The 1,107,144-nt window shown below is 38.0% G+C and overlaps 5 protein-coding genes and 1 pseudogene across 6 annotated transcripts; 2 read left to right on the top strand and 4 right to left on the bottom strand.

The window, feature by feature from the left end:
* Positions 1 to 76,419: 76,419 nt before the first annotated feature.
* LOC136126983 (xaa-Pro aminopeptidase 3 pseudogene) lies at positions 76,420 to 78,693 on the bottom strand (annotated as a pseudogene).
* A 142,325-nt stretch (positions 78,694 to 221,018) lies between these two features.
* On the bottom strand, positions 221,019 to 295,247 carry BBOX1 (gamma-butyrobetaine hydroxylase 1). The gene is made up of 8 exons (XM_065882174.1): positions 295,064 to 295,247; positions 288,519 to 288,772; positions 287,190 to 287,304; positions 269,986 to 270,184; positions 246,188 to 246,293; positions 241,012 to 241,208; positions 223,239 to 223,405; positions 221,019 to 221,500 (listed from the first exon to the last, which is right to left on the bottom strand). The coding sequence occupies exons 2-8, from the start codon at positions 288,735 to 288,737 to the stop codon at positions 221,340 to 221,342; spliced, it is 1,164 nt and encodes a 387-aa protein (XP_065738246.1). The 5' UTR covers positions 288,738 to 288,772; positions 295,064 to 295,247; the 3' UTR covers positions 221,019 to 221,339.
* A 34,922-nt stretch (positions 295,248 to 330,169) lies between these two features.
* On the bottom strand, positions 330,170 to 332,208 carry FIBIN (fin bud initiation factor homolog). Its single transcript, XM_065882608.1, has one exon. It carries the CDS (start codon positions 331,780 to 331,782, stop codon positions 331,147 to 331,149), a length of 636 nt encoding a protein of 211 aa, XP_065738680.1. The 5' UTR covers positions 331,783 to 332,208; the 3' UTR covers positions 330,170 to 331,146.
* Positions 332,209 to 602,773: 270,565 nt separating this feature from the next.
* On the top strand, positions 602,774 to 651,527 carry SLC5A12 (solute carrier family 5 member 12). Its single transcript, XM_065882178.1, has 15 exons — positions 602,774 to 603,112; positions 614,126 to 614,191; positions 615,453 to 615,504; positions 617,912 to 617,979; positions 622,100 to 622,254; positions 622,372 to 622,512; positions 627,200 to 627,329; positions 628,730 to 628,818; positions 632,870 to 632,982; positions 637,564 to 637,631; positions 642,406 to 642,492; positions 645,189 to 645,355; positions 646,215 to 646,318; positions 649,259 to 649,386; positions 651,375 to 651,527. Exons 1-15 carry the CDS (start codon positions 602,774 to 602,776, stop codon positions 651,525 to 651,527), a joined length of 1,860 nt encoding a protein of 619 aa, XP_065738250.1.
* Positions 651,528 to 662,580: 11,053 nt separating this feature from the next.
* ANO3 (anoctamin 3) lies at positions 662,581 to 1,085,999 on the bottom strand. The gene is given in 29 exon segments (XM_065883040.1): positions 662,581 to 662,763; positions 667,747 to 667,852; positions 668,024 to 668,104; positions 672,161 to 672,308; positions 673,153 to 673,305; positions 674,410 to 674,543; positions 677,726 to 677,823; positions 683,802 to 683,859; positions 684,739 to 684,850; positions 689,216 to 689,252; positions 698,004 to 698,168; positions 698,699 to 698,839; positions 699,475 to 699,557; positions 729,543 to 729,603; positions 736,007 to 736,103; positions 743,867 to 744,001; positions 748,386 to 748,507; positions 759,236 to 759,291; positions 761,489 to 761,595; positions 762,313 to 762,444; positions 767,365 to 767,409; positions 779,092 to 779,192; positions 790,062 to 790,220; positions 833,235 to 833,353; positions 863,358 to 863,429; positions 864,318 to 864,512; positions 965,938 to 965,956; positions 965,958 to 966,012; positions 1,085,845 to 1,085,999. Coding segments are annotated over 29 exon segments (3,129 nt in total).
* On the top strand, positions 716,840 to 728,591 carry MUC15 (mucin 15, cell surface associated). Of its 2 annotated transcripts, XM_065882851.1 has the most exons (5): positions 716,840 to 716,860; positions 716,996 to 717,061; positions 723,175 to 723,896; positions 725,845 to 725,994; positions 728,081 to 728,591. In XM_065882851.1, the coding sequence occupies exons 3-5, from the start codon at positions 723,212 to 723,214 to the stop codon at positions 728,239 to 728,241; spliced, it is 996 nt and encodes a 331-aa protein (XP_065738923.1). In that variant the 5' UTR covers positions 716,840 to 716,860; positions 716,996 to 717,061; positions 723,175 to 723,211; the 3' UTR covers positions 728,242 to 728,591. The 2 variants fall into 2 exon arrangements, with proteins under 2 accessions (XP_065738923.1, XP_065738924.1); XM_065882852.1 differs by lacking the exons at positions 716,840 to 716,860; positions 716,996 to 717,061; positions 725,845 to 725,994 and having other exon boundaries at positions 723,197 to 723,896; positions 728,081 to 728,241.
* Positions 1,086,000 to 1,107,144: the final 21,145 nt, after the last annotated feature.

Genomic DNA, 1,107,144 nt, shown 5'->3' with positions numbered 1-1,107,144 from the left:
AGGAAAATTTAAAAACACTGTTTTGGACTCAGTCTTAGATTGGTATGTAGTAATCTTGAGACACTAATATTTTGCTATACTTTGTACAAATAGTTATAATTAGTTACGTTGTTAATTTTAAAATTAGAAATATCAATGCATTATTTTTTAATGTTAAATGTTGAGTGATATTTTACTGAAGTTGAAATCAAAAATCTTAATAAATACACGTTAAGGATAGTATATCAACAGATTACTAAAGTAGCACTCAACGCTTTTTATTAAGTTTTAAAAGTCTGTATCTTTTCTTAGTGGGCTATCAAGAAATGAAAATCTGTTGGGGCAATATAAAGTTCAGTAAATTCATTTAAAAGTGATTCCTATTTAGACTGTATTTCATGTTTCTGCTAGGTTAGTCAGTTGTCAAGTTTCTAGTGATTAACCTGCAATGGTGTTGATCAACTGCAGGAAACAGCAATGGGATCTTTGAAGAATATTCATATTGTCAGAAATCTAGAAAAACTCTTTTTTTTTTTCCTGCTCATGGGGGTCTGTGAGCCCCATAAGGACTGAGCACTCAATTCAGGCATCTTCATTTGGTTTTATTTTATTTTTTCACTTCTAAGCAGAGAACAGTTTGGGAGGAGTCAGAGTTTGTTGGGTCAAAATATTGGTGAGATTTTGTGGCCTGACCATCCTTCTTGGAACCTGTTAGATGTGGCGAAACTTAACAGGTGATCATTCTACACGAGCAAATTCTATGTAGAGAGAATGTAGAATTTGCCAGGGTAGCAATAAACTTGTGTGTAAAAAACAGCATATATAGGCTTGTGTTCCTGGGCGTTTTAGATATAGTTGTTATATCTAGAAAATCTTCAGTTTTACACAGATTAAGTCATTTAGGCAACTTTTAGCTATAACCATAATCCTAATAAAACTTTTCATTCAATCAGTAATTAATTAGTTTGACCAATGTTAGTTGAACATTTGCTCTGTGAGAAATGTTTTGCATATTGATTTAGGAATTTGAATGATATATTTCTTTAATTCAGTAAACATTTACAGCCTAGCCAGGAAAACATAGAATAAATGCTGTAATACATTATACTTAAAATCATGCTCAGAGTTCATCTGAGAACATAGATAAGAGATAGCTCAGCCTGAGAAGGGATTAAGAAAGGTTACAAAGAGGAGGAGACATTTGAGTTGGTGAAAGATAAGCAGGAATTTTCTAGATGGTTATGAGGCTGACCTTAACCATCATGAACATGTGGTGAGAAGTAGCTGGGAGAGAAGCAGGGGTTGGAGTAAAAAGGTTCTGTATACTGCAGAATTTGGACTTGATCCTGTGGGCTCGAGATACCCTGTTTTACTACCCCAATGGTGCATTTTTTAAAAGATTTTGACCACCAAACATTTATTACTAAAATTCCATTTTTGTTCATCAAAGACTTCTTCAAACCAATCAATACACCTGTTACTAGGAGATTAGTGTTTTTAGCCTGAATCAATTTTTCTTAAAGTCAAGATACTTGGTATTCTAGGCATTGTAAACTATATTAACTGTTTGAAATTTCTATTGAGGTTTTTAAAATATCTCTTTGACCATACTGCTACTTGATTGGAACTGCTCTAAAATATCTAGGCAACCTATAATGTCAACAAATTCATGACCTGAAAGAAAGAACACAGGTATTATAGACCTAGTTTTACATCTACTTATCTGGAAGGTGCCTCATTTTTTTCAATGTTCAATACCTTATCTAATTTAGAAACTTATTGTGGGGATGTAAAATAATACATGGAAGTACCAAAAAATGCAAGTTTGTTTCTTTTTTGTATGATGATAATTCTGATAAGATGTACCAATATTCTTTCTTTAGTGATAATTGATTTACATAATAACTGACTGTTTAACATACCAATCTTGACTGGTGATATATCAAAATTAACTTGCAGTACTTGGAGTGGATCTTCATTTACCCCTGTGCTAAGGGCAAAAAGTGAATACTGTTGTTTTCATTTTCTTCAAATTGAATCAATGTTTACTGAATACCTACTATGTGCGAGTGAGTATTCTAGATGCTGGAGATTCATCTGTGAATAAGAGAGGGTCCCTGCTGCCCACATGGGATCTTACATGACAGTGATAGGAAACAGATACTAAACATATAAACAAATAATTTATGTGGCTCTAGGTGCTATAAAGAAAATAAAACAGGGCACTATTGGGATAAATAGTGACTGGGTGGAGGAGTGGGTCCACTCTTTTAGGTGGATGGGCATCTCTGAAGTGGTAACATGCTGCTGAGCTAGCCTTGCCTTGCTAAAATCTGCAGAAAGAGATATCCTGTCAGAGGAAACAGCCAGTGCACAGGCCCCAATGCAGAAATGAATCTGATGTGTTTGAAGAAAGGTTGGTGTGGCTGGAGTGGAGAAAGCAATGGGGAAAATAGTAGGAGTGAAGGTAGGAGAGTCAGGCAGGGCCAGATCATATATAATCCTGAGTTCAGTAGTTCAGATTTTACCATAATTGTATTGGGAAGCCCTTGAAAGTTTTTAAGCAGGGAATTGATGTGATCTGTTTTATACTTTGAGATTGCTCTGGCTGTGTGAGGAAACTGGCTTGCTGGGGACCAAGAATCAAAGCAGGGAGACTCATTGGGAGGATTTGCAGTATCCAGGAAAGAAATTGTGATAGTCTGTATTAACGTGGCAGCAGTGACATGATAAGAAGTAGAGGTGGATTTGGGATGTATTTTGGAGGTGAGGCAAACAGGACTGCTAACATTTGGGTGTCTGGTTGAGGGAAGGAGGAAAACTCAGATATGACTTCTAGTTTTTAGGCCTGATCCACTGGGTGAATGATGATAACTATCACAGAATTAGAAAGTGATAGGAGCAGATGTATAGGCTGAGAATGGAAAGAGGGGAGTCCTTCAGAATTCTGTCCTAGGTCTGTTAGATTCGTGGTACAACTTAATATCCTGGTAGAAATGTCAGTTAGATACTTGTCTGATGCTCAGGGGAGAGCCAGGATTGGAGATACAAATTTAAGCAACATCAGTATGTAGGTGGTATTTAAAAGCATGGGACTGGATCAGGTTACCTAGGAAGAGTTTAGATAGTCAAAAGAAGGCTGAGTATTCAGATATTCAGAAATTGAGCAGCTAGCAAGGATGCTGAGAAGGAGCAGCCATGAAGTAGAAGGAGACCCAGTAGAGTATGATGTCACAGAAGCCATGAGTAGAAGTGTTAGAAGCAGGGAATTGTGCAGTCTGTCCAGTGCTACCTGACAGACGAGGAAAAGCAGGAAAGAGCCTTCCTTGTTGCATATGGTAAGATGAAGGAAGGCCACTGTTGACCTCAATAGCAAACACGTATTGAATACTTTCTATATGCCTGGCAGTATTCTGTGTGCTTTTATATGTGCTAACTCATTAAGCCTCACAACAACCCTATGAGATACTTTTATTATCCCCATCTTATAGTTGAAACTGAGGCACCGAGAAGCTATGCTGCTTTTATACAAAAAAGTGAGTCACAGAATAGGAATAAGAACTAAGTTCAAAGTCCAAGCTTAACAACCATGTTCTATGTCCCTCCTGTGTAATATATATATGATATGAAAAACTAGTATGAAAGTGCAAAGTAAGTTGAGAGAATGGGAGGTAACAAAGTGGAGACCATATCTGAAGACAACTCTCGGGAGAAGTTTTAGAGTGACGAGAAGATAAGTGAGGTGGGAGCTGGAAGAGGGCATAGGTCAAGGACATTTTCTGTTTGTTTTGCTTACAATAGGTGATAATAAACAGGTGTCCCTGCTGATGTTGATGATCTAGGTGAAGGAGGGTACTTGAAGATTTAGGGGAGATCAAGGATGGTTTTAGCAGTGCAGTTCTTAAATAGCAAAAAAAGAAAAAATAAATGATGGCATATGTGGGAGCAAGGAAATTTCTTCCATTTTTTCAGGAGAGAATGCATAGTACATAGGCTCAGGTGTAGCTCGAGTTAATAGCATTGATGGTAGGAGGAGGATACGGACAGTTCTTGTCTGATAGCTTCTGGTTTTTCAATGAGGCCTGAAAGGGAGGCAAGGCTGTCAGCCAAGGGATGGCATTTGTTGTTGCAAGTAGGAAGGGGAAAAGGTTACAGAGAAGTGAGCATTTTGGAGAGCGGAGGACAAATTTACCAGGGAAATCAGTGGGACTGACCGATGGGCAATGTTATTTGCCGTTTGATAATTTTGGTCCAAAAAGGGAGCAATTAGCAGGATTCTGTCATGTTTTTCTCCATTTCTGGAGGAAAGTTTAGCTACTTGGGTTTAGGAGCAGAGTAAGGCTTAATTAGGGTTGGACAAGCAGGGCAAGTAGGATGGAGAGAGAAAGGAGCAAAATGATTTCAAGGGAGTGATCATAGCACTGAAACATGGTATTTAACAAGGGCTGAGTGATGGGTGGTGAGGAAGAATTTTCAGTTGATGAGCGTTTCCAGTGCTATTGGAGAATGTTGGGTCAGGGATGCTTGAGGGAAACTGGAGAGGAAGGAGCTTGTAGTTAGAAGGTGGAGACAGCAAGATCCAGAGTATGACCACAGCAGTGGTGACCCAAATGGAGTATATTCAATGAAGTTGAGGAAATTTAAAAAGTAAGAGGCCAGAGTATTGGAAGGATTTTTTTTAAAATATGGATGTTGAAATTGTCAAGGATTATGATAGAAGTAGTGGTAGAAAGAAAGCTGGTGAGCCGGCTGCTAGAATTTCAGTGAACCAATGTAACTTACTAGCCAGGTAACAGTCAAAAAGAGCAACATTGGCTAGTATGGTCAGATGAAATATTCTTCAGAAGAACTTGGAGTTTTGAAGAAGGTAGGGAGGTTTAGGAGTGGCCGTGGTGAATAAGGTAGGTAGGGACAGTACCTACCTACCAACTCTAAGCCTCAAAGTTTATGTATCCCAGAGGTAGGGGACTGCAAAAGAAGAGCATTGTCGGCAGTCCATTGCAGGCAAGAAAAGCTTTTAAAAGTATTTCAAAAAAAAAAAAAAGGGGGGGACTTCCCTGGTGGTCCAGTGGTTAAGTCTCCACACTTCCAATGTAAGGGGTATGGGTTCAATCCCTGGTCAGGGAACTAAGATCCCACATGCCGTGTAGCCATAAGAAAGCATTTCAATAGCAGGATGGGGGCAGTGCAGGGAGGTAGAGGCCAAAAACAGAGCTAGCAGTAATGATATTGTGGAACTATTCCAGGGAGAGGTGACAGGATCAGGTGAGGACAGTAGAGATAGAGAAGAGATGTGTGAAAAATCTGTCCAGAGTAGAACTTGTTTTAGAGCTGACTGGTGATGATAACATTAGCAGAGAAAGGGAATACAGAAAAGAAGGACAGATTTGGGGGTAAGAAACTGAGGGGTTTTTTTGTTTGTTTTCTTGTAAATTGTTTGTCATGGTAGTAAATGCACACAGTGTAAAAATAAAAAAGTAATAAAAGCTTTGCCTCACTTCTCGCTACCTCACAGTCCTGCTTCCAGGGGGATATTTACTTGTATCACTTCTTTGATAATTTCCTCCCCACAGAATTCTCTGTTGTCTTTTTCTGTGATTTGTTTAGGCAATTATTGTCTTCCTGAATCAATTCTCTAATTATTTTTTTAAAGTGTTTTTTCCCCTCTAATCTTACCTTTCTTTTTTCTTTTCCCTGGTAAGAGGGACTACTTTTTGTGACATTTCTTTGATGTTATCTTCTAATTTTTGAATAATTTTTTATGGCTATCTTATTTTAAATCCCAAGCACTCTTTGTTTTTTCTGTTTATTCCCTTTTTCATAACATCCTGTACTTATTTTTTTGTTGTAATATCTTTTCTCATCTCTAAGTACATCAATTGCCATTTTTTTTCTTCATACTTAACCAGCTCTGTTTCTTCCGGGTGCCTTTTCTCCCCCTTCATTTTCTCTTTTTCAGTTCTCAAATGTTTGTTAATCCCCGTCTGACATTTATGTTCACGATGTGAATTTCTGTTTGTTCATACTTAAGAATGGGGCATTAAAAAGCTGAATGGAAGCTATGTTGGCATAAGCAGGGCTTGTTGATGGTGGATTTTGTTGTTGAGGGAACCTCCAGATACCTGGAAGCCTTCCCCTTAGGCTATTTAATTTCTCAGAGAACATTCTTCTAATCTTCCTGGTGAATATAAACCAGCTGCAGTTTTCCTGAGTAGCATCTGAGAAGGTGGCTCTGTATATCACATTTCATTATGAAACACTGTCACTTTACCTGTGTTTCAGTTCAGATAGTGCATAAGCTCTGTTCTCCGTGGTACCTGGGGTCTCCATATACTGAGCCCTTCCAGGGTTCTGTAGGCTGAATCAGCTTTCTTTCCCCCCTTCACACCCTGCCCTCACCCAGTATCTGTTTTATCATTTAGAAACCTTTAAAAGGAAAAGAGAAACAGAAGGGGAAAAAAGGCACCTGGAGGAAACAGCCAATTTAAAAAGCAGGAAAAAATTGTAACTTATTAATATTCTTAGTGATGAGATAATACACCACATCCCCACTGTCCTAACCCCCGCTACTCTCCTAACTCAGTTATTTTCACCTCTGTCCATTTTCCACCTTCCAGAAATTTGTTGAAATCTTTAGTTAACTGTTCTCTTCTGTCCTCTTTACCCTTGTGGATTTGTACATTTTTTTCCCCTTTCTTTCTTAAAGAAATTCCTTTGCCATCCTTTTAGCAGAGATTGGGGAAGGAAAAGAGATAATTGTATATGATTATTCTGTTGTATTTAATTGGAAATCTTTAGTTGTAAACATATTGACATGGGGTACTTGTGGAGATGCAAGTTTATTGCCCAGGTGAGAAATACAGTTTAGGGATAGATATTTAGACCTCATCAGTTTGACTTACTTATTGAAGCTATGGGGATGGATCACATTTCCCAGGAGAAGTTTGAAGCATGATATTCATTCATTCATTCAACACATATTCATCAAATGCCTACCGTGTGCTGACAGGGAGAAGATGGACTAGGCTGGAATATAGAGAAAGGACATAAAGAACATAGGGATAGGGAGAGAGGGGCCAAGATACTGGAGTAGAAAGACCTTGAGCACACCTCCCCTCATGAGCACACCAAAATCACAATTGTCTGCAGAACAGCTATCTGTGAAACAGACCAGAATCTAACAGGAAAGATTTTCTACAACTGAAGACATAAAGAAGGAACCACCACAAGTTGGGCAGGAATGATGGACTTGTGATATCAAGTCCTATACCTTTGGGTGGGTGACCCACAAACTGGAGAATAATTATATTGCAGAGGTTTTCCCACAGGACTGAGAGTTCTGAGCACCACGTCAGGCTCCCCAGCCTGGGGGTCCTGTACCAGGAAGATGAGCCCCTAGAGCATTTGGCTTTGAAGCGCAGCAGGGCTTATTTTGGGAGTCCCACAGGAGTGGGAAATAGAGACTTCACTCTTAAAGGGTGCACACAAAATCTCATGTACACTGGGACCCAGGGCAAAAGCAGTAATTTGATAGGAGCCTGGACCAGACCTACCTACTGGTCTTGGAGAGTCTCTTGGAGAGGTGGGGGCAGGGGGCCCCTGCAACTCGCCCTTGGGACATAAACACTGGTGCCAGCCATATTTGGGAGCTTTCTACCACATGGGTACATCTGCTGGTGGCTGCTATTGTGGGATCCTCCCTCTAGCTCATTAGCACCAAGATCTGGCCCCACCCAACAGCCTGCAAGCACCAGTACTGGGACACGTCAGGCCAAACAACTAACTGGGCAGGGACGCAGCCTCACCCATCAGCAGACAGGCTGCCTAAAGACCTCCCAAGCCAACAGTCACCTCTAGACACAGTCCTAGACACACCTCTGCCCACCAGAGGGCCAAGACCCAGCTCCACCCACCAGTGGGCAGGCACTGCCAATAGCCTCCAGGAAGCCTGCACAAGCCTCTAGACCAGCCTCACCCACCATGGGGCAGACACAAGACTTAAGAAAACCACAATCCTTAGCCTGCAGACCCAGCCCACCCACAACAAGCCAGACCCTATCCTGGGAAGAGTTGGACCCTTGTCTTGCTGATCAGCAGGTAAAAACAAGTTTCAGGACACTCTACGCCTCATATCCAACTGTGTCAGGAGCCAGTCCCCCCTCCACCAGTTATCTGACCAGCTCTGGGAACCCTGGGCCCTGCAGCCACACTCCAGGACCTGGCTATGCCTGCTAAAAGTCTGGTACTAACTCCAGGACCTGGCTTCACCCACCAGTTAAGGGGCAACACCCTCGGAGTCTTCTAGACCCTGACTCTGCCCAACAGAGAGCCAGCACTAGACCTGGAGCCCACTGGGGTTCTGCAGGTAGCTGCCTTGTGGCCAGGCCCCACTAACCAGCAGCCAGCAGCATCTGCACAAGGCAGGGCCTGGAAACTAACTAGGCTAGGGACCAACCAAGCCTACCAGACTGCCCACATAGCCTGACACAATAGAAGGAAACATGCAGCCCTCTTAGGGGAAACACTTAGAGCATATAGCTTGGGTGACGAAATGGGAGTGTGCTTGCTGGGATGCATAGGATGTCTCCTACAGAAGGCCACATCTCCAAGGTTGAGAAACGTAATTAATCTACCACATCCATAAAAGTACAGATACCAACTTAGACAAAATTAAGCAGCAGAGGAGCATGTTCAAGAAGAAGGAACAGTGGGAATTCCCTGGTGGTTTGGACTCTGTGCTTTTACTACCAAGGGTGTGGGTTCAATCCCTGGTCGGGGAACTAAGATCCCAAAAACCGTGCAGCCTAGGCAAAAAAAAAAAGAGGAACAAGATAAAACCCAAGAAGAACTAAGTGAAGTGGAGACAGGCACTCTACCAGAGAAAAAGTTCAGAGTAATGATCATAAAGATGATGAAAGAACTTGGGAGGAGAATGGATGAAGAGTGAGAAGTTAGAAGTTTTTAACAAAGAGTTTGAAAATACAAAGAACAAGCAAAGAGAGATGAACAATACAATAACTGAAATGAAAAATACACTAGTAGGAATCAATAGTAGACTAAATGAGGCAGAAGAACGATCAGTGAGCTGGAAGACAAAGTAGTGGAAGTCATTGCCACTGAACAGAAAAAAGAATGAGAAGAAATGAGGACAGTTCAAGAGACATCTGGGACAACATCAAGTGCACTAATATTCACATTATAGGGGTCCCAAAAGGAGAACAGAGAGAAACGGTCTGAGAAAATATTTGAAGACATAAGAGCTGAAAACTTCCCTAACCTGGGAAAGGAAAAAGTCACCTAAGGCCAGGAAGTACAGAGAGTCCCATACAGGATGAACCCAAAGAGGAACACATCAAGACACATTGTAATCACAATGACAAACATTACAGATAAAGAGAGAATATTAAAAGCAGCAAGGGAAAAGCAACAAATAACATACAAGGGAACTCCCATAAGGCTATCAGCTGAGTTTTCAGCAGAAACTCTGCAGACCAGAAGGGAGTGACACAGTATATTTAAAGTGATGGAAGGGAAAAACCTACAAACAATAATATTATATCCAGTGAGGCTCTCATTCAGATTTGATGGAGAAATCAAAAGCTTTTCAGACAAGCAAAAGCTAAAAGAGTTAAGCACCAACAAACCAGCTTCACAACACATGTTAAAGGAATTTCTCTAGGTGCAAAAGAAAAGGCCACAACTAGAAACAAGAAAGTTATGAAATGAAAAATCTCACCGGTAAAGACAAACATACAGTAAAGGTAGTAAATCAGCCATACACAAAAGTAGTAGGGTGGTTAAAAGACAAAACTACTAAAATCATCTGTATACACAATAAGCAGTTAAGGGATAACAAAACAGTTAGATGTGAAATATAATCTCAAAAACAGTAATAGTGAGGGGAGGAAAGTACAAATGCAAGGTTTTTAAAATGTATTTGAAATTAAGAGATCAGCAACATAAAACAATCATATGTATAATTAATATATATTAAATATATAATTTATATTAAACAATATATAATTTATATATATTAATATATATTATATATGTACATATGTGTGTATGTATATATACATATATATATACTGTTATACAAAAACCTCAGGGTAACTGCAAATCAAAAATCCACAATAGATATACACACAAGAAAGAAAAAGGAACCCAAACAAAACACTAAAGATAGTCATCAAATCACAAGAGAACAGAAGAGAAAACAAAAGACCTACAAAAGCAAAAACAAAACAATTAACAAAGTGGCAGTAAGAACAGACATATCAAATACTACCTTAAATGTAAATGGACTAAATGCTCCAACCAAAAGACAGAGTGGCTGAATGGATAAAAAAACACGACCTGTATATATGCTGCCTACAAGAGACTCACATCAGATCTACTGCCACACAGATACTGAAAGTGAGGGGATGGAAAATCTATTCCATTCAAATTGAAATTTAAAAAAAAATCCAGAGTAGCAATACTTATATATGAAAAAATAGACTTTAAAATATGGCTGTTACAAGAGACAAAGAATGATATTACATCATGGTTAAGGACACAATCCAAGAAATAAGATATATATATAAAACAATTGTGTATATGTACATAGATATGCACCCAACATAGGAGCAGCATAATGTATAAGGCAGATATTAACAGAAATAAAAGGAGAAATTGACAGTAACACAATAATAGTAGGGGACTTTAAAACCTTACTTACACCAAGGGACAGATCATTCAGACAGAAAATCAATAAACATAGACCATAAATAACACATTAGACCAGATGCACTTAATTGGTAGCATTCCATCCCAAAGCAGCAAATTCACATTCATTTCAAGTGCACATGGAACATTCTCCAGGATAGATCACATGCTAGGCCACAAAACCAGCCTTGGTAAATTTAAGAAAACTGAAATCATATCAAGCATTTTTTCCTACCAGAATGCCATGAGACTAGATATCAGCCACAAGAAAAAAAGTGCAAAAATCACAAACACGTGGAGGCTAAACCATATGCTACTAATCAACAGATGGATCATTGAAGAAATCAAAGAGGAAATTAAAACATGCCTAGAGGAAATGAAAACCAAAAGATGATGATACAAAACCCATGGGATGCAGCAAAAGAAGTTCTAAGAGGGAACTTTATAGCAATACAAGCTTACTTCAGGAAATAAGAAAAATCTCAAATAAACAACCTAATCTTACACTTAAATAAATTAGAGAAAGAACAAACAAAAGCCAAAATTAGTAGATGGCAAGATATCATAAAGATCAGAGCAGAAATAAATGAAATAGACACAAAAACAGAAAAGAGCAATGTAACTAAAAGCTGGTTCTTTGGAAAGATAAACAAAACTGATAAACCCGTAGCCAGATTTGCCAAGGAAAAATTGGAGAGGAACCAAATCAATAAAATTAGAAATGAAAAAGGAGAAGTTACAACCAACATCACAGAAATACAAAGGATCATAAGAGACTACAATGAAAAACTATACACCAATAAAATGGACAACCTAGAAGAAATGGACAAATTCTTAGAGAGGTACAATATCACAAGACTGTACTAGGAAGAAATAGAAAATACGAACAGACCAATTTCCAGTAATGAAATTAATCAGTACTTTAAAAACTTCCAACAAAAGCCCAGGACCAGATGACTTCACAGGTGAATTCTACCAAACATTTAGATACGAGTTAATACCTATCCTTCTCAAATTTCTGCAATTAACTTCAGAGGAAGGAACACTTCTGGACTCATTCTCTGAGGTCAGCATCAACCTGATACCAAAACCAGACAAAGACATCCAAAAACAGAGAGAGAGAGAGAAATTAGAGCCCAATATAACTGATTAACATAAATGCTAAAATCCTCAACAAAATATTACCAAACCAAATCCAACAATATATTAAAAGGATCATACACCATGATCACGTGGGATTTATTCCAAAGATCCAAGGATTTTTTCAGTGTCCACAAATCAATCAAAGTGATACACCACATTAACAAATTGAAAAAGAAAAACCATATGAACATCTCAATAGATACAGAAAAAAGCTTTTGATAAAATTCAACATCCATTTACACTAAAAAGTCCCCAGAAAGTGGGCATAGAGGGAAAATACCTCAACATAATAAAGGCCATATATGACAAACCCACTGCTAACATCATACTCAATGGAGAAAAGCTGAAAGCATTTCCTCTGAGATGAGGAACAAGACAAAGATGCCCACTCTCGCCACTTTTATTCAACATAGTTTTGGAAGTCATAGCCACAGCAATCAGAGAAGAAAAAGAAATAAAAGGAGTCCAAATTGGAAAAGAAGAAGTAAAACTGTCACTGTTTGTAGATGGCATGATATACAGAAAATCCTAAAGAGGCCACCAGAAAATTACTAGAGCTTATCAATGAATTCAGTGAAGTTGCAGGATACAAAATTAATATACAGAAATCCGTTCCATTTCTCTATACTAACAATGAACTATCAGAAAAATGAAACAATCCCATTAAAAAATAGAACACTCTTTGACCTAAATCACAGCAATATTTTTTATGCTATCACTTAAAAGGAAGGAAATAAAAATAGACAAATGAGACCTAATTAAAACTAAAAGCTTTCACACAGCTAAGGAAACCATCAACAAGACGAAAAGAAAATTACTGAATGGGAGAAAATATTTGCAAACCATATGAACAATAAGGGGTTGATATCCAACATATAAAAACAGCTCAAAAACTTCACATCAAAAAGCAAGCAACCCGATTAAAAAATGGGCAGAAGCACTAAATAGACATTTCTCCAAAGAAGACATATAGATGGCCAGAAAGCACATGAAAAGATGCTCAACCTCATTCATCATCAGAGAAATGTAGATCAAAACCACAATGAAATATCACCTCACATCTGTCAGAATGGTTATTAACAAAAAGAATCGCAAATAAACATTGGAGAAAAGAGAACCCTTGTACATTGTGGAATGTAAACTGGTGCAGCCACTGTGGAAAACAGTATGGAGGTTTCTCAAAAAACTAAAACAGAACTACAATGAGACCAGCAATTACACTCCTGTGTATATATGTATATTAAAAAAATTAGTTGGAAAAGATACATGCACGCCAATGTTCATAGCAGTGTTATTTACAAGTGGCAAGATATGGAGGAAACCTAAGTGTATATCAAGCAATGAATAGATAAAGATGTGGTATATATATTCAATGGAATACACATACCTCATGGTAACTGCAAACAAAAATCTACAAAAGATACACACACACAAAAAGAAAAAACAATCCAAACACAACACTAAAGATAGTCATCAAATCACAAGAGAATAGAACAAAAGAAGGGAATGAAAAGACCAACAGAAAAAAAGCCAAAACAATTAACAAAGTGGCAATAAGAATAGACATATCAATAATTACCTTAAATGTAAATGGATTAAATGCTCCAACCAAAAGACATTGACTGGCTGAATGCGTACAAAAACAAGACCCGTATATATGCTGTCTACAAGACACCCACTTCAGATCTAGAGCCACAAACAGACTGAAAGTGAGGGGATGGAAAAATATATTCCATGAGAATGGAAATTAAGATGGAGGGCTTCCCTGGTGGTGCAGTGGTTGAGAGTCCGCCTGCCGATACAGGGGACGTGGGTTTGTGCCCCGGTCTTGGAAGATCCCACATGCCACGGAGCGGCTAGGCCTGTGAGCCATGGCTGCTGAGCCTGCGCGTCCAGAGCCTGTGCTCCACAGCAGGAGAGGCCACAACAGTGAGAGGCCCGCATACCGCAAAAAAAAAAAAAAAAAAAAGATGGAGTAGTAATACACATATCAGACAAAATAGACTTTCAAATAAAGACTGTTACAAGAGACAAGGACACTACAGCCCTCCCATCAGGATGCTTGCACAGGCCGCTTACATAGCCTCATCCACCAGAGGGCAGACAGCAGAAGCAAGAAGAACTACAATCCTGCATCCTGTAGAACGAAAACCACATTCAAAGAAAGATAGACAAAGTGAAAAGGCAGAGGACTATGTACCAAATGAAGGAACAAGATAAAACCCCAGAAAAACAACTAAATGAAGTGGAGTTAGGCAACATTCCAGAAAAAGAAATCAGAATAATGATAGTGAAGATGATCCAGGACCTCAGAAAAAGGATAGAAGCAAACTCAAGAAGATGCAAGAAATGTTAACAAAGACCTAGAAGAAATACAGAACAAACACATAGAAGAATTAAAGAACAAACAGAGATGAAAAATACAAAAACTGAAACGAAAAACACACTAGAAGGAATGAATAGCAAAATAACTGAGGCAGAAGAATGGATAAGTGACCTGGAAGACAGAATGGTGGAATTCAATGCTGCAGAGCACAATAAAGAAAAAAGAATGAAAATAAATGAAGACAGCCTAAGAGACCTCTGTGACATTAAACGCAACAACATTCACATTATAGGGGTCCCAGAAGAAGAGGTAGAAAAAGGACACAAGAAAATATTTCAAGAGATTATAGTTGAATACTTCCCTAACATGGGAAATGAAATAGCCGCCCAAGTGCAGAAAGCACAGAGTCCCAAGCAGGATAAACCCAAGGAGAAACACATCAAGACACAGTAATCAAATTGACAAGATTTATAGACAAAGAAAAATTTTTGAAAGCAACAAGGGAGAAATGACAAATAACATACAAGGGAACTCCAATAAGGTTAACAGCTGATTTCTCAGCAGAAAGGAGTGCCACGATATATTTAAAGTGATGAATAACCTACAACCAGGATTACTCTGCCCACCAAGGATCACATTCAGATTCGACGGAGAAATCAAAAGTTCACAGACAAGCAAAAGCTAAGAGAATTCAGCACCACCAAACCAGCTCTACAACAAATGCTAAAGGAAACATAAAAGAAGAAAAGGACACACAAAAAAAACCCCAAAACAATTAAGAAAATAGCAATAGGAACACACATATCGATAAATACCTTAAAAGTGAATGCATTAAATGCTACAACCAAAAGACAAACACTGGCTGAATGGATACAAAAAGAAGACCCAGGGTGCTTCCCTGATGGCACAGTGGTGGAGAGTCTGCCTGCCGATGCAGGGGACACGGGTTTGTGCCCCCGTCCGGGAAGATCCGGCATGCCACGGAGCGTCTGGACCCTTGAGCCATGGCCACTGGGCCTGCATGTCTGGAGCCTGTGCTCCACAACGGGAGAGGCCACAACAGTGAGAGGCCCGCGTACCACAAAAAAAAAAAAAAAAAACCAAGACCCATATATATGCTGTTTCAAAGAGACCCACTTCAGACCTAGGGGCACATACAATTTGAAAGTGAGGGGATGGAAAATGATATTTCATGCAAATGGAAACCAAAAGAAAGCAAGAGTAGCAATATGCATATCAGATAAAATAGACTGTAAAATAAAGAATGTTACAAGAGACAAGGAATATAATGATCAAGGGATCAATTCAAGAAGAAGATATAACAATTATAAATATATATGCACCCAACATAGGAGCACCTCAATAGATAAGGCAACTGCTACCAGCTATAAAAGAGGAAATTGACAGTAACACAATAATAGTGGGGGACTTTAACACCTCACTTACACCAATGGACAGATCATCCAGACAGAAAATTAATAAGGAAACACAAGCTTTAAATGACACAACAGACCAGGTAAATTTAATTGATATTTATAGGACATTCCATCTGAAAACAGCAAATTACACTTTCTTCACAAGTGCACATGGAACATTCTCCAGGATAGATCACATCTTGGGTCACAAAGCTTCAGTAAATTTAAGAAAATTGAAATCATATCAAGCATCTTTTCCGACCACAATGCTATGAGATTAGAAATCAGTTACAGGGATAAAAACGTAAGAAACACAAACACATGGAGGCTAAGCAATATGTTACTAAATAACCAAGAGATCACTGAGGAAATCAAGACATACCTAGAGACAAATGACAATGAAAACACAATGATCCAAAACCTATGGGATGCAGCAAAAGCAGTTCTAAGAGGGAAGTTTATAGCAACACAATCCTACATCAAGAAACAAAAAACTCAGACAATTTAACCTTACACTGAAAGTAACTAGAGAAGAAGAACGAACAAAAACCAAAGTTAGTAGAAGGAAAGAAATCATAAAGATCAGAGCAGAAATAAATGACATAGAAAAAAAGGAAACAATAGCAAAGATCAATAAAACTAAAGGCTGGTTCTTTGAGAAGATAAACAAAATTGAGAAACCCTTAGCCGGACTCATCAAGAGGGAGAGGACTCAAATCAATAAAATTAGAAATGAAAAAGGAGAAGTTACAGTGGACACCTCAGAAATACAAAACATCATAAGAGACTACTACAAGCAACTCTATGCTAATAAAATGGACAACCTGGAAGAAATGGATAAATTCTTAGAAACGTATAACGTTCCAAGACTGACTGGGAAGAATAGAAAATAGGCACAGACCAATCACAAGTAAGGAAATTGAAACTGTGATGAAAAATCTTCCAACAAGCAAAAGCCCAGGGCCAGATGGCTTCACAGGCGAATTCTATCAAACATTGAGAGAAGAGCTAACACCCATCCTTCTCAAACTCTTCCTAAAAATTTCAGAGGAAAGAACACTCCCAAACTCATTCTACGAGGCCACCATCACCCTGATACCAAAACCAGACAAAGATACTACAAAAAAAACTTACACAGCAATATCACTGGTGAATATAGATGCAAAAATCTTCAACAACAAACTAGCAAACAGAATCCAACAACACATTAAAAGGATCATACATCATGATCAAGTGGGATTTATCCCAGGGATGCAGGGAATCTTCAATATATGAAAAACAATCAATGTGATACACCATATTAACAAATAGAAGAATAAAAACCATAAGATCATCTCAATAGATGCAGAAAAGGCTTTTGACAAAATTTAACACCAATTTATTATAAAAACTCTCCAGAAAATGGGGATACAGGGAACCTGCCTCAACATAATAAAGGCCATATATGACAAACCCACAGCAAACATCATTCTCAATGGTGAAAAACTGAAAGCATTTCCTCTAAGATCAGGAGCAAGACAAGGATGTCCACTCTTGCCACTATTATTTAACATAGTTTTCGAATTCCTTGCATGGCAATCAGAGAAGAAATAAAAGGAATACAAATTGGAATAGAAGAAGTAAAACTGACTGTTTGCAGATGACATGATACTATACATAGAGAATCCTAAACATGCCACCAGAAAACTACTAGAGCTCATCAATGAAGTTGGTAAAATTGCAGGATACAAAATTAATGCACAGAAATCTCTTGCATTCCAATACACTAACAACGAAGATCAGAAAGAGAAATTAAGGAAACAGTCCCATTCACCACTGCAAGAGAAAGAATAAAATATCTAGGAATAAACCTACTTAAGGAGGCAAAAGACCTGTACTCTGAAAACTATAAGACACTGATGAAAGAATTCAAAGATAACACAAACAGATGGAGAGATATACCATGTTCTTGGATTGGAAGAATCAATCATGAGAAGATGGCTATACTACCCAATGCAATCTACAGATTCAATGCAATCCCTATCAAATTACCAATGGCATTTTTTACGGACCTTAAACAAAAAATCTTAAAATTTGTATGGAGACACAAAAGACCCTGAATAGCCAAAGCAGTCTTAAGGGAAAAAAACGGAGCTGGAGGAATCAGGCTCCTTGACTTCAGACTATACTGCAAAGCTACAGTAATCAAGACAATATGGTACTGGCACAAAAACAGACATATAGATCAATGGAACAAGATAGAAAGCCCAGAGATAAACCCAGGCACCTATGGTCAACTAATCTATGACAAAGGAGGCAAGGATATACAATGGAGTAAAGGCCATCTCTTCAATAAATGGTGCTGGGAAAATTGGAGAGCTCATGTAAAAGAATGAAATTAGAACACTTCCTAACACCATACACAAAAATAAACTCAAAATGGATTAAAGACCTAAATGTAATACCAGGTACTATAAATCTCAGAGGAAAACATAGGAAGACCACCCTTTGACATAAATCGGCAGTGGTATATTTTAGGATATGCCTTCTACAGTAATGAAAATAAAAACAAAAATAAACAAATGGGACCCAATTAAACATAAAAGCTTTTGCACACAAAGGAAACCGCAAAAAAACTAAAAGACAACCCACAGAATGGGAGAACATATTTGCAAATGAAATGACCAACAAGGGATAAATCTCCAAAATATACAAACAGGTCATGCAGCTCTGTTTGAAAAAAACCCGAAAAACAAAACCCCAATCAAAAAATGGGCAGGGTGGGGGCCCTGAACCAAGATGGCAGAGTAGAAGGACGTGCTCTCACTCTCCCTTGTGAGAACACCAGAATCACAACTAGCTGCTGGACATCATTGACAGGAAGACACTGGAACTCACCAAAAAAGATACCCCACATCCAAAGACAAAGGAGAAACCACAATGAGATAGTAGGAGGGGTACAATCACAGTAAAATCAAATCCCATAACTGCTAGGTGGGTGACTCACAGAATGGAAAACACTTATGCCACAGAAGTCCACCCACTGGAGTGAAGGTTCTGAGCACCACATCAGGCTTCACAACCTGGGGGTCAGGCAACGGGAGGAAGAATTCCTAGAGAATCAGACTTTGAAGGCTAGTGGGATTTGATTGCAGGACTTTGACAGGACAGGGGGAAAGAGAGACTCCTCTGGGAGGACACACACAAAGTAGTGTGTGCATCAGGACCCAGGGGAAGGAGCAGTGACCCCAGGGGAGGCTGAACCAGACCTACCTGCTAGTGTTGGAGGGTCTCCTGCAGAGGTGGGGGGTGGCTGTGTCTCACCATGGGGACAAGGACACTGGCAGCAGAAGTTCTGGGAAGTACTCCTTGGCGTGAGCCCTCCCAGAGTCTGCCATTAGCCCCACCAAAGAGCCCAGGTAAGCTCCAGTGTTGGGTTGCCTCAGGCCAAACAACCAACAGGGAGGGAACCCAGCCCAACCCATCAAGAGTTAAGCGGATTAATGTTTAACTGAGCCCTGCCCATCAGAGCAACAATCAGCTCTACCCACCACCAGTCCCTCCCCTCAGGAAACTTGCACAAGCCATTTAGATAGCCTCATCCACCAGAGGGCAGACAGCAGAAGCAAGAAGAACTACAATCCTGCAGCTTGTGGGAACAAAAACCACATTCACAGAAAGACAAGATGAAAAGGCAGAGGGCTATGTACTAGATAAAGGAACAAGATAAAACCTTAGAAAAACAACTCAATGAAGTGGAGACAGGCAACCTTCCAGAAAAAGAATTCAGAATAATTATAGTGAAGATGATCCAGGACCTCGGAAAAATAATGGAGGCAAAGATTGAGAAGATGCAAGAAATGTTTAACAAAGACCTAAAAGAATTAAAGAACAAACAAACAGAGATGAACAATACAATAACTGAAATGAAAAATACACTAGAAGGAATCAATAGCAGAATAACTGAGGCAGAAGAATGGATAAGTGACCTGGAAGACGGAATGGTGGAGCCCACTGCTGCAGAACAGAATAAAGAAAAAACAATGGAAAGAAATGAAGACAGCCTAAGAGACCTCTGTGACATTAAACACAACAACATTCACATTATAGGGGTCCCAGAAGGAGAAGAGGTAGAAAAAGGACATGAGAAAATATTTCAAGAGATTATAGTTGAATACTTCCCTAACATGGGAAAGGAAATAGCCACCCAAGTGCAGAAAGCACAGAGAGTCCCAAGCAGGATAAACCCAAGGAGAAACACATCAAGACACAGTAATCAAATTGACAAGATTTATAGACAAAGAAAAATTATTGAAAGCAACAAGGGAAAAATGACAAATAACATACAAGGGAACTCCCATGAGGCTAACAGCTGATTTCTCAACAGAAACTCTCCAAGCCAGAAGGGAGTGGCATGATATACTTAAAGTGATGAAAGGGAAGAACCTACAACCAAGATTACTCTACCTGGCAAGGATCTCAATCAGATTGGATGGAGAAATCAAAAGCTTTACAGACAAGCAAAAGCTAAGAGAATTCAGCACCACAAAAACAGCTCTACAACAAACGCTAAAGGAACTTCTCTAAGTGGGAAACACAAGAGAAGAAAAGAACCTACAAAAACAAACCCAAAACAATTAAGAAAATGGTCATGGAACATACCTATCGATAATTACCGTAAACGTGAATGGATTAAACACTCCAACCAAAAGACACAGGCTTGCTGAATGGATACAAAAACAAGACCCATATATATGCTGTCTAAAAGAGACCCACTTCAGACCTAGGGACGCATACAGACTGAACGTGAGGGGGTGGAAAAAAATATTCCATGCAAATGGAAATCAAAAGAAAGCTGGAGTAGCAATACTCATATCAGATAAAATAGATTTTAAAATAAAGTATGTTACAAGAGACAAGGAAGGACACTACGTAATGATCAAGGGATCAACCCAAGAAGAAGATATAACAGTTATAAATATATATGCACCCAACATAGGAGCAGCTCAATACATAAGGCAACTGCTACCAGCTATAAAAGAGGGAATCGACAGTAACACAATAATAGTGGGGGACTTTAACACCTCACTTACACCAATGGACAGATCATCAAAAATGAAAATAAATAAGGAAAAAGAAGCTTTACATGACACAATAGACCAGATAGATTTAGTTGATATTTATAGGACATTCCATCCAAAAGCAGCAGATTACACTTTCTTCTCAAGTACGCATGGAACATTCTCCAGGATAGATCACATCTTGGGTCACAAATCAAGCCTCAGTAAATTTAAGAAAATTGAAATCATATCAAGCATCTTTTCTGACCACAAGACTATGAGAGTAGAAATGAATTACTGGGGAAAAAAACGTAAAAAACACAAACAAATGGAGGCTAAACAATACGTTACTAAATAACCAAGAGATCACTGAAGAAATCAAAGAGGAAATAAAAAAAATACCTAGAGACAAATCACAATGAAAACACAATGATCCAAAACCTATGGGATGCAGCAAAAGCAGTTCTAAGAAGGAAGTTTATAACTCTACAAGCCTACCTCAAGAAACAGGAAAAATCTCAAACAATCTAACCTTACACCTAAAGGAACAAGAGAAAGAAGAAACAAAACCCAAGGTGAGCAGAAGGATGGAAATCATAAAGATCAGAACAGAAATAAATGAAATAGAAACAAAGAATACAATAACAAAGATCAATAAAACTAAAAGCTGGTTCCTTGAGAAGATAAACAAAATTGATAAACCATTAGCCAGACTTGTCAAGAAAAAGAGGGAGAGGACTCAAATCAATAAAATTAGAAATGAAAAAGGAGAAGTTACAAGAGACATTGCAGAAATACAAAGCATCCTAAGAGACTTCTACAAGCAACTCTATGCCAATAAAATGGACAACCTGGCAGAAATGGACAAATTCTTAGAAACGTATAACCTTCCAAGACTGAACCAGGAAGAACTAGAAAATATGAACAGACCAATCACAAGTAATGAAATTGAAACTGTGATTAAAAATCTTCCAACAAACAAAAGTTCAGGACCAGATGGCTTCACAGGTGAATTCTATCAAACATTTAGAGAAGAGCTAACACCCATCCTTCTCAAACTCTTCCAAAAAATTGCAGAGGATGGAACACTCCCAGACTTGTTCTATGAGGCCACCATCACCCTGATACCAAAACCAGACAAAGATACTACAAAAAAAGAGTTATAGACCAGTATCACTGATGAATATAGATGCAAAAATCCTCAACAACATACTAGCAAACAGAATCCAACAACATATTAAAAGGATCATACACCATGATCAAGTGGGATTTAACTCAGGGATGCAAGGATTCTTCAATATATGCAAATCAATCAATGTGATATACCATATTAACAAATTGAAGAATAAAAACCATATGATCATCTCAATAGATGCAGAAAAAGCTTTTGACAAAATTCAACACCTATTTATGATAAAAACTCTCCAGAAAGTGGGCATAGAGGGAACCTACCTCAACATAATAAAGGCCATATATGACAAACCCACAGCAAACATCATTCTCAATGGTGAAAAACTGAAAGCATTTCCTCTAAGATAAGGAGCAAGACAAGGATGCCCACTCTCTCCACTATTATCCAACATAGTTTTGGAAGTCCTAGCCACAGCAATCAGAGAGGAAAAAGAAATAAAAGGAATGCAAATTGGAAAAGAAGAAGTAAAACTGTCACTGTTTGCAGATGCCATGATACTATACGTAGAGAATGCTAAAGATGCTACCAGAAAAATACTAGAGCTAATCAATGAATTTGGTAAAGTTGTAGGATACAAAATTAATGCATAGAAATCTCTTGCATTCCTATACACTAATGATGAAAAATCTGAAAGAGAAATTAAGGAAACACTCCCACTTACCATTGCAACAAAAAGAATAAAACATGTAGGAATAAGCCTACCTCGGGAGATCGAAGACCTGTATGCAGAAAACTATAGGACACTGATGAAAGAAATTAAAGATGATACCAACAGATGGAGAGATATACCATGTTCTTGCATTGGAAGAATCAATATTGTGAAAATGACTATACTACCCAAAGCAATCTACAGATTCAATGCATTCCCTATCAAATTACCAATGGCATTATTTATGGAACTCGAACAAAAAATCCTAAAATTTGTATGGAGACACAAAAGATCCTGAATAGTCAAAGCAGTCTTGAGGGAAAAAAATGGAGCTGGAGGAATCAGACTCCCTGACTTCAGACTATACTACAAAGCTACAGTAATCAAGACAATATGGTACTGGCACAAACTCAGAAACACAGATCAATGGAACAAAATAGAAAGCCCAGAGGTAAACCCACGCACCTATGGTCAACTAATCTATGACAAAGGAGGCAAGGATATACAATGGAGAAAAGACAGTCTCTTCAATAAGTGGTGCTGGGAAAACTGGACAGCTACACGTAAAGGAATGAAATTAGAACACTCCCCAGCAGCATACACAAAAATAAAACTCAAAATGGATTAGAGACCTAATCATAAGAGCAGACACTATAAAACTCTTAGAGGAAAACATAGGAACAACACTCTTTGACATAAATCACAGCAAGATCTTTGATCCACCTCCTAGAGTAATGGAAATAAAAACAAAAATAAACAAATGGCCCCTAATGAAACTTAAAAGGTTTTGTACAGCAAAGGAAACCATAAACAAGAAGAAAAGACAACCATCAGAATGGGAGAAAATATTTGCAAATGAATCAATGGACAAAGGATTAATCTCCAAAATATATAAACAACTCATGCAGCTCAATATTAAAAAAAAAACAATGCAATCAAAAAATGGGTGCAAAACATAAATAGACATTTCTCCAAAGAACATATACAGATGGCCAGGAAGCACATGAAAAGGTGCTCAACATCACTAATTATTAGAGAAATGCAAATCAAAACTGCAATGAGGTATCACCTCACACCAGTTAGAATGGTCATCATCAGAAAATCTACAGACAGCAAATACTGGAGAGGGTATGGAGAAAAGGGAACCCTCTTGCACTGTTGGTGGGAATGTAAATTGATACAGCCACTATGGAGAACGGTATGGAGGTTCCTTTAAAAACTAAAAATAGGATTACCATATGATCTAGCAATCCCACTACTGGGCATATACCCAGAGAAAACCATAATTCAAAAAGACACATGCATCCCATTGTTCATTGCAGCACTGTTTACAATAGCCAGGTCATGGAAGCAACCTAAATGCCCATCGACAGATGAATGGAAAAAGAAGATGTGGTACATATATGCAATGGAATATTACTCAGCCATAAAAAGGAATGAAATTGGGTCATTTGTTGAGACATGGATGTATCTAGAGACTGTCATTCAGAGTGAAGTAAGTCAGGAAGAGAAAAACAAATATCATATATTAATGAACATATGTGGAACCTAGAAAAATGGTAGAGATGAACCGGTTTGCAGGGCAGAAATTGAGACACAGATGTAGAGAACAAACATATGGACACCAACCAAAGGGGGAAAGCAGGGGTGGTGGTGGTGGTGTGATGAATTGGGCAATTGGGATTGACATGTATACACTGATGTGTATAAAACTGATGACTAATAAGAACCTGTATAAAAAAATAAAATAAAATTCAAAAATTAAAAGACAAAAAATGGGCAGAAGAACTAAATATACATTTCTTCAAAGAAGACATACAGTTGTGCAAAAAGCACATGAAAAGATGTTCAATGTCACAAATTATCAGAGAAATGCAAATGGTCTTCATGAAAAAGTCTACAAACTACAAATGCTGGAGAGGGTGTGGAGAAAAGGGAACCCTCCTACACTGTTGGTGGGAATGTAAATTGGTAAAACCACTATGGAGAACATTATGGAGCTTCCTTAGAAAACTAAAAATAGAAATACCACATGACCCAGCAATCCTACTCCTAGGCATATACCTGGAGAAAAACATAATTCGAAAAGATATATGCACCACAATGTTCATTGCAGCACTATTAACAATACTAAAAACATGGAAGCCACGTAAATGTCCATCAACAGAGGAAGAAGATGTGGTTCCTATATATAATGGAATATTACTGAGCCATAAAAAAGAGCAAAATAATGCCATGTGCAGCAACATGGATGGACCTAGAGATTGTCATACTAAGTGAAGTAAGTCAGACAGAGAAAGACATATATCATATGATATCATTCCTATGTGGAATAAAATTTTAAAAAAATAATACAAATGAACTTATTTACAAAACAGAAACAGACTTACAGATAATGGAAACAAACTTGTGGTTACCAAAGGTGAAATCTGGGGGAGGGGGAAGGATAAGTCAGGAGCTTGGGATTAATATATACACACTACTGTATATAATATAGATAATCAACAAGGACCTACTGTATAGCACAGGGAACTCTATTCAGTATTCTGTAATAACCTATATGGGAAAAGAATCTGAAAAAGAATGAATATATGTATATGTATAACTGAATCTCTTTGCTGTACACCTGAAACTAACACAGTATTGTAAATCAACTATACTCCAATATAAAATAAAAATTAAATTAAAAAAGGAAATATGCATTCAATGTAAAAAAAAAATGGACAGAAGAATGGAATAGACATTTTTCCCAAGAGGAAATGTGGACAGCTAACATGCACAAGAAAAGATGCTCAACATCATTCATCATCAGGGAAACATCAGGGATCAAAACCACAATGAAATAGCACCTCTCATCAATCAGAATGGCTGTTATCAAAAAGAACACAAATAACAAACATTGGCAAGGATGTGGAGAAAAGGGAACCCTAGTACACTGTTTGTGGGAATGTAAATTGGTGCAGCCACTGTGGAAGACACTATGGAGGTTTCTCAAAAAACTAAAAATAGAACTATATGAGCCAGAAATTCTACTCCTGGGTATATATTTTTAAAAAAACTCCACTAATTCGAAGAGATACATGCACCTCAATGTTCATAACAGCATTATTTCCAATTGCCAAGATATGGAAGCAACCTAAGTGTCCATCAAGCAATGAATGGGTAAAGTCGTGCTATATATGTACAATGGAATAGTACTTAACCATAAAAAAATGAATGGAATTTTGCCATTTGTAGCAACATGGACGGAATTAGGGGGCATTATGCTAAGTGAAATAAGTCAGACAAAGAAAGACACGTACTGTATGATATCACTTATGTGTGGAATCTAAAATATACAACAAACTAGTGACTATAACAAAAAAGAAGCAGACTCAGATATGGAGAACAAATTAGTGGTTACCAGTAGGAAGAGGGAAGGGGGCAAGGACAACTTAGTGGGAGGGGAGCAAGAGGTACAAACTATTAGGTATAAAATAAGCTACAAGGATAAATTGTACAGAATGGGGAATATATTTTATAATAACTGTAAATGGAATATAACCTTTAAAAATTATGAATCACTGTACTGTACACCTGTAATTTAAATAACATTATGCATCAACTATACTTCAATTTAAAAATGTAGGGATAAGGATATAAAGAGGGAGAGAAGCTACTGGAAAAGCAATGTGGAAGGTGGGAAGAGGGTGCAAGAGGTGCTCTCGCTGTGAGACAGGGAAGTTTGAAGGGGGAGTTGATGGTTCTATAATATCAAATGTTGTATAAAGTTTCGTATAGAATGAGGGAAGCCTTCTATTTGCTTATTCCACTGATACTTATTGCATTTCTAGCACTATGCTATATTCTGGGGGTGCAGTGGTCAACAACACTGACCTAATCTTGAACCTGTTAGAGCTTACATTCTAGCGGAGATGACCATTAAACCAGTCCTTACACCAAAGCACAAGTTATGAGGCCACCTTAGGAGGAAGCTAACCTTTGTTGGGGTCAGAAAAAGCTTCCAGGAGGAAGTGATTAAGCTGAGACTCAGTTTTGACCTGCAGCCTCAAATAAATGACCCGAATAAACAAAGCTTAGCATGTAATCATTTTGGTGGCTGAAGAGTAAAGAAAGGGCTTAGAACAGTGCTGATTCCATGTGCAACCTTTCTTTCCAAGACCAAGGATAGGTAATATGACAGCTCTTGAACATCAACGTGACTTTCAGACTGCTGGTATACAAGGACACACTGCTACAAAGTTACAAGGGAAATTTCTAAAATCGTAGTCATTTCTAAAGAAAATCTTTAGACTTCCATGGGAAAGTACACCTTGAAGTTTGATGATAAAAATAGACCATCTGTGGCCTCAGCATCTGAATACAGATGGGGCTATTTATTTAAAGAATAAATTGCTGGCAATCTCATTAGCAATTCAAAGGCTGGACTTTCAGACTTTCTTCTTATGCTACCCATGGCCCAGGTGGATAACAAAACTTTGAGTAGTTTATGCTCCCAAATTATACTTTATGATTTAAACTAAAAATTTTTCTTTATCCAAAAAAGAAAACACAGCAAATAATATTCAAGTATTTACTGTGTCCATTAATATTGTAAATTAAATTCATATGTTGGCTTGAGAAAAAAATAAAACGTACAAAGTAGCTTTATAGTGAATATTTACATACTACTGTTGATAATGGCAGCCTGCCTGAGAGAGAAAATTTTTCAGAAAGGGAAGTGGTATCTTGAATTTCCTCTTAAAAATGGAAGGGGTTAGGAACACTGGAGAAGGGAAAATATCCAATTATCTGTCAGTAGGGAGAAGGCTGTACCTTACAGGACAATAAAGTTGGGAAGGAACACAGTCCTTTTCTTTCCCAGAACCACAGAGCCACTTCCCTTGCCTTTCTCACTCCTATTCTCTAAGCTGATAGAACTAGCATAGGAACCTGGCAAAAAGGAGGAGCTGGTCCCTTGCCACCAACTTCAGGGTCCTGGGAACCATCTGAGGGCCAGAGGGAAATGGGAGCGATCTTTGTTTCTCTTTGGTGGCCACTGCACAGGGTAGCGTGGGAGCGGAATGTTTTCTTAGTTTGAATAAATTTACCAAAACAACCACCCAGCGCCTACCTCTTTTTAACTCCTGCTCCCTCGGCCAAGGGCTTTCCTCTCTCGGTGTAGGCTGAGATGCAAAGTACCCACATAGGTAAATCTAAAAGGTGTCTGTCTCTCAATAAACTAGAAGAAATTCTCACCAAATTCTTTAGCTGTGCAATGTTAGACTAGATATCTTGAAGGCTCCTTTCTGCTCTAAGCTTCTAATATTCTGTGTGGTTCATTTTTGTATTTTTAGGATGTGGACTTAGGTCACTGCTTATTCCCTAGTAAGGATAGTGAGGGCAATGTCCCCTTCCTCTTAGAGCGTGACATAAAAACATCTGACTTCAGGAAGCCTTCTGATGGACTATGCCCAGTTTTGCCAGAAGGCAGCCTGCCTCAGGGGGAGCAGTAGAAATTCACCTGAGTTTGAATATGTACTCTGCGACCTAGGCTGTGGGAACTAGACACGTCACCACTTCTCTAAGCCTCAGTTTATATTCTTCTAAAACATGGACTTAATAATCTTTTCTCCATAAGATGGTTGCAAAATTAGTATACCATGTAAAGTACCTCATACAATGTTTGACCCATGGAAGATGCTTCATTTATTATTTTGTATATTTATTTATTGATGCAAGTAACATTATACTTCCTGGCAGTAGATTGTATGAGGCTACAAATTTCCCAACAAGTTGTATAATTAAGGGGAATTCCTCATGGTTGCCACTGTGATGTTTTCTGCATTGTGGTGCCATTTTTTTGTAATTGTTTTATGAAACATTTGGTCTTTGAAAGTTACAGAGGCACTTTTGATACATTAATGCTTTATGCGATGTCAGTCTTTTCAAGATGTAGAGCCTTTAATGTAATTGGTTTCTTTGTTAAGACTTTGCAGAAATGTCCATGTGAATTTGATGAGGGAAAATCCTGGCATATTTTGGCTTTTCTCTGGCTAGGTTGGTTTGCCTAATTAAATTTGAAGCTTTGTCAGTGTGCACCTTGGAAACATTTAAGTTGTCTTCGGCTGAAATGATGGAGAGTTGTTTCTCATAATTCATAAGAATCAAAGAGAAAGATTAAAATTTAAGAAAGTTAAAACCTTATGTTAGTTTGTATTCTCTGAGAAACAGACACCAAGACATAATTAGTCATGCAAGAGATTATTTGAGTAATAGCCTATGAGGGAAAACAGGGAGGGAGCCAGAGGAGGCCAGGAGGCCCATCAGCCCATGATGTAGGTCTGACCCCTGTGGAGGAGAAAGGGAAGGAAGGAGGTTGGGGAGGAAGAAACTTAGGTTGCCGTGCAGTTCTAAGAAAATTTCAGCGAGGCTAGTGAGTCCCTCACTCCAAGCTGCCCACCAGAGGAGTCCACATCTGCAGTAACTGATCTGCTGTAGAGCCCCCGCTGTGCTCAGTCAGTAGCAGCCAGCATGTGGGAAGAGTGGCCTCAGCGGTGGTTTTCCTCAAGTATCAGTGTCACAGCATATTCGAAAAGGAACAGAGATTGCTGCATTGAGACACACTTGACAATATTCTAAAAGGCTAGGGTAGGGATCAGGCCTCTGTCCTGTTCTATCAGCTCTGCCAAGTGTCCAGGGCTAGAAACCTGGGCTTAGCCATGCCTCTCCCACATTCTCAACTCCATCTAATCAGTCACTGATTGCCGCTGATTTTATTCCCTAAATCAGTGATTCTCTCCACGTGTCTGCACATTAGAATCATCTGGGGATCTTTTAAAAATTCCAAAGGCCAGGCCACATCCCAGATCAATGGAATCACAAGCTCTTTTTGAAGCTCCCCCAGTGATTCCAATGTGCAGACAAGTTTGGAAACCACTGTCTTAAATATTTTTCAAATCTGACTTCTTTCCATCCCTATTCCCATGGCCCCAGTCACTTCTCACTTGGATGACTGCACCCACCAGCTCCCTACCTAGTCATGGTGCTTCTAATCTTATCCCTTCCTGTTTATCCTGTCCACAGTGACCGTTGACCTCCCAGAAATGCAAATCTGACCATGTCACCACTCTGCTTCCAGCCCTCCCATGGTCCCCACACCTCCAGCATTGCTTCTCACCTCTTCCCCCCACCACCTCCACAGTGTTCACCAGCATGACACATATCCTTCAGTGAGCATTATACGTGGTGATCGTCAACCTATTTGGACGTGTTCCTCCTGCGAGAAGAGTGTCAGGATACTGGAAAAGGACTCAGCCTGGGCAATTTGAAAAATACTTTCTCCCCACCACTGCTTTTTCTCTCCGCCCACTTCCCCCATTCTGATGTGTGCTCTCCAACCAAGGGGCTTAACCCTTAATACAGAATACGGGACCGCCTTTTCATCTGGCCCTATATCCCTAATCTCATCTTTCACCTTCTTACTTTTACTCCTTATACTCCCAACTTTTGAAAGTTCCCAGTGTAAACCATATTATTCCCATCTTTTATGCCTTTGCGTATTTCTGTCCCCTTTTTCTAGAATGCCTCACCTTTTAGTTTCTCCTGCAATGCTGTCCTGTCCCTTAAACTAACTTGAAGTTTTGAAAGCAGCCATTAAGTCTCAACTCTACATCAGCAAAGCCTCCTCTGACCCCCTATTCTGGCCGGGTTGGGACCCTTCTTTCATCATCAAGGACCCTGTGTACTTGTCTCATTAATCTCGCAATGCTGTGCTGTCATTAGGTGTTTTAAGGGGTCTCGATTCACTGTTCTCTACGTTTTCTAGATTTCAAATTCTTATAATACTTTGATGTCATTCGCTCAGATTTTGAACCCAAGTCATTTGGAGTAGGGCATTATGATTACCAGAAGCTAGGATCATAAAATATCTGTATTGGGAGAGACTTTTAAAGGTAATTTTATTCAATCACAAAAGATTTTTTTGTATTTTTACATTTAGTGAATTTGAGAAAGGTGTGATGTATCTAAATGGAAACATCCCAGCATGTTTTGGAAATGCAAAATTATAGCACATGCTGGAGAATTTGACAGAAAAGGATAAAGCCTCCAAGGGAAAGAGTGTAGAAAGAAAACAAAGGACAGACAACACATCACTAGACAACATAAGCCTTCAGGAAACATGAGGTGATTAAGATGTGCCAATTCAGGAGACAGAACGTTTGTAGAAGGAGTGTTATAAAAATCAGAGCCAGAAGTGTTTTAAGAAGCAGGGAGTGACCGTGGGGCCAGTACTCCAGGGAGGCTCAAACAGCAGTGGTCCTGTGATGTTCCTCCCAGGTGGGACACCTGCTCCTGGGAAGCAGCAACCCAGGAGGAATCAGATTGGACACATTTATGGAGACGCTGACCCCTCCAGCCAGAACCTAAATCCATGTAGTTCTTGATCTTTTTATACAACTCAGAAACTTTTGATAATCTGTTGAAATCTATTGATTCTGCCCTCAGAAAAATGTGCATAGGCACACAGGCACATACAATTTTACATACAATTTCTCCTAGTTCACTCTACCACCTCCCACACCCATCCCCATTCAAGCCTCTACATGAACCCCCAGATTAGCATGCATAGTTCCACTGTCAGTTACCAAAGCTGGCTTGGGTGACAAGGACAGGTGATATACTTGAGGATTAAGAGCTCTTCCTCCCTGTTCAAATCTTAGCTGGTTTAAGATTTCTAGTAGAAATCTTCTACTTTATTTTACCCTTCTAAGGAGAAATAGGCTGGGACTTCCCTGACGGTCCAGTGATTAAGACTCTCAGCTTCCACTGCAGGGGGCACGGGTTTGATCCCTGGTTGGGGAACTAAGATCCCACATGCTGCGTGGTAAGGCCAAAAAATTAAAAAAAAAAAAAAAAAAAAAGGAGCAATAGGCTGAGTAGAGGTATTCCTTGGTGCTTTCAATTTGCCCAGTCTAAAAAATTGAATGTTTTCTGGATCCCTGTCTGTTGACTAACCAAGTCACTAATTTAGGCCTGCTGGCCACTCTGTTTCTCTGTGCCTTGGCTTCTGAAGAGGCCTCCTTCAGAATTTTAACCAGGAACCATGACTTAACCTCATTTCCACCTGTCTGGCTTCTGACTTCTACTTCTGTTACATGACTCACCCTCATTTATTCCTTTTTCAAATTAAAGAATTTAGGAAAGCAATGAAAATATTCTGACTTTCAGAAATAGATAAATGGTTGTTAAATTTTTATGGGAAAAGGGAGCAAAGTTATAGTCAACTTTTGCCAATCTCAGCCCAAAAGAAGAGCAGCAACATGGAAACTTCAAATTCAAAGCATTGGAGAATTAAAAAAGAAATACTGTATTTGTAATTTATAAAGTTATTTTTGTACTTATTTTTCTGATTTTCTTTGGCTTACTGTGGAAATGTTTTTGCTATGACTGTATGGAGAATGGACCAGGCATATTGGGAAATGGGCTTGGGCTACAGAATGTGCTTTGGTTGATCCATACATGTCATTAGTAATTGAGACTTGATATCTCTTCAAGAGAGAATTTTAGAGTTTGATAAATAATGGAGATTTCTTAAAGTATAACATGAACTTTGAAAAACAAGTAAAAAAAATAGTGTGAAATAATATTAGTCTAGAAATGACTATTTTAGTCAATTGCATATTTGATTTTTAAACATGTATGAGTCTAAATAAAGAATTCAAAATGCTGTCCCCACAGCACAACAGGATTTTTAGGATGATGGGCCTGGTCTGTATGGTACTATGGTGTTGGGTTATATAATTCTGTGAATTTTTCAAAACTCATAGTTTTGAACTCAAAACTCATACACCACAAGAATAACTTTTACTGCATGCAAAAAACCAAAAAACAAACAAACAAACAAAAAAAAACCCCAAAACAAAAAACTCAGGATGCCAGGGGAATCCAGGATGGAATGCAGACTGTGACAAATGAATCTAACTATATTACAAATACAGGGCAGAGTCTCTCTGAAGGGGAGGGGAAAGAAAGGAGTTTACCTAAATAATTATGGAAAACAGTGTTTTGCCTAGATCCTGTAAGGATAAAGACAAAAAGAACTGTACAAAAACACTAGTAAAATTTTTTTCTCTCAAGGGGTACAGTTTAGCAATTCTGACACTTTACGTATTTGCCAGGGTTGGACCAATAAGTAAATATATTGTAGATAATGGGAGCCAGGTGCCACATTTTTCACCATCAGAGAAAGAAGTGACAAATAAGTGGAATGAAGGTGGGAATTATGGTTTACTATACAAACAGGTAGGTACAGATATAAATGTAGATAGGTGTGTTTACAATGGTTAGTATGATACATGTAATTTCCAGCGCTGTTCCTTGAGAGGACGGAGAAGCACTGGCACCTAGTAGTGATGAACACACCCAAGATCTTGGTTTCTAAATGCCATTTAACAATAAAAGGAGCCAGAATTCCTTGGAGAAATGGCTGTTTGATTCAAGGGTTGGGGCAGGAAAAATACAAGATAAGCCTGGAACACCATATAGTATCAGAAAGTAAGGGAGTGAGGAGGAGATGAGAGCATATCAAAAGGACACAGGGGCCAACCTAAAAGAGCTGCTGATAGCCAAGACTGGAACAATGTGAATGACAAAATAAATAAAAATTACATTGGATTATGATCTAAAGAATAAAATAAATATCCATGGATTCATATACATAACAGATTAAATTACTAAGTAAATAAATACATGTGCAGGGTGGGGAGGGACAAATCTTCCTTATAAAAGAATTTCAGTTACAAATAAGTATTAACAGACATAAAGGAGAAATTGAAAGTAACACAATAATAGTAGGGCACTTTAACACCCCACTTACACCAATGGACTGATCATCCAGACAGAAAATCAATAAGGAAACACTGGCCTTAAATGACACGTTAGGTCAGATAGACTTAATTGATATATAATAGAGCATTCTATCCAAGAGCAGCAGATTACACATTCTTTTCCAGTACACATGGAACATTCTCCAGGAGAGGTCACATGCTAGGCCATAAAACAAGCCTCTGTAAACTTAAGAAAACTGAAACCATATCAAGCATCATTTCCAACCACAATGCTATGAGACGAGATATAAACTACAAGAAAATAACTTTAAGAAGACACCAGCACATGAAGGCTAAACAATATGTTACTAAACAACAAATGGATCACTGAAGAAATCAAAGAGGAAGTAAAAAAAATACCTAAGGACAAATGAAAACAAAAACACAATGATCCAAAACCTATGGGATGCAGCAAAAGCAGTTCTAAGAGGGAAGATTATGGCAATAAAAGCTTAGCTCAGGAAACAAGAAAATCTCAAATAAACAACCTAAACTTACACCTGAAGGAACTAGAGAAAGAACAAACAAAACCCAAAGTTAGTAAAGGAAAGAAACCATAAAGATCAGAGCAGAAATAAATGAAAGAGGTTAAAAAAAAAACCCAGAAGAGATCAAAGAAACTAAAAGCCAGTTCTTTGAAAAGATAAAGAAAATTGATAAACCTTTAGCCATAATCATCACGAAAAAATGGGAGAGAGCCCAAATCAATAAAATCAGAAATGAAAAAGGAGAAGTTACAACCACCTCAGAAATACAAAGGATTGCAAGAGACTACTATGAACAATTATAAGCCAATAATCTGGATAACCCAGAAGAAATGGACAAATTCTTAGAAAGGTACAATATTCTAAGACTGTACCAGGAAGAAATAGGAAATATGAACAGACAAATTACCAGTAATGAAATTGAATCAGTACTTTAAAGACTCCCAACAAACAAAAGTCTAGGACCAGATGGCTTCACAGGTGAATTCTACAAAACAATTAGAGAAGAGTTAAAATCTATCCTTCTCAAACTATTCCAAAAACTGCAGAGAAAGAAACACTTCTGAGAATATTCTGTGAGGCCTGTATCACACTGATAGCAAAACCAGTCAAAGATATCAAAAAAAAAAAAAAAGAGAAAATTACAGGCCAATATATCTGATTAACACAAATGCTGAAATCCTTAACAAAATATTAGCAAATCAAATCCAACAATACATTAGGAGGATCACACACCATGATCAAGTGGGATTTATCCCAGGGATCCAAGGATTTTTCAATGTCTGCAAATCAATCAATGTGACACACCACATTAACAAATTGAAGAATAAAAACCATATGATCATCTCAATAGATGCAGAAAAAGCTTTTGACAAAATTCAACATCCATTTATGACAAAAACTCCAGAAAGTGGGCATGGAGGGAACACACCTCAACATAATAAAGGCCATATACAACAAACCCACAGCAAACATCATTCTCAATGGTGAAAAGCTGAAAGCATTCCCTCTAAGATCAGGAACAAGACAAAGATGCCCACTCTCGCCACTTTAATTCAACATAGTTTTGGAAGTCCTAGTCACAGCAATCAGACAAGAGAAAGAAATGAGGAATCCAAACTGGAAAGGAAGAAGCAAAATTGTCACTCTTTGTAGGTGGCGTGATACTATACGTAGAAAATCTTAAAGAGGCCACCAGAAAACTACTAGAGCTCATCAATGAATTCAGTAAAGTTTGCTGAGGAAATAATCCCATTTACCATCACATCAAAAAGAATAAAATACCTAGGAACAAGCCTACCTAAGGAGGTAAAAGTCCTGTGCCCAGAAAAGTATAAGATGCTGATGGAAGAAATTGAAGGTGACACAGACATATGGAAAGCTATACCATGTTCTTGGATTAGAAGAATTAATATTGTTAAAATAACCATACTACCCATGGCAATCTACAGATTCAATGCAATCCCTATCAAAATAACAATGGCATTTTCCACAGAACTAGAACAAACAATTTAAAAATTTGTATGGAAACACAAAGGCCCCAAATAGTCAAACCCATCTTGAGAAAGAAGAACAGAGCTGGAGGAATAAGTTCCCTGGCTTCAGACTATACTACAAAGCTACAGTAACCAAAACGGTGTGGTACTGGCACAAAAACAGACACATAGATCAATGGAACAGAATAGAGAGCTCAGAAATATATCCACACACTTATGGTAAATTAATCTATGACAAAGGAGGCAAGAATATACAATGGAGAAAACACAGTCTCTTCAATAAGTGGTGCTGGGAAAACTGGACAGCTACATGTAGAAGAATGAAATTAGAACGTTCTTTAACACTATTTACAAAAATAAACTCAAATGGATTAAAGACCTAAGTGTAAGACTGGAAACCATAAAACTCTTAGAGGAAAACATAGGAAGAACACACTTTGACATAAGCTGTAGCAATATTTTTTGGGGTCCATCTCCTAAAACAAATGAAACAAAAGCAAAAATAAACAAATGGGACCTAACTAAACTTCAAAGCTTTTGCACGGCAAAGAAAACCATCAACAAAATGAAAAGACAACCTACCAAATGGGAGAAAATATCTGCAAAGATATGACCAATAAGGGGTTAATATCCAACATATGTAAACAGCTCATACAACTCAACATCAAAAAACAAACAACCTGATTTAAAAATGAGCAGAACTGAATAAACATTTATGTAGATGAAAAAATGCTCAACATCACTCATCATCAGGGAAATGCAAATCAAAACCACAATGAGATATCACCTCACACCTGTCTGAATAGCCATCCTCAAAAGAACACAACTAACAAACGTTGGTGAGGATATGGAGAAAAGGGAACCCTCGTACACTGTTTGTGTGAATGTAAATTAGTGCAGCCGCTGTGGAAAACAGTATGGAGGTTTCTCAAAAAACTAAAAATAGGACTACCATATGACCCAGAAGTTCCACTCCTGTGTATATATCAGAAAAAAACAAAAACACGAATTTGAAAATATATATGCACCCCAATGTTCACAGCAGCATTATTTATAATTGCCAAGATATGGAAGCAACCTAAGTGTCCATGGATAGATTTGGAAAGCATTATGCTAAGTGAAATAAGTCAGACAAAGACAAATACTGTATGATATCACTTATATGTGGAATCTAAAAAATACAACAAATTAGTGAATATAACAAAAAAGAAGCAGACTCACAGATATAGAGAACAAACTAGTGGTTCCTAGTGGGGAGAGGGAAACTGGGAGAGCAATATAAGGGTAGAGGATTAAGAGGTACAAACTGTCAGGTATAAAATAAGCTACAAGGATAAAACATGGGGACAACACAGGGAATATAGCAAATCTTTTATAATAACTATAAATGGAGTATAACCTTTAAAAATTGTGATCACTATATTCCACACCTATAACATATAATATTTATGTGTCAAATACACTTTAGTTAAAAAAAAAGTGCTAGTAAAAGATAAAAGAATGCCAGTTGATAAATGTAGAAGGAATGAGGGAAACAGAAAATCCCCCTTAGAACACCACAGTAGTAATTGCTGCAGGCAAGATCTACTGCTGAGTTCTAATGTCAGCAGATGAAACTTTAAGGAGGAACAGGATATTTGCATAGTTTCACACTATCTCCTCCCAAACCGTTATTCATTACTGTAGTGGTTTCACATAGTTATAAATGTTTTGATACTCTTCCCTCCAGGAAGTGGAGCTTAATTCCTCTCCCACTGAGTGTGGGCTGGACTTAGTGTCTTACTTTTGAGGAAAAGAATATAAAGACATCTGACAGATAGCACCTTAACCAAGTGATCAAGGTTAATATCACCAATAATAACACGGTTTGACAACATGGACTGCCTGGTATGATGCAACTGGGAGGGCACTTCACCTCTGTGGGATTCTCCCCCCAACCCATAACTGCAGTCTATTCATGATAAAACATCAGACAAACCTTCATGGAGGGATATGGTACAAAAACCTGACCACTTCTCAAAACAGTCAAAGTTATAAAAGACAAGGAAAGACAGAGAAACCATCACAGACTGAGGAGACTAAGGAAAAAACTAAATGCAATGCAGTATCATGGATTGGATCCTGGAACAGAAATCTGAATAAAATCTATAGTTGAGTTCATGGTATTGTACCAATGTTAATATTTTAGTTTTGGTAAATGTACCATGGCTATATAAATGTTTAAAATGGTTGGATAAATATACCATGATTATATCTAAGGAAAAGATGGGTGAAGGGTATACGGAAATGCTCAATGCTATGTTTTCAACTCTTTTGTCAACCTGAAATTGTTTTAACATAAAAAGTTAAAATATATGCTGCCCCCAAATTCATACTTATAAATTCAGAGCTTCTGAGTTTTTTGGTTTATTCTTATAAATACTGCATGATTTGCTATTCTTCTATTGTAACATGATAACTTGTCATTGGTTAGGAGAGGATTTAAACATAGTTATAAGTATCTGGAATTTATTTAATATAAGGGCTTTACTCCACTTTATTTGTAGGTCTTAAACAGAACTAAGATCAAATTGAATAATGATCAAGGCTAAGGAAGTAAGTTTAAGAGTGCACATGGATGGTTGCATTTCATTCAACATAATGCTTTTGCTGAGCAGAGAAGAACTTGTGTTTGGAATAATTCCAACAGAATATCATCCACAGAGGAAAAAAATGCATAATTTCAGATTAAATACATGAAAGGGAACTGTCATTTCATGGTGTCATGGGGGAAAAAAACAGCCTTTTTTATGTCATAGTGTCTTCTTTCAAAAAAGTCCATGTATATTTATATGTGTATTCAGGAAACCAAATTGTTTTTTAAATTAATCCATCTCCAATAATTTAAATCATGAAACAATACAGTGAGTTTATACACTACTAAAAATATCCTGACTTAAATTGGGGTGGGCAATGCCAGAATTTACAAATTGATGGTCCACGGACTGCATTTAGCCCTGGGGTATGTTTTCATTGGCCGGCACAGTTTAAATTTTTTGAATTAGCTGCCAATATCTAAAATAGTGAGTTTTTATATAAAAATCTGAGTTTCCATTCTCTTTCAAACAGTAAGGTGTGACAGCACCAAGCAGACCTTGTGGAGGCATGGCAGCTCTTGGCAAGGACTGGAAGGTGGATGCCTATTGTGAGGTAGGCCACAGTACCTAGCTGGTTGTCATGGTTGTATACAAACCTTTGAAAATTGAGATGAAATTCACATGACAGAATTAACCATTTCAAAGTGAACAAGTCAGTGGCATTTAATACATTCGCAATGTGCCAAATTCATAATGGTGTGCAACCACCACCTCTGTTTCCAGAAAACATCATCACCCCAAAGTAAAACTGTTCCAGTTAAGCAGTCACTCTCCATTCTCCCCTTCCCTCAGCCCCCAGCATCTGCCAATCTGCCTTCTGTCTCCTTGGATTTACCTATTCTGGATATTTCCTATAAATGGAATCATATGATATATGGCCTTTTATGTCTGGCTTCTTTCATGTTGCATAATTTTTCAAGGTTCCTCAATGTTGTAGCATGCATCAGTGCTTCTTTCCTTCTTCTGGCTGAATAATATTCCATTGTATGGGCATACCACATTTTGTTTATCCATTCATAGGTTGTTGTAGACATTTGCCTATTTCTAACCTTTTGGCTATTATGAATAGTGCTGCCATGAACCTTTGTGTACAGGGATTTTTTGAATGAATATTATATTTTTGATATTTTCTATGGACATTAGTGTTGTTTCAGTCACAGGTCTTAACACTGCCTGTTACCTCCCACCCTGGCCTGCTTCACGCATTTGCTTTCTCACGCTGCCCCCAATGACTTTTGTATTTATCTTTTCTGGTCTATGCCCTGGGGGTGGGCATATGTCTCCCCTCCATTTTTGCCCTCTGTTCCAGCATGATACTTGAATAAAAACCTCTCTTCATTTTTCTTAAAAAGGTGCCTCTACACTAGACTTCCTGGCCTTTTCTTCCTCAATTTTGTTCATTCTCTGATAAATATTGATTATGGATGAGGGTTGTTTTCATTTTCTTCAATTTTTGACATTAAAAAATTGGACAGTTGGAGAAAATTTAAAATTGGGGCTAGAGCTTTGCCCCTTTTACAGTAAGCAGTGACTTGATATACGCATCTGGGTTTAATTATGGTTGGCATCTCTGAACTCTGAAGCAAAATACATACTGCTGAGATGTCATGTGTTTCTGGCAGTGCAAGAGTATAATTACTCAATGTATAGTCACTCCTCTGACTTTTTTTTTAAGATTTTTTTTTTGATGTGGACCATTTTTAAAGTCTTTATTGAATTTGTTACAATATTGCTTCTGTTTTATGTTTTGATTTTTTTGGTTGCGAGGCATGGGGGTTCTTAGCTCCCTGACCAGGGATCGAACCTGCACCCCCTGCATTGGAAGGGGGAATCTCAACCACTGGACTGCTAGGGAAGTCCCCCTCTGACTTTTCTTTAACCTCAAGGTCTGTGTTACCTCCCTCTCTCTGCCCCTGCACTCATGGGAAGGCCTTTTTTTCACTTCAATCCCTATCAGTGCCCCTCTGATTTCCCCTTATTTGCCGTTTAATCATTCACTTTAAGTAACTTAACTTCTTTATGGTTGTATCTTGCCTCCCTAACTAGATTTTAAAGCCCTGCTGAATGGAATCTAGTTTTTTTTATTTTTTATATGCTTCAGTGCAGAGCATATGTAATAAGCGTGCAGTAAATATTTGAAGTAGTGACTCACACACACACAAAAAAATGCCCCTTTAAGTATAGCTAACTTCTATTATTAAGTTGAACAAGTTTAAACGTGTTTAAGTTCATTTTTCAGTATAATGCTTATCCTTAGGATTAATAGACAAGCAAGTCAAAAAAGTTTTGTGGTATAGTTATGGCAACTAAATTCCTTTTCACATTTAATCAATGTATTAGTATAAGTTGGTGATTCTAAAAATGTGTGTTGCAAATCGTCTGAACGAGAATTGACTATGGTGTTGGTTAAAAACAGAGACCCTTGATCCCCACCCCTGAATTTATATACTAATACAGTCTGATGGATGAGCCCAGGAATCCGCATTTTAAAAAACCCTCCTGGAGTGTTATGTACTCTAAATTTTGAGAACTACTGGGATCGTTTGAGAAGAAGCTAATACCTTCATTTGGAATAATTCAAGCTGATTTGGAAGTTCAACCTAAGTTGAACACAGGGACAATACACGGTGAAATCACATCATTAATGAATGATCATTTCAATTTTAATATTTGGGGAGTTAATTTTTTTGGCATGAGTCTACAAATGAATATTACAGATGCTGTATAGTTTTAATAGTATGGAATGAAAATCCTTGAAGTGTAACAAATTCCGACTAACCTGAGAATTACTGAGGTGAAACAGAATAAAATCATGCAAAAACACCACTATGATTAACACTTACATTACTCCTAGGACATAATTAGATAATGAAATGCAACTTTCTCTTCCAAAAGCAGAATATGCAGTTGAACAATTACTGCATGACACCCTCCAATTTATAGTTAGTGTTTACGGATATTTTAAAAACCCTGCATCATTTATTGCTATTGTGAAGAAGTTCTAGGATGGGTTGGGCAGAGGTATTGTATTCAGATAATGCAGACATTTGTGTCCTGGGAGTTAAATAAACAAACCATTAATAAGTAATCCAGCAGTATAATGAAACGATCACCAAACAAAAGTGACACAGTACATTGCTTGCCTTGCCGGTAGCAAGTAATTAAAATGAAACAAGTTTGTTATATTTTGGGTAATAAAAGGGAATAATTGCAAGCAACTGAGAGAGGGCTTTTTGTTAGAAAAATCAGGAGTTTTCTGGCTGTGTTTTCTATCTGCATTACAATGTTTTCTTCCTTCTTGACCTTTTGACATTTGCACTTTTTAAATGTATCACTTTTAAATGTTTCACTTGGGTAGTGGAGCAATGCTGTTTTTCATTTATTCTGCAAAGATGTTTACAATATATTTTTCCTGTAGGATTGTATTTAATTCTTCTCTTACAGATTGATAATTCACCATGTGATTTGGCAGCAGTAAAGCTTCCTCAACCTGAAGCTAATAAAACGGAGCTGTCATTTATACAGAACTAAATATGTACCAAGGACAAGGCTGAGGGCTTTGTCCCAGCATTGCTTTTAACCGTCATTAGACTCAGCTCGTGCAGGAAGGAAAATGAGGGTACAGAGTGCAGTAACCCATTTAAGATCATCCAGTACCTGTTTTTCTCTTATTTCATGCATCATGTGGTCCTCCTCTTGGCACTAGAAAGTAGGCTTTTCTACTTCCAAACACTGTTTTCTCTTTCACTTAATGAAAGATATAAGCCACAAATATTGCAGGCTGAAAAAGAGAAAGTCGGTAGTCTGGCAAAGAAGTCTTAACTCCTGGTAGAACTGAAAGCAGAGCTGGGAACAAGTTCAAGGTCAAGAATCTGGATGGCTTTTCCTGGTTCTCTGAGTCAAACAGTGTGGCCTCCTTATTTTGTTTCTATTTCTAATCCCAAGAACTCCAGATATACCCAAGATCAAATGTAAATACCAAAAGAAAAAACAAAAAACAAAACCAAACCAAAAAAAACCACCACCACATTCCAAAACCAGATAAATGATTTTTGGATTTTTGGATTATCTGGGTCACTGGTCCCCACCACTAACATGTATAATCAAGAGCTGATGATGCCACATATGATAAGCAATTCTTTGATGAAAAATTTGATACTTAATTTCTCATAGGAGTTTAGTTTTTGTTTTTACAAGTTTTAGTTCTGACTAGCCTATTTTTTGAAAAATGCCCTGTTCGGTCCCCTGGGTTTTAGAATGTCATTTGAAATACTTTTAGCCATTTAAGAAAAAGGAAGACCACGTCATGTTTCAGGGGAAAAAAAAAAAAATCCAACCAAAGTAACAACTTAAGCCAGACTAGACAGCAGAAAGTGTTAACTATGGCTGTTGAAATAACAAGTTAGCAATCATAAACTAGACTCCTTTCAGAACGAAACCCTCACTCTTTCCTTGGTCACCCACTTCACTCTTTTCTCTTTCATACAACTTTCATAATGCCCTTGTCAGGCCAGTCGTTAAATTCACATTTGTATGCGGACCATGAGGAGTGTTTGGGCTTCCAAGTTGGTCAAGATGAAGTGCTTTGAAGCTAGTAATCTGCTGAATTAGTGGACTTCTTTCATGGTATTCCAGAACAAACAGATCCCCTTTAAAAAAAATCCCTCCTTTTGTTATTTCAGGTGGTTTGAGTCTGTTATTCTTACATAAAGATGTTAGGGTTCTTCCAAGAGAGGTTCAAAGAGAAATTTAGGAATAAAATGTTAAACAGATTAAAGGGACCTTTAGTAATGATCATGTCACTGAGTGAAAGATGAGGCTAAAATTGGCCACCGCTTTACTATGTAACCAGTTATGTGTTTTTCCTTAACTTGTGTAGAAAGTCTCAAGGTAGCCCTAGGTTTTAGAAAGGAATGTCATCACTAGGACAAACACTGGTATAACAATGTTTATCGAGGGTTTACTTTAACAACCGTGGGAAGTAGGTACCATTATATCCCCTATTTTACAGATGAGGAAACGGAGGCACAGAGGGGTTAAGACCATATGCCCAAGGGAAGAATAAAAAGTTAGACTGAGGAGGCAAGGTAGCAAAATGTGGAGCGTGGGTTTCAAAAGCATGCAGAAATGGGTTCACATTCCAGCTCTGAGGCTTATTAGCTGAGAAACTTTGAGCACACTTGTTAGCTTCTGAGTCACAATGTCCTTATCTGTAAAATGGGATTATAATTTCTGCTTCAAAAGGTGGTTTTGAGGATTAATTTAAATAGTAAATAATAATAGTGATGAACATGTATTGAGTGTTTACCATGTACCAGGCATTTTTCTAAGCACTTTATGTTAATTTTTACAACTCCATTATGTAGGTACTTTCATTATCTCCAATTTTATGCTCAAGAAAACATTAGTGTAGGGAAGCTAACTTACTAGTTAATAGGTGAGCTGGGTTTCAAAATACCTAGCATAACACCTGATATAAAATAGGCATTGATATTATTAGGATGTTGGTACCTAGAGAAAGGGAAATGTTGGCAATAAATCAGAATATCAGTAATGTTTGCCATTTATCATGATGCCTTTACTAATAAATGTTGGAGAAGGACAAGAGTTAAAAAATGCCAGGTTCATGGGGCCTATTTAGGGTAACCTAAACCTAAGCAGCAAAGTGAAATAAAATAGGAGTAAAAACTAATTTAGAGCAAATTCTATTTTAACTCTGTTCCATACGGTACATCAAAACAATCGTTGCTACTTTTTCCTTATCGGGGCCAATCAAATGGACGTACCTAGGCAAAGTATGGAGAACAGACAATCAGACCTAGACATGTATCCACATGTTTGTGTGTGATCAGGTTTTGTTGTCACCTAAATAAATTTAGTAAGTACGAATCTTAAAATTATGTTCTGTGACTGTTTTTCTTTTGCACGTTTTTTTTTTTGGCCGTACCGTGCAGCATGTGGGATCTTTCTTCCCCGATCAGGGAGGATTGAACCCGAGCCCCCTGCACTGGGAGCACAGAGTCTTAACCACTGGACCGCCAGGGAAGTCCCTCTTTCGCACGTTTTTTAATCTATCTTTTTTTTTTTTTGACTATGAATGATTGCCGTATGAGTTGACTTTTAAAATATAGTCAGCCCTCCAAGCCCCATTTTCTCTTTTCCTCTTCTGTCTCCTCAGCCCTATCTGTGGCTCTAACACACACACACACACACACACACACACACACACACACACAGAGTTATACAAAATATAGCTTTTAAAACTCCATCATTAAGCATAAAAAGGCCAAGGAATGTTAGGAACTGGTATGCTGGAGCCAGAAAGGTTATCACGTTCAAAAAAAGAACCTTTGGCATTAATGGAGAAACCAGAACCAATTGTAAAGCATAATTACTGCACAAACATGCAGTATGTGTGAAGCTATGATCATTTCTTTAATCTCTCATACCAGAGAAAACCTAGACAATGTGTCCGTTGTTTAAATTCCCTCTCACACTCCTCCCATATCCTGCTAAAGCATTGCTTTGTTTATACGTACATTTATATAAAGCGCAATCAAACACCCAAGCTCAACTTCTTGGAGGTATGGTTTGAGTTCTTAAAGTCGGTTCAGAGTTCTGGCTCCTCATGCAGATTGAAAAACAAAAGCGATCACATAACTAGTTTTAGGGCTTCGATTTCAACAACCAAACGATCTCATGCAAATAGATGGCTACTTTCTATTCCCAAGCAATAGCTACTACTTCAAGAAGTTATGTAGTATACTCTCTGGAGGAAGGAAAGCCCCTATTTTTGACATTTGTGACACTGATTTCCCAACAGAGTCATAAAGGTGTCTTAGATATCTTCCTACCCTATGAAGATTTCTCTAACATTCATAATATTTTTTGGTGCTCTATGACAGAATTACACGTTAATAATAATCCCAATCATGATAGCTCAAGCTAGTGGGAGCTTACTGTGTTCCAAGCACGATGCTAAGTCCTTTATGAACACAGCTGACAGAATTCGTTCAACACTTCTAGGTAGATGCTTTTATTACACTCATCTTACTGGAGATTTTTGTTTGTATCAAATTCATTAAAACACCATGACCCACCTCTTTAGCTTTTAGAGAAAACATCTTTTCTTGAGAGTTACCATAATTATTATTTGCTTATCAATTTCTGCTAATTTTCATAAAACACTTTCATTATTTCAGTACATAGTTTTTGACCAATGTTACGAGCTAAGAATTTCACTATACTGTTTGCTGGGCATACAGAGGTCAGTGGGGTATTTTCCCCATCTTCAGAACTCATTGCATCGGAGGGAAGGTAAAAACATAAACAAAAAATTATTGCATAATAAATACAGTGACAGAGATATGTGCAGGATACAGAGATGGCAGGAGGAAATGTGGAAGAGGGATGCAGGACATCAAACAAGAGGGGCTGAATGAGCTTATATACCAATTGGGAAATAAAAGACAAAAAGAAATAGATGAGGAAAAGGGGAAAGGCATCCCATATGTATAATGTGAACAAAGGCATAAAGGCATGGAACCACTCGGTATGTTTAATATATAAGAATCCATCATATATGTCAGCAGTAACGTTTGAAGTGGAAGAGAAGGAAAAGAAGGTAGGTGTCTGACTGTGAAGGGCCAAGAAGAAATGCTAAGGGGTTTAGAGTTTATTCCGAAGATAATGAACTTGTGTAGGTTTTAAAATGGTTCAGAGACAAGATGGGCTTATGTTTTAGAAAACTTACTTCAATAGTCACTGTGTTTGTCTAAGCAAAAATCATTGAGGCCTTGAAGTTAGACTTGGGTAGTCTAAAATGAAAGGTGAGGGAAGATTTGGGTCAAAATCAGCAGAATTTGTTTGATGTGAAAGGCAAGAAAAGAATTTCGGATAACTGAGGTTTCAGAGTTGGCAGATGTATTACTTAGGCCTAGATGTGCTGTTTGTAACACTCCCCCTGTCCTCCAGAATAATGGAGGATTGAACACAGAGATTTACTTCTCTCTCATAAAAGGAGTCGAGAGATGGATGGTTTAGGCTGATAGGGCTCCATGGGTCAGTAGGGACCTATGCACCTATCTTTCTGCTCTGTTCTCTTACTGCGTAGCTTCCAACGTCAAAGTCACCTCTTGTTCCAAGATGGATGCTGGAGCCATCGTTATGGACAACGCAGGACAGCGTACTAGAGGGGAGAGCTGCACAGAAAGAGGACTCTGGAGATGTGCAGAGAGTCCTCCTAAAGTTAGAATTAAATAATTCTAAAAGTTTCTACAGCTAAGTACTGATCAGTGCATACCTGTGAGGAAACTATCTGATACTGGGGAAAAAGCTATCTACAGTGATTAGAGGATACAATCCCCAAGGCTCATGCATTGACGGTAATATTTCCTGCTTCCACTAGACAGAGTTCAAGCCTCATAAGCCTAGTTATCCGGGAGAGTACTCAGAAGAGTTTTGCCTCAGTAGTGAGACACAATTAGTCCAAGAATGAATGCTTCTGTAGTCTCACATAGCAAAGCTTAAGAGCAAGACCAACAGAATCAAATAGTTCTCAAGTAACTTAATTGCACCCCAGAAGAAGGCTAAAGGTTATTTAGTAGCCAAGACCTGGAAATGACTCAATGTCCGTCACTGTATAATAAATAAATGTGGTATATCATACGATGGAACATTACTCAGTAATAAAAAAAAGAACGTACTCTAGACATACACCATGGATGAATCACGACATAATTATACTGAGTTAAAGGAGCCAGACCAAAAAGGATACACACTGTACCATTTTGTTTATGTAAACTTCTAGGAAATGCAAGCTAATCATTACTGACAAAAAGCAGTGGTTGCTTGGAGACAGGGGTGTCAGGATTGGCAGGGAAGTTTTGAGGGAGGATTTATAAATATCCAAGAGAAAATCTGAGGAGTGGAAGGTCAGCACCCAAGCCCCTGTGTCGTTCAAGGGTCAACTGTACATATGTCAAAATTTATCAAATTGTACATCTTAAATATGGGCAGTTTATAGGATGTCAACTATACTTCAATAGTGTCTTACATTAAAAACACACACACAAGGAAAAAATGAACTACAAGTAAGAATTATGAGAAATGAAATAATAACTCTTACTACAGAAATAAACTTCATTTGATGAAGGCAACTACAAAAACATAAAGCGAATACATCTTATGATGAAATGTTAGAAGTATTTCCTTTAAGATTAGGAAGAAAACAGAGAGGTTGGCTAGCACCTGAATCCACTGCATATTTAGGCCAGTAGAGTAAAATAAGAAATAAAAATGATAAAGACTAGAAAGAAAAAAGATCATCATTGATTTTAAATAATTCTAAAAGTTTCTACAGATAAATCATTTTACTTAATGAGAGAGTTAGGCAAAGTGGTTGAATACAGTATCAATGTAGGAAAGTCAGATGCATTTCCACTTACTAGCAGTGATCAGTTAGTTGCCTTTTTATAACGTCGACATAAAGTATAAATTTCTAAGGAATGTAAACCCTTTCGTGGAGGAAATGATAAAACATTACTGAACACCATTAAAGGCAGCTTAAATGAAGGGAGAGATATACTATAATCTTGAATAGAAAAACTCAGTGCAGTAAAGATGCCAGGTTATCTCCAGATTTATTGATAGATTCAATGTAATTCCAATCAAAATCCAAACAGGTTTTATGAGAAACTTGAAAAGGTGACTCTAAAATGATGTGGAAGAGAAACAAGTCCCAAAACAGACCAGAAACTTAGGAAGAACAAGATGTGGAGAGGCTTGCTTTACTCAGATTTAGGACTAAAGCTATGATGATCAAGACATTGTATAAATAGATCCGTGGATCCGAATAGAGAGTGTAGAAACAAACCAATCACGCATTCAAGCTTGATTCATGATGGAGTCATTGCAGACCACTGAAGAAAAGATCAACCATTCAGTACATGCTGCTGGCATGATCATGTAGATTAAAAAAATACAGTGTGTTCCCTACCTGGTACCATACTGAAAGTCGGCTTTTAGTGGATGAAAGACAGATTGTGAAAGCATAAGCATAGAACTTTTAGAAGACTATGTAGTTTAATACAATTTCCTGATACAGGAGATCTTAAGACATTAAACAATAAAATGCAAATCATAGAGGAAAAGATTGCTCAATTCAACTATATTACATAACTTCGGTTCATCAAAAAACACATTAAAGAAAGTCAAAAGACAAGCTATGGAGTGGGAGATGATATTTGTAACTCATTTCCAACAAATGATCAGCACCTCAAAAATAAAAAGGACTTTTATAAATATATAAGGTGTAGGTATCCTAATAGAAAAATGGCCAAATATATAAACAGGCATTTCATGGAAGAGGAAACACAAATTGTCCATTAGTATAGGGAATATGCTCATTAGTAACCTTGGAAATGCAAATTAAAACCACAGTGAGCTACCACAGAATGTCAACAAATTAGAAAGCATTTTAAAAGTTCATTTGTCACCAAGTTAGCAAGGCCAGGGAGCACTGTAACTTACACATCCTATTGGTCTATAAATTGAGAGAGAGTGGTTTATCATTATGTAGGAAAGTTAAAACATGTATGTGCTTTGCAACCCAGCAATGTTACTCCAAGGCATGTGTCATAAGGCAGTTAAATTTTTCTTGATCGAGGTCAGACCACATTGGTGGGTGAATGAGTATTTTTTTTGCGGGGGGGTGAAGTAGAAGAGCATAGCTTTATTGCTTTGCCAGGCAAAGGGGGACACACCAGGCTTCTGCCTCGAAAAACTATGTCTCTCAATCCCAGAGGATTTGATGTGAACCAGTCTTTTTTAAAACAAACAAACTGCAGAATATGATAGACTTAAACAGAACAGAATAGAAATAATCAGAATGCATTGCTGATAGTAAGATTATGGATTGTTTAATTTTTTTGGATAGCTAATAGTAAGGTTTTGCATTCTGTTAATCATTTTGGGTTGTGTTGTAAAAGGTATTTTTTTTTTTTTTAACATCTTTGCTGGAGTATAATTTCTTTACAATGGTGTGTTAGTTTCTGCTTTATAACAAAGTGAATCAGTTATACATATACGTATATCCCCATATCTCCTCCCTCTTGCGTCTCCCTCCCATCCTCCCTATCCCACCCCTCTAGGTGGTCACAAAGCCCCGAGCTGATCTCCCTGTGCTACGTGGCTGCTTCCCACTAGCTATCTATTTTACATGTAAGATGTATGAGTTGTATTAAATGGTTTGAAAGCCACTGCCCTAAAAATAAATCCTTAATATGCAATAGGACACAATTGCAAGAATGTCTAAATAGTATCACTTATAATAAGAAAAAGCTGAAAACAGCTCAGATATCCAACAACAGTAACATGATAAATAAATTGTGGATTAGTCATGTAATGGAATATTCTACAGAAATAAAACAAAATGAAGGAAGCTTGCAGGTTAGTCATGAAATGAAATACACAACAGAAGTAAAAATAAAGAGCTAGCGCTATGCACACAAAAATGGGTAAATCTCAAAACATAATATTGAATACAAGAAGTGAGTCACAGAATATGTCAGTATGATTGTATTACATAAGACTTAAAACTAAGCAAAACTAAATATGTTGTGTAAGTCTGCGTGCATAGGCATTAAAACCATAAAGAAAGGCCAGAGCTTATTCCTGAGTAGGAGATATGATAGAGATACAGAGCATGTTTGAAGGTACTAATAGTAGTGCTCTATTAACCTGAGTGATGGGCACACACACGCTTGTATTTTTATTACTATTTAATCTGAACAGATATACTTATGTGCTTTTGTATGCATGATATATTTCCAAATTAAAATAATTTAGACATAAGCAAAAGAGGAGTTAATTGTTGGGATAAGATCCTTGAGGCAATGCATCGGGATGGGCTTCAGCACACAAGTGAGCAGACATTTCTTAAATAGAAAGAAGGGCAACTCCTCATCTGGGAGCAAAGCAGGAAGAAGGATGGATGAGAGCGCATGCAGGTGTGATTTCAGGGGTGTGTATGGAGTGGGAAGGTATGGGGAGATGCTTGATGGAATTCAGATCTGATGGACTCTTTTTAAGAATGTAGGAGGTGGGGGAGCCTCCTGGGAGTGAAGGCGTAGGTCTGGATAGAAGGCCTGGGGAGGGTAGTGAAGGCTTCGGAAAGTATTTCACAAAGTGGAACAGCTACGCCACTGATGATACTCGAAGGCGATTTTGGGTACGCCTGTGGGTACGTAGTCAAAGTCATTTTTAAGATTGTAGTAGTTATGAGTTTATTTTAATGCAAAGGTTTTTAAAAATTTTAATAGTTTTGCTTTTGTTTTAACGCATATTAATAAAAAACAAACCTAATATTTTATGGATATTACTTATAAAGCAAAAGTGCTGCTTAAAAATTCAGTTAATTGGAAGGAAGGGATTCAGTAAATATTAGCTTAGGTGTTAACTTTGATATGGCAAAAACCCTGAAGGTGGTGCTCAAAAATTTGGGAAACTTTGATTTAAATAAGATAGCTAATAGGGCACCCGGGAAAAGAAGAGCACTGTGGGTAAAAAGACTGGTGAGTGGTACTAAGACCCCAGCCACCTGAAATCCCAGCTTTTAGCTGTGGCTCAGACCATAATTCTTCACTGAGAAGCCCCTATGCTTTCATGGGGTTGTTACCAGTAACCGCTGAAAAAATAAGATTTGCCAGAATCAAGATAAGAAACAAACTGGAGAGTAAAACAGTCCGTTCTTTTGGGGTTTTTTTTTTCAGTTTAAAACACAGACTTATTATTTTACAGTTCTGGAGGTCATCAGAAGTCTGACGTGGATCTCACTGAGCTAAAATCAAGGTGCTGGCAGGGCAAACCTTTTCTGAAAACTCTAGGGGAGGATCTATTTCTTCGCATTTTCAGCTTCTAGAGGTCACCTACATTTCTTGGCCCGTGGCCCCTTCCATCTTCAAAGCCAGCAACGCCAGCTGAGTCCTTCTGTTGCCATTTCTCTGACTCTCTCTTGCCTCCTTATTCCCCTACTCCATTTTTTTTTTTTTGCTGCATCGCATGGCTTGCGGGATCTTAGTTCCCTGACCAGGGATGAAACCCGGGCTCCCAACAGTGGAAACGCAGAGTCCTAATCACTGGACTGCCAGGCAATTCCCACCCCTAGTCCATTCTTGAATTCAGCAACTCCTGCCCTTCTTGTTGGGCTTAATGCATATGAGAGAGGAGGGGATATATATAATTATGATCACAGCACTGTCGTAAAGGTAGGAACTTTGCTATGGAAACAGGTGAGAGTTGCTAACCAGGAGAGGTGGGGAAGACACCTTTTTTTTAATTACATTTTTTAAACTTTTTATTTTATATTGGAGTATAGCCGATTAACAATGCTGTGATAGTTTCAGGCGCACAGCAAAGCGACTCAGCCGTACATATACATGTATCCATTCTCCCCCAGATTCCCCTCCCATCCAAGCTGCCGCATGACACAGAGCAGAGTTCCTTGTGCTATACAGTAGGTCGTTTGTTATCTTTTTTAAATATAGCAGTGTGTACATGTCAATCCCAAACTCCCTAACTATCCCTTCCCTCCACCCTTCCCCCCACAACCCCAGTAACCATAAGTTCATTGGAGAAGACACTTCTGAGGTGACATTTCACCAGGTGGGCAGGGTGGACCAGAAGCTGAGGGAAGTTACATGATAAAAGCTCAGAGGAGTGGGGTATGTATGAGATGATCCAAAAGGCCTTCCTAATTCAGATGAACTCTTACTAGCCTTGATGGCTGAATTTTCTTCTAGCCACTAGAGCACTGCATTTTCACTCAAATTTTTTTTTTTTTTTTTTTTTTTTTGCAGTATGTGGGCCTCTCACTGTTGTGGCCTCTCCCATTGCGGAGCACAGGCTCCGGACGCACAGGCCCAGCGGCCATGGCTCACGGGCCCAGCCGCTCCGCGGCATGTGGGATCTTCCCGGACCGGGGCACGAACCCGCGTCCCCTGCATCGGCAGGCGGACTCTCAACAGCTGCGCCACCAGGGAAGCCCCACTCAAATTTTAATACATCCCTTCAAAACTGTGATACCCTTTCTAGGAGGGCAAAGGCAGGAAGCTGTTATCATTGCTTAGGCTTGCTCGTAGCCCAATCTAGCCTGTGGGTGTGGGTCCCAGAATAGAGAACAGAACTTTTCATAAGAGCAGCCAAGTATCTGGAATCTGAGGTTGCCTGTGTGGAGTGTTCTAGTGAATGTCCCAGAAAACCAGAGGCCTGGAAATCAGGAAACTGATTCATTAGGGAGGGAAATGAGCAGTTTCCCAGAGGGGCTGTGACTCAATGAGGACCACTCACATATTCATTCATTAACTATTTGTTGAGGGTATACTAGAACTGGGGACCATGTTGTATGCTGAGAATATGACTGATTCTCAGAGAAGAGAATGGTCCCCACCCTTATGGAGCTTAACTGGAAGAGACTTAGGTGAGCTAGCAAAGCCATTGGAAATGCCAGGATGAAAAGAGCTAAAAATTTGCAGGCACTACTGGTTTGTGTTCACAGAAGAAACTCTTTGTATATTTACTGTGTTGCTTCTTTAGGCTCTCCACAGAGCCAGCCAGTGAGACTGTGGTATGCTCTTACATTTGAAAAAGTGCTTTCAAATTGCTACTTTCCTAGAAACATCTCAGTTTGCCACTAATCCCAGGCACACCTGTGGGAATGCTAGAATGCGTTGATGGCAACATCCACAGGCTTTTCCTTAAATGTTAGCAAATATATACTAATTTTTTTCAATACTTTTAAATACTCTGAACAATGCTGAAGAGATAAGTGGATGAGCATGGAAAACATCATAATGAAGGGAAAGAGACAAGAACTTAAAAGTGCGTATGCCTTGAGTTCTTGATATCTCAAGATTATATCCAAGAGATGTCGATGGCTTTTTAATGGGATCCTTGGCGTCCTAGAGGGTCAGGGGATACCCTTCCGGGTGGTCCAAAGATCTCCTGATGTTGTACGGAAAAATGTAGGTTTGGGCCCATAGCTCTCATAAGATTCTCAAAGGGACCCCGGAAAGTCAAGAATACTTCTATAAATCCTTTGAAAATACTTCCATGAGTGCTTTCTATGAGAATATTCATGGATTTTAAGTTCACACAATTGTTCCAGAATGTGAGGAGTGCAGAACCCCAGGGAAATGGAATTGGAGGCCAGGTCCCCTTATTACCAGCCATGTGACCTTGCACAACTCTCGGCCCCATTTGAGCCTCAGTTTGCTTATCCGTTAAGTGGGGAAAAGAACACGTTTACTTCTTACTTCCTACAGTTTTTGTGGCAAATGATCAGACGTATGTGAATAATGCTGTAGAAACCTCCAGGTACTATATCTAAGAGTGAGAGGCTTTAGAAAATGTTTACTCTCTGCACCTGTAGGCGGTGTTATATTGTTGGTCACTAGAGGGAGCTTTAGGATTCAGGGGAAAGAAGAGCCAGTGATGTAGCTCCTGGAAAGCCTTGAGGCCTCTAGGAGGAATTCTTCAGAAAGCTTTTGCCTTTTATAAATAGCCACTTAGATTTTTCCTTCTTTCTTTTCTTTTTTAAAATTCAGATAAATGCCTATAAAAGCAAACATGACCTCGTTTTCTGGTGACACAGATTTTTCTACTCTTAACATTTAGGATTCTTCCTTCTGACTTCTTCTCTGGTAAATTTAGTTTCTACATAAACATAAGAGTTTTCCACAATCAATTTAAAAGTGAAAAAAAAAAAGGCAGAAAACAACTTTCGAGAGGGCCATAGGAAGAAAGTGCTCTTCCCTTAGTGAAAGATGATTCATTGCTCATTCCGTGACATGTGGCAATGGTGAGCAGGATAGGGAAATGCATTGTCTAACTACTTTGGCGCGCATTAAGACCTCTGACTTTGGATTTTCTGGTGGCACTCCCTGCTGTCTTTTGGTTTTTTTTTTTTTTTTTTTTTTTTCAGTACGCGGGCCTCTCACTGTTGTGGCCTCTCCCATTGCGGAGCACAGGCTCCGGACGTGCAGGCTCAGCGGCCATGGCTCACGGGCCCAGCCGCTCCGCGGCATGTGGGATCTTCTCAGACCAGGGCACGAACCCTTGTCCCCTGAATCGGCAGGCGGACTCTCAACCACTGTGCCACCAGGGAAGCCCCCCCTGCCCCCCTGACCCCCTGCTGTTTTTAATTGGTGTGCATTTCTCAGGCTAGGGCTAGAGAGAGAGGACTCTTACTCATTTAAAGAGGCTTGACGGTTACACCAGAAAACCTAGGATAATTTGAAGGAGGAGGTACGTACGATAGAGTGAAAGACACTGACTTTGCATGTTAGGGAATCAGAATGTCATGGACTCACTATGTATTTGCGGGACAATTTTTGTCCCCTTTTAGGACCGCAGTTTCTCTCTCTGCTTCTGACCATCCCCCCAGCACCACACATACACACCCATGGTTGGATGGTCTGTCTTCATCAAGAATGGATCATTAGGTGACCAGACTCAGGCCCCAGGTCAGGAAAGGCAAAGTTTTGCAGGAGCACAAAACTGAGACTTACCTGATTTTCAATCCAAATTTCTTTGGAGAAAGGAGTCTTGATATTTCTCTTCCTTGCAGTTCTTTGGGTTGTATTTCAGTTCCACAGCAAAATAGATGCCTGTAGAGAACAGTGAACAGTGTATTTTCATATACATTTTCAGGGACCCATGTAGAGACTGAAGTGCTAATATCCATCAGCAAACCCGGGCAATGAAGCTGTCAAGCACTGGTCTGCCAAGTTCTCTGGACTCTAAGACGTGTCCCCACAATGCTGCCTTCCTCAATTTCACATTTTAAAAATGGAGGCATGTCTGTGACTTATACAGGCAAGTCTTGATAATCCCTCCTGAAAAGCTCCTGTTAGGCCTAAGGCATTTCTGCAATCAGTGGCCTTTTAGAATTGAGGAAGGAGTCTAGGAAATCCTTTTTTGGTTTGTGTATTTCTCTTACCTGGAAGCTCAGAAAGCTCCCCTCCACTGGCACATCTGTGCTCTCCTTGCAACTCTTGGCACCTCAGAAGTAACCTCGCGGGAAGGGGTTGCCTCTCTGACGACAGACAGGCAAGAGACTGCAGGTTATAAAGGGTGAAGCCTTATTATAGGCTCATTCATTGTAGTTTATGAGAAACAGCTGCATTTCCTTGTCAAGGCACTTGTGGAAGGCTTTTCTCTCCTTTCCACTGAAGTCTAATCACTAACCGAGACTAATTAGCTGATTTGGGTCAGAACAAGCCAGTGTCTCTGCCATTCCGCTTTAAGCATGACTGTATCCCGTTAGTGATAGAAAATTTGCTGAAACAATGCAAACGGCTTGATCAGTGATTCCATTAATGATTACAATCGGAGTCATTTTCTCCCCTTTTTGTTTTCCAGAGGCTGTTTTTTCTTCTCCAAGCTTTCAGATGGTGAAGGGCAGAAGGTTGGCAACAGAATCACTGTTCCCTAGTTGAGGGCTTCTCAGATTTTCAGGGCAATACAAATCACCTGGACCGTGTTACAACACAGATTCTGATTCAGCAGATCTGGAGGCTGGGGTGAGGCGAGGAGAAGCTGACGATACCAAGGCTGCTGGTCTGTGGACCACGCTGAGTAACAAGGCCCTAGTTAATTTTTATCTCTAGCTCCTGTTTCACGCTGATGAAGGATGCTTTTTCTACTTCTCAGACACTGTCAGAAATAAAGAATGAATAAGTAATGATTTCAAAGCCCAAGGGAAATCGTGAGGTCACAGATTCCATCTCCTGAATTAACAATTGTTTGGAAAGCCATGACTTTGAATTCTAATTTCTTGCAAAGCAAAATATTGAGAATAGACCCATAGCGTGCACAAACACAGAAAACAGAATCCAAGCGATCTGATTTTTCCCATGAGATGGCAAAGCAACTGTTTATTTGAGGTTATTGTTTTTTCATTGGCAAGCATTATGCTCTGTACTTCATTCACGTAGGAATCTGGTGGGCACTGCCTAAGAGTTTGTGAACTAATTTCTCTGGCTCTAAATCATATGTGTACTTCATCTTTATCCTCACTACCAGGAGCCCAGTCTAATTATTGCTTATGCAAAGGGATGACTCTTCTTCAGGTGTGAAGGAATTTCAGGTTTGTCTTGAATATTCTCAGGAGAGCTGCTTTTAGGAATTGCTGTCCTGAGTTTTTAGACCTTCAGTTTGGCTTATTGCGTATTGCTTTGGATCTGTTATAATTTCCACAGTTTCTGTCTTCTTGGTTAAATGGTAAGTTTCTTATAATTGGAGGCCATACCTTCTATTTTATAGGGCTGGGAAATTGGAAGGGAACTTTAAATTCGTTGAGTCCCTGAATTTCTACAAGCCAGCCTCTGCTTGAAACACATTTGATGATGGGGATCTTACTACTTTATAGTCTACCCTTAGAACATTGCTGACCATTAGGATGCCTTTCCTGATATTGGGTCAAGTCATCTCACAGTGGCTTTTGCCCACTAGCCCAGTTTTACTCATTGTGGATAATTTCTTTGTCTTGAACAGAATATGAACACAATACATATTGCTGGGCAACTGACTTGTTAAGGCCTGGGACTTGGGGGCTCTCTGTGCCTTCAGTAGTTCTTCCTGCATAAGAGTAGCCTCCAACTCCTTACTTGAGGAGTAAACTTGGGGCGAGGTCCGGAGCTGCACCGCCAGAGATTGGATGGGCTGTGGTAAAGCAGGGCAGTCACTGCTTATAAGGACTTCAGCCCACTTCATTACAGGGGCTTAAGATTTCCTGCATTTCTTTCTCAAATGCAGCCTGACTTAAGCCTGAAATGAAACGCAGGATGAGGCTTCATGATTACTCATGAATTTTTACACAATCAGATCATTCAACAGGAATCTTAGAAATGGCTCTGATTTCCAAAATATTTATCTTTTCTATAGTTCTCACCTAAAGCAAGGTTTTTAAACTGGCAAAGATGGACTCCAGTCTTCTCTCCCATTCCCCCCTTTCAGCACCATTCTACCCTTTTAATTTTATGCTCCATGGGTGACCTGATCCCCAAGTTTCCCCTATGCAGTAGTGTTCTAGGCCTTGGGCCATTGATTACTTTTTTCTGGCCCTTTTCCCTCATGGAACCTTACCGGTCCTCTGTCTGGGTCTCTCAGCAGCTGGTTTTCTCCGGTGCAACCCTGGCCGTTTAACGGGTTTTGGTCCCCTTAACAAATCCTTGATAATGTGTAAGATAGCTCTTGCTTTCTCCGCCTGCCTTGGTATCATAATTTCTTAATGCAGTCAAAGACATGTCTCCAAAAGGCCCTTAGGTGGTGGCTTTTTAGTGGAGAGGGACAGGAATCATGATAAGATCATGGATGAGAAACTGTTTTGGTCTGTGGACTCCCTAGCACAACTTCACATCATCCATCGCCTCACTATGTGGGAGTAGCTCTGTTTTCCATAAACAATAATAACAATAGCTCTTATTGCATGGGATGACTAATTATAGTTACTTACTATGTTCCAGGCACTGTGCCTACGGTTTAACAGATTTCTCATTTAATGTTCATAACAACCTTGTGGTGTAGGAAGAATTATTTTCATTCTATTGATGAGCAAACTGAAGTTCAGAGGGGTTAGGCGATTTGCCTAGCATCACACAGCTACTGCATGGCAGAGATAGGGTTCAAACCGAGGTCTGTCTGACTGAGGCCCATGCTCTTAACCATGCAGCTTCCTTTTTTCTGATCAACCAACAGAGAAGAAGCCTAAGATCAGTGAGTTTCCTCAGACAAGCCCTGCTGTGCTCACCTCGACTGTAGCCTTTCTACTTCACCTAAGTGCGAAAAAACTACCGCTTTGCTCATCTCTTATCTTCTCGGCTCTCACTCCTCACTTTCCTATGCTGAGAAAAGCTTCTCCTGGCTCCTGCGTGCCAAGAGTAATGAGTATTTGATATTTAATTACAAGGATTTATTATGGAACGAAAGGAGGGATACTAACACATCCCATCTGGGGCCAATTAAAAAGAACTGTGTTCCTGAGTATATGTGGTTTTTCTTTTTTCAGACGAGGAACAGTTCCAGTCAAGCTTTGGCACGTGAAGCTTGGCATGGTTTAATAAGAGTCGGGTGACTGAGACATCTAATGCTATTTCGGAGAAAGCAAGATGGTGCATCACCTTTAATGAGTGGGAAATGAAGTTGCCTACAGGGTCAGCCATGGGCAGTTGAATTGATACCTGTGCCTGCGTTTGTTACATTTGTTAAAGAAGCGCATCCACGTGAAAGTCGCATTTTGGAACGAAGAGAATAGAAAGTTGCCAAAATGCTGCTTTCAGGATAAGTGCATCAGTCTGCGAAAACTCCCAGGGTTTCCGAGAGTGGCCACCCACAGAGGAAGCACCATCTGGTTGTCATGCTGTCACAACAGGGGAGAGCAATGCTTGGGCACAGGGCAAAACAGAACCTTCCTCAGAACTGGACAGAAGGCTCGTAGTTAGACTGAAGCCAGGGGGCAGCAGACCTCCCCAGGCCCAGCACAACACTGCGCTGAGAAAGGTCATAGACCCTAGGTGCATCCATACTTGTTCTGTGACACCTTAGCGATTTCGAAACAGACTTAACATATAAATCAGAAAAATATGCGTCTCTAGAGAAATTGTTGCATGTTTTCAGGACATGAGGAGAATAAATTTTTTAAGAATAATAAAGAAACATCTACATCCTTGGAAATATATTTAGCTGAGGTCCTGATTTCCATGAAAAACACTTTCCAGTCATTCATTCATTCATTCATTCACTCATCAAATGTTTACCAAGTGTCTCCTACGTGCCAGGACCTGTGCTACGTGCTTGGGATACAGAAAGGAACAGGAGACTGTCTTGACAATCAGGAAGCTCAGAGACCAGTAGGAGAGACTCATAGAATGAAATAACTGTGGTTCAGCGTGCTTACAGGAACCCTGGGAGGGTCACTGAACTACCCTGCAGGCGACCACGGACACCTCCTGGGGGAGGCATCACCTGAGCTGGGTCTTACTGCACAGTCAGGAGTTATCCTCCAGAAATCTATATTTGAATAATATTCCTTTGCCATTCTAACATGAGAAGGGATGAAAAGGCTAAGTAGATGTTGTGTTGGGGGAAGAAGATGAAGGGGTGTTAAGTAAAGAATAGCAATTTCAACATTCAAATTGGAACGTTGGAGAGAGAGTGCAGGCCTTTGCAGGCTCTAGCTTCGGATGACTGAGGTTGGGATCTCAACCACTTCCTAGGTGTGGGGACCTGAGCTTAGCATCCTAAGGTCCTGTTGCTCGTAGGGTTTCCAGGTTTCAATGAGAGAACATGTGTAAAGCATTTGCTCAGGTCTGGCTTATTTAAATGTTAATAAATGTCAATTCATTGTTAATTCTGTTATAATCATCAGCGGTGTTCTTTCACTGATTACCCTTCTAAGCTCCCTGAATCTCCTATTCCTGATATTGCCTCCAGGGAAAAATACAGGGACAGGGAAACATAAAACAAAGAGAAAAAAATTAGGGTGTGAGAGTAATTCTCATCCTCTTGTTGGTAAAATAAAAAATCCTCCAAAGAACAGGAACATTATGCTCTTTCTCCATCCTGTCACAAATCTTGCTTTCAGCCCACTGACCTTCGAGAGGCAAAAGTGTTAGTGACGCACAGTTATAAAATATAATTAAGACAACATCTAGTGCTGCTGGTACTAGATAACCTAAAATCCTCCCAATGGAAAACTCCTTTTAAAAGTGCTAGTTGCAGTAAATAAAGTCCCCAGGGGCAAAAAAAAAAAAAAAAAAAAGGTGGGGGGTGGCTATGAAAACCAAAGGAGAAAGATTATGGGCTGATGCTACGGCTACATATAGGGATGGGAGATTGGGCTGTGGTGGACCTGCCTGAGCTGAAGAGGTAGAACTTATCCCCCTTCCTAAAGATGGAACTGTTGGAGAGTTATACCATCACTAACGGGAGACTAGAAAAAAATCTACCCTCAGTACAGCAAGATGACAAGGAAGAGAGGCCTATCTCACATGGGGTTAGAACTTCAATTTATCAATGTGTGTGATCCTAGAATAGCCTGCCACACCTGCCCAGCTTAGAAATCATTATAAAAAGTACCCTCAACCCAATGATATCCCAGGCAGGGATAACTTCAGAGCCCTTGGCAGAAGCAGCCATTCTGACAAGTAGATTTTAAGACAAAATGCATTATGAGAGATAAAGAAGTTCATTTCATAATCAAACAAAAACAGTTCACCCCTTGTAGGTACTTAATAATACGGCCTCAAATATATCTAATGCACAAATCAATTGACTTATAAAGAAACATTTGAAAATCTGTATGTAGTAGGTTTTTAAAAACATCTTTTAGTGATTGATAGATGAAAGAGTCAAAAATTAGTAAAGAGATTGAAGGTTTGAATAACCCAATTAATTAGCTTAATCTAGTCTACACATATATGACTCAATAACTGCTTGCTAGCCCACAAAGGAAATCTCATCAAATACTAAAGACTTAGTAATATATAGGATATATTCCCTGACCATTCTCCAATAAAATATAAACTTGAAAACAATACCTGGAACTACTCTATACAGTTGAAGATTAGAAATAGAGAAGGAAAAGCATTTCTACAGACTATGGTAGATGCAACAGTCAGGTTAGTGTAAATTATGCTGCAATAGTGCACAGACCTAGAATGTCTCAAGATCTTAAAGCAATGGAGGTTTATTTCCCATATATGGTGCACTTCTAGTGTAAGCCAGTTGGGAGCTCCATTCCCGGTTTTCCTCCCTCTGAGATCCAAGCTGATGCAGCTTCTGCAACTTGGCAACTAGTTGCAGTGGTGGAGGGAAGAGTACGTGGCTTTTAAAGTTTTCTGCCCTCAACTTACACACATCACTTCCACTCATCTTAGGTTGGCCAAGGCATATCTATTGCCATGGCTGACTTTGGGACCGGGACCTGACCAAAAGAGGAGAACTGGATGTGTCAGTGGCCAGCACTAATGATTATCACAAAGAGGAAATAAGCATGAAAAGGAGGAGACATTTACACCTAAAAAATAATGAAAATGCAACATATGAAAACTTGTGGGAGGTAGCTAAAGCAGTACTTACCGTAAAATTTATAGCCTTAAGTGATAATATTAGAAAAAGGAGACTAACAATGAAGGAGTTAACCATCCATTCAAGAAAGTAAGTTATACCAAAATTTACAGAAAAAAGAAAATAATAAAGATGAAATGCATTAATGAAAGTCACAGAAAACAAAACACAATATAGAGAATTGAAAAAAATAAAACTGCTGTCTTATTGTGTGCCTCCAAAGCAAACTTGGAGATGAAGATGAGTGTGTCCTCGATCTACTACGGAAATGCAACTAGAGAAGCATATGAGGGGGTAGTGAAGGCCAGTTGGCAAAAAGAAGCTAAGCAAGGTACAATCTCAGGCCAGGTCCCACAGAAAAGAGCTTCAGCCTGATCCCACAGTGGGCTTCTGAAGTATGTATTATACTTCAGAGCTGTTCCTCTTGGTTGTAGAAGGAGGGGTTCCATATCCCCACAGCTGTCAGTTATTGGCTAAGGGTTAATTGAAGTGGATGTGAATTCCCAGACATTTTTGTCGTTCTGCATAGGTGGGCAAAGTGGCTCCAATAGCCTGAGGACAGTCCTCTGAAAAAGAGTTTTAAGCTAGCCATCGGAAGTAAAACCACTCTGAATCTGGAAAAGAAGTGACAGGACCCTAGCGAATCTGGGTGGAGCACAGTGTCCACTCCAACTGATGCTTTGAAATAAAACTAATTTATCAAAACTTTAAAAAAAGAAAGACAGCATTCACAAACAATATTAGAAATGAAAAAGGAGTTATAACTACAGACATCATAAAGATAAAAAGAAGATATTAGGCCCATAAATTTGAAAAGACAGAAATGATCCCCATCTTAAAAAAATATGACATCAACACTCTCTCAAGAAGAAACGGAAACAAGAGTATGAACTTCACCACTAGAGAAACGGAATCAGCTGTTAAAAGTTAACCCCCTAACCCTCCATAGGACCAGATGGGTTTGGTTAATCACTCAAGGAACAGATAACTGCATGCTGATGACAATTTTATCAAAGAATAGAAGGGAAGGGAACATTTTCCAACTCAGATAAAGAGAGTATAAGAAAGGAAGATTATAAACCAGCCATATTTATAAATACATGTGCCTAAGTAAGCAAAATACTAGAATATTAATGGACATATTAAAATAAAGTTGGATTTATCATAGGAATGCAAAGATGAGTTGACATTAAAAAGATGAAAGGAGAAAAACGTGATTGTCTCAACAGAGTTTGATAAAATTCAATACCTATTCATGATTAAAAATGGTCAGCCAACTATTAGTAAAATAGGAATAGAAGGCAACTTGCTCCATTAATGAGGGCATCTACTAAAAACCTACATAAAATATTTTTAAGGATGACATGTTAAAATCTTTTTCTTTAAAATCAGGGATAAGACAAAGACTCTTTCTGTCAATAGAAAAAAAAAAAGGCAACAGAATGGAGAAACATACCATGTTCATTGACGGAAGGACAGTATCAAGAAGATACCAATTCTCCCAAATTAACTTGCAAATTACAGCAAAAACCTCAACAGAGTTTTTCCTGAAACTTAATCAAGTGTTCCTAAAATTGAAAGAAAAGGGCAAAGTTCAGTATCAAAAAAGAATAGACAAATGGGTGGGGAGGGTGTTGGAATTCTTCTGCCAGATATAAACTTACTATAAAGCTGTAGTAATTAAGATTGTGTGGTGTCATGACAGGAATAGACAGAACGAAGCCCAGAAGCTAACCCACACAAGATATGTAAACTTGACATATGAGGAATGTGACATTACTGATGTGGAAAGGATGGTGGTACTGGGAATAAGTGATACTAGGAAAATTGGTTATCCATTTGGAAGAAAATATGTTTGATTCCTACCGCACATCTTCATCCAAAATAAATTCCTGATAGGGGACTTCCGTGGTGGCATGGTGGTTAAGTATCCGCCTGCCAATGCAGGGGACACGGGTTCAAGCCCTGTTCCGGGAAGATCCCACATGCCATGGAGCAACTAAGCCCGTGCGCCACAACTACTGAGTCAGTGTGCCACAACTACTGAAGCCTGTGCACCTAGAGGCCGTGCTCTGCAACAAGAGAAGCCACCACGATGAGGAGCCCACACACTGCAACCAAGAGTAGCCTCCACTCACCGCAACTACAGAAAACCTGCCGCAGCAACAAAGACCCAATGCAGCCAAAAATAAATAAATAAATAAAAATTTAAAATCCCAATAAATTATAAACCTAAATATGACATTTGAATATTGGAACTTTGTAGAAGAAAATACAGGATAAATATTTTTATGATTTGGGGGATTTTTTAATTCTTAAACAATGTTTTGACTTTTTGATCCCTAAAACAAGAGAAAGAATAGATGATAAGATTGATAAATATAACTCCATTAAAATAAAAATAGAACTTCTGGTGATCACTGTTTGTGAGGATTAAATATATCAATAAGAAAAGTAGTTAAGTTTTACCGTGTACCTGAACACATAGTAAGCACTGCAAATTATTTGTAGTATTACTTGTTTTATAGGGTATTTCCCCTCACAATAATTAGAATAGAGCTAGTTTTACCATGTATTTTTCTTTCTCTTTAAGACACACATCTTCTGGATATGCAGCAAATGATGTAACTAAAGGAAGAGAATATTACCCGAAAAACTATATGAGAATGTGTATTTCATTCTTAGGCAAGCTTGGCGATTGTTATTATTTTTTGTTTGTTTTTTGCGGTACGCGGGCCTCTCACCGTCGCGGCCCCTCCCGCTGCGGAACACAGGCTCCAGACGCGCAGGCTCAGCGGCCATGGCTCAAGGGACCAGCCGCTCCGCGGCATGAGCCCGTGTCCCCTGCATCGGCAGGCGGACTCGCAACCACTGCGCCACCAGGGAAGCCCTTGCCGATTGTTTTAATCTCTTCCATGGGAACCAGTCTTTATTTGCGTGAACTCTGTAACTTGTGGTCTTTTCTTGGTAATGTTAATGTCCAGCAAATTCCTCCCAGTAACTTGTTTTGTGTGCCCAGAATACAGCTACTGGGAATGTAAGTATTGGCAGCCCCCTAGCAGGCCTTACTACTGGGGCCCGAACTGGTTAGTGTGGAATTCAGGAGCCTTCTGTGTATTCACTTTTGACCCTGAGTCATCGTTTTACTTTTCCATCTGGGCGCTTCCACATTTATCTCTTGCAGGCTGCTGAAATCAACAAGTGAACTTGCATTCCTGCTTCTACGTTAGCCTGCACCAAAATATTGCTATCATCAGAAGAGAAACATTTGTAGAAGCTCTAGGAGTCTTAGATATTAATCATTTGACAGATAAAAATCAGGAGATTCTGGGCTTATGTTGATTACAGAGGTGAAGTGGTCTTCTTTTAAAAAAAAAAGTCATTCCTCAAAATGATATTATTTCTGGCCCCTTGGCTGAGTCCAAGTTTCAAAAGGCAATCTCTCTAAATCCAAGTTCTTTCGCACTACAAATAAACTAGTATTACCACGCACCCCGTAAGCAGCAGCAAGAGCTGTTTTTGCTTCAACCCATAGCACAGTTCAGAAGGTCAGACGTGACCACAGTATCTCCTGTTATTTCAGGGCTCACATGTGTTTGCCTTGGCACCATTTCCCTGGCATTTGGTTTCTGTTATTTTTCCATGGGTTTGGCTTGCAGGAATCAAAGAAGCATATTTTTGACAATAAGCGAAGTCCGGACAGATGAAGTATTCTGAACTGGTGGTGACTGGACCCAGTGGGAGGCAATACATGCCTCTGCCACTTACATCCAGTAGCGTGGCCCTGACTCTGCATATGGTGAATGCGAGTGATGGAGAAGGTGGAGGGCTGCCCCACTCTGCAGGGCTGGCCAGAGCCTCATCCTTGCTCCCCAGCCAGACTCCAGTGATGCTCAGCTGTCTCCATTCAGGGTACCTATTGAGGCCAAAGCTAAACACTCAGCAGAGTGGAGGGCCTCCCTCGATGAACCGTTGTCCATTTTAGCCTCAGTGACAGCTGACTGTTGTCAGTGGGAAGATACTCAGATTGGCCCATTGCTGTGGCTTGGTTTAGTTGCTGCTGGGAGCTCTCTGCAGAACGTGTGTCTGGGAAATAGGCAATCGCGCTGTATAAAACACAGTTAAGATCACCGCCATGGGGTTAAACTAACAGCGGAACCCTCAGGGCCAGATTTTATCCGCCTGTAGGTGCCATAGAGTAGAAGAGGAAGTACGTGGGGTGGGAAGGGTTGGAGCGTAGTACAGTGGTTCCCAAGCTTGTCTGCACAGGGAGGGTCACCTGGGGAGTTTCAAAAACTATCCATACCTGTGTTCCACCTCAAGAGGTTGTGATTCAATTGGTCTGCAGAGGCATCTGGACTCTGGCAATTTTAAAAGGGCCTCAGGTGGCGAAGATCTCAAATTTTGAAGTTGCACAGCCCTGGTTTGTGTCCCAACTCCAACATTTAAGGGCTGTGTGACTTTGACCAAGCCATAAAACCTTCTGGATCTCAGCTTTCTCATTTTCAATATGGAGGTGATCTTTTCTCCCTTATGTGGTTGTTATGGAGAGTGAGTATAAACATGTTATGTTTTTAATACTAAAAATGTTGCATCAGTAGAGCCATCAAGCTCTGTCATTTCCTAGGCTATATGGTGGAGTTGTTAATAGTTTGGACTTTGAGTCATACTGGCCTGGGTTTGAATCCTGGCTCCACTGTTTGACCTTGGGCAAATGTCTTTTTTTTTTTTTAATTTATCCTTTGGCTGCACCGCAGGGTATGTGGGATCTTAGTTCCCAGACCAGGGATTGAACCCGTGCCCTGTGAGTTGACAGCGCGGAGTCTTAACCACTGGACTGCCAGGGAATTCCTGGGCGAATGTTTTTATCCCTAAATCTTCACTCCCCTGTTGATAAAATGGGGATTTGTTCTTACCTTATAGAGTTGATATGAGGATTAATGACAGATACACTTAGCATTTACATAGGACAATATGAAATTACTATTTTGTAGCTTTAAAGAGGTAGAATATCAGCATTTTCATGTGTTTAACCTAATATTGAGTTTTCAGAAATGTTAGTATTATTACAATTAATCAATATGACCTGGAGGGAATTACTTTACTTCAGAGTGTCTCAGTTTCCTCATCCATAAAATGGACACGTTAAGATTTTGCCTTCTTCATAGAATTGCTATAAGTTTTCAGTGAGATGACGTTTGTGAAATCACTTTGAAGGTTATAAAATATGAGGAAATCATGATAACAAAAACATTCTTAGAAACTGGGCATCTCATGTATATAATGACAAATATTTATTCTGGGAAAGTTAGAGGGGTATGTCTGCACAATATGAAACTTGGGAAGGGAATTGAGTCACATAGAGAAACCTTGTTCTTTGGGATTCAGACAGAAAATTACTTTTTAAAGCCTACTCCAAGTTCACTACCACTCCAGCATCATGGAGAACAGAGAACAGTGAATCCCATGGCTCCCACCACAGGCAAACTTGTGTTATTGTTGAGGAGATGTGTCTCACTATCTGTGTAGCAATAACTAATACTTACATGATACCTACCACAAGCCAGACTCTGCTAAAGTTCCTTACACGCATGCTCTCATTGCATTCTTGGCGAGATCCCTATTTTTCACAGGGGTGGAAATGGAGGCACAGAGAGATTAAATAACATGTCCAAAGTCACACAGACATAATAATAAAAGACGTTCGAGAAATGGTGACTGTGAGAAACATTTGTGGTGATGAATACGTTCAAAATCATAACAGATTATAACAAATAACAAAATATTTTATCTACAGCTCTTTTGTGCTTTTCTACCCCTCACTTTTAATATAGACCTTTTAACGAGGGCCTAAACATTCCTTGCAGAAAATGTCTCATGGTTTATGCTGAGGACAGTTTGCCCATGGTTTTTGGTTCTTGACCTCATTTTCATCCCTGCCACTTTGGGTGGCCTTGGGTGGGAAAAACAACTTCCCCATGTCTGTAGTTTCTCCACCTATAACATGGGTCTAATAATGCCTCCCTTGAAAGCATGTTGTGGAGACTAATTATCATAATGTCGTTTTTTTTGTGTGCAGACTGGAAACCCAAAGGGCCACCCAGACTTCAGCCCTGTGGTAAAATCTTGGCTTCTCTTGGACAGAGACAAGAGTATTGCTTCTTGGTGGGCTTCCAAACCCTCCTGCTGTCTTCTCTTTGTGAAGGGCAGTGCCCAGTCTTCTTAACACACAGCATTACTTGCAGTAAGTTGCCATCCATACCCTGTGGTCAAGGGGTAAGTGTTACCGTTTATTACAAAGTTATGTGAGAGACATTTCCCACTAGTGTGGGTCACAAAGGCCGTGACAATGTCACTTGATGTGATTGGGACCCAGTGGGGAGAATCCTGTTCCACAGAGCAAACACGCAGGATTGACTTTCTTTTAGGGCAGAAACACTGGCTCCTGTGGTGCACAGTCTAGGAGCATAGGTGTCACTTGGGAGCTTGTCAGACGTGCAGAATCTCAGGCCTGACTCCAAGACTACTGCCTTGGATTCTGCATTCTAACAAAATTCACAGGTGTTTGGAAGGCTCATTAAAGCTTGAGAAGCATATCTCCTCTTGGAACTGTAACAGCGATGACGCGCTTTGTGGTGGAGCTGGAAATCCATGCAGTCAAGGTTTATCAGGCTCCAAAGCCTGTGTTCTATCCTCTCCTCTGCTCTGCTTCCTCTCAAGGGATGCAGATAGGGTTTGATTTCTTGCTGAAATGCCTTTGGACCTTCCAGGAAAACATCTGACCGTGGCTACTACAGTGCAGTACATACTCCTCAGTTCGGGAAACTCCTGGATGAAAGCAGCTTTTACCACAGTGTTTATAATTTTGTTATATTTGTGATTGGCTGTCTCTTTTTTTAAAAAAAGAAAAAAGCTCAAGATATTTCCTTGCCTGAGAAAAAAAGTGAGAAATCAAGGTTGGTGGAGGAGGGAGGTGGGAAGTAGAGAAAGAAAAGAGAGAAGAAAAAAAGAGGAGAAAGGAAAGAAAAAGTAAGCATTTGAGGAAACCCAATGTTTCAGGCTACAGTTATCCATCCTGGCTGTGGGGGTGAATACATTGTTTGTTAACCTTTAAGGGCTGATGTTTTAATTAGAAAAAATTAAAAAAAAAAATAAGGATCTTTTTTTAAATAACTGATCAGTATCAGTGAAAGAGTATGCCAAAACACTTTATTCCTTTTTTTCCACTCCCCTTTGAACTTACTTTTAGACTATTAAAATGATCAAACCAGCATGAAGTACCTAATAAATCTTCATATAATTATAACTTGATTTTGATTGCCATTCTCATGAAGCTGTACATAACTGTGACATTTATTCCTTTTTTTAAGATAACTTATGCTATAGCCAGAATGATCTTTGAAAAGTGCAGATTTGAACTCCTGATGAATTACTTTATCTAGATATTTGATCATCAATGACTGTTATTATAAAAAGACAAACAACCAGGAATTATATCCTTTCCACTGGAAGTACACAGCACCACCCAAGAAATATTCTTACCAAAAGACAGGAGCTGAATTTCATCAAGATTCTGTATCTAATTACCAAGGTACAGGTAATACAGAGGTCATATAACTGTCACCTGGGCATTTTGGAATGCTTACTCTTGGGTCAGTCTGTCTTGGAATCCAGCTGCCATGCGTTGAGAAGCTCCAGTCACATGGAAAATCTACTCATAGTCACTTTGGTTGACAGCCCCAGCTGAGCTCCCAGCTGGTAGCTGTCATTAGCTGTCAACATGTGAACGTCCAGACATCTTGGACATCCAGTTGACACATGACTACAACTGCATGAGAGACCCCCAATGTGGACTACTCAACAGATCCATGTTAACCCAGAGAACCAAGAGAATTCATAATAACTGCTTTGAGGCACTAAGTTTTGGAATGATTTGTTAAGTAGTATTAGGGACTGAATGTCCCCCCCTGCCCAAATTCATATGTTGAAGCCCTAACCTCCAATGTGATGGTATTAGGAGGTGGGGCCTTTGAGCTATAATTAGGTTGAGATGAGGTCATGAAAGTGTGGTCTCCATGAAGGAACTGGTGTTCTCATAAGAAGGAGAAGAGAAACAAGGTCCTACTGTACAGCACAGGGAACTATATTCAATATCCTGTGATAAGCCATAATGGAAAAAAATACTAAAAAAAATTATATATATATATATATATATAATCTGAATCACTTTGCTGTACAGCAGAAATTAACACAACATTGTAAATCAACTATGTTTCAATTAATAAAAAAAAGAAGAGGAAGAGAGAGTAGAGCTCCTTCTCTCTCTCTGCCATGTGAAGACACAGCAAGAAGGTGGCTGCACAAGCCAGAAGGTAGGTTCTCACCAGGAACCGAATTTGCTGATACCTTGATCTTGGCCTTCCCAGCCTCCAGAATTTTGAGAAATAAATGTCTTCTTTAACATCTAGCCTACGGTACTTTGTTATAGCAGCCCAAGCTGATTAAGGCAAATACCAACAATAAGATCAGTAAGCAGTGCTCCATTGGCTGTGGAAGATGAGACAAAGTGAAGAAGCTAAGATCATCCAAAGTTTTGGTTTTAAGAGAGTGTGTGCTAGTTCTGTGAAAATGCCAGTGGTAGTTCGATGGGGATTGCATTTAATCTGTAGATTGCTTTGGGTAGTAGAGTCATTTTCACAATGTTGATTCCTCCAATCCAAGAACATGGCATATCTCTCCATCTGTTTGTATCATCTTTAATTTCTTTCATCAGTGTTTTATAATTTTCTGCATATAGGTCTTTTGTCTCCTTAGGTAGGTTTATTCCTAGGTATTTTATTCTTTTTGTTGCAATGGTAAATAGGAGTGTTTTCTTAATTTCACTTTCAGATTTTTCATCATTAGCGTATAGGAATGCAAGAGATTTCTGTGCATTAATTTTGTATCCTGCTACATTACCAAATTCATTGATTAGCGCTAGTAGTCTCTGGTAGCATCTTTAGGATTCTCTATGTATAGTATCATGTCATCTGCAAACAGTGACAGCTTTACTTCTTTTCTGATTTGGATTCTGTTTATTTCTTTTTCTTCTCTGATTGCTGTGGCTAAAACTTCCAAAACTATGTTGAATAAGAGTGGTGAGAGTGGGCAACCTTGTCTTGTTCCTGATCTTAGTGGAAATGGTTTCAGTTTTTCACCACTGAGGATGATGTTTGCTGTAGGTCTGTCATATATGGCCTTTATTATGTTGAGGTAAGTTCCCTGTATGCCTACTTTCTGGAGTGTTTTTAATCATAAATGGGTGTTGAATTTTGTCAAAAGCTTTCTCTCCATCTATTGAGATGATCATATGGTTTTTCTCCTTCAGTTTGTTAATATGGTATATCACATTGATTGATTTGCGTTTACTGAAGAATCCTTGCAAAAAATTTCACAATTTGTATGGAAACACAAAAGACCCCAAATAGCCGAAGCGGTCTTGAGAAAGAAAAGTGGAGCTGGAGGAATCAGGCTCCTGGACTTCAGACTGTACTACAAAGCTACAGTAATCAAGACAGTATGGTACTGGCATAAAAACAGAAATACAGATCAATGGAACAGGATAGAAAGTCCAGAGATAAACCCACGCACGTACAGTCACCTTATCTTTGATAAAGGAGGCAGGAATGTACAGTGGAGAAAGGACAGCCTCTTCAATAAGTGGTGCTGGGAAAACTGGACAGCTACATATAAAAGAATGAAATTAGAACACTCCCTAACACCATACACAAAAATAAACTCAAAATGGATTAAAGACCTAAATGTAAGGCCAGAAACTATCAAACTCTTAGAGGAAAACATAGGCAGAACACTCTATGACATAAATCACAGCAAGATCCTTTTTGACCCACCTCCTAGAGAAACGGAAATAAAACCAAAAATAAACAAATGGGACCTAACAAAACTTAAAAACTTTTGCACAGCAAAGGAAACCATAAACAAGAAGAAAAGACAACCCTCAGAATGGGAGAAAATATTTGCAAATGAAGCGACTGACAAAGGATTAATCTCCAAAATTTATAAGCAGCCCATGCAGCTCAATATCAAAAAAACAAATAACCCAATCCATAAATGGGCAGAAGACCTAAATAGACATTTCTCCAAAGAAGATATACAGATTGCCAACAAACACATAAAAGAATGCTCAACATCATTAATCATTAGAGAAATGCAAATCAAAACTACAATGCAATATCACCTCACACCAGTCAGAATGGCCATCATCAAAAAAATCTAGAAACAATAAATGCTGGAAAGGGTGTGGAGAAAAGGGAACCCTCATACACTGTTAGTGGAAATGTAAATTGATACAGTCACTGTGGAGAACAGCATGGAGGTTCCTTAAAAAATGAAAAATAGAACTACCATATGACCCAGCAATCCCACTACTGGGCATATACCCTGAGAAAACCATAATTAAAAAAGAGTCATGTACCAAAATGTTCATTGCAGCTCTATTTACAGTAGCCAGGACATGGAAGCAATCTAAGTGTCCATTGACAGATGAATGGTTAAAGAAGACGTGGCACATATATATGATGGAATATTACTCAGCCATGAAAAGAAACGAAATTGAGTTATTTGTAGTGAGGTGGATGGACCTGGAGTCTGTCATACAAAGTGAAGTAAGTCTGAAAGAGAAAAACAAATACCGTATGCTAACACATATATATGGAATCTAAAAAAAAAAAAAAATGATCACGAAGGACCTAGGGGCAAGATGGGAATAAAGACACAGACCTACTAGAGAATGGACTTGAGGACACGGGGAGGGGGAAGGGTAAGCTGGGATGAAGTGAGAGAGTGGCATGGACATATATACACTACCAAATGTAAAATAGCTAGTGGGAAGCAGCCGCATAGCACAGGGAGATCAACTCGGTGCTTTGAGACCAGCTAGAGGGGTGGGATAGGGAGGGTAGGAGGGAGGGCTAGGCAAGAGGGAAGAGATATGGGGACATATGTATATGAATAACTGATTCACTTTGTTATACAGCAGAAACTAACACACCATTGTAAAGCAATTATACTCCAATAAAAATGTTAAAAAAAATTAAAAAAAAAAAATAAAGAGCGTGTGTGGCCCATGGTCCTGCCCACCGAACTGGGAAGACTAGGAGGAGGGGCAGGAGGAAATAAATGTTTTTCATGATTATCCTAATATTATATATTAATTTTATAATTAATAGATAATAAAAATCACTTGAATACTACCACATAGACATAACCACTCCCTTTATTTATTGTAGTCCCCTTTAGCATAGTTTGTTCTTTGTTTCTTACAGAATTGCCAGAACAATTTTCCCCCAACTATCCTAAAACATACCAATCTGGCGACCTTTTTGGAGAGGATTTATTCAACTCAAGATCTTGGACAGAAAAAATCTAACATGATCCTCTACCGGTAACTCTGGCTTCCTTCTGTAAAATTTCAAATAAAAATAAATGAAATAAATGTTGCTGTTGGGAAAAACAGCTTACTGTTTCCACCAGGGCTAAGTCTTCAGGGAAATCCTGGACATTCATCCCTGTGACAGAATTCCTGGCCCGTGACTCAAGGGGCAGATGAGGTTATGCTTTCAATGCTTACAAGAAACTAAATTCACTGGGTAATTACTTGTCTACACAGTCCAAATGGAAAGAGTTAAATGCACTTGGAGACCTTCAGGGAAGTGGTATGAATCTCTGGTGTGTTATGGTCTATTTATTCCTTCATTTATTATTTTATTCTTCAGGAAATATTTATTTTATTTATTTTTTTACATTGTTTTATAGTTTATTTTTAAAATGACAGTAACAAATGGCCTTCCCTTGTTGGGGAATGACATATCTACTTTCAGTCAATAGGGCCTTAAAAAGTAACAGCATTTTGTCCAAATTGAACTTACATAATTGCACAAAAGTCATACAAAGCATTAAGAAATGCTCACAAAGACTGCAGTTCTCTCAGCTTCTCCTGAAGCACACCCCAACAGGCCTTGGTTTCAGTGGGGACCCCTGATCTGCATAATACTGATGCTAACCCCAAGTTCCCCAGTGACACATAGGCAGAGGTGAGAGGAGCCAGGAAGACACATGTGCTTTGGGACAGTGGAATTCTGCCCTACAATTAGGGTTTAATGATGTATTCACCTTCTCATATTAGGATTAGTAAACAATTCAGCTAGAAGTGTATTTGTCCAGGCTTAAAACTTAACCCTATCAGCTTAAGTTTTGGGATACAGATCCCACTTCAGGAAACTAAAATTAAAAAAAAAAAACAAAACTAAACAAAAAACACACTGTAAAAACCTCTTCCAAGCAAGAGGTTGCTTGGAAACCTCTTGGGCCACCATCCTGGGCCCTCACTTAGTTTCTAACATACACACACAAAGAAGTTACCTTATCATTGATCATACGCCAGTTGAGGGTTGGTAGACAGAGTCTCACTCAAATCCCAACTCTTGTTTTATGGACAGCAGTTACTGGAAACCCGTGTTACAAAGGACTCTGAGGTCACAGCTGGAACTGGTGGGACAGCCACTATGCTGTACTTACGTGACATGGACACAGGACAGGGAGAGGCACTCATGCATCATATTTGCAATCTTTCTATTATTAAGAAAGCTAAGGAGGATGTTGGTTATGTATGTTTTGAAAAACATAACAAAGCCCAATTTTTCTATTTTAATGAGTTGCAATGTCTTTATCTGGGGATTTAACTTATTTTATGGATCTTAAACCCAATTAAGATATAATGTCTATAGTAAGAGTTTTCCTTTTCTGACCTTACAAAAATTAATAAAAATGATAACAATATTTTGAAAGAAGACACACAAAGAGGACTTTAAGTCACCATGAGAAGTACCTTCCTAACTTGGGTATGACTATGGGAAGAGAAGAGTTATTATTCTACTTCTACTGCTGTGTTTCAAATAAAAAACCCAGTCCCAGTTTAATTATAGAGAAAAATAACAATTCCTGAAGTAAAAGCATAAAAGTATGTGGCAGAGGCCATCTAGATATACTTCTTTCCTTTAGATTATTGTTAATATTATTGTTAATATTTCAGCTGTATCTCTTCAATTCAGGGAGAAAAATTCCAATGTAACATTTGAAGCATTTTTTTAAAAATTAAGGTTTTCATTAGAAGAGCTTGGTGTATATATGAAGTATTTATTATACTGAAACATGGAGGGAAATGTGCAGCATGTCTGTGGTAAGGCTAAGAATGAACAAGATTCCAGCACTGTGCTCAATTATCTGCTCAACCAATCCTGAATAGATCAGACAGTCCCTAAACCACTGCTCTGAGACGCTCACTGTGTCGTTTTTTTTTTTTTTTTTTTTCGGTACGCGGGCCTCTCACTGTTGCGGCCTCTCCCGTTGCGGAGCACAGGCTCCGGATGCGCAGGCTCAGCGGCCATGGCTCATGGGCCCAGCCGCTCTGCGGCATGTGGGATCTTCCCGGACTGGGGCACGAACCTGTGTCCCCTGCATCGGCAGGCGGACTCTCAACCACTGCGCCACCAGGGAAGCCCACTGTGTCATTTCTTGAAGGTCCTAATCGTCTGATGCAAATGTTAGCTGCTGTGGTTAATCGGGGACTCAAAGGACAATATGTCTGGGTCAGGGACTATAAATCACCAGAAAAATTCCGCAACAGTCATTCTACGTGTGACTTGCAACACCTGTAGAACTCGCCAGGAATCCAGCCAGAAGTCTGTTTCATGTCCAAGCAGGCTGCTATTCATAAGAGCCACCTAAGCTTTTAGCTAGAAAGTTGAGGACTACAGAAAATGACTTATAGGAAGAAAAGGAAATTCCTTATTCCAGGATTGTAAGTGAACAAAGGAAACCCAATTTCAGAAAAAGGTTGTTGAGGCCACAGAGGTGGAGGGAATGAGAAGCCAGAGTTGTGGGTTTCTTTTCAGTCCCCTCTTAGAAGTAACAAGCACAGGACTGAAAAGTTGGAGGTGGGTGAGGAGAGCAGGCGCAGGGGTGAAGACTCCAGCTGTGCAGCCATGCATTCCCACAGCTGCTGAGCAAAGCCAAGCATTTGCGGGTGAGCACTGTCAGGACACAATTTGTATCACTTTGCTTGCTAACATTATCTTTGTCTCCTGATGAAGTCACTGCCTGTCTGCTTTGGGCTCTGTACCTTAGGTTTCTCCGACAAGACGGGCAAACCTCTAGCACTGCAAGAAGTGTTAATCTCCTAGCCCGTTCTTCCCTAAAGCAAATATTTTCTTAAAAATTTTCGAATTTAGGGCTTCCCTGGTGGCGCAGTGGTTGAGAGTCCGCCTGCTGATGCAGGGGACATGGGTTTGTGCCCCGGTCTGGGAGGATCCCGCATGTCGCGGAGTGGCTGGGCCCGTAAGCCATGGCCGCTGGGCCTGCGCATCCGGAGCCTGTGCTCCGCAATGGGAGAGGGCACAACAGTGAGAGGCCCGCGTACCGCAAAAAAAAAAAAAAATTTTTTCGAATTTATGTTCTAACAATCAGCATGTTTTATACATCTTAGGCTCACATTCAGGTTTAAAGGAGGTGAACACACTAGTTCTTAAAGCTTCCCCTTATGACAGAAGCTCCCAAATAACCTATTTGCAGTAGTCTAGCCCTGTTCACTTTGTAAAGTGAGTTTTATGTAATTGCATCCAGTGCTGTGTTGAGGGAAACATGAGTCTTTACCATTGTCCTTCCAGGGCTAACGTCCAAGGAAGGAAAGGATCACAGGGTGTTTACAGGTACTGGGTGGGTTGAATATTTTGTTTTTATCGGCACTAGAGGAAATCACAGAATGATAACCGGGGTGTCTGTCTGAATACTGGGTGCCATTCCTCTGACTTTAATAGGGTAAGTAGAGGATCTGCCCTTGGCCAGGGAAGCAGCTTCAAGGGTGTGCTCTCAGGGTCAGTGCATTAAGAATCTATAAAGAAAGCATGGATGTCTGGGAAAGGAATCATCTTTAGATTGAGAACAGACGGATGGAGGTCTGGATCTATAGCAGACACAGATATACTTTTCTTTCTTTCATTTCCTTCCTTATCAAGAATCTAAACACCTTCCAGGTCCCAGGCAACCAAATACTAAGAAAGGCTCAAAAATGTTTTGTCCAATAGCTAGTGTTGCTGGAATCTGGACTGTGGCTGAATGGTATGACTGTAGGACACCAGTGCCCTGAAGGCTCACGTGGCTCCGGTAGATACGTGGGCTCCTGGATAGGTAGGCAGGTGTTACGGAAGGTACATACTGGCCACCCACAATCACTGATGGGTGGTTTTCAGTGTAGGCAAAGACCTTGGTGATTGGCTCAAAATATATAAGCATTACCCCAAAATCTTATGATATTAGGTGGATCTCAGGAAAAGTGCAGAAGGGGAAGAGGACCTGGAGAGAAGGAGAGAATTTATCCATGTGTTAACAGGAATGCATGGACATATGTAACCAAGATCTTTCTTTACATCTTAAAACTAAACTTGTCTGATTCATTAATTCTACAGAATTAATGTTACTAAAGTTACAGTAATATACCATCCAAAAAATCATTTTCCCAGATTTCTAGCTACATAAAACAAAAAAGACAACATATACAATGACACACACTCATATAGCTGCTGCACTCCCCAGTGAAACACGTATATAAATGTCCACACAGAGACCCCCAGAAAGCACACGTGCACAGAGGCCAACGTCCTCCTGAGCCTGAGATGCATGTGGGTCGCAATGAAGGTCAAGGCCCTACTGCATATCTGTTCGATGTCATTCATCTCTTTGGGACAATCTGCAGAAAGGATGAGAGGTGAGTCCTCAGTTACCACTACATCATCCTCAATCCGTACACCAAGACCACGGAACTTCTCAGGGTCATCTTTGTCATCCTCCGGAATATAAATACCTGGCTCCACTGTGATTACCATACCAGGCTGCAGAGGGAGGGAGCAGGGCATGTCTGGGGTGCTGTGGACCTCCATCCCGAGGTAATGGCCAACATGATGCGGGCAGTATTTTCGAACAGCCTTGAAGGCATTATTTTCCTTAATGTTCTTCATGATCCCCAGCTCTTTAAGCTTCTGTCCTATCCGTGTTAGCATCATGCTGTAGACGTTATCCAAGCTTGTTCCAGGGGAGCAGAGAGTCAGACAATCTCTCTGGACTTCTGCAACAGCTTCATAGAGTTCTGCCTGAGGTGCCGTGAACCTGCCATTGACAGGCCAGGTACGAGTGATGTCCCTCACGTAGCAAGAAGGCTCACAACCTCCATCCAGCAGCACCATTTCCCCATCCTCGATGCGTTGATTGTTCTTCACATAGTGCAGAGTGTTTGACCCATTACCTCCAGCAACCACAGGTGGGTAAGCTAAGACGTCTGCGCCACGGGCCCGGCATTCAAATTCAAACTTAGCATAAAGAAGCCTTCCTCTACAGGGGCTTTACTGGCAAACATGGTCTCTATGAAAGCCTGTGATGTCAGCTTCCCAGTAGTCTGCATTTGTTCAATTTCTGCAGGAGATTGTTTTGGGGGGGCATTCATATATATATATATATATATATATATATATATATTTAACATCTTTATTGGAGTATAATTGCTTTACAATGGTGTGTTAGTTTCTGCTGTATAACAAAGTGAATCAGCTATACATAAACATATGTCCCCATATCTCCTCCCTCTTGCGTCTCCCTCCCACCCTCCCTATCCCACCCCTCTATGTGGTCACAAAGCACCGAGCTGATCTCCCTGTGCTATGTGGCTGCTTCCCACTAGCTATCTGTTTTACATTTGGTACTGTATATATGTCCATGCCGCTCTCTCACTTCATCCCAGCTTACCCCTCCCCCTCGCCGTATCCTCAAGTCCATGCTCTTGCAGGAGGTTTGATCAGCCTGAGACGCTGTACCAGCTGCTGCACAGCCCGAACCTTGTTCTTGCTCCTGGCTTTGACCTCTGCCAACTGCTTCATGTAGTCACAGTGGAGCTGTGTGAGCCGGCCTCATCCAGTCATACCACAGTGTACGTGTCTCAGCTTTCAGTTTCGGTCCAACATGTTGAAATTCTTCCAGCGTATTGGCTTCGTCCCCTCCAGTTAGAGCTGTTGCTCCATCAGTACCAGATCGGGGGCCATCCCAAAGTTCTTGATTGGGATCTCCCTGAGGCACAAAAAGCATGGCCTTGTGTGCTGGTAACTGCTTGCCGGGGAGGCTTTGAAGGACCAGAATGCTATCAGGCTCTTGGAATTCACACAGGTACAGGAAATTGTTGTCTTGGTGGAAAGTATAGGGGATTTCATCGCTCATATAGTATGTAGGGTTGGACAGCAGTACCACTGTGTGGTCTGTACCACTCTTCCCTTGTGCTTCCTTGTAGATCAGAGATATTAGTTTGTGTCTATGAAGTGCATATTCCACCTGGAATAGTCTTGGCGTCACCTCCCCTGGTCTGAGGAGGTGTGGGTGTGTAAAGGGCCTGGGCTGGCCTCAGTATCGGTTTGGAATCCTCCTCTCTCAGATGGGCTGCAGGGAGTACCTTCTCTGTGAACATGACATGCATCTGGAGAGGCTGCGGGAGCTTGCTACTGCGGGAACAAGCTTAGTTGCTGAGAGTAGTCAAGGCATTACTGCCATGCTTGCGCTTCAGGAAGGAAACGTGGAAAACTCAGGAAATATTTATTGAGCACCTACCATATACCAGGTCCCAAGGTAAGTGCCAGGGATCCAATGGTAAGAAAAATGGTCATTAATTCCCCAATTTGTTCAGTGAGGGGGGCAAATCATTAAGCAAATCGTTTCACAAATACATATATAAATGCCATGACAAAAAGTCCATCAATGAGTAGCTATTAAATGCTTACTATATATTCATCCTTGTGCTTAGTGCTGTGGGAACTACCAAGAGGGCTTAGATGACATTCATCCTCAACATCATTACCATCCAACTGGAGAAGCTTGTGCTCTCTGAAGTGATAAAGGACCACAAGTACTCACCTGTGTAGTACAGATGTGGTATGACGGGAGATCAGCAAAAGAAGAAGCCAATGTCGGAGCACATTGTTTTTACTTTGGAAAAGTAATAAATAATAGGGATATATGTATATGTATAGCTGATTCCCTTTGTTATAGAGCAGAAACTAACACACCATTGTAAAGCAATTATACTCTAATAAAGATGTTAAAGAAATAAAAAAATAAATATATAACATGTAAAACACATTCAAATCGTACACTAATAGTGCCTCTTTCCTACCACCAACCTGTTGGCTCAACAGGTGTTAACAGTTTCTCGTGCATTCTTCTAGGAATTTTTCACACATTCTTGAGACTATATATACTCCATAAATATTATCCTTGTTTTAAATTCCAATTTTAATACATAATTTCTATTGCTTATGTTAACTCCAGAAGAACTTATAAACTACAAAGCTAAGATTTATGCATATTTAGAAAATGCAAATGATATAAAAATTTATTCAGTGAAAGTCTCTTCTCAGAAGTAACTGTTGTTGTTTATTGTGTTTCTTTCTTGAAAAAACTGTATCCACATGCCATCATAGAAATAGAAAAAAAGAAAAGACTTGGTTCATCAACTCATGCATTCAAGAAATAAGACTTTCTTAGTTTCTGCTCACTAATCGAACTTTTTCTGGGCCATCACTTAGCATAGGGAGTAGAAACAAAATCTCAGCCAATGTGGGGACCTGCCACTTTCTTCAACATTGTACTTAAATTCTGAGTGAGCTTACAAAGTACCAAGGCACTGGGACCTACATCATCTGGTGCCATTTGGCTGGTTTTCCATGCACCTTGACTATCGTTGAGACATTCTTTTTCCTATCTGCCTTGCCCTTTTGGGTCAGTGCTATTTTCCACCTTTTGCACACATCTCTGGGCCACAGGCAAGTCTAGAAGGGGTCCTCCTGCCTTCACACACCTTGTTGTAATTCTGTCGTGGGATATTCCTGTCTCCTTCCAAAGTGTCTAGAGTTTGGATGCCTCCTTGAGACCCTACACAGGAAAGATGAGAGAGACCCTTCCACTGGACACTTCCTATATCATTAACCCTTTCTTGTATCTCATCCCTCTACCTCACCCTCACCTGGGATATCTTTTTCATGACTTGTGGCTGGTGGTTGGGAGATCTCTCTTCAAATACAGTTATCCTTTCTGGCTAAACTCTAAATCTTCTCTTACTGGCTTAAGTTTTTAGATACTAAAGCCAAGAAGAGACCTAAAGATGGTTTCTACTTTTCTGTACTATCTCATCCCTTCTAGAAGACAATGATTATGGAGATTACTCTTACTTAGGTAGTGAGGCCTGGGGATAATGAAGCATAAAATAAAAAGAGAAACTGTTAATATAAAAAGATCTTATCCTAACACATAGCCTAAATCTCAGCTTGCTAACTTGCCTTGAAATCCATTTCTGGAGTTTGTGTCGTCAAGTGCACCCAGTCAAGACGCAGTGGCTGTGAAACAGATGGAAAGTGAGGTTGGAGCTGGGTCCCAGTCTCCACCTTGCTCACAACCAACCCTATGACCTTAGGCAAGTGTCTCCCTCTATCAGACTGCAGTTTGATCAATTGAAAAATGAATAGGTTAGAGTATGACATTGAATTGAATAGGAAATATCCTTTTGCTAATATTAATGGTAAGTATTATTCTGTAAGGTATTTGTAGAATGAGTGTGTGTGTGTGTGTGTGTGTGGTGAGTCACAGCGTAAAGTGTATTTCTCAGGGGACCCTTGATCAGAAAGTTTGGAAGTCACTGGACTAGAGGACACTATCCTATAGGTGTGTAAGTAATTGGCCAACAATTGTGAAAATAAAAGATTCTGAGATTTTTATAGCTGTGGCCTGCTGGTGCTATAGGCTATGAGGATCGAGCTGCTTCTTCCCACTTATGCCAAAGCAACCCACTTAACCCTCAGTTATTTCTTCTTCTCTAGCCTAACTTAATTTTGTATATTTTTATTCTCTTCTTTTTTCTCTCTTCTGTTTCCCTCTTCCCTCTCTTCCTTCCTTCTTTCTCCCTCCATTTCTCCTCTGTTCTCCCCCTTTCCTTCCACCGTGTTGCCTTGTGGGTACAGATTTCATTGACCTGCTTTCCCTCACGTCAGCACTAAAGACATCTAAGATATAGTTAAGCCTTTACAATAAATGCTGCAGACCTTTTCTACTCAGTGTGGGCCATTGGACAGCTTCCTCAGCATCACCTGGGAGCCTGTTAGAAGGCAGTATCTCAGGTCCTGCCTCAGACTTCCTGCAACAGAATGTGCATTTTCACAAAACACTGTGAGTCTTATGAACATTCAAGTATGAGAAACACTGCTATAGCACTGACCACCTTCTTAAACTAAACGAACATCAGAAAATCGGTCATCAAATCCTTAAACCCAATTATCCACAGATGCTTCCCATCATCATGGTCACGGAAGGTGTTCCACTCCCTTGGAAAATAGATGGGTTTAGGGGTGGGGCAGGTGTGGAGAAATGGGGGTTTGGATGTCTACATAGGGGAGGTGGTGGCTTTCCCTGGGCCTCTGGACAAAGGATGTTTACGTATGGAGGCAAACGTCTGGCTGTCTTGATAAATATCAAGTCTTTTCTTGTTTGTCAAGGCATAGTGGGTGGTGTGGTTTGTGATTTCACGACCTGTTGTATGTTAGACACCAGCTTGAGCACATGGTAGTTGGTTTCATTTGGCTCAGAAAGGGGTATCATTCTACTTGTTTTCCTTCCCTGGGAAACATGGAACAACTTGGAGGTCATCCACTGAGGAGGCATCTGTTACAAGGAGGGTGGCAAGTCCTTGATTTCTTGGGACAGTCCCAGGTTGACACCCACTTCCCAGAAAAAAATTATTAATAGTGGCCACTTTTATGTTCAAATGTGCCTCCAATAAATTGTGGTCACACCAGTTATAACAGATTCCAGAAGGAAGCAGACCTCTCTAAGGGACAGGGTAAAAATGAATCTAACAAATGGGAGAGAGAAACACCCCTGATTCTATTGGTTGCCAAGGCCCAAGGCCAGAAAAAAGATTTCCCTTCAGTCAATGGCACTGATAGCAGATATTTGAGGGCGTTTTGGTTAGCTGGAGTGTTTTGGGCAATTCCCAGATTAATGCTACTTCTAAGATTTTGCTTTACCATCTTGGTCTAACTTCTGACTTCTCCAGGTTTGGTTGTCTTTCTGGCTTGGCTGCCTCCACCTAGGACGAGACCATATTTTTGACTCCCTTGAACTTCTGTTGCCACCACAGCGAAGAACGCATTTCTGTGAATCTTAGATGGCTTCTTTGGTCTTTGTGTCTCCCGATTCACACTTACAATAGATGAGAGAGTGCTCCAAAGAGCTGAAATGCTTTACACTCTAGATTGGGAATCAAAAGCTAATTTATAAGTGCTAGCAAGGAGGCACAACATGTTTAGACCAATTTATGGCACTGAAATTCTGAAACCGAAACTAGATTTGACACCAGATGGTCATGAGCGGTAAGATGGAGAGCCCTCAAGACACAATCTTCCCAGCGTATTCATTTTTGATTCTTCCTGATGCATTTGAAGGGCCATAAAGCAGATCACATGATCCAGCGCTCTAGGCTCTGAAGCTCCTCCTTGCACTTGGCTCCTGCCTAGTTAAGGTGGGGCTCAGAAAATACTTTTTCCCTTCCTGTCCCACCCAGAAGCCACTAGGCGAACATTCTGGTGGTGCTAATGGAACTTCAGAACTGAGTTTTGTTTCTCAATCCTGGGACAGGCCCCGGCAGATCTGAGATGAGGAAGCACAAACAGGTGGGCTCTGAGGGATGTCTACTCCTGGCTGGAACACATTGTGATGCTGTCTCGGGGAGTTGGTATTTATTTTTCCAGTCATGCTTAGTGCTGGGAGGTGTTAGATTTCATTAAAGCCTTCATGACTCATGACCCCAGGAGAGCTTGGATTTCATTTCCCCACCTCCTCAACCCCATTTGCCTTGCTCTTCAAAATGAAAATAGCAGAATCTCTTAGAGTGGGCACTTGTTGAAAGGGACGTCTCTTGATCAATTAGAGGGAAGCCCTTTACAAACTCAAAAGCACCACCTTGTTGGGAGGTGGGATTGTCATTCTGACGAATTTGTTTGTGGAGGTTGATTTTCCACAAATGTTTTTGAATAACCAAACTAAACTTATCTTTCAAAACAGTCCCATTGGAGGCTTGTCTCCTTTCTCAACATTTGCTGCAAGTGCAAGGGCTCAGAGAGTATTTGGAATTACCTTTAGAGCCAGTTTTGGAGACACATGAGAGATTTGGTTCCCATTAAGTTTTACCTCATTTTTGACCTAAACACCCCTGTCTGGCTTGGTCTTCACGCTCATTCATCAGACTTGGTACAAGATGTCAGTTGGCTTTTCCAGAAATCAAAACTTCCCTCCATAGGTTGGAGTCTTGCCATTATTGAGGATATTTAATAGAGTATTACTAAGACTTTTCAGGCAAGTTCCAAAGGGGAGTTTTAGAAATTCACTGAATTTTAAGCTATGTCTCTGGGACAAGGGTCCAGCTTTAAGAGATGACCAGTGTGGAAGTCAATACTTATTTGGAAAACACACACACACACACACACACACACACACACACACACACACACACTCACAGACCAATAAATATATTACAGAGATCTTAATCATGTCACCTCTTACCATTACCCTAGTGTATTAACATACAATTTTTTGTTATTTGTCTTGTTTGGTTTTGTTTGGGCAAGAGTAGCCAGAAAGTAATCAGTAATTTGTTCATTAACTCATTTATTATTTATTCATTGATTCAGTCAGTCAGTCAAAATCTGCTTGGCATTTGACTTTCAATAGCACAAAAAGACATGGTCACTGACCTGATTGCAATAGGAGAGATAGTTGAACATTAACTAAAGAATCACTCAAATAAATGTAAATAAAATAAGACCCACTGTGATAAGTGCTGTGGAGGAGAGGAACATACATGGAGCTAAAGATAGTCTAAAGGAGAACGTGCCTGGACAGGAAGGATCTGAAGGAGGAGGGGCAGGGATTTGGTGAAGGGGAGGGGAGTGTAGGCGCTTTCCAGGTAGAGGACAGCTTATGTAAACCTCCTACAGCTGGAGAGATGATGGAGCATTGGAAGAACCGAAAGAAGCACAGTGTGGTGGCTGCTCAGAGCATGGCAGGAAATGAGGATGGAGACACCAGCAATGGAGAGACCACATGGGACCTTACAGGTATGGGGACCCCAGGATTTCTTGTCTAGACCAAAACACCTGTGAACGTAAGATGAAGGGCTATTGATAATGACCCGAATAGGCATAAATTCCAACTATTCTGGGCAAACCAGGACATATGCTCCTCTTACTTAAAGACCATGCTAGGGATTTTGGTCTTCATCTCAAAAGCAGTGTTGAACAGAGTTTAAGTTTGGGGATGAGAATGAGGGCAGGATCGCATTTCGAAAAGATCTTCCAGGTTACACGGTCAGGACAGCACTGGTGGTCATTTCCTTAACTACCAAGAGCCCTGGTTTGATTTGGATAAATCTTTATGCTCCAACCTCCCTTCTCTGCTCTCATCCCAGTGCCCAGCACACATCTGTGCAGCAGCTGCACAGCTGGGATTCCAGAGGCTCCGCCTAATTTGTAGAATGATGGGGACGGTGCCTGGCAATGGAGTGCTTCCATTAGAGCTGCTCATGTTGACGTTGTAAGCTTGATGCCTTCCACATGCTCCTGTTTTATTCTGACCCTCCTGGGGTCAGGCCAGTAATTAACTCTTTGGAGGAATTTGGTCCAGCCTACTGTCTTTCATGGCTAAAAGTTTCAGAAAAATGGGGCCTGGGCATGTAAATCAATGGGAACAATGTCTTGAACCCACAAGGGGCTTTATTCACATGCCTACGTCTCTTCTTGAATTTCTTCTCTGTTTTTTTTTTTTTTTTTTCCTGCACTAGACTTTATCTTTTCTTTTCTTTTTTTTTTTAGAGTATAATTGCTTTACAATGGTGTGTTAGTTTCTGATTTATAACAAAGTGAATCAGTTATACATATACATATGTTCCCATGTCTCTTCCCTCTTGCGTCTCCCTCCCTCCCACCCTCCCTATCCCACCCCTCCGGGCTGTCACAAAGCACTGAGCTGATCTCCCTGTGCTATGCGGCTGCTTCCCACTAGCTATCCACTTTACGTTTGGTAGTGTATATATGTCCATGCCTCTCTCTCGCTTTATCACAGCTTACCCTTCCCCCTCCTACTAGAGAATCGTCTTCTCTGTCTTTTATAGAGTGGCAGAATTAAAGGGGGATTTAAGAGATATGAATTCCTTCTTAGGCCCACTAGGGCCTGAGCTCTTCTGGGGACCTGGAGCGTGTCCCCTCCTAGGATGCTGTCCTGGCTTTGCTCACTCCCCTCTCTCTCTCCATTTCCACCCTTCCAGCCTGAGCCACCATCTTCTCTCACCTGGACCACTGCAGTGGCCTCTACTGGTCTCCCAGCTTCTGCTGCAGCCTCTCTCCTATCTATTCTCCACACCGTGGCCAGAGGGCTCTTTTAAAAACAAAAATCAGTCAGGTTGGTCCCTGTTTAAGCCTCTTAACATCTTCTCATTGCCTTCTGATTAAAATCTACTCTTCTTATTCTCCCCACAAAGCTCTGCTTTCTACCTATGTCTCCAAACTTCTCTCTCATTGTTATTCCCCTCACACACTGTGTTCCAGCCCCAATGCCTTCTTTCGTGTTTTCAGACACACAAACTCGTTTCCTTGCCCCAGAGCTGTTGCCTGGAACACTCTTTCCATGACTATGAAACTGGCGCCTCACTCCTTAGGCCTCCACGAAACGGCACCTACATGGAAAGGTTTGTCCTGACTGTTTGCTTATAGCGCATCCCTCTTACTCACCTTTGTCCTTTTATTGTTTATGACATACAAACTTGTATTTTTTTGTTAGTTTCATTGTTTGTTTTGCTTCAGCCTATCTCTGAGGGTAGGGACCATGACTGTCCTGTTCACAGCTGTATCCTCAGTACCCAGCACAGCGCTAGCATGTAGTGGGTGTGCTCAATAAATATTTGTGGAATAAATGAACAAATGACAGTGGATTATTTTTTGTTTAACAGCTCCATGTGCTATGAAGTAACTTCTTTCTTTTTAAAAAATGAAGTAGGGCTTCCCTGGTGGCGCAGTGGTTGAGAGTCTGCCTGACAATGCAGGGGATACGGGTTCGAGCCCTGGTCTGGGAAGATCCCACATGCCGCGGAGCAACGGGGCCCGTGAGCCACAACTACTGAGCCTGAGCGTCTGGAGCCTGTGCTCCGCAACAAGAGAGGCCACGATAGTGAGAGGCCCACGCACCGCGATGAAGAGTGGCTCCCGGGCTTCCCTGGTGGCGCAGTGGTTGAGAGTCCGTCTGCTGATGCAGGGGACACGGGTTCATGCCCCCGTCCGGGAAGATCCCACATGCCGTGGAGCGGCTGGGTCCCTGAGCCATGGCCGCTGAGCCTGTGTGTCTGGAGCCTGTGCTCCGCAACGGGAGAGGAAAATGAGTGGCCCCCGCTTGCCACAACTAGAGAAAGCCCTCGCACAGAAACGAAGACCCAACACAGCCAAAAATAAATAAATAAATAAATTTATAAAAAACGAAGTAATTTCTTATTAGAACCTTATATTCATGGTTATCTTTGATTACAGTTCTCTTTAGAATTCCCTTTTCATAATGAAGCCCCTTCCTGCCCCCATATTTGAAGACCATTACCTTGTCCATTCTGAGGTTTCTTTTCTCTCTTCAGAAAATCCCAGATCTGAAGTTACCATACGATCCAGCAATCTTACTCCTGGGCATATATCTGGAAAAAGACAAAAGATCTAATTCAAAAAGATACAGGCGCCCCAATGTTCACAGCACCACTATTCACAATAGCCAAGACATGGAAGTAACCTAAGTGTTCATCAAAAGATGAATGGATAAAGAAGATGTCGTACATATATACAATGCCATATTACTCAGCCATAAAAAAGAATGAAATAATGCCATTTGCAGCAACATGGATGGACCTAGAGATTATCACACTAAGTGAAGTAAGTCAGACAAAGACAATTATATGATATCACTTATATGTGAAATCTAAAAAAGAGTACGAATGAACTTATTTACAAAACAGAAATAGACTCACAGACATAGAAAACAAACTTATGGTTACCAAAGGGGAAGGTGGGGAGGGATAAATTGAGGATAAGGGATTAACAGATACACACTACCATAAAAAAAAAAAATCCCTAGTTCTTTCAACCCTTACCCTATAATGTGCTATCTTCTTTGATGCATCTTATTGTTCTTTCAGCCTATCAAATTCTTTTTGGATTCAGAACCTGTCATCTGCCATAGTGGCTACGCTTCCCACCTCCTGGGCCATTCACACACTTGATAAATATGCTAGCTAAGAAAGTATGTTGACTGTCCTTAGGGAGAGTCCTTTCTTCAGGCATTAATAACTTAATGAGCCCATGGAAAAAATTAGAGACCTTTCCATCAAATAGAAAGCCAAGAGTTAAATGCTTCAGCTAAGAAACCAAATCTGTCTATAGCTGTCTAGGTAACATTTCCAATTGGACGCATCGCCTACTTCACACACTGAATATATTTGAAAGGAAAGTTATAAATTATGATACACAATAGTAGGTGGTCATTTAAATAGTGGTTTTGCAGAATATGTCTCAACATAGAATAATGATTCTGCTATGTGATATATGGTAAATGGCAAGAGCACAATGCAAAATTATGTTATGAGCAAATTTTCTTCTCTATCTTGAAATATGTGGCCTTCTCATTTATAATGAAAAACATACATTCATACAAAGGCTTTACTTACATTCCTGTCATAAAATTCAGTGCTTTATATTAAAGAACCCGGCTTTCTCACAGAAATAGGGATTAGGAGATGTTCTGTACATACAACTGGGAGAATCAAACCCCTTCTATCTTATCACTCAGAGGGCTTAAAAATATGTTTGCGTCTAGTTTTCTAAGTCTGTGGTTTCTTTCTTTTAAATGGTTCTGACACTGTTTTTCTACGCAGCTTATTTTTAGGAAAAAGATGTGAAACAGGTAAAGTTTTTTTTTTTTAATTCCCCTTTTCCTTTGACCTTTTCTCTGGCCTCCGGTAATGACGTCACACTGTCCCTACCAGAGCCACTGATTTCATTTGCAGACCTCCTCTTCCTTCTCCTGACCTGTACCAAAGCTTACCTGTCCTGAGTGCCCTTTCCTCATAGCATCTACCTCTGTCTCATTATGCATATTTCCTCAACGCCAAAAGATTATTGATCATTATAAAAATCTATAAGGTTCAGAAAAATATAAAGAAGGAAAACATCACTCGTTGCTCAATCACCCAGAAAGCGTCCCTCTATTAAAAAGTACACACACACACACACACACACACACACACACATCAGAAATCATTTGGTGTAAGGAGTTTATGGATGGTAATGACTTAGTCTCTCTTTCCCCTGTGGTAACTCTTTCTTATTCCAAATCAATAGTGGTCTTTAAATTCCTGATACTGGTGGTCGCTCTACTCACTGTAATAGGGCGGCCAGAGCATTTTCTTAGGAAGAAAGGCTGTTAGCCTTCTTCAGATGAAACTGGAAAGGCAGCCACTTACTCCATCTTCTTGGAAGTACATCCCTTCTCCTCAAGACCCCATGTGGGGAAGATGCAACTTAATACTCTTCCCCTATTTGTTCATTCAATTACGCATCTCAGTCTTCACTTCCCACTCCGAGGCAGCCCTCCAACTCCCAATGATGTTTATTCGGGACAGGCCACCCAGCTAGTCTAAGTTTTCTCTGGATTCCTACTATACTTTATTGTCTCTTTTGATTGCCTTTTTCCAGCCTTACATTTTCTTTGAGTTGTTTCTTGTAAAGAAGACCGGCTTTTCATCTAGACATGACTCCAAGGGCCAAATCTGTGCCTTACCCAGGAAAATCTCATTTAATCCAAATTCTTGAGGCCATAGGGCTGGTGCATTTTACTGTAAATGTACACTCAAAACAAATTGAAATTCCCCACCACCACCCCCAGAATGTACCAAGATAACATTCTTCTTTCATGCCTTCATAATAAAGACTAAAAAATATCACGAAATTTTCCATATTTTTAAAGTACTTGCAGTTTCAGCATTCTGGAAAATGTTCTTATTGCCTAAATTTGACAGTTGAAGCAAGAGTATAGGATCCAAGTCTGCATCATTTCTCTTATTCTTTATCCCCAAGACTTGACCTTTAGTCATCGACAGCACTTAACATGTCCAAGTCGATGATGAAAATGACGACGAAAGATGATGTCAGTAGAGCAACAGCATCTCAAAGTCACGCAGGACCTACTCCTGTCCAGGAGGGTTAGGAGGGCAGCAGCCGCAGATCAGGGAGGTAGATGCAATGAGCTTCCAAGGAAGAGTGTAAGTCACATGCAACCTTTCATGCACCACAGGTGGGGTGCTGCACTGTGGTGCTGCGTCCCAGAGACTCAACTCTTGACTAAGGGCAGAAACTCATTTCACTGTAGGTTTTTTTCCCCCCAACATCTATTCATTCATTCTCTTTTGAACTCCTCTGGGCATATGATTGAGAAGCTACTGTTGAACATGGAATAGGTGATAATATAGAATAGAGATTCAGTTTGGCATATAGAAAGTGTTCAGTAAATGGTGGCTGGATAAATTAGTACACACATTTGAACCCTTTCTTTGCCTCTAATTTCTTGAGCGACATTGGAAAGCTATTTAACCTCTCTAAGCCCAAGTTTTCTGATCTGTAAAATGGGAATGTGAGTACCGTTCTTGCTGTGAGGATTAAATGAACAAATGCATGTAAAAATCACAGAAAACAGTGATTTTTATAAAGTAAAATAGTAACAATAGTAGCAGTAATCCTTGTAATAATTGTTATTATTGTTTTTGGTATGTAATACCAATAAGATAAGATGCCTTCTAGTTATATTTTGGTATATTGAAGTTTTTATTGTACTTCTCCTCTATTGTCACAATCTAGTTGCCCAGTACATGTCTGAGTACACTGAAGGGTATCAATCAATGTTTGTTGCTGGGCCCTTCCAAAGACAAAATTAAAATCTCTTCCTTTCATTCTTTGTCTAGCCCTTCAAACCATACAGCCTCTCTCATTATTCACTGGATTATCGCAGGGAATGTGATTAATGGTGGCAAACTGTTTCATGTATGGTGAACAACAGATAACTCCTATAATGCTGAAATTGTCATTTATGTCATGGGTATATCTCTCAGAAGGAAATGCTTAATGATTGCAAGAGGTTGATCTGCCCCAGCTGGAAGCAGTGACCTCCAGTGGTGTGATGAAATCTGGACAACAAAGGAAACAGGTTCTTTGAGGGAAAATGATCAAGCTCTCTAGAAACATCTTAATCTACAAAGTCCTGTATCCATTTTGTACTTATTGGTCTTACAATGGGGTACTTGTCCTGATATTCTTGCTCTTCTGTTGTCCCCATCCCCCCACCTTGATTCTGGGCTTGGCCAAGTGACTTGCTTTGGCCGATGGGACATTAATAAATGTGATGCAAGCAGAGGCTTGATAAACACTTGCACATGGGAACGTGTCCTCTAGAAACACTTCCTCTTAGCATCCAGGCTCCAGGCTGCAAACAAGCTCCGGATCGACCACACTGAGTGATGAGAGGCCAATGGAAAGATGCTGAAGTATGAGAGCCAAATTAGACATTCCTGCCTCAGCTGAGCTCACAGCTGAAGGCAGCACTTGAATGACTGCTACACTCTACCCTCTAAGGAGCAGATAAACCTCCCAGCTGAGCCCAGTCAACCCACAGACTTGTGGAATAAAATCATACACTGTTATTTTAAGCCATCAAATTTGGGGTAGCTTTCTTTGTAACAACAGATAGTGGCTACTCAGTCTCTTCCCTCCCTTCCTCTGGAACCCATGGGCAGACCAAATGGAAGCATCCCTCATATATGTCCAAAAAATACCTTGGTGTTCACAGTAGTCAGCCCATGTCTAGCCTGGGAAGAGATTAGTCATTTCCTCAGATACCTTCATTTTACAAATGCAAATCCTGAGGCTCAGAGAGAAGAAGTAACTTGTCCAAAATCACTTGTCTAGGTCTCCTGATCTAGCAGCCGATGTTCCTTCCCTGAAGAGCCTTCAGAATATCCTTGGTTTCAACGGGAATTTCAAGCCAAAATTCCGTCATAATGTCCAATTTGTATATAACAGTTTTTATCTACTCACACAACGATCTCTGTTGGCTGGACACGATTCTTTTCTAATTTGAGAAAGAATAATCTAATTACATCATGAGAATCATGTTGTCCGTGGAAACAAATAGCTAATTTAACACAGGCAATAAAGTGCTGGCAAAAATACAAATGCGTACCTCAAGAAGAAAGAGAAACGTTAATAATTCACATTGATTCTTGTTAAAGTTACACTAGGCCTTTAAGAGTACATGTTATGCCTTACGTACTTCTGCAAACACACTCATTCAGCACCACTCTTTTGGGCATTTCCCTTGTGCCAGGCACCATGGTGGACGCTGAATATACAGTGACTGAGATAGTCTTAGGCCTTGAGAGCATTTGAGACGAAAGTGACTTTTTCGAGCTCACAGAGCTAGTTAGTGTTAGACCGGGGGCTATACCTGAGGGCTGGGTACCATAGTGCCTGCCAACCAAACGCACGATGGCTGTCTGGAGATGTCTCTCTGGAGTCATCACTCATGCTTAATTTTAGTAAGTATGGCCTTAACAGGGGACATTCTCCTCAGGCCTCTATCTTCTTTTCAGATTATGGTAGTGATTTCTGAGGGCTATGTCATAGTTTACTCTAAGACTTCTTTTTTGTGTCAAGAAAACTTTCTTGGAGATTAGACTCAGCTCTTCCCTCTCTCATTCACTAAGGCAGGGGTATGATCTGTGCTATAGTGTTACGGTTGCATTCCTAAGAAGCCTTTTTAGTACAAAAAATAATCTTAAAAATCATTTTTTCAAAGACAAAGTGTGGGATTTGGGGCTGGAGCATTCAGACTCACAACAATAGGGTAATTTTGCCCACAGGCATTTCAATAATACTGGTGTTTTTATAGCTTTAAGTCTATAGTTATAAAGCTAGATATCCCTAGGTAAATCCAGCCTTCATTACATCTAGCTTTTGATCAAGAGGAATGGCCTTTGTTTTTCAATCCTCGTCAAGACCATCATTGGCACAAAGCTTCTTAGCCATTTTTATCACATTTTTCACCCATTGTTGGATAAACATATCTCAAAGTCACTCAAACAAAGCAGCTGACAGCAAGTTTTTTTCCTCTTTGTCTGTTATAATGTTAGGTCTAGCATTACAACCATGTGCATAATGGAAATCATGTGTCCCATTATTTATTTGACAAATATTTTTTGATGCCTACGTAGTCAGGCACTGGGCCAGGCACCGGGGATATAGTGGTAAGCAAGCTAGACAAGTCCCTGTTGTCACGGAGCTTGCATTCCAATAGAGGAGATGGTCCATAAACAGAAAATACACAATATAATGTCACATGGTGTAAGTGGTAGGGAGAAAAATAAAATAAAGCAGAGAGGGACCAGAGACGGGATCAGGCTGAATCTTGGGAATCATTGAATGGACTTTGGGTTTTCTTCTGAGTGTGATGGAAGCCGTTAGAAGTATTTGAGCAAGGGAATGACCTGGTATGATTGATATTTTAGAAGACATCTCTGGCTGCTTGAGAACAGATGACAGAAGGTTCAAAGAGATAGCTGGGGAGAGTTAGGAGGCTGTTACAGCCTGGGTTCCTCCACAAAGCTGAGCCCGAAGCAAAGGCTTGTGTGTAGCTAGTTTGTTTTGGGAAGTGATCCAAGGAACAGAAGTGGAGGACTAGGGAGTATTAGACAAGAAAGAAGGCAAAGTCAATCCAGTGGTGTGGAAGATGCTGATAAACTCTGTAGACACCTGGGCCTATATCCCACTGGGGACCTCTAAGGCCAGGTGGGGATACACTTCTGAACTCTTTAGCTCCTGCCTCCATTGGTCCAGGGTCGTTCCTGCGGGGGTTAACTCCCTTGCAGTGGCAGGTTTGGGCATAAGGCAGGATGACTGAGTGGTTCCCACGAGCATCCCACATTCCAAGCAGCAGAAACAGAGCAGGAGTCTGGGGAACAGTTGGTACAGTGAGGGCAGGCTGTATTCAAGAGGCATTTGATACAGAAGCTAGTGCAGCGAGAGGTGATGGGGCCTCAGGATGAGGTCGTGAGGTATGGACAGAGCCATGGGTTTTATCCAAATTACTTAGTGAAAACTTGCATTGGAATAGAAGTATCTGTATTTTCGCAGTGAAACAGACCACCTTGCGTCTGTGATGTTATCTCCACATTCTAGGCATGCTCTCATTCCCACTCACACAGCTACCCATTTTGTAGGTGTCAAAGTTTACTATTTAAAGCAAGGAAATGGACGAAGATTTAATAACCTGCAAACAAGTCTCTTTCACCTTATATGTCTTCTGTGTTTAAAATATTTGATAGATTGTAGAGGCGAATGTAGGCAATGTCATGGGAATACACTCAAACTCGCCATATATTTGGACAGGAAAGTGCACTTTGGTTTAGACGAATGTATGAAAGGGTAGAAGACTTACAGACAATTTCAAAAATGTCTGTTAAAAGTTAAAAAACAAAAGATTATCCCTCCATTGGTCATGGTTGTTCAAGTTTCTTATATCATACTAACCCAAGGCCAGGAATACAAATTTCATGGCATGAAACTCAACATTTGGAAAAATAATATGCATTAGGGCATTTCTCAGGAAAAGAAAAACATCTGTAACTTGTTAAAAAAAATCCCCTTTTGGATGAAGGTGCCTAGGAGAGTGATTCTGGAGAAGAGCAGTCCCCGTATTGAAGGGGTGGAGTTGAAACACATTATGGCTTCAGAGGTTGCTGTGTGCCCTCTGGGAAGGGTTTCAGGATACTCTCAGGGAAACATGGTCTCCCTTGCCTAGAACTTGGCTCTTCTGCATTTTCATCATTGTCTACAGTCACTGTACGCTTTCTGTGTCACCTTACTTGGGCAACGTGACAGTACTATTACTACTGCGTCTGCTGCTACTCATTCTCATGTAATGAGACCTCTTCTGTGCAAGCACTATGTCAAGCTCTATGCACACATATGCATTGATAAAAAACACATGTTTTCTTAGTAGATGGTGTGAGAATTCTTTGTGAAGAGGGACATCTTTTGCAGAAAAGTTTCTTCAACCCACCTAGCTGTGGAAGGAAACCTCTAGGAACTGGGGGAGGATAGTGTCAGGATATTTCCAGGTTTAAAAATAAGGAGAGCTCTTGTGTTTGCAAGTAAGATAAAAGGGACATGATAAAGGATCCAAGAACTGCCGAATGTACAGGGTGAGGGGCAAGGAGGCACCCCGTGGCTAGAACCAGTAGGAGTGACTTGCGGATAAAACCTGTCTAATGGGAACACTTTCAAGTGAACCATTTGTGCTCCTTGTGCTGTGAGCCCTCCTGATGACATATCTTTATTAAAATTATGAGTCACGATTTTCAGTGAATGTTTGGTTTCAAGGTGGACTTGGAGATGACACACTCGGGCTTCACAGACATGGAGGAGAAAAGCTAACAACTGGTTTACGCTCAAGAATCAAGAGTGAGCAGGTACAAACAGGGATTTGAATCCTAGCTCTAAAACCATGTTTTAATTTTTCTCCACTTGCCCTTCCCGGTCCATCCTCAGCCAGCTCCATGCCCCGCAAGGCTGATCTCTATGTTCTATGTCACCTGGGCTCCCCTGACCTCTAACTTGCAGTTGGGTTTGATCAATGAGATGGTAGGTGCTGACAGAGGATTAGAAAATGGGAGAAAAGATCAGGATGTTCATCCCCTCTCTCCTTTCCTGCCATGCTGTGGTTTTGGCAGTGGCTGGGTTTCTGTCTCTGTGGCCATCTCTCCTCTGTGTACATCTCTCACCTGGTTTCAGCTACTCTTCTCTTCTCGTATCCCTTCAGGCCTAGAGGTGATAATGACCTTTTGTTGGGTAGTCCCTGGATCCATCACTTATACTTGTTCCCTTAATTCTGCCCACAACTTTTGTAAACATTCTATTTCCCCTTTGAACATCTGTACCTCTTTGATTACAGAGAGCGACCCTGTGCAAGTTACTTAACTATTTTGTGCCTCTGTTTTCACATTTGCAAAGTGGGGTTGGTATTAGTGTGTATCACATGGGATTGATTGTATATGTTAATTTGTCTAAGTCCCTAACAAAGTACTTTGCATGTAATAATATAGTAATTATATTCTTTATTACGGTAACAATAAGTAAATAACGTTTCTCATTTAATCCTTAAAATAACTCTATAATGTAGGTATTATTTTCCTTATTTTACATGTAGAGAAACTAAGACCTAGTGGAGTTTAGAGAACATAGCTGTGTCTCAAAAACCAGGTCAGATTCAGAAGCTATTTTTCACCTCATTGCATAAAATGAGGTTTCCTGCTTAGTTAAGGAAGAGAGGATAAATGGTAAGATTAATAGCTTGGAAAAAACATACTGAAATACCCTGGTGATGATGGACTATTCAGCAGATTTGTTTTTAAAGAAACCAATCTCCTAGAAGTGACTTTGGATAGTAGAAAGAACATTTATCAATGTCATGTCAATCATGTCTTAAAATATGGCTTTCCCACTCCCCCCAAAAGAGCTTGTCACTTATAGTTTTATTTCTTTAATCCAATTGTTTCTTTTTCCTTTGGTTTATGGACCTTTCCTTTTAAGTACGCTTTTATGTCTTTGAGCCTTGATTCTGGTAAAGGACTATTTCCATCTTCCTTATTGCCCACTGAAAAGATCTGAAGTCCTGTGACTAATGAACACTTCTCACTCTCATTTTCCAAGGTAGCGCTTTTGTACCAATGGAAAAGTGAAACTGGAAGGGCTCAGTTTCACATTAAACCTTCATTGAAAAACCTGACTGTTGTGTGAGGGGAGACAAGGAGACAATGAATGTAATCAAACTGGATTTGTCTAAGCCAGTGATATAGCATCTCCTGAAACTTCTTTTGAAGGAAATAAATTCCTTTTGGCTTCTACAGCTTGGGGGAGGTATTATCTTGCAGACCGAAAACAAAATGATGGGCCCAGACAAAGATAACCTGGTAAAATGTGTGTGCCAAGTTCTAGTCAACAGTATCCTCTGCAGCCACTGGACCAGAAAGAGGAAGTACAGGGTGGCTGTGTCAGAAAGGAGATTGGCCAGAGGTACCAAGAATGATGGTTCTAGACATCAGCAAGATAGCCAAGCAAGATGTCCTTCGTTCATATTCCCCCCTCAACAACAACAATTTGGCATCCATCCACAAACAAAAGTGCCTTTATGGGGGCTGTGGGATCCAGCACCATGTGCCAAGGGACTCAGGCAAAGTATCACTCACCTGTGCATTAGGTAATAGTCATACGGACCTCAGTCTCAATTGTAGACCCTATAGTGGCCTGTGAACCAGCTCCAGTCCCTCCTGGACATTGTCTGGGAGCCCTGGAGAATCAGGGCTGTCTTAGACAATCCCTCATGGATGAGAGAGTCTTTGTGGATGCTCAGGAGTCCAGCAGAAAAGTTCCAGCACACCAATGGAGCAAAAACGAGCAAGAAAGCAAGCAAGAAAGCAAACAAACGAGTCTGGATGCTTTGGAGAGGGTAAGAGGGCCAGTTTGACTTTACTTGTCAACCCTCCCCCAAGGCAGCACAGCTCAGTGCCAAGAGAGCCCTTCTCAGCTGTGATTTGTCCTGGGGTAGGTGAGGGGGAAAGAATTTGAGTGAGCACCCAGCTCCCCAGTTGTGCAAGATTCTGCCAAAGAGGCCCACTTCTATCTCATCCCACCCAGAAGAATTAATATTGTTAAAATGTCCATACTACCCCAAATCAACTATAGATTCAGTACAATCCCTGTATGGTATTCATCATAGAATCAGAAAAAACAACCTTAAAATTCATATGGGACCACAACAGACCTCGAATGGCCAAAGCAATCTTGGGAAAGAAGAACAAAGCTGGAGGCATCACACTTACTGATTTCAAACTATATTGCAAAGCTATAGTAATCAAAACAGTATGGAACTGACATAAAAACAGACACATAGATCAATGGAACAGAATTGAGAGCCTAGTAATAAACCCCTGAAGATACAGTGAACTAATATTTGACAAGGGAGCAAAGAATACTCAATGGGGAAGGGATAGTCTCTTTAATAAATGGTGTTGGGAAAGTAGAGGAATGAAAGTAGATCGCTATTTTACACCACTCAAAAAAATTAACTTGAAATGGACTAAAGACCTAAATGTAAGACCTGAAACTATAAAACTCCTAGAAGGAAGCATAGGGAGAAAGCTCCTTGACATTGGTCTTGGCAACAATGTTTTAGATATGACACCAAAAGCACAAGCAACAAAAGCAAAAATAAATGAGACTATATCAAAATAAAAAAACTTCTACACAGCAAGAGAAATGATAAACAAAATGAAAATGCAATCAATTGAATGGGAGAAAATATTTGCAAACCATCGATCTGATAAGAGGTTAATATTCAAAATATATAAGAAACTCATACAACTCAATAGCAAAAAACACAAACAATCTGACTAAGAAATGGAAAGAGGAACTAAATAGACATCTTTTACAAAGAAGACATCCAAATTGCCAACAGTACATAAAGGGATGCTCAACATCACTAATAATCAGGGAAATGCGAATCAAAACCACAATGAGATATCACCTCCCATCTGCTAGAATGGCTCTATTTTAAATAGAGATAATAAGTGCTAGAGAGGATGAAGAGACAAGGGAACCCTTGTACACTGTTGGTGGGAATGTAAATTGGTACAACCACTATGGAAACGAGATGGAGATTTCTCAAAAAATTAAAATAGAAGTACCATATGATCTAGCAATCCCACTTCTGGGTATATATTCAAGAAAATGAAACCAGGATCTTGAACATATATCTATACTCCCATGCTCATTGTAGCATTATTTACAGTAGCCAAGATATGGGAACAATCTAAGTGTCCATTAATGGATGAATAGATAAAAATGAGGTTATATAATAATATTCCATTGTATGTATGTGTGTGTACACATTTGAGAAAGAAGGAAATCTTGCCATTTGAACAATATGGATGGACCTTGAGGGCGTTATGCTAATGCTAATGCCTTGAGGGCATTTTGTGGTGAAATAAATCTGACAGAGAAAGACATACTGTGTGATATCACTTATATATGAAATCTAAAAAAGCCAAACTCATAGAAACAGTGGAATGGTGGTTGCCAGGGGCTGAAGGGTTGGGAAAATGGGGAGACATTGGTCAAAGTTCTAACAAACTTGAATTTAGAAGATGAATAATTTCTGGGGATCTAAAGTACATCATGGTGTCTGTAGTGAACAGTGCTATATTACATATTTGAAAGTTGCTAAGAAAGTAGATCTTAAACGTTCTCACCTCAAATAAGAAAGAGTAATTATGTGAGGTGTTGTTAACCCTACTGTGGTAATAATTTTGCAATATGTGCATGTCAGAATGATTTTGTACACCACAAATTTACACAATGTTAAACATCAGTTATATCTCAATAAAGGTTAAAAAAAAAGATTCTGTCCTAAAAGGGTATTGAGGGTAGAAAATTAGAAATTAATTAAATGTGAATTGGGAGAAGGTATACACACACCCATACACACACACACACACACACACACACACACACACACACACATATAAAATCTCCCACGGAGAAAAATTATCCACTTGAATCCTAACGGGGAAAGATTAGATAGCATGAGAGAAAAGCCAAGCATAGTACATTTGACTTGACAAGGCTTTGGACAGAGGTCATTATTCACTTGTCTCTTTGTATAAATTCATACCTAATTCACCAACCTCCTTCCTTTCAATATCCCCACTAAACTTGGCTGGTATGGGGTGGTGCCTGCATTACCACATGCCAGGGGCATTTTGATAAGAAACAATCTTCACATCTCAGTGACAAGTACAGTAAAGTTTATTTCATGTTCGCTTCATGGTCCAAGGAAGATCAGTAGAACAGATTTGCAAGATCTATTTCCTTTTGTCTTAAAAACTGTTTAACCAGTCCTTTTCCCCCTCCCCTAAACTATAGGAGCTGTATAACCAGGAAGAGTCATCGCCAGTGTGGTTGTTGGCTCCATCATCACCAACACCACCGCCACCAACAGGGGAACAAGAGCAACTACCGTTCACTGAGTGCTACTGTATATCAGTTACCACGGCAAACATCGCACATAGTTTATCTCATTGATCCTTTACAAGGAATGAAGGAATGATCATTAGAAGCAATGTATTATTTATTCCCATTTAATAGGTTAGGAAACCGAGGCTTAGAATCACATAGTAAAGTGGAGCTGGAATTCAGACCCATATCTATTTAAGTCCTAAGTTTTATATTCTTTACCACTTCTTATGTATACTTTACCATAGCATGTGATGTCATGCTATGTCTTAAATATAGAGAAGAAAATTGAAAAAGGTAAAAGGAGACCGTTAATTCAATTCACTTTGCCTTTAGAAGTGGAGAAAGCACTGGAAGATTTAGTTAATTCTTAGGAACTGAATTCATTGTCACCCTGGTCCCTAACTCCTGCAGTCTGAGTTTGCTAGCACAAAAGCTATCTCTTTTCCTCACCTACCCAGCAGTGAAACTCAAGCCTTTCCTGGATTTGCATGGAAGCCTCACTCACACAAAGCCATGTATGTATTTACTAGATTTTACTGAAACTCTGAGACATGGTTGAGACATAGAAGAACAGTTTATGTTGTCAAAAAGCAAAGAACTTCAAACTGAACATCAGGTATCCCTGTGCCCTGACACCGCTCCCCCAGGCCCCGGGACCTTGCACTGGGTGCTTCTCCCTAGCTTCAGGCCACCTTCTCTCCCGGCCCCTTTCACCTTCTGTCCTGGATTGCTCCCCAAAGTGCACATTTTTCTTATTCTGTTAGGTAGAGCCATTCTGTTTTCTCCAGCTTCAAATTCACCTTCACGTTCACCTTTGTGAATCCAAACCATCAAGGTACTCAATAGAGCAAAAGTGCTTTTTCCATATAACAAATTCTACCTTGCCTCGAAGACAGATGGTAAAATTTCCTGTCCTACCCTCTCTAGAGCCACCACCCTGGGGAGACTGGGCTCATTCCTGCCAGCACCTGGCAGAGGCTTGGATCAAGGCTAGCAGGCACCCTGGCATCCCACCCCTCTCCTGACAGCCTGAATCAAGCGGATCCCCTGGAGACTAATTTGACTGGGTCTGGCTCTCTGCCTCCTGCTACTTCTGGGCTGGGCTGAGGTTTCTGGAACCCAGGGGACTGCTTTGGGTTTCTGGGCTCCTTAAAGGGCATTTATCACCCTATGAAAACTGCTTATTGAAGGAAACGGTAGGACAGCTTCCCCTTTAAGAGTCTAGCCATGGGAAGTTTGATCCACCTGGAGAGTTTGGATGCGGAAGCCTGTAGACTTTGAGATGGTGGGTCCAGCCTGGTTGGCAAGGCAGTAACAAGGCCAGAGGGAAGATGTAGCCCCTCAAACTCTGAGAACAAGTTCCTGGTGCTCAGGAGAGCCCAAGTAGGGCTCTGTAAAAAATAATGACAGCAGTTAAGCCATTCAGAGGTCCAGTTTTGAGTTGAAATTCCAGATTTTGCTTTTTTTTTTTTTTTCACTCTTGAGGTTTGGCTCACCGCTTTTTCCCCTCTCCTGGGGTCCTGTTGACACATGAGTGTTGTTAAGGCTTCCTGGGGGTTGGGTGAAGGGTGACCATGTCAAAAAGGAAGGCTAATTGGTTGGAACTCCCCCTCCACCCAATCCAGCTGGCCTGAATCTCTTCATAAAGGGTCTTGGCTTTGGTAGCCTGCCTCTCTTTTCAAAATAATTAAAACCAAAGGAATTCAAATTAGGTCTTTTCTTGCTGTCAGTGCTGTTTTGCCCTAGTTTGTGAGGTAGACAGGAGCAGGGTGCCATTGGGGCATTTTGCTCCCTACCTGGACCTGGAGCCCAGTGAAGTCCTCCTACAGAGTAATTCTAGGTGGTGACATCCCTAAAGCAGGAATGGCAAAGTCTGGGCACATGTGAGGCTCTTCCCACTCTCACACTTGTGACAGAAATTACTAATGGACCATGGCATTTTTTTTCCCCCCAGCTGGGCAGAATTTCATGAGACCTCTTATCACATCTGTCGCAGCAGCTACTATTAGTAATCGAGGTCAGCATAGTTGTCCTAACCCTAAATTGCTCTGAGGCCCAGAGGCATTGTCTTCTTGGTAGGGGATTGGCCAAAGGCAAGGTTAATTGGATAAATTATAGGTTTGCTTCTGAATCTACCCTAGGCCTTCAGGGCTTCTCCTACATTCCTTTTTCTCTCCCTCATTTACCTCCACACCTCGTCTCCTTCGAAATACCCCCTAGTTTCCCAGGGAAGGTTCTCTGATTTCCAAGGTACCAGCTGTCAGTGAGGAAAGGACCCATCTCATCCAACTGAGACTCCCTCAGCCAGAAATTTATACCACTTACGGAGAATCTTTTGGGTTAGGCCCGCAGTTAAAATGAAAAATATGTTATCTAGAAGAAACTGAGCTGTCTAGAGTTTCTGGAATGTTGAGTGGGTGACAGCAGAGTGGTTAAGACTCAGGGTGCTGGGGCAGATAGAGCAGGACTCAAATTGCAGCTGGACCACTTGCTGGGTGACCTTTGAGAAGTTATTTGAACCTCTTAACATCCACTTTCTCTGCAGTAAAATAATAAGTCCTTATCTTCTGTTGTATTGTGAGGATAAAATGAGTTCACGCCTGTAAGGTACTTGGCATAGTTTGGCAAATTCTGGGCACACATGTGAGTCACATCCCAACATGTGGTAGATGTTATTAACAGACCAAGGTACTCAATAAATTTGGGCTGATTTTAGCCTCTGCTTGTTATCCACTTGACAAAAAAGGCGACGTTAGTTATCCAAGGTCACACAGCTAATAAGGAACAGAACTGGGCTTTGATGCTTCCTAGTTTACCTTAGAACAGCTATGCTGCTCTTCAGTTTCCTGGAGGGAGAAGTAGTTTTCCTCACTTATAAAATGGACATAATATAATTTATCTCATGTGTTATTATTGTAAGGATTAAATGAGCCAGTGCTTGTAGCACCTATCATAACAGATCAAGGCTTGTGCTATCACAAATTTTTATCATCATTGTTACGTTTTTTCTGAATCTGCTCTCTCCTCTCCAGCACCTAGCACTGTAGTTGGCACATCCCAGGCGTTCTGTATGTGTCCATAGCTCTGTTGGGGCAACATATGGTATCGTTACTCTAGTAAGGGTGGAGGAACAGAGGACTGTTGGGACCGAGAACTCTGGCTGACCTTCTGGTAACCTCATAAACAATTCCAGGAAACCTCTTTCTAGCTACCTTGGGAAAAACTTGGACAAGTAGCTCAGCCAAGCAAGGATCAGAAGCTTTTCCTCATCCCTGCAGGATCTCAGCCATTTGTGGCTATCCTGTAGGGGCTGGTCTTCTAAAGGGTCAGTGAGATAAGACCTGTTCTTCTTACGTACATGAGGGAATAGCTCCTAGGCCTCCTGTGTATGAAATAGGCAGATGATTGAATCCTGTAGGAAAGATTTCATTAACTATTGCGTCTCTACTATTAACACCCAATGCCTGGAATAGAAGTCTTCTGTTGAGATTGTGAGGAGAGGTATGTTTTCTCACTGAGAGTTCCAAGAAAAGTAGAATACCCTGAGCTTTGGTCTGAACAGTACTCAGACAAACGTTAATACGATTTATTATCCAGATGATTATACTTCCCCATCCGTGGGAGGGAAATCACTGTGATTTGGGTAGCTTTCCTTAAGCTCTTAGTGTTCATTTCCTTCTTAAAAACATTTTAGCTCCAGTGATGGCAACTTTATATCTCTATTGGCCAAAGGAAAGCAGTATGCCTTGCTTCTGGTCTGCACGTATCTGTTATTCTTCACGGTTCACCTATTTTTTATTTTTTTTAAGAAGTTAAGCTTTTAATTCCCAAGTAATGGCAGATTTACAGAAAACTTGTAAAGATAGTGCAGTTTCCATATACCTTCATCCAACTTTCCCTAACATCTTACTTAATCATGGTACATTTGTCAAAACTAAGAAATTAGCATTTGTACCATGCTATTAACTAAGCTACGGACTTGAAAAAAAAATTTTTTTTTTTACTGGTTTTTCCACAATTGTGCTCTTTTGCTGCATGATCCAATCCAGGGTTTCACATCGTTTTAAATTATCATGTTTCTTCAGTCTCCTCTGATCTATGACAGTTTGGGTTTTCCTTTGTTTTTTCAATGACATTAACAGTTTTTTGCAGACCATATTTCTATTTTGGTTTGTCCGATGCACCTATTTAAGTAAACTTTAAAATTTTACTGTATCTATTTTAGAGTTACAAAAATTGCAAAGATAGGACAGAGTTTTTCTTATTAGTAACATGTTACATTATTATGGTTTGTCACAATTAATGAACCAATATTAACATAGTGTTATTAACTCTGTAGTTTATTCAGATTTCCTTAGTTTTTACCTATTGTCCTTTTTCTGTTCCAGGATCCCATCCAGGAAACTACATTACATTTAGTTGTTATGTCTCCTTAGGCTCCTCTGGTCTGTGACAGTTTCTTTGACTTTCCTTGTTCTTACCGATCTTGATAGTTTTGAAGAGTACTGGTTAGGTAGTTTGTAGAATGTCCCTTAGCTGGGATTTGTCTGACATTTTTATCATAATTAGACTGTCCCCCACCCCCCAAAGGAAAACTATAGAGGTAAAGTGCCATTCTTATCTCATCTATAAAAGGTACATACTGTCAGCATAATTGATCACTGTTGGTGTTGACCTTGATGCCTTGGCTGAGGTGGTATTGGTCAGGTTTCTTCACTGTAAAGTTACTCCTCTCCTCCCTCTCCCACCCCACCTTTCCATACTTTTTATAAGAACGTCACTGTGCACAGACCACATTTAAAGAATGGGGAGTTATGCTGCCCTTCCTTGAGGGCCGAGTGACACACACATTATTTGGAATTCTACTCCATGTAGGATTCAGCTTATCTCTTCAGTTTTTTGTTTATTTAAACAGTACGGACTCATTGATATTTATTTTATACCTTTGGTTATGATCCAGTATTATGTTACTTATTTTGCTCGAATTCTTCCAACTTTGGTCATTGGAAGCTCTATCACTTGGCTCCTATATAGTTCCATCATTTTCTTTTATTTAGTTTTTGGAGTACTCTTTACTTTCCAGCATTACTAGATGCTTCAGGCTCATCTTATATAATTCTTGTCCCAGTTCTAAAATCAGTCATTTCTCCAAGAAGCCCTGGTTCCTTTTATTGGAAAATGGTACTAGAAACCAAGATCTGGGTGCTAGGTAAGCTCATTGTTACTGAGGTGCTGTTGCTTTGAGGCCTTCTTGTCTGCCTGAGCAAGGAAATCTATGTGTATAGTAAGCATTTTACTCTTAATATGTCCACGTATAACTATATCTATTATGAAGCCAAATATGAATTCATATTTATGTCTCCAATTCTAATCCAACCTTGTCTCTTTGCTTATAAACTCTCCAACAGTAAGAAACCTGGATTCTACCATTTGTTATTTATTTATTTGATTGTAAATTCCAGTATATATGTACAGTGGTTAGAGATTTGTTAACCTATATCCCAGTGGGAAACAACTTTATCAGCTAGGGTAAAGTACTATGTGCAGTTTCTTTTTCCCTTAGTCTTATACTCTCCACTCATTTTCAAAGTTATTTAGGTCAGCAACTTTCCCCCATCCCCTTCACTGATTTTCTTTCATGCATTTGCAGTTCAGTTGGATTTTTTGGTCACATTCTGCATTCCACCTGAGATTTCCCTGATAATTCCTTCTAATTTATTTCTAATTTGCACATATTAAAAAGTTTACTTTTTATGCTGCAAAACTCTATGAACTTTAATACAAAGTGTTTCCCATTTATTTTTTCTACTTGCCATTATGGTAAAATGTTAAGGAATTTTAAAAATTACTTTCACACAAACATAGGGTGTGTCAGAGAGTCTGGGCCAAGATGGAAGAGTAGAGAGACCCTGAGCTCACCTCCTCTCACAAGCACACCAAAATCACAACTATCTTCAGAACCACCATTGATGAAAAAGGCTGGAACCTACCAGAAAAGATCTTCTACAAATAAAGACATAAAGAGGGAACCACAATGAGATGGGTAAGAAGGGCGGACTCATTATATAATTAAATCCCATACTCCCAAGATGGGTGACCCCCAAACTGGAAAATAATTATATTGCAGAGGTTTTCCTACAAGAATGAGAGTTCTGAGCCCCATGTCAGGCCACCTGGCCTGGGGGTCCAGCACCGGGAGAACGAGCCCCCAGAGCATTTAGATTTGAAGGCCGGGAGGCTTAATCGTAGGAACCCCACAGGACTGAGGGAAATAGAGACTTCACTCCTAAAGGGCGCACACAAAAATCTCACACACTGAGACTCAGGACAAAGGGAATAATTTGATAGGAGCCTGGGCCAGAAATACCTGCTGGTCTTGGAGGGTCTCCTGGAGACGGGGGCGGGGGGGCAGCTCCAGTACACTCTAGAGACATAGACACTGGTGGTAGACATTGGGAACATTCAGCTATGTGAACACTGCTGTTGGTGGCTGCCATATTGGCTCATTAGTGCCAAGACCTGGTCCCACCTAACAAACTGTAGGCTCCAGTGCTGGGATGCCTCAGGCCAAAAACTAACTTGGTGGAGATCCAGCCCCGCCCATCAGCAGACAGGCTGCCTAAAGACCTCCTGAACCCACAGCTACCTCTGGACACTCTCCTAGACCAGCCCTCCTACACTGTTGGTGGGATGTAAATTGGTGCAGCCACTATGGAGAATAGTATGGAGGTTCCCTAAAAAACTAAAAATTGAGTTACCATATGATTCAGCAATTCTACTCCCTAGCATATATCCGGAAAAGACAAAAACTCTAATTTGAAAAGATACATGCACCCCAATGTTCACTGCAGCACTATTTACAATAGCCAAGATATGGAAACAACCTAAATGTCCATCAACAGATGAATGGATAAAGAAGATGTGGTCCATATATACAATGGAATATCACTCAGCCATAAAACAGAATGAAATATTGCCATTTGCAGCAACATGGGTGAACCTAGAGATTATCATACTAAGCGAAGTAAGTCAGAAAGACAAATATCGTATGATATCACTTATATGTGGAAGCTAAAAAAATGATACAAATAAACTTATTTACAAAACAGAAGCAGACTCACAAACACAGAAGACAAACTTATGATTACCAAAGGTGAAAGGGGGCAGGAGAGAAAAGTTAGTAGTTTGGGATTAACAGACACACACTACTATATATAAAATAGATAAACAAGGACATACTATATGGCACAGGGAACTATATTCTATATCTTTTAATAACCTATAATGGAAAAAGAAAAGAATCTGAAAAAGAATAGAGATATATATATATATATATATGTATAACTGAATCACTTTGCTGAAACTAATACAACATTGTAAATCAACTATACTTCACTTAAAAAAAGAAGATGTATCAGAGATTGCATTTAACTCATTAATTACTAAAGGAAAATGTAAGATGTTTAAATTACTCCAAAGAATCTAAGTATCCCATATTAGATTAAGTGTGCTAAACTATATATAAAACTGGTTATCTATATATCCAGTAGGTCCATAAGTCCTAAATTCTGAGATTATCTGTTCCATGGAAAAGAAATTATTTTCATCTCAACCATACAAAAATATACAAGCTAACTTCTGCCCCAACAGAGCTGTAAAATACCTCAGGCAATAGATTGTTAAGAAGAGCACTGCACTGGGAGAACATCCAGGAACTGTTTTTTCAAGTTTTAGATAGCTTTTCAGATACTGAGTTGGTGAAAAAATGAATCTGAGGTGTCTAACAAAACCATCGAAATGGAAATGGGACAAAAATTAGGAATGAGATAAATTTAAGAGAGAAAAGTAAGGATAGAGTGAATCCAGGGGTAAAGCTACACTTAGAAATTTATACCTGAAAAATGTATATAACTCCTAAGGAAGGATGGCAAATTCTACTACAAGGTTTCTGGCTCTCAAAGCAAAGAGGCAGCTAGGGAACTCCGAAGATTTTTATGTTTATAGATGGTTCTGAAATACAGACTTTGGGTCTGATTTTTCATTAGGATAATAAAAGAGAAACTGTTGTTTAAATTGTTGGCAGAAATGTCTGTAGCTTCAGAAGCGGAAACTTATGGAGCTAAAGAAGACCTCAGAACCTAAGTGTTCTTAGGCTTTTCTGTCAAACTCCACTCTCTCTTGGGTCCTTCTAGCCAGAGCCCTTTATTAATTAGACCAAGGCCATGGGTCCAAATCTGCTGTAAGCCAGACAGAGCAGAGATGACTCTCTGATGTTGCCCACTACAATGTGTCTGGCTAGGTTAACTTTCTATAGATATCACCTGAAGACGTGATAAGGTTGTGTTAACGGTGATAAAATATTAAATCCCCACCAAACTGCCTATTACTATAGCTGGTGTTCCCAATCTCCTGAGAGTCCTATCTAAGGGGTGGGAGACTAAGAATTGACAAGAAAGCTCTTTAGGCAAGGAACAGGGCTCAGAACAGAACAGAATAAAAGGTCAACCATGGAAGAATCAGAAGCCTGTTCTTTGCCTAGTGTTGCTTCTAGATTGTTTTGACATTTTCCTGTTTAATCTCCCTATTGTCTCTACATTTTAGCTATAGGTCCTTTTGAAACGTCCAGCCTTTGTTCCTTTGTCTGCATTTAGGATGTACAGATGGGACATACTGAGTCTCTAAAGGTGGCATCCAAATTAGGAGAGAAATCTTAGAGGGAAGAAAAAAAATATCAGGGGGCAAACATGGAGGTTACCTGTGTGTCTGCACCTTCCCCAGAGCTGCACTTCCCAGGAGCACATCTCTGCTCTGGTTTTAGAAGGAAAACTTTATAATTGGTTCTTTTAAGGGTGATTCCCTTACTGTGTCCTTATGTAGAGCTGGAGTTGAGATCCTTTTTGCCTGAATCATCATCTCTCAGTCTAGAAGCGCTGTGGGATTTCTTCCCTGTACAGGATGAACAGAAAATGGCTTTTCTCTTTGAAAGGGTGTTGGAAATACAATCCCTTCACTGGTCTCGAATTCAGGCAGATCATTTCCAAGATAAGTATTTTCGTCTTCCCAGTGAGGTCACCACTCTGTTTCCCAGGGAGGCCTCCCACAGGGGAACATCACACCATCCCGCTCAGCCCTGGAGATCCTATCTGACTGTCCTGGCACGTGTCCCGAGCCTGAGACATTGTGAGAGCATATACTGCTCTTCCTCTTCTCACCCACAGAGATGTGAATCTCAGCACTTTGGGTAACAGTTTTGTGGTTTACAGATGGTGAGAAGTACTCATGGAATCGAAGGAGCAATCGTTTTAGCTGAGGGTGATGTTTAAACCCCAAATGTTGGGTTTAAGGCTGCAAAAACTCAGAGGAATTTTCCATTTTCATCGGTATTTCTATATGATAAATTACTGTAACAATTAGTTCCTGGAACATTCTGAAGGCCAAGGTAACCATGCCTTTCATAGGAGAAAATTCTAAACATCACAAAAATCTAGTCACATATATGCCCAGGTACATTTTTTTCATTATTTACACTACCACCACCACAAAAAACAATAAAACAAAACCTTACAGCTGCCTAAAAATGTCTCCATATTTCCTGGGATTTTACTTACAAAAGATATTTCTAAGTTAAGAAACCTTCTCTCTAACATTATAGATTATCCTCTATATGAGATAGCAAACATTCACACTTTGCTGTTGTTTAGTCATACAACTTTTTTTCCGCCTAACATCCTTTGGATCAGCCCCTAAGGAAATGAGTTTTATTGGAATGAGTGGGAGTCAGGGTGGGAAGAACTTTAAGTGAGGACACTGGATCATATCTAAGGATCTCTTCAGCCTTAAGACTTTGCCCTTGAGATATTCTTTCCTTAAAATAAAGTGCATGTTCTGTATTTAAGCCAATCTGGAGTATAATATGTGGCTATATTAATTCACACCTGAGGATAGTCACCTAATAGAAACAGTCAGGGTCTCCAGTTCAATTTAGGGAGCAACAAGACAGCAGTTAAAGGAGGGAGAGGTAGCCACTGTTATTTTCAAGAAAAGGGATGAGGAAGTCCTGGACAGACAAGAGGAATAAGATCTTCATTTTCAGCAAGGAAGTCTTGGTCTGATGGAGTCTAGCCAGCAACAGTGTCAGGCAAGGGACAGTGTGGTCACTGCTACTGGAAGGGCCAGAGATGACTTTGAGAGCCCAGTGGAAGGACATCTAACTCAGACTCATTCCAGGAAAAGATTCTTGGCAGAGACAACACTGGAACTGAGCTCTGTGAGCTTAAATAATGAGCCAGGTAAAGAAGCAGGAGTGGCAAGCAGCACTGAGGTCCTTCTGGGTACTTGGAGTGGCATGATTGAAAACCTAGAGTGAGAGTTCTAGGCCAAATTGGCCAAATTAAAAATTTAAAAATGGGAAAGCAGTGTACGGTTAGGCCATTCAAGATGGCTGTTCTCTTGGTCTCTGTACATCCCCTGCTCGACCAGTCCCAGCATCACTCACGTGACTATCTAATCCTCTTAATTATAGGGCTTCATTGGTCCCTGGTAACTGATGAGCCCACCTGACATCAATTCCCCCTATAAGTGGTAGCCTCCGTCTCCCCTGAGTAGTGTTAGGCCAAATTCATATTATGCTTACGCCTGTGTGGCACAACTTCTTACAAAAAGAAAAAAAAAGAAATCCTTATTTAAAAAAAAAAGATTCCACCAGTTTATTGTTTTATTTCCCTCTGTTAAAGAAAGCCTTGTGCGCTTGCTAAGGAATGTGTATTTTCTCCTACAAGCAACGGGGAGCTATTGCAGGCATTTGAGCAAGGGGGCAGTTGTGCTCAGACTTGTGTCTCAAAAAAGTTGTTCTGGCAGGAAGTGGAAGGAAGATAGCAAGGGGCAAGAAAGGAGGCGGGGAGATCAAATAGGAAGTTATTGATGTTTTCTAAATAAGAAGTAATGGCTTGGGCTTCCCTGGTGGCTCAGTGGTTGAGAGTCCACCTGCTGATGCAGGGGACGCGGGTTCGTGCCCCGGTCCGGGAAGATCCCACATGCCGCGGAGCGGCTGGGCCCGTGAGCCATGGCCGCCGAGCCAGCGTGTCCAGAGCACAGGCTGGGGAACGGGAGACGCCACAACAGTGAGAGGCCCGTGTAACGCAAAAAAAAAAGTAATGGCTTCAACTAAAGGGAGTGGGATGAGGAAATGGTGAGGATGGGATGGATCTTTTTATAATATTGTCAAAGGATATAGGAAGACACCAGTTGCTTCTATCTTTAACACTATGGTCCCTTAGAGCAGAGCCATAATTTAAAAGGCCTTTGTTTCTGGTAACAGATCTTCCTTTTTGTCAAATAAGACACCTTTTCTGGAGAAACTGGTGTTAAGCTAAAGTCTACATGATGCTGACACACACACACACACACACACACACACAAACCCTCCTTACTCTTGTTTGGAAAAATAAACAGCTCTCCTTGGACCCACTCAACTTGCCAGAGAGCTAAAGCAGTTTCCACGCCCGCTTAGAGTCATGGTCTGAGACAGAGGGCCGGCAAAGGCCAGCCCCGAACTAGAACCAGATGGGAGAGGATTCTTGCCAGAGACCATCATCCGAACTTCTTGCTTTTCAGTGATCAGAGAGAGGTTGGACGTTCAGAGAAAGTATATCTAATGCCTTAGTCACAACTCAATCAAATGAAATGACAATTCAAGGAGTGTCTGCCTTGTGAGGGATGAAAGGAGCAGCTTCCAAGAGCTCCATACCAGCCTTGCACGGAGGGGAGGCCCTGAGGGAGGGATGCGGTCCTTGCTCAAAAGGGTTTGGACAGAAAGCAAAGCAAAAAGACTGAGTTAAGACTGAGTTGAAGTTTCCTCCTTTAGTATCACACAGTAGGCTTGGAGAATAGATGGAGATCTCTAGGATTTGCATGAACTGGGAGGCTAAAGAAAAAATATGAATTTATAGTAGAGAGAAGAGCATTTTTAAAAATAAATTTATTTATTTTAGGCTGTGTTGGGCTTTCGTTGCTGGGTGCAGGCTTTCTCTAGTTGTGGTGAGCAGGGGCTACTCTTTGTTGCGGTACGCAGTATTCTCATTGTGGTGGCTTCTCTTGTTGTGGAGCACGGGCTCTAGAACACACGGGCTTGGTTACTCTGCGGCATGAGGGATCTTCCCGGACCAGGGCTCTAACCCGTGTCACCTGCTTTGGTAGACGGATTCTTAACCACTGCACCACTAGGGAAGCCTGAGAAGTGCGTTTTTGTTAGCTAGGACTTAAACTTGATATTCAACAAGTATCAGTAATTCGCTTAGTATGCTGCGTGTTTTTTATAAGCATAAGATGTCACAGCAGAGTAAATGACTCTGGTGGGGAAGCCCAGACATTTACATGGAAAAATGCTGACATTAATGCAAGGAATAAAGGCTAATAGCAAACAGAACCTATTGGTGTTGGTGAAGGGAGCAGGTGCTTAAGGAAGACAGTCTGGCAGTGAAAGCCAATTTTCGACTTGTTCTTATCTCCAAATGATACCATTGAATCACAGAGCTTCACTGACATGACTGGAAGAAGACTTTGTACATCATAGAGGTTTACAGTTTGGTTTCCTTACCAGGCCACATTGCCTACATGAGGTATGATCAACGCATTATTTGTTTTTTTATAAATATTGAAACTATATTGTCAATTGCATTTTTGTTGTGTTGTGGCTTTGCATGTATATGAACATCTGTTAAACAAAACATTTCAAGTTGGTGACATGTTTGATAATCCTGTTTGTTGGGCTGCATCCTGCAGGCCTGCAAACCTTGTAGTTGCCCAGCCTTGAGAACAAAGAAAGAGCCTGGAGGCAGCGACAAAGGCATCAGTGGCTTCCTCGACAGGGAATCTTACCAGTCTGAAGGAAAACGTCCTGGAGTGACACCCCACTGTGCGCAGCAGATGGGCGAGCAGGACCGAGCAGGAATCTTCACTACTCAGGGGAGACGGAGGCTACCATTTATAGGGGCAATTGATGTCAGGTGGGCTGATCAGTTACCAGGGACCAATGAAGCCCTATAATTAAGAGGATTAGATAGTCATGTGAGTGATGCTGGGACTGGTCGAGCAGGGGATGTACAGAGACCAAGAGAACAGCCATCTTGAATGGCCTAACCATACACTGCTTTTCCAGTTTTAAATTTTAACTTAATTTTTGTACTAAACTAGGCAGCTGCAGACAGTGGACGTGAATCTGTCATCTCTTGACAGTCGAGAGCTCCAGATCGCAATGCAGGAAATGTTAGGGCTGATTAATTACCAAATAATAGTAATTACTCTTTATTGAAGACCTATTATGAACCAGTTACTTTACCCATATTCTTTAAAATTAAAAAAAATGTAAAGAAAATGCACTTATAGAAGAAACTACAGAGAAATCAGATGAGGAAGAAAATAAAGTTACTGTAACACTGCAGAAAATCCCATCACTGGAGACCCCTGTTGGAAGGCAACCGTATGATCTCAGAATCATGATACCACAACATTGGACGAGGCACCCACACAGCTTTGCTCTGGTCCATGGGGCGGAGGGCACGGGAGAAAGATGAGGAAGATGTTGTTTAAGGAGATGAAGCTGAGAGAGGTGTCTGCAGTACCGGGCACTGATCACTGCCAAGGGAGTGTAATTCTGAGGTACCAGCAAGGACAAGGGCCTCCCAGAAGTGGGGAGGAAGGCAGGGTGACTTTTGTCTCAAGCTGGCTGATCTTTAGAAAGTGCCCCCAGTCTTTCCTTTCAAATGTTCACTTTTCCTGGTGAGATGCCCCGGGCTCTTACTCACACCTAATAATGAGGACCTGGACTGAGAGCCTGCTATCCCCTCCTGCCCGGGAGGCAGAGGCAGGGCCAGCTGTGCTTTTGCTCAGAGACCCACACCACAGAGCTTGTCTCTCCTTCCCCTCTGATTTTGTTCCTCTGCTGATGGTTTATTGTATTTTCATTATGTGATTCTCTTTCCCAGTCCTACCAAAGTCAGGGAAAATATTTCTCCTGGTGAAGACATCTTCTTTTACTGAAGTGTTTCCAGGAGAGGTATAGTTTAAAGGCAACAGGACACTGGGTTTAAAGCAGGACTTTTGTGAGCCCTACATTTGCTGACTTTCGGAGGCCACATCACACAATATATCAAACACAACAGCTGCATCCATACCCCACATAAAGCATACTTTTTAAAGAACTTTTGTCAAGATTTTTATACTTGTGTTTTAGAAATTACTTGGCACTACATTACTCATTTATGAGTAAGTGAGTTCCTGATAATTACTGGGCATGCTTAGGGGGATTTGTGAAGTGAGAAAATTGAACTTGTAAGTTGTATTTGATGGAATGAAATCATTATGAATACTAAATTTAACAGTGAATGAAGCTGGCATGTTGGCACATTTTGTAGACATTTAATTAAACGTTTATTAATTTTTACATTTACTGTTTTCATTTTGTAGATTTGGAGCCTTCTATCTGGGTCTCATACATTTTTCTAGGTCTCTGAAATGCTCTTACCTCCAGGATCTCATTGCAATGGGGAAGGCTCTGATATAATAGTGGTTCTCAAACATTTTGGCTTCAGAACACTTTTGCACTCTTAAAAATGATTGAGGGTCCCAGAGAGCTTTTATATTTTAAAATGTGGGTTATATCTACTAATATTTACCATACTAGAAATTACAACTGAGAAATTTAAAAATCATTTATCTACTAATTTATTTAAATGGAACAATCATGAACTAATTACAGTGTTATATAATTAACATTTTTATGATAAATAACCACATTTTCCAAAACAAGTTACTGAGAAGAGCGGCATTTTTGCAAATCTTTTTAATATGGGACTTAATAGCCAGATTCTCATATTCCCATAATTCTGTATTCACTGTGTTGCCATATATGGTTTTGCCTGCAATATAAGAAAAAAATTTAGCCTCATGTTGATATGTAGTTGGAAAAGGGAAATGTACACAGTATCAAAAATGGCTGTTTGCTACTGCAAGACTTTACTGTCAGGTTCTTTAAAAGTTGTAATCTGAAATCTGAAAACATATTAGTGAAATTTTCATACTATGTTACCTTAAAATCCATGGGCTATTTTACACTTTGAATCAATGTTTTACCTGTGCATGATTTTGTAACATGATGCTTTGGACATTTAAGAAATATTGGTTCCCTGAATTATGCAGATCAGGAAATTATTGAATGTGAATTATTGACAAATTTTTTAGATAACATCAAAATACCACATTCATTAATGTCACCACAGATCTCATCAGAAAAGTCTGTAAGGATTGGGAAGCTGGCAAGTTAAAAATGACATGTGTTTTCCAAAGTTCTAGTTTTCACTCAAAAGCTTGACTGTTACCATTGGCAACAAACACTGTCAGTTGTTTGCCTTTACGTAACAGGTTCACTTAATTAATTTTTGAGACCATGTCTGCCAGTTATCCATGTCTGAATGCTTATAGCTTTTCAGTTGTTCTTCCAAGTACGAACGGTAATCCATGAAGAAAGAGTTTATACCAGATTGCAACTCAGTTGTTTGTGCCAGTGTCTTTCCTTGAGACAAACAAGGAACTTGGACATGTGTAGAAGTGAACGATGTCATCGTCCCATGTCCTCATGCAGAATCTAAAAAGATATGTGCTCAAGCCTTGAGCTTTAACAAAGGTAATGATTATTCTGCTTCATCAAAGACATGATGAAGTGAAATGACATTCTTTTTTCCACTGGAAGAATGCAGGGATCACGGGTGCTGTTTGGTGCACTGTCCTGATTTGCGCTATGGCACCAGCAGGTTTTTCCACTTTTTCTTTTGCACCATAAGTGCAAACGTCAATACACTGGCAGAGGAAAACAAATATTTTAGTGTTATTATGAATATTGCTTTGACCTTGCAGATCCCCTATCAGGGGATACACAGCCTCATTTTTTTTTTTTTTTTTTTGCGATACGCGGGCCTCTCACTGTTGTGGCCTCTCCCGTTGCGGAGCACAGGCTCCAGAAGCGCAGGCTCAGCGGCCATGGCTCACGGGACCAGCCGCTCCGCGGCATGTGGGATCTTCCCGAACCAGGGCACGAACCCGTGTCCCCTGCATCGGCAGGCGGACTCTCAACCACTGCGCCACCAGGGAAGCCCTCACAGCCTCATTTTGAGACGTAGCCCAATATAAGCATCTAAGATGGTGCCAGGCACGTAATAAATGTTCAGTCAATTGTAGCTAAAACCGTGTTTTCTTTGGCTTTGTAAGCATCATTTTTCCCTTTTAAAAGTTGGGGTTGAGGCTTCCCTGGTGGCGCAGTGGTTGAGAGTCTGCCTGCCGATGCAGGGGACACGGGTTCGTGTCCCGGTCCGGGAAGATCCCACATGCTGCGGAGCGGCTGGGCCCGTGAGCCATGGCTGCTGAGCCTGCGCGTCCGGAGCCTGTGCTCCGCAATGGGAGAGGCCACAACAGTGAGAGGCCCGCGTACTGCAAAAAACAAACAAACAAACAAAAAATGAAAAGTTAGGGTTGGAGGGGACCTTCAAGATGACGGAGGAGTAAGATGTGGAGATCACCTTCCTCCCCACAAATACATCAAAAATACATCTACATGTGGAACAGCTCCTACAGAACACATACTGAACGCTGGCAGAAGACCTCAGACCTCCCAAAAGGCAAGAAACTCCCCACGTACCTGCGTAGGGCAAAAGAAAAAAGAAAAAACAGAGACAAAAGAATAGAGATGGGACCTGCACCTCTGGGAGGAAGCTGTGAAGGAGGAAAAGTTTCTACACACTAGGAAGTCCCTTCACTGGCGGAGATGGGAGGTGGGTGGGAGGGAAGCTTCAGAGCCACAGAGGAGAGCGCAGCAACAGGGGTTCAGAGGGCAAAGCCAAGAGATTCCCGCACAGAGGATCGGTGCTGACCAGCACTCACCAGCCCGAGAGGCTTGTCTGCTCACCTGCCTGGGTGGGGGCTGGAAACTGCCCCCTGGTGGGGGCTGGAAGCTGAGGCTCGGGCTTCGGAGGTCAGATCCCAGGGAGAGGACCGGGGTTGGCGGCGTGAACACAGCCTGTAGGGGGCTAGTGCACCACAGCTAGCCGGGAGGGAGTCCGGGAAAATGTCTGGACCTGCCTAAGAGGCAAGAGACCATTGTTTTGGGGTGCACGAGGAGAGGGGATTCCTTCCCTGTGTGCCTACAGAAGGCAGAGCACCGCCTAAGCAAGCTCCAGAGACGGGCGTGAGCCGTGGCTATCAGCTCGGACCCCAGAGACGGGCATGAAACGCTAATGCTGCTGCCATTGCCACCAAGAAGCCTGTGAGCAAGCACAGGTCACCACCCCCCACCCCCACTCCAGGAGCCTGTGCAGCCCGCCACTGCCAGTGTCCCATGACCAAGGGACAACTTCCCTGCGAGGACACAGGGCATGCCTCAGGCTGTTTCAATGTCATGCTGGTCTCTGCCACAGCAGGCTCACCCCGCATTCCAATTAGGACTACCTTACCCCTCCCTCTCCCCAGCCTGAGAGAGCAAGAAAGCACTAATCAGCTGCTGCTTTAACTCCCTCCTGTCTGGGGGTGGGGAACAGATGCCTGAGGGTGACCTACATGAAGAGGTGGGGCCCAAATCAAAGCTGAATCCCAGGAGCTGTGTGAACGAAGAAGAGAAAGGCTCCATGCAGCCTCAGGAGCAGTGGATTAAATCTCCACAATCAACTTGATGAACCCTGCATCTGTGGAATACCTGAATAGACAACAAACGTTCCCAAAATTGAGGCAGTGGACTTTAGGAGCAACTGTAGACATGGGGTTGGCTGTCGGAGACTGATTTATTTCTGATTTTTATGTTTATCTTAGTTTAGTTTTTAGTGCTTGTTATCATTGGTGGATTTGATTATTGGTTTGGTTGCTCCCTTTTGTTTTTATTTTATTATGTTTTAATTTTATTTTTTTAAGTATTAAAAAATTATTTTTTATTTTATTTCTTATTCTTCCTTTTCTTCTGAACCATGTGGCTGATAGGGTCTTGGTGCTCGAGCTGGGGGTCAGGCCTGAGCCTCTGAGGTGGGAGAGCCAAGTCCAGGACATTCGACCACCAGATTCCTTCCAGCCCCATGTAATATCAATGTGTGAGAACTCTCCCAGAGATCTCCATCTCAATGCTAAGACCCAGCTCCACCCATGGCCAGCAAGCTCCAGTGCTGGATGCCCCATGCAAAACAACTAGTAAGACAGGAACACAACCCCACCCATTAGGAGAGAGGCTAACTAAAAACATACTAAGTTCACAAGACCCCAAAACATATCACTGGATGTGGCCCTGCCCACCAGAAAGACAAGATCCAGCCTTATCCATCAGAACACAGGCAACAGTCCCCTCTACCAGGAAGCCTACAGAAGCCACTGAACCAAACTCACCCACTGGGGGCAGACACTGAAAACAATGGGAACTATGAACATGCAGGCTGTGAAAAGGAGACCCCAAACACAGTAAGTTAAACAAAATGAGAAGACAGAGAAATATGCATCAGTTGAAGGAGCAAAGTAAAAATCCAACAGACCAAACAAATGAAGAGGAAATAGGCAATCTACCTGAAAAAGAATTCAGAGTAATGATAGTAAAGATGATCCAAAATCTTGGAAATAGAATGGAGAAAATACAAGAAACGTTTAACAAGGACCTAGAAGAACAAAGAGCAAACAAACAATGATGAACAACAAAATAAATGAAATTAAAAATTCTCTAGAAGGAATCAATACCAGAATAACTGAGGCTAAGGATAAGTGACCTGGAAGATAAAAGAGTGGAAATAACTACCACAGAGCAGAATAAAGAAAAAAGAATGAAAATAATTGAGGACAATGTCAGAGACCTCTGGGACAACATTAAATGCACCAACATTTGAATAATAGGTGTCGCAGAATAAGAAAAAAAGAAAGGGTCTGAGAAAATATTTGAAGAGATTGTAGTTGAAAACTTCCCTAACATGGGAAATGAAATAGTCAATCAAGGCCAGGAAGCACAGAGAATCACACAGAGGATAAATCCAAGGAGAAACACACCAAGACACATAATAATCAAACTATCAAAAATTAAGTAGAAAGAAAAATATTAAAAGCAGCAAGGGAAAAACAACAAATAACATACAGGGAATCCCCATAAGGTTAACAGCTGATCTTTCAGCAGAAACTCTGCAAGCCAGAGGGAGTGGAAGGACATATTTAAAGTGATGAAAGGGAAAAACCTACAACAAAGATTACTCTACCCAGCAAGGATCTCATTCAGATTTGACAGAGAAATTAAAACTTTTACAGGCAAGCAAAAGCTAAGGAATTCAGCACCACCACCCAGCTTTACAACAAATGCTAAAGGAACTTCTCTAGGCAAGAAACACAGAGAAGGAAAAACCCTACAAAAACAAACCCAAAACAATTAAGGAAATGGTAATAGGAACATACATATCGATAATTACCTTAAATGTAAATGGATAAAATGCTCCAACCAAAAGACACAGACTGGCTGAATGGATACAAAAACAAGACCCATACATATGCTGTCTACAAGAGACCAACTTCAGACCTAGGGACACATACAGACTGAAAGTGAGGGGATGGAAAAAGATATTGCATGCAAATGGAAATCAAATGAAAGCTGGAGTAGCAATTCTCATATCAGGAAAAATAGACTTGAAAATAAGGACTATTACAAGAGACAGAGAAGGACACTACCTAATGATCAAGGGATCAATCCAAGAAGAAGATATAACAACTGTAAATATTTATGCATCCCACATAGGAGCACCTCAATACATAAGGCAATTGTTAACATCCATAAAAGGGGAAATCAACAGTAACACAATAATAGTAGGGGACTTTAACTGCCCGCTTTCACCAATGGACAGATCATCCAAAATGAAAAAAATAAGGAAACACAAGTTTTAAATGACACATTAGACAAGATGGACTTAGTTGCTATTTATAGAACATTCCATAGAAAAACAACAGAATACACTATCTTTTCAAGTGCTTATGGAACATTCTCCAAGATAGATCATATCTTGGGTCACAGACCAAGCCTCAGTAAATTTAAGAAAACTGAAATCGTATCATGTATCTTTTCTGACCACAATGCTATGAGACTACATATCAATTACAGGAAAAAAAAAAAACTGTAAAAAATATAAACATATGGAGGCCAAATAATACCCTACTTAATAACCAAGAGATCACTGAAGAAATCAAAAAAATACCTAGAAACAAATGACAATGAAAATGTGATGACCCAAAACCTATGGGATACAGCAAAAGCAGTTCTAAGGGGAAGTTTATAGCAATACAATCCTACCTCAAGAAACAAGAAACATCTCAAATAAACAACCTAACCTTACACCTAAGGCAATTAGAGAAAGAAGAACAAAAAAACCCCAAAGTTAGCAGAAGGAAAGAGATCATAAAGATCAGATCAGAAATAAATGAAAAAGAAATGAAGAAAATAATAGCAAAGATCAATAAAACTAAAAGATTGTTCTTTGAGAAGATAAACAAAATTGATAAACCATTAGCCAGACTCATCAAAAAAAAAAAAAAAAGGAGAAGACTCAAATCAACAGAATTAGAAGTGAAAAAGGAGAAGTAACAACTGACATTGCAGAAATACAGAGGATCATGAGAGATTACTCCAAGCAAATATGTGCCAATAAAATGGACAACCTCAGAGAAATGGACAAATTCTTAGAAAAGCACAACCTCCTGAGACTGAACCAGGAAGAAGCAGAAAAAAGGAACAGACCAATCACAAGGACTGAAATTGAGACTGTGATTAAAAGTCCTCCAGCAAACAAAATGCAGGACTGGATGGCTTCACAGGTGAATTCTATCAAACATTTAGAGAAGAGCTAACACCTATCCTTCTCAAACTCTTCCAAAATATAGCAGAAGGAGGAACACTTGCAAACTCATTCTATGAGGCCACCATCACTCTGATACCAAAACCAGACAAGGATGTCACAAAGAAAGAAAACTACAGGCCAATATCACTGATGAACATAGATGCAAATATCCTCAACAAAATATTAGCAAACAGAATCCAACAGCACATTAACAGGATCATACACCATGATCAAGTGGGGTTTATCCCAGGAATGCCAGAATTCTTCAGTATATGCAAATCAATCAATGAAACAAACCGAAGGATAAAAACCATATGATCATCTCAATTGATCCAGAAAAACTTTTGACAGAATTCAACACCCATTTATGATAAAAACTGTCCAGAAAGTAGGCATTGAGGGAACCTACCTCAACATAATAAAGCCCATATATTACAAACCCACAGCCAACATCATTCTCAGTGGTGAAAAACTGAAAGCATTTCCTCTAACATCAGGAACAAGACAAGGTTGTCCACTCTCACCACTATTATTCAACACAGTTTTGGAAGTTTTAGCCATGGAAATCAGAGAAGAAAAAGAAATAAAAGGTATCCAAATTGGAAAAGGAGAAGTAAAGATGTCACTGTTTGCAGATGACATGATATTATACATAGAGAATCCTAAAGGTGCTACCAGAAAATTACTAGATCTAATCAGTGAATTTGGTAAAGTAGTAAGATACAAAATTAATGTACAGAAATCTCTTGCATTCCTATACTTTAACAACTAAAAATCTGAAAGAGAAATTAAGGAAACACTCCCATTTACTACTGTAACAAAAAGAATAAAATGCCTAGGAATAAACCTACCTAAGGAGACAAAAGACCTGTGTGCACAAAACTATAAGACACTGATGAAAGAAACTAAAGATGATACCAACAGATGGAGAGATATACCATGTTCTTGGATTGGAAGATTAAACATTGTGAAAATGGCTATACTACCCGAAGCAATCTACAGATTAAACTCAATCTCTATCAAACTACCAATGGCATTTTTCACGGAAATAGAACAAAAAATTTCACAATTTGCATGGAAACACAAAAGACCCCGAATAGCCAAAGCAATCTTGAGAAAGAAAAACGGAGCTGGAGGAATCAGACTCCCTGACTTCAGACTATATTACAAAGCTATAGTAATCAAGACAGTATGGTACTGGCACAAAAACAGAAATATAGATCAATGGAACAGGATAGAAAGCCCAGAGATTAACCCACGCACATACAGTCACCTTATCTTTGATAAAGGAGGCAAGAATATACAATGGAGAAAAGACAGCCTCTTCAGTAAGTGGTGCTGGGAAAACTGGACAGCTACCTGTAAAAGAAGGAAATTAGAACACTTCCTAACACCATACACAAAAATAAACTCAAAATGGATTAAAGACCTAAATGTAAGGCCAGACACTATAAAACTCTTAGTGGAATACATAGGCAGAACACTCTATGACATAAATCACAGCAAGATCCTTTTTGACCCACCTCTTAGAGTAATGGAAATAAAAACAAAAATAAACAAATGGGACCTAATGAAACTTAAAACTTTTGCACAGCAAAGGAAACCATAAACACAACGAAAAGACAACCCTCAGAATGGGAGAAAACATTTGCCAACGAAACAACTGACAAAGGATTAATCTCCAAAATATACAAGCAGCTCATGCAGCTCAATATGGAAAAAACAAACAACCCAATCCAAAAATGGGCGGAAGACCTAAATCGACATTTCTCCAAAGAAGATATACAGATTGCCAACAAACACATGAAAAGATGCCCAGCATCACTAACCATTAGAGAAATGCAAATCAAAACCACAATGAGGTATCACCTTACACCAGTCAGAATGGTCACCATCAAAAAACCTACAAACAATAAATGCTGGAGAATGTGTGGAGAAAAGGGAACTGTCTTGCACTGTTGGTGGGAATGCAAATTGATACATCCATTATGGAGAACAATATGGAGGTTCCTTAAAAAACTAAAAATAGAACTACCATATGACCCAGCAATCCCACTAGTGGGCATATACCCTGAGAAAACCATAATTCCAAAAGAGACATATACCACAATGTTCATTGCTGCACTACTCACAATAGCCAGGACATGGAAGCAACCTACGTGTCCATCGACAGATGAATGGATAAAGAAGATGTGGCACATATATACAATGGAATATTACTCAGCCATAAAAAGAAACGAAATCGAGTTATTTGTAGTGAGGTGGATGGACCTAGAGTCTGTCCTACAGAGTGAAGTAAATCAGAAAGAGAAAAACAAGTACCGTATGCTAACACATATATATGGAATCTTAAAAAAAATTGGTTGGTTCTGAAGAACCTAGGGTCAGGACAGGAATAAAGACATAGAGAATGGACTTGAGGACACGGGAAGGGGGAAGGGTAAGCTGGAACGAAGTGAGAGAGTGGCATGGACATATATACACTACCAAACGTAAAATAGATAGCTAGTGGGAAGCAGCCACATAGCACAGGGAGATCAGCTCCGTGCTTTGCGACCACCTAGAGGGGTGGGATAGGGAGGGTGGGAGGGAGACGCAAGAGGGAGTAGATACTGGGATATATGTATGTGTATAGCTGATTCACTTTGTTATACAGCAGAAACTAACGCACCATTGTAAAGCAATTATGCTCCAGTAAAGATGTTAAAAAAAACATAGGGTTAATATTACTCACTTCATAGGGTGGTTGTGGAGATTAAATGCGGCAAAATATGTAAGATGCTCAGCACAGTGTCTCACACATAAGGCATGTGTGATAAATATGAGATCTTACTAACATCGCTGATAATAAGTCATATAAGTGCTTCCGGGAAAGCATGGGCAGGATCCCTCCCTATTCCTACTGTCAGAGCAGGACTGGACTCCCCTTCCTATTGATCTCTTAAATGAGTCTTTTCCCTTTTTATCTTCATCCCTCAGGCAGAGGCTTCTGCTGCTTCTGGGGATTTGCTCTTCTGTACTCTGGGAAGGGCGCCTCTGCCAGGAATTCCCACTTGTTCGAGGGCCACAGAAAGCAGCAGTCATTTTTCTTTTTCTCAGCTCTCACAGTCTTGTCTAGACAATCTGAGGAGGTGAAGGATACAATTACAGCTTGAAACCCCTTACACGCACCAGCAACTCTGCTCCTCCTGCACGTGTGTGACTCAAGCCCCAAGAGACCAGTAAAACCTGATGGCCAGATACGCTGGAAGTGAAACCCTAGAGGTCCAGGGTCCAGTTGCCTTTAGCACACAGCACGCTTTACTCAGAATCAATTTCTACATTTGGCTCAGTTCAATTCAAAGCAGCAAATGTGTCTTGTACATTTTCTAGACGTATGCCCTCTGTGTACCACGCTGCGCTTGCCGTGGCACTGGTTACCCACTGTGAGCTGGTGAACTCTCATTCCTGCTTTCCACTGCCCTGCTCTGTGCCTGTATGGTTGACCTTGATTGATGGCATCACCAGGCTCTTTTGCCCTCTGGCCTCCAGTTGGATTCATCTACGGCAGGAGCTGGCAGGACAGAGTTTGGAAGACTAGAGGAGAAACAGGTTGGCCCTCCTCACTCATAGCTGGTTCTCCTTTGGCTACATCTTCTGTGGGGTGACTTCTCATTATAATCTAGTAATACCATCTTTGCCCCTTGTTCCTTCCAGGGTGGTAGCGCTCTCCCTCTGTGGCTAGTCCCTGGCATGTCACTACCTCCTGCCATTCCCTAGTCCTGCCTGCTCACGTCTCTTTAAATACCACCTTCCTTACGCTCTTTTTATAAGGCTTTCAGCGTGCCATCTGTTCCTTGGCTGGACCCTAACTGACTCGGATAGGATCCTGCTTCTGAGAAGTTCATGGTCTGATTGGACTGGTTACTCCAAAATCAGTCAGGTGCATGCTACCTCACAGCTGCTCTAAGAACCAGTTCTATTATGCACCAAATATTTCTGCTTCACTTGCCCGACTTTTTTTTTAATCATATATTAATTCAGGTTCAGAAACAGACGTTTTATCACCAGCTAAATAGAAAAAGACTATACTTGACAAAATAGAAGACAAGGGTAAAACCAAAACAGTATTGTTAAACTCTACGTTAGTAGTGTGGTTAAGAGCACACACTCTGGATACACTGCCTAGGTTGGAATCCTGGTTTGCCCACTTTCCAGCTGTGTGACCATGAGTGAGTCACATAACCTCTCTGTGCCTGTTTCTTCATCTGTAAATTGGGAATCATGATTCTATCTACTTCATAGGGTTGTGAGGATTAACTGAATTAATTAATGTAAATATATGTAAAGCCCTTAGAACACTGCCAGGCACACAGAAAGCACTATGAGTTTCAGCTGCCATTGTTTTGATGGTGATGAGGATGATGATGGAATTACCTGACTCAGCCTCTGAGCTGGAGAGTTAACAGCAAGGAGGTGAAATAGATCAGCTCCAAGCTTTTTCCTTGATGTAATCAGAGTTTGGAAAGAACTGAAAACAATTCAAGTTCATTGAATTTGGTTCAGTGTTGTTTGTTTCTGTGTACCATCTAAAATGATTGATGTACCACAAAAATTGGCCCCAGGTAGCACCAGTGGAACACCTTCTACACCTTAGAAAATACACACAGGGAAACATATAACTGTTACGTAGAGCAAACAAACCAGCAAAATGTAAAACGTAGCACAGGGAAATGAATGACTCAGGGGTGGAGAGTCAGAGGGAAGCTGCTGGCCAGGTTTATCAGAGTCTGAATTGGGGCTGGAAAACTGGCAGATAAAAGAGCTCTTGGGGGTAGAGCAACTAGCCTGTTCAAAGGCAGGTGGATAGCTTAGTGTGGTATGTTCAGGAAAGGACAATATTCACAAAGAAATAGCAACTCCCTAACCACCATCTCCACCCCCGCCCCCCGCCCTGAAAAAAAGAGGCAGCAATGGTTTATGAAGAGCTGTCTATAGAAGCAGTTCTCAAAGTGTGTTTCCCAGAACTGTGGCATCAGCAAGATTTAGGAACTTGTTAGAAATGCAAATTACAGGCTCTCAGACCTACTGAATCAGGAACTCTGGAGGTAGGTCTCTCCCAGCAATCTGGGGTTTAACCAGCCCGCCAGGTGGGTCTTGTGCATGCTAGAATTTGAGACCACTGGCCTAGAGGGCCAGTGGTCTCAGGTGGGAAGTATTAGCAATAACCGAGGGCAAGATTTTTGCACACGGTAATAGTAAGAGCCATTTATTGAACACTTTCTATGTGCCACGTATTGTGCTAATCAGTCTACTAGTTCTAGCACCTGTAATCCTCACAACAGGTAGATATACTATGGATACTATGCTCATTTTGCAAATGAGTAAATTGAGGCTTGGGTTGATAACCATATGTTCCCAAGGCAATAGAGCTTAGAATAATGAGGCCATTGGGTGGTGGAAAGAAAGCCAGAGGATGGATTTGAACCGACTGTCAGAAGACTGTCTACAGCACCGCTGTCCAGTAGAACCTTCTATGGTGGTAGCAGTGCTCTGCATTGGCATGGTCTGATACGATAGCCATTAGTCACAGGTAGTTACTGAGTTGACTAGTGACCATCAGTGTGATGAGTATGACAGAGGAACTGAATTTAAAACTTTATTTAATTTTAATGAATTTCATTATAAATAGCTACATGGGGCTAGTGGCTATCTTAGTGCAAAACTAAAGTCATTACAGCAAGTAAGTTCAGAGGCAGAACTTGACCTTAGGTCCATCTGACTCCTGCAGCCATGGGTTTGCCCACTAGCAGTCTTGCCCAGTGTCTGAGAAGAACTCGGATCACTTCTGGTCAAGTCCCTGAGGAATTACCTCTCCGACCCAGGATGGCAGTCTCAGCCTCATGTCCTTAGCTGATCGGTGTTTGCTCAGTGGCTGGAGGAAGGCACAGGAAGGGGTCACAATAAGCTAGTCCCCAAACGTTCACAATGGTGTGGTGGAGAGCTTTCAGAGCAAAGAGATTGCATGCTGACCGCATCCTTTCTGAGCCCTTACTGAGCCCCTGCTGGCCCTGACATCGACACTGACATGACCGGAGACTCCAGGAGGTTTCCTGGAAAAGATGTTTTTTAAACCAAGCTCCAGAGCTTGAGCACATTTTATTTTTTTCGTTGCTCAATTCTCCATGGAGCTGATGGAACATTGAAAACTCCTGCTCCCAGGAATTCTTGGCCTCATCAGCCCTATAAACTGCTCAATTTCACCCCCTGCCTTTCTTTCCACCATCCAATGACCTCATTATTCTAGGCCAGGGGTTGGCAAACTTTTTTCCAAAACGAGCCAGGTAGTAAATAGTTTCGCCTTTGTGAGCCATGGAAGGTCTCTGTTTCATATTCTTCTTTGTATGAGTATTTTTTTTAGACAATGCTTTAAAAATGTAACAACCGTTCTGAACTCTCAGGCAGGATTTGACTCACCAGCCACAGTTCGCTCTCTGTTCTAGGCTCCCTTGCCTTGGGAATAAAAGTTTAATGAACTTCGATGGGTACAAGGATGTTCTGGGTGAGCTTGTTGAAACCAGAGATTCCTGTGTTTCTTGGAGATTAAGATTTAGTGGGGTTGGGCTAGGGCGTAGGAACTGCACGTTTTAACAAATATTCTAAGTGACTTTTTTAATGCAGATGATCTGTGGACCACCTTTTGAGAAACACTGTTGGAGGTGGAAGGGCTCTGAGAGCTCATTCAGTGACCAGCCCCATCATTGGACTAATGGGCAATTGAAGTCCAGGGGAGGGAAGGGATCCATCCTGAGAGTATCTGAGTTAGGGCCACAGGGGAAGGGAGCTGTAGCAGGAGGAGGACGCTGCCAAAGGCAGAGCAAAGGAGATGGAGAGAAACTGGATCTTTGGTGACTTAATTTAGCCGCTGGGAACAGACATCCTCTGAAGGTGGCCAGACCGTTGCACTTTCCACAAAATCCCCTTTATGACTTAAGCCGGTTTGAGTCAGATGCTGTGCTGCTGGCAGCTGAAAGCACCCTAACTGATACAGACCCCTCTTTCCACCAGCCTTCTTTGATCCACCTCTTTTGAGAGAACTGTCTTTTAAGGAATACTCCCAAGGCATCATCCAAATGTTTAATCCTTTAAATGTCGAGGCCTTTGTAATAAGCTGGGTAGGTCACACACACCTCCCTGCACCTGAGGGCAGGGTGTGACGCTGAAAGTGGGCCAGGTCCGGAACTGGGAAATTTGGCTTCTAATCTTGTTTCTATCATCGTATAACTGCTTGAAACGGGTGAATTACTTAACTTTCTGGGTCTAGTGTTCTCATCCGAAAAATGAGGTAGAAAGAGCCATTTTTTAGGCCCTTTTTGTTCTAGATATCACCACTGCATTCTAAGTCTTAACACTACTCACCCCGATTTTCTTAACTCACTTCTTTCCCTCCCCATTCTTCTCCTTCCCTCTGTCCCTCTGTCCTTCCCTCCCTTCCTTCTTTCTTTCTCACCTACCTCTCTCCTCTTTTTCTTTCTTTCCAGAGAAGAAACCCAAAACATGAGAGCTTTGACTTTTGCCCACTCTATTCTTCCTGGCAGAAATTATATCCCCGTGGGGCTCATATGTCTTTGCATTTGAATCAACAGCCCTTAAAGGTTTCTCTAGGGAACATGAACATTTCCTTCTGGGTTTGAAGAATGGAGCTAATTGACACAACATGAATTTTGATCAGGTGGAAACATTTTTTTTTTCCATTTGGTAAAAAACAATCAGGCTAGTCAGTTGAACAGAGACAATGATTAAAAAAAAAACGCGCTCACCTTTCAGATTGGTGGTGCGGGTGGAATGAGTTACCTGTGCCCGATACCCTTGGGAGAGCAGACACTCCAACTTGGCAGGTTCTCCTCTTCATTGAGGGAGGACATGACCCAATCCTGTCTTCAGCAGGTGTGGCAGGAGCCAGGGAGGCCCAGGTGGTTAGCGCACACTCAAGTGAAATCATTCTTGCTTGACTTTTCATAACATTTGTTCTTTTTTGTTTTTAAATCCCCAAGCATTACGTGTTCAAAGCAGAAAATGCTGTAAAACAGAAAACACACAAAGGAAAGAAGCAGCAACACATCACCAGTAATCCTCCAACCCAGGATGACCACATGCCGTGTTCTGTTTCGTCTCAACCACTTCTTTTCTAATCACCAAAGTGATAGATGCTCAATGCTCAAGCAAACACACAAAAATAGAAATTAAGCACTGCTAATCCCACAGCTGAGGAGAGTCACTGGAAGGCTTTGAATGCCCACCCCGCCGGCCCCGGCCTGCTTGCTGCCTTTCCTAACTGTTGTGTTGTCCCCACGTACCAGGATTTCACGTTCTGTGCTCTGAAGCCATCAGGTCTGGCAGAAAGGCACAGCGTATTGGCTTTAGTGTTTTGGAACGATGCTTCCCTGAGGGCTGGACCCCAGGGAGGATCTGTGCACGGGGGGAAAAAACACCCAGTCCCCATGACTCCTCATCAGAATTGATGCAGTGTGTCTGGACCGCTCCCACAAGGGGGTTTGCAAACTAGTTTGAATGCCTGCTGTACTCCCAGGTGGCGATATAGTCTAAAACAGTGTTGTTTTATGTGCAAGTTAGCTTCTAATGCCATAATGTAATTGACCATCTTTCTCCCCAAACCAGTTCCCCTTTTTTGTCTTTCTCACTTCTGCCAGAAATACCATCACTCTCCCTAAAGCTCAGGCTCCACTTTTGTTGACCTTGTCTTTTCTCCTTAGAAAAAGTCCCAAATATTTTCTTACCAGGTATGTGATAAAGAGTGGTGGGATAAACATTCCATTTGCTCTGGAGCGAGGTTGACTTGGATTTACATTCTGCTCCTGCCACTTACCAGCGTGTGAGCATGGATATGCTAATTAACCTCCTTGAATCTCTGTTTCAGTCTCTGTAAAAGGTGATAGCAGCCATGATGTATTGAGTGTTTACTACGTGCATAACACTCTTCTTACTGCTTTCAATCCTCATGAACACCTTATGGGTATCATTATTTTCATTTTACTGGACAAAGAAATTGGCCCAGAGAGGTTAAGCCACTGGTCCCAGGTCACACAGCTAAGTGGCCAAGTCAAAGTTCAGATTCAGATAGTCTGTTCCCAACCATTCCTCTACTTACCCTCCAGTGGGGGAAGTGTTTACTCCAAAGGGCAACATGAGGGTTGAATGGGAATTTATGTATTGTGTCTAGAGCTGAGCCTGACCAATTTGCATGTTTTTCTTTTAAAAAATTCTTAGAAAATTGTCCTTTCTAAATTTTATTATCCTTGTCCTTTTTTTTTTGGGCAGGGGATAGGAGTTGCAAAAATTGGAATTTTAGGAATGCATATGGTCTATAAATTTTTAATGGCCAGGTCATAAAAATACAATCGTATACTGTGCATTTACTATGTTCCAAATACTCTGCTAAATATTTTAAATGAATGATCTTATGGAGTCCTCACCGTAGCCCAGTGAGAGGTACAATGTCGGGTCCTCATCATGTGGATGACAAGATTCTGCTTGGTGTGGTTAGGTAACCTGGCCTAACACGTAAGTCTCACACACAAGTGACAAAGTCAAGATTCAAACTCACGCTGCTTTACTTCAGAGCCTGAAGTCTTCCTCACTTTTGCTAAAAGAGCTCATTCTTTGTGGTATTAATGCCTTTTTGGGGGTGGGAGGTAGCTTTGGGAGGAAATAGATGAAAAAGAATTTCTTTGAAAGAATGTGAAATGGTCATCCAAAGAGGGACATTGGTAAAAGTTGCTCTGACATCGGTGGGTGGGGGACATCACTGCAGAGCCCCGAGTCACGGAGACATCAGATCTGGAGCAAAAGCAAGGGCATGTGGGCTGAAAGCATTTACAGGACTTGACATCCTGGGTCAGTACTGCGCACCCCTGTCTGCCTTCTCCTTGCATACACTTAAGAGCTACGCTGATAGACATGGGGGAGGAGAGGACTTCAGACATTTCTTTTAGCACAGGAACAAGAGTGTAGGGATTTAGGGCTTAAGCAATGAGATTAGGAAATGAAGGTGGAATCACAGTAAATCTTGAGGGGAGTGGGGTTTGGGTTGCAAGGTTGTTTTCTTCTTTTCTTTTCTTCATTTTCCCTCCCTCCCTCCCTCCATTTCTCCCTCCTTCCTTCCTTCTTTCATTAATATCTCCTTTGCCTGTTATGAGAAGGGGGAAAGAATTAAATTTATAGACTTCCTATTATGTGTCAGATGCTTTCTACTGACATTATTTATTTTGAGCCTTGTAACACCTTTTCAAGGTAGATCATACTAGCCCCATTTTGTAGATGGGAAAACTAAGGCTCAGGAAGAGTAAGTGACTTGTTCAGGATCTCTAAGAAATAAAATGGCTGAGCTGGGACTTGAAATCAGATCCTGTGACTCCAAAGCCCACTGTCTCTCTGGGGCCCAGGAATGAAAGACACGATGTGACTGGAGGCCACAGGTACCAGGTGAGGTCTAGGTGTGTTGCAGTCCAATGAGTTAATACTCGGTGGCCAGTGAAGCCCAAAACACACATTATGGAATCAAGGCGAGTCCTCCCGTGGGTAAGAAATGGAATTCTGCCCATGTCCACACTGGTTGCGGAAGTGGTCTTGTCCCAGAAATTACTGCTCGTTTGTTTGTCTGACATTTCAGTTGTCAGAGTGAAGAAGGCTCTAAATGAATTAGAAATTGTTTTGGGAGAGGGAAACAGTTGGTGCGGTGAGGTAAACATGGGGGTAGTGAGTGACCTCCCAGAAAGGCATTCCTACTGGAAGCTTCTTGGTTCAAACTCTGCCAGCTTCTGGATGGTTCCATCCGCAGCTCCCCGACAGTCTCGCGGGATACCTTTGCTCTGCCTGGGAGGAATCGCGTCTCTGCTCCTCTCTGCAGTCAGCTGGGGCAGCACAGTCCAGGGTATTAGTGGGATTTGTGCCTGGCCAGCGAGCTCTGCCCTGGAATGCAGGTCAGCAACTTCTGAATGACCCACGACCCTGATACAAACGGCCACCAGCTCCCTCAGCTGTTTCCTACAGATTCTTGGTTTACTTAGTTTTGCAGGGAGAGGGAGGAGAGGAAAGAGGCGCCACTTTCAAGTTCTCCCGGGGAGAAGGAACTCTGGGCCATATAGTCCTTTCACCACAGGCAACCGTCCTTGGAATTTTTCCTGATGTCTGTGTGGTTCTCAAGTTTCCCAACCTGTTCACCCCAGTGCTTGGAGTTGGCTTTTCAGCTCAGAGAAAACACTCAGAGCTGCCAGGCCACCAGTTTAGCCTTCGGGCTGGGACTAAATAAATAATGGGGACCCCTCCCCCTGCCGGCTTAGTTTATCTTCAAGGACAGGGCTTTCTGCAGATGCGTCTGAGAAGCTGGCAGGAAGGCCCCTCTGGGCAGCGGGCATGGGCTCCCCTGACCCGTGTAAGTCCCACTGTGATGGATGATTGGAATGGAAAAAAGGCCACTGCAGATGGACAGGCATCTGGATAAGTGAAAAACAACAGTGCCTTTTCCTGGCATCCATCCCTGCTTGAGGGTGGGGGAGGCGCTGTAAGTAGTCGGATGATGAGAAGCATGGGTCTTGAAGTCAGACAAGTGAGTTCAGATCCCATCACTCACTGGCACGGTGACTTTGGGTGAATTTGTATCACGGTTCTGAGTCTCACTTTCCTGAAAGGGGAAGGGGACAGTAATATCTGTCTCTTAGGGTTGTTCTGAGGATTACATGAGACAATACTGGGGAAAGTACTTATAGCAGAGCCTGGCAAAGAGCTGCGATTAGTTTGTGATTATGTAAAGATACTCAGCCCAGTACCCGGCCCTGAGGAAATGCTTGATAAATGGCAGGTGTTTCATGGAATCTTGGAATGTCAGCGTTGGGAGGGATCTCGTCTGAAGCCAGGTTAATTTTATCTCCTCTTACAGGTGAGGATTCTGAAGCCCAGAGAGGGCCACTGGCTGGTCCAGGGCCACACTCCTAGCTCGTGGCAGAGAGGGCTGACCACGTCACACTTCCTGCCTTCTCTCCCTTTGAAGAACACTCTGCTTTGCTCATCAAATGTAGATTGGGGTTTTCAAAGCTGGGTTTGCTAGGGGAAATCTATTTTGCAGTGTCACTCTGAAAGGGTCCTGGTTGCCAGTTCCATTTGGCTTGGGAGTCAGTGTCATGACAGGAGAAAACACTAGACTTGACAGCTGCAGACATGGGTTCAAATTTTGCCTGCAAATCATTCATTCTGTGGTTTTGGGCCAGCAACTAAACTCTCTGAGATTCAGGTTCCACAGCCCTTCCCAAGGTCTGTCTGACTACTTTTGGATGCACAGGTGGGCTAGAGTACTCCTGAGTCCCTTGGTGTGTGGTTCTGAGCCTCACAAATCCACAAAGCACTTTTGTTTACGGATGGATGTATAATTAGTTGTTTAAAAAGGGGGAGGGAGAGGAAGAATGGCTTAAGTTGCCGTGATGCTGATGTCACTTCCCCGAGACTCAGTTTCTCCTTTGGTAACATGGGGGTATAAAGAGTACCCACTTCAGAACGTGTTGATGAAGATTAATGAGTTAATATAAAGATCTCAGAACAGTGCTAGGCACATAGTACTCAATAAACTTTGATGTTATTATTATTAGTAAAGGTCAGGTTGCAGGGACTATGTACTTGGAAACTTTCCCTGCCCCGGGCCAATGTCATACCTTGGCGGTTGGGTTGGTGGCCTTGATCACGAGACAAGGGGGTGGCCAAGCTGCTGCCAGGTGGAGCAGTGGCACAAGAGTTACCCGGGATTCATGGGAACACGAGGGCATTGATTTACGATCCTGGCATGGATTTGGGGCTGAGATCTGGAAGCCTAGACCTTCTCCGTGGCTGGTGGCTGTGAGGGACACATATTGCATCATTCTTGTTATTTTTTGTGGCTGGAGCAGAGCAGAAGCTTTTCTTGGTTCAAACAGGACTCATGGGCAAGGCCAAGCAGAGAAGCAGGGCAGCTGTCAGGAGAATTCAGGCTGGAGTGGGCTCAGTGCCCGGGCTGGCAGCCTGTGATAGGGAGGCACACTGCCCACCCATGACCCCACCCACCTGCCCTTGTCCAGCTGCTTGGGAGGAGGAAGGAAACTAGCATTTTCCCACTGCCATTGTGTACCTGACAGGTTCATCAATCTTAGCTCAGCTCATTCTCTTAACCTCTCGAGCTGGTTGAGAGGTTCTTTGTTTATAGAAGAGAAAGAGGAGAGGAGAAGGGTCCCAGGGCACAGGGAGGGGCAGAGCCAGCATACAAGCCTGGAGCCTCGACTCCAAAGCCCACCTTCCTTTCATGGCACTGGATAGATCTCACTGGCCCAGCTGTGACACCACCGACAGCATCTGGCCTACCTTTAATCAACACGTGCATGGCCAGCATGGACAGAAATTCACCTAGAGGCAGCCAGCTCCTGACACTGATGGCCTGAAGAAAGGAGAAGCTTAAGCCCAAGAATCCTTCCTGGTTTGAGTATCCCTCGCTGGCTGACCCCATCTTTCACCTTCTGTCCCCCAGGGACCTGGAGAGACCCTTGGCCTGGAGGGGGCAGCCTGTCCCAGTGCCAGCCCAGCGGGTTTGGCCCTTGCAACAATAGCTGGAAGGGCCTTTTGGAGCAAGTACTTCCTGAAGTGCCCAGAACAGCCGCCGTCCTGGGGCTCGGGAACAATTACAGCTCACGCCAGCTTCCGTGCTCTCAGGAGCCCCTGGCCTGTTTCAGGCTCTGAGCTCTGGGAGGGACAGGCAGACCAGAAGAACAGGGCTCAGACTACTCAGAGGCCTGGACAGTCTAGGACAGACCTCAGGTTTTCTTTTGTTTTGTTTCTGTTTGTTTTCCTTTCACACTGAAGCTGGAGGGAAAATCCTAGATTCTCACTTTTCTATACCCCCCTGTAAACCAACTGCCTCATCCTTGATCTTTGTACTTCTGTCATCTTGTAAACAAGGAGGGGGAAAAGGAAAAAAAAAAAAAAATAGCAGCCAAGGGACTCCCCTGGTGGTGCAGTGGTTAAGAATCCGCCTGCCAATGCAGGGGACACGGGTTCGATCCCTGGCCTGGGAAGATCCCACATGCTGCAGAGCAACTAAGCCTGCATGCCACAGCTACTGAGCCCACGTGCTGCAACTACTGAAGCCGGTGCCTAGAACCCGTGCTCCGCAACAAGAGAAGCCACCACAATGAGAAGCCCGTGCACTGCAATGAAGAGTAGCCCTCGCTCGCTGCAACTAGAGAAAGCCCATGCACAGCAATGAAGACCCAATGCAGCCAAAAAAAAAAGCCAAAAGGAAGAAATAAATTCTGGAATCAGACGATACACTTAGTTATTCATTCAGCAACATTGAATGAAGCCTGCTACATGCAAAACACAATGGGGAACCATCCAGTAATACTGGATTACTCAGTATTTGCTCATTTACATACTTATCTGCTCATTTCATACAAATGACATAGCCCTGCTCAGTGCCAGGTGTTGTGGATGTGGCGATGCCTGGGTGGCTTGGGCGCTGCCCAGTGTGGAAGGCAGACAAGTGAAACAGCAGTTGAAATACCTGGTTTATGTGGCGAGTTCTGAGAGGGGTGTATACTGTGGCTACAACCTCTTAGTGGCCCCCTGTTGCTCTCCCATAAAGATGTGCTTTTTCACGGGCTTCGTCCCCTGTCTTCAACTTCCTGCTTGCTCTCTACTTCATCTATCCTGTTTACATTTACACTGCCTGGAAGGTTCCATTTCCAAACCTTCGGATCACAGGTGAAACATCATTTACCAGGGGAAGTATTCCCTGACTGCAGACGTGGTCAAGTTCATGTCCCGCTGCTACACACTCTCTGGTACCCTTTATTTTGATTAGTGTCGGTCATCCCATTTAGACTATAAGCTCCATGAAGCCAGAGGTCATATCTATTTTCCTTATTATTATACCTCTGGCACTAAGTATAGTCCCCAGGTTAAGAAGCCAATAAATATTTACCAAATGAATGAATAAACAAAAATGCAGCACAAGATTAAACTCTTAGACAGGGAGAAGCTACCCCTCTGTGTTCTCTAAGTCAAAACAGCAGACCCGAGACCCCGTTCCTTTGCTTGGACAGCAGTGTAATCCAGGGGTCCCCCAACCCCTGGGCTGCAGACCGTTACTGGTCCGCGGCCTGTTAGGAACCGGCTGCACAGCAGGAGGTGAGCGGCGGGCGAGCGAGCAATGCCTCATCTGCCGCTCCCCATGGCTCCCCATGGCTCCCCATCGCTCGCATTACAGCCTGAACCATTCCCCCCGCCCCGTGTAAAAACTGTCTTCCACGAAACCGGTCCCTGGTGCCATAAAGGTTGGGGACCATTGGTGTAATCCATCCATCCTGCTGTAATGAACTGGAGGGCTGATTAAGAGCTTATGTAAATGTCGAAACCCTTGGCAGCCTTCATTTCCCTCCGTTTTTGCCATGACTCAAAGCACGGGAATTTGTCAGAAGAGAGGGCTTTCAGAGAATACCCACACCCAACGGTGGAAACCTTAGAAGAATGGAGTGCAGGGAAACATCCCTTGGTGAGGGATTGGGGGGGCTCTGGACAGGTTTTCAGAGGCATATGGAGACAAGACGTCAGTGTGAGCTTGTTTCTCTGACAGAATCTGAAATGCTTTTAACCAGCAAGCTTCCAAGAGGCTTTTAAGTGAAGAGGTTAATGTTGTAAGTTTATAAATAAATGGATGTTTGTGGTGACTTCACTGTGGTTCATGAGACAGGGTAAACTGTGGGAGAGGAGATGACACCTTGCATCAACAGCCTAATTGCTTCTTCTGCCTCTTGGTTCAGTGAGCAGGAGGGGAGAGAGCCCTGAATGAGGAATCGGGAGACCTTTCTTTCTCATCCTAGCCTTGCCTCTGATGAGCTGTGTGGCCATGGGCAACTTCATAACAGTTCTCTGCCTCCATTCCTTCATTTGCTCGATGAAAAAAAAAAAAAAAAAAACCCTCATCAAAGTGTAAAATTAACTTGTAATAAGAGTCTCTAGAACTTATTGAGTCCTTACTATGTGTCAGCACTTGTATAAACTCCGTTGATCTTTACAGTGGCCTACAAGACAGATTTTACTATTATTGCCCCCATTTTACAGATGAGGACACTGAGATACAGAAAAGCTAAACATCCTACCTTACCCAAGGTCACACAGCTGAATAGTGGTGGAGCCAGGATTTGAACCCAGGCCGCCTGGCTCTGGAATCAGTTTTAAGGACTGTGCTATACTATATACTGTCTTTCTAGGTAGGGGGTGCGTGGCTTGGGAAGGGCTTTAAGAAGAAGAAGACCAGATGCTTCCTGGCTGGCCAGGATCTCAACAGAGTCCTCAGTGGGAAGGAGAAGCAGGGAGTGGCGGCTGAGGAGAGATATTATTTCTCTATGGTAACTGCCCCCTCTGGAAGGTGAGCTTTCCATTTTTATGGCTAGTATTGGGGAATAAGAGTGCTGAGACTCTGGGTTGTGAGACAGATATGGACTTGAGTTCAGGCTTGGCCACTTGATATGTGACTGTTAGGGTGAATTACTAATCTGAGTTTCAAAGCTCACCTGAAAAATGGGACTGTCAAATGGACCTAGAGATTATCATACTAAGTGAAGTAAGTCAGATAAAGACAAATGTCATGTGATACCACTTATACGTGGAATATGAAAAAAATGATACAAATGAACTTCTAAAACAGAAACAGACTCACAGACATAGAAAAGAAACTTATGGTTACCAAAGGGGAGAAGTCGGGGGAGGGATAAACTGGGAATTTGGAATAGATACACACTACTATATATAAAATAGGTAAATAACAAGGACCTACTGTACAGCACAGGGAACTACACGCAGTATCTTGTAATAACCTATAATGGAAAAGAATTTGAAAAAGAATACATACATATATATATATATATATATAACTGAATCACTTTGCTGTATACCTGAAACATTGTAAATCAACTACATTTCAATTTACAAATTGGACTGTCAAGGTTATAGGGCGTTGTACGGATTACATGAGAAAATGGCTGGCACATAGTGGGTGTTCAATGAGTTTCTTCCCTCACCTTTTACTCATAGCCCCAAGAAGATGAATTTATTTAGTGTCGGTCACACCTTGAAACTGGTTTGGGATATGTTTACTCTCTGGGTTCTTCAGAGAAGCTGCATTTGTCTATGAAAGAGCAATTTCCTTGTCCTTTGGTATAAGACAGGTGACCATGTCCTGTGAGGTTTTAGCCTTATTAGGGGTAGGGTCTGAGCCCCATTCCAGTGATGAAGTGGAAATGGACATGAAACCATTGGATTCCATATACTTTTACTGAGCACCATTTCCGGGCTAGGTGTCTGAACCCAGGAATTTTGTTGTTCAATTAGGAAGCCAAGTGGCTGATTGGCTGTGCCCTTGGGTGTGAGACTTGAGGACCAGGGTAAAGCTTCATATTAAGGAAGCAGGAAGCCAGGATCACTGGCAGATAAACCCATACACGATGGCGGCTTGGAGTCATTTGCCAGAGGGTCCAGATGCAGGGTCCAGATGCAGGGTCCAGTGAGGTTAGGAGGACTAGGGATTATACATAAAAATTTAAAAGCTGGGTTGGATCTGGAGAAGGTCAAGGTCTAACCGGGGAAGGTTCTAGATAAGGCCAAGTGGATATATGTAACCCGAATTTGTGGAAAAGAGGTACATGGCCTGTGAGTGCCAGGTGCTAGTTTAAAGACAGAGGGCGGGGATGGGGCTCAGGTGGTGTGTTCAGCATTGGAAGATAGTCAGATAAAACCTGAAATTCCCTGGCCACAGCAGCTGGGGGTAGGGAGGCAAACATTCAGGTGGGGGGATCACATTGGAACAGGAAGGAAAACTGACTTTGGTTCTGTCCCTACCTAAGTGGTGATAATAATATTTGCATGTATTGAACATTTACTGTGGGCCAGGGCCTGTGACCATGCAATCTCCTTTAATATCCACAGCAAGCCTGCAACATTAAGACCTATTTTCTACATCTTATAGACAAAGAACTTCTGGAGTTCAGGAATATAAGATGACTAAGTGTTGGTCAAATATTTAGAAAACAGGAGGGCTGGACCAGTGATTTCTGACTCCTTGGCTTCCTCTCTTGGCATGTTTTCTGGGCTCCTGTGCTTCCTCTATCCATATCCCCTTCTTTTCCCCTGGCCAGGTCCTAGAAGTCCCTTGTGGTTTAATTAGTAACCAGACAATTTGCTGGCTGTTGCCATTTCTCCCACTTGGAGGTTCTTAACAAAGAGCTGGTGTGCCTTTTCTCCCTCTACCAACTTGGCTACCTGATCTGAGGACAGCTTCCCCTACTCGTGTTAGGATTTTAAGGGGGTGCAAATTTCCTATGCTTAGGATAGAGCAGGGGTCACCAACCCCAGGGCCATGGATCAGTACTGGTCCATGGCCTGTTAGGAACTGGGCCGCACAGCGGGAGGTGAGCCGCAGGTGAGCGAGCAAAGCTTCATCTGTATTTACAGCCACTTCCCATCGCTCCCGTTACTGCCTGAGCTCCACTTCCTGTCAGATCAGTGGTGGCATTAGATTCTCATAGGAGCTCAAACCCTACTGTGAACTTCGCAGGCAAAGGATCTAGGTTGTGCGATCCTTATGAGAGTCTAATGCCTGATGATCTGGGGTGGAGCTGAGGCGGTGATGCCAGCACTGGGGAGCGGCTGCAAATACAGATTATCGTTAGCAGAGAGGTTTGACTGCACAGAGACCATAATAAATCGATCGCTCGCAGACTCATATCAAAACCCTATCAGTGGGCTTCCCTGAGGCGCAGTGGTTGAGAGTCCGCCTGCCGATGCAGGGGACACGGGTTCGTGCCCCGGCCCGGGAGGATCCCACATGCCGCGGAGCGGCTGGGCCCGTGAGCCATGGCCGCTGAGCCTGTGCGTCCGGAGCCTGTGCTCTGCAACGGGAGCGGCCACAACAGTGAGAGGCCCGCGTACCGCAAAACGAAACAAAACAAAACAAAATCCTATCAGTGAGTGGCAAGTGAAAACAAGCTCAGGGCTCCCACTGATCCTGCATTATGGTGAGTTGTAGAATTATTTCATTATATATTACAATGTAATAATAATAGAAATAAAGTGCACGATAAATGTAATGCGCTTGAATCATCCCCAAACCATCTTCCCCCTCCCCCCAGTCCATGGAAAAATTGTCTTCCATGAAACCGGTCCCTGGTGCCAAAAAGGCTTGGGACCGCTGGGTTAGAGGACCCTTGAGTAGCACCATATAGGGTCCCTTATGAGCATGACCAGTCAGCTGACAATTAATGGCATTTCAGGACAAAACCTTGAGACATGTTCTTCTTCTAATGAATGAAGTCCTTGTCCACTGGGAAGTCATCCCCATTGATGCCTGTTTACCTATGTTCTGCAGCATTCATCCCAGGGCTCTGGAGGAAGCCTGTCTATCCCAGTGTCCTTGCAACATTTTACTCAAGGTCTTCTGGGTTATGCAAACAGAACACCTCAGGCAATGTTCTAATGGCCACTTAGAGGTGGGAGGGAAGATTAGACTCCCTTATTATTGGGCAGAAAAGTGTAACACTTGGTCCATGTCCTCAAGATGTTGATACTGTCATAGACACAGGTGGATAGAACATCAGAAACAGCCATGTGGTCAGTCTTGTCCCCCATCTTCTCTTCTAAGTGTAGGCCCTGAAGGCTAGTTTTGGTATCTGCCTGATTGTTGAAGATGGTTCCTTCCCTCTACCTCATTCACTCAATATGTATTACTTGAGGTGCCTAATATGTGTCAGGGAATGTTCTAGATGGTAGTGATATGAGATAGACCCTGCTTTCACAGACCTTGCAGTTCCATGGGGGTGACCGATATGAGAATAGGCAGTTGCCAGTATGATAAGCACTCTCATCAGGGAGTAGAAGGTGTTATAGGGACTCAGAAATGGAGTACCACTTAATGAAATCAGGGAAGACTTCCTGAAAGAAGTGACAACTAAACTATGCCCACACTTGTGAGGAGTTGGTAAGGAGTGAAATTTCCATGAATTGTGTCATTAAGGCTTGAACATTTTCTTACTCCAAAGGGGATAGTCATACTAACTGTATAAGTTGAGATTGAGCAGAAGTTTGAAACAAAGATGAAAAATTCTAATTAAAGACTCATGTAAAATTTTTTTTTTTTTGTGGTACGCAGGCCTCTCACTGTTGTGGTCTCTCCTGTCGCGGAGCACAGGCTCCAGACGCGCAGGCTCAGCAGCCATGGCTCACGGGCCCAGCTGCTCTGCGGCATGTGGGATCTTCCCGGACCGGGGCACTAACCCGTGTCCCCTGCATCGGCAGGCAGACTCTCAACCACCGCACCACCAGGGAAGCCCCAGACTCATGTAAAATTTTTAAAAATGGTCAAAGTTTCTCTCTTCCATCTCCCTCACCCTTAGGGCTGGGAAGACCCACCTGGGTATGGTTAAATTTTCTGAATCCTGATTGACACTGACAAACAAGAGGATGTTTAAAACAGGGGGTCTCCAAGAGGTGGAGAGACTTGAACCTTGGTCATACAAGGATAGGATGGTATTTCAAAGGTGATACAGTAAGGCAGAGGCACAGCCACGAGAAACCTCACATTTTGCCCGGGACAGAGTAGACCTCCATCCTCCTCCTATGCTTTACACACACATACACTCCAGATGGAATGCCCTATACGATGACTCAGAGTCATTAATAACATGACCACTTGTGCAGCTCCAAGATTAGACAGCCAAAATCCAAGAGTCTGTTGTTCTGAAGTGGTGCTGGGTGGGAAGCACTCTCTCCAGAGACTGGGGCAGGGTATGACTTGCCGGAGGAGGGCTCATAGAATGTTTAGACTGTGACTCATGAAGGTCGTAGATGAATAAATAGCTCTCTTTCTGCTGTGACTGTTGACGGGGCTGGTGACAGCTTACCTTTGCAGTTGCCAAAAAAAAAAAAAAATCTGACTCTGATTTTTGACAAGTTCAACTTTCCTAACCAGCCAGACCCTTCAGAGGGACCACCTTGAACAAAGACCTGGCCAAATGCAAATGACAATGAAGCAATGGGTGATCTTTAAAGGCATGAAATGAGAAAAGCAGACATCTCCTCCCAGCCAAAGAAGAGTCATCATTGGGAAGGGAGGATTGGAGGAAGAAAGTCTGCTCCTTCCAGGACTGGCGGATGGTTATCTTGTTTCCTCGTGTGGCTAGTTGGCCATAGACTACCAGTGAGAAGAAAAGTGGTCCTTTTTTGGGGAAACAACTATATGGTTTAAGATATATTTGGCTACTAGTAACAAAAAATCTGGCTGATAGTGGCCTAAGCCTAAGATGTTTGACTATGTCATGTAACAGGAAGACCGGAGGTAAGTAGTCTAAAGTTAGAACTGCAGCACAATTGTGTCATCAAGATGCCGGGAGCCTTTCCATCCTCCATACATACATAGGTCACTGATTTTTCTGGTTGCCCCATGGCTGCGAGATGGCTACCATATCCCCAGACATCACAACAATATTCAAAGATAGAAAGGTGGTAGGGGGTAGGGCTGTGGAGAGGCAAAGGATCCTTCTCCTGGAATGACTATGCCATTTTATCAATGAAGGAACAAAGTTATCTCAGAAGGCCTCCCAGCTGACTTACACTTATATCTAACTGATCAGAACATTATTAATCAGAGCTGGGTCACACGTCCATCCTTAGCTGCAAGGGAGACTGGCAAAGTGAAAATGTTAATGGAACAGCCATGAATGACTTAGACCTATTATTATGATTCAACCCCTCAGGTCTGGACACTTTGCTCTCTTGAATAAAACTGATGCTCTGTTGGCAAGGAAGAAATTTATTGGAGGCAGGGAATAGTATCTACCACATACCGTTAGAAAGCTACTTAAACATTATACTATGAAGGCACATCATTAGTATAAAATTTAAAAGAACAGGGATAGAGGTGTGAAAAAGTAGAATTTTCAAGGCAGGACGGTCTACAGGAATGTGATGGATCCCAAAGACTGTTAGCGGGTGCTCATAGAAGATTGCAGAGAAAAACAACAAGTCACCTAAGGTGCCCTTTACTATACTCATCCTCTGTGAACCTTCCCATCCCCTCCAGGCAGAGCCCCAGTCCCTCCTCCCTGCTCCTGTTGCACTTTGCACCCAAGTTGATCACACCCATCAACAGGAAGTTATTGTGTCCTTACTCTGTCCTGGTGCTATGCTTGGTATCTTTCTGTATCAGTTCTGGGAGACTTTCCATGGCTTTCTATTGTCATCAGATAGTGGGCATTCATGGAAGGTAATGCAGGTGAACTTGTAACTTAGCTCACAAGGCCCTTTGTGCTCACTCCAGGGTATGTACTTAACTTCTCCAATCTCATGGCACCCCACCCCCTTCTCTTTGAATCCTGCATTCATACAGGCTCAACTCACAGAAGCCGCCCCCTCTTCTCTCGACACCTTTGCACTGCAATCCTTCTGCACAGAACACTCTTCTAGAACACTCTTCTTTCCGTTCTGTGCCTCACCAACCTCCACTCACCCTTCTGGCCTCAGCTTAGGTGTCACTTCCTCTGGAAAGCCTTTCCCCGCCCAGCTTTGCTCTGTGCTCTTTCACACTCTGTGTATCTCATTAGCATTACTCTGGGTTTCCCAGTGGTGGGACTGGGTTACTTTCACCCCTTCATTGCCAATGCCAAGTACAGTGCCCGATCCATCCTGGCTGAATGGCTGGGTCACAAAAGTTATTTTATCAAACATTTTGTGTCAGATCAGTTAGCAGAACCCACAGTTGCAGCCCTGGTCAGGAGGAGGTCGCTGAGCACTAGAGCTGTAGTGGAATAAACCCTGGGCCAGTTGCCCTGTCACTGTGTGACCCCGGACAAAGCATGTCTTCTCTCTGGGCACCAAGATTTTTCTTCTCAGAGTGAGAGAGAGAGAGCGAGAGAGAGAGAGCAAGAGAGAGAGAGCGAGGGAGAGGTGGTGGTGGTGGGCAGGAATTTGTTTTTTTAAAGCAGGAAATGTCCCCTTTGTTTTATTTCCCAAAAGAAATATCACACTGAAGTCTGATTTCAAAAACCTAATAGTGGAGAGGCTCTGGCTGAAACAGATGCACACGAAGTTTTTGTTGCTGTCATAACAAATCACCACAAAGTTAGTGGCTTAAAACAACGTGAACTGAGTATCTTACAGTTCTGTGGGTTAGCAGTCAGAGGGGTCTCACTGGGCGAAAATCAAGGTGTTGGCAGGGCTACGTTCCTTTCTGGAAGCTCCAGGGGACCATCCATCTCCTTGTCTTTTCCAGCTTTGAGAGGTGATAGGTCTAGGCTCGTGGTCCTTCCTCCATCTTCAAAGCTAGCAACGTGGTCTCCCTCTGACCATCCTTCCATAACCACAGCTCCCTCTGACCACAGCTGGGAAAGATTCTTCACTTTCAAGGCCCTGTGTGATTAGACTGGGCTCATGTGAATAATCCTGGGTAATCTCCCCATCTCAAGGTCCTTAACTTAATCATACCTGTAAACTCCCTTTTGCCAATATAAATCAACATATTCCCAGGTTCTGGGGCTTAGAACATTGACATTGTTGGGGGTGCCATTATTCTGCCGACCACAAGTCAGGGGCAGAAAAGTGGAGGGGCGGGTAGGAGCCTTTCTCTCTGGCTTTCCCTTCTTGAGCAGCCCTTGCCCACACAGTGTCCCCTGGTGCCCTAGAGCAGAGTTAAGGATACCAATGGTCTCTCATTTCTCCAAAGAAGACATACAGATAGCCAATAGACACATGAAAAGATGCTCAACAGTGCTAACTATTAGAGAACTGCCAATCAAAACTATAATGAGGTATCACCTCATACCATTGAGAGTGTCCATCATTAAAAAGTCTACAAATACTAAATGCCGGAGAAGGTGTGGAGAAAAGGGAAACTTCCTACAATGTTGGCGGGAATGTAAATCGGTATAGCCACTATGGAGAACAGTATGGAAGTTCCTTAAAAAACTAAAAATAGAGCTACCATGTGATCCAGCAATCCCACCTCTGGGCATATACCCAGACAAAACTAGAACTCAAAAAGATACATGCACCCTATGTTCATAGCAGCACTATTTACGATAGCCAAGATATGGAAGCAACCTAAATGTTTATCGACAGATGAATAGATAAAGAAGATGTGGTACATATATATACACAATGGAATATTACTCAGCCATAAAAAAGAATGAAATAATGCCATTTGCAGCAACATGGATGGACCTAGAGATTATCATACTAAGTGAAGTAAGCCAGACAGAGAAATACAAATACCATATGAGGAATCTAAAAAATGATACAAATGAACTTATTTATAAAACAAAAACAGACTCACAGACACAGAAAACAAACTTACGGTTACCAAAGGGGAAAGGAGTGGGGGAGGGATAAATTAGGAGTTTCGGAGTAGCAGATACAAACTACTATAAATAAAATAGATAAACAACAAGGTCCTACTATATAGCACAGGGAATGATATTCAATATCCTGTGATAAGCCATAATGGAGATACATATCTATCTGAATCACTTTGCTGTACACCAGAAACTAACACAACATTGTAAATCAACTATACTCCAATAAAAAATGAAACAAAAGATCTCAATGGTCTCTAAGATCTCTTCTGGCTTGAACGACTGGGCTGAATAGCTCTATGACCTCGGAAAGTTATTACCTCTCTGTCCCTCCATTTTCCCAAATGCAAAATGTGAACACTAAGTCTGTCTTCCCAACAGGGTTGTGCTGAAGTTAAAGGAAACAATCTATGCAAAGCACTTAGCTCAGTGCTGGCACACAGTCAATGTTCAGTAAACGTTAGCTAGTTTCGTTATTAGGTGCCTAAAGGTCCTTTTCCATTCCAATATCTGGCTCCATCACCCCAATTCAAAATGTACCTGCAGCAGATGGGATGAAAAACTGGTTTTCCTGGGTCATTTAGCCACCACACTGAAAATTTTAAAATGTTTCAGTTATTTGACCTCAAAAACAAAGTATATTTTTGTGTCTCTGGGGTTAGAGATATTTCTTCTTTTGAGCATCTGGGGAAAATGGGAAATATGGTGGGTACCAAGGAGAATGGGAAGGCTGGGAGATAGCAGGGGTCTGCTCACACCAGAAGGCTGTGTGCAGGTCCTGGTGTCTACTTAGGAACATATAAAAAGGGCTGAGGCTATGGCCGTGAGACAGCTTATGAAACACAAACACCAGGGAAGTTTACCAAATAGCGGGCTCGAATTTTATAGCTTCTGGAAGAATCACTACATTCCAGATGACAATAAAAATCTGGTCTTCTAAAGGTACACAGCCCCTCGGTTTGAAGAAATGAACCCACAGGAATGTTCAAGGGAGGGATCATTCCTTCTCAAAAGATACATCTCCCTTCTCTTGTCTCCAAAGCCTCACAGTGGCATCTTGAGCTAGAACCGCTGGGCGTCCAGTGGCAGTGACCTTAAGTGGACTCATCTTCTCTGATTCGGTCATATCACTTGGAGGATTCTACCCCCTAAACTAAAATGTGGGAAAATTTTATGCACAAAGATGCTAATTTCTGTATATACAACAGTCCTAAATGGAAAGCATCTCAAATTGGCTGTATTAGGAGAAGGACTTAGAAAATTACAGCACATCCAGATAATGGAATATAAGGGAGCCAGCGCTCACAAGAAGCTTTGCATAACCTAAGGAACTGCTTAGAGCATGTTAACTGAAAAAAACAAAGAAGCAGGATACATATTTGTATATATAATCTAATCCCTGTGTTTTTAGGAAATATATCAAAAATTTTCTTTGTGCTTGTTCCCAGCTGTCCAAAGTATGGAAAAGGGATTCCTCCTTCTTATTACTGTTTTCCTCTATTTTCCATCTTTTACAGCCCGATGAATAGCATAGTGTTTAAATACATTGCGTATGAAGGCAGACTGCCTACTGACCTGCCTCTTAACCTCTCTGAATCTCAGTTTTTATTTCTGTCATGTGGGAATAATAATCATCCCTAGTTTGTAGGATGGTTCTGAGCATTAAAGAGATAATCCAGGTGAAGGGCTTTGTACCCTTTTGAAGGGCTTTGACACAGCAATTTGTACATAGTCAGTGCTCAAGGGATGTCAGCTGGTGTTTCTATTTTCAGATTACAGAAGCATCTCCAACAAAACTCAAAACGGTAAAAAAAGGAATATATAGTTTGCTTTCCTGCCTTTAGTTCAGTCAAAGACTTACCCCAAAGGGTTATTTAACAAACATTCTTTTTTCTGGTCCTTAATTACCTATGATATTTGGGGAAGCAGCTAAATAGCAACTGAAAGCCTTTTGAATGAGAATACTCAGCTCTTCTCTTTGGAGAAAAATCTAAGACCCTGGCTTTTCCTCATCTGCCAACAACCCCTGCTCTTCTACTTTCTCTAAGAGTCAACTCCTGTCCCTCAGTACTTTTGGGAGGTCTCCCTAGGTGCTCATCTGTGTATCTTCCAACTGTATCAGTTTGGTTGCACATAACAGAAAGCTGATAGGAGAAGTGTAAAGGAGTGTATTAGTGACTTACTGCTGCATAACGATGTGTCACAAACTTAGTGGTCTAAACAACACGCATTTATTAACTCACGGTTTCTGTGGATCAAGAGTCTGGCATGGCTTGGCTGAATCCTCTGTTCAGGGTCTCACCAGGCTGCAGTGAAGGTGTCAGCTGGGCTGCATTCTCAGGGGCTTGTCTGGGGAAGAATCTACTTCCAAGCTCACTCAGGTTGTTGACAGAATATATTTTCTTACAGCTGTAGGACTGAGGGTCCTGACTTCTTGCTGTCTGGAGGACATACTTAGCTCCTAAAGTTCACTCACAGTTCCTAGAAGTCTCCCATAGTTAATAGAGGTTTTCTGTAGCTCCTAGAAGCCACCCATAGTTTCTGGCCATGTGGGCTTCTCCAACATGGCTGTTGACTTCATTAAGTTATCAAGGAGAGTATCTATAGCAAGTCCACTAACAGGGTGAAGTCTTTATATAACCTAATGTAATCACAGAGGGACATCCCATCACCTTTGTCCTATTCTAGTGGTTAGAAGCAAGTCATAGGTCCCACCTGTGTTCAAGTGGAGTAGATGGGAACCCCAGGACCACTCGCAAGTCTGTCACCGCCACAAGGAAGGGGACTATTTTCTCATGGTAACAAGAAGTCTTACACAGGGAGATGGGGGTCGAGGAAGCATCTCCATTTCGCCGTTCACACCCAGACTCTCCTTCTTTCTGTTTTACCATCGTTTATCCTTTTTTTTTTTTTTTTTGCGGTACTCGGGCCTCTCACTGTTGCGGCCTCTCCCGTTGCGGAGCACAGGCTCCGGACGCGCAGGCTCAGCGGCCATGGCTCACGGGCCCAGCCGCTCCGCGGCATGTGGGATCCTCCCGGACCGGGGCACGAACCTGTGTCCCCTGCATCGGCAGGCGGACTCTCAACCACTGCGCCACCAGGGAAGCCTCATCGTTTATCCTTCTGATCATAAGATGGGTGCTGCTCCTCTAAGCTTCACATCCTCAGGAGGCATGAAAAAGGACAACACACACGTGCCCACTAAGTACGAGTCTATCAGTAAAACAACAGATTCCCAGAAACCCCACCCACACGCATGTGCATTGCCTCTCATTGACCTCATCAGTATCACCGGGTTGTGTCTACCGCACAGGCCATCGGAAAATAGATACATTTTAATGAGCCGTATCCATGGGACCCCAACAAAATGAGCAGTATCCGCCACAGACATTTTCAATATGTGGCCACATGGGTTAAAGCGTCCAGGGAGGGCTAGCCTATGAAAAAGTGATAAAGCTTGGATAAGAGAATTCATGAAAAAGTCTTTGCCCAGTGCCTGGCACATAACAGCATCAGACAACGTTGCCTCTTTCCTCCCTTCTCCCCTTTGTCTTCTCTGTTGCCCCCACTTCTGGGTTTGAGCGCTCCAAGCACAGCAGCACCTTCAGAGTTAAGCACCCTGACATGCAGGCCAGGCGTGTCTGCCTTCGGAGCCTCAGAGGAAAGCTGATGAGGGAGGAATGTAATAGCTGCAGCTGGAGCCCTGCCAGGGGACCAGCAACTGCAACGCCCTTATTTGCTCTGGGGAGGAGCAGCTTGGAAACTTTTTATGAGATTCCAGAAGCAGCAAGGTCATCAGTTTTATGGCCATCCCGCTTCGTTTGTAAATACAGCCTTTGAATGAGAATGTTTGGGTCCCTTGACAAGAACTAGGCTGATGACCAGGGGACCATCAAATAAATAAAAGATATTCTGTTGCCCATGACCCCGAGGCATCCTGAGTAACCTTAGATCCCTGACAAACTACAAAAACAAACCAGCTGTACCTTCAGAGAACTTGATTTCGCAGTCAAGCCCCTGTGTGGGTCTGAGGCAGGTGATCTGATTTGTCTGGTCACAGGCGTGGCAACACATGTTTACCATCACGCTCGTTTTCCAGCCAGCTGCAAGTGTCTGGCTGAAAGCTCGTGGTCAGGAGTGTTTGCTGTGATAAAGTCAAGGCCAAGGAGGAGGGCTGTGTCCTAGGCAGCCTCCGTGTGTTCTTGTCAATAGGAACCAGTGCCTCCAGGGACACCTGGGCCTCTTTCTCTAATTGCTCACTGGACCGTGGCTTTTCCTGCAGCTGAGTATTTACTAGACTGGGCCCAGGAAACACTCAGCCTTCACTGTCTGGCCAGCTGCCAGGGTGGCCTCCGATTGCAGATGGCTATGGTGGCAGGGTCACCCTCTCTTTGGGCTTCTTTTCTTCGGGCCACGAGGTGGAGGCAGGAAGTGGTAGGATGGCAGGACGATATTTTTCATGAATGGACGAAATTCTCCTTTATAGGCACAATTCCTGGCCCCTGGTACATTTTTTTTTTTTTTTAATTTAAGGTCATGCTTACTTTATTTATTTTTATTTTTTCAAATTAATGTTTATTGGAGTATGGTTGATGTACAATGTTGTTAATTTCTGCTGTACATCAAAATGAATCAGTTATACGTGTATATATATCCAGTCTTTTTTAGATTCTTTTCCCATATAGGCTATTACAGAGTCCTGAGTAGAGTTCCCTGTGCTATACAGTAGGTTCTTACTAGTTATCTATTTTATATATAGTGGTGTGTATGTGTCAATCCCAATCTCCCAAGATATCCCCCCATCCCTTTCCCCCTGGTAACCATAAGTTTGTTTTCTACATCTGTGACTCTATTTCTGTTTTGTAAGTAAGTTCATTTGTACCATTTTTTTAGATTTCACATACAAGTAATATCATATGATGTTTGTCTTCTCTGTCTTAGTATGACAATCTCTAGGTCCCTCCATGTTGTTGCAAATGGCATTATTTCATTCTTTTTTATGGCTGAAGCCTGATACACTTTTTTTTTTTTTTTTGCGGTACGCGGGCCTCTCACTGTTGTGGCCTCTCCCATTGCGGAGCACAGGCTCCGGACGCGCAGGCTCAGTGGCCATGGCTCACTCTCCGCGGCATGTGGGATCTTCCTGGACCGGGGCACGAACCCGTGTCCCCTGCATCGGCAGGTGGACTCTCAACCACTGCGCCACCAGGGAAGCCCCCTGATACACTTTTAATGAATATTTGTTGAATGGCTATTTGTTGAAGAAATGAGTGATTTTAGTTATTTAATATTTATTGAATGCCTATTATTTGCCAGGGGCCTAAAATCTGATGACACAATGCAAAAGTTGACAGGATGTGAACTCTCTTGGAACTTGAATTATGGTGAGGGGAAAATAGCAATAACAAATAAGTGAGCAAGATAATTAGAGTGATAAATGCCCTATGAAGACCAGAAGGCAGGATGATGAGGGAGAGGAGGTCGGGGATGGAGGGTTATTTTATTTATTTATAAAGATTTTTTTGATGTGAACCATCTTTTTAGTGATGAATTTTTATTACTTTTCTGTATTACTTTTATTTTTTTGATTTATTTATTTAATTAATTTATTTTTGGCTGTGTTGGGTCTTTGTTGCTGCGTGCGGGCTTTCTCTAGTTGTGGCAAGTGGCGGCTTCTCTTCGTTGTGGTGTGCAAGCTTCTCACTGCAGTGGCTTCTCTTTTTGCGGAGCACGGGCTCTAGGCGAGAGGGCTTCAGTAGTTGTGGCGCACGGGCTTAGTTGCTCCGCGGCATGTGGGATCTTCCTGGACCGGGGCTCGAACCCGTGTGTGGCAGGTGGCTTCTTAACCACTGCGCCACCAGGAAAGCCCGATGTGAAGCATTTTTAAAGTCCTTATCGAAGTTTTTACAATATTGCTTCTGTTTCATGTTTTGGTTTTTTGGCCATGTGGCATGTGGGATCTTAGCTCCCTGACCAGGGGTTGAACCCACACCCCCTGCCTTGGAAGGCGAAGTCTTAAGCACTGGACCACCAGAGAAGTCCCTGGAGGGCTACTTTAGTTGGGGTGGGGGGGGCGGGGGAGGGCTTCCTTCCTAAGGAGATGATATTTGAGCTAAGACCTGAAAGGTGAGAAGGCACTTGTCATGAGATATCTGGGAATGTGTATTCCTGGTGAGATGGAACACACTTCTAGAAGGTGGAAGGCAGACTGACCACAGGAGAGTGAGGAAACTGTAGTCCAGACATCTCAGCTGAGGAGGGGGCTCATCTTTCTTCTAGCGCCTGGGCAAAGATGAGGAAGGAAAAAAAGTATCAGGAGCAGGGGTAAGAGGTGGTGTTGAAAACAAGGCATTTAACAGGAAGTTTACCTGTGTTCAGAATAGGTGGCTGGCCACGCTTGCCTAAGGACTCCTGGCAGCTAAGCTCTGTGCCCAAGGCAAGCAAATTGAAGTGTGGTGCTCTGAAGACATTGGAGAGCCCTAGAGAAATGACTGCCCTGCTGAGGAATTTGGGGCATCCCCCAGTGTGATGGTAGCTTCCTGCCTGATCACCCTAAGGGGAAGCCTGCTGGTTGGTTCCAGACTCACCAAGGTACTCAAAGCAGCTATTGATTGCCTTCATTGTAAATATGAATAATTTTAATCTTTACTCGACTTGTGGACAACACTTGCAACATAAATGAATGAATGATATTGCCACTTATTAAATTCCTGGGCTGTAAAAGCCTTGCTTAGAGCCTGTCAGAGTTGGGGGACATCCTTGGGAGACAGAGAGGTCATTTGGCCTTACAGAGTCTGAAAGCCTTCAAACTTGTTTTTTGTTTGTTTGTTTGTTTTTCCATTACCTAGAAATGCACAGATAGGATTGCAAGAGGAAGACGTTTAGTATACATCTTTAAACTTATGTCCCGTTACTGAACCACAATGCCTGAAATAGAGTATGAATTAACACACGACATAAATCCTGCAATTAGCATAATTATAGTGCATTGTATTTTTGAGTGTTAAAAGTGTAACATTCTTAATATAGACATAACGTAATTTTAAAAACTGTTTTTTTTTTTTTTTTTTTTGCGGTACGCGGGCCTCTCACTGCCGTGGCCTGTCCCGTTGCAGAGCACAGGCTCCTGACGCGCAGGCTCAGCGGCCATGGCTCACGGGCCCAGCCGCTCCGTGGCATGTGGGATCTTCCCGGACCGGGGCACGAACCCGTGTCTCCTGCATCGGCAGGCGGACTCTCAACCACTGCGCCACCAGGGAAGCCCTTAAAAACTATTTTAACAATTTTTAATTTGCTATGAGCCTCAAGAAATGGAAATGTCTTGGACACCTGAATCATCTGGATCAGAGTTTGAAGGTACCCCAAAACATCATTATATATTTGCTGCAGTTTCTTGGGTGATTCTCTCTCACTTATGGCTAGTTCCACTTGCGTTGAATTTTACTAGTTTACCACTCAGAAGAAGTCCTTGTATCTGTGGTCATGGAAAATCCTCATTGTTGGATAGAGCTAATAATTTGGACAATATTACCAGCCGTCTGGAAAGCATTGGGCATCCTCAGTATTCTCTTGGAGCACTTGCTATGTGGTAAGAGTAGTCCTAGGTAATAAAGATGTGGAATTAAAACTGTATTAAAATGTAGGAAATGAGAAGTCTAGGAGGATCAGAAGGGTGAAGGGTGGAAGACTATTGCATGCCCATAGAAGCCCTGACCTTTTCCTGAATCTCAATGACAGTTTTATGCTGAATGCCTTCTGTAAAGACTTCCAAATGGACTTTTGCTGGCTTCCCCATCATTACTGCCAGTAAGTTAAAATCCTACCCATTTGTCAAGGTCCATCTAAATGCTCCATTTTCTTTGAAGCTCTGTTTGAATGCCCAGATGGAAGCAATCACTCCTTTCTCCATGCTCTCATGGTGCCCTTAATTCATTCTTTCAATCTCTCTCTCTCTCCCTCTCTCCCCACTCTGGTGGGCACTAGTATTTGTACCACACTTTGTACACAAAGTAATTGCCTGTGCATTTTCTCATTTAATTCTCAGCAACTCTGTGATACTAAGTATAGGGATACAGAGGCCCAAACACTGGAGGTTGTTAGTGTTTGGCTTCATACATTATGATTACTAGTCAGGCAAAATCATCTGAGATATCTAAAATTCAGTAGCCCAAGAATGCAGGATTCGTTTTAAGAGTTAGACAAAAAAAGACATTCACATAGCTTTAGATTCTATGACATTAAGACATCTATAACATTAGATGGAAGAGACCTGCAGAGATCTTAGGAGCCAAAGAAAGTTTGTAATCTAATCAAGAGATCCGGCTAAGTTGGAGTTTCAGACATTTGTGAGTAGACATTTGTGAGGCAGGATCAGGGTTGTGTATAACTTGAGTCCCAAGATGTGACCATGCCCCTTTTGAAGTTATAGATTCATTGACATAACCTCTAAAAATAGAGTTCAGGATGTCATACCAAGGTTACCAAAATCTCTGATCACAAGCAATCCCAAGAATGCTGAGGTGGCAACTCCCATACTTCTTGGGATGATTTAATAGTTTTAATAGTTTTCTTAGTTTTTGTGAAAAGCACCACCCAGGGAGCTCAATCTTCTGTCCAGCCAAATAGCTCTGTGCAAGGCAATTTCAGTTAACAGGGGTACAATTGCCTTTCTTACTGGGCAAACGTCTTTCATTCCCTGGAAGTTTTAGATTACACATATACATGTTTAAAATAATCAAAACTAGAGTATAAATATTTTTGTATTAAGAAAGAGGCCACATTTGGTATTCCTATATACTTATAATGTTTAAGAAAATTTGGCATATTAAAATGATATTCTTGTAATTCTAATTTAAAAAGTATAATTGACAAATTACTGAGACATCTTTAAGTGGAAATTCATGTCAATCACATTTATAAGCATAATTTATTAGATTGACTATTTGGGAATATTTGTTGGTCAGACAACTGATATTCTTAAAATGAAAAATTGAATTTATAAATGCAGTTTCAACTGTTTGAAGGAATTCCATTACCTAAGTTTGCAAATGTAACCAATCATTGGTGAAAGGCTCGTTAAAAGTGACTAAGAAAAGTGATGCTTAAAATTTGCTCCACTTATAAATAGAAAAACAAGATTTGTAAGTAGAACATAAAACCCAAGGAGAGGGCTTCCCTGGTGGCACAGTGGTTGGGAATCTGCCTGCCAGTGCAGGGGACGCAGGTTCGAGCCCTGGTCCAGGAAGATCCCACATGCCACAGAGCAACTGGGCACGTGCGCCACAACTACTGAGCCTGTGTGCTGCAACTACTGAAGCCCACGTGCTGAGAGCCCGTGCTCCACAGCAAGAGAAGCCACTGCAATGAGAAGCCCGTGCACCTCAACAAAGAGCAGCCCTGCTCAACGCAACTGGAGAAAGCCCGTGTGTAGCAGCGAAGACCCAATGCAGCCAAAAATAAATAAATAAAATAAACAAATTAAAAGAAAAACAACCCAAGGAGAAAAAATATTTTTAAATGTGTAACTTTAATAAACTGACCATTAACTTAAAAATACAAGATAGACTTAGTAGTCTTTTCAGTACATAGAACTCACTCTCAGGGCATCTGAGTAACCAAGATTCACAGAGGTGACCTGTCTAAGGTCATGTGGCTAGTAAGTGGCACAGTCACAACTTCAACTTAGTGTCTAGATCCTGTATCTTTCAGTTGAACTCTGCTCTCCTTCTTGGCTGCTTTTTCAGCTCCTCTTTTATAGCCCCTGTGATACTTTGCCTTGCATTTGGGTTATTTATCTGTCTTATTTTGACTACTTGCCTCTCCCCAGCTGCCCACACAGGGTCAGGCATGGGGTAGAAGTGGGGGGAACTCAATAAATGTATTGGATTCAAATTGTTATCGGCCATAGACAGCCTCTGAGAAAGGGTGGCTGGGGTGGGGGAGGCATATAGAATGTTATCTCTCTGTGACACTGTTTAGCTTTAAGGGGGTCTGAGTCTACAGCCCTGGACTCTAGAGGCCCAAGCTCTGATGAAGTGGATATAAATTAATTCCATGCTGTTTGCCTTCTTTTTTTCTTTTTTTGTGGTACGTGGGCCTCCCACTGTCGTGGCCTTTCCCGTTGCAGAGCACAGGCTCTGGAAGCGCAGGTTCGACGGCCATGGCTCACGGGCCTAGCCGCTCCGTGGCATGTGGGATCTTCCCAGACCGAGACACGAATCCGTGTCCCCTGCATCGGCAGGCGGACTCCCAACCACTGTGCCACCAGGGAAGCCTCCTGTTTGCCTTCTTTTAAGATTAATTCCATGGACATCCTTCAGTGTCTTCCCACTGCTCCGGGTAAAAACCAAAAAGCCTTTTTAAGCTTAATGAGACCAGTATGGTCCAGTCCAAGCCCACCTCTCTAGACTTTTGCTCCACTTGCTCTGAGGACACAACCTTCATTTAGTTCCCTGGACAAACCAAGGTCTTCCCCAGATGAAGTCAGGTTTCTAGTTAAACACTTACAGCTTTCTGAACCTCTCCTTCACAGTACTTCTTGGAGGTTGTAATGATATATTTCTGTTTGCAGCTATTTAATTGATATCTGTGGAAGGCCTTTAGTTCTGGGCACCTTGCCTCTTTTCTCCACCATTTTGCTTGTTGCATAACAGGGGCTTAACAAATGTAGGCTTTTATTATTGTTATTATTAGCATTTAATAATGTCTGTTTTCACAAACAGATGGAGAGACATACTATGTTCTTGGATTGGAAGAATCAATATTGTGAAAATGACTATACTACCCAAAGCAATCTACAGATTCAATGCAATCCCTGTCAAATTACCAGTGACATTTTTTTTTTTTTTTACAGAATTAGAACCAAAAATCTTAAAATTTGTATGGAGACACAGAAGACCCTGAATAGTCAAAGTAGTCTTGAGGGAAAAAAACAGAGCTGGAGGAATCAGGCTCCTTGACTTCAGACTATACTACAAAGCTACAGTAATCAAGACAATATGGTACTGGCACAAAAGCAGAAATATAGATCAATGGAACAGGACAGAAAGCCCAGAGACAAACCCACACACCTATGGTCAACTAATCTATGACAAAGGGGGCAAGGATATACAATGGAGAAAAGACAGTCTCTTCAATAAGTGGTGCTGGGAAAATTGGACAGCTACATGTAAAAGAATGAAGTTAGAACACTCCCTAACACCATACACAAAAATAAACTCAACATGGATTAGAGACCTAAATGTAAGACCGGACACTATAAAACTCTTAGAGGAAAACATAGGAAGAACACTCTTTGACATAAATCACAGCAAGATTTTTTTTGATCCACCTCCTAGAGTAATGGAAATAAAAACAAAAATAAACAAATGGCCCCTAATGAAACTTAGAAGTTTTGCAAAGCAAAGGAAACTACAAACAAGATGAAAAGACAACCCTCAGAATGGGAGAAAACATTTGCAAATGAACCAATGGACAAAGGATTGATCTCCAGAATATATAAACAGCTCATGCAGCTCAATATTAAAAAAACAAACAACCCAATCCAAAAATGGGCAGAAGACCTAAATAGACATTTCTCCAAAAAAGACATACAGATGGCCAAGAAGCACATGAAAAGCTGCTCAACATCACTAATTATTAGAGAAATGCAAATCAAAACTACAATGAGGTATCACCTCACACCAGTTAGAATGGGCATTATCAGAAAATCTACAAACAACAAATGCTGGAGAGGGTGTGGAGAAAAGGAACCCTCTTGTGCTGTTGGTGAGAATGTAAATTGATACAGCCACTATGGAGAACAGTATGGAGGTTCCTTAAAAAACTAAAAATAGGGCTTCCCTGGTGGTGCAGTGGTTGAGAGGCCGTCTGCCGATGCAGCGGACACGGGTTCGTGCCCCAGTCCAGGAAGATCCCACATGCCACGGAGCGGCTGGGCCCGTGAGCCATGGCCGCTGAGCCTGCGCGTCCGGAGCCTGTGCTCTGCAACGGGAGAGGCCACAGCAGTGAGAGGCCCGTGTACCACAAAAAAAAAAAAACACAAAAAAATAAAAATAGAATTACCATATGATCCAGCAATCCCAGTACTGGGCATATATCCAGAGTAAACCATAATTCAAAAAGACACATGCACCCTAATGTTCATTGCAGCACTATTTACAATAGCCAGGAAATGGAAGCAACCTAAATGCCCATCAACAGATGAATGGATAAAGAAGATGTGGTACGTATATGCAATGGAATATTACTCACTCATAAAAAGAAATGAAATCGGGTCGTTTGTAGAGACATGGATGGATCTAGAGACTGTCATACAGAGTGAAGTAAGTCAGAAAGAGAAAAACAAATATCGTATATTAATTCATATATGTGGAACCTAGAAAAATGGTACACATGAACCAGTTTCCAGGGCAGAAACTGAGACACAGATGTAGAGAACCAATGTATGGACACCAAGGGGGGAAAGCGGCAGGGGGTTGTGGATGGTGGTGTGATGAATTGGGAGATTGGGATTGACATATATACACTAATATGTATAAAATGGATAACTAATAAGAACCTGCTGTATAAAAAAATAAATAAAATAAAATTCAAAAATATATGTGTCCATTTTGGGGACAAATGAATGAATGAATCAATAAAAAAGGAAGGATCGATTTTGTGGTGATCATTTAGACTGGCCTGATCTCCACTCAGCTGGAAAGGATTTTAGATGAAATCTTATCAGACAGATAGGGGACATGATGTCTGCGATCCTTCCAGGCCAATGAGCCTTTTGCTCCAGAAACGCTGTTTGTCACTTTGCTTTAGCCATTGCTTTTATCATTCTCATGGGGAACTCTGTGTGTGTGTGTGTGTGTGTGTGTGTGACAGAGAGAGAGACGTAAGATAGAGACAGAGAGACACACAAAAAGACAGAGAGAGACTGAGATAGAGACAGAGAGACAGAGAGAGAGAGAAAGAGATTGTGCTGGCATGCAAGGTGATGGGAAATGACGCAGAAAGGCCCCTGGAAACGACCGTGGTCTCCCTTCTTGCCTCATTCAAGCGAGTGAGAGCTCATAGCTCCTTTGGCAGGGAGTAGGCCAGCTGAAAAATGTCAGGCCCCCTAACATCAATGAATTTTGCATTTCCAAATAATGGGTTTATGATTAAACTCCACTAACTCAAATGCACACTCTGTGAAGAATTCCAGTCTCAGCTGGTAATTCTTGTTCTCTTGAATCCCTTCCTCCCCTTTATTTGTTGAATCTATGCCTCAAAATCCCTCCGATTCCAGCCATAAGTGGGGAGTTGATGCAATTTTCTAATGACAGGGAGACATGTCCCCATGATAGTGAAGCCGTCCTGAAAACTGTAGGAAAAAACACTAAAGAGCATGAGGCTGGAAAGGCAGACGGATTCGCTAAAAATAGGCTGTAGGATCCGTGCTTTCTTCCTCTGGGAGACTGGTGTAACACTGACCTCTAGCTGGATGGAGAGAGTGAATTCAGCTGGTGCCTTCTACTCCGGTTGTTGGATGTTTGGCTGATCTGAAGTGAAAAGAGAATATTTGGAAATTATCTCTTCCTTAAGAATGTTTCCTGTATTCTGCCTGGCTTCTCTTCTCCTCAAATAACAATATCACCGTTTGTATAGTATTCTCAACGTGCTAGGCCTTGTGAGTTTCCATATTAGCTCTAATTATTCCCAATGACCCTGTGAGGTAGGTGTTATTGCATCCATTTTCCTGGCAGGAAAACTGAGGCTCAGAGAGTTTTATAACTTGCCCCACACATACTCTTATGAGCTGGCTGAATCCGTATTCTAAATCAGGTTTGTCAACTCCAAAGCCTGCCCTCCTTCTCCTGACTCTGAGTCTGGCAGAAGCCCCAGGGAGGGTTTGGGTGTCTGTTCCACTTCTCGGGGCCTGTTCTTTGGGAAAGGTCTCTCAGTCACTGTGCTTATTTATTCTGCTTCTACCTGACTAATTCCTGTTTATATTCAGAAGCCCGGCTGAGCCTCCTTCCATATACGTCAGTCCCTGTAAAAGCAACCATCTGTCTCCCAGGCCCTTGACTTTCTTGGTGATAACATCTTCATTTTCGCAGACTGAGAGCTCTGTTTTAAGCCATCGGATGACTGGTTAGTAGTGAATCAATAAAGCTACCCAATCATGGCCTCACATGGAATTTGAAAACCCACTGGGGGTTGAAATGTCCAAGAAAGTGTAATTCTGTTTATATTTCTCTGTGTGTTTTTAAGATGTTCTGGTTGCGATTTTTCTGGTTGATGGATGGGTTTCAAGCTAACTGTTAAAATGGGATTGGGGGTAAAATGCTGGAAAAGTGTTTCATTCTCACCTTGATGAAATGATTCAGCTGAGCATGTGGGTGGTGAGATGGGTACAGAAAGAGGAGTTCTGAAATAAAAATTTTGTTTCTTTTAAAAAAAGTATTAGCTGATGTAAAGACTACTATTGCTTATGTAATGAAGTGTTTCAACTTTCCATGGTGGGGAGTCCCTTAGCACATATCTGGGTTATCCCACTAATGTGGTTAAGACTTTTCAGTGGCTTGCAAGCTAATGGCCTTTGTCTGGGTTGCTTTGTTCCTGTGAAGGCTTGCCTATGGCAGTCTGACATGTTCCTATTAGGGTACAGTGTTTACCTGACTTCACAGTATCTTACTAAAGATTTTAGTTGCCCAACTACTTAAAAATAATCACGAGTGCTTTTCGACATTTTCTATAAATAAAATGCATTACTTTTGTTAAAAAATGCGATTATAATATGCAGACTACATTTTTTATTTATTAACATAACACTGCCATCTTTTTTTGCAAGGCTGCAAATACTTTTGTTTATTTCACTTACCTTTCATTGTCCCACATGGATTGAGTACACACGCGCTCTGATGCTGGGCTACAGGCTAGATGCCATGCCATTCCATTGTATGACTGAGCCATCCTTTAGTTCATGAATCTCTCACTGTTGGGAATTTTGATTTTTTTAAATAACATTTGGATATTATAAACATTGCTGTGATAAACTTCCTTGTCTCTATACAGGATTATTCATTAGAATAAATTTTCAGAAGTGTAGTTGCTGAACCAGGAGTGACAACTCCACTTCTGAAAATACATGGTCAAATGCCTCTTCTGTGAAGTAAGTCAGACAGAGAAAGACAAATATCATATGATATCACTTACATATGGAATCTAAAAAAAAGATACAAATGAACTTTTCTTTTTTTAGGTATGAAGTAAATTTATTGAGAGATACACACTTTGTAGAAAGAGTGTGGGCCATCTCAGAAAGTGAGAGGCCGAAATGAACTTGTTTACAAAACAGAAACAGACTCACAGAAAACAAACTTATGGTTACTAAAAGGGAAAGTTAGTGGGGAGGGATAAATGAGGAGGTCGGGATTAACATATACACACTACTATATAAAATAATCAACAAGGACTCTACTCAAAATTCTGTAATAACCTATAAGGGAAAAGAACCTGAAAAGGAATAGATATATGTATATGTATAACTGAATCACTTTGCTGTACACCTGAAACTAATACAACACTGTATATCAACTATACTCCAATATAAAATACAAATTTTAAAAATTCCTCTTCTGGAAGGTTACACTAATTTGCATTTTATCCACGCACATGACTTCTTAACCCACTGATAAGCAGTGTAAAAATGCTAACAAAGTTGGAGACTTCAAATACTGCCCGGTAATCTCAACTCAGCAAACACCCATAGACAATAAGTAAGACTGAGCATTCTGCAAGCTGGCCTGAGAGGACAAATACTATGAAGACCAGTCATGGTCTGTAAGAAACCTATGAAGAGTAGGGGAATTGGAAAGGACAGAATGTGTCTGGAGAGGCACTGACAGATGGCAGATGGTGTGGCTGGAACGAAGAGGATGATGGGAGGGGAGACAGAAAGGCTAGGTTAGGGTGCTTGAATTTTTCTCTACAGGGTGGGCTGGTCTGTTGGCTGGGAGTCAACACGAAGGCTTTTGAGAAGGGGCATATTAGGAGTAGATCTGATGTTTTGAAAACCACTCTGGTTCCATCTCATCTTCATCCTTCTTCCCTTTATCATCCTTCTGCTCCTGCTTTCTATGGGAAGTAAGAAGAGACTGTTGAGAAAGTACATGGTTGGTTGTGTCTACATCAGTATTTACTCCTTAAAATTTAAAGTAGGGGGCGGGGAGGGTTTTCCTTGTTGTGTTGGCATTTATGTGGAAGCCTAGGGGAACTTAAGAATAAAACAGAGGAGCAACCAGAAGCGCTGATGACCTCATAATGCAAAATGAACTGCATATGCCTTTTTTGTTTGTTTGTTTTTTGCTCTGGGACAAAAAGTATGGAGACTGATTCTGGAAAAAAAAATTACTAATTTAGTTTTTCTTTTTTTTTTTAAAAAAAGACAGTTTTCAATTTGCATTTCAAATTCATCAGTTTAAAAAATGTTGAATCAGTAATAATAGTCTGACCTTATGTTTCAGGGGATTCCATGTCATGCATTGTATTCCGGTTAAAGATAAATGAACACTACAGTCCAGTTCTGGAAAAGATGTTCTATTTGAAAATCTAACAAGTTAGAGATGTATTAATGAAGAAAGGGCAAATCAGAGGAAGTTGAGATGGGTAGGAAGTGAACCAAGAAAGAAGAGAAATTGAAAGCTTCAGCATAATTTTTCAAGTCCTTGTTTCTGAAGCAGACTCCTTTGAGAAATTTTTTTCACCTCTCTGCGTAAGATGTTAGAAACAAAATGACTATTAGAACATTTTCATACTTACCTTAAATTCTGGAGTCTGGATCTTTGTATCCCCTTCTTGAGGATCACGTAGAAGGCAACTCAAGAGCCATAAAACTCTGGCCTCCAGCATGATGTGTGACCAGAGTGGATGTCCATCCAAAACCCAGAGCCTCCCTCTTTATCTCTCAGTTCACAGACAGGCAGGTCTCCTCCTGGACCCGGGAGAGGAAATGGCATAAGATAACAGGCATGGAAGTGATCTGGAAGGTTAAAAAATAATTTCTTACAGACACAGCCCTTTAAAAATAATTACTGTTCTCTTTTAGATTAATATAGCATAACACATCGAGACACACACAGACTCTGATGACAGAAATCTCCTGGTGACATATCACATCTCTTTCACATTGTCACTAGTACAGAATGAACCCCCAAACAGTATGTGTTACACCAATGTTGCCACGCAGTTGACAACTGGTTTTCCTTAAATATCTCTGTTTCCAATTCTTCTAAAGCTACAGACCATACTTGTTTTGCTTCATATGTGTGCGTTTTCCCCTTTTAATAACTGAAACCAGGTTTACCCTTGACTCTTTTGGTGTAGATAATTTTTGCTAATTGGTCTTCTAATGTCTTACACGTTGACCAGGAGTTTTATTGACTCTTTTGTTTATAAGTGAATACTAATAAAAACAAGATTGACATAATCATCATATTCAAGGATTTCTGATATGGTTAGCTTTTGGACAATGACCTATAATTTGCTAGTATAAATCTCTCACTTGTAGAAATGGAAGAGTCATTCTTTGCATTCTGTTGTTTCATAACTCATTCGTTTATACAAATTTGCAGTATAAGTTAATTATGGGAACTTAAAGGAATAACCATGTGATTGTCTTCTCTGGGCTTCTGCTTTAGACATCTGAATCTCTGTACCATCACTCCTTAAAAAGGTTCAATAAATTTTCCCAAAGAAAGCTACCTCTCCCCTGCATTTTTATCTCCCATAGAGTAAAGATGTTTTCTATGTACAGCTGGAAACTCCCCAACGTTCTTTAAATCTTGCTGGCTTTAGATGGGCCCGTGATGTTCTATTTGAGGCTAACCTAGTAAGGGGAAGAATGTTAAATGATCTGGGGCCATTGACTCAGCTTCCAACAGAGTGATCATAGGTCTTGGTTAAGATGAAGGGAATTGATGCTCCTGTCCTGGCTGGAGTTATTGATGGAGGACCCGAGTTGCCCAAGCTGACCCTTTGGCCTTCAAATCTGGTGTAACATGGAAAACCCCTCCCAGCATCATCCTTCTTCACGGCAGTGTCGGGAACCTTTTGTTTGAATATCTGACTTGTCTGGAGCCCTACAAGGGAGACGGGGCACATTCTGAGAGAGATGATGTTTACCATGAGCAGGAAAGGAGACTGATGGAAAGTCCCAGCTTATCTAAAACCCAGGGGCCAGACCTTGAGATAACAGCACTCTGTTTTAAAAGTGTTTATGTCCAGAAAGAGGAATTTTGCAAGGGCTCAAAACATGGCCACTGTGGCACAAATAGGGTCTCCCTAACCACTGCCCAACCCTAGAATGTCTGTTTTGGAGAGTACAAAGATGTCGTTGGGAAAAGCAAATTATATAGTACTTATGAGCCTAAATTTTTAACAGTTGGTAACAGCAAAGTGAGATAATCTTGGTTTGGGAGAAAGTGAGGTAAAATATAGAGGAAGATTTATTTATGCATCTTCCCTCCCCACTTGCTGTAAATAACTACCAATTTAAGGGCTTAGTGTCCTAAATGCTTCATATAGACTTGTGACAACCTTGATTTTTATCATCCTTTCTCACAACTGAGAGAACTGAGGGTCACAAAACTTAAATAACTTTCCCATGACACAGAGCTGCATACGCAAATACACATACATACACAGATGAGAGCTGTCTTGACTAAGTGGGATTGATGAGCCATGTGTGTTGACGATTAAGAAGCTCTCTCCATATTCCACTGTTAAGAGCAAGAGGACAGTGAACAGACAGCTACATAAGTAGCTTAGTTCTCCTAAAAAAATAGCAAAAGTCAATCCCGGTGGATTTTGTGAAAACTGTAAAGATTCATTCCGATGACTTTTTCATCTTTACCCACTACCCTGAACAGTAACTGGTATAGTCGTTACTGGTGAAAAATGGTGCCAAAGCCCTGTCAAATTTTCAGTTTACAAAGAACACTACTGTCATTTTTTGCTGACTTTGACTTCCAGAACAGCACGGAGGGTTCCTACTTTCTGGAAAGACTTTCAACCCCAAAGAGTGGAAACACAAAATCTGTTTTGCTTATCCCTCTGTCACCCCGAGCATTCCAGCTCATTAAGGTTTCTGTGTATTGATTTGGTACATGGTGGCTGGGCAGGGTGGGTGCCAGGAGAGTGGCAGATGAGGCTGGAGAGGTGGATGATAAGATCATAGCGTGCTTTGTGGGCCCTGGGAAGGATCTGGGGTTTTATTACAGTGAAGAGAGAAGCCATTAAAGAGATTGGTGCCGGCGCGTGACGTGATCTGAGGTACAATTTTAAAGGATCATCCCGGCTGCTTTGTGTCGTTGATGTTTGTGTACTTATGCTTTGGAAGGGGACAGCCAGGTCATGGCATCTTAGACTTGGGGAGTGGCAATTATGATAGGAAAGAGGGGATGGATTTGAGATGCATTTTGGAAATAGGAATTATAGGATTTGGTGATGGATTGAATGTGAGAAGATGAGGGTGGGGGAGAAGGAAGAATTTAGGATGACTCAAGTTTTCCTGGCTTGGGCAAATGGGTAGATAAAGGTGACATTTGTTGAGATGGAGAAGACTGCCAGAATAAAAGGCTTAACAGAGATAATCAAGAGTTCAATTATAGAAATGTTAAGCAGATATCAGGCACAAGCATGCAATAAACAGTTGCAAGCATTGACTAAGGTCAAGGAGCTATCTGGAATAGAGAGATAAATACGGGAATCACTGACATATGGATGGTCTTTAAAGTTTCGGGAAATGAGTAAGAACCCTTGTGGTAAACATGTCAAGTGAGAAGAAAAAGGGCTCAGCCCTGTGCTTTGAGGACTTCAATTTTTAGCAGAGACGGTGGAGCCAATAAAGGAAACTGAGAGAATGGAAACCAGAGGAAGAATATTTCAAAAAGGAAGGAACAGTCAGTTATATTAGCTGGGATCAAGTGAGACGAGGATTGCACTGCAAGGTTAAATATACATTTACCAGGGAAAATTATATGCCATGGGTGGTCTCAAAATTAGAGATTTGCAAAGACCTCAGGACATATGTTGGGCAAATAATAGAAGTTTACTGTTAGCTTGTAGAGCATAAAAGCTGTGTTAAATCACTTTTCAACTTAGCTAGATTATTAGTATCATGGGGGTAGGGCTTGGGGCAAAGTCAGGACTCCTTATCTAGTTAAAATCTCCTAATGGACAACTCACACAGAACACCAAGTTCTTAGCAATATATATCATAATTAAGGAAGGGAGAGAATTCAGGGAGCAAAACCAAAAGCTGTGTAGACAGGGCAGGGTATATCATCTTTATGGTCACAGCAGAGTTATTAGGCATTTATTTTCATCTTCATTTAACATATTCCTTTGAGAGCAGATCCAACAGGCAGATCTTGAGAAAACCAAAGTTTATATTAAGCTTTAAAGGCCAGATCTTGCTTTTGGGGTCTAGAACAGGCTCTGGGGTTCTCTTTAAAAGAAAGGGGAGAAAGGTGTCCTCTTTTTATGTGATTGATACCAAGATTTCCCTTCAGGTAAATTTGAAAATAAACTGACCAAACCGACTTTGCCCAATTTAGGCTTCTTTTGAGATTGAGAAAAAACTGCAAGACTAAAATAGAACAGGAGATTATATCCAAAGGAGATTAAGAGACTTTTGGCAATTGCTGCAGAGAATCAGAGAGACATACATGCACAGCTGGAGACAGAGAGAGAGAATAGGACACAGATCACACAGATAGAAACTCACAGCACTGGAGTGGGAGGCTGGGAAGTTGTTGGGAAGAGATCAAATGTTGGAACTTTCCCTGTAGAGGAGCTGTATTATGGAGGACCTCTTTCTCTGATCAGGTCCCAGACCTTTTTCCAGTATCCTGCAAATCAGAAAAATAATGCACATTGGAAGGAAAAGAGTTAAGGACATGGGTGGTTTTATTTGTACTGTAGAGCATTTGAGTTTCTTTGCACTTCTGAAGTCAATTCAGGGTGAAGTGAAATCTCCCTTAGAGGATAGGAGTATAAGTACCAAGCAGAGCCCTCCCACTGGAAGATGAGGACAGTAAGAGAATGTAGCTTTTATGAACATCCAAGACAGGTCTGGTTGGATCCTGGTGCCACCATCTACGACCAAACATTCAACAACGTTAAATTCATTCATTTGTGTGACGAATATTCGTTGATCGTCTACCACGTGCCAGGCTTTACGCAGGATGTTGAAGGCACAGATTAAAGCCAAGCAGACAGGGTCCCTGACCCGGTGGTGCTTACATCCTAGGGGAAAGCACAGAAAATAAACAAGTGAACAACAAAATCATATGATTTCAGTTAAGGATAGGAGTGGGAAGAAAACAAAACAGAGTGCTGTGATAGAGAATGCCTTGGGGTGGGGGGCGGAATGGGTGGAATTTTACTGAGTGATCAAGGAAGACCTCTCTGAGATGATTTTTGTACTGAGGTAAGAAGGAGACAGCCATATACGGAAGGTGCCAGGCTCACAAAACTGCAATGGCTAAGACGTTAGCAAGTTTGAGGAAGGAAAAGAGTCTATGTGGCTGGAGCTTCACGATGGGGAGGAGAATGGGAGATGATATATTTGGGGAAATAGGCTGCAGATAGGCTGACTAGGGGCGTGAGGGCCAATGGCTCATTTTAAGCTGCAGAGGTGACGTCACTGAACATGCAGTCGGGGCAAGGTGAGCGCAGTTGGCTCTTAGGAGCCTGTGCTACTGGCTCCAGCACACCACTGAGCACCTCCCTCACTGCCTTCTCTGCCTTCGGCTACTGACTGGGGCTGAGAATTGGGCAGCTGGAGCCACAGGCTCAGCCACAAGATGTGTGGAGAGCTGGGCCCCCCTCCTCACAAGTTGGCAGCCGCCTCCTGTTCTTTCTGGAGTGGTTCTGGGTAGACCCTACGTAAACATCCCCCAGTGCCTCCAATGCCTGGAGTTCTGCCATGTATAAATCGTTTCCTCCTTCTCTTCCTGGAGCCTATGCATTTTAGGTTGTTTATCAGCATTCTAGCCCCTACCCATTAGCCAGTAGCAGTTTTCTGCCCCCTGCTTTCTCCACCCCATCCCCCGAGTTGTGACAACAACACATGTATCCAGACGTTGCCAAAAGTCCCGTGAGAGGCGAAATTGCCCTGATTGAGAACTACTGCTCTAGAGAAATGTTGCCTGTGTGTACCAGGAAACACATAACAAAATTGTTCACAGTAGAATTATCCTTAACAATTAAAAGAAAAAAACACCCTGGAAAGCATTCAAATATTTATCAACAATAGAATAGGTAAATACATTGTGATATATTCACACAATAGAATACTATACAGTAATAATGATGAATGAACTACAACCTTGGAAATTTTTGAAATATTATTTTGAGTGAAAAATCAAGCTGCAGAAGAATGCAAACTCCATGATTCCATTGCACAACATTTAAAAGCAAATGAAACAAACAAGAAGTGCAATGTCTAAGGATATATACTTATGTAGCAAATCTTGAAAGAGAAACTAAGGGAATGAAGAAAAAAAGCTAAACTTAAGATAGTGGATACCTCTTGGCGGGAGGTAAAGAGATTGGATGAGGGAGGAGCACAAGAATAGCTTCTATTTCTTAAATTAAGGGGTAGATCACAGGGGGTAGAATTAAGGGGTAGAATACATAAAATGTATTACACTTTATGCTTTATTATTTATGTGTGTGACATGCATTCTTTTATAAGTAGCAACAACTGCGTAAGAAAAAATGAAAAAGAAAGAAGAAATTATGGGTTTTTTCAGAAGAAGAAACAAATCAGTCCAAAGTGTGCCAGGAATGACTAAGTGAGGTGGGGAGAACCATCCAGGGCTTTCAGAACAGTAAAAACACCCTCCTCTAATCCTGGATTGATCTGCCTAGGGTTATAATGCTTTGAACACTTATCCATTGACACTTAACTGAAAGACCTTGACCAGGTTCCTTTCCTTTTCTTGGGCCTTAGCTTCCACAACTGAAAAAAAAATAAATGTGGGGTCTGGATTGGAAATCAGGGTTGGTAAATCCATGCATATCTTAGCTTCATTCTGTGCCCATGGCAGGCATGAGTAATTGATCACAGCACTCATTCTCTCCAAATTGGAAAGACACCTCCCAATCATTTCCAACATAGAACTTCAATTGATCACACGTAGCAAGAGAGAAGTCTATATTCCTAACACTTGATTCCTAAAGTTCCTTCAAGACTTGTCATTTTGTGTCCTTTCCCTCCCATTCTCTATTTAATCACCTTAATTAGTTTGGGAGCTCTTTAAAGGGTAGGACCCATTCCTTGCACTTAGTGGACACTAGAGTTTCAGTAAAAACTGGCTGCCTGGAAAGCATCATTTCTTCCACCTTTTGCACCATTCATATCCCAGATAAAGAATGGAGCAAATCTTCTATAGCCCAGTAAGTGGACTTTGGCTGTCTATGAATAAACCCATTCCACCCACTAGGCCATATTCAAGAGGACCAGGATCTAGTTTCTGCTGGAGATTTGTGAAAAAGACAAGGCAACTTCGAGAAGCCACGTGCAGGAGAGAGGAGCAGAAGACGTTCGCTCATAACTGGGTTAAGAGAGGATGTGGCCTGGAGGTCTGTATGGGGCTACTATTAAGGGGAAATAAAGGTAGTCGAAATGGCACCAGGCAGATTAAGCAGACTTTTCTCTCTGTTGACTTTACCAACTCACATAGTCTCTTGGGGCTACACCTCATCCGTTAACTGTCAAATGCGGGAGGTGGTTTCTTTGATGCTCTGATTCCAATTCGATGGACTGAAATTGAAACTGTGAGTAAATCAGCGAAAGCCCAGAGGGATAGTTTACAACCAAGCACCACACGCCCTCCAGTGGCAGAAAACCAGTAACTCAGGTGAAAATGAACTCTCAATTATTGCCTAAACTAGATTTTGGAAGTAGTATAATTTTCTTTTGCTCTCATGTGGATACTTAGGATACTATACAGATTTTTTTTAATGGTGGAATGAAGCCCAGGAGTGTTATGTAATGTTATCGATACATACAGACATGTATACAGAATGTCACAACTGAAGGTAATCACAAAAATAACTTATTCCATTTTTCATTACCCCTGATAAATGAAAGTTCAGACAGGTAGAGGGGGCTACTTCTGGCTCCAAGTTCAGTGCTTACTTCACTCTTCATTCTTGCCTTCTCTATAGCAGTTATTTTTGAACATTTGCCATGGGCATGGCACAGCCCTGGGCATCCTTGGGGAACAGTGATAACAATTATCAATGACTGAGTCTTACTCTGGGCAGAGTGCTGTTCTAAGCACTGAGGCTCAGAGTGACATTAAGGGAGTTACTAAAATAAAAGAAGTATATGATACATCCTTAACCCCGAAGCCATCTACAGCCTAATTGGAAAGATAGGCTTGTTTATCTCTGCTGGGGGGATACATCTGTAATTAACTGTGGCTAATTTGTCTAGGACACAGAGTTTTGGCGCCAGGACATTAAGGCCTGAGAAAGGAAGTGGGTTTTCTAAGTGGATTCTTTGCAATGTCGATGGATGGGACTTGCCTCCGCACTGTAGGTCAAGGTGACCAGTAGGTTTCATCTCACGTAATCTTCCCTATTGAGCATCACTTGCCCTTGATTGCACTCTATCTGGTGGTCCTAATCTGGGCTTAGGAAGAAAATGTGTTTGACCAATTAGTGATCTCTGCTATGGGTAAGCGATGCGGACGTTTAGCATGACAGCACCTATATATATTTGCTGCAATTGTTCTACATGTACTAAATTCTACAAAGCCTACACATTCTACAGTGTTATCTATAGGTGCAGAAGCATCACTTGGGAACTTTATAGAAATGCAAAAACTCAGGCCCCATTCCAGACCCACCGAATGAGCATCTTCATTGTAACTAAAGACCGAAGTGAATTCTGTGCCCATTAATGTTGGAAAGTGCTGTGGTAAAGCTTGTTTACAAATACAGCTGTGACATTTCAGAGGACAAGGCCTGTGTTCTCCTACATATGATCCAGTGACGTGATTATTTTTTCTCTTTTCCCCCTTTTATTTTTAAACAATCATACAATAAAATTGATTTATTTTTGGTGTACAGTTCTATGAGTTTTAATATAGGTGTAGATTTGTAAACCACAATCTGAGTCAGGATGCAATACAGTTCAGTCACCCCCAAAAACTCTCATGCTATCCCTCTCTGGGCTCACCCACCCCCAACCTGAACCCCTGGTGACCGCTGATCTATTCCCTGTCACTATAGTTTTGTACTTTTAAGAATGTCACATAAGTGGAACAATACTGTATGTAGCTTTCTGAGTTTTGCTTCTTTCAAGCAGCATAACGCCATCCATAACTGGGTTTTGAGAACATTTTTCTTTTTTTGTTTCCCAGCTGTAAAGAAAATACGGTATAGTAAAATTCTGTGACTCCAGAGAAAAACAGCGATTTCTCACATGAATGTTGAGAGTCTAACTTATTCCAGGAACATATCAATGTATTTGTCTGTACGTTCTTTCAAGTGTGACACCGTGTACTGAGTTTAGTTCCCAGACACACTCCATCTGATGTCTTGAGTTAAACTGTCACTTAGTATTTGTTCTACTTTATAAAATGTTTATTCATATTTCCTTTATTAGGCTAATATTTCCTTTTTTTCTTCTTTTCAAGCAATATTTTTAAAGGGTGGTATTCCTTAACTGTCTTTGTAAATTATGTTTCAGAGACAACTCATAAGTATATCCCTGCCTCGTGCCACCAAACATTCCAAAATGGAACAAACTTTAAAAAATATATTTTGAAACAAAGAGCTTGTAAAAGCTCTTTGTAAGGAGCAAAACGACGACAACAACAACAATAACAACAGCAGCAGCAGCAAAACATTAAAACACTCTACCCCGGAATATAATCGTCATCATCATATCCCTCCTGCACGTTTGCCAATCAGTTTCCTATCCATCCTCTGTTACGAACCAACGGCCCTGGGAAATGCAGGAACCAAGCCAGGTGTTGTTACTGTCACTTTGCAGACGAGGAAAGCGATGACATACGGGGAGGGGAGCAGTTAAGGGTCACACAGCTGGCTGGTGATAGAGCCAGAATTATGATGGAAAACCTGAGTTCAATTATGCTTACTAGGCACCTGGTATTGCAGGGTTTTTTTTTTTTTTTTTTTCTATTAGATAATCACAAAGACTCTTAGATCTATTGCATTCTAAAAGACAGGGATAATTTCTTTATCTATGAAAACTAAGTTTTTTCTATTCATGGCGATCTTCTAAAACATGAGTATTTTGATAGCAAGTCTGTTCTGTCATGTTATTTATGCTTGACTCTAGTCACACAGAACAACCTGGTTTGAGGATATAATTCATTTGCCATTACAATCACACAAATAGACATTTTTGTCTCTAGAGTAAAACTCTAAAAACCGAGGCCATTTTCTAGTTCAATTTCTCTTGCTTCCATTTTTTTATTTTCTAATTTTTTAGAAGTAATTTAATATTTTATTTATTTTTGGCTGCGTTGGGTCTTCTTTGCGGCACGTGGGCTTTCTCTAGTTGCGGCGAGCAGGGGCTACTCTTCGTGGTGGTGTGCGGGCTTCTCACTGCGGTGGCTTCTCTTGTTGCAGAGCATGGGCTCTAGGCACACGGGCTTCAGTAGTTGCAGCACGTGAGCTCTAGAGCCAGCTCAGGAGTTGTGGCACACAGGCTTAGTTGCTCCACAGCATGTGGGATCTTCCTGGACAAGGGATCGAACCCATGTTCTCTGCATTGGCAGGTGGATTCTTAACCACTGCGCCACCAGGGGAGTCCCCCTGCTTGCTTCCATTTTAGAGCTTTCCAAGGTTGGGGTCTCTGTTGAGGCAGGGCTTTTGAGAAAATGAGACAGACTCCCTTTCTCCCTTGGAATTGCCATGGGACCTGGTAGCTGCTTCTTTACACCCTCTGATGAGATTTATTGGCACATCTTACAATCCAGGGAATAATCGATCATTTCAGTGGAAGTGGTTATAATTTTTAGTTCACAACTTCAGGGACACTTTGTATGACATGTGATCTGAAATGTGCTGTACTTTTGTAAATTGGGAGCCAGTTTTCAAAGTTGTGGAAACTGAAGCTGAGAGCCTCTGTGAATTTTATTAGGATGGTTGACCTTTGTGCATCAGGCTTGCGTTCTATTGTCTCAGCCATTTTTTACCCATCCCCACGCATGTCCTGCACTGCCTCCAATTAAGACCAGTGCCCAGATGCTGTCTCCTGCAGGGATGACCTGCCACCATCCTATGCTGCAGAAGTCTATTCAGGGTGAGCAACAGGCCCAGAATCCGTTAATTAACAAGGGTGATGGGAAGTTGTAAACACAGCTGTCGGCTGCTGGCGCACAGACCTGCCTGCATGTGGCAAGTGAAGAAATGTTGGGTGGTAACATAGTCTCATTGTCCAGGGCCTCTCAAATGAACTTGAAAGCAGATCTCTGGCAGGGGAGCCAACAGCAATGCGCTAGTCTCTCCAGAGGTACCCAGAGGCAGGCCCCCTTTTTGTCTGGCGTTTCTATCTTCAGAGCCAACCCATCAACAGATGGGAGAGTTTTAAGGAAGAATGGGGAGAAAGCAGCAGCCTATTCGCAAAAGAGCATATTTTCCAGTCACTAAGCACTTGTATTTTTTGTGAGTCCTTGGAGGAGACTTAGTATCTGACCTTTCATTCCCACTGTCTTTTAGTAGTAATTATTTATCCTTCACCCCAAACTGGGCCTTTGCTATTTCCTTTCTAGGAAAGATACATTCATCCCTTTAGCAGACAAAGCTGTTTGACATAAGAGAATGATAGTATCTTATTTTCCAGAGAACCAGAGTCTACAAAATATTTCTATACTTGCCTTTCCATAAGAACTCATTTAAATCTCATTGGTCTTAGTTTATAGATGAAGAAACAGAGATTCAGAGAGGTTAAGCAACTTGCACGAGGCCATATAAGAAGCCAGTGACAGGGGGACTTCCCTGGTGGCACAGTGGATAGGAATCCGCCTGCCAATGCAGGGGACATGGGTTCGATCCCTGGTCCCAGAAGATCCCACATGCCACGGGGCAACTAAGCCCATGAGCCACAACTACTGAGCCTGCACTCTAGAGCCCGCGAGCCACAACTACTGAGGTCCACGCACCTAGAGCCCGTGTTCTGCAACAAGAGAAGCCACCACGAGGAGAAGCCCAAGCACTGCAACCAAGAGTAGCACCCACTCGCCACAACAAGAGAAAGCCTGTGTGCAGCAACGAAGACCCAGTGTAGCCAAAAATAAAATAAAATTAAATCTTTAGAAAAAAAGAAAAGAAAATAAGCCAGTGACGGGGTTGAAACTTGAATGGAATCTTCAGTCTCCACACCCTGTGCTCTTCCCAGTACCTCCCAGAAGCGCCACCTGACCTTCTGAGGGAAGCAGGAGCTCATCATGAAGCCTGACTGTTGGCCCAGCGTGTTGGAATCCCTCTGCGTGCCCCAGGAAACAAGGCCCAGCCTTGATGACTAGCACTTCCTGCATCAGTGTTTAGACCAACGCTCAAAGCTGACAGCAGGTTCCAGTAGCAAAAAAAGGAAACATGTGAGGCAGCTTGTTTGTAAATTAAAATGAGAAAAAAACCCTGGGAAAACAAGTGGACTCATAGGCGGGCCAAAGATGATGGTTGCTTTGATGAGTTCCTTCCTGCTTCTGACAAAGTGCTTTCCATTCATGCTTCAGGAGGCCCAAAAGTGTCCAGTGACCCTGGAATTTCTAATACTGTGTTCTTTAACAATTCAACCTGATATATATATATATATATATATACACATATATATGTATGTATGTATATATATATGTGTATGTATATATATATAATTTTTATTTATTTATTCTTCTGTAAGTATAAATATAAAAATATAAAATATAAGTATCTATCAGTATTTACCTATTTATAATTGTTCTTTGCAAACTACAGATGAGTTCTATATATTATGATATTAATTATATATTATACTATGTATAATTCTTCTGATCAGGTTTATTGGGACATTATTTGGCTCTCAAATCACAATATATTTTTGTGCATCTGTGCTTTGCAAAGCCCAATGGTAGAAGCTGAAGGGTATCAGAAGTGATTAACCAGGCTCCCTGCTTTTGTGTTGCTTCCATTCTTGAGGCAAAGACTGACCTGTAGAAAATAACTTTTTAAAACATGAGACCAAATGAAGTAAATACTATAGCTGAATGAAAAAGTACGTGCTATGTGAACCAGAAGAGGGAGACCTCATTCCGATAGGGCTCATGGAAGACTTCAGGTAGGTGAGGGATTTGTGGTGGGAAAGACATGCTGGGCTCAGGGTCCAGAGGAGCACAGGCTGGAGTGTCTGCAATGTTCTGTTTAACCAGGGGGTGGCTGTAGGGTGAGGGACCTGTGAATGGCTGGGAGCAGAGGAAAGGGGACATTGTTAAAGTAGGTCACAGAGGTGCTAGGAATTGAAGTGGGATTATTAATGGTTTTAAATGTCCAGGGGCCTGGGAAGGCTAATTATACCCCATCAGCCACTTCTCCCAGTTGATTTCCCTGTTGAAATAAAGTCAGAAATAGCAGCTAACTAGGACTTTAATTAGCCCTGGGAGTACCCAATAACCCTCACTGTCGAGTTCTGGACAAAATGCTGACTTTAGCTTGAAGACGAGGTTGGGCTTAAAGTCTTAAAAACTTAAATCTGAATCCTTCTGACTAGCTGAATTATATGCAGAGGCAAAGGCCAGCATGCTCAGGCATGCATATGGAGATATGGTGGGCCTGCCTGACTGTCTACTTCTAGTCACGTGGAGAAGGTAAAGGGATAGATAGGATTGTACTTTTAACACACAGGATTATGACTCCAAAGAAAATGTGACATGAAAAATGATCTAGAATTTTGATCAAGCAGATTAATAACTCTTCCTCTCTTGAAAAGTTAGGGAGGGAGCTAGAAAGCAATGGCAAAATCTTGCATGATGTAAGGAGAGGGGAGGAAGCATTCCCTCTCCTACAGGCAGCCGTGGGTGGTGGGTGTGAAGTGAGTGAGAGTCCATGAGCAAGGAGAGCACAGATTCTGGTTGGCAGAACAAAATGGGAGACCTCAGGTCCTAGTAACACTCAGGAAGTGGTCAAGTTGATGGAGCTCATGAGTCAGAAAAAGGTGGATGGTCAAAGGACCAAGAGGAAATTAGGAGCAGAGCAAGGCAAGTAGGAGAAGAAACAAGTGGCACTGACAAGGCAAATGGAAGCGTTGCTGCCCACCTGTCCTCTTAATTCATTGAGACGAAGTCCCTGGTGACTCTCAGGCAATGGTGACTGCAGGCAGCCAACTTGGTAGTTAATGCAGTGGCGGGGTGTGGAGAGACATTTGTCTGTGGTGGTGGGAAGTAGCGATGGGCGGAAGGCACTTTAGCTTCCCTCCTCCAACTCTAACAAGGGCACCTCTGCTGTGTTATATACACGTGAGCTATGTAAAATATTGTTCTCTTAAAGAGGTATTTCGACGCTCTGAAATGTTTGGAAACTATTGGTATGGCAGAAAATATTGGATTGGAATTTAGCAAACAAGTGTTTTAGTCCTGATTCTGCTATTTCAACTCTGTGACCTTGAACAATAATAAACACTATAATAATGACCACGATGAACACTCACTGATAGTGTGTTAAGCTGTGTGTTAGACAGTGTACGTAATAAGTACCCTCCACGTACTACTTCATTTAATCCTCACAATAACTCTATGAAATAGGTATATTATTTCCATTTCACAGATGAGGAAAATGAGATGCAGAAAGGTAACTTGATCAATGAGATACAGAGCTGATATCAGATCCAGGTCTCAAATGGAGGTCTGTCTGATATCAAAGACTATGATCTTATGACTTTCACTCCTACCTCTAATAGGTGAATAAATATCCTTGCCTATGAAAAATGCCATTGGTATTTTGATAGGAATTGCACTGAATCTGTAGCTTGCGTTGGATAGTACGGTCATTTTAACAACAATGCAAGAACATGGTGTATCTTTCCATGTAAGTCAGACAGAGAAAGATAAACAGTGTACGATATCACTTATATGTGGAACCTAAAAAGTACAACAAACTAGTGAATATAACAAAAAAGAAAGAGTCACAGATATAGAGAGCAAACTAATGGTTACCAGTGGGGAGAGGGAAGAGGGGAGGGGCAATATATAGGAATAGGGAAGTAAGAGGTACAAACTACTGTGTATAAAATAAGTTACAAAAGGGGCTTCCCTCGTGGCGCAGTGGTTGAGAGTCCGCCTGCCGATGCAAGGGGACACGGGTTCGTGCCCTGGTCCGGGAAGATCCCACATGCTGCGGAGCGGCTGGGCCCGTTAGCCACGGCCGCTGAGCCTGCGCGTCGGAACCTGTGCTCCGCAACGGGAGAGGCCACAGCAGTGAGAGGCCCGCGTACCACAAAAAGTTACAAAGATATGTTGTACAACACAGAAAATATAGCCAATATTTTATAACAACTATAAATGGAGTATAACCTTTAAAAATTGTGAATCACTATATTGTACACTTTAACTTATATAATACTGTACATCAACTATACTTAATCAAAAAATCCTTGTCTATTCTCACAGAGTATGTTGGGGTGTCAAATGAATAAATGTTTGTAATAAAAACATTGTAAGCTAAAAGCACTTTAAAAAGGAAGCAGTTATTATCCTACACAAAGTCTGATGCTTTTAAATGTTTGTTGAATGAATACATACTTAATTGGAAATGCAATTTATCTATCTCTCTATACATTTATCTATTAACTTTTCTTTTTTTGTTTTGGTCCTACTTATGTGAAGAAGAATAGTTGTAAGTCACCAAAAAACAATCTTCTAGAAAATATTTTAGTAGGAGGGCTTCTTTCCCAAGTTTGGTTGGTTTTAGAGGATTAAAAAAATGATTGACCTTTGGGTACACTTCATGAAAGGAATCATAAAAGTGCTCCCTCTATTAAGCACACTGTACATTGGGGTACTTTTTAATCTCATTTAATTCTCAAGTGTGGGCATCATTATTTTCATTTTACAGGTGAGGAAACTTAACCTTTGAGAGCTTGAGAAATTCATCCAAATTTATCTAGCTCTAGCACGAAGCCTGAAAATAATGGATGCCTTGGAATAAGAATCTGGCTTTGGAGGCAAAGCTGGGGGATGACTTATTATGACTGTTCACTTCTTACCAAGCCAAGACAGAAAAGGGACTATTTGAAAAGCATTCCCCAAAGGACTGGATGAATATGAATAGTTTCAGCAGCCCTGTGACACTGAGGAGGGAGGGCCGGTTACTCTCTGGAGCCCTGGTAAGTGTCTCCAGCTCTTCCCAGTAGCTTTGGCTCCAACACCCATCTGGCGAGAATCTTGTTTTCCTCCTCAGCATAGCTGGGCTGGAGTTTCTGATAGTGTTTGACTTCAACAAGTTTCCACACGAGCCTCTGATCTAGTGTTGGAACAAAGCAACAGCGGAGGGAGGCCCAGCTCGGAATGAGTCAGGTGGAGACTGATGCCTTGTTTCTTGTTAAACACTGTTCCCCCTCCAGGTATGTACTTTGCCCCAACAGTCAAACTCTGTCAACACAAGTCTGGACTTCCCTCTCTCCACTAAGGCAAACACTGTTAATAGCAGAAAGGGAAAAAAAAGTCCATGGCTGAAATATGAAAACCTGTGCTTTCAGGTGCAGGATCAAGAGCCCTTCACCTTGCCAAACATTATTTGAATTCTGTAGAGCAAACACTGGAGTTTAAGTTACATCCTCGAATTCAATAGTTGGCAAAGGATAATAATCACTGTTGATCTCTCCCACTTGATACAACTGTTAATTGCTTTGAGATAAAGTGACAGACCCCATCAGAAGATTGTGAGTTCGTTTGCATTACCCCACTGTTTTTTTTTAAGTAGAGAAGAAACTGAGTTTCAGAGAAGTTAAGTGATTCACTCAGGCTTATATAGCCACTTGATGAGTGGGCTGTGTAGAAAGAACTGAGGGCTCCTAACTTGTATTAAAGTGACTTTCCAACCATGCTAGACTTAATTCTGTTTTGGTTGGTATCAATATCCACTGAGATAAAAAGATTTGTCTTGGCTGAGCTTGAAAACATGTTCTTAAGAAGCCACCTGCTAGTAACTAACAGTATTTACTATAACTAAATATTCTGACCCAGTTTACCAGGCTCTCTAATGTTGTGATTGAGAGTAGAACTTTGGGAGTCTTCCTTGGTTTGTGTCTCAGCGGCACTAATTATTAGCTCTGTTATCTTACGAAATTTTACCTCTTTGCACCCTGATTTCCCTTTGCATAAAATGGGATATATGAATAACATCACCTAACCCTGAGTGATTATGAGAATTAAGTGAAATTATACATACACAGAGGTCAGAACTCTGCCAGGCACACAGTAAATACCTAATAAATGTCGGGGATCCCTGCTATTATGTGGAAGTTTAAGACGTTTTAGTTTTGTCTCTATCATTAACTTGCCTCTTACTCGCTGTGCCTCAGTTTCCTCATTGCTCCCCATTAAACATTGATTGAGTTTATATGCTATGCAACGGAGACACTTATTCATTTGATAATTTATTCTTTGCTGAATGAATTTTTCTTGAGTGCCAGCTGTGCGGGGTACCCTGTGAACAAGACAGAGGAGTTCCCTGTTTTCAAGGAGTTTACAGTCTGTGGGGGGCACAGAAAATCATACAAGCAGTTAGAGGATGATTATGAGTTATGAGAGCAGAGTATGGGGTGCTGTGGAGGCATACAGCAGGGGTACTCACATATTTTGTGGGTGGAGATAGGGAAGTTAAGGAAGACTTCTTGGAAGCGATAATTAAGCTGAAACCCAGAGGATGGGTAGGAGTAACCGGCAAAGAGAGAGAAAAGTGTTCTAGGAAAGAAGAGAGGAACACACGTGAAAGCCCAGCGACTGGAGAAAGCAAGAGAATCAGGTGGCTCTACCGTATTTCATCTACTTTGAGACACTATTCATTTTTAAGATGTGCCCTTATTTTATATACCCTTAAGAGAGAAAAAACATTGTCAGTTGAACTATGGCATAAAGTTTTATCATTTAGGGTTTTAATACTTTTTGAAAGAGTGTATTAAATTCTTTACTGGACATACATTTTATCATACAGTGCTCTATCAAATACAGGCAAATAAAAATATATGTGAAGTAATTTGCTTTCAGTATTCTTGAAACTTACTTTTAGAGTTAGATTCTTCTGAAAGGCATTTTTGATTCAGAGGCATCGATGTTGAGCTTTTCCACACAATATGGTCAAGAGCCTCGGTGATAGAATTCATGGCTGAGCTGAACTGCCATTGGGGCTGGGCTCTTCAGCTGGGTTTGTGAGTACATGAAATTAGCTGTCTTTTGAGTCCCACTTGGGAAATGTTGCTAAACGCCTCTGATTCACCACCTCCCACAACATTTGGTGCAGAGAGGTGAAGAGGTGGCCCACTGTTGTTTCTGGGATTTTCTTCCAAGCTAACACCTATTCTGACAGTTTTGAAGCTGCTGCCTTTCATGTTTGTGCATGCAAGACCAAACCAATTAGTTAACAACTGTTGTCTGTTCTAGAATGATTTTTAAATGCATCCTAATCTCAGGAGGCGGGTGTTATGATGTGAAAAAAAAATGTGCATCTCCAAGGGTGATAAAATATGGCTAAAGCAGAGAGGGTGTATGTGTGTATGTGTGTGTGTGTGTGTGTGTGTGTGTGTGTGTTACAGGGAGCAGAGTGAGATGGGCAAGTGGTAGCCTGTGGTCAGACCAAATGTCTTAAGGCATTTCAACTGTATCCTAAGAGTGTCACGCTAACAAGGATATCAAACAGGAGAATGACAATCCTTCCGCCAAGTGTGGATAGGATTGGATGGGAACAAGATGAAATTTGGTAGATCGAGGGAAGAGGCAGGCTCCAGAGGATTCCTGCTTTGTAGGTTATTCTAATAAAAAGAGGAGGAATGATCATCATCTCAGAGCTCTTAGTGGGGGCTTCAGCCACCAAGATTGCTAGTCTGGGGTGGCCATCTCTCCCCCAATTACCAGGAAAATGTGGTGTCCCAGGGAGAGGATCAACAAAGAAAGACACCTAGCTTTTCACCTTGAAGGAGTATCCCAGATAACTGAAACATCCCTTTAAGAACTAAATTCTCTTTTGGATGAAAGTCTCTTTCAATTCAATACAGATTTAGCTACCTTCTCACACTGGGGCCTGTTAGGTATAATACAACCCTTTTGTAAACTGAGACCATCACAAGAATATAATTATTCTTTAAGTGAACACCAACAACCAAAAAGAGCCTCAATATTAATTAGTGAATGGGCTAACAATATGAGTTGTATAAAACAATTTGCTCCCACTATTTTTTTAAAGATAATACCTGATACTTGTTCCTCATGATATGGTTTTCAAAGGATGTTTGCCTCCATGATCTCATCTGATCCTCCCAACACCCTGTGTGTCAAGTCAGGGCCTCCTGGAAGCAGAGGCTAAGATGAAATGAAAAGTGCAAGAGATTTATTGAGGGAAATGTCTGTGAAAGGGCTTGGGTAGGAAGAGCCTCAGACTGCGGTGTAACTCTGAGTAGGTCTCTATGGGCTGACGGGGACCTCCACGGAGGGATCCTGTGACAAGCAGAAATGGTCTGGCTCTAGTTCACTGCCATACTCAGTCACTAGCTAGAAGCAGCCTGGGGAGGGTGTGGCCCTGGCATGAATACTATCAAGACGCTCAAGGTGCAGCCGCTGGAAGTTGCTGGCTAATTGTACTCCTCCTGGAAGTTTTTCTTCTTTAAGAAAGATCTTAGCAGCAGTGCTCCATGGCTGCCACACCCTGTGAAGTAGGCAGAGCAGGTACTACTAGCCCTATTTTAAAAAGGTTTCAGATAATTAAAGACGTTCAGTGTGATAATGGCAGATTCCCAGGTTTCATGGTTGTCTTGTTAAGCAGATTTTTAAAGTATTTTTCAAAACCCTGTTGTGATAGATGGTCTTCAAAGATGGCCACCATCTATTACTTCCATTGCTGTAGGTCAATCAGCTCCTTGCATCCAGCTCCTCTCCTTGAATCTGGGATGGCTCTATGCCTTGTTTTGAATGCAGCGAAGTGTTGCTTGGCAGGTTTTAAGAGGACAGGCAGCTTCTCTCTTCCCTTTTAGAAGCCAGATATCATGTATGTAGTTTGACGGTAACCTCATTCAATTATGAGGAAACATCAGATAAAACCAAATTGAGGGACGTTCTACAAAATAACTGACTAGTACTTGTCAAAACTGTGTGAAGGGCATGAAAGACAAGGCTGATGCACTGTTACAGGTTGGAAGAGACTAAGGAGAAATAATAATTAAATATAACATGGGATCCTGGATAGGATTCTGGGATAGAAAAAGATCGTTAGTAGGTCAACTGACCAAGTTTAATAGTGTCTGTAGTTTAGTCAGTAGCATTGTACCACATTAGCTTAGCTGTGGTCATGTATTAAGGTTAGGGGAACCTGGGTGATGGGTGTGTAGGAACCCTCTATACTATTTTTGTAACAGTGTCAGAGGGATCTGTAATGTATCAGTAGATACCTGAAACACCAGAACAGAGGCAGCAGCTCAGATCACTCCAGCAGGGTTCTTCTTGAGTTGCAGATCTTGGAAAAAAAGTACTGAACTCAAGATTGGGTAGTTGGTGGCTTTTCTGTAATGTCCTCTGAGGGGGCCAAATGGCATTTGGTTTACACATAACCTCCTCACTGGTCTATTTTGAAGCTGAAATTCCTATTCTTCTGGTAACCCACTAATTTAAGGCAAGTATCATAAAAGGCATCTTGTGTGACATCAATTCTTGGAGATTCATCACAAAAGAAAAATGTTTGGTTAAATGTTTGGAAAATAATTGAACAGTTTACTACTTCTTGAAGATTATCTATGAATATTAGTATGTGAAAGGCTCTGAGAAATTCTGCAGTAAAGAAATCTATGTAACTATTTAACTTAGCAGTTATTCTCCAAATGTAACCAACCACGGGATCCTAAATGTGTATATTCAAAAATTTTCTTATGGAAGACATTTTAGGGAATGCCAGATGAAAGCATTGTGTACTGCGAAGGATTTCAAGCAGCAAAAGTCAATCCCCTTTTCCTAGAAGGAATAAAAAGGAGGCTGAATGTCAAGATTACTCTAAAAAGTTCTCTCACATTAAGAGATAGTTCAAATTTAGTAACCTATAAATATTCTTTCCCACTTCAAAAGTCTGTCAGTCAGTGGAAGCATGTGCATTAGTCAAGAATCTTAGTAATAAATAGCAGAATCCACTCTGGGAATGGGATTTGTTATAGGACATTAATAAGTTTATTACATTTACATGAGGGCCAGGAAACTTGTTTTAATGTTACACAGCTGGAAGAACATAGCAAGGAGAAACTCCCAGCTGCAAAATGAAGTTATCTAGAAGAAATTCCATTGCCAGTGATGTCTGGCTCTTATCATCTGAGATGCCAGAACCTTAATTATAGCTACCCAGAAGGACCAAGTACCCCAGATATGGTCTCATGGAGTGTGATGACTACACAATGTTACTCTACCTTGTGTCGCTTCTGCTTTCCAAGGACTGAGTGGGTGTATTTCTTCATAGACTATGTCATATGAGTACCCTAGCTGCAAAGAATTCTGGGAAATGTAGTTTCCTCCACTTTCTGCAGTTATCGTACAGCAAGGCATATGGGAAAGGTTTTTGAACACGTATTGGGTAAGCCAACTTGCAGCACGCTAGATTTACTCATTCTTCATTTGGCATATGCAAACATGAGATTGGTTTCATACCGTGATTGTCATTATTTTCCATTTCTACTCAGGCCATAAAACTATTAATAAATTCACAGATATAGAGAACAGACTTGTGGTTGCCAAGGAAGAGGAGGGTGGGGAAGGGAAGGATTGGGAGTCTGGGATTAGCAGATGCAAACTACTATATAGAGGATGGATAAACAACAAGGTCCTACTGTATAGCACAGGGAACTATATTCAATATCCTGCGATAAACCATAATGGAAAAGAATATGAAAAAGAATATATATATGTATAACTCAATCACTTTGCTGTATAGCAGAAATTAACACATTGTAAATCAACTATATTTCAATAAAATTTTAAAAAACTATTACTAAAACATGAAACATGGTAGCAATAATAAAGTCTAGAACTGTAAAAATGATAATTATTGTCATAAAACTAAAATAATAGTACTAAAATAATACATATAATATAGTATTAATAACAAGGCGAGTATTGTACTAAAATTCAAAACTATGGTAATAAAACTCAATGCTAATAAAATTTATTACTAGAGTAAAATAAAATTCAGTATTGTAATGGCAATAAAACTTAATATTCTTAATAGACTAAATAATATGGATTAAACCTCAGTATTTGAACCTTGTTTTTTTCCTCTTAGTGATTAAGAACTTGGATTCTGGAAACACAGTACCTGGCTCTTCCCTGACTTTCTGACATTAGGTTAGTTAGGTAAGCAATTTCGTTCTTAGTTTCTCATTATGAATCGGAGGTAAGGAGAATTGAATGAGAAAAAGCAGGAAAGTATCCTGCCCACAGTAAGCACTCAATAAAAGTGTTAGGTTATAGTCAGGGGAGAACTCGAGGATATGCAAATGAAACTCATTCACTACTTCTCCAGAGACAGGAAACCTGCCTCTGTAATCTAGCCGTCTATGATTCCCTGATAATCTCCCAATTGACTATCTCCTGCTGAGTTACCCACCATAATTTAAGAGGATGTTATCATCTACTACACAGTTGTGGATTGACCCTTACTTTCAAACATGGAGTTTGGGGCTGCATTTGGTCACAGAGCCACGAGGTCCTTTCTGGGGCTTTGTCTTTAGGAATTAGCCTTTCCTCAAGCTTGGGGGTCTGCCTATACCTTTAACTACCCTTCCTTGGTTGTGGTTTTACAAAGAGAAACAAAGGCTTTGGAGTCACTCTTGGTTGGATTCAAATACTATCTTCATCTCTTTTTAGCTGTGTCACCTTAGGCAAATTATTATTATTTTTTTATAGAATCTAATTTGTTTTATTGATAGATAGGTATGCTTCTAAAATAAGTTTTGCTGCCTGGTAAAGGAAGCAGCCCCATTGCTCTTAACAGAATTGTGCCACCACTGGGTGTTTTTCTGTCTAGTTTTGCCACGTTTCGTGCTCACTGTGAAATGTGCTTCTGACTCTTCCTTCCACATAGTGTGAGCAGAAACTGTTAGAGTTTGGAATTTTCAAATCATGGATGTTCATGGGGGGTAGGTGGTGTGATAAGAGAATTATTTCTTCAAAAAAAACCTAAACTCAAACTTCTACAAGTAAGAAGGGAAGAGCTTTAAGAAGGAATCACTGAAAGAGGAAGGACAATTTTCCAAGGGGGTTTTGCCTTTGATGAACACATCCCACTTTTAATCCTGAAGACAAATTATTTTACCTCTCTGAACCTTGGGTTCACATGTAAAATGGTGTTAATAAAACTCTTCTCAAAAGGTTGTTATGAGAAACAATAAAGGACGCTGGATGATATCTGGCACAGTTCTTAGCACAAAGCAGGTACTTTGTAGCCAGCCTCCCACCCCTCTCCAAGTCCTGCTCTCTGCACCACAGAGCCATTATTCTTTGTTCTACTACAGTAATATGCATGCGGTGGGAGGGGCTGGAGGCCGGACCTTGACTTTGTTCTGGCCCCGGAACACCTCTGGAGGTTGTTGTGATTGTTGTTTCAGTTCAAGAGAAAAAAAGTCAGATAGTTCCCTGTGTGTTTCTCCTCCAAGAGGTGGAACTCAGCTAAAATTCTGGGAACAGAGCGTTCAGGTTAACGGGGTTCTGCTTGAGAGGTTTCGCTGTGTTTCTACATTGAGTGGGTTGTTCCGGGTCCCTTGCTTGGGCAGGTATTTACTGTCTCTTTACTTAACAGGTTATTAACAACATTTTCCTCAGGGCCCTAGAGACTTCATAGAACTTCTGAGACTCTCCATTGCAGCTTAGTAAAATTGTATCATCGTCATATAATCTCAATATAATTATTATCGCGGTGTTGGCATTTACTATTTTGGTTGTATGGCAGAGAACTCAAGAGATTGCATTTTGTTGTTAGACAGAGACATCTAGGTTTAAGTCCTAGGCCGATATTGAAAAAATTATATCAGAGCCACTTGGTATGACTTGAAAGGGTACACTAATGCCCCCAGCTCTTGGGTGGCTGGATGGCCTAAGGTGCCAGGACCCAGGGATGGTTTCTTATGGCTGCCAGTACCTACAATGTGCGGTACTAATTGTATCCTTTTCTATTTGTTCATTGATGTGACGAACCTTGGGTTCCTCATCTGTAAAAATGATGATAATAATATCTACCTGACAGGATGCTGTAAGGATTAACACAATTAATATTTAAAAGTGTTTAAGGACAGGATCTGCCACATAGTAAGTAATATATGTAAGCAATTATTGTTATTAATAACAATGTAGTTATAATATAGTTATGTAACTGTTATCTATAAGAGGGGTATGCATGAATACGTATTTTGTACTTCGGGTAATAATCTAATACTATGTTATTTTGATGAAATTGTTCCAGCTTTGGCCATTGCAAGCTCTTTCAGTTTGACTTCTGTTTTTTTTTAAATTAAAAAAAAATTTTTTTAATTGAAGTATAGTTAATTTACAATGTTTCAAGTGTACAGCAAAGTGATTCAGTTATACACACACACACACACACACACACACACACACACACACATATATATTCTTTTTCAGATTCTTTTCCCTTATAGGTTATCACAAGATATTGAGTAGAGTTCCCTGTGCTATACAGGAGGTCCTTGTTTATCTATTTTATATATAGTAGTGTGTATCTGTTAATCCCAAACTCCTAAATTTTGACATGCCTCCCCCCACCCCCACCCCTTTTAGGTTTTTTTTTTTGAGCGCTTATTTACTTTCTGTCACTGCAAGATTCTCCAGACCCACTTTGTATTTCCCCTGCCCCACCTCTGGAATCCGCCATTCCACCGAGTAGCCCTTGTTCTTTTACTGAAGAAAGGTATTCGAAACCAAGGTGTGAGGGCTGGAGGAGCCACTAGATTTTGATGCAAATACTTCTGTTCTCACGTTAATGTCTGTTAAATGAAACACTAAGTTGAGTTGGTCTGAGAGGCCCTGTATGGCAGGGTATAAGATAATAATATCAAGCCGGGGTCCAAGAAAGAGTATATACTGGAGCTTGAGTATCTTCCAAAGCGAACACTGCTGAGGGGAGTCTGTGGAAGAAATTGAACATGTTTTTGTAGCCAGTGTGAGGCATGATGGTTGTGTAGCAGTGACTACCTTCTAATGATTCCTCACTTGTTCAGTATTGGTCTACGTCTTTCATTCTGTTCCAACCACCTGCTGCTGTACAGTAAATTACTCCAAAATTTAGTGGTTTAAAAACAACGATTATTTTATTATCTCTCTTGGTTTCTGTGGGTTAATGATTTGGGGGAAAGGCTCTGTTGGATGGTTCTGGAGCCTTTCCTTAGGTTTCAGTCACTTGGCAGCTGCCGCTGGAACAGGGGCCTGAAGCAGCTGAGTACCACTCAGGTATCTCTCGTCCTTGTATCCCTCCTTCTTGAGAAGTCCCGGGGCTTCTCCATGTGGTCTCTTCACATGAACTAGTTTGGCTTCCTAACAGCATGGCAGCTTCAGAACAGTTGGGCTGTTTGCACACTGACTAACAGCCCCAGTGCAGGTATTTCAGTGGACAAGGCAGAGGGAACCTCACCTTTTCTGAGCCAGCTTTGGATTTACTATCATTGCATCCTATTGGTTCTGAGTCACAGATGACACAGATTCAAGGGCAGGGAATGTAGACCCACCTTTCACTGGGTGAAGTCACATTTTAAGAAGAGTCTGTGGAATGACATGGTTTTGGTCATCTTTGCAAAAAAAAATTCTGCCACACATTCACCTCAGCTATGCTGCCAAAAACTCTAGCATTTGTAAATGTGCCATAAACTCACAAAAGCTGAAAGCTGCTGCCCTAAAATCGATGGGTTTTTATCTGATGCCTTTCTGTATTTCTCTCCCTCTATTTTCACACCTTCATGGCTTCTTAGAACTCCTTCCATACCTATCATTCATCTTCTTTCCCATGTCGTGTTTTCTGATTCTCCCTTAGTGAGCATAAAGATTTCCTTTAAAAACACTTCTGCTTTCCGTGTGGCTAAAAGGAGGCATGTCAAATAAAGGAAGCACATAAATGGAGGGGAAAGACACAAATGAATAATGGGAAACACAAGTAGAAACAATGATGGGGAAAACAGAGTCAGTGGTGTTGCATGATATGTGAGAGCACACGAAGAAGACACCGAAAAACACTGAAGGGTGGAAGTAAGGAAATACTAAAGAACAGGGAAAACGGCACCAGTGCTAAGAATTGTCACAGGCATGTTATTTACAGAAGAGTGAACCTAGAGATCTGGGATGGTTTGAGGGGGAATCCTGAAACCATCAAAATTGTGTACCAAATTTTATACACACACACACACACACACACACACATACACATAGAAGAAGAGGGTCCATAACACTTGGAACTGCAAAGTGGTATGTGGCCAAAGAATCTTTGAAATACACTGATAGAATGTCAGAAGCTCAGTCAGAGAAGGACGTGATCACAGTCACATGCAGGTAGGAGGGGGGCGGCTCTGGAAACCTGAGGTCACTTGCTCAGGGCTATGAATCACATGCGGCCAATATGGTCGCATTTCGGCCACACTCTGCTTCTCAGTCCTGCGAGGCACCATGTTGTCCCTACCCTGAGTGTTTGCGTATCTACTTGTATCTCATTGCCCATTCATTCATTCTCATTCATTCCTTCTCCTGTCTTCCTTATGGATCTGTATCCTACATCCCCGCCTTTAGCAATTGCCATAGCCCACTCTGTTCCACAACTGAGCTCGTCCTCGGCACACTCCAACCCAACACATACACACACACACACACACACACTACAAACACAATATACACTCGCACAGCTTTGCTCCTCTAGGTCTTTAGAAATCACTTTTCTTCTATGTGCAAAGAGGTAAACTGGATGACATCGCTATGAATGGACAGGGTATGACAAAATCGAGAGGTTAAGAAATCTTCAGTTCTTGGGGATGGAGGGACAGGGTCCAGTGGGTTCAAGGGGAACCCTGCCAGGCAACAAGAGAGAAATCTATTTTTCTATTTTCAACAAGTTTGTGCAAGGAAATTGTTTGTGTGTGTGTGAGATCAAGGCTGTGGGACAATTTCCAGGACAAACCACTAGATGGAGGTCCTACCTAAAGAACACACTCGAAGGCCCAGGCACTGCAATCTGCAAGCTTCCTCCTCTAGATGGAAACGTGAGTTGGGGGCACCGGGTGAAACCCTAATCTACCCAAAGGGCCCTGTGATCTTGTTTCATCGTGGAACACACTTCCTCTCAATCTGCTTCAGCAAGTCTCCATTTTCTTACTCAGAAATTGCTCCAAATATGGGTCATTTGGTGCTACATGGTTCATTACACTTAGACAACCATAAGAATGTTTACCTTTTCCATGCTTTATTCCTTTGAATGTCAGAATGGTCAGTTTTGTCTTTTATTCTCCATTTTATGAGCTTTAAGTGCCGCCTGTGTAGCGTTCTTCGTTCCTTGAAAGGAAACCTTGCAAACGGAGGTAATTCTCTCGATATGAGAATTTTGAGTGCAAGCAAGGCAGTAAATGAACTCAGATAAATCTGAAGGTAGCTAACCTCTCTTTCTGGGGGTTGAGTTGAGTTTTCATGACTGACGCCAATTACCGCATAGCTAAGGAACTTGGGACAGACTTTATTTTTATTGCGAGGATTACTAGAAGCAAGTGCACATTTATTCTGCAAATAAAACTCCATGAATTTAAACATACTATAGATCGATTTAATGAGCTATAAATTCAGAAATATTTGACACTTTTTCCAATAAAAAGCTTCACACTTGAGATTTATGAGTGAACTGACAATTCACAGGGTCTGCCTGTTTCCCTTTTGTGTGTCAGAAGGTGACAACTTTGCACTTGACAAAGAGTGATTTGTTTTCTTGCTTAGCCTGATGGAGAATTAGGCTACATTAATGTTAGCCTGGGGAAATATTAGACCAAATGGCCTCTGAATTCCCTCCTTGCTGGGCTGACCAAGGTCAAGGTGGCTGAAAGACAACTGCGGGCTAAGATGTTTCTTTCCAATGTCCTCGGTGCTCAGGTAGGGTCCCTGCCACTGTTTTGTCTCTCTTTATCTCGTTACTTCCTGCAGGTCAGCAGCAGGGGACATGGTTGTCAGTTGCGTGCTCACCCCATTCCCTGTCCGAGACTGGGAAGAGGGCAGCAGTATCCTACCATCCCAGCCAACTAGACCAGGGCAATACCACCAGGATCTACCAGGATAACTTAAGCTACTCTGAGTTCATATTTAAAACATAGGAAACAATGCAGGTAATTGGTTACACAGTGATGAAAGAGCTATGATGCCTAAGAGGCCAGTAAGGCAACCCAGAGATCAACAATAACAAGAAGTCATTACTATCCCCAGGCTGGAAGGGACAAAGAGAGAAGGTGGTACCCGAGCCCAAGGGCTAGGATCACCATTCAGAACCTGGAGCCAGAGAAGGCTGACAACAGGAGCCTGAGCCGTGGGGAAGAGGCATTACCCCATCTGAGATGATACCCGAGGCAGAGCAGGATGGAGAAATACCCTGGCTCTTTCCTTCATTGGCTCTTCAGTCTCCCAGTAATGCCTCCCATTGGCTGAACTCACCATACACCAGAAGCTGGCAAACATTTTCTGTAAAGATCTGATAGTAAACATTTTTGGCTTTGTGGGTCTTATATCTGTACAGAGGTCTTCTACCCCTTAAGCTCGTAGGGTTAATTTATTTGCTTCTTTAGATATTTTCTCTCCTCCCCTCACCCTCCGCCCCCAAAAAGATTTGCATCACCTGTGACAAGGAAATATGTGTCTGCTATGCTACATAGTTGCAAGCTTTCGGAGGACATGGCATCTGTGACAGGGCTCGTTTTCTGGCCCCTCCATCTGTCCACTGACTCTGCCTCTGGACCTAGTCTCACTGAGGATTTGATATTCTATAAACACTTATGGCTCCTGGCATGACCCTGAATATTAGTGTTTCCTTGAGTTCTCTACTAGGTCACCTTCTTTTTCTCTTCCCCATCTCCTGACACAGGGTCAGTGTTCAGTAATACTTGTAGAATAAAGAGGAGACAATAGGATCCTCTTGTTTTTAGAACCTGAAATTCTTGTTGCCTTCCTAAAGGTGAGCAGCTATGGGGTCATGGAAATAGTCTTGGACCTGGAGGCTGGAGATCCAAGTTTTTATTCCCATTCTACTGCTTATCAGCTGTGTGATCTAGGCAAGTAGTTATATCATTTTGGATCTCAAGTTCCTCATCTGTTGTAGGGGGTTGATAACTGGAGTTGTTGTGAGGACTAGTTGAGGGACTGCTCTTAGCATAGTGGCAGCTGACCTTGAAAAGACTCTTCTCTTTTCAAGAGTCCTGCTCTTCTGTTAAAAAAGCCTCAGTGTTACTTGAACAGGCCTCATGCTGTCATGGGGCCTCTAGAAGTCTCAGTGCTCAGACCCATACACCTAAGCTGTAATAGGATATACTCCTCCAGTACTGTGTGCTTTCCTGTCTCATCACCTGTGCTTAAGCATTTCCCTTGTCTTCAATCTCTGCTGATCAGAAATGCATGCCTTTATCCCAGATCTAAGTCCATTTCTTTTAGGCTCTGTTGGGTTTGCTTACAACAGACCAACTCCCTACAGAAAAATACTAGAAAGGGTGGAAGATGTTTTAAAAATCTGTTTTAAGGGGGCTTCCCTGGTGGCACAGTGGTTGAGAGTCCGCCTGCCGATGCAGGGGACACAGGTTCATGACCCGGTCCAGGAAGATCCCACATGCAGCGGAGTGACTGGGCCCGTGAGCCATGGCCGCTGAGCCTGCGCGTCCGGAGCCTGTGCTCCGCAACGGCAGAGGCCACAGCAGTGAGAGGCCCGCGTACCACCAAAAAATAAAAAATAAATAAATAAAAATAAAGATCTGTTTTAAGGGATCAGATTGTTACTAAAGCAGTCAGGACTCAAGGAGCCAAGATCCCAGAGAGAAGGGAAGCCCATGGAGGTGGTGAAGCATTCTAAATTGCCTTTCCCCTGGAGGTCTTCACTGATTTCTAAGTGGCCAGATAGAGAGGCAGAGAAGGCAAGAGAAACATGCATCTAAGGGGTGAGGGGAGAAGCAACAGCTGTTGGCAATCTCACGGTGCTGGTGCTGGGGAGATAAAAATTAGAAACAGAGTTTGCCATGGACTAAATGCTCCAAATAAAAGACAAAATCATAGGAGAAACTGAACGGTGCTTGGTAATATCTTGACTTTGGGAAGAATATTTTTGAAGGAGATTCTAAATTTTAATGGGGTATGTTTGTATTCTGTTCCAGAATGGAGTAAAAACAAGAAGGCCTATAAGTTTGTAGAATCTAAATTTGGTGACACATTCAAAAGAATCAGAGACAAGCTTTTTGATAACGGTTGCCTTATAATAAAATATTTATCAAATGAAGATGATTTAGATAGAGGCAAAACTAAAGTGCCTTTTGTCACATGTGGGCTGAACTTTTATACATTTAATAAAAAATAAAATGTTGACGTTCTCTGTTTAGTAGATTTTGCCCTGAGTTTTCTAAGAACCTTAGCACCTGTAGAAAAAAAGTATTTTCGAATTAAATATATAACGACCTCCTGAGAAGAGTCAGTTAAAGCTGTTATCAATTTAATAACCATAAAATGCTACTTTGAAGTTTTCAGACAATTTCATGAAAAAATTCAAACTAAGATTATGCAAAACAAAGTGTTCAGTAGCATGTTGTGTCCACAGGATTAGGCCCAGGTGCATATTCTTAGACTATTCTGTTCATTTTTTTAAGTTTCACATTATCAGTTTAAAGATTGAACAATTGTTGCACGCACACAGACGAATGTCATGTTAACTTTTTTAAATGAATTTAAATATAGTTTTAAAATTAATCTATCTTATAGATCCAGTCATGCAATAAAACCAATTTGTTGATCAATCAATAAGTATTAAAAAATAATCGGACTCACTTTTCCCAAGAAGGCCTTTGTGGCAGTCAGGCGAAGTGCACTTTGTTGACTCTGAGCTCCCGACAGCACCCGCAGGGGAAGGTCATAGCCTCTCATCTCATTGTCCCCTTAATTCTAACCACTTACGGACAGTTAATCTCCACAGGAAGGGGATTCAAGCTCCTGGTTCTCAGAGAGAGACTCTATTGCACTTTGTTTTAGTTTTCCACACTGAGAGCAGACAGCTAGTAATTCTTACTAACATCTCAGAAATTACCCACAGAACAAATTGGTAGGTCCCTGGAGGAGAAAATATATTCCACTTTTCTTCTTGGACTATGGGTTATTCCTGCAGATGTTAGCCTTATGCTTTCTAATTATGTAACTTAGAAAACCAGAAAGGATAAAACACAAAATAAGTTGACTAGAAAACCAAAAAGAATACATTAAAATTATGATGAAAACAGACAGGAGAAAAGAATAAAATAACATTGAATCATGATAAGGTCTTAGAAAGAATGAAGATAAGGAAGCAGTGTAAATAATAATAAAAACACAGGGCTTCCCTGGTGGCACAGTGGTTGAGAGTCCACCTGCCGATGCAGGGGACACGGGTTCGTGCCCCGGTCTCGGAGGATCCCACAGGCCGCGGAGCTGCTAGGCCCATGAGCCATGGCCGCTGAGCCTGTGCGTCTGGAGCTTGTGCTCCGCAACGGGAGAGGCCACAACAGTGAGAGGTCCGCGTACCGCAAAAAAAAAACAAAAACAAAAAACAAAACACAAAGTAGACCAAGGACAATGGAAATACAGTAAAGAGTTAAAATGAAAGGAATAAATGATTCAAAGACTAAAGCAAGCTAAGCAGAGATAAAAGCAAGGACAGGTTTAGGTTTATAAAAAAGAAATCAATTAAGATTAGATATGGACTTGGCACCATAAAAGTTCTTTGTCTAGCCCTGTCACGTGAAAACAACCTTGGCCTTACTGGCTAAGCCAGACCTGTTAACTCGAGAGGCCTTGAAGGACCCCTTGGAAAGAACTCTAGAGCAGAGGACCCTCAGGGCTGTGAGGTGGATGCTGGAATGCAGCTTCAGTCTACTAAGGAAACCCTTCTCTTAAAACCTAATTGACTGTGTAGGTCACAGATCATGGTGTGATCTAAGAAAACACATCTAGTCCAATCACCTGTCTATAGAGTTGTGAACTAAGGCCTATATTGAAGAAAGAGGTATAATTCCAGTGATGGGGCTGAATAGGTGGAGGCGTAGGGAACAGTTTTTGGCCACACCATGTGGTTACAAGACCTGTCCAACTAAAGATCGTACTCTCAGCACCTTCCTAAATGATCCTTTTCCTTGTACCTGAAATTTAGGAATTGACAGAAGCTTGTTTGATGTGCCTGGTGGATTGGCTGTAGCGAGCTGAGCTGCAGAGCTGAGACGGGTCCAAGAACAGGATTTTCTCATCAAGGACAAAGGAAGCCCTGCTGGCCTGGTGTGAGTCAAGGCTGATGGGGAGGTGAGGAGTGGGAAGGATAGTCCTGCAGAAGCCTTGGCTGGGCTGGGTTTGCTGGAGCAGATGGAGAATGCTCCCAAAGGGGAAGAAGGATGCAGAACACAGCACGATCCTGGGCTGGCCCCCGCTTCGCCCAGCCTTTCTGGTGGTGCCTGGGCATCTCTGCATAGCTGCTTCTGGAGCAGGGGCCACAAGCACAGAGCTGGCATGGTGGGTCCGGTCATCTACGGTAAGACCCAAAGGACCTGCAGGCGTCTTCAGAGTTGTGCTAGCTCTGGCGTGAGGGACCGTATTCATTTCCTATTACTGCTATAACACATTGCCACAGGCTTAAAACAACACAGATTTATTATTTCACAGGTCTGAAGGTCAGAAGTCTGAAATGAGTCTTACGGGGCTAAGATCAAGGTGTAGGGAGGGTGAGTTTCCTCTGGAGGTTCTAGGGGAGAGTAACTTCTTTGCCTTTTCTAGCTTCTAGGGACTATCTGTTCTCCTTGGCTCCTGGCCCCTTACTCCATCTTCAAGGCCAACAACATAGCATCTTCAAATCTCCCTCCTGACCTTTCACCCCCTCCCCTTTTCTCTCTCCTACCTCTGCTCCTTACTTTGACCCTCTGGAACTCCTCTTAGAAAGGCCCTTATGATTAGATTGGGCCCACTTGGATCATCCAGGATAATCTCCCCATCTCAAAATCCTTCATTTAATCACATCTGCAAAGTTCACAGGTTCAGGGGATTAAGACATGGATAAATTTGGGGGTCTTTATCCAGCTTACCATAAAAGCATTTATCCCTTATTTCAGCAGGTGGCACAGTGTTCTGGAGAATCACTCACACTGAGGATGGCTGTCCTCCAGCCCCCGGTCCTCACGACCCTCTTGGTGGGGGCTGAAGGCTGGTACTGCCTTGTGGCTTCATTAAATGATGAGTGATTGAGCCAGCTGCTTTAGGGCCAGCTTGGGGATCCACTTCCTGTTAGAATTCTCAGCAGCTTAGGCCCCTGGTTGCTTAGGGATAGGGGCACTGAGGGTCAAGTGTAAACTTCCTGGTACCAAACGTGTTCATTGCATAAAAGTATTCTCAGTCCTTATGGGTACTGAATGCTAGGCCAGGAAGCTGAACCTCACTGGTCAACAAGACTGATTGCTCTCAGATTTTATTGATTTTTGCTTACTTACTCTCTCCCCATGTGCTAGAATCTAGGCTGCATTAGAGCACAGATTTTATCTTAGTCACTACGAAACCCCGATGCTCAGCTTTTCAGGGATATTGATGGTAAATTCTCAATAAATTTTTGCTGAATTAGAAAAAGATACCATCTTTGACTTCAGTGAACTAATAGTTTAATATGCTGAACTGGGCGGGGGCTAGGTGTGGGGGGGGGGCGTGGAAAAATCTGGCCCTGGGCCAAACCTGGCTCACCACTTTGGCTCGTAAGTAAAGTTCTGTTGGAACAGGGTTACACCCATTATTTATTTATATTGTCTTTGGCTGTTTCATGCAACGTTAGTAGAGTTGAGTGGCTGCAACAGACTGCATAGATTGTGATTTGGGGCTAAAATATTTACTATTCGGCGCCTTACAAAGAAAGGTTGCCATCCACTGGGCTGACAAAGAGTAACTGCATTGAGAGTAAAAACAGTGAAAGGAAATATACTGTAGGATGCCTTAGGAGGGCATAAGAGAGGCAACACTTTACATATTCTTGAAGCATCCCATGTTTGCAGGGTCATGCTATTAGTGAGGCCTCTTAGGGTGTCGGTCATCTGTCCACAGTGGTTGTCATGGAGAACCCATTGCTTCAGCCTTCATGGTTCCTGCGCGTATACTGCTTTCCCGTCACCCAGGAGAATCTTTGTTGAGGTGGGAACTCTAGTGTCTAGGATCCGGATTCCCAGATTAAGCCGTTCTGCTTTCCTTCTCAAGGTCTTTCCACTTTCTTGCTTTACTGTTGAGGTGTAGGGCTTGGATCCCTACTGTTCATAGACTTCTCTCCTTCTCCCTAGTGTCCTCCAATTGTTTCCTGTGACTTTATCACTTCTCTCTTCCCCTAACCTTCCAGGCAGCCTAACATAATCTAATTTCTTTAAAAGGTTTAGACATTTACAAAACACTTCAGCTTCTAATTTTCTTCCTTGGGAATTCCCAAAGCAAGAAATTACAAAGCTTGGTTACCTATTTGGAACAAGCATTAGGTGGAAGTGGCAATAACAAACAAAAAATTGATATTTTAGGAAATTATCTTGCCTTATTTGTATTGCTAAGCAGTTTGTACTATATCCTGAAGGCAATAAATCTTAGATAAGAGAATGGTTTTAAGGAAGAGAGTGATAGGCTTATCAATCAGGCTGATATTCAGTATTTAACAACTGGTAAAATGCAATGACCACTCAGTCTTAAAGAACCGTTATGGCAATACGGCTACATAATAGCTAAGGATGAGCTGGATTTGTGTGTTGTAAGTTGACCTAGCTGTTAAGGGCAGAATAGATGGGAGGCATCCTTACAAGATTCAAGGGAGGCTGGGGAGGAGAGTATTAGACTAGGAAAGAGATGATGGAACCTCTACTTGGGAAGTGACAAGGGGAATGTAGGAGAGTGTGCAGAGTTAAACTCCATTTTAAATGTAGAATCAAAGGGGTTTAGGTGAGTGATTGGATGCTGAGATTGAGGGAGAGGGAGAGCCATGGATTGATCGCTCCTAGGGCTTGGGCAATGGGATGGATGATGGAGTTCTTCACTGAGTTAGGAGACAGGGTAAAGAAGCAGGTATGAAGTATGCAGGGAAGATGTAGAATTAACTTGGCTGGGGTATTAGACCATCTGGCAACCTCTGGGGGTCTTTCCTTTAATGGCTTAGTGAATAACTTAGGTACTCAAGGAAAGGGAAAAACCCTTATGCAGGAATGGAAAAGATCTCTGCATCAAGGGTACCATTTTGTGCAAGCCCAACCTAGGGGGCTTGTAATTGTGTCTACTGTGATGGGGACATAACTGTTGACTAAGTCCCTTTTTGCTAGCCCGCCAGCACTTCTGTATGTAGGTTTTGTTTTATTAAATTTGGAGCCCTCTAGTCTAATCTCTTTCTCCTTTGTATTAGGTCCAGATAGTTCTTAGGTGGCATTTAAGATCACTTAAAAAAAAACTTTTCCATTATGATTCTATTAAGAGTTATGTTTTCTTTAAATTTTTCCTTCAAAATAAGTTTTTGTAAACCCTATTAAATACAACATATGCTGGTTTCATTTGCTGTGATTCTAGATAGAGATTTCTTGACAGTACAACACAGATAAGGTACCTGGCAAAATTGAAATTTGACCTATATTTTTTCTAAACCCAAATATTATGAAAAAGCCTGGTAAGGACCTGACAATAGTAAAACGGTTATTTTTAGGCTATCAAATTATAATCTGTTGTAGAAGCCGAGGGCAAAGTTATAAAAAGAGAGTACTTAAAACTACATTTTCCTTCTTTCTCTCCTTCCCTCCCTTCCCCACCCCGGCCTTCTCTTCCTCCCCGTCTTCTTTCTTCCTATATCAGTAGGCACTGATGACCATACAGTAGCCTAAACACCTGCTCTACCTAGAATTTCCCAAATAGAAAATCAGGGAGTGGTTAAGGGATGCATTTATAAAGAGTCAAATGATGGAAACTGTTCAAAACTTTTCCAAATAAAATTTAGTTTCTGATTCAGTCCAGATTCTTCTTCATTTAAGTGGTTGGATCAAAGTTAGGACCTCTTTAAATAAAATATTAAAAAGCAAAATCTTGGGAATTTAACAATACTAGAGCCTGCTGTTTTTGTATTTCCATTAGACCCATAGCTAGAGGAGGACAGATGTATTGAACATGTAAATGTGCTTTTAGAGTTTATGTTTATTTATTATTTTTTAAATTAGTAAACAATTTTTAAGAGTTCTAAGTTCACAGCACAATGGAGTGGAAAGGACAGATCATTCCTCCTCACACACAGCCTCCTGCACCGCAGGGTGCACTTGTAGTAATTGATGAACTAACATGGACTTGTCATTGTCACCCAAAGCCCATAGTTTACATTAGGGTTCACTCTTGGTGTTTTACATTCTATGGGTTTTGACAAACATATAATGACATGTATCCACCCCTATAGTATCATACAGAAAACTTCCACTGTTCTAAAAATTCCAGAAACACTTTCACAGACTCACTCAGGGATACTGTCTTACCAGTTACCTGACATTTCATAGCCCAGTCAAGTTGACACAAAAAATTAAGTATCACAAGAATATTTGCCTTAAGTATTTATATGTATTTGGAGGACATTAAGAAAGAAAACTTGGATTTTATTTTACTCAGTTTTTACTATTTTGGATGCTTTTTGCTCATTCTTAAAGAACTGTGTTTTCCTATGCTATCACATCTGTTTAGTTATTGTAGTACCTCTTTCACTGTAGATTTGTGAGCAATCAGTTCTCTTAGTTAATGTTATTAAAAAGTGGCCTTTTTTCACTTTCATTCTTGAAAAATGTGTTCATTAGCTATAGAATTCTAGATTGACAGTTTTATTTCAGCAATTTAAAGATGTTGTTCTACTAGTTACTGGTCCCCATAATTTTTGATAAGGAGTTCATGGTTATTTGCCTCCTTGTTTCCTCTTATGAAATATATTTTTCTCTGGTTGCTTTCGATTTTTTCTCTATATCTTTGGCTTCAGGTGTTTGACTATTATATGCCTAGATGTGATTTTATTCATACTTATCCTGTTTAGTGTTTGCTGAGGTTCTTGAAACTGTGGTTTCAGTACATATATCCTCAACTATGTTTGGGAATTTTTCAGTATTTTTTCTTCAAATAGGTTTTTCTTCTCCATTCTCTCTTTTCTTCATTTGGATTAAAATTATCCACATGCTAGGACATTTTGAGTTTTTCCTACAAGTTCCTAAAGCTCTGTGCATTTTTTGCCAATCTTTTTTTCCTCTCTTCTTCAGCTGGGATAATTTCTATTAATTTATCTTTAAGTTTACTGAGTATTTTCTTTGTTATTACCATTATGATCATAAGCACATTCAGCTAATTTTATTTCAGATGTTGTATATTTTGGTTCTAAAATTTCAGTCTAGTTCACTTAAAATTTTTCTATTTCTCTGATGAGATTTCCTCTTTTTCTTTTTTTTGCAAGAGTAAAGTGTTTTTTTACTGAAGTAAAGAAGTATAGTTGCTGTACACTATTATATATTATACAATATAGTGATTCAAAAATTTTATAGGTTATACTTCATTTCTAGTTATTATAAAATATTGGCTCTATTCCCCATGTTGTATAATATATCCTTGTAGCTTATTTTATACTTAGTAGTTTGTACCTCTTACTCCCCTACCCCTATATTTCCCCTCCCCCCTTCCCTCTTTCCCCTGGTAACCATTAGTTTGTTCTCTATATCTGTGACTCTTTGTTTTTTCTTATATTCAGTAGTTTGTTGTAGTTTTTAGATTCCACATATAAGTGACATGATACAGTATTTGTCTTTCTCTGTCTGACTTATTTCACTCAGTGTAATGACCTCCAAGTCCATCCATGTTGCTGCAAATGGCAAAATTTCTTCTTTTTTATGGTTGAGAAGTATTCCATTGCATGTATATACCACATCTTCTTTATCCATTCATCTATTGATGGACACAGGTAGGGTCCATATCTTGAGATTTCCTCATTTTTGATTTATTAAGGCATATTTTCTTTTATCTCTTGAGCATAGTCATAATCGCTTTTTGAAAATGATTGTTTGATAATCCCTGAATCTAGGTCATTTTGGGGTTGACTTTTTTTCTTACAATTTTATTGAGATATAGTTGACAAACAGCACTGTATAAGTTTAAGGTGTACAGCATAATGATTTGACTTATATTCATCATGAAATGATTACCACAATAAGGTTAATAAACATCCATCATCTCATATAGACATAAAGTAAAAGAAAAAAATTTCCTTGTGATGAGAACTCTTAGGATTTACTCTCTTAACAACTTTCATATACAACACACAGTAATGTTAATTATATTTATCATGTTGTACATTATATCCCTAGTACTTACGAAAGTATTTACTAAATCATGTAGCAAGTTCTGGGAACACCAAGAGGTACAAGGCCAAGGAGTTGAAATCTGGACTTTAGAGTAGAAAGACTGGGTTTCTCTAGCAACTCTCCACCTGAGTCACCCGACGACCATGGGCAAGCTATTTAGCATCTGTTTCCTTACCTGTTAAGGATAATTTAAAAACATAATGTGGAATGCTAAGCAGTGTTTTTCACATTAGATGTACTCAGTATATGCTCGTTTCTCTCACTTTGTATGGCTCCACCAATAAGGGGGATTACATATATGAGGTAAAATGAAATAGATTTTAACAAAGGGTTATACAGAGGAGCCATGAAGAAGGACTATCTCCCACAGTATGGACAGAAATGGGAGCACTTCTTGGAGAAGATATGTCCAAGCTGAGGCTTAGAGGATGAGAAGGAACGACAGACTCAAAAGCACAGAGGTTCCAAAGCATATGACATATCTGGGAGATTGGAAATTGTTATACGTAGAGTATAGGGGTCATAGGTGGTAGGGGAAGGAATAGAAAATGTGGCTTGGATGTTTATTCAGGATTTTAGACTTCATCTTGAATGTAATGAAAAATCAGAAAATTTTAAAATAGGGAGTTGACATAACTGTTATTTTGGAAAGGAAATTTTGTCATAGTGGGACTAGATGGTGGTGAGATTAGAGGTAGGGTGGTCAGTTAGGAATTTCTTATAGTAACAATAGCTACCGTATACTGAGCGTTAAGTATGGTATATTAATATAAGTATTAAGTATTTGTACTATCATAAGTATTCAGTGTTAAACATTTATATTAAGCATAAGGATTGAGACACTGGGCTAATTTTCAAACATAATGTCATATGTTTCTTGCATAACATCTAATCTGCACAATAATATATAGAGGTAAATATAACAATATTAACCTCAGTTTACAAGTGAGGAAATTTAGGCTCAGAAAAGCTAAGTAACTTGCCCAATATCACACATCCAATAAGAAACCAGGGTAAAGAACTGAGTCAAGTTCTGACTGATTCCAGCAGTTCAGGTGAGAAATGATGAGGGCATGAGTTAGGATGGAATCTTTCCTTCTTTGTTATTTGAATAAGATATGGTTTTGTTAGCCTCAGAATCATTCTTCCTTCTTTCTTTCAATTCATTATGCCACAGAATTAAACTGCTGCTATTTAGTAACAATTGCTTAAGAACCACTGTTGAAAGAGATGTACCATTTATGAGAATTCCCACCTTCCCACTTCCTTCTCCAGAGGAAACCTCTGGCAACAATTTAGTTGTATCTTTTTAGTATATGTATATATTCATACACATATAATACATATATTGTTTATATATATGTATACAATGGTTACTAAGCATAACTCATAGATAATCATAGGGCAATTTTATTTGTATTCCCACTGGTCCTTATCTGGGGAGCTAGTTCTTCCCCTGCCCTGGATGAGAGCACATTTAGGTCTTGTGCCTTCTCTAGTCAATTCAAGTCACAAAATACCATCTCAGTGCACTAATTACCATGTTAAATTCCAAGTAATAATACAAAAATCTGGCTTTGATTTAAAGTTGAGGCTTCATCCCTATTTCATCTTAGCCTTGCTTCAGGAAAGGAGGCGTGGTTATTTTTATTCATCTTTCCTCATCTAGAACTTCTGCTTGTCCTCCCACATCTCACCAGCCTTGTCTTTCTGACTCCTTTGGGTAAGAGTATCCTTTTCCTCACTTCTGGCTCATTATTTGATATTAGTCTTTTAAAAATATTCTGCCAATCTGATAGATACAAATATCTCACTGTTGTTTAATTTATAATTTCTCAATTACTAGTGAGATAGAGTATCGTTTATATATTTATTGGCCAATCACATTTCTTCTTCTGTGAGCTGCTTGTTCATATCTTTTTACCATTTCCTTATTAGTAATTTTTAAGAAATGATTTGTGATTTTTAATATTTTCCCTATAATGTCATTTGTTAAATATTTTGCAAATATTTGCTTTCAGTCCATCATCTGATTTTTGTCTTTGTGTATGATGATGTTTCTTGTATAGAAGTTTTACATTTTGGGGAGGTCCAATCTTTTCCTTTATTTTCCAGGTTTTGTGTCTTGTCAAGGAAGGTCTTTCCTCCTCCATGGTTATAAAATATTCTCCTATAGTTCTTATTATATGTTCATATTTTGTGCATTTATCTTAACCCCATAATGTATCTGGCGTTTAGTTTTGTATATAGAGTGAGGTGGGGGGGTGTCTAAATTTAATGCTTTCAAAGTGGATGGCCAATAGTTTTTGATGCTACTTATTGAAAAGAACATATTTTCCCCATTGATATGAAATGTCACCTTTATCACAAATAAAATTATAGATATGTTTCTGGAATCTATCTTATACCATGAAAGAGACTTCTTTTCTTGTGTCAATACCATTGTTTTTGTCACTACAACACAGTTTGCTTTGACATCTGGTAGGGAAGAATCCTCTTTCCTCCCCTTATACTATTTTTAATCTTCTTGGCTATACTTACACATTTTATCTTTACATAAATTTTAGAATTAACTTGTCACAATTTATAGATGATCCAGTTGGAATTATGGTTATAATTGCATTTTATTATGAATTTATTAACTGGAACAGAACTGACATTTTTATAATATTGAACTTTTATATCCAGGACCATGGTATCTCTACAGTGTTCAGGTCTTTAAAGCACTTTAGTGAAGTTAACATTGCTTTTTATCTAAATCTTTCATGTTTGTTGCTAGATATATTTATTCCTATATAGTCTAGTTTCCTTTTAAATTGTCTTCTCTAAATGGTACTGCCAGTCTTGTTTCAGCAAGATTTTACTCACCTCAGAGGAACTAATTTGTTTGAGTTATATAATATTCTGTCATGCTGAACAATATGGTAACATTAATTCTAAGTAGAAGAAAACATGCTAGATTTAGAGTCATGAAACATGAGATTGCACCCACCATTTATTATATGTAAATCATTTACATATAATATGTAATCATAAGGTTTTTTTTGGTTAGATTCTTATCTGTAAAATGGGAGCAATAATTTTAACTACACACAGGGTCATTATGAGTATCCAGTGAGATGGTATTTGGGAATATGCATTATATAAATGTAAAGGACTGCCAGTAGAAATCTTTTCACTAAAACATTTGGGAAAATGGTGAGTGAGTACACATTTTTATGGACTTAATAAGCTCTGGAAGATTCCTATAACTCAAATATCCCTGTATGTTATAATATCCTTTTAAGTTAAAGAGAAGTAAAACTTGTCAGAAACCTTTTTCAAAAGTCCATTAGAACCACTGCATAGGTATATTATGAGAGCTTCAGGCTGTAAAATAGCTGTCATTTATTGATCATCTTCTAGATTCTAGTCACAGCACAAAGCACTTTACACATATTACTTAAATCTACAAGGTAGATATTATTATTTTCATTTCAAAGATTCCTTCCTTCTTTCCTTTCTCCTTTCAAATTTACTGAAAAGTTGCAAGAATAGTAAAAAGGAAATCTGTATGAAGTTTATAGCAATACAATCTTACCTCAAGGAACAAGAAAAATCTCAAATAAACAATCTAACACTACACCTAAAGGAACTAGAGAAAGAAGAACAAACGAAACCCAACGTTAGTAGAAGTAAAGAAATCATTAAGATCAGAGCAGAGATAAATGAAATAGAAACAAAGAAAACAACAGCAAAGATCAATAAAACTAAAAGCTGGTTCCTTGAGAAGATAAACAAAGTTGAGAAACCTTTAGCCAGACTCATCAAGAAAAAGAGGGAGAGGACTCAAATCAATAAAATTAGAAATGAAAAAGGAGAAGTTATAACGGACACCACAGAAATACAAAGCATCATTAAGAGACTACTACAAGCAACTCTATGCCAATAAAATGGACAACCTAGAAGAATGGACAAATTCTTAGAAAGGCATGACCTTCCAAGACTGAACCAGAAAGAAATAGAAAATAGGATCAGACCATCACAAGTAATGAAATTGAAAATGTGATTACAAATCTTCCAACATGGGGCTTTCCTGGTGGCGCAGTGGTTGAGAGTCTGCCTGCCGATGCAGGGGACACGTGTTCATGCCCCGGTCCGGGAAGGTCCCACATGCCACAGAGCAGCTGGGCCCATGAGCCATGGCCACTGAGCTTGCATGTCCGGAGCCTGTGCTCGGCAATGGGAGAGGCCACAACAGTGAGAGGCCTGCGTACCGCAAAAAAAAAAAAAATCTTCCAACATGGAGAAGGGTAAGATGGGATGAAGTGAGAGAGTGGCTCACTTATGGGCTTACATATACTACTAAATGTATGTACTTTAGTATGGGATGAAGTGAGAGAGTGGCTCACTTATGGATTTATATATGGACGTATATATGGACTTATATATACTAGTAAATGTAAAATAGATAGCTAGTGGGAAGCAGCTGCATAGCACAGGGAGATCAGCTTGGTGCTTTGTGACCACCTAGAGTGGTGGGATTGGGAGGGTGGGAAGGAGATGCAAGAGGGAGGAGACATGGAGATATATGTATATGTATAGCTGATTCACTTTGTTATAAAGCAGAAACTAACACACCATTGTAAAGCAATTATACTCCAATAAAGATGTTAAAAAATAAAAAATCCAACAAACAAAACCCTGGACCAGATGGCTTCACAAGTGAATTCTATCAAACATTTAGAGAAGAGCTAACGCCCATGCTTCTCAAGCTCTTCCAAAAAATTGCAGGGGAAGGAACACTCCCAAATTCATTCTATGAGGCCACCATCACCCTGATACCAAAGCCAGGCAAAGATACTACAAAAAAAGAAAACTACAGATCAATATGACTGATGAACATATATGCAAAAATCCTCAACAAAATACTAGCAAACAAAGTCCAACAACACATTAAAAGGATCATATACCATGACCAAGTGGGATTTATCCCAGGGATGAAAGGATTCTTCAATATACACAAATCAATCAATGTGATACACCATATTAACAACTTGAAGAATAAAAACCATATGATCATCTCAATAGATGCAGAAAAAGCTTTTGACAAAATCCAATACCCATTTATGTTAAAAACTCTCCAGAAAGTGTCCATAGAGAGAACCTGCCTCAACATAATAAAGGTCATATATGACAAACCCACAGCAAACATCTTTCTCAATGGTGAAAAACTGAAAGCATTTCCTCTAAGATCAGGAACAAGACAAGGATGTCCACTCTTGTCACTTTATTCAACATAGTTTTGGAAGTCCAAGCCCTAGCAATCAGAGAAGAAAAAGAAATAAAAGTAATACAAATTGGAAAAGAAGAAGTAAAAGTGTCACTGTTTGCAGGTGACATGATACTATACATAGGTAATCCTAAAGATGCCAGCAGAAAACTATTAGAGCTAATCAATGAAACTGGTAAAGTTGCAGGATACAAACTTAATGCACAGAAATCTCTTGCATTCCTATACACTAACAATGAAAGATCAGAAAGAGAAATTAAGGAAACAATAAATTACCTAGTAATAAACCTACCTATGAAGGTAATAAAAGACCTGTACTCAGAAAACTGTAAGACACTGATGAACGAAATCAAAGATGACACAAACTGATGGAGAGATATACCATGTTCTTGGATTGGAAAAATCAATATTGTGAAATGACTATACTACCCAAAGCAATCTACAGACTCAATGCAATCCCTATCAAATTACCAACGGCATTTTTTACTGAACTAGAACAAAAAATCTTAAAATTTGTATAGAGACACAAAAGACCCCAAAAGGCCAAAGCAGTCTTTAGGGAAATAAACGGAGCTGGAGGAATCAGACTCCTTGACTTCAGACTACACTACAAAGCTACAGTAATTAAGACAATATGGTACTGGCACAAAAAGGGAAATATTGATCAATGGAACAAGATAGAAAGCTCAGAGATAAACCTACTCACCTATGGTCTACTAATCTATGACAAAGGAGGCAAGGATATACAATGGAGAAAAGAAAGTCTCTTCAATAGGTGGTGCTAGGAAAAATGGACAGATACATGTAAAAGAATGACATTGGAACACTCCCTAACACCATACACAGAAATAAACTCAAAATGTATTAGAGACCTAAATGTAAGACTGGACACTATAAAACTCTTAGAGAGAAACATAAGGAGAACACACTTTTACATAAATCACAGCAAGATCTTTTTTGACCCACCCACTAGAGTAATGGAAATTAAAAAAACCAAACAAATGGGACCTAATGAAACTGAAAAGATTTTGAACAGCAAAGGAAACTGTAAACACGATGAAAAGACAATGCTCAGAATGGGAAAAATATTTGCAAACGCATCAATGGACAAAGGATTAATCTCCTAAATATGTAAACAGTGCATACAGCTCAATATTAATAAAACAACCCAATCAAAAAATGGGCAGAAGACCTAAATAAACATTTCTTCAAAGAAGACGTACAGATGGCCAAGAGGCACTTGAAAAGCTGCTCAACATCACTAATTATTAGAGAAATGCAAATCAAAAGTACAGTGAGGTAGTACCTCACACCAGTTAGAATGGGCATCATCAGAAAATCTACAAACAACAAATGTTGTAGAGGGTGTGGAGAAAAGGGAAGCCTGTTGCACTGTTGGTGGGAATGTAAATTTGCACAGCCACTATGGAGAGCAGAATGGAGGTTCTTTATAAAACTAAAAATAGAATTACCATATGACCCAGAAATCCCACTACTGGGCATATACCCTGAGAAAACCATAATTCAAAGAGATACATGCACCCAAATGTTCATTGCAGCACTATTTACAATAGCCAGCTCATGAAAACAATCTAAATGTCCATCGACAAATGAATGGATAAAGAAGTTGTGGTACATATACACAATGGAATATTACTCAGCCATAAAAGAACAAAATTAGGTCATTTGTAGAGATGTTGGTGGACCTAGAGACTGTCATACAGAGTGAAATAAGTCAGAAAGATAAAATCAAATATTGTGTATTAACGCATATATGTGTAACCTAGAAAAATGGTACAGATGTACCAGTTTGCAAGGCAGAAATGAAACACAGATGTAGAGAACAAATGTATAGAAACCAAGAGGGGAAAGTGGGGTGGTGGGGTGGTGGTGGTGGTGGGATGAATTGGGAGATTGGGATTGACATGTATACACTAATATGTATAAAATAGGTAACTAACAAGAACCTGCTTTATAAAATAATAAAATAAAATTCAAAAATTTAAATTAAAAAAAATTCCTATTTGATAGTCCCTTTCTTTTAATTTGTGAGCTTAATCCATTTTTGTTTATTCTAATTGCAATTAAATTGGGACTGATTTTTGTCATTCTATTTCATTTAAAATTTTTACTATATTGTCTTTTTATTTCTATTTAATTGAATTGTCCTAATGATGAATTCCCTAGTTTATTTTTTTTTTTTTTTTTTTTTTTTTTTTTTGCGGCATGCGGGCCTCTCACTGTTGTAGCCTCTCCCGTTGCGGAGCACAGGCTCCGGATGCGCAGGCTCAGCGGCCATGGCTCACGGGCCCAGCTGCTCCGCGGCATGTGGGATCTTCCCGGACCGGGGCACGAACCCGTGTCCCCTGCATCGCCAGGCGGACTCTCAACAACTGCGCCACCAGGGAAGCCCTCCCTAGTTTATTTTTAACTGAATTCATCCTGCTGTTTGTCTCATATATTATGCTCTCAATTTTAAGTACTGTGTTTATTCATATCTGTTATTTTTCTTAATATCTTTTTATGAATATTATTATTACTCATATTACTACTATCTTTCCTTATCTCCCTAAATATATATTTTCATGTTTATTTTAAATTATTAGCCATTTGTTCTGGCTGTTTCTTTAGTGCTGCCTTTCTTTTATAATGGCCATATCTTCATGTGACTTATTATTTTATCTTGTGAGATCACATTGACCTAGGGGTAACAATTACACTGGAAATGAATATTAATGAAGGGCCACCAGTGGGGCCCTAGTCTGTGTCCACCTCAGTGAGTTTGAGGAGAGGGGAAGAAAGAGGCTTACAACATAGCACCATAAGATCGTTCTTGTTTAGTGCCATTCTACCAGGTAACTTCTATTTTAACTCTTAGGAAAAAATAGCATGGTGAGGATGTCAACACTGTAGGTGGTAATATTGCCAATCCTGGGGTTTTTAGAGTAGAAGGATAGAATCTGGCAACTGTACCCATTTTCAATGATTCTTCATCTCATTACGGCTACTGAGCTGCCATAAAATCAAGATTTTACCTAGCTGACCCCTGTGGTTGTGCTACTGCTGTAGATTTGGGTGTTGAAGGGACAGGCCATGATTTTTTCAAAGTAACAGCCTGAGAACAAAAGAGAACTTTAAAGATTTTCTCCAATTTATCTTCTCACTTCTTTTCAGACCATCTTTGGCCCCAGGCTGCATTGATCTGTTTCTTATACAATAGGGTCAAGACAGTCATCATGCTCTCCAGGGTTTCTCACATTTTCTTGATGATTCTGGGAATCCATATTTCCTTCTTATGTCTATGGTTCTATCAAGTTTGACATTTGGCAAGAAGCCAGCAACAACACCTGCTGGTTTTCTATTCAGACAAAAAACTTGTAAAAACTTTTCTACATAGTCAAATGGCTATAATTTCTATTTTATGACTTCTGGGTTTTCAATGCAGATTGTACATGCAGTTTCCTAGGTTTATTTTCAAGATTTTATTCTTTTTAAAAAATTAAAGTCATTAATCCATCTATAATTTATTTTTGTGGATGATGTAAGATTAGGATAAGGATGTCTGTATTTTATTTTTCCAGAAAGACAGTCAGTTGTTTTATCATCACTTAATAAGGTACTCATCCTTTTATTTCTGTTTGGCTATTTCAGTAGCAATACCATAATAAATAAAGTGGCTTTGTTATTAAGCTCTTGAATCAGTAGTAAATTAGCTGCAGTTACTCTCAGGACAGTCCTATCACCAAGGATGGGACTCATATCCAGCATCACTAATGCTGGCTATGTCTCCCTATTTTAATTGGATATACTTACTGAATCATTTTTTGTATGCCAAAATATTTAAAATAAAATTTGCCAAAAATTAGCTTTTGATGTAAGGGTCATCTAGTTTGGTTGACTTATTGATAAGCAAATCATACCTTTTTCTGTTTTTCTTTTTAAATACCACATTGTTTTTTAAAGTTAATTTTAAAAGCTACATTATTAGTGGTTGCTGCTAAGGGAAAGCAAATGGTATCTTAGATTGTCTTATTTAAGAGGCTTTCCAGTTTGATCCTGGTTCTTCAGCAGATAATCCCAGTGGCGAACACCTTGGTGATGGCTTCAGATGTGGGCTTTGTAAACTTGGTATCAGGTGTTCCTTTGGTTCCTGGGAAAGAAGGTACATTATTTATCACCACCAATAGTTTCAGTGGTATCTAAGAAAGAGTTCAGGACTTTCCAGAAATCATTAAATGATAGCTTTCACAAGGGTTTCATTTTCATGCTGGTTGAATCCCACATTTCAAAGACACTGCCTAAAATTTGAAAGCAAATTGTATGGGGGAAAAACAGAAACCACTAAATACGGTTTCTTTTCATGTGCATATTTATATTCATTGCATCCTGTTTCCATCTAACCCTGACTCACCACCGGTCCAAGAATTAAGTCTCTCTATGTATGTGTTAACTCAAAACAACTAGGACTGCAATTTTGCCCAAGCGTATTAAAAAGGAAATGCTTGATTTATGTCTTAAAATGAAAACATATCTATATGAATTGCATCTTCTGTACCCTGCTTCCTCACTACCTAGCTCCTTACGATGATTTAGGTTTCTCTGAATATGACTTAACCTAGAAAATCTCAGGTGGTAAGATCTTTAATTTTGCATAAATGTATTAAAAGGGAAACCTTGTGATTTGTATTTTTAAATACATAATGAACACTAAGCAGCTGGGTCAGCACACTGCTATTTCCTGGAGAGAAACCATAGCAATATTTGGGCTCATCAAGCGTCATAGACAGTGATATTTTCCATATGGTCTCCAGGGAATGTAAAGCTTAGCTAAGTGCCACTGCTTACATCATACATAAACAAGCCAAAACACCATTTTTGCATGCATGGTAAATGTTTTTTCATTATATTGATTTCAACAATTTGAGAACATTTATAACCAGTATCTTCCAGGTCATATCACAGTATGACATTTGGAAATGTCACTTTCTCCAAAAATAAAAGGAAGGGAAAATTTTCCTCTCTTCCACCTACAAAGTGTGAAATTTGGATCATTTTCAAAAGTTTGTATCCCAAAGTGTTACTCTGCTTGTTTATTCGGCAACCCTTCATTGAGTGTCTCCTGAGTGCCATGTATACTCTGTATTATGAGTGTAACAATGTCCAGGGAGAAAAATAAACCCAAATAATTAGTTATTCAGAAAACCTTTGTATTGCAGCTATGGTAAATGCTTCCAAGGAAATGTTCAGTTTATAAAGAAAATGTGTGGTAGACAAGAGGCTGAGGAAGAAATACGACTTCTTGGGGCTGACAGATGTAGTTGCTGACCTCTACTAACATAGAATAGGGTAAGGAGACCCTCTCTGTGACACTTCTTTTGCTACTGGTATACCAAAGGAAAATAAGGGAAATCTTTGAGAGAGGACAGTGAAACAAGTGCAGACAATGTGGGGCTATTAAAAGTCCCAGAGGCCTTTTCAGTCAGGGTTGCAATGCTTCCTTTGGGCCATGTGTTCAGAACAGTGTTTCTTAAAGTGTGATCCATGGACCACCTACAGTCCTGGTATGCTTGTTAAATATCAAGACTCTAAGACCTAGGTCTACTGAATCCAAATGGGGGTGTATCTGGAGTCAGCATTTTACACAAGCTTCCCAGTGATTTTTATGTACTCCATAATTTGAGAATTTTGCACTGATTTAGATTCTCATGTTTATTAGACCCTCAAATGACCTTTGTGCCCTTTCACTTTTGTCTCTGAATCAATTCTGGGATTACTTCACAGGGAAAGTAAAGTGAAGCCACTGGTCAGAAATCTGGAAGAAGCAAGGAGCCAGCCTAATTCCACGTGAAACTGAAATCCTCACAATGTGAAAAAGAAAGAAACCTGAACGGGAAACCAAAATATGTGTTTGAATTCTGGCTCTGTCACTCACTATGTATAACCATGGAAAGTAATTTCTCCTCTCTCTTTCTGTTTGTTTGTTCATAAGATGATCCACATTTTCCCAACTTCAGTCAGTGGAGTATCACCTTGAAAATAGTATCACCTGTGCTATTAGAAATATTTTTCTTGGGCTTTCCTGGTGGCACAGTGGTTAAAAATCCACCTGCAAATGCAGGGGCCATGGGTTCGAGCCCTGGTCTGGGAAGATCCCACATGCCGCAGAGCAACTAAGCCCGTGAGCCACAACTACTGAGCCTGCGTGCCACAACTACTGAAACCCACACGCCTAGAGCCTGTGCTCTGCAACAAGAGAAGCTACTGCAATGAGAAGCCTGTGTACCACAATGAAGAGTAGCCCCTGCTTGCTGCAACCAGAGAAAAGCCTGCATGCAGGAACGAAGATGCAATGCAGCCAAAAATAACATAAATAAAATTTATAAAAAGAAAACACAAAAAAACAAAATCCCAATCCCAGCAACTTAAAAAAAAAGAAAAGAAATATTTTTCTTTTAATTGTTACTTAAGTTTAATTTGAAAAAGGAACTTCATATCATTACCATAAATGGAAAACCAATCATCACAATAATTAGAAAGTCATAAGTATAAAATATATAACAACTAAAAATTTAAAAAGTCTATCCCTGAAGTGCTAAAATAATCAAATCTACTTTTAATATTATTATTACCATACTTGGGGAAACAGCTAATTAAATGGTATTTAAGACCATTTTCTGTTTTATAAATCTAAGGACTTATTGGAGTGTCATGCAAATTATTTAATTATTTCTGGGAGGAAAAAAAAGTTTAAACTTGAGAAACAGTTTCTGAAAAATCAACCTTGGGTGATTATCAGGAAAAAGTATCATAACAAAAGCTATGAAAAAAATGACTTTTTTCCCTCAAAATAAATGGCATTTAATGTTACTCTAATATTTAATTAAATGCTTATATTAAGTATACAGTATTTAAGCAAGAAATATTTTTCTTAATAACATCTTTTAACTGCATCTGTTTCTTTTTTCAAATGATTAAAACTAGAACAGAATTAGAAAAAAAATTACAGTTTTAGCATAAATGAAATTTGAAATCTGTGCACAGTATACATATTGTGCATCATTTTTTCAGCTTTATTGAGATATAATGGACATATTGTGTAAGTTTGAGGTGTACAACATATTGATTTGATACACTTATATATTGCAATATGATTACACCATAGTGTTATCTAATGCTTCCATCACATCACATAATTAACATTTCTTTTTGTAATGAGAACATCTATGATCTAATCTTTTAACAACTTTCAAGTAAATATTAATAATACAGTATTGTTATCTATAATCACAATGCTGTGCATTAGATGTGGTCTCTCTCTCTATATATAGACCACATCTTTTTTATCCATTCATCTGTTGATGGACACTTAGGATGCTTCCATATCTTGGCTATTACAAATAATGTTGCTATGAACTTTGGGGTGCATTTATCTTTTCAAATTAGTGTTTTCATTTTCTTCAGATATATATCCAGGAGTGGAATTGCTGGGTCATATGGTAGTTCTACTTTTAGTTTTTTGAGGAACCTTCATAACGTTTTCCACAGTGGATGCACCAATTTACAACCCACCTATAGGGTATAGGGTTACCTTTTCTCCACATCTTCCCCAACATTTGTTATTTGTGGTCTTTTTGATGATAGCCATTCTGAGAGGTGTGAGGTGACATCTTATTGTTGTTTTGATTTGCATTTCTCTAATAATTAGCAATGTTGAGTATCTTTCCATGTGCCTATTAGCCATTTGTATGTCTTCTTTGGAAAAATGCCTATTTTTTGATTGGGTTGTTTATTTTTTTGATATTGAGTTGTATGAGCTGTTTATATATTTTGGATATTAACACCTTATTTGTTAGATCATTTGCAAATGCTTTCTCCCATTCAATAACTTGCCTTTTTGTTTTGTCGATAGTTTTCTTTGCTGTGCAAAAGCTTTGAAGTTTAGTTAGGTGTTTATTCTTGCTTTTGTTTCCTTTGCCTTAGGAGACAGATCCCAAAAAATTGCTATAATATATGTCAAAGAGTTCTGCCTATGTTTTTTTCTAGGAGTTTTATGGTTTCAGGTTTTACATTTAAGTATTTTATCCATTTTGATTTTATTTTTGTATATGGTATGAGAAAATTTATTCTTTTACATGTAGCTGTCCAGTTTGAAGAGACTATCTTTTCTCCATTGTATATTCTTGCCTCCTTTGTCATAGACTAATTGAGCATAAGTGTGTGAGTTTATTTCTGGGCTCTGTACTGTTCCATTGATCTATGTGTCTGTTTTTGTGCCAGTACCATAATGTTTTGATTACTATAGATTTGTAGTACAGTCTGAAGTCAGGGAGCATGATCCCTCCAGCTTCATTCTTCTTTCTCAAGATTGTTTTGGCTACTCAGAGTCTTTTGTGTTTCCATACAGATTTTAAAATTATTTGTTCTAGTTCTGTGAAAAATGCCATTGGTATTGTGATAGGGATTGCACTGACTCTGTAGATTGCTTTGGGTAATATGGTCATTTTAACAATATTAATTCTTTCAGTCCAAGAACATGGTATATCATTCCATCTGTTTGTGTTGTGTTCAGTTTCTTTCATCAGAGTCTTATAGTTTTCCGAGTATAGGTCTTTTATATCCTTCATCAAAGGAATTCATTTTGGTTTTGTAATAACAAAACAATAACATAATAATTGGTTTCTTTAGTAAAAATAAAAAGGATAGTCAAAACTACCTATGGTAAAGACTAACAACTCTCTATGGGACTGATTTTTTTTCTGTTAACTCATAGTATTGAAAAAGTAAAGATGAACACAAACTCATCTCATTTGGATGTAGTGTTCTACTAAATAAGATGAGAAGGCTGTATTATCTACTGGGAAAAAGGTAGAACAGTTTCTGCCTTTTTCAGAGAGCTGTTGAGGGGATAAGATAAGAGATTGAAAGTGTTTTCAAAAGTTGTAAAAGACTAATAGCCTAAGAGATTATATATTTTTTTCTTATAAGGACATAATGAGAATTTATAAGAATAGTTTCTTAATTTTTACAAGAGATCTAAGTGATCTATGAAAATCTGATAAAATTATGATTCTTTGACTCAGAAAAATGTGCGCACATACTACACACATAAATACACCCAGACTTTTACATATACTTTCAGGGTATTCATATAATTCTCAAAGTCAAATCACTGGACCTAGAAGTCCATGAAAGAGATAGTAAGATTCTTTGGTTTTACAATATAATGACTAGAGTCTGATATCAACAGGCTAATACTATAGCCCTGTATCAACATTATCAATATGGAAAGCACTCAGTGCTATCTACTTATATTAGATTCAAGAAAAATGTTTTGTGAGAAGATGATTGGATCAAATTGTTTCAGGTCCTGACTAAAAGAATCTAGTAAAAAGTGGACTCTCATCAGAGACAGAGGCTGAGGGATTACTTTAACCAAATACTTGAGGACCTACCTGTTGCTTCAGGTGCTGGAATATTTTATTTGACCTTCACTTATCCATTCTCCAATGCTCTTCCTTTATTTCTGTAGAGCTGAGTGTCTGACATATCATTCTCCTTCTCTCTGGAGAACTTCTTAACATTCCTTGCAAGGCAGACTACTTGCAGCAAATCCCCTCAAATTTTGTTTGTCTGAGAAAGTCTTTATTTCTCCTTAATTTTTGAAAGAAATTTTGCATTCTGTAGAATTTTAGTGTTTTTTTTCTTTTCAACCCCTTAAATATTTCACCCTAATCTCTTGCTTTCATGGGTTCTAAGGAGTAGTTACATGTAATTCTTATCCTTACTGTTCTATACATAAGTTGTTTCCTTCCTCTGGCTTCTTTCAAGATTTTTTCTTTTTCTTTGATTTTCTGAAGTTTGAATATGATATGACTGTGTGTAGTTTTTTGATATTTATCCTGCTTGGTGTTCTTTGAGCTTCCTGGATTTGTGGTTTGATGTCCGACATTAATTTGGGAAAAATTCTTAGTCATTATTGCTTTAAATATTGTTTCTATTCCTTTCTCTCTTTCTTCTCCTATTTCCATTACATATATGTTATATCTTTTGTAGTTGTATCACAGTTTTGGGATATTCTGTTCTCTTTTTATTCATTCCTTTTATTCTTTGATTAATACTCTTGGAAATTTCTATTTTCATATCCTCAAGCTCAGAGATTCTTTCCTCAGCTGTGGCCCCTCTACTAATGAGCCCATCAAACATATTATTCATTTCCATTATAGTGTTTTTTATCTCTAGTATTTATTTTTTATTGTTTCTTAGAATTTCCATCTCTGTGCTTATATTATTCATCTGTTCTTGCAAGTTTTCTCCTTTTTTCATTAAAGGCCTTAGCATATTAATCATAACTTTAAAAAATTCCTGGTCTGATAATTCCAACTGCCATATCTGACTCTGGTTCTGATACTTAATCAGTCCCTTAAAACTGTGTTTTTGTCTTTTAGTATGCCTTGTAACTTTCTGTTGAAAAGTGGTCATGATACACTAGGTAAAAGAAACTAGTAACTAGGCCTTTAATAATGTAGTGGTAAGATGGTGAGTGAGGAAAGGGTTCCTTAGTCTTATGATTAGGTCTCTGTCTTTTGGTGAACTTATGCCCCTGGACTGTGAACTTCACCAGTACATCTCAGTTTCACTTTCTTAGGTGAGACAGGATGGCTGGAGGGGTCTGGAGCTCTGTGTTTCCCTTCCCTCAGGTAGGTTAGGCTCTGATATAACACCAACAGATTAGGCTCTGGTAACATAGTTTCCCCTGAGGGAAGGCGTTGTTAAGAACAGAATGATCTGGCACATTTTAAAATGGTTCCTTTTCCCTCCCCCTGCTGGAAGAGCAGGGGATTTTTCTCTGATATTCACTATGAGAACTTGTAGAGATCCTGAAGATAAAACTCACAAAACTGTGAAGGCCTCCCTCCCTATGACTGGGGTCCCCTAGAGATTTTCCCTCTTAGATATGTCTACTCTGAGTCTCCAGCAATTTGTCAATTATAAATTAGGGTTTCCTACCCTGGTACTGGTCCTGTGGAAGTTTCTGCTCTGATAAGTTGTGATTTTCTGTACTTGCTTTTTTGTCTGTAGAGTTTGTCACAGCAGTTTACCCTGTGACCTCACTTGTTTGATGGATCTAGGAAGTGTTGTTGATTTTTCAGTTTAATTTACTTTTTACTTGTTGTAAAGAGAGCAAGGGCTTTGAAGCTCCTTGCATGCTGGTCTGAAAACTGAAAGTTCCCTGCTGGGTTGTTTTAAATTGGTGAATGGACTGATCCTGGTAGAGAATGAAAAACTTCTGAGGCTAAAATTGGGTATGTGCATAGATAAAATGTGTTATACAAGTGGAAGAGGGAAAAGAAATGAGGTCCCACCTGACACAAAAGCTGAGGTTTTTCTAGATGACTGAGGTTCTGGGGTTGTGACCTAGGATGTAAAATGGAGAGTACTAGTATGCCCTAGCTTCAATCATTTATTCCACATACTTAGGCACTGGGGATATACTAATGAAAATATCTCTATCTAAAGAGTGTATAATCTATTGGACACTGTTGGTTGGCTACTCAGCTTCTAGACTCATGGCGTTCATGTATTTCTTCAGAGGTACCATATTGCCTTCCATAGCAGAGCACTTACTCTTTTTGGTCTGCCTGCTATGCTCTCCTTGCCTGCTTTTCTCCTTCACCTAGACAAGTCTCTCCTATCTAGAGCAGACACTGGTGGTTGCCTGCACATCATCTAACCTTAATCTTCATCCTGATGTTTTAGTTATTTGCTCTTCTCCACACAACCACCTGCACCAGTGATAGAGACTACCTCCCCTGTCCAAGGGCAGATCTTGATTCATCTAAGTTAAACATGGAAATCTCATTTTCTTTTTCAGTCACTAGCTTAGGAGAGTGTATTTGACACAATTGTGGTTGAGAAGGCATGAGAGGAAGCCTGTAGGAGGGGTTCTAGGAAAAGTTTCTCTGCTTCCAAGAAAGAGAGCTTTCTAGGAATGTTTCTCTGCTTCCAAGAAAAATATCAGACTTTTTATTCCTTTTCACACAGCCGTGTCTTGATGTGATGCCTGGAACTTCTGTAGCCATTTTACCAACTTGAGGATGATGCACACATATGAAGTAAGGCAGAAGCAAGAGAGATACAGAGGAGTGGGACTGACGAAATGTGATGTGGGGAGACTGCCTCATTCCTGGACTTCAAGTTTTGTGAGATAAAAAATTTCTTTATTGTTAGATTAAGAGTTTCTGTTGATGTCAAAAGTACCATTATATATATCATTCTTCGTCAAACAACTCAAAAGTCAATTCCTCAAGGAAGGCTGAGCCCCACTCCCTTCAAATTAGTCCTATTCTCTTATTTTATGCTTTTGTAACTTCTTAGACTTTTCATCTATAGCAGTTACCACAATTTGTAATTAATTATTTCTGTGATTACTTGATCAATGCCTGATATTACCACTAGACCATTAGCTCTACGAGGGCCCTTATGTCTGTCTTGCTCACCACTGTGTTACCAATGCCTTGAATAGTGTCTGGCACATAGTAGGTGCTCATGAATATTAATAGAATAAATAGATGAATATACAAACATTTATTTAAAGCTCACTGGGAGCCAGAGGAAAGGGTGCTTAAGCCTGACTTGGAGAATCAGGGAAGGATTCACAAGAGAAGTGAAAGGAGGAAGACGAGTTTTCCTGGCATAAAAGGTGGTAGGGAAGAATAGTCCAGACAGTTGGAAAAGTATGTGCAGAGACACAGAGGTATATTCTAAGCCATTTAGTCTGAACAGATCACATTTTCATTGCAAGAACTTTTGGTTCAAATCTATCCTCAAAATGATATTTAACATAAAAGGGTATTTTTGTTCATAAAGTGTCTCCTGTTTCTTAGCTTAAATTCTGAACAGAGAAATTACCCTCAGTGTCACTCAGCTTTTCCATGGATTTCCTTCTTTTGCATAAATTCCTTCTAATGAAACTCATTTATTTACCTTTTAATGGTCCATTAGGGGGAGAAATAGAGAACAACAAAGATACCTTGTGACATGTCATTCTGGTGACCTGTGAAGTTATTCTGATTAACCAGCCAAGAAGCTAATATTCTGCAATTCAAATCGGAGAAATAGAACAGACAGTAAGAGTCCGCGCTGCCAAATATGGGTAAATTCTAATCCAAGTTGCATCAGATCTATTATGAGTTTGGAGGAAAGTCAAATCTTTAGACTATTATATCCAGGAAACCTAATCATCTTCAGTCAGCACCAGCTGCCGTAGCCCATAATATGTCATGTCCTATATAATACTTCAGAAATTGTTGCAATGGCATCCAATCCTTTTGTCCCTTCTTTCCAGGGCAGAAATAATTTTTTAGCAGAGAAGGAAGCAGCCAGTCCACGGGGCGCTGGTTTGGAATGTTGTAATCTAGTGACTAAATACGAAATGTAAGAGGTCTAGCTGATTTTGAATGTAAGCCACCGCTGATATGTTCAGGGTGTAACTGATTCCACAAACTAGGCCAATATCATTAGTTTATCATCATATCATGAGGCTTGTAATCTTGGTCATGATCACTAAATGTCTCCAGGAAAACAAGTAATGATTTCTTCCATCATTTATATACTTTCCACATGCAGATCTCCAATCCAGGTCTCTGTCCTGAGCTGTATGTATATATAGAGCCAACTGCCAAATGGACTAGTCCAAGGACAATTCAAGTTCAGTCTGTTCAAAATTGGATTCGTTGTCTTGCCCACAAGCTTTCTTCTGCTCTTGTGGCTTCTCTTCCTAAGCATGGAATCACTGTTAATCCATTTTTCTTAACTAGAAATACAGCAGGCATCCTGGACATCTCATTCATTCTCTACATGCTGAGAGGCACCAAGTTCTCTAGATTCAGCCTTCTAAGTATCTCTCTATTCCCTCTCCCAGCATTCTGATTCAATCTTTCTTAACCTCTCATCTGGCTTCCTACAGTAAGTAGATTTATAACCTCATAAGTGGATGTACAGCTTCTAGCCTTGCTCATTTACAATTTCCTCCACAATGTAGCCAGGCAGATCTTTAAAAAAAATGAATATCTGACCAAGGCACTTTATTGTTTAAAAACCTTTAAATGGCTCCTCATTGCTTTCAAGATAACATGTCAGCTCTTTAGTGCAACATACATTTTGACATTTCATGACTTGGTCCCTTATCTCCGTCTCCGGCATCATATATCTCTTTCCATCCTTATCTACCCTTTCCCTCTACAACCTCTGTTATTATAACTAATTATAGTTAACATCTATTGAGTGCTTACCCTCAGCTAGGAGCCATGCTAAGTACTTTACATTAATATTTTCCAAACTTCTCTGCTGATGCCTATCACCTGGGATCTTTGCTCAAAATACAGTTCCTAGTTCTTAGCCCAGATCTACTGAGTCTTAGTCTTCAGGGACCGAGTCTGGGAAGTTGTATTAAACACACATACACACATACACACACACACGACTCTTATCTGAGAAGTTTGGGAAAACACTGCTCTACATGAACTTTTACTTAATCCACATAAAAATATAATGAGATAAGAACTATTTTTAGTCTCATTTATAGACAGAAATCTGAGGCTTAAGGGAAGACGTTATTTGTCCAAAGACACATAGTTAACTGATTATCATTATTACAATTTGAACCTAGGCATCCAATCCCAGGATTTACAGCTCTGCTATGCTCTACTCTCTCAGTGCCTGCACTGTGATCACTTTCAATTCTCTGTGCTTCCTCTGCCCTTTGACTTGGAAAGTCATTTTCCCATCTTTGCCAGGAAAACCACTGTTAACACTCATTCAATTTACACTGAACCTTTCATTAACCTCCCCAGTATTGGTTGCCTTCCTATGAACCGTTCTGTTAACATAACACATCGTCATCTACATCCTTATCTGTTCCTCTACCAGACTATAAGCAGGCACATCCCAAGTCCTTCTATGTCCTTAGTCTATCACTGTGCCTGATATATACCAGGTATGTGATTAAATATCTGTCAAATGAATAAAAGTCTAACAAGTCACTTTAGTGTTGCAAGTGCTTGTGGTTTAGATGCTGTAAATGGATGGAGCTAGGGTTAGTCCAGAAACTTATTTGTTTTCAGGTATTGAATGCAGCCTCTTCAAATCAAGCCATGCCCCCATTGAACTTACCTGTTTTCATTCTAGGAGTCTCTTAGGAGAGGTGAGACTGAGAACCCAACCCATTTCATTTGAAGTATAGAGGAATCAAACATGTGTGGTGTACTACAGTAGCCCCAGGCAAGACCAGATAATGGGAAAGGACAAAGAAGGCCCCAGAAAGGGGCAGTGTTCCAAGAGAAAGAGGAGCCTGGGCAGGCGATGTGGACTTACTACCAGAGTTCAGAAAATAGAGGGGTGTGCTGACATAGGCCTAAGACACTTTTGATCCAGACTCCCAGTGTCATGGGCACACTATGAGTGTGAAACAAAAGTTAAAGCACGGATGGAAGTAGTGTTTTCACTCGGTCTTAAGGTGACAGGTAGAGCTCTACAGCGGTGGCAGTGATTAAGACTTTTGAAATAGGAGGCTTGGTTAGGTCCCAAAGTGTACGGACTAAAAATCTATGTACTACCAGGATTTCAGCAAATGGAAGTGCTGAGACTCCCCTTTTCGGCAGAGGTAGGGAAGGGACTGGGCACAACCAGAGTGGAACTTTCATGGCTGGTGGTGACACCTGTGTTCCATCACTGGAAGCAAGGCAGTGGCCATATAAGAAGCCAAGACCAGCAAGTCAAGCTGTCCAGAGGTTAACAAACATCATGTCCACTTATGAGTGTTGCATGCATCTTGGTTCTACCTTTTCTAGTTATTAGTTGAAGGCAAGGAGTGAGGAGAACTGATCCACGGACAGGGGTAAGCTATGCTGGCAGTCCTTGGGAGTATATATTTGGGGCAAGAGCAACTTGGTGGGGGATGGAACTAGATTTTCTTTTCATTTGGCATATTCTTGGGTTTGGTATCATAATTTAGGTATTAAAAGAAATGCTGAGATCACCAGGTTGGTGAGGTCTGGAAATTGGGGTCATGTAATTCTGTAATAAGAGTAAACAAAAGAGATCTTTGAAAATATGAAGCCTCTTCCCACGCATGCTAAAGACAGTCATATGCAGTCACGAAAAATGAGACCCTCCAGGCAACAGAGCAGAAACATGTTTTGAGATGTTTTATTTGAAACGCAACCTTTATTTGAAACAAAAGCTTTATTTAAAAGAAGCCTTACTTGAAGAAAGACTTTGATACAATACTATTTGAAGGCATTCTGGAGACTTTCACAGATGGGCAAAAGAAATTACATCATACATGCAATTGGACAGAAGAGATGCTTTATTTGAAAAAGAGAGAGCATGGCTACAACATCTAAAAAGTTGGCAGTGTATATGACTACAAAAGAGAACTCTTGTGTTAAAGAAGTTAATGTGTTACAGACATGGCTCATGGCCTGTGAAGACAAATAACCTTGCCATATCTTATAAAATACACTCACTGGAATCTTATCGACAGGAGATTCAGTTTCTATTCCGGACACTCTGCCTTAAGATACGAAGCCTTGACATGACCACATCCCAGTCGGCATAAGCTCCTTCTAGATGGCGGGATATCTCAGTTCCTGCTTCATAGCTCCGTCGGCCATGAAGTAAGCGCCAGTTATCAAAGGTAATCACATCACCTAGACAAAAGATTTTGTTCAATATGAATATAATTCTATGTGTAAATGATTTGCTGAGCTAGAAAATGTAAACTGCAAAACAGCATTGCTACTTGGTTCACATCAAGACGCAATATGTTTATTTCTTTACATGAAACTGCGCATTTGCTTTTTCATACAAATCAGGCCCACTGAATGGAGACTGCTTTAGAACTTTTGACATTTGAACTACATAGCTTGGGGGGCCCTTGTAGACACTTTTATAATTCTTACTTAAAGTATTATCTCTGTATAAAACCTTTGAATTGTTCTTCCTGATGGTTACTTATCTCTTACTCAGAAGTGTTTTTTTTTAAATTGAAGTATAGTTGATTTATAATATTGTGTTAATTTCTGCTGTACAGCAAAGTGATTCAGTTATATATACACTCTTTTTTATATTCTTTTCCATTATGGTTTATTACAGGATATTGAATATAATTCCCTGTGATATATAGTAGGACCTTATTGTTCATCCATTCTATATATAATAGGTTTCATCTGCTAACCCCAAATGTCCAATCCATCCCTTTCCCCAACCTTCTCCCCATTTACAACCACAAGTCTGTTCTCTATGTCTGTGAGTCTGTTTCATTTGTGTCATAATTTAGATTCCACATATAAGTGGTATCATATGGTATTTGTTTTTCTCCTCCTGACTTAAGAAGTATTTATTTCTACTTTAACAGCTTCAAACAATTATAAGGGTAGTGACATTCTTGGTTTGTCTTTCATGTTCCTAGTATTTTATGTACATAATTTCTATGCCTCATAAAAATCTTGAAAGGAGAGTATTATCTCATATTTTCATACATGAGAAAACTGAAGCTCTGAGCAGTTGAGGCACTTGCCAGGAGATACACTGCCATTGAATGCTGAAGCTTGAATTCCAACTCCTATTTTGGGGGTATTTTTCTCTCACGGTATTTCCATTTTACATGTTGCTGCTCTTAAACTCAACTTGGTGTTGACTTCATAGCAGCTGATTTATGGAGATTTCTAGTATTACCTTATTATACCAAAGATCAATTCAAAAAATAATCACACATGAAAAGTATCTTCCACTTGACCCAATCAGCAGGAGGGAGAAATTATGCTTTTTATTTTAGATATCAAAAGCCTCAAGTTTGATGTCACTTTATTGAGTAGAGATGGTCCAGACAAACCATAGTGCTTTCTGCTCCTTTATCCAAGTGGCTGGAATACTTCAAGTACTACTTTATTTCAGGTAGCACCATGTTTGCCAGATCAGATAAGCGTAATGAGTAAACCCTACTCATGTACTTTAGAGTGAGGCTCATGGAGATAATTTTATTTATTTACCAAGATAGAAAAATTAAGTACAGGTTTCAGTTTGTGTTGATTGGCTATCAAAATAGAAAATATAAGTCATCAGTCTTCATATCAGACATGAGATTTTATTTGGTCTGTAGCTTGTCTTTCAATATTTATTCTTTAGGTTAGAGGTTATTAAATTTTGGTGTGCTTAAGGATTACCTAGGGACTTAGTAAAATGAGTATTTTAAAGTCTGGAGAGTCAATTTAGAGGAAGGGTAGGGGCCAGGAGTCTGCTATTTAAGCAAGCTGGCTGCTCACCAAGACTCTGTTGTTAGTGTTCCACATGCCATGTTTGAGAAACACTGCTCTAGATATTGTGCTAAATGGTTAAGGTTGAAGAAAATCCATTCTTTCAGTTGTCTGAGAAAATGTGTTCACTGACCTGGATTCATCTTGAAAGTAAACTTGAATTCTTTACAATTCATGAGGTCAACAAACTCCTTCAGAGCAGCATAAAAAGGCTGAACTTTTTCAACAGGTACGTCAAATATTGTGTCTCTAGTTGCATTATTGAAGTTGATGCGAACCACTTGGCCTTTATCGTCTAATCTATTTTTCAAAGAGCAAAAGTTAAAATATAGAAGTCATGAAGTATCTATTTACATTTGTAAGGGTCACTTTATCTTGGAAGATATTTCTGAAATACAATATTAAAGAATCCAAACACATGTACAGAAGATATTAAGGTTATCTGTGGTACAATGTACTCATTTGTTTTTTTCACATATTCATTTAGCAAGAATTTTTTGAAATCTTACTACATAAGTGCCAGAATTGATTCAAATTAATTTAAAATAAATGTTTCTGAGAAATTCCAGTTAAAATTTGTTTAGGAAAATAAAGTCATTCTTTATTCTTTAAAACAGCAGCTTTTACATATTAAACTATTTTTCTGTTACAGTTCATAGGTCAATCACTTTATATGTTTCATCTATGGAAGTTTTAAATATGATTTTACTGGAACAATATTGGGAAGAAAAATTGTTTTTTAAAAATTGGAAATACTCTGTTCTATTTCAATCCCTAGTTTATAGATGGGGAAACTGAGGCACAGAGAAAGAAGAGTCTAACCTGAGGCACATTCTTTGGATCTTTCCATCTATACTATGTATCTTAGTATATAGGCTTCTAGAAGACTAATACTGAATATCATTTAACGTTGTATTCCCAGCAATTAACATAGATCCTGGATATAACAGGCAGTTATTAAATATTTGTTGCATATGTAACTTTGTATATATTTTTTCAGTACATTTAGAGAGTACCAAGGTCTTTTTTTTTTTTTTTTGTGGTACGCGGGCCTCTCACAGTTGTGGCCTCTCCCTTTGAGGAGCACAGGCTCCGGACGCGCAGGCCCAGCGGCCATGGCTCACGGGCCCAGCCGCTCCACGGCATGTGGGATCCTCCCGGACCGGGGCACGAACTCGTGTCCCCTGCATTGGCAGGCGGACTCTCAACCACTGTGCCACCAGGGAAGCCCCCAAGGTCTTTTTAGTACCTTGGGAGATCCTAATATTGTGATCGCTATATTCTTTCTTAGAATATAAATCATGATCATGACAATGTAACATAATACTGTTTTCAATGTAACAAATGATAACATTATTTCTAAATTTAAGTTTGCTGGTTATAATTAGCAACGCATGACCATTTAGACACAGAGACAAAAGGAAGAGACAAATTTTTTTTTAAGCTTATTCGGAAGGTGAACTTTTCTCCAGTTCTAAAACATCAACCAACTTTACCTTTTCTTTAGGTACAGGAGTGATGGATAAAAACTGAAGGTGGGCAAGGATGGTGACAAAGTGCCAAGAATTACTCCTGGGCCAGCTTAGGAGGTGGTAATGTGAACCAACAGCTGACTGATGGGTCAAACCGAACAGAATGTCACATGTTCCAGGGGTTGGTGACACTGATTTGGGGTCTAGATTACACTTAGCTGGCTGCTCACACAGAGTGAACCATTATCAACAAGATAGGTTATGGGAGGAAGGATGCAATGGCCTGTGGTATACAAAGTATGGCTATCTGGGTCCCTGTGCTTTGTGCCTCAGATTAATAGTCAATCCTCTGAACCAATGGCAAGTGTAATGATAAACTCTAAGAAATAGTGACTAGCAGCAACTCTTTGCATATTGAATAGTGACTGAAAACTACCTATTGAACCATATAGGGAAAGAATGTAAGAAAGGAACAGGTTTTCAAAAAAGGCTCTTAGAACTTGAATTTATATATATTGATAAAATACAAATATGACTGAATAGGCAGTGAAGGGCCCTTCCCTGTTGCCCCATCTTCTCCACATAGATAAAGGATGCTCTGTGGCCTGCAGGTTGTGGCTTTATGAACAAAGAATCAAGGAAGAGGTCAGTCAGCAGAGGAGACTGTGGCCCTCTGGGTTTGAGGGGTACAAAGGACAGTGCTTGGCCTTTCAATTGCCCCATTAGTGTTCATACTGCTGGTTTCAGACCCCTTTCACAGTTTCTGAGGGCATTTTGCCTTTTCATCTTATCTTTAAAATACTAGCCTGACTGCTCCTGACCCACATTCCCTCCTCTCCCCCTGCATTATTTTCCGTACATATACCAATGACACCCTTTGTGTCATCCTCCATGATACTGACAAGTATGTCACATCTTTGAAACTTCTTGGGGTCTTCCATGCCAGCCACTCTGGTGATGTTTTTTTTTTTCCACTAACACCGTAATTCTTGCATGGGAATGGTTATGCTAGTTATGAGCTCTCTCTTTTGGAGTCCATGTATGTATCCTCACATATCTTTGAAAGGAACTTCGTGATTCATTAATCTCATGAAATCAGAATTGTGTGTCCCATGGTACATTGTATTAAGTTTTCATTTCCCAGAGTTCACACATGTGGGCAAAAAGAAGCAATTTCTCTGTGTGTGTACGTGTGTGTAACACAGCTTCTGTCTCTTTTCACCTGGTATCTACTTTCTGTATGAGAAAATAAGAAACAAATTTGTTATTTAGCATTCTCAGTAATGACCTGAGGAGAAATAGAAAGTAAATTTAGTTATGAGGTCTAGAGAAGATGTTATCCTCAGGATTGAAGAATGTTAGAGGAGATGAGTGGCTGGCATCTTGAAGATCAACCTAAAATGCAAAATTGAATCTTAGTAAGCAGGATATTCTGTGTGCAAAAACAGAATGAAAGGAAGGTCTTGATGCAGGATTATATGCTGAGGAAGGGTAAAAAGCCCCCAAAGATGAGGAATAACCAGCTATGTATTAGCTATGCATAAAGGACAAGCATTTAAACAGAAACAAGCAACGTGGTGACTGCAAATTAGTAAAAGCAAAACATCATCAGTGATGCCAATAAAAGAACCCAAGGGAAAGACTGTAGAATCATCTCCTACAATCCAGGTGGATGCTGTGGATACGCCTCGTTAGTTAAAATATTATTTCTCATTGAGAGATGTGATGTGAATTTGTTGTGAGAATATCACTATGGTCTTGCCCACCACATCACATTTTATGCAAGAAACATTTATTTCAGATTTTAAAAGCATCTCAAATCTTGAAAATGGATTATGTTCCCTCCTTGCTTTGGTCTTTAGAAACTCAGAGCGGAAATTAAAATCTATCACCAGTAAATGTGTTGGATTATGAAAATTATGGCTAGCTAAAATTTATTCTGCCCTTTCTGATCCAGACACTTTGACAGGGCTGTCTGTATATTATCTCTATAATTCCCACTACAATTGTTATGTGGTTAAGTATTAATATCACTTTTTTTTTTTTTTTTTACTGAGAATTACTCCTTTTCGTGGCTTAGCAAGAATAAATCACTTGACCAACAACTCACAGATAACAAGAAGAATTGTGTTCATGTGACTGAATTTGTAACCAGTAGGATGCAACACTATAGCTTAATCTCACTATTATTTTTGTCCTAGTTACTTTGTTTTTTATTGTATTGCATGATATTTAACTTTCTCAGCAGCCTCCAAGATCTTTTTGTATTAGATAGGACATAAGCATCTCAAAAGATTTAAAAGATTTAACCACCAGGAAAATTAACCCAAACACTCAGGGGACCAAGGCCCCTGATTAACTGAAAACTCTGTTTCATCTCCTGTTGTTAAAAATACATTTTAAGTGAATTAATGTTAACCACTTGATATTCTCTATGGATATCCCTGAGACCTTGATAACGGCCAAATTCTAGAATGTTATTGCAAAAAATAACAAAAGCAAATTATGATGATAGATATTGTTAATCTCACTCAAGGAGACCTTCAAGATGGTGGAAGAGTAAGACGCAGAGATCACCTTCCTCCACACAGATACATCAGAAATACATCTACTCATGGAACAACTCCTACAGAACACCTGCTGAACACTGGCAGAAGACCTCAGACCTCCCAAAAGGCAAGAAACTCCCCACGTACCTGGGTAGGGCAAAAGAAAAAAGGAAGAACAGAGACAAAAGAATAGGGACGTGCACCAGTGGGAGGGAGCCGTGAAGGAGGAAAGGTTTCCACACACTAGGAAGCCCCTTCGCGGGCGGAGACTGCAGGTGGCTGAGGGGGAAGCTTTGGAGCCGTGGAGGAGAGCATAGCAACAGCGGTGTGGAGGGCAAAGCCAAGAGATTCCCGCACAGAGGATCAGGGCCGACCGGCACTCACCAGCCGGAGAGGCTTGTCTGCTCACCCGCCGCGGCGGGCGGCGTTGGGAGCTGAGGCTCGGGCTTCGGTCGGAGCGCAGGGATAGGACTGGGGTTGGCGGCGTGAACACAGCCTGCAGGGGGTTAGTGCACCATGGCTAGCCGGGAGGGAGTCCGGGGAGTCTGGGGAAAAGTCTGGGAAGAAGACTTTTTCTTTCCTCTTTGTTTCCCGGTGCGCGAGGAGAGGGGATTCAGAGCGCTGCTTAAAGGAGCTCCAGAGACGCGCGCAAGCCGCGGCTGAAAGCATGGACCCCAGAGACGGGCATGAGACGCTAAGGCTGCTGCTGCCACCACCAAGAAGCCTGTGTGCAAGCACAGGTCACTATCCACACCACCCATTCCGGGAGCCTGTGCAGCCCACCACTGCCAGGGTCCCGTGATCCAGGGACAGCTTCCCCGGGAGAACGCACGGCACGCCTCAGGCTGGTGCAACGTCACTCTGGCCTGTGCCGCCGCAGACTCGCCCAGCACTCCGTGCCCCTCCCTCCCTCCGGCCTGAGTGAGCCAGAGCCCCTGAATCAGCAACTCCTTTAACCCCGTCCTATCCGAGCAAAGAACAGACGCCCTCAGGCGACCTACAGGCAGAGGTGGGTCCAAATCCAAAGCTGAACCCCGGGAGCTGTGCAAACAAAGAAGAGAAAGGGAAATCTCTCCCATCAGCCTGAGGAGCAGCGGATTAAATATCCACAATCAACTTGATGTACCCTGCATCTGTGGAATACCTGAATACACAACGAATCATCCCAAATTGAGGCAGTGGACTTTGGGAGCAACAATATATATATATTTTTTTCCTTTTTCTCTTTTTGTGAGTGTGTATGTGTATGCGTCTGTGTGTGATTTTGTCTTATAGCTTTGATTTGACCATTTGTCCTAGGCTTCTGTCTGTCCATTTTTTTTTTTTAGTATAGTTTCTAGCACTTGTTATCATTGGTATATTTGTTTTTTCATTTGGTTGCTCTCTTTCCTTTTTTTTCTTTTTTATTACTTTTTAATTATTTTATTTTAAATAATTATTTCTTAGTTATTTTATTTTATTTATTTTATTCCTATGTTTCTTTCTTTTTTTCTTCCTTTTCTTCTGAGCTGAGAAGGTGGGAGAGCTGAGGTCAGGACATTGGTCCACTAGAGACCTCCTGGCTCCACGTAATATCAAACGGCAAAAGCTCTCCCAGAGATCTCCATCTCAACACTAAGACCCAGCTCCACTCAATAAACAGCAAGCTACAGTGCTGAACATCCTATGCCAAAAAAATAGAAAGACAGGAACACAACCTCATCCGTTATCAGTGAGGCTGCCTAAAATCATAATAAGGTCACAGACACCCCAAAACACACCACTGGGTGTGGACTTGCCCACCAGAAAGACAAATCCAGCCTCAACCACCAGAACACAGGCACTAGTCCCTTCCACCAGGAAGCCTACAGAACCCACTGAACCAACCTTAGCCACTGGGGGCAGACACCACAAACAATAGGAGCTATGAACCTGCAGCCTGCAAAAAGGAGACCACAAACACAGTAAGTTAAGCAAAATGAGAAGACAAAGAAACAGACAACAGATGAAGGAGCAAGGTAAAAAGCCACCAGACCAAATAAATGAAGAGGAAATAGGCAGTCTACCTGAAAAAGAATTCAGAGTATTGATAATAAACATGACCCAAAATCTTGGAAATAGAATGGAAAAATACAAGAAACGTTTAACAAGGACCTAGAAGAACTAAAGAGCAAACAATGATGAACAACACAATAAATGAAATTAAAAATTCTCTAGAAAGAAAGAGTAGCAGAATAACTGAGGCAGAAAAATGGATAACTGACCTGGAAGATAAAATAGGGGAAATAACTACTGCAGAGCAGAATAAAGACAAAAGAATAAAAACAATTGAGAACAGTCTCAGAGACCTCTGGGACAACATTAAACTCACTAACATTCGAATTATAGGGGTCCCAGAAGAAGAAGAGAAAAGGAAAAGGATTGAGAAAATATTTGAAGAGATTATAGTTGAAAACTACCCTAATATGGGAAAGGAAATAGTTAAGTCTGGAAATCACAGAGAGTCAAATAAAGGATAAATCCAAGTAGAAACACACCAAGACACATACTAATCAAACTGTCAAAAATTAAATACAAAGAAAAAATACTAAAAGCAGCAAGGGTAAAACAACAAATAAACTACAAGGGAATCCCCATCAGGTTAACAGCTGATCCTTCAGCAGAAACTCTGCAAGCCTGAAGGGAGTGGCAGGACATATTTAAAGTGATGAAAGGGAAAACGTACAACCAAGGTTACTCCACCTGGCAAGGATCTCATTCAGATTTGACAGAGAAATTAATACATTTACAGACAAGCAAAAGCTAAGCGAATTCAGCACCACCAAACCAGCTTTACAACAAATGCTAAAGGAACTTCTCTAGGAAGGAAACACAAGAGAAGGAAAAGACCTACAATAACAAACCCAAAACAATTAAGAAAATGGTACTAGGAACATACATATTGATAATTACCTTAAATGTAAATGGATTAAATGCTGCAACCAAAAGACATAGACTGGCTGAATGGATACAAAAACAAGGCCTCTATATATGCTGTCTACAGGAGACCCACTTCAGACCTAGGAACACATACAGACTGAAAGTGAGGGGATGAGAAAAGATATTCCATGCAAATGGAAATTAAAAGAAAGCTGGAGTAGCAATTCTCATATCAGACAAAATAGACTTTAAAATAAAGACTATTGCAAGAGACAAAGAAGGACACTACATAATGATCAAGGGATCAATCCAAGAAGAAGATATAACAATTGTAAATATTTATGCACCCAATATAGGAGCACCTCAATATATAAGGCAAATGCTAATAGCCACAAAAGGGGAAATTGACAGTAACAGAATCATAGTAGGGGACTTTAACACCCCACATTTACAAATGGACAGATCATCTAAAATGAAAATAAATAAGGAAACCAGCTTTAAATGATACATTAAACAAGATGCACTTAATTGACATTTATAAGACATTCCATCCCAAAATAACAGCATACACTTTCTTTTCAAGTGCTCAAGGACCATTCTCCAGGATACATCATAACTTGGGTCACAAATCAAGCCTTGGTAAATTTAAGAAAATTGAAATCATATCAAGTATCATTTCCGACCACAACATTATGAGACTAGATATCAATTACAGGGAAAAAAATCTGTAAAATATACAAATACATGGAGACTAAACAGTACACTACTAAATAACCAAGAGATCACTGAAGAAGTCAAAGAGGAAATCAAAAAATACCTAGAAACAAATGACAATGAAAACATGACGACCCAAAACCCATGGGATGCAGCAAAAGCAGTTCTAAGAGGGAAGTTTATAGCAATACAATCCTACCACAAGAAACAAGAAACATCTCAAATTAACAACCTAATCTTACATCTAAAGCAATTAGAGAAAGAAGAACAAAAAAACCCCCAAAGTTAGCAGAAGGAAAGAAATTATAAAAATCAGATCAGAAATAAATGAAAAAGAAATGAAGAAAACAGTAGCAAAGTTCAATAAAAACTAAAAGCTGGTTCTTTGAGACGATAAACAAAATTGATAAACCATTAGGCAGACTCACCAAGAAAAAAAGGGAGAAGACTCAAATCAATAGAATTAGAAATGAAAAAGGAGTAGTAATAACTGACACTGCAGAAAAACAAAGGATCATGAGAGATTAGTACAAGCAATTGTATGCCAGTAAAATGGACAGCCTGGAAGAAATGGACAAATTCTTAGAAAAGCACAACTTTCAGGGACTGAACCAGGAAGAAATAGAAAATATAAACAGACCAATCACAAGCAGTGAAATTGAGACTGTGATTAAAAATCTTGCAACACACAAAGCCAAGGACCAGATGGCTTCACAGGCGAATTCTATCAAACATTTAGAGACGAGCTAACAACTATTCTTCTCAAACTCTTCCAAAATATAGCAGAGGGAGGAACACTCCCACACTCATTCTATGAGGCCACCATCACCCTGATACCAACACCAGACAAAGATGTCAAAAAGAAAGAAAACTACAGGCCAATATCCCTGATGAACATAGATGCAAAAATTCTCAACAAAATACTAGCAAACAGAATCCAACAGCACATTAAAAGGATCATACACCATGATCAAGTGGGGTTTATCCCAGGAATGCAAGGATTCTTCAATATATGTAAATCAATCAATGTGATAAACCATATTAACAAACTGACGGAGAAAAACCATATGATCATCTCAATAGAGGGAGAAAAATCTTTCAACAAAATTCAATACCTATTTATGATAAAACCCCTCCAGCAAGTAGGCATAGAGGAACTTACCTCAACATAATAAAGGCCATATATGACAAACTCACAGCCAACATCATTCTCAATGGTGAAAAACTGAAACCATTTCCACTAAGATCAGGAACAAGACAAGGTTTCCCACTCTCACCATTATTATTCAACATAGGTTTGGAAGTTTTAGTGACAGCAATCAGAGAAGAAAAAGAAATAAAAGGAATCTAAACTGGAAAAGAAGAAGTAAAGTTGTCACTGTTTGTTTGCAGATGACATGATACCATACATAGAAAATCCTAAAGATGGTACCAGAAAACTAGTAGAGGTAATCAATGAATTTGGTAAAATAGCAGGATACAAAATTAATGCACAGAAATCTCTTGCATTCCTATATACTAATGATGAAAAATCTGAAAGAGAAATTAAGGAAACATTCCCATTTACCATTGCAACCAAAAGAATAAAATAACTGGAATAAACCTACCTAAGGAGACAAAAGACCTGTATGCAGAAAACTATAAGACACTGATGAAAGAAATTAAAGATGGTACAAACAGATGGAGAGATATACCATATTCTTGGATTGGAAGAATCAAAGTTGTGAAAATGACTATACTACCCAAAGCAATCTACAGATTCAATACAATCCCTATCAAACTACCAACAGCATTTTTCACAGAGCTAGAATAAAAAATTTCACAATTTGTATGGAAACACAAAAGACCCTGAATAGACAAAGCAATATTGAAAAAGAAAAGCAGAGCTGGAGGAATCAGGCTTCCTGACTTCAGACTATAGTACAAAGCTACAGTCATCATGACAGTATGGTACTGGCACAAAAACAGAAATATAGATCAATGGAACAGGATAGAAAGCCCAGAGATAAACCCATGCACATACAGTCACCTTATTTTTGATAAAGCAGGCAAGAATATACAATGGAGAAAAGACAGCCTCTTTAATAAATGGTGCTGGGAAAACTGGACAGCCACATGTAAAAGAATGAAATTAGAACATTTCCTACAGCGTACAGAAAAATACACTCAAAATGGATGAAAGACCTAAATTTAAGGCTAGACACTGTAAAACTGTTAGAGGAAAACATAGGCAGAACACTCTATGACATAAATCACAGCAAGATCCTTTTGGAACCAGCTCCTAGAGAAATGGGAATGAAAACAAAATTAAACAAATGGGACCTAATGAAACTTCAAAGCTTTTGCACAGCAAAGGAAACCATAAACAAGATGAAAAGACAGCCGTCAGAATGGGAGAAAATATTTGCAAATGAAGCAACTGACAAAAGATTAATCTCCAATATATACAAGAAGCTCAGGCAGCTCAATATCAAAAAAACAAACAACCCAATCCACAAATGGGTGGAAGACCTAAATAGACTTTTCTCCAAAGAAGATATACGGATTGCCCACAAACATATGAGAGGATGCTCAACATCACAAATCATTAGAGAAATGCAAATCAAAACTACAATGAGGTATCACCTCACACCAGTCAGAATGGCCATCATCAAAAAATCTGCAAACAATAAATGCTGGAGCAGGTGTGGAGAAAAGGGAACCCTCTTGCGCTGTTGGTGGGAATGTAAATTGATACAGCCACTATGGAGAACGGTATGGAGTTTCCTTAGAAAACTAAAACTAGAACTACCATACGACCCAGCAATCTCACTACTGGGCATATACCCTGAGAAAACCATATTTCAAAAAGAGTCATGTACCACAATGTTCATTGCAGCTCTATTTACAATAGCCAGGACATGGAAGCAACCTAAGTGTCCACTGACAGATGAATGGATAAAGAAGATGTGGCACATATATACAATGGAATATTACTTGGCCATAAAAAGAAACGAAATTGAGCTATTTGTAATGAGGTGGATAGACCTAGAGTCTGTCATACAGAGTGAAGTAAGTCAGAAAGAGAAAAACAAATACCGTATGCTAACACATATATATGGAATCTAAAAAAAAAAAAGTTTCTGAGAAACCTAGGATCAGGACAGGAATAAAGATGCAGACATAGACAATGGACTTGAGGACAGGAGAAGGGGGAAGGGTAAGCTGGTATGAAATGAGAGAGTGGCACGGACTTATATATACTACCAAATGTAAAATAGATAGCTAGTGGAAAGCAGCTGCATAGTTACAGGTAGATAAGCTCGGTGCTTTGTGACCATATAGAGGGGTGGGATTGGGAGGGAGGGAGGGAGACACAAGTGGGAGGAGATACGGGGATATATGTATATGTATAGCTGATTCACTTTGTAATAAAACAGAAACTAATACACCATTGTAATGCAATTATACTCCAGTAAAGCTGTTAAAAAAAAAAATCACTCAATAGCTAAGTGTTTTTTTCTTTTCGTTTTTGTTTTTTTGCCTCTGTTCTCTAGCCCTGAAGAGTCTGCACCCATATTGTGTCACAACAAAATGGTAATTTGTCATAGGGTTTTAAGGTAACTTTTTTTTTAATTGTTGTATTCAGCCCATTTATATTTAATGTCATTATTGATAAGGTCATGTTTAAATCTACAATCTTACCATTCATTTTCTCTTTTTTCTTGAATTTTATTATATTTTATTTTTTATAAAGCAGGTTCTTATTAGTTATCCATCTTATACATATTAGTGTATGTATGTCAATCCCAAACCCCAATTCATCCCACCACCACCACCCACCCCCCTGCTTTTCCCTCTTTTTGTCCATACGTTTGTTCTCTACATCTGTGTCTCATTTCTGCATTTCAAACTGGCTCAGCTGTACCATTTATCTAGATTCCACATATATGCTTTAATATATGATATTTGTTTTTCTCTTTCTGACTTACTTCACTCTGTGCAAAAGCTTTTAAGTTTCATTTGTTCCCATTTGTTTATTTTTGTTTTTATTTCCATTACTCCAGTGGGTGGGTCAGAAAAGAACTTGCTGTGATTTATGTCAAAGAGTGTTCTTCCTATGTTTTCCTCTAAGAGTTTTATAGTGTTCGGTCTTACATTTTGGTCTTTAATCCATTTTGAGCTTATTTTTGTTTATGGTGTTAGGGAGTGTTCCAATTTCATTCTTTTACATGTAGCTGTCCAGTTTTCCCAGCACCACTTATTGAAGAGACTCTCTTTTCTCCATTATATTTCCTTGCCTCCTTTGTCATAGTTTAGTTGAGCATAGGTGCGTGGGTTTATCTCTTGGGTCACTATCCTGTTCCATGGATCCATGTTTCTGTTTTTGTGCCAGTACCATACTGTCTTGATTACTGCAGCTTTGTAGTAAAGTCTGAAGTCAGGGAGTCTGATTCCTCCAGCTCCGTTTATTTCCCTAAAAACTGCTTTGGCTATTCCGGTCATTTGTGTCTCCATACAAATTTTAAGATTTTTTGTATGAATTCTGTAAAAAAATGCCATTGGTAATTTGATAGGGATTGCATTGGATCTGTAGATTGCTTTGGGTAGTATAATCATTTTCACAATATTGTTTTTTCCAATCCAAGAACGTGGTATATCTCTCCATTGGTTTGTATCATCTTTGATTTCTTTCATCAGTGTCTTATAGTTTTCTGAGTACAGGTCTTTTACCTTAATAGGTAAGTTTATTCCTAGGTATTTTATTCTTTTTTTGCAATGGTGAATGGGATTGTTTCCTTAATTTCTCCCTCTGATCTTTCATTGTTAGTGTATAGGATTGCAAGAGATTTCTGTGCATTAATTTTGTATCCTGCAAATTTACCAAATTCATTGATTAGCTGTAGTGGTTTTCTGGTGGCACCTTTAGGATTATCGATGTGTAGTATCATGTCACCTGCAACAATGACAGTTTTACTTCTTCTTTTCCAATTTGTATCCTTTTATTTCTTTTTTTTTCTCTGATTGCCATGGCTAGAACTTCCAAAACTCTGTTGATTAATAGTGACAAGAGTGAACATCCTTGTCTTGTTCCTGATCTAGAGAAATGCTTTCAGTTTTTCACAATTGAGAACGATGTTTGCTGTGGGTTTGTCAAATATGGCCTTTATTCTGTTGAGGCAGGTTCCCACGGTTTACCCACTTTCTGGAGAGTTTTTATCATAAATGGGTGTTGAATTTTGTCAAAAGCTTTTATTGCATCTATTGAGATGATCATATGGTTTTTATTCTTCAAGTTGTTAATATGGTGTATCACATTGATTGATTTGCGTATATTGAAGAATCCTTGCATCCATGGGATAAATTCCACTTGGTCATGGTGTATGATTCTTTTAATGTGTTGTTGGATTCTGTTTGCTAGTATTTTGTTGAGGATTTTTGCATGTATATTTATAAGTGATACTGGTCTGTAATTTTCTTTTTTTGTAGTATCTTTGTCTGGTTTTGGTATCAGGGTGATGGTGGCCTCATAGAATGAGTTTCGGAGTGTTCCTTCCTCGGCAATTTTTTGGAAGAGTTTGAGAAGGATTGGTGTTAGCTCTTTTCTAAATGTGTGATAGAATTCTCCTGTGAAGCTGTCTGGTCTGGGGCTTTTGTTTGTTGGAAGATTTTTAATCACAGTTTCAATTTCATTACTTGTGATTGGTGTGCTCCTATTTTCTCTTTCTTCCTGTTTCAGTCTTGTAAGCTTATACCTTTCTAAGAATTTGTCCAGTTCTTCCAGGTTGTCCATTTTATTGGCATAGAGTTGATTGTAGTAGTCTCTTAGGATGCTTTGTATTTCTGTGGTGTCCGTTGTAACTTCTCCTTTTTCATTCCTAATTTTATTGATTTGAGTCCTCTCCCTCTTTTTTTTGTGGTACGCGGGCCTCTCACTGCTGTGGCCTCTCCCGTTGTGGAGCACAGGCTCTGGACATGCAGGCTCAGCGGCCATGGCTCAGGGGCCCATCCGCTCCATGGCATGTGGGATCTTCCCACACCGGGGCACGTACCTGTGTCCCCTGCATCGGCAGGCGGACTCTCAACCACTGCACCACCAGGGAAGCCCAGTCCACACCCTCTTTTTCTTGATGAGTCTGGCTAATGTTTTATCAATTTTGTTTATCTTCTCAAAGAACCAGCTTTTAGTTTTATTGATCTTTTCCATTGTTTTCTTTGTTTCTATTTCATTGATTTCTGCTCTGATCTTTATGATTTCTTTCCTTCTACTAACTTTGGGTTTTGTTTGTTCTTCTTTCTCTAGTTCCTTTAGATGTATTGCTAGATTGTTTATTTGAAGTTTTTCTTGTTTCTTGAGGTAGGATTGTATTGCTATAAACTTCCCTGTTAGAACTGCTTTTGATGCATCCCAGAGGTTTTGAATCTTCATATTTTCATTGTCATTTGTCTCTAGGTATTTTTTGATTTTCTCTTTGATTTTTTCACTGATCTCTTTGTTATTTAGTAACGTGTTGTTTAGCCTCCATGTGTTTGTGTTTTTAACGTTTTTTCCCTGTAATTGATTTCTAATCTCATAGTGTCATTGTCAGAAAATATGCTTGATATGATGTCAATTTTCTTAAATTTACCAAGGTTTGATTTGTGACCCAAGAAGTGACCCATACTGGAGAATGTGCCATGTGCAATTGCGAAGAAAGTGTAATCTGCTGTTTTTGGATGGAATGTCCCATAAATATCAATTAAATATATCTGTTCTATTGTGTCATTTAAAGCTTGTGTTTCCTTATTAATTTTCTGTCTGGATCATCTGGCCATTGGTGTAAGTGAGGTGTTAAAAGTCCCCCAATATTATTGTGTTACTGTTGATTTCCTCTTTTATAGCTGTTAACATTTGCCTTATGTAGTGAGGTGCTCCTATGTTGGGTGCATATATACTTAGAATTGTTATATCTTCTTCTTGGATTGATCTGTTGACATTATGTAATGTCCTTCCTTGTCTCATGTAACATTCTTTATTTTAAAGTCTATTTTAACTGATATGAGTATTGCTATTCCAGCTTTCTTTTGATTTCCATTTGCATTGAATATCTTTTTCCACCCCCTCACTTTCAGTGTGTATGTGTCTCTAGATCTGAAGTGGGTCTCTTGTAGACAGCATATATATGGGTCTTGTTTTCATATCCAGTCAGCCAGTCTGTGTCTTTTGGTTGGAGCTTTTAATGCATTCACATTTAAGGTAATTATTGATATCTCTGTTCCTATTACCATTTTCTTAATTGTTTTGTTTTTGTTTTTGTAGGTCCTTTTCTTATCTTGTGTTTCCCAGTTAGAAAAGTTCCTTTAGCATTTGTTGTAGAGCTGGTTTGGTGGTGCTGAATTCTCTTAGCTTTTGCTTGTCTGTAAAGCTTTTGATTTCTCCATCGAATCTGAATGAGTTCCTTGATGGATAGAGTAATGTTTGTTGTACGTTCTTTCCTTTCATCACTTTAAATATATCGTGCCACTCCCTTCTGGCTTGTAGAGTTTCTGCTGAAAAATTAGCTGTTAACCTTATGGGAGTTCCCTTGTATGTTATTTTTCCCTTTTTGCATTTAATAATTTTTCTTTGTCTTTAATTTTTGTCAATTTGTTTACTATGTATCTCAGCGTGTTTCTCCTTGGGTTTTCCTGCCTGGGACTCTGCGCTTCCTGGAGTTGGGTGGCTATTTCCTTTCCCATGTTAGGGAAGTCATTGACTACAATCTCTTCAAATATTTTCTCAGGTCCTTTCTCTCTCTGTTCTCCTTCTGAAACCCCTATAATGTGAATGTTGGTGTGTTTAATGTTGTCCTAGAGGTCCCTTATGGTGTCTTCATTTCTTTTCATTCTTTTTTTTTTTTTTTCTGTTTTGCAACAGTGGATTCCATAATTCTGTCTTCCAGGTCACTTATCTGTTGTTCTGCCTCAGTTATTCTGCTATTGATTCCTTCTAGTGTATTTTTCATTGCAGTTATTTTATTGTTCATCTCTGTTTGTTTGTTCTTTAATTTTTCTAGGTCTTTGTTCTTTAATTCTTGTAGGTCTTTGTTAAACATTTCTTGCACCTTCTCGATCTTTGCCTTCATTCTTTTTCCGAGGTCCTGGATCATCTTCACTATCATTATTCTGAATTCTTCTTCTGGAAGTTCGCCTATCTCCACTTACTTTAGTTGTTTTTCTGGGGTTTTACCTTGTTCCTTCATCTGGTACATAATCGTCTGCCTTTTCATTTGGTCTATCCTGTGAATGTGGTTTTTGTTTCACAGGCTGCAGGACAGTAGTTCTTGCTTCTGCTGTTTGCCCTCTAAGTTAACTTTTAAACAGTGAAAGCTGTCCTGTTAAAACTGGGAATCTCAGGAGCTATTTTCTTTTTCCCACCTCAATGACCTACTTCTCAGGGTATGTTATTATGAACTAGGATTTATTTTTGACATGTGTCTTTCTCTCACACCATCATTCAATCTGTCATGAAAATATGCTGTTTCGATATGCAAAATATATCCCCAAGCAGACCCTTCTCCATACTGCTGCTATCGCCACCTGGACCACTCATGTTCAAGTTACCCTCATTTCTGACCTCTGATAGTGTAGGAGCTTCCAAGCTGGTCTTCCTGCTGCTGCCCTTGCTCTTGTACACTATATTCAGCACAGCAACCATGGTGATCCACTTAAAATGTAAATGACTTTATATAAATATAGATGCCTCTCTTTTGGTCAAAATCTTCCAGCAAGCCCTTTTTTCACTAAGAATTAAAGCTAATGTTATTACAATGACTAGTAAGACTCTATATAAACTTACACCCACCTGGCCTCCTTTTGTAATACTATCCCCCCATTGGCCTCATTGCTGTCCCTTGAACACACCCAGCATCTTCTTAGGGTTATCCTAGGAACTTTTCTCTAGCTGCTCATCTTCTGGAAAAACTCCCTCACTCCTTTAAATTTTTGCTGAAATATCGCCTACTCAGTAAAGCTTATCCTTGACACACTATTTAATGATACAAATTTTATCCTCCCTAAGTCTTTGGCTCTACAGATTCCCCTATCCTGCCTTACTTTTCCTGTTTTCTTAAGCATTTAAAATGTTTTAATAGTCATTGCAATTTAATCATATATTTTAAAATTCCTGATTCTCCCCTCCCCTATTAGAAAGTAAGCTACATGAAGGCAGGAATCTTTGTTTTGTCCACTGATGTATCCCAAGCACCTAGAAGAGTGACTGGCTTCAGTAAATATTTGTTGAATGAATAAATGAAGATCATATGTGTATATAAGAAAGCTGAGTTAGTATACTGAGGATTTGATTATTTATTAAATGAGTTTATTTTCATATTATTTGGTTATTTCTCCTAAAAGAAGAATACAAACTCATTTATAAAATTGGAAAACACCCCAGCATTCATTAACTGAGGTTGGATTAAATAAAACATGTCCTATAAACACAATGTAGGATAATTCTCATATAAGAGAATACATGTGTGGTCCTTGTAGATACTTTAAAAATTATTGTGAAATAATGTTAAATGAAAAAAGCACACAAAACATTCTGTGTAGGGAATATATGAGTTTTTGGCATCAGTCTGGGGAGATGTCACTGTTTCATTCTCAGCCCTTGTAGTTTGGGTGAGCCTGACCTTACTCCAGAGGTGAACATGTGATCCAGGGACAGCCAGTCAAAATTCTCTGACTTCCTAGCCGTGGTGATTGCTTCCAGTATAGACTTGAACACATGTTGAGCAGCGAATCTACATCTTTGTGTTAGCTATTGGGAAGTAAGTGTTTTCTGTGTGCTGTGATTACCAGCTCTAATAACAATGAAAACTTGGAGCTTCTATTGATTATCTTTGAAAATGAAGCCAACACAGAGGATATGTTGGCTAAGAGGTGAAGGAAAAAAAGAGATCAATATCAGATGACATTTTAAAACTCCTGGACCTACCTAATTTGAGTTATATTTTTTTCACTTCTGAAAGGGTCCTGATTAACGTACAATCACACTGATTATAACTCTGTAGAACTTATATTTTTAAAATGAAGTATACATGAAGTCTTAGTTACTCTTCTTATATTGATTAAGAACAGGGAATTTGATAAAGAATTTTTTTAATGGTGATAGTGTTATTTTTTCCTCTTTCATTCAAGAACTGGAGTAAACAGTTAATAAAAACTAAAGTTCATGAGTTAACTGAATTTTTCTGTTGTTTAAGCTTTAGGTTAATGAAGCATTTGCTGTCAACAGTTTTACTGCTCTGACAAATTTAGAAACAGTACTTACTCTATAATTTTGTGTTTGGATTGTACGGAGAAATCGCAGTAATCCACTCCAATGTCTGTAAAGTCCACAAAGGTGGAGGACAGAATCTGGAATGCCCAAGGATTTTTTTCCTTGAGCTTTTGGCATACGTTAAATCCATCTACAATTTCTGAATCACCCCCAGTGACTGTTTGCTTTATGCAGTGCAGAAGCTGAACCTATGAAAAGAAACAGAGAACTATGTTTTAAAATGGTATGCACTTAACATTTTTGACATTTTTAAGGAAAGATTCATAAAGGTAATTGAATTAAAATCAGCAAACCTTTTATATCTGTCTCTTTGGTGACAACAGAGAAAGAGGTTAGGGAGAAAAAGTTGCTTGTAATCAATAATTTATAGTTCAAACATTGTTACAGTTGAAGACAAGGGCACAGGCATATAATGTTCATTAGTAAACAAAAGGCACAGATCATAAGAGCAGTGATCTTTTGAGTAAGCACTCTGTGTTGACTTTACAGAGGTAGGATTTAACATGGGCAAAGGAGGATGGATAAAATTTTGGATACACAGAACGGAATGGCAAGAGCTAATCAGGTGGTAGTGTTGATGGGTATGCAAAAATGCATACTTCACTGGGTCTCAAAAAGTTTGGCTATGGTAGAGGGTCACAACTGGGAATAGTAGATCCAGCTGGAAAGGTAATCTAGGATTTCATCAGGAGAGTCTGGAATGTCAGATGAAAGATATTGGACTTTCTTGTGCACAGAGGGGAATTGTTAAAGTCTTTTGAATATGGAAGTAATGTAGTCAAGACTGAGTTGGAAATTATTAGTCTAGTGGTGTTGACAAGAGATACATTTTTTAAGGGGGGAAACTAGTGAGAGAGTAACTACTTGAGAATCTAATGCAGTAGTTCAAGCATAATGATAAGGGAATGAGGAAGGATGTGGCTATGAGGATGAATAAGCCCAAGGTACACTGGGAATGAGAAACCAAAAGGAATGTTAGTTACTTTTACTAAGAGTTAGGGGAAAATGTTTAACATTATTTCATTTTGAAAAACTAAATGTAGTAATATTTTAACAATATTCTTCTGAATGGAGCTGATTTGTTTTCCTCGGTTATATGATTCTTTTTGGTAAGTCAGCATGGGTGGGTGATTTTGAATACCTAAATTTTTTTTTTTTTTTTTTGCGGTACGTGGGCCTCTCACTGTTGTGGCCTCTCCCCTTGCAGAGCACAGGCTCCGGACATGCAGACTTAGTGGCCATGGCTCACGGGCCCAGCCGCTCCGCGGCATGTGGGATCTTCACAGACCGTGGCACGAACTTTTGTCCCCTGCATCGGCAGGCGGACTCTCAACCACTGCGCCACCAGGGAAGCCCTGAATACCTAAATTTTTAATACCTAAATTTAGACAGTAATTTTTCTGTTTAAAGAAATTAACACTATTTAGCTTAAAGAAACTAATACTATAAACTAAAACTTCCTCTTTACTGAATAAAATAAAAATAAAAGGCAGTGTCTGACAGTTCTTGTAGAAAGGAAGAGGCAAATATGATCAAATACTCGGACTAGGGGGATATCAGTATAAGGGGGGAAAATATCTATTTGGCTTGGTTATCTCTGTAGATGGCTAGGGCAGTGCTGCTCATTAGAACTTTCTGTGTTGATGGAAATGTTCTTCTGTGCTGCCCAATATAGTAGTCCCTAGTCCTATACAACTACTGTGCACTTGAAATGTGGTTAGTGTGACTTAATTAGCTTAAATTACAATGTAAACAATCACAGATGACTAGTGACTACTACATTGGATAGTGCAGATCTAGAACACAAATTCTGCCTCCTCCCAAGTCCACACAAAATTTCTCAATATTTAAAATTTTATACATACTTGATCTTAAATTATGATGTTATAATGCATATTTATTAATTACTCACAACAGTCCTTAGAATTCGATAATTTCATCTCCATTATATAGATGAAGAAACTGAGAGTCAGGTGTAAACACTGGCCAGCTGGTAAGAACTCTGCTAATACATGGCAAAGCTAATGTTCAAACCTCAGCCTATTTGCTTCAAAGTCCTCATACAGCAAGTTCCTTTCCTGTAATAGGAGAAGTCCCTTTATAGTACTCTTACTAATTTGGTATTATGTGGTGTGTGTGTTTATGTGTTTTGTAAACTTAACGTTCCATTACAGGTTGATAATACCTTATTTTCTGCTATTAGGAGATAACTGATCTAAATGAATAATGGTTCAGTCCTTAAACTTATGCCATTTTTTTTAAGCTTGAAAAAATATGTGTATAAGCTGACCAAGTCATTGTAGAGAATTATCTCATCGCCAGGGTAATGAGGGGTGAAACAGCATGATTAAAAAGAAGATGAAATGGAAATATCAAACTCAAGCCTTCCAAACTCCAAGAAGGCAAAGCAATAGCATAACTTTGTCTTTGGGAGAATCTGAGTGTTCTTTAAATCCTTTTATACTCTGCCATAATGAAGTCACAGAATATTGCAAATACCAATCTTAAAAAAAAAGGTCAGCTGATGTCTTTTACATGTGGCAAGGCCAACTAATAATCTTCTTTTGTACATTTACATTTTAATGCCATCTTATGAAAGAAAAAAAAGATGGAGCCAGACAATACTTTCATCATGAATTCAAAAGGTAAATACACACCTGATGTGTATAAAACCAAATTTGATGTCATGTAAGTCATTCAGAACCAAAAATATTTTCTTTTTAAATGTTACTTTATGGCAGCATGTGACTTTTGGCCCAGACAAAGACAGTGAAGGAAGCAACATCTGTGTTTCATTAAAGATGTCTCCTTATCCTCCCCCACGTGATTGAAATTGATCAAACTGAACTCTTAACAGGTAACTCATTATCCAGATCATTTCATCTGTACTGAAAAGAGCATTGATTTATTTTATTTGTTATAAAAGAGCTCAAACTTTGGTTTAATCCCTGAATAATTCAAAATGGAAATTTAAACAATAGCACAAGCAGGTGGCTACATTTTATTCATTATTTTACCAGAATCTAGACATTTCAGGAATCATTTTTTATTTAAAAATCTCCTATCAGATCACTTAGATTTGGATATTGCACTTGCTGTTAGAGATTGGTACAATTTTGTGGCATTTTTAAACCTCTTTTTGGCATATTTATTAAGTCTCTATTACATGCAAGGTGCTGGGTTAAGTCTTGAAATTTATGGAAGTATGATTCAATTCCTGTATTTCAAGAGTTTGTAATATATGACAATGTCTATAAATAAACAACATTTTATAGAAGTTATGGTAATTAGAAAGTCCAACTCAAGATCCCTATGGTGTGGTGAAAAAACTTGATGGAGGCCTGGTTTCAAGTTCAAGTTCCCTATTAATCAGATGTCACCCTGTGAAAGTATTTAACCATGCTGGGTACCATTTCATCATTTACCATAAAAAGACATGATGTCTCCTGTCTACCTTAAAGGAATTCTAAGAGGCATCAAATAAAGCAATATAAGTAAAAATGCTTTGAAAGAATATAAAATGCAGAAAAAAATATAAAATGCTATGAAAATGTCAAGCGTTATACTTCAGGGACATTTATGAAGTCATTTAATCCCTTTTCCATAGGCTTTTAATTTTAACCCAGAAACAAACATAAACTCATAAAAAGCAGATAATTTAAAAATTCAAATAGAATCTAGTTTTCTAGTCTAATTTTTAAAACTTTATTCCATTTAACTTCTCCAACCTGTCTTTGGCAGATGAACTGAGCTGATTAGTTTGGCTTTTAACCCTCAGGGTTTTAGAAAATTTCTGGACCACATTTAAAACAAATCACATTGTGTGCCTTCCCCTCAATCCCTACCCAAAAAGGTGACTATTGTGGGTCATTTCACTGTCATCATTTAGTTCAGAGAAATCATGTGGTGTTTTACAATCAACAAAATAAAATATGTGAAGGCAAATACTAGACTAGCTTAGTTAATACTGATGAGGACAATGGGTAACAAAGACACAGGGAAAATGTGTCCAGTCAATATGATGAAAAACACAGGAATTTTGATTTTCCCTCATTTCACCTTCATTAGCTAGAGAACTGCCCCAAATTTCCATTTACTGTTGAAGATATAAATTTCTGTGTGGCTATTTCATTTAGTCTCATTTAGCTCTAAAAATAGGAATAAAATATCTTTTCAAAGGTAGTTTCCTGACCATTTATTTCTTGGTTTAACAAAATGATGCTTTTGTAAAAATGTAGCTGGTTTAGTAAAATGGTAATTTTGTAACAATGTAGTGGAAGAGGAGGCTTCCAGAAAATCTGGAGGATTTGTGGTTCCATGGTGAACATCTTCTTGCTCAGTGAAGTATCTGATAGCTGGGAGAGTAGATGATTTCCACAACCAGACAGGGTTATTCTGCTTCTTGTATTCATACTCCTTTGTAGTACATCTTTGCAGCTTCTCCCATAAAAGGTGGCCTCTATTTCCTCACCCCTTGAATCTGGGCTAAACTTATGACCTGCTTTGACCAATAAAACATGGCAGAGATGACATTCTGCTGATTGAGGGGAGAGGATGACAGCTCAAATGGAGCAGGGGCAAGTCATCTCAGCTACCACCTAGGTCAACCAGTCCCTAGCAGACTCAGCAACTGCAGAACTACCCAGCTGAACATAGCCCAAATTGTAAAGACATGAGCTAAGTAAATGGCTGTCCTTTTAAGCTGTGAAGTTATGGAGTGGGGTTTTTTTTTTGCAGCAATAGCTAACTGATATGAATGGTGGCCATGTGACTTTGTGGGAAAAACTCTACATTGTGTTCCCTGGTTTTATTTTCTCTTTTAACTCTCTTGGGAATGGTAAATATTCAAAAAGACCTCAAGATATACCACTGTGGTAAAATGTCTTGGCAAAGCAACAAATGCCAATAGTTATTTCCAGGGAGAAATGAAGAAATGTTAAAACAAAACAAAACAAAACAAAACAAAAACATGAAAATCTTCTATTCCTTGGGAATATGAGGCTATTCAGGATTTAAGTACAGAGATTTTCTGAGTTTGGATTGTGTTTGGAGAAAGATCTACATAAGACAAATTAGCTAGTGAAACATATAATCTTCTAGGCTCAAAATGTAGGAGGATATTAGTCCTTGGCCTGCCTTGTGGAAAATATGTTGAGTCTCACCTTACCCCAGGTGGATGATGGAGGGCTGGATAATCAGTGTGAAAGCTTAGCTTCCCAGTTGTGTAAGCCACATTGTTTGCGTCAATTTTGTCTTGCACTTGCCAAGTGTGTCTGTAAAATACAAGAAACGTGTTTAAACAGGCTGTCACTAAGTCAGAGGAAATATGTTAGAATGAACTTGAGACATGGGGCAAATGGAAACTTCACTTTATGAAATAATTACCATAATGACTATGAGTCAGGAAAAGAGTCTGACCTTTCTTTGTCCAAAGTAACCGTTTCAGAATCAGCATCTCCTCATTTCTCTTCTCCTCTCCAAAAAAGAGTGCAGAATTTATAAAGAGGTGTATATGGGTGTAGGTTATGTATTTTAGTAGCTTAGTGCAGTTGAAAAAATGATTCATTGAGGCAGAATTTATAGAACATAAAATGAACCACTTTAAAGTGAACACTTCAGAAGCATTTAGAACATTTACAATGTTGGTAACCAACACCTCTTTCTATCTAGTTTCCAAACACTTCCATCACTCCAAACTAAAACCTCTTACCCATTAAGCAGTTTCTTCCCATTCTGTCCTCTTTCCAGTCTCTGGCAAACAACAATCTGCTTTCTATCTCTATGGATTTACCTCTTTTGGCTATTTAATGTAAATAGAATCATACAATATGTGACTTCTTGTGTCTGGCTTCTTTGACTTAACATAATATTTTTGAGATTCATCCATGTTGTAGCATGTATCAGTACTTCATTCTCTTTTATGGTTGAATAATGTCCTATTGTATGGATATACCACAATGTTTCTATCCATTCATCATTTGATGGACATTTGCGCTGTTGCCACTCTTTGGTTATTGTGAATATTGCTGGTTTGAACAAGTGAACATGTTCAAGAACATGCATTTATTTGAATAACTGTTCTCAAATTTTTTTGGGGGTAATACTTAGGAGTGGAATTATGGAATTATGTCATAATTATATCTTTAACTTTTTGAGGAAACACCAAATTGTTTGCCACAACAGCTGAGCCATTTTACATTCTCACCAGCAATGTGTGAGGGTTCCAATTTCTCCACATCCTCACTACACTTGTTGTCTGTTGTTTGTTTTTTTAAAATTATTTATAGCCATCTTAGTCGGTGTGAAGTGGTAGCTTGTGGGTTTGATTTGTGATATCCTAATGACTAAAGATGTTGAGCATTTGTGCTTGTTGGGCATTTGTATATCTACTTTAAAGAAATGTATTCAAGTATTTTTCCCATTTTAAAATTGTCTCTCTTTTTTTTGTTAAGTTGTAAGAGTTCTTTATATATCTGAGATACTAGATCCTTAGATACATGATTTGCAAATATCTTTGCCTCTTCTGTAGGTTGTCTTTTCATTTTCTTGGAATGTCCTTTGATGTTCAAAGTTTTTAATTTTGATGAAGTCCTATTAATTTATATTTTTTGCTGTTTTTGGTGTTATATGTATGAATCCACTGCCTAATTCAAGGTCATGAATATTTACCCCTATGTTTTCTCTTAAGAATTTAATGATTTTAGCTCTTTAATTGATCCACTTGGAATTATTTTTTTATAAGTGGTGTAAGAGGTCCCAGTTCATTCTTTTGCATGTGGGTATACAGTTGTCCTAGTACCATTTGTTGAAGAGAGTATTCTTTCCCCATTGAATGGTTTCAGCACCCTTGTTAAAAATCAATCAACTATAGATGTACGGGTTTATTTCTGCACTTTCACTTATATTCCATTAGTCTACATGTCTATCCTTATCCCAGTACCACAATATTTTGATTACTGTTGATTTGTAGTAAGTTTTAAAATCAGGAAGGGTAAGTCCTCCAACTTTATTCTTTTCAATATTGCTTTGGCTACTCAGAACCCCTTGCAATTTCCTATCAATTTGAGGATTGAGTTTTCCATTTATGCCAAAAGGCCGTTGGAATTTTGGCAAGGAGTGCATTGACTCTGTAGCCCACTTTGGTTAGTATTGATATCTTTAATTATATTATGTCTTATAATTCATGAATATAGGATGTCCTTCCATTTATTAGATCTTTAATTTCATTCAGCAACATTTTGTAGTTTTCATTTTACAAGTCTTTCACTTCCTTGGTTAAATTTATTCATAGGTATTTTATTCTTCTAGATGTTATTGTAAATGGAATTGTTTTCTTAATTTCCTTTTCAGACTGTTCGTTGCTGATATACATAAAACAACTGACTTTTCTGCATGGATCTTGTATCCTCAAACTTTGTTGCATTCATTTATTAGCTTCAGTAACTTTTTTGTGCATTCTTTTGGGTTTTTTACATACAGGATCATGCCATCTGGAAAGAGAGATAGATTTACTTCTTCCTTTATCATTTGGATGCCTTTATTTCTATTTTTTGCCTAATTGCTCTTGTCGAAACTTCTAGTACAATGTTGAATATAAGTGGTAAAAAACAGCATTCTGTCTTATTCCTGATCTTAGGGAGAACTTAATGAAGTTTTAATTACACTCTTGTAACTTCACTCAGATCAAGAAACAGAACTTTAAGTTCAAACATATGCCCTGTCCCAGTCACCATCCTTTCTCTCTTCTCTAGAATAACCATGACTGTGACTTCTATATTTATCATTTCTTTGCATTTCTTTACATTTTTATTCCCTGAACATGTATCCTAAGACACTATGTTTAATCTTGCCCATTAAAAACAATTGTTATGTCTTTTAAGTCTCTTAATCTATATGTTTCTCTTCCAGCCTATACTTCTTACAATTTATTATTTGAAGAAGGTAGTGAATTTGCCCTATAGAGTTCCTCACAGCCTGGACTTTGCAGATTTTATACTCATGGTGTAGTTCAACATGTTCCCTGTCCTCTGTGTTTCTCGAAAATTGGCAGCTAAACGCAGAGGCTTGGGTAGACTCTCTCTTCTCTATTTGACAAAACTGTAGATGTGATTGTGTTCTTTTATTACAAGGCACAGAATATCTAGATGTCTTTCTTTTTGTGATATTTGTTACTCATGCTCAATAGCTAGACCCACTAATTCACTGGGGATTCCAAATAGTGAAATACCAAATTAATAATTTCCTTTTTATTTATCAGTTGGAATACTTTTAAAAAGATTTGTTTTCCCTCATCTACTATTTGTTTACCCCATATAATAGCTTAAATAGGGATGATGAGATAAATGCTTGATTCTTTCCTTTATTTACCATTTTGCTATGTAATGGGTTAGTTTTCTACCACTCCAAGATGAATAATAAGTTTTTTAAAAAGTAACATCATTGATGAAAATAGATTAAAATTAAATAGAGGTAATGGTTTCACAACATTGCCAATGTACTGAATGACAGAGAAATGCACATGTTAAATTGGTTAGTTTTATGTTATGTCAATTTTACCTCTATTACCAAAGAATAGCTTGACTTAAACGTTATAAAAAGTTAATTAAAAAAATAACTAGAGATTACTTGCAATTCTGTGGCAAGAGAAGCAACCGTTATTCAGATTTTGTAAGGCTTTTCCTTGGAAGATTGAAACAATCGGTAATTGGAAGGAAGCTGTGTCTCAAAATAAACCAAAGCTGATTTGAAAATATGTCACTATACATGCATGCCATTTTATTGCTGTTATAATGTCTATTTGTTAATTTATGTTCATATTAAGTCATTTTCAATAAATATATATTGAAAAAACTTATTCTATTCCAGGTATTGTTTTAGCATTAGTTCATATAGTAGGGAACAAAAAGGACAAACAAGTAATCACCAAATCTAATATCAGATTGAGATAAGTGCTATAAAGAAAATAAAGCAAGGCAAGGAGATAAGGTTTGGGGCCAGGAGAACATCATGGTGGAAATGATGCTTTGGGAAGTACTCTAGAAAGAGCTGAAATTTTTCATAGAAACCTGAATTAAATAAGGGAAGGAGAAATGTGAATATCTGAGAGATGTATTTGAGGCAGAGGAATCTGAAATGAAAAGGTTGGGCTTCTTCCCCATTCTCTGGGACTGAGAATGAAACTAGCTATTTTGCTCTGTATTTTTTTTTTCTCATTTAAATTTAAGGTGGAAAGCCTGGTATAACTTTCATTAAAATTAAAGAGCCATCCATATGTGGGCATGAACTGGAAAGAGACCTAGTGAAAGGAGAAAAGGGTATGTATAGCCTGCTGCAACTCAAGTATGAGTCAGGCAATCCATTATATTGTTGTGACTATAGCCAAGAAATACATGTTCGCTATGAAGTTCATGTCACTCCATGGTCCATATATAATACAGATTCAGACTATTGTCAACGTCAGCATTCCAAGAATAATCTACATATAGGAAGGGATTTAGGATACAAAAAGAGTAATTTCATCAAATTATAAAATATATAATGTCTTCTAAGAAGATGATGCTGTTGACACTGTCAGGAGGAAATGACTTTATTTAGATTTTCTGTCAAGAGTGATGATGGTTTTGCTTTGATCCATCTACATTCTCTTTCCTGGTTCCTCCTACGATCAAGGGTAAATGAACTGAGTTTTGCTGTGGCCAAGAGCTGGCTGAGATTCAAGGTGCAAGCTTTAGGCAGGGAACAGATCTTTTCTTTGACACTAACTGCTTTCTACAGGGATGGGGCTTGTGACTTGGCTTCTTCAAAGCGGTTCTCCAGCCCTCTGAGCTAACTGGCAGGGGATGGTAAACATTTTATAGCCCTAAAGTGTCTTAGGCACGGTATGGGATGTATAGCCTAAAAGTCTATGCTCACACGTAATGATAAATCCCAGGAAAGGAGTTTGCCAGTTCCAATCATAAAACCTTCTCTTAATAGTTATAGCATAAGTCTGGAAAAATCTTAGAAATGTCATTTGATTTACCTTTCTACCTCCTTATAGAAATGAGTCATGCCAGGAAGGCTTCTATGACTCTAAGCTTTCACTTATCCTTCTCAAATCCAAATCTCCAATGAAACATAGCAGAAATAAATGCAAGCATGATCCATTGGCCTGTGTAGAAAGAATTTTTTAAAAGTCCGCTTGTGGAGCCTTAGTGAGATTAGGGTGTACTTACATGCACCTTTTATTAGTGACATATTCTTAGGTTGTTCTAAGAAAGGAAACAACTCAAGCAGATTATCAGGAGCTGTCATGCAATAGAGGTGCAGGAGCAGATTGTTCTAAAGTGGAAGAAGCAGGCTCAGTATAGCATCTAAATCTGATGGTGTAGACTTGCTTGTAATTGTACTTGGGGCAGGTAATTGTCACTGTACAAATAATACTGCTTTTGCCAAAGATGTTATTAAACAAGCCTAAGTATTTTCACTGAGCTATTCATGTCATTCTCAACATTTAATTAGAACTTTCCCTATTTTTCCTCATCTATTCAAGAATTTTGTCAAAATCTTCTGTACATTAAAATCATGATGTTAAGGTAGCACTGTGTTTCATGGAATTGGTTTGAATGCTAATTTACTAGATTCACCCTAATCTAGACGGCCAGTCATAGATACCATGGCATTTCATGATATTAATAGTGTTTTGTGACAAATTTGAATCCTTCAGTATTTATGGAATGCTGAAATTTTGTTTTCACTAGATTTTTTCTTTATAACCTGGGTGATAGATTTTATACTCTTTTGGTTAGTGGCACACACTTGGAAAATCATGCTGAATTTATTTGTAATCTTTTTCTTTTTTGAAGTACTATTTATATGAAAAGATGTTCTAAACCTGCAACCTGGATTTATTGTCCCCAGCAGCTACAACCTCCAATGTTGACCTGCTGCAAACTCTTATTGTCAGATATAAGAAAGAATGCCTTTTTTGAACATCATTACTTATCCCATTGTATCAAAAACATAATGTTCATATCTTATTTTTATTTTTTAAGTTTTAACATGGAAAACGCTCTCCTAGCTAAAATAAACCAAAAAAATTTATAGTTAACCATCTAAAGGAACACATATTGCTTATTATTTCTAACTATAGTTGTGATGCTTCCACATGTGACTTGCTAGATGCCGTCACTCATCAGACATCCAGATATTTATTTTTCCATTATCATTTATTAGACACATACAACAGGCCAGGAACTGAGGATGCAGAAGTGAATAGAATAGTCACGGTACTTGCACTTCATGGAGGTTACAGTCTATGCAGAAGACATATTAGTGTGATTTATCTTCCAAAGCTAACGTACAAGGTGTTATGAGAGTAAAGAAGTGACAGTCATGTGGGGACCTGAAGATTGAGTAGGATTTACTTAGAAGGCTAAAGGACATTGCAGGCAGAAAAAAATAGCTTGTGAGAAGGCCTAGTGGAGGGAAAGAATATGATCTATCAGAGGATGTGAGAGATGAGCAAGGAAGATTTGCTCAATGGCTATTCTTGGCTTCTCTTCAAATTTCTGCTTCCCTATAGTCCTGTAAAGTCTTACAAAAAAAAAAAATCTCATTACAGCAGGGAACTGAACAGCTCCATAAAACATAAAGATATGAAGTAAACAAGGAGGATTCTGGAATGTTGGTGGTGACAAAGTTTTTAATCTCTCTGAATTCTCTCTGCAAGACATCTAGAGTACAAACCCCAAAACTCAGTGACAATATCTAATCAAAATTAGGTGACAAGATATTTCCATGAACCCCCAAAATGAGTGAGTATAGAGATGGGCCTTCCAAAGCAACTGTGTAGGAAGAAGCAGAGGGAAGCAACTAGATATCTGATGGACCTGAAAAATTCCCAAATTACTGACAGATATTCACTGGAAAGTGCAGTAGGGCAACTTGAGAATGGTAATTAAAGCTGGGAGGGGATTTTGACATTCCACTATAGCTGAATACAAGAGGTCTATAATAAGGAGTTGGAATAGTCTGAGCACCATGAACTCTAAAATCTTACCAAATTCCCTTCCATGATAAAGCTTCCTTCTGAGAAAAAGATCCTATGTTGAGCATTACAGGGACAAAGGAAAAAGGTCTAGATGAAAGTAAAGGAGAAGGACTGGGAGGTCTTAGAACGTTATTGCCCATAATTTTGAAATATAGCTTAAAACCATAACTTATAAAAGGTTTCTGAATCACATCTCCCTTTAATAGTTAAGAAAACACATTTTATATAAAGATAAGCAACATATAAATGATTAAGGTTTAGTCTCATAGTTAATTTATAAAAGAGAAAGAAAAAATAGTGAAATAGCACACCTACAGAAAATACATCATTGATAGAAGGATATGCCCCTAAAAGGTGAAAAATATATTTTTTTCTGTTTCTAACTTCTATTTTCTACTTATAGCTACTTCTAATGAATCCAGAAGACGTTGGTACAATGTATGAAAGAATAACTTACATAAGAAGCAGAAACTCAAAAATGGGATGACATACTCAGAAAAGAAAAAAAATTAAAAATAATTAGAAAATGAAGACTAAATTAGAAGAAATACAAGATCAAATAAGCATAACAAATAATGCCTTTGGATGACTACAGGATGAAAGGGAGGAAAATTTAAATGTCAAAAAAAAAAAAAAAGAAAGAGATAGGGGACCCACAAGGTGGCCTGAGGAGTAAGATGTGATCACCTTACCCTCCAAAAATACATCAAAAATACATCTACATGTGGAACAGCTCCTACAGAACACCTACTGAACGCTGGCAGAAGACCTCAGACTTCCCCAAAGGCAAGAAACTCCCCACATACCTGGGTGGGGCAAAAGAAAAAACAGACACAAAAGAATAGGGACGGGACCTGCACATCTGGGAGGGAGCTATGAAGGAAGAAAAGTTTCTACACACTAGGAAGCCCCTTCACTGGCAGAGACGGGGTGGGTGGGAGGGAAGCTTCAGAGCCATGGAGGAGAGCACAGCAACGGGGGTGTAGAGGGCAAAGCGGAGAGATTCCTGCACAGAGGATCGGTGCTGACCAGCACTCACCAGCCCGAAAGGCTTGTCTGCTCACCCGCCGGGGTGGGCAGGGGCTGGGAGCTGAGGTTCGGGCTTTGGAGGTCAGATCCCAGGGAGAGGACTGGGGTTGGCTGCGTGAACACAGCCTGAAGGGGGCTCGTGCGCCACAGCTAGCTGGGAGGGCGTCCGAGAAAACGTCTGGAACCGCCTAAGGGTCAAGAGACCATTGTTTTGGGGTGTGTGATGTGAGGGCATTCCTTCCCCGAGTGCCCACAGAAGGCAGAGCACTGCCTAAACGAGCTCCAGGGATGGGTGCGAGATGCTGCTATCAGCGCGGACACCAGAGACAGGCATGAAACGCGAAGGTTGCTACTGCAGCCACCAAGAATCCTGTGTGCAAGCACAGGTCACTACGCACACCTCCCCACCTGGGAGCCTGTGCAGCCCACCACTGCCAGGGTCCCATGATTCAGGGACAACTTCCCCAGGAGAACACACAGCGCGCCTCACGCTGTTGCAATATCATGTTGGCCTCTGCTGCTGCAGGCTTGCCCCACATTCTGTACCCTTCCTTCCCCACTGGCCTGAGTAAGCCAGAGCCCCCAAATCAGGTGTTCCTTTAACCTCCTCCTGTCTGGGCGAAGAAGAGATGCCAGAGGGTGACCTACATGCAGAGAGGCAGGGCCAAATCCAAAGCTGAACTTCCAGAGCTGTGCGAACAAAGAAGAGAGAGGGAAATCTCTCCCAGCAGCCTCAGAAGCAGGGGATTAAATCTCTACAGTCAACTTGAGGTATCCTGCATCTGTGGAATACCTGAACAGACAACAAATCATCCCAAAATTGAGGTGGTGGACTTTGGGAGCAACTGTAGACTTGGGGTTTGCTTTCTGCATCTAATTTGTTTCTGGTTTTATGTTTATCTTAGTTTAGTATTTAGAGCTTATTAACATGGGTAGATTTATTTATTGATTTGGTTGCTCTCTTCCTTTTATATATTTATATATATATATATATATATGTATATATTTTTCCTTTTTCTCTTTTTGTGAATGTGTATCTGTATGCTTCTTTGTGTGATTTTGTCTGTGTAGGTTTGCTTTTACCATTTGTCCTAAGGTTATGTCTGTCTGTTTCTTTTAGTATAGTTTCTAGCACTTGTTATCATTGGTGGATTTGTTTATTGGTTTGGTTGCTCTCTTTTTAAACTTACTTTTTCATTTTTAATTATATAATTTTAAATTTTAATAACTTTATTTATTTTATTATTTTTTCTTTCTTTTTTTCCCTCACTTTTGTTCTGAGCCCTGTGGCTGAGAGGGTCTTGGTGCTCCAGCCAGGTGTCAGGTCTGAACCTCTGAGGTGGAAGAGCAGACTCCAGGACATTGGACCACCAGATACCTCCCAGCCCCATGTAATATCAATCGGCAAGAGCTCTCCCAGAGATCTCTGTCTCGACGCTAAGACCCAGCTCCAATCAACCATCAGCAAGCTACAGTGCTGGACACCCCATGCCAAACAATTAGCAAGACAGGAACACAACCTGACCCATTAGCAGAGAGGCTGCCTAAAATCATACTAAGTTCACAGACACCACAAAACACACCACCGGGCACAGTCCTGCCCACCAGAAAGACAAGATCCAGCCTCATTCACCAGAACACAGGCACTAACTAGTCCCCTCCACCAGGAAGCCTACACAACCCACTGAACCAACCTTACCCACTGAGGGCAGACACCAAAAACAATGGGAACTACAAACCTGCAACCTGCCAAAAGTAGACCCCAAACACAGTAAGTTAAGCAAAATGAGAAGACAGAGAAACAAATAGCAGATGAAGGAGCAAGGTAAAAACCCACCAGACCAAACAAATGAAGAGGAAATAGGCAGTCTACCTGAAAAGAAAGAGTATTACAAGAGACAAAGAAGGACACTACATAATGATCAAGGGATCAATTCAAGAAGAAGATATAACAATTGTAAATATTTATGCACCCAACATAGGAGCACCTCACTACATAAGGCAAATGTTAACAGCCATAAAAGGGGAAATCTACAGTAACACAATAAGAGTAGGGGACTTTAACACCCCACGTTCACCAATGGACAGATCATTCAAAATGAAAATAAATAAGAAAACACAAGCTTTAAATGACACATTAAACAAGATGCACTTAATTGATATTTATAAGACATTCCATCCCAAAACAACAGAATAAACTTTCTTCTCAAGTGCTCATGAAACATTCTCCAGGATAGATCATATCTTGGGTCACAAATCAAGCCTTGGTAAACTTAAGAAAATTGAAATCGTATCAAGTGTCTTTTCTGACCACAACACTATAAGATTAGCTATCAATTAGAGGAAAAAATACACACACAGAAGCTAAAAAATACGTTACTAAATAACCAAGAGATCACTGAAGAAATCAAAAAGGAAATCAAAAAATACCTAGAAACAAATGACAATGAAAACATGATGACACAAAATCCACGGGATGCTGCAAAAGCAGTCTAAGAGGGAAGTTTATAGGAATAAAATCTTACCTAAAGAAAGAAGAAACACCTCAAATAAACAACCTAAACTTACACCTAAAGCAATTAGAGAAAGAAGAACAGAAAAAATCCAAAGTAGCAGAAGGAAAGAAATCATAAAGATCAGATCGAAATAAATGAAAAAGAAATGGAGAAAACCATACTAAAGATCAATAAAACTAAAAGCTAGTTCTTTAAGAAGATAAATGAAATTGATAAACCATTAGCCAGACTTATCAACAAAAAAGGGAGAAGACTCAAATCAATAGAATTAGATATGAAAAAGGTGAAACAACAACTGACACTGCAGAAATACAAAGAATCATGAGAGATTACTACAAGCAATGATATGCCAATAAAATGGACAGCCTGGAAGAAATGGACAAATTCTCAGAAAAACACAACCTTCTGAGACTGAACCCAGAAGAAATAGAAAATATAAACAGACGAATCACAAGCACTGAAATTGAAACTGATTAAAAATCTTCCAACAAACAAAAGCCCAGGACCAGAGGCTGCACAGGCAAATTCTATCAAACATTTAGAGAAGAGCTAACACCTATCCTTCTCAAACTCTTCCAAAATATAGCAGAGGGAGGAACACTCCCAAACTCATTCTACGAGGCCACAATCACCCCGATACCAAAACCAGACAAAGATGTCACAAGAAAAGAAAACTACAGATCAATATCACTGATGAATATAGATGCTAAAATCCTCCACAAAATACTAGCAAAGAGAATCCAACAGCCCATTAAAAGGATCATACAGCATAATCAAGTGGGGTGTATCCCAGGAATGAACTAGGATGAAGTGAGAGTGACATGGACATATATACACTGGAAAATATAAAATAGATAGTTAGTGGGGAGCAGCAGCATAACAGTGGGAGATTAGCTTGGTGCTTTGTGACCACCTAGAGGGTGGGATAGGGAGGGTGGGACGCAGATGCAAGTGGGAGGGGATATGGGAGTATATGTATATATATATAGCTGATTCACTTTGTTATACAGTAGAAACTAACACACCATTTTAAAGTAATTATACTCCAATAGAGATGTTAAAAAAAAGAGAGATCTGTATCAAATTACCCATTATATTTTTCACAGAACTAGAATAAATTATCCTAAAATTTATATGGAACTATAAAAGACCCAGAATTGCCAAAGCAATCCTAAGGAAAAATATAACAAAGCAGGAGGCAAAACCCTCCTACACTCAGACAATACTACAAAGCTACAGTAATCAAAACAATGTGGTATTGTCACAGAAACATACATATGGATAAATTTTACAGAACAGAGAGCCCCGAAATAAACCCACACTCCTATGGTCAATTAACCTTCAACAAACGAGGGAAGAATATAAAATGGGAGAAAGACAGTCTCTTCGGCAAGTGAGCTGGGGAAGTTGAACAGGAGTATGTAAATCAATGAAGTTACAATACATCCTCACACCATACACAAAAATAAACTCAAAATGGCATAAGATATGACACCATAAAACTCCTAGAAGAGATCATAGGCAAAACATTCCCTGACATAAATCATATCAATGTTTTCTTAGGTCAGTCTTCCAAGGCAATAGAAATAAAAACAAAAATAAAGAAATGGGACCTAATCAAACTTACAAGCTTTTGCATAACAAAGGAAACCATAAATGAAACAAAAAGGCAACCTATGGAATGGGAAATAATATTTTCAAATCATGTGACCCACAAGGGCTTAATTTCCAAATTATACAAATGACTCACACAATTCAACAACAAAAAAGCAAACAACCCAATCAGAAAGTGGGCAGAGACCTAAATAGACATTTCTCCAAAGAAGATGTACAGATGGCCAAGAGGCACATGAAAAGCTGCTGAACACCCTTAATTATTAGAGAAATGCAAATCAAAACTACAATGAGGTATCACCTCATGCCAGTCAGAATGGGCATCATCAGAAAATCTACAAACAACAAATGCTGGAGAGGGTGTGGAGAAAAGGGAGCCCTCCTACACTGTTGGTGGGAATGTACACTGGTGCAGCCACTATGGAAAACAGTATGGAGGTTTCTTAGAAAACTAAAAATAGAATTACCATATGATCCAGCAATCCCACTCCTGGGCATATATCTGGACCAAACTATAATTCAAAAAGATACATGCCCCCTTATGTTCATGTTGGCACTGTTCACAATAGCCAAGACATGGAAACAACCTTAATGTCCACTGACAGATGAATGGATAAAGAAGATGTGGTACATATATACAATGGAATACTACTCAGCCATAAAAAAGAACAAAATAATGCCATTTGCAGCAACGTGGATGCAACTAGAGATTATCATACTAAGTAAAGTAAGTCAGAAAGAGAAAGACAAATACCGTATGATATCACTTATATGTGGATTCTGAAATATGGCAGAAATGAACTTATATATGAAACAGAAACAGAGTCACAGACATAGAGAACAGACTTGTATAATTACCTGGCAGGGAAGATATCATGATCACGAGAACAGGCTTGTGGCTGCCAAGGGGGAGGGGGTTGGAGGAAGGATGGATTGGAAGTTTGGGGTAAGGAGATGCAAACTATTACATATAGAATGGATTAACAATGAGGTCCTACTGTATAGGACAGGGAACTATATTCAATATCCTGGGATAAACCATAATGGAAAAGAATATAAAAATGTATACATGTGTATTACTGAGTCACTTTGCTGTATAGCAGAAATTAACACAACATTCTAAATCAGCTATACTTCAATTCAAAAAATTTTTAAAAAAGGTAAGAACATTTGAGAGAAAGTAACAAATTAAGAGGATAGGCAAAGATGATTTAATATATACATAATAGGTGTCCTCAAGAGAAGAAACTCAAAGTAAAGAACACAACAAATACTAAAATCTACAACTCAAAAAAATTCTTGAAATTAAAAAAATGAGATTCAAAACTGCACACTGAAAGATCAACCCATATACTCCCTGAAAAAGTTACCCCAGAGCAACCAACATGAAGAAATAGTCTATAAAACTACTGGTCTTTAAAGAAAATAAAAATTTTTGAGAATCTAGGTAAAAATATCAAATTATTTATAAGGAAAAGAAAATTAGATTACCAATAAAACCATACTGACATCTTAGAGATGCTGTGAGCCAAGAATTTGATATTTAGCCAAGCTGATTTTCAAGTATAAAGGTCTTCAGAGTATTGTTCCCATGAGTTCTTCCTGAGGAATTTATGAGAGAATGGGCTTCAGGCAAGCGAAGTGAATAGAAATACATTGACATAGCACTGGTGCTGATTAATAAATTTATGTTTACAAATAGAACTGATTGTAGGTAAGGAACAAAGATATCAGAAAACTAAAAAGATGGGAAACCAAACTGTAGTGCTAAGGAAGTCACACTTGGGTGCTAATACTTTAAACTAGAAAACCATGTAAGTGAATATGATAGTGAATACCTTAAAGTTCAGGGGCGCTATTACATGTGGGGAGAAAAGAGAGGTTTGTGATTGGTTAGGACTTGTGGATGGGCTGTAGAGTGGCTGGCAATGTTCCATTTCTTGACCTGGATGGTATTTAAGGGTGTTTGCCTTAGTAATTCATTAAGCTATACATTTGTTTTATGTGATTTTTCTGTATCTATATTCTACCATGAGAAGTATTTTTTGAAAATTTATTTTTAAAGGTTAATAATACTCCCAACAATAAAAATGAAGACAGGTAATGATAGAAAGATGGCAGCTGCCTCTAAAAACATAAAGAAAAATGTTACAGCAATTTGCTCCAAAATTCCAAAGGCCTTCATGAGGAAAAACTTAGAATGTAGTACATTGCAAAAAAAAAAAAAAACTATAAAATTTCCACATTTAGCATATTTAATAGTTTTTTGGGGAGTGAAAGGAAAACTGTGCTTAATTTATTTCATCAGAACAAGAATTGGATGCTAGTTTAGATTATTAATGTGAAACATTAAAATATAAACTTTAGAAGCAAGAAAAACTACAATCCTGCAGCCTGTGGAATCAAAACTATAATGAGGTATCACCTCACACTAGTTAGAATGGGCATCATCAGAAAATCTACAAATAACAAATGCTGGAGAGGGTGTGGAGAAGAGGAAACCCTCTTGCACTGTTGGTGGGAATGTAAATTGATACAGCCACTATGGAGAACAGTATGGAGTTTCCTTAAAAAACTAAAAATAGAACTACCATATGACCCAGCAATCCCACTACTGGGCATATACCCAGAGAAAACCATAATTCAAAAAGACACGTGCACCCCAATGTTCATTGCAGCACTGTTTACAATGGCCAGGTCATGGAAGCAACCTAAATGCCCACTGACAGACGAATGGATAAAGAAGATGTGGTACATATATACAATGGAATATTAGTCAGCCATAAAAAGGAACGAAATTGGGTCATTTGTTGAGACGTGGGTGGATCTAGAGACTGTCATACAGCGTGAAGCAAGTCAGAAAGAGAAAAACAAATATTTTAACGCCTATATGTGGAACCTAGAAAAATGGTACAGATGAACCGGTTTGCAGGGCAGAAATTGAGACACAGATCTAGAGAACAAACATATGGACACTGAGGGGAGAAAGTGGCGGGGTGGTGGTGGTGGTGGTGTGATATATTGGGTGATTGGGATTGACATGTATACACTGATGTATATAAAATTGATGACTAAAATTAATAAGAATGTGCTATATAAAAAAATAAATAAAATAAAATTTTAAAAAAGAAAAATAAATACAAACTTTATCTTCTCTTGTGACAAGTTATCTGTTTGTCAACTGTCATTTTCCCTTTGCATAAACAGTTGGCTATAATTTGAATTTAATAGAGGGGAAGGGAATGAATAGCCTGGTACTGTCATTATGGTTTAGTTTGAGAACTTTCCACATAATCCTGTCAAATTATACCCTTGCATCTGGGCTAGCAGTATGAGTTGAAGACACATTTGATAGTCAACAATTATTATGGCATTAGGGATTATGGGAAAATGTTAATATCAACAAACCACCGTAGCGGTGTGTTGCAAAGGAAAGATTACAGACTGTTGAGTCAAGTAAACCACGGTTTGCAGCTGATTCTTCTGCCTCAGTTTCTTTACTTTTAAAATGGGAATAATGATTCTTATCAAAATTGTCAAGATTCAAGATCATGATGGTAAAGCATGGAGCTCAATACTTAGCACATAAAAAGTGCTTAATAGAAAATTATTTTCTCCCATCTCAATAACAGCAGCTGCCTGTCTTGGCTGCATAGAGTATAACCAAAGAGGTAATGGGGATCAGAGGGCTTGTGGAAAAGCAACTGCCTTAGTAGGGTAGCCTATAAATTTCCTCAAGTGATTTCTAGAGGAGCATGAGATACAGAAATTATTTTTCCTTTCATTCATGAGATGACCTCATACTCAAGTGGTTTTGTTGGCAGCTACTTTGCCGTGAAACCTAAGATAACAAAGGGAACTCCAGAGACTGGCTCTTGGCTGATAACATAAACTGGGATTCACAATGGCCGAAAGAACACAGCTTGTTACTCTGCTTGGGAAACCCTAATACTCAGAAGAATACACATTTTAAAGCTCCCCCAACCCAATCCTCAAATACTGTGATCAGTACTAAATCTAAAACAGCTCATTAAGAAATTTCAGTGTAGATTTTTCACAAAGTAGGATGAAATTACAACTCAATTCAGAACTCAGACAAGTTTTCTTTGTTTTCTTCCCAAGTCTGAATTGCTTCTAGGTTAGTTTTTATTTTATAGCCATTTTTATTCAAGAAGGGCTGTGTGGTTTTCTCAAGCAATTGCTTAGCTAGAAACCTCAGCAAAATGGGTAAACTTGTTTTTTCTTCCCCTCTTCAGTCCCCACACTTCACAGATGTTTTCTAGTAACATGTATATCAAGCAAGTAGCTGTTTCAAAGTCAGATTTGGAGGAAGTACTAATGGTAGGAGCAATTTCTAAGGGGCCAGATGCCAAAGAATAATCATATTTTTCACTCATACGTCCTCAGTCTCTAATACAAGCTAATGTGTGAAGTGCTGCTGGGCTGGCTTACAGAAATGCTAGCAGAAATCCAGTGAATGCTGGAAAGGAGATATGTTTGTTCTCCCCAGAGGCTATTTCAATAATGTTAATTTTTAACTGGCTTGGCTGGTGCATTTGACAAACAGCCCAATAGAAACATTTGCTGTTTGACATTATTTTATTCATCTCGTGAAGCCTGCATGCAAGGTACTCATACAGATGCAAAACTCAGCAGTAATAGTAGCATTTTTAGATTTTTTCCAGCAAATTTTCATCCAAAGGCCTCAAAGGACATGATAGGTATTAAAACACTCCTTTAGAAAGAGAAACAAGGCCTCAGTAGAGGAGAATCATAGAACTCTGGGAAACTAAAAGAAAAGTTTAGACCAACTTCTCACCTGCAAATAGCTGGTGGTGAAGCCATGATTAAGCTCTGCTTCCCTACTGGCCCCATGGGCAGCTCTCTGGGTAGTAAGGCAATACAGATGCTCTGGGGCATTGGGTCCTCAATTCTTCCCTAAACTTTATGGAAGGAAGTGTTTCAAAGTATTTATTTATTTTCCACTACAGTTTGTGGCCTTATAAGTTTTATTTAGCATTTACATATCTTTCATGCTGTCTCCACAAGATAAAATTTGACTACCACCAAGATTCATAAATTTCTTTGCTTTTACACCTATTCCTCATTGTCTCTCATCATCTTTATTCCTGATGTTAGTGTTTCAGAAAAATATATTTTTTAATTTTCACCTGATTATTCTTCTTAGTCTAATCCTTGTTACATGTGTTACTGCATCTTGCTTGTGCTAGAAAATAAAATATTCTTAGAAAGAAGAAAGAAGAAGAAAGAACTGAACTTCTGGGCTCTGATCTGGAAAAGAGGAGTTTTGCTAGCTAAGGTTGAAATTTGTATTTTTCTTCCTCTTGACTTTCTGATGAGTTGTTCATGAGGTTAATTTTCTAAGGACTGATAAATGTCGACAATGCTAAGAAAGAATTTTTGACGTCTTGATCAAATGGAATTTCTCAATATCGTAGCATACATTCCCTTTCATTAACGTTTCCTGAGAGATAAGTGTGTGTGAGACACCAAGCTAGCATTGAGCAGGCCACTGTTTCTGCCTGCAAAGAGCTCAATATGATGGTGGCAATGGCAATGAGATACACATGCCTTATTTTCAAATGTTATCCTGGCTAGTAGTCACAAGAAAGGTAACTAGTTAATACACAATATTAATGGTAAACATTAAAAAATACGATGTCGAACCCTCCTCTCCCACCCCATATCTGTGTCACACACACACACACACACACACACACACACACACACACACACACACAAGTATATATAAATAGTAATACCCTGACCACACCAGTTAATTTAGTTGTCCAACTAATTAGAGAAGAAATTCTCAGGTTATGCTTTTGCCTTTTTAGGGAAGAGCATGTGAACTTCTCATTGTTGTCTTAATTACAGTCTCAAAATATGATGACTAGCAAATATTAGTACAACCCAGCAAACTAACAGTAGTGATATCTTACAACACAGTAGTTTATTTTCTTTCACACTGCATGCATTATCCCTAAAAGTGGAATCCTCCACAAGAAACAGAAATTGCCTAACTAGATATTAGGAATATATGGAGAGAAGGGAATTTCCACCCCTCTTTCTAGCTAAGCCAGAATGCAAAACTGGCTCCTAGGATGAGTAGTAAAGTACTTATTTTGTTTTCTTGTAATGCCTGGGCATAGAGATGTGGCGCTGGTAGTGATCTCACAGAGCTGAGGCTGGGAGAGGGGTTCTCTCCCTTAAAACTGCAGAGGCTACCAGATCAAGGGAGGATGTAGCAGGGATGGTGGTTGGAACACAGGAGGACAAAGATTAATAGGTCATGCAACTAGGGCACGAAAGGCCAAAAAGCAGCCAAAATCAGAGGAGGACTTGGAACAGGTTGTTTGTAGACAGGATAAAGGAGATGGAAAAGCGAGGGAGATGCATGCAAGAAAGAAGGTGTTAAGTTGGAAGGGAGGAAAGCAATCTGAGCAACGTGAGAAAGGAGCTATGGCTGTAGTTGTTCCCCACCAACTCTCTTTGGTGGATAAAATGGTCTGCATCCAGGGCTTCCCTGGTGGCGCAGTGGTTGAGAGTCCGCCTGCCGATGCAGGGGACACGGGTTCGTGCCCCGGTCCGGGAAGATCCCACATGCCGTGGAGCAGCTGGGCCCGTGAGCCATGGCCGCTGAGCCTGCGCATCCGGAACCTGTGCTCCGCAACAGGAGAGGCCACAACGGTGAGAGGCCCGCGTACCGCAAAAAAAAAAAAAAAAAAAAAAAAAAAAATGGTTTGCATCTAAGTTGGGCTAGCTTGAGATGGGGAGGAGCTGTATGGAATTATATAGTCATAATTAAATATGTATGTAGCAATGTCACACCTACTTATACAGTGGTAGCCTGTGTAAGTTTGAGGAGTCTGGCTTCATTCTCTCTAGCTGCCATATTGATAGCTGAATATCACCCCATCTTCACCTTGCTTTCACCAGGCTGGGAGAGTATCACCCTTCAGCTATGTGCTACCTTTTAATTACTGTTGGCATGTATTGACTATCTTGTTCCCTCATTCGTAATGCCAAAAGTCCAGGGGTACTTTACAGTTTGTTCCTTGGTTTTATGGAATATTTATTGTTCCATATTATCTAGATGAAGTCAACTCAACTCTTTATATTCACCCATATACAGCAATCACCAAAGATAGTTTTCCATAAAGTAGAAACCCAGATCTAGTTCAGAACAAAATGCCTGGCATGGTGCCTTGCATGTGGTAAAGTATTCAAGGAATGGTTGTTGTATGGATGAGTAAGACGACAATACCACCGACCAGGACATTCTCTTTCATCGACAGTGACTGTACTTTCTTGAAGATTTACTCTGTGGGATGCATTGTCGAATGCATTATTCTAACTTGCATTCAGTCACTGAAGATGGCAGTGGAGTGTAGTTTACAATGACTATTTCCCATTGGGTTAAATTATGTCATAAAATTCAGATATTTTGTTCAAAAAAGAAAGAAATGATCCAGAAAGCTATTTTCATTCCTTTTGTGGGGGTGGGGTGTGGTCAGGGACAGGGGATGAGGCTTTTGGCCTCATTCTGTAAAAACTACATTGTTCCAAGTCAAAGGTTTAAATCCTCCTGAAAAGGTCATCTTTTTACATCCTGCTCCACATGTATATGTATTTGACAAAATTGACAATGGGGGTTTCTTTACCAACTCTTATTCTTTTCTCCCAGGAAAGATTTCATCATTAAGGCAGTAAGGTTACTGAACATTTCAAATGGCTGCCTGAAAAAATATTGCCTAGATGATGCACTGTCAAAAAATGACAAGTATCTGAGAAAATACAGCTGTGGAAAATGATGTAAACATATATCCTCAAAGCTATTGCCATTTTGATAGGTGAACATAATTTTATAACATGAAATGCTCTAATAATTATTGCATTCGTCAGCTGCTTTATAGTCTTTTAAAAACTCGGTGTGAATTTATTCATTATACATTTATTCCTTGCCTACCATATGCTAAAAATACAGAAAGTTCTGGAATCTGCTGTTTTTGTTTATCCAACCAACAATCTAACAATGTAGATGGCAGCCAAAACCCCAAAATAGACATTATAATTCTCACTTTAGAGGCACACAGTTTAAATTCTCTAAACTAGTAACCCTATTTGAATGGAAATGTACTAGGTTAGTTTCCCAAGGCAAGCACGTGTGAAGTAGCATCAAGTTATTATTGTTTTTGGCAGCTAAGCAAGAGCAGAAACCAGGCTCCTTGAAAAATCTACCCGGAAAGCAAAGTTTACCTTTAACATTCCCCACTTTCCTTTCTCTGTCTCTCTCCTATTTCTGGCATTATTATTATTGCCTTCATTATTTATTGCCTTCATTTATTCTTTCTGTTCACTTAATCACCAACCAGTTATTTTTCAAACAAGAGTAAGGACAGGGCTTCCCTGGTGGCGCAGTGGTTGAGAATCTGCCTGCCAATGCAGGGGACACGGGTTCGAGCCCTGGTCTGGGAAGATCCCACATGCGCGGAGCAAATGGGCCCGTGAGCCACAACTACTCAGCCTGTGCGTCTGGAGCCTGTGTTCCACAACAAGAGAGGCCGTGACAGTGAGAGGCCCACGCACCGCGATGAAGAGTGGCCCCCACTTGCCGCAACTAGAGAAAGCCCTCGCACAGAAACGAAGACCCAACACAGCCATAAATAAATAAATAAATAAATAAATAAGAGTAAGGCCAGTGGAGAAACAAAGATATGAAAGGGAGAGACCCTGTCTAAGGCAGCTACTGATTCTGTTCTAAAGTCACATCCAGGCATTACCACAGTACAAAGAAGAACATGACAAGTGCCATTTAGTCTACATAATTGTGAGAGTTCAGAGGATGTAAAGAAACCAAGCTCCACACCACCTGTGACCTGCCTTCTCTTGAACTACCGTTCCTCTCAAGCAGAGTCTTATGACCTTTGCTGCAAATGAGTATCTCCTGAAGTGTTTCTAAAATTCCTGATACCCAGGCCAAATCCAAGTCCTGTTCAAAAAAAAGTTTCTGGAGATGGGACCCAGATGTCAGTATTTTTAAAATTGGTTATTCCAGTGCAGCCCAGGTTGAGAAACATTGTCCTAAATATCTCCCTTTTTAAAAAAGTCTCATGTTACCCTAACTTCAGTATAGAAAAGGCAAGTAACCTCGGGGAAAATATTCACTTTTCTCATTCTGTTGACAAAATCCCCCCAAACAAGTAAGCAAACAAACAAAATCAAAGCTACAACAACAACAACAAAACTGTTCTCTTCGTTAAGTTCTTGAGGTAGGGAATTAGAAATTGCCCCCCCACACACACAAAATTCAAAATTAAAAAAAGAGATCTTGGCAATCATTGGTGGAAGAAGCAGTAAGGTGGAAAGAAAGGCATTTTCTGGAGTGTGGTATAGTTTGAGAGATTTAGGGAAGAAATGTGATCAACTGCTGAAGGTGAAATTGTGTAGGTATACTCTGTGGTCAGATGCAAAGATCTGGGACAAAGGGAATGGAAGAGTAGTAGGAAGTCTGATTTGTTTTGACAACAAACCTTTAGTATTCATTCCAACAAATTTCACAATATTAGATCAGTGGCCAAATTATTAAGACTTTTTTAGGATTTGTAACAACAAAACAAAATAAAACACAAGTTATAAATCAGGACTAAGAATCTGACCCTTAATGTGATAGATGGGGGTGGAAATTAGGGAGCCATAACAAAGAGCCCCAAATTTGGCCACTGTAATGAAACTGTGAAATGTGTTGGCATCAGTGCAAAAAGTCTGTTGTCAGCAAATAAAAATGAAGTAAAAAGAACTTAGAAGATATTTGAAGTGTTCTGTTTACCTCCAGTGCCCTAAGGCATCTTTTCAATGTGCTTCCTTCGTACTATGATTGATAGTGAGGTATATTAGAAAGCCCAGGGATGGGACAGTCACAGATTCCAACTCTGGTTCCTTGTTTACTATCTGTGGAAACTCGGGTTTATACTTTAATTCTCTGGGCTTCAGCTTCCTCATTAGTGAACTCAGGGATAATATCTATTCCAGAAAGTTGTGAAAAATAGAGAGAAAATAATACAGTTGGGGCTCTTAATAATTTCAAGACTCTTCCTCTTTCCTTTGTCTGTTGTTGCTGCTGTAATCTGTTAAGGCAGCTTAAATTCTTACAGATGTAGGGGAGATAAAAATTTTGTATGACACAAACTCGCTAATGGTAAAAGTTTGTTCTTGGGATGGGGGTGGGGACTGGGTCATCCAAGCCTAAACATGATAGAGTCTTCTACCATGAATAAACATGCTCAAATCATTGAAGGCAAGTGACTGAATATTTTTGACCTTCTGTTTACCTACAGACGAGGTCTTGCTCTAGATTAGCAAACCTAAGGGCAAAGTCAAAGGCTAGCAGGGCTCTTGCAGGTCTGAGGTGGGAGTTGGGGGCAGAATTCGTGAAATTGGAGAGTGAGAATATGCTCTCTTCAGGGCTCAGCCTTTTCTTACCTCCAGCAGGTTGCTGGCAAGCAGGGGTTTAAGCTCAGTTGTTGCTACATTTGATTTTTCAAGAAAAGTCAGCTCCATATTTAATGTAAAATCTCCCAGTTTTTAAGTGTTGATTCCATTTGTTTTCAACATCATGTGAGCCAAACAAAACACATCTGAATACTGCCCGTGTGCTACCAGTTTGCAAACTTTGCATTTTGAGCCCAAGAATAAGTGTCTCCATCGCAAATGACAGGCTCACCCTAAAGATTAGAAATACAGTCACACCCCCACTTCCAGGTAGTGTTTCCTGTTGCTAGTGTTTTCTTTATCCATAATTAATGTTACCTCCCAGGCAATTCTTATGCAAACAGCCTCTTGTTCCAAAGTTAAAATCAATTGTATTTCCTGTTACTTGTTAAAGTGCGTAGACTTAATTTTCTGCATGTTAGCTTTATTTAAAACATCTGGTGGCTGGTTTCATTTCCCCAGGGCCCAACCTAATTTTGTGCCAACTCTTGGGAGGTAAAACTTTAATAAACGTTCACATTTGTAAAGCTGAATATTTTTAAAAAGCCTTAGAGAAACAGTCTTCTATCCCACTTGGTATGGACTGAATTGTGTCTCCCCAAATTCATAAGATGAAACACTAACCTTCAATGTGACTACATTCGGAGAAAGGGCCTTTAAGGAGGTGATTAGGGTTAAATGAAATCTTTTTTTTTTTTTTTTTTTTTTTGACCAGGGATTGAACCCAGGCCCTCTCTAGTGAGAGCGTGGAGTCCTAACCACTAGACTGCCAGGGAATTCCCGATTACATGAAATCTTAAGGGTGGGGCCCTAATCCAATAGGACTCGTGTCCTTATAAGAAAAAGAAGAGATACCAGGAGTGCAGGTACCCTGAGGAAAGGCCATGTGAAGATACAGTGAGGAAGTGGCCAACTGCAAGTCAGGAAGGGAGCGCTCACCAAGAACCAACCCTGCCAGCACCTTGATCTTGGACTTCTGGCCTTCAGAACTGTGAGGAAATAAACTTTTATTGTTTAAGCCACCCAGTCTACGGTATTCTGTTGTGCGGCCCTAGCAAACTAATCCTCGACCTTTAACTATCCTGTCTTTGGCGTCTGACGTCATTCCAGTCATTCTCAGAGAAATCCCACTTTTAGATTCGCATCTGACTTCCTGTCAAGACATTGTGGAAATCTCTATATCATCAATCAAAAGAGTCCCTGTCTGGAAAGTATATCAAACCCTATATATGATGGCAGAACACCAACGATTGGGCGACTCACCCATAAAATGTGAGATAAAGGAAACCAATCCTTTTCCCAAGTTTTAAAACTTCTCCTCGTTTGTCAGATGCTCCTGTGAGTCGCACTATGCCGACTTTCTTGAGCCTGGAGAGCCACCTGTATGCATGCTCGTCATCTTTTAAAACATCTTCAAAATCCAGAGTAGGTAGCTGGAACTCTGAGCCCCAGTACTGACATTCTGTGAATTAAGAAAAAGAAGAAACCAGATGGGATTGCACTGTTTTTAACACACAATGAGAACCTCAGAGAAGGGACTACTTCATGGAAGCTGACCTTTGTTCTATCACGGAATTGATTAAATTTCAGTCATATTAGAAATGCCCAAGTTACCAGCTCTTCTTCCCTGGACCCAAGCCAGTCTACTCTATGCTGTCTGCCTACAACTGTGGAAGACCCATGACGGGTATTCACCATAGCACATTTGTCAAGAGAATGTTGTTTAGCTTGTGATGGCTCTTGATACATAGGTCCTTAGGGCTTCTCTGCCTGGACATTGCTTAGAAATAGCCTTGAAATATTGTGTATTTTAACAGCCAAGTTATATTGCTCAATTCCAAATAGAGATAAAATCAGAATCAAGTGCTAGAACAGCGTGTGCCTCTCCCTGGGGGTCGGGGTGAGAAGTGTTTGCCATGGTAGGAACTGCTCCTTCTTCCTCTTGTTTTACCTGATAAGAAGCTTTCTCTAGGGTCAGCTTGTTCACAGGAGCCAGCAAAAGCTGTCCATGGGGAGGAAAAGATGAAAGTTGTGCTCATGGCACGCACAAACACTTTGGTGACAATGCCACATGAGATAAAGTCAAATGCCTTTCTTTGTTTTCTGATGCCTCATGATTTATGGCTCATAAAAATGTTTACTTGAAAAAACAGAAAGGAAGACAAATGTAGAAAATAATTTGCTTACAAACCAGGCTCTCTCAAAGGAAGTAGAACACAGAGGAAACATAATTTTGCCAAGGAAAATAACTCAGATATTAACAATTGCATTCAGCAAAGACCACTCTAGCTAATCCACTTGCTTTCTTCATTTTGGGGGAAAGAATTTACCTTAGGAAGGCAAGTTTTCTTAACAAGTGACAGAATGAGGTCTTATGACCTCAAAATCATCCTGTGCAATGCCTCCCTTTTCTAACTGGGAAATATATGTCATGTTACAGAAAACAACCCCAGAGCCTCCAGTTTAAGACAAAAGATTGGGTCAGTGTTCCCTTGTAGTAGTTGTAGATTGGGAATCATTTCTTCTTTGATGTCAGCATGGCTGTTTCTGCAGAACCAAGGATTTCTCAGGAGTCAGATGTTGGTTTAGAAGTAGCAAAGATACTTACAGGTGCAGGAAGCCACTTCCTGATCTCCCATCAGCGAGTTACATGAGGACATTCACAGAGATGAGCAGGTGTGTGTCGGGGCGGGGAGAGGGGGGGAGAACTAATCAGATTATAAACACATATATTGCCAAAGTTTGCATAATATTGCATAATGCATAATGAGGCAGAATTTTCAGGGCCTAAATTGCAAACTCTAAATGAGTCCTCCCTAGTGGCCGCATTCATTATTTTGGACAATGTTAATATTCTTCAGTATTGAATACATTCCAGGTGACTTACTGTATCTTCTCAGGAAGTCAAGTTTATATTCAGCCACTGGTTCCTAATTTTTGTTTTAACTCTTCTCTTTGTGGGACTAACCGTAACTGAAAGAACTATAGCCGTTCCTGTTCCTTTTTTTTTCAGTGTTTCTTATCAAGTGCTTTTAGAGAAAAACCTTAGAATTCACTATTAAACCAAGTCAGCTTGGCAAAGAGAAGCAGCTCAGCACATGGGCCAGAGCAAGTTGGCTAAAGCGATAACAATGGGGTGTGAAGGGTTTGGGATATAATCTCAATTGTTTTTGGAGGGTGGATGGTGTAAAATACATATTTTACCATGTCGTGAGACACTGTGGTAGGCAGTAGGTTTTCAGGAACTCATAGTCTATGGGAGACTTGGACACGGAAACTGACAATTAAAACATAATATGGTAGATGCTATAGTTGAAGTACGTTCAGGATACCATGGAGATATCAGATCTTCTGATCCCTTACCTAATGCCCCTTCTACGATGCCAGCTGCTCTTTCATATGCATGAAGTTCCTCAGGTCTGTCCCTCATGCCTCAACTATTTCTTCTGAAATCAAAGTTGGTTTTATGGGCCCAGCGCGGTTCTCCTGCACCACTCTGCTCTCTAACAAGAGTTGGCTTTATATGAGAGAGCTTTTGTTCAAAGAGGCCATCTATTTGACTTTGTTTTGAATATTGGATTATATGGTTGTTTGCTTTGCCACTCCCATTTGCCCTTCGCATTTACAGTCTCCAGATTGTAATATCTGATACTAATCAAAAAGGTCTGTGAAAAGAAGGTGATAAATATCATAAATATTACTTATTGGCTACCAAGCTAGAAAAGTCATTTGGCTTCCAGTTGAGAGAAAAATTTCCTGGGCAAAATATCAGTGTCAATGACATAATAAATCACTATCTCCTCTTTCCAAAGCTTACACCTAAGTAGACTACACCCAGAAACTTAAAAAAATATCGAGAACAGCTTTAAGCTTGTTGAGCCCCAAATGAAAGTTATAGGTCCATTGAGTGTTGGAGGTAGATGAGAGGTGGAGACTCATCTTGCATTTTCACATTGGCTTTAGGATTTCCCATCACCATGGGTTCTCATTATTGAATAAAAAGATCACCTAGACTACAGCTGAGGATCCTCCTAGTTCTTGGGCACTGTGATGATCTGGCCAAGGGCAAATTTCTCATTCCTGTGTAGACTGTTAGATGGATTAGCTACGGTCTACATGGCCATCTATAGCAATGCGTTGTCTTTATTACAAAGGGTTAAGTAATTAATTGATGAGCCTTTGTTATAATATTTAAAAGAGAAAATGTGTTGTCCTATTGAGAGCAAACCAGCCTGGAGAGATAGTATGGTCTAGACTGCGATATTGTCAAATAGAACAGATGAAGGAAATATTCTCTATCTGTACCATCCAGTATCATAGCTACTAATAACACGTGGCTATCGAGACTTGGCATGTGGCTAGTGGAACGAAGGAACTAAATTTTTTCCTTCATTTAATTCAAACTGATTTAAATTTAAACTTAAGTAGCCACATATCACTGATACTATATGAAACAGGACATGAGTAGAATAAAGAACATGGAGCTAAAGAGGCCTGGGTTTGAGTCATTGTCTTGCTTCTTACCAGCTTGTTTCCTTATCTTTTCGCTGATCCTCCAGAACTTAATTTATAAAATAACCGTACTTATATTTACTTGCAGGTCATATGTTGACCATGCAATGAGATTATGCAAGGAGCTTGGTACAGTGCCTGGCACATAGTAGACTAATAATAATAGTTAATATTTGCTGAATACTTTCTAGGTGTCAGGCACAGTGCTAGGTGCTCTCCATGCCTTATTTCTTTTAATGTCCGTAATAAATATATGTGATAGATGCTTTCAGTATTCCCATGTTACAGAGAAGGGAACAGAGATCCAAGTCTTTCAGCTAATGATTTGCAGAGCTACTTAGGCAAATTCAGGTGACTAATTCCAAAGTCTGTCATTTCAACAACTACACAGAAAATAAACATTTAATGCCTTGAAATACTGTTGTTACATGTATTCTTAAGTCCTATGTCTGAATATCCACAGCTTATTCTATCTCTTACAAAGGAAATCTACTTTCTAGATGAAAAAAAAAGCAGGGCAAGTTACATTTAGGAACACTCTGTCTGGACATGTTCAAGCATGAGTGTTTAAAGATAAATCTTGGCTCCCAGTCAGGATTTTAAATGCAGAAAAGGCTTTATGACTAGGCACAACTCTTTGACGGCATTGCTATTCCTTGCTTTTGTGAAATGAACCAAGGCTTAAAAATCAGCTAGCTTCGTTTTTAAAATTTATGCCAGTATATGTCAGTGATCCATGCCAATCTGGTTTTACTTAAGGCCTTTATCACTTTCCAGAGAGTTTTGGTGACTGTGTAGCAGGGAAATGTAATAAATAGAGATGGAAAAAACACTTTCACAAGATGTAAATATTTTCAAAACTTTTGTGTTTTGAGCATTTTGTGGATTCAAGAAGGCTCTGCTAAGGGCACACACTATATACATCTCTATATAATTATAGCATATTTTGATGAATTTTTGTTTCTACATGAGTCATTTTCCCATTATAGAATAACACACACACAAACACATGCTCTCAAACACACACGCACATACACACACGATATTCTTTGTTTTAAAATTACAAAATGAGTTAGATTCTTTGAAGAAATTTGTTACTCTTTACATGTGTAAAATTAACCATATTCACACAAAGACTCAGTATAAAACTCAGTATGAGGCTGTTCATATCATACATAGCATAGTCTGTACTGTACATAATTTCAAATTCATAGGATCTTACAATCAGGGGTTGGTCACAATACCTTTTAAGTTCTACAGAGTTTACAGTTTTCCAACTGTAGCTCCTATTTTGGTGTGCCTTGGCAGGAGCTTTGAAAAAGTCAGTGACCAAGGGCCACAACCCATCACAGGATCTGTTTCCTAATACGAGCCATTCACAGACTCAGTTATGCCAATTGTGACTTTCAGAGACAGCACTATGACTAGCCAGTTTCCGAACTCATCACAACATCCCCGATATAAAATACTCCAATCTTCTGGGAGAAATAAACTACATCTTCTTAATAAATCCACCAGTAAGATCATTCTATGATTTCTGTACAGAAACTTTGACATTGAAAAAGTTATTTAGAAGCATTTTCCCTGTCTCCCCCCAACTGCAAAACACCACCACTGGGGACCATAAGAAAACATGCTGGCCTAGAGTAAATCGTTTGTTAGGTGAATACATTAAAAGAAAATTTAAATTTCACACTTGGGTCTGGAAACATAAACAGTGTGGAAAATGACGGAATATTTAAGGCATGAACCACCCTTTCTAATTTAACTTATGGACTTACTAATAAATGCTTCCTTGAACATGTGCTTCACACATCATAAAATTTATGAACAGGCTACATGCTGGCTTTCAAGACACCATTCCTTTTCAGGATTAAGTCTCACATTCCTGGATCCTGAGTTGTATTTCAAAAAAGGAAAAGACACAAAGAAGCTCTTCAGTTAAAGATTCATGAGTACAGCGTGCAGGGTTGCAATGTGTTATTTCAAGAGTTTAGGACCTTCTGTCTACCTGCACAGAACTGTGCTCTTGGCTCTGAAACAGCTCATCTCATGTGCTGATGATCAGCTGATTGCTTACTGTCTTTTCCTATAAATATCTTGCAGGGGCCCAGCCATAATCAAAATCTGACCCCCAGATTTTGGGACTTTGATTCTCTTCTCTGCACTAAGGAAATCCTGCCCTCTTTGGAAATTCTTTTACCTCTTGTCTAGTGAACTCGACACGCCTTTCAAGATTCTGGTCACTTGTCCTTTTTTAGATTGAGATCTTCCAGAAGCTGACCTTGAGATGAGGATTTGAATGCAAGCAATTTACTAAGGAGGTCTCCCTGGAGGCACCAATAGGAGGTGGGGAAGTGAGAAAGGGAAGGGGGCCTCTGGAAGGTGTTTTAATGAATGGGTTACTTCTTTTGCAGCTGGGGCTCAGCACTGCTGGACCTCATGGCAACACTGTAGACTGTACTCAGTTAGAGTTGTCCCACCCAGGGGCAAGGAAGCTGAGATGCAGAGGCCACCCACACCTACCCCTTATTGGTTGAGAGCTGCTTCTGGGCATTCACTCCTTGGTCTTTCTGGCCTTCCCTGTGTGTTGGCCAAGCCTGCTCCCTCAGGCAGAGAGAACCCTCCAGGAGCTTGGCAATCTCGCAATAGCAAGCTGTTGGCAAGTATGGGAAGAGTGCTGAGGAGGTCTGACGGGGCAGTGACAGCCTCTGCAATGCCCACTTTCAGGATCTCCAAGACTGGGTTAGATGGCTATCTTCTGTGATCCCCAGCACCAATACACACCTCAGCCCCTGTGCTCACCACCTTACTCTGAAAGGATCTTTCACTTACTCCACACATATTTGCCGAAAGTCTGGCTATGCGAAAGAGGTTGCATTGGTGAATAAAAATAGATGTGGGGCTTCCCTGGTGGCGCAGTGGTTGAGAGTCTGCCTGCCGATGCAGGGGACACGGGTTCGTGCCCCGGTCCGGGAAGATCCCACATGCCGCGGAGCGGCTGGGCCCGTGAGCCATGGCCATTGAGCCTGCGCGTCCGGAGCCTGTGCTCCGCAGCGGGAGAGGCCACAACAGGGAGAGGCCCGCGTGCCGCCAAAAAAAAAAAAAAAAAAAAAAAAGATGTGATTGTTGCCTTTGGGATGGAAAAAGTGAATAAACAACCAAGCAAACAAATAAATACATAAAAATAAACGTTGTAGTAAGTGCTGTGGGCGTAACGAATGACAAATAATCATTGGGAGTGGGACGGAGAACTTATTTGCTTAGACATGGCAGATAAGAAAGGTGTAACTGAAAAGAAGCTTTTTAAGCCACATCCTGAGAGGTGAGAGAAGCCAATCTCGCAAAGGGCAGGGAAAGTGTCTAAAAAGGAAAGACAGTAGGAAGAGGGGTGATCTCTTAGCTTGTTGGAGGAACTCAAAGTCACTGAAGCTAGGACCCATGAGACAAAGAGGTGGGTGTCGCAGATGAAGGGAAAAAATAAGCAAGTGTGGGTCCCAGCCTATCCTGGTCCCAGACGGCTCCAATCAACACAATCTTCTTCCTTATGCAGAGAAACATCTACGTCTGTCACCTTCCTTTAGGCACTAATTCTGTGCTCCAGAATCACGCAGAATATGGCAGTCTTGGAGATGTGTATAAAGACAGGCCCTGAGCTAAGTTTTTCTTGCCAAGGCTAAATAGTCTCTTTCTCTCCCATATTTTTCATGTTTTATGGCTCCCAAGCCCTGCACTACCCTCTCTGCTCTCCTCTGGATGAGGCGTTCAAGTTTGCTGATGTCCCACAGCAGCCTGGGCGTCTCAGATCAGACATAATACTACAGGCGTGCCGGCACGGTGGGCTCGCTACTACATTTTTATTCAGGCCGCCTAAATCTAATTAACTTTGTTTTGGCAGTCTCAAGTCTGTTGACGCATACTAACTTTTCAGTCAATCAGAATGTGTACGAATTCCTCCTCAGCCAAGTTTCCGAAGCTAGTTCACTGAGAACATATTAAGCACATATAGAGTTGAGAATGCAGGTCCGATTTGATAGGGACTTTGTGTCAAAATTCATCACTCAAGGTTTGAAGGTGACAGATGTGGATTCAAATCTGAATTCTGATACTTCCGTCTACGTGACCTCCAGAAAGTGATGCATTCTCTCAGTTCAATTTCTTCATCTGGAAAATACAGAGTTAAACAACCTGCAGGGTTGTTGGGAAATTTAAATGAGATGATACCTAGAAAGAACTTGACATTGTATACTTAATTAAATCTGCACTTGACCCAGAGCAGCTGAACATGGCCGGAGGAAAACATACCATGATGAGTGATTTTACAGCACATCCATTAATCTACAGTTAACTCTATCGCGTGCTCCCCTAGCTGACTGTTTCTCACGTTCCCTGTCCTCAAACTTCCCACACTTCTCCTCCTATTCATGCTCAGCTGATAACTTTGCTTCCTATTTCAGTAAAAAATTAGAAGGACTCAGAAGAGACTTCCATACACCCCATCGCCACATCGACCAACCTGCCTGTGTCCAAGTCCTTATGGCCACTTGATGTAATGTAGATAAACTTGTAAATTTCGCGATCTCTTTCTCTACCAAAATGTAAACTCCTTACAGTTAAAGTCTACCTCTGTTTTGTTCATCAGTGCATCCCCAGTACCTAGAACAGCGGCTGGTACATAGCTGACACTCATTAAGTACTTGCTGAATAAATACAATGCATGGAAGATGTTCAATAAATGGTACCTGTTATTAATATTAGCTATTTCGTTGGATTCCAATTGTCTAGTGGGGATGACAGTCAAATACACCGACATTAACCCTTCAGTGCAATAATTGCAGCGACACAAAAAGAGTAGCCGGCACCAATTGCTGTAAGCACAGAGAAGAGGTGGATGACAGAAAGGCATTCAATAAAGCAGATGTTCTTCAGTGAAATCTTGGCTCTGTTGCTTCTTTGCCTCTTTGATTTTGGACTAGTTACTTACTTTTATCAGCCTTATTTTCCTCATGTGTAAAGTGGTTACAGTGATGTTGCCTTTGTAAAGTTGTTGCTAGGATTAAATAGAGTAATACATATCAAGCATTGAGCTCTGTGCCTGGCAGATAGCAATGCTTTAAAAATATGAAGAAGGAAGACTGGCAAAGGAGTAGGGGAAGAGGAAGGGGAGGAAGAGGGCGTATGCTCTCGGTAGTTCAGATGGAGGGTTGGTGGTGGAGGTAGCGAGATGTGGATGGATGGATTCTGGATTGTTTTGGTAATAGGGCTAGTGGATTTTCTCGACACATTGGGTGTGTAGTATAAGGGATAATGAGGAGTGTAGGGTGGTCCTGCTGCCTGAGAGATGGAGTTGCCATCAAATGAGATGGGAAAGACTGTGTGTGAAACAGGATTACCTAAGACCATCTGCTCCCATCAGAGGATTCACCTTTTCTCTGGTTTTCTTCATTTTTTCTTATCGCTCCAAGTAAAGCACTTTATAAATCTCCTTTTTGGTTGTCCAAAATTGACCAATGCTTGACCAGTTTATTCTGGGCTAGAAACTTCCATCACGTCTCAGTGAAGTTAGAGTTGAGAGACTCTGCTTCCTCCTTGCATGAGCACATTGTTCTCTTTAGATACCTTTCCTCTATCTTCCTTATTCGTATTATCTGTTTTCTATATGGTGATGAGACTGTATCTAGATGGGTCTGGAATTTTTTCATCCAAGTATCTAGGTTTGTACATGAAATATATCTACTGAGTGCTGGTATTTTCATCTGTAGTGATCCTTGACTAACTAGTAGATAACTCACCACTTTTCCCCAAGTTTGCTGATCATCCCAGCTTCAGTAAACATTTTTACAACACTGATTGGAATTAGGGTCATAGCTGACCAGTCTTTTCATTGCCTTCCTTAGTATTATTTAAAGGAAACTATCTGTCAGGTAGGCAAAAATTTGGCCCAGACTTCAAACCAATGTCTGAATAACTAAAATCCTTTTCGTGGCAATAATTCACCTCTGAGTCACTCTCAAGTGTTTAATCGGATTATAACATGATTATTCGTCAAGTAAGGGGAACTCACACATAAGAGGTGATCATGCCACTGTTGTTTCTCTCTCCTGCCCTTACCTGAATGCTCTTTACTATGCCTCTGCTATGTTCATGGCTCTCTAAGTAGAAGGAGAAGGGGAGGGAAAGGACCTAACAAGGTTTGAGCATCCACAGTGTGGCAGGCAAAGCACTTACATTTTTCCATTTATTCTTCACATCCTGGAGCTGAGAGGCATTGCCTCTTTTACATATGGAAAAAGTGAGAGTCAGATCATTTATGACACTAGGTCAAGTTCACAGAGCAGAAAGTCAAAGCCCCTCTGCTGACTCCAAAGCTGTTCTCCTTTCAAAACGCTGTGTTGTTTCACGGGGGGAAGCTCTTTCCTAGCAGACCAAATTCTTTCACTTCTTCTTCTAACAAATTCTAACAAAATTCTTTTAGAAAAATATATATGCTTCCATTGTTACATTATAGCTTTGCATTTTAGTGTTACCAGTGAAATTATGTCCATTTCCTGGGCTTGCTTTCTTTCTGGTCTCTATTTTGCAGTTTGACTTGGGGATAAATATAAATATAAATATAAATATAGGGTAGGTTGGTAAAGGGCTTCTTTGGGATGTGAGTTACACCTTGCAGGATGGAAAGGTGAAGTTTGGCCAGACAGAAAGAATAGAATAAGTGATCTGAGAAACTAGGAGTTTGGACAAAAGTAAGAATCCACATGCTTGCTGAGGGGGCACTACATTGTGGGATGATTAGAAAGTCCCAGGGAAGACTTTGGACTTTATTGTGCTGCAGTGAAACACCAGAGCCAGGGGGGAAGAAAGAAGATGGTGGGCATCGGGAAGCTTACCCTGCAGAGTTGTGCAAGCTGGGAGTGAACACAGAGGATTCAAGTGGGAGATAATAAAAGGCTTCCACTAAGTTGTTGGCAAGAAGGACAACCTATACGACCTTTTCCCCCTAAAACATTTTGAATGTCAGTCTTCTCTGGGCAAACAGGCGATGTGCATGGAAGCTTGACAGCTAATGGAAAAAAGGAGAAAGAATTTTACTAATAGGATGCTACATTTTTTCGTTTCATATGTTTCATTGAACAGTAAACATATACTGTTCAAGAAGCCTCTCAAGGCTGTTCTCTGTAGTTATTTACAACTGCTTTCAAGGGCAACTTGTGAAGATGAAGTGAGTTAATATGTAAAGTGAGATGTTGTTTTTCTCTCAACATGGTGCTACTCAAGGCGATAAGTAGGTACCATCATGCAGTTAAAGATTTAGGGGCATAGACAGGTTAAGTACATTGCTCAAGTTCACAGACCTAGAAAGACCTAAGTTCAAGAGCACTTTTAATTTCAGTGCTACACTGCTCCTTTGATTAAGAGCAAAGTTACAGATTGAGAATTATACAGAATTTTGAGGAAAAGAACAAAGAGAATTCATTCAATGGAGCAGTGATTAAAGATTATTTACCTAATTTGCTCAGCTAGATATTAGGCAAATACACAGATTGGGTAAATAGCAACATCAAAATTCTTTTTTAAAATCAATTTTTTCCTACAGGGATAGAAAACTTTAAAAAGAAATTAAAAATCATTTTTTTCCATGGGCATATTTGAAAGTTTGGGACTGGAATCTTAAGGAAGAAATTTAAGTAAGATGAAGATATCTACTATCCCAAAACTATAGTTGTTCTGCTGTGTTCTGTCATCTTGAAGAACAAAGTAGAACCAGAAGTGAGAATAATTGTTTATAACTTATGTGTAAGTTTGGTAAAAGTGAAGCTAGCATATAAAGCAATCCAACTTTGCTTCTTGAAATTGCCACACTTTGGAATTTTCTAAATTTATAAATTCTAAATTTGCAGTCCAATTGCCAATGTTATAAAACTTATTCCTGAGCTGCAAGAAGAAGTAAGTCTTGTCTGTGAGAAATGGAAGTTCTTCACTCACTGAACAAAGCCCACTCTACCCTGTTTGAAAAGAAAAAGGAAGGAAAAGAAATAAATTTACTTTAGTGTAACTCTAGAAAATTACTTTTCCAAGAATAAAAAAGTTAGTATATTTTTCTTAATTTTTGATGTGGTAAGTATACTGAAAAAATGTGAAAAGGGAATACAACGTAATAATTCTTCCTTAAAATAGATTTGTTTTAGATTCTCAAAAACATCCTCAAACTTTTTCAAGTCTTTTAAAGATATCAGCTTTTGAAGACACCAGCTTTTCAAAATACTATTTCGCACTAACATTGGATGATGACACGATTCTTTGTTTTATGAAGTTGTTAAGTAATAAAAAATGATTTTTTAAAAAGAATATAATGTTTATTACCTAAAAATTTAAAAAGGTAATAGACGTAGTACACAGGCCTTTTTTCCCCCAGTATTTCTGTAACGTATCTAGTTGTAAAATAGATATCTTTAATATTGGGTTGGACAAAAATTTCGTTCGGGTTTTCCATAACATCTTATGAAAACCCGAACAAACTTTTTGGTCAACCCAATACTTATCTCTGAGTATGTGGTCATGTATTTTCTAATTGGAGGTATGGATGGAGATGAGAAAAGGCAAAAGAAAAAGGATCTGACCTAGAGTCTACAAGTGGAATCAAAAACTAGGCAGATGGCTGTGGGAACAACCCGCAGATTCGGGGCCTCTGCTGGGTACACAGCACTGCAGGGTACTTCCCAGTCTGTGAATCTCCCATCTTGGACTCACTGACTCACAGCCCATGGAGGGATATTAGACCCTTTACATATTACGCCCACGTTTACCAAGTACAATGCAGAAACTGAGTGGGATAAATGATATGTAATTCAGAAAAGAACAAGACACATGGGAAGACATCACTATGGCACAGAGAAAAAGTGAAGCAAAATATGCATTTGTAAACTCACAAGCATTTAAGATACCTGTATTCATTTCATCAAAACCCCAAAGACATTTCTCTGAAGGTCAATAGGTTCATTTCACATATGGTAGGCAAAGTAGAATAGAGACTGGCTTCTTAAACTTACAAAGACTTTGAACCATTCTCCCACCTGTGCATCAGACAATGTGAGCCTGGATAACCTCAGGGGAGGAATTTTTATAAGGTCTTTCTTGGGAAGGGAAAGTATTTTGGTACATGACATGGTGAATTGATTGCTCTAATGCAGCTGATTTAACAGAGCTCTTCTGAAGCCATTCTGACCTGGCCGTTCTGATACAGTTGGAACACTCTAAGGCAGCTTGAAACAAACAAACTCCCAGTCCTTTTTATAATTACCAAGTAATACGTGAAACAAATGCCCTCACCCATCCCCGACATGCACTGCAGATTCCCATCTCTAGGGGTTTAAGAAAGGGAGAAGGATGGGGCAAAGCTTAGGGACATGGGTGAAATATTACATGGGAGTTAGGCATGTTTATTGTGTACATTACTTGTTAATTTTTTAAAAAGATAGTGATTTTTTCTCTTTTGGAAAATTTCTGTAAAAGTAGCCTGGGTACCAAACCAATTCTGTTCTTTGCACTATAATAGAAAGCTTCATCTTCAAGGAAACACATGCCCTCTGTAAGAAAGGGGGAGCTGTTTTTTGGTTTGTTTTTTTCACCATGTGCAAGGCACAGAGATCTTAGAGGGACCTTATATCTCCTTGAGATTTTTCACTCCTCTTGTGGCATATTCGTTTTGAAACAAAGGAGGGAGTCATAGCTATGTACCAAAGGGTTGTAGTCTGATAAAGTACACAGGTGAAGACTTGCTCTGCTAAAGTGGGGCATATTGAAACAAGGGGAAATATCCTTTTCTGACCGTGCAATGTACTCACTCCCTGCACTGCTGAGAAAACTGAGCAGACTGCTTCCATAGAACAAAAGATTTTCTTCAAATTACCACATTTTAAATTTCAATTTGCAATGACAAATACTACTGATGTCAGAGAATAATATACAAACATTTCAGTACCAGTTCAAGGAGATAGATAGGAAAACAAGCATTCATTCTGCCTCTGAGGGTTAATAAGAACAGATATTTAGGTTCATATATGTATAAGATCATGCTATGTATTGATTTTTTTCCCTATTTTAGTCTTATCAATTTTATTTTGGGAAGTTTGCATCATGAAGTTAGTCACAAAAAATGAGCGTATAATTATGTCAATTTCACATGGAGGCTAAAAAACAATTACATTAAAAAATCTTCATATTTCCAATGTTTTATTAAAGTCTTCCATTTCATCCACCTATCTGGAAACACTCACATGCAAGGCTTCAACAATCTGGTTTTAAATTGGTAGAGATTAGAGGGCCAGCAACCTCCTGTCCTCCAGGTCAATGATATGTTTCTCTTGAGTACAAATTCTACCCCCATCCTCTCTGCTACTTCCCTAGTTTAAGTTCTTAATGGCTCTTAAAGGACAATTTCTAGGCCATGCTATGGTTACCTTGCTCCCAGGCACTACCCACGCCAATCCATCCAGCACAGATGACCATGCTCAAGACCTTTCTACAACACAGAACTGATCACTTCACTGTCTTTAGTAAGATAAGTACAAACCAAGAACCAAAGGGGTACACTGGAGGGGGAGAGAATGCATCAAGAGAAAAAGGAAGCTAAGAAGACATTCACAGCCTTGTAGGCATTTATGAAATTATATGCATTTGGTAAAAATCAGAAAGATACAACTCTGAAAATATAAAATGCATCCTAAAGAAAATAAGTAAAGCAATCTTCTTAAACTTATAAAGACCTTAAGCTCATTTCTCTGGAATTTTGGGAAGAGAATCAGCCTGGGAAACTAATGGAAGGAAACATACTTGACCCCTGTGCTGGGCAAACTTCCTTGCCTAAGGGTTTAGGGCTGAGCTTCTTAGTAGGGTACTTAAGCCACTTCCTTCCTTGTTGCCTAACAATTTTAACTTCACCTATATTTTAAACTAATTGCAGTTTCCCGCACCTACCCTGCCCTTTTATGCTTCTCTGATTTTCTACATGCCCTTTTCTCTGTTGAGAATTTCCTTTCCTTCCATCTTTGTCTGACGGATCCTTCAAAACCCAGCGCAAGTATTAGCTCTTATCTGAGTTCCATTTCCTTGTTTCTTCAGAGTCCTTCTACATTCTAATTAACCTTCTATGCACACTTTCATGTACTTAAAATGATGTACTATACTTATTTGTTTCCATGCCTAGTGTCCCCTCCTAGACTGGATAAATCCTCTAGGGCAGAATCCATGTCTTTTTAAAACCTGGTATTTCCTTACAGCTTCCCACACGAGATAGGTGCGCGATATACATGCAGTTGAATAGAAATTTATGACGGAATGGTCGTGACCCATGCCTTCTTTCCAGCTGTGGCTGTCCCATGACAAGAGTTTTTTCTGGCTGATGTTTTTTTCATTTTTGAGTTCAACATCTAGTGCCAAGCAAAGATCAAGGAAAAGTGATCTGCATCTTGACGCCAGATTTTAAAAGCGTTTCCTCACTCTAAGGAAAGAGCAGTAGAGGAAACATTGCCACTGAGGACTAAAAACAAAATTCTTTGACAAATGTAACTGAGTTTGTTTACTTGTTCTGAGTATGAATGTTTGAAAATATGCAATGGCAGGGAAATAAGGTGTCAAATTCTACAGGCAAAAAGCCATAGAAGCAATATTTCAAAAATGGTCCGTTAATTTCTTCTTTCACCTACCAATTGCACAGCTTGAGAATATATTTTCAAAATCTGATCTTGTTTTAAACCATTAAAATAGTTTCCGTTGTCTAAATAGCAGCCAGTCCTCCTTATATTATTCATGATTGCAGCCTGTCAGTGTGACTAGTTTTTTCCACTGTTTAACTGAATGTAGTATCATTTCCATCCTGCTACTGCCTGATAGTACTGAGAAATGCAAGCTATAAAACTGAACCCGTCAAGAAATATTAATGGAGGGGGTGGCCATATACTTTTACAATGCTTAAAAGCATAAGCTGTAATAATAAAAAGTTGGCTTTTATTCCCTGAAAATAATCAAAAGAAGAACTCGAAGGAAATTAGAGTAAAATCCAACGGGATTACAAAATTAGGGCAGAGTTAAGGAAAAATATTTTGAGTACCAGAAGAAATCTAAAATAAATAAAAAATAATAATATACTTGTGATATTGCTATTTGACCCAGACAGTTGCCACTCAGTTTTGTAATTGAAGACTCTTTGAAGAATCTAGCAAAGCACTCACTGGGGGGAAGGCAGGAAAAACATCTTTCCCTTGATATCCATCTGGATTCCACCAGCTGGCTGGACTAGATAAAAAGGAAAATGGATTCCTGGTGGTTTAGACAGAAAGCACTAGAGCAAAACATTGTCAGGTGTCAGAGTGTTGAGATTAAGAGAATGGAGGAAGCTAGCTCTTGATAAAACTGGACTATGCTTGAACAGGAAGGGGACCATGTCATACCCTATTGATAACCATGGGACAAGGTGAAGCTGTGGGGTTCAAGTTGGCTATTTAGTAACATCTCCACACCCAGTAAACTGTTGTAAGTCTAACATTGAAAACCATGCAGTTACCACACATGTTTGAGAATCTGAAATTCGAAAGGAGTAAGGTAAAATCTCTATCTTGGTGTATGACCCAGAAATCCCAGAAGAGATGTGCATAAAATCCAACAAGGCTGGTCAGTTACCCAAAGGGACAGTGGTCCAATATATCCGGTAAACAGCGGAAAAGAATGTTCAGGGAAAGTTGGCTTGTTAGTGTGTTTGTAGAAGTCGAGGTTCTAGTAAATACATATGAATCAGCATGTTTTCAGAATTTGAAGACATGAATTTGTGGGCCTTTGACCCACATCATCTTATGACACAAATCTTCAAAATACACAGAGAGTAAAGTATTAATACTTCCCACTTCTCCCCAGCACCTCTGTTTGAGCTGTATTACTGTGTATCTCCAAAAATCGTATTTAAAAAATAACTTTTTATCTATATTAAGTATTTACTTTATCTATATTAAGTATTTACTTTGTCTCTCAGATCAAAAATTAAGTCTTCTTCATAGAGAACAGACTCATAGTTGCCAAAGGGGAAGTGGAGGAAGGATGGAGTGAGTTTGGGGTTAGCAGATGCAAACTATTATATATAGGATGGATAAGCAACAAGGCCCTTCTGTATAGCACAGGGAACTATATTCAATATCCTGTGATAAACCATAATGGAAAAGAATATAAAAAAGAATGTATATATATATATGTATAACTGAATCACTTTGCTGTACAGCAGAAATTAACACAACATTGTAAATCAACTATACTTCAATAAAAAAAAGAAAAAAACTGAAAGCAAATTTTAAAAAAAAACAACAAAGAATGAAGTCTCCCTTTTCGACCGAATCTGTTTACTGGAGATTTTCTGAATGTTTCTGTGTTCACAGATTCCCTTGGGATTCATATAAACTCTCCCCAAGCAATTTGCTGTGCACAAGCCTGACACACATACACACACACACACACACGCTCACATGCACACTCAGTGTTGTCAATGTTGTGTATATCATTTCATGAGGTTCATAGATCACATAGTTTTATCTGATGCCAGGTTAGGAATTTCTGCCTTGTTGATTCTGTGTGGTTCTGGCCTTAGATAAAATTCTTAAGGGCAAGTCTGCCTCTGGTTCATCCTGCTGCTTTGCAGGGAACACTTATGGAGTATCTACGGTGTGCCAGCTTTTGTGTTAGATGACAAGGATAAATATTTGCTGCATTTCTTTTCTTTCTGTCTCTTTAGAATGTCTAGAGCTGCTCTATGTTTCTTTCCATCTCTACCTACATGATCTGTGTTGGTAAATCATTAAACGTTCCACGTAAATTACAATAATATTTTAACCAAAGCACAAGGGTTTTAATTTGCTTCTGAGCAAATTTCTTACCAGACAAGTTTTAAAGGACATTGAAGACCATAGCAAGGTTACCTGGCAAAAACAATTCTCTCTGGAGCTTTTCTCTGGCCTGCTGTGAAAAGCATCTTTTCTTCAGCCAATCAGCTTCATATTCACTGTAGTGGTCGTTTGGCCATGTGATATGAACCTTATAATACAGAAAGCAAATATCACGTAAACGTTTATTATGCTTCTACGTACTTTGGTTCTCCACTCTTGCTGTTTCTGAATGTTATTTAAGGTTATCAGGAAATCGAATGAGCCCTTGCTCTTTTTTCTTTCTGTTTTTTAACTTATATACTCACAGGCATAGAATAAGCTTTTGGGAAACAAGGAAACTGAAAGCCAAGGGGATACAGCTGAGATCTGAGGCCCTTTAAATATCACAAAGAAATAAAACCTGGCTAGATCTGAGTTCTTGTTCTATATTCTGAAAACCTGTGGTCCCTAAACTTTCTGTGATGGTTAGAGATCAATTAATATTCCTGCCAAGAGTGTCAGAAATAGTAGTGATGATGATGAGGCAGATAATAATAGTAAGAATAACACCATTTTGAGTGTATACTGTACAATGAGCGCTATAAATATAACCCACTTAGTCCTCATACAACTTGAGGGAGAAGCAATAACTAATACTCACATTTTTCAGGTGAGCAAAGTAAGAGAAATAACACGTCTAAGGTCCCACAGCTAGCAAGCACTGAACCCTGGGGGTAAAGTCCTTAATTCGAGATGGAGACAAGAGTGGGAGAGGATGACCTTGCTGGTCACACTTGCTCTTCTGATAACTATCTTAGCAAATTTGGAAGAGAGAAACACAGGGTGAGGCCACATCTAGTTTGTGGTTTTGAGAGCTATGCTTTCAGGAATCCCATACAAAGCCTTACACATTTACTCACGAATTTGACTAAAAATATTCATCAATACAAGTTTTTGAGCGCTCACCATATGCCAGCCACATGCTAAGATTTTTACTCATATTAGCTCATTGAATCTTCACATCATCCCTAGGAACAAATTTTGTTAGTATCCCTCATTTCTAGATGAGTAAACTGAAGCCCAGGGGCATTCCTTTTATTAGAGACATAGTTTGATTGTGTCTTCAAGGCTGCCACTCACTGAAGGAATAATGAGCAACACTGTACATTTTATTAGAATAATAGCAGCAGTAATAAAAACAGTAATAATAATAGCAGAAGCTTCCATTTAGTAAGCATGTGGACCTCGCACCAAGGACTATGCAATCACGGCTTTATGTATAAAATATGATCTAATAAAATATAATTCATTATGTAAATCATTGGAGACTAGTTCCTTTACTTAAGTTGAGAGAGAAGGCAGAGATAATTTAGAGATAGTTACCTTTTTCCTGTCAAACGTCAAGCCTTTGATACCGATGTTCACATCAAGAGCTTCGATGAGAAGTTTCCGTGCTTTTGCAGAATCCAGGTAGCAGTCGGGACACTGACAGTTGTCCCTCAGCCACACAGCGGGGTAGACAGACTCTACACCATCCTGCCAGAGGATTCGCATCAAATGAGCCCCATCCAGCGCTTCTGCCTTTTGGATGGCACAGTGCATGTTTCTGGTCCTTGAGGGTAAATCTTGTCAGCTACCTGCTATGACAAATCAGTGTTAAAAGGACTCTCAGGAAGATCGGCTCTGAACTTGACTTCAATTTAAATGGACTCTGGCTTCTGCTATTTGCTTGAGTTTGTGGTTTCACTTATCAATGCTAGGACCTTTGCTCTGATGAGAGTATTTCATGAGCTGTAAACAGAAACACAGTGACTGAAAGTAAACAAGATAAACGTGCTGAGTCAGGATCCAGTTGAAAAGAATTCCTTGTTTTTCTCACAGTAATTTTAGATAATACATTCAGAACCAATGACACAGGCACTTTTATGTTTGCATAAAAGCTCTGGAAAATTTTTAAGGGAGAAAAATACTCCACAAATTGAAAGTGTAATAATCATACCTGTGCTATTTTAACTGATGCCCAAGTACACGAGCTCCAGCCAAATTAAATATTTTCTATCGTTCAACCTCCATACTTTCAAATCTCAGTTCCTCAGCTCATTCTGCCCCTATTGCTTGGGATGACCTTTCACAAACTTTTCTTTTCATGAGCCAACCTATCTGTATCCAGATGATCTGACAAACAGAGGCTTAAATGAGCAAGGAGTTTATTTTTCTTGCGTGAAAAGAAGTCCTAACATGACTGTCCAGTAATGGTAACGTGATTTCACAGAACCATGGGAAGCCCAGGCTACTGGTAGATTTTCTCCTTCTACTTCTTGCCTCATGTTTGCAAAATGACTGCTGCATCACCAATACCACATCTACATTCCAGAGAGGAAGAAGGGAAAAGGGAAAAGATCATGTGGCAGCTAAGTCTACCTCATTTTTAAACATTTCCCCATCTAGCAACTTCCAAGTATATTTCACTGACCAGAATTATGTCACAATCTAACGTTAGCTACAAGGGAAGCTGGGAAACATAGCTGTTTACTAGTCACATGCTTGCTCTGCAGAAATCAGTGTTTTATTAGTGAGGAAGGAGAATAAGATAGAGTTAATATGCATTCAGCAACATTGATCACACCCTTTAAGACTTACTCATATAGACATCTTTTTTTTTTTTTTTATATAGACATCTTTAAGGAGGCGTTTTGGAGCCTTTCAGACAACTATCAATGCCATTTGTGCCCAGTCTTCCTTATTTTTTGTTTACTTTCATAATTATCTCACTTTTTTTTTGAGGTCTGAAACTTCATGGTGATCTTTGTATCCTCTAGTGCAGCAGACACATAGAAGATATTTAATATATATTTGAATGATAACTCTAGCTTTACATATGAGGAGGAAAAATAGAACTCTTCTGTATTTAAGTAAGATTGTATCTACTGAAGTAAAAGCATGACTTACATAACTTGATCAAGGACAGGCAAAATACTGCCTGTGGGCCAGAAGTTTTTGTACAGGCCACGAGGTAAGAATAGTTTTTACATTCTTATAACATTCGAAAAAATAAAACAAGAACATGTGACAGGGAATGTATACAACCTGCAGAGCCAAAAAATATAATATTTGCCCTTTTACAGAAAATATTTGCCAACCTCTGAGCTAGAGAAAAGTTTACTATGTTTACTCTTTTTGTTCTTATGTGTTGTATGCTATTTAAGGGTCTGGTTATATTATCCCAAATTAACTGGAAACATCCCTGCCCAGTGAAAAATCTATGGCAATTACCCAAGTAAACAGCAGGAGAAAGAGGTTGGGGAATACCAGAATACAGATGATACCATCTTAAGTTCTCCCAAGGAGTAAGACAATTAAGGAAAAACATCCTTCTTATTTTTATCATTAAACTTCCATGTGTATCAGTGTATATTCTAAGCTTAACTCATTGTCAATAGAGTGTTTATTAATGAGCTTGAAAATGTCTTGGTAGAAAGGATTTTTATAAATTTCACACATTGAATTTTTTTAAACATTTTTATTGGGGTATAATTGCTCTACAATGGTGTGTTAGTTTCTGCTTTATAAAAAGTGAATCAGCTGTACATATACATATATCCCCATACCCCCTCCCTCTTGCATCTCCCTCCCACCCTCCCTATCCCACCCCTCTAGGTGGTCACAAAGCACCGAGCTGATCTCCCTGTGCTATGCGGCTGCTTCCCACTAGCTATCTATTTTATATTTGTTAGTGTATATATGTCCATGCCACTCTCTCACTTCATCCTAGCTTACCCTTCCCCCTCCCCTTGTCCTCAAGTCCATTCTCTACGTCTGTTTTTTAATTCCTGTCCTGCCCCTAGGTTCTTCAGAACCATTTTTATTTTTTTTAAATTCCATATATATGTGTTAGCATACGATATTTCTTTTTCTCTTTCTGACTTACTTCACTCTGTATGACAGACTCTAGGTCCATCCACCTCACTACAAATAACTCAATTTGGTTTCTTTTTATGGCTGAGTAATATTCCATTGTATACGTGTGCCACATCTTCTTTATCCATTCATCTGTCGATGGACACTTAGGTTGCTTCCATGTCCTGGCCATTGTAAATAGTGCTGCAATGAACATTGTGGTACCTGACTCTTTTTGAATTATGGTTTTCTCAGGGTATATGCCCAGTAGTGGGATTGCTGGGTCATAACACATTGAATTCTTAATGGATACATTGTTTGAAGGGTGCATCTCCTACCACAATAAATACTGTTCTGTACTTAACTTGGCACTGTGCCAAGTCACACTAACTGTTGAACTGATCACACCGATAGATGTACCTGCACTAACAGACACTAATTACAATCCAACCTTCCTTTTTAGGCTTTCTCTCTCTTTTTTCTTTATTTTTCTTCTTCTGCTTAGCAAATTTGAACTGGAGAGGGAAAGTGCATTTCCAGGTATTAGGGGAACCTGAGGCTCTTCCCCCCAGCCCTCCTGAAATGGATGTTCTGAGGAGGGTATTTCGAGAGCAGTGGCCACATCAGGAGGGTGGTTGATGGAGGCTGCCTGAGGCACCTGGGAGAGGGTGGAAGAACTGGAAAGGCCTGGGTGTTGCTGAAGTTAAATTGTTTGGGTATCTATGAAGGAACTTGGTGGGTTACTTCTACACTTCACAATTCCTTTCTCAACTTCATGACAAATGTGAATGGTCATCCAAACAAAAGCAGGGAGCAATGGGAAAACAGTTTCCCTCTTCAATTTTTCTTGATTTATTTAAAGCTGTATTGGGGCAAATGGGCTGAAAATTTAAACAGGAAGAAACCATCAAGGATCATCAGAACTTGAAAACAGATTCTTCATTAAAATGAATAGGCTTGTACGTGTGTGTGATTTGTTGAAATCTGTTTTTCAATTTGACTTGTTAAAATTGAGCCCTGTTATCGAGATCAGCTCAGAGCTTTGTGACCACCTAGATGGGTGGGGTAGGGAGGGTGAGAGGGAGATGCAAGAGGGAGGGGATATGGGGATATAGGTATAAATATAGCTGATTCACTTTGTTATACAGCAGAAACGAACACAACATTGTAAAGCAATTATACTCCAATAAAGATGTTAAAAAAAACCTGAGCCCTGTTGAAGCATAATGACCATTTAGTTATTTGATAAACTATTGTGTTTCTCTGAAGAAAAGAGAAAAAAAGAAAAAGTTTGATGCTCCTAGATATGTATGTATATATATCTATATCTGTATCTCTCTCTCTTTATATCTATCTCAGTGTGACCTTTTTGCTGAATTAAAGAGGTCCTATAAAATGAAAATGTTTAATTATTTTATACTTAACTATTCTGCTTCTTATTATTCACAAGTATAATTTAGTTTATGAAATATCAGCTTGACTTTTGTGGGAGGAAGTAGTTTTACCTGTCCTGGAAAATAGATCTTGGATTAGGGTCAGGGGGGATTACTATCTGATGGGACAGATTTCTTTTAATTTCATCCCATCACTTGATGTGTATGTGTTGTTGTTTTTGTTGTTTTCCTTCCTAACTCACTTACCATATTTTTCCCCTTCAGAGTTATGGAAGTGTGTTTGGCACTCCTGTTTTGCACAACTAAATTGTTTTAGAGATTATCTTACTTAAGCCATGGGTGTGATTTTTGTCATCTTTAAAATTTTATAAACTCAAATTTTGTCAGCTGGTTTGGAAAATCAAGAAAGTAGCTCTGAAAGTTATCTTATGTATTGATCTTGGAAATAAAAGAAACTTAGAACTAGAAATCTCAGAGCTGGAAAGAAACAATCTTCAATATCACTGGGTTAAGTGGCCTCTATTTTTATGCAAGGAAAGTGGAAGCTCAGAGATGTTGGGTATGATTTGTCCAAGCACATACTGCTGGCTAGAGGGAGAGGTTGCCCCAAACCTGGATCTGCCAGTCCAGTACACACATAGAAAGTGAACAACTTCTGGTTCTATACAAGAGAGTGCAAAAATTCCTCAAATGCGAATTACAACTAATTTGAATCAGAGGTTTTAGTTAGGATTCTCAGGAAGTTGATGTAGAAACTACATAGTTACTATATATAAAATTAAAATTGCTAGAGATTAATAACATGCACCTGAGAAGGCTGATTCATCTGCTAGATTACTCACCCTCCAAAATAAAAGGCCGTCATTTTTGGACTGATTTTTATGATGGAAGACCAGATAGAGTGGACTCATGTTATCAAATGTCAGGATCTGTTAATATCTATTTTCTCTTCCTCTGGTAAGTCATCAGACTTGCTGTCATAGAACAGGATTCTCTGTGTTTGACCTCCTGCTTTTAGGTATTAGGATCAAAAAAATGATCAAAATGCAAGAAACATGCAAATCATATGGGTAGGTGTGCGAGGTGTATCACAAAACCATGTATTTAGCACTTTTTATGTTCTAGCTGCTCTAATGATGCTTTCGATTGCATAAACCTTATTTAATCCTCCAGAAAACACTGTGAGATCTGTTCCATCACTTCCCTTTTACAGATGATCTTAAGCTTCAAGAGGTAAAGAAACTGATTTGAAGGCAGAGGAAATAGAAATTGTGACCAATACACAGGACTACCTCATGGAGAATCTGTGGCTGAATTATTTTCCAGGCAATAACTTCAATTTACCAAAAAGGTACTATTAAAATAGTAGCTAACTCTCATGATTATTGGTTGTTGGTTGACCTCACCATCCGACATTTCATCATTGAAAGGAGAGGACAGGAAGAAGTTTTCAGACATTACACCATAAAGGCTTAAAAATATTATTATTCCTTTATACACAACCTTTAAATCATAAAACTCAGTTTCCACTTGGTAAGGTAGAAGTTGACCAAACTGCATTTGTAGTGTGTGAACTTTAATATGGTTTGAATACATACATACTCTACTCATTACATTTGCTACCTAAGTCCTTTTAACTTTTAGAAGTTATTGCTTTTTTTTTCTCTACCTTGATTTAATAAGTGGCTGAGTTACTTAATAATTCATGAATATACTCTCATGGGAATAATGAATTCTATGAAGCCATTAGTAAAACTGGACCATTCTCTTGAGTAGGTTTACCCTTCTGACTGCTCCCTTATTTAAAGTACCACATTTTTTTTTAAGGTATCACATTTTATGCAAACACTTCCTTCCTAAATTATAAAAAGGAAAATTTTAGCTTCAGTCTGGTGGCATTACTACATTCAGATTGAAACTCAAATTATCAATTCATTTGTTTACCAAGGTAAAGCAGAGTACTGGGTCTAGATTTTAAGGTTTCTAAATCTTTGCAACAGAACATATATTCATTATGAGAAATTCTATGTTTTCAAATAAGATCAATTCAAAATACCTGTCATATGTCTTCTTGAGCTATATTCAGGAAGCAAAATAATTGAAAGAGGTCACAATAGCCTTAATTGACCAATATTCTAAAAAAGCATGTTACATTCAGTTTGGGGGCTTAACAAAGGGCCAAGGTGTAATATACAGTCACTTTCTTTGGGCTGGATGGTGGATTAGTTAGTGAACATTTCCAGTTTCCAGCCAGAACCCCCCTCCCCCTTCACCCAGTCTACTTTTTAGACAGTATCCTCTCTGTGCCCTCTGTGTGCTTCCTGGATCAGCTTAGGGACTGCAAAGTAATTTGACTACTAGACTAAGCCAAACATAATTGCGAAAAGGAAGCTGCCAAGAAGCAATCAGATCCACTGCATTCCAAAATCAAGCCTATTCCTAATGCCTGATGGACCATCCCCATCTCAGCCCACATGGCTGTGAGATGTATGTGACTGGATTTCCAATTGGATACTCCCCCCACCCCACCCCCAATCCGTAGACCCGAATCCACAAGCCCTTCAAAATAAGGGAAAGTTGAGCTCAATTATACCTGTTCTCAGATGTGCGTTGTGTGCCAAGTCATGCAAAATTTACCAAGGAAAGAAAACATCAGCTTTGATCTTCAGTGTCCTTTGGGCAGGTAGCCTCCTGATGCCCGTCACCTTCCAGATGTATCTGCCCCCAGTTTCCCTACATCTGATGTAGTGCTCTGACTTGGAAGCCTTTCTTCCTGTTCCTGGCAGTGCCACTGCTGCCCTGCCCCCAGACACAGCTGAGGTTTGCTAATGAGGAAGGATGTCCCAATCTGAAGGTGTAGCAACTCCTGACGGGAGGTTGGAGATTAAAAAAAAAAAAAAAAAGTGAAGAGCTTTTATGGCCTAGAGGAGAAGGAGTTAGAAAGAGAAAATACTTTAACTTCTACTAGTGCCTAAAACCACAAAACCCCAGGACTCACTGCAGTGCATTGCCGTAGTTAGAATCTTTCCTGGTAAAAGGAGAACAGTTCTCACCTGTCTTATCTCCTGCCCCTGAGCCAGCAGCAGCAAGTGAAGGAACTCCTTTACTCCTGTCCCACCTGTTCGCGGCAACAGCTTTATTGTTGAAAAACGCACTTGGAGAAAAGACATTGAGATGCACATTTAACAGGGAGGAGCTACCAGCTCCCACCTGAGCAGAGATGAGGTGGTACCTCCGTGCCCATAGAATATTCCATATGAGTCTCTTTGGAGGGAGCTTGACTAGTTCTCAGAGGCTAGTAGGAAGGCTGGGATGGTCCCCCCTGAGCCCGATGCCCTCCTTTCTCTGCCGCTTTGGCTGGAGTGAACAGTAGCGGCCAGAGAGCATAGAGCTTTTCTGAAGGCACCTGGTTGCCAAGTGACTTGACTCCCAACACACAGCCCTTAGGGCAACAAAAGGGAAAGACCAGGGTGGGCAGCCTGCCAGGGACCCAGAGCCTGGCTGCCGGGCCTTCAGTAGGTGCGTACCCCGTGCAGGGGGAGGGCTGGTGGGCTGCTGGGCCTTCAGTAGGTGCGTGCCCGGTGCAGGGGGAGGGCTGGTGGGCAAGTCTCAGGTCCTAGTTCTTAACGGGGGTCCAGATTCCGTTAAAAGAAAGTCTGCAGGTGGCAACTGAAGTCCAGGAAAGTGACCTATGAGCCCTCTGCTCTCCTCTCACCAAACACCACCCTTCCCAGGAAGACACCCAAACAGCCTCAGCCTACAACTTGTTGATTCTTGCCTGAAGGACTCCACAGCTGTGAGACTCAGACAGGCAGCCGCAAAAGAGCTAATGAGAGAGAGAAGGAGAGAGGGAGAGAGGGAGAGAGGGAGAGAGGGAGAGAGGGAGAGAGGGAGAGAGAGAGAGAGGGGGGGGGAGGGAGGGAGAGGGAGGGAGGGAGGGAGAGGGAGACAGAGAGAGAGAGAGAGAGACAGAGAGAGAGAGAGAGAGAGAGAGAGAGAGAGAGAGAATGCAGATCCACTCTCTGTGGCCTCTTCTAAGGTCTCCTGCCCAGGACAACTCCCCCCTTCCAGAACTGCAGCGTCCCCTCCATTAATGATGCCCTGTTGGCTCTTTCACAGTAAAATTTAAACTGTGTCCTTTCATCAGTGGTCTCCTCCTCCATCTTCCTTCTTCCCTCCCCCAAGTCTCCAGGTCAAAAGACTGACACGCGGGAATCCAGTGAAAATCAGGCAGGTTTTGTTTCCCACATATGGGAGGAGAAGGTGTGTGGACATGGGGGTCCTCCATCAGTGTTGCCAGCACTTTAAACCCACAGTAACTGAGGTGATAGGTATGCCAGAAGCAATCAGTTAATTATATTTTAAACATTCAGATGACATAATATTGTAGAAATGCACTCCACTGACTTTTTAAAATTTAACTTAATTTATTTTTTTATACAGCAGGTTCTTATTAGTGACCCATTGTATACACATCAGTTTATACATGTCAATCCTAATCTCCCAGTTCATCACACCACCACTGCCGCCCCCTGCCGCTTTCCCCCCTTGGTGTCCATACACTCCACTGACTTTTATTTCACACTTTGTGCTTTAGTAACAATTACTGGAATAAATTAGGTAAATTCTGTTCCAGCTTTCAGAACATCATTGAAAAACTGGGTTGCACGAACACGGTTTCTAACAGAAGAGTGAAAGAAAACAAAACGACAGCAATAAACAAACCTGTTAAGGTTAAAGTTTAAACACCTGCACATAAAGAATTAATTCCCACATTGAAAGCAAACAGACAAATCCTACTCTTGACTGTGAGAAGCCTCTTTAAGATTGAAAAAAAAAAAAAAATAAGCGTTTCCCTGAGGCCTCTCTTCTATCTGTATTAACCCTTTACAGTTTTCAGCTTGCTTTCATATATGGTCTCTCAGTGTACTATCCTGGCAGTGGCAAACAATGTTAAAATTCTGGGTTTCAGATAGAGAAAATGAGACTGTAGAGGTTCATGGACTACAGAAGGTCACAAAACACGCAAGAGGTGACATCCGTATCACAGCCAGAAATTTTGATATTTTGCCCATGTGTTTCTTTTAGGTTTAGGCTGAAGAAAAATTTATTTTAAAAGTTAATTCCATGTTAAGTACAGCTAATTGAACTTAAGTACAGCCAATGAGTTAGACATTAGAAACACATTGTAACTGTTTTTATTTTAAACAGAAATAGAATGAATGATGCCCTCATTTCAGTGAACATGCACAAATGAAAGATGGTCTTGATTACTTGAAAGGCTTCTTTGGTGTTGTCCAAGTGGCAGAATTTGATGAGACAGAGCAAGATGTCACTCGCAGATTTGAAGGTGGGTGGTGTTTCTAGAGGAGGAAAGCCATTGGAGCCTGGAGACTCCAGTGGCAACATACCTGTATCACATGTAGCATCTGGTGACGCTAAAGAGGGTGACTTGGGCTTAAGAAAACATTGTTAACTGGCAGGACTCTTTAGTTTCAGTGAAATCTAGTGCCTGTGGAAAGATTCTGCTGCCTACATCATTTCCACTTTTGAAGGAGGAAAAACTAACAGGATTTGCACATGTTACTTCCTATACAGTCAATAGATAGTAGCATTCTTTCTGTTTAAATTTTAGTCATTTCATAAAGGTTGAAAACGCACACACAAAAATTAATGATATTAAAAAGACTATCATTTATACATACTTCTCTATAAAGAAGAAAACCAAAATGGCCCATAATCCCACTGACCTCATATTATTATTAAGAAAAATATGGAAATACAATCAATGAAAAGCCTTCCTTCTCTTTCTTTTGAATTACTTTTCCCAAAAGTAATAGCTGTTAGTATATTTTTTTAGTCTACACTGAAGTATTTACCATACATATGTATAACCCAGTGGTATGCTGGTAAGCACGGAAAAACCAGCTCTCTGTGCCCACAAGTTTCTAATTTTCAGGTAAATAACAAAAATACTTTCATTATCTAGGGTGATGGGACCCATGAGCAAGGAGCAAGCCCAGCCCAGAATCTGCAAAAGGACTCATTCAGGTAGGTAGAAGGAACATTTATATTGAGTGGGAAGCTGTCCTGAGTCCTTCTCAGACATCATAACAAATACTGTGATGAAAAGTAAATATTGGTAATCATTTTGTGAACTAAGATCAATAGCCAAGCTCTGAACTTTCAGTCATTCAGTCTGCATGTGTGTGTGGTGTACAGATAGATGAGCTTACATGTGTTTTCTGGAGTGTCCACATGATCTTCCTCCCAGTGAAGGGTGAAACTTGAGATTGATGAGAAGTAGACAGAGCTGTGGCCTCAGGTTGCAGGCTGAGGGCTAGAGTCTACAGGCTGGCTCTCCCTTCCCTGTCAAAATCTGGTGCAGGACAACAGGAATCTGGGAATTATAAATTCAAACTTGGCCTCCTAGATTATTTTGAAGGTACATTTTTCAAGGTTGGGAGACAGAACATATTTTATTCAACAGTTAGGTTGTCACAAGCAGTGGTATGCTAGTAAATGTTTAACAAGAGGCTCTCTGAAAAAACAGCAGCAACAACAACAATGAACCAATTTGTAGTGTTTTCCATTTGCCAAGGTGTAAATTCTCCCACCACGGCCAAATTCAAACTGCCAATGCAACATTACCGAATGTGAATTTGGGAGGAGATGCGTACAGCTGGCTGTATGCAGGAACCACCCATTCTTCTTGCACGGCCCTGCAATAAATCTTTCTCTGCTCCAAACTCTGATGTTTCAGTTTGTTTGGCCTCATCGTGCATAGGTAACATTTATATTTTAAATATTTAGCTTTGTAGTATAGGAGCCTCAATTTGTACTCCCATTCTTGGAACCCCCCCCCCCACAGCCAAATGTTAATGATGCACCCTAGTGCATAGAAAAGTGCTGGAATATAGTAAACCTTAATAAATATCTTTATAGGCTTTATAGGTGCATGACTTTAGGTAAGCCATTCAGCTATAAATTCATCTGTACTTTATAGAGCTCTTGACCAGATGATATGGTTCATGTGAAAACATCTAGCACAGTTCTTGGCACCTTATATACAATCAATAAATGTTGTTGAAAGAATGAATAATAGACTTTCAATAAATTTTCATATGTTTTTTATTATCATATTTGGGAAAAATTCAAGTTTTTAGTTTAAACTGTTCTTAGGTTTTTGTAATTTTCTGCAGTTGTCTATAGGTCAAGACAAATGCCCATTTCTTTGAGGGTTTTTCTTGGAGAATCCTTTGTGATAGACATCTCATTTTCATACAGTTCCCAAGGGAACAGTGCTCACACAATGTTACTCATTTTAGAAAGTTTGGTAAAATTCCATTTGGCTACAAGTCTGTTATTCGAGCTTAGGGGAGGAAAGGCTGTGTTTTATGCTCTAACTTTGTTCTCAGCTGTATTTTGTATCCTGGGATAGTGAAGAGAAAAAGGGCTTTGAATTAGTAGTTGAGATTTAGTCATTCCATATACTATCCTCAGTGAGGAATTCAAGATGAACATGTGAGAAATAAGGAAGATTCAGCAGAGGCATTCTCCCTCTCATTTGCTTGGCTAACTGAATAAATCTTAATGATGAGTAATCAATTCTGCTGAGAGAGTTGTTACCTGTGAAACATAGTCCATTGACTGGTTATTGATACACTTAGTTTAAGCGTTGCTTTTTCTCAATCATTCCTAATAGCAGATATTTTACTTTTCATGAGGGTGTTTTCTTCCTCCCAAGGTATTTCAGTATTTCTCCCATGCGCTCAATGAACCATTTTTTCCCTCCTCAATATTTTTTAGCCGATAGCCATGTTTTCTTTCTTTTTTTTTTAGGTGTAATTTTTCTTCCTTTCCTTTTTTTTTTTTTTTTTTAGCCATGTTTTCTTTTCATAGTGTCACCAATAGCTTTTTGTTTTACCTCCCAATTTCTATGAAAAAAGTTGAGTGAGCTCTGTTTCTATTATCTCAAAACCCTGGGAAAGAAATCTCTTGTAAATAGCAAAAATATGTCTGGGAATCTTCCTTTACACTATCAAAAAAACAACACACTCCTTTCTCCAAAAGATCTCCAAATAAGAATATCCTAGGATCAGCACTTTCACAACACTTTCACAAAAGTGTTGAAAACTCATCTGAACAGGCTGCTGAATGGAAACACAAAAGGATCCATATGCACATGAACCTAAAGGCAGCACTTAGGAAAATCATCAGTAAATGTAGAAGTACAATTGAAGTTGGGAAGAACCTTAGACATCTTCTGATCTAAAATCTTAATTTATAGATGGTGAATCTGGACTACTTCTGCAGGAAAGAAAAATCAGATAACATCAAGAGTGATATCATCTAGGTGTCCACTCTAGAGATTTTCATTTCTATGTTAGTGAAGATGGCTTGGATTATGGTGCATAAATAAATAACTGCAAAAGCTGAATGGCTTAAAGCAACTGTGAGGTATTTCTCACACACATGACATGCCCATCATGTGTGGGCAGTGGGATCTTCTCCATGAACTTGGAAATCAAGACTGATGAAGTCTCTACTACCTGGCATATCACCAGATGCTGTAGCAGAAGGACAGTAAGCATGGCTAATTATGCCTGGAATTTAAAGACTCCCATCTGTAAGTGTCACATACCACTTTCACTCATTTTATTAGTTAAGCAAGTCAATCATCACACATCCCTTCAAGGAGGTAAAGAACTGCAATCCAACCGTGTTATTGGGAGGACGAAAATGGAATATTTTTGAACTGTCCCAATGTCTGCAAATCCTTATTACTCCTACAGTCACTGACAATTTTCAAATGTGTGAACTCACAGACATAGATTGTAAACATAATATATACTAAGGCATAATAAGACCCTAATAATAAGATGTTTTGAGAATACAATTATAGAAAATTAATTCTAGGAAATTAGCATAGAACTGAGTGGCTGAAACATTTCTTCCAACTCTCAGCTGTCTGAATTAGTAAGACCCAAGCAGTTGCAAGATAAGTGATATTAAGATTATCTAAGGAAAGTGACAATTGAAGGTGAGGAAACATTAAAAACCAGGAGTTAGAAGAAGAAAGCTGATAGCACCCCTCCAGCACCACCAAAGGATTTGGCAGTGCAGTGGATGCATTAGTGTCTGACAGCATATATCCAGTAATGTTTGAGACCCACAAATAGTTCTCCTTGCCCACTAACATATTTTTATATCAAAATTTGGCTTTCACAGATTTTTTTTTTCATAGAGGGGGGAAATGGACAGCTTAGGCTAATAGGAATATTTTCCATCTCAAAGTTAAGAGTTCTTGTTCTAATTCAACAAGTTGGTCTCTAGTTTATATGCTTCAGTGTGGACATTGCAAGGCAGTCTCACTTAGTGTTATCAACTCCGAGAAACTGACATTTTCTGGGTCTGCAAGGCCAATACTTGATTAAGATAAACTCACCCAGGAAACGCTGCTGGATAAGACCTTCTCCTCACCAATATCTGACCTCCCGTCTCACCCTCTGAAAAATAGCTCTTCCTTCTCCATTGGAAACACTGTCTTCAAACTATGATGTGCAGGGTGCTAGCTAACTTCCTTTCTTAACATGATCTCTTTTCTGCCAAAAGAAACTACACTAGTAATAGGCGTCCCATTGATTGAAAGGCAGGCATCTTCTCATTAAGATTTAGTCTCTTCCTGAGATCTTTTCAAATGCAAATATCCTTTGAGAGAAGCACTACTTTGTCACTAATGTTTACTGAGCATTTCTTGTGGAGCAGACACTTTAATCAGTGTTTTATGCTCTATTTTGTTCAACCTTCACAAAACCCAATGAGGTAGACACTATTATTCTTACTTTACAGGTGAGTAAACTGGAGCTCAGAGAAGGTTGTTAACTTGCAAGTTTATTCAGCTGGTAATTATCAAGGCTGGAATTCAAATACAGTTCTGACTTCAAAACCAGAGCTCCCCATCACTATGTAGCAATGAAGAGACTAAAAGTAATTGCAATATTCATTTACTCATTTCTTCAGCAAGCATGTTTAAGAGCCCACCATAAACACTTCGAGCTGCTCCTCAGGGAGCTATTATTCCACTGAGGAACATAGACAATAAGGAGGAAATAAATTAATGAGATAATTTCATAATGAGATAATTTCACCAGTTAGTGGTAAGTGCTGTAAAAAATACTAAACAGGGAAATGAGGTGGAGAGAAATTTGAGTGAAAATATACTAGTTGTGGTGGTCAGGGAAAGCTTTTTTTTTAAATGCAGAAAATGCTCAAGCTGAGAAGTGAATGATGAGAGAGCCAGCCTTTGGGAGAGGATGAAAAACATTGCAGGCAGGGAGAACCGAGGACAGGAGAGTATAAGAACATTCCAGGCAGGGAGAAGAGCAATGGAAAATGGTTTGAGAGAAGGGTCAGTCTGGTGCCCTTGAGGAAAAGACGGGCCACTGCAGATGCACATGGTCATAAGGGGAAGAACTGGAGGAGATGAGGCTAGACAGATGAGCAGGAATCATTTAGGGCAGAAGATGGGAGGCAGGGAGCAGCATCTGCTCTTGGATGAGAGTAAAAGAAACAAGAGGGAAAAATTGAGGAGTCTTGGAAGACAGAGGTTTAAAAAAATATTTCTTTCAAGGGACCAATCTTACTCCCAGAGATTCTTACTTTGTACCCACCCTGCCAAGACCTAGTGACATGTACTACAGATTTGGATTTAGCTATGCAAACCATTGCATTCCTTCAAGCACCTGTTGAACACAAGACACAAGATTGTCTATAACATTGAGCACAGTTAGGTCAAGCATGCATTGTTACAAAAACAGCTGTTTGTAATTAAGACTTTTACATTTAGAAAGATGTGTAACACGCTGATGGTGGTTGAGGTTAACACAAATAGCTGGAAATGGGACTAAATAAATGACACCCATGGATTTGAGGACATAAACTGATAAACATGCCTTCCTAAGATTATCAAATGGTTCCCAAATCAACACTGTAACATGGGTCTGAATCCTATAGGTTCACCTTGAAATTAGGGGATTTCTAAGGCAAAGGTTCAAGTGATCTCAAAGATGGAACATGTTTCTTATTCTGTGGCTAAATTCTAGGAGACCCAGGGGGATCCAAGGGAACTTTCCTTGTTGTTTTCTTGTGAGTGTATCTCCTGCATAAACCTTTTTCTGCAAGCCAGCAATCAAACTCAACAAAGTAACAGATAGTTCTGTTTTCTGATTTGTTGTTTAACAAATGAAGTGCTCTCCAGCCTGTTTGGATACCTCAACAAAAGACTTAAACATATGTGTGGGTAAATGGATTTAGGGTTTGATAATATATTGTGGAAGATGAATTTAGAATGTGACTGGAAGAAAATATATACTACACTGAAATGTCTTAAAGAACCTGGTCCAGTGTGTGCAATTTGTGGGCAGACTTGCACTTGAGAAAGTATATTAAGTGTCTTTTGTTCCCTTAACACTAGATCCTAAATCTCACATTCCTTTCTTATCCAGATGTATTTACAATACTTTAAATTTTTTCTTAGCTTTGTAGGGTTCTATAACATTCTTTGTTTTTCTTTCATGATCATTTTTCCAATTAGCTCACAAGGCTCTGATGGCATTTTTGGCAGAAAGAGGGTAACTCCTCACTCACTACATGATTTGAACAGTGGGAAATGAGAGTTAACACACCATTTATATAAAACATTTGGGAAACAATGATTTGTGGGTTCATTATTTATCTAGCCAAATTTCAATTTCTCAAAATACTCTATTTTTTTCCTACTTCAGAGAATGTCATCTTGAGTATAAAGAGCCACTAAAAAATGCTTCATCCAGACATGTGTCCTTGATTTGCAAACGTAGGAGTGAGTTTTAACTTTGAGATGTTTTTAGACAGATAGACTAGAGCTATAAAAACATCTCAATGGAAAGGCTTTACTCTTCTAATAAATTACTTAAAAGGGTTGGGCTGGCCCATTAATGGCTTTTAAAAAATTAATAAACACAGAGCTCTGAGACTGAAATACAAATGGAAATCTGGAATTCATTTGTTTTATAGTACACTAACATTCCAAATATTTTTATTATAACTTACCATATTTGATATATTACTAAGTTAAATAACATTAATGATAAATACCAGGCACAAAAGAATTGTGACATGTCATATGAGTATACTAATTTATTGATTTCTTAGTGAGTTTGGAAATAAAAGAAATCATTAATGGAGATTATGGCTGTATAATTTTGGATATGAAGATCTTTGTTTTATATTTAAGGAAATATTTTTATCTGTTTCACTTTCTTTTCTTATAAAATCTTACATGGTCATAAAATTTAAACAACATGAAACTGTATAAAGTACATGACTGAAGTTCTCTCCTTACCCTCTTGTCCCCAAATTAATTTGCCAGAGAGAATCATGGTAACAGTTTGGAGAATACCTTTCCAGATTTTTAATGTTTATATAGATTTACATAAAGGTATGCCTACATACACAGTTACATACATACATACATTTATACAAGAGACATGTATAAGTTCATACATGTATATAAGAAATGAGATTATACTATATACATAGTTCTACAACTTGCTTTTTCACTTGGATTGTGGAAAACTTTCCCTATGAGCACATGGAGTAATGCCTTACTATCTTCAACCATTGATATTGAAAAAATGAGATTTTGTTTTTTCCTCTCGGCTTGGTAAAATTGGAAAAGATTGTTAAGGCCTGTCTTTAGGAAGGCATGGAGAAACAGGCCCTCCTAGGTCCAGTGAGTGGGAATGTAAATAGTGATGATATGAAGAGCTCTAACAGCTTTCCAGGGAATTTAAGCAGTATGTAACAAAGTTTTAGTGTGCAATGTCTTTGGCTCAGAAATTCCTCTTTAGTTTTCTAGCATATAGAAATAATTTTCATATGTACAATGATATATTCAAAGAGATATTTATTGCAGCACTCTCTGAATTTAAAAAATTTGAGAAGGTAAACTACCTAATGCCTATAAATATGGTGGAATGGCTACATTAACTCATATCCATCCTTTTTTTTTTTTTTTTTGCAATGGGTGGTTCTCTCACTGTTGTGGCCTCTCACTGTTGTAGCCTCTCCCGTTGCGGAGCACAGGCTCCGGACGTGCAGGCTCAGTGGCCATGGCTCATGGGCCCAGCCCCTCCGCGGCATGTGGGATCTTCCCGGACTGGGGCACAAACCCGTGTCCCCTGCATCGGCAGGCGGACTCTCAACCACTGCGCCACCAGGAAAGCCCATATCCATCCTTTTATTTCTCACATTGTGCCAGTTGGTTGGGCTACAGCAGTTCTAGACTGGGCTTGGCTGGAGTTCATGAGTTGAGTTCATGTCCTCTCCATGGGTCTCCCATCCTCTTTGGACCAGTGACTACCTGAGACATGTTCTTCTCATGGAAAAAAGCAGAAGTGCAAAAGGGCCAGCCAATCCATATAGTGCTATTTGAGCTCTTGCCAACAATCCGTATGCCAAAGCAGGTGCCATAGCTGAGCCCAACATGAATGCAGGATTCATGCCATTATCTTCCAGTCTATGGAGGAGGTCAAGGGGGAGGGAGTGACCATTTGCAAACAATCTAATGAAATCGAATAATCTAAGCAATTTTAAACAGATCCCACAGGTTTCCAATAAATTTTAGGTACAAAGAAGTCCAATCCAGTCTAGTTGAATTTAAAGCTTCAATGTCATATTCAATTTACTGCTTATGTTCTACTCTTCTACATCCAACGTCAGCTTGATTTAGGGCTGGGGCACCTGTTAGATCTCTCTCTTCTTTATCTTCCTTTTCTTGTTCTCTCTAGTATGGAAAAAGACGTAATAGTACAAGCATCGCTAACTGAGCAGGTCTCAGCAATTCTCCATGTCTCTGGGCAATCTCTGAGTCGCTGGCTAAGATGGACTGGCTGCTGATGCCCCTGTAAGGCAAACATGCCGACTCTATTGTGGGGTTCAAGAGGCCCCTTTGAGCTTCCCCTACTGCCTAGTTTTTTATTATGAGATTCTTTCTAGCTTAACTGTTTTGAACCCATGCAGCGTGTGCTCCTGGCAGTTTATCCCACAGCTTCTTGATGCTCTTGATATCTCACTGGGTGCCCAGCCCTCTTGCGTGTGTTACCAGCAAGATATTTCCTGTTCAACCACCTTTTGACATGCCCACTTAACCTTGAAAATTTCACACACCTTTGCCAAATCTCACCGTTGAAGTCCCTCTCTCCATGCTGCCATCTCTCCCCAGTCCCTTTGCCTTGCTCAAATAGGTAGATTAGCATGATTATTGCCAAAGCAAAGGTCCAACCAGGGCATGAGATAGCAATTTCATGTTGCTGTGGACATCCTCAGGCTCTCAGATTGTCTTCTATGTGCCCTCCTCATTAGCTTTGGGGTGGGTAAAGTTAGGAGGCATCTTTTCTTTCTCCAAAAGAAGCTGGAGTTGGGGAGTCAATGACTCTCTACTCCCACACACCGCTAGCTCTCTGTCTTTTTATTTAGGCTGGTTGTTGTGGCAGGGAAGAGAGGAAGATGACTCAGGTAGCTGAGATATGGTTGGGTTTGGAAGAGCCAGATCTACTGCTTCTAAATAAGCCTTGGAGAGAATTTGGCTCACCTTTGTTTTTTGCTCTTTTTAAAATGTGGGGTACTTGTCACTTCTTTGTCATCAGCAGAGGCTCCCAAGAGTCAATTCTAAGGAAATGGGAAAAGTTCATTCAATTTCATATTACTTAGTATATGTGAAACTGGGATTTCCTGTCAAGAGCAGCCATGCTACTAGCGAAATTATTATACCTGCAGGATATAATTTCAGTGCCCTGGAAATATCCTGTCTTGGATAAAAATACTCCATCTTAAAATTCTTAGTTGGTGGGATCCTAGGGATAAGCATTGCTTCCAAAATGACTAAACCAAGAGAACATCTTAATCTCTTCTATCCTCAGTTCAGTTGTCTGGCACCCTATGTCTGAGTGGGTCAGAATTGGGTGGCTAATTGGAACCATCCTGAGAGGCAAGATGCAAGGATATCACTTAAACTTACCATATATAGTACCAGCTGTAGCCTTCCCAGTAGAAACACTCTAATCAAAATAAGGAAATCATCATTCTTTTTGACACCTTGTGAATAACATTATTGACTCTGAGCTGGTCTTCTGGCTACTGATCATGATGGGGTAGAAGAAGGGTGTTGGAATCAGAGAGATCTACATTCTAATTCTGATCTACTCCTTCCTAGCTGTGTGACCTTAAGCAGTTAAACCAAGTTCAGTGTCTTCATCTGAAAACTGGGAATCCTAACAACGACTTGATAGCATTATTGTAGTTAAATGATCTAATGTATATAAAGCTATTAGCACACAGTATGTGCTTAATAAATGGTTACTCTTATTTAGAAAAGCATGAAAGCAGATAACTGATTGAGTTAGTATGACATATACATGCTTACTTAGAGAATATCTGCTACTGCCCTCTAATAACTTAGGCACACTCTATAGAAATTTTTAATTTTGTTTGAAAAACTCTCTCTTTTTTACAAGTCCTAATTCTGAAGAACCTATAAATAACATTGGTAATTCTTTAATATATCAGTCTCTAATGGACTAGCCAAAATTAAAAACAAATTTAAAATATGTTATATTTTATGAAGTAAAGCCCCCAAAAATGGTCTTGGATGACAACCAACATATACTGATTTTCAACATTATGATTGTTTACATTTTTCATTACTTCCTTGTATTCATGCCAATGCACACATACCCACTACATTAGTCAATGCAGTTTCTCTCCTATAGTTACCAACTGAAGGATGGCCAACTCTATGTATAATGCAGTTGTTTAATATGCATCCATGGATTTAAGCATAAAGAGGAAGCACCTCACACAGCTTCGCTTGGGATATGTTTCTTTTATACTCTAGTAAAATGAATACATTTGTTCAGGGAGCACATGTGCCCTAGCATCACGGAACTTGTGGCTCATGGCCTGCCATTGTCTTCGAGGGAAGCAATCTGTTACATTGGAAAGATTGGAAAGAGCATGAGATCTGGAGCCTGTGGTGGAAGTTGCCATCTGTCCACCCAAATTCACTCTTCCCACATTTTCCAGCCCCCTCACAGTTAAGTGTGCTCATGTGACTTCATTTTTGCTAACACAGTTTGAATAGGAATAATGAGTATCCTTCTAAAGCTGGCCTATACGACTTCCCCAATCTGTTCTTTCATGTTCTTTCCTGTACACGATGATGAAGATTTAAAGGGTTATAGAGCCACAAGACAGAGAGGTTTAGTCCATTGATGACCACATAAAGGAAAGCTGCCCCACTGACTCAAATGATGCTCCTGGGACACTTATGTGAAGGGGAGGCTTCTATTGTGTTAAGCCACTGAAAGTTTGGGGGCTAGTATCACTGTAGCTTAATCAAACTAATACATAATCAGGTAGACTTAAGTCCAAATCTGATACTTACCTTTTATTAGATATTTGGTGTTGGGCTCTTCACTTATCCTCTCTGATCCTCTCACTTTGTATGAAATATGTATACAAAAATAGCTACATTACAAATTCTTATTAAGATTTTAGAGAAAGTAGGTAAACCATCTAAGTTAAAGCTTTAAAACCATTTTTTCCTTCTATTTTAGACCCAGGAGCACAGGATTGGATTAATTATAGTCTTTAGCTATGAAGCACTCTCATCACTGGCTCATGAATGGTTACATTTGTTTTGTTGTTTGTTTATAATTATTCATTTATTTTCAATAATACAATAAACAGTTGAGGACTCACCATTCAATATAAGAACTAGAATACTGCTTGAAGCTACCCTTTGCTCACCCATTACGGGATAGATTACAGTTCTTTGGCATAACCAGATGTTGGACTATAGAAGACCCTGGTTCTTGGGTTGTGGGGCTTTTAATCTCTATGGTTAAGGGTGCTCCAGCTCCTCTGCCAAGGTGATCAGATTCCAGAATCAAATAGCAAAGTAATATAGCAAAACTTTTAGTCCAGCCCTATCTTGCTAGCTGAGTCTTCTCAGTAGAGGGTACCATTAGCCTTTCCCTTGCAGTGATCAGGAGGTCAGGGTCCCAATCTATCAGTTGCAGCTGTATGATGATGTGTGAATGGAAGAATTTGTCACCTGGCAAGAGTATTCATGTTCACAGAAGCACCAGTCCATCATGGGGCATCATCAGTGTGCTGGGGTCTAAGCCTTGAGATTAACTGGGATTGACGTCACCTTAAGTATTTGACCAATGCTGGTTTCTATGAAGTTCTGCAGGAAGTCATCTCTTTTTCTGGGAGATCAGCCTGCAGTGGATTGGTCTCAGAGGGTTAATATGTACCTCTCAAACTTATTATCTAAATTCTTTTCAACACCTGACACTTGTCAAAAATTATTACCACTATTGTTATTTTGCCAATCAAAAGGGTCTAAAATGGCATCTTATGCTGTAATTTCCAGATATCTGATGATACTAGATCTTTCTCTGTGTGTATATTGGCAACACGCATTTCCTTAACCTCGAGGTGTGTGCTCATGCCTTTGACTATTTGTTAGTGTGTTACTTGTCCTTTCCTTATGATTTCCAAAAGTTTTTTATATGTTGTTATCAATTTTTTATTGGTTATACATGTTGAAAATATCTTCTTCCAGTTCATAACATGTATTTTCACTTTCTTTAATGTGTCTTCTGATTAGCAAGTGGCCTTAATTTTAATATAGTTAAATTCATCCATTTTTTTCACTTACATCAGCACATTTTGTATTTTAAGAAATCCTATCTACATTGAGGTCAGAAAGAAATTCACTTATATTTCCCACTAAAATCTTTACTTTTGACATTTAGTTCTCTAATCCATCTGGAATTGATTTTTATGGGGCAGGCAGAAATCCAATTTTATTTTTCGCTGTATGGATAACCAATTTGCAATGGTCTTTCTATTACATCATTTGTACTTCAGGGATTTGAGTTTGACATTCTACCTGGGTTAACATCATGCATGATATAGAATGAGCCTCATTATTTCTTCCCTTAGACAAATTCTCCCCATCATAACTGAGTGAGAAAAGGTTCTGTCCTCACCAAGGCTAATTTTTTATTTTTTAGTGAAGCTGATTAAACTGTTTTTTTATATTTTTCTTAGTGGCAAAATTATTTGATTTGATTTGCTCTAAACCATTTCTCTTAAGTTCTTCCAACTGGGCCATATTATTGCCTCCAAATCCTCCCTCCCTGATCACAATCAGTGATGAAAAATGAAGCATGTGTGCCTTGAGTGTCTGGTCTCCTTCGGTAGAGGTTTCATCCAGGGTATTCAAGGATCACTTTGAAGAAAGTATAGGTTTGAGTGTTCTGAAAAGCTGGGGAAAGACACACTGGTTCAAAAGTGAAAAACTGTTGAGATGGTATGTTCTGCATGGCATATATGCACCCAGTACAAGTGTGTGGTGGTGTTTAGTGAGTTCCGTGGCCTCATTGATGAAATCCAGATCTCTGTGGTTAGCAAGATCTGGTGGTTTCCAATGATGGTTCTCTCCAGGGAGAGAGGTTCATTTTCAGGAAAAAGTAAAAATACTGGTTGACAAAGTTAGCATATAGTCTTGTTTTGGTAAACTTTTGAGCCACATAAATATGGACCACTTTTTTAAAAAAATCAAAGTCTATTCTTATTATTTTAAAAAGTGTCTTATTGAATAGGTTGCTTAAGAAGAAGTGTTTCCCATGAGCATAACTTTGATCTCTCATTTTTCTTTAACAATCTTTTGCACAACTGCCAAATAGCATTGATCTAACGCTGGATAAGGGATGTACTATAGAAACCCAGTAACAGAGAGAAAACAATAGAAACCCAGTAACAGAGAGAGAAAACAATAGAAACCCAGTAACAGAGAGAGAAAACAATAGAAACCCAGTAACAGAGAGAGAGAACATTTTTTTTTTCTGAGCTTCAGGAGGAAAAAACCCAATCCATGTGCTGTTATATGCAATTCCTATTCAGCATACATTACTCCATCTGATTCTGCAAACCAGTGTTGCCATTGAGTCAGAGTCTGTGGTTAAACCAGAGCCCCAAACTACACTGCAGTCTGTTATGGCCACTTCACGATGACACACCACCTACAAACACAGGTAGTTGCTTTGGAAAAACATTTTACTTGGAAATCCTTGCCAGAAATCCTAGTAATGTAGTGCGACACATAATTGGTCTGAGAAGTGTTTAAATAAGGGGTTCCTGAAATCTTATCTGTCAAGATTCCTGTGAGCACAATTTTCTGAATGGTGGTCAAATAATCTAGTTTTATAGTTACTGTGGGTCTGAGAAAAATCCTGTCCATTCATTTCAATTTGATTTGATTCATGGCAATTCAATTCAGTTCAACTATAGTTGCTGAATAACACACAATAGTTCAATTATGCGGACTTTATTGAGAACCTATTATATACAAGGCAGTGTGCTGGGGGAGGTGAAGAGAAACCATTTTGCTGTATTCATTTTACACGGGGAGACTAAAATCTCCTTGATAGCAAGCAGTACAAATCCCTCTGTCTACTTTAAGCAAAAGGATTTAGTGGAAGTGTTCAGGGGTCATAGAACACAGAATTATTATATCTGGCCATTTACAGCACTCATATAAACAAATAGCCATATAAGCAAAATTCATATGACCACGGATGACTTAAATGTACACTTACCATTGTACATTTGTCCTTATCTCCAGATATTCATTTTTGTGAGATATACAACAAAATAAACATCAAAAGTTTATTAAAATGGCTCTGACTATACAGATCCTTGTTTATGACTTTTAGAATTTAGATTAAAATTTTTGAGAAAACACGGGTAGTGATGCATAAATGTTATTATCCTTGAAACATTTTTTTTTTGTGGTACGCGGGCCTCTCACTGTTGTGGCCTCTCCCGTTGCGGAGCACAGGCTCTGGATGCGCAGGCTCAGTGGCCATGGCTCACAGGCCCAGCCGCTCCGTGGCATGTGGGATCTTCCCAGACCGGGGCACGAACCTCTGTCCCGTGCATCGGCAGGCGGACTCTCAACCACCGAGCCACCAGGGAAGCCCCTTGAAACAATTTAAATACTATTACTGAAGGACTAATGAATAGGGGGCATGTAGAAAGTTAGTCTTTTATTGTTTTCTTCTATGTATTAAGAATTTCATTGGTTTGTCTTGTAGCTAATGAGATAGTTCAATATGAAAAACTGAGTACAATATTGAAATAGTCAACATGCTTGAGCTTGTGGTTTTGATTAATCCCACAGCTGGCCATGGTGTTATGTCAGAGAAACCTGACTTCTCATGCAAAGGGATTACCTAGCCAAGACCTAAAGATTTTTATTGAAACTCAAGATTTTTATTGAAAATGTCCTTAAATGCAATAAAATGGTAGTAAGTAGACTAGGCTCAGGTACAATAGGAATCAATGTATAATATAAAATAATATATAAGTGTATTATGTAATAATATGTTATATATTATATACTGTATACATTATATAAAATATGTTTATAATATATTTATCAATCCAGAGGCCAAAATAAATGCAGGAAGATTGGACCATTTAACAACTATCTCCAGCAAGACCAAGAGTCTTGCATGCTGGTGATGTTGTAGTCATTGCCACTTCATCCTCCCCGTGATAAGAATAATTGCCCCTCAAAGTTCCCAAATCATCTGATTAGTTGAGATTTGGTCACAGACCTATCATGGCTGAACCAGAGTCTGATCCATAATTGGAGATGTGCATTTGCAAGCCAGGAATTACCCTTCTATCAACTTCAAAAACAATGGGGGGAAGCTAATTCCTCCCAAAGAAGCTGGGTACTGTAGAGAAAAGGGCTGATGCTGGGAAATTCCTAGTGCAGGCAAGGTGAACTTTGTCACATTGCTTAGAGAGGAGGGAGAAGGAAGACGGAGAAGGAGGACCAAAAAGGGGCCATTTCGTTTGAAGGTGTATTAGAAGGTCATTATTGTTGGTGATAAATGGGGCAACAATGAAGTGCCCTCTAAAAACACACACAAAATGAAATAAGATGGCCACATGAGAATTAAACTATAACATGAACACTTAAGGTTTGAGTCATCAGAGATGGTCAAAGCTACACAAAGAAGAAAGAGTGCCTTTCAGGCCAGTAAGACAGGACTGAAACTTGATTGAAGGAGTTACCTTATCTAAGGAAAGAATGTGTCATTTCAGAAGGGATTTTGACCAGCAAAGAGAAGCAGAGAGACACAAGCCAGAGGGGAGAGTGCTCTGATTAGATGGTATAAACATCCATTTCTCACAGGCAGATGCATCCTTATCCTGGAAGCAGACATGCTGGTGTCATTAAACATTCCAGTCACCAGAGTTGACTGCAAGGCAGCCAGTTCTTGGCTGATCAAGGTACCTCCTGATAAACTGGCTTCACATGGCTTTTCTACAGGGAGAGAATGTACAACAGAAAGAGAGTGTCCAACTGTTCTATTTCTTTTTTAACACATACCCTGGTTTAGATATCCAAATCAGTACAAGTTGTCATCCCAAATATAATTAACTCTGAAGGACTGCTAAAGCCAACTTTATGGGTAATTTTTGAGAAATGAATTTCAATAAAGAGATGGTTAGATGAAACCAGACTGCAGGGGATTAGAGCATGAAAGTGTCTTAATAATAACACTTCTCTATATTTGTGTAGTGTCTTGTAGTTTTCAGAGCACTTTCCCTTATATTATCTCATTTGATTATTTTGTGAGGGAAGCAAAGATTTCAAAACCTACTTGAAAGTAAGAATGCTAGTATTTAGAGATGAAGTGATTCACAGGTGAGAGCTGGCAGAGAGAGAACTATTTCTCCTACCAGTCCAGTGTTTTCCCATTGGTCTACGCTTTCTATCATTTCTTCAGCATTGTGCTACTCACCATGGACTTGGAAAAGGTAAGTGAGACACTGTCTGGCTTTCAAAGAACAGGCAGTGCTGCAAAGCTACACACTTACATAATGTATTTTGTATTTAAGCTTTAAGAGGTATCAATTCAGTCATTCATTAATCCAATCTAAGCATTAGAACTATGGTGAACAATAGGCAACTATGATCTTTGCTCCCATCAACCTTTCAAATCTGAAAGATATTGGTTGTCTACTTTCTGTTTGCTTCAAGGCCCAGGGGCTTGGAACTCCAAATTATTGAATGTCTATGATGTGACAAGCACGATCCTGGAAACCTTGTAAGTATTATTTTACAAAATCCTCTCAACTACATTATAAGGGAAGTTTTCTTAAAGATTTTTGAGGAGATTCCCAGATCATTTATAATTTACTTTCCAGATGTCTCTTTCTCTGGTTAAAATCTAAACTCCATGAGGGCAACAGCTAGCTCTCTTGCTCCCTGCTGTAGTGTCAGAACCTAGCATAGAATGTTCTTCAAGCATAGAATATTTCTTGAACTGAATAGAAAGAACTTGCCCTTTATTTACTTATTTTTTTCCTGGCATTAAAATTTTATATTATAGACATTTCAAACATATACTCAAGTAAGGAGAATAGAACAAAAAAGTCATCTATATCCAGTTTCAAAGACTGCTAACTCATGGCCAATTTTATTTCACTTCTACCCACATCCCCTCCCACCTCATGACCTTTCCTATTAGATTATTTTAAACCCAGTCTCAGACATCATATTATTTCATGCATAAGTACCTCAAAACATTGAAAGAACCTGTCCTTTAGAGATAAAATGTTAAGTAGTGCTCTCAGTTTCTAGAGATTGTAAGTGGTGGATCAAAGATTCAGACAATGGTCCAAATAAAGCCAGAGTCTCTGTTTACCTGTTGATCTGGATCTTGTTGTCTTTCTGTGTACTGAATTGATAGTATTTTTCTTTTCAAACTAATCTCAGGGTCTTATAACCATGAATTTCTCTTCCTTTCATGCTGTTTGTCTTTTTCCATTAAAACAACCCAAACCAAGCTTTAAACAAAGATCAAAACAATAATTATAAAAATTTAAAAACAGATAGAAACTCAAGATACATGTATATATTTATAGATATGCATGCATGTATGTATGTGTGTGTATAAAACTAACATTTATAAAATACATACAACTATAAGGAAGAAAATAGGTTTAATTCTACCACACACTCCATATATATTTTACACACATAGCAAAATTGCTATCAGCTCCATCATTTCCTAACTGTTTTCATTTTTATCCTTTTCTCTTTCTGATCTTTTCTTATCTTCATCTTTCGGCTTTGAAGGAAGGGTCTCAGCTGCTTACTCACCAACTCACTCACAGCCCTGAAACTATGTGTCTCCAGCATTCTGGTTTTTGGTTCATGCAACTCCAGAGTTCTTCTGATTTCTCATTTCCCAGCAAGGAAACATTTTCTAGGAAGAAGGAGAAAAAAGATCTTTCCATGTTTCTCTCTCACTGACTCTCTTCTTTAAGAACTCTTTCTTTCTTCCTGTAAAGTTTCTCAAATGGACTCTACACTTAGGAAACACAAAATATACCTCAAAATTTCCTCACATTTAGAAAGAGGTACTTTCTCAAATTGAGGAAGAAGAATTTTCCCTTTCATTCAGATTTCTAGCAGAGGACTAGAGCAGATTCCACATCTTTTCTTGAGCAGTTTTTGTAAAATTAAATTTTTTATATAATTCAGGAGATTACTTACCTACTTAATATCTGGATCCTCAGAAGGTTGTTCTAAAAATATTTTGAAAAAATTTCTATGCTCTACCACCATGGGAAGTTTAAAGTGATAATGTCACTTATAAGAGAATGATTAATTGAACAGTAACTAGAAAGAGAATAGCTCCTCTCCCACTCTCCCCCTGAACAAATCATGTGAAGGTTTTATCAGACCAAATCTCCTCATCCTTGACTTCCCTGTCCAGGTCTAATTCCCTTATTATAAACTGTTTTAGCAACATCTACTTCTCAGTTATCTCATCTATCATAGTTACAACTGTCCCTCTATTCATTTAATCTACAATGCTTACTGAACATTCTGCTCTGTGTCAGGCATTGTTTTAGGCACAGAAGTTATCACAGAAAACAGTATAGACAAGGTCCCTGCTCTCACAGTTTTCTCTTGCTGGGGGAGACAGACAGCAGAAACCTAAATGGAATAATTTTAGGCAGTGATAAGAGCTATAAAGAAAACAGGGTAATGTGATAGAAAAAGAATGTGGTGGAGGTCTATCTCAGATATGATGTGTTTTAGCTAGCTATTGCTGCATAACAAATGACCTCCATGTTTCTTGGCTTAAAATGATGACAATTTAAATTTTGTGCAATTCTTTTGGTTGACTGTGTTCAGCTGGGTGGTTTTTCTATTCCATATTCTGTGATGAGGTCATTCACGTGGCTGCATTCAGTTGGGGGCTCAGTTGGCCCTGTCATGTCCATCATGGCCTCTCACCTTCCCTGGTCTCTCTCCATGTGAGCTCCTTCATGCAGTAGTCTAGCCCAATGTTCTTCACACCTTTGTGGCTAGATTCCAGGGGGAAAGAGTGGAAGCTGCTCTTGGCCTTTAAAAGTTTGGGCCCCAAACTGGCACAGTGTCGCTTACACCACATTCTATTAGTCAAAGCAAGTCACATGGCCATCCAGATTCAAGGGGAGGAACGTAAAATGCCACCTCCTGATGAAGGAAGCAGCAAAGAATTGGGACTGTCTCTAATTCATCAGAAGGTAAATGATTATTTGATTAGTGATTCTTTCCACTAGACTTTAAGCTCTGAGAATGCAGGGATAATATCTACTGTTGCTCACTATTGTTGTATTAATGTCTATAATGGGTACCAAAATGAATGATAATGTCAGTAAATGTCAGGAAAGGATGAGGAAAGAAAATACTTGATTTACATATTACCTCCTCCCCATCTTGTAATTTTAAAAGGTGCTGTTAATAGATCATAGAATTCTTTCTCCTTATATTGATAAGACTTTAATATCCTACCTGACACAGTGATCCAGGTAGTCTTTATTAATCACAGTTGTTATGCATTATATCACCATCGACAGGAACCCTAGAGAAGGCTTTAGGGAGGTAGTATGAGCTGGGCTTGGAAAGATATGTAAGAACTGGAAAAGCAGGAAAAAGGGACCACGTTCTTCACTGGTTTATATTGTTCCTTTAGATGAATTAGAACAAGGGGTCACCTCTTGGTAGATGAATAAAAAAGCAACTAAAAAGCAAACAAAAATACAGTGTTCCCCTTCTGAGTGGATGCATTCACTTGAGTTTGTGAGCAGACAGTAACTTGTGCATGAAGAAAAAGGAGCCCTGTTATCCAGGCAGATATATTCCTTGTCCAGGGAACATGGCTTGATCTAATGCTTTGGTGGATTACACAAACTTCCCAGGAGTACATTGAGAGTGTATTTGGATATGAGCAATCACAGGGTGACATAAATGAAGGTTATGCTTGAGTTCTTCCTTTTCAACTCTAGAGCTCCTCTTTCTTATAAGCAATGGTCTTTCAGGTTGAAGATTCATACCTACAATTCTTTATTTTAGGACCGGTTGAGTACCCTGCCATCAGCTAGGTTTACAATGATGACTAGCCAACATCCAACAATGATTATGTTTCCTCCATATCAAAACCACCAAGTGCAAAATGAAAGTGCCAATCAACCAGATGTTTTGTCTACATCATGCCAAACTATTATTTAGAAAAATCAACATCCCTCATCCCTTTTAATTGTCTTGCCAGAGTGTAGAGGAAGCCCTAATCAATGGAAGGGCCAGAAATCCAGTTGTCTTTTGAAACCAAGGAGATAAAATTAGCCTCTTGATAGATGCTTTCACTTTTCAGCCAGATGTTGGGGCATTATAACCATGATACTATATAAAATATGTGAATTTGCATCAGGATGCCTGAAAGTCTCTAGTATCTCTGAGTGCTAAAATGTTAGACAAACCTTTGTAATACAAATCTTCTGAAATTTGTACTTTCTTTGTGCCTTGAATTCTATAATACACCCATTACATCTGGGAAGAATTTTAACCTGATATTCAAGATCCTCAATCTAACTATCACATCCCTATTGTCTCCCTGCTCCCTTATGTCTTACATATTATAGACCAGGGTTTCTCGACCTTGGCACTGCTGACACTGCAGGCCAGATAATTCTTTGTCGTGGGGGTTGTCCCGTGCACTGTAGGATGCAGATCAGCATCCCTGGCCTCTATCCCTTTCCTTTCATGTCACACTCTATCCCCCTAATGCATGTGGTTCTTCCTCCTTCAAAATGTTTTTGTTGGGAAATGGGGTGGATCATGTGTCAGTGTGGTTTTTTCCTTTTGCCAAGAGCCAGGAAGGAGATAGGAGGAGAGGAGGGGCTAAACAGGTAAGGGACAGGAAAAAGAGTGTGGACTCTACCTTTATTACACAGCAGAAACGAACACAACATTGTAAGGCAATTATACTCCAATAAAGATGTTAAAAAAAAAAGAGTGTGGACTCTAGGTGTTAATCATTTTGATCCCATCGTATTCATGGGACGAAGACTGCTTGCTCTTTGTCCTTTTACACTTAATGAAATAGTGTAACATACATGCCAGACCATATACCAAGCTGGAGTCTCTCATTTGGTTCTCTTCAAAATACTAGGAGATAAGGACCATAATATCCATTTATAGAGAAGAAAACAGGCCCAAGGGGTGTAGTCATTCGCCACAGATAACCCAGATGACAAAGGAAGAGCTGTGATTCAATGCAAGGCAGTCTGTGCCCAAGAGCCCCTTCTTAACACTATGTTGAAGTTTATATGCTTTAAAAGATATTATCCTTGGGCTTCCCTGGTGGCGCAGTGGTTGAGAGTCCGCCTGCCGATGCAGGGGACACAGGTTCGTGCCCCGGTCTGGGAAGATCTCACATGCCGCGGAGCGGCTGGGCCCGTGAGCCATGGCCGCTGAGCCTGTGCGTCCGGAGCCTGTGATCTGCAACGGGAGAGGCCACAACAGTGAGAGGCCCGCATACCGCACACACAAAAAAGATATTATCCTTGAGACAGTTTGCTTTGGTTTCATCTTCCTGTTACTGAGAGATGGATCACCTGGGAGAAAAAGCCAACTGAATTCCCATCTTCCTTGTGTATTTCTATTCCAGGGCTTTCATTTGCCTTTAATGACTTTCTCAGGTCTTTCTCTTGAGAGTGAGATCTTCCAGGGCTGAGCTCAGCCCAAACATGAAAGTTTTGGGAAAGAGTTAGGAAAGTCTGTTCAGCTGTCTTTGTAGCTGGTAAGGGAGTGGGGAGGGATAAGATAGAAAGTACCTTTTCTCCAATTCCCAAAATAACTTAGTGTTTGGACTTTCAAATTAGCATGTGGTCAGACGTTTATGAGAAAGTCCAGAATCTGTTGAAAAAGATTTGAATTTAAGGCTCCTCTTGTCCCCTTACTGAGCACAGCCATGAGCATGAACTACACGGCTTATCACATGGTTGGTGAACTTGTGACAGAAGGGCTGAGGATGTCCTGCACGGAAAGCTCACCAGTCGTAAGCCGTGGCAGCTTTGGGGTAATCATTCGGGCCTCTCCCCTTCATTCCTCCTTTGGCCTTCTCCCCAACAGGGTCTTCCCCAGATTTGCAATTCTTTCTATACAGCTCCCTTAACAATGCTGAATTTATACAAAGACCCAACCTAGGGTTTGTTCATTCATCCATTCAGATCTATTTGTTGAATTCTTACGAAGTGCTAGGTGTAGTGCTTGGAATTTTATTCATGTTATTTCATTTATTCACCCCAACAATCCTATGTTGTGGGTATCATCATCACCAGTTCACGTAAAAGAACCCAGGTTATGGTCAGAATAAATAAACTGCCCTTGGATGTTTGTGTTGTAAATGTAAAACTGAGATTCAACCCAGAGGTTTGTCGGTTTGCAAAGCCCATGCTTTTAACCACTGTAAATCATTGCTTGCTGGTAATAAAGTAGAGCAAGGAGACCTTGGTTATTATGCTGCAGAAGGAAAGGTTGGAGGCTATGGAGCCTGGCCAAAGGAGCTGTCAGGTCGTTGATTAAATTGTTATGGAAAAGAGATAAATGAGGCTGTGGGTCCCTGAATGGTGGAAGCTCCATGAGGAGAGATTTAAGTTCAAACTACAGAAGAACTTTCTAAGAGTTGGAACTCTCTGACAATTGAATGCACTCCTCCAGAGACAAAGGATTGCACCACAATTTGAGGAGTGCAAGCATGTGGGCTGTATTATCACTTGGCAGGGCTGCCATATTATAATATAAGAAATTCAGGCAGCTGACGACTGACCAGGTAAATGGGATGAACTTGGCCCCTTGGGTTGTGATTCTGTGACATCCTGGCCTTAATATCATGAGTTTATATGACCTGGAATAAATTTCTTCAGTTGTTTGGACCTCAGATTCTCCATTTGTGAAGGTTATTTCTAGCTCTGATGTTCTCAGACTGTGTAGCTCTCAGGGCCAAAACTGTATCTAGGGATGTAATTACAAGTACCGTTCTATTTCTATTTTAGCCTGACAGAGGTTAACATAATGTTGAAATCTTGGGTTTCATGATCAGGTTGGCTGGCTCAATCCTGAAAACTTGAGCTTGGGGTCAAGGTCTTCTCCTGCTAACTTTCTTTCTCTAACATTTCTTTCTCAGATAATCTAAAGTTTGTTTTATTTAACTCCCTGGATCACTGAGGAAGAACTTTCTCCAAATATTCCTGAACTCCTGATTTAAAGACTGCTCGATCCTCCCAGAATTAGCATTCCATTAGAAGGTAGGAGGGGTCATATCAGGAGAGGCTGGTAGCCAGAGAGGGGACTCTGGCAAGGCTGGGGATCAGGGAAGAGGCAAGAAGAGGGGTTGGCATTGGCATTGGTGACATTCTAGAAAGGTTGTTGAGCAATTTACAAGCAAACCTTCTGAAGGGTTATTGCAAGGTTTACCTGTGTTAAATAAATGTGATATGCTCAAAATAGTGTGCCGGGCACATAGTAAGGAGTGTAAATCATTGTCTATTGTTTTATTTTTATTATTATCATTATTATTACAAGTATTATGCTCTGAATCTAGTAAAGTAATTGCACATAGTAGGTATTCAATAAATATTTGTTGAATGAACAGAAAAATGAATGAATAGCCCCTCTGAAAAATAGTTTTTTTTTTTTTTTTTTTTTTTGCGATACTCGGGCCTCTCACTGCTGTGGCCTCTCCCGCCGCGGAGCACAGGCTCCGGACGCGCAGGCCCAGCGGCCATGGCTCACGGGCCCAGCCACTCCGCGGCATGTGGGATCTTCCCGGACCGGGGCATGAACCCGTGTCCCCTGCGTCGGCAGGCGGACTCTCAACCACTGCGCCACCAGGGAAGCCCAAAATAGTTGTTTAACAATGAATGAAAGGCAAAGTGGTGGCTTTGGTAATGGTCAAAGTTTTACAGAATAAATGGGAGAGCCCTGTAAACCCTGACATCCTGGTAATATTACATCATTATTGCGAACTGGCAGTCCAGATTTTTCATTGCAATTCTTTTTATGACAAAACTCTTGGAAATTAGAGGGGCTATGGAAAATGTGATTATGGGATAAGTATTTATCATTAGTGTGGCCTTTGCCAATTTCTGAGCCTGAATGAGTTTTTGTTTGAGCCAAACAGTTAAAAATTGTTCTATTTCTGAAGTTTCCCAAGTGAACAGAATGCTTCTAGAATTAGAAAAGAAATGTTGCCTATTTATTCCTTAGATTTACTGCTAAATATATGCACAGATTAGTGTTCACTGGGCCACACTGTCTGCTTTTATACTGAAGAGGATGTAGATCCAAGTCTTCTCTGAGTGTATTTGCAGGGATCACCATGCCCTATCCTGAGTCGTTGTTCAACTGACCCAGGGCCTCTTCCATTGCAGCGCAGGTAGAGAGTGCATGGGGGAGAAGCAGGCAAGCTAGAGAATTACTAACTTCAGAAATTCTCACTTCAGGAAGTCTGCAAGCTGCATGCAAATGTCCCTGGGTCCTCTTAGTGAAGACCCCATATGTCCGAGCTGAAACAGGGTTTAGATCAGTACAATCTACCAGCCCTAGCAAGCTCATATCCTGGAGGCTATAAAGTAGGGGTCCCTAAGCCCTCTTAAGAACTGGGCCACACTGCAGGAGGTGAGCGGTGGGTGGGAGAGCGAGCGAAGCATCCCCTGCCGATCCCCTTCGCTCACATTACGGCTTGAACCATCCCGCCTTCCCCCGCCCCACCAGTGGAAAAATTGTCTTCCACGAAACCGGGCCCTGGTGCCAAAGAAGTTGGGGACCGCTGCGATAGAGGACTACCAGGCAGTTAAGGCCAGCAAATCCCACAGCAAGAGTGTGGGTTTACATAAAGAAAATCGTGCTCTCACCCTAATGCTTTCCATATTGAGATCACCACAAATGGGCTCTGGTTTTAGTCTGACAGGCCTGAAACTGGACTTGTCCAGGGTACCCAGGACCAAATATGTAGTTAGTGCTCAGTAAATATTAGGAATTAATATTCTTATTCTCTCTCACTTGGTAGCCCTGTTGCCAAGATTTGCGAGTTCTCTCACTGTAGCTGCCCAAGTACTGCAGTTCCCGAGTTTCTTTCATGTGCATCATCCCTGTGCTCAAGGCAAGAAGCAAAGGCACTGTTAACATTTGGAAAGGAAAGGTAAGCAAGTTTGCTAAGTGTTATTTCCTGCAATAGCATTCATTCTCTTGGCCTAGATAGGGAGGAATGTTTGAGGTATACACACATACATGCAAAGGAGCGTCTCTTACGTGAATGGGAACAAACACGTCTTTGGCTTCTGAGATGCCTGCCTAGAATGGGGAGGTTAATACAGGTTCATGACACATACATACAATGTCTAAGGCTTATTTGAAATACGTCTTTTTCATTTTACCCTAAGAACACATAAGGTGTCCCTTCTTAAAGGAGGGTCTTCAATGAGCTACCCATGGCCAGACAGCATGGTTATAATGGCACGCACTTGGGCTCACTATTATAGTAAGTCCTCTTCATACAATGGCATATCAAATCCTCACAAGAACCCTGCAAACTATGTGTCATGATTCCCACTGTACAGAGGAGGAAACGGAGGCTCTGAGAGGTTAAACGATTTGCTTAGTTTCTGCAGCTAATAAATTGCAGTCATGATGTGAATCCGAATTCTGCCTCTACTTCCCATGCTCCTAAGAGCAAAAGGAGAGGGAGAGATGGAGAGCAAAGGAGGAAACAGGAGAGAAAGAGCTTTGCTAAGGCAAGGGGGAGGGGAAACCAGGGCAGGAGAAAACAGACACTTGAAGGGTAGGCAAAAATGTACCTCAGAGCGAGCGAACCCACTAGATTTTCTGCTCTTTATAATTTAATCTGTAGTCGAATCATGTGGAAAATGTTAGTGGTTGACTCAGTGGGACTGCCAGCAAAGCATACATTTTGAAAGTTGAGCGGAGTGCCTGCATTTAGAGTCGGGCAAAGATCAAAGCAAGAAAAGACATTCAGGAAACACATTTCCTTAACTCCTGCAGGAGGAAACTTTTCACAACTGGAAAATGCAAGCCATTACTGCCAATCCCAAAGCATGGAGGCTCTCCCTCATTAATCATAGCTGTCAGGTTCTGCTCTGTAAACAGCAAGCTATTGACACACAAAATGTCTTCTGTTTTTCGTGGAAAGGCAAAAATGAGACATGGTGAAATGTACAAGCCATACGAGTAAACACTGTGAGAGTCAAAATAGGATGCTCTGTGCCTTTATCGAGTACGAGGCAATGACAAATTCTGAAGTCATTTGAAAGCCTCAGAAGAAAAGTTATGTATTTAGATATAGCTTATCCATCTTAAAACTCCTGTGAAGAAAAATGCAGAATAAATAGAGATGCAGTGGTGATGCCTGAGATCATTAGTAAAGGGGAGATGTCTAAACTTTAGTGAGATCACAGTTATCTTTGTGTAATAGGCAGTCATGTGAGTCATGCCTGTGGTTTGAATGCAAATCTCCACCTTTACAGGTCTGTCCATTCCAGCCTAAAAATTAGGGTAGACAGGGCTTGGGCTGGTGGGCCAGAGTTGGAGCTTTGAGTGGGAGGGGTCAGCTGGGGTCCATATATTGCCTGAGGTAGTCATTTATACATATCCAGCCACTTTTTGGTAGGGGAAGGTGGTCAAGAATCTGAGGGAGCCAATGCTAGAGTCACATCCAAAAGGGGAGGAAGAGAAGTGGAACCAAGAGTTGGGAAATTGGATCAATGCAGAAGAAGGTTGGGAATAATGACACACACTCTTCTGTGGCAAAAGCAATAATGAGACATATTGGTAGAGGATCAAGGCCAGTTCCTGCTGTTCCATTAGCACCTTAGCCCAAGCCTTCGTCATCTCTCATCAGCATGACCTTGTAGCCACCTATCCAAGTGGCTTTCCTGCTTTCACTCTTGCTGCCCCACATATAATCTCCTCCCAACCTGGTCTTTTTAGTGTAAATCAGATCATACTACTCCTCACCTTAGATCTCCAAGTGCATTGAAATTTGAATAATATCCAAAAGGAAATTAGATCATTGAAATTTGAATAATACCCAAATATTATCCAATATTACATATATTGTATTAATTAATATCTAAATAGATGCTCTCCTTAGACTTCAAGTGCATTGAAATTAGAATAATATCCAAATTTCTTATGATAACCATCTAGTTCCTATACTACCTAGTCTCAGTTCTCCTCTCTGACCCCAAGCTCTTTCTTTCTCTGATTTACTCTGCTACCAGAGTAACAGAGTAAATGTTCCAGAGTAAAAGTAACAGAGTAAATGTTATGATAGAAAGTGATAATACATGTGAAAGTGATTGGAAAAATGTCATATTTAGCGAGAAACCAGTTGTTCTTAGGCAAAGAATCACAGAGTGACACAGTTATAAGGGGATACTTGGCCCAACGTAAAATCAAGCAGAGAAAAAAGTTCTTTGAGAGAAATTGGGTTTAACTTTTTCGGTTAAGGTAATCATATAAAGAAAATGTTCATTTCACAGGCCACATGTCATAGATCCTGGAATAGGCAGAGAGTTAAGAAATCATGTGTCCAATCTCCTGCTTCCAGAAAGGAAAAGCATCATTAGTGGTTATGAGGGCAATAGAGAAGTCAGATTGCCTGCTTTTGAATCTTGACTCCACTCGTGTTTAGCTGCGAGACCTTAACCTCTTTGTGTCTCAGTGTCATTATACAAAAAGTTCAGAAACTATAACATCTACCTGAAATATGACCCTGTGAGGATTTTATAAGGTAATGTATGGAAAACACTTTGAGCTGTGCCTGTTCAGTAAATATTAGCTATTATTATCTTCATTTTGCAAGCAAAGTGACTGAATTTCAGAACATTGAAGGGACTTCTTCAGAGTTGCATAGCTAACACGTGTTGGGCCAGGATCTGAATCCAGAACTTCCACCTCCTGAAGCATGGTGGATAGATTTAAGCATTTTTAAAAGATTTATGCAATTGAGCATATTTAACACTTAAACTTCACATTGGCTATAAAACAATGCATTATTAAAATATCATTTTTTCTAAAAAAAAATACAATACATAGATATGTGTGTAAAGCGCTACAAGAATGCACACTGAAATGCAAATAGTGAGTGTATGGCAGGGAGAGTTTGAGAATATGAATGATTTTGTTTTCTTTATGTTCTGCTGTTTGCCACGTTATTAGAATTCAGCAGGTATGGCTTATATAACTAGAAAAAAAGTTATTTAAAAAGCAAAACAACAACAATAATAACAGCAACAATGAAACTCCTTTATCCCTTGAATATGTGGTTATACAAAATCCTTATTTTATTTACACTGTTTTACATTGTCCAGACAATTCTAGTTTAGACTCTTGCTGGACCTTGTACATACAAATCCACAGTGTGCCAAGCTCAAATCCGTTTATAGGTGTCAGTTTCCCCACATGCCTGAACACAGTTGTCCCTCTGTATCTGAAGTTGATTGGTTCCAGGACCCCCGTAGATATCCAAATTCAGGGATGCTCAAGTCCCTTATAAAAAGTGGCTTAGTATTTGCATATAATATACTCACATCCTCCCATATACTTTAAATCATCTCTATATTACTAATACCTAATGTAACATAAATGCTATGTAAATAGTTGCCAGTGCACTATTTTTGCTTTTTGTTTTGCTTCTTGGAACTTTCTGGAATATTTTTTCTTTCTAATATTTTCTATCCGAGGTTGGTTGAATCCAGGGATGCGGAACCCGCAGATACAGAGAGCCGACTGTACTATTTCTATCCAAGTTACCTCATATGATGGCACTTAAAAAATGTCTGATAGGGCTTCCCTGGTGGCGCAGTGGTTGAGAGTCCGCCTGCCAATGCAGGGGACACGGGTTCATGCCCCGGTCCAGGAAGATCCCACACGCCGCAGAGCGGCTGGGTCTGTGAGCTATGGCCGCTGAGCCTGCGCGTCCGGAGCCTGTGCTCTGCAACGGGAGAGGCCACAACAGTGAGAGGCCCGCGTACCGCAAAAAAAAAAAAAAAAAAAAAAAAGAAAAGTCTGATAAATAACATATCCTTGGGGATTCTGACTCTGGAAATAGTATTCCTAAGGACCACCCTGATTCCAAAATTACTAACATGATTTGCAGAATCTCATTCTCTATACTGGTGAATGATTGTTATGTATTTCTGTATTCTATTCCTAACCAAGATCTTTATGTCTCCAGTTGTCTTTCCTTTTATATTAAAACATTTATAAACCACATTTACCATTCATATTTCACACCCTAGTATTATTCTTTATTAAGAAGATTTTAATAATCATACTCTGAAAAATGTCCCAAGGAAATTTGACCATACCCTTTAGGGAGATTTCATATCTTTAGTAGTTTTCATGGATGCTTTTATTACTTGTTAAACGGTTTATAATTGAAGTTTCAAGGCTTGTCTAAGAAAGTTTTGTGTCTGTTTCCTTAGCAGAATTGTAAGTGAGAGTTTAAAAGACAATGAATGTATATAAACTGTGGAACAGCCTCTCCGTGCTGCCATGCATAACACACCCACACCTGCCAGCTTCTCCGAGTGTGGCTTTGGCTTTTGCAGAGGCTAATGTGGCCTGGTGTCTTTTATCGGCAGACTATAGATGGACAGATATCTATGGAATTCTTCAAAGTAGGTATAGGGCAGTTTTCACATGGTCAGGTTGAGAGTGTGAGGATACTGCGTGATGCATCACTTGGAGAAAGTATCAGTGAGGAATTCTGTTACCAGTGGAGCCCCTCAGCTTCTGACTGACAGCTCTCAGGCATCTGAACTGCTGTAGGCTGTAGGCTGCCTGGCCTAGAAGGGGCAATGTTTGGAGTGGACAGCTGGCAGCTCCACTGGACCCTGACCCTCCACATTCTTCTTTTATTTGATCATATATCCCACTAGATAATCATCAGCTTAAAAAGTGAGAGAATAGTGAAGCAAATAAGACATCACTGTTTTAACCTTGGGAAGATTACCTAGGCTTTCTGGGCCTCAGTTATAAAAATGATGATAATAATAAACACAGTAAAGCAACAACTAACATTTATTGAGGGTTCACTCTGTGTCCGGTACTATTCTAAGCCCTTGGCATATGTTAATTCCTTTTATATAATCCTTTCCTCACACAGTTTGTTGTTAGAATTAAGGGAAATACCCTGGCAAAGTTCTTAGCACGGGCTCTAACCAATAATGCTGAGCTGAGTTCTCAAAAAAGTTGGATATTTTGTTGTTGTTGATAACGATAATAACAATGACAATAATAATAATAATAATAAATGTCTCCTACTCCAAATTAAACAAAGCCCTAAGAGGCTTTTTAGAACTTTCAGTTAGTTGGTGTCCCAACACTTTGTAATATCTCAGAATTACCCACAACCTAACCTAGTGCCTGACACATATTGAGTGAGTGATCGACAAGTATTTATTAAAGAAAGACTATCCTACATTGAATGTTCTTGTAAGTAGATTTCTCAGGGAAGAAAGTATATAGTTTTCTTCAGATTCTTAAAATATTTCATGGTCTAAAAAATAAAGAACCACTACTTAAAAAAAAGAATTTGTCACTGTGTGAGTAATAAAGTTTTAGTAAGAATAATAAGGAAGCAGAGAGGAAAGACCTGCCTGGGGCTGGCTCCCCGTCATAAGAGGATTTGGAAACTCCTTGTGATACTAGCCTCTGGGTTGATAGTCCAGGATGGCTTGCTCTCCCCACCTGGGAATTCCAGTTTGCCCTCTGGGGCCATTTACATAAGACTCTGTGAGATTACTGGCATTACATCTAGCCTTGAATGGATGATTCAATGTCAGATAATTTCATTCTGGTTTTGTAGGAATCATAGAACGTCAGCACTGGAAAGAACCTCAGACATTATCTATTTTTGGGTTTCCAAATTTGTAGCAGATGTGTCACCACTCGCCTTCCTGCACGCATGGAAGATATCTCTAATTGGGTACAGCAATCTTTACATCTGTGTCATTTAAATCCTTTTTGATGTACTACTATATGTAGCCATTCCCAACTGATTGAAATTAGCATCAAGAGGAAATCAGTTTTCCATCGTATCATGAGTCTAATATCCTCTTATTACAACTGGGAAGATTAAGGAGATGACATTGAATACGTCTGTGGATTAGATGTGGTCACTGTTAAGTGAGTGATATGAAAGTTTTGAGATAGGAAAGGTTGTGACTACAAACTACAATCATTTAGGTACCAAATATCATCTCCTTTGCCTCTGCTGTTACTTTTTTCCTCATCTTTCATGGAATAAAGATAGAAACCCTCTTAAAAGATCTTTACCTTTTTCCCACACACCAGTCTTCTCCCCATACACTAGAGGCGGCTAAAAGAAATGACAAATGATTATTTGAAGTATTATTCCATATTTTGTTCCTTTTTATTTTAAACAGTGAAAGAGTTATGCAAAGCCTCAGGCCTCAAGCCACTCCCTCTCATCTCTCAGCATCTTTGAAAAGAGCAGTGTGGGAAAGTCCCATACTTAAATCTAGGAGACTTGGTGCTGTTAGAACTAACTGAGGATCAGTCATTTTCTGGGCCTCAGTTTCCCCTATTGTCATAGGAGGATATTGGACACTTCAGAGGAATAGAAAACTGGATTCCTCGTGCATGGGAGAGAAAAAGTGGCTCCCTGTTGAATAATAAATTATGAACACTTATTTCCCAGTGTGTGTGTGTGTGTGTGTGTGTGTGTGTACATATGTATGAAAGGAAAGCATATTTAAGGGAAGGGTGAGGATTGGCTGGGAAAAGGTATGAAATGAAGTGCATTTCCATTTTAAAAATCATTAATGAAATAACGTAGACTTGTCTTCAAAGTTATTAAACATCACTGTGATTCTTACAGCTTAGAATGGAGCCTTCCCTCTGCATTCTGAGGGCATATAAGCTCTGAGCCTTGCCGTAAACTTTTCCAATTAATTCTAGGGGAAAACCAGAGAAAATTGGAGTTTTTAGGTAGACCAGCAGAGATCAAGTTTTGGCACAGCCTAGATTTTATTTTTTCCTTTTGAGGATGGTAAGGGTGGCCAGGGAAGGGAGGATTGCCAAATACGTAGCGGTCCCTCTGTCTTCTTTATCATATACTCTAAGTAAACTGGCTTCAATCCCAGCCTTCTCTTCCCTTTTGCACTGGCTCCTCTTTACAGTATGAAAGTTATGAATATAAATTAGAAAATAAGCAGGTATTATATGAGAACATATTTATTGGCTGAATAATAAAACTTAGTTAAGGAGTTATGAGAATTAAAATTCCCTCTACTTGAAGTACAGGTTTTCAATAAGCAAACAGAAGCAAAACCCTTAAATGAGAAAGAATACACTGGTAACCTAAATCACAGGCATTTGGGGGGGTGTCAAGGCAATCTACCTACTTCTTTGTAGTGGACTGCAGTGCTGATGACACAGACACACAATAAGAGACACAGCAAATCAGCATATCACAGGAGTGCATAATCACCACAAACCTTAGGCTTCTTGAATGTGACCCCTTTAACTTACACAAACCCACAGAGGCACAGCAGACATCTCCCTGCAAAAGGTGATTTGCATATAGTTTCTAGCCAATACTTAAGAAAAAAACAACCCAAAAAACCCAAATCCAAAACCAAAAAGAAAACAACTAAAGACCATGGTTAATAAATAAGAAGGAAAAGGAGAAGAAACCGGCAACTTCCATCCTCTGCCAGGCATGCTGAGCAGCACCTCTGACCTCATCTGAAAAACAGGCGACTTTGACAGCTTTCGGAGCCCAGGAGAGAAGGCTGAAGGCAGAAAGGAGCTGTGGACATGCTCCCTGGATATTTTCACATAATCTTCAGGATGAGGAGGCTTAAACAGTCCCTACTGCATAAACTGTGTCCTTTCAGAGGTGGCTGAAACAGGTGTCTCTGCAGAGATATAAAGCCCTTCTAGGAAAGGCAGGAGACATGGTTTTAAATTCTTCTTTCCAGGTGACAAATCAATAGCAATCACATAAATAGTGTACAAAACTAAAACCACTCAATTCTCACTTCTTTCTTGTTAAGATCACATCAGATCACTCTCCAAGTGCAAATCTGGTTATAAAAAGTAATAAGTATATGGGAAAAAGCCCCGTCTCTGTCCCCCACCTTCCACCACGGGTCTGATGTGATTCCCTCTCCCTGGAAGTTTGCCCTTCCACCTACACTTTAAGATAATCGTTTTTCAGCCGACCTAGCCGGGTCCCGTGGCTCCTGATGGTGAGGGCCAGCAGCTCGTATTTGTCCCTGAGCCCCACGGAGATGTCGAGCGTTTCCTTCAGCAGGGACCTGGTGTGGACCAGCATCCCCAAGAAGTCCTCGTTGAGCCTGCTCTCTTGCCGGCTGTCCTGTTCCTGGCCCTGCTTGAACTTGCTTTCCAGCTCAGTGAGAGACTTGTCCGAGTTGGAGTAGGCATCCCCGATCTGGTGGGACTCCCGCCGCAGATACTTGCCGTAGCTCTGCTCCCCGTCTAGGTCGTAGGAGATGCTCTTACTGATGCCCTCCAGCACGCGTCCCGCGTCCTCCACCTGGCGGCCCAGCACGGTGAATTCCTCCCGCAGGGTGAGGCTGAGCAGACTGCTGGCTGGGCTCCCCTCCCCTTGAGAGCAGCGCCGTTGGTCACTCACCCTGAAGAGCAGCTGGCACTTCTCGGGGTCATCGTTCTCCTCGTAATCCCCGTCGGGCACAAAGTAGTGGTGCAGAGACCCATTGGACATCTCTGGATAGAGAGGGCCATCGAAATAGCCCTGACACAGGTGGCACAGAAAACCCATCCAGAGGAACTTCATGAACACCATCCTGGATATTCAGGATGACGGGGGACCCCTGGAGAAGACTTTTCGCCCAGGCGCGAGGAAGGGGGTCCCCTAGGGAGTCAGCGCCTCCCTGAGACGGCGTCAGCCTCAGTCCCAGTAGCCTCGCTGCACCCTGGCACCCCCTCCCCAACTGGCTTCATGTGGCTGCGGCACCAGAGCCTGGGTAGCAGCCGCCGCAGCCCGCAGCCAAGGATGCACCCTCGCTCTGAGCCCCTGCGCTCGCTCGGGTGGCTGGAACTCAGCCGGCTCCTTCCCGGCGGGATCCCGGCACGGGTAGGGAACCCCTGCTGCAGCTCTCTGGCTGGACGCTGGCTGGCTCCGTTGCCCTACTCTGGCTCTCTGAGTTACCCCTCGCTCCTTGGGAAATGGAGCCTGTAGCTGGAGAGAAAGGTTCTTGCCCTCTGATACTATTTCAACTCCTGGACTGGGTGGGAATGCGGAGCTTTTCCTTTGGCTAATGATATCCTGAGGATCTCTTTGCTCTCAAATTACAGCTGGTTTCGTCACTTGGAAGCCAGGGAACAAGTTTGGAAAGAAACCTCTCGCCAGGTCTGTGCTATTAAAGGTACAGGGTCTCTTTTTGAGGATTGGTAAGGAGACCCCGGAAAATAGAATTTAGCTTGAAGGAGAAAATGGGAAGAGGATAAATAGAATTCCCATAACAGACAGACTGTTTTGCTATTAACGAATCGGGAGGAAGGGTAATTACCCTGGAGAAATGCCATTTCACTATTTAAAATTGTTTCCAAAACAATCAAATAAATGTCAGTTAGATTGCATTCTGTGGGTATGTCTATTTTTAGCATTAAAAAGTTTATGGCTTTAAAGGAAAATTTGAAGTGTATGAAATTGCAGTTTTGTTTGGAAATGGTTAATTGAAGTTACAATAACTTTAATACTTTGGTATAAATAGGAATATAGAAAACTGATTAACGTATGGTTGCTAGTATGTCTAGGAACAAAAGCTGATAAATGGAATTTTGCCAGTTTAATAAGTCAATGGGCAACTGAGATAGTTGTTTAATTTCATGAAAGCCCATCCTTGCTAAGCTCCTCCATTACATCTTTAACCTAACACCTTTACAGCGATTGCCTCTTTTGGGACACTTAAAAGTTTTTGAAGAATATGGGACTGGCACTGTTATCTCCAGTTTTCTGGGTGGAGAACCCAAGGGATAGAAAGTTAAACAAATTATTTGTTATCACAAAGATTGCAGTTCAGCCAGCCAGTACTCATTAAGTCACTGCGTCTTTTAATTTAATTTAGAAAAAAAGTAATTTTTCACCAGGTCATCTTAGTTTTTGATTTATGAACTGCTTAGTGTATTGCCATCCTTCAGGCCATCTCATTTGTTCATCAAATGTTTATTGAGCATTTACCATTCGCCAGAGTCTATTTTGTTCACAGAAAGAGCAGTGAACAAAAATAGAGAGAAATCCTTGCCTTCCTGGAGCTCACATTCTGGGACATGGAAAGAAAATTAATATAAATAAATAAGAGATGCTGTATGTCGAATAGGGGAGTGGAGGAGAAGACAGGGAAGGAGTGGGAAAACAGAGGCAGCGTCCCTATTTCTATGGTTATTTCCTCTTTCTGCCCTGAAATGTACCTGAAACACTCATGTGATTTGCCTGTGTTTATGCTTATCTCCCTCCCAGAATCATAAGGCGCTGGTGTCATTTAGAGCCACAGTGCCATACTTGCTGCCATCACTTTCAATGACATAAACAACCCTGGCTAGACAGTGAGAAGTCCAGTTAAGTAATTGGATATTTGTTGATGTGGTGCCACATGCATAGATTTTGAGGAGCGTGTTGACCACGCATTTTAATTTTTATCCAGAGACTTGGCATCGTGAAAACGTAGGTCACATGAGTTTTCTTAGTGTTTATGCTAACTAAAGACTATGACATTTTCACTGTGTTTCAGCAGAAAACTCCAACTTTCTCCATTTGAGAGACAGGACTCTTGGACTCAAGAACAATATTGCTTCATCCCTTTTCCCCTGGCACCTTGACAAATGACAACAGATGGATTCAAATTGGCCAGTCAGCCAAGAAAAGCAAGCGGAATTTACTCTGATTCACTCTACTTCTTGCACAATCCCTTCTCTGACTTGCTAACCAATTCAACTAAACAAGCCTATTTTAAGCACTTACTACTACTTGCCCCCTACTATGTGCAGGGCACAGTGTTAAGTTAGCTACAGATACAAAGGTGTGCAATAAAAAGTTACAGCCTCCAAAGAGCTTGCTCTTTCGTTGAAGAGTCAGACGTGTATATACACACAGTATTTGCTTTTCCCTGCAGTTACCTCCTTTAAAAGACAAACCGCATGTCACGAAGCTGGAAGGAATCATTCTGGTGCAAGTAACTGAAGTTCCAATTTAATCAGACTAAAGGCAAAGGAAATTCCTTGACTTACAGAAAGTCTAAGATTAGATTGTTTTCAACCCAAACCTGTCCAGAATCTAGTTTTTCTCTTACCATTTTTTGATTCTACTTCTTCAGTTTATATTCATTCTTGGGCAGTCTCTTTCATTTGTGGTTCCAAGGTGGCTACCAGTGTCTTCTGGGGTTACAGACTTCTTTGTTCATGTCTAGCAGGAATGGCAGGTTAGATTTCCTGGTAGCTCAAATACAGGTCCTTCAGATCAGCTCAGTGGCCACAGTTGGACTGATTTAGAAGATGAACCCGTCCTTGAACCAGGCTGATCATAGTCAGAAGTTTGGGATAGCCACTGGGCTTAAGACAATAAGAACCCAGTTCTGCAGCCGAATGCAAGTTACCATGCAAACTATATAGTTGGGAAACAGGAACCTGCTTAACAAGGGGACAGCGTGAGAATAGATTCTGGGGAAGTAACTGCAAATATTCCCCCTTCCCCATGCTTTTGTCTTCAGTACCCACTTTTGAAAGACATTGGCACCCTATTGCAGTGCTGTGCTGGTAAGCATTCAACAGTAGGCTTGAGGGGAGGAAAGAACCCCCTTTCTAGCATTTGCTGATTTCCGTGGGGTAAATACTCTCACCATGGCTGATGCCATTGAGTGCAGAGTTAGAATGACATGGGCAACGACACATCATTATATAGCATTCCTATCATACAGATACATTAGACACAGATGACCACTAAAGCATAGAATATAGTAAAATGTAGTAAAATAATTAAGAACTGATGAGTTTTACTTATGCATTCCCTTTAATTTGTATAATTTATTTAATTGTAAGTTTAGATAACTTAATTTTTAATAATGGTGATCGATGTTTAACAACTGACTTGCAAAATTCCTGAAAACGTAACAACTGGCTCTCATGAGCCAGTGCCAGCCAGCTCCAGCCCACTGTAGCCTTTTGCATTAAACGCTTCATTTCGTTCACTTTTTATAAACATTTGTTCATACATTCTTCGTATATGCCCAATTCCATCTTGGGCTGTTCTACCAGGATCAGAGTTAAGGTGGGCTTCTGAGGATTGGTCTAAAACAAATGGAGCCAGAGGAAACATCTAAACACAGACAAGTCACATAGAGGACTTTGAAGAGTGAAATCAAGAAGCACTATCTGCTGAAAGGGACAGCAGTTGAGTTTAGGGCTGAAGATTAGAGACAAAGTTAAGGGACAGGAACTAGGTGAATTCAAGAATAAAGGAGGACCTCGGGGGCAGGGGCCAGAGTCATATAGATGTCATGTAGATGAACACCGTTGCCCAGTACCAGCTTTTTATATGCAATCCTTGCTATGCAGTACCAGCAGGTTTGGCTAGCTTAAAACTTGCTTATCCCTTATCCTTTTCAGTGCACTTTAAAATCTTGCTCCTTTGGTCCAGTTACCGTTGCAGAGAAGGAAGGAGGAATTCAGGTTGGCACCCTGAGCCTAAAGACCTGTAAGATTTCTTAAGCTCTGTGACTTACCCCTGACAGGTTTTTTGTGATCCTCTGACTGTTTCTGATTATGGTAATGGTAGAACTTTTATAGAAAAGGGCCCTGTATGCATTAAGTATAAGAAAGGTTAGGGAGATTAGGTTCCACTGTATAGTCTTTTAGACTATATTTGGTTTCTAACCCGAAAGGAGCCTCTGGGAAGTGGAGGCTCCCAAAATCCCCCCAAAACTGTCAGGCTGAATTCACCCCTGGGCCATGTCAAAGAAGTTAAATGAACAAAGGGAATTAGCCTGGGCCAGAATAGGGGTCCTGGGGTGGGAGAAGAGGGGGAAAATAAAGGGGGGAAGATGAGGACACAATATTTAGCACTTTGGGGATTATGTGATCAATTAACATGTCAGTAGCTTTTATTGAGCAGCCATTATTTACAGAGGGTGGGAAGGAGAGAGGAATAGAAATGGATGAGAAAGAAAGAAAACAGAAAAGTAGGGAATGAGGAAGGTAGCAAGGAAAGAAGGAAGAAAAGACAGAAGGAAGAAAATAAGGAAGAGAGTGGAATGCATTTTGATTTTCTAGTCAACTATTTGTCACATTAACTCAGTGAAATGGTCATTATTATTTACTTTAAGAGCATTGGTTAGGGGCAGAGGAGAGTTAATTAACAAGAACAGTCACACAAAGTTCCCATCAAAATTAGGCAATAGGGCTTCCCTGGTGGGGCAGTGGCTAAGAAGCCGCCTGTCAGTGCAGGGGACACGGGTTTGAGCCCTGGTCTGGGAAGATCCCACATGCTGTGGAGAAACTAAGCCCGTGCACCACAACTACTGAGCCTGCACTCTAGAGCCCACATGCCACAACTACTGAAGCCCACATGCCTAGAGCCCAGGCTCCGCAAAAAGAGAAGCCACCGCAATGAGAAGCCTGCGCACCACGATGAAGAGTAGCCCCCACTTGCCGCAACTAGAGAAAGCCTGTGCGCAGCAACAAAGACCCAATGTGGCCAAAAATAAATAATAAAATAAAATAAATAAATTTATTAAAAAATAGGCAACAAACTCACCTATGAAATCATAATTAGAATGGTTACAAGGAAATAAGTATAATGTGTGAAGAGAGTGATTAGTTCTCCCATCTTTCTCTATTAGTCAGAATAGGCATGATATGCTGTGGTAACAAACATCACTAAATGTTAGCACCAAATTCAAGTCTTCTGCAGCTCAAGGTGACTCAGTAACTCTCCTCTATGTGGCAACTCTACCTGACCATTTACAACATGAGACCTCCCTGGTTAACATGGCAGAGGAAGAGGGCTCCAGAGAGACACGTGCTGTGTTGCACTTAAATGCATTGGCTCAGAAGTGACACGTGCCACTTTGCACACTGCCTATTGGCCAGTGACATGACCCTGCCTTGGTGCAAAGGGAAGGGGAGTCTAATTCTTTCATGTGCCCAGAAGGAGAGGAAAACCAAATGTGGAAGAACACTAGGTATCTCTACCACACTTTCCAGAAAAAAAGGCTGTTAGAAATATTGTAGAACTGCGAAACAGGAAATGAGGATGTAGGTTGTGAAATAGATTCTACAATAATGCAAATATTTCTTATTTGCAGCTAGGTTAGAAAATACTCTCAAAGAAAAGACTATAAGCACTTCTCTTATTGTCACTACCAGATTCAAGGAATCTGTGATCCTATCCACCCATTTCACCCATCAACACAGTCTATGCTAATCATAGAGGAAAGAGCTAGGGAGAGTCAGAGAGGTGGAGTAGGAGAGTCTGAAGGAAGGGAGGTCAAGAGTATGAGGAGGGTTTCCAGGAAGGTACAGGGGGAAAGCATGGTATCAGGTAGAGGACCACCCTTAGCTGAAGGGGATTCTGAGGACACAGGTACAAGAAATAATGCATATGGTGGTCAATAATGCATAGGAAGGTCAAGAGTATGAGGAGGGTTTCCAGGAAGGTACAGGGGGAAAGCATGGTATCAGGTAGAGGACCACCCTTAGCTGAAGGGGATTCTGAGGACACAGGTACAAGAAATAATGCATATGGTGGTGGGGAAGGGAGGGGATGGAGGGGGGCAGTTAAATTCTCAGAGAGGAGACGCATCACTGAAAATAAGAGCTAGGGGGTCCAGAGGAGAGAAGGAGAGTGCTACTAAGAGGCTTGATTGAGCCAGGGATCAAATAGTGTCTGTCTGTGCAGCACCATGCCATGTAAGCTAAGCACATTATAAGGATTCAGAGTCATTTGGGAGGGATTTTATCCACCACTGTAGATGCCTCAATGGCATCCCACTGCACTTTGACTGAAATTCAGCTTCCTTAGTTAGCCTACCAGGTCTTGCTCAGTCTGGTCCCAGCTTCTCAATTTCCACCTTCTGCAACGCCCCACTTTGTTCACTATGCTTAAGCCATATGGGATTCTTGTTCAAATTTGTTCTCATCTCAAAGTCTTTACTCATTCTGTTTTCCCTGCCTAGAACCCTCTTACCCAACTCCTGTCCTGGTTCATGCCTACTCTCTCATGTCTTAACTGTAATGCCATTTCCTCTAAAAGTCTCTCCTTGATTTCCAGATTTTACTTAGTTCTCTTGAGCATTCCCTATCATACCACCCTGTTCTTTTCCTCATGGCATTTTCCACTATTTATAATTGTACTTTATGTATTTATTTGTTCTAGGTTTGTCAGTCCAGCTCAACTTACAGCATATGAAGATAGGAGCTATGTTCACTCTCTCCCCAGTGCCTGGTACAGTGCCTGAATCATAGGAGGTGCTTAATGAGTTTTCATCAGCAAACCCTAGGTTAAGTTGATCACTTCCTATTTAGTGTTTGACAAAATGTTTTTGTAGTATTTCAGAGGTACTTTTTCTTTGTTTTTTTGTAGTGTGTATTGCATTGCATTGGGTTTCTGTTAAACTGGTCTATCTCCCCTACTTAACTGTGAGTTCCCAAGTGTAAGGATGTGTTTTATTTACCTTCATTTTCTCTGTGATTAGCACAGAGCCAAGCATATAGCAAGGACCAAATATTTGTTAGTTGTTATGATAGCTAAACTGTAGAATTTAAGGAATTCTATTATTTAATGATGGTCAGATAATCCATCTTATTTGAGCACATGTTTTATCCAGCCAACAGTCAGCCAGTGATGTCTCACACTTAATCTAGATGATCCTGGCAGGAGAGAAGGGAAGAGCCCTATGCATTCCAATATTCAGAACATTCAGAAGGGAGTATCACTCAGAAGGGTGACTTTTGACCCACTCTAAGTAAACTATGCAGCAGTCTGTACATGTGATCCTAGTGTTCTGGTCTATAAGCTTCAGAAGCGTCAGACCACCCTGCAGGGTAGTTTGTTATTTGCCTGGTAAAGATTTTCTCTTTTCTGCTGTTGAAAGCACATGCCTGGGTTGTGATTGAACCGGGTTGGAGAAGAATCTGGCCTTGTTTATTTCCCCTCTTTAAGCAATGTTTTTATTTTTCCTTATTTTAATTCTCAGGTCCGGTAGAATCGGGGGAGATGAGAAAAGGTAGAGACAGCGTATGAGAGAGTAAATTTATTGGTCTCACTTCAACTCTGCAGGCACTTTGTTCAGCAGCTCACATGGGGAAATAGGAGGAGTAGATGCAGGTCTACAATCTGTGGAGGTTGTGGGAAACATGGATACAAAGAGTCCGCAAATTGAAGTGTACAGTGAGGATCACAAGAGGGTCCCACAAAGACTGTGATGATTTTAGGGAGTTGAATCTCACATCTGATTGGGAACAGGACAAGTGTCATGGAATTTTTAAGCCAAGAGCCACTGACTGAGGTTACCGAGGAACAAAGGGGCTGAGTCAGTCCCCTTATTTAAGGCGTTCTGCTGTTTCTCTCAATAAAACTTACAAAGGAGCCCATGAAATGGCCAAAGAGGTGCCCCTCAGAAATCAGCCTGGGCAGGAAATGGAGGGTTGTGGCAGGGTTAGTATTCACATTTTTCTTTCTTTTCTTTGTTAGAAAAGAGGAATATCTTCCACACTTGCGTTTCTTTGTTCTTGGCTGCCTTTTCTTTTTCAAGATCTTGAGGACTTTTAAAATGTCCTGCAGTGAACAAGTCCTTGATTATGCTTTGAATCCAAATTCAAATCTAATTTTTCATTCTAAAGAAATGCAGTTGGAAGAGGATGATAGAGGCTATTTTGAAGGTGAGTCAAAAACGGGCTTGTCATGATTGCCTTTAGGAGAAGAAGTCTGAATAGACTTCACAAAGCTTATTTCCAGACTCTAGCTCCAGGCTGGACATGATTTACTCCACTTCCTGTTTTGCAGCTTTGTTTATGCCACCTAATGACCCACACTTTGCTTCTCATTTTTTTCACCTACTCCTCATTGAGCCCTTATCGCTAATGACCCCAAATGTCAAACAGATGGAGGGAGAAGAGCCAGCTCATCTAGATGTTTGTCATATAACAAGTCACTTAAATATGCCTGTTAGGTATTGAATCTTAATTTAGGGCATGTGCTTGTTTGAAACTGGGGTGCTCTTCAATCTGACCATGTTCAGAGTAGGTGCCCAGCAAATATTTGTTGATAGAAGTATTAAACAAATGATCATGAGATAAGTGAGCCTACCAATTTAATAATGACCATATGTTTTGAGCTATGGCTGTAAGAGGACTCAATGGTATAGATTTGAGACATGATTCATTAGTGTGGTTAAGACTCTTCAACAGAATTTACATAACATGTAGCTAAAGATGATTTAGACTGGGCAAACATTCTCATTTACTGATGAACTTTTTCTGAAAAATTTTGTTTACAACAAAAAACTTTTGATTTGTTGGGAGTGAGTCTGAGTCACAGCTTATCTTATCTTTAGCATGCTATTGCAGCTCTGTGATGATCAGCAAATAAAACAATGTAAGGAGCTATAAAAGGAAAGTATGATATATTTGGTTACATAAAAAACTGTACGTAAAAATTATTATATAGTTGATAAGGGGCTAATATCCAAAACATATAAAGAACACATAACAACTCAATAGCAAAAAAGTAAACAACCTGATTAAAAAATGGACAGATCTAAATAGACATTGTTCTAAAGAAGACATATAAAATGGTCAACAGGTACATGAAAAGATACTCTACATCCTTAATCATCAGAAAAATGTGAATCAAAACCATAATGAGATATCATCTCACACCTGTTGGAATGGCTATCATCAAGAAGACTAGAAATAGCAAGTGTTGGGCAAAGATGTGGAGAAAGGAGAAAACTTGTGGGTTGTTGGTAGGAATGTAAAGTGGTGTAGTCACTGTGGAAAACAGTATGGAGATTCCTCAAAAAATTAAAAATAGGACTCCCATATGATCCAGCAATTCCACTTCTGGGTATTTACCCAAAGAAAGCAAAAACACTAATTTGAAAAGATATATGCACCCACATATTCATTGCAGCAGTATTTACAACAGCCAAGATATGGAGACTAAGAGTCCATCAATGGATAAATGAATAAAGAAATTGTGATATGCACATACAATGGAATATTATTCAGCCACAAAAAGAATGAAATTTTGCCACTTACAGCAACATGGATGGACCTCGAGGGCATTATACTAAGTGGAATAAGTCAGAGAAAAATATGCTCTCTCTTATATGTGGAATCTAAAAAAAATTTTTTTTAATTTAAACAACAAAGCTCATAGAATAGATTGGTGGTTGCCAGAGGCAGAGGATGGTGGGTGGAAGAAATGAACGAACTGCTGTTGTTGTTTTTAGTTTAAATAAATTGAATTAAAATTTATTATAGTTGTAATTAAATAAATTGGGACAATATTTACAACACATTTTGATAAGAAATGCTTAATATTCTTCGTGTGTATTGTGTTCATAGAACTCGGTAAGAAAAACACTGTCACACAAGAAGATAAATGAGCAAGTGACATGAATAGGCAGTTTTCAGTAGAGAAAATTATAGACCTGTTTAACATATAAAGTATGCAACCTTGCAAGTAATGAAAAGCCAAAAATTAAAATAACAATGAAATAATGTTTGTCTTAATACCTTAGCATAAAATAATTATAGTTCTTAATGCTTTAATGTCACAGAAAAACAAGTATACTCACATACTGAAAGTGGGATATTAACGGGTTTGACTTTTCTGTAAATAAATATGGTTATTTGTATCAGGAGATTCAAAAGTTTTCATATCCTTGGACCTAGTAATTTTGTTCTTAGAATATATATCAGCAACATAAACAGAAATGCACAGAGAGATTTATGAGCAAAGATGTTCATCACTGCATTGTGTCCAACAATAGACACCTAGAAACAAGCAAGACATCCAAAGAGAGAAAAAGTTAAATACATGGTACATCATATGTTGGAACTATTTTGCCTTTTCTGAAAAGTAAATTTAAAGATTTTTTAATAAAATGGGAAACAATCATGATACCATACTCTATTTATATAGAGTATGGTATCATGATTATTTCCCATTTTATCAAAATGTTTAATAAAGAAAACAACAACAAAAGAAACAACACAAAGTCAAATGGTGATATGACGAAAGGTGGCATGTTTATTTCTATGGAGGGATTGTAGGCAATGTTATGTTCTTCTTTAATTTGGTGTGCTTTCTTCACATTTTCTACAATAGGAGATAGTATGAATTTTGGGAAGAAAAAGAGAAACAAAGAAAGGAAAATAGAATATAGAGGTAGAAAAACTTGAGCTGCATTCTGAAAGCACTTGCCTCCTGGAGCTTCTGACTTCTCATTCTTTAGGCAGAAGGCTTCCCTGACATCCTCATCCTGGGTCTGCAGCCTGCAGACTCTCCCATGCATTTGACTCCTAAACCACTTGGCTCTGGAGCCAGATACCCAAGCCCTGTGGATTCGGGAGCCTCTGATAGATTCATTCCACTGTCAAAATAAAACACAGCATGTTCCATTACTGTAGACTTTGAGGTTAAATTCCTAAATTTTCATGGATTGGAATTTTTGTTGGGCTGGAGGGCAAGGTGAGGGATGATGCAATTCCTATGTGTTGTAGAGTATTATTTTATGATAAAGCCTCTCTACGCTAGGCTAGATGAAGAGCTTCTAACCACAAATCTTAAAATCCAGTAGTAATTAGAGTCAAGATAAATAATCCAAGAACTGGATTTTCTTTTCTTTCTCACTTTCTGGTCTTTTGCATATTTATTAAGACTGCTGCTTTCCAGATTTTTCCTTACACCATTACCTAAATGGAAGGGATTTCTGTTAGGTAGCTTCATAGCCTAATTTGTATCCTGTAATGTACATGAGAAAATGTTAAAATCCGTAACGTTATATACCATATATTTTTTCTCTTTCATTTCTTTTGATATAAATGAAGGTTTCTTTCAGGAATGTTTAAGCCAATTTTGAAGATGTGTAGCTGTCTAGAAAATGTGGTGTTGTAAAGAAAATGGGGGAAAAGTTATAATTTCTCATTTTCAAATATGAAAAATAAAGAGAACATGTTTTAATGAAATTTAACAGCAAAATTTGTCTTGGTTTTAACACTAATTATGGAAAGTACCCTTTGAAGCTTTTCGTTTTTCAATGTTGTGAAATAAAAAAAGAAAGTTTGGATTTTAAGAAAGTTTAAAAATAAAGTGTGTACTGCCAGGGAGGTCTGTCAAGTATCCAAGTAACTGATGATGTTTAGAAAGACTCTTAACAGTATAAAAAGATAGAGCATCCTTTTTCCTTTCCCCTAAGTAGACTAGTGTCTGGTACAAACTGACAGCTAAGTATAATTTATGAATAGTGGAAAGACTTGTGACTTATAATAACCCTGTTGTGACAGCACAGTGATATAATAGGGCTGATGATGTTTAATACAGAGAGAACACAAAATGAAAACGTTCTCAGGGCTTCCCTGGTGGGGCAGTGGTTGGGAATCTGCCTACTAATGCAGGGGACATGGGTTCGAGCCTTGGTCTGGGAGGATCCCACATGCTGCGGAGCAGCTGAGCCCGTGCACCACAACTACTGAGCCTGCACTCTAGAGCCAGTGCTCCGCACTCTAGAGCCCGTGCTCAGGAGAGGCCACCGCAATGAGAGGCCCGGGCACCACAATGAAGAGTGGCCCCTCTCACTGCAGCTGGAGGAAGCCCGAGCGCAGCAACAAAGACCCAACTCAGCCAATAAATAAATAAATAAATAAAATGTTCTCATTGCTTTCTTAGAGATTTTTATTAGCATTAAGGATACTGAGCCACTTCACTATGGGGTATGTCACTGGAGTGCATGTATGTTTGGGTAAGATGAGAAAGAGGCTTTCTGCCTAGGAAAAGCCATCTTCCTTTTTTCTCCTCCCAAGTGGTTTATTGATAATGGCTTTATCTCAAAAGCAGGAGCCAAGGAAAAGGACAAAATGATCCCCAGAGAAGAAAAATATTCCTGTTAGGAACTACAGAAACAAGTTTAAAAATAACTAAAAGTGATTTGTCATTAAAAATTTGCTTTCCACTTGTAGGATGATTTTTAAAATTTTCAATTAGAGGAAAATATTTCTTATTTTTAACCTCTCGGGCCCTCCTTGGCTCAGGTATGACTGCATTCCAAAGCTGCTTGAAGAGAAGGGATTAGCTTTGGAACGGCGAATTCACTGTGGTTTGTATCTGTGGATGTGGAGGTCCAACAGCTGACAGGAAAGAGAAAAAGTAAGCACTCAAATGTTAAGCCTATATGAAACCAAACATTAGGCTATTGGATACATTTAGATTTTGGATGTTTGGTAATATGTAGGCAAAATACTTCTGTGTTTTGCTCTTACTCTAGATATTTCAATATATTGGGAATCTGGACTTAGAATCCTAAACACATAGAGATTTATAGATATTTTAATTTGAGGAAGAAAGACTGTTGATTGAAAAATGCCATCTCAAATAACCAAAACCATAATATGATCAGACTATGTAAACTCAAATATTATAGGGAAATTTAACACACTAAAAAAATATCACATTGATCTGTACTTCTGGCCAAGTTGGTGTAAAAGAGTTTGAATGTATCCTCCAACTTGAAAATAACTAAAACACCAGACATAATACATGAAATAACGGTTTTCAAGACATGGGGCATTGGGCAATGGAGGAGAGTGACCCCTGAGAGAGAGGAAACCAAACATGAGTAGGGAGGGAAACCAAGGTGGGTCTTGAAGTCCAGGGAGGCTAGGTTGGCTAGAGTTCACAGAGTAGAGTCATGGTGAAGATAGAACTGTATGCAGTAGGAGCACCAGAAATACGTAGAGGATCTCCTTGGAGTCTTCAGTGGAGTGTTAATAAGCACAGGCATGTGAGAAAACTACCAGAAGTGGAGAAAGAACCATCCAAAAGAATTAGAGGGCATAATCTCTACAGCTCACACAGGGCTGGAAAGAGGTCCGGTTCCATCCAGGCAGAGTAGAACATTTCATAATTCACTGAGTGTTGGGTAGATTACTCAAGAGAATTTTGCCTCAGTAGTGGGGAAATGTTAGTCATATCCTAAATGCTGCTCTGTAGGCTAAGAAAGCTCACAAACCAAACCTCTAAAGATCAAAACTGTTTCCAGGTAACACACCCAATACCAGAACAAAACTCAAGAATATTCATAAGAACATAAAGACAGCCAACACCCAACAAGGTAAAACCACTCATGTCTAGCGTTAATTAAAAATTACTGGGGGGGGCTTCCCTGGTGGCGCAGTGGTTGAGAGTCCGCCTGCCGATGCAGGGGACACGGGTTCGTGCCCCGGTTCGGGAAGATCCCACATGCCGCGGAGCGGCTGGGTCCGTGAGCCGTGGCCGCTGAGCCTGCGCGTCCGGAGCCTGTGCCTGTGCTCCGCAACGGGAGAGGCCACAACAGTGAGAGGCCCGCGTACCGCAAAAAAAAAAAAAAAAAAAAAAAAGATTACTGGGGGGCTTCCCTGGTGGCGCAGTGGTTGAGAGTCCGCCTGCTGATGCAGGGGACACAGGTTCGTGCCCTGGTCCGGGAGTTTCCCACATGCCGCGGAGTGGCTGGGCCCGTGACCCATGGCCGCTGAGCCTGCGCGTCCGGAGCCTGTGCTCCGCAACGGGAGAGGCCGCAACAGTGGGAGCCCCACGTACCGCAAAAAAAAAAAAAAAAAAATTACTGGGTATACAAACTTACCAGGCACTCCTCATCTAGGGAAACAGAACCCATAATGAGGAGGAAAATCAATCACAACTGACCCAGAAATGGCACCAATAATTGAATTAGTAGACAAGGACATGAAAACAGGTATATAACTGCTTTCCATTTATTCAAAAAGCTAGAGGAAAGGCTGATGGTATTAAGGAGAGATGTAGAAAGTATAAAAAAGAACCAAATCACTTATAGATATGAAAATTAAAACATCTGACGTGTAAAAAAACAGAGTGGATTAAGGTAGATAACACATGCAGGAAAAAAGATTAGCAAGCTTGAAGACATAAAAAATCCAAAATATAAGTGTATTTATATATTTATAAAAATATATAAATATAAAACAGAAATACAAAAGATCAAAAAAGTATGAAGACAGCATCAGTGAGCTGTGGGATGCCTTGGATCAGACTTATGCGTATGTAATTGCAGTTCCTGCAGGAGAAGAGGGGGAATAAATGAAAGAGTATTTGAAGATATAATGGCCAATATTTTTCCAAATTTGCTGAAAACTATAAACCCACAGATCCAAAAAGCTCAAGTAAGCCAATAAAAGAATCATGAACCAAACTGCTTAAAACTAGTGATAAAGACAAAATGTAAAAATCAGCTAGAGAAAAAAGGACAAATTTTGAACAGAGGAACAAAGATGTGGATAGCAACAAATTTCCCTTGTAAATAATGCAACCTAGAAGACAGTAGAGCAACATCTTTAAAGTACTGAAAACAAAACAAAAAAACCAAACCAAAAAAAAAAAAAAAAAAACTCCAAACCTGTCAACAAAGAATTCTTATCCAGCACAAATATGTTTCAAAATAAAGCCATGGAAGAGGCAGCGTGGACATAGGATCACTCTTGCTAAGATGGTATAAGTCATCGGACTTACAAATATACCACATGGTAAATCCGGCAGTAGGATGTTGCTAGAGTGAGATGCCAGACATGGTAAGGACACTAGAAGCTGTCGTCAGCATAAGGTTGACCATTTGCCTAAGCATCCTTACTCTCTCTTTGTATGCTACAGTAGCATGAAAAATTCTGAGGGTCTTTCTGTCCTCCAGTACCTCCAGATGCAACTACCATACCTAGCACCATATCTACTACAGCTCTTTGCAAGTGTGGGATATTTCCATAAGATGCTTATCATTTTTCTGGGCTGCACCCAAGAAAAAATATTCAGGAATTTTCTACTTTGGGGTTTATGTTTTCATTAGCAGTTCTATTGTTTTCCCCTATTCCCATCCCAGGGCTCTATTCTTGGAGTGGAAAAGGTGTAGGCATACCACATTCTGCCTAACTCTTTCACTTTCTTTGAAAAATTTCTGTCTATCTCCTCCAGCCCTTAGAAGTTCTATATGTTCTCTCTGCAGTAGGAAATTCTGGCTAGCTAATTATGCCTGCAAATCTTTTGTTTATGTCAGGATTCAAACTGCTAGGAGCTTAAATTCACGAATTAAATTCTTTATGTGTATTAGCATCTCTCCCATTGCAACCCTTCACAGATAGAGTCTAGGGGACAAATACCTCATGCACTCAAGTTATCAACCCATTAGTTTTGCCAATATTTTCTCCTGTCATATTGCTTATGTTTAACTTTCTGTTACTCTGTTATTAGCCAGCTGAGAGTCTGAATGCTACTGTGTATGTGTGTATGTGTGTGTGTGTGTGTTGTGCATGGGTGCACACCTACAATGAGTAACTGAAGGGGAAGGAGGGTAACACTCAAGACAAATTTATATGATGGGCAATCTTTCTCAAGGGCTGTCCCTGGTTATGACCTTCAGAGCCCTCTCTAGTGCTTTCCATGGTCTAGAGACTATTATTCATGTTGGGTGATCACAGTCCTGGCAGGAAGTTCACTGGGGAAATATCTATTGAATCACTTTTTGGACTAAACAGACAAATCAGTCAAAACTGTTAACCTAAGTGTTAACAGCATGCATTTGAGGCTAGCAGAAGTATTACCAAAAGCTCCCCAGGAGAAAAGTCACAGATTACCAGACAGTACTTGAGATGAAAAAAATAAGTAAATGGCTGAATTTTTAATACAGTTTTTATTTATGTTGTCATGAGGCTCTTTGTTGTTGTTGTGGCTGCGTGGCATATGGGAGCTTAGTTCCTTAGCTCCCCGACCAGGGATCGAACCGGTACCCCCTGTACTGGAAGCACAGAGTCCTAACCACTGGAGCGCCAGGGAAGTCTCTGAATTTTTAATTTTGTCTAATTGCTTGGTCATTGTTTTACATATTGTAAATTGGACCCTGATAGGTATAGTGCAACATTGAAAGTGTAAAGTGGCTATTTTTCTATCAATAAATATTTTTGAGAGAAATCTTGCTAACATTATGGAGATATAGCTATACTGTAGTAGCTAATCCTTTCCATATTTCATCCATTCCAAGATGTTATCAACTTTGAGATGCCTTATTGTTTTGTGTACCAAAAGAAAAAAATGCTATTACACTATAGCATAATGCTATTGTAGAATTTTTTTTTTTTTTTTTTTGCAGTATGTGGGCCTCTCACTGTTGTGGCCTCTGCCGTTGCGGAGCACAGGCTCCGGACGCGCAGGCTCAGCGGCCATGGCTCACGGGCCCAGCCACTCCACGGCATGTGGGATCTTCCCGGACCGGGGCACGAACCCATGTCCCCTGCATCGGCAGGTGGACTCTCAACCACTGCGCCACCAGGGAAGCCCAATTTTAGAATTTTTAAAAAAATTTTTATTGAAATAGCCCTTTTAGACCTTAATCATTTATCACTTTTGGGCATACATTAAAAGGAAAATATAAGAGAAATTAATTTGTCCTTCCTCCCTCCCTCTTCCTTTTTTTCCCTTTCTTCTTTTTGTCTTCATTGATCATATATCTCTGGAATTTAAATTCAAAGTTAGAAGGAAATTTTTCATGAATTCTTGTTTAATACCTTATCACTTGTCCTGTGTAAAATAAGAATTGGTCTTATCAGCCTCTCATTTCTTTAAGATTCCTTTATCTCTTTCAGATATCAATTTCTCCTGTCTTTAGTTCTGTTGGTTGTTGTGTGATAGACAATCTTTTTGTAGATATGCAGGCAAGAAAATGTTAACAGCTTCATTTACTTGTGGGTATTTTACCTTCTTAGGTAAACACTTGATTGTTGCTTTGCAAGAAAATATGGAATTTTGGTGATTTCTCAACAATGATATTTGTGTACCTAATATATCAATACTCAAATATCTCAATGTCCCAAACGTCTCAATACTCTTTTCCTGTGATCTTGAAGATACATAATAACTTTTGTTTCAACATGGAATCATAGCATAATCTTTTAAAAGACATTTAAAATGCCAATTACACTTAGCACATATGGAAACAGCTATGCACATACAATTGTGCATAATTGTGCACAACTGCAACAATTGTGCAAAAGTGACAAAGATGTACTCATCTGTTATTGAAATCATGCAAGCACAGAGAATGACACTTACCTCATGAATTCTACCTGGCCAACAGTGATTATAAACTATCTTGTTTGGGAATGGTCTCTGCCTATCCATAATGATACTATGGTTACAGGAATAGGGCCTCTTTCAGGGCCTGAGAGTTTGCTCTTGTCTAACCCTCGGTAATGAACTGTCCAAGGAGACACATGCGGTGACAGAGCAAAAGACTTTATTGGGAAGGGGGGCCCTGGCAGAGAGCAGCAGGGTAAGGGAACCCAGGAGAACTGCTCTGCCACATGGCTCACAGTCTCAGGTTTTAAGGTCATGGGGTTAGATTTCCGGGTTGTCTCTGGCCAGTCGTCTTGCTTGTGTCATATTTGGTCAGACTCAGGTCCCTCCTGGTGGAGCATGCATCTCTCTGCCAAGATTCTAGTGCAAGAGCTTCTGGGAGGTTGGCCCATACTATGGGCTGGCATCTCCTCCCTCCTTTCAACCCCTCATGAATTCTCTCATGGCGCCAACACTGTGTTCCTTATGGGACCTCCTGTTGTGAGGCAACTCATACAAACCGCTGTTATCGTGTCTGGCCAAAGCGGGAGGTTTTGATCAATGGTTCCCTAATGCTATCAGCTAAAAATGCCTGGGAATACACACCTACCATAACAGACTACTTGTGGTGAGGCTCCACAGACATTTCACCAACCAGACCCAGTGTATGGTTGGCCTGATCCTTGTGATTCTTATTATGATTGCAAGACACACCTTAACAACATCCATCAGGGAACTTTGAACAAAACAAGGTTTATTACTCACAAGTCCTAGAGGGTACATGGTACACCCAGGACCACACAGAAAGGTAGGTGAGGGGGGCAGAGAGAGAGTGACAGAGAGAGTGAGAGAGAGGAACTGTGGCTCTGCCTTTATTGGGATCAAGGGTGGTGTGCTTAGGGTTTTGAGGTTTCACTCTTTATTGTTGAATTTAAAACATAAGAGTGGGAATTAAAGCACAAGAAGGGAAAGCAGGGTCAGTCAGTCAGTTATCTAGGTCAACTAGGGCTTTCTAAAAGGGAAACTTCATGGGTGGAGCCGCCTGGCACTTTATCCAGTTGTGTAGCTGGCAATGTGTTTATTATAGATGGATGTCTTTGAAATGGATGCCTTGCAATTAAAAGCTTAATGTCAGGCACTTACATTACAATCAAGAAAAGCAATTGTCAGACACTTACACTACACATCTATTAGAAAACACTTCCTAATTTCAGAGATGTTAAAATGCTACAAAAAAAGTGCATCTTAGAACCAAAAAAGTGCAACATTGATAGCATATATCATTGGCTAAGGGCTTTACATACTTTACTTAATCCTTACAATGGGCATAGGAAGTCAGGATTATTATTTTTCATCTCTACCTTTCAGGTGAGGAAATTGAGGCTCATAAAGGTAAACAACTTGCCCAGGGTCATATAACTAGTAAATTGAGGAGCTGAGATTTTCACACAAATCTGTCTGATACAAGTACCAACACTCTTTACCATTATTCTAACTTTCCTTTGGGGGCTGGAATGAGTGAGTCCAAAGCAGCCTAAATTTGTGTGGCTCTCCAAAACCACTTTGACATTATCTTTGTTCTAAATTATCTGCTTGCTCTCAAAGTAAATTTTCTTATGTAGTTTAGAATAGGTGTGTTCACTATACATTTATAGAATGTATGAGAGCTATTTTAATCTGTTATGAGTATGGAATGTCCATAATATGCCAAAATTATGTAATAGGAAAAAATAACTTTTTGAGAAAAGACTTGTAATGGGAACTTATTTTTATGAAGGATGCATGGAAAAATCCAGGTATTTCTGATACCCTGGGTGTCCAATGGTGTTGTCCATTATCGTTATATTAAAATATATCAAATGCTGCTTAAAAGCTACTACTTAACAGTCAACAAGTATAGACTGTTTTGTAATCAATCTTACCTTGAATATAATTTTTCTGTCTGTCCGTTATATTAAAGGCAATGAACATAGATTCCCATGCTCAAAAGAGAGTGAATTAGGCAAAGGAGAAGGGCTGAGTGAAAAGGAAAGACATATTTGGACCTCTGGTTCCTTATTGTGAAGATACTAATACAGTAGTAGGTACATAAGGACTCTTGAGAGGATGAAATAAGAAAATATTTATAAAGCATTTAGCATTGCAATTAGCACATGGTAAGCTCTCAATAATTTTGGCTATTATTATTACCCTAAATTCTAATAACAAGAATTTTTCTCTATTAAATTCAGTAAAGCTACTGGAATTTTGAAGAAAAAAAGTGGCCCATAAACAGTTTTATTTTTCTTAAATTATCCCTTGTGCCAAAATGTTGCTCACTAATGGTCAAGCATTGTCATCACCTAGTAATTGTTACAGATACAGAATTTCAGAACCCTCCCTAGACTCACTGAAGTAGAATGTGCATTTTATCAAGGTCCTTGGTAATTGGGATACACACTGGCTTTGGAGAAGCTTAAACTCGGTGGAGGGGTCATGACAGGTGCTTATGACCGAACAGATTTATTTTCATTCTTATTCATGCTTCAGGTTTTGGCATATTATCGAATTTGCTATCCTATTCAACTTCTCAGTTTTCCATAATTAATTTTCAGAAAAAAAGAGAACAAAACAGAGTAGCAGAATCTAGAATGGACTAAGTTGTCATCCATTTCATTGTGTCAAGTTCCAACCATGTATCATCCATATGTGTGCTTTGTCTCATTAAATCTATTTAATCCATATAACAACTATCCAAGGTAGGAATTATTATCTTCATATCACAGGAAATAAAACTGTCTCCCTGAAATGACAAATGTTTTAAAAGGACACTGAGCCAATAGATGGAAGAGCTGGATTTGAACCCAGGGTTTTTTGTGGTTTTTTTCGAAATTATATGATATTTTTTCCCTGATGCATCAGTGTGTCATTACTCAGTTGCATTACATTTCTGCTCTGTAGTTAAGTAACCAAAGAGGTGGCTTTTCCTCTTTTCCAATAGATTGGAAACACAGTATTTCTATCTCCTCAAGAGTATTTATGCTGACACATTAGTCCCCTCCCCCTCTTTTTTATTGGGTCTTAAAATGGTGCACATTTTGCAATTGAGAATTATTGAGCCAACATATGGTTTCAGTTGAACAATTCCAATATATCATTGTGAAAAAAAGAGGGAAAAATAAAACACAAACTAACCTTTGTACTTTTGCAAATGTGTTTTAATAAAAATCTATAAAGTGAAAGCTCTAGAGTTAAGTAGAGACCCATTTATATTTGTTTATTTTTACCTTCCGTGTCGATCACACCTAACAAGCAGAGAGCTTTAGGACACAGCTTTCATTCAGCTGCTTTTATGATTTCCCCGAAGTTTGGGGCACCATTTACCAGAATTTCAGACTATAGCTTACTGTGTCTGCCTATGGCCATGTGGTGGCTTAGGAGTTGCCAGCTTGAGTTGGATCTTTGTTCCAGAAAAGATCGTAAGGATTTCACACACTAGTCTGATTTTAATGAAAGAGAGATTCATATCCCTGAGTCGTTCTTGCCTCTGAAATGCTTCAGATTAGGAATCACTGAATTTCAATTAAATCGTTGTTATCTGCACCCAAACCAGTTTGGTGAAACCTGCTGTGTTAATTTGGAGGCAATGGTTGGGGTAGGTTATGGGAGAATTCTAACTCTTCAGAAAGATTTGGCACAAAGTAGAGGAGTCTCTGCATGTGACTACAATGAAAACAATTACTGTCATAATTTATGTAGGGATCCCAGTATATTCATATACACTATGTCGTTTCATCTTCATTATGGATCATTTCAGATAAATATAATATATTAATATAGAGGTGTGGGCAGTTCATTTCAGGGAAGTTGTGACTTGCCTTAGTCATGGTTGGTAACTGATGCTATAGATCATATATGACACTCTTTTCGAGGCTTTGCTTGGCTTTTGTGACATCAAAGTCTCCTTGTTCTTTTCCTCTTCGACCTGTCACACTCAATGACCTTCTCATATTCATTTTCCTCTTGTGGACTGGACCTCCATAAATTGAGGTACCTAAGGTATGTTCCTCTAGTGATTTTTCCCTCTCTATTTTCTTTGTAGAAGATCTCATTTCTTCATATGTCATTAAATATCATCCGTATTCTGATGACTCTCAAATTTGAGCAGAAGGGATTTGTCACTTCCATTCCACAGTAGATAAAACAGTTGTGAATTCTTCATAGTCTCTCTCTCTCTCTCATACACAGGTTTGAAAATAAAGAACTCCAAAATGATAGCGTTGCAAGATGGAAGAAGCCTGGATTCCTGAGTCACCACTGGAAGAGAGCACAAGGAGACTTGTGGGACCCATGTTAGACTGAGCCATGAAGAGCAAGTAAACCCCTATTGTGTTAAGTCCTTGATATTTCAGGGTTCATTGCTACTACAACATAGTTTATCTTGACTAGGGATTGGCAAACTTTTTCTGTAAAGAGTCAGATAGTAAATATTGATACTTTAGACTTTGTTGGTCAAGAGGCCAAATTAAAGATATTGTAGGTACTTATAACAATAGAGGAGACAAATTTCCCTAAATTTTTATTGAGGAAATAAAAAATGTAATAATATTATTATTATATTAGAACTAATATACTCTTTTTTGTAATATGGATCCACTAATGAGATAAATGGAATTCTATTTTGAGGGAGATAATATTTTGCCTAATTGAATTTCAAAGGTAGTCTTTGCTATTAACAAAATCAATTGCAAATTTTCTTTCATTAATGTTGAGTTGTAATATCATGTATAAAAGTACATCTCATCTTTGAAAATGTCTTTTCACAAAGATAGATACTACCAAATACTGATATCAATCCATGTGTCTATGATTTTAGTTGAGCATATTCATTACTTGGAAGGTATTGATAGGATTCCATTAGATTCTTCTCCTGATAGTTGCTTTTGAGCATGTGAAAACATTGCAAGTTAATCACTTTAAATTGAAGCTTAGGTGGACTCTCTTGGATAACACAGTTAAATGGATTTTGAAGTTTGAACATCTCTTTTGTACTTGCATTGAAATACGATAAAGGCTCTTGGAACTCTACTTTGAACATAGAAAATATAGCTATTGCAAATTTGTGTCAGAATGGAGATCTCAGTTTTTGTTTTGACAGCACAGGAAGTATGTAAAGCAGATTGACATTACTATAATTTAAACATTATTGCCATTGAAATAACTACTACAAGTATCTTGAATAAACATTGTTTTGCCTCATAATTTTAGGTTGAACTCATAAATAAACATTGTCAAGTCCACAGCAAAAAGTAATTTTCAAAGTTGTTCAGTGTCTGATAATAGTGTTTGGGGTTCATTTTGTTCAGAAAAAATCCAATCTTGGTTGTGAGCTCCAAAAAATAGCAATAAAATGTTACTAGTGCTAAGTCACTAAACTGCTGTGTGGTGGACTAAGTCATAACATTCAGCTGCAATTCACAGCTTCGATTCATAAATTCCCAGAATTGGCAATGATTAAGTCCATGAGAGCAAGCAAAGTTCACCATTGACGCTACTGGAATAATATCACATGATAACTAAAAATTTTCTGCAAATATCTGCTGATGAATAATACAGCAAATAACCATAGGCTATAAAAACTATACTTCTCACAAGCTTTGTAAATTTGCTCAGCTGTGATTTTCTGCTCCATCCACATTTTTACCGTTATTAGTTGTAACACATCTTAGAAGATTCCACTTCATGTTATATTGAATTATGTTTTCTCAACTTTGAAACTATTCCTGCCTGTAGTTATTCCACACAGATCACTCAGGCTGATTCTTCAGTCACTTCAAACTCAGCATTAACTCCTTGAATAAACAACAGCTGAGCAGTATTGGTAACATCTGTTGAATCATTAAGACCCATGGAAACACTCACAATTATTTGTTTTGTTTTAAATTGACTATTGATATTGCCCCTAACGTTCTCAACTCTTTGAGAAACTGTTTTATCTGAAAGGCTAATAGTCTTAAGCAAGTTTTGTCTGAACACATTTCTTTGGCTGCTGCAATCACGCATGATTTATTTAACTCACCAACTACTGTTTGGCTGGGTAACAAATGAGCCACTTAGAAATTTACTTTGGTTGTAACCTTACTTTTATTTATGTTTGTGTGAAGAAATTCTGCTGTGATGAGATATTCAGTTTTAAACTTTCTAGTCATTTTTCAGACTCTTGCTTTCCTGTGAATTGGGAATATTGTGATAAAGGCTTAATCTGGTAATGTCATCACATATTGTATTCTATAGCTATAGTGTCATTGCATGATGAACACAATGCTGTGCTATCTAATTCAATAACAAAATCATCTACACTTCACCGTGCCTTAAAAACATGCCATTCAAAGTCCACTTTTTCTCTTTTACTGACATGATGGGATGCACTAGCAAGAGAAGTTACATAAAATAGAATTGTATGACAATGTGTGTAACACTTGACATACTGTTGAATAGTAACTATGAACTGTGATTTATAGTGCACCAAGAACAGTGTGAAGAAATCAGTGCCACATATGGTTTCTGTCACAATTGCTCAACCTTGTTACTGTAGTGCAAAAGCAACCACAAACAATGTGTAAATGAATGAGTGCAGCTGTGCTCCAATAAGCTTTATTTATGGACACTGAAACTTAAATTTTATATAATGTTTGCATTTCACAAAATATTCTCTCTTTTATTATTTTCAGCCATTTATAAATGTAGAAACTATTTTTAGCTCACAGGCTATACAGAAATAGGAAGCCAGCTGGATTGGCCCAAAGCCCATAGGTTAATAACTTTTGATCTTGGCTAATACAGTGTCTATAACTAAATTATTGTTTGTACTTTCCAAACCTATTATTTTTCTAACCTCTCCACCTTTACGTATAGTATCACTACCCAAATTTCTCAAGGCAAAACTTTATTTCAATCCTTAACTTCTCTCTTTTTTCAACCTAGAAATATTGACTGTATTTTGTCTTTTACTTTTAATCTGGTTATATTTTTATATTTAAAGTTGATTTCTTGAAAATAAAAGTTATTTTTTCTTTTCAGTCTTACAAGCTCTGCCTCTTAACTGAAGTGATTAGAACATTTACATTTTATGAAATTCGTGATTTGATTGAACATAAATCTGTTATCTTCCAACTTGTTCTCTATCTCATTTGCTTTTTATTTCTGTTCCTTTTTTACCCCTTTTCATAAAATTGAGTATTTTATGATTTAATTTTATTTCCATATATTTTCATTATGTCTCTCTTTAAGTGTTTGCCCTAGGGTTCCCAGTATATATCTTTAACTTATAATGATCTACCTTTAAATAATATTATACCACTACATATTTAGAATAAGAACTTTAACACATACCATCTAATTCTTTCTTCTTATCCTTTGTGTTATTGTTGGCATACATTTTACTTCTACATATTTTATCTACCCCCAAATCTATTGCTACTAATTTTCACTTGGCCATCAATTATCTTTTAAAGCAATTAAAATTAAGAAAATGGTGTTTTAATATTTACTCTCTTTTTGAAATTTCTGGCACTCTTCATTTCTTTGTAAATCCAAATGTTCCTCTGGTGTCTTAATTCTTCTGTTTGAAGAACTTTCTTTAACATTTCTTGCAGTGCAGTTGTACTGGCAGTAAATGCTCTAAGCTTTTGTTTGTCTGAAAGACATTTTTGTTTGATGTAAAATTCTGGCTTGGCTAATTTTGTTTAAGTCCTTGAAAGATGTTATTCATTTTCCTCTGGATGCATATCTGCTATAAATTTTTTTGACCTATAAGTAATATTTTTTTCTAACCACCCTCAGCATTTTCTCTTTCTCTTTTTTATCTCTTTAGCTCTGATGTATGCATGGGTGTGTGCATGTGTGTGTAATTATCTTGCTTACAGTTCTCTGAGTTTCTTGGGTCTGTGGATTGCTGACTTTCATTATTTTTTGGAAATTATCAGCCATATCTCTTCATATATTTCTTTGACTTTCATTTCTTCTGGGATTCCAATTACACTCATATTAGGTGGATATAATCCTACAGTTTGGATACTCTGTTCTGTTTGTTTCTCTTTTCATCTGTTCTTTTCCCTTCTCTTTCTTCCTTCTTCTCTACCCTCTTCATTCTTCTTCCTCTTCTGCTTCTTCCTCTCCCTCCTTTTTATGTTTCAACTTCAGTAATTTATAATAAATTTCGTATCCACTGATTCCTTTCTCAACTGTGTCCTGTCTTTTGATAAACCTGTCAAAATAATTTTTGATATCTATTATTGTGATTCTTATTTCTATCATTTTAATTTGACTCTCTTTTATAATTTCTTCTAAAATTCCCCATCTGTTGGTGCATTTTGTACACCTCCACTATATCTTAAAAAAATTGGTCATGGTTGTCTAATATTTCTGTTTGATAGTTTCCACACCTCTTCTGTCAGGCTGTTAATGTGGAGGATTGAGTCAACTTGGTCAGAGGTTGAGCTCAGTTTAGATTTTATTGTTGCTAGAGTCACCTTCAATGAAGAAAATGCTTCAATTTACTTCAACTGTGGGATCTTGTTATTTTGTGCTTATTTTATGTCTTACAAATTTATTGTAAAGAAAAACAATGGAATAATAAACACAGGATTTAGGATGGTGATTACCTTATTTAGGGGAGGTAGAAAATGACTTGAGGTGGGAATAAATGGTTGATGTAGGGTACATAATTGTTTGAGGTTTTGGATAGTAGATTCTCTAAAATACCTAAATAACTATATAGACAGACAGACAAACAAACATAAATAAGTGGGCCACATATGACCTGATGATGAGAGGGTATTGTAAACAAGGCTATGTTTAATCCAATCCAGTGCACCTGAGTTAAAAAAAAATAATTGTGATAAAAGATAGATATCTATGCAAATAACCTAAATTTACTTCAATTTATGAATAAAGAAAATGTGATATAAGTAATATATATTTAATATATATTTAATATATAATACATATGACATAAAAATATATGTATACACACACTATATATAATGAATGTAAATAATAATGTATGTCTACTTTCACTATTCAGATGCACTTGTTCTTCAGAACTAACAGACTGGAGCATTCTATATTGTTCCATTAAGAGTTGGTATAGATTCACATTTAGGAACTTTTGTTCTGCAATTAGAGAAAGCTAATCCTGAACGTTGGCTCTGTTTTCTGTGAGTGTGAGACTTTGGTCACATTCATAAGCTGGGACAAAGTGAGAGAGTGGCATGGACATATATACACTACCAAATGTAAAATAGATAGCTAGTGGGAAGCAACCACATAGCACAGGGAGATCAGCTCAGTGCTTTGTGACCACCTAGAGGGGTGGGATAGGGAGGGTGGGAGGGAGATGCAAGAGGGAAGAGATATGGGGATATATGTATATGTATAACTGATTCACTTTGTTATAAAGCAGAAACTAAGACACCATTGTAAAGCAATTATACTCCAATAAAGATGTTTAAAAAAAAAAGAGAATTTCTAATTCAAGGATTGCTTTGGGTGTCTTGAGAGAATGTATGTAACTAATTAAGTATGGTACTTAGCACAATCACAGAATAAGTGCACATTATTATTACTCCACTCTGTCTTTTTAAATGTTGTTTCTTTTCACTTGACAGTCTTCATCCCACCCTTTTTAGCAACCTGCCCCAAATCTGGGTGACTTTTTTTTCTGTGCCACATACAGAATAATCTCGTTTATCTATTGTATAATGAGAATAAAGCTTCAGGTCATCAAAATTAGCCAAAGAGTTTCTCACACTTTTAATTTCTCTATTAAATACAACAATCAAACATTATTAGATACAGCCCTCATTGCTTTTAGCCTTTCTTACGTGCGAGATTGTACTCTCTCCTGGTGCTCTTTGCCCCAGAGTAAGCGTTCATAAGAGTGAATGAACACAGAGGAGTTTTTGGACTTTATACTGGAGACTCTGCAGGCTTCTGGCCTTCTCTCCATCACCTGCCTCTTCCCAACCCTTTGGAAAAGGTGGAGTTTGTGGCCTCTCAAGGCTAGGTCACAATGGACATTCTATAGGCAATTGTGTTACACCTTAACAAAGAAACAAGCTTCTTCCCAAATGCATTTGATAGAGTGAGCAAGCAAGGCTAGCATGTTGAATTATGCAGTTCGTAAATGTTAGGTATTTTTTTTCAGTGCAAATACACAGATATTCTACATAAAACTGTGTGGCTCGCTTTGGTGCCACTTGTTTAACAAATATGGTCAATGATATTAATATTTTATGATATCCCACATAAAAAATCATACACATGATTTGTACCAGGAAATTTCAAAGGGTTATTTTTCCTGTGACTATAATGCACCTACAGTTTTCTACTGTTTACCTACACAACTGATATGGCATAATTTATGTTACCTCTAGTATTATGTAATTTTAATGTATTTAGGAAGATTGAATCACTCTTCTATTTGTTCCTTAAATGTACCATATCTGTTAGTGTGTATAAATAGATAACATATTTCATCTTTGTGATTCTAGCACATAGAACAGACAATGCCATATAGTTGACAAATTCCCATCTGTCCAGAGAGAGAATCAATGCTGGAAATCTGAGGCTTGCAAGCAGTTCAGTTTAGAAGCTACCCTGTCCTCTCTGTGCAAAGTTGATTTTACATCTTGGGCCCCTGGATCTGGTGCTTTTTGGGTCTGCATATATTTAAACTGAATCCAGAGGGTGACCTCTTCCATGTATTCTCACTAGCCATTGAGTAGTTCCCAGAGAGAACAGGAAATCTGGCACTGCCAGATTTGATGACACATTAATGACATGATGTCTGGTTTCTATTAAAAATAGAAAAGCAAAAGATTTGATGCCAGAGACAAAAGTATAGACAATGTCATATATAAAATTAGTATATTGCTTAATATATGAGACAACCAGACTTGAGGACCCCACTGGACTATGATATAAAAGGCCTAGTCAAGGGTGGAATAGGCAAATACCACAGGAAACCACAGCCTTCTTCCATTATTGCTTTTTTGGATTTTCTGTAAAATAGTCCCAGTGAAGTTAGCTAGAAAGGTGGTAACCACCCAGTTCAACACAAAGTAATTTCCCAGTAGAGTGTCACATATCTCTTGAATTCAGAGTTTTGAAATAAAATAGATCCATTTGCTTAAATTTTGCACACATGTATAATGCATCCAAATTTGCCACATGTAAGAGGTGTAGCTTGGCCCCATACAGACTCAGGACTTAGTTGTATTTGTGTTTTGATCTGAACTATGTCCCAAGGGTTCCTATATCTAAAAAATAAATAAATGAGTATATTATCTAACAAGTGCTAGGCTCTGTATGAGGTTCTGGAAAAAACATAAATAAATAAGATTAGTGTTTGGCTGTCAAGGAGAGACAGACATGTGACTTGCAAACGCAATTCAGTATAAGAAGAGCTATGATTGGGGATGTACAATGACAAGACACCTAACAAACTGGGGAAAGAGTCACAGGCATTTTCAGGAAGAGATGATGGTGGTCAGAATCCAGGTGTTCATCATTAGTTCATTCATTTTCTCATGGCCCAGGAAGTGGAGATGTTTAAGATGAAATATACCATGTGGGCAGGTGTTATGGACTGAAGTTTTGTGTCCTCCCTGCAAAGTACATATGTTGAAATCCTAGTACCAAAATGATAGTATAAGAGGTGGGGTTTTCGGGAGGTAATTAAGTCATGAGCGTGGAGCCATCATGAGTGGGATTAGTGCCCATATTAGAGACCCCACAGAGCTCTCTAGCCCTGTTTCAGCCATGTGAGGATGCAGCGAGATGATGGTCATCTATGAACCAGGAAGAGTGCCCTCATCAGATACTGAAACTTCCAGTGCTTGATCTTAGACATCCCCACTTACAGAACAGTGAGAAAAAAATATTTGTGGTTTAAGCCAGCAAGTCTATGGTATTAGATTAAAGCAGCCTGAACTAAGATAGCAGGGTGAACTACTGATGTCACAAGAGAGAGCAGAAGTACCATGAGGTCACACAGATAGGAGAGGTTTTTTTTTTTTTTTGCCAAGAGAAAAGGAGGAATATTAATATTTATACATTAATATCTAACACTTAGTCTTACTATGTCTCAGGAAATGTTCTAAGGATTTTACATGTACCATCTCATTTAATCCTCTAACAATCCTATAAGCTAAGTATTATCTTGAGAATGAAAACCTTCTGGAGAAAGAGAGGAAAAAAGTTGTAGACCAAGGCAAGTGCTCCATTGTAGAAGACAGAGTAAGGGGTAAAAATCGGAAGAATTCTAGAGGAATCATCTAAGAGAGTGTCCCACCCAGTGCACGTATTTCTTGGACTAGAATCTGAGGCAGCATAAAGATACTGAATGTCTTAAATGGGCTGGATGGAAGGGATGATGGGCACAGAGGGGCCAAGCGTGTAATTAACTTTTTCTGAAAGTCTGTTTCAAAATCTGGCCCTTACCAGTTTGATAAGTCATCTATTCTCAGATTTTTACTTTATGAGGAAAATAACTTTCTCTTTCTTTCCTATGGATGGAAACAGAAAAAAAAAAAAATAGTAATTGGTAATTCTTTTAGAGAGTTTACTATGTGCCAGGAACTGTTTCAAGCACTTATCTTGCATGATTTCATCTAACTCAAGTAAAAACTGTATGAAGGATGAACTATAATTGCTCCCATTTTACAGAAGAGAAAACTGATATAGGGCAGTTAAGTAACTTATCCAAGGTTCACATCTCTTAGTAAGTGATTGAGCCAACATTACAAGTCCAGCAGGCTGATTCCAGAGCCCACACTGTTCATTCCAAACCAAGGAAAGTGTTAGATTCTAATGTAAGACAAAACAGTTCAGCTATGGTGGAAAAATCAAAGAAGTAAATTGTAGCAAGATGTGTCCTTTCGAAATTAAAATATGATTTAAGTATTTAAAGATTTTTTTTGCTGTGAGGCATTACAGACATCTGATAAATGTGCACCCTTTCAGGCAGAGATTGGAAGCAATATGGCGAAAGCTTTGAGTGCTCCTCTGTGGTTTCCTGCAGCTGTGATTTTCCATGGATGCAGTTTGGGGTTATCTTGTCACTAGCTTCTTGGTGCCAGAGCCATCTGAATGCTGACGTTCCTCTCCATTTTTCTCTTTATTTCCTGAAGACTTGACTATCCCCGAATCATCTAAAGTTATGACTGGTGGTGTGCCCTTTGTTTTGCTAAAATCTTGCTCCTGAGGCTATTTTCCCTTGTTTCAATTGCCTCCTTCACTTTTCAAAGTAATTTTCATCCTGAGAGGAAAAAAAAAGGGGGGTCTATTTTATGATGATCTCGTTGATTTTTCATTGGAAGAAATCTGCAAAAAGCTTTTCAAAACCTTTGCAGTGGCAGCAAACAGTCTGGGAGGTGTTTAAATACAATGGAAAAATAAGGGATTCATGAGGAAGGGGTTTTCAGGGAATTTGCACAGAAAAAAAATGTTCAAACTGTTGAAAAGGCAGCTTTGTCCACCACAGTGACTATTCTGGTCTAGTTACACATGACTCTTCTTTCCCAGGAGCTCAGGCTCCAAAGGTTTTGAGTTGCTGACAGCAGACAAATGCAGAATAATCAAGGCAGCAGAGTAGAGCAAGCAGGGACGTGGGCAAGCAGATCTGAGGCAAGTTTCTGAGCTTTACCTCAGCCAGTCTGTTTTCTCATCTGTAAATTGGGGATAATGATGATAATTATCTCAGAGTTGCAGTGAACATTAAATGATATGTATAAAGCTATTTGCAAAATGTTTGGTACCTATTAAGAGCCGAATACCAGTAGATGTTATTATTGTTATATCTTTTCTTCTACTGCACTGACATTAATGAGACAACAGTAAAAATATCTGGGTGTTGGGATTGACTCTTCATTCAAAGGAACCCTCGAAGACTTCAACCTTCATCTGATCCAGCCGCTACCAGACCAGAGAACCCTGCCTCCTTCTCCTAGAGGCAGCAACAACGTGTTCATTCCTGCATTATTCATCATTCATGAACGCCTCAGTCTTTTGCGCGGTAGCTCGCTGTATTGTTGGAAAACAAGCTCAGACTCTCAGAAATTCCCTGTTCTAAGTACTGCTGTCCAGTAATTTCTACCTCTTGGCCTCAGTTCAGCTCCCTAGGGCCACCTGGAATGGGTCTAGTCCCTTTTCCTTATGACGGGTCCCTAAATACAGGAGGACACATGGAGGAGTTACTTAACCACTCTGGGTCTCAGTTTACGCCTATGTAAAATGGAGATAGTTTCACCCTCAAGGGAATTTCCTGAGGATTAAAAATGTGTGTGTTTGGGGGGCTTCCCTGGTGGCGCAGTGGTTAAGAGTCAGCCTGCCGATGCAGGGGACACGGGTTCGTGCCCCGGTCTGGGAAGATCCCACATGCCACAGAGCGGCTGGGCCCGTGAGCCATGGCCGCTGAGCCTGCGCATCCAGAGCCTGTGCTCTGCAACAGGAGAGGCCACAACAGTGAGAGGCTCGCGTACCGCAAAAAAAATAAATTAATGTGTGTGTTTGAAAAGAGCTCGTCCTACAGTAGGTGCTCAGTAAGTTGTGATGTGCCAAACCCAGGTTAATTGCCTCCCCAGACACCATGCGTTTCTGGTCTATGTGACTGATGACTCAAGGAAAATTGTCTGGCATCAGCTGCTTTCCTGCAAGCCACAGAGGAGGAGGTTTTGGTCTTCACTAAGCTACAAGGCAGCCCTTGGTCGTGAGGGCTGTGTCTTCTAGGCTCTCCCTCTGATGGTCAGCCAGGCCTGTTGTGATGACTTTTCTTGGTCCCTAGTGTCACTGGTAGTCATGCCCTGGCAGTGCCTTGCCTCACCTCTTACCTCTGCTCCGGAGCCTCCCTGTCCCCCTGGGGCTCAGCAGACCTCAGGGCTCACTTTGTGCCCAAGTGTGTGCTTTGGTCTACTTGGCCAGGCCAGTGAGGCTGCTGGTACAGGATGCAGAGATGAGGCTCACAGCCACCGACAGGCTGGCCCCCATGCCATGGTTTGTACTGCCAGTGTCACTACTGCTGTTTGGGGTTCTAGCTTCCACAAGCCAGATGGACGATCCTGAGGTGTGGCGGAGTCGATGTCCCACGGAGCACACTTTGATGAATAGGAGGCAGGATCCATTTCCTTTTCAATCTCTGACAGACAGTTTTGGGGAGAAGTGGTTCCAGGCAGCTCTCTAGAGATGCCCCAGGAGACTGAGCCTTCGATGTGTTTGATACAAACATGCTATTAAAATTATTCTCCTTCCTTCCCTGCCCGACTCCTCTCTTGCTTTCACACCCGTTTTCTGGGATTGTGATCTCAATACTTTTTGGGGAGTTAGCATATAAACTTTTGTCTCAGTCTCTGTATTCTTGGGAACCCTGGCAAAGATAGGCAAAGTTATTATCACTACCCCACCTCTTGTTCAGATTAATTTGATTATAGCTGATTATCAGCTCTCCACTCTCCTACTTGCAAAAGGAAGCTTACTTCTGCGATTTATGAGTCAACAACTTCAGCCTAGATTCTTCTCTCTCTTTTCATTCCCGCCAGAGAGTTACTCCCTGAATTCTCATTCCCTGCTTTCAAACCTCATAGGGTGATTCGATCTAAGGCACTCTTATTGAATGCCTCCAATGAGCCAGAGTCTTGGCTAGGGGTTTCCATATGATATAACACTCATTACTTTTAGCCATATTATTATTATTCTTATTATTCCATTTTTTGGGATAAGATGAGTAAACTGAGACTTAGAGATAAATGAATTGTCTTTTCATAAAAAGCAGTGTCAAGGTTCAAAAACAGGCCCCCTCTAACCTGAGGGCCTATATTAAAGTGCTCTAATTAAGCACCTACTATGCACAAAGGTCTGTACTTCTAGCTACATAAAATACAGTAGTGAATAAGACAGTTCCATTTCAGTCAGAACCAAAATAAAATAGCAGCAAAATAAAATAAGACATTCTCTGATGTCCCAAGAGAAGCACAAAGAACTAAAGGAGTTTAAAGGAGGTGCATACCAGGCAAGTGGGAAGCAGGAAAGCCCTACTGAGAGGGTGGCAATTAAGTTGAGATTTGAAGAACAAATATGATTTTGAAGGGTAGAGATAAGGAAGAAGGTTAGTTCAAGCAGAGGAAGAAAGTGCAAGGGAGTCTAGAACAGGAAGGAATAGTGACTGTCGAGGAGGTGCAGACCATCAAAGTCAAGCCTTGCTTACTTCATAATTTGGCCAAATGCTTTGCTCAGCCCTACGCTTAAAGGCCCCCTCTGAGTCTAGCTCTGGCCTGGCCCTGGCTATTACTGGAATGAAGTCAACTTTGTCTAATCTTTTCTTGCATGGGTGTCTCATTGAGTACTCAGGATGGAGAAATAGAATTTTGATCAATAGGAATAAAAGGGCACAGAATCGGAGCTAATGGATCAGAGTCTGTGTAGTTACTGGCAGAAGGGAATTCAGAAAATAGCACAGGTAGGACCACCGCTAGAGAGTCAGAACATCTGATAAAAGAACAGGAAGTCCAAGGCTCATTATTTTCATGTCTTTTACCCTCCCTAGGTCGTGAGGTCTACAAAGCAGGTACCCTGTCTCTCCCCTTCAACGTGCTATCCTCTGCATTTAGCACGTCATCTTGCACATTGTATGTGCTCAATAATATTTGCCAATAGGTTGATTGAATGAATGATTGAACTCAGCCAGTTTCTCCTCCCAGTTGGAAAGGTAGAGCCCAAATCTTGTAGTAACTTGCCCTAGGCTTTCTCAGTGGGAACTACTTCTCCCATAGAAGGATTCCTATAATCCACTGGTGCTTCCCATGTACTTCTCCCAGTCTGTGAAGGCTCAGAGCCAGGGGGAAGAGCTCAAACCACCTAGTGAAACCAAGACTCTTGCATCAGTCACAGAGAGAGGGAGATTTTCCAAGTCCTTGTTGCTGTGTTGAGATGAAGTCAAACCATTAAAAGGTCAGCAGTACTCTTAACACTGCCTTTGTATTGTCTTCATACAAATATTTTTACTGGGACTTTTTTTTGGCAACCAAGTCTAGCTCCATAGACTGTGGAGAGAAGGGAAGGTTTGCTAGCCACATGTCAATGGTATGCACTTGAGTCAACTTAGGGCCAGGGTGATTTGATATCAAGTCCTTTTTCGCTTTTGTCTTGATGGTTTCCCACTGACTCAGTGTCTATCATTTATCCTCTCTTCAAATGGGAAACAGCTGGGCTAACGTCAAGTCCATGTCCAAATTCTCTACCCACTTCCCTTTCAACATTCACACCCCCTTCTCTGGCCAAGAAAGCAGCAGCTATTTCTGAGACACTAATCCTGTTACAGATGTTTCGCTAATTACCAAAAAGCTCAATTCGGCAGCTTGTTCGTGGAGCAGCTAAATCAGATTCACACATTTCAACATTTTCTGCTACTCACCTAGTGAAGTTCTGTTTAAGGGTTGTTATATAATTTGGAGTAGGTCTGAGAGGGTGCCTTTTTACTGAGGTAGATGAGTTTCTTTAAGAAGATTCAAACAATAACCTCTTGATCCTTTTACAGGAAGTGTGGTTGATTCCTTCCTCTCTGTGTCCCTCCCGCTTGCGCAATGCCTGATCCATAATGGTGTTAATGATGGTTGGAGGAGTAAATGAATGAGTTCAGAATTATATGTTTCATTCTTCTCTTTGTTGTTTTGTCCACAATGCATTGGACCCGTTTCCTTGCACTAAGGTGTAAACTGAAATAGTATTTGGCAATAAGATCTTGTGATAATAAAAATACCTTACATATATAAAGAGCTTTGCAGTTTTTAGGTACTTTCTTATCCATAATCTTAGTTCATTTTTACTATCCCACAGGGTAAACAAAATGCATTATTTTTATTTCTTGGTTGTTTCTCTCCCTAATCCCTGTATCCAATAAAATCCAGCCCATCGACTCTACCTATGCAAAGATTCCTGAGTCAGTCCTTATACTACCCTATAGTGTTACCAGCTTAACCCAGACTACCATTTTTCTCCATATAGTCCCTTGTAATTTTATCCTGGCTAGTCTCCTTAACTTCTGATTTTACCATCACAATATTATCATGATATTTCCAAAGCACGGGGTTGATCTTGCCACTTCTCTTTTTTAAAGTAGCCAATAACTCTCTACTGCCTACTAGGCCAAGTCCAAACCCAATAGTGTGATGCATAAGATTCTTGTTTAAGTCCTTGCCCACCTCTGCTTAGTTTCCAAACGACTTGTGCTTGCTAAAACATCTCACACCCCTTCATATCTCTGTGTCTTTTCCCATGTGGTAACGTTTATCCAGAATGCCCTGGTCTACTCTGTATTTTTGCAAAGCTCCTATTCATATTTTAAGACTCACCAAAACACTCACCTCATCTGTGCACGTTGCCATGACTCAGGAAGAGCCAAGTGCCTCTTTATGTAGCAGTTTAGAAAAACCTTTTCTGGCATTCATCAATCTGTAAGAAAATTGTTTGCATAATTGGTTCCTCCATTAGGCCATTGGCTTGTCTTTGTACTACCACTGACTATAGCCTAATACCTGTCACATAGCAGTTACTCAACAAATACTTGTTTAATAAGTGGATTTTATAAATAAGGAAAGAAACTGTGAAAGAGTAGCAGGGAATGGAACTTTGGAGACATGTTCTAATCCTAGGTCTTCCATTAACTCATTGTAACCTCTCTGGATCTCTGTTTTCTCATCTATAAAATAAGGGCACTTGATTGGACTATCTGTATGATATATTCCAGTGCTGAGGATTTAACACTATAAGAAACTCTAATGAGTTTTCTCATTTTCTTAGTTAACAAAGCCACGGCCCAATTCAACATCTCCTGACTTGAGGTCTATGTATATTTAATATGCTTTATTATTTCAAAACAAAGACTGAAATGAAATAAGAAGCTATAGTGAGAAAAAAGAAATTATTGATCTTATCTTACATCAGCTGTGTGACCTTGGATGAAGATTGTCCCTCTGGTCCGTTTTCCATTAGCCTAATGAGGACATTGGCCTTGATTGCAGCTACGTGGCACTCCTTATACTACTTATTACTATTATGCTCAAGGCAGACATTGCTAGTCAACTACTAAACTCATTCTCATCGAACCTATATGCAAGATCTATAGACCATAGATCTATGGTGGACTTTTGGTGTGTTTGGATTTAGGTTTCTAACCTCTGAACATTACAACGAGGAGAAGACCACACCCAGATCCCTGGGATGGGTGGCTTTTTGAGGATGAATCCATACCTAATCACCATCCTGTGAGTTATCAGCAGGCTTTTATTTCAAGCCTAAAGCCATTGACTTGATCTCATAAGCCAACAATGGTTTCCACATTGAAAGCATCTGAGCAGAGAGAAATACCATCATAACAGGGACAGATGTGGATGTACTATTCTCACGTATTTTTTGTCTTCTCAGTGGACTTCTGCAAAGAAAGTGTTAACTGATTTTGTCATTCTCATCTGCTTTCCAGAGGCTTGTTCAAGAAAGAATTTGAGCACTTTCAGAATTCTTGATGTTTTTGGAAAGTAGGTTACATCAAAACATTCTCTGAGTCTTAATTAAATTAATTTCCCTTTTTGTTCCTCACACATAATAAGTGTAAAAATAAATATTTGTGAAATGAACAAATTCTTAGATTTCTCTCTAGACAGCAATTCAACTGCCAAGTGCCAAGTTCTCTCTGAAATGATCACTGACTCACTCTAGCATTATGTAGCATCTCCCTTCTGTGGGCTGTCTCAGAGCCCCTGACTTTGGAAACAGCTGACTCTGGGGTGTAATGAGACACATTTGAAAACATGTGTCTCCAGCTAGCCTCTAAGCCCCTCAGGCAGGCCAGCATCTTATTTCTCTTTGTTTCTATTGCAGGGACCATTTCAGAGTCAGCATTTAGTAACTACTTAGCAGTAAACTATAATCCACAGCCATGGCAAGATAGTCTCTAAAATGAGAGTACCAAGGCAAGCGAGGGGGTTTTATTATAGTATGGGGTATTGTGGTCTTAAGCCGTGTAAACAGAATCATGATCTCAAGACTACAGGGTGAGGCAGTCACCTGGACTGGTGAGATAATGTGTTATATTTAGTTCTAGTCACTACTGTCTTCAAAGAAATAGGGATAAGATAGAGCACATTCAGAGGAGAGGGAAAAGGTTGATCACTGGCTGGAAAGCATATGATGTAAAGACTGGTTCGATGCCCTGAAAACATTCACTCAAGAAAGAAATGGATTAGAGCTGGAATGAGAGTTTTCTAAAAATATTTGAAGGGCTTCTATGTAGCAGCAAGAGTTAGCTTATTGTATGCATTTTCATGGGGCAAAACTGAGATTGGTGGGTAGAAAATATAGGCAAGTGTGGAAATCGGAACCTCCCTCAATATGCTCCATAGAATAGCTCGCACTCATCTCTTAGGGGTATATGTCTAAAAATCATGAAATTCCCAAACGGTGGTATGTTTACCAGGATCAAGGGTGTGTATTTATCGCACAGGACTCAACATTCCTTCTTGGGTGAGATACAGAATGAAGTATTGCTGAATGGGGACAAATACTTGGTGCCTATCTCCTACTTGGAAATCTTCAGCCAGAAAATGAATCTGAGAGAGGAAGCATGTCACTTAGCAAACAAACCTAAATAATTCTATAAACTCTAAACTATAAGACATATGTCCTCAAATCCAGCAGATCTATGGTAACACCCTTGTGAAGCCTCTGAAGTATTTTAGTAACCAGAGCATCAGATATATTCCAAGTTTGAAAACCATCTTCACTTATTTCTAACAGAGACAATGGCAGTGGGCTCTTGAGGTCATGGAAAGAGCCTGAACCTCCCTGATTTGCCAGTGGGCCTAAGGCTGGTCTTGTTATAATCTCCTCTTGGGAGATTTCTGTTTAATAAAAGGGATATCTTTCTAGAAGCTGGAATTGCCAGGTGATATCTACTGCCTCGGTACATGATAAGCTTTCCAGAGTACAATCAGCTTGGACTAAAGAAACAGCCTTCTGGCATACTACAGAGAGTAGAATAGTTAAGTGTATGGACTTTCCAGAGTTTCCATTCTACCTATGCCACTCAGCCACTTGTGAGCCCCAAACACAGCCATAGGCAAACTCCTGCCAATTTCCATCTTTGCTCTCATCTACTTTTCTTAACCAATTCCTTCTACCTGCTTCCATTTGACTTCTCTCTTTCCAACAATGAATTTTATTGTAATCCTCTTAAAGCCATCCCTTTCTCATCCCTAAGACTTGATGGTTTGTCCTATAACACTGATCCACACTTTGCCTTCTCTTTAACCCAGTTATGCTGCCTCTGAGTGCCTAGGATTAGCCCAGCTCTTAGTTCTCTTGGTCTGGGACCCTTCTCTCCTGAGATCTGTTTCCCCTGGTCTCCTTTCTGCTGGTTGCCTCATCTTTCATGAACAGATAGAGAAGCAACCTAGAGATTCCTCAATTCTCTGAATCCTTTCTTAATGGAGTCAGCTGGTTCTCTAGGTTGTAGAGATATGCACCTATGAAGGAAGGAGATGTCCTCTCCTTTTACCCAACCACTTGGAAGGCTGAGTTCTTACAGCTGGCAAAATTCTATGATTTCCAAACACAGAACAGAGATGTTGTTAAAGAATCAATAAACTTGGGTGTGCTTCTCTGCCCCAACATCTGTGTTTCCCTCAATGAATCATGCCTTGTACCACACAGCCTAATTAAAACACTTTTACACACTACAACATTCTAGATTTAATATCTTCTCAAGGAAGAAGCAAAACTGAGCAATAAAGGAAAATGAGCTGTGTCAACAAAAAGCATCTGAGTTATTTTGCAATTTTTAAAATTTAGGCTCACTTGTTGGTAAAACAATGTAGTCTTAAATTTTCTTCACTAGTTTGCCTTAAAAACCCATGCTAATAATGACTGTTTGGATATAATTTTTTTTTAACCTTCCATCTGCTCACTTCATGTGACAATCTGGATTTTCCATGCCTCTTCTCCTCCCCAGAAAGCTGGTCTTAGATGTATCAGTGTAATTAACAGAGATGTTCCAGCTCAGAAATGCTTTTGAGGATATTTCTTCATAATTAAATATGAACTAGCAGAGCATTTTTAAAATAATGTATTTCCCTTTGCATAGTAACCAGAGCAACCACAAGTTATCTGGAGCCTGGAGCATGACTGTGAAGCTGACATGTAAAAATGTAAGTGGAGACTGGTGCTGTGAACCAACAATGGGGCCAAAGGGTATGTCTCTACACATTCATCTGAGCCAGACCTTTAGATAGAAGAGAATGAGCAGCTCAAACAACCCCCTGGTTTCTTTCATTCAACTGACATTGCTTAGACCAGTGGTTCTTAACTTTTTGGGGTCACAGGCTTCTCTGAGAATTTGATGAAAGCTTAGAAAAAGTCCGTGGATTTTTAGAAAAAAGTCTCATTCTCCTTAGAAAAAGTCTCATTCTCACATGGGTAATTTTAATCATATGGAGATCGAACAACAGCTTCAGGCAAGGAGGTTAAAGGGTTAGAAGCTCAAAGTAAACTTAAGGTCTAATTTGCAACTCGAAACCCAAGTAGCACTATTTTTCACATGAATTACTGTCTCTGGTTCCAGAGTTTCAGACCCATATTTTCACAATCTGCTAAACATCTCTACTGAATATCCATCCGTATGTGTCATTAGTAATTCAAATTCAACCTACCTCAAATTTAACATCCAAGCTCAAAATCTAAGTCATTTTGATTTCTTCTTCTGTATTCCTCTCGGCAGTCAGGCAACAAGTTCACCCATTCCCGGTACCTCCCTCCCTAGGATCTCTTACATCTGCTTCCTCCATGCTGCTTCCTTTCCTAGTCAGGTCCGAATTACCTCTAAGGTGTTTTGGCAGTAGATTTCTTTTTTTTTTAATTTAATTTAATTTTTTTTAATGTCTTTATTGGAGTTAATTGCTTTACAATGGTGTGTTAGTTTCCACTTTATAACAAAGTGAATCAGCTATACATATACATATATCCCCATATCGCTTCCCTCTTGTGTCTCCCATCTTCCTACCCTCCCTATCCCACTACTCTAGGTGGTCAAAAAGCACCGAGCTGATCTCCCTGTGCTATGTGGCTGCTTCCCACTAGCTATCTATTTTACATTTGGTAGTGTATATATGTCCATGCCACTCTCTCCCTTTGTCCCAGCTTACCCTACCTCTCCCCGTGTCCTCAAGTCCATTCTCTACTAGGTCTGCTTCTTTATTGCCGTCCTGCCTCTCGTTCTTTTTTCTTTTTTTTTTTTTAGATTCCATATGCATGTGTTAGCATACAGTATTTGTTTTTCTCTTTCTGACTTACTTCACCCTGTATGACAGACTCTAGGTCCATCCACCTCACTACAAATAACTCAATTTCGTTTCTTTTTATGGCTAAGTAATATTCCATTGTATATATGTGCCACATCTTCTTTATCCATTCATCCGATGATGGACACTTAGGTTGCTTCCATGTCCTGTCTGTTGTAAACAGAGCTGCAATGAATATTGTGGTACATGACTCTTTTTGAATTATGGTTTTCAGGGTATATGCCCAGTAGTGGGATTGCTGGGTTGTATGGTAGTTCTATTTTTAGTTTTTTTAAGGAAACTCCATACTATTCTCCATAGTGGCTGTATCAATTTACATTCCCACCAACAGTGCAAAACGGTTCCCTTTTCTCCACACCCTCTCCAGCATTTATTGTTTCTAGATTTTTTGATGATGGCCATTCTGTCTGACTGGTGTGAGATGATATCTCATTGTAGTTTTGATTTGCATTCCTCTAATGATTAATGATGTTGACCATTCTTTCATGTGTTTGTTGGCAATCTGTATATCTTCTTAGGGAAAATGTCTATTCAGGTCTTCTGCCCATTTTTGGATTGCATTGTTGGTTTGTTTGATATTGAGCTGCATGAGCTGCTTGTAAATTTGGAGATTAATCCTTTGTCAGTTGCTTCATTTGCAAATATTTTCTCCCATTCTGAGGGTTGTCTTTCTGTCTTGTTTATGGTTTCCTTTGTTGTGTAAAACTTTTAAGTTTCATTAGGTCCCCTTTGTTTATTTTTGTTTTTATTTCCATTTCTCCAGGAGGTGGGTCAAAAAGGAACTTGCTGTGATTTATGTCATAGAGTGTTCTGCCTATGTTTTCCTCTAAGAGATTGATAGTGTCTGGCCTTACATTTAGGTCTTTAATCCATTTTGAGTTTATTTTTGTGTATGGTGTTAGGGAGTGTTTTAATTACATTCTTTTACATGTAGCTGTCCAATTTTCCCAGCACCACTTATTGAAGAGGCTGTCTTTTCTCCATTGTATATTCTTTCCTCCTTTATCAAAAATAAGGTAACCATAGGTGTGTAGGTTTACCTATGGGGTTTCTATTCTGTTCCATTCTACATTTCTGTTTTTGTGCTAGTACCATACTGTCTTGATTACTGTAGCTTTGAAGTATAGTCTGAAGTCAGGGAACCTGATTCCTCCAGCTCTGTTTTTCTTTCTCAAGATTGCTTTGGCTATTTGGGATCTTTTTTGTTTCCATACAAATTGTGAAATTTTTGTTCTAGTTCTGTGAAAAATGTCAGTGGTAGTTTGATAAGGATTGCATTGAATCTGTATATTGCTTTGGGTAGTATAATCATTTGCACAATGTTGATTCTAATCATTTTAACAATGTTGATTCTTCCAATCCAAAAACATGGTATATCTCTCCATCTATTTGTATCATCTTTAATTTCTTTCATCAGTGTCTTATTGTTTTCTGCATACAGGTCTTTTGTGTCCTTAGGTAGGTTTATTCCTAGGTATTTTATTCTTTATGTTGCAATGGAAATGGTAGTGTTTCCTTAATTTCTCTTTCAGATTTTTCTTCATTAGTGTATAGGAATGCAAGAGATTTCTGTGCATTAATTTTGCATCCTGCTACTTTACCAAATTCATTGATTAGCTCTAGTAGTTTTCTGGTAGCATCCACAGGATTCTCTATGTATAATATCATGTCATCTGCAAACAGTGACAGCTTTACTTCTTCTTTTCTGATTTGGATTCATTTTATTTCCTTTTCTTCTCTGATTGCTGTCACTAAAACTTCCAAAACAGTGTTGAATAATAGTGGTGAGAGTGGGCAACCTTGTCTTGTTCCTGATCTTAGGGGAAATGGTTTCACTATTTCACCATTGAGGATGATGTTGGCTGTGAGTTTGTCATATATGGCCTTTATTATGTTGAGGTAAGTGCCATCTTTGCCTACTTTCTGGAAGGCTTTTATCATAAATGGGTGTTGAATTTTGTTGAAAGCTTTTTCTGTCTCTATTGAGATGATCATATTGTTTTTATTCCTCAGTGTGTTAATATGGTGTATCACATTGATTGATTTGCACATATTGAAGAATCCTTGCATTCCTGGGATAAACCCCACTTGATCATGGTGTACGATCCTTTTAATGTGCTGTTGGATTCTGTTTGCTAGTATTTTGTTGAGAATTTTTGTATCTATGTTCATCAGTGATAGTGGCCTGTAGTTTTCTTTCTTTGTGACGTATTTGTCTGGTTTTGGTATCAGGGTGATGGTGGCCCCGTAGAATGTGTTTGGGAGTGTTCCTCCCTCTGCTATATTTTGGAAGAGTTTGAGAAGGATAGGCGTTAGTTCTTCTCTACATGTTTGATGGAATTCACCTGTGAAGCCATCTGGCCCTGTGCTTTGATTGTTGGAAGATTTTTAATCACAGTTTCAATTTTAGTGCTTGTGATTGGTCTCTTTATATTTTCTATTTCTTCCTGGTTCAGTCTCAGAAGGTTGTGCTTTTCTAAGAATTTGTCCATTTCTTCCAGGTTGTCCACTTTATTGGCATATAGTTGCTTGTTGTAACCTCTCATGATCCTTTTTATTTCTGTAGTGTCAGTTGTTTCTTCTTTTTCATTTCTAATTCTATTGATTGGAGTCTTCTCCCTTTTTTTTCTTGATGAGTCTGGCTAATGGTTTATCAATTTTATTTATCTTCTCAAAGAATCAGATTTTAGTTTTACTGATATTTGCTATTTTTTCCTTCATTTCTTTTTCATTTATTTCTAATCTGATCTTTATGATTTCTTTCCTTCGCTAACTTTGGGGTTGTTTTGTTCTTATTTCTCTATTTGCTTTAGGTATAAGTTTAGGTTGTTTAGTTGAGATGTTGCTTGTTTCTTAGGGTAGAATTGTATTGCTATAAACTTCCCTCTTAGAACTGCTTTTGCTGCATCCCATAGGTTTTGGGTCATCGTGTTTTCATTGTCACTTTTTTCTAGGTAATTTTTTATTTCCTCTTTGATTTCCTCAGTGATCTCTTGGTTATTAAGTAGTGTATCATTTAGCCTCAATATGTTTGTATTTTTTACAATTTTTTTCCTGTAATTGATATCTAGTCTCATAGCACTGTGGTTGGAAAAGATACTTGATATGATTTCAATTATCCTCAATCTACCAAGGCTTGATTTGTGACCCAAGATATGATCTATCCAGGAGAATATTCCATGAGCACTTGAGAAGAAAATGTATTGTGTTGTTTTTGGATGGGATGTCATATAAATATCAATTAAGTCCATCTTATTTAATTTATCATTTAAAGCTTGTGTTTCCTTATTTATTTTCATTTTGGATGATCTGTCCATTGGAGAGAGTGGGGTGCTAAAATCCCCTACTATGATTGTGTTACTGTCAATTTCCCCTTTTATGGCTGTTAGTGTTTGCTTTATGTATTGAGATTCTCTTATGTTGGGTGCATAAATATTTACAATTGTTATATATTCTTCTTGGATTGATCACTTGATCATTAAGTAGTGTCTTTCTTTGTCTCTTGTAATAGTCTTTGTTTTAAAGTCTATTTTGTCTGAAATGAGAATTGCTATCCAAGCTTTCTTTTGATTTCCATTTGCATGGAATATCTTTTTCCATCCCCTCACTTTCTGTCTGTATGTGTCCATATGTCTGAAGTGGGTCTCTTGTAGACAGCATATGTACGGGTCTTGTTTTTGTATTCATTCAGCCAGTCTTTGTCTTTTGGTGGGAGCATTTAATCCATTTACATTTAAGGTAATTATCTACATGTATGTTCCTATTACCATTTTTTATATTGTTTTGGGTTTGTTATGGTAGGTCTTTTCCCTGTCTTGTGTTTCCTGCCTAGAGAAGTTCCTTTAACATTTTTTATAAAGCTGGTTTGGTGCTGCTGAATTCCTTACCTTTTGCTTGTCTTTAAAGGTGTTAATTTCTCTGTCAAATCTGAATGAGATCTTTGCTGGGTAGAGTAATCTTGGTTGTAGGTTTTTCCCTTTCATCACTTTAAATATGTCCTGCTACTCCTTTCTGGCTTGCAGAGTTTCTGCTGAAAGATCAGCTGTTAACCTTATGGGGATTCTCTTGTATGTTATTTGTTCTTTTTCCCTTGCTCCTTTTATATTTTTTCTTTGTATTTAATTTTTGACAGTTTGATTAATGTATGACTTGGCATGTTTCTCCTTGATTTATCCTGTATGGGACTCTCTGTGCTTCCTGGACTTGATTAACTATTTCCTTTCCCATATTAGGAAAGTTTTCAACTATAATCTCTTCAAATATTTTCTCAGTCCCTTTCTTTTTCTTTTCTTCTTCTGAGACCCCTATAATTTGAATGTTGGTGTGTTTAATGTTGTCCCAGAGGTCTCTGAGACTGTCCTCAATTCTTTTCATTCTTTTTTCTCTATTCTGTTCTGCAGTAGTTATTTCCACTATTTCATCTTCCAGATCACTCATCCGTTCTTCTTCCTCTGTTATTTTGCTATTGATTCTTTCTAGAGAATTTTCAATTTCATTTATTGTGTTGTTCATCATTGTTTGCTTGGTCTTTAGTTCTTCTAGGTCCTTTTTAAACGTTTCTTGTATGTTCTACATTCTATTTCCAAGATTTTGGATCATATTTACTATCATTATTCTGAATTCTTTTTCATGTAGACTGCCTGTTTCCTCTTCATTTGTTAGGTCTGGTGGGTTTTTACCTTGCTCCTTCATCTGTCTTCTCATTTTACTTAACTTACTGTGTTTGGGGTCTCCTTCCCACAGGCTGCAAGGCTATAGTTCCCATTGTTTTTGTGTCTGCCCCCAGTGGCTAAGGTTGGTTCAGTGTGTTGTGTAGGCTTCCTGCTGGAGGGGACTAGTGCCTGTGTTCTGGTGGTTGAGGTTGGATATTGTCTTTCTGGTGGCAGGTCCACATCTGGTGTTGTTTTTTGGAGTGTCTGTGACCTTATTATTATTTTAGGCAGCCTCTCTGCTAATGGGTGGGGTTGTGTTTCTGTCTTGCTAGTTGTTTGGCATAGGGTGTCCAGCACTGTAGCTTGCTGGTCATTGAGTGGAGCTGGGTCTTGGCGTTGTGATGGAGATCTCTGGGAGATTTTTGCCATTTGATATTACATGGAACTGGGAGGTCTCTTGCGGACCAGTGTCTGGAAGTTGGCTCTCCCACCTCAGAGGCACAGCCCTGACACCCAGCCAGAGCACAATGACCCTGTCAGCCACACAACTCAGAATAAAAGGGTGAAAGAAGGAAGGAAGGAAAGAAAGAAAGAAAGAAAGAAAGAAAGAAAGAAAGAAAGAAAGAAAGAAAATAAAGTTATTAAAATAAAAAATAAAATATAATTATCAAAAGTAAAAAAAAAATTTTAAGTAATAAAAAAAGAAAGAAAGAAAGATGAAAGCAGCCAAACCAAAAATCAAATCCACCAATGATAACAAGAGCTAAAGCACTATACTAAACAAACAAACAAACAAATAAAACAGACAGACAGAACCCTAGGACAAATGGTAAAAGCAAAGCTATACAGACAAAATCATACACAGAAGCATACACATACACACTAACATAAAGAGAAAAAGGGAAATTATATATATCGTTGTTCCCAAAGTCCACCTCCTCAATTTGGGATGATTCATTGTCTATTCAAGTATTCCACAGATGCAGGGTACATCAAGTTGATTGTGGAGATTTAATCTGCTGCTCCTGAGGCTGCTTCCTTTCTCTTCTTTGTTTGCACAGCTCCTGGGGTTCAGCTTTAGATTTAGCCCCACCTCTACATGTAGGTCACCTGTTCCTGCCCAGACAGGACTGGGTTAAAGGAGCAGCTGATTCGGGGGCTCTGGCTCACTCAGACTGGGAGGAGGGAGGGGTATGGATGTGGGGCAAGCCTGCGGCAGCAGAAGCCAACGGGACATTGCACCATCCTGAGGTGCCATGTGTTTCCCAGGGAAGTTGTCCCTGAATCACAGGACCATGGCTGTGGCGGGCTGCACAGGCTCCCGGGAGGGGAGGTGTGGATAGTGACCCATGCTCGCACAGGCTTCCTGGTGGCGGCAGCAGCAGCCTTAGTGTCTCATGCTCATCTCTGGGGTCCGCGCTTTTAGCCGCAGCTCGCGCCCATCTCTGGAGCTCATTTAAGCAGCACTCTTAATCCCCCCTCCTCGTGCACCCCAAAACAAAGAGGGAAGAAAAAGTCTCTTGCCTCTTCGGCAGCTCCAGACTTTTTCCCGGACTCCCTCCCGGCTAGCCGTGGTGCACTAACCCCTTCAGGCTGTGTTGACGCTGCCAACCCCAGTCCTCTCCCTGCGCTCCGACTGAAGCCCACGCCTCAGCTCCCAGCCCTGCCCTCCCCGGTGGGTGAGCAGACAAGACTCTTGGGCTGGTGAGTGCTGGTCGGCACCGATCCTCTGTGTGGGAATCTCTCCGCTTTGCCTTCCACATCCCTGTTTCTGTGCTCTCCTCCGTGGCTCGGAAGCTTCCCCTCTCCACCACCTGCAGTCTCCACCAGTGAAGGGGCTTCCTAGTGTGTGGAAACCTTTCCTCCTTCATGGCTCCCTCCCCCTGGTGCAGGTCCCATCCCTATCCTTTTGTCTCTGTTTATTCTTTTGCCCTACCCAGGTATGTGGGGAGTTTCTTGCCTTTTGGGAGGTCTGAGGTCTTCTGCCAGTGTTCAGTGGGTGTTCTGTAGGGGTTGTTCCACTTGTAGATGTATTTCTGGTGTATCTGTGGGGAAGAAGGTGATCTCCACATCTTACTCTTCTGCCATCTTGAAGCTCCTCTCTTGGCAGTAGATTTCTAACTGGTCTTCTTGTCTCCGTCAACAAAGCACAGCCTCAGTTTTTTTTTGTTTGTTTGTTTTTGTTGTTTTTTTATTTTACTTTTGGCTCAGAAGTATTTAATTTTTTCACTGTCTTATTGATTACATCTGAAATCTCTAGATGATATTCAAGACTCACTACCCCAAACTTTGATTCCTGCTTTGATGAAAATGCCTCCCTTTACCTGGTGACTTCATATAACTCTGACCCTTCTTAAGAATCTCTTGACAACTCCCTCACCTGCTTTTACCTGCCCTGTCCTTCTCCTTTTTCAAGAAGATACCTTTTTTCTCTGAACTTCATATCATTAAACCTACATTTCTTTTCAAGCCTGAATTATGTATACATATATGGCTTCATTGAGGTATAATTTACTTACCAGAAACTTCACCCATTTTAAAAGTGCAATCCCAGGATTTTTAGTAAATAGACAGAGTTGTGCAATCATCTCCACATTACAGTTCTGTATTTTAACTTAATAATAATGTCTACAGTTCAGGTATCATGATCAGCATATTACTTTCATAAATACAGCCATTCTGAAGGTAGTAATTATTTCTAGTTTATGAATTAATAACTTGAGGCTTAGAGATGTTAAATAATTGTCTGAAGTCACACAACTGTTAGGAGGTGACGTCAGGATTGGAGTCCAGGCCTGCATGACTGCTAGTACCCTATTTTTAGGCAATATGACCTAAGGTTTTTCAAATAAGAAAAACAAATCCTACTTTAAGTCTGTAATTTACTAAATAAAAAGTGAGTTGGTTTTCATCCATGGTAGTATCCAAATGCTAGCACACATATAAGCAAGCAGTAAACATCTGCTAAGTGACTCGAGAATCCAAACCTGTGTTACATGATGGAGTTATTTTAGAATTACTCCCCTGTTATTTTTGTTCAAATTATAGGCCATTGGTTATCTTAACTGTTGGTATAATTTGTGTGACTATGACTTGGGGTAGGTGGGGAGAGGGCTTGTTAATCCGCCACATGAGGGCGGGTGAGTAGGGTCACTAACTATGCCACCTTTGAGCTAAATAATCGATTCATCAGAGTTTTAGTTTTGTTTTTAAAAATTATTTTTATTATTTTGTTTTTAAATTTATTATTTTTTATTGTGTATATTTTATTAATATTAGTCTTTAAAATTTTTATTGGAGTATAGTTGATTTAAAATGTGTTCGTTTCTGCTGTATACAACAAATAAATCAGTTATACATCTATAACAATATTCTATGTATTAGTAATATACTATGTACTCACCTTGAAGAATGATTATAGTGAAAAAATGTGAGAATTAAGGTGGGAAAAAATAAAGGAAGACTAAAGGAAACCTACTAGCTACACTTAGTGGGACATATACAACTTCTTTCTTTCTTACTCATGTCTCAGTGGCATATCTATCTTTTTCCTCCTTGCAAAATGTAAAGAATAGATACTCTCATAATTCTCTTTTGATTGTCCTGAAATTCTATAATTTTTCTGGTTAATATGGATCTAGTATCATCACAATCAAATAAAACATTGTCTGCGGCTGGCTTTAACTTCATTTTACAAACAATTAAACTTTACCAAATATGAGGAAAGGAAAGAAGGGAAGAAGTAAATAAAGAAAAGGAAAATAATTTGAGGGAAGCAACTGATGACAGGGAAAGAAGAAAGGAATGAAGCATCTAGAAGGAGAAAGTAACGGAAGGAAGAAAAGAGAAAGTGGGTAAAGAGGCAGGAAGAAAGCAGAGACAAACAGGAGAGAGAAGAGAGAAGAAAATAAAAATGAGAGTGGGACAAGAGGCATGTAGAAATGTTAGAAGGGCAGAGAAGAAAGCAACTCAGTTCGAATGATTTCAGCCAGGTCTGTGCATTTTGAAGCAATACTTTCTGAATCCAGGCTTTAACTACAAGCTTTGAAATGCAGTTTGAACTGGAAACAGTCTCCAGCCTGACATTTCTCCAAATGTTTTCCTGCTGAAAAGACTGTCTAATGCATGGGATCCTTTTGCATCCCAGTCCCTGTTTGAAAGCAAACCTGGAAACCTCGTTTTTCTATTTCCATAAGGAGCAAAGGGTTCTGGCCTTGAGTTAGCCAGACATGGAAAGGCTCAATTCACAAAGGCACGCTGGCCAAGGGAGCGGAACATGAGTTGTACATTGCTGCAGGAGAGCCGGCTGGCTCAAGTCTTTCTTGGTTCTGCTCCAGTGTGATCTCACACATCATGACAGGGGTTCCATCTCACTCTGGTGAAAGTGGTCCTCATTAAGTGAAACCTAGAAGACTTGACAAGGCAGAATAAAGACAGCCTTGGCCTGTCCTGGGGACTCAGCAAAAGGAAAGGATGCTGGACTTTCTATTGAAATGTTTAAGTCTAATTCTCAAGATAATCCATCAATCGTGCAAACCTCTGAATCTGCTTCACAAATAGTGCATTCTGTTTATCTGGAAAAATGAACATATCCATTCTGCCCAACTGCTTTGTTTTTAAAGGTAATGATTTGCTGTCTGCTTTATACTGAGGCAAAATGATAGAACACATTCATAGGTCTGAGAGAAGTTGTTTATACTGTCAGTATTTCTACCGTATCCTTCATCAGTGTACTGGAGACATTGATTGGGTCATTCATATTTATTAAAACTTAATTTTTTGCTAAATGAAGTTAAAGCAGACCACAGAAAATGTTTTATTTAATTATGATCATACTCATTCCATATTAACTAGAAATTTCTAGTATTTCAGAGCACTCTACAGGGAATCATTATGGGTGTTGTATATATGTTATTGACTGCAAGTTTTGTGTCCCCACAAAATTCATATCTTGAAGCCCTAACCCTCAGTGTGATGGTATTTGGAGATGAGGCCCCCTAAAAACATAATTAAGGTTAAATGAGGTCATAAGGGTGGGGTCCTGATCTGAGAGAATCAGTGTCTTTATAAAAAGAGATATCAGACAGCAGATGTGTTCCTCCCTCCCCGCCCCCCTCTCTCTGTCCTTCCAAGCACACTGAGGACATTGCATGTGTGGATGTAGCAAGAAAGTGGCCCATTTGCAAGCCAGGAAGAGGGTCTTCACTAGGAACTGAATCCACTGGCACCTTGATCTTGGACTTCCCAGCCTTCAGAACTGTGAGAAATAAATTTCTGTTGTTTAAGCCACCCAGTCTGTGTTATTTTGTTATGGCAGCCCAAGGGGACTAAGACAGATTTGGGTACTAAGAATAGGGTTCTCCTGTAACAAATACCTAAATATGTGGAAATGGCTTTGGAACTGGGTAATGGGTAGAGACTGGGGGAGATTTGAGACGTATGCTGGAAAAAGCCTTGCCATGAAATTAGAAATAAGGATGTTAAAGGTGATTCTGATGAGGGCTCAGAAAAAAAATAAAAGATGTTAGCTGGAGAGAAAGCTTCTATCTTCTTAAAGAATGTATAATTGATCCTGAACAGAATGTTGGTAGAAATATGAACATAAAAGGCCTCAGATGGAAAAAGGTAAGGTCTCAGATAGAAAAGAGGAACAAGTTATTGGAAACTGGAAGAAAGGCAATCCTTGTTATAAAGTGGCAAAGAACTTGGCTGAATTGTGTTCTAGTTTTTTGTGGAAGATAGAACTTTTAAGTGATGAAATTGGATATATAACAGAGGAGATTTCTAAGCCAAATGTTGAAGGTATGGCTTGGGCCCTCTTGACTGCTTATACTATTGATATAATGTGAGAGGAGAGATGAATGGAAGAAAGGATTTTTAAGCAGAAAGGAACCAGAACTTAAGGAATTGGAAATTTTTCAGTCTATTCATACTGCAAAATATGAAAAAGCACGTTCTAAAGAGAATACCAAGAGTGTAACTGGACTATCATTTGATGAAGAGATTATGGGATTATAGAAGCAGAAATACCACCAGTTTGAACTGAGTGGGATAAAGGTGAGATGAAATGAAGAAAGGCAGTTGGACTTAGATTGTGTAGGATAGGATAATAGAGTTATTCAGTTGCAAATGTGCATTGTTCTTCAAGAATAAGGAACGATGACTCTGAAGTTGATTCAGAGATCATCAGAGCTGTCTCCTTGATTTCAAAGTGGGGGGTGCCACCCTTGTTTCAACAGGCTAGATAGCCCATGCCCAAATCCTTGGCTGTGGGACCTCCACATGGCAGAGACATGGGGGTGTGGGTCTTGCCCCAGTGGGTCCAGAAGCTGGGAACATTGCCCTAAGTAGATCTGGAAGGTGGGGCCACTGCCCTAGTGGGTCCAGAGGCAGAGCATCAAGCCAAAGAGGATTATTCTCAAGGCTTAAGATCTAATAGAATTTACCTTGCTAGGTTTTCGATTTGTTTGGGACCCATCACCCCATTCTTTCCTATTTCTCCCTTTTGGAATGGAAATGTCTATCCTGTGACTTTTTCACCATTGTATTTGGAAACACATACTTGTCTGAATTCATAGGCTCGTAGCTGTAGAGGAATTTTATCTTAGGATGTATTGTACCTTTAGTCTTACTCGTAACTGATTTACATGATATTTAGATGAAACTTTGGACTTTAGACTTGATGCTGGAAGAAGTTAAGAGTTTTGGGGCTGTTGGGATGGAATGAATGTATTCTACATGTGAGAAGGACATGGATTTTGGGGGGCCCAGGGGCAGAATGTTATAAACTGAATATGTGTGTCTCCTCCAAAATTTATATGCTGAAACTCTAACCCCCAGTGTGGTTATATTTGGAGCTGTGGCCTCTAAGGAGGTAATTAAGGTTAAATGAAGTCATAAGGGTAGAACCCTGATCTGATAGAATTAGTGTCCTTATTATAAGAGGCACCAGAGAACTTGTGCTCTTTTTCTCTCTCTCCCTCCTCCAGCACAGGCACTGGGAAAAGGTCATGTGTGAACAAAACAAGGTAATGGCTTCCTACAAGCCAAGAGAAGAGACCTCAGAATGAAACGTGCCTTGCTAGCACCTTGATCTTGAACTTTCCAGCCTCTAGGACTGTAAGAAATAAATTTCTGCTGTTTTAGCCACCCAGCCAGGGATATTTTCAGGCAGCCTGAGCAGATACTCTACTTTTTGCAAGGTGGAAGTGGGATTGATATGCAATCAAGACATGACCAAGAAAAACATTGACCGTGTTCCCTTAACTGTAGTCTGTGACTTCTCCTTATTTCTGAACCCAACGCTTTCATTCTCTTAAAATATCTTGGGTTAAGTAAATATTCCCAGAACATTTTGACACTAATCTACTGATTCCACAGTCATATATAAATGTGTAAAATGAAATATTCCAGATATCATGTTTTTAATCTCAGAGACAGTAGTAGCCTTACACTGAATGACTGTTTTTAGAAAAGAAAAGAAAATTCTATGGGAAGGGAATTTTTCATGTTCTCTTCAGCCCATAGATTCAATTTACCCATTTACAGAAACTCCTATAGTCAGATGACTGTGATATTTACTAACTATTTCAGACTCAATTTGTTAATATTTTCAATAGAACTTTTAGACACGAAGCCCTAGGACCTTTAAACAGACTCTCCCTTTAAAGGAATTTATGATCTAAGCCGGGAGGCCTGCATCTGCTCCCAAGAGATGGCTTTCATTAAGGGCCTTCCTCCTACCCAACTGCCTCTCCCCCAGTCCCTCCTCCATTCACACACATGTTCCCATTGTCCTAAAAATAATGAGTGCTGAGGGCTCCAGACTCACTCTGGTCTCTTATTTACTGTCTGGAGAGTGTTTCTTTACTGGGATAATCCTATTTATCCATTGTATCTATTGAATTAACACTTAGTGAGAGATTAATATTGGACAGATGTGTTCTACAGAGATGTTGACTCATTTAGTCTTCACCATACTCTTATTTCCCCAATTTGAATAGTTATCACTGAGATGGAAGTTAAATAACTTGTCCACCTATGCCTCTGGTATATAATACTGGGATGTGAACCCAGTATTCAGAACTTCAGAACTTCTGTCTGTGCTCGTAATGGTACACTATGCTCTTACTAAATCACCCCACAGATGTCACTTTCCCTGAGAAGCCTTCCCTCTAAGGCTGTGTTTATTGGTATGTTTTGTTTTTCTCTGTGCTCTGACAGCTCCTTGCGTTCACTATCATTGTACTTATCACTGTGCTATAATCTTTGCTTTCTTTCTTTCCACAAATATATGGGGAGCTACTTGAGAGAAGGCACTGTTCCTTTTGTATATATTTTTCTCCTTCTTTATTTGGCTCTCAGAAAATGTTGAAAGAACAGTCATGCAGGTGAAGCCTTATATAATCATCAAGAATTTATAAAGAATCTATAATTTACCAGTTACTGTTCTAGGTACTGGGGATATATCGGCATCTGTGAACAAGACAAATATTCCTGTTCTCAAGAACTTTATATTCTTGTTTTAAGCCACAGGTTAGATTCCCTGGGATGGAGTTTAGGGACCAAGATGTTTATTATGAGGTACTCTTGGTATCAAGATCTGTTGAAGGAAAGGAAAAGAAGCAGGATAAGAAAGAGGGAAAGTTGAATGGCAATGCAGGCTCAGCGACAGTCTTGGTTACCCCATGGGGAGATTTAGAGTTAAACTTGCCATCAGAGTTATCCCCACTGAAATGGCTGGGTCTTTATCCCCTACCTTGACTAATGGTTGTATCTGAGCTCTCTCAGGAAGGGAATGACTTTGGACAAATTCCTTTCTGTGGCTGAGACAGTATATGAAAGGGCAGACAGCTGAAGGCTCTCTGATGAGCAGGAAGGATGTTATCATGTCCACAGCCTCATATGTTACATGCTACACATCATATAGTTCCAATATAGGTCTACTAAAAATATGTGAGCCTAAATCCCATATCCATAATTTTTTTGGTTTGTTTTTGGCAACAGATTATTTTTTTAAAAAATAGAAGCAGTTGATAGAATGTATATGCTTTGGGAAATAAGAGAACATTATAATGTTAATTATTATACAAGGGACAGCAAACAGTATAGAAAGGTGATGACCCCAATTCCATATAATTGCATTATTTGTAATACATGCAATTTTAAAAAATAAACAGGTACTTTAAACTATTTTTATGGAAGTGGCATGGAAAAAATATATATGTGTTTATATACATACATAAAAGAGAATGCTTAATGTCATTCAACGTTTATAACCTTCTAGACTTCAAAAAAATTAATTCACCAAGAAGAGCAAAAGTTGTTGTCAAAATTCCTGTACCAAACTTTGGTTTAGAAAATATAGTCACTGTGCCATTTGGGTTCCCTCCAATGTTTGGGGATGAGTAAGCTGATGAAGATGATGTGACCCATGAAAGAAAGACCTCTTCTTACGGGTTCTCCAATCTCTGATTATGCATTTGTCTTGTGCCTTAAGCGCTGATAAGCAATGGCTTTCTGTCCTGACCTATGGCAAAGTAGACCTCTCACAATGGACTGGGATGGCTATCCCATTGAATGAAATGGCCCTGTCAGCACAAAGCATGGTCGGGCAGGAAAAATGATCCTTATGCCTAGAACCCAAGGTAGAGTCATGAGTACATAGTCTACAGCAGAACCTCGGGCCCCTCTTGGACACAGCTCTCAAGAAACAGCAAGGTGCTCTGTCAAGTTAGGAGACTTCATGCAGTAAGTGGAGAAATAAAGAGAAACACATGCACACGCGCGCACACACACACACACACACACACACACACACACACACACAGATTCTCTCTGTGTTTTACAGATAACTCCAGAATTTCCTGGGCAGATAATTGTCTCTTACTCTAGAACCAATGACTTCTTCTCCCCTACCTGGTAGAATTTAGTCTCTTATGAGTGGGGTTAGCAAATCCATCTTCCAGAACCCAGTCATACTTGAGTGAACTGTTAAAAATCTAGTTTCTGAACAAGTAAAATGAATCCCATAAACTGTATCTGTGAGTGGATGCAACAGAGCAGAAAGGCAGTGCCCTTGATGTTAGAAGACCAGGGTTAGGGTCTTAGTTTTACTATTGAGTGACGGTCTTTGGCAAGTCATTTGTTAAATTCTCTGCTTTCAATTTTCCCCTTTCTTTACTAACGGGATGATAATGACAATTTCACACCTGTAGTTGAAGAATGCTCAGTAGATACATGGTATTATCATGATACACTGAAATCATTATCCCCTGAATGGAAGGCATTTGAGCGATTGTTTCTTTGAAACCCTACCTTTAGAAAAATGAATGTCTGAGTCAGTGCCAAGAGAACCCCTGGTTGGTTTAATTTCAGCTCAAAGCAAGAAAACTTTGCATGTGGGGAAAATATGGCTTTTCAGCTGTCATAACTGTCTCTCCATAAATACTCGTCCAAGTGAATTAGGTTGGAAACATTTTATGTGTAGCTGATGTTAAAACTTCAAGTATGCAAAAACTATCTTATTTTTTCTATAATTGGTCTTTCTCTCCTTGCCCTCTATTCTGCTTACTGCAGATTGCTTGATCTACTCGCTTCCAGATGATTTCAGTCAATTCAGATGGAAAGCTCAGGCCCATTCAGAATTTTTTTCTTGTTCTCCAGTTTTCCCTAGTCCCTGCCACTGGGGTCTTTACAAGGTCCTCAGCACTGTGTCTTCTGGGAGGTACAGTTGTCTAGTCTGTTCTTTAATCGTCTGCTGAAGAGACTGAACCTTCCTGATATCTGCATCTCTTGAAAGGTCTGTGTCCCTACTTGGCTTCCATGGTCCACAGTCTATGCCGCCTTCTTCATCCCTTTGCATACTTCTTCCTCCACTTCCTCATATCCCTCTTACCTTCTTCCCCTTTTTCTCTTCTTCATGTGTTTCTTTGTTTCTCTCTCTCATGCCCTGACCACCCAGCTCCCTGACACACACTCACCATTTATTGTGCGCATAGTAAGCGTCAGCTCTACAAAAACTACTAAGATGTTGTCCTTGGCCTTAAGGAGCTCTCAAATAAAGGAGCCTGCATCATCAAGGTGAGGCCAAAAACTTCAGCCTTAAAAAAGCCTAAATCTCTCAAAAGAACTTTTTCATTAAGGTAGCCAAATCCCCAAGCACCAAAGAAACCGTATCCTGAAACTTGTCTCTGAATCATTTAAGACCAAACCCTACCCATCACCTGGCTCAGTGCCAGAAATAAGAGTGTTGCAGGGAGACCAGAGGCTTCCTTTACTTTGAGGGTAAGAAGGGGGGTGTCATCTTCATCATCCTTGCTAATCATCTGCACTTTCACTGGGGTTACTGATGAGGTACCTTCTCTCAGCAGGCTGAGGCAATATTTTCCAAAGGAAAACAAGCTTTGTTTTGCATTTGTTCTTCTTCCTCATCATCACAAGCCATGCTAAGGTTCCCAGCCTGGATCTGCCCACAAGTGACCATCTGGCTTACAGCTGCTCTGTCCAAGTGGAAACACTCCGGAGTGAGTAGTCCAAGGGCTCTGTTTACTTCTTGTAAATGACAATGTCTGCATTGTAGGTCACCCTCATCCTTTGCACTGGAAAGGCAACAACTGCCATTTTCTTTCCTTCTTCTTTTCATGTGCAGTTGTTTACCCTGGAAGCACATATGTCTGGCATATGGCAGGGGACTAGTTGGCTTAAACTGGTAAGCATGACCAGTTGCATTTCATCAACTCTGTGAGTACAGCTGTCTAGGAGAAGCTTAGAAACTGAAGTTGTAAGATTCGAGTTGTGGAATCCAGCCAAATGCATGTTCATTTTGTTGGGAGAGCCTGCTGGCTGAGGTCTAACAGTGGTCTCAGCACCAGAGAATAACCTATTCCCTCCCCTTTGCTTGCCTTGATCAAGCCCAGTGATGTGGTTAGGAATACCAATAGTTAATATTTATAACATGCTTATTTTGTGCCTGGCACTGTGCTGAGTGCTTTACATGCATTATCCTATTAAATACTCTCAACTACCTTGTGGCGTGGTTCTAAATATTACCTAACTTTAACATTTTGAAATCCGCAGGTGAGTCATTTGTCCAAGGTCACATAGCTTGTCTGCTTACTTCCCTGCTGTTGAACAGGATTCTTGTAAGCTCCTTGGGGGCAGGAATCATGAATTGTCCAGCTCTGAGTCCTCAATACACAATGTCTCACTCACAGAAGATGCTAAAAACAAAAATGAAAACAACAACAAATGAAAAACCTCAAATTCCCCCAAACCCAACACTTGTGGAATGAGTAGATGTCAAATGAATGAAGAACAAGTTTATGCCTTTACAGTAGAAGGATGTTTGTTTTCTTCCCTAAAAACCATGACTCTCCAACCAACTTTACTGGAAGTCATCTACACTCAGGGATATGGTAGAGAAAAATGTCACTGTTACACTGACCTCTCCAAGGACTGCTCTCACACCCACATAGCCTGGCAGCTGGCCCCTCTTACCTGAAAATAGATTACAATTAATGTCTCATTTATCTTGGCTTGCAGCTTTCCCTTTAGTCATGCTGTTTGCTTCATTAACATACTCTTTTTCTTCAATTGGTTCAATCCTGTCCCCTTTCAGTTTTAGTTCAGACCCCCTCTCCTCCCGAACGCCTCTCCCAGAATTCCTTGATCTCTATTGGCTCCTACAGTGATTACAACACTTTAACACCAATTACAAGGTAGTGATTGCCAGGAACCCCAACAGATTATCTTTAGAGGCTGAGGGTTTAGGTCCATTGGGTAAAGAGGGCTTTAGGCATATATAGTCCTGTGTCCTGGACTGTTCCTGGTATGGTGGTTAATAACGGCTTCATGATCCAGCTTGTGTGGCCAGACTTTTGGTTTTGTGTCCTTCATGGCTAACACATCCATCTTTCCTCAGCTTCTTTATATCTGTAGGGTTCAAACTGTACCTACTAATAGATACAACCTTATAATGAGAGTATTTCTTCATATTGAGATTTTAGACAATATTCAAATTGATATTTAAGTGTCTACTCTGTGCCTTGCAGTTTACCTACATCAGCATGAATCAGTGCTCAAAGAGCAGGGCCAATCTAAACTGAAATAAAATATGCAAGTTTCCAGGGCTAGGATTTCAGGAGGGTTATGGAGGTCTTGTGGATTCCTTCTTTCTGAATCTTCTTTCTTACTTCTTGCTCCTTACCCATGTTCCATTCTTATAATTTTATTCTCTTGGTTGGTCTTATCAAGAGGCAACCATTTGGGTTTTGATGACCATAATATTATGCCTTGAACAGCTTTGCTTGGACAGGCTGACCATCCAGAGATTCCAACTGTCAGGGTGGCTGTGAGTTTTGCTTTTTTCTCTTACAAGACACTTCCGTGTGTTAGAACTAGGGTCAGAAAAACCTCATAACAGATATTTTCTCTGAGTATCATAGTTGCAAAGTGTTTTCAGAGGACCTCTTCTGAGCCTTAAATTTCCCTATAAGGGATAAGAAGATTCTTATCCTCATTTTGCAAATGAAGAAACCAAGACTTAAAGAGACTGAGATTCCTATCCAGGGTCTCACAGCCAGTAAATCAAGGACGCGTGTGTCCCATTCTCAGCTTTTTTCACCCTACCATGTTTCCCATTCTTAACATTCCCTCAGACAGTGCTAAACACATTAGAACAACCAGGGGAGACAAAAGACCTGTATGCAGAAAACTATAAGACACTGATGAAAGAAATTAAAGATGATACAAACAGATGGAGAGATATACCATGTTCTTGGATTGGAAAAATCAACATTGTGAAAATGACTATACTACCCAAAGCAATCTACAGATTCAATGCAATCTCTATCAAACTACCAATGGCATTTTCCACAGAATTAGAACAAAAAATTTCACAATATGTATGGAAACACAAAAGGTCCTGAACAGCCAAAGCAGTCTTGAGAAAGAAAAATGGAGCTGGAGGAATCAGGCTCCCTGACTTCAGACTATACTACAAAGCTACAGTAATCAAGACAGTATGGTACTGGCACCAAAACAGAAATACAGATCAATGGAACAGGATAGAAAGCCCAGAGATAAACCCATGCACCTATGGTCAACTAATCTATGATAAAGGAGGCAAAGATATACAATGGAGAAAAGACAGTCCCTTCAATAAGTGATGCTGGGAAAACTGGACAGCTACATGTAAAAGAATGAAATTAGAACACTCTCTAACACCATACACAAAAATAAACTCAAAATGGATTAAAGACCTAAATGTAAGGCCAGACACTATCAAACTCTTAGAGGAAAACATAGGCAGAACATTCTATGACATAAATCACAGCAAGATCCTTTTTGACCCACCTCCTAGAGAAATGGAAATAAAAACAAAACAAAAAAAATGGGACGTAATGAAACTAAAAAGCTTTTGCACAGCAAAAGAAAATATAAACAAGACGAAAAGACAACCCTCAGAATGGGAGAAAATATTTGCAAATGAAGTAACTGACAAAGGCTTAATCTCCAAAATTTACAAGCAGCTCATGCAGGTCAATATCAAAAAAACAAACAACTCAATCCAAAAATGGGCAGAAAACCTAAATAGACATTTCTCCAAAGAAGATATACAGATTTTCAACAAGCACATGAAAGGATGCCCAACATCACTAATTGTTAGAGAAATGAAAATCAAAACTACAAAGAGATATCACCTCACACCAGTCAGAATGGCCATCATCAAAAAATCTACAAATAATATATGCTAGAGAGGGTGTGGAGAAAAGGGAACCCTGCTGCACTGTTGGTGGGAATGTAAATTGATACAGCCACCAAGGAGAACAGTATGGAAGTTCCTTAATAAACTAAAACTAGAACTACCATACTACCCAGCAATCCCACTACTGGGCATATACCCTGAGAAAACCATAATTCAAAAAGAGTTATGTACCACAATGTTCATTGCAGCTCTATTTACAATAGCCAGGGCATGGAAGCAACCTAAGTGTCCATCGACAAATGAATGGATAAAGAAGATGTGGTATATACGTACAGTAGAATATTACTCTGCCATAAAAAGAAACGAAATTGAGCTATTTGTAATGAGGTGGATGGACCTAGAGTCTGTCATACAAAGTGAAGTAAGTCAGAAAGAGAAAAACAAATACTGTATGCTAACACATATATATGGAATCTTAAAAAAAAAAAACGTTCTGGAAAACCTAGGGGCAGGACAGGAATAAAGACACAGACGTAGAGAATGGACTTGAGGACACGGGGAGGGGGAAGCATAAGCTGGGGCAAAGTGAGAGAGTGACATGGACATATATACACTACCAAATGTAAAATAGATAGCTAGTGGGAAGCAGCTACATAGCATAGGGAGATCAGCTCGGTGCTTTATAACCATGTAGAGGGGTGGGATAGGGAGGGTGGGAGGGAGACACAAGAAGTGGGGAGATATGGGGATATATGTATATGTATAGCTGATTCACTTTGTTATAAACCATTGTAAAGCAATTATACTCCAATAAAGATGTTTAAAAAATGCTAACGCCAAAGCCCTATCCCAAATGATTTGAATTTGATTCGTATAATTGGATCCTGGACATCAGTATTTTTTTCATGTGCCCTATATCTAATGAACAGTCTTTATTTCCATGACACTTGGTGGATTGCAAAGGATTCTACAATCTGAAAGCAGTATAAATTTCAGTGTTTTCATCTCTGCATTGGTTACCAAAAGCCAGGCTCTGTTAAACTATTGAATCCCTGGACAAGTAAATTTTTTATTGATACATGAGCTTCAAAATCCTACTCTTCTGTCATTCTAGAAGACAGTTTTCAGCTCCGGACTGCATGCTGCTCCAAGCAAAAGAAAAAAAAAAAAAAAAAAAAAAGGCAGAGGTTATCTCCTTCAACTGTCCAGCTGTTGATATTTATAAAGCTGTTCCTGCTCTTAGAATTGTTCTGCCACAGACATCATATTTACTTACAAAACTATCACCAGCCGACTTTTATATCTGACCAGCTGTCCAGAGAAAAAATGTTAACTATTTACAGTTAATACTTTCTCAGAAGTTTTATGGTAAAAGCACATTCTCCAATAAGTACATTCCTATTTCTCTGGGTTTCAAGCATAGCACTTCAGATGTGATCAGTGGCTTGAGCCTGGAAGCACAGTTGGCTACTCCTGGTCAGTGAGGACAGTGTGCTGAGCAGCAGCAGGCCAGTGGCAGAGCCATGTTGAGTGCTGGGTCCTCCAGGCTCATGTGGAATAGATATCCACTGCATTCTCAGGGGTCCTCATTTTGAGTAAAGGGCAGGGTCAGTTCTTTCTGTTTCCTGCGGAAAGTGGGTCCGATGTGTTGGGAAAATTACAGAGAAAAGTGAAGAGAGTTAAAGTGGAGAGAGATTTTTGTCTTCTGAGTAATTAAAACCCAGCTAATCAGAAACTTCAATTAATCAGAACCCCCTTCCATTTCAGTAAGAAGAGATAAACCCTAACCAGACACATTTATTGTAAAAGCAATGAGAAAAAAAAGACAACCTTCATGACTATGTTCTAGGTTCTATTAGAGTATAAGAATTTGAGGGCTTCCCTGGTGGCACAGTGGTTGAGAATCCGCCTGCCAGTGCAGGGGACACGGGTTTGAGCCCTGGTCCGGGAAGATCCCACATGCCGCGGAGCAACTAAGCCCGCAAGCCACAACTGCTGAGTCTGCGCTCTAGAGCCTGTGAGCCACAGCTACTGAGCCCACATGCCATAACTGCTGAAGCCTGAGCACCTAGAGCCTGTGCTCTGCAACAAGAGAAGCCACTGCAGTGAGAACCCCGTGCACCACAACGAAGAGTAACCCCCGCTCGCCGCAACTAAATGAAGCCCACGCGCAGCAGCGAACACCCAACACAGCCAAAAATAAATAAATCAAAAAAAAAAAAAAATTTGAAATCGGACATGGTCTTTATTCATCTTTGTATCCTTCTCACCTAATACAGTGCTTAAGTATCTTTGTACTTAATGTACTTGTTTTCAAATTCATTTTTACTTTCATCAAACAAACATATGCTCACAGTTTTTAAAAAAGCCAAAATACTTTCAAGTCTTATAATGAAAAACAGCAGCCTCTTGATTTTTCCCATTATACCCTAGTTCCATCCTCTAACAACTTTAAAATATTTGATTATTTTCTGACATTTTCCTTCTTATTTCTAAATGATACATTAATGCTGACTTCTTGATTTATGAATTTTAAAAAGTATTTATTAATCTGCTATCAACTTTAAAAATTATCTGTTGACTTACGATGGTAGATGAGTATTTAGTTGTGTTACCCTCCATATCCTTTAACTTCCCTATTCCTACCCTCCCTTTGAGCATAATTATGTCACAATTTTGTTAAGTACTCATTTACGTTACTTTGTCCATGTAAACATTATTTGCTGCTGAGCCAAGTAGTATACTATGATTCTATTTCCTTTCTTGAAAGTTTTGTTTTCTTTCTCAAGTTAATTGCCTGCTTTTATGTTTATTTCTTTTCCTTTACTGAAATTGTCTATACATTTTTTCAATAATTCCTTCTTAATGCAACACAATTCCAATATGCTTCTCAGCACTATTTTTCACATGTATTGATATATTGTATATCAATGTATACAATATATATATACAATGTATAACATGTATCAAATAATCTCTTAGTTCCATTTTGATATTTTCCCTTGGAGACATCTTTCTCTAATTTTGATGGGCTGTTCTATAGAACTGCTGAACAGCTGTCATCCTTTCTGTAGTCAGAAGCCTCTAAGATGGCCTCTAGAGATCCTATCTCCTGGTATTCATGCTCTTGCATAATCTTCTCCCCTTGAGTGGGGGTGGGAATTATTTACTCACTTCTAACAAACAGACTATGGGATGTCACATTATGAAAAGAAAAGGTCATGGCTTCTATATTGGAAACACTTTCTTAGGCATATGGGTTCTCCCTCTCTCTTCTACCTGGCACTTCCTTTTGATTTCATGGATACAGTATCTTCTCTTAACTCTTTGAGTTCGCTCCAGTTAGTCATTTCAGGTATGGTGGTAGAGTAGAATCTGTAAATAAACACTGAGCCCAGACTGTGTACACACTATAAAGCTAGGGGCATTTTGTGGACAGCATGGAGATCAGATGACTTAAGTCATGTGTAGTCCTTAGCAATCTAAGAGTCATATATATATAACACATATAATATGTGTAGTTCTTATGTGCTAAGAACACTTAGCACATACATCTTCAAAAAATATTAGAAGAAAAGGGGAGAATGAGGAATAGTTTTTAATAGTTCTGATAAGAGATGGTCTTGATTTGAACTAAGCTGTAGCATTGGATATAAAATAAAAGAAAGGATCAGAGACCTCTTACAATAGGTGGAAAACCATGCTGTGTGATCAGTCTGGCTATTGTTCTTTGATTACCTGTTAACACAGTCTACTTAATTGGATTGATAGCTTCTTAAAGGCAGAGAGGAGTCCTCATATAAGTTGATTATCTGAAGTTTTCAAGTTAAAGCTGTGCATAAGTTGGATGTGATCAGTATTTGTTGCCTTTCACGCATCACCCACCGACCCTCTTCTCTCCTGACCTTCTTGTCCAGGTCCTTGCAATTCTGCCAGATGACCAGGCTCACTAAAACTCAATCATTTCCACTTTAGCCTTGCATAAGAGGTATTCAGTCTATGCCATTTTTCTTTGGTTACTTAGATTATTGAAAACAGAATACCATTTATGGAACAGGCCTTATAGAGAGGGGAAGAGCAGAAATGACAGGCTGGTAAAATATTTCCACTGTTAGCATCCCAGTAAACCTCACCGCTTCTTCAAAAATAATCATTCATTCCTCTCTCTGAAAAGAAGGAATTTATCTAAAGCCAGAAACATAACAAGAAGACTAAGTTTCTACAAATGAAACTTATATTAATTCTATAACATCTAAGCAGTCCATGGGAATCTATGAAAAAATATTTTCTTTACCGCCTCTTGCAGGGATCTGTATTCATTGCAGTTAGACACAGAACATAGATTTGCCTTTGCCATTCATATATGCAGTGTATATAGCTCATACTATTTAGCTAAAAGAAATTTTGGACAGATGCCCAGGATACCTACACAGGCATTAGACAAAGAAGGAACAGATAGTAACATTGTGCTCTCATCACCAGCATTATATTGATACTTCAATCTAACACCTCTAGAATATTTATGGTCTAATTTTCTACTGGGTAAATGGGTATAGAAAAAATATATTTATGGTTTTAGGATGGATAATTATTGATAAAAATAAGATGCACAGTTTCCTCCCTCCTTCCTTTCCTTCCTCCCTTTCCTCCTTCCTTTCTTCTTTCAGTCTCCTCTTCAAGCCTACCTCTCTCTCTTCCTTAATTAATTAACTATTATGTTCCATCCACTGGGTAAGGCACAGTTAGGAAGATAAAGCCTCTGCTATATTAACTGCAGACCTGGGAATCATTTCTACCATTGACCAGGCTTTAGGTACTGTATATAAAAGCAATCCCTCTCACAATCTAAAATAGAGTTCTGCATGGGGCCCTGCTCTCTTCCATGCATTCTGTTCCTCAGTTCCTTACTCCTCTGTCTGATTGCCAGAAATATTATTCTTCACGTTGCAGGGGCTCCATAAAGATTGTTAAAATAGATATTCTGAACAAACAAAACACATTACCAGAGAGGGACAGAGAGATTGCTGTGGGAGTTTGAAGAGGAAATGTCACAAAGCAACAAAGTGCAAAATCAAGGAATGAATATGTAGAACCCTGGAATGGGTGAACTGGAAACATGATTTTAAAGTCTGTTCCCTCTGGGGACTCTGAGAATATTACCTACCCTCTTTGAACATTGCACCTTGCTCTAAGAGAAATAAGCATAATAATATCTTTCTCTACCTCCCTGGACTGCAGGAGTCCAGAATAACATGTGTAAAAGCAATCTGAACTCCTTGGAAGGCAGGAATGACAGACCCAAGGCATGGTATTATGATTTTCTTCCTGAAATTTGGCATTTAAAACAGTAACTTAAATAACATTATTCGAAGTTAAAAGAATGAATATATTTCATTTATGATGATCTTTTAATTGCAAGAACTTAAAGGCATATAAAACATTGGTTCAGATTTTTAAACTTTAAAATAGTTGCCTTACTTTATCAGTCAGGAGAGGCTAGGCTTACACTGTGGTAACAAACAACCCCGAAATCTCAGTGGTTTAACACCTCAAGTTATTTCTGACTAATGCAAAATCTGTTGGAAGTCCAGTCAACTGCCCAGGACAGCTGCCAGGGCAGGGATTCAGCAGTCCACACTGCTTCGGTCTGGAGCTCCCTCATCTCAATGTGAGACTTTCTCCGTGACTGCTGGGACAGAGGGAAGGGAGATTAGAGAGACATACAGAGTTTTTCACTGACTCAGCCTGGAATAGGCACATCCTATTCTCACTTATATTAGTCAGAACTAGACACAAGCTCCTCCCTCTCCCTGAAATACTAGGCAGTGTAGTCTCCTCTACACTGGACTCCAGTCCTAATTCCATGCGTAATAAGACATGACAGTGATAAAGATGATAAAGGCAATCCAGAACTAACAACTCATTGTAGAGATACAGACACTAAGGGTTTATGCCCTAGGCTATGAGGGCAGTAATGAGGAGTCAGGACTAGAACCCAGATCTCCTAACTTCCGGTCCAGAACTCCTTCTGCTCTAACAGTCTTCCCCAAGTGCCTTTTCTGGAGGTTAATATGGTATCTCTGTCTCACACACAAAAGTGATTCTGCGGTCAAATTAATTCACAAAGACAGGGTTAAACACTAGGATAAATGAGGCTAAATAGATTTATTTGCAGAAGAGCTTCTCAAAGCCTTTAGCATAATAAAACACCTTGTGAATCCTAAGTTAGCAGAGTATTCAGAACTTACTGACCATTTTTGAACACAGGATCCATCCCCTCCCCCCAGTATTTATTTTCTTCAAAGTACCTTGTAAGTGAAGATCACACTTTAGGAAATGCTACATTATCACATCATTCTTGCAAAATTGTTGTTCTTTGGAAGTTAGCCTCATCAATATTGGTTAATAAATAGATATTTTTTCACCCTACCCCTCCTTAGGCACCCGTTTCTTTCATATTCTGATTTTGAGGGCCTTATCCCACTGATGTATATCATTATTCTTGCATTCATACATATCTTCACTCATATAATAAATATTTAGTGAGCATACACTCTATGCCAGGTCTGATATTGATGTTGGACCCTTAAAGATGAACAAGATGTAACCTCTGTTTTTAATAGACTAAAATGAGAGACAGCTTCCAAATAAACCATAAAACAAAATGTTCTAAGTGCTATTATAGACATAAGAATGATATCCTATGAGTGCAAAAATAGATGTGACCAAATTCTGCTCTTTCTAGTGAATTAAAACTCCTAGGGGATTTTCACAGGAACTGTTATTGTGTCTCCCACCCTTTATTTGAATAAGTGATATTCTGGATCTCAGTGCTGGGCTTTATACTCTATACCACTCACACTGTATCTTATCCATTTTGGCCCACTGGGGTAACTAGACAATGTCTTTTGGAAACCTGGCTTAGTAACTCATGCAGTAGCTCTCCTTTCCTGCTCCTGCCATTTGCAGATTTGATAGACTTCCCTGTACATTTTCATCCAAATCCTTAATAACAACTTTGCTCAAGGCAGGGCCAATGACCCATATCAAGAACTACTCCTATTATTAGAAAATTTCATGCTACTAGAAAATTATCTGCTGCCCTTAAACCAATTTCAGTTTAAGTGAAAGTTCTGAAAAAAACAGAAAACATTTAAATTGTTCCAAATGGGCCACTGCTTTCCAAATATCCTTCTTATAGAAATTTGCATCAAGAAGAGAGACCTTTTAGTTGTTTCTAATCCTTACTTTCTTCTCTACATCTCCTTTTTCAAATGTTAATTGAGGTCCTCCTAGTATCCCAGACATGGTGGTAAGCATCCTAGGGACACTGAACTCAAACTCTATATAGTGACCTTCCACCTCCTGTTACACATACAGACATTGAGAGAACGAGAATTTACCTGCCTTGCCCAGAGATACACATGCCAATAGATAGATGAGCTGAAACTAAATCTGGGTTTGTCAAATTCCCAGATCTAAAAAGTTTTTATTTATAATATGCCATGCCTTATCCTGAGGTTTCACGAGTCTCTGAATGCAAATATATCAACCCTTTTATTGACCCTTGAATTCTCTTGCCTTCTTACCTGCCAGGTCTCTTCCAATTATCTTTGGGAGACCACAGGGATATCTTACATATATTCTGCTCCAGTGGTTCCTAAATCCATCCATCATTAGAATGATCTGGGAAGATTTAAAAAATCACATTCCTGGGTCCCACATTTAAAGAATTTTGATTCTACAGGTCTAGAGTAAGGCCTAGGAAACGATATTTTTAACAAAGTATCCAAGTGATCTGATGACCAGCCAGGTTTTGTAACTTTTTTTTCACGTGTCATCATATGCTGGGATTGCAGATTGAGGTCCAGCTGGAGAATAAATGATCAGCAAAGCTTCCTGTGACAATAAAGTTTAGAAAATTAAATAAAACTCTTAGTCCTTTCTCAGTGGTCCCTTTTCCATCTTCCCTCCTGGGAAGTACAGTCCAGGAATCAAAGAACTAGACTTTGATCCTTTCTCCTTCCTTATCTACTAAAGAAGACTGACAAATGATAAAGGACTGTGGGGACTATATGACCACAATACTTTTGGAATATGAACACACCACCCCACCTCACTCCCAGCATAGCCTAAGCCACCAGCTTTCTCTGTGGGGCTACAGCAATAGCCTCCTAACTTGTTCTCCCTGCTTCTATTCTTACCCTTTTGCTCTAGCCACACTGACCTTCTTGCTCTCTTTCGAACAAGCCAAACTTATTTAAGCCTCATAATTTCTATGCTTGTAGTCTCTGTGTGGAATAATTATGGAATAATCTATGTGTGCTTGTTTTCTCCATATTTTTCAATTTTCTCCTTATCCACCTTACTTCTCTCACTTCAAGTAGGTAATCAATCTTCGTAATGTCTTGCTTCAGGTATCCTCAGAGGGTAGAAAAGACAGTTTTAAGGTTATAGCTTTTCTAGTTTTGTAGAAGGCGAAAGGCATTGAAGAAGTTATGCAAGGTGTTTGGGAGGCAGAGGGAAAAGTGCAATCATATATGATGGACATCATATCAAAGAAGAGATATTGCTCCATTGGGAAGGTCAGAGACATTGGTGGGACTCAAGAGGCAAGCCTCTGAGTAGATGGTTGGCAGGTACTACATGGTAGCAGAGATGCCATATTTAAAGAAAATATCACAAGCTATGTCAGTGGCTTTGTATGTTGTGACCATGGTAGATTGGAGATTAAAATACTTCATCTCCCACTTTTGGGATATTTACCCTATAAATATCCAAGATCCTACATACCTTGGGAGGGGAAGAGTTTCCCAAAATGATAGATAAAGAAGTACACAGCCCTGTGGGATATGAGTGCGGCATATTGACAATGGATATTGATAACGGGGAAGGGTTGAATTTAGAACTAATTTAATTTTTAGAAAATAAAGTTACTGTTTCTTGCACACGTTGAGTTTGCCACCAATGGTATGTGCCATAGGAGAGAGATGGGCATATTGATGAAGGGCATCCAACTTAGCACCCAGAGTCAGGTTGGTTGTTACCAAAGACATCCTGGGGAAATGACCCAGAGTCATTCATATGCAATGCTATTCTGTCTGTCAATATGTCTGTAAGACACTCCATAATTTTAGGCAAATTGTTTTATTGACAATAGTGCAAGCCAGGAGTAAATTCCTGATCATGTGCTACTTCTGATTTTAAATATTGTTGGAAAGGCTTTATCTGATAATGTTTTATTTGAGCTATATTCACAATAACAGTCTTGAATACAATAAGCTGTTCTACTAAATCAGTGAAAATACATTTCATGTTTTCTCATCTTCAGCAGGAGATTGTGACCTCCTTGAGTGTAAGTCTCTAGAGTTTAAAATTTTAACTTACTTATTTTTGCGTTGCAAAGAACAGTGCCTAACACTAGTGGGTGATTGACAAAACCACAAAAGGAGAAGAAGAGCAATCAATATTAATAGAGCAATCAATATTAAGAGGAGGAGAGAGATAGAAGAAAGAGCTGCAGGTGATGGAAAAGGGTGATAGTAGAGAAAGAAAGGGAGAAGAAGGTCGAGGTAGGAGGCAAGAAGAAAAAGAAGAGGAAGGAAGTTGAGAAAAGAAATGCGAGGATTTGCCAGGGAGAAGGGAACAGGCCAAAGTGGTTAGTCAATTTCTCCCATTTCCCTATCAGATCAGAATAGGTTGTGGCTTCCAGGACCCTTCAATATACACACAAGGACACTTCCGTTTTTCTTGGAAAGAGCGACCCTACTTAGTGAGCAATTTCGTAAAGCTTGGCCATCCAACGGTTTTTCTTCACTGACAAGTTTGGAGCCTTTAGTGTAGAGTACACGAGATTTCGAGGAATGTTCTTATTTCCCCTCTGGTTGTTTTAATATTGGACAAGGCCGTGTTGTGTTCAAGCGGGGAGAAGTACTTAAGCTTTTGTGCTTCTTGCACAGAGCTGAGCCCAGGTGTTCCAACTGGAAGCATCTTCCAATGATATCATGGTTATCATTGAAGTGGATTAAAAATATGGCAGGTTTTCTCCTCCTGGAAGTGTGAAAGTAAGCTTTTCTTGTTGCTTCCTGGAAGAATCTTTTTCACTAAACACATTAGTGGTTTTTCTCTGTTTCTCCAACATAAACTCAAACAATTGTATCTTGTTTACTTTTCTCTTTTCATTGTCATCATTCGTGCCAGCAGGAAATCTCAACAAATTGTGCTGCTCAAGCGGCTGCCACCAGGCTAACAGACATCACCATCACCAGGCACTGGCAAAGTCATTATGGAAACAAAAGAGGAGAAAAGATAGGTATTTACTGGAAGAATGCAGAGGAGTAGCCAGAAACTGCCATTGGCCAGATGTGCTGAATAGTGTCTTGGAGATGAAATATGTACCACTTTACAGCTCCTGCGTGTTAGTGCAGTGTTTCCTTAGAAAGGAACAGCAGTGCTTTTTAGGTTAGGCACCTTTACAAAAGCTTCTTTTCTGTATAAATGATTTTTCTCAGAGTTAAAATTGTTCATTTCAAGCCCAGGACTGAAAAATGTTAAGTCTTGGTATCCAAATATGTATTCTCTACCCTTTGCCATCTTACACAGGGAATACTGAACTTGTAACAATTTTTCTAATCCACAAGGATCAGTCCTCTGGGCCTACACTCCTGTATTTGATGGTGATTAAAGCTTGTGTTGCACTGCAGTTTTCTGTCTTCTTCTTCTACGTTAAATAATAAACAGTCATTTTCAAATGTCTCTCCCTTTTTTTTTCTCTCTCTCTCTGAATCTCTCTCTCCTTCTCTCTGTCTCAGACTTTTCTACTGTTAGGCTTATTCTATAAGCCTTTCAAGGTGTATGGCTATGGTGCTTGAGTTTTCTGATGGCTATTTCATGAGGTAAAGGGAGCATTTTTTGCTTAATTTAAAGGCGTATTTGGAGGATTGAATTTGCTAGAAATATGGCCTGAGGAAAATGGAACATTGTTCTATCAAAATTCACACATTCCTTCTTAACCACTGCAAGAAACTCTCCAAATAGTCATTTGTTACTTTTAATCACACAGGGTCTTTATAGTGTGAACTACTCATCCAACCACTTTTTAAACTTTCTGCCAAATTACTGTTTTGTGCCGATGAACAAACCGTTCATCCTAGAAAAGCACACTGGTCAAGTCCTGAGTGACTGTGTGTGTGTGCGTGTGTGTGTGTGAGAGAGAGAGATGGGAGTTTGTCCCTCAATCTATTCTACTCTTTTTAATAAAAGACAAGTTTTGCACAAATAAATTGAAGTCATTAGGATGTTTTTGACTTAAACTTATTTTTTTAAGGCCACCATTTAGAAATAACAGGGAATAGAACAAATTTTGCTTTTGTATTAAGTATAGAATGAATGCCTTCTATATACCAGTTACAGACATTCTGTCAACCAAGGCTGACGCTTAGCAGGAAGAGATTGGAATTACATCCATTGCAAGCTGAATTTCTGTCATTCATCATTGGTCATCCATGACTTTATCCTGAGACTCAGTTGATTCTGTCCCATGAACACAAGTAATTATAGCTATAGAATTCATAGGGTTACCATACTCACAGTCTCTTAACGTCAGCTTTTTAATATATTGACTATGACTAAACAGTAGCTTAAAAAAATATCTTCGTGTGTTACAAATGTCTCACATGACATTCCCTACGCAGCCATGTTGCCGCAGAACACGATACTCAGCTGCCATGTGAGTTTCCAGCATAAGGCCACTGTACCTTGGCTCCAATTTGACCAAATTCAGCTGCTTCCAGGACACCCTATGACAACTTGGAGAGAGTCTATAATCAGCAAAAGATTTTTGTGGCTTGCAAATGCACCCCAAATTGCCAATAATGAATATTCCATAAGCAAGAAGGCTTTTTTTTTACTTCCAAATGCTATTAGGGAAGCAAAGATTTCTGTCAAAAAATACTTATTTTGCTAAATACTTTTGAACTTAGCAAATGACTTTAGATATGAAGCAGAAAGACTCCAAGCATGAGTGCTATTTACATCCAAAGTGGGATTTTCATGTACAAGCTGACTTCAGATGAAACCCTCAAAATCATACTCATCTTCCAAAGGAGATGAGAAATGCGATCATATTTTCCAAAGGCTCAATCTCTAGGTGTAATCAATTTTGCTTATATTACTGGAAGATTCTATTTATAAAAGATTGGAAACGTTCCTGCCAGTGACTAGGAAATAAATTGTTCACTGTTTGGAAGACGATTGACTTTCTCAGGTGGTTAGATGATTTTGTATGCTTTGGGGTTTTGCTGAAAAAGTAGAACTGCATTATACAATTTGATTTCAAACAGATATGTTTGGAACATTTTAGAGCTGAATAGACCTTTGAGAGTATCTAGTTAAGAGGCATGACTTTAAAGATGAGAAAACCAAAGCCTAGACATGAAAAAAATGTATCCAGATTTATGTTATAAATTAGGTTGATCTAACTCTTCTGAGTTTCAGTCCCTCAAGTATTCCATCACATTAACGTATCATCATTTTTTCCACATTTTTAATCAGTTAGTTATTTAGGACATGCTGTATAGTTAATTATTTAGGACATGCTGTATACCAGGCGCTATGGAAGGTTCTGGAGATACAAAGATGTATAAAAGAATTTCTGTATTCAGGGAGCTAAATGATGCAGTGAGGGCAAAAGAACAACTACAAAACCAATAGCGTATTTTAAAAAGTTGTTATATTCAATGTACTATGAGAACATGGAGTAAAGGATGAATACTTTGATAGGGGAGGTAAGAGGGGTTAATAAAGGCCAAGAAGGGGGTTCAAGAAATAAGTCTAAAAGCCTCATTAGGATAGAAGAGAGAGGAGAGCAGGTGCTGAGAATATGGTACATTTGAAGGACAGCAAGAAGTTTAGCGTACAATGGGATCAAAAGGAGGTGAAGCTGATGTGATAGACAGAGGTCAAATAGTGAAAGGCTATGTATATTATACAATGGTTTGAACTCCACCACTAGCTTACAGGAAGATACTGAAAGGTTAAAGTCAGGGCATTATGTGATACTATTTGCAATTTAGAATCACAGAGATATCAGGGTAGAGATTATATCGGAGAATAAAAAGACCAGAGACAAGGAGAACATATCGGAAGCAAGAGCAGCAGGGGGGCAAGAAGCAGTGATGGTATGAACATCATGAGAGTGACAATAAAGAGGAGAGAAATGCAGGGATGGATCTGACAGGTCTTCATAATTGATTGGATATGGGGAGCCAAGTTGGAAGAATTGGGGATAATGCTTAGATTTCTGTCTCAGGCTCCAGGTGGATTAGTATCTTTTATCACGACGGGAACTCCAGAAGGAGAAACAGGTTTGTGATGGGAATTTAGGGCATGTTGCATTTGAGATGCTACAGTGTACCCTGATGGAGTCATCCAGTGCATCTATGGCTCTAGAGGTCTATTGGGGCTAGAGTTAAAGATTTAGGAGTGATTAATTCTCCCAACCATAATAGCTACACAAGGAGTTCTGCCATAATAGAATTTGACAGACTTAGCAAGTATATCCCACCTAAGTTATCAAGAAAACTTCATGGGCCTCACTGTTCTTTCTTATTCTTTTCCTTCTTCCATTTATTTTTTTCTTTAAAAAATTACTTTGACTCTGGAGCCATAAGCTTGAATTTTAGGCAACAGCTCTTCCAATGTTCCAGCCTCGTAATTCTGTTCAAGTTCTATACGGCTTGAGAAAATCAGGTTTCTCTTCAGTAAAAAGTCAATGATCTTCCACAGGGTTGAAGCAACTCTAAAATGAAGTAATGAATGTGAAGGGATTTTGAAATGAAATGTAGTATGGAAGGTTTTGTATAATTTTGATGATGAAAAAGCCATGGTTCCAATGAGATTTCATAACCTGAGGCTATAAAAGTGCATCTGCGTGTAGACTTGTGCTCACACAGATACACACAAACACACACTGTGTATTGCTGTCTTTTCGCTGTGTCGGGCACTCCCCTTGTTAAGGTCTTTACTGTCTTGCATTTGGATTGCTAGTTTCCCATTCTTTCTTCTTCCCGTTTGTGATTCTCTCTCCTAGTGTCCTATGTGCTGCAATGATTTCAAGACTTCTTTTAGTATTTTCAGCTTACTACTTAGTAACCTGGATCTTAGTCAAGTCACTTTAACTCTTGGAACCACAGTTCATTCTTCTTTAAAATGTGGTTAATAACACTTAACCCCACAGAGATGTAAGAAGTGAAGATCACGTATATGGGAGACCTTCACAAAATACAAATCATCATATATTTATATATTTTATTCTTAAATATTCTATCATGTCATTTCCATAAAATTAAAAACAACTTTTCTACAGCATCAAGGTTCAACTCATCTCTTGAGTTTTTAAGAGCCAGTCTTCTGATTCCAGAAGAGCTTCCTGATGCTGTATTCATGATCCTCTCTGATTCAGTGCATCTGCTCGCTGTGCTCTGGTCCTTTTGAAGCCTGTACCCGTATTGCTGTGGTAATGCTAAGCTTAAAAAATACTCCCCATTCTTCTTTAGCTACCTCCCCCTTCCTTTGCTTGCTTTCAGAGCATAACTCCTCAGGTATCTCTATTAGCTCTCTAACCTTTTTTGCCTTCTACACTTTCCACAGCATTTGACGTGGTTACTCACTTGTTCCTTCCTGAGACACCTTTCTTGCTTGAAATCTATGAATCTAGAATCCTTCTAATCTCCTGGTTGTGTAAACATTGGAGTGTCTCAGAGCTCAATGTTTGAATGTCTTCCTTACCTCATGCACTCCCCAGGTGAGCTCATTCTGTTCCATGACATTAATTACCACTTATATGCTAATAAATCAAACATTTACCTCCAGCCCCAACGTGTCCTTTAAACTCAAGACTCACCTATTCACTCTCCGTCTAAACATACACATTTAGACGTCTGATAGTGATCTCAAACTTAACATGTTTAGCCTAAGTTTTGATTTTTGTCTCCTCCAAACCTGTTCCTTTCTCAGTTGTCCCCATCTCAGAAACACCATCCCTTCACTTCATCAGGTCAAAATTGCTTAAAGTTATACTAAATCTCTCTTATCTTTTTTTTTTTTTTTTTTTTTTTTTTTTTTTTTGCAGTACGCGGGCCTCTCACCGCTGTGGCCTCTCCCGCTGTGGAGCACAGGCTCCGGACGCGCAGGCTCAGCGGCCATGGCTCACGGGCCCAGCTGCTCCACTGCATGTGGGATCTTCCCCGACCGGGGCATGAACCTGTGTCCCTGCATTGGCAGGCGGACTCTCAACCACTGTGCCACCAGGGAAACCCTGATCTCTCTCATCTTTTATATACCACATCAAGTCTGTGTTAGTTTCATGAGGCTGCTGTTAACAGAATACCTCAAACTTAGTACCTGAAGACAACAGAAATTTATTCTTTCACAGTTCTGGAGACCAGAATTCCAAAATCTGTTTCAGTGAGCCCAAATCAAGATTTCAGAGGCTCTAGGCTAGATCGAATCTGTTCCTTGCCTCTTCCAACATCTGGTGGCTCCTGGCACTCCTTGACTTGTGGCTGCATCCCTCTGGTCTCTGCCTCCATGGTCACATTTCCTCCTCTTCATTTTTGTACCTATTGCAGGTCCTTCTATCTCTCATCACACTTATAATTGCACTTAGGCCCACCTGGATAATCCAGGATTATTACCTTAGATCAAAGTCTTTAACGTAATTATACCTGCAAAGACCCTTTTTCCAAATAAGGTAACATTTCCAGGTTCCAGAAATTAGGACCTGAAATTTTGGTGTGGCCATTATTCAGCCTACTGCAATATCCATCAACAAATCCTAACAGTTCCGTTTTCAAAATATATCCAGAATTTAACCATTTCTCACCACTTCCACAGCCACTACCCAAGTCCATCACCTCTCACCTGGATTATCACCTAACTGGTCTTCCTGCTACAGAGTTTATCTTCTTCGGTTAATTGTCAAAGCAGCAGCCAGGAAAATCCTTTAAAAACTTCAGTCAGATCGTGTCACTGTTTCTGCTCACAACATTCCAAGAATTTCCACTTCCTCAGAATAAGATTCAAAGTTTTAACTGGGCTTTACCAGGCTCTCTTTAATTTGGTCTCCTACCACCTCTCTGACTCATCTTTTATTACTAATTATTTTCTAGGTTACTCAGTGAAAAACATGCTAGTCTCCTTGAAATCATCAGGTGTGTTCCCACCTCAGGCATATTACCCTGCCAGGAAGGCTCCTCCTTAAATTATCTCCATGATTTCCTCTGTCGGTTTATTCAAGTTCTTACTCAAGTACCATATTTTCATAGTGACTTTCCCTGACCACTTAGTACGGAAAGCAACCTTTTCCCCGTATCACTTTCAATTCCTACATGTGCTTTATTTTTTCTCTTTGAAATGCTTATCACGTGTAACACACATATCATATGTTTATTTATATACTGTCATTTTCCCACAATACAATGTAAGGTTCCTCAACTGGAATATAGTGAGCACTCAAATTTTTTAAAAGGGGCTGGAAGACACTATGATATAATTGCAGTGTATAAAATGAGATACTTAAGTATACCCTGCTGATAATGAAGAACAGCATTTATTTCCTTTTTAATCTATACCAGGGGATAAGCTATGCATATTTAACAGAATGCTGTCATGAGATTCTTTTGCTTTAGTATTGACTGATACCCCAAAGTCTGAGAACAGTACAAGAAGTTCTAAGTGTCCTCACATTCCTGAGTGAGGTGTTGATCACCTACGCAGATTAGCAAAGGTCATAGCTGAGAATCAGTTTTGTGATTCTCAGTTCAACAAATTTCTCAATAATACTTCAAATGTTGGAAGGTGGGAGAGGCCCTTTTTAGAACTAATTTCTATGGAGAAAGTTGTTGGACCTGAGTAATGTTCTACTTTGCCCAACCTAATCCCATACCTCCCACATGAAGTTGAATGTGGTGGGCTGTTTATCTTTCATTTCAAGCCAAGTGAGAATGGCTTCAAAAGAACCATGCAAGGAGTTTGACTTGTATCCTGGAGTTTGTGGGGTACGGAGACTACTGGCCAGCCTGGTGCCCTGAACACTCTAAAGGTAATAGATTATAGCTTTCTAGTATCTTAGAATAGCTGTATTGCATAGTAACTTTACTTACACCCATAGTAAATCCAAGATATATGTATTTTATTTTATTTTTTTGGCCATGCCATGCAGCATGCAGGATCTTAGTTCCCCGACCAGGGATCAAACTCGTGCCCTGTGCTCTGGGAGCACAGAGTCTTAACCACTGGATCGCCAAGGAAGTCCCAGGATGTATATTTTATTGACGATGATTCTACAGATGGAGCCAACTTGGAGTCATTTTGAATTCTTCTCCAAGCAAAGACTAGAGGGGAAACAGGACCCCTATCCCTGCCTAAGCTGAAAAAAAACCCCACACCCCTCGCTTCTGTTTTATTTTTTGGGCTTCCACAAGAGTTTATGGAATAATTTTGTACGGCTCGAAACACCAGCTTGAAATCCACTGATCTTTTGGTGCAGAAAAACAAAAATAATCACTGCACAGTGTGATAAATGTTATACATTCTGTTTTAGAAGGTGTGAACACCGACAAAGAAGTGGAAACAATGAACTCTTCCTGAAGAGGACTGGCAGGGTGTTTTTAAAGAAGTAAGCTTTGAACTGAGTTTTGAAGAAAGAGAGAGGCAGAGAGAGGAGAGAGGCATTCTGAGTAGAAGAAACACTGTGTATAAAGGCTCAGAGGAAAGACAGATGTAAAATTCACAGAAGAGTCAGAAGTGTAAGATGTATGGGTGTGGGTTTGAGAGAGTGGTAAGAGATGAGGTTAAGAAGAAGCTCCCTGGAAAAGGTTACAGATGAACATGCCATAAATCGAATTTTTCTCATAGTTAAGCTCTGGAGTATATTCACTGGTACTATTGCATTAGCCTTCTAAAGTGTCTCCCCTCATTTACTCCTAATGCTTTCTAATCCATCTATGCAAATACGATAAATGACATCTTTTTGCTTAAATCAAGCTTGTTATAATCCTCAGGATGAAGTAGTAAAATCCTTAACATGGTTTACAATGTCCTGCTTGGTCTCACTTCTGCCCACTTCTCCAACCTCATGCATCCCATGCTGCTCTCCATTCCCCGCACTCCTCTCACAGTGAAACCTTCATTCATTTCCTTTAATGTGTCATGCCACAGGGCTTATAGTGTTCCTTGCACCTGGAATGCACTTTCTTTGGCTCCTTCTTCCTCCTTGACCCTTGACACCTAAAGTGACTGCTGCATTCTGTCTCTTACCAGCATCATTGCCTCTTCACAATGGCACCTCCAGAAAAAATCAAATGCCCAGAACGTATAGTCTCACTACATCATGTACATTTCTCATAGTTGCCCTTGTGCATTATCTGTGCAATTTCTGTAAACTCCCCCAGGGAAATTAACATGTGTTTTCCTGCTTGCCATTGCATCTTTAGTGCCCAATGCTCAGGCTCTAGGACACTTACACATAGTAGGTATTTGATAAATATCTCTTGAATTAATTAGGTATTCAATTATGTAGAAGATAAACATGGATAATGGTTTTTGACTCTTTAAAACAAAAAATATGAAGTGATAACTATTGATTAATCTAATATGTACTCCCAAATCTAGCTCTAGCATTTAGTATCTACATTTAAAATTTTTCTATTCTCCTTATGCATGAGGAAAAATAAGAAACTGTCTCTGAAGTAATTTTTATGAATCAGAATTGAATGCATTGCAAAATATATAACAGAGATGATCTGCTGTGACAATAAAAATAAATACTTCCACTGTGACTTTGAGCAATTCCAGATGTTTTGGTGTGGCATTTTAATAAAACTATCTTCTAAATTACCACTGTCAAAAAAATTTGCTTTATATAAAGCTCTGGTATATATTATATGTGAAGCATACAAAAGAAAACTGCATGGTTTACAATGGCAAAATTTCTAAATAAAATATCACATATGGTTTGAGTAATTGAATCAGAGTTTTTATTTCAAAACCTGAACATAATGCTAAGAGTCAAGCCATCTTCTCTAAATGAGGGAAACTGCCATCACTTAGTGATAATTTTTATTATTTTGTGGAATTTAAATATGTGACTGTTTTAGTTCCATAATGGTTTTAGTTCCAACAGCATAACATCTATTTGTAGTCTCTTCTCCAGACCTATAAAGGATCCATCAAGGGAAAAATAGAACAAACTGAGGCAAAGTGAGACTTTGTTTTATGATTCTTTATTCATGTAGTCAACAAGCACAATAAAATTCCTTTAATCAGATTAGTCTAAAGAGTAAACAATTGAGATTCCGCCATCTAATTAACTGGCATTCCCTCTTCCCATCTCCAGTGTAGGCAGGAGCAGTGCCTCTGGAAACATATCTTGCATACTAATGAGCATGGACTCTTGTTAAAATGCAGATTAGGCTTCAGTTAGTCTGCAGAGATGCCAAAACTACTGCATTTCTAACAAGCTCCTAGGTGGCTTAAATGCTGCTAGTCCTGAGACCACAATTTGAATAGTTAAGAGCCGGAGTCCTGAGACCACAGGGTCACAGAAGACTAGAGTGCTAGCTTTTTACTGGAGCTCTGACTTCTGCTGGATGGGCTGTCTGGCACTAAGTGTTTGTGTTGGAGAGGTGAGATCACCTTGTAGCATGTTGTTTTCTGTTCTTTCAAACTTGAACTTACCACTGGCTGATAGCCCTGATTTTATTAATGGTACCATCATTCTCCCAGTTATAAATGCTTGAGAGTTGTAATTTATCTCTGACTGTTCCTTCAGCCTTTTTCTCCATCTCCAAGATTCAATCATATGGGAGAGCAGATTGCTAACCCAGCCCTGTGCCTGCCCCTCCTGTCACCTGTCCTCATTGTTCATCTTCATCAACATTTACTGAGAACTTGCAATATGGGCATTACATGCATGATGCATTTTAAACCTTAAAACAACCATCAGTCAGGTATTTTAAAAATTTTAAATACATTAGGAAACTGAGGCTGAAAGCACAATTTGTCAATTCACATTAGTAATAAGGAGTGAAGCAGAGATGTCAATCCGGTCTGTCTGATTACAGATGTTGCTCCTAACCAGTGCTTTCCCACTCATCTCTCTTCCTTTGAGTCTACATTAATTTTTACTAGGATCTCAGCAGATTTATTACTGCTTACCATAACCTTAACTAGTATGTTACAGGTACATGACCTTAAAGATATTATAAGCATTTAAGTCATTGAATCTATTATACACTCTAGTGCCAGTTTTTTTCCCAGTGCTCATTTCTGATGATGTCTTTATTGCCTCCCAAATGTCTCAGCTGCATTTGAGCTCCCACACCATATGGTCACACTGTACTCTCCTTCACTAAATTTCCACCTTTGCCCAATTTAGATACATCCAAACCTCAATGTCTTTTACCAGGACTGTCCTTCCGCATCTCAATATATTAAACATATCATAGAGTCAGGGCTAAGATATTAAATACCATCTTCTTTATGAAGTATTTTTTGGCTTTTGAACTAAAAACATTCTTTAACTTCGGTGGTATATGTAGCACTTTATACTTACTTTTGGCTCTTATTACATAAGAGGCAATGAGAGGGTCATGATTTAACTTCTAGTTAATAACCTGAATTCAAGTCAGAATACTATTAAACCAAAGCAACTCTTAGGGCGACTGTATTCAACTGTGTTGATGAGGAAGAGAGTAGGTGCTAAATCCAGTCTAAATCCGAGTCCAGCAATCTTTCTCATTTGGAGTTCCATGAAAAAATCAAGTTCTATGCTCTAAGACATCCGTTGTATGCAATAAACTAACGTACCTGCTATGCATCTAGAATGGTACCATGCATGTACCATTCTCAGGAGAACTGAGAAAAGAGTCACTGAAATCATTTTTATTGTTTTGTTGTTCAGATGAGGAACTCTGAGACAGGTTGGGAGGAAGAGAGACACTTTTGTAATGTATACACCTGGAAGGGGCACTTTTTTGTAATTTGCATAAGGGTACTTGTAGGTGCTAGCGAAGGACTTGGATACTAGAACAATTCATAAGCTTACCTACTGTAAAAACTCAACAGATTATTATTATTGGTATTTCCTCTGGTAAAATGTAAGTTCCTTGAGACAGAGGCCATGTTGTTCCCATTTTGATATGTGCCTTGCCATCACTCCCTCTGTCCCTTTATTTGTATTCAAATACCTCATTCATACCCAATCCTTCATAACAAGTCTTTTGCAATTTCCTCTGGTTTAAAGAAGTTTGGTCTTGCTACATCTGTGTCTTTTCCTTAAGGGATTATAAATTCTTTTTTTAATTTTAATTTATTTATTTTTGGCTGTGTTGGGCTTTCGTTGCTGCATGCGGACTTTCTCTAGTTGCGGCGAGCGGGGGCTACTCTTCGTTGCGGTGTGCGGGCTTCTCATTGCGGTGGCTTCTCTTGTTGCAGAGCACGGGCTCTAGGCATGCGGGCTTCAGTAGTTGTGGTACGCAGGCTTAGTTCCACCATGGCATGTGGGATCTTCCTGGACCAGGGCTCGAACCCGTGTCCTCTGCATTGGCAGGTGGATTCTTAACCACTGCGACAGCAGGGAAGTCCCTGGGGATTATAAATTCTTTTTGAAATTAGATAGGACAGAAGGAAAAGAAGAGGAAAGGTAGGCAGGAAACATACTGATTGAAAAAATATTGCTGTCTGTGTTTAATTTCTACTGTAGGCTTCCCCTGCAAAAGGGATTGGAGGGCACTGCCCTATGGCACTTGGACACTAAGCTTTAGGAGCTTTGAGCAGCTTCTCATGTTTCTCCTCATGGAGTAATGGGACTGTTGCAGAGCTCCCCACTTTCACATGGGTACTGGGATTTATAAAGAATTATTAATAGGTGTGATCCCAGTGGACTTAGAATTAGCTTTTTTCTTCTTTTTCTGGGACTCAATGCTGAATATTCTTATACCACACTGGGCATGGGGGAGGATGATTCTTAACAATAACATTTTTTTTTGCTAATCTTGTTGATGAGTATCAATCTGGATTTAATTTAAAAATAAAAAATTGGGACTTTCTTATGTTGACCTGAAACAAACAGACTGTCATATATTTCTCCGGCAAAGATGGGTTTATGCAGGATCAGCAGAGAATTGTAATTCGAGGTCTGCAATCACAGTGAGCCACACACACATCCCACAGGGCAAGGGAAGGAGAACTCTTTTATAGAGGGGGAAAAGAAGTTGGAAATAAACAGTCTGGCTTTTCATTGGCTGAGTTGTTGCCAGGATGGGAGTCTTTCCCCTTCTTTTTGGGCTCCGCTATCGTCTCAGGGCATGAGAGCTCTTCCTTCTGGTCTCCCGACTCTATTTAATTGAGGTTTCTGTTTATTAATTTTTAATTCCATATATTTTGGAATAATTTATACATATTTTGCAGGAAAAAAGGAAGGGAGCAGGCAAAGGAGGCTGAGTTGCTTTTATATCTCTTGTAATGCCTCAAATTGGTTGCAAAATAAATAACAAATTAATTGGTTCATCATTTTACAAGCCCCTGTAGATCTCTTGTTCTAGGTTTACTCCCTTCGTTTGGACAAAAAAGCCAAAGACAACACTACTACCTGACTCATTGTCCAGAAATGCTGTAATTGCTCACGTAGCTGCACACAGAAAAAGCCTCACTTAGAAAACCAGTAGTGCTTCGTTCTGCTCTCTCTCTACTCTGAATCTACTCTTTCTTGCTCACTCCTTGGCTGGCTCTTCTCTCCACTGCTGCCCCCAGTTTTGTCTGCTTCTGATCCCATGATTTTGAAAACCCATTCAAAATTCACTCTCCAGTGCAGGTTCCTAATTAGGACTGATATCTGTATTCATCCTAACTCTGCTATTTTCTGCATCCGTGTAAGTTTTGGGTAAAAGACTCTACCAGCCTTTGCTCCTCAGGACCCCACAACAGGATTGGTCTATGGTTAGAGGAAAGGTATTTATTTAACAACTGTAGTGTTTCTTATTTTCCTCCAGATTGTTTTTCTTGGTACAGATACCCAGCCCAATGTTAACATATCTGTATTTTTGAAAACTAGCAGTATAGAGAAGAAACATTTGGGTAGCCGACTGAAAGTTTGCTCTCAACCAGGAAGCTTAGGAATCATCTATCATAAATTATACTTTTAAGGGAACACTCTCTCTCCCCCAATTTTTTCATCAACTCTAATATTAAAATGTCCTATACCAGAATTTCCTCTGCTGTGATTCTCTGAGAGCCTAACAGTAATTTCTAGTTGAAACCATTTGCTAATATCACTATTTTTTATGATAGTCCATCATTCTTTGTTGATAAGCCAAATTGCCATAAGAATCACCTTCATTCAGAATCTGAACTTCTGTCACTTTTACCCACTGAGTCTAGTTCTATATTCCGAAGCAATTTCTTCTTTCCTATGGTATCGCTTCAGATGGTTGAAGAAAGTTATAGTTCTTCACCTTACGTTATCCAGAATACAATGTTTCAGTCCTTTCTACTGTTCCTTATACAACTGTTTTTTCAGATTTGAGACTAAAATTATTGTCTTCCAATTACAGGCTCTAGAAGTGGTCTTACTTGGGTTGGATCCCAGCTCTGGTATCTACTATCTGTGTAATCTCAGGCAAGTTGTTCAACGTTCTAGTGTCTGTTTCTTCATCTGTAAAATGGGACTAGAGATAATACTACCTAATAGATTTCATGGGAATTAATTGAGAATGTATGTAAAATGTTTGCACCTGTTAAAAAATCAGTGCAATGTGTGAGGTATAGTTAAGACAAGTTCAGGAATAAAAATGGAAATATCACTTCTTCTCTTGTAGAAATTTTATTTCTATCCAAGAAATAAAGACTCCATTGCCTAATTTAGGTATTTCATTATATTATTAGATTATATTTTTCTTGTACTAAACTGTCCTACAAAGAACTCCTTTGGGATCTAAAGACTCCCTCAAACTATAGTTGAACAATGAACATTTAGAACCAAACTGCATGACTTTACATCGATTCTTACTACAGTTGACATTTTTTTGGTCCAATGTTTCAGAGTTTTGAAACCTAAAATATTTACTATCTTTCTTGATTACAGCTAGCCACGTAACTAATACTAGCTCATGGTTTTGCTTAATGTGTTCCTTTAATGTTCCTTAACTATAAATTGAGCCACCAGAAACTTTTAAAAGGAGGGTTCCCCCTGCCCCGCCTTGGAGGCCCTGAGAAGGCTTATCACTGTAGAACTTATGCATAGCAAGTTTATTGGCTGTTGAATTTCCCCTATTACAAAGCATTTTTTAAAAGTATGAGTAACTGTGCTTTCTAATCAACAAGAAGTAGTATTTTTCCAAATGGTGATGCTATTTGAAATCATTAGTCATTTTCAACTGGTCAAAACATCTGTGTTCTACAACTGCTGAAGTCAACCTGACTGATGTCCCACAGCTTTACATTAGAGTCCACTGCAGGTATTACTGTTAGCAGTTTTTAAATAGGGAGTTATAAAAGCAATGACCTGATTTCTGATATCTAGATGTTCTTTCCCACATGACTCCATCAAGGAAGGCTGAGATTCAGGCTGTCCCAACCTGCATAATTTATTTACTTGAGGCCTATTTTCACTGTCGAGAAGCCAAATCCCTCAGGCAGCCTTGCCAAAGAACTGTTCCACTCATTCTTTCTCATCCCCAAGGACTTCATTCTAACATTGGCTTCCCTCAGTAACAAAAAGCTCTTATTTGTGAGATAGCCTTTTCCATTAACAGAAGTTGAATCCTCAAAGAGAACTGTCCCTTTTCATGTTGTTCGCTTTCTGTTTATATCTTCAGTGCGCATGACTTGATATTTGAATTAAGCCTTCAAACATCTTTGTTGGGTTCAAACGACTATATGGATTGTGTTCCTGAGAAAATGACATCTTTCTTCTCAGTCAAATGTTTCTAAATGTCAATAAATATTGAAGATCAGAAGGGTACTTTTCTGTCTCATTACTTCTATACTAGCCTTTTGGAGAGAGGAAGAAGGGAGCTGGGAGTCAGATTCCTAAGTCCTAATTTTAAAAAATTATAAGATTATAATGAAAAATTATTTTATATAACAGATCATATGCTAACTCATATTTTTTCCATTATAACAAGGCAAGAAGGTAATAGAAGAAGAAACTGGGTGAAAGTTAGAAGACCCAGGGTGTAGTGCTGGCTAAAGTATGGTTTTGTGACCTTGATCTAATGAATTTTCCACTCCAGACTACAAATTCCTCATAGAAGGAAGAGGAATCTGGACTCAGATAAACTCTATAGGTCTTCCCAGCTTCGATGCTTTAGAATATATAGGCTGAGGCCTCACTTTGCATGAGTACAGTATACCAAGTATAGTGACTGAGAAAAGAAGAAACAGGAAATAAATTGGGGGTCATGGAAATGTTTCTAGAGCCTGAAGATCAGGAATGGAGGAGCAAAAGAAAGAAGTAGGTTGTGTAAAAGCACAGTTCAGTTTTGCCTGAGGCATCTATTTTCATATAACAAAAGAGAGAAGTTTTAGGTTTAGAGACACGGGGAGAGGGTATGTCACCAAACTTGCCCTCCTACCTTTCTATTTTATCTTATTTTCCACCCATGGAAACTGTGATTTCTGTACTTGAACAGTAAGACATATCCAGAGAATCAGGGACTAAAATATAATATAGGTGTAATTCTGGAGGTGTAGTGAGTGCTCTATGGTGCACTTGATTTCGAGCACTGCAAAGACCATGGAATGGGCTGGTACTAGTTGTCCCATAGTTTAAGGGGCCATATGGATAATTCAGAGGCATCATGTTTTTACTGCCAAGAGAAGCCCTGCTAAATGTCTTTCTTATGCCACATGGTATAAAAGAAATGATGGACTAGGGTGGCTTGAGAAATCTTAGGAAATGTTCACATACCAGTTTTATGGTGGAAGGCAGAGAAATGTAGCACATTTAGTTTGAAGGTTTTTTTTTAATTAAAATTTTCTTTTTATTTAGTTGCTATTTATATCCAAATTTCTTCTAACTTGTCCCTCTCCAATCACCAAAGCAATCCAAATCCTACGAAAAATAATGATTGGGGCGTTATCAGGAGAGATGGGAAGAGTGAAGACTAAAAATGTGTCTTCTTTTAGGCTTTATCTGGTACTATATCATCCTTGTGTGGGCTCTTGTCATCCTGCGACATTTTGCACCTGTCTATGAAAACTACAAAAGGCTCCAGTTCTAGCATACCTAACATCCTCTTACTAAATACATGACTTACATTTAAATGTATTCAAATAAGTTTCCTTCATTCTGTCCTTCATTGGATGAAAGATATTAGATTATTTAACATCTACATAGCAAAAAGGATCCTGATTTGACTTTTTAAAATATCTTAAAACAAAAGGAATTAAAGTGCATCATTAAATGGCCCTTTCCATGGAGAAGAAAAAACAGAACCATGGAGAGCTTTATAATGTCTGACTATAAGATTGAAGGAAGGAGGAACTTTGTGAATGTGTTTTGGGAAGTTCCATTGATTTTTAGAACTTTGACCCTTTGTGTGCTTTTCAGCTCAATTTCAATTCCATAAGATTCTTTAAGCCTATTAAAATTATACTTGTTTATATTTGAAGGCAATCATTGATGAAAATTTGAGTTGGGTTCATTATTTCAGGAATAATGACAAAGTTTTATTAAGTTGGCTTCCTAAGAATTTGTTCATTCCAAAAAATCTATAAGATATTATAAATCCCATAATCCTACAGACATTGGAAAGCATTACTACAATTGTGAATCTCAAATTATCTGTGGAACATGATGATTTGATAATCCTGGGGCTCACTGAGTATACTATATGTTACACTAATTGTACGCTATTTCCTTAGTCACCATTTTAGGCAGATTGGGTTCAACTGTGACCAGTGTATGTATATGTGCTGGGGCATAATACAAAACTCGAATCAATCCAATCTGATTGGTAGGAGTAATTGTCAAACATGTTAAGGATCATTGAGCTTCACTAACCAGCTCCTGTTCTCAAGTTTTTACTTTTCAATTCGCTGCTTCTCCAAGGACCATGTTTTGAGCATCAAGAGCTTTGGCAAAATCCAACAGGTGGCTTTGATCTCCCCTTCACCTGAAGCTGGGCAGGTGCCAGCTGCAATCTGTCAGCTCTTGGCAGCCTGGTAGCTTGGGAGATGGTAAAGCAGAGAGGGCTCCTTCTGATGGCATTTGTGTGGCCCAGGTCACATGTGTAGCGACTTCTGTGCTTCTTGCCAATGAAAAGGCTGATGCCACTTAGGGCACCTGAACAGTTCTACCTGAGATTCACTGATCAGGCAAATAAAGTCAGCAAACAGAGAGAGAAAGAACAAACAAGACACAGAACAGGTGGCTCCCAGAGGAATGATACTGCAAGAGAAGTTAGACAACTTTTTTTTTTATGTAAAAGATCACATATAAGGAGTCAAATACAAAAAAAATCCTTAATCTTTTTATATTTATAAACATGACTTGGGAACTAAAAAGCATCTAGTCAAGTAGAAGAAAAGGGGGGTCATAGCTGAGACCTTAGTTAGGGCTTGGAATAAATACAGGTACCCCCCCTTTTTCTGAAAGTTCATGTTACCACCACTTTGCTTTTACAAAAGATCTACGTTAGTACCTGTTTTCTCTAACCAAAAGAAATTCAAAGAGAATATTCACTTTTATGAAAATAGCTGTTATTATACTAATGTAGGTCTTTCAAAGAAACAAAGTGCCATAAAGTGAACTTTCGGAAAGTGGGGGGATACTCTTCATTTCATGCCATGTCTGCCTATGAAAGATTTCACAGGAACTTTCTACTTTCTATAAAAACATAGCATGAGATGGACATTATTAAGGAAAGGAGTTTTGGAGAATGGAGCCAGGATATCCAGCATGCTAAAATAATCAGTTTTCCAAAGGAGGAAACAAAATAATTGGAGAAAAACAACAAATAAATCAACAATTTGTTATGAAAATGGAAAAGTACCCACTGAATTTTAGATAGTGGTGATGAGAGAAGAGAGAAAAAATCAAATCAGCATCTGATTCTCGTATGAAACACTGGAAGCTAGAAACTGGTGGAGTAGCAGGTACAGAATAGTTAGTTAGAAAAGAGGACAGCAACCCAAGTACAACATTTAATTGTATGGATAAGAAAAAAATATGTCAATATATTCAAGATATCAGAGAATACTTACCACTCATCTATCCCACTTGAAGGAATATTTATATAGGAACCCCAAACAAAAAGCAAATAAATCAGAATTGAGACTTCGAGACAGTGGAATATGAGTTGAAAATAGAACAAGGGTGATACGTTTTGCAATCATTTTAGTCAAAATCTACGTGGATAATCAGAGTGACTGGGAATGTGGAATTTAAGCAGAGTAAAACTTATTGAACTAGAAGAGATAGATGGCAGAGGAAGTCCTAATTTTGTCTCAAGCTAAAAGTACTAAAAGAACAGCAAGTTCAACAGTTTAGGAGGCAAATGAAGGGAGATAAGTAAGTGCCTCTTACAGATTTCAGGGAGTGGGCGAATGTGGGGAAGGAAACACCGTAAATGGTCTAGCTGTGCTGGAGAAAGAGACAACTCATGGATGAAAGAGAATATCTTGATCAAGGGAATAGCCTCCCTCATTTAAAAAAACTAAATATGTGTCTGGTTGTTGTATTGAGAAAAAGAAGTTAACTATAAATCAAAGTGAGAGTTCACTGGAAATCCCAAATTACAGGAAGAGATGAGTAGCCATTTGACTTAACCAGTAAAAATAAGATAAACAAGAGTACAAAGATGAATAAAACAAGCGAAAAGAAACAAAACTAGAAATAGATTGATTTACCTAGAAGTAGTGATCATGGGTCTAACTTATCATGGTAATAGTAGAATCTAGTACATAGTATACGCTCAAGAAATATTTATTACTTGAGTAATCAAATGATATGTGTGAGATCCTCCTTCTTGGTCAGATTAGTAACATTACAGGTTGACAGCATTTTATTTTATTTATTTATTTATTTATTTATTTATTTAATTTTGGCTATGTTGGGTCTTCATTGCTGTGCGAGGGCTTTCTCTAGCTGCAGTGAACGGGGGCTACTCTTCGTTGTGGTGCGCGGGCTTCTCATTGTGGTTGCAGAGCGTGGGCTTTAGGTGTGCAGGCTTCAGTAGTTGTGGCTTGTGGGCTCTAGAGCACAAGCTCAGTAGTTGCGGTGCACAGGCTTAGTTGTTTCGTGGCATGTGGGATCTTCCCAGACCAGGACTCGAACCCGTGTCCCCTGCATTGGCAGGTGGATTCCTAACCACTGCACCACCAGGTAAGTCCCTTGACAGCATTTTAAATAAAAAAGGCTAAATGAAAAATGTGATTATTCAGTGGAATCTATTTCCACTGGCCACCCTTTCCTGTGGTCTCCATGCTTAGCACTAAATAACATCTGTGAAATTGCTATAAAAAAATGTGTTGGAACAGGAATTCCAGATTCCCAAACTGGGTGGAGTTGCAACACTTCATATTTTGCATTCTGATGCTGGTATTCCATCGCCCCAAATTTTCTAAATGGGCATCAGAGGCCTTGGACTTGAATAGATTCGACTTCAAATTAGCACAGGGATTCTTTCCTAGTTGGGTAGTCTTGAGCAAGTCAGTTAACCTCTTTGGGCCTCAATTTGATTGTAATAGTTATGACAATGATGAAGGCGATGATGATAATTTTTTAAAAGTCTATAAGTTATTGGTCATGTTGTGACATGCCCTGTGCCAAACACCCCCAGTTACTTGCTTCCTTATACAGCCTGACTTCTTTCAGCTGTGTTTCCTCATAATATCAATACATAGCAGTTATCAAGTATCAACCATACCTGGCAGATACTCTCCAGGCATGGACCAGTTCTGAATCACTCTAATCCACTCACTACTGCTCTTATTCAACTCAGTTGACATAAATTTTGCTCTTTTTTCTCTATTTTCCAGTTTGATTTGCCATAGGAATTCTGTGTTCTTTTGTCTTCTGGCTGCAATATTCTAAATATTAATTTTAAATTAAAAAATAAAAGGTTGAATTTTTTTCCAGAAAAACAGAAATGAAGGTAAAGATATTCTTAACATCAGAATTTTTACATATCAAAATATTATTAATATTTTATATCCTTAACTTTTACGCTGCATTATCATTTTTAATGATTGTCCAGTTTTCCATTTATGAATCAATCATTATTTATTTTATCAGTCTTATATTAGAAGCTATATCCGATTTTTGCTCTTTTAACAATCCTACGCTGTTGTGGCTCTAGAGCTTTCTGTCCATCAACAGTTATTGCCTTGGGAAAAATCACTGAGATGATGAAGGCTTGGATAGATAATTCCAAAATAAACTTAGAAAGATATTAATTTCTTCTTCCACTAGCAGAATACAAGATTTCATCTTTATCCACATCCTACTAAGGCTGGATATTTATATTTTAAAACATCTGCCAATATTATGGATGAAAATGGCATTTAATAATGACATTTATTTGAGATGAAGTATTTTAATATATTTATTATTCATTTATATTTCTTCTCCTGTGATTTATCTGTGGTTACATTGAATCATTTATCTATTGTGGTATTGAATATGGATATGAAACAGTTTTTTGGAAGTATAGTTGATGTACAGTAATATTATGTAAGTTACAGGTGTACAATATTGTGATTCACAATTTTGAAAGGTTAAACTACATTTATAGTTATTATTAAATATTGCCTATATTCCCCGTGTTGTACAATACTTTTTTTTTTTTTTTTGCGGTATGTGGGCCTGTCACTGTTGTGCCCTCTCCTGTTGTGGAGCACAGGCTCCAGACACGCAGGCTCAGCGGCCATGGCTCATGGGCCCAGCCGCTCCACGGCGTGTGGGATCTTCCCAGACTGGGGCACGAACCCATGTCCCCTGCATTGGCACATGAGCTCTCAACCACTGTGCCACCAGGGAAGCCCCTACAATACATTTTTGAGTCTATCTTACATCTTACACCCAACAGATTGTACCTTCCACTCCCCTACCCCAAAATTGTCCCTCCCCACATTCCCCCTGATAACCACTAGTTTGTTTTCTATATCTATTAGTCTGCTTCTTTTGGGTTATATTCCCTAGTTTGTTGTATTTTTTAGATTCCACGTATAAGTGACATCGTACAGTATTTGTCTTTCTTTGTTTGACTTATTTCATTTAGCATAAGGCCCTCCAAGTCCATCCATGTTGCTGCAAATGGCAAAATTTCATCCTTTTTAATGGCTGAGTAGTATTCCTTTGTGTGTATATACTACATCTCTCTTCTTTAACATCTTTATTGGAGTATAATTGCTTTACATTGTTGTGTTAGTTTCTGCTGTGTAACAAAGTGAATCAGTTTTTGTATACATATATCCCCATATCCCATCCCTCTTGAGTCTCCGTCCCACCCTCCCTATCCCACCCCTCTAGGTGGTTACAAAGCACCAAGCTGACCTCCCTGTGCTATGCAGTTGCTTCCCACTAGCTATCTATTTTACATTTGGTAATGTATATATATACATGCCACTCTCTCACTTTGTTTCAGCTTACCCTTCCCCCTACTGTGTCCTCAAGTCTTTTCTCTATGTCTGTGTCTTTATTCCTGTCCTGCCCCTAAGTTCTTCAGAAACTTTTTTTTAAATTCTATATATATGTGTTAGCATATGGTATTTGTTTTTCTCTTTCTGACTTACTTCACTCAGTATGACAGACTCTAGGTCCACCAATCTCACTACAAATAACTCATTTCATTTCTTTTTATGGCTGAGTAATATTCCATTGTATATATGTGCCACATCTTCTTTATCCATTCATCTGTGTTGATGGATATGTAGGTTGCTTCCATGTCCTGGCTATTGTAAATAGTTCTGCAATGAACATTGTGGTGCATGACACTTTTTGAATTATGGTTTTCTCAGGGTATTTAACCAGTAGTGGGATTGCTGGGTTGTATGGTAGTTCTATTTTTAGTTTTTGAAGGAAGCTCCATACTCTTCTCCATAGTGGCTATATCAATTTAAATTCCCACCAACAGTGCAAGAGGGTTCCCTTTTCTCCACACGCTCTCCAGCATTTATTGTTTGTAGATTATTTAATGATGGCCATTCTGGCCAGTGTGAGGTGATAACACATTGTAGTTTTGATTTGCATTTCTGTAATGATTAGTGATTTTGAGCATCCTTTCATGCGTTTCTGGCAATCTGTATATCTTCTTTGGAGAAAAGTCTACTTAGGTCTTCTGCCCATTTTTGGATTAGGAAGTTCCTTTTTTTGATATTGAGCTGCATTAACTGTTTATATATTTTAGAGATTAATCCTTTGTCAGTTGCTTCGTTTGCAAATATTTACTCCCATTCTCAGCATTGTCCTTTCATCTTGTTTATGTTTTCCTTTGCTGTGCAAAATCTTTTAAGTTTCATTAGGCCCCATTTCTTTATTTTTATTTCCATTTCTCTAGGAAGTGGGTCAAAAAGGATATTGCTGTGATTTATGTCATAGAGTGTTCTGCCTACATTTTCCTCTAAGAGTTTCATAGTGTCTGGCCTTACACTTAGGTCTTTAATGTATTTTGAGTTTATTTTTGTGTATGGTGCTAGGGAGTGTTCTAATTTCATTCTTTTACATGTAGCTGTCCAGTTTTCCCAGCACCACTTATTGAAGAGGCTATCTTTTCTTCATTGTATATTCTTGCATACTTTATCAAAAATAATGTGACCATATGTGTGTAGGTTTTTCTCCAGTTTTGTATCCTGTTCCATTGACCTATATTTCTGTTTTTGTGCCAGTGCCATACTGTCTTGATTACTGTAACTTTGTAGTATTACTTAAGTCTGGGAGCCTGATTTCTCCATCTATGTTTTTCCTTCTCAAGATTGCTTTGGCTATTCCGGGTCTTTTGTGTTTCCATACAGATTGTGAAATTTTTTGTTCTAATTCTGTGAAAAATGCCATTAGTCGTTTGATAGGGATTGTACTGAACCTGTAGATTGCTTTGGGTATTATAGTCATTTTCTGAATGTTGATTCCCAATCCAAGAACATGGTATATCTCTCAGTCTGTTTGTATCATATTTAATTTCTTTCATCAGTGTCTTATAGTTTTCTGCCTGCACGTCTTTTGTCTCCTTAGGTAGGTTTATTCCTAGGTATTTTATTCTTTTTGTTGCAATGGTAAATAGGAGTGTTTCCTTAATATCTCTTTCAGATTTTTCATCATTAGTGTATAGGTATGCAAGAGATTTCTGTGCATTAATTTTGCATCAGGCTACTTTACCAAATTCATTGATTAGCTCTAGTAGTTTTCTTGTAGCATCTTTAGGAGCGTCTATGTATAGTATCATGTCACCTGCAAACACTGACGGCTTTACTTCTTCTTTTCCAATTTGGATTCTTTTATTTCTTTTACTTCTCTGATTGCTGTGGCTAAAACTTCCAAAACTATTTTGAATAATAGTGGTGAGAGTGGACAAACTTGTCTTGTTCCTAATCTTAGAGGAAATGGTTTCAGTCTTTCACCACTGAGAATGATGTTGGCTGTGGGTTTGTCATATGTGGCCTTTATTATGTTGAGGTAAGTTCCCACTTTGCCTACTTTCTGGAGTGTTTTTATCATAAATGGGTGTAGAATTTTGTCGAAAACCTTTTCTGCATCTGTTGAGATGATCATATTGTTTTTCTTCTTCAATTTGTTAATATGTTTTATCACATCGATTGATTTGTGAATATTGAAGAATCCTTGCATTCCTGGGGTAAACCGCACTAGATCATGATGTATCATACTTTTTTTTTTTTTTTTTTTTGCGGTACGCGGGCCTCTCACTGTTGTGGCCTCTCCCGTTGCAGAGCACAAGCTCTGGAAGCGCAGGCTCAGCCTCCATGGCTAATGGGCCCAGCTGCTCTGTGGCATGTGGGATCTTCCCGGACCAGGGCATGAACCCGTGTCCCCTGCATTGGCAGGCGGACTCTCAACCACTGCACCACCAGGGAAGCCCTGTATTATACTTTTAATGTGCTGTTGGATTCTGTTTGCTAGTATTTTGTTGAGGATCTTTGCATCTATGTTCATCAGTGATATTGGCCTGTAGTTTTCTTTCTTTGTGACATATTTGTCTGCTTTTGGTATCAGGGTGATGGTGGCCTCGTAGAATGAGTTTGGGAGGGTTCCTCCCTCTCCTATATTTTGGAAGAGTTTGAGAAGGATAGGTGTTAGCTGTTATCTAACTGTTTGATAGAAATTGCCTGTGAAGCCATCTGGTCCTGGGCTTTTGTTTGTTGGAAGATTTTTGAATCACAGCCTCAATTTCAGTGCTTGTGATTGGTCCGTTTATATTTCTTCCTGGTTCAGTCTCGGAAGGTTGTGCTTTTCTAAGAATTTGTCCATTTCTTCCAGGTTGTCCATTTTATTGGCATGTAGTTGCTTGTAGTAATCTCTCATGATCCTTTGTATTTCTGCAGTGTCAGTTGTTACTTCTCCTTTTTCATTTCTAATTCTGTTGATTTGAGTCTTCTTCCTTTTTTACTTGATGAGTGTGGCTAATGGCTTATTAATTTTGTTTATCTTCTCAAAGAACAAGTGTTTAGTTTTATTGATTTTTGTTATTATTTCCTTCATTTCATTTTCATTTATTTCTGATCTGATCTTTATGATTTCTCTTCTTCTGCTAACTTTAGGGTTTTTTTCTTCTTCTTTCTCTAATTGCTTGACGTGTAAGATTAGGTTGTTTATTTGTGATGTTTCTTGTTTCTTGAGGTAAGATTGTATTGCTGTAAACCTTCCTCTTATAGCTGCTTTTGCTACATCCCATAGGTTTGGGTCCTCTGTTTTCATTGTCATTCATTTCTGGTATTTTTTGATTTCCTCTTTGATATCCTCAGTGATCTCTTCGTTATTTAATAGTGTACTGTTTAACCTGCATGTGTTTGTATTTTTTACAGATTTTTTCCTATAATTGATATCTAGTCTCATAGCCTTGTGGTCAGAAAAGATACTTGACACAATTTCAATTTTCTAAAATTTACCAAGGCTTGATTTGTGACCCAAGATATGATCTATCCTGAAGAATGTTCCATAAGCACTTGAGAAGAAAGTGTATTCTGTTGTTTTTGGATGGAATGTCCTATAAATATCAATTAAGTCCATCTTGTTTAATGTGTCATTTAAAGCTTGTGTTTCCTTATTTATTTTCATTTTGGATGATCTGTCCATTGGTGAAACTGGGGTGTTAAAGTCCCCTACTATGAATGTGTTACTGTTGATTTCCCCTTTTATGTCTCTTAGTATTTGCCTTATGTATTGAGGTGCTCCTATGTTAGGTGCATAAATATTTACAATTGTTATATCTTCTTCTTAGATTAATTCCTTGATCTTTATGTAGTGTCCTTCTTTGTCTCTTGTAATAGTCTTTATTTTAAAGTCTATTTTGTCTGAAATGAGAATTTCTACTCCATCTTTCTTTTGTTTTCCATTTGCATGGAATATCTTTTTCCATCCCCTCACTTTCAGTTTGTATGTGTCCCTAGGTTGAAGTGGGTCTCTTGTAGACAGCATATATATGGGTCTTGTTTTTGTATCCATTCAGCCAGTCTAAGTTTTTTGGCTGGAGCATTCAATCCATTTACATTTAAGGTAATTATGGATTTGTATGTTTCTATTCCCATTTTCTTAATTGTTTTGGGTTTGTTATTGTAAGCCTTTTCCTTTTCTTGTGTTTCCTGCCTAGAGAAGTTCCTTTAGCATTTGTTGTAAAGCTGGTTTTGTGGTGCTAAATTCTCTTTGCTTTGCTGGTCTGTAAAACTTTTAATTTAATTTCATTTAATTCCATCGTCTCTGAATGAGATCCTTGCTGTGTAGAGTAAGCTTGGTTGTAGGTTTTTCCCTTTCATCACTTTAAATATATCCTGCCACTCCCTTCTGGCTTGCAGAGTTTCTGCTGAAAGTTCAGCTATTAACCTTATGGGGATTCCCTTGTATGTTATTTATTGTTTTTCCCTTGGTGTTTTTAATATTTTTTCTTTGTATCTAATTTTTGATAATTTGATTAGTATGTGTCTTGGTGTGTTTCTCCTTGGATTTATCCTGTATGGGACTCTCTGCGCTTCCTGGACTTGACTATTTCCTTTCCCATATTTGGGAAGTTTTCAACTATAATCTCTTCAAATGTTTTCTCAGTCCCTTTCTTTTTCTCCTCTTCTTCTGGGACCCCTATAATTTGAATGTTGTGTTTAATGTTGTCTCAGAATTCTCTGAGTGTCCTCAATTCTTTTCATTCTTTTTTGTTTATTCTGCTCTGTGGTACTTATTTTCACTATTTTATCTTCCAGGTCACTTATCCATTCTTCTGCCTCAGTTATTCTGCTATTGATTCCTTCTAGAGAATTTTCAATTTCATTTATTGTGTTGTTCATCATTGTTTGTTTGCTCTTTAGTTCTTGTAGTTCTTTGTTAAACATTTCTTGTGTTTTCTCCATTCTGTTTCCAAGATTTTGGGTCATCTTTACTATCATTACTCTTAATTATTTTTCAGGTAGACTGCTTATTTCCTCTTCATTTGTTTGGCCTGGTGGGTTTTTACCTTGCTCCTTCATCTGCTGTGTGTTTCTTTGTCTTCTCTTTTTGCTTAACTTAATGGGTTTGGGGTCTCCTTTTCATAAGCTTCAGTTTTGTAGTTCCTGTTGTTTTTGTTGTCTGCCCCTAGTGGGTAAGCTTGGTTCAGTGGGTTGTGTAGACTTCCTGTGGAGGGGACTGGTGCCTGTATTCTGGTGGATGAGCCTGGATCTCATCTTTCTGGTGGACAGGACCATGTTTGGTGTTGTGTTTTGGGGTGTCTGTGACCTTATTGTGATTTTAGGCAGCCTCTCTGGTAATGGGTGGAATTGTGTTCCTGTCTTTCTAGTTGTTCGGCATGGGGTATCCAGCACTGAAGCTTGCTGGTCACTGAGTGGAGCTGGGTCTTTGCATTGAGATGGAGATCTCTGGGAGAACTCTTGCCAATTGATATTACATGGGGCTGGGAAGTCTCTGGTGATCCGATGTCCTGAACTCGGCCCTCCCACCTCAGAGGCTCAGGCCTAACACCTGGCTGGAGCACCAAGACCTTGTCAGCCACACCACATTTGCTCACAAACCAGAAGGGAAGATTCTTTTGAACAGGGATTATCCTTGTTTATCTAGTACCTATTACAATGCCTGGTCCATTGCAGAAACTCAGTGTGTAATTGGGAAGGAAAAATCTGACTCCATACTGGATCAGTTTCTTTTACTTTTCTATATTATATCTCTTTATCTATTTATCTGATGATGGACACTTAGGTTGTAAAGGAGATCTTTATACGTTAAAGATACTAGTCTCTCATGACTCATTTAAAAATAATTTTCATACTTTGTCATTTGATTTTAATGTTTTTCTCCCCACTTTTTCTGTTATGTTAAGTTGAGATTTATAGAGTAGTTGCAAAAATAATACAGAGAACTCCCATATACCCTGTATAAGCTTCCCCTTTGTTATTTTAATAACCACAGAACAGTAATCAAAACCAAGAACTTAACTTTGGTACAATTCCATTAAAGTACACAATTTTTTTGGATTTTATCCACTTTCAGTTAGTGTCATTTTTCATTCCGGGATTCCACATTGCACTTTGTTAGCATATCTCTGTGGTCCCTTCCTGTCTGTGGCAGTCCCCGTGTCATGCCTTGTCTTTCACAACCTTTACACTTTTGAAGATTATGCCTTTAACTTTTAAATGTTATTTATAGATATTCTTAAGTTTTTATAAATGTTTAAGTTAAAACATTAATATCCCTCTTTGTGGTTTCCACATTTAGTGCCAGATATAAAACACTTGGAAAGTCATGCCCTGCCACAAGATACAAATATTTAATAACATCTTATAGCACTTTTATTGCTTCATTAAAAATACATTTAATTTTATTCTTCCTGGAATTTGTTTTGTTATAAACCATGAGGTAGCAATATAATCTGCTCAGTTGTCTCCAGGTATCCAGACATTTGTCCCAATGTTATGTATTTAAAAATCCATCTCTTATATAAAATTTTAATGTGTCTTTGTGATTGGTCTATTTTTCTTTTCCTTTACCATTCCCAGACTGTTTTAATTTGTATACTTAATACCATATTTTAATACTGTTACGTTCTATTGAAAAATGTACTGTACTGTCTATTTTGCTTACTTTTTACTTCTAGATCAATTTCAGATCTTATCAAGTTCTAAATATTTCCTATTGATGTTTTTGTTATGACTTTCTAAAATGTATAGCTTTATAGAGGACTTTACATTTATTCCATATCTTGAAGTCTGTTTTCAGTTATGTATAAATCTTTGTAATTGTTCAAATCTGGAATTTTTCTCTTACTTTTTATTGTTTTCATTTTAGTGATAATTTTTAAAAGCATTTATTAACTTCTATACCTACTACACACATAGAATTAGAATGAAGACTCACTGGTCAATCCTAAACAACTTCAAACTGCCAATCAATTTAGTAAAATAAATAAATAAATAAAATAAACATGTACAATACTCTACAGACAAAAAAATAAAAATAAAAAGCCTTTGGTGGTAGATATTAATTCATTCTGTTGGGATATTTTTAGTTGATATTTTATTTCACATAAAAAGTTGTGTTGAAAATTGTTAGCAAAAAAACACCAAAAACATCACCTGCTTTGTGATATACATAAATTTTGTCAAAACTATGTTGTGCTCTTACCATATAATTTTATACAGTCATGACAATTATGTTTCAAAAAAGTTAATAGCCATGGAAACAACACTTATGACATAACATTGTATGTCTTAGTAGTTGATAAGAAAGAAAAATTGCAATTCCAGTGAAATAATTGAGAAACACCTTTGGATTTAGCTGAACAGGACCCACTCAGAAGCAGCAGTTGCAAAAAAGGCTTTCATCTAATGTATAAAAATATCAAGATACTGAAAACAAATATTTGTAAGGTAGAACTTTACTAGGCTATACTCTGAAGTAATAATTATAATAAAATGTGGGCACCTCCTCTGCCCACACACACAGATTAAAAGCTGTAAGGTTGGTTAGAGGTGATAATCCTAACAGACTGTATAATGCACAAAATCAAAAGGCAGGACCAACTTATTCGGATAATATGTGCAGGTAGAATCTTTTTGGTAGACACACCCAAGACTTGTTCTCCACTTCTAAATCTTCACTCATCATCTTCTGCCCCAAATCAAACCCTCTCTTTAGGTCGGCGAAATAAAATCGTAGTTCTTGGAAGAATAAGAAATCAGAATAAGAAAAAAAGATAGTAGAAAAATAGACATTCACTATGTTTAGCACTTTTAAATTGTTTTAATATAAGTGTATTGTTGGCTTTATGATTATAATAATGTGAGGATCTTGTCTGAGGGAAAAGATGATTAAAATATTTAGAATGATCTAATATATTTAATTTGTATATTTTGTGACTAGGAGAGTTGATTGGATTTGTAGTCAAGGGATAAGTATTGGAAAAGCCTAATGTGTTAAATGAATATTATTGGTTGGCAAGTGGTATGTATATATTTAGTAAAATGTTTATTTTTATTAATTAATACATTGGATGTTAACAAAGGTCATATAATACTGGATTGCTTTCTATTCATATAAACCATTCAGGTGCCAAAGGATTCATTAATACACTATAATTTGCTTTCAACTAATTTTTTTAAATGTAGAGGGAAAAAATTTTTTGTATAGGAAATTACTGAACGTACACTGAAATGTTTATAGCAGATATTTATGGCAAATAGGAGTAATTGTTATTTTAAAATATGTTTTGTAACTTCTAAAAGTTCTACAAGAATTGTATTTATCAGTCAGTTTGAGCTGGATTATGCTATAATAAAAAACAACCATAATGGTTAATTTTACCTGTCAACTTGGCTACGTTATGGTGCCCAGCTGTTTGGTCAAATACCACTCCAGATGTTGCTATGAAGATATTTTGTAGATGCAATTAATATTTGCAATCAGTTGAATATAAGTAAAGCAGATTATCCTCCATAATGTGACAGATCTCATCCAATCAATTGAAGCTTCCTGGAGAAGCAAAAACTGAGGTTTCCTGGAGAATATGGAATTCTACCTCACCACTCATATAGAAATCCTGCCTGAGTTTCCACCCTGCTGGCCTGCCATATAGATTTTGACCCAAGACTCTAATATCAACTCTTACCTGAATCTCCAACCTACAAGCCTGCACTTCAGATTTTGGACTTGCAAGACTCCACAACTGTATGAGTCAATTCCTTAAAATAGATTTTTTCCATATACATCCTACTGGCTCTGTTTCTTTGGAGAACCCTGACTTATACAGCAACCACAAAATCCAAGTGGTGTAAAACCACAAGAATTTATTTCTGCATTCTGCTCCCTGATCACTGTGGGCTATCTATCTAGGAACGCTGCTTCTACGTTGTTGTCATGCTTCTCTGGTAGGTAGGCTGACAAAACAGCTAATACCTATAATTTTCCCAGGCTCTGTGGCAGAGGGAAAACATGGTGTGGCCAAGATCTGCTAGCCCCTTAGAGCTTCAGCCTTAGTAGGTATCACTTCAACTCATATTTCACTGGCAAAAGGAAGTCATCTGCCCACATCCAAGGCCCATAGGAGGAAAGTGCCCTCCAGCCCTTGCCCCAAATTGTGAACAGCCCTAATATCTACCACAATGTGTTAATAAAATCAGAAAATTTCTTATACAAGTACATTTGACAAAATTGCCAAATTTGATTGAACCAGTGATTTTGTGGAATATGAAGATATTTGAAACTGTATCCCTTAACTACCACTGTGTCTAGTTGTAGGATCCCAAGTGGTTTGACATCAAAATCTTTTGGAAGAATCTTCTTTCCAATACTTCCTTTTTTCCTCTAGGGTTCCCTCAGCAACAGATAGCTAAAGAGAAGGGAGGCTTCTTTGGCCTTCCAGCCTTCTAGAACAAAAGGAAGAAGATTTTTTCCATGTCCTCTCTCTTACTATAAGGAAAAGCAGAAGATATAAGAAGAAATAATATAAATGTTGAAACACACCTTATGCTGCAAAGCTAGGATAGGGCCAGAAGGAGTGCTAGGTTGTGCTTCAGGAATGTGTTTTGATTTTCTTCTCCAGGTGTCCTAGGGATGTTCTAGGGAATGAAAAGAGTAAAAATGCACATTCTCAGAAAGAATTGATGTTCCTGTGGATAAATCAAGGCCATGCAATAATTTAAAGAGGAAAAGGAATGGATACAAATATTAAAAACGAAGCAGAGTCAGGGATTGAGAGGCAGTGTTATGGCCTCCAAACAAGGGCACAAAAGAAGCAAAGGGGATCTGATTTGAGCTGATTAGCGCGATTAAAAACCCAGTGTCTGTGGCTTGTTTTTCTCATTCCTAGCTATATGGTATAATGGGTGCTTGAAGTTGGATTAAACTTTTGAGTCTAGTGTGGCTTTGTCAATTAATTTCTAAGGTGCTTCCTTTCAAGGTGCTTCTATCCTTGGGCACAGAATTAGCCAAAACTCTTGTTTGCAAGTTGGAAAAATAATTCCCTCAAACTGGGACTTGATTGCTTCACATAACCAAAAGGTCCAGGGCTATGCCAACTTCTAGTATGGCTGGAAATAGGGCATGATTTGAGGCTTCGATGGATATTTTTTCCCCCTTTTTGATCTGCTTTCCTCTGTGCTGACTTAATTTTCAGCTAGCCTGTTCCTTGAATGTGGAATGACAGCAGTTCCAGACTCGCACCCTAATATCACACAAATTCCAGTGGAAAGAGAGCATACCTTTTCTAACAGTTCTAGAAAAAAGGCCTAGAATGGCATCTCAGCTCAACATTAACAGCGATGGGTCACATGCCACTTTAGAATGTAAGCTCTGTGAGAGTAGGGAACTTGCCTGGACATCTCATAGGTGTTCAATAAAGATCATCGAGTTAGTTTATTTGATGGTGCCAATCCCTGGAACTAAGGGTGGGATAGCCCAATTCAAACCCCATTAACTGAAAGGAGGGACCTAATGGACTCCTTCATTTCTCATCTTGGGTGTACCCATCAATGGCACTATTCTGGTGTCTATCAGTGCAGAAGAGTTTTCCTTGTTTTTGTAATTCATATGAGTGAAATAATACAGTATAAATATTCTTTCAGTCTGATTTCTTTCTTTCAACATTTGTCTCTGAGATTCACCTGTGCATATATATGTACATATATGATAACACAAATATAAAATGATATAATATGATACAATACAAATGTGAATATGTATGTGTGATTTTATTGCTGTGTAGTATTTCATTATATGAATATTACACCATGATCCTTTATTCATTTTACTGTTGATGTGTTTGGGATGGTTTCAGTTTCTGGTGATTATGACTAAAGCTGCTGTGAATATTCTTGTTGATGTCTTTTGGTGGATATAAAACTACATTTTTTTAGGTATATTCAGGAGAAAAATTGTAGGACCTCCATAGAGCATAGAGAGGTTTAGTTTTAGAAGCTACTGACAAATGTTCTCAAGTGGTTGTACCAATTTATATTCCGGCCTTCAGTGTGTGTGTGTGTGTGTGTGTGTGTGTGTGTGTGTGTGTTCTAGTTGGTCCACATCCTTCCCCAAATCTGGTATTGTCAACCTTTTAAATTTTAGCCATTCTGGAAGGTATGTAGTGCTATCTCTTCATGATTTTAACTTGCTTTTCCTGAGCATCTTTTTATATGTTTATTGACTATTTGGATATCCTCTTTTATAAAGTGCCTGTATAAGCTGTCTTCATTATTTATTTATTTTTTAATTTAATAGATTTATTTATTTATTTATGGCTGTGTTGCATCTTCGTTGCTGCGCATGGGCTTTTCTTTTTAGTTGCAGCGATTGGGGGCTACTCTTCGTTGAGGTGTGCTGGACTCTCCTTAAGGTGGCTTCTCTTGTTGCGGAGCATGGGCTCTAGGTGCATGGGCTTCAGTAGCTGTGGCACAGACTCAATTGCTCCGCAGCACGTGGGATCTTCCGGACCTGGACTCAAACCCGTGTCCCCTGCATTGGCAGATGGATTCTTAACCACTGCGCCACCAGGGAAACCCTGTCTTCACGTTTTAAATTTGGATTTATCTGTCTTTTTCTTATTAATTTGTAGAAATTTGTTGTATACCCTAGGATATGAGTCTGTTTCAGTTATTTTTTGCTATCTGAAAAACTACCCTAAATCTCAGTGACTTAAAACAAAGTGTTTTTTTGCTCACAATTCTGTGGATGAGGTATTTTATAATCACTTATCTGGGAAGTCTGTACCTGATCCCCAGCTGTGGTGTCTGGGGATGGAGTATTTACTTCCAAGACGGCTTCTTTACTCATTCATCTGAAACCTCTGTCTTCTGATTTTTCCCAGATGGTGATCTGAGGCTGGTGCACTTCTTACATTGCTGCTGTCTTCCTAGAGACAGAAAGCAGAGCTGCCAGATGTGTTAAGAGCTTTTACAGAAAGAGCTTTTACAAAAACTTGTGCACAGAACCAGTTCTGCCTTATTCTATTGCTCAAAGAGTCACAGGGTTGGGTCAGATTCAGGGAGGTTGGCCAAACAGATTCTGACTCTTTACAGAGCAGCAAGGTCATGTGTCAGATGAGCATGTATGACAGGAGATATTGTGGACATCTTTGGAAAATACAAGTCTTTTCAGGGAAGGCTTTTTGAATAAAGATTAAAACGTGTCTTATTGCATGTGACCAAATCAGCAAATTGTTTGACTATATATCATTATAATACTTGAAAGTTACATATATTGAACCTAATCACTCATACTTGGTCCTCACTGGCTATTTCCTTTCTTCTTCCTTTCATTCTCCCCTCCCTTCCTCCCTCCCTTCCTTCCTCCCTCCCTCCCTTCCTTCCTTCTTTCCCTCCTTCCTCTGTTCTGGCTGCTATAACAGAACACCATAGTCTGAGTAGTTTATAAATAATAAAAATTTATGTCTCAGTTCAGAAGCTGAAAAGTCCAAGATCAAGGTGTCAGAAGATTCAGTGTCTGGTAAGGGCCTGCTTCTTGGTTTATAGACAGCTGTATTTTTGCTTTGTCCTCACATGGAAGAAAAGGTGAGGGTGCTCTCAGGGCTCTCTTTGATAAGGACACTAGCCCCATTCATTGGGGCTCCATCCCTCACCTTGATGACCTAATCGTCTTTCAAAGGCTCCACCTCCCAATACCATCACATTGAGGGTTAGGATTGCAACATATGAATGTTGGTGGGACATAAATATTCAGTACACTGCTTTTTCTTTTCTTTCTTTGCTTGTTTCCACTGTCCAACTTCTAAAACTCTTACGTACAATTTTTGATAAACTTTCTTGGGAAAGTCCAGAAGCCTAGGGCTAATTGAAAATAAGCATTGCCTCATCATCATTCCCAACCTCAAGCAGCACACTTTTTTCTCAAAAAAAGAAACAGAGAAAGGCTCATTGCCTACATATTTTTAAAGGAATTTTAATCTTTCTTATTCATCTGAGTCATTGCACTACTCCCTTGTTAATTTTGAAATTTTCATGGTTCATTTGGAGGCTAGAAGGTACAAGTAGCTATATAGTCATGGTCTAATTCCAAACTTAAGACTTTTCGGTTGTTATTTACTTTTGAAACTAATACTAAATGCTACCATATGTATTAGAAAAAATGATTTCAATATCAATATTCATAATTTAGAATAATGGATGGAGGGGAAAATGTCAAGATTTGTATTAGTTTTTAAAGTTTTTCAAATGTACTTTATCTCATTAAATGTCATAAAAACCCCATGAGGTTGACATTATTATTATTCTCTTTCATATAAGGAAACAGAATGAATGAGGGTCACTAACTGGATTCAAGTCACACAGCTAGTAGATGACTATTTAGGAAAACAGCATTTCCAACCCCTTGCCTTTTTCACTACACTAAATATTCTGCATTAAAATACAATATGAAACTGCCACTACGATGACAGGAAACTCCATTCTTTTCAGTAAAAATGTATGATGGAAATTCACATTTGATGACAAAAATGATAATAAAACATTGGGTTCTCTAACAAATTCAGTAAGAATTATAATTCAAAGTGTTAATTCTGCAACCCTGAATGTTCCTCAGTCATCAAATAAATATTTAATTATTACCTGATTAAACCAGAAGCCTTAATTGAAAATTACAATGTGTTAAGTCCTATGATCGGCCCTATGAGAACTCAAACGCATCAACCACATTGTCCCTGCCTTCAAAACACATAAATCTAATTGGGGAGACTAGAATATCTGATCAAAACGATTAAATAATATTTACGTGGCTTCGGTTGAGTGGGAACATGAGGTCAACCATTTTGCAGATCATCAAAATGTGGACAATAGTGAGACTCAGGTTAAGAAATGTCTTATCAGTGCTGGACCCATAAATGTTCAAATGTGTCTATGAAAACAATTAATAGTATTGATAATCTTCCAAGACTGAGCTGAGTGCCCACTTGGCCACTAAATGGGTATAACCGATTTGATGTCTAGAAGAAGACACAAATTGGAAAGAAGGCCAGTCCTTCCTTTTTAGAGACTGAGAAGTAGAGACATTCTTTATGAAAGGGTGGTGATAAGCATGTTTTCAGGAAAACCTGGGTTAAGGGAAAACCTGGGTTTGATAGGGCATTGAGTTTGCAATGAGTAAAAGCTTCATTTAGAGTAAAAAGAGTATTTTCTCCTTCTCCATGGAATTGGGTGGGGGGTGGTTTCTCTAGGATATGCTCCTCAAACCCATAAGTGAATGAAATGCTGCTGGAGATCTTGTTTAAAGAAAGGTTCAGATTCAGTAGATTTGGCATGGGACCTGAGATTTTGAACTGTTAAAAATTTCCGGTTGCTGTTGGTCCATTCACCACACTTTGAGGAGCAAGACCCTAGGGCACAAAACAGAAACATATGAGGGAAAAGGTTCAGGAAATTCAGGTGAGGAAACAGGTGTAGGTTGTTTTGGAAAGCGGGCACAGAGAGACACATAGCTGTGCAAGTTTCATGTGGAATGAAGCATCCAGATGGGAGGTAGGATAGAGAGTATAGGGAAGAGCAGAGGTGGATTGGCTGTGAATCTAATGACGTTCAGCTTTGGGGACTCTCACTTGGTAAAGCTGACATAGTAAGACATTTTTAAGCATCATCACTTAAGGCTGCTGTCTCTTTCCATTCTCATGTCTACTCTCTTTCTTGTCTGGTGGTGCCAGTGTGACTCTGGGTATTTTGGGGATCTAACTAAAGGGAAATTCAGTCAAGGATACATTTAGTGGCTTGCAGTCCCCTCTGTGTATACTTAAGTTATTGCTTGCCATCTCAGTGTAGCAGTGACTTGAAGGAATAATCCTAACTCCCAGGATGCCATCTCACGCAGTGGTGAGGCTAAATGGTGCAGGGGCCATGTGATGATACGAACTTTCCTAACACCTGGGCGATGGAAGAATGGAGGTAGCAGAGGAGAAACAAGCTTAGAAATGAATGGAACCAGAATCTAGTCTGAGGAAATTTTTTAAATTGTCAACTATGATATTTAATGCTGCCTAGTCAGCTCTTAATAACATCTAATTCAAGTGAATTTCTCTCCTATTGGGAATGTTTTCAATAATGTAGCATATAAAATTATGAATGCCTCATACAGTGAAATTATTTTTCATAGTGTACTGTATGCAATCAATAGAAATTATCCTGATACTGAAAAGTATATTGTGACAATTTTTTCTCATTACATTTAAAGCAGTAATTTATTAAGAAGAGATACATTTTGAATATAAGTAATGAATAGGCTATAATTTTGATAAATAATTAAATTAACAAAGTGGAATGAATCATATGAATTCATTAGAAAAAGAAGTGGATACCCATTATTTTGAAATGAAATACTAACATGGACAAAAGCAACATAAAGCTTATACTACAATGGTACAGTGGAAACATCTAGAACAAACTGGTTAAAGATTATCATTAATTAAAAAGTTTTAATGCCATTTACTGACTAAGAAAATTTGAACTTCCACAAAATTTGAGAGTGCACGTGTGAAAAAATGTTTTTTTCCAAACTTGACCGTCATCTTAAACATTTACATGAAATTAGCAATAACTGTTTAGAAACTGAAAGAAACTTCTCTAAAATATCAATAATAATAAAAAAACACACAGACAAGTTTTGATCCACAATGAGAGAAGAAAGTTTGGCTTATCTTTCTATTCTCTCTCCAGAAAATTATATACAAAATTATCAATTATTTGTCATATTATTATTATTTTATTATTGTCATATGAAGAGGCATTCAAAGCGTATGCAGGCCAAGAACTACAAGACAAATATAAAGATACGTCAGGCAGGTAACAAAAATCTTATAGTTCTGGAGTTTTTGATGTTTATGATATACACCAGCTTTGTAATTTATTTTGATTTCTTTTCTCATCTAAATAAATAATCTGGTCCTCAGTTGGGGAGAGAGACCAGAGGCGCTGTGGGATTCTTTCACATGTAACAGTGGGGAGAGATAAAATATGGAAGGACAGATCCTCTGACAAGAAAAGCAGGGGTGAGCAGGGCTATGCTCCCATAGTGATGCTTGGATACACACAGAGGCACATATGCTCCCACAGGCACACTAAACCTCAAGGTTCTAAATGAAATATCTACAGGTAGTGCTCAGATTCTCTCTTCTTGAGTTTTAATGCTTTGGGAGATAATAACTGAACAGTTCAGAACTTACCTTTTGGGTGATAGTTGTGGGATCCTAATTGAGTTCTTACATGCATTGGCTATGGGCCCTCGGACAAACTGATTAGCTTTGTAAGGTATCATTTTCCATATTGGTAAAATAGGGATCATAGGGTGGTTTTCATGTCTTCTTGGCTCTCATCGTATTATCTGGGATGCTTGGTAATCACTCAGTTGTCTCCCATGGGAAAAGAAACAGAGGAAGTCCTGGGAGAAGTATGAAAGTTCAAAGGCAAGTAGTCTATCTTAGTAATATCTTAGGAAGATTTGTAGTAGGCAGACTTGAAAAAGCAAAAAAACCAAAGAAGTATGTTTGTGTTAAAATTAAATACAGACCCAAGGCTATCAGGTTGAAAACTAGGGGTAACTTTTGAAAAAATAACTCAAAATAATGTAAAATTTTGGGACACTAGCACTAATTATAAATCAGCCATAAATTTACTAGGTAGAATGTAAAAATTAATTATTATATGATTTTTTTTGTCTTTTGAACATGTATTATCTCTATCTATATAGATAGTTTGGACTTTGATTTAAGGTAGGCTTGATCTTGAATTTTAACTCTATTACTCCTAGGCTTCTGTGGTTGATAGGTGATGCACAGATATGCTTCCCATTTTCTAGAAGCTGGCAGTGGTATCAATATCTCTAAGTGAACACTTACTGTCCCAGGCACTGTGCTAAGCGCTTGTGATATTATCTCATTTAATAATTATAATAACCCTATTTGGTTGACTCTGCTATTACCACTATTTTATAGATAAGGCATTTAAGGCACAGAAAATCCAGAAGCTTGCCCAAGGTTAAAAAATAACTAGCAGGTGAAAGTTAGGATTTGACTGCAGAATTTCTGATTCCAGAGCACATACTATAGATCATCTAAAATGGTCACCATTTTAGACTTGGAGGGAAAGAAAGAATATAAAGAATACAATGTAAGAAAAACAAGAAGGCATATTATTCAGCACCACTTTGTGGCCTCATCCTTAAAACTCTTCACTTGTTGCAAAGGCAGAAAAGACCACTGAAGCCTGGTCTGAACTGGGAACGGCTTCATGAAGGAAGTGACTCAAACTGATGGCTGCAGGAAGAACCAGCATTTAGGTAACCAATTAAAACAATGGATAACATGATGTGTTACCACTTGTGGAGGCAGACCTCAGTGGTGAAAAGAAACAAAATCTTGCCCTAGCAAATATTTTGACCCAAGTTAGAGAAAGTCAGTAGAAGTAAGCTCAAACAAGACACTGAAGTTTCCTCCTGCCTTAAAAGAAATGGAATGTCCTGATTCAAGTCATAAATCTTGCTAGTGAAGGTCTCAAGGGTATTAGCAATAATTATTGCATGTGCGTATTTAAGGGACAAATGACTATTTCTCCCCTCAATGGAAAGTCATTTCAAAATCATACAGTAAACAACAGAAGAATCTGAGTCAGTTTGTGCCAAATCAAACTTCAAGGACTGTCTCTGCAAAGTTTACCTGGATTTTCCCTGGCAGAAAATCTGTTATTGAAATACGTGGGCCTGGTTGTAGAAGAAGGAGTTAGACCAGTTCTGGGGAAATCATGACTCATTGTAATTCAGTCCCCATGCGATCTTGGCAGAGATCAAGAACGACTTTACAACAGCTGGGAAATCTGCAGGGGATACCTCTGTGAATGGTCGAGGATGAACGGCCTATGGGACCATGGGGCTTTGATTTAGTTGAAAGGGTTCTAACTGACATAGTATACCTGTGAGTATGGCTCTGTATTTTGGGGAATAGCAACAAATGTTTTTCATTCTTTGGTCCCAGAACATCTAGTTATATTTATTGAGTGGATAACTGAAACAAGATGACCCTGGCATCTCAAAGCATTGTTGAATTTTTGAGATTTTTTTTTTTTTTTTCAAATCACAGGGCCAAACCATCACTTCGTTTTGAACTCCAAATGAGCTGAGGATAATATTTAGCCTGACATTGATCTTTAATTATAAAAGCTTAAATTATCTGGGTTCATGTTAACCCTGCAGTCATGCCAAGTGCTGCCACCTCCTTGAGATGCCTTAGGCTCCAATGAGGAGTAATTTCTGTAGCACAGTGGCACTAGTGCTTTTTAACTACATGATTGGGCGCCTAAGACTAGAATTTAGAATATAGAATTGTTATTTGTATATGTCTGCCTAGTGATAGCTTCATAAAGGTGTGGTCCTTGACTCACAGAATTTTGGGACCTTAGAATTTCAAGTCCAATTTTTTCCATTGCTATTTCTCTCTACGTAGGGTGATAGTTGAAATATTTAACAGCTAGGATGGCTAGACACTGACCAATGAGAAACAAAAAAGCATTTGTTTGTTGAATGACAACACTATTTATTTCATAAAGATAAGAGCAGATTAAATGAGGAAGCATTTGCAGTATCTAGATGATAGTAGGTACTTAATATATACACAATACATGTTTATTAATTTATTTGATTTCATCACGTCACTGTATTCTTTCTCAATGTGTATTCCTATCTATTGCTGAATTTTCAGTAAATTCTCTCTCTGCCTCTGTCTCTCTCTCTTTGGGGGGATTTCAATAAACTGGTTTATGGTTTCAATAAACTGACATCCAGGGCCTTCCTTGGTGGCACAGTGGTTAAGAATCCACCTGCCAATGCAGGGGACATGGGTTCGAGCCCTGGTCTGGGAAGATCTCACATGCTGTGGAGCAACTAAGCCCATGTGCCACAACTACTGAGCCTGCAAGCCACAACTACTGAAGCCTGCACACTCTAGGGCCTGTGCTCTGCAACAAGAGAAGCCACTGCAATGAGAAGCCCGCGCAACACAACGAACAGTAGCCCCCACTAGCTGCAACTAGGGAAAGCCCTTGTGAAGCAACAAAGACACAATGCAGCCAAAAATAAAAATAAATAAAATAAATAATTAAAAAGAAAAACTGACATCCATTCTTTTAAGCTGCTACTTGTAAATACCTATAGCATAGATTTTATCAGTCAACTAACTTTAAATTCTTACTCTTTGCTCTAGCATTTTCTAGACTTTGTGAAAAATAAAATAATTAGGTATAGTGATGTCCAAAGTAAAACGTACATGTATAGTTGGTGTAACACTTTCTAAACTATGTACTGCAGAATATTAGTGGGTTTTCAAGGTGTTCATGGGCCAATAAATTGAAGATACTCTGGTTAAACATTTTTTTTTAATTATAGGACTTCACTGACCTTTTAATATCTCATGACTGCTGTGAAAATTTAAAGGCAACCTTAAAATTATATCATGCAGTGTTTCTCAAACTGATGTGACCTTGAGACACTTATTTTTATTAGAATACTTACTCACATTTATTAGGACACTAGTATTCCACAGAACTGATTCTGCGAAATGATTTAAGGGCTGAGAATCAAAAACACCTGGGAACTCATCATTTATCTGCCACCAAGTAACTATATGAAATTAGGCAAGTTGCTTAAACTTTTCTGTGCTTCTATTTTCCCAACTTTTAAATGGTAGTAATAAGACCAATACTACCATCATCTAACTACCATATAGAAAAGGAAGTAGGAAGACAAATGTGAAAGTAATTTTGAAAAGTCTCATTGGTATACAATTGCATACCCTTGTAAGTCAACTAGAAGAAAATAATGAAAGACAATTTATAGAATCATATTGGAAACTATTTAATTGTGTGATACTGTTGGATCATTTCCTGTGATGACCATGAAAATCTTACAAACGCTTTTCATTAAAAATTGAAAACAATAGCTATAAATTGTCAATCAAGGATAATAATGATTCTAAATTTATCAAAGTCTGAATACAAATGGCTCTGTTTTCTGCACTATTACTCTAGTGACTTGATAGAAAGCCTTCGGAAGCAGATGGCTCATAGTTGCCAAATAGTTTCACATGAGATTGTACTCATGAAGAAACAAGCAGCATGATGTAATTTTTGGACTGTCTTCATAAAACAAAGTTAATGTGTTTCATTTAATTCCCAATACATGTTCAATTATAGGATTTTTTTCTATCAAAAGATATGTAATAATTTAAAAAATTCTTTTTAGAATCATCAAATAAGACCAAAATAATTATGCATCAGTCCTTTGATATGTATGTGGAAACATGTATTGGACGAACAGTTTCAGAACAGAAATTTCTCTTTTAGTATGTCACAGGGAAAGTGGTTATTTTTGTTATCATGGGTTGAATGATTCCCAAAGACATTACTGGTGTTTTGACTTGGGTTTTTAATTGTCTTTGTGGCTTTCATAGAATGCTGTCACAGCCAACAAGGAAAACCAGTATAAAGATGGGGTACTGTCCCCCAAAAAGTGCAAAAAAGGAAAGGACACAAAGAAGGTTAATGGGAAGGGTCAGGGATGCTCAGTGACTAAAATGAATGTGATGAGAGTTGGCAATTCAGCCTTGTCCTTCTTCTGTGCTACAAAAGGCAATGCTAGTCTGTGAGAAGAAGTTGGAATGCTGCATTCAGGTTTAAGATGTGTTAGATAAGAATCTTTGCTTTCTCACTTTCAAGCTGTATGATTTGGGGGCAAGTTACATGGTGCTTAAACCCTAGTTTTCTCTCCTGTATTATGGGGATATTATTATTTACCTCAGAGGTTGAAAGAAGTGTTCAATAAAAAAACAAATCTATAACAGTGACTGGTATATAGTAGGCACTCAATATGCATTTCAGAACATGAGTTGTGAAGAGAAACCCTTTCACCAATTGATGGTAGCAATATTCCCATTATTTCTAACAGTCACTTTATATGTACCATTTTAATGAGAAACCAGCCCCTTTGAAGTCCCTGGGAACAACAGAAAAAGAATACAGGAGAGCAGTGCTTACTATGGATACTCTAAACACTTCCCTTGCACATGTGGGACCTTCAGATTGGATCTGGAAACTCTCTATGAGGGTTCTTCTACCTTTGAAGACCACCCAGAAGCTCCAGCTGGAGAACACTGTGGCTCATTTTCCCTGGATTAGGAGCCAAGAAGAACCTATTACACATCTGCTCTGCTCTCTGGCCTGAATACCCAGTCTCTTTATAGTATAGTTCTAAGAAATGGACCCAAAGTCTGAGCCACATGTTTTGAAGATTATCTTTGTGAGCTTTCTCCTGACTCTAGGCAGGGATTCCTGGCCCTCTTAAATGTATCTGAATCACTTTCTTAAATTCTGTTTACAAGCAATGTCTCCTGAAATATTTTTCATTAAATTGACCAACCCAGAGATTAATATGTGCTTTCATAGTGTGAAAAGAATTCCCCAAATCTTTGCTATTTGACACATTAAAGATTCTACCCTTTGACACAGGTTTGTATTCTGTAAACTGCTATTCCACTGGTTTACTGAAGACAGTAACACCTCAGAGATAATAGTCAGATGGCAGTCTCATGCAATAATTCACATTCAGACGACTATGAAGTGCTACAGATCTGAGTTCGAATTGCAGATTCACTAGTTACTATTTCTATGATCCTGAACAAGACACTTGACTTCTCTCAGTGTCACTTTTTTTTTTTTTTAAGTTTTTGGCTGCACCCCATGGCATGTGGGATCTTAGTTCCCTAACCAGGGATTGAACCCATGCCTCCTGCATCAGAAGGCAGAGTCTTAACCACTGCACCATCGGGGAAGTCCCAGTGTCACTTTCCTAATCAGTAACATGAAGATAATAGTGTCTGTCATAGGACTGTTGTGAAATTTAAATGAGAAAATACATAGAGAGTGTAAAGCATAATGCTTTGGTCATAGTAAGTCTTCAATCCTTGTTACCTATTCTTATAATAATTATATTTTAATTTGCCTGTCATATCAGTAAAACAAAGGATGTTGCAGCCACCAGGCCATCACATTACAGCCGCCCAAACAGTGAACCCTGAAAGAACTCAGGATAGAGACAAACAAGCTGCTCACTGACAAGCCTTCAGCCACTGAAGTCACTCCCAACTGTGCACCCTGAGGGGATTCAGATATGGCCCCAGAGAGCTGAGGTGCATTTCAAAGGAATGATTTCAGTGAACCCAGTCTCTTGCATCTTCCCACACATAGAAAAGCACTAAATTCCTTAACTTGAGATATCTGGTTTTCTTTAATTAACAGTAACTTTTTGATGTTCAGACTACCTGGTCTTTGTTGCAAAAACCCCTATATTTCCTGGATCCCCTGCGCCCGCCACCTTGCCTCTTTGGAGCAGTCTCTCAGAGTTATCTGAGATGCTATGTCCCAGGCTTGAAGTCCTCAGAATGTCTGCCAAATAAAACATAATTCTGAAAAAAAAATTATATTTTTATTAAAAATAAGAATAAAACATAGGGAGATAGTCAAATATAAAGATGCTTTTTGATAAATTGAATTAGGGAAAGAAGAAGGTGCAGTGTAAACTAGAAAGCAACTAATGAAGAATTTATTTTGGGAAAATAGATTCAGTTTTGGAAAAGAATTCAGAAGATGCAAATTAGTATATAATGGGAAGTAGCCAGCTATTTCCCCAAAGAGTTTTCTACTTTTCCTTTGTATCACCAATACATGAAAAAAAAAAAAAAACATTTCTAAGTAGAGGATAGTTCTTTAACTCAGCTATTAGATGTATTTTGCTAACCAAATTATATCAAAAGTAGTGTAGATTTGCATTTTGTTGTACTTTTTAGGTTAAGAATAACTTCAGTGACTTTTTAGAATCCTTTTTTCTTGCATTTATGTACAAGATTTCAAAAAAATTCTTTGTTATTTCTCATGACTAAAGAAAATTATACTTTCTACTGTTGAAATGTGGGAAGTGAAATGAGGTGGCTATTTTACTTTTTCTAGATTTATTGAATTTGCTAACATAATCAGAAAATCTTTAATTCAGTTTCTTATTTAGTAGATTTCTTTCAAAATATGAGGAGTCTGAAGTTAAATTTTGGTCTAGTGCTAAACTGAAAATACCTGTTAGTGCAGCTGAAATGCCACTTTTATAAACTTTGTTCTTTATCGCAACTGAAAATGACAAATTCAATAAAACTTGTTAGATTTTCTCATAGTTTCTTTCTTCAAACCCCACCATTATTTAATTAAATGTAAAAGTTCATAAATAACAATATAATACTTTCAAGTTTTCCATGGTTAAGCTACGCTGTAGATACATGATCCCATAATCACAATTCATGAATCTCTAATTATATAATGCCTATGGTTAGTGGAATGGAGACTAAAACAATTTTTTACAATACAGTTTAGAAATAGAATGATTTCATAGACATTTAGTGTTGCAATATATCCAAGGATAAAGAAAGCTATTTGGATATTATGTACTGAAAATACGACCTTACCTAATATATTTGGATTACTGGAATTAACTTTTCTGTACCTAATTTGCTTTAATCTTCCAGTTTGCTGTATTTAGATAGAGCTACAATTAAGTTTCTAATTTTGCTGAAACTGCTCTTGTGTGACAATCACAGTCACCTCAGACCAACTTAGACCAATGTTAAATCCATAGGCTTTAGTTTAGCTTTGTTTTAATTAATTTATTTATTTTTGTCTACATCGGGTCTTCATTGCTGTGCACGGTCTTTCTCTAGTTGTGGCGAGCAGGGGCTATTCTTCATTGCAGTGCGTGGGTTTTTCATTGTGGTGGCCTCTCTTGTTGTGGAGCATGGGCTCTAGGCCACACGAGCTTCAGTAGTTGTGGCATGTGGGCTCAGTAGTTGTGGCTTGCCAGCTCTAGAGAACATTCTCAGTAGTTGTGGCATGCGAGCTCAGTTGCTCCGTGGCATGTGGGATCTTCCCGGACCAGGGATTGAACCCATGTCCCCTGCTTTGGCAGGCAGTTTCTTTCTTTCTTTCTTTTTTTTTTTTTGCGGTATGCGGGCCCCTCACTGTTGTGGCCTCTCCCGTTGCGGAGCACAGTCCCCAGACGCGCAGGCCCAGTGGCCATGGCTCACGGGCGCAGCCGCTCCGCGGCATGTGGGATCTTCCCGGACCGGGGCACGAACCCGCGTTCCCTGCATCGGCAGGCGGACTCTCAACCACTGCGCCACCAGGGAAGCCCCTGGCAGGCAGTTTCTTAAACACTTCACCACCAGGGAAGTCCCAACAAGCTTTAGTTTTAATTCTATATTTTGTGAAAAATATAACACCTAATCTGGATGTATAGTAAAGGTGTCCTTCCCTTTTTGCCCTGCTTTCTTCACCATACTCATATCCAATGTGAAGAGAACTTTGGGAATTCAAGATTAAAAAGATAAGACCTTCTTTATGTCTAATTTCATAGGTTTATTTATAGAAAATAATCAGTGGGTCATGTAGTCCTATATATAATGCTATCCCTGTAATAGAAAGTGTTTAAATTATAATCGATGTCATTTTAAAGAGTTCTAAGGGTAGTTTACCTTATTATCAATTGGCACAACCTCTTTTAAAAGCAATTTGACCTATGTATTAGGAGTCACAAAACTGCATCTTATGGGACAACAGTTTTTTAGTCTTCTAGAAATGTATACCCTATATAAGAGGACATGATACTTGCTCCAATATATCTATTGTGGCATTATCTACATTAAAAAAACTTGAAAAACAATAAAATTTTGAACTGTAGAGTGATTTAGGTGACCTATGTTCTTCAATTTGATGAACTATAAAGTCACTAAACATGTAATCACAGAAATTATTACAATACCTGTATCTATGACAAAATGTTTAATGTTTGATATGTAATCAAAAAGGTATTTATTCATGTTCATAACTATGAAACTATTCATAAAAAGAGTACAATAAGAAAGTTGAAGACAGTTATAGTTCAAGGTATGAATTATAAGTAGTTTTCCTTCCTTCCTTCCTTCCTTCCTTCCTTCCTTCCTTCCTTCCTTCCTTCCTTCCTTCCTTCCTTCCTTTCTTCCTTTTCTTCCTTCATTATTTCCTTTTGTACTATTAAATGTTATTTGTAAAATACGTAATAATTAGGAGAAAAAAGAATGTATTGTACTATCTCTCCTCAAAATATCTGTATTAGCAAAAAGAAAAACTTTCCTTTATATCTACACATGAAGTGGATAATTGATTCACTTTATAATATCAGACAGTAGCAATCTTTCACCTAAAATATTGAATATTGATCTAAACATACAAATATATTTGTTTAAATTATTCATATATTTGCATGCATTTTTCATGCCAGTATCTCTGGATAAAACAAGAAAGCAATTAGGCAACTGTATACTATTCTGAATAAGCAATTGATCAGGCAAACATTCTAAATTAACTGTTTCAAAGTCTACATAAAACCCAGTTAAACTGAATAATACAGTAAATCTAATTAACAAATTTGTCTCAGGGAAGATAATCATATGTAAAATAGATATGTATTTTCCAGACCATTCAGAATGTTTTCCATCTAAGGACTATTGAAAAATATTTTGAAGGCTAGTTTCCAAACATCTGTAACATGTTTTTTGTTAAAATCTCCTAATTCTCTATGGCTATTCTCTATATTTTATAATCTTGTAAGAAATCCCTAATTTAGCAGCAGGATATTACTGGAGGTCTTTTATTTTAGGGGAGCCAAAGACCTGCATTTTAAACCCAGTCTGGCACACGCTCTCTCATTGACCCTGGGCAATATGACAAGTCTCTCTGGAACTTGGGTTCTTCAACCATGAAATTAAAGACATAGTCTATAATCTCCCTTTTTAGGGTATCAGTATTCATTAATAGGGCTCCAAAAATAAAGGCCTTATTTGGATCTGTTTTTTTCCCATGGTTGAAATAAATGATTAGCTATTTAGTTCACAGAAAGGACTCTGGGACAAACAGTATTTCTCCTTATAGTCTTAGGGACTAAAAGTTCCTTAAGGACATCAGCTGATGAAAGCATATCATTTTCTGAAAGGATTCATTAGTTAATTAGAATTTTAGCAGGTATGAGTTCTCTGATTAAGCTATCTCCTCTCTTTGTCCCCTAGGATGTGTTTGGGACCCTGAAGTCTCCGATATATTTTGATGGTAAATAAAGACCCAGGATATGAGGCATTGACAGGCTGGTGACAGGCCTAGTGATGTTTGGGGAAATGGAATTTAATAAGAAATGTTATTGAAAAGAAGTGGAAATGGCAAGATAATCCAGTTCTTTCAAAATTTTGCATGCTACTAACTCTTTTCCAGTCTAGGAGAAAAGTCAGCAAGGGTGCCTGGTACTTTTGAGGGAAAGCCTTTGAGGAGATCAGATTAAGAAAAGTGAACTAGGAATTTTGCAAACACTAAACTCATCTCAGCGACCTTCAAAGCAAGAAAGTTACACTTACCTTAATTAGATAAATTGTCTCCAAAATAAAGTCACATCATTCTGTCCCTATTTTTTATTTTCAGCCCAAGTTAATATATCTCTTTGAACTCTCTTGAATACATTTTATTTTCAAATTGCATGAAATTGTGTTGAAGAAACTTCCCACTACATGCTTTCTTCCAACTGGCTTCCTTGTAAAGCAAACAGCCTATTTTACCTTAAATGACTGTAATAGTAAATGCCTGGTTGACTTTGAAGTCTAGCCAGCTTGTATGAGAAGGTAGCAATTATCCTCAAACTGAAAAGGGGGTCTTACTGTTTTCTTTTCTTAACCCTCCATGGATAAAGTATTTATGAACAATTGATAGAAATCTTAGATTATTTTCAATCTTTCTTGCTTTCAAACATATTCACATTATAGTATTAACCAGGCATTCTGGAATCAGGGAACTCATTAATCTTTTAGGATTTAATTCTCTCCATTTATGTTTTCATTTCCTATCCATCATCTACGACTAATTTCTAAATTCACCTATAAACCAGACAGGAAAGCAAACTGAACACTGGAGTTTCTGTTCACTGGAAAAGTTTTCCCAAGAAAATATGACTTGCCTTTAATTACTTCAGCATTGCTATTATTTAACTTTTATTGGGGAAAAAAAATCTCAGTAAGGTAAAATCCCATCACCCAAAAGCTGTTTTACTTAAATACAAGTGTCAAGGTTAAATTGGTCTATTATAGTTTATTGGCTTTCCATAATGGTTGATTTGAGTAATTCAGCAAGGATTTTTTTCCCCTAAATTACATTATATATGAAGTTTCTAAAATTTACCAGTTGGTTATATCCTAAGTTTCTTTTTATACGTACAACCAACTCAACTAATAATTTACACTGGAGAAAATGAATAGTAATGGACTGTTAAAGCTAAGAATAACATGCAACTGTTTAAAGGATAAAATTTTATAGAAAGCAATTTATATTAAGTTTATAAAGGGCAATTTCAAAACTCTATTATAAAATAATTCCATTTTTGTAAATAACATACGTACAAAACATTTGAATAGTAAGATTAAAGTGGTTTTAATTTTGGTTTTGTATTCTAAAATGTCCACGTTACAAATGCATCTGTTTTGTAATAAAATAATTTAAATTTTCTTTTAAAAGCTAAGTAAGGTCATTACAATGGTTGTGAATTTTTTCAGCTATTTTATATTTCGTTATATATAGTATAGTCTTACTTTTTTTTTTTTTTTTTTTTTTTTTTTTTTTTTTTTTTGCGGTACGCGGGCCTCTCACTGTTGTGGCCTCTCCCGTTGCAGAGCACAGGCTCCAGACGCGCAGGCTCAGCGGCCATGGCTCACGGGCCCCACTGCTCCGCGGCATGTGGGATCTTCCCGGACCAGGGCACGAACCCGTGTCCCCTGCATTGGCAGGCGGACTCTCAACCACTGTGCCACCAGGGAAGCCCTATAGTATAGTCTTAAATAAATTAAGCAAATAGATCAAGGAGCGAAAATAGTAATTTTTATATATAAACCAAAATAGTATTTATTATTTCTGTAACTTCCTAGAATGCACCTTTGCATTTATTTCTCTATATTTTTTCTTACACTTTAAACATTTCAAATTCTTCACATGTATGTTTGACATCAATACCTTTATCACCACCAGGAAAGGCTAAATGATCAACAGTGCTGGTCTTTTGACTATGTGAATGATGTTTCCCCTTAGACTTTTATTTAAATGAATTAAGTTGTAGCTCTACATAAGTTTGGCCAAATGTTTTCCCCACTGATCAAGATGGCTATCCCCACAGGTACGTGTCTTAGGGAAACAATCTTCTCAGAACAGATCTTTCTTCTACTGATGAAGCTTTAATCAAGTCATTGTCATTTCATGTACTCCTATCTCACGAAATTCTTGTGTCAACTAACTTGGGTTTCATACTTCTTTTCAAATGAGTGTTGCATTTGAATTTCAATGAAAATTTATTCCTTTTTAAAAAAAACATGTTTTATTTGGAAATAATTTCAAACTTGTAGAAATGTTTCAAGAATAAAAATAGTACCTTGAATATCCAAATGCCCTTTACCTAAATTCACCTATGTTAACATTTTGTCCCATTTGCTTTATCATTTTCTCTCTCTTTTCCCCCATATGAGCCTAGGTTGCATATGTCATGTCCATTTACTCTTACATACTTTAGTGTATGTTTCATAAGGATAAAAATAATCCCTTACATAGCCACAGAATAGTTATCAACTTCAGTAAATTTAACTTTGATATACTGCTTTTTTATCTAAAGTATGAATTTCAATTTTGTTAATTAGCTCAAAAATGATCTTCATATACACTGATTTGTGGTATCTCAGTGTTAGGACATTGACCCTCATTCACTGAGGAAAATTATCATAAATACAATCAGATGAAACTTTCCATGATATCTACAATGAAGATGTTGTCCACTGTATTTTAAGGTGTTTCCTTTATGAGGATCCATAGCAGAAACTTGAGTCGAGTCTTACCACCAGAAATAGATGTGTGCCTCTTGAATACCTGTGGTCATTGAGCATGCTTTCATGTTTACTTTGGATATTAAGAAATCTAAAGCCAGAATTAGGTGGCAATTCTTCAAGAATGCATGGTGGGGGGGCAGAGTCAAGATGGCATACTAGGAGTACGCGGATTTCGCATCTCCTCACGACTATGTCACCTGCCAGGCACCGGTGGGAGACCACGGACACCTAAGGGGATGGGAAGAACCCCCAGTGACTGGGTAGAATGTGGGGCATAGAGGGAGTGATGGAGGAGGAGAAGTGGAGGCGGGAAGGGACTGGCGCCCCTGAGGGGCGGCTGAGGGAGGGGAAAGGATCCCACGCCCGAAGGGGGAAATCAGGGAACCATTGGGAGGGCAGAGAATCAAAAGAGAGTGTGGCCAGGTTTCCCCTGCCCACTTGGACCCCCAGTACCTGTTGAGATCCCAGGCCTGACCCTCTGCCCACCTAGGCCCCTCCAGCTGCGTGGGCCCTGAGGGAGTGGGAGGGAGGGAAGGGGGAGCAAAAGTAAAGTCCAGACCACCAGGACAGGCACCCCTGAGGGGTGGCTAAGGGAGGGAAGGAGTTCCTACACTCAGCGGGACACACCCACAGTTAGGGGGTCCAATGGCAACGGGGGAGATCCTGGGGGAGATGGTGGGGGAGGGGCGGGAAGGAACGGAAGGGAACAGGACCAGTGCTTTCCCTGTCCACTTAGGCACCGGGGAGACTGCTGGGCTCCTGGGCCTAACCTTCTGCCCTTGGAGCCTCCATCCTGTTGTGCAGAGCCCAAGCCCCGCCGCTATACCCCACCCAGAGCACTACCTCTACATTCGGAGACCTGCTCTGTGACCCCCCTCCAATAAAATAGGCCTAAACCCCACCCACACACCCTCACTCAGGGCCCTACCTCCAATCTCTGGAACTCCACATTCCAGAGGCCCTCCTTTCGATGTGCTGCCTCTCCCCTTCCACACAGGTCCTAAGCAGAGGCTGCGCCCCATGATCAAATGTCGGCCCCCACCCAAATAGCCAAAACAATCTTGAGAATGAAAAACGGACTGGAGGAATCAGGCTCCTGGACTTCAGACTATACTAAAAAACTACAGTAATCAAGACAGTATGATACTGGCACTAAAACAGAAATATAGATCAGTGGAACAGGATTGAAAGCCCAGAGATAGACCCACAAACACAAGGTCACCTTATCTTTGATAAAGGAGGCAAGAATATACAATGGAGAAAAGACAGCCTCTTCAATAAGTGGTGCTGGGAAAACTGGACATCTACATGTAAAAGAATGAAATTAGAACACTCCCCAACACCATACACAAAAATAAACTCAAAATGGATTAAAGACCTAAATGTAAGGCCAGACACCATCAAACTCTTAGAGGAAAACATAGGCAGAACACTCTATGACATAATCACAACAAGATCTTTTTTGACCCACCTCCTAGAGAAATGAAAAAAAAAAAAACAAATGGGACCTAATGAAACTTAACAGCTTTTGCACAGCAAAGGAAACCATAAACAAGATGAAAAGACAACCCTCCTAATGGGAGAAAATATTTGCAAATGAAGCAACTGACAAAGGCTTAATCTCCAAAATTTACAAGCAGCTCATGCAGGTCAATATCAAAAAAACAAACAATGCAATCCAAAATTGGGCAGAAGACCTAAATAGATATTTCTCCAAAGAAGATATACAGATTGCCAACAAACACATGAAAGGATGATCAACATCACTAATCATTAGAGAAATGCAAATCAAAACTACAATGAGTTATCACTTCACACCAGTCAGAATGGCCATCATCAAAATATCTACAAACAATGAATGCTGGAGAGGGTGTGGAGAAAAGGGAACCCTCCTGCACTATTGGTGGGAATGTAAATTGATTCAGCCACTATGGAGAACAGTATGGAGGTGCCTTAAAAAACTAAAAATAGAACTACCAAACGATCCAGCAATCCCATTACTGGGCATATACACTGAGAAAACCATAATTCAAAAAGAGTCACATGCCACAATGTTCACTGCAGCTCTATTTGCATTAGCCAGGACATGGAAGCAACCTAAGTGTCCATTGACAGATGAATGGATAAAGAAGATATGGCACATATATACAATAGAATATTAGCCATAAAAAGAGATGGAATTGAATTATTTGTAGTGAGGTGGATAGACCTAGAGACCGTCATACAGAATGAAGTAAGTCAAAAAGAGAAAAACAAATACCATGTGCTGACACATATATATGGAATCTAAAAAAAAACCCAAAATGGTTCTGATGAACCTAGGGGCAGGACAGGAATAAAGATGCAGACGTAGAAAATGGACTTGAGGATATGGAGAGGGGGAAGAATAAGCTGGGACGAAGTAAGAAAGTGGCATGGACATATATACACTACCAAATGTAAAATAGATAGCTAGTGGGAAGCAGCTGCATAGCACAGGGAAATCAGCTTGGTGTTTTGTGCCCATCTAGAGGGGTGGAATAGGGAGGGTAGGACGGGGACACAGAGGGAGGAGATATGGAGGTATATGTATATGTTTAGTTGATTCACTTTGTTATACAGCGACAACTAACACACCATTGTAAAGCAATTATTTTCCAATAAAGATGTTAAAAAGAAAAGAAAAGAAAAAAGTAAAAGAAAAGAAAGAAAAAGAAAGGTTGCTTTAATTCCTTCCAGATCAAAGACCACGTATAAATAAACCAATAAATTGAATGAATACATATATACATTCATACATACATCCATAATGGACAAAAAAAATCATATATATCTATATAGATATAGATATATAATGTTGTAATTAAAAACAAATAAAAAGCCTCCAACCATATGTCTGTGGGTAGCGTCTCCTCACATGCCCCTTTTCTTACCCAGCTTCTTATATTTTCAGCAGAGAATCAGACACTGAAATCACATCCTCTCAGAAGGCTATCCCTCTGATCCTCTTACCAATCTCAGAATTCCTAGCATCTTTGCAGAGACTAATCATGGCAGAGCATGACAGATCATGGCCAACTTCACCAAGACACGTACAGGTGACACTTAGAAGTAAAGGCATATCAAATCCCCTGGATAGCTTGATAGTAAAGAAGGTTTTGTAGCTTTCATGCTGCTGGATTTAATCCATTTTCATATTCCAGACCCCTTTTGGTTCCTGGCCTCATTCATATCCTAAGCTGCTCCAGGAAGGCTGAAGTCACACATGTGAGCCAACTTCAGGAACAGGAGAAGGCTTTCAGTCTTCCATAACAATGGCTTTTTTTCTCCTTTTTTATTTTGAAAACCTTTTTGGTCAAAACCCTAAATGGAGCTGATTCAATTCAGAACACTTTGGCAGTAAAAAACCAGAGACTGCTGGGTCAGATATAAAAATGTAATATTTAGAGAACATTTTCTTGAGATTTCTTTTTTTAAAAACTCATCTTATTACAAGTCAGGGTGTTGTTTCATGTGTGGGAAGCCCCATGCCAACCTATACCGAGTTGTCTCTACTGGGCAGCACAGGGACTTTGAATGGTTTCATTGATCCCTCACTTGGAAAAGTATTTGTTAGTTTAGAAAATACAGCTACACACATGACCTTGCCTGATCTTCACAGTAACCCAGTGAGATAATAACAACATGGATTATGATGTTTATTTTATAGATGAGGAAATTGTGGCCCAGTGAGTTTAAAGCTGTCCAAGATCAGAAAATATCTGCCTGCGTTCTATTTGTTCTATTGCAAACCCCAAACCAAACTTACCACTTACCCTTTTCACTGGTGGCATATCCATGCTTTCAGTCTTCCAGGATAAATAGCTTAGATTAATCTTCAATTTTTCCTTCTCTGGAACTTTCTACACTCTGTGAAGAAGCCAAGCTCTGTTGTCTTTGGTCCGAAATGTCCCTGCCATCTGTTCCTTCCTTCTGTCACCCTCTGACTGCTATTGCTATGTTACCGTGGACCTAAATTCTAATAACCATTTTCCAACTGGTCAGCCTGCTACCAGCTTCTTTCTGATGCTATACAAATCTGTTACCAGAGTGCCCTGTCTCTCTAACATATATAAACAATCATGATCCTTCCTGCTTTAGAATCTACAGTAGATTTAGACTGCAAGTGAAAAGTTCAGATTGCTCAAGCTGTGAAGCAGAGCTCTCAACGGTATTACCAACTTCATTTATAATTTTATTTTCTACTACAATATGCACTCCCAACCTGTAACTTGTATTACAGCTGTCGACTGAAAAAAAATGCACAGCCTAAAAGTTGAGAATTATGTTTTATTCAGTGGACATCCTGAGGACTTAAGCCTGGGACACAGCCTCTTAGATAGCTTTGAGGGACTGTTACTATGAGGTAAGGGAGGGGCCAGAATATGTAGTTTTTTGCACAATAAACAAACAAACAAACAAAAAACCTGAGGTAGTTGGAACATCAAAACATTACTGTTAATTAAAGAAAACCAGACATCTCAAGTTAATGAATTTAGCCCTTTTCTGTGTATGGAAAGATGCAAGAATCTAGACTTACTGAAATCATTCCTTTGATATGCACCTTAACTATCTAGGGACAATATCCTGTTTTTCTCCATCCTGAATCCCCACAGGATGCTTAGCTGGGGGTGGCTGCAGTGGCTGGTGGCTTGATGGCCACAACATCCTTTGTTCAATGATATGGTAAGTGGCTTTCTTTATACGCACAGCCACCATGTTCTACTTGCTATTCTCCAAAAGCACTATTCATTCTTCAGCTTCTGGGTCTTTACTCAAGCTACTCACGCCATTCTCAAAACTCATCCTTAAGAATTTAGCTCAAACATTCCTCCTGCAAGGAAAGCTCTTTTACTTCTCCAGCTGGAATTCATCTCCTTCTTCCACATACTCCCATGACTTTTGGTTCAACTTCTATTCTAACATACTGGAATCCAATCTTTTAATACTTATTTCTGTGTGTCTGTCTTCTATACCAGACTCTAAATTCTGCAAGGGCAAGGGTCAATTCTTTTCTCTTTGTCATTCCCTACATCTATTTCATTAGATTTCTATTTCATCTATTACATTAGTAAGCATCCAATCAATGTTTGCCAAGTTAAATTACTTGAGGGCCTCAGGACTTTGGGTTAAGGTATTATCTCCATTTTTATTAAAATGAGGATGTCACCTGAATGTAGCAACACATTGACCAAGTACATCCATTTTTCTCTAACTATGGTTAAGTTATCAGAACAACAAAAGGCAGAGCAATGTTCTTTTTTTATTGAGGTATAGTTGACTTAAAAATATAATATTAGTTTCAGGCATACAACAAAATGATTTGATATTTTTATATATTATACTCCATATAAAGTTATTATAAAACATTGCCTATATTCCTTGTGCTGTATATTACATCCTTATAACTTATTTATTTTATACTTAGTTGTTTGTACCTCTTAATCCCTTTCACCTACCTTGCCCCTCCCTCCACCCCTCTCTCCACCAGTAACCGCTCATTTGTTCTCAATGTTCTGAGAAGCTGGGAGAGGAAAGAGGTAAATTAGAAATAGGAAGGTTTTGTACCCATAGTATTTTTGCATACGTCAGTATGAAGGAAGATGGCTACTAAGGGGATACACAAGCTTACAGGGAAAACCTGATGGGCAGTAAAAGTGTAGAAGGTAAGGAAAGAAGGAAGCTAGAATTTTAGTAAGTGCCAGTCCTGCACCCAGAGACTTCAGCATAGGTTTATCTTTAACCCTCCCTCACACTAGCCACACAAAAAATCTTCTTATGCCAACTATTAACTTATTTAAAAATACACAGATTGAGACTCAAAGAGGTTTAGTGAATTCAAACCCACATACATCTGATTCAAAAGCCTATTGTGTTCTCTGCCATGTTGACTTGGATAAGATGGATGTTTGGGGGGTATAGAGGGGATTAATAGAGGTGCTAAAAAAGATACAAATGGGGGATGAATGATCAGATGTTAATGGGAAATTTCTTTTTTATGATTTTGCCTCTGGTTTTTTTTTTTGAAGAACAAAGGGAAATATATTCTGGCAGGAAAAACAGACTTCAAATCAGATTTCAAGCTCATGTCTCATTTAGTTTCTGCCCTTCTCATTTCCAGTTGTACATTCTGCAGCTTGTCCTGCATCTGGGGAAAAAGCAGGGAGATGGACATGGGGAGAGAGCTGGCTTTTTATATAATCTCTTTTATTGAATGAAGTATGGTATGAAAGCTGCTCTTGCATCTTTTAGACCATAAATCAGAGAGGGGCATGCTGTCTTGGCAAAAACCGGTAGCAATGTGCTAAGTGTTTATTGCCAAAAGCGATAGCATCATGACAGCAGATAATTATGAACAGTAAGTACCAGTGAGCAGTACTGGGAAGAGATAGCTCAGAGAAGAAGGGAGCGGAGGCTCTGACTGAAACCAGTCTGATTCCCAAACCCTTGCTTCCGATCCACACTTAAGCTCAATACACTTTTTTTCCTTAAAGAGCAAGAGGTTTGTCTGGAGTGAAAGAAACCCTTGAGAACCATCTGGAACCAGGAATGAAATGATGATCAAGGGTGATCAGGAGGGTTTATTGTTGTTGTTGTTTTTTAATGCTAAGCCCAAAGCACCTTTATGCCCCCAAACCTGTAAAAAGTGTTTGTATTCCAGTATGGGTTCCTGAATACCCTGTTATTTAGGATCTTTCACCCAATTTTCGCTCGTGATTTTCAGTGGACACATTTTATGAGGTGCGATAGCTGGATCTTTCTGTCACTTTCTCTTGGTCTGGAGTCGACTTATGAATGAGGGCAATTCAACCTCCACAGCATGGTTGGGAGGAAAAAAATAAATCTAATGAATTCAGGCTGTGAGGGAAAAACCTGCTCTGGGTCTGTCTTTCATGGGGAAGGAAGAAGAAAGGAGGCAGTCAGGCTGTTACCTGGCAGTGTCTGGAAGCAGGGTGTCGTCTGGACGTAGGGTTTCCTGCTGGAATTAAAAAGGCCCTCTGTTACATAAGCCCTGGCTGGCCTTGCTCTGTAGGCAAAGACACTGTCTGAAGGCCACACCACAGTCCTGCTTTGAGGAGCCTTTGCCCTGGCACTTCAAGACTTTGTTCATCTCAACAAAACACTCCTATTTATAAGGCTTTGTTTTATCTGAACCTGTGCACTGCTGTGAGCAAATTTCTCCAAGAGTTAATGAGGCATAGCTACTATAAGAATATTGTGTTGACCTAGCCTCATCAGGGGTTTCACTCTTCTAGCAAGTGAACGGTCTGAACAAATCATGACTAACCACTTGATCTTCAGGAAAAAAAAATGATTCAGGGAGGATCAAGATCTTTCTTTAGAAGCAATACCTATTTCCTTCTTATTACACTTTTGACTGTAACACTACACTTTCCTTGATGACCTGAGATCATAATTAAATGTATTGATTTATTGATTTATTGCATTTATTGCATGGTGTGATATGATTTGTTTAGGCAGAGGTGGGAGGCAAAATATTTAACAGTGGTACATAGTGGAACTAACCAATTAGAATAGGTGCTGGCCATGAGTAACCCATGTGGTCTAATTAGTGAGCCCTTGGAGATGATCACCCCTGTTCTTAGGGGGTCAGTGCCCTCAAACTAAGTACCCCTAGCCAACTGGCTTTTATCAAGTATCTACTTTACTTTTTTTTTTTTTTTTGGCTAATTTAATCCTCAAATGACATGATATAGGTAAAATCGTTTACATTTTACTTAGGAAAAAGGGTTCAGAAAGGCCAAGCAACTTTCTTAATGTCACACCACAAGTAAGAGGCAAAGCCAGCATTTGAATACTGCTTATTTGTCTGACACCAATGTCATCTACAACAGACCATCTCATTCATTCCTCTTGTCCCTAATTGTCTTACTCATGCCTCTTGTCTGCTATAGAGAAACTAGACAGTCAAGCTTATTAAATTTCTAGTCTCAGCTGAGCACTGCATAGTCCTCTCTCCTCTGTTATTTCAGTAAACAATTTATTGAATGCCTACAATGTGCCAAGTACAGCAAAATCAAGTGGTCCATGCAATGAACAAGCGATGCCAAATATGAGCCGAATGTGAGTGATGCAGCCTCTCCTACAAAGCAGAATTGTTGTCCTTCAGCCGAAAGGAGACCCTTTAGATTTTATTTCCAGTTTTGTGTTTAGTGGATGAGAGAGTTGGAAAGCTAACTTTGGATAAACAGGTTATTGATTCCTGCCCACCTGCCTGATTCCCTTCAACCTAAAACACTCAGTTAAGTAGAATGTGCTGGACTTCCTTTGTGGTGCAGTGGTTAAGAATATGCCTGCCAATGCAGGGGAAACGGGTTTGAGCCCTGGTCCGGGAAGATCCCACATGCCATGGAGCAACAAAGCCCGCAAGCCACAACTACTGGGTCTGCACTCTAGAGCCCGCAAGCCACAACTACTGAAGCCTGTGTGCCACAACTTCTGAAGCCTGTGCGCCTAGAGCCTGTGCTCTGCAACAAGAGAAGCCACCGCAATGAGAAGCCCTCACACCACAACGAAGTATAGCCTCCACTCGTCGCAACTAGAGAAAGCCCACACACAGCAACGGAAGACCCAAAGCAGCCAAAAATAAATAAATAAATTTGTTTAAAAAAAAGGAAAAGAATAATGTGCTGAGCAATCCATATCCATTGGTAGCAGTACAAGTGAGAGGAAAATCTCTCTCTTGGTCTTATTTCATTTCATGTATATTTATTGAGTGCCTACTATGCGTCAGACCCTCTTATGGGAACCAGTCTTAATGTTTGTTTCGGGTTTAACCATGTTACTCAATCACTGTTCTATTTGAAGCAGCACTTGTACTTTTGTATTTCATATTCCTGCTTGAAGCCTTTTCCCCAGTCATAGCCAAGAGCAACATGAAGTCTCTGAAGCAGAGTTTACAGCATTGTTTTTCTATTACTAATATAGAATGCTGTTCTCATCATAGGTCTGATTTGAATATTGACATGGTGACACTTTGGAATGTTTTCTGAGTGCCATCAGTGAAAAGGAAGCAACAATGACAAAAAACACAAAGTGTTCAGAACAAGTAGATTCTTTCCAGAAGAGCCTACATAAAGGAATTCACTTCCTTCAGTGCTCTAAAAACCAAGTATTTGGCATCATAGAACAGGGCTGGGTATTTTCTGAAAAAAAAAAAAATTATTGGGGAAACCTGGGAAGAATGTGAGGCTGACCCCTTACCCCTCCTCTTAACTCTTCAATGGGCCCTCAGCATCTTTTTTTGGGTAGACACAATCTCCTTAGCATGGCATACAAGGCCTTTACAATTCAGTAACTCTTCTTTCAGAGTCAGTTCAAGAATCACGTCTTCTGAGAAAATTTTCTGGATATCCCTGTCTTAATAAAACTTGCTGGTCCTTCTTTGTCTTCTTACTTTATTATTCAATAACATGTATCATGCTGAATTTCAGTATTGATTCAGCATTTAGGCTCCACAGTCAGATTGTCTGGGATTGAAACCTGACTTCTGCACCTAATTGCCTGACTTTCAGCAAATTTCTTTACATCTTTGAATGTTTGGCTGAAAGATATTAAGAGATTTCTCTATTCTTATGCAGTTTCCTTATTAGTAGAATGGAATAATAATAATAATAATAATAGTATCTTTCTAACAGGTTTATTATGAGGATTAAATGAAATAATAGGGATAAAGTGGCTAGCATAGTACTTGACATATAGATCACAACAAATCTTATACCTTACTATTATTGCATGCCTATTTTTCATACTAGACAGTGAACTCAAGTGCAAAATCTGTGTCATTTATATTTAGTGTCTGATGATGTTTTTATTTAATTCATGGATAAAAGCTTCATAGGATAGGGTATGATTCATTATGGGCTATGTTAGAAAAACACTAAACAATAACAAAATAAGAAAAAACAATACAAGTTCATATCTTGGTTCTGTAAAATTTCAAACACATCTGTCTGATCATCAGGTATCTCTCCTCAAAACCATAATACAGAAACCCAGGATGCTTCCATCATGTGGCTCTCCCATCTACAACACATGGCTTCCAATATCTTTATGTCCATCTGCTTCAAATAGCAGAAGGGGAAAAAGGCAGGAGAAAGCACACTTTCTTCTTGATCACCTTGCCCCAGAAATAAAATACCTCACTTCTGCTGACATTCCACTATAAAAACCATTCTTGGTCCCACAACTTTATGCCATGAGATAGGTGGGCAATTAGCCATTTCTAATAGGTCTTAAAGGGTATTTAAGAATTTGATGGGTAAAATATGACAGAGATGTTCCAGAGTAAAGATGAGTGATGAAGGAAGGAAAGTTTAGGATTAGAGAAACAACATTTCACGTTTCAACAGCAATACAGGACACCTGCTAGAGAGTGCAAGAGATAGGAGTGGGAGGTTGGACTCAGTATGCACGCTTCATTATGAATGTTTCCTTGGCATCACCCTCAGCCTGGGACTCCATATTCCAAAACGTGGCTTCCCATACTGACTTCAACTCCAATGTGAAATTAGAAAGTGTGAAAATGCCTGAGCTAACTGTGACCATTTTAAGCAGGGTTGCCAGATTTTGCAAATAAAAGTATAGGACACCCAATGAAATTTGAATTTCAGATTTTAAAAATCCCTGTTTTAAAAGTATAAGTAAGGGGGCTTCCCTGGTGGCACGGTGGTTGAGAGTCCGCCTGCCGATGCAGGGGACACGGGCTCGTGCCCCTGTCCGGGAAGATCCCACATGCCGTGGAGCGGCTGGGCCCGTGAGCCATGGCCACTGAGCCTGCGCATCTCGAGCCTGTGCTCCGCAACGAGAGAGGCCACAACAGTGAGAGGCCCGCGTACCGCTAAAAAACAACAACAAAAAAAAAGTATAAGTAAGTCTCATAAAATATTTGGGGCATGTTTATACTAAAGATATTTGCCGCTTATCTAAAATTCAAATTTAACTGGGCATCCAGTATGTTATCTGACAACTCTAAGTTTAAGGACAAGAAAAGATGTCTAAAATATTTTCCTCTTGGTTGGAATTATAATTCTCTGTACTTTAGAAAAATATTTTAGGGATTTTCCCTTTCCCAGTCATACTTTATCTTTCTTGTTCTTTACCAAAAAGTCATCTTCTGCGAACAATCACTCTTTCAAGTTGCCTTGAAAAGTAAGAAAGAGAGATGCAATATGAGGAATCATTGTTGATTCTAAGGGTAATCAGCCCATTAAATAAGACTGAAAATAGGGACTACAAATTCTATGGACGGTTATTTTCTATAGCATCTGCACTTTTAAGAGCTGAGGCTGAATGCTGGTCACAACGCTATAGTTCATTGGCTAGATCATCACCACAGCTATAGTCCATCAAATAGATCAATTTTTTAATGATGCAAACAATTTTCCTGGGAAGGTTCTGATTTTCTCCCAGACCAGGCTGTACCTCGAATACAAGTCAGTTATCTTGTAAATATAAAGTGATAGTAAAACAGTAGTACAGTAAGAGTAGCTAACAGTAGTAGCATCTTTACTGATCACTTGCTATAAGACAGCCTCTTACACAATTATTTCATATGAATTATCTCATTTCATCTGAATAAGATAAACTTTGTAACAGAGAGGTTAACTAACTTACCTAAGTCTAAACAACTAGTAAATGAAAAAGCCTGGGTCAGGGGTTAAGGACTGATGTTAGCTAGCAGGTAGTTGTATCTCCCCACTGGAACAATGACTAGAGCATCAACTCTTCCATATTGAAGCACAGTCTTAGAGTGAGCCAATTGACTCAGGTTTAAATATTGCCTTGTCACTGCCTAATTGGTAGTTTGGTAGCCTGTTTAATTTTTTAGTACTTTAGTTTGACCTATAAAAGGAAATTAGGATAGCTACTTTTTAGGGTTATAGTTTAAAAGAGAGTTATTTTTATGCAAATAACTTGACATAACATAGACTCTCAATAAGTGGTAATCGATATTGTTATTATGAATATATACTTTCATCCAAACTAGTTTGCACAGATTTTTCTTATCTTATAGAAGTAAGGTCCTGATGTTCACATGTAGATAAAATAGAAAAAAAACTCTCTATGATTTCTCTCTTATTCTTCTATTACTGCAATAGATTGTATGTGTTTTAAACAAATATAGATTTATAGCAGCAGATATCACTGTGAAAACTAAGAAATAAAGGAAACAAAGAGCTAAGAACTTTTCAATGCTTGTTTGTTCAAAAACGTCATTATAGCCTTTAATTTTGTTTTCTAATGGAACGGCATTGTCTATTTTCCCTCATAATGATTTAGGTACATTTTACTACCAAATAAATTAAAATAGGAATGCCATTTTTGATGAAAAATATGTGAATATTGATTGGAAAAGAAAACACCGAATGCTGATATCACACTCAAAAGATTACTTGGTGTCTACTCTTTGTTCTGGGAATGCACTGTGTACAGACTCATCTGCATTCCTTTGGTTCTGCTATTCTCCTTGCCTCTCCTCTTTTCTGCATATCTACACTTTATTCTAGTTTCTGCTTCAAGCTCCATCTCACAGGTCTACAGAAAAAAAAAAATGCTGGCTATCTCTGAGTGCCCAGTCTTTTCTGACCAATCCCCATTCCAAACTCATGTAAGACTTATAGTCTTTCCAATAATTTGTTTCAGCAACACATTATTTTGTAAAATTCATACAAATAAAGCTGATTGGTGGGAAAAGCATGAGGTTTTTAAATTCGAGTCCCTGTTTTTCCACTTCTAGAGAATTAAACACAGTCTTATTTATCTTCCCCACAACAATTTCAGTGTTGATACATGAGAAATTTAGTAAATGTTTGCTCAGTTAATGGTTATCATAACTAGATAATTCATATATGGCATTTATTTCCCATTTTTCCATAACCATTATACATACATGACCGTGCAAGCTCATGGATCCCTTATTGGGAGTTGAACTGGACTCTGTATAAGATTAGATTGTTCCTGCATTTCCAAAACTGAATATCTAAACCTCTACTTCCAACTGATTCAACAATCCTTAGTCAACCAATTGGCTCTGATGTTGGATATTAAAAAGCAGCCATCATGAGTAGGATATTGTTGATATATTTTCAGGGATAGAGCTCCTGGAGCATATGGAAGATTATATTTTCATAGATGACCATCCCATATACCTGTTTTACAATGCGACACTGATAGACCTCCAAGAAGGAGCAGGGTTTATGCCCTCCCCTGACCCTGTGAAACTGAATGAACCATTGTAAGTGCCTCAGCCAATAGTACATACCAGAAGTGACATTATGTCCTTCCCGCCTGGTTCTGTCTCTCTTTGGACATGCACCTTCAGAACATTGTCAACATGTAAAAAGTCCAGCTACCCTCAAGCCCCCATACTCGAGAGAGCATGTGAAGAGGCCACCTAGAAAGGTGCCCAAGGAGCCCCAGCTGCGCTAGCCTCCAATCCTCCCAGGTCAGGTAACAAAACATGTGAGTGAAGAAGCCCTCAGTCTGATCCCAGTCCTGGGATTACACACTCATTAGGGTCCCCCAAGTCAGGAGGCACATATGGGCTGCTTCTGGATCCCTGACCCACAAAATTGTGAGAAGTAATAAATAATTATTATTGTTTTAAAACACTAAGTTTTAGGGTGATTTGTCATGCAACCATAGTAACAGGAGCAGGACAATTAGGAAAAAAATTTCTTCAGCCAGTTCAATCCAAACCGTCTGACAGATGAGCCATGTCTTAGAACATTCCATCCCTTAATCGAAGTGACCACTGCGATGGGTGGGTAAGGGACGTTGTCCAATTTGTGAGGTTTCCATTGCTTCCTGGGGTTGCAGCAACTGAAGAGGTCTAAGACAGTTCTGTCCTGAAAAACTCATGGTTCTGGAAGAATAAAATATATTTTCTTCTTAAGAGCTTTTCCAGTATTTAAAGTTTTATTTCCACATCCTTTTTAGTAAGTGTAAAAATACATTCTAAATCACTCTTTCCCTCAAAGTGGGAAAAGGAGAGGGAAAGGCAGAGGCCATAGGTCTCCAAATAAATGTAATTACTGTCTCTGCGTTTACCAAGTTCACGCACCTATACTGTGGTGGGCATAGGATGGTACAGGGAGATTTTCACATCTGGATTGCATCAAATCATATTGGTTGCAGCTTGCAGGCTGCAATTTCTTGCCAATTTTCTTGTTATTAATCCCTTGGTACCGTGAAGAAAAAAATACCGTTCTAAACTCTTTATAAACTAGAATTGGGCAATAGCCATGGTGCATAATAGGCAACCCGGACTTGTTACACATTAACAGAGCTCCCCCCTCACTACCATAAGGTGAAAAAAAATGTGAGGTCTACACAGATGAAGAGGTAAGCAGGATGGTTTTGCTTCTGGCCAGGCGTGAAGTGAATGAAAACAAAATATGCAAATCCTAAAGGGTGAGACAACAAGAAGCCCAGCACATTCCACCTGTGGAAAAGGTATGGAACAATTACTGGGTCCATTTGGAAGTGTCCAGAGGGAATGGTTTCTTGAGGTTTTGGTCTGGCAGGGTGGACCCAGTATTGCTGATAGATGATTGTCAGACCTAGAAGTAAGGAGAAGAATTGAGGAAGGTTCATGGGGGCAAGTTCTTTTTCCATGTGTTTTACTGGCTGGTAAATAGAGTCAAAAAAAGAGAAATGATTCTCAAACACAGTTTGGGCTCTTACATCAAGAGCTGGCATGAACTCTTACAAAACTAAGGATGGAATTGGAGTGAGGGAGAAATAAAAACTAGGTTGTTCTCTCTACCTCTTGGCTCCGGTGAATAAGCACCTTTGGTTTATAGTTGATGTTTACAAGCCTTTAAAATAACTTTTACCCTAAATTATTTCTGGACTATACGAGCAAGTATTTTTGAACAAGTTATTACCTGATGCTCCAAATTAGGTTTTTCAGTATTATCCTTTATTCTTAATTTAGAGTCATGGTTAAGAGGATGGATCTTGGGCTTATACTCAGATCATCATTCCTTGACTGCTTGGACAGCCTTCTTAATTTCTCTGTGCCTCAATTTCCCCATATTTAAAGCTGGGGCAATGTGTGCCTACCCCAGAGTATTTTGTGAGGATTAATTATAACAAAACATGTAAAAGCCTTAGAGTATTTCCTGGAACTTAGTGTGCAGTAACTTTTAGTTATTGTTCTTATATTTTATTACACTTGTCTGACCCATCTATACCTACACACAATTTTCTACGCTGGCATTTAGTCTGTTTTCTTACTTTCCTACCTATGGTGTAGTGAATTGACTGTTGTCACTTGTGGCATTTGCTGTCACAAGTCATAGGTAACAACAAACTTTCTCCTGCTTTTCACTTAGCTTGAGATAATTTGCCTGCAGTTAAAAAGGTTTTCTTTTTCACATTCAATCTTACTAATAGCATTTAAGAAAAACCGTTCTTTAAAAAACCAACCAGGGGCTTCCCTGGTGGCGCAGTGGTTGAGAGTCCGCCTGCCGATGCAGGGGACACGGGTTCGTGCCTCGGTCCGGGAAGATCCCACATGCCGCGGAGCGGCTCGGCCCGTGAGCCATGGCCGCTGAGCCTACGTGTCCGGAGCCTGTGCTCCGCAACGGGAGAGGTCACAACAGTGAGAGGCCCGTGTACTGCATAAAAAAAAAAAAAAAAAAAACAACCAGCTAACCACCAACATCTGGATATGACTGAAGAGATAATTGTTTGTTCATAAGATCCAGGAGGCCAAGGACCAAGTCTGTTTCATTCACTATTTTAGCGTACATATAAACTAGCAACGACAGTTTTATTTTTAATGTTGTTTGCTATGACTAATTCCAGAATAGTCTGGCTCTCTACATTCAGTGTTCCATCAGGAAATAGATGGCTAACTCAAAGTAGGTAATTTGAGGAGACATTAATAAATGCACTAATTTGAAAAGTGTAGGCAGGCTTTAGGAAGCCCAACAAGGTCTAGTGCATTCACTTGGACAATAAGCCCAACAAGGTCTAGTGCATTCAGCTGGACAATAAGAGCTGGGGCTACCCATTGACCTGGAGAGACCAGGACAGAAAAGAGTTAAGCCAGAGGGAGGGTAGCTGTATGGAGGGAAAGCCCTGGCAGGAGCTGTGGCCTTGGTAGAGGGACACAAGCAACCTGTGGAACACTGGCAGGGAACCAGCCAAGGAGATGACTCTCCTACCTCACTGTCTCCCTGTCTCTGGGCTCCCGCCAGTGCCTCCTATTGGCAGAGCAGAACAGGGAGCTAGAGGTTAAGGAACATAGGCTATAGTCCCTTAGGTTTAGGCTGCTGGAGCACACAGTGAGGATGGAGAAGTACAGAGACTGGATCTGGGGGGGGGGGGGGTGGAAATTGAAGACTTCCAGCACTTGATTGAATCTGGCCATCTGCCACTGCTATGCTGTGTTTCTTCAAACCCTCTAACCCTAACTTCAGGCACTCAATATCCTTGGTCTGTCCTCCAAGAACTATTCAGTGATCAGGAAGTTACAGCTTCAGTTAGTTCAGCAAATACTCACGGAACAAAGGCAAGCAAAATAAGTAATAGCTCTTGTCCTCAGGAACCTCTCACATACCTGGGGAGGAGACAGGCATGCCAGCAAATAATTGCAATTCAACGTAATAGGTACCAGGAAGGATAGAGAGGGTAGTGAGTACTATGGGAAATAAAGAGAGAATGACTTGCTTTCCCTTTTGTCATGAGAGGCAGGGAAGTTCAAGAAAAGTTTTATAGATTAGGTAACAATGTGCACCTTGGAGAACAATTAAGCACCATGGTTACTCTTCCCAGGGACCTTATTTTAAGATTTATTTCTCTTATTTTACAAGCTCCCTCTCTTTTTGTGGTAAGCAGATTCTAAGATGGTTTCCAATAATTCTTGCCTACCAGTATTCCTTTGCTTGCATAATCCCTGTCCTTGAGTGTAGGCTGGACCTAGTGGCTTGCCTCTGATGAACAGAATATGGCAAAAGTTATGGGAGGTCACTTCTGTGATTAGATTACAAAAGGACCCTGGTTTCCAGTTTGCTTGGCCTCTCTTTCTCTCTGCCTCACTTTCCATGAGGGAAGCCAGCTTCCATGCTGTAAACGACTCTATGGAAATGCCCACATGGCAAGGAACTAATGTCTGCCAAGACCGAGCACCACTGAAAACCCAAGGCGTGACAAAGAGCCACGAGTGAGTGCAGAAGTGAATACGCCCCTATTGAGTCTTGAGAGGTGACTGCCACCTCAACTGATACCTGAGTGTAGCCTTGTGAGAGACCTTGAGCCAGTGCCCCAGTTAAGCTAAGCCTGGGTTCCTGAGCCCCAGAAACCAGCGGATGGTAAATATATGCTCTTTTAAGCTGCCAAATTTCTGAGTAACTTATGATGCAGCAATAGATAAGTAAGAGACTTCTGGATGACATTTCAGACATCATTCATTAAGCAGAAAATGGAAATGCAAAGCAGAACGTTCCTGAACCTCCGGGATCCATCACACTGGATCCAAGCATTTCCTACTCTGTCAGTACCTGAGACCAAACCTGACTGGGCTCCATCTTATCACAGCATGGTAGTTTTTGATCTTTTTATATGTATTTATAAATTTTTAAGATTAAGACTATTTCTTAGAGCAGTTTAAGATGCACAGCATAATTGAAGGGGAGGATTGCATATGCATCCTGTCCCTACCTTTGCATAACCTCCCCCATTATCAACATCCCCCACTAAGGTGGTACGTTTGTTAAGATGGATGAACCTACACTGACACATCATAATCACCCAAAGCCCATAGTTTACATTACAGTTCATTCTATCCTTCTACCAGCTGCAATGGTCTTTGCCTGTGTCTTGCAGGTGACAGAGTTCTCTTTCTCCTTCAGAGACTTCATATGAGAAAAAGTTCTGGGGGAAAAGATGGGGTTTCTTAACTCTCCTACTAGCAGAGTAGCTGCTCTCCTACTTAGCAGTAGCTGATTACTTGTCGTAGGTCTGCATTACCAAAGGGGCTTCAATCTTTTGCCTGTGCTGCCGTTAATCTTTCTCATTAGTAGGAGTTTATGGAAAAGAGCCTGAGAGTAAATGTCAATTCCCCCTGTGTCTGGGGCCCCAGCTATTTTAGATTGACGCAGGTCACATTTGTCCTTCAAAAATGTGGTAACATTTTAGCTGATTTTTTCTTGGTCACTTATATGGCAAGCACCACATTTACCCTGTGTTCTGCTACAATTTGCATGTATCATCTCTTGTTGGAGGAGCTTGGTGGTCTTTGACATTCAGATTATTTGACAGTATTTTACAACCTCAACTCTGTAGTGAGCTCAAGAAAAGTCATGTGGATATAGTTTATTTGAATACTTCTCATTTTGAATTTGGAAGTGATTCTCTTTCTTAGGTAGATAGAGCTTTGTCTTAAGAGGAAGCAGAAATTGAACAATGCTTTCTTTTTTCTTTTTTCAGCATCATGAAGGCAAGCTGCCATTTATTTTATTTTGCTTTATGACATATATTCAGAACACTGAGGGAGAACTGATCTTCTGATAAATTAGGAAAGCTTTCTATATATCTCAGCCCAAGTTTAAAGAATACAGCTTTCAAAAAGCTATTGATATTGAACAAATGTTATTATTTTTTAATTTAATTTTTATTTTACATTGGAGCATAGTTGATTTACAGTGTTGTGTTAGTTTCAGGTGTACAGCAAAGTGATTCAGTTATACATATGCATATATCCATTTTTTTTAGATTCTTTTCCCATATCGTTTATTACAGAGTATTGAATAGAGTTCTCAGTGCTATACAGTACAGCCTTGTTGATTATTTTACATATAGTAGTGTGTATATGTTAATCCCAAACTCCTCCCAGAACAATGCTTTCTTGAGGGTCCCCATGTGCATATCAACATCCTTTCTGATTTGGGAAGATACAAATATTAATAGAATATTTATCCTCTATTTTAGGACATTAAATTTTGCAACCTAGGTAAATAATGAAGAACAAAAAGCTATTAGTTTCTAGAAATATTAATTTATTTGTAACACGAGAATCTCTTTTTTAAGCCTGTTAAGAAATAAAATTAGATCTAGGTCAGAGGTGGAATCATAAGCTGGACCAGACCCAGTCAGGGTGTTCATATTGATATAGGACATTTCTTCAAAGAAAGAAGAATTTTAATGCAATACTATATAACCTATGGGTGTGCTCTCATTTATGAATATCTAAGCTTGACCAGAAATTCTTTTGTTGAAGCTCAGGTATAACCTACTCCATTTTGTTTAAAATGTCCAATAGCATGAATAAACAACCTGGTTTGCCCAGGGCTCTTCCAGATTTAGCTGAGAAATTCATGTCCCAGGAAATCCCTCAATTCCAGGCAAACAGGGAAGGTTGGTCACTCTATGACCAAGATCAGCAGCACTGCTATTACCCAGGAACTTGTTAGTAAGGAGAATCCTGGCCTCGCCTCAAGCCTACTGAATCAGAAACTATATCTTAATAAGACCTGTAAGTGATTCGTATGCACCTTAAAGTTTGAAATCTAGACACAAGAGTTGAGAATCTGTACACCTGAAATCTAAAATACTTGAGGCATTTAAAAAATGTTTTCAAATGTCTCTGTTTTCCATTCTCTCTCTTTTTTTTAACATGTTTATTGGAGTATAATTGCTTTACAATGGTGTGTTAGTTTCTGCTTTATAACAAAGTGAATCAGTTATACATATACATATTTTCCCATATCTCTTCTTTCTTGCGTCTCCCTCCCTCCCACCCTCCCTATCCCACCCCTCTATGTGGTCACAAAGCACCTAGCTGATCTCTCTGTGCTATGCGGCTGCTTCCCACTAGCTATCTATTTTACGTTTGATAGTGTATATATGTCCATGCCACTCTCTCACTTTGTCACAGCTTACCCTTGCCCCTCCCCATATCTTCAAGTCCATTCTCTAGTAGGTCTGTGTCTTTATTCCTGTCTTACCCCTAGGTTCTTCATGACATTTTTTTTTCTTGGGTTCCATACATATGTGTTAGCATATGGTATTTGTCTTTCTCTTTCTGACTTACTTCACTCTGTATGACAGACTCTAGGTCCATCCACCTCATTACAAATAGCTCAATTTCGTTTCTTTTTATGGCTGAGTAATATTCCATTGTATATATGCGCCACATCTTCTTTATCCATTCATCCGATGATGGACACTTAGGTTGCTTCCATGTCCTGGCTATTGTAAATGGAGCTGCAATGAACATTTTGGTACATGACTCTTGTTGAATTCTGGTTTTCTCAGGGTATATGCCCAGTAGTGGGATTGCTGGGTCTTATGGTAGTTCTATTTTTAGTTTTTTAAGGAACTTCCATACTGTTCTCCATAGTGGCTGTATCAATTTACATTCCCACCAACAGTGCAAGAGTGTTCCTTTTCTCCACACCCTCTCCAGCATTTATTGTTTCTAGATTTTTTGATGATGGCCATTCTGTCTGACTGGTGTGAGATGATATCTCATTGTAGTTTTGATTTGTATTTCTCTAATGATTAATGATGTTGAGCATTTTTTCATGTGTTTGTTGGCAATCTGTATAGCTTCTTTGGAGAAATGTCTATTTAGGTCTTCTGCCCATTTTTGGATTGAGTTGTTTGTTTTTTCATTATTGAGCTGCATGAGCTGCTTGTAAATTTTGGAGATTAATCCTTTGTCAGTTGTTTCATTTGCAAATATTTTCTCCCATTCTGAGGGTTGTCTTTTGGTCTTGTTTATGGTTTCCTTTGCTGTGCAAAAGCTTTTAAGTTTCATTAGGTCCCATTTGTTTATTTTTGTTTTTATTTCCATTACTCTAGGAGGTGGGTCAAAAAGGATCTTGCTGTGATTTATGTCATAGAGTGTTCTGCCCATGTTTTCCTCTAAGAGTTTAACAGTTTCTGGCTTTACATTTAGGTCTTTAATCCATTTTGAGTTTATTTTTGTGTATGGTGTTAGGGAGTGTTCAAATTTCATACTTTTACATGTACCTGTCCAGTTTTCCCAGCACCCCTTATTGAAGATGCTGTCTTTTGACACTGTATATTTTTGCCTCCTTTATAATGAGGCAAAGGTAACCATATGTGTGTGGGTTTATCTAGGCTTTCTATCCTGTTCCACTGATCTATATATCTGTTTTGGTGCACTACAATAATGTCTTGATTACTGTACCTTTGTAGTATAGTCTGAAGTCAGGGAGCCTGATTCCTCCAGCTCCTTTTTTCGTTCTCAAGATTGCTTTGGCTTTTCGCGGTCTTTTGTGTTTCCATACAAATTGCGAAATTTTTGATTCTAGTTCTGTGAAAAATGCCAGTGGTAGTTTGATAGGGATTGCATTGAATCTATCGATTGCTTTGGGTAGTAGAGTCATTTTCACAATGCTGATTCTTCCAATCCAAGAACATGGTATATCTCTCCATCTATTTGTATCATCTTTAATTTCTTTCATCAGTGTCTTATAATTTTCTGCATACAGGTCTTTTGTCTCCTTAGGTAGGTTAATTCCTAGGTATTTTATTCTTTTTGTTGCAATGGTAAATGGGATTGTTTCCTTAATTTCTCTTTCAGATTTTTCATCATTAGTGTATAAGAATGCCAGAGATTTCTGTGCATTAATTTTGTATCCTGCTATTTTACCAAATTCATTGATTAGCTCTAGTAGTTTTCTGGTAGCATCTTTAGGATTCTCTATGTATAGTATCATGTCATCTGCAAAAAGTGAAAGCTTTACTTCTTCTTTTCCAATTTGGATTCCTTTTATTTCCTTTTCTTCTCTGATTGCTGTGGCTAAAACTTCCAAAACTATGTTGAATAATAGTGGTGAGAGTGGGAAACCTTGTCTTGCTCCTGATCTTAGTGGAAATGCTTTCAGTTTTTCACCATTGAGGACGATGTTGGCTGTGCATTTGTCATATATTGCCTTTATTATGTTGAGGAAAGTTCCCTCTATGCCTACTTTCTGCAGGGTTTTTATCATAAATGGGTGTTCAATTTTGTCAAAAGCTTTCTCTGCATCTATTGAGATGATCATATGGTTTTTCTCCTTCAATTTGTTAATATGGTGTATCACATTGATTGATTTGAATATATTGAAGAATCCTTGCATTCCTGGGATAAACCCCATTTGATCATGGTGTATGATCCTTTTAATGTGCTGTTGGATTTTGTTTGCTAGTATTTTGTTGAGGATTTTTTCATCTATGTTCATCAGTGATATTAGCCTGTAGTTTTCTTTCTTTGTGACATGTTTGTCTGGTTTTGGTATCAGGGTGATGGTGGCCTCATAGAATGAGTTTGTGAGTGTTCCTCCCTCTGCTATATTTTGGAAGAGTTTGAGAAGGATAGGTGTTAGCTCTTCTCTAAATGTTTGATAGAATTCGTTTCTATCAAACACAGTTTCAATTTCAGTGCTTGTGATCGGTCTGTTCATATTTTCTATTTCTTCCTGGTTCATTCTCGGCAGGTTGTGCATTTCTAAGTATTTGTCCATTTCTTCCAGGTTGTCCATTTTATTGGTATAGAGTTGCTTGTAGTAATCTCTCATGATCCTTTGTTTTTCTGCAGTGTCAGTTGTTACTTCTCCTTTTTCCTTTCTAATTCTATTGATTTCAGTCTTCTCCCTTTTTTTCTTGATGAGTCTGGCTAATGGTTTATCAATTTTGTTTATCTTCTCAAAGAACCAGCCTTTAGTTTTATTCATCTTTGCTATCGTTTCCTTCATTTCTTTTTCATTTATTTCTGATATGATCTTTATGATTTCTTTCCTTCTGCTAACTTTGGGGTTTTTTTTGTTCTTCTTTCTCTAATTTCTTTAGGTGTAAGGTTAGGTTGTTTACTTGAGATGTTTCCTGTTTTTTAAGGTAGGATTGTATTGCTATAAACTTCCCTCTTAGAACTGCTTTTGCTGCATCCCATAGGTTTTGGGTCATCGTGTCTCCATTGTCATTTGTTTCTAGGTAGTTTTTGATTTCCTCTTTCATTTCTTCAGTGATCACTTCGTTATTAAGTAGTGTATTGTTTAGCCTCAATGTGTTTGTATTTTTTACAGATCTTTTTCTGTAATTCATATCTAGTCTTATAGCATTGTGGTCAGAAAAGGTACTTGATATGATTTCAATTGTCTTAAATTTACCAAGGCTAGATTTGTGACCTAAGATATGATCTATCCTGGAGAATATTCCACGAGCACTTGAGAAAACTGTGTATTCTGTTGATTTTGGGTGGAATGTCCTATAAATATCAATTACCTCCATCTTGTTTAATGTATCATTTAAAGCTTGTGTTTCCTTATTTATTTTCACTTTGATGATCTGTCCATTGGTGAAAGTGGGGTGTTAAAGTTCCCTACTATGATTGTGTTACTGTCAATTTCCCCTTTTATGGCTGTTAGTATTTACCTTATGCATTGAGGTACTCCTATGTTGGGTGCATAAATATTTACAATTGTTATATCTTCTTTTTGGATCGATCTCTTGATCATGATGTACTGTCCTTCTTTGTCTCTTGTAATAGTCTTTATTTTAATGTCTATTTTGTCTGTTATGAGAATTGCTACTCCAGCTTTCTTCTGATTTCCATTTGCATGGGATATCTTTTTCCATCCCCTCACTTTCAGTCTGTATGTGTCCCTATGTCTGAAGTGGGTCTCTTAAAGACAGCATATATACAGGTCTTGTTTTTGTATCCATTCAGCCAGTCTGTGTCTTTTGGTGGGAGCATTTAGTCCAGTTACATTCAAGGTAATTATCTGTATGTATGTTCCTATTCCCATTTTCTTAATTGTTTTGGGTTTATTATTGTAGGTCTTTTCCTTCTCTTGTGTTTCCTGCCTAGAAAAGTTCCTTTAGCATTTGTTGTAAAGCTGGTTTAGTGGTGCTGAACTCTCTCAGCTTCTGTTTGTCTGTAAAGGTTTTAATTTCTCCATCAAATCTGAATGAGATCCTTGCTGGGTAGAGTAATCTTGGTTGTAGGTTTTTCTGCTTCATCACTTTATATATGTCCTGCCAGTCCCTTCTGGCTTGCAGAGTTTCTGCTGAAAGATCAGCTGTTAACCTTATGGGGATTCCCTTGTGTGTTATTTGTTGTTTTCCCTTGTTGCTTTTAATATGTTTTCTTTGTATTTAATTTTTGATAGTTTGATTAATATGTGTCTTGGTATGTTCCTCCTTGGATTTATCCTGTATTGGACTCTCTATTCTTCCTGGACTTGAGTAAGTATTTCCTTTCCCATATTAGGGAAGTTTTCAACTATAATCTCTTCAAATATTTTCTCAGTCCCTTTCTTTTTCTCTTCTTCTTCTGGAAGCCCTATAATTCGAATGTTGGTGCATTTAATGTCGCGGAAGTTTCTGAGACTGTCCTCAGTTCTTTTCATTCTTTTTTCTTTATTCTGCTCTGCAGTAGTTATTTCCACTATTTTATCTTCCAGGTCACTTATCCATTTTTCTGCCTCAGTTTTTCTGCTATTGATCCCTTCTAGAGTATTTTTAATTTCATTTATTATGTTGTTTATCATTGCTTGTTTTCTCTTTAGTTCTTCTAGGTCCTTGTTAAATGTTTCTTGCATTTTCTTTATTCTATTTCCAAGATTTTGGATCATCTCTAATAGCATTATTCTGAATTATTTTTCAGGTAGACTGCCTATTTCCTCTTCATTTGTTCGGTCTGATGGGTTTTTACCTTGCTCCGTCATCTGCTGTGTGTTTTTCTGTCTTTTCATTTCGCTTATCTTACTGCGTTTGGGGTCTACTTCTCGCAGGCTGCAGGTTCGTAGTTCCCATTGTTTTTGGTGTCTGTCCCCAGTGGCTAAGCTTGGTTCAGTGGGTTGTGTAGGTTTCCTGGTGGAGGGGACTAGTGCCTGTGTTCTGGTGGATGAGACTGGATCTTGTTTTTCTGGTGGGCAGGTCCACATTTGGTGGTGTGTTTTGGGGTGTCTGTGGCCTTATTATGATTTTAGGCAGCCTCTCTGCTAATGGATGGAGCTGTGTTCCTGTGTTGCTAGTTGTTTGGCATAGGTTTTCCAGCACTGTAGCTTGCTGGGCGTTGAGTGAAGCTGGGTGCTGATGTTGAGATGGAGATCTCTGGGAGATTTTCGCCATTTGATATAATGTGGAGCTGGGAGGTCTCTTGTGGACCAGTGTCCTGAAGTTGGCTATCTCACTTCAGTGGCACAGCCCTGACGCCTGGCTGGAGCACCAAGAGACTGTCCTCAACACAGCTTAGAATAAAAGGGAGAAAAAACAGAAAGAAAGAAAGAATGAAAGAAAGAAATAGGATAAAATAAAGTAAGATAAAATAAAGTTATTAAAAGAAAAAATAATTATTAAGAAAAAATATTTTTTAAGTAAAAAAAAAAAGAAATAAAAACTGAATGGACAGAACCCTAGGACAAATGGTGAAAGCAAAGCTATACAGACAAAATCTCACACAGAAGCATACACATACACACTCACAAAAAGAGGAAAAGGGGAAAAAATAATATATCTTTGCTCTCAAAGTCCCCGTCGTCAATTTGGGATGATTCGTTGTCTATTCAGGTATTCCACAGATGCAGGGTAAGCAAGTTGATTGTGGAGATTTAATCCACTGCTCCTGAGGCTGCTGGGAGAAATTTCCCTTTCTCTTCTTTGTTCGCACAGCTCCCAGGGTTCAGCTTTGGATTTGGACCCACCTCTGTGTGTAGGTCGCCTGAGGGCGTCTGTTCTTTGCTCAGACAGGACGGGGTTAAAGGAGCTGCTGATTCAGGGGCTCTGCTCACTCAGGCCGGGGGAAGGGAGGGGTACAGATGCAGGACGAGCCTGTGGTGGCAGAGGCCAGTGTGACGTTGCACCAGCCTGAGGCGCGCCGTGCGTCGTCCCGGGGAAGTTGTCCCTGGATCATGGGACCTTGGCAGTGGTGGGCTGCACAGGCTCCCCGGAAGGGGGGTGTGGATAGTGACCTGTGCTTGCACACAGACTTCTTGGTGGCAGCAGCAGCAGCCTTAGCATCTCATGCCCGTCTCTGGGGTCTGCACTTTTAGCCACAGCTCGCGACAGTCTCTGGAGCTCCTTTAAGCAGCGCTCTTAATCCCCTCTTCACGCGCACCAGGAAACCAAGAGAGAAGAAAAAGTCTCTTGCCTCTTTGGCAGCTCCAGACTTTTTCCCAGACTCCCTCACGGCTAGCCGTGGTGCACTAGCCCCCTTCAGGCTGTGTTCACGCAGCCAACTCCATTCCTCTCCCTGGGATCTTGACCTCCAAAGCCCGAGCCTCAGCTCCCAGCACCCGCCTGCCCCGGCGGGTGAGCAGACAAGCCTCTCGGGCTGGTGAGTGTTGGTCGGCACTGATCCTCTGTTCAGGAATCTCTCCGCTTTGCCCTCCGCACCCCTGTTGCTGCGCTCTTCTCCATGGCGCCGAAGCTCCCAACCCCGCCACCCGCAGTCTCCGCCCGCAAAGGAGCTTCTAGTGTGTGGAAACCTTTCCTCCTTCACAGCTCCCTCCCACTGGTGAAGCTCCCATCCCTATTTTTTTGTCTCTGATTTTCCTTTTTTCTTTTGCCCTATCCAGGTACGTGGGGAGTTTCTTGCCTTTTGGGAAGTCTGAGGTCTTCTGCCAGTGTTCAGCAGGTGTTCTGTAGGAGTTGTTCCATGAGTAGATGTATTTCTGATGTATCTGTGGGGAGGAAGGTGATCTCTGCGTCTTACTCTTCCTCTATCTTCTCAAATCCTTTCCATTCTCTTTACTCCAACTTCAGCATTAATCAATTTATGGGCAGATCTTTGTATGTGTCCCACCAGGACTTCATTCATTATAATTATTCTTTGGAATCACAGAATGTCAATTGGGTATCAGCTGTTTTAGCTCCATTAACTTTCTGCGTGTGTGTGTGTGTGTGTGTGTGTGTGTGTGTTTTCTAATTAAATTCACTTTTTGTCAAATTATTTTAATTCAGATTTACTTAGGTCTCTGGAAAGTTATAATCAAACTCTCTAATACATACAAATCAAATTACTATATTAAAGAACTAACTAATCAATAAAACTCTAGTAATTTTCTTCTATATCTGATAATTGGAGGTTTGAAAACTATATATCATTGAACTTATCCACACAAATGGATGAAATAATTTTTCTAGCCTACTTCTTACTTCTTTGGGCATGGCAACATCTTTCATTTTCATTTTTGTGCAAATGATTATGTGATAATTATCTTTAACCTTCATAAAACAAGTTGTTAAAATGATAACTTAGATCATTTGTTTATAATGAAAAATCTGTGTAGGTCCTCCCAGCTCTATATGTCTTTCCCTTTTTAGGGGACAACATCTATTATACCAAATAGTAGAAAATTTAATTTTTCATATTTTTATTTTGTCCTCTGTAAATTTCCTTTTAAAAAAAATATTTTAGCATTATGGGCTTTCCATTTCTGCTCTCAGGTCCATGGAATACTCTTCTGAACCTCCAAAGTTTGTTAAAGTTGGCATAAAATACTAGAAAAATTCCAGCAAGACTCCCTGTGGCTGCCATCCAGAAACAAAGCCCAGATTCACTATTGGCGCATTACCTGAAACCTTGACTGCTAAGTGCAACTGCAGGGTTGACTTCAGTTCAGGAATGAAAGTATGGCTTTGTGGAGCAATTAAGTCTCTCTTCATTCTCATTCCAGTTTAACTAAGGTTTTCTACAGGATAAATTTGTTAGACAAAACACCCACATTTCTTTCCAAGGAAAATGGTACTGTCAACATAATAAAAGATTTGAATCAAGACAGGACTGAGTCTGCCTTTACTCTGCTAATAAGAGTTGAATAGCTTACAGAAAATTCACAGAAGTTCTATGAGTCTCAATATCCCTATTTATAAAATTAATAATAATAAATATCTTGCAGAATTATTATGCAAGTTAAACGAACACGTATATGAAAAGCACAGAGCACAATGCCTCAGCATATGCTAGTTTCCTCCTCCTAAATGTCACCATGGTGGATCTCCGTGGTATTTGTAAAATGATAGTACTTGCAGTCCTGAAAATCAAAATAAAATACATCTATAATTCTGCACATATGGCTAGACATATGTATTTAAACATGTTCATGTGTTTTCCTCCACTATAATTTAGTTGCACAATCTTTTCCTAGTCTTCTGCCCAAAGTATTAAATGTCTTTGGGGAAGGGAAATAAAACAACACATGCTATGACTTGTCCCAGGCCAATTCCTTATTTTTCACACAGACTATATCAAAATGATATTGTTTTCATGGAATATTTATAAGTGTACATGAAAGCTCACATCAGAGCCTTACTCAGTCTTGAGTACTGATTTATATTCTTTTCATGTATAGCACGCAATGAGTTTCCCCTTGATACCAAGTTTCCCCTTGAGACAAAGATTCCAATTTTTGCAAACATTTAAATACATGTTCTACCCTCTTTATATAGTGGAGAGCATAATAAAAGGATTTGGAGCCAGAATACCTGCCCTTATAACTGTTTAATCCATGGAAGTAATTTAAGCTTTCTCAGCTTTAGTTTTCTCATATATACAATAACTATAATAATGATAAATTATTATTACCATAATAAATATAGCAATAATGATAATTGTCATGAACATTTATTGAAAGCTTACTCTGTCTTAACCCACATATAACTATAATCCAATTTAATACTCACAATGATGAGGTTGGTATTAGTATTAGATCTACATTATAGATGATAAACTGAGGCTCAAAGAGATCACATAGCATGGCACAGGTAGACATCAGAGCTCGTGTTCATAGTCTATGCTTCTAGATACTGCAAATACTCCTCTCCACCAAATAAGCACACTAGTTACATTTGCTTCTCAGGACTGTCATTAGGAGCTAATGTGTTAATGCAGAAAAAGAATACTTTCTATACTATAAAGCTGAACATGTGTTGGTTATTATCAGTTTAATTAAAGGACTGACCTCTGAAGCTACAGTAAAATTTACACTAATATCAGGGAAAATTAATGTAGTTAAAAACCCTGCAAATCCACCTTACTTAAAGAATTGGTTCTCTAGTCAAGGATGATTTCCAAAATTTTTCTTCATTACAGGCTGATCTCATTTCCTTTGTTAAGATTAAAATGGTAGATACAAATATCTATCTTTCTTTCATTGCAAATATGGATAGTTGTATTAGTTTCCTAGGGCTGCTGCAACAAATTAGCACAAATTTGGTTGGCTTAACACAATAGAAAATTTTCTTACAAAATTAAGCATACTTTTACTACTGTATCCAGTAATCCCATTCCTTGATATTTACCTAAATGAACTGAAAATATATGCCCACCCCAAAACCTTTAGACAGATGTTTATAGCTGTTTTATACATAATTCCCCAAACGTGGAAGCAACCAAGATGTCCTTCAATAGGTGAATGGATAAATAAACTGTGGTATATTCAGACAATGGGATGTAGTTCAACACTAAAAATAATGGGCTATCAAGCCATGAAAAGACACAGAGGAAATGGACATGCATATTACTAAGTGAAAGAAGCCAATCTGAAAAGGCTACATATTAATATATGTGATGGTTAATTACATGTGCCAACTTGACTGAGCCAAAGAGAATCCAGATAGTTGGTCAAACAGTAATCTGGTGTTTCTGTGAGGATAGTTTTGGATGAAATTAACATATAAATGGGTAGACTGAGTAAAGGAGATTGCCCTTCAGAGTGTGGGTGGGCCTTATCCAATCAGTTGAAGGTCTGAATAGAACACAAAGGCTGACCCTCCATTAAAAAAAAAAAACTTATTGGAGTATGGTTGATTTACAGTATTGTGTTAGTTTCTGCTATACAGCAAAGTGAATTAGTTATATATATACATATATCCACTCTTTTTCAGATTCTTTTCCCATATAGGTCATTACAGAGTATTGAGTAGAGCTCCCTGTGCTATACAGTAGGTCCTTATTTGTTATCTATTTTATATATAGTAGTGGGTATATGTCAATCCCAATCTCCCAATTTATCCCTCCCCCCACTTCCCCCCCCCCCCCCCGTAACCATAAGTTTGTTTTCTACATCTGTGGCTTTATTTCTGTTTTGTAAATAAGTTCATTTGTACTTTTTTTTAAAGATTCCACATATAAGCAATGTCATATATTTGTCTTTCTCTGTCTGATTTACTTCACTTAATATGATAATCTCTAGGTGCATCCATGTTGCTGTAAATGACATTATTTCATTCCATTTTATGCCTGAGTAATATTCCATTGTATGTGGACAACTCAGACCCTTCCTTGACTAAGAAATAATTCTTCCTGCCTGATGGCCTTTGAACTGGGCCTTTGGCCTTTTCCCTGCCTTCAGACTCAAACTGAAAACATTAGCTCTCGCTGGGTTTTGAGCCCGCCAGCCTTTGGACTGGAACTGAACCATTATATCTCCTGAGTCTCCAGCTTACCAGCTGACCTTGTAGCTCTTGGGATTTTCCACCCTCTATAATCATGTGAGCCAATTCCTTATCATAAATCTCTCTCTCTCACTCTCTCTCTCTCTCTCTCTCTCTCTCTCTCACACACACACACACACGCACGCACACGCGCACACACACACACACACTATTGATTCTGTTTCTCTGGAGAACGCTGATGAATACAATACTATATGATTCTAATTATATGACATTTTGGAAAAGGTATAAGTATGGAGACAATAAAATGATTGGTAGTTTCCTGGGGTCACAGGGGAAGGAGGAATGCAAGGGGGAGTACAGAGGATCTTTAGGGCAGAGAAACTACTCTGTATGTTACTATAATGGCAGATACATGCTATTAAATATTTGTCAAAACCCATAGAATGTACAACACCAAGAGTGAACCCTAATGTAAATTATGGACTTTGGGTGATAACTATGTGTCAATGTAGGTTCATTGACTGTAACGAATAATGTATCTGGTGCAGGATATTGATAATAAGGAAGGCATGAATGTGTGGGGCAGGGGATATATGGGAACTCTGTACTTTCTGCTTATTTTGCTGTGAAACTAAAACTTCTTTAAAAAATAAAGTCTACTAAAACAAAGAAAAATAAAAAGAAATTTATTCTCCCACAGTTCTGGAGTCCAGAAGTCCGAAATCAGGTTTGTCAGTAAGGCTGCACTCTATCTGGTGGCTCTAGGGGAGAATCTGTTCTTTGCCTCTTCCAACTTCTGTAGCTGTGGACATCACCACGTCACTCCTATTTAAGTCACTTCCATCATCACTTTGTCTCCTCCTCCACTTGCCATTGTATTTAGAACTCACCTGGATAAACCAGGATGATCTCTTAAACTCAAGATACTTAACTTGGTTACTTCTGCAAAGATCTTTTTTCTACATAAGGTACGATTCATAGGTTCCAGGGATTAGGGCATGGAAATATCTTTTGGAGACTACTATTCAGACCTCTACAATGGTCAGTTGCCTAATCCTGGAAAACAGACCTCAGGGAAAGTCTACTCAATAACTTTTAGGAAAAGTTTTCTCCTTTATTTTTCCTCTATTTATTAAAAGAGATGCAGAAGAAGAAATAACTTCCCTCTACACTTTTCTATGCAGTTGTAAGAGGAAAAGTTGCCAGAAGCAGAAGCAGCCATCTGGGGTCCAAGAGGTGACAAGGCTGAAGACTTCGACTGAGTTGCTGAAATGAATCTGAATCCATTCATCTCCTAATATTCATTCCATCTGAGTCTATAAATGTCTCTATGGTTTAAATGGCTGATGATTTTAATTTTTGTTACTTGCACCTCAATGCCTCCTAACAATTAAAATAATAAAATAGATATAAGGAAAAAGAGAACTTATGTCATATTCAAAAGATTACAGGCTTAGAACTGAGGAAAATAAGCAACTATCTCAATTGTCAAGTTGGCTGAAGAGAGAGTAGTTTGGGGTTTATTCTAAGCACACAGACAGAAAGAATCATATTTATTCTTAAGAGCAGGATGTGAATAGAAACAGCCTAGCTGGGGGTAAGAAAAGTTGGAACCAACTTCTAGATTGTAAATTTCATGAAGTCAATTAGGACTGAATTGAAATGAATGTACACATAAATTATATCAAACATAAAGTATCTACTTGTCTTGCTTCCAAACCTCACAGCTCACATGGGCAACCTTTGAGATCTTGGTGGGTATTTCAGTAAAGATCCATATTCAGCACATTGAAAAACTCAGGTTTTTATTTGTAGCAACATGTGAAAATGGTTGTGAAGTGGACAGAGCCTGATATAGGACTGCATAATTGGAGTTGGATTTGACACTAATCTTATGTAATAAAATGCCAGTCAATCTTCTGCTTCTACTCCAACCAACACTGGCTCCCTTAGCAGTAATGAAAGGTTGACCCAGAAACCTTCTCTTATGCACATACAGCCTGACATGCAGCCAGAGGAAGCTTGTGAAAATTATGAAACAACCCTCCATTATGAAGTTCATGGACTCACTCCCTCAACGTGATTAAGTGAGCTTTAATTTCAATCGCTGTCAGATTTTATAGCTTTCAACACCCGCAGTTCTCTGGTAGACTTGAGGTGGGTCTTTTTCAAAACTCCTTTTCCTTTTCCACATCTACAAAACAGAACTTCATTTCACTGGAGCCATGACAGATCTTCTCTTCTGTAGTCAGCAGGTCTTTGACTTAAGTAGGCGAAATAGCTCCCTGGTCTGACAGCCAGACTGTCTTTTTCCTGCTTCACTATTCTCAATCTCTGCCCCCCAAAGCTGTCTTTACTCCACACATCTCAGAGAAAGAAAGCAATGTTCCTGCCCCAGCTTAGAATCATGTGGGATTCTCAGGGCCTCAGTCACAGCATCGTGAAACTCTGCCTTTTTGTGGGGAGTTCCCCATACCATACCGAATGACCCTAGTAACCACCCGACCAATCACCAAAAACATACCTTTGGAGTTTTGTTAGTACCTGAAGAATAGCCCCTGAGCAGTTTCAAGCTGGCATTTACTAAGCAATATTCATGTCTCCTTTAATCCTTACAAACACCCTATTTCATAGGGACCACAATTATCCATTTTATAGCTGAGAAAGTCCCGCTTACAGGTCAAATCACTTAAACTAGCATCACGTAATTAGTAAAAAATGGAGTTGAGGTTCAAATTCAGGCCTTCCTGTGCTTTTAACGTCTATGTCTTCTCACACGATTGAGATGTTTACCAGAGCTACATTTGCTCTATGGCTCTGCCATCCTGCACTCTCATACAGACTGCCCCCAGAGAGATCTCTACCTAACCAAACCTTCATAAAAAGTGGAAAATACTCCAATTTGGGGACTATTGAGGCAACAATCTGCCGGTTAAGTTGGCAGTTATGCAATTTCATTTCAGGCTGTACTTCATAATAGTTTTCACATGTTGCCAAAGGGACCAGAAATATGGCATGTAGGCAGTTTGGGTCAGAGTATAGACAGTTCCTTTGGTCTGGAAGAAAGGGTATAAGTCCAGGGGGAAAAGTGAGTTTGAAGCTCTGTTGTGAGATCAAAATTGGAGAAAGAAGTTAAAGATTAAGTCCCCATATGTGTGTAATAGATGTGGGCTGGACAGAGGATGCAGAGATTTCAATGTCTCCATACACAGGATCTGGGATCCCATCTGGGTCTCAACAAGACATCTGGGGGATGGAATCTCAGTGGGGGAGACCCCGTACACCTATCTTCATGACAGTAAAGTATAGTCCAGCCCATTTGTTTTAACTAAATGGCTGCATTTTTGGGGTGCTAATGATGTGCCATGTACTGTGCTAAGCACAACATTTGTTATATTATTTTGTTCTCATGATGCTCTCCCACAGGACACAGTGTTACATCTTTTATTTTTAGAGAAGCTGTAGCTCAAGGAATTACATTTCTTAACCTCCTTCTGGTGCTTATATCTGCATTTTCATTCTGATTTAAAAGATGACAGATAGTACCACACTGAAATGATATGTGCTCATAACTAAATGCATGTTCAACCATCATGTAAAACATCCTCACACAGTAATGAAGGGTTGGTTTCCAACAGATGTTCCCAGATGTTTGGTCCACATATGATGATAGTTTGTATCAGATATGCCTGGATATCTGATTTTTTTTAAAGTAGCTTCAAAAATCTTAACTTTCCAGGATTCTGGAAATGTGGCCTTCTCTGCATTTTCTAAGCATAGCTTGGGGTAAGAAAAAGATGGCTTGACAGTGGTCCATGAAAAATTTTTTAAAACTCAAAGAATTTAAATAACTGTTAAATGGGTCTGTGATGTGAATAGCTGCAAAGTGAACTAAGTAAATGTAGGCTTCCTAAATAATGGAAATATATTACATTTTTTTTCTCTCCAGAATATGCTTTTAAAAGGATATCCCTAAGGAAAGTGTTCTTAGAATCTTTTCAAATCTAGGCTTAACTTAAAAATGGATACTTGTTTTAATCAAACCTTTATTCCTTTTCTTTGAATCCTAGATACTGAACTAAACCAAAATACCTGGCTTAAGTGTCACAGAACCACTCTATATAAGCCATATGTTTCTTGTGATGTTCTATTTGCTAAACACTCAAAGAATGTTCCTGGGACTTTCCTGGTATCTCAGGAGCAAGCTCTAGTTTACCTCAAGTTCAGGTATACATTTTCTTCACTGAGGCTTTTTGTAGAAAGGCCAGCCCTCTGTGTAGTTATGAACATTATTTCAACATTGAAGCTCTTGGGAACCTCTCAGGATGTCAGAAGCAGCTCCTTGACAGGGCTTCTTGATAGCACAGGGAACTCTGCTGAATATTCTGTAATAACCTAAATGAGAAAAGAATTTGAAAAAGAATAGATACATGTCCATGTATAACTGAATCACTTAGCTGTCCACCTGAAATTAGCACAACATTTTCAATCAACTACACTCCTTTATAAAATAAAAATTTTTAAAAAGAAGAAGTTCCTTGAATGAAGGTGTTTGAAAGCAGGGGCTGTGATTTACAATTGTCATTGCTTTTGCATGAATCTTAGCATCTGGGAACTGTTGAATTATATGTGTGTTGGTGTGTGTCAGATTCAGGGAAAGGCATTATTTCATCATGACATTTAGCACCAGTAACTGGTTTATGAAACAAAACCCATTCTACTGAAATCTTTCATTAGAAAACGTCTTCCACAGTTTACCCAGTTCATTCCAGGCCTTTTAGCCAGTGAAGTGTTTATAGCTTTGACTTGAGTAAAATAGAATCATTCAGGGATATGTCAGTGTTTCCATTACACCCCTTCTTTTTTTACCCTAAAGTAGCCCAAGTTTATTAGTATGTCCATAAAAATTAATATTCCACTGAAAACTGGCACCAAACCATAAAGTAAATGTTTACATATCCCTTCAAACATTAACTCAGTTGTTTCTACAAGATGATAGGTGTGCCAGGCATGAACATTCTCAATTCATAGCCTTTCTCAGCTAATTCAGTTATGCTATTCTATCAATGACTAAACTAAGCTAAAAAGCAGCACCCAAAATGGACAGGATGCCAATAAAGGGCTGAGAGAGAGAAACTTTATTAATTACCCAGAAGCTTCCAACATGAGATCATCCTGGAAAGTGGAAACTATCAAACTAAGCAAGTATAGCCAAGCAGGAGGGTTATTTGCACCAAAACATACATCCCTGGTCTCCGTCAACTGCATGCCAGCTGTCAGGAAATGGCCTGGGGACCAACCCACATGTGGCTGCAGCAGGGGAAGTGCTTGGGACAGAGTTGCAGAGGGAATGCTGACTGAGATCCCAGCTTTTTTGGCTGACCCAGTGTCAGGGAAGCCAGGCCACCACCAGCGCTTAAGACTTTAGGTCCATTGTAGAAAAGCTGACGAAAAAATTCTCTGGATGACTGAGGGGACAGTGAGGACAGGGAAAATGAAAGTGTGGTGAGCTCAGGGGTAGAGACAGAAAAGAACTAAGGAGCCAGAGTTTCTTCTTTTGTTAGCTCCTATCCTGCTTCTGCCTAGAACGAATCCTTGTTCTGAGTCCTCTATCTCCTTGACTCCTCCCTTCTTTCTCTGAATACCTATTGTAGTAAAAATGGTGTCAGAATTAGAAGACTTACTTGATTCGAGACCTGAGTCCACCACTTCCTAGCTGTGTGGTTTTGAGCAAGATACTTGCTTACCTGAATATTCCTTTCTTTATCCATAAAGTTAACATCTAATAAAGAGTTCTCAGTAAATACCTGATGGTACTAAGTGCTTCCCCTTTTATCTTACATGGTTACCAGAATCACATGAGCTGACACATATAAAACTATTTGGATAATAATAATAATAGTTATAATAAAAATCATTTGTTATGTGCCAGGCAAAGTTAAGAATTTGGCATAAAATCTTTTACCTAAACTATACAACACACATGTAAACCATTTATCTTTTTCAAATTTTCAGGTAAAGAATCAGAGGCTCTGAAATTTTTAGCACATTTCCCAAGATGCTCTTTCTCCCCAAATTGATATATAGATTTAGCAACCAAAATCCCAGATGGCTTATTTTATTTGTAAATATTGACAAACTGATTTAAAAATCGATATGGAAATGTATAGGACCTAGAATAACCAAAACAACTTTGAAAAAAATAAGAAAAACAAATAATTTAGGTGATATGCATTACTTGATTTCAAGCCTTACTGTAAAAGCAACAGTCATCAAGTCACCAAGGTATTGGCATAAAGGCATACATATAGATCAATGAAACAGAAAAGAGAGTATAGAAATAGACCCACACACTTATGGCCATTTGACAAAGGCAACAGGATAATTCATTGCAGAGAAGCAGGGTTTTTTTTTTAGTGAAACAGCAATAACTTTATCCACATGGACAAAATGTACCTTGATCCCTACTTCACATTGTACAAAAATAATTAAATAAGTAAAAATACTTGTAGATCTAAATATAATAATTAAAACTCTAAAACTTCTAGGAGAGAATCTTTGTGACCTGAGGATAAGCAAAAAGTTTTAAAAATAGGACACAGATACACTAACCATAAAAGATATATATACAGTTGACCTTTGAACAACACAAGGCTTAGGGGTGCTGACACTCCATGGAGTAAAAACATCTATGTCTAACTTTTTAACAGCCAGCCCTCTGTATCTGAGTTTCTGCATCCACGGATCCAGCCAACTGTAGATTGAATAGGGCAGTAGTATGCATTTAGTAAAAGAAATCTGCCTATAAGTGGGCCCATGCAGTTCAAACATGTGTTGTTCAGTTGTTCAAGTATCAGCTATTTATATATAAACTTGAAATATATCCTTAAAAAACTAAAAATAGAACTACCATATGATCCAGCAATCCCACTTCTGGGCATATATCTGGAGAAAACCATAATTTGAAAAGATACATGCACGTCAATGTTCATTGCAGCACTATTTACAATAGCCAAGACATGGAAACAACCTAAATGTCCATCAACAGACGAATGGATAAAGAAGATGTGGTACATATATACAATGGAATATTACTCAGCCATAAAAAGAACAAAATAACGCCATTTGCAGCAACATGGATGGACCTAGACCTTATCATACTAAGTGAAAGAAAAATATCTTACGATGTCATTAATGTGTGGAATCTAATTTTTTAGAAATGATGTAAATGAACTTATTTACAAAACAGAAACAGACTCACTGATTTCAAAAACAAACTTATGGTTACCAAAGGGGAAAGTGGGAGAGAGGGATAAATTAGGAACTTGGGATTAACATACACACACTACTATATATAAATAGACAACTAACAAGGACCTACTGTATACACAGGGAACTCTACTCAGTATTCTGTAATAACCTATATGGGGAAAAAAATTGAAAAAGAATGAATATATGTATAACAATAATTTTCTGTGCAGCAGAAACTAACACAACATTGTAAATCAAATACATCCAATAAAAATTAATTAAAATAATAAAATAATGAAAATGCAAAATACAGTTAAGGAGAAATTTTTACAACACATATATCAGAAAAAGGATTTGTATTAAAAATATAGAGAGGAGACCTTCAAGATTGTGGAAGAATAAGACATGGAGATCACCTTCCTCCCCACAAATATATCAAAAATACACCTACATGTGGAACAACTCCTACAGAACACCTATCGAGCAGTGGCAGAAGACCTCAGACTTCCCAAAAGGCAAGAAGATCCCTGCGTACCTGGGTAGGCAAAAGAAAAAAAGAAAAAAAAGAATAGGGATGGGACCTGCACCTCTGGGAGGGAGCTGTGAAGGAGGAAAAGTTTCCACACACTAGGAAGCCCCTTCACTGGCAGAGATGGGGGTTGGGTGGGAGGGAAGCTCCAGAGACACAGAGGAGAGCACAGCAACAGAGATGTGGAGGACAAAGCGGAGAGATTTCCACACAGAGGATCAGGGCCGACCAGCACTCACCAGCCTTAGAGACTTGTCTGCTCACCCGCCAGGGCGGGTAGGGACTGGGAGCTGAGGCTTAGGCTTCGGAGGTCAAATCCCAGGGAGAGGACTGGGGTTGGTTGCAGGAACACAGCCTGAAGGGAGCTAGTGCGCCACAGCTAGCGCAGAAGAAGAACGGGAAAAAACCTGGACCTGCCAAAGAGGCAAGAGACCATTGTTGCAGGGTGTGTGAGGAGAAGGGATTCAGAACAGCACCTAAACGAGCTCCAGAGAGGGGCACAAAATGCGGCTATCAGCTCAGACACCAGAGACAGGCATGAAATGCTAAGGCTGCTGCCTCTGCCACCAAGGATCCTGTGTGCAAACACAGGTCACTATCCACCCCCGCCCCCCCCCCCCCCCCAGGAGCCTGTGCAGCCTGCCACTGCCAGGGTCCCATGATCCAGATACAACTTCCCGGGGAGAACACACAGTGCACCTCAGACTGTTGCAATATTATGCTGACCTCTGCTGCTGCAGGCTCACACCACATTCCAGTTATGATGACCATACCCATCCCTCCTCTGGCCTGAGTGAGCCAGAGCCCCCTAATCAGCCACTGCTTAAAACCCCTCCTGTCTGGGCAGGGAAAAGATGCCTGAAGGTGACATACATGCAGAGGCAGGGCCAAAACCAAAGCTGAACAGCAGGATATGTGCAAACAAAAGAGAGAAACAGAAATTTCTCAGTGCAGTCTCAGGAGCAGTAGACTAAATACCCACAATCAACTTGATGTATGCTGCATCTATGGAATACCTGAATAAACAATGAATCGTCCCAAAATTGAGGTGGTGGACATTTTAGGAGCAACTGTAGAACTGGGGTTTGCTGTCTGTGATGGATTTGTTTCTGATATTTATGCTTATCTTAGTTTAGTTTTTTCTGTATGTTATCATTGGTGGATTTGTTTATTGGTTTGGTTACTCTCTCTTTTTAAAAATTATTAATATTTATTTATGTTAATATTTTTATTTATTTTCTTTCTTTTTTCCTCCCTTTTCTTCTGAGCTGCATGGCTGACAGGGTCTTGGTGCTCTAGCCTAGTGTCAGGTCTGAGCCTCTTAGGTGGGAGAGCCGAGTTCAGGACACTGAACCACCAGAGACCTCCCAGCCCCATGTAATATCAATTGGCGAGAGCTCTCCCAGAGATTTCCATCTCAAAGCTAAGACCCATTTTACCCAACGACCAGCAAGCTCCAGTGCTGGATAGCCCATACTAAACAAGAAGCAAGACAGGAACACAACCCCACGCATTAGCAGAGAGGCTGCCTAAAATCATACTAAGTTCACAGACACCCCAAAACACACTGCTGGATGCAGCCCTGCCCACAAGAGAGACAAGATCCAGCCCCACTCACCAAAACAGACGCACCAGTCCCTTCCACCAGGAAGCCTACACCACCCACGGAACCAACCTCACCTACTTGGGGCAGACACCAAAAACAACAGGAACCACGAACCTGCAGACTGCAAAAAGGAGACCCCAAACACAGTAAGCTAAACAAAATGAGAAGACAAAGAAATATGCAGCAGACAAAGGAGTGAGGTAAAAACCCACCAGACCAAACAAATGAAGAGGAAATAGGCAGTCTACCTGAAAAAGAATTCAGAGTATTGATAATAAAGATGATCCAAAATCTTGGAAATAGAATGGAGAAAATACAAGAAATGTTTAACAAGGACCTAGAAGAACTAAAGAGCAAACAAACAATGATGAACAACACAATAAATGAAATTAAAAATACTCTAGATGGGATCAATAGTAGAATGAATAAGTGACCTGGAAGATAAAATAGTGGAAATAACTACCACAGAGCAGAATAAAGAAAAAATAATGAAAAGAATTGAGGACAGTCTCAGAGACCTCGGGGACAACATTAAACGCACTAATATTTGATTTATAGGGGTCACAGAAGAAAAAGAGAAAAAGAAAGGGTCTGAGAAAATATTTGAAGAGATTGTAGTTGAAAACGTCCTTAACATGGGAAAGGAAATAGTCAAACAAGTCCAGGAACTGCAGACAGTCCCATATAGGATAAATGCAAGGAGCAAGATACATATTAATCAAACTATCAAAAATTAAATACAAAGAAAAAGTATTAAAAGTAGCAAGGGAAAAGTAACAAATAACATACAAGGGAATCCCCATAAGGATAACAGCTGATCTTTCAGCAGAAACTCTGCAAACCAGAAGGGAGTGGCAGGGCATATTTAAAGTGATGAAAGGGAAAAAACCTACAACCAAGATTACTCTACCGAGCAAGGATCCTGTTCAGATTCGATGGAGAAATTAAAACATTTACACACAAGAAAAAGCTAAGAGATTTCAGCACCACCAAACCAGTTTTACAAAAAATGTTAAATGAACTTCTCTAAGCAGGAAACGCAAGAGAAGGAAAAGACCTACAATAACAAACCCAAAACAATTAAGAAAATGGTAATAGAAACATATATATCGGTAACTACCTTAAACGTAAATGGATTAAATGTTCCAACCAAAAGAAAAAGACTGGCTGAACAGATACAAAAACAGGACCTGTATATATGCTGTCTACAAGAGACCCACTTCAGACGTAGGGACACATACAGACTGAAAGTGAGGGGATGGAAAAAGTTATTCCATGCAAATGGAAATCAAAAGAAAGCTGGAGGAGCAGTTCTCATATCAGACAAAATAGACTTTAAAATAAAGACTATTACAAGAGACAAAGAAGCACACTACATACAGTTGATCAAGGGAACAATCCATGAAGAAGATACAACAAGTGTAAATATTTATGCACCCAACATAGGAGTACCTCAATGCATAAGGCAAGTGCTAACAGCCATAAAAGGGGAAATCGACAGTAACACAATCATAGTAGGGAACATTAACACCCCACTTTCACCAATGGACAGATCATCCAAAATGAAAATAAATAAGGAAACACAAGCTTTAAATGACACATTAGACAATATGGACTTAATTGATATTTATAGGACATTCCATCCAAAAACAACAGAATACACTTTCTTCTCAAGTGCTCATGGAACATTCTCCAGGATAGATCATACCTCGGGTCACAAATCAAGCCTTGGTAAATTTAAGAAAATTGAAATCGTATCAGGTATCATTCCTGACCACAATGCTATGAGACTAGATATCAATTACAGGAAAAATACTGTAAAAAATAGAAACACATGTAAGCTAAACAATATGCTACTAAATAACCAACAGATCACTGAAGAAGTAAAAGAGGAAATCAAAAAATACCTAGAAACAAATGAGAATGAAAACATAATGGCCCCAAATCTATGGGATGCAGCAAAAGCAGTTCTAAAAGGGAAGTTTACAGCAATACAATCCTATCTGTAGAAACAAGAAAAATCTCAAATAAACAACCTAAACTTACACCTAAAGCAATTAGAGAAAGGAGAACAAAAAAAACCAAAGTTAGCAGAAGGAAAGAAATCATAGAGATCAAATCAGAAATAACTGAAAAAGAAATGAAGAAAACCATAGCAAAGATCAATAAAACTAAAATGTGGTTGTTTGAGAAGATAAACAAAATTGATAAATCATTTGCCAGATCATCAAGAAAAAGAGGGAGAAGACTCAAATCAACAGAATTAGAAATGAAAAAATAAAAGTAACAACTGACACTGCAGAAATACAAAGGATCATGAGAGATTACTACAAGCAACTATATGCTAATAAAATAGACAACCTGGAAGAAACGGACAAATTCTTAGAAAGGTATAACATTCCCAGACTGAACCAGGGAGAAATAGAAAATATAAACAGACCAATCACAAACACTGAAATTGAGACTGTGATGAAAATTCTTCCAACAAACAAAAGCCCAGGACCAGATAGCTTCACAGGTGGATGCTATCAAACGTTTAGATAAGATCTAACACTTATCCTTCTCAAACTCTTCCAAAATCTAGCAGAGGGAGGAACACTTCCAAACTCATTCTACGAGGCTAACATCACCCTGATACCAAAAACAGACAAAGACATCACAAAAAAAGAATACTACAGGCCAATATCACTGATGAACATAGATGCAAAAATCCTCAGCAAAATACTAGCAAACAGAATCCAACAGCCCATTAAAAGGATCATATACCATGATCTAGTGGGGTCTATACCAGGAATGCAAGGATTCTTCAATATATGCAAATCAATCAATGTGATACACCATATCAAAAAATTGAAGGGTAAACACCATATGATCATCTCAATAGATGCAGAAAAAGCTTTCGGCAAAATTCTACACCGATTTGTGATAAAAAAATCTTCAGAAAGTAGTCATAGAAGGAATGTACCTCAACATAATAAAGGCCATATATGACAAACCCACAGCCAACATTGTTCTCAATGTTGAAAAACTGAAACCATTTCCTCTAAGATCAGGAAAAACACAGGGTTTCCCACTCTCACCACTATAATTCAACATGGTTTTGGAAGTCCTAGCCATGGCAATCTGAGACAAAAAAGAAACAAAAGGAATCCAAATCAGAAAAGAAAAAAAACTGTCACTGTTTGCAGATGACATGATACTATATATTGAGGATCCTAAAGGTGCTACCAGAAAAATACTAGAGCTAATTAATGAATTTTGAAAGGTAGCAGGATACAAAATTAATGCACAGAAATCTCTTGCATCCTATACACTAATGACAAAAAATCTGATAGAGAAATTAGGGAAATACTCCCATTTAACATTGCACCATAAAGAATAAAATACCTAGGAATAAACCTACCTAAGGAGAAAAAAGAGCTGTATGCAGAAGACTATACAACACTGATGAAAGTAATTAAAGACAACACAAACAGATGGAGAGATATACCATGTGCAAGGATTGGAAGAATCAACATTATGAAAATGACTATACTACGCAAAGTAATCTACAGATTCAATGCAATCATTATCAAGCTACCAATGGCATTTTTCACAGAACTAGAACAAAATATTTCACAATTTGTATGGAAACACAAATAGCCAAAACAATCTTGAGAAAGAAAAATGGAGCTGGAGGAATCAGGCTCCTCGACTTCAGACTATACTCCAAAGTTACAGTAATCAAGACTGTATGGTACTGGCACAAAAACAGAAATATAGACCAATGGAACAACATAGAAAGCCCATGCACATATGGTCACCTTATCTGTTATAAAGGAAGGAAGAGTATAAAACAGAGAAAAGAAAGCATCTTCAATAAGTGGTGCTGGGAAAACTGGACCACCACATGAAAAAGAATGAAATTGGAACACTCCCTAACACCATACACAAAAATAAACTCAAAATGGATTAAAGACCTAAATGTAAGGCCAGACACTATCAAACTCTTTGAGTTAAACCTAGGCAGAACACTCTATGACATAAACCACAGCAATATCCTTTTTGACCCACCTCCTAGCGAAATGGAAATAAAAAGAAAAATAAACAAATGGGGCCTAATGAAACTTAAAAGCTTTCGGACACCAAAAGAAACCATAAAGAAGATAAAAAGACAACCCTAGAATGAGAGAAAATATTTGCAAATGAAGCAGCTGACAAAGGATTAATCTCCAAAATATATAAGCAGCTCATTCAGCTCAATATCAAAAAAACAAACAACCCAATCCAAAAATGGGCAGAAGACCTAGATAGGCATTTCTCCACAGAAGATATATGGATTGCCAACAAACACATGAAAGGATGCTCAACATCACTAATCATTAGAGATATGCAAATCAAAACTACAATGAAGTATCACCTCACACCAGTCAGAATGGCCATCATCAAAAAATCTAGAAACAATAAATGCTGGAGAGCGTGTGGAGAAAAGGGAATCCTCTTGCCCTGCTGGTGGGAGTGTAAATTGATATAACCACTATGGAGAACAGTGTGGAGGTTCCTTAAAAACTAAAAATAGAACTACCATATGACCCAGCAATCCCACTACTGGGCATATACCCTGAGAAAACCATAATTCAAAAAGAGTCATGTACCACAATATTCATTGCAGCTCTATTTACAATAGGCAAGACATGGAAACTACCTAAGTGTCCATCGACAGATGAATGGATAAAGAAGACGTGTCCCATATATACAATAGAATATTAGCCATAAAAAGAAACGAAATTGAGTTATTTGTAGTGAGGTGAATGGACCTAGAGTCTGTCATACAGAGTGAAGTAGGTCCGAAAGAGAAAACAAATACCGTATGCTAACACATGTACGTGGAATCTAAAAATAAAATAAAATAAAATAATGGCTGTGATGAACCTAGCTAGGCAGGACAGGAATAAAGACGCAAATGTAGAAAATGGACTTGAGGACCCAGGGAGTGGGAAGTGTATGCTGGGATGAAGTGAGAGACTAGCATTGACATATATGCACTATCAAATGTAAAATAGATAGCTTGGGAAGCAGCTGCATAGCAAAAGGAGATCAGCTCAGTGCTTTGTGACCACCTATTGGGGTGGGATAGGGAGGGTGGGACAGAGATGCAAGAGGGAGGGGATATGGAGATATATGTATACATATAGCTGATTCACTTTTTTATACAGCAGAAACTAACACAACATTGTAAAGCAACTATACTCCAATAAATGTTAATAAAACAAAAAAAAAAGATTACCAGCTATATTAGTATCTTTGTCATTAAATGCTCATTTAACAGAATGATGTTAGATTTAAGAAAATATTGTTAAGGAAAAACTGCATAGAAACAAAGTGTTATTTAATGAAACCACATCCATGTTTTTTTCAATGTGGTTAATACTGTTGCTATGGACCAAGATAAACTTCAACACATAAATGTTTTTAAAATTTGAGAAAAAATATATAGAAAACTCCCTCAACTCTATAATAAGACAGGCACACTGTATAATTATTTAAATGAGGTTCCAGAACAACCAAAACTAATCTATGGGGTTAGAAATCAGATCAATAGTTGCCTAGGGTTGGAGGTGGGAGGTGATTAACTAGGAGAAAGAAAAAACTTTTTAATAATGGAGACTTACTACTTTGTGAATGATGTGTTGGTTATATGAGTGTATACATTTGTTATAATTCAACCAAATGTCCAATTAAAATGTGTGTATTTTATTGTATTCAAATTATACCTCAGTAAAGTTGATTTGAAAATGGACCAAAATGGTCAAAAATTTAGATGAACAATATTTTGAGATTAATTTTGTCTTTGTTTTCATGTGTTTGTTGATATGGGAAAATTCTTTATAAAAGAGACACTCAAAAATAACTTCCAGTTTATGATTTTTTTTCTAGTATAGCAATGTCATTAATGGTGGCATCATTCATAGAAATAGAATAGTCAGGAGAAGAAGCAAGTTTTGAAAATTTAGTTAAGCTTTTTAAATGGTGAGCATTATTTGTCTATGGGATATCTAAGTAAAAATATCCAGTAAATAGTTAAGTGTGTGAGTCTGGAGGTCAGCAGAGATATCTTGGCCGGATATGCACATTTGCGAGTCAGAAGCGCAGATGTTAATAAAGCCGTAGAATGGATGGGATCAGCCTTGGAGACTTCGTACTAATAAAATAAGAGGCCTAGGACAGAACTACAAAGAACATGTGATTTAAGCGATAAGCAGAGAGATGCCTGTTGAACACAGTAAGTTTGTGCAGCTATATAGCTAGGACAAAAGCAGGAGAGTAAAATGTCATAGAGGTTAAAGTGTCACAGATGTTAAAAGAGGCGACACATATCATTTCAGCTAACATTTAATTAACAAGCAAATCTTAATGGCCCCTCTGACTTTTAAGAGGCAGGCAGTACAATCCTAACAGGGGCTAGGAAGGAACAGACAGAAATATGAGTGAATGCTATTGATGTCTATCACACTTCGTGGTAAATTTCCTCCCCCTATTTTCAGCTTCACATCTCATTCCTGTTCTCTGCAGCTATATCTAGTTTTGCTTTGCTGGATTCCATGGCTTTCTGCACTCTGTGTTGTCTATTCTTTTTTTCTCTGTATTCTCTTTTGCTAACACTCTAACCTTTGGCCTGCTCCAACAGTACCACTGCTTTTGTCAGAGTTTTATTGAATTGCTTATCTGCTGATGATGTTTTCTGTTACCTTCATTATTTAGAATTTTAAAACTTTAAAAGTTCTCATACACTGATTTTAGTAGGACCTCCAGAGGGAGAGGATAGAAATACATGGATCTAATTTATTGTCTTTAAATGACACTAAATAATTACACTTAAATTATCATTTTTTTCTTTATACTTACAACATTCTGTGACTTGAATTCATTGTCTGCCCCTAAGATGCAAAGATATTTTACTAGAAGCTTTATAATTTCAATTTTTAAGCTTGGGTATGTAATTCATATATAATCAAGTTAATTTATGGTCTGAGGTGGAAATACATGTTCAATATTTTTCCGTATGAGATTATAGATTATTTGTTGAAAAACTCTTCCTTTCCCCAGTGGATATCTTGGTCACTTTTTCAAAAATCTTTTGATTATATGAGTAGTATATTTCTGGGATTTTTATGATCTATATGTCTATTCTTATGATGGTACTACATGCTTTATAGTTATGCTTAAAGTCAAGTATATTAAGTCCCCCAGAACCTTGTTTTGATGGTAGAAGATGCTGAGATCCCTAGTTGCAAGGGGATTGATAGAATTCTGGAACAGCAGAGACCAGGTGCCAACACTTAACCATCAGAGTCAAGGCATAATTCTCATAATGGGCAGCATGGTCATAATGGCCTCCAGAAGGTCCTGATTCATAAGGATCTATGTATATGTTTCATAGAACATGATGTTCTACAAAAAAAAAAGATGGGTAGCCAAAAAGAGTCAGCTCCTTAATAATAAACCATGATCCATTGCCCAATTTCAAATCTCGGGTCAGTTCTAATCCTCAGGACCCATCAGTTAAAATAGAGGTCCCATCTCCTTAAGTGGTGATTTCCCCAGTCCTTCCCCAAACTTATGACCATTTATAATGAGGAAAAGGAAAAGTTCAGATTTTCAAGATCTCTTGGATATAAGGTCCAAGCTGAAATGAATACCCAGGGAAGCAAAGTGCCATTGTGCCTCTTCTGTTAGAGTAGAGGTGTGTGGAAGTCAGGTAATAAATGGAGTTCTAGTATTGGCCTGTCTCACCAGTATTCACTTCTCTGGTTTCTGAATATATATTTGTAGCTCTGAATATACATTTGTTCTACTATACATGTAGCTGGTAGAACTCTCACACTGATTTTTTGGCCCATGGAGTAAATGCAATTAGAGTAATAACATGACCATACTAGCTTAGAACCATATGTAGCCAGCTACTCAGAGCTAGTCATACAGAAACCAGAATAGAAACTTCAAGTCTGGCTTCCCAATATAGATGTTTATTTTGAGGTCTAGCAACTCAACCCAGAGACATTATTTAATCCTTAATTTCTTTATTTTTAAATATCTTTTGGAATAAAAATCTATTTATAAATGAATACCAAGAAATAGTTTATCACATGGTTATTTTGAGGTCTAAATATAAATTGCTTCAAGAACTGTAACTCTTAGAAGGGTCTATGATTTCACACTACTTGTAAGCTAACAAGTTAGCTTACTACAGTTTCATGGATGCTGGCAGAAGATGTGATATTTTTACGTCAAAAAGTGCATTTTTCACAGCATAGCACATAGCCCGAGCTTTATTTTTGCACTGGTTCCCCTTGTCATCCAATTTCAATGGGAGTGAGATGGAGTCACCTGGGTGCATCCTTAGAAAACCCCATTCGAAGGACCTCAAGCAAATCCACTTGACATCTGCTTCAGAGGGAGACGTTATCTTTATTACACTTGACGGTAAACAAACTTGCCCTCTACTCTAGAGGGAGACATTATCTTTATCTAAGGCTGTTCACTCTACCAATATCCTTGAAAAAATAGTCTCAGAGAAAGGCAAACATGAGCAGAAGCATGGAGAATTGTCTCTCAACATTAGTATATCTTTCTCTTTCAAATTTTGATAGAAAAATTGATATGTTAGATGAGATACAAGAACTATTGATAGACTCTGGTATATTGAGTCATGACTTACTACAGTGGAACCCCACTCTTAACATCTCAACTCCAACCATTGACCAAAAAAGGCAGATACACTTTTTACATTAATTCTAACGTTTCTCCAGTAGATAACAATCTTTGAATTCTTACATTTTCAAATACCTTCATACTAAATTTATGTCCTAGGTCAAGACACAAATTAATTGTGCAACTGAAACCATTGTTTTGGGTCCCAAGAGAGTTCCCATTAGGTTAATGTCGATGCATTTATTTGTCTCATCATTTCATTTGAAAGCTTGGCCATTAGATGAGAGAGAAATTTTCCTAAGGGGCCTTCAAATGAACTTCACTTTTTTTTCCCAGTTCATTTCAGCCAAGGGATAAATTGGCACACTTTCTGATGTGAGCACATAGTGGAAAGAACATCAGACTGAGATCCAGGAGACTCATGTTCTAATCCCATTTCTTTCATTAGCTTGCTGTGTAACCTTGGACAAACATGTAGGGTTTCAAGTAGCACAGAATAAGAGTCACTTATTAATAAATACAGCCCAAAAAAATGAAAGAATTTTTACCAATTTCAAATTACATACCTGGCTTCTAAATTTCAAGATGGATTTTTTATTTAATAAGCAGAACAATATTCTTCCATATGAGAAGCAAACCATTTTACTGTAGTTCTTCTTTTAAACAAAGAGAAAGAAAACTCAAATAAAAATATAGACCTTCCAAGATGTTTTCTAAGCCTGTAACTGTGGAATGATTCAATCTTTTATGCCACGGGTGTAGAATATCATAGAAATTTTAAATCAGACAAATTCTCAAATTTTATATTTTATATAATGTATTTGAAGATTTTTTCCCCTCACTTCAAAAATATCCTATTTCTTATTTCAAAATAAGGTTATTTTAAGTGTCTATCTTCCCTTCTTATTCTCACAGTCACTACTCTAGATTGGTCTAGAAGTTTAATCATTAATCCCTTAACTGATTTCCAAATTTCTGGCTTGTCTCCACCTGGAATATGTCCTTTCAATTTAATCTTCTTAAAATTTAAACCACCTCTGCCTATTGGATTAAGTTCAAACTTAATCCAATAAATTCAAATACCAGTACTGGTATTTCTAATCTTGGGTTATCTTGTCTAGTCAACGTTCATCTTCCTCTTTACCAAAAGGGAACTCTCATCACAGTCAGATGAATACACTTATATGTGTCTAGAATACATCATTTTCATCTCAACCTCCATGCCTTTCTGACTTAGAACTTTTTCTCCCATAATCTCCACATATTTGGTTTCAACCTTTCCTTTAAAGCTCAGTTCTACATCCATTTCCTCTCTTAAGCATTCCTTGATTTTTCTCAGATCTTAGCTATTTTCTTAGATATTTTACAAAAGTTTGTAATACTAGAACTCTAATCTGAGCCACATACATTTTTGAATTTTGTTTTGTTATTTTTCCTTAGGTTGGATTTTTTTTTTTTTTGAGAGCAGAAAGCTGACTTATTTTTCTCTCCTCAAAGCCTTTGACTCCCCATTTTTCTTGGTTTGATTGGTTGAATTGTGACTTAGTATGATTGTTTGCCATGCTTTACCATAAGAAAGTTGGAATATTTCTTTGTTGTTTTTCTGCATCATGGAGGTGATGCAGAGCGGTTTGGCTTCAGTGGGATGAACCAGGAATTCTATTCTAAGTTTACACTGATGTTTTCACTTACAGTACCAGTAATCTAGATGAGGATTCAGAAGAAGATTTTTGATTTGGCAATTTGAGAGTTATTGGTTAGTTTTAAAATTATAATTTTAATAGTGTGGTAGGGAATAAATCCAAATTAAAGTAGGGTAGAGTACCTAGTGATAGATACTGATGGAGTAATTTATTCATACAATCATTTCATTCAAATACTCATTTTTCAATTGAGCTATTATAGTGGTCACTAATTTGTTACCAGGACCTTTTCATATTACTTTATCCTAAAGTTTCTGCTGTGACTCTTCACTAGCTATCCTTCATTCTGGGGCTCTTAGGCCATGTTGGGTCTTGTTGCCTTGCTAACACTTCATTAATGTCATCATATATGCTGGATACTATGTATTATGGGTTAAACTGTATTCCCTTCCAAATGTATATGTTGAACTCCTAGCCCCCATTACCTCAGACAGTGACCTAATTTGGAAATAGGGTTGTTGCAGGTGCAATTGGTTAAGATAAAGCCACACTGGAGTACTCTGGGTCCCTCATCCAACATAATTATTCTTTTAATAAAAAAGGGGAAACTTGGACATGGACACATGCACACAGAGTAAATGATATATGAAGATTGGAATTATGCTGGCACAAGCCAAACAACTACCAGAAGTGAGGAAAGAGGCTTGGAAGAGATCCTTCCCAGCATCTTTAGAGGGAGCATGGTCCTGCTGGCATCTTGCCTCCAGAACTGTTAACTAATAAATTTCTATTGTTTAAGCCACTCAGTTTGTGGTACTTTGCTATGGCAGCGTTAGTAAACTTATACACCACCCTCAAAGTGCCTGGATGGAATTCTTCCTTGTATTATTACACATTTCTACCTCTTTCCAGAATAATGCTGTCTAAAGAATTTTTGTCCGTGATGGAAATGTTCTATGTCTTCTGTCCAAATATTCGTCACTAGCTAAATGTGACTATTAAGCACTTGAAGCGTAGCCTCTGCACCTGTGGAACTAAATTTTTATTTTACTTAATTTCAATTCATTTACATTTACATTAAACAGCTGCATGTGGCTAGCAGCCACCATATAGAACACTGCAGTTCTAGAACTTGTTCTAGTGCAGTAGGAGTGTCTACTTCTGAGTCCTAGTATTACCCAGTTTGCATTGGACCTTCTGTGACCTGTAATATCAAAGGATAGAATAAAGCATGAATGCAAGAATTTGTCACTCTGGCTGCTAAATTCTGTTGATAAGCCTTCTCAGTAGCTGGAGTTCAACCAAATTGAAAGGAATAATCAGGAAAGAGAAGGATGTTGGATTCTAGTTCATGCCCCATTTTCATTCGCTAGTCAGTCACTTTGATTTTGTTGAGCCTGCTATCAAATGTTCCCATTGTGTTAGTGAGTTTTAATATGAATCATGACTATGAATTAAGAACTAGGTAGTAATTTCTGATTAATTTCAGCTAAGTCACTTGACCAGCCACTGAGGTTGCTTACTAGATTAGTGACCTTGTTTAACACTGAATTGGTGTCCAGAAAGTACAAAGTTATAATTCATATTTCCAATTGTGTATGACTTCCATGACTCAATCAAGCTGCAGGAAGACATTCACTCTTCCTTTATATTATTCTTCTGTTTCTTGTCACTAGGAACATTAGTTGCTCTTGTTTTCTGATAGCTTCTTTGTTTGGATTAAAGCTTTTCTACTGGAATGTCTTATCCTTTTGGTTCCTGATAATTTCTATCATGGAATATGAATCTTGATATTTCCTGTTTTGGGCCTTTCTATCAACCAAGACTTTGGCCTCAGAGTAGGGATCGAACATGTAATTGGCTTGCCTGGATTGACTCCTCATAACTTCTGGATTCTTCTTCATCCCCAAATTCTATTCTCAGTGATAAAGGTAAAAAATTTAATCTCAAAATTCTAGGATACAGGACTAAGGAACATCATTTGAAACTCAGAAAAGATCAATTTAGGACAAGCTAAGGACATTGGATCAGCAAATTTCACTTAAACACAACCATGAAATAGAAAATGATTTATGGGCATTACCTTGAAGATTCAGTAAGGCACTAAGTGACTCCATGTAGCCTACCTCTACCTAATATCTCTGGACATACAACTATAAGGAATAAGTAAAAGAAAGAAACTACAATGAACAATTCTTGAACAATTGCTATGTGCCAGTCACCTTGCGAATTACTTTCATATATAAGGTCTAATTTAGTGTTGGCAAGTATGTAAAAACATTATTACTATACTTACTTTACTGATGAGGAAATTGAAGATCAAATGTTAAGTGACTGCTCTTGAGTTCTACAGCAAGTAGTTCCTAAATGTTGCAGGAAACAGAAGATTTGGAAAGATCCAGAACAGAATAGAGATTGGATGAACTATGTGAAGAGAAGGCCAACAAATAGATGTGACAATATGAGGGCATACAGACACTAGTACTCAGATATTCTTTATCTTTGCTGATGTCAGAAAAGGGAAATTAACTAAGTCTTAACATAAGATACTGGTGTCCAACGGAAGGCTGGATTTCCCAGCATATAGACCTGCATGCAGTATACTGGAATTGATAACTAAAAGATGTTTTGAGCTCTTTAATATTTCCAAAGGAATTATTTTATGTGTAATCTTTTCTCAGAACAAGAGAAGATATTTTATACATACATATGTACATTTATATATGCACATGTATGATTATATGAATTATACTTATGGATTAAATCATAAAATATTAATTAAACAGTAATATGCCAGGTGCTATGCTTAGTAGTTCTGGTGATACATTGTTGAGGATGATAGACTGTGCTCCAGGCCTCCTATCAGACAATTAAATAAACAATAATAGTAAAGGATTCAGGGAAACAAGTAGGGTTTTGAGGGAGTGTTTAATCTAGTCTAGTATACTTGGGCTAAACCTCCCAAAGAAAGTGCTATCAAAACTGGTACCTAAAGGATAAATAGACTTTATCCAGGTGGAGAAGAGCAGGAAAAGTGTTTCAGGCCGAATAAAAAGCAAATGCAAAGTGGAGATTGTGTGGATTCTCAAAATCCCTCCAGTGGAATTTCATACATACATCTATTTCTTAGGTCCCTTGTGCTGTCATAATGTTTCTGGCATCACTGTCCTCTTTATAGTTTGGAGGTAAGCCACTAAACCACTCTGCACCTAGTTTTTCCATGTGATGAGTGAGAATTCAGGAAGTGTCTTTCCAAAGTACATTGGGGACTGATGTAAACCCATGGGAGTGAGTGATGGGCATGGAATAGGACAATACCGAGCCTGAACTCAGATGCCCTGAGTACAAGGCCTGCCTGTGCCACATGTAACTTGATGATCTTAGAAGAAAATCCAAAAACTCAACAGCCAAGAACAGAAGACTGAAAATGAACAGCAACAGAATGCTATTTCCTGGCAACAAAGATGAAGAACTTCTTTCCAGCTAAGAGGAAAATGTGTTCCTCTAGTTTGTTTTCAAACTTTATTGGCATCCCATTCACCTGTGCTTGTTAAAACACAGGTTGCTGGACCCCACATCCAGAGGTGCTGATTCCAAAGTTTTCGGTCGAGGCCTGAGAATTAGCATTTATACAAGTTCCCAGGGGATGCTGATGATGTTGGTTTAGGAATCACACTTTGAGAACCTCTGTTTTAGAATATGTCGTCTACCAACTAATCTTCAAGCTGTTGCTGTTTAAACCAGGGTGCACAACTATTTTCTCAGTTCTCATGATTCTTCCCTTCAGATAACCTCAACTACCACCAGAAGATGCTACGATGTGATGATATAAACTAGCAGATTTTCAACTATTTTAATATGACAGCCGCTATTTCAAGTTCCTGTCTTGGCTGAGGCCTTTCATTTGGCTATTTTTAGAGTAAATGAAGCAATTGGCCAGGTCATCAAAAGCTCCAGAGGATTCAAAACCACTAAATATATGTGTTTATTTTCCATAAGGGCTAGGAAACCACTTATGATTATTTTCTTGAGAATTTAAATGGCAACAAAGGCAGCAGTATTCAAATGGGAATTTATCTCCTCTTGGCTGCCTTTTTATGTCATCTGACAATTCCCACTTCCACAAGGTGAGAATTCACAGCCTTATATTTTTTTCACTAAATTATTTCTTCTTTTCACACATTTTTTTTCTTTCATCCTGGAGGAATGACTTATAAAAAGAGTTACCTTTCAGATTACACCATTAAAAGCTCCTGGCATAAAAAAATTAAAGCCCTAAGCATAGCCAGTCAACTACTAATTCTACATTTGAAGCAACTATATTCTCAATATCAGCTTAATCTATGTTTATTCAACATAATCTTAGGATGACATCAATTAACGTAGGACAGGATTGGGTTTGAATCGCGTTATCTTCATCTCTGCCTCTCCTGGGAACTTCAAGTTGATCTGCATCCCCCTAAAATTTAGGACATGTGGCCAATGGCTACAGGTCAGAGAGAGGACAGGTGGGAGATATAGAGGTGGCTTCACATGTACTCTGTAGAAGAAGAATACCATCTACATTGTACCCAGAAGGCCTTGAAGTATTTGTATAGCTAATTTGGGCAGAGCTGGAGCTACAACTCGGGAATCCAGGCTCCTGATCATGCTGCCTTCTGCATTTCTTGGATGTTTCTCATTACTTCTTTCAATGTCTCTCACCCTGCTTCACACCATATTGCATGGTTCTACTTACTTTCCTGCCCTGCCCCACCCAATAATGTGATTACCTTTAATAATGACTTCAAAGCTCCAAAAGTTTCAAACCCTTTCTATAGGGAACTCACAAAATTTAACAGCTTTCAAGACCTAATAAAATTAATCTTTATTGGTCTATAAGCCTAAAATGGATATCCCTGAATAGAGAGTTTTCCTAAACTGTGCCTGTCAACGAATGAGCCTCCTACTTCAAATCAAATCTGACCCGGAATCTGTAACTATATACTTTCCCATCCTTCCACCCCAGATCCCAACAACCACCAGGGATTCTGGACCTCTCTTTTACTATAATACATGGTGTGTGCCTTCTCTTGCCCCGCCCCAGGAGATAAGATTGCATACTTGCGGAACAAACTCGAACTGTTGTTCAAAGTGACTAGAGTCCTGAGAAATTTTCCATCATGGTTAAAGGGGAAGATGAAGAAAACAGTCCAAGTATTAAAGAAGACCCCAGTCTTGAGCGGAAGGACCAGCTAATGTTGTAGCAGTGTAAAGACTGTTTTCAATGTGACTTAGTTATCCACTGAAGAGAGGAGCAAGTGTGGAGAGGAACATATAAATTTATTATTTTTAATTTAATTTGAGGCCTCTAACAAGTGTTCATTGTCATGGTGGATCAGTTCTCCCTTTAACAGAAAATTTTTTTCATTTACCCAGCTTCTTCTTTCCTGTTTTCACCTTGGGGTACCCAACATGGAGATGTTCCTCTGATGGAATACTATATTTACTGGTCACTTAAATCCACCATGTGAACTCATATAGTAATATAATAAATAAATCCTGATGATGTAATTTAGACTCATATGATTAGATATCTTGGTAGCATTAGGTACCTTAATAATAACTAAATTCAGTAGAAATCAGTAGCAATCAGTAACAAATAAAAACTTCTGGCCTTATTTATGGAAAAATCTTACATATACAGAATGATTAATAGTTTACCAAGTGTGTCTTGCGTATGTTATCTTAACTAATGTCCATCATAATCTAAAGTGTGAGAGGAGATTATTACTCCCATTTATGGATAAGAAAGTTTTAATGACTTCCCAAAGTCACACATTTTGTTCATAATAAGTAAGTGTCTCGAAAACATGTGAATTTCTATGCTTTCAATATGTACAAAAATATTGGAAGCATGAGGCTAAAATGGCTGTATTCTCTTGATTTCCATAACAATATAATATATATTTTTTCCTTTCTAATTTGATATTGTCTCTTCTATATCTTTGCCAGTTCATCATCCCATGTCTGGCTACTAAATGTTGGAATTTCTCAGAGTTCAGCTGTGGCCTGTCTTCTCTTTCACCTCACACTCTACTTAAATGACTTCATCCATTCACATCGAATTAAAATTTTACCTATATGCCAACAATTCATAAATATTTTATTTCCACAACATTCTTCTGAATTCAGATACAACTGTCATTCTTATATTGCCACATGCCAGTGCAAGTTTAATGGGTCAAACATTGATCTCTGAACTCTTATTTTCTGCCCATCTTCCACCTCTTCAGAGAAACTTATTTCTATCCAGTCTCCCCCAAATCAATAATGACACCATTATGTAATCCAATACCTGAGTCCCAAACCAGGAATGATATCTGCGCACCCTCACCTCCTTCACTTTCTACATCAAATCAATAAGCAGGTCCTCTTGAATATGTATCAACCAAAGAGGTCTCAACTCTGTTCACTGCCCACCATTCTCACCATTAACATATTCTAAATCAGTGATGTCAGTTCTTTTCAACTTCTCCCTTGAGTCTAATTTCAACAATGTTAGATAATGATCTTTTAAAAATGGAAATGAAGCCATGTCACCATTCTCTGCTTAGACAACTTCAGTGGCGTCCTTCTGGCTTTTGGAAGATAAATTATCGGCATAAATTATAGGGTTCTTCTCTTACCAGCCCTCATTCCAACTTCATCTCATGGCTCTCTTTTCCTTCCCTCCTTCTCTGCACTCTTACACAGCACTGGCCTCTCTCAGTTGCTCCAGTGTGTCAACCTCAGAGCCTTTCTACATGCTGGTTCCTCTTCCTGTGATATTCATGTGACTCACATCTCCTCATTCTTTATTTTTTTTTTAATTTATTTTTTTACAGGATTTTGTTGTTGTTGTTTTTCTTTTTTTTAAAAAATTATTTATTTATTTTCGGCTGTGTTGAGACTTAGTTGCTACACGTGGGCTTTCTCTAGTTGCAGAGAATGAGGGATACTCTTTGTTGCAGTGCACAGGCTTCTCATTGCAGTGGCTTTTCTTGTTGCGGAGCACAGGTTCCAGGCGCACAGGCTTCAGTAGTTGTGGCACATGGGCTTAGCTGCTCCATGGCATGTGGGATCTTCCCAGACCAGGGATCGAACCCGTGTCCCCTGCATTGGCAGGTGGATTCTTTTTTTATTTTAGGAATTTAACGGCTAGTATTTATTCAAATAGAGTTAAGATACACGCTAAATGTAGAAGGCATTAGTCAGGACTTAACTCCTTTTGCTGCAAATCCAGTGTCAACTGACAGGTTTTAGGACTTTTTCTTTTTTTTTAAAACCCTTAATTTTATTTATTTATTTATTTATTTTTTACATCTTTATTGGAGTATAATTGCTTTACAATGGTGTGTTAGTTTCTGCTTTATAACAAAGTGAATCAGCTATACATATACATATGTTCCCATATCTCTTCCCTCTTACATTTCCCTCCCTCACTCCCTCCCTCCCTATCCCACCTCTCTAGGTGGTCACAAAGCACCGAGCTGATCTCTCTGTGCTATGCGGCTGCTTCCCACTAGCTACCTATTTTACGTTTGGTAGTGTATATATGTCCATGCCACTCTCTCACTTTGTCACAGCTTACACTTCCCCCTCTCCATATCCTCAAGTCCATTCTCTAGTAGGTCTGTATCTTTATTCCTGTCTTACCCCTAGGTTCTTCATGACATTTTTTTTTCTTAGATTCCATATATATGTGTTAGCATATGGTATTTGTCTTTCTCTTTCTGACTTACTTCACTCAGTATGACAGACTCTAGGTCCATCCACCTCACTACAAATAATTCAATTTCGTTTCTTTTTATGGCTGAGTAATATTCCATTGTATATATGTGTCACATCTTCTTTACCCATTCATCCGATGATGGACACTTAGGTTGTTTCCATCTCCTGGCTATTGTAAATAGAGCTGCAATGAACATTTTGGTACATGACTCTTTCTGAATTATGGTTTTCTCAGTGTATATGCCCAGTGGTGGGATTGCTGGGTCATATGGTAGTTCTATTTGTAGTTTTTTAAGGAACCTCCATACTGTCCTCCATAGTGGCTTTACCAATTCACATTCCCACCAGCAGTGCAAGAGTGTTCCCTTTTCTCCACACCCTCTCCAGCATTTATTGTTTCTAGATTTTTTGTTGATGGCCATTCTGACCGGTGTGAGATGACATCTCATTGTAGTTTTGATTTGCATTTCTCTAATGATTAATGACGTTGAGCATTATCTTCTTATCTGTATATCTTCTTTGGAGAAATGTCTATTTAGGTCTTCTGCCCATTTTTGGACTGGGTTGTTTGTTTTTTTGTTATTGAGCTGCATGGGCTGCTTATTGGCAGGTGGATTCTTTTTTTTTTTTTTTTTTTTTTTTTTTTTTTTTTTTTTTTTAACATCTTTATTGGGGTATAATTGCTTTACAATGGTGTGTTAGTTTCTGCTTTACAACAAAGTGAATCAGCTATACATATACATATGTTCCCATATGTCTTCCCTCTTGCGTCTCCCTCCCTCCCACTCTCCCCATCCCACCCTTCCAGGCTGTCACAAAGCACCGAGCTAATATCCCTGTGCCTTGCGGCTGCTTCCCCCCAGCTATCTACCTTACTACGTTTGTTAGTGTGTATATGTCCATGACTCTCTCTCGCCCTGTCAAAACTCACCCTTCCCCCTCCCCATATCCTTAAGTCCGTTCTCCAGTAGGTCTGCGTCTTTATTCCTATCTTACCCCTAGGTTCTTCATGACATTTTTTCCCCTTAAATTCCATATATATGTGTTAGCATACGGTATTTGTCTTTTTCTTTCTGACTTACTTCACTCTGTATGACAGATTCTAGGTCTATCCATCTCATTACAAAACATATACCCTGAGAAAACCAAAATTCAAAGAGAGTCATGTACCAAAATGTTCATTGCAGCTCTATTTACAATAGCCAGGACATGGAAACAACCTAAGCGCCCATCATCGGATGAATGGATAAAGAAGATGTGGCACATATACACAATGGAATATTACTCAGCCTTAAAAAGAAATGAAATTGGGCAGGTGGATTCTTAACCACTGTGCCACCAGGTAAGTCCCTCCTCATTCTTTAAATCACAATTTAAGTTCATTTACTCAGAAAGATCTTTCCTGACTGTGTATGTCCCCTTGATCTAAATTAAGTCCTTCTTTTATACACTTTCAAGCATCCTATTCTTTTCTTTTCCTTTTGTAGTGCTTATCACAGTTTTAACTTATTTATTTGTATGGTTATCTTTTTTTCTGAAATTCTTAGTAGACTATAAAATTCATGAGAACAGGAGTCAAATCTTCTTTGCTTTCCTCTGAACTGTAATTTAGCATAGTCTTTGGTGGTATACATATTGATATTATTTAATATTTGAATGAATAAATGTACATGTTTGTAGAAGTTATTGCATATTAATCTGGAAGTCAAAACCCCTGATATCTAGTCCTTATTCTGAAACCAACACACCATATAACCTAGAGCATCTTTTCCTTTGAATGCTGTGGTTTCCTCGTCTGCATAAAGAAGAGGTAAGAGTCTGTGTTTTCTAATTTTTCTTTTATCTCCAATATGCCCTCAATCTATTACACAAGTAAAAATATATCCAGCAACCATGGTTGGAGCCTCAGAACACATTAAATAGGTCTCCAAGTGAAAAGGAAATATGTTTTTTTGTACCATCATGACATTTAGGCAAATTCTGTCACAATTTTTGCATAGTTAGAAGCAAATTTAGGATTATATCTCCTGACTCTGCCTCTCTCTTCTGCAGGAAGATTTATAAAGCTCATACTCATTCATCATAAACAAACTGGATCTTTTGTGTGTGTGTGTGTGTGTCTTTATCTATCTGTCTTCCATCTTGAAAGGCACCTTGGCCCCAAGAGGATCAGTTTTTATTATGAGATACAAATGTATCATCTCTATGTCCTCCATTCTTTGTACGTGAAGCTATTGAATTAATTGGGATCATATAAATTATGAAATAACCCAAATACTTATTTTCTAGTCCATTAGTGGTCCCAGCAAGGAGGAATCTGTCATGGATTTTTTATTAGTGTCTGTCTGGAAGACAATATAAAAAAACAGACTCCGTAGTCTTTATAAATAAATACTCAAACAAGTCAAAACCACTCAGAAGACAAAACACTCCTTCCAAATTACCATTGTTTATCTTCCACTATGTTTCCATTCCTACATATGTTATCATCTGTCTTACCCAAGTCTTGCTCTCTTTCTATTATAGATCACAGATGTTGGGTTAATAGTTTTATAAACTAGTCCTATTTCTTCCTTTAAAATTGGTTCCACATTCACAGAACATTTTTGGAAACTTGTATGGACTCAAATATTTATGATTGTTGCTAACCTTAGAATTAAATATGGCCTTTCTCTTAAAGCACGAGCAGGCATTTTTTTCATTGCATTCTGGAAACTTACTGGCTGTATTCCCCAAGAAGCTTGGAATCATTTATCCTAAAATTATCTGGTAGTTGAGAAAACTAAAGTAGACATTGGAGAAGCCAGCCATCCCACAGAAAGAAAGGGACACGAGCAATGAATGGCATGCCTCTGGCTCTGCAACTGAACCACTTAGTCTCATGTCCAAGAGTTCAAATTCAATACATGATACTTTTCCTCTTTTGTGCCTAGGACCTGAATAGGGGAGTAGAAGTTTTTTTCTTATACTAGAATTTTCCAGAATATGACATTCATTTTGAGTATTTATAGATGTATTGAGGAGAGTGCTACATACCTCACCAGGATGTTGTAAGATTAAAAAAAAACACTATTCTAAATGTAGTGCCTTGGGATATAATAAAGTTTTTCTGGAGTGTTGGTAATATTATACTTATTATATGTGGCCTCCAAGATGCAACTTTCTATAGAAAATCATGGTGTAATGATGTGTTTGTAGAGTGAGGAGAAATGAGGGGGTGTTTACCAACTGTTGGGTCATTGCCTCTTTGTTCTTTGGTAATAATAACTTAAGCACTTTCACAGCTGCTATGCCATTCTTTCTTTCAACTACTTATGGAATATAGTTAAAATAAGTGATGTGCTTGCACTCACATAACTAATAAAATAGTAGAGCAAGGAATTCACCAAGACTTCTTGAGCTATTGTTCTATACCTTCTCCATTGTCACAATACTCTTTTCTCCTTCTTATTTAAGGGAAAAATGACAGCTTTCCACAGCTTCTAAAGCAATGCTTCATAGTATGAACTGAATAAATATGTATTGGATGAATTAATGAGGTTTTTGTACCATGACTATCATGGGTTGGGAGGTTAGTTAAAACACTGAGAAGTGTCTATTCCAACCATATCTGGCAGGAAGACAAGGGAAACTGGGTGCTGTGGAACACCTCCCACTCATTGAGGAAACAATTAAGCCCAGAACACCTACTCTGCAACCAAGGAGATTCCAAGCTCCATAGATAGTAAAGTAACATCATGAACTTTTCCCCTAGTAGGCTGAGGAGTTAGCTACAGCCAATGCATAGGGAATATGAGAAATGGAGATGAGTCTTGAATGACCATAGATTTCTAGTTTATGCAGCACAGAGGATGATGGAGGCATTAACTGAGAAAAGGAAACAGTTAAGAGGAGCAAGTTTAGGGAGGCTAATAACAAGTTTAATGTTGGAAATCAATATGAGGTTCTCTGAGCCGTATGCATGGAGATGTCTATTTGTTTGCAATATGAAATCAGAAGTCAGGTCAGAGAACACGGCTTTAGATCCAAATTTGTCAGTTGTTGAGGCCACATTTACTCTTGAAACAATGGAGAAAGGTACCTGTAATATCTAGATTCTGAATGCATGCGCAAACACAAATATATTCATTAACTAAGCATTAAGTGAAAAACACATAATCTACTACTACCTTTTTTTTAAACATTATCAGCCACCTAGTGCTTTATATTTCAATGTATGTTTTGATTTCTAAATTTATTTTCCTATACATTTAATGATGCTTGGCTAAAGTTGCCTATATATTTAGAGCATCACAATAGATTTTGGTTGGGTACCATTTTTTTATACTTAGCTATTAAATTATTCAGGCAACTAGGATAAAACAAAATATTAATTTTTTTGTTTGCTTTTGTCTTTTTTACCAAGCAGTTGCATTGAATTTTCTGTTTTATGTTAACCTTCACTCTGTAGTAAGACATTGTTGCAGTCATTAAAACCATGAATACTGGTATGAGACAATTTGGGTTGGAACTGCAGCTCTGTAGGTCATTAGTTGTGCAACTTGGGAAATTTACATAATCTTTCTATGCCCCAACTACTCATTGATAAACTGCAGATAACAATCTTGCCTACCTCATAGTGTTATAATGAATATTAAATAAGTAAGTATATATGTAAAATTGCCTCCAAAAAAACCCCCAGTACATAGTAAGTTGTGTACATTGTTAGCTCTTATTATTTTCTAATTATTTTTATATTTAAATTCATGTTTAGAAACATAAAACATTAGTTACACAAGTTACTTATTATCAAAAAATTTAAAATATGAAAATAATTTATGAACACTATAGCTAAAGATTATTGGGATAGTTTCATTTAAAGAATATTATTTTTCCAAATTTAGATTGATTGCTAAGGAATTGTAAAAGAAAATGGCTTCACCCAGTCTCTTAATGAAATTGTATTATGCAAAACATGTAAAACACGTCAAATCAAATCACAATTTGGTGGCAAAATTGACTTTTCAGTGACTGTGAACTCCACTCCTATTTCATCTCTGTGGCTGCTTTAATAGTGGCCTTTTAAAATAAGTGTTCAAATGCTCTCTGAGGAAGCTGGGCTCGAGTACATATCAGAATAAGTAAAGATTTATCCTAGGTGCTGTGTCTCACCTGAGAGACAAATTTCTTAGGTCCAGAGACTGAATATAAATGACAGTCACTCAAGGCACTATGTCATTATTTCATGCAATTCATAGGGCCAATCAGTAGCCAAGACTTGTGTGACTGCTAAAGTTTGCACAGACAGTAAATAATTGACATAACCTAATTACATTTTTTTTTGCAAAAAAAATATATAACTCTTGGTAAATACAAATTACAGAAGGAAATAGATGATACATAACTAGCATGCTTATTTTTCATAGTAAATATATGAGTTTTCTTTAAAAATCTTAAATTTGATAAGTTCTAAGACGTGGTATGGCTTAATAATACTGTTCAGTGTAGAATTTGAAGCCAAACAGCTAAGTGAACATCTTGTTCTCCACTTACCAGCTTGGCAAAGTTACGTAGAATCTCTGGGCTTCACTTTCCTCATCTGCAAAGTAGAGCTAATAATAGTACCTATCTGACAGGTGGTTGGAAGAATTAAACTATTTTGTCTTTATAAATTATTTAAGAAAGTTCTGGCACATCATACAATCTCTGTAAGTGTTAACTCTGATTGTAATGGGGATATGAGTGGAATGCACAAAAGAGGTCATGTTTTTTCTTCTTAGGAAGGTCAAGAAAGGCTTTCCTCTTCCTGGACTGCTCTTCCTCGACAATTTTCTCTGCCTCCCCACTCCTATCTGTCCCTCAAAGTCCACCCAGATGTCATCCTTTTCTGTAAAGCCCTCTGATCTTTTCATTATCGGAATGAATCACTCTACTCTTTACACTACTTCTAGATTCTGTATTTCACCATCCTCTGTTGAGTCATTCTTATTTGCTTTACCTTTCATCCTCAACTTTGATGAAAAAGCTACTTTGCATTAAGTATTAAAGGGTATCCCTTGAAAATACTAGGAATATATAGTATAATAAATGAAAAGAAATAAGGCAAACAGAAAAAGTAGGAAAAAATTACCTGGGGACTTGCCCTACCAACTGATAAAACATATTTTACTCTAAACAATTAAGCCCGAATGATGCCAAAATAACCAGATCAATAAGAGAAGATAAAATATCCAAAGAAAGAAAGGATTTTTTTTTCAATAAGTGGAGTTCAGACCACTGGATAATCACTTTGGAAAAAAACATTGGGTTAGGATCACACATCACACATTAGATAAAATAAATCTCAGATGAATTCAAGATTGTAATGTTATTGATGTTAAAAAATAAAATATATGTAAATATAGTATTAGGGGTTTGGGAACAAAATTTTTCTGTTTATAATAAAGGCAGAAACAATATTTTTAAATTCTAGTTGATGTGGAACTTCCCTGATGGTCCAGTGGTTAAGATTTTGCCTTCCAGTGCAGGGGGTGTGGGTTCGATTCCTGGTCGGGGAGCTAATATCACATATGCCTGGTGACCAGAAAACCAAAACATTTTTGCAATATTGTAACAAATTCAATAAAGACTTTTAAAAAATTCCAGTTGATGAAATGTATTGTTTCCACATAGCAGAAATACTGCAAGCAAAGATGAAAAACCATATTAAAGTTTTAGATGCAAAGTTGGAAAACATATTTGCAGAAAATACAATAAAATGAAGATTAATAACTTTGGTTTCCAATAAACTCTTTAAAATAAATAAGAAAAAGACAAACTCAAACAAACAAAATCAATAAATGACATAGCTAGACAGTTTTCAAAATAAGAAATATTAATCTCTAATAAAGATACTTAACCAAACAAGTAATCGGAATATCAAATTAACCCATACTGAAATATCAACTTAAAACTACCAGATTGAGTATCTTGTCTGTTTGTTCTAAGAGTAAAATCCATTGTTGGCATGGGTATGGCCAAATAGGTTTTACGTAAATTGTAAATGGGCTTGTAAATGGATACACCTTTTTGGAGAGTAATTTAACAGGTAATATAACAAAAACTTACAAAAATGCCCATTTACCTTGTGGCATCAACTCTACTTCTAGAACTTTATACTAAGGAAATAATCTGATTTGTGTGAAAATATGACTGTACAAAGACGCCTTTATCTATAATGCTGCTATCCATAAGCAACTTTAGAATAAATTCTAGAGTGCCCACGTATTGGTTAGTTATCAGCCATTAAAAGCCTTTTAAGTTCTGCATTTATTGACATGTAGATGAACACAGTGCATTGTAAAAGCTGTTTTAAAATATGATCTCGTATTAGTAAGAAATGTAAATATACATTGGGGAGAAGTAGGGAGTTCATATAACGGTGTGAAAATGTACATAAAGATTGTACCTCGAGTGGTATTTAGTTGATTTTTATAGTCTTCTCTTTATCTGTATATAAGACCATGTTGTCTAGAATAAATTTGTACTGTATTTTATCTATAATTGGAACATGTTATTGTTATGAAAAAGAAAGATATTGCCCAATAATCAAATTATTTTAAAAATGCACTTTTGTAGTTTCCAATGACATTAGCTAAACACTTGGAAATGGTCATCCTAAGGCCCCCTGTGTAATCAGAAACACAGCTGTCGAGACTTGAACAGGAATAATTCTAGACTCCAAATTATGTTTTCCTATTTTTCCTTCTCTTCTTAATTTTCCAGAGTCTAAGAAAACAAAACACGATGAATTATTAGTCCATGGAAGAATTACCACGGGAAAAAGACTATTTTTAAAACCTTCATTTTTTATAAATAATTTACTTCGTTCTAGGACCTAAACGTTCAAAACACCCGTGATTTACCGTTTAGAATGCCAGATCTATTTCCCATGGAATGCCAGATACATTTTCCAGATGTGTTGTTTATGGGACTAGATTATTTATCACAGGTGTCAGGGTTTTGGGTTTTTTTCTTCTTTCAAATTCTCTAATTAACCTAAAAGGAAAGAGGAAACCTGCTTAGTTCATTTTCAAAACAGGATACAGAGGCCCCTTCTACAGCTCAGTCACAATATAGATGTCTTAGAAGCGGCTAAGAGTTGACATGTAACATTAACACAGGTCATTTGGGGTAGATTTTGTTAAGATGGCTTTTCCTAATAAAAAAATATATACTGCTAAGTTGAATATGGAATAGCATCCTAGAAATGACATGATTTTTATTTTTTAATTCATGTACAGTGTGAATACCCAATAAACATATAATGATAGAGATCTAGCTGATATTGAGAAAACATCTTCACATTTTAAAAAGATTAATCAAATATTAACTTCCCTTTATATATTTCCATCATGTCTCATCTCTATTTCTTTGTTGAAAGACAAATTTCTGTGCCTTATTAGACATATTCCTTTGGCTAATGTGGTTGATTTTGCTACTACTGCTAATAATACTGAGAATCACCACCACAATAAAAATAGCCATATTTATTAAATATTTACTTGAAGAAACACAGCTACTCTTTAAACTTACCAGTGAAAGATATCTAGGTAAATAATTGGTGGAGATGGAAATCAAACCTCAGTTTGTCTGATTCTGAGTTAACCATGGCATGATATTGTTGTCTTTGCCAGCATATTCTGGAATGAAGAAGATATATTTCTTTTAAGCAAAAATAGAATTTAAATGTAAAATACCTTTTTGTACCACCCAGTATCTTCTTGCTTCTACAGTCCTATTTTATTCAAAGCATTCTATAAATTCTTATATATCTGCACATATCAGAAGTAGCGAAGAATAATTCAAGAGATGACAGCTGCATTTAAGACATAAAATACCAAGGTAGAAATAAATGAAAACAATGTCCAGCTACTACAGAGCTTCTGCCTACAAGCCTAGTGCTTTATACCTTAGACTTTCTTTCATGGCCTTTCTGGAGACTATTTGATATACCATTTGCAACCATGCTTGATTTTACTCTGCCCCACAGTATATTAGGAGAAATCAACTACACACACACACACATATACACACACACGCACACACAACTATTCATTGTGTCATACACATGACTTTTTGTTTAATTAAAAATATATTATGTACTTGCACATGAATTCATTGGTTAACTTTTTTTCTGGATATATGTAATATATTTTTCAAGCTTCAGCAAGAGTATTTTATTTTTTGAGCTCCTCAGAGGAGCTTCAGACTTCCTGAGAAGTCCCAGCTATTTATCCAGAATTTTGTGTAATTAGTAAATATATGAGATTTTTTTCCTTTGTGATGTTATTTCTAATACCCATTTTCTGTGCTAGCTTTACTATTGCTGTTTATGTTTGTTCTTCCTCAGATGGCCCCAGTTAATTCAGTAGTAAGCAAAAGAAAATGTCTCTTGATCCCTTTTTGCTCCTATTTCATAATATAGAAGTTATGTTATACTGTCTTCCTTTTTCTTTCTCTTTGTGCCCTTCTTTCTTCACTCCTTTCCTTCAACAGATGATCATGAATTTATATTTATAAAAGATAACTATAAGAAATGAGACAGATTCCATGCATGCATGCTGGAACAGTACTGGTGCTGGAATATATAATGTCAAAATATGTGCTTGATTTTTAAACTATGTTGAAATAAAAACATTTTTCTTTTACATGCCGAAGTACTCTCTGTGTCTTGGGGACTGTTGTAGACAGAGCTCAGGGTGGCCTCTGTGTTCATACCCTGTATGTCTGGGACCTTTGTCTTGCATCTAACAAATGCAATATAGCAAATATTTTACAATATGATGGGATGATATCACTCTTGTGATCTATGATTATTACTATGGGGTGTGTGTGTGTACATATATATCCATCTTACTATCACACATGAGAGAGGCTTTTTGACTTTTCTCCCTTCTTAGTGTAAAGAAATAAACTGCCATGTTGTCAACTGTGTGTAGAGAGAGCCAGGTGGTGAGAAATTACAATTCTAAGAGTTAAGAGCAGCCTCCGGCAAACAGCCAACAACAACAACAAAAAAATTGTGAACCTCAGCCCTACAACTCCAAAGAGGTGGATTCTGCCAACAACTTGAAGGAGCTTGGAAATGGATCTTTTCCCATTCATGTCCCTGACGAGGCCATGGCCTGGCCAACAGCTTGATTGCATCCCTGCGAGAACCTGAACAATGAACCCAGCTAAGCCATGCTCGGACTCCTGACTCATGGAACCGCAAGATGATTAATATGTGTTCTTTCACATTAACTGAATTTGTGGTGATTTTGTTACACAGCATTAGAAAACTAATTCAGGCCCCGAATATCGATTTGCATTTTACTTATTCACGTGGGCAAATGGTGGTTCACATAATTCCAGTAGATAACCTGTTGGATGAAAGAGAATTTACTTTACCAGAGTAATTTTCTTGGTCATTTGACTTGAATTTACAATGAGTTTCTTCAAGCCAAGGAAAACTGGCTTGAATGTTTTAAATAGGGAGAGAGACACCTTTTTAATGACTGGATATATGAATGTAATAATTCCATATCTTCACTTAATCTTATAATATCGTCTCTAAAAATTGTGTCTCTCTCAAAAGTGCTTTAAAAGCTATACTATGTGAAAAGTCTATTATTTATGAGCTTTGGGAAAAATAAGAACACCTCTTTCCTGTTTTAAAAATGCTAATTTTTGTTAAATACTTTCTATATGAAATTATATAGGGAATGAATATATTTTGACATTCTATAATTATGATATGAAAAGTTTCTACAATTTGTGAATCAATTCATGGGGTACAGGATTCCTAATACCTTTATTTTAAAAAAATATATAAGGACTTTCCCTGGTGGCGCAGTGGTTAAGAATCCACCTGCCAATGCAGGGGACACAGGTTCAATCCCTGGTCCGGGAAGATCCCACATGCTGCAGAGCAGCTAAGCCTGTGAGCCACAACTACTGAGCCTGTGTGCCACAACTACTGAAGCCCGCACACCTAGGGCCCTCGCTCCACAACAAGAGAAGCTACCTCATTGAGAAGCCCACGCAATGCAAAGAAGAGTAGCCCCTACTCACTGCAACTAGAGAAAACCCTTGCACAGCAACGAAGACCCAACACAGCCAAAAATAAATTAATTAATTAATTTTCAAAATTATAGAGAAAAAGTTCTTTTCTTGGAAATGCTCTTTGCACAGCTGTAAAGATGTCAGGTTTCTCATGGGGAACCATGTTGTGGATCTCACAGAGATGCTGAAGGTGTTTGGGGAAGGGTTTTTGGAGGAATGGGAGGGGGCATAAGTAGTCATGTGTTGATAAAAGCAAAGAAATTAAACAGCCAAGAGAGAAAGGTTTTAAAGGGTACATATATAAGTTTTCTTGCTTTTGTCCCTCTAGTTTCAACACAAGTTCTCCCTACTTTTTTCCAGTGTCTTTTTGCCCATGATCTGGAATCTAGAACCTCCTATCTATTAAACTGTCTTGATCTACCACTTGCCTTTCTCTTCTTTGGATGATCAACATTTTTTTTCTATTGATTCTTCCCCTTTGGTACATATTCCCACTGCTCCATAATTATCTTTCATCTTCTAAAAATCCTTTTCCAGAAATTATTCCTATCTATATACTTCTAGTTTCAATCAAAGTTTCCCTTATTCCCTGTTTGAATCTTTCTTTGAAATCTCTTCCTGTTCTCCCCACTTTCCAATTCATGCCCTTCTCTGCTAAAAGAGTGATCTAACACAGAAAGGAGAGTTTAGTGACTCCCCTTCACCTTCAGGCTAAAACCAATTCCTGCACGTGTCCGGTAGAGTCCTTTGTGCCTGATCATCTGTCTATTCCACAGCCTTCTCTTCAGAGTTTGTGTTCTAGGCATCTGTGTTCTTACCTCATCTTGCCTGTCAAACTGTACATTGCTTGAAAATAGGACCTGAGCCTGGTGAGAAATGCTTATGAAAAGAATAAATGACTCAAATTTTGGATCTAACTTTGACCTGGCAACAAGAGGTTAATATGATTTACATAGCCAGTGAATCATGACAGTCGATCATGACACAGATGTGGAATTTATGTGCAAAATAACGACTCTAAGACCTCAACAAAGCACTATCTGTGCTTGCTCTGTAGAATCTACCTCTCTTGTCTTCTGGGAGCACAGAAGGTCTAAAAGAGAAGGGTCCCTTTTTTGTATTTTCATGTTTTCCTTAGGGTCTAAGTAAATTCTCTTCTAATTAGAGAGGACATAAATCAATAATATTTGCACTCGGAGAAAGAGACTGTCTTGAGTCTTCACTAAATAACCCAGGAGATAGATCAGACATGCCTGAAAAGCTGAATACTGGGACCTAAAAAACTCAGTGCAATATGTAAGCTCCACAGTTAGTCAAAACAGACTCTCATGTGGCAGCTGCTTTTCATTATCTACTGCAATCTCTGAAGCTTATTTTTTTGTTTTTATTCCCTCTGGATCATAATCTTCTCTGTTGGCCTCGAATGTACAGAATTTCATCGTCTGGAAGGGTTAGACATTGACCACAGGCACTATAATCAGTTCTTTGAGCACTAGAACTAGGTGTGCTTAAAAACTTCTGGAGACAGTATGCTTGTTGTTGGGGTGTTTTGGGATGAACCAGGTGGAAGATACCCTAGAGATTTGATAAACATAGAGCCTGTATTTTTTAGGGTAATTTTCAAAGGGTTTTCAGTATAAACATATTGATATTAGTACTTGTTAGAAAATAAGATTATTGTTCTTAGAGATCTGGTTATCATTATAATAATAGTAGCTATCCTAGAGAACATTTTACATTCTTTTGGGGCAGTATTGAAGGGCATGAGTGCCAGAATCAGATTAACTGGGTCCAAATTTGTGCTCTCTCACTCAGGTTATGTGATCCAGAACAAGGATAAGCTACTTACACTCTCTGAACTTTGCCTCCCTGATTGGAAAATGGAATGGAAGAGTTCCTACATCACAGGTTTGTTATGAAGATTAAATAAGGTAATTTATATAAAGCATTCAGTACCTGGTAACTATCGAATATATGTTAGCTATTTTGATTATTATTAAAAATTTTGTGGATGAAGGAACAGAAGCATAGGCAGTTTAAATAAGTTGCTTGAGCTAGACAACTGGCAAAGAAGTTAGAAAAAGAGTTTAGATTCAGATCTTCTTAACACCGAGCCCTTTTCATATTCACTTCACCATGCAGCTTAACACAGAAACATCCCACGACATATTCAACCATACATTTTTCAATTCCTTGTTGTGGTAAACCCAGGTTCAGGTTCTTTATAACTGTTTTTCTCCCTTATGAGAAGCTGGGGGTAGGGTGGGAAGGATAACATGGGAGTGACCTAGAGAAGGCAAACTCATCACTCTTTCCTTGGTTTCTTGTGGCTGAGCCCTTTCAGTTGGTTAGTGAAAGAGCCAGAGGATACCTTATTCACTGGGTAGAAGCAGAGGGACTAATAAAAATATTTTGTAATTGGTTTGACATGGACAGAAAACCATCAGGATGAATACAGTGACTAGCCCCAGATCAAGAAGATCCTGGAAGTTCCTTGCTATGCCAAGTTTGTGTCTCTTAGTTGCTGGATTGTGGGGAGGTCTGTGGGCTGGCTTAGGGCAGAGTCTCTTCCAGCCCAAGGGAAGTATATCTATCTATATTTTAACTATGATGCAACCATGCAGCAGCATGCCAACTGAAAGTCAGCCCTGGAGGTATATGCCTTCCATCCTGGTTATTGGTTTGGCTTCCAATCCTGGGTACTTTATTGAATTTATTCAACGATGAATTCTAAGGGGAGTTATACTGTTTCTTGGCAAGTGAAAATTTGAAATCCAGAGTCAAATCTGATTCCATAGCCTGAGTCCTATGTTATACTACCTCAATCTCAAGATAATAAAATTCAACAGCTTTATAGTGGAGAAAAGACATACATGACCGATAATGACAGAGCTAGAACTTGAACTCAGAACTTCTCACTTTTCATCCAGAGCCTTCTCATCACATCGCATTAGTCTCTCTAATCAATATCAAAACAACATTAGTCTTCTCTGTAAAACTTTTGCCCCTTCAGTATTTTTGCTCTCTGGTTGGGAAGACTCTGATAAGGGAGTGCCTAATGCACTTGAAATCCTATCAAGCATATACAATGATCAAATATCAACATGCTTAAAGACTCAGAACTTTCTACATTGTCTTATACACAGCTAGATTATTTTTAACACAAAAAGAGACTCCTGTTCAATCCAGCCTATCAAGCTAACTACATTTGCTCAAATCAGATAAAAGTACAATTTATTTTTCATTTCTGTATGATATTAATAACATGTTATTTTGAAATGTGGAACTTAATCACAACTTCTCCCATATCAAGATGAACAGCCAGCATGTTTGTGAAACATATTGACTTAGCCCACCACCCTGCTATGCATGATGAAATGGTATTCTCTGAGTCCCTTTTTTCCAAAGGAAAGAGAGAAAATTGAGAGATGAACAAATGGGTCAGAGAAGTATCTGCCCTGGGCAAATGTGGTTTCATGTTTGTTTATTCTTTCCTGTTTTGTTCAAGAATTTTAATTAATTTAATTTTTAGTTTATAAAATTTCCTGACTTCTGATTGCCACCATAGGTTTCTGAGGAATGAAAATGACTTATGACAGTCATACCACTAGAAATGGCATTTAAATGGTCTGTAAGTCCTTTTAGAGACAAATTTAAGTTCAATAATCTGGACAACTGTATAGGGTTTCCATAAATAAGACAGTTTTTTAATATTTTCACTCATTTATTTTGTATATTTCCAAAAGGATATCTTTATCCAACAGTTCAAATTTTGCTACACTTCTCCCACTCAGGTATAAGTTGAATTCATATTTCCCTAGCAGGTCATGTATCATAGTAACTAAAATAATAGATTTTTCACTTATTTCTCTATGTATTTACTTAGTCTGTATCTCAGTTTCTTGTAGGGTTGTCCTTGTGTCAATTTCATAAGTTTTTTGTGATTTTAGATGAGTCCATGTAAATTACTTAGAAAACTGAATGGCATTCATTTGTTATTAATAAATTTTACTTTTTAGAATAGATTTCAGGTCTAGTCTATGCAAAAAAGGAAGAGTACCCTTACCTTAGGTCTCCCTTCAGCCAATAGCAGGGATGGATCTCTGCACTTATCCTGGGGGCATCCTTGGGTCTCTGATTCTAGAATTAACCCTGAGTTGACACTTCTGGTTGTGCACATTTTGCACTGCACAATCCAGGAAGCACAATTCATGTATACCTGAGGCTTAAAGCAGCTTCTGTTTAGAAGATACAGGTGACCAGACCTGGCATCCCTAGAGTTCCCTCCTAATTGATGAGCAAGTTGGAAAATGCCATAGAGTTTTCAGTTTCTCCATTTCAGTTCTCCTCTTTTCTGTCCTCTCAAGCTATGTTCTCCATCTTGCTGTCTCTATTTGCAGTTCCATTGCCTCCTATTTGGTTTTTTATCACTCTAGACTTTTGGATTGATACTAGTTTGGTCTATGTGCTTATTTTGCATTAGACTCTATCTTTCAAAATCCAAGTGGGAAAGCATTTCTTAAACAACATTCAAAAAAGCACAAACTAAGGAAGAAAATGGATTGATTTGACTAAATCAAAATTTAGACTTCTCTTTAATGGAGGATCCTACAAGGTTACCACATGACTGGTATACTGGTAAGAGAATAATATTTGAATATAATAGAGAATCACTAGAAAAAAGATAAAAATCACAAAAGAAAGTAAAGTATATGAATAAACAAATCAAAAAAGGGATATCAAACTCAACATAAATTTATGATGAGATACTGATATTTATAGTAATCTGAGAAATATGAATTAAAACAATAACTTTACACCCATCAGCTTAACAAAAATGTAAAATTGGATTATGCCAGGTGTTCCTGAGCTTTTGAGGAACGCACATGCACTGCTAGTGAATGTTTAACCAGTTGTAGCCTTTCTGGATAGTAATTTGGCATGGCTTAGTGAAATAAGCAAATATAAACAAATATCTTATAAACAAATATTCCTACTCCCATATGTATATACTAGAGAAACTCTCCCAAAGGTCCATAATACAGGTGAGAAGGAGTTCATCAGAGCATTGTTTAGGGAACTAGGGAATTGAGGTGGCCTGGATGTCCATTACTGAACATATGGTTAAATAAAACGCAATGGATACAATTGCAAAAAATGGAGTACGATGCAGCAATGAGAAAGAATTAACTAGAATTAACAACATAGACAGATTAAGGGGGAAAAGCTCTGAGTTAAAAAAAAAAAGAGGGATCATTGAAACAAGAGCTAGAGGCTAGTAGTTTTATATAAATTAAAACATAAATACACTTAAAATAATGTTATACTTTTAGGGATATATACATACCCAAAAGCACATTAAACACTGTAGAATGGGTTCACCCTAAAGGAAGGGGGTAGTAAGGAAATGACACTGGGGTGGGGATGAGGGAGAGTATAATAAAAAAATGAATACAATACAATAAAATAAGGGACCTTACTGGGATAATTGAGAATGGCATGCAATGAAGTGAGGAGTGTGAGTTATTCAATTCTCCATACCTGCTGTCCAAGAAATGAAATTGTCTGAGAAACCTACTGGGACATTTTGCCCAGAATTATTTAATTGTGAGACTGTGCTCCACTTTGAGCCTTGCCACCAGAATTTCTTAGGAGTTCATTCTCTTAGAGGCTTACATTTCTCCTATGCTAATGGATATGCTTTTTTTTTCCCTAAAATGTGTAGAACATCTATTAATGTTAATAAGAGTTGAGGATGTAATTGAGATAAACCAATAGATGTCTGGTAAAATAATGACAAAGTCCATCATCACATGCTATATACTATTTCTTCCCAAATAAAGATGCTTATTTACCCGTGTTGCTCAAAAATTCTGGCTGATATAAACTATATGATGTTTGTATAAGGTTACTCGATTGAACAAGTAAAGAAACATACCCCTAATGTACTAGCTTTATATATATATATACTGCATCTTTTGAATGTGTGTGAAACAGAGGCAAAGCAATTCATATTAGTCTGAAAATAGACATGAATGTATTAAATAATTTAAAAGACAGTTGAAATATAGAATAGAAAACTAAACTGTGTGCTCTTCACTGAGGCTTACAAGGTCTGCTCTTCCAGAGAATTAAGTGATGAGTTGTGTATTACAAGATGAAACACGTGCTAAATTTATGGATGATCCCTCACCACGTTCTGGAGATGATGGAAACTATGGGGAGACTTTCAAGACAACCTTATATTATGGAAAGAAATCTGGACTAAGAGCTCAAGGATTTGCTTTAGATTACCCATGCTGCTTCTTTCTAACACTTTGAGAAATCTCATGATATTCCTAAACCTAATTTATTCATCTGTAAAATAGTGGATAAATATTCTTAGCTGCAAATAATCATGGTATTCTAATGACATAACAAATATGGAAGAGCTTAGCAAATTTCAGCTTTTGCAATATAAGAAAACTAGGAGAAATCATGATTGTTTACACTCTCCTGACCATGTCACCTCAACTCCTTTGAAGGTGAAAAACAAAATCAAACAAAAGTTAAGAATGGAAGAAAGCTACTTTGAAAGTAAGAAAAAAGCAGGTAAGATTCTGATGAAATTTGCGTCCATCGAGAAGTTGAGGAGAAAAATTATATCAGCCCAGGAATTTAGCATCAATCTCCATCAATTTCTTCCCAGTGTTCAGCTCTGGGCAGACGAACCCTGCAAGTTGAAGCTCACTTCCAAGCCCTGTAAGTTTGAGGTCTTCAGCCCGACCAGAGTTGACATCTTTCATCTCAAAAGGTGAATACTGACGAGAGGGCAGACAGCAGAAGCAAGAAGAACTACAATTCTGCAGCCCGTGGAACAAAAACCACATTCACAGAAAGATAGACAAAATGAAAAGACAGAGGACTTTGTACCAGATGAAAGAACAAGATAAAACCCCAGAAAAACAATTAAATGAAGTGGAGATAGGCAAACATCCAGAAGAATTCAGAATAATGATAGCAAAGATGATCCAGGACCTCAGAAAAAGAATGGAGGCAAAGATCGAGAAGATGCAAGAAATGTTTAACAAAGATCTAGAAGAATTAAGGAACAAACACCTGGAGGAATTAAAGAACAAACAAACAGAGATGAACAATACAATAACTGAAATGAAAAATACACTAGAAGGAATCAACAGCAGAATAACTGAGGCAGAAGAATGTTTAAGTGACCTGGAAGACACAATGGTGGAATTCACTGCCATAGAACAGAATAAAGAAAAAAGAATGAAAAGAAATGAAGACAGCCTAAGAGACCTCTGGGACAGCATTAAATGCAACAACATTCACATTATAGGGGTCACAGAAGGAAAAGAGAGAAAGTACCTAAGAAAATATTTGAAGAGATTATAGCCGAAAACTTCCCTAACATGAGAAAGGAAATAGCTACCCAAGTCTAGGAAGCACAGAGAGTACCAGGCAGGAAAAACCCAAGGAGAAACACACCAAGACACAAAATAATCAAATTGACAAAAATTAAAGACAAAGAAAAATTATTGAAAGCAACAAGTGAAAAATGACAAATAACATACAAAGGAACTCCCATAAGGTTAACAGCTGATTTCTCAGCAGAAACTCTACAAACCAGAAAGGAATGGCATGGTATATTTAAAGTGATGAAAGGGAAGAACCTACAACCAAGATTACCCTACCCAGCAAGGATCTCATTCAGATTCGACAGAGAGATCAAAAGCTTTACAGACAAGCAAAAGCTAAGAGAATTCAGCACAATGAAACCAGTTCTATGACAAATGTTAAAGGAACTTCTCTAAGTGAGAAACACAAGAGAAGAAAAGGAACTACAAAAACAAACCCATAACAATTAAGTAAATAGTAATAGGAACATACATATCAATAATTACCTTAAACGTGAATGGATTACATGCTCCAACAAAAAGACACAGGCTTGCTGAATGGATACAAAAACAAGACCCACATATACACTGTCTACAAGAGACCCACTCCAGACCAAGGGACAAACACGGACTGAAAGTGAGGGGATGGAGAAAGGTATTCCATGCAAATGGAAATCAAAAGAAAGCTGGAGTAGCAATACTTGTATCAGATAAAATAGACTTTAAAATAAAGAATATTACAAGAGACAAGGAAGGATACTACATAATGATCAAGGGATCAATCCAAGTAGACTATATAACAATTATAAATATATATGTACCCAAAATAGGAGCACCTCAATACATAAGGCAACTGCTAACAGCTATTAAAGAGGAAATCAACAGTGACACAGGAATAGTGGGGGACTTTAACACCTCACTTACACCAATGGACAGATCATCCAGACAGAAAATTAATCAGGAAACACAAACTTTAAATGACACAATACACCAGATAGATTTAATTGATATTTATAAGACATTCCATCCAAAAAAGGCAGATTACACTTTCTTCTCAAGTGCACATGGAACATGCTTCAGGATAGATCACATCTTGGGTCACAAATCAAGCCTTAGTAAATTTAAGAAAATTGAAACCATATCAAACATCATTTCTGACCACAGTGCTATGAGATTAGAAATCTATTACAGGGAAAAAGTGTAAAAAGCACAAACACATGGAGACTAAACAGTACATTACTAAATAACCAAGACATCACTGAAGGAATCAGAGGAAATCAAAAAATACCTAGAGACAAATCACAATGAAAACACGATGATCCAAAACCTGTGGGATGCAGCAAAAGCAGTTCTAAGAGGGAAGTTTATAACAATAAAAGCCTACCTCAAGAAACAAGAAAAATCTCAAATAAACAATCTAACTTTACACCTAAAGGAACTAGAGAAAGAAGAACAAACAAAACCCAAAGTTAATAGAAGGAAACAAATCATAAAGAACAGAGCAGGGCTTCCCTGGTGGCGCAGTGGTTGAGAGTCCGCTTGCCGATGCATGGGACATGGGTTCGTGCCCCAGTCCGGTAAGATCCCACACGTCGCGGAGCAGCTGGGCCCGTGAGCCATGGCCACTGAGCCTGCACGTCCGGAACCTGTGCTCCGCTACGGGAGAGGCCACAACAGGGAGAGGCCCACGTACTGCAAAAAAAAAAAAAAAGAAAGAAATAGAAGCAAAGAAAACAGTAATAAAGATCAATAAAACTAAAAGCTGATTCTTTGAGAAGATAAACAAAATTGATAAACCATTAACCAGACTCATCAAGAAAAAGAGGGAAAGGACTCAAATCAATAAAATTGGAAATGAAAAAGGATAAGTTACAATGGACACCACAGAAATACAAAGCATTATAAGAGACTACTACAAGCAAATCTATGCCAATAAAATGGACAACCTGGAAGAAACAGACAAATTCTTAGAAAGGTATAAACTTCCAAGACAGAACCAAGAAGAAAGAGAAAATATGAACAGACCAATCATAAGTAATGAAATTGAAACTGATTAAAAACCTTCCAACAAACCAAAAGTCCGGGACCAGATGGCTTCAGAGGTGAATTCTATCAAACATTTAGAGAAGAGCTACCACCCATCCTTCTCAAACTCATGCTGTGATGCCACCATCACCCTGCTAACAAAACCAGACAAATGTACTACAAAAAAGTAAAACTACAGACCAATATCACTGATGAATATAGATGCAAACATCCTCAACAAACTACTAGCAAACAGAATCCAACAACACATTAAAAGGATCATACACCATGATCAAGTGGGATTTATCCCAGGGATGCATGGATTCTTCAATATACGCAAATCAATCAACATGATACACCATATAAACAAATTGAAGGATAAAAATCATACGGTCGATATTTATAGGACACTCCATTCAAAAACAACAGAATACACATTTTTCTCAAGTGCTCATGGAACATTATCCAGGATAGATCATATCTTGGGTCACAAATCAAGCCTTGGTAAATTTAAGAAAATTGAAATTGTATCAAGTATCTTTTCTGACCACAACGCCATGAGACTAGATATCAATTACAGGAAAAGATCTGTAAAAAATACAAACATATGGAGGCTAAACAATATACTACTTAATAATGAAGTGATCACTGAAGAAATCAAAGGGGAAATAAAAAAATACCTAGAAACAAATGACAATGGAGACACAACGACCCAAAACCTATGGGATGCAGCAAAAGCAGTTCTAAGGGGGAAGATTACAGCAATAAAAGCCCACCTTAAGAAGCAGGAAACATCTCGAATAAACAACCTAACTTTGCACCTCAAGCAATTAGAGAAAGAAGAACAAAAAAACCCCAAAGCTAGCAGAAGGAAAGAAATCATAAAAATCAGATCAGAAATAAATGAAAAAGAAATGAAGGAAACAATAGCAAAGATCAATAAAACTAAAAGGTGGTTCTTTGAGAAGATAAGCAAAATAGATAAACCACTAGCCAGACTCATCAAGAAAAAAAGGGAGAAGACTCAAATCAATAGAATTAGAAATGAAAAAGGAGAAGTAACAACTGACACAGCAGAAATAAAAAAGATCATGAGAGATTACTACAAGCAACGATATGCCAATAAAATGGACAATCTGGAAGAAATGGACAAATTCTTAGAAATGCACATCCTGCCAAGACTGAATCAGGAAGAAACAGAAAATATGAACAGACCAATCACAAGCACTGAAATTGAAACTGTGATTCAAAATCTTCCAACAAACAAAAGCCCAGGACCAGATGGCTTCACAGGTGAATTCTATCAAACATTTAGAGAAGAGCTAACACCTATCCTTCTCACACTCTTTCAAAATATAGCAGAGGGAGGAACACTCCCAAATTCCTTCTACGAGGCCACCATCACCTTGATACCAAAACCAGACAAAGATGTCACAAAGAAAGAAAACTACAGGCCAATATCACTGATGAACATAGATGCAAAAATCCTTAACAAAATACTAGCAAACAGAATCCAACAGCACATTAAAAGGATCATACACCATGATCAAGTGAGCTTTATTCCAGGAATGCAAGGATTCTTCAATATACGCAAATCTATCAATGTGATACACCATATTAACAAATTGAAGGAGAAAAACCATGTGATCATCTCAATAGATGCAGAGAAAGCTTTTGACAAAATTCAACACCAATTTATGATAAAAGCCCTGCAGAAAGTAGGCATAGAGAGAACTTTCCTCAACATAATAAAGGCCATATATGACAAGCCCACAGCAAACATCATCCTCAATGGTGAAAAACTGAAAGCATTTCCACTAAGATCAGGAACAAGACAAGGTTGCCCACTCTCACCACTCTTATTCAACATAGTTTTGGAAGTTTTAGCCACAGCAATCAGAGAAGAAAAGGAAATAAAAGGAATCCAAATTGGAAAAGAAGAAGTAAAGCTGTCACTGTTTGCAGATGACATGATACTATACATAGAGAATCTGAAGATGCTACCAGAAAAGTACTAGAGCTAATCAATGAATTTGGTAAAGTAGCAGGATACAAAATTAATGCACAGAAATCTCTGGCATCCCTATATACTAATGATGAAAAATCTGAAAGTGAAATCAAGAAAACACTCCCATTTACCACTACAACAAAAAGCATAAAATATCTAGGAATAAACCTACCTAAGGATACAAAAGACCTGTATGCAGAAAATTATAAGACACTGATGAAAGAAATTAAAGATGATACAAATAGATGGAGAGATATACCATGTTCTTGGATTGGAAGAATCAACATTGTGAAAATGACTCTACTACCCAAAGCAATCGATAGATTCAATGCAATCCCTATCAAACTACCACTGGCATTTTTCACAGAACTAGAATAAAAAATTTCGCAATTTGTAGAGAAACACAAAAGACCACGAAAAGTCAAAGCAATCTTGAGAACGAAAAAAGGAGCTGGAGGAATCAGGTTCCCTGATTTCAGACTATACTACAAAACTACAGTAATCAAGACAGTATGATACTGGCACAAAAACAGAAAGATAGATCAATGGAACAGGATAGAAAGTCCAGAGATAAACCCATGCACATATGGACACTTTATCTTTGATAAAGGTGGCAAGAATGTACAGTGGAGAAAGGACAGCCTCTTCAATAAGTGGTGCTGGGAAAACTGGACAGGTACATATAAAAGTATAAGATTAGATCACTCCCTGACACCATACACAAAAATAAGCTCAAAATGGATTAAAGACCTAAATGTAAGGCCAGAAACTATCAAACTCTTAGAGGAAAACATAGGCAGAACACTCTGTGACATATATCACAGCAAGATCCTTTCTGACCCACCTCCTAGAGTAATGGAAATAAAAACAAAAATAAACAAATGGGACCTAATTAAACTTCAAAGCTTTTGCACAGCAAGGGAAACCATAAACAAGACCAAAAGACAACCCTCAGAATGGAAGAAAATATTTGCAAATGAAGCAACTGACAAAGGATTAATCTCCAAAATTTACAAGCAGCTCATGCAGCTCAATAACAAAAAAACAAACAACCCAGTCCAAAAATGGACAGAAGACCTAAATAGACATTTCTCCAAGGAAGATATACAGACTGCCAACAAACACTTGAAAGAATGCTCAACATCATTAATCATTAGAGAAATGCAAATCAAAACTACAATGAGATATCATCTCACACCAGTCAGAGTGGCCATCATCAAAAAATCTAGAAACAATAAATGCTGGAGAGGGTGTGGAGAAAAGGGAACACTCTTGCACTGCTGGTGGTAATGTGAATTGGTTCAGCCACCATGGAGAACAGTATGGAGGTAAAAAACTACAAATAGAACTACCATATGACCCAGCAATCCCACTACTGGGCATATACCCTGAGAAAACCAAAATTCAAAAAGACTCATGTACCAAAATATTCATTGCAACTCTATTTACAATAGCCCAGAGATGGAAACAGGTGCCCATCATTGGATGAATGGATAAAGAAGATGTGGCACATATATACAATGGAATATTACTCAGCCATAAAAAGAAACAAAATTGAGCTATTTGTAATGAGGTGGATAGACCTAGAGTCTGTCATACAGAGTGAAGTAAATCAGAAAGAGAGAGACGAATACCGTATGCTAACACATATATATGGAATTTAAGGGAAAAAAATGTCATGAAGAACCTAGGGGTAAGACAGGAGTAAAGACGCAGACCTACTGGAGAACGGACTTGAGGATATGGGGAGCGGGAAAGGTGAGCTGTGACAGGGCAAGAGAGAGTCATGGACATATACACACTAACAAATGTAGTACGGTAGATAGCTAGTGGGAGGCAGCTGCGTGGCACAGGGATATTGGCTCGGTGCTTTGTGACAGCATGGAGGCATGGGATAGGGAGGGTGGGAGGGAGGGAGATGCAAGAGGGAAGACATATGGGAACATATGTATATGTATAACTGATTCACTTTGTTATAAAGCAGAAACTAACACACCATTGTAAAGCAATTATACCCCAATAAAGATGTAAAGAAAAAAATCATATGGTCATCTCAATAGATGAGAAAAAGCTTTTGACAAAATTCAACACCGATTCATGATGAAAACTCTCCAGAAGGTGGGCATAGAGGGAACCTACCTCAACATAATAAAGACCATATATGACAAACCCACAGCAAACATCATTCTCAATGTTGAAAAACTGATAGCATTTCCTCTAAGAACAGGAACAAAACAAGGAGATCTACTCTCACCACTATTATTCAACATAGTTTTGGAAGTCCTAGCCACAGAAATCAGAGAAGAAAAAGAAATAAAAGGAATACAAGTTGGAAAAGAAGAAGTAAAAGTGTCACTCTTTGCAGATGACATGATACTATACATAGAGAATCCCAAAGATGTCACCAGAAAACTACTAGACCTCATCAATGAATTTGGTAAAGTTGCAGGATACAAAATTAATGCACAGAAATCTCTTGCCGTCCTATACACTAACAACAAAAGATCCAAAAGAGAAATTAAGGAAACAATACCATTCACCATTGCAACAAAAAGAATAAAATACCTAGGAATAAACCTACCTAAGGAGGTAAAAATCTGTACTCAGAAAACTATAAGACACTGATGAAAGAAATCAAAGATGACACAAAGTGATGGAGAGATATACCATGTTATTGATTTGGAATAATCAATATTGTGAAAATGACTATACTACCCAAAGCAATCTACAGATTCAATGCAATCCCTATCAAATTACCAATGGCATTTTTTACAGAACTAGAACAAAAAATCTTACAATTTGTATGGAGACATGAAAGATTCCGAATACCTAAAGCAATCTTGAGGGAAGAAAACAGACCTGGAGGAATCAGAGTCCCTGACTTTAGACAATACTACAAAGCTACAGTAATCAAGACAGTATGGTACTGCCACAAAAACAGAAATATAGATCAGCGGAACAGAATATAAAGTCCAGAGATAAACCCATGCACCTATGATCAGTTAATCTATGACAAAGTAGGCAAGGATATACAGTGGAGAAAAGACATTCTCTTCAATAAGTGGTGCTGAGAAAACTGGACAGCTACATGTAAAAGAATGAAATTAAAACATTCCCTAACACCATACACAAAAATAAACTCAAAATGGATTAGAGACCTAAATGTAAGACTGGGCAGTATAAAACTCTTAGAGGAAAACATAGGAAGAACACACTTTGCCATAAATCACAGCAAGATCTTTTTTGATCCACCTCCTAGAGTAATGGGTATAAAAACAAAAATAAACAAAGGGGATCTAATGAAACTTAAAAGCTTTTGCAAAGCACAGGAAACTACAAACAAGAGAAAAAGACAATCCTCAGAATGGGAGAAAATATTTGCAAACGAATCAACGGACAAAGGATTAATCTCTAAAATATACAAATAGCTCAAGCAGCTCAATATTAAAAAAACGAACAACCCAATCAAAAAATGGGCAGAAGACCTAAATAGACATTTCCCCAAAGAAGACATACAGATGGCCAAGAAGCACATGAAAAGCTGCTCAACATCCCTAATTATTAGAGAAATGCAATCAAACCTACAATGAGGTATCACCTCACACCAGTTAGAATGGACATCATCAGAAAATCTACAAACAACAAATGCTGGAGAGGGTGTGGAGAAAAGGGAACCCTCTTGAACTGTTGGTGGGAATGTAAAATTGATTCAGCCACTATGGAGAACAGTATGGAGGTTCCTTAAAAAACTAAAAATAGAATTACCACTACTGGGCATATACCCAAAGAAAACCATAATTCAAAAAGACACATGCGGGCTTCCCTGGTGTTGCAGTGGTTGAGAGTCCACCTACCGATGCAGGGGACACAGGTTCGTGCCCCGGTCCAGGAGGATCCCAAATGCCGTGGAGTGGCTGGGCCTGTGAGCCATGGCCGCTGAGCCTGCACGTCCAGAGCCTGTGCGTCCGGAGCCTGTGCTCCGCAGCGAGAGAGGCCACAACAGTGAGAGGCCTGCGTACCGCAAAAAAAAAAAAAAAAAAAAAAAAGATACATACACCCCATTGTTCACTGTAGCACTATTTACAATAGCCAGGTCATGGAAGCAACCTAAATGCCCATCAACAGATGAATGGATAAAGAACTTGTGGTACATGTATACTATGGAATATTACTCAGCCATAAAAAGAACGAAATTGGGTCATTTGTAGAGACATGGATGAATCTAGAGACTGTCATACAGAGTGAAGTAAGTCAGAAAGAGAAAAACAAATACTGTATATTAACGCATATATGTGGAACCTGGAAAAATAGTATAGATGAACCGGTTTGCAGGGCCAAAATAAAGACACAGATGTAGAGAACAAAAGTATGAACACCAAGAGGGGAAAGCGGCGGGGGTGGGGGGGTGGGGGGTGGTTGTGGTGGTGGTGGGATGAATTGGGATTGACATATATATGCATTAATATGTATAAAATAGATAATAATTTTTAAAAGGTGAATATTATGTTATGGAAGGAAAAATTGGGTGAAAAACTATAATGTTTCCTCCATACTTGGACACTTTTATGAGTTATGGGAGGTGCATACACACTAGGGCTACTCCTGGCAACTGAAACAGGTAGTCACCCTACATAAACCTCACATTTCCCTCCTGTTTCCTACACCTCATTAGTTTATGGGTTAAATCGTTTCACAACCCCAGTAGCAATGCTGAATTTCTCTAATTCTATTCTCACTAGCACAATTATGAGAATCCTGGGAAGTGTAGTGCTCTTTGAAGTTAACTCCTTCCCAACTAGTTTATAGGGTCCCCAGAGAGTAACTCCACTGCTTGTGAATTCATTCATTTTAGCTAACATTAGAATGCTTGCCATCTCCTCAGGCAAGTGTCACGGAAGGGAGCATTTTCCATGCCACGGCAGGGTACCAGCCATTTTCACTTCACAAACGCATGCATTCTGAGCCATGATATCTCTGCTTGTCACGTCTGTTGTTTTCTCAGCTTCTCCTCCTTTCCTGATGTGAGTCTGTCGGCTTCATGCTCCCCACTGTGTGCCTTCACCATATTTCCATCACTTTTTCTGAAGTTTATTCTTTATTCTCCCTTGTCCTTTGTTAGAGACTCTGAAGCATCACATTCAAGATCTCAATAGAAATTTTAGCAGAATCGCTTTTATTTTTAACCACTACTTCTGCCCAAGACTCTGGCATAAGTTTCTGGAGAAAAACATTGACTCTGTAGATTATATGAGTAGCTCAATCACTACTAAAACGAATCCCTCTACTCTGTAACTGGGTATTCATCTTTACAATACATTAGGTGTTTTATCTCTCCCCTCCAAAGACTGATTTTTTTTTTCATAATGATCCTTGGCACTTCATAAAAACAGAAAGAAGTGAGAGAAGATACAAAGATGTGAGAGTATATGTGAGGAAGATATTCTTTACAGGAGAAAAAAGCTTGATTAAAGAGCAGAAGGAACAATTATGTCCATACTATAAGATTCCCAGGCTGCTTGCATTGAAGCAAGTAATTAAATTTGGGAAGTAATTAAAACCAGAGTTGCCTCAACTAACAGTTACTCAATTCATGCAGGAGGAGTTGAGGCAGTAAAAGAGGGAGAATTTAGGGCTTCCCTGGTGGCACAGTGGTTGAGAGTCCATCTGCCGATGCAGGGGACACGGGTTCATGGCCCGGTCCGGGAAGATTTCACATGCCGTGGAGCGGCTGGGCCCGTGAGCCATGGCAGCTGAGCCTGTGGAGCTTGTGCTCTGCAACGGGAGACACCACAGCAGTGAGAGGCCTGCGTACCACAGAAAAAAAAAAAGAGGGAGACTTTATAGATTTCTGAGCAATAGATAGCCATGGACAGTCATGTTTACAGGATGGCTTGGAATGGGTAAAGATTATAAACAGAGAGAACAGCTAGGACTATATGAACAAAACATATGTGAGATAATATAAATTTAGACTCTGTTGGTGGTAGGGACTGCAGGTAGGGATGGCAAGGAGAATGAAAGGCATTTTAAAGGAATAACTGACATAGCTAACTCCTCAGGAAAAAATTAAAATTCCAAGTCCATTTTAGGGAGTTTAGCCAATTGAAAGACATGAATCTCCCTTTTAGGGTGTTTCCTTTAAGGTGATTTTCACTCTAAGGAATCTCATCTTGGAGTTGCTCTCTTTGTGTCCTGGAACAGAGAATCAAGCCCAGCTGCCTTCAAGGTGACTTCCTCAGGACCATACTAGGATGCCTGGATTTAAGTTCACAAGCTCCAGACTCTCCTGGCTCAAGGCTTAAATGTCAGCCCCACCAGTTATTTACAGTGTGGTATTGGCAGGTTGGATGTGAGCAAAATGTATACAATCCATCAACAGCCTCCAGATTTGACTCCCCAAAACTGGAAAATAAAAGCAGCCATGTGCAAAAATAGGAAGACAGAAGATGACATCCATGTTGAGGACAGGCTGCTGGCATTGACTTTGGATCTGTGGTGTCACTTCGGATATGTGGCGATGTGTTGAAATATCCAGCAGACAAATATCAAAGATGGCAACTTTCAGAGGGTTGAGGTTAGAGACAAATAACTGAGTCACTGGTATGGGGGTAACAACTGAAACTGAGAATAAATACCTTTTTATGAAGGAAAAGATATCAGAGAAGAATAGAGGGGAAGCCTGAGATCAATTGTCTCATCTATCATAGGAGAAAGTACCAGTGCTTCTCCCTACACAAAAAAGCAGCCATGGACACAGGCTCTTTTGACTGTCGGGCTGTATCAGAGACATGATTTGCCTGAATTGTCCTAGTCACCCAGCTGTTTTTGTGTCACGTTGACCAGCCTGTGCCTTCTCTTTCGTGCTCTCCCCCTGCATCTGTATCTAGTGTTTAAACATGGATGTCTGCAATGTGATACTGACTCATGTGTTCCTTTCATATTTGCCCAATTCCTGCTTTATGAAGGCTTACTCCAGAAGGAGAGGGAATATATTACTTTCTGACTTTTGGAAATATAAGGAAATCCCATCATTTAGTGAAATAATGCTTATAGTTTCCCTCACTTACTACAAGATGTCATTTAGCTTTTTGCCTCTGGTCCCTGCACGAGCATCTTGGGGGGTGGGGGGGAAATGAGAGAACACTTTCCCTGGGAACCACCACTGTCTTCAAAAGGTTACAGCAGTTTTTCAAAATGCCTAGTCAGCAAGACATACGCTTTAGAGACAACAGCACACCATGTAATGTTTGCAACCACAGTGAACTTGGCTCAAATCATTTATTTTGAAGAATTCCAGACTGGGACCAAGGTATAGAAAAATAGCTACATAATTTATAGGCCCCATTTAAGTCTTCTCCCTGTAAAATTAAATTCCCCCCTTTTCCTACTTCTTCTTGCAACAGCAGTTTCCTGGCACGGCTGACAAGCTTAGCTCTTGAGAGCGCTGCTCCTTAGAGCCATGGAAGGCTGTTTGCAAGCTTCTGATTAACCTGCCAACTAACTGAATATGAAGCCATCGCTTAGGAAGAATCAAAACAATCTCTGCTCCATTTTCCAGATGGAAGGTTCCAAGGGCCAGAGCATAGCTGGCCTAAGGAAAATCAGTTGTGGTTTATGAGAAGGAAAGAGAAGCATAGGCTTTGGAATGATACAGTTCTGGAATCTAGTCCAAACTTTTAACTACCTCGGGGTCTTTGCATTGCTATTCCCCATGCCTGAATCACTGTTCTCTTAGCTCAGCTTGCTGCATTACTAACAACTTATTCTTCACATCTCAGCTTCATTGTCACTTTTCCAAAAAAAAAAAGGAAACCTTCCCTGGCCAGTCTAGTGAAAGTTACACCCTTCCTGTCTCCCTCACAAACCTGGGTTTATTTAGTCCAAAACATTTTCTCCAAATATAAGTATTTTGTTTATCTATTTTTTAGTTTTTCCCTGCACTCTGAGAGGCAAGTTACCTGAGAACAGAACTGTAAACACATCTGTTTTATATTTGAGAAATAGAATAGATAGTGTCATGGTTCTCAAACATTTTTGGTCTTGGAATCCCTTTACACTCTTAAAAACTATTGAGGATCCCAAGAACTTTTATTTATGTGAGTTATACTTATCTATATTTACTGTATTAAAAACTAAAACTGCATAAATTTTAACAATATGTTAAGTCAGTGAAAAATAAGAGTAGCAAAATTCATTGCCTGTGAACATAAAGAACATTTTTTTAATTAAAAAAATACTGCCAAAACATACAAAGACAATTAGTGCAATGAGTGGCATTGTTTTATATTTTTGTAAACCTCTTTAATATCTGTCTTACTAAAAGAAAGCTACATTGTCACATAGGCTTCTGCATTCAGTTTGTTGTGATATACAATTTTGGTTGAAGAACATGAAAAAATATTGCATACAATCTTCTTTGATATTTTACCCAAAGTTGACAAGTGGTAGCTCCTTAAGGTTGGTTGCAAAATGAAACCTGGAACTGTATCAATGGACTTCTATCATCTATTACATTGGTCTTGTGCTTTGAAAGAGTTTTGTTTTTATTTTTTTAACTTCTGAATGATTTTCTAATATCATGTAGTGATCATCTAAATAAATTTGGTTAACTGGTTTATGCATATCTCTCAAATGCTGACATAGTTCATGATAGGATATCAAATAGTTTAATTTGTCAATATCATCATTAATCTCATGAGAAAAATCTTTAAGTGTTAGGAAGCTATTAATCTCACAGTGACATATACAAGGTTTTCAAAACCCTAGTTTTTTGCTTAAAAGCTTAAATTTCATGAATGGCAACAAATATTGTCAGTTGTTTATCTTACAGTGACAGGCTTAAAAACATTTTTTATTGAGACTTTTTTTTAAGATCAGTTTTAGGATCACAATAAAATTGAGGGGAAGGTACAGAGATTTCCCATACAATCCCCAGCCACACATATACACATCCTCCCATTATCAACATTCCCCACTGGAGTGGTGCATTTGTTACAATTAATGAACCTACATTGACATACTATAATCACTCAAAGTCCATAGTTTACACTATGGTTCACTTTTGGTGTTATACATTCTATAGGTTTGGATAAATGTTTGATGACAGGTATTCATTATTACTCTACCATACAGAGCATTTTCACTGTCCTAAAATTCTTCTGTGCTCTGCCTATTCATCCCTTCTCTTGGCAACCACTGATCTAATATTTTGTTGAAAAAATTTTAAATCTATGTTCATGAGAGATAGTGCTCTGTAGTTTTCTTTTCTTGAAATGTCTTTGTCTGTTCTTAAGGTAATGTTAGTCTCATGGAATGAGTTAGGAAATATTCCCTGTGCTTTTATTCTCTGAATGAAACTATAGACATTTGGTATAATTTCTTCCTTAAATGTTTGGCAGAATTTTCCAGTGACCCATCTGGGCCTGGTGCTTTTTGTTTTGGAAGCTTATTTAATTATTGATTCAATTTCTTTAATAGATATAGTCCTACTCAGAGTATCTATTTTTTCTTATGTGAGTTCTAGCAAATTGTGTCTTTGATAAAATTGGTTCATTTTATCCAGGTTATCATTTGTGGTTATACAGTTTTCTATAATTTGTAATATCCATGGGATCTGTAGTAATGTCCCATAGGTGTTGATCTAGAACAACATCTGTAATGGACAATGCAAATCAAAATGTGAGTAAGTTTCCAAGCATAATAATCAATGACAACTTGGAATTAATTTATATGACCAGCAGGTGAATTAGGACTCTAATTGGTTACAAGTGATCAAAACCCAACTAAAAGTATGTAAGGAGAAAACAGTCAGTCAAATAGATGAATATTAGTTCACATTCCTTAAAGTATAGTTTCAGGCACAACTGTATCCAGATATTCACACTTCGTCACCAATCATCTGTCTTTTTCCACTTCTGAAGTGTGCTCTCTTTAGTATTGCCTCATTTCTCAGGTTGGCTCTCTGAATATAGTGACAGAATTAACCACCAACACCTTTAAGCTTACAACACACCAGCTTAAAAACTGGTGGATCTAGCAGAGTCCTGGGTAGGACTCTCACTGACCCAGTGTAGGTGGTCATGTACCCATTCTTTTTTTTACTTGTTAAGTAATTTTTAATAGAGTTTTTCTCAGTCATGTACACTGTAGTTACACAGAAATCATAAATAAAATCATGTAAATGTATTACTTATATATAAATACTTTCAAAAACAATATTATTAAAAGTTTCAAAAATTAGGTAAGGTTATATTTAAGTGGTCTGTAGGTGCATTTTAATATGTTTGATATGATGTGGAAGGATGATTCTTTCACCCTTCAAAGGGACTAGAGTACATTTCAGGGCCTGTGAACAATTACACTCCATTCCCATCAAGCCCCTGTATATTTCCCACAAATTTTCCCTCTTGGCTCTAATATAACATGCACATTATTTGAAAGAAGCATCTATGTGGAAACTTTAACAGACTGAGGAAGGCTAGTAAGTCCTGAGAGAAGGAGAGGCAGGTTAGGGTTGGAGCAGCCTAGTTACCTTAGTGAACGCCCTGTGTTCACAGGGGCTAGGACACATGCACAGGCCCCCAGGCTCTGACTCTGAGAGGAGAGCCTTCTTGAGTGGCAGACTCACATCTGCTAAGCCCAGAGACTAGGACTGACATTGATGATTTCAGTTACTTGATTTACAACAAGCAACATGAATGTTGAAAGGACTAGTCATTCGTATCACTTGGGCAGTGCTCTTTCTCCCACATGGACCCATATCATATCAGAGTTGGCGGTCACAGACTCCGGAGGAGAGTTCATTTTCTGATTTAGAGATTAATGGCATCCATCCAGCTATTCACTGATGGAGGTCCATTGCCATCATAGACCTTGCCAGTGGGAGGTGACCTTCTTGCCTAGACACACTGCTTATATGGGCCCAGCCTCATTGGCTTCAGGACTCCTTTTTTCTACATTTGACTGAATAACCCTCTCCTTTCTAAGTGAAACGTGAATACATTAAGCTAAAGTTGCAGTCATATTCTGTTGGCTTGGACATCATTCTTTTCTTTTTTTTTGGCTGCTTTGGGTCTTCGTTGCTGTGCATGGGCTTTCTCTAGTTGCGGCAAGCGGGGGCCACTCTTCGTTGCGGTGCGTGGATTTCTCATTGCGGTGGCTTCTCTTGTTGCAAAGCGCGGGTTCTAGGGGTGCAGGCTTCAGTAGTGATGGCTCGCGGGCTCTAGAGTGCAGGCTCAGTAGTTGTGATGCACGGGCTTAGTTGCTCCGCGGCATGTGGGATCTTCCCGGACCAGGGCTCGAACCTGTGTCCCCTGCATTGGCAGGCAGATTCTCAACCACTGCGTCACCAGGGAAGCCCACCATTCTTTCTTTTTAAGGTTGACTGTGAATATGTCTCTGATTTGATCTATTCCAATGTTTAACATTTATAAGGAATCTCTATTCATTTATACCTAAAACTTAGGGGTGGGGGGAATCTCATTGCAGCTTCCAGATCCACCCAACAAGGCACAGGGCAGGTTAGAGGAGACCGGCTGCCTGCTGTTGCCTCTCCATGACTCACTGTTCCTTGACTTCTCTTTCAGAACCACTTATGCCTTCATCTTCCCCCCAACTGTTCCAGGATAGCCCCCTTCCTCTTCCTGGAAGCTCCCTGAGATCATGGATCCTGAGAATGGTGTCTATTCCAAGGTGTCTGTAGGCTCCATGCTTTCAGTCATGTACCCATTCCTTCATCACTTAGAGGGTTAAGTTCTCAAATAATTACCAGTTAGTAATTGACAGATCTGGATCAAACACATAACTCTAGAAACAGAAGGTGACTCAGTCCTGTTTTAACTATATAGATTGAAAATAGAAGAAGGATAGTTTCCTCAAGGAAATTTAGTGTGGTATTACCAAAAGAAAGGAGAGGATTGCAGCAGACAAAAATAACAGGTGTTTACTAAGGGTGGTAGCAGAGAAATGTTGCCATGTTACACTTATAGATTGATGACATATAATGTAAGTCTTGTATTTTAACAAGACTCTTTCTTATCTAAGGAGTAACTCTGATAGAGGAAAGTCCTGGGGACCAGGCAGGCAAGTTGACAGATTGCATCACCAGATAGTGTGTTTCAGTGCAGGGGCTTTAATTTTTTTTTATTAGCCATAAAGATTTTGTTTAAAATAAATACTTCTCTGGTTGTGTGCTCTTTCTCTTGTTCCCCCAAATTTCTCTTTAGACAGATTTGTGGAATTTTAGGGCTCTAGTGAGCACAGCTTGAAAACCACTGTTATAACAGAAAGAGCCTAGGATTTCTTGTCACAAATTCTAAGTTGCAACTGCAAGCCTATTACTTATAAAATACACATCCTTGAACAAAGCTTTTAACATTTAGGATTTTTATTTTTGACAACTCTGTAATAAGTGGGTGAATAGCCCTTTGTTCACAGATTTCTGTGCAGATCAGCTGAGGTAATAAATGTGACAGTAATTTTCAATCAGTAAAGTGATATTCTAAGAGGACATAATGCTATGATTGCTTCTCTGGCCAGACTTCCACTCAGGAACTAGAGCCAGCTACCTGCTAACAGATCATCTCCTCAACAAAACTGACACACAGCACAACTACTTCTAAGATCTTCCAGACCATGTGGGCTTGTGGGAAAAATGAGGTTTAATAACTGTAAAATTGAATTTAATGACTCTTGCTTTGACCTGCTCACACAGAACTTCCAGATTCTCTCAAATTGTCTCCCAATTATTCCCAGGAGTCTGTGAGGAATTTCTCATGTATGCTTATGAGCAAGTATGCCATTTTTAGTTAAGAAGTAATTTCTTCTATTTCTTCCTGTCTTGCAATGAATCCCCTTATCCACACCCCTGTCCGTGAAGGTCCTTGAAGGAACCTCACAGCATTCTTTACTTCTTCCTATTTCCATAAAAATCCCTGCTGTCTACATGGTTTCCCAGAACTCCTGAAATTGCTATCTATCATGGTACTACAGAACACCATGCCCCCTTATCCTCCCCACCCTGCCCACACTTGCATGTGCTCTGCCCAGAAGAAGGGAAAGGTATACATTTTCCTCACTAAGAACAACATGATTGTGCTGGGGTACAGAAGCAGTACTGCTTGGCCTCCATATCTCATAGGGTCAACAATAATACTAGTTCTTTCCTTTTTGGCCAGGAGCTCCTGTCTCTAAAAGACTCACATATGGGTCCTTGAGGATATGTGGGTAGATGAAGCTAGAGGGATAAACTGACATCTAGTTAGGGATGGGGCCAAGGTCATAGTCAAAGAAATAATACCAAAATGCCATATTAAGGTTGTGTGTTGGAAACAGCTTGTGGTCGGTTGTATGGAGTGAGTCAGGGTACGTAGCTCAGGTCTGAGTCTGTGAAAAGTGAGAGAGCTGAGGGCTGCTTTTAGAGAAGTATGTTTTTCTACACTGACGTGAGAGATACAGCCACTTATATCTTTTAATTAATGATGTTTCAATAGAGCAATGATTATAATGAGGAGGCATGTTACATGTAGTCTGAAAAAATCCTTGAGTGCATCGCATGTACTTTCCTCCCACATAGAACAACACTCTATTTCAGTGTGTAGCCTACATGGCCCATTCACTGGCTAGGTGGTTAAAGGAACTGCACTGTTGAACACTAACCAGATTCGTTCACTGACTGCATAGTCAGCCTCCAAAATGCCCCCCATGATCTTTGCTTCCTGGCATTTATTCCCTTGTGTAGTTTTCTCCCACAGTGAATCAGAGCTGGTCTGTATGACAAAAATTATAATGGAGGTGACAGTGTGTGACTTACAAAATAAGGTCATACAAAGCACTGAAGCTTCCTCTTTGCTCCCTTGGATCAATTGCTCTGGGAGAAGCTGGTGGCTATGTCATGAGGTCACTTGAGTAGTCTCGTGGAGAAGCCAGTGTGGAGAGGAGTTGAGGCCCTCCAACCAACACTAGCTTGCAAACCACATGAGTGAGTCACCTTGGAAATGGGTCTTCCTGCCTTAGTTAAGCTATCAGGTAACTGTAGCCTCAGGCAATAGGTGGTTACGACTTCATGAGAGACCTTGAGCCAGAGTGCTCAGCCAAGCTACTCCCAAATTCCTGACCCACAGATTATGTGATAAATAATAAATATTTATCATTGCTTTAAGTCACTATGTTTTTAGGTAATTTGTTACACAGAAGTAGGTAACAAAGAGTAACTCACTCGAATTTCAGTACTGACGCTTTGGGTTAATTGTACAAGTTCTTTTCCAGATTGGACCAAGTAGACATTCTAAATTTTTAGAGATTCACTTAAGACGGTGAAAAAAAGACACAAAGAGATGAGTATGTGTATAAAATTTAATTTTTAAAAAATTTCACATGAAATGTTTGCTCATATGAGGTCACAAAAACGTCTTAAAAATTATGAGAGAGGAAAAAGATGTTCCTTATAGATAGCAATATATTTATCAAAATTTGATGGCAATATTAAGGACACATTTGTCATGTCTACGGATCCAACAGAATGAAATGAAACAGAATGGGTTAGGGAATAAATTATTAGACAGAAACCAGGTACAAAAAGAGGCTACTTTGTGTGGATTGATAGGCCACAAATTTTTTAAAAAATAGTTTTAATGAAAAAAGAATATCAGTCCTCTACTGGGGTTGAAGTGTATATCATTTACATATCCTTAGACCACACACCACAGAGTGCAATCCTGGCTATTCTTAATAAGAAAGAATATTTGAAAGATATCAACTTTCAAATCATGAGAGACCTGGGAAACTACTGCAAAAAAGATAGGAATAAGTCCAATCTAGTTATCTAGGTAATAAGAACAACTTTAGCCCTCAGGAAGGACCACTTCTGGGATGAAAATGATGACCATTTTTATTCTCAATCTGACTTTCTTTTGCATAAAACTAAGTATTCTGGGCAAACAGAGTCTAAATGCTTAACTGTATGCCCATGTCTACACTAAGGAAGAGAATAGCGTTTTAATTATAATCTCTCCCTTTACCCTGATTCATTTCAAATTTAAGTTATTGTTATTACTAATAAGAGGGAAGGAAAAATGCTGGAGGCTGTAAAATAGCAAGTGTGAACCACCACAGCAAATTGTGCAAGCACAAAAGAGCAGAGATATCGCGCACATGTGAGAGGATTCGGGATTTTAGACACCATTAGGGTCAAATAGCATAATGTAGCCGCTAAATTCTCGTTTACTCTTAGGCTACACTGAGAGTCAAGGTGTGAAAAATGAGAAAGTAATAGACATATACCAATATGTGCATTCAGATCATGCTGAGAAAATCAACCTTAACATGTTGTTGAGATGAAAATAAATTATTCCAGTATATTTGTAAACACACACACACACACACCCTCACATATTTGTAAGGAGTAGGGCCTACTTCACCAGCTTGGGTCGTATACAAAGTCACAAAATATAGTATTTGAGTAAATTGCTCAAGCCCTCATCTGTCTAACTTGGCAGGATGTTTTGTTTCTCTTGCTCTCTACTTTCTAGTTTCTGAAAACCCCCAGAGGTTGCTCAGTTCAAAAAGACTGATTACATCTGGGTTTCAAACACCAAACAAAGAGAGAACTCAAGAACTAAAATAGTTTCTAGGCTAATCTCTGTATGTCATCATTCCTATTTAAGTCACTAATGAAAACTGGTATTTGAAGTTATTGTACATACTTGTGGCTACTCTAGTTACACTCTTGCTGATCCAGATATTTGCAGAGGACACATATGCTACCCAGCTCCTGTCCCATACCCAACATATTGGTAAAGGGAGCGTGACCACGACTGGATAGATATTTTAAAATATTGTTCTTTTTCATGGCACATAGGACAGCTATCTTTCCTAGCCTCTTTTGAAATTAGAATAAATTAGAATTTGAATAAATTCTGACCAATGCATGTGAAAGGAAGTAATGGATGGCAATTTCAGTCCTGAACATAATACCCTGAATGCTTGCCCAAGCTATTTCTTCCCCTCCTATGGCAGACGTGGTTATGCATTAAAGATGGTGACATCATAAGATGGAAGGAGTCTGGATCCCTGGCTGATCACGTAGGAGAACTTGTACAGTAGGAGAGCTGTACAAAAGAGCTATCTGGGGGAGCTATCCATCAAATTGAAAGTGATACATAATGCTTTATCTTGTTAAGCCACAGAGATTTTGAGTGATTGTTACTAAAGCATAATCTATGAGTAAAACAGAGAGCTTGCTACCTGAGTTCCTTTGAGGAGTATAATTTTCCAAGAATATATTCATACCCTTAGTCATTAATTCCAAAGCATAATCTTTATACTCAACTAGCTTAGTTAGTCATGAACCATGTGAAGGTCAGTTCTCTTCTTTAACCATGTAAGGGTCCAGGACAATAATCCAGATGTCTATTTCTCTCATAGCCAGTTCAAATTTGGGGCCCTTGTTATACTTTCTAGCTGTCACATTGCAGCTGGGAACATCTCAACCCATCGGACAGTCTTCAATATAATTTAATTACAAAAGGCTGGCATTTGAGCTATTCCTTTCTTCCCAGGAGGCTCCACATTTATCCAAATTCTCCCCTGGAATCAGCTCTATATAACAAGCAGCATTTGTCAGTAATTGAGAAGCTGTGTTAAATACTTCCTCTCAAGGAGGGATGGGCAAACTACAGCATGCTGGCAAAATCTGTTCAGGATCCTATTTTGGTATGGCTTGTAATTTAAGAATGGTCTTAACATTTTTTTAAAAAATTTGTAAATGAACAAGAAAGAAGAGGAGGAGTTGAAGGAGAAGCAGCAGCAATAGAGGCCATACGTGGCCCCCAAATCCTTAAACAATCATTCTATTTTCTTCCCCAGCATTTTACAGCAAATATTTGCTGAGCTCTGCTTTAGAGAATCAAGCTATAACTAACTTAAATTTACATAACTATAAGGAATTTGTTGAATGACACTTCCTGGAAAAAAGGTCTTCTCCAATGTCATTTTTTTCTGTGTCCATTTTCAGAAAAAGACCTAAAAAACATCACTTTTTAAGTTCGATCTCACCCGACTATGATGCTAAAATTTAACAGTGCATGTTCACATGTGACTAATTTTGGAAGGTTATATGCCAAAATATCAAAAGCAGCCCTTTATTCCTAGAAACACTTCATAGGTCATTTGAAAAATAATTTTTGCCTGTGTTTTCTAAATTTTCTTCAATAACTATTTATTAGTTGTATTATTTTCAAAAAGGAAACATGTCTAATTCTGGGTGACATGAAAAATAGAAAGATGCATACGTAGGCTACATCTAGAGGTAAGTCCTAGGAGAAACAATTTCAGGAACAAGGGAAAATTTTTCCTGGAGAAGAGAAAATTCAGAGGAGCTGTGAAAGCATCTCTTGAAATTTCAAAAAGATCCATCGGAGAAGAAAGGCATATAACTTATTCTATATGAGTAAAAGATGTAAGATTAGGACAAAAGGGGTAACCCACAGGGAGACCAATTTTTGCTTATTATAAGAAATCTCAGAGGGAGACCTTCAAGATGGTGGAGGAGTAAGAGGTGGAGATCACCTTCCTGCCCACAGATACACCAGAAATACATCTACATGTGGAACAACTCCTACAGAACACCTACTGAACGCTGGCAGAAGACCTCAGATTTCCCAAAAGACAAGAAAATCCCCATGTGCCTGGGTAGGGCAAAAGAAAAATGAAAAAAAAGAGACAAAAGAATACAACAGGACCTGCAACTCTGGGAGGGAGCTGTGAAGGAGGAAAAGTTTCCACACTAGGAAGCCCCTTCACTGGCGGAGACGGGGGTGTGGAAGGGGGGAAGCTTTGGAGCCACGGAGGAGAGCACAGCAACAGGGGTGTGGAGGGCAAAGCGGAGAGATTCCCGCACAAAGGGTCGGTGCCGACCAACACTCACCAGCCCGAGAGGCTTCTCTGCTCACCTGCCAGGGCGGATGGGGCTGGGAGCTGAAGCTCAGGCTCGGAGGTCGGATCGCAGGGAGAGGACTGGGGTTGGCTGCGTGAACACAGCCTGAAGGGGGCTAGTGTGCCACAACTAGCTGGGAGGGAGTCCAGGAAAGAGTCTGGAACCGTCTAAGAGGCAAGAAACCATTGTTTTGGGGTGCATGAGGAGAGGGGATTCAGAGAACTGCCTAAACGAGCTCCAGAGACGGGCGTGAGCCATGGCTATCAGCATGGACCCCAGAGATAGGCATGAAATGCTAAGGCTTCTGCTGCCGCCACCAACAAGCCTGTGTGCAAGCACAGGTCACTATCCATACCTCCCCTCCCCAGAGCCTGTGCAGCCCATCACTGCCAGGGTCCCATGATCCAGGGACAACTTCCCTGGGAGAACACATGGCGTGCCTCAGGCTGCTGCAACGTCATGCCAGACTCTGCTGACGCAAGCTCACCCTGCATTCTGTACCCCTCCCTTCCCCCCAGTCTGAGTGAGCCAGAGGCCCCTAATCAGCTGCTCCTTTAACCCCATCCTGTCTGAGCAAAGAACAGATACCCACAGGTGACTTATGGGGTCAAAGAGATGGAGGCCAAATCCAAACCTGAACCCAAGGAGGTGTGCAAACAAAGAAGAGAAAGGGAAATTTCTCCCAGCAGCCTCAGGAACAGAGGATTAATCTCCATAATCAAATTGATGTACCCTGCATTTCTGGAATATCTGAGTAGACAATGAATCATCCAAAAATTGAGGCAGTGGATTTTGGGAGCAACTGTAGACTAGAGGTTTGCTTTCTGAATCTAATTTGTTTCTGGTTTTATGTTTATCGTAGTTTAGTATTTAGTTTATTAGCATTGATAGATTTGTTTATTGATTTGGTTGCTCTCTTCCTTTATATATATTATATATTTTTTTCCTTTTTCTCTTTTTGTGAGTGTGTATGTATATGTTTCTTTGTGTGATTTTGTCTGTATAGCTTTGTTTTTACCATTTGTCCTATGGTCCTGTCTGTCTGTTATTTTTTTTGTGTGATTTTTAGTATACATTTTAGTGCTTGTTATCATTGCTGGATTTGTTTTCTGGTTTGCTCACTCTCTTCTTTCTTTCTTCATTATTTTTTCTTTTTTTATTACTTTTTAATATTTTTATTTTTAATAATTTTTTTATTTTAATAACTTTGCTTTATTTTATTCTTTCTTTCTTTCTTTTTTCTCCCATTTCTTCTGAGCTGTGTGGCTGACAGGGTCTTGGTGTTCTGGCCATGTGTCAAGCTGGCGCCTCTGAGGTGGGAGAGCCAAGTTCAGGACATTGGTCCACCAGAGAACTCCTGGCTCCATGTAATATCAAATGGTGAAAGCTCTCCCACAGATCTCCATCTCAATGCTAGGACCCAGCTCCACGCAATGACCAGCAAGCTACAGTGCAGGACACCCTATGCCAAAAAACTAGCAAGACAGGAATACAACCCAACCCATTAGCAGAGAGGCTGCCTAAAATCATAATAAGCTCACAGACACCCCAAAACACACCACCAGACACTGTCCTGTCCACCAGAGAGACAAGACACAGCCTCATCCACCAGAACACAGGTACCAGTCCCCTCCACCAGGAAGCCTACACAATCCATTGAACCAACCTTAGCCACTGGGGGCAGACACCAAGAACAATGGGAACTACACCTGCAACCTGTGAAAAGGAGACCCCAAACACAGTAAGCTAAACAAAATGAGAAGACAGAGAAACACACAGCAGATGAGGGAGCAAGGTAAAAACTCACCAGACCAAACAAATGAAGAGGAAATAGGCAGTCTACCTGAAAAAGAATTCAGAGTAATAATAGTAAAGATAATCCAAAATCTTGGAAATAGAATGGAGAAAATACAAGAAGCATTTAACAAGGACCTAGAAGAACTAAAGAGCAAACAAACAATGGTGAACAACACAATAAATGAAATTAAAAATTCTCTGGAAGGAATCAATAGCAGAACACAGAGGCAGAAGAACACATAAGTGACCTGGAAGATAAAATAGTGGAAATAGCTACTGCAGAGCAGAATAAAGAAAAAAGAATGAAAAGAACTGAGGACAGTCTCAGAGACTTCTGGGACAACATTAAACACACGAACATTCAAATTAGAGGGGTCCCAGAAGAAGAAGAGAAAAAGAAAGGGACTGAGAAAATATTTGAAGAGATTATAGTTGAAAGCTTCCAAAATATGGGAAAAGAAATAGTCAATCAAGTCCAGGAGGTCAGAGAGTCCCATACAGGATAAATCCAATGAGAAACACATCAAGACACACATTAATCAAGTTACCAAAAATTAAATAAAAAGAAAAAGTATTAGAAACAACAAGGAAAAAACAACAAATAACATTCAAGGGAATCCCCATAAGGTTAACAGCTGATCTTTCAGCAGAAATTCTGCAAGCCAGAAAGAAGTGGCAGGACATATTTTAAGTGATGAAAGGGAAAAACGTACAACCAAATTACTCTACACAGAAAAGATCTCATTCAGATTCAATGGAGAAGTTAAAATCTTTACAGACAAGCAAAAGCTAAGAGAATTCAGCACCACCAAACCAGCTTTACAACAAATACTAAAGAAACTTCTCTAGGCAGGAAACACAAGAGAAAGAAAAGGCCTACAATAACAAAACAATTAAGAAAATGGTAATAGAAACATACATATCAATAATTACCTTAAATGTAAATGGATTAAATGCTCCAACTAGAAGATATAGACTGGCTGAATGGATACAAAAACAAGACCCATATATATGCTGTCTACAAGAGACCCACTTCAGACCTAGGGACACATACAGACTGAAAGTGAGGGGATGGAAAAAGATATTCCATGCAAATGGAAATCAAAACAAAGCTGGAGGAGCAGTTCTCATATCAGACAAAATAGACTTTAAAATAAAGACTATTACAAGAGACAAAGAAGCACACTACATAATGATCAAGGGAACAATCCAAGAAGAAGATACAACAATTGTAAATATTTATGCACCCAACATAGGAGCACCTCAATGCATAAGGCAGATGCTAACAGCCATAAAAGGGGAAATCGACAGCAACCCAATCATAGCAGGGAACTTTAACACCCCACATTCACCAATGGACAGATCATCCAAAATGAAAATAAATAAGGAAACACAAGCTTTAAATGACATTATAAAAGATGAACTTAATTGATATTTATAGGACATTCCATCTAAAAACAACAGAATACACTTTCATCTCAAGTGCTCATGTAACATTCTTCAGGATAGACCACATCTTGGATCACAAATCAAGTCTTAGTAACTTAAAGAAATAGGAAATCATATCAAGTATCTTTTCTGACCAAAATGCTATGAGACTAGATACCATTTACAAGAAAAAATCCGTAAAAAATACAAACATATGAAGGCTAAACAATATACTATGCTACTAAATAGCCAAGAGATCAGTGAAGAATTCAAAGGGGAAATCAAAAAATACCTAGAAAGAAATGACAATGAAAACACCATGACTCAAAACCTATGGAATGCAGCAAAAGCAGTCCTAAGTGGGAAGTTAACAGCAATACAATCCTATCTCTAGACACAAGAAAAATCTCAAATAAACAACCTAAACTTACACCTAAAACAATTAGTGAAAGAAGAATAAAAAATACCACAAAGTTAGCAGAAGGAAAGAAAACAAAGATGAGATCAGAAATAAATGAAAAAGAAATGAAGGAAGCAATAACAAATATCAGTAAAACTAAAGGCTGGTTGTTTGAGAAGATAAACAAAGTTAATAAACCATTAGCCAGACTCATCAAGAAAAAAAGGGAGAAGCCTGAAATCAATAGAATTAGAAAGGAAAAAGGAGAAGTAACAACTGACACAGCAGAAATACAAAGGATCGTGAGCGATTACTACAAGCAACTCTATGCCAATAAGATAGACAACCTGGAAGAAATGGACAAATTCTTAGAAATGCACAACCTGCCGAGAATGAACCAGGAGGAAATAGAAAATATGAACAGACCAATCACAAGCACTGAAATTGAAACTGTTATTCAAAATCTCTGACAAACAAAAGCCCAGGACCAGATGGCTTCACAGGCAAATTCTATCAAACATTTAGAGAAGAGCTAACACCTATCCTTCTCAAACTCTTCCAAAATATAGCAGAGGGAGGAACACTTGCAAACTCATTCTATGAGGCCACCATCACCCTGATACCAGAAGCAGACAAGGATGTCACAAAGAAAGAAAACTACAGGCCAATATCACTGATGAACATAGATGAAAAAATCCTCAACAACATACTAGCAAACAGAATCCAACAGCAAATTAAAAGGATCATACATCATGATCAAGTGGGGTTTATTCCAGGAATACAAGGATTCTTCAATATACACAAATCAATCAACATGATACACCATATTAACAAATTGAAGGAGAAAAACCATATGATCATCTCAATAGATGCAGAGAAAGCTTTCAACAAAATTCAACACCCATTTATGATAAAAACCCTCCAGAAAGTAGGCATAGAGGGAACTTTCCTCAACATAATAAAGGCAATATATGACAAACCCACAGCCAACATCGTCCTCAATGGTGAAAAACTGAAAGCATTTCCAGTAAGATCAGGAACAAGACAAGGTTGCCCACTCTCACCACTCTTATTCAACATAGTTTTGGAAGTTTTAGCCACAGCAATCAGAGAAGAAAAGGAAATAAAAGGAATCCAAATCGGAAAAGAAGAAGTAAAGCTGTCACTGTTTGCAGATGACATGATACTATACATAGAGAATCCTAAAGATGCTACCAGAAAACTACTAGAGCTAATCAATGAATTTGGTAAAGTAGCAGGATAAAAAATTAATGCACAGAAATCTCTGGCATTCCTATATACTAATGATGAAAAATCTGAAAGTGAAATCAAGAAAACACTCCCATTTACCACTGCAACAAAAAGCATAAAATATCTAGGAATAAACCTACCTAAGGATACAAAAGACCTGTATGCAGAAAATTATGACACTGATGAAAGAAATTAAAGATGATACAAATAGATGGAGAGATATACCATGTTCTTGGATTGGAAGAATCAACATTGTGAAAATGACTCTACTACCCAAAGCAATCTACAGATTCAGTGCAATCCTTATCAAAATACCACTGACATTTTTCACAGAACTAGAACAAAATATTTCACAATTTGTATGGAAACACGAAAGACCCCGAAGAGCCAAAGCAATCATGAGAACGAAAAACGGAGCTGGAGGAATCAGGCTCCCTGACTTCACACTATACCAGAAAGCTACAGTAATCAAGACAGTATGGTACTGGCACCAAAACAGAAATATCGATCAATGGTACAGGATAGAAAGCTCAGAGGTAAACCTACTCACATATGGACACCTTATCTTTGATAAAGGAGGCAAGAATATACAGTGGAGAAAAGACTGCCTCTTCAATATGTGGTGCTGGGAAACCTGGACAGGTACATGTAAAAGTATGAAATTAGAACACTCCCTAACACCATACGCAAAAATAAACTCAAAATGGATTAATGGGCTTCCCTGGTGGTGCAGAGGTGGAGAGTCCGCCTGCCGATGCAGGGAACACGGGTTCATGCCCCGGTCCGGGAGGATCCCACATGCTGCGGAACGGCTGGGCCCGTGAGCCATGGCCACTGGGCCTGCCCGTCCAGAGCCTGTGCTCCACAACGGGAGAGGCCACAGCAGTGAGAGGCCTGCATACTGCAAAAAAAAGAAGGAAAAAAATGGATTAAAGACCTAAATGTAAGGCCAGACATTATCAAACTCTTAGAAGAAAACATAGGCAGAACACTCTATGACATAAATCACAGCAAGATCCTTTTTGACCCACCTCCTAGAGTAATGGAAATAAAAACAAAAATAAACAAATGGGACCTAATGAAACTTAAAAGCTTTTGCACTGTAAAGGAAACCATAAACAAGATGAAAAGAAAACCCTCAGAATGGGAGAAAATATTTGCAAATGAAGCAATTGACAAAGGATTAATCTCCAAAATTTACAAGCAGCTTATGCAGCTCAATAACAAAAAAACAAACAACCCAATCCAAAAATGGCCAGAAGACCTAAATAGACATTTCTCCAAAGTAGATATACAGACTGCCAACAAACACATGAAAGAATGCTCAACAGCATTAATCACTAGAGAAATGCAAATCAAAACTACAATGAGATATCATCTCACACCAGTCAAAATGGCCATCATCAAAAAATCTAGAAACAATTAATGCTGGAGGCGGTGTGGAGAAAATGGAACCCTCTTACACTATTGGTGGGAATGTAAACTGATACAGCCACTATGGAGAACAGCATGGAGGTTCCTTAAAAAATGAAAAATAGAACTACCATATGACCCAGCAATCCCACTACTGGGCATATACCCTGAGAAAACCATAATTCAAAAAGAGTCATGTACCACAGTATTCATTGCAGCTCTATTTACAATAGGCAAGACATGGAAGCTACCTAAGTGTCCATCGACAGATGAATGGATAAAGAAGATGTGGCACATATATACAATGGAATATATCTCAGCCATAAAAAGTAATGAAATTGAGTTATTTGTAGTGAGGTGGATGGACCTAGAGTCTGTCATACAGGGTGAAGTAAGTCAGAAAGAGAAAGACAAACACTGTATGCTACAGTGAGATCAGCTCAGTGCTTTGTGACTACCTGGAGGGGTGGGATAGGGAGGGTGGGAGGGAGGAAGATGAAAAGGGGAAGAGATATGGGGATATATATATATATATATATATATGTATAACTGATTCACTTTGTTATAAAGCAGAAACTGACACACCATTGTAAAGCAATTATGCTCTAATAAAGATGTTAAAAAAATACTGTATGCTAACACATATATATGGAATATATATGTAAAAAAAAAAGGTTCTGATGAACCTAGGGGCAGGACAGGAATAAAGACGCAGACATAGAGAATGGACTTGAGGACACAAGGAATGGGAAGGGTAAGATGGGACGAAGTGGGAGAGTGACATGTATATATATACACTACCAAATGTAAAATAGATAGCTAATGGAAAGCAGACGCACAGCACAGGGAGATCAGCTCAGTGCTTTGTGCCCGCCTACAGGGGTGGGATAAGGAGGGTGGGAGGGAGATGCAAGAGGGAGGTGATATGGGGATATATGTATATGTATAGCTGATTCACTTTGTTATAAAGCAGAAACTAACACGCCATTGTAAAGCAATTATTCTCCAATAAAGATACACAAAATAAAAAAAAAGAAATCTTCTTCTGAATGTCAGAGCAGCCTGATATGTATTATTTTTATGAAAGGCACTGAGAAATACACTGGATAAATATTTGATGGAAGTTATAAGACATATTTGCTCATACAGTATGGCATCAGACAGGAGTCTTTGAGCCTCCCTTGTAGAAGCACACATACTTTGTGTATTTGAAAATACTGCTGATATAAATAATACACCCTACATCTATTTACTCAGGCCACATACATTCTGCACATTAACGAAATGCTCAGTTGTTGAAAATATTTTTCTGATAATTAATTTATAGCATCTCTGGATTTCATAGGTGAAGAATCAGACAACCTGACTGTGTCCTTCTTTTTCACTGACAGGAATCCTCTAATAAGAACCTGGTACTTGAAATGCTCCTATGCACACAGAATGAAGGTTAAGAGGGCAGGGGTAAAGAAGGAAAGAAAGGCAGAGAAACAGGAGAGAAGGGGCATGTTACACAGCCAGGTCTCTTTTCCCAGAAGTAAGATGAAATTACCATGCAACTATGTTTTCCCTCCAGGATAGTCAACCTTGTCTTGCTTCTTTCCATTTTTTTCTATTTCTGGGTCTTGGGTTTTATTTCTTGTCTTCTGATTTTTTTTATTTTTTAAATTTTCCTTGTCATGATTATTTAAAAGTGATCCAAAGAGAGCAGTAATGTGTCCAGATGGCAGTGTTAAAGCAAACTGGAGAAATCAGCTAAGCAAGTTGTGGAATCAAAGACAGCTGCTTTTTTGGTATAATTAAACACTTTTGGGGGAAAAAACCTACAGACAAGTGCAGGGCTCAAGGGGCAGCCATTTGCCGTCTACCTATAAGTCAGAAGCAAGACAGCATGTAAACCAGCCTTATAATCTAGGGATGCAAGGAACCACTGAAATAGATCATAAGATTAGTCTCTTTTCCTTGGTCTGAAAAGTTCCTTAAGATTAAATTATAGGATGTTGAGGACTCATATTTCCCTGGAAATCATTTCCCTTCTCCGTATCTCATTTTCATCTGAAATAAGGTTAGAACTACTGTTCCTAACCTAAGGTTCCTGGAATCCTTAAGGATTTAGGAATATAAGGTAGTGACAAGAATCATTAAATTGTTTTTAATATCTCTGAACGTTTAATGGAAATCATAGGGCTATAAAAGTAATTACTATTGAGTTTGGTTTTGTTTGAAATTTATCAATGCACTGAGACTATATTGGTTATTTAAAGGTGATAAAAAATGGCTTTAGATACCTTTAAGAATTTTCTGGGACATGATTGGTGGACCAGGCATTGGTCATAAAACAGGGTCACCTTGGTCATGACCAAAGAGTGAAGCTCTCTATTAATTGAAAAAAATAAATACACCATGAAAAGACAGGAAACTCCAGGATACGTAGTTTATAATTGTCCCTCAAGTCTTCACATTCTTTAGTTTGAAGTTTCTAATTTCTGTGGCCTAAATTTGTCATGATCACATCTTAAATTGTTTATCCAAAACAAATTTCCCAGGATAAACTTGTGAAACTCACCCTCCCATGCAGAGGCAATGGAAGACATTTTTCTCTACAGAAGCAGTGAATTTTACAGTTCTCCTTCTTTGACTGCATTGTAGGTATAATTTAAAGGATAAAACAGCATTTGGAAATGTGACTATCAGGCCTTGCTTTGCCAGGGCTTCTTCTCTTTTCAGGGCACTATTGATGCCCTTAAGCCCACCAAGAAATGTTTTATGTTTGTCTTTGTAAAGCTCCTTTTCAAGTAGAAATATCTACTTTAGATCTTCCCTGTGGGCAGTGACAGGGATGGAGTTGACAACCACAGGCAAGAGCTCATTGCCCACCTTCTCAAACAACAGATGTTTTTGTTTGTTTTTGTGACCAAAATGCAGTCTTTTTCTTTTCATAATGTACTATTTTAGGTCTTCAACATCTGCCATTGGTATTATTTTAATCATTAGTTTCCTGGCTTCCAATCTTACTATCTTACTGTTGCTGCCAGATAAATGTTTCTAAGGCATAGTTTTGAAAATACTTCTTGCTTAAAATCCTTCAATGGCTTTTTATTGAATATAGAACAAAATGAAATCCTCTTAGCCTGGGATTCAAGACACTGTATGTTCTGGCCCTGAAATTCTTTTCAGATTTTCTTCCCACCACACTCCCCTCTACTTTGAACCCCAGCAATACTACTGTACTTATCATCCTCCATTTTATCACACATTGTTCATACCTACAAGTTTTTGCTCCTGCTATACCTTACAGCTGGAACTCTTTCTTCCTATACTTAAAAAGAAAATTTGTATTCACCTCTGGGGACCAGCTCAAGTGTTCCTCTAGGAAACATAAAGACCTTTCAGCTCTTCTACATCTGTACTTCCACAGAATTTTGCACACATTTCAGTCAACCTTCTGTTGTGTTCTACAGACCTGCTTTTCACACTTGTAAACTCCTAGTGAATTAAGTTGTTTCCTCTTGTATCTCTGCAAGACCTTAACAGTGTCCCTAAAATAATTTAGTTCTCCCACAGTGGTCAATTGCTACGTTATCCTCTGAAAATTCTCCTAGAGAGAGAAAATGACTATGTAGGAAGAAGGGATCTTTTCTGTTACTTTACAGGCAGAAGGTGAAACTTCATTCAAAAATGTTTGTGCTTGACATAAGCCCACAACAGTCTTCATTAAAGGTTTTCATCAGTCCTCTTAGCCTTACCAAGTTTCCAAGAGGCATGACCAATGATCTGGGTTTTAAATTTTATTTTAATTTTCTATATCAGAAGCTTGGGTCTCTGGTGGCTGGCGCTGAAGAATCACCCCTACACCAGATACTTGCCTAGGGTCCTAAGCAAGGATTCTGCCTGAAGATAGGAAAAAGCAGGTTCCCAAACAAGAAAAAGTAGATTCCACTGCACTTCTGCAGGAACCAAGGAAGGGGAGCCTGGAGTTCTGGGGAGGTCTTACCAGCTGCTCAGAGGTGTCAGATAGAGAAGTGTCCTGAGGAGACACCAACATGTGGTCAATTACTAGGTGGGACATGGGAAGGGAAACTAGCTGAAAGCCTAAACAAAGGGTAGAGTTTATAAGATAAATGAGACTCAGTGTCAAAAATAGGGTAAAGGTTCCATTTCTTAAGTAATTGTTAATTATTCTCCCATTCTTACTAAAAACAAAATTTTCGGGCTTCCCTGGTGGCACAGTGGTTGAGAGTCCGCCTGCCGATGCAGGGGACACGGGTTCGTGCCCCGGTCCGGGAGGATCCCGCATGCCGCGGAGGGGCTGGGCCCGTGAGCCATGGCCGCTGAGCCTGTGTGTCTGGAGCCTGTGCTCTGCGGCGGGAGAGGCCACAAGAGTAAGAGGCCCGCGTACCGCAAAAAAAAAAAAAAAAAAAAAAAAAAAAAAAAAAAAATTCTAAGTCGGAATGTAGCATGATATATCGAAGTGAGCTGAGATGGTTTCAGACAAGGGAAAGCTTCATATTTAGCTAAGTTATGCAGCTTTATTGTGGTGAAATATATGATTATCATTAAATTTTAAGAAACATGGAAGATGGTTTGCAGACCCCTGTTACAATCTTTGTAGATTCTGAGGTACCCACCATGTAAGCTTTGGGGGAATCATTAGAGTGAATCAATTCCAATTCTTTCACCTTTATTTCTGGAACACGAAGAACTTAATATTTCCCTTAGTTTTACTTTCTCATCCTATTGCTTTACTCCCAGAAAAGGTCTTCATTTTTAGATCCTCTATTCCCTCTGAAGGGACTCATATGTTAATGACTCAGGTCTGCTAATCCACAGTATTTCTTCATGAAACCTAATACCGCCATCTGCAACTATTTGAAGATAAAGAGGTCCAGATCCAAGCCTCACAAAGAATTTTCTTCAAGGGAGGCTTAAAAGGCACAGTATGGCATGAGTCACATGACACCAGCTGAGAATAAGTTCTTTCGGGCCGCTGGAGAAAGCGCTCAGTGAAGTGAGACCAGAGGGGCTGTTCCTGGAAGCCCCGTTTTAGGCATTTTCATCCTAAAATCAATCATCTCCCTTCCCTTCCATCCATGAATAACACATGCTCAGTAAACTGACATTTTCTCTTTATATTCATTTATTTTTGTTTATAAAAATGATACATGGCTTACTATAAAAATTCTAAAACTATAAAAATATCAAGTAAAAAGTCAAATTATTCTTTCATTGCCCCCTCAGACCTCCGGTTTTACAGCCAGTCCCAATTCAGCATGTATCCTTCCACTTCACCTTGTCTGCATCTTCTAAAACATGTGCGCATATGTATTTTTGTCTACATATATGACATTATGTCAGGGATGAGTGTTCTCTTCACAATCTTACTGTTGAAATGAACTAGGAATAGAAATATGTTTTTGTGCCTTTTTCTCCCCCTGGAGATTTGGTCCTCTGCTTAATTCTAAACCATAGGTTTATGTTCCTCTCTTCTGTAGCTGCAACCAGGGAATAATGTCAGCATCAATATTTGTTCCTATCATTCCTTTACCATGTTCTTCAGTGAAAATTTATTGTCCTTTGAGGTAAAGAACAAGTATAGAGCACTTGTCTACCAGCAACTTAATATTTCAAAAGGCTATGATAAAGATTGATAATTTGAAATCTCTAACCCTAAAGAAAAGCCAACTTCTGATTGATGGTTTACCATGGATCAGGTCTGCCTTTTTTTCCCCTCTTCCTTTACCCCTTTCTCTCTTTCACATATCCATTCCTTCTCTATATTTTTGTCTTTCTTTTTCTGGGTTGTCTCTTTTCTCTGTGCTTTCTCATTTCCTATTCTGCATCTTTTCTTCCTTTGCTCACATTCTTCTTTTCTATCCTTTCTTCCTTTCTTAACAGTTCATCTTTTAGAATTATAGTATTTTAAAAAACTTCTTGGCTGTCAAGCCTTAAACATGCAATCACATATCAACACAATGGAAAACGATACAACCATTAAAATTTATGGTGTAGCAATATGTTTTTGACATAGAAAAATGTATATAATGCATCGCTAAATGTTTTTAAAAACCTACTAAACAGCATCTCTATATAGCAAAATCCCGTTTTTGGAAAATATCCTATTTATAGAGGTGTGGGATCTTATAAAACAGTCAACAGGGTTTCTCTTTGGGTGGTACTAAGATATATTGCTTTATGTTATTCTTTTTCCTGTTTTCGTATTTTAAATTTTGTCCTTGTTTAGTGTACATAGCATGTCAAATAAAATGGTGTTACAAAGGAGCGTCAAACACATTTACTGTCTTTATTGAATGTAACTATTTTACCTGTTCTCAAATAAGATAAATTATAAGATAAATTGTACAGTTAAAAGTGCTTTCTAAAAGGAGAAAATTAAATTAAATTTCAAATTTAAAGTAAATAAAAGATAAAGTGCATTTTCAACCACTTAGAAGACTAAAGAAACAAAGTACAAGAAAGAGTTCTTCCCTGCAGGGACAAGCAGAACCTTGAAAATGTGGTTGCCACAGCCAGGAAGAGCTTTAACTCTGTCTTTCAGGCTCAAATTGGCACCATAAGGCCTCAGGCCCCCCAGCCAAGCAGAGTCAGACCAGATGGAACTTTGGGGCGGATCCCTGTAAATACACTTGTTCTTTTATTATCTTCCTGATGACAACACGAGATAAAATACAACTTTAAATATATGACAAAAAAGAAATTTTAGAAGGAAAGTAAGTTGCCTTTTATTTATTTGTGGCCCTTCATTGACTCCCTGCTCTCAATCCTCCCTTCTACCCTGAGGTTCTTGCCCCTAAAATCAAACCCCAGCAGAAGCAGGGAAACCACAGAAGAGTTAACCATGTAGAGGCTGCCATCTTGTGGCCGTTGAGAGCACGCGTCCGCTGTCTGCATAGCTTTCCTGTTATAAAAAACAGCTGGTTTATATTAGACTTGTTCATATTAGACTGTAGTCTATAGACTATAAATACAAATCCTATTCATGTGTTGGAGTAGGACTGGGGTCTTACACAGTAATTTTTTATGACTTTTTAAAAAGAAAGGGTCATTTGAGTTAGGGCGTGTGGCCCATTTCCGGCAGTTTTGCCATTAACATTATTCTGAATGACCTACTGTCTTCACTCATTGGAGGCCTTCAGAAATTCACAGTGCACCTTACTGTGTGTGTTTGCGGCATTCTGAGGACTTTTCCCAGACAACTAAGGGAAGGACAGCCACACAGAAGGCTCTCTGTAGTAGCTTAACAGAGAAAATATTATAAAGATATCTTAGAATTTCAGTGTGCAAAAAATTTTATATGGAGGCTCTGTTCAAACACACACACTCAATTTACCTATTCATTTGCTTTTGCTAATGTTTGAGGAAATGGCATGGTGGGCTTCAAATTGCCTGTGTCGTTTTGTCTGATATGCAGATGCTCCTTGGTGAAATAAGTAACATTGAAATTACTACAAAACACTTCAGATCTATTCCAGTGTGGGCTCAGACATAGAAGCACTATACATACCACCTGTCAACCAATGCCTGAGAGTTGCAGCTCCTGGGACCAAAAAATTTTAAAGAAGTGAGTTTATCTTTCAATGCATCTTTGTAGCTAACCCATCCTAATTGAATTCTAATTCAGTTCTGGGGAATCTGTGTTCTCATCACACTCATACATCATACTAAGTTTTCCCTCCAAATCTCCCTTGATTGCATGTTTCTAAGTCTCCTCTGATGTCTTGCTTTTTCGATCATCTTTCTTTTATCCTTATTATTTCCTTCAGCAATTTCCCATTAGTGTATAAATTAACTAAAACTTCCTCATCCCTAAAAATATACAATGAAACAAAACCAAATAATAAGACTAGCTTTGCTCATCTATTTCTCTTAAGCCACCATTCCTAGTCTTCTTTCTTCTTTCCCCTGACAAACCTCTTGAGAGTGATATTTACATTTCTGCCTTTCTGTGACTTTGATAGTGTGACTCAGAGGCAAGAATTCAATTGGATATGTGGATTAAGATGTCATCAATAGTGAGTCGATATTTTAAGTCATCAAAGTGAAAAGTCCATCCAAGGCATGAATTTAGTTTGAGAACAAAAGAAGGTTGAAGGTTAAAGGTTAAAGAAATGGCTGAATATAAAGGTTGGACAAAGAGAAAAAAGTTAGAAAATAATTGATGGAGGGAGAGGGGGTGAAAGATGAAAAAAACAAGAGTGAAACGTCACTGAGTTCCAACAACAGTAGTATAAACAGCAACAAAATAATAACAATTACAAAAATAATAATAAAATATATTGCCTCTTCTCTATATTGATCACCCATTTTATACTAACCCCTCCTGTAGATATTTGTATTTTTTTTCATTTAATTCTCATAACAATCTTCAAGGTAGGTATCAGTTTTTCTCTTGTACAGTTGAGGGGTCTGAGGCTCAGAGGATTTACATTGTTTCCCAGTTTGATGAAACAGGTTGGCAGAGGCAGGATTAGAATTCAGTCCCCTTCGTAACAGTTCACATGCCCCAAATGACACTTTACAAATATATAAATACCTATTTAAAGTTATCTCCTTTCCTTCCTCTCTTGGTAAATGCCTAAGAACTCTCAGGATGAAAACTTCCTTCTCTCTTCCGGCCGCACTTCCTCTGGGTTCCATTATTCTTCTGTCGTGTGTTGATTCCCAGGTACACTATTCTGGTTCTTCATTTGTGTTACAAATCAAGCTTCCAAAAGATTGCAAACCCTGTAAACGTTATTTGACCTCCCCAACTGAGCTCTGTCTCCAGAGATAGTGTTCTTAAAAATCACTCTGATGATAACCTTCTCTTTTTAATCATTTTTTTTGGCGAAAAAAAAATGTATTTGTTTTCTATTGCTGCTGTAATATCTTCCACAGACTCAGTTGCTTAGACAATACAAATTTATTATCTTACAGTTCTGGAGAGCAGAAGTCTGAAGTGGGTCTCGGGTAAAATCAACATGACAGCAAGCAGTGCTAGACTCCTGGAGGCTCTAAGGAAGAATCTCTTTCCTTGCCTTTTGCAGCTTCTAGAGGCCATCTGACTTCCTTGGCTAGTGGGCCTTTCATCCATCTTCAAAGCCAGCAGAGTCAGGCAGAGTCCTTCTCACGCTGCCGTTTCTCTGTTTCTCTTTTTTCTCCCTCACTCTTCCATTTATAAGGACCCTAAGGATTACATTGGGCCCCCCGGGATAATCTAGGATAATCTCCCCATCTCAAGTTCAGCTAATTAGCAACCTTAATTTCATCAGCAATATTTAATTGCCCTTTGCTCTGTAAACTAACATATTCACAGATTCTGGGGATTAGAATGAGGATGTATGTAGGCATCGCTATTCTGTCTACCTCAAGAAGTTAGAGAAGCCTCACAAGAAAAGTACAAGGAGGGATTTCCCTGGTGGCACTGTGGATGAGACTCCATGTTCCCAATGCAGGGGGCCTGGGTTTGATCCCTGGTCAGGGAACTAGGTCCCATAGGCCTGCCCCAACTAAGAGTTCCCATGCCACAACTAAGGAGCCCACCTGCCGCAGCTAAGATGCGGTAAAAGCAAATAAATAAATAAATATTTTTAAAAAGAAAAAAATTTAAAGAGTACAATGAACTTCAATATTCCCTTCATCATCATGACTTTTCTCTCCATCTATCTATATTTATACCTATACATATATGCGTATTATAGTAACTATATATGATATTACTTACACTTGAAAGTAAGTGGCAGACATTATAACCCTTTATACTTCAGAATGTAGCTCTTAAGAACAAGCGCATTCACTTGTAACCACAGTGCAATTAGCAAAATGTATGAGAAATTAATGATAATACTGTTATCTAATATTCACACTTCACCAGTTATTTAAAAAATGTCCTTAAAAAATTCAACTCAAGATCACACGTTGCTGACATTATTGAAGAGTACAAGATGATTATTTTACAAAATTTTCCTTAATATGGGTCTTTCAGAATTTTTTTCCTCATGATTAGACTCGGGTGATTATTTTTGGAAGCAATATCACAGCAGTGATGCTGTGTCATCTCAGTGTATTCCATAGGGAGGCTCATGCTATCAGATTATTCTGTGAGGGGTGATGTTAATTTTGATCACCTGACTAGCAGTGTTTGCCAGGGCTTTTAACTATGTGGTTGCCATTTTCCCTTTCATAAGTGATAATAATCTGTGAGAGATACTTTGAGACTATAGACGTTAATCCGTATCCCATCAAACATTCACCCAATATTTTAGCAACCACTGCTGATTCTTGCCTGAATCAATTATTAGTAAATATGATTGCAAAATGGAGATTTGTTGAAAACTTTATCAGTCTTTCTACATTTATTGGCATTTTATATTAAGGATCATACCAGTCGTCAATTTAGAAACCTCCAGTGCCTCCTCATGGCCTACAAAACAAACCCTTAACCAAAGCCATGAGCCAGGTGTGGGACCAAGAGCCACAGGATATGAATTTTCTGTTTGATGCAAGTCATCACCTACAGAGACCCTAGCTGACCTGTCAGTTGTTCTGTGTTTGTTCTGATTGCACCTTAGGCCTATGTGATAGGAAGAGGGGTCTTCAAAGAGGAAAAGGTGAGCATGATCTATTATTAACCTGGGTCAAAGGAGATGTAGGTGCCTATCACTGATTCTGTAGGCTGGAATAAAGAAGAGGGAAAGCCTCATAAATCCCAATCTCTATTTAGGGGCTGCCTGTGTGGTCCATGGCCCTGCACAAGACTGGGGCTGAGAGATAGTTTGTAGTAAGTCAGGAAAGAGGAAAGTTTTATAGGATAGCCACACAATGCATTCACCGCATACTAGGTATTATCCTGAACACTTACACATATCAACTCATTTAACACAACCTTATGAGGAAGATACCCCTTATTATACCCACTTAACAGAAGAGGAAGTGATGATACACAGAGAGTTTAAATAATTGCCCAAGTTCACACACAGTTGGCAAGTGGCAGAGCAGGAACTGTAATGATTTCCCTCTAAAAGGGAAATTATTCACTACTGACTATCCAACAGATATTCAGAACGCAGCTCAGTGGGGATTCCAAAAAAAATGTGTGGTGAATAGATGGATGAATGAATGAGTGATTCAGTATTTTTAATGTAATAATACAGAAGCTTCTTAACTGGCCTCTCTGGCTCCATGCTCTTCTCATGCCAAGTTATTGCCATACTATCGCCAAATTAATCTAAAAATGCTTTCCATGTGGTGGGCATTCAATAAATATTTGCAAGAATAACTAAAAATTCAAATCTGATTGCCTACTTCCCTTTGACAATGAGGAAATGTACAATAATATATACTTGAAAATCCAATCTTCTTTTCATGGCATGATCAGTTGCCTGCTTGACTCATACAGCCTCATCTACTTCCCCTTTTCAAATTCTAAGCTTCAATATTACTGACGCATCCCGCACCAAAGCCGTTTTCTCTGTCACCTCCTGCTTTTGCACTTGTTTATTCCTCTCCCTGGAACTTCTTGCCATGCATTCTCCACTTTTATCCACTCAGCATTATGTTCTCCTTCAAGCTTCCTTTTGAATGTTACCACTTCTGGGAGCCTATTCTGATTCCCTCGGGCAGATTTCATCTCTTCTGCATCTTTGATCCCATTGGCCTCGATAGATGCTTCTTATTAAACACCCTCTGATAGGTCTCTTTTATTTATATCATATCACAACTCTTTCCACTGAGCCTCCTCCAGAGCCAGGCCAAATCTAACTTATTTTTTGCATCCTTGTATCCAGCACATAGCCTGGCATATGGTAGATCCTGAGGCTTGTATTTCTTCTTATAAAGAACGTAGGCTCTGAAATCAGACTGCCTCATCTTAAATCCTGGTTCCAGCAAGTAAGATCTTTCTGATCATGCATGAATTGTTATCTTCTCTGTAACTTGGTTTTTTCCTTCTGTCAGATGGGAATAATAATATTTAGCTCATAGGTTTGTTACGAGAATTAAATGAGCAAACATGTGCATGTGCTTTACATAATTTAATTTAATTAATCTTCATGATAATGCTCATAGACAGGTCCTATTGTCACATATATTTTACTTCAGTCAGTAAATTGAATTGCGGAGGGTTAAAGTAACTTGCCAAATATCACAGTTATAGTAAGTATATTAGTTAGATCAGTTGGGTAAACCAGCTTGACTAGAACAAAGGTTGGTATAAGGGCAGATTCACATAGAAGATTTTGAAGGTAAGTAGGAACAGAATCCAAAATTTTCAAATGTTGGATTAGAGTTGAACTTTATCCTAAGGGTGGGAGTGATAAATAAATTTCAGCTGTTGTGCTAAGTTAGACTAATTGCTAATGGCTGTCTGGAGTGACGAGAAAGATTTTTGGCGTGCATATGACATCAGGGAAAGTAAGTGCCATGGGTGAGGAAGTATACCTATGCTAAGTGTGGGCAAGGGAAAATGGTAGCATACATTCTATATAGTTGACTTCCCTGGAAATGAGGCCTTAAGGACATATGGATCTTGGAAAACTCAGACTGACTTTTCAAACTCCTGGGAAGGACCACGAGTCTCTTGTACATGAAAAGAAAACCCCAATTCATTCTTTTTGACCATTCTTCAAATGGAGATATTTCCCCATGACCGTATTCAGTCTCAGTTTATAGTAACCAAACAAAAGCCGTAGATATTTTCATCTGGATCATGTCGGAGACTCTGATTATGTTACACATTTGACTCAGTATTATCATCATGAAATACTTGCTTAGACGAATCAGGCCATTAAAGAGTTCCTGGAGTTTCTAAGGCCTTTTCTTTCACTGGTTCTAAAATATATAGCCCTGGTTGAGTACTTGATTATGTATGTGAAGAGCTCAAGGCTCAGTAAGTCTCTACTAATTTTATACTAACTCTCAATGCTTTGCTCAGTGACAAGCCCCAAGAGAATGACACAATAGTATACCTGCCATCAAGGAACACGTAATTCAGTTGGAAAAAAAATGAAAAAAAAAAAAAAAAGAAACATCTAGCACATTTGATTGGGAACAACCTCTGAGATTTGGGACCTCTGTGAAAAAACCATGGCTTAACTGAGTCTGAAAATTGGATTGGATTTGAATGGGAGGACAGGAGCAGGGATGGTATTCTAGGTAATGAAAACTGAATGAACAGAAGCAGGAATGATGATGGCACTTCTGTGGAAACAATAGAACAAGGACTGAAGAAGAAGGTTTATGTTGGAGAGCAAAGAGAGGAGTGATTTATAAAAGTAGGATAGGGCTTCCCTGGTGGCGCAGTGGTTGAGAGTCCGCCTGCCGATGCAGGGGACACGGGTTCGTGCCCCGGTCTGGGAAGATCCCACATGCCGCGGAGCGGCTGGGCCCGTGAGCCATGGCCGCTGAGCCTGCACGTCCGGAGCCTGTCCTCCGCAACGGGAGAGGCCACAACAGTGAGAGGCCCGCGTAACGCATAAAAAAAAAAAAAAAAAAAAAAAAAAGTAGGATAGGACTAGCTAATGAGAGCTGTTGGAGTCTAAGCAAAGAAGTTGCATCATACAGTGACAAAAAGTGGTTCTTGAGCAATATAAAATTATCATTTTAAGAAAACTACGTTGTATAGATTTGCAGGATGAATTAGAATGGATGAAGAAGACATGAGGTAAAGACCTTGCTTAATAGGCACTGTAAAATGCTTTGTAAACTAGAATGCATGATACAAAGGCTTATAAATGTGAAGAGAACCGGAAACAGAATAAAGGCACTTGGACTGCAGAAGGCAGAGTGAGTTTAAGAGATTTCAGAGGAAGAATCAAAGTAGGTTAGAGAGACATCTGAGACTAACAGCTAAGCTCCACATCCAATCTACTCCTGGTTCCTGGCAGACAGGGAGCACGTACAATAACTTGGTGTTTCCACAGAAAAAAAAAAAAAGAAAGAAAGAAAAGAAAGGAAAGTTACATGGGTGTATGAGATAATTATTCAGTTAATTCACAATTTTGAGACCTTCATATTGACTACTTATGATATCCCACCTTGTTCTAAGAAGAATTTCAGAAAGCTTATAAATGACTTGTAGAGCACAATAAAATATGATAAATTAGCCCAGGTTAAAAGTAGGCAAACCAAACAAATTATGAAAGACTAGGTACGAAATGGAGCCATAAATAAGGCTAATCATTCAAACTATAATGAACTACACATTTAACATGGGTTTGAGCAGCTGATGTCAAAAGGTAAAAACTTGGCAATTAAATAAACCAGTGTCATCAGATAAAACCATATGGATTACTAAATGGAATTTTAAGTAATCTTGGTTCTAAATTTAGCAAGATAACCACTCACTACATTTATTTCAGGTGAAAGTTACTTTTCCTGCAATAATACTCTCTATCTTGGCTCTCTCTTTCTCTCTGTTTCTTTCTGTCCCTCACCCAGCTCCCACCCAAAACACACACACAAACACACACACACACTCTACACACACATACACACACACAGAAAAATACTAGAACTAATAGTAATTAAAGAATAGCTCACACCTAACTGTGGCCATATTGATTACTTTTTTTTTTTTTTTTTTGTGTTACGCAGGCCTCTCACTGTTGTGGCCTCTCTCGTTGCGGAACACAGGCTGCAGACACGCAGGCTCAGTGGCCATGGCTCACGGGCCCAGCCGCCCTGTGGCATGTGGGATCTTCCTGGACCGGGGCACGAACCCGTGTCCCCTGCATCGGCAGGTGGACTCCCAACCGCTGGGCCACCAGGGAAGCCCCATACTGACTACTTTTGATGGATAATTCAATGCTCCTCCTCCTCCTCCTCACCAAAAAAAAAAAAAATCCCAGAAAATATTCCCTTGAGATACAAATATAGAATTGATCGCTTTAATCTTATGCTTTATGATGGACTTGATAAAATCAAGAATTTACAAGTGGACAAAGAAGTAGGTAGGAGAGGAGATGTGAGAGAGAAGGAAAGTGGGATTTTCTTTTAGATTTTTTCCTATGATTTGAAAACTTATCATGAGCCAGTGTTTGACCTTGATTGCAATGGGCCTACACCACGAAGTTTAACTGAATCTGTTCCAAGAAATTATCTAAATTTGGCAGGCAGATAGTGTTGCATACCCAAGGAAATATTAGAAAACTCATGTAACTCAAATGTGAAGGAGATCAAGTACCAGTTGAAATAACATTTAGAAATAATAACACAATGTTATTTGTAGTAAAGTACAATGACTGCTTAATTAGGTACTGTGCTCTTAGAAGCATTTATGTGCAAACTCTCGCCAATGTGAGTTCCCCAAATGAAAAATGGTTCATTAAAGTATCATATTCCTGCTCCATAATTCTGTCATAATGATAACCAGGTATTCACAGCAAGGCCTTGGTGGATTCCTGCTTTTATAGGCAAAGCCACTACGAAGTCTTGGGATATTTTAATTTTTGTTACATCCCAGCCACCAGTCCCAAAGGACTCTGTCTCTCCAGTCAGGGAAAGTAGAATTATAGCTTATAAAATAGAAAGAAAGAAGGCTTTATTTTAGCAAGGGAGAATTTTATGAAGGTTATACAATAATATCCTTTTAAGCAAAAGGGGGGCAGGAAAAAGACCTTGACTAGGGTTTGAAATTAAATGGAGAAATGAACACATATATTGGGTAACATTGAAACATATTATAGGAGAATTGAAAAAAAAAGCTTATGCCCAAGAAAACAGTAAGTCATTGTGAAAAGTCATAGCTTTAGAGTTATACAGATCTGGATTTGTGTTCTGGCTCTGGCACTCACTAATTGCATGTCCTTGGAAAAGTCAAACAACTTTCTCATAAAGTTATAAAATGGGAATAGTGATACCAATTTCTTAGAGTTGATGGAAGAAACAAGGAGATACACTCTTTAACATACCTTATTCAAAGACAGGCACATGGGAGTAATCAATAACTGGCAACAACTTTACTCATATAAAGGGTTTTTTGTTTTGTTTTGTTTTGTTTTTTGGATTCTGGCCTATAAAAACATAGTTCTTATCCTCAAGAATGCAGAGTTTAACAGAGGCTTCAGCCAGGTAAATAAAGAAATAAGAAATAATGTGATAAATATGACAGTAGCAATGTGTATGATGTTCTAAAGGGACACAGGCTAATCAGTTATTAATTCTGTTCTGGGTAGCTGGGAAAGGCTTCCTGGAGGAAATGACATTTGGACCAGTCTTAAAGATGAGTAGCCATTTTTCCATCTGAGGACCAGCCTGAACAAATATAAGGATGCGTGAAAATCCTCGAGTAAAGGGTAAATGGGGACACGGCACAAAATTGAGGACCGAGACTTAGGTCGGAGTTAGATTTTGAAAAGGAAGGTATGTTTTTTTTTTTTTTTTTTGCGGTACGCGGGCCTCTCACTGTTGTGGCCTCTCCCGTTGTGGAGCACAGGCTCCGGATGCGCAGGCTCAATGGCCATGGCTCACGGGCCCGACCGCTCCGCGGCATGTGGGATCTTCTCAGACCGGGGCACGAACCCGTGTCCCCTGCATCGGCAGGCAGACTCCCAACCACTGCGCCACCAGGGAAGCCCAGGAAGGTATGTTTTGCTAAGAATTTGGAATTTGTCTTTCGGCAGGAAGGTTATGGATGGTTTTTATTATTTTTAAGTAAATGAATGACTGGTCTAATGTTGTTTTAGAAGGACCTCTGGCAACTCTATAGAATAAGAACTAAAGAATTTGGAGAATGGAGACAGAAGATAAACTGATCATTGCCACAGTCCATGTGAAAAATAAGGACTTGCACCAAAGTCCTGGTAATGAGAATGACAGGGGTAAGAGTGAAATTCCAGAGGCTTTTCAGAGGTAGATGAATAGAAGCTGGTAATGGTTGGATATTGGAGATTAAAGAATTAGGAGTTTCGATGGCAGCTACGATAGTGTTATGGATATAATCATCAATCTGACAGAAGAGGAAGAACAGTTTTGCAGACACAATATTGAAGTTAATTTTGGACGGGTTGATTTGAAGTGCTGAGGGGTCATCTGAGAGGAAATGTGCAGTAAACAGTTGTACATTGTGGTCTGGAGCTCAAGATGCAGAGATGAAAATAAAAGGTGAAGGAATGTAAGTAATTATAACAACATCAGTAACAACAACAGCAATAGCTACCATTAACTGAGTACTGATTACGTGCCAGTCGTGGTGCTAAAAGCTTTAATCCATTATTTTATAATTCTGTCAATATCTTCTTGTTGAACACAGGGAACCTCAGAGAAGCTAAATAATTATACACAAAGAGAGTGGATTTCTTTCCTTAGAGGGAAAGTATACAGAGTCGACTGAGAAACTGTTAACTGCAAGGAACAGGAAGCTAAACTCAAACTCTAATCTATTGATGTTTAATAATTGAAATGTCCAAAAGTTGGGTAAGTTCGGTTGATATTTGGCTTACAATGTCTTACAAGAACAAGCTTCCATTCAATTCCTGATTCTTGCTCTGCCTTCCACAGATTTGCTCTGATTGACCAGTTTAAATCATGGTCTCCCTCCCTTCCAGTTAATCTGGCTAGAAGAACAGGTTGTGCTGATTTGCTTACACCTGGCTTCATGTGCATCTTTGGAAAGACATTAATAAATGACAGGCTAAAGAAGCAATATTATTGCAAGAGAATGAAAAAAGTGTTTGAAGAAGTAAGAGGAAAACCAGGGAAGAGTAATATCTCAGATACAAAAGAAAGAGTGAGTTTCATTGTGTGTCCTTGAGAATGATTGTTCTAAATTCCCTGAGAAAAGCCAACGTGATTTAGATTTTAGGAATTGATTATGTTATTATTAAACCTTTCTAAAACTTTTGTAGATGAGTGGAAATAAGGATATTACTCCAATATTATCATAATATGGTCATCTAATATGATTACTTAATATTTTACAATAATTTTCTCATGCTCTTGAAATAATCTATAATTCTTTTTCCTTTGAGGGAGAAAATATGGAGAGTATTGTTCCAGGCCTCTAGATATGGTGTTGGTTGTGGAGGGTACCCTGACTTTCTACACCACAGAAGAGGTATGCTTGATGCCTTTGAACTGAGCATTATCTCCTACCCCATTCCCTAGGCCTTAGAAGGCACTCAACCTTAAAGAGGTGGAATAAATTCAAATTGTTAGCCATTGGATAGGATTATTGACTGCAACAAAGGTTCAGCATTACTTTAAGGAAAGAATAGAGGTTTGGGTGGAAGGGAGGGGGTCTAACAGACCTGAGTTTGACCTCTGATGCCAGCTGTGTGACACTGACCAAATTACTACCTTCTTTTGAGGCTCAGTTTCCTGACAATAAAATGAAGAAATTGATATTACCTTGAAAAGTGCTAATAATGTTGAATAAGACAATGTATACATATTAACTAGCATGGCACATCATAGTTGTTCAGTAAATGGCCTTTATAAAGTCTTGTGTACATCGTCTTTATAGTTGTTATCTTCACCTGCTACAAAAAGGAGGCAGTTTGAATAGTGGTTAAGCACATAAGAATGGAAATCAAGCTGCCTCGGTTTGAATTCATAACCATTTTTTTAATAATTGTATGTCCTTGGATAACTGTGCCTCAGTTTCCTCATCTGTAGGCTAATAGTAATAATAGTACTTTTGCAAAAGATTGTCAAGAGACTTAAAAGACATGATAGGCATATAATTCTTAGACCTGCCTCTGTTGCTCAATAAATGGGCAGTAAACATTAGCTTTAATTACTCTTGTGTAAGGCGATGATGGGAGGATTTGTAACTTTAATAGACTATCTCAGGGTGTTTTACTTTGCAGGGCATTTTTTATTACTAGACTTCATCTCATGAGAGGGCAGATGAGTTACTCTTTGATTATCTTTAGATACAATCTCATTAAGAACATGTGATCTCCTGATGGATCCACACTCATTTTTGCGCCCAGCACATGTATGGTGTACAGCGTGATCAGAATACTAGAAACCACCTTACAACACTGTTATAAAAAATTAGTGATCTAACATTATGCAACCCTCCAGATCTAATAAGACTTAATTGGAGCTCCATTGTACACTCTCTGGAATTTCAAATCTCTTCTCAGATGGGACCGAGTTTTATATTCTCATGGTCAACTCTCATGCTGAGCTTTTTACTTTTTCTTACTTTGTTTAAGTATATGAACACTCTCACCTTCTCTCTCATGCTCTTGTCAGTTCTGTAATGGTTTTCTCAGAAACACAGTTCCCTCCTTGAATATCAGGAAAGAGAAAGGGAGAGAAGGAAGGATAAGAGGGGATTGAGAGGGAGATTAAATAAATACAGGACACTTAAGTGTGTAGTAAAAATCACTAAAGATTTGGGAGAACAAAATTTCTAATTAAAAATTAGATATTGTTGTTGTTTAAAGTGCAAATCTTAAGGGACTTTTTCTCTCATCATTTCACATTTCAGTGTAACCTAGCCTCAAATCATCTAGCTTATTTCTCTCTTTTCCTTTTATCTTTTTAGTCTTTTGCAACTTAATTCACCATTGTCCAAAGTAATTAATTTCTCTCTTTCTTCTTTGACTTCTGTTGACATATATCCTTAGATTTTCACTTCTTCCAATGTGGCTTACTTATCAAAGGAGTTACCTGAACAAAACTTTTATCCTGTTACCTACAAGCAACACTTAGTAAAGTTCTGGCACACAAGATGTACTCAGTAATATAGCATTTTATAACAATGGAGATAGTAATTATCATTCTTATGATTTTTGCCAAGGGGAAGAGCACTGGTCATGGGCGGGATATATGGTTGCAAAGTATCACTCTATAGCTTACTTAGATAGAAACTTTGGACAAGTTACTTAACCTCCTTATTTTCATATTCCTCAAACATAAAATGAGCTACAAAATTATTATCTACCTTAGAGGGGGTTGTATGGATTGCATGAGAGAATATGTAATTTGCTTAGCACTATGCCTGGAAATACTTAACATTCAATATTTGTTAATTATCATTGTTACTCACAAAGCACATGCTAATTCAGTAAACATAGTTTCAAACCCTCACCATCCAGCTCACAATCAGGTGTACCCATGGCTTTCTTTCCAATCTACTTCTGAAAGATTCTAATATATATCATATCTTCTCTTAAATGTTTATATTTAAATATGCTTTAAAATGTGCATAACATATTAGTACATGTAAATAACATTTAAGTAGACAAAATATATATTAGAAGTGTGATGGAAATTTTTTAATGCTGGGTTGTAAAATTTTAAGAAAGAGTTTAAAAGACAATTTACAACTTTCTTGGCACAATAATATTTAATTTGCTACAAGATGCCAATTTGCAAAGGCTCTAGCTAAACTCTTAGGAGGCATGAGCTACTGCTTAAGCATAATAAGCATCCAAGATGGAGGTCTTGTATAATACAATAATATAATTATGGCTTATATGATACAATAATATAATAATAATTGTATTCATTAAGTCCTAGTATTTATTAAATCCTTATCATTCATCGGACATTGGGCTATGCACTTTGTATATCTTTTCTCATTTAAAATGAATAAACATCTGTAGTTACTAATAGAATTTGTATTTTATGAATAAGGAGACAAAATCCCAAAGAGACTAAGTAACTTGCACAAAGTTACAGAACTAGTAAGTAGTAAAGTCAGAGTTTGTACTCATGTGGTCTAACCATTTCATATATCAGAGCACATGACAGTCTGGTTCTAGTAATTCTGTATCACACTTGACCAAATCCAATTTTTAAAATCTGTTCATGGATCCAGTCTTATTTGAGTCTCAGAACAAATCTTTGAGTTATAATTAGCCCTTTTTATGGATAGTTCTGTTTCATAGAAGTTGATATGCCGAGAGCAGGCTCCACTTCATCACCAGTCTGCAGACTTTTTGTGTAATCTTCTCTTTAACATATAACCGTTGCTGTCAGGGAAAAGCTGAGAGCTGGAAGCTGCCAGAGTTGAGATTTGATATATTTGTCTGATGTTTACATTTTAATTCCAAATATCAATGTGAGTGTGTCTGTCATATCTTTTGTTTCTGATCAAAAGTTATTTTTTAATGAAGTCTGAAATCAATGAATTACATAACTTCAAATTACTTGTAAAATGTAAACTTCCTTTCTTCTATAATGGCCCCAAAAGCTTTACATCAAGTTAAAACTAACTGGATAAAGAAACAACTAACACTAACTACTTTTTGTAAAGCACAAACAGGGGATGGTTCACTATACTTCTTTGCTGACTAATGCCATCATTCATTTTTGAGCTCTAACAAAAACACAAGCATGTTCTTATACCTTTGTTAACAGGCACATTCACTGCCAAAGAAGGAAGTCATCTTATAAATAAATGTGTGATGGTGGGATAGGCATACATTTTTATCTTGTCATGATTTTACAGCATATATTTGCTGTTAAGTAGGAAGCAGAATGGGGAAGAATGATTCCTTGTACTTTCTGTAATTTCTGAGAGAGATCTGGAAAGAGAGAGACTTGTAAAAATATTTGAAAATTACCTAGTCCAATGAATTATGAGCAGCAGAAGTAAGTTGGAGAAATGACCAATTGTCTGGCTCACTCAGAGTTTAAAACTCTTCCATCCAAAATAATGACATAATGAAAAGAACTTGTTTTGGGCTTGAATGATCTGGAAAATGGCATGAGTCTCCACTTCACAATGCAGATTAGACCACAGCATGTAAATATATTTTTCTAGTACCTAGAGCAGGGGTTGGCAAACTTTTTCTGTATATGAACAAACAGTAAATATTTTAGGTTTGTGACCCATAAAGTCTCTGTTGCACTAATGAACTCTGTCATTGTAGTAGGAAAGCAACCACAGACAATAGTAAATGAGTGGTGGGGACTGGTTCAAGATGGCGGAGTAGAAGGACGTGCACCTACTCCCTCCTGTGAGAGAACTGGAATCACAAATAACTGCTGAACAATCATTGACAGGAAGACACTGGAACAAACTAAAAAAGGTACCCCACATCCAAAGACAACGGAGAAGCCATAATGAGATGGTACAGGGGGCGCAATCACAATAAAATCAAATCCCCATAAACGCTGGGTGGGTGAATCACAAACTGGAGAACACTTATACTACAGACGCCCACCCACTCTAGTGAAGGTTCTGAGCCCCACGTCAGGCTTCCCAACCTGGGGGTCCGGTCATAGGAGGAGGAATTCCCAGAGAATCAGACTTTGAAGGCTAGTGGGATTTGATTACAGGACTTTGACAGGACCGGGGAAAACAGAGATTCCACGCTTGGAGGGCACACACAAAGTAGTGTGTGCATCAGGACCAAGGGGAAAGGAGCAATGACCTCACAGGAGACTGAACCAGACCTACCTGCTAGTGTTGGAGGGTGTCTTGCATAGGCAGGGATTGGATGTGGCTCACCACAGGGACAAGGACACAATGGCAGAAGAAATTCAGGGAAATACTTCTTGGCATGAGCCCTCCTGGAGGCCACAATTAACCCCACCAAAGAGCCTGTAGCCTCCAGTGCTGGTTCGCCTCAGGCCAAACAACCAACAGGGAGGCATCTCAGCCCCACCCATCAGCAGACAAGTGGATTGAAGTTTTACTGAGTTCTGCTCACCAGAGAAACACTCAGCTCTACCCACCACCAGTCCCTCCCATCAGGAAGCTTATGCAAGCCTCTTAGATAGCCTCATCCACCAGAGGGCAGACAGCAGAAGCAAGAAGAACTACAATTTTGCAGCCTGTGGAACGAAAATCACATTCACAGAAAGATAGACAAAATGAAAAGGCAGAGGACTATGTACCATATGAAGGAACAAGATAAAACCCCAGAAAAACAATTAAATGAAGTGGAGATAGGCAACCATCCAGAAAAAGAATTCAGAAAAATTGTGAAGTGAAGATGACACAGGTCCTCGGGAAAAGAATGGAGACAAAGATCGAGAAGATGCAAGAAATGTTTAACAAAGACATAGAGGAATTAAAAAACAAACACCTGGAAGAATTAAGGAACAAACAAACAGAGATGAACAATACAATAACTGAAATGAAAAATACACTAGAAGGAAACAACAGCAGAAAAACTGAGACTGAAGAATGGATAAGTGACCTGGAAGACAGAATGGTGGAATTCACTGCTGTGGAACAGAATAAAGAAAAAAGAATGAAAAGAAATGAAGACAGCCTAAGAGACATCTGCAACAACATTACACGTACCAACATTCACATTATAGGGGTCCCAGGAGGAGAAGAGAGAGAGAAAAGACCCGAGAAAATATTTGAAGAGATAGTAGTTGAAAACTTCCCTAACTTGGGAAAGGAAATAGCCACCCAAGTCCATGAAGCACAGAGAGTCCCAGGCAGGATAAACCCAAGGAGAAACACACTGAGACACATACTAATCAAACTGAAAAAAATTAAAGACAAAGAAAAATTATTAAAAGCAACAAGTGTAAAACGACAAATAACATACAAGGGAACTCCATAAGGTTAAAAGGTGATTTCTCAGCAGAACCTCTACAAGTCAGAAGGGAGTGGCATGATATATTTAAAGTGATGAAAGGGAAGAACCTACAACCAAGATTACCCTACCCAGCAAGGATCTCATTCAGATTTGATGGAGAAATCAAAAGCTTTACAGACATACAAAAGCTAAGAGAATTCAGCACCATCAAACCAGCTCTACAATAAATGCTAAAGGAACTTCTCTAAGAAGAAAACAAAAGTGAAGAAAATGACCTACAAAAACAAAACCAAAACAATTAAGAAAATAGTAATAGGAACATATATATCGATAATTACCTTGAATGTGAATGGATTAAATGCTCCAACCAAAAGACACCAGTTTGCTGAATGGATACAAAAATAAGACCCATATATAGGCTATTTACAAGAGACCCACTTCAGACCTAGAGACACATACAGACTGAAAGTGAGGGGATGAAAAAAATATTCCATGCAAATGGAAGTCAAAAGAAAGCTGGAGTAGCAATACTCATATCAGATAAAATAGACTTTAAAATAAAGAATGTTACAACAGACGAGGAAGGACACAACATAATGATCAAGGGATCAATCCAAGAAAAAGATATAACAATTCTAAATATCTATGCACCCCAACATAGGAACACGTCAATACAAAAGTCAAATGCTAACAGCTACAAAACAGGAAATCAACAGTAGCACAATAATAGTGGTGGGCTTTAACACCTCACTTACACCAATGGACAGATCATCTCGACAGAAAATTGATAAGGAAACACAGGCTTTAAATGACACAATAGACAAGACAGATTTAGTTGATATTTATAGGACATTTGATCTGAAAACAGCAGATTACACTTTCTTCTCAAGTGTACATGGAACATTCTCCAGGGTAGATCACATCTTGGATCACAAATCAAGCCTTGGTAAATTTAAGAAAACTAAAATCATATCAACCCTCTTTTCCAACCACAATGCTATGATATTAGAAACAAATTACTGGGGAAAAAATGTAAAAAACACAAACACATGGAAGCTAAACAATACATTATTAAATAACCAAGATATCACTGATAAATCAAAGAGGAAATCACAAAATACCTAGAGATGAATGACAATGAAAATACAATGATACAAAACCTCTGGAATGTAGCTAAAGCAGTTCTAAGAGGGAATTTTATAGCAATACAATCCTACCTCAAGAAACAAGAAAAATCTCAAATACGCAATCAAACACTACCCCTAAAGGAACTAGAGAAAGAAGAACAAAGAAAACCCAAAGTTAGTAGAAGGAAAGAAATCATAAAATCAGAGCAGAAATAAATGAAATAGAAACAAAGAAAACAATAGCAAAGATCAATAAAACTAAAAGCTGGTTCTTTGAGAGGATAAACAAAATTGATAAATCTTTAACCAGACTCATCAAAAAAAAGAGGGAGAGGCCTCAAATCAATAAAATTAGAGATGAAAAAGTAGAGATTACAACAGACACCACAGAAATACAAAGTATCATAAGAGACTACTACAAGGAACTCTATGCCAATAAAATGGAAAACCTGGAAGAAACGGACAAATTCTTAGAAAGGGATAACATTCCAAGACTGAACCAGGAAGAAATAGAAAATAGAAACAGACAAATCACAAGTAATGAAATTGAAACTGTGATTATAAATCTTCCAACAAATAAAAGTCCAGGGTCAGAGGCTACACAGGTGAATTTTATCAAACATTCAGAGAAGAGCTAACACCCATCCTTCTCAAACTCTTCCAAAAAATTGCAGAGGAAGGAATACTCCCAAATACATTCTACAAGGCGACTATCACCCTTATACCAAAACCAGACAAAGATACTACAAAAAAAGAACATTACAGACCAATATCACTGATTAATATAGATGCAAAAATCCTCAACAAAATACTATCAAACAGAATCCAACAACACATTAAAAGGATCATACACCATGATCAAGTGGGATTTATCCCAGGGATGCAAGGATTCTTCAATATACACAAATCAATGTACACAAATCAATCAATGTGATTAACGAATTAAGGAATAACAAATTAACACATTAACAAATTAAGGAATAAAAACCATATGATCATCTCAGTGGATGCAGAAAAAGCTTTTGACAAAATTCAACCCCCATTTATGATACAAACTCTCCAGAAAGTGGGCAAAGAGGGAACCTATCTCAACATAATAAAGGCCATATATGACAAACCCATAGCAAACAACATTCTCAATGGTGAAAAACCGAAAGCATTTCCTCTAAGATCAGGAAAAAGACAAGGATGTCCACCCTCACCACTATTATTTAATACAGTTTCGGAAGTCTTAGCCATGCCATTCAGAGAAGAAAAAGAAATAAAAGAATACAAATCAGAGAAGTAGTTAAACTGTCACTGTTTGCAGATGACATGATACTATACACAGATAATCCCAATATGCCACCAGAAAACTACTAGAGCTAATCAATGAAACTGGTAAAGTTGCAGGATACAAAATTAATGCACAGAAATCTCTTGCATTCCTATAAACTAACAATGAAAGTTCAGAAAGAGAAATTAAGGAAACAATCCCTTTAACCCTGCAACCAAAAGAATAAAACACCTAAGAATAAACCTACTTAAGGAGGCAAAAACCTGTACTCAGAAAACTATAAGACACTGAAGAAGAAAATCAAAGATGACACAAACAGATGAAGATATATACCATGTTCTTGGATTGGAAGAATCAATACCGTGAAAATGACTGTCCTACCCAAAGCAATCTACAGATTCAGTGCAATCCCTGTCAAATTACCAATGGCACTTTTTACAGAATTAGAACACAAAAATCTTAAAATTTGTGTGGAGACACAAAAGACCCCGAATAGCCAAAGCAAACTTGAGGGAAATAAATGGAGCTGGAGGAATCAGAGTCCCTGACTTCAGACTATACTACAAAGTTACAGTAATCAAGACAATATGGTACTGGCATAAAAACAGAAATATAAATCAATGGAACAAGATAGAAAGCCCAGAGATAAACCCATTCACCTCTGGTCAACTAATCTATGACAAAGGAGGCAAAGATATATAATGGAGAAAAGACAGTCTCTTCAATAAGTGGTGCTGGGAAAACTGGACAACTACATGGAAAAGAATGAAATTAGAACACTCCCTAACACCATACACTAAAGTAAACTCAAAATGGATTAAAGACCTAAATGTAAGACTGGACTCTATAAAACTCTTAGAGGAAAACATAGGAAGAACACTCTTTGACATAAATCATAGCAAGATCTTTTTTGACCCACCTCTTAGAGAAATGGAAATAAAAGCAAAAATAAACAAACGGGACCTAATGAAACTTCAAAGCTTTTGCACAGCAAAGGAAACTATAAACAAGATGAAAAGGCAAGTCTCAGAATGGGAGAAAATATATGCAAATGAATCAATGGAAAAAGGATTAAATCCCCAAAATATATAAACAAGTTATGCAGCTCAATATTAAGAAACCAAACAACCCAATCAAAATGTGGGTGGAAGACCTAAATAGACATTTCTCCAAAGAAGACATGCAGAGGGCCAACAGGCATATGAAAGGCTGCTCAACATCACTAATTATTAGAGAAATGCAGATCAAAACTACAATGAGGTATCACCTCACACAGGTTAGAATGGGCATCCTCAGAAAATCTACAAGCAACAGATGCTTGAGAGGGTGTGGAGAAATGGGAACCCTCTTGCACTGTTGGTGGGAATGTAAATTGATACAGCCACTATGGAGAACAGTATGGAGGTTCCTTAAAAATCTAAAAATAGAATTACCATATGACCCAGCAATCCCACTACTGGGATTATACCCAGAGAAAACCATAATTCAAAAAGACACATACACCCTAATGTTCACTGTAACACTATTTATAATAGCCAGGTCATGGAAGCAACCTAAATGCCCGTAGAGAAATGAATGGGTAAGGAAGATGTGGTACATATATACAATGGAATAATACTCAGCCATAAACAGGAATGAAATTGGGTTATTTGTAGAGACATGGATGGACCTAGAGACTGTCATACAGAATGAAGTAAGTCAGAAAGAGAAAAACAAATATCATGACCCAATTGTTAAATAGAACTTTTTCAAGGTGAACACACATCCTAACCCAGCTTTTTTACCCACTTTTGATGATAGCTAATTCCTGCTTTCCCCCCCACCCCAAGACGTGTGAGCAACTGCTAATGAAAAGCAGTAAACAGCCACTTGGGCTATAGCATTTTCAACTCCACTCCAAGGTGAAGATTCCAATTACATTCGAGACTTAAGTTCTCTCAATTTTCTCCTAACAAAAGTTCCGGAGTCCAGTTATTTACAATATTACAGCCCTAGCAGTGCAGTGTTTACAACTCATCTTTGTCTGCTGGTTCCTCATCACTGGTTTGGGGAGGGCCTTCACTTCCATAGAGTTTGCTGATAATTGGCTGAAAATTTTCTTCTAGCTCCTTCTTTTTAGCTTTGAAATCTTTGATGTCAGCATTTTGGTGACTTTCCAGCCACTCAATCTTTTCTTCTAAGACTTTTTCCATGGTCTCCTTATCTTCAGAGGAAAGTTTACCTCCCAGCATATATGTGGAGTCTAGAAAAATGGTACAGATGAACTGGTTTGCAAGACAGAAATTGAGACACAGATGTAGAGAACAAACGTATGGACACCAAGGAAGGAAAGCGGGGTGGGGTGGTGGTGGTAGGATGAACTGGGAGATTGGGATTGACATGTATGCACTAATATGTATACAATAGATAACTAATAAGAACCTGCTGTACAAAAATAAGTAAAATTAAATTAAAAACATAAAAAATAAAATGCAATTTAAAAAGGGTAAAAAAAAAAAGTAAATGAGAGGGCGGGGCTGTGTTCCAGTAACATTTTATTTATAATGACAAGCAAATCAAACAAGGGTTGAATTTGGCCTGAGGGACATAGTTTGCCAATCTGTTGTCTAGAACTACTAGCTCCAAAACACCATCACTACCAACAATTTTGAATATAGAGTCTGTATATACTTATAAGATGTTCATATGTATGTGTGCAGGTATATAATAATGTCTCTGATGATGGAAGTCTTATTCAAATCTAATTTAGCAAACTCAAATAATTCTACACTGTTTTGCATTATCAAATTAATTTTATCATTTAGGTGTCATATCAATGTCTTGAGGCAGGAAGGGTAAGCATTATTATTATATGCACTTTCATTCTGTAGATGAAACTAAAGCACAGGCTAATTAGTAGAACTTGAACCAGGTCTTCCAAAACCCAACCATGGGTTTTCTTCTGAGTGATTTAAAACATATTTTATTTTGTCCTCCCTAAAATAAGTTTATGCTCAGATTTTACAACGTTATCTTTTAGGAAAAATAGATACTGCCTGCACCTAAATCTGGAATCAGAGTAGCATATAACTAAATTTTATATTAGTTTATATTTCCTAAGATACAGAGTTCAAAGATTTTGTTTATAGCATCATCAACATGGACTTTATTATATCTCTATCTGGAAGATCAAACACCCTGCTCCACAGAAAACAAGGATTGGGTTCTTACAGTAGTAATTCAAAGCTTTCTTTACCTTTTTTATTGGTCAAAGGGAGGCTCCGAACTGAGTTAGTCGGTTGGAACTGTACAGAACCGAATTACTCTGAAGAAGAAAATGGGAGAATTTTTATTTGATTAGTTGGTTGATGGATTTTGCTCCTCAGGAGAAAGAGAGAGGAAGAAAGAAAAGAAGAGAGAAGATGAATAACCAAAGTGTAAAATGGCAGAAAACAAAACAAAACCAAACCCTTTTAAGAAAAGGGATGGATGGTATTCAGTTTCAAGTTGTTTGCATGTGGTTATGTAAACAATCCTCCCACCCTCATCTTCCCAAAGCTTTAGTAATGTCTGCTCCACATTAAAAGCCCTAGTGCAAGTTTATGAGTGCGAATCAAGAAGAGAAAGCAGTATTCCCATTTTGGGTGGTGCTGTCTGATGCTCTGTGGACAGAAAAGAAAAACCCACATTTGGATTAAATGCCCACTCTCTGAGAATGAATCACTTTCCCAGTTGGAAGGGGCCCAAAATAATCATCTTGCCACCAAGTGGCTTATAGATCTACTTGAGTAACAGTGCTACTTCAGAGGCCACCCTAAGGGAGGCTGTATTGCAGCCACTGTCCATTTTTTTTTCCATTACATACCAAGTTGACCGATCCTTAAACCAAACTTGGTTCTGCCTATACTCAATCCTGAATCCATCAATCTGTCTTCTGATGGATTTCAGTTGGAACTACTGCCTGGCTTTATGACTTGGTCCATCCATCCAGTTCATGATGAGAAGTTCCAAAAATATGCAACATTTCTGTCTCTACCAGGGTTCAGGACCCAGGACTCTACATGTTGATTCTCTCACAGGGGTCTGACACAAATTCTTTAGTACATCTTTTTCCACCAATGACATCTCCAAAATCATAGATTCTGCCAGATCATGTGACCCAAGTGGCAGGCCCACTTACACTGCAGCTTAGATTTTTATTTCTCTGGTTCCCAGTCAATGCTGACATTCTTTCATGGCATGCAATATATGGGTCAGAGCAGTATTCCTAGTTGTGAAATGGGTTACCTCCAGAACAAAAGAGATTTCCAGGAATTAGATTTCTTTGTGGAAGAGGATGCAAGATTCATAATTTGTCTTTTACTTTAAAGAAATGTCCTGACACATCTCTGACCTCTGGCTCCCCAAAATGTTTCACTATAGTGGCAGGTCTCCAAATATTCTTAAGGTTGATCTACATGCCTCTGTAGCACTTATGTCTCAAAGGCTTTTGCGTGTAAGTCACCTCCTCCTTATTCTAGCTGATCAATGTGATGTCAGTGATATACTAGATCAGTGTCATATTTTGCAGGATGTCAGAAAAGCCCAAATCTCTTTACTATATTATGACAAAGAAAAGGAGAGTTAACATAACTCTGGGTTAAAACTGTAAATATATTGCCATCTCTTTACTGTGAGTGTCAACTGTTTCTGATCCTCAATTGTGATGAGATCAAAAGGAATACATTCACCAAATTAATGGTCACATACCATGTACCCAAAGTCATACTATATCAATCTACTGTCACAGAAATATCTTGTTTGCCATGGTAACCCTGGTTGTAGCTGCTCCTTGGTTGAGCTTGTGATCGTCTACGCCATTCTCTAGGATCCATTTGGTTTTTATAGGAGCTCAGTCTAACAAATGAAATAGAACTGGGAGAATGACTCTCACTCCTGCCTTCCTTAAATCTTGTAATGTTTTAATCTCTCTGTCATCTCCTCTGGGATGTGATATTGCTTTAAATTTACTATTTTGGCCAGGCTTGGGATGAAGTTTCAGAGGTTTCCACTTGTTTTCCTTACTGTGCTGGTAATTACCCCAAAGGCCAAGGGACTTAGTGTGGTGGATACTCCAATAGCCAAGGATGTCAGTCACAAGTACACATTCATGGACTGAGGAAGTGACTACCAGGTGAGTTAATGAACCCAGGGGACTCACAGTAATCCAGACTTTAGGAAACATGCTGATTCCTCAGATCTCCAGGTATCATTACCCTCAGAGGCACTATCCTCTATTTACATGTCCATAATTCTCACTGATTTAAGCCTCCTTGACTGCCACTCTGGCCTTGCCATTTGTTATAACAATTGTGACATCTCAGCTTCTGGCAGCTTCTGACAGTCTCAGCTTCTAGCTTCTTTGCTTCAGGGCACCTCTGGTGAAGCCTAAGCCTCTGCTGTCTTCCGGCTGCCTATAATATACCTGTCCAGCTTGCTCACTTACCCGAGTCTATTTTTTTCTGAATACACTTTTAATTTTAGAACAGTTTTAGGTATACAGAAAAGGTACAAAGGCACAGAGTTCCCATATATCCCCCAGCCAGTTTCCCCATTATTAATTTCTCACACTACGAGGTTACAACTGTCACAACTCATAAACTATTATTAATACATTTTTATTAACTGAAGTCCGTACTTTATTTGGATTTTCTTGATTTTTACCTAATGTTCTTTTCCTGCTGTAGGATCTCATCCAGAATATTCCATGACATTCTGTCATCTCTTTATTTAGCCTCCTCTAGGCAGTGACAGTTTCTCAGACTTTCCTTGTTTCTGATAACCTTGACAGATTTGAGGCGTGCTTGTTTTATAGAATGTTTCTCAATTTACATTTGACTGATATTTTTATTATGATTAGATAGGGGTCCTAGGCCATTTTATCCTTTCTCCACCATCTGCCTTGGCGATGCAGACTTCAACTTCTTTCATCACGGGCCATTACTTTTTTTGATCTTCTAGGAACCATCCTAGCAGTAAATCTGCACATTCCCTGGAGTCCTGGCCAAGGTGTTACCTGAAAGAGGTTTCCCCAGGTTCCCCAAGCTCTCCTTTATCTAGTCTTATGTTCTCACTGGAGGTACAGATGACCATAGAAAAGATAGGTTCCTGAGAATTAACAAAATTGTACAGATGTCTCCTGGTATTCATACGTAGTTTAATTAGTGGGGCTCTGAGAAAATTAAGATTCCATCTCAAGAAGCAAGGGGACCTCAGATGATATTTGGCTTTGTCATGCAGTGTGTAGCACTTTGATCAGCACATAGTAAAGGTACATTTCTTTTTTTCTCTTTTCCCTCCTGTAAGCTCTTTCCCATGGGCTGGACTTGGGAACAAGATTGCATGGTATGCCTGCTCAGTGAGCCTTTGATTCCCTGGAAAGATGGGATGTGAAATCAATTTATGGAAATGTTTTATCCAAGATGATTGAGATTCTAAAAATTGTTGAGAATGTCTTTTTTATTCTCACAAGTAATATTGATACTTTTCCTTCACACTCAGTGACTATTGCCTGCAATGAAACTTTACAATTTATGAAGTCACAGTTAAATTTGTGTCTTATGCTTGTGATCGGTGACCTTTGATATAGCTAGGCAGTAACATCTTTTTACTAGATAAAACAATTATTAACAAAAGCCAAAGTCCAAAAATAAATCTTTAACTGAAGGGAAAATTGTCTTGGTAGTGTGCAAATTGCTAAGTAAAAGTTTTAAAATTTTTAGTGAAGTAAGATTTTCTTATAAGATGCATATTTATAAACTTTATATCCTAAGCAGTAAGACCATTTATTGAGTTACCCCACCTGTAGGCCTAGTACTGTATTAATCGTCTACTTTACAAGCATTATCTTATTTAATCCAAATGACTGTCTTTCATAGTGTTATACTCATATCACAGCTGAGGACAATAGGTCTCAGTTTTCAGAACTTTCCTCAAAGCTGTAGTGCAGAGCAGAACTTGGGAAAGAATCCAGATTCGATCAAAGTCATGAGCTGTCCACCATGATACCCTGTCTTCTTAAAAATATTTACTTCTGCCTGACAAGGTCACTCACTGGTTTTTAAAAGCTTCCCCCCACCCCCGCCGCTTTTTGTATTTAATTCAGATTTGCAAGTTCAGGTTGTTACTCAAAACCAGAATCCTTTAATCAAGTATAAGGCCACTCTTAGGGAAACAGAATGTAAGGCATACAATAAATGGACAGACAGAGCCACCATCCCTAAAAATAGAATTGTTCCTTTTGTGTAGGAACAGTGTCAGTTGATTCTTTTGTTTGTTTCTTCAGTTGATTCTTATACCTAAAGTATATAGAAGCTTCTCGATTTAACACAAAGACAAAATCAAGCACAAATGTTTTTTTCGTTTGTTTGTTTTTGCGGTACGTGGGCCTCTCACTGTTGTGGCCTCTCCCGTTGAGGAGCAGAGACTCCGAATGCACAGGCTCAGCGGCCATGGCTCACGGGCCCAGCCGCTCCGCGGCATGTGGGATCTTCCCGGACCGAGGCACGAACCCGTGGCCCCTGCATCGCCAGGTGGACTCTTAACCACTGCGCCACCAGGGAAGCCCAGCACAAATGTTTTTAATAGCAGTACTGTGAGTTCTACTTGCTCTCTGCTTTTCCTCCTTTGACGGTGAGGTTAACTTTAATCCCAAGGGCATTAGGTGCATTTTCATTCCTTGGTGACTAAAAATAGACATATTAAGAAGTCAGGCTTAGTGGCAGAAATCAGGGCATCAAAGCAAATCAGCTGCAGTGTGTAGGTTTTCCTCCACTGCAGTGAGAATCCTGTTTTGGAGCGTGTATTTTCACAAGACGTTGGAGGATGTGCCCCTTCTGGATCTCAAGCATTTACCCGGTGCAGACATTGGCTGGAAACCAGAACATTCTGCATCCTCCTGTGATCAGAAACAAAATATCACTGGCCTAAAAGTTGATCTGAGGCAATTGGAGAGTCAGCTGAATTTATTCTCCCTTCCCAATGCCTGACATATGCCCTGTAGAGAAGGTGACTATAGGTTTTCGTTTGCTTACAACAGCAATCTCTGCCCCAGTATCATAGCACCCTTTTCACTGCCAGTGTTCCCGATTAAGATGATGAATCATAAATTACATCATGTGTTTATAGATCTTATCTTTTCATCTTCACATTCCTACTAGATAATAGCTTTCCTGGGACCATGAGCCAGCCTTCTTTTGCCCTTGCACGCTTCCTCAGCACTAAGCTTTAACCCTTTTACATAGCTTGCGCTCAACATGTGCTTATTTTACTACATTGATTCCTGTGTTCATACCCTCATGGTAAAAAAAAAAAAAAAAGAAAGCACCTAATGTGTATAGAAAAACTACTGTGTGGTAGGCACTGATTTAGGTGATCTCTTCTGTTGTTCATAAATACCTTGCAAGGTATTCTTGTTTTACCAAAGAGGAAACTCAAGAGAGGTTAAGTAATCAGACTAAGTTGTATAGTTAGTAAATAATATAGCAGAATGCAATTCAATTCCATTTGATATCTAAGCACAAGATTCTGTTATTCTCCCTGTCTCCCCCTGACTGCATATGCCAGCATCCTTGTGTAATGCTTTTACAGTTTATAATGCATAATAGTACGGAAACCGCACAACAGCCCTTTGAGGTAAGTAGTATCATCTTCATTTTAACAAAGGTGTCTTTTTAAATTTGTTTGCTTGTTTGTTTTACTCAAGATCACACTGCAGGTTAGCAATAGAGCTTGGTTCAAACTCAGTTCCTTTCACTTCAAATCCCAAATTGCTTTGATCTGATATTTTTAAAAACACTGAAAATGGTGAATGGCTCACTTGGTGATATCCTCAGCATCTTAGGATTAATTGTGCCCTCCCCACTCCACCCTAATGCTCCTTCCTCAGGGATACTGTACACAGCCTTTTAATTTATGCTGGTGATGAATTCTTAAAAATAAAAATTGTGCATTTATTTGGCTTGCAATATATTTTTCTAAAATTGCTATCAAAAGTGCTTATGATTTAAAATGTCACAGTATATCTTTCCCAGTTGATGCTTTTTGCTACTAACCCATGCTTTCCCATTAGAAAAACCTCAGCAATTCTAGACAGACCTCAAAGACCTCAAGCAAAGCCTAATAATTTTACTTGGCAGGGACAAGAAGTGGGATTTTGAACTTGAAATGTAGCAGGTAAACACATATTAAAATCTCATCCGTATATGCATTCCCATGCATAGATATATTTTAAAACAAGCAGAAATTAGCTTCTTCAACTCACGTTTGTCCCATGAAGGCACTGATACTGTAAACGTTTTTCCATAAACCTTTCTCTCTAATCCTCTACAATTTAAAAATATAGTGCACACCAAGATCATTTGCAAATGTGCTTTCTTATACATTCTTCCCTAAGTTCTAGTTGTTATGATATCCCATAACGTTTTTGCTTCATAGGGGAAATGAAATAACGTTGACTTGGGAAAGCTTAAAACATTTGAAAAATGGGCCATACACTTGCTTTTCTAATTTATAGAAATGACAAGAAATTACTTAAAATCATAATGGCTGCAAATACCTACAGCATCGCAAAAAAAGTCAGCTGCTGGCTTGCCTGACAGATTTCATCTGAGCTAAAATTTTTAGCATGTTCATAAGGAGATTCTCATCCCAAGGTACAAAGAGCTCATTTTTTTAAATTAATTTTTTTTATTGGCATATAGTTGCTTTACAATGTTGTGTTAGTTTCTGTTGTACAACTAAGTGAATCAGCTATATGTATACATATATCCCCTCCCTCTTGGACCTCCCTCCCACCTGTCCCCGCAATCCCACCCATCTAGGTCATCACAGAGCACCGAGCTGAACCCCCTGTGCTATACAGCAGGTTCGCACTAGCTATCTATTTTACACATGGTAGTGTATATATGTCAATCCTAATTGATACAGCCACTATAGAGAACAGTACAGAGGTTCCTTAAAAAACTAAAAATAGAACTACCATATGACCCAGCAATCCCACTACTGAGCATATACCCTGAGAAAACCATAATTCAAAAAGACACATGTATCCCAGTGTTCATTGTAGCACTATTTACAATAACCAGGAAACAATAGCCAGGATATGGAAACAACCTGAATGTCCAACAACAGATGAATGGATAAAGAAGATGTGGCACATATATACAATGGAATACTACTCAGCCATAAAAAGGAATGAAATTGGGTCATTTGTAGAGATGTGGATGGACCTAGAGTCTGTCATACAGAGTGAAGTAAGTCAGAAAGAGAATGACAAATATCATATATTAACACATATATGTGGAATCTAGAAAAATGGTACAGATGAACCTATTTGCAGATCAGGAATAGAGACGCAGACATAGAGAACAGACATGTGGACACGGGGGTGGGGAAGGGGAGGATGAGACGGATTGGGGGATTAGGATTGACAAAGTGCTCATTTGAAAAGAAAGAAGAAAGTGTTACAAAAGGTACAAAATGATGAATATCATCAGTGCAATGAAATTGAGAAAATTTCCATAATCTAGACATTGAAGACAAAGAATAGAGCAAAAGCCAAGGGAACGGCAAATCAGAAATATGACTTCTGTCCCCCTGGTTGGGGGATAAATATTTACGAGTGATAGTATGGTAGCTCCTATGTTATTTGTCTAGGCTTTGTTCTTCCCAGGATAGTATCGGAAGTTCCTGGTGCAAATGCTGAAATGTGGCAGCTGTCAATCATAGAGGTAATGGATAGATATCATTACTGAAGTTCCTATAATATGCCCAACTCTGCATAAGGTAGTTGACATACATCTTTAATACAGAAAACAATACAATGAAAAAGGTCTTATTTCTATGTTAAAGATGAGGAGTTGAGTTTCAAAGAAATGAAATAACTTGTTAAGGTGATAAAATTAATAAATACCTGAAGAAAAATTTGAGCCTAGCTGTGACTCAAATTCTCCAGTCTTCATTATTAAGAATAAGAGCTATCACTTATACACTTTCACTTGATACACTTAAGTATGTGTCAATCACTTGACTGTTAAATTCACCCCCAAACTATAAGCAGGGCCACCGAGAGTAAGCTTCAAGAAAAAAAAAGAGATATAAATAAAATAACTTCAAGGTCCCCAGCAAGGGAGGACCAGCTAAAAATCTTTACATGGAACTTGTACAGGTATGCCCACTGACCTCCTGCAGAAAGCCATGCTGGCAAATTACACCAGCTTATTCCCCTGTGTGTGCTTTGGCATTATCCTGAGTTTCATCCTGAAGACATAAAACAACTTTCCCAAGGTCATAAGGTTGGTAGATTACTGAGATGAGATTTGCATTCAGTTCTTTCTGCTTTTAATGTAAGAAGAATATTTTATAATTAATTTAAACAATTTCTAAAAATTTAAATTTTAGAAAACTGAAAAACTGAATTCTAAGGGGAATTCTTTTTATGACGAATTTTCCACGTATCATGAACCAAAATAAAATACCATCCAGGACCTGGGAACTTAGCGAATAAGGAAAGCAAGTCTTAGAATAAATTAGAAGATATAGAATTAGAATAAAGTTTCTAAGAATTATTTCCTAGAAATGGAATTCCAAAAGGCACACACAAATATCACTGAGAAACTCAATACTTGAAGAAGAGGGAATGACCTGTGACCAGTGTGGATGGACCTCCATTATTACCATCTTGATTTCTTATTAAAGAGGAAAACAGCGTCTTTTATTTGTCACTAAACACTTGAGAACATAATCACCCAAATCATGGCTTCAAACAAGTCCCTACTGGAAAACTATACGTTGTAATTACCATTGTACTACACATTTTGCGAAATTTTCTTTTGACGTTGCCTTTGAGGCTGGGACATATTTATTTGTATATTCTTAGTGATCAAACATAACCAGTTAATTTCAGTTTAAGAAATATACAAAAGTCATTCATTCATGGTGGTGCCTAGTGACAGCAGGGATAGCATGAGGACCGTTGGAATTGATAGGAAATGAGGGACTAAAGAGTTTCCATGGTAACTGATAAAATTACCTCTGAGCTTGCTAACTATACTGTATGTTTGAGTATATTTCCAAAGAATCTGAATAACAAAAATCACTCAACATTAAATTTTGCTTGAATTTAATTGAAATGTTATTTGTTTATTTATAAGATACTTGAGGATGTGACAATATCACAGGATCAATGCAAGGAGCCTTGATTATCACTTCTCTGTTTTGCTGGAGATGTGTTGATTATCCATGTTCAGGTTGACAGGATAGATAACCCCAGATTTTTCTCTATTACTTTTTAAAAGTCTCTGGGGCTTCCCTGGTGGCGCAGTGGTTGGGAGTCCGCCTGCCGATGCAGGGGACGCGGGTTCGTGCCCCAGTCCGTGAGGATCCCACATGCCACGGAGCGGCTGGGCCCGTGAGCCATGGCCACTGAGCCTGCGTGTCCGAAGCCTGTGCTCCGCAACGGGAGAGGCCACAGCAGTGGGAGGCCCGCGTACCGCAAAAAAAAAAAAAAAAAAAGTCTCCCCATCAAACCTGGAAAAGTGAGTAAGTAGAAATTGTCTTTGTTAGACACACTCAGTACAAAGAGCATAGAATTTGAGGCTAAAACCACCGCTTAGTGACTGTGTGAACTTGATCTTGATTTGGACAAAGCATTTCTATGTGTATTTTCTTCCATTTGCAAGATGGGACTATTGACACTCATTTTAACAGATTTTTATAGCTGTATAGGGACCAAAACGATATGATATATGAAAGTGTCAGACACATAGTAAGTTCTGTTCCGTTTTGAAACTTATTCAAAAGTTCTATTTTAATGGTTAGAAGCCTGAAACAAACAAGAAATTCCTTCCTTTTACGCTTATTTAACAAAATCAAGTTCATAGTAGATCGTGCTGGTGGTTTTCCCCTTTGCCATTCTAAAATGGAGGGGTTGCTTGGTATCTAAGGATGTTTAACGAAGAACCTTGAGGCTCACACTCAATTACCCTCCCAACTACACATTCACTTTAAGTGTTCTACTTGTTTATGGTAGACGTGTGGTGCCATTAGTCTGTTTTAATATTAAATGATGTTCTCTGCTGGACTCTGAAATTTGCCTCTTAAACTTGCAAATCACCATTGTTCAAATTTGTTAAGTGTATGTAGAATGAATGAATAAAGTTTTAACTACTGTCAGATTTAGCTATAATGAATTCGAGAATCTAATAGAATGAAATATAAATTTCAGTTTTTATTTAGATGGGATATTTCAGCTTTTTAAAAAAAATCTTGGAAAATTTTCTTTTAGTTTTCCTTTTTTCTCAGTAAAACAAGATTTAAACATAGATTATAAAGTTGAAAGAAACCCCTAGAACTCATATAATTTAATTTGTTGAATGTCTACTATGGACAGAAACGTCTAGGTACTAAGAGTACCTCAGAGAACAAAATAGAGCCCTTTATGGAGCTTATACTCTAGTGGGGAGATGTTAACATTTAAAATATTATATGATATATTAGTAGGAGATACATTTTATGGAGAATGAAGAGAGTAGAGATTTAGAATGTGGTTGTTTGCAATTTAAATAGATTGTTTGGTCAAGGAAGGTGACATTTGAGCAGTCTTGAAAAGGTAATTTAGGTACTTAAATTTACCTAATTATCTAATTATTAACATGATATACCATTTTCAAATGTGGTAGCTCAGAACGAGTAATGTGTCCAAAAATCATGATTGTTTAGTGAGAGGGTGGAGAAAGAAATTTGGTCCTTGTTGCAGATAAAGGATGTTTTCCACTATATCTCACCAGGGCTTGGGAAACAAATATTTTTCTAGTGAGAATATGTGAATGAAATTCAAATGTCAACACTTTGGTGCCCTAAATGTTCCAGCCTTTTCAGATAACTCCTCTCTTTAATATTTGGAAGAAAAAAAGAAAGAAGGAAAGGGAGGAAGGAAGGAAGGAAGGAAGGAAGGAAGGAAGGAAGGAAGGAAGGAAGGAAGAGGTAGGGAGGGAGGGAGGGAGGGGAAGGGAGAAGGGTGGGAGGAAAAGAAAGACAAGAAATAAATCTCCATATCCTGACTCTGATAGAATACCAAGTGGTCTTCCCTACTTAACCTCAAAGATCATAAAGCTCTCAGAAGCTCTTTCTCCAATTTTTGTTTCTTCCGGGTTCTCAATCCCCTTCGTGTCTCTCTTCCTTCACTAATATTCTGTCATCCTGCTCCATTGTGAGATCAAAGATGAACACAGATTTTTTTTCCCTTTAATTAAATGATAAAACATCAATACAATACCAGTGATATAGGAGGTTTTCCCTAAAGGTTAGGAGAAAAGACAGAAACTACACTCCAGCACAACATGGCTAAAACTTAACATTTATTTGGGGGTCTAATGGACAGTATGGTGACTATAGTTAATAATATTGTATTATATATTGGGCAGTTGCTAAGACAGTAGATCTTAAATGTTCTCACCCTTCCCTTCACCAAAAAGGGGTAATTATGTGGAGTGATGGAGATGTTATGGAATCCTACTGTTGTAACAATTTTGCAGTATATAAGTGCATCAAATCATCATGTTGTACACCTTAAACTTACACATGTTATGTGTTATTATATCTCAACAAAGCTAGAATAAATTTAACGTTTAATATTAATTATTTCCATTGTTAAAATCCCTTTGGCTCTCCCTTATACTGAGACAGTCTCACTAGTTTTGAGAAATGTCCCTGCCTCCATCCATATTTGTGTACCATTTCCTTGTCTTTACTCCTATGCCATGTCTCTAACGTCATTCCCAAGGATAAAAGAAGAAAAAAATTAATTAATTTGTAGGCAGAGTTTTTGCTTCTTCACTTTCTCCTCAAACCTAACCTTTCTATATTCATAAAAATACCAGCTAATCAAGAGACTTCTACAACAGAGCTCCAGGCCATGTCTTCTGCTCAAAGAAGGAGTAAAAACTCTGGATTTGTAGTTTTTCTTTTTCATGGTAAAATTCTTGGATGTGGTCCCTTCTTCATCAGTCTCTGTAAGAATTATATAGAATTATCTTCCTCAGGATAGGAATTATTCAATTTCCCTTGGAAGAGAAAAATGGGTGCAGTCCCTTTGCGTTTGAAAAAAAAGCGCAATAATTTCTGTTCAACTGTAGCTTGGCACACTAGTTTGTCTCCTAGGGGTTGGTTTGATAGGCATGATCATTGAGAGAAGAACTCTATGGGGAGGACTGCTTTCATAACCTGATCTAAGCAGCTTACTTACCATGTGGGGAGTTCTCTGAGTCACCCTTAATAATGTCCACTGGATTAAAGAATTCATTCATCATGTAAAATTATTAGAATGAATTCATCTATCTGAGGCACAGTTCTGATCATGCCACTTCCCTGTCCAAATTCAAAACAAAACAAAATAACAGCCATGAAAAGGTAATATAGTGATAATGCAATCTCAAAATGGACAAGTCCTATCCTATTTTCCTCCTTTCTGTCCTAGGCCAACGTAAACATGATGTGCATAGCCTGCTATTGGGAATATTGCAACTGTGGTTCTTTTCCCTGGTTGCCCTATCCTTCCAGTTCTTTACCCTTCCCCCCACCCTTACCTCGGTAGCATTCAAAGTCCAACTGTTTTCCTCTTTTCCATTGTAAATACTCTATACCAGGTGCAGAACTATTTTACACTACAGAGCCTACTAATGATCACAACTACAAACCTAACCTATTAGGCAAGAGGGTAATTGAGTAGCTGGGCCTTGTTAAGGTAGTGTGTGTGTGTGTGTGTGTGTGTGTGTGTGTGTGTGTGTGTGAGTGTGTGTGTGGCAGGTGATGGTGTCTACATTCTAACAAGGGTCCCAGCTTTACACTAAAGGAATAAAGTAGAGGTGGTGGCCTTGGAGGCCCCTGCAAGAGGGTGCAGGAGATACTGAGATTTCTCCAAAGAAGCACATTTTCCTTTGTTCTCCTCCCATGTTAGTATTTCTGACATAGGGATGTACTTTCTAACTTACGTAGCCATTGAATGTGTTGGCTTTTTGTTTTCCCTGAAAAGTTATGAATAAATGGGTGTTATGCTTTATAATCAGCATGAACCTTGTATAGAGTGAGTTTCAATGGGATAGACAGAGAGTATGAAGACACCGGATACTACCAAAGGGAGAAAGTGTAAAGAAATAGAAAATAACTGAGAATTAAATTAATATAGTAATGCTGTGCCTTATAATCAGCAAAACGTTGGAAGCAAGGAATACTTTACTGTGAGAGGCGTGAGGTTCACATCCCGAACCATTAGCCACTCGGCTTCCCACTGTTTTGAAGTCCAAGACCAGTGGAAGCCATGTAGATAATATTGTTTCTTGATGAAGGTTAATTGAATCAGCAGTACTCATCAACAGTTCACCTACAAGCCTCCAGTATTTAGCCTCTGGACTTCATTGATGTAATAATAGTGTTTTGAATTAATATTCACCAGACTTGTACAAGTTGTCCACATGCCTTGTGGATTGAACATTAACACTTAATTGATGTTAATATTAAAGCATAAAATAGTTAAGCTTCTGAAAGCTGGAGCTCTGATTTTCTGCTGAGACTGTTAACAAATAAAAATCTGTTATATAATTAGAATACCCCACGGTACAAATTAGTAAAAGCCAAGGTTAAGACAAAATATTAAAGACCTATTTTTCCCATTAACCCTGATTATATCAACTGTGTAAACTTAGAGGAGGAATTTAAACAACAGGACAGAGACAACTCCTGGCAGAGTTTTTGCACATTTCTTTGCAACTAAAAGCATATTTCAGCCATCAAAGCTTTGTGTGGTCAAATTCAAATCCATGGATCAAAGTAGGGAGTGCAGACAGTACCCAGACTAAACAAATAATCAAAGATTCATTCAGTTACTCAGATGTCAAAAACAAAATTAAAGTTTCCTCTGTTTGATAGGAAATATTTCTGGCCTTGGACGTTATGGATAATTTTTGTTTTCTTCTTTTGTTTTTTGGATGAGCTCCTTACTTTCTACAATAGCTAACTATGTATAGCTACATAATAACTATGTACTGGGCACTCTGGACCAGGCCTTGTGCCTCTGCCTTCAATGAGTTGGTCATCTACAACTGCTGACTTGCTCATACAGATATACACATAGAGATTCTTTAAAATAGGTGAGGATATTCTCAGAGTAAAAAGTGAGTACCAAGGGAGCCTGTTTCCTACAGGAGTTGGGGGCGAGAGCAGCAGGAGATGTGAGTCAGGGAAGGCTCCACAGAGCAAGGTAGACATGAACTAGATCTTGTGGAACATACTGGTTTTGTAGGGATGGTGTTGGGGAAGACCTTTGAGAAGGCAGGAGAAGCATGAATGATGTAGAGAAATTGTCCTCCAGAGGTTTGCTGGGGGTACTTCAGAACAATAAACAGAGTCTAATAGGAGCAGAATCAAGAATCTGTAACTGTTTTGTAAATAAGTTCATTTCTATCATTTTTTTAAAATTCCACATGTAAGTGATATCATATGATATTTGTCTTTCTCTGTCTGACTGACTTTACTTAGTATGATAATCTCCAGGTCCATCCATATAGCTGCAAATGGCATGATTTCATTCTTTTTAATGGCTGAGTAATATTCCATCGCATATATGTACTGCATCTTCTTTATCCATTCACCTGTCAATGGACATTTATGTTGCCTCCATGTCTTGGTTATTGTAAACAGTGCTGCAATGAACATTGGGGTGTGTGTATCCTTTCAAACCATGTTTTTCTGCAGATATATGCCCAGGAGTAGGATTGCTAGATCATATGGTAGTTCTATTTTTAGTTTCTTAAGGAACTTCCATACTGCTCTCCATAGTGGCTGTACCAACTTACATTCCCACAAACAGTGTAGGAGGGTTCCCTTGTCTCCACACCCTCTCTAGCATTTATCGTTTGTAGATTTTTTTGATGATGGCCATTCTGACCAGTGTGAGGTGATATCTCATTTTAGTTTTGATTTGCATTTCTCTAATAATTAGTGATGTTGAGCATCTTTTCATGTGCCTCTGGGCCATCTGTATGTCTTCTTTGGAGAAATGTCTATTTAGGTCTTCTGTCCATTTTTTTGATTGGGTTGTTTGTTTTTTTTTGATATTGAGCTCCATGAGCTGTTTGTAAATTTTGGAGACTAATCCCTTGTCAGTTGCATCATTTACAAATATTTTCTCCCATTCTGAGGGTTGTCTTTTGGTCTTGTTTATGGTTTCCTTTGCTGTACAAAACAGAAACAGACTCACAGACTTAGAGAATTAACTTATGGTTACCAGTGGGGAAGGCTGGGGGGAGGGATAGATAGGGAGTGTGGGATTGACATGTACACACTGCTATATTTTACATAGATAACCAACAAGGACCTACTTTATAGCACAGGGAATTCTGCTCAGTATTCTGTAATAACCTTAATGGGAAAGGAATTTGAAAAAGAATATCTACATGTATATGTATATGTATGTGTATAACTGAATCACTTTGCTGTACACCTGAAACTAACACAACACATTGTTAATCGACTATACTCCAATGTAACATTAAAAAAATAAAAAAGAGGAAAAATAGAAATAATTTTAAGGCACATAAGAAAAAGAATCTATAACTGGATTCTTACCTTCTTTCTCTCATTTGTCCTGGTCTTAACTAAAACTTAACCTCTTTGTACAAGAGTTGTGAATGGGTCAAAATGAAGGAGAGACAGAAAAGATAAAACTGAGGACTACAAAAGATTTATTAATTATTGGTAAATTTATTTTCTGAAGCCTAGAGTCAAAAGAGAGTCAACTCTATTATGTTCCAGGGTGTTTCACTATAAGCACACATAATAGCTAATTATTGATCAGAAAAAAGAGGGTCAGAAAGTCAGAGACACTTAAAGACTCATCATAACCCTCTGAGGTGTTATTATTCCATGTTCCAGATGAAGCTCCGAGGGGTTAAATATTTCATCAGCAATATCACAGCTCACTTAGGTTTGCACCAACTTGAGCAAAGGTCTCCTGATCCCTCGTTCTTTACTCCTTTTCCCCCACACCCACTGTCTCATGGAGTTGCAGGGACACACCTTCACCCTCCCTTACTCAAAAGGAAGGTACAGGTGATAGTTGTGTTGGCATTTTACAGATTCTGTTTCACTCATTAAAAATGCTGAGGTGGTGAACTTGTATCACTTCTATGGTTCCCAGTAATGTTTAACCTTAAGTTTAAAAAAATCTAGGAGATTAAAGAGCATGTTATCTGGCAAGTTCATTCCACCCCCAGTGGTTATTAATTTTGGAACACATCCGAATTCCTTCTCTGTGGCATATGCTTTAGCAGAGGAAAAGACAGCTCCAGGCCAGGGTCAGATTTCAAGTTCTCATCTGTTGGTACCACTACCAGATCCCTCTTTGTCGTCAACTTTTGAGATCTTCCCTGAGTACAACTTGGTTTCCGAAGTGCTACACAGTGCCTCTGGTCATCATTCTCTTCACACAACCACAGTCTCCTCTCCTGGAAAAGCATCTACTCTACTGAGCTTTGCTTTTGGAAAGAAATTCTCCCTGAGACCAGGTTGAGAGTGACTCTCTGGTGCCATACTTCCCAGCATGGAGGTGAAGAACTTTGAAGTTTGGGATTATGTCGTCTTTGCAGCCCTCTTTGTCATTTCCTCTGGAATTGGGGTGTTCTTTGCCATTAGGGAGAGAAAAAAGGCAACTTCAAGGGAGTTTCTGGTTGGGGGACGGCAAATGACCTTTGGCCCCGTGGCATTGTCTCTGACAGCCAGCTTCATGTCCGCTGTCACTGTCCTGGGGACCCCGGCTGAGGTCTACCGCTTTGGGGCATCCTTCATCATCTTCTTCGTTGCGTACGCATTTGTGATTATCTTCACATCAGAGCTCTTTCTCCCTGTGTTCTACAGATCTGGCATCACCAGCACATATGAGGTAAGACAACTACTTCCTTCGTCTTCACTTTGGGAGGTAGTTGCTGTTTCCTCTCCACTTGAACATGTTTTGTTATTCTTGTTTTTTTCTCTAGTGATACACATTGTCTTGATGATAACACATGATAGTTGAAAAACACTCTTATTTTCAGGGCAATTATACATCATGGGAAAAAATATTGCAGTGTTATTGGGGAAAGCTTAAGCTTTGGATACAGATACACTTGTATCCAAAGACATCTACAGACACATACACCTTCCATCTGTAGAACAGAAATAACAAAGTCAAGCCCACCAGGCTACTTCAAAGGTTAAATGAGAACATGTAGGTAAACATCTAATATACTGTCTAACTTGTAGGAGATTCTCAATGAAGGAAAGCTGATGTTATTACTTGTATTATTATTAACATCAGTATTCTGCAAAGCACAAAGAACATTGTGTATTGTCACTTTTCAGCTAAGAAAACGGAGATACAGATAAATGACTTAGTCAAGGTTGTACAGTGGATTGTACAGTTTTAGTAAAAGAGTTCAGTTACTACATTAAACCAATTGCAAGTATATAACTGAAGAGATTTGAGACAGTACAGATAGAGGACGACATATAAGCATTTCACTGAATTTAATTTACCATTTACCTTTGCCCTTTACATATTTTCTAAATTGTAGTACCCTAATAAGAAGAAATTCAGATTGTGTAAAGTACATATTTTGGGACTGCCTCTTTATAAGAATTAGCAGTGTGGCATAGGGGTTAAAAGTGTGAACTTTAAACTCAGGCTACTTGGCTTTGAATACTAGCTCTACTGCTTAACTAGCTGTATGACTTTGGGAAAATGACTTACCCTCTCTGTACCTGATTTTCACATATGTAAAATAAGAATAATAAAACTACCTATCTTAAAGAATGTCTGTGAGGAGTAAATGAGTTATTATATGCAAATACTTTTAACAGAGCCTGGCAGGTTGTAAATGCCATGGAAGAGTTTTATATTATTTATCATTATTGTTCTTGTTGTTGTTACCGTCCCCAAATTTCTACCAATCTCTGTATAGAAACTTGAATTTATGTTTATTTGTTCATCATCCATCTTCTGCTACCTAGCCATAGATATTCTTACCAGGATCTTTTGAAGTAGTTAAAACTGAAAGGGTAGAGTCTATTTCCTGACCTCTTGAATCTGGGATGGTGACTTGCTTGTGACTTGCTTTGACCAATAGCATGTGGCAGAAGTGATGTGTGAATTGGGAGCTTAAGTCTCATGAGGCTTATAGCTTCTGCCTTTGCCTTCTTGGAATGTTGTCCTGATATAAGCTATGTCAGGAAGTGGGTCTAGTTGTTCTAGCTTCTGGAGGATGAGTGAACAAGTAGAGAAGAACAGAAGCACACTGGCCAGCAGCCAACACCAATCACCAGACATGTGAGTGATGTCATCTTGGATTTTCTCCCCCAGCTGACCTTCCCATTGATTGCAGCCCCATGGCAGCCCTGGAGAATCAAGTAGAGGAATCACCCAGCCAATCCTAATAATTGTGAGAAATATTAAGTCCTTGGTTTTTAAGCCATTGTGTTTTGGGATTGGCAATAGCCAACTTATTTAAATGTTTTGATATGCAGGGGGATTTCAAGACTAATCTATGTCACCTGTGCTACTTTGTCACTATCCTCTCCCATGTCAAAGCATAAGGAACTGTTCTCACCCTCAAGTTATAAATTAGGCTCAGCTCATTTGCACTATCATACATTTTCATTATCTCCACTTGGACAGTTTATAATTGGTCTCATCATGTTGTCTCCACTCCACTTAGAGTTATTTTCTTCTTTCTCTTATCAAACATTAATAGATCCAGCATGCTGTTATTTACCCTTAACACTACCTGTGAGCTGATGTCTACCTGCTTTCTCATTTTTCTTGGACTTCTTAAACTAAATAGTTTCTGAACTACCTACTTCTCTCTAATCCAGACTTTTTCATTATAATGCCCAGGCTACTACTTCTTCCATAGTGTTTTCTAAGCATAGATTATACACTTTTTTTTTCCTGTAAATTGCTTTCCTTTTAGTTCTCCTTTAAATTACATCTGTGGCATTTTAGTAATTATATTTAAAATTTGAGAAATTAGGTGTGTAGGTATAAGATATCATTATTATTATTTCAGTACAGTAAATAAAGTGACAAAATATTTGTTGTAAATGCATATTTAGGGTGTGATAGGGTCTAAACCAATGTTACGAGGCCTTTTTAGGTCATTATAAGGATTGGTGTTTACTCTCAGTGGGATGGGTCATTGCACTGTTTGGGCAGAAGAGTGCTGTAATGTGATTTGTATTTTAAGAGTATTACTCTAGCTGTATGCTGAGGGTAATTATAAGGTTTTTACTGCTGAAGCAGGGGGTCTAGTTAGGAAGCTATTGCTGTAATCTAGGCAAGAATGATGGTATTAGCGTGGAGACAGAGGGGATGATGCAAGTGAAATTTTGAAAGGGTGGGGAGGAGGTGCCAGGATTATTTTATGAATTGCATGTGGGGAGTGAGACAGAAAGAGGAGTCAAGGATGGCTCCATGATACTTGAACCAACATGAAAAGTGGACTTATTTCCTGAGATGGAAAATAGTGTGGCTATATCAGGTATGGGGTTTTGAAAATAGTCGAACATGATGGTAAATGTTACCTGTGCTATTTTTACTTTTTTTTTTTGCTGTACGCGGGGCTCTCACTGTCGTGGCCTTTCCCGTTGCGGAGCACAGGCTCCGGACGCGCAGGCCCAGCGGCGATGGCTCACGGGCCCAGCCGCTCCGCGGCATGTGGGATCTTCCCGGACCGGGGCACGAACCCGTGTCCCCTGCATCAGCAGGCGGACTCTCAACCACTGCGCCACCAGGGAAGCCCACCTGTGCTATTTTTAAAAGCAAGCACAAAGCATGCAACTTTTCTGCTGAACTTCCGTTTTTACTTTTGACTGTATTTAAAGCTATACACCGATCCAGGATGACCATTGGATACGTGAGTGAGTGAATACAATCTTTCAGATGGAGAATTATGCAGTTCGAACAGTCTCTTATTTCATGGATGAGAAACTAGAGGCTTAGATTACAGAGTGAGATAGTGGCAAAGCTCAAACTAGAATTCAAGGTGTCTTACTTCTGATCTAGTTCTTTTTTATTTTCATATATATTTTTCTTAATACTGTCTCTCTAGTTTGACTGAATTGACTGAATTTAGAGGAACTAAACTGACATGTTAAAACCATTGACTTTTGCTGATTCCTATAGCAGTTTTCTCCCTACCTTTCCATTTTTCAGGAACAATTTCCCTTTTGCTTTCCTGGACTTCATATCCCAAACAGTCCCAAAGCCAATATCACATAGTTTGGGTTTTGTTACGTTTCTCCACTTCTGATACCACATTTTATATCAGTTATCTATTGCTGTGTAACATACCATCCCAAAATAAATTTCTTAAGCCAACAATTTTACCTGCTCACAATTTTGTGGATCAATAATCTGACTTGAGCTCAGGAGAGTCTAGTAAGACAGTAAGGTTCTTCTGCTCTTATTTGGGGCCATCTCTGTAATTGCCATCAGCTAGTGGGTTGGTTAGTGGCTCGTTGGTCTAGGGGAACTCAGATGGGACAGCTTGTAGCATACTACACTTGGTTTCATCCTCTAGTAGGCTATCCTGGGTTCTTCATGTGATGGGAAAAGAATCCCTGTCAACCAGAAGACATAGCTCATTACAAGCAATTTTGCAGTCTCCACTTGAATCATATTTGGTAGAAATACCACCGTCTTAAGTTGTGTTCCCCCAGAAGCAAATTCTGAGACAAGGAGTTTAATGCAAGTCATTTTGGGGGGAAATGATTTTATTAAGTATTGGTAGGCAAGTGGCAAGTAAGACATGGAAAAAAAGGAAACCAATAAAGGTATGTTTTTGAGCAGGCTGTTATTGTGAGCAACGGAGGTTCTATCTCACTGGGGATTTCTGGGGGACAGTGCAGATCACATATCAGGGTTGGCCTCCTTGAAATGAAAATAACTGGGAATTTCTGGTCCAACTTCCTTTTGTCATTGGCTGAAAGACAATGATAACACCCCCAAGTACTTCTAGTCTGCCCTGTGCAAGGGGTGAGATAAAGCCCTCAAGCAGAAAATCATGGTGCAGTTAGATGCTATCAACATGTACTGGGACAGAGAGTGCCAATAAGCTCCAGGGGTCACACCCACAATGACTACTACAGTCACTAAGATCCCACTATATTCCTGTCCTTGCACTTGATGTTATCGTACACTATACAATTAGATCCTACAAATGCCAATTTTAGAAAGAGGTGGCCATCGTTCAGTGCAATAAACTAATCTTTCCAAGGACATGTGATTTGAACCCATGTTGTCTTCAGCTTAAAAGTTTTGCACTGTTTTTTATCCTATGATAGCTGAGACTTTCAGCTTCTTGCTCAGTGACTTCCTTACTCCTTTTTTTTTTTTAAACATTTTTATTGGGGTATAATTGCTTTACAATGGTGTGTTAGTTTCTGCTTTATAACAAAGTGAGTCAGTTATACATATACATATGTTCCCATATGTCTTCCCTCTCGCGTCTCCCTCCCTCCCACTCTCCCCATCCCACCCTTCCAGGCTATCACAAAGCACCGAGCTAATATCCCTGTTCCTTGTGGCTGCTTCCCCCTAGCTATCTACCATACTACGTTTGTTAGTGTGTATATGTCCATGACTCTCTCTCGCCCTGTCAAAGCTCACCCTTCCCCCTCCCCATATCCTCAAGTCCGTTCTCCAGTAGGTCTGCGTCTTTATTCCTGTCTTACCCCTAGGTTCTTCATGACATTTTTTTTTCCTTAAATTCCATATATATGTGTTAGCATACGGTATTTGTCTTTCTCTTTCTGACTTACTTCACTCTGTATGACAGACTCTAGGTCTATCCATCTCATTACAAATAGCTCAATTTCATTTCTTTTTAAGGCTGAGTAATATTCCATTGTATATATGTGCCACATCTTCTTGATCCATTCATCCGATGATGGGCGCTTAGGTTGTTTCCATCTCCGGGCTATTGTAAATAGAGCTACAATGAACATTTTGGTACATGACTCTTTTTGAATTTTGGTTTTCTCAGGGTATATGCCCAGTAGTGGGATTGCTGGGTCATATGGTAATTCTATTTGTAGTTTTTTAAGGAACCTCCATACTGTTCTCCATAGTGGCTGAACCAATTCACAGTCCCACCAGCAGTGCAAGAGTGCTCCCTTTTCTCCACACCCTCTCCAGCATTTATTGTTTCTAGATTTTTTGATGATGGCCATTCTGACTGGTGTGAGATGATATCTCATTGTAGTTTTGATTTGCATTTCTCTAATGATTAATGATGTTGAGCATTCTTTCATGTGTTTGTTGGCATTCTGTATATCTTCTTTGGAGAAATGTCTATTTACGTCTTCTGCCCATTTTTGGATTGGGTTGTTCGTTTTTTTGTTATTGAGCTGCATGAGCTGCTTGTAAATTTTGGAGATTAATCCTTTGTCAGTTGCTTCATTTGCAAATATTTTCTCCCATTCTGAGGGTTGTCTTTTGGTCTTGTTTATGGTTTCCTTTGCTGTGCAAAAGCTTTGAAGTTTAATTAGGTCCCATTTGTTTATTTTTGTTTTTATTTCCATTACTCTAGGAGGTGGGTCAGAAAGCATCTTGCTGTGATTTATGTCAGAGAGTGTTCTGCCTATGTTTTCCTCTAAGAGTTTGATAGTTTCTGGCCTTACATTTAGGTCTTTAATCCATTTTGAGCTTATTTTTGTGTATGGTGCTAGGGAGTGATCTAATCTCATACTTTTACATGTACCTATCCAGTTTTCCCAGCACCATTTATTGAAGAGGCTGTCCTTTCTCCACTGTACATTCCTGCCTCCTTTATCAAAGATAAGGTGTCCATATGTGCGTGGGTTTATCTCTGGGCTTTCTATCCTGTTCCATTGATCTATCTTTCTGTTTTTGTGCCAGTACCATACTGTCTTGATTACTGTAGCTTTGTAGTATAGTCTGAAGTCAGGGAGCCTGATTCCTCCAGCTCCTTTTTTCGTTCTCAAGATTGCTTTGGCTTTTCACGGTCTTTTGTGTTTCCATACAAATTGCGAAATTTTTTATTCTAGTTCTGTGAAAAATGCCAGTGGTAGTTTGATAGGGATTGCATTGAATCTGTAGATTGCTTTGGGGAGTACAGGCATTTTCACAATGTTGATTCTTCCCATCCAAGAACATGGTATATCTCTCCATCTATTTGTATCATCTTTAATTTCTTTCATCAGTGTCTTATAATTTTCTGCATACAGGTCTTTTGTCTCCTTAGGTAGGTTTATTCCTAGATATTTTATTCTTTTTGTTGCAATGGTAAATGGGAGTGTTGTCTTGATTTCACTTTCAGATTTTTCATCATTATTATATAGGAATGCCAGAGATTTCTGTGCATTAATTTTGTATCCTGCTACTTTACCAAATTCATTGATTAGCACTAGTAGTTTTCTGGTAGCATCTTTAGGATTCTTTATGTATAGTATCATGTCATCTGCAAACAGTGACAGCTTTGCTTCTTCTTTTCCGATTTGGATTCCTTTTATTTCCTTTTCTTCTCTGATTGCTGTGGCTAAAACTTCCAAAACTATGTTGAATAAGAGTGGTGAGAGTGGGCAACCTTGTCTTGTTCCTGATCTTAGTGGAAATGCTTTCAGTTTTTCACCATTGAGGATGATGTTTGCTGTGGGCTTGTCATATATGGCCTTTATTATGTTGAGGAAAGTTCCCTCTATGCCTACTTTGTGGAGGGTTTTTATCATAAATGGGTGTTGAATTTTGTCGAAAGCTCTCTGCATCTATTGAGATGGTCATATGGTTTTTCTCCTTCAGTTTGTTAATATGGTTTATCACATTGATAGATTTGCGTATATTGAAGAATCCTTGCATTCCTGGAATAAACCCCACTTGATCATGGTGTATAATCCTTTTAATGTGCTGTTGGATTCTTTTTGCTAGTATTTTGTTGAGGATTTTTGCATCTATGTTCATCAGTGATATTGGCCTGTGGTTTTCTTTCTTTGTGACATCCTTGTCTGGTTTTGGTATCAAGGTGATGGTGGCCTCGTAGAATGAGTTTGGGAGTGTTCCTCCCTCTGCTATATTTTGGAAGAGTTCGAGAAGGATAGGTGTTAGCTCTTCTCTAAACGTTTGATAGAATTCACCTGTGAAGCCATCTGGTCCTGGGCTTTTATTTGTTGGGAGATTTTAAATCACAGTTTCAATTTCAGTGCTTGTGATTGGTCTGTTCATATTTTCTATTTCTTCCTGATTCAGTCTTGGCAGGTTGTGCATTTCTAAGAATTTGTCCATTTCTTCCAGATTGTCCATTTTATTGGCATAGAGTTGCTTGTAGTAATCTCTCATGATTTTTTTTATTCCTGCAGTGTCAGTTGTTACTTCTCCTTTTTCATTTCTAATTCTATTGATTTGAGTCTTCTCCCTTTTTATCTTGATGAGTCTGGCTAGTGGTTTATCTATTTTGTTTATCTTCTCAAAGAAACAGCTTTTAGTTTTATTGATCTTTGCTATCGTTTCCTTCATTTCTTTTTCATTTATTTCTGATCTGATTTTTATGATTTCTTTCCTTCTGCTAGCTTTGGGGTTTTTTTGTTCTTCTTTCTCCTATTGCTTGAGGTGCAAAGTTAGGTTGTTTATTCGAGGTGTTTCCTGCTTCTTAAGATGGGCTTGTTTTGCTATAAACTTCCCCCTTAGAACTGCTTTTGCTGCATCCCATAGGTTTTGGGTCATTGTGTCTCCATTGTCATTTGTTTCTAAGTATTTTTTATTTCCTCTTTGATTTCTTCAGTGATCACTTCATTATTAAGTAGTGTATTGTTTAGCCTCCATGTGTTTGTATTTTTTACAGATCTTTTCCTGTAATTGATATCTAGTCTCATGGCGTTGTGGTCAGAAAAGATACTTGATACAATTTCAATTTTCTTAAATTTACCAAGGCTTGATTTGTGACCCAAGATATGATGTATCCTGGAGAATGTTCCATGAGCACTTGAGAAAAATGTGTATTCTGTTGTTTTTGGATGGAGCGTCCTATAAATATCAATTAAGTCCATCTTGTTTAATGTATCATTTAAAGCTTGTGTTTCCTTATTTATTTTCATTTTGGATGATCTGTCCATGGGTGAAAGTGGGGTGTTAAAGTCCCCTACTATGAATGTGTTACTGTCGATTTCCCCTTTTATGGCTGTTAGTATTTGCCGTATGTATTGAGGTGCTCCTGTGTTGGGTGCATAAATATTTACAATTGTTATATCTTCTTCTTGGATCGATCCCTTGATCATTATGTAGTGTCCTTCTTTGTCTCTTTTAATAGTCCTTATTTTAAAGTCTATTTTGTCTGATATGAGAATTGCTACTCCAGCTTTCTTTTGGTTTCCATTTGCATGGAATATCTTTTTCCATCCCCTTACTCCTTACTTCTTTAAAAATATTTTCCTCATAGCTGGTGCCCTCAGTCACACATCCACCGGATTATTACCTGACTCACAGTGTACTGAATGTGTTGTCTGAAGAAAGATGGTCTGAAAATAAGGTGGTTCTTTCCTTGGGGGAAGGGTTGAGCAGTAAATTGGGAGATGTGGATTAGTGTGAAACTGAGTCACAATTCTGTCAAGAGGAGTCTTTTCCAGGGTTTCAAAGAAGGTTCCACCTTAAGCCATCAATCAACACTTACTTATGTATCACTTCTAGGAAAAGGACACATCAGTAAACTCCTGGGTTAATCAGAATGATTTTTCTTAAATTAGGTAAGAACTACTACCAATTAGAAATTATTACCAAGAACTACCACCAGGATATTAAGTCCTCAAGTCATTTGCTACTTTTAACGTTTATTTTGTTCATTCAGTACATGTTTATCATGCACTGGAAGACAAATACTAGTGCCTTCTAGAATATTTGTTCAGGAATACCTTTCTTGACCTCCAACAGTAAATCAGATCCATCTGTTTAGTGTGTTCACAGCTCCCTGTAACTTTTCTTTTAGTACATACCATCACTGTAACTACTTTAGTATAAATTTGTTAATGGTCTCCTCTAATCTGTAAAATCTTTTGTGACATGAACTATATAATATTTGCTATCATTGTATAGCAGAATGCCATATAGAGGGCAAGTAATAAATATTTGTTAAATGAATGAATACATGAAAGACGAAGATAAAATAAAATAAGACCCTGTTTACATGTACCAGGGAAAGTAAGTGTGGTAAGCTGAAAAATGCATCCCCCTCCCTCTAAAAATCATAATAAATGTTCTAATCCCAGGAACCTGTGACTGATACCTTATATGGTTTAGAAAAAGAGATCTTTGTAAAGTTGAATAAATTAAGGATCTTGAGATGGAGAGATTATCCTGGTTAAACCAGGTAGGCCTTAAGTACAAACACATTTATATGAGGGAGGCAGAAGGAGATTTGACAGACAGAAGAAAAGGCAGTGTGACCAAAGAGGCAGAGATTAGAGTGATAAAGCTAAAAGCTAAAGGACTGCCTGCAGCCACCAAAAACCCCAAAGAAGCAAATTCTTCCCTAAGACCTCCAGAGGGAGCAGAGCCCTGCCAACACTTTGATTTTGGCCCAGTGAAATTGATTTTGAACTCCTGGCTTCCAGAACTGTAAGAGAACACAGTTCTGTTGCATTAAGCCACCAAATTTGTGATATTTTGTTACAGTAGCCATACGAAACAAATACAGTAAGGTATGCGAATCCAACACTAAAATACAAGGCAGAAGGTGATCAAGTGTTATTACATATGAAAAAAGTTTAATATAGTTGCCCTAAATGCTCAGAGGAGAAAGTATGAGGAGGAACAGGAATGGCAATTGGGCTATCCTTTTGTTTGTTTTTTTTAACATTTTTATTGGAGTATAATTGCTTTACAGTGGTGTGTTAGTTTCTGCTTTATAACAAGGTGAATCAGCTGTATATATACATATGTTCCCATATCTCTTCCCTCTTGCATCTTCCTCCCTCCCACTCTCCCTATCCCACCCCTCCAGGTGGTCACAAAGCACCGAGCTGATCTCCCTGTGCTATGCGGCTTCTTCCCACTAGCTATCTACCTTACGTTTGGTAGTGTATATATGTCCATGTCACTCTCTGACTTTGTCACAGCTTACCTTTCCCTCCCCATATCCTCAGGTCCATTCTCTAAGAATTGGTGAATTTGGAGAGAGGGAGGCTCTCTCACAATGAAAATCTGTCTACACAAAGGACAAATCTGCAGAGTACAAAGCATGCTGGTTGAATTATACATAATGATTTTATGTGGAGAGTAAATCATGTGAGGGTTAGTGATGTGAGCTAAGACAGGAAGAGTGTGGCTCAGACAGTAGAGGGTTTAGAATGTCAAGCCTGGGATGTGCATTTTGTTTTGTCAATGATAGAGAATCACTGGAAAGTTTGAGGAAAAGCATGACATGACCAGAGCTCTGCTTTAGGAGAATCAATGCAGCAGGTGTGTGGTTGGTGGAATGAGTGGGCAAGGCTTGGAATTAGAGAGGTCAGTTAGGGGGCTACTGCATTGATCTGGGAAAGAGGAAAGGAAGGCCTGAGCTGAATTTGGGAACAGTGGGGATATAAAAGGAAATAATGGCTTTAGCATATCCACTAGGAAGAGCCCTGGATAATGAGCCAGAAAATCTGGTTTTTATTGAAGCAATAACAATTTAAAAATAAAAAACATTTATCTTTGACCATCAAGGGAAGCTTGAGCAAAAATTGAGTTTTACTATATCTTTGACTTTAAATAATCCAAATTTGTTTCCTTTTCTCCCAAGTACAGATAGCGTAAAATCATGTTATAAACTAAGCACTAAACTCAGAGAAATACCAAGAAAACAGAAAACCTTCTTAGCAGCCCTTACATAAAACTTGCTGATTCTTTGCATGTCTTTCTCTCTGTTCTTTCTAGTACTTACAACTACGATTCAACAAACCAGTTCGCTATGCAGCCACAGCCATCTATATTTTGCAGACGGTAAGGGGTAAGGATTGCTGCAGAGGTGGATTGGGGAGTGACAAGTATGGGTTTGTTTATTTCAGGGGGCAATTAACACAATTAAAGGAAAGATTCAACACTAAGAAGAAACTACTTTCTTCTAAGGATAGCACTTTCAAGACAAATGATTCTATCAAGGTATTTCCACATTTCATAGACCCCATATATCTGTACAAATAATGACAAACAAATATATATATATATATATATATATATATATATATATATATATATATATATATATATAAAATAAACCACCAAGGGAATAAAAGCTTTTTCTTAAATTTACTTTGAACTCTTATTTAACCTGTTCAAGTTGCTTTTGATATGAAATGATCTGGTAACTAATTCTGTTTTGTTTTGTTTTTTTACTAGTAAACTATGTTGAACCAGAAATACCCGTTTTGCTGAAAATCTGTTTAAGACTATACTCTCAAACCAATATTCCCACATTCCCCTTTTGGACTCCTCTCCTGGGTTCTAGGGTGCCCTCTTTCTGCTCCACACTTGCCTGTGGGACACCCTCAATGCATTTCCCGTGACTCACCAAGAACTTTCTGCTAGAAGTTAACTCCCTTCTCTTTTCTAATCAAAACTCCCACTCACTGACTGAAGGATTTAAGAACAAGAAAAGGAGGGAAACACTGCTCCTTGACCTGTCCGTAGATATTTGCCTTTTAAAACCCCGCATGGATCTCTAAATGGTGAAATTTCATTTAAAATTAAATGGGACTCCATCCACTTCCATCGGTGTAGTAGCTGCAGGTCTGGGAGCTTGAAGATATACACCCTATGAAGATCACCCATGTTGATAGTTTTCCCTACGTGGTGCTCTAATCACGGATTATTTCCATCTCCACTCTAAAATTTATATTTCAAATTGCTAAAATGTGTTTGTGTCACGGTGATATGTGTATGATGGGGTAGTGGAAGGGTGAATCAAAAGCTTAACTTGAACCCTATTTTCATATCCTTCAGAAATATACCAGATCTAGCCATAAAATCTCAAAATATGCAGCCATCTTAAAAGTCCAACACTCTTCCTCCATCGCATGCTTATTATCCCTTCTGCAAATTAGTTACAGTAGCCAAGGATTTCAAAACAAGAGTGCCTGGGGTTGAACTGTTTGATGAAGAAGTTTAAGGAAATGTAGCTCTAAGGTCATAAGGAATTTTTTAGGCAGACTTACTTTCTGTGTCACTTTTCTCACTGTTCATCTGATTCTTGTCTCTCCACCAGATTCTCTACACAGGAGTGGTGGTGTATGCTCCTGCTCTGGCCCTCAATCAAGGTGAGCTAGCGACACTCTCTTGCACTGTCCAACATTTTTATACATGCCTTGTCACCTTGAGAAATATACACACAACATCTTGTTGAGGAGACATTCCTGTGGTTAGGGTGCTTGAATTACTGTAGTTGTCACAACATAAAGCTCTATAAACTGAATATTGAAAACAATGTAAATAACTAGTTACTTGATTTTATCCACATGGTTCCAAACACCCAATGTGATTATTGCTTGTTTTCTAATCACTGAAGTTATGGCAATTTTTCTTTGAAGTATGGTTGATTTACAGTATGTTTTGTTAGATTGTACATCAAAGTTATTCAGTTGTATATATTTTTTTGCAAGTTATTTTCCATTATAAGTTATTACAAGATATTGAATATAGTTCCTTGTGCTATACAGTAAATCTTTGTTGTTTATCTTTTTTTTTCTATTGGAGTATAGCTGCTTTACAATATTGTGTTAGTTTCTGCTATACAATGAAGTGAATCAGCTATAAGTATACATATATCCCCTCCCTGTTGGACCTCCCTCCCACCCTCCCCCCCAATCCCACCCATCTAGGTCATCACAGAGCACTGAGCTGATCTCCCTGTGCTATACAGCAGGTTCCCACTAGCTGCCTATTCTACGCATGGTAGTGTACATATGTCAATCCTAATCTCCCAATTCATTCCACCCTCCCCTTCCCCACCCCCCATGTTCACATGTCTGTTCTCTACATCTGCATCTCTATTCCTGCCTTGCAAATAGGTTCATCTGTACCATTTTTCTAGATTCCACATATATGTGTTAATATACAATATTTGTTTTTCACTTTCTGACTTACTTAACTGTGTATGACAGTCTCTAGGTCCATCCACACTCTACAAATGACCCAATTTCATTCTTTTTTATGGCTGAGTAATATTCCAGTGTGTATATGTACCACATCTTCTTTAACCATTTGTCTGTCGTTGGATATTCAGGTTGTTTTCATGTCCTGATTATTGTATATAGTGCAATGAACACTGGGATACCTGTGTCTTTTTTTTTTTTTTTATACAGCATGTTCTTATTAGTAATCTATTTTATACATATTAGTATATACATGTCAATCCCAATCTCCCAATTCATCCCACCACTGCCACCCCCACCCCCACTCTCCCCCCTTGGTATCCATACGTTTGTTCTCTACATCTGTGTCTCTATTTCTGCCTTGCAAACCGGTTCATCTGTACTTTTCTTCTAGATTCCAAATATATGCGTTAACCGACAATATTTGTTTTTCTCTTTCTGACTTACTTCACTCTGTATGACAGTTTCTAGGTCCATCCATGTCTCTAAAATAACCCAATTTCATTCCTTTTTATGGCTGAGTAATATTCCATTGTGTATGTGTACCACATCTTCTTTAACCATTCATCTGTCTATAGGCATTTAGGTTGCTTCCATGACCTGGCTATTGTAAATAGTGCTGCAATGAACACTGGGGTGCATGTGTCTGTTTGAAGTATGGTTTTCTCAGGATATATGCCCAGTAGTGGGATTGCTGGGTCATATGGTAATTCTATTTTTAGTTTTTTAAGGAACCTCCATACTGTTCTCCATAGTGGTTGTATTAATTTACATTCCCACCAACAGTGCAAGAGGGTTCCCCTTTCTCCACACCCTCTTCAGCATTTACTTTTGTAGATTTTTTCATGATGGCCATTCTGACCGGTGTGAGGTATGTATAGTAGTGTGTTTCAGTAATCTCATACTACTAACTTATTCCTACTCCTTCCCTTTCTCCTTTGGTAACAGTAAGTTTGACAATTTTGTATGGTACATACACAACCACTAAATAAGGTCATCTATAATATACGGTCCTTTCTCAGCAATCTCATGAAGTTGGTACTCTGAATACATGAGCAAAATGTGCTTGTAGTAATTATTTTAAGATTTATACCTGACCCCTCTGAAAGAAGAATCCTATGGATAAAAAGGAAAGAAGAAACAAAAGTGAAAGAAATTTAATAATAATACCTGTAATATTAGAAGTCCTCAGTATTCAATTTAATTGTGCTATGTGATTATAATGAGAAATATTTATTCATGGTCAACGTTTAGGTGGTTTCAAAATACTCAGACTAACTTTGTTAAGAAAAACAAACAGACAAACAATTGGGGCAGAGATTGGAAGCTCTAGAATCTTAAGAGGAATAATTTGGCTTTTAGCATTACATGAAAATTATGGGCTGGGTTGAGGCATAATAATGTAATAAAATAATCTTTATCAGAGGTGAGAAAATTTAATGAGACAACTCTAATTTGATTTCCATTTGCACACAAAGAACACAGACAAAAATATTGTGACTTTTTCCTCATAAAGTTTGTTCTTTTACTTTCCTTAGAGAAACTTCTTTCAATATTTTTTCTCCTTTCATAGTGACTGGGTTTGATCTCTGGGGCTCTGTGTTTGCAACGGGAATTGTTTGCACATTCTACTGTACCCTGGTATGTATCTGGCTGTGAAAAAGTATTTAGCACTATCTCCTAATATGGGATAAGGGCTAATTTCTAACAACAGGGCATCTAAGTATAGCAGAAATTGCTATTCCACAATTAAATAAAAATATGCTGGCTTATCTATCACAGTTTCCAGAGGAAGGTGTCATTGTTTTGTTTAAAATTCTTTTCGGTACCAACCATTAATAGAATTTTGGGCTCTGGGCTCATTTGAGAAAGCCATGGCTAAGGGAAGATTTAATGACAGAAATATCTCCGTGTTCGGAGGGTAGGTGACCATATACAACTACTGAGAAAAAAAATATGTGCTCATTAACAGTGATTATAAAACATAGGTAGCATTTATACTTCACTGTCTACTGGTTGAGGAATACAAAATGCATGAACGATCAAGGATGGCTGGTATTTTGTAAAACTGAGATTCCACAACTTGTTTTTGTCTCTTATAGATGGATAAGTTTGGATTACATTTAACATTTGGTCTTACACATGGTCAGTTTTAACCAAGGAACCTGGGTGGTATTGGCAATTATATTTATATAATTGTTACAATCGGTTTAGTTCAACAAACGTTCATTGAGCACCTATTATTTGCCATGCCCTGCAATAGAAATCTTTATTCTTCTGAGTCATTGGTATCATATATGGAGGCTTTAAGTAACCAGGTAAGAATGTGGCAATGGTCCCCAGATAGCTGGATTCTCCTTCCTCCTTTACAAAGAAAAATAAAGTAATTGATATATTATCACATAGCACCATCCATGTACTTTGGCCTTGTGTGCATATCACTTACTCTTTTAACATATATCATGATAACATACAATTTAAAAATGCTCTTATCTCTATTTTCATACTTGCAAATCCCACCATTTCTTTGCACTACAGTTTTATCTTATTTTTTTTCCATTCCATTCTCACTACCATAATTCTATTCCAGACATACTCCTCCTACCTAAATTAAAAATAGTCTCCTATTCCTTACATGTCTGGCCGTATGTAACAGATTAGTGACTCTGAAGTAACTTCCCATAGGAGGATAAATAGATGCATTGTTTAGCAACAGTAATGGAAACCAGAAACAATGGAATAATATCTTCAAAACACTGAAGGAAAACAATTGTCAGTTATAATTGTGTATTTAGCAAAACTATCTTTCAGAAACTGACTGTCAAGAACTGAGAGAAATTACCTCTAACATATCGTCCCCTGAGAAAAACCTAGAGGAAATACTGTGGGAAGAAGGAAAATTATCAAATTTTTGATGGAAGAAGTAATGATAAGAAAATAAAATAGTAAACATTTAGTAAGTCTAGTCAAACAATTTCCATTGCTTAATGAAAACAACAATAATTTTATAGTATGGTATAATTTATATAGTATCTAATAATATAGTTTATAATATAATAATAATGATTACTATTATATGTAATTTTGCGATTAAGAAAAAGAATAACCTTCATTTGGACATCAATAGCATGTAAATCAGGAAGAGAGTAATTAGACTTAAAGATTTTTTTTTTTTTTTTTTTGCGGTACGCGGGCCTCTCACCGCTGTGGCCTCTCCCGTTGTGGAGCACAGGCTCTGGACGTGCAGGCTCAGCGGCCATGGCTCACGGGCCCAGCCGCTCTGCGGCATGTGGGATTTTCCCGGACCGGGGTGCGAACCCGTGTCCCCTGCGTCGGCAGGCGGACTCTCAACCACTGCGCCACCAGGGAAACCCCTTAAAGATTTTTTTAATCCTTGAATTGCTGGGGATTAAGACATTTTAAAAATTTAGACTCTAAATGAAAAATTCGTGGCAAAATTTCAAGCGGACTCATTTAAATAAAACAATCAGAGTAGAAAAAGGGAATTAAAACAAAGCAAAATAAAACTGCAATCGATTTAAGCAAGAGAAGAAAAAAATACAGAAAAAGTAGAACAAATAGAAACCAAAAAGATGTCAGAAACAAGTCTGGATACTTTAATAATCACAATATACAAAAATAAACTAAATGTACTACCTCTTAATTGATTTCAGTGTTTCCCTCCACCCTGCATGCCTCTGTTAACTTAATCTTCTTAAAACATCCATCTCTTCAGGCCACTTGACTGACCTAATTCTCTCCTTGCTTCCCATTGTTCACAGGATAAAGTGTAAACTTCTTAACCTAGTGTTGGAAATCTTTCGGTCTGTGAGTCAATCAACCCATCTAACCTCTTCTCACCACACCTTTGTTCCACCTCCTACCTCTTGCCGGAACACAAGCTTCAATGTCTCACCAAACTGATGGCTCATTTATCTAACACTTTTGCTCATAGAGCAGTTTCTTTACTCTGTTAATCCTGTGGATGTGTAGCCTAGCTAAGATAACCAGTGGAAGAGATTTAAAAAAAAAAGAAAAAAAGAAAGAAGTGATTCCTGCCATCCAAGAGTTTACAATCTAGGGAGGTAAACAGTAGAACCAAAACAACAGACTGATTAAAATACCTAAGTGACACTCAAGGCACAGTCAGGATTGTAGATGAGTGGTGTGTGGGCGTGTGTGTCTCTTGCTGTATGAAGGAGTCATAGAATCAGAGAAGTTTTCATGGTAGCTTATAGTTACCTTAATCTGCCTTTTGAAGCACATTTGTTAAAGTGGTGATGAAGTGGTTTGTTCTCTTGCCCCAGGTCTAGCTCAAGTTCAAGTTTATGCATATAAACCATGCCAAGTAGCCTCTGAAAACTGAGGTCTTTGATATTTGGTCTTCATATCACTAAAATATGATATTGTGATTTGGGTTTAGAAGTCTTAATGTCTTTAAAGAAAATCAAAATACCACTCTTGGAAGGTGGAAGTAAGAGATTGAATATTTCTCAAATTGGAAATAGAACAGAATATAGAAATACAATACATGTGGAAGGGACTTTTATGTCTATTTTTAAATTGCATTTTAACTTTACACAAGAAATGATGAGACAAATCCAGTGTCTTCTTTCTTCTCAAGATAAAGATGATGCCTGTCATCTTTTCACAGAAGTTCTTGACACTCTGGGGGAGTAACCGGGGGTAATTCTATGTCTCAACGTTAAAAATACCACATCCTTTCATTCACATAGTGCTTATTCATTTTCAAAGTACTTTAAAAATATATCACTTCATTTAATCTTTCCTAATTTGCTCATGGCACCTTTGCCATGTTCCTAAGGGATTCTCCAGCAGCCTCTTTCTTTCCTCCTTTCTTCTTGCCCACATAGTCCCAACTAGAATTGTACATTGGAATCACCTGGGGAGCTGTAAAAACACTTAGAACTGGGTCCCAGCCCAGACCTCAATTTATTCAGAATTCCTGCAGATGGGGCTCAGTCACTGGTTTTTTTGTTTGTTTGTTTCCAAATTCCCCAAGTGACTCTAAGAAGGATCCAGGTTTGATAACCACTGCTCTAACCTATTGCTGAATCACTGTCTCCAGAGGTCTACTGTTAGATTCACCCTCCTGACACTCTGGTTTGCTCACCTCATTATTTGACCATCCTCTAGCTCTTAAAACACCTTTCTCCATGAGTGTCTGGAATCTATCATTCCTTCCTAGTTCTTTTCTTCTTTTTCAGTAGCCTACCATCTCAGTTTCCCCAAATTTATTCACTGCACTAAATTTACAAAAAATAAAATCTCAAATTGTACAAGCAAGTCCCAGGTGATCATCCTCAATAAACCTGGCACATAAAAGGTGCTCAGTGATGAAAGAAAGAAAGAAAGGAAGGGAGGGAGGAAGGAAGGAAGGAAGGAAGAAAGAAAGAAAGAAAGAAAGAAAGAAAGAAAGAAAGAAAGAAAGAAAGAAAGAAAGAAAGAAAGAAAAGAAAGAAAGAAAGAAGGAAAGAAAGAAGGAAGAAAGAAGGAAAGAAAGAAAGGAAATAGAGAAAGAAAGAGGGAGAGAGAGAAAGAGAGAGGGATGGAGGGAGGGAGGGAGGGAGGGAGGGAGAGAGAAAGAGAGAGAGATTGAGAAAGAGGGAGGGAGGAGGGAGAGAAGGGGGAAGAAAGGGAGAAAAGGGAGAAAGAAAGATGCATTAGCAGAGAGGCTGTGCAGAAATGGAAGAGTTGAGGCTTCATTTTTAAGAACTCACATCCATTCTCTTCATTTCAGGGAGGACTAAAAGCAGTGGTGTGGACCGACGCATTTCAGATGGTTGTCATGACTGTGGGCTTCTTAACAGTTCTCATTCAAGGATCAGCCGATGCTGGTGGATTACACAATGTATTAGAGCAATCAGCAAATGGATCTCGACTAAATATATTTGAGTATGTCCAATGCTACTTTTTCTTTTATAAAGATTTAGCCATACGACCTCATCACCTAAAATAATATTTGGGCATCAGAGGAATGTATTTGTTCACTCACTTCTCTCTGCCTCATAGCTTTGATGTAGATCCTCTCAGGAGGCACACTTTTTGGACAATCTCAGTGGGAGGAACTTTTACATGGCTTGGAATCTATGGAGTTAATCAGTCGACCATCCAGCGATGCATCTCTTGCAAAACAGAAAAACATGCCAAGCTGTGAGTTATTAATGAACATTTCAATGTTTTTTCTCTGTGCTTTATATGCTTCAAATGTGTTTGTGTGTGTGCGTAAAAGAGAGAAAGAAACAAAGATTCATTTAACCCTTTCAACAATTTTTTGAGGGAGGCATTACTATTCCGTTCTCCACAAGGAAGTGGTAGTGCTGGGATTTGAACTTAGATCTTTCTGTCTGCCTTTGCTCACCATCATTTGCTGCTTTCATTTGCTGAGAAATTACTGGGTTAAATTAGGTGCTGTGGGAAGCAATGCAGAAAGAAGGAGCACATATTTCTTACTTACAGTTTCTGTGATGAGATGGCCCTCATCACTATTTCCATCCAGCATGTGGTCTCTTCAATTACTATTTTTATTTTGATGGATGTACGGTAAAAGTTTCCAAGGAGACGTTAAAAGAAGAAAACCCAAGGTAATGAAGCAAGTCGTAACAGAGCTTCAGCTGCACCAACTCCTGCCCGGATAACCAGTCACCAGTTTTACCAGGTCTGCTTACTCTGAAGGACTCCACAGAGTTGCAACTTAAGGCTTTATAAAACCAAGCAATTCATCCCACCTTCTAGAATGGAGACCAAAGGAAGTTATGCACTTTTATTTTTTTTTGTAAAACTGGCAGAAATAAGCTAGAATTTCATTGAAAATGGGCATTTCATCCTCATTGCTGCTACCCAAGGTTCCAGCCTCTGCAGACTTGTCAGAATGCCGTTAACTTTTCTTGGAGTGAGAAACAGCCATTATGAATATTTCCACAACTGATCATAAAATACTTCCAATGCATAGTTTCTTATTTAGACAGAATAATGGATATGGATATGGTTCAACATTTCGTAACTTGAATTTCAAAAGGGAATATATTACTTACATAGTTAACATACCCTCAGAAGGAAGAAGTGAAAACATTATCTACTGTTCTATCAATTCACTAGTAACATATTCATATCCTATTACAATAAATAATATTAAACTCTCTACACATGTGATCACCACTTTCACAAATAGTTGAATTACTAAAAATGTATTTAGGATCAAATATCATTTTATCTTAAAATTCACTTAAAATTAGAATTCATTTAAAATTCTGCGTTAAAATAAATTAGAGTTGACGATATCTGATAAGGGAAGAATCATTAGGTGAAATAAATAATAATTCTCTGTTAAATCAAGGGTTTTTTTAAATCTTATGTGATTGTGTTATACTGTTTATTCTTGTGAGCATACCTAATTTCTCCCTATTATTATAATAGTACCTAAAAGTTAAGAAATGTATTTTTTTCATCATTTTTTCAAGAGGCCAAGAATAGTACTTTGTGCTTATTAAATATTGATTACTTATTGAACAAAGTAATGCTTCAAGAAGGTCATGCTTGAACGTGTAAGCACATAAATGGACACATATATACATAAGAATTTATGTGTGTGTTTGCATGTGTAGGGGTGTATATATGTATATTCCGGCATGTGTACTTGTGCTTGTGTATCTTTAGATCTTGTTTAGTGGATTGGTTTAAACTAAGCCACCCATTCATAATAGTTTCTTGGAATTTGTTACATTAGTATTTGATGGGTATGAAAACTGTCAGAAAAGGAGAGATACTCATGAAAGAAAAAATATATATAATTTCCTAAGCATTTAGGACTGCCATTCCTGGTTCCACCCATCCCCACTCCCATGGAAGGACCAGAGCTATGATGGGAATTTTGTTAGAATAAGGAAAGATGAAAAAATAAAAACTGTCTTTGGAAAAGACTTCCCTGTAAGAATCTTAGTTGATTTAGCTGATACAATTCAGGAGCGAGAAATCAGTCCAAATGGTCAGCATGGTTGAAGTGCACACAGCTGGAGGGGAGACTGCTATAGTGGGGATCTAGTGGGACCTCTCATTTGTCACGCAACTGGAGCCTCAAGGACACTTCCAGGGCAACTGGGGTCCACTCAGAGCCAGCTGCCAACAGACTCTTATTTAGGAGACTCTATAGAATGTTGATTACGTGCATCACTTCTGCTCAATTATCTGAGAGCCTGATGTAATTAGGACATTCCATCAGGGTTTAGAAAAATCTCTGCATCATAGGTAGGTGAAAATACATCCATAAAGTTCATACTGAATGTGGCCATAGGTTAAAACCAGAAGTGACCCATTATAGATACATTTAATTGCATGGCCAGAATGGTGATTACTCACTAAAGACAGCTTCATCTTAGACCAGATCTTCTTCAAACTTAGGAATAGTATCACTTACCAAATCATTTTAGACGTGCTCCCTGGAAGCTGCTTTGGACGCTTTTGTTTCTAGACTTCAGTTTACATTTCAGGACTGCAGTTAGAAGATGATGCTGTGACGGCAGGAGAAGCTGGTGCAGGTTACCACATCCCTTCCCATCACCGTCTCATGTCCCAGCTAAGATGAGCACATCCACACCCAGTCACTTATGTTCTATTCTCTTTGCCTTTGTTTATTTTCTTTATATCTTTTATTGCATCTAAAATCTCCTTGTTTATTTACTTCATTTTGGTGATTATTACTTGCCTCTAATCCCAGAATATCATCTTCATGAAGGTGGGCTCTGGGTTGCTCACTGCTATGTCCTCAGTACCTGGAAGAACCTGGTACATAGTGATGCTTCATAAATATTTTCCGAATGAATCGATGAAGTGGCTTAAGTTGCAAACAGGAGAATTAGCCACGTAGAGAATTAAAGTCTATCTCCAAAGAAAAAAATAAGTTCAAATACAAGGGCTTTAACATTCTATTATACAATTTTGCCACTGATTTCTCATTTCCCATAGTTGACTGGTGAGTTTTTAAAATTGTTTTGAATAATAGCTATATAACCTACATGTGGCTGTATAACCTCTATATATTTTTATGGAGTATAACTCATTCAATCTTCATATTAGTCCTATAATAAGAAGTAAGGCAGGTATGTTAACACTCTTTTTACGAAGGATTTAACTGGCTCAGAGTCTTAGTGACTTGTCTGAAGTCACACAGTTGTTAAGGATAAAGTCTTCTGACTCCAGGTCCGATGCTTTTTCAAAAAAGAAATGATGTAAAGAGTACAACCATATTGTAAAGAATTTCTATCTTTCATTTATTCATTTAATTATTTTTAACAAAATAAAATAATTTATGTCTGCTATGTGCAAGCACGATTGTGTGCTCTGGGGACATAGCCCTGTGTGTGTTCAAGTGGGGTAAACAGGTAATAAACAAATAAATGTATTATACAATTTCAGATAAGGATAAATGCTATAAAGATGTAAAGCCATATAAGGAGTAGAATCTAATGAGAGAGCAGGGAGTGACCTTTCAGGTAAAGAGGCCTATCCAGGATATGGCCTGAGATAAGTTTGAATAGAATTTGTCTAAATGGCAGAAGTAAGAGTACAGCAAATTCAGTTTGCAGATATTGACCATTTCATGTATCAAATGTATTCCCCAAAGGCTATGTCTAAATCAACCTTTTTCAAACAAAAGCAAACAAACAGCTAAAACTCAAAGATAAATATGGTTGGAATAATCCCAAGGAAGGAATTTCAGAAATAATACCCTTTCCTAATGTAAATAATGTAAAATAAAAATTTCCAGATGGGTTGATTATTTAATATATTTGCTTCATATAAGAATACTTTGATTTAAGGGTTTTCTGAAAGTCAGGTACACCTGTACAGCAGGACTTTTAGGGGGCTTTGAAATGAATATGTGTCCTTACATTTGAATGTGAGTGCATCTGAATCCCTTCAAACAATGGCTGGACATTGTTTGAATGAAATGAAACATTCTCAGGAAATGCCTCCTGTTGCTCTTTGGGCCCCCTGCCCCTGAAATTCTCTCCAGAGCAAGATTGTTTGTTCTCTCACTGATCCAGTGTGAGGCCAGCTGACTTTCAAGTCTTCCCTGAGATTTAGAAGATGTGTAATATTTTGACTTTCAAAGAACAGTATGAATACAAAATAACCATAGGATACTACAAATGCACTCAAACTGAAGTTAAACAGAATGTTATAGAATAAAAAGAATTGTTGTAGAATAAAAAGAATTGCTCCAAAGAATGTGGGGAGAATGACTTTAGGTTTTTCATACCTTCTATTGCCTTTTAAAAAACTGAACTTTAAACTTCATCTGATTTAACCTCCAAAGCGAATATTTCCAAAACGTGTCTACTTCTACATTTATCTCATCATTCCTCTGGAATAAAAGATGTTAAAATGAAAGTTGGCTTTCTGACAGCTTCATGAATTGAGTGGGGGGAAATTACTTGAAGTTATATAACATGAGTGATTGATACATGAAATTTCATCCAAGGAAATAGACCTCACACTACACATTGCAACTTTGCAGAAAAGCTATTTCAAAAGCAAACCCATCAAAAATCCACCTTGTTCAAATTTCATAATCAGTCTAAAACTGTAACATGCCCAAACAAAAGAAATGCAAAAGTATAAAAAGTAATGATTTTTAAAAATTGAAATATAATCGACTTGTATTAGTTTCAGGTATATAACTTAGTGACTTGATTTCAAAATATATACATTCTTGAAGGCTATAGAATTTTATTTTATAGCAAAAAGGCCCCCCAGATTTTACCTTGAGTCTTTGGTAATGCCCTGACCACACTGTAATATGACATAGAGTCTACCAGTAGATCCATGTGTTATTTTCTAGAGCCTTGTATTTCAACTTGTTGGGCCTCTGGGTCATTCTGGCATGTGCTGTCTTCTCTGGCTTAATCATGTACTCCCACTTCAAAGACTGTGATCCCTGGACTTCTGGTATCATCTCAGCACCAGACCAGGTATGTGCTCCCTTGGGACCAGTGGGGAACAGCTGAAATGAGTGTGTTTCTGGCCATCGATGCTGAGCCTTTCTCTTTTTTGACCTGGACCTCTAGGTATTTCCCAAACCCCAAAGACTTGATTTCTTTCCTCTCCTCTTGGATGATATTATCACAGATCAGGTTCTAATACTGGGGAGTGAACATGTAAAAAGAAGGTATCTTATCTTGTCCTTGAAGGCAAGGACTGGGGCCAGGGCAGGGCTGGGGAGAGTGGAAGAGGACTTGAACCTATAGCTTTGGTTTTCAATGCCACCATTCAATTCTTTTTTTCTATCCATCACAACGTTGGTTAATGATGCTTTAATCTCAGATTGAACAAAATGACCCTTATTTCTATAATGCTTCTGCTCATGTCTTCTCATTATGGCTTAAACAATATCACCCCAATATATTACAGTAAGCATGATTTTTTAAATTAATTTTTATTGGAGTATAGTTGATTTACAATGTTGTGTTAGTTTCTGCTGTACAGCAAAGTGAATCAGTTATACATATACATATATCCACTCTTTTTTAGATTCTATTCCAATATAGGTCATTACAGAGTATTGAGTTCCCTGTGCTATACAGTAGGTTCCTATTAGTTATCTATTTTATACATAATAGTGTGTATATGTCAGTCCAAATCTCCCAATTTATCCCTCCTCCTCCTTTCTCCCTGGTGATCATAAGTTTGTTTTCTACATCTGTGACTCTACTTCTGTTTTGTAAATAGGTTCATTTGTACCATTATTTTAAGATTCCATATATAAGTGGCATCATATTATATTTGTCTTTCTCTGTCTGATTTATTTTACTCAGTAGGACAATCTCTTGGTCCATCCTTAAAAACTCCATTTCACGGAGAATATTCTCAGGAGGAACTATCATCTCTATCCTCTCCCCCTACATATACAACTGTCCCACTGTGTCCAGTGGCTGCTCCTCTCCCACAAATCTGGCTCCAGAGTAGAACCATAATACCTAGACTCCCTGAAGACCTGTTTTAAGCGTTTGTTTTTAGGATTTAGTTTCTAACATTAAGGGTAAACAGGCAAGAAAATAGCACACATTGCAAACGTAAAAAATGTTAAAAGTTCCTGAATATTCTAAAGTTCATCCAACATTTTCCTTATATGACTGTCCCTTTCCTATCCCTTCCCCTCCCCTACAGCTGCATCTCAGGTCCATGGAACTGGATTGATCATAAACTCATTTGTAGGCATTTAACAACGATAGTCCAGGCAAATTCCTTTATTGTTACTTTGTTTTTTCTTTTGTTTTCCCACCTCCTTTTGCTAAAAAGCTACAATACGGTCCCACATTTCAGACACTGCTGATGAGACCACTAATCCCATCTTGTTTTGCCCCCTCTTCAGCTGATGCCATACTTCGTCATGGAGTTATTTGCCACAATGCCAGGACTCCCAGGACTTTTTGTGGCTTGTGCCTTCAGTGGAACTCTAAGGTTAGTGTATTGACTACACTTGGCAATAACGTTCTGATGATGATGGCGGTGAGGATGGTGATAGCAAGGCAACCAGGATGACAAGGGTAATGGTGGTAGTCATTATCAGTATTACTGAGTACTCACTGTGTGTCAGCTGCCCTGCTGAATGCCTTATATGCATTTGCTCATTAGTTGTCACACATTATATGAGGCCGAAACTACTCGTTATCATCAGCTTACAAATAAGGAAACTAAGATTTAGCAAGGTAGATAACTTACCCATGGTGAGACAGTAAACTACAGAGGTGATATGTAAACCTAGGTCCACCTTTGCACTAGATCTCTCTGTTTATTTTCTCAACCTTGTCTGATGCCAAGTGCCCCCCTGGTTTCGCATCACATGCACACAAGGCAGCTCTCTCTGCTGGCATTTCTCATTCAGCTGCAGTACATTCTTACAGATCTATCCTTTGCAATCCATTCTCTCCATCTTCAATAACACTTAGGCACATCCATATCCAAAATGTAAGAACATCCATATCCAAAATGTAGACATTATTCTAAGTACAAAATTTTTCACACATTTATTCTAACAAATATTTTAGAAGGTTTATATTATGCCAGGCACAGCTGGTGACAGTGGGGATACTTCAGGGAACAAGACTAGCATAAGTATTGCCCTGATATAGAGTTTTCATTCTAGCAGACATGGTATTTTTGAGTATGTTGCACTTCTATTTCATATTAATCAATCCTTTTACATTATGGTTTCTGGGTTCATATCATTCTTATGAAGGCTTCTCCATTCCATATTTATAAATAATCATCCAGATATCATTCTAGTCTATGGCCTTATTAAATGTTAAAATTATTAAATCATCTAGACTATACATGGGGTATAAGAACTGAAGTGGAGTTCCTGACTTATTTTCCTTCTACGTTAGTAGGGAGTTGTCCCATTATTTTTTAGTAAAAAGCCACATTTTCACCACTGACTTGAAATGCTACCTTTATCACATCTTACATTCTTTTATATATTTGGAACTTTTCCTGGATTTTCTTTTATATTCCTTTGATCTATTTGTGTATAGTTATGACAATACTAATAATTTTAGTGACTAAGCTTTAAAGTTTGATTTAAAATATGTTAGGTTAGTATTTATTCATTATATTTTTTTTACAGAATTTCCCTTGATATCAGATTTTTCCTAATTATTTTCAGTTAATTCTATAGAACTTGGGTGTACTCATAATACCGGCAAATACTTTTGAGTTTTCTTCTTTTCTAATAGTGACACTTCTATGTTCACTGTTATGTAATTATGCTTTGAGAACAATGATAAAAAATTGAGGGATTACAGAAATCCTTGTTTTGTTACACACTTTATCTTTTTATTTTATTTTTAAACATATTTATTTATTTTTGGCTGTGTTGGGTCTTTGTTGCTACATCCGGGCTTTCTCTAGTTGCGGCGAGCAGGGGCTACTCTTCCTTGCAGTGCGTGGCCTTCTCACTGCAGTGGCTTCTCTTGTTGTGGGGCATGGGGTCTAGGCTCACGGGCTTCAGTAATTGTGGCAGGTGGGCTCAGTAGTTGTGGCTCGCAGGCTCTAGAGCGCAGGCTAAGTAGTTGTGGCGCACAGGCTTCGTTGCTCCGAGGCATGTGGGATCTTCCCAGACCAGGGCTCGAACCCATGTCCCCTGCATTGGCAGCCAGGATTCTTAACCACTGCACCACCAGGGAAGTGCCTGTTATGCACTTTAAAGGGAATTGTTCTTGGATTTTACCATTAAATATGATTTCAGGTTTTGGTTTAAACTATATTATTTATTTACATTTTAAAATATTTATATAAAACTAATAAAATCATAAAAAAGAACAAAAATGCATATATTTATTCTACTTTAAGAAATATTTTTATCAGGGAGAAATATTGAATTTTGGTAAACTATTGGCATTTTTGAAATGAGTATTTTTTGCTTTTTTAGCTTTTGGCATATTAATATTAATATGTTGACATTTCAAAAATAACGACATCTCTTAATTCATATAATGACTTTAAATTGCTTATGGTATAATTTTAATTTAGTGTTCTGTTGAATTATTTTTACTAATACTCTTTGTAGGATTTTGCATCAGTAATATAAAATCATATTGTCCTGTGGTGTTGGTATTAGTATCTCAAGGAAACTAAGGACAGAAATGATGAACACCAGAGGATCAAACACAAGTAGGGTGACACGCTAGCTTTCATTTTGTCCCTCCCTACAGAGCTTTATTTATTTTTCTTAAAGCTGACTCCAGAATGGAGAAATATAGCTGTCAACAGATTAATTCCTCCATAAGAGAATGGTTGATTCTTTTGATCTCAAGTTCTAAAATTCTAAGAAAGAGACACTGGACAGTACATATTATAGAGAGATTACTATTACTATAACATTAAGGAGGGTGTTGGGTTAGGGAAAGGGAAAGACAAGAGTGGGGGGTAGAGTAAAGAGATGGTGGTTGAGAGATAGGAAAAAAAAGAAAAAACGATTTTCACCATCTTGTAACAGTTTTAGAATCTGATAAATTGACATATAGATAATACGTCTGACCTCAAAAGCAGCCCAACAAAGGTTCTACAAATCTGCTCCCTCTGGGCCAAAATCAGCTTTTTGTTCCCTCTCTCCCAATGGATTCAAGGGTTAACCCTAATGTTCGAAACTTTCAAATGATGGATTTTGAGCCATATATGTTAGGAGCATGGAAGTTTATTTTATTTGATCATCTCCTTTCCTTATTTGACTTGCATGTATCTACAGATAGAAGAGGAGTCTTATAGGGAACATCTATTCTACTAGCTAAAATATTCCCAGTCTAGATGAGGAATTTAATGAGCTTTCATGCTATTCTGCAAAGAAAACTCCAACTTCTTGTGTTTTCTGTCCACTAAGCGAGTTTTAGGGCTATAAGACTGAACTCTGGAAAGTCAGAGAGAGAATATCAGAGCTTTTATGTGCTTTTGGTCTTTGCCTGCTTCCTAGTCTTTTCTTTGCCCCTTTCTCCCTTATTAATTGCATGCTAGTCACACTGGGGCTTCCTGTTGTTGAATGAAACAAGTTTTCCACCTGTAGGCATTTACTTGTAATTTTCCCTTTGTTCTAAAACATCTTTTTCTGAATTTGCATGGGTCCTTTCAGTACCCATCTTTTTTTTTTTTTTTTTTTGTGGTACGCGGGCCTCTCACTGTTGTGGCCTCTCCTGTTGCAGAGCACAGGCTCCAGATGCACAGGCTCAGCGGCCATGGCTCACGGGCCCAGCCGCTCCGTGGCATGTGGGATCCTCCCGGACCGGGGCACGAACCCGCATCCCCCGCATCGGCAGGCGGACTCCCAACCACTGCGCCACCAGGGAAGCCCTTCAGTACCTATCTTAACCATCACTTCCTCAGGGAAGAATATCCTAACTTCATATAGGTTTAGGCCTCTGAAAGACATGAATTCATAGCTCTTTGTTATTTTTCTTCATAACAATTGTATAATTGGTTGTTAAATGTCTATGTCACCAAGTAGAGTGTAAGCTCTATGTCTTTCTGGTTCACCATTGTATGCCTAGTACTCAGAATGAACAGAGGCATAAATAGTATGAATGAATGAGTGAATGAATGAATGAATGGCATATTGTACTGATTCCTGGATTAGGATAGTCAGTACTTTCTGCCTCAAGTTTAACCTTCACACAGACACACACGCACGCGCACACACACACACACATACACACACAAAATCTCTCTGCTACTGCATGCTAACTCATTTAATGTCTTGTTAGGGGAATCAGTGAGAGTTCTAGCATGGAAGCCTAGCTTCTTCACTGGAGTTAGAGGAAGACATCAAAGAGCATTAAGCACAGAAACAGCTTTGAAGAGTGAGTAGACAGGTCATGTAGTTCCCCTGAAGTGCCAGAATAAGGACATATGTCTGTCTCTGTTTTTTTCTAGAGCCCTGCCTTGTCTATTTGCCCTGGACACCAGGGCAGGCCGGTCAGCTTTATTTACCTTGGACTATGTTCTCATTTTTCTCTCCCTGTAGCACCGTGGCTGCCAGCATCAATGCCTTAGCGACAGTGACGTTTGAGGATTTTGTCAAGAGCTGTTTTCCCCATCTCTCCGACAAGCTGAGCACCTGGATCAGTAAAGGCTTATGTAGGTACAGCCGGTGGATCTTCTATTCCATATCATGAAATGAACGTGTGGTACGCGTCAAGTCCTGCACACGCTATTCAGGGCACTCTGACAGGCACAAGTGCATGTGAAGATACATGAGGAATCTCACATGTCAATTCTTACACTTCTGGAGATACCAGGAGGGCACTAGGAAAGAATGACCAGTTATCTTAGCTTTTACCAACCTTACATTCGACATTCTTCTGTGTTCATCCTACACCCTCGATTCATCACATCAATACCTCTTGATTATGCCATGTATTGATCCTGTTTAGTCTCTCCACAGAGGAAGATGCTCTGCTCACTATCACCAGTCAGCTTGTCTAATAAAGCCAAATTCTCTTCTAAAGAGTCCTTTATTACCAAATATTCTTCATTGGTTTTTAATAGTTTTAGTAGTAATAATATGCAATATAAAATTATTTTATCTATAAGGATATGTTTAATATTATACTTATTTTCATTAAATTAAATTATTTATCAATTGCAGAACTAATACCATCTTGTTTTATACTATAGCTTTGCAGTGTTTTATTTAAAATATCTGGTAGTGCAGCTCTTGTCACTTTTAGGTAGAAATTTTAAATGTTGCGACTGTTGTTTTTCTCTTTTTGGTCTGTTCATGTTTGTTTATTCTTTCAGATTAAGTTTAAAATAATTCACTGCATGTTTTCTAGTTGCACACACACACACACCCATCTCAACGGAACTGCACTAAACTGAAAAACGTATTTGGAAATAATTAACATCTTTATAAGCTTTCCATCTAGCAATAGCATTTTGCATTTAACACCATATTTTCTCTCTTAGATATTAATTATCCTCATGTCTTCATTCTTCTGCTTCTCCCCCTCCTCCCTTTTCCTCTCCTCCTCCTTTTACTTCTTTCATCGATATTATGAATGGAATGTTTTCCCCATAATATCTTCTAAACTGTTTACTATCAACGTGGAAATGCTATAGCTTTTTGTTTTTGTTTGTTTGTTTTGTAAAGCACATACCTGGCCATTGGCACAACTCTTGTTGATTCTTAAAATTTTAATTGATTTTCTAATAAGTGTGGTTATTGCCTACAAATATTGATAGTTTTATCGTACCCTTATTCTTAAATGCTCCCCTATTTTGGGGTTTGTGTTCTCCACATTCTTCATTATTTCTCTTATTTTCATAGCTTTGTCCTTTTCCTCTGCATGCTTGAAGGGCTCAGGTTTATTTCTCAATGTTACTTTAAGTTCTCCACAAAGTAATTTTCTTAATAATAATGATTTGAATTCTGCTGTTGTGTTTTGTTCCTCACATTTTACTATAAAAATTCAATCATACAGAAAAGTTTAAAGACATTTACCATGATCTCCTGTATATATACCACCAAGATTCTCCATTAATGTTTTATTAAACTTGCTTTTTCACATATCTATCTAGCTCTCTAACCATCCATTAATGCATCATATATTTGATACACTTAAAAATAAATTGCAAACATCAGTACACTTTCCCCTAATTATTTTAGCATATTATTAACTAGAATTCAATAATTGGTTAAAGTTTTTTAAATGTAAAATCTACCCACAATGAATTGGACAAATGTTAAGTATACATTTGCTGAGTTTTGAAAACTGTGTACACCTGTGTAACTCAATCACTAAAGATAGAAATCATTACTATGACCCTGGAAAGTTCTCTTGGTTATGCTGGTAATTCCTACTCCCAATTCCCTCTAAGGGCAGCTACTATTCTGGTATTTTTCATCATAGATCAGTTTTACCTCTTCTAGAATTTCATATAAATTGAATCACACAGTACCACTCTTTTTTGTAAGGACTCCTTTCACTCAGCATAATATTGTTGAGATACATCCATGGGTTTTTTTTCTATCGGTAGTTTATCCCTTTTTATGGCTGAGTAGTATGACGTTGTATGGATTTACCTTTTTTTTTTAACTTCTACTTCTTTGATGGACCTAGGTTGTTTCAGTTTGAGTTTTTTACGAATAAAGCTGCTATGAATATTCTTGCACAGATCTTTTTTGTGAACATGTTTTCATTTCTCTTTGGTAAATACCTAGGTGAGGAAGTGCTTGGTCAACTATTATAATTTTTAATTTCCTTATAGTTCTTCCTTATCACACCTGGATTCATCTTCATCTAAACTTATGGGTGTTGCACCCTACCTTGTTGTGTTTTCATATCATTTGCTTCCTCTTGAACTGCACTTGTTGCGTCGTTGGATCTATGTGTTTTGCATCATATTGAAATTGCCAGTTTCTAAATACTTTTTTTTCTGGTTCTTAAGTATTTCCAGAAAACATATTCTGTATTTGAGTTTTCAGGTTAATTATTCATTTCCTTGTTTAGTAACATTTTGGCATGGATCCCATATTTCTTTTTTTCTTTTTCCTTATGCTTGAACAAGGAGAAATTGGTGCTGACCGAATGTTTGTTAACTGGGTAGTTGAATTGCCTTAATTTTTTCACTATCTTGCATAATGAGTTACAGCTAATAGCAGGTGGATTGGCATCACTCCTGGTGCAATTCCCAATTTCTAGCAGATATTCATGAATATGCTGGGTAGCAATTTCTCTTATGCCCATAGTTTATTGTCTGATCCTCCGAGCTGATGTAGCACTTGGAAAATCCATAGTATTTGCTGCAACTGTGGTGCTTTCTCTACTCCCCCCCGCCCCGCCACATTTACTGCTTTGTCTGTGGATCCGTACACTCCAGGTCTCCATGGAACCCCACCATTTCCCCTAAACTCGCTGCCTTGCAGGTTGCTATTGATTGCAATCTGGTGGAAGTGTAAAGATATGGGGGAGAGGGGGACTGAATCAATTCTCTAGTCAGCACAAAAAAGTAGAACCCTTGGATTGAGGGGTGGTTGCCTAGAATCCCATTTGAAACAGATAACTGTTGGCCCAGCAAGAGGGTAATCAGTAGCAGAGAAAAGACACTTCTGTTATTTTCTTCAGGCAGGTGGAGTTCTGCTTATTCATGAAGTGAAACAGAATGAGGGCAAACATTGTTTCTAATCTATCATCTTTAAATATAATGGGAACAATTTTAGAATTCTGAAAGGTGTTTATTGATCAAACTTGGATTTTAGTGTTGTGTGAGTTTCCTTATTTTTCTGTGTTTTATTGAGAAGTTGGAAAATATAGCATTAAAATTCGCTATCCTGATTTCATCTTAAAAGTGAATTCCTGATAATAAATTTTAGAGATATCATGTACTAAATCTGAACTGATGATGATGATGATGATAATAATGGCAAGCACATAGTACTTGCTATGCAACAGGCACTGTTGGATAAATTAATTTATTTATGTGTAGTCCCTTCCTAAAATGTGAGATCTCTGGGGCAGTGGCATTTATAGCACTGGCATTTAGGAAAGTGCTTGACATATGGTCAGTACTCAATAAAATTGCATTAATGGTGACATTGGGAACTCAGCCAAATATTTAGCTGAGGGAGAATTTCAAACAGAATGAGAAAAATCATTTTCTCTATTTCTGTCGCTGTGTGTCTGTCTAAATCCATCTCCAGCACCTTGTCTCTCTCATTTAGTCTATGGATTGTAATGGGAATTGAATGACTTTTAAGATAGTTTTTAAACAAGGATGTATAAAAACAATTATTTTAAAAAGATGGTTTGAAAGAAGACATCACCTTTAAAAGATTACTAAGATGGATATGTTGATTCATCCAGCGAGATCCTATGATGCTGGAGGCACCCTGTGCAAGATGCTGCAGAGCGCGGTACCCTGATGGCCCTTATGGTGCTCCAACATAGCCATGTAAACAAAGAAATCATTATGCAGTAAACTGAGGGCCATAATGAAGGTATGAATAAAGCATGAAAAGACCAGAAAAATTTTCCAGATTTGCAAAATCTGTGAGGTAAACTGTATAGCTATTTAGCCATTTTAATGATGAAAAACTATCCATATCCCAGAGAGGTTAGTAACCTCTTCAGCTGATTATTGGTGAGTGGTCGAAACGGATTTAATTCTCATGAATTTAATCTGGATTAGCCTAGTATACCAGTGACCTTTCTGCATTTTCATGTTGCTTCCACAGGACAGTTTTCTTCTTCTTCTTTTTTTTTTTTTTTTTAAGATGTTTTTGGATGTGGACCATTTTTAAAGTCTTTCTTGAATTTGTTACAACACTGCTTCTGTTTTATATTTTGGTTTTTTGGCCGCAAAGCATGTGGGATCTTACCTCCCTGACCAGGGATCAAACCTGCACACCCCCTGCATTGGAAGGTGAAGTCTCAACCACTGGACCACCAGAGAAGTCACCAGGACAGAGTTCTTAAATCTTGTAGAGAAGACTCCTCAAGGCTGGATTCCAGCTCATTCTGCCTGACCTAGGAAAGCATGTCTTTGGGAGAAAGTCTCTTAAATGGCCCTCTTGGAGCTTGTGATGGCTAAGCAGGGTGGACAGTCCTTCCTGAGACCCCTTCTGATAGGGCTTACATGAGAGACGGCCCTGGGCAGGAGTTCAGTGGATCCCTCAAAGCCAGCTTGGATGATAGTCATGAAGTTTCTTTTCTCCAGGTCTCTTGTTTGGCATAATATGTACCTCCATGGCTGTGGCTGCATCCCTCCTGGGGAGCGTTGTACAGGTAACGAAAGAGGAAAAAGACACATTTGATTTTGTAGCAACTTTTTACGCACCTTGTTTTCTAATACTTTGCCTATTTCTCCAAATCCCAAATGCTCATACTCTCCGATACCAGGTCCAAGTTACACATGCATGTAAAATTTCAACCAAAATTTCTTTCAAGAGGGGAAACTTTTAAAAACTAGTAATGAGACTCAGTGACAAGGTACACTGTAATAAAATTAGAAAACCTTTTGAAATCCAGATCTGAGAATGTATGATCCTGAAATAAAAGTAGGAATGATAATCTTATCAGGAAAAACAATAATTACAATTGACATTTATGGAATGCTTATGTTCAAGCTACCATCCCAAATGTATTATCTCATCTAATCCTCATCACTTCTCTATGAGGTAGTATGATTAATGTACTAATTTTACAGATGAAAGAAACTAAGAAATAGAGAGGTGAAGAATTGCCCCAAGTTCACATAATGAAAGAGTGGTGGAGCTGGGAAATGGGCCCGCCCCTACCTGTTATCCAGGCTGACCTGTCTCCCATGCGTCCAACTCCCAGTTCCATAAAATATCAGCACTAGAAAGAGCCTCAAGGATAATCTGTTTCAACATTCATTTTGTAGATGGTTACAGAAAAGAGTGAAAGTATCCTGCTCAACTTCTCACGTCTGGTTAGTGGCTAAACCAGGTTTACCAGCAAGTGTCTGGAGCCACCCCCTTCCCTTCCCAAATTGCCCAACCCACAAAGGACCATTAGATGAACCAATCTTCAGATTCTATTTCAACCCTCTCCATCCCATTGTGTCATTGTATAATTTGAACATCTTGTATACTTTCTTGGCATGGATTAGGTTTTCAATAAATGCTGCTTAAATGAAGACATGAACAAGAGTGAGTGAACAGTCATTACTGACTTTTATAGAATGTGTTTTAGTTCCCAGAGTAGTGTATCTTGCTTGATCTTTCCAATGACTACTTACATAGGTTCCATTATTTCCTTTTTCAAGTTCAAGGAACTAAGTCTAGGGGAGTTGAGTGACATGATAATTCATTTTCTATATAAGAGAAGTTGTGGGGCTGGAAACTTGATGTCCTCTCTGCTAAGTATGAACTTTTTAAAATGACAGATATTTGGTGATTTCTTTACAATTTTTGAAGCACTTTGATATCTAACCATCCACACAGCAGAACTGGTGGGTTGATGAGGTTTGTCTTTAGTGACCTCTGCAGCATTTTTTTAGCTCTGTTTTTTCCCATTTCCAAGTTGCCTCTAATGCTTTGTGTCCCTTTCTTTTCTCCCCTTTATCTAATTATTATTTACTCTTAAGAAAGTATTACCATGTTCAATTTAGTGAGGATTTGAATCACTAAATTGTTTCCTTCCAGAATTATTTGCATATTAATCTTGTTTGCCATTGCGGTATGAAGGCTCTGGAATAGGTAAAGACTCCTGCAAGGCTGGTGTAACACATAAAACTTATAACGAAGAGGGAGTTGTGAGTGATGCTCTCGTTGACTTGTCCTTATTCAAATAAGTATGCTAAGCTCGCTTTCTTCGTTGGTTAAAATGTGTTCACACAGTTTAGGGGACAATGAAAACACTGATGTGTTGTTTCCTAGGAGAGATATTTGTGCCTAAAATGGCCCCCTCATTTCTCTGAACACATCTGACTTGACAGGTGCAGAAAGACTATAATCCCCCTATTTAATTTTCCAAACAGCTTTGCTAGATCTAATGTAATGGAATAATGTATTCAGGGAATATGGAAGACTGAAACCAAACATCCCATAGGTATACAGCATAGAGCCAGATTTAGTTTCATGTTCACAAAACCGACACACACTCATGGCGTGTGTTTGTTGGTGGTGCTGGGGGCGGGCAGATGTCATCTCCTTAAACAAAGGCCTTTTCAGTGTTTTAGTTTAGGATTTTCAAAGTGTTTTCCAGAGACCCTCACCCTGGGAAATGCCCCAAGAGTGAAAATTTCCAGTCAAAGACTTTTGGGAAATGCTGCACAATGTGTTCCCCTTTCAGAAATCCACAGCACACAGTAGCATATCGAAGGCTCTGGGAAGACCTAGCAAGAAAGCTGTTTCCCTTTAAATATGTGACCACAGAACCAAATGCGGGGAGAAGAGATAGGAGGAGGGGCAGGTAACAGCAGCAAAAATCTGTTAACTAGTGATTTGCGGAGCTCCCTCTGAGAAAGGCCATTCTGTCCATTATGCTGCTATCCTACTGACCTTCAGCTAGTTCTACCAAGGCTTGTCATGATCTCCAGGAGTATTCTTTTCTCAATTTAAGAAAGTGCTTTCTTTTTTTTTTTTTTTCTTTTATTTGGGGGGAGTGGTCTTCCTTCCTTCCGTCCTTCCTTCCCTCCCTCTCTCCTTCCTTTTTTTTCTTTCCTTCCTTCCTTCCTTCTTCCTTCCTTCTTTTTAAGTATAAAAAAAGTACTTTCTAGCTCTCAAAACAGTCCAACCATCAAATGGCCCACCTCAGGAATCAGAGAGCTCACTAACAGGGTAGGTAAGAGGATAATAGCAAGATTATAATAGTAGATAATATTTGGGGGGCAATTATCGTGTGCTCCAGAGTGCCCAGGCACTATTCAGAGACTTCTTTTGGATTCCACTTTGAATACTCTCATACACGCACACAAAAACAACCCAGGAAGCAGGTACTTTGATCCCCACTTGACATCTGAGAAAGCTAAGACACAGCAAGGCAACCTCAGTCCTAGAACACACTTTCTGAGCCATTGTCCTTTCCTTGCAGGAGGGGCTTAAGTGAGATTTGGCCACTGAGGTGGAGGTTGTCAGATGAGCTCTGTCTTCCTCCAATTAAACACACTTAATGACAACAAAAAAAGAAAGATAAGAAATTGAGGTTAGTTTTGTACATTAAAGAAATACATATTTTTCAAATCCAGAAATTCTTTGATTTATTTCTCTTTCTAGCATGTGAAGACTTTTTTCCCCCTGGGGCATATTGGCTAAGGACTTTGTAAGAGATTGTTCATTTTCTGTCCCGCAGGAGGAAATAAACATTTTTCCTAACTTATTGATTCTCCCATATAATAGCTAGTAAATTAACTTCCAAATTCAGCAACCACAGCAACTATGAATTAATACTATCAATCAGCAGAGAATATGTCAAGAATATTAAGTATTGATGTTAGGGAAAAGTATCTACTTTAATCTTATTTGCCTCCATCTTGTCAAAGATCAATCTGTATCATTGACTTCTCTAAAAATTATTCTGGAAAAACAATCATAACAGTACATTGTAGCTCATTTTTCTGGATAAATGAATTTATATTGCAGCTGGAGTGGACTTGAAGGCCCCTTGGTCCTATTTCTATTTTTTATAGAGAAAGAAGACTCTCTGAAGTAAAGTGAATCTGAGTTAATAACTGAAGGTTCACCAAATTATGTGTTACATGTGTCAGGGCCAAAATTTGAATCTCAATATTCTCTTAGTGCTGGACTCTTTCAAGAACTTTTTCCCCTTAAACAGAAAAAGGAGACCATGATGGTGGTCTGTGCTCTTGACTTTATTTATTTTTTATTTTTTAGGTGGGACTGCTCTTAGGAGAGAAAATGTGGGTTTCAGAGCCAGACAACCCTGGCTTAAAACTCTTAAATCTCATCTCTGCCACTTTCTAACTGAAAGTATACTTTTAATATGTTTTCTCTCAGTCCAAATTTCTCATCTATAAAATCCAGTTAGTGCTACCAACTAAGCAGGGTCATTGTGGGGATGAAATGAGGTCATTTATTTAGAGTGCCAGGGTATTTAATCTTTATTATCTGACACATAAGACACATAGGGGTGCCTGACAAATAGGAAATATGTATAAAGTCTTTAGAGCATCCTTATCACAGCCACTTTATCTAAGAGCCCTGCAGTCGCATTGATAGAACTAGACAGGGCTGCATTGCAGAGTAGCTTTGTGTGTGTGTGTGTGTGTGTGTGTGTGTGTGTGTGCGCGCGTGTGTGCGCGCACGCGTGCACATATGTGTGTACATGCTCCCTTGCAGGCATGTCAGTGCCTGTGTATGTTCAAGACTTCTGCAAGGCCATGGCCCAAGGCTATAGGTTGATAGAAAACTAGCTTAATTAAAGCCCCTAACCAGTTCGCCGGCTTCAATAACTTAGAGGTTAAGAGATATGGAAATGCATTTGCCAAACTCTCTCTATATCCAAAGGAGACAGAGCCATAAAAATGGGTTATAGGATATGGAATGTCCTATGTCCTCCCCATCATGTCCCAACTTAATGCTTCAACATCCTTGAGGTATTCTGCTGGGATAGCAGGAGTGGGGTAACAGACAATTATTATTATTAAAATTATAGAATTATTCAAACTAAATTAGAACAGCTGGATCAAGTACCTGAGATATTCAACATAAGTTATAGATGTATTTATTAGGTACATTATTTAAAAAGCTTTTGATAAGATAGAAAATATAAACAAATCAATAAGTTCCAGCTTGAGGGAAAACTTATTCTACCAAATCCAAATTGCCTGTGTGTGTTTACACACACGTGCACACCCTCACACATGTATGTTTGTAGGTGTTTTTGGTGTTTTACATACACAGTGCTTATTAATGAGCCCAGAATGGAGAAATGATTTCCAGGAAGCACATGATTAATGAGCGGCACAGTCAGGACTAAGACTGTATTTCATCTCCGGTCCAAGAAAGGGGGTGGTCCTAGGTGGGCCACAGATTCAGGGGAGTGTAGTGTTGAACTGATCTGCTTTGATCCACAGGCTGCCCTCAGCATCCACGGCATGTGTGGGGGACCGATGCTGGGCTTGTTCTCTCTGGGAATCCTGTTCCCTTTTGTGAACTGGAAGGTAAGTCTCTCACACCCCTCTTCACACTTCCCAACTGAGACTGGGCCCCAGACATTTTCTCCCTCCTCTCAGTCCTCCTTGGAAAGGCTATTTGTCTTTGCCAGAAAAGAATGGGGGCTTCTTTCTACAGCAGAACTAAATAGAACCCCAGCCTTCCAATCTCTGACTTCAGTGAAGCTGTATTAGGAGCAGAAAGCCAAGAAAGTAGTGGTCATGAAATACCATATGTCATGGCATCAAACCTGATTCTGTAGGGTTTAAATTGTCTTCTCTAAATTAAGAGCCCACAAAATGAAATTTAAAATAGATATTGAGATCAGACATAGTTTAGTTAAAACATGATTTTGAAAACTTTAAAAACGTAAATTTTCTTTTCTATATTTAGTTACCCAAAATTATAAGTAATTTAATTAATTAACTAATTTAAGAAAGGGAGGGGAGACCAGCCTGGTATATTCTGACAGCTGAATCTTCTTGGTGTTCTTGGCTGACAAGCTAGTGGTTTGCCTTTAAGTAAACATTGGTTGGATGACTGTGTAGTAAACATAAATCAAAAGGAACACTTATTTGGAAAAATAGTACTATAGTAATATTTTTAAATATTTAAAATATAATTTTTTCAATCTAGCAAAGTTGCCATTTATTGCCATTCATCCATTAACATGCAAATCTTTTTAGAAAGTCTTTAGACTCTAGGAAACCTGACTGTATGCATATTTTTATTTATTTACTTAGTTCTTTTTTTTTTTTTTTTTTAATGCGGTATGCGGGCCTCTCACTGTTGTGGCGTCTCACGTTGCGGAGCACAGGCTCCGGAAGCGCAGGCTCAGCGGCCATGGCTCACGGGCCCAGCCGCTCCGCGGCATGTGGGATCTTCCTGGACCAGGGCACGAACCCGTGTCCCCTGCATCGGCAGGCGGACTCTCAACCACTGCGCCACCAGGGAACCCCAGTTTTTCATATTTTTAAATATACTAGAGAAGTCTTGATAAAGCCTGAGCCACATGGTATACCTAATTAGGTCTCTGTGGCTACCTGACCCTTATTGACCTCTATTCTAGATAAATCTTGTGTAGATAGGTAAAGAGAGTGGATAGATGTGAAACATTTGGGAATTTGTGGTGCTTCCTTGCAGTCTTATTAGGAGACACTTTGTTTTAATCAACTTTTCTGAGATTGAGGTTGACAGGGATAGTTTAATTCTTGCGGAGATAATATGAGGAAAGGTAATTTCCTAGCTACAAAAAAAACCTAATAACTAGCAACATAACAACTTAGTTCATTCTAAACATTAATTTATCTATGTTAGCGAGTTATGGTCCTGCTATTTAATCCAGGAAACCACCTTGTTCTAGATAGAGGAAAGTAAATAATACCAATTGGGGTCACCTCTCCCTTTGTCGTTAGCCATGGCTGATCGTACTAATCAATCATGGCTCTCTTTCCACAGAATGTGGATGCAACCTCAGAATCCTTCTCAGCACGGCTCTCCAGGCAGCTACTATAAATTAGTGAGGGCTGACTCTCCTACTGAAGTCCATTTACCCTTTACTGATAGGCCAGGGGCCAGCATACTATATCCCTCAAGCTAAATCTAGCTGATCTCCAATTTTTGGGTGACCTGCAAACTAAAAATGGTTGACATTTTTAAATAGTTGTCAAAAATCAAAAGAAAAATAATACTTCATGACACATATATATTATGTGAAATTCACCTTTCAGTGACCACACATAGTGTTACTGGAACACAGCCACTCTCCTGTGTATATATACTGTCTATGGCTGTTTCTGTGCTGTGATGGCAGAATTGGGTACTTGTGACAGACACTGAATGACCCACAAAACCTAAAATACTCCTTAACTGGCTGTTAAGAAGTTTGCAGACCACTGGTCTAGACCAAGGGCCCAGGTATTTGAATCATACACATTGCTTTAGTTTCCCCCAAACTAAAACGAACAGAACATTCTGGTGCTGTAATTGAGGAGTCTTTTTTTCTGAATAAATAGAGAAACTAACAAGTTGTTTTCTGTCACAGAGAAGGCTCAGCTATCTGGCAGAGACCAGCAACATCCAGTGGTCGTGATCCCTGCTCGATTGTTCTGCTTCCTTTACAGGAGAAATGACTCATTGACTTTTAACTTTTTATCAAGAAGTATGACCCTTAAATGACAGGACTAGTAAATATACTTGCTAGTAGTTAGACTCAAACTAAAAACTCCAAACTTGGGAGTCAGAGGACTTGAGCAGAATTACTTGGGAAGAGCTATGAGGGTAAAAGTTTCTATATAGTAGTAGCCTATAATGGCTGTCAGTGAAAAATGACCCCAGCAATTCCATTATCTGAGGTTTTCCTGCATTTCTGAAACTCTTCTACTGGAAACTGAGGTTCAGCAGATGTTTAAGTGATGAGGAAGAAGCCAAAAAGCAGAAAAAAAATTCCTGCTAGAAATTTTACATATAATGCCCACAGGAAAACCCTCCAATGTCTTCATTTAAGGAACCATTTATTCCTGTGTAAAGCTACATTGTGGGGGGTTGAAGGCAGGCAGTGTAAGTGGGCTGTTTCTAGCACATGTGGCCAAGATCTGGGGTAGAAAACCAGAATCCCTGAGACACAAGACTCATCATCTCATTATTCTTTCAATGGCTTTGTCAAATCTCTCATTATTATTATTATTTTTTTTTCTTCATCAAGGGTGCCCTAGGAGGCCTTCTGACTGGGATCATCTTGTCATTTTGGGTGGCCATTGGGGCCTTAATTTACCCTGCACCAACCTCCAAGACATGGCCTTTGCCTTTATCAACTGACCAGTGTGTCCCACCAAATGTGACAGAATCAGTGCCTCCACTGCTGTCCAGCAGGTATGCTGACCTTCAGGATAGCATCAGGTCCCAGAGAGAGGGTCACCAGGTTAGAGAAAAGTGCATTCTCCTGTGCTAAGTCTGAGGAGACCATCTTGCTCCCCTATGAGAATCGCTCTGGGTGGTACCCATCATTGAAGAGTGTCTGGGGGCTCCAGCTTTCTGTAAATATCCATCCCTCTGCATCCTGATGCCCAAGAGTGAAATTGGCAAGAGGGTTAATTGGAGGTCTGAGTTCTCAGGTCCACTATGTTGTTTCTTCCTTACTGCCCGTGCTTATTCTATCCTCTTTTCTTGGAATGCTAAATCCTAGCCCTAACTGCCTTCTTTGATTGATTAAAACGAACCATTTTTAAAAAATAAGTTGAGGCATCATCTCACATATCAGCCTGGGTTTGACACTCTTTCTGAATATTCTCCAAATCCTTTGTTTCTCTTCCACCACGGCGTTCTAGCCTATTTTATGATTGTCAGCTCCTACATGTAGACTTCATGGCTTACTCATCTTTAATCTCCAGTGTCTGTCACAATTTCTGGCACTAAATCTGGGCCTTGTAAATGTCTGAAGAATAAATAATGCAGAAGAAATGGAAGGCACGGTCCTCATTGCAATTGTGGTTCAGTAGCAAGACTTGAAATTCAAGACTTGTAATTCACAGATGGATTGGGTTGAGTGGAATATAAAGTACAACTAGTCTACAGTCGGTTTTTTAAAAAAAATAATCAAGTGACAAAAAGTTAAGCTTTGGGGGTTTTGAGAGATGCCAGTCCCCAAAATGAACCCTCGGCTGTCCTGTAAGTCACTGTGAATCCTGACTTCACACACACGGAACTGATGATGTGCCATTGTTCTCTGCAGACCTGCCATCGCTGAGACCTGGTATGCGCTCTCCTACCTATACTACAGTGCAGTAGGCTGCCTGGGATGCATGGCTGCTGGAGTAATCATCAGCTTCGCGACAGGTCGGTTACATGCCTTCCTCTTCTGGGGACCAAGAAAGACGTGGGCTGGTCTCACCCACTTCTGGACTAGGCAGCTGCCTTATGGGTCTGAATTTGGGTCCACCACAAAAAGTCTGTTTTCCCCAAGAGATATTATCTACTTTCTCCAAACTGACATGTAAAAGCATCCCCCTGATTATTGTACACGTGATTACTAATATGTATAGTGTATTCTTAAATATTCCCCATATATTATTAAAAAAAGATCTTTAAACACATGGCCCTCAGGGGCCTGAGTAGGAAGAAACCTTTGCAATATATCAGTAAGAAGATTAAATATTAAGAGTGGTTCTTTTCCCCTTCATCTCAGTTTTTTCCTCATAACTGCCTTACTATCTCATGGGTTAGCCTTTACTAACCTACTAGATAAGCAGAGGAGAGTCTTACTGTTGCTTTTGCATATGGTGTCCTTCGGAGGCCAGTCCTCTAGGCCCAGAGTTCTGCAGTGAGTAGCTTCACTCTACGCCATTTCTGGTACCAGTGTTGACTTCCCCCCTGTACCTTGAGCCATAGTCCGTCTGATGGTTCAGTGTCCTTTTTATGCCAAAGCTCATGAAGGATTGGTGGGGGAGGATGGCATGGAATAGGCCCACTGTAATCTACTCTGCCTCTTTGGCTGAATCAAATATTAAGATACTCTAGTTTTCCACTACCATTATATAGTCCACAGGCTATACGGGAAGTCAAGATTCCTACTCAACACAAAATCTGAATGGCAATATTCCTGGTGACTTAGAAACACTATGTGCAAGCTCCAATGCCTTATTGCTCTGGGCAAGAGATCACCAGCTCTTCATTTAAATGTAAGCCAATCTTGGCTATGATAAGGAATAGAACATAAAATTTGTAACCCCAGCCATTCATGAACTCCCCCAATATTTTTCTTTATGGAAAATGGGCTCAAATGAAAGGTGGTCTATTTATGGTGCTTAGATTTTTTCCTCAGTGCCCTAACAACCATGGAAGCTTCCTTGATCCTAGTAGGATACACCTAGACTTATCAGTTGAGTGGTCAGTCACCTTTAGAAGACAGCTAGAGTTTTAGCTGCCTGGTTCCAAAGCAGGTATTGTGGGCATCATAAATTCTAGGTATTTTCCAGATGCTTGTTGGAATTGACATGTTCTTGTGTTGATGCAGCAGCCATTATGTTGTATTTAGATGGAAACTTCTTTGCCATCTTGAGCACAAACAACTGTCCTTGTACCAACCCTTGTGTTTTATTTTTCTACAAATATCCAAAATCTTAGGGAAGTGTCCTTAATACCAAAAGGAAGCACTTTATCAGAGGGTAGTTTTGAAAATAGTTTTGATCCTTGCCTCCTGGTACCTATCTTCCAAATGAGGCCCTAGTGCTATCTGAACACCTTCAGGTCTGGTCACAAAGGGGCTTTCATAAACCTTCTATAACGCCCAGTGAATCTTTTAAAAGGTCTTAAAATGTTAACTGTTTGCAGGACAGGGTCAGTGGGGAAGCCAGGGGCCTTTTGTGGGCCTGCTCATCGTGTGTCGTATGTTGTCTTGTTCTTGCTATTTGTCTTGCTTGGTCTTAATAGGTGATCATTTCAATTCTGCTTCTTCTAGATGATCTAGCACTTCGAATATATGCTATTTATGTTACTCATAAAATAGAATTATGTCTATTTTGATTAGTACCTCCAGATGGTTTATATCATTAATGATTCTCTGCATCAGCTATTAAAAGGTGATCTTGGCCCAAGATATACTTTAAAGTTTTTGTTATTACTGGTAAAATTCTACTGGGCAGTTAAGAGTTGTTTTCCTTTATCTCGTTAACCTTGTGAAATGAAAATACCATTTCCTAAGTCAAGAACAAATATCTTCATCAGTTTATTAGGTGGCCAGAACCTCCCACTCTGAGGGCACTGTGTGGGTTTATTCTAGTCTGGTTTCCACTGCACAGCAGTTTGTACTCGTTTGAACCTTCCCAATTTGTTTCTTCATGTATCATGTAGCTACAGGTCTCAGATATAAAACCTTTAGTTATCAATTCATTAAGTTTATCTCTTAGGTCGGGCGTCAGTAAACTAAGAACACATTTGGTCCATTACTTCTTTTTATAAATAAAGTTTTATAGAAACACAGTCATGCCCATTCATATACTATTGTCTCTGGCTGATTTCACTCTACAAAGGTAGAGTTGAGTAATTGCAACAAAGACCCTCTGGCCATATGTTTACCGTACACATATATATGATTCCTGACAATTTAGAATGTAATCTATAACATTTCTCTGACAAGATCAAAGATCCAACACAGAGGTTAGTAAACTTTTTATGTTAAAGGCTAGACAGTAAATATTTTAGGCTCTGCTGGCCGGAGACTCTGGTTCCACAACAGGGTTGAAGGAATAGGACATTGAACAGGTATGTTTTAATGATAAGGAAGGAGATGTCAGGGAAGTCCAGAGTAGCTGGAGGGAACATGAAGGTATTCCTTGTTCAGGATGCTGGCATGAAAGGAAGAAAAAACAGTAAAAATAATCTTCCTGATTTCACTAATACTGATTCTGATGACCTCTAATAGATCTGATTTGGTGGAAAACTGAGAGCTTTCCTAAAGGAAGAAATTATATAATTCCTGTAGTCTCCTCTGCTGGCCTACAAAGGGTACTAGGAGGGTTTTCCACAATAAATATTTAAAAATAAATATGTTGTTTCTATTTGTTTAAGGCCGTGAGTTTGCCTGACCTGACAGTTTGTGGATGTTTAAAGGCAAACTCACTTTTTTGAGCAGTTACCAATTTCTGTATTTTAACCAATCAGGCCTCTTTTCACCCTTCTCCTAAGAAGTGACCTGCTTCTCAAGTGGACAATGCTTAAATCATCAAAGAAACTCCTGGAAGCGTGCAACAACTTACCCATTTTTCCTTTTGTTAATAGGTCACCAAAAGGGCAAGGATATTCAACCGCTGCTAATTAGACCGGTTTGCAATTTATTTTGCTTTTGGTCCAAGAAATACAAAACACTGTGCTGGTGTGGTGTTCAGCACGACAGTGGAACAGAGCAGGTGAGCTGATGTTTGAGCTTCTGAATAATGTGAATTGGCTCAAAAGGATTCCCTTTCTGCCCATTTAAACCATCTACAAGGCTGGGTGCAAGGAGGGAAGGCAGTGGATATGAGAACCTGAAAGAATCTGGGTTTCCACTTCAGTTACCTCAGCTAACTAGTTTTTAAGCACGTAAATTATGTTGATAGGTAAATGTGCCTTTGGGCTGAATTGTCGTTGCAACTGATCAAGTCCCCAAATTCCCTTTAATCCCTGTGAGGGCAAATTCTAGGAAAATTTTTAAAAATTAATAATAGAAAAGGAAGAAAAGAGGGGGCACATCTAGTATAATGGTGAAAAGCATGGGCTTTAGAGTCAGCCCTGGGTTTAATCCTGGTTCCATGTCTAACTTTCCTTGGGTGAGTTATTTAACCTCTTGGAACTTCAGCTTTTATCTGTGAACTGGGGGGAAACCATGCACCGTGATCTACACATGAACATCTCCAGTGTGCCATGAGGTGTAAATATAAAGTAAGATTTATTGGTGGAACTTCTTAGGTAGAGAAGTGACAGGATATACATAACCTCCCAGCTCTCCCCTTGTCCCGCTGAGAATTGTGTTTAGGCCACACAGGGCTAGGGACATTGTTCCAGTGCTATTAAGGTCTAGAGACACTGTCTGAGTACGATTAAGGTCATATCAGCCCAAGACCACCAGGAACAGCCTGTGGTCAGACCAAATTGGACTTATTGACTTGATACATACAGCAAGGGGACAGGGCTACCCCAGGGGAACCAGGGAGTGCCACCCTCAACAAGAGGGTAAAGGTTCGGGCTCCCACTGAAAGATTCTGAGAAGGGTCTAAGTAAGAGAAGTGGGAATGAAGATAAAGCCACCTGGGGCAGCACTGCTCAAAGAGCAGCAATCACTCAATGAGTTACTATGGCAACCGGTAATTCCAAGACCTTGGAAAAAGCACTGTTTCCTGTTGGAGTTGCAACGGGTCTTATCTGTGTCTGTCCTCTCAGCCTGATTACAGGCAGGCATTTTTTTTTCTTTTTTAGTGAGGGCTTATTATTGTTCTTTCAGACCCAGATATTTTACTCTTTCAGTACTTTAGGAGAGAGACTCTTTGCCCTTATCACAACTCCTAAGATGTCATTTGTTTTCCTTCCTCAAAACACCATAATAACATGTATGTGAAGTAAAGCTGAGTTTCATAGTTTTGCCATGAGGAGAGCATCACCTTGACAAGGGCTCAGAATGGGAAGGCAATCTATTTGCTGAGAAGACAGCCAGCAAAGCAGTGTATTGTTTGGATAAATGGATTTTGAGGAAGTTCTAGAAGGAAAGAATCATGTTATTTACTGCTTTATAGACTTACCTTCCCAGGCCTGAGTTTCCTGGAATAAATGAGAAACCCTGTTAAGGCAGGCAGCTTCTGTTCTCAAGGCTGAGTCGAGAGTGGGAGGGGGCACTTAGTATGTCATTACTGGGCTCCTTTGCCAAAGGCTAACACTGAGCAGCCTCCTGGGAAGCTTGCATACAGGGACCCCTGTTGTAACCAGAGGCCTTGCTGTTCACAGGAAGGAGGGGGGGCCCCCCTTCTGAGACACAGGTTTGTCTCTCCTCAGGAGGTAATACTACTACCTCACAGGACTGTTGCACTAGATATATAAACCTCTTCACACCACACACTGATGTATTGTGAATGTTCAGTAAATTGTTCTTTCTGTTTTTATGATCATTAGAAGTAATACCTACATGGATTGAGGCATCAAAATTATCAGTTAGGAAGTGCCTTGGGTCAGTTATTTGTACTTATTTTCATATCTATCATTTCGTATTTATCTATCATTTATTTATTTCATGTTTATCTATCATTTAGTTATTTTCATATTTATCTATCATTTTTTTCCAAAGGGAGAGGCTAAGCAAGATTCCCTCAGTTTGATTTGGAATACATTAAGACTATCCCACTGATATGTGTCTTTCCATTTTCCTCAGGAAAACCTTGAGAATGGCAGTACCTGGAAACAAGGGGCTGAATCTGTCTTACGAAACGGCCTCAGGCGAGAAAGCCTGGTCCATGTTCCAGGCTATGATCCCAAGGACAAAAACTATGACAACATGGCTTTAGAGAAGATTACCCATTTCTAAGGCAACACACACACGCACACACACGTGCACACACACACACACACATGACACACACACAGCCCACATACTTCTTGCCCATTGGTTAGTAGACTTCCATACTTGCCCCTGCTAGAAGACAGGGATGTCTCATATGTATTTACACTTATTCAAGACCACAAATAACATGACTGTTCCCAAGAATATTCTACAGGTTATTCTTTGGAAGACCCCACTTTCAGGTGAGAAAAAACAGCCAAGCGTTAAATGCCCGGCAACTTCCTTTTTGAATAAACTAGGGCTTGACTTCATCATAGTGCAAGAATCAGTCTCCTTGCTTTGTGTTATAATAAAACTTCAGGGATTTTGTTTGTTGGGTTTTTCTGTAGTTTTTTTAAACCATCAAATATGTTGGAGTTTGCAGGAGGGGAGATACATATTAAATGCTTCTCTGCCACTGCTGATAAGACAAGGGAATGGCATCCACCCCAGCACCCCCCTTCACATATAAGTGAACTCATGTCACATCCCTGCATCCTGCAGGTGCAGTTAGAACACTTAACTGCTTTTTTTGTTTTGTTTTGTTTTTTTGCGGTACGCGGGCCTCTCACTGTTGTGGACTCTCCCGTTGCGGAGCACAGGCTCCGGACGCGCAGGCTCAGCGGCCATGGCTCACGGGCCCAACCACTCCGCGGCACGTGGGATCTTCCCGGACCCGGGTATGAACCCGTGTCTCCTGCATCGGCAGGCGGACTCTCAATCACTGCACCACCAGGGAAGCCCAGAGCACTTAACTGCTTTTGATCCCTCCCCCCAACCCACCCACACACCTTTAAGTCCTCTTCCAGTCATTCTTTCGATTACAAATGTCCTGACAAAGTCTTGAAATTAATTTTGCTCAGCAAAGGAGAGGCTGGTATGTTTGGTAAGTAGGAGTAATTATAACTAAATACTCTGCTCCCTTTGTGTTTTCAGTGTAGTATTTCTTCTTCCCTTCTATCACCTTACAATGAAAAATTCAGTCTGTGCTCAGTAAGAAGTCTGGAGTCTTTCTCTAGGGCTGGGTAAAGAGGAAAGGCACATCCTATAGGAAGCTGTTAGGACAATATTGTGTAAAAGAACCTTGCAGATAGCTTACCAGCCCACAGGGGATTTCAGTAGCCCTAGGGTCTTCTTTGGTGCCAAAGGCTTTGTCCACAGGATTTCTACTCTGTTTGTTCAGCTCACACCTGAAATCTCAAGCATTCCATCAGGCTAAGGTGACAGAAGTAAAGATCTTAGTAGTTGAACTCTAGAAAATAATTGCTAAAGTTCTGGAGTGAGAGGGGACCACAGATCAAGATCTGAATTAATAAATGGAGAGGCAGTGAAAGCTTTTTGAAAGAAGCAAAGAAATAAAATCCTTAAAGGGTAAAAAAGAACCAGTGCCATATGGGCTAGATCAGAGGAAAGATAGTAGGAAACAAACCAATGTCTCAGTGTCAGGTATATTAGGGCAGGTGACAGATATTTATTTTGGTGGCCAGGTAAGATCAAGAGGCCTAGAAAGAATATGTGTCAGCAAAGTAAGAAGAAACGGTCCAAATAGGCAGGGATAAGGAGTCCCAAAGGCTGGGTGGTTTAAATGTTACCCAGAAGGAGAAAACTTTAAAAGAAGCATGAGATAGGGGGAAAATTTTTATGAAACTGGTGTTTATTAATAGGGAGAGAAGGTAAAAAGAGGGGAAAAATAATCAATAGAAGAATTTTAAAAATAGCTGGAGTTTATAAGCCACAGTCCATTGCTTGCCTTCTCTTCTCCAGTCTCAAAGAGGAGAGGAAATAATAGGAGAGGAAGAGAAAATTGGGCTGTGGTTTACAAGAGAAACAAGAAAAATACACTCTGAAAAAGGAGGAAAGAAGTGAAAAGGGAGTACACTGAGGAAAATACCTGAAAATGAGAAGGAAAAGAATTTCTAAAAACGTTTTTGAGGTCCAGCAAGTTAATGAAGGTATTGATCTAAGTATTTGCAAATTGAGAAGTGTAATTACTTTCCAAATGATTTAGGAGTTAGGACATTTTTATCAATTAGAACTTCAGAAATACATTAGATGAGTGTTGAAATCTGGGCCAAACCTCACTGTCTTGGTCAATATGATAGAGAAGGAAAAAAAAAACAAAACCCTGAGGATAAGAATTAGATTAACAGTAGCTATATATATATATATATATATATATATATATATATATATATATACACACTATATGTATATATGCACTATATATATAGTAGCAATATATATGAAATTTATATATATATATATATATATAGTAGCCATATATATATGAAATTTGGAATACAACTTTCACTTGGAATTCCACAAAACCAAAATGTACCATATAGTTTTTCATTTTACTCACAAATTATCCTACAGATATTTCACTAGCTCAGTACTTTCCCAGAAAGTTTTTTGGATACTTTTTCTTTTTCAGTCACTAATTTTTTCACCCGGAGCATTATCAAAGCATAAAATGACTTGTACATGGAAAAGAGTACTTACTGTATTATTATAAAAATATCATGTGATGGAACCTATGGCATTCTGAGGTCACATTTCAGAGCTTTTAGAGGTCAGTATAGGTATCCTGCTTGATTCTTCCTGATTGAACAGATGCAAAATCTACCATTTTAGCTAGAGAGCAGATGGGGATCCACAGGGGAACCATCTTCCAGAGTACGTAGAAACTACATTTGCTGTGTAGTGAAGCAGACGGGAACTACAAGGGCAGAGTCAACAGATTTGCCCAGTCAGTCATAGCACACCTCTCCTCCCTCACTCCTCCCTAGGGATGTCAGCTCAGAGTTGTGTCAAGGCCGCAGGTGCAGTACAAAGTCTGTCCAGGGCTAAGTTCAAAGCCATAAAAATGGGTTAAATTTGTGGTTGGTTTTATCACAGAGTGAACAGGGATATTTTCAATAAGAGGGGCAATGAATGATGAGTTCCTAGGGTGGCCTAAAATGTGCCAAACTTGATGCCAGTCTCTATCTTTTAAACATACTCACAGATATGGGTAAAAATGGAACCGAATGACCTCAATGCCTCTTTCACTCATTCGGAATGAATTCGTTTTGATGACTGACATTCTCTTTGTCACCATTTGGAGCAAGGAGTACAGCTTATTGACTGAGGTGAAGGATTGGAGTCAAACGGCTTCAGGTTCAAATGTAAGCTCTAACAAAACTTATCTTGGTAATCTTGGGCAAGGCTTTTTGAACTTTACTTTATTCACAAATTAAAAGGAGCAAAAATTGTCCCTACTTAATGGGATTGTTGTGAGGATTTACAGAGGTAATCCTCTAAAGTAGTTAGCACGGTGACTGACCCGCATGGAACACTCAACTCTTGTTAGTCTGCAGTATATGAAGAAAATGGTATCCATTCCAGTATTCATTTTAAGTTAAATTGGTTCGCTGTTTCCCTTTAAGATTTTCAAGATACTGGTTTAGTATATGCATTACTGAATTAGTTTGAAATTAGAGATAACAAGATAAACATAATGCATTATATAAATTAAAAATCATGTCACATATTTTCAAACAGTAGCTCTTTTAATGCTGAGTTTAAATAAAATATGATTTTCCAGAGAGTAACTTTTCTGAAGATCTTAAATTCTCGAAAAAGGAAAAAAAAACTACTGTTATAAAGATAGACAGGTTTTATTACTGAAAAGTTCAATATTCATATCTATGATTTAAGTACTACATTTATAAATGTAAACCTTGATAAGTAAACAGCATCTCAACCCAAGTTTGCCACTCAATGCACAGGTAATGGCAACTGTGATTCTCTGAACAACAATGGAAGGGGGAGGACTTTTCCCTTTGTGTAATTCAAATAAATTTTCTTTAATATAAATTTCATTGTTTTGTGATTTTATATGGTTATACCATTTCTTTCTAAAGATAAAAACAAATAAACCACAGACCAGGGGGCTTTGTGAACAGTATTTCAAAGAGAGTATTATTGAAATATTTTTATGGTATTACAATCTTAATTAAACACTATTGCAAAGATCAGATCAGAAAATAGAAAACACAGAGGAGTCTCCCTTTAATTGTTCTTTTAGAAATAAATTCTTTTAAAATACTAGACAGTTTAGCTCTCCTTCTGTACATTTGTATATTTAGAAATCTCATGGCTCAATCTCAATATTGTAAGGTAAATAGGTTTTCTGTAGAGTTAACCTCTTTTATTCAGCATTAATAACCTTGAAGTATTGATATAATCTATTTTCAAACAAATAAAATTTAACTGATATTACCAATGATGTATATTAAAATGATACAAAAATTTAAATTAAGCAAGCGTAACTAGTAATTGATTGTAAATCACCTAATGGGTTATTTTAACTGTAATTCTTGGAAAGAGTTAATGCCATTATTTCCTCCTCCATTCCAATCTCCTGACCAAACCAATCTAGATTTGTAAACACCTATGTGAATAACAAACACTCATAAGCCCAACTTTCTTTTACTGCACTTTTGGTATTTGAAATATCAAGCTATCTTCACAAGACAGATGTAAGGTTGTAAATGTTTGGCTACTTAATCACAAAATGGCCCTCACTTGGGATGTCAGTATATCAGTGGCTCTCTCACTATACTCTCATGACAAATTAGAAAAACAATCCTGCTCTATAATGGAAAATATTAGTTGATAATGATATTTCTGAACATCAACAGGAAATTTAAGATGATATTTTTGTATTTCCAAAATTGTATGCAGCTTTCTCATAGAGCCCTGGAATACCACTAAATTTAATACTATATTTATATAACTAGTTAATTTTAGAAAAATGCCTATAGAATAAGTATAGATATATAATTATTTTAATTATTTCTTTTAAAAATAAGTGCAGATTGAAGTGCATTCAAGTGATTAATGTGAATATTCTCTACAGGGTTAGGAGTGGGGTGCAAAATAGTTATTTTCCCTAAAGTCTTTTATTTAAACAATATAGTAAGGCAGGTCTACCAAGTGACCAAGTAAACATATGTCAAAATAAGGTTGACATATTGTTATATAACATGACATCTTTTTCAGTGTTTTCGATAATGTCTATAACATTTGGGCTACCCAGGGCTTCACACACACACACACACACACACACACACACACACACACACGTAAACATTAAGAAGATTTTATGACAATACAATAGGTTACTATATATCAAGAAAAGCAATATACAATGGTGATATCATTTATGGACTTGACCTATTTGTCCTCAGGAATTTCCAGAAACAACAATTCATCTGTTTTTTAAAAATGTTATAGCAAGTGTGTACACAGGTGTTCATAACACACAGTTCTTAACTATAGAGTCTGCTTTGACACATTTGAAAAACCAAGAATAATTTCATGTAGTGTATTGATTTCATGCCCCCTAATGTAACTGCCATGTAAGAAAATTAATGATCAATCCCGAAATTGCTTATTTGTAACAGTATAATACAGTCAGGCAGAATTTGTAGAGAACTGAGCAATCAGACCATGTTATTGACTGATTCAGAATCTACATTATAAAGGTTTATGAATCTTTATTGTTCAGTTCTTTCAATAATGTTGACGAAGACACCATCTAAAAAATTGATTCAGTTGATTTCAACAGAGCAAAGAGCTTCCTTAAATTGGCTTTAAAATTTCTTCTGAGAGTTTGGAAAGAATGTTTTTAATGATTAACAATCGGCATTGTTAAGATTCATATTTTTAAGATTTTCAGAGGAAATATTGAGAGTAAAAGGAAAAAACTCAATGTTTATATAATCATCTGGCTAAATATATGGTTGCAACATAATTTCTCATATTGAGAATGAAAACACTTGGAGAAATCCAGTCTGTCTCTTCTGGCCTTCCCCAAATTCCCTCTTCAATTACTCTAGTCTTCAAGGACTCTAATAGTTCTTTCCTACTTGAAAATTACAATATAGAGGCCAATAACCACCTGTCCTAGGAAGATAAAATTTCACACTTATTTTAAGTGCATTTTCATCTTCAACACTGAAAATTGAGACGTTTATTCTTTGGCTAGAGTTGTCACTGAAATCTAAGCATACTAGATTTAGCTTCAAAAGTCTTAAAATAGACAAGAAAAAGAAAAAGGAAAACAAGACAAAAACCTTTCATTTCTTCTTCACGTTAAAAGATTAACTAAATTGCAATTGTTTCTCAGTCAGAAAGAAGGCAGGGTGTGCTGACTGCAGATACCGAATAAGAATCCACAAAATAGACATTTTTACTTTGGTAGGAAAGTCTCTGTGTGCCCCAACACACCAACCCCAAAACATTGCTTCCACAATTACCTTTGCCATCAGAATTTTCTGGCCACTCAATCCCCCTCTTCTCACTTAGAGAACAGCATCAAAAATTTACAACGGGTCAAAATCAGTGGGAAAATCTGCGCACACTGCTTGTTAGAAAAGATACTAAATTTGGTCTAAAGTGTTTACCTGGTGGCATTGAGCGGCATTGACAAAATAATTATAAAGGTTTTGAGGCAGCTTAAATACCACAGGGGGGCTAGCCATCCACATGACAATTATTCTTGTGGGGAATATCTAAATGGATCTCATTCCGTTTTATTTTTCAACTAATAAATATAGGAAATGTTTGCTTTCTGAAAAACAGAGCAAAGATACTGCTTTTCCCACAGAAAGAGTAAGAACTGAGATAGAAATAAATATTCTGAAGAAGTCAATGCCAGCATATGCCTGAAAATCTCATCCCCTTCCTTCTTAGGAAAAGAGGGAAAGCAGAATCGACCTAGCTGACTGTCTAGTGTACAAGGCTCCCACTTTGGGATAGTTGTACATGGAACAGTAGTTTTTTTCTAGGGAAAATGTGCTGGAGCACACATTGGTAGTCATAAAGTTGTAAGGTAGGATGTATAGGCTTCTTCTCCCTGATGGTAGATTTTGATGGTCCAGGAAATTGGATCTGGTCTCAAACAATGAGTCTCCTCTCCCAATCTGTCTGCTTTATTTTACTTTCTTGAAAAAGATGCCTTAATGTGAAATGTGGCTAGGATGCAGTGGCTCTAATATTGGCATTCTCCAGAAAGAAAACCATCAAATGTGGTCGTGGGTGTGGTTTCTGAGATGAACCCAGATAGCAAGTACTCTTGAAGGTAACTTAACACCACTACAAGTATGTAAATCCTAGCTAGCAAGAACCTAAGCTGATCAATGATTCAAGCTAAAGCCCAATCAATTTTCCCTTTGGACTATGTTTTGTTGGCACATTTCATTTTGAACAGAAATGTCTGTAGGGGAATGCTCACCTTTCCATTAGAAGTTGAGTTTTCTAGGCCATTCCTAAAATGTTTTCTTTTCACCTACTGAGGATAACAGGAAGGACATAAGATGTTAACTGATTCCCTGGATAAAATGTACAACTATTCCCAGAGTTTGGTTTAATACTGTGACTTGGGGGAAAATGGAGTGAAAATATCTGATGACTCTAACAGGACTGAGTTGGGCGTATCTCACAGAGAATAAGTGTTCACCAGTTCTTACATAATAAAAAGAATTCCTAGTCATGTGTATGGATGCATACACACACACACACACGCATACACACAAACACACCCTGGGTCTACAACTCCCTGTCCCCAGTTGACAGACTAATCAATTCAGCCTTATCAGTTAAGCAACTCTACACAACCTGGATTTTCAACTTTGACCACCAAGTTGAGAAAAAAATGGGCAATTTGGTAGCCTCATATCGATAGTTGGCCCAATATCTCCTCTTTCCTTGGCATGAATTATATCTGCTAAAATTCCTGTTCCAGGGAGATTTTGATGGTGATTGATAGAGCCAGCACAAGTGTGAAAAAAGAAAATGCTGTGTGACAGAAGAACTGATCAAGCTTCCTCCCCCAACTTTGCGAACACAAAGCATTATTAGGATCAATGTGATACTCCACCTGCACTTTATGTGCAAATGCCTTGACGATGACAATGAGCTTATCGGAAGACACAGAGTCAAACCTTTTCAAGAGTGGGGAAGGGCCCACGAGAATAGGAAACTACTGCCTTGGAGAGCTAAAGAGTGAGCGATCCCCTCTCCCCATACATGCTCAACAAATCCCAACTTAATACTTAAAAAACAAGCAGGATTAAATTTAACATGCAGATTACAGGAAAAAATACCATATCACATGAAAATTTATTGAGTGAAAAAGATTCCTTTTCATTGCATTATACAACAGATAAGAGTCATTCTGGAAGAATGTGCAGCATTCAGAAGTTGTATCTCATCATGCAGTCACTCAGGAGCATTTTATCTCAAAGTGCGTGCACAGACTCAGACAACTGCAAACTAGTTCAGCTATGACCTAGAGCGATTTCCCACATACTGTACTATGAAAATGCTTCAGCTTTGTGCAACTTGTCAAGGCTGACTGCATGCACATATATATATTATTTATTTGTTTGAAAAGACAACAATTTAGAATAAGAAAATATATAAGCAGCATTCATGTAATACAGATTTCCTGAGAATAGTGTGTGTCGTATAAATCTTTGAGAAATAATTTGTATTCATTTGAAAACCATGATATAAAACATTTCTCTCAATTAAAGCAGAGTCTTCTAAAACTGATATACCCATGAGGGGCTGTCAATATTTTGATGTCAACAATGAGGAAGGCATAGCTAGATTCTACTGCATTGTTTCACAAAAGGAAAATTTCAGATAATTTTTTCATTGTTTCTCTATTTTTCCATCGGTTTCAAAATATATCAGAGAAAGCATTTTCTAAATCAATGTATTGTAATTTTTTATTAAAAACACCTTTCTCTTTTCATGTTTTTCTCTCTAGTAATCGATATGGTTATATAAAAATAACTCAGAAAGAGAAGAATTCTCAAGGACAGAGCTATCATTATTCTTTGCTATAAGACAAATGTCTTTGTCTGTGTCCCTAATTTAGAAAGGGACATAAATGTCAGGTTCATTCATGTCTTCAACAGGCATAAAGAGTATTTATCCTCAGGCATGTGTATACATTTAACTAACAACAACAAAAAAGGAAAGGCAGATGCTACAAAAATGGAGGCGTTCAAAGCTCCTTCACGGAGTTAGTAGAATTAGTTGCTATGAATAAGCAGATGGCAGAAACAAAACCTCTCTGGAATCTGAATGGAAGAATCCCTTGTGGCAAGGGAGTGGGAGGGAAATCTAGAGTCTGAGGTTCTTCCCCTTGTTCAGTCAGAGGGCAAGCAGGGAAGCGAATAGTTCTGACAAAAACCAATCAACCAACCAACAACTATAATCTATCAGCTTTTCCCTGGAGTGAAAGAAGGAAAGGTCAAAAAAAATTTCAGTGTTAAAATTATAAAAATAGTTTTCTAGTTAAGAGAAACTTTATACTTTTCTTGCTAGAGAAACCCTTGCATATATATTACAAAGTAGCTTTATTCCCATTGGGTTTAATCTGATCTTTATAAAATTTGGAAATAACTGTACTTTGTTAAATTGCACAAAAAATAATCACATATTTGTATGATTATGTATTCCTCATCCCATTCCCCGGGGAAGAAAACTGAGATTAGCTTTGTTTTGCAAGAAAAAGTGTCTTGATTTCTACCATATATTTTCTTAATTCAACTCTTCTCTTCGTTCCCATCCTGCTCCCATAGTTTATGCCTCCACCAGACTTTCTTTAGTTGAATGCGTCATCATTCCTACAACATCAGCCTGTGAACATTCACACTCACAGATACAGAGTTCAGAGAAACAGCAACTCCACAACAAAGCAAAAATGATGTCTTGCACAATTAATTTGACTTTGTTTCTAGTGAGTTTTCAAAAATAAACCAAACCAATCTACCAAAGAAATAATAACAGAAAACTCCCTTCAGTGATGAAAAGAAAGTAAAACTCAAAAAAAGTATGTTTTTTACAAATAATATAAATTTATATTCATGCATTGTTTTCATCAGCTCAGGAGCAAGAGTGCACATTGTTGGAAAAGCTTAAGTGTTGCAAAGCATCTGGCTTCTGTTTTCCTGAATAAATAAGCCACAATGGCGTACTGTGTAACTGGTCTCAGAGCTGCATGAATTGTAACTTGCATTCCATATTGTTCAGGTGCAAAGGTACAAGGAAAACCAACATATTTACAGCATTTCAAGTTATTCTGTGAGAGTGTTGTAATAAATCAGGGAGGTGGAAATTAAATATACTATAAAACAGCTTTCCACAGTAAAATATGGATTCATCATGTTCCAAATGATATGAGAACACGCATCCATATTTTAGAACTCTGTGGCTCTATTGGCATTTAGCAAAAAAAAAAAAAAAATGCAGTAAAACTGAATCTGCCAGTGATAAAACAGATTAGAATGTAGCCAATGCAATAGAATATTATTTCAATGAATGGTATTCTTTTTGGAGTCTTAGATTTTTGGTTTGACTACTAAAGATGTGCAACTCTTCAACTGCATAGTCACTGTAAAGCAGCATAAGTTCCCTGTGGCACAGATCCAAAATCTCAGCAAGAAATCAGGGAAATTCCTATGAAACAGTAAGCTGAAGGGACATGGAGTTCAGGCAGCAAAGGTAATAACTGATTTGCCATTTCTTGTAAGTATCTCAACTCAGCCTAAGGTTCCAAAGACATCCAAAGATTAGTATGTGGGTGAGGACCACATGATACTTTAAGTCATGCCTGGCTTGTGTACATTTACATGGAAATCTGTCTCTAGAAACCTAATCATCACCCTTCCTATTACACTGCGGCTGATGGAAGGTGGAGGTTTCCAAACACACAACTCCCTGAGGCTGGTTCTGAGAATTAGATCCTGGCTTCCTGCAATGTCAATTTAACCATTTTTTTTAAGGTCATGGGTCATTTGTTTTCTTCCCTAGAAGCCTGGATATCTCAAATCCCAGAGATGGCTGTGATGCATTTCCAAGTAACATATTATACATATGTTTTGCCAGGTATGCCTTCCTCCTAGATCCCACCTAGAATTTGAAGTTGCCATCATGCCCACTAATGGTATTGCCCCTGCTGGGCAACAGGTATCAACTAAGGCCATTCATGGTGAACAGGGTGACCACTTTTTCTCCGTTGTTGTTGCAAATGTTCTAGTTCAGCCTCATACATCATTTCTTGGACTAAGTACTTCTCCCGTCGTATTCGGTCATATAGATTCTTTGGTACATCTGGAATCAGGTAGGCGATGAATGACTTGATTCCAAAAACAAGGTGCTGAAAATTTAAGAGAAGAAAGTACATTTTCAATGATTCTGAAATGCTAATTATTAAACAGAAGTCATGAACAATGTTGCATTTGCCTTACAATCAAGCATCGGAACTCAGTATGTTCCATCTAGAATATTAATATTTTCAAAATTATATTGGGAATACAATTATTGCCTTCTATCACATAAGTATTCCAACAAAGACATGTTGATGTCACCTTATAAACATTGAATGAATCTGAAATTCACACCTATAAAAACCTCATATATTATGCAATACTGTTACGATATGCTTTGTTATACACAGAGAGATCACGTACAGGGACAATCCTTGTTCGATAGATTATAATACACGGTGTACAAAACACACAGAATACAGTCCTGCCTGTGATGCTGGATTTGGACTCAACCCCCAGCACATACATGTTTCAGAATGTCTACTCTATTGAAAGCATATGTTATTATAACTGCTCTAAAATATCTTATCTCTATTAATTATTTATTCTATGATAAAAATAGATTTAAAAAATAAACTGATAAAAGTATTGTATTTAATAAAAGCAGGGACAAAAATCAGAAGGTAATACACCAGTGGTTAAAAGTACAGATGCTGACTGAGACTGCCTATGTTTGAACCCTACTCTGACACTCATTAGTTGTGTAACCTTATGCAAATCACCTATGTTCTCTATGTCTCAGCTCTAAAGTGATTCTAATAATAGTGTCTCTTAAAGGTTGGTATAAAAATTAAACAAGTAAATATATTTGAAAGGAGCGCTTCGCACAGTATAAGCACTACTTAAATATTATCTCCGACTATTATAAATGCATCCTATTTCTTTTCGCATGAACAATAAGTCTTTTAATTTCTCATGAAAGAAGAAAAATCTGATTGACAGACTTAGGATGATCTGTAGAAAAGAACCCATTCACCTAAAGGACTTTGCGACAGTAGTCTCTACGTGGAAAGGAAGAAGGCACTTTTAACTGGGCTTGCTATATGTGTCCCAGGACTGCACAGTATTGATAGATCATAGAAAAGCAGGTCATATTTTCCCATAGAGAAGCAGATCAAGAGCTTCTTTCCTGACCAAATATTTGATATTCACAGAAACAGCCAGCAATGTGACTCAAGAGTATAGATATAAAAATTAAAAACATTTGTTACAAATTAAATTAGTAAGAAAGAATATGCTCCAAGTCCTATACGATAGTAATAGAGAAACCTATAAACTGATTCACAGAAAGTTTGATATGCAAGGAAGGCTTAATATTAAAAAGGAGATCTATTTTTTTTAAAGCTAGCGTTTGATACCCATTTATCAAGAAACGATCATAACCAATCATCTTAAACAAAAAACCTACAGTAGATATCATACTTAAAAAAAAAAACAGAAGTATTTCCACTGAAGTTGGAAAAAAGACATGTTTGTTCACACCGCTGCTATTCAACACCATATTGAAGTTTCCAGCAACACAGTAAGGCAAACAAAAGCAATGAAACATAAACCTTGGAAGTAAACATACAAAACTTTTGTTATTTGCAGCTGGTATTATCATTTGGAAAGACAATCCCAACCAATTTAATAGACAGAATACTAGAACCAGTAAGATACTTAAACAAGGAGGTATGCTCATCTTAGAAAGATTATTTGTATTCCGGCAAAAATCAAGCGAATCATATAATGAAGTTTAAGACAGTACTCATAGCAGCAATAAAAATATCTATAAAGTTTCTAGAAATAAAAAGGTACAAATAAGTAAGAGAATATTTAAAAATCTATTAAAGGACATAAGAATGATTTGAATAAATTCTACATTCGTTAATGAAACAGCACAGATTTTGTAAATAAGTCAAAATTTGATTTCTACAAATGTAATTCTAACCAAAGTCCTTGCTCAATGTTCCAGGGAACCTGAAAAATGGCTTCTAAAATTTATATGAATGATTAATAACTCCAAATAGCTAAGATAATTTTTTAAAATAAGAGCAAGTGTGGCAGGGTGGGTGGTCACTTGCTTTATCAGATATGACATATTTAAATATTGCATTTAAATAGTGCAATAGTGATCCAGGAACAGACAAATGGAGTGATAAGTCAGAATACTGAGGCCAGAGATACACACATGACTACTTAGGAACTTGGAATATTACAGAGATGGATTTACAAATCAGTGGATAGATAATAGATGATTTAGTAAATAGCAGTACAAAAATTATTTCATTATATAGAGAATAACCTTTTCCCTCAGACTCTATAAAAACTCCTGTTATTAAAGACATGTGATAGGTAAGACTGTAAAGTTAATAGTAAAAAATGTAGTAGAATATCTTTTTGAACTGGAGATAAGGAAAATGTCCTAAATAAGCTATACAAAATAAGCACAAACCATAAAAGGAAAACAATGATGCGCTTGACTACATCAAAATTGAACATTATCTGCTTACAGATAAAGTTAATAGGTTATGGACAATGAGAAGATATCTGCTGTGTATATAACTGGTGAAGATTAATATGTAGAATATATAAGGAAATCATAAAATTTGGTAACTCAACCAAAAATGGTTCAAGGTTATAAATTTACAAAAAAATGAAGCCCAAATGGCTTTCTAGTACTAAAAGTGATGGTCAGTGTCATTAGTAAACAGACTAAAACAAAAAAAATTAAAGCAAAATATTACCTTACTCTTATACAACTGCAAAATGTTAGAAATTCAGATACTATGAAAATCTGGTGAAAATCCAAGAGAATTTTGAAGAGCAATCTGTTGGTATTACATGAAACCGAGTACATGTATAAGCTAACAATTCCACACCTGAGTAAGATACTCCTTAAAAACCCTTAAATATGTTTACAAGGTAACATGCCCAAGATTCTTAATAAAAGATTTATTGAAGTAGAGAGCATTATTGTAGGTCTAAGCACCTATCCTTAGGGGAATATGGTATTTAATTTTGATGAAATATCATAAATAGACAAAAGAAATTATAAATCTCATGGATAGATGTCTCTCTAGATCTGAAAAAGTATAATGGGTAAGAGATAAAAATGAATTATTATATAATACCATTGAGGTAATTTTGGAAAACAATACTTAAAATAATACTATATATATATATATATATACACATACACACACACATATATATTCAATATACTTATAAACAAACATATATTCAAATAAAGATGTGGAAAATCTTCCACAGAAGAAAAGACAGTGGGTGCTTTTGGAGTGGGTGGGTAATGGGGAATGAAGAGGAAAAAAAAAAAAGAAGGAATCATTGGGCTTATGCATCCATGATGGTAGGTCGCTGTTAATTGAGGCATTTGATTAAGTCTTTCTACCTGAGCTCCAAAAGAAGATGAAGAAGAAAAAAGTGTACATTTTAACACACACAATAAAAAAGACTTTTTGGAATCATTGGATTGGAAATATGCTTTAAACTCTTTTGCTACCTATAATAAAATAGAAAGTCAAACTTCATCAGGAGACATTTTTATAGGCCCATAGAGTCACTAAATAATAGAATTTAGTCCTGGATTAAACCTTATTTCATATGCAAAAAGTCTTATGTATGGCTATCTTTTTCTCTCCATAATTTTGGCCATAGGAAACAGATGCATTTAAAGTTTTTCCATAGACCTTAGTGAGTAGATACTCAATATATTCCAGTGCTAAGTTCTTCACTGTATCAAGCTGGTTATTTTTTAAGCAAGGCAATAATACTGTAGCTTCTCCAAAATTTCTTCACAGACTACAATCTAAAATCATTGCATGACTCTGATCATCAAAATCTGTGCACGTTTTATAAAAGTGTTCTCAGGCATAATTTATAGAACTATGCACTGTTGCTGTACAAATACACATGATCAACTATAATTAGAGTTGATTGTTCAGAAAATAAGTCTCTCCACCCCGATGAATAAATATGGGTTCTTTTGTTAGATGATGAAAACCAACCTTACTTTTTAAATTTGGTTATTAGGAGACTCAAAACTAAGGTGTGGTAGAGTTGATCTACAATGTTGTATTAGTTTCAGGTGTAAAGCAAAGTGATTCAGTTATACATACATATATATCTATTTTTTTCAGATTCTTTTCCCTTATAAGTTATTACAAAATATAGTTCCCTGTGCTATACACTAGGTCGTTTTGGTTATCTATTTTGTATATAGTAGTGTGAATATGTTAATCCCGAATTCCTAATTTATCCCTCCCCTTTCCCCTTTGGTAACCATAAGTTTGTCTTCTATGTTAGTGAGTCTGTTTCTGTTTTGTAAATGTTTATTTGTAGCATTTTTTTAGATTCCATAAGTAAGTGACATCATATGATATTTGTCTTTCTCTGTCTGGCTTACTTCACTTAGTATGATAATCTCTATATCCACTCGTGGACCTAGAGATTATCCTAGATTTATGATATAAATACTCTTTAACTTACATTATTCAGTTCTTGCTTTTTTGCATGTCATAGTGGTTTCCTTGTATCTGGAAACCACTATGAGGGACATACTCAAGTCCTATTTTGGAAGTCAGTGAGAAACTGACTTCAAAAAGGCAACTAGGGACTTCCCTGGTGGTCCAGTGGTAAAGAATCTGCCTTGCAGTGCAGGTGACACTGGTTCGATCCCTGGTCGGGGAACTAAGATCCCACATACCGCGGGGCAAATAAGGCCGCACGCCGCAAATGCTGAGCTCACGCGGCTCAACTAGAGAGCCTGCGTGCCACAAATTACAGAGCCCATGTGCCCTGGAACCTGCGAGTTACAACTAGAGAGAGAAAACCTGCACACTACAACTAGAGAGAAGCCCATGCACTGCAACAAAGAGCCCACATGCCTCAACAAAGATCCCTCATGCCACAGCTAAGACCTGACACAGCCAAAAATAAATAAATAAAAAATAAATCTTAAAAAAAAAAAAGGCAACTAATATATCAGTCAGAAAAGCGTTTACCTAGAGTAATTTTATCAGCCTGTGACTAACCTCAAACACAATAATGAAGGCCAATCTAGCAGCGAGGATATGCCAGTATTGTAGGGTAAATTCATAGGGCTTGGAACTCCAAGGAGGACCTCTGTAGTCTCTGTACCTAAAATCCACAAAAACAAAGAATTTGAAGAACAAAGACCAAAATGTGGAGGCCCCAAATGTTCTTAATTTGCCAGAACTCCAAAATGACAGTTTAAATGGACCCATTAGCATGAGGAGACAGAATGGTGAAAGCAAAAAGAAAAGATAACTATAATTTATAAGTAAATACCTGCAATAACCAGATTTTCCCATGCCAAGCTCACTCAGGTCAAAGAAGGATAGGCTATTGTTGACATATCCTGTTAAACAACTGGGAGAAGAGAAAAGAAAGCATGTGTGATTCAGAGATTCATGAATTTCTAGTCCAATTCCTTCATTACCAATGACAAGATTTAATAAGTGCCACTATGCCTTTCATTATAATTATAAACTCCTAGCAACTCAGCTCTCTGATTCTATTCTCTGACTCCCATTACATCTGTGACTATGCCTTAATGAGACAGACTCTTGCCTGCCATTTCCCTCCAATAGTTTCTATTTTGCCTTATCATTTGGCTTATGTTTTATTAAGTGTTTACTATTCACTAGGCATTGTGGTAATTACTTCCTATGCATTGAAACTGAATAAATATATATAAACATGTAACACGATTTGGATAATTAACATCAAACAGCCAATTGATAAACATGTTTATTTGTAATTTATTAACTTATTCAATACATATTTATGGAGGACCAATGATTTGTTAGAACAATTCTGGATGCTTGGTATTCAACAGTAAACAAAAAAGGCAAAATTCCCTACTCTAGTGGTTAGGTATTAAACTGTGATCAGGGTTAAGTTTTACAATAGCCTTAGAACATGTATATTATTATTATCTTCACCACATAGATAGAAGAACTAAGATTTACAGAGACTAAATGATTTTCTCTAGGCCTATAATTGTCAAAATTTCTGGTCTCAGATACCCTTTACATTTAAAAAAGCTGTTGAAGATCTCAAGGAGCTTTTTGCATAGGGGAATATCTATTGATATTTACCACATTAGAAATTGAAATTTATGTTCATTCATTTAAAATAGCTATCACATCCATTTAAATAATATGAATAACACATTTGAAAAATAGTTATATACTCCAAAAGAAAAAAACATAGCGAGAAGAATGACACTGATTTACATGTTTGCAAACACCTTAATGCCTGCCTTACTAGAAGACAGCTGGATACTCAAACCTACATTAGATCTATTGCAATATGTTGTTTTGGTTGAAGGGTAAGTAGAAAATCTGGCCTCATGCAGACAAGTAGGTGGAAGAAGGAAGACTATTTTAATATCATTTCAGATAAATGTCAATATTTTTCTTTGATATTATACCAAAGCTCTACCTGTGGTCATTTCTTAAAGTTTAGTTGTAAGGTGGAATCTTCGTGTAACTGAACTTTCATATGCATCGTTCCATATGGATTTTGCATTAAAATCCATAGGTCTATCTTGTACTTTGAATTCGTCATTTATCCATGCAAGATTTTGTAACATCAAATTAGGGCCATTTGGAGAACATGTGTTCCCTGAATTATGCAGATCTTCCAAATGTTGATATATTTTTACTATAGACCATGAAAAAGCACAATTGTTAATATCGTCACTGACTTTTATCGGAAAAAAAAACCCTATAAGTATGGGGAAGCTTTAAAGCTCAACAAATATTGTCAATTATTTTCCTTAAAATGACAAGCTAGTTTTGTGCATTCCGTAAAAGAGTGTTTGCTAATACCCAAGTCTGAATACTCATAGCTTGTCTGACAATTTTATTTCATGTTAAAAAAAAGTTTCTTTAGTTTGCAACTCCAAAAGTTTGCACTTTCCTTTGACACGCTCATCACACTTTAGGATGTAGCAGAAGCGCTTTATGCGCACTCTGCATTTTGTCGAATAGAATATTGAGAAGACATTTATTCAAGGGTGGAGGTTTGGTTAAAATGAATAATTATTACTGCTTCATCAAAGACATTCTGAAATTTCTTACTGGCATTGTAAAAATGGTGAATGTAGAGTGGTGAGAAATAGAATCATTACTAGTATTTTTTGGTGCCACTGCCTTGAGTGATGCAAAGCCACCAGAAAATTTTAGCCCACTGCTTTTGTACCATCTGCGCATATGTCAATTTGGTGAAAAAAGCAAATAGTATCTTAGTATTATTATGAAAATAATATTGACCTCATGGACCCTGAAGGAGATATGCAGGCCATGGGTTGAGAACCACTGCCCAGAACATAGAGTTGTTAGAGACTGAATTCAAGTGCCCATCTATCTTATTCTAAACCCTAAATTTTAATTACAGGGCCACACTGACTTCAACTTCACTCCCCTCCCTGGCCATCCTAGACCTCATAACTTATCATTTCAGCTTGCCAGTATCATCCTCTCCATTGCCACCTTGTCTTTTTGCCCCCTTGCTCTGAAAATTTCCAATCTGAATTAATTTACTCCAGTTCAGCTGCTAAACGTACCTGGAGAAAATTAATACCAGGAAGCCCCTATGAATGTGCGGTTTCAAACTCACAAGTCCTCCACATCTCTTCTTGAAATGATTCTACATCCCTAGTCACTGCTAATGGAGAAGGAGTCAGGTGCTACCTACGTGAAAAGTCAGTACCTGGAATGTGAACAGAGCTTACACCCATCCAATCTCACTTTCACCTGCCACTAGGTGGCAGTAAAGGCACTAACAAATAATGCCCGTAAGGAAGAGGGCTGCCAAGCGAGCCTACACATTTTAAACCATTAAAATCTGCTTCTAGACCATTTTCAATAAAGAAAAAAGAGACTTTTGGGTTTTTCACTATGAATACTAAAAACCAATTTATATCTGTTTATAGTGTTTTACAGTTCATAAAATGTTACCTCAGGCACCATTTCTTAAACATAGGTCCAGATTGATGACGTGCCTTTTAGTAGAAGGCAAAGTTAGCACTTAAATCTTGGGAGTTTGACTTCAAGTTAAAATCTCTTGGGCTTCCCTGGTGGCGCAGTTGGTGGGAGTCCGCCTGCCGATGCGGGGGACGTGGTGGGTTCGTGCCCCGGTCCGGGAGGATCCCACGTGCCGTGGAGCGGCTGGGCCCGTGGGCCATGGCCGTTGGGCCTGCGCGTCCGGGGCCTGTGCTCCGCAGCGGGAGAGGCCGCGGCGGTGAGAGGCCCACGTACCACAAAAAAAAAAAAAAAATCTCTTGACAAGACTCCAATATATAAAAGAAAATCTCCTGCCTTTATTAGCTCTCTCTGAAAAATTGAGACGTACGTTTGTGTTCAGAAAGGCACTGCAGTGTTCTGAGACAAATGAGTTCATCTGCAGGACTAAGGGCTGAATTCATCCTAAACCAGGGCTCTGCGGGGCTCTGCTTGCTCGGGCACACGTCCCGCATCTAGATAAGATGTATGCCCAGGGCTGCTCCTGAAGGAAGGAGGAGACACAGCTTCTCCTATCACTACTTTATCTCCTATCACTACTTCCACACCTAAGGCTAACCTCCAGCTAAAAACTCCAGTTTCTCTCTGTCTTCAAGTCCAGGGCTCCCTTGCATTCTTCAAGCTTTCAAGAAGGAAAGATCTGAAAAACTCATATCCCCTAAGGCAGTGTTCTAAACTGGGTGATTTTGTCCCCCAGGGACCATTTGGCAACGTCTGGAGACATTTCTGGTTGTCACAAGTCGGGGAGCAGGGAGGTTGCTCTTGGTATCCACTGGGTAGAGGCCAAGGTTGCTGCTAAACATCCTTTGGCACAGGACACCCCTCCTCCTCAAAAATAGAATTATCTGGTCTATAACGTCAATAGTGCAGAGGTTGAGAAACCCTGTTCTCAAGTGTTGATTTAAATTTTAACAAAAAAGAAAAAGGAGACAGGTTTAGGGTATCATTTTCTGCATGCTTAAAATCTCTAGCAGTAAATCCCTTTAGAAAAATCTCTAGTCACATAGCTGAGAGTTTCTTCATATTCTGTATACCCCACAAACTAGCTTAATTCCCTTCAGTAATTTAACTAGCATAGGCCTCGATTTCCCATCTATATAGACAAACTATTGCATTGGATTCTTTCAAAGGTCTCTTCTAGTTCTAAATTTAACTTCTAAATACATTAAAATGTTTTTAACATTTTAATACCGGTGATGCATTTACACAGAAAATCATAGACTCTAAAATTAATTGCTGTAAAAAACACTGCTGCCCTTTTTATCCCACTTGATTCCATCTAATAAACACATAAACACAATGATCAGAAACATTACCCTTAATGGTCACAGAACAAAGCTTGCCAGTAAGTTTCCATTTTAATTACAAATAAAAAATGTGTACATTTCAACCTTACCTTTCACTATATTCAAACTGACTTGCACAGGGGCCATATTTGTATTCATAGACAAAACGTGGGATGTAATCAGATGTAATAGCAATTACAAACGCATTGGTAATCACAGCCAATATACCAATTCCTTCAAGAATTCCATACCAGATACCTAGTAGGAGAAAGATTAAAGATAGTGAGTAAAAAGAAAAGAAGTTAAAACCCTTTAATCAACCTTAATTTGGAAAAAGTGTTTTAGTTATGTTGGAACCACGGCTCTGTCCATTATTTACTTTCTTAGGATGGTATGTATCTCACTACAGATATTACAGCTATTGAATACTTTTCCATAGAGGGGAGGTAGACATCATGTAGAGAGATTTGAAAATTAAAATATCGTTAGGAACTGGTTAGTGTCTGTACCAATGAGATATAGACACAGCTGCTTAAGATTCTTCAAAGCCTATGTATAGAACTTGATGAGGTACTCAAACCTATAAAAATAAAGTTCTACTTCATTGTGTGAACTCTGAAATATCTGTATTCACTATGGGTTTTGACTTTATCTTTGTCAGCTACCTTTTTAATGTAAAACTACGAAAAAGTAAAACTAGTTTAGTGTCAAGACCTGGAAATCACTAGTTGACATTTTCTACTTCTTAAGAGGCCAATTTGGCATCATATAGATACACAAAAAAGCTTTTGAAATTGTATACAGTATCAATAGACTATTGATTATGGTCAAAACTGATGTTTCAAATAGGATTAAAGTTAACTTTAAAAAATAATGGAATGAAAAAATAAGCTCTGGAGAGGGATTTATGAGATCCTTTTCAGTTACACATAAGTTTATGAAATAGCGTGTTCAGTATGAACTTACCCTCAACTAAGAGTTATAACTAAACTTACTCGCATTTCATTCTTTGGTTAACGAAAACAGTTTTGTTATGGCTGGAAGGGAGCTCCAGCAATAGAAACCCACATTGTGCTAAGTAAGATCAAGCCACCACTCTTACCTATGTCGGTTGCTCTGGCTGGCAAAGGCCTCCGCCACTGGGTGACAAATTTGTACGCATCCAGCCTGATTTCAATGATATTGTTTAACAAAGCCAAAAGAGGGGCCAGCGGAAAAGCCGCAACAAAGATGGTGGTAAAACCAAACTGCAAAACTGTAAAGGAAGAGGGTTAGAAAATCGGTAATATAAACAGTGTCATTTATTGAGTGCTTTCTTTGTTCCATATTAGGCATCTTTACATAGATTGCCTTTAATCCTTCCAACATCCCTACAAAGTAAACACGGTTATCCCACTTTACAGTTGAGAAAAATGTAGCTCATACATGTTAAGTAAACTGGCTAAAGGGCAGATAGATGAAAAATGTTAAAAACTGCATTCAAACTCAGATCTCAATAGATTGAAAGTCTATGAGACTTTCACCTCTATGCCATGCAGCGTGAAGGAAGAAAAACGTCAGAGAAGGACTTGAAGAAACATGCTTAGTCCTAGAAGGGAAGCAAGAGACCTAATCTGGTCCTCTCTTTTTATAGATGAGAAAACTGAGGGCCAGAGAACAAAAGCAAATGTCAAAACAACGTGCAGTGATCTTAACAGTTGGAATGAGAATCCTTATTTTTGTAATATAAATAAGTAAGCTTCTTGAAGACTCAAGACTCAGACTGGGTCTGTGCAAATGTTTACTGTGAGAAAGAATTATTGCTTTATTTGGTTGGGCTGATACATTTCTCAACATAGGAGTGGGTTTTGCTTTATTTTGTTCCTTTAAAATATTTGCTCAAAAGGTATGTGCTTTCATTTTGGTCAAATGTTATGGTTGACAGGACAAAATGCATAAGCCTTCCAAGGGTACTGCTTTAATATCTTCTCTAGCTCTGCTGAGGTAAAGGTACAAATGTGTTTTAGAATGCTTGGGGGCTTCCCTGGTGGCACAGTGGTTGAGAGTCCTCCTGCCGATGCAGGGGACACGGATTCGTGCCCTGGTCCGGGATGATCCCGCATGCCGCGGAGCGGCTGGGCCCATGAGCCATGGCCGCTGAGCCTGCGCGTCCGGAGCCTGTGCTCCGCAACGGGAGAGGCCACAGCAGTGAGAGGCCCGCGTACCGCAAAAAAAAAAAAAACAAAAAAACCCCAGCACAGTTAGAATGCTTGGGATTGGAAAGGAGAGAGGCGGTTTTCTCTCTTGAATCAGAGCCTGAGTGAAGTAGAAAAAATGTATCAAGAGGGTCAAATAGCTTTGCAGAAGGTTCTTTCCATACCCATTTCTAAGTACTCATCCATCAGTCCGTGAATATTCATGGGCTGTAGATTCCAATCATTTTCCCACTGAGGTATGGAAGCATCTTGTATTCCCCGCTTGATTTTATGTCGTGACCACCAGTTCTGGATCAACCTGCATAAAGGCAAAGGCCTTTTAAGCTCGTATTTAAGCACCTGGTAAACAATTTATAGTGTATTAAGAAAAGAGAAACTCCAACTACCTTGCATGCTTTTTGTGAAGAGATGTTTACACAAATCCTCAATAGTCAAAACAGATTAAAATGAATCTCTTCTAAATGAAGGGAGAATAGGCATGGAGGTTTGGGAAGCCCAGTCCGTTTTTCGTATTCCTTTCTATGTTTGGCTTACCTCTTTGAAACATAAAGTTTGAGGAACATTAATTTAATTAATTATAATTTATAATTATAATTTAATTAATTATAATTAATTTAATTTATAAATTAAAAAAAATGTCTCAGAGAGGTTAAGTAAATTATAAGCATCTTTAGCAAGAGGCAGAAAAGGAATTTGTACCAGGCCTCCACAATTTCCCAGTCCGATGCACTGGGTTAATATCACCTCTCCAACCCCCAGGTCTCTGCTCAGGAATATCCTAATGCTACTTAAGGGCCAAGGGGGAGAAAGAAACATGGTATAATTTGATGACTGAGCCTAAGTTATTTATATCATTAATCAACTAACCAGTTCTTTCCCCATAGTAAGGAAACTCCTCAAAATTATAATGTTTTTAAATAAATTAGGCCTCAATACTTCCATACCACAATGTTTTAAATACACTCTATTTCACTGTATTCTAAAGGATAATATATTTTAACAGATGTAAAAGTGGGCATTCAGGGTCCTTCTATGTCAGTATTTCACAGTTAGAATTTATCTATAGGGAAAAAACAGAATGCTGTTGTTTTGATGTTATCACAATCAATCCTGTTCTAAATATTTATTGCTGTTGCTTTTGTAACAAAGAGCCCCAAACCTCCCCATTCAGGATTTTAATTTTATTTCATTCTTAAAGGGGGGAGACAGAAATGGAGGTTCTCTGCATTAAACAAAAACAACAACAACCTTGGTCTTTTGGTAGCCAAAAGAAACCAGAAAGTTAATTTTGTTCTCAAGAACCTGCACTGCCAATAATATTTTAAGAATACCAACAAGTGTCTTAAGATGTTGAACAGAGTACAAGTTACTCTATATCCATTATTTCGTCTAATCCTTACAGTGGTTCTTGAGGTAGATACAGCTGTTGAGCCTCTCTTAGAGATGTGAAAACTGAGGCACAGAAAGGTCGATTGGCTTACAAATGGTCACACATTTTGTAAGGAGCGGAGTAGGAACTGAACTGTCATCTCTCTGATTACCAAGCCCCAATTCTTAAGAACTAGTTCTTCTTAAATGTATGGACACCAAGGGGGGAAAGTGGCAGGGAGGCGGTGGTAGTGTAATGAATTGGGAGATTGGGATTGACATATATACACTAATATGTATAAAATGGATAACTAATAAGAACCTGCTGTATAAAAAATAAAATAAAATAAAATTTAAAAAAAAAGAACTAGTCTTCTTAGTAACTCTATAGAAGGCTAGTTTAAAAATTAAATACTCTTAGAACAAAAAATTTCACAATCTGTATGGAAACACAAAAGACCCCAAATAGCCAAAGCAATCTTGAGAAAGAAAAATGGAGCTGGAGGAATCAGGCTCCCTGACTTGAGACTATACTACAAAGCTACAGTAATCAAGACAGTATGGAACTGGCACAAAAACAGAAATATAGATCAATGGAACAGGATAGAAAGCCCAGAGATAAACCCACACACATATGGTCACCTTATCTTTGATAAAGGAGGCAAAAATATACACTGGAGAAAAGACAGCCTCTTCAATAAGTGGTGCTGGAAAAACTGGACAGCTACATGTAAAAGAATGAAATTAGAACACTCCCTAACACCATACACAAAAATAAACTCAAAATGGATTAAAGACCTAAATGTAAGGCCAGACACTATCAAACTCTTGGAAGAAAACATAGGTAGAACACTCTATGACATAAATCACAGCAAGATCCTTTTTGACCCACCTTCTAGAGAAATGGAAATAAAAACAAAAATAAACAAATGGGACCTAGTGAAACTTCAAAGCTTTTGCACAGCAAAGGAAATCATAAACCAGATGAAAAGACAACCCTCTGAATGGGAGAAAATATTTGCAAATGAAGCAACTGACAAAGGATTAATCTCCAAAATTTACAAGCAGCTCATGCAGCTCAATATCAAAAAAACAAACAACCCAATCCAAAAATGCGCAGAAGACCTAAACAGACATTTCTCCAAAGAAGATATACAGATTGCCAACAGACACATGCAAGAATGCTCAACATCACTAATTATTAGAGAAATGCAGATCAAAACCACAATGAGGTATCACCTAACACCCGTCAGAATGGCCATCACCAAAAAATCTACAAACAATAAATGCTAGAGGGGGTATGGAGAAAAGGGAACCCTCTTGCACTGTTGGTGGGAATGTAAATTGATACAGCCATTATGGAGAACAGTATGGAGGTTCCTTAAAAAACTAAAAATAGAACTACCATACGACCCAGCAATCCCACTACTGGGCATATATCCTAAGAAAACCATAATTCAAAAAGAGTCATGTACCACCATGTTCATTGCAGCTCTATTTACAATAACCAGGACATGGAAGCAACCTAAGTATCCATCGACAGATGAATGGATAAAGAAGATGTGGCACATATATACAATGGAATATTACTCAGTCATAAAAAGAAACGAAATTGAGTTATTTGTAGTGAGGTGGATGGGCCTAGAGTCTGTCATACAGAGTGAAGTAAGTCAGAAAGAGAAAAACAAATACCGTATGCTAACACATATATATGGAATCTAAAATACAAAACAAAAAAATGGTCATGAAGAACCTAGGGACAAGACGGGAATAAAGACGTAGACCCAATAGAGAATGGACTTGAGGACACAGGGAGGCGGAAGGGTAAGCTGGGACGAAGTGAGAGAGTGGCATGGACATATATACACTACCAAATGTAAAATAGATAGCTAGTGGGAAGCAGCCATAGCACAGGGAGATCAGCTCGGTGCTTTGTGACCACCTGGAGGGGTGGGATAGGGAGGGTGGGAGGGAGGGGGATGTAAGAGGGAAGAGATATGGGGACATATGTATATGTATAGCTGATTCACTTTGTTATAAAGCAGAAACTAACACACCATTGTAAATCAATTATACTCCAATAAAGATGTTAAAAAAAAATTAAGTACTCACGGGTATCCCAGTTCCATGAAATTGTTCCATATTTGCTTCAAAAACATGATAACTCCCATCTGGAGGCAAAGGTCTATCAAACAGCCACTAGGATGACACTGAAACAGAATAACAAGAGCATTAATGATCTTGCTCTTCTAGGTTGCCTTAAACACCCCCACATTCAAATTGTACAGCAAATTCTAAAGCCAGGGCACCTTATATCAATGCGTAAGGAGAATAAAAACAGGGAAGAAATAGCGCATATGAGGATACCTCATAGGGAAGTTTTCAGTAATATACATTGGAATATTGATCAAAATTATAACAGCAATAACCAAAAAATCTAACTTTTAATGAGCACTTAGTACTGCCAAGCTCTGTGCTAGGCATGATCACATTTAATGAATGCTCTGGAATACTACATACCTATTAACAATCAGGTGATAGCAAAATATTTAATTCTATGACAAAATGTTTATATTTTTTAAAATCAGCTTTTTGTCTCAGACTGATTTTAAATTTGCAGAAAATTTACAAAGATAGTACAGAGAGTGCCCATGCACCCCTCCCCCAATTCCCTCCATTGCCCCTTACATTACCGAGGTATATTGTCAGGTATAAGTTAAGAAGTCAATATTAGTACATTGCTATTAACCAAATTCCAGACTTGACTTAGATTTCACCAGCTCCAGGACGCAATGTGGGAGACCCCATAGCACTTATTTGTCATGTTCCCCCCAGTCACCTCTGGTCTAGACAGTTTCTCAGATTTTCATATCCTTAACAATTCTGAGTACTGCTGGACAAGCACCCTGTGGAAAATCCCCCAATCTGGGTTTGTTTGATGTTTTCACATATTTAGACTGGGGTTATGTGCTTTAAGAATGGAGGCAGGGCACAGAGGTAAAGTGCCATTTCCATCACATCCCATCAGGGCCACATGGTATCCCCATGACATCACCAGTGATATTAACTTTCATCACTTGGTTAATATAATATTTGCCAAGTGTTTCTTCTGCAAAGTTACTCATTTTCCCGTATCTCCTGGAGAGGGACTATCTACATATATTATAATGTATTTTAAGTGGTAAAAGTATGCCACAAAATAGGTTGTCAGTATGATCCCAATGTTGCCTTCTCTGTGCTCCTCTGCTTTTTCAGATGATCAGTAACAGCATTAGAAACCCACACGAACAAAAGTGTGATTCCAATGAAAATTGCAATAAATGTGTTTTGCTTGAAAACTTTGCACTATATAAGATATTTCGGTAGGAAAGCGTGGGTCTTTTTCTTTGGAAATGGGTTCATGTCCTGCTTGTAAGGATGATGGTCTCTATAGCTTTGATCTACAGTTTCTATTTCTATCAAATCAGTACCAGTGGGACTTCAAAGGGAACAAATACTTAGGACACAAAGAGCCTGCTTTTCTGTTTCCAGCCCAGTAACTTAAAACTCCCTAATCTGAGCCAGAGAGAGGGTTTGCCAGTGATAATTTTTATTGTGTGGAGAAGTTTCAAGTCTCCTATCCAAGCACACTGCTTCTGAATTTAGGACCCCCTGAACTCTGCTACATATATACCATAAGTGGGTTTGGTAGAATGTCTGAGGCAGAATAATTACTAAGCTACAGAGTCAGATCACAGATCACAGCTGCAAGCTGAAACTCTTCATTTTTGTAGAGAGACTCACAGAGGCAAATTAACTTGTCCAAGATCATGCAATGCTAACTGGTAATGTGGGAATGAAAGCTTAGGTCTCCTGTACCCTCATCCACTGCTCTTTTACATAATGCTAAGGATGAATTCTATTTACCAAATGTGTTCATTGCCTTGAAGGGTTGCTTTAGCAAAGCCTGTTATTACACGGGAAGTTAAAAAGAAGACTATCATAGAACCATGTGATTGGATCCCTCTCCACGGTGGTAGGCCAAAGTGGGGAGGCTGGATGACAGACCATTTATAATTTTGTTGAATTTAAGCCTTGATGACTTTGTAGTTTGATTTACAGGGTAGAGAAAGAGATCTAACAGTTTCAGCGGATCTGCCTCTTCACATAATGATTCCTTTGAGCTAACTCCAGTCCTTCATTACTCTAAAACTCATTTAGGATAAAGTCTATACTTAGAATGAGTAAAGGGCATGGATGAATGTGCAGGAGACCCAGGCTTTCATTCCCATTGCACCATTCAAAATTATACGACCATGGACAACCCAACGCTGGGTGCCTTCACATATTTTTCTCATTTGCTCCTCATGAGAGTCTGGTGACATGGGTGTTAATATCTCTGTTTTGTAGATAATGAAGCTAAGTGGCAGACAGAAGTATCAGACTGCAATACCCTATTCCTTTCACTTGATCCACTTTAGTATGTTTACTCTAAATCCAATTTACGTGTAGGAGCCAGCAATCATTCAGCGATCTTGTACCAAAACCAATTTTTATTAGATTCTCCACTGTGGCAATATGCTATCCCAATGGTGGCTGGAAAGCACAGTGACCAGAACATGAACTCTAGACTGCCGGAATCAAACTGATATCAAATTGATTACTTCATCAATTTATAGGTATGTTTCAATAATTTTAGGCAAATTATATATCTTCTCTAAGATTCTGTTTTCTCACCAGTAACATGAGTGTAATAACAGACTTGTTGTGAGGATTAAATGCATTAATATATGTAGAACACTTAGAACCAATTGCTGGAATGTGCTGGCATATAGTAAACACTCATTAAATATTAGCTATTATTAACATTTTACACAGATTTACATATATGAGATATTATATGGCGTAGTATGAGGGAATTCCAGTATAGCCAGTTCGTAAATGTTCTAAATAAAATTGTGGTACTTTTTTCCTTTCTTTATAATGGCTACTATTATTTATGCCAGGGATTTTACATGCATGATCCAATTTAATCCACCTATGGCCAATATTACTGAGGTGGCTATTCTTATCACAATTTGCACATAAAAAAAATCGAGACGTAGAGATATTAAGATCATGTGTTCAGGTACGGCAAAATTAGAATGTAGACTGTCAGATTCCAAAGACAAAATATTTGTTACAGATCGTGGTTATGTTCTTTTCTTCAAGACTATTAAATCATCAAAGGAAGGAAAGAGACTTCTTCATCTGTACACCACATATTACCCAGCAGAGACCTAGGATAGAATATGTGTCAATAAATGCTTGCTGTATGATTGAATTCAGAGGATCAATTCTTATCTTCCATCATGTATACTTTTCCTATCTACACTTCCAGGATTTCTAGAGCCTATCACAAACCCATATTTTTATTTCACTGAGTTTTTGTCAAAATAAATAAGCCTTTGTTGGAAAATATGGCTACTATCTATGGCATATGTATTGTGGAGAATATCTAGGATGGTTATGAAGTATTTTTCCTGACATTAGTATTATAATTATTCCCCTGGTACTTTCAAAGAAGAATCATGAATTCCAATAATTTCCCAATTAAGAGTACCCAATTAAATAAAATTATTGGTGCTAGCAGCCACTAAAATGGCATCAATAGGCAGATCTACCTACGCGTGACTACACTGTTCCCCACACTACCCTTGCTAACGCCACTGAATATTCCTCGAAAAAGTAAGCCTTGCTTTTCCCCCCGCATTTGGGTAGCTGAAAACCTTTTAGCAGATATAGTCATACTTCTGGGCTACGAAAGAAGCAAGTCTGATTTGGGGATTTTCAGGAGGCCTGGGACTATGAAAGGCCTTAGTTGATCTCTGTCCAATAGAATAATACCCAGGTGGCTGTAGAGACAGAGCATAGATAAATATCAGTTACAATTTATAGAGTTCCTACCACAGTCCAGGGACTGTGCTGTCTTATGCAAATTATCTCTTATTTATTAACAGCTTTGCAACCTAAGTGTTACTATTGCCAGTTTACAGATGAGAAGACAGATATTCAGAGAGATTAAATTAAGGACAAAGAATGAATAATCAGCATTAACATTTGAGCCCAGTTTTCTGTGATATAAAGCATACGTTCTTTGGGATTTTTAGGCTTTCTCCATGTATTCCAATAACTTTTAGAAGACTTTGGGGAGACAACATTAATGAGAGAGGCCCTGAGTTTTGGGGACTTTTTAGATAGAGACTAGAAATATCTCCTATTTCTCAGGTAATCTTTTCTTAGCCTCTCTCTAAATTATGACCTCCTACTAATGCTGCCACAAATTAAATTGGATTTTACATTAGAATAATTAAAACAATTTTGAACTACACAAGGAATAAACAGTCTAACAATGAGACTGAAAAGAGTCCAGAAATTTCAAGATGTAGAATATAAAAAATCTTACAGTCTCATTTTGCCGAATGAAAACATGTATTTATTACATTTATTTATTAAATGTGTGGCTGCCAATTAGGCATGGGGGGATCTTGATTACTCTTTACACCAAAATAAACTTCCAGTGGGCCAAAGATATCAGTATTAAAAAAAATAACATTAGCTAAAAATACATGTTAATTTTCGGCTTCCCTGGTGGCACAGTGGTTAAGAATCCACCTGCCAATGCAGGGAACATGGGTTTGAGCCCTGGGCCAGGACGATCCCACATGCGTGGAGCAACTAAGCCCATGTGCCACAACTACTGACCCTGTGCTCTAGAACCTGTGAGCCACAACTACTGAGCCCAAGTGCCACAACTACTGAAGCCCGTACACCTAAAGCCCAGACTCCACAACAAGAGAAGCCACCGTAATAAGAAGCCTGTGTACTGCGACGAAGAGTAGCCACCGCTCGCCACAACTAGAAAAAGCCCGCACGCAGCAATGAAGACACAACACAGCCAAAAATAAATAAATAACTAAATAATTTTTTTTTTTTAATGTGAATTTTTAAAATTTCCTGAATGGAGAATACATTTTTTTTGTCATGATACAAATTCCCCAAACCATTAACAACAGTAATATTTTGATTAGAAAATGCTATATAGTTTTGTAAAAAAATATCAAAACTAAACTAAACTATATACAAGAAAATGGGAAACATATCTGCAGCAAATATGAAAGATCAGAGCCTAATTTTATTTGTTTATAAATTATTAAAACAGAAAAACAGCTTAATGAAAATAAATAGGAATAATACACGCACAGAAGTATAAAATGTCAACAGAAATACGAAAAATATTCTCCATCTCACTTGTAATTAAAGGAACTGAAATCAAAAGAAGATATCTTTTGGATTATTGGTAAAACTTAAAATGTTTCTCTTGGCAGAAGTCTGAAAAGTAGATTCATACTCTATAGGTAGAGCATAGCATTTGGGAGGACAATTTGTCAGTCTCAGTGAAAATATAAAATATTCTTACACTGTGATAGAGAGATATTATTCCTAGACATTTTGTTTCCATGACCTACATATAATAAATCAATAAAGAAATATGAGACTTTGAAGATATACCTATATATTTATAAATTAGTATTTGAAGTAAGATTTCTTTTGGACTAAATTTTCCCTGCTTAAAAGGAAACATAGCATGTTTAAAAGTTTGGAAACCAGTACAATAGACAATAATAATTCCCCCAAAGAAAAACAGTTCTGGAGCTAAATTTCTGGGCTTTATGAATGGAAAAAATAGCTTTGATGGAATATTAAAAAGAGCTGAGGGACTTCCCTGGTGGTGCAGTGGTAAGAGTTTGGGCTCCCAATGCAGGGGACCTGGGTTTGATTCCTGCTCAGGGCACTAGATCCCACATGCATGCCGCAACTAAGAGTTCTCGTGCCACAACTAAGGAGCCCACATGCTGCAACGAAGGAGCCACGAGCCACAACTAAGACTCGGCACAATCAAATAAATAAAAATAAATAATTAAATGAGCAAATTATTGCTTTACAAAAAAAAAAAAAGAGCTGAGGTCAGGATCACCCTCTTTTTTGGAAAGACTTAGTTCCATTTCTGAAACCATAGGAAGTCTCCTTTATTGAAAATGTGTCTTCAGCATGCCTGAAATTCCCTGTTCTACCTCCCCTTTCTCTCCCTTCCCACCCCCTCTTCCTCCCATAGTCACTGGTCCATATCCATGCCTATCCCCACACCCACCCTTACAAGATTACTTACTTCCTCCAGTCTCCACCGGTTGAAAAGTTTATTGTACTTTCCTGGATGGCCTACAAATCTGTAAAAAGCCATTTTAATTCATTAGCGTTTATGTGGGTTGACTGAAGAACATTTACTAATGCATTACAACAAGTGCATGTGTGGGTAGAGACTTAAGTGTTCTCTGGAGCAACCTGTACCCAAACAGTTGACTTAGGCCATGCTTACACATCAAAGGACCCAACTTAAAAAGGAAAAATGACGTGTGAAGTCAATATCAATGAGTTGAGAAAGTACAGACAAACCAACCGAATGAAATTTTCTACTTTTACCTGTGGAGTTTTTTTTAATGTCTTCTTGACCTAGTTAACGAATATTAATACAATGTGCTGAATGATTGAGTTTAAAATGTTTCTAGCTTCAGCATGTTTCCATGGCACTTGTCAGCGTGTTAAGCATATGGCAGACCAGAACCAGTAGCTTAATATGCTTCTTTTTCATATTTTGCAGCAAATTTAAGGAAAATAAAAACATTACCATGAGAGGTATGTTTCCCCACTAAGGAACTGTAAGCTGGGGTTACATAAAAATTATTTTCTTATTTAACAAAACCATTACTTATGACTGGAGAGTCATAATTCAACCCAAGGATGGCATATGTTTTATTTATTTTTTAAAAATGGAAGTATAGTTGATTTACAATGTTGTGTTAGCTTCAGGTATACAGAAAAGTAATACGGTTATATGATTTTGCTTTTTTATGCCAACTTTAACTGGGAGTGGCAGCTAGAAGCACTGTGCAGAGGAGTCTTTTGACTTGAAAAAGCAGGTGAAGATTGATTGGGACAGTTTTCTAAAGCAGAGGACAAGAATTTGCCACCCCTGTTAACAAACCTGCAGCGGAACTGTTGACAATCTCTGTCATTCTGCAAAGATAATGCCTATGGAGTTGACTTACCTCCCCAGAAAGAAAGCAATATAGAAGATAGAACTGTTTAAATTGACGAACTGGAAGAGGAACATCTTCAAAGCAAAGCTGTTTTCCCATTCAGATTCTGTTCGAGGATATTCTAAAAGGAACATAGGGTGTGTTTACATAGATGAGGTAAATGGCAAGAAATATGGATACAGAATCAGAAGTCCCATGTTCAAAATCTGGTTCAGTCATTTACTAGTTCTATGCGCCACTCAATGTCTCTGAGTCCTAGTGTCTGCATCTGTAAAAATAGGAATGATAATATCTGTTCCATAGAGTTGCTGAAAGGATCCAATGAGATAATCTTTAGACATTTCCCACAGCTACAGAAGTATGATGCTTATTACCAAGATATAAAGATTTTCAGGATTCTCTCTGCTCCTTTCATTTAGAGGTAACCATAAATATTAGATCAGTCTTTCACCCAAACTGGCTACACTTAATATAGGGACCTAAATTGTCCACAGGGTTCTTTGAAAAAGGAATATTTTGTATGCAGACTGAAGTGGAATAGTAAAGAGAAAAGAGGGCCACATCAGTCACAAGAGCCCAGTTTTTATCTCAACCTTACACCTAATTTGCTGGTAATCTCAGGCAGGTCTCTTCACATTTCTCTGTAATCAGTTTTATAATCTGTGAAATGAGGAATTTAGATAAGATAATTTTAAGAACTCTGTCAACTCACACCTTAGGGTTCTAACTTGTCAAACAAAACAAAACAAAACACAACAAAATACAGTGATGAGAGAGATTGGATGAAGATGGCAGCATGTACTGAAGCTCTGCTCCCACTCAGTACCCAAGTAAGTGATAGAAAATATATATGCGCAACTAATATATATATTTTTTAATATAATTGAAAAATTCAAGAAAGGTAGAAACTAGATGGGCTCTGACTTAAGGAAAAGAGAGACCAAAATACATGCATGAGCAAAGCACAGAATAAAAACGCAACAGGTCTTGGGGAACTCCAAGTCCAAACCAGGTAGGTGCCGGAAATAGGAGGGGGTCTGTGGGGCATCGAAAAGAGTGACTGGTTGGTGGGCACCAGTGAGAGCAGTCAGGATAGGCTGACATTTCCCCATGGGTTTTGATAGGTTGTGTTTTCATTGTTGTTTCCTTCTAAATAGTTTGTAAATTAAGCATAAAACTTATTTAGAAATGAGAATGTGGATTTTTTTAAAAATCCTGTGAGTAAGATTGCTTTTGGTTCTCCATTTCTAATTTTATTGCATCGTGATCCACAAATGTGTCCTGTGTGATTTCTGTTTGGGGGCAAAAAAGTTGCAATTTCATTGTGGCCAAATTACATGGATAAGTTTTGTCAATGTATCAAGTATCTGAAAATAATATTTCTGTTGAGCATACAGTTTATATATATTTTAAAAGAAGCTTGCTAGTTACGATATTCAAATACTCTACATCCTGGCTTATATTTTGAGTGTGGATTTATCAATTTATTTTTGTATTTCTATCATTTTTTGCTTTCTATGTTTTGAAGGTTTATGAAAAGGTGTATAGAAATCATGACGATTATAATGACCTGGTAGATTGTTTATCAGGATGAAGTGTTTCTCTGTCTCTCTCAAATAGATATTAAACTCTTTTTTGCCTAAAGTTAATATGGTGACATATGATTTTATTGTTACTATTTTCTTGATATAGATGCTCCTATTGCTGAATTGACCTCTGACAAAATAAAAACTATTTTTACCAGTTGTCCTAATTTGTTTCTTGGAATCCAGGTTTATTTTTATAGATAATTAATATTACAGATAAATCACAGTTCATTATTATAGTTACTTTATTATTTGGAACAACTGACAACCATTCTGATCTAATTCTCAACAACTATAAAATTAGGCTGAAAAAATTATCTCTTGGAATCAAATGTTATATATTTCCTCTCTAAAAAAACCTTAATGTGATAGAATTGAAGCTTTGAATTTTTTTGTGTGTGTGGTTTTTGAAAATAAAATATTTGGACAAAAAAAGAAATCAAGGGGCTTCCCTGGTGGCACAGTGGTTGAGAGTCCGCCTGCCGATGCAGGGGACACGGGTTCGTGCCCTGGTCCGGGAAGATCCCACATGCCGCAGAGCGGCTAGGCCCGTGAGCCATGGCCGCTGAGCCTGCGCGTCCGGAGCCTGTGCTCTGCAACGGGAGAGGCCACAGCAGTGAGAGGCCCGCGTACCGCAAAAAAAAAAAAAAAAAGAAATCAAGAAACAAAGTTTAAAAAATATTTTAAATAAAACAGTGTTTGGCCTCCTCCAGAAAGTTAAACCTAATTTCTAATTTGAAGCATAAATTTGCAAGCCAAAAGTTATACAGAATACAATGTCATATATATTATATGTATATATTTATAGGTATATACATGCAATGATATTATATTACTTTAAATAAAATATCAATATTTTATTAATTTAAATCAATACAATTCATTCATTATTAATCAACAGTTATGAATCCACAGGCATTATGGTATGAGTTACAGATGGAAAAATCAAATATGAAGTGAATACACCTGGAACTTAGCACAGATAACTGTTCTGTTTCCTACTATCAATTGTAGTCCCCAAATCACTTGCTTAGATTTGCTTCTATCTTGGGTATAAAGTTCTTTAAAAGTTAATAAATGTAAGGAATCAGAACTGGAAGAAACCTCTGAGACAATCTAGTTCAAGTGCTTTGTTACCCAACTGAAGAAATTGTAGCTCAGTGGGTTTAAAGAACAATGGAAACGATGAAAAAGATCATTCCCATTTATGGAGCACTTGTCATGTGTCAGGCGGCCAACCTACAATGGTGAAACAGGAAGTATTATCATTCTCATTTTACCAGTGAAGAAACTGACTCAAAAAAAAAAAAAAAAAAAAGGAGGAGGAACAGAGGAAAGAGAAGGAGGAAGAATGGAATGGAGAGAGGGGGAAACTTGCTCATAGTTATGTAATTTCCAAGTAATCATGTCATCCAGAGGATGAACTAGGAACTAGTTCTTCCCTCTACACACTGTTCCTTCATAACGAAAGTGATATATCATAATAGAGTCATACAGTTCCTCCACCATAGTCAATGGAGTCTGTCACTTCTGAGTTTAAATTCTACTTATTTAACTTAATTATCTTGGTTTTCTTATCCATAAACTAGGGATCATACTGTCATAGAGTTGTGATGACAGTAAAACAAAATAATGAAGGAGAAGTGTTTAGCTTAGCCCAGTGCCTTGGCTCTGGTGAGTTCTCAATAAAAGATCACTGCTCAAACAAATCTGCAATAAAAATTTTGTACCCCGAACTGGGGGACCAAAAATTAAGTTCGAGGATAGAAAAAAAAAACATTTTCTGACATGTAAGGTTTTGAGAAATTTACTTTCCACGTAGCAAAATAAGGAATTAAGTTAAGACAGAAGAAACATAGGATCCAAAAAGTAATGTCCAGCCGAGAAAAAAAAGGTGAAAGGAATTCCCACAGTGCTGGTGAAGGGAAGTGTAGATGCAGCTGAGCACAAGCCCAGAGGGTAACCTATTGAGATTGGAGCAGACAGTGGTTCAGGGAGGATAACCCTAAGAAGAAAATAAAATGAATACAATACTTGATGTTTTTGAATGTATTTAGAGAGAATTTACAGTTATGGCAGGAAGTTTGGGATAAATTAAGGAAAGTATGTGTAGACAATTAAGCAAAAAAAAGTGGTTATTAGCTTCATGAAAATATAAAGGTTGTGTAAGAAAGGAAGGATCACAGTACACACCATGCCTTAGATGTGAACATAGTTCTCTAGACACAATGATTTGAACACTAATTATTCATTTGGCTAAAACTGCTGGTACAACTAGTTTGGAAGGAGGGGAATTAAGTCTGTTTTTAGCCGGCGATGGATGGGAAAGTGTGCGGGGACAGAACACTGCAGGGAATAAAGACTTAAGTTCTTGTCTTTATGATGGGAAGGCAATCACTTCCCAAAGCTGGAAAACCCAAGAATGGCATGCAGTTTAGAAACAGGGTAGAAAGTAACAGAAGAAATTAATTGATAAAATGCTAAAAAGCCGTCCCTCAGGGATATGGAAAATAAAAATGGGTAATGTGGCAAAGGACTGGTGTTTATTATAAATCTCTTAATAATCTTTTGCCTTTTAAATTGTGTACATGTAATATGACACTTTGATAAAAATAAATATTGGGGGTGAAAATCACGAAGAACTGAAAAGGTAGTGGAAAAAAGCAATTCCAAGTAGGGAGAACTAGGTTTGCTAATTTCCAGTAAGATTTTGTAACTATACACATTGCCTCTCTATAGTTATGTGATGTAGTCCAACTTCCTACGCCCCTTCTTTCACTTTTATTGACAATTATATAACTAAAGTTGATATAAAAAACATATAAAAAATGCTAAAGTGTGTAAAGCAAGTGCAGAATAACATGTCCATGTTACTAAAGAGTGAAGAAAAATGGACTTACCTAAATTAGTGAGAAGGTAAGCAATTTTTTCATAAGCCTGTAATAAAAGAAAACAAATAGTTAATGTTATTATTTTCTTTTAGAAAAGCCTGTTATTTACACTATTCAAGAAACATCTAAAGTATATTCTACATAGTGGCTACATTTTTAATTAAGCAGAAGCAAGTTTTAAATCTTACTCTACAGTGCTTTATATATACACATACACACAAAATGCATGTAATAAAAATGTGTTGTAAATATGTGTATATATACAGACACACTTGATTTCTGCAATAACATCTTTTCTGCTAGCTATCTTTATTTCCACTTTATAAATCAAAGAAATGAGACTTAAAAAAACCCCAAAGACATTCAACTAGTTAATGGCTGACCTGGGATTTAATAATCAAATTATACGTGCTTTTCACTACACTGGAAGGTTAAGTGGAAGTATGTCTTCTTTACTATTGATAAAGAATTTTCCAAACTCTGACAAAGACAGTGGGCAAAGTTGCATTCCTAAAGAACAAAGCTGGTTTGGTGGTTATTTAAAACAAGATTCACTAGTCAGACCTGTTGAATCTGTAAGTCACATGCACGATAGATTTTTATAACATTTTTTATATTCTGCCACCTTCTCCTTGCCCCACCATACTCTGTGTACCACCCATACAGACTCAAGGAAAGAAAACATATTTCACAATATTCCAAGTAAATATAGTTGGAAATGTATATTTACTTTGGACAGAAGGGTGATGTGTGTGTGTATGTAAATATGACTACATAACCCCACAATTCAACAAATTATTCTTTAGATTATAAATTCCAATAACCCTGCCTATTGGCATGCAAAATCAAAAAGGTGTCTGGACACTTGAAAAGTTGTTCACCTTCCCTGACTGTTCTTTCAGTAGAACTATTATGATTATTCATCTTGACCATGATTCAATCCATCTCTTCCTAAGATTTAAAGTGTTATCTTGAGACAAAAAGATTATATTGAGTACAATAGTCTCATTCTATCCCTGGTGCAGTTTGTTTGTTTTTTTTTAACTGTACACTCAAGTAATCATTTCCAAATTTTAGGACCCGATTAGCTTGAATTCATGAGCACCAAAGTTATCCTGATTTTGTTCTTTTCCATGCCCCATTTATCAACTAAGATGATTAGAGAAGGGTCTCCAGAGAGTATTGGAAGACAGCCTTATCAATCAGCAAATAGTACTTGAGTACCTCCTATGCCTCAGGCACTGAATTAAGTGCCCTCATGGGGACTGAGAGAAAATTTTATTTAAATAACTGCCATTTAGAGTATTTGGTGCCAAACAGTGTTTTATAGATACTATTATTTATATGTGTCCTTACAACAATATTATCAAATAGGTATTATGATTCCCATTTTACAGAACAGGAAACTACGGTTTAGAATGTAAAGCACCTAACCCGAGATAATACTTCTAAGCAAGTAGCAAAGTCGGGATTTGGTATCATGGCTCTCTTGTACCACCTATGCTGTGCCTTCTCACATAACCACTTCAGATTTTGTCTTAATACTTAGCACACAGACCTGTCTGTAAGCCTGCGATGGTGATATCTGCAGCTGATGCCCCAAGGGATTACAATAACCTAATAACCTTTGGAGGAATGTTATGAATCACAAAAGATGTTGTGCCACCCCTGGATATATTGCTCTTGGAAAGCTGCCTGAGGTAGTGAAGAGCCTGCATCACCCAAGGCCCAAATGCCCATTGGCATCATCATGATGATGAGTTACAAAATCAGTCCATGCAGAGTGACATGTTAACTCACCCACAAAGTGTAGGAAGAAACCACCATTCAAATATAACCAACTGGATGGTGTATTACAGCAATCACATTGACACAGCAAGTTGTGTGTGTGTGTGTGTGTGTGTGTGTGTGTGTGTGTGTGTGTGTGTTAGAATGGATATGTACTTGGGGGAGGAGAGAATAAGGGGATTCAGGGTCAATTGTTCTGGTTGCTACATTATATACATGTAGTATATGTATATACTACATAAATACACATCATTTTATATATATATATATATATGCAATATATGTGTGTGTGTAAAACATTTATAAATAAAATAAAATGTAAAAAGTATATAAAATACCATATTGAGGAACCTATGCTTTTAAAAATTATTCACTAGTGCATTCAGTAAGCTGATATTCTGTGGTCATATATATTGGGTTAAAAATATTTATTAGGAATTTCTAACGAGTCAGGTACTATTCAGGGAACCAAATAACAGTGAACCAAACAGTCTCTGCTTTCATGGAATTTAAACTCCAGTGCTCAGAGACAGATGGCAAAGAAATATGTAATTGGCCAGGAGATGCAAAGTACTAAGAGGAAAGATGAAGCAGCCCGAGGGGTAGAGAGTAGTGGTGGCACAGCGTGCTATTTAGAGGGTGATCAGGGAAGCCTCTCCAAGAAGGTGGCATTTGAGCAGAGAGCTGCATGGAGTGAGGGAACCCAGCGGGGATACAGCTCAGTGTCGGGGGAAACAGAAATTGTAAGTGCAAATGCCTGAGCCTGCCATGGGCTTGGTGTGCTTCATGAAGGACAAGGAAGGTAGAGGGACAAGGGTGGAGGCAGTAAAGGTAGTAAGAGATGAGTCAGAGAGATCTCAGAGGGAAACACCTTTTCAGGGCCTGGTAGGCTATGGTGAGGACTTTAGAATTCATCCTGAGCTGAGAAGTCATCTCCCTACTAATGCTTTGTTTTGGGGTGCAATGCAGAAATCAGTTGTGGGAAAAAATGCTAAAGGCAGAGAAAAAACAGCAAGGTTGTTGTGAAGGGGCAAATTAAGGAGTTGTACACGTGTTTTAATGCTCTTTGTCTCTGAGTCAGAGGCTCACAATCTAAACTTCCTTGTAAAAAGGAGCTCCAAACAGAATTTTGCAGAGTCAAAAAGAGTCTGCACTTTTCCAGGAATCTTCCTTTTTGAATTTCTAGAAATCGTGGGCATACATATGAAAAAACTAAACAAATACATTTTAGAAAAAAGAAGCTAACCTTCTTATTAAATGGGTCATTTTGCATTGCTTCCTTTCGAGGTTAAGATGTGTGGTCTAACACTTTGAACCACCCTATTCCATAATAACCTATTTGCATTGTAATTACCAGTGGAAATCGGGTGTTGAGGAAAGTCAGGTACATTTTGAGGTCTTTGGGGGATCAGGCCCATGAAGGAAACATAGGAATGTATTCTCTGGACTTTAGAGATGGAAGTGGATCAATAATGTGGAAGAGTCCAGAACCAGCGTGAATACACAATAGCCAAGTGTATTCAGGGCTTTCTTTTTTTTTTTTTTTCCTTCCTTTTGGTTATAGTGTGCTCTATGCCTGGTACATGGCCTTTAAAATGAGAGGAGGAATACCAAAAGGAGTTTATCCTTTTATTGACAATGCTGAAGTGGTTTAATTGGCTTAATCCCAGAAGTACAAGAGTACTTCTGCTGTGATGTTTCTATTTTCTCTTAAAAATTACATGTTAATCATGAGACCAGAGAACTTTCATTCTTAAAATAATTCTTAGATTAATTGAGGTTTGATTGTCAAGCAACAAGAATATACACTTCTTAAGTAACTGCACATTTTAAATTTTTATCAAAATCTTTTTGGAAGTATTTCCTAATGTTGGTTAACCATGCTACTTATAATGCTAACCTCTGGTAGCATTATATTTTGAGGGACAGCAAAATAAAGAATAAAAAGGATGGGATTTGTAAAGAGCAACTCCTGGTTTCAAATTCTGGCTTTGTAGTTTTTTAGCTATATGCCTGGTAAAAGATGTTAAAGATAATAACTTGAAGTTTTAGTTATTGTTAAATTATTTGCAATTTATCTTTGGAAGATGTGATTTCTGATCTTGGCTGTGTATCAAAATCACCTTAGCTCCTTAAATCGCTGATTTCATAATGCTATTTTGTGGACTAACTGGATCAGAATCACTTGGAGAGCATTATGGGAAATTTTTTGTTTTAAATACAGACTTCATAGTCCTACAAAGAAGATTCTGAATGAGACTCAGGAATCTGTAGTTTTTCAAAAGTGTTTCAGGTGATTTGATGAGTATAAGAGTAGGAAACAATCCTTTAAGTTACTTTTATGATCTGTAAAATGGGCCTGTCATCAAATTTTTATTATCTTGATCCATATTTCTCTCCCAAATTAAATATTTGTAGGAATGCCACAATCCACCTGTTTTAAAAGCTTAGAGAATATATATCCTTTGATTGTCAGTTTGAATGAAATTAACACGGGCAGAAAACTTGAAAGACACTGAAAATATAATTCCAGTAACAAAACTGACTTTGAGCACATACAATATTCGAAATGCTAGGATATCTGGAGAATAAAATATTTAAAATGTATTGAAAGAATATATTCTAAATGTCTTTTAGGCATTAGGCAAAGACCTGGAGATATAAACATGAGGAAGCTACAGCCCCTGCTCATGAGGAATTTATAACCTGATCGCTGGAGAACAGGCATATCCCAAGCACTGTAGCAGAAGAGCATTCACAAAAGAGATTGTTTAATGCTATCAGGAGACTCTGATAAGGAGGGAGAATAGACCTGCCCAAGCACTTGTGAGAAGAACAGACACAAAGAGATTCTTTAATTCCACATATGGGATGGAGAACAAATTTTATGAAAGAAGTGATCCTTAACTAAAATTTTCAAAGACGAAGAGATATTCTTCAAGGAGAGAAAAAGAGAAAAAAGGTCAATAGAGGAAGCACTGTGAACCAAGAGATGGGTGTGAAATAGCAGAATGCCAGGGACCAAGCACAAGTGGTTCTATAGGCTGGACTGCAGGGTGTGACAGGGAGGGGCAAGACACAAACTCCAACAAGGGGAGAAGGGCAAACTGGCTTTAAATAACGGAGACCCTCCCATGCCATTGATGTCAGAGGCAATGGGAACCTGTTATACAGATCTGAGTACAAAATAAGATGATCAGATTTGTAATTTTGAAAGACCCTTGCAGCAGTGGTGTGAAAGGGAGATAGGAAGAGTGGAGAACAGAGACAGGAAGACTAACCAGTTAGAAGGCTGTGACAATAGCCTGAGCTAGAAATGACAAGCAGCTGAACTAAGGAAGCAGAAGTGAGGATGGGGAGCAGGGAACAGATAAGAGAGAAGCACAGTTCACAACAGTCACTGATAGGATGAAGGAGATGAAAGTAATGCATGAAGAATGGCAAGGTTTCTGGCTGTGTACACTAAACATGAAAAGTTCAGTTTTAAAAAATTATTTGGCTGATTTAAGCTATTTTTCCATGCACTCATTTCATAGTTTCATGTATACGGCTTATAGCTGAAAAGCGTATTAGATTACTAGAATATTTTAACTGAGTCCAAATCCCTCGTTTGGGGAATACGGTAGCACAGGGATCACAAAGTCAAGCTATTAAGAAACACTTGTATGAGTACATTTGAAAAGTACATTTGGATGAGCTGTATATTTAGAGTTGTTCTGCAGATAACAGAAGATAGCATTTGGTGTTCTAGGTGAATCTTTTTGGTGGTATATTTTTTTAAAGAGTCTGATATTTTGATATTAATGATGTTAATCTATCCTTATCTGATTAAGCTCTTAAATTGATCCTGTGTGTTCAGGTGAGTCAGAAGGGCTGTTTAATAATCTGTGAAGTGCCTTAACATCCTGGGTGGGAAGGAAATGCATAAATTCAAAAGGACATTATTTTTTTTACACTGATTGAATCTGAGAAATATAACATTACTTTCACATTTGGTGAGTTGGCTGTGTAATTCACTACTTTTATGCTAAATCCATTTTAAAATCTTCTCCTGAGTTAGTTGCAAGGGCAAAGGAGAAGTTGTATGGTCTATTTCACTTCTAACAATCCCTGAATCTGAAAGCCAAAATGCTCAACAAGTAGAAATAAACATTTAGAAAGAGGAAAGTCAGCTCTGTTTTCTCCTGGGAACTATGGATGCTTATTTCATAGCACTAGGCACTTACATGGGCTTTTGTATTTAATGAAGTAGAGCTAGTGGGATTTTAAGGATCTCAAAGGATGGTTTCTATGACAAAAATAGTACTATCCTTACCTGTCTACAGAGGTCTTTGTTGTCTGTAAATGCAAGTACTTTGGAAGAAAGAATACACTAAGCCTCATCAAAAATATAAACTTAGTGAGAAGAAGTTGTATCTGAACCTGTAAGAGAGAGGAATGTATGTCGGAGGGTCAATTGTGATTCTAGGGAAGGGGTGATCACCGAGGATAGAAATTGGAGGGGAAGTAGAATCAGAGTTCAAGGGACTGGGAATTGAGAAGCACCTGGAATAATATAAAACTGGAGTCTGGTACATCAGTGAAAACTTCAGCCAGCCTGATAGAAAGTAATGGATTTTTATCAGGACACTAAGTTGAGGAACTGACGATTCAAACTGATGAAAGCCTGGGCAGTGTTCAGAGGGACAGGGGAGAGGGAGAGAGCATAAATGAGAACAGAAGGAACAGATGGGGGGAGAGAGAGAGAGAGAGAGAGAGAGAGAGTGTGAGTGTGTGTCCTGGGATGTTAGCCATTGATAATTGATAAGCCTGTTCCATACTTGGTGAAAGACGAAATTTAAAAAATGACCCAAAGTTGCTACCTAGGTGGCTGCGGTTTTATGGGTAACTCATATATAAAGTAAAAATAAAGTACATTCCAACTGTAATTTGTTCCAAATTTTATATCATGGTAGAATGTTTTAAAAGTAAACGCTATTTTTTTCTGATTATAAATCAAAACCTACATATAGAGATAAATATTTGAATGAACAGAAAAAATATATATTAAATCAAATATTATCCTGAGATATAACCACTATTAACATTTTATTGTCACTCTTCAAAATGCAGGTGTGTTCCAATGGAAATCAAGTGAAATTGTATATCCTTCTTCCGTAACTGTATGCCATGTACTTAAATAATATTAAAATTTAAAATTCAACCAACTTACTAAGGATAAGAAATTGGATCAGTTTAAAATCAGACTAGCTGATTGCTAGTATTACCTAGAAATGAATACATTAACCACTTAGCTTCCTTTTCCTTAGATAATGAGATCAACCACAATAACCTCTGTCCACTGGAAAACCGCCACAATACACTGGTTTTGTTAGAAACAGTTTCTTTCCCTATCTGCCAGAATAGTTAATATAAAAACCATAAATATAAAACTCTACAATGTCCTTGCTGTGAATGGTTCCTCCTTCAATGTGGTGACTTTGTGCAATGCACAACATATACTTCCTTATATAGGCTACCACACAAGCCTCTCAATCCTAGCACTGGCTTTTTTCAATGTTTATTGTTCACTTTATGAGTCAAAAGCATAAATTAAAATACTGTATGGCTTATTTGGAGATACAGTAAGCAACGTTCTTCTTCTGCAAATTAACCTAACCCTGAAGAAAGGAGTCTCCAGTAGAAAATATTAACTATTGTCCTTGCATTAATATTTACCCATTTCTCAGTGACTATTTATTTTCTCTTAAGAACATCTCTGATAATTTTAAAGTTAAATAGTAAATGGTTCCAGTTCCCTCCCGACTAACCATGTAGCGTCAGTATCAATCCATGTTTGGAACCAAATGCGTATTACCTGTTTATGTTATCAATATCATTGTTTGTGTATTGGTCAGCCCTCTATATGAATTATCTCACCGTGTAAATATATAAGCACTAACACTTACTATATGTATAATCCGGGACGAGTTATTTAAGCTCTCTGAATTTCAGTTTCCTCATTTACTAAATGGAGAAAATATTGACCTTGTGGTGGTATTGAAAGAGTTAAAGGAAAGATATTATTCTAAATGTGCCAGTAAGTGCCTCCTGTCTTCAGAAAATGGGGCCCCATCCACAGATCTTGCTGAAGAGGTAGACCTAAGCATAATATTGTCCTCGCAGCCATAGACATTTGGTTCATAAGTCACCTGGTATATGTGAAGTTGAACCAATCAGATGCTCTCTCTGAGAAACTAGCACATTGAAACACTGGATGATCTAAGTTAAATAAACTACAGAAATTGACCAACATGGTCATGAACTTAGAGCCAATGAAAATAACAAAAGCATAGCAATGCAACAGTATACCAGACTCTGAAAGGGAGGCCATGGGGAGGCAGATAGTCTCTTCCTGATAGAATGGAGCAGATATGCAAATAGAATCATTGGGAAAAGAGGTAGAAAGAAAGGAAAAGAGAAAGAGAGAGGGAAAGAAGATAGAGGGAGAGAAAAACAGGAAGAGGGAGGGAGGGAAGGAAGGAAAAAAAAACTTAGTCCCAGAGGAATAAAAATGGAGTAGCCGTCTGACTGTTTTCCATTTCACATGAGGTCTTGGAGATAACAAGGCTACACTTTCAAACAGAATTTCCTATATCTTTCCAATAAATTCTCCTCTGAGGTTGAGTTTGTTGGAATGGCTTTCTAATCCAAACAATCCCTTATCTGAATGAAAAGAGCATAGCAGCATTTCTAGCACACACTAGATACTCGAGTGGAAGTTGTCGCTAAACTAAACTATAAACTCAAAGAGCAAGGAAGGCGATACGACTGTCGATTTTAATTTTTTTAAATTCCATCATGTAAACCACATAAATGAAATATTTTCTGTTGAGCCAAATTGTCTTTGCCAGAAATGATACTAGGTCTTATTTTGGCTGCCTGTAAGTCCAATCCAAGTATAAAGGAAACACAGTCCTCTCCTTTACCCACCCCTTGTACACCTATTGAAAAATTTGTAAACACTTACAAGATTCAGTGCCATAATGATCACAAAATTGATACAGACTGCAGCAGCAGAAGTTGCAAACTGCCAGTGTTGTTTGATGAAATTCCACTTGAATGATGCAAACTGTTCCATGACAATCAGGCGATACACCACGACTGCAAACACTGCAGTGATCACCAGAGAAATCTACAATATGGGAGACCAGAGGAGACATCCACACTGTGCATTGTTAACAAAACAAAAGCAACACCATGGATCCAATACACTGACCCCAAAAGCTAAAGAAATGTACTTTTCCAAGAAAGCATATGTAAATTTAAAATTTCCTTTATGGAACTAACTTTCATTAGAGTCCAAATAAATGGTATAAGATTCAGTTGTTTCAGTGGGATATGCTGTTCAAATCTCCACTTTCACATGAATGCTTGGTTTTAAAACAAAATATCTAATTTTAGGATGATCATGTAATTTCCATTTTATCTTAGATGATCTTTGTTTCTCCCAAAGAGTGTTTTATTTAGGGATATGCACAAACTCCTTTTGTAATTATTCTGTGACCTGCTGTGATTTTTATTTTGTTTAATAGTATGTATGTACTACCAAGGTACTGAACAGGATAGTTTCTTACAGCCTCGGGGTCACAAAATGAGTTGGTATCCTAGAACGTCTTTCTAAACCTGGAATCCCACATTCTGAGATTTATGATTATACTTTACCATGAAGAATATTCCTGAGATAGAAACAAGAAGCCGAGTGACTTTGTCTGAGGAAGGCTGATGAGGCTCAGGTTTTCCGCTGATGGGATTCACTCTCTCCATCTTGTAATACTTTGCTTCAAACTGGGGACGAAGTGTTTCCTATGAGAAAAACTAAAGTTAACTAAATATCTGTCACAAATTTTTTAAAAATCCAATATTTAATAAATTTCTGGAATTTGACCTATTTTTATATCAAGTCTTGGCAAAGAAGCAAATTGTAAAAAATTAGATGAAAGTTATTTTAGGGTTTATTTAACCCTACACTATATTTTAATTAGCACAGTTTTCCACTAATGCAATTTAAGGAAACATCATAGAAGTGCTTTGAAAAAATTACACATTTCATCATTGATCTTTACTGTCTTCATAAAATAAGAATCTTGTTAGTAAAAAAAAGTCAAGTAAAAATTGAATGGTGGGGCTTCCCTGGTGGCGCAGTGGTTGAGAGTCCGCCTGCCGATGCAGGGGACACGGGTTCGTGCCCCGGTCCGGGAGGATCCCACATGCCGCAGAGCGGCTGGGCCCGTGGGCCATGGCCGTTGAGCCTGCGCGTCCGGAGCCTGTGCTCCGCAACGGGAGAGGCCACAACGGTGAGAGGCCCGCGTACCACAAAAAAAAAAAAAAAAATTGAATGGTGTTTAGCTGCTTCCTGCTTGGACATTAAGGACAGTGAATGATTTTCTGTACCATATGTTATTCCAGTTTCCTTATCTCCTTGTTTCTTAACATCTTACCTCCTCTTCTTCCCATTCAATAAGGTCCCAAGTATAGGTCAGTGTACTTCTTCTCCTTTTCCAAAACTCCAGGAAGACTGTGGCTATAAATAATAATAATAATATTATTATCACAATTCTTTACCTGACCATATCCCACTCTGTCATCATTGTCTTTCTTCTTGTATTGATGCATTCACATCCTATTATTAAATAATTAAAATTAACTACATTTGTATTAAATTTATACAGCTGGAATGTTTTCTCCCTTACCCTCTTCTCCCTATCTGTGCAACTGCTATCAGCATGCACTCCTGATGGAGAGTGATTTTTTAAAATAAATTTATTTATTTATTTTTGCTGCATGGGGTCTTCGTTGCTGCATGCAGGCTTTCTCTAGTTGTGGCGAGCGGGGGTTATTCTTCGTTGCAGTACGCGTGCTTCTCATTTCGGTGGCTTCTCTTGTTGTGAAGCACAGGCCCTAGAGCGCGGGCTTCAGTAGTTGTGGCACAAGGGCTCAGTAGTTGTGGCTCGTGGGCTCTAGAGCTAAGGCTCAGTAGTTGTGGCGCATGGGCTTAGCTTCTCCATGGCATGTGGGATCTTCCCAGACCAGGGCTCAAAACCGTGTCCCCTGCATTGTCAGGCGGATTATTAACCACTGCGCCACCAGGGAAGTCCAAGAGTGATTCTTTTTATTGGAATAAATAAGCAGATATTTTTGTTACAATAGCATGATCTTGATCTTGTGAAACTGGGTTGGAGATGAAGCTGGAGATAAGAGGCCTTCAGTGGAAAAAGGAACTGTGTTGTCAGGGGAAAGCAGGGTTTCATGTGCATCAATGGAGGTAGAGAGTATTTTGGAAAATCTGAAGATGATACCCCATAATTCTGTTCCTTAGCAACTACGCATTGTATTTATTTTTTCACTCCTACCTCTCTGACTATAATGACATACTTTTCTCATCGTTACAAAAATTTCAAAGATGCACATGCTGCATCCATCCCTTGTACTTCCATTTCTCATGTCCATTTCCAGTGGCTTTCCTCTGTGATCTAAAGTCAATGGCACAGAGTAACAGAATCACAGGGTCAAGCATGTAAGAGAGGTAAGATTCTGTATGTAGTTTGCTCCAAGTTATTTTAAATTCACAGAAAGCAAGGCCCAGAGTCACTGACATACATCACTGACCTTGTCCAGAAATCTGCCAAAGCATCCACAACACTTTATTACACTTTTTTCTGTACCTGCTTTTCCCCACACTTGAAGGTAAGTTTCTTGAGGCCCTTTTTTCCTTAGTGTTTTTAGTGCTTGGCACACTGAAAATGCTCAATAAAAGTTTGTTAAATTGAACTGAATTACTGAATCGAATTCAGTGATTGTGACTAACCCCTGGGGGAGTGTTTTTTGTATTATTCTAGAGGTTTTCAAATTATGCTCTGTGGAATTTCACTAAAGACATTGGAAGAAAGAGAGAATCCCCCTTTTTAATATATATATTGAGCAATCATGTTCAATTTTATTTGGAAAAATAATTATTGTTTAAAAAGTTTTAAAAACTACTTCACTGTACTTCCAGGTGGGGGAGTGGCTAATGAGAGGGGCAACACAGGCAAGTGGTCAATTCCGAACACAAATGAAGTTAAGTATGTCTGAATATGGAGCCCAAAAAAGAATTCCAAGTATTGTTTTCATCAGAAGAGATAAAAATTTAGAGCTTTCTCAAAAGGAAACCCATCTGAAATGAGAGTATATCAGAGCAACCTCTCTGCCATAGCCAATTTGTACAACACCCAAGAACTACTAAAGAATCCCCCATTCCCTAGATTTGTTTTCAGCAACATCTGCAAGCGTAATGTGCTTTCCCCACGTGGTATTGCAACATCACCGTACATGAGTTAGAAATAGAAACCTCACTAAACAGGATCTACAATTAATAGAAGGACCATGAATGTGGGACATTTTAAATTTCCCTGCCTAGGGTAAGTTACTGATTTTCTGGTTAACGCCTTACAGCAATACAATTAGTAGAGTTTTTTGCATGAGTATCTAGTAGACTATTGATTAGTGGACTAATCAATATAAAGAGCCTATACATATGTGTGAAACAGCAGATTTTGAATATTTGGGCTGAACTGTACTTGACACAGCCTCAACTGGTTAGTTGTAGAACCGGCTAGTCAAGACCTACTTGTATTGTTAAATTTCCTCTTTGTCTAAGGACATGGAATCTCTCTCTAACTTTACTTCCAATTTCCCTCTCCTTCTCTCTCTCTAAAAACACTAAGTAAGAAATAAGATAACAAGCATCTGAGTTCTAAGAACATGGGAAAGTCAGCATTTGAACTATAATCACTGAAAATCTTCACCAATTTCTGAAATCAGACTTCATATTTTTCCCCCTAAGCAATTTCATTTAGAAAGAAGAAGCTACACATAAATAGCACTGTGCTATATTAAAATAGGAGAACTCTCACTACAGTCTTGACCAGAGCAGACTCTTAAATTTGATGTAATGTGTCTCTCTAAGCTAACTCTCCCTGTCAGTATGGTATTGGCATTTGTACATTAAATACGCATTCAGTAGCATTTGTTCACATTAACATGGATACTCTCAATTGATTTGCTAAAAAATTAGGTGTCTGCAAAAATAAGCTGTCAGCATTTTGCCATATATTTTTTATAAATACAATGTAATCTTTTTAAAGTTCTGGATTGATTTTTCTCAGGACTTTTCCTCATCTTGCCGTTCAACTATTTGATATACTTTCTTTACTTAACTCTGCTGAACATTTTCTGATTATAAATGTAACACCAACAAAAATAACTGGAACAACTCCTGTATTATTCACTTCGGAAATACAGGAGTCTAGGAGGGCCTGCCATTTACTAGGCTTTCAATAAATGTATGCTGAATGAGTGAATTAAACTGTAAAGAACAGAAGTCACCTACAATTCCACCATTCATAAATAGTCACTGTTGCAATTTAGGTAATCCCATCCAAAGTATTTTTCTTAAGAAGTATACTTAGGACTGATATATCTCTGATACTCAGAGATATAGCCATATAGGCTGTTCATTTATGACAGAAAAAAGAAAAAACTGATTCATAACTGAACCCTCTAAGGGTGTCATACTCCTCACAGGCTGGCCCTTCTTCCCTAGGAAACCTTCACCAGGATGAAGTATATGTAGAGTTAACCCCTGGAACAGCGCTGGCCTCCAGGAAACTGCTCCAGAACTAAAGTCTATATCCATTCTGATTGGCCAGTGCAGAGCCTTAAAACCTCTTAAATATTTGCTCACTTTATAAGCATCCCCCTAGAACTGGATACTTAGAACTGTACTTAGCACCATAGATGAATGATGACAACAATATAAGAAATTACTAACTTACTTTTATAATAAATACAATTTATCTTCTTGATCAAGTTATAATGATCCTCAAAAGACCATCTAGGAATGGCAATGTGGTGCTGGAGAAAGAGCATGGCATGGGGTAAAAATGTTCTGTGTTTGAGAGTTGCCTATATTCTTTTCTAATTGTGTGACCTTCGACAAATGACTAAACAATGATAAGCCTTTGTTTTCACAACTTAAAAACAAGAATAGAAAAATTGTCTTTATGGCAGTGTTGTACAAATTAACTGAGGTATAATTCGTAAGTGGTCTAAGCTTAATTCATTTTAAGAGTATAATAAATTATAATAACCCATTTTTTTCAACATTCTGTTTGTTGTTATACATAGGGAACTTTGTAGACAAAGTTCTTGGCTTACATTGTATAAAGATACTGTATATTTTTCTGCACGAAATATGGGCTATTGTCAATTATTTATATTTTGATTGTTTCACTTTTATAAAAATTCAGTCATAATTGTCATAACACCTTCCATCTTTTGCTGGTGACACAGCAAATAGCTTATATTGTCCTTTTTCTTCTTTTGTATTTAAGATGGCAAAGCTGCTTCTAGAGTAAATAATTCAATTCGAAATTATTTTTTGAGAGCACAATGCTTGGCTATTCTTAGAGAGAGCATACAAAAAAATGAAAATGAGTTGCATCATAGGCCCACAGAGGAAGAAGAGAACTAGCATTTACTGAGCACTTTCAAGATCCCAGACTTTGTGCTAGATGTCTTTAATTGACTCCTATTATTTCCACAACAACCCAGGTGAAATAAAGATTATTAGTCTCCTTCAGTAGAGAAGCAAATTGAAACTCTTAGAGGTTAAGTTACCTGAGGAAGTCCCTTGGCTGAAATTCACACCCAGATCCAAACACTGACCTTTCTCTATGCCAAAGGAAAAATTATTTTTAAACATGGTTTGGGAAAGAACTTTTTGAGCTACATAATTTGCAACATCCTTCTGGGAAGAAATTAGCTTTATAGACAAAAGGTTTAAACAAATTTGTAATAGACCTAAATGAGACTGAGAACTTCTGGGAGGTTAGCTGCTCAAACACCAAGCGGTCCATCAATCAGAAGTCTACAGTCTTTTGGGGGGACTTTCAAGATTGCAGAGGAGTAAGATATGGAGATCACCTTCCTCCCCACAAATACATCAAAAATACCTCTACATGTGGAACAACTCCTAGAGACACCTACTGAACACTACCAGAAGACCTCACGATTCCCAAAAGGCAAAAAAATCCCCATGTACCTGGGTAGGGCAAAAGAAAAAAGAAAAAACAGAGACAAAAGAATAGGGATGGGACCTGCACCTCTGGGAGGGAGCTGTGAAGGAGGAAAAATTTCCACACACTAGGAAGCCCCTTCACTGGCAGAGACGGTGGATGGCAGGGGGGAAGCTTTGGAGCCATGGAGGAGAGTGCAGGAACAGGGGTGGAGAGGGCAAAGTGGAGAGATTCCCACACAGAGGATTGGTGCCAACCAGCACTCACCAACCTGAGATGCTTGTCTGCTCACCTGCTCAGGGGGTGGTGGGGGCTGGGAGCTGAGGCTTGGGCTTCGGAGGTCAGATCCCAGGGAGAGGACTGGGGTTGGCTGCATGAACACAGCCTGATGGGGGCTAGTGCGCCACAGCTAGCCAGGAAGGAGTCCAGGGAAAAGTCTGGAACTGCCTAAGAGGCAAGAGACCATTGTTTTGGGGTGCGCGAGGAGAGGGGATTCCTCTCCAGTGTGCCCACAGAGGGCAGAGCACTGCCTAAATGAGCTCCGGAGACAGGCACGAGCTGCGGCTATCAGACTGGGCCCCAGAGACAGGCATGAAATGCTAACGCTGCTGCTACAGCCACCAAGAATCCTGTGTGCAAGCAAGGGAACTATCCACACACACACACACACACACCCCAGGAGCCTGTGCAGCCCGCGACTGCCAGGGTCCCGTGACCAGGGACAAGTTCCCTGGGAGAACACACAGTGCACTTCAGGCTGTTGCAATGTCACATAGGTCTCTGCGACCTCAGGCACACCTGGCATTCCAATTATAACTACCGTACCCCTCCCTGCCCCCAGCCTGAATGAGCAAGAGCCCCCTAATCAGCTGCTGCTTTAACCCTATTCTGTCTGTGTGGGAACAGAAGCCTGAGGGCAACCCACATGCAAAGAGGGGTTGAAACAAAAGCTGAACCTCAGGAGCTGTGCAAACAAAGAAGAGAAAGGGAAATTTCTCCGTGCAGCCTCAGAAGCAGCCAATTAAATCCCCACAATCAAATTGATGTACCCTGCATTTGTGAAGAGACAACGAATCATCCCAAAATTGAGGCGGTGGACTTTGGGAGCAACTGTAGATGTGGAGTTTGCTGTCTGCAACTGATTTGTTTCTGATTTTTATGTTTATCTTAGTTTAGTTTTTAGGTCTTGTTATCATTGGTGGATTTGTTTATTGGCTTTGTTGCTCTCTTCTTTTTTCTTTTATTATTATTTTTGTTTTTATTTTAATAAGTTTTAAAATTTATTATTATTCTTTTTTCCTTCTTTTTTTCTCCCTTTTCTTCTGAGCCGCATGGCTGATGGGGTCTAAGTGCTCCAGCCTGGTGTCAGGATGGAGCCTCTGAGGTGGGAGAGCTGAGTTCAGGACATTGGACCACCAGAGACTTCCTGGCCCAACATACTATCAATCAGCGAGAGCTCTCCCAGATATCTCCACATCAACGTGAAGACCCAGCTCCATGCAATGGCCAGCAAGCTCCAGTGCTGGATGCCCCATGCCAAACTACTAATAAGACAGGAACACAACCCCACCCATTAGCAGATAGGCTGCCTAAAATCATACTAAGTTCACAGACACCCCAAAACAAACAACCAGATGAGGCCCTGCCCACCAGAAAGACAAGATCCAGCCACACTCACCAGAACAGAGGCACCAGTCCCCTCTACCAGGAAGCCTAAACAAGCCACTGAACCAACCTCACCCACTGGGAGCATATACAAAAAACAATGGGAACTATGAACCTGCAGCCTGCAAAAAGGAGACCCCAAGCACAGTAAGTTAAATAAAATGAGAAGACAGAGAAATATGCAGCAGGTGAAGAAGCAAGGTAAAAACCCACCAGATCAAACAAACGAAGAGGAAATAGGCAGTCTACCTGAAAAAGAATTCAGAGGAATGAGAGTAAAGATGATCCAAAATCTTGGAAATAGAATAGAGGAAACACAAGAAACATTTAACAAGGACCTAGAAGAACTAAAGAGCAAACAAACAATGATGAACAACACAAAAAATGAAATTAAAATACTCTAGAAGGAATCAATAGCAGAATAATTGAGGCAGAAGAATGGATAAGTGAACTAGAAGATAAAATAGTGGAAATAACTACCACAGAGCAGAATAAAGAAAAAAGAATGAAAAGAATTGAGGACAGTGTCAGAGACCTCTGGGACAACATTAAACACATCAACATTCGAATTATAGGGGTCCCAGAAGAAGAAGAGAAAAAGAAAGGGTCTGAGAAAATATTTGAAGAGATTATAGTTGAAAACTGCCCTAACATGGGAAAGGAAATAGTCAATCAAGTCCAGGAAGCGCAGAGAGTCCCATACACGATAAACCCAAGGAGAAGCATGTCAAGACACATATTAATCAAACTATCAAAAATTAAATACAAAGAAAAAATATTAAACGCAGCAAGGGAAAAGCAACAAATAACATACAAGGGAATCCCCATAAGGTTAACAGCTGATCTTTCAGCAGAAACTCTGCAAGCCAGAAGGGAGTGGCAGGACATATTTAAAGTGATGAAAGGCAAAAACCTACAACCTACTCTACGCAGCAAGTATGTCATTCAGATTTGATGGAGAAACTAAAACCTTTACAGACAAGCAAAAGTTAAGAGAATTCAGCACCACCAAACAGTTTTACAACAAATGCTAAAGAAACTTCTCTAGGCAGGATACACAAGAGAAGGGAAAGACTTACAAAAACAAATGGAAAACAATTAAGAAAATGGTAATAGGAACATACAAATCAATAATTACCCTAAATGTAAATGGATTAAATGTTCCAACCATAAGACATAGACTGGCTGAAGAGATACAAAAACAAGACCCATATATATGCTGTCTACAAGAGACACACTTCAGACATAGGGACACATACAGACTGAAAGTGAAGACATGGGAAAAGATATTCCATGCAAATGGAAATCAAAAGAAAGCTGAAGTAGCAATTTTCATACCAGACAAAATAGACTTTAAAATAAAGACTATCACAAGAGACAAATTAGGACACTACATAGGGATTGATCAAGGGATCAATCCAAGAAGATATAACAATTGTAAATATTTATGCACCCAACATAGGAGCACCTCAATATATAAGGAAAATGCTAATAACCATGAAAAGGGAAATCAACAGTAACACAATCATAGTAGGGGACTTTAACACCCCATTTTCACCAATGGACAGATCATCCAAAATGAAAATAAATAAGGAAACACACGCTTTAAATGACATATTAGACAAGATGGACTTAATGGGTATTTATAAGACATTTCACCCAAAAATGAAAGAATACACATTCTTCTCAAGTCTAATGGAACATTCTTCAGGATACATCATATCCTGGATCACAAATCAAGCCTTGGTAACTTTAAGAAAATTGAAATCATGTCAAGTACCTTTCCCGACCACAACGCTATAAGACTAGATATCAATTACAGGAAAAGATCTGTAAAAAATACAAACACATGGAGGCTAAACAATACACCACTAAATAAGCAAGAGATCACTGAAGAAATCAAAGAGGAAATCAAAAAATACCTAGAAAAATATGACAAAGTAAACACAATGACCCAAAACCGATGGGGTGCAGCAAAAGCAGTTCTAAGAGGGAAGTTTATAGCAATACAATCCTACCTCAAGAAACAAGAAAAATCTCAAATAAATAACCTAACCTCACACCTAAAGCAATTAGAGAAAGAAGAACAAAAAGCCCCCAAAGTTCACAGAAGGAAAGAAATCATAAAGATCAGATCAGAAATAAATGAAAAAGAAATGAAGGAAGCCATAGCAAAAATCAATACAACTTACAGCTGGTTCTTTGAGAAGATAAACAAATTGATAAACCATGAGCTGGACTCATCAAGAAAAAAAGGGAGAAGATGCAAATCAACAGAGTTAGAAATGAAAAAGGAGCAGTAACAACTGACACTGCAGAAATATGAAGGATCTTGAGAGATTACTACAAGTAACTATATGCCAATAAAATGGACAACCTGGAAGAGATGGACAAATTCTTAGAAAAGCACAACCTTCTGAGACTGAAACAAGAAGATACAGAAAACATAAACAGACCAATCACAAGCACTGCAATTGAAACTGTGTTGAAAAATCTTCCAGCAAACAAAAGCTCAGGACCAGATGGCTTCACAGGAGAATTCTATTAAACATTCAGAGAAGAGCTAACACCTATCCTTCTCAAACTCTTCCAAAGTATAGCAGAGGAAGGAACACTCCCAAACTCATTCTATAAGGCCACCATCACCATGATAACAAAACCAGACAAAGATGTTACAAAAGATGAAAACTATAGGCCAATATCACTGATGAACATAGATGCAAAAATCCTCAACAAATGTTAGCAAACAGAATCCAACAGTGCATTAAAAGGATCATACACTATGATCAAGTGGGGTTTATCCCAGAAATGCAAGGATTCTTCAATATACGCAAAGCAATCAATGTGACACACCATGTTAACAAACTGAAGGAGAAAAACCATATGATCATCTCATTAGATGCAGAAAAAGCTTCTGACAAAATTCAACACCATTTATGATAAAAACCCTCCAGAAAGTAGGCATAGAGGGAACCTACCTCAGCATAATAAAGGCCATATATGACAAACCCACAGCCAACATCGTTCTCAATGTTGAAAAAGTGAAACCATTTCCTCTAAGATCAGGAACAAGACAAGGCTGCCCACTCTCACCACTCTTATTCAACATAGTTTTGGAAGTTTTAGTGGCAGCAATCATAGAAGAAAAAGAAATAAAAGGAATGCAAATCAGAAAAGAAGAAGTAAACCTGTCACTGTTTGCAGATGACACGATACTATACATAAAGAATCCTAAAGATGCTACCAGAAAACTACTAGAGCTAATCAACGAATCTGGTAAGGTAGAACGATACAAAATTAGTGTACAGAAATCTCTGGCATTCCTATACATTAATGATGAAAAATCTGAAGGAGAAATTAAGGAAACACTCCTCTCCCATTTACCATTTCAACAAAAAGAATAAAATCCCTAGGAATAAACCTACCTAAGGAGACAAAAGGCCTGTATGCTGAAAACTGTAAGACACCGATGAAAGAAATTAAAGGTGATACAAACAGATGGAGAGATACACCATGTTCTTGGATTGGAAGAATCACTTCTGTGAAAATGACTATACTCCCCAAAGCAATCTACAGATTCAATGCAATCCCTATCAAACTACCAATGGCATTTTTCACAGAACTAGAACAAAAAACTTCACAATTTGTATGGCAACACAAAAAATCTTGAATAGCCAAAGCAATTTTGAGAAAGAAAAACTGCACTGGAGGAATTAGGCTCCCTGACTTCAGACTATACTACAAAGCTACAGTAATCGAGACAGTATGGTTCTGGCACAAAAACAGAAATATAGATCAATGGAACAGGATGGAAAGCCCAGAGATAAACCCATGCACATATGGTTACCTTATCTTTGATAAGGAGGCAAGAATATACAACGGAGAAAAGACAGCCTCTTCAATAAGTGGTACTGGGAAAACTGGACAGCTACATGTAAAAGAATGAAATTAGAACACTCCCTAACACCATACACAAATATAATCTCAAAATGGATTAAAGACCTAAATGTACGGTCAGACACTATCAAACTCTTAGAGGAAACATGGGCAGAACACTCTGTGACATAAATCACAGCAAGATCCTTTTTGACCCACCTCCTAGAAAAATGGAAATAAAAACAAAAATAAATATATGAGACCTAATGAAACTTAAAAGCTTTTACACAGTAAAGGAAACCATAAAGAAGATGAAAAGAAAACCCTCAGAATGGGAGAAAATATTTGCAAACAAGCAATTGACAAAGGATTAATCTCCAAAATTTACAAGCAGCTCATGCAGCCTAATATCAAATAAACAACCCAGTCCAAAAATGGGCAGAAGACCTAAATAGATATTTCTCCAAAGAAGATATACAGACTGCCAACAAACACATGAAAGGATGCTCAACATCACTAATCATTAAAGAAATGCAAATCAAAACTGCAATGAGGTATCACCTCACACCGGCCAGAATGGCCATTATCAAAAACTCTATAAACAGTAAATGCTGTTTACTGAAGAAAAGGGAACCCTCTTGCACTGTTGGTAGGAATGTGAATTAATACAACCACTATGGAGAACAGTATGGAGGTTCCTTAAAAAACTAAAAATAGAACTACCATACGACCCAGCAATCCCACTACTGGGCACATACCCTGAGAAAACCATAATTCAAAAGAGTCATATACCACTATGTTCATTGCAGCTCTATTTACAATAGCCAGGACATGGAAGCAACCTAAGTGTCCATCGACAGATGAATGGATAAAGAAGATGTGGCACATATATACAATGGAATATTACTCAGCCATAAAAAGAAATGAAACTGAGTTATTTGTAGTGAGGTGGATGGACCTCGATTCTGTCATGCAGAGTGAAGTATGTCAGAAAGAGAAAAACAAATACCGTATGCTAACACATATGTGTGGAATCTAAAAAAAAAATGGTTCTGACAAATTTAGGGGAAGGACAAAAACAAAGACACAGATATAGAGAATGGACTCGAGGACATGGGGAGGGGGAAGGGTAAGCTGGGATGAAGTGAGAGAGGAACACTGACATATACACACTATCAAATGTAAAATAGATACCTAGTGGGAAGTAGCTGCATCGCACAGGGAGATCAGCTTGGTGCTTTGTGACCACCTAGAGGGGTGGGATAGGGAGAGTGGGAGGGAGACTTAAGAGGGAGGGGAAATGGGGATATATGTATACGTATAGCTGATTCACTTTGTTATACAGCAGAAACTAACACAACATTGTAAAGCAATTATACTCCAATAAAGATGTTAAAAAAAAAAGTCTACAGTCGTTTGATCTAACCCATTTTTGTTTTGTTTGGAGTCTAAAAATTATTACTAACCATTCCCTTTTCTTATATGTGTCTACCAAGACTGAAATCTTTGCATTGGTCTTTTAGAGAACTTTCGTTTGCAGTAAAACTCTAATAAAATATTGACACATGCTTATAACTTAATTGTCTGAAAAGACTATTTTTTTCCTTTATTAGACCACTATATCTGAATTTGTGAAGACGGACATGCAGAGGTAAGCATGGTGTTTCTTGGTCCACAATTCAAGCAAATACTCAGTCCCAGGATAATTAAATTGCTTATATTTACACTTTTGATGTGTCTAAAAGCTTCCTCTAGACATAGCCAGAATCTCTGACTTTTCCAAATATTGGGTGCTGGAGTGGCGGAGTGTTTTTGACAGTTGACTAATGGAATGTTGAGTCAGGGATACATTTAGTTTGGGCTTAGTGAGATATGTTTATGTGATTTGCAGGCACTTCCAAGTGTTGTTCAGTTATTACTAATTATCCTAATGTAGCAATGGATTCTGAGGAAACTCCTCCAGTTGCTGACTCTTTCAGGTGCCAGGCCAGGGGATATATGATGAGATGCACATGTTCTATGGTATCCAGCTCTTATAACGAAAGAGAAATAAGGTCTGAAATATATGGAGCCAGAAACTACTTTATGGAAATTATTTCACAAACTTCATGTCATATATGAAACACACTAGAGGTTTCCCCAAAGTTCCAACAATATGAAAAATGCACATGACTTTATCAATAATAAATTATGAAGCAGAAGTAAGATTTTCAAAACTGCCAATAATAAAAAAAATTTTTTCAATTAACTGCGCTAGAGGAAGAGGAAAGACTGAATTAGTTCTCTATTCTTTCTATGAAATATTTTTTTAAACATCATATGCAGAGATAATAAAAAATATGGATAAAAGTGTAAGACAAAAAGCACTACAGAGATGTGTCAGGCATCTAGTTATTAAAATACTGTTATTTTTCTGGATTTTGATTTTATGTAGTATTTTAAGCTTTCTAAAGTTTGTAAATTTTTGATTGTTCCATTTACTTTCATATCTCTTTTTATATTCATAATTTTGTATCCTTTTCTTAAAGAGAGATTCCAAAATTGTGTATTTCCTTCCAATGAATACCTATCATGCATCAGACACATATGTGCCAGACATCCTACTAAATGTTTTTCACATATTTACTCATGAAATCCTCACAACAGCTCCATGTGTAAGAAATGATTATACTGTACTGGTTTAAACTTTAAACTTTAAAGTATTCATTCAAAGAGGGGATTTACAACAACCGTAGGTATTTTTTTATAAGGATTCTCTTTTTCAATGTTTGAACTTAATTGTTATTGAGCAATGATAAAAACTAACTTTCTTAAGTTAATATAATTATATTGTTTATAAAGAAAAGAAAAAATGCTTGGCCATGTGATTTTTATACTTTAATACTACATCAATTAAAAATGTATTATGGAAAAGGCATTTCACCCCCTTTTGATCAGCCAGTCGTTAAAAGGTTCTTCAACCTTGTATAAAATGCATTCATACTCCTTGAAAGTCTTTTTCTGTAAAAGAAGGATATTGGAATTTTAATGTATATTACAATAAATGTTTTGATTGCAAATGCCATTAAAAATCAAATAAGGATTCTCTCCTGATAAAACACAAAAATGTCTTCCCTTTTCTGTAGCTAAGAGCTTCTAGAACTGTCAGCTTAGTTAAACTTAATGTGTTTTCATTGTCCTCTACAAAATGTTTATGTTGTTTATAGTCCTCTAAATGGATGAGAAAACCACTTATTGTTATTTTCTGCCCATGAACTTGATGCCAAAATCCCCTTCAGGTCATGAATGTGTTTGATTTGTCTTCTGCCCCTGCTTTTGAGCCAAGGAACCAATCTAGATTCTTCTTCAGAGTGTACAGACCTAGCCTAGGCATCTCCTTCTCTCCTCACTCTGACCCTCTCCAAGTCATGGCTCAGTGCTGAGAGCACTCAGCAAATAAACTCTGTTGCTACAAGATTATTACTTAGTTATTCTAACTTTTCGAACCAGAAAAAAAAATTAGAAATAACAGGATTATCTAATTACCCACCTTGATTTTTTTTTTTTTAGAAAGGGTTAATAAATCACTTGGATCTTTTCCTAAAGGTGGCAAAATAAGTTATAATATTATCAATCTTCCAGTTTTGCCATTTTATTATATTTAAGCATAGTTGTAACTTCATTTAATTAAGTTCATATCAAACTAGATTACATAGTTGATAAACTGGGCAATAGCCATCTAATGAGGTAGACTCTGTAATGAAATCAGGGCTCTAAAAGATGCAAAGTTGTATAACAGAATACGCCATCATGCAGGAATGAATCAGTTGTGTGGTACTTCCACACAATGGAATGTCATGTACTTGTTAAAGAGAGCAATATCATTTCCCAGCAGTCAGCTACTGCAGGGTTGGAAAATTGTTTTAGGTGCCAGCAATAAGAGGCTTCCCCTTCAGAACTCGTCTATCAGCAGGAGTCTAGAGGGAGCCCAGAACTCTCCATCTTGGCAAGATGCCCCCATCCCCATATCCTACACACACACCTTTCCCTCTGTCATCACTCACAAGTGGGTCCCTCAGGACTAATTCATTCTGCCCCTTAACTGCGTACATATCAGTTACTTCAAGAAGACCAGAATTTCCAGATCATTCTTTACTCAGATTTTAATCCTCTAGTTCTAGGGAAATGGAAGTTGTCTTTGTGATCCTCTCCCATTCCTTCCCAACTATTTGAGATGCTTTCAACTAGGCCCTCTTATTCAAAGTTATTAATAGCAAAGGCTTTAATGTTCCCTCACCTCCTTGCTTAACTGAAACCTGGGACACTCCTGAAACCTCACTTTCTATGTGGCAATCTCAGGTGATGGCTATTTGTGTCGAAGATGAGGTAGTGAATTTCTTGTCTTCATTGCTGCTCCATGGCTTTTTCTCTCCCTTCTTAAAGAGTCACAGATTTGAGTCTCATATTATCAATCCGTACTTCCTACTGTCTCTCTTTGTGGAAGTCATTTACCGCTCCTTTGGAACACTTCCTCAAATTCTCTAAAGGTTTTTCAACTCTTGGCTAAGGGTAACTCTTATCAACATGACTCCCAAAATAAATTTTTGAAATTACAACATACACAGATAATATTTCTAGTATCTTGGCTTCTCAGTTCTTTGATGTTTATCTTCAGAGCTGTTTTCACCTACTCTACCTTATGCCTGGTCCTCCCACGGCATGAATTTGATCAATGACTCCAAACCCTCCATAATCTCCAATTATCACCTCCATCCTTGTAGCTCACTCCCTATAAACTCCAATTCCAGTAATCCCTTGGCCCAGATGTTTTCAATCCATTAACTTTTGACCCAGATTTTCAATCCATTCTCTCCAGCACATTTTCACTGTCCTTTCCTACCCTTGTGCCCTCACTTTCTTCTCTATGTATCCTATTGATCAAACATTATACTGACTCATTTGCATATACCCTCAACTCTCTACCTCCTCGAGGCTTCGATTAATGAAGTCACATTATTGTCACTGATGGATCTGAAAACAAAACCGGAATGTAGCTTGGGACCATGCCTCAGGTAAAACCGAAACATTGTTCTGGATCCAAAATGGTGTTACAGGATTTGTAAAATAAGATACCATTTTGGATCCAGAACAATATTTCAGTTTTCTCTGAGGCATGGTGCCAAGCTACATTCTGGTTCCGTTTTCAGATCCATCAGAGACAATAATGTGACTTCATGCTCTGGAAACGCCACTGGTGAGTGGTTCCACCATTTCAGGTAAAGAGGCAGTAGTTCTTCTTCCACTATGTATTGTGAGGTTTAATGAATGGGTGTAAAGCAATTGGAGAGTTCCAGATGAAAGCCTCCATAGAAGGTAAGTACAACAAAAATTATGTAACCATTGCATAATGTGTCATCTCAGCTGGCTCGGCTGATGAAGTTGTCAGGTGATCAGTTATTGTTGAGTTCCTCTGGAGAAACAAGGTCCAAAATGGGATTGGTCTTACCCAGAACATGGTATCATGGTATATACCTGGAAATGTATCTCGGCAAGACTTGTTTGTTTGGCAAGAAATTACTTTTTAACTCCAACTCAGGTGCTTCCATAAAGGTGTCTGATCACAACTAAGTGAGCTAAGTAATAAGTGAGGCATTAAGTTTATGCATAGTTTGCATTTTACAACTTTACTTCCAGATGTGCTCATGACAGGAAAGGTAAATAAGGTGTATCTCTAGGGTCAGCTCTAATCAATTGGTTAAGGCTGTCAGGAGGGCAGTAATGAAAAGGATTCTGAGGCCACACCTAGGGTCTTCAGAAAAGAGGGTCAATGGAGATGAACTTTGACTCTTGTGGCAGTGAAAGCAGAGTTGTAGCAAAAGTGCTTTGTAACTTCCTTGCCTGGTATAGGCCATAATTACTATGCTTAAGTAGAAAGTGGTAATGATATTCACACGCATATCTAGGAAAATCCCTCAGGGTATGGTACACCCAATCCTGCTAAGTCATGTTCGTTTCTCTAAGTACAGACATAAAATATTTATTCAGTTGGATTTTTCCCTAGTAACTAGCTAATCTGAAAATAACCAATTGATTTTTATTAAGCCATTGTTCAGTAAACAGTTATTTGATTAGACTGAACCTGCTTTTCTTCATACTAGTGCAGATACAGCTTAAATATCTTTTGAGTGAATATTTGCTAGGGTTTGGCTTAATTTCTAATCAAACTCTGAAGGGCCTTTGGGCTTCAGAAAGTTTGAAACTATAGAATTACCATGTTCTTTCTTGGGGCCAATTAACTGGGCAGATTCTTTGCATTCAATTTGAGGCTCCTGAACCTTAGCTAAAGTTTCATTTTCTCTCTCAGCAGTTGGAAACCTATCTCCTTGCACAACAGAAACTAAGCATGAACCTCAGGCGTACTGAGCTGAACAGACCTTGGCGCCAGTCCCCAAATATTGATGTGCAGAATCTCCCAGAAAGTGCAGTTTCACTCTTCTCCCTTTCATAAGCGGTGAAAGGAAGTGAAGGAAGTATGCCAGGTTGTTATTCAACTCTAGTGTTTAATCAAGCATTACTCAGGCTCTTCTGAAACTCTCCGGCTTCTAAATTGAGAGGAAAAGCAAAGAGAACACAGGATGGAAACTACTTAATTGAGCAGGCTCCCAGGATTACTCAGGATCACGTGGCCATTCTCAGCCAGACTCCAGTTACGCCCCAAACTTCCGAAAGTCCTGGTGATGATTTCTAACTTAAAATTTCACAGCTTTCTCAAGGATCCGAAGCACATTAATCCACTTGGTGTTCAGTGTGACTTTCTATAAATCCAGTTTCAGTGCACTGCAGACACCACTTTCTCCATTCAGGTATTAAGTACACAAACAGGGCATCCCCACCACGGGAAAGAAAGATTTGTTTATGTGTTAGGAGGACAGTATGTGGCTGGCACATGAGCAACAGGTGCAGGGCTGACTCATTTCGGTTTCCTCACCTGCGAAGGGGGAACCCAGCATGTGTCAGAAATTCCTGATAGAGCAAGGACCATTACCAAAGTCTTTGCCTTTTTTTTTTTCTTTTTTTCATTTAAGGCAAGAAACGTATGTCCTTTGTTTGCCAACACTTAAGAGAACTAGCCTGTCCCGAAAGTCAAAGCACCCAACCTATGAAAGCTGGAGGGTTGGGCTTTTTTTTTTCTTTTTTTTTTTAAAGGCCTGAATGAGGTGATATCTTCATGCTGACAGCTGAGAAGCAGGTCAGTCAGGTTCTTGGGTGCTCTATTACACAAGCAAGATACGACCAGCCCCACCTAATTTTGTTTCTCTGGCACCCTCCTGCTCAATGGGACATCAGTACACCTAACCCATCTGCTTTCTCTAATGCAAGACAGACTCATTCCAACCAGAACAGCTGTGATACTCCAGTTCTTGTCTGTAAACACCTCCTAGACCTGAAGGTAAGTGTGTGCTGGATTACATAGGATCCCTAGTCCCTCATCCCTTGCTCTCTCTCTTACTTACTTACTAAATAGAATCAAAGCAAGTTGAACTTTTGGCAGAACAGCCTGGCAAGTACCTACAGAGACCCTTGTAAAGACAGGTAGTTGTTTCATTAAGTAATTACCTTCCAAATGAGCATTTGTGCTAAGTGAGTTAACTTTAAGAATTATTGCCAAATTTGCTAGATGATGAAACCAGCTGAAGAGTTAAATAAAAACCTTGCTTAAAACGTAAGTGACTATAAGAGAGAGTTTTCTTAAGTCAGATCTTAGTAAGTTTCAAAATGTTTAAAGTGGAAGTGGCTACGTGAATATAAATGAATATTTAGATTTAAAGTATGCATTTGGTTCAAAGGTTCTTGCTAAAGTATTAGAATACAGTAGCTTTTGAAAAACAGTCTGCTAATGCAATGAGTTATTAACCTTCTATATATCTTTCCCAAAGATTTTCTTAATTAAAAATTGGCAACGTGATGTGTATGTATTATTTTACTTAGCATGGTATGTGTACATGTATAGCACTCAACGGAAATCTAAAAGGCTAAGCCAGTGGCTGCAAAAGACATCCCATGGATCAGAGATGTGGATTAAGTTTCTTAAATTTATTTTGTTTGTTCTGTGTAAGGCTTCTCTTATTAAAGGGATTCTGATTTACTGTTTAACACTTTCTAATCAATCCATAGAGGCTGCTTCTACAGATAGTGAAACACGAGAGAAGGCTGGAAACCCCATGTTTGGAAATTTGGGTCCAGAATATTTCTTTTGGAGACACAATCTTTCTAAAGCTTAACACTCTTCCACCTGATTATTTCAGTATTGAAGTTTATGACTGAGAATGCCCAAGTTAGCAGGGACTATGACATTCTATCTCTTTTCCTGGGCTTATGCATTTCTCAGTCTTTTAATTAAAATGATCACAAACTTTTGAAATTTATTATTTCCTGAAAGAAAGTCATGTTTTTCCTTTTATTTGTTTCTTTCTTTTAAACTCAAAGTGAAATGATGTGGGTCCTCAGGTATAATCCTACCTTCTGTCTAGTTAAATCTTCACACCCTTTCAAAACCCTCTTATAAAAGAGGCATTTTGAGAAGCATGATTCCTTATGTCTTCATTTACTGTGGTTCTTTCATCTAGGGACAGCAAAATGCTGTCCAAGAATGGAAAGTCCACTCAGTGTAACACTCAAGTTCTGCCTGGGATATTGGCTACACGTCAGACTGAGTTTCCTATGACAAAGACAAACAAAACTCATCTGTCGTAATTTTTAGCCAGAAATCTATAAGAAGAATGATCACAGGCAACTGAGAGAGAAGTAGTACAGAATATACTCTTTAGTTACTTCACTACAGAAACATGTTTTTATATTATCCCCTCAGTGCAGCTAAAGTAATGTTTTTATTTAAAATTTCTGATTTTGATTTAGTTTAGAATGACTAGCATTTCTCTTCCCTTGCATGGGTTGATTACCTGACAGAAACCAGGGCACCTCCATATTTTTAAAGCTTGGTATAAAATGGGTATGACTTGGTTACAACAGGAGGGCTGGGCAGAATAATAACTTTACGAACTTAAGGAGGAACAATTTTATGCACAGTAAGTGTGGATTTTCTTTCCTTAATTGCCACAGGTTTCTGGGGTTTTTTTGTTTGTTTTTTTTTTCCCCTCTCACCACCTCCTGAAGCCCTCTATACAAAAGTAGTAATGTGAAACCACTTTTTAGTGCCAACACCAAAGACAGGGGAGAAAATAGTTTTCATTTTCTTTGTATAGACGAATTATTTTTTTAAAAAAAACAGTGAAACTCACACTCTCCAAAAGTATATTTTTAAAGTTTCTGAACATTAGAAACAATAAAAACGTTTCAATATATACAGAAAGATTTAGAATCTTTGTTTCAGGTATCACAAATTGGACGGAAATCCTCCTCTCTCTTTCTGTTCCCTTTATAATAATTCTCATCTTAGAAGTTTTTCAAGTTTGTAATGAGTTTATCTCTGTTCCTAGGTTACATCCTGAAAAGTCCTCTTAGGAATTTCCACCTAGGGGCAAAGAACAGAAGAAATGATGCTGCCTGGTCCTCCTGGTTTTCTCTCTCTCTCTCTCCAATTTCACTTTCTTTCATCCCCACATTCTCTCTGTCTCCTCTGTGCACCTGGCTGGCTGATGAATCTTGGGAACACAGAAGCATGCCATCCATCATCCAGCATAGCTTTACACACAAATATACCACACAGTTTACATATCTCAACTCTAGAGATGGAAAGAGGCTGCAAGAAAAGGGTAAAGATAAAGAATACAGAGTACTTTTATTGTCCTCTGGAGCTTCTGTACCACTTCCATTAACCTTCCCTGCTTATAATGTGCTTGGTTCAATTCAGAATGGGGTCAAACTTAACCAAAATTGCCTAGTTCTTGCCCCAGCAAAGATCCAGGGCTGGGGTTCTGAATAGCTGATGGCTTCAATTCCTGGCTGCTTCTGTCCCCTTAAGATGAATGGACCTGAGTAAGAGGTGTAACCTGGCTCTCTTAGAAGCCAGAGAGCAGAAGCAAAGTTGTCCCCTGCTGCCAAGCTAGGACAGCAGGAACGAATCAATATTCACGAAAGCCTTTCCCACAACTGTATTAATTTTGGAATAAATGGCAAAGAGCCTTCACAACATACTGTCTTATCCCACTCTTCCCTTTCTCTCTTTTCCCTGGACATGAATTATAGGCAGTAACAGAATGCTTGGCTCATTGCGGGTGTTGAAACCTTAGGTTTTCAAGTTACAATCAAAAGCTGGGTAAAGGGTAGCAAGATCCCTTTGGTGGTTCCATGTTACAAGCAAAGTGAAACAGGAACAACAAAACTCACTTTGTTGACTCTTGGTATGTGGATTCTCATTACTGGAAAGGACCAAAAGCTCTATGCCACGTTCCTCATGTGACATTATGAGAAAATTAGATGAAAAGCTAAGGGTTGTTTTTTGCTCCCCTCTGGTAACCACTTCTTTAGGAAGAGAAAATAACCAGAAAGCCTAGGTTTAGGGAAAGCAATCAAACTGCCTACCAATAAGACAGGTGGCCAAGTGCAATGCATAAACAAATCAGATCACTGGCAGTAGACAATGAAAAAGATTATAACGTTTGCTATGAAACTGACAGAGTTCACAGGAAAGAGCTGTTTCTGAAAAGGTCCATGTACGTATTTTTAAGCTAAATTGAATTGTATTTTAAATGTGCTAGGTGAAGCAACAGTTTAGTGAAATATTGGTGAACTTCAGGTCCTGGGGATGATCATTCCTGTGTTGTTAATCTTAATCTGTAAATTACATGGTAAAAGTGTTTATCTAGAAACCATGGAGACAATTGTTGGGATTTTCTTAAATTAGGATAAAAGTGTGCTTAGTATGTTTAAGAGGCACTTAAGGGAGAAGTCACTATTTTTCTAGTGTTTAAAAATGTGGGATTATCACCTGCTCTGGTTAAAATAAAATTTGGAGGATTTCATTATTCTTTAGTATTCTGTGCTAAGAAAACATTTGTGGGAAGAGTTCTAAAAACCAGCTGATTACCAAATTCTATATTCCTTTGTAACTTTTGTTACATAGATGAGTGATTACTAGCTTTCGATGCCAAGGTCTGAATCCTAACCCTATCTTTCAGCCACTAGCTATGTGTCCCTGAATACATTATTTACATTTTTTATGTCCCATTTAATTATCTGTAAAATAGGATTAATAATCCCTTCCTTATTGTTTGATTGTTTTTGTTAAGAATTAAATGAGAAAACATGCAAAGCATCTGATGTAATAGATGCATACTAGTAATATGTTTTCCAATTATGTTAACAATTTTTAGGATCTAAATGAATTTTCTTGATTATCACAGAAAAGTGAATGAAATATAAATAAACAGAATTATCACAAATACAAATACCTATATAATCGCTACCAAGTGAAGAAACAGATTATTAGGAGCACACAGAAGTCCCTTTCATGCCCGCCCAATCAATACTGTCTCCTTCCTTCCCACAAGTAACCACTTTCCTGACTTTTAACATTCTAGGTTTTGAACTTTATAAACATGCAATCATACAGTACAACGGGCATTTTAAGCTCTGCATGATATTTGTGATAATCACTCATGTTACTGTATGCAACTCATCTGTGAATCTCATTTATTTTTCATGTGCAAATATTAAACAGTTTATTATCCAACCTGTTACTGGTGGATGTTTAGGTTGGAGACACATAAATGATGCCCTTATGAATGTTCTTGTATGTCCGCCTGCTTGCTTTTTAAGTAGAACTTTCTTAAGTGATAAGCACAAGGCATGGAAATGACTGTATCTTTTAAACCTTAGAAATCCACAGGTATAGACTGCTTGCTAAAAGTCTTTGGAGAAAAAATATTATATCAGGATGTATTATAGGTAAGTCTAAGTTGTACCACTGTGTAAGTAATCATTAAGCAAGGAGAGGGGTACTTAAAACCACACGATAATCAGAGGGAGTAATTTAGAGGCTCCTCAGACCCTAGTGAAAAATCATCAAGGTTGAAAATATTTGTAAAAATTTCTGGGGGAGCTTTTAAGAAATGTCAATTAATGTTAGACATAAATAATAGCAGTTGCACCTCCTTCCTTTTCTTATCTCAGTCATCCTGGAGGCTTTTAGTGAAAAATAAGCTCTAAGGTCCAATTCAAAGAACATAAAATCAGTCCTCAGACTTTATTGTTTGAAGAGGAATAGTCTAACATTTTTTTTTTTTACCTTTTTCAATTAAAAACACTTTAAATTTTAGCACCTAATTAGGTTGGAGTCAGTAGACTTGGCTTTCAGTGCTGCTTCTTTTAGCTTCCATTACTGGTCCCCCTGAACCTCGGTTTCTTCATCTGCAAAATGGGGATAACGTGAGCTACTCTTTTTGTCTCAATGGGTCGTTGTGAGGTTCACATGAGATGATGTTATAAACTGTAAGACATTTTTAGAAATATTATTATGTTTCAATAAGAAGAAATGGAAGTTAACAGTCACTAACTGCTTACTTTAGGCCCGATATTGTTTAGAGAACTTCTACATAAATCATTTCATTTAGTCTGCAGAACACTGTGAAGTCAGCATGATTATGATATTGATAAAGCAACTGATTAATGGCATGATGATTTTTCACATGTTATTCGTGATAGAAACCAGAATTACAATATAAATATAATTTCAAGACCTTTCCCCCACACCCTCCTCTCTATGAATTGTGGCGCTTCCACACTTAAGAGGCAGAATGACGTGCCCAGATTGGAGGTCAGAACCACGGTCTCAAACTTCAACTCTGCCACAGTCTAGTTAGGTACTTTTTTTCCCCACACACACTCACAACCAGTTTCTTCATTTATACAAGGGAATGCAATGAAAGAATCCCCAGTTCTAAAAGTATTTCTGACTTTCTGTTATTTGGGATTAATAGGAAAAAGGGTAACATGGAGTAAACATGCTGTGAAAAAAGGGATGTTAACCTCAAATTCAAGTAACTCAAATTAGGAACTAATAAAATGTTTTCAAGTGAAGCTCCTGACTGACTCACTTTAAAGTGGTATGTTTACTGTATAATCAATAACATCATTTTCATAATAAATACTCCAAATTACATCTTTATAAAGAACACGTTTTCTTAAATAGGTTGAAGAAAGCAGCCCTATATTACATTATTTTTAAAAAATTACTTAGTAGTCCATATATTGTACAATACGTGTGCGTGTGTGTGTGTGTGTGTGTGTGTGTGTGTGTGTATGTATTTCAACTTGTCCCAAGCTAAATGGTCTTTGAAATAATGAAATAGTAGTGTCTGGCTTGACAAAGATTTTGCATGGCATTCCCTAGAGGAAGAAAGAAAGAAATATTATATAGAAAATAGAACTCAGTAACTCTAGTTTTAATAAAATCCAAAGGAAACAAACTTTTGGAATAGAGTATGGTACTATCATGTCAGCATTATGTCTCTGGATTTTTTTTATCACTTTAAAAATGTAGATCCATTTTAAAAAACCTCAGTACTTCATTCAATAATTCAAATGGTCATTATTTTCTTTCAGATTCTCATTATTAACACCAATACCAAAGAAGATTACAATGTTGACTTCAGCCAAAATTCTGTTGATTTCAATTTTGTTTAGTTTACTACTATTTGGAAGTCATGGAGAAGAAGGTCGAGAAATAAACACAACACAAAACATTGCAGAAGACTTAAAAACAAGGGAAAATCAATCTATTCCTTTGGAAAGTGAAGCAAATTCAACCTCAGATAAAGAAAATAGAGAAACCTCCCATCCCAAGGCAACTAATTTCTCTTTTGGGGATCCATCAAATAAAACCCATGGAACAGATTTCTACCATAATTTGTCAACAGACAACTCTTCCAGTCTCAAACTCATGCCCACACTTTCCCCAAGTCCTCCTTTGAGCCACAGCTTTGTTTCTAAATTGCCTCGGAACTCATCCGTAGCAGATGAAAATTCTCTGCCAGTCTCAGCACCTCCCAATACTACAGCTATTGTATCTTCCGAAAACTTCACTCGGTCTTCGGTCAATGACACCATGAAAGCTCCTGACAACAGTTCCATTACAGTTAGCAACCTCCCTTCAGGATCAAACACCATATCTGTGACCCCCATGATAATGGAAACAGATGGATGGCCTACCATGACTGGAGATAGCTTGGCGGGCTTTACTGCCTATCAAGAAACAACTTTATATCCCACCTTGAAATTAACCAATAATTCAAAAATCTTTCCAGATACATCAGACCCCCAAGAAGGTAAATATAAATGGATTTAATTTTCCTTTTGTGTGAAACTGAATCTCCAAATAAGTCATTACACCTAAGAAATGCACCACACTAGAAAAAAAGGAGACTGCAATAGCACAGGTGGTTCTTATTTTGCGGGGAGAAACCATGATATTCATAGTGAATAGTGAAGGGATTTTAGGGCTTAAGTCAGCAAAGACTAGTCATTACTGTATGGGAATGTGAGAATGTGATGAGACTGGGACAAAATGAGAAGTAGGTTAGATTGAAAAGAAACTGAGGTAGTGGTACAGTTTTGAGATACTGGGTAACAATTTTTACTGCATTTCAGAAAGACTACCTGAAATTTCACAGGTTTTTAGGAATATGATACAACTGAAGTTTAAAAATATATGTATTTTTAAATATATATATTTTAAAAATATATGTATTTAAAAATTTTAAACTCAACAGAAGAATACCCTCAATTTTTAGTTCAGTACCTACTGAACACCATAAAAATGGAATTCAGCTTTGAGTAGCACAAGAAAATTGTGTTATGGGGACATTTCTGTTTCATGTAGAGATTAGTCAAGCTTTAAAACATAAAGTGGAAAAGATCTCTAATGTTTAATGAAAATTCATTCTATTTTATTTTCTCAGGTCTAACCATGTTTTTGTTTTCTGAATTAAAAAAAAATAACTCTTCTTTTCCCCCCATGAACTCACTGATTTCCAATACAACTTATCTACAGATTATATTAGTGATATAAACACCAAATCATATAAACAAATTCCTATTTGAAAGTTGTTAGTGTACAGGTGAAGTTTTAAATTCTGAAATCTAGGATTATTATGGTATTGCAACCAGTATATTGTATGTACATATATCTTCATAATTTTAAGACATCTTTCCATTCATACATACTCTGATATTCCATCAGAAAGATTTTTTTTAAACTATTCTGTTTTGTCTATCTAAACTTAATATACATATTGAGAATACTGAGTACTTAATCCTACCATTGCTCATTAATCAAAAAACACTTAGTTAACTTTGCTTCACTTTTATCTTGGTAAAAAATGTGCTGCTGTTGACCTTCCAACATGTTTTTTGTGTATAAATGGAATCTGATATAGAATTAGAGACCCTATAAGACCTCTTGCCTACCTAATTAATAAGCTTCTCAACAAATTTTTTTTAAACTTGAAAATAAAATGCACTAAGTATAAATCCAGGAAGCATTCAGTGATTTATTGATGACTTAGTCTTCAAATAAGGTGCTTGATAAAGGGGATGATAGAATGAAATTTTGGACTCCTTTAACTCAGACCTACACATCTATTCGCAGTGTGCAAGGCACTGCAAACATCCTGCTTTGTTTGGTCTATTTGTTGTATTTGGAAATACCCTCTATCAGGATATATTTCTTTTTCTTCATAATGCCTTTTCACTTTGGGTTTGTGGATTCAATTCCTATTACCTACTTACTCCCATTAGCTTTTTACTTTTCAATTGTTATAGAAACAAACTCAAAGCTTATCTCATCATTAAAGTTCATCAGAGATTCAGAGTTGATTAAAAACATAATATAGAATTCAACTTCAATAGAAATTAGATCTTAATAGAGAAAACACATGGCATTTCAGTACTATTAGTGTTAATATGTAATGAGATAGTTATAAAACTAAAGCTTAGAAGTATTTCAAGATAATTCAAATTTTGAAGTACAGTTTTATCAGGAAGCATATTTTCCAATATATCCCCCAAACTCAGTACTTTATAAAACACACACACACACACACACACACACACACAATGTATATATATTCCTCTGTAAATACCTATCCATTATCTAATTTAAAAAAAAGTGTTAAACATTCTTTGCTTACACAAAGTCCGCATGTATATATTTCTGTTCTTTGAATAACTGTTTTCTATTTCTTATCTGTAAATTATTTTTTCTTTGTCCTCTAGAGAACAGAAATACAGGAGTGGTATTTGGGGCCATTTTAGGTGCTATTCTGGGAGCTTCACTGCTTAGTCTTGTTGGCTACTTGCTGTGTGGAAAAAGGAAAACAGACTCATTTTCCCATCGGCGACTTTATGACGACAGAAATGAACCAGGTAAAAACAACTTTCAGAACTTCACCTGTACACAGTGGTTTTAACTAAGTGAAGTTGCTAACGTTCACTGCATTATCTAGAAGGCATTTAGAGATTCATATGACAGAAATGAACTAAAGATTTATTCTGATCTATTCTCTCTTTCTCAAAGAACATAACCAGAATAACTATGGAACTGTGTGTGAAATTTTAAAACCATTTGGAACTGTTGCTCATCGCATCACAATTGGTTTTAAGTAATAATCCCAGAACCTAAAACATATCATTATAATTGAAAGATAATGGCATGATATTAAGAACAAAATGGCCAGTTTTGTTAGCAAGTAACTGGGGAGCCATTATTCACCATTGTTGGATCTCTTAGTAGCAGTAATTTGAACAATGATTTATTCTAATCTGGAGCTCTTGCAAAGTTTGCACGTATACAATAGCCCTCTATTAATTATCTTAATGAGTCTCTAAAACAGAATTGCTAAAGGGTTGCATATTTGGGTACATAAAGTCAGATAAACCTTAATTCAGAAATTTCCCAATCATGTGATGCAAAAAAACCACCACATCTATGGATGAGAAATGTGTCTGCTAAGAATAAAGCACTGTGTTTGATCTTAATAACGCAGTAGTAATTAGGACAGAAATAAAATCAAATGTTTGATTCAACCCTTTTTTTCTTTAATATTTCAGGACAAAAAAAAAATCTGTTTTCTGGTTTACACAAGGGACTCTTGCCACCATAAAAAATAGTTAAATGCCCCTGTTGGGTCTCATTGATAAAGTCTTGTTGATTTTTGATAAGTTTGGAACATTACTGATATATTAATTTTCAAAATCAAATCCATTAATTGTAAGTTAACTGAATTCTGTTTATGGACTTCTAGCAATCCATAGAAAATAAAAACTATCACTTTTCAAAATTGAAGGATAGGATTTCAATCAACAGGGTTTTCCAAACTTTTTCTTTTTAACTTCAGAATATTTTCTTTAAATGTTATCACATGCAAAAGCTCAGTCTAACAACTTGATATAATCTAAAATATTGTGATCGGGGCATAATGGAATAATTCAATTACACCACCTGCTTTACTCTTTCAGCTTTGAGACACCTTTCCCAAATTCCTAAGGTTCCTGGGGGTCCAATTTGTAAACAGAAGGCTTAAGGAATAGGTAGGATATGAGAATACCTAGCTGAATAATGAGATTACTAGTTTAATTAGTAAGTAGTCCCTGCTTTAGTATTCAAATACCTAGTGCCCCAAGTTTTCTTTAAATTCAAGAATATAAAAGAAATAATAGTCAGTTGTTTGTTGAAAATAAAAACAATCTCCAATACTATTAATCAGGATAATAACCTGGATCTCTCAGAAGGAAACATAAGATTTTACAAATTGTTTTCTTTCATCTCCATCTTCAATGGCTCACCCATAATGATATTAAGACCCTTGGTAAAATAATGACACATTTTAAAATTAAAGCTCTTCACTTTTTAAAAATTATTTTTATACCAGAAGTAAAAATTCTGAACATGTTGACAAGGCTCTGAATTCACAAGATTCAAAAGTCAATGAGAGGGCTTCCCTGGTGGCGTAGTGGTTGAGAGTCCACCTGCCGATGCAGGGGACACGGGTTCGTGCCCCGGTCCGGGAGGATCCCACATGCCACGGAGCGGCTGGGCCCGTGAGCCATGGCCACTGAGCCTGCGCGTCCGGAGCCTGTGCTCTGCAATGGGAGAGGCCACAACAGTGAGAGGCCCGCGTACCGCAAAAAAAAAAAAAAAAAAAAAGTCAATGAGACATGTCAATACTTCTTTATATAAAGTATTGCTATATTTCTGTTGTGATCTCTCCCTTAGTTCCTTTATTTTTGGACCAACAGCAGTGAAATTTTGGAAGTTAAACTGTTCATAGTTTTAGAAGAAAAATGTGGCTTGCAAAATATGTACTTATTTAAAATTCAAAACTAATCTCTGAAAATCCCATATAAAAACGTGTAACTAACTCATCCAGAACAATTCCTACAGTCTAGCAGATGCCCGAGCATGCATCTTCCAGACTGTCACTATAAAGCAATTTTTTTGTTGCTTTTTTAGTTCTGCGATTAGATAATGCACCGGAACCTTACGATGTGAGTTTTGGAAATTCTAGTTATTATAACCCAACTGCGAATGATTCATCTACACCAGCAGGCCGAGAAAATGCACGGGATGGCATTCCTATGGATGACATACCTCCACTTCGTACCTCAGTATAAAACTAAGGGGAAAAAGGCTTCAGATGGCAAATGTTCACTATATCCTGGCCTTTCAAATCCTTCATCCAAAAGCTGAAGCAAGATCACTCTCATGTGGCCTGTGCCAAAGAGAACTGTAAAAGCATGAGACGAGTAGCAGAAACATAGAGGGTAAATCATCCAAAAGGTTTCCTTTCTTCCATTTCTCACTGTGCTGAATCATCTATTGAGTAACCTTAATTTATATTTTGGTCTATTTTTTTCTTAGCAGGAAATGTTTGTGGAATCAGGTAAAACTGAAAGATTTCACCATGATTGCCCCACCCAATAATTTAATTAAAAAATCCTTCAATGAAAATAGGGACCCCAAATTACATTTTTACTTTTTTTTGGGGGGGGGGTGAATTGACTCTTCACTGCTCCCCGTGTAGTCATAATACCATATATCAAGACTGGCATTTTGCTGAAGGAAAATTGGAAGGGTGATTTTATTTTTTTTAAATTTTGACTTAAAGCTAGAAAGAGAGTATGGCACAGATTCTGTTCCTGGGAAATCCAAGTAACAGGAGTGAGAGGCTTGAATTCTAGTACATTTTACTTTTCTGTATCAGCAGGTACATAGTCAGCCCCTTGAGTTGCCAAGTTGACAGTGACTTTGCATTCAACAGACTATGGTAGGAAAGCTGACCCTAACCAGGAAAGTGATCACTTCTCTTCAAAGCATGGGGAATTCCAATCTGTGGTTTAATTTAGGCCACAATTAATTGGGTTCTTTAAAAACTCAGTGAGAAACTTAGTGAAAAAAGTCAGCCAATGCATATACCTATACATAACTTTTACAGTTTTAAGATGCTGGATAGGAACAGGATTTATTTTGTATTAGACATTATTGCTCAATCATATAGGGAATAGATTCTGCATCTCTAAGTGCATAAAATGTAAGGTTAAAAAATATATAATGGAAGCCTTAAGCAAACAAAACATTTTCTGAGTGTCACTTTCACAAGTGAAAATACAAGAGGCTTAATTTGGATTCTAGTATATTTCAGTTTGTTTTCAATTACTGCCTGTTTTGGGCAGGAAAAATATACTCCACAGTATAGGAAGGTTGAGGCTTTAGGGATTAGAAGATTAAATCAAGAGTTAAATTCCCAAAGAAGCAGTGAATGTGTGAAGAGGGCATATGACACAAGAGATTTTACTGTTGAATTGATACATGGTATGTGTGTTTGCGTGTGTGCATGTATGGTGGGTATGAATAAACAGAGCAACAGCCTCAGAAAACGAGGGCCAGGAAGTAAGCAATGGAAGAACATACTTACCCCATATTGCCATAAAAATAGCAAAGAAGACTGTCCCTCCATTATCAAACAGATATGTTACCTTAGTGGAAAACAAACAAAAGTATTAGTCACACTTTTTGTTATAATAATCCAGTGATTACTGTTTGCATTTAGGTACTACTGATTTTTTTTCCCAATGGAATCACATTATTTTATAGTTTTCAAATATAAGATAGGCAATCCTTTCATGGGTCCTGCAACTGTTTCATGTGATTTTCTCATGGGGAGAGGTGAGGAGTCAGCATTTCCCCCCTTCTCTTCTCTTTTCCCCTTTGACTCTGCCTTCATTTCTGCTTAGAAGTGGTTCTCGTACCCTGAGGAAGTACTTGTGGGCCACAAGTAGAAGCTACACAGAGAGCTTTAAGAAGTTAGCTTTCCAGTGAAGGCACACCTAGCTGCACTTCCTGTTAGCAAAACTTCCAGGATTGGGGAGAGTTGCAAAATGCAGAATTCCATTAGTGATCCAGCACTTCCAAGGGAAAGGGATCACAGTGCCATCCCTATTCTCTGATGTCTTTCAGAATGTGCCATGGGTCATTAAGAAATTTCATAAATCACTGGACATTTAGGATATAGTCCAAGTGTTTTTTAATCAGACATGACCTGAAGTTTTATAAAGAACAATGTACAGTTATACAACATTATTGAATATACATTTCAGGGTTGTAAGAATCATTTGATTTTAATAAAGTATAAACTCAATTTACCTTTGCCTCTTTTTATTTGTGTAATGCCCTAACTATATTTATAAATTAGTGAGGGAGGTTAAACCAATATAGCCAAGCCAATGTATGTTTGGCAGCCATTTAAATACCATAGAAACTAAAGAGAAAATAGGGGCATTATCCTCACAGGAGTGAGAGGCCAACTGGGGGCTAAAGAACATTATTCTAAGGAAAGTGGGAGTAGAACGTTGTCCTCTTTGCTCAGTCTCCAGTCTAGAGGCTGCTCAATGGGTGCATTAAAACAACATTAATGTGTATTTTAATTGTAACATCTGGAACACACTGTAAAATAATATAAAACAGATAAAGGTGGGATGTATTTTCCTATTATGTAGCATTACCGCAAACTTTATTATACAAAAGATGTGCTGCTTTTGAAAGTTGGTGGATAGGTGCACAATGTCCTAGATGCTTCTAAACTTCTAAGACTGTTAAGGCTTGGGCTTTTAAAAAATGTTATAGGACTTGGTTTTCACACCAATCATCAGTATATATTATGTACAACAGAGAAAAGGACCGCAAAGAAATTCTCTCACAGAGTTGATAAAATTCCACCCAGCGGGGGAATCCAGCTTTTTTGTGTCCAAAGGCATCCCACAGAAATACCTGCGGCTGCCAAGGAACTGAACAGCTGTCTACTTTCCTTTATAAACAAGCCTAGTGCAGGAAAGAGCCTCTTAAGAGTGTTAGAACAGAGACTTCACACATGAGGACGTAAAGGTCACCAAGAAATAATGGCTACCCCTGCTCCAGAAACAGCCAGGTTTTTAGAAAAGTGACACATAAAAAGCAATACTTAACAACAATTGTGTTGCACAGACATAATTTGTCATTGTTCATGCAATATTTTCCTTAAAAAAGCTTTTCATTTTTTTTCTTATTAGTTTTGTTTACAAATCTTTCAGGCATTTTTAACTAAGTAAATTTAAATATCATCTTTTCAGAAACACATCCACGAGACACGGTGAGGTATACATACCATATTGATGTAATGTGAGATTACATACATGTAGCGGGAGATAAAGCTAGAATGGGAGTTAGGGAAGTCTTCAGAACTTGCCCTGAGGAGGAGTGTAAAAGTATAAAATCATTGTTTTACCCACTAAACTATTACATGTGGGGTGTATTATGACAGGGGAGACTGTGGAGATAAGAAAAGCACTTAGAAGCCTGTGGTTACAGCTTCCGATGATATGGGTTTTTTAGGGTGCCGATACGAGTTGCTGAATGGAAATGGAGGAGAGGGGGAAGGAAGAGTCAAGCACAGTGTGGATGGCTCAAGCTTAGATCGTGAGTGATCAGAAAAATCCCAAAGCAACGTAACAGACTTTTCTAAAAGCAAAAAAAAAAAAGCTTGTCTGATCTACAAATGTATATTTGCATTTTATTGGAAAAATAGCTTGCTTTTATGCATAGGGAACCTTTGGACAAGCTTTATATTCAACATTGTTAAGAAGACAGAATATAAGAAGACAGAAGCAAACTACGCCTCAAACAAAGCTGTGTTTTAGCACAAATTCTCCACTATCTTTTTTTTTTTTTTTTGCGGTACGCGGGAGTCTCACAGTTGTGGCCTCTCCCGTTGCGGAGCACAGGCTCCGCACGCGCAGGCTCAGCGGCCACGGCTCATGGGCCCAGCTGCTCCGCGGCATGTGGGATCTTCCTGGACCGGGGCACGAACCCGTGTCCCCTGCATCGGCAGGCGGACTCCCAACCACTGCGCCACCAGGGAAGCCCTCTCCACTATCTTTGACATGTGATTTCTCTTGCAGAGCTGAGTGTGGCTGGAAATCAATAAATGTGGATATTGTTTAAGGAGATAAATTTCTTATTAGGTTGGAAGCTTGAACTCTATGTCTCCTCTACTATAGTTGATAGATCTCTTTCTAAAATTGTTTCATGGGTTCAGAATAACTTAAGCCTCTGGAAACTGCCACTGGGCTAAGGTGAACAAGGTGCCTCTTGGGCAGATTCCACGCTGCGGGCCAGGAGATTACGGGGGGGGGGGGGGGGGGGAGCGGGGGCGGGCAGGGGGCGGGGGGTGGGGAGAGGCAGGGTTTGGAATTTAGGCTGAAGTTCAGCCCTCTCTCAGTTCCTTAGCTCCTAATTCTTCGACAGAGCAAAATCTGTGTAACTATCCACGTCCATTGGACCGGGGCAAAGGTACACCAAACATGGCAACTTCATTTTTTTACCCCTCCCCCAACTCATTACTTATTTAGGGCAACAGCTTTTTAAATGTGGTCCTAGAAATCAGAATCACCTGAGGAGCCTCTTAACATGCAGATTTCTAAGCCTCGCCCTTGGCCAACTGATTCTGAATCTCAGGTCGTGGGGCCCAGGAATCTGCTTTTTAACAAAAGTTCTAGGTGATTCTGATGTGTAATCTTATGCAGACTCATCCATGAAACTTCTTAAAGAAGAAAGATGGTCTGTCCTAATTCTGTTGGAGCCTTAATATCAGTATACAGTCTGAGGTTCACTCTAGGTATTGGATAAATGTTTGTTGAACAAGTGAAAAAACCCCAGATACTAATAACTGTTATAAATAAGGCTAACTTCAAAGGTTCAGTCATTTTTAAAATCATATGTAAAAACAATGCAGGACCCTTGTACCTGATGATTTCACCTTAACTGAGAAATCCTAGCATAATGGAAATTGACAGTGTGGTGTCAGGTGCTTTGAAAAGAGTATGCAAATATCACTGAATTAGTTAATTGAAAATATTTCTTAATTCCCATACTTTTAAGTATTAAAAATGAAAACAGTCACCAAAGAAAATGTTAATGTACTTAAATATAATTTTTATTATATGACAGGACCACATTTTCTCTGAAACACACCCTTGAAATTATTAAGGAAATTATTACATGCACACACATATTTCAGTAAAATATGACAGGTTTAATTTCCTGTTACTTGTCACAAGTGGTGATTGATTCTATAAGGAATTGACCAGTTCCTAGATGATGTCACTGGGTGATGGTGTAGGCTAGATGATTCTAGATTGGTGGCCTTGTTTCTTTGCTAAAAATCTCTTCCCTTATTTCTGATACTGCCCATACAGTAATCTCTAGGTGTTTAAGTATGTAAACTGATTTTAAAAGAGAATGTTTATTTTCATTCAATGAAGGAAGAGTAATTCTGATTTTTAAGGTGTAAACCAAGTAGCTACATTTTACCTTAGCCAGAGGAACAAATACAAGACACATTAAAGATTTCACCGTAGTGGGTTTTATGTCTTGTTTTGTTCCATAAGGCAATATTCTCCTCTGCAAGCTAACTTTTCCACCTACCTTATAATAGTTACCAAGTGAATTCTTTCTGAGTCATACCTGTCCCTATATATACAATTTATACAGAGTAAAGGAAGGATGTAGATACTGTACAATGACAAAGGCCCCCTAGATTTAATGTTTCCTTGGACAGTTTCTTCACTTTATCACTCTGCCACATATAATTCTTAGCTTTACTGTTCAGATAATGCCAGTGTGTTTTATTAGAACTGTCCAAGTAGAAGTAACATATGTATATACGGATTTGTTGCTGTCCCTAGGGCTGTTACATGTCTTTAAAATGCATGGACAAAGGGAAAAACACATGTATTTACATCTAATGACTCTATACACTTGGTTTCTGCAAAAAGTGTTGAGAAAATGCTTCCCCAAACAAGACATCTTTGTGGAGCATTTAAAAGAATTCAACACTGAGCACATTTTAGAAATTAAATTATAAACAAAACAGATTTTTCCCATGCCATGCGTTCAAAATAAATAATTCAGAAGCTAATTTTACTAAGTTTGGGTCTCCTAGTAGGATCCTGAGTGGCTTTTGATTTTATATCCACCCTTGTCAAAAGTTAATTGTATAGAGGCCTCTACTTCTGAACAAGATGGAGTAACAGAGATTGATTTTACCCCCATTCTGAAAACAACCAAAGAATGCACAAATATATAAAGCAACAGATTTCAAGATTGGATGTGAGGCAATGAAAGGCAGTGATCCCTAAGAGGCAGGAAACAATTGAGGTGAGCATTATGATTGCCTCAGGTTACTACACTGAAAGTGTAGTCACCAGGGTGCAGAGAGCTACAACCCAGACAGTGAGCATTAATGTGAGGAGGCTACCTGAGGAAAGAACCCCCTGAGAGGATTAGAGGAAACAGTTTCAGAAGCTCACAGAGTCAGGAATAGTGCCTGTTTCCACCGGCCAGACTGGAAATCCTCATTATTCACAGTGCACTGGGTACAGTACACAGAAAGATCTTGTTTTCATTGTGGGGAAAAATGAGTGCTAGAAAGAGCACTGCTGTGAGCCCATCTCACAAATCCTAAAAGCAAGACCCAAAAGAATCAAATTTTTTTTTCAAGCAACTAAACCGCAACGAGATCTCTCTAAACATCTATTAGAATAGTTAGAATTAAAAAGACAGACCATCCTGAGAATCAGTGACTATATAGAAAACTGGAATTCTCATACATTGCTGGTGGAAATGTAAAATGGTATAGACACTTTGGAAAACAGTTTGGAAGTTTCTCAGAAGGTTAAACATCTTTCTATCTCATAATCCAGCCATTTTGTTCTAGGTATTTGCCCAAGAGAAATAACACTACTTGCCTAAATGAAGATTTGTAGACATTTGTAGCATCTTTATTTAAAATGGTAACAACTTAAAACAACCCAAAAGATCATTAATAAATGACGGATAAACAAATTTTGATATAGCCATATAACGCAATACTACTGAGCTATAAAGAAAGATGATTGATAAATGTTATGACACGGATGAATCTCGAAATAATTATGTTGGGTGAAATAAATCAGAAAAAAATCACACGCTGTATGATTCCATTTACATAACAGTCTGGAAAATACAAACTTATCTATAATGATAGGAAACTGTTTGTTGCCTGAGCACAGGGGTGGAATTTGGGAGGGATGGGAGGCAGAGATGACAAGAGGTCGTGAGGAAACTTTTGGAGGTGATGAATATGTTCATTATCTTGATCGTGGTGATGTTTTCACAGGAGCATATATATAATCAAAATGTATTCATTTATATACTTCAAATATGTACATTTTATTATCTGTTCATTATACTTTAATAAAACCATTTTACAAATGAATAATAGTAACTGTAAAATTCAAGTACACATTTCTCAAACTTGTGTGTACCTTGAAATCACCTGGGAGGTTTTAAGTTACGCTGATGCCTAGGTTCTAAACCCAAAGATTCTAATTTAACTGCTCTGGGATGCGACTTGGGCTTCAGGAGTTTAAAACCCCCTTCAGGTGATTCTAATAGGCAGCAATTTGAGAGCTTTTGGTATGTTATTTCATTTTCTCTGTAAAAGTAGAAGTAATTTAACTTCAGGAGTCTTCATGGAAGATAAAAATTTTATCACTACCTGTGGAAATAATCATCTTCCCCCAAAAAAGAATCTAGATGTCATTCCAAGTGGACGTTTTAGGTCTAGGATGGCAATAAACACTTATAAAAACAAAGGAAGACAAAGATATTCTAATAAAATCTACTCTTTCTGTAATTGCCACAGAGTGATGTTTTACTCAGTTGTCAATGATATTGATATCAATGATATTGAAACACTTGGGAACATTTAACTTTGGTAAAAAGCGGTCTGCTGGAGGACTTTTTACTACCTGCCTCCTAGAAAAAGTGGAGGGCAGGGAGAGGAACGTGAGGGTCCACACTCACCTTGGCATAAATGCAGCTTTCATTGAGTCTCTGCAGTGAGCAGTTCTTGTCACAGAGAGGGCACATGAAGACTTCAGTGGCCTTGCAAATTTCTTGGCTTGAGAAATCAAAGAAGAAAAAGAAAGCATGAACCTCCATGTTTAGGAGGTACTCAGCCCCTATGGCCAACCCTGTGGGAAGCAGCAAGGCAGGGAGGAAAAGAAGAAATGGAAATAGTTGGGGCCGGGGCGGGGTGGGGGGTGGACAGGTGAGGAAGAACTTAAGACAGTGGCTCCAACTCAAATTTTTAGGATTTTTGTGATACAGAGTTGTTTGTTTGCTTCTTTGTTTTAGAAATCTCTGCCAAGATATTGTAATGATAATAGGCCATATTTTATACTTGGGAGGCACCTGTGGGGCTTTGTCACAAGGACACTTTTACACCTGATTTCATGGCATGCAGGATAATCTTGTGAGGAACAACCGAGGGTGTTTTAACCAAGCTCACAGGCTTGGACATGGCTGAGCTGGAGTCACATCTGACTGCTGATTTCTCAGGTCTAACGATCTTTTCCCTGGATCTCGTTGCTTTACAATCACCAAAATGAACAGCATCCATAATTCACATAATTTCATAACCCCCACTGCAGTCAATCAGTGCGTTATGTTCATTGGAAATCTGAGGAAGTTTATCGTGACACACACTGTCACGATAACATGGCATAGATTTTATTTACTGAAATATATAATATTCTCTATTAGAATGTAACTTCTCTATTAGAGATTCTCTATTAGAATGTAACTTCTCTATTAGAATGTAACTTCATAATATTTGTCTCTTAAGTTCTATGCTATCTTTTAAAAATCTCAGCATACATTATAGATGACATTGTGACATGAATAGGGCATCGATAACAATTTCTCAAAAGCCTCACAGCCTGAGAGTTCACAGCAACCTGTTTCTAAGATGTTTTGTGCCTTTATCTGTCATACCTGACCCTTTCCCACTAGGGATACCATAACTAAATTGTCCAAGTAAATATGCTTTGGAAATATTGAAAGTAACATAAAGGCTTTTAAAAATATGCCTGGAAATGCAACTGTTATTAAAAGTTTAATTGGCAGTGTTGATAGCAAGATTTGCTGTTTTCAAAATGTATACACTCAAAGCAAAAAATAATGCATGTGTATTTCAAATGCCTGATGTGTATAATCTCAAGCCAAACTGGAAATGACTAGTAGGTAATAATGCTATACAGTAATACAATACTTTACAAAAAGCAAAGGTGGGTCCATGTCCATTATGTTTAGTCCTCAATTCAGTCTCCTGCAATGGTAACTATCTCCAAACTGAGAGGAAACTGATGTTTAATTTAAGTGATTTGCTCAAGGTCACACAGCTAACAAGAGGTAATTTAGGGAACTGAGTTTAGGTTTTCCTGATTCTAGGTCCAGTTCTCCATCACCTATAACTCGTCTAAAGGAGAGATAAGTTTATGTCATATTAAGAGGAACTTTCCTATCAAAAACTAATTTATTAATAATGATGATGGTGTAACAGGTCTTATATATACTATAATTCTCCCACTTTCACACACATCATCTTGCTAGTAATCATAATGTCTATGTGAAGTAGGAGGAAGCAGGTAAAATGTACATTTTAAAAACTCAAAACAAAGAGACAATTATACCTCCTCTTAGTAATATTACTAATTTGTATAAATAAGAATTAACATTCCTCCTGAAGGAAATTTTTATTAAAATAGGCTTGCTATCATAATTAGCTGTGTTTTGAGAATGACATAATGTGCCCTGCATTGAAATCTCATACTAAAATGGTATTAAGTTTGGTTAATACTATATTATCTTTCCCACCTTCCAAATGATCACAAAAAAGCACAGATGTTTCAAAGCACTCAGTCTAGAATCCCAGCCATTAGACTAGCCTTATTTTTATTTCCGGAATCATCAAACTCATTTTCTATAAGTTGTCCAAAGTTCAACTTGATAGGTAACATAAAAAAATATTAAACAATTTTGTTAATGTATTTTTTAGCCTAAAATATGGAATTTGAGATGAAATCACAAAGTTCTTTGACTTTACTCAACCACTAGATGGAGGGAGAGTGCCCAACTTGAGTGTTTCTTAATTTCTTTTGCAGAAACTCATAATACAAACCACTGCTTGAAGTGTGGCTTTCTTTTGTCTTATATCTGTTGTTAGATATACACATCAAGGGCTGATTGGAAGGAATGATAATTACAACCCATTTAAGATATGGGAGGAGGGAGCAATTTGTCCATTTGGGGATGGATGCCTGGACCTGCTCTAGGGTCTTGATGCTTCCTGTAATCCTGTTAACCTGACAAAGCACAGAATAAGACACTTGGTGATGTCCATTTTGGGGAAATGTGGTAATATGAAAGTAGGTTTAAAGGAAGGCAGTATGGAAGCATGAGTAAAGCATGGATTTTACAATCAGATATAATCATCAGGGAAAAGCAAATCAAATCACAAGGTATTACCTCATACCTGTTGTGATTGTTATTATCAAACAAAACAAACAAAATAAAAGTAGCAAGTGTTGGCAAGGATGTGGAATATTTAGAACACTTGAATATCGTTGGTGGGACTATAAATTGGTACCGCCACTATGAAAAACAACACAGAGGTTCCTCAAAAACTTAAAAACGTAACTACCATTTAATCCAGCAATCCCACCTCTGGGTATATATCTAAAGGAACAGAAATCGGAATCTCAAAGAGATATCTACACTCCCTTGTTCACTGCCACATTATTCACAATAGCCAAAATATGGAAATAACCCAAATGTCCATCCACAGATGGATGGATAAAAAAATGGTGGAATTGACATACAATAGAATATTATGCAGCCTTAAGAATAGAAGGAAATTCTGCCATATGCAACAATATGGATGAACCTGGAGGACATTATGTTAAGTGAAATAAGCCAGCACAGAACAAATACTGCATAATTCCACTTATATTAGGTATCTTGAAAAAACACACTCATAGAAGCAGAGTAGAATGGTGGTTCCTAGGGGGTAAGGGAGAGGGAAATGGAGAGTTGCTGTTCAATGGGTATAAAGTGTCAATTATGTAAGATGAGTAAGTTCTAGAGACGTGCTGTACAAACGACATCGTGCCTGTAGTTAACAATACTGTAGTGCACTTAAAAATTTGTGAAGGGGGTAGATCTCATGTTAAGTGTTCTTATCACAATTTAAAAAAATCAGATATAGGTTTAAACTTACTAGATATTTCCTCCTAAGTCACCTACCTCTCTGAGGATCAATTTCTTCATCTCCAGTTGGAGATAATATGCAACTGGGATATTATGTAATGAATATTGATAATGTGCCTGGCACATCATAGGCACTTGATAAATGGAAGAAGACCTTATTGCTAAGGATGTTGTCAGGAGAGGATTTGAGAGGCCCTTTAGGATGTAACAGCTTTTGAAAAGCTGGTCAGTACTGAGGACCAAATACAGAGTTCTCATGCCAAAGAGGCAAGAATGGGCCGGAGAGTTGTTTCTGCCCTTTGTCCCAGACCTGAAACCCAAAGCCTGAGAAGCAGGCACCATATCTACCTGCTTGTTCATTTTTATATTGCTATGATATATGCTCTACATGGCACAAAACTGACCACCTTTGATTGTATAAGACCAATGTGCATGTAAATATATACATACATATATACATTCACAGATACATACAATAAATAATCTATAACATGATTTTCATGTAATTCTACAATTAACTGCAGAGCAGGTAAGAAATATGACATTAATTCACGTGAACATAGCTGGTAGAAACATAATACAACCCAATCTTCAGCTTTTCAACATTTTGTTACCTTGCAATAAACAAAAAAAGAGCTTAAAACAGAACTAAAACAAAGCAACTCAAAATAAAAGCCCTATGTCCTCCACTCACTCGCCATGATAACACCTAAGACTTAACCATGTCTGACACCTTGAATGGAAAAATTCAGTCCCATGAAATTTTGAAAGTCAAGATATTCAGTGATGCTTATCTTAGTTTAGAATAGAAAGTCTGACAGGATCTTAATTACAGTGTGACAGAAGTAGCAGTAATATAATACCACAAAGCACAGAAGAAAAGAGTTTGCTAGAGCCTTTTAAAACACTCCTTGTGCTAAAGGTTAAAGAATACTTATCTCATACAAAAGAAGCCTAATTTACTTCATTGGCACGTAAATCAATAGGAACAGAAAATCTATTCCTTTCATTGCCTTTTGTTCATTTTCAGCTTTGTAAGCCTGGAGGAGGAAGTCTACACCACATGGGAAAACTTTGTGAATATGTTCTCCATGGAACCAATTTGAACAGTAGCTAACTGCCTAAAAATCATTTTCTGCTTTTGTCAATTCATTTTAAAAGACCATTTTTTTCTAAAACCCTAAAGACTATCAAAAAACTCTATAACTAACACATGAATTCAGTAAAGTTGTAGGATAAAAAAGTCAGTATACAAGTATCAGTTGTGTTTCTATATACTAACAAAAAGCTATCAAAAAGAGAAATTAAGAAAACAATACCATTTACAATGACATCAAAAAGAATAAAATATTTAGGATTAAATTTAGCCAAGGTGGTGAAAGGTCTATACATTGAAAACTATAAGATGTTTGCAAAAGAAATTGAAGAAGACAAAAATAAATGGAAAGATATTCTGTGCTCATGGATTAGAAAATTTCACACTTTGAAATGTCCGTACTACCCCAAAAGATCTACAGATTAAGTGCAATCTCTATCAGAATTTCAATAGTATTTTCACAGAAATAGAAAAACCTATCTTAACATTTTTATGAAACCACAAAAATCCCAAATAGCCAAAGCAATCTTGAGAAAGAACAAAGCTGGAGGCATCACACCCCATGATTTCAAACAATATTATAAAGCTATAGTAATCGAAAGAGTACATATTGGCATAAAAACAGGTACATAGATCAATGGAACAGAATAGAGAAACCATAAATAAGCCCATGTATATATGGTCAATTTTCGACAAAAAGCCAAGTATACTCAATGGGGAAAGGATAGTCTCTTCAATAAATGGTGGTGGGAAAACTGGATATCCACATGTAAAAGAATGAACCTATGTATCTTCCACCATACACAAAAATTAACTCAAAATAGATTAAAGATGTAAATTTAAAACCTGAAACTGTAAAACTACGAAATCAATCTTGGCAATGATTTTTAGGATTTGACACCAAAAGTAAAGGCAACAAAAGCAAAAATAATTAAGAGTGACTATATCAAACTACAAAGCTTCTGCACAGCGAAGGAAGCTATCAACAAAATTAAAAGGCAATCTACCAGGGGACTTCCCTGGTGGTCCAGCGGCTAAGACTCTGAGCTCCCAATGCAGGGGGCCCAGGTTCAATCCCTGGTCAGGGAACTAGATTCCACATGCCACAACTAAGAGTTCACATGCCACAACTAAAAGGTCCCGTGTGCCGCAACTAAGACCTGACACAGCCAAATAATAAATAAATAAATAAATAAATATTTTAAAAATGGGAATCTACCAAATGGGAGAAAATATTTGCAAATCATATATCTGATACAGTGTTAACATCTAAAATATATAAAGAACTCATACAACTCAATAGCAACCAAAAAAATCTGATTAAAAAATAGGCAGAGAAACTGAATAGACATTCTTTCAAAGAAGATACATAAATCAACAGGTACATAAAAAAGTGATCAACATCACTAATCACCAGGGAAATATAAATCAAAACCACAATGATATATTACCTCATACCTGTTAGGGTGGCTATTATCCAAAAGACAAGAAATAGTAAATTCCCTGGCAGTTCAGTGGTTAGGACTCCACGCTTCCACTGCCAAAAACAACAACAACAAAAAACAAAAAACCCCAAATGTTGGTGAGGATGTGGAGAAAAGTGAACCCTTGTGCACAGTTGATGGAAATGTAAGTTGGTACAGCTACTATGGAAAACAATATGGAAGTTCCTTAAAAAATTAAAAATAGAACTACCATATAATCAATCAATTCCACTTCTGGGTATATATCCAAAGGAAATGAAAACAGCATCTTGAAGAGGTATATGCACTCCCATGTTTTTGCACCATTACTCACAATAGTCAAGATAAGTAAACAACTTGTGTCCATCAGCAGAGGAATGGATAAAGAAGATTTGAGATACACACACACACACACACACACACACACACACACACGCACACACACAAAATAGAAGAGTATCCAGCCATGAGAAAGAAGGAAATCTTGCACCTTGTGACAACATGGGCTTTGAGGGTATTACACTAAGTGAGATAAGCCAGATAGAAAAGAAAAATACTGCATGGTATCACTTTATATGTGAACTCTTAAAAAAGAAAGAAAGAAAAAAAAAGCCAAACTCATAGAGAATAGAGAAGTAGTAAAAAAAATATATATATATATAGTATTTTTATTTTCAAGACACTATAACTCCAAATTACAATCTCACTTCTCAGCTTCAGAGGTTACTGATTCAACATCATATAAAGAAATGCCTAAAGGGGGATGAATATTTCCAGTGGGCACATGTTTGTCCAGGAAGATGCTGCCTTCCAGAGTGGTAGTGAGTTTGCAAAACTCTGAAATAAACTTGTCACTAGGTGAAATGCTTTTGAACAGTAGGTGTTTCTTTGTTTTCATGCTAATTACCATTTGGCCTTCAGGAAGAACAAGGGGATTCTGAGATACCAAATCAAGGAATTTGGTTATGGAATAGGATTCAACCCTGGGACAATGAAAATATTTTGCTTTTAGGCAAAATTGTTATACAAATACATGTGCACATAGATAAAGAATATTCAAGGAAATGCATTTTATGGTCCCATTAACTGTCATGATTACTACCCAGTAGCAAGGCCATGGTTAAAAGATGGACCAGAAGGGAAAAAAAGTACTGAGCTTTTTTTAAGGAGGGGAAAAGTACTTTTTCATAGTTTGAATTGCATCATACAAGGTTGAACTTGATGAAATCCTTGTGGTGTAGTAAATAGAACATGCTGTTAAGAGGATTCTTTAATTAATTCCTTAACTCATTTAATTCTTTAATGTGACTTTTACCTCTGCTGAATAATAATGTTTTGTTCCTATATCCAAATCTTGAGTCATTTAAACTTTAACAGAAAAATCACCATTCTGATAAATGTTTGATGTTTCTCAAATCTTATTTTACTACCATTTTGATATCTTAAGTTGATGCTAAAATCTTTCATAAATCTATTCTCATAGAGAGTAAGAAGAAAGTAGAAAGTGATTTTATGTTCTCATGAGAGGAGACTACTTAGGGTAGGATTTATATGGTATGAATATTTTGTTTAGACATCTTTAACTATGTAAGGTTCCCTCATCTGCTAAAAGGAATACTCATCTCCAAAGGTGGTAATGAAAGTTGCATAAAATGAAACAATGCATCTGGACAGTCTTTGTATATCTTAAGTGTTTAAAGAACTGTACTATTATATTTATTTGAATTAATGTATTGAGAAAGCATTCAAGACTACAAAATACTATGCAAATTTAAATTATATAGAACTGTCTATTGCATTGCTGAATTATTGATTATGTGGGATATACCTGAAAGAGACATTTGGCATAAAGAGAAACAGTCTTAGAATTTATCCAAGAGACTCTGCATATAAAAATATAGAAATAACCTTTTTATAGTGCTTCTCCCCTGCAAAAACAAAAACAAGCAAATAAATTTAGTACCATAACTCGCTTTTATAGTCAGCATTACTATAAAGCTTTCATCCAATCAGAAGAAAGGCCAAATTTTTTTAATAAGTCTGTTGATAGCTTACCTTACTTGACTTGCATTCATTGTTAATATTCCATAGAAGAAAACACACAAGCCAACAATAGCTGCAGGAATCAGCATTCCAGTATACCACCCCAGCCAAGCAAAGTATAGCCCAATCTTCTCACCAAAGTATAGCCTGCATGAGAAAGCAAATCCTTAGCTTAAGGCAACGTAAGTGACACTACAAATAGCGATGTCACACCTAGTCAATTTCAGATGGACAATTGACTATACTGGCTCAGTTCCTCCTGCGCTTCATCCGGGGTGTCTTAATAGTCTCGCTCATTAATGAATCCAATAATGGTGATATTGTTTATCATTAAACATTGTCATTATAGGAGTCATTTTATTTTATTTATTATCGGAGTATGTTTATTTCTTTCTTTTTATAAGCCAGGTCTTGCTTTTCTTCATCCTCCTAGTAGAATCCCTTTTTGTTTTCCTTACACAAAGCTGTGCTAAACCATATTGCTTTGGCGTAAATTAGAAAAACATCTCCCTCTAGGTAGCTGCTGAAAGCAGACTTGATTTCTGTCTCTGTCTGCACCCTTGGCCCGACTCCCTTATGCCAGACACAATCTGCACAACCGTGTCACACATCTTCCTCAACAAAGTTCAACTCTGCTGTTCCTGGAGCACACGATTCCTTGGTTTATGCTGTTCCCTTACTTTGGAATATTACATTTCACCCTCTTCTCCTGTCTGGCTTGTACTTATCCTGTACTTTATATCACTTCTCCTGGGAAGCCTGCCCTGATTTCACTTCAAACCTGGGTTAGACGTCCCTGCTCTTGCTATCACATTCCCTTCACACGTGTTTCAGTGTCTTAAACTTGTAAAACTTTATGACAATTACCTGTCACTCCCCTATTCCTCTCCCTCCCCATCAGAATGCAAGCTGCTTGAAAGTGGACCTGTGTCCTGTTTCATTAGCACCCACCACAGGAAGTGTTTTATTGAAAGAAGTGAAGGGAATGAATGCATTTTATTTCCCTTCAGCTTATTAACATAATTTATATGGAAGTAGCAGATGAATAAGGCAGTTCTGATGACCACTCAGTTGTTCTTTCTTCACCGAATCTACTGCCAATAGTTAACTGTCACAGTTTATACAGCTCTGGTAAAAAATAATAATTTCTTGAATTCTGTACTGGTGTTTGTCCCAGCACTAGTTTTAAAGATTGGTGTTTTACAGTTCATTTGGGAATACCTCTCTGTGCAAAAATTCTTGCTGGGAAGAAAATTCTCTTGTTATTTGTTTTTCCTTAACAAGACTTCTCTCTCTGAAAATCATTCTTTCTACTCCATTCTCTGTATTGTGCCAACTAAAATTTGTACGTATTCTACCAAGCGTAGACATGGAGCTGTCCTCCACTGAGCATCATTTACCTAATTTTTTTGTTTTTTCATTTATTTCTCCTAGGAGACAGATCAATAGTCTATTCATTTCTTATATACTGACAGTGTTCTACTCTGAGACGAAGCTTATAATATTAACAGTTATTCTAATATAGCCACTTGTTCCTTTAAACAAGTGTTCTGTGGGGTGGAGTAGGGTTTGGGCACATATTACTAACATTTTTATAACGATGACTATAAAGGACTGCACAGACAGACCCCCTTATATGGAAAGCATTATACCAAGATTTTAAATCATACATTGTTGAAGGTTAAGAGGGGCAATAATGTTATGTGACAGGAGTATAATTACCTAAGTTACAGCAGATTTCAGATCTGTTTCATGAGAAGAAGCTAGTTCCAGGCAAAGAAGGCTAATGAAAATGTCCTTAACCTAGAACGTGGGAAGTCACAATCTTTTAGGATCTCTAGGTGTTCCTTAAATTTCTTTAAAACGATGACAGGGCAAGGAGGAACAGGGGGTTGCTATTGGTGTCACCCCATCACACTTCACCCACCGTCACTTTCATGTTTTATATACTGGTGTCCTATGTGACATTTCATTTGATGATAGGATTCTACTGCTGAAGTAACTTCTATCATAAAAAACTTCTATTATAAAAACAAATGTTAAGTTGACCTCTTTTAGAGAGAATCATTTCACTTAGTTTTTAAATTTAAATCCTTCTGGTGCCTATTGGGAAACATTGAAAAAAAACCACACAGCTATTTTGTTGAGCAGGTTTCGTAGTTGACCATTTTTTAAATGTATTCTTTCCAGATTCCAGTATTTCCCATGGAAAAATAGATTGAAATGAAGATAGGCATTGGCTACTAAATTTTAAGTCTATTCTTAAAATGAGAACAAAACACAAACACATGTTCAAGAATGGTTGTTTATAAAAAATAAAATGAATTGATAGTCCCTCACTTTTCATCCACTATTACTGAACTGCCTTTTTCAGCAGGAGAGAATACAGGCCTTGCCTGTGGGTGTCCATCATCTGTGACACAAGTATATTAAAAAAACTCTGATTCCAGGACACCCTCTTTCTCTCACTATGGACAGGAAGCCACACAATAAGAGGCTCACATCCTCAAAATTGTATAGTTTTAAGAACAATGTAACTCCAAATAATTAAAAAGTCACAGATTTTAAGGCAATCTTCCTGCTCATTGTAGAAAACTGGGTCTTGTACAAAATGCTATGTACAAGATTGTATAGTTTAATCTGAACGCTTCATCACCATCTCAACTTTGTTAACAGGAAAGTTCCTAGAGAGCAGGCACCTGTTGAAATGCCATCTATACTCTTTAACGGCCTTCATCTTGGGTGGGTCCCTCATCACATCTCTTCCCTTAGCCACTTGAACACAAAATACATGATTTTCATAAGCAAAATTTCCCCCCTGAATCAACACCTAGAGAATTGGTAATAGTAGCTGAATCACCCTATTTATTGAAAATAAAGGTTGCTTGGTGAAATTACCTGAGGCAGCAATAGCAATGTCTCCTATAGATAGGAGAACTGTTGACACTGAAATGCTTGCTTGAAAATCCCAACTTCACTTTAATTCCTATTAAATATGGTTTTGTGAATTAGCACATCTCACTGTATTCATGTATCTCTAAAACAATTATTCTTTAACCTGCATAAATAAGACTCTGATAATTTGTCGTGATTGAATTAGAATCAAAGCATCTTGATTTTGGATATACCCAAGTACTTAATGTTTGAGATAAAAATGGTTTGGTGTTGGATAGTATGCTTTGTACATCCATTCCACATTCTACCTTTTTCCTTCCTGCTATGTGCCCAGGAGGCTCACCTCTCTGCATAGTATCACCTATGTTTCTTCCTTCTTCTTGCTTCCTGATAGGCTCATTGGCCAACTGAAGGTACCAGCAGGAGATCACAAGGAGGGATAAGAGATGTGGGGTATTTTTTATTACTCTGACTTTCTTCTTCTGTGATTATAGGTTTTAACAAGTTCTGCCAACTGCTCTCTCCCTTTGTCCCTTCAAGTCTAGGTCTGATAACAGCTTCCAGCTTTTGCCAGTCCCTGGAAGCTTCATTATCATCTGTTGGCTCCCTTGATTCTATTTATACTTCTGCATATTAAATTCTCTTCAAATACCCCTTCTATTCTATCAGTTCTATCAGTTTCCTGTTGGGAAAATGATTGATATAGTTATGAGTTATTCTTGATATTTATATTTCATAAACAGCTCAAAATATCAACATATATAACCTTATAATATGAATGCTCTTTTTTTATTTTACTTTATAAATATTTCTAGTTATCTGGGGACTTAAGTCCTTTTTAATATATATTTCCTGATTTTTAAAAATAAGAACAAATTATTCTCCATCAAAATAAAATAAATCATGAATATAACACTATTTCAAGACTAATTCAAGTTGAGAGCAGTTATTTACTAGGATATACCTCCTGGAATAGAATAGACACTAAGTATTTGTTGAAGGATAAATACATGCATAGATGCTATGTTGGCCATTTTTCTCTTTGCTCTTAGATCCATTTTCTGCCTTTTCCTCTTTGGATTTGTTATCACGGGAAAGTAGATTATATAGATTCACTTGTAAGTTGCTGCTGGTAAGTTACACTAGGAGGTACTGGAAGTCTCAAAGGTGGAAGGAAGGGAAGAGCCCATATCTTTTCTCCTCTCCTGGCTGTACTCAGGGCTGTCTCCAGAGCAGCCATAATTTGTTATGGCTCCATAATTCTCTGTGGCTCGACTCTCAACACTTCACTTTCCTGCAGGTAGTCCTACTCGTGGATGGCATAGCTCTTGCCCAACGGCTCAGGTAGTAAGCTCTGAAATATACTTCATCTCATTTTCCCTCCAGCTTTAAGGGTTGTTAGCAATTTTCTGCTGTTGTTAATCGCTGGTTGCCTCACATTTCTGTTTATTTCTCAGCTTTCCCATCCCCTGTGCTACTGATTCCCTAAATTAAGTTCCTTTCATTGAAAAGACGTACAGTGGCTTCTTTTTTCTTAATCACACCCTAACTAATACAGATGATTTGGTGGGTAAATAAAATAATAAGAAAAGGATAACAAAATAGCATAATATGTCTTCCGTTATCAATCCAGTACCTGATTAAATCCAGGGGCTGATGCTTGTACCACATTCCCCAGCGTGCCCAGCGCTCATATAATAGATGTCTGTTATTCTGAGGTCCATGGGTTTTGATGGGCTGGTTACTCTTGTAGGCGCCCTGAAACAAATAAAATAAGATGAATTGATATTTATTCTTTTAGTGAAATTTGAACTAATAGGAATTGTTTTTGCTTTTTTTCCTTAGGGAATAATTTAATAACTTACTGAAAGCTTCAGAAATTATAAACATAAGTCCATCACTGAAGTGATGTAGTAAATGCATTTATATATCTATATTTCATTGAAAATACTCTGATAGTTCCTTAAAAATTCTTTCTTAAATCCCTTTTTTAAACCAATGAGATCCCTTTCACTTAAAGTAAGCTTTAGGTTTCATTGTTTGGAACCCAAGGTCTTGTAATAAACACAATATCTTCATCATCATTGAGAGAAATTGTTGTAATCTTTAGTTCAGAAATTGAGCATTATTCTGCTTTGAGAATTGATCCAGTACCAGAAAATATTTATTTCATTTATAGAAGCTAAGGGAAAGAGTCAATGTTCATTCAGCAAATATAGACACCCCCCCGCAAAGAATCACTATGCTGTCCGCATGAAACTGACATAATACTGTAAACCAACTATATTTCAATAAAAAAAATTTTAAGTATAAGAGGCCTGTCTCCAGTGTTATTCATGTTTTGAAATCTGTAAAATTTACTTCCGGTTAGATATTCCAAAAATGGAAGCATGTTTTCCAATTCTTTATACCCCCCTCAAAAATCTGTCATATGGGTTGCAATTTCAGAAACATAGAATATATATGCCTATTAGAGGAACATGTTCCCTGAAGGCTGAACTGCTCTGCTTTTATAATTTAAAAAAAATGATAATAGATATAGTGACTTTATTTTCTGAATCAAAACTTAGGACACAGGATTTTACAAAGTCCCTCTGCTCACTCTAATATGTGATTCTACTTTTATGAAATGTTTGATGAAAATTTAAAACAAGTGGAATTATGCCTCAGTTACCTCACCTAAATGATGAGGATAAGATAAGTATTAATGATACCAATACAGAGGGATCTTGTGAGGGCCCGTTTGGAGAATAGCTATAAAGTGCCAGACACATAAGAAGTATAAAAATAATGTCAGTCGGGCTTCCCTGGCGGCGCAGTGGCTGAGAGTCCGCCTGCCGATGCAGGGAACACAGGTTCGTGCCCTGGTCCGGGAGGATCCCACATGCCGCGGAGCGGCTGGGCCCGTGAGCCATGGCCACTGAGCCTGCGCATCCGGAGCCTGTGCTCCTCAACGGGAGAGACCACAACAGTGAGAGGCCCGCGTACCGCAAAAAAAAATTAAAAAAAAAAAAAAAAAATAATGTCAGTTAATTTTAGGTGTTTGCTGTATTGTGGCCATTGAACAGTGCAAAACTATGGTTCCAGACAACCAGGGCTGTGAGTTCCTATGAAGAAAGATGGCACCTTGAATCATGGTCTGTAGGTGCCTCAAGGCTGAAATGAGAGACACATATGGACTTTGCCTCTGGCTTTCTAAGAAAATAGATAAGTTAATTAGGTAAGGGTGGAAGAGCAGTCTTCCCTAAGGGAGCCCAAAGTGTTTAAAACCTAACGATTGGAAGCTAAGGAGATGAAAGTAAAGATCAAGATTCTAAGACATCCACTTGAGAAAAGTTTGTTTGCTTGTGAAACTGGACTGACTTGTTAAGGTAGCCTGCCCTGAGATTGGGAAGGTAAGGGAAGGTGAACCAAAATCTCAGGTTTCTTTCATGTATTTCTGATAATCCTAAAATACATGACTTTCCTTCCCAGCCTTCCCAGTCAGACATAGGCATCTCCTAGGTTTTAGGCACTAAGCTTTAGATCCGTAGTACCTCATTGTTCTGACTTGACTCAGTAACCTCAATCAACCATAATGCTCTGACTCTTGCCCACCCATGCATTCTCATCCCTTTTCAGAGGACTATGTACACTCAGTGATCCCCACCACCTCCATGATCGGCCCCTTCCTCCAACTGACACACTTTTCTACTGTCTCCACTATTCATAATTGATGGGATTATCAATTCCATCAACATTTTAGGCAAACTCTTTCTCATATATATATTCTCCTTCTTCCCTTTCTTTCTTCTTTGTCATGCCAAATTTCACTGGACATGTCTCTTTCTTCCCTCTAGCTACTGTCTCTTTTGTAAGTAAAAAATAAATCTCAGCTGTGGGTGCAAAGTGTGAGACCGATACTAATAATACTCCTGCATTAAGGAAGAAGGAGGTCTAAACTGTGTCTGTCCTTATTCAAATTATAGTCAGTGCCACTGACTCCATTTTCCTCTAAATAAGTCTTGTTTTTCTTTCTTCAAGTAGTAGTCTTTAAAATTGATAGAAAATTCCTGAGTCCATTTTATTGACTTGCTGCTTTGTTTTCGTTACTTGTATTTCATCAATATTGTTTTCCAGTCGTTTTGTGTATGTATACCATATACTAGTACTTCTACCAAGTTATAAGAATAAACGGGAAAATGACTATTATTTACAACCTATTCCCAATAGTTTCCAAATTTCATACAAGAAACTATCAAATAAACTGTCAGAACACAGGCTAGTTAGGTAAACAAAATTACTTAGAGAACAAAACAAACCTTCCTGTGCTACAGAAGCTCTCCCAGGGACTCACGTTTGCCACTGAACAGTTTACCACTTACTGACTAGGTCATATTTGACATGGTGTTTAATTTCTCTGCACCTTGCTTCTGCATCTCTGCAATGGAAAAATAATAATATCTCCCCTCCAAAGTTATTGTCAGATGAGTGGGAAAACCCATGCACGGGACCTGTTGCATGAAACACTCTAACACATTATCTGTTATCATTATTTCTATTCCTAATATAAGTAGGTATGCCATAACGAATAGAAGCATTGGAGTCTGGCTTCCTGGGCTCAAAACTGTGTCTTTAATACTTAACCTTTCTCTGCCTTAATTATCTATCTATAAAACAGAGTTAATATTATTGCCTATCTAAAAGGGTTGTTGCAAAGGTTAAATGAGATAGTCCATATGAAACGTTTAGCTCAGTACCAGACAGGAAGTGCTCAATACATTTTATCTTTATCAGTTATACTAGACTGAATTCCTCAGGTATAAGGGTTATGTCCTATGAGTTCTTAGCCTTTAAAAAAAGAAGACTGATGGGCTTTGAAAACACACACATTAAACCTCTAAAGACCCTGTTCTTATTTTAAAATGTATAACTGCCTTAAAAAGAATATAGGAGTCAGCTGATCCTTTAACCCCGTCCTGTTTGAGCAAAGAACAGACGCCCTCTGGCAACCTACACGCAGAGGCGGGGCCAAATCCAAAGCTGAGCCGTGGGAGCTGTGCTAACAAAGAAGAGAAAGGGATATCTCTCCCAGCAGCCTCAGAAGCAGCGGATTAAAGCTCCACAATCAACTTGATTTACCCTGTATCTGTGGAATACATGAATAGACAACGAACCATCCCAAATTGAGGAGGTGGACTTTGACAGCAAGATTTATGATTTTTTCCCCTTTTCCTCTTTTTGTGAGTGTGTATGTGTATGCTTCTGTGTGAGATTTTGTCTGTATAGCTTTGCTTTCACCATTTGTCCTAGGGTTCTATCCGTCCGTTTTCTTTCTTTATTTTTTAAATTTTTTTTCTTAATAATTATTTTTGATTTTAATAACTTTATTTTATCTTACTTTATTTTATTTTATCTTCTTCCTTCCTTCCTTCCTTCCTCTCTCTCTCTCTCTCTCTCGCTCTTTCTTTCTTCTTTTTCTCCCTTTTATTCTGAGCCATGTGGATGAAAGGCTCTTGGTGCTACAGCCAGGAGTCAGTGCTGTGCCTCTGAGGTGGGAGAGCCAACTTCAGAACACTGGTCCAAAAGAGACCTCCCGGCTCCACATAGTATCAAACAGCGAAACTCTCCCAGAGGTCTCCATCTCAACACCAGCACCCACCTTCACTCAAAGATCAGCAAGCTACAGTGCTGGACACCCTATGCCAAACAACTAGCAAGACAGGAACACAAGCCCACCCATCAGCAGAGAGGCTGCCTAAAATCATAATAAGTCCACAGACACCCCAATACACACCACCAGACGTGGACCTGCCCACCAGAAAGACAAGATCCAGCCTCATCCACCAGAACACAGGCACTAGTCCCCTCCACCAGGAAGTCTACACAACCCACTGAACCAACTTTAAACTGGGGACAGACACCAAAAACAACGGGAACTACGAACCTGCAGCCTGCAAAAAGGAGACCCCAAACACAGTAAGATAAGCAAAATGAGAAGACAGAAAAACACACAGAAGATGGAGCAAGATTAAAACCCTCCAGACCTAACAAATGAAGAGGAAATAGGCAGTCTACCTGAAAAAGAATTCAGAATAATGATAGTAAAGATGATCCAAAATCTTGGAAATAGAATAGAGAAAATGCAAGAAACATTTAACAAGGACCTAGAAGAACTAAAGAGGAAACAAGCAACGATGAACAACACAATAAATGAAAGTAAAAATACTCTAGATGGGATCAATAGCAGAACAACTGAGGCAGAAGAACACATAAGTGACCTGGAAGGTAAAATACTGGAAATAACTACTGCAGAGCAGAATAAAGAAAAAAGAATGAAAAGAACTGAGGACAGTCTCAGAGACCTCTGGGACAACATTAAACACACCAACATTCGAATTATAGGGGTTCCAGAAGAAGAAGAGAAAAAGAAAGGGACTGAGAAAATATTTGAAGAGATTATAGTTGAAAACTTCCCTAATATGGGAAAGGAAATAGTTAATCAAGTCCAGGAAGCACAGAGAGTCCCATACAGGATAAATCTAAGGAGAAATACACCAAGACACATATTGATCAAACAGTCAAAAATTAAATACAAAGAAAACATATTAAAAGCAGCAAGGGAAAAACAACAAATAACACACAAGGGACCCCATAAGGTTAACAGCTGATCTTTCAGCAGAAACTCTGCAAGCCAGAAGGGACTGGCAGGACATATTTAAAGTGATGAAAGAGAAAAACCTACAACCAAGATTACTCTACCCAGCAAGGATCTCATTCAGACTTGATGGAGAAATTAAAACCTTTACAGACAAGCAAAAATTGAGAGAGTTCAGCACCACCAAACCAGCTTTACAACAAATGCCAAAGGAACTTCTCTAGGCAAGAGACACAAGAGAAGGAAAAGACCTACAATAACAAACCCAAAACAATTAAGAAAATGGTAATAGGAACGTACATATCGATAATTACCTTAAATGTAAATGGATTAAATGTTCCCACCAAAAGACACAGACTGGCTGAATGGATACAAAAACAAGACCCATATATATGCTGCCTAAAAGAGACCCACTTCAGACCTAGAGACACATACAGACTGAAAGTAAGGGGATGGAAAAAGATATTCCATGCAAATGGAAACCAAAAGAAAGCTGGAGTAGCAATTCTCATATCAGACAAAATAGACCTTAAAATAAAGACTATTAGAAGGGACAAAGAAGGACACTACATAATGATCAAGGGATCGATCCAAGAAGAAGATATAACAATTGTAAATATTTATGCACCCAACATAGGAACACCTCAATACATAAGGAAAATACTAACAGCCATAAAAGGGGAAATCAACAGTAACACATTCATAGTAGGGGACTTTAACACCCCACTTTCACTAGTGGACAGATCATCCAAAATGAAAATAAATAAGGAAACACAAGCTTTAAATGATACATTAAACAAGATGGACTTAATTGATATTTATAGGACATTCCATCCAAAAACAACAGAATACACGTTCTTCTCAAGTGCTCATGGAACATCCTCCAGGATAGATCATATCTTGGGTCACAAATCAAGCCTTGGTAAATTTGAGAAAATTGAAATTGTATCAAGTATCTTTTCTGACCACAACACTATGAGACTAGATATCAATTACAGGAAAAGATCTGTAAAAAATACAAACACATGGAGGCTAAACAATACACTACTTAATAACGAAGTGATCACTGAAGAAATCAAAGAGGAAATTAAAAAATACCTAGAAACAAATGACAATGGAGACACGACGACCCAATACCTATGGGATGCAGCAAAAGCAGTTCTAAGAGGGAAGTTTATAGCAATACAATCCTACCTTAAGAAACAGGAAACATCTCGAATAAACAACCTAACCTTGCACCTAGAGCAATTAGAGAAAGAAGAACAAAAAACCCCCAAAGTTAGCAGAAAGAAAGAAATCATAAAGATCAGATCAGAAATAAATGAAAAAGAAATGAAGGAAACGATAGCAAAGATCAATAAAACTAAAAGCTGGTTCTTTGAGAAGATAAACAAAATTGATAAACCATTAGCCAGGCTCACCAAGAAAAAAAGAGAGAAGACTCAAATCAATAGAATTAGAAATGAAAATGGAGAAGTAACAACTGACACTGCAGAAATACAAAGATCATGAGAGATTACTACAATCAACTCTATGCAAATGAAATGGAGAACCTGGAAGAAATGGACAAATTTTTAGATATGCACAACCTGTCATGACTGAATCAGGAAGAAATAGAAAATATGAACAGACCAATCACAAGCACTGAAATTGAAACTGTGATTAAAAATCTTCCAACAAACAAAAGCCCAGGACCAGTCGGCTTCACAGGCGAATTCTATCAAACATTTAGAGAAGAGCTAATACCTATGCTTCTCAAACTCTTCCAAAATATAGCAGAGGGAGGAACACTCCCAAACTCATTCTACGAGGCCACCATCACCCTGATACCAAAACCAGACAAGGATGTCACAAAGAAAGAAAACTACAGGCCAATATCACTGATGAACATAGATGCAAAAATCATCAACAAAATACTAGCAAACAGAATCCAACAACACATTAAAAGGATCATACACCATGATCAAGTGAGGTTTATTCCAGGAATGGAAAGATTCTTCAATATACACAAATCAATCAACGTGATACACCATATTAACAAATTGAAAGAGAAAACCCATATGATGATCTCAATAGATGCAGAAAAAGCTTTCGACAAAATTCAACACCCATTTATGATAAAAGCCCTGCAGAAAGTAGGCATAGAGGGAACTTTCCTCAACATAATAAAGGCCATATATGACAAACCCACAGCCAACATCGTCATCAATGGTGAAAAACTGAAACCATTCCCATTAAGATCAGAAAGAAGACAAGGTTTCCCACTCTCACCACTGTTATTCAACATAGTTTTGGAAGTTTTAGCCACAGCAATCAGAGAAGAAAAGGAAAAAAAAGGAACCCAAATCGGAAAAGAAGAAGTAAAACTGTCACTGGTTGCAGATGACATGATATTACACATAGAGAATCCTAAAGATGCTACCAGAAAACTACTAGAGCTGATCAATGAATTTGGTAAAGTAGCAGGATACAAAATTAATGCACAGAAATCTCTGGCATTCCTATACACTAATGATGAAAAATCTGAAAGTGAAATCAAGAAAACACTCCCATTTACCACTGCAACAAAAAGAATAAAATATCTAGGAATTAACCTACCTAAGGAGACAAAAGACCTGTAGGCAGAAAATTATAAGACACTGATGAAAGAAATTAAAGATGATACAAATAGATGGAGAGATATACCATGTTCTTGGATTGGAAGAATCAACATTGTTAAAATGCCTGTACTCCCCAAAGCAATCTACAGATTCAATGCAATCCCTATCAAACTACCACTGGCATATTTCACAGAACTAGAACAAAAAATTTCACAATTTGTATGGAAACACAAAAGACCCCGAATAGGCAAAGCATTCTTGAGAACGAAAAACGAAGCTGCAGGAATCAGGCTCCCTGACTTCAGACTATACTACAAAACTACAGTAATCAAGACAGTATGTTACTGGCACAAAAACAGAAAGATAGATTAATGGAACAGGATAGAAAGCCCAGAGATAAACCCACATACATATGGTAACCTTATCTTTGATAAAGGAGGCAGGAATGTACAGTGGAGAAAGGACAGCCTCTTCAATAAGTGGTGGTGGGAAAACTGGACAGGTACATGTAAAAGTATGAGATTAGAACACTCCCTAACACCATACACAAAAATAAGCTCAAAATGGATTAAAGACCTAACTGTAAGGCCAGAAACTGTTAAACTCTTAGAGGAAAACATGGGCAGAACATTATGACATAAATCACAGCAAGATCCTTTTGACCCACCTCCTAGAGAAATGGAAATAAAAACAAAAATAAACAAATGGGATCTAAGTAAACTTCAAAGATTTTGCACAGCAAAGGAAACCATAAACAAGAGGAAAAGACAACCCTCAGAATGGGAGAAAATATTTGCAAATGAAGCAACTGACAAAGGATTAATCTCCAAAATCTACAAGCAGCTCATGCAGCTCAATAACAAAAAAACAAACAACCCAATCCAAAAATGGGCAGAAGACCTAAATAGACATTTCTCCAAAGAAGATATACAGAATGCAACAAACACATGAAAGAATGCTCAACATCATTAATCATTAGAGAAATGCAGATCAAAACTACAATGAGATATCATCTCACACCAGTCAGAATGGCCATCATCAAAAAATCTAGAAACAATAAATGCTGGAGAGGGTGTGGAGAAAAGGGAACACTCTTGCACTGCTGGTGGGAATGTGAATTGGTTCAGCCACTATGGAGAACAGTATGGAGGTTCCTTAAAAAACTACAAATAGAATTACCATATGACCCAGCAATCCCACTACTGGGCATATACCCTGAGAAAACCAAAATTCAAAAAGAGTCATGTACCAAAATGTTCATTGCAGCTCTATTTACAATAGCCCGGAGATGGAAACAACCTAAGCGCCCATCATCGGATGAATGGATAAAGAAGATGTGGCACATATATAAAATGGAATATTACTCAGCCTTAAAAAGAAATGAAATTGAGCTATTTGTAATGAGATGGATAGACCTAGAGTCTGTCATACAGAGTGAAGTAAGTCAGAAAGAAAAAGACAAATACCGTATGCTAACACATATATATGGGATTTAAGGAAAAAAAAATGTCATGAAGAACCTAGGGGTAAGACAGGAATAAAGACGCAGACCTACTGTAGAACGGACTTGAGGATATGGGGAGGGGGAAGGGTGAGCTTTGACAGGGCGAGAGAGAGTCATGGACATATACACACTAACAAACGTAGTAAGGTAGATAGCTAGGGGGAAGCAGCCGCAAGGCACAGGGATATTAGCTCGGTGCTTTGTGACAGCCTGGAGGGGTGGGATAGGGAGGGTGGGAAGGAGGGAGACGCAAGAGGGAAGACATATGGGAACATGTGTATATGTATAGCTGATTCACTTTGTTATAAAGCAGAAACTAACACACCATTGTAAAGCAATTATACCCCAATAAAGATGTTTTAAAAAAAAAAAAGTCTAGAAACAATAAATGCTGGAGAGGGTGTGGAGAAAAGGAAACACTCTTGCACTGCTGGTGGGAATGTGAATTGGTTCAGCCACTATGGAGAACAGTATGGAGGTTCCTTAAAAAACTACAAATAGAACTACCATATGACCCAGCAATCCCACTACTGGGCATATACCCTGAGAAAACCATAATTCAAAAAGAGTCACATACCAAAATGTTCATTGCAGCTCTATTTACAATAGCCAGGAGATGGAAACAACCTAAGTGTCCATCATTGGATGAATGGATAAAGAAGATGTGGCACATATATACAATGGAATATTACTCAGCCATAAAAAGAAACGAAACTGAGTTATTTGTAGTGAGGTGGATGGACCTAGAGTCTGTCATACAGAGTGAAGTAAGTCAGAAAGAGAAAGACAAATACCGCATGCTAACACATATATATGGAATCTAAGAAAAAAAAATTGTCGTGAAGAACCTAGGGGTAAGACAGGAATAAAGACACAGACCTACTAGAGAATGTACTTGAGGATATGCGGAGGGGGAAGGGTAAGCTGTGACAAAGTGAGGGAGTGGCATGGACATATATATACTACCAAACGTAAAATAGATAGCTAGTGGGAAGCAGCTACATAGCACAGGGAGATCAGCTTGGTGCTTTGTGACCACCTAGAGAGGTGGGATAGGGAGGGTGGGAGGGAGGGAGACGCAAGAGGGAAGAGATATGGGAACATATGTATATGTATAACTGATTCACTTTGTTATAAAGCAGAAACTAACACACCATTGTAAAGCAATTATGATGTTAAAAAAAAAAAGAATATAGTGTGTGTGTGTATTGGGGGGGAGTTTAAAACTGATTCACATGTCATTCATGACTCAGCAGGCGGAGTTACCACAACATGACCTACTGAAAACTGGAAGAGAGGTAATAATCTGGCAGAAAATCAAGTAAATAATGGGGTGTAGATTTTTGGTTTGGGTTTGTCTTAGGTTTTCATGTATCCCAAGTAATAGGCACAGACCAGAACCTGCCGTGTTTGGAAGTTGTGTAAATCCCAAGCTGAGTCAAGCATGGAGCTGTGTTGGAGCAGAGGGCTATCTATGTCTGGTCAGAGTGGCTGAGCAATGTCCATGAGTTTCTTCTGAGGGTGGGATTCCCGGTACAGAGCAAATTGCAGAAGGGTTCTGGAGCACAGGAGCCAGTGTGCAGCCACACATTATCACGGGGTCTCAGAAAGGTCCAAGGCCACTCACTGGATGAACCCTCAAATAAGGAATATGGCAACTAGACTTAAGTGAAAAAAAGAAAATGAGATCAAGCATTGAGCAGGAGAAACATTTTTTTAAAATGGAAATTGTACTTGAAAATTACCTCATGTGGGGGAAAAGCTGCTATATATGAGCCATTGTTTATAAGTTTACAGATACCTGGAAAAAGAAGAAAAGAACAGTGCTTGAGTTAGTCTAATTGAAGACTTCCCTCTGAAGCAACCTACATAATACTTGGGAAAATATATTAATTTAAAAACAAAATAATCCAAATGACTTCCATAGCTTTATCACCTATGAGGACAGTGAGGCTGTGAAAGAGACTGATTCTAAGAGTCTAATTGTGTCCTTACAAGATTAATAAAAGGTTTGCAAGGTGCCAACATATGGCACTTTGCCATATCATGAAATGTGGGGATTTTAATACCCACTTAGTTGGGGGCACATGAGCCTGGAACAACTTTTTTTTTGACTCAAAACAAAATTTAGTCAAGGAAGCAGAGGAATTCCCCACTCCTCAAAATGTCTCAAAGGAGATTGGTATTGAGAAATCTTTAATTCTTTAATACTGATCCAAAGAGAATAAATAGCGATATGTGACCCTTCTTAAAATCTCTCCATCCCAATGAGAGTGTAGTGAAATGGACTGTCTCATATAGTTCTGGGAAGACTAGATATTTGGAAAACTCTTATGAAGAGCAATTTTCATTGCAATATTATTTATATTAGTAAAGAATTAGAAATAATTGTACATCCAAAATTGGGTAATTGTTTCATTATTATGGTTCAATCAATTATATAAGTGCTTGGTAAATGACTGTGATTTGATGAATGCTTACAATAGAATATTGTACAGCTATTTAAAATAATGTTTTCAGACATACTAAAGGGCTTGAGAAAGTACTCATAATGGTAATTTCAAAAAGGATAGAAAATTGTAAACATTGCATGCTTCTAATTATGAGATGTATATGTATATATATTCAGTACTAATTTGGTACAGTGAAAATTGAATGTAGGGATTTTTAAATTTTATTTTTATACCCTTCTGTGTTTATTGCATGTTTGACAAAGGGCATGATATCTTTACAATCATTTAAATGTCAATTTTATTTTTTAAAGTCTACATAAGCACATAGTGCTAGCAGTTAGACACATTTGTAGTTTACATTCTGGATTTCTCTATCTTTATTTCTTGTTTGGAAAACTTCTGATTAAGTGTCAAATTTTTTATAAGGATTTAGTTTTTGAATTAATTATTTTGACTGCTCAGTAATAAATGAATTATTAATCAGAAGAGAACCAAAGTCTGAACATTCCTCTTTGGATGACTTGAAACATAGTTCATTTTACTAATATGGTAATCTATTTGAATGCAAATCCGTACATATTGGTACAAGTTTCCAGTGGCTATCAACTCTTTTATTTGAAGGAATTTTAGAACATGACTAACATTTTATTTCTTCAGCCATGTTGTGTTTTTCACACTAACAAACGGCCAGCTCATTTGTTACCTGTTGTTTTCTGCTCTGCTCTGTGTAAACTTGTCAATTTTACTTAATTTCCCAGGTGAAACTTTCTGTTTTCTTTTGCATCAGACATGTTGTAGCATACTGCTAAACATTCAAACAGAGACATTTAGAAATTTAAAATTAGCTGTAATCTCACCTCTCAGAGATAATGTCTAAAATGTTTCATATAAATTCTAGATTCTTTTTTTGTGAGTGTTTAGAAAATGGGATTACACATTAAATTTAGTTTTGTAATGTTTTTTTTTCCACTTAATAATGCTTTACAGATATATTTTGAAGTCAATAATTACAGAACTGATACTAATTTTCAGTCTCCATGAGTAAAGGGTCTGTGTCATATACTTTCCATAATATTTAGTGTATAATAGATGCTGAATACATTTGAGATAAGAGTGAATAATATCACATCATTTTTAATGGATGCATTATGTGCATATAGCCTAATGGACAGCTAAAGTATCTCCAGTATTATTCTATTCTATTCTTTGTCTACAAAGCCACAATGAACAAATTTCTACATATATTGTTATTCAAAAGTCTGATTATTTCTTTGGGCTAAATTTCTAGAAATAAAATTTCTGTTCCAAAGTTCTTGCACATTTCACATTTTGATACACATTGTCAAGTGCCCTTGAAAAAGTTTTTTGTTTGTTTTATTTTGTTTTCTTTCATTGAAAGGCTGAAAATACAATGTTTAAAGTTTGTTCACTGCATTATATCCTCGTATCTAATGCAGGAAGGCAAAGCTTCAGTTGTTAAAAAATACTTCTGAGTGTAATCAGTAAAAGTAAATTCCATAGTGTGTTTTTAATTAGTGTTCTTACCCACTTTTGATATTCCATTTTCATATTTGGTGTGCTGCAGCATGTGATAGACTATCCTGCTTCGAGTAGCATTGCTGAAGAAGGTGTCCTTATTGTTTATTATGAAGCTGGGAAAATAAGCGGATTGGTTTTAATGTTCAATGCAGACCACAGAATCTAGCAACAGTTACAAGTCCCTGGGTAGTCATCCATGTATTTTCTCCATTAAAATGAATGCATGTAAAGTATAATAAATCAGAAGAGAAACCATCTTCTTAAAAAAAAAATCATTTGGCTGAGAAAATATACACTTATAAATAATACAGGGCATTATCAAATATTCATTTTAATATCCTTCAGTTTATAAGGAAGCCTAAATGTCCTCATATTTCTTATTGAGCATGGAACAAGAACAGATTGTCCGCTGGCTTCCATAAATTTTGTACTACCTTAAGCAATGTGGTTCCAAATAGAACACATTAACAATTGATGTCATTCCCTAATACTGCACTTTCCGAGCTAGCTTGTTTTCAGTACTTCAGCGACAAGCAATGTTTCTCCCTTCCCCTTCATATCCTACTGTTCCATTGTAGAAAGAGTTGTATGGAGTAAACATGAGAGCCAATGATGTAAAGAGCAAAAGGGTGACTTCAAGAGGTGGTGGGAGGTGGGAGGGGTGTTCCCTGCATGGTCCAGTGGTTAAGACTCCACGCTTTCACTGCCAAGGACCTGGGTTCAATCCCTGGTCGGGGAACTAAGATCCCACAAGGCATGGCCAAAAAAATTAAGTAACTAAAAAATAACTTTAAAAAAGAGGTGATGAGAGAAAAGAGATGGGAACTCACTGGTGAATTCGTGCACGGCTGAAGGGGCCAGTATAGCAGTCTGACTCCTCCAGGTCTGGGAAAGCTGACTTGTCAAGAACCATGGGGTTTTGGGACATCCATTTTTTGATTCTTCTAAAATATTTTTGTACCCTGGAACAAAGTCACATTTTAGAACTGAATTAGGTTGCACTCCAGAGCCATGCCTACCTTCCACTACCATTCTGAAAGATTTCCAAAAGACATACACACACCCACATTCACACACACATACATGCATTATTCCTGTACCCACACAAAGGAAATAATTCCAAAGCAAACCAAATCTTGCATTTATTTAAACTCTTTCAGGGCAACTAGGTGATCCTCATAAGAAAAATCTGTGGAAAATATTAGAAAATCATCATACATAAAGATGGGGTAGGAAAAAGCATAAAGAATAAAACCAGCAAGACTGTTTATTAAAGTTGAGTGTATGTATGTATATATCTATATCTATATATGTGTGGCTATAGATCACTTTAAAAACTCTATAGCAATGTGGCTCCAGAAAAGTGGAGACTGAAAAGAAAGAAATGGCTACAATGCACTCAACGCATTCAGTTCTGAGAGCCACAGGTCCTATGGTAACAGCAAGGGTTTCGGGTCAAGAAAAACTGGGTTCAAAGGCAGCTCTGCATTATAGTAACTATGGAAACTTGTATAAGTTATTTAATTTCTTGCCTTGGTTTCCTCACGCATAAAATAAAAGTAATAATATTGACATTGCTGGAGAGTTGTGAGTTGGTGTTTTACATTAAACTTGATGATTAACAATAAGGAGAGTTGAGTCAAGGAGTCTTTGCGGTACTTTTAAGACTTTAACGGGCATGTAAATCACCTGAAGATCTTGTTAAAATGCAGATACTAATTCAGTAGACTTAGGGTGGGGTCTGAGATTCTGCATTTCTAACTAGTTCACAGGGGTGCGCATCCTGCTATCCACTGACTGCGCTTTGAGGGGTGGATTTAGCATAGACTCCAGGTTAGAGAACATTAAAACACTGTTTCAGGAAATCTCACATCAGGATACTTTGGCCTCAGCTTTAGATTACAGTCACAGCTCAGTTCTATGTGGTATATATACTGATTGGAATCATATTTATTTTTCAAAAGACAAAAATGAAAGCAAAAGAGATACCGACTCCAGAGATGGATTCTGAAAATGAGATTCTGAGTTGCTATAATAACAGCTGTGTTTACTTTAAAAATGTGCTATATTTACACACTATTTATGAGGTTCTATCTTTGGCAGTTTTTGGACTTCTTCTGCAATAGTGAGTCAAAGTGGCAGGATACAATATTTTCCTAGAGAAGTACAATGCATCTTAATATTTGGCCAACTATGCTTAAACTTCAAAAAATTTAGTACAGCCATGTGCAGGCAGAGTGTATCTTAAAAATGATTTCATTCAAGTCTATTATGGTAAAATTACCATGTCTATATAATTTGAAATAAGCATCAAGTTTTGATTTTTAGCATGTGAAGAGTTTGGACATTTTCTTTGCCAAGTAATGTTATCATTTAGATGCCAAGTCTTTTTTGGTTTTGGAGGGACCAGAGCATTTCTTTCTAGCCTAAAATAATAAATGAGCGTTATCTGAAGTGTCCATTTTGCTTCTTCTTATTACAAAGAAAGCCTCTGAAATCACAAAATATCGCTGTATTCCAGCCACTAGTGCACAGACATGTAAAAACACTGAATGGATTATATAGCAATTACTCCAATTTTTCAAAGTTAGCCTAGTGGAGAAAACAATGGGATAAAAAATTAGAGGATGAATCTGCCAGTCATTGAAATTGAGCCAAACATTTTCAGTCTTTGAGCTTTAGGTTCCTCATCTGTAAAGAGAGAAAGTAATTCCATCTGTCCTACTTCATTAGGTGGCTAGGAGGATCAAATAAAAGGAGGCATCTGATGACACTTAGAAAATGCTGATAGCTATAGCACCCAAGGGCTTACTATCTCTGACAAAATTGCAAACATACTAGAAATAAATGCCAATCGAAAAAAACTAAAGAAATGAAATGAAATGACTTTGAGACCATCATTGACCTTTTACAGAAAAATAAACCATATTATCAGTTTAGTTTTTTCACATACTATCTATGAAGGAATACATGATGTCTAATAGTGAAATGTGGTCAGGGCTGGATCTGAATCACAGGATGTGAAGATCTAGCTTATTATTTAATTTCTTTGATTCTCATTCAGTTTTCTCATCACTTAAATGAAGGGATATTCTGATAATTAAATAGGTAATGACTGATCCCACAGTGCCCAGCACAAAGTAAACACTCAATAAATATTTATGATAATAATAAGGAAAAGGAGTATCACTACTACTTCTACAACCACCACTACCACCACCATGCCACCAACATGATCTAACGTATTACCTACACTCTACCAAACTTTTATCACGTTAGCAGTCTTGCAAACTCAAGATTTCATGACATAATGTGAGGATGACTTCTAACAGAGCTTTAAATTCCTTTGCTAAAATCAGTGGAATGCAGAGAATTCAATGGAAATTGAAAAGAAATCTGGATTAAAGGGTCAAAAGAACGTGGTCAGAGCACAAACTCTATCACACTAGCTGTGAAAGCTAGGGGATATGTGGTGTGGTAAGGAGTGGTGATAATGGAGTCATTTATTTTCCCTGATCTGCAAACCAGTTACTCTTTGTTCTGCCCCCCTGAATGGTCATTTTGAAGATGCTTTGATAATTGAATATGAAAGTACTTTGTAAGCTAATGATAGATAGCAGCAATAATAAAACTATAGGCATTTCCTTTTGACCTGCCTGGAGAAACGATGATCTTTGAAACCTGGATAATTGCCTGTACATATTTACCCCTAATGTTTACTGGTCAAATTACCCATGCACAAAACAACTTTCCCACATCAGGAAATGGAAAGCACAAGTGACATCTAAGTACACACATTAGACTTTTGCTTACCTCTTTCCAATTGTCTAAACATTGGGTTTTATGATTTTATAACAGTGATGCCCGTACATACACACACAACATTTAAATTTTCTTTTCCAAAGGTCAAGTTTAAAAAAAATCAAAATCAGCCATTTCCTTAATTGAAAGTATAAACTCAGGCAAATACCAAGACAGTCATTTTTTCAGTTTAATATGTCATATAATTTTATAAATGCCTTTCCTATTTATTTGTTACCCTCCCCATACACATCCACTAACTCAAAGAACAAAGAGAACTATTTGTAATATGTAAACTGTAAAGCAGTAGACTATAGTAATGCTTAAGGTACATTAACAATTGTTTGGAATAACTGACAACCTTATTTTCATTTCATAAAATTAAACAAAAAATAATAAACACAAAAGATAATAAAACATATTATGACACATAATATAGCATTCATTTTTCTCGTTTACTTTTGTTTGACCAAAATAGTAAAGAAAACATTTTTCCACTATTAAAAATGTTTCTTTAGGATTTAGAATATACATATTTATCAGGAATTCTAAATACAAGTCTACTCTAAAACTAAATTATGACAGTATTACATAGACATTGGTTGACAATTTAATATATAGGATTTTGTCCTTCTGTGAGTCTCTGAAAGGAAGATGCCTATTTAGCAGAAAACACACTAATTATACAGTGGCAAATCTCACTAATTCTATACAGCACCCAGAGGCAAACCTAAACATGTTTTATCAACACATCCAATATTAAACAGGCACATGCAGAGAAAAATATGGAAAACCTGTGGTTGTAAATTTATATATTATAACATCCCAATGAATTTAACCTTATTATGCAAAAATAACTTTGGAAATTTGCTTATATAGACCAGGAACGAATGAGCACAAGAGAAATGATGAAAGCTCATTGTAAATCTGAGCATGTCAACCTGACAAACAGAGGAATCCGACTGGCTAAGGAACATCATTAATTTTTTAAGAGCCATTTGAGTACTAATGCCTTTAGCATTCATTCAGATTTCAAGTTTTCCCCCTCATGATTTCCTTTTCTTGTCACTCATTCCTACCAATCTAAATTTAATGTTTAACAGAGTACAATACTCTCTTCTAGAATTCAAACTTTTCCTATTTTAGAGTTCTAAATTATATTCAGACATTTTCTTTGGTAAAAGAACTAGATTTATTAAATTCTCTCTTAAAATGGTCAGAGATTTACACTGTATGATTTTGCTAGTTTTTGTGTCTTTCTGATTTGCAATATCCTGCAACATTATTCAATAGGGCCTCCTCTACGACATTCACATTCTATTTTTGTTAATTGATTTTTTTGCAAGGAGCAGAAAAACAGCGAATTATTACAAGCCTTTTGTTTGTAGAGTTCATTAAATGGAAGCTCATTTTCTCCAGTGAAATGGGGTCAAGGCAATTCAGATGGGAGAGTTTCTTGTGTCTCAGGGTTGTATTTTAATTAATTCCTTTGCCATAGCTACTGTTACCACAATAGGCAAAGAGATGTTGTTTTGAGATAAAGCTCTTGAAAAGAAGTTTCCTTTCAATACCACAATTGAAAGAGAGGCAGGTTCAACTGGTGGAATAAGAGTAGGTCCGTAACACAAAAGATGCTGTATGGCCTTGGTAAACCACTTCATCACTCTGTCTTTCTTTACCATCTCATCAATAAGAGGTTTGGATTAAATGATCCAAGAGGCCTCTGCTGTGTCTATTGTTCTATTACTCTAGTGGGTCATCATTTACCCAACAATCCTGGTTTTATAACTATTTTTAAAATTAAAATCTCCTGAAACACGAACTTGCAATTAAAATCCTTGCTCCATAACATTATATCAAGGAAGGAGTGTGGGAATGGCAATGGTAAATAGAAAAAAAGGGATCATCTGATTTTAAACATTGTCAAATTTGGCATAAGTCATTTTGAAAATATCTTGAACAAATCAGTAAAGTTTTTCTTTCTAAAATTTACAGCTGCTGATATGGGTAATCAAATGCATTTTTTATTTTTTTCCCAAATGACAAATTGGTCATAAACAAATTTCATATCACCCACCAACCTGCCCATTGATTTGCTCCTCTGGTCAGTGTAATAGGATTTTTTCCTGAAAAAAAAAAAAAAGAAAGACAGAAATCAGCTGAGGATAGTCACATGAAAATAGTGAAACCAGCAAGTGACAACATTCAATTATACTGAGCATTTCAATGTTGGGAGCCAAGAAGTTTTCGCCATTAGAAGATGGCCGACATCCTGCTTCTCTTCCTGCTTAATGAGATAAAAGCCCGCGCCTAAAAACAAAAGCCCGCGCCTAAAACGAAAGCCCGCGCACGCAGCACCAATGATAATTTGCCAAATACTTCCCTTATTCTGGATCCCGCCCCCCTTTCTCTGTACTGTATAAATACAGCTACTGCAGCAATACAAGTTTGAGGCTTGATCAGGATTTTGTCTTGCCTCCATTCTTTCGCGTCTCCTGCCCCTTCTTCTCTTTTCAACCCCTACAGGTTCCTCCTCGGACTCACAAGGATTTGTCCTGCTGGTCGGGACTCCCGGGGACGCCCGGGGCCGAGCACAATTGGCGCCCAACGTGGGGCCCGAGGAACGGATCCTAACGGAGGTAGCACGCTTACGAAGGCCTGGCCAGGCACCCACTGAGCCGCCGCGAGAGTGAACTCGAAAGTGCAGCTCGATTAGGTCCCCGGAGGACTAGCCGCCCTTCGGCAGTTGTGACCGGTAGAGAGTAAGGTAAGTGGAGCTTAAAAATGGGACAGGAATTGAGTTCCCACGAACTCTTTCTTCAGGGGATCGAGGATTCCCTCAAGATGCGAAAGATTAAGGCTAGAAAAAAAGATTTGCGTGATTTTTTTTATATTTTTGTCTGATGTTTGTCCATGGTTCCCACAAGAAGGGACGATAGATAAAAAATGTTGGAATCGTGTAGGAGATTGTTTAAATGATTATTATAAGACTTTTGGGCCTTCTAAAGTATCTGTGACTGCATTTTCATATTGGAATTTAATTAGAGAGATTCTTATGGGTCATTTTTTTTGACCCCGATATCCAAAAGGTTGTTGAGACCGGAGAAACAATTCTTAAAGCAGCCCCTATGATTCCAATGAGGCTCAGGCTGCTTTTCCCCCTGGTCTGTTGGCTCAAATACAAAATGCTGGCCTTAAGGCCTGGCGCCGCCTTCCGCCTAAGGGTTCGGCCACAACTTCTTTGGCGAAAATTCGCCAGGGACCAAAAGAGCCTTATTGTGAGTTTATTAGCCGCCTCACGGAAGCCACCGAACGTCTGGTGGGCGATAGTGAAACTGATAACGCCTTTGTTAAACATTTAGCTTATGAAAATGCTAATCCAGCCTGCCAGGCTGCCCTTCGGGCTCATCGTGGTGGTAGCCTTGCTGATTATATTAAATTGTGTTCCGGAATTGGTCCCTCCCATTCTGTTGGTCTTGCAATAGGAGCCGCCCTAAAAGATTTTATTAAAGACACATCCGCCCTAGACAAACAACAAAAAACTTGCTATATAGGATACATTTGTCCGTTTCTCCTAACAAAGTGCTTAAGACCTACCCTTCCTTAGTAGCAAAGGTTCTTACTTTAGGCAGGGAAAAAAGCCGTCAATTTTTTGGCAGAGATCCTGATCATTTGATTCTCCCCTATACCAAAGAAGAACTTAATTGGTTACTGCAAACTGATGATAAATGGCTTGTTTCCTTATCCTCCTTTCAGGGTAATATTGATAATCATTATCCTCCTGATAAGCTCCTTCAGTTTGCTAGAAAACATCTCTTTATATTTCCCAAAATTACTTCTGCTGTTCCTTTGGTAGATGCTGCCTTAGTATTTACTGATGGATCATCATCCGGTGTTGCTGTATATGTTATAAACAATCAGTCCTATAGGGTACAATCCCCCTTTTTGTCAGCACAGCTTGTTGAGCTTTTTGCCATTCTTCAGGTTTTTGAAATATTACAAGAAACCCCCTTTAATTTATATACGGATAGCTTATATATAGCCTTGTCCGTCCCCCTTTTAGAAACTGTTCCATATATTAAACCCTCTTCCAATGCTCTTCCCCTTTTTCAACAGCTTCAGAGTCTTATACTCCGGAGACAAGTGCCTTTTTTTATTGATCATCTTAGGGCTCATACAGATCTCCCTGGACCCCTTTCTCAGGGCAATGATTTAGCTGATAAAAATGCCCGCCTAATGTGCACCATAACCTCTGATCCTATTTCTCAAGCTACTCAATTTCATCAGCTACATCATGTTAATGCACATACTCTTCGCTTGTTGTTCAAGCTCACTCGAGAGCAGGCAAGACAAATTGTAAAAAATTGTCCAGGGTGCGTTACACTTTTACCTCTTCCACATCTTGGAGTAAACCCAAGAGGTTTATTACCTAATGAAATTTGGCAAATGGATGTCACCCATCTTGCTGAATTTGGAAAATTAAAATTTATTCATGTGTCCATTGACACTTTTAGCGGCTTTATATATGCCTCCCTCCAGGGAGGAGAAGCCACAAGAAACATTATTTCACATGTGCTCCAATGTTTTACAGTTTTAGGCAAGCCTCAAATAATTAAAACAGATAATGGGCCTGGGTACACTTCCCAGGCTTTCCAAGATTTTTGCACCCGGTTTCAAATAAAACATCTTACGGGAATTCCCTATAACCCCCAGGGTCAAGGCATAGTAGAAAGAGCCCATCAAACTCTTAAAAATACCATTTCCAAACTTAAAAATAATGATTTAACTGCTACAAAAAATTCCCCAAAAAATATTCTTAGTCATGCCCTATTTGTTATTAATTTTTTACAATTAGATATTAATGGTAGATCTGCCGCCGATCGTCTTTGGCATCAAGAAACTAAAAATCAATATGCACAAGTTATGTGGAAAGACCCTTTGACCTTTAAGTGGCATGGGCCCGATCCACTCCTCATCTGGGGGAGGGGGTCTGCATGTGTATACAATACCAAGGAAGGTGGAGCACGTTGGCTGCCCGAGCGTCTTATTAAACCTATAAATTCTATGAAATAATGAAAATTATCCAGGGCCCTGTTCCCTGAGATTGTATTTCTTTTCCTTTTCAGAAAAAGATGGAGATCCTCTTGGCATTGAAAAGACGACAAAGACAACAAGGACTATCCGTTGTGACCCTGATCCTGTCATCTTTGCTGGTTGTCAGCCAGGCTGAACCCCCTCCACACTTGCCTCAGAATTTAACCTGAAGCAGAACCAAAAGATGATTCTGGCTGCCCCTCCACTGGAGCGGCATGAGACAGAGACATGCCTACCCCCCTCTTTGATGGGAGGGTATGGGTACCGAGTTGAGTGTGACAGCAAAGCATGCACAAGGGAAAACCTTTATACATAAGGTAATCTCTGTTATTCCCTGTGAGTATACCTGAATTATGAAAGAGGTTGGTATCTAAACATTGTTTTTGGCTTCAGTATCTAAGATTATTCTCGGCTCTGCCTCTCCTCCCCAAAAGATACCAAGAGCCAGCAATGGTGGACACACATACATTGTCCACGGGAGGATTCAGGTCACTACTCCCTCACTCGGTTAATGCCCACCTCCTTAAAAGAAATAAAAAGGGAGGAGATGTTGGGAGCCAAGAAGTTTTCGCCATTAGAAGATGGCCGACATCCTGCTTCTCTTCCTGCTTAATGAGATAAAAGCCCGCGCCTAAAAACAAAAGCCCGCGCCTAAAACGAAAGCCCGCGCACGCAGCACCAATGATAATTTGCCAAATACTTCCCTTATTCTGGATCCCGCCCCCCTTTCTCTGTACTGTATAAATACAGCTACTGCAGCAATAAAAGTTTGAGGCTTGATCAGGATTTTGTCTTGCCTCCATTCTTTCGCGTCTCCTGCCCCTTCTTCTCTTTTCAACCCCTACAGGTTCCTCCTCGGACTCACAAGGATTTGTCCTGCTGGTCGGGACTCCCGGGGACGCCCGGGGCCGAGCACATTTCAATATTCTAACTTCCACATGCTAAAGACACGAAATGAACCAGTATAATAGGAAGAACTCTGAATTTGCATTGTTTCAATTTCAGAATCTAAGTTACTAATAACAAAGACACTTTCATAAATCAATAGATCACTTTTGAATATTTGATTTTTAATTCTTTTTTGAAAGTTTGTCTTCTGCTACATAATGCATATTAACCAGATCACTTGCTATATGAAGTCAGCTATTGATCTAAACACATATGTAATGAATATTTATGACTTGGCAAAGAACGTTAAGTTATAACCACTAAAAATTTAGAGAAAAAAAAGAGGGTCTTTACCCTCAAAAAGCTACTTTTCAGTTGAGGAGACAAGTTGTAGTTATAACAAAGTGTGATAATGCAGTAAAACAGAGGGCTATGGAAGTACCTGTGAAGGGATCTCAATTAGTTTTCATAGATGGAGGAGAAAGGAGACAGGGAAGCTTTCCCAGAGGATGTGTTATCTGTGTTGAATCATGAAGCATGAACGGCAGTAGTTGTCTGAACAGAGTACTTAGGACATGGCATTTTAGACAGAGGTAGCAGCATATGAAATGGTTATGGGAGCAAGATTAACATGGTAAGATTCAAGGAACTTTGACTAATTTGGTAATTGCTGGGGTATAAATTGCAAGTTGAGGATAATAATAAAAGAGGTGAGGGGATGGTGAACAAGGCACAGATGATGAGGGGTCTTACCACTGATGCTAAGGTTTTTGGGTGAAAAGTTATAGGAAGATATTGAGTGTTTTAAGTAAGTGTGTAGCATTCCGATTTTAGAGAAACTAAATATTCTAGTGACAGAGGTTAATTCACCTTCTAAAAGATTCTCAATAAATCCACGTCTTGGAGCTCAAGAATCTCATTCAGGGCCTTCTAAAATGCCTCTTTATCCCCACCCACCAAAACCCATTCCAGAGAATCAGAAAACTCCTCCATGGTGTGGTATCTAGAAAGCAGGGCGGAGAGTCAGGACAATCGATATTTAGTCCTGTGTTATTAACTGCTTAGAAAACTTGAAAAGCCTTCTGAGTTACCATATTTCATTGCAATCACCAGTCATAATCCTAGAAAAGAATTTTTAAGTTGTCTCTGACATACTCTAACACTAATTTCAGATATGGAGTTTCAAGGTTTGCTCTGTCTAGCCTAAACTCACACTTTAAATATCACCACCTCCCCTCATTTTATCAGACATACACAGGTTTGTGTGCATACATCATTCAATCAACTTGGTGCTTTGTGACCACCTAGAGGGGTGGGATAGGGAGGGTGGGAGGGATGGAGACGCAAGCGGGAAGAGATATGGGGATATATGTATATGTATAGCTGATTCACTTTGTTATAAAGCAGAAACTAACACACCATTGTAAAGCAATTATACTCCAATAAAGATGTTAAAAAAATCCCTATTGTACTATAAACCCATCTTCTCTCTGAACCTCCTCTACAAAGTACTCTCTTGCACTATTTACCCCGTATTATATAACTGTTCAATGACTATCTTCTATAGGAGATTGGGTTTCTTGAAGACGGTAGCTTCAGTTCATCTGACTTTGTGTATACTTGGCACATTCTTTGGTAAATAGTAAGCATTCCGATGGCTGATGAATAAATGAATGGGCTTTTGTTTAATTCACAGTTGCATTTATTTCCTTCAGTGCCTGAGGGCACTTTGAATTTAATAAACATTTACTAAATAAGGTATCGCTTTAAAAAACTACAAATGTAGAAATTGGTTTAAAAGAATTTTCAGCATCAAAAAAATCAAGGAATGTGATTAAGAGGAGATAAAGATTATGGTTATAATGATCAGTTATGGATATGGTAAGGAATAATATAAAAGAACAAGGTGGCATTTGGATAAAACATTATTCTTTCTATTGCTGCTATTTTGAAATATTTCTCTTAAACATTTTCTTTTTTATTTTTGAAATGCTTTGGGGGAAATAAGAACGAGTGAAGGAAGAAAGTCATACAAGATGAATACACATATTTTTTAAACTGCTTATACTGTAAGAACAAATGAAATTAAGAGACTCATTTTTCCCAATTAACTAACACCCCAGTTACCCGTCAAATCTAGGATGAACTATGTGTGACAATTAGTGCTGTCAAGTCCTCTTACTTGAGGACCGGTTAGGTTATTGCTTATCTTGAGGACATGCCTGTAATGGGGGTATCTGCTTGGCTATAGAAAAGGGTGAGATTTCTTTCTGTATTTGCAATCTCAGTGAATTGCCTGTGATGCATGTTACATTCTGTTTTAATGTTGATTCAGTGATAAAAGGGTTATCTTTCTCTTCTAGGTTTGTGGAGAAGTTTCCTTGGTTGGAGGAGATTTTGTTTTTAATTATATTTCCCCAACATATACAAGTGTACCTTTAATTCATGCAGTCAATAATAACTTGCAGTTTTCCTTAGTTCTTCTGCATAAATGAGCCTGCAGGACCAAATTATTTCCTACCCACTATCCTCACTCCATAATTTATTAACTGCATTGTTCATGGACAGAGCTTTCTTTATTTTCCCTTAAATTTTCATTTGAAAGATTCTTCTATTCTACACCTTGCATCAAGACAGCATTTATCTACCTACCTACTTACCCATCTATTACAACAACCGCTCAAAATTATAAGTAAATGCTTATCTCCATCACTGTTTCCAACCACTGTTTCGCACAGCCAATGACCACTTGTGGAGATGTCTGTGTGGCCAAATGAGAAGGACAGACGGTCACATGGGTGCGACCCTGGGTCCCTGCTCCTTGTCAAGCAAAGCTACTGCACTGTTATCTATTCTATATATTGGGCTCCCTGTATGTTGTTACATTATTTTATTTTTGAGTGAGATATCCTTTGCATAAAAAAGTGATCTAAGTTTAATCCCAATTGTGATAAAAGATTGTTCTTAATGTTTTAAAAAATTTTCCCCCAAATTTGCTATGATTAAAATATTTGTGGGAGGAGGAGCTTGAGGAAAGATGGAAGGTTGACCCCACCTTTGGACTCAACCTGAGAAGCTACAGGGTGACTGAATCACCTTAAAATATGTTTGACCAATTTAATGTGAGAGAAGGGTAAGAATGAATAAGAATCACCTTTGAATCAGAAGAAAAGTAATGAATGTGGGAATTGATATTTCTGGAATGTACAAGACACAGGCTAAGTCTTTCCTGATAGAATAAAAACTAGAAAATGTGGACTATTTTAACTCTCTAAAATTTCTTGGTTAGTGTGGAAACATCAAGTCCAATACGCAAGCCATATCTACTTTGGGAAAATTATCAAAAAAAGAAATAGCTAGAAAATTTATGTATATAAAATTCTACCCATGCAGAATATCAAGCATAAAATTTAGATAAAATGCCGAACTTTCAAGTTCATACAGTAAGTTACCAGAAAACTTTTGAAGGAAGGGTTATAACTCTAATAATTTTTTTCTGAATACATTTGCAGCTTTTCTTTCTGAAATGCAATATATAGGTTTCAACACTGAATAAATACATGGAATAGTCAAGCACGGATATGTTTTTATGCATAAATCTTTAAAAAATCTTGTCTTGAAAAAAGATATGTATTTTTCCTATTTAAGTTCTTTGTTATTCTTGTATATTTTACTTTTAACACAATATATATGTTCCTAAATATGATAACAGTTGACATTTGGAAAATGAATTGGTAATCATGAAAACACTTTGCCACTTATTCTATGCTTGAATAACATTCTCTTTTTATGAGCTGACTGCTATCCCAAATTTTAGGTGTACCTTATAAATAAATCAGAAGTTGGTTACTAAGGAGTTAGTTAATGCTACATCTATTATTTAAACTGATCTGTAAATATGTTCTAAAAGAACTCTGAGTTCCAGCATTTCTCAAACTGTTTTCCCAAGAACATCATCATATTAAGATTTTTAAAAACCCATCATCAGATGGAAATTAAGGAAAGACTTCTCTGTGTAACTGTTGGAATTTATAAAAATTATAAGAATTATTAAAATATTAAAAATCTTCAAGACAATATTTCTCTATCAACTGTAACAGAATCACTTGGGATGCTTGTTAAAAATACCCAATCTTATCCCTGACCTAATATGCCAGAATCTCTGGATGTAGGTTCTAGGGACCTTCATTTTTACTGTTTCCCAGGTGATTCTGATGTATTCTGAAGACTGAGAACCACTTCTCTAAAAATTCCTACAGTAAATAAACTTATTGTTTAACTTAGAAATTCAGGAACATATTTGGTCACAGGATATTTTTCTTTTACATCCTCTGGAACCAGTGTTCCTTTGACAAACTTTGAGGAAAAGCTGTATATTTTCTAATATTTATATTATTAAATCAAAAGAATCACAATGGCATTTTCCAAAATTTCAGTAATGTGGAAATTGTGAACATTATCTTGAAAAACGTATCATAAAAAAGAAATTTGAGCCACATCATCAATAAAAAGAGACAGTAAGTGTATACATTTCATGGTTTTCATATTTCTTTCTTTGGATGTATCAGAACTCTTCTTTCAAATGCAATCTTACCAGAAAATAAAAATGAATATCATTTATAAAAAGCAAAACCATCAACTGAAGAAAACATCTTATTCAAAACTTCTGTTGAAATAGGACACTATGGCACACAGATTGGAGACCTAGGATCTAATTTATACAAACTGGAGACACAGTCTGGTAAGGGAATTGTTTTTAATGAACTGCTAAGTTAAAGACACAAATAATTAAATTTGATACAGATTTTTTAAAAAAACAAAGTTATGAGTATATTGATTAAAGTCAGAGTTCCTCAAAATTTATCTGAAAAAGTCAAGAGTAAGGGAAATGAGAGAAAAAGGTCAGTGTGCTCTAACAGACTTTCAATTTTTAAAATTAATAAAATCCAACTGAGATGGTGGAATGAGCTGTATGAAATGTGTGATGCTGTAGATTCCGTTGCCATCGTCTTTGTAAGACTTTTTCCCTATAAACTACAGCAGAATGGACATACTTTGAAAGTATATTGACAAAGAAAGGAAAACCATCTTTGAAATTATGAATGTCAAATATTTGGTGTAAAGCAAACATGTTACCCAACATTTACTTTTTCATTGAATGAAAGTATAATTTCAAATTAATAATGTGTCTTTGCCAGGGACTAAGAATCAAATGATGACAGATTCCCCCTTGGATAGCAAAAAAGGATTCAATCTTTCGGACCCCTGGCAAACAAGTGCTTTGTATAAAGTCCAGAGGAGATAAGTGGAAGATATGCTCCTTTTTTTGATGGAATATTTTAACACAATGTTCAGTTAACCTGAAGAGCAACTGAATACTGAAATCCACTGAAATGGCACACTTTGTGATGGTCTCTAAGGGTTTCCTCCTTTTAGATCTACAAGGAAATTAGTTTGTGCAAAAATTCAACTATACCTCTGCTCAGAAACAATGGTGAAATCACAGGAATAGGGGCAGGATAAAGGTATGTGAAATCAGGCTTAATTTGGGATTTTTTAGCAATTTCACCCTGATATCAGAAAGTAGGTTATTGTCTTGGGTGTCACACTTCTTTTGCATCTTTGTTTATATCCTGCAGTCAAAATAGAACTCATTTAAAATAATTTTGTAAGAATGTAAACAAATAAAATAATAGGGACCCACAATCCCACCCATCAGAAGCAATCATGTTTGGCATATTATATTTTCTTCTAATTTTATTTCTATTCATTTTACATTGTTGAAATCTCATTGTAGGAATACATGCATATCCTTCACATTTTATTGAAATTTGTTTATTATTTCACTACAATCATTAATAAATCCTTGTACCCATTTGTTTTATAAATGAATTATATTGCACTGCAAGGGTATATATAAATTATTTAAATCCTCTACCATTGAGCATAGGAGATATTTCCATTTTTCATAATTATAAATAGTACTTCAGGAAATGTTTTTACATATTTTTCAATTATCTTCTTAAGATAAAAAGTGGTTATGAAAAGTTTTAAGTCTCACAGAAAATAATTTTAAATTCAGTTTCAGAATATTTTATGAAATTTGATTCTCACCATAAATAAACAGAGGTGATTATTCACCATATCTGTGTGAGGTTTGAAGAGTACTACTTGTGAAAGTCTTTGATAATTTCGTAAGTTAAAATGAAGCTCATTGTTTTAATTCTGCATGATTTTGTGTAGCATGCATATATACAGACCAAGCAAGAAGAAAGCAGATAGAGCAAAGGCAAGTATTCTCCCGTTATCAGCTTGTAATAAGTCACAGGCATGTATTTCACAAGACTTTTTAGAAGGAGACGTAGTGTCAGCAGGAAAAAATTCCTCAAAACTCAAGACATGAAGAGTTGCACAGTGTATACTTACCTAGTTGTACTCTCAAGTTTGGTTCAGTAGAATGACCTGAATTAAAAACAGTCCTCTGTAGACTCCAAAATATCTAATCATAATACAAATAATATCTCATAGGTCCTTACTTGCTTCTTTCAGGGACCAAGTTTCATAAAAATGTACAAACTTCAGGTTTTTGTAGGTATCTTATTAATAATTTATATAAGGTGCCAGAGAATTCAAAAGACTTTACTCATTTTCTTTTGTTTTTTATTTTATTATTATTATTTTTGCCAAGCTCTTCAAGGTATTATTTACCTATCTTATAAATATCATCTGTACAGAGAATTTTGAAACTTTTACCCAAGCAGGAATGGGAGTCAATTTAGGTATCTAATTCTAATATTGTCACAGTAAGATTCCTCTGTAGTTGCCAACACTTAATCAATTTCTGCTTTGTGGGCAATGACTGTGGTTACATCTTCCAAAGCCTGAGGTGTTTCAGATGACTAAAAAGACAGTGATCAACATCCCATATTTCATCTTGAATACTGTAGAGGCTTGTCATGAGACCTGAGGCTGTCAGCACTCTTACAGAGTTGGCCTCTTCCATGCCACCAGGTCTGAGAAATTTCTCCATATTTTTGAATTGCACTCTTACTGTTCATTCATATTCATTATCTAGAGGTTCTTTTACTTGCTATCTTGTTACCCTAAACCTTTTTAAACCTTCTTAGCAGTTGATAAAGCATACTGAGCTCCAAAAAAGTGTAAATGTTCATATCTTCAATGTGAGTTAAAACTTTGCCCATAGTAGAAACACTTGAATTTTATTGTGAGAGATCATGAAGGAAAGTGATAGATTCTGCATATAACACAAAACACACAATATGGGGAAACACATCTATTCAATTTTTGCTTGCCTATAGGAAGGACTGAAAAATCTTTGAACTGAGAAGGCCTTTTATTACCATTTATCCTTTGGCATTGAGGACAGAGCTAAGAAACCATCTGGTTGAGTTCCACCTGAGGAATGATTCTTGCTAACTGCTATACAGAGAAAGAACACTGTATTTGTATACATAAGGCTGCTACACACTTACATTTCCTGAGTTTCACAAAAATAAGAGTTCCATCTACCTGTATTAAATAAGAAGTGAAATTGATCTTGGGAATTATAAGTTAAAACTTGAAAACAACTATTTTTCCCCTCCCTCTAGTCAAGTCCAGCGAGAAATGATATAGCTGGGAACCAGAACACTTACCACATTAAGCAAGCAAATTAGAAGGAAAGACAAATGTCCAAGGTAAGCTAAACTTTGGAAGAAAAAGCATTTCTTCTGTAGAAAGAATTACATTTATTGCTCTCAAGTTTTTCAAAACACAGGCTCATCTTAATATACATTGAGATAGAATGAAATAAAATTTGAAAGTACCTGAAGGGCATCCTGATATTCAGCCTCTCTGCATACTTGCACAGCGTGTCCCATGGAATATGAATTTTAATAAACATGATATCAGGGTTTGCAACAGCTGGCTGCAAAGGACAGCAGAACAGACACCACTTAGAGCTGATAATATCATGCCACAATTTGATCTGAGAGGGAAGGACATTTTCCCCTTGCCTACACATGAATCATTATCACCCACTTAAAAGGAATTTATATGAATAAAATTTCTTAATACAGAAATACCTTAATCAAAATGTATAATAATGCCATTGAATGCAAGAAATAATCATCCACGTGAGTTACTGCATTTTCTTCCTTTGATCATTATCAAGATCCAGAATCCCTAATCAGAACAATGATGAGCAATTAGGAATCTGAAGTTATTCTTGTTTGACACCTTCTCATGATCCTCTCATTCCTGCTCTGGGGTGGCGGGGTGGGGGGCAGTGGTGGTAGTGGTAAAAACAACACTGACAGCTGCTACCAGTTATTCATTCACTTATTCTTCTAGCACATTTTATTGAGTAATTACTCCTGTAATTAAAGCGAGGTCCTGTGAAAATCCTGGGGATAAACAGAGTATAAATCCTACAAGTCCATAGCCTTACAGAGCTGTCAAGTTTGCACGCTTACTGGAACCTTAACAGGTTAGTATACTGTTTCCTGCAAGAGATCATAAGACTTTGTGTCTTCGATCTAGACAAGAGGTTTTTAAGCAAAATCAAGTGTGCATCAGAATTATCTAAGGAGCTTTTAACAAAATTGAGTACTCTGGTCTAATTCTTAAGAATTCCCAGAATTGGATTCCATTGTTCTGAATATTTTTCTCATACCACTAACAGAGAATCAGATGCCTTTCTGAACCAGATAATCATCAAGATTCCTAGATTTGGTCCAGTAGTCTAAAATAAGTAACTAAATAATTGACCATTTTGTCATTATATATCACTAATGTTCATATTATACTTAAAAAAAAAAAGCCTAGACAGTTATTTTCTGAAATTCCTACAATATCCGAGGCCCACAGAGCAAGAAAGAAGTTTGTGGCCACTGTAGCATTGAATTCCACAGAGCTTATTCCTCAAATGATTAGAAAAGCTGAATTACGTCAAGGAAGAACTGCTCTTCGCTTCCATTTAGGCACTACATGTCAGGTTACAGCTGGACTCCACTTGGCTAACATTTTTCCTTTAAATTTCAACTAGATGGAACATCTCAAGAAACCTAACAATCTTAAAAGCTCAAAAGTATGGAATAAATGTATCAGTCTAATTTAAAATTATATATTTAAAAATTAAACTGTACAATTTTATATTCATATATTCAAAAAGCTATGTTTTAGATATGGCTAATTTCATGAATTTGCCAGAACATATTTCAAATTTGTAGTACCCACATTTTAAAACAGTATTATTAGAGAGCCACGGGACAATCATTGGAATGATACTCAGCTGTAGACAGCAGGCTGATCACCATTAACACTGGACAGGCACTTTCACAGACTAGCATTTGGAAGCGTTTGTTCCCTGAGGTATTATGAAAAAAGGGGGGATCATTCCAAGGTCAAGACCATTTAGGGTTTCCCACTAGAGGACCTGTGAGACATTTTAATATGCATGTACTTGCTAAAATATCCGAGAAGGTAAATAAAGTCAACAGAATTTCCAAAATTTTAGACCATGTGTTATTTTTTCTTTATAGTTTATTGAGGTACTAGGTATTTTTCAAATCACAAGGGGAAAATAGCAAAAGGTGCTTCCTGTGCAATTTCCAAAGGACTTTCCTACTTCAAATATGTTTGTTTTAAATTAAAGATAAAGAATGATAAAAAAAATTAACAATGACAGAAGTCATATTAGGTGTTAAATATCTAAAGGCCTTTGAATTCAGACTAAGTTTACACACTTTAGCTATGCTTGAGGAAATAATGTATATAACTTTTGCTCACATTCTTGCCCCCGATAGTCTATTCGTAGCACAATGGCCAGAGTTATTCTTTAAAACGTGACTCAAATCATATAACTTCTCAGAACCCCATTTCAATCAGAGTGAAAACCAAAGTTTTTCCAATGACCTACACAGCCTTTTATAATTTCACCTTCAATATCTTGTGAACCCACTCTCCTACTAATCTCCCTCTCATTCACTCTAGTTCCATCATTTGGTCACTTACTATGACTTTCCTGCCCTCACCCCATCATTCTTAACCTTGCTCTATTTTTTCCTGTAGCACTTATTATCTTCTAATGAATGAGTCTATTTATGTAAATGCCATGAGAGAAGGGATTTTCACTTTGTTCATTTATGTCTACTGAGCACCTAGTTCTATGCCAGGCACATAGTAGTCACTAAGCATTTGTTGAGTGGATGAATGAATGAATGAGTTAACTTACTTTGAGTACACATTCTATGTAACGTGTACCTAAGCAAGAGACGATGAAGACGAGAAAGCAAATAAACCAGAATTATTCTGGAAGAGGTCCTATGTCAGGATTCAAATTAGCATCATGAATAGCTGGCTTATCACTGATTATTAATTCATTCCTGTCAACCCTTAAGATGTGAAAAAATCTATTACACTCAAATAAAGGAGATACTTTAGAAGGATGTTACTTCATTAATTCTACCATTGATGAATGAAACGTCAAGCTGAGTGCACATACAGCTAGAACATTTCTAATTTTGTATGTCTTAACTTTAAAAAAATATACATATCTTTTCCAAGCAACATAAATTGTCTTCTCTTATAATTTCCTCAACTTAATTTCTCTTTTGTTGTACCTCTACTTAAAAATCAAAAAACAAAAGTAGTTTTATTTTCTTGCAGCTACTGAGCAGGAGGTTGGCGAAGGGCTGGTGTTGGCAGGGAGAAAAATTACTTTCTCCCTTGGAATCAGAAGCTCCCAATCTGGCACTATTCTGTTTAGCTCTGATGCAGGCAGCCTTTTCCAAGGGAACAAAGCACCCGCCGCCTTCACACTTCACATTATTATTTAATTAATCCATCCAAAATTCCCAAGAGGTAGAAAATTCATTCTTGAGAGAAAAGGAAATTTTAAAATGTGTTTTTACACAGTCGCTCTACAAGTTGGTGGAAGAGAGCTGAAAAAAGAAAAAAAAAAAGAATAGGGTAGCTCATGGTATTAAGTCTAAGATAAAGACAAAATGCTGATATAATCTGGAAATACACTTGGATAACAAAGCACCTATCCTGACAGTTACAGATCATCTACCTATTCATTTATACAGTCTTCAAATATGGATCATTATCTGCTGATGATGTGATTATCTAGAAACTGTCCACATCAACATACAATTTAATGAAGATTTGAGATGCACTCTGTGTCAGGCTCAGTGCTTAACTCTGGGGAATATAAATTTTAAAAATGGGAACTTGTTCCCTAGGGAATACTCCCATTTTTCAGCTAACAAATCCAATACTTGCTGACATTTTCACAATTTCATTTTCCCTTTCCACCTGCCACAAGCCCTAAATATTTTCAATTTAATAGTTATTAAAATTAAGTTGCAAACAAAGCCCACAGCCTATAATAGTAGAAACTTTAAGAAGAAATAAATGTTTATGATAATGCAAAACGCTGGATTTGCTAGTTCAGATAGCTACAAGTATTTAGATACCAGTTAGTCATCAATTAACATAAGGTTTAAACTAAAAATATATCTAGGTTCTATCTTGTAATCATGGAGTTAAGTATCTTTCTATGTCTGCTTGCTTAAAAGGCGATACATGATATTGATTTTTTTTTAATAGTGTCAGAATTCTAAGAAGTCCTCTAAGATCCTCATGCCCTACTGTCCTTGTCTTGTACAATCTCCAGGATCTGTGAATATTATGGCATATTCACTCCCATGATTAAGTTCTATTATAAGGCACATTTGCTTTTTAAAAAGAGATATTGTCTTCCACTGCAGATAAGTCCCTAAAAAGGACGGGGCTTTTCCTGGCAAGAGAGATTCAAAGGAGCAGAGGGACACAAGGGAGAGTCTCCCTGTGAAAAGCGGTGGGGGGCATGTGGCGAGAAATGAGAATGGCCACTAGGAGCTGAGAGAGGTACCTGGCTGATAGCTAACAAGGAGATGGGCAACGCAGTCCTACAACCACAAGGAACTGAATCCTACCACAACCACATAAGCTTGAAAGAGTATCCTGAGTTCCAGGTATGAATGCAAGCCCATCCAACACAATGATTTAAGTCTTGTGAGAAACAGAGCCGAGAGCTCAGCCATGCCATGCCCAAACTTCTGATCTGCAGAACTGTGTGCTGACAAATGGGCTTTATTTTAAGCTGATGAATGTGTGGTGATTTGTTAAGCAGCAATAGAAAATCAATACAAACAGTGTCAAACAATCTTGTGAAAATTTTAAGGCAATACTTTTTCATGATATAATGTTAGCATGCTTATTTTATTTATTTATTTATGGCTGCATTGTGCCTTTATGGCTGTGCACAGGCTTTCTCTAGTTGTGGTGAGCAGGAGCTACTCTTTGTTGCAGTGCGCAGGCTTCTCACTGTGGTGGCCTCTCGTTGCAGAGCATGGGCTCTAGTCATGCAGACTTCAGTAGTTGTGGCACGTGGGCTCAGTAGTTGTGGCTCGTGGGCTGTAGAGCACAGGCTCAGTAGTTGTGGCACATGGGCTTAGTTGCTCCACGGCATGCAGGATCTTTCCAGACCAGGGCTCGAACCAGTGTCCCCTGAATTGGCAGGCGGATTCTTAACCACTGTGCCCCCAGGGAAGTCCCAGCATGCTTATTATATAAACATGTTTTGTTCACTTAAACTGTGTTTGTCATAGCAGGTTGATTTTACACATTAACATTGTGATAATTAAGTTAGTCCTAATTAACTCAACCATTTAAAAAATCAATGTCATTACTCTTAGAATTAGGAACATAAGTAAAAATATCTTTGGTAACTAAAACAACTGTAGAAAGTTAACTTTAAAATACAATTTAGAAATCTTAATTTTCCTTGATATTACACTTGATATTCTAACTCTCTACTGGACCTCCCCCTTCATCCTTCCCCAAAAGCCTTTTAATTTTTTATCTCATCTGCCTTCTGTTTCCTCAATCTTTCTCTTCCATTTCTTCCCTTTCCTTCTCTTCCCTTCTCTTCCTGCCTCTCTCCATTCAGCCTTCTTTCCTGGATCTTCCCCATCATCATTTAAACATCTCATATAAGAAAAAATGAAAACAGGAAGAAAGAAGTGAAACCTCATGAGACCTCATTTCCCTCTCTGGCTCTTGCTCTTCATCCTCCCATTCACAGATGAGCAAGTCGGTTGATGATATTCGCTGCAGCTTCTATTTTTCCATTATCTAGTCACTCTTCAATTCATGACAGTCTAGCTTCCAAGTCCATCTCCTCAGAGAAATGATTCTCACTGATTTCACCAAAGATCTCCACATTCTCCAACTAATTGGGCCTCTTTCTTGTCTTACTTGACTTCTTAGCATATTTTACCCTGAAAACCAATCTTCCCTGCGACTCCTCATCTCTTCTTCTTCCACCTACATCCAACTCCTTTAACTATTTTCCTTTCCTACTTTTTACAGGCTCACTCCTAGGCTCTTTTTTTTTTTTTCCATTCTCTCCAGTGATTTCGTACTAATACACAACTTCTATTACCATCTATATTATAAAGGCTAAAGCATTTACCTTCAGCTTAGACTCCTCATTCGGGCTCTAGACACAAATTTCAAACATTTTTACTTCTACTTCTCAATGGTACCTCAATTACAAGCTTAGGATCTTCAGTCCCCAAATCCCATTCCACTTTCTCCCCAAATTAGCTCTCTTTTTGATGGCCAGCAATTTTATACTGGCTATTCCTTCTGCAAATAGTTTTCTGTTCCCTTATCTTCCACATGATGGACTCCTTTTCATTCAGATTACTTTCTTTCACATCACACACGCTAACATAGCTACTTAGTCACACTCTCTATATAATACTATTCTGGTTTAATTACTGGTAATATTCCTTACTATTTCATTTTCTTGTATATTTATGGTTTCTTTCCTCCCATGAGAATGTGGCCCATTTTTATCTTGGTTTCTATCTGTCCCCAGAATGAAGCATATCATCGGTACTTCATTAATGTTCCTTGAATGATTAAAGAAATTGCTCAAGTCACAAGCCCAAGTTAGCCTTGAAATCTTTTCTCTTTCTACCATATCCAAACCACCACCAAATATCTATATTTAACTTAAATATCTATCAGATCTATTAATTTCTCTCCATTTCTAATGCCACCCATGATCTCTGTGCATATCCAGCCTTGCTTTTAAATCTATACTCTTTTCAGCAATCTAAGGTTTCATTTTTGAAAACAAATATGGTCATGATACTGCCTGCTTAAATTATTCAGCAGCTTCCCATTTTTTCTAAGAAAATCATCAAAAGTCTTCAACTACAAAATGGAATTACTTAACCCTAGCCATCCTTTCCAAACTCATTTAGTACTTTTTATTTCTGGTATTAAAAATACCAGTGTTCTTCCTCCCACCACCATACTGATATTCAGTCGCTCCACGCTATGGTGGAGTCTGGCATCAAGGTTTTAAAAGATCCCCAGGGGATTCTAATGTGCAGCCAGTATTGAAAACCAGATTTCAATACTGGTTTCATAGATGAAAACATCTATCCCTTTTATCCACCTACTTTAACTATTTCATTTTCCAAATCTCAGTTCAAAGTTTATTTCTTTGATTTTACTTCTCCCTCTCCTTCTTGTCTTCCCTCATCCTCAAGATTAGTTTACTGACCTCCTCATAAGCCATTCTAGCACCATTTGCTTCTCTTTTAGGTCACTTAACATGATTTGAATTTATAAAGGGTATTGTAAGGAAGGATTTTAGACTTTATATTAATAAATGGAGATTGAAAATCACCTTGGATTAGAATAGCTTTATTTTGCAAAGCCACCTAAGTATCCTCTTAGATATGCAAGTACTAGTCAAGTGGAAAGAGTAATAACAAGACTTTTTAAAAAAAATTTGCAGCACTCTCCTTTGCCTGGGTTGGCAGAGTTCCTCAGAGATTTTTGGATCAAATTTCATATGGCTTTTAGGGCCTTTCTGGAGGGAAGATATACAAATTCCTCAACTCTGCCACAAAACTAATATCATCTATTCTGCAGAATTGGGGTAGCCTTAACCCTTCCCATTGTCAGAAAAATAAGTCATTTATCTCTATGAGGAGGTAAATAGAAGGACAGGGGACGTAGAGCCTGGAAACTTGTATGAACACGATGGCTACAGTTTGCAATGAAATGTGCAACTGAGGTTGAATACTCCTTCTGGCCAGCTGTCCTGGCACTTTATTGAACTGTGGGGACCAAATCCTAATCATGTGAATGTGAACTTAAAAGAGCTATAATTATGGAACCTAGAATGAAAAGCCATTTGTCCAGGAACAAAGGTACACATGTGTACTTTTTTTCTAGAAAAAATAGAAAAAAAAATGGGACATGATGCTTTTTTTTAAGAAAAATGGGAATCTTTTGGCAGTAACTGAAGAGTGGGAGCTCAAGAATGAATGGATTTCCCTTAAAAGCAAAACAAAACCCCTTTTGGATGAATAACATCCAGTATTATTCTTGGGAAAACTTGGAGGAGGGAGGGAGAGGAACACACACGAGAGAATCTGGACTTTCCACCAAGAAAACTAGGTGGAGACTGTGAACCAAGTTATATCTCTTTTACAAGTAAACAATTTTCATGACTGACTCCTCCACAGACTGAATGTTCAGTGAAGGCAGGAGTGTGGTCTGCTTAACTCACCTGATCTCCAACATCTTCCTGGAATCTGTCAAAATTACTTGCTGAATTAAGAAATAATTGTAAATACATGAGCAAAATAACTACCAGCATTATAATAGCAAGCAGGTATAAACTGCTCTGGGAACATATGACAATCAGTCACTTGATTGATTCTTTTTGTATGGAGATTTTGAGAAATCACAAGGAAATTAAATTAATAAAAACCTATCACAAGACTTGAGTTTGTAAGATTTTTTCAATAAATACTTCTTAATTGAATTAATCACTAGTGATATGGATATTCTGGGATGTTCCCAGAGGAAACATAACTAAAAGAGTCAGTAGACACTGAGATCAGAATTCCACTTGCCCAATTCTGTAACACTAGGCAGTGTGTGAATAAATCCTTACCTCATAAAGAGGTAAGGCAGTGTATGGTTGTTATTTTATACATAGTAAAATAATTTTAATAAATATGAATGGATTAGTTTTGCTAGGGTCACCTTGAGTTATAGTTCAGTACTTCCTATGGATGTTCCTCAGATAACTAATCAAAAGACATGTCCTGTGGGAACAAAAAAGTGGGGGTGGTTTCCAATATCAAGTAAAAATATGGGTGACCACTTTATTCCATTGATAAAGCTTATTAGCAAATTATCCAGATATTTAAGCAAATAAATCATCAGAGCTTTTGATCTTGTCAATCCACTTATTGGTAAAGTGGTTAAATCCAATCAGTAGTAATTTAGGGGTCCCTCAAATCCTTAATTTAATTTTTTTCTCTCAGTAAGGGAACAGTTGGCTAAATCACCAAATTGTAATACTATGCACCTGAGTAAAAAATATGAGTTGGATCTAAATACACTGCAATTTAAGATATCCATAATACATTGTTAAACGACAGAATTGAATAGCAGAATAGTAAGTATATCATGACTAATTTTATGTAAAAAATTTATATGTGTTTGTATATACATAGAAAATATATAGAGGGGCACAGCAGTATAATTCAAGATATTATTAGCAAGGCTACCAAAGGAGAAAAGGGTATGATTTGAGAGATGGTAGATGTGCACTTTGACTTTTTATTTTGTACATTGTTATACTTCTGATTTTTTACATTTTTTTTCTTTCTGTAATATGATAAATATTTTTTTTAAAAAAACCCTAGAATGTTTAAAATAGCACGAGTGGTTATTTTTGGATAATAAGAGTGAGGGTTATGTGTTATTTCCTTTCTATTTTTCATTTTTTGCCTAGTGAGCATTGTTACTTTTATTGTTTCACTTGAAAAGAATAGCTTTCCTTAAAGAACACTAAAAAAACATTTGAAGAAAGGAAAGTTATGAGGGATGAAGAAGGGCTTTACATAATGATAAGAGGGTCATGTGTGGGTTAACGTGGTATATGGGAAATCTCTGTACCTTCCTCTCAATTTTACTATGATCCTTAAACTGCTCTAAAAAATAAAGTCTTCTTTAAAAGCATATAAGAAACAGGATTAAGAAGAAATAGTTCAAACTGAAGATGAAACAAACAGATGGAAAGATATACCATACTCTTGGATTGGAAGAATCAATATTGTCAAAATGAATATACTACCCAAGGCAATCTACAGATTCAATGCAATCCCTATCAAATTACCAATGGCATTTCTCACAGAACTAGAACAAAATCTTAAAATTTGTGTGGAGATACAAAAGACCCCAAATAGACAAAGCAATCTTGAGAAAGAAAAATGGAGCTGGAGGAATCAGGTTCCTTGACGTAAGGCTATACTACAAAGCTAGAATCATCAAAACAGTATGATACTGGCACAAAAACAGAAATATAGATCAACAGAACACAATAGAAAGCCCAGAAATAAACCCATGCACCTATGGTCAATTAATCTATGACAAAGGGGGCAAGACTGCAATGGAGGAAAGACAGTATCTCCAATAAATAGTGCTGGGGAAACTGGACAGCTACATGTAAAATATGAAATTAGAAAATTCTTTAACACCGCACACAAAAATAAACTCAAAATGGATTAAAAAACTAAATGTAAGGCTGGACACTATAAAACTCTTAGAAGAACACAGGCAGAACACCCTTTGACATAAATTGCAGCAATATCTTTTTTTGTTCTGTTTCTTAGAGTATGGAAATAAAAACAAAAATAAACAAATGGGACCTAAGTAAACTCAAAAGCTTTTGCAGAGCAAAGGAACCCATAAATAAAACGAAAAGACAACACACAGAATGGGAGAAAATATTTGCAAACAATGTTACTGACAAGGGATTAGTTTCCAAAATTTACAAACAGCTTGTGCAGCTCAATATCCAAAAAAAGAACAACCCAAGCAAAAAATCGGCAGAAGACCTAAATAGACATTTCTACAGAGAAGATATGCAGATGGTCAAGAGGCATATGAAAAGATGCTCATCATTGTTAAGTATTAGAGGAACACAAATCAAAACTACGAGATATCACCTCACACCGGTCAGCATGGCCATCATAAAAAATCTACAAATAATATAAATGTTGGATAGGGTGTGGTGAAACGGGAACCCTCCAACACTGTTGGTGGGAATGCAAATTGGTAGAGCCAGTATGGAGAACAGTATGGAGGTTCCTTAAAACAATAAAAGTACAGTTACCATATGATCCAGCAATCCCACTCCTGGGCATATATCCAGAGAAAAACACGGTTCAAAGGATACATGCACAAAAGAATAGATACATGTATATGTTTAACTGAATCACTTTGCTGTACACCTGAAACTATCAATAACATTGTTAATCAGCTGTACTCCAATACAAAATAAAAATTTAAAAACAAAAAATATTAAAACCTAGACATTAACAGTTTGGCAAACTTTTCTTTCAACGTTTTGTCTTTCTTTTCATAGAGTTTTGTACTTTATATAGAATCATTCCTTCTTTAATTTTTAAAATTGTAAAAATAGTTATGCCCTTTGAAAAATATTTAAATTTATGGAAACATGTAGAGTAAAAAAGGAATATATTTTAAAATAGTACTGTACATATGCATTTCTTTTACATTTGGGAGATAACTGCTATACATTTTAAAAAGCCACGTGTTATACACTTTTATACTAAAACATAAACGATCATATCTCTTCCAGCATATTATACCACATAGCTAATACTATTAAAGCACATACCTCCTTTTCTAACATCAAGCCTTCTGCTCTGAGGTTCTTTTCAAATGTGTTTCTTTTGTCATACTGTATATTTGACTTTCTATAAACCAGGATGTAATCAATCCGCTTTTTGCCATCTTTGAATAGAAGTCCACTGGATGCTATGTAATTCATGTCATTCTGCAAATAAAGCAAGGGTTGTTAATAGCGTGGGTTTGATAAGCACACACATTTTGCTTTCAGTCACTTCCGTTTGAATATTGGCAATCCAATATAAAAATGTGTTTTTTACATTCCAATTGTGAGATAAGAAAAGATCATTTTAAAAGTTTGCAATCTACAGTAGGAGACAAGCTAGCAAGTGACGTTTTAGGATTTGAAATTAGGCAGTCTGACACCAGAACATGGATTCTCTGATGTTAGCATCAAAATGTGTATGTTTTATTCAATAAGACCCTGTAAAAAGAATTGCCAACATACATTGAATATTTGCTCAAAATCAGGCCCAGACATAAATGTTTTACATATTTTAATATTCAAACTTTCATTTTGAAGATAAAGACAACAAGGTTTAAACAACATAAGCATTGAGAACCGAAATTAACATAATTTCCTACATGAAATAATACTCAGATAAGACATTATTTTCCTAAACCTATGTTCAACAATACCAAACCAAACAATTCCTGGGCTGCTTGTTCCAAGAAATACTTGCTCCCAGAATATAAGACTGTGATCCAACTAAAACAGCCTACTTATTAAGACTAATTGCATGCTTATTAAGACTTCTTTAAGGTCCTCCCCTTGCTCTGTCCACCTACCCCAGCTGTTTTTCCCATACTCCGACCAATTTTCAACCAACTTCCTCCCTTGCAAGATTTACCTTAAAATCCCCCAGTCCAGGTCCTAGAGCCCTCTGAAAACTCTTCCCTAACTTCGTCTTTTTAAAACACTACTAAGACTACCCAGGTGGTATCCTTATTTGCTGTAACTTCAATAAAATTAGTTTTTATGATCAACTGATTTTCATGATGGTCTTTTTCGGGGGCTGGCACTTTGCCAAGAAACGGTTCCGCATCACTTGAATTCAAGTTTGACTCCCAGTCCATGTTCTTAACTATTATATACATTATCCTTCTTTCTCCACATTTTCCATCAGACTATTTAAATATCTGTACCAACTCTCTATTCCATTTTTCCCCATACAGGCATTCTTGAGATTCAAAAATGTCTTAACATTTGGAGAGCTATCTGATCATTTCAGACAAAGGCATCTCCAACTTCTTTGGAGGAGCCTACTTGGGACATACATGCAGCTCGAGGTGAAAAAGTGAGGACCAGAGTAACCTGGTGGCCAAGGAGTCATCCAGGTGAAGCAAAAAAAAGATATCTGAGTGACTGTCATCCTATAGGGACAGGTTAGGCTGCTCAGGAGCTGTCTTTTTAGAAAGAATAGGTTCATGTGTGTGAATTCGGGGGTATTAGAGACTCCCACGTTCAAGGACAAGAAGGTTTGCATAGCATGTTCTTCAATGAATGAGAATATTTTGAGATTCCCAGGATTATTTTATCGGTTACTATAAAGTGACTAACAACTCCAGCAGAGTCATCAAGGCCTTGCAGTTGCATAATAATGATGATAATAATAGCTATCGCTAACTGATCACTTACTATGGTGCCAGGCAGTGTGCCAAGTGCTTTATTCTCATAATTCTTTAAGGTAGATATTGATATGAGTACCAGAAGCCAAAGAGGTTAAGTGACATCCCAGATGTCATGGAAACGGCAATAGTGAAACTAGAACTCTCACCTATTTGATGGTGGTCTTGACAACTATATTGCAAAAGACAAGGAAGTATATATACGTGTACATTACTAGGTCTGGGGCTTGAGCAGTAATAGAAGGCTAACTGGCCAAAAGGCCATTTACAGGTCCTATAGGATGGAGACACTGAGGATTTATGGCCAGAGAAGACACAATTAACTTCAGGCTTTAGAGTGCTTTTGCCTCCACCACTCCAGAGGTTTCTTTGGCCAGCGTCACCAATGACATACACATTGATGTATCCCATTAATCAATTTTCTATCCTCTTCTTTACCTTTCAGTAGTTGAATCACTCACTCCACCTTGAAATACATTTTTTTTCTTTTGCACTCCCAAAACATCTCATTTATTTGGATTTTTTCCTACTTAAATGGTTCCTTATTCTCAGCTTTTATTTCTTTCTTCCTCTGATTTGTTAAAGGACCAGTCATTGATTCTCTTGCCTTCTTTATCTGCATTCCCTTCCTTGTGATTTCATTCAGTCTCATGGTTTTAAATAAGAATCTATATGCTGACTACATAATTAATATCCATAGGCTTGTGTATCCAACTGCCTTCCTGATTTCTTCACTTGGATGTCTAATGGACATCTCAGAGTTGACTGTCCAAAATGGAATTCCTTATTTTATCCAAGCAGATGTTTCCCCAAACCCTCTTTATTCTGATTGGTTGCAAATCTATCCTTTAAATTGCTCAGATCAAAAATCTCGAGTCATCTTTATTTCCTCTCTTTTCACCCATCTAATATTCAGATCATCAGAAAATTCTTCAAAATATATATAGAATCTGACCACTTTCTAACACCTTCATTACTACTCTTTTCTAAGATATATCACATATTGACTACATTATTATAATAGTCTGACTCATCTCCTAGCTTCTATCTTTGCTCCTCTAAAGTCTATTCTCAACATGACAGTTAAGACACTTGAGTGATCCTCCGCATTATAAACGACATTATATAACTCCTCTCTTCAAGACCCTACAGCTGCTTTCCACGATATTCCATTCTTGATCCTACTTTTCCTAATCTATTTGCCTTAGCAACTGTTAAATTCCAACATGTTATATAACACTAAATAATTTACTTATTAATTATCCTTTGTTTACTGTCTACCTTATTCTATTGGAATATAAATTTTACAAAGGTGATAAATTTTTACTGTTTTGTTCACAGAGTATTTCAAACATCTAACCCAGGGCCAGACACATAGTAAGCATTAATAGATATTTATGGGAAGACGGAGGGAAGGAAAGAAGTGAAAGGAAAGAAGGGAATAATCCATAGTTATGTGTATCCAGGTAGGAATAACCTCAAAAATTTAAGGCCATTAAAATATCATGTGGTCATTTCTCATCCTCTCCCCTCCAACATTAATACAAATCAAATTATAATCAAATAAGATGAATGATCACAAAATTGTAGCAGAACTGCAATAGCCATGGCTTTCCCTTTGTGTTATACTATGACACACTGCCTCCAGGCATCTCCATGTTAATGTAAACAAAGATTGAGCTAAAATAAGATTATATAAAATTTTTCCTCGGCATTTTCTTTTCCTTAAAGTGTACCACCCTCTTAATACCAGTCCAGTATTAAGTATCACCTGAATCTTAAATTAATAATAAAATATTTAATCCCAGGTGAAGGTAAAATCCTTCAATGAGAAGACCTAGAAATCACATGACTGGTTGGTAGGAAAACTATGAGAAGATAAGATAGTTTTAAAATATTTCATGTGTTTTCCCTATTTTAAGAGTAGCATGGACTGAAAGTAGAACCCTGATAGGTATTGTTATCTGTTACTCTAAGATTAAGCAAAATAAATGTTAAATTCTCCCAGAGAAGCAACTGCCTAACTATTTAAAAACCAAAAACCAAAAAACCTACATCTTTTTATGATAAGTGACCTTTGGTATTATTCACAGGTTTTGTCTCTGTCTGTGTAAACATGTTCACAAATTCTATTAACTAGCATTCTAATTTACTATCTAATTATTTTATCATTCTAAATTATGAATAATGAGTTTTACCAGTTTATCAGGAAAAAAGAAAAGTAGTTTTCAAAATGGTAATAAAGAAGCATGGAAAGATTTGGAAATCTCTTCTGAATTACGTAAAAAGAACATAATATAGGTTCTACATAATTTTAAGGTTAAGAATATTACATTTTATTTTAATACATATTTGGCAACCATTAACCAAGATGTTGATTAACCCACGTTCAAATCTGTTGCCTAAAAGCAGAATTGATGGGAAATTTATTATCTAGACAACAAAAGAACCACCTCTTTTTTTGATATAATAACGTTTGTTCAAACATGAAATCAAGACTCATCTGGAACAGTGAAATGTTTTCCAGTTACAATGTGGAATGCATTCCATTTTATACCAGGTTTTTCATGTTTATTGTTCCCAGAAGACAGAATAAAACTAGCTTTTCTCAGAGAAACTGGGATGCAGATCATCCATCAGGTACCTAATCTTTCAACAGCTTCGAAAACCACTTAATTATTTAAGGCATTGTAAACCATGAAGCGCAGAGACTTTCAGAAAAGCTTGTCTTCCTAAAGAATATCTTGAGAATACCCAAGTTAAGGTTCAGGTTTGCAAAGATTTTAGACCATTTGCAAAACCGCAATAGAAGTCTGCCTATTTGCATGAGAATGCCTTTTAGGGTATTCTTCAAATAAAATTATGGCAGTAACTGCTTGTTTGTGAGATCCATATTTTTTCTAGCATTTATTCTTCTCAATCTAACAAGAACACCTAATGAACACCTAATGTGTGCGAGGTGCTGTGCTAAACTCCAGGGATAAAAATAAGTAGACACTGAATATTTTCAGAGATTTTAGCATACATATGGAGTGATAGGCCTGCAAATGTTTAGCTACATTGCTATCTTACATGTGCAGTAACTCTGAGTTACAGAGTTGAAGAATGTCAGGGTATAGCCAGAGGAAACCTGATTAATGGGTATCAGAAGCCATCAAGGGTCATATTAGCTAGGTGAATTTACCACAGTCCTTCCTCAGGCCACTGCAAAATTAGATCTTGTCACTAATCTGCAAGTGATTGCTGATTTTCTGTTAACCATATCTTTGAGGTAGTAAAACGCAGTTAAGGTATTGAGCTCTGGATCAGACAGAGCTGGGTTTTAATTAACTGTGTTCTTAGACATGTAATTTAACTTCATTGCTCAGCCTCAATTCCTGTAGCTTTGAAGTGAAGATAATATTATCAACATTGTAAGATTGTTGTTATGACTAAATGAGATAATGCGTACAGAGCATTCTCAATATAATCTGACTCACTTTACAAGACTTAAGAAAAAGTTAGCTATTATCACAAGAAAACAAGGTAAAAAATGTATGCAGTGCATTAATTCCTGTTGGAATTTTTCTTGTTTTCTAATGATCCAAATGACACCTTTCACATTTTGGAATGTTATCTTCCTCAGGACAAAGACAGATAGAAACATAGAAAAATAAGCCAAAGGATGTTAGTGTGAATATGGAATTAGAGCAAAGGAAAGCAGATCTGCTTTATATATACTTATGAAACATGATTTATTACAAAATAAAAAGTGCAACAAACAGAAGCATAACAATTATTATAAGACAAACACCTTTATAACTACTACCTAAGTCATGAAACACCAGATGCCCCCCTTTTATCCTTTCTCTCAATCATAATGCCCTCTGCACCCCTCTCTCCCAAGGTAATCATAATCCTGTCATTTATGGTACTATTTTCCCACTTTTCTTCAGTTTTATCACCAAAGGATATATCCTTCAACATTATATTTGAGTTCTGTCCTTTTCAAACTTTATGTAAATGCAAATATATAATGAGTAATCTATTGTGTCTGGCTTCTTTCATGTAATACTATGGGTGTGAAATCCATCCCTGATTTCCATATATATGTAGTTTATTTTTTCACTGTTATAATATATTACCCTATGAATACAACAAAACTTATTTATGCTTTCTACTAATGATGGATATTTGGGCTGTTTCTAGTCTTAATTATTACAAATAAAGCTAAAATAGGTATTCATGTGTATATCTTGTAATACAACTGTCCATACGTTTCTATCAAGTATGTACCTGAGAAAAACTGCTGATTCACAGGGAATGCTTGTTTTCAACTTTAGTAGACAATGCCAAACTACTTTCTAAACCAATTTAAATCTCTACCAGTAGTATTTAAATTACCCTGCTTTATAACTTCTTCCCAGTCTTTTAGAAATAATAATTATTACTATTTTTTTTAGACATTCTGGTCTATTCTTAAAAATTGGACTTATTTTCCATAATATGTGGAAATGAGAAGAAAACACTCTTCTCAGTATGCAAGAGTCTCAGGTGCTACTAGTATCTACTCCTACCCACAACACTACGTTTATCCAAATTTCGGTGTTTGGAATGCAACAAATTATTGCCATGCTCATTTACCGGGTATTTCTGCTTTTGTTTGGATTTAGAGAGAGAGGCACAGATGCGGAAGGGCAGAGGAAGCAGGGCATGACTCAGGCCCACTCAAAAGACTGCGCCTGTTGAGAAGGGTAGCAGATGCTTAGTTTCCTAGAGTGTCTGGCCACTGCAGCCCCAAATTAAGGATAGACCGTGGGCCAGGTTAGCCCAAGTCTCCTCTGTAATTTCGGTGCCATTAGGCTGGTTTCAGTTAATAAGGCCAAGTGTCTGTTCCAGGCTTGCGTTTCTTAATCCTATCCTACAAATCTTCAAATAATGAAAATCTTTTTCATTAGTTTCCAGTGGTGGTGTTTGCTTTTGTGTTTCTGTATCCTTTTTTGGCAGTCTCTAATGGAAAACTTGGGAGAGCGCAGTCCAGACACTGTGATTCTCATGCCATGTTTTACTCAGAAGTTCTAGCTTTACACTCCTTAATTAGAGAAACAGCCAAGCAGCCTTTATATGTAACTGTAATTTATTTCAGAGTAAAACCATTCCTCATAATAGCTCTTGTAATTGGCCTTACCTGTTACAGAGAAAAACAAAAAGGCTTTTAATATTTTTTTCCATTTCAGACAAATGAGAAGCAGTTTTGTCAAGAAAAATCACATATTTACAACAACAAAAAACATCCCTATTAAAAAAAACAAATTAACAGAAAGCACATCTTACACTATGGTTCAAAAGAAATTCCACACATAGGTGTAAATTTAGTAAGTGCTACTGGATTAATTAAAATTCTGGCTCTTCTATCAGAGAAAGTTTTAATTTTAAAGTGGTACTTATAGAAGAAAAATGTTTTAATTTTCTGAGTTTCCTGGGGGATAAAAAATATATTAATACATACATATATATATATATATTTTTTTTAATGCACCAACCTTAACTTAAAATGTGCCAGAAATGTTATTACTATTCAAACGCTTCTATGCAAATCTTCTCTAATTATGAGTCTGAGGAATCTCAAAAAATCTGACCTCAGTGTTACACAGTGTGGTTTCACTGCTGGTAAAAACCTGGCCAGGCTTGTCTTACCGCCTCCTTAACAGAAGCTCAACCCCACCTCTAGTCCACACAGCCATCAGAAATATACAAATCTCTATTTTGGTAACTCTAATCAGATGGCAGAGTCTCTAACTGACTGCATTCCAACTCCTATTATTTACAGTCTGGCAGACATTTAAGAAAATAACAACTAATTAACATTTAAAGAAATAATACTACTAATATAAGCTAAGCAGAAAACAAGTACTCCTCTACATACTCTGCACATATTAACACATTTCATGCTCACAGAAACTGAGAGATAACTACTGTTTTTCCCGTATCACAGATGTTAAAATTGAGGCAGACTTTAAAATGGATGGAAAGGTCTTTTCATTCTCTATATTCTCAACTATTGCTGAGATAGGAAACCAAGGGCCCTGGAAAGGATCATACATTTTATATCACTGTTATAATTACCGCCACTGATGTTGTCACTTACGGAAATAGAGAATTTTTAATAATTTTAATTAAAGAACTAAAAGAATAATTCATTTGCTGAATTAGCTTTCTAACCTTGTACTATTAGGAGTTGAGATATCTATATCTAATGATAGATTGACTCAATAGTCATAACGATAGATAACATTTATCAAAGCTTTTCTATAAGCCAAGAATTTAGCCAAGCACTTATATATACCAACTAATTTAATCCTTATAAGAACCCAATACGGCAGTTTTATCATTAGCCCAGTTACACGTATAAGGCAACAGTGCCCAAGGTCAGTGAGTCAGTCAGCTGTAGTGTGGATTCGAATCCAGGCAGACTGAGATGAAGCACTGACTCTTAAGCACTGCATTTTTTTTTAACATCTTTATTGGAGTATAATTGCTTTACAGTGGTGTGTTCGTTTCTGCTTTATTACAAAGTGAATCAGTTATACATATGTTCTCATATCTCTTCCCTCTTGTGTCTCCCTCCCTCCCATCCTCCCTATCCCACCCCTCTAGGTGGTCACAGAGCACCGAGCTGATCTCCCTGTGCTATGTGGCTGCTTCCCACTAGCTATCTCTTTTATATTTGGTAGTGTATATATGTCCATGCCTCTCTCTTGCTTTGTCACAGCTTACCCTTCCCCCTCCCCATATCCTCAAGTCCATTCTCTAGTAGGTCTGTGTCTTTATTCCCATCTTGCCCCTAGGTTCTTCGTGACCTTTTTTTTTTTCTTAGATTCCACATATATGTGTTAGCATACGGTATTTGTCTTTCTCTTTCTGACTTACTTCACTCTGTATGACAGACTCTAGGTCCACCCACCTCACTACAAATAACTTGATTTCGTTTCTTTTTATGGCTGAGGAATATTCCATTGTATATAGGTGCCACATCTACTTTATCCATTCATCCGACGATGGACACTTAGGTTGCTTCTGTGCCCTGGCTGTTGTAAACAGAGCTGCATTTTATAATCCCTCCCTGCTCAGCGAGATGCTATTCCTATTTTCATTTTACTTTCTTCACCCTGACTCTTATTCTGTATTGCATGTGTATATCTCATAATTATGGCATGCTACTGATTAAAAAATCATTATTAACCATGGAATTCAATCAATTTATAACTAATAAGGTATTGATTTCATTAACCCCCAGAGATAGCTTGTGATATCTTGGCCGCTGGGCCTCCATAATATGATCAGCTTAGTATTTAGCAAGCTGTGCCACACGTACTTTGAAAACAAATGTTTTAAGATTCACAAGACAGTGCATCACTCAGAGAACCCAAAGGGTGCCTTGTCACCCAACCACAGAAGGCTCCCTCTGAGGCCTGGCAGATAACAGTATACATGGAGCTCGGGGCATGGAAGAGAGAGATGTTGCTGACTGATTGTTCTTTCAGAGGCAGAGCTAGGGCAACAAGGTGAGCTGAAAGCAGGATTCAGAAATCAGTCATAAGCTTCTTCTCTAGTGGCAGTCTAAGAGCCACTTGTCTCATTTGGGATTCCCATGGGGAGTCTCTTCATCTCCCTTTCACTTGAGACTTAGTGGACGCACAAGCTGTGTGGCTCAGTGTAACCACCAGATTAAGGAAAGAGGTTTGGGAGAAGCAGTCAGTGCCTCCTCCTTCCCAATGCTCATGCTTCTTGGGAAAATAGGGAAGGAAACAAGCTCCCGCCTTCTACCCTGACCTAGAGGGAGGTGCACATGGATTCAGCAGCCTTGCCTGCCCATAGCATATGGAATTGGTGAGACAAAGCTGTTTGCTCCAAATGGTAGCTTCGATAACAAAGCACCCTAAAAATTCTGGACCTTACTCTAATCTGGACCTAGATCTAATTTTTGAATCTCACTCTCCCAGGGAGAGGACTTTTAGAGGAAGTGAGTCACTTGGGGAAAAGATAGGACTAAAGCTTCCTGTTTTTCTTATTTCTTGATAACTTCACAGGGTTCAGAGTTTCATGGTTTGTTTTTAAATCATACCAATTTTTTCAGCTTTAGAAGTGACTGAGTTGCCAAGTGAAAGAAGCCAGTTGGAAAGGCAACATATTGTATGATTCCAACTATATGACATTCTGGAAAAGGCAAAACTATGAGGACAGTAAAAAGATCAGGGGTTGCCACAGGTTAGGAGGATTTTTAGGGCAGTGAAACTACTCTGAATGATACTATAATGATGGATACATATCATCATAAATTTGTGTTAACTCAGAGATTGTACAACAGCAAGAGTGAACACTAATGTAAACTACAGACTTTGGGTGATTACGATGTGTTAATGTGGGTTCATCAATTGTAACAAATGTACACTCTGGTGGGGATGTTGATAATAGGTGAGGCTGTATGTGAGTGGGGGGCAGAGAGTATACGGGAAATCTCTGACTGCTCCATTTTTCTGTGAACCTAAAACTGCTTTTAAAAAGAAAGTCTTTTTGCAAGTTTTTTTAAAACACCGAGTTAAATGTCATATACCTTACAAGCTACTCTATGTCTCTTATTGCCATTTTCCTAGCAATATTAAATTTACATCTTGGGGAAAAAAGAGACATCTTCAAGTAAAAAAGTAAAAACTGAAGGACTTTGTTTCTTTTCATTTTGCTGCATGATCCTTTTTCTCTAATAAGACAATGTATTTGTTCAAGAAATATTTACTTTACAATGTTTATATACATGTATATTTATTTATTTATCTACTATGTGCTAAGGATGCTTGTAGGCTCTGAGGATATAGCAATGAACAAGGCAAAATGAGGTATATCCTCCTGTAAGGAAGATACAGTAAAGAAATAAATACATGATATAATCCAGATAGTGCCAAGTACTATGTAAAAATAAGTTTGGTGTTTTGGAGGAACGTCAGCAAAGACCACTTTAATGGACAGAAATAAAGATGTAGGATTTTCAGTTGGGGCAATAAGATTCAAGTTACAGAGAGCAGTCAAACTTATTTTTCTATAAAAGGAATAGTTCAATAGTTCACATAATTATTGTGAAGGGATGATTAAGTAATAAGGCAATGTGCATAAGTAGGATGATCTCTTGTTCATTTTAACACCCCATCCTTACACATAGGATACAATAAATATGTTAAATGAGATAATGCATAAATGACAGGAATAAAAATTATGTAAAATATTGTAAACTTATTATTACTACTACTATTATAATTATGTGATGTTATTATTTACTCTACTCAATATTATTACCATTATTCTACTCAATATTATTAAGTAGAAATATAGAGGAGAGGGAGAAAGTTCTGAAGAGGGGGCCCTTTAGCCAGGGAAGTAAATAAGTACAAAAGAAAAGTGATTTTTGAAAATATCGCTTCTTACACCAAAGAGATTCATGAGATTAGGCCCCTATATTTTTGTCAAGCCAAATACTTGGAATTGTGCTGATAGAGCATCTTGCTGACTAAATTTTTATTGAATTAATTCAATGAATGCTTATGAATTATACAAAATTAATTTACACAGAACTTCAAATCTTTTTTGGTCAGTCAGGAAAGGATATTGTTGATTATATTTCCCTGGCCTGCTGACAAGCACCTGCTGGTATATTTCAGTTTCAATTTGGTCCATTAACGGTATACCAAAAATTCATTGATGAGGTTGCATTTTAATGTATCAGAATAGCAGATTTTATGGTAAGTGTATGAGTTATCTATTGTTGCATTAAAAACAAACTTAGGAGCTAAAAACAATGTAGATATATTATCTTACATTTCTGTGGGTCAGGAGTTCAGGCATGGCTCAGTGGGTCTTTGGGTCAGGGCCACACAAAGCTGCAATCAAGGTGTTAGCAAAGCTGTACTCTCATCTTTAGACTTGACTAGGGAGAATCCACTTCTAAGATAACTCAGGTTCTTAGTAGAATTCATTTCCTTGTGGCTAAGGAATGAGTATCTGACTTCTTTCTGGCTGTTAGCTGGAGGTCATTCTCAGCTTCTAGTAGCTTCTTACTGTTGCTTGACATGTGGGCATTCCCAAGATGGCAGCTTACTTCATCAAACACAAAAGAAAAGTCTCCAGAGTGAGCTGGAGAGCAAGACAGAGTCTTACGTAATATGACGTAATCACAGGAGGAACATATCTCTTTTGCCTTATACTAGTATTTAGAAGCAAGTATATAGGGGAGAGGATTATACAAGAAAGTAAACACCAAGAGGCAAAGATGATTCAGGCCATCCAAGAGGCTGTCTGTCACAGTAAAGTTTATGAATTAGATAAAAGTTAAAGATCTGGTTTAAAAGATTAAAAGGTTGAGTTTTAAAAGTAATCTTATGAAATACTACATGAGGGAAGGAAAGCTTATGGTCTCATTCACCAAACTCCTCAGTGGAACAACTGGGCAATAATATATCAGTTTAGGAAATGTCAGGAGGAAATATAAAAATAAGGAAATGAAAGAATTTAGATTTTACTCATGGTTCTATGTCTGCATAGAATGTCTTCAGACAGTTGTGTTTTCCTCCCGGTTGCTCAGTTCCTCTACCAAGAATCAAAGAGTGGGTGCAAAACAAGTAAGGGTTCCTATAGCTCTGACATTCACGATGCTCTTCTTTTTTCCAAATATTTCTCCGAGAGGCTGTTTTTTAAAGATCATTCAGGTTTTTCAACTAACTTTGTCTAGGGTTTTTATTCCCCTTCAGAATTATGCTCACATAAATATCTGGCAGCTGAATTCACTCACTGAAGTGAAGCAAAGGTCTTTTCAGGGAAAATTGTATATGACAATTGAGCTCTGTTTTACTTCGGCCTCAGTAAGCACCTTTAACATCATGAAGGAGAAAACAGGAGACAAAGCCTGCTCTTATGCCAAAATAAAAAGCAGTATCTTACCAGTGTTATCAAATTCCACAAATCAGCTGGAATACAAAACACACACTTTGGAATGTAGCACTCTTTTTTGACCACTGAGATAAAGTCTGAAGGGGAAAATGCAGAGATATAAAAGTCACCTAGGAAAATCTAGCACCAATTTTCAGAAATAGGGCATAAAAATAGAAAAGCAGGGCTGTGATTCCAGCAACATGGCAAACAACATAATTTCAAAACCCTCATACAATAAAAAACCTAGAAAAGATAGATAAAATAAAACATACATCTTTTGAAATTCATAGAGGAATTAGCAGGAAAACATGTAAAACTCTAGCTTCCAGATAGAAAAAAAAGGTAGAAAACCGTAACACATGTTGGAAAGCTAGAGTGTGGCTACTCTGGGTAAGATCTAGAAATTAATAACAAAAATAACAATAGTGGGCAAAAATTTATACATTAAAAAATAAAACATCTAAATAACTAATAAACTAAAACAATAAAATTCTATGAAAGCTAGAAAATATTGAAAGTGAAAATATGGTCTATTTAATAAGTGATGCTGATTCAGATGAATTGGATATCCATATGAAAAAGATTAATTTGACTCCTACTTTAGACTTGATAGACTTTTTAGAACTGATATTCTAGTCAATTCAGTTGATATTCTAGTCAAATATCAATTCTAGTCCAGAAATAACCCATAAATTTATGGTCAATTGACTTTCAACAACAGTTCCAAGGCAATTCAATGGGGAATACGAATGGTCTTTTCAAAAAAATGGTGCTAGGGCAACTGTATATCCATGTGCAAAAGAAGGTGGACCCCTATCTTAAACCATACACAAAAATTAACTCAAAATGGAACACAGACCTAAATGTAATGAGAAAACTATAAAATTATTAGACTAAAAACATTTGAGTAAATGTTTGGGACCTTGGGTTTATAGGTTATGATTTCTTAGATACAACACCAAGAGCACAAGTGACAATTAAATAAACAAAATATAAATAGAACTATATCAAAATTAAACACTTTGTGCTGCAAAATAATAACATCAAGAAAGTGAAAGGCAAACCACAGAATGAAAAAAATATTTGAAAAACCATATGTCTGATAGGGTACTTGCATTCACAGAATATAAATAACTCAACAATTAAAAACACAAATAACTCACTTAAAAATGGGTAAAAGTTTTGAACAGGGATTTGTTCAAGAAGATACAAAAATGGCCATATAAACATTCAAGCGTTTTCAGCATAATGAAAGTTACAGAGAAATGCAAATAAAAACCATAGTGAGATACCATTTTTTACCCATTATGATGGCTATAATCAGAAAGACAAAAATTATACCAGTATTGGCAAGGATATGGAGAAACTGGAACCCTTTTACATTGCTGGTGGGGATGTAAAATAGTGGAGAAGCTTTGGAAAACAGTTTGACAATTACTCCTAATGTTAAACATAGAGTTACCAAATCATCAATTTCATTCCTAGGTATATACCCAGGGAAATGAAACCACACATCCATACAAAAACTTGTACAGAAACATTCAGCAGCATTATTCAAAATAGTAAAAAAGAAGAAACAACGCAGTGTCTACTGGATGAATACATAAATAAAATGTGGTATTACCCATATAATGAAATATTATCCAGCATTAAAAAGGAATTAAATATTGACACATGCTACAACATAGATCAACCTTGAAAATATTATACAAAGTGAAGCTAGTACAAAAGATCATATATTATATGATTCTGTTAATATGAAATTCAATAGTAGGCAAATATATACAGAGTATCAATTAATCATTTCCTAGGATTGGAGGAGTGGGAGAATGGAGAGTAACTGCTAACAGGTACAGGTTTTTTGGGGGGGAGACAAAATAGTTTAAAATAATATTATGGTGATGACTACACAACCCCTATGAATATACTAAAAACAGTAAACTGTACACTTTAAATGGGCCATGAATTGTATGGTATGTGAATTTTATCTCAGTAAAGCACTAAAAATCAGTTACAGATGGATTATTCACTGTGAACTACATAAGAATATAGTTTTCAGAAGCTAACATAGGAATTCAGAGTAGGCGAATATTTCTAAAACAGGACATAAAAAGAAAAAGATGGATAAATTTGCCTACATTACATGTAAAAAGCATCTGTTCATCACAGGCAGACTGGGTATTGTAAAAATACCCATTATCTCACATTCATCTATAAAGCTGATATCATTCAAATGAAGATCTCAACAGAGTTTTGTGTGTCTGTATATAACTTAACAAGCTAATCCTCATATGGAAGATCAAAGCGTCTTTGATAGGAAAAGATAGTGAGGAATTGTTATGTTAAGTTCAGGACTGCAGAAATTAGAATGGAGAGGTAAATTGCATACCTGAGCACTTAAGTTGCTTTTGCCCTCAAGGACATTTGCAGATCTTACAAGTGTGGGCTTCCATATTAGCACAGTTCTGTGTGCTGGGTGCCAGGGATACAATGGTGAATGGGACAGACAGCCCAATCTGCCGAGGTATTTTTAGGACGCCTCAGTAGTAAGTGTACTTAAAATATTAAGATACTCCCTTCTTTTGGCTCTGAATTCATAGCAGATGAAGGGCAGGGAGATGCTAAAAAGAATGAGAAGGTCAACACAAAGAGGTCAAATTATGCAAGGCCAGAATGAATTCATTTGCGGTTTTGCAAATGCAGAAGTAAAATTGTCAAGTCAAAATATAGAATCGGGAAAACATTATCTCTGAAAGAGGGGAATAGCCCAGAACATTACCCTGGTCAAAGGCTACTGTTTCACTTGAATATTTAACTTGAAATAGCAGACCTTCAGATCAGGGTATCAAAGTTTCTGGCACTGAATAACTGCTTAGTATCATCATCATTGTCCTTGACCATATGTGGAAATTAGGACAGTTCACATAATGCTCCAAAGCAAACTATTCTAAACTACTAGGTGTTTATTTGTCATCAATCATATACTCTAAGAAGGCAGAGAATAAAGCCTCCCATAACCTTTACAGCAAGATGGACTTGTTCTGATGAGAAATGTGTTGACTCTCTTGCAGAAAAGAAGAGCCCTAGGTTGTGTTCCTTACATTTGAAGAAAATTATTTTTCATGATCCAGCGCTCCTATGTTCCTCTTGCCTTCTCCCTAAAAGCTCAATCAGACAAGAATCTCTTGAGACATAGTAAGAGGACGAAGAATTATCATGCAAATATTTTTGCTAATATAATAAAGCACATGATCTTTTCACATTGGCTACAAATAATCTACTTAGAGTAAAAATGAATTGGGTCATGTTGGAAACTCTAGAAAGTTAGCATTGAAAATATAACATAGAATATGAATGCCTATTTTACCACGAGTTTAATTCTTTCCAGTACCAGAGTTACTCTTGCTATTAAGATTTAGATATTTATAAACAGATAGAAAGATGAACTCTCTGAGGCACCCATGGGTGTCATTTAAGATTATGGCCCTGGCTGTTTGTATTTGTATAGATTTCTCCAGCGTTGGTCGTTTAGTTCCCTAAACTGCAGAAGGATAGGTCAAGACAAGACTAGTGGTTTTTAACTCTTCTTTGGTAATAGACAATATCTGGCAAAAAAAGGAAGGCACCTACTTACATATTCATATAATTATACATATATTTTCAGAAGTTCATGGGTCCCCTGGAACTCATGTGGAAGCCTCCATAGAGCTCCCTGGACACCAGGCTGAGAACGTCTGCATCAGGCAGTCTCAGAATCCTTCCAGTTCTAGGAACACCTGCCTCTGTAAACTAAACTCCCCTTGGCAAGCCTTGGCAGAAAGAAGCTGCATCTCTTACAGCAAATCCTCCAAGCACTTTGGAAGCTCACAGTTAAACTAAAAGTGTGGCCATTTGAGTTTATAAAAGAAGTGTGTGTTAGTGAAGGTACACAACATTTCTTTTCCCCTCTTAATCTTTCCTTTTTGGACACTATGAAAAACCAACACAAAACAATGCCTCATGTTTGAAAGCAAGTAAGTGGAGACATTTTGTATTTCTTTAATTTTGTGAAGACAACATGACTTGTAGTTGGGGTACCAGAGATGAGGACTCACTTCAACTTCTTATCTTGTGTTACTGTACACAAATACTTAATTAAATTTCAACATCTTTATTTATAAAATGGTAATAATAAGGCCTGCTCATTTCCCTGAAAAATTGTGAAGATGGTGGCTGATGTGTATTAAACAACTAGCGTGAGTGCCAGACTTCTTAGGTGCTAGATAAATGACAACTGTCATCTGGGAAGTGATTAGACAAGATACAATATGGCACTGTTTCTCAAACTTTACTCATATATCTATATTTTTTGCCACAGCTACAGACAACCTATTAAATAGTTTTTCCTTAGATTGCACTCTATCTAAAAAAATAGGCTTTGCCAAAATAATGTTAACCTAAAAATAACAAGTTTGGTGTGCTAGTTATGTTTTTCTTTTCTAACACATATTAAAATGATGTCGTATCTATTAACTTTTTTGAAGTTGTTTCTATGCAGCTTAAAAATTATTTTGAAAACTATGATTAGGAAAGCATGCAGCTATAGCAAGCCACTAAACCTTAGCTTAAACCTAATCTGGGTTTATTATTTTCCTTGGCAAAGAGCAAGACTGGAGACAAGGTGGTTGAAGTTTTGATGGTGGGAAATGCCTTGAGGAGTCCAGGTGGCAGTACCCTGGGCATCTGACATTCAGTCAGTGAGTTACAGTCCCTGAGGGCTTCGAGCAAGGAGAAGAAGGAGAGGAAGTCAGGACAGAAGATGCATGAATTTTGAAGACTGATGTTACTGATCTCAGGTCCAGAGCTGGACAAGCTCCTGTCATTTTTAGCAGGTTAAAGCTGCATCACTATTTAAAGGGGGCAGTATTCTAAAGCTAACAAAAAGTAACAGATAATTTATCACTTAAAAAAAGTAAAAATTAAAACACAAGGCAGGAATGGTTAGCTTGGAAGGCAGAAAAATGGCTCTCAATTGCTGATTTACTGACGCAAATCTTTAATAACACACCCCTTTTTAGAAGTTACACACAAAGTTGTAATTCTGTGAAGAATTTGGGAGGTCATTAAGGCACTGCTTATCTTTTAGCCAATATTGCCTAGAACTGCCCACAGAAGTCCTTTCTAGCATGCTTCTCTACGGACAATAAGAAATATGTCACAAAACAGATGGAAACGAATCACATCTTATGAAAGCCAGATTATTAATACTCAGAGGTGCAACTTTCATTAACCTAACACACACACACACACACACACACACACACACACACACATACACACCCCTAATGTTCTTAGCAACTACTTCGAGCTACATGCTGAAGAAACAAAGAGGCATCTATTATTCAACAAATATTTTTTTACTGCTTACTCAGTTCCAGACACTTGTTCCAGTCATTGGGGATAGAGCGGTGAACAGCAATCAGAATAAAACGCGTACTCAAGTGAAGTCCTGTATACTCCAGTTTGCATAAGAAAATGCTTATTAAGCATCCATTATGTGCTGACAAGTGGGCCTTTTTCTTTACCTGAGTTTTTTCTTTCCACCCTATGGGAGCTAGTGCGGCCTAGAATTCAAGGCTTATCCTTTGGAAGTAGACAGACCTGAATTTGAATTCTGGCCCTGCCTCTCAGCTAGCTACGTGGACTTGGGCACATTAATCTCTGTGTTCATTGGTTTCCTAATTTATAAAGTAGAAAAACAAATATCCCCTACAATACAGAATTAAGTATTCACTGAAAGTATTGATTTAGTGTTCTTCTTCTGTCTTGGTCACTATTTTAGGCATGGGTGAAAAACACTGAACAAAATGGACATGGCCTTACAGTCCAGCCATGGGGATAAATGAGTGGATTTATCTAAAAGTGATTAGTGGGAAGTTGATACAGTGGACTTATTGCTGTAATTATTAAATACTGATAATTTGAATGGAGGATAAGATGATGAATACATGCACATAAGAGAAGAGTATTTTAATGAAATAAGCGGTAGGTATTAAATGACAAATGACTGTCTGAAAAATAATAAGCATTTAAAATCATATGTTTAAATAGACAACTGCTACCCCAGGATTTAAATACAGGAAGCTACCGCGGTAGTTGGTGTTGACCAAAGGTAGCCTAACTGGAAAGATAGGTTTTACTAATCAGACAACATATAAGAAAAAAAAGATCAGATAGTGTCATAACCATTTAGGCAAAAGCATCTATGAATACTCTAGAAGTGCAACAGCAGTGCTGAGGTAGAGCAAAAGATACACACATCTCAGCTCCCTAACTCATTAATAAAACACTAGTGTTTAATCTCATTCCAATGCCTTGAGAGAACCTGTTTTATCAAACACCATTTTAATTCTAGATAACTAAGTTTTTTGTATGCCATGGTGCATGGTCCATGGTCTGTGGTCCACATTCAATACATTTTTGCTTATCCATTTTACTTATCTCTAAATCTAATGCTGTTTGGAAGAAGATAAAAGTGGCAGTGGAGGTGGGGGCTGTGGAAAGAGTCGGTTAAAATTCATCTGTTTTCCCTCTGGGTGTGGAGAAGTTATAGATGAATTGTGTCAAACATCAGGATTTCTTACGGTTATCTTTTCATAATCAAAAGTAAAAATAAACTGGTGAAAAATAAACAGGGAAACACTGTTACTTCTGTTCTTCTGAGACTTCTTACGGTATCTTGGTAATGAAGAGATACACTCTGACACACAGCCTCCATTTTCTGCATACCCTTCTCTACACTGAGATCTTTCCCTCATTCAGAGCCAGCTTGTACCAGCCAACAAGAGCCCATTTTTAAATTTTGGGAAATTTTATGAACTAGCTGACCTCACTTTGACAGCTTGAATAGGCGGGGCAGGGGGCGGGTTTGTTGTTTTTCCACCATGGAAATCAGCAAAAATAATGTTTGAGCCCTTTACCACCACTGCTTATACTGTCAGTTGCAGTAAGACAGAGACCACATCTTTGTTGTTTACAATGTCTGTGTGGTGCTTCATCTAGTGCCTGCTATATGGTGGGTGTATCTAGACAGATACAGATCAGATAGGAGACTTAGCAAATCCATGTGATGACTCATTCTCAGAACTTATATATGACCTTTAAAATCATAACCCAGCGACACAAAAATCCCCAATTGTGTAGTAACTCTGTTCCACCATTTCCATAATTCCCTTATGAAAAAAAGGAGATGCTGAGAAATGAATTATATATATGGAGGAAGGCAGAATAAGTCATGATTTTTATAAAGTTTCTCTTACTTCAAGGCAGAACATCTCCTGACTGGGGGGATGGAGTTGCTCACAGCAAATAAGTTTAAATAGGATAAATAACCTGATTTTCGTGTAGGGTTTTGAACAGCTATAGTTTTGATGTTTTTTAACCTCTTGCTATTAGGAACAACCATGGTGAAGGAATAAAGAATGCAATGGTGTTTGGGCTAAAGAATTGTGGTGATTGCATTTCTGGAGACTCTGAAAGCCAAACAGTTGTGGGTCATGAAAGAGTCCCTGCGAATCAGGTCGGCATCTGCAGGGCAGTGGCAACTGCATTAAGTAATGATGAACAAGAAGCACACAGCATTAGAGATGATTCTTAATAACAGTATTCAACAAATGGTTAGATAATGCTATTTTTTCCACTAAAAGCCTCCCCTCTTGTCTGCCTGTTTGACCCAGTACCAATTTAAGACCCTATCAAACAAAGATGACAGATTCCAAGGTCCCAGGTTCCACAAGAGTAGTAGTTTCTTTAATCTTTGTGCCTGCTCCAGGATCCCTTTCTTTTTACAGATCCCTTTTTTTAAATTCATTAATGGAAAACATTTTACTTCAGTGTCAAAAATGCCAGTAGCATCTGCTAAACTCTAAGATCTCAGGTCAGGATGAGAAATCCTTTGAAGGCAGTATCTTGCATATCTCCTTGTTACCAAAGGAAGAATCGCTTACCTAAGAAAGACTAAGGAAAATTTGCATCTATAAACACATAAGCATTTTGAGCACTTTGGCAAGTCTCTATAGTTTTTGAAAATATTGCTTTCCAAAGCAGTGATACCACAAAGAAAAATAGTTATAGATAATGTCAGTCCAGAGACCTCTATTTAGGAATTCTAAAAGCATTCTCTTCTAACCCCTTGTGATTTTTTAACTAAATATGTTTCCTAAACAATATTTGCTTTATTGACATACACGTTTATTTTTTAAAAGGCAAAGTTAAATGTTTTAGACAATACAATGGAATAAAGACAAATGGAACTCAATTATATATATACGTGAACTTTACTTATATATGAAAATATCTGAAGTCAGATAATTTCTAAGTAGGGAGGTTTTTTTAGATACATACAAAAAACTTACTTGTTAAGTGGGAAAATAAAAGGTAAAAGACCAGATTCGTAAGTATTCTCAAAATCGATCCCAAGTCACAAGCATAATCCCCATGAAGCTCCCGTGATTTGAGCAGTACTCATTAGGGAGAGAGAACTGAACACGTTTAAATACGTAATGGGGGCTGCTGATCTTTTTATATATTGTTTAGGTTTTGTTTGCCTTTTGAAAGTTTTTCAGAGCAACAGAAGATTCATATTTTCCAACCTAGACATCACCAAGCCCTTTCAAAGACTTGTCACCACTTGTTTAGTGGTGTAGGGAGAGACTAGCTTGCCAGATGCAACATTCGAGGTCTATTTGCTTAAGTTATAAACATAAAACACATAGCATTTATGAACTTCCTCTCATCCTCTTCTCTACTTCTCTCCCTCCGCCACAAAATCCCATTTGTGGAGGCAATTAGTAAACAAAGTAGAATTTGCCACCTATAGTGTAGAATGAAATGAGAGGTTGTACATCACACTGTGCACTAGACAAGTCTCTTCTTCCAGATCATTTTTTTCTTAGATTCTCTTTTATTTCTCCTACAGTCCTACAACCTCTAAGCACCTGCCTCCTCCTCTTGGATTTTTTCTTTCCTTAATCCCAACCTCCCTCCCTTTCTCAGCCCAGAATCAGGCCACCAAAGGGATAAAGCCAGCTTTGCCACTTAACATGACTGTGCATCCTTGGAGCAGTTATTTAATCTCTCAAATCTTCAATTTTCCCATCAATAATTATACGAATACTCTGTCTTATTGATAAAGTACTATGTGCCAACACAATTGTATTTTATATGAATACCCATTTGTTGATTCCTTACAAATACCCTATGCAGTAGGCATTATTGACTGTTATTACTCTCCCCCCTTATTTTATAGAGAGGAAATCTGAGGCAAAGAGAATTTAAACAACTTTTCCAACAGCATGTAAGAGGCAGCACCAAACCCAAATTCATGTGTCCTAAATCCAGGAGCTAAGTTCTTAACTATTATCTTATATTAAAAGATTTATATTTATAAAGTGATAAGAATCATACCTATTTCACATGCTTATTATGTAAAGTCCCATGTACTCTTTAGCACATACTATTTGTTAATTACATATATATATATTTTCTTTTTTTTTGGCTGTGCCACGCAGCTTGCAGGATCCCCGACCAGGGATTGCACCCGGGTCCCTTGCAATGGAAGCGTGGAGTCCTAACCACTGGACCACCAGGGAATTCCCATTAATTACTTTTATAATTACTGTTATTATTATTTTTTTATTTTGACTACTTCTGTCAAGTATATAAAAGACTAACATCCTGACATCATAAACAAAAGATCCTCCAATGCCATATCTGTCCTTCAGAACCGAACTGAGGGGTTTATTACATAAATTGAAAGATTCATTCTGTTATTTATGTAAGGAGTTACATGTGTTGCCCCGTTAAGTGGCAACATAGCTCCAATTTGTTTGAATGATGTTTTAGTGCCCCCAGGAGTTGCTCAGTTGGCCGACTAATCCACTGTGTGAAAGTGTTTTGCAAATCTGCAGGACGTCACAAAGGTTTGAGTTTAACGTCACAAAGGTTTGAGTCTATGGGTATGCGGCAGTGAAGGCTCCTGAATAAGACTTGTTATATAAATTCATATTGCTCCATACCTGTAGTCTTTCTACAGTCCTTTTCCTATACTCTGTGCTATAGCTAAGTGTGTCTCTTGTCTTGGCCACTGCACATACATAATCTTGTCTAGACTCTACTTTTGTTCATGCTGCTCCTCTAATTGCCCCATCCCTTCCTTTGCTTCCTTTTTTCCAACTCTGCTCTTTTTTCCCCAATAATATTCATGCTTGATACAAAATGAAGACGAAGTGAAAGTATTGCTCAGAGGTGCCTGCTATTACAAGTTGAGTTCTCTTTCTCTCATTCTCTCCTCTCTCTCCCCCCAGATATAGATGCAACTATATGTGTGCATGCATATATACTTATATGATATATAATATGCAATACACAATACAGATACACAGGCATGGAATTTTATACATATTGTTATAAAATGTGTTCAGCTGTTTAACTCTATGTCCAGTAGAGCTAGTTAGCTTCAAGAACAGCTGGTTCTAGAGAGTCAAATGCAGTTGTCAGGATTCTTACTTTCTCTACTATTACATCTCTTCTCTATCTCTTGGCTTTTAATTCTGTTTTTGTTTGTTTTTCTATTTGTCTCATTCCTTACAAATAACTTTCTTCCCACAGTTGGGGAGAGATCATCTTTCCCTATAGTTCTTGGAGAACATCCCAGAGTGGAATTCAGCTTTGGGATCTTGTCCGTCACTGTGTCTGTTGTTATAGACAAAAGGGTGGGGGATTCTGATTGGCATTCTTAGGGTAGGTAAAGAGGGTCAGTACCACCTGAATGTCAAAGGAAGTGATGTTTGGGTAAAACAACAGGAAAAGTCCATTATACCTTGATATCAATGGGCAAAGTTTTATCTAATTTCATTTGAATTAGGCAGAAAACAAAGCCTATTCCAGGTGAGAGTGATGAGGTATTTTCATCTTGTTTTAATGCAAAGAATACAATGAGATGAAGGATACATGATACTGGGGTTCCCTAAACTTTTTCCAGCTTTTTAGGGAGGAGCGTCTGAAGCTTTGTAGTCTCAGCAGCTCATGTGGATTAGACTTGCTGGGTCAGGGGATCCCAGACCAGGCATGGGGAATACCACAATTTTATATTTTGATGTTTTATTTATTGTTATGCCATAGACCCACTTTTTAGTGGTGCAGGTGGTCATGTCCTACTGCACTGTTAAATAGCTGAACAGTATTCAGTTTTATCATTCTATCATTTATTTACCTTCTACTGAAGAATATTTTGGTTTAATTTGCTAAACTATTCTTTGCTATGATTCATCATGATTCAATGAATATCCTTATTCATACATCCCTATTAACCTCTCTAATTGTTTTATTCATATGAATTCCTAGAATTAAAATTACTCAAAAATTTTATCCAATTTCAAAGACAAGCTTGATTTCCTCCTTCTTCAAAAACTTTATCTAAACTCGTAAGGTCACACTAATAACTCTATTCCACCTAAAGCTGTAATGTTTTCCTAATATTCTCTTTCATGTTCACTCATTTAACAAGTTTATTGTGAGTTCCTGTTATGAGGCAGGCTCCGTGCAAGGGGCTGATGTAATTACAAAGAAAAATAATCCATGATCCCTATCCTTTGAGAGAGTAATTGAGTCGAGTAGACAGAGAGGACAAGTAATTACAATTTGGTGTGATTTGGGCTGTACGGGGGTGAGTGCAAGAGCTATGAGAACAAAGATAAAGTGACTGTCTGGAGAAGAAAGGAAAAGTCTTCTCTTCAACAAATGGTACTGGAACAACTAGACATGCAAAACAACAAATGCAAAACAAAACAACTAATGGAGACAGACTTTACACTCTTCACGAAAATAATTCCAAATGGATCATAGACCTAAATGTAAAATATGAAACTATAAAACCCTTAGAAGATAACACGGAAGAAAACCTATATGACCTCGGATATGGTGATACCATTTTAGATACAAAACCAAAGACATGATCCCTGAAAAAAATAATGCATAGCTAGACTTCATTAAAATTCTGCTCTGGAAATAGACAATATCAAGAGAACTAGAAGGCAAGGTATAGACTGGGAGGAAATATTTTCAAAAGACAAATCTGATAAAGACCTGTTATCCAAAATAAAGAACTCGTGAAACTCAATATAAAAAATCCAATTAAAAATGGCATGTGATCACTTAACAAATACCTTTTCAGAGAAGATCTACAGATGGCAAATAAGTATATGAGAAAATGCTCCACATCATATGCCATCAGGGAAATGCAAATTAAAACAACAATGACGTACCATTACACATCTGTTAGCATGGCCAAAATCTGGAACACTGACAACAGTATGCTGGTGAGGATTGTGGAGCAACAGGAATTCTCACTCATTGCTGGTGAAAATGCAAAATGGTACAGCTACTTTGGAAGACAGTTTGGGAGTTTCTTACAAGACTAAACATAATCTTATCATATGATCCAGAAATTGTGCTCCTTGGTATTTACCCAAAGAAATTGAAAACCTATGTCCACACAAAAACCTGCATGTGGATGTTCATAGTAGCTTTATTAATAATTGCCCCAAATTGGAAGCAACCAAGATGTCCTTCAGCAGGTGAATAGATAAAAAAAAACTGTGGTACATCCAGACAATGGAATATTATTCATCATTAAAAGTAAATGAGTTATAAAGCTATGAAAAAGATATAGAGGGATCTTAAATGGATATTGCTCAGTAAAAGAAACCAATCTGGAAAGCCTATATACTGTATGATCCCAACTATATGACATTCTGGAGAAGACAACGCTTTGGAAACCACAAAAACACTAATAATAAGATCTGTGGTTGCTGGCAAGGGGGCAAGAGTAAGGGAGAGATGAATAGGCAGAGCACAGAGGATTTTTAGACAGTGAAAATGCTCTGTATATTACTATAATGCTGTATAAATGTCATTGTACATTTATTTCAGCCCATAGAATGTACAATATCAAGAGTGAACCCTAAGGTAAACCGTGGACTTTGGGTGATTATGATGTGCCCATGTAGGTTGATCCTTAGTAAAAAATGTACCATTCTGGTGAGTGATGCTGATAATGGGGGAGACTATGCATGTGTGGGGGCTGGGGGATATGGGAAATCTCTGTTCCTCCCTCTTAATTTTGTTGTAAATCTAAAATTGCTCTAAAAATAGACTTTAAAAAGTGGTATGTGACTTGATTCCTGAAAAATGAATAGAAGAAAGGGGAGAAAACTCTGCGTGCAAAGGCACAGGTCATGGAAATGGGAGAGTGTATTCAAGACCTATTAGGGTGTTGGTTGTGTTAGGAGAAATTGGTACCTGAAAGGACTGTCAAAGAACATAAAGGATGATTCTTATGTACTCTAACATTTGAGTCAGAGTTGCTCTTATGTCCCTATTCTTATCCTCCCCAACTAACTACAAACTCTTTGATGACTGGAACTATATTCATTTTATATCCACTATACTTCAGATAGTGCTATATCCATATACTTTGTATATATGCATGTGTAGGCACCGACACACACACACACACACACGCACACGCACGCGCACGCACACGCACACGCACACGAATGACTCAATTAGTCATTCAACTTGTGGTCGTCTTCTCAAAGCCACAGTTTTTTCTTTTCAATGATATATGTGAATTTGGAAATGCTATAATAATGTGCATTTTTTCTTATTGCATAAAAAGTGAAGGGAATAAAAAAATCACCTACAGTCCTAGTATACTTGGTGACTCTCTCACACACACAAACAAGTATAATTTTGCTTTCAAACCTGCTTTCTTTTTTCCCTTCTTCACATGTCATTTTAATCAACCTCACTGTGAATTTTTAATAACTGTCATCTCTGTAATCATACATCTATACACGTTTTGATGTTGGAAACTGATGTATCCACCTTAACTGCAAGCACTGCTGGCTAAACCACCGTCATCTCTCAGCTGGGATGCTATAACGCCACCTTACTTCCATCACTGTTCCCCCACTCTCATGTACAGAGTGATCTTTTGAAAACAGAAATCTGTTGAAAACCCTTTAAACTTAGAATAAAATCCAGACTCCCCAGCACAGACCCCCTGTAATGGTGTGCTTGCTCACCTCTCTGTCTCCTCTCATTTCGGCCATGCTGGTGTTCAGTCTCTGTGTTCCTGCCACACAGGCTATGTGTCAGTTTCTTTCCCACCTCAGGGCCCTCACCTCATGAGGCACCTCTCTGCCTGGAATGCCTCTTTCTCCCACTCCCCGCCTCGGCTGACTTCTCACCTTTCAGTTCTTGCCTTTAAAACCTTCTGAGGGCTTCCCTGGTGGTGCAGTGGTTGAGAGTCCGCCTGCCGATGCAGGGGACACGGGTTCGTGCCCCGGTTCGGGAAGATCCCACATGCAGCGGAGCGGCTAGGCCCGTGAGCCATGGCCGCTGAGCCTGCGCGTCCGGAGCCTGTGCTCGGCAACGGGAGAGGCCGCAACAGTGAGAGGCCCGCGTACCGCAAAAAAAAAAACCAAAAAAAACAACCTTCTGAGAGGTTGCCTCCCTGATCACCCCAAGTAACCCCTCTTCCACTACCTAATGACCCACTCAATGACAACTTGTAAATAGTTATTTACTTGTTGGTTTACTGTTTATTTTCTGACTCTTCCACTAGATGACTACAAGCTTTGCAAGGGTAGGAATTCTGCCTGTTTTATTCATCAAGGAATATCCAGACTTAGTACAGGGTCTGGCATATGATAGGCTCTCAAAATGCAGAGTACACTGGAGATATTAAGGGAAGATTTAAGGCAGTGGTTCTCAAATGCGGTACTAGTACCAGCAGCATCAACATCACCTGAGAACTTGCTAGAAACACAAATTCTCCGGTCTCAACTGGAATTATTGTTATCAGAAACTCTGGGGTTAGAGCTCTGTCATCTGTTTTTTAATAAGCCCTACAGGTGATTTTGATGTTCCCAGTCTGACAACCACTGTTGTAAGGTATCTGTTTAGAAAAAGAAACATACATATTTTGTTTAAAACTTCCCACAGCTAAAATTTCTTGGGATGTGAAATTTGAACCTTAAATATCACCAAATGTCATCTCTCATTTATTGAGAAAAAAATGCCCAAAGATAATTTTAAAAAATATTGTAACCTGACAATTAGTGAAGTTTTGCTTATAGTTTTGCTTTTAAGATAATAAAATACACATATTCTTATGAATATCAAGTAAAATTACACAGCATATACTCTTACCTGAAAAGAGTCCTCAAATGTAAAGCTACTTTCCTATTGATGGCTGAGTATTAATTCCGTTAAAATCAGGTATAATTATGGAAAAGTACATTTCCTACTTCTCTCAAGATGGTTCAAACAATGAATTGTTCTGAATGATGTATCAAACACTTGGTCTTCGAGGTGAATTTTTCCACTAGTGACTTCAGTTATTTTATTTAAGGGGAATCAGTTTTTCACATTTGGAGTGTCCTATGGAATGCAGCCGGTTCGTTGAGCAAAACAGTATCAATGGAATTGCAAAGAAGATCGAAAATTAATCATTGAAGTTGAGACTTCAGATTGGATGCAAAACACCTGACCTGCATAACTGGATAATTGTGACTCTCAATACCATAGAATTAGGCATATACCCATAGAAAGAATACAAATTATGAAGCAGGTATAACTATTCTTTTCAGAAGTTAAAAAGGAACCAAAGGGAAGAGAGAAACAAAATATTGATTGTAATTCTATAATGTAACAGGCATTAAACTAAGTGCTGTTTTTTTAGACTATTGTATTATTCTCTCTCTACCCATTTTTATTAGCTTAAAATCAAAGTTTTCCTGCTTTTTCTAATGAAAACCAAAAGCCAAGCCTTTCTAAGTAGAATAGTCTATGATGGAGTAGACTGTGGTTTTCTATTGGGTTCTCAATGAAATAAATACTTTTTTAATATGTGAGCTTTAAATATAATCTTAGTGAAAGTAATTTACCGAGGATACATTTGAGTATACTTTCCTGCTCACTGATTTTTATATTTTATATACTATATGATGAATCTTTTAAGTACTTATTTTTCTCAAAGAAAAGAACACTTATTTCCATATCAGTGATTATCTATTTTAGGTGATCTAACCTCGAATGCAGATTTAGAAGTTGAACCTCTGTTCTCCAAAGGGAAGCAGTTGACATTTTTAAAACAAATGAAAATAAAGCCTTCAGAATGGGACAAATTAATTAATTTTATCACCTTTAAAAGCATAAGAAAATAAAGACAGCAGGTTGAAAAACATTTTGTTCCCTAGTTTAAATCACAATAAATTTCATAGTTGTGTCACTTATTTATTTTAACATTTAATGTTATATGTTTCTTTAAATTCAGATATTTTCTCAGATATTCTATTTTGACTGAAATTATTTACTAAAGCATCTTGTATAATAATTTCTTAAGAACATCTTAAAAAGACATACTTTTACAAGTGATCATATTTCATGTATTTCTGAATCAAGAACAAATTTTAGAGTAGAACTGGTAAATACCTATTTCATTGAAACCAAAAATCAAATGACTTAAAAATAGTCAAAACTCCAGAGAGGCAGCATCTGTTATGTGAGATAAACACTGCTGCTTAAAATATAACAATTTAGATCATATATTTCTTATTTTTAAAAATACATTTCTAGTATTTTGAAAAAACAGATACACTCATCTCCAATTCTGAAATCAATATCTATTATTCTTAGTTGGCTTCTTACATATTTTTAAGAAAACAGAAAAGTAAAAGAGAATTCCTAGATTGATATATTTATTTAAACATACCACAGTCAGAGCTCTGGGTTCAGCTGCATTTGGAATCCTTCATTGCTGACAACAGAGTTTCAAATGACAATCTTCTTTGACACACTCTTCAGCATGACAACAGAAAGTTCTCTCTTCCACCACCTGCTTTTCCCATTAGCTAGTGTTACATACTGAACGCTGCACAAAGCATTTGACTGGAGGGTTTTTAGACAACTCTTTAAATGCCTGAGTCTGAATAATGATTAAAAGAAAAAAAAAGATAACTCATCTCTTTATAAGAACTTCTGTATTGTTTTTTATTACTTTATTTTAAGTGGGGTGTTTATGGGGTCGGGTAGGGGGCTGCCTTCATGTGCCCTTGTTTAATAGTGTCTATGTATGATTCACCTAAGTGGCATTTAGTCATATAATGTCAGTGACATTTTGATGATTTTACTGTCATTTTTAATAATCTATCACATATTCTTAGGTTATTGGAATTAGTTGGGCAGTTTAACATAAAAGGTGGGAGGTATGTTTCAGTCTGAATAATAGTGGTCTGACAAACAAAAAGTTTTTTATTGGTGAACCAGGTAATGTTTTTTTATAGAATGGGTTTACTAGGATTGCCTATATGTTTTTTCAGCTTTTCATGTAAATTGCCTCATTTTCTTTTTCACTAGAGAAAGGTTCAATAGTAACATCTGTAATTTCTGAAAACTCCTACAACTGTTAAACTCGATGTTGCGTCATATTGGTTCTGGGCTGCATATAATGAAAGCAATAGAAGTAACTGCTATCTAAAAAGAAACAAACTCATAAATAAAATTGAAACATTTTGCCCCTTTGTGGTTAACATTCACATGATGCAATGCAACAGAGGGTTACGTTTATTTTTGTCAGGAAAACCTCCACAAGATAGTTTGTAATTGGGACTGACAAGACATTGAACTAAGAATCAGCCACTTAATAGATATGGCCTTGAATTAATCAGCATGCTAAAAACTGATTTTCCAGTTAGGCCCACATAACAGAACATTTTAACTTCGCACAAGAGTTTGGAACCTTTAAACAACAAATGGTAGATTACTGTAATCCCTGTGTCTAAACTACCTGTGGCATCAAGGGATTAATAAAATCATACAGGTCTCCATGACTGGGAGCCTCATCTGGAATCTTGATTTTCATCTTGCAGAGAAGTCAACAGCCACAAAACAGCTTTTTAAAAATCCACAAGCTTCAGAAGTTATTTAATAAACACAACAGTGCTTTATTTTTGTTGATATTTCCCTTTGAAAATAGTGATAGTTGCTCAAAATAGTCATATTTTGATGGACTCATTTGGTGGCATTAAGAAGTCTGTAGGCCAATGTGAATGGAGGCAAAGGACATGAGGAAGTGAAGGGCTATAAGCAGCAGGGAAGGGATGGGTATCTCACAATTGATTAGGATTTGAGCACAGGAACCTCAATTTTATACTTTCTTCTTAAACATAAAACATTGAGGAAAGCACGATACTCATGGTCCCTAGTGAACATGAGAATTCCCGAGGGATGCAAACATGTTCTCTTACTACCTGATGTGCTTGTCTCATGGCCTCTACAGGCCCTTTTGTGCACCTCCAATGTACTTGGCATAGCGCAATGCTTAACAGTGTGGTGGCCTCTATATACTTCCCGCCTTACCTAGCTGTATGAGAACAGGGATACTTAGCCATTCCGAGGCTCCATTTCCTCACCTATGAAAAGGGGATAAAAATATACCCTACTTTTTAGAGATGTGATTATAAATGAATACAGGTCATCAATAAAATCCCTGAAGGGTCCTTAATAGATGTTAGTGGTTGTAATTATTTAATATTATCATTATTATTAATGTTCTGACTCCCAATCCAGTGTTCCTTCTGCTACATACACAAACTGGACAGCGTTGAGGTAGGAGATTAATGAAGTAGATTTGACTTCTACTATGTTCAAATGACATTAGTTTTGACCTGATTCCATTGGCTGCCTTCATTTCTCAGCAGGTAGAGAACTGATTTGATGTGAGCCTATCACTGACTGAATGTATAAATATCAAGTAGAACAATTATCTACATCATTTAACTGGTGTGCCCACACATTAACTTACTGAATTTACTTTCACATCCCATAAACATAAGTAAAATTTCTGCAGACAAGTTATTGCAGGTCTCATTTTAGAGCTAAAGTCCTCCAGGGAAGCTTAGGAGGTCTCCCAAGATGCGCTAAATACTCACGGGGAAAATCAGCAAGCTGGTGATTCAGGAAGCCTCTTCTGTGTCTAATTACCAAGACATTAGTTCCAGGAGACAGAAAACATCTTATGGTATCTTGTTTGTTTTCTGGTATTGGTTATGAAATAAGCCTTCCTATATAGGTACATTTTTTCCTATATAGTCTTCGAGGGAACAAAGACATGGATCCTGACAAATCCATCCCTCACCTAAATCTACTCTCATAATTAACGTCTCCATGTCTTGATTTCCTAGCCTCCTGCTCTAGACATAGTTGTAGGGGCTTTTGTGGAGGAGGGGAGTAGAGTTCTTTTTTCTCCTGATTTACAAGGGTAGTTCCTATACTGTATAGCAGATGCAGTTGAAAATATTTAGTCCACTGATTATTGTGGAATATCAAGGAGTATACACATTCTCCCTTGTTGCTACTTTTGCTAGAAATATTATTTGTAACCAACTCCCTGTAAATTTTTACTTTTTAGATACAAGAGTAAATTACAACAGCTCAGTCCACTCCTGGATGCTGTGGGTTAGCCACACAATAATAAAATACAGAACTGCCTACTTCAGAGCAACATTTTAGGGGTTTTGAAAGATATGATTAATATATGTGAGTGTATTTCTTACATTTAACTATTGAGCAGGAGTCAGAAAAGCATAGGAGTCAAAGAGACATGCTACAATCCAGCTCTGCTCCTGCCTAGCTCAGAGACTGGGCAAGAAACTTACCTCTTTAAACCTTATTTTCTTCATTAGTAAAATGAGACTACCACTACTTACTTTCATTGAGTTATTATGAGAATTAAATTAGATAATGCATATGTATATATAAAGCTTCCGGTGTGTAAGTGATGAATACTTACTAGGGGAAAACCTAAAATGCTATTTAATGAAGGTTAACAGACTGAAAAGGTGAAATCCTGAATTGTTCTTGTTTCACTAGTATAGCAAAGTGGAAAAGCAGTTTTGGAAAATAGAACCATCTTATTTCAAATCCTGGATCAGCCATGTACCTGCTGTGTGAGATTTTTAAATGGGAATGATAATATTGTAATATTTACTTATGGCTTAAATTTAAGAATACATGAAGTAAAGTTGATGTCATGTGAATTTGACCGATTGGTGTAATTTTTTGTATACAATTCTAATAATTTTATCTATGAAAAAGAGCTAGATTATTTTTATACAGTTGGTATCAAAGAGCACATATTTTTTTTTTAAAACCACCTTCCTATTATATAATCATACACTGCAATCATTTCCCATCATCCTTAAATAATTTGGGGAATTATTTTTCAACATAGTATCACCTTGTTTAAAGGCATTAATGCTTTTAATTTCATCTTGATCCTTTAAGTGCTTTATCTTCCCTCCCCCACAAGTCCGTCACTCACAGTGTGAGAAATATCTTTACACACAATTATTTGGGCTAACATCTAGTTACATTTCCTGAATAGAAGTGGGTCAAAAGGAAAGATTATTTTAAGGCTTTTAATCCTTATTGTTAAATTACTTTCCAGAAAATTTGGATCAATATACATACCTACCAGCAAGAAATAAAAGCAACAGTTTATAGTGTCAATTCTGAGTTTTATATTTTAAAAAAAATTATAATTTGGTTTAAAAAAAGTTGCTTACATTTGTATTTCTGCAATTACTAGTACTGCTAATCATTTTACATGTTAAAATTATATTGTTTTTTAATGATTTTTTTTACTCTTGCATTCATTAATTATATTATTATGATGTCTTTGTAGAATAAGAACATTAACCACCCTTTGGTATATTCTTTTTTAAAAGTAATTAATTTATTTATTTATATTTGGCTGTGTTGGGTCTTTGGTGCTGCACACAGGCTTTCTCAAGTTGTGGCGAGTGGGGGCTACTCTTCATTGTGGTGCGCAGGCTTCTCATTGCGGTGGCTTCTCTTGTTGCAGAGCATGGGCTCTAGGCGTGAGCGCTTCAGTAGTTGTGGCTCATGGGCTCTAGAGTGCTGGCTCAGTAGTTGTGGCGCACAGGCTTAGTTGTATCGTGGCATGCGGTATCTTCCCAGACCAGGGCTTGAACCCGTGTCCTCTGCCTTGGCAGGCGGATTCTTAACCACTGCACCACCAGGGAAGCCCTCCTTTGGTATATTCTAGTATGTCAGCTCATCATCACATCTTAAGTTTATCTCTTACTTCTTAATTTTATTGTAATTTTGATACTGGTTAGTATCTAAATAGCTCTATCAAGATTTCCATGATTAATTTTATTGTTGGTGTAGACAAGTCATTTAGAAATGACATTCTTCTAGCTTGTGATTAGAAAAAAATGCTAATTTTATTTTTACATATTAATTTTGAATTGATTAACTATCTTCAGTTCATTTTGGTGTAAGATGTGAGGTAGGCATCTGAAAACATTTTAACCCCTACCAAATTATTGATCAGTTATTGTAAGAACATTTGCACATTATTATTATTTTTTTTTTGGGGGGGGGTACGCGGGCCTCTCACTGTTGTGGCCTCTCCCTTTGCGGAGCACAGGCTCCGGACGCGCAGGCTCAGCGGCCATAGCTCACGGGCCCAGCTGCTCTGCGGCATGTGGGATCTTCCCGGACCCGGGCACGAACCCGTGTCCCCTGCATCGGCAGGAGGACTCCCAACCACTGCGCCACCAGGGAAGCCCTGCACATTATTTTTAAGATCAGTATTTCTTTACAATTTGAAATGCTACTTTTAATATAATACACACACGCACACACATTTGGGTTTAAGCAATCCATAGATAATGTGGAGTGATTCTGGAAAATCTTATGCTAAATCTTTGGGAAAACACACAATAGCAATTAGCTAGTGTAGAACATTTTCTAGGGAGGGCTTCTGATGGTCAAGGTAGGCAGTTAAATGGTACCAGGGAAGGAGTTGCCTCCTATGGCTACAGGGAAGATATGCCTTCCTCAGTATCAAAGATTTTGTAGACAAGACCAGGTATCCTTTTGGCTGCTTAAAAAGGAGTCTTCTTACTACTAGGCAAGAAGATAAATTTAAAACACTAGCTAAAATGATTAAGAAGCCAAGATGATTTGCTGGATGTCCCATGTTTATATAAAAATTAAATATTTAGGGTACCATTTCCCACAGTGAAATTATCAAATAAAAATATGAAAGTATTATTTCAGGTCCTAAGTTAGGGAGATATTAACATTTTCTTTAGAAACTATCTCAATAAATGCAGATAAATAGTATTTAATTTCATGTATAATTTTGTCAATTGAAGCAGACATTTAGGGCCAAGTTTAGTCATTTATCTTATTTAAGTTAACGTTATCTTACATTTGCTGGGAAAAAGTATGCAAGTTCAGAATATCAGTATATGTATGTGATTTGGAGGCAAAGAGCCACTGAGCCAAATTAAACAGTTGCCAATGCCCATGTGAAAGGTGTATTGTAGAAGACTACAGAGGCCATCTCCCTGCACCTTTGCCATCACATGATCTGTGTATCCATTCTTAAGAGAAAATTATTCCTGTTACCAGTTTAGTTAAAGATGAACACCATCTACCAATTCCAGTTGACACAGTCAAATTGAATAGCCTTGTGATTTAAATTTAATGAGCTGCTAAAATATCCATATCAAGATTTTCCTGGTCTATGACCTCTTTCCTGTCTGACTTGATACGCAATGTCGAGAAGTCACTGTAATTTGGAGTATAGATTTATATTCCCAGACATTATTAGCAACATCTGTAGTTATTTTTGGCATCCTGAGGGACAGTAGCAGCAGCAAACTCTTCATTAATGTCTAGTACACAAGCCATGGATTTTGCTTCACAGCTTTGCTCCTTTTAACCTAGATTAATTATAGACATTCCCTGTCCACATCTAGAGGCCTCAGCTGGTATGTAGGACATGACTCCTTGATGGAGAGAGGGATTTTGTTTCTCAGTACCATCCAGTTGGTTATAGGACCTTATCTTCAAGTGTTATTCACAGTGCTATCTATACTAATGAGACAGAGAAAGGCAATATATATCCAAACTATCTTAAAAAACAATCCCTCTCTCTGACTTGCTTGCAGTCAGCTCAGGAGCTCCAGTCTATGAATTCATAGAATTGTTCCTTTTCTCACATTACATTATACATTTGCTTCCTCAGTTTTCTTGTCCACACATGTGTTACAGAACCTTTTTGTCAAAATGCTAGAAAGGAAATAAACTTGCCTTTAAAAAAGTTAGTTCTTCACCAATTTTAATGGGTGTTTGGGACACTGCTAATGATACACATATGGTTCAACTGAAGGTAATCTTGGAATTCTGCACTTATTTAAAGGTATAAAAAACTACTTTCGTAAATAGAGTTTAAAAAAGATAATTTCAGAAAGTTTTAGATGCCTAGATTTTATGCAATTTAGGTTATGACATTTAAAATATACTAAGGATCTATAGAGTTAAATGGATAATATGAGTATCTGTGGAAAACTCAGGGACAATTTTGCAATTCTTCCCATTCTTGTGATGAAGAATTCACTATATATTAACAATCACTGGTATCAGCAAATATGATATTCTCTAACATTTATGGCTGTCTCCGTTATCTATTGCTGAGAAATAAACCATCCCCAAATAATTTTTATTTAGCTCATGATTCTGTGAATAGGTTGGGTCCAGCTGTGCAGTTCTTCTGGTCTCAGCTAGACCTTCTTATGGGTCTGAGTTTCCTGGTCTTTGCCACTGGATTTTCTCACATCTCTGTCTCAGTTGGGGCAACTGGACTCACTAGGCTCTGGTCCGCATGGCCTTATCTTCCTGCAGGATAGCTCTGACTTATTCAAATGGTAGAGGAAGAGGCTCAAGAGGAATAATGGGAATGCAAGGTCTTTCGAGTTCAAGGTTCAGCACTGGCACATTGTCACTTCTGCAGCCATCTATCGGTCAGAGCAAGGCCCAAGGCCAGTCTAACAGAGTCAAACTCTTGGATGGGAGGAACTGCGAAGTCTCATTGAAAACAAAGTAGATATAGGGAAGAGAGAAGGGCTGTGGCCAATTTTTCTATCTACTGCAATGCCCATGAGATACTTAAATATGGCTTTTACTATAAAGCTTGAGGCTAAATAAATCTAGACTTATCCCATATTTAGTATCATCTCTAATTTCTAGAGCCTCTTAGCTTTTTCCATGTATACGTATGCCCACCTCCTGAACTGTATTACATGGAAATCAAGGCCTGTCCGTGTTTGCCATCTTTCTCTGTTCTCTGTCCTATAGTGTCAAACTTTACTCACAGTGGGTTCCAAATAAATGAAAAATGTCCTATTAAGTTATCAATATCACTCCATCATATTAGATATCAGCATCACAGATGAGTTTAATCTCTAAAATATTAAACAATTTTAGTATAAGTGATATGTGCTAAAAGTTAATGATTTGAAGCAAAATATTCTAAAGACAATTCATTGTTCTGAGTTCAATTTTAGAGCAAACTGTAGTGTCTTATAAATATTTGGCTTATAAAATTATCATAAGCAGTGGATATATGATCAAAATAAAATTCACCACACTGATTCCAGATCATTAAGGAAATTTTGCACAATGACTGATAAACCAAATTCTCAAGTGGATGTAAAGTCTATCTACACAATGCCCAGTACTCTAGTCAGATGCATTTCTATATTTGTTTGTTTATACTGTTGATAAATTCAACAGAGTTTCTTCATAATTTCAATATAAGATACTACTTTGATAGATATGGAGTTATCTCCTAGAACCTAGTTTATAGCTGATGACAAATCTTATTAGAAAGCTGTATTTGTTTTCTGTAATGCAATACTTGCATTACTTACAATGTAGTTTACATTAGGAGTCATTTTCTTCTGTGAGTCTTTGCTCCCTTCCTGTTGACTCTTCATAAAATTGCTTTGTCATCTCTAAAAGGTCATCTCTAAAATGTAACCAAATAACTATTGTGAAGAAATAAAATATCAGTTACACTGTATAATATGCATGGGACAGGTTGCAACCAGTACAATTATCCCAAGCAAATAATGTGAGGCACAGATCATCAGCTATACAATTAGATACATACAGATTAATACATGCTAATTTAAACCATATGAAAGTTGCCATTTTTTAGGTCACAAGTGAATGAATATTGTCAATTTCATAAGACAAACCTTAAAATACACACACATATAAATGTGTATACACATATATGCGTATCATTTAATGATGGGATGGAGTAAGAGGAAGGTCAGCAAAGTTATAAATTGACGGTTATCCAGATACTAGGTCAAACAATAGATATATAGGTCATTGCTTTTTTGAGGTTCTCTCTGATAAATGTACACAAAGACTCTATCTAAGAAGATTATTTTGCCCTTCATTTATAGATAAGCTTTGCAAGCAAGTAGCCTAATTAAATGGATTTTAAATATCTTTTTTTTTTTTGGAATAGAAATATTTGTGCAAATTGGATTTGTGCTGCACCCTAACCTATGAAATGGATAAAAGTGGACATATTTACATAGACGCTAAAAGAGTGAATCCAAAAACATCTAGGTGATGCATTACATTTTCGAATTTGAATAGAAGTGCAGTAAGACTAACAGGACATTAGGCTAGGATTTCTTGGATTGAACAGCTGTGGCATGTTACCATCATCGCACATTATTCTCTTATTTTTCTGTCAAAAACAAAACATGCATGCGGGTTTAACTATTTCTTCTTAACTTTACTATTCTAAAGTTCAAGTCTAGTCAAAGCAAGATTTGGGAAATGGCTACTGTTGAGCAGAAATGAAGTGGCGGGTATCATTGGTGGTACGTGCTAAATTTTAGAGAAGCTGATAACACAAATTTTACTTAATCTTAGTTCATTTTCTAATTATGTGAAACATATCGTGCTTGTCTTCCCATTCACTGGTGCAATAAGTACCTTAAGGAACAACATCTGCTTTTTCTCAACTTTTCTTATAATTTGTCTCAGGCTCAGGTCTCTTGAAACAATGCTGTACAGATAGGAGAGACTCTCCTATGCCAATCAGAGAGACATAGGGAGGCAGATGAAGTAAACAGAGAGAGAGAAACTCCTGATTTGTGAAGATAACCTAAGTATTACCAGCATAAAATTGTAAACCCCCTTTAACAAAACCAAACCAAAGAGGAATGAATAAATCTCACACAAACATTTATATCTGTATCTACTTACTACAGTTCAGAATCATTATAACAGTAATGTTTAAATTGTGCCATATTTCTTCACTAACACATTGTTGGTGACTAATGAAGGGATTTGAAAAATTAATCCAGGTCAAACTAAATCAAACATCACAGAAAAAGATATTTTCAGGGACGTGATTATTGGCTATTGTCCATGCAGTGATAACCAAAAGCTAAGTCATTCCTTGGGTTAAATTGCATTTAATATCCAAATTTCTTTTACAAAGTCATTCCCACTTTAATCAATAAGAAGCAATTTTTAAAAAGTGAGCTTGGACTGAGTCAGAATTTCTATTGAAAAGTATCAAAAGGGGATGGTATTCGGTGCTGGATGACCATATTCAGATGCTTTGAAGAATCCGCAAGAGAATTTTAGGAATGGTGGGATTGCTGGAGCCAGGGATTTTTAAAACGAAACCCCAACCCAGTGACTCATTTGCTGATGAACTATAGTTTCAATGAGGTGTTCTCAACCTCCAAGTTGTTATAAAAACCTTCCATATAGTTCAGTATCTGTAAACCAATCAATGTGATACACCACATTAACAAACTGAAAAATAAAAATCATATGATCAGCTCCATAGATTCAGCAAAAGCTTTCAACAAAATTCAACATCCATTTACGATAAAAACTCCTACCAGGGACTTCCTGGTGGTACAGTGGTTAAGAAGCCGCCTGCCAATGTAGGGAACATGGGTTCGAGCCCTGGTCTAGGAAGATTCCACATGCCGCAGAGCAACTAAGCCCGTGCACCACAAGTACTGAGCCTGTGTTCTAGAGTCCAGGAGCCACAACTACTGAGCCCACACGTCACAACTACTGAAGCCCACGCGCCTAGAGCCTGTGCTCCGCAACAAGAGAAGCCACCGCAATGAGAGGCCTGCACGCCACAACGAAGAGTAGCCCCCACTTGCCGCAACTAGAGAATGCCCGCACACAGCAATGAAGACCCAATGCAGCCAAAAATAAATAAATAAATAAATCTACTAAAAGAATAAGAATAAAAAATAAAACCTCCCACCGAAATGGGTATAGAGGGAACATACTTCAATATATATGACAAACCTACAGCTAACATCATACTCAACAATGAAAAGCCGAAAGCATTGATTCTGAGATCAGGGACAAGACAAGGCTGCTCATTCTCACCACTTTTATTCAACGTAGTATTGGAAGTCCTAGCCGCAGCAATAAAAATAAATAAATGGAATCCAAATTGGAAAGGAAGAAGTAAAACTACCAATATTTGCAGGTGATATGATACTGTACATAGAAAATCCTAAAGATACCACCCAAAAAAACTACTAGAACTCATCAATGAATTCTGAAAAGTTGCAGGATACAAAATTAATATATGGAAATATGTTGCATTTCTATACACTAACAACAAACTACCAGAAAGAGAAATTTTTAAAAAATCACATTTACAACTGCATCAAAAAGAGTAAAACACCTAGGAATAAATCTACCTAACAGTGTAAAAGGCTTATACTTGTAAAACTGACACTGATGAAAGTAATTGAAGGCCACACAAACAGATGGAAAGTTATACAATGCTCATGGATTGAAAGAATTAATATTGTTAAAATGACCATAGGGCTTCCCTGGTGGCGCAGTGGTTGAGAGTCCGCCTGTTGATGCAGGGGACACGGGTTTGTACCCCTGTCTGGGAGGATCCCACGTGCCACAGAGTGGCTGGGCCCATGAGCCATGGCCTCTGAGCCTGCGCGTCCAGAGCCTGTGTTCCGCAAAGGGAGAGGCCACAACAGTGAGAGGCCCGCGTACCACACACACAAAAAAAAAGACCATACTAATCAAGGCATTCTATGGATTCAATGCAATCCCTATCAAAATACCAATGGCATTTTTCACAGAACTAGAATAAATAATTCTAAAATCTGTATGGAAACATAAAAGACCCCAAATAGCCAAAAACAATCTTGAGAAAGAAAAGCTGGAGTTATCATGCTATGTGATTTCAAACTATACTACAAAGCTAAAATAATCAAAACAGTATGGTACTGGCACAAAAACAGACACACAGATCAATGGAACAGAATAGACAGCCCAGTAATTAACCCACACTTGTATGGGCAATGATTCTGTGACAAAGGATACAAGAATATACAATGGGAAAAGACAGTCTCTCCAATAAATGATGTTGGGAAAACTGGACAACTACATGCAAAAAAATCAAACTGGACTGCTTTCTCACACCATGCACAAAAATAAATTAAAATGAATTAAAGACTTAAATGTAAGACCTGAAGCCATGAAACTTCTAGGACAAAATATAGGCAGTATGCTCTTTGACATCAGTCTCAACAATATTTTCTGAATGTCTCCTTAGGCAAGGGAAACAAAATAAAAAATAAACAAATGGGACTACATTATATTAAAAAGCTTTTGCACAGTAAAATAAACTATCAACAAAATAAAAAGGCCACCTACTAAATGAGAGAAGACATTTGCAAACAATATTTCCAATAAGTGGTTAATATCCAAAATACACAAAGAACTCATACCAAAAAAAACAAAAAAAATCCTATTAAAAAATGGGCAGAGGATTTGAATAGACATTTTTCCAAAGAAGACATACAGATGGCCAACAGGTACATGAAAAGATACTCAGCATCAGTAATTATCAGGGAAATGCAGATCAAAATGACAATGAGATATCACCTCACACATGTCAGAATGGCTGTTAGCAAAAAGACAACAAATAACAAGTGTTGGCAAGAATGTGGGGAGAAGGGGACACTTGTGCACTTTTATTGGAAATGTAAACTGGTGCAGCTACTATGGAAAAACAGTATGGAGACTCCTCAAAAAATTTAAAATCGAACTGCCGTATGATACAGCAATACCACTCCTGGGTATTTGCCTGAAGAAAACAAAAACGCTAATTAGAAAAGATATATGCACCCCTACCTATGTTCATTGCACCCTTGTTTACAATTGCAAAGATGTGGAAGCAACCTACGTGCCCATCAATAGATGAATGGATAATGAAGATGTGGTATATATATTATATGGAATACTACTTAACCATAAGAAGAATGAAATCTTGCCATTTGTGACAACATGGATGGACCTAGAGGGTATTATGCTTAGTGAAATAAGTCAGACAGAGAAAGAAAAATACTGTATGATTTCACTTATATGTGGAATCTAAAAAACAAAACAAATGAACAAATATAAAACAGAAACAGAGCTATAGATAGAACAAACAGGTGGTTGCCAGACAGGAAGGGGATGAGGGGAGGAAAGAAATAAGTGAGGGAGATTAAGAGGTACAAACTTCCAGTTGCAAAATAAATGAGTCATGGGTATGAAATATACAGTGTGGGGAATATAGTCAATAAGTATGTAATATCTTTATAAGGTGACATATCATAACTAGACTTATCATGGTGATCATTTTGAAACGTATAAAAATACCAAATCACTGTTGTGTAATAGAAACCAACATCATGTTGTAGGTCAGTCATACTTTAAAAACAAACAAACAAAGAATCTCATAGAAAAAGAGATCAGATTTATAGTTAATAGAGGTGGGGAGTGGGTGAGGGGGAATTGGATGAAGGCAGTTACAAGGTAAAAACTTCCAGTTATAAGATAATTAAGTACTAGGGATGTAAGGATAAAACATGATAACTGTGATGAACGCTGCTGTATGCCGTATATGAAAGCTGTTAAGAGAGTAAATTCTAAGGGTTCTTATTACAAGAAAAAAATATATATATATTTCTCTTTGTTTGATTTTGCATCTATATGAGACAATGGATGTTCACTGAACTTATTCTGGTAATCATTTCATGATGTATGTAAGTAAAAATATTATACTGTACACCTTAAACTTATAAAGTGCTGTGTCAATTATATCTCAATAAAACTGAAAGAAAAACAAAAAATTTTGTCAAGTAGACCACATGATTCTAATTCTAAAGATGATGAAAACAAGGCTAAATGACCTTAATTAACCTGCCAAGTTACCACAACTACAAGTACTGGAACTGTAATTCAAATCTTGGTCCACTTGTTACTAAAATCCATGTTCTCATTAAAACATGGTGCCTTTCAAAAAACAAGAAACATGAAGGAATAAGCCTCTAAAGAAAATATTACTGAATAATTTCATGTTTCAGAATGTATAATTCTGTTTGATAGTATAAATGAATATGATGTCTACACATAACTTTTCAATTTTAAGTCATTAAGATATATATTAACCTGTGTGGCCTCTTATTCTCTCCAGCACAATATCGATTAAAATTGAAAAGAACTGAATGGATTTAGAAGTTAGAGTCTTCAAATGACTTACTGATTGTTTAGTTTGCATTACCTTAGGCAATCTGGGCTTGGGTTCAGAATTATTTTGGGGGACAAAGTCTTTAATGAGGCGAGATCGGTCATAATTAGCATGTTCTGATTCATCCGTGTAATCCTTATCTTTTCCTAGGGCTAGAAAAGAGAAAGAGAAAATTACATCCATTTTTATCCTTCTTCCTTTTCTCTCTCTTTAAATATACTAAGCTCTGTTTTTTCATGTTTTCCCAAGGTAACCAGGTATAATTTTCATATGACCCATGCATCTAATAAATAAGCAAAAAATGGTAGTAACATGGAATCTTGCCTGTTATTGGATTAATGTCAACACTCCAGTAACTTGCAAAAAAATTAAATGCATCTCTGTTATTTAATGTACTTAAACTTTTTGAAAACAAAATTAGAGTCATGCAAACGCCATTGGACACATCATTTCTTTTGAACTTGAAGATGGAGATATTTGCAAGAATTCAATAGAATAGAATTCAAATTCAATAGAAATTTGTTTTTAAAGCAAATTTTAAGCATTTATTTGCTTAATTAAAAAAATTATTGATTTTGGTCATTTATTTTTTAAAAATTTGCAGTTTTATAAATGTGAATTTGAAGAGAGTAAGAAGTCTGAGAAATCATAGAAGAAAAGCTAACAAACTTTACAAGAAAGATTTAAAAAATATTAGGAGATTGAAATGAAACCACAACATCAAAAAAGGAGGAAGAATATTGAAATATGGCAATTACCACTGGAATAATCAGAAAGGGTAAACCAAAAACATAAATCACATGTAAGAACTTATATGAATAATGAGCAAGCTATAATCAATGTAAAAGAGTATAAAATAGGAAATATCCATGGTGGTTGGGATTTGTGTTCCAGGTGATACAAGTATCTCTTCAAATTCAAAAAGATTCTTAAATATTTAGTCTTTTCAAATAAATTAAAATGTTTTGGAATTATTTTATTCAATGTGTTGATACTTATCAACAACGAATTTTGATACAGACAACTATATATAGTGTTTTCAAGAGTTCAGTTGTGTGACTTAGCATTGTAACAAAATAAAATAATTTTGTTTACACTACATGCATTAGTTTCTTTTATTAGTAATACTTAAAATCTGCTATAACATATGGAATGTGATGCACAGCTAGCAGTATCAGGTTATTAGCAGTGGTATGAACTAAGAATGAACAGATCACAGTACATCTTAGGATGTAATTAATTACCAATTATGTTAAAATGCTCTAGGCATTTCAGTTATACCTACAGCTATTAATAATAGATATCACTGATTGATGGTTAACATTTGCTGAGCACATATTAAGAGCCCAAAACTTTACACATATAATTTCCTTTAATCCTTATAACAACTCTATGAAGTGTGTACGATTTTTACCTACCCTTAATAATAAATAAACTAAGGCATATGGAAATTAAGTAGCATGACAAAATCACTAAACCAGTAGGGGGGTGCATCAAAAACATCCAGATTGACTCTGAAGCTGATGTTTGTGAATATATCAATACTATAATGTTTCCCTAGATTTAGGTAAATTACATTTCATTTATTTAACAATTATTTATTAAACACCTATGACATGCCAGATATTCTTTTAGGACATATAGCAAGAAACAGAACCCTGCCTTCATGGAAGATTCAAGTAAGAGAAGAAAAAACAATAAGCAACAACAAAAAATACATAAAATATTAGGTATGCTTTGTGGTCAGTGCATTGGAGAAAAATACAGTAAGGAGGAAAGATGCAGGTGTACAAGGTGGAGAGAACAGATGTTATTTTAGTACAGAGGATTGTAGTAACATTTGAGCAAAGATCCGATGAGGTGAGGCAGTAAGTCACACAGGTAAAGTGGAGGAAGAATGGTCTAGATGGAGAAAGTAAAAAGTGTAAACAGCAATAGGTAAACGACATATGCTATTGAGGAGAGTGCACTGGCCTGTGGGTCACAAGACCATCATTTCTCATCCTAAATCTGCCATGTCCTAACCAAGTAATTTCCTTTCCCTGAGAATCTATTTCTTCATCTGTAAACCAGAGATTTTTGAAGAAGTTCTCAAAGAGTCCTCAAACTCTAAAAGTTATTTGATTACTAATTTAATGTTTATAAAAGATAAAATTCCATTTATGTTAATTAATGCATTTCATTTCCCATGGAACACAGTAAATAAAATTTATAGAAGTTTTTCACTCATTTAAATCTTATTCCACTCACAATTTAATTTTTATGCAGAGGTTTTAAAATGTCATTTAGTTTGACTTTCTTTCTTTTCTTTGTCTTTAATTCTTATGACACAGACATTCCTGGAATAAGAACATACCTACATCATCATCTTGCTGGAGGAAAGCTCAGTTTTAAAAGACGTGCCAAATGCCACAAATTTCACAAAAACTTTTAAAATCTTCTTCTGTTCCTTCTTGCCCCAAGGCCCCAACTAGAACTGCTCATTTTTCTCTTCCAAACTGCATCATTTTTCCCCCTTTTCTTTTCTTTTCCCTCTCTTCCTCCCTTGTCCTCTCTCTTCGTCTTTTCCTTCCTCGCATTTTTTCTTTTAATGGCTCCTTTTATTTTTCTGAATTTAGAAAAAATTCTCCTAGGGCCATGTTCTCTTAATTATTTGTTTTTTTAATTTACTACAGAGTCCAGTACAGCTTGATCATTAGTAGATGAGTTAATTAAAAGAAGAAGGAAAAAATGTACTTATTTTGGAAAATCTTGATCCTAAATGATATAATTTTAAATTCTCTTTTATTGTTAGGAATGTAGATATGTTTATCTTTCTTATTGTCATTTTCCTTGACATTACACAAAAGGATTCTTCTGTTATATAACAATAGCTTTCTTTTTTTTTTTTTACTACTATGAAGATTGCAAACTCCTGTCCTCATAATGTAAATGGTACCACTGTCTTTCACAATGTTCATACAATGTTCGTCAGCTTAGAAACTAGGAATCTCTATCCTTAGTGACTTAGTATGTATTATTCCTGAATATAGAAAGTTCTTAAAGTTGTTTGTGTTCTTTTTTAAAATACTTGATTTTTGGGGGGACCTTGAAGATGGCGGAAGAGTAAGACGCGGAGATCGCCTTCCTCCCCACGGATACACCAGAAATACATCCACACGTGGAACAACTCCTACAGAACTCCTACTGAAGGCTGGCAGAAGACCTCAGACCTCCCAAAAGGCAAGAAACTCCCCACGTAACTGGGTAGGGCAAAAGAAAAAACAGAGACAAAAGAATAAGGACGGCACCTGCACCAGTGGGAGGGAGCTGTGAAGGAGGAAAAGTTTCCACACACTAGGAAGCCCCTCCGCGGGCGGAGACTGCGGGAGGCGGAGGGGGGAGTTTCGGGACCGCGGAGTAGTGCACAGCGACGGGTGCGGAGGGCAAAGCGGGGAGATTCCTGCACAGACGATCGGTGCCGACCAGCACTCACCAACCCGAGAGGCTTGCTGCTCACCCACCGGGGCGGGCGGGGCTGCGAGCTGAGGCTCGGGTTTTGGTTTTGGACGGAGCTCAGGGAGAGGACTGGGGTTGGCGGCTTGAACATAGCCTGAAGGGGTTAGTGCACCACGACTAGCCGGGAGGGAGTTCGGGGAAAAGCCTGCACCGGCCGAAGAGGCAAGAGACTTTTTCTTCCCTCTTTGTTTCCTGGTGCGCGAGGAGAGGGGTTTAAGAGCGCTGCTTAAAGGAACTCCAGAGACGGGCGCGAGCCGCGGCTGAGGGCGCGAGCCCCCGAGACGGGCGCGAGCCGCGGCTGAAAGCGCAAACCCCAGAGACGGGCGCGAGCCGCGGCTAAAACCGCGGAGCCCAGAGACGGGCGGGAGACGCTAAGGCTGCTGCTGCCGCCACCAAGGGGCCTGTGTGCGAGCACAGGTCACTCTCCACACCCCTCTTCCGCGGAGCCTGTGCAGCCCGCCACTGCCAGGTTCCCGGGATCCAGGGACAACTTCCCCGGGACAGCGCACGGCGGGCCTCAGGCTGGTGCAACGTCACGCCGGCCTCTGCCGCAACGTCACGCTGCCTCTGCCGCCGCAGGCCGGCCGCGCACGCAGTGCCCCTCCTTCCCCCATCCCCCAACCCCCGGCCTGAGTGAGCCGGAGGCCCCGAATCAGCGGCTCCTTTAACCCCGTCCTGTCTGAGCGAAAAAACAGACGCCCTCCAGCGACCTACACGCAGAGGCAGGGCCAAATCCAAAGCTGAGCTCCTGTGAGCTGTGAGAACAAAGAAGAGAAAGGGAAATCTCTCCCAGCAGCCACAGAAGCAGCGGATTAAAGCTCCACAATCAACTTGATATACCCTGCATCTCTGGAATACCTGAATAGACAAGGAATGATCCCAAATTGAAGAGGTGGAATTTAGGAGCGAGATCTATGATTTTTTTCCCTTTTCCTCTTTTGGTGAATGTGTACGTGTATGCTTCTGTGTGACATCTAGTCTGTATACTCTAGCTTCCACCATTTGTCCTAGGGCTCTATCCGTCCATGACTTTTTTTTAAAAATTCCTTTTCTTAATAATTAAGTTTAATTGTAATAACTTTATTATACTTTACCTTCGTTCTTTCTTTCTTTCCTTCCTTCCCTCCCTCCTTTAGACAACGAATCACTCCAAATTGAGGAGGTGGTCTCAGGGAGCAGGATTTATGATTTTTCCCCCTTTACCTCTTTTTGTGAAGGTGTATGTGTATGCTTCTGTGTAAGATTTTCTCTGTATAGCTTTGCTTCCAACATTTGTCCTAAGGTTCTATCCATCCCTTTTTTTTTTCTAAATATTTTTTAATTCAATAACTATATTATACTTTATTTTATTTTTACTGTATCATCTTTCTTTCTGTCTTTTTTTTCCTTCTTTCCCTCCTTCCTTCCTTCCTCCCTCCCTCCCTCCCTCCTTTCTTTCCTTCTTTGCTTCTTTCTTCCTTCCTTCCTTTCCTCCTTTCCCTCTTTCTTTACTCATACTTCTACTAATTCTCCCTACTTTTTCTCCCTTTTATTCTGAGCTGTGTGGATGAAAGGCTCTTGGTGCTCCAGCCAGGAGTCAGGGCTCTGCCTCTGAGGTAGGAGAGCCAACTTCAGGACACTGGTCAACAAGAGACCTCCCAGCTCCACATAATATTAAACGGTGGAAATATCCCAGAGACCTCCATCTTAACACCAGCACCCAGCTTCACTCAACAACCAGCAAGCCACAGTGCTGGACAACCTATGCCAAACAACTAGCAAAACAGGAACACAACCCCACCCATTAGCAGAGAGGCTGCCTAAAATCATAATAAGGCCACAGACACCCCAAAACACACCACCAGATGTGAACCTGCCCACTAGAGAGACAAGATCCAGCCTCATCCAGCACAACACAGGCACTAGTCCCCTCCACCAGGAAGCCTACACAACCCACTGAAACAACCTTAGCCACTGGAGACAGACATCAAAAACAACGGGAACTACGAACCTGCAGCCTGCAAAAAGGAGACCCCAAACACAGTAAGCAAAATGAGAAGACAGAAAAACACACAGCAGATGAAGGAGCAAGATAAAAACCCACCAGACCTAACAAATGAAGAGGAAATAGGCAATCTACCTGAAAAAGAATTCAGAATAATGATAGTAAGGATGATCCAAAATCTTGGAAGTAGAATGGACAAAATGCAAGAAACAGTTAACAAGGACCTACAAGAACTAAAGATGAAACAAGCAACGATGAACAATGCAATAAATGAAATTAAAATCACTCTAGATAGGATCAATAGCAGAATAACTGAGGCAGAAGAACGGATAAGTGACCTGGAAGATAAAGTAGTGGAAATAACTACTGCAGAGCAGAATAAAGAAAAAAGAATGAAAAGAACTGAGGACAGTCTCAGAGACCTCTGGGACAACATGAAACGCACCAACATTCGAATTATAGGGGTTCCAGAAGAAGAAGAAAGAAAGAAAGGGACTGAGAAAATATTTGAAGAGATTATAGTTGAAAACTTCCCTAATATGGGAAAGGAAATAGTTAATCAAGTCCAGGAAGCACAGAGGGTCCCATACAGGATAAATACAAGGAGAAACACGCCAAGACACATATTAATCAAACTGTCAAAAATTAAATACAAAGAAAGCATATTAAAAGCAGCAAGGGAAAAACAACAAATAACACACAAGGGAATCCCCATAAGGTTAACAGCTGATCTCTCAGCAGAAACCCTACAAGCCAGAAGGGAGTGGCAGGACATACTGAAAGTGATGAAGGAGAATAGCCTGAAACCAAGACTACTCTACCCAGCAAGGATCTCATTCACATTTGATGGAGAAAATAAAACCTTTACAGACAAGCAAAAGCTGAGAGAGTTCAGCACCACCAAACCAGCTTTACAACAAATGCTAAAGGAACTTCTCTAGACACGAAACACAAGAGAAGGAAATGACCTATAGTAGCGAACCCAAAACAATATATAAAATGGAAATAGGAACATACATATCGATAATTACCTTAAATGTAAATGGACTAAATGCTCCCACCAAAAGACACAGATTGGCTGAATGGATACAAAAACAAGACCCTTATATATGCTGTCTACAAGAGACCCACTTCAGAACTAGAGACACATACAGACTGAAAGTAAGGGGATGGAAAAAGATATTCCATGCAAATGGAAACCAAAAGAAAGCTGGAGTAGCAATTCTCATATCAGACAAAATAGACTTTAAAATAAGGACTATTAAAAGGGACAAAGAAGGACACTACATAATGATCAAGGGATCGATCCAAGAAGAAGATATAACAATTGTAAATATTTATGCACCCAACATAGGAGCACCTCAATACATAAGGCAAATACTAACAACCATAAAAGGGGAGATCAACAGTAACACATTCATAGTAGGGGACTTTAACACCCCACTTTCACCCATGGACAGATCATCCAAAATGAAAATAAATAAGGAAACACAAGCTTTAAATGATACATTAAACAAGATGGACTTAATTGATATTTATAGGACACTCCATCCAAAAACAACAGAATACACATTTTTCTCAAGTGCTCATGGAACATTCTCCAGGATAGATCATATCTTGGGTCACAAATCAAGCCTTGGTAAATTTAAGAAAACTGAAATTGTATCAAGTATCTTTTCCGACCACAACGCCATGAGACTAGATATCAATTACAGGAAAAGATCTGTAAAAAATACAAACACATGGAGGCTAAACAATACACTACTTAATAATGAAGTGATCACTGAAGAAATCAAAGAGGAAATAAAAAAACACCTAGAAACAAATGACAATGGAGACACAACGACCCAAAACCTATGGGATGCAGCAAAAGCAGTCCTAAGGGGGAAGTTTATAGCAATACAAGCCCACCTTAAGAAGCAGGAAACATCTCGAATAAACAACCTAACCTTGCACCTCAAGCAATTAGAGAAAGAAGAACAAAAAAACCCCAAAGCTAGCAGAAGGAAAGAAATCATAAAAATCAGATCAGAAATAAATGAAAAAGAAATGAAGGAAACAATAGCAAAGATCAATAAAACTAAAAGCTGGTTCTTTGAGAAGATAAACAAAATAGATAAACCACTAGCCAGACTCATCAAGAAAAAAAGGGAGAAGACTCAAATCAATAGAATTAGAAATGAAAAAGGAGAAGTAACAACTGACACTGCAGAAATAAAAAAAATCATGAGAGATTACTACAAGCAACTCTATGCCAATAAAATGGACAATCTGGAAGAAATGGACAAATTCTTAGAAATGCACAACCTGCCAAGACTGAATCAGGAAGAAATAGAAAATATGAACAGACCAATCACAAGCACTGAAATTGAAACTGTGATTAAAAACCTTCCAACAAACAAAAGCCCAGGACCAGATGGCTTCACAGGTGAATTCTATCAAACGTTTAGAGAAGAGCTAACACCTATCCTTCTCAAACTCTTCCAAAATATAGCAGAGGGAGGAACACTCCCAAATTCCTTCTACGAAGCCACCATCACCTTGATACCAAAACCAGACAAGGATGTCACAAAGAAAGAAAACTACAGGCCAATATCACTGATGAACATAGATGCAAAAATCCTCAACAAAATACTAGCAAACAGAATCCAACAGCACATTAAAAGGATCATACACCATGATCAAGTGGGGTTTATTCCAGGAATGCAAGGATTCTTCAATATACGCAAATCTATCAATGTGATAAACCATATTAACAAATTGAAGGAGAAAAACCATATGATCATCTCAATAGATGCAGAGAAAGCTTTCGACAAAATTCAACACCCATTTATGATAAAAACCCTCCAGAAAGTAGGCATAGAGGGAACTTTCCTAAACATAATAAAAGCCATATATGACAAGCCCACAGCAAACATCATCCTCAATGGTGAAAAACTGAAAGCATTTCCACTAAGATCAGGAACAAGACAAGGTTGCCCACTCTCACCACTCTTATTCAACATAGTTTTGGAAGTTTTAGCCACAGCAATCAGAGAAGAAAAGGAAATAAAAGGAATCCAAATCGGAAAAGAAGAAGTAAAGCTGTCACTGTTTGCAGATGACATGATACTATACACAGAGAATCCTAAAGATGCTACCAGAAAACTACTAGAGCTAATCAATGAATTTGGTAAAGTAGCAGGATACAAAATTAATGCACAGAAATCTCTGGCATTCCTATATACTAATGATGAAAAATCTGAAAGTGAAATCAAGAAAACACTCCCATTTACCATTGCAACAAAAAGAATAAAATATCTAGGAATGAACCTACCTAAGGATACGAAAGACCTGTATGCAGAAAATTATAAGACACTGATGAAAGAAATTAAAGATGATACAAATAGATGGAGAGATATACCATGTTCTTGGATGGGAAGAATCAACATTGTGAAAATGACTCTACTACCCAAAGCAATCTACAGATTCAATGCAATCCCTATCAAACTACCACTGGCATTTTTCACAGAACTAGAACAAAAAATTTCGCAATTTGTATGGAAACACAAAAGACCCCGAATAGCCAAAGCAATCTTTAGAACGAAAAAAGGAGCTGGAGGAATAAGGCTCCCTGACTTCAGACTATATTACAAAGCAACAGTAATCAAGACAGTATGGTACTGGCACAAAAACAGAAAGATAGATCAGTGGAACAGGATAGAAAGCCCAGAGATAAACCCACGCACATATGGACACCTCATCTTTGATAAAGGAGGCAGGAATGTACAGTGGAGAAAGGACAGCCTCTTCAATAAATGGTGCTGGGAAAACTGGACAGGTACATGTAAAAGTATGAGATTAGATCACTCCCTAACACCATACACAAAAATAAGCTCAAAATGGATTAAAGACCTAAATGTAAGGCCAGAAACTATCAAACTCTTAGAAGAAAACATAGGAAGAACACTCTATGACATAAATCACAGCAAGATCCTATCTGACCCACCTCCTAGAGTAATGGAAATAAAAACAAAAATAAACAAATGGGACCTAATGAAACTTCAAAGCTTTTGCACAGCAAAGGAAACGATAACCAAGACCAAAAGACAACCCTCAGAATGGGAGAAAACATTTGCAAATGAAGCAACTGACAAAGGATTAATCTCCAAAATTTACAAGCAGCTCATGCAGCTCAATAACAAAAAAACAAACAACCCCATCCAAAAATGGGCAGAAGACCTAAATAGACATTTCTCCAAAGAAGATATACAGAATGCCAACAAACACATGAAAGAATGCTCAACATCATTAATCATTAGAGAAATGCAAATCAAAACTACAATGAGATATCATCTCACACCAGTCAGAATGGACATCATCAAAAAATCAAGAAACAATAAATGCTGGAGAGGGTGTGGAGAAAAGGGGACACTCTTGCACTGCTGGTGGGAATGTGAATTGGTTCAGCCACTGTGGAGAACAGTATGGAGGTTCCTTAAAAAACTACAAATAGAATTACCATATGACCCAGCAATCCCACTACTTGGCATATACCCTGAGAAAACCAAAATTCAAAGAGAGTCATGTACCAAAATGTTCATTGCAGCTCTATTTACAATAGCCAGGACATGGAAACAACCTAAGCGCCCATCATCGGATGAATGGATAAAGAAGATGTGGCACATATACACAATGGAATATTACTCAGCCTTAAAAAGAAATGAAATTGAGCTATTTGTAATGAGATGGATAGACCTAGAATCTGTCATACAGAGTGAAGTAAGTCAGAAAGAAAAAGACAAATACCGTATGCTAACACATATATATGGAATTTAAGGGAAAAAAATGTCATGAAGAACCTAGGGGTAAGATAGGAATAAAGACGCAGACCTACTGGAGAACGGACTTAAGGATATGGGGAGGGGGAAGGGTGAGTTTTGACAGGGCGAGAGAGAGTCATGGACATATACACACTAACAAACGTAGTAAGGTAGATAGCTGGGGGGAAGCAGCCGCAAGGCACAGGGATATTAGCTCGGTGCTTTGGAACAGCCTGGAAGGGTGGGATGGGGAGAGTGGGAGGGAGGGAGACGCAAGAGGGAAGACATATGGGAACATATGTATATGTATAACTGATTCACTTTGTTATAAAGCAGAAACTAACACACCATTGTAAAGCAATTATACCCCAATAAAGATGTTTAAAAAAAAAAAAAAAAAAAAAAAAAAAAAAAAATACTTGATTTTTTTCTCACACTAACTTTATACACAGTATTACTTACAGCTAATGATGTTTAACATGGATAGCTAATAATTACTTAATGTATCAGGTATCCTTCATTCATTAAATTAATATATTGAGTTCTGCCGTGCAGTGTACCAGGGACTATTCCAGGTTGCGGATACAGTAGGAACCACAATGAACAAAAATCTTTACCTTCATGAAGTCGACAGTGATGAAATTAAAGAAAGAACAAATATACCACTTACATATTAGAAGGTCATATTGTCAATAAAGAAATATAAAGGGCAGGGAGATAAAGAGTATGGGAAGGGCAGAAATTTGCAATTTTAAATAAAATTCTTTAAGAATGGCTTCCCTGAGGTAAAATTGGAGCAAAAATGCCAATTGGTAATATCATCAGGCAAAGGGTACAACAAATGCAAAGGCCCTGAGGTGGGAGCATGCTTTCCTTGTCTGTTCACAGACAAGGAGATCAGTGTGGGAGTGAGGAGTGAGCAAGGGTGAGGGTGGCAGAATAACCTGTAGCGTGGTAATGGAGGAAGTGGGAGCACATCAGGATTGGGGCCATTAGAAAGATTTTGGTTTTCATCCTGAGTTAAACAGAGTGCCACTGGATGAATCTGAGCAGAGGATGACATCATCTCTCTTAGATTTTAACAAAATTACTCTGATTGCTGAGATGAAGATAGGTTGAAGGGGCCAACGACAAAGCAAAGAGACTAGTCAGGAGCTATTGCAACAATCAGGGAGAGAGGATGTGGTTTGCATCAGGGTGGTAGCAAGACTGAGAAATGATCAGATTGAGAATATATTTTTAAGGGAAAACTAACAATTCTATTGGTCATGGTGTATGAAAGAGAGACTTCAACAATAATCCTAACGTTTTTGGCTTGAGCAATGGGAAGGGTACCATTTTTCACATAATATTTTACTAAATCCTTTAAAGGTATTGTTACCAGCCTCCATTAGCATGAGGAAATTTAGGCAGTTGCCTAGGATATCACATTTAGTGTATGGCAGAATTAGAGTCCAGGAAATCTGGCTCTAAACCTTACATTCCCAGCTACTATGTAACATTGCTTCTTGTACTATTGGACAGATGATGGTTTTGGAAACTTTGAGGCAACAAAATATTTACAAATGAAAAAAAAAGTGGGTTAGTAAAAATGGCAGTATACTTGTTGAATGAAAAATGGGTGAAATTTCTAGATTATAGATATAGCTTCCTGAAGTTGACAATGATGTATACATAAATATTAATATCCCAATAGATAATGATAAAGACTATCAACAGACAAGTAATAAAAAGTGAGACAAATTTAGTAAAAACATTTATTTTTATGTGGTTTAATATTCTCTGTGACCAATAATTTAAATAAAAATGGTACTCTTTTATGCTAGTACATAAATATTCTTTTGCATCTTTTGTTTTTAATTAAAATACCCATTGCTGGAAAGATGATAGGGAAACTGGTATCATCATTTATTTTCTATACCAATGTAAGTTAGTAAAACCTTTGGAACAAAATGTGTCAATATGTTTTAACAGAATGACTGGAGAGTAATCCTAAAATTATAATCTAAAAGAAAGAAAACCTATGTTCACAAGCATGTTCACCAAGCCTATGGATACTACAGAGACTACTACAGAGACCACTGCCATCTTAATAAACAGCAACTCAATTCTTCCAGTTACATAGGCCAAAATCCTGACTCCTCATTTTCTCTTATCCCCATGTCTGATCCTTAAGTAAATTCTGTTGACTTAGCACAAAGCATCATTCTTCTGCTTTGCTTTACTCTTTAGCATATATCACTACCTAACATGCTGCATGTTTTCACTTACTTATCTTCATTTATTATCTGTTTCATTCAGCAAGGTATTTGGGTGCTGGGTTTTCACTTTGTTCACTTTTGTTGTCTTTTTGTTTACTGCTTCATCCCTAACATCTAGAACAACTAAGGGCACTTAGTTGCCATTCAATATATATTTGTTGAATAACTAAATGGATTTAAATGCTCAGTAAATCTTACCTGAACTATCTTCAAATTATATCTAGAAATGGATCATTTGTCAATACTTGATAACAGTTTCTTAATCCAAGCCATCACTATCTCGAGTAGAAGTCTATAAGAGTCTTCCTAACTGATCTGTTCCTATCTTTTGCCCCTATTACATGGCAGCCAGAGTAGCCCTTTTAAAACCTAAGTTAAATCACGTTAACCTTTACTCAAAACCTTCCAATAATTTTGAGGCTCTAAGTAAAAGTCATAGTCCATAATATGACACACCGTGTATGCATCATCTCTCTCCTTACTACCACATCTCATCCCTGTCCTACAACCCTACCCTCACTTCCTCCGATCCAGCTGCACTGGGTTCCTTGATGTTAAGTATACTCTCACCACAGGGCCTTTGCACTTGCTCCTCTCTCTGTCAAGAATGCTCAATCCCTTTTCCAGTCAGAGTTCTGCTCATGTCACATCAGAGAATCTCTCCTTGACCACTGTTTCTAAGATAGAAACTTCTATAGTTCTCTGTCTTCTCATAAGTCTTTATTACTTTTATCAGCACCTGATATAAAATAATACACACATATGCAAAACATATGTGCTACATATGTACATATATATCAGCAACTGACATTGTTATAACATAGCTATATAACATATGTATATGTTTATGCTATATATACACATGTATATATACACATGCATATGTATGTATGTATATATATATACAAATGAACATATACATGTTCTACATGCATATATTTGTGCTTGTACCTATATGAGAGACAAAGAAAAAAATAGAGAGAGAGCGCTGATAGACGGTTATCTGTCTCTTCTCACTGTAAGTGCCATTGGTGAGGTGACTGTTTTGTTCACTGCTACATACCCATTATTTAGCTCATTGTTTAGCATTTTGTAAGCACTTAGTGTCTGTTGAATAAATTGATGAATAGATGGTACACTCATATGTGGGACTATTTTCCATCTGTTAAATTGCTAATTTTATAGACTGACAACATATAGAAATGCTTAATGTATACTATTAAGTAAAAAAGCTACTTTTCTTCTATTTTGATATATTTTATTTCAAATATGCTTCCCCTTCTGAATGCAACTTTGTAAAACTATGTAAACTTAAGGACAAAGAGTGAAAACTACAGTATGAAAAGAACGTGAAACATTCTCTTATTTTGGCAGAGGAATAGTAGTTTTCCCCTCCTAGACCTTTTTCTGTTATTCTTGCCAGAATTTTATGTGTATTATAAATAGTAGAACTTAAAAAAAATTGCAGTTGGTATTAAGATCTGAGAGTGACAGTGAAGAGGACCACACTGCATTTTGATTAATAGAGCTAATCCTTCTTCCATTAGAAGGATTATCTGAAATATAAACAAAACCTACCAGTGTGTTTTGGTTCTGATCAAGGACACAGACCTTATTTGTATGAAATTTGCCCTATGTGGTAACAATAAATTAAATTTCAAACAAACTGAATAATTTCAACAATAACACTAAATTACAATACCAAATATGTATCATATTTCATTATCCTAAGATGTTTTTCCCCTACATTTTAGCATTTCTGAAATCAGGATGGGGTCAACATTCCATGTATTTATTTAACATAGGAGCAACCCATTTTTCCTAAAAATGCTTATTAATTTGATGATGCTTTTCATAACTGATAGTGTCTTTAAAATCCAGGAAGTTTGATAATTAAGAAAAACAGACTTTCAAAAAACAAAAACATCTAACAACTTTCTGGTACAGCAGAAAACAGATAATTTTGATTATGACAAATAGAACTATTGTTGCTCTCCAGTAGGAAGACATACACCCTTTAAAAAAAAATTGTATTTCATCAAAATTAAAAATGTGTACTTTAAAGAATATCATCAAGAAAGAGAGATAACCTACAGAATATGAGACAAAGTTTGCAAATCATATATCTGATAAGGGACTTGTATATGTAGATATAACTCTTACGACACAATAACAAACAACCCAGTTTAAAAATGGGCAAAAGATTTGGATAGACGTTTCTCTGAAAAACATATACAAGTGGCAAAAAAACAAAACAAATAAACAAAAATAACCAAACACACGAAAAGATGCTCAACATTACTAGCTCTCAGGGAAATGCAAATCAAACCCACAATGAGACCACTTCAAACTCACTAGGATGGGTATAATCAAAAAGAAAGACCATAACAAGTGTTGGTGAGAACGCTGAGAAACTGAACCTTCATACACTGTTGGTGGGAATGAAAAATGGTGCAGCTGCTGTGGAAAACAGTCTGGCAGTTCTTCAAAACTTTTAACATAGAGTTACCATATGATATAGGTATAACACTCAAGAGAAATGAAAACATAATTTCACAAAAAAATTGTACACAAATGCTTGTAGAAGCATTATTCATAATAGCCAAAAAGTGGAAACTAAAATCAAAATGTCCATCATCTGATGAACAAATAAATAAAATACAGTTTATCCATACCATGGAATATTATTCAGCAATAGAAAGGACTGAAGTACTGATTAATGCAAAAACATGGATGAACCCTGGAAACATTATGCCAGGTGAAAAAACCCAGTCACAGAGGTTCAAATATTGTATGATTCCATTTTTTTATGAACTTTTCAGAATAATCTATAGAGACAGAAAGTAAATTGCTATTACCTACAGCTTGGGGCATTGGGCTTGCAATAACAGTTGACTGCTAATAGGTGGGGGATTTCTTTTTGAGGTGACAGGAATGATGTAAATTGACTGTAGTGATGGGTGCATACCTTTGAGAATATGCTAAAAACCACTGAATTTTCACCCACTACTTTGAGTGTGTGAATTGTATGGTTAAGGTGAATTGTATCTCAATAAAGCCATTATATTAAACAAACAAACAAAAAAACAACCAAGAAACCAAGATTCTCAAAGCTTAAGAAAATCATTTAGTATCTTGAAACAAGGAGCCTAATGTAATGGAAAGAGAAATAATATTGGTTCCATGAAACCCAAGTTAAAATTCTGGTTATGCCAATTATTAGCTGAGTGACAGTGGGTCAGTTTCTTAATATGAAAATTTGGGATAATAAATCTTCTCGTTCCAAGGATTAAATGGAATAATCTATGTGATTTGTACACATAAGGTACTGAAGAAATATATATTCCCTTCCTTTGGTCTTTCTTTAAATTCATAATTCTAATGTTTAGAATCCACAAAACAAATTATGTAATTTGGAGCAACCAAAAGAGCCTTATCTTCCCTTTTAAGCCTAAGTGGGTAGGAAACAAGGTACTTACCTTGAGTATGCCAATGAACAATTTAAAATTTAATCTAAATATCTCTTTTACAATCACCAATAACATTATTTATAATAAAAACTTTTGTTGAGTCAAGTGGGAATCCATAGTCTTCTAAATTTTGTTTGCAAACAAGCACCAGCTCAAAACTGGAGGTGATCAATACAGCAGGCTACTAAGATTGCAACATAAACTTTAGAGTCATCTCTGGGAGTATAATTTTAATAGCCAAATTATTCCAGCTCAACCATTCTTCTTTATTATAATGCTATTTCATTTCATTATGCTGTTACATTGTATTATAACTGCTTAAGGCTCTGGAAGTAGATGATGTAACTCTTGAACAATTTTAAATATGTGTGGGTGATCTTATTAGTTGGTCTCCACTTATTTGCCACTGTGTAACCTTCCCATTCATTACTAATGATAACGTGTTTTAGGACTGCCAAAGTAGTTGAGGCTGAAGATTAAAATAAAATTAAGTCCAAGATGGCAGCATAAGAAGAACCAGGACTCACCTCTTCCTGGGTACACACCAAATCTACAGTTACGTATGTGTCATTTTCTTCTGAGAAAGACCTGAAAACTAGATGAACTGCTCCTCCAAGACCCAAGATAAAAGACATCAAGACAGGTAGGAGAGAACATATTTGACATTCTTGCCAAAATTTCACTCCCAGTGCAGTGACAAACAACAGGGAGGGATCTCCCCAGCTCAGCAGTTTTCTCAGAGGAACAAGGGATTTGTGCCCTGCATGAGGCACCCCAGCCCTTTGTATCTGCACCAGAAAGACAAGCCCCCAAAATACCTAGCTAGGAAACAAACAGGAATACATTCAAGGGGCCCAAAGGGCCACAGGGAACTGAGATTCACCTTTTAAAGGGCTTGCATGTGGTCTCATTCACCCCAGGATCCCTGACAACAGCAGCAGTTTAAAAAGTGCCTAGACTGTATGTGAAGGAGATCCACTTGCTAATCTTAAAGCATCTGCTGGAAGGGCAGGAGATAGTTGAAATCTCTCCCCAGAGGTGTTGGTGGACACCATTTTTGTACTCTCTACCTGCCCTGCTAGCACAGGCAGGCAAGTCAAAGCCTCCTGCTGCCTTGCTAAGACAGGTGGGGCAAGCAGTCACTACACTGTCTCACTGTCTTGCTGGAACCAAAAAGCTCAGGCAGTTGTGACACTTGCTTGCTGTCTGGGACCAGGGAACAAGAGCAGTCACAGCATACTTCCCTTGTGGTTTGATGATTGTCTTTAGTGTTATGTTTAGATTCCTTTCTCCTTTTCTTTTCTGTATCTACTGTAAGTTTTTGCTTTGTGGTTACCAAGAGGCTCACATATAACATCCTATGCTCATAACAGTCTATTTTAAGTTGATAGCAACTTAAATTTGAACATATTCCAAAGCTCTACAAGGCACTCTCCCACTGTATCACTGAAGCCTGCATGCAGGCACAGTCAAGGCATTTTCTCTCTTCCTAAAGCCTGCAAGAGTGCCCGGTTTCCTACACTCTAGTTGCCTCAGAAAAGCCAGCAGGCGCTCTGGTGGTATTTATTGATCAGGTGACCTTGGTGGCTAAAAAGGCTGGTTCCTGGTCTCCACTGGACTGTAACAATCAGAGACAATTCCTGGCAGGCAACTACCCTCAGGGCACTGCACAGAGAGCAGACTGAAACACACCCCTATCTTCCTGTGAAAAAGCCCATTTATTTAGCTGGGGCTTCAGCCTGAGTGACAGGCTTAAGTTTTCCCACACACCTAGAGGCTGTGGAGGTACTTCCAGGGAAGCAGGGAGATAAGCAGGGAGACAGCAACCTTGTGCAACCCCTTTGCATCACTACAACTTGATAATAGCTTATACACTTACCTGGAGCCCTGATATTTGTAACTGTCCCCTAAGGCCACACTCAGATCTCCTGGTCTAAAGACCAGTAGGGTTTAGAATTGCAGCCCCATAGAAACTGTATGTATTTGCATACATTAAAAGATGCTGCCTGAGGGCATGGTTTTCAATCAGCCTGAAACTAGGTGCTAAATGAGATTTCTTCCCTTGGAGGAAACATAAAAGTAAAAATCTCACTGTCAAAGGTAAATATATAGAAAAGGTAGTGAATTCATCACTTATAAATCTAGCAAGAAAGTTAAAGACAAAAGTAGTAAAATTAACTAAAAGTATAAAAATTAGTTTAAAATCCATAAAATGAAAAGATGTAAAATGTGACATAAAAATCAAGGTTAGGGGGGTAAAAATGTAGAACTTTGGAACATGTTCAAATTTAAGTTGCTAGCAACTTAGACTGCTCTGTATCTACTTACAGTAGATACACAAAAGAAAAGGTGAAAGGAATCTAAACATAACACTAAAGAAAATAATCAAACCACAAGGGAAGAGAGAAAGAGTAGAATAAGGAAACATAGAGGAACTACAAAAACAGCCAGAAAACAATTGACAAAAATGGCAAAAAAGTACATACAATCAATAATTACTTTAAATGTAAATAGACTAAATGCTCCAATCTATAGGCATAGAATGGCTGAATGGATAAAAAACCAGATTCATCTATATGCTGCCTATGAGAGACATGCTGCCTATGTCCTTCAGAATGAAGGACATACACAAAATGAAAGTTAAGAGCTGAAAAGAAAAATATTCCATGCAAATGGAAACAAAAAGAAAGCTTATGTAGCTGTACTCATGTCAGACAAAATAGACTTTAAAACAAAAACTGTAATAAAAGACAGAGAAGAGCATTACATAATGATAAAGGGGACAATCCAGCAAGAGGATATAACATCTATAAATATATAAGCACTGAACATAGTAGCACCAAAATATATAAAACAAATATTAAGAGACCTAAATGGAGAAATAATAAAGTACAATAATAGTATTGAATTTTAACACTCCACTTGCATCAATGGATAGATCATTTGGTTAGAAAATCAATAAGGAAACACTGGCCTTAAATGACATATTATACTAGGTGGCCTAATTGATATATGCAAAACATTCCATCCAAAAGCAACAGAATACACATTCTTCTAAAGCACACACAGAACATTCTCAGGATATATCACATGTTAGGTCACAAAACAATTCTCAAAAAATTTAAGATTATTGAAATCATATCAAGTATCTTTTCTGACCACAACAGCATGAAACTAGAAATCAATTACATGAAGAGAACTAGAAAACCAGTAATATGTGGAGATTAAACAATATGCTACTGAAAAACCACAGGGTCATCAAAAAAAATCAAAGGATAAATTTAAAAAATACCTAGAGACAAAATGAAAACATAAATATGACATAAATGAACATAAATATGAATATGAACATTCAAAATCTATGGAATTTAGTAAAAGAATTTCTAAGAGGGAAGTTCATAGCAATGCAAGCCTACCTGAAGAAACATACAAAAACCCAAGAAACTCAAATAAACAATCTAACTTTACACCAAACAAACTAGAAAAAGAAAAACAAACACAACCCAAAGTTAGCAGAGGGAAAGAAATAAGAAAATCAGAGTGGAAATAAATAAAATAGAGACTAAAAAGACAATAGAAAAGATCAATGAAAATAAGAGCTGGCTCCTTGAAAAGATAAAATTGGCAAACCTTTAGCTAGACTCACCAAAATAAAAAGAGAGGGCTCAAATAATAAAAACAGAAATGAAAGAGAAGTTACAACTGATATCACAGAAATACAAAGGCTCATAAGCAACTAATATGAACATTTTATGCCAACAAATTGGACAACATGGAGGAAATGGATTAATTCCTAGAAGCATACAGTTTTCCAAGACTGAACCATAAAGAAATAAAAATCTGAATAGGCCAATTTCTACTAAGAAGATTGAATCAGCAATCAAAAATCTCCCAAGAACAACAACAACAAAAAAGTATAGATCCAGATGGCTTCACCGGTGAATTCTACCAAACATTCAAAGATTTAATATTTATGCTCCTCAAACTCCTCCACAAAGAGGAAGGAAGGAATGCTTCCAAACTTATTTTACAAGGACAGCATTACCCTGATACCAAAACCAGAGGACACCACAAAGAGAGAAAACTACAGACCAATATCCCTAATTAAAATAGATGCAAAAATCCTCAACAAAATACTAGAAAACAAAATTCAACAATACATTAAAAGGATAATACACCATGATCAACTGGGACTTATTCCAAAGATGCAAGGATGGTTCAACATTCACAAATCAAACCACATTAACAAAATGAAGGATACAAATCATATAATCACCTCAATAAATTCAGAAAAAGCATATGACAAAATTCAATATTCATTTATGATTAAAAAACTCTCAAAAAAGTGGTTATAGAGAGAATGAGCCTCAACATAATAAAGGACATACATTACAAACCCACAGGTAATATCTCAATGGTCAAAAGTTGAAAACTTTTCCTTTAAAATCAGAAACAAGACAAGGATGCCCACTCTCACCACTTTTACTTAAAATTGTATTGGGAGTTCTAGCCAGAGCAATTAGGCAAGAAAAATAAATAAAATGCATCCAAATTAGAAAGGAAGAGGTAAAACTGTCATTATTTGCAGATGATATGATATTATATATAGAAAACTCTAAAAACTCTACCAAAAAACTATTAAAACTAATAAATTCAGTAAAATTTCATGATACAAAATCACTATACAAAAATCTGTTGTGTTTCTGTACACTAATAATAAACTATCGGAAAGAGAAATTAAGAAAACAATCCCACTTACAATTGCACCCCAAAGAATAAAATACCTGATTTAATAAAATAAATCAAAAAGATGAAAGACCTGTACTCTGAAAACTACAATACATTAATGAAAACAACTGAATAAGACACAAATAAATGGAAAGGTATTCCATGCTCATGGATTGGAAGAATTAATATTTTTTAAAATGTTCATACTACCTAAAGCAATCTACAGATTCAATGCAATTCCTATCAAAATTCCAATAGTATTTTTCATACAATTAGAACAAATGATTCTCAAATTTGTATGGAACCACAAGAGACTCCAAATAGACCCCAAATAGCCAAAGCAATCTTGAGAAAGAACAAAGCTGAGATACCCTGCTACCTGATTTCAAACTATATGATAAAGCTAGGTAATCAAAACAGTATAGCACTGGTACAAAAAAGACACATAAATCAATGGAACAGAATAGACAGCCCAGAAATTAACCCAAGCACATATGGTTAATTATTTTATGACAAAGGAGGACAGCATATACAAATGGGGAAAGGACAGTCTTTTCAATAAATGATGTTGGGAAAACTGGACAGCTATACACAAAAGAATGAAATTGTAGCACCATTGTATACCATATATGAAAAACAAAACAAAACAGAACAGAACAAAACCCCTCATAATGGATCAAAGATTTGAATGTTTAAGACCTGAAATCATAAAACTCTTAGAAGAAAACATAGGTAGTAAGCTCTTTGACATCAGTCTTAGCAATGTAGTTTTTTGGATCTGACTTCAACAGCAAAAAGCAAAAATAAACAAATGGGGCTACATTAAACTTAAAAGCTTCTGCACGGTGAAGGAAATCATCAACAAAAGAAACAGACGCCTACTGACCAAGAGAAAATATTTGTAAATCATATATCTAATAAGGGGTTAATATCCAAAAAATACTAAAACCTCATACAACTCAACATCAAAAAAACAAACAACTTGATTAAAAAATGAGCACAGGATATGAATAAACATTTTTTCCAAAGAAAACATACAGATGGCAAATAGGCACATGAAAAGATGTTCAGTGTCACTATTCATCAGGGAAATGCAAATCAAAACCACAATGAGGTATCTCCTCACACCTGTCAGAATGGCTATTATCAAAAGGACAAGAAACATCAAGTTTTGGCAAGAATGCAGAAAAAAGGGAACCCTTGTACACTGTTTCTGGAAATGTACATTGGTGCAATCACTGTGGAAAACAGTGTGCAGACTCTTCAAAAAATTAAAGATAGAACTCTCATCTTATCCAGCAATTTGCTTTTGGGTATCTGTCCAAAGATAACAAAAACACTAATTCAAACTGATATGCACCCTTATGTTCACTATAGCATTATTTACCATAACCCAGATACAGAAGCAAGCTAAGTGTCCATCAGTGGATGAATGGATAAAGAAGTGGTATATATATGTAATGGAATATTACTCATCCATAAGTAAAAGAATGAAATCTTGCCAATTGTGACAACATGGATGGAAAACATAGATATTATGCTAAGTGAAATAAGACAAAGACAAGTATTACATAATTCACTTATATAATTCCACTTATATGTGGACTCTAAAACGCAAAACAAACAAACTAAGCAAAAGAAAACCAGATTCATAGATACAGCGAACATATTGGTGGTTGCCAGAGAGGAGGCAAGTTGGTTGGGTGCAAAATGGGTGAAGGGGATCAAGAGGTACAAACTTCCAGATATAAAATAAATAAGTCGGGCTTCCCTGGTGGCGCAGTGGTTGAGAGTCTGCCTGCCGATGCAGGGGACAGGGGTTCATGCCCCAGTCTGGGAAGATCTCACATGCCGCGGAGCGGCTAGGCCCGTGAGCCATGGCCGCTGGCCCTGCACGTCCAGAGCCTGTGCTCCGCAACGGGAGAGGACACAACAGTGAGAGGTCCGCGTACTACAAAAAAAAAAAAAAAAAGAATAGGGACTGGACCTGCACCTCTGGGAGGGAGCTGTGAAGGAGTTAAAGTTTCTACACACTAGGGAGCCCCTTCACTGGTGGAGATGGGGGGTGGGTGGGAGGGAAGCTTCAGAGCCATGAAGGAGAGTGCAGCAGAAGGGAGGCAGAGGGTAAAGTGGAGAGATTTCTGCACTAAGGATTGGTGCCGACCAGCACTCACCAGCCTGAGAGTCTTGTCTGCTCACCTGCCATGGTGGGTGGGGGTCGGAAGCTAAGGCTCAGGCTTCGGAGGTCAGATCCCAGGAAGAGGACTGGGGTTGGATGTGTGAAGACAGCCTGAAGGGGGCTAGTGTGTCACAGCTAGCTGAGAGGGAGTCCAGGAAAAAGTCTGGACGTGCCTAAGAAGCAAGAGACCATTGTGTCGGGGTGCATGAGGAGAGGGGATTCCTTCCCAGTGTGCCCACAGAAGGCAGAGCACCGCCTAAACGAGCTTCAGAGATGGGTGTGAGCCAAGACTATCAGCTCAGACCCCAGAAACAGGCATGAACCACTAATGCTGCTGCAGCTGCCACCAAGGATCCTGTGTGCAAGCACAAGTCACTACCCACACCCGCCCAGGAGCCTGTGCAGCCCGCCACTGCCAGGGTCCTGTGATCTAGGGACAACTTCCCCGGGAGAACACATGGCTCGCCTCAGGCTGTTGCAATGTCATGCCAGTGGCCACAGGCTTGCCCTGCATTCTAATTATGAACCATACCCTTCCCTCTCCCTGGCCTGAGAGAGCAAGAGAGCCCTAATCAGCTGCTGCTTTAACCTCCTCCTGTCTGGGTACGGAAGAGGCTCAGGGTGGCCTACATGCAGAGGCGGGGCTAAAACAAAGCTGAACCCCAGTACCTGTATGAATAAAGAAGAGAAAGGGAAATTTCTCTGTGCAGCCTCAGGAGCAACAGATTAAATCCCCAGAGTCAACTTGATAAACCCTGCATTTGAAGAATACCTGAACAGACAATGAATGTTCTCAAAACTGACGCAGCAGACTTTGGGAGCAAACTTAGACTTGGAATTTGCTTTCTGCATCTAATTTGTTTCTGGTTTTATGTTTCTCTTAGTTTAGTTTTTAGTGCTTATTATCATTGGTGGATTTGTTTATGGGTTTGGTTTCTCTCCTCTTTTACTTCAAATTTTTTTATTTTTATTTTTTGAATTATCTTTTATTTAATTTATTTATCTATTTTTATTTTTCATTTTTTTCTTTTTCTGAGCATGCATGTGTATGCTTCTTTGTGTGATTTTGTCTGTTTAGGTTTGCTTTTACCATTTGTCCTAGGGTTCTATCTCTTCTTTTTTCTTTTTTTCTTCCTTTTCTTCTGAGCTGTGTGGCTGGCAGGGTCTTGGTGTGCCAGCCGGGTATTATGTCTGAGCTTCTGAGATGGGAGGGTCAAGTCCAAGACATTGGACCACGAGAAACCTCCCGGCCCCATGCAATATCAATCAATGAGAGTGCACCCAGAGATCTTCATCTAAACACTAAGACCCACCTCCACCAAATGGCCAGCAAACTCCAGTGCTAGACGCCCCCTGCCAAACAACCAGCAAGACAGGAACACGACCCCATCCATTAGCAGAGAGGCTGCCTAAAGTTATACTAAGTTCACAGACACTCCAAAACACACCACTGGATGCAGCCCTGCCCACAAGAAAGACAAGATACAACCCCACCCCTAGAACACAGGAACCAGTCCCCTCCACCAGGAAACCTACTCAAGACACTAAACCAACCTCACCCACTGGGGCAGACACCAAAAACAACAGTAACTACGAACGTGCAGCCTGCAAAAAGAAGACACCAAACACAGTAGTTAAACAAAATGAGAAGAAAAAGAAATATGCAGCAGAGGAAGGAGCAAAGTAAAAACTCACCAAATGAAACAAATGAAGAGGAAATAGGCAGTCTACCTGAGAAAGAATTCAGAGTAATGATAGCAAAGATGAGCCAAAATCTTGGAAATAGAATGGAGAAAATACAAGAAATGTTTAGCAAGGACCTAGAAGAACTAAAGAGCAAACAAACAATGATGAACAACACAATAAATGAAGTGAAAAATTCTCTAGAAGGAATCAATAGCAGAATCAGTTATTCTGCAGGAGAATGGATAAGTGACCTGGAAGATAAAATAGTGGAAATAACTACCACAGAGCAGAACAAAGGAAAAATAATGAAAAGAATTGAGGACAGTCTCAGAGACTTCTGGGACAACAACATTAAAGAACCAACATTCGAATTATAGGGGTCCCAGAAGAAGAGAGAAAAAGAAAGGGACTGAGAAAATATTTTAAGAGATTATAGTTGAAAACTTCCCTAACATGGGAAAGGAAATAGTCAATCAAGTCCAGGAAGCTCAGAGAGTTCCATACAGGATAAATCCAAGGAGAAGCATACCAAGACACATATTAATCAAACTATCAGAAATTAAATTCAAAGAAAAAGTATTAAAAGCCAGAGAAAAGCAACAAATAATATACAAGGGAAACCCAAGAAGGTTAACAGCTGATCTTTCAGCAGAAACTCTGCAAGCAATAAGGGAGTGACAGGACATATTTAAAGTGATGAAAGGGAAAAACCTACAACCAAGATTACTCTATTCAGCAAGGACCTCATTCAGATTTGACAGAGAAATTAAAACCCACACAGACAAGCAAAAGTTAAGAGAATTCAGCACACCAAACCAGCTTTACAACAAATGCTAAAGGAACTTCTCTAGGCAGGAAAAACAAGAAAAGGAAAAGACCTACAATAAAAAATCCAAAACAATTAAGGAAATGGCAATAGGAGCATACATATTGATAATTACTTTAAATGTAAATGGATTAAATGCTCCAACCAAAAGACACAAACTGGCTGAATGGATACAAAAACAAGACCCATATATATGCTGTGTATAAGAGACCCATTTCAGACCTAGGGACACATACAGACTGAAAGTGAGTGGATGGAAAAAGATATTCCAAGCAAATGGAAATCAAAAGAAAGCTGAAGAAGCAATACTCATATCACACAAAACAGACTTTAAAATAAATGCTATTACAAGAGACAAAGAAAGACACTACATAATGATCAAGGGATCGATCCAAGAAGAAGATATAACAATTGTAAATATTTATGCACCCAACATAGGAGCACCTCAATATATAAGGCAAATGCTAACAGCCATAAATGGGGAAGTCAACAGTAACACAATAATAGTAGGAGACTTTAACATCCCACTTTCACCAATGGACAGATCATCCAAAATGAAAATAAGTAAGGAAACACAAGCTTTAAAAGACACATCTGGCCAGATAGACTTAATTGATATTTATAGGACATTCCATCCAAAATCAACAGAATACACATTCTTCTCAAGTGCTCATGGAACATTCTCCAGGATAGATCATATCTTGGGTCACAAATCAAGCCTTGGTAAATTTAGGAAAATTGAAATTGTATCAAGTACCTTTTCTGACCACAATGCTATGAGACTAGATATCAATTACAGGGAAAAAAACAGTAAAAAATACAAACACATGGAGGCTAAACAAATACGCTACTAAACTACCAAGAGATCACTGAAGAAATCAATGAGGAAATCAAAATATACCTAGAAACAAATGACAATGAAAACACGATGACCCATAACCTATAGAATGTAGGAAAAGCAGTTCTAAGTGGGAAAATTACAGCAGTACAATCTTATGTCAGGAAACAAGAAAAATCTCAAAAAAACAACCTAATTTTAAAGCAATTAGAGAAAGAAGAATAAAAAGCCGCGAAGTTAGCAGAAGGAAAGAAAACCTAAACATCAGATCAGAAATAAATGAAAAAGAAATGAAGGAAACCATAGTAAAGATCAATAAAACTAAAGGCTGGTTCTTTGGGAAGATAAACAAAACAGATAAACAATTAGCCCCACACTCATTAAGAAAAAAAGGAAGAAGACTCAAATCAACAGAATTAGAAATGAAAAAGAAGTGACAACAAACACTGCAGAAACACAAAGGGTCATGAGAGACTACTATAAGCAACTATATGCTAAAAAATGGACCATCTGGAAGAAATGGACAAATTCCTAGAAAAGTATAACCTTCCAAGACTGAATCAGGAAGAAACAGAAATATGAACAGACCTATCACAAGCACTGAAATTGAAACTGTGATTAAAAATCTTCCAACCCACAAAAGCCAAGGACCAGATGGCTTCACAAGTGAATTCTTTCAAACATTTAGAGAAGAGCTAACACCTATCCTTCCCAAGCTCTTCCAAAATATAGCAGAGGGAGGAACACTCCCAAACTCATTCTACGAGGCCACCATTGCTCTGATACCAAAACCAGACAAAGATGTCACAGAAAAAGAAAACTACAGGCCAATATCACTGATTACGCATATGCAAAAATCCTCAACAGAATACTAGCAAACAGAATCCAACAGCACATTAAAAGCATCATACACCATATTCAAGTGGGGTATATCCCAGGAATGCAAGGATTCTTTAATATACACAAATCAATCAGTGTGATAAACCATATTAACAAATTAAAGGAGAAAAAACATATGATCATCTCAATAGATGCAGAACAACTTTCAACAAATTTCAGCACCCATTTATGATAAACACCCTCCAGAAAGTAGACATAGAGGGAACTTAAAGGGCATATATGACAAACCCACAGCTAACATCATTCTCAATGGTGAAAACCTGAAAGCATTTCCACTAAGATCAGTAACAAGACATGGTTTCCAACTGCCACCCCAATTATTCAACATAGTTTTGGAAGTTTTAGCCACAGCAATCAGAGAAGAAAGGGAAATAAAAGGAATCCAAATCAGAAAAGAAGAAGTAAAACTGTCACTGTTTGCTGATGACATGATACTATACATAGAGAATCCTAAAGAAGCTAACAGAAAACTACTAGAGCTAATCAATGAATTTGGTAAAGTAGCAGGATACAAAATTAATGCACAGAAATCTCTGGCATTCCTATACACTAATGATGAAAAATCTGAAATAGAAATTAAGGAAACACTCCCATTTACCACTGCAACAAAAAGAATAAAATACCTAGGAATAAACCTACCTAAGGAGACAAAAGACCTGTATGCAGAAAATTATAAGACACTGATGAAAGAAATTAAAGATGATACAAACAAATGGAGAGATATACCATGTTCTTGGATTGGAAGAATCAACATTGTGAAACTGACTATACTACTCAAAGCAATCTACAGATTCAATGCAATCCCTATCAAACTACTAATGGCATTTTTCACAGAACCAGAATAAAAAATTTCACAATTTGTATGGATACAGAAAAGACCCAGAATAGCGAAAGAAATCTTTAGAAAGAAAGACGGAGCTGGAGGAATTAGGCTCCCTGACTTCAGACTATACTACAAAGCTACAGTAATCAAGACAGTATGGTACTGGCACAAAAACAGAAAGATAGATCAATGGAATAGGATAGAAAGCCTAGAGATAAACCCACACACATATGGTCACCTTTTCTTTGACAAAGGAGGTAAGAATATACAATAGAGAGACAGCCTCTTCAATAGGTGGTACTGGGAAAACGGGACAGCTACATGTAAAAGAATGAAATTAGAACACTTCCTAACACCATACATAAAACTAAACTCAAAATGGATAAAGACCTAAATGTTAAGGCCAGACACTATAAAACTCTTAGAGGAAAACATAAGCAGAACACTCTATGATACAAATCACAGGAAGATCCTTTTTGACTTACCTCCTAGAATAATGGAAATAAAAACAAAAATAAACAAATGGGACCTAATGAAACTTCAAAGCTTTTGAACAGCAAGGGAAACCATAAACAAGATGAAAAACAATCCTAGAATGGGAGAAAATATTTGCAAACGAAGCAAATGACAAAGGATTAACCTCCAAAATATATAAGCAGCTCATGTAGCTCAATATCAGAAAAACAAACAACCCAATCTAAAAATGGGCAGAAGACCTAAATAGACATTTCTCCAAAGAAGATATACAGATTGCCAACAAACACTTGAAAGGATGCTCAACATCACTAATTATTAGAGAAATGCAGATCAAAACCACAATGAGGTATCACCTCACACTGGTGAGAATGGCCATCTTCAAAAAATCTACAAACAATAAATGCTGGAGAGGGTGTAGAGAAAAGGGAACCCTCCTGCACTGTTGGTGGGAATGTAAATTGATACAGCCACAATGGAGAACAGTATGGAGGTTACCCAAAAAACCAAAAATTGAACTACCATATGACCCAGCAATCCCACTACTGGGCATATACCCTGAGAAAACCATAATTCAAAAAGTGAAATGTACCTGACTGTTTATTGCAGCACTATTTACAATAGCCAGGACATGGAAGCAACCTAAGTGTCCATCGACAGATGAATGGATAAAGAAGATATGGTACATATATACAATGGAATATTACTCAGCCATAAAAAGAAACAAAATTGAGTTATTTGTAGTGAGGTGGATAGACCTAGAGTCTGTCATACAGAGTGAAGTAAGTCAGAAAGAGAAAAAACAAATACTGTATGGTAACACATATATATGGAATCTAAAAAAATAAAAAATGGTTCTGATGAGCCTAGGGGCAGGACAGGAATAAAGATGCAGATGTAGAGAATGGACTTGAGGACACGGGGAGGTGGAAGGTCAAGCTGGGATGAAATCAGAGATTAGCACTGACATATATACACTACCTAATGTAAAATAGATAGCTAGTGGGAAGCAGCCGCATAGTACAGGGAGATAAGCTGGGTACTTTGTGACCACCTAGAGAGGTGGGATAGGGAGGGTGGGAGGGAGGTGCAAGAGGGAGGAGATATGGTGATATATGTATATGTATAGCTTTGTTATAAAGCAGAAACTAACACACCATTGTAAAGCAATTATACTCCAATAAAGATGTTAAAAATAATAATTAAAAAAGAAAAAACATGATATAAAGATGCAAATATACTATAGTTACAAATTTAATCAGTAGAGAGATTTAAAATGGCAGTGTAACTATGAAAAAAATAAGGAAAGGTTATATGAATGAACTAATAAACCTTCATCTAGCACAAGAGATCAACAAATAATGCTGAAATTTGATAAATCTAGACACAGTAGTATAAATGTACTTATTCATCGAGAATTGAAAGAAATTTCCAAAAGACTAACAATAGAATATTTTTCAGTTATAGGATTGTTATTCATTAAAAATCTTCTGTATTTGACTTTCAAACTGTACATGAAATACCTTAATAATATTTTAACCTTAGAATATTATTCTCACCCATCAAATGTTAAAGACTAAACATGAATTTTTTTTTCTTAAAAATATAATGTTCTACGTTTGAAGTAGAAGTCAGTTTACCTTTGGAGAGGGGGAAAGGAGGAAGGAAATAATAGAAAGCAACTCACCCAAGCAAAAGTCGCTGAGGTCAGCAAAAGAACATCTGAGCACAGAGTCTTTTCTGCCTTCCTCAGTGTTAACTGGAAACAAGAACAAAAAAGACTTTCTAGTTTTGGGGAGTAAAAACATAATGACAGTTATAACAATTACCGTGGTGACTGTTGTCCAAATAATAGCCAAACATGGAGAAATGTTTTTAAGTTAATGAGTGGAAATAAGAGCTACATCTATATTACATTTTAACACTTTGATTTTCTTAAACAATTAGCCACTTTCCTTATTGGACATAGATGGAAGTTGACTATTTAAAATAGTGATTTCCCAATACTATTGAAAAGAGAATATTGGCATTTTCAAATTATCCAGAGGAAGAAGCAACCCTAAGGAATCATAAGGGAATCAGTTTTCTTAACATAAAAGCTCTTAGAGATGGAAGGGAAAATAAAAACACACCCATCCACTGAATGACAGGGGCCTGGTTGTATTCTGACTCCTGACTCTTGTGAAAAGGGATTGTCTGAAGGTATAATGAGTCTCAGACAGTCAGATGTGTGTAGTTTTATTTGCCAACACTTGTCTAACTACATCTTTGTGCAACCAAATCTTCACTGATTTACTGTCAGTATTATTTATAGTTTTGGGTCTTTCTTTTTAGGGAACTGTGTTTATTATTGCTGGCATATTTAATTACTGGTAATAAATTCTCACCAGGAATGCTAACGAGCCAGTGATTTAGGTGGCTGATCTGTCTTCTCTTGCCAACAGAAAGTGTTAGGTCCATATTTGCATGGGGTTGGCTAACTTCAAGGATAGAAAGAAATGAACACACATCTCACCAACGAATGGCCTTTTGTCTGACTGGCATAGGCTACTGTTCTCTTTTCTATGCCAATCTCCTTCCTGAAGACTCTATAAACACTAGTGGAAAACACTATTCTTTAAAAGAAAAACAAGAAAGTAGAGCTCACCTTGCTCTGCTTTGTCAGCAGAGATTGAGGTTACAGAAGTGGGAGCCTGAGATTCACTCTCAGTTGACTGGAAGAGTGAGGTAGATTGGCTCAAGTTCTTTGAGTAAGCATAGCTCTGGGCCAGGCAAGGCAGGGATCTCCGAGATGGTTTTAATGAAGTTTCTTTTGCTATCTCACTCTTGCTTATATTCATACCTGCAAATTCAAAATGGCAAGTTTTAGCAACAAGAAATAATCAGCAGAAATCAACAAATAATTTTAATTCTTGTGATGGCTGTTTCAGAAAAGTACTCTTGAAAAGCATCACCTAGGGATTAGCACTAGTGGAATACGTTTGTTTCTATATTGTCAGAGGAAGTGTTTTGAGATTTTTGTCAAATAGTTATGAGAAATAAACAGCTCCTCTTCCAGTTTGAGCTTTCACTGTTTTTTAAAAGTTCTGTAAAAAAGAAACTGAGGTTTAAATTCATTTGGAGAGTTATGAGAATAATAATTTGGATTGTCTTTGGATAAATTTAACCATTTAGGTTTTTAAGCAGTAAAATAAATAAAACCTAATGCATAGAAATTCAAATTACTATTATTAACCAGAACACTTCTTTCTATAAGCTATCCTCCTTTAAACACACCACATAATGTACTAATCGTGATCAAGAGGCTGGAAAGGAACAGCATACATGGTTTAGTACAAAAACTGACCAGCAGGGGGACAGCATTCCTGTGCTCCGTGTAACAGTCCCTCTCCTCATGCAGAGAAGACCGATCTGCCAGAAGAAAGAATGCCCCTCAACAGGACTCTGCCTCCATAATTGGAAGTCCCAGTAACTGTATTCTCCCAGCAATGAATGACTCCATGTCCCTGTATGCCCCTGTCCCCATCCGTCCTCATCCCCCTTACGTTAATCCCAGGGCATTCCTCAGCCCTGGAATACTGCTATGGGTATTCTGGTATATGCCTTTTTTGCACATATTGAGTATTTCTCTAAGAGGAAACACTTAGATGTACAACTGCTGCTTTGGAGGGCATGAATATTTATCATTTGGATAAATAATGCCAAACTGCCTTCCCTAAAAGCTTTATCTTTTCACACTTCCCCAAATAGTACAAGATGGAATCCATTTCTTTATGAAATTCCTTGGGGAACTCTAGATAGTATCATTTGTTTTGATTATGAATAAAATAAAAAGGCAACAAACAAAAAACAAAAAATATGGTTTTAATCTTCATGTTACAGATTGAACATGTTTTCATATATTTCTAGCCAATTATAATTCTTAAGTGACTAAGCTATTTTATAGTTTTTTTAGTGTGTTGTTAGGCTTTTTCTTATATTTTATAGTATGTGTGTGTATATAAACATATGCGGGAGCTTGGGGTATCAACCCTTCATGCAGTTAAAAATCCACATACAATTTAAAACCAGCCCTCTGACTCCACTGTTCCTATCAGTAGTTCTGCATCTGCAGATTCAACCAACCTCAGACTGTGTAGTACTGTAGAATTTTTTATTGAAAACAATCCATGTGTAAGGGGACCCTCACAGTTCAAACTTTTGTTGTTCAAGGGTCAACTGTATATACATTCATATATACATATATATGTATATAGTATTTTAGTGACTACATATTAAATGTAATATATGTTGTGTTTATTTCATTTAGTTTTCTAACAATCTTACCAAGCAGACGTTATACCTATTAGCTATGTGGAAACTGAGACTTAGAGAGGATATGTAACATTCCTTATATCACACCAACAAGAAAACTGTTTGGGATTTATATTCCAAACAGTTTCTAGTGCTAAAACCATCACATCATGTTGCATCCATAAATTAAGTTTGAAACTCCTGCACACCATCCATTTACCTCGAAGATCACAGACACTGAAATGTAAAGAACAGACACCAAAATTCTTTCTGGTAGAGGCTAAAACTCAGACGGAATATACCTAGAAACACATCTGCTTTTACCACCCTCCCTATTCACCTGCCCATCTATATTAAAGTAAATTTCAATTGTAGTGATTGAAAGGTGAAAAAGACAAAGCAAACCCACCAGTACATACAGCACTCAAGTAATGAAAATTTTGCCTTGCAATTACTCATCTTAATTCCATTTTTGAGACAGAGTAGACTCTGGGTCTTTAATAGGTGCGGGCAAGGGGTACAGACAGGAAAGGAAATTACTGAAAATTATATTTTCAGTAATTATATTGATTATAAGACAAACAAATTTAACTAAACTCTACTCATATTGTTTTAGTCAATACTTTTTGGCTACTTTATAATCAGCTCATGAATTAACTCCAGATTTCTAAGGATATTTTCAAATGCATGAATTAAAATAAAGACAAGCAGAGGTACCAATATTCATTGCCCTTTGAGACAAATGAGAATCTTGAAAAAAAACCAAGACAATTTTTGAGAGGTTCTATAGAAATAAGACATAGTTGAATAGATGAAATGCAGACAAACCTAGCAGTAGGGATTTTATCTTCCCGTTTTATAAAAAAAATGTATTTATTTTCACGTTAATTCTCAGTGTGAAAATAAAATGTGAACTAGAAAGGGATTGAAGAAAGAATTATGAATTGATCCAGTCTCTTAGCCTTCTGGGACTCTGTAATGATAAGAAAGGAAAATACCCTTTTGAAGAGGAATTCCCCAAGGCCCACAGAACTCATACTAAAAGCCTACTCATACACCATACAATTCCCCTTATTTAAGGACCGACTAGTGTTTTCTATACTACATTCAAAGAATAGCACAGGGGGACGAGGGGAAGATGGTGGAAGAGTAAGATGCAGAGATCACCTTCCTCCCCACAGATACACCAGAAATACATCTACACGTGGAACAACTCCTACAGAACACCTACTGAACGCTGGCAGAAGACCTCAGACCTCCCAAAAGGTAAGAAACTCCCCACGTACCTGGGTAGGGCAAAAGAAAAAAGAATAAACAGAGGCAAAAGAATAGGGATGGGGCCTGCACCAGTGAGAGGGAGCTGTGAAAGAGGAAAGGTTTCCACACACTAGGAAGCCCCTTGGCGGGCGGAGACTGTGGGTGGCAGAGGGGGAAAGCTTCGGAGCCGCAGAGGAGAGCGCAGCAACAGGGGTGCAGGGGGCAAAGCAGAGAGATTCCTGCACAGAGAATCAGTGCCGACCAGCACTCACCAGCCTGAGAAACTTGTCTGTTCACCCGCCGGGGAGGGCGGGGCTGGGAGTTGAGGCTCGGGCTTCGGTTGGAGCGCAGGGAGAGGACTGGGGTTGGCGGTGTGAACACAGCCTGCAGGGGGTTAGTGCACCACAGCTAGCCAGGAGGGAGTCCGGGGAAAAGTCTGGACCTGCTGAAGAGGCAAGAGACTTCTCCTTCCCTCTTTGTTTCCTGGTGCACGAGGAGAGGGGATTAAGAGCGCTGCTTAAAGGAGCTCCGGAGACGGGCGCGAGCCGCGGCTAAAAGCGCGGACCCCAGAGACGGGCATGAGACGCTAAGGCTGCTGCTGCCACCACCAAGAAGCCTGTGTGCGAGCACAGGTCACTAACTAAACCTCCCTTCCTGGAAGCCTGTGCAGCCTGCCACTGCCAGGGTCCCGGGATCCAGGGACAACTTCCCCAGGAGAACGCACAGCACGCCTCAGGCTGGTGCAATGTCATGCCAGCCTCTGCCGCTGCAGGCCCGCCCCACACTCCGTGCCCGTCCCTCCCCCCGGCCTGAGTGAGCCAGAGCCCCCGAATCAGCTGCTCCTTTAACCCCGTCCTGTCTGAGCAAGAACAGACGCCCTCCAGCCACCTACATGCAGAGGTGGGGCCAAATCCAAAGCTGAGCCCTGGGAGGTGTGAAAACAAAGAAGAGAAAGGGAAATCTCTCCCAGCAGCCTCAGAAGCAGCGGATTAAATCTCCACAATCAACTTCATGTATCCTGCATCTGTGGACTACATGAATACACAACGAATCATCCCAAATTGAGGAGATGGATTTTGAGAGCAGGATTTATGATTTTTTCCCCTTTTCCCCTTTTTGTGAGTGTGTATGTGTATGCTTCTGTGTGAGATTTTGTCTGTATAGCTTTGCTTTCACCATTTGTCCTAGGGTTCTATCCGTCCGTTTTCTTTCTTTTTTTTAAATTTTTTTTTCTTAATAATTATTTTTTATTTTAATAATTTTATTATATTTTATCTTATTTTACTGTATTTTACTTTATCTTTTCATTTCTTTCTTTCTTTCTTTCCTTCTTTCTTTCTTCCCTTCTTTCTTTCCTTCTTTCTTTCTTTCTTTCTACTTCTACTAATTCTTTCTTTCTACTTTTTCTCCCTTTCATTCTGAGCCGTGTGGATGAAAGGCTCTTGGTGCTACAACTAGGAGTCACTGCTGTGCCTCTGAGATGGGAGAGCCAACTTCAGGACACTGGTCCACAGGAGACCTCCCAGCTCCACATAATATCAAATAGCGAAAATCTCCCAGAGATCTCTATCTCAACACCAGCACCCAGCTTCACTCGACAACCAGCAAGCTACAGGGCTGGACACCCTACGCCAAACAACTAGCAAGACAGGAACACAAGCCCACCCATCAGCAGAGAGGCTGCCTAAAATCATAATAAGTCCACAGACACCCCAATACACACCACCAGACGTGGACCTGCCACCAGAAAGACAAGATCCAGCCTCATCCACCAGAACACAGGCACTAGTCCCCTCCACCAGGAAGTCTACACAACCCACTGAACCAACTTTAAACTGGGGACAGACACCAAATACAACGGGAACTACGAACGTGCAGCCTGCAAAAAGGAGACCCCAAACACAGTAAGATAAGCAAAATGAGAAGACAGAAAAACACACAGCAGATGGAGCAAGATAAAAACCCACCAGACCTAACAAATGAAGAGGAAATAGGCAGTCTACCTGAAAAAGAATTCAGAATAATGATAGTAAAGATGATCCAAAATCTTGGAAATAGAATAGAGAAAATGCAAGAAACATTTAACAAGGACCTAGAAGAACTAAAGAGGAAACAAGCAACGATGAACAACACAATAAATGAAAGTAAAAATACTCTAGATGGGATCAATAGCAGAACAACTGAGGCAGAAGAACACATAAGTGACCTGGAAGGTAAAATACTGGAAATAACTACTGCAGAGCAGAATAAAGAAAAAAGAATGAAAAGAACTGAGGACAGTCTCAGAGACCTCTGGGACAACATTAAACACACCAACATTCGAATTATAGGGGTTCCAGAAGAAGAAGAGAAAAAGAAAGGGACTGAGAAAATATTTGAAGAGATTATAGTTGAAAACTTCCCTAATATGGGAAAGGAAATAGTTAATCAAGTCCAGGAAGCACAGAGAGTCCCATACAGGATAAATCCAAGGAGAAATACACCAAGACACATATTGATCAAACTGTCAAAAATTAAATACAAAGAAAACATATTAAAAGCAGCAAGGGAAAAACAACAAATAACACACAAGGGACCCCATAAGGTTAACAGCTGATCTTTCAGCAGAAACTCTGCAAGCCAGAAGGGACTGGCAGGACATATTTAAAGTGATGAAGGAGAAAAATCTACAATCAAGATTACTCTACCCAGCAAGGATCTCATTCAGATTTGAAGGAGAAATTAAAATCTTTACAGACAAGCAAAAGCTGAGAGAGTTCAGCACCACCAAACCAGCTTTACAATAAATGCTAAAGGAACTTCTCTAGGCAAGAGACACAAGAGAAGGAAAAGACCTACAATAACGAACCCAAAACAATTAAGAAAATGGGAATAGGAACAAACATATCCTTCATTACCTTAAATGTAAATACATTAAATGCTCCCACCAAAAGACACAGATTGGCTGAATGGATACAAAAATAAGACCCATATATATGCTGTCTACAAGAGACCCACTTCAGACCTAGAGACACATACAGACTGAAAGTAAGGGGATGGAAAAAGATATTCCATGCAAATGGAAACCAAAAGAAAGCTGGAGTAGCAATTCTCATATCAGACAAAATAGACTTTAAAATAAAGACTATTAGAAGAGACAAAGAAGGACACTACATAATGATCAAGGGATCTATCCAAGAAGAAGATAAAACAATTGTAAATATTTATGCACCCAACATAGGAGCACCTCAATACATAAGGAAAATACTAACAGCCATAAAAGGGGACATCGACAGTAACACATTCATAGTAGGGGACTTTAACACCCCACTTTCACCAATGGGCAGATCATCCAAAATGAAAATAAATAAGGAAACACAAGCTTTAAATGATACATTAAACAAGATGGACTTAATTGATATTTAAGGACATTCCATCCAAAAACAGCAGAATACACATTTTTCTCAAGTGTTCATGGAAAATTCTCCAGGATAGATCATATCTTGGGTCACAAATCAAGCCTTGGTAAATTTAAGAAAATTGAAATTGTATCAAATATCTTTTCCAAACACAACGCTATGAGACTAGATATCAATTACAGGAAAAGATCTGTAAAAAATACAAAAACATGGAGGCTAAACAATACACTACTTAATAACGAAGTGATCACTGAAGAAATCAAAGAGGAAATAAAAAAAATACCTAGAAACAAATGACAATGGAGACACGATGCCCAAAAACCTATGGGATGCAGCAAAAGCAGTTCTAAGAGGGAAGTTTATAGCAATACAATCCTACCTTAAGAAACAGGAAACATCTCGAATAAACAACCTAACCTTGTACCTAAAGCAATTAGAGAAAGAAGAACAAAAAAACCCCTAAGTTATCAGAAGGAAAGAAATCATAAAAATCAGATCAGAAATAAATGAAAAAGAAATGAAGGAAACGATAGCAAAAATCAATAAAACTAAAAGCTGGTTCTTTGACAAGATAAACAAAATTGATAAACCATTAGCCAGGCTCATCAAGAAAAAAAGGGAGAAGTCTCAAATAAATAGAATTAGAAATGAAAAAGGAGAAGTAACAACTGACACTGCAGAAATACAAAAGATCATGAGAGATTACTACAAGCAACTCTATGCCAATAAAATGGAGAACCTGGAAGAAATGGACAAAATCTTAGAAAGGCACAACCTGCCAAGACTGAATCAGGAAGAAATAGAAAATATGAACAGACCAATCACAAGCACTGAAATTGAAACTGTGATTAAAAATCGTCCAACAAACAAAAGCCCAGGACCACATGGCTTCACAGGTGAATTCTATCAAACATTTAGAGAAGAGCTAACACCTATCCTTCTCAAACTCTTCCAAAATATAGCAGAGGGAGGAACACTCCCAAACTCATTCTATGAGGCCACTATCACCCTGATACCAAAACCAGACAAGGATGTCACAAAGAAAGGAAACTACAGGCCAATATCACTGATGAACATAGATGTAAAAATCCTCAACAAAATACTAGCAAACAGAATCCAACAGCACATTAAAAGGATCGTACACCATGATCAAGTGGGGTTTATTCCAGGAATGCAAGGATTCTTCAATATATGCAAATCAATGTAACAAAGCATATTAACAAATTGAAGGAGAAAAAACATATGATCATCTCAATAGATGCAGAGAAAGCTTTCGACAACATTTAACACCCATTTATGATAAAAACCCTCCAGAAAGTAGGCATAGAGGGAACTTTCTTCAACATAATCAAGGCCATATATGACAAACCCACAGCCAACATTGTCCTCAATGGTGAAAAACTGAAAGCATTTCCACTAAGATCAGGAACAAGACAAGGCTGTCCACTCTCACCACTCTTATTCAACATAGTTTTGGAAGTTTTAGCCACAGCAATCAGAGAAGAAAAGGAAATAAAAGGAATCCAAATCGGAAAAGAAGTAAAGCTTTCACTCTTTGCAGATGACATGATACTATACATAGAGAATCGTAAAGATGCTACCAGAAAACGACTACAGCTAATCAATGAATTTGGTAAAGTAGCAGGATACAAAATTAATGCACAGAAATCTCTGGCATTCCTATACACTAATGATGAAAAATATGAAAGTGATATCAAGAAAACACTCCCATTTACCATTGCAACAAAAAGAATAAAATATCAAGGAATAAACCTACCTAAGGAGACAAAAGACCTGTATGCAGAAAATTATAAGACACTGATGAAAGAAATTAAAGATGATACAAACAGATGGAGAGATATACCGTGTTCTTGGATCGGAAGAATCAGTATTGTGAAAATGCCTGTACTCCCCAAAGCAATCTACAGATTCAATGCAATCCCTATCAAACTACCACTGGCATTTTTCACAGAACTAGAACAAAAATTTTCACAATTTGTATGGAAACACAAAAGACCCCAAATAGTCAAAGCAATCTTGAGAATGAAAAACAGAGCTGGAGGAATCAGGCTCCCTGACTTCAGACTATACTACAAAACTACAGTAATCAAGACAGTATGGTACTGGCACAAAAACAGAAAGATAGATCAATGGAACAGGATAGAAAGCCCAGAGATAAACCCACGCACATATGGACACCTTATCTTTGATAAAGGAGGCACGAATGTACAGTGAAGAAAGGACAGCTTCTTCAATAAGTGGTGCTGGGAAAACTGGACAGGTACATGTAAACGTATGAGATTAGATCACTCCCTAACACCACACACAAAAATAACCTCAAAATGGATTAAAGACCTAAATGTAAGGCCAGAAACTATCAAACTCTTAGAGGAAAAGATAGGCAGAACACTCTATGACAGAAATCACAGCAAGATCCTTTTTGACCAACCTCCGAGAGAAATGGAAATAAAAACAAAAGTAAACAAATGGGACCTAAGTAAACTTCAAAGCTTTTGCACAGCAAAGGAAACCATAAACAAGACAAAAAGACAGGCCTCAGAATGGGAGGAAATATTTGCAAATGAAGCAACTGACAAAGGATTAATCTCCAAAATTTATAAGCAGCTCATGCAGCTCAATAACAAAAAAAAACCCAATCCAAAAATGGGCAGAAGACCTAAATAGACATTTCTCCAACGAAGATATACAGACTGCCAAAAAACACATGAAAGAATGCTCAACATCATTAATCATTAGAGAAATGCAAATGAAAAGTACAATGAGATATCATCTCATACCAGTCAGAATGGCCATCATCAAAAAATCTAGAAACAATAAATGCTGGAGAGGGTGTGGAGAAAAGGGAACACTCTTGCACTGCTGGTGGGAATGTGAATTGGTACAGCCATTACGGAGAACAGTATGGAGATTCCTTAAAAAACTACAAGTAGAACTACCATATGACCCAGCAATCCCACTACTGGGCATATACCCTGAGAAAACCATAATTCAAAAAGAGTCACATACCAAAATGTTCATTGCAGCTCTATTTACAATAGCCAGGAGATGGAAACAATGTAAGTGTCCATCATCGGATGAATGGATAAAGAAGATGTGGCACATATATACAATGGAATATTACTCAGCCATAAAAAGAAACAAAATTGAGCTATTTGTAATGAGGTGGATACACCTAGAGTCTTTCATAGAGAGTGATGTAAGTCATAAAGAGAAAGACAAATACCGTATGCTAACACATATATATGGAATTTAAGAAAAAACAATTTCATGAAGAGCCTAGGGGTAAGACAGGAATAAAGACACAGACCTATTAGAGAATGTACTTGAGGATATGGGGAGGGGGAAGTGTAAGCTGTGACAAAGCGAGAGAGAGGCATGGACATATATACACTACCAAACGTAAGGTAGATTGCTAGTTGGAAGCAGCCACATAGCACAGGGAGACCAGCTCGGTGCTTTGTGACCACCTGGAGGGGTGGGTTAGGGAGGGTGGGAGGGAGGGAGACACAAGAGGGAAGAGATATGGGAACATATGTATATGTATAACTGATTCACTTTGTTATATAGCAGAAACTAACACACGATTGTAAAGCAATTATACTCCAATAAAGATGTAAAGAAAAAAAATAGCACAGGAAAAATCTGTCCTAGTAGTTTTTAATGCCTGTGAATATTTTGTCATATGTTCTTATATCTTCTTTTATTTAGGAAACACAGATGTAGAATATTAAAAGATCAGTTTTTTGTTACTGAGCTCTGGTTGAGAATTGCCTTTTACTCTAGAAGAACATATAAGTAAAAGAATAAATATTATTTTGGAGGTGGCGGTACACAGATGGAAGATGGTGATAGTTGCTTGTAAAGATATTAGACTCAGAGAGAAATGCCTTGGGCCCGAGAAATGGCCTTGATGGGGACTCTATAATACTACTAGTCACCTTAATTCACTGACCCCAGCACGTATGTTCAAAAACTGTTCTTTGAGCTAAAGATGACAATCAGATTGGTTGATATTATTATTTTATAACCCAATATAGGGTGAGACTAGCTTTATGCATATCAATGTTGTCAGTATTTTCCACCATTTGATTCACCCCTGTATTCACCTAGTCATTGAGGAGATGTTATTTGGGCTTTTGCTCTCTGCAGGCATCCTGCTGACACTGGGTATACAGTGGTGAACAAGGTGGACATATAATTCCTGCCCTCATGGGACTTCCATTCTAGTAGAGTGTCAGACATTGACCAAACAAATAAATATGTATATACACATAAATTGTCTGAAATGCTATGAAAATACAGGCACGGTTATATTATGGAGAATAATAAAGGGGACTTTCTTTATGAAGTGGTCCGGGACATTTTGTCTGAAGAAGTGACATGTTAGGTCAAAAAATAAAAAGGAACCTAACATACAGAAAGGTGTTTATGTATGTTTGTGTTGACGTTGATATATATGTATGTTTGTGGGGGTGCTTTTAGGCAAAGATAATAACATGTGTGAAAGCCCTGAGGTATGAAGATTGCAATGTATTTACAAACTGGCAACAACAACAACAAAACTCTTTTCAGTACAGTAAGTGAGAGAGAGTGTAAAGGAGCTATAGCTGCAGTCCAGGTAGGGGATAAAAATTACCTACTGTTCTTTAGGGAATTCTGCATATGCTTATTTGCCCATTATTTTCCACAAATTTATCTGCCTTATGTCCTTTTTTTGAATAATTGCATTTGCCAAAAATCATAAAGTATTTTAAATATACTCACTTCAAATGGGAAATGAAATTGGGAGAGGCAATGAAATTTACTTACTCTAGGTCATAAATCAAGCAACTGGCAGAACTGAATGTGAATGTTATGGCCATTGGATTCCAAAACCCATGATCTTTTCAGAATGCTCCATGGCTCTTCATGAACCCCAATCCTGGATGGGTCGTTACCATGGTTTCACTTGGTAGAAATATCACACAAATTTTAAGCAGAGAGCTCTGAATGTAGAAACCACAGACCGAAAGCAAACCTCAGAACCTGTAATTCTATACCCACAATCTTAGACAACTGTGAAATATATGTTGATGAAAAATGAATATGTGCTATTTGGTACATATTAACTGGGAATGTCTACCCATCATCTATGAAACTGTTGTTCTTTTGCTGATCTATAAAATAATAGATATGAATAATATAAAATCTGCTATGAGTTAACAATGTGTGTAACTGAGTTGCACAAAATAAGTTATCAGCTATTATTTGTAATCCTAATTGTTATTTTTCATTTTCCATCATTTAGTTAACAACGTGTGTAACTGAGTTATATGAAATAAATATTAATGATTATTTTTAAACTTAATTTTTATTCATTCAGTGTTCTATCATTCATTTAACAATTCCAAACAATTATTGAGTTCTTTCTCTGGACCAGAACTTAACTCAGTGTTGGGTGAAAATGGTGGTCAGTATCAGGAGAAGTGTATATATATAAATAAAAGCAGTTCTTTTTATTAAAAACTAATATACAAAATATGGATAAGGCATCATAGAACCACCAAAGAGGAATCCAAGTGGTGGTACCAGGGAAGTCTTGACTGTGAAGGTAACCTGAGCTGATTCTTTTTGAAATATTCCTTCTCCTATATTTTTATTTATTTATACTTCTTGGGTTTAATACATTTTTTTCAAAGGATTATGCATATAAAGTAAGAAAGTCTGTATAAAACTCTCCATAAACACGTAACTGCTGAAAGTATTTGTTAAATGCTACATGTAAAGAAAATTGAGAAAACAATGTTGATGATGCACATATCCTTCCTACAGCTCTGCATTTTCTTTCCCATTTATCTTTAAAGCAATGCTTTCTCATTTCCTGAACTACCAAGTGTTTCCAAAGCTATCATACAGATCAGCTTTGCTAGAAACCAATCTAATCTAAGCTGAAAGTATGAGATCCTAATGTTCGAAAGAGTACCGTTCTTTTCAAAGTTCCACATCGAATGCCATCATATTCTGCTTGGCATAACCAGCAATATCTGTTCTTTGCTTGGCATGATTAACACTAACTACCCCCACAGCACATCCAGGCCTTTTTTCTTCTATATTCTAAAGTTCCATTTCTTTTCTGGTATGACTTTACCTGGTACCCTTGAATAATATTTGATAGCTACCTATTTAAAGCTAATAACTAGAAAAGAGACCACAGTAACACATCAGTTTGGGTAAGCATATGAAACTCTTAAGTTTAAGGATAAACCTGTAGAAGTGTGGAAATGTGTCATTTCCTATATTTAGAACAGATTTTTCTAAAGCAACAATTAGTACTACTTCCAACTGTTCTAAGAGCACTTCATAAATGCTCACATATTTGAAAGGATCTCATGAAATGACAGTTTCACTTGGGTATACACAAAGGTCCAATTGCAAATAAGATGTAATTGCAAATAAGGTATCTTCTAGAAATACATTCACATAAGACACCTGACATCAAAGGATGTAAAGTTATTATTAAGATACTACTTAACTCAATGGGCTTTGAGCTGATACGGAGTTTTAATTGGAAAAATAGGTTCTTTGAAAACTTCAAAGAGAAAATTGAAGAGAAAAGAAAAATTGGTTATTCTCAGTGAAAAATACATTTTTCAAAAGATCCACTCTTTTAGTAAAATTTCAAGAACACTAACTCATCCTAAGGACTCATGTGAAAAAAAAATATGTTTTTTTTTTATAGATCAAACTTTGAAATTTCTGCCAACTACATTGTTAGAAGAATTTTGGGATATATGTAGCAAAAGAACATGATATTATAACCTAATGAATTTTATATTATGCCCACAAGAGGGAAATTTAAAAAATAAACTTAAAAATAAATATATTTGTCTCTTGTTTTATTCTCAAGATGAATTATGTGGTTTAGTAAGATTTTATACCTTTAACAGAAGTATTTTAGAACTGCTTGGCTGAGGGGAGGTGGTGTCTTAGGATGCCATTTCATTTCATAAAATCCAAACACATTTTTCTATATTAGTGGATACAATCAAAGCACATTTATCTAAATAATAAGCTTTGGGGAGGAAAAGCATAAATGGGCACAGACTTTTCTTATTTTTCTGCCTTGTCAAAATCATTATAGTTTTCTCTCCTTCAAAAGAACATGTGGCTTGAGTGTGTCCTTCTTGGCATAAATTATTTCTACCTGATAAAAGCTGTATTTATTGAGTGCCTACAAAGTGCTAGATGCATCCTGTGTGTTACCAGTAATTCTCATAATAGTCCTATTAGGATGTGTCATCCCCACTTTACATGTGAAAATCCTGAGACACAAAGGATGTAAGTAACTTTTCTCAAGTCTCGCACACAGGAAGTGATGGAGCCTGAAACAAACCAGGTCCATCTGATTTCAAGGCTTCTGCTCTTTGTAATATAACAAGCAACTTCTCTGTTTACTTAGAAACTTCTTTTACAAGTTTGCTCTTCACTCACTTTTTAGTTTTCCCCTCACTTTGAACAAGAAAAAGTTTGTCTACTTATAGAGTCCTAGTAGGGCAGAGATGGCTAACTCAGAGTAACTGAAGAAAGCTTAATAAAGGGATTATTTAAAGGGTGTGGGCAGGATTAAGAGAAAAAGGATAATGGTAAGGCTCCCTACAACTAACTAACAATGCCCAGAAAACTTTACCACCCCTGGGCCTGCAGAGCAAGGAGAGGAAGTAGATATATGAACCTGGAGACAATTATAGGTGGGGGAGAGGAAATCTGGCAGATCCTGTGTGCTTAGACACAGGAATGCGGCCACTGCCAACCACAGACTGACATGAGGGGAGCCAGGGAAATAAAATACCCCAACCTCTCTTTTGTCAACTTCTAATCTGCTGCTGATGCCTCCTACTGGTCAAATCTAAACAGTAGCTAGAGGTCATGAGAACCCATGGTTGCTGTAAGTCATAGATATCAGTTTGCTGGGGCACGAGGCAGGGTAGAAAAAGGTGTGGGATGAGTCTGGAGGGATCTACAGAGATTATCCACTACACATGTACAGATGTATAACTTCAGAGGAGCTTTGAGCATCACCTTTGGGGGCAGAAAACAATGTATGCACTTTTACCACTAAAGAATAAAATTTAAAGGTTTTTTTGTTTGTTTGTTTTTAGTAAACTGTAAGTAGTTGTAGATGCTTACAAGCAAACATGGGAATGACAACTATTGACGTTAATGTACTTTTGAGTTTGCTTGCTCTGTGCAAGACGATGCAGGAGACAAAGGTGAACAATATACAGTGAACTTTTAAATTAGTAACTAGCAACATCAAAAGTTATCTCTTCAATTATAATATATTACAGTGAATAAGAAAAGCTCTCTTGTAAGTCTAATGCAAGACAGAATACTTTAGGGCACAAAATTATGAAGGGGTTTCTAAATTGATAAAAATACATTTTTAAAGTTTTGAAGGTGAAATGAGTGCCCTTGTTTTTATCTTTATCTTTGTGCACTGTTCTCTAATTTCCAAGTCACACAGCCCACCCCAGTAGGTTCATTCCCTTGTTATATGTCCTGTTAGAAACATATACTTTGCTTACCATGTTTGCATGTATTTGTTTATTAGGATATTATTTAACATACAGTCTTTCTAGCTATAAGGGAAGTTCCATGAGGGCAAGGGTCACACTCGTCTTGTTTACAGCTACAACTTCAGCACCTGGCACTGGGTCTGCATGTACAGTATGCAAATAAATACTTACCAAATAAAAGATTGAGATAAAGATAAAGCTCTATTAATTAATTTACTAATTAATATATTCATTTGACAAGTGTTTATTGTAATAGATGTTTATCGTAATAGATGCAAGATATTCTTTCTAGACAATGGGGATATGGCAGTGAACAAATAGATAAAAGACCCTGTACCCATAGAGATTAAAATCTCAAGGGGACCTCGAGAGGCATTTACTCTTTGTGGTACAGTGTTCTGAAATCTGAAGGCTCAGACAACCTATCACCTTAGTGTTTTTTTGAAGTACAAATGAGATTTCTCTTTAAGTTAAATATTCATTTGGTAATGCCACAAATAAGATATGAATATTTATCATTACAAATAGAGAGCTAGCAGGAACCTGCTGTATAGCACAGGGAGCTCAGCTCGGTGCTCTGTGACGACCTAGATGGGTGGGATGGGGGGGGAGGGAGGCCCAAGAGGGAGGGGATATAGGTGTACATAGAGCTGATTCATTTCATTGTACAGCAGAAACCAACACATCATTATAAAGCAATTTTATTCCAATAAAAAAACAACAAAAACAGAAACAATGATCCATTCACTTATTAGTGGTATTGCAAATCCCCCCTCCCCCACATGCCATTAATGTTCTTGCTTCCTTTTTAAAACTCAAATAGATTTTGGCAGGAATTGAACCGAAGAGTCATAGAGATGTCTGCTACTTATGAAAGGTGCTATGATGCAAAGGGCTCTCTTTAGAATGAGCAGGGAAAAACAACAACAAGGTAGTAAAAGATAAATTTGTAACAGTTTTTTTCCCCATAATTTCCCAACATAGTCAAGTTCATAAGCTCATGATATATAGTTCATCCACAGTCAGTGTCTCCTTATTCCTTCAATAACCTGGTCATTCACTCAGCTACATTTTCCTCATGTTATTTTTGTTTGTCCTGCAAACTTCTACCCTTCAGAGTGGAGCTCAGATGCTACCAACATTGGAAAATCTTTCTTAATGCGTTTATGCAGTATTAGCTATCATGTTCCCTGTGCTTCTGTAACACTCTCAATGCATCTCTATTCTAGCATTGATACGCACTTTTCTGTGACACCATGAGCCCCCTCAAGGAGGAAACCAAGTCTCATTCAGTTTTGAGATCTTGGCATCTTGCACATTTTTGGTTTATAGAGAGAGAGAAATGTACGGGTAGATGGATAAGAGTGATGGTATCACTCATGCACAAAATCTGACACAATATGAATTTTTGATCTTGGATAAACTCTTTAATCTCTCTGTCTCATCTTTAAAATGAGAATAATAATAATAAACTCACAGAATTATGAGTGTGAAAATTAAATGATTAGATAAACATAAAGTGCTAGAATAATGCCTGGTACATAGTTTATCCTATATGTATTTGCTATTATTATAACTGAATCAATGATGCCATGTATATATAAGATGTAATAAGATTTAAAGTCAGAGCCATGAATATGTAGTATGTAGAATTTTTAAAAAAGGGAAGCTTCTGGAACTTTTATACCAATAAAATAATGAGCAGCTCATCTTCCAAAAACTTCATATTTCATGTAGCACAGAGATACAGAGCACTATAAAGAAACTAATCTGGTTTAGGTTTTGGTAGTTTGGGTCAAGGACTGCATCTGGGTGAAAAAAAATGCAATATATTTGAGGGAATTCCTGCCTAAGTCTTTGAAGGAACGAGACCTCTATGTTCAAAAGACAACAGCCATTTGAATAAGGATTTATGAATCAATGCCCAAGAGAGAAACTGAGAGTTAGTGGATTCCCTATACACTCTCAAAGATTAAAATCTAATAGCAGAAGCAAACTTTCTACCAACATAATAAGAAATTAGGGAATTTCATGCAAACTGACAATGGTTCTAACGGAGAAACCCAAATGGGACCAAAACTTCCTCCTGATCTGCCTAATTACAATGTCTAACAAGGCTCATAAATATTCTTTTCCTTTTGCTAGTTCTTTTTGTGTTTGGAAATCATGGAAGCACGAACAGGAGATAGCCTGGTTAGGGCACGTATCACAAATAACCTTGAACAGTTGCAGATACCCTTTTAAAATAACCTCCAGATAACTTTTGAAACCTTGAATTTTATCATTCAATTAGTGTACCACAGCTGTGTTTCATGCAGATGGGAGCAGTGGACTTCTTGAAGGAAAGACTGGTAATGATCTTGGTGGAACCAAGTAGTGATCATTGGAGGAATTCTGACAATTGACAGTTCATCCTATTGTGTGTGCCTGAAATCTATGCCCCTTCACACATTCCTATAAGATCACTTGTGACCCAAAACACAAGGTGCTTTCGGGATATAGGCTCCTGAGCTATCTCTTGCCTGAAGTTAGCTAAAAACAAGGAGATTTCAGTAACATTCATTCATCATCAAGTTCATATTCAAGTGGAAATGCAGTACATGGCCATCAGGTTTAACAAAAATATTTGTTGCTTTTCTTTCTAGCACTACCATGACCACTGATAGACTTCAAATGCCTAATCAAAGTGTTTGGGTTCTCAACATTGTGAGAAAGGGATGAAAATGAAACCTTTAAATACCTTGGAGTTATTATTATGAAAACCATATTGGTGCTCCTTGCATCACACTCAACGTATTTGTGTGTGTGTGTATAATAGGGTAAAATGGAATCCCTGATTATCCTTGCCTGCCTCATGGAAGGTAATAGCAAATGAAAACTAACCTTGGGTTTGGATAAAGATAAAACACTTAAAGTCTCATAGTACTTCTGACAAGCTGCAAAGTTATAATATTTATACGACTGCTGAGAACAGCACAGGTTGTTCCACTCTAAAGAGCTCAAAAAAGTCATTTGGCCAAAGTACGTGGACCCTGCAATGAACCTGGATTACACCCTGTCCTGAAGTAGGGAGGTTCTGGAGACCCCCCACTGCATCTCTCAGGTCTATGACAACATTCTGAAAAACTAAAAATCTGGTCCAATCTCTTCCAACCACACATTGTTATTGGAAAAACCAATAACTTAACTAGAAGAAATTTTGTTGATGTATAGAATATGAACCCAAACACAAGCGTGATCAGTCTAACCAGTACTGCACTGGGGCACAAATTGTTCTATATTTCTTTCCTGCTGTGAACATCTGTAACCATATAACGTCCCACTTCTTGCCACCTGTTGCTCTTGTTCTTACTTATGGGTTTCTTTATACCGTGCCAAAGGCTGGCAATTTCTACATCTGCTTTTGAACAAGGCTGGCATATTCTCTCACTGAAAGCTTATTTCAAAAGCTTAAGAATGGGAAAAAATTAGTTTACTAATGCTAGAAAAAAACCCCAGAAAAATAGTATTTATTCTGGATACTTTTTCAACCAGTTCAGGATGAGAAATTTTAACTATTGCCATGGTGTTTAAAAATAAAGTCCATTTTTAAAGACAAGTGATAAATAATAAGGATTGGATATATTATTGCTATTATTTATATTGCTGTTTATTATGTTTGTAACACTAATTATTAATAATTAATTTACCACCTATTATTTATCAACTACTCTTCTCAGGGATATTTATTTTATAGAAAGTCAGAATTTGAGTTTTAATTTAGTTTAATAGTATTTTAGCCTTGATTTTTTTTTTGTTAGCCTTGATTTTTGAAATTATACTTTTAAAATCATGGTTTATACTCATCAGGAAGATTATTCAATTTTGCAAAGTTTTGAGTTCAATAAAACCTAAGATTATTTTTGTCAAGCACTTTTTATTCTCATTATAAAAACCACATGTGTTTTGAGAGATAGCACATATGCTTGGGGGTGTTTTCCCCTTTTATTTATCTATTTTTTAATTTACATGGAATAAAATTGACTTTTTTGGTGTAGAGTTACTTGAATTTTGACACAAACAGAAATTCTTATAACCACTCCAAAGGCAAAGTCCGAAAACTTGCAACATCCCAAAGAATTCCCAAGTTCTCCCATTTGTGTTCAGACTCTCCCTTTACCCTTAATTCCTGACAATCAGTGATTTGTTCTTTTTACCTATTTTTTGCCTTTTCCAGAGTTCCACATAAACGGAATCATACACTGTATAAATTTTAAGATTAGGTTCTTTCATTTGGCAAAATGCATTTGAGAACCATCCATATTTGTGTATCAATAATTTATTCTTTTGTATTACTAAGTCATAACTCCACTGTATGGATGTAACACAATTTTTTTTTTTTTTTTTTTTTTGGCCACACCACGCATCATGTGGGATCTTAGTTCCCTGACCAGGGATCGAACCCGTGCCCCCTGCATTGGAAGCGCAGAGTCTTAACCACTGGACCCCCAGGAAAGTCCCGGATGTAACACAATTTGATTATCCAGTCACTCATGTAAGTATTGATACATATGTGTTGTGCCCAGTTTTTGTGATTATGAATAATGCTACTATAAACATTCATATAGAGGTTTTAAGTTCTCATAAATACATGGAAGTAGGCTTGCTGGGTCATATGGTAAGTGCACATTTAACTTTTAGAGAAACTGCCAACTTTTTTCAAAAGTGGCTGTACCAGCACCAATGTATGAGAGAGTTCCTGGTGTACCATACACTCATCAACCGAATTGTTGTTGCTCTTATTGTTAGATTTTTCTAATACTTAATCATGAGAGGCTGTTTGCATTGAGACTTTAATTTGCATTTCCTTAAGTACTAACGATATTGAGCATCCCTACATGCGCTTTTTACCATTCATATATTTTCTTTGGTGAAGTCTCTGTTCAAATATTTTGACTATTTTTTTTAACTAAGTGGTTTGTTCTCTTATTATTAAGATTTGAGAGTCTTTTATACATTCTGTACACAAATCGTTCATCTCTGTAAATATTTTTCCCAGTCTGTGGTTTGCCTTTTCATTTTCTTAGCAGTGTCCTTTGCAAAGCAAAGTTTTTATTTGCAATGAAGTAAAATTTTATGTATCATGCTTTTGGTGTTGTATCTAAGAAATCATTGCCTAACCCAATGTTAAGAATATTTTAGATTAGGTTTTTACAGTTTTATTTTGACATTTAGGGATATAATATATTTTAAGTTAATTGTTCTATGTAGTATGAGGTATAGAATAGCAGTCATATTTGGCATATGCCTATGTAGTTGTTCCAGCTAGTTAGTTGTTCAACTGTTTGTTGAAAAGACTCTCCTTTCTCCATTCAGTTGCCCCTGCACCTTTGTAAAAAATCAGTTGTCCATACTTATGCAGGTCTCTTTCTAAATTTTCTATTCTACACTATTGGTTATGTGTCTGTCCTTTCACCTATACCATACTGTCTTGACCTCTCTAGCTTTATAACGTTCTTAAAAATATGTAGCACTTGGGCTTCCCTGGTGACGCAGTGGTTGAGAGTCCGCCTGCCGATGCAGGGGACACGGGTTTGTGCCCCGGTCCGGGAAGATCCCACATGCTGCGAAGCGGCTGGGCCCGTGAGCCATGGCCACTGAGCCTGCGCGTCCAGAGCCTGTGCTCCGCAACGGGAGAGGCCACAACAGTGAGAGGCCCGCGTACCGCAAAAAAACAAAAAACAAAACAAAACAAAAAACAGGTAGTGCTAGTCCTCTAAATTTGTTTTTCTTATTTAAATTGCTTTGGCTATTTGAGTTCTTTTACCTGACCTTATACATTTTAGAATCAGCTTATCTATATATACAAATAATTGTGTTGACATTATGACTGAGATCGAATTAAATCTAATATATATCACTTGGGGAAGAATTAACATCTTAATTATGCCAAGTTTTCTAGTCCATGAATCTCATATGGTTATTTATTTAGGTCTTTCTTTGATTGATGGAACTATATTTCTGTAGTTTTCTTCATACAAATCCTGTACATAGTTTATTAGATTTATAGCTAACTATTTCATTTTGTTGGAGCTTTTACAAAAGATAATATCTTTTTAAACTTCAGTTTTCCACTGTTCATTTTTCAATCATGCATTGCTAATGTACAGAAATGCAATTAATTTTTGTTTATTGCTATTGTATTCTGTGAACTTTCAAAATTATTTATTAGTTCTAGGAATGATAAACATTTTGTAGATTCCTTGGAATTTTCCACATAGACTATCATGTTGTCTGCCAGAAAGGGTACTTTATTACTTTCCAACTGTATACCTTTATTTCTTTTTCTATCCTCATTTTATTTTCTAGAACTTCCAACCATAGAATAGCAGTGGTGAAAGTGGAAAATCTTGCCTAGTTCCTAATCTTGGGGGAAAGCAAGCTCTCACGATTAAGTATGATGTTAGATGTAAATCTGTTGTAAATGCATTTATCACATGGAGGAAGTTTCTTTCTAACCCTAGGTTGCTGACATTTTTATCATGATAGATGTTGAATGTCTTTTTCGGCATTGATTGATATATCATGTAGTTTTCTTCTCAAGTCTGTTAGTGTGTGGTAAATTATAATGATTGGTTTTTGAGTGCTGAACCAACCTTGCATTCCTAGGTGATATTTAATATATTTAATTCTCACAGTAATCCTAAAAGAAAGTTTTGATTATGCATGTTTAAGATTGAGAAAATTAGAGTTAACTTAAGGACATTCAGCCCAGTAATTGCCAGACCTATGAACTGAACTCAAGTCCATGAGATGCCTGAGCTATGTTCCTTTTACCATAGCACCCTGCCTTTCACAAATATCAAGAAGAAATATTATTAATGGCCTCTAGGGCAACAACAAAGACTCTCCCTCTCTATACTTCACTTCCAAGATAAAGAGGCCCTGGTAATGTTCTAGAAAATGGACATGTTTGTTCTAGGGTTCTTAAGAGTGAAGCCAATGGATACACTGATAAAAGAGATCACAAACTCTGGCATGTACAGCCTCTCTCTTGGTCTTGCCTTTGCACTATATTTGTCTTCCATGTGTTGGGATTTGTGAGGGTGAAGCAAAAACAGTATAGGGCTTATGCCGCTAACCTTTTGGAGGATAGTTTAACCAGTTTAGACAACTCCTTAGGGATATATTTTCATTTTCTTTCAGATTTCCTGGTGTTTATTAAGGTTCTGAAAGACTGTGACTTTAAGGTTCAAAATTAGATATAGGCCTAGAAGAAAGAAACCTAAAAGGCCACTAGATCTGCTGTTATTTTATATCTTAAAGCATAGTCCAGTTCAGCAGAGCTAATAATTTCACCTAGAATTTTGAGGCCAAGGCCCTAGTTAGAAAAAAATAAAACAAACAAAACACACTGTCTTGTGTCTTCTCTGCATATCTTTCTCATGAATCTATTTTAAGATTGAAAATAAATTTCCTGGGTCTCAGTTAAATCTTTATCTTAATTCAAGAAATGCTTACAAATCCTTAGGGATTCTATGCTCACATTCTTTGTCTAGTTCCACAGCATTATTGGAATTTACTTACTGAATAGTGATACCGACATTCAAATAATGTCTAAGGGACAATAAAAAAAGTGCTTTAAAATAAATATACATATATCTTTTATTTAGGGTAGAGGAGAGTAGAGTTTGGATGATCTTAGGAAGAATATGACTGGAGTATCTACAGCAAGACCACTTGTTATGTAAAACGAAAGTTATTAAGAAAACAATTGCCAACCTATACAAAATCAATGCTCAGCACTTTAGTTATTATATCAAAGCTGAAAGCAGTAAGATATTTAAGAATAATTCATTTAATTCAGTAAAAGTCTAATGTCAAAAACTTCAAGGGAGCTTCATTGCCTCCCAATTTTCTTTTAAAAGCTGTCTGAGTATAAATGTTCTAATCTTGTCACTATAGAATGAAGAATGTATTTTAAATTGATAGAATGACATTATAAAAAAGAATGTTTTCAAATCACTCACGATATGCAGAAATTTCATGCCCAGTTCAAAGATAGAGAAAAAGGGAACATGTCCCTTGCTTTATTTCCCTGGTTTTCAAGGAATCACTTGTCCTTGATAGGTTTTCTTCCAAAATGGCACACAAAAGAACAAAGAAATGTTCTGGAATTTTCTTTTCTACTCTTTAAAAAGGAAAATGGACTGATGGATGAAGAAGAGGTGCTTTTTTCAATAGGAAAAAAAAAATGAACAGCAAAGAAATGTGAACAGATTAAAAAGACAAGAGCCCACTGGCTGCTTTGTCTCTTCCAATGGAAAATATAGCCATAATTTTTTATTCAGATATGCATTGTCAGTGAAGGTTACTTTATTTATTTTTACCTTACTGACTGGATTACAGACGTTTTGAAGTCAGAGGCAGCAGTGGTCAAACAGGTGAGACTGGAATTGGTATAGGTCACAAACACAGTTCTAGGTATGGCACTGAACCTCTGAATATAGTTATCTTTAGGCGTAATAGGTCTTTTTAAGGACATACTGTTATGTGAATGAAAAGGTTTAGATGGGACTCTCATTTCAAAAGGGAATACCCCAGCAGGTCTAGCATACAGTATTTTTCAATATGTCAGTTGGTATAGTGGTCTCAGGGCAGTGCTAAGAATATTCAGTAGCTCCTAAAGAGATTCGAGATAGACCTGGGCATATAAAGGCCTTAAAGTAGCTTACTTGCATCTCCAAACAGACATACACACACACATGCACACACATACACACATATACTCATACCTACACCAAGTAACATTTGGTCAGTCTGGCTCTCTGCCTTGGTACCCATGGCTACTTCACAGCCACAGTGTGTGTTTTGGGGTTGAGAGTATGGTTTCAGGATAAAAGAAATCACTCCTCTAAACTATAAGCAATTTCCCCAAAATCGAAACAAATAAATTGGCCTGATCATAATGGTCATGAACAATTCTAAGGAAGAATACTGCATATTATTTTTTTTTAAATCCCAAAGCAGGGGATTACTCCAATGTTAGATTTGGATTAACTTCCAGATTCTGGACAATTTCAATTCCAAGACTGCAATATACTATGGTTTTCAGAGTTAAATTCTGTGATTCTGTTTCTAAGAGAAGTCTCAAGGCCTTTATTTCAAGTTTTGTTCTAGTTCTTCTCAGCCCTACTTTATTTAACCTCCCTTCAGTTTCTTTAAGTCTGCAACTGCGAAGCTGCCAATAAATGCAAGGAGGCTATAAACTCAGGTAGCATATGTTTATAGACTTGGGCAGGAGCCATTGTGTGTAAATTCTCTTCACTAACCCAATCCCTTTGTTCTGTTTTTGAAAGAAATAACAAGGGAACTCAAAGACTAAATTGATGAAAGGAGTACATAAATATAGTTTATGACATTAGTGCTTTGAGGTTAAGTTCTGAAGTAACTCCTAAGGTAAGGGGTTAGTTTCATATTAAATTCATTTTCAAGTTAAACTGGTTCGCCAACATATTAAAATAGACTGAGATTTATGATAGTTCTATACATAGGTTAAAATAATAATATTTCTCTACAAACATAGAAAGAGTAATTATGCTAAGATCAAAAAATTAGACAATTCCAAGGAAATGCATGTAAGTCACTTTCAGATAACAGTTTCCCCCAAATGCATGCCATAGCAGCCTTCATATATTCTTATTTAGGGATTAAAAGAGTATACCATAAAGGCAGTATAATTATTATCTTCAGTTAAACAATATATAAAGTAATTTCTTCAGTGAAGTACCAATGGGAACGGCATTCCGGGATGACAGGATGACAACTTGCAAATATGTGTGATTGAACCAGGCATAATTCCCTTCACTTCCTTTGCCTGATTTTAAGAGCACCATGGGCAACCTACTGTCAAGGCAGAACTCAGCACTGCTGAGGAAATATAGTTCATGGCTGCCATGGAATTGCAGGATGAGGTACAATTTTAAGTGTGTTCAAGCCATTCCCAACTGTAAGGCACACATATGAAATAGTCTGTGCCTTGTGAATCTCTTTTAAAAGAACCCTGATTTCTGGAACACTGGTGACAGCATATAACATTCATTTCCTGAAATACACAGATATTTTTCTGACTCCACTTATGACTTTAGAGGTTAATGGGGAGTTTAATATATCTAGCTGTACATTCAAAAGCATCCATACACTCACACAATCTCCCTTTATTCTTTCCTTAAAAGTAATGTCTTGGGCTTCCCTGGTGGCGCAGTGGTTGAGAGTCCGCCTGCCGATGCAGGGGACATGGGTTCGTGCCCCGGTCCGGGAAGATCCCACATGCCGCTGAGCCTGCGCTACCGGAGCCTGCGCGACCAGAGCCTGTGCTCCGCAACGGGAGAGGCCACAACAGTGGGAGGTCCGCGAGCCGCATAAAAAAAAAAAAAAAAGTAATGTCTCTTTCTTTTGAGTTTTAATAGCACCTAGCCTCCTTAACTAATAATGGTAATTTTATTTGCATTGTAATTTTTGCGAGTAAGCTATATTTCTACCATTGAACTCAGTCCCTTGAGGTCAGGGACAACAGATACTTCCTCATTTCTGCCATAGTAGCTTGGTCAGTGCTTTACATTCACGGAGCAACTTGAAGCACTATGTAGATTTCAGTATACCAAGGGCCAGCCATGCTCCTTAAAATATACCAGTATACCATCACAGACTAAAAATCCTGAAACAGCTATCAGAGTATAATATCAATAGCAATGTTGTTTCACTATATGCTACAGCTATTAGATTTTTTAAAGTATATTACCTATTAACATGTATACACACAGAGATTATTACTCATGTAATTTTTTATGTTTTATGATTTAAAAATTATGATTTTGATGAGTTATTATTTATCAAATAAATCCTTTATTTGACTTTTCTATTTTTGCTTAGTCAATATTATTATAATGATGATTATATTCATTAAGGGATTTTTATATGCCAGGCACTATGCTAAACCATTTACATACCATATTTCTGATCACATAAAATGTATCACTATCCTCATCTAACAGGTGGCTGAAAATATAGGCGCAGAGGGCCTAGTTAAATTGTTTTAGGTCATATAAACAGTTGAGCTAACATTCAAACACAGATTTATATTTATCCAAATCCTGTGGAATTTTCACAATAGCTCTCTTATCTCCATATAAATATTTTGAATTTTTAAATTATAATTTACTTAATTTAAGGAATGATCAGTATATCACTTGGGAATATTTGTTGTTGGAGAGCATATTAATTAACAGACACAGTGACTGATTTTATGTCATTAATTTTCAATTAATACTCCCCCAATTTTCATGATCAACCACGCACATTGGGAAGTACCTACTTCACTGGTCCTATCGTGGAAAGTTACAAGGAGAGTAGAAAATGTGGGGTTATAACATCTAATCTTAGACTTCATGGAGGGGAAAGGACAAGTGAAAATGAACTCTTCAATTGCAAAGATGGGCAAAACAGTTATACTGCTAACTGTACCTACAATATAGAATATGTAAAACTACAAATTATGAAGAACATAGGAAAGGCAAAAATAGGTGTGGGTTTCTTGAAGTGAGCAAATGAACAGATATGATAAAAAGGAAGTAAGATGCGTACAGAAGTATTCAATAAGTGCATACAAACGTGCCAGCATGTCACTTGGAGATCATACTGGCTAAAGTTTGTGAACATCCTTCTGAGTGTTTTGACTTGAATCATTAGAAGTTAGTACTTGGTGAAATGCAAAATGGTATTAGTTGGATCAATTTATTTTGAAAAATCTGGGATAGATAAGTTCCTTTTTATAAGGTCTACTTCTATGCAGTCTAATATTCGCACTATAATTGGCATATCTCCAAAAGAAATGTTAGCTTAACTTATGGTAATTATTGGAGACAGTGGAAATGATAATAAAACACTTTTCTCACATTGGCAAAATTTGCAACTCTTCAGCTAATCTAATTAGACTTAACATTTTTGTTACAATTAACATCTCTTTATCCACACGATAGCTATTATTCGCATCAGTCCTCTCTCTTAGACTATAGACTACTTGCAGTCAAGATCTGCAAACGAATGTATCTTTTTATCTTGCAAACCATGGGACACCATACCCTGCATAGTTTGCAGAGCAGGCAAATTCCTGAATGACAGAATGACATATTTCAATCCTCAGATACATCCAAGTTGGTTTTCCATGTGACAAATTTTACAAATGGATGCCTCTGTTTCCATCAAAGTTAAGATACTTTTCCCTTTCTCCTACTCTAGAAAATTATTATAATTCAAGCCTAGCAATTTCTCCTAGAACCAGAAAAACCCTCTGCCAGAGGTTCAGGAATCTCAGGTCCCAGGACAGAAAGACAAAGCGGCTTCTGACAGCCAGTAGCATGGTGAGTTCACAGGGTGCCCATCCTCCAAACAATGGAAATATCTACTGATACTGCTCTAACGTTAGACTCTGCAGCTCTGCTTACATTATGTCATTCCCTGCTCTAAAACTGTCGATGGCTCCCCCAGGGCAGCCTGTTCCACATTCAGACAGTTCCAGCTGTACAGAACTTTTTGTAGAGCAAAAATCTGCCTGCCTATGGTTCCCGACATTGGTTTGTTCTGCCCTTCAGAAAATCAAAAAAAAAAAAAAAAATGCAGTCTTTCTTTCATATGACAGCTTTTCAAATATTTGCAGACAGCTATCATTTCCCCTTCAAATTCTGTCTTCTCTAAACTAAAGATTTTGTTTCTACAACTGCTTTTTGGGATGTTGCCGAAACACACCATCTTCCTTCAATTCCTATAAAGGTGATGATTTGGGATTCAGTTCAGAATCAACTCTTAACCTGTGCTCGATTTCACTGTGTTATATTTTTCCCAGAGAGAAGTAACATTGTGTAGAAATATCTGGAGGTGAGGAAAAAGTTTTTTATTACTGGAAAACAGAGTAGAAAGTGATGGAGGGTGGGACAGGGGACAGAAATGGGGCTACAGAGGAAAGCAGAGATTAGCTCTTGAATGGCCTTGCATGGCCTGCTGGGGAGTTTAGACTTTATCTTAAGGGGAACAGGGAGTCACTGCAAGCTTTTAAGCTGTGGAGTGACACAGTCTAATTCATCTTCTCAGTGTGGAGAATGGATGTGAATAGGATAAGAGTAAGTCATGATAACAAGTGAACAGGCTGCTTCAGTTATCAACAGGAGAACAGAAGGTGGCCTTAGAGCCATGGTTGTGGCCGTGGAACTAGAAAAAAGTAGACAGTTTAGAAAGTTAGAATTCACAGGCCATGAGGTTTGATTGAAAATACTCATTTAATACTAAATATAAAAGAATATCCTGTCAGCACTAGAGTATGTTTCAACAGCATAGAAGCTGAGAGATAGCAGACATTAGTTCCAAGTGGGGATAGTAACAGTGGTAGAAGAAAAAACGTGCCATTTGCGTTATGTCTTGAAGAATGCATGTGGTTTTCAGAGGGCAAAGCTGGATGTACAAAACAGTAAAGCAAATTAACCCAGGCACAGAGGTATATGTATAGTACTAACTGGAACACTCAATTGTAGAAATGTTTGTTTTGTTTTTGCTGATCATTGCACAATGTTGGACTTTGAACTCTATAACATAGTTTTTCCTAACTCATATATATATATATTATATATAATTCTGTGGAATTTATTCAGGCTGATTTTTAAAATGAGTTAATCTATTTCCTAGAACATAAGAAACTTAAACCAAGTCTTGATTTCTGGAAAACATACATAATCAACTTCACAGTAGATGACAGCTTGAGGGGAAAGAGTATATTTTGTATGATTGGAACAACTGAGGAAATTGATGTTATAGATAAGGTCAGACACACCTCCCATTGCCCCTCCAACACACACACGCACACGCACACGTGCACACACACACACACACTGCAATAGATTCTTAGACCTTTTAAACCGGGCTGGTTTAATTTTTCATCTACTGCAAAACTGACCCACTTAAAAGTTAACAATAATTTATATGTTCAGTCTTATTTTGCCAGTAGGTCCATATGGACCCCAAACATTTCTTTTTCTGTGTAATGTAGGTGAAGGGCTAACTAAACCGAAGTTTTCCAAGAATCTTGTGATTACTGAGAAAATTCTATCAAAAGATAAAACGGGATTCCTGTGGAATTCTCACAGGAATTCTCTGTGATATTAAAAATTGCATTCAGGGCTTCCCTGGTGGTGCAGTGGTTGAGAGTCCGCCTGCCGATGCAGGGGACACTGGTTCGTGCCCCGGTCCGGGAAGATCCCACATGCCGCAGAGCGGCTAGGCCCGTGAGCCACGGCCACTGAGCCTGCGCGTCCGGAGCCTGTGCTCCGCAACGGGAGAGTCCACAACAGTGAGAGGCCCGCGTACCGCAAAAAAAAAAAAAAAAAAAAAAAATTGCATTCAATGGTCCATCAGCAAAGGCTCTGAGTGATGAAACATGGTGACTTAGAGGGATTCTCTGTTTGATCCCACTTAGAAAATATGTCATCAAGGCTTAGAATGCCAAAAATATGAGAAAAAGGAAAAAACAACCTGTTAGAAATTGTAGAGTCAGAGGAGACCCTGTAGACAGCTCTGCAGCTTCAATGTGAGGTCCATGGTCACCTGCAGAGTATATTACAATACAGACTCCTCAGTCTTTTTCCAGGACTACTACATCCCTCAAGAAGGAGTCTAAGAATCTGAATTTTTAATATATATACTCATGCTCCCTAAGTTTGAAAACTGCTTGTACAATGTAACCTTCACATTTAATCAATAGAGAAACTGACAGAGAAGATAAATGATTTGCTCAAAGTTGCACAAGTAGCTTTTAACGATGATAGGGGACTTGTCTCAAATCTTTTGTGTCACGATTATTTGCTCTTGATCAGTTGGTCTTGACCATTAGCTCAAATGCATGACATTTACAGAGGACAGCCACGTACTGGCTTCATCATCTTATAGGTTGGCCTATAAAGAATGTGTGCAGACTTGGCCATTGATATCCTGAGACACAGTGTCTTCTCAATGGTTTTCAATAATGTTTGGTTACTAGGTTTTACCAGAAGTCAGAACACCTAAAAAATAAAGAACTAAAGAAATGAATATATATACATTTGTAATTTCTTTGTCAATAAAAAGACATACCTCCTTTCTATTTTCTTTAATAGAACCTGTAAGAAAATAACTTCAAGATTAGAATCTGTGACAAGCCTAGAAAATATTTAGGCAATATTATGACATCATCCAAGTGAGATAAGAGAATTCCAGAAATAGATTATTTCAAGCATCAGTAAAGTGTTAGTAGATAATACCATATAAAGCAAATGGCATTTTATCTAATTAAATTATTCTTTTTTTTCACTTTGTAGATTTTTTTTTTTCATGAAAAGAACGAAAAGCTATACAGTGTCTGTGAGGGGGAGAAAAAAGTATCATTTTTTGAATGATTGCTGTGAGGTAAACACTTTAGTAGGCACTGCTATCTAATGACTTTAGATACACACACACAAACACATGGAATCACTTGTTATTCAAATTAGCAGCTATTAACAAATTTACCAAGAATTAGTAATGTGATTTCAAAACTTAATTCCACTGCACAAGACATGGAATTTTATGGTTTTCTTTTAAGTATCCTATCTTTTGGAGGTATTTTCTGAAAGAAAATCACTGTTATATTTCCCCATGCAATTTTTCATCACAACACTGACAATGGTTACATTACTAAGATGTTAGTTTAAATAAATGATCCTCCCTCCAACGGCTTGCTAAACTGGAAGTGCATTAAGGAAAAAGAAACCAAAATGAAGTTTAAGTTGAGTAAGGATAATGATTTCTTCTACTGCTCCTGCTACTACTGCCTCTAGCACTGCCAGATTTTATCAGGCATCAGCAATATTCTAGGAACTCTGCATGTGTTAGTTCTAAACTTTGCAACACATTGTTCATTAATTACTTTTCTTCTTTATGTAGAATCAAATCTAGAGAAAAGTTTAGTTAGTAAGGGCAGCAATTATTCTACAAACCAGACAGGGAGTAAATTTGCCTTGAGAAGCAGTTTTCCAAAGTGATTAGGCAAAACAACATTAAACAGGCCTCATAAAGTATGTAAGCCCAGAATTGGTGCTCTAGAGTCCAACAAAACAGAAGCTCAAATTCATCACATAGCGTCACCTGGACAAGTTCTGATGAAGACTAGGAGTTATTCAGTGTAGTTCCTTGTTTTGACTCATTCAGTCATCCTGTTATTCAAACATTTACATTACTAAGCACCTACTTTGTGACAGGCACTATTTTAGTTCTTTCATATTAAGAGGATGAATAACACAAAGTCCTCCTTTTGTGTGACTCACATACAAGAGGGAAAGACTGTCCATAAAAACATGTAATGTCAGGCTATTTATAAGTGCTCAGAAAAGAAACAAAAAGCAGGGTATGAGAACAAAGAATGATGGGCAGTTCAATTTTAGATGGGGAGATCACAAAAGCTCATTCTGTGAAGGAGAAGAATGAGCAAAAATCTGTGAAGTGGAGAATAAAGCATGCAAACATATGGGCTGAGAGCATCTCGGTGCAAATGCAAAACGAGTGCAGGCCCTGAATTAGAAAGAGTTTGAAATGTTCAAAGAAGAGCAAAGAGGCCTCTGTGGCTACAGAACAGTGAGCAGGAGAAAAGCAGCATTAAATAAGGTAAATGAAAAAGCCAGGAGCCGTATAATGTAGGAGCCTGTAAACCTCAATAAGGAATTTGCCTTTTATAATACATGAGATGGGAAGTCATTGGAAGGTTAAAAGCAGTGACTTGGTCGGTTGTTTTGAAGGCTTGGCTCGGCTACTATGAGGAAAATAGGCTGGAGTAAGTAAGGATTGAAACTGGATAATTAAGATGCTACAGAAGTAGTTCAGGCAACAGAAAACAGACATTGAACTAATATGGTAGTGCGAGAGGATGTGTAAAAAGTCCTATTCAAGATATATTTTGAAGTTAGAGCCAAAAGGATTTGCTAATGAATTTTGTCACACTTCCTCTGTGACTATGTAAAAATAACTGAAGCTAATTGAACCTCAATTTCTACATCTTTAGGATAAAATGATGTCCTAGTTAAATAATAAATCCAGACAATGACCACCAGTGACTGCTATTATTGCAAAAAGAGAAAACCATTCATTATGTGCCTCCTGATGGAAATATATAACACCAATTATGAGATATTCTTTAACAAAAATTGAATCTGAATCTGATCACACTTAAAAATCTATCTTTCAAGTTACAGGAAACACAGGGGACCAAGGGATATATTAAACAACATAAAGGGAATATAACTAGCAAAGTCTAGAATGTGGGTAAATCTACAAGGTAAAAATTTAAGCTGTCCATCAAACAAATTGCAAGAGACAAAATGAGAGTGAGAGGACCCTATACACTAAAAGAGAGCTGAGAAATATCAACCTATTGCAATGTATGGATCTTTTTAGGTTCTTATTTAAACAACTTCAAAACTCAATTTAAGAAATGATTTGTGAAACATAAACAAGGACTGGATTTTAGTACATGATATTAAGGATGATGATTTTTTAAAGTATGAAAATTATAGTTTGGTTTTAGATTTAAATATTAAATTTTAGAGGTATGCACTGAAATATTTTATAAAACATGGTGTTTGATGAATACTAATCCAGTGGATGACAGAAGTGAATAGGAGTATAGATAAAACATGTTTGGCCAGGAGTTGATAATGTTGAAGCTCAGTGTGTACATAGGTATTCATTATATGATTCCCTCCACTTTTTATACATTTGGAATTTTCTAAAAAAAGATAATTGAGTAGAAATATTGGCAGGATTGCTGTATAACTAATCTAGTCTTACTCTCCAAGTGCATTCTTTTAACCTTTTGGGGAAAAAATGTAACCATGAATGGTAAGAATATGCCTAATATTTGATGAATTAATTACTCTTTTGAGATATTACCCAAAGGAAATAGTTCACAAGCAGCCTTAAGTGTGCTTTTTACATTTATTGGTTTTCCACCCAAAACTCCATTTCCCACATCACGGCAATCAGGACCCAGATTTTGTTCAGGCATGCACTATTTTAAAAAGGTGACTCTATCTTCAGTCAGTTATAAATTCTGAGAAGTCCAAGCCAATGGTGGAAATACTATTTCTTTTAACTGTAATCTGCTTACAACTGAGCATGTGACCTAGTTTGTGTGGATGGAAAGTGAAGGGAAATATGTTAATGGGGCACATGGGAAAGTTTTCTCACTATGAAAAGGAGATACAAGGAGAAGACTCTTCCTTTTTTTACATATGATATTGTGTTTGTGCATAACTAGAGAACAAGACTCTAAAGATGGTAGTTCAGACACATGTATATAACCTGGGTCCTTGTTGACAGCCTTGAGCAAGTACTGATAAATTGGTACATTAAACAATACTGAAGGAGCCCTAATTTGGAATTGCTGCTTTTGTGAGAAAATAAAGGTTCCTCATTGTTTAAACTGTTTTGAATTAGGTTTTATGCTATTGCCAAATCAGAATTTATTTTAAAACAGCAGGAGTTGGGAAGTAACAGACTTTAAAATGTGGAACTGAATGAGTGAAGAAGTTAGAGTCCGGTCAGTAAACTATTCTCTGCAGGTCAAACCCTGACTTGCTGCTTATTTTTGTAAGTGAATTTCATTGCTACACAGCCTGTCTAGTTGTTTACATATTGACTACAGCTCTTTCATGCTGTTATGTCAGAATTTAGTGGTGCTAACGGAGACCATGTGGCCTGCAAACCCCGAAGTATTTACTATCTGGTCTTTTACAGAAGAAAGTGTGTCAAACTCCACCATGCAGCAAAGGCACCAAGGATCCCATGATTCCAGGCCTGGGGGACGACAGTCCCTGTTATGAGCTTGTAAAATAGTTACATATTTTTCAACTTTTACTCAGTTACTCATCTTAGGGGAAATAATAAAAAAAGAAATCAGAATGCTTTCATAGAAGAACTGATTCCCACTTTTTTTTAGTAAAAATTTTCAAGAAAAGATAAAATTTATATAAAGCTGCTGCATAAGAAAAAAGCAGGGAGGGAGTAAAATATAGCTTTTCTAAGGACATGTTTTGTGGCATACAATAAAAAGTGAATTTTTTGGACTCTCATAAGGCTGGAAAACTACTTTCCACTTCACACTAAAGTTGGTAACAGAAAAGCCAGGGAAGCAGAAAATTTAGCAAGGAAGTTGTCAAAATATAGAAAAATGTGACTAAGAGCTGGGAGTCTCATGTTATACAAGATCACACAATATCGGGCTGTTGCTCTTACTGCATGGGATTGACAAGAAACAAGTGACCAGCAGCATATTAAATTAGAATGAAACTTTAACATTAAAGAAACCCACTTCTGTTTCACAAAATCCTCTAATTGTTCAACTACTAAAGTCATCCTTGTATCCTTGAATTTAGATATCAGGAAGTGTATTATTAACCATGTGCTTTCTCTAGAAAGGCCTTCTCCCATCTCAGATAAGGCCATGAAGGAGAATGACAAGGGAGATTTTCTCAGAAGGTAAAACTAGGACAATGAAGGACAATAAATGGAGGAAATTATTTTAGAGAACAGACTCAGGGGCTATTCCATGATTAGCTGATCCCAGAACTCACTCCACTTCCATGACCAAAAACTCTTCCTGTTCGCAGGGATATGCTGTATGTCAAGTCACAATGACTACTGTTTTTGATATCCCAGTCTCCCTTTTGGAAATGGACGTTTTCTGCCAATATCCTATTCCTTTTGTGCCATCATATAATGGGTATCTAAAAGTGAATGATAATTTTTACACATAGAAACATATAAAAAACTTTTTAAAAAGAATAGCAACAGTAAACAGAAACACTTGACTTCCAGATGAAAGCAATTCATGAAGGCAATTTGGTACTTTCTCTCTTTTTGGGCTGTGAGGTGTCTAAGTGTTATTGATGTGTGCACATAGTAAAAAGGATATTCATGTATGGAGCAAAGAGATAGGCTATGAGATACACTATTAGTTATTTATTGAAAAAATTTCTCCATTTCCTTCTTACTAATGGAAACCTCATTTTCTTTCATTGTTTAGTATATATATGTGTGTGTAATTTGTGGTGAATGCTTTGTTCACCACTGTATCTTCAGCACCTAGCATATTCCCTGACAGAAAGCAAACATATGAATAAAATTTAAAAAAAATTAAATTATGAGGGGCTTCTCTGGTGGCACAGTGGTTGAGAGTCCGCCTGCCGATGCAGGGGACACGGGTTCGTGTCCTAGTCCGGAAAGATCCCACATGCCACGGAGTGGCTAGGCCCGTGAGCCATGGCCGCTGAGCCTGTGCGTCCGGAGCCTGTGCTCCACAACGGGAGAGGCCACAACAGTGAGAGGCCCGCGTACCACAAAAAAAAAAAAAAAAATTAAATTATGAAATAAAAACCAACAGGCCAAATGACAGATGCACTCTGTTTATGTTTACAACTGTCAAATAGGTATGTCTATGGTCAAGGATCAGGATGTGATAAGCAAAACAAAAGTGTTATAATTTGTTACAGTGATTTTTACTACAAAATGGTTTTCAACATTGTTTTATATTTTCAATAAACAAAAAGTAAAATAAAACTTGGCAGTTATTCAGGATGATCTCTTTCTCTCACATGCTATGATTGTGTTGGCATACATGATCATTTGAGTGCTTCCTCAGTATTAAGATTTGATTGTGAAAATGGCCCAGCAATCCACTGTAAGCTCATGACCAGTAATAACAGAAACCACTTCTCCTGATGACCTCGCATATCAAAGTTTCCTCAAATGTTTGGGTTACAATTAAAAAATGGGCAAAAAGACCTAAATAGACATTTCTCCAAAGAAGACATACACAAGGCCAACAGGGACATGAAAAGATGCTCTACATCACTAGTCACTAGGGAAATGCAAATCAAAACCACAATGAGATATTATCTCACACCTGTCAGAAGTTCTATTATCAATAAGACAAGAAATAACAAAGTGTTGGCACGGACATGGAGAAAAGGGATCCCTTGTGTACTATTGCCAGGATTGTAAATTGGTACAGCCACTAAGGAAAACAGTATGGAGAATCCTTTAAAAAAATTTTAAGGAGAATCCTTAATAAATAGAATTAACATACGATCCAGCAATTCCACTTCTGAAAATATATCCAAAGAAGTAATACCTATAGTTCTTAAGACTTTAGTGCAAAAGGGCTCCTTGAAACTCACAAAAAGAGAGTGGTGCACAGAAGGTAAAATTGGGCTCTGGAGGAGAGCAAAACCTGAGTCTGGGTATAAATTTATCTTCCCAGATTTTAAGGTTTTCCAGATAAAGTGTCTGTACTGGACAAATTCTGAGTTGAAGGAATGTACAAATACCCTATATTCTCAACTCTATCACTTCATCTTTAATATTCCATCTTCCTGGAATGTGCTGTCTCTCTTCCTTACCCCATGACCTACCCAAATTCTAATCATCTTTCTAGACTGAGTTCAACAGTCACCACATTCACAAAACTGTTCCTGCCCACTTAGTCTACTCCAATTTATAAGTGGCACTTTGGTAGCTTGTGTTCCTCTCTCACCTTTCCTTCCAAGGACTGATGAATGAAACAACACCAGGGGACACAAGTTCTTCCCGTGATAATCTATCTGGATAGCGTCACTCGAGTTTTGCCGGGTACATCCTGTCTGGCTCTATGAGGAAGCCCTACCTCTACCACACAGTGAAAGTATGGCTTATGTTTATTCATGCCTTATACAGTTCCTTTCACTTAGTTAGTCCTAATAATAATCATCCATGCTGCAGTACCCCACATGATCCTGTTTGAAAATCAATTTAAAATTATAAAACATCTCAGATATACAAAAGACATAGAGTATAATACAGTGAACATCTATGTACTAAAATTTCATATTTGGCAAATATTAACATTTTTTAAAATCTGCTTTGTGTCATGTTTTTTAAGTTATAAAACATTTCCCACACACATGAAATATACTTTGTACTTCTTTCCAGCTTTTCTCTCCATTCCTCTCCTAAGGTAACACTATACTTATAGGGATCTTTTGAAAATTCATAGAGCCCATTCCCCTCAATCATATGCTGGCCAAAACTTATTTATTTCCTGTAAAACCTCTCTCCAGATTGCTTTAAAAATCAATTATGGGGGGCTTCCCTGGTGGCGCAGTGGTTGAGAGTCCGCCTGCCGATGCAGGGGACACGGGTTCGTGCCCCGGTCCGGGAGGATCCCACATGCCGCGGAGCGGCTGGGCCCGTGAGCCATGGCCGCTGAGCCTGCGCGTCCGGAGCCTGTGCTCCACAATGGGAGAGGCCACAACAGTGAGAGGCCCGCGTACCGCAAAAAAAAAAAAAAAAAAAAATCAATTATGGGGCTTCCCTGGTGGTGCAGTGGTTGAGAGTCCGCCTGCCGATGCAGGGGACACGGGTTTGAGCCCCGGTCCGGGAGGATCCCACATGCCGCGGAGCAGCTGGGCCCGTGAGCCATGGCCGCTGAGCCTGCGCGTCCAGAGCCTGTGCTCCACAATGGGAGAGGCCACAACAGTGAGAGGCCCGCGTACCGCAAAAAAAAAAAAAAAAAAAAAAATCAATTATGTTCTTTGGCTTCCTCAAAATTAGTGTGTCCAGAACCCTGGACGGAGTGTGTTTCTGGGTACACTCTCCCTTAATGGATCGTAAATCAGAGCTGTCGCTTGGAATTGCACCAGGACATTCTGAGTGCTCTTTTCCTAAATATTTACTGAGCTCTGCAGATTTTAATCACACATTTCTCATGTAAGACAATGCCGTTGTACAGCACCTTTTATTTTCAAGGTTTTTTTTTCATCCATCCTTATAACGATTGAGAAAATTGAAGAGAACAAGTTTTCTTCATCATTTTAGAGCTGATATAAACCATGGAATAGAGGATGTAAGAGATGATCTGTAATTGTCATAACCCACATGGGACTGGACAAAGAAAACATCTTAACATCTTACAGCTGTATTTTTATCTCTTCTCAAAAGTTATACAAAACATAGTGGCATTCTTTCCAGGATGTTTTCTTTTCGTATAAGAGAACTTCAGCTCCATTTTTATGAAACAAATACATTCTTAAAGTGATCTTGTGATCCTTTGCTATTTCTGTGTTTTGATAATTTTTTAAATTCCAGGTAACTTTTTTTTGTACAAAAGGGAAGCAGGCTAAAAGAAATGACATGTTGTGATACCAGGTGCAAATTTCTAAAGGCTATGCTGTGATGATAAATCTTATTCATCATATCTCTCAGAAAAATAAATTATAACATCATTTTTACCACTGAGGAAAGTGCGGTTCAAAGTAAGTACACTGTCTTTTCTAAAGTGACAAATGTTCAGGACTGGGACTCACGTCTGTCTGACAAAAGCCTATATCACTCTGTCTTTGGTCTTCAATATGTTTTTATGGGTTAATTGACTGCATTGAACAAACTGAATTTTTTTCTCATTGGAAACTTCCTCAGTACTTGTGATGATCTTGAGACTAATACACATTTCTTCTTCTGTAACACAATGATAATAGCTGCACCTAAATGTCCTACGAACTGAGAAGAATGAGAAATTGGAGGTTCTGCACCAGGAGTCTCCTAGCCCCAGGGGAGGGAGGAAAGCCAACCAACTAAACAAATATACTGAAATAGTGCCTATAACATGGGTCATTGTGAGAAACAGAAAAGATAATCCATTTTAAGTGCTTAGTCAAGTGCATGGTACACAGTAAAAACACAATACATGGAAATAGTATATTATTATGTTATTAATATTATTACAGAAATTGACTCCACACTGCTTTCACAAACATGTACTGACATCTGCTCACAGCTGAAGATACCATGTCAGTGTCGGAGGACACCCATGGAATAGGCCTTGGTTCTCGTACTTGAGGACTACATGGGTAGAAGCAGGAAATGAATGTTTCCAAATAAATGCAATGGAGTATGGCAAGTGCAGTGACAGACACATCTGAGGGCTAAGGGAACGTGAGACTGGAGGAAGAATTCTCCCAGGATTTGAGGAAGGTATCATTATAAAAGGGGCACAAAGATGCACCTGGTGCTGCCATTTTGGGACTGTGGATGAGTAAACAGATCCTCAAGTCTTACTTTTTTCGTCTGCGAAGAAAGTGCAACAATATTTCTTCCATACAAGTTTGTAATGAGGATCACTCACATATGCACATACAGCCTAGCTGAATACAGAATTCAAACATTGAGTTTAACCAAGTCTACAGATTTGGTCCCAAATTACACAGTTTCCCCATGATATGATGTTGTTCCCAGGAGCCTTGGAAGACTGCGAAAAGGGCCTCTGGTGAAACACTATTTACTGTATGTCTGTTTATGTATTGGTTACTATCTATGAGACTGACACTGTAGAAAATTGTGAAAATCTACAGAAATCTATTAATTTTTTTTTCAACCCAGCTCCTATTACTGAAGACATTAATCAATACTTTTTTTTTTTACGCATCAGTCAGCTTGTGGGATCTTAGTTCCCTGAACAGGGATTGAACCCAGACCTTCGGCTGTGAAAGCATGGAGTCCTAACCACTGGTCTGCCAGGAAATTCCCAGTACTGTTTTTAAGGAGAGATTTAGAGTTTTGACCAATTTTGTTATTTGGTCAAAGTTATCATAATAGCATTCTAACTCCATAAACTTTTGTGTGTTTTCTGACTTCCTAAACCTAAACTTATTTACAATTCTAAATCTGCTGGAAAGATAACTAATTTTGAAGAAAGAGAGCTTTTAGGAAGCAGTGTAATGTTGTAAGTATACATAATATATAATGAAATGTCTAAAGAATGGGTTTTATAGGTATTACGTGATTAAAAAAAAAAAGCAATTGTTAGTCAGAAGGCCTGGGTTCTAGTCTCTGTTATGATCCAAGCAAGCAGTATAACTTCTCTGAGCCTGTTTCTCCACAATTATAATAATGCCAGAACCAGATAATCTCAAAAGTTCTCTGATTTATGACTTTTAAAATTCTCATTCAGTTTTTCAAGCCAAGTGCATTCTCAGAAGTATACAATTGCAAAATAATCCATTCAGCTGAGTATCATTATTCCTGTTTTAAGAATGAGGGAGAGTCATTATCCAAGGTTATTCAGCTAATGAGTAATAGAGCTCAGTCTTGAGCCCAGACCAAAATAATTAAATCATTTTAAAATTTAAATAGTGACTACAAATCACATAATTTTCTTCAATTAATTCAGTTTCGCTCTCTCTCTCAATATAATGCTAATTCCTACAAAATTCAAGATAAAGGTAATTCTGCAGTAGGACTTGGGATCTCTTTATCAGCACTTTCATCACCTTACTGTAATAACCTCCTAAATGTGTCTCTCACTTCTTTCTCTCTCACCTATAATTCACCTTGCTTATAAATATGAAAACATTCGCTTTTGAATTACCGAGATATTAACATCCATACTACACAACAGAAACACTTGAGGTCTAATTTGAGTGCATATTTCTGTAAAACTTCACTAAGAGGAAAGAAAGACCCTCTTAGTGATATTCTAAGAGTTTGGCACACTATTCTCATCCAACCACAAAATTACATCCTATGGCTTCTGTTTGGAGAAACTTAATAAAAGGCAAAACAACGTGAAGGCAGGACAGTGAGCGGCTTATTGATTACTGACTGCTTTCTTATTTAACTTTTTTTTTTTTTTTTTTTTTGCGGTACGTGGGCCTCTCACTGTTGTGGCCTCTCCCGTCGCGGAGCACAGGCTCCGGACGCGCAGGCTCAGCGGCCATGGCTCACGGGCCCAGCCGCTCCGCGGAATGTGGGATCTCCCTGGACCGGGGCACGAACCCGTGTCCCCTGCGTCGGCAGACGGACTCTCAACCACTGCGCCACCAGGGAAGCCCCTCTTATTTAACTTTTATATCGGCTCTCAAGTGTTACCTCTCAATTCGGACCATTACACACACACTGTACTGAACGTCCTAAGACAGCTCAAGTACATCCTTCTTGAGTTAGGCAGCAGAGGTTCACAGTGCCTTTTCATTATAATATTTCAAAAATACATCAAGTTTACCATAAACCTCTTTTAAATTTTAAAATTTTGCAGAGTACATACAGAATTAGAATTTCAATATTCCTCAGTCTTTTATTTAAGATGAAAAATAATACCTTTTCAGTATGCATAATGAAAAGATAAAGAACTATAAAATGTAATTTGAGATATTCAACTTTTAGACAAAATTAGCAAACATGTGGTACTTAATACATATTCATGATTATAAAGCAAGACTTTTCATAGGAATTAAAATTCTTTTCAAAGGTTAATCAAAGTTCCTAAGCTTCTAAAGAATTGTATCTATACCTATCAATTTGCAAAGAGTGCCCGTTTTGCACATGAGAGGGTCAGCTTGGCTAAGGTTGAAGAATTACAATAATACATACATACATTGTGCTAGTTCTGTGTCAGACCCTGGAATCATTTATTCATTCGTTCAGTCAGTCAGGCACTCAGCTGTATTCACTCGACAACTTCACAAAATCCTTTTGAGATAGAAACTTTTTTTTTTTTTTTTTTGGCGGTGGGGGTGCGGTACGCGGGCCTCTCACTGTTGTGGCCTCTCCCGTTGCGGAGCACAGGCTCCGGACACGCAGGCTCAACGGCCATGGCTCACGGGCCCAGCCGCTTCGCGGCATGTGGGACCTTCCCGGACCAGGGCACGAACCCGTGTCCCCTGCATCGGCAGGCGGACTCTCAACCACTGCGCCACCAGGGAAGCCCTGAGATAAAAACTTTTAACGTTCACATTACATTCAGGAGGAAACTGAGGTGCTGAGTTAGCCCAACACCACAGGGTAAATGGTAGAGCTGGGATTTGAACCCAGGCAGTCTCAGCACATGTTCTTATTCCTCGCTGTACCATTTTGTTTCTACACTTTTTCACTAATAAAGAGGGAAAAAAGTCACATTTGGAGTAGTCGCTGATATCTCTGTGACACTGGCTTGATTTTGTTGCTATGGAGTAGAAAAGAAATTAAAATATGTGAATTTATAAATTAACATATCAAAGTTGTCTTAAGGATGCATGGCTTAGGAAGAAATTCTGCAGGCTTCACCTCTAAGCACTGAATTTTTATTCTGCACACATGAACACCTCTAGGTTTGCCTTGACATTTAGATTTTCTCAAGTATAAAATGTTCCTCAATATTTCTTTTTTTTTTTTCTTTTTGTTTTTTGCGGTACGCGGGCCTCTCACTGCTGTGGCGTCTCCCGTTGTGGAGCACAGGCTCCGGACGCGCAGGCTCAGCGGCCATGGCTCACGGACCCAGCCGCTCCGCGGCATGTGGGATCCTCGCGGACCGGGGCACGAACCCGTGTCCCCTGCATCAGCAGGCAGACCCCCAACCACTGCGCCACCAGGGAAGCCCTCCCCAGTATTTCTTGCAAGTGTTAACATCATACAGAATACCCAACGTTACTCTATTTGGGTAAACTTTGTTGATTGATTGATTGATTGATTGATATTTGCTTAAAGCCCCCTCCCCCTTGTGTAGTTGCTGGCATTCTCTCAATATGGGTCATTAGCAGTGACTTCAAGTGGCTCAATAACCAGTATTAAAAATTGGTCATAATGGGATGACTTATAAGGTTTGATTTTAAACAATTCATTTAGCTCTCTCAGTCTGTTTTCTAATCTGTAAAATGAGAAAACAATTAGTAGCTAGTCATGCATGTATTATGGAGGCTTAAATGAGATACATGCAATATACTTAGAACATAGCTTGTCATATTTAAATGCTTAGTAAATTTTAGCTATTATTACATATGTTAAAGGCTATTGTTAAGAGATTTCAAATAGACCTTTATTAATTCATTTATTGTTGACTTTGCAATCAACTATTTTGTGTGAAATTCTGTGCTAAAGCCAAGACAATAAGTATATGCAACACTGGTGTTATCCATAAGATACTTATAGTCACTTCAGGAAAAATAATAAAATGTTATATATAAAATATTCCTCTTTTTGCATAATAAAAGACTTGACATTTTAAAGAATTCTTTTGCTAAAGAACTACATGATTCTGGTTAAAACATTTTGATGTATTTCTTAGACTGTTGGAAGTAATGAAACTCTCAAAAAAATAGCATACACAAATTAAACAAAAACTAAACAAAGAAATGATCTGAAACCAGAACAGAGGTAGTGAGTGGTAAGCTTGTAAAAAAGCCTGTGTTACCCAGGAGACTAGACTTTTGGCCACTCCAAAGTGTGGCGCTAAAACTGCGATTTTCATGTTAAGATTGGGCATTTAAATCAGGAAAAAGTGGTCCCAGGCACATTGTCCCCTGGCTCCCAGCAAAGGAAAACACAAATTTTCTCTGGGGAAAAGCATCCCTGGTTTAAGCTGTAGTGAGGCAGGAGATAGATGGGCCCCAAGCTAGGCATTTACAACTGGCCTCCCATTTACATTCCATGGGGCAGGAAGAAGTAGGCTTCAGGCTGGACACTTACAACTAGTCTCCTGTTTACACTTCCTGAGACAGGAGGTAAATGGGCTCCAGGTTAGACATTTAAAATCAGCCACCTGTTTGCTCTCCGAAATGTAAGTAACAACAGGAACAGGGTAAATAGCTTTGTTTCCTGTGGACACCTTATGGTAACAGTCAAGGCAGGAACAGAAAGGGGATAAACCTTGTCTGAGTAAAAGATCAAGAGGTCATATATTTCCCATCCTTGGGACAAGGGAAACACTGCACATACACAGAAAGGCTCCTTGGGGGTCAAAAGGAGGGGGCACCACCCCATAATATGTGATACCAAGGCCGTCCCATAGGCCTCTGGGCTGAAATCCATCTTGGCAAAAAGTTGCGCACGCATGTTGGGCAGGGTCCTAGGGCAGGTCAGGTGCGGAAAAATAAACCAGATAATTGGCCAAAGGTAAACAAAGACCTGGAAGAACTGCCCTATATGAATGATTTAACCGCCTCTTTACTGCACTCCTCCTCATTGGGGAGGACGCCCACACCCTTTCTCTCCAGGTGTGCATCTCCGTCTTGCTCCTATCTTAACTAAACAAACTGTTTCTCTGTGTGCTCTCCCACTTGTTGTGCTATGTCTCTAACAATAAACTTTGTACCTGTTTTTACAGTTTTTGCCTCCGTGAGAAATGCATTTTTCACTGGGGCAAGAGCCAGGAGGTGTGGTGGCTAAGATTCCTGCTTTTCATCCAGGTTACCCAGGTTCAATTCCTGGGCAGGGAATTAAGATCTCACTTCATGCCACCACTCACTGTTGCCTCTCTGAGATCACTCGTACTCCCACCGATCAAGATGATTAAGATCTGGCAAATATGACACATAAAGATCACTCAAAGAAAGAAGAAAATGGAAATCAGGAGAAAAAAAACATAGGTTTAGATTCTTCAGAGTTTTATATACTTAAATAATAACACACATAACACATATAATAAAGCAACTGAGGATAAAATGTTTAAAAATAAAATACAGAATTGAAAAGATGAACAAACAAGGAATATTCATAAAATTTGGGTTTGAGACATGAAAAAAATTAATGAAAAATATATTTATTAAAATATAAAACTCAATGAAGTTATACAGTAGATTAGATACATCTATAGTGAGATCTGGGGTATTGGATTTAAATATATTACAAAGAATGCAGGACAGAAAGGAAAAAAAGAAAGATCTGGCATGTGTTGGGAGTAGAGTTGAATGACTAAGTGATAAATTGGTTTAAGGAGAAAGGGAAAAGAAGAAGGAAAACTTGGAGCTGTGCCTTGAGCATCTGGATGCATTGAAGTGTTCTCTTTACTTTTTAAAAGATTTTCAGTTCATTCTGTTTAAGCTCTACTCCAGGTAGCCCATTCAGAGGTTCTTGATATTTACAATTTCTGAGCTGTTCTGAGGTCTGATAGGCACGGTTTTTGTTGGCTTCTCCATGTATTCTCAGCTTTTCACCTATCATGTCTAAAGTTAGCTACTACTTGCTTATCTGCTTTTTCCAGATTCCAAAACTGTGAGGGCATCTATTATCAATTATTATTGTATGTAAAGCACTGAGAACAATGCCTGGCACAAAATATATGCTATATAAGGGTTAGCTATTGTTGTTGTTCTGTTATATCTTATTATTTCTTCCATATCCTTGCCAGTTTTGATGGGATTAGACATAAGCAAATATTAGTCAATATACATATTTAATAAAGAGTCTGAGTATTGTATTTTTTCTCTTCTAGTTCAGGCTGAATCCTGGCACTTGTTTTAGGATGTTTCTGTTTTCAATGTAGTTATTCTCTAGAGGCAACCTGAAATAATTATGAAAACATTGTTTGACATGTTATATGTCACAATTTTATAGTCTAAACTCATTTAGGATGGGGTAACTCTTTATATAAATTGCTGTCATTTCCTAAAACAGCCAATCTACTACTCTAACTTGAGTTTAATTATCAGGAACATTCTAACATGTGATTGTGAGATGTCCATAAGGCATTGTATCATCAAAAGTGAGAATAAGTCAAGATTCTCACAACTAAATTCACAATTAAACATGATAGAATATGTAGTTTTAATGACCCACTCTTTGGTTAGAAGTTCTCAGAGCATGTCTTATGGAATTCTTTTATAGTCTGTTAGTATATATTGGTTGAAAACAAGTCTGTTTAAAACATATTTGGCCAGAGCTTGGTAAAACTAACTTATATATGTCTTTAGCATGCTAATTTTCACTATTAATATCCATCTTGGAGGTGATTAGGGGATAGTAAATATATTAAGAAACAAATTCCTACCTCATTTGATTACTAACTCCTTTTTCTTTGGATATTTAATAGAATTTCTGGGACCACACTTTGGAAAATGTGGATACAGACTGAACTTCATCTAAAAATGCCACAATCTAATTGTAAGTGAATACCTCTTTTCTACTTAGTACTGAATATCACAGTAATAGTGACATTTACAAATACCTCAGGTCAGGGATATGTTTACTCAAAGTCCAGGATATCACAGATTTGGATAAATCCAATTTCCCTATACGGATTCACCACTGCAGGCAAGCTATTTTGACAAAAATAGTTAGGCTCAGACGCTGCAATTCTTTGACTTCTTTTCAAATAACGCCAGTGTTTTCACAGCTAAAGAAGACAATCTCCCAGCTTGAGTAACACATACTTCTAATTATATAAGCAGCGCAATTACTGCATTACCTTGGAGAGTCATCAAGGAGGCAGAAACGGGTTTACGAGGCGAGGTTCATAAATGTTATAAGCTTGTTACCAGAGACAGGGTGGGCTTTGAGAGAATATTTATGTAATTTCTGAGACAGGATGACTAACTCCACGGTAGAGGAGCGTTTGGGGACAACCAGCCTGTTTCTACAACTGTTGCTTCTTTAAGAAGTAACACCCATTTTTATTAAATTTTATAAGGTAGGAGTTCATACTTCTTTGTAGCTGAGAGATTATCAGAGTGGGTGGTGGAGGAAGGAGGAAGGAAGACGAGTAGAGGAGCCAAGTACAGGGTGTTAGAGATCGTTCTTGCTAATTACATTCTCATCTCCGGGAATCCCAGCAGACTGGATTGTGAGGGTGTCAGTTTGGCTACCAGTTATGAAGAGACCATTGCTTTGAAAACTATAAGGCCGTATATTCATTATATGGACACGATTGCTATTATTATTATAATGTCAGTAGTGTCCGAATTACTGTCTTGGAACCTCTAACTTGGGAAATATACACTGACATAGTTTATGATTTTTATCCTTCTTTGAGCAACTTACTGATGAATTTCTAATAAAACTGCTAAGCCCAGAAAGCTCACTGCACAATATATACTGTACAGGTTGATATGTATGTATGTATACACATGTATATAGGCTAAATTATTACCCAAATTGGCTAAAATTTAAAGATTATGATAATATAGAGTGAATCTATTTATCAATAAAAATGCGGTATCCTCAAAACCCAGTTTGAGAAACAAAGAACACAATTAAGTTTTTTCCTGCTATCAAGGGTATTTTTCCAAGAAGCTTTAAAAAAAAGTGTTTATGCATAGATCCATCCTATGCTTCTTTCTAAAAATAAAATACCCATTCTCCATTCTACTGGAGAGTTACTATTAACTTCTCAAGCATAGCTGACAATCACCCTCTGTGGGAAATAGCCCTGCCCATAATCCCTGATGAGGAGAGCTTTGGACAAGTTATTCTTTGTACATTGTTGTCAATATTCTATATCAGACTCACAAAAATGGAGGGTGGAGGTGGAGATACTTTAGGAATGAGGCTTTACCAGCTTCATATAGCAGCCAATGAAATACTTCTTTCATCAGAAAACATTTATTATGACCCTACTATGTGTCAGGTACTGTTCTATGTACTAATGAACGACAGACATGGTTCCTTAGAACTTTCAAGGGGGATGAGACAGTTAATAGAAAGCCAGTACTGCATAAATAATTCTAGACGGTTAAGGAAAACAAAACATGATGATGGGATGGAAAGTAGGGTACACGAGTGCTATTTAGAAAGGGTGTTCAGAGCAGGTAAAAGCCTATTGAAGGTACGGATAGGCCTGAATGATAAGAGGAAGTCAGACCAATCATGTGAGCTCTGAGAGAACATCCTAGGAAGAGGGAACAGCAAGGATCTGTTACTCTGGTGTGGTGTCTTATGGACCTTCCATAATCATGGGCTAAAAAGCTCCTGATAATAACCTCAAGTTAGGGGAGTGGGTTGTAAGCTTCAGGAGCTGACAATAATTTAAATAATGGGTCACCCTACTGTGAATTAGTTTAGATTATTAAATTCTGGTTGCTAACATGTTAAGCTTCAGTTTACACAACCTCAGGTTGCCTTTAGAAGAAGAATTACATTGAAAAAAGAGAATGACCCTGAATCATGTACCAGGATTCAGCCTGAATTAGAAAAAACAAAGAATACAAAATTCAGACTTCAGATTACATATGGACATTGACTCATGTTTTATTTCTATCCCTATCACAACTGGCAAGGAAACGACAGTAAAATATTCCAAAAGATAACCCACAAAAATAAGTAGTAAAATATAGCAAAATAATAACTAACATTTACATAGCACATACTTTGGGCCAGGCATTTCTGAGTGTTTTGCTTCCAGTAACAGTTACAGTAGATGTCCTATAACTGTGGAATCTGGAAAAGCAGGTAGGCGATTGATGACTGACTTCGGAAATTAGTGAAAAGCTGAAGGTGCATGGAGAAACCAACAAGAAATCATGCCTATCAGCTCCTAGAAGGCAGAACAGCTCAGAAATTGTGAATATTAAGAACCTCTTAATGAGCTACATGGGGTAGAGTTTAAACAGAATTAACTAAAAATCCTTTAATGTAAAGAGAGCCCACCAATACATCCAACTGCTCAAGGCACATTTCCCAGGTTTCCTTGATTCCTCCTTTTCCCTTTCTCCTGAAACCAAGTCATCACCTAGTTCTTTCCCAAGGATCAGGCTAAGGGATTTATAAATGGAAATTAGATCGTGCCTCTCTTCTGTTTAAAACTGTCTAATGGCTTGAAACTTGGGGGGGGGGCATGGGGGGAATCCAAACTTTAAAAGCAGTTTTATAATTTTCATGTGGTTTGTCTGTATCTTTTGTCTTTTTTTCACTTCAACCAAGGCCATCTTCTATTTCTTTTCACATTTTTCCTTCCTTACGATATTTTTAGCAGCTCTTTTTCCACACCTTTCAAGGGAGAGCTATCATTCTGTTATCTGCTAAGATACTTTCTTCGACAACATTCAGAGAATGTCACTCTTTTCCACACTGCTCTTTTCGTTCCCTGCATTCCTTATCATTTCTTGGTTTGGTTTGGTTTTCATGTAAACTATATCACATGGGACTTCCTTTTTGTCTCAGAGTTTCAGCAGGTGCCTCAAAGAGTTAGAATAATACCAAAGTTGCCAAGCACCTTATATCCTAATACTGCATGAGAGGGGAGGCTTGTCTTGGTCCAGGGTTGCTTGTGAATTGATATGTCTGGCTTCTTCAAATGGTATTGTTGTCCATTAGTTTTTATTTCAATTTATTTTAGAACCCAAGATATTACAGATTATTATTGTTTGTTTACATTTATCCACGTTTCTTTTTTTTTTTTATTCTACATTTTGTCTTGTATCTCAGGTCTTCAGTCTGGGTATTTTTCTTCTGATTTTGATTCTCTGCAAATATCTTTATTTCACAGCTCATTTTGAAAGATGGTTTTATCACAGAGTGTAAAATTCAGCACTGACAATTCTTTCTTTAGTTTGAAGACACTACCACCGTCTGATGGTTTCCATTGTTCTTGAGAAGTCAGCTCTCTCCTGTTCATTGGTAGGTAATCATTTCTTTTTCTGGATGCTTTCCAGAGTCTCTCTTTTTTCATATTCTGCAGTTTTACTACAATGTATCCAGATGTATATTTATTTTAATTTATATGTTTGGTATTCATTGGACTTCCTGTTATTAAGGACTGGTGACTTTCAATAATTCTGAAAGCTTCCCTAGCTCTCCCTATTCTCTTTTTCCAGATTTCCAATTAGACGTATGTTAAAATTTTTCATTCTAGTCTCCATATCTTAGCCTATTCGTTATAGTTTCTAACTCATTCCTTTCCGTTATATTTTGTAATTATCTTCATATATTCCAATTTATTAGTTGTCTTCATACATGTCAATTTTGTAGTTTAACAGTTAGCTTTTTATGACAGCACTTATATGTTTATAAATCAAGAGGTTTGTGTGGTTCCTTTTCAAACCTGTTCTCTCTATTTATGGTCTCTGTACTGATATTTTTCATCCATTTCTTTTATTTATACCTAAATAATAATATTCTACATTTGATAATTTCAATATCTGAAGCCCTTGGGCATCTTTTAATTTTGCCAATTCTTGATCACTGTGGTTTGCTGTATACATTGTGTTTATTGTGATTTATGTAAATCTAGAGTGGATCTATGAGTTTTTAAAGTAGGCTTTTTGTTTCCCTCATCACTGAGCAACAGCCAAGACAAACAAGGCTTTTTGTCTAGTCCATTCCATCAATGATGATACACATAGTCCTTGCTTTGCATGGCTCTAAAATGGACAAATTTCAATATCTACAATATAATTCAATAACAAGTCCCTTAACAACACACTTAAAAAGTTCATACTATGATTTATTAGCTATATATAGTTGAATAAAGGATGAACTTCACTGCTAGCTCTTCAATCCACAAATCACTACTAAAATAACTGATACACATCAGGATCAGTGACCAATCACATGACTTGCTGCAGCCACCAATAATCCACTTACTTCATTAATAATTTTAACATTAATTTCTCCACCAAATGCCATGTATTTATTAAGAACTTTTTATTTGGAGATGAATGAATTTCTAGGCATGTGTATAAACTGTATCCCTGAGTAAAAAAGGGAATAGGAATATCTTTATACTTTTAGGGAATAGGAATCTAAAATTTTTATCCATACTAAAATTTTAATGTAATATTTAATTTCAAAAGCCTTCCTGAATAAAGTATATAATTAAAATGTAAAAATGATTATTACTCACCTTTCCTCTGGTTCTACTTGAATTTTATTTGTTTTTCCTATGACCAAGTTTCTTGATCTTTAAGATATTAATTACAAAGACTGACTCCAGAAACAGACAAAAGCATTAAAGGAAATTGGGTCTACGGTAATTTACCATACATCCTAGTTATGGGTCGTTTTACTACTAAGGCCTCCTATGCAGGACTGAGAAGCATTTCCCTTTGCCACTGCCATAGCAAATCATGTGATGTTTATCACCTCAAATAAGATTTGAGGCATCAAATAAGATGCCTTAACTGTTTCGTTGCCACTCTGCAACAGAAATAAGAAAGAATAACTATTATTTGATGAAAAAGTCCCTCTCTCCCACAAAAAAGATTGATTCCAGAAACAGAGAAGAGGCTAAAAGGAGTATGGATCTTTAGACATTCTACAGTATATCCTCATTTAATGCTGCTTTAAATCACACAGGTTTATAAGATCTGGCAAACACAAGCACCTATGACATAGCTGCGAACCTGGAAGCAAATAAGATCTCAGAACCTAGTAAGATTGACACCATTTGTATATTTTACTCTGTGGGGTAGGTGTGGAAGTGTTACTTACCAGTATGATTTAAACCTGCAGAGAAAATTAAAGTAACAATAAGTCCTGGAAAGGAAAGAAGTCAGGAAATCAAAGACTTCTGGTCAGGTGGATACAGTCATCTTTCCTGGAAAATTATTTGGGGCTTGTTCCTTAATTACTAAGATTTGTTAAAGTAGAATGCTTGTTCTTTCATCTTCTTATCTGCATAAACACTTTCACCAACACTTTTCATCAACAAGTTTATATTAATTTCTATTAATAACTAATTTTAATATAGCTCTGTAAGCTATGTACTGTTCTATAGACTTCGTGTGTATGGGCATGAATGTGTGTCTGTTTGTATAATACTTTAATCCTTATGACACTGTGAGCCAGGTGTTATAATTATTCCATTTTACAGATCTGATTAATCAACAAACATCGATAACTTGTTCAAGGTCACAATATTAGTTAGTAACAGAACTTAGATTTGTACCAGAACAATTTGGTCCTAAAATTAAATTTGGTCCTAAAATTAAAATTAAATTAAAAAACCAGTATATTGGTTTGGCCAAAAAGTTTGTTTGGTTACTAAATACATTGTTCAATAAAATTCTTGGTGTAAATAAAAAGTGTCTTTTATTTTTTCTTAAAATCCAACAAATTTTTGACCAACCCAATACTATATAACCATCAATAGTGAGTAGTAATGACTTTTCAACAAATCCTTACACCTATGTGTCTGTGTCTGTATACATGTATACAGGTATAAATGTATGCATATGTTTATATGTATATATCTTTAGACTTAGAACTTAGAAAAACAACTGGGAGGAAATAAACCAGTGTGATAAAAGTTGTAAAATCCAGGTAGTATTTTATAATTTTTATGTTATCTTTTATATATTTTTACATTTTCCCAAATATTCTATAATAAACATGTACTGCTCTTATTTCCATAAAACAACACATACAAAAACATAATGTTTACGATATGAATATAAATGCTCAAAGTGAATTAGCCAACCTATCTAAAATTTCAACTATTACTGTGCCACTTTACAGTCGCTTTTCATGCTTTAATTTTATGTCTTTGGTACCAGTCACCATTTGTCTGATATATTATGCAAATATATTTTCTCTTATATTGTCTCTCTCTACCATCAGAATATTAACTCGCTAAGAATCAAAATTTTTATCTGTTTTGTTTACTGTTGGATTTAGAACAATGTCTGGTGCATTGTATGAAACCAATCAGTATTTGTTTAAAAAGTAATTGAAATAGTATAAAATGTACTGTTAAAGATTTACACTTGAATTAAAAGGAAAATGCATCCACTGACAATGTTTTATAAATGTGCAGTAACCTCTTTTATAAAAAGAACACTTATTTAACCTCATTTATCCAGGTCTGATTCTTCATCATGAGAGGACAAAAAGGCTAGCAATCCATTTTTAAGGGGTTAATCATTCTTAGTGCATATGCTGTTCTAAATAGGTCAATTTAATTTTCACCCAAGAACAGATTGAATCCTCACATCAAAGAGTAGTCTGAGTACAGAGGGAGAGAAAAGATGAGAAGGCATTCACCTACTCAGTTTCATCTCCTCTTTGGGCAATCAGCAGGATACAAGAAGTAGAACCGATGATGTTCAAAAACTGAAATTTGTTTGAGTATCCAAGGATAAGTCCCATATGATGGTTCAATGATACACCAAGCAGGGAGAATTTCAATTTAGAAAATAACAGTAAACCAGGAAGTAGTCTATACTGTTTGAAGAGAAAATGGAAAAAGATGTTTTCTTTACACAGGGATGGAGTAGAAAACATGGGGATAAAGTTAGAGAGAGATTCTGTTGAGTACATCATTTGGTATTGTTAAACAAAATCAGACCATGTTGAAAATAAGAGCTAAAATTGGAGGAGTATCCTAAAGGTTGCCAAAGGTATTATAACAAAAGTGAAAAAAAGAAAAAATTTGGTCATAGGCAGTGTGTTGTTGCTTCCTATTTTAAAAATCATAAAGTATTTAAAAATCAGCTTTATGTTTACCTGTTAGCCTCAGAGCTCTCAGACTGGAAAAAAAAATTAAAGGAGGAGAGGGAGGTGGAAGAAGTGAAGGAAGAAACTGAAAATTAAAAAATACCAAAGATAAATGTTATAGTTTCTTTGACATTCAAATGTTTCCAGAAAGGACAGATTTGAATGATTTCCTAGATTCCCTTCTGAAATCTGATAAGTATTTCAGAATTCAGCTTCTGCTTCTTTTGCCACCTCTATTCTCACTCCTCACCTCCACACTTCCAACACACACACACACACACACACACACACACACACAGATTCATGTCATTACTTATCTGATTTAGAATAGAAAAATAAATGAGGCCTTATTTTACAATATTTGCTTCTGTGAATGTGGACCCTGTAAATTGATAGGGTTTTAAGTTACCTATACCATGATTGTAGAACTTTGTGCTTTTTTGAACCCTAAGTTATATGAAAAGCCATGCTCCACTATTTCAAAATTAGGTAAGAATAAAGAAAATTGAATTTTGCCAGTTGCACTTCCACAAAATGCATAATTTTATTTTAAATTAGATTCATTTTTATTGAGGTTCTTGATATAAACTTTGATACAGAGATCATTCAGAACTGATGTTAGAGCTAACCTTTAATTATTACAGAAAAGTCACAGGACACAGATTCTCCTGGCTTACTTTATAAAACCTACAGAGCTATCTGTCATTAATATTCGTACTCACAGTGAGGAGACAGAGAGTGCTCTCAGCACTTCTGGACACCAATTCTTTGTCACCAAGATTTGTTGTCCACTCGGGTGGAATTTAATACTTACAGAATTCAGGATCTTAACTGGAAAGAGCATCAATATAAAGACTGTGCCGTGTCTAAATGATGGCCTTGAAGGCACGAAAAAGAGAGATTAAGAGAGATGGGCCTTTTTAGACCAAAGGCAATGATGTTTTAGAATTACTGAAGAAATTGCTGAAAGTATTAGCAAACGGTGTGCTGTTGAACCGGTAAGGTTATCAAACCCAAAGAGTAGGTCCAACCTTTGTGCTTCTGGATGATCCTCAAAGCAAACAGAGGCCAGACATGCAGAGATAGGATTAAGTTTGCCAATAGACTCATTCTGTATGGAAGAAGAAATGAAATTAAAATCTCTTCTCTTCAGCTTATAGGATTATTGGCTCCAGGACCTGGAGCTATGTGGACCCACATGAGATAGCAACATCTACTCTTAGTTGAAACTATACAAAAGGATGTAATTAAAATACAATGAACTGCAGAGATTAATTACAGTTTCTACAAGGCCACCTCTTCTAAGTAACATAACAAACTAATATACCCCAACGCCCACTATAAAGCCAGTCCTTTAGAAGGGACTGTCCTGGTCATGGCTAAATGTACCAAAAGTAGGCCCTTGAAATTTGAAAAGATAATCTCCTTTCTTCTCAGACCTATGGTATCTTCTTCCGTTGAGAGATGGGTTAGGCCAATTGGCTTCATCTCTTTCTTTCTGTAACTTATATTAGAGAACATGAAGAAAATATAGAAAATATAGTTATCAGTAAGAAGGTGACAGGAGATTGGAAGAAAATAAATTCATGAGTATAGAATATGTTTGCCTCAAGAATATGAAAGCAACACAAGGACATGTGCACAGAAAGCACAGACTTGAACCCTCATATGGACTGCACTGTGTCTCCTAAGATTCGTTTAGGAAGTCCTAACCCCCAATGTGACTGTCTTTGGAAATAGGGCCTTTAAAGGGGCAATTAAGGTTAAATCAGATCACATGCAGCAGGATCTAATCCAATATAACTAATGTACTTATCAGAAGAGAAAGAGAACCTAAGGATGCATGCACACAGAGAAAGAGGCCATGTGACAACACAGCAAGATGAGGGACACCTGCAAGCCAAAGAGAGAGGCCTAAAGAGAAACCAAACTGGTGACACGATCTTGGATTTACAGCCTCCAGAAAAAAAACCAATTTTTGTTAAGTCATCCAGTCTGTGCTTTTTGTTATGGCAGCACCAAATAGAATTCTAATACAAATCCTAAAATGGGTATCAATTAATTAAGATTTGTACATAGACTACCTGATGAGTCTGTGTTCTGCTATTAACTAACAGGATGTTTTATGGGAAGTTATTTAATCTCTATAGGTCACAGTTTCCTCATCTAGACGATGGGAGAACTCTAAGATATTCACAAATTTAAATTTAATGGGAATGACGACATTCCTAATTATGCCAACCCATCAAGGTTTCCCATTCTCTTGACAAATGCACTTAATAAGTTGCATTACTTACTGAACAAATTCCAGTTATCATTCGTTCTTGACTGATACAAGCATATTTTAGTCCACGAGTTGAGCTGTAAGAGCCTTGAGGAAAGATTCTACATCATGCATTTAATGAGTCATTTAAAAATATTTCTTAAACATATCCTATGTGTGAAGCACCACTGATGCTGAGAATTATAAAGAGGATTCATATGACACCTTCTTTTATAGAAGAGACTGACAAACAAAACTATACAAGTTAATTCAGAAATATAACTAGCAAAATATGAAATAATCTGTTAATATTTCCTTAATGAATATTTGAAAAAAAAAACAGTGTAATATTATTCTGGAATTCAAAGGAAGGTAATTCCTTCCTCTAAAGATCAAATTAATTTAGGAGAGGGACTGATAATCTGAGGCATACAGCAAAAGCACAGTTTGCTCATGCATTTAAAATCAGTGGTGAAACCCTTCTGTTAGGGTCAGCCCTAGTCAGCATGATTTCATAATTGCCACAAAGCCATCTGCTCAAATATCTGCAGGCTTTGCTTGCCATCGGTCATTCCTTTAAGATAAACTGGCTTGCTTATTGGAATAAGAGGGCTTTCAGGGTCAGGTAGAGCTGTTTTAGACTTCATAAAGAATAATCTGAACTTGGTACTTCAACCTTCAGAGCTTTAATTTCTATAACTGAGTGATGGAAAATCATAATCTACCTTGTACAGTTGAGAATTAGAGATAATATACACAAAACTCCACAGAGACTATTTAACATATAGTAGGAACACAAAATGTTTATAATCATTATCTTTTTTCAAAGCAAAAATGGCAAAATGATTTTCATTTCTAATATCCTACTGGTCTTTTTAAAAATTTATTTATTTTATTTAGTTTATTTTTTTGGCTGTGCTGGGTCTTCGTTGCTGCATGCAGGCTTTCTCTAATTGCGGTGAGCGGAGGCTACTCTTCATTGCAGTGCACAGGCTTCTCATTGCGGTGGCTGCTCTTGTTGCAGAGCACAGGCTCTAGGCACACGGGCTTCAGTAGTTGTAGTGCATGGGCTCAGCAGTTGTGACACATGGGCTTAGTTGCTCTGTGGCTTGTAGTATCTTCCTGGACCAGGGCTTGAACCCATGTCCCCTGCATTGGCAAGCGGATTCTTAACCACTACCACCAGGGAAGCCCAAAAATGGCAAAATGATTTTTAATGATTGATTGTGGCTTCTTGGTGCACTGTCATGAGAATAATAAGAGTCTGTGATTTGACTCAAGATCCATGGCCACAGTCAATGAAAAATTTCTGTCGTGGGCTCAGAGAAGCTGCCCATTAAAGTGTCATTCTCATATTAAAAACTCCTATTTGAAGGAGGAAATGGTAATCAGAGAGAGTAATGTATAGTTCCATTAACTCTCCTGAATCTGTGAATCAGTCACTGAGTAAGTCCAAAGAATTGACAATTGTTCAGCTAAATTCTAATGGAGATGTGTGGAAGGAGGAAAAAAAGAGAGGCATTTTATGAAAATCTGGAACAGGGTTCACCACCCAGAAGCAGAGTCAGAAGGCAACCACCTATGGAGAAGAGATGAAAATCCTAAATAGGGAGTTATTGCAAAAAGAAATCAGAGGATGGGCTTCCCTGGTGGCGCAGTGGTTGAGAGTCCGCCTGCCGATGCAGGGGACACGGGTTCGTGCCCCGGTCCGGGAAGATCCCACATGCCGCGGAGCGGCTGGGCCCGTGAGCCATGGCCACTGAGCCTGCGCGTCCAGAGCTTGTGCTCCGCAACGGGAGAGGCCACAGCAGTGAGAGGCCCGCGTACCATAAAAAAAAAAAAAGAAATCAGAGGGCCAGAGGAATAAACATGAATGTTTACTGGTGGTTTTGTAAGTACTATACATGTACTAACTGGGACATGCATAAGGTAGTTAGAGAAGTAATTTCAGAAATATTAGCTTATAAATCTTTGGAGCAGCAAGCACCAAAGTTGGCAGCTGATACCAGAAGCCTAATTACCATCCCTTTGCTTTTCCTTCAAAATAAATATGTTTATTGCAAATGCTCTCTACTCTTTTTTGCCTGGCACTCATAAGGGAGAAGCATAAACAATGGTTCAAATAAGTCATTACAATTACATTATCAGTTACATTACAAAAGGCACTTAAGTCACATTTCTGTGTTAACTGCAATTGTATTTTATGACAAATATTTTAATAAAGAATAGATCTCTTCAAAGTGCAGTTTCTTTTTGTTCTGCTGTGATGTAGGGCAAAGTCTGAAACAATAAAACATCATCAGGTATGTGAAATGAAAAATAAATCTAATATTCCCCAAACTGCTGCAAATACAAAACACCTGCAAAAGTACCCATGGGCCTTTTTCCCAAGGCAATGGAACTCTTAACAAAATACTCATAAGAACCTGGATACTTCTCATTTCAAACAACAGCTTTTCATTATCTAGTCTATAAGCACTGACCTCTGATGTGGTTTAAACAGTCCTCAAATTAAGTTTAAACTGGCCTATCCTGACTTCTGGCAAACAAGTATAACATGTAGTCACATGTTGAGTTTGAAGTTTAATAGGCTAAAATTTAGGGGTGAAGTTGCATTTACATACCTAATGAAGGACTTTCTTTTTTGTTTTTTGTTTTTTTACTGAGGAGTAATTGACATACATCAGTTTTAAATGTACAACATAGATTCAGTATTTGTGTATATTGCTAAATGGTCACCACAATAAACTAATACACATCTGTCACCATACATAGAAAATTTTTCTTGTGATGAGAACTTTTAAGATTTGCTCTCTTAGCAACTTTCAAATATAAAATACAGTATTGTTAACTGTAGTTACTATGCTGTACATTCCATCCTCATGACTTATTAAGATAAATAAGTAGAGGAAGTTTCTACCTCTTTTTTTTTTTTGGAAGCTTCTACCTCTTGATACCCTTCACCCATTTTGCTCACTCTCCCCAGCCCCTGCCTCTGGCAACCACCAATCTGTTCTATCTATGAGCTTTGGTCTTTTTTTGTTTGTTTTTTTAAGATTCCACATATAAGTGAGATAATTTGGTATTTGTCTTTCTTTGTCTGACATTTCAATTAGCATAGTGCCTTCGAGGTCCATCCATGTTGTCACAAATGAAAACATTTCCTTTTTTATGGCTGAAAAATATTCTATTTATCCATTGATGGTCCTTTAGCTTGTTTCTATATCTTGGTTGTTGTAAATAATGCTGCAATGGACACAGGGGTGTATATGTATTTTCCAGTTAGTGTTTTCATTTTCTTCAGATAAGTACCCAGAAGTGAAATAGCTGGATCATGTGGTAGTTCTATTTTTAAAGTCTTGAGGGCCCTCCATACTATTTTCTACAGTGGTTGCACTAATTTACATTTCCACCAACAGTGCACAGGCTTCCTTTTTCTCCATATACTTGCGAAAACTTGTTATTTCTTGTCTTTTTGATAACAGCCATTCTGACAAGTATTATGTGATAACTCATTGTGGTTTTGATTTACATTTCCCTGATGACTAGCGATGTTGTATACCTTTTCATGGACCTGTTAGCCATCTGTATGTTTTCTTGGAAAAATGTCTATTTAGATCCTCTGCCCATTTTTTTAATTGGATTTTTTTGCTATTGAGTTACATGAATTTTTTATATATTTTGAATATTAAACCCTTATCAGATAAATGATTTGCAAACATTTTCTTCCATTTGGTAGGTTGCCTTTTTATTTTGTTGATGGTTTCCTTTGCTGTATAGAAGCTCTTTAGTTTGATGTAAACCCATAACTTTTGTTGCCTTTGCTTTTGGTGTCATATTCAAAAAATCATCACCAAAACCGATGTCAATGCAGGACCTTGTCTGGATATGCAACTGGTACCACTCCAATGAATTACAGGTTACAGTACACAGGACTCATACATTCCAGGGAATAGTGCGTGTTCCCACTAGCTAGACTAAAACCCCTCAAGATTCAAAAGTTTTGCTCCATAGTGAGAAATAACTAGATTGAGTACTGCCCTGGTCCCATCTCACAAAATTTAAAAGCAAGACATAAAAGAAAGTAGTTCCAAGTAATTTAACTGCCTTCTAGAAAAAAGCTCAATGATATTTGTAGTAATATAAAAATGTCCCACATTCAACAAGGTAAAATTGACAGTGTCTGGTTTCTAATTTTAAAAAGTTATTAGGCATTCAAAAAACCAGGAAAATTTGAAACATAATGACAAGATAATTTAATTAATCAAAATTAACCCAGAACTGACACATATGACAGAATTAGTAAATAAAGACATTAAAATAGTTATTATAATTTTATTCCACATGTTCATGAAGTTAAGCAGAGACATGAAATCATAAAAAGGACCCAAATTGAACTTCTAGAGATGGAGCCAAAATTGTGTAAGAAAAAACATACACTGAATAGGATTAATAATAATTATGGAAGAAATAAAACATTAGTGAATTTGAACATGTAGTAATGGAAACAATTCCAAATTAAACACAGAAGAAGAAGAAAAATTTAAACGAAGAGAGCATAATTGAGTTTTGGGACAACTTCATTTAGCCTAATTTATATGTAACTGGAGACTACAAAAGGGGACGGTGGATGCTTGAAAAACTACTGGCCAAATTTTTTTTCTGAATTTGTAGAAACTGTAAATGCATATATATAAGAAGTCCAACAAACCCCAAACACAATAATGAATGAAAAATTACAAGAATTAAACAGATATACCATTTTGTAAGTCAAAGAATTAATATTGTTATGATGCCATTTCTCCTCCAATTGGTCTATAGAGTTAATCAAAATTCCAACAGGCTTATAAAGTAGAAATGAACTTATTCTAAGTTTCATATGAAAATGCAAATAACATAGTATAGATAAAAGAACATTGAAAAAAAGAACAAATGAGGAGTAATGTTAACTGAATTTCAATATTTATTATAAAACTACAGTAATCAAGACTGTGAAATTGGTGTAAAGGTTGACAAATAGAGCAATGGAATGGAAATAGCTCAGTAATAGATCCACGCACATATGGACAACTGATTTTTGACAAATTGCCAAAGCAATTCAGAGAAAAAACAGATATTATTTTCAACAAATGGTGTTGAAACAATTGGCTATTCAGATGAAAAACAAACTTTGATCCATATATCACACCATATAAAACATTTATGTAGGGCTTCCCTGGTGGTGCAGTGGTTGAGAGTCCGCCTGCTGATGCAGGGGACATGGGTTCGTGCCCTGGTCTGGGAAGATCCCGCATGCCGCGGAGCGGCTGGGCCCGTGAGCCATGGCCACTGAGCCTGCGCATCAGGAGCCTGTGCTCCGCAACGGAAGAGGCCACAACAGTGAGAGGCCCGTGTAACCGCAAAACAAACCCAAAAAACAAAAAAAAATTTATGTAAAATGGATCATAGAAATAAATGTAATTACTACCTAAAACTATAAAAACTTCTAGAAAGAAACATAAAAGGAAACATTTGTGACATTCAGTTAGGCAAATATATTTTAGATATGATACAAAAGCATGACCCATAAAAGATAACAACTGAAAAATATTACTTCATTAAAATGAAAAACATTTCCTCAACCAAAGATTCCGTTAAGAGGATGAAAAGACAAGCCACAGACTGGGAGAAAATATTTGCAAATTTTATATCTAATAAAGTACTTGTATATGCAATATATATGAATGTATATGAATATTCCAAACTAAAAACCCAAATAACCCAATTTTTAAAATGGGGAAAAGACTTGAAGTGATACTTTACTAAGGAAGGTATGTAGAGGGCAAATAAGTACATGAAAACATGTTTGACATAATGAATCATTAGGGAAACACAAATTAAAACCACCAAGGGATACCGCTACTAAGCACCTATTAGAATGGCTAAAAGTGGAAAGTGTTGGTGAATTTATGAAGGAATTGGAACTCTCATATACTGCTAGTGGAAATATAAAATGACAGAACCATGTTGGAAAACAGTTTGACAGTTTCTTAAAAAGTTAAAAATACATCTATAGGATGATGCAGTCATTTGACTCCTCGATATTTCAGAGAAGTGAAAACATATATCCATACAAAAACGTATACTCAATGTTCATAGTCCCTTTATTTGTAATAACCGCCAAACTGGAAACAACTCAAATGACCATCAGCAGGTGAGTGGATAAACAATTTTTGGTATATCCATACGTGACAGGCTGATTAATCCAAGTCCTCTTCTCATTAACCTGTGAATGTAACTTTATATGGCAGAAAGGACTCTGCAGTTGTGATTAAGTTAAGGATCTTCAGGTAAGGAAATTCTCCTGGATTACCTGGGTGGGCCATAAATATAACCCCAAATGTCCTTATAAACTGGAGGAGAAGAGAAATTTGACTACAGAAGGGGAGACCATATGGTGACAGCAGCCAGAACTGTACTGCACACCTTGAAAATGGAGGAAGGGGCCACAAGTGGGAAAACAGGCAGTCCCTAGAAGCTCAAGAGGCAAGGAAAGGGATTTTCCTCTTAGAGTCTCCAAAACACACTAGTCCTGCAAACAATTTGACTTTACCTTGGTGAAATTCATTTTGGACTGTGACCTTCAAAAATGTAAGAGAATAAATTTGTGGTAATTTGTTATAGCAGCAAAAGGAAATAAATACATTATATAATGGAATGCTAATCAACAATAAAAGAAATGAACTTTTTTTTTTTTTTTTTTTTGCGGTATGCAGGCCTCTCACTGTTGTGGCCTCTCCCGTCGCGGAGCACAGGCTCCAGACGTGCAGGCTCAGCGGCCACGGCTCACGGGCCCAGCCGCCCCACAGCATGTGGGATCTTCCCGGATCGGGGCACGAACCCGTGTCCCCTGCATCAGCAGGTGGACTCTCAACCACTGCGCCACCAGGGAAGCTCAGAAATGAACTATTGATATACATAATACAAGTGAATATAAAAATAATTATACTGAGTAAACAAAAAAATACAAAAATAGTATATACCGTTTACATAAAATTATGTCATTTACACAAAATTCTAGAAAATGCAAAGTAATCTATAGTGTAAGAGATCATGTTAGTTGTCTGGGGACATGAGGGACAGGTAGGTGAGGAAAGGAGTGCTATGTGGAAACCTTCAGGGATAAACAATATTTTATTATATTGACTGTAGGTTTGGTTTCATGGGTGCGTACATAGTCAAAACTTGTCAAGTTGTACACTTTAATTATGTGCAGTTTATAACATGCCAATTATACCGCTAAGCTTTTAAAATTAAAAATATATGTATGTAGCAGGTACCCATATGCATATATACACACACATATATGCATACACATAATATATATACATATGTATGTATATATGTATGTATGATATATAGAGTGGATATGGAAGAATGGAACAAAAAGAAAAAATACACACGGATGAAAAGTAGGAAAAGATAAAACTTGAGAAGCCACAAGTTCTAAAATTTATCTTATAGTAGCTTAAGAAAAAAAGCAAATAAAATTTAAAATTAGAGAACTGTTATAGAGATAATATAGGAAAGCCTCCCAGAAATAACAGGTATCATTTTATATACTGAAAAAAGGAGCTTACTAAGTGATCAGCATAAAGAATAGGTAGAACCATGCCAAGGCTCAGCATTATGAAATTTCAGAATACTGAGTTAAAGAGAAGATCCTAAAACATTAGAAGAGCTAGTACTGTGGAGGAACAAGAGGTTGGGAGAAAAAGGAAAGAAGAAAGAAAAAGAAAGAAAGAAAGAAAGAAAGAGAGAGAGAGAGGGAGGGAGAGAGAGAGAGAGAGAAAGAGAAAGAAAGAAAGAGAAAAAGAGAGAAAAGAAAGAAAAGAAAGAAAGAAAGAAAGAAGGAAAAAAAGAAACAGACAAATTTTAAAAATCACAAAACAGATTTGGATCCAGAATGACATTAGGCTATTTGATAGCAAATTTGTCTGTTAAAGTGAGCAGCATTATGATTCTGTAAAAGTTCTGGGAGGAAATAATTTCTACCTTAGAATTCTTCATCCAGCCAAATAGTTAATCAACTCTGTAGGTAGGTAAAAAAAAAAAAAGACATTTTATGATATGCAAAGCCTCAAACAATTAACTCCTCAAACACCCTTTCTTAGGAAGCTACTAGAGAATGTCTTAGTAAAATAAGGCAGCAAATCAAAAAAGTGAAAGACATGGGATCAAGAAGAGATCTAATATAAGAAAGTTGAAAAGAGATGTCCCAGTATGACAGCTCTGCATCAATCCTGAAAGCTAAAAATTCCTTATTGGAGTAGAAGGAGACGGGTAAGATGGAGTAACATCTTCAAGAGAAAAAAAAAGTTATAATCACCTGTGTTTGAGTATAAGGAAAAATAATTGCTAAGCCTTTGATATATTATTTTTGAACAGTAAAAAAATGATGGAAGGGTTAATGATAAAAATAAAGCAAATGAAAAGCAAGGAGTTATTTAAGAAAAAAATAAGAACTCTTACTTATAAGAAAGGAAATTAATCTTAGTATAATATTTGACTACCACTTGACTAAGCACTAAACAACTTTACTATGAAAATAATATATTCATTAACTACTAATTTAATCAAAATTGATGCACTTTATTGGGAAAATAAAGGAAGAGGGATTGTGGCGGTGGTGTACTGATAGTGTGAAAAGTTAAATTTCAGCTAATTCAATAGGAAATCAGTAGATGATATCTAAATTTAACAAATAATAAACTGCATCATAAGTATAATAAATTAGAAATATAGAGGGAAATGCCAGAACAAAGACTACTAAGAGCTAAAGAGGTTGCTTCTGGGAATAGGGCCTGGGGAGGACAAATGGGTGAAACAGTCACTACTGTCTTTTTAAGTCTTTTCTCACTATTCCTTTACTTTTTTAACCATTCACATATATTAATTTATTTCTTTAAAAAATGTTTAATAAGAAATCAGCAACTGTTGTCTTAGCAATGCCTCCTAATCAGTGCAGTTCTGCATAAGTCTCTGTTTGCATGATGAATCACTTATTTTCAGCAAAACATGCTTTACAGTTAAAAGGAAAAATAACTAAATAAAATATTTTAATTGAGGTCTAAATTTCATCATGCCAATTTTCCAAAAATAAAATAAAAAGTGAATATCTACTGTGTGTTAGGCAAGGATTCCAATTCTGGTGATAAAAATTAATAAGAACATGTTCTTAACAGGTTATAGTTTATTAGTGGGTGGCAGTAGCAGCAAGTAAACAGAGATTAGAATTCATGGTGATTATGCTCATAAAACTGGGGAGGGTGGCTGAGTTCAGTTATGAAGAAATTTCAAAACTGGGATAGTTTCCAAATTTATAGAAAAACTTCTTGGATGGGCAAACGTAATCAAGATAATGAAAGGGGGGAGGGTGTGAATGATCTAATACTTATTGAATAGCAGGCAGAAGCCACCAGACAATTAGAATTTAAAACAGAATATATACCTTCCAAATCATTGAGGAAGCTGAAAACCAACAAACTAAGTTTAATATAACAAAGACAGAAGGCAAAAGAAATGGTAAAGAAACATAATATCCAAGGAGCACTAAGATAAGATGAAAAAAGGGCAAGGCACATCCATTTTGACAAATGTAATTCATATTTTGGTAAAGTTCTTCCATTAAATTTCTAAGAGAATTCTGGGGAAGTCACCTGTTAAGATCAAGCATTTAATTCCCTCTGTCTGAAATTCCAAATTAAATGACCAAGGAGGGGAAAGGAGGGAAAGGGAGAAATAAAGTAAATGAATGAATTTTCATTCCTACCTCAATGCTAGAAACTAGTAAAGAGTTATGGAATAGACAAAGCCAGATTAAATAAAGATATCTAGTCAGATTTGGTGCTAAATTACTGGAAGAAAGTTTAAGGGATTCTGATTTGATTTCACTAATATCTGTTGATTGGAAAAGCAAGGATAAGTGGACAGATCAAATAGACTGTTTAGCATCCCTTCATCACTATGTGTTAACAGGTGAGAAGCGATAGCCCAGGGAAAGTCGGTCCATACCAAACAGAAAAACAATTCAAAGTGGAGTTTTTCATTGGTTCTCCTGGGTTTACTTTGATACAGGGAGAAACAGAAACAGGAAAGAATTAGACAAAAACACACAATTTGCCTGAAGTAGAAACCAGGCCAAAAATAAATTTTCATTAGTAAATGTAGCCAGAAGCATAGCTGATTAAACACTTTAAAACAAAATGGCACAAAGGAAACTGCCCAAAGACCCACTTCTTACCCAAATCATCTCAAGATTTTAGTTCACTGAGCTAGCAAATGAACTGAGAGCACACAGCCATCCACTTTAAGATTTGATTGGAGGAGGATAACAGAGAGCAATGACTAGGAGAATCCTTTCAATTGCTTTGGTCAAATACCTGGCTTGTATAGACCTCTCCTTCATTAGGATGAAAATTAGAAATTAATATATAGGACTAATGAAAATGCTTATTCATTTTTTTTCAATAAAAGAGGAAATAATATGTCTCAAAGGTTGCAAAAGAGTAAAACTTTGAACAAGGCAAGCTACAATAAACAAAATACAGATAGCATCTGCAATTTCCCCTAAATAACAACAAAAAAAGGATTCTCAAAAATTGTTACAACATGCTAAAATGAAAACAGAGCTGGGCAAATTGAAGAAATAATTTAGGGTTGCTAATAATTTGTTGGTAGACACTTAAAATGCTTTTTGAAGAAATAAAGAAAAAAATCTACCCATGAAAAAAATGGATCATTGATAGAGAAGACAATCTTAAGCAGCACTGTCAGAATATAGAAAAAAAAGTGCATTTCCAGTTGGCTATGCAAGGTTTTCCCAAGCCTGGGTCTGAAGCAGAGAAACGTTCAGAATTTCCCGATCCCTTTTTTACTTCTTACTATCAAAACATGCCATTCTTAAAAACAATGTGGTACTCAAGCACTATGCAGATCTTGGATTAGATGATGAAAATTGTAATAATCATGTCTTAAACAACATATTTAGACAGAATATCCTTGTATATACATTCATTGTTCAGTTCTATCATTACATAATGTTTTTAGAGCATATAAAATGTTTTGCAAAACATGAATTTATATGAACTGTATACTAAAGTAACTGTTATCCATGATTAAAATTCTAGACTAATGTTGTCTAAATGGTCATAAGTGCCTCTGAGTAGGTGATTTCTTCACATCTGGTAAGAGTTATGACTAATTGCAAGCTGTACACTGTTGTGCACACCCCCAACTCACTCATCAGGGAGCAACGTGTGAGAAATAGAGAATCATCATTCAAAATATTAGTGGCCCAAAGGAGGCATTACGCGGAAGACTATTTTCCTTAGTAAGGAACTTTGAATTTAATGTACACCCCCAATTTTTTTGTCTATTTTCAGTGACGGACTTCGTAAATCTTTTTGTTTCATATTATAACACACACAAAATATGAAGAAGAGGAACATGTAATTTGAAACCTATGTGAATAAAATTTGTTTTCATTACCATTTTCCATACTTTCAATCCATGAATAATATTGCTCTCTAATTTTTATAAGCATAATAAAAATCATAAATAATCATAAATTACACATGTTACATAAAAAATAAATGCAAATTCAGAGATTAACAATATATGGATTATTTTTAGATAATTTTATTTTCTAAATTTAAACCTTTATATGTTGAAATTCATAGATAGGCTGTTTTTTGGGGGTTTTTTACATCTTTATTGGAGTATAATTGCTTTACAATGTTGTGTTAGTTTCTGCTGTACAACAAAGTGAATCAGCTATATGTATACATATATCCCCATATCCCCTCCCTCTTGCACCTCCCTCCCACCCTCCCTGTCCCACCCCTCTAGGTGGTCACAGAGCATAAAGCTGATCTCCCTGTGCTATGTGGCTGCTTCCCACTAGCTATCTATTTTACATTTGGTAGTGTATATATGTCAATGCCACTCTCTCACTTCATCCCAGCTTCCCCTTCCCCCACTGTGTCCTCAAGTCCATTCTCTATGTCTGCATCTTTACTCCTGCCCTGGCCTGATTTCTTTTGAATCACGGCATAAGTACTGAACTGTAAGGAAAGTGTGTTAAATTCGACTTTTCCTGATCTGCGTTTTATGGGAACATCTATACTACAAGCATAACTAGTACTGGGATATCTTAGAATCTTTAAGATTAGAAAAAGTAACAAAAACAGGGAGAGCCAATTTGGTAAATGGATTAACTTTTTAGAATGCACTACAAAAAGCCATCCTCAAAACAACCATATCAGCCCCAATTTATATAAGAGAAAGAGGGAAGTTTAAAGAAGTAAAATTATGGCAAAGATCATGCAATCACACATAGCAAATCATACAGAAGTATCATCTGAACACAAGCTTCTTGACTCTTGCACTCAAGTTCGTGACCATTCATCTCTCTCTTATTGTAAGTCTGAGGCCACCTTGTCTTATGTTCAGTCTGTGTGCAAAGTAATTTTGGGCAAATAGACTATAAGTGTACCACTGACTGCAAGTAAATATAACACTGTGTCTGCGAGATCCACCAGTTCACAGACAAAAACTATTTTTATGTCTTTCGAATATGTCTAAATTGAGCTAATGTCAGTAAATTAAACTCACTTTACTTAAAAGAAAAAAAAGAAGTTGAATCTTTGCAATGAGCTAAACTTTGGGAGAATCATTTGAAAAAATGAACTGGGAAATGCTGGTGCAACCAAGTGGGTAGAGGAAATAGGTAAAGATCGAAAACTCTGTGCTGAGTAATGAACAATATTTAATCTCATTGATTTGGAGTCAGAGTAGAGAGTTAATGATGTTTTATAAAAACATTATTTACAAAGTATTGAGGCTACTATATAGCAATTCCTATAGGAGGAACACAAGTGCTAATCTTCATAACATTTCTACCTGCCAGATAGGTATTTAGCTCCACCTCTACTAGTTTTGTGACTTTGAACACTTGCTTAATTTCTCTGCCCTTGTTTCCTCATCTATGAAATTACGTTAATAGAAATGTCTCTTTATGAATATTAAGGGGGTTACTACAAGCAAAACACTTTAAACAGTGTTTAATCATTTAATAATAGTACATTATTATTCTGATTTCAGAAGTGAGGAAACTGAAATCCACTGAAATTAGTTTGCCCACGATCACCCGCTATCACAGTCTGTGCGATTCCATATCGCGGCTTTTTATTGCACACATTGCCTTTCTCACAATGACTTTAAATTATGACAGTAAATTCTTTAAAAAACACAAACCTAACACATATCTATCCTATACATAAATCAAAGAGAACTATAAACTTTTACTATATATTTTATTTTTAAAAAAGCCATGTTGAGACACGTCATCAAGACAGAATATTCACCAAAACAGAATATTCACCAAAGTGCCTTCTTTTGCAAAAAGTTATACAGTAAAAAATAGGAATTAAAATACCTGGAGAAAAAATAAATTGACAGCATTTGAGGTATTTACAAAGGTCATGATAAGACAACTGGAGACAAAGTCTGAGTTCTTCCTTACAAGTATAAAAACTCCTTTACTGAAGTATCCAGTAAAGGAGACCAGACAGTAACTCTCATTTAGGAACCTCATCAAACCTTAAAGAAGAGGAATTGGGGAATTATAATTAATATTAGAAACACATTAAAGTTATATTTTCATAGTACTAAATGCATGTATGCAGCTAAGTGTATCTAGAATCTATATAGTTTGCCTCTACTAATAATAGAGATCATCTATTTACAACTTACTTTAGTCCACTCACTTAAATCCATTATCTCACTCAGTGCTTACACAGTTACATTAAGTTTTTACAAAATTGTTTCTCAAATGGTCCTTGTAAGAATTCCATAGGATGCGTGTTTGTAAAGAACACAGATTCCTAGTTTCCTTCCCTGCAGATGAGATTCTATAAGTCTGGAGGCACTGAAGAATTTACATTTTAACAAGAACTCCAGGTCATTATTTAGATCTTGGATATTTGGGAAATGAGCTAAGGTAGATAGAACAAATTGCTCAAGATACCAGTGAGTGATGAAAACTGTGTTTAAGCCAGAACTTTTGCATATATTTGCAATGTAGCCACACCTCCACCCCCAAATTGCTGCTACTAGCGCTCCAAAGCCAAACATAAAGTATATACACTCTTAGGAGTTATTCTGGGGCAATGCCTTTCGGTCAGCCTATTAACTTTCTAGAAACGTAATAATAAGAAGTGTACCATGAATAATACAGTGCAATTGAAAACTACTTTCAGCAATGTACTTTCACATCCGTCCAATCTACCCACAAGAAAGTCCTCTCCTCCATAGCCAACTGTATCTCAGTTAGCGTAAGGATGTGATTTGGGGCCTCATTTTTTGGTGAACCTGGATCCTGCAGCTGGTGCAGGCTTCTTACATGCCTGCTGAGTTGAAACAAATCAGAATTTAAAATAATTGCTGCTTTTCTGTGCAATTTTGGAGGAAAGGCAATAAATTAAGGGACAGCTGGATTGGTCGTACTAATGATCTGTCAGGTTTAGAATATGATTTCACACTTCTGTAACTTCTGATGAACTGCAGAGTCAGAAGGGGCCATGGAGATTATTCTGTCTAAAGTTTTCATTTTACTAAGGCCACAGAAGGGATAGCAACCTAACCACAATCAAACTCAGAGATCTTAGAACTCTGCTTTGAACTCATTAAGAGTTAACTTTGCAATGCATGTAACATCTAAACCATAGTTCCCTCACCTTGAAAATAAAAAACAAATTATATGTCTAACTGCTAAAGCTTTAGTAAGTATGAAATAATGCAGTGTACTTTTAAGTTATTGTAACAGTGGGCAGTAATAGTATTCGCACAACATTAGCTGCCTCAGCTGTTTTTGTTGTTGTTACCCTTTGCTACAATCCTGAGAGATGAGGATTATTACCCCGAAACAGTGGATAAGGAACCTATGGCCCAGAAAATGTAAATACCCAGAGTTACAGAGGTAAAGACAGGATTCAGTCACAGGAAACTTTGAGTCAATGCTCTTTCCATCAAGGCACAACTACTTTATATTAATCTGCAAGTATTAATATTTTCTAAACATCTGAGCAATTATAAAATACTAAAATAATAAATAGAAGAAGGTTGAGCTTTTCTGTGCTTTCTTAAAGATTTGGGGGTTTTTTCTTGATAAGTTAATTTACATACAGTTGACCCTTGAACAACATGAGGGTTAGGGGTGCTGACTCTCCATGCAGTCAAAACTCCACATATAATTTATAGTTGGCCTCTAAATACCTGGTTCTTCTGTATCCGCGGTTCTGCATCCGCGGTTTCAATCAACTGCAGATCGTGTAGTGTTTGTAGTATTTACTATTGAAGAAAAACCACATATAAGTGGACCCACATAAGCCAGACCCATGTTGTGCAAGGGACAACTGTGATCATCAACCCCCAATATTTTTGTCCAGGAACATTCATGTGCACAGTACAATGTTAAATTCTAGATTCAGATGAAAAATTCAGCTCTCTAGAATCCTCAAGAAATGTGAGGCTTTGGATAACTGAACTTCTAGACAGCTTTAATAAACACACATATTTACATTATAATTATTTTGGATGCAATTTCTTTTAAACTTTATCACTTGTCTTCATTCCTAATATAAGATATATATTTATCACATAATATATACTATTGTTGCTAATTCAAAGTTATCATTTTAAACATCCATGTTCTTATTTTGAAGTAACATGGTAATAATTCCTCTGAGCCATTTGGGGTGTACAGCATTTTTTAAGAAATGATGCTAGACACACATTTGCTTTTTGGATTGAAATATCTCTGTATTTTTTTTAACATCTTTATTGGAGTATAATTGCTTTACAATGTTGTGTTAGTTTCTGCTATATAACAAAGTGAATCAGCTATATGTGTACATATATCCCCATATTCCCTCCCTCTTGCGTCTCCCTCCCACCCTCCCTATCCCACCCCTCTAGGTGGTCACAAAGCACCGAGCTGATCTCCCTGGGCTATGCGGCTGCTTCCCACTAGTTACCTATTTTACATTTGGTAGTGTTCTATATTCTTTTCCTAGTTTGGCTCACCCTTACTAGGAGATTATCTATAACAAGAGTCATAAATATCTAAGAAGTCTGCTGTGGAAAGGGAAAGAAAGGGAAGGGTGAAAATTAATAGATCAGAAGACCAGAGAGGCTCTCAATTAGATTATATGGTCAATTCTTTCTGATGATACAGGTTGATACTCAGTGTGAGCCTGAGTACCAGTCAGTACCTAAGTACCAGTCAGCATAATTTCTGACCCTAAAACATCTTCCCCAACTGTTTTCCCTATATAGCTGGGAAGTATTTTAACAAGACACAATGCCTTCTCTTCTTCAGTCATAAATAAAAGAATAGAGTGTCAAAATACCAGGGATAGTTAATACGAATGCGTGAATGCATTTCTGTCAATGTATAAATGGCTTCAGATTTTTTCCTGGCTTCACCAGGGTAAGGGTACAGGAAGATTCTAGGTCCTAAAATTATCAGTGAAGGGAAAAGAAGGCTTAACAGTGGATATCAGAGATTCTGAAACCAGGTATTCTCCCCAACACCGTCCTAGTTCTTATGAAGTAGCACAAAGCAGGCTGGTGGCTGGGAGGCACTACAGGTGGGCCCCCTGCACAAGTGAGTAATTTAGTTTGAGAAAAAGAGAATGAAAGTGCTTGCAGTCTGTAAATCCCCATGTAAGTGTAAAGATGATTATTATTACATAATTTATTTGAGTAGGAAGTGTTTGATTATGTGGAAATATTAAAAACACTCTTTTCATGTTTAACCAAATGTCCTTTAGGATAATGATGAATCACTTAACAGCTTCAGCTCATCCCATTAAACCCAAGCCTTTTGGGACAGGCTGTGTTTGATGTGACCTATGGCTTCTCTGAAAGTCTTACTAGCTGTATTGGTAAATAACAGCCACCAGAAGCCAGAACTAACACTGCCCTTTTCTCACCCACTCTTGTATGACACATGAGTCCATTTTAAATCAAGTGAAACAGAGCAAGCCTGGCTGAGGAGCACAGTTGAACTTTTACCAGAAATCACTGATGATTTGCCAGCGAATGTGTTCCTCCAACACGTGCCAAGGCAAAGGCAAGCACACACTCCCAGTTGTCTGTAAGCATATTACACTCCAGTTTACCTTTGGGACTTCAGAAATAAAGTATGAAATAATCCCATCCCAACCCTCCCCCCACTCTAGCTGAGGATTCTCACTTTTTACTTCCTAACTTATTATGCCACTTAATGGAAAAATCTAGGATTTAATTAAAAAATCAAAAATATATGTGGGTCTTTTCTTCAGAAAATAAAACTTAACTGGCATGGCCAAGAAACAAAATGTCAACATCTTCCTAGAAAAATGCAGAGTTGCCTATAAATAAAGGTTATGTTTAGCAAACCTCTCAGGCTTCCTACTGTACAAAGTTCTCTATAGCAAGAGCCTGCTAAATATGGGTTGAGTAGATAGTGAATAGATGCAAGTTATTTGCAATGGAATTTTAAAATTATGAAAATAATTGAATATCTAAATTTACTTTACGGGAATTTGGGGGAAGTTTTCCTGAGGGACGGGTGTATGAATTGAGTAGTTTGGGACTGTAACTCAAGACTATTGTAAGGAATCCTTAGATGGTCTGGAATCCAGTTTTCCCTAAGAAACCCTAAAGTAATAAAACTGAGTGAGACAAAGGAAAATACAGGGCAACCAATTGTTAAGAAACCACTGAGAGTTATTTTTACTCCTAAGAAGTCAGAAAAGATGGATGAGCCTGGGAAGAATAACAACTATTATTATTTACTATATTTTTGAGCCCCAACTGTGTGCCAGACAAACTGCTAAGTACTTTACAACTTTGCAACATATATATTATCTTCACTTCACAGAGGTGGTGATGGAGGCTCAGAGATATTAAAGAACATAACTTGTAAGTAGGATATGTAGGATTAAAATCCAAGGCTGAAAATGAAGATACTAGATTAACTTGAGAAATTTGGTCTTACGTACAGTATTTCATTTCAAGATAACTACTCTGACATCTATATTGATTTATTGAAAAACACTGAGTAATATCAGTGAGGGAATTTGGATCAGTGATTGATTACTACATATTTCTCAAGTATATTGGAACATCTCCAAGCCTGCTGAGAGTTTAATTATAGAGTGTGTTTTTCAAGTGTCAGTGAACACTTTTAAAGTTTTATAATAACAGCATTTTCTGAATATCTCAGGCTATTTCTAGGTATTATAAAGTTGAAATCAAAATCACAAAAGACATATCACTTGCTTAAGATAAAAAGTAATCCTCATAACTTGGTTTACTTACCTAAATTATTTCCTAAGAGCAAACTAAAAGCAGGGCTTTCCTTTTATCTGGCCCAGGGGAAAACAAAAATCATCTCTGTTTTCATTGCACCTGCCCCTCCCATATAACAGAGGAAGACCATAGGGGTCAGGTGTTCACTCTTTTCGTATTTATATATGAAGTAAATTCCAAAGAAGTTAAAAACTTCACTCAAGGTTTTTAAGCTAGTTACAAAGACGAGCTTAGCATTTAGAACTCCAGAGTTCCAGTACAGAATTTTCTCCTCTTTAATGTGCAGTTTTCAGGTTAACGTTATGATGAAGAGCACCCTTAAAAGTTTTCTGTCTCATACCTCCTGGGTCAGAAAGCATCTAGAATAGTATTTTACTCCTCCCTCTTTGTAAAAATTAAAACAGCTAATCCTGAGTTTGGCATGTCTTTCTGGAATGCCCACTCAGGGTTAAGAAGCAATTAACCAGGATCACTTTAATGATGCTTCCTTTCCTTTCCCTCCTGCTCTCCACATTTATCCTTCTGCTAAAGTTGCCTTTTCTGCCAAAAAGTAAAGGAAGACTTGAAAATAAATGGCTCATAATGCATCATAAAGGAAACAATATGAAGCTCCAGGACTTGTATAATTTTTTATCAGTCACTTTGAGCAATCACAGTTGGTCCTAAAGCTGGCAATTATTTGCTTTTAAAAACACAGTATGTGTCCATACATAATAAGTTATATGGGGGCATGTGAAGATTCCAGGTCCCAGAAATACATTACGCATAGCCATGTCTCAGAGGAGGATATTAGTCATATGAAGCTGGTGCAAAGTTCCTATAATTGCCTTCATTCTGAAAGTTTGTATGTGCTTAAAATAATGATTAAAGAGAATACAACTTCTTGAACAACTGAATTTTATTTGGAACATTCAGACTTGAAGTGGAACTGCATACTACCTGAATGTTTTGTCTACCCAGACAGCCTTTCACCTCACTCCCAATTGAACATATTTGTAAAGTAACCTAGAGAATTTGGATTTGAACAGAGTATAAAATTATGCTGTCCAAAGCTCACTCAGTCCGATATTCTGCCTAATGCAGGAATCCCTATTAAATCATCCCTGGCGGGTTCACCAATTTTTGCTTAAAGAAAGGCAAAGAGCTACACCGAAACTGTTGACCAAAATAATATGGATAAAATCTGGGTTGGGGGGAGTAGGAATATGTAACTAAATATTTACTTCACTGCTTTTTTTGGCCGTGCCTCACGACTTGCAGGATCTCAGGTCCCCAACCAGAGACTGAACATGTGCCATGGAGGTGAAAGGTCGGAATTGTAACAACTAAGCCACCAGGAAATTCCCTATTTACTTCACTTTGCATGAGCAAACTTACCATTCCAGAATTCACATATCTTAGGTACCATATGGTCAACTATGGCATAATTACTGTCATTAATTCAATTAAATGGCAATTATGTTGTTTAATAATTTTGGACAAACTCCAGAAAACTGGAAATATGTACAAAAATATATGTGGTCTATTAAAAACCTGTTAAATAAAATAAGGAACAAGGGCCAAAGGGTGAGAATAACTTGGAAAAATTCTTGATTTGACTATGAACATGTAGACTCATCACTGCATCCAGGGAGAAACTTGAAGGAGAAGCAAAGAGGGATAATACAACGTCCCTACAAGAGGAACCTACCAATATTAACAAAAAAATTGAAACCCAGAATCAAGCATAGGACAAGGAAAAAATAGGATTTTTCTAAGAAACTTTCAGAGCTCCTTCAACAGGCCAACTTCTGGAACAGTCCCAAAATTAATTTATCCTAGGATTGTGTGAAATCGTCTCAAATAGGAGATACACTTATGTGGAGCTTATTAGCCATCTGAAGCACAGACTGGGACATACCCGGTCCAATATCTCTGTCTTCAAACCTCAGGGTGCTGGTAGGAAAACCCCTACTAAGCTGGTTTACTGCAATGCATTGACACAGTCTTAGAGAGATATACATTAAATCAAGTCCCCGAAATGACGAATTCCGCTTCTCCTAGGGACCGTGCGGAGGCTCAGAGATCAGACTCATCTCGGATGCAGAGTGAAGAGGCATTAAAAAAATAAAAGAAGAACATTTTTTAAACTTCACAGAGTTCTCCACCTCTGCGTCGCATTAGTCTGGAAAGGATGCTCCTACACAACTGCAAGGGCATGCAGACGGTACGTGACGCCCACAGGGAGGGGGGACCAAGATTCCGACTGACCTTTTTGCTGTTTAAAGGACTGAATCGAGCCTGAATGATGGACCATTTTCACTCAGTGCGTCCCCGCCGGCTTAGGAAGCTGTCCGAGATAAAGGTGACCTGTAGCCGTACCCTGAGAGAGCCTCCCGGGCTCAAGGCAATTCCGGAATATCCGCGAGCGCCCTGCAATCCGACACCTGCTTTAGCCAGCACTTCGCTCCCTAGGCTGCGCGCCCTCTGTTGTCATGGCAACGGCTAGGGCGGTCCAGCGTCCGGCTCCCCTTAGCGGCTACTCGCGGAATAGCCCCGCATCCCCAGAGTGTCCAGTGCCGCAGTGTGGGTGGGCGTTATGCGGGGTATCCTGGGCGTGGGAGGGGAGAACATTTCCTAGAGACGGTAAATAAATCTGAGCAAATCTCTAGAACCGCTAATAATTCCCTCTTTTTCGTTTTGAGGCTGGTTACTATATCCAGGCACAGACATTGATTTCCTAAAAGTTGGTCTGTAACACTAGCACCTAACAGAAGGGCAAAGTTGGTTTCTGCTCTGAGAGGAATGCAGTTGCAGATGCAGAGACGTTTTTGTTTTTCCTCTTAAACTTGAATTTGGAAAATATGGATCACCTCCACTTATACAGTAGAATGGTTTTTATTAGATAAACAATATTAAATGTCTTGCACATTACACTTGAGTTCTCCTCTTGTATTTCAGCTCTTGGGACTGAATCATATATGATAGTGACCCTGGACCATTTATCACCTACTAAGTAACAGGTGCTGAAAAAACACTAACCATGCTACTTAATTTAATCCTCATAAAAGCCCTACAAAGTGGGTAGACTATTATCATACTAATATTATAAAGGAAACGGAAGTACAGCACAACAAAGAATTCTCAAGATCATGTAAACCAACACCTTACTTGAGAGACAAAGGAAGGCATCTGACACCTAAAGACGTGAAGTCACTTTTAGAAGGTCACAGTGGTCAAAATAGGAAAGCTCAGGATGCAGACACTGAAGAAATACTTGGTTAGAAGAATGAACTCAATGTGAGCTTATCTCCAACTGAAGATTTGGAACAAACCTCAGAGATGATCTCCACAAAGGATCCTTTTAGAGATGTTTTATAAAAGAGGGCACTGAAACCCAGAGCAATAAATCACTTGCCTGAGGATGTTTTTGTTATATTTGCTCGTTTCGTTAACATTCCAATGCAACTCAACTCACAGGTCATTCTGATACAACCCAACTCGCAGGTAAAGACTAGACAATGTATTTAAGGACTAGTTTATGGCAGGAAACTAACACCCCCAAAATATTAGATACTATTATTATAATTATGATGCCTGTGGATCGATCTTCCTTTTCAAATCCTTTTAAATCACTGGGATCTGAATCATAAATATTTTTGAAATGTGAGCATTAATTCAACTCATGATCAGGAAAAACAGCTGAAAGGATTAAAAGCCTCTGGTTCTCTCTACCTATACTCCAGCTATAGGTAACATCTTCAATTTCCTAAAGCCTCTTTTTTCTGCTGATGTCTGATTTTCTCCAACCACAGCCCAGCAGGAGGCAAGAATGTGTGCGGCTGGAGCTAAGACTGACTAAGAATTTGAACCTCATTAGAAAGAATTTAACCTCATTATTTTTTTCCCAAAAAAGGAGTTTGGCATTCTTTCTAATACCCCTGCATCCAAACCTCTGCAGGGCAGCTATGATTAAATTATCTTCTCATAAAGCTGATAACTTTTAATTAGAAACATTTTAGGCTGGACTGACAGATTGAGTAGCAAGGGACTCAAAGAACATCTTTGCTTGTTTTAAAATCAGTCTTTTAAGGAAGGTTGCTAGAGGAACAGCTTTGCGAGGGGCCCAGGAAATTTCTAGCACCATCTGGTTTACAGGAAAAGCACTGCAAAGAGCAGGAAAGGCTGTGTGTGTGTGTGTGTGTGTGTCTGTGTGTGTATGTGGTGTGTAAAGAAAGAGAATTTGTGTGTTTGGAAGTGGGGAGTGCAGAAAGAGGCGTTTGAACAAAGACTTTCCTGAAAAATAAATCTGTGATTCGATAAAAGGAAATATTTTATACTGACATCTCTAGTGCAGAAAGTTTAGGAATGAATATTAAATAGCCTCATTAGGGATAGCTAAACCAATTGCTGGCTTGGTTTTTATGACTATTATTGGTTTCAAGCTTCATTCTTCAAATTTTTAAAAAATTTCTTGCAGTTTAATGCAAAGTGGAAAATATGCTGAATAAAATGATTCCAAAATTTTCTGAGAGAAAATACATGCCTATCTTGAAATTGTTTATTTGTCTGCCTTCCCTCTAGACAGGGCGGCTCTCTGTGAATGGGGAATGTGTCTTATTTAAATTTGTATTCTCCAGAGCCAATCACAGTGCTTAATGTGGGCACATGAATGAACGAATGAAAGAGCAAAAGTAAGAAAGCAAGAAAAAGAGGAAGGAAGGGAGATAATACGCTTCTGGGAACTATCATGAAAATAAGAATACCGGAATGGCTGATACATGTTCGCCGTAGGCGTGTAAGCAGAATGTAGAGCACAGAGGTTCAGAGCCAGACTTGGCCTGCTTGGGGTTAAATCTTGACTTCTTTACTTGCTAGATGGCTGCTCCTGAGCAAGTTACTATCTTCAAATTTTAATGATGAGAAATAATTATCTTATGTCTTTTTCAGTGAGGGGGAGCATGATTAATACATGTAGTATGAGCTTGACTATATTTTGCAAAACAGTAAAAAAAAAAAAAGACTGGAAAGAAACATACCAAAATAATTAAGTCTGGGATCAAGCTGGGATTAGGGTAGATTTTTTTAATACCTCCATGTATGTTTGTCATGTTCATGCTTGCTACAAATCATATAATATTGATTAAATACACATATCTTTAAAATCCCTCCATATCTATCTTTCTACAACTCCAAGTTTTCTTTCTTTTTCAATCTTGGAACCTGACTTTTTTTCCTTGTTGAGCTTTCTACTGCATTTGCCCTCGCACAGCTGCACCTGACTCCTGTCCTCTTTAAGTAATTAATTTATCAGGCCCCTGCTAACCGTTGCCTCCCAGAGAGGTAAGGGACTCTGCTCTTTACATAATTGAGAGGGGTTTTTATTCTTTTGAATTCTGAAATTTGACTGCTCATCTCAGCCAACTGTGAGTTTCCTCATACTGTGCTCTATCACAGGAAAACAGCGAGTTTCGTTGTTACCTCTTTGGGTCTTGAATAACTCACTTAACTGAAACTGAAATTTCCAATTCTGCTTCTCATTGCCTAAATGCAAACAGAAATAGAGATAGAAATTCTCTTTGAGGTTATTCCCTTTCTAGAACCCAGTTATTTAAGGTATTAATGAGCAAAATGAAACAGCCAAGTCACATCAGTATGGGTTTATCTGCAAAGAGTAACCAACAGAGAAGGCGAGATATCCCTGGAAGCCACAATGAGTGGAAGATTATGGTCTCCTTGAGAGCAGACTGAGTGTACAGCATCTGCTTCTTCAGAGATCAGAGTATTTCCTGTCACACATGCTTAATAAATGCTTATTAATGAGTAAGTAAAGAAAGCAATGAATTTTAAAATGTAAAGTGCCTTCAAGAAAAAAAAATGCTTGTTTAGTGCACTGAGCAGTTGTCTTCTTTCTTAGGCTTTCTTAAGCCTAGGGAAATTATTTTAGAATAGTTAATATATTTTACACACACACACACACATATATATATATATATATATATATATATATATATATATATATAACTATATTAAGTACTTTTTTGGTTCTACTTGCTCTCCATACTCTATTAAAGGCACAAAAAAGCTCTTCAAAAAAACCATATACTGTGATAAATGGAAGCGTGGGGTACAATTGTTTTCCCAAAAGCCTGGCCACATGTGGCTATATAACAACAGAATTTATCAGATTAGTCCTGCTCAAATCCAGACTATATGTTCAGAGAAGCATTCAGGAGTAACATTCTTGATGGATACATGTAACTAAAAGAAAGCAATGGAGGAAAATCAGCAACCTCCACCTTCTCTGAATCCAGCCTGATAAGGTCTTATCGCAAGTAATTTCAAGAACACAAAATGATTTGCTTAAAAAGACAACATCGAGAGAAGGCAGATATGTGGGACAAAGGAGGTGATGATGGATTAAACCACAGTTTATATTGTATGTCCCTGCTGAAAAGCTTACAATTACCTCTTCAAGCTGCCTATAGAAACATGTCCATGTTCACTGCTCTACCACTCAAGGATTTCCATGATCTGCTCTCACCACTTTCCAGACTTGTTTCTAAGGCTTTCCTTTATAAACTCTTTTGATGCTACAATGGATTTCTTCCTCATAGGCCTCTCTGCTTTTACTGGAATGTTCATCCTAAAACTCCTATCTGACTCATAAGGTTTTTCAACCCCTACCCATTCTTCAAGGCCCCAGAACAATGCCATTTTCAGGATGAAGACTTTCTTTATCCATATCCACCTACTATAAAGCCAGTTAGATGTGAATTTAACCTCTTCTAGTTCCTATAGAATATGATTAACATCATTTCATGGCATTTTTGCCATGTGTCTACCATGCATTATATATATTAGCTTTTGAAAGTAGGCACATACTTTTCTTCTAGTTCAGAAGAAATACTTCAGGGAAGACTGTATTGACTCACTTTTTTTTTATTTCTCACATTGCCTAAAAGATAGTCTGGCACATAAAAGCTGATCAAATACACATTTGCCAAATAAAGGGTTTTCTCTGATACTCAACTGTTGTATATTTGTCAGAAGAGTCTAATAACAAGATATTTAAGTCCTTACCTTTCAAGACTTGAATGCGAGACTATGGATTTGCCTTCCTTTGTAATTTTATTTACTCCAGGCAGATAATTTCATAAAGACTGCTTTTGTTGTGCTGTGTTGAAAACTTAAGAATGTAATAATTATTGATTTATTATCTATGTCTGCTAATCTTTGTAAGTTCTTAAGCTGATACTCTGGTCATATCAACTACTCTATTTTGGTGAATTTCCATGCTTTTGAACACAGCTGACAGTCAGCTGGTATTCTGCGTGTGGTGGTACTGATTCTGGGTGGGGCTACAATCTCTTCTAATAGCTTGATGCCTCTGCCTGACTTGTGTAGGCCTGTCCTTGTTGGTTGTTGGGTGTTTGCCAGTAGGAATGTGGAAATGGAGGTAGAATTTGTAATTACCAATTTACTTTTCAAAGATAATATATGCTTGACTCCTGGGAAGCTGGGGTGACTGATGTGAACAAACTGTGGTCTCTATTTGAACATTACCAGTCCTGCTGAGCAAGGAATATGTCTGCCACCTTGTCATTTCTCCAAAGATATTAACAATGTAATCTAAGAAATCCTTTAAAACTATAGTGCGCACGAATATTTATTTACTGGAAAAGTGTTCCTGATACATTTTTTATTAATAAAAGCAGACTACAAAATAATATTTCAGTGTGAGATAAGCTTTTGCAAAAACATATGTATGCATAGATACATCTATAATGGTGAAACTCAAAATACAGCTAAGTCTACATGGAGGACATATGAATGAATCGAAGGTTTTTTCATTTTACTTACTGAAATTTTAACCTTATTCTCCATTTATTCCTAGAGTGACCTTATGTTCTGGGTTGCCTTTTGTCATAATGTAATTATTAATAGCCTCAAACTTTAAAAAAAGTGTCCTGTCTTGGACAGTAAGTTATGCAGTCACTTTAACCATCAAATATGTATTACTTATGTTAGAAAAATAAATATAAAAATGAAATACAAAATGATAACAAGTATTTTAAAATTAGCTGGATATAAAAAATCATTATGCCATTTGAATCCAATAATAGTACAGATTTGGAGTTGGAAAAAAATCGCCAATTAGCCATGGAGGCCCCCTTTTTAACCTAGCAGAAAAATGTGGAAGGAGGGCATTGCTTTGGGAGTCTAGAGCCTACACACTTACCCTGGTGTATAAATTGGCATGCTAACAGTGTGAAAATCGCTTTGCATTCTTGGCCCAAGGTGGCTCATCTATAATAAGATTGATGGATTAGGTACTCCCTAAGGTCTGTTCTGTCCCTCATATTCCAGGATTCTTGTCTGCTGGAAGAGAATTTCATGTGCTATAACTTCAGAAATATAATCCATATGGTTGGCCTTCTTTCCCCTCTGAAGGAAAATAGTGGAAATAGTACAGAAAATCTTCACTGTTGTAAATCTACAAATAGAAGCTTCGTGCAACTTGAACTTGAGTGAGATCTGAAATTGAACATTGTAATGTAATGAAGAGACACAGAGTTTGCCAAAACAAAAGTTATAGGATGAAAAAATTATTAATTTTTTAACTAATGAGACACCACTGAATTTACTTTAAAAATGAATATTGGTTACTTGAAACCATTTATGAATCAATAATCAATGTGTCAATTAGAGCCTTTGTATTCGTTAAATAAATCTAAAGAAAATATTTTAGCATCACTGAATAGTAGATTACATTATATCACCTTGAAAATATTCAGTAAATCATATTTTATATCAAATAAAGGTCTTCTTCCTCCCTTCCTGTAATTTCTACAAGTAATAGGAGAAAACTACATATTTTCTTTTCAGTACATTTAACAAATATATACTGGAATCTATGTGCCAAATTCAGTAGGGATATATAATTAGTCTTTGCAAGCTTTATAGGGGAAGAAACAGTACATCTTTGTAATTACTTTAAGCATAGATAGCAAATGGTTGTATAAACCTTAGATGTTTGAAGTTTTAAGTCTTCCAAGTTTGTGGTGTTTTATCGTAAAACAATGGTTGAACATTTGGAAAAAATTATAGTGCTACATTTTACCCAATAAAAACAAAAATTTGCACATGGTTCCTTTAGGGAAAGTTTTCTTGTTAATGCTAGTAACTATATATTCCAATTCCCAAATTAGTTTTATCACTAAGAACTGCTAAAATATTGAGCAAGGAAAACAGAAAATAGACTGCCATCAGACTTTCTAATCAGCAATGCTGGAAGCTAGAATCGTTTCTTCAGACTGATGGTGAAATGACTTCATACCAAAATCACATATCTAGGCAGGATATAATTTATTCTTAAGTATAGGAAGACATTTAAGGATTTGCAGTAATTTGAGGGATACATAACTTACATAATTTCTTTGGTTAAACACTTAAGGAAAGATGCTACTACAAAAAAAAAAAAAAGATGAATCAGAAGAGATACCTCAAGATAAAAGAAGAATAAAATATAGTAGTATCATGTTTATATATATTTATCTAATTGTATTCAAGTGAATAATAATACAATTTCCTGGGATATTTAATATAAGAGCAATTAAGATATATTTAAAAGAAAGGAAACACTATAAAATAAATTCTAGTTAGTTATCACTTCTTTCAACAAGTCCAGGTAGTTGGGAGTGGGGGAAGTAAAAATGTTACAGAAGTCTAATGAGGGAAGGGAGCATGAGAAAGGAAAAGTGAAAAGTGAAAACAATCTTAAGACCTTCTTTTATTGAGGAGGGGATAAAACAAGAGGCAAAGAGAAGCATGTACCTTAATAGGCAAAATAATTTGGGTTAAAGCATCTGATTATGAGAACAGGAGATGATAGTAGTATTTAATGAATGGGTAAAGAACAGTAAATTGTTCAAGAAGAAAACAAATGAAATATATTGTAGCTTGATCAATCCAGGAAAAATAAGGAAAAGGAAAATATGCACTCAACAATGGACATAAATAATAGATTCAAAGCAAAATGAAATGATTAAAATCAAGTATATCAGCCAATATTCGAAATATAAACAAACTCATTTTTCCCATTAAAAAACAGATGTATTGGCCATCTTGAGTTGCAGTGTCAGGGGCAGCACTTCCGCAGTGTCAGGGGCAGCACTTCCTCACTTCCACCGAGCTGAGGTGTCAGTGCAGCCGTTTCTCACTAGGCATTCTGATCTGAAGTGCCAGGTGAGAGGTCTCCGCAGAAAGCGCCCTGTGTACAAGTGAAACTAGACAAAGCAAAAAGGAAAAGAAAAATAAAAAAGCAAGCTGCAAACCCTCTGAAAAAAGTGCCTCTGCACCACTAGTTCTTGCAGAGGTTGGCGTCTTTGGTGGAGTCTCCTATTGCAGGGGGACCTTCAAGACGGCGGAAGAGTAACACGTAGAGATCACCTTCTTCCCCACAAATACATCAAAAATGCATCGACATGTGGGACAACTCCAACAGAACACCTACTGAACGCTGGCAGAAGATCTCAGACTTCCCAAAAGGCAAGAAAATCCCCACGTACCTGGCCATGTGGCTGACAGGGTCTTGGTGCTCCAGCCTCGTGTCAGGCCTGAGCCTCCAAGGTGGGAGAGCCAAGTGCAGGACATTGGACAACGAGAGACCTCCCGGCCCCAATTAATATCAATTGGTGAGAGCTCTGCCAGAGATCTTCGTCTCAATGCTAAGACCCAGCTCCACCCAAAAGCCAGCAAGCTCCAGTGCTGGATGCCCCATGCCAAACAACTAGCAAGACAGGAACACAAACCCACCCATTAGCAGAGAGGCTGCCTAAAATCATACTAAGTTCACAGACATCCCAAAACACACCAACAGACACAGCCCCACCCACCAGAACATGGGACCAATCCCGTCCACCAGGAAGCCTACACAGGCCACTGAGCCAACCTCACCTACTGGGGGCAGACACCAAAAACCACAGGAACTAGAAACCTGCAGCCTGTGAAAAGGAGACCCCAAACACAGTGAGTTAAGCAAAATGAGAAGACAAAGAAATATGCAGCAAAGGAAGGAGCAAGGTAAAACCCCACCAGACCAAACAAATGAAGAGGAAATAGGCAGTCTACCTGAAAAGGAATTCAGAGTAATGATAGTAAAGATGATCCAAAATCATGGAAATAGAATGGAGAAAATACAAGAAACATTTAACGAGGACCTAGAAGAACTAAAGAGCAAACAAACAATGATGAACAACACAATAAGTGAACTTAAAAATTTTCTAGAAGGAATCAGTAGCAGAATAACTGAGGCAGAAGAACAGATAAGTGACCTGGAAGATAAAATAATGGAAATAACTACCACAGAGCACAATAAAGAAAAAAGAATGAAAAGAATTGAGGACAGTCTCAGAGACCTCTGGGACAATATTAAACACACCAACATTTGAATTATAGGGGTCCCAGAAGAAGAAGAGAAAAAGAAAGGGTCTGAGAAAATATTTGAAGAGATTATAGTTGAAAACTTCCCTAACATGGGAAAGGAAATAGTCAATCAAGTCCAGGAAGCACAGAGAGTTCCATACAGTATAAATCCAAGGAGAAACATACCAAGACACATATTAATCAAACTATCAAAAATTAAATACAAATAAAAAATATTAAAAGCAGCAAGGGAAAAGCAACAAATAACATACAAGGGAATCCCCATAAGGTTAACAGCTGATCTTTCAAAAGAAACTCTGCAAGCCCGAAGAGAGTGGCAGGACATATTTAAAGTGATGAAAGGGAAAAACCTACAACCAAGATTACTCTACCCAGAAAAAATCTCATTCAGATTCGTTGGAGAAATTAAAACCTTTACAAACCAGCAAAAGTTAAAATAATTCAGCACCACCAAACTAGCTTTACAACAAATGCTAAAGGAACTTCTCTAGGCAGGAAACACAAGAGAAGGAAAAGGCCTACAAAAACAAATGGAAAACAATTAAGAAAATGGTAATAGGAACATACATATGGATAACTACCTTAAATGTAAATGCATTAAATGCTCCAACCAAAAGACATAGACTATAGACTGGCTGAATGGATATAAAGACGAGACCCATATATATGCTGTCTACAACAGACCAACTTCAGACCCAGGGACACATACAGACTGAAAGTGAGGGGATGGAAAAAGATATTCCATGCAAGTGGAAATCAAAAGAAAGCTGTAGTGGCAATACTCGTATCAGACAAAATAGACTTTAAAATAAATATTATTACAAGAGACAAAGAAGGACACTACATAATGATAAGGGATCAAACCAAGAAGAAAATATAACAGTTGTAAATATTTATGCACCCAACATAGGAGCACCTCAATACATAAGGCAAATGCTAACAGCCATAAAAGGGGAAATCAACAGTAACGCAATCATAGTAGGGGACGTTAACACCCCACTTTAACCAGTGGACAGATCATCCAAAATGAAAATAAATAAGGAAACACAAGCTTTAAATGATACATTAAACAAGATGGAATTAATTGATATTTATAGGACATTCCATCCAAAAACAACAGAATACACTTTCTTCTCAAGTGCTCATGGATCATTCTCTAGGATAGATCTATCTTGGGTCACAAATCAAGCCTTGGTAAATTTAAGAAAATTGAAATCACATCAAGTATCTTTTGCGAGCACAATGTTATGAGACTAGATATCAATTACGGAAAAAAAATGTAAGAAACACAAACACATGGAGGCTAAACAATATGCTACTAAATAACCAAGAGATCACTGAAGAAATCAAAGAGGAAATCAGAATTACCTAAAAACAAATGACAATGAAAACACGATGACCCAAAACCTATGGGATGTAGCAAAAGCAGTTCTAAGAGGGAAGTTTATAGCAATACAATCCTACCTCAAGAAACAAGAAAAATCTCAAATAAACAACCTAACCTTACACCTAAAGCAATTAGAGGAAGAAGAACCAAAAGAAACCAAAATTAGCAGAAGGAAAGAAATCATAAAGATCAGAAGAGAAAAAAAGGAAAAATAAATGAAGGAAATCATAGCAAAGATCACTAAAACTAAAAGCTGGTTCTTTGAGAAGATAAACAAAATTGATAATTAGCCAGACTTATCCAGAAAACAAGGGAGAAGACTCAAATCAACACAATTAGAAATGAAAAAAGAAGAAGTAACAACTGAAACTGCAGAAATACAAAGGATCCTGAGAGATCACTACAAGCAACTATATGCCAATAAAATGGACAACCACAAAGAAATGGACAAATTCTTAGAAAAGCACAACCTTCTGAGACTGAACCAGGAAGAAATAGAAAATATAAACAGACCAATCACAAGCACTGATATTGAAACTGTGATTACAGCTTCCAACAAACAAAAGCCCAGGACCAGATGGCTTCACAGGCGAATTCTATCAAACATTTAGAGAAGAGCTAACACTTATCCTTCTCAAACTCTTCCAAAATATAGCAGAAGGAGGTACACTCCCAAACTCATTCTATGAGGCCACCATCACCCTGATACCAAAACCAGACAAAGATGTCTCAAAAAATGAAAACTACAGGTCAATATCACTGATGAACATAGATGCAAAAATCCTCAACAAAACACTAGCAAACAGAATCCAACAGCACATTAAAAGGATCATACATCATGATCAAATGGGGTTTACCCCAGGAATGCAAGGATTCTTCAATATACACAAATCAATCAATGTGATACACCATGCTAATAAACTGAAGGAAAAAAACCATATGATTATCTCAACAGATGCAGAAAAAGCTTTAGACAGAATTCAACACCCATTTATGATAAAAACTCTCCAAAAAGTAGGCATAGATGGAACCTACCTCAACATAATAAAGGCCACATATGACAAACACACAGCCAACATTGTTCTCAATGGTGAAAAACTGAAAGCACTTCTTCTAAGATCAGGAAAAAGACAAGGTTGCCCACTCTCACCACTATTAGTCAACATAGCTTCTGATGTTTTAGCTACAGCAATCAGAGAAGAAAAGGAAATAAAAGGAATCAAAATCAGAAAAGAAGAAGTAAAACTGTCACTGTCTGCAGATGACATGATACTACACATAGAGAATCCTAAAGATGCTACCAGAAAACTAATAGGGCTAATTAATGAATCTGGTAAAGTAGCAGGATACAAAATTAATGCACAGAAATCTCTGGCATTCCTATACACTAATGATGAAAAATCTCAAAGAGAAATTAAGGAAACACTCCCATTTACCACTGCAACAACAACAACAAAAATACTTAGGAATAAGCCAACCTAAGGAGACAAAAGATCTGTATGCAGAAAACTATAAGACATTGATGAAAGAAATTAAAGACAGTACAAAGTAACAGAGAGATATACCATGTTCTTTGATTGGAAGAATCAATGTTGTGAAAATGACTACATTACCCAAAGCAATCTACAGATTCAGTGCAATCCCTATCAAACTACCAGTGGCATTTTTCACAGAACTAGAACAAAAACTTTCATAATTTGTATGGAAACACAAAAGACCCCAAACAGCCAAAGAAATCTTGAGAAAGAAAAACAGAGCTGGAGGAATCAGGCTCCCTGACTTCTTACTATACTACAAAGCTACAGTTATCAAGACAGTATGGTAATGGCACAAAAACAGAAATATAGATCAATGGAACAGGATAGAAAGCGCAGAGATAAACCCACACAAATATGGTCACCTTATATTTCACAAAGGAGGCAAGAATATACAATGGAGAAAAGACAGGCTCTTCAATAAGTGGTGCTGGGAAAACTGGACAGGTACATGTAAAAGAATGAAATTAGGACAATTCCTAACACCATACACAAATACAAACTCAAAATGGATTAAAGACTTAAATGTAAGGCCAGACACTATAAATGTCTTAGAGGAAAACACTGGCCGAACACTCTATGACACAAATCACAGCAAGAACCTTTTTGACCCACCTCCTAGAGAAATGGAAATAAAAACAAAAATTAAAAAGTGGGACCTAATGAAACTTAAAAGCTTTTTCACAGCAAAGTAAACCACAAACAAGATGAAAAGACAACCCTCAGAATGGGAGAAAATATTTGCAAATAAAGCAACTGACAAAGGATTAATCTCCAAAACATACAACCAGCTCATTCAGCTCAATATCAAAAAAAATCAAACAACCCAATCCAAAAATGGGCAGAAGAACTAAACAGACATTTCTCCAAAGAAGATATACAGATTGCCAACAAACACATGAAAGGGTGCTCAACATCAACTAATCATTAGAGAAATGCAAATCAAAACTACAATATCACCTCACCCCAGTCAGAATGGCCATCATCAAAAAATCTATAAACAATAAATGCTGGAGTGGGTGTGGAGAAAAGGGCATCCTCTTGCACTGTTGGTGGGAATGTAAATGGATACAGCCACTATGGAGAACAGTATGGAGGTTACCCAAAAAACCAAAAATTGAACTACCATATGACCCAGCAATCCCACTCCTGGGCATATACCCTGAGAAAACCATAATTCAAAAAGAGACATGTACCACTATGTTCATTGCAGCACTATTTACAATATCCAGGACATGGAAGCAACCTAAGTGTCCATCGACAGATGAATGGATAAAGAAGATGTGGTACATATATACAATGGAATATTACTCAGCGATAAAAAGAAACAAAATTGAGTTATTTGTAGTGAGGTGAATGGACCTAGCATCTGTCATACAGAGTGAAGTAAGTCAGAAAGAGATAAACAAATATCGTATGCTAACACACATATATGGAATCTAAAAAAAAAGGTTCTGATGAACCTAGGAGCAGGACAGGAATAAAGACGCAGACGTAGAGAATGGACTTGAGGAAAAGAGGAGGGGTAAGCTGGGACGAAGTGAGCAAGTAGCACTGACATATGTACATTACCAAATGTAGAATAGATAGCTAGTGGGAAGCAGCTGCATAGCACAGGAAGATCAGCTCGGTGCTTTTTGACCACTCAGAGAGGTGGGATAGGGAGGGTAGGAGGGAGACACAAGAAGGAGGAGATATGATGATATATGTATACATATAGCTGATTCACTTTTTATACAGCAGAAACTAACACAACATTTTAAAGCAATTATACTCCAATAAAGATGTTAAAAAAAAAAAGAAAAAGAAAGGTGTATTGGATTAAAGGCAAGATATGCATTTTCTAAGAAATATAAATATATAAGGCAAAGTAATAAAGAGATGGTCAAAGTGATTCCAGGTAAACGCTAATAAAAAAGTAAGCAAATCTAGCATATTAATATCAGTTAAGACGGAATTTCACATTACAATGACTAAAGTGTCAGAGGCATATTATGTAAAGATAAAGGTATAATTTATAAATAAAACATAAGTCATATATTTTTTGTACCAATCCGTACAGCTTTTTTTGGTTTCTTTAATATATATACTTTTTGTTTTTTAATATTCATCTGTTTAACTTTTTATTTTATATTGGAATATAGTTGATTAACAATATTGTGGTAGTTTCAGGTGTACAGCAAAATGGTCCAGTTATACATATTCATGTATCTCCTCTTTTTTAAGTTATTTTCCCATTTAGATTGTATAGATTTTAATATAAAATAAAAACTATTAGAAAATCAAGAAATTAATAAATTTGCAATTGTAATGGAAGAGACTGGATACTGCTGTAAAAATTTAAACAATATAGTAGACCGAAGTAAACAAAGAGCGATCTAGATGACTTACTACAATCAATGAACATTTAATTTAACAGAATTTTGTAAGAACATGCATTACCTTTGTATTTCGGAACAAACTGTCACATCACCTTTTTTGTCAACCTCACTAAGCTACAACTATGTTTTCCAGAATTGCCTTCCCTGTGTGGTCCCAGCTTAAAGCTAATCAAGAGAGAAATCTGTGCATGGCTAGGAAAGCTGAAGCGAAGCAGCAGCCACTGCACTCTGAAGGTCATTGTGTTTACAAGCAATGAGAGAATGACACTGAGGTGCACATAGGTTCTAGGTAACCCCTGTTCTTCCTGGCACTGTAGCCAGCGTTTTTTTCCTGTAGAGAAGCCATGCCACCAGCAGGTGCAGAGGCAATCGCTTTTCCATGGGCTGCTCCACCAGTGCTCCATCATGGTCCCATTCCAAATTCCCTGATTGTCTGCCATACGAGCGATACAGAAGGGCTGATTAGTAGCTTTTATCCGATACTCCGACATCCCTTTTTGGACCATTTTTATCAAAATCTCTTATAGTTAGGTAAATTCCAATTTCTAAAATAAATCCCTATTCTGTAATACTTAAAATATTTCTCATTCTGCTTCCCTGATTAAACCCTGATTGATAAACTTAAAAGAGAGAGAAAGAGAGAGGGAGGGAGGAAAAAAAAGACACAACAGAAAAAAATAAAAATGTAGAGTATTTACAGACCACATTCTCAGATCATAATCTAAAAACATCATAAATAAAGTGGGAAAAATATTTTATCCGGCAGTCAGGGAAATATAAGTTAAAATAACTAGGTATATTTTTTAAGCCCTTCACATTAGCAACAACGGAAAGGAGCCATGATACCCATTTTTATAGGGGATGCTGGGGAAAGCATTCTTTCATACATTGCTTTGGAACTGTGATATATGAGAGCCTATTTTAACCAATAATCCACCTCCTCGAAGTCTATCCCATACAAACATAGCAGCCATAAATAATGACCTGTATGTCAGGGTCTTTATTGCATCATTGATATTGGTAAAAAAAACACTGGAAACAAAACTCAGACGCAGCAATATGGTAAATTATGATTTATCCTACCGTGAAGTCTATCTGATTATTTGAATAGGGTTAAAATATATACAAAGCTACATACTAGTTTGTTAACATGGGTGTGGGTGGATAAACACAGCTGGATAGAAGAAGAAAGGGAGAGAAGGAAGCCAAAAAAGGGAGAAAAGAAAAATGACTATACATTCTAAAGCGTGTGTATAACTATACATTCGCATACACATTTATGCATTTATGTAAAGTTATGTGTATGTATGGCTAAAACAAAATTAAACATTAAAAAAATCTTATAATCTGGCCCAACTTAATTTATCCACCAGATTTCTCTTGATTCACCAGCACAAATTCTCAGTTTTGGGTCAGAATATATTTCCTTGATCTGCCTCACAAAAACAACCAAAAATACTCTTTGTTTTCTCTTGTGGGAATGTTCTCCACCTGCTGTTCATCACCCAAGTTCTCCAAGGCGTAGTTGATGTGCCACCTCTTCCCTGAATATACCAGCCCACACAGAGTCTCTTCTGAACTTCTTTATCCTTACTAAATAATTCAGCACTTAATTATATAGAATCATGAGTTGTTCTCTGATTCTTTTATGCCAGTTAGTCTTGTCTCCCCAATTATTAGTCCTATTCCATGAGTCTATTTCCCTTAACAGATGCATCACCAAATTGTACCTTTAGTGTAGTGACTGTCATGTATAGTATAATGACTGGTCTTGGGTTTCTAAATAGGGAGACAGTTAGGAAAGTACGCAGCCTTGACCTCAAAAGATCTTAGTTAAAATCTGTGCTCTGTTACTTCCTAAGAGATGTGCCTGAGCACATTTTCTCTTAGCCTTAGTTCCAGTATCTGTAAAATAGGTCTCTAAAGCTTAATGTAAAACTTTAAAACAGCCTGGATTATGGAAAGACTTCTGATTTTAGAGTCAGCTAACCTGGCTTTGAGTCTAGACACTGTAACAGTTTGATCTCATATAGTAACCAGCAAATATTTACTTGTCTCTCTTCATTCAAGTAATTTTGGTCTGTCAATAGCTATGACACGTGTGTTAAACAGCACTGATGTCACCACATAATTTATTTACCTAATTGCATACTTCTGAGTATGAAAGGGGAACTATAAATTATTACACTGGGTGGGACAGCAGGTATAAACAGGGACTGTCCCTGGCAAACATCTAGAGCAAATATTTGAGCCATAGATACCTAATTCATGAGCAGCAGGAGATAATTTTATTCTCTACTCACCCTTTTTGTTCTCAACCCCGCCCCTAGTAAAGAGGAGAGGTCTTTAGTCAAACAGAATAAAGTGACAGACTGGCATAACTCATCAGCTGCTTGATGAAGGGCAGTCGATATTAACAGGGCTACATTTTCTTTACATTGTTTCCTCACAAATTTCTGAAGGGTATAAAGCAGAGGTTTCAGGTTGATAGACAAAGAACAAATCTGGTCTTGGGGTCATTTTATTAGACTTACACAGTATTTTTTTTAAGGATTTTAAAGTATTGCCAATATTCTAAATGGAGATATTTAGATAAATACCCTTATTTGCAACTTCTCTTGAAAAATTGCAGACGTGTTAAAACCGAAACTTCATTATCACTTGTCAAGGGTCAAGTGGAACTGAACTGTCAGTGCCTCCTCTCTCATTCTCTCTCCAAGTCATCACACTTCTCCTGAAGTTGAGGTTTAGTTTCATTCATCATTCCCTTTGTAATATTATAAACTGCCTGCCTAATTCACCCACAGGTCCTGCCAAGACCCTGAAATATTTTAGATGTTTTTTTGAGCTTCATGTCAACCCCCTTCAAGCAGCTTGCAGCGAAGATTTTCAGAGCGGTGCTGGAAACAAGGAGAACAGAGGCTTAGAAAAACTAAGGAGATTTTAAAAGGGAAAAAGGATAGAGACTAGAAAAAAAGAGTGGACTCTACCCAACTGAAGTGGATCTTTACAGACTGAGATAGGAGATAACATATAGGGAGGTAGGAAATTATATATAATTACTAAATGATTGTGGACTGATAGATCACATTGCTCACCATTCATCTGAATACCATAGGTCAGTGTGATCATCTACAGCTGTTTTTTTAATAACATACTTACAGACCTGTCTAGAATTTATAAAAAGGACACAAAGATTACATGTAAAATAAAAACAATAATATTTATTTAACTATAAAACTGTTGGGATCAAACCTAGTAATCAGTAAATGTGATTTTAAACTATAATAATTATAAAATGTTATATGGCTTGATGATGATGATGATGATGGTGGTCTATATTTATAGATCATGCTTTTTGGTTTGGGAGGTCATGAGAATACCCAGATAGAGTCTGTATTTTTGCTTCTTCACTCATTTTATTCACTGACCATCTCTTGTTGAAAATGGAGAAAAAATCCAGTAAGTCATAATTAATATGACTTGGGTCAGTCTGTCACTTATTTACTCTCTGTGCTCCCTGTTCCTTGCACACTGTAGTCCCCAAAAGGGAAGAGCCAAGGTCTCTGAGCACCAGATGGGTTTCCAGCAAGGGCCCTGGACAACCAAAGCTTTGGAAAGTGGAAACATCAATATACAGAAGATAAAGAAAGAGAAAAAGAGGGAAGAGAAAAATGGCCAACTTTCCATTCTCCTTTATCATACTAAGGGACCACCTCACATCTCTGCATGGCATACCTGAAAATCCACTTTTGGCAACAGGAATTTTGCGTGCTGCCCCACTTACAATATTAATAACATTAATACGTAAAATAATAACATGGGAGCTTGGTATGCTAAACGCTTATCCCAATCCTCACTCTAGCCATATGAGACCAATACTATTATCTCAAATTTATAAATGAGGAAATTGAAGAACAAAGGGATTAAGTAAATACTCAAAATCATGCAGTGAGAGCAATGCATAACCTAGATTTGAACACAGATAATCTGACTCTAAAGCCCATGTAGTTGACTTCAATGCCATGTAGTTGCTTTTTACTTCAAACATTTATATATTTTTCTCATGCTGAATTTTTTATGTTGAAAAAAGAACCCTGGCAGTCATTCTCCCTTTCTCTCTCTGTCTTTCTTATATACCCCCTTCTTATTATATTATGAAACTTTTTATGATAATATTTAATTTCATATAAAAACTTTTTGTTTTAAGGTAATCAGTAATTCTTTCAGTGCTCAGAAAATCCAAGTTTGTAAAGTACGTATTAACACCTTCATTTTCTTAATAAAAAATATGAAACTCAAAGAAATTTGAGTTGCCAAAGTCACACTGCTATTATATGCCCCATTCTGACTCAATCTTGGTTCTTCTAATTTTGAATCTAATGTTCTTTTCAGTCTCTCTTCATGTGCTTTCTCACCTAGCTCAATGTCTGTTGCTAAAAGAACCACTACAATGCTGTGATAAATGAGTGAGCACATGTCTTAATAAAAGAAGATCACTCCATTGCACATACTTTTGTACAGATCTTCTAGATTTCTCTTCTTACAGGATAGAATGGCTAGGTGCAAAGACTGGGCTTTTCTAGGCTGTCGTTTAGGAATAAATGGTAAGTAGGAACAACAACTTCTGGTTTGTAACAGTGAAAATTAAATTACATTCTCCCTAAAGGATTTGGAATTATTTAAAAACAGATTTTCCTAAGAAAATGGAAGAAAAGTATATTCCTTTGATATTTAAGCATCTACCATGTCCAGGAGAATAATAACCGTGTTAAGAGAGAAACTTTGAATATATTAAGGGGGAAATCTGGACCAACATCCCAGAAGAATCATAGGAATTTCCCCACAGGTTACTAATATGGCTTTAATTAAGACTGGAAGACCAATATAGCCTTAGTGTGGGAAGCAATTAGTGCTCTGCCTCACACCAGGGATGTGTATAAACTAGTCACGGACTTGGCTAATGCCTATCTTCAGAAGGACACACAGAGCAGAGACTGCTATCTGAGGAGCTCAAATTGATGCTACAGTTCACCCCAGGGAAATTAATATAGTACTGCATAAACTTCTGTCAGTTCTACATATTAAAGACACATTACTGTGTAGTTCATTTCATCAGCAATGTTTTTGAGAACGTACCATTTATCAGGCACTGTTCTAGGCACTCAGGATAGTGATCAAAACAAAAAACTAAACAAAGCAAAACTTCCTTCTCTCATGTAGGGTACAATCTAATGGAAGAAGAAAAGTAACAATATAAAAACAACAAAAAATATAGTATATCAGATAAGTGCTGTGAAGAAAAATAAGTGCAGTGGAGTAGGAACAAGGCATTGAAACAAATGCAACATAAAATCTATCTACCTTGTTAGCAAATTTTAGGTATATAACACAGCTATAACATTAGTTATACCGTCGATCTTCAGAACTTAATCACCTTGCATAACTGAAGTTTTGTAACCTTTGACCAACACTTTTGCATGTTCCCCTTCCCCCAACTCCTAATAACCAACATTCTACTTACCATGGAAGAATGAATGGATGAATGACTGAATAGGGCAGGAGAGTAATTTTGGAGGTGATGGATATGTTTATAGCATTGATTGAAGAGATGGTTTCATAGGTGTATACTTACCTCCAAATTCATCACATTGTTAACATTAAGTAGAGTTTTTTATACGTAAATCATACCTCATTAAAGTAATTCAAAACAACACATAAAGAGCCAAATACAGCAAAACTCGCCCCTCACCCCCAAGAATAAACAAACTAGTAAATACTCTGACTTGACACTAAGAAATATACAAAAATAGGTATAATGCACAGAGGATTGTTTCCATTGGGCATCAGAGAGGAGGCAAGAGGTCCTCTTTCTCTGACAGGTCTGATTTAGGGCCACGTGGTCCTGGAGCAGGAAAGCCTTGGAAGCCTAAGCCTTGCTAACAAGGAGACAGGTTAGCCCCTGGAGATGTCAATTTCTTCATTATAAATGGAAATTTTTTGATATAAAAACCCTACCTGAAACTTTCGTAGAGTAGGATAGAAAGGACATGCCGTTTAATACTAAGGCAGGAGATAGATGGGCTCCAGGCTAGGCATTTACAACTAGCCTCCTGTTTACATTTCCTGAGGAGGAGGCAGGTGGGCTCTAGACTAGATATTTACAGCCAGTCTCCTGTTTGCACTTCGAGATGGAAATAACAACAGTGTAAATAGCTGGACTTTGTTTCCTGTGGACACCTTAAGATAACAGTCATGGCAGGAACAGAAAGGGGATAAACCTTGTTTGAGTAAAAGATCAAGAAGTCATATATTTCCCATCCTTGGGACAAGGGAAACACTGCACATGTGCAGAAAGGCTCCTTGGGGGTCAAAAGGAGGGGGCACCACCCCATAATATGTGATGCTAAGGCCGTCCCATAGGCCTCTGGGCTGAAATCCATCTTGGCAAAAAGTTGCACATGCAGTTTGGGCAGGGTCCTAGGGCAGGTCAGGTGCGGAAAAAGAAACCAGATAATTGGCCAAAGGTAAACAAAGACCTGGAAGAACTGCCCTATATGAATGATTCAACCGCCTCTTTACTGCACTCCTCCTCATTGGGGAGGACGCCCACACCCTTTCTTGCCAGGTGTGCATCTCTGCCTTGCTTCTGTCTTAAATAAACTGTTTCTCTGTGTGCTCTCCCACTTGTGCTGTGCCTCTAATAATAAACTTTGCACCTGTTTTTACAGTTTTTGCCTCCTTGAAACATTCTTGCTTTCAAACAGAGGCAAGAGCCAGGGAAAATTTGCTTCTAGCCTCTAGCCTTTGCTGGTCTAGTAGCTAGGATTCCCGGTTTTCATCCAGGCTACCTAGGTTCAATTCCTGGGCAGGGAACTAAGATCTCGCTTCAAGCCACCACTCACTGCTGCTGCCTCTCTGAGATAAATACCACAGGTGAATCTAAATGTGAAAAGTGCAATTATTCACTTTTGGTAAAAATAAAAACATCTGTGGAACTGTGGAATTAAAAATAAAATCAACTTAGAGTTACCTAGTAAGTTATCCTTATCCTCTCCCATAATTTATTCATCTACACACAGGATTTTGATGATTTATCATGTAAGAATTATTTCTCTTGGATATGTCTGAAGACAAACTAACAACTCGCCTTCCCAACAATACATCTAATTCTGATTTCCACAGTTGGTGGAAATTTTGTATGTTACTGATTTTTAGTATCACACCACTATCTGAATGTTCAAGAGCTCTTCAAAAGACAGACCTGATTTCATGTCTTGGTTCAGGCCCCTATGAGGGCAGAAGTAGCTAGACCACAAACATGTTACTTCACATGTCCAATCTTCATTTACCTAATCTGTAATCGATAGTAGTCTTGGTCTCATAGAGTTGCTGGGAGGAATCAATGATCCTACACAAAGGGCTACATAATACTTGGTACATAGACTAACTCAATAAATACCAGTTCCTGCTAACATTCTTATTGCCATTAACGTTACATAAGAGCCTGTTTTTATTCATGTGAGTTTTCATTGATTCACTATTTCTTCTTGCTAATTCCCTTTCTGTAGGTACGTAGAAATTTCTGATAATTTCTTCTGTATACTACTTAATTAAAAAAAAAAAGAGGCAAAATAATGAGTGATGTTAAATAGCAAAGAAAGGAGACAACAGCAAACTTTATACCACAGAAAAGCTAGTCTACTGTTGCCAAGGGACATCCTCAGGTGGCTTTACTTACAATGGTGAGAGACTGATTTTCAGTTATGGTCTCAGAAATGTGACTTTGACAGAAAGAAGCAGAAACTTTTTGAAGGTGGAGTCAGGGTAACAAAGTTCGTAGGATATATTAATAACACAAATATAATGCTGGGCAAACTGGCTAACCACATGCAGAAGAGTGAAACTGAACTCTTATTTTATGCTTTTCAAAAGATTAACTCAAAATGTGTTAAAGACTTATATGTAAAATCTGTAAGCGTAAAACTACTAGAAGGAAACAGAAGGAAAAAGCTCCTTAATACTGGTCTTGAAAACAGTTTTTTGAATATGATGAGAATTGCAAAAAATGAAAGCAATAAAAGTAAAAATATACAAGTGGGACTACATCAAACTAAACAGCATCTGCACAGAAAAACAATTAGCAAGATAAAAAGGCAGCTTACAAATGGGAGAAAATAGTTGCAAGTCACCTATATGATAAGAAGTTAATGTTTGAAATATATAAGGAACTCACATAACTCAATAGCAAAAAAAAAATGGATAAAAGACTTGAATACATTTTTCCAAAGAAGTCATACAAATGGCCAAGAAGTACATAAAAAGATGCTTGACATCACTAATCATCAGGGTAATGCAAATACAAACCACAATGAGATATCACTTCACACCTGTCAGAATGGCTATTATCAAAAAGACAAGAAATAACAAGTATTGATGAGGCTGTGGAGAATAGGAAACTGTGTGCACTGTTGGTGGGAATGTAAATTGGCAAAGCCACTATGGAAACAGTATGGAGGGTCCTCAAAAAATTAAAAATAGAACTACCATATGATCCAGCAATTCCACTTCTAGGTATATATTCAACAGAAATAAAAATAAGATATCAAAGAGATATCTGCACCCTTATGTTCACTGCAGCATTGTTCATGATAGCCAAGACATGGAAATAACCTAAGTGTCCACCAATGGATGATTGGATACAGAAGATGGGATATGTGATATATTCCATTGTGTATATATATTCAACCATAAATAGAAGGAAATCCTGCCTTTTGTGACACCGTGAATGGATCTTGAGGGTATTATTCTAAGTGAAATGAGTCAGACAGAGAAAGACAAATACTGTATGTTCTCACTTATATGTGGAATATAAAAAAGCCAAATTCCTAGAAACATGGAGTAGAATGGTGATTACTAGGGTATAGGGGAGGAGGAAATGGAGAGATGTTGGTCAAAGTCTACAAACTTCTAACAATAAGATGAGTAAGTTCTGGGGATCTAATGTATAGCATGGTGACTATAATCATCAACACTGTATTATATACTTGAAAGTTGTTAAGAAAACAGATCTTAAAATTTATCAACAAATACACACACACAATAATTTTGTGAGGGAATAGAGGTATCAATTAACCTCATTTTGATAATCATTTTACAATATACACGTGTGTTAAATCATCACATTGTACACCTTAAAAATACACATACGTCAATGATCTATCAGTAAACCTGGAATAAAATAATACCAATATGATACTAATAAAATTACTCTTATGTCATAGGAAACAGTACTGCTTTGAGGACTGGCAGTCATATCATATATCCAGCACATGCATTTCCCAAAACACACACATTCACACCACACACACTGGAAAATAAATTCTAGCCCAAAGATTTCTGTCAAGCCTAGAATCAAGGCAAGTGAGTTATATAACTTGAAAGGTTAATAGCACTAAGCTATGACACCTCAATGTACACATCTCAATTTGTTTTGGGGGTAAGGGGATCTCTTAGGCCAGAGTAAATTCTTCTAAGCAAAGTTCTCTAAAAAGTATTGCCAATGTTTGTCTCTCTGTTTTATGTTTTCTTGTTTGAACTATCTACCTTCTGAGTGATCTATTCTCCAGCTAACCCTGGTAATTTAATTGGTTAACTGAATTAACCAATAACCAATCAACTGGTTAACCAATAGCCTGCTCTTTCTCTTTATGATTGGACTTCAAAAAGGAGCTGATCGTTAAGTATATTTTGCATTTATCTGATTTCATTTATTATGTGTTGCTATATTGTTAACTTTTAACAGTTAAAGGTTTTTAGGGCAGTTTGCTGTCTTATATATGTAGATACGTGTGTGTATTCATATATATAAATTAAACCCTCACCATATGAAATCTACATTAAATGTCTCACATTAAAAGATATAACTAAGTATATATCGCATTGTTTACACAGTGGTTTTTTGCTGATTAATTTACTAATACTTACTTAGATTACCAAGTTATTTTATACTGTAAGTTCGTTTCTTAAAAACAAGTGGTACAAAGGTTTTTATATGTAAGCTCTTGTATTAGACACTTATAAGTAAATGCTATTTCACTAGAAGGATATGTAACTGAGCAGGATCCTACGGGGTCTTCCCAGAACAGACCCCTCCATGTCCTTTGCCCACCTCTTGTTTGTAGAAAAACTTTAGTCTCCTAGGCCTCCCATGAGTCACAAAAGGCTGGCTCAAAAATGAATGATTAGGGCATCCCTGGTGGCGCAGTGGTTGAGAGTCCGCCTGCTGATGCAGGGGACACGGGTTCATGCCCCGGTCCGGGAAGATCCCACATGCCGCAGAGCGGCTAGGCCCGTGAGCCATGGCCGCTGAGCCTGTGCGTCCGGAGCCTGTGCTCCGCAACGGGAGAGGCCACAACAGTGAGAGGCCCGCATACCGCAAAAAAAAAAAAAATTAATGATTAGAAAAATATGAACATGTAGTAACAAAGAAATAGCAATTGGGCCAGGAGAACTGGCATCAATTTAAACAATGGATCAGCCATATAGCAGAGTCACAGAATCTTTAGTTCCTCCTTGAAGGACACAGATATAGCATCTGATGCACATTCCTGAGCTGTTTCACAGATACTAAAACTCCCACCAGATGGAAGAAGTTAACTGCAAGATGACCATGAGCACATAGGCCCCAGACTGGCTGGAGCCTGAGGATTGATGATGCTAACCCCCATGACACCACCCTGTTACCTCACCATCAACCAATTAGAGAATTGTGCATGTGCTGATCATGTACCCTGAGACTCTCTCACTCACCATGCTTTTAAAAACCCTTCCTTGAAACCCATCAGGGAGTTCCGGTCTTTTGAACATTAGCTGCCCATAGGCCTTGCTTGGCACCTGCAATAAATGCTGCACTTTCCTTCACCAAAACCTGGTGTCAGTAGATTGGCTTTACTGGATAAAACTAAATAAAATACATAATAACTAATAATATGAATGTGATCCTGGAAATTTGTGTTAAATTTTCACACCCCACAAAGACTCTGGAGTTGCTCCTCCATTATACTGAAGAAAAAGGTTGGTGGGAGCACCTGAAACCAACCTCAAAACTCACCTTCATTGTATTTGCCTTTTGGCAACCCACACACTATTTTCAAGCCCACGATGAGAAGAGCAAAACTTTTGCAAGAGGGAGCAAAGAACAAGAAAAAAATTGCTTAGAAACTCAACAGACCAGAAAGAGAGTAGAAAATTATCATGAAAAAAAGAGCTTTTCATGTTGACTGCAGGTGCTGTAAAACTACTATCTGGTATAGGTCAAATTAGTTATGATGAAGTGTGTAGGAAGACACAGCTTTCAGCAAATTGCATTAGAAACTAAGCAGGTGGGTAGATTCTATTCCCTGTTATGTAAGCTGATTGAGCTGTCATCTTTGAAAGAACTTAGAATGGCTATTTTTTACAATTAACTTGCCCTGGGTAAGTAACACACTCTTCTAATATCCTGCCCATCCAACCTCAAAAGCTGCATCTTTTTCTTTGCTCACTCCCTGCTCTTCTTATTATATATGCTTAATCACCAGAATTCCCTGAATATGACTTCTACTTCTTTCCTCTGGGATTTTATTCAATCTGTTCTTTGTGCCTAAAATGACTTGTCTACCCACCAAGTCAATGGAAAATCTACTCTTCTTATAAGACTCAACTCTAAGGCTACTTTCAAAGGCAATTTTCTAAGTGACACCTCCATTTAGAAATAATTATTCCTTTTGAATAAGCCTTTCTACAGAAATATTTCCAAGCCTCAAAAGATACCTAATAAGATGTAATGGATAGTACATTCTCATCACTCTAGTTATATGACTTTGGAGAGATTAAGATTTCTGATCTCATTTTTTTCTTTTGCAAAATAGGAATAATAATCTTGGAATCTTGTAAAATATAGTTTGTGCATGTTAATTAGCATTTGTATGTTAGTCTCTGGCATAGGTCCTAGTTCACAGTATTCAATAAGTGGTAACAATTAACAGCTTCTTATGCTTATAATTACAGTAATTTATCTGTATGCCTCCCCCATTAGACAATTGGTTCCTTGAATGTAGATACCAAAACTTTGAATTCATTTCTGTATCTTCATCCCCATTCCCAATCCATCGATGTTTGTCAGTGACTTGTACTTAGCAAGCTTTTTTTTCCCAATAAAAGTTCCCTAGCTTATTCAATTAGTATATTATATGTGTGATGTTGTGATTTATAATAAGAAATACATATTTGGTATTCATCCCCACTTCTGGCCTAGAGTTCCTAAAATCCTTGGGATTTCCTAAGTGTGGGAGGCCTAAAGGTATTTTTTGCTTCATTAATTAGGTGACTTATGGATAGCACCTGTGAATGGGGGCTTAGTTTCTAAGACAGTCAACCATGTGATTAGAAGGTTGGAACTGCAGTCCCACCCCCTGATATCCTGACATCTGGGGAAGGAAAAGTGGCTGGAGATTGAATTCAATCACCAATGGCCAATGATTTAATCAATCACAGCTGTGTAATGAAGCCTCCATAAATATCTAAAAGGACAGGGTTCTGAGAGTTTCTGTGTCGGTGAACACATGGAGATTTGGTGAGACTGGCACACCTGGAGAGGGCATGGAAGCTCTGCGCTCCTTCCCACATACCTTGCCCTATGCATCTCTTCCATCTGGCTATTACTGAGTTACAACCTTTTACAATAAACCAGTAATCTAGTAAGTAAAATGTTTTTCAGAGTTCTGTGAGCCTCTCTAAAATACTGATCAAACCCAAGGAAGGAGGGACTCATGGGAACCTCTAATATATAGCCAGTTGGTCAGAAGTACAGGTAACAGCCTGGGCTGGTGACTAGCATCTGAAGACCAAGGAGGGGGGGGGTCCTTGAAACCTCCAATTTGTAGCCAGTCAGAGCACAGGTAACAACTTGGGCTTGTGACAAGCATGCGAAGTATGGGGGTGGGGGGAGAAGTCTTGTAGGATGGAGTTCGTAACCTGTGGAATCTGATGATATTTCTGGAAAGACAGTGTCAGAATTGAGTTGAATTGTGGGATATCCAGGTGGTGTCCCAAGAATTTCTTGCTGGTGTGGAAAACTTCTCCCATAACCCACACTGGAATTAGTATCAGAAACTATTGAGTAAGTAATGCCACATTTTAATAGCTCAATTGAATTAAACTGGTTTTATACAGTAATAAAAATAAAACAACTATCCTGTAATTTATCATTTTGATTCTGAAGCTTGAATATTTTTATAAGGGCCTGGGCTTGAGAAATTTAATGATCACCAGATAAACATGTAATAAAATAGAGTCTATTTCATAATAGTAGAGTTTGATGTATAATAGTATAGTTTATACTATATTATATGAAATGTCTTTAAATATTGGTTTATGAATTATAAACTGAAAGAGACTTGGGGACTATCTAATCCAATCCTACTTATTTCACAAATGAGCAAAATGAGACAGTGTGTGTTGGGTAAGGGGCTTGTTAGGAGACATGTAGATTGGAAGTTAAAGAGCTGAGACTTAAACCCAGGTTTCTTCATTATTCTTTCTTACCTAGCACTTATATGTCTTTGGAAAAGAGTATTTAGATTTTCCAATTGTGTTATCAATATGATAAAACATCTAAAATGATTTTGAGCAAAGGCCAGATTTTTTTTCAGAATGGTAATAATAATTTTGAACTGAATATCTTCAGGTAATAAGATTTAAGTTGACCTTCAAAAGTATAAAGGATTTGGATAGACCAAGGATATTTTAAAGTTACTTCAAGTGTGAGAAATAATGAGAGAAGTGTGGAAGCAGAATAGACAAAGGGGTCCTGAGAGACAAAGAGAAGAAGATGGGGTTGGAGAAGCACGTTTACACAACTCTAGCCCAACAAATGCAGAAAATGCCATAATTATATGGAATCTGAAAAACATGTGGTCCAATTCAATCATGTGATGGTAAACAAAACTGAAACATCTTGTCTTTTTCACTAAATCATTAACTACATCTGAAGGACACTGAGGAAGAGGCCCTAATTATTAAAAGTAAGTTTTAGGAAGATTAATCTGGCAATTGTGTGTAGAAGATTATGGAAAAGTCATGGTATAGATCCTCATAGATCATCTGTGAATGCTTAAAGGTAGGCTGAAGCTCCAATCAAGTTGTAGCAGTAGGAAGTAAGGCACATAAGTAACATTACAAAAGAAGCACCAGAAAATCACAATTGGCTGGAGAGTAGGTAAAGGGAAGAGATGGAAATAGAAGGATATCATAGTTCATGCTAGTATTTCAGGCTCAGGAGACCCAAGTTTTCCAATGTCGACATTAGGATGCATGGAAGAAGGTTAGGCAGGTTCAGTATGACAGGTTCAACTTCAGACACACTATCTTTGGGTTGAATGTGAGACAATTCAGTACATGTGTTCATGACCTGAGAGAGGGGTAGGAGCAGGAGACATAGATTGAAATGGTATACACATAAAGGTGAGAACAGAACCTATATAAGGAGAAAGCTCTTGGAAGAGAAATATAGGAAGGAAAAAGTACAGGAGGCCAAGACAGATTCCTAGCCAATACTCACATCTGGTTGGCAGAAGATAGAAAGGGAATCAATGAGGAAATAAAGGGCCACAAGTGGAGTATTTGAAAACAAAAACAAACAAAAAACAAAAACACTATGGTATTTTCAGCTCTATCTTGGGAGAATTCTATATCTTAAATGTTAATTTGGGAGGTTGTCCACCATGTATATACATATCAATTTCAAAATGCTAGTTTCTGTGTCAGTATGTATATCTGGCCAAATGTTTCAAATCTTGCATGAAAAACAATTATAGAAAGTTCAGTAAAGAACTTTGAAAGAAGAGAATTACATCAGACTAGTTCATCTTCAGAAATGCAATAGTGAATTGAAATATCTCATTAAATTTTGATTTCTAAGTAAAAGTCTCCCCAGACTACTTGTTAAATATTAGATATCAAATTTGGTTTTGCTCTGAAACCCCTTTTATCAGGATTTATGACTAAGGCACAAATGATGTCTGTTGTTTGACTCAGTGGGAAAGCCTACACTAGTCTGTTTAAATTGCTTAAATAAGTTGACAAATCTGGACACCAGTATCACTGAAGGAGCTACATATAATCTTGAAAGAGATGGAAGAAGAAAAGACAACCAGTGTCAGAATTTGTTTAAATTAAAAAGCTTGCAACCACTCACTGATTCATTGAATGATGCTCTTTAAACCACAATAAATCATATACCATCAACGGTGAAACACAACTTAACCTATGATTGTTTTTCATGATTACAAAGGTTTGTGTGAATTTTTTTTCAATTTTCAAAGAACTAATGGGGAATCCCCTGGAAGTCCAGTGGTGAGGACTTCACACTCTCACCACCGAGGGCCCGGGTTCAATCCCTGGTCGGGGAACTAAAATCCCACAAGCTGTGTGGTGCAGCCAAAAACAAAAACAAACAAACAAACAAACAAAAACTAATGAATCAGTTCAGAATGAAAGTAAGTCATGACCAACTAAGCAGATAATCTTGGGAAGTTCACTTTTCCTTACTTTCTGTCTCTGTAAAATGGGATTGAGGTGGATGATCTGAAGTTCCTTCTCTCTTTAACAAGAATTAGGTAGTTTCTAATTGTTTAACTGGGATGGCAATATGTCTCTTACCAAACCCCCTGCAACTTAACTTTTCACATAGTTGTAACATGGATATGGATATAGGTATGGAATACATAACTTGCTATAAGTAAAGCATTAAATTTAAGCATTAGGTTGAAGTGAATAGATTTTCTTAAAAAGTATATTTGTGGGAGGTTTAAAGATTAATGAAGATATGTATCATGTGGAAAATTAATACAAAGCTTTATGAAACATAGGAAGGCAAAAGTTCTGCTTCTAAGGCAGGAAAGCTTTTAGGAGATGGGGAGAGACTACCTGGTTGTTTAGCTCAAAGGTGGTAGTGTGTGTATGTGTGTGTGTGCACATGTGCGTGTGTGTGTGTGTGTGTGTGTGTAATTACTATATAGAAATATGAACACTAGATATAGAAAATAGAGGTAAACCTTTTAAACAATCATGAAACAACCATGCAAAAGTGGGTATTTTGTTTATGTCGTTTGTTTGGTTGGAATAGTATACCAAGTCCTCCCACAGCAACTCCTGGTCTCTGCAATTCCCCAAACTAGCAGCACAACCAGGGCACATCACCAGGCTGTAAGAAAGAGACAGCTATAGGATTTCACTTTCAGGAGACCAAATAAGTGTATCTCTGAACATATTCTCTGACTGCAATCCAACAAAATTAGAAGTTAATTATAAAAGTTCTCAAAAATCCAACATTAACAATTGAATGAAAGAGGAAATCAAGACACAATTGTATATCAGTCATTCTTTAACATATATAAGGAGATTGTACTTGAAAAAGAGTGTGAAACCTTAGGAACAATTAAAGAACACAAATTAAAACAAAATGCCATCAGACTGGGGATATACATATACATATAGCTGATTTACTTTGTTATACAGCAGAAACTAACACAACATTGTAAAGCAATTATACTCCAATAAAGATGTAAAAAAGAAAAAAGACCATCAAATTGCCAATATATCTAAAGACACTGAACTGATAAAAGCCAGGTTTGACAGTGTATAAAGAAATGGGTGCTGACATACACTGTTGATATGACTTTAAAGTGGCAAATCCCATTTTAAGGTCAGTTTGGCAGTAATTTAAAAACTAAAACACAGATTAACTTTACCACAGCAATTACACTTCTGGGAATCTCTCTTACTGAAATACACGTACAAAGCCAAAATACAGACACACAGTGATATTTATTACCATATTATGTCTAACACTGAACAATTGAAAACAAGTCCTAAAAAAACTTTTCAAAATTTTACAATCCTATAAAGAAGCCATTAAAATGAATGAGGTGGATCTACATGTACTGATGTGAAAAGATATTATTATATATTCTTAAGGAACAAAGCAAGTTTCAAAAACTATTATGTTATGACCTCCTTAGTTATAATCCCCCTATTTTATGAATGTATCTGTATTATATAAGTTGGAAAGACTAAGGAAGGATAATATGTTAAGTTGTTACAGTGGTCACCTGTGGTAAGTGGCTTTGGGAGGTCATGGGGGGATTTACATGTTATTAAATAAATAAATATAAATATGTTACATATTATATATAATGTATTTGTAATTTGAGAAAATTAATTTCAAATAACACAATAAGTTAACATGAATTTAATGGATTAAAAGGGTAATGCTGCATTATTGCTCCTCATTGGTGACTAGTTATATAACATATGAATCCTCAACACTAAAGTATTATATACAGGTTAACCCACATTGGCCACTGCTGCATGTACTTAAGCATACTATTTTAAAAGTGGTCAATTTAAGTCACTATAAAAGCCTAAGGAGAAAGCTTGCTCTATTCTAAAAGCACATTTAAAATATTAAAAATTATGTAAATACTAAAAATATTAATTATCACCAGAAATCAAAGAAATAAAAACAAGAATAGGGTACCATATTATAAAAGCTAAAAATGATAATATTTGTGAGAATCTTATCACAAAGTACTTTTATATATTGCTGGTGGTAACACTTTTTTTGCATGGTATCATTATCGTTTCATTAATATATGTCTACACAAAAGCTGAAAGTAAAATGTTACAGAATATTAAAATTGCGAATCTTCAAGTAGTAATATTTCAGACTTTTATTTTCTTCTCTGAACTATATACATTCCAGCGATTGTAATTTGTTATCTGTACTGCTTCTACAGTGATATAAACATAAAAAGAATTTTGAAAGTAGTATTTGTTTAAGGCCCTTAGATTATTCATTAGAATAATCAGAGGTATTCTGACTTTTGTTGGTTTTTGAAAATGAACTCTTAAGCCTTAACCACTTCTGTACAAAGGAACCTTTCTCCTCACTTCTCCAAAGATTAGGGTAAAATTCAGTTTACATGTAAAGAATCATGTGAGACAGATACCACATGATAACTGGCAGACTGGCTGGATCTTGGCAGATGCCTTCATAGCTTCTGCCCAGTACCTGGAGCTTAAGCAGGGCTGAATCACCAGTTTCTCCCCACTTTGCAATCTGTGGCATTACTCACTCTCTACCACTCTTAACCATGAACCTTCTTCTAACAGATGTAAGCTTATCTATATTATGGAACTTAAAAATGGGATGAGAAGGCAAAGGTCTCCATCAATCTCACTTTGAGCCTACTTCTTTTCCTTTGAAGCTACATCAATGAGGGGAAAAATAAAAGTTTATGGTCTATGGTCTAAGGTATTTAAGGGTCTTTGCAAACTATAGGTGCATCTTTTGCCTGAACATTTTCATCACACACACACACACACAAACACACACACACACACACACATAGCATAACATCATATATTTATAAAATGATAGAACCAGAAGTGATATTAGACCCTCTAGCAGTTTTAAATTGTGATCCTTGGAGAACCTGGGTTCTGTGAAGCTGTCTCAAGGAAACCTGGGAAGGTTGGAGGGTGCTGAAAGAGTGGTCAACTGGGCCATCCTAGCTCTGATTTAAATTAAGAAAACAAACAAACAAACAAAAACTTCCTTTTCATTTCTCACACAACCTGGATGCTGCTACTTTAAAAATACTGTAACCACTGATCAAGTCCATTTTATTCATTTAACAGGTTAAAAAATAAGCGGCCCAGAAAGTTCAGTTACTTAACCAAGGTTACAAATCTATGGTAGAAACAGGACAAGAATCCAGGTATCTAGACTTTTAATTCCAAGTGGAAATGAGAAAGTTAATGACAATGGTAATCATCTGCAATTCTGGATTTTCCATGAGGTTGCTATAGCTTATGAAACTCACATTATAAAGAGGCAATTAAGAAAATAAAGAGGTAACCAGGCAACAGTAACGCCATTTTCCTAAAAATAATGTGAGGGATATTATGCAGGGATAGGTTACTTTTGCTTCAGCTGAGCTGTTGCATATGTAGGAGAAGAAAGGTTGAGCATCTGCCAGGAATTAACACAGACCTTTTTCTACACACCTGTTCTGCAGAAGAAGATCTATAATGAAAGCGTCTAGAAGTTTGTTCCAACATGACTGCCAAAATCCAAACCAGTAATACCCCTTGGCCATATCATAACATAAGGCAGAATCTGATCTGTGATATGGCTCTGAAGAAAACAAATAAGGTAGTTTGATTGGGAAATTCTATGGGTAGAATTATATGGAATCTTGTGTATTATGGGCCAATCCCTCTCCCATGGGCTTCAGTTTCCCCATCTGTAATGAGGGGAATGGAATTGCTCTCTAAAATAATTTTCAATTCTTACATACTTGGTTATGTTAGTTGGGGTGTAGTGCTTTTTGTTTGTATTTTTGTTTGGTTTTAAAATCAGGTTCAATGTCTAGAGGGAAAAAGACAAAAGGAAGAAAAATATTAGCAACTGTTTTAGAGACATGGTATCAAGCCTTTGTATTATTATTTTTAAAAATACCATCTCAGATAGAGCTGTAACATGACCATGAATATTATTAAAAATATTCTTTTGAATAGAACAGGGGAGACACAAAACAATTTCTTTAAAATATGAGTCATGTGCGTGTTTGTCTGTGCGCATGTGCGTATCACACCAACTCAATGAATATACCTGGGCAGTTAAACCACAACTGGAGGAAAAAATGTGTCAACATGTAGGCTGATCCCCCTAAAATTTATAACAATAACCTCGAATGGGTCCTTAATGCTACGAGCAGCCAAAATATATTTCCCTGGTCATCTTATTTTGCCACTCTCCTAGAAGAATATTTCATATTTTATTCCCTCACTGCAAATTCTGTCTTCCAACACCTCCTCCCCAATCCTCACTCTCAGCTGATGATTTTGCTTCCTGTTTCACTGAGAAGACTGAAGCAATCTGAAGAAAACTTCCACAGCTCCCACCCACCCACTGGCATCTGTACCCATGTATTCTGACTTCCTGCCTGATACTCAAGATAAACTAACTGCACTCCCAACTAAGTCCGTCCATCTCCTCTACTTACGCAGTAGTTTCCATCGTTCTCACCTACTTCAGACCAATAATTTTCCCATGCTCTCTCCTTACAGAGTCAAATCCAGCCTCTCTCCCCACCCCACCCTATCTTTAGTTGATAACTCCCCATCACCATACAAGTATGCTGTTTTAATTCCTAAAAATTAGAAAGAAAAAAAAAAGCAACCTCTTTTGACGCCAGTTTTCCTGGTGGTTTCTTCCCAATTTATTTGTTCCCTTTTGCTCCAAAATTCCACAAAAGTAGGGTCAGTAGTCATTATTTATAACTCCTCTTCTTAAACCTTCCACAGTAGGTTTTTGTCATTGTTGTTGTACCATAGCTCCAGGAAGACTGCCAAAGTCACCAATGGCTCTTCACTGCCAAGGTCAATGGTCAATTCTTCGTCTTCATCTTATTTGGTATATTAGGGACATTTGACACAATTCCTTGTGCCTTCCTCCTTGATATACTTTCCCCACTTGGCCTCCAGGACACAACTCTTCCATGGCTCTTCCCCAACCTCACTAGATGCTTCTTCTCAGTCTCCTTTGTGCATTATTCTCATCTCTTGACCTATCAACTTTGGAAAGGCACACAGCTCAGTCTTTGGATCCTTCTCTTTTTTATCTTTATTCCCTACCCTTGGTGATCTCATAATGTCTCATGGTTTTAAACATTATCTAAATGCTGCTATCTCCTAAAAGCACATCTCCAGTCCAGATATCTCTCTCTAACTCCAGGCATTTATACCACATATCTGTGTTCTTTACATTTCCACTTGATCTGCAAGAATCATGTCCAAACACAACATTCCCAAATGAACCTCCTGACATCTGCTCCCAGACCAAATTCACTCTTAGTTTTCCCATATCAGTTGATGGGGAAAATCTTGGAGACCAAAATCTTGAATCCTTTTTCTCATAACCCACATTCAGTCCACTTTCAAAATATATCCAGAATCTAACTATGACTTCTCACCATCTCCACTGCTGCAAGTCTCCTAATTGGTCTCTCTACTATCACAGTTGCTGAGCATGGGGGTAGGTTTGGGATTGAGAGTGAGTAGACACGAGGCAGATGAGTTTAAAATGAAATCCAGCTAATATGACCCCTTTGCTTAAAACCCTGCATTCAATGAACTTCCACTTCACTCAGAGTAAAATCTCAAATTTTTATAATTAATATATGACAACAAGGCCTGAAAATAATCTTGCTTGGCATTACAGATATAAAAACACATCTGTTTCAGGGGACAGTTTTTCCACATTCCTTTGTGAATGCATCTTTAAGAGTTCAAAGCACATCACTGCACAAATGCTTACAGAGTTTATTCCTGACTAATATATCACCTGATTATCCTTGCAGTGGAACTACAGGGCATGTATAATTTGACCATGCCATTTGTAATGTCTCTCTACTTTCAGTACCTTACACTCTTTTAAAAATGTTGCTGTCATTTCATCTTTTTTCAGCCCTAATAATTTTGGTTTCCCCTTCTATTACTAGTGTCTTAATTCACTTCCCTTCCTAATTTCACATTTTGCATATCAAATTCTATAAATGTTTTATAAACCTATTACCTCACTCTTGGTAATACAATGCAATATATATACAGTATATCATACAATAATAATACAATACAATATTTATTATTATTGTCAATAATAAATGTCAACTGTTTAAAGAAAAAAATCCTGGATTCATGGAAAGGGGGGGCTAAGTACTCCTTTTCATTGTTTTATGTATTTGTTAATAATATATGAATTATAAACTTGCATATACAAAAGTTCTAAGTGGAGGACTTCAATAGCATACACCCCTGGCCTCTCTTCCCCAGGGGAAAATATCTAGTTTATCTGGCTTATATGATTTGCAAGTTTGGGGAAAAAGGAGCTAGGAATGCTTGGTTCAGCAATTTTTTATGCTCTATTTTGGTCCGTTCCCCTCTCTTCTGCCACATAATATGGGGTCTGACACTATGGAGGTTGCCTGTTGTGTCAGTTACCTGGTGGGAAGGTCTCAAGTTCAGAAGAAGAGGAAACTGGGCAAGCTCATTTGCTCACATCAAAGTCCCATTCTCCTAGCTTTCACCAGTTATACAGCTGACCTTTTGATAGCCATCTGTCAGTCTCCAGTGCTCTATTCATCAACTGGTTTAAAATTCAGGCAGGGAAGAGAGAGGTGTAATCTATTGAGTCCATCAAAATCCCAACATATTCAAGGATCGCGATACTAGTTTCTAAGCTTCACATTTTTGTATGTAGAGTCTGAGGGCAAAAGGGTATAGTGGAAAGAATGGGGTTATGGAGTCAGTCTTGGCTTCTAATGTCAGATTTGTTACTTATTGACTATGTCACCCTGAGTCGAGTTATTTAACACCTCTCGGGCTCTTTTCTCTAATCTATACAATGGCATGAACAATGACTCCCTCACTGCATCACTGTGGAGTTGAAATAAAATACAGGGAATGACTAGCGGGCAACCTGGTATAAATGTATGCTCAGAATTTTATTGTTCCATTTATATCAATAATCCATTGGATAAATGTCAGAAATAAGATTTACCAGTAGTCATGAGAAAGTTGTTTACAGACCATAAACAACTGAGTTGTACAAACAGCATTTTAGGGAAAATGACTAGTTTTTTATTTTGAAGGGAAAGCAAATAAATTATCTTCTTGCAAAACTGAAGTAGACTCGTGAAGAAGAAAAAGGTACCAGTAAATGTCCAGAATTTCTACAGTAGCTGATGTGGGTGGAAAAAGAGAACCCTTGATTCATCCAGCCAACTACTTGTGTTCTGCATAATTACAACTTTTTAATGGCTTCTGCAAGGATGTTGATCATTACATGACAACAAACCCATAAATATCTGTCTGTGTTAGAACAGTGACACTCACTGGTTACTTCTGATATTAACAGCCATACTCACTACTAAAACACATCCCTTATAAAGCAAACTTAAATAATGCTCATAGATATCAGCAAGGTAGAAAAGGGGATACCCAACTCCTTCTAAATATTTGGACCAACATAATTTTCAGTTACCCAATATGGAATGAGCTATCTTTCTTGTGGCTCCCTACATCTCTAGAGATGCCCAAATATATTTTAAGTGATCATTAATTGGAGTAGTCCTAGAAAAGAGTCATGAATAATAATTAGGAATTCTAGATGATCTTTAAGTGTTCCAGCTTCCAGTTCCTGGTCTCAAGGACTCAGAGCAAACCCACATTTATGTGACTTGGAAGCTTAAAATATTTTTCACAGTAAAATCTTGGTTCCTTTGTTCACATGTAAATTATACAAATCTTTTTTAATTATTAAGGCTCTATTGGTTTTGGAAATAGGAGTGCTTGCCAAATCAGTGCCCTTGTTATCAGTCACCAATGATAATTACTCACTGCAGTGAAATATAATAGAAGCATCTACAGCTTCTTACCTATGGGATGATTTTCTGTCACTTAACACAACAACAGTAAGAATGACTGACCCCTTCTCGTCTCCTAATCCCCAACCTCAGTAAAACCTTCAAATCTCACAGTAAAACTAATCTCAGGTTTAAGGAGGAATCCAACTTGTGTAAGTGACTGGAAGGACTCTACCCTAACAGCATATTAATTTTTTTCTCCTTTTTAGATGGTAAAAGAGAAATGTTTTGAATTTCAATGACTTAAACATGTTGCTTATTAGTCACCCCCTCAAAGCATTAAAGGGAGGGTCAATTAACCTAGGGTCAGGAGCAGCCTTGGCATCTCATGCAGACATTTTCTCATTTCTTATTTTAGAGATGTTTACATTCAGGGACTTAAAAAGAAAGTGCTAACTTGCCCAAGGCAGTAAGGTTTTAATAAACCCATTCATGTAATGACAGTTTGTTTTCCTTAGGTATCAAGAACATTCTTATATATAAATCAGAGCACATAGGATCAGTTACCACTACAAGAGAAAAAAATAATCTTGCTACCCACCACCACTCTATTACAGAGAATATTAAACAAATTCATTTTCTTTTCCTTATTGAAAAACAAACAAACATATTTAGGCGATGAAGAGCAGTGGCAGCACTGTGTTTGTTTTTTCTACCACCCCTCTTTCCAGTTAGCACTGGACTGTGCTTATCACAAGAGAATTTCCAAGCTGAGAAAAACAGATGCATATAGTGTCAGCTCTGTAGTGTGAGAACAGGAGGAGAAACAATCCCATGAGGAACACAGAAGATGAAAGCATGGGTGAGGGTAAAAAGAGAGAGGAATTTGGTTCAAAGGGTCCATTATGCTCTGTTTTCTCAGACTGGATTATTTCCAAACAATAGCATCTGTAAGAACAAAACCCAGAGATATATTAAAAGGCATTTTCAAGGAGGTGGGATCAAGATGGCAGAGTAGGAAGACCCTGAACTCACCTCCTCCCACACACACACCAAAACTACAGCTACCTATAGAACAACTCTTCCTGAGAATGTCCTGAAGACTAGCAGAACAGTTCTTCTACAATTAAGGATACAAAGAGAAAACCACACTGAGATGAGGAGGTGGGGGAGAAAGCAATCAGAACCCACACCCCCAGTGGGCAACCCAAAAGAGGAAGGGCATATCAAAAACTAGGAGATCCTCCCTAAAGAGTGAGGGATTTGAGCCCCAGTTTGAGCACCCAGCCCTGGGGACTGGCACCTGTAAAATGAGCCACTTAACTGGTTTTGAAAACCAGTGGAGCCTATGACCAGGAGAGTCAGAGGGCTATAAGAAACCAAGACTCCCCTCTTAAAGGTGAGTATGAACTTACTTGCTCTGAATGCTGGCACAGAAGCAGCAGACAGAAAAGCGCCTGAAACTCAAGCTGGCTTGCCAAGGCTGCCCCAACATACTCACCAGCCCAAACCCAGCTCCAGCTCTAAGCCCTCTGCCAAGGCAGCAACCCTCAGCATGCCCCAAGAGAAGCTACAATACACCTAGCTAGAGCTAGGCTCCAGCTCTAGCCCCTCTGGCTCCAACACTCTCACCAAGATAAAGGCCCTCAGCACATCCCAGGAGAAACCCTGGCCCATGTTGGGCTCTGGCTCTAGACAGTAGTTAAGGGGTACACAAAAATATGTTACATATGTCAAAAACAAAAAACATGGGGGAGGAGTAAAAATGTACAGCATTTAGAATGTGTTTGAACTTAAATGACTATCAGTTTAAAAGATATATCTGTATATATCTCTCTATATAGATAGATATATCTTTTATATTTATATATATATATATACATATATACCCACACGCATATACATATAAAATGGTAATCACAAACCCAAAACCTACAATACACAAAAAAGCAAAGAGAAAGGAACCCAAATGTAACACTAAAGAAAATCATCAAACCACAAGGGAATTGCGGTTTCAAGCTACTGCTTTAAATTGTTCATCAGTAGAATGTTAAATGGACATACTTCCTGTAGTCACTATAATATAAACAAACCCCTATGGGCCAACCTGACCTTGAAAGCACCTTTATATTTCTGTTCGTAGTTTTTATTTTATAAACCTATATAATAATTCTTAAGCACACTTAAGTTTGAGAAACACTGAACAGAACTAAAGCAAGAACAATATATACAGATGCTGTGGTTACTAAATATTTTACTTAAGGTAAGTATTATTTCCCTAGTAATTAGTGAATAGAAGGGAATTTTAAAATTAGGCATACTATGACCTCTTAGGCATTTGCTGTTCAATGCACCTTCCAAAAGCTCCATGTCACTTCAGCAGGGCATGCAGAAAGTTCTAAATCCATTGCATACCATTCACAGATCACAGAATTCTTGGACCACTTCCTGGTCCATCTATATGCCTACCCCCTTTTCATCTCTGTATCATATATGTAGGCACAAAATTAAAGCATGGATTTTCCTAGAGGCCCCTAGAATCCTCAGTTGATGCTTGTGTATGTACACCAATAGCACAAATATTCTCACACTCTCCATACCACTACAGATATTTATACTACCCTCCAACTTAGGTTCCTGTCAGAGAAAACGAAAGTCTGAATCCTGGTGTCACACCACCTTGTTCTGTATTTGTCTCTCTTCTCTTTCTTACACTTCACAATGGAAGTGGAACGTGCACATTTTCCTCTTCTTAATACTTGCCAGGGATGTCACTTACATAACATTTTAACATCTATCTATCCTTGGCTATAGGTTTGTATCTGCTAGTTTTAAGGCAAGTAAGAACTAGGGATTATCAAGAACAAAAATGTCAATAGATGCATTTACTTATGCAAATTAAAAGAGAGTGATGTAGCATGTTACATTTTAAGGCAATGGGTATTAAGTTTTCAAGTAAACATACATGCATGGTATGATAACACTATGATAATTATTTTTTCAAACAGCTACAGGGCATTTGTAACAACTCCCAACATCTTGGCAAAGGAAGACATGTGAAAGGCACTAAGAGATAAACAGTGAGATAGCCCATGATGTTACAAGTATCAGAGAGAACACAGTGGAGCGTATGGCAGCAGGACACAACATCATGCCCCTTGGTTCCTATTACTGTGTTCAATACATACATGTTATTCACTTCTGCAGAGGTTCCCAAGTCTCATAAAATTGGACTTGCCCTCACAAAGCTCAGAACCATCATCATCACTATTTAGATCCATTGTGTCAAGCTCTATACTCACACAAACCTCACAAATGGGTACTATCTTAAAGAAGAGGTAACTGAGGCACAGTGAGGTTGAAAACTCACTTCACACACACACAAGAAGTTAACAGAATGGAATAAAGGCCATACCCCTCATACTCTAAAATCATGCTTTTAAATAATTGATAGCTTGTCTTTCTATGTATATGCATAATTATAATAGAAGGAAAAAAGTAATAATGACCACAACAGAAGTACAGATAAAGCACTGTGATGGAATTTCAGAAAAATTATACATATATGTAAAAATTATATATATATATACATACATATATATAGGGGCAAGGTGAGCAAATACCTCATGAAGACGTTTTGCTTTGGATCTCTAAGACAGGAAGTTCTCAACTGTGAAAATAGGTACAGTATCCCCCAAAGCAGAGAGAACTACATGAGCAAATTCTGTGGCGGAGGAAGTGGGTAGAAGAGCACGGAAGCAATATAATTTCAGTTTGGCTGGAGTATAAGTCTTACCAAAGAAAAGAGAAGGAGCATAACATTCTTGAGTGTGTTCTTTAGTGCTAGTCACCTTGCTGTACATTTTATTTAATCATTACAAGAACTCAGTGAAGTGGGTATTATTAGAGTTTTGACAAAAATAAATAATTGACAAGATGACAGAGAAAACATGTATTCTGGTGAGAAGTTGAAATCAAAGCTAATTATAAAGCCCATATTCTCTCAAAAATGTCATATATTATAACATGATGAAAAATCCTAAGGACAAATTTAGAAATGGAAATAAGGACCACATTGAGTAGGACCATGAAGGCCAAGATAAAAAGGATTGGACTCAGCTTTGAAGATAATCGTAAGTCACTGCTGGCGTATTTATGTCTATACTCTAGGAAGATTTCTCTATACGTCAAAAGCACATTTTAGTCATTAACTGACTGATTTGTCTGTCATGAAAAACCAAGGTCAATAAATTCTAATCTGTGTTAATTGAAATTTGTTCTTTCAGCCAAACTAAGCTCCTGAGTCATAACTCCCATGCAACAATCAGACAAATAAGAAAATTGAAATAATTGAGTATAAAATCCATGATAAAAAATTATTAAATTACTCATAAAAAGAGTAAAATAAAATGGGCAGTAGGATGGGTTCATGAAATGGAGCTTTAGAGTATTATTCATATAAATAGGACTGGATCATTTGCTTTGGTGAAGGAGGCAGCCACGTATTTGCCAATAGCCAAAATCTACCACTAAAATGTCACTCCTTATTCATACCCTTTCAACGGATAATCGTTTTTCTGAGACTTTATCCTGTGGAAGTAATCCAATAAAAGCAATAGTTAGGTGCACTAAGATATATTTCTAATCACATAATTGTGCAGGAAAAATACAATGTGACGGTATATCCTAAAATATTAACAGTGATTGTGGGGATGTCTGGCTTATGGGTTAATTTTGATTGCTTTTTCATGATATATTTTTGTATTTAAAAAATTTTATACAATCAGCACATATTATGTTTATATTGGGAAAAATTATACAATAATACAAAATGGAGTGGAAGAGGCACAGAATTAGGAATTCAGGGAAAACAGACTTCTTACTAATTTCTTACTCTATCTTCCTGCTTCTGGCCATCTCTGGGCATAGGAATAGGTGCACACTGCATAGACAAGAGGTGTTTCCCAATCTTTTGGTGCAAAATGTCAAACCACAGGACCTAAGCCTACTTTGAGTATTTGGAAAGCAAAATGACCTAACATGTCATCAACTTATTCTCAAACTGGAATTAGCATGGTTCAATATGTAAGACATATTTCTTTTCTGCCCAGAGAAAGGTAAAATCATTAGAGTTGTTGAGTGGTGATTGAGATGTTACTCTATGTAAGTGATTTTTAGAACTCATTTCTCATTCTCAAGGTCAAGGTCAAGGATCCATTACTCTGACTCATGTTCTATGTTAGTAAAATGTTTTTGATCTTCAGAGTATCAATGATCATACTTCTTGAACTTTCAGACATTCTATCTGAAAATTTTTGATTTGTGTAGATGTGTATGTAAAAAAACTTTCAATTTCTGAAGATGATATTACAATTTAACTATACATTTAATGATCACTTTAATAGAAAAAATAAAATGTATTGTTCTTGAGAAAAATAGATTTTTTGTTCTAGATATCTAAACACTTATCACTCAAATACACCCGCCGATATTAATGCATGGAGAGAATATCTCTGTAAATAGTACTGTGATGGCTAATATTTTATCACACCGTTTTTTTTCTTAACTATCTTATCCAGTTTTCCAGTTTTGAGGCTATTTCTTTTGAAATTTTGTATTATATTACTAGAGTTTGTTATTCAAGCAGGACAAGCACAAATTTCTTTATCTTATTTCAATTTGTATTTCTTTCAATGCTTTGCTTCATGGCACAAGTGAAAAGCCCTAGATAAATCATTTAGATGATAAACTTATTTTGACAGAATCCTTTATCATCAGTAAAGAAACCAGCTGATTTGTAATAATGGTTATACATACATTTGGACAGAAGGTGAAATACAGTCATTTAATAAGGATATGGAAAAGAATCATAACAGAGTTTTAATAAGTAGTACATAGTCCAGCTGAATATCTGAGAAAAATATGTCTTTAGGAGGGTTTACCAGTGAAGAAAAAAAGGAAATTTCTGATACAGGTGGAAACCATCAGGTACAACTGCTTTAGCAGTAACTTGAACATCATAAACATATACCATTCATACACATAAACACATCAGAATGCACACTCTAAGTTATAAGGTACATGATGAAAACACTGACTTTTTCTCTAACCATATATAATTGTTGCTCTGGTTTCTATATGTCTCGTAGCATGTTGTTTTTCTTATTCTATTTCCAGTGACTATTATCACGCCTGCATGCCAGCAACAGAGCTGATGTCAGTGTGTTAGCATGAAAATGTGCCTTTATCATGTCTTGAAAGACAAATAATTTCACTTAAGTATTAATCGTGTTTGCAAATAATGTTATAATATTTGAATTTGGCATTCTCAGAACACATAACCTCTAAAGATTGCTGTAGCAGTGCCCTGCCTTTGCAATTTTAGTACATGCCTTCCTGAATTTTGCTGTTAGCATCTGTGTGTCTCTGCCTAAAGGGTTTTTCTCATCATCTGTGTCTATTCTGTTCATGTGAAAGGCAGGCTAGGAGTTCTAGGGAATTAGCATCCCTGGGAACATCCCTCAAACAATGATTAAGGGGTCTTAGTAGATAAATACCCCAGGTCCTTCACCTTTGGGGTGGGATAAATCTGAGGCATGTGTGCTATACCATTTCCAAATCACCTGGGATTCCAAGCAGGACTAAGCTACAGATACCTACATTGATGACTTTATTACTCTATTAACTTCTTCCACTCCCTGTCTTACTTTTCTACTTCCCTACTCTCATTCCCTGGAATTGCTTCTCAAATGAATTATAATACTTACATTTAATTATGTCTTTGATAACTACTCATCAGAGACTCATGGAACATCAGGGCTACTCATTCAAAACTTGACTTGTAATCTCCTAGTCTGCTGACACATTGATACATTACGTACAGAATCAAAGTCACAGACTAGACACTTAAAGCAGCTCCTCCTTCTGACTTCCCTATCCCTCATGTTATCTCGGAGCCCAGTCAAAACAGTCTTCCATAAATCAGTGACTCCTTCTCCTTTGTCTTTCATATCCAATGAACAGCCAAATCTCGTCCGTGGCATCTCCAATATGTGCAGCATCTGTTATCCCCTTTCCTTTCTTTCATTATTAACTTAATTCAGGTCCCCCATTACCTCACACTTGGATTACTGCCACATTAAACTATCTTAAACTTGAATTATTAAAATGTACTTTATCCCTTCTGTCCAAAATTGGGTATGAATTAGTTAACTACAAAAATAGTTGCTTGATAGTCGATAGGAGAGGATGGTAGAAAACCAGACAAAGAAATAATGCAGTCATTGACTGCTGAATGGAGTGAGAAGTTTACTTATTCCTCTTATTTTTTTGAAAGCTCTTTCCTTCCTTCCTAGCCAGCATCCTAGAAGGGTCATTAACATGAGCGATCCACCAACTGTTCTTCTACAGTCTGTCAATACACTCTCATTACAATGTAAAATTCAGTCATGGCATTCATCCCTTTAACAGTGTTGAAATTATATCTTATTGCCTATAGAACAGACCAACGTTCCTTAGATACGAATGCAAATTTTGTCTTACATCCCTTGCTATTTCCCCACAAAAGTTCCATGCTCTAGGTTTACCTACCTGTTTACATTTCCCCAGTGTTCTTTATAACTCAAAATCTTTGCATAACTGTTCATTTGATCAGTACAGTTCTTGCCAACTAGTGCTTCTTAAGCTTCAATGTGGAGCTTATGTTAACTTCTATGGTAAAGCCTTTAATACAAAATTCCCATCAAAGATAAAGCCACACGCTCTTCCTCAATATCCCTCTAACTACTCTTTCATATTTCTCTTTTACTCTAATGTAATTTATTATCTTCCATTCCCTACATTAGATTGTGAACTGCTTGTAAGAGGACTTTCTTTGAATCTCCAAAAGATGAATGACATGATTTGGTAATAGTAAGTCACTGTTTGTTTGCTCTTTGGTTCTTCTAGATCCTTGTTAAATGTTTCTTGTATTTTCTCCATTCTGTTTCCGAGATTTTGTATCATCTTTACTATCACTACTCTGAATTCTTTTTCAGGTAGGTTGCCTATTTCATCTTCATTTATTTGGTCTTGTAGGTTTTTACCTTGCTCCTTCATCTGTAACAAATTCTTTTGTCGTTTCATTTTTTTTTTTTTTTTGGATGGGTGGTGCTGTACTCCTGCCTTACTGGTTGTTTGGCCTGAGACGTCTGGCAGTGGAGTTTGCAGGCAGTTGGATAGAGCTGGGTCTTGGTGCTGAGGCCTCACTCCAACTGATATTCCCTGGGGTCTGAGTTTCTCTGTTAGTCCAGCAGTTTGGACTCGGAGCTCCCACCACCGAAGCTCGGGCCCAACCTCTGGCCTGGGAACCAAGATCCCGCAAGCTTTGTGGCACGGTTAAAAAAAAAAAAAGGAGTACAATATCAAACAATAAAAAACAAAATAAAATTAGAAAGATAAAAAATATATTAGGAAATATAAAACTATAATTGAAACAACTGCAACAGGGTAAAATAAAACCACAACAGAAAAAGAAAAGGAGGGGGTGTCCGCAGCCCTACAGAGCCCGGCGCTGCCTCGGCTCCCCGTCGCCCGGCCCCTCGGCTCTGACCGGCCGCGGCCCGCCCTCCCCCGGCCCCTGACCCGGAGCCGAGGGGCCTGCCCGTCCCCGCCGCCCAGAGGCGGCGGCCCCGGCCGCGGCGGTTGTGTCGGTTGCCGACGCCAATGGACGGTCCTCGCAGCCGCCAAGGACAAGGCGACGGCGGAAGATGGTGCCGGGAGCCCCGGGCCCTGCTGCTGCCGCCGGCGGAGGAGGAGGCGCTGCCCGTTCACCGAGTTTAACCAGTTAACGCCATTCAGTTGCCAATATCAAGCAAAGCAAACATAAGCCACTTTTAATCTGCTTTTTAAGAAAAGTGGTAATCCTTTTCACAGTGCCTGCCGTAATCGTATCAGAGTGAGGTATAAGCTCACAGAATCCAGAGAAATCATCATGAAGTTGTATGTATTTCTGGTGAACACTGGAACCACCCTGACACTTGACACTGAACTTACAGTGCAAACTGTGGCTGACCTGAAGCATGCCATCCACGGCGAGTACAGACCGCTATTCAGCACCAGGTGTTGGTGGTCAACGGGGGAGAGTGCATGGCTGCAGACCGGAGAGTGTGCACCTACGGCGCCGGGACGGGCACAAATGCAATTTTTCTTTTTAACAAGGAAATGATCTTATCTGAACGTCTACCTGCTATTCCTAAAACTACCTTTTCAACAGAAAATGACATGGAAATAAAAGTTGAAGAGTCCCTTATGATGCCTGCAGTTTTTCACACTGTTGCTTCAAGGACACAACATGCAGTGGAAATGTATGAAGTTGCCAAGAAACTTTGCTCTTTCTGTGAAGGTCTGGTCCATGATGAACATCTTCAACACCAAGGCTGGGCTGCAATCATGGCCAATCTGCAGGATTGTTCAAATTCCTACCAAAAGCTACTTTTCAAATTTGAAAGTATTTATTCGAATTATCTGCAATCCGTAGAGGACATCAAGTTAAAACTTAGTATGTTTGCCATTAAAATGGATAATAAGATGTTTGTTTAAAATACGTTTGCAGTTTATCAGTAGTTTTAGTAACAGTAATTTCGTTTCTAGTAGGCCATATATTAAAATTGAGGTTCATGTTTTTGAGAATTTTATGATGACTTTTATGGACTGTAAAATTTTTTAAATTATGGACAGTTTTATCCTCCGTATATTTTATGGATCTGCTGTGTTTCCTTTTCTTGTATTTTCTTTATGTAAAAGACTCAAAATACTTTTGAAATCACTTAGAAACAAAAAAAAAAAAGAAAGAAAAGGAGGGGGAGAACAAGCGAAAAGGAGAGATCACTAACAAAGTGTAAAGAATAAAATAAAATTAGAAAAATAAGACTTATTTGGAAAAATATAAAAAAATCAACAACAATGAATCAACAAGGTAAAACAGAACCCCAGTCTAAAAGAGGAAAAAAGAAAATAAATAAATAAAAGCCTTGGCTATGGAGGCAGAGTTTAGGCAGGTGATGGAACTTACAGGGTGGGGTTTTGGGTGGGGTGGGACCTAGGTGGGTGCGGGGTGACGTTTGAGCGTGGGACGGGGCCTCTGCTTAGGATCTGCAGGGAAGGGGAGAGGCAGCAGACGGCAAGGAGGGCCTGGGGAGTGTGGAGTTACGGAGTTTGGAGGTAGGGCCCTGAGTGAGGGTGTGTGGGTGCGGTTTAGGCCCAGCTTGTTGGAGGGGGTGTCCGAGGGTAGAGGTGGGGCCCTGGGTGGGGGTGTAGGGGTGGGGCTTGGGATCTGTGTGGCAGGAGGGAGGTTCCAAAGGCAGAGGATTAGGCCTGGGAGCCCAAGAGGCTTCCCGGTGCCTAAGCGGAAGGGGAAAGCACAGGCCGGGTTCCCTTCCATTCCTTTTCCCCTCCCCCCACTCCCCCAGGGTCTCCCCCATCGCCACTGGACCCCTAACCGTGGGTGGGTTCCGCCGGGTGTAGGAACTCCTCCCCTCCGCCAGCCGCCCCTCAGGGGTGCCGGTCCCAGAAGCGCGGCCTTTACATTTGCTCCCCCTTCCCTCCCTCCCACTCCCTCAGGACCCGCACGGCTGGAGCTGGCCTAGGTGGGTAGAGGATCAAGCCCAGGATCTCAACAGGTTCCTGGGGGTCCAAGCGGGCAGGGGAAACCTGGCCACACTCCCTTTTGATCCTCTGTCCTCCCATGGTTCCCCAATTTCCCCCTCCGTGTGTGGGATCCCTTCCCCTCCCCCAGCCACCCCTCAGGGGCGCCAGTCCCATCCCACCTCCACTTCTCCTCCCCCTTCACTCCCCCCAAGCCCCACAACCTACCCGGCCGCTGGGGGTTTCTCCCGTCCCCTTAGGTGTCCATGGTCCCCCACCGGTGCCTCCTAGGTGCCCTAGTTGTGCGGAGACGCGAATTCCGCATCCTCCTAGTCCGCCATCTTGACTCCACCCCCAAACATGCCATTTTATACTGACAGAGACCTAAAGTTTGCTTATGGAAGTGTTGTAGATCATGAAGGGGTGTTATCTGAATCTAAGGGAATTCTGTGATGCAGATGAGGATGGGTGAGGGAGCTGGTAATTGTTTGAGGGTGTGCATTGTGTGTGTTTTGTGTATTCCTATTTGGCTGGGTTCAGTTGGGTGCAGTTTTCTGTGTTCACCTAGTGTTTTCTGTAGATGGACTCATGCACAAGTAAATGCAGACTTCACATTTGTCCTCTAATATATCAGTTGCGTTGAAACAAATCCTTATTTTCAAAACAAGCTCTATAGTAGAACAGAATTCTGATAAATATAAGAACTCTCATCCATTTCACTTCAATCAAAACAATATTCCTTATGCAGGGAAGGAGAAGAGAGATCTGATAGGACTATTAGTTGAGGGACCTTCAAATATAAAAATAATGCCAGTGGGACATCTGATACTACAGTTTTGTTCTAATCATGTTTCTATTACAGCAAGTCACACTAGCCCATTATATCATGGTCCTCTGCACATGGTTTCAGGATTAAATGGACTAGTTTGTTTAAGTGAGCTCATGGTGAAGAAAGAAGCCTGGTCCAAAAAGGGGCCAAACTCTATAATAACAATAGTGATAAACAGCATCCTGTTTGACCTTATCTTAGTGTCTCTCTCTCTCTCTCTCTGTAGGGGTCTTGCCTTTAGACTGTACATTCATGGACAGCAAGACCCATATTCCATTCATTCCTGTATTTTCAAGAACTATCTGGAACTTGAAAGGCACACAATAGATATTTATGAAATGAATCAACTACCATTCATTGGTGGTTGCTATATGCTGAGTATTTGTCATGCTACTTCTGATCCTTACAGCAAATGTGTGAAAGAGGATTTGTTTTCTCTTTCTAACTAAAGAAGCTAAGGCTCAAGGAAGTTATGTAACATGTCTAAAAACACACATGGGTAGAGTGGAGGAACTAGGATTTTAACAAATGTTCGTTTTCAACCACTTGCATTGGCAGTTCATTACTCTGTCTCTCAAAAATATATGACCTTTTTTTTGTAAGGACCAAGGTCTACACAAATAAACCACTAAAATTTAACCTCGGGTTAAAGTAGACATAACACGTATCTTTGGTAGGTTAACTGATAATCACTTCTTCAAATATCTGTTATTCATCCACTCTGCATCCAGGCACTGTCCTGAGTGCAGAGACTTAGTCCTGATATCAGAGAACTTGCAAACCAATTTAGATGGTTTAAGAAAGCATTTATTTAGAATATTCATCATAAAAGTTGACATTTTTTTCACACCCATCAAAAGAAACATATCACCGACCTCTCATCCTCCATTGACATTACTTGTAGATATATTAATTTAACTCACTCATTCTTTTCACATATAGCTTAGCTTCTATTGTTAGCTTAGAACTTTATATATTTTTTGGATTATTAAAATGTCACCTAATAGTCACCCTTACACTGAGGATAAAATCCTTTCAATCCCTGCTGCATGTAGGCAGTGATTATGATGTTGTATTTTACATTTATATGTGACCATTTCACGTCCCTGTCGTTTCCAGGATTGGGACACAGTTTTCTTGGCCTGCCACACCTGATATAGAGCCTCTGACCTTCAAGTGGGGGCTGGATGGAATTCTAAATCTCTCAGCTTCTCTTGCCTCAAATAGAGTTTTTTCAACACAAAGCTTAGGAGGAAGAGTGCTGGCACCTCACCCTCCTGGGGAGATATAGCAGTTCTAGACTGGGAGCCATTTGGAGAGGCAGCCCTGTGTTCCTGGCTGCATCTGCTCAGAACAGAGCTTCTGTAATGCAGAGTTGTTTTGTTTTGTTTTGTTTTGAGAGAGAGGGGTAGAGAGACAATGGGTCTTGGCTCAAGTGCCCCTTGTACTCTCATTTTCCAAATGCCATTGTAATGTAACATATTGATGGTCTGGCTCCTAGATATCTCATTAACAACTGCCTGTTTGTAGTTCCCTGAACTCATTTCACTTTTGCATACTGACAGTGTTTTCTGATGGAACAAATATGGGATATGAGAGTAAACAGGTGTCGAGAATGACTAAAAGAGTTTTACTCTAATCACCTGGGTAAATGGATTAACATCTATAGAGAAGGGGAAAAGAAAAGCAAGATACTGGGGGAAAATACGAGTTTAGTTTGATATGTGTTATGTTTCAGATGCCTAGATACATATGAAAATCCAAGTGCTAGTGTGAGACATTCCATGGACCCTTGCCTCTCCCCAGCAAAACACACTTAAATGACTATATATATATATATATATATATATATATATATATATATATATATATATATATATATAACATCATTCACTTAAAATCTCCGGAAATTTTGTAAGGATATGCAGCAAACTAGGACAAGAAGAAAAGAAATAACAAAGGTAAAATGTGGTATATCTAAACAATGGAACATTATTTGTCAACAAAAATGACTGAATTACTGATACATAAAACAACATGGATAAACCTTGAAATTTTTATGTTATATGAATGAAAAAGCCAGTCACCAAAGACTACACATTATAGAATTCCCTTTACATGAAATATCTAGAGTAGAAAAATCTATGGAGGCTGAAAGTAGATTAGAGGTTTTCTAGGGCTGGGGTCAAGGAGAGACTGGGGTGGAAGGATCAGAAGTTACAGGTATGAGGTACTTTTAGGGGCAGAAAATCTTCTAAAATTGATTGTTTTGATGGTGGTAACAACTCTGTGAATACTAAACCCCATTGAATTGTATACTTTAAATTGGTGTATTATATGGCTATGGATTATATCTCAATAAATATTTTAAAAATCGAAATGAAGATGCTGAGTAGACAATGGATATGTGAATTTGGGATTTAAATGAGAGGTCGGAATCAAAGAAATGATATTGAAAGGCATGATACTGAAGGAGAAGACGTGCAGCAGCAGTTTTCAGCTTTTATTTTCAGGAATCCTTTACATTCTTAAAAAAGTACTGAAGACTTAAAATGTCTTTTTTAAGGTGGGCAATATCTACTAATATGTACTGTATTCAAAATTAAAACAGAAAAAATTTAAAACACAAGAAGACACAAGCTCACATTCCATTACCTGTCAGAGCAATGGCATTGTCACAAATCACAGTTCTTAGCAAAGTCCAGTGGTCTTGGTTCTCTAGCATTTAGAAATTAGAAAGATGAGGAGAAATCAATCAAAGGACACTAAGGAAGGACAATTAGCCAGTGAGGAAAGAGCATAATAGAATGCGATGTCCTGGGAGCCCAGTGAAGAAGGTGTTTCAAGAAGGAAAGATGAATGCCAACTTATGTCAGATATTGTGCTAGGCTGGATAAGATACGAACTGAAAATTAAGCCTTGGAGTTAGTAATATAGAGCTTATCTGTAAAATCTGAAAATAAATTAGTTTTGGTGCAATAATGGGTGGACCTTGATTGAATCGAATCAAGAGACAATGGCAGGAGATGAAATGTTAGGAGTAGAAGGAGTGTCTATAAAGATCTTTGAGCTCTTAGTTATAAAGAAAAACAAAACTAGCGTATAGCTGGGGCAGGACATGTGTTCAAGAAAAATGATGGAATCTATTGCAGCGTTTTAGAATATCTGTATGCTGAACAGTCTTACCCAGTAAAAGAAGACAATCAACGGTACAAGATAAATGGGAATTATAGGAATAAAGGCCTATAAAAAGCAGATGAATATAAAAGGGTTATCACAACATGAGAAGAGTCATTGGTACTATCTGATTATAGATACACTTTGTTTGACCTGGGACCCTTAGTCTATGCTACAACAGAAACGTAACTCTGTATAGAATTTATTCTTTGAAGTAATGAGATGATCTCTTCTATGAGAACAACTCATATTTAAATTACCTTCTAATCTCTGTTAATGGCACAACCATGTCTTAAATTGCTCACCAATAATCTATATTTGGTGAATTTTTCTCTACTGTTCATGCCTGTGCCACTTTAAAAATGTTCACAAATTCTTTGACCCTCTCCCTGTCAAGAAGTGTAGGTCTACATCTCTTTCTCTTGTGTCTGGGAAAGTTCTGTGACTAACTGATCGAGAAAGTACAGATTTAATAACCTACTGGCCCAGGCAGTAGATGGAAAGAGACAGGCACTTCTTTTATCTTGCAATATTCACTCTTGGAAACCATCTGCTATGTGAAAAGTGTGATTTCCATGGGACCACCATGCTGTAAGAAGCCCAAGCCATGAAGAGAGGCTCCAATGGATGAAACATTTTGTGGAAAGAAAGAGAGAAGTGGAAAAGTAATTTTGGAAGTGAAACTTCCAGCACCAGCCATCCCAGCAGGGAACCACACTGATCAGACATATACTGCCCAGCTAAGACCTTCCTGAATTCCTGACCCAAAAACCCTGCTGGCTTTACTCCGGGGGTAGTTCAATATAGTAAGAGGTAACTGGAACAGTCCCCATATAATCCAGTAATGAATCCTCTTAGATCTACCTCCAAAATACATCCTGGTTCTGCCCATCTCCCAACACCTTCGTTCTTCTAGTCCCAAACAGCATCATAGTTCACCAGACTAATACAAAAGACTTTTAATTATTCTTTCTGTTTTTACCTTACCACTTATTCCCTGCATAGAAGCTACAAAATTATTTTAAAAGTTAAATCGGATAATACTGCTTAAATTCTCCACTGACTTCTCATTGCAATTAGAATAAAATTGCTTACGCTGGATTACAAAGACTGACATTAATGACACACGCTCACCCCTCTGATCTCACCTCCCACCACTTTCCCTCCTGGTTACTATGCTCTCCCCATATGACCTTTTTAATGTCCCTGGAATGCAGTAAGCTCATACCTGCCACAAGGTCATTGTTTCTATTGTCACCTTTATTAACACAGTCTTCTCCAGTTCCTCATGGAGTCACTCCCTCTCAAGATTCAGTCCTCTCTTAAAGAGACGCCTTCCCTGACTAACCTAGATGAAATTGGTTCTTGCCAGTTAATATTCTCTGTCCCTTTAAGCTGTTTTACTTTTTGTGGTGTTTATCAGCATATAAAATCATCTTATTTATTTGGTTACTTATTTATTGTTTATTTCTCCCCTATTTAAATGTAGTGTCTATAAAAAGAGACCTAAGCAGTGGTTCACCACTATATTCATAAGGCTTGAAACACTGGCAGATAGTAGAGACTTAGTAGTTGTTGAATAAATGTAATAAGAAATAGGGGAGAGAATAGGTAATAGAATCTATTACCTAGGAATTTTTATTATTAAACTTTGACTAGACTGAAATCTACCAGAAAACCAAACTCGGTGCTGTAATAAAGTTGATGGCTGGGTATTGGGCTTAATAGTCCTACTGCAGCTTCCCAGGAGGCCATTGGCAGGCATATAGATATTGCATATTATATCCAGGGCACCATTTAATTTCTTCAATTTAGAAACACACGATGACTAATTTAGTGTATATAGCTGGCAAAGCAATATTCCTCTCTCCTACTAACTTGCTGCTTTCTGGGACATGGTACAGACCTAAAGAGGGAAACAGTCTGCTTCAGATGTTTTCTTTCTTTATTGCTCCAGGCACACAATGGCCAAAGTGTTGGTCTCAAATTGGAAGGAGGGCAGAGGCCAGGGAAAGTCTACACGTTCATCCACCCTTGTTTGGGTTCATTATTACTGAAGCTAGAATGACAAGCTTTACTGAGCCTATTTGGAAATACTACTACTACTACTAATAATAATAAGGCTGGGAATCCCTTTTCTACCCACTCATAGAATAGTGACAATTTAAGAGACAAGATTTATGTTTTCTCCTGTATGTACTTTCTTAGAACAATTTAAAAAAAAATAACAGAAAATCCCACTTTTACTGTCCACTGACATGGGGTCCACTTGACGTTTTCTGAACAACCACTCCCTCAAACATGAGCAACAAAAGATATCTTTGAAGTAAACCTCCACTTCTGGATCTTAAAAGCAAGCTAGGAATATGGCAGGTTGATGGTTACCCCTCAAAATCCTTTGTCCTGTTGTGGGGAGAGTGTTGCCAGCCCGTCTCACTAAGGCATCTTCTGAGTCCACCCCCTTTCCTCTTGGGTACTTAGTCTCCTCCTCGGCGATATTCAGATTCTCGGCAGGAAGGAGGGCACCCTCTGCCTTCCATAATTATTTGATTAATTTTATGATGTGTCCACACTGCAGTGTGGACAGCCCATAACATACATGAAGAAGAAAATGGAAGGGAAATTGAATCCAAAGGAGGTCTTCATGACTCTTCAGAAGTCAGTATTTTCTGGTATTTGACAAGATTCTCCCTTGGTTTCAGAAGCCACATGGAGAACAACTTGGACTTTACAACTGAAAGAAAATAAATCTGAGTTTCAACCCATCCCTGGCCATTGACCACTTTTTGATAATAGAATAAGTCACTTACTTTTCAGGGCTCTAATTTTCTCATCTATTAATTGGTTCCTAAGTATCAGATTTATTGCAAAGCTGTATAAAATGGTGGTTAGAAGCAAAGGCTTAGAAACACCTACTGCCTGGGTTTAAATCCTGATTTCACCAATTATTTACTGTGTGACTTTAGGTAAGTTTCTTAACTTCTCTGTATTTCTATTTCTGACTCAGTGGAAAAGCATCTCAAAATCCACAGACCTAATTTTACCTACTATACTAGTGATACGATAATCAGGTCGGTAATGTATTGCCCACAAACTCATTGTGCTTCCACTAATTTATATACACTTTGTTGCTTATAGACTCCTTCCTGCTGAAAATCTGAATATCTGTTGCCCAGGTTTCCTGAAAGAAAAAAATAATCTAAGCAGAGAATCTTAGTGGGTTTTGGAGCAAAGCTAAAGACTCTCAGACCATGGGCTGAGGTTTGTGTCAAATATCCCAAAGCCTCCACACCATCAAGCAACAATAAATATCACCAAATAAGTTGAAAGACTCCTGGCATTTTAGGAGCTCTATGTTTATAGTGGAGAGGAAAGCCCACCCACATTGCCTGGTACCCAGGCTAAGCAGTGGTATGTGAACAGCAACATCGCCATCTTCTGGGAATTTCAGGTTTCACACAAAACTTACTGAATCAAAATCAGTATTTTAACAAGATCCCAAGTTGACTCCTATAATATAAAGATCTGGGAAACACTACACTACACCAATGATTTCCAGAACTGGCTGCACATTGGAGTCACCTGGAAAACTTAAAAAATGACTAATGCCTGGATTTTAATCCCAGCAATTCTGATTTAATTGGTATGAAGTGTGGCCTGAGAATCTGAGATTAATATTTTCCCAAACGATTTCAGTGTGTAGCCAGAATTCAGAATTAATATTTTCCCAAATGATTTCAGTGTGTAGCCAGAATTCAGAACCACTGAGCTAAATATTAACACATCCCAGGTCTTTGTATCATTAAATTATGATGATTTCTTTCATGTGCTCTGGATAAAAAATGTTAAGATATATCAAATGCATATCTTTCGTGGTTGAGAAAGTTTTCTTCCTCAGATTTTATTGTCACATGCTGTTTTCAAACCTCCTGGACTATTTCTCTCATCGTGAGTTGGGTTTGTGCAGAGCTGACCTGCTTATTTTCAGACAGACAGCTAAAGGCCAATTCCCCAGCAGGCTGAGCTAATGGCCATCGGTTAGGATAGAACAGTGCCAGTTAAAAAGGTGGTATTTACCAGTTTATCTGATACCAGGAGGTAACAAATAAAATCCAAGGCACTTTCAGAACTCACAACACATTACGTGTTAGATCCTTGGGAGGAGGGCAATCCCTCCTCCAGTGTGCTTCACTGGAAGGGCACTCATCTATCTACTGGCACCTAAGAAACTCCATTTTGAGTGATGTCTTTATCGCTCATGCCCTTGTATGGACTGCTGCTACCCTGCTGCTACTGTCCTCAAGCAGCATTTCATGGTTCAGCACACAACAAAAGGAAGGGACACCCCAAGGTTGGCCTGTCTTGTACTATATCTGAAAGCAACATTTCCAATCTAATGGAAATGATTAAATAAGAATCTATACATAACATTATTAGCAGATCAAGCGGCACCCAAATGGTTGCTATTATTGTTGTTTTTGTTATGTTTATGCTTATTTTGTGTTATTTATTTAACTGGAGATATTTATACTATGTGACTCGTGTGCTCTAAAACCTTCCTATGGTAGAAAAATTTTATATTCAGTAACATATGACCTTAGAGGAAAAACAGATTTGGGGACCATGTAAAAGCTAACTTTTTAAATTGTTCTTAAATATTTATTATTCACTTAAAATAAAAAATAAAGACAGCACAGTGAATAATTTTACACATCTTAAGGTAATAACACTGGTTTCTATTAAATTTTATATAACCCTGTATGCCTTACTTACTAAAATATTTTCAGATTCTTCCTCAATCACAGCTTAACTTAGATGCTTTGTTGCCAATTATTTAAATGAGTTTCTTTTTTTCCCCTTCATTTCCTACATTTTCTCCTTCCAAAAGATTTCTGATCAACACTCCAGGATCTTGTATGTAAAATATGCATACAATTTTATAAAAAATAACAACGTAATCTTTATTAAGTCTGGGTGACCAGAAGATACTAACTTTACCATAGTTATCAAAAGCTATGAATAAAAAACATTGTAGTAGCTCCCTCTAGTGGACATTCTGAAGGTAAGGCGGCACTAACAGAACAGCCATTCTACATTCAGAGGCGTGAATACCATACCAATACTTACAGACCAGCTAGGCCAAACATTCAAAAAAGCGGGAGAAAGAAAGATCAGTATTCAAAATGTGCATTTCTGAAGGTAATAAATCCAGGAAAAATTGATTTATATTCTTCCACTTTTGCATTGAACAATGGGGGGAAAGTTAAAGCTCTCTCATTATCCATAATCACAAAAACACTTACCCCACAGGCTTGTAAATGAAATGTTTCCTCCCCAATCTTTCTCCACATCAGTAAAAGTGTTCAGCACCAGGGAATCAAATCTGAATCCTCTTTCTCCCATTTTGCTTCACATTCTACTCAACAGCAATTAGCATCTGTTTTCTGACACTCCACCTATCTGCAATCTTTGTTGAGTGCAAGCAGCCATCACCTCTTACCCATGCTGTTGGAGGGTCTCCTACCTGCCCTCCCTGCTTCCCTGTATTGTATTTATATGCTCCATGCTGCACACAGTGGACTGACTGACAAGTATGTTGTCAGCCTTAAATCTAACCCTTAAATTGCTCCTTGCTGCACTCAGAGCCTTCCTTGCCCTGGCCTCCAAGGCTGCAGTGATCTGGGGGCCACCTGTGCCACCCACTCGAGTCAGCACAGTGATCTCCTCTAAGTTGCCCCAAATAGGTCATGGTATTTTACGTCTCAGTGTCTCTGCACAAACTGTTCCCACCCTTGGACAACTTTTCTCATTTTTCTTGTGTCTGGTGTATCTCATCTTGAAAGTCTCAGCTTAAACAGTACTTTAGAGATTTGTAGATCTAAACTTGGTTTCCCATCTCTCAGTTTTCTTTCTCATAGCACTCTATTTGTTTCCTTCAGAGTACTCATACAATTTGTAGTTATTTGTTTATTTAATCTTTATTATCTATTTCCCCTATTAGAATTTAAGGTGTGGATCTGTCTTCTTTGACAACTAGATTTCCAGTATCCTGGAGAATTGGTGCTTTTAAGTATTTATTGAATAGTTTTGTAAATGGATTCATTTTTATACAGTTACGTGATACAGGTTGGCCTGAGTAGGCCCTCACTAAATGTCAATCCTTTTCTCCTTCCAGGAAGACGTGGGCTCAACTAGTTCTCATTTCTAGTAGCAATTACGAGCTGCTTTTTATGTTGAACTACAGTCGTCCCTTGGTTTTCATGGGAATTGGTTCCAGGACCCTCCCCGGAATCCAAAATGCAAGGATGCTCAACTTCCTTATATAAAATGGCATAGTATTTGCATATAACCTATACACATCCTCCTATATACTTTAAATCATCTCTAGATTACTGAAATACCTAATATAATGTAAATGCTATGTAAATAGTTGTAAATACAATGTGAATGTTATTTAAATAGTTGCCAGCAAATTTAATTTTCCCGTTTTGGAACTTTGTGGAGTTTTTTTTTTTGGGGGGGGGTTGTGGGATATATTTGATTCATGGTTCGTTGATTCCACAGATGCAGAACCCGTGGATACAGAGGGGTCAACTGTAAATGTTTAATGCTTTAAGTAATTAACTAAAGACATGGTACTTCTGCCCTTGCTTGCAGGGCATATTTATACATAGTGAAGCTAATAAACCTTAAGCACCAGGAGCCCACATTTTCCCTGGACCTTCCAAGACCAAGCGAGGGACCCTAAAAACACGGTCACATTGTCATTTTTTAAAAGTTTCTTAAGAAATGGATATGCTAACAGACTAGTATATGACATCAATTCAAAGAGGGTTCAAGAGTAGTTCCTGCACAAGAAAATGTGAAATATAATGACATCACATAGTTCATATATGAAGGGGAATTAAAAGGGGATTTCCCATAATTGATAAAAATTTGCATGGCAGTAAGTTGTGAAACAAAAATTTTAAAAACAACGTTAATGATTTAAAGTGTTTGATAGCTATTTTGGAGGAAGCAATGAGTTGTCTTTCAATTTTGTTTTCTGTAGAAAATGTTATAAAAATGCATTAAAATATTCAAAGGGCAAGTAGTCAAAATGTCAAAAAGTAATTAGAGAGTTGTGACAGGTAGTTACTTAAGACATACCTTATGTTATTTTTCTGAGTTTTGTGATGTTTTCGGTGTATGTGACCTTTAAAAAATTTATAATTTTTTTTTGTTTTCTCATTCACTTTCTAATTCTATGTTTGTAATTTTGTATTTTTTTTTTTCAAAAGTCCCCTCAAATTAAAGACTACTGGGTCTTCTTGAAATCTGAATTTTCCCTTAATGCTTGGTTGAAGTGATACATGATAAGTATTGCTTTCAACTGGATAGATTGGAGATATATTCTTGTATTTCCAATTTTATTTAGTCATCTTAATCAACTTCTATTTTAATGGCACAAAGTGACCTACATAATGTTAGGAATAGTAAATTAAACTTCTTAATTAAAAAAAATCTTGTCTTTTTCAGAAAGGAACAAATACACATGGTAAGATTTTAAAAGTAGAGAAGAAACAGAACAAAAGGAAGGTATTATTGGGAAAAGATGAAATCAAAAGTGAAATTAATATGTAGAAGGCAGGCTATGGGGTAATCTAATGTTATTAGAAGTTGGCAACAAATCTGTCCCTGAGTTACTCGACAGCCAACAAAAAGAGATAAACACACACACAGGAATCAGATAATCTACTAAAGAAAAAAGTACAAAAAAACCCAAACCTCCCAACATTATAAAAGGGTCCTATTATACAAATCCCAGGATATAGTACACACATCTCATAAAAGCACACAAACACACACTCACGTGCACACAACACACACAGAGTCTGAGTCTTAGTCTGGTTCCCCCAGAAGAAGACTCTGAGACAAAATTTCAAATGCAGATAGTTTGCTTGGGAGGTACAGAGAACACTAAGAGAAAAGTGGGGAAGTGATTCAGGGAAGACAGATAATAAAGGGTATATTAACCAGAAAGTTACTACCATGGGTAATTGGAGTTTCATGCACCTGGGGAATTCTGAGACACAGGTGCAAAACTGAATATCTCAGAATTAGTACACCTGAGGTCCAAACCAACCATGGCATTTTTTTTTATGACAACTATTAAGACCTATCCATTGATGGATGCTTGCTTGCTTTCTGTTTGAGCTCAAATAGGTAAGGATAAATAGTAAGGTCTGAGTAAGGATAACTAGTAAAATACATATAATCAATTATGACTCTTTGGACTCCAGGAAGGTAGAAAAACCAATATTAACTAGATCACATTCGAAAATATGCTCTATTGAGTCATGACAATTTATATTCTCAACAACATCACCAACATTCCAATCTCTGTGCCTTTCTGCTCTGTTACCAAAACGCTGGCTTCGTGTGGTAGCAAGATAATGGTAGAAGTTCCATTCCTCTCATCTTTCATGATTCATAGTTAGTGGAAAACTATGAGTCTCTTTTCCAGGAGGATTAGCAATGTCTTAATGTTGTCCATCCTTGAGTCAATCACCAAGGCCAGAGGAATGTGGTGCTCTCATTAGTCAGATCTAAACCACATGCTCATTAACAGAAGCAGAATGAATGGAGTCAACATCACTGGAAGCACATGGGAGTGCATGGAAGTACAGAAATAGAATCTGGGAGTCATTACTACAACAATGGGACTGGAAGTCATTGTTAAAATAATGGGGAATGGATGCTGGGCTGCAATAATGACAGATGCCACCATCAGTGTCTTAAAAGGAAAACCACAGGTAGAATTAAGTTCAGAGTATGTCTACCAGTTTACACCTGGAAACACAATGAAGCTTATTTATACATTAAATCAATCTTTTATTCATAGAAATGTGTGACCTGAGTATGTTTTGGATCACAGGCACACTACCAGGCTTTAAGAAAATCCTCAAAAACTCAGTCTACTATATTAAGTGATGATGTAGTAGAATTTTTAAGGCAGAATTAGGAAAAGGAAGAGTCAAGAAAGTTTTACAAGAAGACAATACTTAAGTCAAGAAGAAGAAATTCTGTGTTTGGACAAGTCTCTGAAGGAGGAAAGAAAGGAAGAAGGGAAGAAGGACATTTCAAGTAGAAAAGCATGTGGAAAAGCAAAGAAATATGAATGGATGTAACTTGTCTAGATACATGTAATTTGATCTGGCCAGAATCTTAGAATGAAAAATGAATGAGTAGCAAAAACTTTTTAAAAATTGTTTTGACCCAAATTGTGAAAGCCTGTTTTTCTAAGGAGTTTATATTTTAATGTATTGACAACAAGAATTCAATGAAGGGTTTTTAACAAGAGTGGGGAGATGATGAGACAAGAATTCAGATATCCTGGGAATCAAACTGATTCCTTAATATAAAAAGTCTAGGTATAGTATGAACAATTCTATCTTGCAACTCACTTCCTCCTCCACTTATATGATGGGAAATAGTCTTTTACTAAACACATGCACATTTTCAAAGCATTTCTTAATAACTGCTTATTTTTATTGAAATACTATTCGTGTCGGCTCATCCAAAATACTGCTTTGAGAAAAATTCTCACACTAATAACATTATTATTTGGTGAAACTGAGAGACATCTATTTTTTGTGTGTACTAATTTATTTCTGACTAAAACTGCTCCAGCCCCGACCCCTGCGAGTGAAGGCAGAACCAAAGCCCTGAAGGCGCAATTTGAACAGCGGCCACTAGAGGACAAGCTTACTTCGTGATGTGACCCGTTAGCAACCAGCTGCTTTAATTCAGAGCATGGTTTGGCAACATGTAGGTGACCTCAGCAGAGGTTAGCAAGAGCCCATTACTGTACAAGGAGAGGTCAGTCCATCAAGTGACAGAGATGAAACATCATCTGAGTCACTTTGAAGCCAAGCTGACCAATTATACCCATCAAAGCCCAAAGGTAATAAAAATCAGAGAAGCGAAGAGTATCATTTTGACTCAGAGATGACCTGTAGAGGGAGGAAGGGGATGGCTGTCAGGTTAACCAATTCTACCTTTACACGAATGAGGTGGGGGCATTTTTCAAACACCTTAAATAAGCTACTGAAAACGTGTTGTAACGGGGGGTTAATCCTAATAGAAATAGAGCAGTGTGGGAGGTGCTTTTTAATCTAAAAACAATGGCTAAATTAGACCCCTGAGGGGTGTATCCTTTTCACAGGAGTTTATTCCTTGGGAAACTGACCCCTACTTGAATATAAGCACGACGATCCTAGAATAGCCTGTATGCAGACAGCCTCGTCTCAGATTAAAGTCTTGGTGTTGTTTTGAAAAGAGCTAAAAGTTATAATAATATCAAATTCACCTAGAAAAATGAAGCCAGAGTTCCTTGAAGGGGGACTACCTGCCTCAGGCTACCTTCCTCAGACAAGGGAATAGTGGGTAAAATTTTGATGACTAGGTTCCATCCCAGATCGTCCCTATCAGAATTTCTGAGGTGGGGTCTAGGCATCTGCATTGTTGACAAGAGCCTTAGGCGACCCTTTTTATTTGCAGTTTTTGGGGATAGAGAAGTGTGGCATAACTCAAGGTACCTGCATGATACCTGTGTTAGGCACTTTTGATGAGTCAGGCTCCTAAGTGCATCTAAGGGTCATCTGTTTGCTCACATAAAAATGCACATTTTTATAAAGCAGGCAAAGCCTCCCTTGTGTGGGACACGTGTATTTAGACACATACTCTGCTAAGCACTGTATGTACATTATTGTATTTTAATCTTCCCCAAGCCAGTGAAGAATATATTGTTATTCCCTTTTATAAATCAGAGAAAACACAGCTTCAGAAAAGTTAACTGATTCATCCAAGGTCCTGCAACTAGAAAGCGACCAAACCAGAATTAAAAGCAAGATCTATTTACCTCTAAAGCTCTTTAGCTAAGACGGAGAGGAAGAGGGAAGTATTTCAAGGTTTATTAGACTTCACGTATTAATTTCCTCTTCATTTCCTACTCCTCAGTTATTGAACTGGATGTCGGAAAGCCCCCCCATTATAAAATTCAAATCTGCTGTCCTAGAACATTCACCCAGTCTCCTGAGATCTCCAGAGTTACACGGGGAAAAAGCTAATCTTTGACCAATATGCTGACTTTAGAGAAAAACATTAACTCCTGACTGTTTCAAAATAAGAAGTAAAGAAGACTTCTAATGCTATCTTCTTGAAGGAAATCCATTTTAATGGATTTCTTTGGTTTAGAGATGTGTCTGTAGCATTTTATAAACAATGGGCCTCAACATTTAAAGTTAAAAGAAGGTCAGGCATCTCATCTCTACCAAAAATAAAGTGAATAAAAATCCTGGAAAAATTACTGCAGACTTTTTAGACTTCTCTAAAGAAGCATATTTCACTCATTAGAGTGTAGTCATGAAATACTATAGCATAAAAATGAAATGTGGCTTATTTTCTTTTCTTTTTAGTAGATTTGGCCGTTCTCATTAAATAAAGAAAACATTTTTTGGTAAATTGTATTTCATTTCAGTAGCATGCATTTAAATATGTCAACCAAGAGATAAAATCCAGATTTTCATATATATATATATATATATATATATATGTATATATTTATATATATATATATACACACACACACAAACACAGTTGGTCACCCTTACAAATATGTGAATAAAGTAACAAACACACAAAAAAATTAACCCTTAAAAAAAATCAAATGACTTAAAAAAATACTTCTGAAATCCATGACAATATTCACAGGGGAAAAGATAAATTACAGCATTTTCAGTTAGCCTATCTTCAGTTTTAAATTATGTATTATATATATAATACATACATATATATACATACATATTTGCCATTTTCTTCCCTCAGCTATTTTGTTTTATTAATTTTTTAGACATACAAAAAAGTTATAATAATATATACGATTTGATGAGTTTGGAGATAAGCATTCACTTGTGAGACCATCACCACAATCTGTGCTACAATTTTTATAAAGAATAAATTAATACATATTTGTATAAAGTAAAAATTATGTTTCCTCTTCCTTCTGCCCCCTCACTTCCAACCATGGCTCATGGTTTATTGTGTGTTCTTTTGTATCTATCCATATAGGTAAATCAGTAGTTGAAAAAGGGTAGACAATTAGGAGGGTAAGTAGATTAGATAAATCGTCCATTTTTTTAAATGAAGAACAATGTATCACTGGAGTGCCTCTGTACACTGTATCTGAACTTACACATTTGCAAACAGCAAAATGATTCCCTGACTTAAAGTGAAAGGATGTATGACAAAGTCACAAGCAGATGGCATTATATATCATTTGTATATAGCCACTATAGATTTATGAATTAATCGATTTACATTCAGAATTTGAAGAGGTAGAATGTTAACAATATAAGCTATGTCAGGATGATGGATTTACTCTCTCAGTGTCACCTCAAAGTAATGCTGTTGGCAATAACAAATGACTCTAAAACCCTGGTGACTCCCAACAACAAAGGTTTAATCTTATCGTGCAGCCAACAGGAGTGGGTAGCTGCTCTGTTCCATGACTCCGTCACTCTCCACTATGAGACGAGAATGATGGAACAGACACTAACAGGGACATTGCATGTATCATAGCACAGGGAAGAAAAACCATGGAGAATGGATGTTTTTGTAGAAAAGTGGCAGGCATCTCTTCTGCTCACATTTCATTTCCTTATTTAAGTCCTTTGGTCAAGCCTGATAGCAGTAAGTCTGGGATGTATAAGGAGGGTGAGCAAATATTTTTAACAATATGTAAATTAAAATAGGTATTTTTTATAGTAATAGTATCTGCCAAATCTAACACTTGCATTATTATATATTATTTCATCATATGAATGCATCATAATTTATTTGTGGACATTTATGTCTAAAATTATGTCTAATTTTTCAATAATACAAACAATGCTTGGCTGAACATACTTCAACATAAACCCATGTGCACACATTTCTCCTGGACTATGTTTAATAAATACAGATTATACACATAGATTTTTTTTTTTTTAGATATGAAAATCATAGAATTCTCTTCTATGCCTGCATTTTCCTCACATTTTTTTTTTTCTTTTATAAAATAATATGTCATTCTTGCCTGGTTAAATAGCCTCTCCTTTCACCAAAATCCTGACAGAAGCTGACTTAAAATTCCTATTACTGGGACTTCCCTGGTGGTGCGGTGGTTAAGAACCCACCGGTCAATGCAGGGAACACAGGTTGGATCCCTGGTCCAGGAAGATCCCACATGCCGTGGAACAGCTAAGCCCGTGTGCCACGACTACTGAGCCTGCGCTCTAGAGCCCGCGAGCCACAACTACTGAGCCCACCTGGCACAACTACTGAAGCCTGTGCGCCTAGAGCCCATGCTCCACAAGAGAAGCCACCACAATGAGAAGCCTGCGCGCAGCAATAAGTAGCCCCCCAGTCACTGCAACTAGAGAAGACAGCAAAAAAGACCCAATGCAGCCAAAAGTAAATTAATTAATTAATTAAAAACTCCACCAACTTTTCATTTATATATATATATATATATATATATATATATATATATATTTTACTGTGTCAGGAAGCTGGAATTTGAAGTCCTTTTTAATTTTGATCATTTATTTAAAGAAAAAGAAAAAGCAGTTCAGGAAGGATAATCTGCTGTCCTCTGACACTATTTTAATCATATTTTTTTTTACCTTGTAAACCTATGTTACATAAAGAATTAATTCTTTGTAAGCTTTTTGGCTACTTGGATATCATTAGCTGAGTTTGGCTCAACTCTGAGGTAGCTTCATTTTCTCCATGCCCATTTCAAGCTCTAACACATACCTGATATTCAGCCGCTTGAAAGAAATAATGCCATTCTTTTCCTATGTCACTGAACAAACACAATCAAACAGTGGGTAATATTTTTTTAAATCAATGGACAGTTATACTTGGCTTTAAATATTTTTTAAATCCATAGTCTTGTTTGAAATTTTGATATATATTATGGTATTTTATGATGTATAAATTTATTAATTATAATATTTCTAAGAAACTGGAAAAAAAAAACTACCTCCATAATTTCGTAAATTTATTCACCCAACAGACATTCCAGAAATATCTGTTGAGGACCTACTTTGTGAAACATACCATGATAAGGCACTGGAGTTATGGAGGAACAACATGACCTTGTTACCACGCTCTCCCAGTTATTACCCAGCAGAACTGTGACCTGAAACCAGATCTATCTGTGTTTTAGCCTGCAATTTTAACTACCATATATTATGGCCTACAGAAACATGTGCAGACTACACTATCAATAAATATTTTACTAAGTAAATAATAGTCTTGCCTATTCTGCTTGGTTGACAAATGAAACACATAAAATCAATGAAAATGAGCTTCCTTTCACTCACCACTAACATTAATAGAAGAGGACAAAGAAGCAAGAAAATTCTTGCTTTTTCCTTTATTCTTAATATATTCAACAAATACTTGTTGAAACTACACTATGTGGCAGGCATTGTACTATGTGCTATAATTCCAGTGGTGACCCAAAAATCCAGGAAAATATAATTAAACAGCAAAGAGACATTAAAAGGAGAGAACTGTAGGAAAGACACAGGCAATGAGCAAATAAAATGGAAACAAACAAAAGAAAAATGATTACAGAGAAACTTATTCAACTAAAAGATAAAAGTATTTCAACTTCCTAGAGTGGTATTCTTGAAATAAACTAGAAAAAATATAGAAAAAAGTATTCAAAGACTTTTGAGAAAAGAAAAAATTTTGAGGTGGGGAGATGGAGAGAACAAAAACCTAAAATATGTAGTCTGAAAGGGCAGTGGTGTCCCAAGGAAACATATGAAATGATCAATCATGAGATTATATACCAATTAAAGGGCTGCATTTTAAGGATAAAGAAAGACTCTTATGAGTGGCCAAAATAACCTAACAGTGTTGGGAGGCAGAGATATTGAATAACATCCTCTGAACTAGAAGGAACTTTAAGACTGAAAAATGAAGTAGGCAACTCCACAAAGTGCACTTATGAAATTTATTGTGGGTAACTTACATACTGGTGGGATTGGGCTAACAATGATCCAGAGGCCTTCACACCTGCACTCCACACAGCTGAAAGGGGTATAGGGGGATTTAAGGGCACCAAAGCTAAAAATAGAATCTGACCACTAGGAAGAAGCAAGTCCACATTTCTGGGAACTGGGGGTTTTTCCTTCCCCTAGGGGTCTCATGACCATTAACCATCTGCATCAGCAAAAGGCACTCTTCCAGTTTTCATATCAGATGAAGGCAAAGGTAAAAGTTGATAGAAAGCTTATCTGGCTTGGGCACAGTCCTTGTGAGTAGGCTAAAGCTCAGTCACTCAGAAAGGGGAGGGGGTAGGACAGCCAGCCTGAGATGGAGCTGACAAAATGGAGTCAGTGTGGCTCAGCCAGATAGATAGATAGATAATGACACCTAACAAACTTTGAAACAAACTGACCTTAGGTGGCTTCTTCAAAAAATATGAGTATAGAAGTATAGAGAAATTTTGTCACTAAAATATTTATACCCAGATAATATGTCATCAAGAATCAAAGAAAGAGATAAACATTCTCAAGATACATATTTTACTAAAGGATATTGTGGGGAGGGCCTGACTGTGATGTTTCTCTAGGACAGTGTCAGTTTCAAGTTATGTATATTTTTGAGAACATTTTCTTATCAAATATGAATTCTTTGTGCACAACAGATCTTCTCTTAGCAATTCATGTGCCTACTTTCAGATATGCTAGTCTGTGGGGCTCACTGTGAAGCCTTTTATATCATGGGTTCTCTATTTTTAGAATTTGTTCAGAAAAATCAGAGCCCAACCAGAAAAATATATTAAAGCTTCTACTGATGGAACATGAGCCACAGATTCTTTGTTAAAATCATTTAGATGAGATTCTTTTCGTAATATTGTAGCTGGAAAACCATGGAGTTTCCAAAGAAGGGAGTTTGATATTATATCAACTGGATTTGATTCCCACCAATAAATTTAATAGTTATCAGTCACCCACATTTACTACTTAACCTCTTATGCCTCTGTTTTACCATTTGTGACATGGAGAATCTTGAAAATAGCACTATCACTTGTTATTACGAAGCTCCTCATCATGAATTAGTAGATCCTATGTGGTGTATGACTTTTCTTTCCATAATGCATAATTTTAAATCCTTCTGAACTTAGTCCAGCAGCAATTCAAAAACAACAAAAAAGCAAAACAAAAAAACATACAGAAAAACATATGACATTATAAAGTTTATCATCCTTTGCTTCTCCCACACCACTTTTTAATTAGCCTTAGTTTAATGGAAATAGCAGGAATTTGTCAACAGAAATGCCTGGGGTAACACTGAAATTTTGTAATATAAAAGTATGAAGCAAAGGTCAATTACTTAATATCTCTAATGGTTACTGTCTTCATCCATAAAATGTACTTAATAATCCCTATTTTTCAGTTTTATGAGGCTTAAATAAGATAAAGTTATAAATACTCAGAACAGATAAATGCTTAGTATTTAATATTCCCATTTGCCCTTTCTTATATTTCCAGAGCTTTGAAAGCACACTCACATTTAAGTATTGCTCAGAAATTTTCAGAATTATAAATGACTGTCTGGGGATAAAAGAATATTTACCTTAAATACTTTTAGAAGGAAAACAACATAAAATTGTACAGCAAAGTCTCTAAATGGTATTTGAAAGTAATCTTTTAAGTTTATAATGCTTTAAGTTTATAATGCTTTTAAGTTTATATAAAGTTCTGCTAAATTTCTTTCTTTAAGTGGTGCCATTATACTTCTAAATTATTAATTGTACAAAGATCAAAGAAAGGATGACAATGTAATAAAGAGTGACAAAAAAATCAGCAGAAGGAGCTTAGGGGGAAAAAAGGAAAGAGAATACTAAAGCTATTTGTCCTGGATAATATTCACTAAATCATTTTTTCTTCTCTTGTATAATTGAAGTTCTTAAATTTTTATAAATATTCTTTTGGTTTTGATTTTCCTGCAGTAGAAGATTTTTAGACATAAAAATAAGTAATATGCCCTATGTCAAGACTCCATCTATAAATGCCAACCATTTGCCAGCAGGTACAGATAAATGTAGTTCCTTCTCCCACTAGATTATGAAACCTTGGAGGACAGGTCTGTATTTTTCTTACTTTTTATATCCAAACATATCCCAATTCTTAGCAAATAGAGAATTCCCAGTAATTGTTTTATGAATAAATGAGTTCATTATCTATCTATAAATACCCTCATTTCCTAACCACTATTCCTCACCTGCTTTGAGATTGCTAAGAGTGGGAATGTTAAGAAAATACTTCCTCAACTTAATCACTAAAGAATGAGAAGGCTGAAGAACAGAAAAAAAGAGGAAGATTTCAAGCATAGAATGAAAGTATGTACAAAGGCAAAATACTAAAATCCATGGCTTCTGAGAGAAGAGTGTATATATTGTAACTGAATCGGAAAATTTTTTCTGGCTAATAGTAGACGATACAGTTAGAAAAAATAAAATAGGGCCATTTTAGCAGATTGATTTTAGATCCAGATCAAGAAGTTTAAATTACGGCCTCAGGAAAGTTAGGAGTTGTTCAGTCATTTGGCATAGGTAAGTGATCTGATCAAAGATTAAGCTTCCAGTATATGTAGACCATTATTAGGTCAGAGGTCCTAGAACAAGAAGGCTAATCATTTCAAAGCTAAAAACAAAGGAAAATAAGAGCTGATATTTCTTGGGTATTTACAATATTCTCTATTAAATGGTCTTATCATTTTTCAAATGCTGCTGTAACAATAATCAGTTTATTCCCAGTCTACACAGGAGAAAATTATGGCCAAAAAAAGTAACATGATCACTCTTGTATCACTTTTCTTTGACTGCCATAACAAAGTGCCATAGACTGGATGGCTTAAACAACAGAAATTTATTTTCTCACAGTTTTGGATGCTACAAGTCCAAAATCAGATGTAGACAGGGTTGGTTTCTTCTGAGGCCTCTCCGTTTGGCTTATAGATGGCTGTCTTCTCCCTGTATCTTCACTTGGTCTTCTCTGGGTGTTTGTCCTAGTTGCTTCTTATAAGGACAATAGTCATATTAGATTAGGGCCCACCCTAATGACCTTATTTTAAATACCTATTTAAAGACTTTATCCGAGTTTGGTCATATTCTGAAGTACTGGGGGTTAGAACTTCAACATATGAATTTGGGGAGACACAATTCAGCCCGTAACAACTGTCAAACACTAAAAAGTAGCATAGTGTGAATTTGAATCCAGCCATCTGACTCCAGATTCTGTGACTGCTCTGGACAACTCTTCCACAAAGTATGGAACTGAAAATGAAGATCAGGTGGACTTCTCTGGTGGCGCAGTGGTTAAGAATTCAGCTGCCAATGCAGGGGACATGAGTTCAAGCTCTGGTGCTGGATGATCCCACATGCCACAGAGCAACTAAGCCTGTGCACCACAACTACTGAGCCTGTGTGCCACAACTACTGAGGCCCATGCCTAGAGCCCGTGCTCTGCAACAAGAGAAGCCACTGCAATGAGAAGCCCACGAACCGCATCGAAGAGTAGCGCCTGCTCGCCACAACTAGAGAAAGCCCACGAACCGCATCGAAGAGTAGCGCCTGCTCGCCACAACTAGAGAAAGCCCGTGTGCAGCAAGGAAGACCCAGTGCAGCCAAAAATAAATAAATTAATTAAAAAAAAAAAAAGAAAATGAAGATCAGGAGCTGGAGATGAGCTGGAGAGACCTCAGCTACCAGGTGCTGAAGTAGCCAATTAAGATTACAAACCAAAAGGAAAAGTAACTTTCAAGCCTTCAATCACTTCCTGCAGTAGTATAAGCAAAACTAGTTTAAGCTGAAGTGGAGAAAGCACTGGCTCTCCCCTGTTCCATTTTTCCTCATGAGAGAGTGCTGATCTAGGGCCAGCTGGATCAGCACAGGTGTGGGGATTACCTCACTGCTGAGAGAGCCCTAAGAGGGAGGGGAGAGGGGAGTGGGGAAAGGGTGAGTAGACAAACACTGAGTCCTGAGGCAGAGCGGAGAAAATGTGTTAATGGTCCCCTTCTCTTACCTCCAATAAGGAGACCTTGGCAAAGGTGCCTGAGAAAGTCTTCTGCCAAAGGCCCCTGATAAACAGGCCTCCAATGGAGGTGCCAGTTCTAGGAATACAGACTATAGGTAAGAGGACGGCCAGCTTGGTGGGCGAGGGAGAGCAAGGTCCTTGACTGGCACTCTCTTCAAAGACTGCAGTGCACTGGCTGTGCACCAAATCCCCGTGCAAAGAGGGCAGTTTCCCTCTGTGAGGTTTGCCAGGTAAAGTCTTTGTAGTTGCCTATGGTTGGGCTTGAAAGACCACAAATAGGTTTTTGGCCAGTGTCTAAACTACTTAATAATTGAGTGTTTAAGAGTTAAGGGAACCTCCCCACAAGATTCTGAGCCTGTGAGTTGTGGGAAATACCATATCTATGCATGTGGAATAGTTTTTCCTTTGACGTGCTCTGACCAGGTCCTCGTTGTTGCAGTTGTGTCTGCATCATATTCTCACAGTGACTTATTTTTTCCTCCCTTCCAGGTCCATTAAGCCTCTACCATGGTGAGTGGGACTATGGAGAGAATCATGTTGTGGGTGAAATCATTTAGGAAAGGAACATCCTCAGCTGAATGTGGCTCAGTGTTTGTGGTTGTCCTCATCTGGAACTAGGAGATTTGTAACTTCCTTGGCAGCCAACAGTGACAGCAAACATTACCCTCAGATCATTAGTTCTAGCAATCTCCTCTTAATTTAGAATTTTTAAAAGCCAATAAGCCAGTATTACATAAATATGTAAAAACTGATATCTTTGGCTCAACACTCCAGTAGATACAATTTCATAGGTGAAAGGGGGCTTTGGTATCCTCATGTGCATTCTCTCTGCTTGTGAAGAACCTGTTACACAGAGGTCTCTGGAGGGAACAAATATGTGGTGATTGAGTTATACGCTTGGCACCATCCTTGCGGGACTGGGTACATTATTTCATACAATGTTCACAACAATCACATGGGTAGGTAATGTTACCTCCACATTGCAGATTTTGAGACTGCCACGGACTGGACATTGATACTATCAATCCCATTAGAATGGAATTTGAAAAGAATGTGGACTTTCTTTGAGATCAGATCTACCTGCCTTCAGTCCCAGCTCTGTGACTGCACCATTGCTCTCTGATCATGGACCAAGCATTTGAAACAACCAACTCTCTATTTATATTTTTGGTGGTGCTTATGACAGTCTGACACATGGTAAATATTCTGTAAATGTTCATTTTCTCATATTCCTTTCCAGACCATATATTTACCATAGAATCTAGGTCTGTTCTCTTCTCCACAATGATTTGTCTTTGTGCTACTAGTACTGTGTTTAATTTTACTCTTAGTTATTCACATATTTCTTTTAGAGCTCTAAAATAGTTTCTTTACTCAATTTTCATTTTAGTATATTATCCAAGGTTTATATGCCAAGAAATCAAAGGGAAAGAACAAAGTGAGACAAAAGGAGTTACATAATTCTGTAGAGAGAGAGTAAGCAGAAGTTTTTTATCTCAGACTTTTTGCCCAGTAGACCCAGCAGAAGGAAACATGAGTAAAGAGGTGCAATAAGATTAACTGGAGAACCATAAAGAAGGGCAAGGAAACTGGCAAATTTAGCCGGTAACTACCTGCACAATAAACGTGACTAATCTGCTACCGAATTTGAAAAGAAATTCTTGACCTTCACTTTCAAAAGAAGAGGGAAACGTTATGGAAATGATTGTGATTTTATACTCTCTTAGCTGATGGTGATTTTTTAAAGACATTTAAGCTATCTGCTGAACCAAGGATAAAATAAAGGAAACTGATAAAGCAGAAAAATAATATTTTAAGATGTTTCCTTAATGTTCATGCAAAAATATAAGGATCTCTGAATATAAATTTTCTATGGAATGAAACACTTGCCATGTAATATAAATCATTAGTGATGGATTTCTGGCACAATATTTTAGGTAACATCAAGCAGTTAGAATTTTAGAAACTCATCTATTCTGATACGTGCTCTTCAAAGGAAAACTTTTGGTGACATTGAAGCGTGTTGGAAAATCCTAGGTAAATTTAGTTTGAACCATTGCAGATTTTGGTGTATATGTGGGAAGGTAGTTCTTTATATATTTTTTAAATTATTTATTTATTTATTTTGGGGGGGCTGCATTGGGTCTTCGTTGCTGCATGCGGGCTTTTCTCTAGTTGTGACGAGAGGGGGCTACTCTTCATTTCAGCGTGCAGGTTTCTCATTGCGGTGGCTTCTCTTGTTGCGGAGTGCGGGCTCTAGGCGTGCGGGCTTCAGTAGTTGTGGCTCGTGGGCTGTAGAGTGCAGGCTCAGTATTTGTGGCACACGGGCTTAGTTGCTCCCCGGCATGTGGGATCTTCCCGGACCAGGGATCGGACTGTGGTCCCCTGCACTGGCAGGTGGATTCTTAACCACTGTACCACCAGGGAAGTCCGGGAAGGTGGTTCTTATACACACTCAACTTGCACTTTATACATGAAAGTTTTTAAAAAATACTAACCACTGAATACTCCATACTTAGAAATATTTACATTTGTTATTTGAATTAATTATTAACTGCTTGGATTTAAGTTCCATAAAGGCAGGGATTATATGAACTGTCTGGCATATAATAAGTGCCCCATAGTAGTGTTAAAGTCAATTAATGAATAAATTCTAATTAATAAACCTTTAACATCTGAACCACAGGGAAAGGGGAAGTGAAGAATAAGAGAGGAGAGAGATTTCAGAGTAATTGGGGGACAGGTATGAAGAGGTTGCAAGTACTTCATTTTGAAAGTTGAGCAACTTTGCAGAGGTAGACTAAAAAATTCCTCCTAGATAATTCATAGAGGGATTTGATGAATCACAGTGTAAACATCTAGTTATAAAACTGTATTTGATCATGAACCTCATCCCAGAGATGAGAGACAGAGAATGTCTTTAAAATACCTTCCTTATTCCCCAGAAGGATTCTAGTAAAAATGGGCTGACACTGACAGGATTTCCCCCTACACTGTAAAGCTTGTGAAGTAGGCTACTCAGTTGGAATTTCAGGTTTACTTGACATGTATTACATTCATCAGTACCATCCTTTGAATTGTAACCATTTTACCTCTAGGTTTTTATATTTGTAATTTTTCGTGCATCTTATTCAGTACAAAGGTTGTCATATGTGAATTTCTGCTTCCCACCTGAGCTTTGAGAAACAGCCCTACATTTCACAGTATTTGACTCACTACAAAATTCAGGTCTTGGGCCACTAATATCTGTCCTAGACAGGATTACTAAGAATGGAAGGAAATCTCTGCCCAAAGAATATAATGTTCCTCATAAAAATCTACTTATCTAGAGAAGAAGGTATAAAGAATACCTTTTCGTTAATGATGGGGGTGTGTCCAGGATGCATTGCTTCTGAGATGCTTTGACTAAACTGTTTTAGTAAAACAGAGACTGTCTGATTTTTCTCATCATTGTCTCCTCTCTGTCTGCCACAGAGAGGATGCTGAACAGCAGCTATTGGATCAAGAAATTATGTTTATGTACAACCAAGCCAGGCATTGATGATATGGGGATGAAACAGCTAGTCCTAGTCCTCAAGGAGCTCTCATTTTAATGGAGGGAATGTACATGATCGTTGTACAAGATGATACTCCTACCAGTGCGGATAAACATCCAGGTGCTAAAGCAACACAAGGAAAACCACTGAATTCAAATCAATAAAAGTGGGAGAGAGCAAATGTTTCCTACAGGGGATGGTATTAATTCTTCAAGAATGTCTAGGAATTAGCTATGTAGAAAATGGGGAAATAATTATTATTGACAGAAAATGTGTACAAACGTAGAAAAGAATGTCACACTGGTACGAGTGTGGGTGTAGCACAGTGAGAAGAAATTCTCCTTTTCTTTTTATCTTTTTACTTGATTGTCTCCTATTTTCCCCCTTTATTTCTTCCTTAGTACCAATACTAAGACAAATTCAAAAGACAAATTCAATTACTATATGTGTTATAGACTGAATTATGTCCTCCAAAATTCATATGTTGAAGTCTTTATCCCCCAGTACCTCGGAATGTGAGTGTATTTGGAGATAGGACCTTTAAAGAGGTAATTATGTTAAAATGAGATACTTAGGGTGAGCTACAATCCAATATAACTATTTTCCTTACAAGAAGAGAAAATTAGGACACAGACACATAAAGAGGGAAGACCATTCGAAAACAGAGGGAAAAGACAACCATCTACAACCCAAGGAGAGAAATGCTCAAAAGAAACCAACCCTGCCAACACATTAATTTCAGACTTGTAGGCTCCAGAACTGTGAGTAAATAAATTTCTGTTGTTTCAGCTACCCAGTCTGTGGTACTTTGTTATGGTAGCCCTAGCAGACTAATACAATGAACAATATCACAAGTGTCCTTCCTCTACTGGTAAAAACGTAAGGATTATCACACAAAAAAGTATCAAAATAAAGGTCCTTCCCTTATTTTGTATTATAAAAACACAACTAGAGCAGATGGCACATTAATTTCTCCTAGATCCTGGTATTGTTGTCTTTGTTGTAACCTTTGTTTGTTTCCCTGGACTTCTTTCAAAGACTATATGGTGCCAAATGTTTACCTAGGCACATGGCTGGAGAGATTATTGCTAGCTTTTTCACACAAGAATACCTGATAAAGCTTCATAATCATTTAATTCATTTAAATTACTGAATAAACTGGGTTCCTGATGAAGTGAGAACTAAATGTTCTAGCTTTATTACTTGGAAATATTACAAAATCTACTGGACTATATTTTTCTCTTTGAGTAACTTGCATTATCTTCCAGGAAATCTATTTTTATCACTTCAGCCTACATGACCCACACCCCTGCCCTGTGTAGTTGAAGAAAATATATTTTCCGACATTTCACAGAACAGAACCAAGAGTATTTAATTTTGATCTTTTTAATAAAGGTGAATAATTTTATATGGAACTAAATGTAATGGTTTACTTTTAGCAAAATAACCCTGAGATTCTAGAATCATTAAATAATACTTGTTCTGGCTGCATTTAGGTCTTTGACCAAGAAGCTGTATTAATCATTATAGTATCAAATGATAAACGTGTTCATTTCTTACTTTCATTTGCATTTGCCATTATTTCAATTTCCACAGCTTCCAGTAATCGTTGAAAGCAATATAATGTGGACTAATTATACAGAGTCCCTGTAGTTATTCAAAAAACATGTAATTTTCATTGTTAATTGAAAAATATACCAAGAAAAATGTGGCTACTCTCTGCCCTTATCTCTAAATTTATTTTATTAGTGAAGATCCAAGCATGAAAACAAAAAACTATCCTAAGTATTAAAAAATAAAGAAAATTTAAGTCAGTGAATTAAATATTCAGGCTGTGGAAAAGCAGAGGAGCTAAACAAGGAATTATGAAGCAACCCGGAAATGAATAACATTAGGAAAGAACATGTTCTCTTGGAATGGAGTGACAACAGGAAGAGGCAGTGTTACTGGAAATCAAGGCATGGGATATCTGGGTCAAATCTGAAAGTATAATCCATTTGTCAGTAGCAAAGTGGGACTGAGGAAAGAGTGTAGCTCATGCAGAGAAAGAGGGGGGTAAATCCCCTGGTTTCTTCCTTCTGCTCTCTAGTGTTCAAGCCAGTGCCCTCAGAAGCCTGAAGGAGAGAGATTGTTTAATGTGAGTCAGGGCAGGATGGAGGATGGATTTGAACATAACTACAAATTTGAACAGCATTTTTAAAAGTTAGATCTCAAATAATTTTTACATGATACAGATTTACATTTTGTGTACTGGAAGTAAAGTAAATGTGGGGGCAGAAGACAAAGAGGTAACGATAGAGGAAGCAGAGGGTTAGGCAGGCTGACAGAAAGTTTGGTGTTGGAATAAAGAAGATGGGCAGGGCTTCCCTGGTGGCGCAGTGGTTGAGAGTCTGCCTGCTAATGCAGTGGACACGGGTTCGAGCCCTGGTCTGGGAAGATCCCACATGCCGCAGAGCAACTGGGCCCGTGAGCCACAACGACTGAGCCTGCGCATCTGGAGCCTGTGCTCCGCGACAAGAGAGGCCACGATAGTGAGAGGCCCGCGCACCACGATGAAGAGCGGCCCCCACTTGCCACAACTGGAGAAAGCCCTCACACAGAAATGAAGACCCAACACAGCCAAAAATAAAATAAATAAACAAACCAATGAACCGACATAAAAAAAAAAAAAAGATGGGCAACAAGAGAAGAAAACCACACTGCAGATGGAAATAAAGTCAAAGAGCTCACAAACCTCATTCATTCAGTCACTCATTTACCCAGTAAACATTCAGTAAGTGCCAATTATATCTCAAATATTGTGTCACTTAAGGAAAGGAAATATAATAAAATATCAACCCCTGTGGTACCACAGTTCTCACAGGCTAATAGGAAAAGTTGAATATACAACATCAATTTTAATACATGTTCCTGAAAGCTGATAAAGATAATCAGAGTGGATTACTGGGCCTCAGAGGAACAGGAACTAGACAGAATAGAAGTCAAATGTGCCACTTGATTTTCTCTTAATGAAATTTAGCTGGCAGAAGGAGGGTGTTGAGAGAGTGGGAAATCACTTCAACCAGAGAGAAGAGTACATGCATATAAAACAGAAGTGTGAGAAAATATCACATTTTCACACAATTATAAGAAGTTTGGAATTAATAAAGAAAAATATTCCTGTAGTTTTGGATGATGTTATAAAGGTCAGTGTGAGCCACGTCATCACGGGACTTGGGGGCTAAATTTCCTCTATTCTTTTGTTTCAGGCAAGTGTAAGCCATGAACAGCTCTCCTCCTCATCTAGAACACTGTAGATCTGTAGCATCTGCCATCATGTACAATGATGCTGACGCTTAGACTTGAACACATGATTCAAAGTTACACAATCTCAAAGATCTCGTCTTACTGACCATTCTTTTTACAGCCTGTGCCTCTGGCCAGCTTTGCAAGAAAGAACATCCTGCATATGTTATTCTGAAATCTATAAACACCCGTTAAATCCTAATCTAAAAGTGTCAGGATACAATTACATGCAAAATTTATTTAATTAAAATGCTCTCAACTCCTTTTACGAAGCTAAAGCATTACTCTTAATTTTCTAGAAATAAATACACCCTTCTTCCTTCAAAATGTCAAGGTTTCTTTGAGTTTCTGATGACGTAAACATTAAGGCCTATCAAAATTGGGACATTTTGTCTTGATGGTGCCCTGGCAGCTGTCTGTTGTGGAATAAAGTGAGTTGCTTGGGGTCAGCATGGTCAGCCATAAGTCAAGTAATCAGAGGAGGCTGCTGCCACTGGTGGGTAGTACAAGGTGGGAGCTAAAAAACATTTAAGAAGGAGGAAATATACACAAATGAGAGAAAAAGGACAGGCAAGGAAAATGGGTGTTGGTCAAAGCAATAAGGTAAAGATTTTGAAACTGAGTCAAAATATTTTGGAGTCTCTCCAAATATGCTTCTTATCATGGTCAGAAACTCTGTCAGAGTGTGGCTGATTTTAGAACTATAAGGTGCAGAAACTAGGCATGTCTTGATAGAGGAAAAGACAGAAAAGGGGAAGAATCAATGCAATTCTGTAGATAACTGATAAACAGACAGGTATGTAGATCAGTAATGAAGTCATATAAAAACGTCTCACTTCCCAGGAAAAGCAAGAAACACAGTGAAAAGCCATTCCAAAGTGACCTGTTAAAAGCTAAATAGATAGTTCTAGTTTGATGCATTCTTTAAAAGGTATTTCAGGCCGCTTAGGATAGCCAAAAAGTAAATTCTCCTGTTTTGTTCATGTTTGTTCTCTATGGAAGGTTCTCTTCTGGCACAGAGAATCTTAGAGGGGTTGTTGATAAATTATGTCATGTGTAGAATTAGCTGCTGTGTTGACATATTATTCTATTCAAAGCTAATTTTCTGGAAAGGCACAACTCCTTGGCGGGTTTCTGTGCCTTAGTAATTTCCTCCTGAGTCACTTCAAAGAGCCTTCCTAGCATCATAAATACACTCACCAAGGGGAGGCTCTCGCAAGGGCCTGTAAACTTAACAGAAGTAAAAATCACCAAGGAAAATTTGTGCATTAAAGTGCTCTGAAGCCATGAAACAAAAATAACCCACAATGGTTATGTGGATTTAATTTGGGGTGGTGTCTGATGCATACTTCCTTGGTATTGGGGGTATTTATCTTGGTATTATCCCAGAACCAAGTCCTGTGGACAGAGGAATACCATGTATTGACCTTAGGCCTGGGCTACCTGAATCTTTTATTGTGGCAAGAATGGACAAAGTCCAGTTTTTGGTCATTCAAGGTTCACTATGAAGTGAGTGCAACCCAAACTCCATTAAGGTGTCACTGTGCAGAAGCAAAGGCATGGATGTTGTCAACAGAGCTACAATGTCCATAGTGGCTATTCACTCAGAGAATGTCTCTACATATTTATATTTAATTTATTGACACCATTTCTCATTCTATACAGAAGTTGAGCCATCTTACAAGGGGAATTTTTAAGTTTTTGATTTTTCTTTGGGCACTGATCTCATAAATATGCATTGGTTATAGGCTGAGGTGTATATGTTGACTATGAATCTAGCATTTAATCTTGTATCTTAATGTGATTGTTAAGACTCAGAATTAATAGGAATGGACTCCTAACAGGTCAGAAATGTCCTCAAGGAGTATGAGTGAAACAAAAGAATCTAACAGAGAAATAATACTGTGAAAAGATGGCTTAAAGAGAAAAGAAACTGTTATGACTCAGTAAATAACTCAAATATGAGGAACTTAAAGACTTACAGAGTGGCTATAATGCAGCTTCATGCTTGGCTCTGAGCTTCCTGGAAGAAAAAGTTATTAAATCAGTAATTTCAATTTCATTTTCAGAAAGTGGACTTCTTTTATTTCCAAGGTTCCTTGCACACAGCTGCACAATGATGAGCACAGAGTAGATATTTCATAAATATGTGTTGAATGATTGACTGATGTAACTGCTTAATAAATATGTAGTGAATACCATTATATTACATTTTTGATCAATAAGAACATTAAAGGAAACATCTTTGTGAAAGTTAATTGTCCTGATCTAGGCAAGGGAATCAAAAAATATTACACCATGGAGAGACATTAATCAAGAACAAAAACTTCATAAAAAGTTAGTTAATATATTATATATTTACTTTTGTAAGAACCAGAATACATCAATTTTTACTCTATAAAATGTAACATTAATAAGGAAACTTTATTTGAATATATTGTGATATTAACCTAGTTTTAAATCTTCACAGAAATAGGTGTTCTTCTATTGAAAATACACGTGTTATGTCGGTCTCTAAGCTTAGAGTCCTGGTATTTGTTGATTGTTCTTGGATTTATTTTTCACAGAAAACGTGAAAGTTGTGTGGGTAAAGCTGTGTGAACAGGCTGCTCAATTTCTTCTCTAGTATCAACTATTTTGGTTCAATCATATCTAATCCCATCACTAAATACAACAGGTTGGACTTTTAAAGGAAACATGGGGCTTTTAGACAATTTTTTTTGTCCCTCTACTCTTAATGATTTGTCAGAAATGTCACTTATCCAAACAGGAGTTAGGTCACAATGGGACAGAATTTTTATTTTCATTTATCTCTCTTTCTGCATGGAGCTATCAACATGTCTCAGAAACAGAAAGCTGAAATTCCCCACATATACTCTGGGATGAGATGGATCTGTCTATTAGGAGGCACAGCAGCTTGCATTTTACAGTACTTTAAAATTTTAAAGTGTGTTCATTGACTTCATAACTTTGATGCTCACATTGGTTCCATAACATAGATGGAAATGTAAACTTGCTTTTTTCTTTTTTTTTTTTTCCCAGAATAGAAACTGTAACTCAACAAGATAAAATTCTTGGTTAAAGATCCAAACCATTAAGTGGTAGGGCCAGGATTTAACCAATGGGAGACAACACTGCTTAGTGGTTTAAAGCATAGGTTTTGAAGTCAGAGACACATGGGTTTTTTCTCCATCAACTATTAGTTGCATGTACTTGGGTCAGGTTATATTACATCACCAAGCTTCCTATAAAAATGGGTATAAAATAACCAACTCGGGCTTCCCTGGTGGCGCAGTGGTTGAGAGTCCGCCTGCCAATGCAGGGGACATGGGTTCATACCCCGGTCCGGGAAGATCCCACATGCCGCGGAGCGGCTGGGCCGGTGAGCCATGGCCACGGAGCCTGCGTGTCCGGAGCCTGTGCTCCACAACGGGAGAGGCCACAACAGTGAGAGGCCTGCATACCGCAAAACAAAACAAAACAAAAATAAAATAACCAACTCTACTGAATGATGTAAAACAAAACGATATAATGACAGTAATACATTGATATATATATACATACATATATATGTACATATACTATATATACACATACATATTTAGCACAAGTTGCCAATAAACATTACTGATATTAATAATGGTCTTGATTTTGATGATTCCCTCAATTCCAAACCTCTTTTAAATAAAATAATCATCTAATCAATTTTGATCTGCCCTGTTGACCTTTTGAGCTGGATAATTGTTTGTTGCAGGAAGCTGTCCTATGCAATGCAGGATGTTTAGCAGCATCTCTGGCTTCTACTTACTAGATGCTAGGAGCATCCATCTCTCCTGTTGTAACAACAAAAATAACTGTAGACATTGTCAAATGTCCCTTACAGGGAAAAATCTCTCCAGCTGAGACGACTTACTTAGCTAGCACAGGATCAAAGAAGATGACATGCACCTATTTTGGCTGTAGCCTGTGAAAAATCTGGTAGCTGAGAAAAGGGAGAAGAAATAAAATACCTGACTGTTTACTTTGTGACAGGGATTGTGGTGTTAGTTACTTTCACATACATTATCTCCTGTGATTCATTCAACAAATAAGTAAGTTGTTCTTATAAGCATCATTTTATAGAATAAGAAACTCATAGGAATAATAAGTATATTGCTTAAATAATAAGTAAGAAGGTTTGTGAGAGTAAGGTAACCTGATCAAACTTGAAACCAAAGTTTGCGTCTATAAATAACCAGAAGTTTCAAGTTTTTATCCACCATTTTATATGTCTGGCAGACAAATAAGATCATAACTGAAAGCAAAGAAGTAATCTTTATAACATTTTTATAATTTATAATCTTTATAATTTTAGAAGAATTCTAAAAGAAAGGTAATAGCCAAGGAACTTAAGATGGATCTCTTGTATACAGTGGTGTTTTACTGATCCATTCAACAGCTGAGAGTAGGAACCTCCAGCTTTAGTACAAAGTCCATCGTAACCTCTTTGAGACTAAGTTTCAATACATGACATAGTTTTATATGGTATGATTTTGAAGAGCTAAGGCATTTGCTAAAAATCATCTAGCAGCTTGGATTCAAAGAGGTTAGTCTTGTTTTTTGTTTTTTTTTCCCCACCCTATTAACTTACAGAGTGCAGGGAATGGTACCCAAACACTTGTCTCCAGGCTTAAATGATTCTTCCTACATCTCCTTCTTCCTGATAGTCTCCAGCCTCTCATTCACCTCTTCCCTCATCAATCACCTAATTCTCCTCTTTATATTTTGCCATCCTCTCACATGGAGATCATTCTAGAGGCCTAGTGTCAGATTACTGAGGTCTATATACAGTCTGTGACTGTCCTTCTCTAGTCAAATCTCTGGAGTTTGAACAAGAGTCTGAGAATGCTGGCTTCCTCTCTGGAATCTGGTGTGACTTTGCTGAGAATTGAGAACATTTTTGCCATTATACCTTAGATACAACTGTAGAGCACCTATGTCATCATGACTTAATTATGTGTTCCAGGAAAACTCTGCCTGGGAAAGATAAAACTGTAAACTAATAAATAACTTCCCTGTTGGCTCTAGAAGCTCCGACTTACCAATTTATCTGAGTCACTAATCTGCTCCCCTGGTCAAACAGCTCTCTTATCAATACCATTTCATTCATCACAGCTTACCTCATGACCCTTGCTTTTCTGTGTCCACCAATCCTCAACTCATACCATGAAATTTTCCCATTCCCAATCTGTACCCTACTTTAAAAAACCCACCTTAAACCACTTGAGCTTGGATCTTAAAGCACTTCTTCAGCACTACTTCTGACTCATCCATCCATCAAAGTGATAGTCTTTGCTACTAGAATAATTTCAGCTCACCTGGTTACCTGGCAATATTTTGAGGTTCACAACCACATATGGAACTGTATTTGAGACTCCTAAGGATTACAACTGGCTCTTATTTTTTTAAAGGTACTATGCTCATTTTTTAAAAAAATTAATTTATTTTTATTTATTTATTTTTGGCTGTGTTGGGACTTTGTTGCTGTGTGCAGGCTTTCTCTAGTTGTGGCGGACAGGGGCTACTCTTCATTGCGGTGCACGGGCTATTCACTGCAGTGGCTTCTCGCGTTACGGAGCATGGGCTCAGTAGTTGTGGCACAGAGGCTTAGTTGCTCCGCGGCATGTGGGATCTTCTTGGACCAGGGCTCAAACCCATGTCCCCTGCATTGGCAGGCGGATTCTTAACCACTGCGCTACCAGGGAAGTCCCTACAACTGGTTCTTGACAAAGCTAAGTGAAGAAGGCATCTCAGCTTGTGGTAGTTAGGAGACCCCTCTTCTTGCCCACTTCCTAGGACTCCCATTGGGAACTGCTATTCCATCAGTCAAGCACAGCTGACCTGATCCATGAAATTAGAGAGAATCAACCATTTATAACAATTCATCATCACATCTATAACATTACGATGGTATTTTAAAATGCACCTCAATTTTTTAAAAATCTCAAAAAGAAAGATGTCATATAAACAGTTTATGTACTGAAGGATAGAAGTGTTAAACATCAGTATTTTCTATATAGTCTGCTAATGTTTGATGTATATAAGACCCAAATCCCTTCTTATCTTTTCTCACTGGTATCTTCAACCTCTCAGCTGTGTATCTCCAGTTCCATTCCTGCTAATAAGATTCAAAATAAATTAAAGATGGTACTGTCTGAAAATGTTTTGAAAACATAAAGTTGATTACTAAGAGTCTAATATAATGCAACTAATGAGCCATGATTAACATGTAAATTCCATAGACAGCACATACTTAATCCTCATGAGGAACCAAAGAGTACCTTTGAGTTGGAGTAGCTTATTAAATATCACTGCTAGAAATGGTGGTGCTGGGATTGAGGTCTATCTAAACCCGTAGTCCATCCTCCGCTCCCCTACAACACCACACTGTCTCTATAATAGTGCTAACCAGGGAATAATGCCAGACAGAGGGATACAAAACAAAATTAGACAAACAAAATGCCTTTGTTGCCTGAGGATAAGATTAAAAGATGTTTACTCTAACCATCCCGAGTCCCACAGACACCTCAGCAGCTTCCTAATTAATCTCTTTAAGATGCATAGAAAGAGATGCCAAACTCTAACCAAGCTGTCAGATCATTTCTTCATGGAGGGTAATAAACAACATGGTTGAACATATAATTATAGAGAAATGGCTTGAAGGATTGAGCACAGTGTGGGCTTTCCTGTAGGTCTGAATTTGAATTCTGGATCTATCACTTAATTTGGGCAACTTCTTTAATCTAAATGAAATTGTTTCTTCATCTATTAAGTTGGAATATTGAGGCCAACCTCAAATGGTTGTGCTGAGGACTAAAAGAGTTAAAACACTTTGAGAGTGCTGTGCGGGAATGCCTGAAACATAATAACATCTTCCTTTGAAATATTAAATGAGCTTCACATCATTTTTAACCCCACACTATTCAACTGGATACAGAAATTATGCTACTTATATTGATGATTTTTTATTAAATCTTATGATATATATTCCTTATAAACAGTCATTTTATATTAAAGCATATCTTATCTCCAGCTGTTACTTAAAGAATAGAGAGACATTTGAAATAGCATTAACAAAATGCATAATGGTAAACAGAATTCTGAGAATTGCCAGCCACCAATAAGACTAATTCCAAGATTCAGAAATAACTGAATGCTTACAAAATGCATTTTTTCTCCAAATGTGCTAAGTAATAACCTCCTACAATAATAGCCATGTTTTTCTTTTTTTAAAAATAAATTTATTTATTTATTTTATTTTTGGCTGTGTTGAGTCTTCGTTGCTGAGCACGGGCTTTCTATAGTTTCAGCGAGCAGGGCTACTCTTTGTTGTGGTCCGCAGGCTTCTCACTGTGGTGGCTTCTCTTGATGCGGAGCATGGGCTCTAGGCACATGAGCTTCAGTAGTTGTGGCACATGGGCTCAGTAGCTGTGGCTCATGGGCTCTAGGGCGCAGGCTCAGGAGTTGTGGCGCACGGGCTTAGTTGCTCCGCAGCATGTGGGATCTTCCCGGAGCAGGGCTCCAACCCGTATCCCGTGCATTGGCAGGCGGATTCTTAACCACTGTGCCACCAGGGAAGCCCAATAATAGCTATGTTGATAATAATTATGAAGAATTTAGAGAGCTTGTCATTTCATGTGTTATAATTTGGATATTTTAAAGATTTGTTTTCTTTTTTCTTTAACATCTTTATTGGAGTATAATTGCTTTACAATGGTGTGTTAGTTTCTGCTTTATAACAAAGTGTATCAGCTATACATATACATATATCCCCATATCTCCCCCCTCTTGCGTCTCCCTCCCTATCCTATCCCTCTAGGTGGTCACAAAGCACCGAACTGATCTCCCTGGGCTATGCGGCTGCTTCCTACTAGCTATCTATTGTACATTTGGTAGTGTATATATGTCCATGCCACTCTCTCACTTCGTCCAAGCTTACCCTTCCCACTCTGTGTGCTAAAGTCCATTCTCTACATCTGCGTCTTTAGTCCTGTCCTGCCCCTAGGTTCTTCATAACCTTTTTTAATTTGTTTTTAGATTCCATATATATGTGTTGGCATACAGTATTTGTTTTTCTCTTTCTGATTTATTTCACTCTGTATGACAGACCCTAGGCCCATCCAGCTCACTACAAATAACTCAGTTTTGTTTCTTTTTATGGCTGAGTAATATTCCATTGTATATATGTGCCACATCTTCTTTATCCATTTATCTGTCAATGTACACTGTGTGTCCAAAATCACCAATATTATTCAACATTGTTTAGGAAGTTTTAGCCACAGTAATCAGAGAATAAAAAGAAATAAAAGGAATACAAATCAGAAAAGAAGAAGTAAAGCTGTCACTGTTTGCAGATGACATGATACTATACATAGAGAATCCTAAAGATGCTACTGGAAACTACTAGAGCTAATCAATGAATTTGGTAAAGGAGCAGGATAAAAAAATTAATGCACAGAAATGCCTTGCATTCCTATACACTAATGATGAAAAATCTGAAAGAGAAATTAAGGAAACACTCCCATTTACTACTGCAACAAAAAGAATAAAATACCTAGGAATAAACCTACCTAAGGAGACAAAAGACACATATGCAGAAAACTGTAAGACACTGATGAAAGAAATTAAAGATGATACAAACAGATGGAGAAATATATCATGTTCTTGGATTGGAAGAATCAACATTGTGAAAATGACTATACTACTGAAAGCAATCTACAGATTCAATGCAATTCCTATGAAACTACCAATGGCATTTTTCACAGAACTAGAACAAAAAAATTCACAATTTGTATGGAAACACAAAAGACCCTGAATAGCTAAAGCAATCTTGAGAAAGAAAAACAGAGCTGGAGGAATAAGGCTCTTGAACTTCAGACTATACTACAAAGCTACAGTAATCAAGACTGTATGGTACTGACACAAAAACAGAAAGATAGATCAATGGAACAGGATAGAAAGCCCAGAGATAAACCCATTCACATATGGTCACCTTATTTTTGATAAAGGAGGCAAGAATATACAATGGAGAAAGACAGCCTCTACAATAAGTGGTGCTGCGAAAACTGGACAGCTACATGTCAAAGAATGAAATTAGAACACTCCCTAACACCATACACAAAAATAAACTCAAAATGGGTTAAAGACCTAAATGTAAGGTCAAACACTATCAAACTCTTAGAGGAAAACATAGGCAGAACACTCTATGACATAAATCACAGCAAGATCATTTTTGACCCACCTCCTAGAGAATGGAAATAAAAACAAAAATAAACTGGGACCTAATGAAACTTAAAAGCTTTTGCAGAGCAAAGGAAAACATAAACAAGATGAAAATACAACCCTCAGAACGGGAGAAAATGCTTGCAATGAAGCAACTGACAAAGGATTAATCTCTAAAATTTACAAGCAGCTCATGCTGCTCAGTAACAAAAAAACAAACAACCCAATCCAAAAATGGGCAGAAGACCTAAATAGACATTTCTCCAAAGAAGATATACAGATTGCCAACGAACACATGAAAGGTTGCTCAGTATCACTAATATTCAGAGAAATGCAAATCAAAACTGCAATGAGGGGCTTCCCTGGTGGCGCAGTGGTTGAGAGTCTGCCTGCCGACGCAGGGAACACGGGTTCATGTCCCGGTCCGGGAAGATCCCACATGCCGTGGAGCGGCTGGGCCCGTAAGCCATGGCCACTGAGCCTGTGCGTCCGGAGCCTGTGCTCTGCAACGCGAGAGGCCACAACAGTGAGAGACCTGCGTACCGCAAAAAAAAAAAAACAAAAAACTGCAATTAGGTATCACCTCACACCAGTCACAATGGACATCATCAAAAAATCTACAAACAATAAATGCTGGGGAGGGTGTGGAGAAAAGGGAACACTCTTGCACTGTTGGTGGGAATGTAAATGGATACAGCCACTATGGAGAACAGTATGGAGGTTGCTTAAAAAATTAAAAATAGAACTACCATATGACCCAGCAATCCCACTCCTGGGCATATACCCTGAGAAAACCATAATTCAAAAAGAGTGATGTACCACAATGTTTATTGCAGCACTATTTACAATAGCCAGGACATGGAAGCAACCTAAGTGTCCACTGACAGATAAATGGATAAAGAAGATGTGGCACATATATACAATGCAATATTACTCAGCCATAAAAAGAAATGAAATTGAGTTATTTGTAGTGAGGTGGATGGACCTAGAGTCTGTCATAAAGAGTGAAGTAAGTCAGAAAGAGAAAAATAAATACCATATCCCACCACACACACACACATATATATATATATATATATATATATAGTTCTGAAGAACCTAGGGGCAGGAGAGGAATAAAGACACAGACATAGCGAATGGACTTGAGCACACGGGGAGTGGGAAGGGTAAGCTGGGATGAAGTGAGAGAGTAGCATGGACATATATACACTACCAAATGTATAATAGATAGCTACTGGGAAGCAGCCGCAAAGCCCAGGGAGATCAGCTCGGTGCTTTGTGACCACTTAGGGGGGTGGGATAGGGAGGGAGGGAGGGAGATGCAAGAGGGAGGAGATAAGGGGATATATGTATATGTATAGCTGATTCACTTTATTATAAAGTAGAAACTAACACACCATTTTAAAGCAATTATACTCCAATAAAGATTTTTTTTTAATTACTATTGGCATTTTTCACAGAAATAGAACAAAACATTTCACAATTTGCATGGAAACACAAAAGACCCCAAGTAGCCAAAGCAATCTTGAGAACGAAAAACGGAGCTGGAGGAATCAGGCTCCTGGACTTCAGACTATACTACAAAACTACAGTAATCAAGACAGTATGATACTGGCACAAAAACAGAAACACAGATCAATGGAACAGGATAGAGAGCCCAGAGATAAACCCACCAATGTACGGTTACCTTATTTTTGATAAAGGAGGCAAGAATATACAATAAAGATTGGTTTTCTGGTGCAGATAGTTTTCTTCTCCAGCCTTGCTTTTTCCTTTTGCTGTTCATTTATCTTTTCTCCATTCAAGGTCATTCTAGTTAGACAGAAAGTGCAGCAATATACTACATCTTAAAATATTTAGGCTCTCTGACCCAAAGAAATTGACTGAATTGGGACAGCTACAACCTGTACTTTAGTGCACCATGTAACCTAATAAAACCTTTCCAGGAAAAGCTACAAACACTCATAAGTCATCAGCCTTGAAAAGAAACATACCAGCCTGATGGATGTTGAAAGCCTGGCATGTTAAATCTGTTTCCATATAATGGAATCTGAAACCAAGTGGGATCCTGTGGGACTCCTGGGTCACAGAAGCCTTTCTGAGTCCCAGGTTTCTTTTAGGGAACAGACTCCAGCCTCCATGACCTTCCCAGAGTTCCAAAGGGCTGATTCTAACAGTTGCTAATCCAGGAAGGGAAGGGATACAAAAACAAGGGAGGGGCAGCTGAGATACAATAGCACAGCCTTGGGGCAGGGTCCTGGTTGCCTCAAGAAATACACATAACAATGTCTTTAAGCTCTTTGTAGAATTAAAACCCAACAAATGGAAGATGTCAGCATTCTTCATACCAGAGAAGACTACCTGAGGCCAGAGTAAAGCAATCAGAGAAACTCATCCAGATTACATGAGACCAGATTAGAGGAGTGCAGGCCCTGCACACATGCAAATCCTATCAACAACCTCATTACTTGAACTGTTGCTATATAACTCATCAAATCCTCCCGGGTTGAGACACAGTTTTTCAAGGCAGTAGCCCATTGTGTCCCCCTTTGCCTAGCAAAGCAATAAAACTACTCTTTTCACTTCATCCAACACTCTGTCTCCGAGATTCCATTCGGCACTGGTGCACAAAGACCGAAATTTTGGCATGAAATCCACAACATAAAACACAATCCAGGTGCTAGCAATTCCTTCTAGAATGAGATTGTAGCATCCAGAGGTTAGCATTGAGTGCTACTGTTGAGCATGCCTTCTAATTATTCCAAACTACCATCCTGGCCCCTAAATAATCTACTCAACATCCAGTAGAGAAGGCAGACCAAGTAAATGAGCTGTTTGTGTCAGAGGCCTTGCCTATGAAACCCAGATAAATCAGTGTGGCACAGACTCAAAGCTGGCAAACAGAAAGTAGAGTGGCATAGTGGATTAGCAATCAGATTATCTGGCCTCACATTTCATCTTTACCATTGATTAGCTGTTGGGCCTTGGATAAGTGTGTCATTATCTCTTAATTCCAATTTCTTCAGCTAAAAAGACAAAGCATTTGACTCACTGATTTCTTAAGGTTATTTCAAAATAAAGCATTCTCTCACTGCAAATTGTGAAAAATATATCCAATGTGTCCTCTTATTTTTATATATTTTAGAATACTCTTCTAGAGCTGTAAAGCATTGGTGCAGCAGTCTGACCATGGTCAGTGTGTGCAGAGAGATGCTATGGGCTACAACAGTGGCTTCCACCAAAGACAGTGCAGTGAGAAAAAGGGTTTGCTTTCTGTGGACATGGTCATCATTATTGTGAAGTGTTAAAGAAGCCATTTGCTTCCTGCATCTTCATTCTAGAAAGGGCAGCTGAGACCCCAGTATTATTGTCCTGTGTGGACTTTAACTTTCAATTAACTAAAATCTAATACGGGAAGGTCTCTGATTTTTGCACTGTTCAAGTGTTTCTTTTAGGATCAGTGACATAGAAGAATCTTTCAGGTGGATTACTTAAAATGGTTTACCCAGGGCACTAGTACACAAATATTCTACCTTAAATGTGAATTTTGTTCAGATCATAGAAATAGCATGAAAAGATAAAAAGAAGTTTTATCTTTAATGAAATGCAGTTCACTGGGTGAGTGGTGAAGAAAGGAAAACAGGCATGAAGTGTGTGTAAATGAATATATGTATCTGTCTAATATGTCTAAGTAGGGGTTTATGTGTGGGAGGTGTTCAAATTATTGTATGAGTTGGTGTGTGAAAAGCCTTGAATAAAATTAAAGAGAGAGAGGATAAAGGTTAAATAATTAGGAACACCAAGTGGTCATTGCCATTCACTAAAGTGACTCACTTTTCTTAAGAAGGTGATGAAAGTAGTAATCCACGGAAGAGTTTAAAAACGACTCAGTTTAAACATTAGAAAATCAAAGAATAATTTGCATGTCTGTCTTCAGGGTCCTCACTGGCCTCACTGTATAAGAGACTTTGAAATTTTAGTTCAGAAACCAGAGGAAAACTATCTGGAGAATAAAAGAGATTTCCTAAAGGGATTCCAGTAATCCATGGCTTTGCTAAGATATCACTATCTTCAGAATAACTTTTCTGATGATATTTTTTCTGTATTTTATATTCCAAAATAAGACTGAAGCAGTAACTATATCATTTTAAAAATTTGAAAATTAAAAAAATGAGTATATCATTTAAAATATTTGAATTAAACCACGTGATTTTCTGAGTTTCTTTTGGAGTCAAGGCTAAAGTTGAATTTAGTTTTATGCAAACAACACACCTAGAATCAGATAGCTGTGCCTCAGATTTTGACCCAGAGTAGAAGGATAAGCCTCCTGTTCCTTCCCTGTACCCCCTTTTCAGTTAGAAATAAATTTTTTTCATTTTCTCATTTTTATTTTGGCAAACAGACAAATTTCATTTAAAAAACAGGTTGTATGTGTGTGTGTAAAATTTAGCAAGAGAGTCAAATAATAGTACCTTCATTTAACAGATTAAGAATCTTATGCCTAGACAAGTTAAGCAAAATGCTCAAAGAGGAAAACAACTAGCTAGTGACAGAACTCAAAAGATAATTTAGTTCTCTTGCTTATCAATTCGTTGTCTCAACCCTATCTTTCAGGTGGTAGACTGCTTCAACATTGAAGGATGGCAGTGATGATTCCAATGGAAATTTTTGCATAAAATCAGCTCAGTGATAGCTTATGTAAGCTTCAGGCAGCAGAAAAATCATTAAAATAGTGACCTTTGGAAGTTTATTTCACTGTAGTCTGTATATTGGAAATGAAAAGATTAAACAGGAATACAAGAAGTGGTTTGACCTGGGGGGTGATTAAACATGTTACTCAGGGAGTACTGTGGCATCTAGAACTATGCCCATCATGGGCTTCTTCGGCTCCAAATGCAATCAAACGGTTACCTGGTCCTCCAGAGAGAATAGTCAACTCTTCCTTTATTTTTATATATTCACCAACACAGATGAGTAAAAAAAAGAGGCAGCCAGCCAGAAAACATAAATTGCTCAGAGCTGCAGGAGAAAGAAAATTTCAAGCACATGTAAATAGAAAAGGAACTTTTCCTAGTTTATGAGCAAGATTTTTGCAAAGCAAGTGGCAGAGAGAGTTATTGCTCACCAAACAAACAGTCCATATGCTAGCCTACATTTCCCAAACTCCCTCATAGTTAGATTACAGTTGGGTTGGGGACAAGTGAAAGGTTCTGGCCGGTGGCCCATAAGCACAAGTAATAGTGATGTAGGTGGGTCACTTCTAGTCACAGGAAACAACAGAAGTTTGTTCTCCATGTTCTTTCTTCCTTCTGTTGCAGTGAGAGTAGCAATCATGTGTCCAGGGAACAAAGCCCTCAGGTCTATAAATCTAGGTCGTTGAGACATTGCTTGGAAGGGAAACGCAGAGGACTTTGCACGGGGAGAAAAAGGATAACATCTATGCTAAGCTACTAAGATTTCTGGGTTTGTCCTGCAGCAGAGATTAGTCTATTTAATAGGAAAACTATGTTTATAAGAATCAATTTAATACATATGTACTTAATATATATTAAATCAATTTAATTTATATTACTTAATATAAAATTCGCACAGATTCATAAACGGAAACATCTTACGGTCAGTATGTTAAATGAGATAAGATAAAATATATGTATTTAAGGGCACAGCAATGCTCAAAATATTTATATTTCCTTTCTGATCAGTCCATTTTTTTTTCAAGCATGAACTAGTTTAGCACAGTCACCAAGTGCAGAGTATTGCACTCTGCACCAGAGGGGCAGAGTATTATTGCACAATTCAAGAAGAACCCTATCCATGTTCAATTTTCCCTGATAGTCACAAAAATTGTGTTTTGTAACCAGTTTATTTGAATCAAAATATAAACAAGGTCCAACAACAACAACAAAAAGAAGAAGTAATAGAAACCAGATCACCATAAAATTCATTCCTTAACCAAAGCTGGCTAGGGCCTCTCATCTGTTCCTTTGTGTAGCAATTGATAATTAATATCAGAATATCACTATATCTTTGTTAACATGTTACATATATTATCTCCTGTGTTAACTACATAGTGGAATGTGTTCAACTGTCACTCCATAGAATAAATTCATTTTTTTATAAGTAACCCTTTGTTGTCTTTACAAAGTCCTATATAAACAAAGCCCTGCAGGTATACAGGGTGACTGAAGGATGTCTGGATTAAGTGGGTCCTGTTCAAATGTAGCAATCAATATCCACATGCCCCAGTGGCAAAGCTAGGTAATCAGTTTCCATTCGAGAATATTTTAAAGAGCTATGCAAATTTAAGTCATGGTCAATATTTTATCTTTGCTTAAGTTACAGTTCTGATATAAAAGAAATACAGAAATCTAAAGACAATTTTAAAAATGGTGCATTCCACAGACTAAAGAATATCACACAAAATATAAAAACATCAGAACTTCAAGAAGTCATTTCAACAGAATGATTGTGTCTGGGTGAACAGGATCTGCATGTATAATCCAGTTAAGCTCCATTAATTGATTTCAAGAGGATATAATTGAAAAGATTCCTTGAAAGAATGTCTTTGTTTTTTGTTGTAATAAATAGCATTTGCCATAGCTTTTCTTCAGTTTCTCTATATTTACTGTCATTCATTCAAGTAAACAAAAACCAAAGCCAATATCATAGTCACATATAATAACCATCTCATTTAGGAAAGAAGGCTAACTTGAAAGAGATCACTTGGAAGATATAAATTTTAAATCCTTCCTCTTAAAAGTGACTGGAGTTCCCAACTAAATAAAACATCTGGATCTTTTTGCAATAATCCCCTCTCTTTAAAACAAATAGTCGGATAACACAGACAGAGATGGTAATTGAAAAAGGCTCCAGCACTAATTAAGTTGAGCTGAAACAATAGTTTCTGCAAGTACCATTTCTTTCAACTCCCAATGGCCTATCTCTTGGTTTCAACAACTAACAAAAGACTAACAAAAAATAAAAGTGCTTACAATTCTAATAATCACTGAGTAGCTGTTGAAGTATATTTCCCTTTTGGTACTGGCACATGGGTACACAGATAGCTCAGCGAAATAAAACATTTAGAAATAGGGCCACCTACAGAAACTTAGTATCTGATAAAAATGGCATTCAAATCACTCAGGGAAAGATGAAATATTAAAACATGTAGGCAGACAACTGCATCCTCATTAGAAAAAAAGATAGCACTGTATCCAGACCTTATGTTATACATAAAAATAAACTTCAAGTGACTCAGAGCTCTAAAAGTAAAAAAAAAAAAAAAAAAGAAACAACACAATACTAAAAGGAAATATAACTGACATTTTAAACTCAGTGTGAGGTAAGTTGTTTGTTTGTTTTTTTAATTTTCAAACTGAGTCGAAAATCCTGATACATTAGAAGTTTATAATAAATTTGGTTACATAAAAAATAAAATCATCAATAAAATTTAAAAAAAACTTAAAAACTGGGAGAAAAGATTTTCAATATCTTATTACAGAAAATAGGATGATATCTTAGTATGTAAAGAACTCTTAAGAATCAAGGAAATAAATACTAAAAATTCAAGAGAAAAATAGGCAAAAGACATGGACAGTCTCGAAAATACACAGTTGCCCCTAAAACGTGAAGAAATGTTCAGTTTTCACTCATTAAAAATGGAAATGTATATTAAAACTACACTTAGATACCAGAATCAAAACAAATTCATTTTCCCGTAAGGTCTTGATTTGAGATTCACTGATAGGTGTTGTTAGTCTTTAGCCCATAAAAAATTCTAGTGGCTATTCAGCAATCAAAAAGTGTTCTGTTTCTGAGAATAGCTAAAATCACCATGGGGGGCTTTCAATTCTATTGTCAGGAACAAAAGACAGCATTAGTTAACCAAACAAAAGTGAATCTTTTAGTAAGCAATGAGTTAGCTTTTGTCTTTTAATCACTACTACTCTATAAACTCATCTTCCTTTTTTTTTTTTGCTTTTTTTCTTTATTATAGCTTTCCTTTGTTCTTTGAAAATCAAAGAAATACATGAGAGTTCTTAAATGTAAGCATCAAAGCCTCTATTCTTGCAAAGTATAATCTGGAAAGACCATACGTAAAGAAAAATGCTATTTTTCCTTAAAAAACAAGTGTGAGATAAGTGGGAACTAAATTGATAAGAAATTCATTACATCCCTCTCATCCGTCTGGTTGAATAAGCATACAGCAAGTCCCCTACAATGAACCTTCAAGGTGCGAGCTTCCAAAGATGCCAACATGTGTTCGCATGTCCAATCAGATAAGTTAGTTCACGTGTCTGGTGTACATTGTCACGTGCATGCATCTTCTACGAGTGGTTGTGCTTTTGTGTACTTTACTGTACAGTACTGTATAGAGTACAGTACTACAGTATCTTTATTTCAAGCCCAAGATGTCCGGAAGCAAGCATAAAAGCAGTGGTGATGAGAAAAAAGCAGCGGCCTAGAGGAAGGATGAAGACAGAAAAGAGGAAGAAGTAACTGAAGAACCGAAGAGATTGACGATGCAGGAAATGACAAATGAACAGTACACGAAGGTTGCAGCAGCCGTTCAGAATGCAATCCAGTGCTACCGTGTCATCTATCCTGAGAAAAAAAGAGCTACTACCCAGACATCACTGGATCGTTTTTTCAAGAGGGTAGATAGAATTGAATCCAGCGAGGAACCAGAACCTGTGCCATCAACGTCAGGTGTGAGTGAAATTGCAGCTTGCCCTCCGTCTCCTATTGCTGAGGATCCCTCAGCTCTACCATCTCCCACTTCTTCTCCCTCCTCCAGTCAGTAACTCTCTTCTTGCCTGTTCACTCGATGCCAGCCCCTGGATGCCAGCTGTTGTACTGGACTACTGTACTTTTCAAGGTACTGTACTATAAAAATGTTTTCTTTGTTTTTTGTGTTGTTTATGTATTATTTGTGTGAAAAGTACTATAAACCTATTACAGTACAGTACTAGATAGTCGATTGTGTTAGTTGGGTACCTAGGCTAACTTTGTTGGATTTACGAACAAACTGGACTTACGAACACGCTATCAGAACGGAACTCATTCGTTTATAGGGGACTTACTGTATTACTTTTCGAGCTGAGAATTTTCATTGGCCATGTCTCTGCTTTGACATTTCTTCTGAGACTTCAAAATACCATCTCCAGACTATGCAGTAGTGTCACTTGGGTTACTTCTTAAAAATGGAGATTCTTGCCCCAAACTAGACTTAGAAAATCAGAGGATCTGATTGCAAAGCCATGGAGTGTATATTTTAATAAGCTCCTAGTGTGATGACTATATATGAGAAAGATAAATACTAAAATGCTGCCCTATTCTTCATTGGTGATTCTTAGTTGTCTGCTCCTGGGAACTTTCCGTTCATCTTAACAACAGTAATAGTCATGGCTATCATTTCATTAGTGCTCACATTGAGCTAAGCAATCTACATTTACTATTCAATTTAATCTTCACAACAGTGCTCTGAGGGACGTATTTTTATGACACAACTAGGGTGAGGATATTTAACTTCAGAGTGTGTAACTAACCTGCTAGCTATTCTGTAAGCTAGTAAACTCAGAACTAATATTCCCTTCCAGTTGTGTTAGACTACAAAGCCCAAGATCTTAACTGCTATTATGCAACTTTCCATTCAAAAAAGTTTTCTGGTAGATTTCTAGATAGATAGATAGATAGATATGCTCAGATAATGATTTATGGATAAACGGAACGATGCATAAATATATACATAGATAAACTCTATGGGAGAAGTAATGAGTACCATGAAGAAATCTAGAGAAAGTAAGTGCTATGAAATAGGATAGAGGAGAAATGGAAAATTCTGCCTTGGAGGGTAATGTTTCATGAAGGGGAAGGTGTTTCTAAACTAGGCCATGAAGACTAAGTAAAAGATACACAGGTGGAGGGCTTCCCTGGTGGTGCAGTGGTTGAGAGTCCGCCTGTCGATGCAGGGGACATGGGTTCGTGCCCCGGTCCGGGAAAATCCCACATGCTGCGGAGCGGCTGGTCCCGTGAGCCATGGCCGCTGAGCCTGCGCGTCTGGAGCCTGTGCTCCGCAACGGGAGAGGCCACAAAAGTGAGAGGCCCACATACCGCAAAAAAAAAAAAAAAAAAAAAGATACACAGGTGGAGATCCACAGAGTAGATTTCATATGGATGAAATAATATGAATGAAGAGATAGAGGGAGGAAAGCATGGAGATGGTAGAATAAAGAGGGAACGTCACAATGTGGAAAGTAGATAGTAGAAGATAATAGTAAAAGACAGGACTAGACATTTAGGTTGAAAGAAGATCACACTGGGTCTTGAATGCTAGTTTAATTAGTTGAACACTATTCAGGAGGGAAAGAAATGTTTACAACAGCTTCAGTTATTATCAGTCCCTCTTTCTTTGCTTTGTTCAGGCTATTCTCTTTGCCTGAAGCATCCTTTCTTTGATCATCTGCCTGCAAAACTATGCATTCCTTAAAACTCATTTCAAATGTCATATCTTCTCTCATTTTCCTTGAAACCTCTCTATTCTACATCTCTCCTTAAAGTTTATTATTTATCTTTGTCCTCATAACTATATCCATGCTTTGATTTTAGCAGAGTAATTAAAAATTAGGGCTTTGGCATCAGATATCGCCTGGGTTAGAATCCTAGCTCCACCAGTTGCTTTCTGAATCGTCATAGTTGAATGATTCAAACCCCATGTGCCTCAGTTGTCTTATCTGTAAAATGGAGATTAACAGCACTACCTGACATGATGAAAATGAATTATTAAGTAAGCTTTATAAACTGTTATATTAGTTCCTGTAATGTAGTAAATGTTCTGCAAACACTAGCTATTAATTGCTACTATCGTGGCACTTATTGTTTGTATTGTTATCAGCCTACATCTTCCTTACTAAAGAGTTATTTCTTTAAAGGCAGAAATGTATCTGAGCATAAATGCGGAAAAGACCTAGAAGATTCGTTTGTACAAGTTTGGTACTCAACATATGTTAACTAGTTGTGTTAGGAGTATTAGAGTAACAAAGCAGGAATTCTATGGTGAACCTTAAGACCCCAGACTAAATCAGGGAATATATTTCAGGGTAAGGAGACTTTTTAGGACCTGTGCCACCTGGATTACTTTTCTGTCTAAATCCAAATGGTCAACTCTCATATTTCAGAAATGTCCATTATTAGAATGAAGTAGAAATGTTAACACAAGCTGTCTTATGCAAGCAATTTTACTTATACATATTGTGAAATTTAACAATTTTAGGTAGTAACTACCAAGATCGCTTTTGCCCACATGAGGTACTGGGCTATCTCAGTTCTGGGAGAATGTACTGACTTTTTGTAGTATTTTTTTCTGGGCCTTCCAATTTTCATTATGATGTTGAATCTGGTCTTCGCATTTAAGACTTGACTTAATGGTCATGTTTGAAGCCTGAGGAATTTTACACAGGATATTCAGGTATAATATGATATCTTTCTTCACAATGTGGCAGTAGTTTTAAATTGGGTTAGTGCCTGGGTGAAGGGAATTATTAAGTTGCTATCACATATTAAGTTCAAATTAAATTTGACTCATACTATTTACCCAAGCAGTCAAAATATTTTTCTTATGAAACTGGAAGTACAGAAAAGAAAGTATATTTAAAGAAACGCACTTTAGCAAAGCTTGATTCTGATTTTCATGTCCCTGGAGACCAATTTCAACGAAAAAATTCCCACAAGACTAAGGATCATGGGGAAAAAGTGCAATGCTGGTGCTTTACATAATTTCCAGCAAATACAGTTTTCAGCACTCACATACTCAGCATCTTTGAAACAGCCCAATGTTTTGTTTTTCTCTCACAGCACTGAACAAAATGGGCCTCTGAAGACAGCTATACTATCAAGGGAAGCTCTGGTATGATTAAAGATGTGAACAGTGCTCCTACCTAAATTTTTATGTAGAACCTTACTGGATATGAGGGGATTACCCCGTGCTCTTTTTATTATGTGCACAGGGGCCATCACGAGAAAGAGAATTACAGTCACTGAATGATGATGGTTATGATGATAATAATAATAATAGCCAACACTGTCATATGTTTACTATGTACTAAGCACTATCACAAACATGCAGAGAAATAAGCTCATTTAGTCTTCACAGTAACTGTATGAGTAACTATTATGATCTTGATTTTACACATGAAAGGGCACAGAGGGGTTACTTGCACAAGTAAGTAGCTGAGCCAGAATTTCAATACTGACCACATGGACCCACAGCCCATGACTTTAACCATTATACTAAACTTACTATACTATACCATACTATTCTACTCTATTGTAAATGCTTTTTTTCTCCCAAAAAGTGTCGATTTAATTTAATTTCCACCTAATCTTGTACTAAAAACTAGAGTGAAAATGCTTAATTAAGGAGAAAAATTAATTTCCTGGAATATTTTAATCATGGAAAGTTTAGGATCGTTATCATTCTTCACCCTTCACTTAAGTATTTCTTGAGCATTTGTCATGTGCCAGATACTCAGCTGAGGTCAGAGTTACAGCAGAGACAAAGACAAATAGGAACTGGACACTCAAGGAGCTATGGTAAAAAAATGATAATAAACCAGGAAACAAACAAATCAACCTTAGTGCTATGAGGGAAATAAAATGGGTAATATGGAAGAAAGTGACCCAGTGGAATGGCTGCTTTAATAGCATGGGAAGAAAAATCTCTTTGGTGGGATGACATTTGAGTTGAGTTCACAGTTGTGAGAAGGGGCCACCCTGGGCTGATCTGGAGCAACAGAAGCAGATCAGCTGTGAAGGCAAGGGACTGTTTGGCATTTAGCAAACAGTAGAAAACTTTGAGCCACAAGTCATGACTCATTTTCAGGAGGTTGAATATAAATGGGGATGCAAATTAGTCCTGCTTCTTGTTCCAATGCTATGAAACAGAGCTCTAATTAGCATAAATGGGAGGTCACCAGCTTGTCACCACATGAACATGAAGGATCTTTATTTTAACAACATGTGGTAGGGTATTATTTTTCTGTGTAAAGAATACATTACCATGTAAATAGTTTAATAATGTCTCAATCATTTATGAATATAATCAACTTTTATTAGGTAAAATTTTCAAATTAAAAAAATCTGAACACAAAACCATAAATGTCTTTTAATCCAAATTATGATTAATATAAATATTTTTTAAATGCTGGACAAAAATGGACAATTCCATGAAATGCTAAAAGAAGTTATCTCTAGGTAGAAGAAACTTGAATTTAGATTTTCTAAATTTGGGTTAATGATTTTAAATAACTGTCCAGAAATAGATAAATAATTAAATATGTTATGGAACCTGACTATAATGAATTTCTAGACAACAAATAAAAGGATATTTGCAGTAACATAGGGACTCCCAACCCTCTTTCCTTTGGTTTTACCTACAAAATAAGACATAAATAGAGCTTTCTTTATAAAAGCAGAAACAAACTTAAATTTTTGTTATCCTACGACTCATGGTTTTTTAGAAAGAAGAAAAAATATTCAGATATTTTTAGAATCATTTTTAAAATTAGTAACTTCTTAAGATTTATTATGATTTTTGTCTGTTTTATTTGCAAAATGTTGAACTAAATTACTTAAAATGTGTTGCAACAGGAAACATGTTTTGACAAATGAAAGATATAAGTACAATTAAAAGTATGATACTGGGCTTCCCTGGTGGCGCAGTGGTTGAGAGTCTGCCTGCCGATGCATGTCCCTGGTCTGGGAGGATCCCACATGACGTGGAGCGGCTGGGCTCGTGAGCCATGGCTGCTGAGCCTGCGCGTCCGGAGCCTGTGCTCCGCAACGGGAGAGGCCACAACAGTGAGAGGCCCGCGTACCGAAAAAAAAAAAAGTATGATACTTATTTTTTCACAGCTATATGAATTTTTTTAATTAATTATTTTTGGCTGCGTTGGGTCTTTGTTGCTATGCGTGGGCTCTCGTTAGTTGTGGCGAGCGGGAGCTACTCTTCCTTGCAGCGCGCGTTTGTTGCAGAGCATGGGCTCTAGGCGTGTGGGCTCAGTACTTGTGGCGCACGGGCTTAGCTGCTCTGTGGCATGTGGGATCTTCCAGGGCCAGGGCTCAAACCCATGTCGCCTGCATTGGCAGGTGGATTCTTAACCACTGTGCCACCAGGGAAGTCCCGATACTTATTGATAAAAAGAAAAACAGCAAACTTGTTTTAAAAACCAAAATTTAATCAAACCTCAATCACCCAAAATGCTTTAGGAAAGGAAAAATGTAATTTAAAGTTACCCTATTTCTGATGATCTATGTAAAGTTTCATAGGTTATATACTATTTAATCCTAGCAATGACAGATAGGAAATATAATTAGAACCAATTTTGTAGAATAAAAACCTGGATTTTAGAGATGACAAGCGGACTATTAATATCATGTGAGTGAAAACTGTAAGATTCACAACCAGTTTTGCCAGACTTCAAAACCTTCATTATTCTAGTTTACTATACATAGAACTATGAGGGAAGAGGACTCAGTACAAGAGAGAAAATCCTTGATAATTCAAATTTATGAATAACTGAATTTTGACCCAAAATATAAGTTTTCCCTAAATTCAGAAATCTTTTGGAATAGTATATATCATTTCTGACTCAATAAGGATCACAGAATAAATTAACCTAATACTTATTTGATAACTGGAAATTCTGAACACACTGGAGCCAGTATTTCATACCATCAAATCTCACAAGTATGAGAAATACAAACATTTCTTTAAGAAATTGTTTTATGTTACAAATTCTTTTGAGGCAAAACAAACAAACAAACACACAAACAAACACTTTTAAAAGACTGCTTGAAGTATAATACACTGTTGATGAGAAAGGAAACATGACTCACGAGAAGAAGCCCCAGAGACTTAATTCTGATTCATAACACTCACTTTTCCTTCTGTTGATGAATGTACACTATTCTCCTTCTGTGTATGAGCATTAATACCATTAAATTGAAGATGACTGGTTCACTACTATTGTTCAGTATGGCAGAGATAAATTTGGACAAGTCATACCCCCAGAGATCCCAGGCTGTAGATTCTCCTATTGAATCTCCATCAAAACATATGCATTGCTATCATGGGTCAATGGTGACTCCTCTGCATTTTCTTCATTTAAGTATAATTCACACAGAGCTTGAACACTCTTAGCAAAGGGCCTTGACCCAAACCCAAAGCTCTGATCAAAGGCCAGGTCTCCTGAGGATAGACCTCAGGTTTAACCCAAGATGATCTTGTCTACGAGAATCATCTATTCAGAGGAATACAAAAAGGAAACCATGAAGAAGAACCAGGAAAACTCTTGTGAAAAGACAAATCTTTAATAAGAACGTGCACTGTGGGTGGGGATGTAAATTGGTACAGGCACTATGGAAAACAGTATGGAGGTTCCTCAAAAAATTAAAAAGAGAACCACCATATGACCCAGAAAATTCACTTTTGGGTATTTGCCCAAAGAAAACAAAAACACCAATTTGAAAAGATATGGAAGCAACCTAAGTTTCCATCAACAGATGAATTAATAAAGATGTACACACACACACACACACACACACACACACACACACACACACACCCTGGAATATTACTCAGCCATTAAAAAATGAAGTCATGCCATTTGGGGCAATATAGATGGATCTAGAGGCTATCATGCTAAGTGAAATAAGTCAGACAGAGAAAGACCAATACCATGATTTTCTCATTTATATGTGGAATCTAAAACAAAAAACAAAACAAATGGACAAACAAAACAAAAACAGACTCATGGATTTAGAGAGCAAATAGGTGGTTGCCAGAGGGGAGGTGGGTGGGGGATTGGGTGAAATAGGTGAAGGATATTAAGAGGTACAAACTTCCAGTTTAAAACAAATAAGTCAGGGGATATAAAGTACAGCACAAGAAATATGGTCAATGTTAATGTAATAATTTTGTATGGGGACAGAGGGTTATTAGACTTAGAGTGATGACCATTTCATAATGTATTTGTCAAATCACTACATTGTACATCTGAAACTAACATAATATTGTACTTCAACTGTATTTCAATTTAAAATAATCAACGAAAATGACACTAAAGAATCGTCTTATTTCAAAATTAAACTGATGAATTAGGACATCAAAAGAATCTCAGTCTAGATATGGGATAGAAATTGTCTTTAAATCCCTCTACTTCTTTCTCATTCCTTTTTTTAGTCAAAATATTTTATGGACTCTTTTGTAGGTGTACTGACTTGTCCTCATGGGCAAGTGCTCTCCATTGAAGACCCTCCTCCCCCCCAGTTCTCCATACTGTCCCTGCTTATAACACTGTCATTTCTCACTATTAAAACTTTCCTATCTGTGTCCATTTCCTCACCTCTGCTCTCTGCTCAAAGACGATGGGTTACAAACAAATCAACCTGTTTTATTCAACTATCCACTTCCATAATTTCACTAATTTAAAATGTATGTGTCTAGAAAGAATCACACTTTCAAGAGGCTGAAGTCTTTAGCCAACTAGCATGTCTGTGTCAGTCTATTTTCATCTCTGGGCGGTCTACCTTTCTTTGCATGGCACCAATCCCAGAAGAAAGCAAAAAGGCTCTGATCTCAAAACAGAACGAGGCTAAGATTAAAGAATCAGAAAGTAGAAATAATTTTACAATAGCAAAGTAAATTGGCAAAAAAGAACAGAAAATCCCTAATAATCATTCTTTTATTCATGTTCCATTTCTGGCTTTATTTGTATACTAATATTGCAGACGCATCAGTGACATAACAACTTGAATACTGAGTAGTTTTGTGTATAGGTAATTTTTAAAAATTAACCTATTTTCTAACCTCTTGTAGATGTTGAGGATCTTGAACTTAAATAATAATAAATACATATGCCGTGGACCCAGGAAATGTTGTCCATGAAGAAGCAGTGGGCCCTAGATTAGCACCTAGTGTAGACCAGCGAAGAATGAAGGCTCTATGTCAGGTCTGAAAAGAGAGCAGGGTCATCCATCATTAAGAGGTAGGTGATAGAGATTTTTAGGATAGAAGTAAAAGCCAAAAAAAAAAAAAAAAAAAAGAAGAAGGAGAGGATAGAATAGCATTAAACAAAACAAAAAAACCACCCAGTACATTCTAAAAACATAAAAGCAAGCTAGGATGTGCACACCAAAATATGAGAGGGGGCTACCTGCTCAGAACTAAGAAGATACTAACAGCATTTATGTCACGTTTTATCACTAGCAAAGATCCCTTACATCATTTTCCTATTTTATATTCACAAAGGAGTGAGTAGACAATAATATGCTGAGTTAACAAAATAGGGTGTTCTGAAATAAATGGTTTGAAGTCAAATGGCTCGGTTCAAGGCCACAGAATAAGTAACTGGCAGATCTAGGCATCACATCATGCTTATGCCTCAGAGCTTTATATGCTCCTGATAATAATTATCATTATACTGGATAACTGTGTTGTACCTTATGTTTTGCAAACACCTAAGGATACTATCTTTTCTTGAATCTGACCAATGCAGAGAATTCTAGGCTGAAGGAAGTTAATGCCAGCTGGATTGACAGGTTAGGAACCTCAGAGAAATTCCTATATGAAGCCAATATGGTAAAGCTTGTATCTATGCAGAAAAAGAGTCCTCTTTATGTAAGATGTAAGCACCTGAAAAAAATAGCTGTGGGTTGTAGCACAGTACAAATATTTTGGGGGCCCAGGTGACTTTGGCCTAGAAGTGGCAGTTTTGGCCACAAGATGACATTCTTGATTATTTTTTCTTACTTGGTCAAAATCTTACAGTTATTAATTCAATTTCTGAACAGGTAGAGTCAATCAAATTTGAAAATATATGTATTGCTTTGGCAAATATCCCACCATCATATCTGCCTTCTAATTTTAGCCTTTCTAGGATTATCTTAGTTACAGAGAACTAATACTTTATCTAAGAGCATGCCCTTCCCTGAGCGGGCCACACCCAATAACTGATGAAGGTATAGTATAAAGGCCCAGCTATTTTGGCTCAACATGGGAGAACTCTGACAGTGACAGACCATTATATTTCAGAGCTCTCTGTGGTGCTAACTTTGTCATCAAGACTTCATCATAGCAGTTCAACTTTTCCCTCTGCTCAATCCAGTTTCCTTCCCCTTCCTTCCATGGGTATTGATCCCAAGGACATTATTTAATAAATATTAATAAATATCCTGCCCCTATGCCAGTCTCAGGGATTGCCAACCACAAGACCTGACTTGTGCCAATCGATGCCATAAATGAAATGAGAAAAGAGAAAATAATGTCAGGTTTTAGTACTAGACTACTTGTTGCGCCAAGGCAGGGAGTACTTTATCCTTGTATTAGAAGGAGCACAGACAGCACCCTGGTACCATGTGGCAGTCCAATTTTAAAACTGACTGAGAGGAAAAGTGGGATGCATACTGGTAGAAGGGAATGCACTAGCTGGTGTGAATGGAACAGGCATTTGAAAAGTATATGGGTCACAGAAACCATAAGGACTGATTATTATTATATTTGACCTCCTCTCACCATAATGAACTAAATTAGTTTAGAATTGTACAAAGGCATTAGCTTAAAAATAATCATGCCTTCTCTGCTAAGCTAAGATACAATCCACAATGTCTCAAGCTCATGGTCAGGTCTAAACAAACACCTGAGAATTCCAAAGGTTAGGATACATTATGCCTGAGTTATTGAAATGACAACTTATCTGTGCCTCAGGGAAGCTCTTTGTGTTGAAGTGAGGTAAATAGTGAGATTTTATAGTCAAGCTTACATTTTTAAACTCCTTTGCCAGTTTTCCTTTTTCTTAGGGCTGACTTACCACAAAGTGACCATAACTTCACTTGTGTAAGCAGTGGGTTAAGAAATAAAAATTCTGTTTTAAAAGTTCATTGTTGTATACAACAATAGCGAAATATCCTCAACTCATTGGTCATACACAATTGGCTGTTTGGATTGCTATTCTGAGGAGGAGTATAAGGTATCAGAGCAAGAGAAAGTCATGACTGAAGAGAGGTGTTTGCCCAAAGCACATGGGAAACACAAGTGAAATCATGCAAATAAAGAATCTTTCTTCATCATAGAACTCAGGATGACTAAATGAAAGTTGAGAGCTTCTAATAAGAAACAAGGGGAAGAAACTTCTCAGTATTGACTAGAGTTGAATGACTGATAACGTCATCTCTGTTTTCTACAAATGGATTTAATTTCACAATATTTATCAACACAATCATTTCCTGAAGACCAGTAAAGATGTAAATATGTGTTCTCAACTACAACCAGCAGGTGGCAGGAGGACACAGATGATCCAGTCATGACTTTCCCATTATAAAGCAGTTGCTCAAAGGAATGTTTCTAAATGGAGGCAGGTGTCAATGAAATTCATTGAAGTCATAAAATGAAATGTAGCGAACTCATGAGGCAATAGTAAAATTTTCAGTAACGTAAATTTCCATGATTTTTTTTCAGAGTTTACTGTGAATTTTTATAACTCAAGATTTAAGGATAATATATTTTAAGTTAGGTATTGCAAAATTCATTTAACTAAAATAAGAAATGTCATGCTATTTATCTTGCTTTAAATGTAATCTGCCAGCTTTGCCTATGTGATATAACAAAATCTTACTCTGGTCAAAAAGTGTTTAATATCTAAAAAGGAAAGTGTAGCAGGGTCACAATTTTGCATCATTTTATTAACAGACTGAATATGCATAAAAAGGGGTTAACAAGAGGCTGTGGAGGTTGTATATACTAGGATGATCCAAACAAAAACTGCTCCTCGGGTACTTTAGCCAAGAGGTGAGAAGTAGTTACAGGAGATAAGAAGTTGGATTTGTTGCTCCTCTGCTTAAAACCAGCCGATGGCGTCTATTAATTTATAAGTAACTTGGTATTATAAATTCAAGGTCCTTGGAGATCTGGTTTCTGCCCACCTCTCCACCTCATTGCTTGCTATTGCCCCAAATGCATCCCATGCTCCAGATGTAGAACACTGTGTTCTTTCTTCTGTGTCTCTCCTTATTTATCATATAGTGTGTCTTCCATCGGGAACCCCTCTCTTCTCTGTAGGTTCATCCCTACTCATGCTTCAAAAGCCCCCACTAATATTTCACCCCTTTTGAAAGTTTTTCCTGATTGTTCAACTGTCCCTCTACTGTGCTTCTGCCTGTTTTAGATATGTCCCTCTTGAGTTCTTAATCAAATCCAATTCTCATTGATTATTTACTTCTCTGATCACTTCATTATTAGACTATAGGCTTTAGCAAGTAGTAGTTATGCATTCATTCACTCCCATTCAACAAGCATTTCAAAGTGCCCACTGCATGCAATCTGTGAGGTACCAGAGGGCCATTTGTGCTCAAGCTGCAGACTGTATCCTTAAAAAACTTAGGCTAGTGGGAAAGAGCAAGTAACCCAGGAGCATTATCTTCTCCAAGTGGAGGATGAGGGACCGGAGCATAAGGAAGTGACATAACATTTCCAAGGTCACAAGGCAGTAAGTGGGTGCCAGGATTTAAAGCCTGCCAAACCCACAGCCAGTATTTCTAATCCTTATAATCTACTGCTTTACAAGAAAAAAAATTCAAGAATAGACACAAGGCCTAGCCTATCTCTTACACAATCATGACATGTTCATGCTTGTGCCACATAGTATATACCATTAAAAAAATCAAAATGCAAAGAAGTAGTGCAAGCAATGACATAGATTTCATGTCAGAATAAAACAGTGCTTTTTTTCTTTTTTTGCGGTACGTGGGCTTCCCACTGTTGTGGCCTCTCCCGTTGCGGAGCACAGGCTCCGGATGCACAGGCTCAGTGGCCATGGTTCACGGGCCCAGCTGCTCTGCGCGGCATGTGGGATCTTCCCGGACCGGGGCACGAACCTGTGTCCCCCGCATCGGCAGGCGGACTCTCAACCACTGCGCCACCAGGGAAGGCCAACAGTGCTTTTTTTCTATTGAAGATAATTCCCATGCAGAAACAGATAATGGAATTAATGAAGCCCACAGTTCAAGGTGCTTCACATTTATATATATCCCCATGATCAAGCATATGTTTCTGCAAATTTACAAAAGTCATAACACAATAGGACTGTTGTCTCTGTCTACTCTGAGTTCCCTCTGTCACACCTCACCTCTTATCTGGATTGGCCCCACTTTTGTGACTTGCTTGATAGGGGAAGCTGAGTGAGAATGCATTTATTTTGGGTTTAGTGAGATATGATTGCGGGCTTATCACCTATACCTATGTAGAATTAAGTTATTTCTGGCAGTCCCCGCGTACAGATGGCTTTTAGGAATATTCCTACCACCTGCTGTGTGAACTCACCCACTGATATGGCACAAAAGTACAAGGACAGTAATTGTGATTGCGAGATGGGATGTGTCCTATGTTGCTTCACTCCAGAAATTTGTGATTGGGGGGAAACAACATTTGGGATGTACCAAAAACGAGACGTCTGACAAATTATACTAACTGTTATAGATCACAAATGAGAAACCGGAGACAGCTATTTCCAAATTTGGAATTAATCCTAAAAATGTACACAGCATTATCAAAAATTATCATGTAGCTGAAAATAACTTTTTTTTAACGAAAATAAGCTACTTCAACCAAGCATGAGAGAGAAAATAAATCATTTAAAACAATTCTTGCTATAGAAAAAGTTATAAAATCAATGTCCTATGAAGAGGCTATCAAACAGTATGAATCTGAAAATTACAGAGAAAAAACATGGTAGAGGGTGTCAGGCAGTTAATTACTAAAAATAACATGTCTTTTTTTTTTTTTTTGCAGTTTGTGCTTTTGTGCAACTTGTCATCACTGAAAATAAGTGTAATTGTGGTAATTTACTTTTCTCAACTCTAAATAAATGCTCTCCTTCCTACCAACTATTGTATACAAAATTTTGCATTATTATTTCTTGAAAGAGGCCCTACTAATTATATAAGCTTCAGGCTTCACAAATCCTGGATCATTCCTTATTCTCCAGCCAGAAGTAATTTCTCATTTGAATTTTCTGTGAGACTTTCATGGTCTCTATCTTTTTCTGCCACTTACTTGTTCTTGAATAAAGCTGAATTATTCTAGTTCAGTACCTATGACATGCAAAATGTTATACAGAATTAAGAAGGCTTTCTAAGTTGAGAAACTTGGCTTAATATGACCTCAGTAGTGAGAGTTTATTAAATGGATATTTTAAAATTTCGCTATAAAGAGAACAAGCCTTTTTAAAATCTACAGGAAAAACACAACCCCCGAAACAGCAGTGCGTGGCTTTTATAAGTAAGAGAATATGGATTTTCGTATTCCTGGTTTCCTCATGGACTCTGGGTAACTGGTTAGGTGTCTTAGGTGAGGTGCTATCTTTTGTGTCTTTTACTTTCCTCAGCCATACAAATTGGTATAATATTTAACATTATCATGTCTCGGAGACAGGGTTCATGAAAAAACTAAGATCCCAAGGAAAAGAGCTTTGTTTATTTTACCATAATAAAAACAAGATACGATTTCTTTTTACACTGCTGATTATTAAAGATTTCTACTCAAATAAAACAAACACCAAGTACAAGATGATTAAGCAGGCTCAGATAACACAGAAACTTTAATATAACTCTTTGAAGTTCTGCCTAAGTTTCTAACTCATATTTACTTTCATGTTCTCCATCTCACCATATCTCTTTCCCATGGGTTTAAACATCTCCCGGAAAAGAATTTTTTAAATGTTTTGTGTTGCAGTTCTCAACTGGAGGCAGTTCTTCCCCCCATGGGACTTCTGACTATGTCTAGAGACATTTTTGTTTGTAACGACTGGTTGGGGGTGTGGGTTCTGCTAGCATCTAGTTGTTCAGACAAGGGATGCTGCTAAATATCTCACAAGGAGCAAGACAGCCACTGGAAACAAAGAATTTTATGGCAAAAAATGTCAGTAGTACCAAGATTGGGAAACCCAGATATGAGATGGCAAACACACAAGAGTTGAGATTTAACATGACAACTTAGAATCCAGCTCTCAAATGATGACTGAAACCATCAATTTTCAAGACACCAGCTCTCCCCTGCTTCATTTCAGTTTTATTTTCACAGAAAAAATACGTGTGTGTCACGTTCTGGGGCTACGGATTTACATATCATTTTTTTCCTTTTGGAAAAACCAACAACAACAACTATCTTCTTTAACAGTCTGGAGCTCTACTTACTGCTGTTTCTCTCAAGAAAAATATAAGGCTTTGCACATTTATTTACCTTGTATAAATATTCTGATTGTTAATATTGTCCTTTGGGGGAGTTCATATCAGTACAGCTGTTTGGCACATGCAAATTTGCAACAAGATGAACACGGATACGAAGCAGCCAATCAGGGCATAAAGGGTCAGGGACTGCGACTGAAAGGAGACAGTATCTAGAGAGGAAGTGAGGAAACAGAGAAGAGAGCTGAGAGGATGAGTGTAACAAATTAAATGAAAATGTTGCTGCTCAAGCAAAAGTGGAAACTAGCATGAGAAAATACGGAAGAGAAAAATTCAAGAGACTACACTTACAACAGAAAGCAGAGAAAAAACAGTCAGTCCAGGATTCTAGATGGCTCCAGGAAAAGGCCGTCCTATTGCTAACACCACTAGATACAGCTACAAGTCTTCCCTCTGGTCATTATTCTTTCCAGGGTTGAACTGACTGCCACAGGCAGCCATGGTCCGACGTGTCTGGCATAAAGTGAAACCAGGACCACTGTCTCTCAAGAAAAAAATGGTTAATTTCTGCTAATGTGCACTATAAACAATGTTACCTCACCTACAGAAAATAAATAAATAATTAAATTTCAGAAACGGTAAAGTTGTTAAAGAGGAAGTTCCTTATAGCATAGGACAGCTGAAGCATATAGCCGCGGGTGTTCCTGAATTCTCCTGCCTGCAGTTCAATGTCCTTAGTTATTACACTGGTCACAACGCAAATGACATCCTCCACTTAACATTTTGGTCCATGCATGAACACAGACACCAGCCCCCACCCCCAACTCCAGTCATTCAGAGAGGTACACACACATACATAGATATACACGCACATACCAAATATCCTTAATGACTAAGGATTTTTTTTTAAAGTTAAAATGTTAAAAACAACCCCACAAATATCTAGAGATAATCTGAGTTCAAATTTACATTTATATCTCAAATACTTTTCACACGTACACACTACTATATTTAAAACAGATAACAAACAAGGACCTACTGTAGAGCACAGGGAACCCTGTTCAATATTCTATAATAACCTAAATGCAAAAAGAATTTGAGAAAGAATAGATACATGTATATGCATAACTGAATCACTCTGCTGTATACCTGAAACTAACACAACACTGTTAATCAACCATACTCCAATATAAAATAAAAAAATTTTTAAATCAAATATTTTTACATCATGTACTATGTCCCAGGTTTTGTTCCAGGGCAAATATTAATTTGACCTCACATCATCTCCATGAATATGGATTAATATCATCCTCATACAGATGGAGAAACCAAGACACAAGAGGTTATGCAAAACACATCCAAGGTCAACTAGCTGGTAAAAGACAGACTTAGGATTCTGATCAGGATGTCTGAATCCAGAGTCTATGATCTCTCACTATGACTCCCCAATCTTTACTTTGTGATCCACCTAACTCCCATCTGAAAGTACATGACATGGAAGAGGCCATCATTACCTCAGTCTGTTGGCAAGGCATGACATTCAGACTCCTTGAAATTCAGGCCAAGAGAGAAACAGAGACAGAGACAGGGACAGAGACAGAGAAAGGTATTTTAAATCCCCTCTCCTATATCCAGGCACTGCACCAAAGTTTTCATTACCTGTCTGTCACCTAGACACAGACATTGTATCTTTCACAAAAATTAACTCAAACTAGATTATAAAACTAAATGTAAAATATAAAACTATAAACTTTCCAGTAGGTAATATAGGAGAATCCTACAACACCAAAAGTGCCATCTGTAGAAGAAAAAGATAACTTGCACTTTGCTAAAATTTAAATTCTTGCTTTGAGAAAGACATTTAATTGAAGGAAAAGATAATCCACAGATTTGGAGAAAATATTTTTAAAATAAATATCTGATAAAGGACTTGTATACAAAATATAGAAATAACTCTTAAAAACTCTACAGCAAGAAAACTAACAACACAATTAAAAACTGCGCAAAAGTTGTGACTAGACACCTCATCAAAGAAGATGTTTGGGTGGCAAATAAACATATGAAAGATGCTCAAGATCTTGTCATCAGAGAGTTGTAAATTAAAACAAAAATTAAATATCACTACACACCTTTTAAAAGTTTAAAAAGGTGGGGGGGGGGAACACAAACTGCTGACCAGGATGCAGAAAAATAGGAACTCTCATTCATTGCTGATGGGAATGCAGAATGGTACAGCCAATCTGGAAGACCGTTTGGCTATTTATTTCAAAGTTAAACATAATTTTACCATACACTCCAGCAATCATGCTCTTAGGTACTTAACTAAATTGACTGAAAATATGTCCACACAAAACTTGCACATAAGAGTTATAGTAACTTTATTCATAATCACCCAAACTGGAAGCATTCAAGATATCCTTCAATAAGTGAATGGCTAAAAAGACTGTGGCACATACATACAATAGAACGTTATTCAGCCATAAAATGATATAAGCTAATCAGGCCACAAAACGACATAGATGGGCCTTAAATGCACACTGTTGAAATGAAAGAAGCCAATCTGAAAAAGCTGCATGTGGTATGATTTCAAATTACTTAATATTCTTCAAATGGAAAAAATCTATCAAGATAGTAAAAAAAAAGATTGGTGGTTGCCAAGTGTTGGGGTAAGGGAAAGTAAATGGGTGGAACACAGTGATATTTAAGACAGTTTAAGTTTTACCTGTGATACTGCGATGTGGGATACATGACACTACACATTTGTTTAAACCCTCAGAACTTTGTGACGCAAAGAGCAAACCGTAATAGATGCAAATTTTTAAAAAATTCTTCTAAGAAGTCAGGGTATTTCAGGAAAGAAGGCAGAATGTGACCAAGGTATCTACATGTATTGCAACATATGAAACATCCTAACTGAAGGGAGTGGAGGAAAACATTGCTGTCCTAAAGTTTGAAAATGAATGAAATCTATAAGACTAAAAGCAAGAGACTAAACGTAGGTACAGTACTCTAGTTGACAAAGTTCTTTCTGATGGAGGTATAGGTTAACAATTCTGGTAACGCTATACATGTATAGTGGAATTGAAAAATAAATCAATAAATGGATGGTAGATGGTGGGAGCCAAGTTTCTCATTGTTGAGAGCTAAGTGTTATAGATAAACAAGGGAGGAAGCTATGATGACTCATGTGGTAATGGATCAGAGTCAGATATATAAGTATGAAGTCATGTTTAGCTTAACATAGATAGATAGAGTTACACAGTGAAATATTTATAGAAGATGCATACATACAGGTTATTATGTACACATATATTTCATTGTTCTTTCAGCTGAGACAGCCTAACAGCAATGATATAAGAATACTAATGAGCATACTTAATGCTCAGATGTTGGTTTCTAATACTATTCTTCAATAAAAGGAACAAGAGTCTTCAGCAAAATGACTCACTGAAGGACTGGGGAAGGAAATATATCTTGTATATTGGAATATACAAGATACTTGGAATATCTTGTATTGTCCAAAAGTATTGAATGTTTCATAAGGGAAAAAAAATCTCACAATGGTAGTGGTACATCAAAGTGACACAGGAGACAACTGAAACAGCTCCAAATGGCCAAAGTTGGAACAATTTTAGCAAAAAAAAACTAAAGCAGTATTGTATTAAAACCCAAAATACAAAATAAGTATGCATGTGTCCATACTGATAAAAATAAATGAATATCTAAACAAATGAGGGAAAATGAATAAATCTCCCATGCAGAAGAACTCCAAATAATTTATCTAAATACTATTCCTTCAAGGAGGTTGAACATAACTCCCTACTCCATAAGTGCAGGCTGTACTCAGTGAGTTCCTTCTAAAGACTACAGTAGGGTGAAGAGAAAAAAAAAAAAAAAGAAAACATTCTAATGGAGAACCAGACAAACACTACTTCATCCATGTGATGAAGGTTAATTTCAACAGTGATAAGTAATGTTGATAGTATAACCTTGACACGATGTGATGAAAATTGAAATTACCTCCGTGGTCTTCCTGCCCCAAACCCATAATCCCAGTCTAAACATGAGATAAGTAAAAGACAAATACATATTGAGGGACTTTCTACAAATGAGATGACCAGTTCTCAAAACTGTTAAGATCATCAAAAACAAGGAAAGTTTGTAAAATTGTCACAGCGAAGAGGAGCCTTAAGGAAACTTGACAAATACAAGTATTGTGGTATACTGGATGAGACTCTGAAACAACAAAAGGACTATAGGTAAAAACTAAGGGAATCTCAATGAAGTATGGAACTTAGTTAATAATATATCAATATTGGTTTATTAATTGTACAAATGCACCAAAATGATGCAAGATGTTAGTAACAGGGAAAACCAGGTGTGGTGTATATGGGAATTCTTTGTACTATTCCCTGGACTTTTCTATAAATCTAAATCTTTTCTGAAAAGTTTATTTTAAAATATTATGTTGAAGAGGAGAAGGAAAAGAAATTGAGTAAAGGATGGAATATGAAGAGGAATCAAACTATTCCTGAGATTGTGGCTCTGGATGTAGCTGCACATATCCAAATACTCCTAGTTAACAGTGATGGAATCTATTTTGTGACTACTGTTATGATGTGGAATATTTTTGCCAGAATCCATGCCTAACACTTAAATCTATAGTTCTCCATTGGAAAGAAGATAATGAAGCATGACAGTTGTAAACTCATGGAAAACTAGAAGGTGCCAGCCTACCTTACAAGCACCACCACTGCCCACCCTTAATCTCCACAACAGAAAATAAAATCAATGTTGTTACTTATTTACATAAATACACAAGCATATTTATATGGTTTAGACAAAGATGATATTTGTAACTTTTTTTTCTTTTTCCAATTTAGGAGAGTGGCATAATATATTGTATTGAAATTTTTATTTCAAGGGACAAACATTTGTTTGGAAAACAGTATGCTGGTATTACATGAAAGGTCATGTACGTGAAAATTACCTTTCAAAACTCTCCCCTATTACCAAATGATTTGTAAAATTAAAATTACTTTTCATTTTTATTCTAATGTTCAGAATACCTAAAATTATTTTGCTTTTTTTTTTTTTTTTTTTTTGCGGTACGCAGGCCTCTCACTGTTGTGGCCTCTCCCATTGCGGAGCACAGGCTCCGGACACGCAGGCTCAGCAGCCATGGCTCACGGGCCCAGCCGCTCCGCGGCATGTGGGATCTTCCCGGACTGGGGCACGAACCCATGTCCCCTGCATCGGCAGGTGGACTCTCAACCACTGCGCCACCAGGGAAGCCCTATTTTGCTTTTAAAAGCCATGTATAGAGAAACCAAATTACATTCTGGATTCAGAAATCTAATTAAACTTGCAGTAGTCCAAATAGAAATCAAATCAAATTTCAAATGAAATCAAATTTCAATGTAATGTACTTTGAAGAGAGAGATAGATGCAGATTTAAATGAATAAAGATTACTTCTTTGAAACAGACCTTTTAAAACATTTCAGATATACGAACATTTTAAAATCACCTTTATTAATTTGCACATCAAAGTATATCATTTAAAATATTTATCGTTATTTTATAAAAAAAGCAGAAAATGTGAACTTTTCCCAAGTTTACCTTGAGGTTAGCTTTATCATTATAAGGGAAGAGTATTCTATTTTTTTTTTGGCCATGCTGTGTGGCATGAGGGATCTTAGTTCCCAGACCAGGGATGGAACCCGTGCCCCCTGCATTGGGAGTGTGGAGTCTTAACCACTGGACTGCCAGGGAAGTCCTGGAAGAGTATTCTTTTTTTTTTTAAGATGTACAGAACAATTTTTATTAAATTTTACATGCATTTTTAAAAATTTAATTTTATTTTTTATACAGCAGGTTCTTATTAGTTGTCCATTTTACACATATTAGTGTATACATGTCAATCCCAATCTCTCAATTCATCCCCCCCACCCCTGCCACTTTCCCCCCTTGGTGTCCATACGTTTGTTCTCTACACCTGTGTCTATTTCTGCCCTGCAAACCAGTTCATCTGTACCATTTTTTTAGCTTCCACATATATGCGTTAATATACGATATTTGTTTTTCCCAGAAGACTATTCTTAAGACTATTTTCCACATAGTGGCAAACTGATATTTCCAGACTGATATTATCCTTAGTGTTTGTAAACTCGGAATTAGAGTTTCTTTCCTTATAGTTCCTGCAAAACCCTAAACAATGTTCTCCCACTTTGCCACACCCTCATGTGAGAAAGGACAATTACCATCAAGTGAATGATGTGTTCTAACTGAACAGACCTAAAAGAGATTCATCAGGATGATACTAGAAAGTTACCTTATCAAAATCAGTAATCTATCATTTGAGTTACTGCAAGAATTTTTTTCTTGTTTTATAGGAAAACTTCTTATTGCATGGAAACAGTCTTGATTAGGACAGACATTTGTCCTACTTTTTCCCACTGCCTTACTTGCCCTTCCTCCACTTTTTCCACTTTTATAAACTTTAACTTTTCTCTAAAATCCAACTGTTTTCAGTTTCTTCCCCAAATTTCTTCAAACCACAGAAACAAAAGTGAACTTTTCCTCTGGATTATGAATGGATGTTTTTTATGGTACTTTATATACAGATGCTCAGAAGATACTTTGAATAAAGGGACACATTACTGAGGAAAAAAGAAACTGTTGCTTTCATCAGAGGTTGAATAAAAATGTAAAAGTTGCTCATGTGACCATATTTGTGCAAAGAACGCTCCTGAGAAATATCTAATTGTAGTCATTGAAAATTTGGGTAAATATTTATAAGCTTAAAAACCTGATAATGTAAGAGAAGAAGGTAGCATTGTATATTTCATATACCAACCATTAAATTAATGCTGACTAATATAAAGGTGCTTGCTATGTATTTCTGATATTCTCAGAAGTTTTGGAAAATGGTTGGATGGAGGTGGATGTGAATCTGGAAAGAATCACATCAAACATTGGCTTGGGGAAATTTATGTAGCTATATATATTTGAAAGCTTCAATTTGAATTAAGATGGAACTTTTTTTCTAGTGTATATGATATCACAGGAGTAGTATGTATGTGTGAGTATGCACACACATGTGTTTGGACAAGCACACACATATGAAAGATGCATAAAAAGACATAAAAATAAATGAAGTGGTAACATTTATGTAACTGCTGTTTCCATTCCCACCAGTAATTTTGAGCCAGAATATAACCTAATACTCAAGTTCTTAGCTACTGCTACTCCCAGAATACGCTAGATGTGTAAATTTATATTCTTCATTCCTGAGTTTTATGCTCAAGGAAGCAGCCTTTAGTTCAGTTAAAAAAAAAAAAAAGTCTCATCCAAGACTTACAAACTTCTAAGTACTTTTTATTTAGCAGAGATTCTTTTTTTTTTTTCAAGAGAGACATTGCCAAGGAGGAGTGATGGGAGATTAGAAGTGCATGTTACCAGCATGTTTGACCACAGGGAGAAAAAGATTTATATTTAACAGAAATGAGGAATATACAAAACCAACATCAATCAATTCACTCTTTGTAGTTAGGAGGAAGGTATTATTTAGTGGTTGAGGCAATAGTTTATTAATTCATTTGTTAAATGTATCTATTCATTAGCTGTCATCACATTCACATAGGATAAATTAGTATTATTTTCACTAAAATAATACTAGGACTGCATCAACCCATATCAATTTAAGGAGTAAGTGGGGAGTTGCTGGACAAACAGGGTCATCAATTCTCCACTGCAAAATAATGAGTAGAAAATAAATCTACTTCCCCTAAAAAATCACTGCTATTATTCAGGGCAATTCATTAACTATGATATACAATCTTAAAAAGATTATATTATAATCTTAAATTTTGTATGATTGTTCATACATTAGGCCTTAGAAAAGAGGGCCCAAGTTGTAAGTAAGAGGAAATAATCTAATTTTCCAAAATTCAGTGCAGTCTCTTTAGGGAAGGCAGAATTGATTTTTCTTCATTTCAATAGTCGACACACCTATTCCTTTTAGTCTTCGTTTCCAGATAATTTCTGGTTTCAAGGTGAGTGGGGCCATATTTCTGCTTTCTCTGCCCTAACAGAGAAAGTTATTCATGGTAATGTTGTCAGTGAGTTAAGATCCTGTTAGAATAGTGTGTTACTACCATAGAAGGTTCAATGGTTGGGAGGTATGAGAGCAACAGTTTCATTTAAATAATATTTTAATCCCATGGGATTGATGCTTTTTCTTGATAAATGTGGAAATGTCTTAAAATCACTAGTGAGAAAGATGAGTTGGGTTTTAGGTGCCCCTGGCTAGTCCAGTTCATAAATGCTTTTTACCACAGACACATAAAGAATATTTTTAGCCCATTTCACTCATCCCAAGACTCACTGCAAACTTCATTTCTTTATATCATGGACAGTTTTACTTGAACTTTAAAGTCAACTCTTGACCTTGTCAAAAATATAATAATTGCTCTGTAAAATGTGGAAAGAATCCATTAATGCCACTGAAATTGAATTTTCTCTCCAGTTGTGATAAAGCAATACCAAAGGTCTTTATACAAACTAAGGTACGTCTGGTGTTGAATGTCACTAAATTACTATCATTACTATTAATATTATTATCACAACTACTACTACACCACATTAGTTTACTACTTATTATGCATTTGTATATAAACAGTTTTTTACAGTTTACCCAGCACTTTCATATCAGTTAGCTCACTTAGTGATAATATCAGCCTTGTGGGATCAAAGCTATTCCCATTATACAATTAAGGCTATACTGGCTCCAACAGTTACTTATCTTGTTTGCAGTTACAAAGTTACCAAGTAATAGAGCCAGTCCTGGAACCTAGTTCTTTCAATTCCAATTTCAGCATCTTTTCTGCTATAACATGGATTTCCTCCTAACCTACTCTCTTATAAGACTCTGATCTCTGAGGAAACTTCCAAGGATGAGGATGAATACCAAGCCAGAGTCACACCAAGTACACCCACCCCCACCACCTCCACCCACTTCCTCTCCTCCACAAGGGCAACAACAGCCCAAGTTGTTCCTCAATAGTCGGAAGAAACAAGGAAATTAGAGGAGATCCTTTGAAGCAAAGGGTTAGAATACAAATTAAAGGTCTCACATATCCTTTAGATGCTATAAAATGAAACAAATTTAATGGATCAGAAAACTGAACATATATGACAAAAGTAAAATCACCTCAATGCCTTTTTATTCTGGCTGTTGTGTCTCACGATGGCTCTACCGAAGGCTGCTGCTTCATTCAGATCCAAGACAAGGACATGCTAACTGCTTTGATTTTTTTAAATATACTTATGTATTCAAAACAATAAATATTTGTGGAAAACTAAAAATATTAATCAAAATAGTATTTTAAAAAGATGCTTTGGATACTTTAGGACTTTTTTCCTTCAGTGAGGGCTAACAACATTTTCATAATATATGGGAATGTTTTTAGTTTTGACATTTATTTTCATATTTTATAAATCATTCAATTCCCTGCAGTCAAATGATCTGCAGAGCTGTGGCTCTCTGTGGGGAGCCTCCATGCTCAATGTTTAGCAAATAAAGCATAAAAAACTTGGCATTATATCTTTTAATCATGCATACCATTTGCATGGATTTTGACATCATTAGCTCATAGAGATTTCAGTGTTGGCCTATAATGGATTATATTAATAAAAGCAAAATGGTCAGAGGCCACTTTTACTAGTTCTACCTTTTAGTGACCTTGTTGTAACTTAGTATTGGTATTAAGAGCGAATTAACTGTTTTTGTAACCCCCTGGCTCTACCACTTACAAAGTAGGTGATCATGGGAAAACTCTTTAACATCTCTGTGCCTCAGCTATTTCTTCTCCATAATTATAGTAACTTCTTCAATGACCCATTATGAGGATTAAATAAATTAAATTATACGAAGCATGTAAAACAATGCCTGGCACCAAGTACTTAATGAATTTATTTTTATTAATGTCATTATTATTATTATCATTAAAGATGAAGACACTTTGGAAGAGTGGAGAAGTTGAAGGTACTTGTTCATAAAAGGTGGCTGGCAGAGAGAGGCATGTAAATTTAAACCCACATCAACTCTTAATGAAGCAATTAGGCAGTAGGTACAAAAGAGGTATTGCTGAGGTTTTTCTTTCAAACTTCTAAAGGTTATAGAAAAAAAACCCTTGGAATATTAACTCTACATCTAAGAATTGGATTTATTACAAGGCATTTATACCTTAAAACATAAGCTTTATTTTCTTTAAACCCTTAATCCTTATACAATGATTTCTCTAGGTACTACATTCCCTATTAATTTGACTTTATTGTACAAATCAACTATAATTAACTGAAACAGTTAAATTAGTTATTAAATTAGCAAAGCAAAAGTACAGAGTCACACTAAAATGCTTCTTTCCTGTATGTTCATTCATCTGCTCAACCCTAACTTAATGTTTTAATGCATATTATGTCCCAGTGTGTCAAAATCTCTGTACAACTAACCCCTAAATGAGGATAAATAACTCACTAACCTTGAGCTAGTTTTGATTGAGAATATTCTGATTAATTTGCCCTTGTACACATGTTTCTCTTCAGTCTCTGAAACAGCTTTGTATCAAGAACATAAAATTATTTTCATTTGTCAAATAATAATTATGCTGATGTCCTCTACATACCACCTTGTCTTTTCCTTGGGGAGATACTACCCAGGAAGGAAACAGTGTTGATATTTTTAGAGAAGTAGTGAAAATGGAGATAAAGGTAATAAGTTTACTTAGAAATGCAGATCAAGTTTATTAACAAATACCAGATTTCTGACTTTTTTAAGAAGAATTCTAACTATGTATAGTACTTCTAACAATGTAATATATGCATTTGGAGATGGATGGGTTGAATCATGTATCATGTGAAGAAATCAGGGAGAGGTGACATTTTGACTGCAAGCTGGATTTTTCACACATACGCAAGATTAAAGTAATATAAATTGGAAGCACAATTAAAAGAGTATTACATCCATATAAACCTAAAGTTCCAAATTATTAATTAAACCAAATTTTCAAATGTATAATCAAATTATGCTTGATAATATCTTCTCAATCAGAAATAGTTTGTTTCTATGACATATTCAATAGAAAACTAAACCATAAAAGTTGAATTGTAATTGGGAAACTACTACAGTATATTGTTATTGGCTATCAGTATTTCTTGCTATCTTTGCCCTTCTCATATATGTGTATACCTCCATTTCTTCTTAAAAGGTTTTTGGATTTTCCTTTAACATGTGAAGGAATAAAAATAACTAGAAGAGGACACATATGAAACTTAAGCTTTAGCTTGGGTGTTAGACAATGGCTTTTAGGCATGAATTGGTAGCTTTGATTCAACTGCCATTTTACTTGGAAATATGAATATACAATTTAATGTCTACAGCATAGGACTGGGTCCTATGCTTAAAGACTGATATATTCAAAACAACTTGGTAGTCAAGTCACCTAAACTCAGATTTTCTGAGGAATCTTCTAGAACATAGAGCCTTTCCTTGAGAAAATATCCATTAATGGTTCAGATAATGACCTTTTAGTCTCACAACAGTGTCTATTCTGTCAGCAGCCTCCTTGCTCAAACATTTCAGAACTGGGTAGCGTCAATGTTTGGGCTTTAGAGCTAGACGCACCAGATGTACAGCTGAGTTTTGTCACTTCGAGAGATAATGAGCTCCACATCCATTTCCACATCTGTAAAATGAAGATAATAACTGCCTCTTAGATCCAATATGAGTATTAAATGAGCTGTAGAATGTCTAATAGGATGCAAAACGAGATTTTTCCTGTTTTTTTTTTTTCAGTTTAGAAAGAGGCAACAAAGCTGAAAACATTAGGTAAAATTTACCCCCACGTTGCAAAGAAAGATGCTATAGGCACATTGATAGATTATAAAGCACATGTCTGCTTCCCTTAGCACATTATTCAGCTCCAGTCTAAATATAAGATAATGCAGAAGACTAACAGGGAAGAAAGAGTGAAGACTCATGTACAGAGGAAAAGTATTAGCCTGCTGTATACTCTGTGTGCCTCCCCAGTGTGCTTCACCTTTATCTCAAACCAAGTGTGGCAGATTCAAAAAAAACTAGTCCAGAGAGTGAGTGTGACTGCAGGGAAAGACCTGCTTTTCACCCACACACAAGCTCCGATAATGAAAGGTTCTCAGAGCTTCAAGAGACTAGAGTGATAAGTGATAAATGTCTATTCAGGAAAAACTGACCTGTGTTCTCCAGGGTTTCCATGGCACAGAAACTGATGTATTACTTTTTTCCTGGAAAATTCTGAAGGACAAAGGTGCTGGGGATGTCCCTGATGACAAAGCAAAGAGAGAAAACTGGAGTGTAGCTACTTAGCTACTTGCCCTTCTGGAATGTGTTGGGTGTAATATCACTGTGTTATCCTGCGGTCTAGGCAAATGCTTGGAAGAAACAGAGCTCAAGACACACTGAAAGGGACCTGCCTGATAAGAATGCCTGCCAAGATGAGGAAACTTTTCTAACAAAAGGCCTGTGTGAGGTGTACATTCTGTGTATGGGAACTGAAGAAACATTATAAAGTATGAGCAGGGGGCTGCAACCAGTTTCCCAGGGAGGGTGGAGTAGAAACAGCAGAGGAGGTATGGATGTTGGGATCAGAGAGAATCTCCAGAAAATCCACAGAAAGTGTTCCACATGGAAAGACAGAGAGAGAGAGAGAGAGGAGAGGAGGTTGCATTTGGGCAATCAAAGATAACAACAGTACTAGTCAGTACTAACACCTCCTCCCACCATCTACCAGCTCTGGAAGAGCCCCTGTGTCATAAAAACTGGAAGAGTGGAAAAGCGAGGTGAATAAGCAGTGAATATAAGGCCACTGCCCCTACCCTCTCTTCCCCACTGCTGTTGTTCTGCTGCTCTCAGTCCAGAGCAGGTGTCTTAGTACATGTGAGCTGCTTTAACAAAAATACCATAAACTGAATGGTTTATAAACAACACATTTCTCACAGTTCTGGAGGCTGAGAAGTCTAAGATCATGGTGCCAGCAGATTTGTGTCTGGTGAGGACCAACTTCCTAAATGGCCATCTATTCACTATGTTTCCACATGGAGGAAAGAAACAGAGAGCTCTCTGGGGTCTCTTTTATAAGGGGGCACTTATTTCATTCATGGGGGCTCCATCCTCAGGACCTAATCCCTCCTAAAAGCTCCAGCTTCTAATATCATCACATTGGGGGTTAGGATTTCAATATGAATTTTAGGGGAAACAAACACTGAATCTATAGCAGAAGGTAAGGTGAGTATAACTTTGAACTGCATGGAAGGTTGAAGTTTGTAAATCATATTATTTTCTGGACTTTTTAATTTCTGAAAACTTGATTCTTGTAAACCTGAATGTGATTGGCAAAAGCAGCAGAATTGTCCTGTGTTAGTGTTCTAGAGCAGAGAAGGCAGACTTGACTAATGTATAGAAATATTAGCATAGTAAGCAGAAAAAATGCACATACATTCTGAAAGGATATTCTATACTCTAAAATTTAATATGCCTTTGCAAAGAGGATGTGATGTGATAAGTTTGTGCATGCATCTGAGTGTGTGTGTGTGTGCACGTGTGTGCAGGTGTCTTTTTGTTCTTCTACTCTACATGCTAGGAGGCTGGGTGTTGTGGAGTTGATCCACACTCCAGAATCAGTTACTACCAGTTCTTCACTATTATTATCTGCAGTCAACATCAATGGTTTATCAATTAAAACAGTGAATGTTATATATGATTTTTTATTGGTGAAAAGAGTGATGCTTAAAACATAGTTTATGTAGAAACAGTACAGAGGCATTTTTGCCTTTACATAATAGGGTATACAAATCTGGGAAACCATACCCCAGATTTCTTAAGAATGGTTCCCTAGATTTAAATTCTAAACAGTCTTGTTTCACAGCTGTTAATTCAAAAGGTACTTAAGTGCCTGACTCCAATTAGGTGAATCCTACTCTTAGAACATTGTTGTGTTGCATCAGATAAATCTTTCACTCAAGGCACTACTGGAGCACCTAAAAGGACTGACGTAGGACTTCATGAACTTACAGAACTGGAATGACTCTTTTACACTAGTCTGTTAATGAGTGTTTGTATGTAGCAGCATATGTTGATTTCATTATACACTGGTAACAAGGAAGAGACATTTTCCCTACCCACCTCTAACTATTCAGAAGCTACTTTAATTATTAATAAACCTAACAGTTGTGTGTGGTTATACTAAAACATTTTTCACTGAGATAACTGGCCTTCATTTGTAGACCAAAGAAAATAGCTTTTCTTTTGGAACTATCAATAGCATAACTTGGACTGCGTCACTAACCTCCTTGAACGCCCTTGGTGGCTTGTCTTCACTGAAAGAATACAAGCTAAACTGCTTGTTTTGACATTCAAACCCCATCACAAACTGGCCCAACTTAACCTTCTTATCTTTCGATCTCTGTCTCACAGAACCCACAGTCCAGCTACATTACTATCCATTTAACAACTATCTGTTAAACTGCTACCAAAGAAACATATGCTTTGCCAAGTAAATCAGAAATGGTCCCTGCCTTGAAGAACAGAGTATGTTGAAGGAAGTAGCCTAAGAGACTCATAAAAAACTATTCTACCAAATATATGAATAATGTTCTAGGAGTTCAGAGGAATGACTGAATATCTCTGGTGGTTTCAGGGTGGCTTTACTAAAGACTGATTTTGATTTCTGAACTGCAGGCTTCTTTCTCATGTTTTTCTGTGGTTGACCACGATGTTTCCTTTACATGGACTACTTTACCATCCTCATACTTTAACTTTATAAAAAAATTCTATTCATAAGGAGTCTGTTCAAATGTCTCCTTTGTCGTGTGCTTTCTCTGCATATTCCTTCCTAACTCTCTCTGTCAGGACTTAACACTCCTAGTGCTGTGTTTCCACAACACACTATTCATGAATTTACTATAGAACTAATCATGTTGCACTTTAATAGAATGTTTAAGTGTCTGTCTTCCCACTAAACTGTTTCATTGATGAAGAGCCACCATGTAAGATTCTAAAAAGTGGGTTTTTTTAAAATAACAGATTAATGAATGGAATTATGGAAATATAATTTAGAAGATTATTTGAGGTCAGTTAGAAATTCTGGATAAGATACTTCTAAGAAATTTTTGTTGCTGACTCTTTTAGATCCAACCAGTTATATGAGTAGGTTAAATATTAATATCAAGGAAGCTAGTAGCTTGAACCTAATCTCCAGGGAACCAGTTTGCTTAATTCTGTTCCAACATCAGCTGCATCCCAAACTCTAAACAACCTTTTTATAGATGAATGCAAAGGTAGCAACAGACTATAAGCATAAATGAGAGTGTTCTGCCTGAAATCATTAGTACATCTCTAATAGGGTTTTACTGATGGTCAATCTTTCATTTGATCACCTGTATGTTAAGACCTCAAAGGCTCTGAATAACATTTATAAAAATATTACCTCATGTACTGATATGATAGATGAGAAATAGACCCAGATATATTCAATGTTTTATTTACATAGTTTGAATATACAAATCATTATCCCTTCATGTAACTTACAGTCTCATTGAATTAAACGTGTTACTACTCCACAAACATAACATTCATGAACTTGATATTCATGGTTTCTATATACTTTGACCACACTGAAAATCCACAATATGATTCACTTGTGATTTACTGACTTAACAAAATTGAATAGTATATGATTCACTTAGCTTATGATCAAAGCCAAGCATCAGCTCATGTTACTTTTCTCATATTTTCTCCATTCATTAAGTAAATAATAACTCTTGAAAGTCATATAGGCAAATATTTGTTAAGAAAAGTTGGCCCTGGCACAAGGCAGAATGAAAGTCTGACTGAAGACACTGGATTAGAAGAAAAAATAAAGCCGATAGATATAATAAACCCTTGGTTCTTAGCCTGGGCATAATAGTTTTAGTTATTCTAGGGTAAATTGTCAAATTCAGTGTTGATCTATCACTTGAACAAAATCTACAATATGGTGTGTATAAAAATAAGAAAAGTATTTTTTAACTGTTCTAATGAATTCTCTAGTCAATGTAACATTTTTACAACATAGATGAAAAAATGTTGTGAAAACTGAAAAGATGGCAAGCATAGGCTGCGGGCACATGGTGTTTATATGTGGTTTTTGGTGATACTGTGATTCAGGGAGAATTTTACCTAATTTGGTAAAATATTTCTGCAGTTTTGATTTGGGAAATCTTTGAAGATCTGAGCTATATGGCTTATGAATGGCAAGACTCAATTCCCAAAAAGTTAAGAAACAAATTAGTGCAAAGATGTATATTCAATGAAGATTTAAGATCTTTGTGGAGCAGTGTTAGTCAAGAACAATTCAGAGATGAGCATGTTTTGAATCTTGCACTAATTCACCAATTTTTTTGTTTCTGTTGTGTACAAGAATTGAAATAGCTCCCACTAATTTAAAACAAAACACCATGATCAAGAGGCCAGTCCTGCCCTCTAGGAATCATCATACTTACTTAGCACTGTGCAATCCCCCCTTTTTATGACTCCCAAAATATATCACATATGTAACAACTTGTTTATTAGCCATCTTCCATTGCTTCCCTAGTTCGTTCTTTGGCTAAAACACGTCATACTGGGACTTCCCTGGCGGTCCAGTGGTTAAGACTTTGAGTTTCCACTGCAGGGGGCACAGGTTCAATCCCTGATTGGGGAACTAAGGTCCCACATGCTGCATGGTGTGTGGCCAAAAAAAAAAAAAAAAAAAAAAGAAACACATCATACCTTTAATAGTCAATAACCTGTCAGCTCAATAGTTCACTCAGAGCACAAACCCTGTTTGTCTTGATCAGTCTCCCAAATTGAACACAATGTGGCACAGAATAGGTGCTAAATAGATACTATAAAATTATAATAATTTGCAATACGAAGGATACAGATAAGTAAACATATCATTACGTTATATGATAAAGATTATGATAGATTAACCAACGATCAAGTTGTGTCAAAAAAAGTTTCACAAAGAAAGAGATACTTGAGAGAAATTTTGAAGAAAAGGAAAGGTTTTCTGAGGGAAAAGGCAAAAGAGGGAAAATATTTCCTATAGTACCAAACTATAAATAGCTACATAAATTCTGATATAAGCTAGTTTTAAGAAATAAAAGACTTAATTTAACTGAACTCTGGATTCAGACCAGCTTCAACTAGAGCCTGATTAATACTCAAAGATTACAGTAATATCCACCTCTCAGCTCCGCTTTCTCTGTTTGCTCCACCGATAGTCTCTGACAACTACAGGCTCTCACCTCATGACTGTTTCAGGTCTCAGTTCTAGCCTCATATCTTTCCCCAAACCCAAAATGTAAGCCCAGAATTCCTAACTAAAGTCTAAAGTCCACCCTAATTGAACAAGCATAGTCTCCCTTGTAAATCAATAAGGTACTCTATGGTCGTGAGTCAGTCAGACACACTCCCAGAGAATATGATTTTTATCTATGAACATCATGATTAGAACGTGGCAAGGAAGGTTTCTTAGAAGAAACATGGCTAAGAGTTTCCATTAAGAGGGGAAAATGTGCACTGCTGCAGTTGTTACACACAACCACCAAGACAGGCCTTATGTTTTTAGTCCTAAAACCATCCACTGGAGAAAAAAATCAGTTTCTTCACATAAGGAAGATAAAATTCATTAACATTTGCCCCCAAGGCACCCCGAAAATACAGAAACATAGCAAGTCATTAATATCAACAACTTCTATAGCCACAGCTTCTCAGAGTGTAAAAGAATCTTTGTCCCAGTTCCTAACCAGATGGTTAAATATGACGTCTCTCGGTGGTTATGCAAGTATAAATTTATGCCTAGGTCCCATGCCTGAATGAAACAAAAAACAGGAACATGAAGTACCCACACGGATTCCACCTTGAAATAGAACTGAATCAGGCTAGGGGAATCTGAGACCCCTGGAGGAGTTTCTGTAAACAGCCTAAGATTAGCCACTTCCTCCTCTTCCTACAAATTAAATTTTCCCTTTAGTGGGAGGAAGAGAAAATTTCAATGTTGCCTTGGGGACATATTAAGCTTCTATATGAGGCTCAGTTTTCATCTGTTTTAGCTGCAAAAGGATATACAGTCAGGAACCTAGAGAGCAGAGGTTAAGGCCAGAGTTTGTTGGACTTCCATGAGTTAAGAATGGATGTTTGGCTACGGGCCCAGTCTAATGTTAGGAGGTCTTGACTAGAAAAAAAAGAGGAAAACTAAATTGGGTTGCCCATAAATAGCAAGATGTCTATCATCTGTACTGGCTAATACTATTAATTTAGCATTTGAGGCTGACTATTCTAACCGTACTTAATTTACCTTCCACTACCCTACAACAGGGATCTTCTACTCTAGCTAAACAGGTCATTTCTTGTCATTATCCTACCAAAAACTGGAAATTTATCACCATATCTACCTTTGAGGACTCTTCCTGTTGCAAATGATAGAAGAGTCAAATCAAATGAGTGATAACCAATAGGAATTCATTGGCCCAATAACTGAAATACTTGGAAGAAAGGCTGACTTCAGGCATAGCTTAAATTAGGGTCATAAACCATACCACCAAAGAGTAGAAAAGGGATTAATTCCCCAAGAGAAATTTTCAGAGCATTCATACTGCAAGAAAGAGGTATGTATGCAGGGATGGCAAAAAAATAAACTAGCAAACACAGACACACAAATGAATGCTTTATGACACCACCTTCTATGGTCAGTCTGCGTCATTCCATCCCCCAGGAATACCCTCCTCCTTCCTTTTTAAAAGTCTGTCCTACTTTAAAATGTCTTTCCTTTTTTACTCTCTTTGGGTCATATTGATATATTCTTCTGAAAGTCCAGAACACATATTCTTGATCATTGATTTTTCCTTTGGCATACACTATAATCAACAGTTACCTCATTTTTCCCCAGTGATCAATCCCAATGTACAAGCATCTGTGTATGCTGGTGAGAGTTAATCCTCAATTACACTGCACAGAAGACAGAAAACTCTCCCCTTAGAAAAATGGTATAATACTGTGAGTTAGTTTTCCAGGATAGCTTAGCAAAATTTAATTAATTCATCACGTGACTGAGGTACAATATTAAAGTTCTAATTTGGCTTTCCAAAACAATCCTAAATCCCTTCCTGTTCTCTAACACCTGACCACTTATATTAGGAGAGGGAAGGACACTGCTCCCACCTCTTTCCTCACTGGACCTGGGAGGTGGAAGAGGGTGCTCATTCCCAATCATTTTGATGCCCCCATATTCTGCAAAGGTCTTCAACAATACGGAGGCTGGAGTCATGCACAAGGCACAGATGTTCCAAAAGGTGTGACTGAGTGAGTGACATGGGAAGGGGGTAGAGAATACAGAACAGAATGGGATGTTTGTGGAGGATGAGTATCTAGTGTGGATGAGGACTAAAACAGTGGCCAAGTCCAGACTAAGAGGGTATATATTAGAAAGAAACACTAGGGGAAGACTAACACAAATAAAGAGATATTATGACATAGAAGCATAGACTGTAAGCCCTGGAAGAGACTCTGCGCTAGCTTAACTTTCAGGAAACTAAAGACTAAAATTAAACTGACATGGACACATCCACATAGTGTCTATACTGCAAAACCCCCATGCAGGCTCTCCTTTTGTTCTTGGTTGCCTTCTCCTTCTTTATAACCATCTATCAAGATCCTAATACTGAACATGTTCAGGGTGAGACAAGAACAAGATCCTAAGACTGAAAGCGTGGCTCTAACAAATTCTGGACACTCATGGATAAGAATAAAGCAAGGGATGTCACTGATGTCTGGACTGTCAAGAAGAATAGGGTTGATACGAGCCCAGACAGTACACACACACACACACACACACACACACACACACACACACACACACATGCATGTGTATCAAAGTACATTGTATACACGGTACATTGTATATTGTATATATGGTACATTGTATATATGGCTACTCAGCAAGTATTAATGTAATGAATGTCTTCTCTAATACTCAACTAAAAGAAGACACCATATTTTAATCACCTTTTAATTAATCCCTATCCTTGTATTATACAGTGTCTTACATTTTAGTAGGTCACACATTATATTGTTGACTCATAAATAAACAATTAATACACTGGAACTTCCACTACTGCCACCTATTCTCCTCATCATTTCTCTGTGATGAAATAAGTGGTCACTTTTAACTAAAATTTAAAAGTGTTTGCATATGTATTTTATAGAGCTAATAGAATGCTACTTTCTATAAACTTATTTTTAAAGAATCCTTATAATAAGGACATGAGGTAAATTGTTGAGAATAGTTTCATTTGACTTCCAAGGCAAAACCAGAGAAAAAATGACCAAGCTCTCTGTGATTATTCTATAGTATTTCATCTGAAATTATGAAATATGTAGTAGCATTTTGGATGTAGAAGTTAGGCAACTTCCAAAATCCACACTCTGGGCTCTGCTACAGAATTGACCACTTCTTTACATACTTTTGCTTTGAGACTTGTCTCCACTGTGGCCTTGGAAATGGAGCCTGCATTCTGAAATTTGACTGGCTGGAGCCAAATATTCAGTGGAAAGGAAGAAAAACAAAACACTGAATTGTGCTTATCTACAGAGGAAGCCGAAAGAATTCTAAAGAAAACACCTGCAGGATAGATACAGGGGAAAGATCATTTCTTCAATGCTAATGGAAAATAAACCAACAATGATGAGATCAAGATTCTTATATTACCAAAGATGTTTACACCAGTACTCCCAGATCTTTGTCTTTTTGGAATTAGTCATTAATCACTCTCAAGGGAGTTTGGTTTAAAAGGCATGTAGTTGCAAGAATTAATTAGGAAACTCACAGTGACATATGTATTTGTAGAACTCTTTTTGGTTTTCAGATTCATTGTCCCTGGTTATCATAGCAACTCATGAATGGCCCAGCAATTTTTGGTTTGAGAAGCCACAGGGAGTAAATAATTAGGCAAAACACTAGAAATGGGAAATGGGGAGACATCTCATATCTATTAAACATATATTGTAAGTCCCTTCCCTGCACAAGGTATTTTTTCACACATTTTCTCAATCCCATAGGCAACTCCACAAAGTGGGTGTCTCACTGAGAACAGGAAAAAATTAAGTAACTTGCACAAGTTCTGGAATCTATAGATACTATGTGTCTGAGTCACAGTCAGACATTCCTATGACAAAGCCCACGTCGTGTCTCTTACTCATTATGACCCCTGGGAAAGACACTTGAAGGGTGTAGGATATAGAAAATTATAGGCTGGCCTCTGTATCTAACTATTTGTGTGATCTTAGACAAGCTACATGTACTCTCTTGGCCCCACACGCATATTCTCACATAAGAGAAGCTTATAAATCTAGCTCTTCCCAACTACAAGTACAATTTAGTCAAATTAATCCAGATAACGCATAAACGTCACTAATATCTCTGCCTCTTTGTTTAGTGCATTATTCAATGTTGAGAGAAGACATCTCATTTCTACAAGTTAGATCACCTAGCTAGATTTTTTAATTTATTGAGGTATAGTTGATGAACAATGTAATATATTTCAGGTGTACAACATAGTGATTCACGATTTTTAAAGATTATACTCCATTTATAGTTATTATAAAACACTGGCTAATATTCACTGTGCTGTACAAATATGCTTATAGCTTATCTATTTTACACACAGTAGTTTGTACCTCTTAATCCCCTACCCCTATCTTGTCCCTCTCCCTCCCCTCTCCGCACTGGTAAACACCAGTTTGTTCTTTATATCTGTGAGTCTGTTCCTTTTTTGTTATATTTACTAGTTTGTTTTATGTTTTAGATTCCACCATAAGTGATGAGGACATACAGTATTTGTCTTTCTCTGTATGACTTATTTCACTAAGCATAATACTCTGCAGGTCCATCCATGTTGTTGCAAAGGCTAGATTACCTCTTAAAGATGAACACAGGGAAGACTTTCTTTTGGCTACTTTTAACTAGAGTGGGAACAAAATCGACAAGTTTAATACCTAGCACAGAAAAAAGTTCCAAGTTTCCCTTTCCCACTCTCATTTTAAATAAAGTAAAACTCCCACAGGGAGTGGCTCGATGCTTTGTGATCACCTAGAGGGGATGGATAGGGAGGGTGGGAGGGAGGGAGACACGAGAGGGAGGAGATATGGGAACATATGTGTATGTGTAACTGATTCACTTTGTTATAAAGCAGAAACTAACACACCTTTGTAAAGCAATTATGCTCCAATAAAGATGTAAAAAAAAAAAAGAGTGGATATATGTATAACTGATTCACTTTGCTGTACACCTGAAACTAACACAACGTTGTAAATCAACTATACTCCAATAAAAATTTTTTTTAAGTAAAAAAAAAAATTCCCAACTTCTGAAAGCCCATGATATTCTGAGGAGAGAACACTGTTTCATGTCAATGCAATGATGTCAATGCTAAAACCTACATGGCCTCACTGAACCCAAGACAAATTACAACCTCATCAAAAGCACTGAGCATCCACTGTCATCACGTGGCATCAACACCCAAGTAACCAGCAGAAACCAGGGTTCTAATGCAGCCAATACCTTTTTGTTTTGGTTTGTTTTCTTTCCAGTGCCTCATAAACTTTCCTCTAGAAATATTTCTCTTGTTAGAGAAAAGTGAATGCCCACAAACATCTTTAGGCTAATAGGAATTTTCTTTGAAATCTAACATTTTATTATAAAAATTAATCTAGGTATTTATTCACTTCCTAATAAATGCTCCTTTTTTAATATTAAAATTCAATAAGATTACTTATCAAGTAAAATAAATGCTCCCGAAATTTGTGATGTTAATTCTCTGCACATTTATATATCCCTGTGGACAACTGTACCTGAATTGAGAAGCTCAGTTTTTACTAAACAGATTCTGCATTTTGCCTCATGTGGATTACAATCCCCAGAACATGGTCAGTCGTCATATTCTGGATACTTACTAGTTACAGGCATTGTGCTAAATGCTTCTCTGGTATTATTTCACTTAATATTCTTAAACAACTCTGTGAGGTTACACACTTATTACATATGAGGGAATAGAAACACATAGAGATTCATTGAATTTTCTGAAGTCACATAACTAAGAAGTATCAGAGCAACCTCTGAACTTTAGCTTGATTCTAGGGTCTAAGCAACTACCTCTCTATTGCTTTATATGAAGAATCAGAATTCAAATTTACACAGGGTACGGGATTATCTGTTAAGTTCCATTTCTAGGTAGACAGCTCCTACTTCTATACCAACGAGTCACCATTCAGTTTAAATGTATAGCTCAGAAAATTACAAAAATAAATTCCATCAACGTTTGGATTTACTTATGAGAAGCAGAAAATGAGAATATTAAATCTAAGATTATCACTGTAGTTTATAGTTTCTACTCATAAACTGGAGCAAGAACCTTCTGCATAGAATTTTCAGAGACCATAAACAAGTATATTTAGTTTTTGAGAACTCAAATTATAGACCAAGGAAAAGCAAAGGACAAGCAAAACAAAAGCTGAAATGTGAGAATATGTAAGATACAAACATGGGAAACATGGGGGTAGTTCATTGGTCATCTAAAAATATGCAGAATGCCACTATTAGTAACAGGCTCCACCACAGCTGACTCAAGGGATAAGCAATAGTTTCTCCAATGCTCTTGATATAGATGAAAAGTACCCCCGAGTCACGCAGCACAATGAGTTTTAAAAAGGCAGAGCGATGGGTGAGAACATAACCATGGAAGCTGGGAGATCAGAAGCCAATGAGGAGTTTCTCCAGTGTGCAAATTTATATTAAGCAATAAGCATTCTGAATTTATGGTGACTTGCAGGACTTTGTAGACCTTCCCAACAAAGATCTTTATTATTTTTTGATCAAATGCCTATGAAAAAAATCAAAGAATCTTTGAAAGAGGTCCAAGTCCCTTGTTTTTCAAATGAGGAAACAAGTCCAGAGTGGCCTTCTCTTGATGAATATGCCCGGTGACTACTCTCAGGCAATGGGTCCTTTGTGGGGTTCATTCCACCCTAGTGCTAGGGGTTCAGCAGTGATTTAATCAGAAACCAATCAGGGCATAGGGTTGGGGTGGAGCGGTAGCACTGTTTCCTTTTCCTGTTTACTCAGTGATTTCCTGTGTAGTTCTGGGGTTGGGGCAGAGGTGAAAGTTTGTCACCTCAGCAACAGCAGCATGCCTTTGGAGTTGGCAGCAGCTATGTCTCTCTTTTCATGCATGGACATCAGCATGTTCTATGATCTTTTTTTCTGAAAACTTAGCCTAGGGCCTATTTATAAAGCTGATGCAATGATTCTATGATCTATAATATATCTTCCTAACAAATATCTTTGTGTTTAAACAGACAGACCTTGATTCATAAAAAATTCTCTCCATTATACAATTATCCTCCTCTTGCTTTCCATACTTTTGCTGTTGTTATCGTTTTTAATACATGTCTCTTTCTTCTCTCCTACAGTTGGCTTTTTGATGCCCACTGACTTTTGATGCTTACAGTTATCACTATGTATCTTTTCTTTCCTTTCTGCTAACTCCAGCTTTTAAAAAATAGATGGAGCACCTGTTTGTTGGGTGCCTTTGTCTTCCCTGCATTATCTTATTTCCTGAATGGTTGTAAAATGATTTCTTCTTCTGAGAAATTAAACATAATGAAGCTCATAAAAATGACAGCTGTAATTTTACTTGGATATAATAAATGACCATTTATGTGTGTGTACTACCTATTTCTATATATGGAAGAATTTTGTTGGAAATAGGGTTAGTTTGCAGGGCTGAGGAGATCAATGGCTGCAAAAATAGTGCTGAAGATTACTATTCTCACCATCCTGAACAATTGTTTTCTGAGTATCTAATACTTTCATGTGGGCTTCTATGCTATGGCCCCAGTCTGAAGATGAGACTGCAATAAAGAGGGTCATGGAAATGCTGTGAGAGTCAAGTGGAGACCTGAAAATTCTCAAATGTCAAGAAACCTATATTTTTTCAAGGACTCTGGCACAATTTATCTCTTCTATGTCTATTTTCATGTAAGTTGCTTCTAATTTTTCTTAAGTTATAAAAAAGGTAAAACTCCTTATATATATATATATTCATGATTAAAAGTAATACATGGTCAATAAAGGAAATTTGGAAAATGTAGCAAAAAACAAAAGGTAAATTTTACTGGGATCCTATACCTCAGGACTAACAGATTTTACTATTTTGGTATATGTTGTTCTTGTATTTTTTTGCACAGATCTCATATAATTATAAACATCTACACAAAAGTTGTATAAAATATCTACATATAATTTTATCGCCTTATTTAGTGTTATACCCTATTTTCCACTGCCAATAGCATTTTCTTTACTACCCGTGTTACAAGTCTGTAAAACATTCCTTCTTGGGAGATATGTTATAGTTTAATTATTTAATGAATTCCACACTGTTGGACTCTTATTTCTTATTATCTCTATTAAAAGCAACACTGCATTGAGCATTTTTGTTCCATTATTTCTGTGTATATCTCTGATTTTATTTGAAACAAATCCCTAGAAGTTGAATTTCTGAATCAAAGCTATACATGATTTGAAATCCATTTGAAAAATAATGTCAAATTTCTTTTCAGAATAGTCTACTCATTGACCTCTATCCTCCTGCTTATATCACTAAAGAGAGTGATTTTCAATTTTGTTTCTACCTTACACATGGAAATGCACTCATATATGCATGATTTGATTAATTCACAGTGTATACCTGTACCCCACTACTTTATCTCCCACTTAAAAAAATTGGAATTAAAGTGAGATTGATTAACTACAAGAGATTCTTGAATCTATTGTAAAGAGATAATACTTGCAAGCTTCAGTGAAGTACATTTTCTGTAATTGGTCATAAATTATTGGTAGCACACCTGAATCCATACTTCAGACGAGAACACAACCATTACTTTAGAGAGAGGTTTCTGTCAATTGTTTCCCAGAAAGAGCTTTATGAATAAAGATTATGGCTATATATCATCATGTCAACCTGAGAATATTATCATAAACATTTCACCTCAAGCCTTAATTTTTTTTTTTAATGAAGTGTTGGGTAAGCCAAGGTACTGAGATTTATTCCAAAAGAAAAGAAAGTAAATTTTTTTCTGTGGTATCAGGAAGACATGACACCAGAAAACATTTGAGGAGAGGTATCTATATATCTGCATCTATCTTTATCTCTATATATTTTAGGAATTCCACCAATTAGTATGCAGTAATGCAATGGCCACATAAGCCTTGTATGTTATCAGAAAGACCACTTTTTAATTCATTATTTTGATTTATAATAGATGTACTCAATTCTTAGTAGAATATTTTCAGCAGGCATTTAGTGAAATGATGGTTGTTGGGGTTATTTCATTTTACAACATCGCATTAGCATTAACTTTCCCTTTTACCAGGGCAGCCAAAGTATGCATATTATATGAACCTAGATTGCTCTTCTTGAGACAGAATGAGTTGAAGGCCCCTCGGCAGAGCCATTAAGAGATCAGAGTTATATTAAAAAATCCACAAAGTGAAGATTTCTATCAACTGGTCCATCTTTGTAAAGTCATATTAGGAACAAGTAATGCAGCTCCTTCTGTTCATAGAGCTCTCTGTTGGTCCCTCTTGAGGGAAAAGAAGTACAACGTATCTCTTATCTTGTGGGAGTTTATTCTCTATTTGATAAAATTACATTGAAAGCTACACCCAATATCTAACAGCTAAAACATTTAAATGCAAGATTAAATGCAAAAAATAAACATTTTACACTGATATCAGTGCCACATAAATACGTATTATGGGCATCCAATATAGAGAAAATAAAATGTTTTATATAAGGGATGAGAAGAAGGGCTTTTTAGAAGGGACTGAATCTGAATTTATCTGAGGGTGATATGTAGATGTAAGAAAAATAGGAGGACACTCTGGCAAGTATATAAATGGATCAACAGCCATTAAACAAGTTGCTGACAAAAGAGTTATAGTTGACTGCAAATTGCTGTGATCAGAAATAATCGGGAAAAAATGCCACAACATAGTGATCACTGTAAGGAGCCCTTGCCAGTGAACCTATCGTGACCACTGACAACAACATCAGTTCTCAACCTTTGGTGTATACGGTCATAATGTGAGAAATTTCTGAAATCTAGATTTCTGGATTATTTTCAGAGTTTACAGGTAAAGGGTCTAGGATGGGATCCTAGAATCTTCATGTATTCCAAGTATTCTGGTGATTCTAATTCAAGTGCTCTGTGGGCTACACTCTGGCTTTAAGAACTATCTCTCTAAAAGCATTATCCTCCCAGTTGATATGTTTCTGCCCTGAATGACACTGGCAGGATGAGACAGTCACCTATTTCAATCACACATATGGATTTTTTTCATAACTAGATTTAGAGAGTACAATTTAGAGCAGGCACTACACCTTCCAAATACTTTACATTTCTCAGAGACTGGCAGAGAGTTGGGCACAGAGTAGACATCTAATAAACACGAACAGTTGATGATGGTAACAACATAACTCTAACTAGTCACGTGGCAACTGGTCATAGTTCTAAGCATCTCAAGAAGTTAGGATCTCTAATTATATACTTCTAACTGAACAAAAATCTTTTTACGTAGTAGCCTGTCTTCTAATTTTTGATCAGAGATAGTCTTCTGGGCTGCAATTAGTTGGATGTTCATCCTCTACCCCAAGGTCAGGGAACACAGAGTCTATTCTTTGGATTTCCTTGCATATCCTTAGTAGTCATGCTCTTCATTTTTTGAGACAAAGAAATAATCATTGCAAAGCCCAGCTCATAAAACCCCAAACCACCCATGACGATGAAAAGCTTGTTTTTATGCTGACCTTAGCACAACAAGAATTTCAGCAGAGTGGTCAGTCATTTCTGGGTTCTAGAACATATCCGGAAAGATAACAATAGTCAAATTCTCTAAAAAGTGCAGTGACTGAATGTGTGTATGTGTGCATGTGTGTTTGATCATGTAGTTTGATGGGGATATTAAGTAATATTTAGAATGGGTTTATGTTTACTCCTCTGACTACTACTGGATGTTGTAACACTTTTTGGAAAATATAGCATTTGTTTGGGATCGTATGAGACCTTAAAAATCTGTTATTCTAAGGAAAGTACAATAGTTTATTGTCTTATGACTCAGTTATACTTCAGTGGAGTAGATTTATTTTCATCTGGTATCAGGGAGACATGATACTAAGAAACCTTTGAGGGAAGATATTTACTTTAATAGTGTGAAATGCAATAGACAAGGAACCATGAGACCCAGCTTCTCATCTTCATTTTTGGTAATAAGTAGCTGTATGACTCTGAATAAATCATTTCAAGTTAGTTTTCAGCTATAAACAAAAGAAAACAGAGAGGATGCTTATTTGCCTCAAAATGTTATTGTAAATCCATAGTACCTTGCTAAGATGTTTGGATATCTTAAAAATAAGAATTTAGAGAAGGAAGCAAGTCTCTTATGGGAATAACTCAAAGGCAATTTTTAAAAATATAGCAATCATGTCAACTTCTAGTATTTAATGATAGCTGGTCAAAAGTTAGGATTAGTTTACTAGAAATCATTTGAATTGAATAAGCTTCCTAATTTAAACAAAAAAAAATGATTAAAAGATTCTGCAAGTGCCTCACCAAATATATAGAACACAATTGAAATGAATATAGTCATTATTTAAAATCAGCATGTTAACAGTTACTTTTCAATAGGCCAAGTAGTCTTTCCTAGCTTATCAAGTTACTTGTAAATGTTTATTTTTCCTTACAAAGATATCAGCTCAACCATTATGAATTGAAAATAGCAAATTAGTCTGTAAGTTAGTGATCTATAAATCTATATTTGAAATATGATGAGTGATTATAATACTATTTAATTTCTCCATGCTTCACAACAGTATTGGGAGAGTAAAATGAGATTAGAAGTGCTTGGTATGCAATTAACATAGTAAATATTGTTGTTTTTGCTATTTTTCATTAGAATCATAGCAGCAATAGTGGTACTCATACTTGTAGTAGTATAGTGGCAATAACAGTTGGAATTGGAGAAAGTCTGGATCTAAGTTCTTGGTTTGCCACTTACTAAAATTTCACTGTAAATTATCACTGTTAGATATGCAGTTTCTTTATTTGTAAAACTGGGAGTAATAAAACGATTTGATATACATAGTGGTCGAAAAATCAAATGTAAAAGAGCTCTGTAAATTATGAAGTTCTTTGTATATGTTGACACTCATTATTATTGTTATAACTTACATGTAAACAGATATTTTGTCTTTGCCCATCTTTATATTATTGGCTTTACCAAGCTTAATGATGCCCTTTGGAAATGTTCTAATTCTAATTGTTTTCATTAAGATTTTTTATAATTGTCAGTGGCCTTCAAGGTCAACTAATCTATTCTAGACATTGTGTAGATTAGGAAAATCATCCAGGAGAGATGTTAAAACCTTGCCTAAGGTGACATAGTTTGTTGGTGACTGAGTGGGACCCTATTCTGATTTTTTATTAGAGTTCTCCCATTACTTCATTAGTTATATAATTTATTCTTTAACACTAAATCTCCAAAGCAAACCTTGCAGGATGTTAGGAAATGTTCTATGTAAAAGCGTTCTAAGGTCTAATAAATGTGCAATTCTAGATTAAATGAAATTAAGAAACTTAATCACATACATTCTTGAATATGATAGACTGTATTGTCTGAAACTCTAGAAAAATGTTATACTATCTATTGTGGCCAAAAGCTTTTCAACCACTGAAAACTTTTTTTAAAGATTATGCTATTGGCTAAGTGAATTATGGATCACATTGATTGAAATGTTACTTTATCACACTGGAAGTGATATGACTACCAGTGGGACATACCTGTTTTGGAAGGAATAACAGAAGAAGGACCAAATGATCTTGAATTCTTCGGAATTAGCACTGCATACTTACCACCACTGTGAAATATTTATATCAGTACTTATGTGAATTATATCTATACTGTTTCAGTATGCAGCCCATTGTTCCAATTGGATGTTTACTGGTACTGGATTTTTTTCATATAATGGGATAACTGACACAACTTTTTTTTTTAATAATGTAAGATTTTATGTAAAGAGGTTATTATCTAATTGTATTGAGGTACTTAAATTCTAAAGGAATGTCACATCCGCATCATGTAGCAATAGGTTAATTTGGAACTAGAAAAACAATTCATGAAAAATAGAAATAGGTAGGAGACCTATTTAGGAGGTCTCCTAAATAGGAGGAGCTGGCAAAAACAAACAAAAAACAGGCATTCAGAAGTATCAAGGATACAGAAAAAACAGATGTAAAGACAGAGCAGTAAGTCAGTCTAATTGAGAATTAGACATCCATATTGGCAGACACTAGACAAGGGAAGAAGAAATCTTTTAAAACTGCATTCAGGTTTGCTTCAGTCAGGAATAGTCATGTCTTCTCTCTGCTCTATTATAGTAACTATAACATGAACAAGTGATCTGCTTCCTAAATTGCGGGCCTCTAGACTTCAAGTAGAGCCAGTCAACAAAAAGTCATGAAAATCAAAGGCATAATTAGGTTTAAATAAGTTTTATGAACTATAGATGTATAACAGATTGTCACAGAAAACTAAAGATGTGTAGATTTTATAAATATCTATGAATCAGTGGTAACCACTGTTTGTATTTATGTACACATAATTAGTTTCTTATTGTTCACGATGGCCCATGTGTCAAATGTGTACCACTGATCTCACAGCAGGGAATGATCCATTGCTCCACTACAGATTTCTTAAGGTTGAGGAAATATTTGTTGATTGGCTAGTAGTGTGACATGGAAATAATAATGTTACCTAACTCTCCATAGGGCTGAAAGTGTGAAATTAAATATGTAAATATGTGTATATATATATTTACCAAAGTATGTCAGATATAAACATATGTTTATACATAAATATAAACATTATAGATATAAAACAATTAGAGCACTGCCTGATACACAGGAAATTATATATGTGTGCTTGCCATTAATACCACAAAGGGGATGATGACCACGATGGCCATGATGATGAAATGCTCACAGGCTTACAAGTCATTTAAAGCACATTCCAGAGTCTGGACAGGAAATTTATATCCTCATTACCCATTACTGATTAAATCCATTTCTGGAACACAACAAAGCATTTTTCTCCCACGTGACTTTTTTAAACTTAATTTCCAAGTTGTGTTAAGGAGGAAAAAGAACACTAAGCTTATAGACAGAAAACAGATTAAGAGCTCTTCAGCTTCCCTCTGTCTGTGCCACCTCCCCAACACACACACGCACTCACGCACACGCACTCACACACATACACTCACACACACACACACACTCTCTCTCACTATATGTATGTGACTTTGGTCCAATTAAATTACTTCTCCGAAATTTGAATTTTTCTTCTAGGGAATAGAGTTTAAGATTAATGAAATCTACCTCATAGATGTCTTGTAAGAACTATTGAAATTCTGTAGGTATGAGTTACCGTCAAGGTATTAAATAGGTGAATGGTATAAATACCGTTTTTGCTGACAATGGAACATATTTCTTTTTAGGCAGACCTGTACAACTTTCTATGGACTAACATTCATCTCTTATACTTTATTTTCCCATGCTAGGAGTATATGCGTATGAATGTTAAAAACATACTGCCACACCACTGAGATTAAAAGGACACAGCTCTTTCCCTACCTCTACTATCAGCTTATTTTCATTTTCATATAGACATCCAAGCACTAACTCTAAATCGTGAATATTCAATTAATATATTTTGAATGAAAGGATACAACTTGATTTTATTATAAATAGGGCAAAAAGATCTAGCATACAAAACAGATTCTAGAACGCTCAATGCTCCATAAAAGTTTCAAATGAAAAACAAATTCCAGGTACCTGTTATCATCAGGTAACTAACTGTGTAATAATTTCTACATAATATTTTGGCTGTTAAAATACATGTATAATTTGATTTAAGTAAATACCACTTATGACAGAAAAGTCATTAAAAGATAAACTTTACTGTACTAATTGGTAATTCACAGAATCATATTTATTGCATATGTATCATGCACAGACACAAACAATTGTGAAATGGCAATTACCCTTAAGAAACATAATTTAACAGGAGAGGAGCCATGAGCATATGTATTTACAAAAAAAAAAAAATTGAATGTGAGCATTTAACACATAGAACAAACATTTTGTAGAAGTTTAGCAACAGGAAAAACTCCTTTATACAGGGAGTTAACCATAGGTATTTGGGAATAAAACAGTATTTTATCTCAGTGAGATCTTAATAGAGGCAGGGAGAAAGAATTATTGGAAATTATTTTGAAAGAATAATATGCACACTGACTGAAAGTGTAAGTCATTCTTGTAGGATACGTGTAGGTTATATGAGGCTGGAAAAGTTTTGGAAAAAAACAGATTTAGATCCTAGAGCAACCAGGTCACAGAGAATTACAGAAATTGTAAACAAAAGTGGAAATAGGTCAGACTTGTACTTACAAAGGACTATGTGGCTGTCAATGGGCAAGAGGCTTGTTATAGAGAACCTGGAGGTGAGATCAGAAGTTCACACAGGTGCATGCACTAGGGAGAATGAAGAGGGCCAATCTTTCAGTCCCTTAGGCAGGCAGTCAGGGAGTCAAGGCAAAAATAACCTTCTATTGCCAGGCACCCTACTGAGTACTGGGGCTACAGTGCTGGTCAAAGAGGCGGAGAAGACAAATATTAAACTAATATGCATACAAATAAACACAAACTTTATACTGTAATATATGCTAAGGGGTTATTGACAGAAAAAAGGATGTAAGAAGGAGGAGGTGCTTTTAGGAAGTTTTGCTTAGTTGTGTTGAATCTGAGGCACTGCCAGGATATCAGTGAGGAAGTGTCTTCCAGGCTCTGGGTTTATACCTAAGCTATAGATGTGCAGGTCAACTACACAAAGACAGCATTTCAATCAATTGGAATAGATGTGCTGTGACAGAGATGACTAGAAGATAAAATATGTTGCAAAGAACATGACTGAACTGGCAAATCGTTTATAAATTTTATCTTCCTGTCCAAGTTTCCTATGTTTACTTGTAAAGAACTGACTTTTTCACTTTATGAAATTGTAGGTTCAATACCCAGGAAGACTCTCAATTTAAGAAAAAAAAACAATAGCATGGAAATCTCTTTTCTTACAGTTGAAAGAAAATGTACAAAAGATTGTTATATCTCCTGATTGTAGAACTGCCTATACTGTAAAACAAGTCATACAAGACAAAAGAATCTATGAACAAAAAAATTAGTGATTGGTTGGGAGTCACATAAAAATTCTTTTTAAACACCTCAAAATAAATAAATGTGCCAAATTCTCTTGGAATAATCCTCTGGTTGCCAAATGGAATTTATTATTTCTACAAATATTTTTCATTGGACAAAGATTAATGTCCAGTAACATCAAAAGCTATGAAGGTTCTGCTTAACTTTTACATTCACATTACACTGCCTTTTTATGAGTAAAGATGATCATCTAAATCATAATGGAAATTTCCTTTAGAATAACATTTAAGTATTATTTATTTATTATACAAAATTTTTCTACAAAGCACAATTTACTATTGACATCTCATTAAAAACCAAACCCTCAGAAATTTTTGATGAATGCATACTATTAGTGTATAGCATTATTTCCTCAAAATTGCAGAGCAAGAAGGAAAACTGAGATTCTGGATAAGTAAAACCCAAAGGTATCAAAAAAGAAATTCTTCGCCTTGAATTCTATCAACACTGTCAGCTAACACAGAGTCCAAGTTATAAAATAACAACCAAAAGGAATATTATCTTGTTCTTAATGAGAAAGTAAAACATATATTATCCTTTATGTAATTATGTAAAAGGAAACAGAAATAAAAGAAAGGAATGAAAGATGGCAGGACTTTTTTTTTTTTTTTTGCAGTTTATGGATAAAATCCCTGATTCCATCAGTCATCCCAAATAAAACTAAGCCTTGATAGGCTTGAGTGTTCAGACAAACAAAATCTACTTCACTATTAACTGTTTTTTTTTTTTTTAGTTCACTGAATTTGTTTTCTGACACTTTATTCTATTGGCAAACCCTCTGTTCTTTTTTATAAAAATTTATTTATATCGTTCAGGAAAAAATAACTCAAGAAACAAATTGGCATCAGCTATACCACTGCAAAGTAAATGACATCAAGATTTATTTTTTATACATCTGACATTTAAAAAGTACAGATGTTAAGTTAAGATACTCAAAAATATCAATCTAAAGTTTAGCTTACCAACAGGGACAGTATTCGAGTGCTGAAGTTCCAATTGACTAGAATCACCAGAAAGTTCAGTCAAGCAGGTTAAAGTAAAATCTGGGCTGGAATCATGCTCATGTCTGAAGCATTCAGGAGAAAGATAATCCAGTTCAAACTTCACAGCTGACATTGCAAAATTCTTAAAGAGCTATCTAAATCAAAGTTTAAACTTTGATTCAAAGAGTTCAAACTACTGAAGTTTTAAAAATCATAGGAGGGGGAAAATCACTGTTTTATAATCAGTAACAACCCCAGGCTTTCGAATAATTATTTTCACTTGGAAATCTAAAAGAGATAAAACATGCAGAAATGACTCTCTAAGTTTTCTGTATTCACTCCTTTCCTAAGCAATTGACGTCAATAGGATGGATGGATTTTACAGTTGTTTTTCTTGAAGATATCTTGCTGCCTTTAAATGATAGCAGCGCTAAACCCATCTCAGAGAGGCTGCGATAGAAAGTAAAATGAGCTAAGTGAAGACATAGCCAAGGCAGCAGAGAGATGCTTTTAGTAACTTGGTATTAGAAGGTCTCATTCACATATCTCTGTACAAAAGATCAGCTGGGTGGGGCTAAGGACTGTCAGAGAATTTAACTTTATTCCACTGGGCAGCTCATCAGAGGAATGTCTTAATTTGGAAGGAAGTTAATTCTAAATTATATTTCCTGGGTCAGGATTGTGAGACTGTAGTCCTGATGCTTATTGAAATATGCCTGTGATTGTGGAGAGTAAAGGATGAGTTAAACTAAAAGGCTCTGCACAACAAAAGAAACAATCAACAAAATGAAAAGGCAACCTATGGAATGGGAGAAAATATTTGTAAATCATGTAACTGAAAGTGTTTAATATCAAAAATGTACAAAGAATTCACACAATTTGACAGCAAAAGAATCCAATTAAAGAATGGGCAAACAACCTGTATGTCTTGGCCAACAAGTACATGAAAAGGTGCTCAACATCACTAATCATCAGGGAAATGCAAATAAAAAACACAATGAGATATCACTTCACACTCATTAGAATGGCTATTACCAAAACAAATAAACAAGAAATAACACATGCTGACAAGGATATGGAAAAAAAGGAACACTGTGCACTGTATATTAGTGCACTGTTGGGAGAATGTGAATTAGTAAAGCCACTATGGGAAACACTATGGAGGTTCCTCAAATATTTAAAAAAATAGAACGACCATATGATTCAGTAATTCCACTTCTGGATGTATACCCAAATGAAATGAAATCACTATCTTGAAGAGATATCTGCACCTCCATGTTCACTGCAGCATTTTTCACAATAGACAAGACATGAAAGCTACATAAGTGTCCATTGATGGATAAATGGATAAAGGCAATGTGTTGTATACACAATGGACTACTATTTAATCGTTTATTTCTTCATTCAAGAAATAAATACCTAAATAAATACCTGTATTAATACCTAATACAGGGTCAATATTTATTGACCCTGTATTAGGTATTAACTTAGATACAAAAATTTGTCAAGGCAGGCTCACTGGAAAGGATGTGGGCTGGATATAGTCTCAGTGGGAAAGGGAGGTGTGATTGACTAGAGATTTTAATTATGACCTTGGTATTAGGTATGGCAATAGATGTGCTACACATGAGGAATGGCAATTTTACTTCCTATGTTCAGCACTCTTTGAGAAAGTAAAATATATATAATAGGTTTACAAATCCATTAATATAAAAAGGATTCTGGACAAAAAGTGAGAGTTAGAAGGTGAGAGTTAGAGTCATAGCTAGGTTCCATAACTTAACAGAATGAAACATGGCATGATGTACATTCCATAAAGATTTAGAGAACTCATCAAAGTCAAGGGCGATACAAATTATCTTTCTCAAGCCTTCACACGCACCTGCATTTCTTGAATATACTGTTATGTCTAGAGTATGAGTTTCTAAATCTTTCTGCTTTCTTTACCCTCACAGACAATTAATGCCTCTTCTTATGCTCTAAAAATGTGACTTGATTCCTCTTAGCTCTTGGCTTTAAGCCTTCTACACATTACCTACCTTTTAAACATATAGATTGGCTCTTAAAAAAATCTAGGAATTAAGTTATAAGTGTCATCTATTGCATAGTTGTTTTATACTATTGCCTTCATTTAGACACTACAAAAATTTTAATTACTGCTTTCATCTCTTATCTGATATCTCTGCCCCCATTTTTAATTGAAGTATGACATACAATATTAAGGTAATGAATCAATATTTGGAAATATAGCAAAATGACCACCACAATGAATCTAGTTAATATCATCACCCTAGTTACGATTTTTTTTCTTGTGATGAGAACTTTTAAGATCTACTCTCTCAGCAACTTTTTAATATACAGTACAGTATTGTTAACTATGGTCATTGTGTTGCACATTATATCCTTATGACTTATTTATTTTATAACTGCAAATTTGTACTTTTTGACCCCTTTTATCCACTTTGCCTACTCTACTCCCCACGGCCCTTATTCTAAATTTAATTAATCTGTCATTCAAACTTCCAGTTAAATAGATTCTCTTTGGGAGTGGTCAAATTTTTAACTTTAGATGAGTTTTTAAATCTCAAAAATAGTTCAAGGAAGAAAATTTTTAGATGCCTACATTCTTACCCTCCAGAATTAACCACCTTGAATATTTTGACACAACTGTTTTCAGAGATTTTTTCCAGATTTATAATTTTGAAAAATTATAGTAATAGTAATAACTTATTAAAATAATTTCCACTGGAAATAATAGCTCATTACAGATAAATCTGATACTCTCCTTTGACCTTCACTAGCCCAATGTCATTCCTTCACCCCATTCACCCCAGCACTTTCTAGGGTAAAATTCAGAGGAGGAAATTATTCAAACCCCTTAGCCAAAATAAAGTTATTCTCATATCCATTCAGGATCCACAGTTTTATAAAGTAGTACACTATGGTCCCCTAGCCTTAAATACTAAGTCTAAACACTTGTTGCATTTTCTATTCCAGAACATACTTATGTCTGAATAGTCCTACCTTCTTCCTTTGATATAAAAATCTGGCTTGAATAGGCCCTTTTGAAAATATTACAGCATCTGGGATGCCTTCCTTTATTCACTAGGCAGAGATGATTATCTCTCTGTCATATTCACCCATGATTATACTTCCATCATAAAACTTGTCACACTACTTTGGTGTTACTAACATTTGTGTACCCTTTGCTCCTGATCTTTGAAGGATCTGGGAACAGGCTGTTTCATCTTCATGTTTGCAGCTCCTGAATGAAGCATACTACTGGTCCTTTACCTGGGTGCAATAAATTTTCATTTTAGATGAAAAGTTGAGGAAAGGTGATAATGGGAATGGAGGGAGTGGAACAAGACAGAAAGAAACTCCAACTTGGCATTATTTACTCAGATTTGATAAACTGTTTTAGATGTAACAGTAGAAATAATATATACAATGTGGAATGAAAAAAGGTCAAAATATACTCATAGGTGGGTACCAATTTAAAGAATTTAGTAACTTCCCTGGTATAGAACATTTGTTTAAGAATTTAAATTTTTAGCACCAGGAAAAGGTTCTGCTTGACTAAGAATTATTCTTATACAAAATTATGTAATATAAAAATATCAAATGAAGATGCATGTGCAAGTCTTAAAATTTAAATCTGCCCTTAAGATGAGAAAAAATAATTAGTAAACGATGCCTTTTTGCAAATAACTTTCTAGTTGATATCTCTGAAATGAAGCCTTAAAATCCTGATGCAAAGAGTATTTTTGTGCTTTAAGTTTCATGTGACTCCAGCCAGATCTTTCAACTTTTGGACTCTAAAATAAGATATATTGATAGAAAATGTGTTCATGATCAATTTATATTTATCAATTAATCTGGCAGATATCAAAGTAGTGGTATTTTGGGTATTGTTTTAATCTGAAAACAGAAAAGTAATTTTGCAGTCACTAGCAATTATTGCCAATATTGTATAAAATCAAGTGGCATACGATTGTATGCAATATGATTGTATATGAATGTATCCAAATTATAGGTCTATTAGTTATTTCAAAATGATAGCTCTGAGCCTTTTAATTAGCTGATGCTTTAAGATTAATTAGATCAAATGGTGAAAAACGAGGATGAGTGGATTTCAAACCAATAATAATGGGAAATTTGAGCTAAGATATAGATATACAGCTGTATGGAAATGCTGGCTGATTATCTTTGGATTTATGGAGACCACCTCACCAACAGTAAACTTGCCCTGCAGGATATAAACTGATCAATCACCTGTGTCTTAAATTTCAATCAAGCCAGTAGTTGCTTTGCAAAGTTGCTGAGACTACTGTACTTCCTAGGCTAGCAGCAAATTAAATGACAAGAGGACTCCTACTAATTTTAAATTAGCCTTGTGAGCCCTTTTTTTTTTAACATCTTTATTGGAGTATAATTAATTGCTTTAAAATGTTGTGTTAGTTTCTGCTTTATAACAAAGTGAATCAGCTATACATATATCCCCATATCCCCTCCCTCTTGCGTCTCCCTCCCACCTTCCCTGTCCCACCCCTCTAGGTGGTCACAAAGCACCGAGCTGATCTCCCTGTGCTACGCGACTGCTTCCCACTAGCTATCTATTTTACATTTGGTAGTGTATATATGTCCATGCCACTCTGTCACTTCGTCCCAGCTTACCCTTCCCCCTCCCTGTGTCCTCAAGTCCATTCTCTACATCTGCGTCTTTATTCCTGCGTGAGCCCTTTTTGATAAAGTTTTTCCACATTCTAAAATTAATTCCAATCTTGCCTATTGTAACATCACTGGTTATAGATTGAATATAAGGTACCAGCAGAAAGCACTAGTCCAATAGGAAACTTAGATAAAATGTGCCTCAGAAATGGAATTATTCAGGGGCTTTAAGGTTAACAGAATTAATCAGACAGGGTATCTATTAAATTGAAGAAAGGGAAAGCAACAGACTGTATTAACTAGGTTTGCTGTGTATCAAACAACTGCAAAATCCTAATGTTGATTTATTGCTCATGTGTCTGTGTGTGTCATACAGAAATACAGATTAATCTTGAGCAATAAGTGGATTATTCTGAAGTAGTGACAGTTAAAAAAAATCATCTAATGTTCATGAAGATTTCACTAAAGTGACTTCTAATATACTAAAGAGTTCACAAGGAGAAATCTCTAAATAAAGAAAAGAATACTTTATGTCCCAGATGGAATTTTTCATCTTTGCTCCCAATGTAATTAAGAATTAGTATATGACCTAAAATACATTAAGCCAAATGGTGGGAAAAACATCTGTTTTCACTTTTACATTGAGCATATTTTCTAATTAATTATTCAAATATCAAAACAAAGAAATATATTTCAAAAGTTTGTACATGTTTTAATCATTTTACATCTATCTTTTCTTCAATGAGGTCAGTCAGAAGTCCCCCAGAACTAGCACTGCAGGATTATGTAAGCAGATATTTATACTGTTAGGTGGAGTTTGATAATTCTCCAAGACGCAAGATTTATTGCACTAATTGGTTTTCCTAACAGGGTTCTAAAAGCCTGTCTGCTAAAATCTGGAAGCATCTATTTCATATATGAACTCATTGTTAATCCATTAAGGAATGATGACAAGTGCTAACATTTGAGTGCCTAAATATGCTTTGTGATAAGCACTTCAAATAAATTATCTTTTATAATATCACAGCTATCACAAAAGGAGTATTTTTAATGTTTACAGAAAGAAAAGAAAGACTTACAGCTAGGTTAAGTCACATTGCCAGTTTACTCAGGTAGTAATGAAGGTGCCAGGATATTGAACTAGGTCTGTGTGACCTGAAGCTTGAACACTTAACACTACTAATGTTCATTCTACATTTACTGCTTTAGATATATAATTCCAAAACCAACATTGTGAGGTTGATGTTTATATCACCATCTTACAGGTGAGGAAACTGAAGTTAAATAATTGGCACAAGGTAACACTTTTATTTAGAGATTTGTATTTGTAGGATTTGTATTAATGTCTTTATGACTCCAATGCCCAACTCAGCAACAATTGGATTTGGTACTTAATACTCACAACTTCTAAAAGAATCTTGTAAAAAACAAGAGAGAGAAATAAATTCAAGTTCAGAGCAATGAAATCCCATAGCAATGCTCAGGAACATGCAAGACAGAACATGGCTATTTCTAAGATGTAAAGTGAATCCACTGAAATTGGACTGCTTTTGAATTGGCCCATCAAAGACCATATTTGGGAGGTACATTTGAGCAAAAGTGAACAAAATAATTTTCCTTTATTTTATTTACTTTTTTCTTTAGTTCTCAAATTTCCAAAGGCATCATTTGAGTGAAAATGAAACAAGCTAATAGCACTGTTCACAGAAAAAACAGACAAAACAAACGAACAAAAATTAAACTTAAAAGCTTTTGCACAGGAAAGGAAACCATAAACAACACGAAAAGACAACGTTTAGAATGGGAGAAAATATTTGCAAATGAAGCAACTGACAAAGGATTAATCTCCAAAATACACAAACAGCTCATGCAGCTCAATATCAAAAAGACAAACAACCCACTCAAAAAATGAGTGGAAGACTAGATACTTCTCCAAAGATGACATACAGATGGCCAAGAGGCACATGAAAAGATGCTCAACATCACTAATTATTAGAGAAATGCAAATCAAAACTACAATGAGGTATCACCTCACACTGTTCAGAATGGCCATCACCAAAAAATCTAGAAACAATAAATGCTGGAGAGGGTGTGGAGAAAAGGGAGCCCTCTTGCACTATTGGTGGGAATGTAAATTGATACAGCCACTATGGAGAACAGTATGGAGGTTCCTCAAAAAACTAAAAAGAGAACTACCATATGACCCAGCAATCCCACTACTGGGCATATACCCAGAGAAAATCATAATTCAAAAAGACACATGCACCCAATGTTTATTGCAGCACTATTTACAATAGCCAGGATATGGGAACAACGTAAATGTCCATGAACAGAGCAATGGATAAAGAAGATGTGGTACATATACATAATGGAATATTACTCAGTCATAAAAAGGAACAAAATTATGTCATTTGTAGACGTGGATGGACCTAGAGAGTGTCATACACAGTGAAGTAAGTCAGAAAGAAGAAAACAAATATTGTATATGAACGCATATATGTGGAATCTAGAAAAGTGGTATAGATGATATTATTTGCAAAACAGAAATAAAGACACAGATGTAGAAAACAAACATATGGACACCAAGGGGGGAAAAGGGGGAGGTGGGATGAACTGGAAGATTGGGATTGACATATATATACTATTGATACTATGTATAAAATAGATAACTAATGAGAACCTACTGTATAGTTCAGGGAACTCTGCTCAGTGCTCTGTGGTGACCTTAAATGGGAAGGAAATCCAAAAAAGAGGGGATATATGTATATGTATAGCTGATTCACTTTGCTGTACAGTAGAAACTAACACAGCATTGTAAAGCAACTATACTCCAATAAAAATTAATTTTAAAAAAAAGAAGTGAATAGTTGAAAGTAACACAGTTGGCAGACAAGCCTGAGTTTGAATCCTGGCTCTAGGACCCATTAACTACATGAGTTAGGGTACAATTCTTTCACCTCAAATAATTACAACTGTCTACTAAATGTAGATAATTTTAACTCACAGCATTTTTATAAAAATCAAATGATCTCAACCTATGCAAACCACCTAACACTCTGCCAGGCATAGAGTAATTACTAAATTGTTAGCTTCTCTCATTCATTCCTTCTATCTGCAGCAGACATTGCTTTGCTTAAATGAGGATTAACATTATTTTTCCCTCTATATTCCCTTTTTGTTCTTCTTGGCATGATTAACCCAACACTATTTTCAAATATCACATATATTGGATAGATATATTGAATATATATTGCACATAGCAAGGATAAAATATTGTTTCTTAAAATATTTTTCCATTATAGATAAGAAAAAATCTGTATGTGAATACTGGATTGTGATATAAAGTAAATTCTTACTGTGGGTCACCATCAAAATCATTTCAAGACATAGCTTAGTACAGTTCTGAGGGCAGAGTGAGCTCTAGGTAAACATGTAGTAGAATCTTTGCATCAGGTAAACATTGTGCTTGGTTTCTAGTAAAAAAAGCCCTCCTTTAAATATTCAAGAGTTTTTTCTCTTGTGTAAAAAAAAGGAGGTCTTTTAAAGGAAGTTCCTAAAATCAACAGGAACCTCAACCACTGGTTGTTTTCATCCGCAAGCTTCCCTACCTGTCCAAGATGAACACTGCAGCTCTAGCCACAACATCAGCACCACACTTAATAATAAAAAGAGCCACAGAAGTATTTTCTCTCCCCTCCAAAAAATGAACGCTAAGTACCTCTTAGCTATTTGATTCCTATTTCATTCACCAGAACTTAGTTGCTTTGCTACAGAAACTGAAAGGCAATGACTAACTGACATAAATCATTCAGTTGAGTCTCTGCTATTGCATGTATCTCTAGTGTATTCCTTTTTTTTTTTTTAATTGCTGGGTAGTATTTCATTGTATGAATACATCACAATCGTGTTTATCCATTTTCCTACGGTTTGACATTTGGGTTGTTCTCAGTTTTACTTTATTTGTTATTATATATAATACTTTTATGAATTTTTTGTACAACTGCTTTTGTGGGCATAACTTTCATTTTTCTTTGGGAATGTCTAGGAATAGGATTGTTGGACCATGGAGTTGTTTCATGCTTAACTTTGTAAGAAACTACTAAATAATTTTGAAAGTTTACTGAACTAGTTGCAATATTTTACCCTCCCACCAGCAAATTTGTATTGTTCCGCATTCTTATGAACATTTCGTGTTTTCAATCTTTTATTTTAGCCATTCTATTAGATGTGGTGTCTCACTGTATGTCTGTGTGTGTGTGTTCTGCTCTGAATGATTATTTTTCTTTCACAAGAGAAAAGAAATCAACAACTTCCAGTATTTCATGCACTTGTACACTTTGGAGAGCAGACCATACCATCATCTCAGGCAATATCCTGTCTTCCCTGGAATTCTTATAGATTATGACTCAGAGATTAATCTCAAATAGTTTTGACTAAGCGGAACACATTTTTTAAAAGAATTTAAAAAATATTGCGAGTTCCTAATGTTTTATTTGCTTTACAATTGGCATACTCAACTAGAACATATGCTAAAAATGTGAAAATGTCTTTACCTTGTGTTTTTATAAAACTTAGATAAAACACCACATATATGCCAGGTGCTGATTCATACAATTTATTCATCTTCCGTAACTGCTAGTTAATTTGCATCCGTTGATATCCATCATGATCCTGCTATATAGTTTGAAGTGTTTACTAAAAAGAGGGAAGTGATTCTTCTGTAAAAATATTCTCACCACACGGAAAGGATTTTCCCCCTATTTCAAGAAGCCTAAGAAATGAGTTCTAACAATGCAATGTGTACCTTTAGCTCAAAATCAATACCAAAATGGGTTCAGTTAAATATTATCTTTTCCCTCTCCCTTTGCCTGATATCTGATAGAAGTTTAATCAGCTCCGAAACAAATCAATCATAAGCAAAATAAGAGAAGCTTGGTAATGGATAAACAACAAGAGCACAGCAGTATCAACAACAAAACATGATTATCCAGACTAAATACTGAGAAGCTCATCAGGCCTCCTAATTCTCTAGAATTTGTACTATTTTTCAGAGAGATTTTTCAAGTGTCACTATATTAGGGAGCAAGCTAAAGCTACTTCCCTTAGAAAATACACAGTCTAAAGAAAGAAGAGAGGACCTGCAAATTACACGTGTTTGTAAGAGAACTGATGGTTGTGTGTATATTTATACACATCATCACTATACACATTAAAGTAAGTAATTTTACAGAAGATCAAGAGTAAGGATGGGGGAAAAGTTATTCAATTTTTAAAAGCTCTACAAGAAAATATTTGGTTTTAAAGAGGCATAAAGGACAAAATAAATGCAATTTAGAGGGGAAGGAATAAAGAAATTATACCAGACTATACTTAATTATACCACTGTTACCTCAGATTCAGCATATTTATTACCATACCTTTGATTCTCTAACTTCTTCTAACACAAATCTGACCATAACATTACATTCCTCAATCCAGGAAACACCACCATCATCAAGGTATCCAACCTGGAGATCACACTCATCTTCTGACTCTCCTTGTCTAAGTGGCAGAATCACATCACCTTCCGTACGTCATCCCCCATGTAATTGCCAATGTCTTGTTTTAGGCCCTTTTCATCTTTCTCTTGTAACTACATTTCTCACCTAGTTTCCCCATGTTTCATTTTGAGTTCCATACTGCAACCAGAATTTATGTACAAATAAAATCTAATTAAATCAGTCTCCTGTTTAAAATCATTTGGTTATACAACATCACATATAAAATAGTTTAAAATCTCAGTTTATAATTCAAGGATCTTTATGAATTAGCTTCTACTAATCTTTCTTTATATATATGCATACATAATTATTAACACATAATATTAGGCAGCATTATTTCCTGCTGAATCTTCATTCACTCCCCCAAACTCTTGTTATATCGAACCACTTTCATTCCCCTTTCTCATACCTCATTGGCTTTCATATACTGTTGAATCTCCTGAAACTCTCTTCAAACTTCATATGCACCCTCTTTCCCTGCCTGCTTCTGTACGTGGCTAGGTAGCTCCTAGCCATCCTCAACACCCAGCTTAAACATCACCGCTGAGAAGTCCTTCCTGACTGGTTTTGCCCTCCTCTGTCTTCCTATATTCTCATCCCACCTTTGAGTTATGTTATGCTGCTTTCTTTGGAAGTTTAAGTCAGATTTATCAAGATACTATTTATATTCATAAAATAACCTGTTTCGGCTATATAGTTTAATGAGTTTGAGTTATTCTGCATCCTGGCTAGCATATCTAAATTTTAGCCCTTTGAGTGGATGTATTGACATATCATTTTGGTTTTAGTTTACATTTCCCTAATGAATAATGAGGTTGACAGCCTTTCATGTTCTTACTTTTCAACTGCCAATCTTCTTTGTTGAAGTGTCTGTTTAAAACATTTACCATTTTGTTAAATTGCATTGGTTCATTTTGTATTACTAAATTGTAAAATTATACATATATGTATATAATCTTACAGCTCCATAATACTTGCACACATGTATATGTATATATTTACATACATATATACAGATATTATATATTATGTGTGTGCATGTGTATATATGTACATACAACATTCTGAATATTAGTATTTCATGTGTAATTTGTATTCTAGACTGTGGGTAGACTTCTCATTTTTTAAACAGTGTCTCCTGAAAACAGAAGTTTTAAATTTTGACTAAGTTCAATTTTAACAAACGTTTTTATCATTCATACTTTTTGTTTCCTTTCTAAGAAATCTTTGTATAACTCAAGTTTACAAATTTTATCTCCTATATTTTCATCTAGAAATTTTGTAGTTTTACTCTATGATACATTTCAAGTTTAACTTTATATAGTGTGATATAAACTTCATTTTTATTTGAAATTATTAATTGTCCCATTTGTTGAAAACACTATTCTTTCCCCACTGATTACCCTGAACCTACTTTGAAAGTCATTTGTTCACATACCTGTGAGTATATTTCTGGACTATTCTGCTCCAATTATATATTATGCAAATATTTTGTTTCTTACACAAACACCACACTCTTTTTATTACTCTAGAGTTATAGGAAATCTTGAAATCAGGTACCTTAATGTCTTTCTACTTTTGCATTTTCAAAATTCTTTTGATCATACTATGTTCCTTGAATTTCCATATATATTATAGTTTCAGCTTGTCCATTTGCAGAAAATACAGACTACTGAAATTTTAACTGCATTGTTTCAATCTATTGATCAATTTAGAATAAAAACTTAATTTCTCCCAGCATGGTTTATAGGTTTTAGTGTACATATATTGCACATATCTTCCTGGATATTTTTCAAAAAGTAATATATTTATATGTTATTGTTAATGGTATTTAATTTCAACTGTACCTTGCTTAAATATAGGAATACAATTAAGTTCTGTATATTACCTTGAATCTTGTGAGACTGATATATTCTCTTATCAGATCTAACTGTTTATATATACAGAGAGAAATTTTCTACACACAGAGTAATGTCATCTGGAATGGAACTATTTCTAATCTGTATAAACTCTACTTATTTACTTACTTATTTGCAACGCATATGATAATTTCTATTTTAACATACAGGATTGTGTCCAACTCATCACGCCAGGGTGATTTCTTAGTCACCATTAAACACTGAGTAACTGGACAGGCCTTCCTTAATAGTTCACGGCAAGAGCACTAGTGAGTGATTCTGCCCTTCCCTTGGGTTAGCTTTGGCTTTAACGAATTGCTGTGTCTGATGAACATGTGCCAGTAGAATGAGGCCAGCGTCCTCACCGTTAATAAATCCCTCCACCGGGCAGGTTCCGCACCTGGATGGCCAGCCCATGGGCAGTCCATGTTCTGGACAGTGTGGCTTGTACCAGTTCAGCCCCTAAAGGCTAAAACTCACCATGGCCCCACGGAAATGCATCTGCTGCCTGATGGGATCGGCATCTCGCGGCTCAGGATGTGCTCCAACTTCACGCGAATGGCTGCCTCGAACAGATGAATAAATGGTCTCTGAGCCCTTGCGGCCCCAGATAGAGCAACGCGACCGGCCATGGAGACCAGGCCGCCGACCCACGGCACCCTCAGCGTCAGTGGCCTCTCCGCCTTGGCTACTGCCTCAGCTCGCACGCAGGGCCAGGGCCTCCCATGGGCGACACAGCCCCCACGTCCCGAGGCATGCTGGGAAATGGAGTCCACGTTCCGTGACCTTAGACTGAGCAGCACGTAACTTGCGGAGGGGTCGCGGGAGCCACAGTCCCTGACTCACGAGGTATTTAGACGCTCAGAACCAGAGGAATTCAGAGAAAAAGGTATTTCCTGGGCTTGGGATTATTCAATACATGCCAATAGATCTTCTAGGTCATTTAGTCCAACTTTTTTATTTCATAAAGAGCCCATTTATTGGATATGTAATTATTGTGTGCCAGACCCAGTACCGGGGGCTGAGGAATAAAGACAGGTCCTGTCCTTAGGTTTACAGAACATTGGAGAACATGGACAAGCGTACAGACAATTACAATATCGTGTGCTAAATGCAATATGGGACTAAGCACTGGGTGCTAAGGAAGCATGTTCCTGGATTTAGGGGACAGAGAAAGTTTCCAAAAGGAGAGAAAGGGGGACAGTCGAGAAGAGAGAGCATGAAAATCCCTTTCTCGGGCTTCCCTGGTGGCGCAGTGGTTGAGAGTCGGCCTGCCGATGCAGGGAACATGGGTTCATGCCCCGGTCCGGGAAGATCCCACATGCAGTGGAGCGGCTAGGCCCGTGAGCCATGGCCGCTGAGCCTGCGCGTCCGGAGCCTATGCTCCGCAACGGGAGAGGCCACAACAGTGAGAGGCCCGCGTATCGGAAAAAAAAAAAAAAAAAAAAAAAAAAGAAAATCCCTTTCTCAGTCCCTCTTAGCCAGCGTGAAGCAGCAGCACGTGCAAATGCCGAGAGGAGAGAGAACTTTGCAGGAGTCGTTTCCTCCGGTGTGTTAGGGTATAGTTAGGTATGATTGGAGCCCAAAGAGTAGAGGTGATTGTGGTGGTGGGAAGCCAGTCAGTGGACAGAAGCGAGGAAGAAGAGGCAGGTGCCTCATACACCGTGTTAAGCGGTTGTGTCTTTATCCTAGGAAAAGCGGGAAGCTGGTTATGGTTTTAAGCAGGGATATGACAGGATTATATTTTTCCAAGATGATACACACATTTTTAACATATTTAGATTTTATTTTACGTATTCTTAAATATTATTTTGAAGACCTCTTCATATATTCCTTATATTTCTCACAACTTCTCATTTTGAAAAGTGGAATAACATGAAGTAACACCCTCTACTCTTTACTAGATTCACCATTTTTACATTTATATATATATATTTATATACTTACACACATTTTATTTATTTGCTTATTTATTTAAGTATGTACGAGTAGACGATATTTTAAACTAGTTTTGGGTATACCAAAAAATTGAGCAGAGAGTTCCCATGTGCCCCTTAATTTCCCTATTATTAACCTCTTGCATCAGTGTGGTACGTTTGATGTGCATTTTACGTCCTACAGTTTTGATGAATATGTCATGGTATGCCTCAGCCGTTACAGAACAGAACAGTTCTGCTCTCCTAAAAATCCCCTGTGTTCCACCTATTCATCCCTCTTTCCCTCCAAACCCCTGGCATTTATTTTTTTCCCCGTTGGCTGTTGCTTCCCATACAGTGTTGAATAGAGCTGGTGCATGGGACATCTTGTTCTATTTCTGATCACAGAGTAGAAGCATTGACCATTAAGCATGAAGTTGTATGTGATTTTGATGCATACCCTGAACAGGTTGAGGAATTTCTCTCTGGTTCTAGTTTTATGAGAATTTTTATTTTGAATGGATATTGCATTTTATTAAATGCTTTCAACATGTATTAAGATGACCATGTGGTTTATTAAGATGATCATATGTTTTTTCTCCCTTACTCTGTTAATGTGGTGAATTACATCGATGCATTTTTTAATTGGTAAGCCACTATTTTAGTTCTGCTGAAACTCACGTGGTCCCAATGTATTATCCTTTTTTATAATGCTGTATTTTATTTGCTAAATCTTTTGTTAAGCCTACTTTTATGTAATTAGTGATAGATATCAGTCTTTAGTTTTTTCTTCTTGAAATATCTTGATCTGGTTTTGGTATCATAATGCTTGCCCCATAAAATGAGTTTGGGTATGTTCCTTCTTTGTTGTTTATCTACAATATTTAGTGAAGGATTGATATTTTTTCTTCCTTAAATATCTGATGGATTTGACCAATGTTGCCTTCTGGGCCCAGAATGTTCTTTGTGGAAAGGTTTTAAATTACAGATTCAAAGGCCTTAATGGATACAGGGCTATTAAGATTTAATAAGTCTTCTAGCATCATTTTAAATGTGTTCCTTTCAAGGAAATTTTGTAATTCATACAAGATGTCAAATTTATTTGCTTGAATTTATCATAATATATCTGCATTTGATGTTTTTTAAGGTATGTAGCATTTGTGGTGATGGCTCTTCTTTAATTCCTGTTATTGGTGATTTTGTCTTCTCCCTTATTTATTTATTTATTTTTGATCAATCCAACTAGAGTGTTGTTACTTTTTTTTCTTAAATTCTGTTGATCTTTTTTAGAAAAACTGCTTTTGGTTTTAATGATTTTTCTCTGTATTTATCCATTTCCTATTTTAATGATCTTTCTCTTATTTTTTTTTTTCTATTTACTTTAGCCTTACTTTTTTCTTGTTTTCCTAGCTTTTTCAGAGGTGGAAGCCTTGTTCATTGATTTTAGACTTTTCTTTATATATAATATAAACATTTAAAACATAAATTTCCCTGTAAGAACTGTGTTAATGGTAGACATAAATTTTGGTTCGTTGTTTTTTTCATTTTTATTTAGTTCATAATTTTTTGTAATTTTCCTTGTGGTATCCTCCTTGACCCATGGGTTACTGAGAAGTGTATTATTTAATGTTTAAAGTAGTTATTTCACACATAATATCCTGTTTTTTGTTTTTCCATAGTGGGAAGTCAGTCTGCCCCAAGTTATTTCATCACGCAGAAGTCCTTTTTAAAGACTTTCCAATGTTTGGAGTATTTGCCATAATTTTATTTGTGTACTATTCCCACCCTTTTAAAAGGAGCCAGAACATGAATTTCTCATTCTTTCTTGCACCTAGAAAAACAAAAACGAAAACCTAGGTTCCCCAATCAGAGGCGCCAGTGTGTGACCTTGATTCAGAAGAAAGAAATGTGAAGAAGTAGATGTATTAAGAAATCCAGGGCTTCCCTGGTGGCGCAGTGGTTGAAAGTCCACCTGCCGACGCAGGGGACACGGGTTCGTGCCCCGGTCCGGGAAGATCCCACATGTCGTGGGGCGGCTGGGCCCGTGAGCCATGGCCGCTTGAGCCTGCGTGTCCAGAGCTCCGCAATGGGGGGAAAAAAAAAAAATCCAGATTTTCTGGTGTGTTGGTAGCTAAAACATAAAGCGTTTGATGCTCATGGGCCAGTTTCAGCTGTATGGTTTTAGTGTTTTCTTTAGATGAATAGTCTCTACATCTTATATTTTGCCCTTCCCTGCTTCCTGCGATTTATGTGATACTTTTTAAATAAATTACTTTCCACTTGAACTAATTGAAGTGGCTTCTGTTACTCTCAAATAGGAATTCTGACTGATAAAGAGGTGATTGTTTTTCTAAATAATTTGCAAGACAGTAAATCAGCTTTTAAGCAGAAGTATGTAACACTTTCCCTGCACTTCAAGCAGACCAGAACAGTGTTGTACACTCTGATTATTGAGTAAATAGTAATGAATTGATATACATTCATGTTGTTAAAATATGCAGTCGTTCTTGAGACCATCTTTGAGCATGATAAATTGTCCTACTAAGTAATCACATCTGTATTACATAAAATATTTTTGCTAAGGTATTTTTATCCTCCAAACCTCTTATATTTTATCTTTATTCTGTTATAATCCAAATAGTTATGAAAATAGCCTGGCATAATATGAGAGTCTGTAGACTGTCTCTGACAATCCATTTCAAATTGCTGCCATAAAACTCCTCCTGAATTAATTCAATTTAGTGCCTAATTTGCCTATTATTAGCATCATCATTATTATTATTATTACTGTATGGAAGAAAGAACAAAAAACTTTCCCTGACAAATGATTCCAAGACTTGTTCACCCTTTAGATCAACCCAGTGATGATACGTTTGAATTTGAACGTTGAATAGTTAGTTTCCAGTTAGGGATTCTTAAACTTTAATTTTCAGAATGTGAAAATCTTTGAGGATTGGTTGACTTGACTCTATAAATCTGAAATTTCAGCACATTAAATCCATAGAATTACACTATTATTATTTATTATATGTATAATATATATAATATATTTATTATATTTTATTATTTATTATTATTTTATTTTTGGTCGTGGTTGTATAGAGTACTTCTAGGTGTACAGCAGTAGGCACATAAGTGAAATTTGACTTGCACTGTATCTTCTGTTTGCTCTATTATTTCTGTTTTACAACCCACTCGATACTGTTCTGTGCCTCAGAAGTGTCATCCTTATGAGCCCTGCCATTTGGAATACTTTGGTTGGCAAATGGGAGGCTGCAGGAGGAGATCAGAGAAGGAAAGAAAGAGAAGTAGAGATAATTATCCACCAGCTTCCTCCTTCCTGGTGTGTGGTTGGCGGTGGATGAGTTCCTCTGCTGAATGATGCAGCTTCTGTCTGGGTATTCCACAACTAGATTTTTCTCCATGAAAACAGCTCCCTGTCTTCGTCCCTTCAGACTTAAAAGCAGTACTGTTTTCCACTCCAGTTAACTCCAGGGTGCTTAACAAGGTCCATTGTTATTTTTCTTTAACCCTTCCCAACAAATCTGTAAATGGTCTTTTCCTTGAATTTATTTAATCACCACTTTTGAGTGGATGGCACCCTCACCGATACAGTAATTAGACCAGGAATAATCCCAGGAATCAAGTCTTCCAAATGGGAATCTGGGAGTGGGTTACCCATTTATTTAATGAGTACATGGATATCTTACTTGTGAAGAAAAAAAAAAAGAAAATGGTAATCCATGGTTTTCAGTGAAAGCATAGTTACACAAATTATCATTGGTTGTGGTATTGAAAGATGAAATATAGTTAGTATCAACTCCATGGGCATACAACCAGTGCAGTCATAAAGGCCCCATGCTTAGGGTTTAATGCTATGTAGTCACTGTTTTGAAATTCTTAATAAATTTTATCTTAGAATTTGTAAGTGAAGTCCCATGGGATCATGGAGCCTGTGCCAGGGACTCGGAGCTTCAGCTCACACACAGTCCCACCTCCCCCTGCCTCTCTCTGCCTTCATGTGACTGCTGTCGGCCACCTGCTCCTCCACCTCTGCGCAGTGACTGCTGCCCTCCTCTGCCCCAAAAGGGAACCCAGGTGCTGGCACAGGGGAGATGGAGGTTTGTGCACCACCCTGTCCTGGAACAGAACCCTGGGCACCTAGGGGGGTCTGCACATGTACCACAACTTTCCCCATGCCTGAGCAAATGTGATACTTAATAGCAAGTTAAAAATTCCATGACAGGGGCTTCCCTGATGGCGCAGTGGTTGGGAGTCTGCCTGCCGATGCAGGGGTCATGGGTTCGTGCCCCGGTCTGGGAGGATCCCACATGCCGCAGAGCGGCTAGGCCCGTGAGCCATGGCCGCTGAGCCTGCGCGTCTGGAGCCTGTGCTCCGCAACGGGAGAGGCCGCAACAGTGAGAGGCCCGCGTAACGCAAAAAAAAAAAAAGAATTCCATGACAGTTGAGAGGGAGACCATGGAAGAAAGAAAAACTTTTTTACAGTTTTTTGATCAGGGGCCTGCATTTTTATTTTGCATCGGTCCCTACCAATTATATAGCCAGCCCTGAACGGAATGCAGGTGGAGGGCAAGGTTTTGAGAAATGAATTGTCTGTAGCATGTTGTTACTATGTTGTTACTATTATGGTTAATGATGATTAAAAACAATTGAAACATGCTGCAGTTTCTGACAAAACTAGAGGGTGTAAACAAAGAGAAGAACAAAGAAAAACTGCCTAAATAAGACCACTAGAGAAAAATTGGAAGGCCTCTATCACAATTTTTTAAAGTGCTTTATCTACAGTAGTAGATATGTCTGAAACTCAATCCCAAGGTATTAATGTAAGTTTTTCGATTGCAACACCAATTAAATGCTCATCCTGACACATCTGTTACACTCAAGCAGAAGCAGGCAAACTACTGCCCAAATCTGGCCCACCAGCAGCTTTTGTAAAAAAAGTTTTTGTTTGATTGGAACCCAGCCATGCCCATTCATTCATGTACTGTCAATTGGTGTTCTCTAACGGCGGAGTTGAGCAGTTGCAACAGAGAACATAGGCCAGAAAAGCCTAAAATATGTACTATCTGGCCTTTTACAGAAAAAGTTTGCTGACCCCTGCACTAAAGTAATGACACCGGCAAGATAGTGTGGGATCCTGAGAAATAGAATGAGGACATTTGGTTAAGACACACAAGGCTGAGAATTCTTTTTTTTTTAATATTTATTTATTTGGCTGGGCTGGATCTTAGTTGCAGCATGCAGGATCTTTGTTGCAGCACGCAGGATCTTACTTATGGCATGCGGGATCTTTTTAGTTGTGGCATGTGGGATCTAGTTCCCTGACCAGGGATCGAACCCGGGCCCCCTGCATTGGGAATGTGGAGTCTTAGCCACTGGGCCACCAGGGAAGTGCTAAGGCTGAGAATTTTGAATCCCAATTCCCCAGGACACTTCTTTGCTAGCAAGGACCTATTCCTATGAGCCTCTAGGCTCATAATGAAGGCTAGGTATCAGCATATCTCAAATCAGAAATGCAAGACTTGGACAAGGATTTTTTTTTTATTCTTGTTCCCCACAATCTTAGATTTAGTAAGCTTGAGGTCTTTGTGCTGAAGGGAGTATGGGTCCATCAGGAAATAGAGGCATGGTCTTGTGGGCTCCTCATGTCTGTGAAACAAGAGGCAGAGATGATGCTAACTGCAGTGGCCAGAATCATCAATCCCCTGATTACAGAGCAGACATCGGGTTTTTACCAAACAATAGGGCTAAGGAGGACTTTGTCTAGAACCCAGTGGATTCAGTGTTTCAGGGATTTGTGATGCAACAGGTACTCAAACAGATTTTAGCACCCAGAATTTTGTGCTGCATTAATAACAATGAAAAATATATGGTAGTAGCTTTGGGACCAGGTGGAAGTCAGAAGAGCCTCAAGGAGAATGTGGAAGCTTAAAGGGGCATCAAAGAAAGTGATACTGAAAGCCCAAATGACCTTGAGCTTAAAGAGAGACAAATGGTATAAAGCTGGAGGAAATGGGATCCTTGTTATATAACAGCAGAAATTTGGCAACAGTGTCCTATGGAGTAATGTGGCAAATAGGAAATGTTCCCAATGGACTTGGTGATCTAGCTAAAGAGATGTGGCATAATTGAAAGTACCATCTGGCTTCCTCCTGCTTTGTATGTTAAAATGTGAGAAGAGAAAGATGTGCTAAAGAATGAGCTCTTAAAATGAAATAAAGACATGCTGGGTACAAAAATCAAAGTTTCTTATTCCCAGTATCTTCTGAGAGCAGAAGGGCTTCAGACCATAGGTTAAATCCAAGATGAGACTATTATGACTTTTTTTTAAGATATCACAGAAATCTTAGGCAAAAATTCATAGACCCATTTAGACAGATAAGGATACTCTAAGGATTTACATGCCAAACAGATCCACTCTGTTAAAAAATAAAGCTTCTAAAAAATCATAAGATTTTGTCCCACAGATACTTCCCACAGTATCAGAGGGAAGCCAAGGTAGACAAGGATTTATCTTAACAAGATTTGTGTTGTGACTTTTGTCTAATCCACTAAACCCAAATTAAATTCAAAGAAATTTTACGAAATTTTAAAAGTTGTTAGGTGCTGGTAGAAGTACCACCAACATGTACTAAAGTACAGACTCCACAAGAAATGAAGAGGCCTTTGGGCCCTTGATCTAATACAATTAGAAAGCTGGATAGGAAAAGCTATTAGGAAACTACATTAACAGTAAAAACTGGTAATTTCTGATGGAAAAAGAAGGGTAAACCAGAGGACAGAACCAATAGCCAAGAAGGTAGAGCCAAAAGCCACAGAGTAAGGTTGGACCCTAATCACAGGATTGGCAACTTGTGCCCAGAGATATTTCAGAATATCTATGGACCAGTGACTGCTGTGTACATCCTATTTTCCCCTTTTTTGAATGAAAGATATTCTATGCTTTTTCTTACATCGTCTGTTGGTTGTGTAGGGACAAAATCTTGTCTCTTTAGTCAAGATTTCTTCATATCGAGAGGAAATGCACTCAGAAACGTCTATTCTCGGTACCACCCTCAGAGAGTACATCTGGATCTGGACCAGATGTAGGTAACAGTATGTAGGACTCGAGCTTGAGACGAATTCCATAAAGAGATGTTGCTTTGGCATAGGGAATCTTTGAAGTGGGTGAGAGATTTTTGAATGTGGTTGGTATATAAATGATTTGTGGCCAGAGGACCAACTCTGGCAGT

This window comes from Phocoena phocoena, chromosome 8, assembly GCF_963924675.1.
Source record: "Phocoena phocoena chromosome 8, mPhoPho1.1, whole genome shotgun sequence".
In the NCBI taxonomy this organism is placed as follows: domain Eukaryota; kingdom Metazoa; phylum Chordata; class Mammalia; order Artiodactyla; family Phocoenidae; genus Phocoena; species Phocoena phocoena.
The sequence above is the reverse complement of the archived record's forward strand: the minus strand, read 5'-3'. Positions and strand labels throughout refer to the sequence as shown.

Coding starts and splice junctions, on each gene's coding strand:
- BBOX1 (XM_065882174.1), bottom strand. CDS start 288,737: ATGCACTGTGCCATCCAAAAGGCAGAAGCGCTGGATGGGGCTCATTTG. Junction 270,185..287,189: donor GAGAGAATTGTTTTTGCCAG/GTAACCTTGCTA, acceptor CTTAATTCACAG/AATGTCAGTACTGGGGCTCA. Junction 241,209..246,187: donor CCCTCCATCATCCACCTGGG/GTAAGGTGAGAC, acceptor TTCTTTTCATAG/GTTCAGCTTCTGCACTGCAT.
- FIBIN (XM_065882608.1), bottom strand. CDS start 331,782: ATGGTGTTCATGAAGTTCCTCTGGATGGGTTTTCTGTGCCACCTGTGT.
- SLC5A12 (XM_065882178.1), top strand. CDS start 602,774: ATGGAGGTGAAGAACTTTGAAGTTTGGGATTATGTCGTCTTTGCAGCC. Junction 615,505..617,911: donor TGCTCTGGCCCTCAATCAAG/GTGAGCTAGCGA, acceptor CTCCTTTCATAG/TGACTGGGTTTGATCTCTGG. Junction 649,387..651,374: donor ACGACAGTGGAACAGAGCAG/GTGAGCTGATGT, acceptor CATTTTCCTCAG/GAAAACCTTGAGAATGGCAG.
- MUC15 (XM_065882851.1), top strand. CDS start 723,212: ATGTTGACTTCAGCCAAAATTCTGTTGATTTCAATTTTGTTTAGTTTA. Junction 723,897..725,844: donor TACATCAGACCCCCAAGAAG/GTAAATATAAAT, acceptor TTTGTCCTCTAG/AGAACAGAAATACAGGAGTG. Junction 725,995..728,080: donor TGACGACAGAAATGAACCAG/GTAAAAACAACT, acceptor TTGCTTTTTTAG/TTCTGCGATTAGATAATGCA.